Raw genomic sequence first — 1,034,961 nt, forward strand, 5'->3', positions numbered from 1 at the left:
TCATTTGCATACTTGGCAAAAAAAAAAAATTAAACTGAACCGTAATGGAAAGTCAGTCTCCACCTGATTGCATGATTATGTTATATAAGATTGGAGCACAGCCATGCTAGGGAACCCCACATAGCAAAAGAACTGCAGACAGCCTATAGGAGTTGAAAGTGGCCCCCCAACCCCAACAGTCAGTGACAAAGTAAAGCCCTCAGTCCTACAACCACAAGGAAGTGAATTCTGCCAGCAACCATGTGAATTTGAAAGCAGATCTTTCTCCAGTCACACCTTCAGATGGACAACACAGTCCTGCCAGCCACCTGGGTTGTAGCTTTGAGAGAGCCTAGCAAAGCCAAGCCCTGATTCCTGATCCACAAAAACTGTGAGATGATAAATGTGCATTGTTTTAGTCACTAAGTGTGTAATAACATTGTTACACAGTGACAGAAAATTAATACAATACCTTTCCACAAATAGTGTACATATGCAAAAGACATCCTTTTTTTTCTCCAGTCTTGGAAATTATTCAACATGGTCATATATATACATCTACTATTTTAGTTTTTAAGTCTGCCTTATATTCTAGAGATTGAGGTTCCAAATTTTATTTAACTAGTCCCTATTTAATGGACTTCTAGGTTATTTTCCTGGGCCTTCAAAAAATCCCATCCTGTCACCAGGAAGAGTATGAAAGTGGCTTCAAATGCCTAGGGACAGTAAACCAAATTTTAACAAACTTCTGCTTGAGTTCCTGGTTACCAGCCCTTTTTGTCTTTCTATCACTTCTTCCAGCTGAGGTTTTAATTAGGGTCAGTAATCTTTTTGTTTGCTCAGGACTGGTTTTTTTCTGGAATGCAGGACTTTGCAGTGTTAAAACTGGGAGAGTCCTAGGGAAAAGAAAATGGGCTAGTTGACCACTATTACTATAGATTATATATATATATTATATATATAGTGATATATATCTAGTGATATATACAATGTAGTGATTATATATGTGTGTGTGTGTAGATAGATAGATACATCACTATCACTGTAACCTCTTTCAATGTTCAAATAAAAGGAAAAAGAACCAGTCCCAACAATTACAGGTGACTTCCTCAAACTCGACCAACAGTGAAGGAAGGACTTGGAAGATGGGCCTGCTCACCTCAGCTTGGAATTCCCTCTGAGTCTTCAGCTGAAAGTGATAATGCAAGAATGTCTTTATCTAGTGCAAGAATGAAAGGAAGACTTTGAATTTTCAGAATAATAATCTACCTCTTATTATCAGAGCGGTAAACCACTCAACCTAAAAGAATAGTATACACACAGGGCTGGGATTAGTTCCTCATAAAACAGCAGGTTCTTCTATTATCACCTGAGTAAAGCTGCCATCACGCTGGAACAAACAGGCCAGACAGAAAGAGTCTCTGAAAAAGGAGAGGCTGCGAATTTTAAAGGCTTCAGAAATGCACTGCAGAGAGTTTGGAGTCAGATTGGCGAGAGGCCTGGAGCAAATTACTTCATGTCTCTGAATCTCAGTGTTCTCATCTGTAGGGCCTCGTATATGGTAGGCGTTTAATGCATATAGATCCCAGCCTTCTCCTTCTCCTTGCAGGTCACACCAGGAGGACAGAGGTGAATGTGCATTCCAGGAGGGACAGAAAGGCACATGGTGACTTGATGCTGTCCCACATATTAAGTGCCCTGGGAAGGAAGAGCTGAGGATGGAGACAGCATGTGACCCTGCTACCTGCACACAGAAAGGTGAAGAGCAAGGTTCACTGAAAACCTGTGTATGATAGATCCAGGGACAGAGACATGGTCAATCTGTTCAGGAGCACATTTGAGTGTTTTGACAAGGAAAGATCGTTAGAAGATGCTTTCTCATGCCCGCTGAGAAAGCCTGCTCAACATTTACTACTTCATGTTTTGTTGTAGGCATTCAAAGCTATCCTTCTCCTTAGGAGGGGGAAAAAAAAAACACTTTCAAATGCTAGAAGACGGTAAATTTAAGCACCTTTTAGACTTCTCTTTCTTGGACTCAGAAAACTCAATTCACATACCATTTCCTCAGAAACAGCAGACGTACTTGTGTGGCAGCTTCGGGCCCTCCAACCACAGCTGTCATTACGCAGTCACGGTGCTCAGAGGCTCTGGGAGAAAGCTGTTACCTGCGCTTGCCAGTTTAGTAGTCAGGCTAAGTGGAAGGAAAAGGGGCCCCAGGCAACGGGTACCCTCCTTTCACTCATGATCCTTCTAAATAGAGACACAGACACCGATGTGTTTGCTATTTTTATTTGCGAGGGTCCTGTCTGCAGAAGGGCATTTCAAAACAAACATCTGTTGGGGAAGGAAAACAAAATTATCAGTTGAGAGTAATGAAAGGTTCCTGGTGATTTTTCGAATCGACAGGAATCTGGAGTCTCACTCATTTCACATAAGGTGTTATCAAAATGAGAGTACTGTTGTGGGGGACTTCGCTGGCAGTTCAGTGGTTAAGATTTCACCTTCCGATGCGAGGCGTAGGGGTTCGATCCTTCATCGGGGAGATACGACCCCACATGCCTCATGGCCAAAAAACCAAAAACATGAAACAGAAGCAATATTGTAGGAAATTCAATTAAGACTTTAAAAATGGTCCACATCAAAAAAAAAAAAAAAAAAAAAAAAAAAAAGAAAGAGAGAACTGTCGTTAAACCACTGTTCCTGGGCCATGGGGCCAAGGACAGGAGCCAGAAAACTCGGGAAGAGCAGCAGACGAACTTCCCTTTGGGAGTTCAGGCAGCAGGAAGAGACAAAGTGGCGGGGGGGAGGCATCCTGATTCCTCCTCTACATTTTGTCCTCTTTGGTTTCTCATTTCCCGCTCTCACACTCTGCCTCTGAGACCTTTTCATGATGGGCTTCCGGACCCTGCAAACCTATAATTTATAAAGCCATTTTTAGGAAGAAGCTAGGATTACATCCCTGAAAATGTCATTTGAGGTTTTTGCAAGAATCTTTTCAGTCTCCTTGGTTACTTCAACCCATGCAGATGACGTGTGCATCTTTCACAAGTACATGCAGAGAGGGGGCAATTGAGAACTCCAAGCTTCAGGCAACAGGGTATAAACTACCCACATTCAATAGCAATCACAGTAGAAAAGACAAATTTATGTAGAGTTGATAAGTAACCCAATAATGATGCATGTTTCCACTTTCGAAGTTTTCACTGTCCTAAGTCATTCATTTATTTATGAGATATTTCTTCAGCCCTAGCCACCTTCTCCCTCATGTTCCTGCTTTTCGTGCAAACACCTTTAATTCCTTTGCTCCTCCATACTTGCCTGGTCAATACCAATCCACTTATTTCATTCCTGCAGCCGAATAGCCAAACATTCGCTAAGCAAAGCACACAATTTCATGTGTTTGTCTCACTTTAATGCATGTTCATACGTTTTGAATGGTCATATGATGCTGCTTGCTAATCTCATTATATATCCTTAGCGTTCCCTTTCCCATTCCCTAAAGTGACTTTTCAACACGTTGCCCTCTCTGCTCAAACATCTTGCTTCCTCTATACCCCCTTCACTCTCAATAGATGACCTTGCCCTAAAGTTCTAGGAGAAATTGGGTACAATAAGATAGGACTTCCTTCCCCTTTCCTCCACTAAAGTTACCAGCTCGCAGAATATCAACCTAAACGCTTCACCTTCCCTTCAACTGGGTGAATAATCTATCCTTGCTTCTATCAATCACATATCAACCATCCTCTTTTTTCCTTCCCCAGAACTTCACTCATGTAAGTGTCCCTTCTCTCTCCTGCATCACAAAGTCATTGGTTTCTGCTTTGTACCAGATCATACCAGTGTAAAACAAAAGTGCCTCCAGTCTTTAATACAATGCAAAACAGAACCACAAAGACCTCTTTTGACACTTTCCCTATAGCTACCAATTCCTTACTCTTCCTTACCTTCGCCAAGCAAACATCCTTGAAGAGTTGTCCGAGTTCCTATTTTCACTGTACCGTGACATCCAGCTGACACCGCTCATCAAAGTTCCCAATGACTCTCACTTTGCCACACTCCTTTTCTGTTGTTGCCTTGCCTGATTTCTAGGTAGTATCTGGTGCAGGTGGACATTCTTTCCTTCTTCAAGCACTTTTTCTTCTTGGCATCTGTGCTATCGTTTTCTCCCAATTTTCCCTTTACTTCATTGGGGCCACTTATACCCTCACTTAGTCTCTTTTGTTAACTCTTGCTCTTCTGCTTGGCCCTTAAATGTTGGAGTGTTCCCAGGGATATGTCCTGGGACCTCTTCTCCTCCCAAACTATACTCTCCCTCAGTAATTCCTTGTATCCCATTTAAATGTCATTTATAGGATGAAAAGCCTTGCATTTGTGAATATTCAGCTCTTTAAAATGCCAGACTCTTATATTTAACAGTTTATAAGATACCTTTGCTTAGCAACGTAGCTTTTAGTCTTTCCCATATCAGTGACACTTGGAACTGCAAGTCAAAAGGGGATGGAGTCTTTTTTGTTTTCTCTCCTTCCCTTATGTCTCATATCCAATCCATTAGAAGGTTCTGAGGACTCTTCCTCCAGAAGACATCCTGAATCAACTGGCTTCTCTGAATGCAAGCCACCTTCATTACGTCTCCATTAGCCCCTCAATGGTCTCCCTGTTTCCATGTAGGTATTACCTTTACTCTATGCACGAGGAAACTAAAGCTCAGAGGGGCAAAATGACCTTATATATTCATTCAAAATGTTTCTGAGCACCTGCTTTGTGCTGCTGGATGCTTGCCTAAGTTGCATGGGGAATAAATGGCAGTTCTAGTTCTATCTGACACTAAAGTCCTATTCTCAGTCTCATACACTGTACTGCTCTCAGGAATGTTCTAGAACATTCCCACCAGTGCAAGAGAGAAATACATAGAAAATAATCCCAGTATATTGTATATAAATATACCGATATGTAAGTATATCATGTGTTTCCTAAAAGTGAGAACAGACCAATGGAGCCTGAGGGCTTTGGAACGTTTTCTCAAGGGAGCCAAACTGATCTAGGGAAATTTCTCCCAAGGAGCTTGACCTCTTTTCCATTACCAATATGGCTTCCTCTACCTGGAATACCTTGCAGATCACATGCCTGGCTAACGACTACTCAACTCTGCAGAAGCATAACCTTACCTGGGAAGTCTTCCTTAACCTTTCCTGTCAACACAGATTCCCTTCCTCTGTGCTCCTTAGCTGTCTTCACGTTTATTATGATACTGATTACATTGTATTGCATTTGGGGTTTATACCTACAAATGACTTTGTCAAATGCTTTCAAAAATATTAGATGCAAACGATAAATCTAGATATAAACACTTGAAAAATCCACAGGGAAATCAGTCACTATACCAGAGTGGAAAACAAATACAATCACTTCCCTTTGGTTTTTCCAACGAATCACTTAAGACTCATTTGCCTTTCTTAGCAATATGGTGGTAGGGTGGTGGTGGTGACATTCCCAAGGGCAAAGATAAATCTGTAACACCTTTTTTCCCTCCCCTCTAGGAAGTGGAGACTCTGTAATTGTATTGCTAAAGACTGAGCCACACCAACCCTCAAAGGAACTAGGTGTTTTATTCTCATATACACATATGTATTTTTTTATTCAGAATGAATTGAACTTCAGTTTTAGTGGCTGATGACACTCTTAATAAAGCCTCTTCACATGGAATGCATCTGTTATTCAAATAAAGTTTAGGGATGCTTGGAGTAGCAAAAGGGACCACACACCATGAGGAATCATGGGCCATCTCAGTAAGAGGGTGTTAGGAGGTCTTCATTACAGGATTTAGGCTTCTGTGAAGTGATTTGGGGAGATTCAAAAAAACGAGGATACTCTCTGGATAGGGCACTGTCAGAAAACAGGGGTAATTCAATGATTGGGAATCTTAATAAATTTTATCTAGAAGCAGACAAATGGAGTGAGGTTAAAGCTTTAACTGATAAAGAAGAGGTAGTCACCAAAGTTTGTCAGGAGAAGGGGGTTGCAATATTGCAATTTATTAGAAAATGACATATATATATTTGGTCATTTAGATGATCAAAGTATATTTCTCATATATATTTGGTCTTCATCCACAGTTCCTTGGACCCCTGCCGGATGGCTAGGAGGGACCCATCCCACCCCTGAACTTAGTTGTTAGACAAACCCAGTTAGAGCTCCTGGGGTCGGTTGTGATAAGTGGACAGGTCTATTATGTAGTAGCCGTGGAGCATTAAGGGAACAGAATCTAATCTGGTCCTTCCAGTCCCCTGGGCCCTGCATGGGGCTGCCTCTAAGGCAAGGGTCTTGGGCCAAATGCAGATAAACACACTCTTGAACATAGCGTACTGGCAGTACCATTTTCCCATGCCTCTTTCTTTCAAATGTGTACTTTCGCACACAATAGATCCCAATAAAGCCTGCAAAACTACCACAATTTTCCTATTTTAAGAAAGACCCGCTTCCAATTACAGGGAGGGGCCGGGCGCAGCAAGCAGCAATGCTGTAAATCACAAGGATGGGCTCCACACACAGTGACTCCTTGCTTATGAGCTTTTAATGTCTTCTTCCGTCACTGAGGAATATGTTATTTACTCTCTGCCAGAGCTCTGGCTTCTGCCCTTCCACTGACCATAAAAGTAATAGCCACTGTTTGCGCACGATGACAAATCAGACAAGGCAAATATTATACCTGTGGAGTACAAATCCACCTGAACTCTTTTTGATCCCTTATCACAAGGTTATTTGGATGTGTCAGAGTAAGAAGATTTGGTTCTGTTTCCTTATCAGGGCAAATCTTACAAGCAGACAGAACAAATAGGCAAATGCAGAGTTTGATTTGAGGGGCGTAGAGAATAGCCTCTGTTCAACTCCTTATCCTCCCCAAAGTCTATCTCCCCCATTGTTCTATTGCCTCATGTCAAATGCTACCCTTTGGGGTATTTGCACTCATGTCATGACAAGAGTCTAAGTTGAAGGAATACATTCTTGGTTGTGTAATTGGACATCAGTTAGCCTGTGGTGGAAGTACTTGCTTTAGCATGGCTGTTGAGGTCCAAGGGTATTGAGGTACAATTTACTATGCATGTAATAGTACGTTAGGGTCCACTTGGATCTAATATAAAGACAACTCCTTTTAGACCATGTGTCCCACTGTGGTCACTACATTCTGCTTTGGCTCTGTTGCCTGCGAACGATTCTATATTATGAACAAAGAGCTGCCAACATGGATCATGATGGAAGTAACTTGATTAGCAGCTTGATCAAAAGTCAGAAATTCTAATATCCCACCTCTGAAGAACCTATGCTCGTTCCTAAGAGCTCTCTCCCAATGGGTAGAATATCTAAGGTTGGAGATGGCTTTTCTAGGGCTGTGTTCTAAAGGGAGGCCCATGCTCTGACCTTGGGAAAAGAAACCATAGACCCAGGTCAGCTAGTAACCATGGCTTTAAGTTCAGGTGCAACTGATTGCTTTACCAAAGAGCACACAGTCTGCAGGAGGTCAGCTGCTTTATTTAGAAAATGACACCTTTCAGAAGCAGCTATTACATGTATTTCTAGTAGCCAAATCTCAATCAAGCTACCCCATGTTCATCTGCATACTGAATGTCGGAAATGGGTGTCTATTGGTGAAAAATGTTGATGTGTTGGCTAGTGTGTGGGCTGTTAGAAATGGGATCTCACTGGTAAAATTAAAGTTTCTAAGATATATTAGAAATATTTTAGAGACACCCCTTCCCACCTACTCTCCCTACCTCTCACAGGGTCAAGGCTTAACACCTAGCAAGGTCTGCAGTCTGCTTATGTAGGTCCCTAAATGTCCCTTGGCCCAGCCATTAGTTAGGAGGACTTCTGAAGGTCTGACTGCAGGGCCCAGATACTATCTCTGCTACGCTGCTGTGTTTAGCTTACTGCAGAGTAAGGCCAGGAGGCTTAAAGACTGAAAGCCAGCACTTCACTGACCTTATGAATATTTGGTGCAAATCATTTTGCCTCCCTGCTTAATGTTGATTTAATGGATGTCTTGTATGTGGATTGGCATTTAGGACACACTTTCTTTAGAATCTGGTCATAAGGCGGTGGGTGAGTAACTATTCCTTACCTACCTGAGTCATTTTTGGTAGCCACTATTCTCTAAAAAACAAACAAAACCAGAAAGAATTGTATATGACCTTTTTTTTTTTTTTAACCAATTCAAGATGTAGTTTGAAGTCATTTTCTAGAAGGGTAATTATATAATACGTAAAATACCTTTCTAAGTATAGAGATGGGTGGGAAATTTCTCTAGGGATATGGGGAACAGGCAAAAGATAAGAAAATGGAATAAGAAAAAGCACTGAGTCCTTGAAGTGGAGAGGTATTCAAAGCAAGGAGACTACTGGAAGGAGTCAGAGAAACAGATTTTTTGCTTTGGTTCTGCCACTGGTTATCTGTGGTTGGGTTTTCCTCTTGGACTTCATTATTCTCTGCGGCAAAATAAGGAGGATAAAAAGCAAAACTTCTCAAGTTCTCAAGAGCAAAAAGGATCTCAGGTTCTATGACTCTCATTTCCAGGAGCCTCAGAGGGCAGAAGAAAACAGAATTCCCTACTTCCTTGGCAAGTCAGCAGGAAGGTGATTCTACCCCAAACTGACTCACCCTTCTGCCTGAAGTTCAGCTAACTGGACCTGCACTGAGATAACCAACCTCCTCTTCAATATGGTATTATTGGAGGAGAGTGGGAAATTTCGAATATTCACGACTTTGTGGGAATAAATTGAATTGAATTGTTGAATGATTGATAGTTCATGAACAAGAATGTGGATTGTTTTTCTCTGCGGGGAAGGAGAGGTGAGAAGGAAAGGAAGTGAGAGGTTATTTTGATCTATGGTACAGAACTTGTGATGGGAATGGGGGAAGGGTATGTGCTGAGGGGTGTGTAGGACATGTGTGAGCAGGAGTAGTGATTGGTCAAAGCCTAGACATCCAAAATTCACAGGTGTTTGGCAAGTGAGAAGGGAAAATCAGGTAAGGAGGGATAACAAAGGCACATGTAATTGATTAGGGGTCTCCTCTCCTCCCACAGGTCCAGGGCTGTTGCAAAAATCAGCGATGAACCTTGGACCTTGAGTTCTTAGATTTGAGAGCAGAGACCATTATCCAGAGGGGAAGTCTTCCCCAATCCTTCAGAAGCTGATGTTTCTGCCCTCTCTACCCTTTGCTTTATGAGCTGACTCAAAGGGAAGGCCCAGCCAGGTGGGGCCTCACCCAGTAAATGGGTGTGTGCGTGCGGAGCCATTTTTCGTTGAGATCTGCTTTCCTTACCTGCAGTTCAGGGGGAGCCTTGCATCTCACCTGGGCACCTCCAACAGAAGCTGATGTGGCACTGGCCTTGACCTTCCGGTGCTTGTGCAACATTCCAAACACATTTCACAGATCTTGCTCAGGTTGCATAGGCTGACGTTGCCTTGGAAGCCCGAGTCGCTGGAAAATCTTCCAGTCCGGGCAGGGAAGCAGCTGTCTCTTGTCCTCTTGCTGATCATCTAGCCGGTTGCCTATCTCTTTTGCTGAGGGCATCTTCCAGCAGCTTTCCAAAAAAGAGCATGGGAGGGAAATGAGAAACCTTGCCTGTCTGAGTTTTCTATTATGTTCCCTACTCACTCTTCACTGATCACCTGGTGGGTAGACAATGTGGGATTGAAAATTGTTTTCTGTTAGAATTTTCAAGGGGATGCTCCACTCTCTGCTGGCTTGGAATGGTAGTGCGGAGAGTCTAATGCCATTTTGACCCCTTGCCCTTTGCTTTCTGTCCCTGGATCATTTAGGTATATTGAATTACACTGGGGTGTTTTGAAATGTGACAAAGATATGCATTGGTGTCCTTGTTTTAATTATGCTTTTTGATACTCATTTTTTTCACTTCTTGGGAATTTATCCTATTTCATTGATAATTTCTCCATTTTCTCTATCCTCCCTTTCTAAAAGGCATTTTTAGTTGGATGTGGTTATGTCCTAGCTTGATTATCTAATTTGCTTATATTTTTTCTTCCATTTTTTCCAACTTTGCTTTGTTGTTCTACTTGGTGTTTTGTCAAGAGTACATTTTCAAAAATTTTTATTTTTATGTTTTCATTCTCCTCAAAATACCTCATTTTAGAGCTTACTCCTCACTTTTCTACCTCCGTCTCTGCATTTTTCTTTTCAGTAGCATCGTTTCAGTCAAAAGATTCTTCAGGAGGTTAAACAAACTAAGCAGACAAGACTAAAAACGTGTCTTAAAACTGTTGAAATAATCATAACACTCTTCTACTTCAATCCCCCCCTTCGTGGCCACGTGGGTTGAGGTATTCTTGTGGCTCTAGTGGCCCATGCTCAAGGTTTTATCCTACCTCTAAGGTTCTGATTCAACCAGAAGTTTCAGGAAAGAACTGAGTTGTCACTAAGTTCTAAAATAGAAGGAGTATGCAATCCTCGTAGCCAAATCAGTGGACAAAGCCTTATAGTAGCACCTTCAAAACCTGGATTCAGACTGTAGAAAATCAGCATTCCAGAGTGGGAAAGTATACAGCCATGATCCTTCTAATCAGTTCCAGAATTATAAGCCAGGATGCTTCACTTTCACCAACTGCAGAAGATCAGAAAGGCCATTTAGAATTATCGTTGCTATCAAAAATTTTCTGGCAACTCAAGCTCAGACTCTAAGTGTACCCATATCTCTGTACCTATACTCTGTAGAGATTGTTTCACAAGGAAATTTTTTTTCCTGGTTTTTGTTTTCCTTTTGGGTGTTAAGATCCAAAATTCCACAGTCACAGAGCAGACAATGCTAAAGCTGTTTGTTTGTTTTTTAGCACAGGCTGTTCCCTGTTTAAAAGATATTATTCCTAATTGGCATTAATTTCCAGAGTTGGGGAGTGGGTAGCAGCATGTAAATGCCTCTCTGTTAAAAGCAAAGGGTTCCTTGGGTCAACAAGACCAGGAGAGATCAAGGACAGAGATTGGCAGTTTGGCTGAGATTTACGGAGTTTTAAATATGCACCTTTCTGTCCCCACAGATGCGATGGTACAAGAAGTGTTGGAAAGTCCCCGTTCCCTCTGAGTAGGAGGACCCTTTATGTATCATGAGTCTGTCTACTGGGAAACCTGATTTTAGCAGATAAATCGAGTAGGAGGTGTCTTGACAACTCTTTCTCATCCATTCTTTAACTTTACCCCAGAGATACAAATATTAATTTTATCAAGACTAAATATTTCTATCAGGATGGAGATCTCCCAATCCCATAACTGTGTTATCACACTTCCGGGAATTTAAGGAAATAATTCTAGGCAAGAAAATATAATTTTACCTGTTCTTTGTAACAAATTATGTATAATTGCAGGGCCATTGGGCTCAACCTTACTATAATAATGGATCATTGATAGTAATAATTATTAAACCCATGTAACAGTGAGAAAAACAATCTACAGTTAAATTTCAGCAAGAAAATAAGAATACAGAATATCGCCTATATTATAATTGCAAATTTTAAGATGTATTAATATGGACCAAGATGAGAAAAAAACAAGGCCAAAACAAAAATATTTATCAGCAGTTGCTGTTGGATGTTTGGTTGACCTTTCTTTGATTTCTATTTGTCCTGTGTGGTTACCGTGTAGTCTAATTCTGGAGCAGCTGCTCTATAGAGAAGCAGTTGAGAATCTCTGGCCTCTGACAGTGCTTCCTGGATGTGTTTCATGGTACGCTAGTTAGGTCTGGGATGTTAAGGCATTTCATGAAAACAACACAAAGCAAAATAATAAAGGTGTTTGATCAAAGGCACGTTAAATCCATTTTGCTCTCGAAACTGTCACCACAGGGCTCCTTAGAGCCTTCAGTATGCGAATATAGAATGAATCTCCCAGAAAGGAAATAAACATGCAGCTTTTTCAAGACACCTCATGCCCCGATGACATCCCTCTCCGCCCTCCCCACCAAGTACACACAGAGGTGTCCTGTATGACCCAGGGCCTGTTGTGCAAGCCGTGGGTAATTTCTGGTTCTGACTCACATCGTCTCTTTGCTCTGCCAGAACTAAGCAAACACTGCTGCAGTGTTCATAGTGTGCTGTGGTAGCCGAGAAATTTCTTTTCATCTTTCAAGGTCTCTCTCAAGTGTCACCTCCTCTATGAAAACCTTCCCAACCCCTCCAGGCAGAACTAATCCTACTTCTACTTTGTTCCCTTTCCACGTTGCCTTTTGTTAGAGCATATTGTCCTGTTGGGCAATTCTTTGTGTCTGCTCTTCAGCTAGAAGAGTGATTGTCCATCCTCATTTGTGCTTCAGAATCAACTGGGAAACAGCACAATACAGATGCCCACAGTTCTGCCCCCAGAGTTTCGGATTCACTGGGTCTGGGGTGAGACCTCAGCGAGGTTTGTTTGGGAACGGGAGAGCGCGCATCAGCTCCTCAAGGCCAGGTGCGAGTTTTACTTCTTTCTGTATTACTAGTGCCTGTCACTAGTGGGTGGGCACAGACTTTTGCTAAATTAATGTGCCATGGAGAGAAAAAAGAAATGCCTGCTTAAGTACCGATTGTCTAACCCCCTCTAGTGAGCTCTATTCCTTCATCTGCCATTCTTGTGATGGGAAGATGGCTACCTAAGCATCCGTGAGGCGAGGCAGCATGTGGGACGCAAAGAGACCTCTGGTGCCTACCAAGAATACTGAGTTTTCTGTTTCGCTTCAGTGCCATACCTCACTGTTGCTCTCAAACCTTAAGGAAGAGCTACTCCAGCAAAACCTTCTGCAGTTCAGCTGGCCAGGGCCTGGGTTCGGCTGGACCTCCAACTACTACTCAAAAGGGAGATAGACTGGAGCTTGGATTAGGGGGAAAAAAATCCTTAAATCTAGATAAATACTATTTTAATGCAATATTTTACAAAAATTGAAGTGAAAGCCAAAAACATCTATGATAAAAAAATGTAACACTTTAGCCCGCGCACTGCAACGAAAAGTAGCCCGTGCTCTCCACAACTAGAGAAAGCCCGCAGGCAGCAACGAAGACCCAACACAGCCAATAAATAAATAAATAAATAAATAAAATAAGTAAATCTTAAAAAAAAAAAATCAACACTTTAACCATACCAGAACGTGAGGCGGAAGGAAAAATCAGTAATACTGATCATTTCCTTATATAAAACTTGAGTATTACATCATCGTGGATTTCTGCATTAATTTTGATTGTTTAATAGGTTGCACTAAGTAGTATTTACCAAACACTTTATTTAAGTTGAGCACTGAAATGTTTGGCGTCTGCTTTAATTTTGTGCCAGAAGCAAGTACCGCACTAGTTTGCCTTAGTCCCAACCCTGAGATGGACACTTGGAAACTTTTCTGAAGTTGGTCTTCAACTTGCAGAGCATGCTGTGTTTCAGAACAAACAATGCCCAGGACTTCCCTGGTGGTCCAGTGGTTAAGATTCCACATTTCCAATGCAGGGGGTGCAGGTTTGATCCCTGGTTGGGGAACTAAGATCCTACATGCTGCTTGGTGTGGCCAAAAATAAAATCTAAAAAAAGAACAAAGAAACAAAAAAACAAAAATAAGATGCAGAACACACAATGCACAATTCAATTTCAAGGAAGGAAGGTAACCAGCAAATTCCTCTGACATTGCAATATAAACCAACCATTTATAGTCACAGAATTTCTTACAGAGGAAAAATATTACTTTCTGATAGTAGAAGGCTCCAGAGTGATCTGAAGTAGGATCCCCATTGGACCAGCCCACTTGATACAGACCACATCCAACCCCAGTCTAGGGACCATATTGGGAGTGGCAGAAATTGGAAAAGAGGCTATAGAAACATGGCAAGAATACACCCAGGATTGCTATAACACGGGCACATCTCTGAGACAGAAAAGCGAGGAGCCCCTATGCTGGGAAGCAGTGTTTTAGGCACAGAGCTTTAAATGCTTCAGTGCGAGGAGGCATTTGCCTCCTAGCCCATGAATGTTTGTTAGGGTGAAATATAACCAGGACATGTATGTGCGAATTTTGATTATATGACCAAAAGTAAGAAGAGAAAATCCACTGATGTATATTCATATCAGACAGATCATTGCAAAGGGAAATATAACAAGACTGTCAAATATAGAAGTGGAACTAAAGATTTCTGAGATTATTTTACGTGAAACCTTTTGGAATAAAAGGAACTAGGGTGGCACAAAGGATTTACAGGGATTCCTGAAGTATTCCTGCCAGTGAAGTTAGTTTGGGAAGCAGTATTGGCTGCTTTTAGGAAATATCCAAAACAGCAGAGTCAGCACGAAAAGTCCAAAGCAGCCATAAGAGTCACAGTGGGTAGAATCCAGCGACAGGAGAGTGTGTTCCAGACACGGAGGGAAGAGGTGATATGGCAACCTTGACCTCCAGTCAGGGCACTGTCCTCCCTCTGCCCGAGCTGTGAGGCCAACACACAGGACGGTTGTAACTCATTGGTGCATCTTCCTCTCCTGCTTAGGAACCTAAGTCTGCATGGAGGAGAAACATGCACAGGTGCGTGGAGACAGGGCTACCCAAAGCTTGGGGGCTCAGTGTGGCTCTGCAGCTGGCTGGTTAGGGCTCCAGGTGTGGAGAGGGCATGCAGAGCTCTGAATGAGGAAGGCTGGCCGGACAGAGCACCCAAACTACCAAAAGCAATGTCCTGCTCTCCGTGGGAGGCAGGGAGAGCTTCCTGTAGAGAGGGAGCCAGTCACGCTCTGTGCAAGGAGTGCTCTTGGCTCTGACCCCACCTCCAAGGGGAGGTTGAACACCCAGCCTTCCTTCATAGAAAACCTGCTGGAAACTCCCATTCGGTGTGAAACTAGGAGTCCTAACAAAGAAAGAGTGTAAGAGCTGCCATAGAGGAACTCTTGTTTGGGGAGCGTGAGAAATTCACTTCCTAGTTATGCTTAAATGGGCGGCTCATGGTCTACAAAACATGGGTGAGGCACACACGTTGCTTGATGTTCATGGACCATTTTCCCTTGGGGACCAGTGTGAACAATTATTCAAGTTCCCCAAATAAATATGTTCCTTTCTTTCCTCCACTTCCACACATCATATCAGGCTGCAAATTTGAGCATTAGATGCACTTGCAGGGGCTGCAAAGATTTGGCTGAGAGGAGTATGTAGCAAAAAAGAAAGAAAGAAAGAAAGAAAGAGAGAAAGAAAGAAAGAAAGAAAGAAAGAAAGAAAGAAAGAAAGAAAGAAAGCAAGCAAGCCAAACAACTCTTGTTGGTATATTGACTGGTGGCAGACTTCCTTCCTACTGGGGTGAGGAAATTTTGCTTTGTTTATATCAAGATTCAAGATACCTTGACAAGCTGTTCATGGCCTCAATAGTCAGGGCAAACCAGAGGGACCCGCTTTGCTCTGCCTTCTTAAGTGGGAGATGCTATGAGTTTCAGGAAGTTGCCATGATGGATGAGATGCCCTCACTGGAGAATAGAGATGAAAGGGGATGCGATAGGAAAGGTTGAAGCAGAGTGAGTGCCTGTGGGGCTTCGGAAGAGAAACCTGCCAGGCAGAAACTCACTCTAGAATCAGGCTGTCTGATGCTCTACTCACAGTTACCTGCTGCAGGGGTTTGGCTGGCACCTACAGGCTCACCTCCACTCTTTCCACCACCAAATTTGTCAGCAAAAATCTCTCTAAACACAAGTGGTTTTCACAAACCGTGCTTTGAAGGAAAAGCACAGCAAAGCCAAGCGGGTTAGTATTCTGTACTTTGGGCTGAAATACAGTGGGGTGAAAGGGAAATGAAATGAATAGTCACAGAATGGGAGCTTCAGGGGAAATTGAGAATGAAACTGAAATAAAACACAGAAGCAAGAAGAGACGAGAAGAAACAAAAGTCCTTGAAACACCTTGGCCCGTGGCAGGTGGGGGATGGAGGGATGGGGAATGAAGTTCCTTCCTCCTGTGTGGGTGGAGCTCCGGCCACCTCATTTCACCATTACAGTAAAAGGTGCCCCCATAAGGCTGGCTGAGGTGAGGACTTCCAGGTGACCAACGTGGAAACAAGAGCTTAAACGCCATCGCGTGTCACGTAATGGCATAATAGAGTTTCTTTTCCCAGGATAGTAATAACGCATTTGACAAAAAGCTTTTACATGAGTAAGGAGAACATAATTTCTGAATATTTAATGCAAAATTGCCGTAGAATAAAATGATCATTAAATATGTAAATGCTATTTACACGTGCTTATTACACTCATAACTCATCTCATATAATACAGTGTCCACGCCCTCATCTGTCACTTGGTCATGGGCTCCACAAATCATAATGTGGTGCAGTGTCTCACAAAGAAGCAAGCTGATGAAATGTACAAAAACTATCTCTTCCGTCGCTAACAGGAGGGTTCCGCATTTGGCCTTGTTGGTCTTGATCAGAGGAGGAAAGATGGTGATCAGCCCTCTACGGAGGACTGATGTGATGCCAGGTGGTAAAGAGCCATCTGGATCAAAGATAAGCCCGAGTATCCAATCTCAAGTAGAGGCCAGTGGCTTCCATAAGCCCTTTTAATGCAGTGCTAAGAAAAGATTAAGAAAATTTTTTTGAATTACCCTTTGTTCATCACAAGCAAGCCAGTTTTCTACTTTCTTGTGAGGGCTGCCGAGGTGGTATTTATTACTTTAAAAAGGAAATAAAATGAAGCTGGCAAGACCAGTCTGCCTTATTCTAACCCTCATTACCGTGCATTTTTTTCACTTTCATTGGAGGAACCAAGGCCAGTTCCTCAAAACACAGTCTGTGGACTCACAGCAATGGCCTCACACAGAATATATTCAAGATGCAGAATCTCAGGCCCCACTCAGAGCTACTGCATCAGAGTCTATATTTTTAAAATACGTTTAATTTTATATTGGAGTATAGTTGATTTACAATGTTGTGTTAGCTTCAGGTGTACAGCAAAGTGATTTAGATATACATATACATGTATCTATTCTTTTTCAGATTCTTTTCCCATACAGGTTATCACAGAGTATTGAGTAGAGTTCCCTGTGCTGTACAGTAGGTCCTTGTTGATTATTTTATATATAGTAATATGTATATGTTAATTTTAACAGCATCCCCAGGTGGGTTGTATGCACATCTATGATGGTTTTATTTTTTTTTAATTTTTACTTTTTTAATATGTATGTATGTATGTATGTATGTATTTTGGCTGTGCCGGGTCTTAGTTGCAGCACGCAGGATCTTTGTTGTGGCATGTGGACTGTTAGTTGCAACATGCATGCGGGATTTACTTCCCCTACTAGGGATCAGACCCAGGCCCCCTGCATTGGGAGTGTGGAGCCTTACCCACTGGACAACCTGGGAAGTCCCTATGGTGGTTTTACAACAGCGTCAATTTGGATAAACTGGAACGACGTTGCTGCTGGAGGGCCCCAAATTCTAGCTGGCCAAAGAGAAATTTGCATGAACTTGACAAGATGGACATGGAACAGCATCCCTTGCTCTCCGAGGATCCTCGTAGCCACAGTGAGACACACAAATGTATGTCACTGTGTCCAGGTTTTCCTCACTCTCTCCCACTCCACACCCAGCTCTCCTTTCTGACTGTCAGCCCTGCTATTCTAAGGAACTCCAAGCCCACATCCTGACTGGGAGGCAATAGCCTCCCGTAGATTCACCAGCATCCCATTGCCTTCTTGCTGGCTTCCAAGATTTCCCTGAAAGTTCTGACTTGTCCACACAGACCAAAGCTTCAGGAAGGTTCTTTAGTAAGATTTCTTTGATTCTTCATTTCCACTTACTGGACCTACTTCCCAGCTCATCCCATGATTATAACAGGTCCAATTCCTAGAGTAAGCCCCTTGCTCCATGTTATTCATGGTGATTCTGCTTCCCTGGAGGCACCATTAATGACACATTAAAGTTTGGGAAGCCCTGGTCTGGTTGCATATATGCTTGACAAGAAACACTATAAGTTATCCGTTATCCCACTGGCCTCATTCCTTAGAGGGTCTATCTGAATGAAGTACGTGCTTTTAAGCAGTGGTGTAGGGTGCTCTGGGAGTCTCTGGTAACTGTTGGTGAGTGATCTTTATTTGCACTATTAGAATTAGTTAAGAGGGGACAGTGCAGCCTGGGAAACTACTAAAGTCCCTTCAGCTTGGTCGAATGTTTTAACTCAAAAGGGGTGGAAGGTATGAGAAGTTCCCGCTTTGGATACCTCCTTGTTTGATTCTTGTAAGTGTTCCCGGTGCATTTCTGAGTGACCAGCTGTGAGCTCTTTGAGCTCTGTGTTGACTCCTCTTTTGTTTGTAAAAAATAGAGACTGACTCAAAACAAACCTAAGATGGCTAAAAATACTGTTTTTTTCTCACTTAATTGAATTTTTTTTTGCGGGGGGGGGTGGTTAGGGGAGGAATCAATCTACTTTCAGGTGTGACTTGATCCAGGGACTTAGTGATGTCATGAGGACTGAGTTTCTTTCCATCCCGCTCCTCTGTATCCTCCTGTGTTGCCCTCAATTTTGGCAGGATTTCTTTTGGTGGCTGTTGGAGAGAGTCCAATAGCCTAAGTCCAATGGAACAAAGAGAACGCCTTCTTTCTGGTCACTAGAGGAAAGATTCTGAGATTAGCCTGATGGGACCAGATTGACTGGCTTGTGTCCGCTGCTTACCCATGCATGACTCATCCGCTTGGCCAGGAGAAGGGATGCTCTGAGGGTCCAGGCCTAGGTCATAGGCTTCAGTCCACCCTAGCAGCTGCAATTGGAATATCTCCACCTGAAGTACCCTACAGTCCTGGGGATTGAGCACCAGTATGGCAGGGAGAATGGGGAATAGCTTATAGGCAGGCACAAATAACCACCACTCCTGTATGGAAACCAATAGATAGCTATTTCAGGTTCATACTGTAAAACCCTGCATTAGGTTTCTAGAAAGCAAATATAATAGGACATCATGGTTTCTAATTTTTTAATTCACTAAATGTTCATTGTTGAAATTTTAGAAAGTGCAGGAAAGCATAAAATAGAGAAAAAAAATTACAGTAATCTCACCACCAAGAGAAAATCATTGTAATCATGTAGGTGTGTAAACTTTTTTCCAAGTAATTTACTAAAGAGCATTTTCCATATCATTAAATGTACTTATACACTGTGCTTTTCAGTAGTTGCATAGTTTTCCATTGCATTTTTATATTATTTTACCAGTCTCGTATTGTTAGACCTTTTTATTGTTTCCAAATTATAAACACTGTGTTTAAAATATTTACATGTAAATCTTTGTGACCATCTATCATGATTTCCACAGGATAAATGCCAAGCAGAGAACTTGCTGGGTTAAAAGACATGAACATTTTCCAAGTTTCCACCATTTTGCCACCCACAAATGTTGTATCAATTTATGTTTCTATCAGATATGCATTTTGCTGCTTCCTCAATGATGAGTATTAAAAGTATATTTTAAGCTTGCCAATTTGATAAACAAAAACAATGTCATGTTTCCTTGGTACTGCTTCATGAAATTAACATGCATTTTTATGTGAATATTGGTGCTTTTGTATCTTTTTTGGTAAACTGCCTCTTTAGGTCGCTTGCGCATTCTAAAAATTGGAGTATTTATATTCCTGATTGTTCTGTTGGGCACTTTCTATCCTAGGGATATTAATTCTTTATGATATATGTTGGAAATATATTTCCCAGTTTAACATGTACTTTTAAATTATTTTTAATTGAAATTCATTTTTTAATTATTTTTTTGTAGACCAAAAATATACCTTTAATACCTTTAATAAAATGCCTTTAATATCATCCTTAAAAACGTCTCCTTCACTCCAATAAAGGGGGAAAACAAAAGGAAATTCCACAGTCTCTTCTAGGCATTCTGTGCTTTCAAAGAGGTATTTAGTTATCCACTGGCATGAATTGTATGAGTCTTGCCGCTGTCTCTCCCAATCTTCTTAGCCACGAAGGGGTAAGTTGTTGAAAACCATTTATGATGTAAAATAATGCCATTTTGCACTGCATTTCCCATGTGGACTTGGGTTTCTTTTCATTTGGATCATTCATTTCCAATGATATGTATGTCTGTTCTAGTCCCAGAAACACAATGTTTAATAACCACTACTTGGTAGCGTATTGTACTTTCTGCAAGTGCAAGTCACCTCTTATTATTTTGATTATGTAAAATTTGGCTACTATTTTGTCATTTTTTTGGATACTCTGTGGGATAATTTTGACCCACAAGTTCTTCGATTTTTATTGGAACTGCTTTAAATTTATGAATTAACTTGGGGAAAAATATTTCTTCCCATCCAATAAAATTGCATATCCCCTTTTTTTTTCTCCAAAAGCATCATCCCCCATTGTAAGCCCTACAAAACCAGGATACCCCTTCCTCCAACATTTGGAAATCTCAGGCCTGGGGCTGCCAGTAGTGAAAAGGCTCATCTTTCTTCTTCCTGGCCAAACCCAGCGATCCTTCTGGCATTGCCAAGGCTTTCCAGTGGGGACCAGGAGCTCCCTGGAAAATTCTTCACAGCCAAACGAGATCTGAACTTGGAACTCCAGCCCTGCCACAAGAAAGAGAGAGAACAAATAGGCCCCTCCTATGGTCTTCACCTTACAGGAAAGAAGACAATTTGTAGACACTCAGCCAGCACCATGATTCTCAAGGAAAACGGGCCAGAACTCACAGTGGCAGAACCGGTCATTTTCTTCCACCTCCGAGCAAATTCTTTTAGAGCAGCAGGAAATGAAATGGTATTCACACTATCAATTACTCCAGCTGTTTACCTAATGAACTCAGCTGCAGAGACAGCCATTTTCAAGACCAAAAGAATATAATAAGCCCATAGTAACCCTGCAGTAACAAGCACCTTGGCAAACTCAAGGTCTGAATTCAGGCGATTACAGTCTAGCTGCCAAGAAGATGCCATCCCATTATTGACTTATAATGCCATATTATTTATTGGGTTAATTATGCTTTTCTACCCCTCAGGGGCCCAGAATCAGAGAAAGTAAGCAATTTATTCTTATTCATTCAGCATGTGAACCAATTTCAATTTAGAATAGATCACTCCAAAATCTATTACACTATGAGGGGGCATCCTGTAGGCTTTGGTCCCTACCTCTAAAGATTACAGGGCCTTAGAGGGCATTGTGTGAATCGGTGGGAAGTTGGTTCTCCGAAGTTCACTGAAACAAATTTCTGTTTTGTCAGAGGAATTTTGCCCGGAAGTCTCACTCCCCACGCTCAAACGTTAGCATCTTGTTCCTGCTCTCTGAGCGCCTTTACAATATCGTATGGATATAAATAAAATTTAAAAGAACATTACCTATATTCCACAGAACCTGCAAAGGCGTTATTATTGCAGATGAGGAAAGAGAGGCTCAGAGTAGTTAAATGACTTCGTTGGTGGACACAAGTTAATAATTTCTTTTCACTGAACATAATTCAATCGCTTAGGTATCTAATTATCTAATTTATCTAAATTATCTAATCAGATGTCTGATTGCAAGGCTCCCAGATCCTTGAAATCAGACATCTTCTAGTTAGATCTCAAATGCCCCAGGCTCTGGTATAGGTCTTGATATATAGTAGGAGTTTAATAATTGTCTGTTGAATAAGGAGAAAATATTGGGCTAGAAGTCAGTAAAATGCTGGGATCCAATCTAGTTCTAATAATTATTAGCCTTGTGAATTTGGTTCTATCACTTCTCTCTATCTTCACTTCACGTTCCTCATCTCTAAAGTGGAGATAAGGATACCAAATACTACTAAACTTCTCTTTCTCGCTCTCACAGATTTGTTGTAAAGATTGAATGAAATTTAGTGTAGGAAAGAGTTTGAAATAAATTAGGAAGTATAGATAAAATGAAATCCATCTTATTAAATACTTGTTAATAGGAACTGATCAGATAAGAAGAGACCATGATGAGTCATTGCTTTCATCCCGCTCAGCATGCAGATCAGAGCTGTTTTCTTGACATCAGTGTTTACTAAATCTATTCCAGGGCATCTTTCTTTCTGACTGTCTGATTTCTACGCTCTGGATCCTTTAAAGTGATGCAGAAGGAAGATTTGTGAATACAAAGGCAAAATATTCAGGTTTAATACTTGTTTTTCCAGTAATAAACCATGTGATCAAGTTACTTAAACCCTGGACTTCAGTTTTTATTTCCTTTCCTATAAAGTAGTGATGGTGATAGTGTCGATGAGGGTATGTATGGAGGGAGAGAGTGGGATAGGAGGCAGTTGACTAGATTATCTTTAAATTATGCTGTAGCTTTATTATCTTGTGATTCTATGATTCTATGGTATGTGTGCTTTGAGGTCTCATTATTATGGTCAAATTAGAATTTAAAGAAAGTGGTGTGAATATGATGGGATGCTCAGTTTGAGTTGTATGTAAAAGCACACAGGGTCACTGATAAACAATGAATCAAGAATATCATCTCACCTTCTGCCTCTAAAAGAAAACATTTTACATATGGCAGTAGCAAGTAAATCCTGACCCAGGCTCAGTCCTACTTTCTCTGGGTTAGAGTTAGACTCCAAATCCCTCATTAAGTTGCATCTAATTGGATGGCTTCCTCCCTAAAGAGCCACTGTTTGGGAGCCAGGCCAGACTGTTTGGACCTGAGATGCTGACTTCTTCAATGGGGGTGGGGTGGGGAGGTACTCATGGGGATATTGTCACAGGCATCTAATGGGACTTTCTGAGGGCAGCACAAATTGTCAGCCCACTGCTGCTTTTGTGCTGCTCTGCCCATCACTCCAGCTCTTTCTGCTCCTGGAGGTGTCCCCAGCTGCAACCTTCTCTTCCACGTCCCTAACGAGTATTGCCCAGAAGTTTGCAATTCTCCTACAATATCTCTGAGAAATTCATCACCTTTTTCTGGCAGGTTTTGAACTTTGCTGCTTACTCAGAGGATGGGATCTAAAATAAAACTGGCTTACTTAGCAGTGGGAATAATACAAATTTCATAAAAATCAAAGTCCCATTTTCTCTGTTGTATTTCACATGAGTTTCATCTGATTCACACGAGTTGCCATATTTTACCCGAAGAAACTGATGCTTCGTGTGGGGAATAAAAAAACCGTGCACTCACGTTTTCAGTGGCAGCTTTTCCTATATCGACCATGTTACTGCACTTCCCTAAGAGTGGTTAGTTACAGACCCTGCTGAGGCCTGATTCATATTCATGCAAAGAGAAAACAAACCTCTTAAGACATCCTTGAACTTAAGAGTGAAGAAAAATACCTTGAGGAGACATTTCAGCTCCAGAGTACAGCTCAGAGGCACCAAATCTATGAGAAAGTTGATGATGAAAGACAAAAACATGTTTTAGTCATGGATTTTATAAGCTAAACCCTGGGGATCAGTTCTTGGTGGTGGAAGACTGTGAGAAGCCCATGGGCAAACACAGTAATGACCAATTGTAATGACCTTTCCTATGAATAAAAGAGTTTTATTACTTTGTGCCTTTGCTAAGGACAGGGCCTAAGGAAAGGGCAGAGAAAGATAGCTGTGACTTCAGTGGTAGAAAATATATTCCCCAAACAATTGCACTGGGTGGTGGCATGCCACTGGAAGGGACTATTTTTTTTTAATTGTAAAACACTGAGGTCCAAATTCAACTGGGGTCTTAGTACTGCCCAGCAGCCTTCTCTGTTTTTTTAGACTCCTGTCTTCCATTGTTCAGAGTGCTTGTTTCAAGGTTTCTCTACTTATCTCTAAGCACCACGTACCACCTCCCTCACAGATGCACCAAAGATGACATTGGATCCAAGTTCATGGTAAAAAGTAACAACCATTATGTCAAAACCCCCTTGACTTCTTGTCTGTCATGTGCAAATTTACTGCCCCTGGTACCCTATTAGTCAGCTAGGGCTGCTGTAACAAAATACCACAAACTGAGTGCCTTCAGCAACAAAAACCTACTGTCTTGCAGTGCTGGAGGCCAGAACTCCAAGATCAAGGGTTGGTTCCTTCTGAAGTTGCCAGTAAAGGATCTGATCTAGGTTTCTCTCCTGACTCCTGGTGATTTGCTGGCAAACTTTGATGGCTTCTGCTGCATCACCTTGATCTCTGCCTTCATCTTCATATGGTGTTCTCCTTGTACATGCACATCTGTGTCCAAATGCCCCTTTCTCATAAGGATGCCAGACTTATTGGATTAGGAGCCCACCATACTCCAGTATGACCGCATCTTAGCTAATTACATCAGCAATGACCTATTTCCAAATTATGTCACTTTTTGAGGTACTGAGGTGGGTTAGGACTTCAACATCTGAATTTTAGGATGATACAATTTAAGCCATAACAGGTACCCTGCCTTATTGTTTCAGAAGTTCTGTTCCTCTTCAGTGGGGCTACTCCCTCTGCAGCTGTTTTGACGTCCAACCATTCCTGTCTCTTGAGAAACATGGCCCAAGCAGGCACCATTTCTATTTTCAATAGCTACAATTGCTCTGTCTATACCAACTCTTTCTAATTAACACGTAAACAAGTTCACTGTTCTCCCAGCTCAAGAAACAAGTGCAACAACACAAACTCCCTGTGGCCTCGCACCTCACGTTAGCTTTGGTCCTGCACCCTTTTCCTTCGCAGCCTATGTCAGCTCTCTCCATTGCTAGCTCCTATTTACTCAACTCACTCCAACCTGGCTGCTTTCTCACCACTTCATTGATACTGTTCTTGCTAAGAACTGTGGATGACTTCCTCTTTGCTCAATGCAATGGCCTCAACAGGTTTCATCTCACCTGAGTCTTCATCATGACTTAACATTGGTGACCTACCCTGACTCCGAAAGTGGTCCCCTGTTTCAGCCTCCGCAGTTCCCCATTCTCCTGACACCATGTTGTCTTGGTTTTCTTCCTACCTCATGAAACACTACATCACAGTCTCCCTTGCTGGCTCATCTTTCCTTGTCAATCCCTTAAAATGTCAGCATTTCTCAAAGTCCCATCCTCAAAACTCTAGACTCCAAAGCTCCCCCAAAGTCCAAGGACCATCTGGATGCTGTGACTCTCAAACATAGTTCAAGCTTAGAGGGCTCTCCTGAGTTCATATCTAGTGTCTATGGTCAGCTTCAGGTGGATATCTACAGCCAGCTCAAATTCAGTTTGTTCCAAATTCAATTCATCATGGATTATTCAAATCTATTTTTCTATCTAAGTCCGATATCTCAATCCATGGTCCTGCAATTTTCTCAAGTGTCTAAGCCAGAAGTCTTGGATTCTTCTTTACCCTCTTCTTTCCCATACACCACATCCAACCACATGTATTCTTTAGATTCTCTCTTGTTATCTTTTGGAATTCTTCATTTCTGCTTCTGGCAGTAGCTTATTTCAGGCTGAAAGCTCATGATTGAGATTCCTGGAATACCACCCTGCGACCTCCTCAACAAATCAGAGGAGGGTTACACACCCTGAAGCCCTCCTCCCAAATTTTGCCTATGAAAACTTCTTCCCTGAAGCCCATTGGAGGTTTCGAGTCTTTTGCACATGAGCCACCGGTTCTCCTTGCTTGGACTTTGCAGTAAACCATTCTCTGCTGCAAACTCTGACATTTCGGTGTGTTTGGTCTCAGCATGCATCAGGCACACAAACTTGGGCTGGATGACAAAACTACATTTAAAAGCTGTGCATTTTATTGTATACCTTTTGCATAGCTCTTTAATTTAAAAGTACGTTATAAGAAATTTCCCCTTCCCCCCATCTATGAGGATACACGGTAATAGGATCAAGAACTTGAAGCCATGGTATGAGAGGAACATGGAGAGTGTGAATCAAGCTCATAGAAATGAGTTAGATGATTATGCTGTCTAGCTATTTAGGGCATGTTAACATCTTCCCTCTGGTACGTATAAGAAAATGCACACAAGTCGTGAAGATGACTAATTATTGTCCAATGGGAAACACTGGCCTTTTTTAAAGTTTCTAGAGGTTCTCATGTATAGGTTCTACACTTTGTATCCAAGAAAGAAGGGCTTGGGGCTGGGCAGACTCTTGCCCAGCTTAGGATTTGATGAGACATTAAGTGCCAAGCACTTCTTAGATGAGATATTTTCTCTGCAGCCATTTAGTCTACAAGCATTGGCTAAATGAGTACCCTCCTCTCCTAGGAGAAAGGGTAAGACATCCCTGAAGTAAAATAGAGACAGGTAGGATTTTTGCAATGTAATGATTACATGATTCTACGATTAGCCATACAAGTATCCAGCCTTAAGTGCAAACAAGAGCACCAGCCAACAATTTTCAATAGTTCTCTGGAGATTAATGCACTGGCTTTCAGCAAGATCAGACACAGCACAGAACAAGGTGTTGTGTTATTAAATACTTGAGAATCACAAATAGGTTTATGGTAGAACAGACCTGATTTGAAAACTATATAGAATGGAATGATCTGTAATTCACATTAAAAACAGATATTAAGAAAATAATGCATTTGCCTACAGCCTTTGTCCTAAAGTTCAAATGTATCAACTCCTCATTATTCCAGCTTTACCTCTGAGGCCCTGGGCCTTCTGTAGTCAGTCATAAATTCTGCAGTCAATGGGAGTCAAATACAGGCAGAGGTTAGATGGAGAAACGAGCTGAGATGCAGAGCAGAGGGAATTCTCTGGACCTCCCTGCTGAGAGGAGGTAGTCCTTCTGGGTGAAGATATGGTAACCGCCTGCAGAGTTCTGTGGCTCCAATGCAAAAGCATCCTCTGAAGCTCCTTCCCTGCTTACAGCTAGTTTTCTTACTCTTGCAGATGTCCAGCAGTATTCTCACAATCCAATGTTCTTCAGCACTCACGGAAGACAAGCCCTAAACAACTGCCCTCTTTCCAAGTATTAGAATTATCACCAATATGTCACAGATAGGAAAAGCAATATGGTATAAATACTATTTATACCAACTCTTGTGAATCAACAATATAATACAAATAGTTTAGAGAAGCTGGACAAAGAACACAGACAGATAATTTGCAGAAGAAGAAATGCAAGTCTCTAATTTACATTAAATAGATCCAACATGTCACTAGTGAACAATTTAAAGCAAAATGAGCTGGAGATTTTCAGGTCTTGGTTTGGTGACATTTCGGAAAATAGTCATGAGCGTATGGCAAGACAAGCCTTTGTAGGATATTTGACCCTGTCAGAAACATCTGTAAGACATTTGGTCCATGCCAAAATGTCCTTGAAATTTGGTCCTATCCAAAATGTCCACGAGCGTATGTGGTCCATGCTAATTTGTGGAAATAGACAGTGGTGATGATTGTATATTTTGAATATAATTAATGCCACTAAATCGTGCACTTAAAACTGTTAAAATGGCAAATTTTGTGTTATGTATATTTTAAGAAAATAAACTTTTTTTTAAGTCTAGACAAAAATACGTTGAAAATGATGTTACAAAGTTGTGTCAGGGAGTTAATATCAATATTGAGTTATTTTTTTCCTGGTTTTTGTAATGTTTGAGGCAAATTTTAGCCTTTATATCCTGTAGTTTGTTGTGATTTCTCATTTTGAATAAATTTTAATACTATTAAAAACAACCTAGATAGAGCCAATGAGTAGCTGATGTAGCTGTTACCCAAATGATACGCTTGAGGAATAGCTAATTATTTGACCTCCCTCCGTCTTGTTTACTCTTGCAGCATCCTTGGGCCATGGGTACCAGTATCCTCTTCTCACTGATGAGGAAAGTGAGCTCAGGGAGATAAAGGAACTTACATCCAGCTCCTAATCAGAAGGTCCCTCTGATTCAGAAGCCTGTGCCTATGGTCGCTGCCTGACACTGCCTCTCATTTGAAAACTTCTTTAGACTATAATATGATTGAAGAAAATAAGCTCTGTGCACATTCTGTAGTTTTATTTTAAGCAAATACATGCAATAATTGAAGATTTTAGAGTGAAAACAGTGAGCTTTCCCACTGAAAGAAAAAGCTGCCGTCCAGTCCAGTCGTAGCCACTGACAAGTCAGGGAGCGCTGGCAAAGCCACTTAGCGGCTTTGGGCCTCAGCGAAGACATCTGTAAAAGCCAAGTCGATAGTATTTATTGAGTGGCCACAAGGCTCAAGTCCCCGAATGAAGCTCTGAAGGATGCGGAGGCAGCGTCAACAGCTCTGCTGCCCGTGAACTCAGGATCTAGCTGAGAAGACAGGATCTAGTTGAGCGGAACAGAGAGACCCAAGAAAGCTGCGGGAGCCAGAGGACAGACCATCAATTCCGTCTGGGGAGGCAACGCTTGATGAAGTGTGAGAAGGAAATTGACAGGCCTGTAACCGAGTCACCAGTTGTTTCTTTCTTTGGGGCCCAGGGTGAGGGCTCCCGGAAGCGGTCAGTGAAATCGGTTTTTCTGGTTAGCTGGTTGGGTGAACCCCAAGCTCTGCTCTCTTTAGTTCTCATTTAGTTCAGTGATCTCGAGTGCCTGTAAGTGATTTACAACAGATGGGAGAGAGGATGGTCTATTCTCCATCCTTTGCACAGTCCATGGTGGCACACACGTACATATACGTGCGTACGTGCGCGCGGCCGCGCGCGCGCGCACACACACACACACACACACACACACACACACACACACACACACTCTCTCTCCAGAAAAGGTGAAGTGCTTCGCTTTCAGTTCTCAGTAGGATGATGGCACTGTGCAGAGCAGGAGAAAAGTAGGAAGCTAGCAGGGAGATCCTTACTCATGCTCAGGTCTGTGCGCGTCCTAACCCAGGACCTCCCTGCCCCCACCACCTGACTGCCTCCACCAGCAGACCAGCATGAGGACTCTCTCACTTCCAGGCTCCAGGGAGTAACCGTCAGACTCTCTCTCTGTCTCCTTCATGGCCCAGCCCCTAAAACTTGCTTGCTTCTTCCTTTAAATCTGCCATCCTTTGCAGTCTTGACCTCCAGCATTCTCTGGCTGGCCCTCCCTCACTGTTTCACTTGGTCTCAGAAACCTTAGAGTGAGCTGTGGGTCTGTCTATTCCCTTTTCCCTTTGTTTCTGCTGTTGGTTTGGTGGAGGTGGTTGTGAGGGAACTTTGGGTCCTAAGAATGTAGGAAGATAGAAGGGTCATTTTTAAAGAAAGGGATTCTGAATGGCAGTCTTTTTGTCTTTCCCTAACCTTTAATTACACCCAAAGTTATATTACCTTTATTTGTCTATTATTAATTCTTGACTTTTTCCAAACTTGACCACTCAAAGGACCACAGATAAAAGACCATGCCGGCTCAGATACAAAGGAGAGAAAGGTTTTTTTGGCAGAGAGAATAGAGCAAAGACAAAGAGATGGGAACGTACATCGTACAGTAAAGGCATGGAAATAGTCTAGTCTCTGCAGTGAGTAAGGTCCTGGCAGATAATGGGAGGAAATGAGTTCTCAGAAATACAGTAGGGACACACCATGAAAGATCTTGAGTATTTCAATTCGACATGGTGGCTTTCATTCTGGAGCAAATGGGAAAGGAGCATGAAAAATTTCTGGACAATTGATGATATGATTGTGTCTTAGTTTTGGTTAATTCTGATGATTGTGTAGAATGAATTAAAGGGGAGACAGTCTAGGAAAATAATGTTTTCACTAATTCAACAAATATTTATAATTTGCCTACAATGTGCCAGGTACTGTGTTAAGTGCTGGAATATACAGTGAATAAAATGGACAAAAATTCCTGCCCTCGCCAAGTTTAAGGGCTCTGGGTGAGAATACTGTGGGCTTGTTGTGGTCTTAAACAGAGCAATGACTGTAAAAATAGATAGGGGAGATAAGATAATATTTTGCAAGTGCCATTAACAAGATGTTGAAACTTGGGGTATGAAAGAAAGCCATAATACAGTTGATTAATTTTAACCAAGCTAAGATTCAGAGAATAAGAAAGTTTTCTATAAATGTATGTCGTAGACATCCTAAGTATGGGTATTTGTAAGGTATTCCTTGGTGGTGTCCAGAAGGCAGGTGGAAAAGTGCCCAGAGTTTTGGAGACAGGTGAGAACTACAGAGTGGAGAGACATCAGAATATAGGTGATACTGAAAGCCATGGGTAGAGATGGAGTCATCCAGAAAGAACATGTAGGGTGAGAAGAAGAGAATACGAAGCTCAAATCTTTGGAGGAAATATACCTTTAGCATCAAAAGACAAGACATTAATGAAGGACTGAGAAGGAGTAATCGAAGAAGTAATAGGAGAAGCAGGAGAGATGGATGCCTTGGAACTCTAAGGAGGCAAGTGTTTCAGGAAGGGATGACCAGAGGTAAGTGAGGGAGGAAGCTCTAGGTGGCTCAGGAGAAGTTCAAGCCAGGATAGCAGCCTTGAGAACGCAGCTTTGTTAGAAGAGAAAGGGGCAGTGAGGATGCCTGATTTTATAAACGTAGCAAAATCTAAATGGGAGCTGAAGAAGTGCTATAAGGCATTCGCCCAACTCTACATTTCTTACCTTAAGTCTAAGTGTATTAGAAAGAGTAGTTTGTGTTCTGTGACTTCCACTGTGACACTTATTTGACAGAGTTCTTTTCCTATAAATTGTCCTATGAGTCCCAAGAGACTAAATCTCACTCCTCACGGAGCTGAGCCTGGATGCCTTCCCCACTGTCCATAGAAAGGATTGGAGAACTGCAGTGACCTAAGTGTGGTCCCAGCATCTTAGGACACAGCATGGATGTGTTTCCTCTTTCATAGCAGTACAAGGACGTGGCTTCAGATGAAAGACAACATTCTAACAAAGGCTTCTTTGTGGTCAAGATGTCTGGAGGCTTTTTGACCACAAAGCTCTTGAACATCCTACAGAAAACAGGGTCCCTTGGACATTTCAACATCAGTATTTCTGAGGCATCAGAAATCAGTAAATAATCTTCTTTGGATCAAAATAAACTGAGTGAACCTCAACTGAGAGCTCTTACTTGGACCAGGCCTGCAGGAGATTTAAGGGATTAATAACTCAACCTTCCTCCAATCCCCAGGATGACACTGCTTGATGCTATCATAGGAACACCCAGGACCCCTTTTTGTTTATTGGCATCAAATTGCCTCTTCTTTCCTCCCATGGCAGTTTTCAGCGAGTTTTGTGACCAGCTCACTTCACACTAATTTATTTGTTCAAGCTTGCCCCCTTCAGTTTTCCACAGAGGTTACAAAATTAAAAATTGTCAGTACCCATAACCGCCTGACCTTTTCAATTGGAAAAGTTCAGAGACTGGCCTGTTGGGAATCAGAGGTAATTCTGCCAGGAGCAGCTGTGGCCTCAAAGAGTCAATGTTAATATTTCAATAAGTAAATAATCAGGCAGAGAGCTTGGGCCAAAAAACTACCCATGTGGAACAAGACGCAGGATGTCACAGGTAGAATAAATTTAAAAGGAAATTTACAGAAATGACATTTCGTAAAAGAATAAAACTTTGTCAGAAGAGGGGCTTTGAAGTAGAATAATCTAAGTCACAATAAATGACTGCTTTCAAGGGAACTCAGGAGGACAAATGGAAGAATAAGTGAGGGCTTTCATTCATCCTGGACTTTGCACTGTAAGTGATCCATCATCACAAGTGTCAAATGTGTTACTTAAAAAATACTCAAAATTTTTTCCGTCTTATTGGATTGTTGGGTAGTACCAGTAGCAAAGAGGCCAAGACATGCTTTAGTGAGTAAGAGAGGAAAAATAAAGTCATAATTATGTGGCTTGAAAATCCCTCAAAATCTAGTTTTCAAGAGAAACCAACAAAATAGAACTGAGTGTAGCTGAAATCTTCATTGTGAAAGGTCTATGAATATAGAAGGGTGAGAATAGAGAGTGAAAAATATACCCATACATCCATGACCAACTGATTTCAACAAGGGTACCAAGACCATTCAATAAGGAAAAAGTAGTCTCTTCAAGAGATGGTGCTGGGGCACTACCTAGGTGGCTCAGTGGTTAAGAATCTGCCTGTCAATGCAGGGGACACGGGTTCGATCCCTGCTCCAGGAAGATCCCACATGCCACAGAGCAACTAAGCCCATGCACCACAACTATTGAGCCTGCACTCTAGAGCCCATGAACCACAACTATTGAGCCTGTGTGCCGCAACTACTGAAGCCCACGTGCCTAGAGCCCGTGCTCCGTAACAAGAGAAGCCACCTTGATGGGGAGCCTGTGCACCACAATGAAGAGTAGCCCCTGCTCGCTGCAAATAGAGAAAGCCCATGTGCAGTAAATAAATAAATAAATAAATAAATAAATATGAATATTAAAAGAAAGAAAGAAAGAAATGGTGCTGGGATAGCTGAACACCCACATGGAAAAAAATGAAGTTAAATGCTTACCTCACATTATATACAAAAGTTAACTTCGAATGGATCAATGACTTAAATAGAAGAGCTAAAACTCTTAAAAAAACAGGGGTAATTCTTTGTGACCTTGGATTTGGCAATGGATTCTTAGATATGGTTCCAAAAGCACAAAAAACAAACAAAAAAGACATAAATTGGACTTCACCAAAATTGAATACTTTTCACATCAAAGGACATTATCAAGAAAGTGAAAAGACAACCTACACATGGGAGACAATATTTGCAAATCATATATTTGATAAGGGTCTACATATGCAGAATAGATAAAGAAACTTTACAGCTTAACAGTAAGAAGATAAAAAACCCAATTTTGTAAATGGCCAAAGGTCTTCAATAGACATTTCTGAAAAGAAGTGATCCAAATGGCCACTAAGCACATGAAAAACTACTCAATGACATTAGTCATTAGGTAAATTCAAATCAAAACCACAATGAGATACCTACTGCTTTTCATTCACTAGGATGGCTATCATCAAAAACCAGAAAAATAACAACTGTTGATGAGGTTGTGGAGACATTGTAACCCTTGTGCATCATGGCTGGGAATGTAAAGTGGTACAGCTGCTGTGGAGAGCAATTTGGTGCCTCCTCAAAAAGCTAAGTGTAGAATTGTCATGTGAGCCAACAATTTTACTCCTGGGTACTGATATATACCCCAAAAGAATTAAAAACAGACACTCAAACAAATCCATGTACATAGCAGCACTCTTCACAGTAGCCAAAAGTAGCCCAAAATTTGGGAAAGAACCCACATGTCCATCAATGGATAAGTGGATAAACAAATTGTGGTATATATGTACATTGGAATAGTATTCAGCCATAAAAAGGAATGAAGTATGAACACAGGCTACAACATGGATGAACCTTGAAAACATTGTGCTAAGTGAAAGAAGTCAGGCACAAAAAGTTACATATTGCATGATTCCATTTATATAAAATATTCAGAATAGGTGAACCCATACATGCAGGAAATAATTCAGTAGTTGCCTGGGATTGAGGTAGGGAAGATTGGGGAGTAACTGTTTACCGGGTACAACGTTTCCTTTTGGGTGACGACAGTATTTTGGAACTACATAGAGGTGGTGATTGCACCATAGCATGAATATACTAAACACCACTGAATTGTTCACTTTAAATGGTTCATTTTATTTTGTGTGAATTTCACCTCAAAAATGCACATATTTTTAACTACAGACATATGGTTCATAAAATCAGTCATGAATTCTATACAGGAAGGCTTGGACTCTTTCAGGAGCAGTCAAGCCTTGTAATGTCAAGAGACATGTTTCCATAAAGCTTGGCCCAAGGAAATATGCGAAGTAGCTTTTGAGATGTTTTCCTCCCCGTTGCATCCCACAGAGGCTGTGGGTGGGCTCGAGGACGGACTTTCTCTCAATTTCATCCCCTCAGGAAATCTCACGCGTTTTCTTTGCCTCTAACTTGGGACTCCACAGAGTGACAGCAGATAGTAAAAGGCTCATCAAGTAAGCCCACTATAGCCATGAGCTTCTTCACGTTTATTCAGACTCAGTCTTTTTGGTTCTGTTCCCCTTCTGGGAAGCCTCCCCCGTGTCCTTGGGCAGAATTCCCCCTTCTCTGAGCTAGCCCATCTTGTTCATGCCTTAGTCTCACTGCTCCAGGTCACCTGTCAAAGCTGAGCATTGAGCTGATATATAAGGCATTACAATGCAATGCCCTTAGACGGAAATACCCCTGCCAGGCAATACCGTGTCTCAAACTCAGCACGAACATACTCGTTCCGTGTACGGACTTGTTCCATCTATTCCATGGTAATACAGCCATCAGTGTGTGTGCATATGTGCACATATGCATGTGTGTTCATGGGCATATGCGTGTGCGTGTGTGTGTGTGTGGGTCGGGCAGAACATATTGGGTTCGTCAAAAAGTTAGCTTGGGTTTTTCCACAAGATGTTACAGAAAAACCCAAACAAATTTTTGGCCAACCCAATATTTGCTTGTGGACCTCTCCTCATGAACGTGGGTCAGGTCACCTCACCAGAGGACCTCCTGTCAATCAACGCCTGTGGGTGTATCCGTCCTGCTGCCACAGAATTTCTGTCCTTAGGAGTAAATGTATTGTTCAGAAACCAATGAATTTAACTTAATTCTGCCTTTGAAATAAATGGGGAGCTGCTTCATCTGAGGCTGGCTCTGTGAGGGGGAGGTGGGGAGGAGCTGGGGAAAGGTGTTTGATGAGCAGCCTGTCACTGGCTTCTGGAGAACTGTGGCGACCAGGAGGCGAAGAAAACCACCTGCCGCTGGGCACCCGGCTGTGATTCTGTCACCGCGGACAGGCTACGGGAGGGGCTTGGGAGCCCTCAGTCTCTGGCAGCATCCTTCTGAGAAGGAATGCAACCGCGGAAGCAGAAATATCTTCCTGCCTAGATCCGGAGTAACCCAGTTACTTCCATGTTTCCAGTGTATCAGCTCGCTCGGAAAAACTTCTGTTCTGAAGGTGAACTCGGGACCTTCTGCGGAAGGTGGCTGGTGGTGGTGGGACCGGAAGAGCCTGGGGAATGAGCTGGGTCATTAGGGGGTGTGTCCCCGGCACCCAGGCTCCATGCTCCACAGGGCAGAGCGAGGGCTCATTTATTTAACCTAAAATTCCAGATGTGATATATTCTCATTTCACCCAACATTACTGCTGCCGTGCTGCCTGCGGCACACTTCGGTTCTAAGAGCTTCCAAAGACCTTGTAGAGTTTATCTCTTCCACTAAAGCCTCAGGGGAGGAGTCATTTCGTGTGTGTGTGTGTGTGTGTGTGTGTGTGTGTGTGTGTGTGTGTTTCGCTAATACGTTTGCAATTGTTTTCACCTGTGATGGGCCTTACCAGCTCAGACCACTGGAAATCATTTCATTGGGTGGCTTCCTCTCGCCTCTTCTGAGGAAAGCCACCATGAAAAAACTTGACTCAAGTTCGTGATTTTGAAAGGAAAATATAAGACGTTGGCATCTGGGGCGTGGGCAACACAGGGCAGTGGGAGGTGTCAGAAAGTGGGTGCATTGTCACTACACAACTTTAAAACTACAGTAAATGCGATACAACGTCAGTCCATTTATTACCACCATGTAACTGCGATTCTCAAACCATGTCAGTGTTAAAACACTCCTTCCCACCAGGGAAAATCAAACCATCAGCCTGAGTGTACCACCGTATTTAGTGTGCTCCTGAGCTGCTCACTGTAAAATATTTTTGAGTGTAGAAACAGTGTTAAGACCAGAAGACAACTCAGATATCCTTTTATTCTTCCTTCATTACCTTCTTTCATCATATGTCCGCAGCTAGAGATCATGTTTACCAAGACATGCCCCTGCCCTTGAGAAGCTTGTACGTCAGAGGAAGAGCAGTTAATGACTTTCTCAAGGTCACCTGAATGCTGAAAGGCTGCGTCAAAGCGGAATCATGATATTTTCAAATGACCTTCCTTCCTTGAGGGGTTTAGAGAAGGTAGAACCACAGAAATGGCAGAGCTTTGAAACACCATCCAACCTCTGACCCAACAAAAAAAGCTTAAAATTCTCGGTATTCTTCATGAAAAACTGTGTTCTGGGTTTTGCTTTTACCCTTAAGTATACAGATATTTCCTGGAACTTGGCAACAGCTCCTCCCATCCCCTCACCACTTAGTAAAGGGATATTTCTCCAGCAGCACAATCGCCTTTTTGAAGTTTCTGCTTCAAAGTGAGTACTAACAGTTGTGTCCCCAGGTGCCTGAGCTGAGGCAAACTCCCCCCCACCCCCCTCAAATGACTTTTAATTAAATCGAACTCAGTCAGTCGTGACTTACGCTTTGTGCTTCTGTTTCCTACATCTGAGGTTCTATTTATAAACCACTTAGTCATAGGGGCCACTGGATTAGGGACCTAATTAGGGCTTTGTATTACGGCGTGGTGGCCCCAAACGCTGGCACCGCTTTCCTAGGAGACAGGCTAATGCATTGCTTGTGAAGGACCAGCCACACTTGCTTCCCCAGGTTTGTCTGTTGATTTCATCTAGGGATGCAGTTCCTCCAAAAGCCCCAAACCACATACCACCCTGAGGCTGTTTCTCTTCTCTTAATGGTTAAGGTGTGTGTTGTGATCCTGGTAGGTGATGACAGCTCTCGCACGCCAGCCAGCTGCCATCAGTGACTCAAGATGGGCTTTGGGAAGCTCTCTGGTCACCGCGTCGGGCTCTGATAACTGTACAGCCTGCTGGTGCTAACAGTCTCCAAGGTTAAGGCCCATTTCTCCTCCCATTTTGGTTGGAAGCCAGGATTTAAATAAAAGAAAGAAAGAATAAGAAAAAGAAATCAAATAGAAATTCAACTACAGGAGTCAAGGGCAAGTGAAATTGGTTTTAAAGGGCTGGCTTCCAGCCACGGAAACAAAGAGAGTGGAGGTGGAACCTGTGCTCTTGGTTAAATCGCAGCCACTGCTGAGGAAGAGGTCTGTGATGAGAACGTAGACAAAAATGCTTCATTTTTAGCATAGCCAGTGTCCTAAAGACTGAGGCAGTGACGCACTCTTTGAAATTAAAGAAAAATTCCTCCCAGAGTCATCCTGTCTGCCTGAAACTTAAGCAAGATGCTCTAAAATCAGGGCAAAATGGGAGGGTGGTGGGAAGAAAAGCACAGATTGAATCCTGCAACTCCACATTGCTCTTTACTACTTGGCTTCTCAAAAATCATATACTTTGCACTGTGTAAGTAAGATATCCAGATTTAGACATTATAACCCCACTTATGTAATTGACTGTAAATAATGTAAGATCTAGTGAGAGGTGACAATGCCTGAGTTTGAGTGTTGGCTTTGCCACTTCCTACCTGTATGAGTTCGGGCAAATTGCTTGACCTCTCTGAGCCTCAGTTTGTTCATCTGTAAAATGGGAATCATACTATGTAGGTCATAGTGCATAAAATGATTGATACATGTAAGTAGTCTAAGGCAATATTTGCACATAATAAGTTCTGTGTAAAGTGTTTTCTTTTTTGTTATTAAATATTAATAATATTTTCCACTGCTTCTCTTAGTTATCTATTTAATTTTCCTTAAAAATCATCTATACAAAATATTCATGTGGGTAGAAATGAATTTTGACCCATAGTAATGCTAAATACAAAAATTAATTCCAGGTAAATCATGGATACAAATATTAACATTTCCTCATGAATCTTCTAGAGGAAGAGGAAAAGGAAAAAAAAAAAGCCTTCAGAACTGTGGTAAGGCAAAACATTTTTAAGCAGGACATAAAAAGCACTAACTATAAAAATGACTGAAAAATTAAACTACTTTAATATGAAGAATTTCCTTGGTCAAAAAACATACTGGAAGAGGAAAATGAAAGCTGCAGTGAGAAAAATAGTGGTCACTATACCCAGGAGTCACATCCAAAAGGTACAAGGCATTCCTACCATTCGACGAGAAAATATCAGGCGATACAATGGAAAATTGCACAAAAGACTTGAAGAGACATCTTACAAAACACAATATCTAAACGCCCAAAATAAAAAGATGTTCAACATCACTAGTCACAAGACAAATTTAAATGTTAACCCACATTAAAATCCTTTAAATACCCAACCAGAATGGCTTAAAAAAAGAGATGCAAAACACTAAGTGCTGGTAAAGATGTAGAGCCATTGGGACTCTTACATGCTACTGGTAGGAGTGTACATGTGAACAACCATTTTGGAAAACTGTTGCACAGTATCTACTAATACTGATGCTGTGTGTACCCTACGACACAGAAATCTCACTTCTGGGGAAATTATTTTTAGGCACAGGTATATGCCCCAAAATGAATATATAAGAATGTTTATATCAGCATTACCACTAATAGCCTCAAACTAGAAATAACTCAAATTCCAACAGTAGAAAGAATGAATAAATTATGATAAATTTTGACATACTCCTAAAATGAAATACTGCAAAATGGCAACAAAAATGAACAAACTATTGGTATATACAGCAATGGGGAGAAATCTCAAAAAACCAAACAAATGAAATAAGCCAGACACACAAAACAGGAGCACTTATTGTATGATTCAATTTATATAAAGTCTAAAAAACCCTAATGTGTGAGGTTAGAAGTTAGGATGGTGGATATCTTCAGGGAGAGGGGTTAGTTATCAGAGGAGACAAAGAGTGGGGCAGTACTGGGAGGCTAGTAGTGTTTTACTCATTCAGTGATGGTTTCAATGGTGTGTTCTTGAGAAAATTCATTGAACTATACACGTATGATTTGTGTACTTCTTTATACGTATGTTATACTTCATTAAAGAAATTTTGCTTGGAATTATTAAGGCTATGGAATTCTAACAAATACTTGTGCTAAGCAACAAATTTAACCCTTCAGGTCTTAACATTTGGTTATAACCTATTTACATCTAAATTGAACGGAGCGTATATAAGTATGTGTGTGTGCATTGCTAGAATGTAAGTCCCATGAAGACAGGGCTTTCTGACTGATGATTTGCTTCTCCCATCTCTGGCTGTTCCAATAGTGTCTGATATGTAGTAAGCACTCAATAAATATTTGTTGAATGCATGAATGAAAAAAATACCTCGCATTTGATAAATTAAAGAAAAATTCATTTAATACTGTGTTTGTAGGCCTGGAAAATAGCATGGGTTTCTTCCCAGGAGGTATAAATATTATGATTGATCTACTTTTATCTTTCCTCCAGCCAGTTTTTCTCAAGCTGGGTTCATAATTGGAGAGAGTGATATATGAGGAAGTATCCACAGTGGGAACCAGGGTGCAAGGCCATGAAACATAAAGGAAATTAATTTCCAAGCCCACCAAGATATCTCAGTATCTATCACTTAACAGAATACATACATTCCAGTAAAGACAACTCTAAAGCAATTTCTTTAGTAAAAGGAAATTTATTTTCCTATCGGAACTCTCAGAAGAAGTTGAATGGGTGTTTTCACAAGAAAAAGGCCTACAATAAATGAGAGTTAAGAAAAGTCTTTAATGGGAAAAGGTACAAGATGGTGGGCAGTCAGCTTCTAGACTTACTAGAGTATGCCTTCTGGCTACTGTCAGTCCCACCTTGTTTATCATTTGTTTGCATACATCTTCCAGCTTCAGCATTCTCTACATCCAATCAGGGAACACATTCCTGTGAAATCCTGGCTTCTCTCTCTCCTCTTTGGGCTTGGGTATTTTCCATATACAATTAAGCTGGGCTATGGTAACATGCTTCACCTGCATCAACAATGATGTCATATTCTAGCTTGAAAATCCCTCAAGTCTGAACTTAAAGGTTGCGTGAAAGAAATTTCTATTGTGGTAAATTCAAAATCAGGTAAATCAACCTCAATTTTCCTAATGGCTGAACTTGTACAATTTGCACACATGGATTCTAAAGCAACTGAGTCTGAGTGCCTGAGGGAGCCACATGGTCCACAATGGTCTTAGCATTTTAGGGGGGTGGGTGAGTCAGGCACCCGTGAGTCTGAACCCATGTCTGCTACTCTTGTTCAGGGAGTGACCGTGAGCCCCAGTTTCCTCATTTGCAAAAGAGAGATGAAATTTCCTAGCTTGATGCTTGAATGAGTTAGTGTATGTGCCCCACAGATTAGAAGTTTAATGAGTGGTACCAGCTTCATCATCACCATCATCATTTGCATCCAAACAGCCAGAAACTAGCCAAGTGCTATGAACCCAATGAATCAGCAGTTACTGCTGGTTGTAGTTGGGATGGCAGAGAACTTGAATTTAGCTTCATTCTAGCTGCGTTAGTTTAGCAGTCTGGCCTGAGGCATTAATCAATAGGAGGGACTAGCTATTATAAAAGCTGTTTCTGGTTCTGAAGAGCAGCCTTTAAGAGCAACACATCACCGTGCTTCATATTTTCATCTGCAAAATGGGGATGAGAACCCACCTGCACTCACCCCAGCAATCACTTCAGCACTGCCCATCTTGGAAACTTGCTGCGGAATAAGCAGAATTAGCAAGGCAGGCAGCAGGGAGGTAGGGAGGCCCTTGGGTTGCTGGTTGGAAGCTGAGAGCTGGAAATAATTCTCTCTGATGTATTGCCTGGAGAGCGCCACGAGCCAGCTGGCCTGAGAAGATAAGAGAACTGTTCTTCTCCAGCCTGGGTGGTGCCGATGCCTAACGAGGAGTTGGGCAAGAGGCTTAGGGTGCAGTACTTTCACTGCGTGCCAGAGTCTGCCCGCGTTTCATCTGGATTCCAATTTTTATCTTTGCCACATTTTAAAAATTATTTTAGGTCTTCACCGGAGGGAGGAACCACAGTTTCTCCAGCTCTTCTCAGACAATTTGTTCTAAGTGTAAAGGATTGGAGGTGGGGGTGGGAACAGACATTGAATTAGCCAAATTTGAGAATGAAAAAAAAAAAGCTTATACTTTAAAAATTGACCGGGAATCACTGTGGAAATCACAGTAGCTTCGCATAAAATGCTATAATGCCCTGCATCCCTTCCTTGATCTGTTTGTGTGCTTGTACTTGCAGTCATACTCTGCCTTAATAGAAGCAGTACCTGGAAAACTAAGAGGAAGCAATTGGTCTTCGCCTCTGCAGGATGGTGGCATAAGAATGGACTTGAGCATTGTGATGAACAGTTTTGTGTCACCTTGATTAGGGTACGGTGTCCATTTGTTTGTTTTAAGACCAATCTAGATGTTGCTGGGAAGATATCTTTTTTAGATGTGATTAACATTTAAATCAGTAGATACAATTCTGACACCAGTTCCAATGTGTGGGTTTTCCAACACCACAAAGCAATTCTCCAATACCATCTGGGTATCCTACTATTCAACTCAATTCTAATATTATTTACCAGGAGACAGCAGCAGATTGTACAGGTTAAGGGCTTAGTCCCATGAGACTGCTCCTCCCACTCCTCCCTCCACCCCTGCACCCCCCAGCCCTGGATGCCAATTGCAAGTCCAGGTTGTTACCTGCTTCTGACCACCCAGTTATAGATAGGAAGTTCCCACCATCTCCCTCTTTAATACCTTTGCATAACGGCTCATAGAACTCAGAGAAACATTTTACTTACTAGATTCCTGGCTTGTTATAAAAGGATAATAATCCAGGAATACCCAGACAGAGAAGAGATGCACAGGACAAGGTAAGGGGAGTTGGTGCTGAGCTTCCATGCCCTCTCCTGGTGCACCACTCTCCCCAAAAGTCCACAGGTTCAGCAGCCCAGAAGCTCTCAAGACCCTGCCCTTTTGGGCGTTTATGCAGGCTTCATTACACAGGCAGGACTGATTAAACCATTGGCCATTGGCCGTTACACCCAATCTCTAGCTCCTCTCCCTTCTCCAGAAGTCAGGGGTAGAAGTGAAATTTCCAACCCTCTGATCACACAGTTGCTTCCTCTGGTGACCAGCCCCCATCCTTAGGTGGCATTCAAAAAGCCACCTCATCAGCATAAAAAAAGATCCCTTTATGGCTCTCATCCCTTACAGAAATCTCAAGGGTTATAGGAACACTGTACCAGGAAGCGGTTGAAGACAAATACATATTTCTTATTATAAATCACAGCATCACAGTTAACTTTGAATAAAACAGACCACTCTCCATAGTGTGGATGGGCCCCATCCAGTCAGTCGGAAGCCTTAAGAGCAAAGACTGAGGCTTCCCGAAGAAGGAATTCTCTCTAAGACTGAAGTACAGAAACTCTACTGGAGTGTCCAGCCTGCTGCCCTGCAGATTCTGGCCTCGAAACTGTAACAGCAACTCTTATTTATATACCATCTCATATCAGTTCTGTTCCTCTGGAGAATGCTAACAGAAGCATCTCACTCTTACAGGAAAAGGGGGACATGCTGGTCCCCAGGAGGTGATTGTAGGGCTGCCAAAAGGTGGCCCATCCCCAGACATCCCCCTCCTCTCTTTACTCCCAGTCTACCAGTCAGCCTGCAAATTCATTTTGGAAAGTCACCAAGAGGGACCGCATTACCTGTAGAAGGCCATAGAAGTCTCCTTACCCATTAGGCCATTAGCTTGGCAAATTGCTCAGAAGAGCTGGCTGGGCATTGGACCCTGAAAAGAGAAACATGATATTGACTCCTGAAAATGGAGCCCTATTCCCTGAGGGTATAGGGCCGGTAAGGGTGGTCTAAAGAGAGGGAGCAGGGGCTGCAAGGGATGCCGAGATGGAAGGTGAAGAGATTCGAGGAAGACAATTTGTTATGTTTAGCAATATTATGAATCAGCAGCTTTATAATATTGATGGACCCCAGCCTGGCCATCTTGTTACTGGAGATAAATCTCAGTGTGCACCCCTCCGTAGGCAGCAGTGGCCGGCTAGGTACCAAAAAGGCGAGGTGAAGCCCCAGGTTCCTGACCGCTTCCGGCCTCCACTGCTCCCTTAAGCAAAGAGCCGAACAACGCCACCTTGTCAGCCACCCTCAAGGTCTTTGCTTTCTTGATATGGGAAAAGGCAGTTCAGAATCTTTTGACTCAACAATTTCTCCTCCCCCAGATCTCACCCCTGTGAACTTAGACCCTATAGTGCAGTGGGTTCTTTGCTTGGCAGTAAAACTTTTCCTCTCTCTACTCAATCTTTAGTCTCTTAATATTCTTTTTCTCTTTAAAAATAATTACCACTGATTCAGTTCCTATTCTGTCATCCTCATTTATAGACCTTCGGTGTCTCCTTTTTGCAAAGGAGGCAACTGAGGCTGAGAGAGCTTTCCCAAGTGTCAGAGGGCAAATGGGAGCCCAGCTTGGCTGAGGGCTGGTACTTGAGCTGACCCAAGAGTTTCGAGAAATGATGGAGAAATGTTACAGCTGAGGCACCTTGGACCGGAAAGGGACTCCGTGGTCGGGCTCTGTGCAAAATGGGAAGCAAGAGGAGAAAGGAGTTATTTAAAATGAAAACCAAGGGCTCTTTATTCTCTGAATTTAAATGCAGACATGACATTTACGGCATGATAACCCAGGAATACTAACGCATTGCTCGTAATTAGACCTTGCGCGTCTTTACTCTTTGACAGATGCAAAGGATTTCAAAATATAATTAAACCTTCCAATACCCGTGTGAGGAGGCGGCATCATATTCATTTTACAGATGGGTGAACTGAGGCCAACAGAAGACAAGTCTCTGAAAGTTAACTCAGGAATTTGTAAGAAAACATTAAGGAAACCTCATGGTTCTCCACTGCACTGTGCTTCAGCTTCAACCAGCCCAGAGCAGTGATGTAGAATTTTTAAGGAAGGCATCAAGATTACATGTTGTTATGACAACTTTTCACCCATATTTGTCCATCAAAATATCTAAAGCAACTACGTGAGGCAACAGAATGAAAGTCAGTTCATACGTGCTTTAAGCCATCATGTTAGTTGCAGTGGATTTATCTGGGGTTTCTGCAAACATACTTGGTCAGAGGATTCCCTCATGGTATTTGTTGTGATCTAGGTTTTCTGGATTCTTTCCTAGAGATTCTGATTTTGTCAGTCGGGGGTGGATCCTAGGAATCTATATTTTTGACAAGTTTCCAGGTAACTTTTTTTTTTTAGTTAGGGGAATTAAGGTTGTTAATTAGCTGATTGATTATCTGGGTGGATCCAGTGTAATCACAAGGGTCCTTTTTTAAATTTAAAGTATACAACTTAATATTTTTTTCTTATTAGTAATGTATATATGGCAATCCCAATCTGCCAATTCATCCCACCCCAATCTCACCCCCCACCGCTTTCCCCACTTCATGTCCACATGTTTGTTCTCTACATCTGTGTCTCTATTTCTGCCTTGAAAACTGGTTGATCTGTACCATTTTTCTAGATTCCGCATACATGCATTAATATACAATGTTTGTTTTTCTCTTTCTGACACTTCACTCTGTATGACAGTCTCTAGGTCCATCCATGTCTCTACAAATGTCCCAATTTTGTTCTTTTTTATGGCTGAGTAATACTCTATTGCATATAGGTACCACATCTTCTTTATCCATTCATCTGTTGATGGACATTTAGGTTGCTTCCATGACCTGGCTATTGTAAATAGTGCTGCAGTGAACATTGGGATGCATGTATTTTTTTGAATTATGGTGTTCTCTGGGTATATGCCCAGTAGTGGGATTGCTGGGTCTATGGTAATTCTATTTTTAGTTTTGCAAGGAACCTCCATACTGTTCTCCATAGTGGCTGTATCAATTTACATTCCCACCAACAGTGCAAGAGAGTTCCCTTTTCTCCGCACCCTCTCCAGCATTTACTGTTTGTAGAATTTCTGGTGATGGCCATTCTGACCAGTGTGAGGTGATACCTTGCATTTCTCTAATAATTAGTGATGTTGACCAGTTTTCATGAGCCTCTCGGCCATCTGCACGTCTTCTTTGGAGAAATGCCTATTTAGGTCTTCTGCCCATTTTTTGATTGGGTTGTTTGTTTTTTTGATATTGAGCTGGATGAACTGTTTATGTATTTTGGAGATGAATCCTTTGTCTGTTAATTCGTTTGCAAATATTTTCTCCCATTCTGAGGGTTGTCTTTTTGTCTTGCTTTAGTTTCCTTTGCTGTGCAAAAGCTTTTAAGTTTCATTAGGTCCCACTTATTTATTTCTGTTTTTATTTCCATTACTCTAGGAGGTGGGTCTCCACGTAACTTTTTATAAGCAGGCAAGTATGGGAAATGCTGGGTTAATCATTCTGTAGGTGCTTTGGAAGCCTGTAATCAGTGTGCCTGACACTGTGTTAGGTTCTGTAGACTCAGAGTATGAGAGAACCTCAAAAGCTCCTTTCTGCACCTTACTCAACGTAATGAAGAATGCAACAAATGTTTACAGCACATCTATTCTACCGAAACCCTTAGCTCTTGGGCTGGGTGCTATAGCACTCACAAAGCTGAAGGAGTTGGAAGAGACAGACAAGCTGAATGATACCTGAAATAGCATGTGATAATAATAAGCTAGAGATTTGTATAAAGCATTCTGATGAGGGAGACAAGAGAGCAAGTTAATCTGGCTGAACGGAAGAGGGGGATAACATATGGCAAAGGGCAGATCTATGGGTTTTGAAGGAAGAGTAAGAGTTTGTTCACTGGGAGCACATTACAGGGAACACAGAAAAACATGAGCAAAGGAATATATGTACACAGGTATGTGTACACATATATTTTAATCACAACTCTTTGGAGGAAGGGCAAGTGATATAGCATGATCAGAGTAAGAGTCTATAAAAAGGTGTAGTAAGAGCTGATGTGCTGAGGAATTTTTAATGTCCTTGTATGTCCTATTCATTCATTCAACAATAGGTATTGAGTACCTGTTGGGTGCCAGGCAGTGTTCTAGGTTCGGGTGATTGATTAGTTGCAAACCAATTTTTCAAACTACCTTTCCTTGTGAGTTTACATTCTAGCAGGGGGAGAAAATCAACAAAGAAATGATATGGGATGTGAGATGATAATAAATGCCAAGGAGGGATGTAAGAAGGAGGAGAGGAATAGGACTGCCTGAGAAGGCCCTGCTCACCAGGTGATATCTGATCCCCGTTCTGAAGGAGGTGAGTGAGGGAGCCAAGTGGGGGAAGAAGGTTCCAGACTGAGTGAAAGCCAATGAAGGGCCTTGAGCCTGGGGCTTGGCTGGTGCCTCTGAGACACAGAGAGGAGGATGTTATGCTGGAGGGAGGTGGGTGGGGAACAGTGGTGGAAGATGAGGTTAAGAAGGTGATGGTAGGCAGAGGGGAGGGGGCCCTGGTCGTGAAGGGCTCTCTAGGCCATTTTCTGGAGGTTTGGAGAAGGAGAACCAGTGGAAGCTTTAAGTATGAGTGACATGATCTGATCTTTGTTTTAAAAGTTGTCACTCTGAGTGTTGTGATGTTGTGATGATAACAGCATGTAGGGGCCAAAAGTAGATGGTGTGAGACTACTGCAATGATCCAGGCACAAGACCATGGCGGCTTGGGCCTGGGTGGAGGCAGTGGAGGTGGTACAAAATGGTAGCATTCTTGATGTCTTTCAAATTTGTTAAAAGGGCAGCTATGGGGCATGAAAGAAAGAAGGAAGTTGAAGATCTGGGGCCTCGTTCTAGAAACTGCTGCAATGGCATTACCTGATCTACAGTTTTGTGAAATCGTTCTGGTTTTCACCTGGAGGGCAGGTGGAAGGTTACTATAACAAGCCAGGCAAGAGATAAGAAAGGTTGACCAAGACTGGGTCTGTGAATTCCAAAGGATCAGTGTGAGACAAGTTTTGGAAGATGCAGAATTTGGTGACAAATTAAATGTGTTGGCTGTGGTTGGTGCCTGGTGGGCAGAGAGAGTGGAGGTCAGATTCCTGGTAGGAGAGAGGATGAGTTTGACTTTGGCTTGTTGATCTTGAGATGTCTGTGATCTTTGGATGAGCAGTCCTTAGAAGACTGTGAGCAGTTTAGCTCTGCCGCTTGGGAAGGAGCACGTGGTTGGGAAGTTGTGAAGACAACCAGTGATTTTGGAAATCGCATGCTAAATTTAAAATAAGACTTTTAGATCTTGCCAAAATAATGATTTTTGCAATACTTGTTGCTCACATTTCTAAATTTAAGCTCCAGGGGAGCTTAGGTAATTCTTGGAGATAAAACAGTCCAGCAGGAGTGAATATGAATTTTGGGGACAAAGGACAGGAATGGTACTGGATGCAAGAACTTCCCCAGCCTCCTCGAAATGGCCCACCCAGCACTACAAGCAGACTTCATAACCTGTGAGTTTTGTCTTTCCTTAAGTGTAATAAAAGTTCATAATTTTTTTCATTTTTAAAATTTCATCCAGGTTTTTAACTTTTTATTTTATACTGGAGTATAGTTGATTAACAATGTTGTGTTAGTTTTAGGCGTACAGCAAAGTGATTCAGTTATACCTACGCATGTATTTATTCTTTTTTGAATTCTTTTCCCATTTAGGTTGTTAGATAATATTGAGCAGAGTTCCCTGTGTGATACCGTAAGTCCTTGTTGCTTATCCATTTTAAACACAGCCGTGTGTGCATGTCAATCCCAAACTCCCTAACTATCCCATCCCCCTCCTTCCTCCCCACCAACCATGTTCTCTAAGTCTATGAGTCTGCTTCTGTTTTGTAAATAAGTTCATTTGTATCATTTCTTTGTCTTTGCATTTTTTTAAGCATGGAATGGGGATCCTCAGAGAAATCCCCAGATGGGCCTTGAAGTCCTAATATGAGCTATGTGGCATTATTTTTTCCCATTGTGTTTATAGGTTCAAAAGCTATTAATCTTATAAATGTTTTCTTGGTCACGGTAGGCCAAAAGTCAGTGCCCCTTTTCCTATAAAACGTCTGTGAGTTTATACTGGAGAGAAATGAATAATACATACAAATCCTTTCTTTGAAATTCCTTTGTTTGGAAAGTTTGTCTCCTTAATTTGCATGCAGACTTGTCCCTTGTTTCCCAAATGAACCAGAAGAAACATCTAATGGAAATTTGCTGTGAGCCTTATAGTATTAAGCCATGGGGGAGGTTATTAACAGATTTCATCGTGGGCAGCAATCTTTGCCCCAGGAAAGATTATTAAAAAAGATCAGGACATCCCCCCAGCTTGTGAGAAGAATTCCCCATTGTCACTCACAGTGGCATGATGGTTGGCTGGAGGCAAAATCCCTTTGTGTCCACCCCATCATTTAGCTACACCAGCTCTGGAGTGCAGATCAGTTCAAAATATCCAAGAATTTTACCTTCGTTAGAAAGCTGAAAACTGTATGTCATATCTCAATATTGAAATTTCCATCATAGTGTAATTAAAAAAAATCAAAGCCACTCTAGCCCATCCTAAGAGGAGACATCCTTAATTTTGGCAGCCCTCAAACAATCATCTCCACCCATTTGGAAGATTTCACATCACTGACCCATGTGATGCCCCAGAAGCATGAAGCAGAACAGTGCGCAGAGCTGCAATGTGTTCTGGTGACCTGAGGATCCTGAAGAAGGAAATGCAACGTGGGCTTCAGTCCTGGCTCTGTCACCAGGGGCCTCAAGCAGAATAATCTCAGCGGAGTTTGTAAACAACAGAGCTACTCTATCTCACTCATCGGGTTAGAGTAAAGGCAAAGTGAAAAAGAGATCCAAAATCATCTGAAAGGGAATAGAGTCCTTTGATGTTTTCTCAAAGGGGGAAAGAAGAAGATTTTGCTGATAATATTTGGAAAGTAATAGAAGGTGGAACTAGCTGGAAAATAGGGGAAGTTTTGTGCCCATAGAGAAACACAGATAGATTCAAAGAAAGAGCAGCCCTGGCCAATTGTGACAGGTGGCCGTCTGCAGTGGCTCCCAATGGTCCCTGCCTTCTGGTCTTCATGCCGCTGATTGTTGACTGGACGATGACTTGCTTCCATTGACAAACGATGGCCAAAGCGACGGGATGTCACTTCTGAGATGAAGCTATAAAAGACTGTGACTTTCATCTTGCCGGCTCTTTCTCACCCCACCTGCTCACTTTGATGAAGCCAGTTGCCGTTTTGTGACTTGCTCACGTAGCAAGAACTGGGGTGGCCTCTGGCCAACAGCTCAGGAGGAGCTGAGGCCTGGAGTCCAACAGCTCATTAGAAACTGAAGCCTGCTTACCACTATTGAGTGAGCTTGGAAGCAGATCCTGCCCCAGTTGAACCTGGAGATAACTCCACCCCCAGGAGAGACATTGATGGCAGCCTTGTGAGAGATTGGGGGTAGAAGCACCCAGATCAGTCATGCCCAGGTGCCCGACCCACAGAAATAGTAAGATAATAAGTGGGTATTGAACTAAGCTGCTAAAATGTGAGATAATGTCTTATACAGTAGGTAAGTAATTCACCAATTAACCTAGGATAATGTGGAATGGTTCTCGAGGAAAAGAGACAAAGGGTCTTTCATAATGAACCTGCGAAGTTGTTAAACATGTGACCCTGACATGGAAGAAAAGAGGGAAAAAAGGCTCCCAGAAGAACTGGGGCAGAGAGTCGAGAGAGAGGGAAAGGTAGAAATAAACAACCATCAACCAAATGAGGAAAGCAGAGGCTACTTCTTCAGAGCTAATTGTAGCAAGGGAGGCAGCCATCACCACTTGCATCTGACAGAGACTAGGGCAGGCAGGGGATAGGAGAGCTTCATAGAGGAGAAAAGGAAAGCCTCCACGTGTGCCCTGATTGGAAGCCGCTGGCCTGGGAAACTGGGGGCGGGCCAACTAGGAGTGGCGCTCCTATGTGATTGGTTAGGTGCATATTTGGCTTTCTCTGATTGGCCTTAAGTTGGAAGTCGAGATGAAAATTAGGGAAGCTGGCAGTTATTAATCATATCCTGGCCGTTTTGGGCCAGTTGTTACGGGATTATAATTTCTCTTCCTGGATTGTTGCTAGAGACAGTAGTCTGACTTTCTACAAGTCTGACTTAGAGCTGGCTGGCTTCTGGAGCTGCTTAGCCTAGATAATGGGCTGGTGGCTGCAGACTGTGGCTCAGGGCTCTGTTTTATACATGGTCTCGTCATTGTCCATTTGTATATTCAATCTCTCAGAAGGAAGAGTAGTTATGAAGAAATGGGGTGCTTGAACTAAATTGAGGGGATTCCAGAAACAGACTCAGACATCCCTAGTCATAGAAGGAGAGAGTGTCAGGGGCACCGTGCTGCTTTTTCACAGACTTACAGATAAACCTACAATGAATACCACAGAGAAAGTTTCGTCCATAACATGCTTCTGAAATCCGGCCCCACGACAAGTCACTGGTCCAATTCAAGTTCCTTGTGACCATGGTTTAGCCACACCTATTTTTCCTTTCATTACCTGGGTCTGAAAGCAGGTTTGCAAAGTCATTTCTACAATATACTTTATAGTCTTTTTTATAGTTTGCTTTGCTCTCTGTCACGCTTCTCTCCGTAGAGCCAGCATTAAAGTGGACTCTTACACTCCAAATTTTTTTTTTTTAGAACCAGTCCCCCAGAGAGTCTTTACCTCCATGATTCTGAGTTGCAACACAGCTCTCTCTGCTGAACTCCTTTTAATGCAATCTTTTTTCACAGTCAGACTTTGGAGAGGGTTTCTTTCTTTTTTTTTTTTTTTCTTTTTTAGCTTTGCCTTTTTACCTGCTGTTTAACTAGAAAATTACCCTCCACATAGGAAGGTAAATGCTCTCTTCTCCTGTTGCTAGAATAAAAAATTATCTTCTAACTTTGCTCTATCAAGCAAAACTACATCAGATCAACACTCCCTCTTAGCAAGCAGTGACTTTCAGAAGGGGCACCAGGGCCTGGATAATAACAGCAGGGCTTGTAATCTTCCCTGTGCTAATGCGGGTCACCTCCTACCTGACTTGCAGGCCTTCTGCAGAAGTTAAGGCTTCTCCTGCTCTAATTAGCAGCAGCCAATGGAGGGGGAAGCCTGTACCTTTAACGGTATCCATCCTAGCGATTTCAACAATGCAGAGAACAATTATTTGCAGGCCCAATGGCAAAGATGGTTAATTAAAATAGTGATGATGCTGATTAGAAGAATGACAAACGGGGGTCCCTCATCACTGAGCGTGGTCGCATTCTCTGCTCCCTTCTCCCCTTGCTCATCAGGAAACAGCAGAGGGGCGCCCCCAGGAGACTCCTGCTCAATTAGGCCCCGCAGGCAGGGGAAGCTACCAAAGGCCCTGTGAAGAGAAAATTGAACCACCTAATTTGGGAGGGAAGGAGGGAAGTCACGGGCTTTAATGGAATATGCCACCGGCACTTCCAGTCCCATAGCTGATGGGGCCGCCACTTGAAGTAGGTCTCGAAAAGGCAGTTGAGTGGCGGGAGGGAGAGATAGGGTTTTGCAGTCACACAGGCCTGCGTTGGGGTCCTCTTTCTAGTGATGTGACTCCATCCCTCAAAGCCTGTTTTCTCATTGAAAAGCACAAAGGTACTGACAAGGACCCTGTCGAGTGTTGTGTGAGATTATGTGTGTGTGTGGGAGAGCGGGAGGTAGAGGGCACAGAGCACACAAGTCACACAGGTAAAAGCTGGCGGCCTCTCTTTCCAGCCTCCCACCACCCAACACACCCGCCCCGATGGACTTCATCCCTCTCTGCCATCTCTTTTGCAACCTGCCCCTCGTGGTCGATGGGACCTGTGTAGAGTGGTCCACACTTTGCCCCATTCAGTGTTACCTGGAAGCTTGTCCTAAAGACCTTTCTTGGGCATTGTATTTTATTCCTTCTAGGAGCCAGCCCTCTAAGAACAGTCCCTATTCCTTCTCTGTCTTTGTCATCGTCCCACCATCAGTGGTCTGCAGACCCCAGTGGTCCCATATGAGCGGGGCATCTCCCCCTCCCCCTCTGCACCTAACAACGGAGGGTCCTTGGAGGGACTCAGGGAGCTAAAGAACCCAAATTCTGGCTCCTTCAGGTTCAGGGAAACCCTCACTGGTGCTACATCCTAAATTTGTAGAGCAGAATCATCTTGCTATATCCATTTTGTTCTTTTCAGTGACCCCGTGAAATTGATGGGCTGGGCAGAGATTCCCAAAGTTTAATTAACTTGGCAAAAATCTACCTTTTAGGGAGAGGCAGAACTAAAAGCCAGATATTCTGAGGAAAAGCTGGAATATCTTTTCCATTCTTTTGGAGATAACCAATATTGAACTCTGTATCGCTCAGGACAGGTTAGGAAAATCTCACTGGCTTCAGACAACCTGGGTTTATTTCTCACCCAGGGTACATGTCCATCCCAGCGGGGTCATCCTTGCTCAGTCACCCCCGTCATCTTTTGTACTCTGAGGCCAGGCTGACAGAGCAGGGGCTGCTGGGAGCATTGTTAACTGTGGGGGCAGAGGCAAAGTCAGGCAGGCTTAAGCACATGCTTGCTCCCAAAGCATCGGCCTGGAAGTGACACCCTTCACCGTACACACAGCTCAGTGACCAGGCCTGAGTTCAGCAGGCAGGGAGGTGTGACCCTCGCAGAGTGAGGACTGGACCCTGCTGAGTAGTAACACCTCTCCCATCCACCCCACTGTCCTTTGTCTCAACTCCTGGGTGCTGCTGGAATGAGTAGAGGCTTGGGGTGGTCTACACACCCTGGATAGTGGCTGGAGACTAGACAGAGGATTGTGGACCTCCTTTCCTGCCCTTTTTTTGGAAGCAGAGGCCCAGATAAGATATCTACAATAGCGTTGACTTTGCTGGAGATAATTTAGAAGGTGATGTTTAAGCCTGACCATCAGTAACTCGTTTAAACCATGGACCGAAGGTTAACATCTTCGCAACTGCAAAAGGAGAAGCTCTATGGGCTGTGTCCCCACCTCGGGCCTCTTACCACAGGGAATCAACCACTCTTCCAGGTGTGACAGTGGTTCAAAGTCTCAGGCAAAGGTTTATGGCTTTCTCTAAAATGTCCCACATTTTTGTTTGTATGCTGAAAACAAAAGAGAGAACTAACTAACTTGCTAGTGACAAAGACCACACTTCCCCCCTAAGGAAAACAGAAATAGCCTTTCCAGATGTTAAGTATTGCCACACAGAACATGGCCAGAGGCCTTAAGCAAAGGGCCCGGTGACTGGGTTCTCCAGGGCCGGAGCTCTCGCAGCACAGGCCACACAGTCTCTCCACTTGCATTTGTAGTGCACGGCTCATCTTCATCCTATAACACTGGCTTGTTTGCAAAAAACAAAAAATAAGAACCCACAGATTCTCCTTCTGGTTCACGCAGCCTGTTCTAGACAGATAAACATCAAATACAGCTACCTACTGACTTAGACTTCCTCCTTCATCTGCTTCTGGGAAGATTGGCATCCAGGGTTGGCTTCAAGCTTCATGAGAAATGGGACAGCCAGAACTGGAACCAGAGCAGAGACTGCGGGGTGGGAGCAGAGCAAGTAGAGGTTTCCACATCCCCAAATAGCTAGCAACCTGTCGAGCACTGACTTGCCTCTGTAGGTTCTGGGCGCTGAGGCACCAAAGGACTGCGTTGGCCTCCTTGGGAGGGTCGTGCCTCTGACAGCCCAGGTGATTACACAGGTGAAGTGTCACTTTGAGCGCTGTCCTCTCCTGCTTTGCTGCATGCAACTACCTGTTCCCTGTCTGGAGGCCTAGGCAAGGCTGGTTTATGACTACGATAGGTGTACGATGAAAGCTTAGTGCCAGCCTACCCACCAACAGTGTCCACATCCCTCTCTCCACTCTGGCCTCACCTTCACTTCCAGCTACCTTTCTCGGGAAGAAAAAGTGTTTGATCCATCTCTATGTTCAGATGTTGACTGAGAAGACTTTAAGATGACTCGATCCAGGGATTTTTGTTTAATTACATTTATCTAAAATTAATTTTAGCTATCAGAGCCAGGAAGTATAGAGACGGAGAGGACAGAGCATGAAAACCCTTGGGCCTAGACCACCAGGGCTCCCACACTTAGAGGGACCACTCTGGTCCTCTTCTAGCCCTTCCCCTCCCTGGTGGGAAGGATTCTGCAGGCACAGGAGGGATGTACCAACTGAAGCCCGTGACCCTCCCTCCTTCTTCTGGGCACCCAGGACCCCAGATTTCCTGCCCAAACAACCCAAAACAGCATCCGGGGCCTGCACAAGCCCCTTCCCGAGGTCCCAGCTGGTCTGATGGGAATCCATCTCGGGGTGAACGTTGTGGGGAGAGATGACCATGGCTTGGACTTTTGGCCTGAGGTGTCCACAGACTCGAGAGCACCCCCCTCCCAGTGTGGGACAGAACAAGGGGTGGCAGGCGGAGTCGGCAGGGGCTGGTCAGCAGGGCAGGGCCTCTATTGGAATGCTTGTCCTGGTCCTGAAAATGAGGGGATGACCTTGTGATTGGGCAATCTGGGAGGTGATGGTAGAGCAAAGGTTAGAGGCAGGCAGATCCCAAACCTAGAATAGGTTTCTTTCTGCCAGCAAGGGGTTAATCCACCACTGGTACCTATTTCTGATTGTTTACGGGAAGATTTGATCATGAACAGCCAATGAAAAGTGTTCAAGAGTCTGATTCTTCTTGTCTATCTAAATTACTATCTCGGGAGGTAAAGCAAACCAATTTACCGTGAGGCTTTCATCAAAGAAATCCGTAGACAGTCCAGGAACCACATGCTAACAAGATAGTGAGTCCTAACGCAGGAAAACAAACTAAAAAGCCAAACTCAAACTAAAAGATATTGCTTCATGATAAACTCCCACTTGTTCAGGCTACAGAATCCAAGGATAGCAGTATCAGGGGAAATACAAATATTCTGGTTAACTGGATGTTGCTAGAATTATCTGTCCTCACAGAATTAAATAGGACAATATTAAAATTATACTAAACACATCCCTGTTCTGGTCACAGACTCAGTGATTTTGACAGATTGCCTTCCCTACCTCCTATCCTACCCCCAGCTTTCTTTTCTTTTCTCTTCTTCTTTTTAAGTTGCCTATGTGTTCTTAGGGTCTCTCCTCCAAAGACTGGTTAGGAAGTGGAACAAGAGGGTCCCAGTGGTCCCATCCTTGTTATGAACAGATAGACCCACAAGAGCTTTTCATTAGGGAGCATCAGCAATGTCCCTACAGTCACGGCCTCCTGCGTACAGTTTATGGCTTGAGTGCTGTCGTGATGCCTCAGTATCGTATTGGACTCTTCTCAGCTGTCGTCATTAGAGAGTGTGGCACTCGCCAGAGAATTCCCTTTAATTAGAGAATTCAGTCTTCTCCACTCCCCCTTCCGCACTGGGGCTAGAACAATAGTTGCCTACTTGGCCAAAATGTTCATCTTGCTATACGAGGTCCTCCACCTAAAGAATGTCCAAGTCCCTGTTGCCCTTTAGCTTCTTCCTTTATCTTCTTGCTTAACTCCATCCTTACCCACCTGATGATCCCCTTAGGCATTTTTTCCCCCAGACCATGTGGGAGAATTCTCCAGGAATATATATGACTAGTAGAATATAGGAGAGATTTAATAGAGAGTGTGGTGAGTGTGGTGGCAATGATGAGTCCTTCCCGCCCTGTTGCAGAGTGTTTACTTTGATCCTAAGGTCAACAGATTCCCATTGTCAAGACTGAACAGGGAAGAGACATGACCAGGTCTTTGAAAAGGCAGAGTCAGGCCAAGAGGAAGGGTTTTGGAGGTGGGAGGGAAATTTTTGCATGTAGAACTTGGCCTTTGGGTTCAAGCAAAGCAGACTTCAAATCCTAGTTTCAATACTTATCAACTAAGTATCTGTTAGGTGCTTATTATTCACTTTCTCTGATCCTCAGTTTCCTAATTAGAAAAAGTCATAACGCCTCAAAGTATTGCTGTGAAGATTAAATAGGTATAAGGAGCTCCTACTGGCAAACTGGATGAGACAGGAGGCACGTCTAAACCAGGGCAGTAATGGTGGGCGTGGAGAGGAGGAGATGGGCTTTGGAGACAGCGTCACTGGGATGGGTAAGAGGAATCGAGGCTGGCTAGGTGTTTGACCTTGAGTGACTCCATGAATTATCTAGCTCATGGCTGAGTGGGGGTTGAGGAAGGACTAAAGAAGAACAGATATTTTTTCATATGGAAAAAGGGCAGATAATGAGTTTCATTTTGGATAGTTAAATTGAGGGAGTGAGTGGAAGACATTTAGGTGCAGGTGGTGATTAGTTTGCTAAAAACAGGGACATCTAGAGAGCACGGTCTATTGGGGACTCATCAGAATGAAGGTCCTTGCGGTCACGATGGAATTTGCTTGGCTTGTCCAAGAGGACAAGTTGGATTCATTCTCTCATTGATTCTTTCACCTACTAATTCATTCATCAAAGGTACACTGGGTATCTCCTATGAGCCATTCTCAGGGATGTTAAACAATGGTGAACAGGGGCGAGATGGCCACAGATGCCCCTGCCCTTCGATCTTGGGCAGCCAAGACCCCAAGCCTGTGTGTGCACCGGATGCCAGGATGCTGAGTGGGACACGGGGTGGGGTAGCACTGGTCTGTGGTTGTGGGTCACGGCACAAGGAGGAGGGGAGACCGTCGAGGCAAGAGTGTCTGAGAACAGAGCAAAATGCTGAACTGGAATAAACTAGGTACAGCCCAGGACCAGAAAGGTGGAATGTGCAGGTTCACATGGTTGAGAGTGAAGATTCCCTGAGGTATTTCAGGGGTGGGGGTGGCGGTGGGGCAAGAGTCTTTTCTGGGGAACCTGTCACTTCAGGGTAGATGCTAAAGTGATTGCTGAAAACCATCGGAAATTAGTATTTTGGATTAGACGTATCCTATTCTTTTTAACGTAAGTACCTAGCATCGTGCCTGGTAGAACATACTTAGCACATGTTTCATAGAATGGAAAGAAAAAGGAATAATAAAATGGAAGAAAGGAAGGAAATATTGGAAAGAGTTCAATTATCATCATTCTGAGCTATAGATTTAGAAGGTAATAAAGATATTATGGAATCTCTACTAACCCTATACTGAGTCGTAGAAATTATTATGGGGGATAAAGGCTTGGTAATCTGAGTTTGGGGACTGTTGAAAATTAATGAAAGCATGCTCCAATGACTTTGAGTATAAGTGGTCATTCGTAGCTCCAGGATGGGTGACATCATAACGCTGTGAGTTGGTTGTGTACCTTTTCTAAATTTCAGAATCTCACCTAGGGGTGGCTTTGTCTCCTAGAGAGCAAAGAAAATGACATGAGCAGACGCTCATGACTCTTCCGCGGTGACTGAGCTAATACCTCATCCTCGGTGGCTTCCACCTTCACGTGGGGAGCAGTGAGGGGGCGGCCAGGGGGTTGCTAGCTGTGACCTGCCGCTGCACGTGTGAACAGGAACCTTCGGCAGTGGCTTCTCAGAAGAGCAGTGATGCACGTGCTTCTGCTTAAGACTTAACTGTCAGGCTTCCTGGCAGAGCCCCTGGGAGAGATGCCCTGATTTGCAAGGACTTCATGACTTCTTGTCATTTAACACCTGTAGGTACAGAGACAAGAGGGGAGGGTATTAGCACGTCTGTGCCCCAGGCAGAGTGAGCACCATGGATTTGTGAAGGCGCTATCTTTCCTCTCCAGAAAAGAATTCTTTATGTTATATTTATTCAATAGCTATTACTTTAATATTCAGATTCCGTGCCTTTACTCAGAAATATTTTAAAATTCTATTCTAAAATTTCAGAACTCCTGCTATTTACTGCAGGAGGTTGTTTTATTCCCTCTCCCCTCTTTCGGGTACATTATGATGGGTTTAGTTAGCCATAAATTAAACTTGAAAACAATTGTACTTCTAGAGTTCTGATAAAACTTTCACTCGTTTAATTTTTTTTTCTCATTGAACAAACATGTTACTCACAGGAAAGGATGACATCCTGAAAGCTTACTGTCCCCGTGGCTTTCAAACACCAATATGTGAGGTCCCGATTTCCTCTTTATCATCGTATCTTCTTATTCCACATGCAACAACTGTTTGAATAATTTAAATGATCAGATATGCAAGCATCACCCAGAAGTGTGAGGACTTTGAGTTTGAAATAGATCAGTATTTCCAGACGAGGATAAGAATAACAGTGTGTCTAATTTACATTCTCGTATCTCTTTCTGATATAGTTATAGTGGTAACTGTAGTAATAGTATAATAGGAACAACAACAATGTAAATCTCAAGTCCCAGATTACTTCCAATTCAGGGTTCTTACTTCAGGTAATTAAAGCTAACAATTGGAAGTAGGATGAGGGAAGCATTTTAATCTAAACATCTCCAAATCACACAAAAGAAAGTCAAATAAATATGGTTGGATTCTTAATACTGGTTCCCAGGAAATCATAGCTATCAGGACAACTGAACATAAAACAGAGAAGAAGCATAAGTAGTAGAAATCATAAAACAAGAGGAACATCAGAGGATAGCAATCTAGAAGTCATAACAGTTCTCAAACTAAAAGACAAAGACTCAGACTATCTGAAGAAAAATGAAACCACATACTAACTGCAAATTACAAAAAGTTGAAAATACTGTTAAAATGAAAGGAGAATTTAAAGCAAAATGTATTAAATGATACAAAGGGGTCATTTTATATTGGAAATGGTAGCTTCATCAATAAAAATATGGAAGTCATAATCACTAAATAACAAGTCAAAATATATCAAAATATATAAACTAAAAACTTATGAAAGGATACAAGCACAGTTATAGTAGGAGATTTTAGCAGGTATTCTCTCTTTGATAAACTAAATATATATATATGCACATATATGTGTATATACACATATAATTTAAATGATTATATACAAGGATATATATGCAATATATAGTTACAGCATACTTTACATATATTTTTATATTATACAGAGAGATATTTCTGTAGTTATATAATAATGCAATACATACATTCTTTTCAGGTACCCATAAATTTTTTACAAAAACTATGTACATAAAAAGCCTCCAGAGAACCTCAGTATGGTTCAGAAAGTAGATTAAAAATACCTGGAATAAAATAAGTTTGTTTCAAAATAGAGAAAAGGGACCATTATAACCAACAGGGAGAAATTGAACGAAACTCTGATAGAAAATTGAGTGCAGACTCTCACTAAAATTGAAGAGTTAAGCATTAAGAGATAAAATTGGTGAGATTTAAGATAAAAGATAAAAAGACCAATGAAATAAAGTTTTGAAAACAATATTTTTTAAAAAGACAATTAAGATGAAAAATCCAAGCATAAATGTAAGGTTAAAAGCTGAAAACAAAAACTAAGAAGTGGAAAGGGAAAGAAAAATGTGTAAAATACATGTGCAAGTGGGAAAATAAAGATATTGAAGGGAATGAATACAAACAGACAGGTTTTGGAAGAGATAAGCAAACAGAGGGAAAAGTCCCTCAGAGTAGAAAAGGAGTGAAAGTTAATTGTGAAAATCCGGAGTCTCAAAACAGAAAATGTGATGAAGGGCCGAATAATGGAGAAGCAATGGAAGCACAGACTCAAAGGAGATTTCAACATTTAAAAGCAGACTTGTTTCTAGAAACTTGACAGACTTAGCCAACACAGATTTCTCTTACATCTACAAACAAGTAGACCTGTCGGACAAAATATGCCAAAATAAAGTTTCAAAACATAGCTGAGCTCAAAAGATAGGAAGGGACGTCTGCAGGTGCTAAAACAAAGAAGAAACACAGCAGAAGGCTGCAGAGGCTAGTACTTGGGGGTCCGTGGCAAGTCTAGGTCCCTGGAGAGCAGAGTCCATGGTGATGTGTGTGTCGAAAGCTGACTGGTGTCACACCTGTGGGGAGAAAGGGCCTCAGGATGGGGTGGAAGCAGCCGGTGAACTGAGATGCTTTGCAGTGAAGTCCTCAGCTGAGCCTACAGGGCACTTAGAGCTGAGATGTTGCCAGTCAGAAGACCTGACCTTTAGCTTCACAGCAGAGTCATTCCATATGACCTGCCCCCAAAAGGTGGCATGACCTTGGGGGAGGGCAGGTCCTTGAGGGGCTCAGCTGGGAACTGTCAGCCTGAAGCCAACACCCCCCAGCATCTTGGGGAATGAGAGCTTCAGTCCAGGGCCAGGAGAGTAGTTTTGGAGACACACATAAAATTTGCTTTGATTCTATGGATAATTTTTATTTATTTATTTATTTGAACCGTTCATGTAGCTCCATCTATATAATTTTGACAATCTTGAATATTTTTTCTTTCCGAGTTGTTGGGAAGATACAGTCAAGTGGTCCACTGTCCTCTCTCCAATGGGTGTACAAAGACACTTAAATAGATGTTATTTATGTACAAATGTATTCATTTCAGTGTTACTTATGTTAGTGGAAATATTGAAAATGACCAGAATGCCCCAAAATATGGGAATGATAAAGTTATATGCAGCTATTAACATTATGCTTTCAAAGAATGGGTGCTAAGATGTTAATATATGTATTTACATTTCATAGATTGTATGATTCTAATTACCTAAAACATTTGTTAGTTTAAATGTGACTCTAATTGCTAATGCATAAAAAATAGGAAAGAAAATAGATCAAAAGAATGTCAGAGTTCCGCTCTATAATTTATGGACCTTTTAATGCCTTGTATTTTCCAAATTATCTAAGATCATATATCACTTTATAATTATACAAAACAAATTGTTTATAAAATATACAAATAATTACGCTGAGTTAGACTCCATTAATTTTCAAATATATATTTGATAGGAAGGAAAACTGATCTCTGAGAGTGAAACAGTACTATATTGAGAGCAGATTTTCAGTAATATTTTTGACATTTTTTTTCAATCTTGTTTTCAACACTATTTTCAAGGCGAATGAGAGAAAGAAGCAAATCTTGAGCATTCCTTAGTCCTTCTCTTAATTGTCTAAGATTTTTCTTGAAAGACAAAAAGTCCCCCAAATGTCTCCCTGTGTGTGTATGTGTGTGTGTGTGTGTGTGTGTGTGTGTGTGTATTTAACTTCTGCTGTCTTTGGAGCCCTTCCTATGGCTACTCCAACTGCTCTAGAGACAAGTTCCCTCTGCATGTGATTCTCACTAGGTAGAGGAACATGGTCCAATGACATTTTTTCTAAGGCTCCAAATCTCACTAACCCACAAGCAAGGAAGGATTCCACAATTCCCACTTTTAGACAACAAAAAGAAAATGATACATTGTTTCATTCAAGGGATTTTTGAATGAAGGAATTTTTCCTCTCCTAGAAGTTAATTTTGTTTCTTTGCTTGTATTGTAGGAGCTAGTTATTATAAAAATCTGGCAAACCATACACACTGAAATCGTGCAGGGACCCATATTAGATTTCATTACTGTTTATGTTTTCTTCCTCTCTTCCCCCCAAGCCCCGCACTTTCCTCCCTTCCCCTTTACTCCTTTCTGTTACCTTGAATTCCAAACTCCTTTCCTCTAATTCCTGTTGTTCTCTCCCATCACTCTTTCTCAAATCTTTTCCTCCTCCTCATCTCCCGGTTGTTTTCTGTGCCTCACAGTGAATTTCCATGTGCCTGGTGGGCAGTGACCAGGGAGACTCAACAGGAACCATGGTTTTAGAAGCTCATGTGTTTGAGAGCCTATAAAATCCCCCCTGGCCTCAAAGATTTGAAATTGATCCAATCTATGTTGTCTTTGTCTTTTATGCTTTTAAAGTTTCACATCCAATAACCACATTTGTATCCAAAGCAGGGACTTTTGGAATTTGACAAAGCTGATCCCTTGTATTCAATTTCCATAAATCCCTTAAAGTATTTAACCAGCTCTTCTCCTTTTGTAAAAATGTCTAACAAAATCACAGAGGAAAACAGTTGTTCTCGACATCACAACAGTTTTAATATGTTAACTTATTCATTAAATTGTGCTTCACATCAATGGGAATCCTCAGTTCTACAAACTATCATTTTTAAATAGCAATAAAGGTTGATAATCTCACAATACAGTCTCCTAGTACCCGAGTTCATACATATTATTGCACAGAAACAAAAAGAAATATCTCTTAGGAGAAATCATTTACTATCTATTGGATAACTACCTTTACATCTAAAATGGGGCACCAAATAAAGGTCCAGATTCTTCTTCCCAACATTTTTCATCTTGGATATGTTAAATGAAAAATAATGCAAGCAACACCCAGAAAGTACTTCTGGGGAGGGAGGTGGGGAGAAGGAACGAAAAGAAAAGATGGCCACATGATTAAAAAAAAAAAACTACAAGTTGGTGGAAGACAAATGTGACAATGACTAAATCACACACACTCTGCTCCCTCAGTTTTCCCCAGCAAGAACTGAAGCTTTTCAGCAGTGACATCTGGCCCTTTGATGAATTCCCACAGTGCAACAGAACGTGTAACCCACAGAGGTTCCACCTAACGTGTCAAAGGATGACAGTTGCAGTCTCGTGCATAAACGACTTAGAACACAGGCTCAAGAAACATCTGTGCTTCTGTTTTCTCAGATCTGTAGTTGTGTTAGGTTTACCTCGAGTCCTGGCTTGGAAGTACGGGGGCTTTTGTCTTGTAGATGTTGCTGGTGTTCATAGGGAGGCCAATCCTCTGGAAATCTCAGCACCTCTGCAAGGTAGGTTGGTTCTGTTGATGTGTTGTGAAGATGGGTCCATGCGCATTCTGTCCATTAGACTACAAAACACACAGGTCTCAGAACCTGCTCACTTGCCCAGAAGGGCTAATTCAAAGTTTTAGGGAGTTAGTTCAGATGCATCCAGGTGAGGGAAAGCAGGCTTATGTCCGGTAGAGATGGAGGGAGGGGGTTAGAAGAAAAGCCGGAAGTGCTTTGGAGAAAGAACCTTGGCGTGCTGCCCAGAGGTGGCACAAATGGGTAGAGTCATCAGACTCAGCCAGCCCTGATACCCACCTGCAGACTTTCAGCTGGAGCTCTGCTGACCAGTGGAGGCACAGTAACTACGGTAAAGAAAAACCTTAGAGACACAGCTGTGATCAGATCACAGTACTCTTTGCCTAAGTGTGACCCAGCTTTCTCTTTGATCCAACTCCAGTTCAGTCCCTAAAACCGTCCCAATGCTCTGATCCTGTCTCACAAGCCTCATGCCTTTTCCTGCTCTTTTCAGTGGCCAAAAGAATCACAGCCCACATGGCTTTAGACTGTCCTTGACCTTGAGGATAGAAACTGTACATTCGTCACTTTTCTATGTTTCCATATTCCCTGGTACATAATTAATTCCGCATCTTTCCACCTTTGAAAGACCTGCCCCCTTTTAGAAGCTCTACTTTCCTCCATAGCTACCCCTACTCTCCCAACCCCCACCGCTGCACACAGGCGCTGCTTCTCAGCTAGAGGTCAGAGTTGGAGAGGAATCAGATAAACCCTCTGTCTGAAGATGTTAGCTTATGACAACTTAAAGCATTTCCTCTCCCCAGCAAATGTGCAAAAGGGATTCATTTAACACCAAACAAAATCTTTAAGAACCAAAGCAGTAGGTTGCTGATAAAATTCCAGGAACCTGGGGAAGAAGTAGAGAGGAAGGGAGATTTTTCGAGCAGGGGTTCTATTGATCCCCCATTAAGATTCTCTATTCAGGCTGCTACTGATTCTAAATATTTCTACACATAGCTTCCCTGAGGATTTGTGGGCACATTCCCTTAGGCTTCATCTTGAATAGTTTTTGGATTGGATGGGGTGGACCTGCAGCTAGAGGTGTTTGAGTGGTTATGCTTTGAGATCTCCCAGCAATACTGCCCATCTCTTGGACATTTCACTCCTAATAAGAGGTTCTCTCCCTGGAGGCAGGGGGTGGAAAGCCAACTCTACCAGTGTCCTTGGCATTTTCTAAGTCACTGCAGTTTCATGAGAAGGTAAGGGAAGATATAAATCAATAAAGATTTACATTTGATATTCTTGCAATTCCCAATCCCAATACTGATGATAAGCAGCAGAAAGTAGTAGAAAATATGAAGGCCAAAGACTGGGGCTCTGAGCAACTGTCTTATAAATAAGCTAGACTCTTTAGGAAATCTTTCAACATCTCTGAATCTCCATGTCAAACTACCGAAAGGGATGAATGAATAGAGGTCCTATTTTACATACAAGAATGTAGTGAGGATCAAAGGAGATACTAGATGTAAAAACATTTTGAAAAGCATTAAATACTATACAAAATTACAAATTTTAATCTCAGCCTTTGCAAAATAGGTGACGAAATAGATGACATTGAAAAGCACTTGAAATATTTTTCACTTCCCTTTTGTGTCAGAGACTGATAATTTTGATCAGTATTAATTTTCACATTGTTTCTTTAATAGTAGAACCCTTACACTTATAAAGGCACATGGCAACCAATAATGATGACACTTCTTGGCCTTCCTTGCAGCTAGATGTATCCAATGGCTAAGTTCTAGCCCACGAGATGTGCCTGGAACTGATACGTGCGCCTCTCTCCACTTCCTCTCGGCTGTCTTAAATAAAGTCGAGATGGCAGGAACTGCAGCAGCTATGTTGGACCTTGAGTTGGAAGCTGCACATTAGGATGAAAGAGCAACAAGAGGTCCTGGGATTCTGGCAATATCACACACCAGACCAGTTTGTCTTTTAACTGAGAAAGCAATTGCTTCAATCTTTTGAAGTCACTATTATTTTTGAGTTTCTCTGTTAGAGCAGCCAAATGGGAATTCTACCTAATGGACGTTATTTTTTAATGATCTTTGCTCTCCTCCTTGCTAGGTCTATGTGGTAGATATTCTCTCCTATATTCATATTATCTCTAGTCGGACTTTTGAACAACTCTTTATATTTGATCCTTTGATCAAACCATTTCTGACAATGTTATCTCCTTTAGGTGATAAGGAACAGATTTTTATAATTTTTTAAGAAAACGTGATAACCTGAATTGCTGCCTGACACTGATTGCTAATGTTAGCACTTATTAGAAAGAGTATTCAAATAATTCTCAGGCAGGTCTTCTCTATTTGTCAAGCGTAGGTTGCCAAAAAGTTAAAAGGAGACAGAATATATAGTATCTTAGTCCTTAATAATAATTTAAACACACACACACACACACACCACACACACAGACATCTCATCCCACTCTGGTCACTGGAGCTGCCACTGCCAGAGAAGGAAAGGAAGGTCTACCTGGGAACTGGAGGAGTCGATAGGATGTGGAACTCCTTAGGGGTTTTCTTTTTTGGGCCTCTTCTTGGCTTTTAACACTAACGTATCTGGCATTGATTTGGTTTCGGGTCTTAAGGCTGCTGGCTTCCCATGAATCCTTAGGCCCGGATGCCTTCTGCTGACACCCCTTCCCTTTCCTGAGCATCACTTGGCGTGCAGGTGTGCCGTCGATTTTCAGAGAACAAACGGCGTCCCCTCCTCTTCATTTCTATCAACACAGGACCCCAGGGAGAGAACGGCTGTGCTGCTTTAGAGTGAAATGATACGAGGGAGGAAGCTTGTGTCGGTCTTTTTAATTTGCTCAGCACTGGCCTCGGGCCAATACAAAGAGATGGTTTCTCCTCTGAACATCCTGATATCGGGTCTCCAGTGGAACCCCATACATCACGCCTTCAGCGGCAAGGCCGCAGCAAGCCTTTGGATATAAATCCCGTGGTGCCTACGGAACAGTGTGAAGTTAGCAGAGGCTGCCTCCAAGTCTCAGCTACGCATGAATTTCCTGCCAAAAACGTAAAGTGAGTTTAAAAAAAACAATCTGAACGCTTTCTAACTTGTTTTGATTTTCCACATGACAAAACACTGGATTGTTACTGTGCGTGTGTGTGTGTGGATGCGTGTGTGTGTAGATGCGTGTGTGTGTGTGGATGCGTGTATGTGTTTCACAGCGGCAAGCAGAACAGTAATTTGCAGCCCTGCCATTCTAGGCAGCATTAGATCCTAGCATCGAAATGGGAAGACAGAGAAAACGCTGCTCATTAATCCCAGCTGCAATCCTCCTTCCCCTGCTACCTTAGGAACAAATCCTCAGGAAGGGAAACGCTAATATTTTGTGAGCCTAATCTCTACCAACTAACAAGCGATATTTACTTGGTCCCTTCAACACACCCCATCTATGGCTCCAAACATACAATTGCCAATAAAGTCATCAGTGTCTTGCTGATGGGTCAATCATTTGGATGGGGCTGGACTCACCCAAGGCAACATAGCTCTGGGTCCCTGCTGGCTTGGTGCTGTCACATCCACATAGGTAAGAGACAGACCCTTCTGGGCAATAGCAGGTGGCTTCTAGCATGATTGGCAGGAAGCTTTTATCCCATAAGGAAAACACGATGGGGAAAAAAAGAGCTTGCCCTTTGCAGTCAGCCAGATCTAGCTCAAAACCCATGAGGAAGCTACTTATTGTCTATGAATCTTATTTTCTGCATTTATGAAATTGGGACTAATAGTATCTACCTTTTTGTGAATAGTTCTGAGGTATGAAAAGGGCCTCCCAAGGGGACTTCCCTGGTGGTCCAGTGGTTAAAACTCCACGCTCCCAATGCAGGCGACACAGGTTCGCTCTCTGGTCAGGGAACTAAGATCCCACATGCCGCATGGTGCTGCCCAAAAAAAAAAAGAAAAGAAAAAAAAAAAAGAAAAAAAAAAAAAGTAGCAAAGGGCCTCCCAAAGTTCCTGGCACAAGGGAGTAACGCCTTCCCTTCCATGACGGATGAAGGCAAGGGTAGCGTAAGATGTATCTAAGCCTCTTCCTCAGACCTCTCTTTGATGGAGACACCAGGTTCCCCTCTGTGCAGGCGAGCACTCCATGAACACTTGCGGGCTGATTAACTCTCAGCCCCAGAGAGAGTATTCTGGAGGCTGAGACGTGGCTTATGTAAAGCTGGCTTAAACATCAAACATGCTGGATATCAATGAAATAGGCTTTCAATCTGATTTAGGGGTTTCACTCATTTTGCCTTCAGCTCCTTGAAGGGATTGATCAGATCAATCTGTTGTGAAACTTTCTACTCACTCTGATCTCCTACTAAATGCTAGGCAAGGGTTTTCTATTCCCGCTGCCATACTTCTCCCCTTATTATTCAAAAACTTGGTGTTATTATAGTTGCCATTGGGAAAAGGTGAGGATAAGAAGCACTTGGCAATGCAGCACATTTTCCCATCCTGTTGTAGCCATACTCTCACAACACGTAGAGATCATGTGAGCAGAAAAATGTTATCAGGCTAGAGATATTCGAGATGTTGGGAGGTAAAGACTTTCTAAACTCGAAGGATAACCACCCCACTGTATTCCATGTCTCATGGCCTAAATCAGAGTTATTTTTTAATTTAGTGACCTTAACTGTATTTTGTATGCATGTTAGCTAAGTTTGTACTCTTCAGGCCAAATTCTTTTTAAACGTCTTTTTCCTCTGTGACAGCAGTGTTTCAAACTTGGTGGTACTGTACCAAAGAAGATAACTACTCCAAAGAGGTAAAAACTCTGAAATAGTCCTTAAACAACTAAGGTTCTGTAGCAAGACTGGAAATCTTAGACATGTAGTTATCCTCCTGTTTTTTCTCCCTTAATTTATCATTCATTCTTTACACTGAAAATAAAAGTTGGTAAAGGGGGACCTCCTTAGGTATTCATTAATAAGCATATTTTCTCCCAAATGCCCCTACCAATGTTCATTTCATTTCCCTGGGGCCACAGACATGCCTATCCTGAAGCTACTAGCCTTTCCTTAAAAGATGGGGGAGGAAGCATGGCTCAGGGCTAAGATGCAAAGGATGTGAGTCTCCAGTGATGGTCAGTAGTAGGGTAATCTGGCTGAAAAACAATGGTAACAACAAAACACATCACACTACTTATGATTTAAACCACATTCAAATAGAGTTCCAAGATGGGAGCCAACAGCCAAGAGAGAGATGGCATTAAACCTCATCTAAAGGCTGAAAAAGCCTTCTTTTCCTCTCTCTTTAAACAGCAGTATTTCCATTAAAGAGGCAGTATGAACAGATCAGTTTCAGCAGAACATCCAAGCCAAAATTTGGCTTTTCATGTGTGCCTTGGTGGGTACCAGTTGCCCAAACTAGAACCTATGCTGCTGCAACAAAAGATCCCAAGGACTCTTCCTTTTTGGCGTTTCTCCCCTTGACCTTCAAAAGTGGTCTATTATTGGATGCATTCCTACCCTACTTAATATCACAGATTGAAAAATGTCAGGAAAAAAAGAACAGGACGGATCATCGGCAGCTGGTTAAAGGTGAAGACAAAGAGGAAGCGGGGGTCCTAATGAAGTCACCTACAGTCAGACGTCCTCAGCATGGTCCCACATTTCTCCAAGGTAAGTCAGTGCGCCCGCTCATCCTCCCCTTCCCACGGAGAGGAGGAGAGGGCAGGCGGTCACCATCTCACCACCTGGCTGTTGTAGTCCTCCGTGACTGCCCCCTCTGGGTTCCCATCCTGTTTGGGCCACCGGTGGCCCCTGTGCTCTCGCTGCAGCCTGCGCTCCTCGCGTCTCTTTTGCCGGTCCCTCTGGTGCTCCAGCTGCTTGGTGCGGTGGTAGCGCTGTTGGAAGAGATCCTTCGCGTATTCGTAAAGCTGCATGTCCAGGAAGTTGAGCTCCTCGATGCGCTGGCGGGCGCCCTCGTTGATCTCCACGTTGGAAGCCCGCGTGATGTTGAACTGCGTGAAGGGGGAGATGAACTTGAGGTTGAATGTCCTCTCAAAGAGAAACTGCGTCTTGCGCTGGAATTCCGTGAGCCCGAAGAAAGCCATGTTCTTCAGGTTGCTCTTGGCGCTCTGCAGCAGGATGGCGTTCCTCTCGCTCTCGTTCATGAAAGTCAAGTTGTAGCAGCCCACCAGGCTGAGGTCGGCCAGCATGCGCACCTGGCGGTTGTTGGCCAGGTTGTAGGTGCAGTCCATGAACTCCCGCAGGCTGACCCCAGACCAGTCGTCCCCGGGGTAGCAGGTGGGCAGCTCATCTGGGGTGGGGCTCCTCCCATCGCACATGTGGAGGGAGGTTTTCCACGTGGCTCCTCTCTGGACGTGTTTCCACTCGCTCAGGTATCGGGACACTGGATCCCGCAACATGGTGATGTAATAGAAATTCCTGGAAGAGATTAGAGGAAGAGCATCAGTCCTCCAGAACCATAACCCTGGGACCCTGTGCCTCTGTAGCGTTTATATCAGCATTGAGTCAATGGACTTTTCTGCCAAAAGAAAATGGTCACATGAGAATGTTTGCCTGGCTTTGCACCTATCAGGCCAGTGTTCCCCTATGTGCGTGTTTCTATAATATAAACATGCATGAATGGTACACCCAGTACCATTTGCTGGTTATCTTCTTTCTGCTCCAGTGTGGGGAGGGTAGGCGTTGGGGGAATAGATCATTCATTCATTCGGCAATTATTCACTGATAAATTACTACCAACAATAACAACCCTTTATATTAAGAGAAAAATGCTACGATTATTGAAAGTTACCACCCATCTGATATTTTATTTGATCCTTAACATGAACGTTTGCAGGAGACACAGGGGACTATTTGATAGGGAAAGAGTGCAAGGGGGTTAGAATGATTTATCCAAAGTCATGGGACTAGAAAGAGCAGAGCTGGGAGCTAAGTCTGCTTAATCTTTTCTGCTGACACGGGTGTTCCAGGTTAAGAGCTAGGTGGTACAGAGGAAGGACGTGTTGTGTGTGGAGACTAATATTTACTGAGCACTTACTCTGTGCCAGAAACTGAGCAAGGTGCTTTACGGACTGGCACAGAACCCTCAACATAACTTTGTAAAATGGTTTTTATCATGACTTTTAAAAAAAAAGCTGAGAAAACAGAGACTGAGAAAGGTGAAAAATACAGTCCAGGATTCTAGAGGAAATGAATACTTGAACTGCAGTAAACTTTAGGCCTATTTGATTTCAAAGCTTCTGTGCTTTCCTGGGCACCATATTGATACTTTAAAAACAAAAATGTAACTAATATTTATTGAATGCCTATTAATTGTCAGGTGCTGTGGTTATTATAATCACAGGTCTCACCTCATCTAAAGGCATCTAGTAGAACATGGAGAAGAGGCACATTTTATAAATGGTTAGCTTCAGAATGATCAGGTAAAGACCAGGGTACCCCTGCCTCAAAGGGCAAGAGAGGCGTGCAAAGGCCAGAAGAGATTTGGAAAAGTCAACAGATAAAGACACAGCCATTGGCATTAGAGGAAAGCAAATATCAATTCCAAGTAAGGAAAGTCCTTCTCATCACTGGAGCAGCTGCCAGTGGAATGGGCTATCCACCCACCTCTGTCACCAGGAGTGACACTCAGGGTGCCCCTGGGCAGACAAAAACGGTCCTGAAGAGTTCTGAAAAGACCAGTCTTCCCTTGGCAACCTACACTGGACTGAAGGGAGAATGTATAGCTAGTAAAAGCAATGACAAAAATAAGGAATTTAAGGGTGCGCTCTTTCTCATGCTGCTTTTAAAAGGAATTGATGAGCTATAATATTTAAAACAATACACTTGCTGTATTGAGTTATTTTGAATGTCCAACCAGACAGTTTTGAAATGCGCTAAAGAAAATTCAAAGTCTTAAGTAACACTTCCTTCCCTTTAAATCAGAAGGAGGAATGTACTGAAACGGCCACAGAAAGGCCAGCCTGAGCCCTTGCTTTTGCCAATCACCATTTTACATTACTCTGTTGTCTTTCCCTGTGACAGAATGACAATTCCATCAGTGGAAGAAAATTTCCCAAAAGGTCAGTAGGGGAAGCAGAAAATGACTGACATCGTTTCTGGGTTCCACAAGGAAATGTTGACAATAAAGTTTTTCTCAGAGTGGATATTACCATGGTTGAATGTTATATGACATGTCATTATTAATCCCGCTTTGGTCCTTTGTTGAAACTTGTTCACATTTCAATTCTACAGGCAGAGGCTGATTTTTATTTGACAAAATGATTACATAATAAATATACAAATACCATGATGGTGATGGCAGCCCTAATATATGTTAGGTGGGTTAAGGACGACAAACAATCAGGACAGAATAATTTAAATCAGAGTGATTTTTGAATGCTCAAATAAGATCACAAATAGGAAATCTATAATTTCCCTTGTTAACTGGACAAAATGGAAAACACAAAAAAGAGGGTTTAAGCAAAAAAGGTGATGGCAATCAGTGGATAAGATTCAATCCCATTTATGTGTCTCAAATTTAGACACCGTCCAGATTTTTGAAACAATCATAAGAGCTGGAGGATTTTAGGGCTGGGAATTACAACAGTTTGTGGCATAAAGGGTTAACTGGGACTTGCTGCAGGAATCTGCCAGGCTTTGGTCTCACTTGGGAAAATTAATTGGCCATGAGAGTTCCTGGTGCTTTCTTTGCTTTGGAATCCACATGGTCTCAAAGGTAACTGAAACTGGCTTACACTTTAAGATGGTCTTGGTTTCAAATTTAACTTTATTCAATGTAGCACTGCATTTAACAAAGACTAGCTAAGATGTAGGGTGCTGTTTACATGAGTAAAATAAGTCCCAAATGTCTGCAAGTTCTACTAGCCAAATAGGTCAGAGGTGCATTTGTAACTAAAACTAACTCCGACATCAAGAGGCAAAATGTCCTAGTGCAACACTCATATTGATGAAGTACAAAGTGGTCCCATCCCATGATTCTGGGATCGTGTCTAATAGCATCTGGATATAGCTTTAGTCATGTATATTCTCATGTATGTTTTGTTCATCTCAATCCTGCAAAGCACTCAAAATACAAAGTTAGAATAATAGTAAAATCAAAATAGGGTTGAAGAACAACCAACTACTGAAGAAGAAAACACAATTTGATTCATTAAAGCATTTTTTCTCATCTTCATTTGCTTCTCTACTATCAGACAGAAAACTGCAAAAGTCATTGATGAAATGATGTCTACCTCCAGGCCACACGCTCAACCTTCATTGTGTACAAGCTTCACTCCAGTTTCATGACTCTCTTCCCCACTCCCAAATAATGGAAACGTGTTTTCTTCTGCTTCTATAACTCCCAATTCAGCTTCTAAGGAAAATTCTCTCTTTTTTTTTTTTTTTGAAAATACTAAATATTTTACTTTTCATTTTATTTAAAAAATTTTTATTTCATATTGGAGTATAGTTGATTTACAATGTTGTGTTAGTTTCAGGTGCACAGCAAAGTGATACAGTTATACATATACATGTATCTATTCTTTTTCAAATTCTTTTCCCATCTAGTTTATTGCAGAATATTGAGCAGAGTTCCCTGTGCTATATAGTAGGTCCTTGTTGATTATCTATTTTTAAATATAGCAGTGTGTACATGTCAATCCCAAACTCCCAATTGATCCCAATCTAAGGAAAATTCTTAAAAATACTCTGAAATCTGCAACTTTCCTTTTTAAATCTTACTTGTTCAACAGCACAATGAAGGGTAAAATAGAGACCAGAGAAGAAGGACAAGCAGCTCCTAAGCAAAGGCCATGTGGCCACAGGCAAAGGCTCTCATCAACACCAGTCCCTTTTAACTCAGTCTCCTAGGCCGAGGCAGAGTCTCATCTGTTCCAACACTTGTCCTTGCAGTTAAATTCTCCCCAGATTTTGGAAACATCAAGAAGTAAACTATTATTTTCTCCCTTCATCCATCCATTCACTCACCTGATAATTCTCCAAACATTAACTGAGCCCTGGTATTTGCCAAGCACTAGGGCTAGGCAGTGGGGACCCCAAGATCACTAAGACATTGTCATCAAGGAGATCGTAGGCACCCAGTGATTTTGGTAAAGTGGAGAAATGCTAACCATCAAGTTAAGGGACTGTTCTGCCAGTCTCCTTGGACCAGAACGATCCCAAAGACAACTTTGTCTCAGTGACAGCCTGCTGCTGGCACATCTTCCATTTGCCACCTGCTTCATTGAGAGTTTGGGCAAATTCATTTAAGAATGTCTAAAAAGCAATTACAGTTCTTTAGAATTGTTATTCTTGTGGCCCCAGGGTAATGATGGCAACGTCCTGTGCCCTCAGGAACATTAGGGGACAGGGCGCCTCTTTTAGTTCAATGATCATTTTAACCGATGATTATCATAGAGACCATCAGGGCTTACCAAAGTGCAGAGACACCGAACACACACTTTTCCGTCTCTTGCTCGGCTGTAAGGTAATCCTATTAAAATATTCTAAACACAGCGCAAGGACATGACTGCCTTTGCTTTCACTCATTTGCATGCTGCTTGTCTTTCCTGGCCCAGCTCAAGCCTCATCTCTGTCTGCTCTGACTCTTCCAGCCTCGAGGGTTTATTGCATCACTTACTGAACTTTTAACGTGCATATGAAAGTCTTGGTCACATCTACCCTTTTTTTCTTTTTTTATAAATTTCTTTATTTAATTTATTTATTGGCTGCATTGGGTCTTCATTGCTGCACATGGGCTTTCTCTATTTGCTGAGAGCAGGGGCTACTCTTCATTGTGGTGCGCAGGCTCCTCCTTGTAGTGGCTTCTCTTGTCGCAGAGAATGGGCTCTAGGCACGTGGGCTTCAATAGTTGTGGCACACAGGCTCAATAGTTGTGGCTCATGGGCTCTAGAGCACAGGCTCAATAGTTGCAGTGCATGGCTTAGTTGCTCCGTGGCATGTGGAATCTTCCCAGAGCTGGGCTTGAACCTGTGTCCCCTGCATTGGCAGGCAGATTCTTAACCACTGTGCCACCTAGGAAGTCCTACATCTACCCTTTAAGTTCCTTTTTGATAACTGGACCTTAGGCCTGGTGCCCCACAGCACCTCCACAAAGTCCTGCTCACTGCACATATTCAGTAAAGGATGCCGTGGAAAAGAAATGACCTTCATACGAGATAAGTGTGTTTTAACAACTAAGGTTAATACTGCCTTTGATAAATAGGCCCTTCTTTTCTCCCCTAAAAACTAATCTGATATTATTGTTGAATGTCCAAAATGTGTGAAAAGAATAAAAAGACATATAATCTTCTAATACATCCATCATTCAACTGTGATGGTTGATATGCAGAGAGAGAGAGAGAGAGACAGTCAATATAGACTTTGGGTAAAAAGCAGAATATTTCATACACCAGATAATTAACAGAAATGAGGGATTTTTGTTGTGGTTGTTAAACTTAGTGGTTTTTTTCTCCTCTGCTTCAAGAACCTGTATTTCACCAAGCAGTTTATTGTATAATTGCTCATTTCTTTAATTAGCAAGTCATTTCATTAACACATCTTATTGAGGGTTTGTTGTGTGTGAGGAGCTGCTCTAGGAAATGTGGAGAATAAAAAAAAAGAATAAAATGTCTTCAAGTATTGTAGGTGTAAGGGAGGTAGATTAGAAAAAGCAGTATGGATTAGCAAGTCATAGAGGTAAGGAGTGGGCAAAGAATCTTTAAGAGAATATTTTGGAAGGTACGGAGAGCAGAGTGGCCTAGTGAGATCAGGAAGCTGATGTGCATTTCACTGAAAGTTTGGTCAATAAATGAGTGAATAAAAAGAGGAACATAAGCTAGAACAGGATGCTGAGGCCAAATTGTCACGGGCTCTGCATGTACCTGTGAATTGCTAAAACAGGAAAAGTGTTGATTTAGGAAGACTCATGGATTCAGAATTTAGGATGGATAAAAGTTGGCAGACACCAGGAGAGACACTGGACAGCCATGGCGAGAGACCAGCAGGGAAGGACCCAGAACCATGGGTGCTGATAAGAAAGAATCAGGGATGGATTCAAGAACCAACATACACCGAACCTTCACTGTTCACACCTTCCTCGCTGTCAGCTTCCTCTAAACTACCTTTTCCTCCTCGGTATGACTTTCTTCCTTCTATCTAATCCTTCCCTTTCAATTCTGTGATGGAAAAGAGGCAGTGCTGGTATGTGCATCAAAACGGTGAAAGGAGGATTAGAAGTCCCTGGAGTCACTGTGCTTGTGATTAAAAGATACTTACTTTCACGAGGCTATGACATGCCTATCCAGTGAGAACATATTTGAAGGAACCTACAAAATGCCAGGTTCACAGGGAGGGTTAATAAATATATTTCTTCCAACACCAGCTTAACTCTTGTTAAAATCAAGCAACACAGTTAATATCTCCACAATCCACACTTCGAAGCATTCATAAAAACCAGCTCAACTAGAAACTCCTCCCATCAGCCTCCTGTGATATGCTCAGCAGAAGGGATCCCCACCCCCAGCCCCACCCTCTGAAACATGTGCTGCTCTTGCCTTTATCTTCATTGCAGGGACCAGTGAATATCATATCCCTTGAACTGGCTCTATGTCTTACTCATCCTCCAGCCTCTAGAGCGTATGATCCATGACCTTGTACATCATGGATGTTCAGGTGCTCACTGTTCATGAAATTAACAAAATTTTATCAGCCACTGTTTTAGGAATTCTCATGGTGATTGTCCCCAGGAAACTGAACTTGGTGCCTTAGCCAACAGAAGCAGCCAAGGCTAATGATTTCCTTTAGCCTAGACCTTGTGAAACGTGTTGGAAATAATCTCTCCTCCTTCCTCTTGCCCTACAGACTTTGAAATGAGTTTCCCGTACATATAATCAAGTTTTACCAAAGCTCAGTGTCTCAAAAAGAACATCATGATTGACTGTAAGGTGGCCTTGGGGGCATCTGAAGGAGCTCTTTGTTCCTCACCAGGGAGTAGGCACAGATGACCAGTCCATCTTAAACACAAGCTGATGTGCGCATTTTTAAAAAGTGAAACTTGGCTCTCTCTCCTCCCTGCTGTACTGTGTGCAGGAGTCATTTTCCAAATGCTCAGAATGGAATTAATTTCTCGACTTTCTTTAGAGCCGCACACTCATTATGGGCTGCCCATTCTTCATTATCTCGGTGGAGTATTATCGGCACTATTCTGTATCTGATAGGGGGAATCACAACACTTAGAGCTCGGCAATCAGACTGCCCTTTGACACAGTGATGAAAAGGCCTTTTATTCGAGCCTTGAAAACAAATTAAGGAATTTAAGAATGATGTTCTAAGCAAATGGGAAATTGGGGACGATGATTGTTAAGTGTTGTAATAAAGAACTTTCGGGGGCTGACAATGGTGTGTGTCAGGGCAATTGGTTCCAAGGATGCCCAGTATTGTGATGAGAAAATGGAAACATTCACATGTCCTTATCTTACCTCACACAGAAACCACACGTCCCCCCCAGCAAGCTGCCGTCACCTCCTCCCAGACGGTGACTTACTTACAAAGCAGCCAGACCCTTTTGACTAACATTTTTATCTTACTTATTACCCAGAGACCTTGACTCTTTTCAGTCGGTAAGATATTGGGGAGAGGAAAGTCCACTATGTTGCCCTCAGGAGGGAAGAGGTACTGCATCCCTATTCTTCCCTGTGTACCTCGTAACTTTAAAGGGAGAACACTTTGGATGTAGCTGGTCTTTCTTTTTGTTTAAATCACCGATCCCCATCCCTAAACCCCAGTGAGAAATTCAATATATTGTCATTATGGAAAATATGAGCAATGCAGAACTATAAAAATAGAAGAAAATGAAAATTCCTTACTTGGATAGAACCACAGTTAAATATGTATTTCTTTCTTTTACAGATGTAAGGTCACACTGTACATTATATTTTTAACATGTGTTTTAAACTTAAAAGTACAAGGGGAATATATTTTCCATTTTATTTAATATCCTTCCATAAGAGCATACTATTCCAATCATGGATGTACCATAATTTATGTGACCAATCTCCCAGTTTTGGACAATTAAGCTGATTCTATTTGGAGCAGGGGCTACTATAAACAATAATCTGATGAACATCCTAAGCCGTAAATATTTGTGCAGAGAATAAATTGCAAGGAACAGAATTTCTGAGTCAAGAGAATTGCCCTCATTTCATTGTCAAAATGCCCAAATATAGCCGACCACAGTCAGCATGGGCAGGGACAGGGCCCTTCTGTGAGGCCTGACCATCTTTGGGAGCCATGAGACAAGTCCACCTGAAAGTCAAGGGAAGGCCATGAAACAGGCTCCTGGCTCTGCCTCCTCCCAGCTGGGCCAGGAAGCTGCCCTGTGCAGATCACGAGCCTAAGATGGACATTTCAGGACAGCCAGGTGGGGTTTGTGACATGGTGGTAAGGAAATATCCTTCCAAAAAGATTTGTTTATTTTACACTTAATGAACAGCTGCAATATCAAATTAGAGGCTAAACATTTGTGGAATCAAATCCCACTCATCAACACTGCAGCTATATTAAAGCTGACATCTAGATCAGAGAGAGGGAAGTTCCTCATCCGATTATATTCAGTGCCGGTCCTTATGGAAACAGCCTCTTGAGATGGAGCTTTTCTGCAAGTCTAGGTATCAGCTAACTTTAATAATGGGAAGCTGCACATGTTACTAAATAAACCAACCAAACAAAAGCAAGAGATAAGAGGTTTCCGGGCGATACTGATCATTTCTTCATGAGGATCAGTCCACCCCCCCAAATTTCCCAGCAGAAGAGGTAGCATTTATCAATAAGATAACATTTAAAATCTTGTCACATTGCTTCTTTATATTGACAAGAATCCTAGGAGCCTCAGACTCACAAAAATGCCGTGATTTTCAGGTGGTTGTCATATTTGCTTTCAGTTTCCCCCAAGTGGCTGCCGCAAGAATAAATTTCAGGGAATGCATGTTCCAGGGACATGTTTCTGCTATCTTGCTGAGTACAGTTCCTCCCGGTACGCTTTCAAATGTGCCAGGGAGGGTCCTGCTCTCATGCATTATTCAGGGACTTCTGTGATTATTTGGTTCAGAGGCGCCTGCTTTGCACTGCAGCGCTGGGACTCGGGCACGAAGACGTCTCCGGGTGCTCTGCTCTGCAGAGCTGTGGTTTATGTATGTGGGCATCCACCTGAAGCCTGGAGCCGCCCCAGAGTGAGATAAGGCCCAATTCAATCTCACTCGCAGCTCTGATCCCAGCCGGGCGAAGCAGAACACCAGATAGTACACTCAGATTGTGTTATTGGGCCATGCGTGTTCAGTCGTGCACACTCTTTAGCTGATTTCTCAAGCGCTGCTTTTCGGGAATGTGAGAATTACAGGGTAGAAGCCAGGAGGTATCTTCATTGCCATTGTTTTGTAGTAGCCAATTTGGAAAGGAAAAGAAGTCAATCAGGGTCTTCAAGGGCAAGGCATGTGTTTTGATATTTAGGCTTATACCTGACAACTTTGATACAGGTTTTCCTAAAACATCACAAGCACTAAAAAATAAATCATCTGTGTCCAGATTTTGCCATGTTCTTCCATGAAATAGTCTTTTGTGTTAGGATTTTGCTAGATTCTGCTATCAGGACTGGGCAATCATTTTAACATATTTAACAAAGTACTTAAGATAGCTCCACCTGATTCCATCCTTTGCCAGTTCTCAAAGAAAGAGTGCATTGAAGGTCATCCCCCAGGCAATGATTAAAAAAGCAAGCTAACTTAAAATATGGAAAGTTCCATGTGAAACAAAAATATATTAATAGCAATAATCATATTGGCTAACATTTATTGAGTGCTTACTGTGTCCAAGTACAGTTCTAAGTACTTCCACTAATAAAAGTAACCCTTTGAGTTACATAGTCTTTTAGATGATGTCTGAAATTTCACAGTGATGAGAGTTCTGATAGTCCCTTTCATCATCTTGTAAGTGTCAGGCTGTCTTAGAGATACTTTGTAACTTAATGTTGCTGTGGTCCAGGCTGTTTTGGAAGTCAAAGCTCCAGAAGCAGGATTAGCATCTCAGGGTGAGGATTTGTGTTTGCCTGTGGGTTGATGGGAGTGAGGCAGCACATTGCAGGGGCCAGACAGATAGGGGCATCTGGCTCCTCTCAGTGTCAGAGGCTCCCTTAGATACTTAGAGCTTGGAAGAAGTCCTAAACACAGTTTTCCTGAGCTAAGTACACCCTCACAACTGTGTAACAAATTCACACTTGAGGAAAGGGTATTAGAGACAAGGGGGAATGACCCCAGTTCCATTTCTTTTTAACACTCCCAAGTAACCTGGAAGCCAAAAGCTGTAGTCATCTCAGAACAATAAAGGGTGGTTAGAAATAGCGATGCCAGGGAATTCAGATAAAGCCAAAGCTCGCAATGCCATAATACTTTTTCTGGTTTTAAAATAGGTCTTTTTAAATGCAATGCTACAAAGACTCAGAAATGTGTTCCAAAAAGGTTACTGTATCCTGACATTGGCTGCTCTGATACTTTTATTCAGGAAGAGAAGATTCAAGGAAAACACAAGTCAAGCCCTACCATTCGCATGGAGCACAAGCACAAAGCTTCAAACAGGTTGGGAGCATCACCTAAGGAGCCATGGAAAGAAAATAAACTTGAAGTTAGGAAGATCTGGGTTTCACCGTCAAGTCCACCTCACGTTCGACGTGAGCTGGTTAGTTAGGTCATATAAGCGAACTTATAGCGAGCCTTAGTTTTCTCATCTAAATAGCCAGGGAATAAATGTTTATTCATAGGCTTGTGGGAATTAATGACTAAAATCATGGCTATAAAGGGTCCAGCAGTAGCTGATGAATAGCAGACCCTCAACATAAATGCATACCCTCCACTTCAAAAGTTTCCCTTCCTCCATGAATATCAGAGCCTCAGAAACTACCCAATACAGTGAAATTTTAATATTAAACAAGCTGTGTTAATAATTAAAAAAAACAGCTGATAGTGTGTTTCTATTTGTATAACATACTTATGGTTTTCAAAACACTTTCCTCATCCATTATTTCACTTGCTTCTCAGTACAAAATTATATCAGAGGCAGAATTTACAGATGAGGGAACTGATGCTCACAGATATGAAAGGACGTTCCTGAGATCAAACAGCTAGTGGAACTGAGACTTTTTTCTTCTTCAGCTACTAGACTAGTTTGTTTATCTAAAAATATTTGTTGATTATGCATTTGATGCCAAACACTATGTTAGATTCTTGGGTATAATGATACACAAGACATAGCCTGACCTCAGGAGCTGACTGTGGAGTCATCTTATTTTGCTCAAATGTAGTTGAGTTAGAAAGAAAACATGACATTAGCTCATTATTCTAGGTTTGGGGGTTTCACTGGTTTGTATATTAGCTCATTTTCTCCTTGAAACCCACTGAAAAGGGGGACCCAGAAGAACTAGCCGGAAATGCCAGGATATGGATACACCTTCGGATAGTATTTAAAGCTGTGGAAAATAGTCATTCTGAAATAATAAGCTCTTGTTTCTATGGAGGCCGTGCTGTGGACTTCAGTCTGGAGGCACTAATTCCTGATGGCTTGTCCTTTTTGGTGCCATAGCCGTTGGTGATCATCCTCAGAGGACTGCAAAGTGGTGACAGTCTAATTGGATCCTAGCTTCTTCAATTATTAGCTGCCATGCCTCTATAAAGACAAACTTCCCCCATCAACTCTTTGATACTCCAAGGTAGATGAATATTTGACTCATCCTATTTCCTTTCAAAATAACAATTTGCTTTTGTAGAATTCTCCAAAGGGGCTTTTTGTTGATGTTGTTTGTTTGTTTATTTTTACATCATTATGAGCTCATGAATCTAAACATGTTGAATGAGTTTCAATACAGTGCAGTCATTATCCCTACTGATGTTCAAATTACCTAATTTTTGGCCAGCAGGAGCTTATTTAAGATGGAACCTGTGTCCTTCTGATGCAACCCTTGTAGCCATTTATGCATATTCTTAAAGGATCTTGTGCAAAAGATCAAGAAAGATACTGTTAGAGCTTGAGATTCTCTGCAGTTCCTTAAGAATGATTTCTTCTCAGCATCTCATCCTGGCCAGTGTTACCTGCACACCACAGTCTTCTTTTTCACTCCCTACCAAGCCATGTAACTGCAGTTTGTGCAAATTACACCTGTGCATTGAAGGGGAAATAGACTAGACGCCATCTTTAACTGTCATAGGTTCTATCAAGACCCGAACATCAGGGGCTTTCTCTTTCATTTTTCCTTTTATTTTTCTTCTTACGCTTACATGCATGGCATTTTCCTTGGTGCTAGGAACAAAAGGCAGGGCTAGTGATTCATTTGTGACCAGATGCCAGTGCCACTCCACAAACTAATCTAGGAGAAACCCAATTATGCTGGAAGTAACTCGGAGCCCTAATCAGGTTCTCTCCAAAATCCACTTATTGATGATAAGAGTCGGAGATCCTTCCAGAAGCCCAGCTTGCCACGTGGGCACTCCATGGCATCTTTCAGCTGCAGTGGGTTCCAAAGCATGGCTGTAATTCTGCCTAATTAATAACGCAATGACAGAAATTTAGAAAAATATATGCACGATAATTTAAATCTCTCAGAAAAAATCAGTTGGTTCTGTCTAAACTTTGCCTTGGGTGTTTCCTTCATCTATTCAAGTGTGGAGCACAGTGGCCTGAAGTTGCAAATATTTTTCTTCAGGCATGATTGAAGCATGTGAGAGGTAATAGCTTTCAGTATTCATTTCTTAGAGATTTTAGAACACTCAAGGATACTTATTTTCCCGTCTTCCTCTGCTATATGTAAATCAGAGATAATAAGCTTTAAGATGTTTAAAATAATGTAGCTTGGGGCTGTGCTAGAGATGGCATCTACCTTTGTGTAATCAATACCTAGATTAAAAATAAAGGGGAGGCATCCCTTGAGAAATGGAGTAATGCGACTGCAATTACTCTGCTTTGTGAACTTTCCCAAACATGTCCCCTCTGAATTTATTATTTCTCTTGGTGATAAGAATCTGAGTTTAATAACCGTAAAAAAGAAGGAGGCTTTTAATGTTGACACCAGCTACCATCTCTGAGTCCTCCACTGAAATGATGTGGAAGATGCTGATGTTAATCTAAAATAAAAAAACAATTCAAAACCCTAAAGCAAGCAAACAAATATAATCGAAAAGAAAGAGGAAGAAAAACGAAGAAAAAAACAGCAACAAAAAACCAGCTCAAAGCTTTTCATCCGTTTTTAGGTTAGGTTTATGATAGCCACAAGAGGGCTCTCAAATCTTTCCAAACACAAGGCAAGTGCTGAGAGCTGTTTTCCTAGTAATTAATTTCCACAAATCAATATTACCTATTAATGTACATTGCAGAGACAAGCTACTGACTTCTGACACTTTACACTCAAGTTAAAGAGAGACTTTCTTATAAAAATTCTAGGGGCCCGAAGTGATTGTAAGTCAAAACCAAAATGAGTTGCACCTGTGATTTCCTGTGTCTGCTCTAGCATAAAAATTCCCAACACTGCAAATTTCATCAAAGGTTAAAACTGAATTTGAAGCACTGTGTATATAATGGAATACATTGACCTCCAATGGATTTTAAAGGCTATTCCACCTCCTTCTGCCACATCACACACCCCCAAAACAGCCATGGAGGCTGACACACACAGAAGTTAAAATGCAGTGACCCTCTCTTGGGGGCAGTGCGAAGTTTCTGGAGCCATTAGTTCTGGAGGTTTCACCTCATGCTGGGAGCTCGATGGTGTTGATGGTGTTTACACCACAAAAGATGCTTGGAATAAAGAAGGGATTTTAATTTTCTGTTCAAGCTAGAAGATAGGGCAGAATAGTAGAGTATAATAGGTAGTTCTACACATGGGCAGAATGGGAGTTTCAGCAAATAAGGACAGACTGGAAACATAGCTTTCTCCACGAGAATACCACCTGTCACCCCCTACCACAGGGAAACTACGGGAATAGAACAGAAGTGCTCCCAGAATATTCCATCAGGTTAGTTAAGATATCAAAATCACCTTGTACAGACTCAGAAAGCCCCTCTCAGCTTTGACATGAAATGACTCCTTGCTGACTGCCTTTTCTCTAATGGTACAATAATACCAAAGAACGGTAAGGATTGCTAACAGTTCTAGTGCCACAGGGCAGGAGGGCTTCCCTGGCATTGTGGGGATGTGGTCCTTCTTCTGTACAGCTTGCTGTTCTGAACCTCGGCACCATGAGGAGGGCTGAGGAAGATGAGGGACACCGGCTTGGGCAGAGCAACTGTCACTCGTGATCAGAGTCCCCACACCTCATGCTCTCACATTCACTAGTTTCGGGAATTAAGAATTAGCATAAATTCCTGGTTCAGGAAAGTCAGGGTTCTGCCTCTGACTCAGGCACTCAGGAGAGGTGTTCTGGAAAAACGAAGATTTCTCTTCTGAAATCCTACACTGCTTGGCACATGCCCCCAGTACAAATGGAACCCAACCTGGGTGTAAACTATGGCGATGTTTAGTGAACACTTTGTAGAGTTGGTAGTTCCCCAAATTTAATTTCCAGGTTGAATAGCAGTAATCCCTCTTAATTTGCCTTAATCCTTCTTTTTTTTAGAACTTCAAAGGGTGCCTTGTAGGAAGCATCATGTTTTTTTCAGATCTAATCCGGCTTCCACTTAAATCTTTCCTCTTCGACACTCTGCAAGTTACTCTTGTGCTTTCCCACATTTATCCCATCTGTGCCGTAGACTTCTTCTCATTCATGTACCCTTAGAATATTGCCCTCCTGGTGGGACAATCCCTGTTAAAGCATTCCGGCCATGACGTGGGATTTGCGTAAAGTCTAGGGATTCTGTGCACAGACAAGAGTCCTCAGCGAGGTCCTGACTCAGAGTCCTGCCCCTCCAGAAGTGCAGGTAGGACTGAGGCAGACCCTATGAAGGAGGGGGAACCAAGCATCGAGCAGGTAGAAACATCCAGATCCTTAGCAGTTCATAGGGTACTTTGGTTTTAGACAAAGCACATCTAGTCAAGTTTAAGTATGTATCTTTGATATACATTTTGATAGGTGTGCTTACAATAACTCAAGCTGGTAAAGAGAAGGAATTTTCCACTTCTAAAAGGAAGCCAAATATTATAGACTGCATGTTTGTGTCCCCCTAAAATTCATATGTTGAAACCCTAACCCCTAATGGATGGTATTAGGACGTGGGTTACTTGGGAGGTGCTTAGGTTTACATGAGGTCTTGAGGGTGGAGCCTCACATTGGGATTAGCGTTTTCACAAGAAGAAAAAGAGACCAGAGCTTTTTCTCTCGGCCACGTGAGGAAACAAGAAGAGAGCTGTCTGCAAACCAGGAAGCAGGTCCTCACCACACAAGGAGTCTGCTGACACTCTGGCTTTGAGCTTCCCAGACTCTAGAACTATGAGAAATACATTCCGATTGTTTAGATACCCAGTACCTTGGAATCTTGTTATCACACCTGAATTGATTATGACAACAAAGGTGGGTGTTTTAGAGAAAATAAGGGAACCCTTTCTCCACCGTCCTTTCTCTCTCATCTGGATACAACAGTATGTGACCACGCTTACACCAGCTTTCTAAAGAAATTAAATGACTAAACAATCCACTGTGATGAGGTGGGTTGGGAGTGAGGCTTTGGAGGACTAGTCTTTCTCAACTAGTCTTTCTCAATTCACAGCCCAACTGCCAGTCTTTATTAATCAAGACAAAACCCATTATTGATCTCCCACCAAGAGGTGTTATGGTATGGGTTGAATTATTTCCCCAAAAGATGCTGAAGTCTTAACTCTCAGTACCTGTGATGGTGACCTCATTTGGAAATTGGATCTCTGTAGAGAATCAGGTTAAGATGAGGTCATTAGGGTGGGCCCTAATCCAACATGACTGGTGTCCTTATACAGAGGGGAAATTTGGACACAGAGACAGACAATGTGAAGACACAAAGAGAAGACGGCCATCACTAGCCAAGGAATGTCTGAAGCTCCCAAAAGCTAGGAGAGGGGCATGGGACAGATTCCCCCTTCCAGCCCTCAGAAGAAGCAAACTTGCCTGCACCTTGTTGTGGACTTCTAGCCTCCAGAGTCGTGAGAGAATAGACTTCTGTTTTTTAAGTTTGCGATACTTTAACTACAGCAGCCCTGGAAAACTAATGCAAAGGGAGATACTTATGGGAGAAACAGATGAACATAATGGCAGGGGAATTCTCACTAGCTACCTGCATTAATAAAACCAGTTTTTATCTACAAATATAAACGATCACTAAGGATTATTAAATATTTGAGAAAAAAAGGGAATAAACAGAATAACTGCCTAGAAGAAATCAGCAGTTTAAGAAACAAAAATATTATTATGACTATCCTGAGAAGTTACTGCCTCCATTAAATAAGAATAGGATAGTAGGAAACAAAACACGGAGTTCTTAGAAATTAATTTGTATTCATGTATATGTTGGGCATGAAAAAATTAATAGACGAGGTAAATGATAGAATCCAGGAAACCTGCCAGGTATGATGGGGAACGGGAAGATGTGGAAAGTATGAGAAATTCAATAAAGACACAAGGAGATGGATTCTATAGGTCTAAGGCCCAACCACAAAAACAAAACAAAACAAAACAAAAAAAACCCAAATAAGCATAAAGAAAAACTAGACGCCACAGGGGAAAAATAATAAAAGTAAAAATAGACTATTTCCTAAGCATGAAAATACATGAATTTTCAAATTGAAAAGTCCTGTGGGATTCAAATGGTAGGAATAAAATTTTAGGACTCCAAAGATAAATAGATGATCCAAAAAGCTTCCAGAGAGGAAGCTAAGATGGAATTTAAAGAGTTCAGATGGAATCAAAATCAAACTGCCATTGGGATTGCCACATATACATTACTAATAAGAAAAAAAATCAAATTGTACACTTTCTAAAAAAAAATCAAACTTCCAATAATTTTCTTATCAGGAATCTGAAAGCCAGAAACAGTGGATCAGTGACTTCAAACTTCTAAGGGAAAATAATTTTAAACACTAAATTTTCTACCTAGAAAAATTATCAATTAAGTGTAGAATAAAAATATTGATGTGCTCCGAAAATTTACGTCCTCTATATTTTCTGGAAAAAGAGTATTGTATTTGAGAAAACATCCCACTGTAAGTAAAAAGGAATCCAGGAAAAAAAGGTGGCCTGTAAGGCACTGGTATTAATGTCTGCAAGGGAAAGATTTATGAGGATGATGACACAGATAGCTTCAAGAGGAACATATGTGAGAGAAAAGGGGTTCTCTTTCAACAAATACCTGGATTCTTAGATTGAATACTTTAGACAATAATGATGAAAGAGGCATAGAACTCTTCTCTCCACAGATAAAAGAAAGGCAATTAGCAATTCCAAGAAAAAAAGCTGAAGGAGAAAGTCACAACCAGATATGAAGCAAGCTAAAACATGGCACTATTTTAAGGACTAAGTGGAGTGTATGAGAGGAGAATCCACTCGACTTTTGTAGAGGTTGGAGGAACCAGTGTACGTTTCCTTTTTGGTGTGAATCTGATCACAACACTTGTGAATATTTTACACAGTCACCTTAAGCATCTTGTTTATTGGCTTTCTAATTTTTAATTTTTAGAATCGTCCTACAGAACAAGTCCAGAAGCCTATGTTACATCGAAGGCTACAGTACAAATGTTCACAAAAGCCTTACAGGATGAAGGTGAGGCCAACAGATGCTAGAGGTGCAGTGAATTGAAGGGGGACAGAGGGAACAAAATGTGCATGCATTTCCTCATTTTCCATAAATGAGAGTCAAGACATCTCTGGGTGACGGAGAAATAAATAAGGCATTTATTCCTTGACTATAAGTACTTGTTGAGCCCTACAAAGCACAGGCAAGGGTAGAAGCAGCACACTAGTAAACAGGCTGTGGTTCAGGGGTCTCATTCCTCATTGGACAGTGACAATAACCATGACAGGGACTAGATGGAGTAGATCCTTCTCAAGATGGAAAGTTGCAGGTGGATGCCTTTTACTACCCTTGCATTCAGCCCAAGTTACATCACATGGGACAGACTCTCCTAAAGTTAAATGTAGAGTTCATACCATACCCCTTTTATGTATTTTTAATGCTTTCCTATTTTTGCTTTTAATACTTCTTGTCAGATCCTGGAATGACTGTGGGGCAGGTGAACCTGCACTTACACTACTATCTTCCTGGAAGTAAAGTACAAAATTTATCTTGAGACCAAACTAGCCTCAGAAGCAAGGAAGTTATATATAGCTTCTCTGCCAGACCAGAAATAAGATAAGAGAGCTGGCAGAGCTGCTCTTACAGGTACTGAGATCAGAGATGAGGAACAGAAGGAATCAGGACCCACCATCACCTGAATCCTAAGAAGCTGATAACCTTATATCAGATTTCTTCAGGCTCAATTCTGCAGGAGTCACTGACATGGAAACATCCAGAAAGCGCTAAGTCAGATATCAAAGATATGTCTCCAGTGTCGAACACCAACATCTACAGGGTGTATGTGTGTGTGTGTATGTGTGTGTTCATTTTTACATACAAAGGTAATTCCTCATATTCAGAAGGAGAAAAGACACCATGATTAGTTGACAACTTTATAATGATCAGAGCTTCAGCTAATAGTTGGAGTCACCAATATCTCAAAGCTTAAAGGATGAAATGGAAAAATAAGCAAGCTAACAATCGCTGGCAGAAAACTGTCTTTCCATTTGGATCTTCATTGTCCTCCTATGCTAGTGAGGAGGGAAAACAACGTCGAAAAGTTATCTTAAGAGTCAACTTCAGAATTCTTTTCAGGAGAAGAACCACATTTGCTGAGTAACTACCTGCATTGGTATGTGTTTTTGTATAGCAGAAGCTCTGTCCTCAGCATGGAGGGGCTGGGGCTGGATAAAGTGAGGACTAGGGCACGTTCTAGAAGAAGCTAACTTGAATTTGGAGTAAGGGGAAGTAGGCAGGAAAAAGAAATTTCACGAAAGAGAAAGACAATGATAGGCTAAGCATCATGGTAGAGGCAGGCGGGAAAATATTAGCCAGCAGGAAGTTGCTGGTGGCACAGGGCTTGAAAGATTTGCAAAAGAGATGACTAATATTAACTTTTAAATTTATTTCTGTGTGACTCTGTCTTGGAAGTCCTGTTTGTGACCCCAAACCATCAGTAAAGTCTGCATACTAACATCTTGCGTGGGTGGTAGATTGGGGCAATCAAGGAAAAGAGGTTGAATTTTTGATCTGGGCCAGAGTCAGGATGCCATTGAATTCAGGCTGTCAGCCAAAGGTGACCTTGAAAAGGAAAGAAGTCCTCACTAGGCATAGAAAATTGGAGAAGGGTACGTGTGCCCTTGCTTATCCCCCAAGCCCTGATTCAAACTCTAAGACTCCAGCCCATCTGGTCGACCTCAGCCTCACCCCCCAAGTACATGCACTCTCTGGCCAAGATTCTTCCATTACCTAAGTCTGTTCTGAACATGTTCTTTCTTATTTAATAAAAATTGAATTTGTTAGTTTAGCTGTGACTTGGGCTTGAGACCCAGGTATTCCTGGTTCTTTTATGCCTCCATCTTGAATTTCAAGCCTCAATATTCTTTGTATTTTAAACAAGGCTTTCTTTTGGTGGTAAAAGACTAAATTACAAAGTTAGGTACAAACGGTTATTCATTATACGTGTTCAACTTTCTAATTTGTTTTTAATGAGGTTTCCTAGTCATATTTTTTATTCACTAATTCATTCAACAGATACTTCCAAGCCTACTAGGGTACAGCCCCTGTATGTTCTATTCTATGAAGTAATTCCACCTTTTTTGTACAGGGTAATAAACGTATTTGCCTCCCAATATAGAAAAAGTTGAATAACATTAAGCTTTTCTTTGATATCCTTTTTTACAAATAACTGCATTTTTCTTATTTACATAGAGCTCAAGACATTTATTGAACATTTTCCAAAGATTCTTTAACACTCCAGCCAAGTGGAAGAAAAAGAATTGCTATTCTGATTCAAAGATGATTTAGGAAAAGGGTCCAAATCATATCAGAAGTAGAAAAGCCCTTTAAAAATAGGACCATTTCTTCTTGGTCTCTCTGCCAAAGCAGCACAGGGCACGTCTCCTACGGGGCCTTATCACTTCCCAGCTCACACGCTGAATGGATATTTCCTTTGCAAGCCCGAGGTCGGTAACAAAAATGGCTTTTCATTCCTGCTGTTGGTTTTACAGCAGTAAAAATGTTCATTTTACTTCATTAACAAGAAAAAAGATTTGCACTGTCTAGGAGCCTGCTGCTTTTTCACGTAGAACATTGTTTTCTTATCACTTGTCCTAAACAGACCCAAGGGAGTTCGGAGGTCTCTAGAGAATCTGGTTCTGGATGGCCCCTATTATTAGTACTTAGCATACTGTGCACAGCACAGAGGCCTATAATTAAGCTGCAGGAAAAGTTGAATTGTAATTTCTTCTTTTCTGAGTAACACAAGTTCATAGAAAAATTACCTAAGCTCTTTAGCTACATTTTTTGTTGTCGTTTGGTTTTGCGTCTCATGGACTGTTTCTCCTTAGACAAAGGCAAAGCAGATTCTCTCACGCCCCGAGACATACACCCAAGCTTTCAATTGGGAGCAAATTCCCGAAACTCAGGGCAACTCAAGTTTTCTCTGCATTTCAATTTAACTACTAATTCATGTTTAACATTGTCCTAAATTTGCTCATTAGACAGAATCCAAGCTTTGATACCACTTACTTGAGCAAATTATTTAACCTAAGATTTACTTTCCTTGTGTCTAAATGGTGATAAAAATAGTACCAACCTCACAGGGTTTCCTGCGAGAGGATTCAGTGAGACACAATAGGAAGAAATCGCAGCACAGTCGATCACAGAGTAAGCACTAAATAAAGATCAGCTATTCTCATCATTCACAAAGTTCCATGACAATCATAATAATAGATAACAACCCAAACAAATACCTCTTATGGGGCACTTCCATTGTGCCTGGTGAGGGGAGGAGATTGGTCTGCTTCCTCCTTCTCTTTTCACCTCTTTGTGTCTGCCTTCCTCACTGAAGGAAGGAGAACAGATTTCTCTCTTCTTTTTTTAAGAACTTTTATTGAGATATAATCGACATAGAATGAACTGCATGTATTTAAAGTGTACAATTTGATATTTTTTTCTTATTAGCAATATATATATGGCAATCCCAATCTCCCAGTTCATCCCACCCTATCCCATCCCTCCCCCCCAGCCCTGCAAGTCCAGAATGTGATGGAGCTATATTTTTTTGATAGGAAGGGCTACCCAACCTTCAAAGTAAGCCTTCATAGTGAGACCACCTTGGACCTGCTTCTCTCATGTTAGGGAGCCAGGATGCTTCACTGGGTCCTCCAGGTCTGCATCACATTCTCCAAACTAGCCTTTACCTGAATTCAGCCTTGCGGTATATTGGATGCAGTCTCAGCCCTTAATCAAGAGGAACTTTGATTCTATTTGGCGGTTCTTACTTGATCAGGAACTCCAATGGTAGCATTTTTGTGTGCTGGTCACAATACCGTCATTTGGATCTCACTCCAAATCCCTGGCCCCAGGCACTGCGCCAAGCTCTATGGAAACAGAACCTCATTTAAGCTCCGTAATCCTTAGGGAGGAAGGTGTCATTATATGTAACTTTCAGAGGACCAAACCAGGTCTAGAGAGGTTACAGCCCCTGTCCCAGAGCTATAATAAGACTTGGAGCCAGCATGTAAATCCAGGTCTATCCGACTGCAAAGCCAGTGTTTGTTAAGTCTTATATAGTCCTGTCCTGAATTTGCTGCGAATTATAAGTTCAGGGATACCAAGATAATGAAAACACAGCCCTCCCTTCACAGAGCTCGTGGTAGGGTCTAGAAGCCCAGGATCAATACTGTATCCCTCCAAGTGGGGTCTGCAGATGCCCTGAACACAAGACTGGGCTACTTCTTAACATGTAGGCCCCTAGCCCCCTTGTCATAGACCCTTAGGGCTGCCATAACAACATCAACAACAACAACAACATAGACTTGGTGGCTTAAACAACACATTTATTTCTCAAATTTTTTGAGGCTGGGAAGCCCAAGATCAAGGTGCTGGCAGATTTGGTGTCTGGTGAGGACCCACTTCCTGGTTCATAGAGGGCCATCTTCTGGCTGAGTCCTCACATGGTAGAAGGGGTGAAAGAACTCTCTGGGATCTCCCTCCTAAGGGCACTAATCCCATTCATGAGTGCTCCACCCTCATAACCTAATCACCTCCCCAAAGACTCCACAAATACCATTCCCATTCAAGATTAGGATTTTTACAAACGAATTTGGCAGGACTCAGGCATTTAGTCCATAACACCCTTCTTCCCCTATTTGTGCTAAATCTGAATCCTTCTGAGGTGGGCCTGAGGATTCTACATTTTCACATGTGTCCTCCAGTGATTCTTAAAGTAATTAAAAGTTGAAAACTACTAGTTTCAGGTTTAAAAGTAGAAGACAAGACAGAATAAGATAACATATTCTCAGGAAATCCTCCTAAAACATTAATCCATAATGGTGTTCTTTTCGCCAAACATATCTTTCTAAAATCTTAACCTGAATATTTTTCTGGGTTGCTTAAAACCACCAAACATAATTCTTAGGAAGAATCATGTTAGCATTGGATTACAATAAAAATTTTATTACTAGGCTTCACTTAGTAAAAAGAGGACATTATTATAGGGCTAACAAGAAGCATTAGTCAAACATGATGAATGCAAAATCAGAGGTCCAAGAGCTCTTTCCTTTAGTCTAAAATATTAAGCAAATGGTTAGAGGTGAATCTATAAGTTCTCCCCATATTAGCATGTATTTTGTTTTGTTCTTTTTTGTGACTCGGAGAGTAATGGCACCAATTTAGGAAAACTTTTATCTTTTCACATTTCATCTGCACCCTGTAATAGTCAGACTGGGCTCCCTTCTTTAGTTCCCATGGACCACTGCCTTCCTCTGAATCATCAAATTAACTTCTCACATCTAGCCTCTATTCAAAACCAGTAATAGACTCCAGAAAGAAGTCCCCACTTCTTACTCTGACATGCAAAATTTCTGCAGTCTGGGTTCCCTCTTCTTTTTTTTTTAGAATCCACTTCTTTTGAAAATTACGTTTTTTCAAAGAGTTGACCTACTTAAGAGTCTACATTCCCATATCTAGGCTTTCTCTTTTCCCTTTTCTCCTACAAGTGCTGATTCAGTAAGAATAGCCTGGGTTATCTGTAGTAACAAAACAATCCCTAACTCTCAGTGGCTCAAAACAACAAAGGCTTATTTTTTGCTTAGGTCGCATGTCTGTTATGTTAGCACGGGCGGGCCCCATCTTTCACACTACAGACTCAGGGGGTGAAGCAGCCATTTTGGACATCGCTGGCTGCCATATCAGAGAATGAAGACAGCTCAGCGAGACTCAGACTGGCAATTAAATGCTTTGACACGTCACTTTCACTGTTCACTCATTCATCAGAACAAGCCACATGGCCCCACCCAACTACAGTAGAGTCAGGATGTTCAATCCCACCAATGGCTCAAATGGGAAAAAGTAGTGGTACACAGCATTCATGAGAGCACTGGTTCAAGTTCTATCAGTACTAAAGGCCAAGCTCAAATCTCTTCTCTGTTGCTTTTCCCACCGAGGCCAGCTGGATGGCAGTGGTGTCTGTTTCCCTTCACTCTTAGAACTTTATTTTTTGTTCCATTTATTTAGCACTGTCATATTTAAACATATTTCAAGTTATTATTTCATGCACATATGTCTTCTCTCCTTTGAGACCAGAAACTGTCATTTTGGAAATCATTCACCTGATCTACCAGAGTTAGGAGCACATAATAGATGTTTAGTAGCATACTGAGGCATTGATTACCTTTCCAAATTTCATTTAAAATACTGCATCTATCACACGACACTTTGATTTTTTACCACAATACATTGAGCTTTGAACTCCTTGTTTAACCAGTTTAATTTTTACAATAATCATTTCAAATACTATTTCCTTGGTTGTTTTATCAAGCACTTATATTTTATCACTTATTATTTTTCAATGTTTTACATTATATATCAAACACATAAGATAGTGCCTGACAAATAATAACCACCCAATAAATATCTCATTGAATAATTCATTCTGTGTTCAAAATGACCCTATAAGAAACTGTCCTCATTTTACAGATGAAAAAATTGATGGAGGTTTAGGGAAGTCTGGCAAATAATGCAGGATGGTATTCTGATACAACATAAAGTTTCTTTTTTGAGTTGAGTTCTTGATGGCAACTGAGAAAAGCCAACTTAGCTAACTTAGGTAGAAAAGGAATTTTGGGGGGTTGGGGGAGGAGGTAAAGGAGAGCTTGCAGAGCTGATGAACTGGTTAAAGCATTGGCTCAGAAAGGAAAAGCGGGATTTAAGAGCAGCAGAGCCCAGCTGCAGTCCCACAGCAGAAAGTCTGTCGAGGAAGCCGGCCCGGGTGCCCTTCCCACTGGCCCCTGGCCCCACTGCTGCTGGAGCTGACATTCTGCTATAATCCTCTGTTCACCTTCCACTCACCCTGGACCTGTGAGCCACCTCCTCAAGAGCTGAAGGGCTGGTACAAGCCTGGTGGAGCCTTTGTACATGTTTCTACCATAGATGCTCAATTATGCAAGATGGGGCACGACCTCTCTCCCATCTTGGAGAGATGATAAGAACAGTAGTAAATGAACCAAAATGGCAAGTTTCCAATGCAGTTATGTGGGGTTAATTAGACCCCTCGACTAATTTGACTGGCATTCCTGACCTCAAATCAAAAGACCACAATCGTCATACTACTATGTATAAAAGAGATAAACAATAAGGACCTACTATATAGCACAGAGAACAACATTCAGTATCTTATAATAACCTATAATGAAAAAGAATCTGAAAAAGATTATATACATATTCTATATATATATAACTTCCCACATAGATATAGATATCTGATTCACTTTGCTGTACACCTGAAACGAACACAACATTGTAAATCAACAACATCAGGATAAACAGAAACCTACGATCAACCCTTGTATCAGACATGGGAGTGCAGAAAGTGTTCGCACATAAATGATCCCTTGGGTTGGGGAGAACAGCCGTTCTTGTTTAGCAGTGGGAAGAGCGAGTCTTAAGTTGCCTGAGCAGAACCACAACATGGAGTTGTGGTTAGTGAAGGAGTAAGTTAGTGGAGGCAGAGCCTAAACTTACGTCTTCCTCTATCCAGACATTGTATCCATTTTACCACATAAGACTATAGTTCAATCTATGTTGGAATCCAGGGAAGATAAAACGTTTGTTTATAAAAGACAGAACCAGTCACCACTGGGGAGATGCTGAGACACGTGCAGAGACACGGTTCTCCTCTGGGCTTTCTCTTACCCGCTCTGGACCTACTACATCTCAGGCCCGACAGCTGGCCCCACTCAGTCCTGACCCCAGTGCCTCCAGACCCACACTACATCCTAAGCCAGGAACTCACAGAGCCAACAAGCCACCAGCAGTCAAGAACCTCCCATACCAAACACCTCATGGCCCTGCTGTGTCAGTGGCTCGTCCCTGCCTTCAAGACCTCCTTGCAAGCCTTGACTCTTACATCCACACCAATGCTAAGCAGTGATGTTTCTTTGATTTCAAAATTCTCCTTTTCAGATTCTTACTTTCCAGCTCCTCCCACAATTGTGAAAGTCCTTATTCCTGCAATAAATTCCTTTATGCATTTGAATATGCTTCCTGATTGAATCTTGATTGAATCTTGATTGATCCGTATGCAGGAGCTGAGCTAGGCCTTAGCCAAATGCACTTGGAAGGAGGGGAGAAGTCAGCAAAGGTGCAGGATGAGATAGCCAGGGATGGCTGGGCATGGTGACCAGATGTGATCACTGAAAAAAGAGGGAGACAGAAGAGGGGGCTGACTCCCAGCTTTCTGTCTTGGGTGAGGGAAAGCATGTATTAGTTTCCTGAGGATGCTATAACAAGGTACCCCCAAACTGAGAGTGTTAAACAAAAGAAATTTATTGTCTCACAGTTTGGAGGCCAGAAGCCTGGGATGAAGGTATCAGCTGGCCACACCCCCTCTGAAGGTGCTGGGGAAGCACCTATTCTACCTTCAGGACGCACCACCTTGATTGATCTCTGCCTTCAGTTCACATGGCATTTTCCCTGTGTGTGTGTCTGTGCCCAAATTTCCCCTTTTGTAAGTACAGCAGTTACCCTGAATTAGGAGTTTCTCCTACTCCAAGATGACCTCTTTTTAACTAATTACATCTACACAGAATCTATTTTTAAGTAAGTCACATTCTGAGGTATTGGGGGTTAGGATTTCAATATATGAATTTTTAGGGGACAATTAGGAATTTAGTAAGATAGATGGGGGAAGACAGAGAGCTCAGTTTGTGATGCAATTATAATGAGGCATTATCTTTCTGAGAGCTTGCTGTGTGCCAAGAACTGTGTTCATCTCTTCACATGCTTCAGCTCACTGATTCTTTGCAAGCGATTCTTAACAGATGATTAAAATTAATATTTCCACTTTCCAGGGTCTTAGAAATGAAGCCATAGAGAGTTTAAGTCACTTGGACAAGGTCACACAGCTAATTAGGAGCAGAGGTAGACTTTGAACCAAGATGTTTCTGATTCAGAACCCTTGCCCTTAACCTTTATGACATTCCTTCTGCAGGGAAGTTCATGTAAGAGTGGGTCTAATAGGCAATTGTTTCAGGTGAAGATGTAGATTTGGCAAGTATCAGCTTAGAAGAAGCTTGGACATTCTAGAATCTATCCAAATCCAAGAATATATGAATCTCCCCTGCAATTGAACAGTCAACATTATCCTGATTCACAGTTATTTTATCATATATGTACATCAACCCACTCAGTCTGATAACCAGGAAGACTGAAGGTGCAGTGGGTGCTTTACTGGCACTGATTATTTTTTTTAGTAAAGATTTCATAATATTTACTTTAATAAGTTTTTTTCTAAACCGAGATTGTGTGCCCACAACCCGACTAAATCCTAATATTCTTTTCAATTTCAGCTGAGATGCCATTTCCTCAGGAAAGTCTTCTCTTATCTGATCCCACAATAAAGCAGACATCCATTAAGGATGCTCCCTGTTTATATACCACAAATCCATATGATCATGGCTCTACTGGGCTTTATTTCAGTTGCTTATTTAGTTATCAGTATTTACTAGTAGATTGTACACTCAGTGATGAGAGGAGCTGGATCTATTTTATTTCCATGATGCCTCTAACACCTGACACATCTCAATAAAATTTCTATGAGTGAGTGAATATACGAATTGATTGAACTTTGATTATTCATTATTCTTGGACTTGGAAACATTTCAAAATTATTTAATGAAGTATATCTGGTTCCACCCACAGATGTTCTCTGGCGAATTTACAGTGGCCTGTTGCTTATGTGCCCGTGTTAGTCTCTATCACATTTATAAGATGGAATCAATCCCACCTCTAGCTACGGACTGTATTTAACAAGTGTTATAGACATCTACAATTCCAAGTGTTTGTCAGGGAGCACATTTTAAAAGGTTCTGAAATAGATTTGTGGAACGTTGCTTTGATGCTAGAACTATTCATGCTCCTATGTACTCTAAAATATATCCTCGGGTTAGACGAAAACATTAGAACCCTGCATACCTGGAGCAAAAAGTGTATAGTTTCTTATAGAATTTCTTGAACAAACTTCACTTGGATAAATGTAACATCGTAGCAACTTTATAGTTTTCCAATGTTATGGAACTCAATTCAGTTCACCAGGAGAATGTATTTGAGGAAGTTGGCCACTATAGTGCATTGTGACCTCTTGCTGGTGACCTATAGAGCAGCAGCAAGTTTCATATTTTACTTCCTTTGGAAAATGTTTATTTTTATCATTTCATCTAGTCTTGGTTTCCTTACTTGAAAGAGGAGGACAATGATAGTATCTACCTCAGAGAGTTTGGGACAAGATAAAACAGGGTAACACCAACAAAATGCTTACTTAGCCCAGTGCTGGGTACATGGGAAGCAATTAATAAGTATTGTCACCATCACTGTCACCATCACTATCACACCACTTTCTTGGCATTTATGATTGGAAAGCACCAAGCCATGTTCCTGACCACTTCAACCAAGTGAAATTTATGGACAAAATAACCATAACTTCATCTTCATTTTTCCTACTCCAGTTTTCCCTTGGACCAATTTTTCCATTTACATATTTCTAAGTGCATTTTTGTTCATCCTCTTAGATGCTGGCTTACAATCTTTGTGGAACAAAGTGAGTTATTAGTATATGCAGATGTACACACAGTCGTTTTCAAAGGGCAAAGATGGACCACAGAGAGGTTAAATGACGATGCAAAGCAGCAAAGGAGGAAGAATTTCTGTGTTTTAAATCTTAGCTTTAGGCCTTTTGTGTCTAGAAGGCCACTGAAGTTTCTCTTTGGCTGAATTTCTAGGCAATCCCTTCAAAGAGTTTGATGTGGTTTTTGTCACATTCCATGCTACTTACTGTTGAAATGAAAGCTTTCTTTCTTATTTGGCACAGCGACTGCATTGAGGGAGGGAAGGACCCTGAGAGAACAGATCACAATAGTTGGAAAGGAAGAGAAGATTCCTGGAGTGTTGTGTACTACCTTGCTAACCTAAATATTAACTTGTGAACTGATATAAGCAGGGATTTTAATATTATTAATACGAATCCAGCCAGACACAGAGCCCTTGAGGATTTATGACTATGTGCATGTGATCAACATAAGTTTATAAATATATTTGTAAGCCCCAAGCTCTACCCTTCAATACTCAAGGCATTGCCGACTTCACCCTGGATACCACATGGCCTTAAAAGCCGCATAAAGGACATTGGGGGCTGCCACCTACGTCTCTCTACAGAGACTGACTTCTCTGTTCTAACCACTTCAGTTGCATATCTTTCCTCCCTCCCCCACTGTCACTCACAGCTCCGGCTTTTACGCTCATATTTTCTCCATTTGGATTTTAACTTGACTCCAAAGTATTTGCCTTGAAACAGAGAACCAGAAACCCCATGTGGACTGCTGACACAAGTAACTGCTCCACTGCTCAGCCTTCAAGTTTATAAGCGCACATCTTGGCCTTCAAGTTTATAATCCCCGGTTCCCAGGATTAGCCAATAAGCATGTCCAGTCTCCTGCAGAGTCAGAGGAGAGATGGTCCTAGATATGTTTCCTTCAGATAAGCTGCAGCCTTTTAAAGGCAGGACCCGCTTCACTCCCACCATCTGTAGGTTCTGCAGAGCAGGAATCTTGTTAAAATACCTGTTTTTTTTGGTACATTCTCCCCCACCCAAAGCCACCCAGGGTTATATTCCACATGACTTAGTAAGTGCTTATTTAAGCAGATTATAGAACAAAAACAAAATCACAATTTTCCACTCCTGTTGTCAAAGACTCCAGACACTACAATTACAGCCAGCCCCCAAACTTCTTGTCTACCCACTCTCAGTATTGGATCTTATACTATAAACAAGTAAATAAATTCTGGCAAGAGTTCAAATTTGAATATAGGCTGTATGCTAGAAAATAGAGTTCCAGTCTAACTCTATTAACTCAGAGTCTCTTTTTGGTCTTAAGAGAGAAAAACAAAACAAAACAAACACATCTTCTCATCAATTTGTGCAAAGTCATTCTCACCTGCCTCTTGGGGTACAGTGAGGATTAATGACTCCTATTTCCTAACAATACCCCTGTCCCTCCCCCGTAGTAAGTTAGGGATATTAACTGCAAATGTTGCTCTAGTGGCCTTAAGGAATTAATGTACCTCCCAAAGCCCTTAACTTACTGGGACAAATCTGGCTCAAGGAGTTAATGGGCTAATTAGTTAATTGTCAACTCTGCAAAGATGAGAAGTATTGTTATTTTGCACTTTATTAAATTCTCGAGGATTAACAAGCAGAGGGAGCAGATGCTAAGAGGATTTGAAAGAGGCTGGATGATCGCGACACACCACAAAGTCTGGTCCAGGGAGGGAGGTGATCGTGCCATTAATTATATCCCATGGGTATACAACCCAGAGTGGCTGGAAAGAGACTGGAATCCATCACATAAAAATCCTGTTGATGTGAGAGTGCCTCTCCTAAAGTAAAGCGAAGCATCAGGGTAGAAGAATAATTGTCAGTTTCTATGCTATTGAGTGAGAGACAGATTGTGTAGTGATGTGTCAACCGAGGCAAGGTTTGATCTGCAGCATATCTGGATACGCAGAATGGTGAGGTACTTTACAGGGAGACTTTATAATACCACTTGAAAATATGGTTTACTTTAGAGCCAAAGAAAAGAGCACTGGGGAAAGTATTTGAAAATGTGAATATGTTATAAATAAGAATGAGGTGAGACCAGCACAGGTCATCTGAGTCACATATACTATTAACAAGGGAAAGTCACTGGAAGACGTTGAAATGGTTAGTTATGATCAGAGATGAGATAGCTCAGGCAACTTGTTTCTAAGGAGAAAACTTTAAAATTGCATGAGCCTCTGGATGATTTGGGAATGTGTTCAATCCCTTTGCATACCAGTACATTTTGAAAAATTGGAAATCCTACATAGAACAGTCACAGGCCAAATGATGGATAATTAAGCATTCCTGGTACCACAGGAAGCATGTTTTATTTAAGGCTCTTGCCAACAAAGTAGCTCATTAGACTTTTGGAACAAAAGTATGTACAAAGAACAGTTGAAAAGTTTTTCTTAACATAGTGAAGTTTTGTTCAAAGGAAAACTGGCTTCAAAATAGAACATACACAAACACAAATGTGCAGTCACAGATATTGTGCCTGAAACACTCCTTGAGAGATGGAGTAAGTTGTCTGTGCAAAAGCCATCTCCCTCTTTCATGATGCCCAAGCCCTGATCTTCTGGTTTGCAATCCAATCTCCTTACTCATGAATCAGGCAGATTTGGATAACTCTAAGCCAGTAGCGATGGTTCCACTGCTGCCAAGGTGGGTAGTTTACAGATGGGCATGTAGCCAGTTTTGTCAGTGAGATGTGAGAAGATGTATACTAGAGGGCTTTCGAAAATTTTCCTTCATAACAAATTTCGTAAGTAAAAATTATCTCCTTTTCTATTGCTGGATGGTGTTGTATCTTCGTATACTTCTGTAACTACTTCAGCCATCTTGCAATTATAGAAAAACAGCCTTCAGATGAAACCAACACAGAGAACAGCAAACAGAGAGCTGGAAGGAGCTTGGATGCTTGATGACACTTTTGAGCTTCTGATCTTACTGTGACATAAGTAGTGATAAGTCCATTGAGATGATAAATTCCATTATTTATTCCAGTTGACCTTTCTCTGTTGCTTACAGCCAAAGGCACTCTACAAATCAAAAAGAAATGGCCATCTCCTGACCCCAGATTCCTGTTTGCTCTAGAAATGCTAATGTGACATTGTACATGTATTAAGAGTACCAACAATAGAGTAAGACACAGGGATGGATTCTGACTCTACCAGTGACCTTATGAACTTGGATAAGTCATTTAAACTTTCTAAGCCTCAAGTTTCTGTCAATAAAGGGACAGTAACCACTATTTTACAGGGCATGTGGAAAGATTATGTAAGAGAAGGCATGCAAAGTGTACTCCATAAATAATAGCCAAAATATAAACATGCATACACTCTAAAGGCAACTCTGACAGCTGTTTTCAAATAGGAAACAAATCAAGGGAGAAAATAAACACCACTCAAGCGGCAGGATAAATAAAACTAGAAAGGCGTATGGTATATCGGACAGCCTCTGAGTATAGGACTTAAAGCCTATTGTTTTTACACCTCGTGCAAGATGAAGTGCAAAAATATTTGCATTTTTTCTGATATCTTAAGAACCTAGAATCTGAGGGGAGGATCCCTTAGGAACCAGGGATCTGAGAGGTACTCGATGTTTTAGGGCTTTGAGATTGTCAGAAAAGGATCACACAATGAGGCTGAGATGGAGTACCCAGTGTTGGAGGTAGGGCAAAACAAATTGAATGTACTGATGCAGAAGCCAACAGAAGAATGTATTCCTGAAAGATGGAGTGGCCAGCAGTGTTGAATGCTACTAAGAGACCAAGTACGGTAAGAATAGGGAAGGGAACATAGGGATTTCCACGGAGGAAGATGATGAAAAGATGACTGCGGAGGGTTGAGGAGTCAATGAGGGTTGAGAGATTGGAGCCAATGACTATACGAACCTTTTATATTTTACTAGGGCAGGATAAAAAGAAACAGGGTAGTAACTGCAGGCCACCAAAGTTTCCTTGCTTTCTTTTAAGATGAGAGCAGCTAGATGTCTGTATGCTGATGCAAATGATGCACTAAAGAGGGAGAAACTGACAGACCAGAGAGAAGAGAGATGATCACAAAAGTAAGGTTCTTGAGGAAAGATAATGTGAGAAATCTGGGCTTAAGTAGGAGCTGGGACACTTTATTCGTTTTCTATAATGAGATGGGAGGTATGGTGTGAGCAGATGGCTGCAGGTACTTGGGTGGATTTGGGGAAATGAGTGGATTTCTATCTGTTGGCTTCTATCTTAGACAACAGACAAAGTCAAAAAGGTGAAGAATTTTCCAGAAACGGAAAAGTCTTGTACATTTACCTTGTCCTGGATTTCAAAGTTTGGACCTTGGGTTAAAAGTTCCGAATTCTGAGAAAGAAGAGCAGAGGTTGCCTGTTAACTAGAGACCCCTCTAACGGCTCAGACACTGAGCTGCATGGAGGAAGAGACTCTTTGGAGCAGGTGCACTATAAATGCTTGGGGACAGGGTAGCCCTGAATTTAACAGGATAAGTATCTCTCTAGCTGTCGTCCAATTGCTTGGTGGCAGCAGAATGTAGTAGAAAGAGAACAATTCGGGGTCAGAAGAAATGAGGTTCACGCCCAGTGTTAAATCGAGCACACATCAAATAATATCAGGCAAGTATTTTACCTTTTCTCCACTTCAGTTTCTCCAACTATGTAGAAAATTATTATGACAATACTTTGCATCTAACGTATTTGATATGAAAATCAAATTATATGAGAATAATACAAAGAAGGTCCCTAATAGTAATAGGGACTATTACTTATTGGGCCCCTACCACGATGCAGTAGTTCAAAACTCTGCTCTCTCTATATATACTATTACGGGCTGAATCATGTCCCCCGCAAACTCATTTGTCAACAACCTAATTAATGCCCAGTGTCTCAGAATGTGACTGTATTTGGACATGAGGCCTTTACGGAGGTGATTAACTTGACATGAGGCTGTTAGGGTGGACCCTAATCCAATCTGCCCAAGCTGACTGGTGTTCTTATAAGAAAAGAAAATTGGACACACAGAGAGATATGCCAGGTGTGCACACACACAGAGAAAAAGCCATGTGAGCACACAGTGAGCAGGTGGTCGTCTGCAAGCCTAGGAGAGAGGCGTCAGAGGAGACCCAGCCTGCTAACCCCTTGATCTTGAACTTCCAGCCTGCACAACTGTGAGAAAATAAATTTCTGTTGCTTAAGCCACCTAGTCTGTGGTATTTTGTTATAACAACCCTAGGAAACTAATACATAGTATAGATAGATAGATAGACAGATAGATAGATAGATAGATAGATAGATAGATAGATAGATAGATAGACACATAGAGATAGAGATATATGTATGTATAATCTCCTATCCTTACCTTAACTCTACAAGGTAGGCATTACTATCCTTGTGTTATAAATGAAGACACTGAATATCCTATGATAAACCATCTTGGAAAAGAATATGAAAAAGAATTTTTATATATGTATAACTGAATCACTTTGCTGTACAGCAGGAATTAACACAACACTGTAAATCAACTGTACATCAATAAAATAAATTAAAAAATAAATGCAGACACAGACTTAGATTAAGTGATTTCCTCAAGGTCACATATGACAGGTAATTTCTTACAAAGTGTACACTGACTATAGGATCCCTCTTAAAGGTAACTGTAAAAATTGAAGTCATAGAAACAGAAACTTAAAAAAAAACTTTATCTGTTTCCCATAAACACACTCTTAGATTCCTAGCTTGTATGCTATGATTTCATAGCCTTCTTTCCATCATTATTTTCAGAGGCTTATTAGAATTCAAGGTTTATTAGAATTTTTAAACATCCTTCTTATTGCACCTTTTATAGGCCCCTTGTTGCAATTCTATCCCTCAGACTCAATTAACCAGATTGTTTATTCCCTTGGCCTTTGTTCCCCTCTCAGCTGGATCACTCCAAGGGGTTGCAGCGTGCCAGTTCTGCAATGGGGTGCTTAGATCAGAACTCTGAGCTGGACCCCATTTTCTAGGACAGTGTGCTACAATCAGACGGCGCCTATGTCCGTGCAGCCTGGGACCTCACGGCTCTGCAAACATCTGCTCTCCCTGCTCTCCCCTGCAGCACTTTACTCCCATTAAAAGTGGCGCTTCAAATCTCCCTTGTGCATCCAGGCCTGAGCACTGGGTGACTTCCAGTTAAAGGGTCAATAAATATAATTAAAAGGCTCATCCAACTGGATCTCATGCTCTGAGTATCTTTCCTTGGGGGGCCAACTCTCTCCCTCTCGTAAATGGCTTTTTTCAAACAGGAAGGCTGTGAAAGTTTGCAGATGTCCTCAGCCTGCAGATTTGCATAGCTTCATGTCTGGCAAGTTGAATTTGGGGTCCTCAGACTCATAGGGACACATCTTTATATGCAGAACATTAAAAAGATAGTGTCCACTGCATTCTTGCCTGTCCAATGGTCCCCTGCTGAAGAAATGGTCATCCACTCAGATCTGACAGACAAATAATAATGGCATGACCCATCAGGACAGAACAGTGAGAAAAGAACGGTCATGGCCCGTTTCTTGAGCAACTAACACATGACAGAGCATTTCTTTGTGTGCTGACATAACTTAGTCCTATTTCTTACCATAACCCAGCAAGATGCCAATTATTACTTCTCTCTTGTTATTAAGGAGACGAAAGCTTGACGAATGTAAGTGGCGTATCCAAGTCCTCATCATTATAAAGTGTCTGAGATCATCTCTCCATCTCCAAAGCTCATGTCTTTTCACTCTATCAAATTTTCTCTCAGCCAATCATCATTGATATTCTCCAAATGTGAGTTTTCTTTAAAAAGTTCCCTATATATGTGAGTTAGCATACAATATTTGTCTTTCTCTTTCTGACTTACTTCACTCTGTATGACAGACTGTAGTTCTATCCACCTCATTACATGTAGCTCCATCTCATCCCTTTTTATAGCTGAGTAATATTCCATTGTATATATATATACCACATCTTCTTTATCCATTCATTTGTTGATGGGCATTTAGGTTGCTTCCATGTCCTGGCTATTGTAAATAGTGCTGCAATAAACATTATGGTACAAGTTTCTTTTGGGATTATGGTTTTCTTTGGGTATATGCCCAGTAATGGGATTACTGGATCATATGGTAGTTCTATTTGTAGTTTTTTAAGGAACCTCCAAATTGTTTTCCATAGTGGCTGTACCAACTTACAGTCCCGCCAACAGTGCAGGAGAGTTCCCTTTTCTCCACACCCTCTCCAATATTTGTGGTTTCCAGATTTTGTGATGATGGCCATTCTGATCGGTGTGAGGTGATACCTCATTGTGGCTTTGACTTGCATGTCTCTGATTATTAGTGATGTTGAGCATCTTTTTATGTGTGTGTTGGCCATCTGTATGTCTTCTTTGGAGAAATGTCTATTTAGGTCTTCTGCCCATTTATGGATTGGGTTATTTGCTTTTTTGGTATTAAGCTGCATGAGCTGCTTGTATATTTTGGAGGTTAATCCTTTGTCAGTTGTTTCATAGGCAACTATTTTTTCCCATTCTGAGGGTTGCCTTCTAGTCTTGTTTATGGTTTCTTTCGCTGTGCAAAAGCTTTTAAGCAGGGGGCGGGGGGTGAAGGGGAAGCTGAGACGAAGTGAGAGAGTAGCACAGACATATATATACTACCAACTGTAAAATAGATAGTCAGTGGGAAGTTGTTGTATAACAAAGGGAGTCCAACTCGAGGATGGAAGATGCCTTAGAGGACTGGGGCGGGGAGGGTGGGGGGGACTGGAGGGGTGGGGAGTCAAGGAAGGGAGGGAATACGGGGATATGTGTATAAAAACAGATGATTGAACTTGGTGTACCCCCCAAAAAATAAACAAAAAACAAAAAACAGATGATTGAACTTGGTGTACCCCCAAAAAAATTAAAAAAAAAAAAGTTCCCCTTTGAAAATTCATTAAGTTGAATGGTGCTTTCTTCTACCAACTGTCTGAGCTGCTCTCCTGTTTGAGAAGTCTAGATGTTCAGTGATCCTTTGAATTATTGGTTTATTGCCATTTCATTCAAAAGAAATGACAGCATGGTTCATTTAAAAAATTTCTTTTGCTTCTGAGGTTTTGCCAAGATCTGTTTATCGCTGTCATGTGGAAAAGGGAAATACGATGAAGCTTGAGACATTCAAATGTGAAGTTTCCCTTTTCCCATTCAAATAAGGGCCAGCAACAAATCAAAAGGCAAGATTTCATTTTAAGTGATTGACTTAGACAAACTAAAGGCTGAATAAATGCTATATGAATTAGATGTGCTGACTGCTGCTTAAAATATGTGCATCTTGATACTTTTGAAAGGTAACAGACAGATTGGAAATAGATCTATCGATACTAATGGTGACATCAAGGATCATGATGGTGGTAATTTGGGTTTGTGTTGCTTTTTTCCTTTCCATCATCTCAAAGCTGTCAACGGATGTATCAGGAAGCAAAGACCACAAATGGACTTGTACAGTGAGCACCATTGGGCTAGACCACTATGCCTCATCTCCAACAAGCGACAGCCCCTCTAGGATGGGCAGCTCCTTGCCATTTGATGGAGACTGCAAAGGGGAATTCAGTCAGATGTTTGTTGCCATGGGGATAAGAGTTATGAAAAGAGCTTTTCAGTGAAAACTGATCTCCCAACATAAAACTCTTCCCTGTAGATATAATTCACTTCGGATTCTCTGGGGGCCAAGCTGAAGACAACTTGCAAAAAAGTCAAAAACTTGAATGAGTAAGAGAATAATCTTTAAAAATACTTTTAGAGTTATGCTCCTTCCTTCCTTCCTTCCTTCCTTCCTTCCTCCTTCCTTCCTTCCTCTCCCTCTCCCCCTTCCTTCCTTCCTTCCTCTTTCTTTTATTGGCTGCATTGCCTCTTCTTTGCTGCACAGGCTTTCTCCAGTTGCGGTGCACAGGCTTCCTCTACTTGTGGCGAGTGGGAGCTACTCTTCGTTGCGGTGCGCAGGCTTCTCATTGCAGTGGCTTCTCTTTTTGTGGAGCATGGGCTCTAGGCACATGGGCTTCAGTAGTTGTGGCACAGGGGCTCAGTAGTTGTGGCACATGGGCTTAGTTGCTCTGCGGCATGTGGGATCTTCCCGGACCAGGGATCGAACCTGTGTTCCCTGCAATGGCAGGCAGATTCTTGACCACTGCTCCACCAGGGAAGTCCCTACAGTTACACTCTATCGCATTTTTATTTGAAAAATATAAGGCAGATATTAATGAATGAAGAACAGAATCATCAAGTTTATACCATTTTGATAGCTTAGCAGTCAAGAGAATGAGATTGGGATTCAAAGAGACTAGCTTCAAATCCTGCTTCCGCCATGTGTTAGTTATATGGCCTTGGAGGATGTCCTTCACCCCTTTTTTCTTTAGTCTCCTCAACTATGTGATGGAAATAATGTTTTACTTATAGAGCTGTTGGAAGACTTTAAGAGCCAGAATGAATATCAAGTATATTTCAAGTACCTGGCACAAAGACAACATTAAAAGTAGTAGATTTTAATATTAAAATTGATTATTAATATCATTATAGTACTGTGATGACAAGACTGAGTAATAATGTCACCAGTCAGTTAAAAATGTAGGTTTATAATATGCACTTCCAAAGCTAATAAAGAGGATGAAAAAGAGTGAAGGGTTTGGGAGATAAAAAAAGGACTTGAGCTGGAATGACTTCGCTATAAATAGATTTTTTTGGAGGGTGGGCTATTTTAAAAGAAAGTAAGCTGCACATTTTTTAAAACCACACAGTAGGGTACAAAGGTGGAAATCACAGATGAAAATCAATATGCTTTGCCAAAAATATAAATAAGAAAATTCATCAGCCGGAAGAAGCATTGCTACAATGTGCATGTTGCTTCCATCTGGAAGAAAAATGCCAGAAAGAAACTTAATATTCATGACTGACACATCTTCTTTGTACTGTCAGTCAGCTGGAACCAAAATACACAGCTGGTTAGAAAGCCCAGCTTTCTACTACTTCATGTTTCATCGGATGACCTTAAACATCAAATCAAGAATTGTGGGTTGAAACAACACTCTTCATCCTCATTTATTTTTTGCAGAGGATGGTACAGAGACCAAGATCTGCCACAATGTAGCCTGTTTCCTTTCTTTACCCTTCAAGTTCTTATCAGAAATCAACACCAGAATTCAAAAATAGATGTCCACTTAATAAGCCCCAAAAATAAGTGAGAAAAAAAATACATACTTGGTCAAATATCTTCTTCACAGGCAAAGTAATTTGTCAAATAGACCCATTTTTTTTTCAGAGCGCTGAAGTTATGTAGAGATATCTTAAATACATTTTTTGTTGGGGGAAACTTGGCCATAAATATTCAGGAAATCTAAATGTTGGAAAGATCTTCATTGTTAAAATATGTCTATTTTTTATAGGTTGTAAACTTCTGGCATCAAATCCAACCTTTTATTACATGGTTTCCTGGAACTGTAATTTGAGTGCAGTATTTGTCAGATAAGTTTGCACAAAGTACAAATAACTCATTTCCCAAATTATAAATTCAGGGCTATACATTTTCACATTGAAAGGGAGTGTCAAAAGTTTTACTGTTTAATCTGTCATCAGGGATTGAAATAAGCAAACTGACACATACAGAATGACACTGAAGTGTCTGATCTCCTCAGAAAAAGAAAATCATTGCCATTTGTCTGAGTGGAAGGTATCATAATTGCAAAATCAGTAGAGACAAAAGTAGTCAGGTAAATGCGTAACTAAATCTTCCTCAAGGATTCCATTCCTTCTTAGACGTCATTGCATCCAATCAATAAGAAAATACTTGGGTGACGACAAAAAACTAAAATGAAATGTATTATTATCTTTAAACAATATTTTAGGAAGGGAGGTAATTCTTAGAACCGTAATAATATCCTTATTTCCTCTCCAGGGATTACTTAAAACTAGCATAGAAGTCCCAGAGTGCTGTAGTGGAAATAAATTCCCAGCACTCTGGCCTTCTGAGAATTGATTACAGATTTATATATTTCTGCTTGCTATGGTACAGAGTGGACTGTAAAGATCCCCAGACGACGAAGTGGGGTTGAGATTCTGAGGTCCGAGAGATTTAATTAGACATCAAATGTGCATTGTCTAATGATGGTTGTTTAAATTATCAAGGCGCACACTGCAATTCTCATGCCCACATGCCGGAAGGATGCATGAGGTAAAAATCCAGTAAATTCCCTTTTGACATAATGGGATGCAGGGAAATATGATGTTACCACTGGCAGGCTCACAACTCACCAACTCTCCTTCTCTAGCGTCTGGGCTGTTTTGTATTTCACAGATGACTGCTGCTTATTCTCTGTCTCCCAACTACCACACTTGCTCGCCATCACATTTTGAGCGATGTCGTACCTTGGCTAATTTCACTCCAGCATAATGTTTCTGTTTATGGAAGCCCAGCTTCTGTGGCAAGCAACAAATACCCAGGAGTTTCTAGAGAAGCAATGATCACGGATGCTGGAATGATGAGGAAAGCCCCCTCCATCAAAAACCAGCCCCCACTTCCACGCCCTGTCAGTCCTCACCATCCATGGAGAAGTGGTGATTAGAACCCTGCTGTGTGCAGCTGTACTTCTCAGGACAGCCTGCTGGAGGGTGGGCAGAGAAAGGGCACCTCATTACCACGACGTTCAGACTGTAAGGTAAAGAATAATGTAAAATAAATCCTTTCAACTAAAGGTCAGGCAAGACACAAACTCCCTTACTTCTCAGGACTAAGCGATGTGTTTTATTTCCCTCCATCCTTCTCACGTACAAGGCGTGGACCACACGTGACACAAGAGAAGCGACTCTTGGCCATCACAACACCTGCTGTGGTGCCAGGAGGGAAGGAAAACTTGCTGATGAGAGAAGGATTGATGACTGCGAGTGTTTTCCAGCCATAAACCATCTAGGCAGGTGTCTTTTAACTAAGATTAATAAACATATGTCACTGGCAAGTTTCTCATCACAAGATGCATGATAATGGAGAATCAAAATTTTCAAGTCAAACTGCCAGGCTGCCACAGAGCAAACCCTCTCCAGATAAACAAAGCCGTGCCAGTGCGGAGAGGAACAACTGCCCTCTCTGCACCTGGAATATTTTATGCCCACTTCTTTCTGGAAAAAGTGAACTTGGGCCAGAGGTCTCTCTGTCCAGGCCAAAACACAGGTTATAAAATTTCCTCTCAACTGGCAGTCTGTGCTCATATGGACCAAAGCAACATCCTGGCCTCTAAGTTAATGCCTGAAGCCAAGGAAGGGGCCATTTTAGAGACTGTCATTGAAATTGGCAGCCAGGGGGCTGGAGAGAGCAACAGTTTCACAGGGCAACTACACAAAACACGAAGACAATGGTGACAGATGTAGGAAGTGTTCCGTGGAACACCACAGGGGAACACACATGGTGATTTCAAAATTTCGTTCCTCCCAGAATGTCAAGATGGGCCAGGGCTTGAGCTCTCAGGGAACCATCTGAGCCGTGGTTTGTGTTTCAAATTCAGGATCAAAGTGTATTTCCATTCTGCAACTCATGTGTGTAAATCTATCAGCAATCATTAGTTTGAATCTTGCTGTGAAACTCTGGGCAAGCTCTTTTCACAAAGACAGTTAAGTGCTTAGAGAACAGAGTATCTAATCTCCTTGTGCACAAAAGATAATTTTTATTTTTTCCATTTCCTTGAACTTGTAGTGGAATGGCAATTAATTTTTCACTTTAGACTTAAAGCATTGTGTGTGTATATAACATTTAATACATATTATATATAATATATATAATACATAATGTATATTATTATATGTTATTATAATGTATAATACTACATAATATTAATTACTATATAACGTACTAATATTATTGTACATTATAATATATTATACAAATATATATGTGTATATAAAATACATGTATACATATGCATGTACATACATATAATGCAATATATATGTTACCATATAGCTGGTATAGTATATATGTGTGTACTATTTATATATAAAACTATATACAGACATAGAGAAATAATAACCATATTATTTTATCTATAAAACCATTATGTTGATAAGAAGTAAAGAGGCAAACCCTTAGCAAAACCTAATGGGAAGTCATCATTAATTTAAAAGTTATCTTGTTATTTTCCCAGATTACACACAATATTGCCTTTTATAGCAATAGTTACGGCCACTAAATTACATTGCATGTATCAAGTCTGATAGCTTCATATGGCTGCCTGGATCCCCTGTGTTGAGAAGGATTCTGAAGCTGCATCTGGGGTCAAGAAGACAAGGGATAATTGACAAATAATATTTGCTCTGGCAGATGGTGATTACATAACATATACTCATCATGATTCACTCCATACCTACTAGGTGCTTGTTAAATGTTTATTACTGACAATAAAGAATGGACTTTTAGCATGCAAGATGGCAAAAGACCGAAGGTCAGAACTTAGAGGATGGCAAAAATCAGTATGGCAATGAGAAGCTTCATCATGAAACAGAGGTTCAACAAGGTTCAACAATTCGAAGAAATTGGCTGCGCCTGAGGAAGTCATCTTCGATCCTAAAAGAATCTATTTCACATTGCAAGAGTTGAGGACCTGGTACTTAAAGTAGCTACTAGGGGCTAAATGAAGAAGCTTCTTCAGAACTACATCTAATGTCAGTGGGGATAGCAGGGAGGAAAAGACCTTTAAAAACACTATTCCATGAATAACAATAACAATTTAGGTAACCAAAGTGTATATGCTCTTTTGTAATATTACAGAAATGTGTTTAAGGGGAGGGAATGGTACATTCAAGGGAAAGTTAGATAATCATTTATCAGAATTTTGTTAGGGAATTAATTCATGAGAGAGCCAGAGTTACTCTGAATCCAGGTGGGGCACCAGAACCACCTGTGAAGACAGCTATTGAGCCACATTACACAAACCTCAATGCGTGGGACCCAGGAATGTGTGTTTTATTATGTCCTCAAGAGATTCTGACACATCCCAAATTTGGTAGAAAACAAACTTACAGATTTAAGAAGCTCATAAATCCTAAACAAGATAAACAAAAAGAAGTCCATACCCGGACACATCATAAGCAAACTGCTAAAAACTAAAAGCAAAGAAAAATATCTTTAAAGCAATCAGGGAAAAGTGTTGTATTACATACAGAGGAAGAATGATTCAAACAGCTGTGAGTTTCTCATCAGAAACCAAGGAGGCCAGGAGGCAGTGCATTTTTTATTTAATATTTAAAGAAAAGAACTGTCAACCTAGAATTCTATATCCAGCAAAATTATGCTTCAGGAATAAAGGGGAAATAAAGACATTCTCAGAAGAAAGACCAAGAGAATCCAGCAGCAGCAGCAACAGCAGCAGACCTACTCTAAAAGACAAAATTCTTCAGAAGAAAGAGAAATGATATCAGTGGGAAACACGGAACTTCAGGAATGAAGAAAAATAGAAACGGTAGATAGTTGGTTAATATGGTAGACTATTTTTTCTCATATTAGTCTTTAAATATGAATGATGATTGAAGGCAAAAATTATAATATTGTCTGACTGGGGCTTCAATGTACAGAGATTATGACTGCAATGAAATGAACGATGATGATGACACAAAGGGAGAAGGACTAAAGGACTTCTATAGTGGTAAAATTTCCACATCCCGCTAGAAGTGATAAAATATTAATTATAACTAGACTACAAAAAGTGAAGTATGTATATTGTAATCTCTAGCCAAGCACTACGTGTTAATGCAAATAGAAATATTTAAAAATTCAATGCATAAACTAAAATGGAATAATAAAAAATTCAAACAATCTAGAAGAAGGCAAAAGTATGGGGAAAGAGGAGAACGTAAAACTAAGGGAACAAACACATAAAAGCAAATACTAAAAATGGCAGACCTAAATCTCAGCACATCAATAATTTCATCAAATGTAAACAGTCCACAGCAATTAAAACTGAAAGACTATCAGAACTGCAAAAAACAAAAGATTCAATTATATGCTGCCTAAAACAACCTACTTTAAATATTACCAGGGATAAAGAAGGAATTACAAAATGATACACGGGTAAATTCATGAAGAATATGTTACAATCTTAAGTGTGTATGCATCCAACAACAGAACTTCAAAAATCATGAAGCAAAAACTGATAGAACTGAAAGGAGAAATGGACAACCTATAATAAAACTTTTTGGAATAGAACTGAACAACATCATCAACCAATGGGTCTAAGTGACATTTAAAGAACACTCCAAAAAGAGCAGCAAAACTATGTGCGAAAACTACAAAAGGCTGATGAAAGAAATCAAAGAAGTAATAACTGATCTGACATACCATGTTCATAGATTAGATGACTCAATATAGTTAAGATTCCAATTCTCCTCAGACTGATCTATGCATTTAATGCAATTCCAATCAAAATCCCAGAAGGATGTCTTATAGATATAGGCAAGCTGAATCTAAAATTTAAGTGGAAAGGCAAAATAGTATAACCAAAACAATTTGGAAAAAGAAGATTAATGTTAGAGGGATCACACTATTTGATTTTAAGACTTACTGTAAAGCTATATTAATCAAGACTATGTAATTTTGGCAAAGGGATAGACATATAGGTCAATAGAACAGATCAGATAGCCCAGAAATAAACCCATACAAGTATACTAAACTGGTTTTTGACAAAGCTGCAAAAGCATTTCAAAGGAAAAAGAAAAGTGTTTTCAACAAATGACACTGGAGCAATTGGATACCCATAAGCAAAAAAGAAACTTGACCTCAACCTGACTCCCTATACAAAAGTTAAAAATGGATCATCAACCTAAATATAAAGCTAGAAATTTATAGGAGAAAACATAGGTGAAAACCTTCCTGATGTTGGCTTAGGTAAACAGTTCTTTGATAAAATACCAAAAGCACAATCCATAACAGAAAATTGGATAAATTGGACATCATGAAAATTGAAAAATTTTGACAGTGCAAACAACACTGCCAAGAGAAAGAACAGACAAGCTACAAGCTGGAAGAAAATATTTGCAAATTACATGTCATAAAAAGAACTTGATTACAAAATATAAATATAAAGAAGTCTTATAATGCAATAATAAGACAAAGAACTCAACTTTTTAAATGGGCAAAAATATTTGAACAGATATTTCTGTGAAGAAGATATACAGATAAAAATAACCATATGAACAGATTCCCAACATTATTACCCATTGAGGAAATGCAAATTAAAACCAAATGAGTTACCACTACACACCTAATAGAGTGGCTAAAATAAATTGGTATAAATAAATACATATATACACACACTGATGCGTAAATGATAAAGCCAAGAGCTGGTAAGAATGGGGAACCACTTTAATTCTCATACACTGATGGTGAGAACGCAAACTGGTACAGCCACTCTTAGAAACACTTTGGCAGTTTTTTTAACCTAAACATGCATTTTCCACTCTCGTGGTAAGAATGATCTGACCCAACCGTCCTACTTGCTGGGTATTTATGCCAGAGAAATGAAAACTTATCTTCACATAGAAAACTGTGCACAATGTTTATAGCTGCTCAATCTATAACTGTCAGAAAATTGGAAACAACACAAATGCCATCAACAGGTGAAGAGAGAAACTGTGCTACAAACAATGGAGTATTACTCATTAACAACACAGAAGAAACAATCAATACATACAACAAATTGGATGGCTCTCCATGGAGTTATGCTAAGTGAATAAAAGCCCATCTCAAAAGGTGACACATTGTATGATTCCATTTATGACATTCTGAAAAGACAAAACTCTAGCGATGGAGAACGGATGAGCAATTAGCAGTGGCTGAAGTAGGGGAGGGTTTAACTGACAAAGAGCACCATGAGGCCATTTTCGTCCTGTGCCCCAGTTGTAGAGATTGCTACAAGGATCTACACATTGCTAAAACTCATAGAAATGCCCATCTAAAAAAACGTTAATTTTACGGTATGTAAATTTAATAAACAAAATTATAGTTACAGTTTGTTCCCCATCCTTACCAGTTCTTGGCTTTATCATTTATACATGAATGTATGTATTTAAAAAATAAAAAAAATCGTCTCTTTTGATCATATGTCAGATGTTTCTGTTTGTAATGTTTTCATGCAAGTGTGTGTGTTTTATTGTGAGTTTTGCCTCAGTGTGTTACTCTATTTATCTACATACCTACCAATAGGAGATCCTTACAGTCTAATGGAAGAAACACATGCTTGGGGAGCAAATCTGATTTAAATTCTTGCCCCCTAACTTTATCCATAAATACTGAGTACCTACTATATTCCAGGTATGTGTTAGGATCTTGGAATTGAAGGATAAATAAAACAGAGGTTTAGACATCAAGGAACTTACAATCTTATGAGGGAAACAAACAATAAACTGACAAACACTAGAACAGATGACTCAAGATGACTATAGACTGTGGTGAGTGCTATCCAGAAAATAAACAGGGTGATGAGCTACAGCAGAATGAAGGAGGAGCTGAGGGGACATTTGAGATCTGACAATGAACCATCCACGCAAAGGGCCAGGAGAAGAGGCACTGCTGTTGCAGGGAAGAGCAAGCCTAAGGGAGCAGAGGTAAGAAAGGGCTGGTGCATTCTGGGAACAACAAAAGATGCCGGTGGGGCCAGCGTGTTGTGAGGGGCAGAAAGGGAAGAGATGAAGCAGCCACATCACAGAGACTTGTAAGCCGTGGCATAAAGGCTAGTTGATTGGAAGAGCAACAGGAAGCCACTGGGTTTTGTTGTGTTTTTGTTTTTGTTTTAAGCAAGGGAATGGCCATGATCTTGTTTAAATTATCAGTGTAAGCTTTGGAAAATCCTTTTAACTTTGAATCTCAGTCTCCACATACGCCAAGTGGGGATAGTCACACAACTGAGCAAAATTTTTGTGAGAATTATATATATATATATATAGGTGTCTAGAATTATGCAGGTTATAGCAAGGTGCTTGACAAAATTTGGGTTTCTCTTCTTCCATTGTGTGTGTGCCCTTTTATTGCTTTTCTGTTTGTGTGAATCTCACAGTTCTCTTTTTTTTCTGCCATTCCGTCTTTTGCTTTTTCTGTCTAACCTCCAGCAAAAGCACAGCCAAAGCCTCTGGTTTCTGCTGTCGCTGCCCACTTGCAATACTGGGCTGGGAGACAGGCAGCTTTGATTCTGTTTGGTTGAACCATATGAAATGGCTAGCTGGTAGATCACAACGGATTAAATTAGGGCGAGCCAATTTCATGTGATTCAGCTTCGTAGCACACTTAAACGCGATCATCACCATTCCAAGGTATTTCTTCATCTGCTAGAAATTAGATGATTTTTGAGATCTATTATTGCCCTAAATTCTGTGATTCTAATCCAGCCCATGTTCATCAGAGACATAGCCTTTCTCACTAGTATAAGTGAGCATCCTTCTCTCTGGCTCACTGCCTTGGTGACCAACAGATTGCCAGGTTCTCTTTACAGAGTCACAACATTAATATACAAAAGAGCTTTCCCAAGCACTGCCTTCTATATTAGAAGTGTTCAATCCTTGTTATCTTTTTATTAGGCAAACTTCATGGTTTCATTGCACGAAACATTATATCCATCACTTCCTTGAGGATGACCCTAATAGAAGGTACAATGGAATTAGAAAATCAAGTCTAACTAATACAGTCAGTTGATAAAGTCCTAGTTTTCATGTTCAATTTGAGGCACACAGTGTATAATTCCTTGAAGATGATATGTAACATCTGTAAAATGCATTTTGTACAATGCTTTTTAAGTTAATTTTTGTTTGAAATAGAAATCCATTCCCCACTGCTTTTTAAGCAAAGCGAAGTTATTTTATCTGTCTACAAGCAAGAATACATTATGACCTCTTACCTGAACGCTGCCCTAAAACATTATGTGTGCATCATATTAGATTTCAGCATATGCCATTTTGTCCAGCTCTCTGCCTCTCCCTTGACAAAAATAGATAAAAATTTAAAAATTACAAATCCTACAAGCTCATTTCCTGAAGAGCAGATTGCAACTCCTTCCCTTTTCTCCCTTTCTTGGCTGTATCTGCTAACTCCCTTTTTTGAAGCACTGGCTTTCACCAGACTGGTCAGTTGCTCAGGTCATATTAATTTCCGGAAGGGTTTTCATTCCCACCATTAATCTTTCCCCAGATCCTCATGAGGAGGTAAAGCAGATATTGATACAAATAAACATGCAACTTATTTATTCGTATCAAATCTCCTTTCTTCTCAGCAGGAAGTGAATTTCAGCCTCAGTCTCCAATCTCCCAATAGTGATGAATCAAAAGGCTACAGCTGGAAGAACTTGAAAATATCAAGATGAAGAGAGGCCTTCGGGGTCTGGCTGTCCTCTGCTCCCTCTTTCTACTGAGTCTTTCTTTCTTCAGGGTGTTGTCATTAAGTTCAATGGTAAGTGCTGGGAAGCAGCATGGTGGGAGTTTCTAAAGATCAATGATGCACCAGATACGATGGTTTTAAGGTACCCTCTTCTCAACCCAATCAATAACAACTTTGATGCGATCTCCTGATGCAAAGTTCTTACACACATTGCTGCCAGACTCCTTCTAATCACATCTCATGTTCCTATTCAAGAGTTCCTACTGCTGAAAACGGCATTGCTCATCGCCCAGTAAAATGAATTGGTTTATACTGCCTCAGATTGCCTGACAAAACTTCATTGGTTTCATCCTGTCCATAAACTGAGGTATTGATGCCTACGCCTCTGACTCTTTTCTTCCTTTCACAAGAGAGAAGAAATACCTTTATTTTTCTAATACCCCATAGTTATGGGTGGCAGTGGTGGAATTCACAATTTCTTCATAGAAAAATATAAACTATTGTAAATTTCAAACTGAGAGACAGAAAGGAAGACAAGGTGAAAAATATCAGAGAGTGCTACAGCCTGCAGAACGCTAAAACACTGGATAAAAAATGAAACATTCAGCCAGCCTTCTGGATGTTTAGCTGGTGGGGTGTCAATGCCCTAATGGGACAAGAGAAGTAAAGAAAGCAGAGTCATGACCCAATATGTGGACAAATCAGCCAAGTTCAGGAATACAAAGACAAGCTAAAGGTACTGATGCCTAAGGAATGGTCCCAACCTACAGCCTTTGTGTGCTGTGTGTAGGGGCTCATTCAGGGCCATGTATTCTGTTTTTATATTTTGAGGGTCATATCCATGTATCCACCTAAGACTCTTAACTCCTAAGACTCTTTGTTCTTTCAATAAATAATATGCTCCATTTTGCCTCCATTTGATCACATGGTTTGAAATAATTTACTCAACTTATCAATTATTTCAGGTCTGGTGCCTCTGCCTGTACTTACAGACCAGAATTCCTGGCCTCTCAGAGTTCATATTTCCTGCCATAGACAGTATCTGTCCCTCTCTTTTCTCCCCTCCCAACAGGGAGCCAGAAATTCCAGCTTGAGTTATTTGGAGGGCTTCTCCTCTCTCTACTTAAAATGACTGCTTTTGAACGAACATCAGACAAGCCTGTTGAAAGAAGCCTCTCAAATTCCAAAATTCCCTTCATGTGTTCACCATTTTAGAGCTGGCCTATGGCCACTTAGCCGTTCACTGCCACACAACTGCGTGCAAGGAAAGACTAAAGCTGAGTAGGAACAAAGAAAATTCATTCTATCTGGCAACGATGTGACATGTTCATGTCAACCATTTTGGAGACTATGGAGAAAACCAGCAATCCTTGACTCTGGGATAATTTTACTGTCTTCGGTTTCTTGAACAAACAATGTCTTCTTTGTTTGACCATTAACATATATAACCCATGGGAATTGGGGGCAGCATCAGAGCTAGATGACTAAGTTGCTTACATTCTCTGAAGAAAAGCATCAGACTCTGGGAAAAAAGAAAGAGTAGCTGAGATGAGCTTGAAATTTTGTAATCAACATGGATGCTCACATATCACAAAATATACCTTATCATGTCCATGCTTTTTCCTAACATATTTCTAAGTTATCTACAACCATTCCTGTTTCACAAGAAACATTTATATTAAGGCTAAGTGGCTACTGGACATGAGATAATTATTTTGGAACATATTTATGAAAATAAGATGACTTTTTCAGGGTTTTAGTCCGTGATTTTTTCCCTCCAGGTGTGACAACCAACAAATATTAATGCCAATAAACACCAACACTAACACATTTGTCATGCCACTATAATAGCTAAGTGGAAGCAATTTCAGCCAAACACAATCATTTCTTGCAAACAAGACTTGGATTTGCAAGAAATGAAAAAGGGGTTCACATTTTCCCTAATAATGGGAAAGAGATTATTTCTGAGACCCAAAGACAACATAAGTTGTTTTGAATTGGGCTTCATCTCATTATTGATATATTTTCATTTGCTGAACTGCAGCAGAGTTATGATCTGCCCTGGTTTCCTGTTGAGAGTTTTATCTTTTCATTTTTATAGTACATGCTTTTTCAAAAGAGTAAACTTCCAGAGCAATTTATTTAAGAAGAGACAGCTACTGAATATCAAGATCACTGAGAAACTGTCATGAATACACTACAGCTTTTGCTGAGAACAGAGCTTTGTCCTTGGCTCTTCACCTCTGATAGCATTTTGATAAATTTGGCTCCAGGCTGCCATGTAGAGTTGGGCAGGTTGTTCACTGCACAAGAGCATCTAGCCAAGGGGTAAGTGGACTGAAATTCAGCAAATGCTCTACTTGCTCAGCCATGTGCCCTGGCATTGGGTTGCCTCCACCAGGAAGAAGGAGGGCCTTTTACTAATTCTCAGAGGTGTTTACATGCTATTGGAGGCCCTTATTTAGCTTGGCAGCTAATACTGAATGGGAAAACTCCAACATGTTAAGATTAATTTTTGCTCTGTAAAGGGCAGAAGGAAGAGAGTGTCTCCACAAGTGAGATGCAGGAATTGGAGATGTGGAAAGAAGAATTCTTCAAAGTCAAAAGACATAGCTATCTGCCTCTGGATAAGTCAAAATTAACTCCGTCTAGCCTTAGTTTCCTCATCAGCCAATTAGGTGTAATAATGTATATGTGGCAAGGTAAAGTGTACCATATAGTGGCTGGTACTTAACAGGCCTGCGATGCTTGGAGGTGGTTGTTGCCGCTGCTACTGTGTTATTGTGCTATGATTAATATCTCTTCCTTCCCCCTACTCCCTAGGAAGACTCTCTGCCAGGATTGGCTCACCCGTACTTACATGTGCAGCTAGGAATAACCAAGAGGCAAGGACACAGCTCAGCTCCACTCTGTCTTCTGCCTACTCTACACATAAGGGGGAGGCAGAGCCTTCAACTTTTCTCCAGAAGCTAGGATGTGCTGCAGGAGAGCTGACTTATTCTCATCCTGGACTAGCGTTCTCAGCAGAGGGCTGAGAGCAGTCTATGAATCCTATAATTATAGGAAACATTTGAGGGTCCATGAGTCTTAGCAAATCTCTGCTGAGTGAGTCTAGCATCACTCAATTCTGAAAGTGTCTTCCACCCAAAGTTTAAGAACTTCAGCTCTAGACTAAGGAAAGAGAGAGGGAAGGCATTAAGGAAGATTATTTCTCCCTTACTCCAGGAAATAGAGTTCACATCTGGAATGAATGTGTCACGAACTGCCTTGTTTCGCTCTTTGCATCCTATTCATCTCTTTCTGTAAGACTTGGACTGTCCACTGAAGGCTGCTGGTTCTCACTAATGCAGGACAGTCATTCCTAACCTGAGCTGAAGCACATACTTGGCAGAGTATCAAGGGTCTCTCCTCTTGCTTTCTATGGATGCTGTCAGTCTCTCTGCAGGGATCCTTAATCCCTACTATTCACCTTCTCTTGCCAGCTTCTTAGTTCTTGGTGCCTATTTCCATCTTCATTTTGGTATGTCCATTCTCCCCAGTTCTAGCTTTCATGGTTCCAGATCTGAGTCCTGCCTTAGGGACCGCGTTCCATGCCTGTGGCTGAGACCAATCTCTTCCATTTTTGCCTTCTACCTGCTCTGCTTTCTGATCTCCTGGTTCTAGTTCCCTGCCCTGGACTCCTGCTCTACTCATACTGATAGAGCACAGACTTTTAAAATTAATCATGTTATTTAGCAATACATTCCAATAACTGCATTTCCAGTCTGGGATTGAACAAAAGGTCACTGAGGTCTGCAGTTTAGGATTCATCTTGGCTTCTTTCCAGACCCGCAACTTGAATCACAATCTTGGTGAGCCAGACAAGAAGGATTCAAATGCTCCCACAAAAAGCAGTGTAAGTAAGATCAGAAGTTTTATGATGCTTGGTGCATAGTACCTCTCAATAAATGAAGCATGGTAAAAAAAAAAAAAAGATCAAAAGTTTTAATAAAGCAAATACACCTGCTTGATCTTGGGGCAAGTCCAAAAGTCAAAGAGCCATGAGTTATCTCACCTGCGTTCATTCATCTGCCCCCCCCCCCATGTTTACTCTTGCACAGTGTGTAGCCCACTCCACCACTTTATATCTTCATCTACTCTCTTTTTACATCCTGTGTTTCCAACAACGATCACATCCATCCACACGTGGATGTTCTGTTAGCTCCTCTATACTCAAAATGTCCAAACCCTCAATCCACTGTTTTCCCCCCAAATGACACCCAAACCCAGATGCATTTTTCACACTGTATTCATAGAGATCTATCCAACATGCATCTCTGATGTAGTTGTTGGCTACCTCAAAAAGTTCCAATAATATCCCATTGCCATAGGACAAATTCCAATAGGAGGAATCTATGAGGAATTCTCATAGAACAATTTCCAAACGTCTTCCATTCCTATGAACAAATTCCAAAGATGACATTCAAAATTATAGTCTACATGAGGGGGAAGGACCATGCTTTAGCCAACATTACAATAACCTAGAAGGGATGTTCTTCTTATTGAATGTTCATTCTATGTCCACTCATAAACATTGATGTACCCGCATAACTTGACCTGTATAACTTGGTACTCCTGACACCATGCCTAGCTGAGTGAAGATGCTTAATAAATATTGTTTTATTTCCTCATACCAGTGCTCTTATGACATGAAATATGTATCTCTAATATTTCTCCCTATATAATGTTTATCATAAACATATATTACAATATTCTGAGTATTCGATGAGTATTTGATGACCATGGCCCAGTAACCATGTGGCCTTTTTGTTCTGATGTCCATTTTCTTGTCCTGTCCAACATAACATTGCTCTTTTTGTTTTTCTTTAGCTGGATGTACTGCAGAGTATAGAATAGCACTGGAATCTACCATCCAAGTTCCTGGTATGCACTGACATTAGGCATATCACAAACTCTGCTAAAGTAGGTAAACTCTTTACCTCTGGAAGGTGAATCTCCAAATTGGGGATTGGCAGGGGACCAGCAGCTGGTAGTCTAAGTAGCACCAATTCTGACAGCCTTGCTGAGTTTCATGTCCCCTTTGGGTCTCTCCCATCTTGGTCAGTATGGGCTGCCACATGTGTGCTATTGTCCATATAAAACACTAGTCTCTGCATGAACCCAAATATCGTCCCTCATTATCCCTCAGCAAAGCTGGAACACCATGGAATTAAAAAATAAAAAGACTTCGCCAAATATGAAAGTACAGAAATACAACAAAGAAAGAATAAGAAGCATACACTCGGTCATGACTATACCATATAGATGCGTAGTATTTCATAGCTAGTATTGCACTGTCACTATCCATGGCTCATGCTTGTTAGAACTAGAAGCTAGGGGAAGATGGTCTCCTTGCAAAACACTATATATATTTAGTCCTTCCTGGTAGTCTTGCTTCAAGTTGATGCCTGATGAATTGAGGATTTTTTTTTTTTTCCATCAGGATGTGATTATGAGTATCAAAAGTAGTCAAGCCAAGATCTTCTCTAACTGCCTGGGACAGAATGGAAAGCCTGCTGTGTAACAGGACAAGGCTGCCAAAATCTTGAAGGGCTTGGCACCTTGATAGAGGAAACAATGAACCTTTGTTTACTGCAACCTTCCTGAAGTGTACATATGCTCTCTCAGCTCAGGGCTGGAATGATTAGGTCTCTCCTCCCGTAACCTCTCAGCCATTTGTGATCTGCTTATGTTATCGCTCTATGAGCAGTCTAATAATTACATCATTAGAATGCTGATCGAGGTTTCCTGAATTCTTTCAAAAGATGACTCTTGCTTTCGATAGATCATCGAATTTTCTGATCCAATGAGAGTCATTCTGCTGATGGATGAATTACCTGCTACAGCGCTAACCTCCTTTCAGAGACGATAACTGATGAAACATGTGTAACCTCATCAAGACTACTTTCGATAGGGTGCCCTGAATGCCCCAAAAGTCCCCTAAAGGATGACCACAGATGTTAGATCCTAACTCAAGCTTGATAAAAGTGAGTACTGTTTCAAACTCTTTGATCGACTTCTGACAATTATACCCAATAATTAATCAGTGCATAATTCCATACCAAACCATTGAGTACTCATTGTGCCATAAATCTACTATTTTTTCCCCAACATTTCCTTCTATTTCATCCCCACAGAGAACAAGTACTCTTTGTTTTGCATCACAGTTTTCTATATATTGTGGCAAGAAGATTTTTGCCATACAAAACCACTATTCACATAACATATATAATATTCAACTAAGAATTACCTGGTTCTGTAAGGCAGGCATGTAAGCTAAACATGAAAGTGTTAGGTCTCACTTATATTTGCCTAAGTTTCTGGTCATTTAAAAAAGGAGAACATGTCAGCATTAAAGTTACACTCGAGAAATTACTGGAGAACTACTAGATGGCAAAACCCACAACTAGCATCCACTTTCAATTCAGCTCATCCACAGAAGCTCCAGTCTGGCTTCTACAAATAACTGAACTGCATTGGGCAGGGAAGCCGGTATTTAGAGCCAATAGCAGTGCACATGCCTAGTTCTGGACAATTTGTTATTCCGTACAGTAAATGGCTGGCCCATAACTCACAAGCCAAGAGTTAATGAGAATATCTGTCCCTAATACCCGTAAGAAAGATAAGGACCGGTATAATGCCATTTATCCAGGACTTCTGAGCCTTTCAAGGGCAGGAATGAAAGACTCTGACAGCAAAATGCAACAAGAAATATTGCACTGACCTACAGGCTTCCTGTTTTCCCATCAAACCAATCCATGTGTACACGCATTAAGGAGCAACTCATTCTGAATAACTGTGCCCAAATAACTAGATCCTTTTTCATCGCTAGTGTAATTAACTTAATGATATAACAGTGTAGCTCCAAACAAGAAAGGGGTAGAGTAGGGATAGTAATTTATTTCTTTCTCATAACTCAGCTAGCAAAACTAGAATATATATATATAAAATACATACTGTATATATTAAATATATATAATACATATATTCTATATATTTAGTATTCTAATAGATATATTCTATTCAAAACTACACACACACACACATATATATACACAAACCACTATCTCTATCTATCATCTATCTACCTATCATCCATCTATCTATCTATTTACCTATCTATATGGGGATAGGAGTGAGAAACAAATTAAACAGAGAGAAAGTCTCCCAAATGACTAATTGTTTACCAGTCTAGATGCTTTTATCACAAACCTTTAGAAAGTAAATATATGCTGGGGGTTTCATTAGAGTGGGAATAAATATTAATAATTACCAGTTGACTAGAGGTTTTAAATGGCCCTTCTAAAGCAATGTGTCAGCAATGCTGTGTTCCTAGGAAGCAAGAATGGATGTCTGCGTTAATGGTCTCTCCTCTGTTTGGGGTTTTAAAGTCAGGGATGTGTTCAACGGTCTATCCTAATGGCCCTCTAACTCTCTCTGCTATTTCCTTGAAGGTCGTTGAAATGTCTTATAAAGAAGATGTGTTACCCCTCTATCCTGAAATGAACCTACCAAATCCCCTGCCTTAAATAAAAGCAGATTGTGTGTGTGTGTGTGTGTGTATCTGCTTGTTGTCTTAGATACCTAACACTAACGGGTTCTCAGGGTGGGCCCTTGGGCCAGGAGCAGTGTTCCCCCAAGCGGCTCATGGACCAGCAGGATCAGCCTCACCTAGAATTTGTTGGAGCTGAAAATCCTCAGGTCCCTCCCATGGCCAACCTACTACATTTCTGGAGCAGAGCCCAGGAATCTGTGTTTACAGGCTCTGCAGGTGATGTGTTTGCTCACGAGCGTTTCTGAGTGTCGGTCTAGAATTTTCTTGTGCTGTGAATAAAGTGGGTATACGCCAGCAGATATGAGAGGCTAAATAACGTGCTGGCTGGCATTTTAGATTTTACAGAAATGGCTCACAGGATCAATGGCATTGCTTGTACACTCACTGAAGAGTCTGGATATTGCTTTTTATGACGGGCACGTTGATGGGACCCAAAAAAGTGGTATCGAGAAACTTCTCTCCCCCACCTGCATTGTGGCGTACATGGCAGGAAAGAATCCATTTTCTTCTGAATTTAATCATACTTCAGTCAGAATACAAGACATGGAGTTTGAGTATTCATGTTAAAATTCCAGCCCCTCGAACAACCGCGTCCGAGGAGAAATGACGGAAGAGCTAGATAAGAAGGCAAAACTGACATAGTCGGAATCTGGGATCGTTTGCTAAGAAGGACGTACGTAGGTACTTAAATGTTCTGCCTGCAGAATGCAGGCCCCAAATCACTGTCGGCAATTGCTTTGCTACACGGTCAACCAGCTGAGGGAGGGACGCGAAGCGTCTCCCTCTTGCATCAACAGCTTTCATTCCCCTTTCCGCTTTATCTGTGGCCTCAAAGGCAGTTAAAAGTGGTGTCTGTACGCTGAGCCAGTGTGACCTACCTTCCAAACATCAGCAAGGTAAACAGGAGGGAGCTGCTGCTAGGGACTGCGCAAATAATGAAAGCATTCTTCTTCCCAGGCCCTCCAAAAGACTGCCAGTCTCTAAGACTCTACTGTGTCTGCCTGGATGAGAAGCGAAAAAAGAAAACAAGGTACAGGATGACCTCCAGGATGTTTTCCTCTCCAGTCCCTGGCCTCGTTCTTCTTAGCTACAACGGGAAAGCAAAAATACTAGGGCTTCCAAAAGGGATGGAAGAACAAGGAAGTTACCTGATTTTAATATTAGCTCCTCCCAAGGACTCAAGGCATTCCTGGTCCTTAGGCAGACCAGGGTGATGGGTATCTCATGTGATAAAGTTGTGCTGATGTTTTTTTTTCTTTTTCACTTTTAATCCAGAGCATGTCGAATTTTTTGACCACTTAATCATTAATTTCTAGGCTGATTGAGATTTGGGTGATGTATGAACCTGGCTGGCTTCATGCCTCATCCTGCATTCCTCAGTTCCCAGACTAATTTCTTTATCCTGATCCATTTCACATGGCTTCAAGCACTATTTATCACCAAATACCACCCAGACCTCCCAGGAGCAGAAATTTTGTCAAAATCCAGTGGGCTACCACATGCATACACCCAGCTTTATTTCAGGGTTGCAATTCAAGAGGTTCTCAGACAAACACGGAAGCAGTGTACAAGGTGTGTAACAGGTCACACCAACAGGCAACATTTTAATGTTGTTTTTGCATTCTCACCCCCGCTTCCTCCAAAAGTCATAATTTCTCAGTATCACACACATATTGAGACACATCTAATCTTCATTTTCTTAAACCTTAGCGTGGGTGCGTGGTGTTAGTGTGTCCATATATGCAAGTGTGTTAATCACAGTACATCACATATAGGAGGTATTTGGTAAATGTTAGTTGGATAAATTATTGAAAAGATTTGTTAAAATAATTGCTATATAACAAGTATTTTCCTGGAGTAGATGTGAAACAAAAAGGCCACGGAGAGGATTTTGATGTGGGTCTGAGGATTCCAGGCTTGAAGGCATCACTGCAGTTTCATAATTAACAGTTATTTATTAACTACAACCTAGAAAAGTAGCTCAAAGAGTTTGAGGAATAGATTGCTGAAAAAATATAGAGTAATAATTATACTCTGCATAAAAATACACTAAAGTTATAAACACTTGAGATACTCCACTCAAAGATTGGCTCAATTCAAAAGTAAGAGATCTGTGATACAATATTGTGCCTAGAATTAACAGCACTGTGTTGTACATTTAATTTGCTAAGAGAACAGATCTCATGTTGTGTTCTTACCACAATAAATAAAAATAAATACACGAATAACTGTATGATATTCATAACAATAATTTTTTTTAAAAGCAAGCTATCCCTGGAGTGAATTTATTAAGAATATTAATTCTCTCAGATCAGTAGGGTTCTAACAGGACGAAGTTAGTACCATGTAATTTCTTCCATGAATCAGAAGAGGTCTCAAATAGTCTTGTCAAAGGGCATACGTCCTAGCCTGGGATGGTCTCATAGCTATAAATTATATTTTGGCGATAAAGGGGGGATTATTTTCATCAGAAAATAAAAAGACTGAAGCTGATGCAAGGTTACTCAGAAATATTTCTCTGTGACACCCCAAAGGAACCTTATCCTTAGAGAAAACTGCAATTCTTTTGCTGGGTTGCAAGTGGAAGGAGTCCCCTTAAAGATGCGAGAGACTCTCCAAGTCCCACAAACAATTAGCTGCAATCCTGTAATCAGTCATCTCCAAATGTTACCCCACCGAGGCTCACAAAATTTCTACTTAATGATTTTCTCAGGGCAAGTCCCTCCCAAGGGAATTTCTGCCTGAAGAAAGGAGGGGGAAAATAGACATATGCTAAGAACCTTCCTAGTTAAGGGGTTGAAATAACAGGCAGCTGACAATCAGCACTTATAATCAGCACGTTGGAAACTCGCCGCGTTCAAGGTTTTAAAATTCCCCCTTTTAAGATGATTAACACCATATTGTCACATTTACTTTTCAAAGGGATGTAAACAGAAAGTTTGCATTATATGATATTTTTAATCATTTGTTTTAGTTTGTAAACTGAGGTTCATAAATGTTTCTCACTGGATAATTAATTGTTGCCCTTTCATGGAAGTACTGGGGAAAGAAAGGGAAAGTCTAGTGTATACTTTTTGAACCTCTATTTTTCTTGCTATTTTTTCTTTACTACCTCAGGGTGGCAAAGAAGAATGGAACAGGGACCAACTTGTAGTTCTGATTGATTGGCAACAGGCTCTACTGCCAGTTTATGCTCAGAATGTATACATGGAAATTTGGAAGAATTTGCCTCATATGAGCAAATAAAAATCAGCTGCTACCCTGATTTCATTAACTGTAAAATAGCATTTATTACAGTGTCATTCCTACATCTCAGATGAAGCTTTTATCTCAAAATAGAATGTGTCCTCATCTCTTTCTGAGACCTGCTTCATAGTAAAACAGCTGCCAACACTCATAAAAGAAAAAAAATTCTCTTTAAAACTCTGAGGCTATATTTAGTACACAAAGCTTTTGTTGAATACATTATCATATTCTTTGTCAAGCACTTGGTTCCAACATACAAGGTGAATATGAGAAGTACATTTTGCTAAAGGGGAGAGACAGAGAGACAGAGAGAGAGATTGGGAGGGAGAGCCTCTGCTCACAGAATCCAAGGTAGTACTGCCAAACCCAAGAAAAGTCCCTGGAAAAATCTCAGAATGCTAGTGCCAGAGGGATCTTACTGTCATCTAATCCAATCTGTTCACTCTAGAGATGAGTAAGCTGAGGCTAAAGCTGAGATAGATAATAGTGGCTACAGAGTGCTTGAAATAAGGCTAGTGCAACTCAGGGACTGTTTTTAATTGTGTTTACTTTGAGTTCTGGCTTCAATTTCAATAGGCTCTTATGGCTAGTGGCCACCCTATTGGACAACTGCATAGTGTCTATTCCAATGTTCTTTTCTACAGCTAGGTTTAAAGACATGGCTGATAGGTTAAAACTGGAAAGAGAAAAACAAAAGTCATTCACAATTAATGAAATCCCCAAGGCTTCCTGAAATCAACTAGGAACATAGCAGACACTCCAGATGGAAGTGATCTGTAAAACAAAGACCTAAGAAAAGCAGGACACTTGTGAGGACTGAACATTCCTCCTCCAGAGCTGAAAGGATGAGAAAGCGCGAAAGGGGCACAAGAGAACAGGTGGGGTACACGCTTGTCATGCTGACTCCTTAACTAGCAAGAATCCTACCTGAACAGAAATGGTGTAAAGGAGAGCTTGCTAAGATGCAATCAATGATTAATAAAAGGTGAGCCACCGAGCAAGATGGTGGGGTTGGAAAGACGGAGGAGAGCATCCTGCCCGTATCCTCTCCTCATCATGCACAAAATCGATGCCGAGAGGATGAGTAGGCAGCGGATACTAATCAAGTGTATTGGATTTTTATCGCTATGTTAGCAAGTTGGAGTGTGACCTTGGGAAGCACACTTAACTGGCTATCTCACTTGCTTCATCTATTTAAAGAAATGATCATGAGACTTGGTTTCGGGTACTTTGGGAAGCCTAAGATGAAAGTGTAAGATATACTCATCACTTGTTCCTTTTTTCCTTTTCCATCAGGCCATACCTCTGCCTCCAGTTAATAAGACCAATCACTTTCAAACCACAGTCCTAGTTTCTTGTTATAGAAGCCTTCTTTGAAAACAGTCAGGCTTAACACTTTTTTTAGCTTCTTTCAAAATATAACAATTGGAGCTAAAATTAGTGTTGTTCGTGTACTCAATAGGAAAGGCTTTAAAATATTTAAGGAAGGAGCAAAACTATGTGAGGAAGTCCCTAGAATTTAAACAGGTGGATGCGAGTAAACGTTCTTACACTATGAACTATTTTTAATTAAAGTACAAACGGTTGTGAGTCTGTAGGTATAACTGCAAGTGATTGTAATTTCTTAATTTCTACATTTTCCCGCACACCGCGTTTTCCTTTGAAAACCAGCTTATTTTCTAACTTCAAGGTTATCCAAGAATAATTATCTTCGAAAAGCATACCGGTGTGATAAGGCTTGTAACCGTCTTGTCCACTGTTTTCCCATTTATTTTTTATTTTATCTATTTAGGAAACTATATAGTGCTTGCTATATGTCTAACATCATTCTAAGCACTTTACAAATATTGCCTCATTTTTAATCACCAACATTTGAAGGTAGATACCACTATTACCTCCCATTTATAGAGGAAAAAAATGATGCAAAAGGAGGTTAAGAATCTTGTCCAAGCCGTGCAGCTCCTAAAGGTGGAGCCAGGGTTTGAACCCAGCCAGTCTGGGTTTCTTAAACTTTAGGTCGTGTTACCTCATTTTAGGTATATACATACGTCAAATTTTAAAATAACCTTGGTAAAATTAACTGGCTTGGAAAACTTTAGTAGGCCACAGTATTTTCCTGAAAGCTATTTACCCAAACCCATTTTCCTCACACTTTACTTCCAAAGAATCTAAATGGGCAATGTGCTACACCATCTCACATTTGCAAATCATTTCTCTAGAAAAGAACTAAATCACCACTTGGACAAGGGCCATATTAGGAGAGAACATTGGTTCCAGTTTCTGTGTTTTGGTTTTTTTTTTTTTTTTCAATTTTATTGTATTTTTTTTCTAAAGCTTAAAGGACTGAAGTGGAGAGAAGGCAGTCTAACAAAAAAGAAAGAGGTGGAGGGGATAAATGAAAGAGGAGGAAGAACAGTGGAAGGAATAAGGGAATGTAGGAAAGATGCAAAACTTCTCAGCTTTGTCAAGCCTTGTAAAATGTTCAGTTCTCACAAGATAAATTTAGTAAGTGCTAATTATTTAGAATCAGTGACTTGAGCGGTGAACAGGTTGGACTTCAAATAAAAATATCTTGTTCTCCCAAAAGAAGCAGTCTTGAATAAGGCCATTGAGCCAATGAATAATTCTTTGTTAATTTTATTCACAGGGCGACAAGAACTACCTGAAGAGAGAGAATAAGGTTGCAGTTGGAGTCTATACAGAACCAGCCTGCAAGAGAGACCAACTCAACAGTAAACATCACTTTTATTGCTCACTAAATGCAAGGTAAAAGGTTTAGAATTTGTGTCCTAACAACTCTCAATATTTAGAACATTTTAAAATAACTCTTCCACCCTGATTTGATTGTATATATCTAAATATCTACATATTTCAGTTGCAAGCAATGTGGCTAATCTCTCTCGCACACACCTTATTTTTTCCATTTTTATTGAGATATAACTGATATACATTACCATATAAATTTAAGGTGTAGAGCATAGCAGTTTGACTTACATATACAGTATTGTGAAATGACTACTGCAATAAGTTTACTTAGCATCCATCCCCTCATATATAGTAAAAAAGAAAAAAACAAGAGAAACAAAATTTTTTTTCCCTTGTGATAACTCTTAGAGTTTACTATATTAACAGCTCTCCTATATATCTTACGGCAGTGTTAACTATAACCATTGTGCTGTACATTACATCCCTAGTACTTATTTATCTTATAACTGGAAGTTTGTACCTTTTGACCACTTTCCTCCAATTCCCCTTCCCCCAGACTCCACCTCTGGTAATCACAAGGCTGATCTCTCCTTCTATGAGTTTGTTTTTCTGTTGCTGTTGTTTTTTGTTTTGTTTCATTTTTGTTTTAGATTACATATATCATTGATAGTGACTGCAATATATAAAAAAAAGATGATACATTATGGACACATATGGTTTGTCAGGGAATGGAAGATTTGTTTAGCATATGAAAAGGAATTCTTATAATTCACTATATCCACTAAAGAAGGGAGAAAAATTATATTATCTCAATAGATGAAGAAAAAATTGATAGTATTTAATACCATTCATCATTTAAGAATTCCCCAAGTCACAAATGTGGTTTGACACTAGAAGTTCACACATACAATTCACCATATTAATAGGTAAAAGGAGCAAAAGAGTCATATATCCTCTCAATATGTGAAGAAAAATTCATGGTACAATGGATTTGTTTCTAATAAATATCATTGGTAAGCTGGAAATAAAAGAGAACTTCTTAAATCCAAAAAAGAGTAGTTCCAAAAACCTACATCCAGGTTTTTGAAACTACATCCAAAACATTCTTAACAGTAAAATGTTAGAAGCAATCACTTTAAAATCAAAAGCAAGAGAGGTATATCTACTATCTGCCTCTATGCAAGTTGTATGACAGGTCCTTGCTTGTGTAGTAACACATGAAAACTAAATTTTAAAATATAAGAAGTAGAATGGAAAAAAACAAAAATGTCATTTTTCACAGAACATATAATTATCTACACAGAAAATCCAAATTAATTATTAAATTAATAAGAGAGTTTAGCAATTTGGCTAGAAATAAGATGAATACACAATCGATACACCATCAATAACAATTAAAAATGTAGTTTTTTTAAAGATAGCATTTAAAATAGCCACATAAATATAAAGTATCTAAAAATCTAACAAAAAAAGTAGAAGACTATTATGGATATAATTTTACAATTTTATTGAAAGACATTAAATAAGTCGTAACTAAATAAAGAGATTTAGCATGTTCAGGGCAAGGAAGGCTTACTATCATAAAAGATACAATTCTCTCCAAATTTATCTAAAGATCCAAATCAATCAGGGTTGTTTTTTGTTTGTTCATTTTTAAGAAATTTGCCCAGGTGATTCTAACATGTATATTAAAAAGTAAAATGGCAAAGGCTACTGAAAAAGATAAATTGGTTGTGAAGACTTGCCCTACAAGATCAATTAAAGGCTCCAGCAATTAAAACACCACAGGATAATTACAGGGATAGATTGGGAGAAAAACCAATAAAACTGAATAGAGAGAGCAGATTTATGACACAGGTGGCAACACAAATCTCTAGGAAAACAAATGTCTCTTCAAGAATGTGCCCTGGGACAACTGGTGAGTGACATGAGAAAGAAATTAAATTTGAACACTGCCTCTCACACCATTCACAAAAATCAACGCCAAATGTTTTAACTATAAAAGGCAACATTTTGCACCTTTTAGAAGAAAATATAAGAAAATATCTTTATACTCCTGGAGGTTAGAAACAGTTTTAAAAACACACAAACAAAAATTTAAAAATTAACAGTGCATTTAATTCCATTAAACTAAACTTTCATCATCAAGAGATATTATAAAGATGGTGAAAGACAATGTGCAAACTGGGAGAAGATATTTACAACATATGTAACTGACAAGATATCTAGAATGTGTATAGAAATCTTAAATATCAATATGAAAAGACATGATTCAGTAGAAAAATGAGCAAAAGACATGAATAAATATCTCATACAGTGGGAAACACAAATGGTCTAAAAACTTATTTTAACATGCTCAACTCAATTATCAATCGGAAAAATGCAAAATAAGATCACAAGATTCCATCTTGCACTTCCTAGATTGGCAAAATAAAAGAGTCTTACATTACCAAGTTTTGGAAAGTACATGGAGCAACAGAAAATGTTCCTACAATGCTGGCAGGAGTGTTAATTGGTGTCAACACATCATTGAAACAACTTGGCATCATTTTCTACACCTAAACTTGTGCACATCCTGAGAATGTGCAAGTCCAGTACACAATGGTACATGTACAGGCATGTTAGTTAATAGCAAATACTAGCAAATGCTGCAAACAGCTCCAATATCCATCAATAGAAAAACAGATACACAAACAATGAATATAGCACATGGATCAATTGTAGAAATGTTCTTTGAGGGATGAAAGCATCTCTGAAATGAATACATTGACTGTGATGTCACTACATAAACTCAAAACAAAAGCAACATAATATTTAGGGCTTTAAATTTTTAAATTTAAAAAAAAAATTTTTTTAATTTTTTTTTTTTAAATTTTTAAAAAACAAGCAATGACTTTTTTTAAGTCAGAGTAGTTACATTGGAAGGTTATTCAGGGTCAGGTGGGCACAAGAAGACATAAGCAGCTTCATCAGTATTAGTAATAATCCTGCCCTTAAATTTGGTGGTCTGTTCATGAGTCTTATTTTTTTAAAATAAATTGATTGATTGATTGGTTGCATTGGGTCTTCGTTGCTGTGCGTGGGCTTTCTCTAGTTGTGGTGAGCGAGGGCTACTCTTCATTGCAGTGTGCAGGCTTCTCATTGTGATGGCCTCTCTTGTTGTGGAGCACGGGCTTCTAGGCACACAGGCTCAGTAGTTGTGGCACACAGGCTCAGTAGTTGTGGTGTACAGGCTTAGTTGCTCTGTGGCATGTGGGACCTTCCCAGACCAGGGATCGAACCCACGTCCCCTGCATTGGCAGGCGGATTCTTAACCACTGCGCCACCAGGGAAGTCCCTTTTCATGAGTCTTTGCTTTTAAATTATTTGCTTTAAAATTTTTCTATTTGCAGGAATTCCCTGGCAGTCCAGTGGTTAGTACTCGGCACTTCCACTGCTGGGGCCCAGGTTCAATCCCTGGTTGGGGAACTAAGATCCCACAAGCCATGTGGCACAGTTATATAGTTATCTATGTATCTTAGATTATGTGTATATATGTATGTATTATATGTATTACACATGTGTACATACATCACATAATTTTTTAGAGGGGAGTTACAGTTTACTATATATATACAATATGCAATATATATCTCTGTCCTGGAAATCAGCTTTTGTTCTTTTAAACATAGTATTCAAGAGATACTCTTGCATTAGCTATAATTAGTTATATACTCACTCTTTTCCAACTTATTGGAAATCCAGGCTCCACTTAAACATGTATCCACATGTATCAATCAATCTCCATGTGTATACAGCTGTATTCATTTTCTAGGGCTGACATAACAAATTGCCACAAACTTGTTGGCTTAAAGCAACAGAAATTTATTCCCTCACAGCTCTGAGGTCAGAGCCCCAAATCAAGATGGTGCCAGTCTGTGTCCCTTTCCTCTTCAGCTTCCAGGGGCTGTCAGCTTTTCTGGGCTACATCACTCCAGTCTCCTCCTGTGTCTCACCTGGCCATCTCCTCTGTGTCTTTTTTCATTTCCTTCTGCCTTCCTGGTATAATAACAAAATTGGATTTATGGCCCACCAGGATAGGCTAGGATGATCTCATCTCAACATCTTTAACTTAATTACATCTGCAAAGACCTTATTTACAAATAAAATCATAGTCATAGGTTCCCATGGACATATCTTGTGAGGAGGGGCATTATTCAACCCATGACAGTCGGTATATCCACAAAGATTTTATTTCAAATATTATTACAAATCTGAGATAATATTCACAACATATGATGAGGGGAAAAAAAAAACAGCTGTATGATTCCCTGAATACAAATATACATAGATAGATGTCTGAAAAGGGCATGGGCCAGGTTATGATTCTTTCTGGGTGGGAGAAAATAGGCAACTTAAAATTTACATTTTTCTATATTGTTTGAAAAGGTGTTTCAATGAACCTGTAATTTTTTATAAATAAAAAAGTAAGCTCTTTTTACTTTGGAACTAAAATGCTATTGACGTGTTTCTTTTCTATATTTTAAAACCTTCACCTATATTTCAACTTAGGTTGACAGAATTTTAAAGGACGGTAATGATATTTCACAGTAGGCTATGTCATGACAGGTCTCCTGCCTGTTGGGCAAAGTTTCCAGTCTCTTGAATGTCTTCATGGTTAATCGCATTCTCACAACAGAAGGCACACAGGTCAGACCCAGATCCGAGTTCAAGGCCAGCAGAGCAATTCTTCCTTTAAAAATAGCTTCTTCTTCTTTTTTTTTTGTCAAAGACATACAAAGCATTTTGAAAGCATTATCTCATTAACAATAACACTCCTGTTGATATAACGAAAGAGTTATAGAGAAGAGGTATGTGGCATATACCTTTATCTTCACTTCACTGTCAAAGACAGAAAAGCATGTTGAAGATAGACTGTGGCTTCCCAGTGAGGAAGGGGAGGTCTAGGACTGGACCCAAGGCCATGGTGCCATTCCTGTATAGGCTGCAGCTATAGAATATTGCATCTCCTAAAATCTCTGATTTTCCCCAGGGCTGGTGCAGAACTAGGCAGTATGTATAGAAGCAATTTCAAAAGATGGTAGTTTTAGTTGGGCCATGTAAGTATCACTGTGTTATTTTCTTTTACCAACTGCCTGCTTTGCAATGCCTGGAAACTGGTACAAGTCCCTTCAATGGTACCAGGGTAATTTAAATATGTAAATGAGGCAATTTGGAATGTCTGATTATCATGTCTTCCTGTTATTATGGGCAAAACACTTGTGGGAGATTTCTGCAGTTTATTAAGAACTCTTTACACAAAATAATATCTTCTTCAATTTAATGATAGAATAGTAGACTGAGCCGAGAATTTTAAGTGTGATTTGTTCTTATGCCCATGGAGTAGGGTGATTGATAAATCTGTTTATTTTTTATCTCTGCATTATGATAGCTAGGGATATCTTGTATTAAATGACAAATTATATGCAGCAAAATAAAGCTGAAGAGAGCATGGATATAAACTTATGAAAGATAAAATTAGAAATTAATTAACTAGAAAACTAAGAGACAATAGAGCTAAGTAAATGAAAGTGTGAAATATACAAAGTTTTGACCAATCTGATAAAAAGGGAAATACAAATACCATTAGAAAAGTGGCATTTCTGCAGACACAAAGATGATTTTAAAATTTATGTGAGAGTACTAAGTACAAACATGTGCAACTACTTTTGAAAATATACATGAGAGGGGCAATTTTTAATGAAAGTATAAATTACCAAAATTGACTCAAAAAGATTTAAAATTCTTCATTGGACAAATGACCATAGATTAAATTAAAATTTAGTTAAATTTCTATCCCTAATTCAAAGTACCAACCCAGATTATTTTACAAGTGAATACCAAAAAAGAAAATAATGGCAATGAAGAATACCTGTCTCATTTAAACTATTCCAAAGCTTAGAAAAAGATGGAAAGTTGCATGCTCATTCTACAATGCTCATATAATATCGACCTAAAACTGGACAAGGAGAGCACTTATGTGCACACACACACAAACACACACACCCCTAAAATTAATTTAATATCATTTATAAACTAAATGTGAGAATTTCAAATAAAATATTAACAAATTAAATCTAGTGGCATACTGGAAACAATATACACATGCATTTATACATATATTTGCATATATGTGTAATTATATATAAAAATAACAAGATAGATGCTAGATTATATATAGTGCTTTTTTCACTTAAAATGTAAAAGAAAAATCTTGACTTCTTATCATCTTCAACAATGGTATTTTACCAATTACATAGTATTCCATCAAAAATCACCATTTTAAGGCAAAATAAAGAAACAATTTACCTGTGTTAATCACGAGCATTTTTACAGTGATATTAGGGAAAAAAACAAACACCTGACAGTTACTCATTTTACACTAGTTTCAGTAACTCCCCAAGTAACTGTGGAATCAACTGTTAATTTTCTTAGTGAGAGACTAACACAGCAGAAAGAGAAGGTGGGCAGTGAGAGCTAATTCTAAAAATCTGGTGAACTAAAAGTAGTTCAATGTCTGGGCTATTTATTTCCTAAACTAAAGGGTAATAAGGGAGCCAAGGGGTAGGAGAGGCCAGGAATTTGAGGGAGGATACCAAGTGTCAACTCAAATGAAGATAATTTGAAAACAGCAAGAACTTACAGTATTGCAGAGCACCTATTGCCAAAAAGGCTCTACTAGTCTCTCTACAAAGGGAAGAAAAAAAGCACGATTATTATTATTCACTTCACAGACATTTTTGAGGTTCTGCTATAAGCCAGGCAGAGCAATAGGCAGGACCCAGTCACTTAATGAAGCTAGAAAATGTACATTGTAATGGATGAGACCAGGCAGAAGATTCATGAAAAGAAGGTGTACAAGGAGAGTATGTAAGGACTGCATGTGAGACCCTTGCAAGCTAGCTCCGCTCTGAGTAGCTTAATATAATGGCATGAGTTACACTGCTCAATTCTGCATAGGATTAGTCATGATTAATTAATTTGCCAGGACCAAGGGCTTTTCCTCCATATTAACTGAGGACTTTTGCTTTTGGCATGTGGTCTTCTTTTCCAACAATATTAGAAGATTTTGCCCCAATTATTTCCCTTTCCATAAGACCTCGCACCCCCAGGTCGCAGAGGTGCACAGCCCTGACCCAAGCAAGCACTGGATCTCTATTTCTCCATCCATAGTGACTGGACCAAGAGAGGACACAAGATCCAAGCCGGGCTACTGGAAATCTTGTCCTGGGGTTGTACATGGGCTTTGTAAGACACAAGTTCTCTTTATACTTCTTTGCTAAACAAGGAAATTGGAAATCTGGGGATACCCATGGCCATCTTTCATGCCATATGGAGAACACTTGTTTGCAACAGCAGAGGATGAAGTAAACACAAGAGTGAGAGAGACAAGCTAAGATGAGAGATAGATCAAGAAAAATGACCTACATCATGTATGAAGTGAGATTCACCTCCAGCCTTCCCACTTACATGAGCTAACAAATTTGCTTTTTACATTAGGTAAAATTTCTGACACTTACAATCAAATGCTTCCTGAAATACATCTTCCTAAGATCTACCCTGCTCCTAAGAGACTTCCATATGTGACTGATTCATTCAACACCCCAGCATCACCATGTTACGATTATACTGTCTCCACGGCCCCAAATCTCAATCTACTTCAAACACCATTGGGCTCTTGTCATCACTCAGAACTGCCATGCTATGAAGGGCTCTCCTCTAATAATTAGAGAGATACACATATTCATTATTAGTAGCTGGATTATGAAAAATCAACAGGGACAGATTGCTTAATATAATTAGGTGTTATAAAGTTTTTAAAAGATTCTTTCCTATTTGGGGTAGTAATATTGAAAAAAAAAAAGCTCAAGTGTTCTCTATAATTTCTAGCTAAGCATATGACACATAAAAGAATAGATCCTGTTATGATTTTCATGGCCCCTATTTTAAAACACATGGTATTCTTATATATTGATTGGTCTTTAACCAAAATAGACAAAAAAGGAAAACTGTATCATTCCAATCCTGCTGAAAGCTAAATATAATTGATCTTTTTTTTTCCTTCACATTTCTTTTAGCCTTATGCTGCATTTTCAGGAAGCACATAGAATTAATTGAATGTGATGAGCGACTGAAGTGTTCTGAGATAGCACTGGGATAATAGGTAAGGAGCTGGGCCACGGTTAATCATAACAACATCCCACTTAAAAGCTGGAATGTATCAGCAATCTGCTGTTGCCATATTGATTTCACTTAGCCCTTCTGGATGGAATATCAGAGAGATTTTCCAATGCAGAATCAAGACAGATGGTAGGGAGGCTGGGGAAAAAAATAGTCTCGCAGTGTAATGGGAGTCAAAGCAAAGCTTTTTGAAAAATATTATTATAATTCCTTGACAAACAACTGACATCAAACCAAAAACATCTATTAGTACCATGGCAAGAATCAATCGTGTAAGCACCTTCCAGGCTTCAGCGATGCTCACTAGCTGTTTACTTTTTATCAGTGAGGTTAGACCTTGCAGGACTATTGGTATGACTCTTTTATAGGTGAGTTCCTCAAATCATTTTAAAAACCAAATGATATAATGCCATTAATTAGATTGGAGTTTCAGGGGAAATCTTGACCTGAAAATAGAATTTTCAAAGTGACGTTTAATTACAGAGCAAGTGTTTAAATGTTATATCATTAATAAAAAAGATCATATTCATGAATTAAACATTAATGTTGATGGCTTGTGATTTCTTATGAGATCCATATAGAAGCCCAAATCCTGTTATTCTTGTGATGCAAAAAAGATGGAAGCCCACTCTTACGTAGGAAGTGCCCAGTTTTCTTCATGTTACCCAAAGCATTGGAAGTGACAGTTTAAACCAGTTACCTCTATATAGTTACTATGCTCTATCTTCCTTAGGTATCTCTTTCGCTTACTATTCTTTTTTTGATCTTTAGAATTTGAGAGGAACCAAGGTAATCATTATTCTATGTACTTTCAAAAAGAGACAGCCTGTTGAAAAAAAAAAAAAGAATTTTGAGGTTAAGGGTTTTAATCCAATTCTACCACATATTAAGTTTTTGACCTTAGACAAGTTACTTAACCTTTTAAATCTTCAATTCCTCAATGCAAAATTGGAATGATATCAAATCATGTTAAATGTTATTAAGATTAGATACATAATTATATAAAAGTGCCTGGATTAGTCCCCTTACTTTCCCTCAATCTTGTTAAGAAAATCCACTCTCTGTTTAAAGTAGGTGAGGGGCTGGATGATTTTCAAGTAGAGCTTCTTGCCTCTTCAGTGAGTCTAATGCATTGCTTGGGTCTAGTCCTGATGCTGACTGGGGACTGACTCCCCACTTTTCTCTAGAGCTGACACTTTATGCTGTAAGGAAAGCCAGTTCAACCAGAAATGGCTGCTCCAACACATTGCTTGGGCTTCGTTTTCCTGCAGGAGTGGAAAAGGCTGAAGATACAAGTGAGGCACCAGGACCAAGACCAAAGGAGAAGAAGCTAAGTTTTGAGGGAAGTTTGCTTCCGCATCGGGCCAGCAGCCAGGAGCTGCAAGAGCAATACTAGAGTCAAAGCAGAAAGTTCCAGGGGTGCGTATCCAATGATCTCAAGTGTGGGTCAAGCCAGATACCTAACTAACTGAATGCACTGAAATCAGTTCTAAGAAATTAAATGTACACTAACTGCGGTTGACCCATGCTAGAAACTCTGCTCTCCACAAGGAGGTGGGCTTGCCCTCTGCCTCCAAGCTGAAGCCAGTGCACTGACGGAACTAAGGTGACTTGCACCACTTTGGGTGCATTGTCAAAACGTAGCTGTCTCCAGCTCCTAGAGAGATTTGACTCATTCTTTTAAAGGCCCTAGAGTCATGTATGTTTCGTGAGACGAGGTCATCACTTTAATGACCCGGTTGGGCACTGCTTTAAATCCTAGCACAGGTTATCATGGTGACTGTCTTGCACTTTGTTCTCTTTTTGCCTTTTGATCTCCTCCTACTTCCTCTAGAGGTAGGAATGCAGGTTCAATTAAGTTAATCAAAGACATAATGCCTGAGCTGGAAGGTGCATTAGAAAATATTCATTTAAATTTCCTCATTTTTACACAGGCCGGAAGGTCAGGTGACTTGCAGGGGTCATATGAGTGGTAAAGACAGGAGTAGAACTCAGATGTTTTGAGTGATCTTTTGTTCTTATGAAGCAACAGATCTTCTCTTGGATACAAATCATGTAATTTGCTGTACACTTAGTAGGCCTTCAACTATAAACAGTGGATAAGTAGTTGTTTAACAAGTAATTGCCATGTAAGACTTTCTATCAGTAACCAGATTCCTCTGCGATGTTGACGGAAAGTAGAAAATCTGATTTCTGTGTCACCATTTTCTCCCTGTTTCTTTAGATTTGAGAATTGTAAAACACAGCACACGTGTTGGAAAGTGGAATACGCTTAAGTAAACTGTGCTGGCAAATGCCCGGACAACAGATTTGGTTTTGATGGGCAAATACAGTCATGTTTTCCCCTGTCAATCTTGGCTACCTTGCTGCCTCGGAAAGTTCTGCCCTCTGGACTACAGTGCATTTGCTTATGCGAAATTGATATTAAAAATCTGGTTCATCAAAAGCAGAAAAAAAGATGATTGTCACAAGGGGAAGGCTTTTTAGAACCGAAGACAAGCTGCTCCTTTCCAACTGAAAATGTCAAACACTTATTCATACGGTTCTTACCAGACTTGATTTATATGAGCAACTGCCAGTCCTCAACCTCCCCCTCATGCAAGTGCAAATGGGAAGCCTGTTCATTCAGCCATTAATATCATGTTAGTTTTGTTTGAAATCCTGAATAGAAAATCATTTCTTCCGTCCATGTGGGAGTTATTGATTTACCCTGTCATTCGCTTTAAAACTTTCCTAGTTTCTAAATACGTTTGTTGTTTACCTGCAGTGTTGTAAAAAATAGGAATATTTCTTTATGGTTTTCTAGAAGTTTGGCTTTAAAAAAATAAACGTTGCTTACAACCTGACATGTAGTCTGAATTCATATTCTCCAAGCCCAGTGAAAATTACACTCTTTACAGAAAGAGAAAAGAACCAAAATAAGATAAAATTTCATTTACATCATGTTTTTCAGCAATAATATGACTTATATGCTGAAATCTGTGCATTTTCTTAAAACTCAAATTTTAAAATTTTTACTTCTTGCATTCCTTAGATGACATATGACTTTTATAGAAATATTCTTTAAATGAACATTCCCAGATGGTGAGAGAATTAACAGGTAAGATGACATGTACATGGTTGGGATAGATGAAAACAAGGTTTTCAGTGAAAATGAAAAAAAAAAAAAAAGGAATAAAATGAAAAAGGAACAAGCTTGGCCCTGTAGAATAAGTCACTCATTTCAGAAAGAGAAGAGAGAATCAGAAAGCATGATTTATAGTAGCATGGTCCAATAAATCATAGCCGGGAAAAAGAGTTGTAAGGTACAAAACATTTCTTGTGATATGCCTCTTCAAGCACCAGATTGATAAATCTTCAAAAATTAGTCCCTACCCCCAAATGTATATTACAACAGAACTCTCTTGAAATCTCCCGATTCACAACATCCTCATTGTCAAACTAACAAAGACAAGACCACAAGCTGTGTTTTGATTTTATTTCATACAACATAAGGACTAAGAGCTCTAGAAAAACTATAAAGAAACATGCCCCCGTTTCCCCACTTCAAAAAGAATAGAAAGATCAGTTAGTCACTAAGCAGGATTTCCACTGTCATTATGGGATTTTACGCACAGTATGTAGCACTCCTACAAGGGCAGAATAGAGGGTGTTTAATGGCCATGTTCTCCAGGGAAAGCTGGGTCATCACAGAAGCTTTCCCTCCCAGTACAAATGCTCAGTCCAAAGACATCCAAAGAAGCAGGATCACCCGAGTGACTGTTCGATCTTCTTGATATTTCTAAAGCACGAATTTTGAGCCTCTCCACTTTTTTCAAACTCACTTTTTCCACATTAAATGGCTTTCTTTTGAGACGTGCCTGATGAGTGACTCAGAACAAAGAATGACTTGAGACAGCGTAACTTAACCACTGGTTGGACCATAAGGAAAATAAATCACCTCCTCCAGGATTAATGAAATCAGACCCGATCGTCCGAGGTTGGCAGTGAAGTATGGGATGGACTGGAGGTCTCTTCAGAGTTCTCATGTTCATTACTGCAGCCCTACGAGGAAATGTATCACCCCTTAACAAACCAGCCATGTTTCTCTGTAAGTCTTGGAGGATGAGAAAAAGGTTAAGGTGGACACTACGTATTTCCTGAGGAGATTCTCTCTCCACCCCAACACGGGCAATCCCAACTGGGTTTTATCAAGGAAGTTGCCAGTCCTCAGCATTCCCTCAATTAGCAGGACAGGATGTAATTTCCTACTGAAATCTGTTTCGTATAGAACGTGTCTTCTTCATCTATAGCATCATAATAAGAAAATGAAATGAATATCGCCAATCATAGGAATGTAACTATTTTATGAACATAAACTCAGAAATTGGCATTTTCTAGGAAAAAAATAACCTCGGAATTTAAAACAAGCCTGAATATTCAGCTGAAATATCATGCACCTGAAATTGTGGTATTTAATTATGTGTTCCTATTCCTTTAGGATGTGTAGGCGCTGGAAATCTTACAGCTACAGGCAACAGAATAATATGTGTGGTGACCTCAAATATATTTATTGTTAACATCTACTGGCATATTTTTTTTTCCTTCTTTCACTTTCAATCTTCCTTTTTTCTTATGTTTTCTCAGTGTCATTTTCTGTGTGTTCCTTTTAAACAGAATATAGTGAATTTCGGTTTTCTTTTATTCAAACTAATATCTCTGCATTTTAAACCAGAGAGTCTATATCAAATATATCAGTTGAGACTATTGATATATTTAGAATGATTTCTAATCATCTTATCTTATTGTTCCCATTTGTTCTGATTTTAAGTTTATTTCTTTCTCTTTTCTGCCATATTTTGGAATCAAATCTTAAAATTTCACTTCTCTGCTTTCTGCCACTGGCTAGGACGTAACACACTATTTCTATTCCCTAGTAGCCATTTATATTAACTAGGATTCATTGAGAGTAAGTGAAGCCCTTTGTACTTTTTGACATCGACATAACTACTGGCTTCATACACCATCTTTCAGTGGGATGTTGGTGTAACTTCAACACTGAAGACCCAATCTTGCTTACAGAGACATGGGTTATTTTGTTAAACTTGTAAAACTGCACAATCACATGAAGGCAAAGCAGCATAGGAGAAAGGCAAGTATATCTACTACGCTCCCACACCTAGTCTGTGCTGAAGTTATTCATCCACTCAGCCATGTATTCAAAGAGCCCATCTCTTTTGCACGCCCTCATACTGTTGGTATGTTACTTGATAATAAAACCAAATTGCTTTATATGTAAAAAATTTGTCTTCACTTACAATATTGCACATTTCAAAGCAACAAAGACTTGGTCTTCTATTTATTTTCCATCCTTTCATTCAGTAGTTCTCAAACCTCAGTGAGCCTCAGACCCACAGGGGAAGTTTGACAGTCATAGGGGAGACCAGGAACTCTGCCTTTTTAACAAGCACTTTCTCAGATGGAGATGAAGCACCATCACATGGTCTGTCCAGTCAATTCTTCACTTAGTGGTGATCTCTAAACGTTTGCCACTGTGAGGTAGCCTGTTGCACTAGAATGGGGGGGGGGTAGGAGTCTGCGTGTCTATAAATCAGTAGTAGTTCAGGTATTAGTTGACAAGGTCTTAATAGTGTGGTGTGCAGAATAAAAGTTAATCAAGAAGTGGGACTTCCCAGGCAGTCCACTGGTTAAGACTTTGCCTTCCAATGTAGGGGGTGCGGGTATGATCCCTGGTCCAGGAGCTAAGATCCCACATGCCTCACGGCCAAAAAACCAAAACATAAAACAGAAGCAATATTGAAACAAATTCAATAAAGACTTTAGAAATGGTCCACATCAAAAAATATTGTTTTAAAGTTAATCAAAAGTAATAATTACCATGGTTACATTGTATCTTTATATTAGTCTGACCCACTTAATTTTCTAAAGCTGTACCAAGAACCTGACTGTCAAAATCATCCCTGGCTGAGAAGCTCTCAAAATAGATGAGACCAGGCAAGACGGCAAGGGAATCTTTGGGACTGCAAAACTGTTGCTCCATGGCCAGAAAAAAAAAATGCACATTAAAAGAATTTCAAGACTTTAATAAAGCCACATAATGTCAAATGGCAGCCAATTATACACTTCTCTAAAAGAAGACATATTTCTGGCTGCAGTAAATTGTTTTCAAGACTGAAAGTTACTCTGAAAAATAATAAAGATTGGATTTTTTTCCCCTTGTAAGTATATATGACAGTTAAAGGGGAAAATACTTAATGTTAGCAAGGTGCATTTGCTTAGCAACATCATAACCGCTGCTTCTAACTCTTCACAATTACGTGCTAGCTGGTATCTGGCAATTGTTTGATCAAGCATTGTTTCTGTCCTAGTCTTGTTGCCAGAGACACTGGGTGAGTCCATTTTGTGAGCAGCTATTCGTCTGCCAACCTAAGTTTGGCTTTATCTTCTTCTTGGAAGAGAAGAAGAAATTTTGCTGTGGCTCCAGAGCTAATTTGACTTTGATCACAAAAGCTCTGGCCATCTGGACACTACATTTCTGCAAATTCTCTTAAAAAGTGGGGCCATGAAATGAGAAAGAAGGAACTAGTGATGGAGAATATCACCAACACTCCTCTTTACTGACTTCTATTAAAATACCATGTAGAAAAGGGAACTCTCCTGCACTGTTGGTGGGACTGTAAGTTGGTACAGTCACTATGGAAAACAATTTGGAGGTTCCTTAAAAAACTACTAATAGAACTACCATATGATCCAGTCATCCCACTACTGGGCATATACCCAAAGAAAACCATAATCCCAAAAGAAACTTGTACCATAATGTTTATTGCAGCACTATTTACAATAGCCAGGACATGGAAGCAACCTAAATGCCCATCAACAAATGAATGGATACAGAAGATGTGGCATATATACACAATGGAATATTACTCAGCTATAAAAAGGGATGAGATGGAGCTATATGTAATGAGGTGGATAGAACTACAATCTGTCATACATAGTGAAGTAAGTCAGAAAGAGAAGGACAAATATTGTATGCTAACTCACATATACGGAATCTAAAAATAGTACTGATGAACTCAGTGACAAGAACAAGGATGCAGATACAGAGAATAGACTGGAGAACTCGAGGTATGGGAGGGGGTGGAGGGTGAAGGGGAAACTGAGACGAAGCGAGAGAGTAGCACAGGCATATATATACTACCAACTGTAAAATAGATAGTCAGTGGGAAGTTGTTGTATAACAAAGGGAGTCCAACTCGAGGATGGAAGACGCCTTAGAGGACTGGGGCGGGGAGGGTGGGGGGGACTGGAGGGGTGGGGAGTCAAGGAAGGGAGGGAATACGGGGATATGTGTATAAAAACAGATGATTGAACTTGGTGTACTCCCAAAAAAATTTAAAAAAAAATAAAAAAAAAATACCATGTAAGTAGCAGAGACATTTCCAGAGCAAAAAGAGTGATGGGTGACCCCAAATGGGTAGGGAATATTTCCCACTCTTGGCTCAAAATCCGTTACTCCATCCCAGCTTGCAGTTGAGATTACAGCCTTTATCTAATACTTTAAAATTGTTTGTAAATGATCTAATCTGTTTTAAATATGTTACGTGGCGTAAAACTCAAAGTTTGAAAATATATAGATTGTCCATTTGTCCCTCAGAAATCCAATTCCCCACCACAGAGAAGCCTTTGTCATCATTTGCTAGTGTATCCTTCCAGAACTATGCTATGCCCATATAAGGAACTAATAACCCTTTCAGTAAATATTTATTGAGCACTCAATATGTGTCAGGCATTGAATACGTGCATATATCAATGAACAAAAGAGTCAATATTCCTTGCCTTCAAGGAGTCTGCATTCTAGTGTGGGGAGACAGGCAATCGATAAGATAAATGTGCTAATTTTGTAGCCTATTAGAACATGATAATTGCTATGGAGAAAATTCAAACAGGGAATGGGGGAAGAAAGTCTTGGGAGGATGTAGAAATGGGTGGTGAGAATAAAGCTTTACAGAGTGCCACTTGAGCTGACTTGAAGGAGGACAGGTAGTGAGTTCTGTGAATATCAGGGAAGAGCATCCAGGAAGAGTGAGTTTGGGAGCAAAGACTGGGAAATGAGGTCACGGTGCACAGTGGACCACGTCAGGCTAACATGTGTCACTATAATAAACTTGGCTTTGATTCTGAAGTACATAGAGAGCCATTGTGGGGGCGGTGGTTTGAGCAAGGAGTGACATGATCTGACTTACACTTTAGCAGGATATCCCAGATGCTCTGTTGAGAAGAGCCTGAAGAAGAGTGAGACTTGGGAGAGCACTAAGAAGGACATGGCAAAAATACAGTCAAAAGATGATGACTGGTGCCTTGGACCAGAAGGTAGCGATGGAGGTGGTGAGAAAAGTTCAGATTCTGGATAGTCTCTGAAGGCAGAGTCAGCAAGAATAGACTATGGCTTGGAAGTGGGCTGAGAAAGGAAGTTGGGAATTAAGAGTGACTCTAGGGATTTTAGCCAGAACAACTGAGAGAACGGAGGCGTCATTACTGAGATAGGATGCCTGAAGGGGGAGTAGGCTTTAAGGGGAAATGAGAAGTTCAGCCTTAGCTACCCTAAGCCTGAGATGCTTATTAGACATCAAACTGGAGATGTTAAGCAAACAGTTAGATATGTGAGTATGAAATCACAGAACAGATCCGAGCTGAAGATACAAATTTGAAGATCAAGGGGAAAGCAATGGTGTTCAAAGCTGTGAATGTGGAGGAGACACTGACAGAAGTGAATACAGGGAAGAAGGGACAAGGGTGGAACCCTGGGATGCTCCCACAGTCAGTAGTGAAAGCAATAAGGAGGAAAAAGCAAGCAGCCTGAGAAGGAGCAGCGATGGAGAGGAGGAAATCAGTGTAAGATGTCCTGGAAGCCAAGGGAAGGAACATATTTCAGGGAGGAGGCATGACAATTGTACCTAATGCTGCTAAACGATTTATCAAGCCCAAGGTCAATGGCAATATTGATGAGAAACGTTTTAGTGGGACCAAAACGAATTAGAATAGATTTAGGAGTTAGAAGCAGAAGAGAAACTTGAGAAAATGTGTATAGATTAAGTCTCTTGAGGAGCTTTGTTGTAAAAGGAAGCCAAGAAGAGAGGTAATAACTAGAGGGAAAAAATGTGATCAAAAGGAGATTTGTTTTTTTAATGGGAGAAATAAAAAGCTTGTTTGAATGCTGATGGTAATGATCTAATTATGAGGGGATGTGTGTGTATTTACACATACTCATTCTGTTGCACATATGATACATAGTTACACACTAATCTATCCTTCTTTTTTCACTTAATGACCGTATTCCATCGAGTTCAAGTTCTCACTGACCAGAAGACACACCATTATTATTTTACCTCTCTGAAAGAAAAAAATATTCTGCCATTTAAATATGACAGGCCATTATTTTAAAGATACATCTTGATTTCAGAGATGTTAAAATGGGAAAAAAGAAAAAAAGAAAACACCTCTCATAAACAATGACATCTGATCTGCATCTTGGTGATTTTTTTTCCATCTCATTCAAAGAGAAAAGCATCTTTCATGAAAGCCTACAGAATATTGCATTTTATCAGTGTACCCTAGCTTATTTAACCAGTTCTTTTTGGTGATAATTTACTTATTTTCAATTCTGTGATATTACAAAAATGCTACAGTGAATACCCTAATATACACAATCATCTATACCCTGTCTAGGCGAATCTGTAAGAGAAATTTCTGAAAGTGCAATTGTCATCTTATGGATAATCCAAATGGCTGTGCATAAAGGTTTTACCAACCTTCAGCAATGTCTGAGCATGCCTTTTGACCCACCACCAGCCAACATATGGTGCTGTCAAATATATTAATCTTTGGCAATATGGTGTGGGAAGCAGAATAGTGGCCTCCCAAAGATGCCTACGTGCGAATCCACAGAATCGATGACTATATTACCTTACATGGCAAAGGCGACTTTGTGATTAATTTAAGAATCTTAAAATGAGGAGATTATCCTGGATTATTTGGGTGGGCCCCATGTAATCACAGGGGTTCTTATAAGTGAAGGAGAAAAACAGGAGAGTCAGAGAAAAGGACGCAAGGAGATGTCAGAAGAGCAGAGGCAAGTGATGAGATTAGTGGCTTTGAAGACGGGAGAGGCGACTGGACAAAAATGAATTCCTCTAGACACTGGAAGGGCGAGGAAACAGGTTCTCCCTTAGAGACGAGAGCTTCATTAAAATAACATAGAAACTTTCCTCCATTTCTCTATACTCTGAAACAGAACAGCATTGGAGTTATCTATTATTTAACATTTCAGTAGAATGATGCTTTGAAATAATTTGTTATAGAAGTTGGTCTGTATAAATTTTCTATATATTCTATTTTATTTACAAAGTCATCCTCTTCATCCATATTCTTTATTACATTTGTATAGAGCTGAGCAAAATAGACTCTTATTATTCTTTGTTTCTACTGCATTTGCACTCATCAATTTTTTTTTGTATTTTGCTTTCTCCCTTTTCTCAAAGTCAGCTAATAATTTACCTAGCTTTCAGATTTACTTATTAGTTCTATAATTTTTCTATTTTCCCAGTCATTAAAATCTGTTTTTATTGTTCTTCACTATTCCTTTGCTTTTTTAAGTTGGAAGTTTAAATTATTTTTCATGTTTACTATTAAATCATTTAGTGCTATGACTTTCTCTGAGCACGACTTTAGAGGTATGCTATAGGTTCTGGCATGTCATGCTTTCATCAATCCTTCTAGGTGTATTATAATTTGAGTTTTGATTTCCTTATGTCTCCAGGATTAAGAGAAAAATTTGAAATTTCCACAACTGTGTTTTTTTTAATAGTTATATTTTCAAATTTCTCCTTTTATTGCAATTAACCAAAAAATGGTTTTGATTCTATTTCAGATTTGGTGAATTTGCTGACGTTTTGTTTATGGCCAATATATAAATCTTTTGCAAAATTAATTAAATTAATTACATTTTCTGAGCATCTAAAAAAAAAGAAGTATTCCCTATTTTCAGGGTAGTGTGTCTGATATATATATATATGTTGCATGTTATAAATTGTTATTTAGGCTTTTCTATATCCTTAATCCCTTAATTATTTTTGTCCATTTGGTTTATTGATGACTGTAATAAGTAGCTTAAAGACTCCAGTTTTGCCTTATATTTCTGATGATTCTTATAATAATCTTGATGTTATTATATTTGGTGACTGGATAGTCACATTGTTTGAGCTTCATTGTGAGCTATACTCTGTATCCTTATAAAGTGCCATTCTTTGTCTAAATTTTCCCTAGATTCAAATCCATCTGATATCCACATTGCAGTCAATGCTTTATTTTTGTTCTGCTTGGGATGTCCTTGTCTATCCTGTGACTTCCTCCCCTTGTTGGTCACTTGGTTTTAGGAGTCTGCTTTTTATACAGAATATAGGTGGGTTCTGTGTTGCATGTCTGAGAGTCTTTCTCTTAGATGAGTTTGACCAGTTTAAATTTAATTATATGATACATATAATTATTTCATTGCTTACTGCTCTTACTTTTTAAAAAAAGTGCTCGGAATATGGTAGGAGAGAGCACAGGTTCCGTTTATTTAGTGCAGAGAACTTAGGAAATCTGGAGAAAGTGAGACTCTTAAATCCAAGAAATGAAGGTCTTGCTTCTCTCTACTATTTGTTCCTCAGATGCAACGCAGTGTTCTGACCCAATATCCTTTCTATGTTTTGAACAAGTTTTCACATTTTGTATTTCATATCCATCCTCATATATGTCAATGCTTCTTCTACAGCTTAAAATGAATAAGAATTATTTAATTGGCAATAAGTATAGGTAACACCTATGATGAGTTATCGATATGTTTCCTGATAACTTTCCATTGATTCTCAGCATTTCTAAACCTGCATGGTTTCCTTCCTTGGCCGTGTCCCACCTCCAACACACAAGACACATGAACCATTCCCTGCAATCAGGGATATTTTTAAATAAAAGTAAATTTGCCTTCAGGGATTCTGTGTGTTTCTCTGTTTTTCTTTTTTTTTTTCCTGTAGGTGAGTTTCATTATGCATTATCCTGGCCTCTTAAAAAAAATTGTGCAGGCAAATAGCACATTAGAAATTTTCCGCTATGAAATGCACCCAGCTGAGCAGTCTACTGAGTTGTACAATTGAAAGCCTGATGCCTTTACTTTGTCAACTTAATATATTATCTTCCTAATTTGAGTGAGTAATAAATGTCAAAATCCTGCATCCAAAGTAGGCCTGCAGCATCTCAACCTTCAGCTTTTGGGAAAAAATGCCAGAGTTTGTTCCCTAAGATGCTTCTTAACTGCTAATGATCAGCACCTCAAAGTGTGGAGGCACTCATGACTCCTGATTGGAAAGAAAAATACCCATTAGCAGAAGCTGCACTGCTGTCCGTGAATGAAGAAAAACAAATTTCTCTAGACACCATGTCCTGGAGAGAGAATCAAATGGGGCGGGGGGGTGACTTGTCACTTGATCATTCTCTGTGTTAATGCTGCTGCAGGCACTGCACATTTTAGTTTTCCATTAGCAAATAATCTTATTAAAAAGATGGTCATGATAATGCTGATTGATGGAGAGGAAGCATGCCTGTTTTAAAATACAATTTATAATCAACTGTGCTTTAACAATGTAAAAATGTCATTTAAAATGCTGTGTATATTTAATCTATTTCTGAGGGAGCAATTACATCTATATGAAATTCTAATGATTTGGATGTAATGTTCATCAAAGGATTCTCCATTTTCATTCCAGTCCCCTCCTCTTTAGCAAACAGTTACTTTCATCTATAAGAACTGCATTCTTGAATACTCAGTGATTATTAAATGTCAGCGTCTGGGTAATGAAGGTGGGCCCAATGTAGGAGCGATCACAGTTTCACCATTTCTCACTGCTAGATGTCTGAGCAGTCTCTTTTAAAACACTGACTTCGAAGGGGAGTATATGATCAAGTTGGGAGAAAAGTCTTTCTCCCTTGCAGCAATAGTGCAGAGTATTCCTTCATCCAGCAAATATTTGTGAGTGCCCCCTGTGTATTAGGTAACGTGCCAGAGAGCGCCAGATACGTGTTGAGATGACAGGTTGGCCCCTGTCCTCTTAGAGCTTGTGGTCTGAGTGAAGCAGTCATATCATAAGTAAATAAGGGGGTTGGGTTTTATTTCAAGTCAGGGAGAAGTCCCTGCAAGGTTTAAGCAATGGAGTGTCAGGATCTAATTTGCACTTTTAAAAGCTTAAATCCGGCTGTTCTGCAGGCAGTGAACTAAAGGAAGGCTTTGTTGAAGCAGAGAGATTTCAAGTCCATTGTGGCAACCAGGAACCCGATAGTGAGGTGGCAGTGAGTAAATCTGAGATAGTGGCAGTGGGACTTGTTATTGTTTGGATGTGGAGGTGAAAGAGGAAGCCAATCACAGGTCTCTTCTAAATTTCATGCTTGCATAATGGGGTAGAAGGACCATTTCCTGCAATCAGGGAAAGGCGGCAGGACTCATCATATGCCAAGAGTCTTCCTAGTGCCTTACTTACACCATCTATGATATTCACAAAACCTCATAAACATAATCATCTCCATATCATTGATAGAGAAACCGAGGCTAAAAGGGGTCACATAACTTGCTTGAAGCCATTTATCACATGAGTAATGGAGTCAGAATTCAATCTCATTCTAGCTTCTAAACTCACACTCTCTTCTCTTCTCCCTCCTGCCACTCTTGACATAGTTCAGAAGCACTTTAAAAATATGTTTTCCTGCTTCCTTTCTCTTTTAATTTGTGTTCTCATTTGTCCTATGATAATTTGTTTTGGTCTTACTATAAATACAGATTTATTATAAAATATCTCAAATCCCATTAGAGGAATTCAGTCCAGTTACAAGGACATCTTTAAAACTGATTAATAGTAAAGTTACTGTAGAATATAGTATTTATATGTATGAGTGTATACATATATACACACATATATATGGTTTTTGAATATCTTCCTTGTTAATTATCTATATCAATACCTGGATTAAGATAGCATCTAAACTATAAAAAGAAATGCAGCATTCTTAATTATTTAAAAGGAGTAGAAAAGTGCTAAAAGCTGTCTTAAAAAGCCTGTCAAGAAAAGATTTATGTTCTTCTTCTTCTTTTTTTTTTTTGGGTAGGGGTGGGAAGACCCAAACACACTGAAAAAATCAAATAGCTGGCCTAGTGACCCAATTTAGTTCTACTAATGTTTATCTAGTGCTTATTTTATGCAAGATACTCTACTAGAGTCTGAAACACAGTCACAGAATTAATTTAAAATGACTGGGTATAAGCAATATCTGGAGGATTGGAAAGTGGCTGGCAAATTCTCAAAAAAAAAAAAATACGCTGATAAAGGGCAACATGATGAACTGCAAAAAGATGACCAGAGGGAGCCGGGGGAATGAATGTCAGCTGCAGTTTGAGCTACAACTTCGTTAATGATCTGGAAGAAGACGTACATTAATGAAATTTCCAGATGATGCTAAATAGGGAATTGTCAAACACGCCAGTGAAAACAGGGAAAGAATATTATGTGCAAAGGCTAATAACAGCAAGAAATAAAGGTTAGGCATACAGAAAAGATGTAACTGCATGACATTCCACATTAAGAACCACCGTATTCTACTCAGAGAACAAAGATTCAAGAAAAATAAATACATGCTAACTGGATTGAGAATGTACCAGAGGTGAGAGAGACAAGTAAAACAATAAAATCCAAGGAGACCAAGGTGTTATATATACAGAAAAGGAAGAGGAAGCTGGAAAACCAATTGCTAACCAAATGGACTAAAAATATTTTGTGATGTTTTGCATATAGACAGTGTAAACCATTTTTAAAAGCCTCAAACAAGCAGTGAAACAAAAGGAAAGAGTGAAATAGTTTACTGCCTGGAGCATCTTATGCTACGTAGGTTCTGCCTCCATCCTCTTATTTTTCCTAGTTCAGGGTGCAAGATGGCCCTGAATTCCTTTCTCTCTACTCCTTTGAAGGCAGAGACTCTTTTTGCATCCTATCAGCTGAAATGATGGAAGAATAGCACTACTTTTTTAAGTCAGTGAAGGTTCTGTGTTCAAAGCACCTCTGGAGGTTGGGATTCTAGCCCAGAGTGGGAATTCTACTTATACCCTAGAGGAGAGATGCCCTCCCCATGCCCCACCCTGCCATGGACACTGTCTTTAACTACTAGAACTAGAAACCTCTTCTTTTTATCTCCTTCTCCTTCTCAGATATACTAATTTTATCTAAAGTTGTCCTTGGATTAGACAGTGAAAGGAAACTTGAAGCCTTGTTCCTCAAGCACCCAATGTGCATTCTCACAGATGATTCACAGTACTTAATAAGGCATGTATTACTCACCTAAAGATGAAAACTTGCAATTTGATATTAAGCAAATGTCTGGCTCTTTTGCTTTCTCTCCTTCCCACTTATACCAAATGGAGGAGGTAACTTCCATTACCATTACTACTCTGTTTTATAGTTTGGTTGTAGGTTGAATGATACAAAATACTTTTTTTTTTTAAAAGCAGAACTAGCTTTCATTTGCCAGGCCATCAGCACATATTAGCTCTTTTATGCCCCATAACAATCCTATATGACCTAAAGATCACCCACTCCATTTTTAGAAAGCACTTTTAACAAGATCCAGGAAAAATGTGGCTCTTCCTCGCACGTGATTATTTTTCATGTATCAGATCAGGGATGGCTGATTAAAATCATGATTGTGGGAAGGCACCAGTTTCATTAGGTTCCCAGATGAAACTTTTCAACATTTGGGCCTGTCATACTATGAGAATGGTGACAAAAAAGGTGAAGTCATTGACCCTGTAACACTGAAAAGGACTCACTATTACATTCATATTTAGCATGATTCGACAGCTAGAAAAATATTCAAGCAGTGGGTGGCCTCCTGCTTCCAGGAGAAGACAATTGTTAAACATTAGAAAAAAGAACATTGTCTTTATAAATATTTAAGGCATTCCCTGAGTTATGTTTAATCTCAATTCTAGGGTATCTCTCTATTTTATCTATATTTTAGGAATACAGAATGATGCCATGGAAACCTGAATACTGAATTTTAGACATGAATCTAACACAAATTTGATAAATGAATATAACATTGGGCTTCCTTATTCTTTCAGTAAATTTTTATTAAGCACCAACTGGAAGTAACCTCTCTCACTTCTGAATTTATATACTGAAAGTACATCTCAGTTATTTATCTTGTATTTTCAGTATTTATGTCTTGTCCTTTCTACTTTAGTTTATTCATTTATTCAACAAGTATTTATTGAGTGCGTAAATTTTATTAGGTTATGTGCTGTGTGGGACTGTTTTTGCCTTCAAGAAGTTTACGATCAGTGGAGACAGACAAGAACTAGACAATTACATAACTGGAGTTATGGAGAGGACAATATATGTAAGGAAACTGTCCAAGACCAAGGAAAGAACCACTCTAGAAGATTAGAGAATACATCACTTGGCTTCTCACTTGGGGCTGGGGATTGTACCTGTTAGCATTAGTCAAACTGGAAAAACTAAACTTCATAGACTATTAAATAAAGTACAATTTTCTGGTCCCACCTCAAAAAATTAAATGCGAAACTTAATGAATCTATATCCAAGTGACAACTGAATCCAGGTAGAAAGTTTAAGAATATTTATAAGAATACAAAAATATCCAGTCCAACAAAGTAAAAATGGCAATGCCTAGAAGACACTCAAAAATTATCAGACATGCAAAGAAGTGACAAAATACCACCCATAACGAGCAGAAAAATCAATCAAACATAACTAATACTGACTCAGGTATTAGAATTAGCAGATAAGTATACTAAAACTATATTCAGGATACTATAATTGTATTCCACATGTTCAAAAACTTAAGTAGAGACATAGAAATTATAAAAATGACCCCAAATGACATTTTAGACATGAAAACAATTTACTAGATGGGATTATAACAGATGAAAAAATATATACTGGTTGAGATTAACCACAGATTAGAGACTGCAAAGTAAAAGAAGGATTAGCAAACTGGAAGATATAGTAATGGAAACTATCCAAATAAAACAATGAGAGAAATCCTTCTTCTTCTATTTCTTCTTCTTCTTTTTTTTTTTTTTTCAGTGAGAAGAGTACCAATGAGCTATAAGACAACTTCAGGAGGCTTAACATGTATGTAATTATAGAGCCTCAAGGAGAAGGTGGAGAAGGGGGAACAGAAAATATATTTGAAGAAATATTGGCTAGAACTTTAAACACACAGATCCAGGAAGCTCAAGGAGTACCAGCCAAAACAAAACAAAATAAAAACAAAATCAAGAAAACAACACCAAAGCACATCGTAATCAAACTGTTCAAAACAAGTGATGAAGAAATCTTAAAAGGAAAAAAAAAAACACATAAAACATACAGAGGGTAAAGAAAAACAATGACCATAGATTTCTCTTTGGAAACTATGCAAATGAGAATATAATGGAACCATAACCTTAAAATACTGGAAGGAAAAAAACAACTAGCTACAGTGAAAATATCTTTCAAAAACAAAAGTGAAATTTTTTTCAGTCATACTAAAAGTAAAATAATTCATCACCAGCAGACCCTCACTCCAAGAAATGTTAAAGGATGTCTTCCAGACATAAGGAAAATGATACTAGAGAGCAATATGGACTAAGAATTAGGACTTAAGAATTAAAGATGTCTTTATTCTCAGATGACATTATTGTCTATGTAGAAAATCTAATAGATTTCCCAATGAATCCAATGGAATCTACAAGAAAAGCTACAAGAATAACTGCATTTAGCAAGGTTACATGATAAAAGTTCAATATTCAAAAATTCATTACAATCCATATATTAGCAACAAACACTGAGGATTTGAAATTTAAAAATATCACCATTTACAATAATATCAAAAATATGAAATACTTGGGCACAAATCTAACCAAAGATGTGCAAAACAAGTACCCTGAAAACTGCCAAGTAATTATGAGAGAAATTAAATAGACAGTTATGGCATGTTCATGAACAAGAAAAACGTATTATTAAGATTTCAATTCTCTCCCAATTGAGCTATAGATTTAAAACAATTCAAATGAAAATCCCAGCAGGAATTTTTGTAGAAATTCCAAATCTGTTCTAAAATTTATATGGAAATGAGGTGGACCTAAAATAGCCAAAACGGCTTTAGATTAAAAAAAAAAAGTTGAAAGAGTAACATCACTTGAACTAAAGACATTATAATGTGAGGCATCTGCATAAAGATAGAACAATACACCAATAGAACAAAACAGAGTCCAGAAATCTGTCTCTTTCTCTCGTTAAACACACCCACACAAAGAAAATTCAGTGGAGAAAGAATTGTCTTATCAACAAATGATGCTAGAACAATAGGATGTCCCTCTGCAAAAACAAGAAAAATTTTAAAAATTAACTTTTATCTGCATCTTGTACCTGTACAAAAATTAACTTCAAATGGATCAGAGTCCTAAATGTAAAATCTAAAACTCAAAATTAATAGGAAAAAACATAGGAGAAACTCTTTGTGGCCATAGGTTAAGTAATGATTTCATGGATATGACACCAAAATCCTGGTACATAAAAAAATAAGAATGATAAATTTTACTCACTTAAAAGTTTAAAATTCGGATCTTCAGATACTGCTAAGGGAATTAAAAGATAAGCCAAATACCGAGAGAAAGTTTTAGCAAATCACATATCTGACAAAGGATTTGTATCTAGAATATTTAAAGAACTTGTAGAACTCAGTAATAAGGAAACAAATAATTAAAAAACAGGCAAAAGATGGGACTTCCCTGAAGGTCCAGCAGTTAACACTCTGTGCTTTCACTGTAGGGAACTAAAACCCCCACGTGCTGCATGGTGCAGCCAGAAAAAAAAAATAGGCAAAAGATTTGAAGAGATACTTTATTAATGGAGATTTATGAATAGCAAATAAGCACAAGAAAAGATAGTCATTACGGAAATGCACAATAAAGCCACAATTATCTGTTAGAGACTACACATCACTAATAGCAGAAGTTGGGGCCAGTGTGCAGTTAATGCAACTCTGAGACGCTAATGGTTGGAACATAAAGTGCTACAGCTGCTTTGCAAGACAGTTTGGCAGTTTTTTGAAAAAGTTAAACAAGGCCTATTACATGATCCAGTCATGCCCTTCCCAGGTATTTATTCAAGATAAATAAAAACAAATGTTCATCTGGGGCTTGCGTAAAATGTTTCCAGCAGCTTTACTTCCAATATCTCAAGACTGGAAACAACCAAATTGTCTATCAACAGTTGAATGGATAAACAAATTATGGTATGTCTATACAATGAACTACCACTCAGCAATAAAAATGAGTAAACTGTCGATGCACACAAAAAATGAATGCGTCTCAAAATAATTATATCACCAGTGATAGAAGCCAAACCAAAAAACAAAACAAACAAAAAAAAAAGGAACTAATCTATAGTTACAGGTAGCTGATCGGTGTTTGTCTGGATGAGAGTGGGAGGATGGGTGGAGATGGGGCCAATGGAAGAATTTACAAAAGAGCCCAAAGGGCCTCTCGGAGGTGACGAACATGTTCACTACCTTGTTGTGGGGATGGTTTCATGATGCATACATATGTCAGCATTTATCAAACTGTATACTTTAAATATGTATAGTTTATTGTATGTGAATAACATCTCAATAAAACCACCTGAAAAGCTCTAGACCAAAGTCTCCTATACTGCCCCATTTCCCTCCCTGCTTCCACATACGTAATCACTATTAAAGTCAATTTGTTACCTATTCAGTGCATTTTTTCTTACTTTTTCTACATTGCTGTGTACCCATACAACGTACACTACTGTTTTGCGTGTTTTAAGTGTAAATGTTAATATAATGTGTGCATTATATTTTATTGGCTTTAATCTCTCCAGCGTGTTGTGAAGGATATATGAGCGTCACTTCTGAAGCTGTACTGCCTTCTGGGAAGAAGCCGATATAATCCCAAGAGAGGAATAAAGCAATGAAGACAAAACCTTTTCTGAAATGGAAAAATGAGACTGGAAAAAAGAGATGTGATGAAAAAGTTGGAAGAGAGGAAGCAAAGAAAGTCTAAAAAAAGTATTTCATAATGAAACATTAAAAAGTTCTAGAATCATAAAGTAGGAATTAAAGGAATTTAAGATGAAACCATTAAAAAACATCTTTAAGAGGCTGCAGGAAATGAAAGTAGGATAAAACAGAAATGGAATGGAAAATGCCTTACATAACAAACTGCTGGTTAAACCAAGATCATGTTGAAGGGTTGGGGATAGAAGGCACTTGCCAGGCCAGGGTATGGGAAGGAGGTACCCACAGGCGGGCTGTGAACACACCATAGGAATTAACCAGTAAGCCCAAACTGGAAGATTCCGAAGACCTGCAAAGAGAGTTTATGAGTGCCAATAAAAAGCGGATTGTGAGTACAGCTCAAGAAAACCAACATCTATAGAAAGCTTTATCAGTTAGAATTAGGTTCAATTGTAAGTGTCAGAAACTCCAAAATAACAGTGACTGAACAAGATGGACATTGGCCTTTCTCTTGCGTAAAAAAATTCAAAGGTAGGCAGTGCAGGGTTGGAAGGCCGCTCCGCAGAGTTGTAAGGAGCTGCCCAGATACGCTCATTATGCCACCATCCCTAGGGTGGAGTCCTCCATCATGGTCCAGGGATGCCTGAGGGAGGCACCTTGTGGGGATTCCAGGGTAGAGGAAGGAACAAAGGAGAAAGAACAAAGGGTACGCATGCACTGTTTCCTTGGGTTTCCTGGAAGGTGACACCCAGCACTTCTGCTTTCATTTCATTGGCCACAATTTTGTGTCATGGCCATACTCAGCCTCAAGGAAGACTGGGGGATGGAGTCATTTATTTACAGTGGCTATAAACCACCTAAAAATTAAGGTTCTGTCATTAAGCAAGAAAACAGGGGGACTGGGTACACAATTAACAGTCTTTATTCACAAACTCCTTTAGGCTAAGCATTTTTATATACATAGATTTTTTAACTCTCATGTAAACCCTACGAGATAAATATTATTACTCCCACTTTAGAGGTGAATAAAATGAGGTTCATTTAATTATAGAAAGTCACATTAGGATTAAAATCTAGATCTGTCTGGCTCCAAAGCATATATTCTTTTCATGGTTAAAAAATAGGGAATTTAAGAGGAGTCATGACCCTGGGGGAAAGATTCTTGAGAAGGGTATAAATGTAAATGCAAAAAAGGGGGCAGGACACCCAGGCAGAATGATTAAAACTTTATAAAAAACAGAACAATGTATTGATAGTTTGGGGAGATCATTTTTTTAAATAGGAAATTGATGTGATGTCTATGTAACATTTTTTGTTTTTGTGAGTGAAAACTTGAGCCTTTAACATATATTTTGTATAGTTTCACAATCTCTTATTTATATGCCAAATCCTCAATCTCTGAAAATCAAATTTTTTTCCCAAAGTCACTTATTGGCAAAACCTGACTTAAACTGATGCGAGATTCTTTATGCTTGTTATTTAACTTATTTTGTGTGACTCTTTGTAAGTTTCAATGCAGCAATACCAATGAACTTGACTATAGGGAATGCTGTACAATACCTGGGTCCCATGTAATAAGGAATATGTACAATATTACCTTTAAAAGTCTGAAACTTTTTGTGTAAGAAATAAACCCAGCTCAGCTAAGGGAACACAGACTCTATAAAAACCTTTCTAACTATTGAAAATCAGATAATGTAATATCTGTGAAAGTGCATGGGGGTGACTTGAGAAATTCATAAACGTGTATATATTATTATTAATTCATGGCCAGATTGGCTCATTTACCTTTGGTTCAGCAAGTCAATACCTGAGGTATATTCTCCTCCATAAAAGAGAATGTGTCCGTAAATTTAGCTTGGATATAAATTTCTTAGGCATTATTATTATTAGATAAATATTGTGATTTATGCTAACATTCTAATTAGCCCGGTTCAATTTGGTTTTGGAAAAATCTTCCTCAGAGACAGCACTTTATGTGTGGTTAATCCCTGAAGACTCCTGACTAGAGCACAAATCAGCCTCAGAGGCAAATATGAGGTCATTAAGTCGATAAAGATATCAAAATGCTGTGTCTTGTTCTAAAATAATATGTCTGAGCACCTCGCACTCAGGTGATATGCACCATAAAAACACACAAACAGCCTGTTCTTCAACAAGAGGAATTATCATGATCCTCAGAATATAGGCACTCAGCATGAGAGGGTTTTGAAGAATTTAAAACTTTGCTGCGGTCTGCTTGTTAATTCACAGCTTCTAGGTCTCCACTCTCTGCTCATCATGTGTCTTTCTACAAAGGGTGCGATTTTTCTTTAGTTTCTGCAGTGGTTATCATGACATTGTCTTTCACTAAGCGCTTCTAAAGAGATGCAATGAAGACAGAACAGGGAGATGTGCTGGTGTGGATCATTCTTTTAACGACACCCTCAAACATGCAAGACGAATGACATCAAACACTATTTCCTAAGTAAGCAGCGAACTTCCAGATACCACAAGGCACATCCACGGCATCATCCTAGGAGCCAGAGGCCTATCAGGATACAGGATTATAAACAAAAAGAGAAAATCTTTATTTCACATGGCTTTTCATCAATAGAAGAGATTTCCTTTCACAGCAGATATTGCCTTTTTTTTTTTTCCAACCATTTCAGGATGAGGATATAAGCAAAGGATAGTGAAATAGCAACAAAACAGGGTAGCAGTGGCTCAATCAGATTCAAGAACCATAGCTGACCAGCGATGTTAACTTGCCTAAAAGTCAGTTAATGAGAACACAGAAGACCATATCTCTGAAAATGCTATCTTAGTTCATTCTTTTCCTGACTGTTCTCAAATCCAAGAGGCAACAGAAAGCTAGTGTTGAACCCCTTGAAGTTAGGAAAATGGATAGGACCTCTCCAGGCTTTCAGGGCTGCTTCAGACCAAGCAGAAGGATCCTGCAGGGTTGGTTTCTCCTTTCTGTATTTCATTACCACCTACTGTCATGAGTAATACAGAAGGGAGGAAGGTCACCATGACCTTATGGAGCTCATAATCTATTTTCCTGAAATAAAAGTATAAGAACAAAACAAATTCCATAGAAGGCAGTGCCCATAAGTGACGACTGGGTCTTAGAACCACTATACACTCTAGGCGTTGAGAGGAGAGAGAGATTATTTAGGACTTCCCCAGAAGCCAAGTGACTTCTTTTATCATTGTTTCCCGTGTCCTGTTGACCTAAAGAGGCAGGCAGGAAGGAGGAGGGGTGGGGAGAAACAGATGATCCAGAACAGACGCTTTGGCCTGTGGGCCCCCAGAGACACACACCTCCAATTTGTCAGCGCCTTGTCAGGGAGGATGCAAGAGTGTCCCCTTGAATCCAGGGAGAAATGTGTCTGCCTGTGGAGGTATGAGGTCGGCAGCAGAGCGGGGAGAAAGAATAGACAGAAAGGGTGTTAGGAAGACTGGGATCTTGAGGCAGTGAGAGTCGCGTGGGTACTCTTCTTCTGGGATTAACTCAAAGACTCTCTAGGACAACTTTGTGGAAGGTATCAATAGATTCACAGTTACAGGTAATGGCGTAGGTACTAAATTATTAACCACATTTTTCTTTAGTCCTGCAAACAAGAGCGCCAATAAACCTGTAGAAAGACTGATTCACCGAAAAAGCCAAGTGCAGATCGCATAATGTAAAACAGTAATTATGCTGGCAATTACTCATTTTAAAGTCTAAGCAAGCTGGCTTTAATAAACCACAAACCACATATCACCAATACTCTCCTTTTTATTACAATAAAATAGCACTTTCAAGCTTGTAATTGCTTTATAGAGCTAGAAATAGAATGTTGATGAGATTATTTCCACAGGGTTCAAATATTTATGAAAATCCTAATCACTTTAAAAGTCAAAACACAAACATTACCAAAAAAAAAAAAAAAACCTTTATAAAATAAAACAGACTCTCTGTTGCTTTTTCTATTGTCTTTAAACCAAGAATTAACACTGGTCTCACATTTTCTGGCTTCTTCAAGTAGGAGCTTCTTAGTTACCATTTCAAAGAAAAGATTTTATAGAGAAATTTGGATGGTCTATGTCTGGGTTATTTCTAAAGGAACAAGCTTCTTTATAAAGGTGTACCTTTACTAAAGCTTTTTACTGAAAAGCTTTATTACTTAAAGAAAGATCTTATAGGTAAGAGGACAGAGGGGATAAAAAGTGAAAGACAGAGGAGGGACAGAGATGATTGATGAACGAAGTGGAAATTAGTGGCTGTAATTGCTAATGTAGGCATTTACCAAATGGGCTGTTACAACACACTGCCATAGACTGGGTGGCTTATAAACAGCAGACATCTATTTTTCATAGATCTGAAGGCTGGAAGTTCAAGATCAGGATCAGGCCTGATGAGGGTCTTCTTCTGAGTTGCAGCTACTGACTTCTCCTCATGTCCTCAAATGGTGGAGAGCAGAAAGGAAGCAAGCTCTCACAATTCTTATAAAGGCACTAATCCCATTCATTAGGGCCCCTCCCTCATGACCTTATCTAACCCTAATTACCTCCCAAAGGCCCCACCTCCCAATACCACCACATCGGGGAATGTTTCAACATTTGAATTTCAGAGGATGCACAGATATTCAGTCCATAATACCAAATATAGCATTCATTCATTCACTCACTTAACAGGTTTTAATTAGGGCCTCTTCTGTTTCCAGGACTATTGTTTGGAAGTTATATCAGTAGTTATTCAATTTTTTTTCCAAATGAAATCTCACATTGCATCTTATTATATAAAATAGATTAAAGAGGTATTTTAAGAAGCTAGATTGTGCATCATGAACTCAAGTTTATAATCTTTATTTTCTACGGTCAATCACCAAACAATGTGGCTATTTTGATAGGCCCCCATATCTGACACTGGTAGTTATAGCAGTCAGCATCCAAGTTATTTTTTGCCCTTCCCTTTTTGTTGTTGTTGGTTCCATTAAAAATCTTGATTCATGTCAGAAAGGAATCACCGTTGGTAAGAGTTCCCTAACAGCATGACAGCATGTCCTGTAACCTCAGGATACTCTTCATTTAAATAGAGATGAAAGAAAGGCTTTGATCTGAGGTCTGCACAAAAATGATTTAACCTGGTATTTATTTATAGACTCAATAAGTCACCGCTAGAGATATAGTGGTGAGAAACTATCTTTGTCACCCTTGTGAAATTTAAATCTGGCAGGGGAGGTAGACATTAAACAAAATTAATTACACAAGTCATTATTTAATAATCATTGTAATAAATGCTACAAAGCTCTGTTTGAGTTTGTGGCTGGGATGCAGACTCAGCCTGGGGAATCAGAACGTCTCAGGCCTGGATGATTCGTTGGGTGTGGAAGGCTAGGAAGAGGGGGGTGCCAAGGACTGTTGAGTGGAATCTGAGTCAGGGAACTCCAGGGTGGAGTGGGTTTGTTACTCTCATTTTACTTTTCAGGGCAAAGGGAGTCATACGTGGTGATCTCCGATGTGTTAAAATTTGAACATCACACTTCTGAGTGTATTTTATTTTATTTTTAATATACAACTAAATGACACATTTGAAAATGAAATATTCCCCCCACACATGTAGACCCTCGTAAGCACCTCTGGGACCCTCGTGCCGCCCTCCCATCAGAGAAGTTTTGGGGACACATGGCCAAGATTAAATCCAAGTTCACCACCTCTAGCTTAGCACCTGGCAAGTTGTGTCTCATCTCTGAGTTGATATCCTCACCCATGAAGTGAATGTAATAGGCCTACCTCATGGAGTTGTAGGAATAAAGAAAATTCAATATGAACAGCCCTTCGAACAGTCCTTAGTAACTAACAGTCACGTAACACATGTTAGTATCCATTTCTCTATCTCTCTCTTCTTTCTCCCTCTGCAAAACAGGAATGAGGACACACGCTTGCCAGGGTCAATGTGAGGATTAAGTGCCATGCTCTGTGTGGAAGCCTGCAGTATATGGTATATGCTCAAAATGTATTAGGAAGGGAAAAAAAAACTGGAAAAAGCATAAGAAATATGGTACTTCACACTTGGGACCAGACACTGTTATTCTTCCCAGAACTTACTCCCTCTGAGCACATAAGCTGTCAGTTAGAGAAGGGCCAATATGCTCCCCATCACTTTCCTAAACACTAGTCCCTGGGATGCATCGTTGGAGAGTTGCTTCATGCAAGTGGACAGTCGAATCATAGGATCTGCCACGTAAGTGTCCCTACTCTATAAAACTACACTTTCTTTCCTTTTCTTGACTACATCTCTTTCAGATTTATGAGTTAAAAAACAGAGTGATGTACACTGTTCACAAATTACTCCTGGAAGTTTACTGACATCCCAGACACAAGGGCTAGAGGTTCTCAGGCTGCCTGGCTTCCATGCAATTTCCCATTAGAGCGCCACACTTTAGACTTTGTGATTTGCAGCTGGACCCCAATGTTCGGCTCACCCGGATGGAGGAAAGTCACACCAGGTATTCTGCCATCACGATCTGGTGTTAGTTCACTACCTTAGAGGCTGAAGGTTGCTCTTCTGTGTGGAGGAGTCAAGAGCATATTCTATCTTTACCCATGTTTTTCTTCTCCTTTTGCTTGACTTTTACTGTATGCTGTCTTTTAAAAGTCTGAAAACCCCAGGAACAGAAATAGATGGCATAGATATAGGCATGTATTTAGATAGATGGATGGCTAGAAAGGTGCTAGACAGAGAGATGAGAAATAGATAAGGTAGGTAGATGATAGATAGATGGATAGATGATAGAGAGATGATAGATAGATAGATGATGATAGATAGATAGATGATAGTTAGATAGATGATAGATAGATAGATAGATAGATAGATAGATAGATAGAATGATAGATAGTTGATAGATAGATGACAGATAGGAAGGTGATATAGCTGTGGACAGAATTCTAAAAGTGCCCACACCTCCAAGATTCTCCAAACCTTGTTTATTCAATCAAGCACTAATCTAGGTGTTGCTCTGAAGGAATTTTTACAGATGTAATTAAAGCCCCAGGTGGGTCTGATTTCATCACTGAAGCTCTTCAAAGCAGGGAGCTTTCTTATGCTGTTAGCAGAAGTCAGAGCTTTGAAAGTGGAAGATGGAGTGGGCCACGTGAGTAGAAACACGGGCAGCCACTAGGAGCAGAGAGCCACCCTGGCTGACAACAAGCAAGGAAATGGCACTTCATTTCTAAAACCACGAGGAAAGAATTCTGTTGACCATCTGAATAATTCCGAAGCAGATTCTTTCTCAGAGGCTCTAGACAACAACCCAGCCCGGCTAACATCCTGATTTTGGTCTTGTGAGACCTAAGTTAACAACACATCTAAGTTCACCCATACTTCTGACCTGCAAACCTATGAGCTGCATTTGTGGTAATTTGCTATGTAACATAGAAATAATGCAGATAGATAGACAAATAGATATCACTGCCAGCATATTGCGTTAATTAAAATATTGGAGAGTTGAAATTGTTCGGTGACATGTCATAGGAGGATTATTTGGTGGTGAGTCTAGATCAAGTATCCCTGTTGGTTATTACTAGATACAGAATTTACATTGTGCTCTTGGTTCCTATTTCTTCCAGAAAGGTTTTAACCCTAGTTTGATATAAAGCCAAAGAGTCAAAAAATTCATTTAACATGTCATTTAACAATTATGGGTTATGCTTTCAGGTAGTAGGTTTTAGATTTCTAGTAGGCTATTTTAGTTATCTGTCCAGATTCACTTTTACTTAAAAAATCTTTCCTAATCATATTAGCCTCTCAAATGGAATGCTTGATATTATGGGACATTTGAATAATTTGCAGAAATAATAATGGTAGCTAATTCAAGAAATAAAGGCAATTAAAATTTCCAGGAAAAGCAAAAAGCAATATGAGAAAACAAAATCATGATTCACTGTTTGGATCTATTTTAAACCACATAAAATAATCACAATCATATAAATATTGATTTTGATCTTTTAAAATTAGCTCAGAGACAAAAGCATGGAGATTTAATTATGGTTATGAAACAGAATGCAGATGTTATCAATCTGAATAATGTTAAAGCACAAAAGAAAAAGTCTCAAAGATGGAAGGGGAGGAAAACAGTAAGAAGAACCCATCTTAGAAAGTAGAGGAGCAAGAAACATTACCTGTAGTTGATGGAACATGACATGTAAGATTTAAGTATAACACGTTTCTTAAAACTCAGTATGAACCAATAAAGGAACTAAACTCTTGATATAACTATGTTTAAAAATTGTGGAGGGAAGGTAGGAAGTGGTATAAGTTAGTACAATCATTAACTTTCCTCATGGGAAACAGGTCATGTTTCAACTGGTAGGATTTTCATCTTAACTAGAGATAAAGCAGCAATTGCTAGAAGAAATAGCTAAAGATAGTTTTTAATGGTTGCCTCTGGGAAGTGGCACAAGGAATGGAAGGGAGTCTGGAAGAGAATCATTGTGTGTGTGTGTGTGTGTGTGTGTGTGTATGTGTATTTTAATCAGAAACAGTCCAAGAACTCAAAAAAAAAAAAGAATAATAGAACAAGCATCAAAGTAAACCCAGTTTTATCAAATTTAGTATTTTCCCACAATCCAGATTTTTTCTAATTAAAAAGTGTTTTAATAGTTTTTAATTTTAAAAAGGTAAAATATAATCAAAGAACCTGACATACCTCTCTAACCCATCATCTACCCTCCGTCCCCAGAGTTAAAAGCTAGTTGAAGGTTAGTATTTTATCACCCTGAATGTTTTATTTTTACCCTCACATGACTAAATCCATAACATACATATTATTTTGCATGTTTTTAAACTTTAAATTTCCAGTTTGTCACTTTTTTCCTTTAACATTACTTCTTAAAGATGTACCTACGTTTTCCATGCTCTACTCCATTCAAGATGTTTGTTTTCGCTATTTAGTATATTTAGCAAAATTCTACCTGCATTTTATGACTGCTCTACAATTTTTAAATCAATCCTTCCATCAATGGACAGTCAGGCTGTTTCCAAATCCTCACCATTATAAGCAATCACTCATATTTTTACACATCCACTTGTGTGTTGACGCACATGTGCAACGGCTGCCCTAGGCTGTGTAACTAGCAGTGAGTCCCTAAAGAGTAGGGAATGCACACCTTCAACATGATCACATCCTGCTAAATTAATACATCTAAACTAGGTGATGCCAATTAAAATTCCTACCAGCAACGCATGAGTGTTCCTGTTGCTCCACAATCTTTCCAACTCTTGGCATTCTCAAACATTTAAATTTTGCATACTTGATGAAGTAAAGTGGCATTGCTTTGCTTCATTCTGCCTTTACCCGGTCATTAGTGAGGGAGAGCATCTTTTGACATGTTTGTTGGACATTTGGGATTATCCTACTCTACCCTTTGCCCACTTTTCCATTCCATTCTTTGTTTTTTCTTGGTAATATGTAGAAGTGATCTATAGACTCAAGATACTAACCCTCTATTATACCTTACAGATATCTTTTTCTAGATTGTCTTTCCACTTAATATATGGTACATTTTTATAAAGATGTTATACATTTTAATATATCTTAATTTATCCATCTTTTCCTTTAAAGTTTGTGGGATTTTGTACCTTAAGAAATCTCTCCATATCAAGAAGTCATAATATATTCTCTGAGATTTTCTTCTAAAACTTTAAAAGTTGTTTTCATTTTCACATTTAATTCTTTAGTCCCCATGGAAGCTATTTGGAGCCTAGTGCAAGGGAAGGGTATAATTTTGTCCCTGTGGATAACCATTTATTCCAGCACTACTTACTGACTTGCCCATTCTTTCTCCACTGGTTTATATGCTACCCCTTCATACCACATTTCCATACTTGTGCAGCTTTATTCTGTTCCAGGAATCATCTATGTTTCATCGTCAGGTTTTCTGAAATATTTATTTTAACCATATATGTATATTAACTTCAAAATAATAAATATTAATAAAAACAGAAAACCTAATAATTTTTTACTGTAAAGGTAGATAATTTTCCCTTTACTTTTGAGCTTCTATTTTTTTTAAGTGCTTTCAGTAAAACCATGGATGGCTGCTTCTATCAAAGCACCATTCAAAGCTAATTACTTTTACAAATAGTCACAAAATTGTTGAATGGACATGCTTTGGAAAATATATTTTACTTAAAATATTGGATAAATTACTCAGTAGTATAATCTCCTCTCTTGGTATAAAATAAAATTCATATACGGGAGGTGTTCAGCATCTATTCTTGGAGAGGAGTTATAAACGGGCTCTAATGCAGCTTTTGGAGCCATTAAGCCTTGCCAGGTAAATAATGTGTGTTTTAAACAGTCATATGATAAATGGTAATGGCTCCAAAGAGAAACCTTAAGATCTAATGGGCATTTAAAACAGCCCCTCAATATGTATTTATGCAGGGGATCCAAAGAGACTCAAAAGCAGTTTAGTTCTATTTGATCAATGGCGATCAATGGTTTTGAAAGATGTAGAATATTTAGAGTCCATATTTAAAACTTCTATAACAAGCAGGCCTACAAGCTTATGGTTATAAATGCTTCTTTGTAGCTTAGGACAGATGTGGAATTTTGAAAATATCTCATTAACATCACACCAAAAAAAGGCCAAGAAAATTTAGCACAGAAAAAGATGACATTTCACAACAGTGAAGTTGTGGTACCAAACAAGAAAAGCTGGGTCATCCTTTTTATATCCTCAATTGGATTTTCATTTCATGTTACTCGGTAGGAGTCATTTTGAAGAGAATTTCTCCTGAAAATAAGCTTTGAAGCTTTACTGTTTTTAAAAATCTCATTTGATTCAGTTTGCACCGGCCTCGGTTTCTATTTCTGTTCTCTTCTCCCTTTAGAATCACTTACATTTCCATTGTATTGTTTGAATCACACCTACTGAATCTTTTCAATGCACTGGGTGTGTGGGGAGGGAGAGGATGTCCCAGAACCAGAATTTGCATCAGATTCTTAGAAAGCCTTTATTGACTAAACAAAGAGTGGTGGGAAAATGTGAGGGGCATCTGGAAGCTATCCAGTGGTTGCTTATAACATATGAAATGCTTATCAACATATCACCTTGATTGATTTGAATGGTAAGCCAACATATCTTACTCTGGAAGAATGGCTATTTACCATCCCCAAGGGATTAAGGTGCAGTCATGGGGGCTAGCCCATTCTTTCACTGTCTGAACCCTCACATACCACCCTTCAGCCCTCACCCCAGAAAAACAGAAACCACGTGCTTTTGCTTGGGTGAGTTTCATATCTCATTGAATTCAACCTGTGGAATTCCAAACCAGCAGAGTCTATCACCAGGAAACTCAAATTTCCATAGCTCCAAATCATCGAGTGATACCCAACCCACCTGTTTCCTGCTTTAGGGGTGTTCCAAGCTCTTACAAGTCTGTCACATCAGGAAGTATCTACAGAGATACTGGTGTCAAGAAAGATATGTTTGTTATCTCTTAGTGTTCATGCCCTAAAACTCTGTTTAATTCTCTCTACCATTCACCTTAGTTCAATTCAGTTCATTTTATCCATTTTCCACAAATCTAGGCAGCCCTTATATAATCCCTAAGGTATAGGTCACAGAAGAAAAATCAGGACTGGTTCACACAATAGACAAGGAATAAAATCAGACCATTCTTGGCTTGTATCTTCGGACAGATATGCCATATTAGAGGAAGGCATCTGTTATCCCAGAAGACTAGAGTTCTACACAAGACATGTATTTTATACTCTACTGGGGCAGAGAATCATAATAAGAAATCTTAACTTCACAGATAGAATACGAACTGATCTACTCAATCTATTGCAATTGTCTTAGATACCACTCTTTATATGGGATATACCTGAGATAAAAAAAAATTCAGATTAATCACAATCTGGATTATAAAATCACAAGGTAGGAATATAAGTGAGTCTGAAGATGTAAAGAAAACACATGCAGAGAGTGTGGCACAAAATATATTGGGAGACACATGGAACGTCTGGAATGAGATACGCAACAACACATAAATAGAAAATATGTGGGAAGGCAGTCCCTGAAAAAAGTCCTATGGATATGCAGGCGCTTAATTAATGCTTTAGATGGTGGCTTAATAAGGAGACATCCTTAGAAGTTAGGAGAAAAAAATATATGTATGCAAAGTAAAAACTAAAGGTTCATAGAAGGACATGAAGTAACAAAAGCCAGAGAGAATGAAGACAGGCAAAGATAAGAACCACCTTGTCATAACTGCTCATATTCTATCTTCATACAGAGAATGAATTAATAAACATATGTATTTCTCACATAAGAATGATTCATCTCAATGTTAACAGTGTTTGTTTATTTCTTATTATTATTTGATTACTACTTATTACTTTATTAATAAATTATACATATATTGGGGAACTTACGCATTAGGCATCCTTAGGGTACCCAGCTACTTTATTTTGACTGTGTAATTCTACGATTGATGGGTATTCTGGCTGGTCAGGCTCTGAGAACTTGAGAGAGTCGGTCATTCAGGCTGAGGTGTGGCCAATCAGAAGGAAGGGCAGCCTGAGGTTACTGGCCTGTGCAGGTAAAGGTCTAAGAAAGATGCCCAAGCCTGCTATGGAAAAGCTTACTTTCTACCGTTTGCTCACGACCCTTTGGACTGGGCAGGTTACACACACGGCAGGTGAAGATGTAGGGCAGACTCAGGACCAAAGGTAAATTTTTGCTGATGAGACCAGCAAAATACCAAAGTATGGAATTGTTGAGAAGTCCGAGAGAAACGTGCTATTCTGATGCCAGACTGGTTCGTCCAGGTCCAGCTGGTTACGTACATGCAGTCGGAGATAACCCCCGTTTCACCCTCAAGGGTCAGGAGAGTTCACTAGGCCTGGTTTCCCTGGGGCACAGGTACATTAAGCTTCCATCCAGAATTCTCCATCAGGTCCTCCTCACCACTGGGGGAAGCACTTCTCTGCACAGAGGACTTCTTGTGCCTCATCAGGGGTCTCTTAGTTTGGATCTGGGAGGGGTGGTTGCCTGGGCGGCAGCACCTGCTGGAAGGTGGAAAGACCCACTGCAGTGAGTCAGCCTGGCAAGCGGAGGCTGGGGGATGGGACTGTACCTGGCTTAGTAGGTATTTAATGAACATATGTTGAATAAAAAATGAAAGAATGAGTTATCTGCCTAATCTGTGCATTTATTTACAGGGACAATCTCCACTGTTATTTGCACTCACCTGAAAAAAGCCAAGTCCTTGTACAGCCCAGTTTTATCACTTTAGGATCTGGGACATGAAGCAGCCAGCTCTGGGTGGGGGCTGAGCTCCCAAAGCCTTGCTGGTGGGTGTGGGGTAACCCAGAATCAGCTGCCTTCAGGCAGAACTCTTCTGAGTCAGGCCCCCATACCAACGTGGCCAGTTCAGGCTGAGACCCGCACTATGGTTTAATTTCTAAATTTATTGTTAAATGACATTGCTTAATATTTCATCCTATTTCTTTTGGCTGTTTTTTAGCCTTTTTCAAAATCTTAAGCTGTACATTTAGTTGGCTAATTATATATAGCAGGAACATTAGAATAATAGTCATTGCAATAGACATTAATAGCACGAAGTGATTATTTACTCTGCACCAGAATTGTTTCAGCCACAGTGCCTCCCTCATATCTCCCAGTGATTGAGAAAGGGCACAGAACTGCATTTAAGGACAGGGACCATAGACACAGGTTCAAATATAGCTTTGCCACTTAGAGCCCTTTGTTTGAATTCTAAATTATTTTCTTTACATCTTCTCCAAGTTACAAAATGGTAATCATAATAAGGAAGGTGGAGCTATTTCAATTTACCACCTCACATAGATATTAAAATTAGGCAGTATCTTAAAATGCTTCACCTTGAGTCACGCATTTGATTTACTGATTGCTCCCTATCTTAGCTCAGGCTGCTATAAAAAAAAGTACCATACACTGGGTGGCTTAAACAACAAACATGTATTTCTCACCATTCTGGAGGCTGTAGGTCTGAGATCAGGGTGCCAGCACGGTCAGCATCCTGGGGAGGACGCTCTTCCTAGTTTACAAATAGCTACCTTCTTGCTTCATTCTTACATGAAATCCATCTCTCTCCTTTCTCTTCTTAGAAGGGCACAAATCCCATTCTCGAGGGTTCCACCCTTATGACCTAATTAACTCCCAGAGGTCCCCTCTCCAAATACCATGACATTGGGGGGTAAAGCTTCAACAAATACATTTTGGGGGAATCACAAATGCTTAATCTGTAGCACTTACCATTGAGAAAGTCTCCAGGGGCACAGAGATGAATATGATAGGCCTACACGGAAAGAAACTGGAGTCATGTGCACCTGTGCTTGTACGTATAATACTGAGAAAGAGAGAAAGTAAGAGGAGGGTGGTGATGAAAAGATGCTGTTTAGGAATAGGGTGGGCAGATGGGCAAATATTATTTTTTTTCCTACCCTTTCTTTCATCCTATCAACAACTGAACAGCATCCACTTTGTAACATTGCCTTTCCATTCCCTTGACCCTCATTGATAGGCTTAGCATTTTGCATCTTTGTGGCAATGCTGGAGAAGTGCTCCCCAGATGAGTTGAAGGAGTGGTCACATTTCTCCAGGTCAGCTGGTGTGGTCTGACTGGGACCCTTGGGTCCCGCACTACCAGGCTATTCTTCCCCTGGAGACCCACATCTCTCTGGAGAGAATCATTTTCTGGGCTGTGTATGAGAGATGCTTAGTTAAATAAAAGCCTGACCTATGTGTATAGAGAGGGCAGGGCTGTATGAAGGAGGAAAAGAGAGAGGACAGTATTATAAGCGATAAGAAAATAAGTAAAGCATGTATTAGCAAGTTGAATATTACTGCATCGTTATTTTTCTGACCTTCCTCAGTGAGACGATTAGCCTAACGGAGGCCAGAGAAAGACACTGGGGCATTCTCAAATTGGAGTGACCATGCCTTGGGAAGTCAGAATACTATTATTGAAAATAGGAGGTCCAGACTTTCACACGGCCTCATGTTTTTCAGAAACTTAATCCAGTCACTAGCTGGTCTCAGTTAATTATGGAAAAAATGTAAAGTGACTTCTAAGGGCAATGTTTATTCATTTTCCACAAACATACTGTGAAGTAGGGAACGGGTCAACAAGAGTCCCGGCATGATTTCTGACCGCTGTTTTCTTGAACTCATGACACAAGCACTTAGTGTTTTTCTGCAGGCTGCCTGAAAGGTTCACAAATCCAATATCCCCAGGAGTTATTTCATTAGATTTCCTAACTTTAAAGCCCATCTGGAATGCCCTTATTCTTTTGCAACTCTTATTGACTGACGCTGATTATGCCATCAGCAAACCTCACTACTCCACTTCTTCATTTAAATCATTAATGGTCAATAGTGGGCCTGAGATGGCTCACTATTAACTGCTTTGCATTCAGAGGACCTTTCATCCCGAGGGCCTTCCTTTGTGTTTCACTGCCCGCTTAGCTTGGCCCTCTATAGGGAAGAGGAGAAGAGAATGAAGTAAACAAATCCTGAATTCTTCCTTCATCTTTCCTATGTGGCCCTGAGCCCTGGGATTGTCAGGGCACCTCCTACAAGCTGAGCACGCAGAGTGCAAAGAAGGAAGTATCAGGGGGTCTGGCTCCCGGTGCACGTATGTAGAAGACAAAGGAGGCATGGCCAACATGAAGCACGGCCACAGTCAGCTGCAGTAGTTCTCCAGGGTCAGCTCTTTGGCTCAGGCCTGGCTGGATGCATCACAATGTGAGGCAAGGCTTGAAAACTGCAGATTCCTGGGTCCCACCTCTAGAGATACTGATACAGTAGAACTCAAGTGGGGCTCAGGAATCACTTAAACAAAAAAAAGCTAGTCTGGTGATTCTAAAGCAAAGTCAAGTTTGAGAACTGCTGTTCAGGGAAGCTTTCAACATCTCTCCACTGCCTAAAAGTGGCAAAGGTGGAAGAGAGAAGGAAGATTATCTGTTGGTGCTGCCAGAACTACTCAGCCATGTGGGGACTCTGAGCAGGTTAATAATTTGTTACTCCTCTAAACTAGTAGTTCCTCTAAACTAACATCTTGAAACCCTTTAAAAAAACATTTGTTTGTGGGAGAGGCGGGATGTTGCACAGGGAATGGCAGGAGACCACAGATTCTTGCAAAACATCCTTGTCCTCCTGAGGCTTCAACTCTGACCCTAAACTCACATCATCCCCCCACCCCACCCTCGGAAAACAAAAGCCCTCCAATCACATGGACCCACTGTCCTGAGAAGAAGAAATTTACTCAATCACTAGTTGTTACCAAAGCCTGCCTCTTGAGAGCCTCAATATCACCCCAATTAACTCAGCACCTGTATTCCTTAAACTACAGAGTACTTTGCCTGATAAATATAAGACTTTTCCTTGCTGTTACGTTTGCACTGATGTTTTAGCGCCAAGAGATCTTTTTTCACAACTTTTTGTTTGAAGACCTAGGCTACTAACAGCTCTGCCTGCCCCTTGGTCCATATTCGGATGCAACACACAACCAGATCAAAGCTTTCAGGGGCCGCCTGCTCACTTTCTGGGGGGATGATCCTGGGTGAAGAGAAAGGTGCTCGTTTCTTTTCTGCTCTTTGGGGACAGATGTACTGAAAAGAAGTAAGTGTCCTTATTTGTAAAAAGTAAAAAAGACGACATTATATTTTGTGGAAAGTGCCGGGAGGAAAGGAACCAACGGATTATTCCAAAAGGAAAGATCCCTAGATGAGCCTGGATTTGGTAGACTCTCATATGAAAAGTAAAGAACTAACCAGATATCTAGGAATAAAAGAGGCACAGGCCAGTGAGACGTTACTGTCATCTTCCCTTGGGTGAAGTAAGCAAGAATTTAATGATGGGACCTCCAGCCGGAGATTTGATGAGATCGTGGTCACCTGGGCGGGTGTGCAGATCACAAGTAGAAGGAGGGAGAGGGGCTGGAGTGAATCGCTGGAGCCCGTGCAGGGTGCTTTTCTGCCCGCCCGTTAGGTTCCTTAGGTGCTGCAGGCAAAGGCTTGCTTTGGGGAAAGAATGCACAGAGCAGCTCCCTTAGAACATGAGTCATGGAGAGGATTATGAGGCTTGAGATGGAAGCCACCCACCTTTGAGTTTGAGATGTGGGCTCCTGGAAGGGCCACCAACATGTGGGTGCGAGGGAGGAGCTGTGAGAGGCTGGGATGGCCGAGTGGGCTCTGGAGTCTTTTTGGAGCACCCTTATGGAACTTCTGATACCAGACAAGGAAAATTTGCTACACTGCACAGTATTCCATAAATGGTATCACCTGGAAGAATCTGAGTGAAAATCATACAGACAGAAGAGTTCACCTGAGTCATTATTTTGGCTCCTTTTATCTTCCTAAATGTAATACTTGCATTGGCTCATATGCAATTTAAAAAATCCTAAGAAGTTAGCAGGGAAGGAGGGGTAAATAGGCAAAGTACAGAAAGTTTTTACAGCAATGAAACTATTCTGTATGATATTGTAATGATGGATACATGACATCATGCCTTTGTAAACTCATGGAATGCACAACACCAAGAGGGCATCCTAATGTCAACTATGGACTTCGGGGGAAAAGGACATGCAGTGTAGGTTCATCCGTTGTAAGAAATGTACCACCCTGGTGGGGGATGTTGACAGTGGAGGGAGCTGTGCATGTGTGAGGGCATAGGGTATGTGAGAAACCTCTGTACTTCCCACTCAATTTTTTTGTGAATTTAAAATTGCTTTTAAAAATAATGCATATTTTGTAATGCCCTAATAGAGTCTTTTAACAAATTTATTTGCTTTAATAGTTTCTGAAAAAAGGTCAGACAGCACCCATATGGGATCCCAGGCAACTTGGACCCTTAACAGCCCCCTTCCCATCCCTGATGGAGACCTCAGGGTACCTATCAAGCTTAGTTGTAGGTTCAGATATTTAGAAACTTTGGGAGGATTTTTCACTCTTCCAGTCATGTGACTCAAAACTCCCTGAGGCCTGGTGTCCCAGTTCTCAGAATTTCCATCCTGCTCCCTCATCCCTGGTTGCTTCTCTACTAAGCTCCATGAGGTTGACTCTTCAGATGGCCTGGACCTGCTTTCCTACTCAGCCTGCTTGTAAGCCCAGGCCCTAAAACACTCAACTCATGAGCGACACCTTAATCCCAATATAGGAATTTAGACTTACTGCTCCTAGATAGATTCAATGATTTTAATTTCTGGTCTTTGCTCTTGTTCGTATGATAGCATTAACCTATACTTATCTTTCCACTTGAGACTTCCACATCCATTTGCCCCACCTAACTACTGGCATCTGTCCTCGGCAAGATGGTTAGGGCATCCAGACAAGATCCAGATCATGTGCGGAGAACCAAAAGACTTCCAGGTTGGGAGTTAGTCTCGAAAATACCTGGTGCAGAATCCCATCTGATCTGTGCAATGCTGACCAGAGACAGAGCTTGCTGTCGGCTGATATTATAACCCACTGACCTCTCTTTGCTTCAGGGCAGATTGTGAAGTTGCCTGAGATGGTCAAGGCTAATTAGAAGTGTCTTCCTAGAACTACTGTGAGGACAAGGAGTGATACCAACATGTTTAAGACAAGATTTTGCTTGTTTGTGTGTTTGTTTTAATAACAGAAGACATCTAGCATCCTTTGTTAAGTGCCCCAGTAGTGAAGTAATCCCAACAAATGCAGCAAACAGACCATAAGAGACAGATGATCAGTTACCATTGATGCCTATGAATTTGCCGCATTTTCTCTGTTATCTCTACTTTAGACACATGAAAATATTTGCAGCAATTTTATGCTGAACAAAAAGCAAATGCTCAATCAGGCTAAGTGCCTCTGATGAGAGCATAACATTATTTTCATTCTCCATTTTTAATTAGGATGCACCAGAAAATTACAGGTTGGTTACTCTTCTCACAACCTTAACAAATGCAGATGAGCAGAGCTGCTTCGCAGGTTAACGCTAAAAGTTCTCAATGCCATTTGTTAAATACAGTTCTAAAACCCAGGCTAAGCCTCAATGATAGGCAATGCCAATGTCAACAGATAATTTAGGGAAGTTAGTTTTTAGTGGACGCTATCTCATAGATTTACGTGGTTTTGCTATTTGGAAGCAGAAACTCTTCCTGGTAACAGAGCTTATGCCCAGTATTGGAATTTGATGTTAACATTAATGGAAGCAATTCAGAGAGCACATATGTCCAATAGGCATGAATGGCTTAAACCTGGAAGAGACTGGGCCTTGGAGATCCCCTAGTTCAACCATTCTATTGGACAAAGAAAGAGGTCTCAAGGTAGTTGAATGTGGTAGCTCAAAGTTATAGAGCAGAAAATAACCACAAAAATAGCACCTAATGCTTTATTAAATTTTATAGTCAAAAAACACTTTCCAGTATACTATTCCTTCTGTACAAACTGAGGCTCACAGAATTTAACGGACTTGCCCAGGTCACTTACCCTCTTCATCTCTCAGTTCCCTTGTTCCATGTCCAGCTAGCATGTCTTGTGAACTCAAATACTCATGGTACTTCATGGGAGATATTTAAAAGCTCCTTAAAGAGATGTAAATCCAATGATCTTAGTATTTTTTCTCTTGGGACACTTTCTGAAATTAAAACACTGAACCCTCCAAAGTTTCTTTGTTGTGTATATACAAACAAGTGGTTTATTTTGTAGGTTTTCAGTAGAGAAATGGGCAGCAGGTTTGATACAGCTGGGCTGATGCCCAGGCTGGTACCAGCAGGAAAGGCATGGGCAATTCTCACTGTACCCCGGTGGTTTCAACGGTAGACTTTAGAAGTAAGGTAGGAATATGTTGAGGTGGCTCATTTGTACATGTATTGATAGTATTTCCTTTAAAAAGTGCCAACTGAACTACCTGGGGATATTGTCCCTAAAGGGCCATTCTGGGCATGAAAACACCAGAACGGTCTATCCGAAAGGCCCTAAAGACTATGAATAAAGGCAGAAAAATCCTTTTGCATCATCTTGCTGGGATGACTGCAGACAGCCTTTGACATAAGAGGAATGGACATGTTCTTTAAGGGTCTCATCTGCAAATATGATTCTTCCCCACTACCTACATGGAACAAACAACCAATATTGCCTCTAACCGACTTCACCTAGACATTGAATTGCATAGATTCTGCACAGCCATGCTTGCCATTCCTCTCATCCCCCTCATCACATCCTCTTTCCACCCGTGACCTCCAATGATCACCTTGATCCAGCCTCTGCCCTTCCATCTATCGTCTATGCTATGTATTGTTTTTTTCACCTCCCTTTGCTTATAGGTAATCCTTACATATTTCTTGTCTTCTTCATTAAATTATTAACAATTGGATCAAGGAGACTCCTTTTTAAGTCCACCAAGTACCCAGAATATAGTAATGTGCTCTGAGTATTACATTTTGACTGACTTTTCTTCCCAGCTATTCTGTATTGTTGGATTTTATTTTCGTGCCCAGAAAAAAGAAAGAAATCTAAGGCAAGTTAAATATGTTTACTTCACCATTTCCAATAGTTATTTAAAATCAAGCCTCTTGCAATTTTATTCTTAAAAACCATAATTGGGACTTGTCTATACATAATGTAGAATCTCAATGAGCCACCACGTTATTCAATTAGTCATTCTCTACATCGTCAGACCAGTAATTAACATCTCACCTGTCTCAAACTGCACAAGTGTCATAGATGACATGAAAACAAAGTGATAGGCTGGCTTTAATAACGCACCATGCCAGTTGTCATAATGGAAATGTTGTGACTTTGGTAACTGAGGCTCCAGAGTTTAACTGACAAAAGAAGTGTAGTATTTCTTTTGTTAGATGGTAATTTTGATTGATAGATCAACCCAACTATTTAAAATAGCTGATTATTATCTAACATGTTCCTTCTCCCCAGATCAGCTAAAATAAAATTGCTCTGCTTATTATGATAATCAAAACAACTCTGTGAGTAAACCATTCCCCTCGTAAATCGTGACCATGTCATTCCAGGAGGTGAATTTCCACCAGCTGGATTGTTTCTTTGGATGCACCTAATGAGACCCGCATGTCCCAGCACCCTTGCCATATACAAGTAAGGAGTTTACACTCATTAAGTCATTATCTAGCCTGAGGATTAAACCCAATGAAAGAAGAGTGAATCATTCACTCTAGGGGAAGTATGTCATCTTTTTTGGTCCAAAAGAAACGATTTTGCAAATGACCATTTCCAGTGTGACAAGCAGTCCCTTTGGAGCCAGGGGGAAATGAAGGCCTCTTCTTCCTTACAGTGGATAATTTTTCCTCCTCTCCTGCACAGACCCAGATATAGTAGGATGCCAAGCAAAAGACTCAAGTTGTTTCTTTAGTTTTAGGAATAACAGATTTATTGGTTTAGGTTTCAAATGTTAAGATAAAAATCAGCATCCACAAATGTTGACAACGTACATGATGGGTTTGTTCAAATAAAAAGAATTGTAAAGGGATAATGTAAGGCTTTGGACACAACTGCAAAGAAACAAATAAGAAATAAATGCTGAGGTCCTGAGCAAGGGAGATATGTTATAAAGATATAGAAATGAAAAATAGTTTAGGGGCTTGCGCTGTCAATAAGTTCAATAGGATTCCGCAAAAACTATTGTCACCAAAAGGGCTAATGCAATCTTAGTAGAAATAAAGTATTTTAAAGGAGTTACGTAATAAACCTGCACTATTCATCACTAATTAGTCTGTATCTGGTATTTTGTGTTTGCTTCTATGAATCATTTTTAAAAGTATAGACACATATTATGCAAGTCTCTGGAGAATATTAGAGTAGAATATAAAAATACTCCAAAAACAAATGAAATAAGCCATCATTCCACCATCCAAAAATAATCCCTGGCTAGTAGAATTCTGTGATCACAACCATTTCCCCTACAGCTTTAGTTTCAAGGCACTGTACCACTGTCTTCAAGCATGCACTGCTGCTGCAGAGACCTCCTGCAGAGGTTGGCTTTATTTTCTTTAAATTTTCTCTTTTTCTGGACACTTGAAGGATATTTTCTTTATTTTTGGCGTTCTAAAATTTCACATGGATATGTCAAACTCTGGTGTTATCTCATTTGTCCTATTCAACACTCAGTGGAAACTTTTAAATGGAAGAATCTTGTCTTCCGTTAGCTCTAAAAATGTTCTCGCATTGGCTCTTTTCTAGTTACTCTGGCTGTATTTTCTACTCTCTTTTGGTGGAACTTTTAATTGTCATGTGCTGGAATGCATGGGTTCATTTTAATGCCTCTAATGTTTTAGCTCATATTTTCCTATTACTATTACCTTTATTATTGTTACCATATATTTTCCTCTCTTTTCCACACATACACACATATTAATTTCTGAGGGACTTTTTTTGATCTCTATCTTGTTCATGTCATCTCGTTCTTGTTTTATGAATATATCATCTCAAATCTCTCTGAATATAGTAGTTATAGTTATTGTACATTATCATCTGTTTCTTGAACGTTATGTTTTTTTTCTGAGGCAGTTTTTCCATTGTGCTTTTTTCTTTTTTCTTTTTTTAAATGCTGCATTCTTCCTCAAGTGTCTAAAGATTTTTTCTGGTCACTTACTATTTAAGGACGAGGAAACAGAAGGTCTGCCTGAAAGGTCTGTCTGCGTCTATGGACCGCACTTGTTCATGATGTTTTGGCTTGATGCGAACAAATCTTGAGCTCACTGTCAGGCTAGGGTCCTCTTCTCAACGCCAAATGACTCAGGCTTTATTCTCCTCTGCCAACACCCATGTTGGCTGTCCTAATTCTTCCCAGATGTTAGTTCTGCTTCCTTAAAGAAAAACTCCAAATTTTTATTCAGGTTTAAAGGTTATTGTATGATATTGTACAAGAGCACAAGGAAGAAAGACGTGGGGAAATCAACAGACCTTCAGTAAATATCTACTTATCCACCTCACTTCCCAGGCCTGCCTAAAAATTGTCCCTGGGGTTGTGACAGGCTCCCTCCTCTGTTGTGGCCCCGTCAGTGTATTGTATACGCTGGGACTTCCTCCTGTTTGATTTATCAGAACACTTACTGCCATGCATTGTCTATCTGCCAGTGTGATAGTTTTATGTGTCAATTTGGCTAGGCTACAGTTCCCAGTTATTCAATCAAACACTAATCTAGCAGTTGCTGTGAAGGTATTTGTAGATGAGATTTAAAATCCCCAATCCATTGACTTTAAATAAGGGAGATTATCCTAGATAACCTGGGTGATACCGACTCTATTAGTGGAAAGGCCTAGGGTAAGGCTGGGGGCTTCTTTGAGAAAGAAGGTACTCTGCCTGTTGACAGCTGCTTCAGCCCCTCCCTTAGAGTTCCATCCGCCCTGCCTGGCGGCCTGGCCTGTGGATTTTGGAGCTGCCTAGTGACCCCGGATAGTCATGTAAGCCAATTCCTTGCACTAAGCTCTTAGCATATACCTCCTACTGTTTCTCTGGTTGGGCCCTGATGGATACATTTAGAAATTTGTTGAGTTCCCTCAACTATTCAGAGACTCCTCCCCTTGTATAGTTCTGCTTACTGTTACAGATTTATATTACTATATTTTAATAAATTATTATGAAGGAAGAAGATATGAGTATATATTCTTTGTCTACCACTTGTTGTCAGAAGGTTCTGATGATTTAATTTACTCATTAATTTTGCATAATTCATTTTTTCCAAGTTTTCTTCTTCTTATTGTAATTATTAATATTGTATTGCATATCATGCGTATGAACCTTATACATCTCAATATTTTTCTGCACTAAGTTCCTACAAGAGAAACTGCTGAATCAGAGTAAGCACATTTTAAAATCTTTCTGTTATATATTGCTAAATTGTCCTGCAGGAATTATATGCCTAGTTCCCAATCCTGCCTGCAATGTGTGAGAGTGACTATCAAACTTTCCAAGAGGTCACGGAACTGGAAACCATTCAAATGAGACTGTCTTATGAAAGAAAGAATCAGAAATTGTCTTATATTCAGAAGAACTAGGGATGGTTGACTTAGAGAAGACTCAGATGGTACAGGAGAACCATCTTCAATATTTTGCCTCAAAGGAGTAAACTAGGACCAATGAGTAGAATCTAAAAAGACAGAGTTTTTTTTTTTTTTTTGGCCAACATAAGAACATTAAATTAAAAATTAAAAGAATAATAATAATTTAAAAACAATTTTAAAAAGAACTAAAATACTACCCTTAGATGAAATGGGTTTTCTCATCACCCACCCTGTTCAAGCACTGGATGCTATCAATTGTCACATAGCTGGGACTTTGAACCAAAAGATTTTTGGGGATACTTTCAACCTGGAGTTTCTAGGTCTCTGTGTTTCCAGGCAGGTATGTGTGTGTATGTGTGTGTCCCTTATTTTGATACATTAAGTTGGTTTTATTTTCATAAGATTTCACACTATGGACAGGGAAAGAAGACAGGGCTGCCTGAAGAGGAGAGAAGGATATTACTGCTTAAGCTCAGTTGCTTTTAGAGTTTTCGGTCTGTAGGTTAAAAACAGTTGCTGAGAACAGCATGAATTTAAGGGTGAAATGTGGGCCTGTGTTACTTTAATTTAAAGAGGAGTATCTGTGACAGTGCTAGAGCCAATTTCCAAATGAAAGATGTTCAGAGATTGAGAATGTGAATATGAAAGTAGTCATTTCCGGCTTTAACCTTCCTAAGGGATGGTCTCACAGTAGCTCTGCCTAATTCCTCCCCAAACTGTGCTTATAGCCAATCATCATTTTACCATGAGAATAAATAGCTGAAACAATTTGAATTATGCAGTAACTCCAATGCAACTCTAAAGAATCTAGCTAAAATTTTTTAAATGGTGTAACAAAGTCATATATCTGACATTAGAGAAGGTTGTTCTGTATTCAATAATGAGGTTGGGATCTGTTTTCATATTTTTATTAAAAACAGGTGAAACAGGACAACAAGCTTTCTTGTCCATCACCTGTAGAGAAAGCAGCCTTACCTGCATAAAAGTAGATAATAGATGAAGGGTGAATTCCATCTTAGAGAAATAAAATGAAAATGTGAATTGGGATTGTAGCTGGACATCAACCCTTTGGGGCATTGCAGCTGAGTATGAAATTTAATTTTTCCAGTAGAGATTATCATTTGGCCACACATGCCCTTTTCTAGCAAAAATCCCTCGATGAGCTTGGTAAAATATAGACCAGACTGTGTTCCCCATTAAAAAGGCACCAAACAACAACATACTTTCTCTTACACAGTGATTTTTGAGAATAGTAACTGGATTTGTATAATTCTGAATACAAGATATAGATAAGTAAAACACAAAAGAATTAATAGGAGACCAAAATTAGTAAATAAGTGAATGGAAAAATATACATTTTTGTTTCCTAATTTGACCAATAAGAGCTATGCCAGGAAAAGAAAAGATATGAAAAATGAACATCTGTTATTCCATGAAACATTATTAATATTTATATAGAAATAGCTGCGGCTGAGTCTTTCGGTATGGAATCTTAATGTAGTTTAATTAATTTCATCTTCAGGATTCGTACAAGCTCCCTGAAAGCAACCTGTAATTAAAGTTCCCAACAGATCTGAGAATCTGTAGCTGCCCTAATAGTGGCAAGTGTCCTTGAATATACTAGGAAATCCATGAGGCCCCCAAAGTTGGGACTTCCTCAATTGTGAAGAAGAAGTGATTTCCCAGAAATATTTGTTGTTTGAATGAATCTGAAAATTTCAACCTGAGCTGATTACTGAATGATCAATTTTCATCATCTAAGTATTAGTCTTTTTCTGACTCATACTAAACATGGTTTAGTTCAGTTAGGGCAGTTGTAGTAAAAACACACTGTGTTTAGGCTTAGCCTCAAGTTTGAATGCTATTTCTTTCACATGCAAATTGTCTGACCTTGAATGTACATTGTTTAACTTCTGCCATTGTTTTTTTTTTTTTTTTTCTGTAGAGTTGGAATATTATTATGTACCTAATGGCGATTAATTGGTGGAAGAGTTAAATGAAATGAAATAGTGCCTTGATTAAGAATTAGTTAAGAGTTCATTTTTTTAGGGCATACATCCAGCAAATTTGCTATTTTTCTTTAAACTCTCCTCTCTGCTGAATTAGTGTTCAGGTTGTTCCAATGATACAGGATGAGAGAAGGAAAGGAAAGGAAAGGAGAGGAGAGGGGAGGGAAGGGGAGGGGAGGGGAGGGGAGGAGAGGAGAGGAGAGGAAAGGAAAGGAAAGGAAGGGAAAAAGAATGTTTTAAAAAGCAGAAAAGAAAAAGCAACACAAAAAGAAAAGAAAGTAAAGGAAAGAAAAAGAAAAATTAAGCAGAGTTGCCTGAGCTGGCTATCAAACTCTCAAAAGACCAAATTTGCCATCCTACAAAGTCAAAAACTTAAACTATAATATGTTTATCTAAATTCCAACCAATTGTTCCCTTCTTCCATTCTCTCTAGGTGACTACAAGCAGTGAGAAAAGCTACAATGGACTTCTTTCATTGGCCAACAATTTTAGAGATCATGAAGATCAAGTGAGCAAGGGTAGGGGCGTAGGGAAGCTGGCGATTGGTCTTAGATTTTTTAACAGCCCACTTTAAATCCCTTATCTTCAGTAGCCTGTCACCAGAGCAATCATTTGCACATGGCCCTCTGACAACGTATCAATCATGAGACAGCTGCAAATTAAATATTTTGGCTGAAAACACCCCCTCCTTATGTCAGGACACATTGATTTGAAATAAACATTTTGCTGAGGTGGGAAATGAAGCAGATCCATTAAAGGCTATGAGTCATGTGTTTTGATTCATTATTTTCTGATGTAGGATTTGCTGTTGTGCAGACACAGTAACTGTTGACCGATGTGATGGATTTTCCATGGGCCAGGAAGAGAACTGCAAATTATAGAAGGCCTGCTGTGTGCCAAGGATGGTGTTAGACACGTTATTTTTCTACTTCCCTATAATAATTTATTAGGTAGGCACTCATTCCCAATTTAGGAGTTGAAACATTTGAAACCTGTGATAGCTGTGCAATGACAAGAAGAAGAATAAAAGCCTTATTCAGATTGTTTTCTTGTATCACTTGTGGGCATTTATTTCACAAGGAACAAGGCCTTCCCATATGTTCTGAATGGGCTTTCTTGTTTCCCTATCCCTAGAGAGTTTCCATGCAGAGTAATGATCTCTGCACAGAGGCACTTTGAAAAGTGATCCAAACATGCATTTCCACAATTTCAGAAGTCCTTGACAGTGCCTGAAGGGTAATCTTTATCCAGGTAAATGGAGGTAAACATGACAGGATGCCAAAGCCAAGAGTAGGACTTCAGCATTCCCTCCTGGCCTGGGAGATGATTTTCATTTCAGATGATCCGTGAAGGTCCCCGGGTGCACACTACAGATGTCTGTGTTGTATTTATAAGATACCCCACTATCTGGTTTCAAATATCAAGTCGGAAGGGAGCCATGCAATAGTGTCTAGAAAAGCTTTTGTTATGAAAACTCAAAATACCAATCTATCAAACAAAGATGACTTGATTGCATTTTGAATAGTAAACCATACACAGCGTACTGGCTGCATATAAATTATAACCTAAATAATGAAACCAAATGCTCTAGTATTCTTGTACTTTTGCCTAATGTTTGGAGTTCGTCTATTCTTTGTTTCCGGATTTTTTCATGACAATTCTCTCCTTTAAGTTTCTATTTCATTTAATTCAGAGGTTCATTCATACTTTTAAATCTAATATTTTAAGATGGATTGGTATGAACTGCCTTTGTAAGGACTGAGTCAAGTATCTCAAATCTATGATGCAGCAAAGAGGTGATTTCTGTCCACAGTATCCATCACGGGTTTTTTTCACTGTAATTCAAAACATGAGAAATTAAAGGACACCCAGGGCCTTTCTCAAAATGGGCCAGTTTTCCCTGCTTATACCCCCTCCCCTGTGAATCTCCAACCCATCAGTCAGTCTATGATGTGGCTAAATTATTAGCATTGAAACAAAATCAAAACTGGAAGCTGCATATTATATAATAAAAAAGAAAGTGCCCGTGGCCAGCATGATCTGAAGTGAGCATTATATTTCTCGATAAAGGTCTATTGACAAATAGACATCTGGATCCTAAATAAAGATGACTAACCAAGGAAGCAGCCTTCCTCTTTCTAATAGGAAGATGAACCAAAATTTGTACTGCATTTCCTTCATACTTATAAAGTAGGTATATTTATGTATTTATTTCTATGTGTCAGTCAACCAATTACAAAAAAAATCCAAAAACAAAAAAACCCACAAACACAAATCCTGTTGAGTAAGCAACAAATCAATTCATTTTTTGGAGACCCTTTTACTAGGTATAAACTATAAAATTGTGCTTGTTCTTACATCACTGACAATATAGTTGGGGACACAGGGCATAGCCATAAATTACACCAGAAGAGAAGACACCAATAGTGTAGAATGAAGCCAAATTTGCTACAGATCAGGAGTTCAGGAACTTAGATGAGGGAAAGGTATGGGAAATAAAGAAGAGCCTGGATTTTACGGCCCGGCAAATTTGAATGTAATTTCCAGTTCCTTCACGGACTAGCTGCCAAAGAGAGTAGCGATTCCTACCTTCCAGGACCCCTCTGAGGACTGGGAGTGACTACGTACCCTGAGCGAACCCTTACAGATGCCATTTTATTTAACTCTCAGAACAATTCCAAAGGGTTGTAGAAGGTTGTACTTTGATTATCTCCACTGTACATAAGATGAAACTAGGACTCAGAGAAAGTAAACAACTTGCCCAGGCCACACAATTGGTGCGCAGCAGAACACAGTCGGACCCATGAATCAATATCCACTGCTTTGTACTGTCTCAACAGCAGCTTCCTTGCAGGGGATACAAGGATCTAGCACAGGTGGAGATTACAGTTGCTCTCTACGTGGCGGCTCTTTGGACCAGGGTAATAGGAACGGCTTCAAGAAGGACAGGATTTTAACTGGACTTTGAAGCATAAGTGGATTCAAATGAACAGGCAGCAACAGAAGGATGTTTAAAATGGGGGGTCTTGCTAATAAGGACCTGCTGTACAGCACAGGAAACGCTACTCCATACTCTGTGATGTCCTATATGGGAAATGAATCTAAAAAGGAGTGGATGTATGTATATGTATAACTGATTCACTTTGCTCTAGAGCAGAAACTAACACAACATTGTATTAGCTCTACTCCAATAAAAATTAATTTTAAAAAATGGGGGGTCTTAGACTTCCTAGGTGGCACAGTGGTTAAGAATCTGCCTGCCAATGCAGGGGACATGGGTTCGACCCCTGCTCCAGGAAGATCCCACATGTCACAGAGCAACTAAGCCCATGAGCCACAACCATTGAGCCCATGTGCCACAACTACTGAAGCCCATGTGCCTAGAGCCCGTGCTCTGCAACAAGAGAAACCACTGAAATAAGGAGCCTGCATACGACAATGAAGAGTAGTCCCCACTCGCCGCAACTAGACAAAGCCTGTGTGCAGCAATGAAGACCCAACACAGCCAATAAATAAATAAATAAACAAATAAATACATAAATAAAATTTAAAAAATAAAATGGGGGGTCTTGGGTAAATGAGAATTGGCAAAGCATCCTTGGTAGCTGACCACGGTGGCTAGGCAAAAGATGTATGCCAGGGCTTAGTGGGGCCCTTTACCTGATGAGGGGCAACTTATTTAATGAAGACTATAAATATATTTCATCACACTCAATAGGTCACTGTAGCAAGAGAGGGAGTTCATATACCACTGACAGAGTCATAGGTTCAAGAAAAACTCATTAACAAAAACACACTTAAATTCTGCAGTTGTGAATTTGACAGCTGATAGGGTTAAAATAAACTTTTCTATCAAGTGAGCATCTCTTCTCTATTATGCCTTCAGCCATATCTTTCAAGACCTGAAGGTGGGGGCAGTAATTGAAAACAGAAGGAAGAAAGTGCCTTCGACCTACCATCCTTTGGATCCACACCAAACTAACTCATACCTCTTCATGCCACCAGCCGGAGGAAGTCACATCAATCACAAATAACAAAATCCGTTAAAAAATAAAAGCAAATTTTATTTGCACATAAAAGCATAGCATCCAGCTGAGCGCTGCAGCCTAGCTTAATACCACCAGGGGGAGGTTTGAAAGGTTTTGGTTGACAAAATTGGAGCCAGAGAGAGCCAATTCCTTTCAGAGATCTATTATCCAAATGATGCGAATGAGGACTAACCCAGTGTTTGACCGTCTCATTCATTGTTTTAGCCGATTTGTAGTGAGAAATTGCACTGTCAGTCATTGTGCCTCACCGGCTTTTTCTTCCTCAACCGTTGCCCATGCCCCTAAAAAGACCCCGGGTTTCAATCCTTCCCAGCTTCCCTAACCTTTTACTACTCTGTTCCCAGTGCCACCAATCACCACGCCTGCCCTCCTCCAGGATAATATTTACATACATCCAGCCCATTGTGGGAACTGCCTCTTGGATTGACATACACACCACGAGATCATTTTAGAAACAGAAAGTGCTTCACATTTTTCAGAGACTGGCTGATATGTGAGTTGGAAATATATAATCATTTCTGCCCTTCAATTTTTGCAAATCTAAAATACCAAAGTGAGCTCAACTGTGAGCATGTTTAGAGACATTCTGCATATTGTAGTCATTTTTAAAATTCACCCTGTCTAGATGTGTTACAAACATAAGTTGCCCAAATTTAAAGTAATTGACTTTCAGCCAACTGTGACCAAATCACAAAACAAGAACACGCCGTGTGTTATACCATGAAAACCCACCCCAAACTCAGAACTTTCCACCCCAAAGGAAACTTTTAATAGTCTGCCTTGAAATCACACACATATTCTACTGTGGATAAAAATAATGCATTCACTGGGGGTGGAGGGTGTAAATTTGTCTCACTGCACAGATTATTTTTTAACAGAATTATTTTGTCTTTTTTACACTGAAAATATTCACAAAAGGAACATTTTACCATCATGTCTGTACAAAAAAAAAATAGATAAATAAAGCCTCTTCTGGCTGTTTCAGAATATATTTGGTATTTGCTCTGTGTTTCTCTAACGAAAAGGAGAAAAGAGCCTAGAGGAAAGAAAGCAGTAAGCATGCATAAATTAAATTGCACTTTTAACTCTGGTGAATATTAAATACCAAAACCCACATTTTAATATATCTGATTATCTCAGGCATTGGACGCCACAATGGGGAATAGCATAAAAAGAACCTATAGACAATAGATGCCAAATACAATGTATCTGTAACATTCGCCCATGAACCCCAGTCCTCAAAACCAATGTTACATGAAGTCATCTTCTAAGTCGGTTTCCACAACGGAAAAATTAAGCGCTGGAGCTATAATTTTACAGAGGGACAACGATTAGAGGACCAGAACAAACATATGGCATTTTAACTTTCCTTGACTGTAAGCGTGCTTGCTTTATCAAGGAGCCTTTGCTATTTTACTATTTAGTTGCACAGATCATGAGCTTCTTGATGGAAGGGGCTGTCTTGTGCATTCAGCGTCTCAGGAATGGAAGGCATTAGATGTACTAAATTAAAACAACAACAATAGCAATAAAAAAATGACTATCAATCCTCCTCAGACGTGCCTCGCCAACAGAAGATAGAACATTAAACCTGAATAGGTTCCGTTACCTTGCATTCCATTGAAAACCACAATAACTCAAGACAGTTTTTAGATGGCTTTGGCCTCTGAGCTGGGTGTACTAAGCACCGTTTCAGCACTATTTACACAGGTGATAAACTATAATTATTAAAGGGGAAGAAATGCAGTGCTGTGGGCTAAACCACAAGCTGGTCTTCACATCAATAAAAACACCTTTTCACTTGTGACAGTTATTTTCTTGGCTCGAAAGGTCATCATTTGCTGGAACAAATAGGCCAAGAGGAAGCTTTTCAAGCTGTGTTTGTAAGGAAAATGAGACCCCAAATTGGAGGAGACGCGTATGGTAATGAGAAAGTGTGATGATGAGTTGTGTGTAACTGCAGGCAAACACCTTCCTCCTTGTATGGAAATTTAATGATGGGTTACTTTTCCAATGGGAAAGTAATAACTTAGGTGAGTAAAGTTGTACACTCCAAAAATGAAATTATCTCCAGTTTTAAAATATCACCCCAACGCCACATGCCTGCAATTTTGTCTGCCACTGCCATTAACTGAGCATCTAAAATGAACGTCTCATTCTCTGAATTACCCTCTGGATTTGGCAGGGAGTTCTGTAACATGACATGGACGTGGATCACATCTCTCAGCTCTGCAGAAGTTCTGGGAAATTATTTTGGGCAAATGAGGGAAAACAGGAATGAAATGCGGTAGTTGCCATCTTTTCCACGGTGTGTCTGTGTTTAAGAGGTGACATTTTATCTACTTGAGGTATAATTCTACTTCTTTTCCCTTTTAACCCTATCGTGGAGCAGGTTCACTGTAAGATGGGGAGGGGATGTAATTCACATGTGGCACACACCTACAGAAGGATAGATTTCAACTGCACAATCACACCTCAAATACTGCTGTTGCTCAGCATATGATTGACAGTGAATGAACGCCCGTTTCTTCTCTCTGCAGCATCTAACATAAATACTACGTGCTGGTGGGATGGAACTCACTAAGTAAAATGATTACAAACATAAATTTGTGCTTGTGACGTAAACTTGAGTAAAGACACAACATACAATACGGCCTATGTTCTTCCATAGTCTTATGCCAGATATTTAAGAATTAACACTCCTTCCACAACCACAAGCAGTTGTCCCATTTCCATCTCTTCTATGACCAAAAAAAAAAAAAAAAAAAACCCAAAAGAATGAGGTAACAAGTAACTATCCACATATAAATCCTATCGACCTAAGTAAAATAATCAATTTCTGGTCTACTTAGTGCCAAAGTGATTGGTTTGACCTGTATTATCTTTTCATTGGTTTGTTTTGGAATCACGGCAGAGAGAATAATGGTTAAATGATATTTCTCTATTAAAAATAGAAGACTGTCAGATTAAGAGAACCAGCCCCCTGCCAAATAGATCGATTCCACGTGCTGTGTGCTGAATGCTCACTTTATGCATTGATCATTTTTTTCCACCCGTATGTTTTTGTTGCAAGCTAAAGAACCAAATAAAAAATGCTGTATAAATATGTTTTTGTTGCATGTGTGCATAACACACACACACATATAAATATATGTGTATACACACCCACACCCCCCCCCCCCCCCAACACACACACAGAGCATTTTTCTACTGTGACTGTCCTGGCAAGCAGCTCTTAAATGCACCTAGAAACTTCTCACTTGGCTGGGTCTTTTGCTGGCACCTTTGCTGTCATGTGCCACTGCGGAGCGCATTGTAATTAGCTGTACATTTCATGTCATGGAGCTGTACTATCAAGTGATAACAGGTTAGGGCTGTCAGTTAAAGTGTCAAGAGCATGAAAAGATACTAAGTGCAGAGATGACAACACAATGCGAATATTTCAAATCCAGGAGTCACTCAAAGTTTGGGCCTCTATCAAGCAACAGGCTACCTTTGTAAGAGAATCTATTTGTAGCATCAACTGGCCCTCTTCCTGCGCCTTGCCAGTATGTGCATACTGAGAACTTTGTTCTCAGGCTTGAGCTTTGGAGACGCCTCTAAAATTATACACACAAGTCTCCCAGTCCTATTTCCACTTATGTTTCTGACTGCAAGTGAAGACTTCATTTCAAAAGTATTGGCTGGTATCAAATATTAACAGCAACATTTAATTCAACTATTTAAGACAGCTCAAAATTTGGACATCTCCTATTGGTCCTGCACACGGTGTCTCTGGATACACAGAAATGCAGTTTAAAACAGACCACCTTCTGGAGCATCCACGTAGAAACCAATGAAAAGCTACGTGAAGGGAAAAAAATCAAACTACAAAAGAGAGATAAAGAGAAAAGATAATTATTTTTCCCAAGTTCCTAGAAATCTTGTATCACAGAAAATACAGAACTTTTTACTCTGAGCAAAATAGGTTAGTTATTGGGGCAACTAATATATGTGTGAGAATTAAGTGTCTAACCTCTGCAACCCAGACCTACTGTCTCCAAAATTACAGCTGCTTAACTATTTCTAGGTAAGTAAATATTAATGGACTTGTAGAAAGTAACTTTGCTCTCTACTTAACCTTTCAGATTTCCCAGTATACGAAGATCATTTCAATTAGAGAGTTATGCAGAGTGATGTGGCACAGAAATGCCTACTTCTATTAAAAACAAACACTAGGCTTCGCATCCATCCACCCACATTTCCGCTGTTTTCAGATTCTGTGCGGTTGGTAACTCTTATACTACAAAGTTTTTATAAACTGAAGATAGCAGTGATTCTATTACCTTTAGTGACTCTTTGTGAGGCTTTTTCATTTCTTGTAGAAGATCCTACAAGTGTTCTATTATGCTAAATGACTTGGAAATTGTTTAGGTTTGTTATTATTATTATTTCCCCTACAGAAAAAAGTTTAGACTTTTTTGTGCAAGCAAATCATAGTCCAGTCACACTGACAGAAATTACACATATGTTAACAGGTATTTCCCCCAAAACTGAAGATTGCTGAGCAACAATGCAATGACTTAGCCAAATAAAGCAACATCTATTAGTGTGGATGACTACCAATCTTATTTCCACGGTACTGTGGCCAGCACTTGCTTCGAACAAAGTGACAGCAATAAATGAGTTATGGAGGTATTAAACCAATGACGAAATCATATCTGCTAGGATTCATGCTCTTACAATGTTTTAATGGATGTGCGATAAAAAGGAGACTGCTTTAGAGGATTCTCTCCATCAGTAAAAATTCTGCCAAGGCACACCAAGGTTTAATTAAAATATCAAAATGTGAGGGAGGAACACAATTTGACAGATAAATGTGAATATCATGGCATTGTCACTGAGCCTTTCTAATGAGATTAGATTCTTCTTTAATTGACATTTCCAACTGAGGCACAGATAAGGCAGATTTAATGGGAGCAGTTATATATAGCTGGACTCTAGCTGGACGCACAAGTGTTTGACATTTAAAATATCGTAAACGATGTATTATATGCTCCCCTCACTAACACACTGTCAGTATTAAGAAGGATAAGCAGATATGTTAAATACACAAGGCACAGAGAATAGCACAAGTGATGCAAATAAAACTTATGACAACATCATTGCATCAAACAACCCTTCATGAAGTCAATTTCATTCCATGCATGTAGGATCTTCTACAAGAAATGAAAAAGCCTCACAAAGAGTCACTAAAGGTAATTTAATTTTGTGTTTATAAAAAGGAATGGGAGGATAGAAAGTTTCTTCTGAAAGTGTATCAAGGATTTTCTTTCAAATAATGCTAATCAGGTGCTTTTCTGGAATTATTTTCATTTACTACTAACAAAAGACAGGGGGAAAATCCATCAACTAATGCAAGGTTGCACCATGATCAAGACAAAAGAAACAAATCCACCATTTATTTTAAAATATCAATACAAGAGCTGCTTCCTTTATTGGCCTTTAATGAGCTTTCCACCATGAATTCACCTGAAGCACTTTAGCTTAATGAACGAAATCTGCTTTCATGAGGTCTCTTTTGTTACCAGACCTAGCACCCAGGTACTCCAGCTCCAGCATCTATGCGTGATCCCCTGCAATTCAGTTCTCTAAGAGTCACTGGTGGCCTCTGGAATCAAAGTCATTCTCCTCCATTGGCGCACTTTCTAGCTGGAGTTCCTCTGATAATTCAGCATGCATCAAAGCATCACTGTGCTTCTACAGATCCTTGACCATAACTACATGAGAACAAAGGATAGACTAAACATAGAAGAGGAATAAAACATTCAGCTGCAGGAGGCAAGGTTTTCCTGAGCATGGTGAAAATAGAGAGAATATAAGTGATATGAAGGTTGTTAGTTATTATGCCACCTAACTATTTATGCACAAACACAATTTCAGGGACCATCACCCGTATTGGTGACTATGACAAGGTCACACAGTCATGTATAAAAACGTATATGTCTGCATATGGACAGGTATCCTTAACATCTAGGCTAAGACCTATGTACTAATTAATGTTTTCTGGAGAGGAAAAATAACAAAGTGTACGAAATTTAGTTTTTTAGCTCCCCACATATTTATAAAGCACCACTACAGACATTTACGAAGCACCACGATGGTCCAGACACAAAGATAATAATACATGTTTTTGGTCTCCAGTAGCTCAGTCTATGGAATAGCTAAGAATACATCCAAACGGTTACATTAAATATACCCTTCATTTTGCTTGGGTAGTCAGGCTCTGCAGGTGGGGGCTGTGGGGTAGGCAGAGATGCCAAACAAAATCCTGTACTAATGGATAAGGAGGTGTTTCTCACACAAAAGGAGATTTCTCGATGAGGCATGGGAACAAGGATTATTCAATAAATGGCCACAAGTCAGCAAGCCTGGACTGAGACAGTATTTAAAAAGTGGACTACACAGAATGTCTTGGTGCAGGAGGAAATGGAGAGGGGAGGAAATGGAAGAGTGTTGGGGGCTCCTGACCCCCGACCCGGAGCTCAACTGGATCAGCCCCATTTCACACATTTTTCACATCAGGCTTGAAATTGGATTTCCTTTGAAGAAATCATCCACTGTTAAGAAAATATATTTTAAAATTAATTCATTAAAAGTCCATGGTGCACCGTGGGATGCACAGGGGGGGAATACCAAAAAGAATCTAGGTTAATTAAGGGCCTTGCATGAACATCCAAGGGGTTTAGACTTTAATCCTGAACAACGAGGAAAATGAATGCTGTAATAGGGTTAGTGATAGGATCAGTTTTGCTTTTTTTGGAGGGTAAGTGCGGTGACAGCAGGATGAAGACTAGTTCCCAGTGGGGATAGAATGACAGAAGCTAAGAGACCCATGAGAGTCTAGAGCAAAGGAAACTAGGATGGAGAAACGGTACTGTCAAGCCTCTGAATATGAGGATAAAGAACAGTCTATACCAATATCCCAGGCTTGACAAAAGTGACTGGTTGAAAACAGGTGTCATAATTCCCTATTTCACAAAACATTCTTACCCTGGACAGCATAAAACATACTTTTTGTGCCTAGTTTTATTTCAAATATTCATGCATCTAATCAATCCAAACAAAATGTATGCGTTTGAGTGTTATTCTTCTTGTTGCAGCCAAAATTGTGCAGAACCCACCTTCTCAACTAAGCAAAGGAGGTAACTACTTTTATGGCATGTTTTGATGACTTTAGGAAAAAAACTAACGATAGCAAGTAGTTCTCCTCATTTTACAGATTTTTAAACTGAGGCCCAGAAAACTTAAATACCTTACCCAAAGTCATATAGCTAGTTAGTGGTGAAGCCAGCATTCGAAATCACCGTTATGAAGCCCCAAATTCATCATACACTCTCTCTACTTTCTCCCACCCTACATGCTCCCAACTCTTCCCTATTATTTTTTATGGTGCCTGGGATTCCAGCGATGACTTTTATGAAGTACAGAATCTTCAAGGAATTTACATATCCCAGAGTGGGAAGAAAAATACGTCCAGGGCTAGAGAAGGGGCAGTTGAACCAAGATGGTGGGTCAGCTTCCGGTGTGACAGTCTTCTTCACAAGTTGGCCATGGCAGCCTATGCAGATACGATCAAGAGCTGTGGTCTAACCTCTCAGGAGTATGGTGGTGCCAGAACCTTCCTCAGCTGTGTTAGCATACTGTCTACACCTCTGTGGAAAGACATTTGACTGCACTTATATAATGGAAGTGTCTTCTTCCCTGTTTCCTGAACTGGGGAGCACTAAAGGGTCTTATTTCATCACAGGATAGGGGTTCTTTAGAGTTCTACCACCTGGCTTCTGATACCATTTAGTCCAAACCCATTCTCCCTACCCTCTCACAGACATCACAAATGTGCCAGAGATTTGCCAGGTTACGTGTATCCATATGGTGGGGCTCTAATGTGGTGCAATATCTCTTGGATTCAGGGAGAGGATGCTGACCCAATGTGGTGATGAGATAACAAGATGCAGGGATGCCGTCAACAAGTGCAGAAATCACTGGGAAGGACTCCCTAGATGGTGCAGTGGGTAACGATCCGCCTGCCAATGCAGGGGACACAGGTTCGATCTCTGCCCTGGGAAGATACCACATGCCATGGAGCAGCTAGGCCTGTGCACCACAACTATTGAGCCTGCGCTCTAGAGCCCATGAGCTGCAACTACTGAGCCCATGTGCCACAACTGCTGAAGCCCACGTGCCTGGAGCCCGTGCTCTGCAACGAGAGGACACCGCAGTGAGAAGCCCGCACACCACAATGAACAGTGGCCCCTGCTCGCTGCAACTAGAGAAAGCCTGTGTGCAGCAAAGAAGGCCCAACACAGCCAATAAAAAAATAATAAATTAATTAATTAATTAAAAAAAAAAAAAAAGAAATCACTGGGAGGCCATGGACCGTGTGGCGCCCTGCTTGGGTCAACTGTCTTCCAGAAAGAGATGCTAAGATGGGCCTAGGGCCTTTCACAGAAATTTCTCCCATCCATAAACACTGGCATCTCCCAGGTAGCAAACCCATCCTGGAGGGCTGTGCTGGGACAGGCTCAGGGTGTCCCTCTTCACCCAAGGTTGTGTTCTATTTCCCTTTCTTGCACTCCTTCCTCATGTTTCTATCACCTGTGCTTTTAAGCTAAGAATAAGGCCTTTGGGGGCCTCAGGAAACCCATTTCTTATTACGCCCAAACTTTCTGATGAATTCTAATGCTCTCTAGGCCAAGACCTAGTCTCTTGGATCTTTTGATCCCATTATTGGATCCCAGCAAATATCAGATCCTTAAATGTTTGATGAATGAATGTCTGATGTCTACCTCAAAGAAAGAAATGGCAAAAAACCTATCTGCTGCGTACAGCACGGTTGCCACGGTAACCAGTGGGTGACCTCCATGAAAGAAAGTATCTGTGAAGCAGAAAACTAGGGAAGAACAACGATTCAAGTGTGTTACTCACAAGAAAACAAAAAGAAATCATGCTACTGAGCCGCATAAGCTAAAGGATAAACTGTCTTTGGCTGTGCCTTGCAGTAACTGCTGAGGCAGGCTGGGGTCTGAAGGTTGCCGTGGGCGTGGGTGGTAGGTGGGATGAAGAATGGGGAAGTAAATAAAGGTACCAAAATATACATGCGTGGATGTGTTTGCACAACTGTTTTACATTGAGCATTTGTGTGGTTGCTGGGGGGCGGGGTGGTGAGGAGTCCCTGGTTCTGTCCCTTGGGGTCAGGCAGGCGGGGATGCTGCAGTGGGCTGTAAACAAGCCTGCTCAGAGTTTTTTAAGGAGATGCTCATGTTTCCCATCATTAATTAATAATAAGTTAACTAGTTCAGCCATCAGTCAACTTTTGACTGTTATATTAAGATGCTGGGATGTGAGCCTCTTGTAGATAATATTAAGATGCTCAGAACCCAGAGATAAGTGCTGGTCCCATCCAATACTCTAATATGGCAACAGGTTGATATCTTAAGATTATATAGCCTCATGGAACTGAAATAACAAGCACAGAGGAACTTTTAAGATGGGTGAGAGCATTGCACTGACTCCCTTGGTCCCTACAGGAGTGACTTTGTCCTATGACCAGTTGAGAAAATAGATGTAATTTTCCTACCTTCTCCACACTCAGGGTGAATTTGGGGTTGACATTTTAATAAATTGTTTTATAAATAACAAAAACATCCATTTGAAATTCTGCTTTCTTCATTCCCTCTTCCTAATGCTGTGCAGGCTTCACAAATAGCTGAATTGATAAGAAAAACAAATAAATGGTGAAGTGCATAGTGTGGTAATTAGTAGGTGCACAGCTAATGAGCTAAATCAGAATCTGAATCTAAGTGACTTGATTCAGAATTATTGTCAATTCTTCACATTGCTTTTGAGTTCAGGAGACCAATCTTGCTTTTTTTTCTGGTTTTAAGTATTAGTCAGAAAGCTATAAACACGCATTATAAATAGAAGTATTACCAAATATTGTAGGCCCAGGTCCTAAAAAATTTTTCTCTACATTAAAGAACTCAGTATAAAACAATAAATAAATAAACATTTTGACCAAGTGCAATATTCGCTTAAATTTGAAATGAGATTTATGTGAATCTAGTATGACTCAAGTTCTCGAGGAAAGAAAAGAGATGTAATCAAATATTTACAACACAATGCCATAAGACATATGAGAATTGAGTGCAAAGTGATATGGGCACAGAGTTGCTAATAATATCCTGAAAATAAATCTCCTTTAAAAAGAAATACAGCACGGGGAATGAAAATGATATGTAACCTTCTCTTTCACTTTAATTTTTCTTGAAAGACAACAAAAAATGTTTGATAAATATGCGTGCACGTGTGCACACACACGTATATCCCTAAGTGAAATTTAAAATACTGAGAAACACTCATGACCGTTGTAGGAGGACCAGCTCACTCACATCTTATTTAACAGGGAGGCTTTCAATCCATCCAGATGCCACATTTGCTGGCAAAAAGTCGGGGGAGGCACAAAGCCTGCAAATTCAACAGAAATCTGACTCATTCGTCTCCTCTTTTAATGGTATCTCTCATCTTGCATTTTATTTCGTTTCTATTGAGAGAGAACAGGTAAACTATCAAAATGCAAACCAACCCAAACAACCTGCTTTAATACAGAAAACTCTGACGCTCAAGACAACAACATAGATGTTCTTATACTTTACCTCCATAGAATGTAATCAAAGATTCAACTGATGTGATGAGCGACTTTTTCCTTTAATTTGAAAATTTCCCTGACCACCCATAAAGATGACCCATGCTCTACCTCAGAGATCTCCTGCACACATCATGATGCAGTATTTGACAAAAGGCAAATTGAAATCCACCTCGTCTCTACTGGCTATGACCATGACTCCTCTTCCATTTCTAGTTCACTTGGAGAGATTTTCTAAGTAAGAGCACCTGCTGATTGCCACACCCAAGGAGAAGGTGCTGGAAGAACCAAAATAACTTTCTGAGAACAAATCACAGCCATCTAAATCACTCCTCTGACAGAGTAACGGATCTTACAGATGAAGGGCAACGGAAGGTGTCATTTATCTTGACTTCACAAGACTTGTCAAATTTTCTTGGTCTTTTCTGAAGAACGCAATCGTAAATAATTTAGAAAATTATGACTTAGACCTCAAAAACTTTGAGCTGGACAACCACAGCCTGGGAGTGGAGACTTTCAAAAACACAGTTGTCTGCATCTCTCGGGGAACGAATGGGAAACATTAAGTGATTTATCAGGGAAATGTCTTGAGTCTGGCACTACTCACAATTGACAGGAGGCATTCCTGTCGTGGATAATTCAACTTCATTGAATTCAGTAAGCAGATGTTTGTTTAACAAAAATGTAATGAGGCTGAACATCGCACTGGGCATGTCCGTTCTTGTGTTTGCACCTTAAGAGCTGATTTTTGAGACTCACACACTTAGAGAATGAATTTATGGTTACCAGGGGGTGAGGAGGGGGAGGCATAGATTGGGAGTTTGGGATTGACATGTACACACTACCATATGTAAAAGGGATAGCCAACAAGGACCTACTGTAGAGCACAGGGAACTCTGCTCCACAGTATGTAACAACCTCAATGGGCAAAGAATTTGAAAAAGAATAGATACATGCATATGTATAACTGAATCACTTTGCTGTACACCTGAAACTAACACAACATTGTTAATCAACTGTACTCCAATATAAAATAAAAAGTTAAAAAAAAAAAGAGCTGGTTTTTGGTTCAAGCAGCTCTGCCCCCATAGGGCCGGTTAGGAGTTGAATTCTATTCCCAACAAAAGTTCAGAATTTAACCCCTAGTAGCTAAGAATGTAACTATATTTTGGAGATAAGAGTCTTTAAAGAGGTACTTAAAGTAAAACGAGGTGTGCTCTGATCCAATATGACAAGTGACCTTCTAGGAAATTCGAACGTAGACACAAACAGATGGAAGATGATATGAAAACACAGGGAGAAGATGGCCATCTCAAGCCAAGGAGAGAGGCCTGGAATAGATCCTTTCCTTACAGTTCTCAGAAGGAACGAACCCTACCAACATCTTGATCTTGGACTTCTAGCCTCTGCAGTGGTGAGGAAATAAACGTCTATCCTTTACGCCACCCTGTCTGTGGTACTTTATTACATCAGATCCAGCAAATTAATAAAAAGCCCTGTGCCAAGAAGCAGCTCTGGGTTCCCTGTGGTGCACAGGTGGCTCTTACTGGACCAGAGATTAGCAAGTGACACAAGGGTAACTTGTGTGTAGGCTGATTGACCTTGTGAGGTGGCCAAGAGCACACCTCTCTGCCCAGTCAGACAATGACAGCGAGCTACCCAACCAGGCTGGCTTGTACCCGAGCCCACGTGGTGGATATAGTGGACTTAGATTCACAGTCTAAAGAAGGTGTATATGCACAAAGAGAAAAGCGACAGCATGGGGAGAGACCAGGTGGGCTATTACTGAAAACTGGAGAGCGGCTACTCCTTCGAGTTGCTCCAGGCTGATTTCCAAATCCTATTTCAATCCTTATATTTAGCCTTACAGTCAATGATCTCTTCTGCCTCACTCCTTCTTCGCTTTCCATTTTTTTTCACTTTACATTTATTTGTTTATTTATTTCTTTATTTATTTATGATGAGAATATTTGTCCTACTCTCAGATTATATAATTGTAATAAAATTGTAATTTTAATTATACAATACAGTGTTATTAACTATAGTCACCATGTTACACCTTAAGCCACTAGGTTTTTTTTTTTTTTTTTTTGGCACACGGGCTTAGTTGCTCCGTGGCATGTGGGATCTTCCTGGAGCAGGGATCGAACCCATGTCCTTTGCAGTGGCAGGCAGAGTCTTAACCACTGCGCCACCTAGGAAGCCCACATGTTACACCTTAGATCCTCAGACCTTATTCATCTTTGAGCTTTAAGTTTGTACCTTTTTATCCACCTCTTCCTATTTCCCACACCCCTGAGAACATGGTAACCAACATTCTACACTTGTCTCTGTGAGTCTGATTTTTTTTTTTTTTTTTTCATATAAGGGAGATTATACAGTATTTGTCTTTCTCTTATTTCACTCAGCATAATGGCATCTGTGTTGTCACAAATGGCAGGATTTTCTTCATTATGGTTGAATATATCCTGATGTTTATAAATATACCACGTTCACTTAGGTGGTTTCCACGTCTTGGCTACTGTGAATAATACTGCAATGAACATGAGACTGCAGATACGGCAATTTACATTCCCACCAACAGTGCACCAGGGTTCCCTTTCCTCCACATCCTTGCCAGCATTTGTTACTGCTTGTCTTTTCGACAATAGCCACCCTAACAACTGTGAGGTGATATCTCACTCATTTCCCTGATGGTTAGATGCCGAGCGCCTTTTCCTAAAACACTTATGTAACTAGATGTCCTGAGACACTTGATCTTACATTGTTTTGAAATGGGACAAAACTGTTGTTCCAAACGAGAGAAGGAGAAGCATACAAATTGGAAATGAGATTTACTTTTGGGGGAGACCATTCTTTGAGAAGAAATCTTCTCTCTCTTCAAAAGTGTGGGACCTTTTCATTCTGCAAATATGGAAAAGTTTATTCCATTTTATTCTTGAGGAAGCCCTATACTCAGTGAAATAACCCAAATGCCCTTTTTCTAAGAATGAAATAAAAGTGTATCTGTGAGTACTGGAAATTGAGTATAAAGTATGTATATAATATTTATTTATATATAAATAAATATATAATATAGATATATAAATATATATTTATGTATAAATATATATACATATATTTATAATATAGTGATGAATTATTCCCCCTCAAAATTGGAAAATATTGTTCTTGATATTCACAAATCTGGATTTAGTTTTAGATTTAGGAAGATCTAAATTTATAGAATTACATTTATACTTAAAATTTCAATTTATGCCAGTGTGTGTGTATGTGTGTTAATCTTTTATTTGCCTTCTTGTCCAAGCACTGGCTTCCCAAAGATCAGGAATGGAAACTGAAGTCCTGCAGTAAAGGCACGCGAGCCTGAGCTTCTCTTCATCCCACACTGGAAGAAAGGCTGGGCACGGCACAGCCAAAGCAGGAGTGGATTATTCAAAAGCTACATTTACGGTTATTTTACACTAAGGTTAAACATGGTAAGCTGAATCCATGCATTTATATTTGTCTTTTCCTGAATCATGACTTTCTAAATTAAAAAAGAAAAAAATTAAAGAAAAAAAAGGGGGCATAAACTTACAAGGATATTTCTCTTGAGAATAGAAGAGGAGAGAAAATCAAGTAAGAGACATCAACAAAAATGTTTGAAGCAGAGCTGAAATATAAGTCTACAGCGCATGCGATGGGGGTCAGGGAGGATGGAGATAGGGGCTGGACCAAGAAGAAGTGAGCCGGTGAGCACCGCTGAATCCAGCCTCAGAAACTGGAAGCCGCGTGTTTCCAAGGCTCTCTCCCATCCTGAAGAAGGACTGTTTATTTCTGCTGAGGCTAAATCAGAGAAAGTGAACTCAGACACTGTGAGTCCATTTGAGGACCGTGGAAAACAGGCCAAATGGAGGGACTTATGAAAGTCTGTTCATGCGTGGTGAGAAGCCTGGGCCCTTTCCCCACTAGGTTCCCACAACGCTAGCAACTTGGCTCAACCCCCTCAGGGGGACATTAGAGGGTTTCTCACTAAGAAAAAGGACCACCTATATGAAAAAATAAAGAAAAGAGAAGTTGACATTTGGATCATCTTATAAGATTTTATCACCTCACTATTAAGTATGAACAAATATCCAGACATTTGAAAAAAATCTTCCCATATAAAAGAGAGAGGTAAAAGCAGACCATTATTTTTAAAGCACTTGGAAGAAAAAGAGATGATACAGGAAGTTTAAAAAAAAATTTAAAAATTCTAAGGGGTGAGAAAATATTGTGAATTGGATGCTATAAAAAGGAGAAATGGTATTAAATATTAAAATTTTAATAGATGTAAAATATGAATAGGAGAATCAGAAGACACATGTTTAAGAAATCTCTCAGGAACTGGAAGAAAAAAATTCAAGAAACAGAAAACACAAGAGAAAATATAAGTAACTTGGAGGATTCACCTAGAAGGACTTAAGAGTATCAACAACTGATAAGTAGGAATTCTTGAAAAAAAAACAGGTAGGATACAGAATACATTCAAAGAATCAATAAAGAAACTATCCCTGTAATAAAGAACATGAGTTTCTAGATTAAATTGCTCACAAAGTGCCTACAAAGCAAAATGATTGACAAAAACTAACACCAAAACTCATCAGAAGTAAATTCCTGTTGTTTAAGGCACCCAGTCTTTGGTTTTTTGTTATGGCAGTTCTAACAAACTAACACGCTTGGGAACTGCATCATGGCACTTGTTCTATCAAGGGCATGGACCCAGGACACATCCTTGCAGCTAGGCAGAGATTCAGTTGAAGGGAACTGCCACTGTCAATCATCTTGGGAAGAGGGTATATCCTCGTGCAGGAAATGAGCAGCCCTTGAAATATACGAGGGTGAGTCAAAAATTATCCACACTCCAGTTATAATAAAACTTCTGTTGGCTGCACTGTCTTATCTGCACTTTCCATTCAAGGCTACTGTCTCCCCAGTCACTGCAGTGCAGGTGTGAACACGTTACATCAGTTGATTTGTAACTGCGGTGTGAGCAAAAATGGATGCCCCACTTGTGATTTGCATGAAACAAGAGCAGTGTGCAGTGATTTATTTTTTGTGATCTGAGGGTGTACCTGGTGCCATTATTTATTGAAGATTTTGTGCACAGTATGGAGGAAGTGTTTTGTCATTAAGAAATGTGTATGAGTGGATAGAGAAGTTCAAGGAAGGTCGCGCAAGTGTTAGCCATCAAGGAGCCAGGGCTTCCCTGGTGGCACAGTGGTTAAGAGTCTGCCTGCCAATGCAGGGAACACGGGTTTGAGCCCTGGTCTGGGAAGATGCCATATGCCACGGAGCAACTAAGCCAGTGTGCCACAACTACTGAAGCCCGTGCACCTAGAGCCCGTGCTGCACAACAAGAGAAGCCACAGCAATGAGAAGCCCATGCACCACAATGAAGAGTAGCCCTGTTCTCCACAACCAGAGAAAGCCTGCACGCAGCAAGGAAGAGCCAACGCAGCCAATAAATAAACAAATAAACAAACAAATAAATAAAAAGGAGCAGGATGCCCGTCCACATCCACGGCTGATCACAACATTGAGTGTACACGTGAAATGATTCTGTCGAATAGACGCGTGACTGTGGATTATGTGGCAAATTGTTTGCAAATCAGCCATGGCTCTGCCTATGAAATAATCCACAACAGACTTAGGTTTCAAAAAGTTTGTGCTGAAGCCTAAACTTCAGATTAAAGACAGAGGACTGCTATCCAAGGGCGCTGTGATCTTGCATGACAATGCACGTCCACACACTTCTGTTCACACTGTCGACACTCTGCAAAAACTTCCTCTTGAGGTGTTAAAGCATCCTCCCCATAGTCCTGATCTTGCTCCATCAGACTTTCACCTGTTTGGTCCCCTGAAAGCAGCCCTACAGGGACAAAGATTCACTTCTGATGAAGAAGTGAAGACAGTGGTGCATTTGTGGCTCACAGCTCAGCCTAAAACATTTTTTAATGAAGGAGTATGAAAGCTTGTTGACAGATGGACAAAGTGTATTGAAAAGTAAGGAGATTATGTTGAAAAATGATGTATTTGTCTTTTCTAAAAGTTAATTAAAATAAATTCTACAGCCAGAGTGCAGATAATTTTTGACTTACCCTCGTATAAGGTAGAAGGGACTTCCTTCTGACTTGAGTTCTAAAGGAATTGGGAGAGGAGGGATGCTAGCATTCGAGCCTGGACTCTAAGTTATGAAAACACTTGCAGTATTCCTAGTAATGAGGTGAGCTACATGCCCTCAACCCATGTGGAAGCAGAAAGGGAGCTGACACAGCAGAAATTCTCTTAGGGTCAAATTTGGACAGAGAGGGTCCTTTCTTTTCATAGTTATAAGCTACTCTCCGGTGGGTGATGTACTTTCATTTTCCTTAAGTGTTCAGTAAACTCCTCCTGAAGTTCACAGCTGTTCTTGTTGCAAAGGGACTTCTGATCCCAGAAGGCCCAGCCAAGGGATGGTCAAAGAGTGAAGCATCAGTGGTTGACCCCCATGGAAGATACCTATGCTCAGCAGAAAGTACTTATAAGATCTTCGGCTGCACAAATAACAGCACATTTTCCATTTCTGTTAGCTGCTCATTACCATTTGGGACAACAGATTTTCAAGCATCAATGGATTTTTCAAAGGCTTGAGAAAATATGTGATTACCTGAAACAAAATCTGATTCAAATATATAAACAGAGCAGTTCAATATTTTATTTAATGAGCCAAATCTCTAAACCTCCTCCATCTGTACCCATATATGTGACTTCTATCCAATAACCATAGACAAACTCTCCCTGGATGGATCTAGGATCAATACTCCACTTGTGTATCGGATACTATCCCCTGTCTGGCAGTTCCTTTCTCTCTAGTACCACCATTTCTCTCATTTCTCTCTTCTACTGAATTATGTCCACTAGTGTACAGTCTTGCTGTAAGATCTTATTGCTTAAAAAAACTGTACTCTTGATCTCATAGTCCCTTCTACCATCACCCAATTCTCTGTTCCTCTTTATATTAAACTCCTGGAAAAGTATGTCTGTATTCACTAGCTCTGTTTTTCATCCACCATTCTCTGTTGAATTTACCTCTAATAGACTTTGTCCCTATTGCACCACTAAAAATGACTTTGCCAAGGTTTACAAGGCCCTCCTCTTACTCAACCTCTAAGCAGCATTAAACACAGCTGGCTGCTCCTGTCTTCTTAGAGCATTTTCTTTATTTGGTTTCCAGGACACCACATTCTCCCAATTTTTCTCCTTCATCTCTGGCCTCACTTCTTCTGAGTCTTCTTTGGTGGCTCATCCCCCTCTTTTCAGACCTCAAAATGCCACAGTGCCCCAAGGGCTCAGTTCCTTCTATATTAACTTCACTTTCTGCATTTACTCCGTAGTTGATCTCACACAATCCCATTGCTTTGAAAATAATCTATAAAGTAACAGCTCTCAAATTTAAATTTCTAGCCTCAATTTGTCTTGCAAACCCCACATTGGTGTATTCTATGCTACTTAAGGCTCAATTTTCTGCTCCTCCTCCCAACCCTGCTCCTCTGCCCTGTCTTAAGGAACTGCAGCACCATTGGCTGAGTCAGTAGAATGGCTATGGTGACAATTTCCTACTACTTTTGCTTTAAAATAAAAAGTCTTTATTATGTGCCTCTCTTACTAGAGAATTTTTAATATTTTAAAATAATATTGCTTTCATAGCAGCATCCAGAGCAAAGCAGTGATATGAATATAAATTTTTTAAGTGTTAAAGAGAAGACAAAATGTTACTTCTATCCAAGTATAGGAAAGTTGAAGAACCATCAAATCATGCTTATCCTCTGGTTTCCAGCTCTTCAGAAACTAATGAAGAAGACATAGACTGAAACCACTGCTGGAGAGACTAAGAGAGGCATGAGAGAGGGCTTTCTGGATGTGAGCCCAGATGGATCCTGCCTAGAAATGGGCTGCTAGAAAAGAGAGACACATTGTCCTTCCAAGCATTTACAAGACTTGGGTGGCAACAATCTGTTCTGGAAGATTTCAAGAAAATATATCTGCCCTACAGGGAGGAGGAAGGATCCAATGACCTCCTGAGGACCCAAATAACTCTTAGATTCACGTGCACCATTTCATTACCACCACGCGCTGGCGACACAGTGCAATAAACATGTAACATTAAACCAGTCCCCATCTGGAGCTTTCTTGGCCTAGGCAAACTCAGTAGCCAAACCAAGTTTACACTCAAGGAGGTATTCACATATATGTGCCTCTAGCATAGCTTATTTTATGTTTTATTTTATTTTAATACATAGTGCCCTTCAAGTTTCCTTTGAAGTCTACCGCAAATAACAGGTTTTAACACATCAGGTGATATTTTGCTTCCTGAAGCATTTAAATTAATTTTCTATTACCAATGCAAATGTGTACTTTCCAATTTACCCGCTGCACAATAAAACCTAATTTAAAGCAATTAATGTTCATTAATGGCCCCATCTGCATGTTTATCACTTTATCCTTAAATACTTGAGACATGGTATCCATATTTTATAGCACACTTCTTATCAGCAAGAATTCTTATCCTCAAGGGTAAATGTAAGACTAATGTGGCAGTAGCTCATATCTTTATAAGAAAACCACACTGCCTTTTTTTTTTCCTGGACAAATCTAGGTGAACAAGTTAAATGTGCATTATACCAAATGTACCTAATACAATAAATAAATATACGTATAGATGTAAGGGCTTGCAGTGGTGTGCTTAGCTCCCTCCATTGTCTTTTCTTTTTTTCCCCTAGAACTGGTGTGGTACAGCAGGACAGTAAGTGTGCTCAGGCCAGCAGGCTTTTGGCAGGAATGGATGGAATGCAGCAGCAGCACTATGAGGTTTTCCTATCTCGCCCCCTTCAGTAGATCAATGCTTTGCAGGGAACGGGTGGGTAGGCTGAGGAGCTTTTGACATCACGGAGCATTCTGAGCATGCGCGTTAGCATCAGCCCGGCATTGCTTTGCCACTTACTAGTTACTTTTGTTGTGTGCGTTGAAGGAAACTAGCTAACCTTTCTGAGCATCTGTTTTCTCAGTCTGCCTGATCACATTTTTCTCAGGACTGAATAACAGAGTATGCTAAAGGATAAATGCATATCGTGATTAAAAGGGTAGTCTCCACGGGTCCAGACTTCTTGGGTTCAAATTCTGGCTTCACCACTCTCCTGCCGTGTGCGTGTGTGTGAACCTCTCTGTGCCTCGATTTTCTCATCTACAAAATGGGCATCATAACAGTATCTATCTTAAAGGGTTCTTGTGGAAATTAAAATGAGTTAATACCTATAAGTAGCTTAAAACAGAGCTTGGCAAATAGTAAAGACTTGGTGAACATTAGGGAAAAACAAAAACAGTAGGTACTTTGGAAACCAGAGCTATTTTTATTAAAGGCTTTTCCCTAAAGTCACAGTCTGTGGTGCTACAATGTGGTTTCTGGGCTTAGAGACAAGAATCCTGGCACAAGAACACATGCAGGTGGCTGTCCTCACCACTCCCGCCCCATCCTAGAGGAGGGTCTAGTAAGTACCTCTTTGGCGACGCTGTTGTGTCTAAAGCCCTGACAGCCAAATGTATATACAGTGCTTGAGAGAGAGAGAGAGAGAGGGAGAGAAGGAAAAAACAGAAAAAAAGTTAAAAGTAAATAATATGTTTATACCATTTTAAGAAAAAAAGCAAATGAGTTTGGATGGGATTTTCTTGTTTTTATACTGTTGCTTAACCAAGATAACCCATCTGATTTCTCTATTCCTAAAAAAATAAAATAAAATAGAAAAGTTAATAAATGTTTCTGCATGTGTGATTTCAATGAAATTCATATTTGTAAGTCATTATCATTTGGGGGAAGGCAAAATGAAGTTCAGCTTGTCACTGGAGGGGCAGATGGAGATGAAGTTTAGGAAGCTGACACACTAGCTGACAGAAGTGAGTAAAATTTACGTTCCAACCAACCTAATGGCAAGCAATTATCTCTGAACTAGGATAACAAATGTGCTTTTTTATCCTCAAAAAATTGACATGCATCATAGAAGTTTCCAGAAGGCATATTTTCTGTAAAGAAGCAACTGTTTCTGTATTCAACATTTAGTACAAGAGTTTAATTGGATACTGACCCTTTCAGAAGATTTTGTTACAAGTTAAAGTTAGATATTAAGAGAATAGGAAAATCTACCTGAAGTTGTCTGCTACTTTCTATTATCTATTTCTCTGTTTAAATATTGCCTTACAAATGTACTTTTACTTCATATTCAATACCGTTGATAGATTTCGGCTTTAGCAAAATACAAATTGCCTAATCCATAGTCGTACTATTTTATAAGTATCATAAATAAAACAAATAAAAGTGGGAATTTGGTGTTTATCGTGGTTTAAAAGACCATCTTAGTATGAGAAAGACATTTTTGATTCCATGATTAGTTGACACTCTACATAACAAAGAAATTGGCAAATACACTGATGTAATTCATCATAGATGACACTGTATAATTAAAATGCATTAATGTAAACATAAAGACAATTTAAATGTCTTACAGTGTGAATTTTGAATGTTTTGACTCATAAATTTATTCTACATAAAAAAGCAACCAAACTAGATGCGCTGTCCTATCTACAAATTACATATCTTGAAACAGGATGAAATGACTTTCATTTACTTATTTTCATGAAGGCATAAAAGATAGCTACTATTCGATAAAAATAAAATTTTGAAAATTACGTTACACAGACCAGAAATATGCATCCACAGCCTATTAGAAATGGAAATGACCACAGCTATTATCTAGTTCAAATCCCTTATATTAGAAATAAGGAAGCTGAAGCTAAAAATGTTGCCATAACGCTTTAACTGTGGGATTAAATAACAGAGATGGTAAAGAAAAAATAAAAATATCTTCAGCCCTTTGAAAATTAACCATCACTCTATTTTAATAGTATTAAAATCTTAATTTAGCAAAAATATTGCAAAGAAAGGCATACCAGAAAAAAAATCAGCATAAATGTGATGTAGTTCAATGAACTGATGATAGTCCTGTTGGATCAAAGGAAAGAGTGAAAGAAAGGAACAGGAAGAAAAGCAATAACATTGAGCACGTGCCGTGTGCCAAAATCACAGTAACATAACTTATTCAAAAAGACTTAGTTTAAAATCTGTCTTAACACTTACTAGTCAGTGTCCTTGAGTGATTCAAGCCCTATCAATCTCCGATCCCACATTTCAAAGTGAAGGAAATAATACCCAGAACCACTGTGAGGACTCAATGAGATAGTGTATATAAAGTATTAAATTATCCACACAGCAGAGAAAGACAACCCTCTTAGATCTTCAGAATGGTTCTATCACTTAATGCTCATAACCACGCCATGGCATAAAGTCAGTGGCAGAACTGGGATTCACATCAGGCCTATCTGGCCCAAAACCTAAGCGATTCTCATATGTTTGGCCTCAAGATATCTATACATTTCTCTGCTGGGAATCCTTTCCCCATTCCCCTATTCTACACCTTAAACTGCCTATTCATTCTATTCATCCTTTACAGTTCTTTTAAATGTAACTTTTTCAGTGAACTATGCCTGGAACTTTGTTCTCTTAGTATTCTCTCATTTTTCCTTTGTTGTATTTATTAATAATTAAAGCTGCTAATTCCTATTCTAATTATTTTTAACTGTTGTTTCTCTACTCGACCGTACGCTCAGGCATGGACCATTTCTTTCTTTCTGACCATCATGTCTCCCATCCCTAGGAGGGTACCTGGCACAATGCAGGCGTTCGATAAAAATTGATGTATCAATTAATGCAAGAATGGATAAGTGAAGACTGAAAAAGAGTTTTGGGTTGGCAAATATTTTTGTTTGGTCTTATTTATTTGTTTATTTATTTATTGGCCGTGTCGTGAGGCTTGCAGAATCGCAGTTCCCCAACTAGGGATTGAACTGGGGTCAAGGCAGTGAAAGCCCGGAATCCTAACCACTAGGGTAACCAGAGATCTCCCTGGTTTTATATAGTAATGACAGAATGTTAATAAGATCTCTGAGGATTTCAAAGAACTTGATCCAGGGCACAAAAGCAAAAGCTGCCTAAGAAAAGAAGGAACAGTTCTGACATGGTAGTAAGAAAGACGATGGTAAGATCGTGTAGATGCAGAAATATTTCCAAAGGAGATCCCTTCATAGACATTCTGTTCTCTGTAAAGTAGAGGGTGGTAATTCACATGTGAGAATGAGTGACTAGAGAGGGATGGGGTTCTGAAGACCTGAGTGAAGAGAAAGGAAGAAGGTAATAAGTGAGAGTCCAAAACTGCCAGGAAGCATCCAGCGATGCAGCCAAAGTTGGACTCTGGATGTTTAATGTTACCAATCTACACTGACTTGGGTGGCATTTCCTGCTGCACGGCTCAGCGACTATGGTCTTGAAGACAGATGCTTAGACTCAGTGTAAAGATGATAGCGATGATGGGGATGATGAGGATGACGACATTGATTCACTGTTACTCTGCTAAGCACTGTGTAGAGCTGTTGCTACGAATTGCTTCGTTTCTTACACACACAAAATGTTGTGTATATCCATTGTTTTTGACAGATGAGAATGCTGAGACTTCTTTTTTACACAGCTTTATTAAGGTATATTGGACATGCCATAAAATTCACCCACTGCATATGCAGAATTAAATGATTTTTTATAAAGTTATACAGTGGGCAACCATCACCACAAAGCAGTTTTAGACCATTTCCATCACTCCAAAAAATTCCCTTGAGCCTATTTGCACTCAATCCTGCTTTAACGCCGAAACCCAGGCAACCACTGAAGCACTATCTGTCTCAATACACTTGCCTTTTCTGGACATCTCATGTAAATGGAATCAAAGAATATAGAGATTTGTTTTTTGTGTGTGGCTTCTTTCACTGAGGATAATGATTTTGTGGTTCATTCATGCTGTAGTATGTATCGGTATTTTGTTCCTTTTTTATTACTGAATAACATTTAATTATATGGCTACACCGCATTTTGAAATTCATAGGCATTTTAATTGTTCCCAGTTTTGGACTATTATGAATAATGCTGCTCTGAATATTCAAGTACAACTCTTTGTGTGGATGTATATTTTTACTTCTCTGGTGTAGATTCCTAGAAGTGGAATCTGGAATTACAACGCTGTGTGATAAGGTTACGTAAGTTTTTAGGAAACTGCCAAAATGTTTTTCAAAGGAGATGTGCCATTGTATATCCCACCAGAAATGTATGTGTCAAATGTGTTTTCTGTGTCTATTGAGATGGTCATGTGGTTTCTGTTGTGTATTCTATTTATGTGATTATTACATTGGTTGATATCCAGATGCAAAACCAACTTTTACATAAACCATACATTTCTAAGATAAATCCCACATGCTTATGGTACATAATCTTTTTTATATGCTGCTGAATTTCTTTTGTTAATATTTGTTAAGGAGTTTGCATCTATCTTTATAAGGGATGTAGGTCTATATTTTTCTTTTCTTGTGGTGTTTTTATCTGGCTTCGGTATTAGGATAATTCTGGCCTGAAATACAAATGAGGAGAAGTGTCCCCTTTTCATCCATTTTCTCAGTTTGTAAAAACTGACATTCTTCTTTAAATATTTGAGGGAATGCACTAATTAAGACATGAGAGGACATGGGCTTTTGTTTGTGGGAAGATTTTTGATTACTAATTAAATTTCTTTACTTGTTCTGGTATTTTCTGATTTTCTATTTCTTCTTGAGTCCATTTTGGTAATTTGTAAACAAAATTTTCTGCTCTAATCTTTATTATTTCCTTCTTTCTGCTTACTTTGGATTTGGTTTGCTCTTTTCTAGTTTTTTTAAGGTGAAAGCTTAGGTTATTGGGATTGGAAACTTTCTTTTTTGGTGTCATAAGCATTTAGTTATACCTTTCCCTCCATTGCTTTAGTTGCATTCCATAATTTTCATCTGTTTCTAGTTTTCATTCAAGTCTAAACAATTTTTGACTCTTTTGGCTTCTTCTTTGACCCATGGGTTATTTAGAAGTGTATTAGTACCCAAATATTTGGCACAGATCCCCTTCTGTTGTGGCCCTCCAATTTGACTTTTCTGTGGTCAGAAAACAAAAATGGCATGATTTCAGTTTTTAAAAAATGTATTGAGAATTATTGCATAGCTCAACATATAGTCTATTCTGAAGAATATTTCATTCTAAAAATGTGTATTCTGCAGTCCTTCAGTGAAATGTGCAATAATGTCAATTAAGTAACATTGGCTGATAATGTCATTCAGTCTTTTATACCCTTGCTGATTTTCTGTTGAGTTGCTTGTTATATCAGTTATTGAAGTGGAGCATTGAAATCCCCAACGATTACTTTTGTCTATTTCTCCTTTCAATTCTGTTAGTTTTTGCTTCAAGCATTTGGGTTTCTGTTATTAGGCACATATACATCTATAATTGTTATATCTTTCTAACGTATTGATCCTTTAACATTATGAAATGTCCCCCTTTGTTTCTAATAATATTAATATAATAAGGATTATTTTGTTTTGTATTAACATAACTACTCCAGATCCATTATTGTTACTGTTTCATGGTACATCTTTTTCCAACTCTTACTTTTAAGCTACTCGTGTCTTTTCATCTAAGTCCCATCTCCTCTAGACAGCATACTGACAACAGAACACCCAAGAAAACTTGATTTTTTCCTCTTTAATTAGCACCTTATGGGTTTAAATTACAAAGCTAATAAAGACACCATCTCCCCTAACCAAGCAGTTGTAGGACTAGGTAATGAGATACAGAAGTTGTAACACTGTATTCTTGGGAAAATTTGCATACATTTTCTTTTAGGTAACTCTGTAATTTGGAATTAAGTGCTTAACTGTTCTAGGAGACCAGAGATGGATGATTTTGAGTTTCTAATCACTTTTTGTCTTCTTTCACTGTGGTTTTGATGACTTCAGATACCATTAGTTCTAAGGATACAAAGAAAACTTCAAAATATTTCACTATTTATATCTTAATATTCCTTCACTGAAATTGAAGGAGAATGAAATTTTTCCTCTTGCTTACCATATTATCAACCAGGTAAGTGACCGACGGAAACAGAGCAGGTCCTTCACTTTTTACCCTTAACAATTTCATGACTCTGTTGGGCACTGCACCTACCAGTTATGACTCATGGCTTCTTTTCGGCCACCACATGTAGATACTTTGTCTTCTTCTTGCTCCCAATAGCACATACTCTTCTCCCAAAGTCTGGGCTCTCAAAATACATGTAATAATATATTGTATTCTCTGTGAATCCAATTGCATCCAATTCCAATCATTCAATTTTTAGAAAATACACTGTTTCCATGTCACTTAGGTTATTATTTCCACAGGCTGACATACAACAGGATGCTGTGTTGACCAAAATGTCCCAGGGCTAGAACTAGTTCTCTCAATAAATCCATATTTCTCTGAACCTCGGGAAAGTAGGACTGAGACCTATCCAATGAGCTGAGTGTGAGGAGCAACACCTTGGAATGAGCAAAGGCAGACACGTCTTTGTTGAGCTCTACCTGAAGATGTCAAGGTCATCACGTCTCCTACAGACCATTCTAGAATGTCTCAGATGACCATCCTTCTGCAGTGTCATTGCTGAAACTGCTAGTGTCCAAGCAATGCATAATTATCTGACTCCAACCATGGTAAATTTATGGACTATTTTATTCTCATCATTTTCCCAGGTCTTTGAATTTATGTCTGAGACACCTTCATTAATTTTTGCAATCTAGGCTAGCAAGTCTACCTACCATGCCTCATCAGGTGGATGACAAGGAGCACAGGGGAAGTTCCTCTTGAACTTCAAATTCATTTATTTGATTAACCCACCAATTACAGATTTAGAAGGGCTTCAATTTTGGCCATAGGGCAAGTTCTTAATAGTTAAAAGGTTACTACAATTTAAAGTTCCTGAAGACTAGAGGTCTCTTCTGAATTAGAGTCTTGTCCCATAAAGGTCTCTTTTCTTATGAACAGGCTAAAATAATTTTATGTCTGTCAAATAAGTAAAAATGATTTTGCTTGTCAAACATTTATTATTTATCAATAACAAAAATGTTTTTATAACAATTTATATTTTTGAAAGCACTCCAATGTTCATTAATAGGCTTTATTCTCATAATAATTCTGGGATGTAAGTGTTATTATACTCAAATTACAGCTGAGACCTATTCTGCAGGTAATAAGGGACAGAATCTTGATTGGAATTCAGTTCTTCCAATGCTGTATTAATATACTTCACACTATACAACAGAGGTTCACTTCATTAAAAATTTAATTTCCTTGCTAGTCTTAGAACATTTGTATGGAACAAGGGTACATAATGGTTCAATACATGTAAGAAAAAAATAAATTTAATAATTGAGTTCAAAAACCACAAGGGATTAAGTAAATTTAACTGCATCTATAAGTTAAATCCTGTCCATTAAAAGGTACTGCGTTGAATACCTATTATCATGAGAATATAACCGTAATACACAAGCAGAAAAAAATGTACACAAGACTGTGTGTAAACAGAATAGACAGTCCAGAAATAGATGCACACATATAGAGTAAGTGGCTTTATGACAAAGATGCCAAAAATTCAGTAGGAAAAGAATTTATTTTCAATAAATGGTCTGGAGCAACCGGGTATCTCTATGAGAACAAAAAGAACACTGGCCCAGTATTTCACGTCATATTTAAAAATCAACATGAAATGGACCTTGAACCTAAAGATGAAAGAAAAAAAACCATAAAATTTCTAGAAGAAAACAAAGAATATCTTCATACTTTGGGGTAAAAAATTATTTCTTGATTAGTACAAAAATTAATATACATCAAAGAAAAAAATGATAAATTATATTCCATTAAATTTAAGGACAAATTTCTCAAAAGGCACCAGGAACAGAATAAAAAAAATAATCCAAGAATGAGAGGAGATATTCATACAGTTGGTCCTTGGTATCCACAGGGGATCTGTTTCAGGACCCTCTGCAGACATCAGAGTCCACAGATGCTCAAGTCCCTTAAATTAAATGGCCATAGAACAGTCTGTGCTCTGTATCACATAGATATGGAGGGCCAACTCTAAAAACAATATCTAACAAAAAAGCTTATACATAGTATATCTCAGAAATTCCTACACACTAATGAGGAAAAGACAAGCCAATTTTTTTAAATGGACAAAAGATTTGAACAGGCACAAAAGAAAAAAGAATACCTAAATGACAAATTAGCAAAAATCAATAGAATCATCAGTGAAACACAAATTAAAATACTATGCAATACCACTATATCCTCTTTAGAACAGATAAACCCAAAAGACTGATAATACCACTTGTTGTCAAGAATGTGGAGTAACTGGAACATTCATATCTTGCTCAAAGACAACTAAACTGGCGCAACAACTTTAGAAAACTGTTTTCCACTATCTGCTAAAGCTGCTTATACTTTTACCCTATGATCCAACAATCACACTCCTAGGCATACACCCAAGAGATACAAGTGCATATATCTATCAAAAGACATATGCAAGAATATTCTCAGAAGCCTTACTCATAATGTCCAGAGACTGGAAGCAACCCAAATATTTATCAATAGAAGCAGAGGTGAGTAAATTGTGGTATAGAATAGAACAGTAGACAGGATTAAAATTTAACAAGTTAATGGTAGGTGAAATCATGAGCATAAATCTCATAGACATTTTGTTGAGGAGCCAGATACCAGAAAAGCGTCATACAGTATGATTCTATTTATGTGAACATCAAGAACAGGCGTAAAATTGATAATGTTGACGTGGATGTGGGTGTCAGTTATATGTAACCACAAAGTCAGGTGTTGCTTCAGTTTCAGTGGACTTCCTTATGGCCAGTGCCTCTTAATTTTTATTCTGTTAAAGTCTGACTTCAGCTACTAGCTATGGTGTGCAACTCTTCCTTCACAATTGCCTTGATGGTAATTGTGAACAGACGCTCTCCCATCTTCCTCCCTTCACTTCTTTTTCCACATCTCCAGCCAGGTTAAGAGTCTGAAAGACTGCACTGAACACTTGCAGTGTTGGCATGACCATTGCCAGGCAGCTTCTTCAGGAAAGCTCTATCTGCAAAAGTCGCCAATAACATCTTTAAACCTCCAGCACTCACAGCAAAGCATTTTTCAAACTTCCAAGACATTTCTTTTGAAATAATAACAGGATACATTTGGGTACACTTGTTCCTGTCTTAACATCTTAAAAGTGAGAGTTCTAGATAATGTCTTTTTTCCTTTTCTTTTATCCTTATGTTTACAACTTTGCCTTGCAATAAATAAAAATAAGGGAAGAACACGTCTCTTTATGTTTGTGTTGAATAAATATTAGAGCTGGTTGGGGTCTACTTTTCTTCTTTTCTTGCTTGGCCACTTGAGGCATGTCTCAGAAAAAAACACAGAGACACATGCATTTCTCTCTCTCACACATACACACACGTACACACACACACACACACACACACACACACAATTAAAAGAAGTCAGAATAATTCCATTTGGCCATGAGACATCTAGGTTTTGACAACCAGCACCCAGCAGAGAGGCATCCCAAATGTAGCTTTAAAGCAACCATGGGACTGTTTTAGGCATAATATACATAGAACCAATAAGCTTGCTCAGAAATCTAAGGTTTAAAACTCGCATAAAGCTCAAGGCACAGGAACATCAGCCCTAGTTTCTCAGTACATCCAGTTTGTTGGAGAATCCAACCAGGGTTTGTGATTGAAATAAAATGACGTTTCCCTTAATAAAGGAAAGGGTATATGACAAAATTGGGATACTGTAAAACATCCTGAGAAATCATGGATGGAAAGCATCATTGGAGAAAAAATTACTAATTGCATTCGTGTTCTGCTTTGCTCAACTTAACATGTAACTTTAAACCATACCTGGCCTCTAGGTCTATGACCGTAATTTACTTTCCTTGCATTTAAAAAATATCACGTGAATTATTTTTAGCACCACTTTTTTCAGAGGTCCAAAGATATAATTCCATTGGTTTATGAATAAAGACACAGAAATATTAGTCTAAATTGGAAGCTCTTGAGGGAATTTTATCTATTGCTATGTTTTATAAGTTGTCTAATTTTCTCTCAGCAACAGAAGATCCTGAATTATAATGGTGGTCAGCGCAACAATGAAAATGAGTGAGATCTTTGACTACCATAAACTATGCTCAGCCCACTCCTTTGTTCTTGAGATGCAGGATCTCCACTCAGAAGATGCAGAGAGACTTGAGCAGCCTGTTAGAAGGCTGACAAGTAAACAAGGTTAGGAGACACATTCCCACTGTGATCTGATCGTCTTGCCTTTTTCCCCCAGCCATCCCCACCCAATTTCCAGGGACAAAATGCACATCTGGTCAGAATGGAAGGAGCAAGATCTGTGGGTGTGTGGGAGAGTTTCAGTTTACCCTTTATCACCAATGCCTGGCTTTCCACAGCACTAGCTGTAGTAATATTCCTCAGCACACAATCAGAATTTTCTTCTTGGAGAAGGCTCATCACAGATATATCAGAGGGTCTTTGAACAATCTTGTAAATGAAAGGAGTAGTTCTTTTATACAGGCTTCCAAGAAGGCTGACTATCTGGGGATAGATACGAATGAAAAAACCTAAGCAAAAATCAGCAGTCCTTCCATTGTCAGCCCCTTCACAAGTTTTGAGTAAGAATTCAAAATTATGATGTTTTCTATTGCATTCACCCTCTCGTAAATTAGCCATAATCGTGTGCATTCCAAGCATTTTGGTATTCCCCATTGAACTTGACTTTGAGGCACATTTTCCAACATATATGAAATGTCCCTGGATTTATCCTCCTTAAGAAAAGCTGACCACTCACCCACTGTCGGGGGTGGGGTCACTGTTTCTTGAGTCCCTGCCATCATGAGTGTGTTAGATTAAGAAATCCATTGAACTCAAAAGCATGAAGTAAAGAACTAAGATGGTCATTTTGCTCTCCCCTGACAGATATTGGCAGAGAGAAAATATAAACTTAACAATGTCCTAAGGGCTCAGGTTATCTTTTCCCTCCACGGAAAAACATCACAAAAAATAACAAAAATTGCTGGTAAGTCAGCCAAGACAGCCAAGAAGTTCCCTCCACTCTTGATGGGGAAAATTGGTACTGACCTTGTCAAATTAAATAATTACTTCAGACAGGTTAACTCTAGGTTTTTTTTTTTTCTAATAATGACAGCTTTCAGAATAGGCACACCTACTATATGTGAAAGATAAAGATGAGAGTTGTATTCTTATACAAATGATTAACAATAAACCATAGAGAGTCTGGTTCACTACAGACTTCATTTGTTTCAATTAGGATATTTATTATTTTGCAACTGGTACTTTTAAAGACAAAAATTGCAAAAGATTGTATACAGTGCCTACTATCCAGCCTCTGTTTCTTTGGGAGGGAATGAAAGGTAAGAGTCACATCCACAGTGAACTGACAATTGTGTTTTCTAATCCTCTTAGTTCACGGCCGGTATGAATAAAAAAGTGAAGCTCCTCTGCCTTTATATTCACCTCATAAAAGATTCTAGCAAACACAAGACACCAGTAGTACTGACATTAAAAAAATTGTTTAAAGCATTTCTATTTTCTTGCAGAGCGAACAGTCAACCATCAGAGTTTGGTCATCAATTCATTGATGACTACTCTGATGTGATTGGAATTTTGTGACATCATAAGACAATCCGCCCCATTTCCTCTATCAGTGCTGCTTTTTTTAAATGGTGCTTCTTAAAAAACAACCAAATAGGAGGGCAAAGATGGCCAGCAATGCATTTTTAAATTTACAGTTTCAGAGTAATTATAAGTGACTGCAGCAATATTTTCAGAATATGTCCCCCCTCAAAGTTTCTCAAAGACTGGAGGCATAATTCACATCAGAAGTTACTAAGCATCTGTTTGACTGAATTTAGTCTTCCCTTCAAAGAAACATACAAAACAATTTGTTCTAATGCACTGTACAATCAAGAACAAACAGGTGAGATGCTTTCAAACCATGAGGCTGTATATCAACAACTCAATACAAAGTGATGATGGCTATTTAACCATCATCTCCTTTTGCTGTGTGTACCAAGTATATCAAGGCAGAGTCATATCTTAAAGATCAAGAAGGAGAAAGCAAATGATAGACAAATAGAAGGTGGGAGGAAGAGAGAGGACAGGAAGGAAGGGAGAGAGAGAAAAGGGTAGAGCAGAGATGGAAACGAAAGAGAAAGCAAGGAAGCAAAAAGTGTGTTTGAGCATCTGTTCCATAGATGGAGACTTGATGACATGAAGACTGACCAGCATGGAGGGGGTTATCTGTGTTTGAATGAGGGGGATTCAATTTACGTTCAGGGAGGTGGGTTTCTCACACAGAAGAGCATCCAGCATGCCCCAGCCCTACCTTTCTCAATGCTCCAGAGGGTTGAATCTCTTCCTGGAGAGACAGCTGCTCCCCAAGAGGAAAAGAGAGTTAGGAACGAATGATGGGGCTGGCCCAACAGCACAGTGTCACAACATCTGTGACAAAGGGATGAAGACAGCAACTGGAAAAACTCCATGTTTCTGCAGCATGTTCCTGGTGCCAAGAGGAGTCCAAGGGGCCTGTGCCAAGACCACTCAAGTGTCACTGCTTTCATACAAGTGGCCCATGTCCTGCACTCCACGGCCATGACACCGTCTTGCCTATACTTCCTGCTAGTTAAAAAGAGAGCTTCCTCGATATGTTTAGCCCAAGGGAAGGTGATGGTATTAAGCTTCTATTATTGGACTGCATATCAAATTTTATGAATATATTGGACTGCATACCAAATGTATAATTTTATGTAATTATATACATAAACATATACACATACAAATATATATACACACACATTATATACACACATACATGAAAAAAGGTAGAGATATCTACTGCTATTACATAGCTTTTTCAGACTTACCTGCCCACAACAACACAGCTTTGCAGGCCAATAAATACACACCACAAGCCCTCCAGGCTTATTTTGGCCATGGTTTGGGTATTTACACTTTGCTTTCCCTCCAGCATCATTCTTGTACTTTGGTCTTCAGCCCCATTAGCTCAATTGCATGTTTCCACACAAGTTTCCACAACCCTCCTGGACTTAAAGTAAATTCTATTTCCCTGACTTGCGATTCAGCATTCATTCTTGTACCCTTTCTGCTCCTGATTGTTTCAGGGAAGCATATCCCTCACCCCACACTCAGCCTTCAGACAAAAACCCTAACGGTGCCCCACTTGTTCAGAACTTGCCCTGTTTCTTGAGCCCCTTGGTGGTAGATCCACCAAGGAAGGACTTACTAGAGAAGGACTTAAGTATAGATTGGATGTGGGAAGGAAATAAAAGTCAAAGATCAACTGCCTTACAAGGCAGCTCATTCATGTGTAGATATTTATAGAGTTTCCACCATACGCCAGTCATAGCTCCTCATGCTTGATAGTAACCAGGGAACAAAACAACCAACATTCCTTCTCTTGTGTAGCTTGACTTCCAGGTGAGGGAGACAAGCAATTGACAAGAGACGTGATAAAGGTATAAAAGATGGAGCTTGTTTGAAGATGCTCAGTGCAATGAATGGAAAAAGCAGAGCAGGGTACAGGGGAATCAGGACTGAAGGAGGAAGAAGTGGGCCATCAGGGCATGACATTGAGTAAGGTTGTAAGGCCTCACTGAGGATGGGAGATACGAGCAAAGACTGGACAGAGATGGAAGGAATCAGCCAAGTAAGTATCTGGGGGAAGAACATTCCAGGTAGGAATAACAGGAACGTGTCTAGCAAGTGGGATGAACAGCAAGAAGGCCAGGATAGCTCCTTCAGAGTAAGTAAGAGGAGGTCTGATAGGAAAATAAATCACAGGAAACCTGGGGCAAATCTTGTAGGTTTTTACAGGTCATCATGAGGACTTTGGTTTTCACTCAGAGTGGAATAGGAGCCTTTGGTGCATTTAAGCCAAGAAGTAACATGATCTGACTGATAATTTTAGGGATTACTCTGATTATACATTGAAGAAAAAAAGGAAAGGAGCATGAACAGAAACAGGGAGCTCCATGAGGAGGCTTCTGCAGTCATCCAAGTGAGATGTGACGATGGCCACACCATCGATGCAGATGCCACACCACACCAGGGTGTAGCAGTGGAGACTGAGCAGTGAGCAGAATTGAGACATAATTTCATGGTAGAACCAACAGGATTTCCTCCTGAAAAACTGGATAGGAGAGAGGATTGGAAAGGAAGAGTCAAAGGGTTTTTTTTTGCCTGAATGACTAGAAGACGGAACTGCTATGAACTGAGATAGAGAGGACCATGGCTGGAGCAGATCTGTGCAGACGATTGGGAGTGCAGCTTAGCACATGTCAATGTCAAGATGTCTATTAGATATCCAAGGAGATGTTCAAACAGCAGTTGGATGTAGGGGTCTACAGAGAGGTCTGAGTTGGAGATATAAATTGGAAAGTGCTCACATATAAACTGTATGTAAAGTTATGAGACAGGATGAAATTACCAAAGGAGTAAGTACACATGTAGCAGAGAAAAGAAGAGGAGTAAGGACTGGGTCCAGAGGCACTTGATTTGAAGAGATTAAGCAGAATAATGATGCTGTCCTTAAGGGCATAAGAGAAAATCTCAGTATGGTGAGAGATGGCTGGTTCCATAAATGAGTTTTATTTTATACATGTTGTGTTTAAGATGAACTTCAGCTATTTACAATAGCCAGGACATGGAAGCAACCTAAATGCCCATCAACAGATGAATGGATAAAGAAGATGTGGCATATATACACAATGGAATATTACTCAGCCATAAAAAGGAATGAAATGGAGCTGTATGTAATGAGGTGGATAGACCTAGAGTCTGTCATACAGAGTGAAGTAAGCCAGAAAGAGAAAAACAAATATTGTATGCTAACTCATATATGGAATCTAAAAAAAAAAAAAAGAAAGAAAGAAAATGGTACTGATGAACCCAGTGACAAGACAAGAATAAGTATGCAGATGCAGAGAATGGACTGGAGGACACGAGACTGGGGGGGATGGGGGGTGAAGAGGAAGCTGGGACAAAGTGAGAGAGTAGCATAGACATATATATACTACCAACTGTAAAATAGAGAGCCGGTGGGAAGTTGCTGTATAATAAAGGAATAAAGGGAGATCAACTCGATGATGGGTGATGCCTTAGAGGGCTGGGACGGGGAGGGTGGGGGGGGAGTCGAGGGAGGGAGGGAATATGGGGATATGTGTATAAATACAGCTGATTCACTTTGGTGTACCTCAAAAACTGGTACAAGAGTGTAAAGCAATTATATTCCAATAAAGAGCTAAAAAAATAAAAAATTAAATTAAATTAAAAAAAAGATGAACTTCAAAATTCAGGTGACAGCTAATTGTATGTTGGTAAATATTTAACAACCAACTCCAGGAGAGAGGAGTGTAACCTGTAGCATTTGTCAAATTCTCTGGTGTAAGTATTCCCATCATGGCCAATTGTAAGCTACCAACTTCAAGTCACGGCATTTAGTGGCAGCTGGAAACACAGGACTAAGGCTCAGAACAAAAATTTATTAAATCTTTTTTGAATATTTTTCTTGTCTTGTACAGTTTCGACATCCTACCAGTATTTGATCTACCTGGTTTTTGTTTTGTTTTCTGTTCTGTATAATAGTATCTAATGTTGGCAAAAATGAATTTTTTGAAGTATACAGAGTGTTACGTGTTTCAGAATTTGTGGACGCAGATTTAGAAGAGCACCATTTACAAATAAAATATTTTTCAAAACTTTATTAAAATTTTGATTTTGGGAAATCATCACTAGTGAAGGGGCAATTAAAGTCACAGGAAACAAAAAATCTTCAGAGGATATGTGGTGATAAACAGGAGAAAACTAAAGGCAAGATGCGGGTAAATGTCCACTTTAAGGGGCTCAGGAGATTTCCAAGTGAAGAAAGTAAAGTTAGAAGCTAAATTCTAGATTAATTTTTCAAACTCGGATCATTTTGCTATTGTTGCAAAGTAGCTTTTCTTTCCTTTTTTCTACTTTTTCCCCCTGGTAGGTAAAAGTATATCAGATTCAGATAAGAATTTTTCTTTTTAGCCTCTCAGAGACTAGACACAAGTTCTTCACCATATCTATATAAGGATTTCAGTTTGTTTAAGAAAACATGTACCACTTTCAGCTTTCCTGAAAATAAAATGTCATCAGCATATCTAAATACTCCAACACATACACCATTTGGACTTTCCAAATGGTCAATGTGGTTCCCGAGACATGCTCAAAAATATCTTTTTAAGGTCATTTGACATGTGCTACAAGGCACTGCACTGAACAGCCAACAGGCCTATTACACTGATTAATACTAAGAAAAGCCACTAGAAAAAAGATGGTACCTAGATAACTTTGTGTGTGTGCAATTAACTTCATTAAAGAAGAACAGAATCAAAAGATTATGGTTCATTCTTAATTATTTAGATACAAATCATGCTATGGCTAACGAGACATATATTATCACAATGACATATGACATGACTTTTGAAAAGCTCTATTTAGCTTTGAGGTGCAGCATGTGTGTGCTAATCCCATTTCTAAAAATTTTCAGGACAGTCTCCCTGTCCTCATAAATGCATTTGTAATTGTCAAACCATGTATTTTAATTTTTTCATTTGAAAAACAGGAACGCAGTTAGCAGATTTGCTTTGGGCGAAATTAAATTTAGACTCCACCTCCAGTGTCTGCCGGAGAGTGGAGAGACACCTACCCAAATCTAAGGATCGCGCTATCTAATGGAAAACGCACCAGAAGCCTCACCCCGGTGCCTGCTCCTTGGGTCTGCACTGTTAGGAAAGCTCAGCTAGTCCCAGCTCACAATAATGCTAAACGTTTCCTCAAATTGCCATTGAATGTTCGCCCTAGTTCTTAGCAGTGGCTGATTCAAAAGGGCTCTATGTTCTCAGAAATTATGACTCGGAAAAAAACAAAACAAAAACCAAAAACCAAAAAAAACAAAGCCGGTTATTGCATTTTTCCTAGTTTGAAAAATCAAGCTGAAGACAGTGACCCTCTTCCAAAAGGTAAGAGCACTGCCTCACGGTTTGGGGTCCTTGAGCAATGTCCCGCAGCGCCCATACATGAAATGAGGACAATACGGAGACCTGTGCGTTCACATAATTGATCCACTTTCATCCGCATAAAGGGATGAGAAAGTCTCAAATTATTAACAGTCCAGTGCTTTTACAGCTCCCACCTACCACACACTTACTGCTTTCAGATTTCTCCTAATTGAATTACTGAGAGCAGCCCAAATGACCTTAGTTGTCCAAGCACTATTTATCACATTTTATTTTAAATGAATTTCATTACTAAAAGAAAATACCCTCTTAATCCATTTTCCATCTTATCGTAATTATATCCGTGGTGTCGTAAGTTTTCTGTGACTTTTCTTTTCAAGAAAAAACTATTAACTTTCAACAAAGTCAGTGACCTTGTTTGGATGACTCTGTCCCCTCAGGTGACCTTGAGGCAAAAATTATAGAAGCATCAGTTGGCAAGTTTGCGAGCACTCAGCAAAGTATGAGAAGGGTGAGAGCTCTTCATTTCCCAGCACTGGTATTCATCGTGGAAAGACACATAAAAAGAAAGGGCAAATTCCAATGACATGCATCCAACAGACTGGAGACTCTTGTCGCCGTAAACGCCAATTCCGCAGTTTATAATCACAATGCGTAACACGGCTACATTACTTATTTTTTAACCCTCTAAATTAGACATTTTATTACTGTTCCTCTGTGTCACCCTTTGTCTCACTGAAAATCCTAAGTTTTGTCTGCTATGAGATCATCTTTCCGAGCCTGCTGAATTTCATCTTGGCTATTAGTAACAAGTCCCCTTCGCAACGGCATTCCACCAAGAATCATAGATTTTGAAGAAATCTGAAAGGTTGCTTAGTTCCACGTAGATCATTGTACAAAATGAACTGGAGGGGAAATAAACTATGAAATTGTTTCTAAACTATTTGCAAGTACAACAAATCCCAGAACTTCTCTTAGCAATTTGCATGGCAGTTCATCCATTTGAAGCAGGTAAATGGGGTCCAAATTCTCTTGCCTGAATTGGAGTTAATTTCAAAACCAACAATATATATTTATTTATGAACTAAAGGAGAGCAGTTCAATGCAGATTGCATCTGTGTCAACAGTGTCCACACGAAGTGATGTTCTCTATCAAGTATGCTTCAGTGTTTTCACATGTTATGAATCCTACAACCAAAGGGCATATAATAAGGGCAAGCACTTCTGGAGATTGACACACACATTCAGGTATTCTTACCTCAATATTATATTTCACCTAAGTGGAATATGCAAGGTAGAGCAGTGACAAGAAACAAACACTGGACAAGAGGTATCACGGGCATGGGGTTAAGGTCCAGCTCTCTGACTCATGAATTCCATTAGACAGTCATCCAAACTCCCTGGGCCTTAGTTTCCTCATTCATGAAACTATTTCTGAAGTCATATGATTCTATAGGTCTATGTCAAATGCCTGATTAACAGCAGGCTTTTGCTGTTTCTCTAAACCGAAACAAACCAAGCAAAACAAAAACAAAAACAGAAAAGGCAACAAGAACACAATTGGCATTAGTTTATACCGAGGTCGTGCTGAATTTTCCATCTTTGCAGTATTACTCTCCCAAGCACGGTTATTTAGCAGCAGTGAGAAGCACTACGGAGTTATTAACCCATGCTCAGATGTACCGATGATGCTTGAATCCTATTAAACAATATATTTCTCTGAAAAAAGCCTCAGGTTTCTGAGTCTCTTCACAGTTTATCTCTAGTGACTGAAGCACATATACTAGAACTGAACAGCTAGTATTTCTGGTATAGGACTGATCCAGGTTATAAGGCAAAATCTTTCCTCTATCTAAAACAGAATCTTCTTTGAGATCATCCTTCAAACAATTGCCATTTATGGAAGTATGTCATCTCTGCAGAAAGAGCCATAGAGGAAAGCCAATTCCAGAGATTCCTTTTCTGAAGCATGTTTTGTCTATTTGCTATATCAACAAGCAAACAAGATCTTTGAAAATTCTATTTTCTTAAGTAAGATGCTTCTGTGACAGTACTGATCCTAAGGTACAGCCATGGGTTTCTACTATCGATTTTCACATCCTATTTGGAGTTTGCTAGCCACATGTTACAAAGCCAGTCCTCACCACATCCCACCAAGAATGTCAGTCAGCTTTCCAGGCTGCTTCTACTCTGTGCATACCACCCACTGTGGCAGTGCCCTAAATCATCCCACAGAAGCCCTGGCTGATCTCCTGGTCCATGGGCAACGGTGGACTCCAAATGAGACCCACTAAAAAGACTAACGTCTCCCGCCCACATGATGCTATTTCAGGCATCTCAAGGCCTTCCCTGCCTTAAAATCCAAATTCCACTTTTCTCACTGATACTTCAAATTCTTTTAAAAGAATCAAGAGACGCTTTGACTCAGTATACACTTTCTTGGGAGAGGAAACATGTGACCTGAAATCCATATAATTGATTAATCTGACATAATTGGTTAATATAAAATCCCTTCCTGAGGACAGACATTGATGAGGAGGACCACTGGCAGGTGAAATGGGAAAAGTAGAGTAAAAGGAGATGGAAGACACTAAATTTTTGCTTCCTTTTTGCTTCATAATCATTTGTAACATAATAAGAATGATATTCATCTCATGAAGTTGTTGAGCTAATAACTAAAAACAATAAACACCATATAATGAGTCTTTCCATAGTGAGAGGTGGCATCGGTGAAAATGCCAGTAAGGACATCCAAAAAGCCTCTCCTCTATAAAAGCAATGAGAACTCTGGCAAAAAAAAAATTGTCAGAATTCACATTTTTATAACTCTGAAAATTAGCTAAAAGCTTGCAGCAATTCATAGAGCACTTTTTTTTTAAAAAAAAGGATAAATTTCCTTAAGAAGATCAAGCTTCACGGTGTTTTAACTTGCCCTGTTCTCACCATCACCCCCAGATTTGCAGTTGTGAAAACCAGCAGCCACAACCGCAGCAGTGTGGCCGCCTTTGGAGTAACTTCAAAGCCCCATTCTTAGAGAACTGGCCATTGTTTGACCTGTCTTTTGGTTCCCTGAAAGATCCCACTTCCAAGATTGTCTTTAAGTGACCTGACTTGAAGCTCACCAGATGCAAAAAGCCTTTATCCCAGGGGTGTTTGAAAAAATATCAGAGGCAATTGTTTAGCACTGCAACTCCCTGAAGCAGTGGGTAACAGTTGAGACAACAGGCTAAACAAAAGCTTAAAAGGAAAAGATGGGGAATCAGATGTCCATGGGAGGCTTTGAAAATCCCCAATATATTCCCAGTAATCTAGAAGCCCTTGCGTGTGTGTCAGACTGTGTATCTGGCCGGGACGGTGTGTGTGCTCAGGAAGGCCTAAAACATGCTACCCTCTTGCTAAACCTGAGGTTCTGTGCAAGCAGAAAATGAAGGCTAAGAAGCAGCACCCCAGCTGAGTGCTGAAGGCGTTCCCTAGTATACACACAGAGCCTTTGGCAAAGACTGGGAGACTTATTAATTCCAGGCTTTTAAGGAAGTCTTTGTTGAATCATTAGCGGACCATTAAGATAATTGAGCAGAGACTTCAGTGGCCACACACAAAAAAGAAAACAGAATTTACAGAATTTGTTCAGAAAAGTCACTAAACAAACACCAAACAGCAACAGCCACAAACCCTGTGGAGGAGAGAGAATCTGACTTCCAGAGTTGCCGTATTATATTAGGTAAAATGTTTAGTTTTCAATAAAAAGTAGGAAACATACAAAGAAACAAGAAAGGATGGCCCATACACGGAACCAATAGAAAAACCATTCTTAGGCAGGCCAAATGCTAGTACTTACAATAACAAATTTAAATTAGCTATTCTAAATATGGTCAAGGGACTAAAGGAAACCGTGTCTAAAGAACTAAAGAAAAATGTGAAATAATGTTTTGTCAAATAGAGTATGTCAATAAAAAGATAGAAGTTATAAAAAGGAACCAAATAGAAATTCTGGAGATTAAAAGTACAATAAGTGAAATGAAAAATTCACTACAAGAGTTCAACAGCAGATTTGAGCAGGCAGAATTAAAAATGAGTGAACTTGAAGATAGACCAATTGAGATTACCTAGTCTAGGGAATAGAAAGGAAAAAGAATAAAGAAAAATAAACATAGCCTAAGAGCATCAAGCAGACTAATATGTATATAATGGGAGACTCAGAAGGAGAGAAGAGGACAGGAGAAAAGGGCAGGTAGAAAATCTGAAAGTTAAGGGCTGAAACTTCCCAAATTTAAGGAAAACTATCAATCTACATATCTAATAAGCCAAATAAAGTCCAAGTAAGATAAACTCAAAAAGATCTACAGCTGGACACTTCATAATCAAATATTGAAAGCCCAAGGCCAAGAGAGACTCTTGACAGTATCAAGAGAGAAGTGACTCATCATATATAAAAAATCCTACATAAAACTAACTAACAAGCTAATTTCTCATTAGAAGCCATGGAGGCCAGAAAGCAGTGATATGACATAATCAAAATGTTGAAAGAAAAAGAATGTCAACTAAAATTTCTAAATCCAGCAAAACTATCCTTCAAAACTAAAGTAGAAATTAAGATTTTCACTGATAAAAACTGTGAAGAATGTATTACTTGCTGAGAACATTTATTTGCTTGCTTTCCTGCCCTACAAGAAATACTAAAGGAAGCCTTTCAGGCTGAAATAAAAAACTGCTAGATAGTAACTTGAACCCACATAAAGACATAAAAAAGCACTAGTAAAGATAACTATATAGGTAAATATAAAAGACAGTATAAATTTTTGGTTTGTTTGATTATGACTCATTTTTCCTCCTATTTGATTTAAAAGACAACTGTGTAAAGTAATACTTATAAATATGTGTCAATGGGCACAAAATGATAAGGATATCACTTCTATAAAAATAATAGCACAAAGCAGGGTGAAGAAATGGAGCTATAGGGAAAAAGATTTGTATGCTATTGATATTATATTAGTATAAATCCAAAGTAGATTATTATAAATTAATATGTTAATTGTAATCCTCAAGGCAATCACTAAGAAAATCACTCAAAGAAAATATAAGAAGAGAAATAACAAGGGAATTAAAATAGTAACTAGAAGATACCTATGTAACACAAAAGAAGGTTGTAATGAGGAAAACATTAAAGACAAAAGACATATAGGAAACAAACAGCAAAATGGAAGATGTAAATCCTACCTTATTTGTAATTTTATTTAACATAAGTGAATTGAACATTCCAATTAAGAGAAAGAGATTGGCAGAACAGATAAGAAAAATGATGGAAGATGCCTTAGAGGGCCAGGACAGGGAGAGCGGGAGGGAGTCACGGGAGGGAGGGGATATGGGGACATAGGTATAAATACAGCTGATTCACTTTGGTCTACCTCAAAAGCTGGTACAAGAGTGTAAAGCAATTATATTCCAATAAAGAGCTTAAAAAAAAAAGTTCCCATTATATGCTGTCTGTAAGAGACACACTTTTAAAGACACAAATAGGTTGGAAGTATAAAAGAGATATCGTGCAAACAGTAACCAGAAGAGAACTGCAGTGGTTATACTAATATTAGACAAAATAGACTTTAAAACAAAAAATTGTAACTAGAAACAAATAAGGACATTTTATAATGATAAAAGGGTAAAGTTATCAAAAAGATATGGTCATTATAAACATATATGCACCTAACAACAGAGTCCCAAAATACATGTAGCAAAAACTGACAGAATTGAAGAGAGAAATAGACAATTCAGTAATAATGGGTGGAAATTTCAATAAGCCATTTTCAATAATGTATAAAACAACTGGCAGATGATATCAAGGAAATGCAAGTCTTGAGCAACACAATAAGCCTATAGACCTAACAGACATTTATTGAACACTCTGCTCAACAGCAGAAAAATACATATTCTTCGCAAGTACACATGGAACATTCTCCAGGATATGCCATATGTTAGACCAAAAAACAAGCCTCAATAATTTTATATGGATATTACTAAAATGTAATGAATTAAAAATCAATGGTCAGGGAATTCTGTAAGTGATTTACAAGCATTATTTTATTTAATTCTCAAAAGTATCCTATGACGTATGATAGGATTAAGAATAAGAAGTGTGATTAGCTATGGTGATTATCCACTTATTACAAATGAAGAAACTATAGTAGAGACGATTATATAACTTTCCTAAGATTGAATAGTTAATGAGAAACGAAGGTAGGAGTTACACAATGTTCCCATGTTTGAGGTCTCAGGTTAAATGTTTTCACCCAATCTGTACAAGGTCCCTTCTATAATTCACTCTTCAGCACCCTATTCTCCTTCTTCCTAAAACTTTTCAAAATGTGAAATTATAATTCTGGGTCTGAAGATAAAGTGGATAATATAAGTAGTGTGAACAACTTGTCTTTGTTTGCCTGAGACTTTCCTGGGGTTGACACTGACAGTCCCAAGTACTGGGAATTCTCTCAGTCCTCAGAAAATCAGGGTGGTTGGTCACATTGAGGAATAACTAAGCTACAAGTGTTTGCTCACTGATGCCACACAACTAGGTGTTCCCTTCATAAGTCATAAGAGCTATCACCCAGGAGATGAGTGCTGTAGCCAACCTTCTTTCCCCCGACAACCCTATAAACCACAGGAGGGTCTTTCTGTCTACCCACTACAAGGCACCCTTCTCAGTCACCATGGAAACACCATATAGAAACCAAACAAAGATGGGATTTTTAACTCAGCCTTTGAAAAAAAAAGAGAGACTCTCCAAGAAAGCGCTAACATTTTGGAAGGAAGGGAGAATGCATCACTGTTTCTTTACTTGTTTTTTCTACTTCTTTCTAGAAGCTATTTACACCATAAGGGCAGGGGACTCACATTTTTGTTCACCACTGAACATGCAGCATCTAGCAAATGCCTGGCATCTGGTAAGTATTCAATAAATATTTGAACCAGTGACCATGTAACTTCTAAGCCTTGCCCTTAATCACCATCTACTACCTGCCTTGATTTCATACTTTAATTTTTCCTGCCTTAATAGAAATACAAACTAATAGTATGAACTATTCACAACATCGCAGGCATGATCTTATCCTAATAAACCGACAGAATAAGCTTTTGAGATAATTATCCCCATTTTCCAGATGAAGGAAATGAGGATGAAAGAACTTGTCGAAGATCTCAGGGTTAATCTATATTTGTTCCACTAACGTGTGTTGTAATTTCTCAAATCTGTCATCCTTCTGGCAAGAAATATTCCTGCATCCACACATTGTGAAACACAGAATATCAGGTGTTTGATATATGCTTTTTATAGAGATCACTTCTCCATGCCTTCAATATTGTTTATCATACCAACCTGGTAAGCGAAATAGTTTTCATATCTGACATAAAGGCAGTCCCAGCAAGGCCCCTCTTCAATTAATAAAATTCAAATTAACACAAAGTTATGTAAGGCTACAGTAGTTATAATAATAACCTCTGAATTCATTAAGCACTGGCAAATTTTGAGTCCACAATCATACTTTGCCAAAAGTTTTTTCTTCTAATTTCTAGGAGGCAACCAAAAAATTCACTTTCATTCATTATTTTATTTCTTATTTTATCGTCTGTAACCGATATGGTTCTAAAACCTCTCCTTATCTCTTCTTTTTTAAAGAGAATGCTCAGGTGTACATGTATGCTATTTAAACTAAGCTCCCTAAAGCTGAATACAATTTATCTTCAAATAGCAGAGGAAGGAGGGCAGAAATCTTCAAATATATATGAATTCATAGCCAGCTTCTACTGAACTCCTGCCCTTGTCAACTCGTTTAGAACACAATTTTCCAAATGCCGCTGCTTTCTGGGATTCAGGAGAGGGTAAGAGAGCTCTTTCATTTCATTAGATTTGTGTCAACTCCATTCTGAGTTTCTAGCAATAGGGAGTCTCGGAAAAAATATGCTGAGCTTCCCGTCGGGTCTGGGCTGCTGTAACGCTGGCATTGTGAAACACCAAGAGTAAAGAAAATGGCTCACGTCATGTTCCAGGCACAAGGGGGGCCCAAGAGATAGGATGAGAAATCCAGTTGATGTGCCCAAGACCCTACCTTCAATCGTATGCTGCTGTTTTCTCAATATTCAGAGCTGCAGCCATGGCCAAGTTGCATGCTTGGAGCCAAATTCTCCCCTCAGCTCCGTGTAGGCAACTTGATCCAAAGTCACTAAGAGTAGAGCGCGTATCTGAAAGTGACATGTGGCAATAGCGCCATTCAGTTCTCTTATGGGCCACATACTTACTCTGGGGTAAGTGCCTTTCTACCAATTTCTGCACAAACGTGGGCCTGTTTGCTACTCTCAGAAGGCAGCGCTTGCTGTACAATTTCCTCACGTTTTAAGGCTTTTTGTGTTTTGCCAGTCAGGAGCACATTTTGCAAGTCCCTGGCAAACACAAGTGTACTTTCTTCTTGGCTTCCACACTTGCAGAAGCCAGATGAAAGGAACAGCTCCCAGGGAAAGCTTTGGATTTCATCAACCTGTCGATGAAGTAGTCCTCTGCCTCTCAGTCAGGTTTTTAAGGGATTGTGTCTCCTTAACTGAAGACGTAAAAGTGCAGACGAGGATAAGTGAAGAAAAGAGTTAAAGGTTTGCCCCATTTGAGGAGTGTTTTTGGATCCGTCCCTCTACCCTCCTCCCTCAGGCTAAGTTGGCAGTTTCCACACTCCATGTGCATCTCATATCTTATGGTGTGTGGGTGGGATTTGCTAGGTATTGTCTGACATGGGCTCTCTGAGGCAGAGTCAATATCGTGTTTATCTCCATATTCCTGGCCTAGAGCAAGGAGTCTGGCAGTCAGGTCAAGACACATTTGTTGTCCACTACTCTGTGCTAGGCACCAAGCCTCCACCCAGGGATAGGATGTCCTCCCCTTGAGGAACTTAGAGTCTAGTCAGCACATGGATGCATCAGCATAACATTTATGCACAAGGCAATAGAGGTTACATAGAGCAGGACCAAGATGCCAGAGGGAACACAGCAGATAGGTTCGTAATCCTAGCGGTATAGTCAAGAGGACCACTGGGAGAATATGCCCGAGCTGAGTCCTGAAAATAAATAGGAATTAAGTCCAGAATTCACAGGGAAAGGAGGGAGTTCCAGGCATGAGCAGCTGAGTGAACAGAGGCAGGAGGGCATAGAACACCATGCAGTTCGCCCTGCAAATTTCAAGGGCCAGGCTGGGAACAGCACGCCATTAAGCCCAGTGAGGTGGGCAGTATCCAGGAAACCAAGGACTTTTTTTTTTAATCTTAACATTTTTGAGAAAGATAGACATTGAAAGAGTTCAACCCTCAGGGAAACAGGCTCATATCTGTGCTTTAAACTGTTCAAACTGGGAACTTAATAAAGGGACTGGCTTTTATTTGTGTAAGACTGAAAATAAGGGGCCTGACTGGGAGGCAATTTTAATCATCTTAGTGAAAGACCATGGGAGCCCATATTAGGGGTGTTATTAGGGCTGAGAGTAAGGCTACAAAAGCAATATTGACAAGGCAGAACAGGAAGGACATCGTGTTGTGTTAGAGGCAGAAAGTGAGTGGCTTGAGGTACTCATTAGGCTCAGGCTGTGTGAGCCTGAGCTCAGAGAAATGTCAGGGATAAGATTAAACTATGTGAGCTTGGGCTTCCCTGGTGGTGCAGTGGTTGAGAATCTGCCTGCCAATGCAGGGGACACGGGTTTGATCCCTGCTCCAGGAAAATCCCACATGCCACAGAGCAACTAAGCCCATGAGCCACAACTATTGAGCCTAGGTACTGCAGCTACTGAAGCCCACACGCCTAGAGCCTGTGCTCCGCAACAAGAGAAGCCACAGTGCGCACCACAACGAAGAGTAGCTCCCACTCACCGCAACAAAAAAAAGCCTGCACACAGCAAAAAAGACCCAACACAGACAGTAAAATAAATAAATAAATGTTGATTAGAAAAACAAAACAAAAACAAAAAAAACTATGTAGGCTTCCCCGATGGCGCAATGGTTAAGAATCCTCCTGCCAATGCAGGGGACACGGGTTCAAGCCCTGGTCCGGGAAGATCCCACGTGCCGCGGAGCAACTAAGCCTGTGCACCACAACTACTGAGCCTGTGCTCTACAGCCCATGAGCCACAGCTACTAAGTCCAAGTGCCACAACCACTGAAGCCTACATGCCTAGAGCCCGTGCTCCACAGCAAGAGAAGTCATTGCAATGAGAAGCCCGTGCACCACAAGGAAGAGTAGCCCCTGCTCTCCGCAACTAGAGAAAGCCTGCGCGCAGCAATGAAGACCCAACACAGCCAATAAATAAATAAATAAATTAATTAATTAATTAAAGTGGTTGTGCCATTTAAAAAAAAGGTTAAACTATATGACTCCTAAATTTACAGGAGTGAAACTACCATCGAAAGTAGATGAGATTTCCCATGAAGAGCTCTTGTTAAACGATAGACAAAGATAGACAAAGTAGCTGGGAATCTTTGGGGAAAAAGTATCATTTAGTGGGTGAGCTGAGGAGCAGGTGGCCTTGAAGGTGATGAGGAGACATTTAAAGAGAGTGTGAGCTCCTGGAGGCTCAGGGACTTGCAAAATTTGTAAAACTTTTCATAGAAAAGGCAGAAAACAGTGTCAATGCTCCACTGTGGTAAAGTCAATATAGAGTCATGTCCAATAGCTTTGGCAATGAGAAGGTCTTTGAAGACCTTTTCTGTGGCAGAGACACACGTGCATATTGTTTAATAAATACATGAATGAATGAATGAATGAATGAAGGGATAGGTCCTAGTCATCAGAGACCCTCTTGCCTTAGGATATAAAAAGTGAGGCTTAATTTGTTGGATGAAGGCTGATTTTCAAAGAAGCCCAAATCTCTGGTCTTATAAACTCTTAATTAGTATTGGTGACACAAAACAAGCCATTCTGTTTCAAGCCTTTTCTTATTGACTTTTCTTCACCATACCCTTTGCCATGCCTGTTAATAATGATAGAAAAAGCAAGTCTTAAGGTGGAAATGCAGAATCCAAGGATACTCTCGCTTCATCACTTGTCACAGATAGGACCCACTTCCACACTTACACCTACATTTGGGGTCACAGGTCAGCAGACATGATTGGAAGCATGGAGAACTAGATACCACAGGGTCAGAGTTTTAACACCAGCCCTTTCTTAGAGTAGTCCAGTGCCTTGATTGGAAGTAATAGACTAACGGACGTCTAAGTTTTCTTCCACTTTTTCCTAATTCAGTCCTTTGAGACCAGAAGTTTTATTCTTAGGAAAACAGAACTGTTTGCTCTTTGTTCCTGAACCAAGCTGAGATTTATTTTGCTTTCTGCAGTTGCTCTTCATTTCTGCTTTCCCTGTTGTGTTTGTACATATGCCTTCACTTTATATTCCTGCCTTTCTCTGTGGAAGTCTGAGAAGCACTGGTCCCTGCCAATGCGTACACCCATGCTGACTGATTCATGGAATGGTACCAAAATCCGCTCCTCCATATTTTGACTCACTGCAGGGAGGAGGCACACTGCCAACTTTGTAGCCTCCTGTGTTCGAAGGGGGACAGGAAAGCAAGATGAAGGAGTAAGAAAAGAATTAGAAGAGGTTCTGATTGCAAGTGTGGCTTGCTGCACAGTGAGGAGAAACACAAACAAATGACCTGGCTGATTTCACCGTAAACACGCACATCTACTTCATGTATTCCCAGAATTTTACATCTACTAATGTCTAGCCTGGTGTATTCAGACGATGCACCATATGGACAGAGGCAATGTTTTCCTTAATCCTTAGTGTAGTGTACAGCCTGAACTATCAAAGTTCCATCACCAACACTGACAATAAAAAGAAATGGTATTGCCGCTGCAAAACAGTGATTCGCTTTCAGTGTGGAAGCCACTAAGGGCAGGACTCCTGTTTACGTTATATACTGTTCTCAGAGCTCACCGGGCAGTGACTAAATGGCAAAACCAGGGAGCCCATCTTCTTTCACTGATATCATACATTTCAGTATGATACTTTTAATGATCACCTAAATTCCCTGTGTTTCCAAGGGTTGGTGCTTTGGAACTGCTTTACAAAGGTATTTTAAAAGATTAAATTGCAGAAAACAAGCAGCATTTTGAAGTTCAGAAATCAAGTCTTATTAGATGATATTCTGGGGCCCCAAAGAAACAACTGTCCACCAGCTGATATTCTAGAATTAAAAGAACTCTCTGTTGGGTTCAATCAATGGGACAGCCCCTCACTCCTACCTCAGTGAACCTGAGCTCGAACTTGTGTGGATGTTCAGATATGTCTCCACTGGATTTGCCAAATGGCAGTCCTTCCCACTCTGCTTTGGCATACAGAGTCCCTTGGTTTTCTTTCAAGGAGTTTTTCATGAGCACCAGAGTAGTGATTCTGACATCCTATCACCGCTAGAAATGTTTAAGAAATATATGACATCGCTACCAATGCAAATTAAAATTAATTGGCTTTTTAAGAAATTTGCAATATTACCTGGATATATCTAGAAAAAAACCTTGAGCTGATGTTTAAGAAATATGACGAGCAACCCAAGAATACTGACATTAATTGCATTTTAGGAATTTTGCAACATGTCTGGGATATCAGTAGATAACTGTAAGATGTTACAGACTGGAGCTGAGAACCAGTCTTTAATGATAACAAAATCTCCCAGTAGAATAACTGGTAGTAAGGGTTGATGATACAGAGAAAAAGAAAAATGGAATAAGTGGTTATTCCTTTTTTCAAGTAAACAAGAAGAATTTTCTTGTTTATCTCATTAAATTTTAAGACTGTTGGACAAAGTCAGTGTCTTATGTTATTAGTCTTTTGAGAATGAACTTTACAGCACTCATAGCTGTTATTTCATGATAAAAACATTGATTATTGTTATGCCCTTTGACCTAAACAAGGCCATGGGCTGCTAAACTTTTATTCTTAGAAACAGAGAGGAATTGAAGGATGACACGCAGGCACAAAGGAGAGGAAAGGTCCATAATCCATGTTATAATAAAAGCACTCTGAAGAAATGTTTGAGAAAAGATGAGTTGTTTTGTACCCTGTCCTTGAAACTAAAGGGGCTGCCTGAACTATTACCTCCATCTCACAGCTCATTTGATTACAACACGATTCTGTAGATCTTTATTTTCTCATAGGAAATTAGCAAGAAACTCTATCTCATATGCATTTGCACTCTCACATTTAGAATTTTTCTGCCTTTAACTTATATTTAAAAGTATGGAAAACCATTGATTTCTAATCATAATGCTGAGCTGCATTTCTAAAAAATGTAAAACTCAATAACATGAATCTCATTCATATCCCTTATTCCAATGGGCAGTATTTTAAAAAACAAAAAAAGCCCATTTAGAGAGGACTTCCCATTTCTAAAAGTATAGAGGCTGAATTTTCCATTTGCCTTTGAAAGGTCCCAAAATGAATGAATAAAATAATTTTAAAAGCATAGCTTTTTAAAGCCATCTTAGAAGTCAGGAGGAAAAAAGGAATTCCAGATGAACTGAATTCCCCAAATGAAATAAAAACCAGACCCCAGAGAGGTAAGGCAGCATCAAAGCCTCAACTGGCCAAATCTTGTGACCTTGACTCTCTTTTTGGTCAGGGCGTAGCAGGTAAGAGGTAAGAATCAGGGTGTGCTCAGAGTCAGAAACTTAACAGAGTTCTAAATAAAGCTGAGATTCCAAAATGGAAGAATAAATAATAAACACTCCTCATCCTGGGAAAGGAGAGTAAGTGAACTTACATGACAGGGCCTGCCATAACTCGACACTAGATATGAGAAAAAATAAATCTTCCTAAGAATTAGTCATCATAAGTCAATCTCTATGGACACTACAAAGTTTGTGAAGCTTTCTGTATGTACTGAAAAACCACAAGCATAGACAATAATTAAATATGCATCCAGATTGGTAGTACGCTTGGACATCTTCTCTAGAGGAACTCAGCATCAAGTTGGAGCTCTAATGGTCCTCACAGATAATTCTAAGAAAAACAAGGCAATCACAATAAAAGAGATCACCACACACAAGAAAAAGCACACCAAGAATGAGACATGGCAGAATCATCTACAAAGATCTCTGATACTGAACACATAATATTCTTTTTTTTTAAGCTCTTTATTGAAATATAATTGCTTTACACCGTTGTGCCAGTTTTTGAGGTACACCAAAGTGAATCGGCTGTATTTATACATATATCCCCTTATCCCTTCCCTCCTGCAACTCCCTCCCACACTCCATATCCCAGCCCTCTAAGTCATCACCCATTATACATTGGATCTTCCCATGTTATGCAGCAACTTCCTTCTAGCCATCTATTTTACATTTGGTAGTGTATATATGTCAATGCTACTCTCTCACTTCGTCCAAGCTTCCCCTTCGCCCCCAACCCCCACCCCGTGTCCTGAAATCTGTTTTCTACATCTGCATCTTTATTCTTGCCCTGTCACTGGGTTCATCAGTATCATTTTTTTAGATTCCAAATGTATGAGTTAGCATAAGGTATTTGTTTTTCTCTTTCTGGCTTACTTTGCTCTGTATGACAGTCTCTAGATCCATCCATTCACTACAAGTAACTCAATTTCATTCATTTTTATGCCTGAGTAATATTCCATTGTACATATATGCCACATCTTCTTTATTCATTCATCTGTTGATAGGCATTTAGGTTGCTCCCATGTCCTGGCTATTCTAAGTAGTGCTGCAATGAACATTGTGGTACATGTTTCTTTTTGGATTATGGCTTTCTCTGGGTATATGCCCAGTAGTGGGACTGGTGGGTCATATGGTAGTTCCATTTTTAGTTTTTTAAGGAACCTCCAAACTGTTTTCCATAGTGGCTGTACCAACTTATATTCCCACCAACAGTGCAGGAGAGTCCCCTTTTCTCCACACCCTCTACAACATTTATTGTTGCTAGATTTTTTGATGATGACCATTCTGACTGGTGTGAGGTGATACCTCATTGTGGCTTTGACTTGCATTTCTCTAATGATTAGTGATGCTGAGCATCTTTTCATGTGTTTGTTGGCCATCTGTGTGTCTTCTTTGGAGAAATGTCTATTTAGGTCTTCCACCCATTTCTGGACTGGGTTATCTGCTTTTTTGGTATTAAGCTGAATGAGCTGCTTGTATATTTTGGAGATTAATCCTTTGTCCGTTGCTTTGTTGGCAAGTATTTTCTCCCATTCTGAGGGTTGTCTTCTTGTCTTGTTTATGGTTTCTTTTGCTGTGCAAAAGCTTTTAAGATTCATGAGGTCCCATTTGTTTATTTTTGATTTTATTTCCATGATTCTAGGAGGTGGGTCAAAAAGGATCTTGCTTTGATGTATGTTATAGAGTGTTCTGCCTATGTTTTCCTCTAAGAGTTTTATAGTGTCTGGCCTTACATTTAGGTCTTTAATCCATTTTGAGTTTATTTTTGTGTATGGTGTTAGGAAGTGTTCTAATTTCATTCTTTTACATGTAGCTGTCCAAATTTCCCAGCACCACTTATTGAAGAGGCTGTCTTTTTTCCCTTGTATATTCGTGCCTCCTTTGCCAAAGATAAGGTGCCCATATGTGCATGGGTTTATCTCTGGGCTCTCTAATTTGTGCCATTGATCTATATTTCTGTTTTTGTCCCAGTTCCATACTGTATTGATCACTGTAGCCTTGTAGTATACACAATATGCTTAATATAAAAGAATTATGTTTAATATGATCTAAGAAATAAAAGACTCAGAAGCATGGGAAATAAGATATTTTAAAAAGCAAATCAATATTTAAAAGAATACATTGGATTTATTAAATTTTTTAAATGAAATTTAAAACTCAGTAGGGTAAATTAGCAAATTCAACACAGCTGAAAAGAGAGAATGAATAAACTTAAAGATAAATCTGAAGTAACCAAATCAGAGAGAAAAATATTAAAAGTAGAAAAACACTGAAAAGAGAAGATAGGCTGAGAAAGTTTGGCGTACATCTAAATGGAGTTTGAGAGAGAGCTAATGAATAAACTTGGAGAAGGAATTATTGAAAAAATAATAACTAATATTCTCTACAATTTTTGAAAGGTACTGAATTCATATCCAAAAAGCTCAATGATTTCTAAGCAGACTAAATAAAAAGAAATTCATACCTAGACATACTGAAAGTAAAACTATATAACAATAAAAGTAAAGACCAGATATTTAAAGGAAGTAGAGTAAAAAAAGAATATCATTTATAAAGGAAAAATTATACTGATGACTGACTTCTCAGCACAGCAATAGATAACAGAAGATATAATGCAATACATTGAGACAAAACAACCATCACCCTGGAATTTCATACCCAGTACAACTAACCTTCAAGAACAAAGACAAAGGCATTTTAGAAAAGTAAAACCTGCAAGTATTCATCATATATATGATATCTCTAACTGAAACTTCTAGCAGAAGAAGGAAAATAGTCCAGATGGAAGGTCTAAAATGCAAAAATAAAAATAAAAAAAGGATTCTGAGTAAAGATATTAGTAAATATACGATAAAGACAAACACTGATATACAAAACAGTTTATTTTGTGAAGATTAAAAAATATAGAACATAATAAGTGGAAAAAACAGTATATAAGTTGAGAGGGTGGTGATGAAAGCTAAGACATTCTAAGGTTTTTGTGCCATTTGAGATGCAAGTAAAGTTATGATTAATTTTAAACTGTGTTAATTATGCATGTTAAAGTATCTACAGTAATCACTAAAAAAAGGCATAGAGAGTAAACTTCAAAAATAAGTACAGAGATAAAATTCAAAAGGAAGCAAGGAATTGGGGGAAAATGTTAAATAAATCAAGACATAAATTGTACAAGAAAATAAGGTAAAATATAATTCCAAAGAAATAACCTAGCCAGTATTTTTTTTAAGATTCTTAGAGAAGGCATACACACACACACACACACACACACACACACACATTATATAAATACACACACACATTCTAACAGCTGAGGATGCAAAAGGATCAGTTATGTCAAATACTAACCAAAAGTATTGCAAAGGGAATAGATTTTAAGGTGAAAAAAGTATAAGCAGAGATAAATAGGGTCTCTTTCTAATGACAAAAAGTTTAACTTACTAGTTAGTTATAACAATTTTAGACTTATATGAAACACACTAATGTAGCTTGAATTATATACATTGAAAATTTACAGACACATAAGGCAAAACTGAAAAATCCACAAGATATTGGAATCCTTTAATAAATCTCTCATAAATTGACAGCTCCAGTAAACAAAAAGTACCAGTAAGGAGATGAAGATTTGGACAGCATAAACTTCATTTAAATGGACATATATAATATAGAACACTGGACAAAACTTCAGAATATACCATCCTTTTAAGAACATATGAACTATTTTTGAAAATCATCCACATAAGAGGCCATAAAATACACCTCAGTATATTTCAAAAGTTGGTATCATGTAGATCATATTCTATTAAATAAAATAATTAAGTTAAAAATCAAAAACAAAAATATACCTAGAATAAGAACTGTATTTGGAAATAAAATAAAACACATGCTTCTGAAAAACACATGGATCAAAGAAGAAATCATAATGGAAAATTTTAAATACATTTCTGAATAGGAATAAAAGTATGTGTGTGTGTGTATATATATGTGTTTATATATATATATATACACATAAACACTCACACACCCCCACACCCCCCCACACACACATACACACAATGGAATACTACTCAGCCATAGAAAAGAATGAAATTTTGCCATTTGCAACAACATTGATGGACTTGGAGGGTATTATGCTTAGTGGAATGTCAGACAGAGAGAGACAAATATTGTATGATATCACTTACATGTGAAATATAAAAAATAAAACAGGTTAGTTAATATAACAAAAAATAAGCAGACTCACAGATATAGAGAACACACTAGTGGTTACCAGTGGGGAAAGGAAGGGGAGAGGGGCATTATAGGGGTAGGGGATTAAGAGGTACAAATTATTATGTATAAAATAAACCACAAAGGTATTGTACAACGTGGAATATAGCCAAAATTTTCTAATAACTATAAATAGAGTATAACTTTTAAAAATTATGAATCACTATATTGCACACTTTTAACTTATAGAATATTGTACCTCAACTATACTTCAATTTAAAAACCCTTTATGTTAAAAATATATGTGTACATATACATACATATATATGTGTGTGTATATATATATATATATACACATATGTATATATTGAATGAGAGGTCCCTGCCAGTAAGAAAAAATAAATAAATAAAAATACAAGAACCAGAACGGAAAGAGTAAAACTGTCCTCATTTGCAAAAGATATGAGTGCATCCACAGAACACAAAGAGGATACACAGGTAACATTATAATTAATAAGGGAAATTTAACAAAATTTTGGATTCAAAATAAATATTCAAAATTAAACTGTATTTCCAAAATTGCAGTAATAATAAGATAAGAAATGTACATTTTAAAATATACCATTTATAATAGCACCAAATCGTGTTAAGCACCAAGGAATAAAGCTAACTAATGATATACAATACTTTCAAAAACTACTCATTTTAAACAAAAATTAAAATCTACAAAGAACAAAAAACTAATAGGAATGTCAATTTTATGCATAAAAAGACCCACTTTATGAAAATAACAGTTCTTCCCAATTTTTTCTATATATATAAGTAGATTCTGAAATTTGTATGAATATCAAATTATTGAGAATAGCCAAGATACACTTGAAAAAGAAAATAAAGTGAGAATACTTACCTAACATTTATCAGTACTTAATACAAAATGACATAGTAAGATACTGGTTCAAGTAAACATAAGGCACTGAAGCAGAAGTGAGACCTTTCAAACAGACATATACATATATGAAAACTAATAATTGACAGAGTTGGTTGAAAAGCTGTACAAAAAGGGTAGACTTTTGTTTGGAATGTAGCTCTCAGACTCCTAACCCTATAACTGTTTCACTGCACCATACTGGAGATTACATCCTTAAAATTATGTAAATAAACAAACTATCCTTTAAATTTAAAAAAAGGTAGACTTTTAAGTAAATGGTGCTGCAGAATTAGTTTTCTATGTTAAGAAAATAGAATTGGATTCCCTACCTCACACCATACACAAAAATTCAAATTTACGCATATTAACAGACAAATAGGAGATTGTCTTTGTAAAGCTGCCACAGGGTAATATTTGTAAATAATACACAAAAATAGGAAAATATTGATAAACTGCACTATGCTAAAGTAAGAACTTCGCTTTATAAAATTAACCATAAAGAGAGAAAAGAGACTAACAGAAATTGGGATGTTATTTGCAACCCATATGATGTGCCAAAAATTAGGATCCAGAACACATAAAGAAATGAAAACTCAATAAGAAGAACATAAAAACAGGCAAAAGTCACATTTCACAAAATAAGATACACAAAAAGGACTATAGACATATCAAAATATGTTCAATCTTAGTGATTAGGGAATATAAATTAAAAACATAATGATATCCATTTAATATGTAGATTAAATGGGCAAAATTTAAATGTTAAATTGGAAAAAAAATTTTTTTCAGATCTTTACTGGAGTATAATTGCTTTACACTGTTGTGCTAGTTTCCGCTGTACAACAAAGTGAATCAGCTGTATTTATACATAAATCCCCATATACCCTCCCTCTTGAGGCTTCCTCCTACCCTCCCTATCCCACCCCTCTAAGTCACCACCTATCATCAAGTTGATCTCCCTTTGTTATGCAGCAGCTTCCCACTAGCCATCTGTTTTACATTTGGTAGTGTATATATGTCAGTGCTACTCTATCACTTCATCCCAGCTTCCCCTCCTCCCCCTCGTGGGCATATACCCTGAGAAAACCATAATTCAAAAAGATACATATACCACAATGTTCATTGCAGCACTACTTACAATAGCCATGACATGGAAGCAACCTAAATATCCATCAACAGATGAATGGATAAAGAAGATGTGGCACATATATACAATGGAATATTACTCAATCACACAAAGGAATGAAATTGAGTTATACGTAGTGAGGTGGATGGACCTAGAGTCTGTCATACAGAGTGAAGTAAGTCAGAAAGAGAAAAACAAATACTGTATGCTAATGCATATATATATAGGATTCAAGAAAAGGGTACTGATGAACCCAGTGGTAGGGCAAGAATAAAGATGTAGATGTAGAGAATGGAAAAAAAAAAATTTAAACTGAGTGTTAGAAAGAAAATGGAGCTATGAAACTTTCACACAGTACTGCTGGGAAGGTAAACTGGTACAGTCTTTTTGGTAAAAGTTTTGTTATATCTTGTAAAGTTGGACATGTACATGCTTTACAATCAGCAATTCTATTCCTTAATATAGACTCAAAGAAACTTCAGTACATATGCACCAAAATAATGGTTCAAAAATGTCCACAGACCCATTGTTTGATAGACCAAACTGGAAACAACCCAACATAAATTAACAACAGAAAACCAAAAATTGTGTTACAGTCATTCAATAGTATACTTTAAGTGAATAATACAGCAGTTGCATACACCAGCATGGGTGAATATTAAAAGCAATGTGGAGCAAATAAAAGCAAATTAGAAAAATACTGCATTATTCTATTTATATAGAATCAAAAACCAGGCAAAACTAAAAGAAATGTATTGCCTATTGTTACATATATCTGTGGAGGTGTAAAGAAACCCACTGGTATTAATAAACACAAAAATCAGAAGTGTTACCTCTGAAAGGACTGTGAGTTCTATGATGTGATTAGTAGAGAGGGCTTCTATGGAACTGACACTATATTATTTTTTAAGGTAGGTGATGGTATACAGTTTTTTATTTCATTATTATTCTTTAAACTGTATTTATATAGTGTGTATACATATATATATATATACATTAGCATCTATGTGTGCATATTACATTCTTTTGTATTTGATCTATTTCAACAGTTAAAAGTATATTTCACTAATAATAAATATACATCACAGAAAAAGTCAATTCTAATTTTTTTCAGGTACCTAGCAAAATTTGGCTGAACATAAATATTTAGTGGTGGTGTGGTCTTCCTGATTTAAAAAATGATAATTATGTAATCTCCGCAAGCCCCAGCCTGTTTCATGTCATGGAACAAACAGCACTGAATAAGTGTTTGTTGACTTGAACTAAATTAAAATTTGTATAATATAAGGGGGAAATGTGTGACATTAGGTATTTCTGATTGTCCAACTCAGCTCTGCTTTCTTTGTAACAGAATTCCAACTTTCATTGTATATTTATCCCTCGCCCACACAATCTATATGTTACCAGGGAAGGTGACCCCACTCTTAGCAACCGAGGTGGACTCTGATTGGCTTAAGTCGTTTAGTATCTTCCAATTCTTAACAACTGTATTTGGTTCAAAACAGGTAACAAAACATGAGTCAATGAGAGACAAGAAATGAGATACAAGAAAAATTTACAAGAGATTTGGGGGGTGTGTGTGTTTGTGTGTGTGTGTGTGTGTGTGTGTGTGTGTATGGTTTGAGGGGTGAGGAATCATCTTTGATCTTCTGAAAGATACTCAGGGAGGCACTCACTGTGTTCATTGAACATATATGAACAAGACTGGCAACCAATCCATGCCCCTAGAGGCCTCTAGAGCTACCTATCTAACAGCTGAGGAGCTAGCTTTAAATTAAGCCCCAGTTGGTCAGGGCCAGCCCTTCTAGTAATATGGTTGACTAGGTAACTTGGGCCACTTGCTACAGAACACTTAGAAATGCCAAACAAAATATAACAAACATCCTTTTAAATGCATGGCTGAGCCCAAAAGAAAGTAAGGGGAATCTCTCAGCCAGGCCAGCTGAGGAGAGTGGCATCGCCTTCCCCAGAAGTATGTAGGTTTCACACGTAAACAATGAAAATCCACATGAAAAATAAAGAGGGCACTGAAGACCAGAGCAGGAAGGGTTGGTTGGGCAAGGGCCAGAGGTTGGTTTGCCAGCCTCTATAACCAAGAGGCTCGCATTTACAGCCCATGTGGTTACAGAAGACAATGTCTTAGGTCGGCAAAAAGTGAGAGAGTTGAAACTGGGACCATATGTAAAGTTTAAAGCCTAACCCTCTGAAAAATGATGGATTAAGTATATATATGCCCTCATCTCCTGTAAACACACACACACACACACACACACACACACACACACACACACACACACACATTCCAGCAGCACAGGGTGATATACTGGTGAGTTAAAGTTTATACAGATTTTATAAAAATTTCCCCAAGAATATATATTCACAAATATGCTCTCACATAGATTTGGAGCACGAATCTTTACTACAGCATGATATAGGAACCTACAACCTGAAAATTTAACATAAAACGTTCTTGACTCCACCCTAATGCTCAACCTAGGCTGCATGAGATTCCAATGAATAAATAAGAATAAGAAAATAAGTTCACTGCCCAAAATAATAAAATAAAACCAAAAAAAGGCATCATGTAAAGGTCAATAGATAAATAGAAATAGATATCTGAAAACAGATTTCAGATAATAGAACTCTAAGATATAGAACAAAAATTAAGTAATTTTAAATTATTGAAGACATAAAAAGAGAAGTTTAAAATACCTAAAAATTATGAGCACTATCACAAAGCCAGGGAGACTTGAAAAATTACCACCTGGAATTTCCAGGAATAAAATAATTGAAATGTAAAACCCAAAAGACAGATTAACAGCTAACTAAGACCTAGATGAAGACAGAATCAGTGAACTAAAATATAGGCATAATAAAACTATTAAGAAAGCAGGACTGAAAAAAAAAGTATAAAATATGAAAGCCATGAAAGATAGAATATGAAGGCCAACATTTATTCATTACGAGTTCCAAAAGAGCTATATATTTAAGATGTGGGCAAGGCAGACAATATAGAGACCCATGGGAAGAGAGAGAAATAAGATGTTTAGTGATTTTTAAAAGATGTTTGATCAAACCTTGCCTGAAGCCCTTTCCATTCCTCAGCTCTTATGCTGTTAGCTTATACATTGTCTTAACTATTTAACCTCATTTATGTTGAGTATTTTGTTCCTTGCAAGCTAAGTTCTCCTAACTGATATTGGAAGTAAGAAAATAAAAATTAGACTAAGAAAGTTTTTTAAAAAATGCACCTGACCATTAAACATCCAGAATAATAGATGCAGATAAATCCAGCTGAAAGTTAACAGGAAATAACACTTCTCCTATATTGCAGCTGTAACGTATCATAACAATCACTTCTTTGGGTGATTACTGCTGTTTTACTAAGATGCTTTGGTTTCTAAAATCATTAACTATCGAAAACTTTGTTTGTTGAAAATTACATCAGTGAAATTGAAACATCTCACTCTTGCCTAGAGAATCTAAGCCACTCTGACTTAGAGGCAGCCTCAACTTCCAACTTAGGTGCAGAGCTTCAAATAAGGGGTTTCTGGACACAACATCCCACATCTATCTTAACTTTGTAGTTTCCAAGGAAACAGGATCTTAGATCCACTTCACAGTCCAGACTTCACGTTAAACCCTTTGCACACAGCCCTGCTCTTCTCTGAGCCTACACAAACACTGCTTTATTTAAATTTAACCTAAACTCCATTATCCCTCGAAATCCTATAATAACCTCTATCTTTTCCTTTGTTTGGTGAGATGCCCCACAGTTCCCCTGGCATGCAGCCTCCCTCATTGCAATGGTGCACCAGACCTGACCTTGCTGAATAAAAGGTCATTTCTGGTGATCTTAGGCTGATTAAGCTAGGACAGGAGGCGGAGTAAAGCAAACCAAATAAACCAAAATATAAAAGTATATTTTTAGCATTTGCCTAAAGAGAGTCATATAGAGAGGAACAGAAAAGGTAAATGCTAGTTAGAATCATTTGTTTGGACTGAAACTAGAGAGGGTTTTCATTGATGGTAGCTTCTTGAAGAAGGCTAGCCTTGAAGAGAGAGAGAGAAAGAAGTTCCTTTATGTTGCATTAAGAACATGGAACTAGTCGCAGAAGTGCTTAAGGAAAAAAAGCCCCTCTGCTTCCGTTTGCAGCTGCAAGAACTCTTCAGACAGGGACAGTTCCTTGTTCCATGCAGGCGGCCCACGGGGTTCCCAGAAAATTGAGTACAGCCTAAAACAAGTGCCAAAGCACACTCTGGGATCCAGCTGCCTCCCAGGTCTAGGGCTGAGCTCCTGGGCTGTATTTTCAGCAGTGAACTGGCAGCCATAAATGTCAAGCCCTGATCAGCATAATCCCCTTAGCTCTTCCAGCTTAGTTCACAGATAGTAAAGGTGGCATCAAGAAGATTTCCTATTCTGGAAAAAAAAATGCTGAACTTGGATTGGCATAATATTAGCAGCGTTAACATTCTATGTGGATTTTATCTCCAGTAGGTTTGAGATTACTTAAGCATTTGTGGGAATTAGATTTCTTTGTAATCAGGACAAAACACAACATTTTGGTACCTTCTCTGATTGCTAAGGATGGTTCAATTACTTTTTTTCAGGTGGAGGAACTAAGGAGAACATATCTGGTGTAATGCCACAGTAAAAGTAAATTAAAAAGTGAAGCATTATGAGGATGTAGTTCTCTGGTAGCCTCTGTTTCAAGATACCCCTGCTACCCCTCTTCCCTTCTTCAAGTCCTATGGCTTCAAACTTGAACAATGAAGGTCATCCCCACAATGCCTGAGTAGACTGCTCGGAGTGCCTGGAACTCAGTATTTGTATAAGTAAACACGGAGGAAAACTATACAAAAACCAAGCACAAGTGCATTTTTAATAGCTTAAAAACTGCTCTACCCCTAACTAGTTCAAGTTTAGATTATTATAGCCTCCTGGGCTGTCCCAGTTCATGTGTATGCTTTTCTAAGCAATTTTTAATGCCAAATATGCTGATTTTCTTGACTAAAAGCATACTGAATAAAAAGCATTATAAAGTGTGTGAGTGAGTGTGTGTGTGTGTGTGTGTTGGGGGAGGAGAGTGTTGATTCTAAATCGAACACTGAGAATTGTTTGAGGACACAACTTTATTTTATAGCAACAGTTATTGGCATTTTAAATGACTCAGGTCATGCATGGATACCCTCTATCCTCAACAGAAAGCATCATCACCAAACTCCATCAACTATGCAGAAGGTGCAAAGCACACCTCACCTGCCAATCTCTACAGGTGTCAGCCTGGCACAAAAGTATGACAACCAGCATCTCAGAATGGAAAGAGATCTGCCAGTTCACCTACCTTGTATATTTCACAGACAGGAAGTTTGAAAAGGTTTCAAGTCCCAAAATGTAGTTGTTTACACCGATCTTGCCACTGATATGTTGCTGGGGCCTGCCACCTATCAACTTTGTCCAACCTACCCAAAAAGGAAGCTGTAAGGTACATGTGCCATTACTGTAGAATATGGGATATTAAAATAAAAAATATTCCAGCTCTTTGATTTCCTCTGATTTTGTGGGTAATACAATAACCAGAATGAGATAGCTGAAACCAATAAAATCTGATTTATAGCATTAAAGGCAATCTTTATAGCACTTATTTATGGTACATTACATCTAAAATCCAATTTCACAGGCTGCTGTTTGAAACTTTCTGTTCAATCATAAATACACTACATACACTGTACCTCAGTGCCATAGAGTTAGATTATATAAATGTCTGTATCCCCAGAAGGTATTAAAATTCGGTTACTATGGTGGTGAGTGAGCTTGACAGTAATTTTCCTAACCAACTCTTCAACCAAAAAGATCCAGTCAGCACTTGATAAATACTGAAACTGCTAGCACTCCTATCATTAAACCAAAAAAAAAAAAAAAATCACTGCTCAGATAATTCTATATTCTGGAATGAAATTAATTGAAAAGAAGTCAGAAGTCATACAGAAATGCAATAATTGCTGATGCTGAAGGATACTTGCGTTAACATCGCGGGGCACAGTTTCAAGCCAATGAGCAAAAGCACTTTCTTGCACGACATCATCAGCATTAACAAGAGACACATGGCTAAGTCCATACATGCTACTTTGGAAATATAACCTTAAGTGTCTACATTCATACACTTCAATGGAGAAGACTAGATTCTGTTCAATTACTATAATCATTGTCAAAGAGAGGGCAAAGAATACAGGCTGACTTTCAGAGAACTGTCATTTGAATCTTAAGCAACTTCCCATTGGCTTAAAAAGGGTTTTATCTTAAAAAAATTCAACTCTCCATACACTCTGCTTGCCATGCATTAGATAAATGTAAACAGAGAGGGGAGGATCTTCACCTGATCTGACAAGCAAGCTGACTCTTGCTCTGTGAGACATCACACCCCTCGGCACTGAAGTTTGCTTTTTTAAATACATTTCAGTCTCGTTGTCATCCAGAAACGTGTACCATGCACCCATCATCTGGCCTACGTGCTGTGCTGATAAGTCATTCTAGGATGCAATTCAGGACTCAAATGTAAATGACAAAAAGTGGCAGGAGTACTGAATAGACTCAATACCCAAAGAACTGCCAAGCATGGTCCTATGCCAGGAGTGCACTGGGATACTGTGGGGCTTGACGCTAATACAATTTGAAGTCCTCCTTAAAAAAAAAAGAATACAAACTTCAAAACTTAATATTATTTAGTAGGGACTCGTACAAGTGAAGGCCAGACACTTAAGCCTCATGAGCAACAAGGTAAAAGTATTTCTGGATCTCGCTTTTCCCATATCATTTCTGATCCTCACACAAGCACAGCAAGGTCGGCATTTCTTCAGATGAGGACCTGAGGCTTGGAAGGGTTGCCCCAGAGGACTGAGTTAGGAATTCGTTCATTGGGATGCAAGTTCAAGTTCATCTACCTTGAAACCCATGCATACTGTTGCGTTTCAGTGTAAGTTAATTGAGGTTTGGGTTGTATCACCTAGAGTTCCCCAAGACGGGGTGGTGTTCTTAGGTGTTTTAGCCCCCAGAGAATTCTCCACAGCAAGGAAAGGCTTGAACATGAATCAGAGTCACCTGGAGGGCTTGTGAAGTCACAGATTGTGGGCCCCACCTCCAGGGTTTCTCATTCAGTAGGTCTGGAGGGGGGGCGGAGTCTGAGAATTTCGCAGGTGATGTTGACACTGCCTCCAGCACCATACACTTAGCCACTGGTCTAGAGAAACTGAGTTAATTCCAGTGTTCTGTCCATCCGTTGTCTTCCTCCAGTGAAACCACAGTTACTGTAGTTCAGAGGTACTTAAACCAGCTCAGCTAAAATGGAGCTAAACCCCATCCCTTCATGAAAGATTTGGGCTGGATTAACAGTAGCTGGAATTCAAAATATGCTGAGAAGGAAAAATGTTAGTGAAGAATTATGTTGGAAGAAAAGATATTGTTAAAATGCAATTCAACAATGATAAAGTCAATATATTTAAAATAGTCTCACTAATAGCACAATTTAAAATTGTTAAGTAACGGTAGTTAATGTAAACTCATACAAATGCCCTAATTTTTCTGTAAACTAATAGAAAAATAGAATCAATGAGTATGGTTAGAAGTCAAGAAAAGAGAATCACCAGGTAGTGGGAAAAAAAACTAAGAGACTAGGGCATGAAATGTCATTTGAAATTGAGTTAGTAGGGTTTAATCAAGGTATTTAAATGCATTCTACAATTGAGTACAACTTACATTCTGTATTTAAGTGAGATTCAATATAGTAATGATGGACTTTTATTACAGAAAAGCTATTCAGTGATGCTTATGAAATGATTGTAGACAAATTATCTCTATGACATACTACAAAAGTCACATCCATAAATTAGTTTAAGATGTCAGCACTAAGTATATTAAGGTTGGAAAGACTTTAGTTCACTCTGAACTCCTAATGACTCTCGAATATGTTTACGGAGGAAAGAGATGATCCTTTTGCCATTAGTATCTTATGGATTATTCTGTAGCAAACATCCTGTGTGTTTGCTCTTTGGTTGGATGCCTATAGGGCTCTTTATTTATTCAAAGAAGAATTGCTGACACCTACTAGGTGCCAAGAATACACAAATTAATAACACACTGATTCAAAGAATTAGCCAACTACATTATCCTCTTTCTATTCTACTTGGAGAAAAGAAACAGAATTAATACAACTATCCAGTAAGTCATCTCAGAGAAAAAAAAATAATTTGAGCTTTGGGTTCATGGATTTTTCTTTTGATAGATGTGCAGTCTGTAGGAATGGATGGTCAGAGAGCCATAGTTTCCTCACACAGTGATCTTTTTATTGGATAAAAGACTAATTTCTAAGAAATAATGTGAATATGGGCCCCTTGTTACAACATTTTCTGCTTCCAGGAGCAGAGGTTCTTGGGCAGGGTTTGTGTGCACTGGCGTTTACATAGGAAGTGTTTAAAGAATGGGAACTGGTGGCAATTCTGATAATGATAAGAAATGAAGAGTTTTTCCAAATAGGATCATAGATTTTCAGAAAAGGAACCAGTGATTTTCTAAGGAACTGGTAATAAAGTTTAGCCTTTGATCTAAAATGATATAAAAGAAAGTTGTGCATTTTCCTAGAAAAGGTACCATCAGCGGCAATAAATCTTAGCTCTGAGCTCCTGTCAATTATCTAGCTTATGGATCAGTGCACAAGAAAACGATGAATTCCCAGCGATTATCATGGGATACAGGCCCCTTCACATACAAGAGATTTCATAAGAAAATAAATATATGCTCTATAATATCAACATTGAATACCACTCTTGCTTTCTAAAAATGACTTCTGTAAATTTATTTTTCACTCCACATTTTATAGGCAGATGGTTTAAAAAATACTCTTTAGCAAAAACAAGAAACAAAAAACAAAACCCTCAAAAAAGCCACTATTTCTTTGCAGTGTCAACTATATTTCCATTAATTAAAGTATCTGAAAATAATTATTTTAATTCTCAACATTGTTAGCAGAAAACTTTTATGCAGTATAATTAGGGAAATAAAAAATTCCTATTAGAAGCAGATCACTTAAACGCTGCAAATCCCTTACCAAGCAAACTTAGGTCACAGGTACCAAAGGGTGCCAAGGCCGATATGAAAACAGCTTTTGGTACATTCCACCTAAGGAGATGCTGCCCATTTGCAGAATGCCTAGGATGACATGTCCAAACGCACTTCACAGGTGTCACAAGGTCTTAAAATCTTCATGCTTCACCAAAAAATCTTCTAACAGATTCCTCTTCCTCTAATGGTTGTGTTTATTCTGCTTCATTTACTTTCAAGTTCACATCAAGTCTCAGAACTCTGAACTAGGAGAGCTGTGGAGATGATTTAGTCTCTCCCCTTCCAAATCATTTTCAGGTGTGATTAACTGAGACTCCAAAAATGTCTAGTGAGATGTCCAGCGTCTACATCCGGGTGATGAAAGGGTCAAGATTGAGTGAAACGCTGGTCACATGACTCTCTGTGCATCGATGCTGCTCTTACTGTGCCACCCGATCAACGATCTTCACGAAGCCCTGACACCTTCTTTGGAATTACATGCTCTCAACAATGATCTGAGTGCATTGCATCTGAAGAGCCAGTAAAAAGAGATGCAGGAGTTTATACATGGAATTCTGATCTAGCTACCCTTTGTCTAACCCACAAAACTATTACTAGGATCAACTAATATAACGTAGGTAAAGTGATAAAGTAACAGGCTTTGTACACCATAAAGCATGATACCGATAAGAGGAATTTTCAAGACCATACAACCTAAGATGTTCTGTGAAAGTTTTGTAAAGAAAAATCTAGAGGTCTTCCCAAAGATGTATGGAATACCACAAAATATCTATGCCAAATTGTACCCACAAATAAAATGACTGGATATATTTTAAAGGTATAAATACATGCCAAGAATAATCTTATCACAAAAATGTATCTGAGATGGAAACAAACCTGAAATTCAGCAAAAATTTCACTGGTATTTGTAGAAATTTGGTTGCTTTCTAAAATTGTAACAAAATGTCAATTCTAAGAGGAAGAAGTTAAAATAAAACCATAATTCCACATCTTCATAATTAAAAGGAAATACATTTTCAACTGCCTATAAAATGATAACATTATTTCCTGTCAGCAGTTTTATATATATGCAGTTCTGAGCCTTCAATAGTCTTAAAGCTATTTATAGAGCTAATAAGAAATTGGATTCTCACAAATTAATAGACTTTTTTCCCCATGAAAGGCCAACCTGAACAAAGATTCACAAAATGGAAAGCTTCTATTATTCATGCTTTTTTCTGTCTGGAAAGCCTTTAACCTACCATCACCACAAATACCCCCCACCTAAGTCACCCCCAGCCCTGAGTCAGCCTTGCAAATACTCACTAACCTCTTAAGACACCTAACTTCCTCTCCTCCATCAAGCCCTTCCTGTCACCTCTCTGTCTTTACCTAGTTCTCCAAACACATAGCTCTATGTTCCTGCTGTCCCCTGGTAATAATCTGTGGACTTATTCACTAGCCTATTGCAGTGCCCTGGACTTTGAACTCTATAGATGCAGGGGTACCTTACAGATCTGTGTACTCATGGCATAGCACAGTGCCTGGCACTTCTGATGATCAAGATAAGCTCGCTCAGTTTGATAAAGCTAACTTTCCTCATCAAATATCTTTTTATTGACTATTTCCCACAGTGCAATTAAAAAGAGGAAATTTTATAGACAAGCTTTCTTTTGATTAATTTGCTCAACTCAGCACATGACCATAAAAAAGCAGTCAAGTATTTAATATTTAGTATTTACTGCTGAGTTTACAATAAGAGTGTTTTAACAGAAAATGGCATCATGCAGGCAGATTTAAAAAAATCCAGAAAGCACACACACACACACACACACACACACACACACACACAAAGTTAAGTGATCTTCTCAAAAGAAATAGTATATGGTGACTGAACAAAAACAAACTTTCTGATTTTTATCTTTCTGTATTTCCACTGGTTTCTGAACATGGGCAAGAGATTCTGTACTACCACTTTAAAATAATATGGTCAAAGTTTATTCATTATATACTGAGCTAGGCCACATCCTAGGTACCAGGGCAGCAGCACAACAGTGAACCAAGCAAAAGCCCTTTTTCAAAAGACAACACAACTTAGTAGTGGTGAGGAAGGCAGACCACTAGGTTTGAGTCCAAGTTCCATCACATACGAGCTGTGGCATCTTATGTAAATTACTTAACCTCTCTGGCCTGCAATTTCCTAGTCTGTGAAAATGGGAATAATATTACCTATGTCATGGGTTGTTATGAGTATTCAAGGAGTTAATATTTGTAAAGTTCTTTAAAGAGTGCCTGGAATGTATGACGTAAGTAAATGCTTGATGACATTTCAGGGTGCTTAAATTCTACCAAAAAGAGACAGACACAAAACACATACATATGTAATTGGCCACGTGGTGATAACTGCTGTGACGACAATAAGAGGGGCAAGGGAACAGAGGATGGAGTTCTTCACTCTCTTATACAAGGTGGTCTCCGCCAGAATGCCTCTCTGATAATGTGACTTTTGAGAAGAAACCTTATGAGGAAGTTGCTCTGGAAATCGTGGAGAAGCGTCACAGGCAGAAGAACCAACTAAACCAGCTCCGAGGAGGAAGGCACCTTGGAGCATGGACAGAACCACAGGAGACTAGGGGGAGGTGCTGAAGCAAAGCCAGTGAGGAGGAGAATAGCCGGGGGCCAGGTCAGAGCAGGGATGCAGTGAGGAGCCCCTTAGGGCCTTGCAGCTCGTGGGAAGGAGAGCATATTTTAATGAGACACCACTGGAGGATTCAGAATGGAAGAGGAATGCTGCTGGGCTTTGTGGTGAAAGGATCACCATGGCTGCTGGGTAGAGAAGAGACTCTAAAAGGAGGCGTCAAGAGTTAAAACAGGAAGATCAGTGAGGAAAGAGCTGTCTAGGTGAGAGTTGATGTATCTTTGATGAAGATGCAGGGGAACATAGGATGTTGCCAGGTTTGGGTTATTTTTTAGGTTAATCCCCAGGATTTCCTGACTGAGGGATATTGGGTGAGAGAGAGGAGTCCAAGCTCCAATGTTTGGGGTCCAAGTTTCTGCAATGATGAAGCTGCCATCAATTGAGATGTGCAAGCTAAGGGAAAGTTTTCTCCATCACAAGTCAGATGTTTTCCTCCTCAGAAATCCTCAGTGGCCCCTGCTGACTTTGTAAAGTAACTCCCCTGGGCCTTCCATTCAAGGTCCTGTTGACACCACATCCATTTGGTCCATGCTCTTTCTGCTCCAGCCAAGCTCAACCCATTGTTTGGTACCTAAACCTTCACAACTGGATGAAATTTTCACAGTATTCTCTTCCCTGGAAGCACTTCTCCCTCTTGTGTGCCTAAGAAAAGATCACTTAATCCTTCAGTGATTAACTCAGATTTCCAATTCTGTAATGAAGCTTTCCGTGGTATTGGCAGCAGGTTTTGGGCTTTGTACTTTTGTCACACATATTCCATTTCATCTTAAAGTATTTTACATAGTTATTTCCTTCATCAAATAGACTGAAAGCTCTTTGAAGGTAGAGATCATATCTTATGTCAGTAAGTCTACAGTTCCTAACACAGTACTTGCATTAAACATATTCCTGTCCAAATAAAATTAACATGTGTACCGCTTCAAATCTTTCTATATGAAAACAATCAAGTGTTCTCTTTAAAATATGTTAATTTTATAATTTTGATATTTTTCATTTCATAAAATAAATGTCTATGTAAAAATTTTTCTTCATTTATAAAATGTTGATAGGTAAACTGGAAAACAAAAGAAAAGAAAGTTATAATGAAAGGGAGAATTGATGTGTCTCTGGTTTTTTGCTTCTGTTTTTAAGCCTGATATATTTCTTGGGCTGATTATGAAGGTAATCCCCTTGAGCTTTACATGATAAGGTTAAAAATGTCTCTATGATATCCCAGTATACAGTTCAGGCAATATGCTGTAAGATCGTAAGATTTTCTTTTTTCCTTTCTTTTCTTTCTTTCTTTTTTTTTTTTTTCAGCACAGCTACAAGCCTCTCTGGGGAACTGGCTATAACACAAAGATTTGGTACTGTCTTTTCCATTTCAGAAAACTACAAATTATGTGCTTTGAGACATGAGGACGTAAAACATTGATTGTATAGGACATATCAGTAGAGTAGAAGGTATTCTAATTAACACGATAATCAACACAGGCCTATTCATTGGAACAGATTGTATAATCGAACATTTTTATAGATTTTGATAAACATACTTTACTCTCAGAGGGATTTCAAGCTTCTGGTATTATTTCTTTTTTCTAGACACCATGGTACACAATTAAGGCAAAGGAACAAAGGAAGAACCCAACATTAACTTATAAATCAGCTATGAGTGACTGATTACGTAAGGGAATAATACCAATCTCTGACATTTCAGAGTGCTAATTAGACTAAAGCATACTGGGGGCACTGGAAATCACTCATGGCTTGAGAGGTTCTCTAGCATTTTTGATATTCATGCATAAGCCTCATTCTCCATTCCAAATTTTTGCTTAGAAAGAATAATTCTACCTGGGGCAGGAAGAGCACAAGCTTGAGTGTATGACATAGTTACCATTATTTTTTTTTACTGAGCACAAACTCTGCTATGCATGGAATTGAACATTTTATATATAAAATCTTAATTTTCACAATAACCTAGGAGGTCGTTAATTTTATCCCCAAAGGCACAAAATGAAGCTTGGAGAGATTAAGTCACTTCCCCAAGGCTATAGAAGCCACTAACTGTAGGAGCTGGGATTTGAACCAAGGCTATCTGATACCAGAATCCAAGCCCGGAGTCACTCCTTTATGTTACCGTCAGTGTCCTGAGATCCACCTATGTGCCTGTGTGCCCTGCACTGTGTTCTCACTAGGGATACGCTGGTGAAGAAGAATGCAAAATCCGCTGTCAGGAAGCTTACCTAAGAGCTCTGTAACAGAGAGAGGAAAAGAGTTTCTACCAGGTATGCTTTCTGGAAGATGTAAGGAGGAGGCTGTATCGCCCTTCCTAGAACATTTTCTATCAGCACATTTTATTAGAAACATTAAAGTGTTGTATATTTCAAATTAAAGTATGTTTGAATGGAATTATTTCCATTAAATTCACAGAGAAATTTTCATAGAACATAATGATTTTTTTCCCTGTTATATCCCTGCTTTGTAATTGAACAAAATGCCCCTATGATCTTGAAAACACGTAACTGTCTGCCGGGACCTACTGAGGAATCTACTGGCACATACTGGGAGGCAGTGTCGGCTGAGGTCTGGTCCTGGCATTGCTGTGATGGACTCAGTTCTCTACTATAAGATGCTCACCACATGCATTTGCATTATAATGGAGCGTTGTCAGTAAACACCCATCGATTATTTATGCTTTGCCGCTTGTAGAAATGTTTTGCACTGTCATCTCTCTGACCACAGGTTCTCAAAAACATCCATAGGGTCTATTTTGTGACTAAATTTTGCAAGGACGTAAAACATGAAAAATAAAAATCTTCCAAGGTATAACCCACAGAGAAATCCTCTCTTTACAATTTGATGTTATCCATCCAGAGACTTTTATGTCCATATTCTTCAAAACAGAAATCCTTGACTTCCTATTTTGGAATATTTAAAATATTGTCTCATTTAATTTTTGTTTCTTTTTTGCCTGGTCTTGAAATTTTAATGGAACCTTCTTTTGAAAAAATTCATAACATAACATTTACTTTATGCACTGAGGTAGAATTGTGCCAGTTTTTCTAGATACTCTAGTTAGTATTATGGGGAAAAATTGGTTGTGGGAGATCATATGAACAATATGTGAGGCCCCAGAGATTTAAGAAAATATAGGTATGTGACATTTCACAGACAAACTCTAAGGGGTAAAAAATAAAAAAAAAAAAAAACTATGGATTTAATTCATTCCATTCAAGAGAAAGACACTATAAGTGAAATATGATGGGATTAAAATATGTGCTTCTAAGATGGTTCATCTACTTTAAACCTGATGATTAGTGCATTGTCATATTTTTCAGAATTTAGTCATTATTTCAAAATAATATTAATGTAGAAGAGGCTCCTATAATCCAAGAACATTGTTACTAATTATTTTCCATTCCTTCTGCACAACAGACCCCTTATCTTGAAAGGGGATAATATATCTCTACTGATAAGTAAGAATACCCTCAGGTCCCCAAACCTATAAGAACCAGAGCAGAGGCTTTTAAAAATCTGTTGATAAATCATTTAAAACTGACTGAGCTAGAAAACCACCAGAAGAGAAAATATTTGGTAAATGACGTAGAAATCTTAAAAATCGTCAATACTGGAATATTTTAAAGCCCCTCCCCTGTTCTTCTCCACCTCTCACCTCATCCATCAACTCTCCAAATGTCAGCTTGAACCCTCTGGCCAAATCCTGTTTCAGGGAATCTACTTGTGGACGTGGCATAGCAGGCATTAAAGATGCCATTAAGCTGACATCTGCTCCTGGACATGTGAACCTTAAATGGCCCGAAAGCATGTAAAGTGCCATGCCAACTAAAGAGAAAGAAAAAGAAAAAGAAAAAAAAAACAGAAACAAATTTAAAATATAATTCAATGAAACTTTAAGCGTATGCATGTGTGCACTCACTCACACACATACACACACATTCATATGCTTCACTTGCTTTAGATTCACAGCATTGAATACAGAATTGGAATGCCTTAAGCTCCATTCTGATAGTGACATATGTTTTGCATTATTTTTAAAGAACTAATCCTTACACTCTTTTTGCCAAAGTGTTATATTATCATCGATGCCATTTACATCTCAGCGACCTTTGGCCAAACAGAGACAGGTTCTCTTCATGTTCTTCTTAAATAAGCCCAAACATACATATCCTATAAAACATAGATATACATCACCCAATATGCATTTGTCATCCCAAAGAACTGAAATTCTTTCCCCAGCACCCTGACCCAAAAGATGCTCTCAGTAGCTTCATCTCTAAAACGCACTTGAAATTAATGGAAAGTTGAATTACACCCACTGCCTCTATTTTTAAAAATATTTTTACAAAGCAGCAAATTGTTTCCACTCAGTAAAAATGATGGATTATTGTATAGTTTGAAAAAATTAATGAACAGATGGAATATCAACCCATTATTCATTAAAATATTTCACTGGGTTAATTCAGCAAATAAAAATGGAGAAGAGAGCAGATGGCCATTTATAGTTCTCTTGATTTCTTAAACTACTTCTTTACAGCCAGAACTGCTCCTATATTTAACTTGAAATGCACAGCTCTCACCATATGCACAGTAAGCACGCGTTCATGTGACCTCATAAATTTTTCATAAAACACAGCAATGATTTTTACGATTTAGTGAAAGGAACACTATACACTTACAAAGTAAGTGATCCCCATAGCCCCAATATTCTGGGGATAGTTTGAATTTCCTAGACTCAGTAGATCCTTGCCATCATTATCTGGTCTGAAGTAGATTCAAGTAGGCACATGGGTAAAATTTCACAAAAGGAAGTGATCAGCTTTGTCATAAATGCTGAAGTGTGCCAAGCATGCAGAAAATTATTACAGAGTAGGCAGTGCTTCTCTTAAGGCAATACTTTTTTTTCCCAACATATCCTAATCCTATAAGTTACTGCCTTTTAAAAAATTCTATCCTCATGTAGAGCAAATTGGACTCTCGCGTATGTAAATGGAATCAACCACTCTGGAACACTGCTTGACTGTACCTATTACAGCTGAACATATACACACTCTATGGCCTAACAATTCCACTCCTAGGTATACACCGACAGAAATGCACACATCGACCCACAAAAGACACTGATGTGAATATTCATAGATGCATTATTTGTTAAAGCTCAAGCCAGGAAACAACCCAGATAGAATCAATAAATAAGTTGTGACATATTTATACAACAGTATAATAAAGACAATGGAAATCAACAAACTTCTGCTGCAAAAACACCAGGAGTAAATGCCACAAACATAAAGTTGAGGAAAAGAAGGCAAACACAAGAGCATGGACTGTGCAATTCCATTTATGTAAATGTCGGAGGCTGACAAAATCACTGCGATGACAGCTGTCAGTATAGTGGTCGCTTTAGGGGAGAAGTGGAGAACAGCGCCTGTGTCAGGCAAGGGGTGGCTTGGGGGGCTGGCCATGTTCTTTTTCCTGAACTGGGTGGTTGTCACATGGGTAGGTTCCTATTGTGAAAGTGCACTGCATTGCACACTTATGATTTGTGAACTTTTTTTGTGCGGGTGTGAACTTCTTAATTTTTTTAAGTTTAGTTTACCTTAGAAGATAAACACTGAATAAAGAAAAAAGTCATTTATGTCAGTGCCAAGTGTAGCACAGAAATTCTACCATAATTAACAGCAAGAATTATATTTCATCAGAGTTAACCCAAGTGATATAAAATGAAACTATTATCTAAATATCATTCTCATGAAGTTCTCCAACCTCCACATTCAAAGTCCTCAGTAGCCTCCCACTGATACCTTTCCCCTGTTATAGATGAGGGCTGTTTCTCCCAAGCACTGGACCTTCCTTCTTTACTTGTGAAACTCCTTTGCCCAGTTCTCCTCCACGTAGTCTATGCCCGGTGATGCTCTCCCCAGCTCTGCAGGTGAGCCACGGGTGGCTCAAGCCAGAGTTTCTCTCACACACAATGTTCTCATTGGGCAGGACAGTTCTTTGTTGTATGGGATTGACCCAGGCACTGTCACATGGCTAGCTTTCCTGAACCTGAACCCGTACCCAAGATGCCTGTAGCCTGTAGGGCCTGTAATTCTTATTACACACAGTGTGGAGTTCATGACTAGGCTTCCCTAAGACATCAGAGACAAGAGAGCAGGCATAATGTCCTGTTCATTGTTATTCCACCTAAGCCCAACAGTGCCTGGGCGTGTTACCTTTTCAACAAAGGTCATCTGAAGTTATTTGGCATCTATTCAATAAATGTTTATTGAGCACCTTTATGTGCCAGGCATGGTTCTCCACAATAGGGATGGAGCAGTGAATAAAACAGACCAAATTTTGCACACATTGTTTCTCTTCCAGGGAGAGAGAAAGAGATGATAAACCAGTAACAAATAAATACAAACAGAAAAACAGCAGATAGTGATAAGTGCTAAGAAGTTAGGAAAAGAAGATAATATGATAGAAATCAAGTGATGGTTACTTCAGTGGTTCTCAACCAGGGGTGCTTTTGCCTCTGGGGACATTGGATTAGACATCTGTAATTGTCACAACTGAGGGACTCTAGTGGGTAGAGGCCAAGGATGCTTACAAGGCACAGGACAAGCCCTCTCCGCAAAGAATTAGCCAATCCTAAATGTCGATAGCACCAAGATTGAGAAATTCTACTTTAGATGGAGATGAGGGGAGTCCTCCCTGAGGAGGTCCCATTGGAGCCACAACCTGAATGATGGTAGAGAAAACCAGGTGAGCAAAGTTTTGGAGAAAGGGCTTCCAAACCAAGGGAACAGTGAGTACAAAGCCTGCGAGGTGCAAATCAGTTTGGGTGGTTTGAAGAAAATAAAGAAGAGTAAAGGGGATCAACTTAGCCAAGAGGAAGAACAGTACCCTCAAGTTTGGGCGGGTATTAGTACAATCAAGATAACACTGGCGGACTTCCCTGGTGACGCAGTGGTTAGGAATCCGCCTGCTAATGCAGGGGACACAGGTTCAAGCCGTGGTCTGGGAAGATCCTACATGCTGCGGAGCAACTAAGCCCGTGTGCCACAACTACTGAGCCCACGCACCACAACTACTGAAGTCCACGCGCCTAGAGCCCGTTTTCCACAACAAGAGAAGCCACCACAGTGAGAAGCCCACACACTGCAACAAAGAGTAGCCCCTGCTCGCGGAAACTACAGAAAGCCCATGTGCAGCAATGAAGACTCAATGCAGCCAATAAATAAAAAATAAAATAAAATAAATAAATTTTTTTTTTAAAAAAGATAACATTGGGGAGGAGGCATGGTCCGAATCACTTAGGGCCTTACAAGTCATGGTAAGGAGTTTGAATTTTATTCTAAGTACAAAGGGAACCTCCTGAAATGTTTAAAAGAAGGAGTTGACATAATCAGATTTTAAGAAACTGCCCTACCTGTTGTGTGGAGAATGAATGGTAGAAAGGCAAAAGTGGGACCAATCGGATGTGTGAGAAGCTAGAGCAGTGGTCCAGCAGAAACAGGATGATGGCCTGGAAGTACGAGTAGGCAGAGTTGCCGAATAAAATACAGGCTATCAAGCTAAATTTGGCTTTCAAATCTACAAAGAATGATTTGTTTTCTTTGTATAAAAGTCCCATGCAATATTTGGGACATACTTATACAAAAAATTATCTGAAATCCAAATTTAACTGGGCATCCTTTATTTTTATTTGTAAAATCTGGCAACTCTATGCACGCACAACTGGACAAATATCTGCACAGGTAAACACAGAAGCATAGATACTTGGGAAATGAGCCAACCTGCTCTATTTCTTAAATACAAGGCTGTGCATGAATGGTTTCTGTACGTGAAAGACGTATATGTTCAAATATATATTGCTTATACAGGAGTTCAATTAAGTGCCTAATCAATTTTGACATTTATATCTCCCTCTCATTAGTTTACAATCTCCAGCTAGCTTCAGGTTATCCCTCCAGTATCTTAGTGAACGCAGGAACACAGATAACAAGTCGGTTCTTATTGCTCCCGAAGCTGTTTTCTGTCCCCGTCAACCAGGAACCCCAAGTTTAAAATCTTGAGAGAGACTTCTTGTGTCACTTTTATTTTCAAATGTGAACTAATAAAATATCCAAATTCTGTCAATTCTTTTGCATTTATCTTAAACTAGATTCTCCTTAGGAGTATCAAAGAAAAAGGGGGATTGGAACCAAGCAGAAACCCACAGGGCCCCCCAAAGTACAAAGTCCCCTCCGTACCCCCTGCCTCTTGTTTATAGAAAAGCTGAAGTCTCCCAGGCCCCCCTGAGTCACAAAAGAGCAGGCTCAAGAAGCCATAGACACAGTGGCTGATGCACATTCCTGAGGTTTTACAGATACTGTAACTGCCACCAGAAGGAAAAAGGTAACCACGTGATGACCAGACTACAGCCATGACAAAAGCTGCTCCATCTTGAGCACTACTGAGTCTGGGGCTAGCACAGTTCCAAGAACTGGCCTTAAGAGACTGGGATTAACACTACTGCTCATAATAATCTATATCTTTGTGGACCTCAAAATAATTGTAGCTTGTTCTGCCCACATATATAAATAGGCAACTACAACTCTCAGCAAAGAGATGCTACGGACCCAGCTTAACATTGTCCACTCTAAGTTTACAGCTCCCTATCAGCATGAAGAAGTTAGAGAAGACATATCCCATAGAAATGGAATGATGTTCTGACAAGTGGGGATTTGTAAGCAGCTTTTGGCAGGAAAGAGCTCTCCATAGGAGGCCCCTTTTGTCTTGTTACTAACTTTAAACCAGACACCCCAATGCACTACTCATCTCCAGCCCTAGCACATCTTTCAAATCTTTTGATCACACAATACCTTTCCTAACCTGTTGGTTCTTTCTGTAGATCAAAGAAGTAGAAATGAAGAATAAGTAATTAATAGATGACCAGATCTCTTCCCTAGCTTCACCTTCAGAGGTATCTTGTGAACAAACTGTGTGACCAAGATAACATCCAAGGAAGATCACAAGAATTTGCCAAGCTGCACACAGTGGGGGATGGCCATGACTCTGACCCCCATCTCAATGATTGACTGCGATTACTTTCCTTTTTCCCTTTAAAAATTTTCATGGCTGAGCAGCATCTTTGGAGATGGTTTTGGGGGGACCCTGACTGAGTCCACCATCTCCCCAGATTGCTGGCATTGTGATGAAAAGCAACTTTCCTTTCTACCAACAACTGCCTCTCGGGTACTGACTTGCAAGCAGCAAGCAGCCGGACCTGAGTTCAGCAACACTCTCAGTATTAAACCTTCCAATGTTCCTTACCATTGAAAAGAATTGTAAATTGGTAATCCTTAGGCTGTGTCAGGCTAGCAGATATCTTTAATTTGGCTCACATGGTAGTAAAAAAAAAAAGAGTCAATATTTAAGGTTAAGAGCATTTTCTTTTCCTTCCTTCCTTCCTTCCTTCCTTCCTTCCTTCCTTCCTTCCTTCCTTCCTTCCTTCCTTCCTTCCTTCCTTCCTTCCTTCCTTCCTTTCCTCCTGCTTTGGGTCTTTGTTGCTGCGCACAGGCTTTCTCTAGTTGCAGCCAGTGGGGGTTACTCTTCATTGCAGTGCGCAGGCTTCTCATTGTGGTGGCTTCTCTTGTTGCAGAGCACAGGCTCTAGGCCCACAGTCTTCAGTAGTTGTGGCACACAGGCTCAGTAGTTGTGGCTCATGGGCTCAGTAGTTGTGGTGCATGGGCTCAGCTGCTCCAAGGCATGTGGGATCCTCCCAAACTAAGGAGCAAACCCATATACCCTGCATTGGTAGGCAGATTTTCAACCACTGTGCCACTAGGGAAGCCCTGAGAGCATTTTCTTTAAAATCTGGGTGTCTGGCTGTGTTTGAAAGATCTGAAGATCTGGCTGCACTGAACTGGCATTTACTATTGTCTACAACTGCTGGAGCTGAATAGAAACTTTCTTCTTTTACACAGAACACGTAAGTCCTCACCTGCTTAGGTGACTTGGTTGGCATCTGACATTGTGACCAAACTTAGATTACACTAAAACACCTCTATAGCAAACATCAGAGACCTCTCAAACCTCTTTCTCTGTTTCTCATTTCAGTCCTATCTCCCAGTTAGGCCAACAGCCCCAAAAGTCTCATTTTTGTTTCCTGCTCCTTCACCTCCAACAGCCATTTTTGTCTCCTGCTCCTTCACATTTTCTCTTCTTCAATCCAGATTGGTTTTCTTTAATTTGACTTCCTATTTAAATTGTTTCTCACCAACACTGTTAATTACTCTGATTTCATTCCTGAAAGTTAACATGCACATATTCTCTAGGTGTTTTAGGCGTTTGCCTTATCTCACCAAGACTACTATGCCAGGTTCCTGAGGACACGGGCCTTCACACCTCTTTCAGCAGTTCTGGGCATCCCAAAAGCACACAAAAATTAGTGGTTACATGAAATGACTACACTGCAATCTAATCAGCACATAAAGAGAAAAGTGTACCTGAATTTATTCCTTTTTTTAGGGGGTTACTAGTATGGTTTGAAACTGGTTATTTTTCCTGAAATCTACTATTTTAAAAAAATAGCATGTAAGAAATAGAAACTAAGCAAGCCCTTTCAAAGTTCTGTTAAAAGTAATTTAATAAAGTCCCTCTATTAAACCACACTATCTCATTTTATTCCATAGATATATTTGATTCTATGATCAATAAAGACTAAAAACTTCACTCATTTTGTTCTTACTTCTTATGAGATTATTAAAACTCAAAGACCCAATTTCCCATCGTTTTAAAGAGGCTGATTATTTAAATGTTAAAGACTTGAAATGAGAAAATAAAGTATTCTCTGGGTTTGTATGTATCTATTAAAATGTGAAGGAATAGATGAGAAGCCTGAATTCTAAGAAAAATTTTCTAAATATATGAGCAGATACCAAAAGCTATTTAAACAGCTTTGTAAAAAAAAAAAAAGTGAGTTTTAAATAGTTTACTTTAGTCACATACCTTAAAAAAGAATAAGATTTAAAAAGAAAGGTCCCAAAAGCCAATATTTCCTCAATTTAAAAAAATTCTTCCCACACAATAATTACCTTTAAAGAAAATTTTAGGAAGGTTCAAAGGAAAAAAAAATTAGTAAGAAATCCACTCACAGCTGGAATTAGCAAACAATCTTTGTTTTCCTAAATCACCTCCTCTTGATGTGCTGTCAGGGTCACAAGGCATGACAAATTTTAAATGGGCTTACTGCCAAGAACTAATCCATAAGGTACAGCCATTTCACACACACACACACACACACACACACACACACACACACACACACACATTGCTTGGAAGATGCTTATGCACTCATAAATAAGAAAAAAAAAATTTCCCGGTCAAATTGAGTCTTTGGAGGCAGTAAAGAAGAATTTGGAAGGAAAAAATATACAAGGATGTTAGTTTCTAATTCAATTTTATCATACAGTGAATCAAAATTGAAAAAAAATGTGAAAAAAACACTAGACAGAGAAAATCCATTATCAACTCAAATATAAATTAGCAGCCCTTAATGATTCCGGGGAGATTACATTGTTCATAACTCAGCACCTGACTTACTGATATCAGAGCATTTGCATGGAATCATACCATATTCCATTAGCACTTGGAATCTTAATGAGTGCCTAAGACCTGTTGCTCTAGAAACACCATCAGGGAAACCCCCTATAGTGCCTCATGCACGGTTTCTTAATTTGTCAGTGATGGAGGAAGGGCTAAAACGTGGGCTTCTTGCTTTAGAAAAAATACTGCTATTTTTTGAATTAGCTGAGATTGATGGTTGGTTTCCTTGTTTGTTTGTTTAAACAAGAGACTAAATATTCTATCTGTTGTACGAAAGTTTGAGAGAGGTGTAAAAGGCTCTTTGGTTAGGGATATAAAAACACTATTCCCATCAGGAGTAGACTGGGAGATAGAATTGGAAAGTGACTCTAAGAGATTCTCACTATCAACCTTATGTAAATATCTATGAGCAAAGTGAGGTCCAGAGAGGTGATGCAGCTTGCTCCGTGTTACACAGATAGCTGGTGGCAGGAAGGGGACAGAACTCGGTATACCCACATAATCTAGGGTTCTTTCCTCTGCACCTTGTCCTTGAGTTGTTCTTCAAGTAACATAGTTATATTAAATGTAAATGCAAACACCATAGTCAAAAATCTGATACAGATGACTTTTTTATTATACGTTGATTTGTTCAACATATCTATTACCGCTCCTTGTAATCAGAATGGATAAACAGTCATTGCCTTGGGGTATTGCTCAAGTGTCTGCAATGTTCACGAAAGGAAAACAGGGACCCAAGCACCACTAACAATTCAGTTTTTTTTAAAATTTATTTATTTACTTATTTAATTTTTGGCTGCATTGGGTCTTCATTGCTGTGAGGGCTTTTCTCTAGTTGTGATGAGCAGGGGCTACTCTTCGTTGTGGTGCATGGGCTACTCTTCGTTGTGGTGCATGGGCTTCTCAGTGCAGTGGCTGCTCTTGTTGTGGAGCACAGGCTTTAGGCACAAAAGCTTCAGTAGTTGTGGCACATGGGCTCAGTAGTTGTGGCCCACGGGCTTAGTTGCTCCACGGCATGTGGAATCTTCCCAGACCAGGGATCGAACCTATGTCCCCTGCATTGGCAGGCGGATTCTTAACCATTGCGCCACCTGGGATGTCCCACAGTTTTTAGAATTAAGAGTTGTGTCAAGCACTGGCTGAACTAGTGCACTAAAGCTTCACTGATTCAGACCATTTGGGGGTGAATGGGGTACAAGGTGGGGGCAAGTGAATGGGTAAAAGATGAAGTCAGAAATAAAATATTTTTGAAGAAATACAGAACAATTATTTTGAAGTAAGTAAAAGTAACCACTTAAATACTGCTAAATATAAGTCCTGCAGGGCTTATTTTAATAACTGAATAACTCATCTGTAATTAGCAGATAAACTGTTTACGTGCAAATGACATCAGAAAGCATTTGAAAATACTTCTGCACAACAAAAATGTGCCATCAAATCTTACTTATTCCAAATTTTGCATGGAAAACTTTTCCTAACAGAGAGTAGAGAGGTAAATTTTAGTCTAGTTCTAGTTAAATGATCAAGAATTCTCACAGTAATGACACTGTAAGAAGTAATAGGGATAGTAATAATAATTCGTTTCCACTCCACATAAGGAGTCCATATGTATCATCTAATTTGTGCCCATCAGACCTATGGGCTCTGAGGGCAAACAGAAGTGAAAGAACTTGCCCAAGATACAGGAGCAACTAAGTTCTACATCCTGGACCAGAACCCAGGAGTCCTCTGACCCCCGCTAAGTACCCTTTCACTCTTGCACACACTCTCCATGAAGAGCACAGTGTTCTGGGTTAGGCTAGATGAGCTTTAATGTAATTTTTCTTTCACTCCCAGGGTCTATATTTCTTTATGTGCACTATGACCTCAAAGAGAAAGGCACACATTACACATATGTGCAATTGGGGCTTAAACTCACTGGATTCCAGGGACTCTGGAGTTCCCTTCAGTGGGTTGTTTCCATATTGCATGTGTGTTCAATACCTTAAATCCTTGTTGATACGAGACAAGCATAAGTATTCAAACGATCTTTGGTTCCTTCGACTCTTTTTCCTAAACACTAGGTTTAATTTATAAATGAAACTGAGTCAAATATCCCTTAGTCATTCTAATGGCAAGGAAAATGACAGCTCCTTATCTACTATTAACATTACCAAGACCTAAACTCATGGATAATCTTCTCTTCTCAGGCAACAGTTACTGTCAGCCTCACTTTGGTAGGGAGAGCAGAGACACCAAAAGAAAGAATCTCGGAGATTAATTTGTGAAATGGAAAAATACATGCATGATAAACATCTTTATGCTATTAGCTTATTAATAAAGAGGAAGCTGAAACAAACATGTGCTTCTGTTCATCTGCAGGTATCTTTCACCTGACTCTACACATACGCCAATATCATGTTTATTATTGATCTCAAATTGCTATAAATACGAGCTTCAACATGACTCAGTTTGGAGCTTCCTAGTGGTGAAATGTCACCTCTTAGTCTTTGTATGTGATAAAAGGGAGACCTTTTTTTTATTGATGTGTGTGTGCACATGTATAAGTGCCCAGTGACTGCAGATTAGGATGACCAGATGACTTATAACTGATCAACATGCAGAGTTGAGCAACATACACATAGAGGAGGAAAGAAGCCTTGAGCAGTAAATAATGCTGCCAACAGATTAAGTGAGCATCCCTGACATTACTCTATCAGTCCTTTATCATCTAGAATATTCAGTTTGATTTCTCACCATGCATATCCTCCACCCCCAGGCTTCCTGAACTACTTACTCACGGTTGCTTCAACAAAAATTTTCTTGCCAGGATCCCTTTGCAAATTACTTTTTCTTGCCTGAAATTGTCCCTTTCTCCCTTCTCTTCTCCACCTACAGAATTCTACTCATCTTTAAATACCCAGCTTATATGTCACTTTCTCTGAGAAGCCTTAAGTAAATGTACAGTGGTCCCTCGGTATCTGCAGGGACCCCCAAAATCCACAGATGCTCAAGTCCCTTATATAAAATGGCACAGTATTGTCATATAACCTATGTACATCCTCCTGGACACTAAATCATCTCTAGATTACTTATAATACCTAATACAATGAAGACGCTTTATAAGTACAATGTAAATGCTGTGTAAACAGTTTCCAGCTTGTGGCAAATTTAAATTCTGCTTTTTGGAACTTTCTGAAAATTTGTTCAAATATTTTCAGTCCAAAGTTGGTTGAACCCACAGATACAGAACCCGCAGATATGGAAGGCCAACTGTATACTCATCTACATTCGAAAGTACTTTGGTCAAGCCATTCCTAGATCACTGACCATACTGTGCCATAATTACTTGATTAGCTCCCTCACCCACTAGATTGCACATTCTTCGTGGCCAGGATTGTTGTGTTATTCCTTGTTATATTTCCACTACTCCTTGGTCACCTGCCCCTTACATCTGCCAATACCCCAGTTTCTTGCACACAGTTGGGCGTAGAGTAAGTTCTATAAATGTTTATTGACTGAACTAGTGTGGGAGTGGCCAGTGGATAGTCAGGATCTAATGGGTTGTTAGATTTGTGGGTGATGAAAACCCTCCTAAACATAATGTGTTGACCCAAAGTCTCAACTCCCTGACCTTTTATTTAGGCTGTGAACCAGAGCACGTGAATCTTTGTTCATCCTTTTAATGTGCTATCCACTTAGATTTCAGCCTTACGTTAATCTGGGATATTAATTCCACCAGCATTTTTGATGGAAGCTATAATTTATATCACTGAAAAACCTTTCTGTAGCTTAATATCCAGAGGTGTAAGAATACAAATGACATTAAACATTAACTAGGCAAAGAGGTATGAATGCAGAAACCGTGCTGTGTGAAAACTCAGAGCCAAAATGAAGGCTAAAACATTTCACAATTAAAACAGGATGAAATGAACAAGTGTCACAGGTCCTCCTGCATTAATCAGAAAGCACGTAAACCAAATCGGAGGCACATTTATTGCTCAAAAAAAATCCTTAAATTCCTGAAGCACCTATAATTATTAATTATATATAAACAACATTGAAAGTGTTGACATTGTATATTGCTATAAAATGAAACATAAAATAATAATGCCTCAGTCTTATACAATCCCTTCAAGTTAATGAGAAGTTGAAAAGGGATCCTATGAAGCTTTAGGTGGGCAAGCACTGATGACCACCCAGGAATGAAGTTGTGTTAACACATAGGTCCCCACTCTTATTAAACACACTCTCTCTCTCTGACACTAACACCATACAGAGACAGTATGAGGTGGCCAATCCAGCCCTGAGAGCTAAATATGCCACACACTTGCTGAGTAACCCTGAGCAAGATATGTATTTCTTTGGGCCTAAAGTTCCCCATTTAAAGAAAAGGGCTAGAATAATGTATCTTTATGTCCTTTCAATCTGATTGAATGAACATTCAATCATTCCTATTTCTAAGGTTTATTTGGTTTGTTGTCCCCACTCTTATTCTTCTCTTAGAGGAAAATGTCAGTGGTCTGATAAAACATATGCAATTTTTAGCATATTTGATAGCTGCAAAGTCAGTTTATTTTAAAATATTATCTATTGTGATGCTTCCAGCCTCAAGTCATAGAAGGTCTAACTTCATGCAAAAGTATCATCTCATACATAAGATACCCAGAGTGTGGATGGGCTCAGGGCTGGGTGAAAGATACCATCAAGGACCCAGGTACTTCCCATCTTCCTGCTCTGACTTCCTGGGTGTGAGTCTCCTCTTCATATTTGTAGTAAGATGCTTGTCCCAGGGTACAGTGGAGAATATGAAGACCACTCTCATAATGTCAAATCTCCTGGGAAGATGTCACCATTCTCCTCCAAGCGAAAAGCCAAAAGCTTAGCAAAGCATCTCCTCCTCTCTGTCATATTATTAAAGTAGCTTGGGAAGTAGCTATAGAACATCAACCTGATGCTAGGAATTGTTCGTGATACAATAAAAAGTATAAAGGAAAGGCCATTCAGTCTTTCATTGGTGGGATTATTACTAATTCAGAAAATGAAGGCGTTTGTCCCTCAGTATCTGTGGGGGATTAGCTCCCGGAACCCTATTTGGATACCAAAATCTGAGGATGCTCAAGTCCCTTACATAAAATGGCATAGTATTTGCATACAATCTATGCACACCGTCCCTATTCTTTAAATAATCTCTAGATTACTTATAATACCTAACACAATTGCTATGTAAATAGCTGCCATAGAATGGCAAATTCAAGTTTTTTTTTGAAACTTCATGGAATTTGTGTGTGTGTGTGTGAGTATATTTCCCATCCAAGGTTGTTTCATGGATGCGGAACCCACAGATATGGCGAATTGACTGTAAATCTGTTTTAGAACTTTAAAGCAGGCTAGAGATACTCTTCCATGGGGTTAACCCAGCCCTAGCAGAATCTCCAGGTGTAGTTAGAGTGTGACCTCATTCTTACTTCTGAAGAAAACAAATTCCTTACTTGTAAATTCCATACTTAAGGATGATTTTTCAAAGGCATTTATTATCATAGACTACACTGATGTTACTTTTGAAGTGACTAAAGCTCAGCAATGCAGAATGCATTTCAGATTGCAGTGGATTGCAACCAAGGGTTATTTGAGATATTTAGAATAAGGTTTTCAGCAAGATAAGCATACATAACTGCTATAGATTAAAATATATGGCATATGGTATGTACAATGCATTTCCAAACTCACTGTTCTCGGCTATATCCTGTTTTCATATTGGTAAATATTATACTCTGGTCTAAAATTGAATGTAGAGATTCACAGAGTCAAATGGTAGACTTTGTTAAAAGCACTGTAGTACAAATATATCACAGAACACCTAACCGTGTCCCTATTTTATATTTCCAACGACATTGTGGGAATGCCTTCTGGAGCATATGAGTGACAGTTTCTCTGTGTTGGAGACCTGGTAGTAGAAGTCCTCCTGGGTCAGAGAGTATGCACATTTTTCATTTTCATGAACGCTGCCAAATTACTTCCAAAATGGTTTTACTGATTCCCACCAGCTGTATATGAGAGTTTTTGTTTCACTACATTCTCATAAACACACGATATGATAAGACATTTTAATTTTTACCAATCTGGTGGGCGAGAAATGGCATCTCATTTTTCTCCTCATTTGCACTTCTCAGATTCCCAATGAGATTACACTTAAACACTTTCTTCCATGTTCATCAGCCACAATAAGGCTTTCCTCTTCTGAAAAACGCCTGTTTGTTCTGTTTGCTCATTTTTCGATTGGGATGTTTTCTATTTCATATTGACTTATAAGTTTTTCCTGTATGTGTGGATTCCTTTATGTTAATGCTTCTTTTATTCCTTTACTCTCATTTTATTTTTTCCAATTTGATTGAAGTGTAATTGACAAATAAAAATTGCATACATATTGAGGTTATACAAGGTGATTTTTAAAGGGATACAACATGATGATTTAATATATGCATATATTGTGAAATGATTACCGCAGTCAAGTTAATTCACACTTGATTGTCCACATCCACTGTCTCACACAGGAGTACAGATATTCCTTTGAGATATTGATTTCATTTTCTTTGGATACACACCCAGTGAGATTGCTGAATCATATGGTAGTTTGATTTTTTTTTTTTAGATTTTGAGGGTAAACTCCACACTGTTTTTCATAGTGGCTGTACCGATGTACATTTCCACCAATGATATACAAGGGTTCCCTTTTCTCCACATCCTGACCAATACTTGTTATCGCTCACCTTTTTGATGATACACATTCTAACAGGTGTGAGATATCTCACTGTGGTTTTGATTTGCATTTCACTGATGACTCGTGATGTTGAACACCTTTCCATATGCCATTTTCATGTCTCTTTTGGAAAAATGTCTCTTCAGGTCGTTGTCCTTGTTTTAGTCAGGTTATTTGTTTTTTTGCTATTGATTTATAGGAGTTCCTTACATATCTTGGATATTAACCTTTTGTCAGATATATGGATTATAAATATTTTCTCCCATCCTGTAGACTGTACTTTCACTGTTAATTGTTTCCCTGGAGGTGCAGAAACTCTTAGTTTGATTAGTCTTATTTATTTATTTTTGCTTTTGTTGCCTGTGCTTTTGTAGTCATAGCCAAAAAAAAAAAAAATCATTGCCAAAGTCAAGAAACTTTTCCTCTATGTTTTCTTCCAGGAGTTTTACCTTTTCAGGTCTTAATTTAAATCTTCAATCAATGTTGTGTGTATGGTGTAAGATAACAGTTCAATTTCATTCTTTTGCATGTAATCCACAAGGTGTCCCAATACTATTTTGAAGAGACTATTCTTTCCCCATTGTCTATCTTGGCACCACTGACCAAGATTAGTTGGCTTATACCTGTGGGTTTATTTCTGGGCCCTCACTTCTGTTCCATTGGTTTATGTGTTTATTTCTACACCAGTACCCTACTGCTTTGATTTCTACTGTTTTGTAATAAAGAAATAAAAGACATCCAAATAAGAAAAGAAGTTAAATTGATGTGATCAGTCTTACATACAGAAGACCCTAAGTACTCCACCAAAAAAAAAACAAAACTGTTACAACTAATAAACAAACTCAGTAAGGTTGCAAGATACAAAATCACACACAAAAATCAGTTGTATTTCTATACACTATCTGAAAAATAAATTAAGAAAGCCATCCTGCTTACAATAGCAACAACAACAAAAAACACTTAAGAAGAATAAATTTAACCAAGGAGGTGAATGATCTGTACACTGAAAACTGTAAGACATTGATGAAAACAAGTGAAGAAGACACAAACATGTCTTCCAATCACATTCATAGATCGGAAGAATTAAAATTGTTAAAATGTCCATCTACTGAAAGCAATCTACAGATTCAATCCAATCTCTATTAAAAATCCAATGGCATTTTTCACAGAAATAGAAAAATAATCCTAAAATTCGTATGGAACCACAAAAGACACTAAATAGCCAAAGCAATCTTGGGAAAGAAGAACAAAGCTGGAGGCATCATATTTCCTGATTTCTTTTATTCTCATTTTATGGGGGTTTTGGAAGGGGGGAGGAGATAAATGTGTGTGGGAAACCCACAATGTCAACCAGAAGTCCTGAGCTCTCCATACTCCACACTCTGTCACACATGCTGGTTTAGGTACCGTAGCTACAGCTGCAATGTCACCACAGCCTCCAACCTTGTCCTTCTATCACATCACCCACCACAGCACTTCTAATTTCTTCTCTCATCAAAGAGACAGGTGGAAAGAATGCTTTTATTCTGCAAGTGCACATAAAAAAAAAAGATATTTTCCCATGGATTTAGTAGGAAGTTTAGTTACTGTGAGTTCTTTCAATAATTTGGGTTTTGTGTTTGTTTTATGCTTGATATGTTTGAGCACCATCCCAGAAGTTAATTGAGTAATTATTTAGGGTCATGAGGCATAGCTTGCTTGTTTTAAAACTAGGGATGGGGAATGAGGGAAAATTCAGTGTAATGAGATAGTCTGTCATTTCTGTAAATTTAACTAAGAGCTCTTTATTTTAGATTTGCCCAGATCTGTTCGTGGAGAAAGCATCCCCACAGGAATTCTCTTGACCTTAGGCTTTCTTTTCCTTTTATTTTCATGTATATATTGCTATTGATTTAAAGAGTCACTCCTAGTCAAATAGGGAATTCCTTCTGGTTTCATGACTAGATGATGCTTAAGCAATATGCCAACGAGACATTCATTACGCAAGGTGCACCCAATGATCTGTGAAGGAAACAGAACTTCATCTTTGGTTTTTTAAAAGTACTTTCCAAGACAGATTACGGCAGTCCACCATAAGGGGAAAAAAATAATCTCAAGTAATTTTATAAGACAAAAGAATAGCAAGTATGTACTTTCTTCACTTAAAAACACATAAACTGCATGCAGTCTGAGTGTTTTTTCCCAAAGAGTTCCTGAGTAGGTAGAAGAAAAGTTCTACAAAATGCATCAGCCAGAAGTACTGTAAATTGCCCAATTACTCATGCTCTAAAGAAACTTTCAAAATGCAGTTCACACCACTCGCTGAACTTGTTAGTTCATTTTCAATTGCCAAGGAACAACAAAGTAGTTTCTTTTTCCTATTTCTGGGCGGTGAAAAATGAGTAAGGTCATAAACTAGATATGTATCATTATCATTTATATCTGAAGAGGCTGCAGCCAATTATATTATTTTTTGTGTTATCTGCAGGGCAATAAATAGAGGCAGGAGGAAAGTCAAGATGTTGTTTGCACACAGGTTGGCCTGACCGACATGGCACAGACCTCACGCTTGGGCCCACAGCAACGGGATGGGAAGGGAGCAGGTGGGGATGTGCATGAAAGTCTCCTTGGACTTACTTCTCCTACAAAAGCCCTTCATCCCTGAAGGAGGTCGTATCATAAAGGAAGGTGATGACTTCTGGCATCAGGCACGGTCCTCCAAAACACGGCATTAGCAAGTCACTTAACCTTATAAGAAAAAAAGGTATAATACATACTTCGGGGGGACTCCGTCAAGACCAAGAGGTAGAATCCACGTAACACAAGTAGCACAATGTGTTGCACTTAGTAGATGCACAATTAAGTTCCTTCAAATCCCTCCTTTCATATTCCATAAAGGGTCCCAAGCATGAAACTGGTGTCATTACCATATGGGGACGCTACACTAAAGAGCAGGGCACACTTTTTTCCATTTAGCAGCTACGTAAAGTGATGTTATTCTGTGAGACTATCACAGGCCCCCCTACCTGTGCCCCCCCGGAGCATCTGCCAGTCAGGTCTGTGGATTATGACCTGTCCCCCTTTCCCTTTCTTATATACTTCAGTTTCTTACTCCCACATGTAACTTGAAGTGTTTTTTTCCCACTGCTTTAAGACTTCTTCAAGCATAAAAGTAAATATCTGAAAATGCAGAAGCTTTAAAAAAATTTTTTTAAGACTAATGGGTGTTCATTCTAAAGGAGCAGGATCAAAAATAATACTAACTTTCAAAGCCAAACAAATGCTGTTGCTCTGTCACCATCTAAGACACCTGGGGTTTGATTTCTTTTTAAGGTTTTTTTTGTAGTCCTTTATAATACACATAAGTGTGATAGGTTCACCCTTTAATCAGGAACAGATCTGAAACAATATGATAGAAAGAAATCCCTTGCCTAAGCCACTTCCAGACCTGTGTCACGGGATCCTTTTTGTTAAAATCTCTATGTAAGATCATTACGAGTTTGATTTATTTTAAAAAATGAGATCAAACGAAAACATTTTATTGGGTGAATTGCCGACTAGGGTTCCACCCTGGGGCTTCTTTTTCATTGCTTCCAGTTGAATTCATTGCTCAGTCCATCTCCTGCCTTCTCTTTCTTAACCAGGAAACCTAAGAGTTTCTGTCTGGATCCCAGAGCTCCGCTTTTGCACCTTTCTCTCTCTGCTCCGCCCCCCACCCCCCCCCCCCCCGACCATTTGTGAACCAAAAACAAGGCACATTTTGCAGTTTCCAGAACTCTAAGATCTCTGAAGTCCTCTGCCTCAGCACCACCTACTGCATCAAGGGCACCTAGCTCTTCCCTCTGCGTGAAAGATGCAGAGCCCAGGCACAGGGTCCTCCTGCCTGTGGCGTGTACACAGTGCAACACAACCCACAGAGGCCCTTGTCTGTAAAACATCTATTTGGAATAATATTCGGAGGAAAGTAAATAATTTTTTTAAAACAAACAAAAAAATTATTTTTCTGAAATTCATTTGCTACTAAAGTTTGTTTTTGTTTTTTTGGTTTATTTTTTTCTGTTGTAATTCTGAAAGAGATTTAACTCATTTGGTCAGACTTTTGACTCTATATTTTTAAAAAATCTAAATGTCAAGAACAATGTAATAGGGACTTCCCTGGTGGTCCAGTGGTTGAGGCTCTGCGCTCCCAATGCAGGGCTCCTGGGGTTCAATCCCTGGTCAGGGAACTAGATCCTGCATGCCAAAACTAGGATCCCACAAGCTGCAACTAAGACCTGGTGCAAATAAATAAATAAATATTAAAAAAGAAAAAAAAATTGGCGTACCTTACTTAAAAAAAACAACATAATAAAAGCTGTTTAGAAATGGTGTGGGAAATAAGTCTAAATTTACTAGTTAAATATTATCTCTAATGTTCAGCATCTTATTTTTAAAGAGCTATCATTTATTAGCCACTTGCTAAGGACTTGACGCGAAGGATTTACTTAATACAGATCATCTCATTTTCTCACAAGCTCACTTTATTCTCAGAGGTGAGTAACACACACAAAAAAGATAGCTTAATACTAATAAGTGCACTGCACTCCTCTGAACCCAAGCAAGCACACTCAGGAGCCCACACTCAAACCCTCACACCAACACCAGCTACAATGAACAATGTATCTGTCCTTCATTTACTAGATTAGACAAGCTTCAGGGTTGTTTGCAACTATAAGCCTGTGGAGGGCCTGCGCTGAAACTCTCATAGATCTCAACCCTGGAATATGCACAAAGGAACCTTGAATGCATTCTTTTTGCTTAGGATGATAATAATTAAAAATAAAATTATGTGAATGATCATGGGGAATACTGATTGGACCAACTTAATAAAATCCGCATCACCACTCCCCTAAAGATACATTTTAGCATCTTGATGATTTAATAGAAGATTGCTACAATTCCCAGCTGCACAAAACCTATTCTCAAGCATGATCATTATAATCTCGTGCTTTATTAAACATCTGAAAGGAATGGCATAATGGTCCTTCAAGGACAGCTCCATTAGGGAAAAAAAATAGAATAATCTATAGTATAATGTGTTTAAAATGCTTTTTAAAATAGTGTCGTCATTAAGGTGAACAGCACCTGGGTTATTCTCACTGAAACAGCATGAGGTCTGCTGATTAAAGAGAGAGCTACACCCCCTTTTCCTGGCCCATTAAATGAATCAAAGATATAATCCACACACATCTTGTGGTCTAGTTTCATTAAGATGAAAATCTTCAAAAACCAGTTAGATATCAGTGCAATAAACTAGGCTGGGAAAAGAGGAATGGAAGGACACATAGCTTTATTGACCAATACAATTTAATTGACTCTCTATATTCTCACTTAGAAATTGGTCAAAATGGCCCCCAAATTCAGTTTGATGCTAACAGAGCTACCTTTTAAAGTCAGAACATGCTTTTCTAAAAGCACAAGTCTACGGTTCTTCATCTTTCCTTGGCCAAAATTATATCAAGTATTCAGAATGCATCTTGCCCAAGAGTTCATTAATACTCCCCAATCTACATCTTAAATTACAGGTGGAACCTACTGGCCTGAAAAATGGTTTATTATAAAGTTTATTATAAGATTAATAAAACTTACATTTCTATTGTGACAAAGTCTACACTTTTTAGGTGTGTTTCCATTTTTCAATTCTCACATCAACAATATTGATTCCCATTTTCCAGATGAGGAAAATGAGTTTCAAAAAGGTTACAATTACTTGCCTGAGGTGACATTGGTCTTCAATGGCTAAAAGAGGCTTCCAAGCCAAAACTTCCAACTGGCTCTTTACAGGGCGCGATCTTTTTTAAGTTAAAAATTTCCCCTTACCTGGCACTTGCCATAGAGCCCAGATTCTCCAGAACATTATTACATGCTTTGTAAATGAATCTGTAAATGGTTTGTGAAAAATGAACCTCTTACGCTCAGCAGGCAGCAGGCAGTGATAACTGTTATCTGCCTGCTGTGAGGCTTAAGGCAAGTTAGTAAATCTCTCTGAAATTTAACTTTCTCTTCTTAATATCAAAATAATAACATAGTCGCCTTTGAGAGAATCAACAAAATAGCATGTCAGAGGAACCCTCACAGAACTTGGCACATGGAGAGTTCACAAAACCTACTCAACACGCATCTCAGTTTGAGCATTATCAGAACCTACGTGATAATTAAAGCTGAGAATGTAGTTTTTTCTTTTCAAAGTTAGAACTATTGGAGGTTAAATAAGTGGAGAGTGGACTTGATGGTTTGCTCATTTGTAAAAGTAGGAAATAAAAGAGCATTGGGAGGAGATAGAGACAGGAAAAGAACAAAAAAGGTAAAGGCTGCGGGAAATAAAAATGAAGAATTTAAAGAAAAATGATACGTACACATATATGCCCATATCAGCCTATGGATAATAACTGAATGATCCAAAGCAGATAGAGCATTTATATTCTTATGAAATCCTCCCACTAACTCTATGAGATAATTATTATTATTATTATTGTCCCCATCTTACAGAAGAGTACATTGAGGGACAGAGAGGTTAGGTATCTTACCCAAGGTCACACAGCTGAGATCCAAGCCCTGGCTCTCTGATTCCAAAGTCTGTGCTCTTATTCCATGCTGTTCTGCTCCTAGTCTGAGCTGGGATTCAAAAGCAGCAGAGAGGTAGAGTGGATACTGAAAATCTCAATTACTTGACCACAGGACATCTGTGCTGAAGGCAGAAACCACCTGAGTGTGTGCTATGGTTTGGACAGACCCAGCCCAGTGCGGCAGGTCATTAGGAGCTTGGGATGATGAGACACAAAGCAGACACTGTTCTTCGTGCACTTGCCAAGACTGTGGAGGGATCACGTACATTGAGCAGTTGTAGATGAAAGACTCAATTTTCCCAGCAATGCATTCTAAACTTTGGGCTTATGAGGACTGTCCTTTTGTTGAAAGCTCAGGGAGGTCTGGGAGAGCTGGCTGCACAGTTGGCATCCTCAGGGCTTTACTTAGGCTCTTCCCGGCCCTCCTTAATCATAAACGCAGCCACTTCAGCTCATCCGTCAGTAGCTGCTTATGTGTCCCACCACCTGCCTTTGCCACACAGATCCTATCAGCTGAGGCCCTTCAGTACCAGATCTTCAGTAAGAACCAGCTCAGCCCAGGCTGTACCACTGCTAGTTATGCAATCTTTAACCTCCTTGACATTTAACCTCCTTGAGTACATCTCCACCTGCAAAAAATTGGTACAACAGGATCTAACTCCCGGGGCAGGTGCAAAGGTACAGTGAGATAACACCTGTGAAAATAATCTGATGTTCTATAAATATTTACTGAATCTGGATGTCAGTAGCAAATACTACTTGTGAACAGCTAGACTGGCTATTTCTAGACCCTCACTGTTGGTGAATCCATCTCAACTTTAAAGATGATCTATAAATCACCTGGATTAAGTAGTTTAAGGAAGTGCATGTGACATCAGATATAGGGCCACCTCTTTCCAGCACACCCAACAATGGTGCTTTGCTGCAGCTGCTGTGTAAATATCCTGAGCCATTATTATATATTATTAATGTCACTTTTAGCATTGGAAAACTGCTTTTCTGTCATTTTTATGAGTAATGACTCACCCGTGCCTGGGACGCAGTTACTATTGTTAGCTCTTCTCATAGAAGTGGATGGTTTGGAACACACAAAAGAGTTGGTATCAGAATCAGGATAAAAGCTGCCTCACTTGCATTGCATAGTCCAATTCTCATTGCCCAGGATTAAAATACATTCATATTTTCAAAGCAAATAATTTTCTCAATTAGCCTAAAAGTACACCCAAGTAGAATTTTTTTTTTTAATACTGGAGTAATTTCAGTTGACAAATTTTGGGATGATGAGCTCCGGCCAAATCTGGGAGTTATTATGGAAATTTGAAGGATGCTGATTTAGATATTAATTTCTAGGAATGGATACGTAAGAATAATGGTAAAACTTAAATAGAATATTGCTTATGCTGGAAAGAAACTATCTTAAAGCTAAGGAAATGGAGGCTGTGACTCAGATGACCTAGTTACACACCTAGTTAGTACAAGAACTAGCATTAAAAGCAAAGTCTCTTCCCTCCAAGTCCAGTGTTGTTTTTTTAAAGCATTATAAATGTGGGGGCATGCAAACCTAAGGCATTCCTATTACTTTATGAGCAACTAGGCCCCTTCTAGTTTAACACAGGGGAAAGCCCAGCTGTATCTCTCTGTCAATTTAAGAACAGCCTAGGAAAAAAAAGAAGAATAGCCTAGAGAGAGCACATAGTTAGTAACGGTTGATCAAAAATCCATTTCCATTGTACTAAGAATGGTCTAGATTCAAGGAGTTAAAGCACAGAGCCACTTTGACCTGCAGACCCTTCCTGCAATTTTTCATTTCTCCTTAATCCATATGTACAGGAGATCAAGATATAATAATCTATGATACTAACCTAAGGTGGCTGAGATACTGGCCAAATAAATTGTTTAAAGCAATTTTTCCCCCTAAAAAATGGAGAATTTATTGTCTCTGTCTGGCATTTATTGTCATTGACATCTGTGAAGATTTTCAAACAAGAATGTATTGTCTTCCACGTTTTGATTTAGTTCAGTGCACTGTATTCCTTTCAGGACTCTTTTTTTTTTTTAAAGAACCATCTGTTTAAAATGATTTTATTAATTCCTTCTGGTGTATTTTTTGACATGTCTACAAATTACAGATCATAAATTTTCTAATAACAAATCGTTCATAGAGCTCTAGGCAAAACCTAACATGAGACTCTAAATATAGAAGTGGTATTTACATATGCACCAATGGAAGCCATGTTTGCTAACACCAAGATCACAGGTAGACAAGCTCCGACAACACAGAATAGTGCAAGTGGAAAGTTTCTCTTAGGTCTAGTGAACTCTGCAGAAAGGCTGTAATTTTACTCTCATTCTATGTCTCTATCTTATCTCATTGTCTTCTTAAAGAAGATTGTATTTGACTTGAAGCTTAAGACATTTGTTTCCTGGGAAGTTTGCACTCAGACCATCATTCCTTTGCTGTGAACCACTGGATCACTGGCCCAGTTTCCACTGGTGTTCAGAAAAGCAGAAGGAGAAATAGATCTAACATTGTTTGTTTACAAATATCCACACAGCATCTCACTTTATCCTGCAGGCTGTAAAACTTTTCAACCACCACCTGCCATTAAATCCCACAGTGACTCTTCCTGGCTCGTGACTGGAAGTACCCAAGGGAGGCTGGGACTCTGACGCTGGGCTACCTGCCTTCAGGAGGGCCTAGCAGCTGATGAGAAGGGGCTTTGCTGCCACCCTACAGGATTCCTTCCTTGACCCGAGGCCCACATATAGGGACACTGTGTCCACACTCTTCCCCAGAGAACCCAAATAAAAAGTAATTTGCGCAGTGAACGCTGGTTTTGTTGTATCAGAGACAGGGGACTTCTGTCAGCTATTTTTTAGCTATTTACATTCTGAAAATGGATATTAATGGATGCCTGTACTTGTTTGGCTATGATACTCTTAGTCATCTTAATTGTTGACTTTTACTGTTCTGTCTATACCCCCATTGTAGTTAATTTACCCAAATATGTTTGTCATATTTTTTTTTTAATGAAGGGCAAACTATGATACCTTCTCCATGAAACTCTTATCTCTTGGCTTGGTGACACTTACACTTTCCTGTTCTCATCTATTCTGAATGGTCCCTCTTCTGTTTCTTTCTCTTCTCCCTCATTTTTCTTCTGTCCCTTAACTGAGTATGAACGCCAAGGTTCTGACCTCTCTTCTGTCTTAATCCCTAACACATCCCCTGAGCTGTGGCACTACATTCTAATTACTGAGCACGTTCACATCTATTTCCAGCTACCTGCCTAATCAGGCTATTTGTATTTCAGTTCTCAGCATTCATTCCCTAGTCTAGTCAAGTGAGACACACACACACACACATACACACACACACACACAGAGGACCAACTCCCAACTCCTCCTTCTAATCTCCCTAATGGTATTTGTTGTATCACTATTCTCTGAGTCAATCAGATTCAAACCTGCAGCCATTCTTGATTCTTTCCTCTCCATCACGAAATTGTTCCCATCACGGGTGCTTCACACTGGGATCAGGGTTGCACAATCTTTCTGACCTGGCTTTCTTCTCTGAGTCACCATTTAATTTACTCTGGATAAAACCAAGCAGCTCTTTGATGATTATATTATGCTTATGCATAAAATACTCTGGAACTACCCCGTGATGCTTCAATGTAATTTAGTGCAATTACAAGCAGACCTCATTTTATGACTCTTCGCTTGTGCTTCGCAGAACCTGAGCATCTTACAAATTGAAGTTTTGTGGCAACCTTGTGTCGAGCAAGTCTATAGGCATCACTTTTCCAATAGCATTTGATCACTTCCTGTCTCTCTGTCTCATTTTGGAAATTCTCGCAGGATTTCAAATGTTTTCATTATTATTTGTTACGGTGATCTGTGAGCAGTGATCTCTGATGTTACCGTTGTAATTGTTTGCAGGTACGCATGAGACGGAAAACAATTTAGAGATGTGTTTTCTGACTACTCCATGGACTGGCCGTTCCCCCATCTCTCTCCCTCTCCTGGAGCCTCCCTATTCCCTGAGACACAACAATATTGAAATTAGGCCAATTAATAACCCTACAATGGCCCCTGTGTGTCCTAGAGAAGGAAAGAATCAATCAGTGCAGCAAACATCATTGTTGTCTCATTTTAATAAATTGCCACAGCCACCCCAGCCTTCAGCAACCATCAACATCGAGGTGAGACCCTCTGACAACCAAAAGATGTAATCTTGCTGAAGGCTCAGACGATGGTTAGCATTTTTTACCAATATTTTAAAATAAGGTATGTACATTTTTTAGACATAATGCTATTGTACACTTAACAGAGTGCAGGATAGTGTGAACATAACTTTTCTAGGCACTGGAAAACCCCAAGATTCATGTGACTTGCTTTGTTGCCGTATTCCCTTCATTGTGATGGCCTGGAACCAAACCCACAGTATCTCCGAGATCTGACTGTGATCTGACGCTTAAGACTCTACCAAATGTGGGCATGAGGCATGTCTGTGCAAGGTTACCTTCCCATTCTAACCTTTTGTGTCCTGTTCTCCCAAATGCCAAAGCCTAGAGAATGCCTTCCTATCTGAACACCTGCTCTTTCCTCAGCCTTATCTCCTTCATCTACAGCTATTGAAATGTTACCCTCTTCCAAGGCTCAGCTCAAATGGGGTTTCCTCTGTGAAGCCTTCTGTATCTACCCCTGGGAACCTCTCTTTCTGTCCCTGAACGGCTGCAGCACTGTAGACCACTCCTATCGCATCTACCACATCTACGCCTTCACCTGTCCTCATTTACATCCTTGTCCTAACTCACCACTCTCGTGTCAGCATCCGACACTGCGCCTGATTGACCACTGTGGCTCCCAGGGCATCCAGCACACGGCCCTGTACACAGTAGGGAAGCATATGTTGAATTTTGAACAATGGGTATTTGAGGTCCCAGGAAGAGGAAAGAGGTGCTATAAACCAAGGAATCGGAGGATCACAATGTAGAACGGACTAGAAATAAGAAAAATAAACTGTGCGTGTGGGAGCTGCACAGACCGCCTCAAATGCACTTTGAGTTACGTGAAACCAGGTACCTTCGGTGACCCCAATGTCCAGATACGAGGGCGGACTCAGGGATCCCTAACGTCAGGCTCTCCTTTCCCAGCCCCTCCCTCACTCCTGTCCCTGTAGCTGGACAACTCAAACCCCTATCCGACTCCAAGGGCCTCTGCTGCAAGCACTGCTCTGAATCTTTATTCCAGCCATTAAAACTGGGCTTACCTCTCTTTCCACCTAATACTCCAGGCTGGCGGCTGGATTGCTTTGCTTTATGCTGTGGCTACACCTTGTTAATCATCCTTGTCCCCTTGGAGTTTAGTTTGGGTTTTTCAATACTGTGCTCACACCTCCTCCAATATAAACTCCTACACTTGAACCTCAGCCAGGCGCCACCCACCTGCTGACATAGCTCTTGACACCAAGCGCCGGCCTCCGGCAAAGCCACTGCCAAGCTCCAGCCACGGGTCCACACGCCCTTACTGGTCCTTACTGTGAACTCTCCCTTGTGCTGGCTCTTGGTGGCCTGGATATTTACTTCGGCAGCCCCACGAGATTTACTCCAGGAGCAGGGAACTGGATAGCCACCCACAGTGCTCCTAGCACCTAGGTGAGAAGATCTGAATTAGGCCCCTGGACCCTTGCTCTCTGGCCCTTCCTGCTCTAGTTGACCTGGCTCTGACCAGAGATGTGACAAGTTGACAGGAGGCCAGCTGCAGAGAACCTAGAAACACAGAGCACAAACACCATGCCACCTTCAGAGCAGTTGGGATCAGCTGTTGCCCCTAGCTGCTTCTGTCCTTGGGTGACCCTGTAAGGCGGTGGTCAGAAAAATACAAAGGAACCTACTTTAGAAAAGGGGAACATTTTTAAGAGGAAAGGCATTAAAAATATCATTGTAAGCTGCTATCCTTCCGTAACAGGTATATAGCATGCATCTAAGCAATAAATATAAGCACTTTGAATTGCTCCAAAACCATTGAAATAAACCAAATTTCATTTTTAATGCGTGCAATAAACTTTTTTCCCTAGGATATCAGTTAAGATTGCTCTAACTTAAAAAAAAATAACAACTGACTTGTTCTGTATTCCTATGGCTGAGAATAAATAGATCAACTAACTTTAAAGTTGGCAGGTTTACAGTTCTCACAGAGAAGAGAAATTAAAGCCAAACTGAAGATAAAAAGTAAGTATTTTTTATATTTATGAAGTCTTAAAATTACAAAGCTGAACATACAAGGTCAATACAGAGCTGGCGGAGAGCTGCAGTTAGACGTCGCCTGCATTAGCTTTCTTTCCTAAAGTGAGAAAATGTGATCTAGGCGGTGGAGATGTGGGCTGAGCAGGAGAAAAATAAATGCTCAGGGCAAACTCTTCATCCTGAATAAACATTTACAGGTAAATCCCCAACTCTAGGCTCCAGCTAAATCCCTTCCCAAAGATATGTCAAAATCTGAATTGTGAAATATAATGCTCTCTTGAGTATTTGCAAATTATCGTGTCTTTATTTGCAATTATTTTGTGTTGATTTTCCTAGATGCTTGCATTTCCTTGCCCACCAGTGGTAAGCTCCACAGGACAAAATTTCTGAGTGCCGAGAATAAAGCCTGACACACAGCTTTTCTTAATAAAAATTTGTTGAATGAATACATTTTTATTCTTACTATGACCTCCTCAAAAGAGCTCACCAACCTTTGTACCTATTTAATGCCCCCAAGAAGAAAAAAGTCATTTATTCACTAAATATGTAAGGACCATCCAAGCCCTGCAATTTAAGGTGTCACTTTCAAAGGTAACATTTTATTTTATCACTTTGACAGCCTGTCTCCAAAGCATGAGAAAGAATATTAATCTTCCTTGTATGTATCTCTCTGATCACTAGAAATTTATTAACATTTAATTGTCTTGAATTTGAATTTGGTTTCCAGGAAGCTTCAAAGAATTAGCACACTCTGAGTAAATCCTTGTAAGATATTAGTTTTTGATCTCAAAGGACAGTTAATTTAGCTTGTTTACATGACAGATTTGGACAGAGTTAAAGGTTAAATTCTACCTTGGAAGTCTAAACATAACTGATGGTTGATATTAATAATTTTATAATTACTGAAACTATGATTAGAATTGTCTAAATATCTCGTGCTAGTAAAAAGTGTCATATGATTCCAATTCATCCTCCTGGGAGATGACCTGACTTTTGAATTTTCATTACCCCTAGAATTATCAGCTTCAAAACAGCATTTATGAAAAGAAATTAACATAAACCTTTAAATGAGGTTTTTCTGAAAAGCTACTTGCTCATATAAAATTGAAAGTCAACAACGAAATAAATTAATCATTCCTTCATTCACTCAACACATAATTATTGAGTGTCTGGTGTGTGTTGTTCACTATGCTAAGTTCTAGGGAAGGTAAAACAAACAAAACAAAAACAAATCTGTAAGATACTGTCCTTATTCTTGAGGAGTCTAGTAGGGGAGTCAGTTTTTATTTCATAAGCATTGGTATTTACAAAGACGACATGGCTTCGGTTCACATTAGGCTGGAATCTCCATGAGGGCAGAAGCCAGTCTGTGCTGCTCACTGTTGACTCTCTAATGTCAAGAGTGTCAATAAGTATGTATTTACTTCTTTGTGGCGCTTGCCAACATGCTGGTGCATTAGAAAAACAGATGCAGGAAAACAGAGAACAGACAATGTGACAAGTGAGATAATAAAAGAACACACAGGGAGCTTTATTGCTTCAATGGAATACCTTGGTTGGGATGGAATATCTTGGTTGGCCTGCAGAAGGCAGAGAAACAGACACTGTTGGGCTGAAGCCCTGTTGGGATGCCAGGCATGAGAGGATGCTCCAGGCAGATAGAATGGCAAGTACGGAGGCACGGAAGCAGGAAAGAACATGGCATTCTCTAAACCCACAAATATTTTGTTCCAGCTAACATGGAAATCTGAAGCGTACTGTGAACATAATAGGGATTTTTCTCAGGTTTCCTTATAAACTGTCACCTAAGCAAAAACAATGCTTCTGCAAGTAATCTAAGTGAAAAATTACGATTGGACTAAAGTTGATTTCTTATCATTATTAAACCAAAGGATAAAGAAACTTTCAGTATATCATTTGCAAAGCTTAAGAGTTTTCTTTCAAATATTATTAGCATTTTTGAAGACGTTCAGAAAAATAATTTAATGATTTTTATATAAGTCTGGAATCAAATCAGAGCTGCAGCTGTTCCTGACGCAATGAGGATTTAATATTCTAATCTTCTGTACTCCGAATAAGCCAGCAGTAAAACCCCAAACCCCATGCCACCATTTTCCCCAGTCTGATAAACTATCTCAACTCTGGACTGAAAAACACAAATAAATGAATACATGCATCCAACCAACAAATAACTGGAGATTCTTGGAGGCTGAAGAGGTTCTTTGTTTTGTGTGCACATCCAGGAACAGCTTGTCCTGAGTGCCTTAGAAGAATACAGCTGAAAAGGCATGTGAGGTCCAGTCACCCTTGGAGAAGTGGAGAAGGAAAAACAGCCCTGGTCCTTTGGGATAGGACTGTGGGGATGAGGGAAGATGGGGACAAGGCACAGTGTAATTCACAGCAGGGCAATCAGGGTGCTAGTGTATCTGAAACTCAGGTGTATGAGGAATGACTAAAGGTCTAGGATGTTTAGGTTGAAGAACTGTATATTGAAGGGAATAATGAACTGTCTTCAAATGTTGTAGGGAAAATGTAATGGTTAATTTTACGGGCCATGGGGTGCTCAGGTATTTATTTGCTCAATTATTATTCTGGGTATTTCTGTAAATGTATTTTGGATGAGATTAGCATTTAGATCAGTAGACTGAGTAAAACAGATTGCTCTTGCTTGTGTGGGTGGACCTCACCCAATGAGTTGAAGGTCTGAATTAGAACACAATTACTGACCATCCCCCAACTAAGAGAGAATTCTCCTGCTTGACAGCCTTCGGACTGAATATATGCCCTTCCTGAATTTACAGCAGCTCCCAGCCTTTGGACTTGAGCTGGGATACCAGTTCTGCAGATTTTGCATATGCCAGCATCCATAATTATGTGAGCCAGTTCCTTACAATAAACCTAGATAGATAGAGATGGTAGACAGATGATAGATAGATAGATGATAGATAGATAGATAGATAGATAGATAGATAGATAGATAGATATAGATAGATAGATAGATAGATAGATAGATAGATAGATAGATAGATAGACAGATGTATCTCCTACTGGTTCTGTATCTCTGGAGAACCCTAACTAATATAGAAAGTAATAATGAAGGGGAAACAGTAAGAAAAAACATGAAAAGTTAAGAAAGCCTGGGGCATCGTGGAGAAGAAGATGGAACAGTTAAATTGGAGCCACAGGCTTGATTCCTGCAGGTGTCCACATCACTGGATGTCTTTGAGTGAGGCGGGGATATAATTAGCACAATGTTTCAGGAAGATGTGTCTGGATACAGGACATAACATCCTGGAGGAGGAAGTGTCCGGAGGCCTTGGGTGCAGTCACCTGCTGAGGAAGAGTGAGCGCTTGTACAGAAAACTAGTTTTGAATCAAAAGAACTGGAAAATATTTTCAGTTAAAAGCTGGGTTGGCCGAGGTGTGTGTGTGTGGGGGGCACAGTGCAATTAAAACAAAATCATTGAAAAAAATGTACTGAGTTTGTCCTTCTCTAAACATTACAATTTTGCAATTTTTGCACTTTTCTGCCATTTTTCCTAAATAAAGCTTCACAGTGGAAGAGAATCGTCATGTCTTCCTTGGGTGCCTCTGTGACAGCTTCATCTTTCAGACAAATCTCTAGGATTAAAAAAACGGATTCACAGGCCTTAAACCCCGCCGCCCCCCCCCCCCACCCCCGCCCTGGTACTGTAAGTCTTTTAAACCAAAAGCAAACTACAGACCAAGCAACACTAAGACATAAAACTGAAACCTTCTCTGTTGCAGCAGGTAAACACAACTAATCATAGGAAACACTGGCCAAATCCCAGACAACGCAGACTACAAACGAAGAGGAGGCAGAAACAATCATGGCAGCAGATAACACGCTGAGACTGTATAAAGGGTAGAGTTGATTAAAATGCCGAAGTTGAATTCTCTCTCTCTCTCTCTCTCTCTGCCTTTCACTTTTTTGACAACAAGGGAACCACTACGGTTAATCTTAAGGAAAACTATTCTATTATATGTAAGTTTCAAAAGCAATACTAAGAAAGTAATAAATATCTCATTAATATAGGTACCTTTAGTTAGTCTCTAATGAAAGATATCTACTGATGGTAGAGCTCTGTTACCAGTGACTTTTAAGGAGTAAAAAATATTAGTCCGAGGGGCTGGGCAAACCCAAAAGGGAGGAAAGAGATGCTAGAGTTGCTGGTGGATTTCCTATGAGCTGATCTGGGGACCACGCTGACATCCTGATGTTAACAGCTCCCTGAGCCATGCCAGAGCTTGCCTGGACCTTCACCCATGCTCTGTATCCCCAGCTGTTCTCTCCAAGGTTAATTTCTTCTAGCGGATATTTACTGTACCCCTACTGATAGGAGCTCTCCCTAGTGTCTCCTCACCTCCACTCTGCTCCCACAGAGCTTGTTAGTAACAGCAAGCTTTCATCTACCTTACTCCCATAAAACAGCCCAACTGTTGCCCAGGACAACAATGCTACAGGCTTTAAGAACCCAGGCCACTAAACCTTTTCACCTTCTGTAAGTTACCATTCTCTCTCTGGCAGTAGCAGTGGGCTACCCAGATCATATTCTCCTCCTATTACCTGTAAAGGAATAGGCTGGAATAACTGTGGACATTGCTGGCCCTCTAGGAATTTTCCTTACCTGGTCCCAGGCCGATGCTGAAATATGTATTCTAGGGTAAATGCCCATTGTGACTTGGGAGTTTATTTTAAATTGAATCCTTAATATGCAAATGTGAGATTCACCTGGGGCACCATAAGAATGAAATCTATCTTCCATCCTGTCTTGCGCTCTTACATTAAAGGGAAGAAGAGTAATTTTTAACACACCCCTACGATGGTTTTATGCAAATTCTTCAAGCTAGGCAAATTATTTTTGTGTTAAAATTTTTCAACCCCATAAAAACGGGAGTGAATTTATGTGGCATTTTAAAACGAAGTTAGGCACATTGTAAAGCTATTTCATCTCATTTATAAAGAAGAGTGAACATAAAAACAGGCCATGGCATAATTAATAGTGAAATGATTTATGACATGCGCTCTTTCTCCATACATATTTATGCATTTTCTGTAGCTGGTGCAAGTTCCTCCCCTCCAGACCCTTATCCTTGCCGTTGTCACAGGAGAGAAATGATGTCAGGCAAACTTCACAATATGGGGCTTAAACTCTCTAACACACCTGCACAGGTGCGCGCACACACACACACACGCACGCACACAAACTGCATGTGCACCATAACCTATAATATTTTTCAAAATTGGCTGCACGCTAGAATTTCCTGGAAGCTCCTAAAAAATAGTGATGCCTTGGTTCTACTCCCAGAGGGGTCCGCTTTAATTGGCTCGGTGAGCGGCCTGGGCCATTGGGATGTTTAAAAGTCCCAGGTGCGGCTAAGGTACAGTCCAGATTGAGATTTACTACATTAAAGAATTTTAAGAATATTAGGCAAAGCTACAACATGGAATTTAAATCCTCCCAAGTGAAATAACTTGAGGAGTAAATTCAGAGGTTGTCCCATTCCTGACTCACCCTGCAACTTATTACAGCAAGTTCAACAAATATTTCTTGACCACCTACTATGTGCCAGGCACTGCAGAAGACCCTGGAGATACGAGAATAAATAAGACGGACGTGCCCTGTCTTCACAGAGCATAAAGTTCAGCAGATGTTTGTAGGCAGCATTTTCTACTTCTTGTATTCCAGCTCATGTTCTACCTGTTCTTGATATTTAAACTGTATCAGGTGATCCTTAAAGTAGGGATTGGATTTTTCTATTTGAAACTTCTGTTTTTAAATTTCTTATGAATACAGGTAAAAACTAGTGAACCCAAATATCTTCATAACAGCGATAAGAACACAGGTCATAACATGATTTTGAAACTAGTGAACATTTCAAAGAATCACCTGGAAGACAAACAGGAAACACTGTCTCCTTATAAAGATTTGATCCTCTGTTGTGATGTTTATAAGAGAAGCACAACTGTACTTCCCACTGTTGATAATAGTCTGATCTCCAGCAGAAGTACAGTATTGAGTTACATCACTCTTCTCCTTCCCGTGATTATTGATGTGGGTTTGAATATAATTTTAAATAAGCTCTAAAATATTTCCTAAGCTTTTCAAAAGAGTCATTTGGGAGATAAAGGGAGTGCAGGACAGTAAATATGCCAGAATCATTTGTAGAATGTCATTTAATTTCTCTTGACTATGTTCAGCTGAGAAGTCTGCTCACAATGGTTGGAGGAGGTAAATTGAAATAACTTCATTCTTACATGGGAGAACATGAGCACCACGAACTGAGTTATCAAACTCAAAATCCAAACACGGAGCAGAAATTTGAGCAGGAGTTGAGTCCAAAGTAAAACAAATTTTAGTCCTGCATAGAACCCACCACCACTTTCTGCACAGGCTGCATAAATAATGCCAGCGAGACTTCAAAAGCAGTATCCAGAGATGCTCTCAAACATTTCTATTACATATTCACCAGACAAGGAGTGCATTTTCCATTTTCTAATTATCAAAGGTTTATTTGATTCTCTCTAGAATACCAATTTTGAAAGAAGTTTCTTCATTGTTATAATTTCCAGATATTCCTCTTAGTACAAGCTTCATTTCAAAGCAATACATGTGTGAATTTCTAACAAGGTTCATTTTTAAATAGTATAATGAGCCCAAGTCACTCCCTGGTAGACTGCCGAGCCTTCCAGGCCAGTAGGGGCCCACTTATCACATTCCATCAGACATCCACCAGCGAAGATGGCACCGCGGAATTTGATGCAAACATCACGCATGCACGAGAAGGCAGAAAGATGAGGGACTCAAAGCTGGAAAATATTCATATTTTGGATTTTTCCATCTGGTGGGTCAAGAAGGAAGACTAACAGAAGATAGAATTAAAGATCATAACTAAAACAAAATAAAGATAACTGAGAGTGATTTATATCTGCTCAAGCCCCTACTTGATCATCTTCAGGGACAAAGCACTCACCACTTCTTTAGGGAGCTTGTTCCACTATTAGGCTATTGCCATGAAGAATTCTATCTATCCACCATCAGTGCTCTGGTACAATACAGTTTCTATCTACTAGTTCTGCCATATGCTAGCCATGTAAATATTTAAAGGAACTTACCATGTTTACTATAAGCCTTTTCTTTCTGAGTTCAATTTCTCAGTTCCAGAAACAGTTCTCTGTGTTACACAGCTTCAGCTGTCCTTCCATTGGATTCAACCTATTTTGAATGTTCTGTGGTCTGTAATTATCCCTGTCAGTGAGTCAGTCTCCGCATTAGATACAATATTCCAGATTTGAATTTACCAGGGCAGATGTCTATGGGAATATATCCTCCCCTGTTCTGGGCGCTTGCCCTTTAGTTGCTATGCCATGCTGTGGGCATGGGGTAAGTTCACAATCTACTGAAGCCCTCAGGGTCTATTTTAACATTAATTGTTGTCAAGTCATGTCAGGGCTTCCAACCCCGCAGATAAGGTTTAGAATTCAGTACTTCATATTTATTCTTGTCATATTTCATATCCATGGTTGAAACATCATTCCATCCTATTAAGAAAACATTTTGATTGTGTCATCTATCCTTGGCCTTGGCCTGTTCAACATTTTTTTTTCTAAATCACTTATATGAAGACATATTTTAAAATGCATTTGCCATCCTTCATACTTTGTGTCTTACACAAAACTCAGAAGTGTGTTTTCCATGTGTAACTGAAGCACAATTCACCCACATATTCCTAAGATGTTACTTAGACAGAAAAAGAATAGATCCTGAAATTGATTCCTTTTATACAATGATTATAGGAGAATGTTCTGGCCAAGAAATTCACTTGGATCTAGATTTAAGGGAAACTATATTAATTGGAAAGTTTTTGCTCAATGTTTATGTAGCTAAGAGCTAAGAGTCGGCCCACAGGAAATAAGTGGGCCATTTTTCTTATATCATTACATATTTAGGCATAAAGAACAAATGTCTGCAAATCTCAATAATGAACTCTCATGGGCAGAGGCAACTGTGAGGGTCATGCTTCTCTTTCACAACATGTGTTTTGTCTTGTCTCTGAAAATCGTTCTTGAAGTTGGGTGCCATTATCCAGTGGATGACAAGAAGATGAGTAGACCTATTTTACTGCATGCTGGCAAGGAGACCTTGAACCAACCACACCTGGGAGAGGAGAGTGGCTAAAGTTTCCCAGGGAATTATTCTAGACTGAATAAATCAAGTGTTCAGTAATGCACTGCTAAATATGCTGTGTCCCAGATTGTCTGGAGGGAAGATGGGGAGAGAGAATCCTGTCTGTGAGCAGGGGTTGCATTCCCCAAAGGGAGCCAAACTGTGGATGTGTGAAGATACGAATATGAACATGTAAAGAATTAAAAACCATGGTCTCTTTTTTTTCATAGCACTAGTTGCTAACTGAAAGCATCTTGTTTATTTGTTATTTTTTGAGCAGGGTTACCCATCACATTTTTTTCACTTGTGTTCTAGTACCTAGAACAGTGCCTAGCGAGGGTCTCAATGACTGTGTGAGGCTATCGGGACATGTTGAAAGATAGACTGGGACAGGGCGGGACTTGAAATTAGCAGAGAAAGGACCTTGACTGTGTCCCTAGGAGAAAATCCCTATTAACGATTTACCTTATTAGTCCTTTTCCCTGTAGTGCACACCTGAACAGGTCACATGAGCAATAAAGGGATAGAGTGGTAGAGGTGAATGCAGTCCCATCCAAGTTTACCACTCTGTTAATTTCACGGGAAGGAAGATGGAGCAAATATAGGGGACCATGGTCAGGAGGTCATAAAGGGACCAGGAATGAAGTGAATGCCCCGATTACGTTAGGAATATGAGACCAAGCTCCCCTTTCCCAAATATGCCAGAAGAAGCTGACTCTTGAAAGAGTGGGAAGCAGTTACTTTGTTTAATTATGTATTTACACAATCATGAACAAAAACACCAAATAGGACTACAGATTACTTTGCAGGTGACATGAATCTAATACTTTACCTACAGGTGTTCAATCAGAGTCCATCTGACTCTGTTATCATGACAACCAATTTCTCCCTACTCACCATGAACACATCTGTACCAGTAGAAAAGCAGCTGGCTACTGTAATAAAATATACTCTGTATCCACGGTTTATGACGTTTTTCCTCCTTCTGCCAGTCCAGTAATCCTAACCACAAATGTGAGGAAGTAACGTTGTCATGTCTTCTTCTTAATGAGCCGGGAACCATCTTTTACTTATGTAATTGTTCAAACGTAATTTGTTAAGTATTTGTTCCAGAGGTTTTGTGCCCCTGGGGATCCTTGAATCAAAAAGGTTTTAGCTCTATAAATATGCATAACTAATCCACAGGAGGTAAAAATATTTTGACCCAATAAGACTGAGAAAAAAAGTAAAAACAAAAAAACTCTCAGGAAATGTACACTACGTCAAATTTTATTCCTGTAGTGTTATACTGGATTTCAATCGACATAAAGAAGAACACTTGGTAAACTGTGGAAATGCCTCTAAATCAAATAATACAATGAGTTATAGTCTACCACGAAAATCACTTCATGAATAATTTAGCAGTGATGATGATACCTTCTGTGCTGGGCCCCTGGGTGACTATTTGGGGCATCCCAGCTGCAAGCCACGACTAATGGGCAAACATTCCTAGAGGTTCCACGAGGTCACACAGCATCAGTTGATTTGAACAGGCACCTCCCAGCTGGCCCTGGGCAGACATCATATCATCCCATTTTCAGAGTTTTCTCAGTAAAGTTATCATTCCCATTACATTTTGCATTTTCACAGCCCCTGTAATCATAGCTCCCGGGCACTATACATTGTTAATTATTACAGTCATTTCAATTTTGCTAGTTAACTCTCAGGTCTCCTTATGTGTGAAGCCCTAAAATAAGTAGGAGGAACTGAAATGCCTAAGCACTCAAAGCAGTGTCCTTTCTCAGGAGCCAGGAGACCTGGGTTCTAATACTGGATTTTCCACTAATTGTCTCTAAGTGGCTGAGAGAAGTCACTTCTGATTTCTAGATCTAAATCTTCTCACGGGTAAAATATCAGGCTTGGATTAAATAGCCTCTGATACACTCTTCAGCTCTACGATTTTCTGGTTTTGTACATCAGCACTCTCAGGAAGATGTATCTGACATATATCTATGCATAGAAATGGATTAATCTGTTCCTGGGGTCACTCTTACTCTACACTCTTTAAGCGCATCATCCATCCTGGTGCTTGCCAGCTGACAGCTCCCTGTGGAGGACTCCATGTCAAATCTAATTCCTTAAGGTCCTCAGAACCAGAAATAAATAGGAATGCCTAGGGCTAATTTAGATGTCCCAAGCTAAGCAAAGAGAAGTGATTCCTTCATGAGATTTATCTTAGAACAAAAATGGTTTGCAGAGCGAAGTCAGGGAATGGCATTAAGTTACAAGAACATGTTAGTAACTGATGGCATAGCTTAAAATGTCAATTTAAGAGGTTATCTTCAGAGAGGAATCCAATAACCAAATTTCACATCATTGACAAAGTCCCTTTGACTGAGGAGGAATTGGGGATGCTGGGTTAGATAGTGGGGGTCAGATAATGTTCCTAAATACTTCTTGCCCTTCACATCCTCATACTTTAGCAGATACAATGAATCAAATATTTAAGTGAAGGGACAAGTTAAAAAAGAAAAAGAGAGAAATGTATGAAATGACAGCACATGATAAACAGTTGGGAAATCTTGAGTAAGCTTTATACCCAAGTACTGTGACAGCCTTAGGATGAACATTCAGAGAAAGCTAGAATTTGTTTTGGGAAGTGATTTAGAAGCATACATAGAGATTACACATTGGAAAGTATCTGGGAGGAAATGCAATCAGGTTGAATTCACCGAAGAGTCCATTGTGTATTAAGGTCTAGAGCAGTGCTCACCACACGGCAAGACTCAACCTGCCAGAGGATTTCAGAACTCTGCCTGGCCAGCCCAAAGGTAGTTTTCAATGTTATGTCCCCATAAAGGAATTCTCCACAGCCGTTGGGTTTTAGCCGACAGCCTCGGCCCGCTTGTCTGGCCCATCAATGACCTATACTTAACACTCTGTTCTTGTTATCCATCAGAGAGACACTGGCAGTGAAGGAATAAAGCAGACTGTCATGTGGAGAAGGTCTAGTCCCTGGGCAACAGGAAAATACCAGGCATGTTTATGATGTAGGCGACAAGGGAGAGGGTGGTGCAGGGAAGTGGGAGGTAAGTCATGCAGACTCACAGCAGTAGTTAAGGTGGGTGATGCAGACTCACAGCACTAGTTAAGGATATTACTCAGGGAACCAGCAGAACAAGCGGACCTGTCAAGATACAACAGGGAGTCACTGTGGCTTTTTGAAGCTGAGAGCAGTTACATGAGGGAGCTCAACATCTCTTATTCATCAGCCAATTAGCCATTGTAGGGTTTTTCTTTTCAATTCCAGGAATATGTTAAAATGGAAGGAAAACAATGAAGAACCACCTGAAGATAAACAGCCTTTAAAATGAGCACCCAAACCGAGTTGGGCAAACACCTTCATTGGGTTGGATTTTACAGTCTTTGTAAGTCACGTGATAGATACAAATTTGGGCTCAGGTTAAAGTTTACAGAGAAAACTAGCAAAACAATACAGTGAATGCTAGAACAGGACCTAAACTGATGGGGACTTTTTAAGTGTATAATTTCCCTATTTCCCAACCAGTCTGTCCGAAGTATAAAACATCTATGTTGTGTCAAGCACTCTTTTTTCCTAGATGGCCTGGGCTTCATTCTCTGTTGAGAAAGACCTGCTGAGAAACCTCAGAGGAAGAAACCACTCTCATGCCTTAAGGATATCACAACCTACAGAGACACTGGGGAAGGCAAAATGTTGAGATCATACAAAAAACACAGAACCAGAGACCTGCCCAAATAGGACTTACAGACTAGTTGGAGGTACAAGAGCTCCTCTGTCCCAAGTCCTCTGTAACCTACTTCAGGAAGAAACAGTGAACTGGTTAAAAAAAAAAAACCTACAGAAAACATGAAGCTGCTAAAATTTAGAGATAAGAATTTTGATAATTTGTCTCTAGCTTTTTTATGCTCTAAATATTGCTAAAATCAATTTCCACTGTACTCAAATATTTCGCTAGGACATCTCAAAATATTTTAAGTCAAAGCTATCATCCTCTCAAATTGTTAATAAATTTATAATGCAAATGATCTCTATAATTAATATATAAGGCATGGAGAGAGGCATGGCCATTGTCTATTTTTTTCCTTCAAAGCGTGATTAGAATTACTTCATAAATTATTTACATGTTCTGCTAGAATAATAAAACAGCATCTCTTTCTACATAAATCACATCACTTATTTGGAGTGTGTCGTAAAATTCCCTCAAAATGTTGTTTTGATAACACGTAAAACAAGGCACCTCAAGCCATGATCGGCGTTTGGTTCTTCCTATTTTGAAGTTCACAGTGTGCGCATCACACTTGTATTAGCAGCTGTTTCATCTGCATCTGTTATATGCGGAGCACCACCTTTAAGGTATGCCAAGCCTTCGGCAGAATTGTGAGGTTAAGGGGAAGAATCTTGATCTCACTCCCTCCACTTTTCCTGGTACTCTCTTCCCCATTGGAAAGCATCACTACCCACCCACACGTCCCACTATGCCATACCTGGAGCTTCAAATAAGCCTCTGCAAATGGAAGCAAACCTCTCTCCCTCCTGCTCATTTATAAAACAGATATCTGACATCCAACCTACTATCAAAAAAGTATCAGTTCTACTTAGAGATTATCATACTGTCAGAAAGAGAAAGACAAATACCTTATATCACTTACACATGGAATCTAAAATATGACATAAATGAACTTATCCATGAAACAGAAAAAGACTCATAGACATGCGAACAGACTTGTGGTTGCCAAGGTGGTGGCAGGGTGGGGAAGGGATGGATTGGGAGTTTGGGGTTAGCAGATGCAAACTATTATATATAGGATGGATAAACAACAAGGTCCTACTGTAGAGCACAAGGAACTATATTCAGTATCCTGTGATAAACAATGATGGAAAAGAATATGAAAAAGAATATATATATATAATATATATTATATATATAACTGAATCACTTTGCTGTACAGCAGAAACTAACACAACATTGTAAATCAACTATACTTTAATAAAATAAATTTAAAAAAATGTATCAGTCCTAGCATTGGTTTATTTATTAGTGTCCTGGCTTGAGACACATTAATGAAATTAATTGATCCAGGCTATGATGATTTTTTTCTTTTGTATTATAATTAACACTTAACGATGTGAATAGCACCCTACCACTCATTAGATAAGTCAGTGACACAAGGGTGTATGAAACATATTCCCTGTCCCAAGGAAAGCTTATGATCTTATGATCTATAGGGAGAGAAACACATGTGTATAAGTAATGGAATGAATTGTTTGAATGGGGGACCAGCACAGAGAAATAAATGCTCAGTACAGGATAAACACGGAACAGGGGTTGGGACCTCGTTTCATCATGGTTTGTGATAGAGAGTCTTACTTGGGTCTTGGAGGCGACAGAGAAGTGCTTTAGTCCAACTTCCAGGGTATACATTTCTCAACGGCTCCTCACATCATACACAGAGTAAAGGGCCTACAAATGTTTAAAGAATAATTTTTCAAGTGAGAAGAGGCGAAAAGGAAGGACCGTCAGGTATAGGTAAATGGAAGAGTCTCTCTCCAAAAGCAGGCCATTGGCATCCTTCTGAAACCACACAGCTTAGGTAGCATCCACATGGGATAGATGTTTTTTGCATAATCATTCATGGAGAAAGAACTGCTCATCACAGACTCTTTGACAGCCCCCAGGACCACATTTTACCTGGCTGTTTCAGATCTTCCTAAAAGGAGGACGGTAAGTACCAACTTGTCCCTTGGAGACCATAGTTTTCCACCTTGCTCAGCCAACCAAAGACAGCATCGCAGGCACCTCTTTGCCTCTCCTCCCCCCAGGCACAGATGGAGAAGAGCCACAATTTCCAGCTGTCTAGAAAGAAACTAATGCCCTCAGCTAAGAATGCCCTTTATACTTGATCATTCAGGATCTGTACAGAGCTTTTCTCTAAGCACCTCCATGTGTGTTATGCATGTGGAGAGGGAGCATCTTGTTTTTATGTTGTCTATAATAAATTATAAGTGTAACAGCAGGAGCTTTTTCAATACTATTTGTAAATGCAGCCAGGGGCTATTAAGTGATTGGTGTATCAAATAAATATAATTAGTAAATAGCAAAATAACATGTTTGTAAACTGCCTTTGGAAATATGTGATTAGACCAAAGACAACAATTTCTGCCAAAGCTTCTAAGTGTTTCCAAGAGATACCAGAAAAATGCTTTAACAATTTCATAACAACTTTGAAAAATTTCTATGTAAATCTGCTAAGAAGGTAGACAGTACATTTACTTAATCCAAATGCTTTTCAAATGCTTCATGCTGAAAATTTAAGTGCAGAGGTATACTTAAGTGTACCATAATTTTTTCAGGGGAGTTAAGATGTGCTTGATTATTGACTATAAGTTTTTTAATTGGCATCTGATGAGGTTAAAAAGAGTTATAAATATACCTTCATGTGCAGAGTGCTCTCAGGCTGTGGAGTTCTTCTCAATTACTAACACTTCAAATTATTCCAGCAAGTCAATCAATTTGGAGTGAGGGGAACTCATCCTGCCTTCTCTCTTAACAGCTTTATGAAAGGGAGTTTGCTCCCTACCAGCAATGGGCTTCTCACAGTCGGGCGATGGAAACTGAAGAGGCACCTAACCCACTGATTCCTCCTCTAAGAAACGCAGGGAGATGCTCACGTTTGTCCCTCACTCATCTTCCCTTATCTCATCTCTGGTTTCTGCTGCAAACCCTGCTTCTCGCCCCTAACCCACAGTCATTATTCTTTCAAGAACCTCATTTTTCTATGTGACCTGCTGGTAAAGAACCTAAAACAGATCTCTACGCATTCATAGCAGGCCACACGTTTAAATCCTACCTCACTTTCAAAGTTCTCCAAAATTTAGCTCCACCCATATCTATACAATTTAATTTTCTACTAACCCCTAGTCAAACTTTCTACTCAAGTTAGGCTGGTCTCCTTAACATCCTCCAGGGCCCACCCCCTCCCAGGCACACCTCCGTTCCCCATGTCATTCAGGACTCTCTGCGGCAGTGACTTGCCCTCTAAGACCTAGATCCTTTTCTACTAACGCAGATTTCTCCATACACACTTGAGCAGGCCCTACGTTGAAATTCTATGCATTTATGGTCTGTGCCACATTTTCCTGGTATGTTGTTCCTGTATTTGTCTCTTTTTTTTGTCTTCCCAGGCACTTAGAAATTGGAAAAAGAGCAAATTTTGCAAGTCTCTTACCTCCTCTACAAAAGCAAGACTGAGCTGAGCAAAGAGCATATAAACAATAAGCGGATGAGTATGACTTTGACTATGATGGCAACTAATGTATATTATTCTTTGCTTAGGTGGCAGGTCCTGTGCTACCCAGTGTTCATAAATTGTTGCATTTAAATCTCATACCAACCACATGGGATAGATATGGTTAAACACACCATTTAAAATGTGAGAAAATGGAGGCATATAAAGGTCAGTTTGATTAGCTAGTCAGTTAATCAAACTGAATTTCAAAGAGGCAAGTATACATAATTATTCTTGAGACATTGAATAATACAATCAGTGTACACATCAGAAATATACGGCGCTTAATCAGAGCATTCAGCTGAGCTTCGTAAGCATTTATTTACTAGTTACCTACTCATGCATTCAATATACAGTAATCAAGCCACCACCATATGCTAATTTCTAAATTCTGGGGACTAAAAAAATCAATAAAATATGGTGCCTGCCCTCAAATAGCACAAAGTTTTGGCATTCCACAAAATTACATCTCTAGTCTTATTTCGCGTGAGTTGCAGCCTGGGGGAGAATACTGTGAAATGCTAGAGAAGGAGAATTTTAAAAACAATCAAGGTCCAATAGTCTTTTAGGGCCTAGATGATCAATGCCTGGTGGGGTAAAGAATAATGAGAAAGGAAAGAGGTATATAAGGAAAAGACAGATTGGGTAAGTGACTGGAAGAGCTGTAATAGAAGCTTCTGGAAAAGCAAAGACCAAGTAAAAATTTCTAGAAAAATAATCTCTGGACCCCTGGGGCAGTGCGCTAAAGCCCATATTTATCTGTCTATAGCAGGGGTCTGAATGTTTGCAAAGACCTCAAGGCCAGATCAAATAAGACTGCGCTTCTTCCCAGTTTGGGGGCCTCTGGGGATTACTTTAATACTGAACACTTAGTCATCATGTTTGATGGCTTCAGCGGCCTCATTTATCAAGGATCTATAGTTAAATTTAATTTTCCTGTGAGTGGAGGACAGCCATGGCAGCCAGGCTCCTTGTCGCTGATCTGTCCCCGGTGATGCCTTCTGAAGTGGAAATGATGGATGCCACATGTTCTGGCTGTGATTAAATTTGCTTTGACAAAGCAGCATGGAAATCTGATTTTCAATAGACTTCTGCATTTCACCTAGTGCTGAGTAAACAGATACAGACCATAATGCTTACATGGCTGTCAGGCCCGTAGCTAATTCATTGTGCCCATCTAATCAGGCTGTCCATTAAATTATTATTTGTCAATAACACGCAGGATCATTCTGGAAACTCTTGAGGAATGGGAAGCTTGTTTTTAAGTAAATAAACGTGGAGGGCTTGACAACATCTGGGAATTTTCCGAGGAAGGGCCAAATAACTCACCAGTCTCCGTGGCCCCCTCCCCTGAAGAATCAAAGCTCCATTTAAGAAGTTTTTAGTGTGGTTCCCATTTCAAATGCAAACAACATCATCCAATTACAACAGAGGAGGAGGCTACAAACATTGACACTTTAGCTCCCCAGTTTATCTTTAAAGGAGAGTGAAGCAGAAAGTCACATTAAGTATGCATCTTATGCTAGAGCTTTTAACCTCCTGTCTAGCAGTGCTGCGGTGCAGACCACCTCCTGGAAGAGCCTTCTACTTTGGGGAAAACACTGGGGAGAGCTATCTCATCAGGCCAACAAAAGTAGCAGAGAGTGTGATTGTTAATGCTTTGTGTTTTTCTCGAGTCAGCACAGAATCTGGGTTCCTTAGAAGATTCACAAAGGTCCTCTTCGTTATCCGAACACAAATTTTCCCCCTTCAGCCCTATTCCCACTCATACCACTGCACTTTCAGTACTTTTTGACTTACTGACATCCAGGCCAAGCATTTTCTCACTCTTCTGTGACCCCTTCTTAGAACATCTGGGCCTCCATCAACACCCTCCTTTTAAACCACCCTCCTTGCCAACCACACCCATCGTCCTGAAATATATTTGCCGCTGGAACCCACAAACCTCATATCTTTCATATTACTAAAAGGCTGAAAGCATGCAGCACACTTGCAAATCCACACTCACTGAAAGGACTTGAGCAAGTTTCTTAAGCTCTCCGAGCTTTCTTGTGGGAAAAACAACGTGTATATTAAAGTGCAGTGGCAAGGATTAAATGGAATAACGTATGTGTAGAAGAAATCATTTTTTCCCTTATTAGTTACCCCTCATGACCCATCAGATAAGAATCCCCCTTTCCCAGAAGTCCTGGGGAACCAGCTATCAGCCTTCTTGTCACAGTCACTGTCACCTTTCCACAGAGACGGGGTTCCTGCAGTGTGGGGTCTGGCTGTTCTCTGGATCCAGCTGGGGCGGGTCCTACCTTGCAGGGCTGGGGTTTTTGGAATGGACTGAAGTCACCTGTCTGGTTCCTGGGCTTTGGGAGGCAGGACTGTTTAATTCAGGAGAGAAGGAGAAGGGATGAAACACTGGCTTTGTAGCCATGTTGTGTTTTTCCACCCAGCTTTACCTGTAATAAAACTGACATCCACCCGTTGTGTTTATTTCTCACAGGGGAAAGGACTCAGGAGAGAGGCAGTGCTACCTATGCTGTACACATATTGCCCGGACGATGAAGACCGGCACACAGCAGCTACTCCACTCCCAGAGGCTTTAATAATGAACAGGTCGCTCTGTGCTATACAGAATGGTGGTCATGCTTCTTGTCTCTTTTAGCCTTCATGACAGCCCAGGTGGGCAGGAAGGACAAGTAAAATCTCCATTTCACATGTGAGGAAACTGAGTTTCCTAGATGTGCGGTGATTTGCCTAAGTTCACAAAAGTAGCAGAATCCAGAACAAGAAGAGCCAAGCTTCATAATGCACGCTCCAGGGCACTTCCAGAAGCATGCAGCTTTCTTACGGTCTGTGTGTCCAGGAGGGACGGGATCCAGGCAGCAGTCCTCTGGGTTCTGAAGGTCCCTCGCATCTCTCAGTGTAAGCTTTCTCTACAACTTCCATGACCTCCAGCCACTGTGTTACTTTCCTTTCTCAAAAGCATTTTGTTGCCAAAACACTTGCTCCCTCTAGGAAGCTGGCATTTCCAGCTTGCGGTAAAGATGGCCGTGGATTAGCCGCCATCCTCTCATGGCCAGAAGGACGGTTCCAGCTGCAACAGCACTAACAGATCACAGTCCATCCTCTGCCCTGCTGACCTGCACTGCGAGAGCAGCAAATATAAGAAACAGTTTAAGACAATGTAATGATCATGAGTTGAAATTTATGCTAATTAACATCCAGTCAACACTGAGATATTCCCAAAACACTCCTCTTCTAAAATTTGGGCTTGTTATGATCTCAGAGCGACTACTTGGAAAAGAATCAAATCCCACAGTCTGTCTGAAAGGCAATGAAGGGACATCTGTAAAACATGGTGGTTTTTCTGTTTTCTTTTTTTCTTTTTTTTTACTGCTTTATTTTTTATGAGTATTTTTTTAGTGAAGTATAGCTGATTTACAATGCTGTGTTAGTTACTGGTACACAGAAAAGTGATTCAGTTATACATACATATATGTATGTTTTCTTTTTCATATTCTTTTCCATTATAGTATATTATATGATACTGAATATAGTTCCCTGTGCTATACAGTAGGTCCTTGATGTTTATCTATTTTATATATAGTAGTTTTATCTGCTTATCCCAAACTCCTAATTTATCCCTCCCCTCACCCTTTCTCCTTTGGTAACCATAAGTTTCTTTTCTATATCCATGAGTCTGTTTTGTAAATAAGTTCATTTATATTATCTTTTAGATTCCACATATAAGTGATAACATGATATTTGTCTTTCTCTGTCTGCCTTACTTCACTTAGTATGATAATCTCTAGGTCCATCCATGTTGTTGCAAATGGCATTATCTCATTCTTTTTTATGGCTGAGTATTATTCCACTTTATATATGTACCACATCTTCTTTATCCATTCATCTGTTGATGTACATTTAGTTTGCTTCCATGTTTTGGAGATTGTAAATAGTGCTGCTATGAACACTGGGGTGCATGTATCTTTTCCAGTTAGATTTTTCTCCAGATATATGCCCAGGAGTGGGATTGCTGGGTCATATGGCAACTCTTTTAGTTTTTTAAAGAACCTCCATACTGTTTTCCATAAAGGCTGCACCAATTTACATTCCCACCAATGGTGTAAGAGGGTTCCATGTTCTCCACACCCTCTCCAGCATTTACTATCTGTAGACATTTTGATGATGGTAATTCTGACTAGTGTGAGGTGATACCTCATTGTGGTTTTGATTTGCATTTCTCTAATAATTAGCGATGTCGAGAATCTTTTCATGTGCCTGTTGGCCATCTGTATGTCTTCTCTGGAGAAATATCTATTTAGGTCTTCTGCCCATTTTTTGATTAGGTTGTTTGGGTGTTTGTTACTGAGTTGTATGAGCTGTTTGTATTTTTCAGAAATTGAGCCCTTGTCAGTCACATTGTTCACAAATATTTTTTCCCAGTCCGTAGATTATCTTTTCATTTTGTTTATGGTTTCCCTTGCTATGCAAAAGCTTGTAAGTTTGTTTAGGTCCCATTTGTTTACTTTTGCTTTTATTTCTATTACCTAAGGAGACTGACCTGGGAAAACATTGCTATGACTTATGCCAGAGAATGTTTTGCCTATGTTCTCTTCTAGGAGTTTTATGGTGTCATGTCTTATATTTAAGACATCTGTAAAACATAGTTTAATCCAAGGAATAACTTTATTTTCCCAAATATCAGTTTGTCACCAATGCCAGGAGAATTTGCACCTCTCAGAGCCCAGCTGTGTGGACAAGGTTGGGGGAAGGGGAGTTTGCAAACTTTGTCGCAAATAAATTCACTGTTTGTAAGAAGAATAACGAGAACAAGGATGAGGGCAGAGGAGGGGAAAAGTGCAAGAGATATGACTAGCAATAGAGACTGAAGAGTTTCTGGTTAGCACTGAATGCCACTGCGAAGATGAGGCACTTATGAGCCACGTGGAGTGACCTAAACCCTTACTGCTCAGTGTGGTCCATGCACACCCAACATAGGATTCATGTGAAAGTTGTTAGAGATGCATAATCACTGGATCCACTAAATCAGAATCTGCATTTTCATAAGACCCCAGTGATTCTAATGCACATTAAAATTTGAGAAGCACTCACTGCTTATGCCTTTATGGATTTTAAAATAGAGATTGATGGTATCAGTTCTGTGTTTCAAGTCGTGGGGGACCAAAAACAGTAAGGGGATAAATTATCAATAAGACCACAACAGGGCAGCCAGTTGGAATTCTATGGTAATAGTACACGTGAGTGATGATAAAAACCAAACTGATGGTGGAAATAGAATGGAGGGGGTGGATTTATTTGAAAGACACATCAGAAATACAAAGAATGGATTTGGAGACCAATCAGATAAAGAACATCTGTGTAAAAGAAGAATTAAGATAAAGTTCTAAGGCTTCCATCTTGGGTCATTTGTCAAGGACTTGTTCATCTTGTCTGCATACCTGGCACAGAGAAGGCATGCATTTCATATGAGCTAGATGACAGTATGCACTATCTATGGATTTTAAGACACCTGGGGATCTGAAAAGGTGCTTCAAGAACCATCATGGCAGGAAGGAAGTCAGGTGGGCAGTTCTCCAAGTCCTTACTCCCAAACTTTATTTGTGAAATATACAACAACGTATCTATTGTGTTTTTTGTAATTATCTCACTAATATTTGAACCATATAATTTGAAGATCAGTCCCAACTCTAATGGCTGGACTGTTACCCTCTGTATTCTTGGATTCATGTTATTTCTTGAGGTATCGAGACAGATAAAATATACACACATTTAGTCTTATTATTGCCAGCCTCCAGAATAATGGAAGGGAAAAGTGAGCATCATTTAACATAGGCAATTTGCTCTTGTTAACTTGATAACTAAAAGGTAAGGGGGATCCTAGCTGAATTTATACTCGAGAAATAATTTGCTGGATGAAAGCAATTCTAAATGCAAATATATTCAATGTGATTTACCTATAATATTAAAAAATAAAATCACCTAAATGTCTTATAAGCAAAAATCATAATATGAACATCAGGCCTCCACATGGAAAAAAGTTTATAATAAAAAGATAACCAGGACTTCCCTGGTGGCACAGTGGTTAAGAATCCATCTGCCAATGCAGGGGACACGGGTTCAAACCCTGGTCCAGGAAGATCCCACATGCCATGGAGCAACTAAGCCCATGAGCCACAACTACTGAAGCCTGCACGCCTAGAGCCCATGCTCCACAACAAGAGAAGCCACCACAGTGAGAAGCCTGTGCACCGCAGGGAAGAGTAGTCCCTGCTCGCTGCAACTAGAGAAAGCCCACGTGCAGCAACAAAGACGCAACACAGCCAATAAATAAATAAATTAAAAAACAAAACCAAAAATAACCTTTAAAAAAGAAATATGTTCATAGTTTAAAAAAAAAGTAACCAAATAATGAAGAATATAAAATGTAAGATTACCATATTTGCAATTATATAAATTCATGTTTGCATATGATTAAAAGGTAGAAAGGCATATGGATAAATAGGGATGAGGTAGACTACTATAGATATCTGAATCATCACTAAATGTCACAGGTTCTACCTTCAAAATATACTCTGAGGGACTTCCCTGGTGGCGCAATAATTAAGAATCCACCTGCCAATGCAGGGGGTGCGGGTTTGATCCTTGGTCTGGGAAGATCCCACATGCTGTGGAGCAACTAAGCCCATGCACCATGACTACTGAGCCCACATGCTGTAACTACTGAAGCCCACATGCCTAGATCCCATGCTCCCCAGCAAGAGAAGCCACCGCACTGGGAAGCCCGCGCATCTCAGTGAAGAATAGCCCCTGCTCACCACAGCTAGAGAGAAAAGCTCACATGCAGCAATGAAGACCCAATGCAGCCAAATTATTTAATTAATTAACTGTGAATCCAATGTATTCTTAACACATCTGCCAACACTACTCTGATCCAAGACTCAAACTCCCCCAAATGGCCTCCATACCGTCTCTTACAATCTATTCTGATCTCCACTACAATAATATTTTGCATGCAAATTAGATCTTGTCATATTCTGTGCCTAAATTCTACCTATGACGTCCCATTATACTTGGAATACAACCCAAATTTCTAACTCTGGATCAGCGCTTCTCAGATCAGCCCCAGTAGATCATTAGCAGCAATTAAGTTCCTAAAAATTGCTGAGGACCCCAAAGATTTTTTGTTTATGTGTGCTATATCTACTGATATCTACTGCATTTTACTTTAAAACTGAGAAATATTAAAAATATTAATTTACTAATTTGTTTATACCTCGTAAATAGCAATAATAAATCCACTGTATGTTAACATAAATAACACATTTTTGTGGAAAAAAACTATAGTAACTCCACTCCCCCCCCAAAAAAAAAATCAGTGAGAAGAATGGCATTGTTTTATATTTTGCAAATCTCTTTAATGTCCGGCTTAAAAGAAGACAGCTAGATTATCATATGTACTTCTGCATTTGATCTGTTTTGATATGTTTGGTTGAAGGATATGAGAAAATTTGGCTTCCCACAAATATGTAGTTGGAAAAGGGAGGGATATTTTAATGTAATTTTCAGATAATTGTGGACATTTATTTTTGGTCCTACATACAAACTTGATGAGTGGTAGTGTCTTCGTGGTTAGTTACAACGTGGAATCTGAAGCTTTATCAATGAACTTTTGTAAGGTATCATGGTAAAATACATGATGAGTCTGTCTTGTACTTTGAATGAGTCTTCTACTCAGGCATGATTTTTGACATTATGCACTGGTCACTGGAAACTATCAGTTCATTGAGTTATGCAGAGGATCCAAATGTTGACATATTTCATTACATAATATTTAAAAAATCACATTTGTTAATATTATTACAAATCTCATCAGTAAAGTCTTAAAAGTCTTCAAGTATTGGGCATCTACCTTGGAGACTGATACAGTTTTTCTTAAAATTCTAATTTTCTGGGGAGAGCTCAGAATTTACCGTTAGCAACACATGATGGTCTTTGTTTCTTTTCGAGTGGTAGACTCACTTTCAAAGTGATAGGTTCATTCTTGAGAAAATGTCTGCTAAATACCCAAGTCAGAATAAATAAGTTGTAGGATATTATTTCAAGTAAAAAAATGATCTTCCATGAGAAACATTGCCAGTTCAGCTCACCATCAGCTGGACCACTGCTTTTCCTTGAGACAACCATCCTATTTGGATCTGTGGCAGAATTGTTTAAAGTGTACTTCCCATTTCATGACAAAGAATGTTAAAGAGATGTGTACTTGCAGTTCAATGCAATTAATAATTGCACTGCTGTAGCAAGGTCATTCTTAAGTGAACTTGATACTAGGTGTACTTGTCTTGAATGGCAATGAAGAATACAGTGACTAGCACTGTTTAGTGCTCCCGCCTTGATGGACACTAGGGCACCACCATTGCCTTTCCATCAGGAATGCAAATATTAACACAGTTAAATAGTTTTGACCTTGCAGAGGTCTCTGAAAGGTCTTAGGATCCCCAGGGGTCTATGAATCACACGTTGAGGACAACCCAGCCTACTTCTCCAAGGGATCTCTTAACCACTCTCCCACCTTACTCAGCCTAGCCACACAGGCTTTCTTCCTATTTCTTGAACAAGCTGAGCTTGTTTCTGCCTCAGGGCATCTACATATGCTGTTTCCTCTGCCAGTGATGCTTCTACCTGTGGTTTACCCAGCTGGCTGCTCCTCTTCACATCCAGGTTCTGTTTAGGTGATAGCTCCTCCAAGATGCTTTTCCTGATTCTCCTATCCATGTTAGGCTCCATCTTCCCCAACAGAGCCTCAGGAAACTCTCTTACCTTGATCAAGTTCTTCATACCACCCATCACTAACTAGAATTCCATTATGTATTTACTTTCTTACTTGTTGTTTGTCTTCCTCCCCCATTAAACTATAAGCTCCACAAGAGCTAGGATTTTGTTTTATTCACCACTACAGCCTTAATGCCTAGGAAAGTGTTTAACATATCATACTCAACAAATACTTGCTTGATTAATAAATTAATTTACATTTTAAAAAATCCCTTAAATGCTTTTTTTGTGTTATTTTTCAGTGAATAAAGGGAAGTCTTCTGAGTCAGTGCTGTCTAACAAAAACATGAGTCACAGATATAATTTTATATTTTCTGAAAGCCACATTGAAAAAGTAAAAAGAAACAGATGAAAATAATTTAATAATCTATTTTATTTAACCTAATAGATTAAAATATGATTTAAACATGTAATCAATATAAAGTTATTAATATGTTATACTTTCTTGTTTGTCTTACTAAATCTTTAAAATCTGGTGTCTATTTTATATTTATAGAATGTTTCCACTCAGATTACCTACATTTTAGGTGCTCAATAGCCACCTGTGACTAGAGGCTACTGTATTAGAGAACACAATCCAAGGAAAGATGGGGAGAAACCAAGACAAAGAAATTTCTTTCTCCCAAGCCTAAAAGAATGAAGAAACATATTATAAACAGTAGCAAATAATAATAATAATTACCAGAAGCAATCAAATAAAGGAAGAGTCCAAGTTCATACTATGAACTTTTTGCAAAAATGGTGGCCATGAATGAGGCAAAAATTTTGTCACCACTCCACACTTCTAACCATCCCCACCTCAACCCCCAGAAATGGAACTAGGCAAAGAAGATGAATTACCAATTTGTTGAGAATTTTCACTAATGCCTTCCGATTTGGAGAGAATTAGATGGAAGAGATGAGCCGGAAGCCCTTAACTATGACTGCTGGATCTCAGCAGAAATAAAATAAATCCCCCACAGCACCACACTGGTTCGAGGTCAGAGTTCAAAGTCTCCACACAGTATCCAGAGTGACCTTTCTAAAATGCAGTCCTGATCATCACACTTACCTATTTTAAACCCTTCAGTTGAGCACCTCATTCTCTGGAAAAGTTCCAAGCTCGTCAGCACATCTCACAGGCTCGTTGTGGTTAAGCCCCTGTGTCCTCCCCGGTTCTTCATCCACTTTCATCTTAACTCCCCAACTGCATCACACACTTTCACTACATCAAACAAGTGGCAGTTCTGCAAACCAGGAGCCTCTGTGCCTTTCACTGAGCTACTCTGTTTGCCCAGAATACATTCTACCTTCCCTTTCCCTGGCTAACTCCAAAACTCCTCCAAATTCAATTCAGCAACTTGCTAAAAACCTTTCCTCACCCCCCAGGTTACCTAATCATGGGTCCCTGGGTTTACACAGTGTCCTGGGAAACCTCTGGATTAGTGCACACACAGCACTATAGCTGTGGCTCTGCATGTACATCTTGCTGACTGAAGCACAGAACACTTGAGCTCAGGAATGATGCCTTTCATTGCTTTGTCACCAGAGCCTAGCACAATGCCTGGTTCATGGCTTACACAATACATAGTTGTAGAACAAGTGAATTAATATGTTTAGTCTTACTGTCATTTACTGGTTCTCATCACACATAACAGGTACATCACAAAAGAAAATTCATAATGAAACAGAAATGTTCTAACTAGGCAGAATAATTCTAACTGGAGTTCTTTCAAAGTTACAGATTATATATGAAATCCTTGATAGCAAAATAGATCATTAAAGGCCCCACACTGAGTTTGGGTGTGTGTGTGTGTGTGTGTGTGTGTGTAGTACTGAAACATTAGGAATATTTTCAAAGCTTTTGAGTCAGTATATTTTCAGTAGCTTGTGTATTCTGCTGGCTGTAGAGGTAAGGGCCAATATTTCTGGTGAAGCCCCAGATTCAGAGTCCACTGGTGACCAGGAAGGGTGGGGAATGAAACAGAAAATGATATGGGTAATTAAAAAAATACATTAGTCCCTAATCTCCATCTCCACCCTAGCAGGTATGGCGATGAGCAGCTCAGAAGTCACCTCAAGGCAAAACAAGCCAAAAACCTCTTTTTCTTACAGAAATTAAATAATTCGCCTGTGGGAAACTAGTATGGGTTGAAAGAGGGACTGAGGGTCAATTTGCTAGCCTATTTCATACCCCAACACTCTCAATCTAACTGATGCTCAAGAAACATAATTCAGACAACAAAAGACAACTTCCAAAAAATGAATATTATTCTTGTAGCTATTTAAGGAGATAGAGCCACCATAAAATAAAAACAGAATGCTATAAGAAAGAATCATATGTGAAAAGAAAAAGAATATAATTATCTTTCATAATTCTAATTATCAAAATAAAAATCCAAATATAGAGTTACAAATTATTTTTTTTACGGAAATCTTCTGAAACAAAGAAGAAAAGCACACAGAAAACATGAGATAAAATTTAAGAGAGAAAAAGATTCAATCTAGGAGAGTCAACATTGAATGGGAGTTCCAAAAAGAGAGAACACCCAAAATGGAGGGAAGGATATAATGAAATAAATAACAGAAGAAAAAAAATTAAGACCAGAATGAAAATAAAAAGATTCTGCACCACAGCACATGCTTGTGAAATTTGAGAACAATCAAGATTAGCAGAAAATCCTGAGTATCCAGAGGAAAATGAAATATGAACATTATCTACTGAGTACTTAGTGTTCGACTTTTCACTATCAACACTAGATGCTAAAATGCAATGGAACGGGGCAACCAAAACACTCTCCATCATCCAAGAGTGCTATGCCAACCCAAACTGTCAGTTAAGGATGTGGATAAAACACTCACAAGTTCGAGCACTCAAGAACTCAGAATATCTCCCTCCCAGGCACCCTTCCATAAGAAGTTACTAGAGTATATGCTCCCACAAAGTGACCTGCATTGCACGCACGATGAAAAATTGCAACCCTCAATAAACATAAATGAGCTATCAAGCTACAAAAAGACACGGAGGAACCTTAAATACATATGCTTAACTGAAAGAAGCCAGTCTGAAAAGGCTACATACTGTATGATTCCAACCATACAATATTCTGGAAAAGGCAAAACTGCAGAGACGGTAAAAAGATTAGTAGGGCTCAGGACAAGGGGGAAGGGAGGACAGGTGGAGCACAGGGAATTCTGGGGGCAGTGGAACCGTGTGATATGTAATGATGAGTGTAGACACTGTATGTTGATCAAAATCCACAGGATGTTCAACTGAAGAGTGAACCTTAATGTAAACTGGGGACCTTAGTTAATAACAATATATAAATATCCATTCATCAACTGCAACACTAGTTAATGCGAGATAATAATAATAAGGGAAACTGTGGTGGGAGATGGGATACAGGAACTCTCGGTACTTTCTGCTCTGTTTTTCTACAAACCTAAAACCTAAAACTAAAGTCTGTTAATTAAAACATTCAATTGCAGCCCTGCTCCTTACCAGCCCCGCTGGTCTCCTTCACCCTGATCTACACTGTCTATTATTTTTTCCCACAGCACACACCACCTTCTAACGTATCTATATAATTTGCCATTATTTTTTATTGTTTATTGTCTGTTTTCCTGACCGCAGTGAAAGTTCCACAAAGACAGGGATTTTGTCTGTTTAATATTAATATATCAAAAGTACTTGGAAAAGTGCCTGGCATGGAGGAAGTGCTCAAAAAGCACTTGTCAAATAAATGTAAAAACAAAGTAAAACCAAAAAAAAAAAAAATGTGAAGAAACATAAGAACAGGGATTCTTGGAAACAGGAGACATTACCCAGCATATCAGTGAAAGCTGCTCCCTGCGTGACCCTGGGCTGCAGACCTGGAGAGAATCCCGTCCACACACGGGCAGGGGGCGGACAGGCCTTACAAGAATGTCTTAAGATATAAAGTAGATTCAGGAAGAGGTTTAAAGTTTCACAGCTAACAACTCGCATAAGTGGGATATAAACTCATTTGGCCTGACTCCAAAGCTGTGCTTGTATCCATTATACCATACTGCCCGCCTCCTAAGCTATAAATCCACAAATCAATGTTGTCTCCACGAGTAAGTTTAAACTGCCCAAGGGCAGAACTATTTGTTGCTCATCTTTATACACCCTTCTGTGGCCAGCTCACTACGGATCACATGGTCTGACCCTGCCCAGAAATATTAATTCATTTGTTCCCCTGTCACCAGTTGGTAGGTCAGCACAGGTAAGAGTTCAATTTAGACTCAGTCATTCAAAGCACAGGCACAGGAGCTACCTCAAAATAGCCCATTTCTGTCCCACAATTTATGTGGAGTGTATACAGGTCACTGAGTGAAGCCATAGTTCTTATCTAGCAGACTATCAAACACAACCAATTTCCTACCAGCCAACTAGCAACAGTCATTAATATCAACAGTTCAAGGAGAACTGAGATCACCAGTCATTAACAAAGCAATTCAAATGCGGCATTAACCGTGCTCAAGCCCGGGAAGATTCTTCCGGTTTTCTCTGCCCTGCCCACTAAGAACACATCTTCTGACAGCCAGGGAGAATGAACTCCATCACCTTGTGCTCGTAAATAGCTTTTAAACAAGTATTTTATCATGTTAGACAACTTATCAATAAGAAATAAAACAGAATGCACATATTTGGATCATAAACTATCTATTCTAAAGTCATTTTCAGCCAAAAGGGGAAAATAAATGTTTTCTAAAGGCTTGCACATAAGAAGGATAGGAATAATGTTCCAGAACACAGAAACCTGTACTTTTTAGAAATAAGTGAAATGATTTGAGCATGAATGCCACTTCATAAAACCACCTGAAAACAGTTAAGATGACTTTGAATGAAGGATAGGCATTATAAAATGTAGCCTAATAAATAGGAAGTTCAAAAATGCTATTAGATATTTCCTTTTTACAAGACAGCTTCTTTTAATAGGAACACAATATAGATGAATAATTATATTATTGCTGCCTTAATGCAGACATTCTAATTTCTGCAACTTAAATCTCTAGTTAACTACTCATTTAAGATAAATAGCTATTTACACCAAGCAAGTAAAACAAAAGAATGTTTGCAGACTTTATTTTTACCATCTGAGGGGGAGGAGAGGTAGTGGGATGTACACAGGATAATACTCTTTTGTGATACTTTTTATAGTTTCAAAAGTTGCTATATAACATACCTAATATACTACATAGATTAAATAAACAGTCCTGCTTCTGTAAATATCATGCTCTAAGCAACTGAATTAACTAGTACTATTCTAACTTCTTCCCATAAAAAAGGAGATAAGAATTAATTCACAGTCATGCCCACTGCCTCATGTAAGACATATTTAATTCATATTTGAATGGTTTTAATCAGAAAGAAATTCATAATAGTCTAGGTCTCATTGCTTTTCCCTCAATAAAAATCTGTTTAGGGCCAGTGTCTCTATCATGGAAAAGGAAGCATTTCAAGGAGACCCAAAATGAGAGAAAGGAGATGATTTAATAAAGGTGTATGGGTCACAACAATTATCTAAACTTCTACATCAAGGAAAATTTAAAAGTCCAATGCGGCAGATTTAATCATTGCCCCTCTGTTCTGGTCCCCAACCCTGGCCCTGACCTCTGTGGGACACACACACTTCTATGCCACACTGTTGTTGGGTTGGCCATAAGATTTGCTTTGGCCAGTGGAATGTAGGAGGAAGTGATGATACGCCAGCTCAGAGCAAGGCCTCTTGCTTTCTGGATGCTTCCAATCACCACCATAAAAAAGCATACCCCTGGTAACCCAGGTCACAAAAGAATGACAGCTATGTGGAGATGACCTGGACTTCACCATGGCTTTGAACCAAGACTAGCTAAACCCAGATCGGACCACTGAACTCCAGGAAACCCATAGATCCATCACTGTGGGAAAAAAAATGCTATTGTTGCATGCCACTAGACTTGGAGGTCATTTGTCACACCACCTTATTGTGGCAACAGTTAAAGTTAACACCTAACAATTTTGAAAACTATTTACATTGTCAATCCACCAAGACTAGAATAAGTGCCATTCTTTTCAATATGTCCACTGAGGTCTTAGTGCAAATGATTATACTGAACCAATAAGGGTTTTTCACTTTATTTCCTAGGCATAGAAAAAAATACTGAAAATACAAATTAAATCTTTATTCAAAAAATGTTCAAAATCAAGAACATTTAAATTTCATCAAAATATATCAGGGATGGAAAATGTTTTGCCGTTGAATAGATATTTATTGAGCATCTATTATGTGCTCAATGGATGGGACTACAGAGATGAGAAGTACAAGTTAAGTAAACAGAGTAGTGTCAGCTGCATAGTAAGTGTGTCATAAATGTTAATACTGTTTCTATCCTCATCATCACCATCTAGACAAACAATAGTATATATTATAATAAGAATGCAATACGATAACTGCTCAGTGGAACACCACACAGCATTGAAACAGGAGCACAGAGCACAAACAACCTTGATCGCTTTAAGGAATCTAACAGTGTCTTAGAGGAGGCAGCATTTAAGGTGAAAGGAGGAAGATGCCTAAGAGTCTACAAATTCAAGAGCAAGGACGAGGCATTCAAGCACATCAAAGCATGAATGTATTCAGCATATGTAGAGTGAATACAGCAGAAGTGACTCTACTCAAAGGTAAACAAGGCCATCCCTTCAGGCCTACCCTTAGCAAGGACCTCACAAGCTCAACGCCTTAAATGACGATCTGATCCCCACAAGTTGGACTAAGGGAAACTTCCTACTGGGCTACATATTAATTTGATAAATAGAATTTCCTTCCTCAAGTCTTATGAAAGAACAAGAAATTCTACAGATCTTAGTTTTATTAGAGTTCCATGTTAGTGATTTATTCAAATTTACCAATATTTGGTATTCATGAACAAACACTCTGTTATTCCTAAAGTTAATGGGAACTGAAATGAAGGAGTACAGCAGGGAGGCCAGCCACCACACCAACTGCAAAGCTCTGTCCTCAGAGGCCAAGGTGCACGTAAAGATCGAATTCTCACCAGTTTTAGAAAGGATGCTTGTTTTTAGTGCACAATCAGTATTGCCTTGGGGTAGCGCTGACTTTCAATTGCTCTTCTCGGTTTTTTATTATAGATTACTGTTGGCTCACCTTCATTATTATGAACACTTTCCCCCTGAACTGTTTGCTACTAGATAACAACACGTGCATGTCTAATAGAGTCTCAAATTTAACTTGTCAAAAATCAAACTCTTGGATTAACAATATCACCTCAAAATACCTAAGTAAATTAACAAAAGGAACTTCATTCAGAGTTACCTTTTCAGTCTGCTCAGCCTACCATAACAAAAACACCACAGATTGGGTGGCCTAAAAACCAGATATTGGGACTTCCTAGGCGGCACAGTGGTTAAGAATCCACCTGCCAGTGCAGAGGACACAGCTTCAATCCCTGCTCCCGGAAGACCCCACATGCCAAGGAGAAACTAAGCCCATGCGCCACAACTATTGAACCTGTGCTCTAGATCCCATGAGCCACAGCTGTTGAGCCCATGTGCCACAGCTACTGAAGCCTGCGTGTGCCTAAAGCCCATGCTCTGCAACAAGAGAAGCCACCACAATGAGGAGCCCAAGCACCATAATGAAGAGTAGCCCCCGCCCTCCACAACTAGAGAAAGCCTCTGTGTAGCAACAAAGACCCAATATAGCCAATAAACAAATAAATAAATAAAGATATAAAATATATATATAATTACTTCTCATAGTGCTGGAGGTTTGGGAGTCCAAAATCAAGGTGCTGGCAGGGTTGGTTTCTTTCTGAGGCCTCTTCTCTTGACTGTCAGTGGCCACCATGTGCTTCTTTTTTCATATGGCCTCTTCTTTATACTCGAGAAGAGAGAGAGATCTCTTTCTCTTCCTCTTCTTATAAGGCCACCAATCCTGTCATACTAGGGCCCCATCCTTATGACTTCACTAACTTTGATAGCTCCCAAAGGCCCCATCTGCAAATACAGTCCCATTGGCGGTTAGGGTTTCAACATACAAATTTTGGGGAGACACAGTTCAGTCCATAGCAGTTCCCTATGGTAAACTGCATCACCATTCACTCCAATGATCAGGCCAAGAAAAACCTTGAAAGTGGACTCCTTTCAAACTTTTATATCTCACACTGAATTTATCACCCAATCCTGCTGGCTCTACTTTCAATATAAAGCCCAAATCCAGTAAATTCTACCCTGCTCCAGTCTCATCAATTTAGTGAACTAGGTGTCATCTAGTCTCAGAATTATTACAATGGCTTCCTGTTTGTACCTCCTCCCCAGATTCCATCCCTACCCTCCCCAAATCTATTCTCTACACAGCAACCAGAGTGATTCTTTGAAAATCAAGTTATGTCCTCTCACTCTCCTACTCAGATTCACATTAGCTTTGCATCCTACTGAAAAAGAAATCCATATCCTGACCACATCTCACAGGCTCTAAGCAGATTCCTGATTACCGTTCCAACTGCCTCCTCCCGCTGTCTACTGACTCACCTAAATACAACCACACTGTGCTCATTCTCCCCTACACACTTCAAGAACATTCCTGTCTCAAGGTTTCTGTATTTACTTGTCCCTCTGCTTGTGACTCTCTCCCCTAGATAGTCCCGTGGCTCTCTTTCTCATTTTATCTCATTCAATTCAGGTCTCTGCTCAAAGATGTTCTTCTAAGAGATCAGTTCCCTCTTCACCCTGTTTAATATGTCTGCATATGTTAGTTTTTTCCCATAGTACTTTTCCCATAATACTTTAATATTCATGTTTCTGTGTGTATTTATTATTTATCCACCCCCCATGAGAATGAAAGTTTTATGAGGCATGACGGTTCTCCTCCCTCTTTCCTCCTCCCCTTCCTCTATTCCTCCTTTTTCCCACTATATTACCCCTACCTAGAAGAGTACCTAGACTGTACTATCTATGTAAGTAATATATATCGGATAAATTAATGGATTTGGTTGTTACGGTTTCTTAGTTTGCCTTAGAATATGTGATGACACATATTGCATCAACATTATTTTAACCAATAATTTTTCAGTAACTAGACTTTAATGAGCTGTGATTCAAATGTAAACCATCCAATTCCTCAAACCTATACTAAAGATGCCAACTTAACACTCCAAATTTGCTCATACATTATCACTGCATTTTTTAAAATGTGTAAACTATTTATTTATTTAATTTTTGGCTGCGTTGAGTCTTTGTTGCTGCGAGTGGGCTTTTCTCTAGTTGCAGCGAGTAGGGGCTACTCTGTTGCGGTGCTTGGGCTTCTCATTGCAGTGGCTTGTCTTGCTGCAGAGCACGGGCTCTAGTCTCTCAGGCTTCAGTAGTTGCAACACGAGGGCTTCAGTAGTTGTGGCTCGTGGGCTCTAGAGCGCAGGCTCAGTAGTTGCAGCATACAGGCTTAGTAGCTCCATGGTATGTGGGATCTTCCCCGACCAGGGCTCAAACCTGTGTTCCCTGCATTGGAAGGCAGATTCTCAGCCACTGCACCACCAGGGAAGTCTCTATCACTGTATTTTTGTTGCTGTTTTTCCACTGGAAAATAGAACCTGAGAGCACAGACCACAGATAAATGTCTGAGAACCACTGTGCTAACCAGTAACAAATAAACTATCAGCAAAAATGAATAAATAATCCTTGGTAGTTGCACATAAATGTGTCCTTATTTACACACATGCCATTTGTGTAGTGTGCAAGTATCTAGTGTACTTTATGAACACATCGATAATGCAAAACCCTGACCAGGACGCAGATGTATACCTCCTCAGACCTCATGCAGGACATAGATGTTCTCCAATTTACCTGTACACTCTTGAAAGAAATATTCAGGGATCCTTGGATTAAAGTCATGAGTGAGATCTAGAGTCACGGCCATGCATGTGAACAGTGGGTGAAGATTCTTAAATCACAATTAAAGATTCTGGAAAATCAGGGTAAGATTGCTAAAAGAGAAACCATGACACATATCTGTTTCTACTGTTTACCATCTAGCTTTTCTTCAGGGAGACCATGGCATACAAAGCAGAGGGAGTAAAGAAGAGAAATATGCAAAAGCCCCATGACAACAGTAAGATATCATAGCCTAGAGTGTTGCTCTGAGCCAATGGTGGCCTCTTGAAGGCCCAATCTGAGGCAGGTACCCTAATGAGATTGAGTGACAGGAGTCTTCAGATTGTTTCATCTCCCTAAAACACCCCGCTTTCATGGTCCATGTGTGCTTTCCTTCAATAAACAGCAGTCCCCGTTACTACAGAAGCAATCCCTTAAAAGGCTGCAGTAACACGATTACACGTAAAATCTGGGAGAAGAGAGGAATAAAGAAAACATGCACATGCATCAGAGGAGGCAATATCCAAGGAAACACAGGCAAAGTTCAGATAGCTTTCTGTTGCCTCAAAGAAATTATTGACAGTATGATGGCTCTAAAGAAAAGAGCTCAAGAAAGAGATACAAGAGTTCAAAGAACAGTTAAGACAACACAAGAAAATAAAATAAGCTGGCAGAGCTCAGACAAGAAGTGGAAGGGAAAGAAACATAAAAATTCTAACACAAAAATGAGGGTTCATACATATAAAAAAATGCAGGATCACAGTGAAAATCACACAAAACAAAACAGGAATTAGCAAAAATATTTAAATGTTGATGGCAATGAGTATAGACATGAAAACAAAGAAAACTCCCAATGAGTGTTATTGGTATTTAGAAAGAGCAGAACAGGGCAAAAATAAATGAAAAAAAAAAAGTGTTCAGTGACACAACAGAAAAAAATTCCTAACATAAAAACTTGAATTTTTAGATCTTACCCAGAAAAAAAGATGCACAGAAAGATCAAGTCCAAAATATCTTGTGAAAAGCCACTGAACTTCAAGGATAAGAAGAAATACTGTATAGATATCTATAAATACAGACATTATTATATCCAATAAAGGAGGGGGGAGAATACATTTAAAAGGGGAAAACTACAGTTTGATAGCAGATTTATCCAAAGGAATGCACCCCGCTGTGTAATAGCAGCCCACAGAATTGCAAGGGGAAAAAAGATTTTACAATAATGTTAGAATCATCCAATTGGAGTAGCAGAAAGATAGTCTAAAATTTACAGAAACAAAGAGAAAACAACTTCCATGAAGCTTTTCTTAAAACCACTGAGTAGTACTATCATTGTTTCTAGTGGAAGATCTGTCCATATTCTCAGAAACCGAAAAGAAAGGAAGGAAGGAAGGAAGGAAGGAAGGAAGGAAGGAAGGAAGGAAGGAAGGAAGGAAGGAAGAAAGAAATTAGAGGTTAAAGATCAGAAAAATGAGAGAAAGAAAGAAGATGATAGATTATTTATAGATGATGTAATTGCCCACACAGATAAAACCAATAGAATATTCAAACTGCTAGAATTAATATGAGGGTTCTGTGAGGTTGACAGACACAATATCAACTTTACACAGCCAGTAGCATTTTTCTACAGCAACAATGAACTATCAGAAAATACAGTTAAGAATCAAGATATTCACAATAACAGTAAACTTATGAAGGGTCTAGAAATTTTCAAAGAATTCATAAGCCCTTTATACAGAAAAATATTAAACCTCCTGAAGGACTTAGTGAAGACATAACAGATGGCCAGTTTATACTCTTGGATGGGAAAACTTAATATTAACAAGAAGTCAATCTTTCCCTAATCAATCTAAAATTCAATGCAATCAAAATAAAAATTCCAGCTGGCATTTTGGAAGATTTTGATACACACAATCTAAAACCTTTTTTTAAAATTCAATAAAATTTCCAAGAATAGTCAGTTTAGCATTGTAAAAGAAAAGCAGAGACAAGGGACTTGCCATAAGGCATATTTTTAAAACACACCAAAGTCAGAGTGATGAATATAACATGATACTGGGGCCAATAAAAGAGACTAAATATATAATCATACATCTTTGTATATGATAAAGTCGGTATCTTAAATCAATTGATGAATATTAGTCTGCATAGTAAGTAATGTTCTGAAAACTGACTCACTATATGGAGTGAAAAAAACAATTTCCATCTAACAGTAAAAGTAGATTTCAAACCAAAATGTGGGAATTAAAGCAATAAAGTTAATCATCAATGAAGTAGAAGCAAACTGTCATAACCTAGGGATGCAGAAGGAATTCTTGAGAATAAGCCTCAAAGCACTGACATAAAGCAACATTGATGGACTTGATTACATAAAAAATGAGAATTTCTGTTCAACTAAGGACACCATGTACAAAGTTAGCAACAACAAAGTGACAGACCAGGAGATGTGTGCACTCTAACGTCAGTAAGGGAATCAAGTTGAGAACGTTGAACACATCCAAATCAAACAAACAAAATCAAAAAACACAATGAAAAATGGGCTGTGCAGATGTGTAGGCAATTCAATGGAGAAAGAAACTCAATGGTTAGGAAGCTCAAACTCATTCGTATTTAGAGGAATTCAACATGAAATAACATTGAGCCATTACTTTAAAGCCACCAGATTGACAAAAACTGGAAAGCTGCGAAATGCCAGCCTTTGGAGGAATGTGGGAATCTGAGGGTCCTCCAGCACTACTGATAGTATAGTTTACACAGCTGCAGGCATTCTGGAGCACACACTGGAGAGTCAGGCAAATCGGTCATATGTGTACCTCTGACCCCACAACCCCTAGGTATAAATTCCCGAGAAATTCTCACATAGTTACACGAGAGACGTATACAAGCGTATCCATCTCGGCATAGCCTGTGGTGGCAGAAGGCTGGACACAATTGAAGTTGCCATGAATACAGCTCTGAAAGTATAAAATATGGAGAAGGTACACTAAGGATAAGGTGACCATGCATCTTGGTGGCCTGGGTCAATCCCATTGTATGTCTATTGTCCTGGTGTAATTCCTAACAGAGTCTTTTTTAGCCTCAAAAGGGTCCCATTTTGAACAACAAATTACACATAATACTATGCAGAGATAAAAGCAACTAACTAGAATATACACCCAGAAACATGAATGAAACCTAAAAATATCATGTTGAGTGAAGAAGCTAATTCAACGAGGTTAGCACAGGATCACTTACATAAAATACAACAGTACATGTTTGACAAGGAAGCAAACTCTGCACATCTAGCACATGGGATATTCATCAAACTCATCAGAATGATTATCTGTGGGGTAGGATGAGAAGAATCAAATTAGGGAATAAAAGAGAATAAATAATAATGACAACAGTGATAAAATAATGATAATTTTTACAAAGAGGGATTGCATCCTATGAACTAAGAAAGAGGATTAACTCATCCTCTAGAATCAAAGTCCAAAATGACAGCAGTCAGGTGGGGGGGGGGGGGGGTGGCTTCTGCTTAAGGGATTCAGCCCATTATGAAATGAATCAAAGCAAAAGATTAAAAATCAGTAGTAGAAAGGCTTGAGGTGAGCATTCTATTAATTTAAATATCCCCTTACAATTATGAAACCATGGGGATTACTATTACCCAGCAAAAAGGAAATGTTATAAACCTCAGTAATGTAAAACCTAATCATGTAACTAATAAAAATAGTGGGTGGTGGGGATTAAAGGGCAAAAGTGTGCTAATTTTCTCATCTTTCATAGTAGGGAGTGCATAGATAAAGTCTACATTTCGAACGTGTGGGTCTAATAAGCATTGTAATTTCAACTTCGAAAAGTTCTTCATTAACTCTTGCTCTTAACTTTGGATTCCTTCAGGTTCCAACGTTCCTTTTGAAGGACTTGCCTGAATTTTAATTCCTTTAGGTTCATTCAGCTTCTTTTGTTAACTTCACTTACAATTCAAGTGCAGAGTTCATATTAAAATAGTTTCTACGGCACAATACATTCTAAAGTTATTTCAATTTTATTTTTATCAACCTATCTATCTGCTTAGGGCAACAACTGGAATGATGCTTATCAAATGTGAGTAATGATTTTACCTGAATGTTTATGTTCATGTTCTTGTCTTTTGTAATTGTTTACATTTTTAAGATGCTTGTAACATTTTTACAGGAACAATAAATTTATTATTAATAAAATAGTAGAAAATAGTGAGGAAGTGGTGACACGGACTAGAATCCTTCTTATTAGCTCTTAGGTTATAAAACTATATAGACAGACAGAGAACCAAGCTCTATGATTTTCCGGCACCATATACTAACTGCAGAAAATTGAAAGCAAGAACATGTTATTTTGAGTGAGATCTTAGTTGTAAAAGTCCACTCCTCTTCCAGACATCAGATCCATCTTCCTACGATTTCAGAAAGGCATAGCCCGACCAGAGTCTGGCCTCGCTCAACTGTTCATTACTGGAAAGGCACAACCAAAAGGAGAGTGAACAGAAACACTGTCAGATTTGTCACTGACAAGCAACCATTCTCTATTCTTCTCAGGATACACACCATTACATCTTACATTAAAAGGTTAACCAAAATAGTACCCGGAACTGATGCACCAAATTGCCACGCAGAATTCTCCAACAGAGTCTGCGGTGTATTCGTCCTTAATATCCATAGTTATTGGAGTTAAATGAAGTCTGACATATTCCCACATGGAAATAGTAAGGAGAAACATTTTTCAGTCTATTAAATTTAATTCATTGTGTATGTTTTCCTTCCTTATCAGCAGTTCAAATTAATTTTTCTCATTGTCAACAGGCTGAGAGTCTCCCACATCTTTAAATCCAAGCACACAATATTCGCTAAGACTATCTATACCCACGGCGTGGAAAACAACATGTTCATTCCATTAGGTCTTAGCAAGGCTCTAACAATTACACAAAATAATTTATCCCTCGATGATCAGGTACAGCTGTATCTAACTCCTCCTGTCAATTTCCATTTCAGCAGGAGAAATTGTGATATTCTCGGGAGAGGAGTGATTGGTTTTTGGTTACACACTGCTACAGGTGGAAGTCATCTGAAAACCAGAGTGCCCGCATAAAGATAACATGTGTGGCAGCATAATGACATTTGTACATACTTTACAAGAGCTTATCCAGAACAGTAACAATGTGATCAGTTGTACGGGGTGGGGGGTGGGGGGGCAGAAATGACAGATCTCTATACTCACTGACTGCATTGAACACTGAAAAAATGAACACCATCTAAATGGAAGGGGAGCACTCAACAGGAAAATAAGTGATAAAAGCAAAGAAAGATTTCTTATTGTAGTGAAGAGATGAATTAATGACAGACACAATTTATAGAGACAGCCTTCATGAGAAGTTTGCCCAGTACTCTAGAGCTTGTGGTGGAAATGCATTGGCCATTATACAATCAGGAAAAGCTCCTGGATTCAGAAAAACTGTTTTGGAAAATTAGTACTCATTCCAACATCTCTCTGCTTCATTTTTTCACCTGCAAAATGAGAGAGCTGATACTGTCTCATTCTTACCTCTAAAGGGTATTTTGAGGACAAATGGAAGAATAATAGAAAAGTGGTTAGAGCTTTTGGAAGAAAAGTTCTCTGCTAATCCAAGCTATTACTATTATCCATCACTGCCAACTACAGAGTGGTTTCAAATCCTAAATCTAAAAGCTTTTACAGACATCTATTATTCAAATCTTATTTAAAAAAAATCCTGCCTTATTTGCTCCTTATTAGAGGTGGGTAAACTGAGACCAGAAAAAAATAAGAAACGTCCTCAAGGTCACACAGTGGCAGAGCAGGTAAAGAAAGCAATATTGATTCTGTGCAAAACATCCCACAGAAACAGTGGCAAAGTGAAACTTAGAACCATTAATATCAGAAAGAGCCTGAACCAGCAGCTTTTAAATTAAAAAAAAAAAATCCAATTAAAAGCACTAGTCCAGAAAAAATCTTACAGAAACCTTTGCAAAAAGAATATGCAAAGCCACTTTTTTCTGCCATTTCCTTATATGTCTTGGTGTGACAAATATTTTATTGACAGTAAACAAGAGAGGTGCACTTCTATGCATGTAGTTTTCCTGCGTGCTTAGGAAAGGATTTTTTTAAAAGAGCTCTCAAAATTTCTTCATTGAATAACTGGAGGTCTAGCCAGGTGAAGTTGTGTTGATATGCAATGTATACTTAGAAGAGACGAACCCAAGTAAATATCTTCCTGCAAACGTATTTCCCTCAGTTCATTTAGACCCAAGTGTTCCCAGCGTGCTCCGCACACATCAGTTATTCTCTGGGTGATGGAGAGGGCTGCTGGGGATGTATGGTCAAAAGGCATGTTTAAGCTGGACAGCTCCATGGCACAAATGAGACAACACTCAGTCCTATTCCATGGAACATTCCAACTTGCAGCCTGAGTTCCACTGTGAGAATTCTTAGGACTGTCTTCCAAGCGCAGAGCTCCACCAAAAAGGGCTTATTACCAGCAAGAGCAGTCCTACAAGGAGGCCCCTTTCATGATCCACTTGCTGTTTTTACTGTGCTTTTTCATTCTAATGGAAGTCTGCCTGCTCATATTTTCTCTCATGTTTTTGATGGATATAAACTGCAGCCTGCCAATCTTTTGAGAATTCTCCCACGTGATCACATGGGATGTAAAGTAGCAATTACAAAGGAATAAATTTGTCCCACATCAAAGATATTTTCAGCTGCTTGGGGAGATCATTTAGGAAATTTTGGAAACGTTTCCATCATGTCGGATAAGCATTATCTACACCCTCATAGGGAGGATGTCACCAAAATTTAGTACTTGAGTATATAATACAGTACTTTGGGTCAGCGTTTTCTCATTTGGGGAAATAATTTGCAGAAGTGGCAGGCAGAAAAGCTGGACTTTTAGTCATTTATTATTTTGAATTTTATTTGTACATTTTGCAGTTTCACCTTGACGTTCTAGCATTATTTTATTACTGCTGCATAAGAATTATAGAACAGAATTTTATACATTCCCTACATTCTTGAATGCCATTCTATCACAACTGAACTTCTTTGAAGTTGTGGTCTGACATTATAACATGTTCTTAAGAGAGACACAAAGCAAAAAATAAAAAATGAGCCCCATTTTCTTTTCTTTTTTTCATTGTTGATGTACTTTGTTGTATAAGTTACAGGTATACAATATAGTGATTCACCATTTTAAAGATTATACTGCATTTATATTTATTATAAAATATTGGCTATGTCCCCTGTATTATACATGTATAATGTATCCTTATAGCTTATAAATTAATAATAAGCCTTATTCTATACATAATAGTTTGCACCTCTTAATTCCCTCCGCTGTATTGTCCCCCCTCTTCCCTCTCCCCACTGGTAACCACTAGCTTCTTCTCTATATCTGCGAGTCTGCTTCTTTTTTGTTATATTCACTAGTTTGTTGTATTTTTTAGATCCCACATATAAGTCATATCATACAGTATTTGTCTTTCTGCCTTATTTCACTTAGCATCATACCCTCTAAGTCCATCCACGTTGTTGTAAATTGAGCCCCATTTTCTAAGGGGGAGAGGTCATATTTGATTATGTAAGGTACTTGGGGACTATGTTAAAGCAGCAGAGAACAAGGATGCCACTGACTCTCACTGAGGCGAAAGTTTGTGCCACCCCATCATTCTGCAGCATAGCCGCTCTTCGGCCCCCTTCCCTCTCTGCTAACTTCTTTTCTTTGTGTGCCTCCCTTATGTCTGACTCTGTCTCTCTCTGTCCCTGGATGTTTCCTTTTTCTGTCTACATCCCAAGCCTCACTGAACTCTGCTGGCAACATGCACTGCTAAGCAATTTCTAACACATGCTCAGACTATGCTTCAGATACCTGCGGTTTCCAAGACTCCCTACAGCACCACCAACTGCCACAGCCACCGGCCATCAGAGAGGCAAAGTGGGGTAGCAGCCACAGGTGTCAGTGTTCCGAGTCATGCTGCCTGGGTTCAAACCGCACCTCTATCACTTAGATCTGTGACCCTTGGGCAAATTACTTAACTATGCCATGCCTTACTTCATCTTCTAGCAAGTGGGAATAATAGTAGCAACTTCTTCATAAGGTTTTAGAATCATTTAATGTATTCAGAGAGATATAGTATTCAGCACGTGGCACGACACATAGTAAGTGCTCAATAAATGTGAGCTATTATTATTAGTCCAAACCCCCTTTACCACCCCTGCCAGGCCAATTGCTTTGCTGTTTTAGAACAGACCATGTTCACACACACACACATCCTCTCCAAGAGCGAACACTCACCCCACCAGGCTGGAATGCCTTCCCACGTCCTTCCTACCTTTCCTGCTAGGCTCCCCTCCACCACGAACTGATCTTGGGGTGTGTCACAGCACAGTGATCACCTCCTACTTCTTCTGTATCATTTACACCATCATATCCTTTTTTAAAAGAACTCTTATTGAGATATAATTGACATACAATAAACTTGGCAATCCCAAGCAACACCGTCATATGCTTTCATTGTGAAACAGGTACTCTTGTGTGATTTTCTTATTGTTTTCCATGTTTTCTTGTTATTTTCATAGCTAAATGCCAGCACAGGCACTGCTCTCACCTACATCTCATGCACCAGATGCTGACCAATGGGTAGTTCCAAACAGGTGTCAATTTGGTCCTCTGTGAACATCCTAGAGGAGTCTACTGTGCGTTGAACCACAAAAAAAGATGGTTTCCAAATTTTCTTTCTCTTAATTTCATTCAGTCTTCGCATTTAGAAAACAAGCTATACATGCAGAAGGAATTCTAATCATCACAAAAAATGAAGCCCACTGAAAGCACATTTACTATAAAAAAGCTCTTTTGCGTACAGCATAGACAGTAGGCGGATAGAATGTATGAGATTTAGTTACGTTACTCTCAGTTGTGGTCAACTGACCCCTGGGATGGGAGCTCATACCAGTCCAACAACCCTATGGAGAAGATTCTGTTATTCGTCCCTGAATCAACAGTGGAAGCTTTGCTAATTAGTATAACAAATGTCAGAAATGAGTTTTCATTGGTGAAATTCATGGTTTGGTCATCCATACTAAAGATGTTAGAATCGGGTTATCATTGGTTTTTGTTGTTTTTTTTTTTTTTAATAAATTTATTTATTTACTGGATTTACTTTTTTTTTTATTGGCTGTGTTGGGTCTTTGTTGCTGCATGCGGGCATTCTCTAGTTGCAGCGAGTGGGGACTACTCTTCATTGGGGCGCATGGGCTCCTCATTGTGGTGGCTTCTCTTGTTGCGGAGCACAGGCTCTAGGTGCATGGGCTTCCGTAGTTGTGGCACATGGGCTCTAGAGTACAGGTTCAATAGTTGTGGCACACAGGCTTAGTTGCTCCACGGCATGTGGGATCTTCCTGGGGCAGGGCTCGAACCCGTGTCCCCTGCATTGGGAGGCAGATTCTTAACCACTGCACCTCCTAGGAAGTCCTATCATTGGTTTTTAAGATATGGCTTTGGCTAAAATATTTTAGAAATACGCTTGATCCTTGAACAACCTGTGGGTTAATCCTCATATAACTTACAATTAGCCCTACAGTTCCTCCACATCTGCAGATTCAACCAAATGTGGACCGTGTAGCACTATAATATTTACTATTGAAAAATATCCACATATAATGAACCTGGGCCGTTGAAACCTGTGTTGTTCAAGGGTCAACTATATTCTCACCCTTGACTGAACAAGATAAAAAAAGTACTGAGGCTCATAATCTGCACCATGAGGACCAGTGTCTGTCCCTGTTTCCAGACCCAGCATTGGAAGACCTCCCGCTGCAGAAAACCACTGACAGGAACTTTTACAGAATCCTGACTTTGGAATATCATATATCTAACTCCAGTGACTATTTCTAACAAGGCCATGGTTGCAGCCCCTAAAGGACTGAGAGCTGGGACTTCATCAAACTTACAGAGCAGAATGTATGTCTGTTTTGTCCTTGCTTGCTAATAAATAGGTTCTTTAAATAATAATATGTAAAAAGCACATTTGTGAGAAAATATCAGGATGAAACCAGTACTTTGAACCATTTCCCTCTTCGTGTTGGAACTCCTGATCCATTCCCACTTAGAAGGTTCAAAACGGCCAAATGAAAGAAAAGAAGGTGATTCAAATATGCGCTCACATGGACAACACAGGATATTGCTGGCACTTTCCTAATCGGAAAGCTGTGGAAATCAAATCAATCAATCAACCAATATTTCCTGAGTGCCTGCTGGGTGCCCAGAACCGTGAAACTACAAGATATCAGAGACTGGCATTTCAGACATCACCTAAAATAAATCTCCAATCTGGTCAGGAACAGTGAGCTAACTGAACCCTGCAGTCTACACAGTGAGGTTAGGGTACCTGAGGGTTGCTAGAACATTGTAATTTATTTGTCCAGCTTTCCTTGACGGGGAGAAGTTGGGTATCTGTCATACAGAGCCTTAACAAACAGCCATGATTTATGGTCCATATATTTGGTTATAGGTCTAAGGAGAGAAGAAAAGGATAGAACATATTTAAGTGAAAGTATAAGAAGCAGCAAGAATTGTCTCATTTTCCTTGAAATTTTACTTCATTCACCATTACAATTTTGTGCTAGATTACAAAAGTTCTGTGGTGTATGTCAAAGGTCAAGTTCACAAACTGGCTCATCAACCAACAAATTCAATTTGACTCATTTGATGCTTTATAGCCTGTAGGTTCCCACATTCATCAGGATTTCTTAGCATATCAGGAGTGTGACCGATAAATCAGGAAAGGAATAAACCACGTGTAATGTGTTGTTCTTAGACGTGTCGAGAAGAGGGAGCATGTGAGGCAGATGGAAAGAATCCAGGCTCCTGGGCAGAGCTTAGTTCATGCTCTGGTTCATGGAGCACTCACTATAGGCCAGGTCCTGCTCTAAGTGCTCTGATTGTATTAATCTTCACAACTGCCCTATGCAGTAGCTTTTGAGTATCACCCCCATTCACAGTTAAGGAAACAGAGCACAACACAGTCACACAATGTGCCCAAGGACAGCAGCTACGTCGTGGAATTTAAAGCCAGGGAGTTTGGCCCCAGAATCCTTTCTCTTAACCTCAATATCTGCTCAGAGGATGCAATGAAGATCAATGTGAAAAAGCATATAAAGTAGTAGGCGCTCAATACATTTTACCCCACTTTGCCTTATTTAGAAGCCAATTTTACATGCTGTGGGTGCTCAAAGACTAGACACCCTTCTGCTAAGCAGATCATTAGGTTCTAAACAGCAGCATAGTATACTAAAGATCTGCCAACCTTGGGCATCAGAACTCAACAGATGAGGGTTGTGAAACCTCTCTGTCTCTCTCTCTGTCTCTCTCTCTCTCTCATCACCTCCAGAAGACAATTTATCATCAGAAGATGTGTTGGCTCTAATTTTTTCGTATCTCTCTCCATCTTCTCTCATAATTCCTTCCACTCAAACTTTCACTTTACTAAAGAAAAATAGAGATTGCCAAGATGTGTCATAAGTTGTAACGCATTTTATAGCTGAAGAGGATTACAATTGGCAAACGCATGTAAAAAATGGCCACAAATTTATTCTTTTTTGAGCCTACTACAGTTATGTTTTATGGCTCTAATATTATTGGACTATTGTATTTTAATACATTTCATGTGGGCCCAGTACAATATCATTGGATGTATCAATAGAAAAATCTCTCCAGAAAGCTACAAAATGCTAATCCATTAAATATGGGGCTTTTCACACCATTTCCGGGATGGCAGGCAGACTTGCTGATGTACTGGTATGGCATTCATCCTAAGCAGTGGCTGTCACTAGGGGTGGTCCATGGATCAGTCATATCCTAAGACTTGTGGTTGGTCAATAACAGTTTATCTTGCAGTCATCACCCTCTCTCATCTGATTATGGCCATAGCCTCTGCCTTTGACTCCTTTCAGTCTATTCTCAACACAGAAGAACAAGTGATACTTTTAAAACGGAAGTCATTCAGTTCACAGGTATATATCCAAGAAAACTGAAAACATACATTCATACAAAAACTTGTACATAAATGTTCACAGCATTATTCATAATAGCCAAAAGGTGGAAATAATGTTCAGCAACTGATGAATGGCTAAACAAACTATGATATATCCTTACAATGAAATATTATTTGACAATAAAATAAATGAAGTACTGATATATGCTACAACAAGGATGGACCCTGAAACCTATAACATGGATGCTAAGTGAAAGAATCCAGTCACATAGGACTATATATTGTTTGATTCCATTTATAGGAAACATCCAGAACAGGCAAATCTCTTGAGACATTTAACACCAGAAGACACCACATGGAGCAGAAAATGCACAACCCAATTGAGCCCATCCTGGATTTTTATTCACATGTTTGTTATCTCACTTGGGATGGTTGGAAAAATTGGAGAGGAGTGTGGGAACACGCATATCTCTTTCTGCTTGGACTCTCCATGAGATTCATTTGGGCATCACAATCTCAAGTAACCAGATCTCTTACTTGACAGCTAGCTTCCAGAGGGAAAAAGACCCAGAATGTCACATGTGCCACATTCTAATGGTCAAAGTCAGTCAGAAGGCTAGCCCATCCCCACCCTTGAGGTGGAAGGCAGCAAGAGTGTACAAGGGGGAAGGAGTTGATTGTGGCATCTTTGGAAACAAGCTCCTAAAGCTTCAGAGCAATTTCTAGGAATTTCAAAGGTTTTCTCCCCACAGTCTTCAACTCCATTCCCAGGAAGAATGAAATCTGCCCGAAGTCAAAGATGAAATTAATTACCAGGGATAAAACATGGCTGCTGGAATCAGGGGTAGAACATTTATTTAGGAATAGGATAAGATTGACTTTAGGTGAAATTAGGTTGGAGCTCAGCCCTGTCTTTGGAATTTTCTTTGGAAAGTTTCCTTGGAACTCACTGCAGTGAGTATTCTTTGGCTCACTGCCCTTTCTTCTCACCCTCTTCCTGTTGTGGCCACCTCCCACTTAGGACTCCTCCTGCCTGTGCCCATCTCCCCGGGACAACCCAATTGACCTGGGAGGTTCAGCCAAGGATGTCTTGGGCTTGGACCAGACAGCTCACATATACCCTGTGTCCAGGCCTCATGCTGAAGGGATGAGAGTAACCACTGCCTGTTCACGAGGGTAGCAAGTATATGAGAAGCCCAAGCCTTAATGAGTTTTTTTTAAAGAGCCTGCTTTGCTCCGTATGTATATTTTTCACAAATCTAGTATTGGTAGTATACAAAGGGATGTATTCAACATGACTAAGATTCAGGTCTTGACCACACATATACACAACTAACAATGTGTGGCCCTCTGAAGTCATATCAATTACACTCCCCCTGCCCTGGGCTGGGATGATATTAGAGTCTTCATTAAATGGCACTCTAAGTGAAGAGGCAGTGTGCTCTTTTCATAAAGCTGTTAATAATCTTAGCTTGAACAGGACTAAAGAAATCATAAAAGAAGCCGTCAACAAAACAAGCCATCTCTCCACTTACTTGTGGCTATTTTCCTCATCAACTCTTTCCACCTAAGATGGAAAACCACAAGCTCTCAGTGTTGAAGGCACTGTTAAAATTCTAAGGAGGTAACGGCAAAGTAAAGGCATTTTCTCTTAATGAAGCCTATTATAAAATATTGGCAATAGAGGAACTGCTAAGTACCCAAAAAATAAAAATAAAAACGCAAAGGGAGGGATGTTTCTTACAAGTGGCTACAGCTCTCAAAACAAAAATCCTCATGACATAGCATCCTCAATGACAGTATTGAAAGAAAGGGAATTTCTCATTCCATTAACAAACTCTGTACGGATAAATTCTTGAATCCATTTAACAAGAACTGGGTGTTATAAATGGGATGTGGAAAAACATAAAAATCTCCCCCAGGGTGATTGTGGAAAGGGAAACAGTGTAACATCAGTCAGGAGGAGAGAAAGAAGGATCAACACAGAGTAAGAAGAAAAGCAGGAGGCCAGCTGGGAGAAGGGAAGAAGCAGGGTGAAAACATGAGAAAATGAAGGGCTGGAGTAAAGTAACCCGGCCCACTACTGTATACAGTCAAACTCCATTTGTCCTTACTGCAAAAATATTCCTAATTCTTCTTCATAGTGCTATCTTCCTTAGCACGCATCAAAGAGAGGGCTCAAAGAAAGGTCTCCAGACAATACTAGCTACATTGCAGCACAGATATGAGCAGGACCAGTAACCATACAGCAGTCAGTTTTATGCCATTACCTTTTTGTTGATACCCCACACTAATGGGTTCCTCCGGTATACATGCTGGTGCACGTGCTCAAAAGCACACTTTCTCTTTTTCTTATCCCTTTCTTTGTGGGTGTGTATGTGTTTTCGTGATTACAAAACTTGATACTGCAAAATTTCCAATGGAGTTTAATAAAAGTAATAATTCCTAGACCCTACCTTCAGAGATTGTGATTTAGTAAATATAAGGCAATTCCCGGCATCTCTAATTGTAATAAGCTCCAGAGGTTATTCTGATACATCACAAAGACTGAAAATTATCGGCATGGTAGAAAGACGTGAACAGAGATTAAGGATATTATGTTTGAGTCCTGACTCTGAACTAATGGCTTTTAAGTAAAGACCATGAGATCTTAGGTAATTAATCATTATGCAAAAAGTATAACATTTAGTTCCTATGTTAGTTTAAAATGTGAGATATTGACATTCATATTTTAATAAATTGTACTATTTATCTCATAACTTTGTATCCCTGTCTCTTTTAATCATTCTACTACCCTGTCATTTCCAGTACACGGCATCTGAAATTCAAAACCCATGACCAAAAGAGAAAATAAACAACAAAAAAGAGAAAACATACTCTTTTTTAGAGCTTTTTGACAAAGCAAGACCAGAACACATTTCATATTTTGCTATTGAGGAAACAATGTAGTTCAGTTCATATGTTGAGATGTTAGCTTTTTTCCCAGGATATATAAAAGTCAAGAGGGTAACATTAATTTATTTAAACTATTGGCACAGAGAGAAAAACGACCCAACAGTGTGCCACAGACTATCACAAAGAAATACGACAACATTGATCTTGAGAATGGTTGGGAAGAATAAAACAATGAGCCCTAATTTAATAACATTAAACCCTGTAAAACATTCCAAAAGCTAAATTATTACCACTATTATAGGTATATATGAAGCAAAGTACTCTGTTGTGATTTTTTATATATGTATTCTATTGAGAAAGGTGTCAGAGAATTACTTTGAAATCCTTGAGGGAAACGTTCAGAAGGATGACTAGAGGGACACCAGAGCTGTTTAGGTAACCTCCCTCAGAATGATGAACTGTCTGGGAAATGGGTATAGACAGACCTTTTGTGTTTGAAGAACAAAAAGAGAAAAGCTGCCCAACATCTAGGTACAGGTCTCCAGCGGCAATAAGGAAACAGTGGTTCTAGTTCTGAAAAGGGATGAAATTAACTGAATAGGGAGAACAATGACCTTGGGAAGCCAAGGAAAGGGCAACCTTGTCTGAGCGTGGCTCTGAGAAATTAAAGTTGTCCTCGCTCAAAAGTCAACACTGGCAGAGTGCCCTTGGCCAGGCAGAGATGTGAATTAGCAGCATCTGTCAGAGCAGGGAGCATGATTTTGTCAACAGCCACCCAACTTGGCAGCCGCAAGCAATACCATTAACAAACCGAAGAGGATTCAATCTCTCCTGTCTTATAATGGAAATCGAACTGACCTTTCAGCCCCATTTGGATTGGATAAGCCCTCAGGTTTCATGGAAATTTTAAGAGAGGGAGGCTCCCTGAAAGGGCAACTACTACACTTCCTGTCAATATATAAGAAGACTCAGATCAATTTTAATTTGCATTGAAAAGGCATGGAGGAGTTCAAACTTACTTATATACTCACATATATGCATTTGGGTCTCAGTAAAGGTCATTCTTAAAAAAAAAAATCCCTGTTAGAAATGGTGAAGATATCTTAGGACTGATCATCTCTCTGTAGACACTAAGACTAAAATTCTACAAGAAAGAAGAGAGAGGTATAGAATGCCCAGAAAGGCAAAGTACTCAACTTACTAAGGAGGAGTTAAAGGATATATATGCCCTCACATCAGAGCAGGTCAGGATCAGGGAGGAAGATGAACCTCACAGAGCAGTCTCACACAATCGCCCTAAATAAGCCCAGCCTCTGGACAGCTGGTATACTTTCCTTCATAGAACAAGTTTTGAAGTAAAATGAGAAGCTAACCTCTCTAAAGTTGGCTGAAAGAACTGAGATCCTGTCTAGCTACTGTAGAAAGAATGTCACTGCCTGGGAATGTGTGGCTTTAGCAGCAAAAGCAGTACGAATGAGCCCAGCCCCTGGAGAATGTGGACTAACAACAAAATGGTAGCATCTGCTAAACAGGAGTTGGGATGTGGTGGCAGGACTGGGCAGAACAACAACAGCAAATGCAGGATCCTGACCTATGCAGGAGCCACAAGGAAGAAAGGAAGAGAGAAATCAGGACGTTTTATCCTCTAGAATATACATATAGCCTTGAGAAGGATAAATGTAGAAGCCCCAGAGTCATTAATGAAAACTCTCTCATAAGGGGAGCCAGAACCGGAGTCCCAGTAACAAGATGTGGGTTGAGACTAGATCCGCCCACTCATTCTTCCACCAGCTTTTCAGTTTCCTGTTTGGTATAGACTTAGGAAATCAGAGTTTCATAATAAACCTGTCTTACTTGGGAGAAACACTGGTGATGATGATGCCTACTGAGCTATTGGGAAGATTAGCATAAATGACCCAACAAGACAGTAGCCTTCATTCCCAAGGCCAGACTTTCACAGTATTAGGCAGCCAGGCTGACACAATGAGATACTTACTAAAGTGGTATATTTACTCACAATGGGTTCTCAAGCCTCTATGGATCATACTATGAGGAACGCAGGAGAGCAGTATGAGAGTATCCAGTTACAATTATCAACAGGAGTGAGATGTCTAGTGCTGGACTAGAAAGTGTATAAGATTTTCAATTCAGTTGAACTCCTTTGGAAGTCAGTTCACTTTTATGTGTCAATTCATTTTATGCATAAAACTAAGTATGGACCAGATACTTCCAAAGGAGGCACAGACAAGGAAGAAAGACAAGGTGAGGCTATAACTTGGGAGAATGTTGAACCCGATGGACAATTATTGGATAGAAGTTAGAATGAGGCATGACTCTAAGGAAATGTAAGATGTGTATTGGTTTATATTGATTACCTGGGTAAGGGGAATAGTTGGGGAAGTAGAGTGGAAGGATTTATTAATAAACATTAATTATTATTCACACTGTGCAATAAATGAATTCCCTGGGTGTGGGGAGACAATAAACAAATGATAACAAAGTGGTCCAGGAGATCCTTGAGACACATCTATCAGCAAGACTGGCTGGACCTGAAAGATGTGGAAGTGAGGGCAAAATGAGCACAGGTATCATAACCATGGTCTCACTGAAAGGTTTAGCAAATGACTGAGTCCAGAAGAGGCCATGTGTATGTGGCTTGTCTAACAGGAAATAACACCAACAGCTAAGGTATAACTTATTGTCAGAACTGCCCCTGTGAGGCTCACATACACACTATATACAAGCAATAGTAGCAGATGATCCATCTACAAACAATGTCATGTTCAGGGGCAGACAACAGGGAACCCCCAGTTTCACCACGTTCCTTTCGAAGTCTCATGACCACATAGCCACACTGTTCTGGGTGTCTTATGCACGTTAATACTACAATTATAAAGTTAGTGATAAATAACTCTGTCCTAGGACAACTCCCTTCCTCCCTTTGAAAACACAGTGTTTCTCTACTTCTCCTGCTGTTTTATTAATGATATTCAGAAATGTGTCCCTGAGTCCCTCCAGCTCGCCTCAGAGTACTGAAACAATAACTATGCGAAGAAATACCAAATGGTATGCTTATGGCTTTGGGAACAACTTTCAGCAATGGTCACGTTGGTTTTTTTTTTTTTTTTTTTTCTGGGTTTTGTTAGCTTTTTGAAATGTGTTTAGTGAGCAAAAAATAATAGGATAATTCCCTGAAATAAATGAAATCTCCCTTGAACTTAATTAGCTAGACTATGATACTCAGATTAACATGGGTCTTCTTCAGAACTGGTCCAAGAAAGTAATTTATGTTAAGAACTAATTTATACCCTACGGTCCCCCAGCCTGATTATCAAGGAAGTCATTACGGCAAGGACTCAGAATGGCTCACGAGCAGTCACAAGTTACACACTCATGTCCTAAATACACAGTAGCAGTAAGGGCCCTTGTGTGGTTCAGCCTAAATAGCTCACCCAGGCTGTCAGATGTGACTCAACATTGACCAACAGGACAACAAACAGCACAATATGCTCCAAGAGTTGAAGCAGCAGAGCCTGACTGTGTTAGTACAATAATAGAAACAGAGCGTGGGGTTATCAACGAGCTTGCCTACCACGCTGCAAATGCTGTGAGAAGACCTATGTTTAATAATTTACCACTCTGTAGATATTCTGGTGATTCCTATTTATAGACCAGATGATACAGATGAGCCAATAAAATATCTCTCGAGTGACATCATGACCATGAAATGCAATTGTTTGCTATTTGAAAAGACAGAGACCATAACCATGTCACTTAAATATCCTCAGCATTTTCACCACTGTAATACAGGTATTAATATTTTAAATGCATTTGTAGTCTGGTCAATGCAAAATAGTCATTTCATAAATCTTTCAGCATTATAAGACTGTTTTCATTTTAATCATGGTTAATACCTTTAAAATTCTGCCCTGCACTTGTACTTCTATTTATGACCCTTAAAAATACATTGAAAATGTTTGTTTATGGTTGAACGACTTGTGACAATTCAGACTTCAATTCGTTCTCTGAGGTTTAGACTCCTGTACACATGTTCTACTTTCCTCTTTAGGATTCTACCATGAAAACAGATGCCCTGATTCTGTTGTACACCATAAACATGTAACAGTTCTAGAATTAAGATTATGGCTCTAAACTAATTATGGATGTTTTCCTATTGAATTAAGCTCAGCTGCAGCTAAATCCAAATATGTTTTAAAGGATCTAACTCCGTGAAATTATACGATTGATTATAATTATTGCCTATATAACTGAAAGACCTACTTCTCAGAAATTAAATATATTTGTCCCTATATAAAGCTATTGAATGCATCATTAGGTTTTTTTTAATATGCAAAGGAAGGCCCAGAACTGAGTGTGAAGGGAAGGATGGGATGGAACTAATTTGCTCTACACAAGAAAATAGAATGAAATATATTTCTGTACATGTGAAGAAAGCAGCAGAAGTGAGAAGAAGAGAGAAAAAAGATTGGCTGAGCTACATTTTGGAGGACATTTTAAGAATAGTATTATTTGATATGCTATGATATAAATGTACTCTTTCCCCCAAATGTTAACAAAATCTGCTCCAAACACATAAGAAGTATAGGAGTAAGTGTTTGTGCGTGCATGTGTGATGTAAACAAGTTAACACCAGTGCCTGGCACCTGGGAAACGCAAAGAATGTTAGCACTTACTGTGATTCATATTAATATTATCTATCACTTACAATGTTGCCTAAAGATAGCAATGCAAATATCACAACACACATAAGCAGTGCTGTTAAAGGATAGGTTTTTTAGAAAACATGGAAAAATATTGGGGGAAAAAATTTCACCAGGAACTACAATGAGCTAGTTACTATAATTAAGAACAAACCTTAATTCTAAGTTTCTTAGTTGGTAGTCAAAAATAGAAACACGTTGTTGTTTATATCCTTTACTAATTTGAGAAAAAAATATGTTTATATATCCAGAAAAAAAATTCCTGGCACAAAATCTTGTGAGTTTATTGTGCGTCTTGATGAATTAAGAGCCACTGAGCAACGTGAAGTGCTATTTACTCACTATATCTTGTTCTGCAAGCAGTCATTTTACAAAAAAAAAAAAAAAGCCTGAATAAAAGCTGAAGGTATAACATTAAATCATAACTTCAAAGGCAGTTCTTTGGGGAAAAAAGCTAATAGATGCTAGCAACGCTATTTCCTTTACTTTGATAATATAAAGATTCATCTTAGAGAACGTAAAGGAATGGTTTGGTTAACGTGCCTACTGTAATATAACTGAGTATGTTTCATGAATATTTCTGAGTATCACACACTTTGCTAATGTGCCTCCTCAGTAAATAAACCACATACCCCCCAAAAACCACATATACTAAATTACACATATAATGCCATTATGCAAATTTTCTTGAAATCTTTTTGTATGTATTTTCCCCAAGAAGTAAAGAAAAAAAATGCTTCTTAAGGATTCCAAAATTTTGTGTGGAGTGGTGTGAAACAGATTCACGTGTGCCAAAAGTAAGCCTGATATGGAAGCATTTAAAGTGACGGAGAATATTATTTTAATTACACGTGTGTTCTAGTTGAAAAAAGAAAACTACCATACAGATAGTAGAGATTATTCACAGTGTAAAAGATGATTTGATGAACAAAACTTTTTCATGGTCACATTCTTATCACCAGATGCATTTTTCTGATCTTTTTAAACAGCCCTTACCTGATGGAGATAAAGCTAGGAACAAAGGAAGCTCAGCTTTGAAAACATAAGAAAGCACTGCCAATGGACAATCGGACATTACAACAGAAGTCAATGGGGAATGATGAATCAACTCACAGTCTAATTTTCAGAACCCCACCCCTCTTACTAAAAATGCCTTGATATACAAATACCAACACATGATCCAATAACACTGGATAATGTACAGTATCAATAATTTAAAGATTTCATCTTAGAGGCACCCTAAGAGGTAACAGTTTTCAAGTTTAGGAAGATATTCTCAGCATATTAAAATACAGCAACAGAATGGATAAGTAATCTTTCTCACTAAGTACAACTGAAGCACAGAAGAAAATATACGGAGCAAAACTGTCCTTGCTTACCTGTTACAGGAGAGAAGAAGCCAAGTTCACGGGGTCCAAACACATCCAAAGAGAGGAAGCCAAAGGGGGAGATAAAAAGAAAAGAAGGATCATTTGGGGTAAAACTAAAGTGTGGGTAACAATGAAAATGAAACAGTTTGCAAAGAAAACCATTCTCCTCCTATACAAAAAGCACCTGATTGCCTGGATGTGTTCAATAAATCATTTTTTTTTTCCTGCCAAGTAAACTTGAAGTAATTTGTCTGTAATGTGGCTGATCTCTTACCCCAGATACTCTCAGGTGCCATCCTGCTGTGTCTGCTCACAGTGAGAGATGGACAGAACCGGCATCACATTTGGAACATAATTCTACAATATAGAAAACCCTAGCAAAAACACTGAACATGCCTTATGATACCCATGTGCACACACTCAGCTACAGACATTCTGCAGTCTTGTTCAAAATCACAATGAAAAGGGATTCTGAGTCAAATGTGAATATGGTCATACATGTTATGTTCCAGACCACGGCAATAAAGCGAATATAGCAATAAAGTGAGTCACGAAATTTTACTTTCTCAGTTGCATATATAAGCTATATTTACACTGCATTGTAGTCTACTAAGTGTGCAACAGCGTTATGTCTAAAAAAGCATGTACCTACCTTGATTAAAAAATACTTTATTGATAAAGAACACTAACCACCATCTGAACCTTCAGGGAGCCATAACCTTTTTGCATTCATACCATCAAAGATCACTGACCGCAAATCATAACAAATATAATAATAATGAAAAAGTTGGAAAGATTGTGAGAATTACCAAAATGCGACCCCGAGACACAAAGTGAGCAAACGCTGTTGGAAAATTCGGTGTGACAGACTTGCTCGAAGCCGGGTTGCCACAAAGCTTCAGTTTATAAAAAACACTGTTATCTGCGAAGTGCAATGGAGCAAAGTGCAATGGGAGGAGGCATGCCTGTAGTTTGAATGTGCCCCAGGATTTAATTATTTGCTCCACTTTTTAAAAATACTGATTGTACCTCTAAAATATTCTAGAAGCCAAGACAAGGAGCCATGGCATATAGACTCCAAACTCCCTTGCTCCATAACATCTAATATTTAACATGGACATGACATTCACCGTATAAATGGGAATACCTGGAGACCATCCATGAAAGGCTCCCCCGATATCTGCTCTGCCAAAAAAGCATTAGTCCCTGTTAAAATTCATGTTTTACTCTGCAGGAATATCACATTTGGAAATGAAATTTAAGCACAGAGTATATTCTAAGATTATTTAACCTATCAACCTCTTAGGCAATGAGGTACCACTCACAACCCCAAGCCAACATCATCTCAACATTGCTCCAGGAAACCTCAAGCATCCCCATGCAATTTTACCTTTCAACATAGCTCTATTAGAATTTTTTTTTTCATTTTCTTAATTATTTTATGTTATTTTGGGGGACAATAAGAAAATCCACACCAAAAAAAGTCAGATCTTCCTTGAAGAAGAAGCAGAATGCAGCTGTGGTGGATTTGAGATACTGCACAGCAAACTGACCTTAATAAACAGGGTCCAACCTTAGCCACCTTATCCCTGTTCACCTTAGACGGATCCTTCCAAATAATGTCTCACCTCTTAAGTTCCCAGTCCCCCTGTCCCTTTATCCAACTTCTGCCTGAATTTGCATTCCCTAAATTGGAAATTCTTTCTACTTGTAGAGTCTGATCCAGTGGCATGTTTGCAACTGAAAAATAACAGTCATCCCAGTTTACTGCCTATATGCTTGAGAATGTCATATGTCAGGTGAAGGCTGCTCTAATACTGGGTACCCAGTCACTGATATGAATCACTCTGTATATCTAATCTATCTATTCAAGGGCTCCTACTAAATAGTGAATTCACATGGAAGTATCAATATATATACTTCAAAAAAGAATCTGAGAGCTATGAAGTATCCTCGACTATTTGAGCTAGGTCCAACATTTCCATACATGTTCATAACACTAATGTTCATTCATTCAAATCTCTCCCTCCATCCATTCATTTACCAAACAATTTAATGATCACCCAATGTGTTCCAGCTACTGTGAGTTAAGTGCTAATGTATAAAAAGATATGAGACTAAAAAATCCTGCTCTCAAGATGCTCATCTGTTGAGTGAGATAAATAACCACAAAGATACATAGTAATATAACATGATAAATGATGTAATAGTGAGCCGGGAACCATTTACTCCAAATTTCTCGAATATATTTCCTAATTCTGAGAGAATATCCTTCTCTCACTATGAACAAGAACATCTCGTTTAAAATTAAAAATCTGATTGGGTCATAGTCCTATTTAAAATGCTTTATCCAATTCACACGACCTCCCATGGTTGGTCTACCTGTCCTCGGATGCACTGGCTTTATCCACCTCCCTCACCTCATCCCAAACCACTGCCCCCTTGTTCTCTGAGCTCTAAACATACTGTCCTGCTTTCAGTTCCTCAAAGATGCCAGATTCTTTCCACCACTGGGCCTTTGCACCTGCTGTTCCCTCTTAGCTGAACACTCTCTGCACAAGCTCCAGCTTTCATCTGGGTAATTTCTACTCACCCTTCAGATCTCTAGAATTACTTCCCTGATTGCCATACCCTCAAAACCTGGTCATTGCCATGGTTAAAAGCATTCATTCATAAAACCGTCTTCCTTTCCTTCAGAACTCAGATCTCAGTCTGCATTCATATTTTCATTAGCATGATTAACTCTTTAATGACTGTAAATTCTGTGAATTGGAGATTATATCTGCTTTTGCTTACTAATCTTATCTTCGGTGCTTAGTATCTGGTATGATATATGTGCTCAATAAACACTGTTTATTATCAAATCTGTTGATGGATTAAGAAATTCTTTTAGTCTATGGCATACTTAAAGTAATACTAGGGTAAAAAATGAACATTTGCGGGGGGGGGGGGGGGGCGGGGGGGGGGCGGAATATCATAGAAGCCAGAAAAAAAGTAATCAGTATTTAAGGCATGGCCGTACCAGTAAATTTTTTTTTATTTAGCAATTTTGCTTAGGGTCTCCTTTGAATATAATAATATCAACAACCAAAAGGAACATATGTGTGTGGACTATTCTCTCTGTTTCGTTTTATACTTTCCTATAGATTTCTATTTCACCTCCTTCCTTATATGTAATGTTTGATTGAACTTGAAGTAGGGCAAGACAATTGCTATACTGGATTGAAAGAAAGTCATTTTGAAAGCTGCTCAGGATCTAGACAGCCTGAGCTGCCTCAGCCCAGGAAATGACCTTAATCAAGTCATTGGATTGTTACGGGCATCTAACAGCACTGGTGAGGAGACCAAATAAAAAGTTAGTCCCCATAGGACAGACAGTGCTATTTCCAAGCTGAGCTTTATGGAAAATAAAAAAGCAGGAATGTGAATCCTATGATATTGAAAAATATTGTTACATGAGCAGAAAATACATTCTGTTTGGTTTCAAGGAGCCAGATTTGAAAGCTAATGATCTCAGTATCATCACCAGTCTCCCAATCAGTCTCCACTGGGAGGTATGGAAGAGAAAGCAGATTGACAGACCATCGTAGTGAGCCTACATTTGCTCCCAGGAGAAAAGACCCTGAAGATCAGTGTTATAGGTAACTAGTAAATATCATCGCTGGGTTATTCTTAACAGGAATATTTATAAAGCGTTCAAAGTGTATGAGAAGCACTGCGAATAACATACTTGACAACAAGAAGGGAAAAAGAAAAAAGGACATTTTGCTGAAACTTTCAGCCGCAGTAAGAGATTTTTCCCCATTTGTATGCTTTTGTTTGGGGAGTTGATGAAACACAGAGGGTGAAGATCTAAGAGCGAGGAAGTGAGCTGGATGTGAAGAGGACAGAGGTGAGTAGGACACAGAGAGAACAAAGAAAGGAAGAAAGAAACAAAGGTGAGCGGGGTGAGAGCACGGCCAGAGAAAGAGAATTCTGAAAAATAATTAGTTTCCCTTTAGAGCTTGCTCCCCTTTAGCGCTTTCCCATTTCCAAAGCACTTCATGCACACGACTTTATCCCACCTCACGTCAAGCCTGTGAGACAGACCGGGCAGGGATCACCACCCTGGTTCTTCTTTTTCAGTTGATTACCCGAGGCTCAGAGAGGATGCAAGCTACCCAAAGTCTCAGAACCAGGGAGGACAGAAGTGGGTTGGATCTGCTTGGTGTTTCTGACAGCAGAACGCATTTGGGTAGGGGACAAAGAAACTCCACATTTTGAGGTTGGCAGAGTACGAGCCAGGGTAACTGCTGGTACTACACCAGCCTGGGAGTTAAGCAGAGATGCTTCTAGAAAAGGAGAAATTCTTTAAAGCCTGTTATTTATTTATTGGCTGTGTTGGGTCTTTGCTGCAGCATACAGGCTTTCTCTAGTTGTGGTGAGCAGGGTCCACTCTTCGTCACAGTGCATGGGCTCCTCACTGCCAAGGCTTCTCTTGTTGTGGAGCACAGGCTCTAGGCGCGTGGGCTTCAGTAGCTGTGGCACATGAGCTCAACAGTTGTGACTCACAGGCTCCAAAGCGCAGGCTCAATAATTGTGGCGCATAGGCCCAGTTGCTCCACGGCATGTGGTATCTTCCTGGAGCAGGGATTGAACCCGTGTCCCCTGCATTGGCATGTGGATTTTTAACCACTGTGCTACCTAAGAATCCCCTGTTATTCTACTCTTAACTCATTCTACAAACGTTTGCTCCAAACCTACTCTAGAGAAAAGTGGGTCCTGAATCTTCCCTAAAAGGAATACACCACTTCCTTCTCTGTTTACACAAGAGGAAAAGCAAGAAGCACAATTTTTGTTGTGATTGCTTTTTGTAATCAACAGACACATTTAAATTCTCACTCTACATCCTAAGCTTTTCTCAACAGCCTTGATAAGAATTCCAGATCATGTGCTCTTAGATTTCAGAAAGTTCATCTGACTTTGACTTAATTGGTGACTAAGCATAGGACAGAGACGTGCATGACATACTTGGTGAACTCAGATTCTGAAATTTATTATGCAAAGAAAAATAAAGAATTTCTAATTCCTACTAAGACACTAAATCCCATGCTATAAAATAGAAAATAAAGGTTTGTAGGTGGAGAAGATATTGCTGTGATTAATCAGTCTTATTTATGGTTTGGAATGAATCGAAACAAAAGGCATCTAAATCAGTTAGCTTCTCTTCAGCACAATGCCCTTTACAAGTGCATGTAAACTTTTCACAAGCACGGGATACTGTGGGCTCCAGAGTACACTGCGGCCAAATTCAGATGAATCCACAATCTGGGGGAGTTCACACAAAGACTGAGGATCGACAATGATCCAATATTGCACTAAACTTCCCCATAAACCATTGTTAAAGGGACACTTACACCAAGATGGCAGAAGGCGGGCAGTAGTGGAGTTCAGAGTAGTGAGGTGGACAAGGTGAGCCCCAAACCTCAAGGACCAGTAACAGGCCCTCAGATAAGCACTGATCATCTTCAAAACAAAGCAGCCAAATTGGTGAAAGACGCCAAGATCCCCACGCTGGCTAATTGAGCACGCAGGACAATTAACTGCAAAAGTTGCCTAGACCTACAAGGGACTCTGTATGAAAGGCAGATAAGTTTTTGTTATGATAAGGAGAGTTAGGTGCTGCTTTTTTTTTTTTTAAGATCTTTATTGGAATATAATAGCTTTATATTCTTGTACCAGCTTTTGAGGCACATCAAAGTGAATCAGCTATATTTATACGTATATCCCCATATCCCCTCCCTCCCGCGACTCCCTCCCACCCTCCCTGTCCTCGCCCTCTAAGGCATCACCCATCATCGAGTTGATCTCCCTTTGTTATACAGCAACTTCCCACTAGCTATTTATTTTACAGTTGATAGTGTTTATATGTCTATGCTACTCTCTCACTTCGTCCCAGCTTCCCCTTTGCCCCCGATCCCCCATGTCCCATGTCCTCCAGTCCATTCTCTGCATCTGCATACTTATTCTTGTCCTATCACTGGGTTCATCAGAACCATTTTTTTTTTTTTTTTTTTTTTTAGATCCCGTATATATGAGTTAGCATACAATGTTTGCTTTTCTCTTTCTGGGTTACTTCACTCTGTATGACAGACTCTAGGTCTATTCACCTCATTACATATAGCTCCATTTCACTCCTTTTTATAGCTGAGTAATATTCCATTGTATATATATGCCACATCTTCTTTATCCATTCATCTGTTGATGGGCATTTAGGTTGCTTCCATGTCCTGGCTATTGTGAATAGTGCTGCAGTGAACATTATGGTACGTTTCTTTTTGGATTATGGTTTTCTCTGGGTATATGCCCAGGAGTGGGATTACTAGATCATATGGTAGTTCTACTTTTAGTTTTTTAAGGAACCTCCAAACTGTTTTCCATAGTGGCTGTACCAACTTACATTCCCACCAACAGTGCAGGACAGTTCCCTTTTCTCCACACCCTCTCCAACATTGGTTGTTTCTAGATTTTTTGATGATGGCCATTCTGACCAGTGTGAGGTGATACCTCATTGTGGCTTTGACTTGCATTTCTCTAATGATGAGTGATGTTGATCATCTTTTCATGTGTCTGTTGGCCATCTGTATGTCTTCTTTGGAGGAATGCCTATTTAGGTCTTCTGCCCATTTGTGGATTGGTTTATTTGCTTTTTTGGTATTAAGCTGCATGAGCTGCTTGTATATTTTGGAGATTAATCCTATGTCCATTGCTTCCTTGGCAAGTATTTTCTCCCATTCTGAGGGTTGTCTTCTTGTCTTGTTCACTGTGCCGATCACATCTTTATGATTTCTTTCCTTCTGCTCAATTTGGGGCTTCTTTGTTCTTCTTTCTCTAATTGTTTTAGGTGTAAGGTTAGGTTGCTCATTCGATATTTTTCTTGTTTCTTGAGGTAAGACTGTATTGCTATAAACGTCCCTCTTAGAACTGACTTTGCTGCATCCCACAGGATTTGGGTTGTTGTTTTTTCATTGTCATTTGTTTGTAGATATCTTTTGATTTTCTCTTTGATTTCTTTAGTGATTTCTTGGTTGTATAATAGCGTATTGTTTAGCCTCCATGTGGTTGTATTTTTTACACTTTTTTTTCCTGTAATTGATATCTAGTCTCATCGTGTTGTGGTCAGAGAAGATGCCTGATATGATTTCAGTTTTCATGAATTTACTGATGCTTGATTTGTGACCCAAGATGTGATCTATCCTGGAAAATGTTCCATGTGTACTTGAGGAGAAAGGGTATTCTGCAGTTTTGGGATGAAATGTCCTATAAATATCAATTAAGTCGAGATGGTCTAATGTATCATTTAAAACTTGTGTGTCCTTGTTTATTTTCTGTTTGGATGATCTGTCCATTGATGTAAGTGGGGTGTTCAAGTCTCCCACTATTATTGTGTTGTTGTCGATGTCCCCTTTTATGGCTGTTAGCATTTGCCTTATGTATTGAGGTGCTCCTGTGTTGGGGGCATAGATATTTACCATTGTGATATGTTCTTCTTGAATGGATCCCTTGATCATTATGTAGTGTTCTTCCTTGTCTCTTGTAGTAGTCTTTACTTTAAAGTCTAATGTGTCTGATATGATTATTGCTACTCCAGCTTTCTTTTGACTTCCATTTGCATGGAATATCTTTTCCCATCCCTTTACTTTCAGTCTATATGTATCCCTTGGTCTGAAGTGGGTTTCTTGTAGGCAGCATGCAGAAGGGTCTTGTTTTTGTATCCATTCAGCCAGTCTGTGTCTTTTGGTTGGAGCATTTAATCCATTTACATTTAAGGTGATTATTGACATGTGTGTTCTGATTACCATTTTCTTCATTGTTTTGGGTTTGTTTTTGTGGTCTTTTCCTTCTTTTGTGTTTCCTGCCTGGAGAAGTTCCTTTAGCAATTGTTGTAAGGCTGGTTTGGTGGTGCTGAATTCTCTTAACTTTTGCTTGTATGTAAAGATTTTGGTTTCTCCATCAAATCTCAATGAGGTTCTTGCTGGGTAGAGTATTCTTGGCTGTAGGTTTTTCTCTTTCAGGACTTTCAGTATATCCTTCCATTTCCTTCTGCCCTGCAGAGTTTCTGCAGAAAGATCAGCTGTTATCCTTATGAGTTTTCCCTTATATGTTATTTGTTGCTTTTCTCTTGCTCCTTTTACTATTTTTTCTTTGTCTTTAATTTTCATTAGTTTGATTAATATGTGCCTCAGTGTGCTTCTCCTTGGGTTTATTCTGTATGGGACTCTCTGAGCTTCCTGGACTTGATTATTTCCTTTCCCATGTTGGGGAAGTTTTCCATCATAACCTCTTCAAATATTTTCTCAGACCCTTTCTTTTTTTCTTCTTCTTCCAGGATGCCTATGATTTGAATGTTGGTGCACTTAATGTTGTCACCAAGGTCTCTGAGACTGTCTTCCATTCTTTTTATCCTTTTTTCTCTTTCCTGCTCTGTGGCAGTTATTTCCCCCATTCTATCTTCCAACTCACTTATTCATTCTTCTGCCTCAGTTATTCTGCTGTTTATACTGTCTAGAGTATTTTTAATTTCAGTTATTTTGTTGTCCATTACTGTTTGTTTGCTCTTTAGTTCTTCTGAGTCCTTATTAACTGTTTCTTGTATTTTCTCTATTTTGTTGTCGAGATTTTGTATCATCTTTACTATTATTACTCTGTATTGTTTTTCAGGCCATTTTCCTATTTCCTCTTCATTTATTTAGTGTTGTGGGGTTTTTTTCCTGCTTCTTTGCCTGCATGGTGTTTGTTTTCTCATTTTGTCTAATTTACAGGATTTGTTGTCTCCTTTCCCTATGCTGTCTAGCAGTAATTCCTCTTGTTTCTGCCCTCTGGCCCCTGTGGTGGGGTTTGTCCAGTGTCTTGAGTAGGCTTCCTGGTGGGGGGGGTGTCTGTTGTCTGCTTTCTGGTGTGTGGCTCTGTGTCTTTTCTCTCTGATGAGCAGGGCCGTGTCAGGTGGTGTGTTTTAGGGTATCTGTGAAGTTAATATGGCTTTAGGTAGTCTGTGTGCTGATGGGTGGGTTTGTGTTCCTGTCTTGTTTGTAGTTTGGTGTGAGGTGTCCAGCACTGGCAGTTGCAGACAGTCGCACGAAGCCAGGGCTTAGACTCTGATACAGGGCTCCATGAGAGTTCTCTGCAGTTAATCTTCCATGTGTCTGAGGACTCCCTCATAGTCTAGCATCCTGGATTCAGTGCTCCATCCCGAGAGCCTCCTACTTCACTTCTGATGGAGTAGTCCAGACTTCAGAGGTTGCTTGTCCCAGAAATAAAGGGGTTTAAAGAAGTCTGTCCAAGCCCCAGACTAGTGGCAGAGTGTTGCATCAAACAAATACTAAGTGAAAGAAACACATACATGTATAAGACACACAAATTCTGAATCCAATAGAACATAAGACACTAGAAAGACCTGACAGAAGAACCCCAGTATGCCATCAGACAATCAAAGAGAAAACCAACAGAAATTCAAAACCAAAAAAAAAAAAAAAAAAAAAAAAACCAAACAAACAAACCACACACACACAAACAGCAATCCAGGGAGATTTTGAAAGCTAGGTTCAAATATAATAAAGAGCAAGAGTATCACCAGACAGACTGAAGATTCTCAGAACAAAATTAGACAATGATACTTAGAACTGAGATAAAGACAAAACCTAATAATAAAAACCAAAGCAGAGAATAAAGCAAGGAAACAGAGCAGACTGATAATATTGCTTATAAGTATATTAAGATAAAATAAACTAAAAAAGGGTAGCAGACAGGGCAACAGAAGAGCATAGTATGACTGGAAATATGAAAAGAAAAAAAAAAGAAAGAAAAAAATAGAATTGTATAAAAGATAGAGAAGGAAAGAAGGTGGTATAGATAAAGTTAGCACTACAAAAAGCTTAGATAGAAATAGAAATGTGTAAAAAGTCTAAAAAATATAGAGGAAAAAATAGAATAAAAAATAAAAAAATATGTTATAAAACATGTAGCTCCCTTAGGACTAAGATGGTAATTAATTAAAGAAAAAAAAAGAAAACTAGAACTGACCCCAGAATGAACCAGATCAATGGAATTAATAATAATATTTCTGCTTCCTTGGGGTCTAAGCTGCAACTGTCCTTCTACCCACCTTGGGCTTTTTGTGTTACTCTGCGACCAGCAGGGCTTCCTTTGTTGTTCGTCTGTAAGTGCCAGTGTGTAGGGAGAGAGAGGGTACAATAGCGGCTCCTTCCCCTGGGAGTGAGTGAGCAGTGGCACCCTGCCTCGGTTGCAGCAGCTCAGGCAGCTGAGGTGGTGCCTTTTGCAGAGGGACACCAGTGACTCAAGCTGAGAGAGTGACTACAACCACAGCTCTTTCCCCCTGCTATGACTCTACCGGGGCACCCTGCCTGGGTCACAGCAGCTCAGTTGGCCATGGTGGTGCCTGTTGCAGAGGGACACTGGTGGCTCAGGTGTAAACAGAATGTCTCCAGAGCTGGGCCACTCTGCGGACTTTTGGCTCTCGGCTGCAGGCACTCTAGGCCAGCCCTGCCCGGGGGCCTTTGTTATCCCTGAGTGCATTAGCCAGGCCCAGAGAGGTCCACCTTTTGTCCGTCACAGGCGCCAAGAGAGAGGCTACGCCTGCGGCTCCTCCCCCTGCTTGTGAGTCAGCAGTATTGAGCTGCTGCCATGGCTGCCCAGCTTTCCACGGTAGGCACTCTCCACTGCAGATTTCTTCCCTCCTGTCCTCTCAGTCCGTCTCCCCACTGCCAACAATGTTTCTCACCCTGAACCAGTTCTCCGCTTCCCACGTTCCAGCTCCCAGACCCCTGTTCAGCTATGAACCAACGTCTCAGTCTGGACATGCTGAGCCATGGTGCAGACCCTCCATGTGTTTCCCACTCTTTCCCATCTGCCACAGCTCAGCCCCTTCGCCCTCTTTGAACAGTCCCAAATGTCTCCCTTTTGACCCAGGGAAATTTCCCATTGGAGAAGGGGTTTTCCCATCAGATAAGGGACGTTTCCCCAAATTCGGCAATCTCCCCTCTGTTTCAGATACCCCTGCCCCAGGGTGTGGGACCCATCCCTTTCCTTTCTTCTCCTCCCCTTTCTCCTTTTTTTTTTTTTTTCTCTCTGTCCTACCCAGTTATGTCAGGATCTTTGCAGTCCTTTCTGGTTTCTGAGGTCATCTGCTGGTGTTCAGCTGGTTCTCCGTGGGAATTATTGCGTCTTTTGATGTATCCCTGATGCATCTGTGGAAAGGAATGCATTCCACATCCTTCTATTTCTCCGCCATCTTTCTTCCCCCAGGTGCTGCTTTTTATAGCAGTGTAACTTAGTTTAACCTGACTAATTCAGTCCACTTGTCCATGTTATTAATCACCAAGTTCTCTTTCTACCATCTTACCAATATTCCTCAAATCCATCTAATTTTAACCATTGTCACTACCTTTAATCAGGTTATCATTCCCTCTTGGCTGTATTAATGAAATAGGTCTCCCTGCCCCTGGTTTTGATCCATTCTAATCCATTTCCCACACAGCCAGAGTCATCATTCTAAAGTGCCAGAGCTTTTGTTTCTTTATCTGAAACCATCCAATGGTTGCCCATTGCTCCCAGAATAAAATAGGAATTCCTTCAAAGCCCTCCGTAATCGGACCTCTGTTTACTTCTCTAGTCTCTTCTCTTGACATTTCTCTCTCCCTGCTTCAGTTCCACAACTATCTGATCTCCCTGGAACTACCAAGGTATAGACTCATTGTTTCTTCTTCCTAGAACACTGTTGTCCACCCTGCCCAACTTTCTCTAGTTAATTCCTTAGAAACCTGTTCAGGCAACACCTCCTTTCTTGAGGTCTTAAGGCTGGATGGAGTGTTCCAGAGTCAACCTCTGCTCACCTCTGTTCGTGGTCACTTCTTTGGGATATATAATTGCCTGTCTCCCTGACATTCCTCTGCTGGAGTGAAAGCTCCTTGGCACGGGTTCTGTTTTCTAGTCATCATTCCATCCTCAGGGCTTAGCACACAGTAGACCTTTAACAAGTATTTGTCAAGTGAAAAAATGAATGAATGAAGGCTTAAATCTAAGAGGCCTCTCTCCCAGCTTCCCTTCCCAGTTATCTCAGGCACAGAACCAAAGTAAAGAGACAGGACTTCAAGTCTGATCAATCTTGCTTCAAATTCTTCCTCTACCACTTGGAAACTGTGTGACCCCAGGCAAATAACTTAATCTTTCTTAGCCCCCAAGTTTCCATTTGGGAAATGGGAGTAATCACATCTCCATTACGAAGTTGTAAAAATCAGAGTCGTAAACATAAAATGGCCACAGAGTGAGAGGCACATAGCAAATGCTAACTATAAAGGGTGGGTATGATATTATTCTTGTTATTATTATTATTGATCACATAAAAACTAGTCCGATGGCAGCGATGGAAATGTACTCACTTGGAAGTGAGATCAGCTTTCATTTTAAGCAGGAACAAAGAGTATACAATTAGACTGTTAATGAGTCCAGGGAACTATATGGGGGATAATGGACCTCTGCTCAACTCCCCTGCCAGCTTCCTCTGTCCTCCTCATCCTTTACATTTTTCTAAATACAATTAATTTTTAAGCTACTCCCAATGTTCCTTCCTTTCTTGACTCTTAGGACTCCTGTCATTACTCTCTGCCTTCTCCATATTCTCTTCCCCTCTCTTCCTTAAAACTCCTCTCTGCAAATTTCCCATTTTATATCCCTGGCCAAGAAGAAGCAGGCTGTTAATGAGTACATGTAAGACTGAGCAATCCATCCTCACTTAAAATACTAAGTCTTAATTCCGAGTCTTCAAAAGTCCACATCAGTCATTCATTCAACACACATTACTTGAGTACCCACAGATCAAGACCTGGAGTACTGAGCTAGGTGCTATTTTTTTTTCTCTATACAAACATTAATTAGGTATAAACTACTGGCCATATCTAATTAGAATAAAATTTCTTGGAGAAAAGCCAGTCCCCTTGGTACCCAGGCAGAGAGAAGGGTTTATTTTGTTGTTGTTGTTTTTTAATAAACCATGAGGGAAATTGGTAGTACATACAGTATTTCATTTTGGCATAAATGAAAATTGGTAATTATTCTTGAAGATTAGGCACTCCTTTGATGAACCAAAGACATAAGGACATGCATTACTGGATACTGGTGCTGTTACTCTAAGAACCTGAACCTAACAATACCTAAATGCATTTACCTCCTTAATCTAAAAATCTATAGGTATCAATAAAGCATACAGCACTGTCACATATTAAAGGATATAGCAAGGTTTTTAATTTTTATATTGATTATATTTTGAAATAATATTTGGATACATTGGGTAAAATATATTATTAAAATTAATTTCAGTTACTCTTTTTACTTTTTTATTGAAGTATCGTTGATTTACAATGCTATTAGTTTTAGATATATAGCAAAGTGATTCAGATGTCTAGAAAAGTGATTTAGTGAAAATAATACATATACAGATATATATCCTTTTTCAAAGTAGCAGCACCAATATCCTCCTTACAACTTATTCCAACCCTCAGTATGTGTAAATGCTCTGAATTATTTAGAGGGACTCAAGGACACTATCAAAGCAAGGTGTTGTCATTGTAAGCTCCAATCCACCATCCTTTGAAATGAACTCTTCCTCAGAGACTGGTTTCCCATCATTGACTGCACAGGTATATTTCTCTTCCTATGATTCAAGATACTACACCGCAAATAGACCCCATCCTAGTGAAACACATTTGGCAACATTCACAAGATCTAATGTCACCACAGGTAGTAAACAATCTCAAGGAATGATTCACGTCTTAGTTCTCTGCCTCCTTGGGCAACCCATCTATCAGATTTATCTAGGGATCCTGAGTTGCTGTGGAAGAAAATTAACCTAATTATCTGTGTTCTTGGGGAGTTAAGGCTCCAGCAAAGATGAAGACAGAATCTTCTTATCGTGTCCATGTCAGATTTATTCCTTAAATTTAAGAGTTTTCACTAGCTATGACAAAGCACCACTCGTCGTTTTCAAAAAAAGGATACTTACCTGTTGTTTTCAGATGGTGGTTGATTTCTTGAGGTAAAAATCTACCAGCTGCCTAGGTCACTGTACATCTCAGCGGGTGAGATTGTGTTCTTCCAAAGCAGTTTGAATATGAGGGCTGAGAGACCAGAGTGGGGGTTTCTTTGTTTGTTTTCATGTTTCTTTGTTCTTTTTTTGCATGAGGATTTTTAGATGAGGTTAAGTTAATTATCATTAAGTTCCATTTCAACTTCTGGATTTCTCATTTTGGAATATGACCACAGATGTCCTTGTGCCTTACCAGGTTTACCAAGGGACAATGTTAGAATGATTTCATCTGATTTTTTTTTCCTGTGACTATGGTTGGATGAATAAAATCCCTAATTAACTAGTGCATACCATTAGCAAACCAAATTCAGGAGGGTTTCTTTTTTTCCTGTATAATACTGGTTGATGGGTAATGCCGCTATTTTCTCAGGGCTGTACTCTAGCCAAATCGCTTCTGCTGACACGTGCCTTCACAGACTGCTGATGGTCAAGAACAGACAGAGGTTTCCAAGGAAATAAAAGAAAACTTGTGAAAATTCGCTTGAAGAACATATTACACATTTATTATCAAGCAACTAAACTATTAGGCTTGTATTAGTGCTCAAGGCCTTAAGGAAAATGTGGAACCCATTTTAATAACTGCTATCAACCTACTGTCATCCCTGTGTCGTGTGCTCAGAGCTACATGTGCACAAACTGTCCTGTCAAAGGCATTGCTTAGACCAAGGAGCAGCCTTTTAGGTCACTGCCCACCTTCTCCATCCAAAAGCAAAAAAGCACAAGACTGAAGAATGACGATAGCTCAGAGAATTAAACACACTCTAAACCCAAGAATGTTCATGACACTTTGGTACTAGTTATCAGAGCAGGAGATTCCAAATCCAAAATATAAATTAAAGGTCTATATAGGAACAAAATAAATAGCCTCACTGGTGAGAAGACAGGGTTGCCTTTTGGCCTTGAACCTTGCCTTTCCCCACTTGGGAAAATTCCAATAACTGTTGACTGCTTTCCTAGATGTTAATGTGTTTCAATAGCCAATCAATACTCAAAACATTTAGGATTTTGAGTTCTCCTCCAAGCTTTGCATTTAGCTTCTATCTGATATCATGCAGTTTTAAAAAATATCCTATGTCTTAGTTTCTCGTCTGAGAGGTAAAAATGTGAAGAACAATCCAATGATTATTTGAAAGAAATAACTAAAACAAGTTCTAGCTAGAGACAACAATTGTTTTACTTACTAAAATTTTCTTTTCATCCTTTTTGCATTAATTTGAACAAGTCTCCCTTGGACAAACTCTCCAAAGAGGTCATGATTTCTGGGTTTCTGACTTCTTTTCTTCATGGGCAAGTCATTCTTCCACGTAATGTGGTGACCAAAAACATGCCAAGAACTCAAAATGATTAACTTAATATAGTAAACTTATATTACTGTAGACCAAATGCTTTTTTTTTTTTTTTTTTGCATCTCACAAAGACATTAATGCGGTAAATTTGCATTAAGCCAAAGATACCTTCTAAGTCCTATAACTCACCCCAAGTAGATTTGTCACTATCACTTCCTTGGGCCCTACTCTTGTTCTTCATCTATAGGACCTGTTACCAGTCCTTTTTGACTTTTAAATGTTTCCTATCCATTTGAACACAATCCCTCCAGTCTCTAAGTTAACCTACTCAACCCTAATACCATTGTCCCTCATCCATCCGTTGTATCAGATGCTCTCTAATAAGAGGAGCAAGCATCACCTTCCTGAAGGCTCGGCTTCATCTCACTGTGCTCCTCACCAAACCTAGCACACTGCCATCACTAACAACTTCCTGTGATCCAAGGAACTGGCAGTCTCAGGACCATGCTTGATGCAGGGCGGTAACATTAACATGTGTCCAACAGGGGAAAAAAATGGAAGAGGGGGGAGGTATATAAAATGAAGAGGATTCATTGACTAGCAAAAGATCAATGAAGCAAAAACGGACCATTTTCCTCTCATTGATTTTCACTGCTCATTGTATGTGGACAGCCATCCCTGCAACCTTCCACGTCTCTCGTAGTTGCTGGGGAAGCCATGCAAGGACAAGGGAAAACTCACAACACTTGGCCGGGCCCTTCCCATTCCACCGAATTGTAACAACATATTGGAAAGACATTCACACTGAAGTACAGCTACGGCTTCTCATGGACGAGTAAATAAATTGCAGCCAACACATTTGTGAGCAACGCTGTCCTCACTGGATTCTGATGAAATCAACCAGGGCCTTTGCTCAGTGGCCTCCTGACTTCGTCTGGCCACGTTCTCAGTTATGCTTTCCTGTGAGAACGAAGACCGACCCTCTTCCAGACTCCACCTCCTAGTGTTCTAGAGAAATCTCATTTTGCAAAAAGTGCCATCCATCATGTGCAAAAGCCAGGCAGTTTAAGTCCCTGCCAAGAGCAGAGGCAGATATTCTGAGTAATTGGACGCTGCCTCTGTAACCTAACTGCCGCCAGCAGCTGGAGACCAGAGGTGAGGTGAGGAGAAACCTTTCCCCCAGGAAGAGGCTGTGGGCAAGGCCAGACACTGCAGATGCCATCTCTGAGGCACTCAGGTGTGTGTCAAACTCCCTACCTATTTTTAAACAGCACATGCATTCTAAAATAACTCAGCGTGCACTTTTTTAAGGAGTTATTTACCATGAGATGTCATGCAGTCACTTAGGCTCTGGAGAAGCTCAGATAAAGATAAACTCCTTTTGATACATGCCCAGAATACAGAGGAACTCAACTGGGCTACATTCCTTGCCTTTTGTTTCTCCAATAAGAAAATGATCTAAGAACAACTAAGTCCCCATTTCCTTATTAGCATTCCACCAGGAGTCCTCAAGACCATGCACTTGAACTTCATATCCGTCAATAACAAGGCAGGAGTGCTCCCGTATAAGTCAACTCACCCACGTTTGCACAGACATCGCTAGGCAAGGTCGGAGTCACAAAATACTCACAGGAAAATGAGAAGGGCACAAACTTGGCTTTAGGAAGAGACTTATGGTTTAAACATATGCTTATAGTGCTAAATACCTAGATGCTCTCAATGCAAGAGCAATGCCTGCAAAACTGAGCTAACTAGACTATACTGCTTAATGTCCAGCACCTCTCAATTATAAAAATAAGATGTGCCTAACATAAGCTCCCTGGATGAACCCAGTGAATGAGCAGTGCCACAAGTACCCAGCCACCACCTTCCCTTCCTCTGTCTTTCCCTTCCCCATCCCCACCTTCTGGCTTTTCATTCTTCTTTCCTTTCACAACATTGACTGAATGCCTGTAAGTGTCAGGCACTGTGCTAGTTCTAGGGACACAAGTTGATTAAGGTGTTACCATAGTCCCCGAGGAACTTTCAGTGCTGTCTGGGGGAACAGGGCGTTACAGCAACGGTACAGCACAGGGGGTAAGTACAATGACAGAGGGAAACACTGGATCCTAAGAAGCACAAAGGAGGGGCAGCAATGCCAGTTTAAGGCAATCATGGGTGGCTTTTCGGAGGAAGTCTTTCCTTGACCTTAGTTTTAAAGTTTAAATAGGAGTTAACTGATAAAGAAGGGGAGGAAAGTCTGCAAGAATAGCCTATGAGAAGGTATGAAACATGCCAGGTTCAACAGTGATCCTAATTGGCTTGAGCCACACTGTACATGTAAGGGAACAAATGAGAGACAAATGAGGCCCGTAATATTAGCCAGAGGTGGATACAGACCTAGAAATCTAGTATATTGAGCTAAGGAAATGGAACTTTCCCTTAAAAACTGAAAATCCATTGAAATCGTTTAGACAGTTTAAGACTGTGGTAGCTGATTGCCCTGTCTCTGGGTTTAAACAATAGGACAGTTGGCACATCTGAACCCAGGCCTGCAGAAGTATCCCCTACTTCTACTCAGGATTCTTCCTAGGAGGAGAAAACCCCGTGTAGCCTGTGTCCCTTCAGCCCAGGTCCTGAAATGAGCAGACAAACCTGGCTGCACCACGTTCAGCGAAAATCAGCCAGACCTCAGCTCCTACAGATCCCCAAGCAAGAAAAATAAATGCCTGTGGTTGTAAGTCCCAGAGATTTGGGTCATGGTTTATCACACTGCATTATTGTAGCAATAAGTGACTAATATAAGTACTGAATCCATTTTTCCCACTTTTTTTTAACCAAAATAAGGTGATGGTCAACTCAGACTCCAGAAGGAACTCATTTTAGATAAAAATAGCTCTTTTGATAAGGACAATATATTCCCCTGTGGGACTAAGGGGAGTGTAGAGGAAGGTTGAAGCTCTGCTGGATAAAATCACTTTCTTGTCAGTGAGAAATATGAGTGTTTTGAGAGCTTAGATTGCTTAAGGAAATGAGAGAAGACTGGGAGAGAGATGTTCAATCATTCACCAGCTTTTTAACTGAGAGCTGAAATGGGCATGCTGGAGTGCCTGCCCGGGTCGTGTGAGCAGCCCTCCCACCCTCAGGGGGTTACCACCACTTGTCCCACTCCCCTGGCACAGACAACAGGAACTGAGGACGTGTAAACTCAGAGGAGCAAAAAGGAAGCCGATAAGCAGGGAAGGCTGGTCTGTAGAGGGAAAAAAAAAAAGGGACCAAAACAAACAAAGAAGCAGACGCTCATAGTTACTTGGCTCCGGAGGGTAGAGTACATCCAAGATAAATTGTCTTGGTTCCTACAGGTGTCTCTTCCTGTTCTCAGTTCCCACCAGGAAATCCTCTGGTGGCACTTCCTGCTTTTTTGACTCAAGATGTAACACCAAATCACAGTAATAAATCCTCTGCTTATGCTCGAGCAAAGATATGCTACTTGAAATCAAAAGAAATTTGAGGAACATAGGCATCTATATGTGTTGTACATGTGCTAGGCATGAGGGGTACAAAGGAGGCAGGACAGATACACGAATAGACTTCTTCGAACAGTTCCTAAGTTATGATGGAAATGCAGATGCTATGGAAGAACCTTCCCAGACTTGGAAGAGTCCAGCAGTCATCCTGGAGGAACTGATACTGGAGCTGAATATGAGTTGAAGAGTGTACCAGAGAGGGTGTAATCAACAATGTCAAATGCCATCTAGGTGGCCAGGAAGAGTCTGAGAAATGGCCTCTCAATTGAGCAAAAGAGGTCATTGGCTAATACGGAGAGAAATTTTGCAGCGTGGTCAGGACAGAAGTCAGACTGCAGTGGGCTGAAGAGAAGATGAGGAAGTAAAAACAAGAGAAGACAACTCTACAACACTTTCCAGAATCATGACAATGGGAGAGGCAGGGTGTCTGGTGGACGGGTACATGGGATGGATTGAGACATTGTTTGTTCTTGTTGTCTAAGCCAGAAAGGCTTCACATCCCAGACATGAGGAATAGATGTCACTGGCTGCATCTCTAGAACAGGAAATCTTTTGTGGGAAACAATAAGCAGAAGGAACAATACAATGAAATTAGGAAATGAAGTGTCAGGAAGATAAAGACAGTCCACTCAGACTGTGTGAGTTTAGTCAAACTAAACTCTTCTTATTATAAACCAACGGCTTGGGAGGAAATTATTTTGGGGGAAAAAATGCATTGCCGTTCTCAAATGGAATGTCCGAAAACTAATTACTGTTCCTAACATTCATCCCCAATGCCTCACCAACATGATCCTTCCATAATAGATTCATATTTCAAAGTGTGGAAAGGAAAAAATGTGCCAACTAGCAATGACACAGAGACAATGCTCTCAGGTATAACGGCAATTGGAAGAGTGAAAATGAGGAGATTTTTAACACTACTAAATTCACAGGGCTGGCTTTGTTTTTACAGCTCTCGTTCCCCAAGAGTACTGAATGAGTACCAAACAAGTAATTGAAAATATATTGTGCTGACTTTGAAGAACCTTCTATATGTATGTAGCACAGTGGATAAAGACTTCCCTTGTGAAAATTAACTGTATTTTTAAATACAGAAAAATATTGGCATAGAAAGAGGACCACCTGTTGTGAATTGAGCAGAACTTAGAAAGAGTGTTGCACCAACCATGCTTCTTAGAACCTTAATTGGGATGAGTCACTGCCATACCCTTACCACCACCATCACTACCATTACTGTCAATACCACCATCACCATCACCACCATTACCATCACCACCACTGCTACCATCCTCATCACACGACCACTACCACCACTACCCCCATACCACTATCACCACCATCACTAACATCATCACCCCACCATCACCATCTCCACCCCCACCACCACCCCCACCATCACCACCACCACCCCACCATCACCACCTCCACCACCACCCCCACCATCACCCCCACCATCACCACCCCCACCCCCACCATCACCACCTCTACCACCACCCCCACCATCACCACCTCCACCACCACCCCCACCATCACCACCCCCACCCCCACCATCACCACCTCTACCACCACCCCCACCATCACCACCCCCACCATCACCCCCACCATCACCATCATCACCCCACCATCACCACCTCTACCACCACCCCCACCATCACCACCCCCACCCCCACCATCACCACCCCCACCATCACCATCACCACCCCACCATCACCACCTCTACCACCACCCCCACCCCCACCATCACCACCCCCACCCCCACCATCACCAACCCACCATCACCCCCACTATCACCACCTCCACTACCACCCCCACCATCACCATCACCATCACCACCCCACCATCACCACCACCACCCCCACCATCACCATCACCACCCCCACCATCACCACCCCCCCACCATCACCATCACCACCTCCACCATCATCAACACCATCACCATTTCTTCCACTAACCATCTCAACTACCATTCCTACCACCACCTCCATCACCCTCACTGCCATCACCTCTACCAATTTCATCACCACCACCTGGTTTCTGAACCATGAGTTGCTATCTGAATCAGTAATTTTAGATGTGGCTCATCCAGTTACAACAAAGTTCTGTGCCACTTTTTCTGCTGAAGCTCCTTTTCTTCTCTATTTGTGTAATAAATATAATAAATACACAAATGCAGGGCAGTGGCAGGGGCAGAAGTGGAAAATGAAGCCTCTGGGTGAGAGGAGGAGGAGCAAAATGCCCAGTAACCAGGCTGCAGCAATGACCTGACTCTCAACACACACTGATGGATTTGTGATAGGAACTTACAAAAATAGCATGTGCAGCCAGGGCTTTACTTTTAATGTCCCAGCATTGATCAAAAAAGAGGGGATTCAACTAAGCCAATGATGGAGAAAACTAATTTCATGGTAAAATAATTCTAAAATGTATTTAAGGTGCACTGGCAAGACCATTTTCAAAGAAATCTGCATTACAAAACATGCATGGGAATTGAAGACTCCATTCAGACAACCTCCAGCTGCTAAAGAAAAACTGTTATTCTTTAGCTCTTTCCCACTGTTTCCTGTAAACAATTTCATGAGGGAGAAAAAGCTTCCTTACCACATCTGCCCATGTCAAAAGAAAGGCACAGCATGGTGTAAATATTTTGCTTTGTTTCTTCCATTAGCAAATATTTCTTTTCCCTAGTAAAAGACTTGAATAAACAAAAAGAAAACAGTGGTGCTGAAATTATTTACTAGTTTCCCTGAAGAAGATCAATATGGAAAAGTAATCAAAAATGGACTTTTTTAGGTCACGCCAAAGAGAGGAACTCAGTGAAGGCATCTATTCTTGTGAACTACTGTATTTTACATTTAATGCCCAAAGATCCAAGATAAATATTTTATGTCTCAAAAGCATCTAAAATTCTAAATTATCACTTCATAATCTCTATAAACAGGGCTCCACAGTACATGCACAGTAGATTTTTCTTTTTGTTTAAGATGATAACACCTTGGGCTTCCCTGGTAGCACAGTTGTTAAGAATCCGCCTGCCAATGCAGGGGACCTGGGTTCGAGCCCTGGTCCAGGAAGATACCACATGCTGCGGAGCAACTAAGCCTATGCGCCACAACTACTGAAGCCCGCGCACCTAGAGCCTGTGCTCTGAAACAAGAGAAGCCACCGCAATGAGAAGCCTGCGCAGGACAACAAAAAGTAGCCCCTGCTCTCTGCAACTACAGACAGCCCGCACACAGCAACGAAGACACAATGCAGCCAATAAATAAAAATAAAATAATTAATTAAAAAAAATTTTCTTTAAAAGATAACACCTTGACCCAGCATGTGTGTGTTGGGTAGACAAACTTTTACTGGGAACTATCACTTAAAACAGCTTTGTGTTAGCATGTCTTTTACTTTCAGTTTTCCTATTTTTCTTGCAGAAAAAAGACATGATTGACCACATAATGATGGGTGCATGTGTGTAGCTTGTTAAAATTCAAATGATCACACAAAATCATTCAATCAAATGACCACAGAACCAAATAAATGTTCCATCAGTATAATTTCTGTATTCTTACTCAAACTTTTTTCAATTTAAAGACATCCAATTTCTTGCTTTCTGTGCTTTCTCATAAGTTATGGGAAATTCTCATTCAAGACACCTAGCACATCACACTGTACATTGTACATTCATTGCTAAGTCTGATTGGTCATTTTCTTAAGCTGAAGGTGTGAAGTTTTCATTTAGGATTGTGTGCAGCAATTTCTGACATTTTGAAGTGCAAATAGTTGCTGGAAAAATTTAACATTAAGGTATGTTTAAAGAAAACAGAAGTTTTAATCATCAGAAAGACACAGACCTTGGACATCAACATAAAGAAACACAGGACTGAATAACACTGACTACACCACTCCAGGAATAGGTCTTTAGTGAAGTCAGTTCCAAATTCCTAGGTTTCAGTTGAAACCTAGACACTGACTAGTACTGTTCTCAGTCTATACCTAGTCCTTGTACCAACCTTGTTCTCCGCTTTATTTGCCATGAACTTGAACACCATGTGTGTAGTAGGTACAAACAGTGGGTCTACAGTCAGGCTACTTGGTTTTTATAAATGTATTTATTTATTTATTTATTTTATTGGCTGTGTTGGGTCTTTTTTGCTGTGTGCAGGCTTTCTTTTTAGTTGCGGTGAGTGGGGGCTACTCTTCGTTGTGGTGTGCACGCTCCTCATTGCCGTGGCTTCTCTTGTTGCAGAACACGGGCTCTAGGTGCGTGGGCTTCAGTAGTTGCAGCACATGGGCTCAATACTTGTGGCTCATGGGCTCTAAAGCACAGCCTCAATAGTTGTGGCGCACAGGTTTAGTTGCTCCACGGCAGGTGGGATCTTCCTGGAGCAGGGATCGAACCTGTGTCCCCTGCATTGGCAGGTGGATTCTCAACCGCTGCACCACCTAGGAAGTCCCAGGCTACCTGGTTTTTAAATTCTGGCTGTACCCTTCAGTAGTACTATAACTTAGGGCATGTGATTTGACTTCCCTTTCTTAATTTCCTCATCTGCAAAATGGTACCAAACTGCAACCAGGTGATGCACTCGTTTGAAGACTTGATGACTTAATATACAAAGACTGCTTCTATAGGAAACGTTACATTAATTACGTGGTTGTTACTACCATCATCTATTACAATAATAATGATTATTATTATTTCAAATAAATATTGTATGTATCTGAGGTGTACAACAGGATGTTTTGATAAATACATACATAGTGAAGTGATTAGTATAGTCAAACTAATCTTCATTATTGTGAAGAATGCTGTAATGGCACCAAAAGCTCAGGCAACAAAAGCAAAAATAAACAAATAGGACTACATTAAACTAAAAATCTTCTGCACAGCAAAGGAAACGATCAACAAAATGAAAAGGCAATGTATGAATTGGGAGAAAATATTTGCAAACCTAATCTCTGATAAAAAGGTTAATTCAAAATATACACCCAAATTATATAAGGAGCTCCTATAACTCCACAGCCAGAAGAAAAAAATGGGCAAAGTCCTGATTAAACATTGTTCCAAAGAAGACTTACAAATGGCCAACAAGTACATTCAAAGGTACTCAGCATCATTAATCATCAGGGAAATGCAAATCAAAACTGCACTGAGATACCACCTCAGACCTCTTAAAATGGCTTTTATCAAAAAGATAACAGATGACAAATGTTAGCCCCGGGGAAGATGTGAAGAAAAGGGAACCGTTGTACACTGTTGGTGGGAATGCAAATTGGTGTAGCCACTATGGAAAACAGTATGGAGGTTCTTCAAAAAATTAAAATTACAAAATGACCCAGCAATCTCACTTCTGGGTATAGATCCAAGGAAATTAAATCTGTGCCTCAGAGAGATATCTGTGCACCCAAGTTCACTGCAGTATTATTCACATTAATTATTATCGTGAACCTAGCTGTCTGCCCCCTTTGATCATAGGTTCTTTGAGGAAAAGGAGTAGGCCCTATATATGCGTGTAGTTTGAACAATGCCTTGTATAAGGTAGGTGCTTTCCGTAACCTGTCCAGCCTCTGGGTTTTGCTAGAAACTCTACTGAGGTAAAGATAAAAAATGACCAGGGGCACAATTATAAAAGAATAATGAGAATTCCCCAAATACTCCATTTTGCAGCATGATCTCGCTTCTCTTTTCCCATGAGACTAATTAAAGGGAAACGGGACTGAGGACAGATTTAAGCAGAGGATGGTGCCAACTGCTAACAGGGCATTCCTGCAAGTAGTCCCGCAGTCCTTTTCCCTCACATCATATCAAATGGCCATGCTTGAGAAAGACCTTTCCATTTAAAGGCAAATAGAACACAAGGAGTGTTGAAAGTAAAATCACATTTTGAAACTTACCACAAACAACAAGGAGGAGATCCACATATGTGATACGCTGAATTCTAGCAAGCATGGTGGACTCAGAACTAGAAAACAAGCTGATAAGTGAAACCACTAACGTGCAAAGCATCCCTTAGACAGACCACTTAATATCTATCCACCCAAAATGAAAGGCAGGGAGTGATGTCAAGTTGAGAGAGAAAAAGCAAAAAAACCAGAAAACAATCTCACTCCCAGTCCGATAAAACGTGTCTTCCATTTAACTTGCAAATGAGAGTAAGAAAGAAGAAACTAAAAACATACACGTAAAGGTGAAATAATGGAAGCAAAGGAAACTAGCTTCAAGTGATACTGCGTGTTTTTTCTAACCTTTTTCCCTAACATATCTTGCTAAGAAGTACAGAAAAATTAAATTCTACTTAGGGGAACCACCCTTTTCTTCTACAACCAGGAAGTTTTCATAGGTGATGCATGTGCCCCTTCTCATCAAAGAATTTTTTTCCAGTTAAAAAGATGATCACTTGGTGTGTGTCATTTTTTCTGACTATCATTTTCACTTGAAAAATTTAAGAAGCAGAAAATATCAAAGAAAAAAATCAAAATTATCTGTAATTCTATAGCTCAGAGTGAGAGTATTGTTAATATTTTGGTTTATTGTTTCACTTAAAAATTTTTATTATTGTAAAATTGACCACAATATATAGATCACCATATAGAGAGAACATAGGAAGGTTTTTTAAAAATTATAACAAAGTAAGCATGTATGTAAGCACTACCCAGATTCAAAAGTAGAAAACTGTACCATGCTTTAGAAATTCCTGTGGCTCCAACCCGTCACCCGACACTTCCTCATCACCCCCATCCTCTCTCCCTGAGCCTGGCATTTGTCTTGCCACCTATGGCTTGCATCCCTAAATAATGTATTAAAAGTTTTGTTTGGTAAGGATGTATTGTACAGCACAGGGAATTATAGCCATTATCATGCAGTAACATTTAATGCAGTATAATCTATAAAAATACTGAATCACTATGCTCTGTACACCTGAAACTAATATAATATTGTGAATCAACTATACTTTGATAAAAAATAAAATAAAATAAAAGTTTTGTCTGTACACCTGAAACTAATATAATATTGTAAATCAACTATACTTTGATAAAAAATAAAAGTTTTGTCTGTTAACTTGGCAGAAGTGAAATTATACACTATGTATTATCAGAGGCTTGCTTCTTTTCATTTCATCATTATGTCTGTGCAAGACTCATCCATATTCAGTTATTTTTACTGCTGTGTAGTACTCACTGAATGAGTAAGCCCTCATGTAGATTTCGATTCTACTACTGATGGCCATTTGTTTCTATGTTTTGATGCTAAGAATATTTTTATGTATGTGTCCTGGTAAAAATATGCACGTATTCTTGAGGGTTTCCACCCAATAATGAATTTGCTGGGTTCATAGGTTACGTGCAGGTTCAAATTTACTAAGTAATACCAAAGTGCTTTCCAGAGTAATTATATCAATTTCTACTCCCAATAAAGTGGACTAGAGTCCCCATCTACAACCTAACACTTAGTGTTAGTCAACTTAACTTTTGCCAGTCTGGTGGGTGTGTGTATTTAAATACTTAATACTACTGAGTTGGAACATCTTTTTCTATCAACTTTGCCATTTGAGTTTGTGTGTGTGTGCGTGATAAGAAGCACTTCGCTGGCCATTTATGCCTTTAAAACTTAAAATAAATATAGAAATGGTTAGAAAATAATCATGGTCAGTGGCACCACTACTGACATAATTGCTCAGATTAGAACTAGAAATCACTCCACCCGTTACTTTCCATTACTCTACCTTCCTTCCAGAAAGTAGGTTCTCCACTACCTTCTGGTAGGTGATCAAATTCTACTGAGACTACTTCTAAACTACATAGTTCTAGAAAACCTATGGTTCCTCTCCTTCCATGATATAAACAGATAAGTACTTATTTACAAGCTCTACTCTTGTCTCTAGAGTAGCCATTATAATCTATGATGCTATGAACATTTTTGTACCACACTGTGTAAGCATTTCTCTAAGATGTATATTAAAAAGTGGTATTTAGAATTATGGAAGCATGTGAATGTTTAAACAACTAAGAAATGCCAAAAGTGAATGAGGGTTCTCCACTGCTATCACAATGTCACAACACTTTTTTTTTAGTTTGGTAGCTATAGTGAGTGGGTAATGGTATTTCATTGTATTTTTAATTTTTGTTTCCCCAAGTAATAATGTTATTTCATACCCTGTCATATGTTTGTGAGTCAATTCTCTCTTCCTTTTCTAAATCTTTTTTTTTTCTATTTCATATTGGATTGTCTTTTTCTTACTGATTTGAGGAAGTTCTTTTTCTTAAATGGGTGTTAATTATTTGCCAGTTTTACCAGTTTGTGGCTTGTCTTTTCACTGTTTACCAGTTTCTTTTGGTAACAAATACCTTAGTTTTAATTTGGTCAAATTAAATCCTCCCTTAATGGCTTGCATTTTTGTGTCTTGCATTATTTGTGTCTTTGTTTTAGAAATCTCTTTGCACCCCTGTGGTCATAAAAACATACTCCTATATTTTTTTCTAAATGTTTTATAGTTTTCTCTTTCACTTCTAAAATTTTAATTGGGACTTCCTTGGTGGCGCAGTGATTAAGATTCCACCTGCCAATGCAGGGGACACAGGTTAGAGCCCTGGTCCCAGAAGATCCCACATGCTGCAAAGCAGCTAAGCCCGTAAGCCACAACTACTGAGCCTGCGTGTTGCAACTACTGAAGCCCGCGCACCTAGAGCCTGTGCTCTGCAACAAGAGAAAACACTGCAATGAGAAGCCAGCGCATAGCAACAAAGACTAGCCCCAACTCCCAGCAATTAGAGAAAGCCTGCACGCAGCAATGAAGACCCAATACAGCCAAACATAAAGAAAAACAAATTAACCACTTCGATTTACTTTTTGTAAGGAGACAGGCACCCAATTTCAATCTTGCCATATAATCAACTAATCATTTGTCCATTACTATTTACATTTGCCCCTGTTCTACAATGCCTCCTCTATAAAAAAAGTTTACATATATGCCTGGGTCTGCATGTTACTCCATATTTCTACATATGCAAACTTATACCTTGTCTAAATATGGACAATGGAATATAGACTTAAATAAACCTGATTATTTAAAAGAATATGCCTTGCCTTGTTCTTATTTATGGGTGTCTTGGATACTTCTTGTACTTTCCTTTTTCAAATAATTTTAAGTTTACCTAGTTACACAAATACGCACAACTCTGTTGAGGTGTTTCCTAAATTGACATTGAATCTATAAATCAACTAGGGAAAAATTAACATCTTCTGATCTAAGACTCTATACATGGCTCTCCACTTATTGAGACTTTAATTTTTTGCAATAAAATTTATAATCATCTATATTTGTTCCCTGGTTCTATTTGTCTAATGTCACACATTGTTTAAATAGGAATATAGTGTTACAAAAGTGCTGTTAGATTTATTTCCTGTTACTTTATATATATATATTGTTATACTAACATCTAGGTGTTAGAAAAATAGAAATGCAACTCACTTTTTTTACATATCGATTTTATATCCAGCAACTTGCTAAACTGCCTTATTAATTCTAGTAATTTATTTATATATCTTTTTGAGGTTCCTACTTATATAAGCCTTGAACAATGACAGTTTTGCTTCTCATTTCCAATTCTTATTTTTCATTTGTCGTATTACATCATCAAAAACCTCCAGTACAATAGTGAATAGAAGTGGTGACAGTAAGCATTCTTATCTTGTTCTTGACCTTAAAAAGAGTGCTTTCAGTGTGCCACCATTAGGTGGATGTTTTCTGTAGGTTTTGTACAGATTCCTTTCACCAGACTAATGAAGTTTCATTATTCTTTGCCAAGAATTATTCTTCTAAAGTCATAAATAGATGCTGAAGTTCAAAAAATTCTTTTTTCCTGAGTCCATTGGGAGTTTTAAAAAAATTCTTTATTGTGTTTTGTGTGATATATTACATAAATCAATTTGGTAATATTAAATAAACTTTGTATTCCTGAGATAACATTATACACTATCTTTTTAAGACGTGTCTGGATTTCGTATGCTACAAGTTTAGATATTTGCATCTCTTTTCATGAGGCGAGTATCCTAAAATTTTTCTTCTAATCTACTTGCCTCCTTGCCAGGTTTCTGTGTCAAGGTGACGCTTGCTTCATATGAGAAGTCTGGGATTACCCTCTCTTCCTCCTTCTCAGAAAGAGTGTATGTAACACTGGCATTACCCATCCCCCGACTGTCTGGAGAGACACTTGGCCCTGGTATGAAAGTTCAAGGTCTCAGAGATTTGGCAGAATCCCCTGGGGTGGAAGCCAGCTTTGGCGCTCACCCAACTTGCAGAAAACTTGAGTTTTTGCCTCTTCAGATTCCTTGCTATTGTGTTAGCTCAGCAACATATTTTTTTAAAGGTTTTTTAAATTATTCTTTCACCAGCCTGTGGTTATTTTAATGGGTGATCTTTCATACCATCAGAAATGGATACGCCAGTGGCTACATTCTTCTAATAACATTTGACCTCTCTTACTTCTGAGACCACTCTACTCAAGCCCACCTGCTATCCGCCATGTCCACTCTGGCATATAACAGAGGCTCAAGTAATACTTATTAAATGAGCAAATGAATATTACAACTGTATTCAACATATTTTGTTTCTGTCCTTTTCCCAATACATTATAACTTTTACTTACATGTTTATCTTCCAGGCAGAACTCTCAGCTTTTGAAGACTATGAAGCTGTTTACATCTGTTTATATGTCTTCTTATCCCCAATGTCTAGCACATAAATTTACTGAATCAATGAGTGAATAAATGTACAGATAAATCAATCACTGTAGTTAATTTGAATACATGTAGGTTACATTTTACCCAGATGCTTTTTAATCTGCTAACAAATAGGTAATTAATGCAATGCAGGAAAACCAAGATGTAAATCATCAAATTCTGCAGCGAAGTAAATTTACTGTCATTTCATTGGGTGTATCTCCCAGTTCATAGAGTTGCTTATGTAAATCTCAGATAATTAAAAGCCTACAGTGAGTTGTTCAAAAGCACTCATGATGCTTTTTTCGGTTTTGCCCCCAGGCAGCTTGTTGTTGGCGGTAGATGTCCAGCCCACATGCATTATTTGAACATGAGTTATAGTTCTTGACAAGATGCTCTGAACCTCACAATCGAAAGAAAAGGGATAAGAGTAGATGGTGCAGACCAGGCACACTGCCAGACCTATTTCTTTAACCGAAAACTACCTGCAAATAAAATGTAGAGTCATATGAGCTGTCTAATTCTTAAAGCCTCTGTTATATGAAGTAATGGCCTCCTACTGTTTATCACTAAGTGTAAAGATATGAAAAATCAATACTGATGCACATACAGTTCTCTGAAGAAAAGCAAATGCTCCTGCAATAACTAACAGCATCCAGTCTTAAACTATGTAAAGACCAGGTCAATGGCTAATTGACCCTCCTGCATTCAGAGTTGGAAAACAGCAACCTGCTTTCTAAACTTGAAGTGCAGAGAGTATCAAACAACTCCAGAACATTATGGAGTCATACAGAAAAATCTATGAGCCCTGAGAAGGAAAGTATTCCAGGATGAGGCTTAGGTGCCAAACTAAAAGAAACTTCTTTCCTGTAAACAAAACTATCAACAACTTAAATAACAAGTGGAAGAATCCCAAACAAATTAATTTACTTTCAAAGTTAAACTCTTTTCATTTGTTTAAATTCTGAGTAACTGTCTGACAGTCTGAAGCCAGACGTCTCTGCCCATTGCTGGGTTTGGTTTCTGCTCCCACAGACTAATAATGGCACAGTGACTGGGTTAAAAATACACAGAAAAATGGTTCAATCCTGTGGAAAATCACATCCTTTCACAGAATTTTTTTTTTTTTTTTGCTCTTGTCATGTACAATATCTTGGCTCTATCTTGAGCTCCAATTAAAAGAATCTAATGAAACTCTTGCCTCTAATAATTGCAATATAGTGCATTTAGCTACTCAAAAGTATTTAAAATAAACCAATTTGCTGATTAATTATCTTCACAGTTACAGAGAGAATCAAGTAAATAACTTTTCAAAATGTTTCTCAGGTCAAACTTCAAATCACTCCAAATCACTTTCAAACACTGATTCACAAAGATGGTTTACAAATATATGCACATGTTATAACCAGTAATTAAAGCAGATCTTAATTATGCCATTGTCAATTTATCATTTTTAAGTTACAAACGCAAATGTGAACACAAATCGATCCCTTTACAGCTGGGAGGACATCATTCTCGGGAAGAAGTTACAGTTGTTTGTGTGCCTAAAGCTAGGGAAAGCACATACTATGCAATCTTACCAAGTATTGTTGAAAACAAGAGGAAAATAAAAATCACCCTTTTATCCCAGCTAATATGCAGGAATGAACACATTGCAATGCTACATCAATGGACACATCAGAGTTCACGTCTATTCCAAAAATAGAGGCCTAGTCTTGATACCAGGGATATAAACTGACCTCCTTAGAATTGTACCTGTATTTTAGATACACCCAGTGTTTCTCCTTATTGCTTTATGCTCTACCCTGAAAGCAGTATGACTTTCACAGTTTGTTGGACTTTTCCAATACAATGACCAAGACTATCTCCGTTATCAGCAATTCAGTGATGATCTTGACATCCCTTTTTTGAGATCATTCATGTCCTTTGGGTTCAGAACAAGATAAAATATATATCCTTTTCTTCCTTTGCTTGATAACTACTCGAGAAATTTATTGTTTTCTTCCTTATTTATGATAAAATTAATAAAAATCAAATGAACATGCATTATAATCTCAGAAGAGCAATGACCACGTTTCCAGTGTCTCTCCTGTCAAGATCAATTACAAACCATGAATGTTCTCCCCTTTTCACAGCGCCTCTTTCTTACAATTCTCTTGATTTTTATCAGTGTCTACTGCAGTCTCCATTTCCCTGATGATTTTAATAATGTCCCAGCTCCCTCAGAATACATACGGCAGGAAATGGAAATATGAGCTGGGAATTTTAAATCTCAAACTGCAATTCAAAGATCTTTTTTTTTTTTTTTGTCTTGAGAATCTGACAAATGTAACAGATTGGGGTGGACAGTCTCTTAGAATCTATTTCAAATGTTAAAAAAGAAAGTCAAATCATAGCCAGAGCACCTTGAATCTGAAGGTTACTTCTGCTCCTTTGATTGTGTCTGAACTCTTATCTCAGCACTCAGAGAAATGGTTCCATTAGAAGAACTGAGCAGAAAACATCTAGAAAAACTTCTTTGGGTGTTTTGTTATAAGATGGAAGTATCATAAATCAGACATCACAGCCAAACTATGCACCTTATATAATTTTGTTACTGTAAATATGATAACATGAATAAATGCTTAAAATAGAAAAATATAATTTGGCATTCCTCATATGCAATGTAGTCTTGATTCCAAGTTATCAACCAGTTACCCCTGAGCACAGTAAGGCACATTAAATGGGTTTTGAATGAATAAAGGTAAGCTGGCAGTATGAGAATACAGAATACAAAACAGAAGTGTGTTAACTGGATCACAATAAAAGAAAAAAACACTATCATGCTATTAGCCAAATGGTTCTTTTCTTTTAAAATTCTACTTTCTCCCACTTCCTAAAACTATATGCAATACTACAGGAAAAAAAAAAATTTCTACCCTAGGGTGGAACAGAGGTATTGTATATTAGCTAAGGCCCTCTTAGCATTTTTATCCAGGAAAAAAACAAAACAAAACAAAAAAACGCTCAAAGATATACCTGACACGTTAAAGAAAGATTAAAAAATTTACTGTTAAAAATGCCTACATGCAATTTATATCTTAACTAAAACATTTTAAATCTCCTTACTCAAGAGTAATGATGAGATTTCCAGGCCTAAATTAACAGAGCCACTTCTGCTTGATACAGAAATAGGTTCCTATTGATTAAATTCAGCAGAGGGCAAACTAAGCAGTCTTGTCTGCCCATCTGTATGTGTTTTGCCAGCTCGGAATATCCCTAAAGAGGAACAGAAGTGCTTGGAATCAATACTGTCTAATCCAATTTTTTTTCATGGCTATCAAAAAGTGTTCGGTAATTAAGAAGCAATTCCATTAAAATGTCCAGCACCTATGCTATAATCAACAGGGACTTAGACGATTCTGTTTCTGAAATACTCTTTATGTGTTCACTTTGCAGATCACATTTATGGAACTGCCACATCGTCACCAAGCAAATAACTGTCTTCTGTTTCTACCACCTGCGCTGCCAGAAGGTGCACGTTAAGGGAAGTCATGTTATGTTGTTAGAGGCTTGAGATTCTTTTAAAGAGGCCCACCCTGAGATGATAAAGCTTGTGATGTTAAGCATGTTTGCAATTTAAGCTAAGTGTTTCCACTGTTTTAAAGACAAAATCTCAACCTGGCCACATTCAAATGACAGAAATTTTCCATTAGAAGGGTAAATAGGTGTTTGACCCTTGAAATATATGTCAGAACAAGGACAAAACAAGAGGAGAGATTCTAGCCAGGGCCATTAAACTGTATTCAGGTTCCATGAAATTGTTAGAATTTAAAGTTATACACGTCAACATTTTTTGCCTATTATTTTGCTACCTTATTAAAATATTGCAATGATAAATTCTAAAGATTAAAATTCATTTTCATATGCTAAGGACAGCTCTGGTAATCATTCAAAAAGATTAATTTCTTTCATAAATGTTCAATCAGTATAACTATACACAGTGGCTGCATTTTCCAAAGAACAACTCTTAGACAGCAACCAAATACTTAACCTGAGGTTGACAAAAAACATTAAAACTCGGGACTGCACAGTAAAATCTATGATTGAGGCTTAGAAATTAGTTGCAAATATAAGTAAAGTATTATAATTTCATATGAACTAAGTTATAGGGAAGAAGAGATTAATCCAAGGAAACCTCAGTTTAAATACCACCATCACTAGGGTGAAAAAAGGCTTTACAAGTCTCTAATTACCACTTTCCCAGATGACTTGAAAATAAATGATACAGAATTGAAACTGTCTTCTAGGAACTTAAAACCTCAGACCATCAGAGCTGACAAAATTAAGGACATATATAACAGATATACATAATAAATATATACAGAATATATATTGATAAGTAAGATGAAATGTATAACTCATCACTAAGAAAAATACACTTGCTTATCACTTACAAAAATGTATTTACACATCAATAATATGTGTAATTGGAGTGGAGGGCTGCTGTACATTCAATTCTGGATACAGTGGGCCACTGCCTCATCTGTAAACTGATCACAAATGGATAATGCATGTTCTGATTAACCTACTTGTCTTTATTTTTACACAAAAGAAATGATTTATAACAAAGGGTCAAAATGCTGATTATATAGTTACATCGATCTAGTATCCTCAGTTTCATATAGCAGTAATCATAACAGAAGGATCAAAACACTGATTACACAGTCACTCTATACATGCTATCCTTACTGTATTCATCCCAACCACATCCAGGTAATAAGAAAGGAAATGAATTTGTTCCTTCAAAAATTTACCTAGAACAGCCAAGCTTTTATAATTCCACTGGAGTCTCAGAATCCAACTAAACAGACACATAATAAAAAGTGTTTAGAGAAGTTGACGCTTCCATAAAAGATAACACAGCCTCATTACTCTGCCAGGAACAACTCAGAGATTATACTTAACTCAAGAGGCCAAGGTTTAGCCATCCGCTTTTAAGATATTTTTCTACAGTAATTCCACTGGCCTGGTTACTTCCGTGAAACAGAAGTACAGGATTTCTGTTTCCACTATAAAACCGTCATTAAAGAGTTTTAAACTGACCTAGCATCCAAGGAATAACTTGACCATGGATAAACAGTTCACACTGGTTTATAATAAAGACAAAGTTCACAATGATCTAACCACTAAAATTTTATTTCAAAACTATACTGAAAGCACTAAAAGGAGCCAGTTATTCGAGTTCAAGCCCTACAAGCACCCAATTTCTTTTAATCTTGTTTCATCTATCAAGTGCTGAGGACTCAAATGTGTTGCCTGTACATTCGACACTCAATAAGTATTTAAGAGACTGATGCTCAGTCATCCCCTTGCAGTGGTGAAAACATTCTTTGGAGCTAATATTGGGGCTCCTCTTTCCCTGTTAAGATGCCTTGCTTTGTTTTACTTCATTCTAACTTGATGCCACATTAATAAATTTTGAAGCAAAGTGGTCTTGGTTAATATACACTGGTAAAATTAGTAATCAGACTGACAAAAATGTAAAGGGGAAAGCTAAGCCCTGACTTAGAAAGCAGGAAAGGGAGGAATTTATATCACTCATCCTCCCACACACAGTTAATTCCTTGAACTTCAATTTATTTCAGCATATCAAGGATATTGTGTACTCCTCTGCTTGGCCAGCATGAAGGTAGACATCACATTTTTTAGGGTTCAAAAATACCATTCCTCGGTAGCATTAGATGTTGGCAGAAAGAAAACAAGAGGAGGACTGGATAATTAGCTACTAGACTTAAAGTCTTAAAAATGGCAGCTCTCCTGCTATTCCTAACCACCGTCCTCAAGATATGAGGATTCTACTCTTCATAATGACCCACAGGCAAACCATCTACAGACATCTTTTCCAATGCAAACGAGTCTCTCCATCCATTAAGAGACCCCACATGTTTTAGGTGGTAAGCAGAAAGCCCTGCTACCTACTTTAGCAGACACCCCTCCAAATGAAGATGGAATATCACACGGAGCAGATTTTAGTGTGATAATCAATGCAATTTAAAAACATTGATCTGGCAGATATTTAGTATTATGAATAATCATTGCACTGCCTGGTAATTAGGGATAAATGCTAAGTCGTTCACATAAGTGACTAAAATCAATGTTAGGTTTACATAGCAAAATCAAATTTTCATAGTACTACACTTTTCATTAACTTGCCCCCCCACCCCCAGATCAATGTCTGTTATCATATACAGTAGCTCTCATACCACACTGAAATGGCGAGGGTCTCAAATCCTGGTTCCTCATTTACGGTGAACACCTCCACCCTGCAGCAACCTAGACCTGGCTCTGATTTCCTTAATGGCCCTCAGCTGAGGCACACTCAGTTCCTAACACATGCCCAAATCTCCAGACCCTTGATCCACCTTGAAAGCACCTAGTGTAACACAGTCAACTCTTGACAGCACCTACTGGCCAATGACCTCAGCACAGTGGTGTCAAAGATGATGGAGGGTGGAGATTCCACCAGCCATGAGGAATCAGGGCAGAAAGCTTGGGCTCAGAAGTCCAAGAGCGAGCTAGCTGGGGGTCAGAGAGTAGGGGTGACAGTAAAGAAGAGACTCTTCCCCTTTCCTATCACCATATTTTCGAAGATCTTATACAATCTTTCCAATAATACCCAACAGGGCAGGATAAGGAGAATAAAATTAAGGGGAGGAGATTCAGAAAGGGAAGTGCTGTTATCCTGAAGACACTCATTTCTACATTAATGTTTCGATCAAGCCTGACTCAAAAGTAGCCAGAAAAAAATGGCTGGGAAATATTTAAAATTACCAGATTACTCAGCGGTGGGGATAAGGAGTTTTATGTGCTAGGAGGTGCTATGATACAATCGTAGTTTCCTGCTGTTGATTTTCAGGTATGTGATGACTCTTATGGCCTTTCAAATGAGCAAAGTAACTAGTGGCCGACGAGATGACTTGTGACTGAAATAAAAGTATTATACTAGAACCAGTTTTCTTCTATCTCCATGTGCCACTAAAAGAACACCCCTGATACGCTATTTGTGAAGAAGTGGACGCAGGCAGGGCCGGGACATTTTCACTTGGTAGTGTTGCAAGATAATTCTCCAAGATGTTCTGCACATTTTGTACCAGCTTTTGTCCGGCCTAACTTTTCAAGGGCATTTGTATGGCAAACAGCCCTAGAAGATAAAAACAGTGTTTCCCTCCAGAGCAGAGGTTGGTTTGGTGTACACACAGTCCATCATGAAATACTGGATTTCCAATATGCAAGGGTGCTCAGCTGTGCCACAAACCCACTGTGTACGCAGAATCTACCTGGGCCATTCCCCATCACCTCCATGGGAAGGCTTAGGGCAGAAGAGGTGGGTGGGAGGAGGGGTGAAGCAGGGGGGAAACAGACACGAAGGGGACCAAAGCAACCATGAAGCTCATGCTGCTTGCTGTGCTGTGAGTAATAAAGTCCTTTGTCTTTGAGCCAAGGGTCTCATATCTTTGGCCAGCATCCATGAAACTGTGGCAGGCTCACTTGTTACCTTGCAAGTAGAGTAAAATCTCATCCCTATAGGAGTAAAGTCTTACCCCTGGGAAGATGAGATTATCCTCCCAGGTATCATGGTAGGAAATTGCTATGAATTCTCCAAGCCCCCTGGGAAAAAATATAGGAGTATGTCTTATCTCAGCATAGGTAGTTCTGGTACTAAAGGGACAATAAAGAGCCAGGTAAAAAAGAACTTCTCTAAGACCTGAGAGACAGTCACATTGCTTGCCCCAAATAATCTTAACAATTCCCTCTATTGTGCATTAGAAAAATGGATATTATCTTAAGACACAAGACACCTCTTTTGATACCTGATAGAATTAGAATAGTAGGTAATTCAAATAAAACTGACATTCAGAAAACAAAGATAATCTTCTTAAAACTCATTTTAAAAAAGAAAACTACGATAGCATTAAAATCCGATTTTTTTATTGCCCTATATTATTTGCAGCCTTCCCACAAAATATTAACCTTCAGTTCAGTCATTTTTCTGTCTCTGTTCTTTGTCAATCTTATGAAGCGAAAAAGGGGAACCTTTATAATTCCCTGGAATATGAAAAAATGTCCCCTTCAACACCTGGGTGTCTGGTGCTCAGCTGTGTCATCTGGTTGGAGCGCAAACTCAATGATATTGTTTCAAAACATGGCTATTTTACCCTCAAGTTCTGAGCCTCTACGAATTTCACAGGTTTGCTATATACATTCTGCTGATGATTATAGTTCTCCTTGGTTAATTAACGCTCTGCAACATTTAATTTTGCATTACATAAATACCAGTAAAGAGATTGAAAAATAAAACTAGATGCAAATTTTATGCTCATTGCAATGCACAAATTAGGCCATAGAAAAATCCCTGGCTGGATTCAGAGTTTTCTTGTGCCAGCTAGAGCATCGGAAAAAAATGTTAAATTATTTTTCGCCAATTCAACAGAGGTAAAAACGATCACATAAAAACGAGACTAAACAAAACAAGTCAATGAGGCTGCTGCACATAAAGCTTTATACAAATGAACTGCTGTCAAAACATTTCAAAACGTCAGAAATTCACTTAGAAATTTATCTTTAAAAAAAAAAAAAAGAAACCCTCCTGGTATAAATGTGCTTTTCTGTAAATTCAGTCCCATCCTCTCATTATTACAAAAATATCTGTCTTCTCAATTTCTAGAACTGCATCTGTAATGTTAATTTGCAGAGTGCAAGCAGTCTGCCCAAAAGTGGCCTCCTTGATCAGAGTGTTTGAAGAAGATGGCCTAGAACGACAAAGCCAGACACAAAAACAATCACCCTTGCACAAGATGGCTTTTCAGAATCGTTTTTTAGACGTGGGTAAATCAAAGATGCATTTGTGTCACCTAATCACGACTAACAAAGCTTGAGCAGAGAATTTAAACTTCAATATTTAGCTAAAATTTCGAAGTGTGGCATCTGAACTAAACTAACACCATTGCTTGGAAAGCTAAGATAAGGTATTTTCACATTTTCTAGACAAACAGAGCTGGATAACAGGACCACGTGTATTACCTTTTAGACTAGAACAAAACTAAAATGCAAAGAGATATAAAACCAGCTTTGCTAAATTTGGAAATTCAAAATAAAAAGATATTTTGGCTTTTTTTGTTAAGGATAAAATTATGTTATCTATGTCAACATCATTGAGGGTTTTGTGATTTAGTTGTAGAAAAATGGGTAATGTGACTACCCTCTATCTCTCTTTTCCCCCTCTCTAACATCAGGTGATTTTTGATATGTTGGAGGAAATCACATTCTATGAAACATGAAAAAGAGCCAGAAGTAAAACTGCATGAGTATAGTTGCAGCCATAAGAGACTAAATCTGCTTCCATAATGCGGGTGGGTCTTTTGACATGGCAAAAATTGGTTATTGGTTCCAGCTGGAGCCTTCACACGGGGGGGTCTGAAGAGTCCCCATCATGACTTCACAAGCCACAACCGAATGTTTGTCGAGCGCCAGCATACTTGATACCCGCCCAGACTGTTTTGCCAATAACATAATTTTACCTCTTTAGCAGAGATGCCAAATGCTCGATGACAGTCTACAACTGCACTTTCAGCCACATCTATTTCATAATGAGCAAGAACCGTCACTGCCTTTCCCTCAGCAGAGAAAATATTGCTAGAGCATAATTTCTTATTAATGATAGGCACCGTTTCTAAGGACAAGTTAGTCAGAAATCTCTTGGGAAATTTGTATGCTCAAGACAGTCATCTCAACTTCTTGCGGAACTAGTAAATATTTGTACTGAAGAATGAAAAATACATGGCTAGCCTCCAGGGTATGGAAAGAATTCTCAATAGTCATTCCAATCCAGCCAGGGAAAAAAGGAAAAATAAGAAAGCTTAGAGGAAGGCAGGCAGGGGTCTCTATTCAATACAAAATGTTTAAAGACATCTTTATCTAAAAATAAGCAGATCTCACAATAATTCTATAAATAATCAACTATGTCGAGATATTTCACAAACATCAATGTTCTGTTGAGATGAATAGACAAGTTTTTAAATAAGTCTCAAAACAAATCATAAAAGTTCCTATAGCAAATACCAGTGGGAAAACAAGAAAGTAACAGTCTATCAAAAAGGCTCATAAAACTGATAAAAAGCCAATCGTACACCCCCAAAAATATGATTTTGTTCAAGCCAACTCATTTATTAGAACTACCTTTCTCTCAGAGAGTGAATTTCAGATTCACTGAGCTATCACTGAGCAAAACATTTGTTTGAGGTTGGAGGAAGGCAGGCACCACATGGAAGGACTAGTGGGGTCTTTGGGAGCAGAAGGCATAAACACGGGGAAAGGACAGGAATAAAAATGTCTGGCTAACCTGGGGCCACTCTATGATGTCTTTTTTATCCAAGCTATATACTTGATATGTAGTTTTCTTAAGTCCAATTAGAGTTTTAGCAAGCAGTATAATGTAACGCATAATGTCTTTTACCTGTACAAAATTCTTTCAATTTCTATGATCTCTTTTTATAATGGAAAAGGGCAACAGAGGCACCCAATGTTGTTCAGTGTCTTTGAACATGTTCTTAAGAAGTAAGTCTACTGTAATAAATAGCTAGATAGCCTTCCACCTGCATTCTCTTTAAAAAAAGAACAACTAGATTGGTACAGTCGTCTGAAGATTTAAATATAGGTAGGTAGATAGACAAATGATAGATATAAACACTTTTTATATATTATACACACACAGAAGTATGGTCTTCTGAAGATAAATATATGTATGCATATGTGTATTTACATATTTATTTCAGACTTAACATGGGCCCACCCTATAAGGAGGTCTGTTTAGTGGTGGTATTTGGTAACAACAGAGCCATTGTCCAAGAAGTGGAGCTGAGTAAGGGAGCCAGAAGACTAAGTCACAAGAAGCATCCTCTCTCATAGAAACTCTACAAGAACTGGACTCATGCAGACGCATAGCAGAGGCATAATGTTTATTTCTCCTAGCTTGCCATGGTGGATGTCATAAAGAGCATTAGCAGTGCCTTCCTGGGATGGAAGGGGAAAAAGAATCTTTTGGGGACAATAGTTTATACTCAGTATGATCTTTCTAAAATAAAGGCTTCCAAACTATACCCATTCATTCCAAAGGTGGGGGCAAAAGACAAAATTATACTGCATCCCAAAATTATGCTCATTCTGTACCTGCTAAATCGCTGAGTATAACATATAAAGATGAACAAAACAAATATTCTTGTAGCTTAATGGAGGCAGGAAATTAAACTGAATCACAATACAACCTAAGTGCTACAGTGAAGCTATGGAAATAACGAGGAAGGGCATTCTGTTGGGGAGGGTTTGGGCATTGGGTGGGATGTCTCCCTTGGGGAGACCCTCTAGAGTTGAGTCTAGAAAGTCAAGAGGATGAGGAGGAAGAAACGCTGCAGGAGTATTAGATGGAGAGGGAAAAAAAGGCACAGGAGCAAAAAAGAACATGATTCATCAGAAGCACAAGTGATTTAGGGTGGATAAGAACTCTTTAGTATTTCTTAGGAACCAGGGCCTGCAGTAGACATGGAAATATCCAAAACAAAGCTGTGCTCAAGAGACCAATGTGAAATAAGGACTGAAAGTTAGGCCAGAGGTACACTGGGACGAGCACTAGATGCCATTCTAAGTGTTTTGGTCTTTAATGTAGGTGATTAAAAAAACACTGACAAATGTTAAGCAAGGGGAAAATATGATCATATTTGCATTGGAAAGAGACATTTTGGTGGCATAGATGGGGATGGTGACAATGGCTGATTATTTAAGAAATACATACAAGTAAGTGGGTCTATACAAAGAAGCATAGAATTTAAGGCTGTAAAATGCATGTTTAGTGAGCTGATTTGTAAAAGTAATCCCGAAGCTTTGTGCCAAGAGGGAAAATAAGTTCTATCATCCTCAAGTTTTGAGTCCAGAACTAAAGATAAGAGGATGTGGGAAGAGCAATAGCTCTGGTTCAAACAGCTGCATTTACTGTACCATGGACAGTTCCATGGTGGGAAAACACTGTCTTCAGGAAGAAAGGCAGCTGTCCTCAGACTATAATTAGATGGAAGGAAGAGAACACTTGGGAGATAGGTATGCACAAGGAAAGACCTTCTGGGAGCTAAGACACAAAAGGGAAGAATGGGAGAGAAAGAAGGGGTGGAAGAGGGGCGGGCTTTGGGCAGTTATGAATGAGGAGAATGCGGGAAAGCTGAGGACCCTGTTATGTCAGTGATACTTCCAGGCCTCCCTTAGCTGGTAAACTTGTTGGGTGGGACTAACGTAGAAGTTGATGTTTTCCTGATCATGCTTATCTAGGGACCAGGGGAGGCCCATTATGGAGTACAGAGTATGGAGAATGGAAAGCATGATTATTGCCAGGAGACCAGATGAGTGACTACTGCAATATTCCAGATATTGAGGGCTATATATAGTGAGGAAATGGATGAGTCAGAGGTGAAAGGGTAGAAGAAGGTTTCTGGCTAAATGTGAGGTTGATGCTAGTCTCACTAACTGGACTGAGGAATGCAAAAGAAGGACCACATCTAGAGGGCAAACTGCTTGCCTTTCTGGACCTTGGTTTCCATTCCATATCTGTAGAATAACAGCATGGTCCTAGTGGACCCTAATGCCCACACCAGCGTTCGCTGTCTCTGCAAATAAGAATTCATTAAGAACAGTCCACTTTCAAATAACAGATCTCACCCACAGAGCCTCTTATGGATCCATCAGCATCTCTTACTCTTTTCCACTGCCAGAGCTGTGTACGAATTCAGTAAAAAAGAAACCCGTGGAATAGAAATAATGAAGCGCAGTTCCAGGCAGTTGGGAGTGCCAAGTAGTCTTTTTAAGAGGGAGGTCACACCACAGACCGTGTCAATCATGTTCCGTTATCATTATGAAAGGAGAAAAATACTCCCACTTGTAACCCTGCACCAGGCTTCACTCACATAGAGAATTCTTCTATTATTAAATAGCAGCTATCATAGAACAGCATACATATTTGCAGGAGTTACTGGTGGATAGGTCAATATGCATAGTAAGACACTGCTGATTTAATTTAGCTTCAGTTCACTGGTATAAAAAGAAACCCTACACGTAAAAAAAAATAACTTCCTGTGGAACTCATCTTCTGTAAAAGGTATAGATATTAAGATTGATAGCCATGTTGCATGAATTCCATAAACAAAATATATATTTTAATTAAGAAAATCTAACATCATAATTTTTAAACTATTATTTCTACAAAAGTGATGTGAAGGAAAACATAAAACAGAGTACTCTCACAGGGCTAATTTTCAATCTTTAATAACTAATGTTTTGATAATCATGGATTTTAGTTGCCCATTAAAAAAAAAGTATTTTAGGTTTAACAAGATACAATATACAAGATTTCAAGGTTTTTTTAAAAACCATAAATGTTAAATATAAGCGAACAAAACATGTGGTTGTCATAAACTCTGGTTACCAACACCAATGTCAAGCATCCCTCTGACACACTTTTTGCCCAACTGATTGTTTTATTTCATAAAAAACATAATAGCTTCAACATTTTCTTCTTCAGTAAACACTGGGTGATATCTGGTTCAATGCTTTTCAGCTCAAAATTACCCTGAAGAGAGGCCAATGTAATAGGTTCGACCTATTATTTTTACCTATTTCTTTCCAATTTCCACAACCTATTGTAGCATCCAGCATCGCTAATGCAGGATGATTCATTTCTGACTCCACAACTGACCCCTAACTATGCTGAGGTCATTCACTACATTTGATACCCCATTGTTTTACAACTCCTCCTTACATTTAGATTATGCTTTTATTTAGACAGAGTATAGTGTGCTTTAAATCTTCTAGTCTTCAAAGAACATGTTTACAAGCTTCAAGTGCAGTTTGAAATGAGGGGAAAAAAAATCTTTAAAATGCTGTTTCAGCGGACACCATCCATTCCAGTCTACTTATAAGAAATTACCAGATGAAACCCTTGGTCTCACATCACTTTTCTGAGAGATGCCACCTATATAAATAGCAGAGTAACAATATCTGTTTTATATACCATATAACTGTATACTTGATCATGTGCAAATCCTTTTATTGCCCATAAAAAGGTGAAGTCTACTAAATATAGTCCTACATAAGAAGCCATATCATTTAGGTATCATACTGAACCCAGACAGTACAGTATAAAATGCCAGTTACATACAAACCTATTTGTATTCTACACAAAAATTAAACTTTTAAGATTTTATTAAGAAATTAATCTTGATTACTTAATCATTAGGCTGTTCTTGATACTTAAGTTTTGTTCAGCTCACAGACATAAGAGTGAGACCTCACTGTTTAAGTCAATGTTAATTAAACATGTCATGTCCATTAGTGGGAAGGCCTTATTATAATACAACTTCCTTTTTGGCCTATTCCCATCTCAGGGCCCATTCCAGAATAACCAGTTAGTGTTCTGAAATCTACATGCCTTGTGATGTAGGCTATCACTTTGGTCATTCCCAAGAAGCCATATGGTCTAACTGCATCAAACTGCATAGCACTTCCCTTCATACACAAACCCTGTGTACCCACTGCATTAGGTAATTCACTTTTTAACTTTGATCAAAGTGCACACACCCATGTCTTAAAAAGCAAGCAGCTCAGAGGGATCTATAATACAAAACAGAGACCACTGCCCCACACTATATTCTTTTCTCCATCTCTCCTCATCTGTTTCTTCCAGCTTTAACATGGGGATGATTACAGTGCAACTAGTTCAAAGTGAGGGATAAATGAGTTTATCTATGTAACTACAGGGTCAGGCTCCTAGTACACACTGTATAAACATAATGTGTGATGATGATGACTGTTTCAGTATCAGGACTGTCAATGTCAAGATCTACAGCAGTTATATTCTGTCCTACGATTAGAAGTAAATTTTTGCCTACAGGTCGACTCCAGAAGCTGAACACTACTAGTAAATAGCACTCACTTTATTATAACTGTGGGGAGATTGCTTTCTTCTCCATTCAAGCTGCACATATTTCCTGACTCCCTACTACGGGCCTGACACTATTCTACCTGCTGGTGAACAAGACCAACATGGTGCTTGCATTCTAGTAAAGAAGAACAATAAATAAGTAAACAAATAAATAACATAATTTTAAATGGAAATTAGTGTTATGGTTCCCATCATGCCTTGTGACTTTTGAAATGTGCTCAAAGAGTTACTCCTTTTTTTAACAGTCCACGATTGCTCAGAATTAGCCAACATTCCAGTTTGTTTCACATTTGCGCACGCTTTCCTCAATATTTTTCCATTCTCTGTGTTTTTTTAAACAACTGATTACCAATTTATTAAAAAGCTTGATTTAAGTGCCTGCAATGGTGACTTCAGCCCCAACTTCTGGCTTGGTACTGATGGAAGTGATCTGCTTCACAATCTCAGAAGGACTGCAAGTCAGTGAGTCACTTTGGATCCTCACCCAAAAACCATCCCAAGTCTTAGAACCTTCACCTCAACCCTGCCTCTTAAAGTCCCTAAGGCTACAGTCTTTCTGCGGCTCTTTTAGGTCAAACTACTGTCACCTCTGCTGCTCTAGAGGCCACATATAATCATAGTATTTTACATCAGGAAAGGCAACAGAATTCTGAACCACCGGAACATATAGATGATTTTTCAAGATTCTTGATAAGCTTCATTAGAATCACCTGCAGACATTACTGGTCTGAAACAGTCATTAGGTCTTTGAATGGAATCAATATATTTTTACTGAAGCGGTGTTTGTGGTACTCCAATGCCTCTGATTAAGAAATGTGAATGATGATGGCTATTCTGACCGGAATGAGGTGATACCTCATTGTGGCTGTGACTTGCATTTCTCTAATGATTAGTGATGTTGAGCAACTTTTCATGTGTTTCTTAGCCATCTGCATGTCTTCTTTGGAGAAATGTCTATTTAGGTCTTCTGCCCATTTGTGGATTGGGTTATTTGCTTTTTTGGTATCAAGCAAACAATAAATGTTGGAGAGGGTGTGGAGAAAAGGGAACTCTCCTGCACTGTTGGTGGGAATGTAAGTTGGTACAGCCACTATGGAAAACAGTTTGGAGGTTCCTTAAAAAACTAAAAATGGAACTACCATATGACCCAGCAATCCCACTCCTGGGCATCTACCCAGAGAAAACCATAATCCCAAAAGAAACATGTACCATAATGTTCATTGCAGCACTATTTACAATAGCCAGGACATGGAAGCAACCTAAATGCCCATCAACAGATGAATGGATAAAGAAGATGTGGCACATATATACAATGGAATAGTACTCAGCCATAAAAAGGAACAAAATTGAACCATATGTAATGAGGTGGATAGACCTAGAGACTGTCATACAGAGCAAAGTAAACCAGAAAGAGAAAAACAAATACCGTATGCTAACTCATATATATGGAATCTGAAGAAATGGTACTGATGAACCCAGTGACAGGGCAAGAGTAGAGATGCAGATGTAGAGAATGGACTGGAGGACACGGGGCTGGGGTGGGGGTGGGGGGGGCGAAGGGGAAGCTGGGATGAAGTGAGAGAGTAGCATATACACAGATACACTACCAACTGTAAAATAGATAGCTAGTGGGGAGTTGCTGTATAACAAAGGGAGCTCAACTCAATGATGGGTGATGCTTTAGAGGGCCAGGACAGGGAGGGTGAGAGGGAGTCACAGGAGGGAGGGGATATGGGGATATATGTATAAATACAGCTGATTCACTTTGGTGTACCTCAAAAACTGGTACAAGAGTGTAAAGCAATTATATTCCAATAAAGAGCTTAAAAATAAGTAAGTAAATAAATAAATAAATAAATAAAGCAGACCAACGGGGGGCCATGAATTGGGAGATTGATATCCCCATATATACATTATTAATAAGAAAAAAATATCAAATTCTACACTTTAAATATATGTAGTTTAGTGTATGTCAATTGTATCTCAATAAAAGTTCTTAATAAAATAAAAAAAGAAAAAGAAATGCAAATGACATCAGAATGCCCAAGTAGCTACTCTAAGATGAGCTAAAGTAGGTCAAACAAGAAAGAGCCAAATAAGGTCCAGTGGTTAAGACCTTGCCCTCCAATGCAGGGGGTGCAGGTTCAATTCCTGATCAGGGGGCTAAGATCCCACATACCTTGTGACCAAAAAACCAAAACATAAAACAAAAGCAAAATTGTAACAAATTCAATAAAGACTTTAAAAATGGCCCGCATTAAAAAAAAAAAAAATTAAAAAAAAAAAGAGCCAAATAAGAAAATGAGAGAGAAAGAAAAAAACAAAAAACACACAAGACTGGAATTTCTAGTTCTATCCTGAAGAGATGAGACCTTAAATAAGTCACTTCACCTTTCTGGACCTTATTTGTAAAATAAGAAATTCACATGAGAAAAAGCAGCATGATGAAATACCAAGTCACACTCCGAGATTTTGAACATTCAGAACATGGTTAAAATTTATGCATATATTAAACCTTAAAATGCACTTGTTTTATATATCTAAGGTGGAGGAGGAAGGATAGCAAATTATTATAGAGTAAATAGAGTGTACTGATACACAAGAGCCAGTCTGAAGTGAAAACAGACAGCAGTCCCTCGACACAATGGAGTATGTATTGAATGAATGAACAAGTGGCACGAAATAGATGTTTAGAGGAGTGAAACTCTTAAAAGATGAATGTTGCTGACATCTGTAAAGAGTAAAAAGTCATGACATCATAACAGAGTGTCCCCCAGCGAGTTCACTGTTAAAAGTGTTACTCCTCTCTAAGATGGGCTGGAGATTTCCAGGAACATTTGTCTGTGCCTCTGACTGTCAAAAGAATTTATTGTGCATTTACACAAGCAAGAAAGAAAAATTAGAAAAGAGACCAATTCTCATACTTTTTAACATGAGAAGTATCCCCACCAGAGTTACTAGGAAAACAAAAGTTCCCCTCAAATAATTTAAGCACCTTTTCATCAGATGCATTGAACCATCAACAGCAGTTCTCTCCCCTAGCGTATCATGAACTGACTACAGCAAGAAAGATGCTGAACAAGAAAAGGCATAATAAATCTAGCATAATAAATCTATCTTTGCATTCAAACATTCCATTCATTTCTTAGATGTTGGTAGTTAGAGTGGAAACAAGAGATGTTTCTGATCACTTGTTTCTACTCTAGACAGTCATGAGGAATCAGTTGTCAAATCCTCTGAACTTAATTCAAGAATTTAAAATAGATAGCCAACGGGGACCTGTTATATAGCACAGGGAACTCTGCTCAATAATCTGTAATAACCTAACTGGGAAAAGAATTTGAAAAAGAATAAATATATGCATATGTATAACTGAATCACATTGCTGTACACCTGAAACTAACACAACATTGTTAACCAACTTTACTTCAATATAAAATAAAAATAAAAAGATAATTAAGCATCCCCGTGTGTTCAGTGGTCCACCAGCATCTTTGGGATGGGGATATGGCAGAGATGGTTGGAAAGACTAGAAGTGAGAAAGCAGTGACAGCACTTTCCTTGCCTCCAGAATATAAAAAATCTTCAAAGCAAAGTAGATGAAACATTGCAGGGGCTGAGTAAGGAAATGAAACTGACAATGACATTCAGCCACTGATGAGCAACCTCAGTGAATAACATGAACAACAAGGGACAGAGGATGAGAAGGAAGAGCTCAGTGCAGACGGGGCATTCTCCAGAGAAGAGGGTGAATTAATGTCATGCAGGAGAACAGGTCTGGTGTTCGTGTGTGTGAAGTGGGGAGGCAACTTGAGTTGGTAAACTCAGCACTCAAAGAGCAGAACTAAGATGAGGTTGGTAAAGGGACATAGAAGGAATGGACCACAGGGTGGTTTAGGTTGTTTGAGAAACACTTGAGACATATTTGGTAACTACCATGGCCTTCTAGACCACTGCCCTGAGGACTGTTCCCACACAGAATCTGAGGATAGCAAGAAGAGTTTAAGAGAAAAAAGGAGGCCCATTTTCCCCCTTTGACATCCTCCAACTTTATCAATAAGTATATTTGTTTCCTTTTGCTACTGGGTTGTTATTAGTTTGCTAGACCTGCCATAACAAAATGCAACAAACTGGGTGGATTAAACAGAAAGTTATTTCCTCACAGCTCCAGAGGCTGGATGTCCAAGACCAAGGTGTCAGCAGGTTAGTTGCTCCTGAGGCCCTTCTCCTTGGCTTGCAAAGGGCCACCTTCTGGCTAGGTCCTCACATGGCCTTTCCTCTCTGTGCACACCTCTCTAGTATGTCTCTGTGTGTCCAAATTTCCTCTTCTTATAAAGACCCCAGTCTAACTGAATTAGAGCCTATCCTAAAGGAAACATTCTGACTAATAAACTCTTTAAAGACCCTATCTCCATTGGGGTTGACATATATACGCTAATACGTATAAAAAAGATAACTAATAAAAAAATTTATTTTCGGAAAAAGAAAAGACCTGATCTCCAAATACAGTCACATTCTCAAATACTGGGGGTTAGGGCTCCAACATATGAATTTAGGGGAAAAATTCAATCAATAACATGTATAACTTATAAAAAGGTTTATAAGATAATGACACCAATACCTATACACAGTACTATAAACACAGCATGATAAAATGGGCATAGTTGTAAATGTAAAATGTAATTTAAAAATACAGATGTATATAAAATTACAGATAAACACATTACAATTTGAATAATCAAACTCTAAAATCTTGCAAGATATGGGAGTTACAAATTTAGATAAGAAATGATAACGTTGACCTTTGATTTCCCTTCCTCTGGGCTGACAAAATATCTCAATAGATACATTTGGTGGTAAGGCTTTTTGATAAAACAAATGACTGTGTCCTAGTAAGTGATGTAGTAGAAAGAGCCATAGATTAGGATTTGCGCATTCTGGATTCCAGTTTAAGAAAGAAAAGGCATCCAAAGAGAATGATAAAGAGAAGAGAGAGAAATTAGGAAAGAACTACATATTAGAAGCAAAGAAAACAGAAATTGTAAGAAGAAGAGGTCAGCCAAGTCGACTGCTGTGAACAGATCAGACAAATAAGGCCCGAGAAGACTCTATTGACGTTGCACTTTGGAGTTCACTCATGACCTTCAGAAGAGCAATGTCAGTAAAGTTGAGACAGTTAAAGGTAGGTTTAATGGATTGAGAAGTGAATGGGAAATAAAGTATAGAAAATTCATGATTTCTTTTTTTATACCTGGCTTGTTTTTTTTTAAAAAAGCCTGACCACTGGAGAAATATGGTGGTTGTTTAGGGGAAAAACGGACAAAAGGAGTGTTCCCTTTTTTTCTTCCTTTCTCTTTTTCTGCTTTTTTATTCTTTCTTTCTTTGTTGGTTTTAAAGATGAAACGAGTTTGTTCATAAGTTTAAGGAAAGGGCTCTGCTTACAAGAAGGGCTTAAGAGATTAAAGGAGGGAGGAATTCTCCACGTGCTCCTTTAACCCAGGTGTGAGAAATCGTAGCACTGTTTATCACTCCCTGCCTTCAGAACTTTGGGGATTAGTTAGGATACAAAAAAATTACCCTGAGTTATGTGTTTTAATGGCCACACGTCCAACTGAAGAGGACACACAGAAAAAGGAGCATCCAAGTGTCATCTAGGAGTCTGAGAAGGCTCTCAAAGAAGGAAAGTTGGAGCTGAGGTTTGCCAGATGGTCAGTGTGTCAGGCTAACACAGGAGAGGAGGCATTTCACACAAGAGAGACTATGCAAAATCAGAGTCATGGAAAATATAGACACACTCCATGGAAGGGTTCACCTTGGAAAGGAATAGAGACACTTGTTTCCTGGGAAGGAAAAAAAGGGAACACGGAAACCCCTATGGTCAAGTTTTGAGAATGAACGGAGGGAAAATGAGGGCTGCCATTTTCTCAGTTGTCTTCTTAAACAACATTAGCTGTTGGTCATATTTAACCACATTTTTTTTTCTTTTGCAAGATCTTAGTTCCCCAACCAGAGATTGAACCTGCGCCTTGGCACTGGAAGCGTAGAGTCCTAACCACTAGACCGTCAGGGAAGTCCCTAAACACTACATTTTGAACTTTCACTTTTAAAACTACCAAAATGCTTCAAGGCATTGCTTAGCATCAAATATTGACAGCCTCAGAAACAGAGAAAATAAGATGAATTGGGGTTGAGGGTAGGTTTGAGAATTCACCTAGTAAGAAAGGCAAAAACATTCAAGGCAGGCAGACAAAAATGGTTCTGTCCATCAAGACAAACAGCTCAGTTATAGGTGTAAAAAGGCATTATTTGATCAAGAAGGGAAGTATCAAATCTAGAATTCCTTCAATTAACCTTTTTTATAATTCATAAAGAGAATTCGTTAAGGGACTAATAATCTTACAGGGGAGATAAACCATAAGCAAAAAATATTGGTGTCTATCATATTCCAAAAGATTGGAATATGATAATTACATAAAAGATTAGAAACATTCAGTCCTCACAAAAGCAATCAACATAAAGTTAATTCTATCGAGAGACCAGATCACCCACAAAAGCTCAAGAGGAAGTGTGGGAAGCTTGGGGAAAGAGTCAGAGATCTCAGTAAAGCTGGTAAGGTTAGGACCTGGTCATATCAGAGGCAGGGCCACCAGCAACAGGACAACTGTGATACGGAGCCATCTGGAGCACTCCTGGCACACCTCACGACTAGTCTTCAAGTCTGGGTGAACTTGACCTGTATTTGGAGGCCAATGAATCACCTGAGTAGAGGGCAAGGGTGCTCTAGGGACCCATTGGGACAGCTAAGCCCAAGGCTGAGGCAGCCACTGGTCAAGGAAGGCAGGCAACTGAGGCAATATCTGTGATTAGGGTTGACATGTAGCAAAAGAAGAAGACAAAACCTGGATGATGTATTAGTTTGTTAGGGCCGCCATAGTAAGTCCCACAGATTGGGTGGCCTAAACGGCAAAAATACACTTTCTCACAATTCTGGAGGCTAGACGGCAAAGATCAAGGTGTTGATAGGGCAGGTTTCTTCTGAGACATCTCTCCTTGGAGTGTAGATGATCATTGACTCCCTGTACCTTCACATCATCTTCCCTCTGTGTATGTCTGTATATTCAAATTTTCTCTTCTTATAAGGATACCAGTCATACTAGAGTAGGGAACACTCTATGCCTTTATTTTAATTACCTCCTTAAAGACTATCTTCAGTCACATCCTGAGGGACTTGGGATTAGGACTTCAAACTATGAATATGGAAGGGGGGACAACTCAGCCCGTAACGGGTGTTAATTATAAGATTCTTTTAAAAATGCACCTGCTAATCAATTTCCTGGTCAAAATTTAGTCATAGGCATACTTGCCCAGCTTTGGAAAATAAAACAATATTCGGATGACATTCTCCACTAGATAAAGATGTCACCCTTGCTTGGTTGAGGTACTAGAACACTAAGTACAACTCTGTTAAAGACTTTTTCTTATCAGAACTGAAAATTTTATTATCATTGAATTATTTTACATCAAATAAAAAAAGAATATTGAATTGGTGGAAAATGCTTTTAAAAAATTTGAGTAGTCTGTGGCTTTGGCTAGTTCCCAAATTCATTTTTCTTACTATTTATTAGCCAAATAAGCCTACTTAGGATTTAAAGTCAAAAAAAGGAAGGGAAATCGCCATGCACTCTTCACTTACGATTTTCAATATTTTAAAAAGAGCTTAAAGACCTTTTATTTTATACAATTGCCAGTGATTGTCTTTATAGTTTTATTGGTATTAATTTCATACAGCTCATTTAGAATGTCAAGCCACATATGCAACACAGTAATAAAGTTATTATTACTGCATAGAGATATAATTATAAGTAATTTTGATCCTCTCATTTTTGTCCTCTCATATTCTTCTCATTTCTGCCCACATTTTATAAGAATGAAGATGAGTTTGCTGACCTTTTGCTAAAGAACATTTAGCATGAAGAAACTGATGATTTCATCCTGACTGAGGCGGGTGAAACTTTTATTTCCTAGCTCCATTAGCTTGTTCAGAGTAAGTCTGATTGCTGCATTACAAATAAACTTCTAAATTCAGAGGAGAATGCAAATGCTACAAAACAGTAAATAATTCAAATAATATGGAGTCTTTTAGCCAATGAACCATAATTCAGTACAATGGTTTTCTCCTTTATTTACACCATACTAGAGGAGATATTATTTAAAAGAAAAGAACAAAGGGGTAAGAGGAAAAATAAAATTTCTCATTATTTGTTAAAGATGTGATAACATACATCATTAAATATAATATAATAAAGTCTCTCAGTATCTGGTCAGCAATTTAAAATATGTAGTAAATGTAATCTATGCCCACTAAGGCACTTTGCATATTTCTACAGGCTTCATTAGCCATAATTTTGAAGGACTTTGTGGATCTGTTAATTCTTACGTAAGAGAGCACACGAGCTGGCCCAAGGTAGGGATAAGGTATGATTTGGGCAAATATTTTAGTCCCAAATGTAAAGGGAAAAAGGCAAAAAGAAATGGAAAGTCCTATTTCCAGGCCATGCACTGGGGAGGGGGTGGAGTAATGCTCCCTTCTGGGTAGAGGGATGAGAACCTGGAATCTTAAGAGGGGGAAATTTCACTAATTTCAAAGCTTGTACCAAGGGGAGATGAAGTGGGATGAGTGGGATGTACCTTAGTGCTGACCATGCCTTTGTTCTGAGAAAAACACAGGTGTGGACCATTAAGTTATGCAAATGTAAAACAAAGGACATACTGCACAGTGGAAAGTTTGAGAAGCTGCGGCTCCAAGAAACAAAGCTGGTTCACAAGAGATGGTTATGTGATAGGCAAGAGTTGAACCTCCACACACGGTCTTCTAATTGGAGAAATAGTGCTTGCCAAGCATTGTTTGTTCTTGTGGGCAAGTATATGTTGTATTCAAGCTGTTTGCTCCCAAGTAAGCAGAGCCCGAGAACACTCAGATGGTAGAAGATCTTTGCAAAGGAGCTGAACTAGGCCTGACAAAGTTCAGCCTAGAAGTCCAACACATGGCGTTAATGTAAAAATGAAATCCACGACACTAAGATACTTCTAAATTAAAGGACCTGTCTTTGTCCTTGTAATTTAGGAGAAGATTAATATTGGAAGGAAGAAGTTTAATATTGTAGGACTATAGCTTTCTGGCATATGACTGTCTCTGGGGAGGGAAAGTTTAAAGCCACCCCTGTGAGTAGAGGGTGGAACCTGAAGGGATTGGGCATCTCCACTGTCAATCACCTTAGAGAGAAAGACAGAGAGACTTGGAGGGTGGAACTAAACTGGGAAGAGGGGAACTCCATCCTCTTTCTTGGTATTTTCTTAGACTTGGACCCCAAGGAAGATTCCTCAAGGGTAGACATAAATAGTGGATGAAATATGCCTTTGAAAGATGGAGATAGGCCCGGGGGGTGGGAGTTGGCAAAAGAGCACCCTGTGATCAAGCAGGGCTGAGCAGGGAAGCAGCATCAGATGGAATGGTTGGATAGACCTGTAACCTATGAGGGAAGCCACAGTGAGTGGCCAATGAGAAGTCTGTCTGGGTGATGTACTTCCCCTGGGCCATCTCTGAGCCGCTGCTGTAGGGAATTACTGGACATCCAAGGTGGTAAAGAGAAGAGCAAGGCCCTCTGAGACCAGCGTAGAGGACAGCAGGAGCCCAGGTGCCAACACACGGCAGCGGTGAGGACCAGGACCACATCCCTGGGAAAACCTGAAGTCAGCTCTCTGCAGCGGAGCAAAGGGCCAGATAGTGCCCATCCTGGCATCACAGGCTCACCGTCCTGGAAAAATATTAGACAAAGGAGGTAATCCTGAAGAATCCAGAAGGAAGAGATTTCGCCTCCTACAGCCTCCCAGGCAAAGAGAGCAGTTCGAATTTAACTTAGATGTGACATCATTTGTATTCCTCCAGCTGGTGAGACCTGGGAGACATCTGAATACACTTAACTTAAATAACTCCCATGAAGCCAGAAATTAGGGCTATTCGAAATTCATACATGGGAAACTGAAAGACTATGAGATTTTCTCAAACTCAAAAGTGTAATACCCCAAATTAGAGCCCAAAGCCAAGCTGAGACGCTAGCTGCAATGTTGTCTCGGAGAGTGAATACACGGCAGGTAAACTACAGCGAATTGTGAAGACATAGTGATCAATGGCAATTTGGAGTCTATGAAGGAGCCCCTAGATTTTACCATGCCTTTCTGTCAGGGTTTATTATCTGTTAAGGGGTTTAAATCTACAATAGAAAAATATTTCTGTGAAATCAAGTCATACACAGTGGTTAACCAGAGCTGAATTTTATAAACTATGATTTGTCAAATAATTCATGCTTTTTCCCAAACACAGCCCCTGCATTATTCTGACAGCAAAAAGTTTACCTAGGTCCTATAATTTTGCACTGAACTGACAGCCTATCTGTGTTACCTGGATTCTTAAGAGGGTTAGGCATTTAAGCCCCCAAATCACTTTGTGATAGAGAAATGTAAAGTCTTAGAGCTAAAAGGACTGGAGATATCATTTCCTTGGGCTTCAAATAATATCATAGATGCCAGTTTAGGTTGAGCAGAGAACACTAGCTGCACTCTTCAGACATGTCTATGAAATGAAATTATACACGGAAGTAACAGTCAATCAAACTAACAATTACTGAGCAGCAAACTCTCTCCTCCATCTGCTAAATTTACATTAAATCTGCTAAAATTATTTGCAGTAGCTCATTTCGTCCCTAAAAATAATGAGTCTGATAGTGTTATCACAGGGGTTAAGTTCTCTGTCCAAGATCACACAGCTGAATGGGGAAGCTGGTACTTAAAACAGAGATGTCTAACTCCAACACCAATATTCTTTTCACAGTATCATGCTTCTTCCACCTGTAACCTTTCTGGTATTTAACCACTTCTTCTGTCTGAAAATTTTTATTCTATTCGAATCTAAATCTCATTCATTGCCATTTAAGCCTGTTTACTTGAAATCTGTTCTTGTAAAGTTTTGAAACAGCTGGTCACTGTCCTCGGCTTAAGAACTCCCTCTCACACAGTGCTCGGAGATAATTAAATCCCTTATCAGCAATTTCTTCTTTTGGCTGAATAAGCCCTTTTCAATGTTTCCTTAAAAAGACTTCTGTCCCTTTAAATATCTAGCAGCATCCCCCTATCATGTTGACTTTTACAGCTGGAATACTGGCACATGGTTTTTTTTTAGACTCATTTATAACTCCAAGGACCAACTCTTCCTCCCATCCCCATCATGTTCTTTAACCAACTGTCTTCTATTTAATGCTTAAGCAGCGTGGTTCTCCCGCTGAGCATTTTGTCCTCATCGAGTTTCATTATGTTTGCTGTGACCATTTCCTCCAATTTGCCAAGAAGCTGCTTCTATTTCGAAGGAGTACTGCAGATCATTTACCATCCTGGTGAAATCCTTTGCTTCTATTTCAGTGTATGCCCCTGCTTGAGAGGTGTCTGTTATGGGTTAAATTGTGTCCTTCCCCCCCCCCCCCGCCCCCCCCCCCCACCAGCATCTTCGAAAATCCATGTTTAAGTCCTAACCCCCAGTGCCTCAGAATATGACTGTGTTTGGAATTAGAACATTTAAAGGTAATTAAGGTTAAATGAAGTCATTGGGATGGGCTCTAATCCAATATGACTGGTGTCCTTACAGGAAGAGATTAGGACACAGACATGCATAGAGTTAACACCATGTGAAGGCAACAAAAAAGCCACCTACGAGTCAAGGAGAAAGGCCTTGAAAGAAACCAACGCTGCCAATACCTCGATCTCAGACTTCTAGCGTCCAGAACTGCGACACAAATTTTTGTTGTTTAAACCAGCCTGTCTGTGGTAGTTCTCATGACAGCCCTAGGAAACAAACATAGCTCTCTATAATGTCTCATTTCACTAACTGTATTACTAATTATGTAAACAGCCCCACACATATCAATATCATGTACCCCTAATACTGCAAAGGGCACATCACTTTGGTGGTATTCACGCCAAAAATGCATCAGCTCTACCCATAAGTAGGCAAAAGACGATCGCAAATTGTGAGGCATTCTCCAAAATAGCTGACCAGCACTCTTCAAAATGTCAAAGCCATGAAGGCAAGGAAAGATCAAGAACTGCTTCAGAATGTCACAGAATGGGAAAAACTAAGGAAATAGGACAAGTAAATGCAGTGAGGGATCCTGGAAGAGAAAAAGGATGTCAGTGGAAAACTGGTGAAATCGCAATAAAGTCTATTCTTTAGTTAATAGCATTTAACCTCTGTTGATTTCTTACCTTTGATTACAGTATTATTGTGGTGCAAAATGTGAACATTAGGGAAAGCTGGGAAAAGGGTATATGACAACGCTCAGGGCTATCTTCGTACTATTTTTGCAATCCTAAAATTGTCTCCAAATTTTCAGAAGTAAAATATCAATGCATAATAATAAATAATATATCATAATATAAATAATGCAAATCATAAATGATGTTTCATAGTATAAATATTTTATAAAATTACATATTACAAATATATTATAAAGTGATACACATTACAAATAATAATATAAATAAATAAAATATATGAACCACGAAATAACCACCAGGAAAGAAAAACCACACATTTAATCAGTGAAGTAGCCTCTGAAATAAACTCTATATTAAAGAAGGGAGGAGAGAAGGAGCTAGTATTCATTGGGATCAGTTGGATGAGGCCCTAGCACTTAATCCTCACAACAGCACGGTACAACTGATGACAGAGAAGCTCATAAGTATTTGAGTAACTCATCCAAGGTCACATACCAAGTGAGAGACCTGGATTTCACACCCAAGACCATTTCAATCCAACATACCATGCTTGTTCTACCGGTTAAAATATTGGGTTGGCCAAAAGGTTGGGCCGGGTTTTTCCTTAAGATACTACGGAACTTTTTGGCCAACCCAATAATAATTTATGTTCTCACCCACTAAACATTTATCTGTTCTAACTCCATGGTTCCCATTCTTGTCCAGACATTGGAATCACTGGAGGAGTTTTTAAAACTCTTGAGGTCTAGATCCCACCCCAGGAGATTCTGAGGTGATTGTTTTGCGGGTTCAGCCTGATCTCAGGATTTTAAAAACCTCCCCAGATGATTCAACAAGTTGAGAATAGTAACTCTACTAGTTTTTCAATGTTAATGTCAGAAAGAACAGAACTAAAACCTTCCCAAAGACAGGGTAGTCATAGCGATCATTGGTCTAAGAGTAATAAGCACTTATCATCAAACTCAAATTCGACCTGTGCAACATATTCCTCACGGGAACGACAAGAGAAAAAGAAATTCCTTAAAAGACACATGGAGAACAGGGACCAGCTGTAGAAGGGCTGTCATCAGCACACTGCACATAGTGCCAAGAATTTAGAGGCAGCTGACTTCAGAGAGACATCTCAAAACTCTTCCAACACAGAGAAGAAAGTAGCAATCTTTTGACTCGTAGAAGTCAAATGACTTATGTCTTTGATTTTAATTTTCTCGGGTCCCTTTAAAATGGCAAAGGGAAACCATCAAGCTATGTAAGATTCTAATTGAAAATAAACATTTTCCTACTTTTGAGTGGAATTAAATTTGGGACAGAACTGAATAGCTTCAAGGTGAGGAATGAAACAGGAACACACCATCAAGAAGGCTGCAATAAGGGTATTCGGAAACCATTCTGTTTGCTGAATTGTCAGCCATGCAAGCACTTATAGACAATTACAACCTTAGAAAACAAATAAAAAGTGTGTAAGTAGGCACTTTGATACTTCTTCCTAATTATAGGGTTTACGAGCTGGATTCTAAAAACACAAATAGAGGCAATGTGAACAATAGTAACCCTGAAATGAGGTTATGAAGCTTATTAGCTGTACATAATTACATGGCCGTGACAGGTTGAAGAGACCCCAGTTTGAAGCACAGTTCCTCTTCTCTTCATGGGGTCTTAGAGCAAGGGAGACACCTTTTTCATTTTAGCAGAATATTTGTATTTAAAAAAAATAATACAATTTAGGCTCCATCATATGGGACTGCCCATATTTGCCCTGTGAAAAAGGCAATTCCATATTTTGGGTACCAGTATGAAGATCTCCTTCAACTCCCTTGGGTTTCTTGGGGGCACAGACTTATTTTTCTAGAGCCTTTGAAACATCCACAGCACCAACCAACCACAGAGCTGTGACTACCAGAGCGTGCTTACTTAGCAAAGGCACATGCAATAAATGAGAGACACTCACCTACCTGTAGAGAAAAGCTGTATTTTCTAAAATTTAACCAATTGAAAAGACCTGGAAACCACTATTTGTGATATACAGGCCAAATAAAATTTCATTCTGGTAATTGGCCTGGATACCAAATTGCACTGGCAAATCAGCTGTCAGGGATTGGTAGAGAATGGTTATTTACTGTTCCTCCTGATTTTTTTGTACAAAGGTTTGGAAAGCCATTGGGTTAGAGTCTCTCTCTCTCTCTCAATCTCTGTCACACACATGCACACACAAAACAAGGCTTATGACTAACCATTTTACATATCTGTGCCTTACAAAGGCTAATGACTGACATTTTTTTAGACACAAGAAAAAAGAACCTCATAAAAGAAGAGCAATCCACAAGAAAGGCAAAAGCTAATTCTGAGTCGTCTATTTTTTCCCTTTAGTAATGAAAATCTGTGTATGAACTCCTATGTTATGTAAACATTTTCTCTTTGAAAAATCAAATATGGGCTTAGCAGGTTTTCCTCATATATGGCAAAGAGAGATTTACCTTGGAAGTTTCATTTGAAAGAACTGCAAAGTTCTTCAAGACTTCAGGCAGCAAACTGCAGGACAGAATAATAAAAGCTCACATTTATTTCATGCTTGCCATGTTTGCTGTTCTAGTGCTTTAAACATATTACCTATTTAATCCTCACAACGATCTTAAGAGGCTGGTACCATGTTTATTCCATTTAGTGGAGACATGAGAGGCATCAATAGGTCATTTGTCCAAAACCACATGCTTCTTAAAAAGCACAGCCTGGGCTTCATCCCAGGTGGCCTCTCCCAGGGACAGGTGCTCAGACTCACCAGTCTCCTGCCTCACTTGGGTAGCTCATGGCGGCTAACCCACTACCATGCATCCACAACAATATCCCAGAGTCACAGCTGTGCACTATTTTGATGTATACCGTGGGTGACTAGCACCTATCTTAAGTATTACTCAATGAAAAAAAAATGAGAGGCATTAATCTTCCAAAGAAACACCCATGATATGTTTCTTTTACTATGTTCATCCTTTTAGGGTTTATTGCAAGTTCATTGTGTAAATGAATGCTGGTCAAAAAACACGAGGATGTACCCAATGCATTTGTAATGACTGTAATTTATTAAATTTATTGTTTTGTGTTTGGAAACCGATTAATTGAAATCACTTATAACTATAATCATTAAATAAGAATTGGTTGGCCTATGCTTTATTGAAATAAGAGTGAATATAAATTGAGACATCTTCATTTTAACTGGAAATATTCCATTGTTCTGAAATATATTTGTTGGTTCATGTCAACAGTGGGGGAAAAATTTTATCTGTAGTAAATGTGGTCCGTGTCATTGGATTTCATGATACTGAACCAGCTGGAGAATGATGATGCTTTATGGGAAACAAACTCTTGTAATGTGAACATGAATAGTCCCTGTGGTAGCTCTGAAGCCAGTCTTCGTGAGGCGTAAACTTGGGATAACAGGCTTCGAGTATCTAATGCACGTGAATAATCTGGACTATTGCAGCCAAGATACAATTGCATGCTTGGGAATGAAGCAGGTTTGGAAGGCCACAGGGTCTGTTAGCATGCAGTCTCCTGTGGGGCTGCAGCAGGATTAGGCCAATTCTAATCGGTCTCCCTAATTCCATGTTGCTCACCCTCTGCAGTTGACTCCCAACACAAAAGCCAATGAAGCACAAGTTACTCTCCTGAAGTGTACCATCACAGGAAGAACACCATAGAAAATCCTGACCACGGCCAACAAGCTCCAGCCTCCTTTCTGCTCCAGCCACACTGGCTTCTTGGTCATTGGTCCTCACACTTGCCACGTGTGCTCCCATCACAGAGCCTTTGCACCTGCTCTTCCTTCTGCCTGAAATGCTTTTTTCAAAGCATTTCAGATGGCTGGACTCTCACTTCATCTGGGTGCTCAAATGTCACCTCCTCAGAGCTCTTGCCCATCCACTGCATCTCAGAGTCAGCCTCGCCCACCCCAGCATACTCTCCCGGAAGTTAACACATTTTATTTCTCCCTTACTTTTCACTACCCAAGGGCATGTACCATTTGTTTGTTCGTTTCCTATCTTTCCCACTAAATTCACTGAGAGCAAGGACTTTTTTCAGGACCCAGGACCTAGAACAATGCTAGGTATGTAACAGGTACTCGCTAAACATTTTTGAATAAACAAATGAATCTGAAAAATGGAGTGAAAGCCTATGAATGAACATCCCATTGTGATTTAAAGTGAAATATCAGAATGAGAATAAAGATGGGGCCCTCATCCTTAAAAGAAAGCAGAGTTTGCAAATTCAGAGATTCTACATGGATGCCCCCTTTCCAAACCTATAAAACCTTGGAGAAAATATATGTGTTTCTAAAACATAAACGAGGGAGACTTTTTGTATTTTTTCTATTAATTATTGATGATTTCTGTTTCAATTATACATTTATTTCATTTCAGTGCTATTATTTACTCTTACGTATGTACGCTTCTCTTAATGTCCACATTAGTAGTATATCACCTACGATGTCCTGATAGTATCACATAAGCTAGGTGGTAGGACCAGATGGTTAAGAAAGCAAGTAAAAAGAAAAAAAGATGCTTTAAAAATAAAAGATAAATGAGAGTGTTACTTTCTACTCTGGCTTCTTGCCAGCTTGTTAATTTGGGTCCCTCCTATCTCATGCTTTACTAGCTTGCTTTTGATTCCAAGAGTATACACACATCTCATTTAGAGGATAGGAGTGGGGGATGGTGTGTGCATTCCTAGATAGGGGCTCTAAGAGAAGTAGCACTAATGCAGGTCACACAACAGGAAGTCCCCATAGAGATTCCTCACACAGCAGCAGCTGCTCCTCCAGCCTCCTCACAATCTCCTGGAACCATGACACACCTTCCCCTATGGTTTCCTACAGATGCCATTCTTCACAGTTGAATATTCTGCCTATATACATCCCTGCACACCATGAACTTCGGTCTGCAGTGATGTATATGTCAAAGGACTTCCACCAATCCCTCATTTCCTGATAAATATTATCTTCTACTTTCTAGAACATCACTTGGAGGACTCTCCCACTGCTTTTATAAAACCCACATTTCAACACCCAAAAGGAAACTCTTATTTTGCAGAAAAGTTGGCCCAAGTCCAAAACATGTGACAAAGAGAGAGAACACAGACCACAGTTCATGTGTTGCAGAGCCCACTCCACTCAGAACAGCACAGTGGGCTCACTGGCTGGAGAGGCTGTCGTGTGCTGTGCTGAAGCAGCCTGGCCGGGAGCATATGGTACAGTCTGCTGTAGCTCTCAGAGCACGTGGCAAAGAGCACATATTAAGAGTGTGCTGTAATTTTGTTTTAATTACAAAAATACTTCTAAGATAAATAGTGCTAAAAGAAATCAGTGTTAGTCAGGGAAGCATGGAACGTGCAATATATTCGGTAGAAGGTTATAATTATTTCACAAATGATGACACAAATTATATAAAGATGTGAAAAACTGAATTGTGGAGAAAGTGAGCTAAGGCACGAAAACATGCATTCATTCAATAAACGTTTACTCATCTATGTGCCAGAGGGGGGCACTCAACCAGTACCTGAATTTATAAACTAGATGTATAAAAAAATCTATAAAACCTTGGGGAAAATATACGTGTTCCTAAAATATAAGTGAGGGAGATTTTTCGTATTTTTTCCTATTACTCATTGATTATTTTGTTCTTGACCTCAAAGAGCTTGCAATCTAGCATGTTAAGATGGATATACAAACAAACAATGTGTTAATTGTTTTACTACAGCTGTTTGCAAAATACTATGGGAACATGGAGGTGGAAGAGATCATATTCCCTTTGGTGAGTCAAGAACACTTTTACTAAAGATTACTAAGCCAGAACCTAAGGAGATGAGTGCAAGCAATTGGGCAAATCAGTCTCAGAGGGCTTTCCAGGTAGGAGAAACAGCACGTAGCAAGGTGAGAAGGAAAATGGCACATTCATGTGACTGCATATCACTGAATGTAGTAGAGGTCAGATCATAAAAGGCCTTATATACCATGCTAAGGAGGAGCTTGGTCTTTATCTTGTGTAAAATGGAGAGTTACTGAAAATTTTTAAAGGGAGTATTATGATCAGATTTTCAATTCAACTGTAACAGACTATGCAGACTATCCTTTTCCTTTCACTGAGAATTTGGGAAAAGTTCTCCACCAAGGAGAGACGAAGTCATGAATGAATGGATGACTTAGTATTTTACAAATCTCTGTTCTCTTCTACCTGTGGTAACAAAGCAATCCTAATTTTATAGTTAACCTATACAAAGGATGTTTTGTGCAATAGTCCAAAAATCTGAGGTTTTAATAATTCAATGGTAATTAATATTAACATTTGTTATTAGCTTTCTGATGCAACTCTAATTTCCACCCTTAAATAATCTCCAGGAAAGTCAGCATAACAGAGTCTAGTATTGGTCAGGAACTCTTAATAAAGCATCACAAAAAGTAAATTATATATGGCTAAATGTCCTTTAAAGTGGCAGAGAAAACAAGGGTTAAATTGAATGGAAGGTGACAGTGGGGTAGAAAAGAAGGCCAAACTGGAACGAAAATAACTGTGGTTCAGAACACAATCTCATTCACTAACTGTGGAAACCTCAGCAAGGGGTTTACACGGACTCGACTTCACTCCATCCAGCCAAAGTAGGAACAACAATACTACTCTCTTGACTGTGCAGAACTGTTTCCCAAACCAAATGAAAAGCATGATGATAGGTCAAAATCACAACTTATCCATCTATATGGCCTTCCTAGTCTAGGTTATGAAGACCTGTTTATCACATTCGTGTGCAGAACATAAGGCAGCATAAAAAAAGGCAAACATGGGCTCTGCTGTGATGAAACAGTCGTAATTCCTATACTAGTGCATATTTGATCATCAACTATGAGTTATTTTTGAATATTTAAGATGTGTATTTGTTGGTTTAAAGATAGCTCTTCCTCAAATAGTCACCTACAGGCAAAAGAAATAAAAATTTCAAATAAAATTCCTTATCCAGCAGAGTTCTGCCAAGTGTTACATTACAGTGCATTCAGTAAATTTCTCATGAATCTGATAAAGAGACAGGATGGCATAAAGGATGGGGGATAAGGAAGAGAAAGATATACAAAGATCCCCAGGAAAATAGACATAACCCAGGGACCCTTTCAAACTCAAAAATTTGACTATATTTTTCCACTTAAAGACATATCATGGGGCTTCCCTGGTGGCACAGTGGTTAAGAATCTGCCTGCCAATGCAGGGGACATGGGTTTGATCCCTGGGCGAGCAAGATCCCACAAGCCATGGAGCAACTAAGCCCATGTGCCACAGTTACTGAGCCTGCAATCTAGAGGCCACAAGCCACAACTACTGAGCCCATGTGCCACAACTACTGAAGCCTGCATGCCTAGAGCCCATGCTCTGCAACAAGAGAAGCCACCACAATGAGAAGCCTGAGCACCACAACAAAGAGAAGCCCCCACTCTCCGCAACTACAGAAAGCTGGTGTGCAGCAATGAAGACCCAATGAAGCCAATAAATAAAAATAAAATAATTAATTTTAAAAAATGACTTCCTTGTTTAAAAAAAAAAGACATATCATGAATCTCTTTATATAAATGCATATTCATCAGGTAATTTCCAGCACCCTTCCCCTGCCCAGACAGAATGAAGTTGGTGAGAGTATAAAGTTTCAGGGCAGACAGGTGCCAGCTGTGCGTGGGTTGCTGCTGGGGGCTGGAGAACTTGAGGAAAACCCCCAGCAAGAGAGGAATGGAGAAGCAGGCCACAGACAAGTGGTGACTGCAAGGCAGTGCCCCAAAGTTATACACAAGATCTTCATGAACGATAGAGCAACCCCTGGTGTTATAGGTCAATTTCTGTCCCCCGGAAGATATACTGTCGTCCTAACCCCTGGTGCCCGTGAAATGTGACCTCATTTGGAAATAGGGTCTTTGCAGATGTCATCCAGTTAAGATGTGATTACAGGGGACCCTAATCCAACAGGACTGATGTCATAAGAAGAGGAAAACGCCACGTGGGCACAGAGACACAGGAGACAAAGACAGCCATGTGGCAATGAGGCAGAGATTGGAGTGATGCCTCCACAAGCCAAGGAATGCCAAGGGCTGTTGGCCAACACCAGAAGCTAAAGGAGGCAAGAAAGAATTCTCCCCTCCACATTTCAGAGGGAGCCTGGCCCTGCTGACACCTTGACTTTGGACATCTGTACTCCAGGTCTGTGAAATAATAAACTTCCGGTGTTTTAAGTCACCCCGTTTGCGGTACTTTGTTAAGCAGCCTTAGGAAACTAACACACCCTCTTATACAAATTCATCCATCTACCAACCTATCTCTCTACGTATTTATCTTCCTACCATCATCAAAATGCCATGCCAAGTAGAGCTGGTGCTTTTATAAAGGCTACACCACAGGACCCAGTTATTCTCTGTTGAGGCCCAATCCAGTGCAAATTGATCATATTTACTTATTTTTTAAATTGACTGTTTCATTTTCTCCCTATACTTTTATGTAGTTTTAGAATTAAGGTCTCCTCTTGCTACAAACACTTGAAAGATGATTTCACATCAAACTAGAAAAAGAACTCATAATTAGTAATTTACATTTGTTGATTAATTACATTTTAACTGAAAAGCATTCACACTAAATTGTTACAACTGAATATTTTTATGATCTTTTCCTTGCCTCCATAATTACAGAATGAAAGGCTTTTCTCCTCAATAAAGGAATTTCAGCATCTGCCTATTCAACTGACACTTGAAAAAACGTCTGACTTAAAATCTGTAAAAAGCCTCAAGATAGTTAATCCATCAAGCAGGCATTTATGGGGGCCTCCATGCCCTGGTGCTAAGCTTCAGGATTCTAGAGATGCAGACGTGGGTCAGGTCACTCCTGCCTTGAAAGGATTGCCAGTCAGCTGGGAAGAGCTTGGTCTCCAGGAGGCTGGGCCAGCAGGATTCTGAAGCATGTGATGACTCAGTGAAGCCTGGAGTTACAGGTGAGAAACCGGAATCTGACCCAAAACAGAGAGCAAGGCCCTAATGCCACCTGCGAGTTCAGACAGTACATTTTCTCCAGTTTCCACACTGTCACTTCTTTTTTTTTTTTTTTTTTTAAATTTATTTATTTATTTATTTATTTTTTGGGGGGGTACACCAGGTTCAATCATCCGTTTTTATACACATATCCCCATCTTCCCTCCCTTCCTTGACTCCCCCCCCAAGCCCCCCCCCCCACCCTCCCCGCCCCAGTCCTCAAAGGCATCTTCCATCCTCGAGTTGGACTCCCTTTGTTATACAACAACTTCCCACTGACTATTTTACAGTTGGTAGTATATATATGTCTGTGTTACTCTCTCGCTTCGTCTCAGTTTCCCCTTCACCCCCCGCCCCCTCCCATACCTCGAGTTCTCCAGTCCATTCTCTGTATCTGCAACCTTGTTCTGGTCACTGAGTCCAACAGTACCATTTTTAGATTCCGTATATGTGAGTTAGCATACAATATTTGTCCTTCTCTTTCTGACTTACTTCACTCTGTATGACAGACTGTAGTTCTATCCACCTCATTACATATAGCTCCATCTCATCCCTTTTTATAGCTGAGTAATATTCCATTGTATATATATGCCACATCTTCTGTATCCATTCATTTGTTGATGGGCATTTAGGTTGCTTCCATGTCCTGGCTATTGTAAATAGTGCTGCAATAAACATGATGGTACAAGTTTCTTTTGGGATTATGGTTTTCTTTGGGTATATGCCCAGGAGTGGGATGACTGGATCATATGGTAGTTCTATTTGTAGTTTTTTAAGGAACCTCCAAATTGTTTTCCATAGTGGCTGTACCAATTTACAGTCCCACCAACAGTGCAGGAGAGTTCCTTTTTCTCCACACCCTCTCCAACATTTGTTGTTTCCAGACTTTGTGATGATGGCCATTCTGACTGGTGTGAGGTGATACCTCATTGTGGCTTTGACTTGCATTTCTCTGATGATTAGTGATGTGGAGCATCTTTTCATGTGTTTGTTGGCCATCTGCATGTCTTCTTTGGAGAAATGTCTATTTAGGTCTTCTGCCCATTTGTGGATTGGGTTATTTGCTTTTTTGGTATTAAGCTTCATGAGCTGCTTGTATATTTTGGAGGTTAATCCTTTGTCTGTTGTTTCATAGGCAATTATTTTTTCCCACTCTGAGGGTTGCCTTTTAGTCTTGTTTATGGTTTCTTTTGCTGTGCAAAACCTTTTAAGTTTCATGAGGTCCCATTCATTTATTCTTGATTTTATTTCCATGATTCTAGGAGGTGGGTCAAAAAGGATGGCGCTTTGATGGATGTCATATAGTGTTCTGCCTATGTTTTCCTCTAGGAGTTTGATAGTGTCTGGCCTTACATGTAGGTCTTTAATCCATTTGGAGTTTACTTTTGTGTATGGTGTTAGGAAGTGTTCTAATTTCATTCTTTTGCATGTTGCTGCCCAGTTCTCCCAGCACCACTTATGGAAGAGGCTGTCTTTTTTCCATTGTATATTCTTGCCTCCTTTGTCAAAGATGAGGTGCCCATATGTGTTTGGGCTTACTTCTGAGTTCTCTATTCTATTCCATTGATCTTCCTTTCTATTTTTGTGCCAGTACCATACTGTCTTGATCACTATGGCCTTGTAGTATAGTTTGAAGTCAGGAAGCTTGATTCCACCAACTCCATTTTTCCTTCTCAAGATTGCTTTGGCTATTCGGGGTCTTTTGTGTTTCCATACAAATCGTAAGATTTCTTGCTCTAGTTCTGTGAAAAATGCCATTGGTAATTTGATCGGGATTGCATTGAATCTGTAAATTGCTTTGGGTAGTACAGACATTTTCACGATGTTGATTCTTCCAATCCAGGAACATGGTATGTCCCTCCATCTGTTTGTGTCGTCTTTGATTTCTTTCATCAATGTCTTAAAGTTTTCTGCATACAGATCTTTTGCCTCCTTAGGCAGGTTTATGCCTAGGTATTTTATTCTTTTGGTTGCAATGGTGAATGGGAGAGTTTCCTTAATTTCTCTTTCTGCTCTTTCATTGTTAGTGTATAGGAATGCAAGAGATTTCTGTGCATTAATTTTGTATCCTGCTACTTTACTAAACTCATCAATTAGTGCTAGCAGTTTTCTGGTAGAGTCTTTAGGGTTTTCTATATATAATATCATGTCATCTGCAAAGAGTGACAATTTGACTTCTTCTTTTCCAATTTGGATTCCTTTGATTTCTTTTTCTTCTCTGATTGCTGTGGCTAAAACTTCCAAAACTATGTTGAATAATAGTGGTGAGAGTGGACACCCTTGTCTTGTTCCTGTTTTTAGGGGGAATTCTTCCAGTTTTTCTCCATTGAGAACAATGTTGGCTTTTGGTTTTTCATATATGGCTTTTATTATGTTGAGGTAATTTCCTTCTATGCCCATTTTCTGGAGAGCTTTTATCATAAATGGATGATGAACTTTGTCAAAAGCTTTTTCTGCATCTATTGAAATGATCATATGGTTTTTATCCTTCAATTTGTTGATATGATGTATCACATTGATTGATTTGCGTATATTGAAGATTCCTTGCATCCCAGGGATAAACCCCACTTGATCATGGTGTATGATTTTTTTAATGTGCTGTTGCAGTCTGTTAGCTAGTATTTTGTTGAGGATTTTTGCATCTATATTCATCAGTGATATTGGTCTATAGTTTTCTTTTTTTGTGACATCTTTGCCTGGTTTTGGTATCAGGGTGATGGTAGCCTCGTAGAATGAGTTTGGGAGTGCTCCGCCTTCTGCAATATTTTGGAAGAGTTTGAGAAGGATAGGTGTTAACTCTTCTCAAAATGTTTGATAGAATTCGCCCGTGAACCCATCTGGTCCTGGGCTTTTGTGTGTTGGGAGATTTTTAATCACTGTCTCAATTTCCGTACTTGTGATTGGTCTGTTCATGGTTTCTATTTCTTCCTGGTTCAGTCTTGGAAGATTGTATTTTTCTAAGAATGTATCCATTTCTTCCAGGTTATCCAATTGATTGGCATATAGTTGCTTGTAGTAGTCTCTCATGATGTTTTGTATTTCTGAGGTGTCCGTTGTGACTTCTCCTTTTTCATTTCTAATTCTGTTGATTTGCATCTTCTCCCTTTTTTTCTTGATGAGTCTGGCTAATGGTTTATCAATTTTGTTTATCTTCTCAAAGAACCAGCTTTTAGTTTTATTTATTTTTCTTATGGTTTCTTTCCTTTCTTTTTCATTTATTTCTGCTCTGATCTTTATGATTTCTTTCCTTCTGCTCACTTTAGGGTTTCTTTGTTCTTCTTTCTCTAGTTGTTTTAGGTGTAAGGTTAGGTTGTTTATTCGATCATTTTCTTGTTTCTTAAGGTAGGACTGTATTGCTATAAACTTCCCCCTTAGAACTGCTTTTGCTGCATCCCATAGGTTTTGGGTTGTTGTGTTTTCGTTGTCATTTGTTTCTAGATATTTTTTGATTTCCTCTTTGATTTCTGTAGTGATTCCTTGGTTGTTTAAGAGTGAATTGTTTAGCCTCCATGTGTTTGTATTTTTTGCAGTTTTTTTCCTGTAATTGATATCTAGTCTCATGGCGTTGTGGTCTGAGAAGATGCTTGATATGATTTCAATTTTCTTGAATTTGCTGAGGTTTGATTTGTGACCCAAGATGTGATCTATCCTGGAAAATGTTCCATGTGCACTTGAGAAGAACGTGTATTCTGTCGTTTTTGGATGGAATGTCCTATAAATATCAATTAAGTCGAGATGGTCTAATGTGTCATTTAAAGCTTGTGTGTCTTTATTTATTTTCTGTTTGGATGATCTGTCCATTGATGTAAGTGGGGTGTTCAAGTCTCCCACTATTATTGTGTTCCTGTCGATGTCCCCTTTTATAGCTGTTAGCATTTGCCTTATGTATTGAGGTGCTCCTATATTGGGGGTATAGATATTTACCATTGTGATATGTTCTTCTTGGATAGATCCCTTGATCATTATGTAGTGTCCTTCCTTGTCTCTTTTAATAGTCTTTACTTTCAAGTCTAATTTGTCTGATATGAGTATTGCTACTCCAGCTTTCTTTTGACTTCCATTTGCATGGAATATCTTTTTCCATCCCTTCACTTTCAGTCTATATGTATCCCTTGGTCTGAAGTGGGTTTCTTGTAGGCAGCATATAGAAGGGTCTTGTTTTTGTATCCATTCAGCCAGTCTGTGTCTTTTGGTTGGAGCATTTAATCCATTTACATTTAAGGTGATTATTGACATGTGTGTTCCAATTACCATTTTCTTAATTGTTTTGAGTTTGTATTTGTAGGTGTTTTCCTTTTCTTGTGTTTCCTACTTAGAGAAGTTCCTTTAGCACTTGTTGTAAGGCTGGTTTGGTGGTGCTGAATTCTCTTAACTTTTGCTTGTCTGGAAAGCTTTTGATTTCTCCCTCAAATCTGAATGAGATTCTTGCTGGGTAGAGTATTCTTGGCTGTAGGTTTCTCTCTTTCAGGACTTTCAGGATATCCTGCCATTCCCTTCTGGCCTGCAGAGTTTCTGTGGAAAGGTCAGCTGTTATCCTGATGGGTTTTCCCTTATATGTTGTTTGTTGCTTTTCTCTTGCTGCTTTTAATATTTTTTCTTTGTGTTTAGTTGTCGTTAGTTTGATTAATATGTGTCTCGGTGTATTTCTCCTTGGGTTTATTCTGTATGGGACTCTCTGTGCTTCTTGGACTTGGTGAATTATTTCCTTTCCCATGTTGGGGAAGTTTTCCACTATAACCTCTTCAAATATTTTCTCGGACCCTTTCTTATTTTCTTCTTCTTCTGGGATGCCTATAATTCGAATGTTGGTACGCTTAATGTTATCAGTGAGGTCTCTGAGACTGTCTTCTAATCTTTTTATTATTTTTTCTTTTTCCTGCTCTGTGGCAGTTATTTCCCCCATTCTATCTTCCAACTCACTTATTCGTTCTTCTGCCTCAGTCATTCTGCTGGTTATAGCATCTAGAGTATTTTTAATTTCAGTTATTTTGTTATCCATTGCTCTTTGTTTTTCTGAGTTCTTATGAACTGTTTCTTGTACTTTCTCTATTTTGTTATCGAGATTTTGTATCATTTTTACTATCATTACTCTAAATTCCTTTTCAGGCATTTTTCCTATTTCATCCTCATTTATTTGGTCTTGTGGGTTTTTTTCCTGCTCCTTTGCCTGCATGGTGTTTCTTTGTTTCCTCATGGTTGTCCAAACTTTTGGGGTTGCTTGTCCTTGGATTTTTTTGCGTTATTCTGTGACCAGCAGAGGTTCCTTTATTGTTCGTCTGTAAGCGTCGGTGTGTGGGGAGGGAGAGGGTACAATAGTGGCTCCTTCTCCTGGGAGGGAGTGAGCAGTGGTGCACTGATGTCTCAGTCAGGCTTGGAGGTGCCTGTTGCAGAGGGCGCCGGTGGCTCAGGCGTAAACAGAAAGTCTTAGAGTTGGGCCTCTCTCGAGGGTTTTTTTCTTTTCTTTTTTTTTTTTTTTTTTCTCGGCAGCCTCCCTGCTGCTGGCGTTGCAAGGGGTTTTAATCTAGCCCCACCCGAGTGCCTGAGGGTACTTGTTATCCCTGAGCGCCTTAGGTGGCCCGCAGGGCGTCTCTCCGCTGCCTGTTGCAGAGGCGCAGAAAGAGAGAGAGAGGCTATGCGCGTGGCTCCTCCCAGCCGCCAGTGAGCCTGCAGCCTCCAGCCGCCATCATGGCCGGGCAGCTCTCAGGAACGGGCACTCCTCTCCGCGGGCCTCCTCCCTCCTGTCCTCTCGGTCCGTCACCCTACCGGCAACAATGTTTCCCACACTGAACCAGCTCTCCTGCTCCCACACTCCCGCTCTTGGACCCTCCGTTCAGCCGCGGATCGATGTCTTGGTCCGGGAACGCTGAGCTGCGCTGCAGACCCTCCGAATGTTTCTCACTCCCTCCCGTCTGCCACGGCTCCGCCGCTTCACCCTCTTTGAGCCCTCGTAGATGCCTCCCTACCGGCTATGTCGGGATCCCCGCAGTCCCATCCGGTGTCCGAGGCCGTCTGCTGGTGTTCAGCTGGTTCTCTGTGAGAATGACTGCGTCCTTCCGTGCATTCCCAATGCATCTGTGGGGAGGGATGCACTCCACGTCTCTCTACTTCGCCGCCATCTAGTCCATAATCTCCACACTGTCACTTCTTGCAACCTCTCTTCCAGCCATTTCGTCTCCACTTAAGAATTCAGGGCTCCTGGCAAGTGGTCAGAAGTGCAAGTGGGCTGCTGGAGCCACTGAACCATTTGCATCTCTTGTGGTGCTTACCAGGATACAGGCAGAGGGGGGTGTCTGGACTGCTGAGCCCCACACTTGGAGAGAGAGCGGCTTATCTTTCCTCCCTGCTCTGAGCCTGAAACTGCACTCCCAGTGTTGGATTACAATTCATCCAGAGCTAAATCCACAGCTCAGAACTCACTGAGAAAGACAGAAGATGCAATTTAATGTATCTCTCTATATATAATCATTCCTCGTTATTTGCAGATTCCATATTTGCAAAATCACCCACTCGCTAATATTTATTTGTAATGCCAAAATCAATACTCCCGGTGCTCTTGCAATCATTCAGACTGAATGCTCAGAGCAGCAAAAATTTTGAGTCACCCAACAGGCATGTTCCCAACTGAGGTTAACAGGCGACATTCTGCTTTTTTGTTTCAGCTCTCATCCTGCAAACAAGCGTTTTTTTTTTTTCTGTGTTCTATTTAGTGCCATGTTTTGGGGTTCTGTTGTTGGGTTTTGGGTTTTTTTTTTTTTTTTACAGTTTTGTGCTTTTTACTGGCAATTTTGCTGTTTAAAATGGTCCCCAGGTGTAGAGCTGAAGTGCTCTCTAGTACCCTAAGCGTGAGAAGCACAAGAAGGCTGTAATGTGCCTCACAGAGAAAATATGTGTGTTAGATAAACTTCCTTTCAGGTATGAGTTATAGAACTGTTGGCCGTGAGTTCAATGTTAATGAATCAACAATGGATATTAAATAAGGTGTCTTTAAACAGAAACATATATAAACAAGGTTGTATATTGATCGGTTGATGAAAATGCTGTGACCAGAGATTTGCAGGCATCTAAACTTGCCATTAGTATTCACTAGTTCTAGGAGCAATTAGCATTCACTAATTCAGTGTTCACAGCAATTTTATAGAACATAACTACCACAAATAATGAGAACAGTCTCTCTATAACATGCATATGTATATATGTGAAATCGACTCTATATACACATATAAACATACTTATATGTGTATATATTTATACTGTTACATATTACATCATATATAGGTTATGTTATGTGACATGATGTTATATTTTTCACTGTGCTGGGCCCTACGTAGATGGTGACCAACAAAACAGATATGGCTCCACCTCTCATGGACCTTAAAGTCTAATAAAGGAGCAAAACATTAATTAGCAAGGCCCTTGGGCTGCCAAACTGAAAGGCACATTCAGTAATCAGCTTCATCAGTAGTAAGAGCTGATGCGTTTATCTTCACTGTTTGGTTCCTCTCTCCACTAGCTATGAGGTAGGACAGGGAAGAAGAGTATGCATTAGGATGTAAGCTCAATGTGGCAAGGATCTTTGTTCCTTTTGCTCTGAATCCCAAGCTCCTAACACAGGTATCTTGTACAAAGTGGTCACCCAATAAATGAATAATATTATTGGTCCACCCAACACACCAACAACTGATTCCTGTAAGAACAAAGAGCAGAAACAAACCGCAAAATAAAACTTCAACACATATTCAGGCAGCTGATAATAATTCTACTCATTCCTGTCTCCTTGCTAAGAATTTACAAATGTGAGCTAGCAGAAGAAAAGTTCTCCCATGCTTCTGCTAATACGCAAGCAGGCCGGCCCTCGAAGGGACGGTGGAAATTAGTAAATGAGCCATCCAAAAAGATGCTTGGTGAGTTCACTCTTCCAAAGGAGGATTCTTCTTGGTGATGGCCTACTACCTCTATGGTCTCCAATCAGTTCATTGATTTCAGTTGCTCAGTAGATTTGGGCTGTATAACCAGCAATGAAAATACTCGAAGCACTTCAGAGATGATCAATAATAGTAAATGCCATTAATGAAAAAAATCATCCATAAGTTGTTGTTGTTGTTTCCATTCATAACCCTCTGCTTACTGACCACAAAATTTATACCATTCCAGCTATTAATCTCAGTATTACGCTAAATGGGGTCTCCCCCAATCCAACTCTGAGAATGATTTAAAAATTTAAACCAAAAAATATCTTTTTTCAGCTGACTGCAAATGTATTTTAATGCATGCATCCCAAGATACTGGAACACCAACTGGATGAGAAGAGGCAGTTTGGCCAGGTGCCACTTTGCCACTAACTAAAAAAGCCAAGGACTGCTCTGCAAATCTCCTAAATAAAAAAGCAATCTAGTTTCTGGCAAGGAGATCAGCAATGGCCATTTCATATAAATGAATCTGTCATGATTTCATTTGCGCACAAGCTCGATCATCCAAAATAGCAGAAACAGCAGGCTGTGGTGTGGCTTTTCTTTATCTGTTTCTGATACATTGCGTCTCCCTCTCCTGCCCCAAATGATGACTGCCATCGATGAAAAACTGTCCTGTGGAATTGCAAGAAAATTATTCTCAATTTTAATAGTCAACTGGCTTAGCAAAGAAAAATTGTCCCTTTTATTTTGTTAGTGCTTTACAGATTCCTAACACAAGATCAAGTACAAATGTGATCTTCCCTTTATATATCTTCATCAAAATAAGATAAGTGGAGTATGACAGACTATAAAGCACATTCTTTGCTTATTGGTATGCCCACCTGTTCCAGATCATTTGCAGGGCTGCCAGTAACAGAAGGAAGTGGCATAAATGAAACATGTCTTTTTTCAGTAAGATTCTCTTGCAAGATCCATAGAGAACATCAACCATTATTTTCTAAAGCCAATCAAAGGTCTTCTGTGCCCATATGCACATCTCGACAGCTATGCAAGCGGGTCTTATTTCCCCCAACCCAGGCTATTCCAGTCACGTGGTGCCTAAGCTGCTTCATTAGGCAGAACCAGCAAAGACGGCGTTCGGGAAATGGTGTGCCCTTCATTCCAAATAAAAGCAGGGCACTTTATTTTTCGTTTCCTTTAAAAGGTTATGAAAATTGCTGTAGCTTAGCAAGAAGATAATGGAAGTGCATCACTGGGCTATGAGAGGCTTAAGAATTGTATTATACTGTGTCCTTTTCATCAATACAACTTGGGAGCTCCTCTCTGATTCCTAAGATTTCCCAGGCGAAGGAATCAGATGACTCTACCTTCCTCTCCTCATCTACTCCCACCCCATCTGTACTGAACATCATGTTCCCAGACAACTTCCCTCAGGAACTGTAATTTTCTGATTAATGTTACACTGTGAGAAGATTCAGAATGGCTGAGCAGGTCACCTCATTCCCTAAAGAGCCATAATTGCAAGGCAGAAATATCCCAGCCTGAATTTTCTTAGTTATGTATATAATATTCTATTTTTAAATCTACCTTTCTGAATAGTTAATTACTATAACTATGAAGGCTCAGTTAAGAAAAATAAAATTTGTTGAATCCTCAAGTAATGTTTGGGGTTGTGTGTGTATTTTTTTTAAGGGTGGGGGAGTTTAATTTTTTGCTCAAATGTCACAGGGTTCTAAGAAAGGCTCTATCACTTCTTATAAAACATACCATTTTTTTTTGTTTTGAACACCTAAGAGTCAATTCTGTGCAAAAATGAAAGCAAGCCCATATTTACACAGCAAGAAGGAGTACTGGGTTGAGAAAAAATACTGAAACATGAATCAAGGGATTTGAGTGGAAGTTGAAATCACGAAAAGTAGCTAAAATCTGCCTTTGGGTAAATATATTTTTTTGTGGCCCCGTGTTTTGCACACACAAATTAAAAGGTCAGACTAAATGATGTTAAGATTCCTTTAAACTCTAAAATTCCACTATTCTAATCAACTAAGGAGAAAAGTGATTTAAAATCATGTCTTAATTTGCTTTAACACTTGATAAGCCACAGTGAAATACATTTTCTCTCTGAAAAAAAAAAATGGTCTATGTGAAAATTTTATTTTTTTTAATGTATCTCCTTAATACATAGTCTTAAAATATCTATTTCTTAAAGGTAGGACTAGGATTAAACAAGGCCCTTAGTGGAGAATTAGAAGAACTGTAACAAAATAAGCAAAACTCACCATGTGGGTTTAAAGAGACATCCAAAGCCTCTTTCTTATTTTTTGACTTTGCCATCCTCCAAGGATATCTGGCTATTGTCCAGTTTAATTTATGTAACACTTTGTTGCTGTGGTTAACATAATTGCAAACATGGTATGCATTTATAATTGAAACCTACTGCTCTAACAGTCTATTTTCCATCTCATCAAAAGCTAGCTGTTAGAAGAAAGGAATTCCACCATGGATTTTGGGAAGTCAAAAGCTAGTCAGCAGCAAGATACAAAATATTCAAAGGACAATTACTTGAGGCATCAATAGCTGATAGGGTGCTAGTCTGATGATGTTTACAACATCTTAAGAGATGGATTTAGACCCAAAATGTAAATCATAACAATTATCCCATGATATATATTCAGGCTTTCAATATCCACCAAATATGATATCATTTGCACAACTGCAACCCTCATAAGCCAATTTAAGAAGGATTTGAGAAGTAAAACAAAACCAAACATGCAGTGAATACCTGAATGCTGTGGAAATTAGATAGCAAAGATTCCTTCTGAAAATTGTTTTGCTGCAATAGCCTCTATAAACTCTCAAACTTAAAATTCTGCAAGAATTAATGAATGGTTTGAAAATTCTTCAGTGATATTGCACAAGATAATGCATTGGTTTTTCCATCTCTTTCACCCCTTATTTTCTCTGACCACATTTACTAAGATTATCGATCATACCACACAGTATCAGGTTTTTTTCTGCTCATTTCAAAGATGAAATTGTATGCTTTCACCTATTGCAGTTCATACTGTGCTCACCCATTCACTTTATTTCCAGATGACTTTATTTTCAGAAGTGTTCAAGATACTGTAAGTCATAAATTTAAGAAACACTTTGTCTAATCAGTGAATAATATTCATGAAGAGATGAAGCAATATTGAGTCCAAGGCTGGAATCTCAAATCACAATTAAAACAATGTCAGCTGATAATGAGAGGGAAACACAGAGAATATCCTTTCAAAGAGGCCTTTCAAATAAGAGCGGGCTCACAAAACATGCTCGGGTGTCCATACGTCCACACTGCATTGATGGACATGTTCTCTGGGCCTGAAATAAAGGTGGTCCATTTTCAGTCTCAGGAGGAGATGGAAGGTAAGAGAGGGAGAGTGGGACTTGGAAAAACGTGGGAAGAGGGGATACAGCATGAGGGGTCTCTATGTATTTCAGCCTTCCTACTTTCTTTCTTCAAGTGTTCATTCAGCAAATAGTGATTAAACACTATGTCTAAAGGCTTATATTTACATATATACACACATAATTTACGTGTAAAAACACATATTCCAAAATGGAAATTTGTAGGATTTAATGGAATTTATTTTCTATAAAAACTCCCTTTCAAATTCAGCTGGAGATGCTTCTACTGAGTGACTACAAATTACTGGAAGAAAGAGATCCAGCCACAACCATACTTTTCTCACTCTTCTTCTCTGTGGCTTTTCACACTCTCTTCTTTTTGAAATTCTCTTTTTTATGACTTCTAATAACAGATTCTCTTAATGCTCCTCTTAGCCCTCTGGCCATGATGCCTGACCATTTCTATCCAAGAATCTTCTAAATCCATCTTATTCTCTAAATGTCAATGTTCCTGACTTATATCAGCCATCCTCTGTTTCCACAAAACTCTCCCTAGGATGTGCTCTCATTCCCAAGCTTGACTTAGAATCTTTATTTCTGGTCCGGATTTTCTTCCTGGGCTCTAAAGACACTTTCAGTCCACTGCTACACCTCTCTTCTTAGAAACTTTTCATGCTTGACGACATTCACCACCTTTCTGTTTCCTAATCCGTTTCTCCTTCTACATTTCCTGTCTGTAGGAAGAGCTCCACCACTTCCATGACCCAACCCTAAAACTTCAAGTAATCTTCTTCCTTCTTCTCACTTACCTCTCCCTTATTCATTTATCACCTCACCCGGTTGTTTCTGCTACTTTTTACATTTCAAATCCATCTTCTATCCATCCTCATTGCCACGTCTTTTGTTTACATCCTTATTATTTCTCATTTGAACCTCTGCAGTAGCTAATTGATCGTCCTGCCTCTAATCAGATTTCCCACCAATCCCTCTTCCAGGATGGTAGTCAAGCAGCCTTTCTAAAACCTAAATCAGAGTGTGTCACTCCTGTTCCATAAAACCTAAATTGACTCTTGTAGTTTGCAAGGTGAAATCTTGGCTCAACACAGGAATCAGACCTTGTTCACTTTTTGCACTCATCTCCTACTTTCTCCCCACCCCAATCTCTTGGCTCCAGCCCCACCAAAATTCCTGCATTCCCAGAATTTGCCCTACTACCTTATCTATCTGAGCCTTTGCAAATATCTTGCCTTTGCTTAGAATGGTTTTCTCCCCATTTCAGCCTATTTAAGTCCTAAAATGTTTTCCATGACAACTCTTCGGATTCCTGTGTCTGGTTTAGAAGCATGCAATGGCCTGCTCCCTACTTGGTAATGGGAGTGTGGGGGGCATTGGAGGAGCAGCTTCCTCACTGCTCCAGAAAACTAAATACATAATCATCTTTACCAAATGTTGGGGGATTTGTGTTCTACTCTTCCCCAAGTGAAATCTTTCATCTTTCATTAAATTTTGAAACTGCCTAAGATCTTCAACATGTAGATCGTTATTTTTAAAAATAAGCTTTATTTAATTGTTCTGGAATAACTTATGCATCTCAGTTTTAGTCTTGAACTCTAGTTGGCTTCACTTGGTTACTTCTTTGGCCTAAATTTCACTAACAATGGTTTCTGTGTTCTCTGGCCATGAGATCGCAGAGCTTCAATCTGGAAATTCAATATCCTTATTGCCAGCTTTGAGCTCCAGGGTTCACATAAAATTTCAAATTGTGCAGCAAAGCATTTCTCACTACATATTTTTTTTAAGGTTTATTGTTTTATTCTCCTGTCATTTCTTAATTGTAGTGAATTTGGAAAATATGTCCTTTATGCTTAGCATTTACATATGTTTGCTTTCAGTCTTTTTTCTCTATTTCTATTTTAACAAGGTGATACTATTCTCTATGTATGTGCTATTTGTTTAATAGAATGTTACGTGGCACTTTCTGTATCATTAAATATTATATCTAAATGTGGCTAACTGATATTCCATTGGATATAACTGGAATAATTTGATTAACAATAATTAGGATTAACAAACCATAATTTAAAACTTTCCTATTACTGAATTTTTTTTTTTTAATTTTTCACTCTTAGAGGTGACATTGAAACAAATGTCCAAACACTTGATTATTACAGTGTGTTTTTCACAATTTCTCCCCAGGACAAAGTTCTGTTTTGTTGTTTTTTTATCTTCATCAATTTGATGGATAACATGAAGCATCTCCTCATGGCTTCAGTTTTATTTCTTTGAATATCAGTGAGGTTGTACATGTTCTTACATGTATATCGTCAATCTGTATTTCTTTGGAAAATTGCTTGTTCGTTTCTTTTTCCTATTTTTAATTGAGAAATATTTTTCTTATTGATGTATAAAACATTTGTTTTATATTATCATGAATCTTAACCTACTGATGCATGTTTTGTGTTTTTCACAATTTGTCATTTGCTTTTCAACTTTGTGCTGGTATCTTTTGATTCTTTTGATTTATAGAAGCTGTAAATATTTACATAGTCAAATCCATCATTATTTTCATTGTTCCTTTTACTGCTATTATATACAGAATATCTTTCTACATACTAATATGAGAAAAATATTAACCTTATGGTGCTTTTATGATTTTTCTTTTTTTCTTTTTTTTTTACATTTAACTCTACATCTGGCATTTACACTGAAATACTGTTTAAGGTAGGAATGGAACTCTTCTCCGCACTAAAATTAACCTCATTCCTACTTATTGAATAAACTTTTATTTTTGCACTTGGTTTTAAGACTATATTATCACAGACTATTTTATTTTGTGTAATAAATCCTTTTAGGAGCTTTTTGTTTCTTTCTTTTTTCTTTTTTTTTTTTTTTTTTTTTTTGTTTTCTGGCCACACTGCATGTCATGCAGGATCTTAGTTCCCTGACCACGGGTTGAATCCAGGCCCAGTAGTGAAAGCACTGAGCCCTAACCACTGGACTGCAAGGGAACTCCCAGAGCTTTCTGGCAGTTTCTAGACTCATTTTCAGGTCTTACTAATTTTGTGTCCTTGAAATAAGTGAATTCACTTCTTGATGTCTAATTCCACACTCTGCAAAACAGAGCTAGATCTACTTACAAATCATTTTAAAGATCAGAGATGATTCATATGAAATGCTTATCACAGTACATAGAAATTTAGAAGCACTCAATAAATAAAAGTTCCTATTTATCATGATTTTTTAATTGATCGATAGCTCATCTTGTACCAGTACCACAATGACAAGCACATTTTGAAATTTACCATATGTTCTGACACATCAGCCATGGGAAAACGCTGACATGTTTACTTACCACATAAGCCTAATTCTCAACACTCTCCAACCAGGAGTCATAAGTTTAACAAAAATTTGGGCACTTACAATGTGCAGAAGACACTGTATTAGGCACTGTAGGGGATACAAAGACAAATGAGAACTAGGAGACTGTTCAGCAATTTTCTAACCCTATTGTGTTTCTGCTACGCACAATATAAATGCAATATTTATTTATTCAACCAAATATTTATTAGGCCCTGTTATGATCAGACACAGTGCTAGGAGCTGGATACTAAAGCATAGAGTATTCTGTGCAGGATTCCCCATATAAATCTACACACATCAGATATGAATAAATATCTCCAACTTGGGGAATTCAGTGAGATAATCTCCCAACAATATTCAACTTGAATACCTTTTCTTCCATGAAGTTTTCCCTGATTTCTCCGTTAGAGGTCATTACTGTTTACTCGGAATCCTCTTGTTTCTCTTTTATGGAAGCTCACGTATCACATTCCTCTGGCCTCTCAGAGCATTTGTACCAAGTTCTATTCCAACATTTTTGTATTGATACTGTGTTTATCTGTATGCCTGTCTATCATTCACCCTCCTTTGGACTCTCTCCTCCTCAAGGTCAGATCTATATCTTTTTCACCTCTGCATCCCTAGCAAACACACTGCTTATTCAGTAACAAGCACATACAAATGATGCTCAGTTGCTTTCCTCATTTAGTATATATTAGTTGAATGAACTTACATTGCATCTCATAGTTAAGATACGTGCATATTTGTAAAATATGCTCCAGGTTAAGGAATACTTTTCATTTACTATTGTGTATCCAATAGGCCATGTTGGTCCTTATACAGTGAAACATAAATATGCACTTTATTTATACACTAGATACTTTGAAATATGAATATTGGGGGGGGAGAATAGAACATTATCAGTATTAAAAATGCATAAAATCCCAAATGTTATCAATATTAAAATTCTGAGTTGTAACTAAATCTTCCCTGAATTCTGGAGCTTGAAATTTCATTTAGCTCCTAAGATTCTTATTATCTCCATCACTTACTAGAATCATTTTTTTTCTCAAATCATTTTCATTAATCATTTCAACTCAATATTATTCTTGAACTTTTCAAATGTTCAGGATAACCCCCACCGAGAAAGTAATGTAATTTCCTTACAGACAAGGACAGTTTCTTATTCTACTATACATGCCCCATAGTGTCTCAATCTTGCTAGGTCATCAAAAATCTTATTTATTGATTTAAGTAATTAGCACTTAACTCAGGGATACATTTAATAGATTACCAAAGCAAATATAACCTATCCAGCCAGGTGTTTCAGAATCAATTTTGTTCTCAGAACCCGAAAGCACTGACTTATTTATTCAATAAGTAATTTGAGCATGTGCAAGACACTGTGATAGGTCTGGGATATAAAATATGAACATCTATTGAGCTCATAATATGTGCTTGATATGGGGCACTTCACATGGTCCTGTTCATTTAAGCATCCCAACTCTCTCAGGTGAATATTATTATGATTCCCATTCCACCAGTTAAAAAAAAAAGGTTTAATAAAGCTGCCTAAATTTAAACAGGTAGTGCACAGCTGAGCAAAGATATGATCCCAACCTATCCAAGAGGCAAAATTAATGTCTTAACCAGTATGCTACACTCCCTGTACAGGTATATAAGGCTTAACCATTGAAGAGAGAAATCACGGCTTATCTTTCATCAGATGAAATTGATAGAAACTTTATAAACAGATCTTCCAAGTTTAAAATTTTACAAAGAATATTTTGTTTCAACATTAATAAATTATTGCAGCAAGTTTCAATATTAACAAATACATTCATTTAAAGACATTTCCTAAATTTAAAGTCAAACACGGTAAAATTCTTCCTAAATTCACTACAATGGATAATGTTAATACAAATATTTAGAGGCTGAGGTCGAGGACATTAGGATATAACCTCCCTTGAAAACAAGAAAACTCTATTTCAATGTACAGGTTTATATGTATCTTGTCTACAGAAAAACCTTAGTAAATGTTGAACTAATGAGTCAATAAGAGAACACAGGGGACTTCCTATCCATTTTTGTCTCTCCTCCACAACATCCCAAGAAAACAGTATGGATGGTCCAAATCAAAAGTCTCTTTAGAGTAACCTCTGACAACAAAGATTCTAAATTCCTAAGATGCACTTTTATGTGACTCAGAGATCTGTGCTGTCCCCACCCCTGATGCAGGAAGACACACTAGGTTTAAATAAGCTGTAGTGTCGCTCTCTTATATTGTACAAGCTCTTTTACTTGGCAAGAATATATACCTTTTTCAAACTCAAGCCATTCCAAAGAAAACTGAGAATAAATATAGAGCCAGTGCCTACTTTCCTGTTAGATTTGTGTAGGTTGAACATTTCCGCAGCTGTGAAGTGCAAATGATAGCTAACACATTCTGATTCCAAAGTTCCAAAACCAGGTGGATGCACATTGCTCTTTTGTGTTCCAGTTTATAACTAATGAACAGCACTGGTATTTTCACCGATACGAAAACAAAGTACTATAATTTCAATGAACCTAAGCAAAATATACAGGAATAAATAATGGCTGTATTCACTAGAATCTGAGAATAAAGAAATCAGTATCACCGAGCCTGAGAATTATGGTACAAAGTCTTACACTCTTCAGAATATTAGTTGAATTTTTTTCATATTAAGGAGCTGTCATAATTATCTGTGTGTGATACCAGATTAATGTCTGAATAAAAATATAAAATGGATTAGAAAAGGCTGAGATTATAGTTAAATGGAACTAATCCAAAATAAACACAACAGTTTAATGCCATTAGTATTCCAGCTCTTCAAAAAGTTGTGGAACCCAGCGTAAAAGGATTACACACTTCAAGAAAACTAAATTAATCACATAGCTGCAAAGTGAATTGGAAAAATATTTCCCAGTCTTATTGAACAGACTTGAGAATTTTATATTCCATTGTTTTTACATTTTTTACTGACGTATAGTTAATTTACAGTGTTGTGTTAATGTCAAGTGTACAGCAAAGTGATTTCAGTTATATATTTGTTTTCTATTGTTTTAAGTTTCCCAAGCTGGAAGGTACCCTTTCTTGCAGGAAAAGTAAATTGGCTCAAAACTCACCCCTGAGAGTTTATGAAGGTGAAGGACTCTTTGAAAAGTAAAGACCACACCAAAGGCACTTGCGAGAAAATATAAATAATACCCTGAAATCCTCTTGTCTTCCTAACTTGTCCCTTTCTGTACTCCCAGGCCTTTTAATACCAGTAAGCGGAAACAATCATTCCAAAGATTCTTGTCTTGCTATGCCATGGGTAATCTTTTTTGCATTAGAAAAGCAATTTGCAGCAGCAAAGGGGGCAGAAAAATGTAGCAACCCTGTGGATACATATACTATTTCAGAAAAAGAGTTTATTGCATTCTATCAAGAAAAAGCACTATTAATAATTATAATTCTAATGTCACAATTATTATACTTATAAATACTTTTAAAGTATAATAGTTATGATTATAAATATAATAATTATAGTAAAATATAATACTTATCATTATAGTGAGTACTAAGGATGTAATGTACAACATGATTAAAATAGTTAACACTGCTATATGTTATATACAAAAATTGTTGAGCTACCACAATGAAAAATATTTTTTCTTTTTCTTTTATTTTGTATGTATGGGAGATGATGGATGTTCACTAAACTTATTGTGATCATCTTTTTCTGATGTATGTAGGTCAAATCATTACGCACCTTAAGCCTATACAATAATATATGTCAATTACAACTCAATAAAGCCAGAAGAAAAAAAAGGGCATTATTAAGAAGTAGCCAAGTCAGATAGAAAGCTCCTGAATCTGAATTTATTTCATCAACTGATGTTTCTCATGTATCTAGAAACAAGGTTGATGTCAGACCCAGAAAATACAAAAATGAAGAGATATGGCTCCTTCCTTCCAGGAGTTCCCATCAACCATGACCAAACATGGTCACATCATTTTTCCACATAAAATAGACAAAATTCACTCAAAATAGAGTATTAACACTTATTAACATTACAAATGTTAATAAATTAATTTGCACAGCTGTCTTTATGAACTAAGTTTTCAAATGTTTGTACAAATGATGGTATATTTGGACATAAAATATAGAAAGACCCTGTGGACAAAGAATGTCAGCTGCCTTATCAGTAACAAAGGATGTTTGGGCCATCAAGTCATCAGCCTCTGCAGCCACCTCCAAAGGTGTACACTGAGGGGAGTCAGGATGGAGAAAAACAGGATACTGGCCCTAGATAGTTAAGGTGCATATCAAAGAAGTTATTTCATTAAACCCAGACTCTTGCAGCTTCCCATACATAGAAAAGCTCTAAATTCATTAACTTGAGATGTCTGTTTTTTCTTTAATTAGCAGTAATCTTTTGATGTTCGACTACCTGAGTTGTTTTGTTTTGCTTTTGTTTTCAAAAATTCTATATATCCTGGCTTCTCCCTTATCTTTTCGGAACAGTCCATCAAAGCTATCTGAGAGGCTTTGAGAGGTTTTCTCCTGGGCTTAAGTCCCCAGTTAAGTCCACCAAGTAAGACATAATTCTCAACTTTTAGGTAGTGCATTTTTTTCAGTCATCAGCCCTAAACTTGGGAGGAAAAAAAAAATACACACACACACACACACACACACACACACACGCATACATAATTTGGCTATTCAAATGTTCCCTGCCCTGGGGTCTCTCTGGATACGGTACCACATTTTATGACCTGATCTCCTTGCCCCCAGTCCTCTACTGTCCTTCTCTCATTCACTGTGGCTTTACTGTGAGGCACTGGCTGCACTGTCAGTTTTTAAGGTGGTGACCTTTTGCAAGCTTCTTTGATACTGAAGAGCTCCCCAACTTTTTCCCAAACTTTCTTCCTATAATGCTCTAAAAAATGTCTCCCATGTCTCTCCTGTCACAATTCTTACTTACCCTATTTTTTTCCCCAATCCTTCATCACACTGACAGATGACAGACAGCAACAAAAGGTTCAGAAATATATCAGCCCACACTTTAAAATGTTAAGTAATTTCTCTCACTGTCGCCAAGTAAAGAGAAATATTGAGCTGGGTCTTTCCAGGACAGGTGCTGCCTCTTGAGAGCATATTAGGCTCTTCTGGAAACTACCTGAAAATTTTTGGGTCACAGTAGAACACTAAATTGTATCCTGGGGGAATATAAGACATAGAGCAGCCTCCAAAGGAATTCATCTTCTTCCTAAGGAATAGTTTTTTTTTCCTTAAAAAATTAATGTTATTTAAAATGAAATCATTGGAGGATGACTTCTCCAGTCCTTCATATGGGATTTGGAAAGAGAGATGAGTGTTAAAAGGTATGGACTTTTAAAAATGTTTTATGATTGCACCCCTTCTCATATGAACAACAGACGCTGAAAGAAATCACTATTCTACAGAAAGTTTATTTTCAAATAAATCAATTAGAAGACATTACTGAAGATAAATAAAAATATCGGGATATTTCTCATTTATATTCAAAGCTAAGGATTAGAACAACCCAATTACTCATACAATCTGCCCGTTTAAGCACCTGTCAACTAAAGGGATTAATATGCCTTATGTTTATGGAATTAGAGGCAGCTCTGTCACAGTCTTTGCCTGAGAACTATTAACAAACACATTTTCTAAGCATGTATTAACATTTCTTAGCTGTCACTACTGTAATGACCCTGATACAAGCTAATGAAAGCATTCGAATTTCACAGCTACTTTATCGTACATAGAAGGTAACGTGGCCCCCCTACAAAAAAAGAGATACTTGTTCCCCCCACCTAAAAAAAGAAGGTATGTTTCAAAAAGCCAATTCATAGAAACTAATTATTCTCATATTCTCACAGGGGTTTTTATTTTCTCCTTAAACAGACAAATTAAAACAAGTGTAGGAAGGGGATGATTAAGTCACAAAAGTGTAAAAATGGAGAGAACTACATATTATAGAATCTGAGTTACTAGAGACACCAGATGCAGAATCTGCAAATGATTATCACTCTCAGATGGTAGCAACACCTGCTTTGGCTCTGGTTTTGGTGTGAAACTCTGCAACAAAGGTATTGATACTTTACTGAGTCTATTTGAGGATAAGTAAACCACTCTGGCAGTGAGTTCCTCCCATTGACAAATGGATTAAATGCATAATAAATGTGCTGTACATCTACAAATAATTTGTTATACAAGTATTCAAATTACATTAAAATAATTAATAATGAAAACAAACAAATTAAACACTGGCAAAGGACTTGAATAGACACTTCACAGAGTTAGATGTGTGAATGGCCAACAAGCACGTGAAAAGAAGCGCTTCATTAGTCAACAGGGAAGCACCAGAAATGAAAACTATAATCAGTCCTCTTTACACCCATGAGAATGGCTAAAATGACAGATGGAGGCCAGGAAAGGCATGGGACAACTGGCAATCTCACACACTGCTAGAAAGAAGAAGAAAATGGTAAAAACCATCTTAGAAAATGGTAGTTTCTTTAAGGCTTGATGTGTGCCTACCCTGTGATCCAGTGATTCCACTCCTAGGTGTTTGTTGCCCAAGAGAAATTGAAACATACATCCACCAAAAGATATATATAAGAATATACACTGCAACTTCATTAAGAGTCCCCAAACTAGAAACAACCCAAATATTCATCAATAGAAGAACGGATAAACAAATCATACGTATTCATATAATGAAATACGACTCAACACATGTAACAACATTGGTAAATGTCAAAAATATAAAGCAAAAAAGTGGCAAGACACAAAAGAGTACATATTCTATGATTCCATTCATCTGAAGTACTGTGACAGACAAAATAAATAAAAATAGGAATTTCTGGGAGATGCGATTAACTGCAAAGAGGCAAAGGGAACTTTCTGGGGTGATACAAATTCTATCTCTTAATTGGAATGTGAATTACATGAGTGTATACAGTTGTCAAAAGTCATCAAACTGCACACATAAAATTATCCATTTTATCATATGTAAATTATCCTTCAATAAATAAATACAGATCTAAAAATGATAAGTCACATTGACATTGACCACTTCAAATACCCTAATGATAAAAACTAAAACGTATACAGCATGCATATATGCCAGGGTGTTCTAAACAGTTTACATACATTACCTCACTTAATCCACCTAACAATCTTAAGAGGTAAATGCTATTGGTATCCCCATTACACTGATGAGAGCCTGAGAGGATAACCAGGCGGTACACCCATCCATATCTTCTCTAGACAGTTAATAATTCCAAACATATCTTGTATCAGCTCTAAAGAGTCCTAAGTAGTTCACAGTTTGGGTTGATGAGCTCTTTAATTCATGATCTACTGAATTATTATTATGGTAAACAAAAAAGGTCAGGACAGAGTATTTCTGATTCATGAATGTATATGCTTATGACAACGTTAACACTTAACAAATAAAGACACAGGAAACTGAGAAGGGATAATATTTTACCAAGATTCACTGAGTACATTCAGCCACTATCAACTTATAGGGGCAGGAGAGATGGGCACAGCTCTGGGAAATTCATGAATTTACTAAGGGATACCCAATGAGGGGATTCTGAGGCCTGATACAGCTGGCATTTTGAAGGGTGACTTGGATGATGAGAAAACAAAGAATACTTATTAAGGCTGTACTGACATCCAACTTGAGGGCTTAGAGGGTCAGACAAAGTTTCAAACAACCCCTACAAGTTGGAATTAAAAACAGAATGGTATTCAATAGTAACAAAGATAGGTCTCTTCCATTAGGAAAAGAGAAAGAAAAAAGTGCAAAAGAAAAGGAAACTCTTGTGTTGAAGATTCCCAGGAAAAGGAGGATGCAGCCTCTTGTGTACTCTACCAGACTTCACAACATTTAATACTTTGATGTCTTCTCTATCCTTGCTTCAAAGAAACATTTAAGAATCAACAGAATGGATGGTGGAGAAGTAGAAGGACGTGGAATACATCCCTCTCCACAGATGCATCAGGAATACATCAAAAGACGCAATAATTCCCACAGAGAAACAGCTGGACACCAGCAAACGACCTCAGACACCAGTAAAGACTGCAAAGATCCTGACATAACTGGGTAGGACAGAGGGGGAGAAAAAAAAAAAAAAAGAAGAAAGAGGAGGAGAAGAAAGGAAAGGGATGGGTCCCACACCCTGGGGTGGGGGTATCTGAAACAGAGGGGAGATTGCGAATTCAGGGAAACGTCCCTTATCTGATGGGAAAACCCCTTCTCCAATAGGTAATTTCCCTGGGTCAGAAGGGAAACATTTGGGACTGTTCAAAGAGGGTGAAGGGGCTGAGCTGGGGCAGACAGGAAACAGTGAGGGTCTGCACCACAGCTCAGCATGTCTGGACTGAGACGTTGGTTCACAGCTGAACAGGGGATCCGGGAGCTGGAACATGGGACCTGGAGAACTGGTTCAGGGTGAGAAACACAGCTGGCAGTGGGGAGATGGACTGAGAGGACAGGAGGGAAGAAATCCGCAGTGGAGAGTGCCTACCGCAGAAATCTGGGCAGCCATGGGGGCGGCTCAATACTGCTGACTCACAAGCAGGGGGAGGAGCCATGGGTCACAGCCTCTCTCTCGGTGCCTGTGACGGACAAAGGAAGGACCCCTCTGGTCCTGGTTAACACACTCAGGGATAACAAAGGTCCCTAGATGGGGCTGGCCTAGAGGGCCTGTGGCTGAGAGCCAAAAGTATGCACAGTGGCCCAGCTCTGGAGGCATTCTGTTTACACCTGAGCCGCGGGCATCCCTGTGAAACAGGCACTGCCCGAGCTGCCTGAGCCACTGCGACATAGGCAGGTTGCCACTGCTCACTGACTCCCAGAAGAAGGAGCCACTATTGTATCCTCTTTCACCCCACACACTGGCACTTACAGACAAACAATAAAGGAAGCTCTACTGGTCGCAGAGTAATACAAAAAACCCAAGACAGGTAGAAGGACACTTACAAATGAGACCCCAAGGAAACAGAAATATTATTATTAATTCTACTGATCTGGTCCATTCTGGGGTCAGTTCTAGTTTTTGTTTTTTTTTTTAATTTTATTAATTATGATCTTAGTCGTAAGGGAGCTACATGTTTTATAACATATTTTTTTATTTTATTTTTTATTCTATTTTTCATTTTGAGCCTTTCTATAGATTTCTATTTCTAGCTAAGTTTTTTGTAGTGCTGACTGTATCTCTCCTACCTTATTGTCATCTCTATCTTTTATACAGTACTATTTCTTTCTTTTTCTTTTCATATTTCCAGTCACACTACACTATTCTGCTGCCCTGTCTTCTACCCTTTTTTAGTTTCTTTTATCTTAATATACTTATAAGCAACATTATAAGTCTGCTCTGTTTCCTTGCTTTATTCTCTCCAGGTGACACTCTGCTTTGGTTTTTGTCAATAGCTTTTATCTTTATCTCGCTTCTACATATAATTGTCTGCTTTCGTTCTGAGAATCTTCAGTCTGTCTGGTGGTAGTCTTGCTCTTTATTATATTTGAACCTAGCTTTTAAAATCTCCCTGGACTTGTGTTTGTGTGTGGCATTTCATTTGTTTGTTTGTTTGTTTGTTTTTGGTTTTTAATTATTGTTGGTTTTCTCTTTGATTGTCTGATGACATACTGGGGTTCTTCTGTCAGGTCTTTCTGGTGCCTTATGTTCTACTGGATTCAGAATTTGTGTGTCTTATACATGTGTGAGCTTCCCTGACTAGGTATTTGTTTGACTCAACACTCTGCCACTAGTCTGGGGCTTGGACAGTCTTCTTTAAACACCTTTAATGCCAGAATAAGCAACCCCTGAAGCCTGGACTACTCCATCAGAAGTCAAGTAGGAGGCTCTGGGGAGGGAGCATTGAATCCAGGATACTAGACTATGAGGGAGTCCTCAGATACAGGGAAGATTAACTGCAGAGAACTTTCACAGAGCCCTGTATCAGAGTCTAAGACTTGGCTTTGTCCAACAGTCTGCAACTGCCAGTGCTGGACACCTCACACCAAACTACAAACAAGACAGGAACACAAACCCACCAATTAGCACACAGACTACCTAAAGCCATGTTAACCTCACAGATACCCTAAAACACATGAGCTGACACGGCTCTGCTCATCAGAGAGAAAAGACACAGAGCCACACATCGGAAAGCAGACACCAGACCCCCCCCCCCCCCCACCAGGAAGCCTACTCAAGACACTGGACAAACTCCACCACAGGAGGCAGAGGGCAGAAACAAGAGGAATTACTGCTAGGCAGCATAGGGAAAGGAACAGCAAATCCTATAAATTAGACAAAATGAGAAAATAAAGAAACACCATGCAGGCAAAGGAGCAGGAAAAAAACACTAAATAACAACACTAAATAAATGAAGAGGAAATAGGAAAATGGCCTGAAAAACAATTCAGAGTAATGATAGTAAAGATGATACAAAATCTCAACAACAAAATAGAGAAAATACAAGAAACAGTTAATAAGGACTCAGAAGAACTAAAGAGCAAACAAACAGTAATGGACAACAAAATAACCGAAATTAAATATACTCTAGATGGTATAAACAGCAGAATAACTGAGGCAGAAGAATGAATAAGTGAGTTGGAAGATAGAATGGGGAAAATAACTGCCACAGAGCAGGAAAGAGAAAAAAGAATAAAAAGAATGGAAGACAGTCTCAGAAACCTTGGTGACAACATTAAATGCACCAACATTCGAATCATAGGCATCCTGGAAAAAGAAGAAAAAAAGAAAGGGTCTGAGAAAATATTTGAAGAGGTTATAGTGGAAAACTTCCCCAACATGGGAAAGGAAATAATTAACCAAGTCCAAGAAGTGCAGACAGTCCCATACAGAATAAACCCAAGGAGAAATACACCTAGGCACATATTAATCAAACTAATGAAAATATTAAAAGCAGCAAGAGAAAAGCAACAAATAACATATAAGGGGAAAACTCATGAGGATAACAGCTGACCTTTCTGCAGAAACTCTGCAGGCCAGAAGGGAATGGCAGGATATACTGAAAGTCCTGAAAGAGAAAAACCTACAGCCAAGAATACCCTACCCAGAAAGAATCTCATTCAGATTCGATGGAGAAACCAAAAGCTTCACAGACAAGCAAAAGTTAAGAGAATTCAGCACCACCAAACCAGCCTTACAACAAGTGCTAAAGGAAATTTTCTAAGTAGGAAACACAAGAGAAGGAAAAGACCTACAAAAACAAACCGAAAACAATGAAGAAAATGGTAATCGGAACACACGTCAATAATCACCTTAAATGTAAATGGATTAAATGCTCCAACCAAAAGACACAGACTGGCTGAATGGATACAAAAACAAGACCCTTCTATATGCTGCCTACAAGAAACCCACTTCAGAGCAAGGGACACATATAGAGTGAAAGGAAAGGGATGGAAAAAGATATTCCATGAAAATGGAAGTTAAAAGAAAGCTGGAGTAGCAATACTCATATCAGACACGTTAGACTTTAAAGTAAAGACTACTACAAGAGACAAGGAAGAACACTACATAATGATCAAGGGATCCATTCAAGAGAACATATAACAATTGTAAATATCTATGCACCCAACATAAGAGCACCTCAATACATGAAGCAAATGCTAACAGCCATAAAAGGGGAAACTGACAGTAACACAATAAGAGTAGGAGACTTGAACAGTCCACTCACATCAACGGACAGATCATCCAAACAGAAAATAAATAAGGACACACAAGCTTTAAATGACACATTAGACCATCTCAACTTAATTGATATTTATAGACATTCCATCCAAAAAGTACAGAATATACTTTCTTCTCAAGTGCACACGGAACATTTTCCAGGATAGATCACATCTTGGGCCACAAATCAAGCGTCAGTAAATTCAAGAAAGTTGAAATTATATCAAACATCGTCTCTGACCACAACACCATGAGACTAGATATCAATTACAGGAAAAAAGTGTAAAAAAAACAACCACATGGAGGCTAAACAATACGCTATTAAACAACCAAGGAGACCAATATCACTGATGAATATAGATGCAAAAATCCTCAACAAAATACTAGCTAACAGACTCCAACAGCACATTAAAAAAATCATACACCATGATCAAGTGGGGTTTATCCCTGGGATGCAAGGATTCTTCAATATATGCAAATCAATCAACGTGATAGATCATATCAACAACTTGAAGGATAAAAACCATATGATCATTTCAATAGATACAGAAAAAGCTTTTGACAAAGTTCAACATCCATTTATGATAAAAGCTCTCCAGAAAATGGGCATAGAAGGAAATTACCTCAACATAATAAAAGCCATATATGAAAAACCAAAAGCCAACATCGTTCTCAATGGGGAAAAACTGGAAGAATTCCCTCTAAGAACAGGAACAAGACAAGGGTGTCCACTCTCACCACTATTATTCAACATCGTTTTGGAAGTTTTAGCCACAGCAATCAGAGAAGAAAAAGAAATCAAAGGAATCCAAATTGGAAAAGAAGAAGTAAAATTGTCACTCTTTGCAGATGACATGATATTATATATAGAAAACCCTAAAGACTCTACCAGAAAACTGCTAGCACTCATTGATGAGTTTAGTAAAGTAGCAGGATACAAAATTAATGCACAGAAATCTCTTGCATTCCTATACACTAACAATGGAAGAGCAGAAAGAGAAATTAAGGAAACTCTCCCATTTACCATTGCAACCAAAAGAATAAAATACCTAGGAATAAACCTGCCTAAGGAGGCAAAAGATCTGTATGCAGAAAACTTTAAGACATTGATGAAAGAAATCAAAGATGACACAAACAGATGGAGGGACATACCATGTTCCTGGATTGGAAGAATCAACATCGTGAAAATGTCTGTACTACCCAAAGCAATTTACAGATTCAATGCAATCCCGATCAAATTACCAATGGCATTTTTCACAGAACTAGAGCAAGAAATCGTACGATTTGTATGGAAACGCAAAAGACCCCGAATAGCCAAAGCAATCTTGAGAAGGAAAAATGGAGTTGGTGGAATCAGGCTTCCTGACTTCAAACTATACTACAAGGCCATAGTGATCAAGACAGTATGGTACTGGCACAAAAATAGAAAGGAAGATCAATGGAATAGAATAGAGAACTCAGAAGTAAGCCCAAACACATATGGGCACCTTATCTTTGACAAAGGAGGCACAAAGATACAATGGAAAAAAGACAGCCTCTTCAATAAGTGGTGCTGGGAACATTGGACAGCAACATGTAAAAGAATGAAATTAGAACACTTCCTAACACCATACACAAAAATAAACTCCAAATGGATTAAAGACCTACATGGAAGGCCAGACACTATAAAACTCCTAGAGGAAAACATAGGTAGAACACTCTATGACATCCATCAAAGCAAGATCCTTTTTGACCCACCTCCTAGAATCATGGAAATAAAATCAAGAATAAACAAATGGGACCTCATGAAACTTAAAAGCTTTTGCACAGTGAAAGAAACCATAAACAAGACTAAAAGGCAACCCTCAGAATGGGAAAAAATAATTGCCTATGAAACAATGGACAAAGGATTAATCTCCAAAATATACAAGCAGCTCATGCAGCTTAAACCAAAAAAGCAAATAACCCAATCCACAAATGGGCAGAAGACCTAAATAGACATTTCTCCAAAGAAGACATACAGATGGCCAACACACACATGAAAAGATGCTCAACATCACTAATCATCAGAGACATGCAAGTCAAAGCCACAATGAGGTATCACCTCACACCAATCAGAATGGCCATCATCACAAAATCTGGAAACCACAAATGTTGGAGAGGGTGTGGAGAAAAGGGAACTCTCCTGCACTGTTGGTGGGAATGTAAGTTGGTACAGCCACTATGGAAAAAAATTTGGAGGTTCCTTAAAAAACTACTAATAGAACTACCATATGATCCAGTCATCCCACTACTGGGCATATACCCAAAGAAAACCATAATCCCAAAAGAAACTTGTACCATAATGTTTATTGCAGCACTATTTACAATAGCCAGGACATGGAAGCAACCTAAATGCCCATCAACAAATGAATGGATACAGAAGATGTGGCATATATACACCATGGAGTATTACTCAGCTATAAAAAGGGATGAGATGGAGCTATATGTAATGAGGTGGATAGAACTACAATCTGTCATACAGAGTGAAGTAAGTCAGAAAGAGAAGGACAAATATTGTATGCTAACTCACATATACGGAATCTGAAAATGGTACTGATGAACTCAGCGACAGGAACAAGGACGCAGATGCAGAGAATGGACTGGAGAACTCAAGGTATGGGAGGGGGCGGGGGATGAAAGGGAAACTGAGACGAAGCGAGAGAGTAGCACAGACATATATATATACTACCAACTGTAAAATAGATAGTCAGTGGGAAGTTGTTGTATAACAAAGGGAGTCCAACTCGAGGATGGAAGATGCCTTAGAGGACTGGGGAGGGGAGGGTGGGGGGGACTTGAAGGGGGGGAGTCAAGGAAGGGAGGGAGTGCGGGGATATGTGTATAAAAACAGATGATTGAACTTGGTGTACCCCCCCCCAAAAAAAAAAGATATCTAGAAACAAATAACAATGAAAACACAATAACCCAAAACCTACCGCATGGAGCAAAAGCAGTTCTAAGAGGGAAGTTTATAGCAATAGAGTTCTACCTCAAGAAACAAGAAAAATATCGAATCAACAACCTAATGTTACACTTAAATAAATAAGAGAGAGAAGAACAAAGAAACCCCAAAGTGAGCAGAAGAAAAGATATCACAATGAACAGATCAGAAATAAATGAAAAAGAAATGAAGGAAGCAATAGCAAAGATCAATGAAATCAAAAGCTGGTTATTTGAGAAGATAAACAAAATTGATAAACCATTAGCCAGACTCATCAGGAAAAAAAGGGAGAAGATGTAAATCAACAGAATTAGAAATGAAAAAGGAGAAGTTATAAATGACAGCACAGAAATACAAAAGATCATGAGAGACTACTACAAGCAACTATATGCCAATAAATTGGATAACCTGGAACAAATGGATAAATTCTTAGAAAAACACAATCTTCCAAGACTGAACCAGGAAGAAATAGAAAATATGAACACACCAATCAGAAGTACGGAAATTGAGACTGTGATTAAAATTCTCCCAACAAACAAAAGCCCAGGGCCAGATGGCTTCACAGGTGAATTCTATCAAACATTTAGAGAAGAGATAACACCTATCCTCAAACTCTTCCAAAGTATAGCAGAAGAAGGAATACTGCCAAACTCATTCTACGTGGCTACCACCACCCTGATATCAAAACCAGGCAAAGATGTCACAAAAAAAGAAAATTACAGGCCAATATCACTGATGAATATAGATGCAAAAATCCTCAACAAAATACTAGCTAACAGAATCCAACAGCACATTACAAAGATCATACACCATGATCAAGTGGGGCTTATTCCTGGAATTCAAGGATTCTTCAATACACACAAATCAATCAATGTGATAACATCATATCAACAAATTGAAGGATAAAAACCATATGATCATCTCAATAGATACAGAAAAAGCTTTTGACAAAATTCAACATCCATTTACGATAAAAACTCTCCAGAAAAGAGGCATAGAAGGAAATTACCTCAACATAATAAAAGCCATATATGAAAAACCAAAAGCCAACATCGTTCTAAATGGTTAAAAAACTGAGAGAATTTCCTCTAAGAACAGGAACAAGACAAGGGTGCACACTCTCACCTTTATTATTCAACACAATTTTGGAAGTTTTAGCCACAGCAATCAGAGGAAAAAATGAAATAAAAGGAATCCAAATTAGAAAAGAAGTAGTAAAACTGTCACTCTTTGCAGATGACATGATATTGTACATAGAAAGCCCGAAAGACTCTACCAGAAAACTGCTAGTAATAATCGATGAATTTAGTAAAGTAGCAGGATACAAAATTAATGCACAGAAATCTCTTGCATTCCTATACACTAACAATGAAATAGCAGAAAGAGAAATTAAGGAAACTCTCCCATTTACCATTGCAACCAAAAGAATAAAATACCTAGGAATAAACCTGCCTAAGGAGGCAAAAGATCTGTATGCAGAAAACTTTAAGACACTGATGAAAGAAATCAAAGATGATACAAACAGATGGAGAGACATATCATGTTCTTGGATTGGAAGAATCAACATTGTGAAAATGACTGTACTACCCAAAGCAATTTACAGATTCAATGCAATCTCTATCAAATTACCAACGGCATTTTTCACAGAACTAGAACAAGAAATCTTACGATTTGTGTGGAAATGCAAAAGACCCCAAATAGCCAAAGCAATCTTGAGAAGGAAAAATGGAGTTGGTGGAATCAGGCTCCCTGACTTCAAACTATACTACAAGGTCACAGTGATCAAGACAGTATGGTACTGGCACAAAAACAGAAAGCAAGATCAATGGAACAGAATAGAGAACTCAGAGTTAAACCGAAGCACATATGGGCACCTTATCCTTGACAAAGGAGGCAAGAATATACAATGGAGAAAAGACATCCTCTTCAATAAGTGGTGCTGGGAACATTGGACAGCAACATGTAAAAGAATGAAATTAGAACCCTTCCTAACACCATACACAAAAATAAACTCCAAATGGATTAAAGACCTACATGGAAGGCCAGACACTATAAAACTCCTAGAGGAAAACATAGGCAGAACACTCTATGACATCCATCAAAGCAAGATCCTTTTCAACCCACCTCCTAGAATCATGGAAATAAAATCAAGAATAAACAAATGGGACCTCATGAAACTTAAAAGCTTTTACACAGCGAAAGAAACTATAAGCAAGACAATAAGACAACCCTCCGAATGGGAGAAAATACTTGCCAACGAATCAACAGACAAAGGATTAATCTCCAAAATATACAAGCAGCTCATGCAGCTTAAACCAAAAAAGCAAATAACCCAATCCACAAATGGGCAGAAGACCTAAATAGACATTTCTCCAAAGAAGACATACAGATAGCTAACAAACACATGAAAAGATGCTCAACATCACTCATCATCAGAGAAATGCAAGTCAAAGCCACAATGAGGTATCATCTCACACTAGTCAGAATGGCCATCATCAAAAAATCTAGCAACAACCAATGTTGGAGAGGGTGTGGAGAAAAGGAACTCTCCTGCACTGTTGGTGGGAATGTAAGTTGGTACAGCCACTATGGAAAACAGTATGGAGGTTCCTTAAAAAACTAAAAATGGAAATACCATATGATCCAGTAATCCCACTCCTGGGCATATACCCAGAGAAACTCATAATCCAAAAAGAAACATGGACCATAATGTTCATTGCAGCACTATTTACAATAGCCAGGACATGGAAGCAACCTAAATGCCCATCCACAGATGAGTGGATAAAGAAGATGTGGCATATATGTACAATGGAATATTACTCAGCCATAAAAAGGAATGAAATGGAGCTATATGTAATGAAGTTGATAGACCTACAGTCTGTCATACAGAGTGAAGGAAGCCAGAAAGAGAAAAACAAATACTGTATGCTAACTCATATATACGGACTCTAAAAAAAAAAAAAATGGTACTGATGAACCCAGTGACAGGGCAAGAATAAGCATGCAGATGCAGAGAATGGACTGGAGGACACAGGGTTGGGGGGTGGGGGGCGAAGGGGCACCTGGGACAAAGTGAGAGATTAGCATTGACATATTTATACTACCAACTGTAAAATAGATAGCTAGTGGGAAGTTGCTGTATAACAAAGGGAGATCAACTCGATGATGGGTGATGCCTTTGAGGGCCTGGATGGGAAGAGTGGGAGTGAGTCACGGGAGGGAGGGGATATGGGGATATATATATAAATACAGCTGATTCACTCTGGTGTACCTCAAAAGCTGGTACAAGAGTATAAAGCAATTATATTCCAATAAAGAGCTTAAAAAAAAAATAGGAACCACTAAGAAAAGCTATGGTATTAGATGAACCACAGTCCCACATTATAAATTGTCTCAAACTTTAACAATTTATTTAAATAAATATATAATTTCAGAAAAGAAATGATAGTTCAGTGTTAATTTGCATATTAATAAATGTAGTTTAACCTAGAAATGCTTAGCTAGTGAATGTACTTAATGGCTATGCTGTTTAATATAGTTCACACCAAGTCCTATGAGACAGATAATACTATACTTATCAACAGATAAGGACAACAATTCCCAAAGAATTTAAATACTTTGCTCAAGGTTATGCAGCTATTTAGTTGTGGAGTTTATATTTATACCCATGCATTTCAGATTACATGCGTGTTCTTCCCAATATAATGCGGATTCTAAAATTGGGTTCCAAGGATGTATTATTGCTCATTGTTCTCTCTGAGAAGCTTCTTTTTAATTGTAGTCTTTCATTTTGATTATAAAACTGATCAACACGCCTACTCTGGACGGTGAGAATGACCACCGTAGGTCTTATTGCTGATACATGAATCTAGTGCTTTCCTTGGCACCCGTGTTTATGATCAGTGTGGATCCAAGTGACTCTATGTTTTATATCTTAGCTAAACAAGAAGCAACAGGACTGCATTTAGTGTCCAAGTGATAACCTCACAGCACATGAAGGTCAAGTGAATTATACCGTAAATTTGGAAGCAGAGGGAAGGTGGATCACCACTCACCACAGAACATGGTACTAAAAGAACAGTATAGCGATATTTTTATGGTTCATTGAAGAAATTATTATTATTTTGAGATTCACTGATGTTGTACTAATTGATATTTACTTCCCTTTTCATTGCTGAGTAGTATTGCATTGTATGAATGTACCACACTTTGTTTATCCATGCGCTTATTGACAAATATTAGGGTTATTTCCAGTTTGGGATTATTACACATAAAACTTCTATGAACAGTGGTTAAAAAAAAAAAAAAGAATCAACAGAGCTTAAAGTAGAGACACTCAGTCTCGTATTCAAAGAATTTCATTCCAGAAAGGTATGCTTTAAAAGAACTTTCTTCCAGATTTTAGCTCTTTACACTGTTCATTTCTATGTGCATTTTCTTCAAATTAACACTCTGGATGTAGAAACCTGGGGGTAGGGGTTAATCTTAGAAGTAGGAAAGGAAAATGCTCTATAATCTTGATGGAGTATATCTCAAGGACATTATAGTGATAGATAGATGATATAGACAGATAGATAGATGATAGATAGATACACAGATAGATACATGGATACATATAGATAGATGTGAGGGAAGAAACAAATCATATACAAACCACAACATATTCTTCTGCTCCCAAGATTGTCAGAGAAACATCCTGCTCTCCCAATTCCAAAACCACAAAGCCCCGCACCATTGGTGGGATATTTCTTCAGTCCTGCAGCCTCAATGCCTCTTCTCTTGTCAGTTCTTCCCTGTGGCCTCCTCCTCCCACCAGCATCCCTTTCCTGATATGCTCCCGTTATCAAGTCTCTAATTACAGCCATGACCAACTTCCCACTTCTCATCAACAGTGATACATTCCTGTTATCAGCCCTCTAACTATATCCATTACCCCCTTCCTATCCACACTAACCAATTAATTAATCAGTTAACAAACATCAAATTAATACCTATCAAGGCACGTTACTAGATACTTATGGGGGATAAAAATTGGTATATGACACTTTTCCCTAAACTCAAGGAATTCATAGTCTATTTAGGGAGCCAAGCGTGAAAGTGTGTGTGTGTGTGTGTGTGCATGCAGTTGTGTGTGTGTGTGTGGTTGTGTGTGTGGCTGTGTGTGCGGTTGTTTGATTTCAGCACTGCCAAATCAAATGGGCATGCCAGTGTGCTGAGATAAACAGAGGCAGCGGTGCAGCTTGAGCTTCCCTGTCTGAAGGAAGAGCAGAGTTTAAACTTGCAATGAGTTGTGTGAACAAAACCCAGAGGTGGAAATTTTAAGGCCAATCTCCTTTGGAAAGAAAGTTGGAGTCCCGCAGCAGAGGGTCACAGAGCGGAAGTACTGAATTAGGCCAGAGCACTGAGAAAAGACATTACACAGAAAGGTGCAGAGTTTTTATCAATACTTATTCTACAGGCATAGTGAGTCAAGGACAACTAAACAGTGCATCCTCTACAGTATACACCAAATAAAGTGATTAAACTTGGGTCTCCTAATCCTACATCCGAAGTCAATTTATTGATAGCCGTGAGAAGGGGGATGGCATGATGGGTGCTACCAGGTAGTGAATATAGATGATCCCCTGATACGTCTATGCCTATATCCACTCCAGCAACTCTCAGTGATCTTCCATAATGGGTAGGGCTCTGGCTAACATTAAAGCTTTTTTTTTTTGTATTTGTACAAAGCAACTTCAGGCATTTCTTCATTTCTATAAATGAACAATATAAAGAATATCATTAAAATCTCAGTGAAAATTTCATAAAGCATAGAAGCAATGGATTGTAAAGGTGATTGTTTTCTCATCCATAAAAGAAAAGGGTTAGACTAACATCTCTGAGTCGAAAAGTTTCTGTTTATCTCTGTAATCTCACATTTTGAATTTGTCAGTAATTAAAAATTACTAGCCCTTTAAAACATAAAAAACTAGCTTTTAGTTGGCTCTAACTACAAATGAAATTTAAAATATACATTAATGTTGAATACTAATGTGGTAAAATGAATCAGTTAGACAGGTATTCAGAAACTTGAATAGATGTGTATATTTCTTATCAACTGCTGCGTAACAAAGTACCACAAATGTGGTAATAAATATGGCTTAAAACAACACAGTTTGGGCAAAACCCATTGGATCCTCCAGTCAAATTCTCACAAGGCTGTAATCATGGTATCAGTCAGTCTGCATCCATTTCTGGAGTTTGGGGTCCTCTCCCAAGCTCACGTGATAGTAGAACACCCAGTTCCTAAGCTCCGTATCCACTTGCTGCATATCATCTGGAGGGTCACCATCAGGTCCCAGAGGCTGTCTGAAGCTCCATGCCACATGGTGGTCTTCCCTGTTGGCCTCTCACAACATGACAGCTCACTTCTTCAGGGCCAGAAGGAGCATCTGATACTCCTGTCCACTCAGACAAAGTCTTAGATAATATAACATATCCACAAGAGGGATAAGCCATCACCTCTGCTAAATTTGCTAGAAGCAAGTTACAACTTCCACTTACTGCTCAAGGGTGGTGGATTATACAAGGGCATGCCTCACTGGGGGTTACCTTAGGGTGTGTTTCCAAAATGTGGAATGCAAAACAACTGTGTTGCTACAGCAACCTAACTTCTTTCCATCAATTCAAAGCTTTTTAAAAATAGATAGAACTAAAATGAGAAAGGAGGAACACGCTTAGAAAACTTTCTTATAATAGCAGCCATGACAAGAACAAGAGTAGAAAGCTTATGTGCAGCACTTCTAAGTAATGGGCATTGTACACATGCTATTACATTTAACAGTCACATAAGTCTAGGAGGTAGATTATCACCCTCATCATACAGTAAGAAGAGTGAGACACACAGGTTAAGTGGCTTGCACGCATCCACACAGGTAGAAAGAAGCAAAATGTGTTCAGAACGCATAATTCAGTTCCATGTATAGCAGCAAAGGGAATGTCTAGTAGTTTTACAAATCTAGTAATTGGATTACTCAGCAAGTCATAAAAGCCTTAGGCCTCAGTTTCCTCATCTGTAAAATGGGAAAGATAATGATACCTGGTGTAGACATCTCCAAAGGTTGTTGTGAGGATAAAATAATAGAAATTGTAAAGCACTTCACTCACCAAGCTGACACCTGCTAAGTGTTTAATACATGTATCATTGCTGTTCTGTATAAACTCTAACCTATTATATGTATGAAAGTGCAGGAAAGGATCATGAATGTAATGGATTTTTTATATTTTATCTGTTCCTTTCTACTGGCAGGAAATTTTCAGGATTCTTTAGTAATCAGTTCACTACTTTTCTATGTTTAAAAGGCCCTCAAGGAATAAAGAAGAATAAATATTCCATCTATCTTTCTGTAGGAGAGGCCATAAAACTCTCTTACCCACAAATAAATGGAAATGTAAAAGACCTTTTGTAACAATTCATTTTGGTGGGTCAAAGACATGGACTGATTACATGCTTGTTAAGAATGGTTGAGCCAGCCTTCGTTAAAATGTAAAGTATTAAGACAGACAAAAAGGGATTCTTCAAAAGAATGAGTGGATCAAAGAAAAAAGCAAGATATTCAGAAATATTTAATAATATGGTAATAGCATTATAGGACATTATATAAGCTAAGTCATCCTTCATAAATCTACAACGTGCTTAAAAATTAGATACCTATATTGTTAATTATCTAGTCTAAAAAGGTAGTTATTTCTGAGACCTGGGATGACTCCTATTTCTCCTTGAATTCCTTGGCTTTATCTTTGCCATTTATCTGTCTTCATTTTTACTTGTTACTGTCAGATCACTGTTGTCAACGCATACAATGTTGAATTACCATAAGAGATATTCACAAATAGGACATCCACTGCCCATGCCCAAGGGCCACCTACAAGTCAGAGGCAGGAAGGATAAGAGCTGCGTTGTGCTGGTAAATGTCTAACAGCCAGTCTCAGGGAGGAAAACGCAGTGGTCAATTTCTAAGCCAATTTCAAGCTACCAATCGAATGTCACTGATCAGGAGATGGGAGAAGGTGGCTCTGGCACACCACATGGCCCTCGTGGAAAGATCAGAACGTAGCCATGAAGAGAACATTAAAGTTCAGTCTAATGTAGTATAAGCTACATATTTATATGCTGAAGCCTTGCAATTTTCCAACTGGGCTGGCCAGGATACATTTGGTAAAACTTCTAGAGGAAGTATAGGATTTTTCAAAGGGAAGGACTGGAAAGAAAATAATGAACCATACTGGATATTCTACAAAGGTTCTCTCAGGTACTCCCTAATTAACCACAAAAGGTAGGTATTTCCCCATTTTACAGACAGGAAAATGGTGTCTCAGGCCAACAACCTCATAGCTAGTAAGTGGCAGACCCGTCCATCCTTTTGTCTCTTCTATGCCTCTTCCCTACTTTTCTTCTTTTCTTTCTCCTTCCATTCTTCCCTCCTTCCCTCTCTCTCTCTCTCTCCCCTTCTCTCCCTTATGGCCCTCTTTTACTAAATACTCATCTAGTGTTTACTATGCCCAAGAGAGTGTGCCTAGAACTAAGTATAAAAAAGTAAATAAGTAAATATTTTAAAAATCCTGTCTTCAAGGAGTCAACACTATTGAGACCAGGAAAGAGCAGGGGTCAAGCCAGAAAAATACAGTTTTAATGAGACAGGTGCCGTGATAGCAATGTGAATAGGTACACAGGGGTAAGTCCCAGGAGGTGGGGGTCCCTACCTAAGTCAGTATGCAAAGTCCGGTCCCTGAATGCTTTCTGTTAATGCGGTGATGAGAGTAGTTTGACACACTTGGAGGAAAGAGCCACATGTGACCCAAAAGAGACAAAGAAAACATATTTATATTATAAGAGCTGACTTAGCATTAGACCACCTACTTAGGACTGAGAATAGATTTTAGTCTGCTATTAGAGATAAATTTGACCTAACTAGTTTGGTTTTTTTACAAAATTAGAACAATTTCAGTTGCTAGAAACTTCACGGGGATGCTAAGAAACACCTCTCTTCACTGTGCTCCAAAAGTACTATCAAAATTCTACAATAATGTTATTATTACAAAAACACAATTTATCTTTAAACTCAGATGCTGGAAAAAGGAGCAGAATCTCTCCAACATCCTCTGGGGCAAACAGAAATCTTCCAAATTACACGACTACATTAGCCAAAAGCTTTCCTTTTGAGAGGACCACAAAGCAGTAAATGAACAAAGGAAGACATAATAGAAAGATTTGCTTGGTGTAAATAGGAATACACAAATGTTTTTGTCACTTTCACCACTTAATTTTTTTCCTACAGTTACTAAATTAAGAGAATAAAATATGTCCATTAGTTTTCACACAGTATATAAAACAATGATTCTGAGTATTTGATATGACAAGTCTCTCACCTTTGTGTACTTTTTTTTTTAAAGATCTAAGCCTCACTTTGTACAAAAATGAGTTTGAGTTTGTAGCATTCTTATACCATTCTGTAGCTTACTACTAAACAATGTATCATAAGGCAAGGAAAATTCAAATAATAGGATCACACTCTAAGCTCTTTATTACAAAGATTATTGGCAAAAAGCTGTATTTATCCCTTTCTTCATGTTCTGCACAATTAGGATTTTACAATTTTATACAAACCATATTTCTACCAGATATGCATGATGTCACCTTTAAAGTTAATTTATCAAACTTCAGGCATAGCTTTACAAAGATGATACCATGCTGATTTAAAACTGAGACTACAAAAGATAGAAGAGCCCTTCCCTTGTTGAGAGAGTTAAAATGAAAGCAGGACAGGAGTTAAGACTGGAAGATAAGCTTAATCTCTCCGTAGAGCCTGAAAGAGGGGACATACCTATTACCCCAAGACGCGTTAGAGCCCTAAATACTACTGAACTTTTCATTACCAGCTGTGGCCACTGCATTCTGGAGCAAATCAGGAAAACTGGCTGAGCCTGTCTCCAACTAAAGCACTCCTTTCAGTAGGCAATAAGGACCACAAGAACAGCTGTGGAGAAGTTCAAGCAATAAAGAAACCACAACTACAACCAGACATCTGGTTTACCCTACTTCCTCTGTGCAGACAGTAGAAATAGGAAGCTAAGAGCACAGAGGTGACAATCTACCAAGAGAGGCTGAGAATAGTGAAAAAAAGCAAGTTTGTCTATATTTGCCTAATCATTTAAAATCGATACCTTATTAAAAACTTCATAGAACACAGGACTGAGATCATTCCTTCCCCACAATTACTCTTATTGTTGAACAATTTTCTGGCATCACAGGCTCTAAATGGTTACCAGCATCTGGGATGCTAACCTGGGGCCTTCTCCACTAAGAAATCTTGGCCTGCTTAAACTCTGTCTGGCTCATTTTCCTCACCACAACCCTAAAAGTTTATTCTTAACTTGGAAGTTCACTACTAATATTTTATAAAGGATGACAGCAGATTGTATTCCTGCTGTCTCTCTAAACAAACCCATTTCCCCTCCTTGTCACAGGTTCTGCAGGATAAGTTCTTTTTCCTAAAGAGTAGCTTCAAATTTACTATCACAACAAAAAGCAGCCCCAAATTTTAAATTCTTAAGTGCTCAGATTTTCCATCTTTAAAAAGTGGAATTATCGAGAATTTTACTGGCAAGCAAGCAACCTTTTTATACACTTCAGGTATTACCAAACATACATACTTGTCTATGAACATTATTTCAGAATTCATAGCATCTGTATGAAGGTGAGAATTATTAACTCAGCTTTTAAAATTAAAGGTAAGAAATTTAACTTTATTTGAACCATTCACTTCCTAACTTATCATAAATTTTATAGCAAATCACACATTGAGTAGTTTCCTGGATGATTACAATAGCCTCCTACGTGAGGTCTCCCTAGGTCACCTCTAGGTTACTCCCACCCCTCTAAGATTCATTCTCCACCAGGAGGCTGAGTGATCCTCTCAGAACCCAAATATGTTTATGTAACTCCCATGTTTAAGTCCCCTGAATGGCTTCCTACTGCTTATAAGATAAAGACCAAACCATCAACATTGCCTTTGAGACCCTGAGGATCTGCTTCCTCCTACAGCTCCAGCTTCTTCACCTATCAATCTTCCATGAACTACTGCTCTTTGGCTATACCAATCATTTTCAGTTCCTTAAATGTGCCATGTTCTATCCTACCACTGGGCCTTTGCATGGGCTGTACACCCACCTGAGACACTCAAAACTCTCCTCTCTCCATTCCAACTTCATTCACCAAGTTAGCTCCCACTACTCCTTTGGTTCTCAGATCATGTGTCACTTCTTCAGGACACCATCACCTCCTTCAAGCCCACCTTTAGGTAAGGTGTCTTTCCTCTCCCTCACTTCCTATTTGTTTTATTATCATGGCTAATTATTGAGAGGCCACCCCTGCTGGGGATTAGGATGGGGGCTTCATTCTCTCCCTACTCATCACTCCATCTCCATCACTGACCACCATGCCTGACACAGAGGAGATGTTCAATAAGTATTTATTGAATATATTAGTGAATCAATCTGTCCTTTCTTGTGTTGTTGGACTCAGATCAAAAGATAAGGTAGAAAACCATAATCCAAAAAGAAACATGTACCATAATGTTTATTGCAGCACTATTTACAATAGCCAGGACATGGAAACAACCTAAATGCCCATCAACAAATGAATGGATAAAGAAGATGTGGCACATATATACAATGGAATATTACTCAGCCATAAAAAAGGAATGAAATGGAGCTATATGTAATAAGGTGGATAGACCTAGAGTCTGTCATACAGAGTGAAGTAAGCCAGAAAGAGAAAAACAAATACTGTATGCTAACTCATATATACAGACTCTAAAAAAAAAAAAAAAAAAGGTACTGATGAACCCAGTGACAGGGCAAGAATAAGGATGCAGATGCAGAGAATGGACTAGAGGACATGGGGTTAGGGGGGCGGGGGGCAAAGGGGAAGCTGGGACGAAGTGAGAGAGTAGCATAGACATATTTACACTACCAACTGTAAAACAGATAGCCAGTGGGAAGTTGCTGTATAACAAAGGGAGATCAACTCAATGATGGGTGATGCCTTAGAGGGCCAGGACAGGGAGGGTGGGAGGGAGTCACGGGAGGGAGGGGATATGGGGGTATATGTATAAATACAGCTGATTGACTTTGGTGTACCTCAAAAGCTGGTACAAGAGTGTAAAGCAATTATATTCCAATAAAGAGCTTAAAAAATAAAAAAAAAAAGTGTAAAGCAATTACATTCCAATAAAGAGCTTAAAAAAAAAGAAAGAAAGATAAAGGGAAAAAAAAGATAAGGTAATAGTAGAGCCCCATGGAAATCTGCAAGGCAGTTGGCCTGTAAGTGTGAATTGAAGTAAATTATTTATACCACACACAAAATGCTTAATGAAGTACTGTTTCTATGAGTCTTTCTTCTTAAGCAGAGTGTGTGCAAAAAGATGTCAGAAAAAGAGTGAGGAAGGGATGGGAAGGAGCAACGTTGGAAAAGCAGTTTCTGCAGCAAAGACCAGGCCTTACTCATTCCAGTCAAGCTGTGAATACATGGTCATAATCTGTCCTCACATGTATGCCACACAGTTCAAGTTACACATCAGTTACTTCACTTTTCACTCTTTCTTCTCAACCACAGGGTAAGCATCACTCACAGCCTTTTATGAATGACCAAACAATCCTAAAGAATGATTTCTCCAAGGGAAGAGGTGCAGGGCCTGCACCAGGTCTTCAATGCCTGGTTCCCTTCTCTCCCCATGCATTACGTTAGTTCACAAGTGTCTCTTGTTACTTAATCCGAGAAAAATGTAAAACGACTATCAATGGTTGCAAAAAGGAGTTTTGGCAGGTTTCCTCATTGAGATCGTTAGAATGAAACTTGTCCTCTCATGAACCACTAAACATGGAGGGAGGAGAGCCATGGATGAGACTCATTTATTCCTCTGGCCTCCCACCAAATATCTACAGAGAGTTCTCGCTATTCACAGTAGTTCTGTTATACAGTCATTGCAAACCCTGAAAGAGTGAGTACTGAATCACTGCCCCTAGGAAAGATTCAGGGTTAAGTTCCTACAAGCCCCTGGGCACAATATTTTCATCTAATCAGCTCGTAACTTTGTTTTATGTGTGTTTCTGTTTAAAGCTGCCTCGTTTTAATATATATTCTTGATTGGTTAACATACGAGTTCACAGCTAACAGCACTATAGATCCTGCCTGGACAAAGCTTATTTTCACACACATATTGTTTCATAAGGTACATCACAGCCTTTTCTTGTGCTAGAAACATTAGGTGGCACTTCAGCATTATGTTTTGGGGGCCATTTTAAAAAGCAAAATTGCCAACAAAATGCACAAAAATGTGGAAAGGACGGCACTAAATAGACTGTTCAGAGGACATGTGTTTACAGTATGAGAGCTTATCACCAAGAAGGCAAAGGATCCCCTTGTTCAAACCCAGCTGGAGATGTGCACTTCAGGCCACTCAAATTTTTGTCGCTCTGTGCATATCTGTGAATGACTCTGAAAGCACTGTATTTGTTTTTCAGTTTCAAATAAATTCTAGTGAGTAGGTAAATTCTCAAATGTGGAATCCATGAAGAATGAAGATTCAAGTATTTGAGTTCCTCAAAATACAAGATGATGGGGATACGTAACCAAAAAAATAAGTTCCTGAATTTATATATACTGAGAGAAAAATGTAACAAATAAGAATGCAATTCTATCAAGTGAATGAAGAGGAACAGGTACATCTTAAAGATGAAGGCATTTGCTGGCTTCCGTGGTAGGTGAGGAAGAGGGGGAATTGGAAAGAAAGTCCAAAAGATCACAGGAACAGAGATGCAGATTGTGGCTGGGGTGTTAGGTATTGAGGATCAGGTTGGGGGAAAAGGTAGAACAGGGAGTCAAAGAAGCAAAGAACATCGTGAGTGGATGCAATGGAGCTAGAACTTTAGCCTCTCAATGATGGGAGCAGATGACAGATTTTAAGCCATGCAGCGATTGGAAATTTTAGAAAATAACTTACTGATGTTAAGAAAGCTGGACTGCATGGGATTAAGAGAGGAGGACAGAGATTGGTGGCCAGTTAAAAAGCTATTGCAAAAGTCAGCCCAGAGGTGATACAGCCTGAATTAGAGCAATTTAAGGAAAAAGGTAGGGAGGGGGGTATATATTGCCATATACTGAAGAGATTAAAACCAACAGAGTTTGGTGACAGACTGAGTGTGGTCAATGAGAGAAAGGGAAAAATTACCTAAACATATTACACGGTACCTTTCATGATCTACAAATATTTTTTAACATCTATGAGCCTTTATAAGTAGATTGTGAGCTTCTCATGGAGAAAGATCATTCAATTCATCCTAATGGACTGAATTAAATACCCTATGCAGTATTTTGACTAATACTAAATTACAGATAACTTCAAATAAATCTTTAAATAAAGTTTGTATCAATACTAAATACATTCTTACATTTCACTGAATTTAAAATGGCAAAGAAGAATACATTATTTCAGCCCTGAAGAAATGCTGTTAACCATACTGCAACAAAGGGTGGGAAGCAAGAAAAGACATTAAAAGCCAAGTTTGAAAGTCACAGCTTGGTTTTGGTAACCTCTACCTGTCTTCTTGCTGAATTGGCCCTCAGTAAGCATAAAATTATTTAAAATGTTCTGTTTTCTCCTGGAATGTGGAAAGAATAATGGCCTAAGAGACAGGAAACTAGAGTTCACATCTCAGCTCTGTTACTTCTATATTCTCAGGCACGTCCCTTCAGCTATCTAGTCCTGAGTTTCCTCACCTTATACAATAAAGGGTTTCAACCAGATGGTTTTTAAGATCCCTTCCACTGCTAATAGTCTTTGGGCTACTTTAGAGCTTAAATATTATATACTCATATTCTCATACATAGTGCTTTTTTGTAGAGAAAAGGTGAGTTTAGGGAACTAAAATTCACTAATTACCTTACTAAACAAATGCTTGAATATATATATATATATTTTTAATGCTAGGCATCTGTATCAGTGTGTTGCTTCCAGAGGGGGGAAAAAAAGAAACCTACATATATATCCCCTGGGGCAGGTTTTGTAAATAATTAACAATTATTTATATCAATTTGGTATACATGTTTATTCGTAACCTAACAAGCTTACTGAATATTCAACAAATCCATACGATTTCCACAAATCTTTCTCAGCCATATTAGGTTAAGGATGCATCCAATTATAAAAAGAAATCAGATTTGTGGTTATCGGGGGGGGGGGTGGAGGGAGGGATTGGAGGAAGGTGGTGAAGAAGTACAAACTTCTAATTATAAATAAGTACTAGAGGTGTAATGTACAACATGATAAGCATAGTTACACTGTTGTATATGCACCTTAAGAGAGTAAATCCTAAGAGTTCTCATTACAAGGAGAGATTTTTGTTTCCTTTTTTCTTCTGTTTCTTTGTATTGTATCTTTAGAGATGATGTTAACCAAATTTATTGGGGTAATAATTTATGTGTGTGTGTATGTGTGTGTATGTGTGTGTGTATGTGTGTGTGTATATATATATAATCTCAAACCTTTATGTCGTACACTTGAAACTCATGCGGTCATGTATGTCAACTATATCTCGATAAAACTGGGGGGGGTGAAAGGACTGCAGCCAATGTTAAGAAGTTTTAGAAAGTTTTAAAAGGTATAAGATGGATGACACTTTTTCTATTGTCAGAAGTTTTAGCTAGGATCACATTTTTCATCATCTCTAGGCCTATGGGCCCATTTTGATTCAAAGGTATGTTTATTCAATGTGCTTTGCTTGCAGAGGCCTTTGAAATCCTTTTAGTTAATTGTTCCTTATAACTACCATCTCATTTAGTAAATTAATATTGCCTTAGCATATTCATGAAGAATATATTTATTAGGCATAAATGTGGTGGCAATCCTTCAGAAACTATTCACCCCATCCTTGTGAATACTAAACTCTTCTAATTGCCATCCATGCACTCACTGCTCTTAAAACCATGTCTAACATTACTCAAATAACTCGACATGGCTATTTTGACTCATTCTGAATATCCAAACAGAATATTTTCACACTTGCTCTGTGATTAAGCTCCATAAATGCAACTGTAATACATACTGTTTGGATGTAACCAAAAGTATATGATTCAATACTTTGAAGTTTATTTTCCAGCAAACAAATCACAGATGAATGTGTGGCAGTCAAGGCAGACCAGAGGGTAGCTGACAGTTTAAAGACCATCAAAGTTGGCCAAATGGTTGTTTTATATCAGAATGGGTGGTAGATTCACTGCTGGGGGCTCTATGGCTCTAAGACTCAGAGGCCAAGGCTGTACCAGATGGCCAGCAATCAAGAGACCTGGCACAATCACCTGCAAATGGCCCCTAATGGACAAAGCGGGAGAAAATACAGGCTTTATGGAACTCCCTGTTCAGAGCACCACGCAAAGCTTCTCTGCATTGGTGGATCCAAAATAAATAAATAAATGAATAAACAAACAAGCAAACAAACAGTACAGCATGAAAGTTTCATTTTTAGTAACTGATTAATTTTGCATAGAGCAGACCGTACTGGAAGCCTTGGGGTAACTGCAGTGATCCAGTTGGCCCATGCCTATAAACATGTTTCTCCCCCAATGTGGAATAATAAAGTACAATGCAAAATTTAAGAACCCTTTATAAAAATACCAGCCTCCCCACTGGATCCTGTTCAACATGGATCGTGGCAATATTATAATTCTGTGCGTTCTGAGCTGTCTTTTTGATTTCCAAAAGAAAACGTGTTAACCAACAGGCCCAGACGGACGATAAATAGCTCCACGAGAAGAATGATTCCTCTACAGACTAGCATAATGGTTCAACCATCTAATCTTACATGTAGACAAAGGGTTTAAATGATTAATTTTACAGGTGTGGATATTTGCTTTGATGATCACCCACGGCTAATTTAAAAATCTGAATCACTCAACACACTCCTGATTATCTTTCCACGGTATTTAAATGTATACTCGAGGAACACAAACTGATCGTGGTCTTAGGCAAACATAATAAAGATGATATAAAAGGATGATTTTTCAAGAGTCATGCAATGCATTCCAAAGCTATATATTAATGTATTATCTATGCCACAGCTTCTTTTCAATGCAGAAGACTGCTAAGAATTACCCTCATTTGAAAAAGAGGCAAAAGGCTTTCAAGAAAAAGAAGGCCTTAGAAAAACAGAATCAACTCACAAATGTTTCTTAAGCACTTGTCTTTGGTCTATCACAGTGCTGAGTTCTGTAACTGACAAGAAAAAATGGGAAAAGGCATATGTCTGCCTTAAGGGAACCCAGCGTCTTATTAGACAAGAAGACTTGTTCAATACATTCATATACACTAACACATTATATACATTAACACATTATACCATATTACAAGGCTGAACATTAGTAATCAAAGTAAGCTTACAGTTTATAGACTGTAGTGCTACAGAAATTCAGGAAGACAAGATCATTGTAAACAGGACTAATCAAAGGTTCCTTGGAGAGTGTGGATGATAAGGCTTCCCTGGAAGGATTCTCTTCTATTTCCTTCACACACCCAGATCACCTAGCACAGTATGAGGATCACATAACAATTTTCTGAATTTGACTGAAGAGAGTACAGGGTTTGCAATAACAAAATAGAAGTAGCAGAATTTTCAAGCCAAGAGAGCAACAAGAGGAAAGAAGTGTGAAAAGTAACAAGTCAATATCACCTATGTAGTATTTTTGCTAAAATACTGGACCATAATCATAAGGAAACCATCAGACAAATCAAAATAGAGGGATACTCTACAAAACACTTCATGTATACTCTTCAAAAATACCAGTGTCACAAAACATCATCCAGGAGTGACCTATATGAAAGGATACTAAAGAGACATAACAACATAACACAACGAAATTCTTTGATTAGGTTCTGGAGAGGGGGACAAACAGGACTCCCCCCCCACCCCAAATTGGAGAAATGTGAATATACACTGTATTTTAGATAATATTACAGAACAGTGTTGAATTCTTAGATGTGATAATGGTTGTGTAGGAGAACATCCTTATTTTTAAGAGATGCAGCTGAAGTATTTAGAGGTGATGTATCATGTCTGCAATTTAGTCTCAAATGGTTCAGTAAAAAAAAGAAACAAATCTATAAATAAACAGAAGCCCACAAAGACAGAGATAAAGCAAATGTGGCTTTGGTGAATCTCAGTGAAATAAATAGTTGTGGGGAGAGAAATAATGAGTCAGAAGGGAGTAGATTAGGTGGATGGATGGCACTATGAAGGGGTGGAACTGGGGCTATGATCTGTGAATAGGGAAGAGTAAACAACCGATACAGATCTTTGAATTATGAAACGAGGAACTTGGCCTTGACTTGGAAAAAACAACAGGGACACAGAATACACAATAGTCTTTGGCTTAAAAGTAAAACAATGACTTTTACACGTCAGGAAAATAAATACAGCAGCATTTGGCAGAAAGCACTAAAAAAAGAAATGATTTGAAAGGCATTTAGAAGAGTCTCTCATGGGACTTCCCTGGTGGCACACTGGTTAAGAATCTGCCTGCCAATGCAGGGGACACAGTGCGATCTCTGGTCCGGGAAGATCCCACATGCTGCGGAGCAACTAAGCCTGTGTTCTAGAGCATGCGTGCCACAACTACAGAGCCTGCATGCTACAACTACTGAAGCCTGAGTGCCTAGAGCCCGTGCTCTCCAACACAAGAAGCCACTGCACTGAGAAGCCCATGCAGTGCAACAAAGACAGAGAATGCCCACGCTCAGCAATGAAGACCCAACAGAGCCAAAATTTTTTCTTAAATTATTAAAAATTAAAAAAAAATCTTTTAAAATCACATTTTAAAGAAAAAGAAGAGCCTCTCATAATAACCAAAGAATACATAATGAAAGCTGGGACTCCATGCAAGCAGTTGAATGAAAAGTCAGGAACAGATCTAAGAGCCAGTAGGAAATATTGGTTGTGGACAGATTGCTTCTCTCACCAGCCTCCCCCCAAACCTCAAGGCAGACCTCATCACCTCTCCTGATTCCACTAGAATTTGACAATAGCAAGACCCTGCTCTGCTAAGATCATTCTCACAGCACTCACAGGCTCACCCAAAGTAACCCTCAATAAACAGCAAGCTTTAGGAGACAAGGTCTGTGTCTACCTGGTTCAACTTTGATGTGCAGCAACTACACAAGAATAAAAAGGAAAGTGACAAACAGGAGAGAAAGGGGTCAAAAATGCCTGTGAGATTTCCAACATGAAAGCTGGGATAAATGGAGACATTTGGAAGGAGAACTTCTTGGGGAGAAGGTGTCATTCTCTATGTAATTTCAGAGGCGAGAGTATCTCAGTGGACTGGAGAAATCCCAAGTTACATCAGGAACTACCTGCAGTAACAGTTTTCTTCCCAGATTGTTTTTTGGGGCTGCTTTGCTTAAAATACAGTAAATAGACTTACATAATTAGTTTGTCTGACTTCCTGTCAAATCAATATTTATTCACATAAATCAATTTTGTTGCCCTGTCCCTGAAGGCATTTGGTCAATCTATGTCACTCTAAAGCAACTTTCCAGGGATTTTTCTCCTATGAATCTTTTTCCCTTTTTCTACACAATTCATTCCTGTTCTTCTCTTCTTATTACCTAATTCACTTGTTTAGATTTCAGTTTCTTTACTGTCAAATCTTGCTAGAACTTTGTGTATTTTTTTGCATGCACTATATGTACATAAAAAGAGCTACCTACTAGATAAATGACTTAATTAACCTCCTGTTAAAGGCAAGTTACTTAACTTCCATAAAATGGATGTACTAACGCATCTCATAAACAGCTTAATTAAATAAGATAATTCATGTAAATTACAGTAACTGAAAAATAGTAAACAATGAAAAAATAATTATTGTTACTATTATCATTGGGATTAGTATTAATTATACTTTACAATAGAAGATAATCTTGTGACCAACAATAGCATTACTACACATTTACAAATTAAGAGATGGACAAAGAATTTCAAAGAATAAATTTTGAGGACCATTGTCCAAACCCTCTAATCCCATAAATGTCCACAGAGATTAACTTCTCTGTAGTGACACAGCTCATAAGTGGAAGGATTTAATCCACCCAGGGTCTTGTCTTCTGTCTTCCAAGCCAGTAAATGCTTCATCCACTTTCTCATAATGCTATCTAGCTGGGTAAAAGCTGGAATTACTACCAATCTCCACTGTGATTTTAACATATTCCTACAACTAATGCTGTGCTACAGTGTGAACAAGGCAGCAAAGAGGAATGTCAATTGAGGTGTTACGGACACGAAATAGTTGCTGGAGCAAAAGAAGACTTTTTTTTTTTTAAGGGTAGTGAAATGTCTTTTGACAAATATGGACATATATTCTTTTCTGGAGCTGGAGCTTCTCCCTAGGGACAACATTTTGGCCTTGAAAGAACCACTTTAAGAGCCCTTTTTAATTATACGAATCCAAAGCAAGTTCCCAATGCTTTATCTTGGGGGTCTACAACAGGACTTAAACTTAAGGAGAATCTGAGCTTGAGTTAGTAAGTGCATGGAATTGCTTTGTCCCTCACGCACAGCCTTTGGTATATGAAGACTAGAGGCTGTTGGAATGGGGTTGTACGTATTTGCATCTTAGGGGTCTTCTGGGATGGAAGGTACTGAGCCTTCCCTCTGATGCTCAATGTTGCTGAACCCTGTTGAGCTAGCCCTGACTAAGGCCAAGTTGGAGAAGTCCTTGAGACCATAATAGAGAGCAGCACCTCTGGCAAGGCCTAGCATCAAGGTAGGGAAGCACCATTCCCATCCACAGCCACAACCCCCGCAACAGGCAGGACTACTTAGCAACAGCAAAAACTCTCATTGGCAAAGGAAGCAACTTCCTGGACTCCGTAGAAGACAAAACTAATGAGGACTAGCCTTTGGTTTTCAGTTACCACCCTGGACAGTCTTGGACATAATATCAGAGGAGTTCCTGAGGAGAAGCAACATTAGACTTAGCTGCAAGTAAGGTAGGAGCTCAGAGTTATCATTTGAATATGAAAATAAATGTAACTTTACTTGTAGTCACAGGCTGAAAGACTGAGGACACCTCACTGTAATACCATGTGAGGTTATATCAATAAACCCAATGATGGGACTCCCTAGGTGGCTCAATGGTTAAGAATCTGCCTGCCAATGCAGGGGACACAGGTTTGAGCCCCGCTCTGGTAAGATTCCACATGCTGCAGAGCAACTAAGCCTGTGCACCACAACTATTGAGCCTGTACTCTAGAGCCCATGAGCCACAACTATTGAGCCCGTGTGCCACAACTATCGAAGCCCATGCACCTAGAGCCCGTGCTCCGCAACAAGAGAAACCACTACAATGAGGAGCCCGCACACCACAATGGAGAGTAGCCCCTGTTCGCATCAACTAGAGAAAGCCTGTGTGCAGCAACGAAGACCCAATGCAGCCAATAAATAAAATAAAATAAATTAATTAATTTAAAAAAATTTTTTTAATTAAAAAAATAAAAAATAAACCCAATGATGGCTCCAGCAGAGAACACTTTCCACAAATATGACTTCAGGGACTCAAACAGCCTCCACCTTTCGTGGTTTACTTCTGCCTCCAGTAGCTTTAGGAGTTCTCAAGAGGTGGTCGGCCCTCATGTGGTCCGAGCTCCCTCAGGAGCTGTCACAATGCCGCCATCTACCCTGGACTGTCTTCCTTCCCCCGGTGTTTCTTCCTGGGTTGCTCTGGGGCACGGGAACCTTTCCCCAGATTGCTGATGGCCTTTCAGGTTGCACTGACCTGCCTTATGGGGCTTTTGGACTTCATCCTGACCTCTGATCTCCCTCGGACACTATCTGTCCACTAACATTCACCCCAGCGCCAACCAGCTTCTGTCTACTACTTTGTGTCTCCCTCTCTTGGCCAGCTGGGAGCTGCTCACCTTTCTCCGTGTTCTCCCCTCTTTGAGAGCTTGCACCACAGAGTTGTTTGGACCTCAGGATTTGGCCCTTTTAGGTTTTCCATCAATAGGTGTTCACCCCTCAGGCTGTACACAAGCTATCAAGGGCCTGACAAGAGCAGATCAGTCAATAACCTCACACCTGACCCAGAAATACGACTCCCCTCTGAGCTGAAAACTCAGTTGCCAAGTCTGACTCATTGCTCCAGAAATTTCTTCCCCAGGATGGATTCCTGTAATCTCCTTTGCAGTTGGGCAACCTTGAGTTGTCTCTCCCATCCTCACTCCATCCATCACCTCTCAGACTTGCCTCTATGTGGGCTCCTTAGCCCTCGAATCAGTTGGTACTAATTTACATGACAGTGTGGGAGTGGACTGATAGTCTTTCATACTTAGTCTGTAGATTCATAAAGGATATGCTATTTATATGCAAACTAAGATACACAAACACACACAGCAAAAAATTTTTAAATATATGTATGTATTATTTCACTTTTGTCTGATTATTCATTCCCATTAATATAATGTACCAAAAAAGAAAAAAATTCATATTATAAATTAATCCTAGTTTGAGGGAGGTAGATAAGTAGAGAGAAGAAATGTCGTTAATTACATAGCTCCTCATAACTTGACATTATTTTCAGATGCAAATATTGATCTGAGAAGAAAACCAGCATGATCAGCCAGAAATATTAACTGATGTTTGCCATCTACAGGTAAATGTTATTAAACTCACCCTTTTCTAGAAGTGCATGGCCCTTGGGCTACAATTACTAAAGTGATATGACTAAGTTTGACAGTTCTGTTAGTTACATTATCATGAATCTTATTAAAACTCATTAATTTTCTATATTGAAACATAGTCCTTGACTCTAAAAGAAAGAAAGGAAGTTTTAGTAAGAATGTGAGAAAAATCTTGACTTACGCAGTGGAATTTACTAAGATGTTTCTCGGAGCATTATAATCAGAATGCAGGCAATACTTTCTAAATCATATTCAGTAATAGCTTATTTAATAACCTTGCATATTTGTGGAGTATGTCATTAATAAGACACATTCATTTTAAGTCATATCTCTTTTACAAAGAGAGAAACGTTACAATAAGATGAAAGCGAATTTCTCAGAGTATGGTATAAGACCTAAAATTAAGGTTCAATATCACACGCTGCCTTGACATCTGGTAAAATCAGGAGGGCCTTGAATGGCTTCACTGCAAGTTCCCCTCTCCTCTCTGCACCCACAGAAAATGTCCTCTAGCCAAACAGCCCTCCTTATCAAAGGGACCAAGCATAGTTCTTGCTTCTCCCTGAGTAGCAAGTTTCAGTTCCCTGCCGGCCCAGAAAATTAATCAAACAAGCCAATCGCATCCTCCCAAGGGAGCCAGGGGACACCCCACCCTGTTGATACTATAACGCCTGCCTCCCAGAGCGCCTGACTGTTCATTCTGTTCCTGAGGGCAACCCCATGTGACTCTGCATAGTGCCCTATCCTCCTCCTTGGGCTATGAGCATATGTAACTAAAGAACTGCTCTCTATCTCAACTGTCCAGTGTCAGGTGTCCTGTGTTCAGCCATCCCAGCAACCCTGGTTGAGGGATCCTTCACCAACAGGGTGAAGCAGAAGGTGATCAAAACACACACGGCAGAGAGGATGCTCCAAGTCAGGCTTTCTGACTCCACAACCACTGCTCTTCCACTCCCTCAGAACTATCCCTGCCAGATGATGACCATTAGCACTTAGGAAGAAATTTCTCTGTGCCATACAGAGAAATTTCTTACTTTTTAATAAAGTACAGGCTCATTTTAGGCAATAATTAACCTAAATTTGTAAGAATCTCTTAGGGAAGTTATTAAAATGCAGATCCTAAATCCCACTACAGCCCCCCACATACCTCATACCGGAGATTGTAATTCAGTAGATCTGAACGGGGTGAAGAAATCTGCATTTTTGTTGGTATGAGAGGGGGGTTATATCAGCTACATTTCGAAAAACACTGCTTTAGAAAACGTGCAGTCATTCTGAACAGCAAACTTAAATTTAAGCTTTTATGGTGATGTGGAGAATGATTTCAGGGGAAGGAAGCTGCAGTCAAGAAAACCTGTTACAATAATCCAGAGGAAAGTTTATGTGGGGTTGAAGAAGAGAACAGGATGTAAAGAGGATGGTAAGAATAACATTGTACTTAAGAGGTTCAAAATTCACAAACTAAATCCACAAGACTTGGTGATTCCACAGTTAGGCACGGTGGGATGGAGAGAGCTGGGGTGAGAGACTAGGAATAGGGACAGTTTCTTATCATCAGATTATCAGTCACGTTTGGAACCTGTGCAGGCCAGCAGGCAGACTGCTAGTTCATACAGTATCTTTGAAAAAATTAGAAAAAGTCATCACTTTCTATGTAGAAATACACGTCTGGGTGCAACTTGGTAAGTGGAAAACTCCTTTGGGCAAATGGGAAGGTGCTGCTGTCTGTGAGCAGACATAGCCCCGTGCCAGGACCCACAGCTGGAGAACCATAACAAAGACTGGATGTAAGCTCCCACTCATCTCTCAACTAAGGACACTCGTGCAAATCATAATGTGCCCAGAGAGACACTAACAAGATTCAGGATGTGGTCTTGGGAATGGATGTTAAAGTCACTGGATGGAACAGTTCCCAGGAATCATGGGTTAATTGATGGATGGGTTGCCCTACATGCATAATGAATTCTTCTAGGATGGTTTCTCTAAAAGGACCCCTAAAGCCTCATGGGAGCCCTTACCACCTCACCTGATACTAGGTCAGATACTACTGAGGTAAGGACCTAAGGACCCATGGTGGGGAGGGGTCTTTGCTGTGGGATTCACAGTAGTAGCCACAGGTTAACTCCCACTAGACTGTGAGATGGAAGAGGTCAGGGATGGTGTCTCATTCACCGTTGTATGCCCAGCACCTTGGACAGCAACTAGTACATTGTAATTATGATACCTAAAGTCCATCCTTCAATTATATTTTTCATCTCACTTGCGGAAACGTGACTTGAGGTTCTCTGTTCTTATTCCAACCTTCCACAATACTGTAAAATGGCATGAACAAGACTAACTTTGCAAGTGACAATTCGGTCTATCAAGACCATAAAAACTCAACAGATAAAGTAAAATAGGCTTCCTTCAGAGATTTCCCAACTATAAAGGAAGAAAACTTCTACCAAGCATTTTATTGCATGCCTCTTTCTGTTAACCCAGGTTGCACGTTATTCTATAATAAAACGTTTGTCCAACGTTGACTACCTCAGGTCACATAACATGCTGCTTTGTATACCCGTTCTGGATTTTCTCTTGTTCTTTAATGGTGTCACTTTTTTGTCACAGTCACTTAATGTCCTTGTTCTTCTTAAAACAATGCTTAAATTGTTTTGACTTAGGTGTGCATCAGATGGAAACAGCACAGATGTCAGCACCTGTATGCTAAGTCTGTGCCTTAATGTGTGATTTGGTTCATTATTTTATAGATGGTACACCCATTGTAGGAATTGCTGCTTCTTTATTGAGAGAAAATATCTCAAGAACTACTGCTTTCATTCCTTTTTATAGGACTCCCACTATTTGTCAGTGTTCATACTCTATACCTAGGAGAGCTCATTAAATATAGCAAATATATCTGAGACCTACCACCAATAACTATATATGTGTGTGTGCGCATTTTTTTGGGGGGCTTTTAAAATTAAGCTCCATTTTCTTAGGAAGAACAAACAAATCCTTAACTTTCAAAAGTCAAAGTTTCTAGGGAAAGGGAAAAGAAAAAAGAGAGAAAAAATAAGCATGTATGTACTATATTTCAGGAATTTACAATACTTCTCAAAACATCCTCACAATAATTCCGTGATGTTCTCCCCATTTTATAGATGAGAAACTTCATAAGGGTTAAGGCACTTCTAAAGATCATAGATAATGTCATAAACTAAAAATGTCGAAGATGTTGGTAAAAGGCAGATCAAGAATTCAATCCCTATGTTAGGTTCTTGCCATGCTACCAGGCTTGGACATTTCTGAAACAATGCAATTTTCCCTAACAAAACATTACAGTCCATTTTGAAAACACAATATACCAGTGTCATGTGAATGTAACACTAAAGAACAAAATTCACCTCTGGGTTAAACCACTTTGTTATCCAACCCTTGACATGAAGGATGACACAATGGTTCCCAAGCATTTATCTACTTACCAAGAGTCTCTTACAGAAGATAACAGCAGCATATTAGCATCTGTAGTTAATAACTCCAAAACAATTTTAGGTATCAATCCATAAAAAGCAAAAATGGTGCTTGTAGAGTATTTGCACATATGTTCTGTAAAAGATAAAATACACTTGTATCTTAGTTAGGCCATGGAGGCAAGTTTATTTTTCTTTACTTAGCTTAGTCTCTAGGATACTATTATCCACTCTTTTTAACTCCATCTGCTCTTATGACTCGAGTCCTACCACCTACTTGGTGGAAGCCTAGATTATGTTGATCATTTGGGGTTCCATATGCTTCTGAGGGCATGGTTACCATATTGCCTGACTTGCAAAGCTCAGAAAGCAGAGTATTACGGAAATTAAATGCCAGGAGCTCAAAATACTGAAGAGAAAATATGTAAATAAACCCAGAGAGAAATGTTGGCTGAAACTGTCATTGAAATATAGCCTTAAAATATATATACACAGAGAGAAGCTTTTATCTTCCCAGGGCTCTGGCATCACTAATTAGGTGCTAGTGCAACAAACAGTAATATTCATTATAAAAAATCTTCACCGGTAACATCTAAGTTGTTTAAGTCCATGGGATATATTTTCCACATCAAGTAAATACCAGCATTCAATTTTCACTCAAGGTCAAGTGTAGTTAGTATATTACAATCTTCTAGAGTTTAGGTGGCACATGTTAATTGGCTCTTATCTCGTGTTGAGAGAGAGTGGTAAGCAATAAGGACCAATAATTGAGAACCAAAATAAGCCCCCTGCTATACACACTGACCCAGGTCACAGGCTTGAAGACAGAGATTCTCAGAAAGATCATGATAATATACTAAACATGCTTTATTCAAGAGCAATTTGATCTACTTGGGAAATTAATTCATTCAAAGATTTTTTTTAGATATCTATCTATATTCTCTTCGAGGCATTGGGGTACAGCAGAAATAACCCAGAGATTTCTACACTTAAAGTACTTATATGCTTGGATGCAGAATAGAGGTAGACAACAAAAAGGAAACGAAGCAAGATCATTACAGATCATGATGAAGGCTACAAAGGAAATTAGCAGGGACTCCCCTGGTGGCGCAGTGGTTAAGAATCCGCCTGCCAATGCAGGGGACATGGGTTTGAGCCCTGGTCCGGGAAGATCCCACATGCCGCGGAGCAACTAAGCTGGTGCACCACAACTACCTGAAGCCTGCACTCTAGAACCCGTGCTCAGCAACAAGAGAAGCCACTGCAGTAAGAAGCCTGTGCACCAAAACAAAGAGTAGCCCCTGCCTGCCGCAACTAGAGAAGGCCCGAGCGCAGCAATGAAGACCCAACACAGCCGAAAAAGAAGAAAAAAAAGAAAGAAAAGAAAATTAGCAAAGTGATGGGAAGCAACTAGGAGTCAGAGGAAAGTGGATGATGGGGCAGGTCTTTACAGAGAGGTCAGGCAACGACTACTGAGAAGGCAGCGTACATGCCAGGTTCTGCAGGAGAAGAAAAAATGGCAGGATAACAGCCAAAGAACGGTGTGTCGAGCAGAGGAAAGAGCAGTGCAAAGACCCTGAAGCAAGAAAGGGTCTTCTCTGTTAAAGGAAAAGAGCAAATGTCAGTGAGGCTAGAGTATGGAGAGCTAGGTGTTGAGCAAGGAGAACTCTGGCCTGTGATGAAGTGGAAGAGGTGGGCAGGGGCAGCGTTTCTGGGTGCGACAGGAAAGACCTGGAAATGGTAAAGATAAGTAAAAGGTCCTCATAACTTAGCTCACCATATAAAATTAATGCAGTTTATCTGGGATAGCTAGTGTGTTAGAAGAAAATAATAATAATGAAAATTTTTAATTGGAGGGGAATTTATCGATTATCTGTTCCACTCCTTGTTTCATAGGTATTGACCATGAGGCCCTATGGGGTCAGTGAAAAGGGGAGTCAGAACTCCACATTCTCTGATGTCTAGTGACCTTTTCATGACATCTACTGGCTTATGGGTTTTACTGCTTGAGATTCTAGTGGCTTCATCCTAGTCCTTGTCCCATAGCAAACATCTGGTGAAGAACAAAGCTACTCAAGTTCTTCTCTGAAAATGGAAATTAAAAAGAACAAGAGAGCAGTTCTGCATGCCTATAGGAGGAATGTCTTGAAGGCCCTTGTGATTTGCTCTTTCTTAGACAAACTATAGCTTTGAATAGGATCTACAGAAAGAAACAGGGACAAAGATGCAGCAAGCGCCTCAGAAGAATACTGATGAAATGACAGAGAACAGGGAATCCCACAAGGTGAAATAGGCTTAAGTAGCAGATACCAATACATAAAGCTGGAAAGGACATGCAGTTTGCCAAAGAAGTAAAATAAACGTTAAAAACATTTAAATAATAACCTTAAAAATTCCATATTAAAAAATCTCAGATTATTGAGTGTCAATTAGGCCAGATTCTCTTCCCAATGTATTTTTAAATTCTTTTCAGTTTTTTTTTACTAAACAATATAAACAAACAAAAATACTATACAGAGTAAAATGATAATATAATAATAATAATAATAATAATATCAGGACACACAGTAGGATACTTACTTGAGGAATGGACTAATAACAGTTAAGATAGGCCCTCTCTTTCTGGAGAGACAGAGCTTGCACTAGCCTGGTCAAGGTGTTTGCCTGCTTGGGGGCAGAAAGCTAGACTAAATAGCTTTGTAATTAATGCTCTCCTAACAAAACTGAATATTTTGTTCTCCCTAAATGCACAGCATGATTAACGGGGTCACAATTCTATGAGATGTGGAGGAAAGGGAACCCTCCATACACTGTTGGTAGGAATGTAAACTGATGCAGCCACGATGGAAAACAGTACGAAGGTTCCTCGAAAAATTAAAAATAGAACTACCACGTGATTCAGCTGTTACACTTCTGAAGAATACAAAAACATACACACACACACACACATGCACACAAACAATGCACTACTACTCAGCCAAAAAATAGATGAAATCTTGCCATTTGTGACAACATGGATGGACCTTGAGGGTACTACACTAAGTGAAATAAGTCACATGGAGAAAGAAAAATAGTGTATGATTTCACTCATATGTGGAATATAAAAAACAAACTCAAAAACAAAAGAAATGAACAAACCAAACCAAACAAAAACACACATTTACATACAGAGAACAGAGTAATGGTTACCACAAGGGAAGGAGGAGGGGCAGGGCAAAATGGGTAAAGGGTGTGAACTGTATGGTGACAGATGGAAACTAAGCTTTTCCTGGTGAACACACTGTAGTGTATACAGAGGTAGAAATACAATGTTGTACACGTGAAATTTAAATAATGTTACAAACCAATGTTAGCACAATAAATTTTTTTAAATGTTTTTAATTCTATAAGAGAGAAGGAAAGCAGATTTAAACTAATATCATGGCAAAATAAGATAACTGCAGTTTAGAAGTTGTGATAGACATAGCAGTGTTTTTAATGTCGATAACAGTGTGTCAGGCAAACTGTGATTTGTATACCCTCAGGATCACATTGGGAAAACCCCTGCCACTTATTCCAATCAAATTGATGAGGACAGACATGACTGAAATCAGCAGAGGATGCTTGAGGAAGATTCTGCTTAACATTCACAGCTTCACATAAGGGTCCCCTTACATCTCCTTAAATCACATATTTGTTAACAACATGAACAAAAATCTAAATGGCCCTGCTTTCAAACTGGTAAGGAATGCAAGTAAAGAGACAACAGAAAGTAGAAAGTTTATCCTTCATATCACTGTTGGACTTATAAATTATTTAAGGCACAATCACTATCTATAATCATTCACGTCCTTTTAATAAAAATAATACACAGCCAAAATTCTTTTTTAAATATGTTGTTTTAAATGTATATATAACGCTATCCAATTTATGTGTACATTATGCATGGTCTCCAAATACTGAAATATTTAAAACTATTGTACTTTAGCTTCAGGAAAGTATGTGTCTTTAATGGATTAAATGGTGACCCTCAAAGCGATATGTCCATATCCTAATCTCTGGGAACCAGTGAATATGATCTTTTTTGGAAATAAGATCTTTGCAGACATAATTAAGGTAAGGATCTCTGGATGAGATCATCTTGGATTATTCAAATGGGACCTAAATCCAATGACAAGTGTCTTTATAAAATAAAACACAAGGAGGTAACATATGGAGAGAAGACAAGGCATGTGAAGATGGAGGTAGAGACGAGTGAAGCAGCCAGAAACTAAGGAACACCTGGGGGCCCTAGAAGCTGAAGAAGCAAGGAGGGACCCTGCCCACTTCAGAGCCTGCAGAGGGAACACAGCTCTCCCGATACCTTGATTTTGGACTTCTGGACCCCAGAACCAACTGTGAGAGAATAAATTCTTCTGTTTTAAGCCACCAAGTTTGTGAAATGTATTACAGTAGCTCTAGAAAACTCACACAGCATCTTTCTGCTCTTTTTCTTAATGACTATAAAAGTACTATTGCAACCTTAAAGAAAGGTTTGACCAGAAGATCAAGACAAATCATCTATATGCTCAATAATCTAACTAACAGACATTTTCATTTTGGCATACTCCTGTTGACTCTTTGTCCATAAACTTGCACTGTTGTACTCAAACTGAACACATGGTGTTTTATTGTCCTTTATTCACTAAACATTACAAGTATTTTCATTGTGTCTATAATGGTCTTCAAATGTATCTTAATTCTGTATAAATTCCACTGAATTAATACACCACGTATTACTTAAACATTTTGTAATTTTTAAAGATCTGGGCTGATTCTTCTATTACTAATAAATGACTCTCTACTAGAGTCAGACACAGTCCTAGATATTTTTGATTATTTTATATATACATATATTGAATCATGCTTAGGGAACCATCAATCAATCACACAAAGAGTATTTCTTGAGCTACTAAATATCAGGCACTGTTCCAGGTCTAGTAAACATGAATAAAGTATATGGGCTTTTGGTTTACATCAAGGCCAAAAGGTAAACTGATAAAACATGGCCAACATGTTTCATAAACATGATAAAATGATAAATCAGATCAACAAAGAAAGAAAGAACTCTTAGCAAACCAGAAATGGAAAGGAACTTCCCTAATTTAATAGAAAGCATCTCTCAGAACTCTACAGCAAACATAATGCTTCACTGATGAAATGTTAGGAGCATTTCCTTTAAAACTGGTGACAAGAAAAGGATGCCATGTGTCACCACTTCTATTTAACCTCCTACCAGCAGTCCAAAAATCACTAAATGACAAGGAAAAGAAAATACTGGAAAATACAGGAAAAAGGAATGAGACTACCATAATTTGCAAATGATATGACTATCCATACAGGAAAAACTCCAAAATACCTATAGACAAATCATTAGAATTAATGAATTTAGCAAGATGACTAAATGTAGGATATCAGGGTACAGAACAATTTATTTGTCCCCTTCTCTTTATTTTTATTATTTTTAATTAATTTTTATTGGCGTATAGTTGACTTACAATGCTGTGTTAGATTCTGCTGTACAGCAAAGTGAATCAGTTATATATATATACATATACCCACTCTTTTTTAGATTCTTTTCATATAGGTCATTACAGAGTATGAGTAAAGTTCTCTGTGCTATACAGTAGGTCCTTATTAGGTATCTATTTTATATATAATAGTGTTATATGTCAATCCCAATCTCCCAATTTATCCCCACCCCCGTCCCCCTTGGTAACCATCGGAACAATTTCTTAAAGTACAGAAAGCATAGTTAGAAAAGATTGATGATTTTTGGCTATTAAAATGAATCATTGCTCATCAAGACACCACAGAATGATATTTGCAACACACAAAATTGATATTTCCACATATATGGCTTGCTAGAAATTAATATTACAAATGGGTAAAGAAGTAACACATATTGATAAGAAAATAAAAACAACCATCCGAAAAATGGGCAAAAACCATGAACTGACCTTTCACAGAAGTAAAAACTCAAATAGTAAATAAACATGTTAAAAGATGTTTAGTAATCATGGAATGCCAGCGAAGACCACCCTGAAATACCAATTTATTCACGTCAGATTGGCAAAAATTCTAAAGACTTACAATACCATGTGCCCACGATATTCAGTGGAATAGGGTAACATGTTACCCAATATTCCTGACCAGGAGAATGACTTATCAAACAGCTTGTTCACACAAATGTAATATTTACACAGCAATAGAAATGAATGAAATATAGCTTTGCACATCAGGAATGACTCAAAAACAATTTCAAGTGAAAGAAATTGCATAACAGAGCCTATAATATTATTTTTATAATGTTGAAAATCCAGCAAAAGTCAGCAATACAAATATTGTTTAGAAATACATGCATAGAATAATAATAAATATTTTTAACACCAAAATAATGAAGACAAAATTCACAACACTAATTGCCCTTGAGGGAATCAGGAGATATAAGAATTGAGAAGAACATATAAGCAAGTTCAAAACAAATGGTGGGACTCCAGTTCTTAAGTTGGATAATTTGTTCATGGGCTTTCATATTACTGTTATGCATTGTAACTTACATATATGTTACCTAAGTTTTTCATATACTACAAATATCACATAGAAAACGTTTTAGAGAAAAAGTAGGGATAAACAAAAGAACTGACAAAATTGTATTATTCTAAGGGGGGAAAGAAAGGTTGCAAATAAACAATTGCAAAACACTGCAACTGAAAATAACTTTAACTATAGTGCTCTGATTTTCAACCCCAGCTGTACATTAGCACCACTTGGGGTGGCAGAGATTTTTAAAAAGAGTAATGCCTGGACCTCATCTGAGATCAAATAAATCAATATGTGCAGAGCTGGAAACCAGTCATCAATCTGTTTGTTGGTTTTCTTCTGTGTCTGCTTCACCATTGGCCAGATGATTCTAAGGTGCAGCCAGGATGATAGATCACTGATCTAGACCAAACCTCCTATTTTTTGTTGAGAAACTGAGGCCAGAGAGAAGTGACTTGCTATATTAGTATTGGTGGCAATCCCAAGTTTCAAACCATCCATTAACTCAACAACATAATTATACTGTCAGGAAATTTTTACCAAACTTCTAAAAAAAAAAATTTTAAGAGGTGGAAAGAGGACAGCATTTAAAAAAATCTCATTCTGAAAATAGTCACCAGCGCTCTGGCATCCTAGCTCTCCCTACACATTTTCTCCAGGCAAAAATTATATAAAGCCTCATCTTTTTCTTTCCCTTTCATAAGTGGGTGGGGGGAACCCACCCTGCTTTATATCACCCTGCTTTATATCCTTTGCTCCACTTTGTACTTATTGAAGTGCAGCGAAGCCCTAGAAATCACCCTGAAGAGGTGTCTAACAGCCTCATCGCTGAGCTCATCAGTCTTTTTGTGCATCCGCTGCCCAGATGACAGAGGCCAGTGAGGTGCTGACAAATGTGCAAGGCTGGCTGGAAGGAGCATAGATTAAGAAAATAACATTCAGCATCTTCTATCCCAAGGCTTTGCCCAGAAAGGCTTCCGTGGCAGCTCAAACGATGGCCATATCGCGGGATCCCAGATTATACTCGCGCAAAGTCATCAGACATCTGTTAACAAGACCTGAGGCAATTGGGTATGTTAAGGCGTCTGCTTTCTGCTTCACTGTGCAGAAAACTGGGCAAGGAGGGGGTGATCTTTTGATTCAATAACCAAATATCCTTCTGCGCGCTCTCCTGCTGTTGGTTCTGACCGGGAATCAGCCAGTCTCTGCTTGGTAATTTTGCTCAAAGAACTTTCAAGTGCCTTTCTCTAACATGCTGCAAGAGGGTTAGTTCCAACTAATGGAGGATCTGGGGTTTGGTCTAGGGGGAGGGATGACCGTGCTGAAATGCCCTGGGTCCTTACCCTTCATGATTATGAGTGACACACACCCCCACTGCCACGTGCCCACTCCAAAAGCATAACCTCAAGAAGGTGCCATCTTTCTTTCACAGATTTAATCCCCCTAAATCCAAACACAGTACACCATGATGGAATCGTATGCCTCTCCTAGATCCCAGTGATATTAAGATAAATGTTTCCTGGGGGTGAAACATGTCCTTTACACATGTACACCAAGAAATGGAAGTAGGGCGTTCATAAAGGCTGGGATGGTTAGGAATAATAAACACTGGCGTGTGTCAACAGTTCTGACTCATCCTGCTCTTGAATCATTATGCAACCCTTAAGATATCATAACTTACTCATTATTTCGTCTCCTTTCATTTCCCTGGCAAATCCAGAATGCTTTGTCTGAACTCAAAAATAAAAGAGAAAGAGGAAAATGGATGGAATAATCCCCAACACAGACAAATTCCAAATAACTGATAGTTGACTAAGACGAGAAAATGCATAAACATGACTGGCAAAAATCGAATTTTTACTCAGCTTTATTATGTTTCTGTTAAAATGAAGAATTATACTGTAGATCCTGAATTATACCATGTAATTTAAAATGAAAAGAGAAAATTATGGTTTTTTAAACGCTCTGAACATCAGGCTTTCTGGCTCCAGTCTGGATTAATGCTTATGGTGTGAGAAGTCCTTTTTCCATTAGAACATGTCTACCAGCTGGATTGAAAACACAGCTTCTCGAAATAGAGTAAAGCTTAATATAACAGGCATTCATATACGACATTCTTTGATACAAAGCAGGCATTCTCTTCCTCCTGAGTTCTGAAAATTTGTTATTTATAAGCACCCCATCTTTAATCCAAATAGGCTCTCCCTCTAACTGGAGAGCCCTGAATTTTGGAGTGAGTTACAGGTTTCAGCCTGCGAGTATAGGAGGAAAACCTCGATTTAACGAACTATTGATGTTATACACAAGATAGGAGAGAAATTTGTGTGGGTAGGATGGGCATGCAGGGGAGGTTGAACAAAATCATGTGGGAAACATAGGTTTTGGGAGCGAAATATCGTGCTCTGTGCCCTCTCTCTTTGACCTCATGCATGTACAGGTGGAAACACCTAAAAATCATGACACGAGTTTTCAATGAATTATAGATAGAAATTTTCTCACTATGGAATGGATGTAGTCAGAACAGTTATTAGGGGAAAATAAAAGAGGGGAGTGGGCCACTGGTAAAGGGCTTATAAGATCTCAAAACAAGCCCTGTTAATCAAGCCAGATATTAGCAGCTTCTCCTCCTCTGTAACTGCAATGTGACTGAGTCCTAGAACATTCTGAGTTGTTTGCAACCACAATAAAAATGAGCGATGTGGTTTTGTTCTAACATTTTGCAGAGCTTGAATGTTATCTCATTTACTGAGAAGCAGGAAATTAGGAGTTTATCTCAGAAAATAAGCATAGCAAGAGTGTACCAGCATCACAGACAACAGCTATGATTTTAGTAAAGTGGGGATCAATATTTAATTAAACACATTAAGCTCTGGGAAAAAAACAAGCAGACATCAGATTTGCAAAAATATATTTGAACCCTATCAACTTATAGCCAAAAGATTTTAAAATGCAAATTGTTTTATTATTCATTTCTCAATATATATTGCTTTTATAATATCACTGTTGTCTAAGAATATAATCTTAGAGTTATATAAAGTTTTGCCATACAGAATTAGAATATTTGTTTTACTTTAGCTTTTCTTTTAAAAGTATTTTAATTATTGCTATTAAATCTATGTTATAACAAGTATCTTCTTTTACACAATAGGAAAATATAAATTATAATTATTCGAAGGTCAATTTAGTAACTTATGTTTTAAATCCGTGTTTCTTAAGTGATGGTTCTTGGACCACCCACACCAGAATCATCTGGGGTACTGATGCCTGGGTCTCAGCTCCAGAATTCTGACAATGGATCTGGGTATAGGCTGGGTATGGGGAATTTTCAAAACTCCCTAGGTGATCTTGATGTGCATTCAAGATTGAGAACTCCTACCCCAGACTCACTAAAGAAGAATGTCTGGGCATGGGCCCTATAATTCAAGGTGATTCTTAAATACAATAAATTATAAGAATATGAGGGACTTCCCTGGTGGCTCAGTGGTTAAGAATCTACTTGCCAGTGCAGAGGACATGGGTTCAATCCCTGGTCCCAGAAGATCCCACATGCCACGGAGCAACTAAGCCTGTGCACCACAACTACTGAGCCTGTGCTCTAGAACCCATGAGCCACAACTACTGAGCCCACGTGCCACAGCTACTGAAGCCCACACGCCTACAGCCCATGCTCCGCAACAAGAGAAGCCACTGCAATGAGAAGCCAGCTCTCTGCAACGAAGAGTAGCCCCTGCTCTGCTGGCCACAACTAGAGAAAGCCCACACACAGCAACCAAGACCCAATGCAGCCAATAAATAAATAAATAAATAAATAAATAAATAAATAAATAAATAAATAAATAAATAAATAAATTTATATTAAAGAAAAGAATATGAAAAAATCTTTTTGATTCACGTGTACCTGAAAAGGGTTCAAAGATATTGAAGTGTATAACAAATTCAATATCCTTCATTCCTTTCATCCCCTCCCTAGAGAAGGAGCAAAATTAATTCAGTAGTAGATAAGATCATTTTAAAATAAGCATAGTAAAGCTAATGCCTCTTTAAAGTACATCAGTGATTCCAAAGGATTTCTTTGTGATTTATCTCATTTAAGATGACAACAGCCTTGTGAGGTGGTCATATTATGATCCCCATTTTTAAATAACAGCATATTTAGGTTCAAGTCTTTTAACTCACCCACGCTGAATAGCTAGTAAGCTATTTCCGAAACACAAAAATCCCAATTTTTCCTGAAATATCTGCTCTTTCTTCTACAGGCATGATGACCATATTTTTAGAAGGAAATTATACTTTCTGGCCTGATAAAGACACGGAACTTGAAAAACACTTCACACTCATGGCCTCTCCTTAATCTTCCTTTTTAGATAATTACAAATAAGAGTTTTAGAAACAATAACATTAGATAATGTACGCTACATGTCACAGTTGACAAGAGTGTTTTCGTAAAGAAGAGTCTTACAAGAGAAATAGCATAATGCCACAAGTATGATTATGAACTCCTTACTCTATACCTTTTTTTTTTTTTAACCCATGATTCTCCAATACCTAGCACAGAGCAGAACAGAAAAAGAGCTACAATCCAATCAATACTTGTTAAATTAGGTCAGGCTTAATACTGGTACCCTGACCTCACACCCTTCCTATACCAATGTGACAGGCTGGCATGGAATATTTGAATAGAACACCATGAGAACATTCATGGCCAGAAACCACATCCTTTCAGATTAAACCACACTCAGAATCTCCACATTTACTGTCTCCTACAGGACAGGGGTAGCATATTCTGAAAATGCCTGTGTTAAGGTGGAATGTCTGAGGAGCGAGTAAGGGGGAGTTCTGCCTCCTAGCCCCAGGAAATCTAAAATATCTCTGCCCAGGCTTCTGTCATTCCACGATGGACATTCTGACCCAAAACTTGACCTATGCATTAGTCTTCCGCTAGATTTAATGTACAGCTTCTGCTCTCCTATTAGCTAGCAGAGTGGTTCTCAAACAGAAACTGTATTAGGATCACCTTGTGAGCTTGTTACAACCAGGCTTCTGGGACCCACCCCCAGAGTCTCTGGTTCTCATTTGCATTTTTGACAAGTTTCCCTGGTGATACTGATGCTGTTGGCCTGGGAACCACATTGTGACAATCACTGCCCTAGAAAAACTAGGAAAATAAACTTCTGATGCTTTTCCAGAAAGAGCAGCAAGACCCTGAAAGACTAGATGAGTGTCTCTAAGGAGCGAGGAAGTTTCACGAAGCAGCCAGACTTTGTAGCGTCTACTCTGGCTTCAGAGGACCTGGGTTTTGTTGTTGCTGTTTGTCCTGTTCTTCACTTGCACTCATGGAATCTTGGTGGTCAAGATTAAACGTTATCTAGATGAACCGCTTCCTAAAACAAGAAACTCCTCTACATCCAAAACAGGCGAGCAGCCCCACTCTCTGTTTTTAGCACTTCCAGGGATGGGTAACTCACCCTTGCATTGTTTTCAAGTACAGCTGGCTCTTGAACCACGTGCCGACCCTCCGTCATGTGGAAAACCTTTATAACTTCTAGTTGGCTCTCCACACATGTGAGGTTCTTCTGGATCTGAGGTTCCTTTGGATCTGAGGTTTCTCATCTGGGAATTCAACCACGCCCAGATGGTATAGTACTATAGTATATTTACTATTGGGGGAAAAAATCCCTGTAAAAATGGACCCTTGAAGTTCAAACCCCTGTTGCTCAGAGTGAACTGTAATTGAGACTGTTAGATGGGAAAAGGCTAGTGACATGTTACTTGAAAAAGGTAGGACAGGGACTTCCCTGGCAGTCCACTGGTTAAGACTCTGTACTCCCAATGCAGGGGGCATGTGTTTAACTCCTGGTCAGGGAACTAAGATCCTGCATGCCATGTGGCGTGGTCAATAAATAAATAAATGGCATTTTTAAAAAAATAAAAATAAAAATAAATAAATAAATAAATAAAAAGGTAGGACAGGATCCAAACTCAGACATGGGAGGATGAAACCATCTTAGCTTTCCCTGACAGCTTTTTAAAAAGAATCTTTAAAAATTTCTTTCTAACATTTTTTTCTATGCCATATTATTCAGAATAAGAGGAAATAAAGTCATTCAGAAAGAGCCAAAAACATTTTTTATAGTAGGATCAGCAGAGCCTTGTGATAAAGTAAGGCATCAGGAGATTAGACTGCAATCATAGTCTTCTGATAAGTCATGACATTTAATTACTGTCAGCCCAAACCTCTTCATTTGCCATATGGAGATAAAAGTGTACCCCTTACTCCTCAAAGGTGCACCAAATCCAGTAGTGTACATCAGAGCACTCTCTAAACTGGCATAATCAACTCGTTAGTTATTAAGAGCCTGATTATTCATATTATTTACTTTTATTTAACTCATATACCATTCTGACATAGTGTTTCCAATAATATTTTAGTCTCTTGGTTAAACACTCATAAATATCTGGTTATATAAATGCCCTTTTGCTTCCTCTTGCTTTTTTTTAATTACACAAAAACATCATAAATCAAGGCTGTCTCTGTCTCCTGAGAATTTCAAAATAACCATGACATTCCCTTCCTCTTTTAAGATTGTGGCAGCCATCATTATGAACAGACGTAGCGAGGTTAAGTAACCTTGGTATCGATAGAAGCCGAGTCTGACAGGATATTAGCAGCTCTCTTTCTGATAGTGGGTGATTGACATTTTCTCAGAGCCCTCCCCTGGCTCCTCCTGCCCATATTACTATCAGAGATTTCCCTTGCTTCTCTGCTCCTTTCCCACAACCAGCTTGAAGGTCTGATCTTTCCCAAAGCCCTAGAGGGATTCAACATTAATCCCATTTGTCCGGCACCCAACAAAGAAGCACTGGGTAAGACATTTCCCTCCTCCCCTATTTTTGCCAAAACGTCCTACAAAATACCCAAAGGGTACCCACCCTTTGTCCCAGAAGCTAAGGTACCCTGAGTCTTTTTGTTCTCTCCCTACAAAATGGAGTCTCTTTTAACCTGAAACATCAAATTTCTTTTAACTTCAAAGTGGAGTCTTTTAACTTCCCCAGGAAGGACCCCAGCCGCTTCTCTTTTTGGATCCTGCCAGCACCTAATCCTTCAACAATGGGTTCAGCTCCTACTCTCCCAGACTCATTTGCTTAGGAGCAACCCTGAGCTGGCCAGGCACACTGCACACTTCATTTCTGCCCTGTCCTCCTGGAGTGTGTCCTCACCTTCTCTCTGGGTAACTAAGCCTAGGCCCCTTTCCAGACTGGCCCCTGGCCCCTGCCCAGTGGTGGGATGGGATGGTTCGAGTGTGTCCTTGTTCTCCCACCCCATGCCCACTCTTCCTTTACTGCTGGCTACTCCTCTGGCAAATCTTCCCTTGGCTCAGGCTGGAGGGGCTTTACCAACCCCTGCTGGGACTAAAAATGAGCAGAGTTTTTTGCAACCTATTATCTTCGGAGGTATTTATCCACTTTTTGCTGCTCTACCTTATTAGGCCAAATCTCCCAGAATTTTTCAGTGCATTTGGTATGTTCAGATCAATGGTATGAAGAATTTCAGAACCTGTGTGATGTGCCCCCTCCCTCTCCACAGCAGCAGGACCACTGGTGACCATTCCTGCCAACCTATGTGTCAATGAGGGGACCTGTCGATTTCATTCACTGAAGGCTTATAAAGCCACATTGCAGGACCCCACTGCCTCATTTGCAAATTTCTGACTCATTTGCATTCCTAACAAGTTTCCCAGGTGATACTGAAGTTGCTGGTCTGAGAACCACATTTTTAGAAGCAGTTAGTGGTTTAAAAAAAAAAAACAAAATCTTTAATGAGGATGCAAGGTTTTCTAAAAGTGAACTGATTAATCAATTTGCCCATATAACTAGATAGTTTTCCACATTCCTACACGGAAATCCAATCCAAAAACTTTTAAAGCAAATGTGTTTATGATAAGCTGTTCAGCACTTGGACTGCCAGTCAGTCATGGAGCACAGAAAGCTCATCAAATGTAGAAGCAGTTTTAAGAAGGAAAAAGTGACCCTGGGTAAAGCTGCCACGGAACTACATTCACTCACATTAACAATCATAATTCGTTTCTAGTGAAAATAAGAGTCCCATTCACCTTGCCTCGTTAGGTCCTTCCCAAGCACCCTCTCCAAACTTGTAATTTCACCCGAGAGGCGAAGGTGAAGTTGGCATCAAGGACCTTCTATAGCATCCATCAGAACTAGCGCAAGCCATTAAGCCATGCTTAACATTTATCTTTTCATTTTGCAAAGTTTCAAACCTAGAGAATATTATAATAAATACCAGTGTACCCTCCCCCAAGATTCATCAAACATTATTTTACCACATTCGCTTTCTCTCTCTCTCTATATATATATATACAGTTGACCCTTCAACAACTAGACTTTGAACTGCACGGGTCCATTTGCACATGGATATTTTTCAATAGTAAATATTACAGTACTACATGGTCTGTGGTTGGTTGAATCTGCAGATGGCTGAGGAAGCACAGATACGGAGGGCTGCTGACTGTAAATTATATTTGGATTAACCCCTGCATTGTTTAAGGGTCAACTGTATATTTTGTTCCTTCCTATTGCATCTTCTAAGAATAAATTTTTTTCCTAAGTAACTACAAAACCATTATTATACCTAAGAAACTAACATTAATTCAATTTATGATACATTATATAGCCTATATTCAAATTGTTCCAATTGCTCTGAAAGCCTCAAAATAGTTTTTGTCAGTTTCTCTCCTTTTTATTTTTAATCCAGCATCCAAATTCTATGCATTGCAATTGGTGGATAGGTCTCTCTAAATCTTTTTAATTTAAATATTCCCTCTGCTTTTTTTTATGAATCATAATATTAACTATTTAAAGAATCCAAGCTAGCTATCTGTCACAATGTCCTACTTTCTGGATTTGTCTAATTGTTTCTTCATGATTAGATTCAGTTTAACATATTTGGCATGAATATTACCCAGGTAATATTAACATCAAATCAGCAGACATATAATGTCCAATTGTTCTACTACTGGCAATATTAGGTTTGATCACATGGGTAAGGTAGCTTCTACTGTGCAGATACATTTTCACTTTGTAAGAGATAAGTAATCTGTGAGAAGACACTTTGAGACCATGTAATATCCTATTTCCAACCACCTTTCTCCAAAAGGTTTATATCCACCAATGACCCTCAACTGATTGATTGCTGAATTAAGGGCTGTCACATTTATTTTCTTATTTTATCTTTTCTTCTATAATTATTAGTTAGCATTCTTCTGTTAAAAACGGATCTCTTTTTATACATTATATATGTAAATACATACATATATACATAAATATAACTGTGGACTTATGCTTTCATTTTTTATTTAATGTGTTATAATTCATTACTATAATTTTTTGATGTTCATTTTGTACAAATTTAGCCAGTTACATCTACTCATGCCAATTCCCAGAGGTGAACACTTTCTCATTTGGTTAGTTTTTTGTTGAGTTGCTTAAATTTTTCAATGGACTCCCATTTTAAATGGATTTAGATATTTTTCGTGAGAAATTATTTACATAGTTTAGGTAGGTGGTTAAATTACTGACCATCTGAAGGCAGCTTGAATCAGAAGGTATTGGTTCCAGGGCACCCCACAGATACCAAAGTCCAAGGATGCCCAAGTCCCTTATATAAAATAGTATAGTATTTTCATATAACCTATGTATATCCTCCCATATACTTTTATTTTTTTAATAAATTTATTTAGTTATTTAGTTATTTATTGGCTGCACTGGGTCTTCATTGCTGTGCATGGGCTTTCTCTACTTGATGTGAGCAGGGGCTACTCTTCATTGTGGTGTGTGGGCTCCTCACTGTAGTGGCTTCTCTTGTTGCGGAGCACGGGCTAGGCACATGGGCTTCAATAGTTGTGGCACACGGGCTCAATAGTTGTGGCTCATGGGCTCTAGAGCACAGGCTCAGTAGTTGTGGTGCACAGGCTTAGTTGCTTCTCAGCATGTGGAATCTTCCCATAGCAGGGCTCAAACCTGTGTCCCCTGCATTGGCAGGCGAATTCTTAACCACTGCACCACCTAGGAAGTCCCTATCCTCCCATATACTTTAAATCATCTCCAGCCTACTTATAATACCTAATATAATGTAAATACTATGGAATGGAAATAGTTGCCAATGCATGGCAAATTCAAGTTTTGATTTTTTGAGCTTTCTGGAATTTTTTTTCTGAATATTTTCGATCCTCGATTGGTTGAATCTGCAGGTGTGAAATCTTCAGATACAGAGGACTGACTGTAGTCTGGGTTCATATACTTGGAAACACTGACATACAATATGGTTGTATATTTGATAGCAAATAGTTCTTTAATTCCACTGTAATGGGGTTTATTTCAGAGTACTTTATTTAAATAAAACTACTAATGCTAATAGTAAAGTGGTATTAAAAATTAAAATTTAACCACAAATTCACAACCACTACATTACCTTTTCTCTTCCATTTTAAGTCACCTCTATGCATTTTACATTGTTTTAATAATAATACCTGCATTATTATTTGTTGTTTTCTTCTAAAGAAAAGTAACAGTATTTAATTTTTCAGAGGAACCAGACATAAACTTGAAGATATATGGAGTTTCATATCATATATGATAAAACTAAACCCTATCACAGACCAGACTTTTAAATTATTAATTTTTATTATAAAAATAATTTAGACGTGACCAAAAAGGAAAGTCAAAAAGTATAATACAAGATGGAATATGACAAAATTATGTTTTCCTTCTACTCAAAACCCTGTCTCTCCCTCCTCAAAATCATCTACTTTTCACATCTTCTTGAGAAAGGAATTCCAGAAATTTTAAATTCATAAAAATAAATGTAGGTGACTCCTCTGTGGTTGGTGTTGTTAAACAAAGGGAATTTATAACAATCAGCATTCTGCATTTGACTGGTTCCCTAAACTGAATTTGAGAAATTCTTTCACATCAGCACACCCCTGTCAGCTAACTCTCTTTAATGACTATATGCCTAGTTTTTCACCGTGTAGTTATACCATCACTTATTTTCAACCAGTTCCATATTTGTCAACAGTTTTCATTTCTTTATTTGTATGTTTTTTACTGTGCAATGTAAATGGTGCAATAGACATACCTGTGTATATATCTTTGGGCACATGTGAAAGGACACTCTTAGAATAAATACTAGTAGCAAAATGACTGGGTCAAAAGATGAGAGTATACAGTTGACCCTTGAACAACACGGGGGTTAGCGTATGAGAGTTACCTCCCCCGTATATACTGCAAAGTGGTAAAATTTTAATCTCTGCCATGTGCCAATATGATAAGTGAAAACTGTTTCATTTATTTAAATAGGAGGATGAGTATTTTTCTTGTCTATAAACCCTTAATATTACTTGCTCAGCACTATCTCTGTGATTCTTCATTGAATTATGTCTTTCTTTTTTTATTTTGTAAGAACTCTTTATAAATGAGAAAATTAGAGCTGTATCAGTTGTATAAGTGAAGGTGTATCTTTTCTCCTAGTTTTCTATTTATCTTTTGATTGTTTACAGTAAATTTTGCATATGTAGTCAAATTGATCACTCTCTTGTTATATGACTTGCTGGTTAGGACAGCTTTCCCTACTTTTTAATAAAAACAGTTTGGTAATATTTTCTTCTAGTGATTTTATGTTTTCATTTTTTATATTATAGTACTTTATCCATGGAAGTTTGGTATAAAGAATGATTAAAACTAACTTTATTTTTTTTTTCCAAATGGCTAGCCAGTTTATCACAATATCACTTACTGAATTTTCACTACTAATCTGAACTGTCACCCACATTCCACACTAAATTCTCACATGTATTTGAACCTATGTCAGGACTCTATTCAGTTCCACTACTTTCTCCTTCTGTTGCTATACCAGAACTATTTTTATTACAGTAGATTTAAATATGTACTGAGTCTAGTAGGTCCTCCTACTGTTTCTACTTAGAGTTAAGAACTTGGGCTTTAGAGCCATACTTGCTTGGGTTCAAATCCTGCTTCTTCCACTTATTGTAAGACCTTGGACAGATTATTTAAACCTCTCTATGTTTCCATTTCCTCATCGGCAATGAGGATAATAATAAAACTACCCTATAGGGATGTTAGGAGGCATAATTGATATAATTCATTCAGAACATTTACAATTGTGCCTGGGAAAGAGTAATTTTTTGAAAAAATTTTAACTTTTTTATTCCAGAAAAGTTTCTAGCTATTCCTAGATTTTATTTCTTTACATGACCATCAGGATAGGTTTGCAAATTTTCAAACCTTCTGTGGTAGGTCATGGTCCCCAATGATCCATGACCTTTAGAATTCATGCCTTTAGATAGTCTTTTCTCACATTAAACAGGACTGACCTGTGTAACTAAGAGGATATTGCAGAAATGACATTGTGTGACATTCGAAACTAGGTCATAAAAGACACTGATGCTTCTACTCTATCCTCTCTCTTGGCTTCTCCCAACTACCATGTTGTGAAGACATTTAAGGAGCCTCTGGAGAGACTCCCATGGGAGGAACTGAGGCTTCCTGCCAACAACCATGGCCATGAGAGTGAACCACCTTAGAAGCAAATTTTCTAGCCCAAGCTCCCCTTCAAATAACTGGAGCCTTGACTGCAACCTCATGAAAGAATCCAACTCCGAACCATCCAACTAAGCTGCTCTCAAATTCCTGACACACTGAAAGTATGTGAATTAATAAACATCTATTGTTGTTTTAAGTCTAAGTTTGGGTTAATTGGTTATGCAGCAATACATAACTAACACATCTTCTGACTGGCAATTTATTGAATTTATAGACTCATTGATAAAGAACTGACTCTTCACAGTATTGAACATTTCTACCCAAGTAGAACTTCTTTCTTTCCATTGAATCAAGATTTTCTTTTAAAAGGTAGATATTTTAAGTCTTGATCATCTATGTCTGGCACATTTCTCTTAATAATTTTGTGCTATACTCTTATTTTATTCTCTAAATTGTATTGATACTATCAATTTTAATGCTATTACTCTTTTATTAATTTTGTAACCAGCCAACTTGCTGAATTTCATCATTTTTCTAGTAGCCAGACAACTGGTCATTTGGGATTTTTCAGGTGTGTAATTATATCATCTACAAATAATGATAATTTTGCCTCATATTTTCCTTTCTATAGTTATTTCTCTATAGCTATTATTACTTTATAGTTGTTATTTTGTAATTGCATTAGCTGAATGAAGTATTAGCTCTAAAAACATATAATGGTTGAAAATATTATATACCAGCAATATTTATCAGTTTGATTTCTTCCATTATTCTGAATATTCTTGTAGTCAAAGACTGCCAAGATCCCCCAATTTGACTGAAATGGTTAATATTTTTAGTCTATAACATCTTATTTTTAATAGAAATATTCATATTTAATTTGTAAATTATACCAAATCAAACCCTGTTTTCAAGTTTTAGTAACATGACAAAAAATGTAAAAAAGACCACTAAAAAAGATGGCAGTCACTGTTGTCATGGTTCACTTTCATTTACCATCTTTAATCCTACTTGACCTTTAACCAAAAGAAGTAATTATCTTCCTAACCCAAGGAAAATAGAAATCAAAACTACATAAATAAATAAAAACATGCTTCTAAATGACAAAGGTTAAAATGGAGAAGGATCAACATCTTGATACTGCTTAGGAAAATAAACCTTCCCAAATAAATGTTCCTTTTAATAACTTTCAAAAGTAATGCAATTTTTGAAATATTTAAGTTTAAAAAAATGTTTTTCAAGATGAAACAGGTAGGTAGGAAGCAGTGGGGAGTATTTTTGAGGCCCAGGAAAATGAGAACACTACAACATAACTGATAAATTGATTTTTAATAATGTTAGAAGCTTGCAAACCCTCTCTCTTCATTGTGCTGCAGGAAGAGAATACACGAGCAGGTGTTGAAACACCCTTCAAGGATTTTCAATTTCATTAGTACATCCACGTGAAGAAAAGAAAAGCCAAAATAACACCTAGGTAAGGAAAAGATGTTCATTATTACCTAGAGTTGTTTAGTGTCCATTTTTTTCCTTCTCTATGGACAACAGAAGAACACGTAGCAATTTATTCAGAAGGCAAGATGAACATATAAGTTTAGAGGTGGAGAGTCCACGTTCTACAGATTCTAATTCTAGAAACATTATCTTGCGTATAAATCATAATTCTGCTCCAGAAGACCCTTTTCCGTGCTTTTGAGACAAACGGTATGCCAAGACTTTCCAAAGTCACTTATCACAATGCCAGATTGATAAGTAAGGTTGAGCAACACCAGCAGAATCATCCCACACCAGACATTACAGGATTTACAAAAGTACAGACCGTGACGGTAACACATAAACTGGCCTTTTCTGTGCTTAACTTGGAACGGCAGACGTGTCCGGCTCCTTTTCAAGTCTTAACATCTGTTGTGAGCAAGATGAAAAACAACAGACTTGGGAAATTGGATTTATTTCAATACTAATTTCAGTGGCCTGACTCCATGTAGCTACAGGATTGACACGAACAATGGCAAGAACAAGAAAGACTATCTAATCCGGACAAGGAAATTCGGGATTGCGGGGACTCTGCAGATTTGGACCCACAATTTAGGATGCAGCAGAATAGTGTTTTCAAATACTCCCTCCAGAAGCACAGTGTAAGATCTGTTGCAATACCTTCATCAACAACTAAGGAGAGAGGGTTTCATTTTTACTTCCTGTGCCATCTAATTGGGGTTATATGATTTCCCTTGAAATAAACACTTGGTTGATTTTATGTGACCCTTATCACAACTCCAGTCAACATTTACAACAACAGCATTATTTGGTTTTTATACATAACAGATTCTCCTTGGTCTTTGCTGAACAAACACATCAAGGTCTTGGCATTAAAACTTCAACCACATCTTCTTTGTAAAATTTTCTCTTCCTCTTTTACTTTTGCTGAACTGAAATGAACAAGGTGGTTGAAACATTTGTCTTCTGTTGCAATAAAGTCCAACGACACATATTCGAAAACTAAACTTGCTTTAAAGAAAGATGACTGGCAAGCTAGAACTTGCACTAAGCTACACCATCAATATACTCTCAGAAGTGGAGTGAATCTCAATTTTCACGGGGTTGAAATACAATACCCCTGGATAGTTCCTCTTTCAGGAGGTGTGACATCTCATTGAAATTTTTGAAAATGTTATACAGCACTTTTGGAAAGAGTTGTTTGGAAAGGGCGAGAAATAAAGTTAATCAAAGAAAAATATGATTCAAAAATAAATATGACCATGATAAGTTCCTTAAAAATCTAATATAGAATACTGAACACACCTGACACTTGACTTATTTATTTCAAATATAGAGAAAAGCTAAAATCCTGAAGACAGATTGTTTTACTTTTTTAACTTAGCAGACCAATGCCCATCAATAGCAGCAAACAACTGAATATTGTTTGAATACTTTAAGATTATTGCAAATTCATAAGAAAATTAAAATCACACACTGGATTGAATGTGAAATCAAATCTTTCATTTAAGTTTACAAATTTCTATTTATAGGGAACATAACACTTCGGATATCGGTAATCAGTCAAGGACAGATTGTTGCAGGATATAAATGGTCATAAAACTGTAATTTTATAAACCCTAAATTTGTTAAACCTCTTTCCCTGTTGGTTGCTTGTATTCGAAACATCCCTGACTTTTAACTGTAACATAATCAGTGAAAACCAACTGCCACATGAGACAAAGGGCACTTTGATTAGTTACCAGGCTTTTCTTCACTTTTATTCTTCTCTGAGCAAAAATTCTAATCTTCAAGAGCATGTGTGGCCAAAAGAGATCTAGACATGAAGAGACTGGCTGTCCTTATAAGTGCCCACCACTCTGAAGAGTGCCTTGGGAAATCAGTTAAGACCTTTCTGAAGCTGGGCCATTCTAACTGCCGTGGATGCAGGTTCTCTGGATGACAAAACAGATGCCTGCAATTCTCGTAAAGACAAGTCGAGGTCCCTCTGTGAGACAGCCTCTCACAACACAACATTTAGCCATTGTTCATTGAATCCACAAGTACACATGTTGGTCTCCGTAATCTTAACAAATAGTTCTTTAGGAAAAAATGCTACGGAAGGCATATTTGCCAATTATCAGAGTTACAATTAGAGTTACGTTTCATCTTACATGGTTGATCATTGATTAGTAGTATTTCAAAAGCTAAAGTACTTTGAGGCACATTCCTCAGATCCTCTAATATGACACAACCCCTGCCGGACAGTGTTATGTGAATAGCATCACCTCCAGGTGCAGGGTGATTAGAACTACAGTAATAGGTCCTCGATCTGACTCTAATGGATTTTGAATGTGACGCCTCCCTAGACGGCTTTCTCTTTGCAGAATCTCGATCCAACACCCTTGGACTTTCCAGTAAAGTGCTGCTGTAATACTGCAGAAAACCAAGGGTTAGTGGTTCTCCACAACCTGTAGATTTTCTGGAACAAGCACTTCCTCCCACATTTTTGCTGATTCCATTGATTAGTATTCTCTGACTGCATATTATAGATATTTAAGTTTATTTCTTCAACAAATACTTACTGAGTGCTTACTCTATACCAGAGAGGATGCCAGGTGCTAGAGATATGGGATGGATGAGAGATGTATGCTCCTTGCCTTATAGGGCTTGAAGCCTAGTGGGAGATACCAATAATTAAACAATAGCTCTTCAGTACAAGCACTTTAGAATAGAGAGCATATAGTGAGGGCACGCAGCCTAGTCAGGAAGAAGGGGGAGTGAATAAGGGAGTCAGGGAAATTACCTGGAAAAAGTGTCATTTAATTGGGGTCTAAAAGATGACTGTAAAAACAAAGAGATAGCAAAAGGAGGCAGAGGATAGGAGTGGAATTTATGCTAATCAAGAACATATATATAATATGTATATTATATAGTAATATAAAATACATTTATCCTAATCACAGAACATATAATATATATAATATATATATTTATCCTAATCACAGGACATATATAATATATACATATATAACATATACAATATGTTCTGTTCCTTTGAATTCTAAGACCCAAAACAATGTGGTATCACTGCCTGGCATCTATTCTGTCTATATTATCAAATTCTATTAATGGTAACTGTGGTCTAGTCAGAAGGAAAAAATTTATTACAGATTCCAAATATTAGGCAATCCTGCAGTACAAAATTCTTAAATTCTCCCAAATTGCAAAGTCGAAATATGTACACAGGGATGCTTTGATCAGAATATTGGTTTCACTTATGAGATTCAATTTTCTGAACGGTGACTGATGAAACAAAGATTATTTCCTCAAGGCTGAGTCTTAGGAAAAGAGACAGCAAAAGAATGTAACGAGGCATGGATATGGTTGGGCTATACGGTCAACCATGACATGCTTGTGTTGGCAATGCCATCATATGTTTCATGACAGAATGGAAGTGTGGGCAGATAAATCCAGGGAGGCAGGCTATACTTGTTATCTATTTCTGCACAAAAATTACCACAAAACTTAACAGCTTAAAACAACAATGCACACTTATGATCTCATAGCTTCCGTGGATCACGAATCCAGCCACAGCTTATCTGGATCCTAGGCTTCAGGATCAGTTGTAAGCTGAAATGAAGGCGTTTCAAAGTTGGGTCTCATCTATAGCCTTCACTTAAGAAGAACCCACTTCAAGTTTACATAGTTGTTTACAGGACTGAGTTCTTTGCTGGTTGTTGGCTGGAAGTCACCCTCTGTTCTTTACCATGGGGACCTCTCCACCATGATAGCTTGTTTTATCAAAGCATACAAGCAAAGAAACCAATAGAGTTCATTATCAAGATAGAAGTTATGAGCTCTGGAAAGTGACATTCCTTCAGTGTTACCATATTCTATATGTTAGAAAAGACTTACTCAAAGGTAGGGGATTATACAAGGCCACTAACACCAGGAGGCTGGGATCACTGGGGGCCATCCACAAGGCTGTCTGCCTTACAGGCTGATTGGTGGTCCATTTTTGGTATGTCTCTGGTCAGTGTAAAAGGTGCTCAAGTTTTAGCACATTTTCAATTTTCTAGCAGTAAAGTATCTGTTTTTCTTGGCTTTATTTTTTTAAATAATATTTAGCGTAGTCACAAGCATAGCTGGTTCCAACAGAAAATTTTATTATAGATGACAAATCAAAAGTACTTTACTCTTTCCATATAGGACACAAATGAATGACATGGTAAACACTGTCCTCTAGTAGACGTGAAGGAAACAGTAGGAAATGCAAATGGTAAATATGGGTATGGCCAAAATTGATTCTACTGGCCAAATAAAATTCTTGCACACCTAGTGGTTTTTGAAATCCACTGGCAATGTAGCATCCTCAGACCGTTCCAATAAATAATACTGGGCACTAGATATATGTACACACACTTAAAAATTAATCTAGTCACTGAGACAAACCTTTAGAAAAAACCTGATAACAACAAAGTTCTGAAACAACAATATGAATAGCAATATTTCAGGTAAATTGCTAGAAGCTATATTTTGTTTTCTAAGTGATTGCATTTCTCGAGGATTGATGATAGCCTTATGAAAAACAAGGCACTGCGAGCTCACTTTAAGGAAGATTTCTCCCGAAGGCTGCCTAATTCAATGCAAATATATCTCTAAAACAAAACAAACAACAAAATGTCTCTTAGCTTCCCTCATTCTACTGTGTTTCTCAAATTCTGCCTTAATCCATGCTATGCGGTGAGATTATTACTAACTCAAATGCTTCTTCAACGTGAAACCTAAAGATAGTTTTCCTAGAAAATGTGACTTTGTCCTGCTACTTTTGTTCAAATCTGATCCTCACACAATTGAAAAAGAATTTTCCTGTCCTTATTATTTATATGTGGACAAGCAAATAATACGAAAGAAAGCTAAAAGATCATGTCATAAGATTCCTCATCCATCTAAGGGCAAAACAGGTGTTTGTATAAGACCTCAATCAGCAGGCTCAGCACATTGATTCTTAGGGTGGTGTTCTAGAAGACCAATGACATTGTTCACAAGCAATGACCTTCACTACACAGAAACATCCAGTATGAAAGTAACATCAAAAGGAGGACGTGAAATACAAACTAAACACTTCTTTGTAGTAGAGGATAGTTCAAGGTCAGTGTATGTTACTAACCACTACAGGAGGGAGTGCACATTTGATAAACGTACCCAAATGCAATATGCCTACTCACCATGTTTAAAAAGTAGCCAATCAATAACAAAGAGAAAGAGCAGTGGCAATGCACAACCAAATCTATAAATATTCATTAGGCAGGACAGTGTCATATGACACAAAGATCATAAGCTTGGCATCCCAAATATCTATCAACCACCAACTCTCTGACCTTGGGCAAGTCTTAACTTTGAGACTCACTCTAGGAAATGACAATTATACCAACCTCTCAGAAGCATCCCTTTGGTCCTTATTATTTCTATGGATTTTTCAGTTTCTTTTCATCATAAGTAGAATGTATAAATAAAAAAGGATTACACTGACTATTGAAAAATTTGTTAGACAAACTGCTATTTCCTTTAAGCCCCAATTTCCTCACCTATAAAATGAGGATGAAAATAGTGCATCTTAGGACAACTTTGTAGAGTCCTTATGAAAATTAAAATGTTAATTTCTTAGGAAAGCTTCATCTACCTATGTACACACACCTATATAATATATACTATGTAGGTGATGTTAAATAAAGTAAAAATAAATAAAACACAATAAATGGATGAATAAAGACTGCTATGAATAAGGAGTGTCGAGGAAGAAATAAGGGAAGTGGAAGGATAATTGAAAGTTTAAGAGTTAGAGGGAGGGACTTCCCTGGTGGCCCAGTGGGTAAGACTCCACGCTCCCAATGCAGAGGCCCCGGGTTCGATCCCTGGTCTGGAACTAGATCCCACATGCTGTAACTAAGAGTCTGCATGCCACAACTAAAAGATCCCGCATGCTGCAACTAAGACCCAGCACAGCAAAAATAAATAAATAAATAAGAGCTAGAAGGTAAAGGAATGGGAGGTGTGGTCATGAAGATAATAACCTTGCCCCCTTCCCCAGCAAAGATGCCAATGTCCTATCTCCGGAACCTATGAATATGTTATGTGATATGGCAAAGGAAAATTAATGTTGCTAATCAGCTGACCTTAAAACAGAGATTATTCTGGATTATCCAGGTGGGTCCAATGTAATCACAAGGGTCCTTACTTAAACTGGAAGAAAGAGGCATTAGAGGAGGTCAGAGCCACACAGTGTGAGAAGGATTGGAGCCTCCACTGCTGGCTTCGAAGATGGAAGGGAGCCACAAGCCAAGGAATCTGGGCAATTTCTAGAAGCTGGAAAAGACAAATAAATGGATTCTCTCCTTGAGCCGCAAGAAAAGAATGCTGACTTGCTGACACCTCGATTTAGCCCAGTGAGACTTTGACTTGTTTTCTTTTAAGCCAGTAAGTCTGTAATAATTTTGGACAGCAGCAACAGAGAACTAATACAGGTAAGGTGAGGAATAGCAAGGTAGCATACCTCTCAGGCAGAAAAGGAACCGACTAGTGAGTCTGGTTGTCATTGATCGTGAAGAGGAAGAAACTCCTTCTATTAGGACATAATTCCTTTCAGATGAAAGAAAAGTTTCCATGACTCTTTGGTTAATTTGGCTATTATAACTAGTTCCTTTAAGAGAAGAGAGAAGCAGTATAATATTGAGTACAGAATACAGATGTGCCTTCAGAAGACATGGCATTTAGCCCTGAATACTTAGAAAAGCTTTCTGAAATATATCAGTTATCTCTAAATTAGAGTCACAGATGGAAGCATTTCTTCCTGAATAACACAAAACCCAACCACAGTGAGAAGAACAGAAATGTGCCCAGATAAATGATCTGCACTTGACACAGCATGGCTTCTCTCTAGATAGGGTAAAAAATTCGGCTGATAATTAAGCACCAAATGAACCATTTGAACATTTCAGTGCCATGAGCAGAAGAAAATTAAATTAAATCAAAATTAACATATTAGGTCTGGGTTGAGTAAAGACAGATTATTGCTTTGTCTGGATTCTGTCTTGTTAAGGAGAAGCTATTCTTCAAAACATCCAAGTCTAAAACACAATTGATAAGATGGCATTAGCAAGTAAACATGATAATTGAATCATTTAAGTTCAAACTAATGTGCAACAGAATGTTCTATTGGTTACAAGGGCAATGATTCAGGGGAACCATATGAATGTGTTTGTTATTCAGTTCAACTCGATACCTACTGTTGAGCTAGGCATAGTATTCAGTGCTTAGCCCTTGAAGCTAATAATACCCTTCATGGAATTCATAGTCTAGAGGAAGGAGATGTGGGTAATAAACAAGTAACTAAACTATAACAATATGCAGGGAAATATAAACTGCCATTGGATCTCAATGAGTCAAACTCTGAAAAGTAACCATTTGCTTATGAGGCCCCATTCTGTGAATGCCAAATTTTTTTTTTAATCCTGTAAGTTCTTAATATCATTTTTACCATCAATCCTCTCATAACTCTGATGAAAATCATGCACCTTTTTTGGGTAGAAGACTAAGGAGTCTGGTTGGCATTGATGCCGAAGAGTAAGAAACTCCTTCTATTGGTACATAATTCCCTTTGGATAAAAGGAAAATTCAGTGATGGAGGCCGGGTAACAAATACTCTCACATGGATGTGTTCGATTTCAGGACGTTCATCTGAACTCCTGATTTAGAGCAGAATATATCAACCAAAATATGTAAATTACAAATCCCTTGCAGGACATTTGGTCCTGTCCAAAATGTCCATAAGACATTTGGTCCAAGCTAAAAAGTCCTTGATATTTGCAGGACCATTTGGTCCTCTCCAAAATGTTCATAAAACATTTGGTCCTCTGCAAAAGATCTTGATATTTGTCATATTTGGTCCTGTCCAAAACGTGCATTGAGATATTTGGTCCACGCCAAAAGGTCTTTGGTATTTGGTCCTGTCCAAAACCATTTGGCGTGGACCAAATACGCTCATGGATGTTTTGGATAGCACCAAATTTCAAGGGCCTTTTGGCATGGACCAAATGTCTTCTGGACATTTTGGACAGGACCAAATATCTGCTAACCTACAAATCACTCCCACATATGGTAATTAAAATGGACATATTAAATAATTATTTTTAGCAAAGTTGACTAAAAATTTTACAGTAATGGTAGAGGAGAATGAAAAATGCATCTTATAGAGTTTGAGGACCCTATTCTTAGCAAGCAAGATATATCCTCAAAGTCTCCATTTTTAGTTTTAAAAATCCACAGAATTCTTATCCAGTTCCACAATGTATCTACTTTTTATTATAAAAAATATTTAATTACTTACCATTGAAGAAATAATATAGCCCTTCAACCTCCATTTCTCAGTCTCTATATCTCTCAAAAAAAAAAAAAATCCAGTAAAGTTGACACTCCAGGTAGATATGCCAAGTGTCATATTCACCCTAGGGCTTCACAATAGCCCAGGGCACATTACTGTATATCCCCAGGGTAAGAGTATCTCAGTTTGAAAAGCACCACAAAGAACTTGCTAGAGTCATCTCCTCATGGAAAGGAATTTGTACATAATATAATTTACAAAATATAATAAATTTATATATGGGCTGCATCTGATATATTGAAAACTATCCACATATATATGCACATATATTTATAAATTCCTTCAAGATTCACATCATGCAGTGTTGCCCACACTGAAGAAAAACTAGCCCTACAGAATGAAATAAGAACCTTTCCCAAATAGCAGACAAGTATCCTCAAGGAAAGTATGCCTCAAGTTTAAAATAAAGTGATTTTTAATTGGTTTACTTTAAAAAAATTATTTTATTGTTTTAACCTGTACATTGAAAATACCATTTAAAAATTAACACCACTAATATTTTAAACCACTTTTTAAATGTAGTAAATGTTTTCCAAAGCAATGCTTCAGATTTTCTCTTCCCCATTTGAAAACAGGCCAAATTCTGCACACAGATCTAAATAAAAAGAACATCTTATAGATTATTTTTATTCCATAGAAAATGAATGCCATTCCCCCCACCCCTCACTCCCACCCCCCCCAAAAAAAAACACTGTAGAAGCTTACTTGGTAATAAATGGCTGATTTTCCAATATATACCCCCCAAAAAGCTTAATTTCAAAGACTTTTTTATTTTTGCTAGCTTAGCCATTATATCTGAGAATAATAAAACATTCAACATTTCTCTAAAAAATAAGCTGGAAGCTAAGAAAATCCAAAACATTTTTTTTGCAAATATTGATTTAAGAATGGAATTACTGATAAGCAGATATTCATTCAAGAACCATTTACTGAACATCTGTTGTATAGCACTACATTCAGCCCTGAGACTAGAGCTAAAAAATGCTTGGTGATGCCCAAGCGGAGTACAGAGTTTGAGAGAAACAGACACAGATAGGAAAGGACAGCATGGCAGAAGAGCTGGCATGCTTAGGAAACCTTAGACTGATTCCAAGGACCCCCAAGCATGCCCACCTAGTTCTGCGTATCTCAGTACCTAGTGAGCACAGCAGCGTGCCTGCCTCTGCAGTGGGACTCTGGGCAGAGCCTGATCGGATGGATGGAGGTAGCTGACACGGACTGCATGCTCCCTCCATGCCAGACATGCGGCGAAGCACTTCACATACACTACTTGGTGGAATCTTTACATCAACCCTGTGAGGTAGGGATTATTATCATCCTCTTTATATTTGAAGAAAATGCAACTTAGAGAGGTTAACATGCCTAAAGACTCACAGTGTAAATGCAGAGTTAAGATTTGCATCCTGGTCCATCAGTCTCCAAATCCTCAGCCCTGAGTCAATCACCAGCTGCCCCTGATATGGCAGGTGACTTTTGGGTTGTGTTGCTTTTGGTTTTCCTACACTGAATTCATTTCTGCAACCTGCTCCAAGTCTAGGACCTCTGGGTGACATGTTATCCACTTCTTAAACCATATGAAAGTTCCCTATGATTCAGGAACACCTCACATACCAACATAGCTCATCTACAATAGTCGGTAAGGACCCCAAAACAGTAATTAAAAAACTAATTCAGAAAAGGGAAGACTGGGAAACACTGCACTGGGCTCTCTGGTTCACATTGTGAATCATACCCAGCTGGACAGAAAGAGCCAGGACTCTGTCCTGGAGGTGAGAGTTAGTTCTTCAACAGCAAACTTGTCAACCTCTGTTCTGCTCTCTGGAAAGACTTTCTTGGGCCCCGGTCTTGCAGAGTCTGTGATTAGACCCACAAGGAACGTCATCCTTTTCCATCGTCCTCCAAATTCACACACAGATGATAATTAAGAAACCCCTTCTTCAACCCCTCCTACCCTGTCGGTGGGAATGTAAATTGATGCAGCCTCTACAGAAAACAGTATAGAAGTTCCTCAAAAAGCTAAAGATAGAGTTTCCATATGATTCAGCAATCCCACTCCTGGGCATATATCCAGACAAAACTCTAATTCAAAAAGATACATGCACCCCAATGTTCATAGTGGCACTACTCACAATAGCCAAGACATGGAAACAACCTGACCATTGACAGATGAATGCATAAAGAAGATATGCTATATAAACAAAATGGAATACTACTCAGCCATAAAAAGAATGAAATAATGCCATTTGTAGAAATATGGATGTACCTTTAGATTATATACTAAGCAAAGTAAATCAGAAAGAGAAAGACAAACACCATATGATATCACTTATATGTGGAATGTAAAATGTGACACAAATGAACTTATCTACAAAACAGAAACAGACTCACAGATACAGAGAACAGACATGTGGTTGCCAAGAGGGAGGGGTGGAGGAGGGATGGATTGGGAGTTTAGGGTTAGCAGATGCAAACTATTACACATGGAATGGATAAACAACAAGGTCCTACTGTATAGCACAGGGTACTATATTCAATATCCTGTAATAAACCATAATGGAAAAGAATATGAAAAAGAATATATATATATGTATAACTGAATCACTTAGCTGTACAGCAAAAACTAACACAACGTAAGTCAACTATACTTCAATAAAATAAATTTTAAAAATAAAATAAACAAACAACAACGACAAGATAAACCCCTTCTCAAGATTTGAATAACAGTAGTAACCCATGGTTAGTTCATTTTGAGAAGCGGTTGTGAGGGGACGGCTGAGGATTGTTTTAGGAGATGAACACTCACAGGCTACATGGAATCTACTAATTTGAGTTTCTTTGGCCATCAATTCACTTTTTCAATTACTTAATAAACTCGTGGTCCCTTTGATTCCTGGATAGTCTTTGCTTCTGGAAACTGCAGTCTCCCTGCCCCAGACCTCCGGGCCCTGCCCACCCCTTGACTTTCAGTTTCAAGGCCTCTGCCTCTAGGCAGTTGGAAATCAGAGCCTTGGGCAAGAAATCACCACCCTTAACGGCATTCTCTCCCTCAGGCCTGATCACTGTGCAGGTCCAAAAGCTTAAGAGGAATTCGGGAGACCCTGACACCTCAGGCTCATTTTTTGGTCCCATTTCATCTCTTGTTAAGCATCCACCTCCCTGCCTCTGCTTGTTTTAGGGAGAGAATCTGGCTTTTTAATCAACTGACACAGATTTCAGGCCCTAACCAAAGGGGTATCTTTAAAAAAAAAAAAAATAATTATTCTTGTGCCTCTGGTTTTTTTTTTAAATAGACCATTTTCAGCTCAGTCTTTTGTTTTTCTTGTAGGATATCACCAAAGGCTTCACAGAGAAGCCAGCATACTCCACAATCTAAATTTTCCCTACTATTCCCCTAAAACACTAACTTTGATAGACATGACATCAATATATCCCCAGGTGGAACAGGCAGCAGTTTGACTGACTTCTGCAACACATAATAAGACCACCAATTTTTGACTTACCCTTGACTATCCAAGACCCCAGAAGCAAGGAGCCTGGTTTTGAAAAAGAATTTCAGTGTAACATGGTTCCTCTGGAAACGTGATAGATGGAACTGCAGTGGTATCACCACTCTCTCCTGAGTCCCAATTGACAAGAAAGGGGTACCAATGGTGCAGCCCTGCCGCTACAAAGAGTGGGGGAGAAACACCTCAGTTTAACTGACAGCTGAGAAGGCCGACACCTAAGCTGGGAGGAGGCAGCCCTCAAGTTGGAGATGTCATACCCTCAAACCGTAGGAATTAGAGGCACCAGAGTCTCTGAAAGCTGGGGACCATCTAGACAGTTGACAGCCATTGGTACTCTTGGTGAAAGAAACACTCGGGTCTCCAGATCATCTCTCCAAATTTTTCCAGGGTCTCTCATGCTCCAGCAGAAAACTGGAAGATTACATTGGGGGTAGTGAAAGAGAAGGACTCTGAGCTCAGGTAAGTACTGTTCCCTGAAAGCCAGAGATGCGTGACACTCAACAGAGAAACCTGAGCAGCCCCAGAGTCCTCTCCCCTCACTGGCTCCCAGAGCCAGAGCAGCCAGGCTCATACCTCCCCTACAAACTGACAACCCAGGAGAAAAAGACCTACACATCCTGAAAGTTGAAGTCCCTCAATTACATGATTCATCAATCATTTTTAAAGTTTCTGATTAGTTTTTCATGCCTTGCCCTTAGATAGCAATTTCAGCCAAAGACCATTAGACATTTGAGGAATTCTTCTAGAAAAACTGAGGCCCAAAGCAATCAAAATAAAATAGGAACCTAGAGGTAGGAAAGACAGTGGAGAATAAATCTTAAAAATTCTATTATAAATATCCTCAGAGAGAGAGAGAGAGAAAAAGTTTTCACATCTATAAAATCGATAAAAAAGGTTTCACATCTATAAAAAATATTTGGGGAATAAGTGTTCCCAGTGTCCTAATGCCCACAACAGAAAAGAATTCTCAAAAATTAAAATGTGATAGCACAAATGAAAACATTACTTAAAGGGTTGAAGGATAAAGTTGAGAAAATCCTCCAGAAAGTAAGTCAAGTCAAAAAGTTGGAAAATAGGGGTTTCCCCTGGTGGTACAGTGGTTTAGAATCTGCCTGCCAATGCAGGGAACATGGATTAGATCCCTGGTCTGGGAAGATCCCACATGCCGTGGATCTAAGCCTGTTTGCCACAACTAGTGAGCCTGCACTCTAGAGTCCGTGAGCCACAACTACTGAACCCACATGCCACAACTACTGAAGCCCAAGTGCTTAGAGTCCACGCTCCGCAACAAGAGAAGCCACCACAATGAGAAGCCCACACAGCACAACAAAGAGTAGCCCTCGCTCACCACAACCAGAGAAAGCCTGCATACAGCAACAAGACTCAATGAAGCCAAAAAAAAAAAAAGTTGGAAAATAGGGGAGAAATTATAAGAAAATTAGGTAATCAATGCAAGAACTCTACTTCCAAATGACAGTTACTCCAGAAAAAAGAGAAGAGAATAAGTGGAGGGGGAAGAAATTAACAAACAAAAACAAAAACAAAAAAAATATTTTTAAAGATTGTTCCAGATTTTGGAAGACAAATTTTCAAAGTAGGAGAACTCATTGAATGCCCAGCTAAAATGATGAAAAAATACCTACCTCAATGCACTGTCCCCTGAAAGCTAGTGATGTGTGAAATATCAGAACACCAAGAACTGCAATGTTCTAAGTGAGAAGCTATAGGCAAATTCACAACGTAGGCTCAGCAATGAAAATTTGCTCACATATCTCAAAAGCAACAATTGAAACATGTTTTCCAAGCCAGAATCAATTGCAGAAGAAAATTTTATACACCATGAGACAGATAGATAGATAGTTAGATAGAGATAGACAGACAGACAGAGACAGATCTATATCTATATATCTGCCCCTAAGTGATAAGAACACGGGGAGCATCTTATGTTCTAATATTTGGTCTTTGACGCTGGTTCCTGACACAGAACTCCTAAACCCCTTGGACCATCCCCTCAGTGATGGGAGGATCTTTAGTTCTTATGAGCTTCAGGACGGAGGCTGATCACCAGAAAGACCAAGCCATGATTAGAAGCCTGGAACTTTCCATCTCACCCTTCATCCTCCAGAAAGGAGAGAGGGACTGGAGATTGAGTTAATGATCAATCATGCCTGCAAGATAAAGTTTCCATGAAAATCCCAGAAGTAGGGGGTTCAAAGGGCTTCCAGGTTGGTGAACACACCTATGTACTGGGACAGAAGCTCGTGCTCTCAGGACCCTTTCAGACTTCACCTTCTGTACCTCTTCATCTGGCTGTTCACCTGCATCCTTGATCATACCCTTTGTTATATAATAAACTGGTAAACGTAAGTAAGTGTTTCCCTGCGTGCTGGTAGCTGTTTTAGCAAAGAGTTGAATCCAAGGAGGGGATTCATGGGAACCTTTGATTTGTAGCACAGGAGGAGTATGTTTTTCCTCCTCAGTCGGGCTTAAACACCACAGGCTGGGGGCTTAAACAACAGAAATGTATTCCCCGACAGTTCCGGAGACTAGAAGTTCAAGATCAAGGTGTTGGCAGGGTTGGTTTCATTCTGAAGCTTCTCTCCTCACCTTGTAGATGGCCGTCTTCTTCCAGTGTCCTCACATGATCTCCCCCTTATGAAAGTTCACGCCCTAATCTCCTCTTATAAGGACACCAGTCAGATTGAATTACAGCTCATCCTAATGGCCTCATTTTAATTTAATTACTACTTTAAAGACCCTAGCTCTAAATACAGTCACACTCTGAGGTACTGGGAGTTAGGGGTTCAGTACAGAATTTTGGAAGGGCATAATTCATCCCCAAACAACCCATAGGTCAGTACATAATAATCTAAAACTGAAAAATCCTGTTATTAGAAACATGAAAGTAAGCTGTAAAAGTTCAAATAATTCGAAGTAGTTGTCTCTGCAGAGTGAGGTGGACAGAGGATGGAAGGGAACTTTTCTGTTTTAAGTATTATAGACCTAATTGTCTTTTTAAAAAGCACTATTTAAATACAATAAAAATAAACAAATCAGAGTATTTCAACATAAAAATAATTATGAAAATATAAATCATAACAAAAAGTATCATAACCAATTAGTAAAAACTTCCAGTTTATTATCAGACGCTTGAGGGTGTAACAATTTATGACATTTAAAGGCTAAATAACTAAGGAAAATGGTGATAAACTAACCAGAATTCAGTGTTTTCAAATGTCAAACACTTTTAGGTTTATTACTTCCCAGGCACCAATAATCTAAAGAAAGGCCACATTTATAAGACATCGTGAGCCTAATCATGGAAGAGATTATTCTACCACTGACACACACAAGGAGTATTTTTCCTTGTTTTCTATAATCTTTTGAAAAAAACAAAAGAGTGAATTATGCAAGCCATTAATACCCTACCAAAAAGGATTCTATCCAAGGCGCTGGAGGAAATAAATCTAGAGAAGAGCATTACACCAAACCCCACGTGATTTATAAAACTACGCTCCATAGGTAGCAATGTAGTCAACTGGGGCCAGCGCAAACTGCCCCCACCTAGATGCCTTATTCCAGAAGTTAGAATCACCATGGAAACCTTTATCCCAGCTACAGCTAGAGGAGAGCTGGTGTGGGCAGTAAGTAACGTCCTATTTACAGTGGTTCCAGAGAACCAAAGACACAAGGCGTAAGAAGGGAGGCCAGTGCTATCAGGACAAGCTATTGTGCTGCTCAGTTGGCAAAGCCAGCAGTCAAGCATGTCCCTGGGGCCATAGTACCACCCAGCCTGATCACTGAGATCTGTGCAAACCACTGAATGAATGGTACAGAATTTATGCTAAATACACCATCACTTGGGTCACATCCTTGGTCAAGAACAGGCTTGGGTGAATCCAGAGACCCTTTCACCCTGCATGTGTCCCAGCAACAACTTACCCTAAATACGATTTCTACTTTATCCGTTGGCGTGGTCCCAAGGCTCTCCTGCTTATGTAGATAACCCTTAATAAGCACATGATACCGCCTGCACCAGCCACCCCCAATTAGCAACAACCAGCCCCCTCCCATGTCACCAAGATCCTCAGCCTCCAAGGGACGGCAAGATGCCCAAAGGCCAATTTACACGAGTTTTGAGTGGTGTTGGGTGATGCCCTCTAAGGTCTTTGAGTTCCCTGAATACCTGTTCTCCCTGCCACCCACTAACCCATGGCAGAGCTGAGAAGCATCGACTAGGTCCTCGAACAATTATAGACTCTCTACCTACTGTAATATAGTTTCCTTCTTCTTTTTTTTTTTTTTTAAATGCCATCTTGATCCACTTTTCAGGCCCTGGCTAGAAGCCAGTCAGCTCTCATTCTTGCCCAACTAATTAAGTCCACACCCCCCAATCATTTCCCTTATCAGGCTCTCACACCATGGGCTCCAACGCACCTGCCCTAATTGCTCGAAAGCCAGGTACCAGACCACTAAGGAGAGACCCCGTGCCCTGGAGCCTGCAGAATTATTTAAATTATCAAACCCACAGAGAACCCCTGATACCTAGCTAACCCCACCCCATTTGTTATCCACAGGCTGCCTCCTACAGCTCCAGCCTGCTGCTAGCCTGTCCCTGGGAACAGCCTCTCCTGTGGCCCTGCCTGGCAGCCTGCTCTTGTTGGGAGCTATAAGCAACAGAGAGTTCTGCCTTCATCTACTCAAGGGTCAATGTGCTGTGTCCCGCCATCAAAAGAAACTTTAAATCTTATAAAGCACCTACCCTCAAATCCACATCTAGCAGAATTTGGTTATAATGATGCACTGCATCTTTACCCTGGATATGACTAGGGCTTCCACACTTGTCAATGTCTCCAGCAAATCCCAGGACTGCTGTTACTCCAAAAGCTTATCGGCAGCTGGAGGGTGTTACAAGCTTCCCCAAAGCCCTCAGTACCATCCAGGACTGCCGGATTTCAAAAAGAGAGGAGGGACTTGACACCCAGATGGCCAACTCCTGCCCCCACCCCCGCCCCAGCCCTGTCACCTCTGCATTGCTAGTACCTGACGTTTACCACAAGTCCTAACAGCATAGAACCCTAAAGAGTTATCACCTTAGGTTAATGATCCGCCAAGAAAGGACATAAGTGTGGAAACCGCCCTGCACCCTGGACCCTGAATTATAAACATGGACTCTTTGCAGAGAACCTCCTCGGCTGCTTCTGAGCTCAGCTGTCATACATGCAGTTATGGTCCTAAATATTAGCCTGTGACCCCTAATGTGCTATGGGTCTGCATTTCCATTTCCTTTCCTCAAGCAGATGTTGTCAAATGCATGTTTACCTCTGTGTTACTGATGGACCATTTAAATAGGCACTTTGCAAGTCAATGCATATTTTAGACACTAAGCAACTCCCTGTGCAAAATGTGAAGGGCCTGCAAGTGTGTTTCTTTGCAATCCCTTAAGTCACAGCAGCATTCTCCAAATTCTCACAGATCGAGCAGTACTTTCTCAAATGAGATGTCCTAAGAGGGCCTCTGCTGATGAAGGGACAGAAAGCCAGGAGCAGAGCAAGACAGAACGCCCACCGAACATTTCAAAAGGTGCCACGCAGGCTCTAAATTCTTGAAAGAACCACACATCCAAACTTTGTCAGGCTCCACAAAGATGTCGAGGCAAATTAAACAGATTGTTAGAGTTTTATAAATGACAAAAAAGAAATCAAAAAGGTGAAGAGGCTTTCTCAAGGTCATCAGTTAGTTGGCAGTAAAGCTAAAGCCAGAACTGAGATTCAAACTTTACAAGGCCGATAAGAGTCATATATACTCAGACCTTCGGTGCTTTTATATATCATACGAAACTGTCAAGTATCTTTAGGTGTAACAAAATTTAAAACTATAATATAAAAATTGGAGGAAAGAAACCTGAAACATGCAAGAAAGTGATCGAATATATCAGATATGTTTAAAATTATGGACCTTCCCAAATGGAGCCAATTGGATGATAGTCAATAACATTACTTGAGTATATTTTTCGCATTGTCTCTAGCCTACAGTTCACTTAGTATACAAGGTTCCCTCCAAGTTCATTATCACTACAGAATTTTAAGCCACTGTGCTCTTCTTAGATCTTTTCTTTCTTACAATAATTTCTAACTAAATTAAGTATTTAAAAAACATAGTTCTGTGTATATATTACCATATCTTAAGATGCACAATGAATACAGGAGAGAAAAGATTTTAACATAGAAAACCACTTCCTACTAACATTAAAATCTGTCAATTTAAATGAATTTCACAATGCCTTAAAAACTTTCTCAACCAAGTTAAATGACAAAATTTAGCCCCTTACTTCCAGACTTCACTGATAGTCCCAATAGTTAATGTTAAATGTTTAAGGTTATGTGAAAACATTATCTGGCCTCAGAAAACTCTGAAGGGGTATCATTTTTTATGAATTGCATTTGTAAAGCAGTATTTATTAAAAATACTTCTTAATGTCTAGCATTAAATAGTTAAACATAATTTGTCCTTTTATTTATAAAGTAAGCCCTCTAAACGCTGCATTAAAAAAGCTGTAAGATTATACTTCTTTTCATTAAATGCCTGAGAATGCTACCATATACACTATGATTTTACTAGTGAGTAAGTGATAGATGGAAATTTTCTCTAGATAATTAAAATCTAAAACTCTGGGATTTAAATAAATTATCAGTCCTAATAGTATGTCCAAGCTATATACAGTAATAAAACTAAAATAACATTAATTTCCTAGGGCTGCCATAACAAAGAACCACAAACTAGGTGGCTTAAGCAACAGAAATTTACTGTCTTACAGTTCTAGAGTCTAGAAATCTGAAAGAAAGGTGTTGGCAGGGTTAGTTCGTTCTGAAGGCTGAGAAGACCTCTGTTCCAGCCCCTTCTCCTAGTTTCTGATGACCTCAGCCATGCCTTGGCTTATAGATGATGTTCTGCCTGCGTCTTCACATCATCAGCCCTCTGTATATGTCTGTGTTCAAATTTCCCCTTTCTATAAGGGCATAGTCCTGATGCTTCACCTTAACCTGATCATCTGCAAAAAAAACCTGTATTTCCAAATAAGGTTCTATTCACAGGAACCGGGGATCAAGACTCCAATATATTCTTTGGGAGTAGACACCATTGAACCCACAGCAGGTACTAACTACGGTGAAGTCTCTCAGCATTGGCAAGCAATTCCCTTAGAGTTTTTTACTTAACTAAAATTAAAACTAGTAAAGAAGAAGGGTACTTTATGTCCCTATCCTCAAGCTATTCATAAGGCCCTCCATCTTACTGGTGAAGCAGTTAGCCACACAATAAAGTTTTTGAAGATGTCTAGAGAAGGAGTTTCAGCAACTTCTACCAGCCCATTTGTGTTTAGCAGCTGCTTCTGTCGGTTTCCTCCTGGAGCTGTCTCCACTCTAGTGCTGCAAATCTCCGTGGCTAGCACACAGGCACAGGAGCCTGTGTCAGTTTCTCAGTGTGATTCATTTAAAGACTTGTCACCTCATACAGTTTTTGAAAAGAAGTAAGTTGTAATAAGAAGGCCCAATTTAAATCCATGTGGTATTCACATAGCAAATATTTATTGAGTTCTTTTTATAACAGGCACTGTTCTTGCCATTGAATGAAACGGACAAAAATCCCTGCCCTTATGAAGCTTATTTTCTATGAAGGGAGGCGGCAGAAAATAAACAAGATGTAAAATATACAGCACGTTAGATGGTTATAAATGTTACACAAAATAAAGAAGAAAGGAAAATAGAAAGTTCCAGAAGGCAGCAGATTGCAATTCTAAATAGGTTCTTCAGAGAAGATGATGCCATGCAAAGAAGGGAAGGAGGTATGGGGACACGAGGGAGCAAAAACAAGCAACAGATGCCCTTGCTTGCTCCTGGAGTGGGGGGGCGGGGGGCGAGCCAGTTCCTTAAGTGGGGTGAAGGTAGGGGCGGATCAGTGGCTCAGGCCAGAGGGGTGGCTTAGGTGGTCTCCCCACCCCCTTGGTGGTGCTGTGTGTGCAAGGATCACACACACAGTATCCCACTTTTTCTCCTGACACCTCCCTCAGAAGTGGCAGTTGGTTTTTGGCCTTTTTGTATCTTATTCTTCATAATTTGCCCCAACTGCACATGCATGCAGTTATTTTTTAGTTGCTTATATTTTCTTTGTATTTTGTTGCTTGAGGAGACGTTTGTCCAGATGCAAGTGTGAGCACTCTGGTAAAGGGTCCCAGGTCCCCAGCCTATCTCATAAGGAGTGATGGAAAGATGTGCAGGCCAGAGATGCTGATTTGGACACATAAACCATAGATGGTATTTAACATCATGAGCCTGGATGAGACCACTAAAGGGAGAAACAGAGGAGAGGTCCAAGGACTGAGCCTTGTGATGTGCCAATAAAAGGAGGTGAAGCAGAATTAGCAGGGGAGAGAGAAGAATCAACTGGGAGGCTGGAGGAAAGCCAGAAGAGTATGGTGTCCCGGAAGTCAAGTGAAGACAGTGATTCAAAACAGAGGAAGTGATTGACTGTGTCAAATACACTGATATGGCCAGAGGAGAACTGGCAATTGACTGCTGCATCTAGCTAGATAGATGTCATCAATAGCCTTAAGAAAGCAATTTCAGTGGAGTCATAGAAAGAAAGCCTGACTGTCGTGGCTTCATGAAAGGATGGAAGGAGTGGAATGGAGACAGTAAATTCAGGCAACACTTTTTAGGAGTTTTGCTATAAAGTAGAAAAGAGAAGAAGAGCAGAAGCTTGAAAGATGTTGACTTCAAGGAAGGGTTTCTTTTTTTTTCAATATGGGAAATAAACAGCATTTTTATCTGTTGATGGAGATGACCAGAGAGGGAAAATTGCTTACGCAAGTCAGAAATTCCTGGAGTTCCTGATTAGACAAAGCAGTAGAAACTATTAAAGAGGCTGAGAGGCTGGCTTGGTTTAGGTGCTAAAAAGTATGTCTATGGTCGTTGTTATAAAAGCAGAGCATGCAAATGCGTAGATGAGATGAAGGGAATCTGGAAGTTCTTTTCTGATCGCTTCCATTTTTTTTTTCAGTCAAATAGAAATAAAGTTATCAGTTGAGAATGAGGATGGGAAGAAAGGTATTGGGGTTTGGGGGGAAAGGTATGAAAGTGAATAGGAAAGTAAAAATTGAATGGACTAGGGAATCACAGTACAGGCACATCTGCGGTTCATGTTCATGCCTTAAAGTGAAACTTACCAGTATGATTGTCTGTTTCTCCCTGGTCACATTCACCTGCATGACAAGTGCAGAGAAGTGAATACACCTAGGAGTATGGCTTTACTAAGCAGCAAGTATGATGAAGTGACACAGCAGCCAGACACTGAGACAAAGGGCAAGGAAAAAAATATAATGATTGATCATAGAATTCACTCAGTATTGGAGGGAAGGAAGGGCATGAGGTGGGGGTGAGAGACCATGAACAGGTGGTAATTGATGGGTTGTAGTTCCAGAGAAGTCAAAGAATCTCTGGAGTCATGTTACAGAGAAAATAAGTTGGAGATGTAGGACATGGTGATCAGAATGGGATTCTTAAAATTAAGATGTGGAGGAGTTGAAGTTAACAGCAACAATGAGATCCAGGCTGGACCAGCTGAAAAAGACCAGGGGAAAAAAACTCATTATCAGAGGAAGAGGAGTGGTGATCAAGGAAATGAGAGGCAAGATTACAGAAAGAATCATCCTCATAGATACAGAAATCACCAGAAAACATGACAGCAGTGGTGTTGTAAAGAGAGACAGTGAAGTATAGGCTCAATCTTCAAGGATCCAGGAGAAATGATCTGGGAGTAGGGAGACAACTTCAACATGGAGAGATCATGAATGATTTAGTCTAAGAGCAAGAGATTCAAAGTAGAGGGATTAAAGAACATTTTTCCTTAGTATTTTATGTATTAAATAAGAAAGCCAAAAGAAGACAGACCTACATGTCTTTTCTTAAAGGTTGGATTTATTAGACGGAGTCAAAAAGAAAGTATACTGATTATTCATCATAGCCAAGAAGGGATGAAAAGAATAACTGTTTAAAAATATAGGACCTGGACCAAGGAAATCATCCTTGCTGCATAGCCCAGCCCTAAGTAGGGGTCAGAAATCCACATTATAAAATCCAAAGACATGAGGCAAATGTCAGTCTGATCTGGACCAGCATCAATACCAAACTGACCTCCCATAATGGGATTTGGCACAGAGGCAGCAGGCTCTGCAAAGAAGCAGACTCACCGAGGCGTCAAAGGCTTTAGACCAGATTGATCCAAGATCCCACTCACTATGAGAAGTCAGGGTCTCAGCATCTGTCCCCTGACTCGGGGATGCTGAGATCCATCCAGAAGCCCTCCAACCAGCTGCAGGGCCATGCTGGGGCCACTGACTGCTGACACTGTTGGTCAGCTAAATGCCATCCCCAGCAGAAATAAATAAGACACACTCTCATGTCAGAGAAAACTTAAAATGGGAAAAATAGCATTGCGATGAATCTCACCCCCATCTCTAAGACAACAAAGCTCATTTTCAAACCTTCTGTGTTTCTTTGTCAGTTTTCTGCACAAGTTTATGCCTCAACACAGTCTATTTCCATCACAACACTGCTATGTACAATTGTGAGGAGTGAGGAAAACTTACTTGAAATGAATGTTCTCACATCTCAATGAAAACTTCAGGGTGAGAGACAATATAACACCAGGCATTGTGAAGGTTTGCAATCTTCCTCCAACAGTTCAATTTTGAGTCAAGAAACATACTCAAATGCACTTTGGAGCTTTGAATGAGAAGTAAACAACTATTTCAGAATCCAAGGGGAAGCATCTCGCTAAGAAAACAGTGAGTAAAAGATCGAAGTGTTCACTTAGGCATGAGAATGACTTTGCAGGACAAAAGAAGGAGGATTCCACGTGAAGCTGAATATTCATTCTCCAATACACAGCCTCAAGACACTATTTCAGGGAGTGCTCTTTTTTTTGAAAGGAGTCATTTGAGGAGTAACCGAAAACCCCACTGCCATTAAAGCACTCAATGGCAAACCTCATCAGAAACCATAACCACAGACCCATATCTGATGTCCTCAGAGAACAAAGGAAGACAATTTCTGGGGTAGCAATCTTGTTTTTCCAGTGTTCAGAGAGTTCCAGTACTGGTAAATATTCTGACTCCTAGCAAAGAGCTCTAGAAAGACCATTCTCAAGTTATGTACAGCCAAATCCTAAAATGTACCTGCAGAAGTCCTAACAAGTTGGATAAATATTTGTTCTGGTGTTGACATTGCATTGTTGAGGCTATGTGTAGACTTTTATTCCAATGCGCCTCAACAACAAAAACAATTGAAAGCTCAGGACGAGGAGCCACTGGAACCCTCATACATTGCTGCTGGGAATGGAAAATGTTGCCACAGCTTTGGGAGACAGTTTGGCAGTTCCTCAAAAGATTACATATAGAATTATCATGTGACAGCAATTCCATTGCTAGGTATAGACTCAAGAGTAATGAAAACATACACCCACACAAAAACGTGTACATAAATGCTCACGGCAACATTATTCATAATGGCCAGAAACACGGAAACAGCCCACATGTCTACCAATTGATGAATGGATCAATAAACTGTGGTATATCCATACAGAGGAATATTATTCAGCAATAAAGTATCAATATACGTTACAACATAGATGAACCTTGACAACATTGATAAATTAAAGAAGCTAGTTACAAAAAATTACATATTCTCATTTCATTTATATGAAATGTCCAGAATTGGCAAATCTACAGAGACACAAAGTACATTGGTGGTTGCCAGGTGCTGGGGGAGTTTGGAGGGAAACTGGGAGTGACTGCTAACAGACACGGGGTTTCTTTTGGGGCTGATGAAAATGTTCTATTTGTAGTTTTCATTGTAAAATTGCACAAATATACTAAAAATCATTGAGTTGTAAACGTGAAATGGATGAAATGGATGATGTATAAATTATATCTCATTGAAATGATTATTTTAAAAAGCTAAGGACACATATTAAGTCAGAATTAACATTTTCCTTTATGAATATCTCTATGCCAAATATTGTTTTACTTTGAATGTCATCATTCGAATTTGGAATTCACAGGTGACCAACATCTAAAGAGTGATTCTTTGTGATTTAAGACTGCCTGGCCATTTTCCCCATGTTGCTTTATATATAATAGAGAAAGTGGTGAAAAAAGAGAAGGGGGGTAGGCGTGTTTGTTCCTATGAGGAGGAGAAATGTCCAGGAGCCAGAAAAGTAGCATCTGCTCCTGCTGCCTGTGACTAAAATTAAGCTCTAATTTAGCTTTCAGCTAAAATTATCATAATTGAAATAAAACTAACAAACTAGATGTGACTTGCAATTTTCCCATCATTTAGGAGGGAAGAGGCCAAATGGTAACTTGAGGATAGTGAGCTTCTTTCCTGCAGGGTGACCTTATGGTTTTGGATGGACAAAGACCATTGATAGAACTATGCTTCTTCCCAGGTCCTCCAAATCCATGATAAATAAGTTGTATATGGAGAAAACCCAAGGAGGCAATGGAGACGAGCATCTTGGGATTGCTTGGAACTTACAGAGTTTATGGGTTTTTTTTTCTCTTTATTTGACTGTTCTTCCTTGTTCCTTTTTTAAAGAGAGATCTTCACACACTCAGAATCACACAATCAAGTGCATATAATCTTATACCTATAGTGGTCCACAAGTACTGATTTAAGAAAACAAAACAGCACTTACCGCAAATATGTGCTCCAAATATGTGTTCAATACAAACTGTAAATATTAACACAATGATGAAAATTTAAAAAATACAACCAGAAGTGAGCACTCCAGGGTTCTGGAAAGAAACCAAGTGCTGAAGTATGTTGGTATACTCCACAATAATGTCAACTCCTGTTTTTCTCACAAAAGGAGAAAAAGGGAACATGGTCTTATTATAAAGAAAACCCACTGACTTCATGCACAACTTGGAAAAAGTCACATCTCCCTTGGGTATCTATTTTACCTATTCAAAGGACTAGCAAGCTTGCTATTGAAAATGCAGAGGAATAGAAATATCCTCAGCTGAAAGGTACCAAGTCTGAGAAAATACATATAATTGTATGATTAACATAAACAGTCTTTTATAAACAAAATGGCATTTTCATTTGTTATATTGGCTGACAAGGAGAATCAAGTAAAAAGAAAAGATATTAACGCATACAAATGGGGAAATTACATTCTATATTATATAAAGCAGCAATTTCATCATGAGCTTTGACACATTCTGTACAGAAAGATTTGTCAGATTTTTCTCATTTTTGATCTCTGAAAGGGGATCTTACCAAAAACCTAAATGTAAATGGTGGCAGTTATTGTTCTGAATGTAAAGAGAGTGTTTAAAAGCATATTCTTGCACTTCAAGTAATAGATTCCTAGCTATCAGGTTAAATAATGTGTTATGTTTATCCTTATTTATTCTGCAACTATTAATAATAATTGGCTATATTTTAACTTTTCTATTTCCACAGAAATGATGATGGTCTGCTTCTTTCTGTTTCTCTGTAATGGCTTGGGTCATAACCAACCAATATCAGTTGTCAAGATCTTAGAGAAATATGTCTGAACCTCCCAAGAATAATTAATCTAAATCCTTTGTGCAGACACTGGGTGTAGTATGATATGAGTCACTGATTTTCTCCTCTACAGTTGATATATTCAACAAGAAGAAAGACTTTTTGTTTAGTAGCAATTGTACTTTATTTTTTCCCAAGGTCAAATACATTTAGATTGTTCATCCACCAATGGACCTAATGCCAGATTTTGGAAATTTAAGAATTTCTGATATAGTCTTTGTTGATATAGGTGTGTTGCTGTATTTTATTTGTTTTATGCTTTTGTTGTCTAATTTATGTATTTATCATACGTTGAAGTATAGAATACATACAAAAGCATATGAAATGTATAAAAGTAATTGTATAGTTTAAGGAGCAGTAATAAAATAAAATACCTGCATCTGACTCTCAGACCAATAAGCAGAGTATTCCCATACATCCCCAAATTATATTTATTACTTTTGTACATAACTTTAAACAATTCATAGTTTGGTTTTACCTATTTTTATACTTTACTTAAATTGAATAATACCTACTATATTCTCTTCTGAGATATGTTTCTTTCACAGTATGTGTTTGAAATTCATCCATGTTGATGAATGTAGCTATTGTTCATGATGTTGGTTTATTTTTCACACAAATATCTACCCTTTGCAAAGACATATAGACTGATTTGCCTCTTCAAAATAAAATAAGCATTAGATGAATGGGCCCAGTCTGTTGAGTTACATAATTTTAAAGACATGAAGTATATACTTCTACATTTCTTTCTTTCTTCCTCTGCACCCCACCCTCACATACCCTCTCCCTCCCCCCCCCAAAAAAAAAGCCAATTTTTTTTTGCAGAGCTATTCCAGTTTTTCTTATCTTGGAAAGTTTAGAACAAAAAAAAGGTACAGTACCAGGATTCAGAAAACAGGTAGAGTCAACTGAGAAAATGCTAAAAACATTTTTGCTGCATAATTCTTTTCTCCTGCTCAATCGTGCCATCAGAAATAGCTAGCAGCAGCTGCACCTTGCCACCTGGGTTCTTACCTCCTAGTGACCACACTGCTAAAGGAGGGCTTGCGAGAAAACACGAAGCTAGCCTCCAGCTGCTAGAACAAGATATGTTTGAGTTAGGGCAGAAGTGAATGAAAATGCTATCGTCTTAACAGCTGCCCCAGAGATTTGGGTTTAGGAAAAATACCTTGGTAGGTAGGCTATGTGATGGATTAGTGAAAACCTGAGGATCTACAGAAATAAAGGGGAATTTTTTTCTACTACTTAGTATTAAAAACAACCGGAAATGTGGGGCATTAGGATAAGAGTTGGGGAAAAGAAAGAAGCCAGAATGCTGATGTAAGGCTGCAGCAACATTTGGGCAGGTCATCAGGAAAATGAGTCCTGATGATAGGATTTATGAGTGATTTTTAAGAAAAGATATGGAAAATAATAAAGTTTAACTTACTTTATCTTTAAAATAACGTTAAAATAATAAAGTTAAATTGCCTTGCATTGCTGGATACAAATCTCCCAATCTCTAGTAAAGCATATTATAAGCAATAACTGCCTTAGGTGAGTGGGTTTCCTTGTAGAAATTAAAAGAATGGATTTCATACCTGAATTGATGTGGGAAGAACAAAAGCAGCAAGTATGGCATGTAAACATGATCCATAAACAGCTAAACCTGTGAGAAAAGGAGACTGAAGACAGAGGTGAACCACATCTCTACTCCAGCCTGGGAAAGGTATATAGCTTGGGGAGGGTTTTAGATATATGCTGTGTGTGGTGGTGATTCAAGTCCATCTTACCTACAATTCAAGAGGCAAGGAGACTCCAACCATTAGAAGGGGATAGGACAAGAATATATTAACCTTTTTCTGGTTTCTATCTGGGAACATCATAAACTCAGAGAACAAGACAAGACTATGAACCATAATTTGCTATCTCTGTGACATAAGGTAAGAAGGCAATAGGAGTTCAGAGATGAAATGCATCAGCAAGGAGCAGAATATTTGAAACCATCATGTGGGATACGAAATTTGTACCAGACTTGGGAAGAATCTATGGCACTTAGGAAGATGGGCAGAAACAGGGAAGGCCTTGTTGGAGGGAAGTGGGGAAGAATTGCATGAGCTAAGATATATAAATGAAAACTGACTACAACTAAATGAAATCAGTGCTAAATGAAGGTATAAATAATATGGGGAAATTCTGAGGAAGGATAGTTAATTTTGTCTGACACTGAAAAGCTCTCTAAAGAGGAAGCTTTAGAGACTTTAAGAGTGATAAGGATTAAATGGGCAGATAATGGAGGAGAATTTCCATTTCTCACAAAATAGCAGGCAAAATAAACTTTCATAAAAATGTAAAACATAATTATTTAAAAAAAAAAATCTGTTCTAGTGCATGGCTGAGCTTGCAAGACCATAAGAAAATAAAGGAAATCCTAAAAAGATAACAGAAAGTACCAAAATCCAAGGTGGCAGGCAGTCTCTCAATCCAGCAACTCCCTAAGGCACTTGCCAATTTCCAGTAACCCAGATAGAAAGCAATCTATAGGTAAACACTACCCAAAAGGAAAGTGATATTGCTGTTTATATAAACTTAAAATGCACTTATATTCAAAGGCAAGAAGAATTTTTAGTGAAAAAGAAAATAAATACATAATGCTAAAAGATTCAGTCCTCCTGGAAGATATAATAATTCTAAACTTGTATACAGCTAACAACACAAATTTCAAATAAATAAAGCAAAATTTGACAGAACTAATAAGCAACCTTGAAAGATTCACTATAACGTGGAGTTTTTTAACAGAGAGCTTTCAGTAACTGATGACACAGGACAGCACCAGCAACAAGTAAACTAAAAGAGATATAAAATGACTTGAATGGAATTAACAAACAATATAAATTATAGTTATAATTTATATACACACATTCATCTGTGGAACATTTATGAATATTGACCATATAGCAGACCATAAAACAAGTCCACACATATTTCAAATAGTATCATATGTATCACATTCTCTGACCTTAATGCTTCAATCAACTGAGAAATCAGTAACAAAGAAAATTAAAGTATCATGAATGGTGATTTTTTTTAATGTAAATAACTCATAGGCCAAGTAATGATCATAATGGAAAACAGAAAATATTATATATCAAAACCTGGGAAATCCAGGGAATTCCCTGGCGGCCCAGTGGTTAAGACTCTGAGCTTTCACTGCCAAGGCCCCAGGTTCAATCCCGGGTCGGGGAACTAAGATCCTGCAAGCCATGCAGCATGGCCAAAAACAAAACCTGGGCAGTCCAAATAAGTCATTACTTAAAAAAAAAAATGTGTAAACTTAAATGTTTGTATTTGAAAAGAAGGGCTGACCATTATTGGGCTAGGCATCCAATTTAAGAATTTAGAAGCTTAACAAGGAAAAATCCAAAGAAAATGAAAGGCTGCTGGCAATGGGTCAGATTCTGTAGTGCTATTAAGGAACATGAGTCTACTGTCCAGCTAATACAGAGTCTGTGTGCTTTCCAGGAAGAAGCAGGGATTGTATCCATTAGGAACATGTGTGTTGTAGATGACAAAAAGAAAGAAAAATTCAAAGTGGATTAAACAAAAAAGGAACTCAGTGGCTGATGAAAATGAAAAAGCTAACAGAGATGTACTCAAGAGTTCAAACAATGTCCCCAGAACCCACACTCTCTCCATCTTGAAACCCACCCTTCTCCACATTGGATTTATTCTCAAGTTTCTCTTCATGGCTAGACTGTTGCCAGGAGCTACAGACCCACCTCTTCTGTGGATTTACCAGCCACAGAAAAACTGCATTGCATCTCATATGCCTTCTCTGAATCCATTTCTCTGCACAGGACATTGCAGAATGTTCTATCTGTGCAGGCCAGAGGCATGGCCACCTCAAATATACGATATATGTGCAGAAGAGTCTGGTTTCTCAAAGGAAATCTACTTACTTTTACAATACAAGGGATGAATACCTTCCAGCCAAAAAATGAACAACCATTTCAACCTGCTCTCAACCTGTGTTTCCTAGGACAAGTCTGGTGGTTAAGTCAGAGAAGGGGTTGAGCTGTGGCCTCCCTGCTCTGGCTAACACCATCTCCTACCTCGCTCTCTTCAGTTAAGACTTCTGGGAAGTGTCGATGCACAAGCCTCCTAGATAGCTTCCTCCACAAGAGGGCAGACAGCGGGATCAAGCAGTATCAGCAGTATTTCATCTTGTGGAACTGAAAACCACAGCCACAGGAAGATAGAGAAAATGAAAAAGCAGAGGACTGTGTACCAGATGAAGGGACAGGATAAAACCCCAGAAAAACAACTAAATGAAGAGGAGATAGGCACCCTTACAGAAAAAGAATTCAGAATAATGATAGTGAAGATGATCCAGGACTTTGAAAAAAGACTGGATGCAAAGATTGAAAAGTTTACCAAAGACCTAGAAGAATTAAAGAGCAAACAAACAGAGATATGCAACACAATAACTGAAATGAAAAATACACTAGAAGGAGCCAACAGCAGATTAACTGAGTCAGAAGAGCGAATAAGTGACCTGGAAGACAGAATGGTGATAATCACTGATGCAGAAAAAATAAAGAAAAAAGAATAAAAAGAACTGAAGACAGCCTAAGAGACCTCTGGGACAATGTTAAATGCACCAACATTTGCATTGTAGGGGTCGCAGAAGGAGAAGAGAGAGAGAAAGGATTGGAGAAAATACTGGAAGAGATTATAGTTGAAAAATTCCCTAACATGGGAAAGGAAATAGCTACCCAAGTCCAGGAAGTGCAGAGAGTCCCAGGCAGGATTAACCCAAGGAGAAACACACCAAGACATATAGTAGTCAAATTGACAAAAATTAAAGACAGAGAAAAGTTATTAAAAGCAACAAGGCAAAAACGACAAATAACATACAAGGGAACTCCCATAAGGTTAACAGCTGATTTCTCAGCAGAAACTTTGCAAGCCAGAAGGGAGTGCTATGATATATTTAAAGTGATGAAAGGGAAGAACCTACAACCAAGAATACTCTACCCAGCAAGGATCTCATTCAGTTTTGATGGAGAAATCAAAAGCTTTACAGACAAGCAACAGCTAAGAGAATTCAGCACCACCAAACCAGCCCTACAACAATTGCTAAAGGAACTTCTCTAAGCAGGAGTCATAAGAGATGAAAAGGACTTACAAATACAAAAACAAAACAATTAAGAACATGGTAATAGGAACATACATAGCAATAATTACCTTGAATGTAAATGGACTAAATGCACCAACCAAAAGACACAGACTGGCTGAATGGATACAAAAGCAAGACCCATATATATGCTGTCTACAAGAGACCCACTTCACACCTAGGGACACATACAGATGGAAAGTGAGGGGATGGAAAAAGATATTCCATGCAAATGGAAATCAAAAGAAAGCTGGAGTAGCAATATTCATGTCAGATAAAATAGACTTTAAAATAAAAAATGTTACAAGAGACAAGAAAGGACATTACATAAAGATCAAGGGATCAATCCAAGAAGGGGAGATAACAATTATAAATATATATGCAGCCAATATAGGAGCACCTCAATACATAAGGCAAATGCTAACAACTATGAAAGAGGAAATGCAAGGCAGAAATAGAGACACAGGTGTAGAGAACAAACACATGGACACTAAGTGGGGAAAGCGGGGAGGGTTGGGGGGGAATGAATTGAGAGATTGGGATACCAAATTGTACACTCTAAATATATGCTGTTTATTGTCTGTTAACTGTATCTCAATAAAAGTTCTTCAAAAAAAAAAAAAAAAAAGAGACTTCTGGGAAGTGTCTTCCACACCCGCCCAGCCAAGTACCAAAGTTTACATTTCATGTGCTTTGATGACTTGAGATTGATATATGCAGATATACATATATACTGCTGCTCCACAGCTCCAGGGGCTCTGGGCAGTGAAATGAGGGGACAGAAAAATGAAAGAGCACACAGGACATCAATATTACCGAGGTGCTTCATTAAACCTCATAAATCTGTCTTTCCTAATGACACCCTGACAATGTGGAGTTCCTCCAAGTGCTTACCGGGCCACGTAGATACTTGGATTCCTTTTATAAATATGGTACATAATATGGTGGCATTTTACAGTTTAATGTCAAACATGAAAACTAGTGATCACATTCATTCATTAGGATACTTTTTGTTCATTTGTCCTCTTGGTTTCATTAGAGTCATCTGGACCCAAGGTAATAATATTTTTGAATTTCTACTTGTAAATCTGATTCCATGGTTTTGAGAGGGTTTTGTTTTGTTTTGTTTTGTTTTGTTTCGTTTTCTTGGTGGGCAGTGGTCAAAGGGATCCATTCAACTTATACTGGAAAGGGCAGGTATAGCACAAAGCAACATAATATTTGCTGGGAACTCCCTAGCTTTCAAAAAAACAAAAATATTTTTATAATTAAACTATAGTTAAACGAATATCCAGGGTAACCCTGTAAGGGATAAAAGACAGGAAAAACTCGAAAAAGTGTTCATGCAATGTTGAAGGATGTGGAGCGTGTCAATAATTGTATAGATAATCCAGGAACCTCCCACTTCATCACTGACTGGTAAGTTAACTTACTTTCTCCAGCCCGTCTATTTTCTGAATCCTTCCAACTTCCAACCTGTGCCCCCAAAGTTGAGACATCCCTTTAGCCTGCTGCAAACCTAGGACTTTTAAGCAAAGGATAGATTCATTGAGAATGGAAGCACAGGGTTCTCAAAACACAGTGATAAAATTTTGTTTCAATGATGTTTAAATTATTCTAATATTGAATAAGACTGCTCTCTCTATTTGGTTATAAGTACATGTATATATATGTGTGTATGTGTACGTTTGTGTATATGTACATGTTTGTGTTTATATTCAAACCTGACAAAATGCAAAGAACAACTTCTGAGAGAAAGACCTTCTAAGTCCTAGTCACTATGTATTTTTTTTGGTGGGGAGGGACTTATAAACAACAGAAATTTATTTCTCACAGTTCTGGAGGCTGGAAGTTCAAGATCAGAGGGCCAACACAGCTAGTTCTGGTAAAGCCCCTCTTTCAGGTTATAGACTTATGACTTCTCTCTGTGTCCTTACATGGTAGAAGGGTATATTTTTTAATAAGATTTGAAGAGCAGATTTTAAAATATAGATTTTAATGCCAAAAGAAAAAAAAATAAATTCTATAAGATTCACCACCCAGAAATAATCACTACAGATCTTTTGAGGATATTTCCCTTGTCTTTATGCATTTAGAAACATTTTATTTATGTGACATATATTTAATTATATACTATATACCTACTGTACATAAGTTTCGTAACATACTTTCCCCCTTAATATTTTTAGCTATCAATTTTCTTTACCAATATTCCTCTCATTTAAAGTCTCTTCTTATGGTGAAACGTAAGGACATTAAAGTGTTCTTAAACTTTAAACATTGAATGCAGTGTTGAACAGGAACATATGTTCTTCACTTTTTATCAAAATTTAATTCAAATGATAAAGCACAGAGAGAACATGTGATAACTGACAAAATCTGGAATGTTCACCAAAACAACTAATCTATTAGCTCAGTCATTTTTAATCTTAAGTCACAGACCACTTTAAGAATCTAATAAAAGCTTTGATCCTCTCTGCAGGAAAAATGGACATGAATGCAACGTTTGCAAATTATTTCGGTTTCTATTAATATTAAACCCATTTGTAGAGCCCCAGTGGACTACAGAACTTGGTTTAAGTACCCTGATATTTGTAAAATTTTTGCTGCTAAAGAAACTAACCCTAGTCAGAACAGGAATTCAATTAAATATTTCTAATAAACAAATCAGTACCAAGCTCTTAACAGATTATATTTACATTCTTATCACAGTAAAAATGAAGCCTCTAATCATTTTGACCACCATTGATGTTGACTATCATCTTTCAGTTAAACAGTATTTATTAAGCACCACCTATGTCCATGCTCAGCATGGAACCAAGCAGATGCGAAAATAAATGCCCGCTCCCTGCAAAATGTATGACTAAGTGTAAAAATAAACAACAAAAACCAGAAGGTGATAAATGCTAAGTAAAGAGTAGATCAAAGTACTATAACATCCTAGTGCCTAACCTAGAACAATATAAGAATAAAATTTGAGGAAAATAAATATTTGCAAACTATGCTAAGTATACATTTGCTCAGAAAATTCACTTAGAGAATATTTTAAGTTAGTTTTTTCACAGTGGAAGACTGTGTAAATATTTTGTACAAATATAGGAGAAATATGCCAAATACAATTTTTCTTTCTTTCCCTCTAGACAAAGGTTAATTTTCCTAATCTTCTCAGGAAATTCTTAAATTCCGATCAGTAAAACTCTTCAGTCAACACGTGTATGCAATTTCCCCATTGTAACAGGCTATAATACCATGCATGCCACAAGACAGCAAATTGTCATGGACAGAATCTTTGCTTCCCAGAATAGTATGCATATTTATGAAGCTGTGAACTTAAAAAGAACAAGCTAATCTTAACCAAACACGGCTGTTGAGAGGGGTTCTTGCTGGATTCCAGAATTAAGAGTGTACAGGAAGAAAGGAATAAGAATGGAATGGAAATGGAAACAAGAATGAAAATGGCACCTCAGAAATAACTTTCACCCCTAACTTCCCAGAGTTAGTAACACAGACTTAAATGTCTTGCTATCTTTTATGTAAGTCTGATACAATACCTACTAATTAATTCTAGAGAAGAGGAAATAAGTTGATTATTTTAATGACCTTTATATCTAATTTTTACACTGTCTGCAACTCAGGGGACTTATTTTGGATATTGAGCTGCCTATATTTTCTGTTTTCCTAACGCTTTGCATCTACAGCATTGTCTTGGTATCAGCAATAAATATTTTCTGTCTCATTATAATTATTTGACTAAGAAGGACTGAAATGAATCTCAATTACTCTTCTAAGTAAGATAACGAATACCAGATTCAAAGATCATCACAAATGCTTTCAAGGAAGCAGTGCAGAAGCAATCGATTGTGTAAAATGTCGTCAGTTAAGTAAAATGAAAATCCTCCAAGAAACCAGTCCTCTAAATATAAGAATAATTGTTTTCTTAAAGATTGAAAAGTATCTACAAAGTGCGATACTAACATTTTAATAAATGCTTTCTCTCATCTTACTGATCACCACATTAAAGTAGTAGTTAAATGTCATTACTTCTCCATATTGATACCCTCGACCCTTCATCTTATCTCTCTCTTTAAAATAAATTACTTCTTCATTTCTCAACAACTGATGGAAGTCATGTAAATCCAAAAAGCAGCAATTATGCAAAAACTAAAGTCAAAACGGTTTTCTTCCCCCCCCCCCCCCCCCCCCCGCTAACAGCTTGTAAGCATAATTAATCAAATCAAGCTTCCCTCTCATCCTGGAGAGCTATAATTTCAAAAAGCAAATTACAGCATTCTTGCAGCAGCACATATAAAGTATATTAAGAAAATATGTATATGAAGTAGGAGTTTGTTCTTGGTGATAAATTTTATTTTATTAAATCTCACTCTATATCATGAATTCATACTCATATTATATATCCTGCCCATTGAAGGAGCTATCTTATTATTAGGAATTTTGAATTATTCAATATACAATAAATTATTTCCTTTGCCACAATAAATCAGTCAAAAGAACATAATTAATGGACACATCCTCAAGAATAATCTCAAACATATCTAACGAATTATGTTAAGAAGCATCTTGGCAGTTCATTTTTTAACAAACTCATCACACACATGTAGAAAATTTTAAAGTAGCATTTTTAAAAAAATGTTTATAGGGTTCCAAAGTGTCCAGAATTAGGATATTACCAACTTCTAGTAAGGTAAGTTTTTTTTTCAATTTTTCCAGGAAACTACATTTAATAATTACTCCTATTATTTGCAGAAACGTATGGGCATTACTCCCTCAGTTTTGAAGTTTCACTATGTCTATGCATCTAAATAACCTCCTACGATTACGAATGCAAGCAGAACACTGAAAGCGTAATTTGCTACCCAAGATACGATATTAGAGAGAGCACATTCTTTCACTGAAACATATCTTAAAATCCCTCTTCTTTCTTAAACCTTCCCTAGACTAACTGAATGTAGAAGACTGACAGAAATCTCATGGCTTACTTCCATGTATAATTTCATACATAATTATTCCTCTGGGAATTATAACGCTATTAAATCATCTATTTGATGTACACATTTTTTAATTTTAACATTGATTGCTTTGCCTGCATCTTCCTTGTATTTATTTGAATCAATGTTGCCCATCGACTTCGCACCCAACCTAGGACCTGCTCCAGATAAGGGACTTTAAAGCCTGCTTAGTATAAATGATGACAAAAATTATTTGTTAGAATCAGGATTTCTTATCAACTAGTATCCAGTTGTATAGGGATTTCATTTTCTCTTAAAAGTTAAAAGGTTATTAATTTGGGTTAAACACTTCCTGACGGAAGTCCTGGAACACAAAAAGGAGCTATGAACTTGCACATGGAAGCAAGAAAGCCATCTGTGCAGAGCAAGCATGCACGTCTCCTGACTGGAGAAACTGACTCAGTCAATGGGACGCCTCTCGTCCTCCTGAAAAAGAAAAACTACTAACGAGCACTTTCACTCTAAGAGGGACAGTATTTAACTCACCTTCACACGGATCATTTGAAGCAAAAATAATGCGGGCTCAGACTTCCTAGGTGGCGCAGTGGTTAAGAATCTGCTTGCCAATGCAGGGGATAAGGGTTCAATCCCTGCTCCAGGAAGATCCCACATGCCGCGGAGAAACTAAGCCCATATGCCACAACTACTGAGCCTGTGCTCTAAAGCCCGTGAGCCACAACTATTGAGCCCATGTGCTGCAACTACTGAAGCCCGCGTGCCTAGAGCCCATGCTCGGCAACAAGAGAAGCCACAGCAATGAGGAGCCCACGCACCACAATGAAGAGCAGCCCCCACTCACCACAACTAGAGAAAGCCCGTGCACAGCAACGAAGACCCAACACAGCCAAAAAATAAATAAATAAATTTATTAAAAAACAAATAATGTGGGCTTATTTTAACTAAGGGGGATCAGTAAACCATGAACCTGACAATTCATATGAAGGCAAATAACAAAAGAATCTTGAACCAGTTATGTATGGCCAAGGTATATTATGTGTACTCCTGTGGGATACATGTAGATTGCAGTACAAATCACTGATAATTATGTTTATGTATAACAATTGCTAAGGATATTAAACTATTAATGATTTACATGGGACTTGGTATTTGATGCTCCAAGTAGTTGTATATCATTTTATGCAAATATGCTAATGTGAAATAACTTATTTAAAATTTTCATGTATAATGAAAACTCTATATGCAATATGTATATTTACTCAGTAGAATCTGTACAGATTCTAAAGCATAAATTGTATAATTTGTGTAAATACTGAGCTGTCTAAAATTTGACAAGAAGAATAAAGAACACTGCAAGTTAGAAAACTCCATAAATGATGCATTTTCTATGTTCTTTGTAGTTCAAGAAAAATTTGCTATCAGTATATTGTCTATCAAATAATATAAAAATTAAAACATTCATGAAGCACTTTAAAACTAAATGTTTACTTAGGAGATAAATACGGATTCTTTAGAAATATTTACAAATATATCAAGCAAATATGAATGATTATATTTGACAACCAAGTTTATCATTGTCAATAAATTTATTGCCTCCAAATAAAAATGTGATTAGCGTTTCCAGCTGTTAATAAGATCCAGGTACACAATGCCCACAATCTAGAGATGGGAGTGAATTTAAGAGGAATTATTAGAAATTTCTGTTCTCTTGATAAATAAATAAATGTGGAAAGATGGAAATATGGACTACTCAGAGAGGAAAATCATTATAAAAACATCCAATAGTGACTCTCACATGGTTGAGCTTTGAAGTCTTTCAACATATATTGTACATTGTATACACGTTATTCTCTCTCCTCATCCCTAGGCAATCAGTGAGTTCACAGTGCCCTCCAAAGACATCTCCTACTCCACAATGATCAACCCTCCACTTTCCCACCATCATCATTCCCATTAACTAGGGCAGATTTCCATTAAAGAGTCACTAGCTCTGACATTGTCACTAATGTATAACAAATAATTTAATGTTCCTTAGCTCTAATCACACAAACTTCTCTGACTCTTCAATATCAGTCAAGTTGGATCTTGATCTTTCCTGGCCTTGTGAATTTAATATTCACAAAATTATTTAAATAACATATAGCTCTTTATAGAATTTTAGGCATCAATATTTATCTGAAATAATAATATTAAACTATGTTTAACTGAGTTAGTTGTTTTAAATGATAGAAATTTCTGATTCAACATTGTAATAGGAAAGGAGTCAGAAAACTTTCCGTAAAGAGCCAGAAAATGAATATTTTAAGCTTTGTGAGTCATGCAATCTGTATTAAAACTACTTAACTCTACCACTGTAGCAGGGAAATAGCCACAAGTAATATGTAAATGAATGGGTTTGGTCATGTTCCAATAAAACTTTATTTACAAATTCAAGTAGCAAGTCTGAGGGCATAGTTTACCAAAACCTGTTCTAAAACAAATATATAGGATTGTAGAACTTTAGAACAAGAGCTAGCACTATAAATTATTTAGTTTATCAACTTCTTTATAACCAGAATTATTATATAACAATTACTGTCCTTTGTAAAATATATAAACGACAATTCATTTTAGAAAATTTCTAACTGAAAAGAATAAAGAAGAAAGCAAACTCTACTCTCACATCACTGAGATACCTACTGTTATTTTGGTGTTTCTTCTTCTAGTCATGTATAAATCTCATATGTATAAGTTTCATATTTTTTCATATTATATATATACTTTCTTGCAAAGTAATTATCATTCTACACATGCAATCTTGTAAACCATTAATCTACTTAACAACTTTACATAAGCATTTACTCATGTCCTTAAATAATCCTTTTTTAAAATTTATTTATTTATTTAATGGCTGTGTTGGGTCTTAGTTGCTGAGAGTGGGCTTTCTCTAGTTGTGGCAAGCAGGGGCTACTCTTCGTTGTGGTGTGTGGGCTTCTCACTGCGGTGGCTTCCCTTTGCAGAGTATGGGCTCTAGGCACGCGGGCTTCAGTAGTTGCAGCACACAGGCTCAGTAGTTGTGGCACACAGGCTTAGTTGCTCCATGGCATGTAGGATCTTCCCAGACCAGGGCTTGAACCCATGTCCCCTGCATTAGCAGGCAGATTCTTAACCACTGTGCCACCAGGGCAGTCCCAATAATCTTCAAGAGTATAATTTGAAAAGGCTACGTAATTTTATCATGAGCTGCATATGTCATAAGCTATTTAATCAGCCCCTTAATGCTAGACATCTCTTTCCAGTTGCCATGCTATTATAAATAACCTGACAATAGATCTTGTTGTGCATAAATGTCTGTATGACAATCTGATTACTTCCCTACGGCAAAGTCCTAGAAAGAGAATTTTGAATCAAAAAGCATGAAAACTTTTTTTTTTACTTCTGTGACTTTGATACACATTGCTAGATTGCCTTCCTGAGTGGATTTATCAATTTACACCTCCATTATCAGTAAATTGCAATCCCCCCTGCCATGCAATCTTGTGATGTTCTCTCTTTCTTCTGTTTGCCACCTTGATGAGCTTAATATGCTATCAATAGTTCAACATGCATTTCCCTTATTAATGAAAAGACTGGCATTTTTCCTAATTTTGGAAAATTATTTTCTTATTTTGTAAATTTCAGCACTTGTGTGAAAGACAAGAAGGATAATGAGGTTCAGAGAGGTTATGAATTGTCTCATGATCACAAAGTTAGAGAGCCCTTTCCGTTGACTGTGCTACTCCCACATCACTCACCTAGAGCCTGCACGTTTGCATCAGTCTAATAGACTCAAAAATTATTTCTGGTTCATTTTATTACTTAAAGAGTTTAAGTGCAAGATAACCAATAAACTTTTTCCTTTGTTCTTTCCTCTTGCCAAAGTGTTTCAGACCAAGGTCTTCTGTAAAGGCAAATTTTTATAATGTGCTGTTTAATATTTTGTTTTGTTTAATTTGTTTGTATATTGGAGAAGGATTAAAAGCTAACATTGTAAATATCAGATATATCAAATAAAAAATATGCTTCCAGTGCTATATGGGTTATTTTTAAAGATGAGTATACGTCCTGGTTTGGCCAGGAAACCTCAGTTAATACCTCTTATCCAGCATAATAATTAACAGGATCCTCTGTCACCCTCAAAAATTCCCAATTCTCATTTGGAAAAGAATGCTAATCATAGGTGTACTTGGGAACCACTGCAGAGAAACTGCAAGTATCTCTTTCTTCTAGAACCCCAGACTTCAGCAATTTCTTTCTAATGGTGCTCCTGGTATTTTTCCAATCTATGCAAAGTGTAGTCCAAGCCAACTTTCTAAAAAATATTTTTCATGAAGTCATTATAGTTTTAGTCATTAAAAATCTTTCAAAGTAAATTAAATGTTGCATTGTTGTTTTAATTTTTAGTTTTACCACCTAATAGAGTAAATACAACTATTTTGTAAGCGTATTGAGGTGTGTGTATGTATGTACATGCTTATATATTTTTTTTTATTTTTATTTTTATTGGAATATAATTGCTTTATATATTTTTTAGTATAACGCCGTAAGGTGACTTCTTAAAAATATCCCAGATAGACACTCAATAAGTATGTATCTTCCCTAAGTTTTTCTTTCATGAAAGAAAGACTGATCTGTTCTACTGATGTAGGAGTTCTGGAGGCTTTATCTCTGTAGGTGAGACTTCATATCACAACATAGAATATTTTAGTTGTCTAGTCTGCATTATTCCATTATCATCTTCCTTCAAAATATCAATGTCACAGTGATTTTTTTCTTCCATACAAACCTGAGTATGTCACGCTGCTAAAAATACTTCATGGACTGCTGGTAGCCTTCATACCAAAGTGCAATTTCTAGTTTATCCTCCAAGTCCTTCCATAATTTGGACTTGCTGCCTCTACAGTCTTATCCTTGGACACTCCATCCAACAAAACCATTGCAGTTTTCTCATGCTATTGTGTTTTCCCATTCTGTTTGGTCATGCCCTTCAAAATCAGTCCCTTCTGGTGGCCATTTTTTCTATGCATGGTGACATTTACATATCCTTCTAGACTCCACTCAAGTAGCACCATCTGTGGGAAGCCCTCTCTGAAGTGGACCAAGTGCCACTTCTCGAAGTTCTTTCTCTGCAAAATCCCCCAAAATATCTAACATATTTATTCAGCTTCTGCCACATACAAGTCATTGTGCTAGATGCCAAGGAATGCAACAGACACCATTCTGCTTTTATGGAGTTTTATATCCAAAGCTTACATTATGTCACCATATTCTCAGTTGCTTTACTTGGGTTACCTTAGCCAAAAGATTCCATGTAAGTGGAGACTGTCTTATTTGTCTTTGGATTTTCCTAGGTCTGTATCAAGGCTTGGAATTTAGTAGGAGTTTAACCTACCATGAGAAATACCCCAAAGAAACATGACATCTGGATTTCTAGTTTTTCTAGGGCAACAGATTCAGAAACAATCATTAAAACATGAGAGTTTGATGAATTAAGTATACTGAAATTTCTAGCTTACTTTAAAAATAAAATATTTCTAAATATGTTTTTCTCTATCGCTATTGAACTTACAATTCAATAGATTGAAAAGGTATATTAGTTTCCCCTGTCTCCAATAGGTATTGCTAATCTTCATTTTTTTCCCTACGATATGAACTTTCTTCCACTTAATTTCAGGTGTTTGATAGAAGTGAAAGCTGCCACGACAAAGAATAGGTACTGAGTCTCACCTCTGCTGAGCTGTTAGTTACTGCCCTTAAAATAGAAGACACAAAGGTCAAACAACATAACCTCATTCCTTGTGACAGGTCAACTAATATCTATAAAGTTGAAATGGAGTTCAGTAATAAAAAAAATTTTTGCAATCGCTGTAGAACAATTTGGGTGCTGCTTTATCTTGATTTAGGTAGCAGACTATTAGAGATGTCTCTGGATTCAAAGAATGTGCACAAGAAAAGGGCAAAGCGCCCAGCCTTAGAGGACCCCCTGTGAAATGAACAAATACAAACCCATGTGTTTGATCTCAGAGCTACTGTTCTTTACCAATGAACCTAAGGAAAAAACTTACATTGTGACACTCAGCCCCAAAGCTTCTAATAACCTGTAACTATATTTTTTAATGTCTTTCCCATTTTCTATTTCTCCATTTCCTTCCTTCCACCATGCACTATGTGTTTTGTCTGTGTACATGCAAAACCATGGTCATATAAGTGCAAACATAGCTCTGTTTACCTCATTATAAATCCTGACATCTTAGCATTTAAGCATACCAAAGAATTCATGAAACAACCACTGTTAAAACAAGATATCACTCTATGTTTAAATCTAACAAACCTGAGCATTTCAGTAATTGTCTAAACACACCATACCCAACCAGCTAAAATAAGAAACGAATCACTTCCCCATCCTAATCCAGAGTTCATTAATGAAGCAGCCAAAATAGCAGGTTTCTCTAAGAAATTTTCATTTAAAATAGGTATAGCTTTGTAAATAACACTTAATAAACTGTTTAGCCTTGGAAATAAATGATTCCCAATTCATGTATTCATTCAAAATACATTTTAGAGCATGTACTGAATACCAGCTTATGTGGTGGGCATTATGAGGAACTGGAAAAGCTAAATCAGTAATAAATTGTTACCAAGGAGCTTCCCCTCCAGTAGGCAAGATTATGAACACCAATGGATGTGATAATAAAGTGTTCTAGGAATACAGATAAGCGTGAACGTTGCACACTGGGGGAATCAGAGATTCCTTCATCTGGGGCACAGCTTTTGTCTGGATGTTTGAAAATCATTATATTATAGATGAGGGAGAAGAACATGACATTTAGAAGAAGGAGCATCAGACAAGGCAAGGAAGTAAGCAAAGCAAGGCACAGAGAATTAATGCCACCTGCACGGACTGCTGCAAGGACTAACCCTGGAAAAGTAGGTTTGAGCCAAATCATGGTGCACCTCAAACACCAAGCAAAGAGTTTTATTTACTTTAATCTACACTCCATGGGGCAACCCCTGAAGTAAGGATTCAGAGATTGGCGTTAGTTCAGTTATTTTGATAAAAAAAAAGAGAGATTTCTTCTTCTGAGAAGAGTGAAAGGGAAAGTAAACAGAAAAAATATAGAGAAATGTAGAGGTAGAAAAGAAGGGAGTCAAGAAAACCACCTTGATTTTTACAGTAAAAGAAAATACTCATTGCAGAGAGCAAGTAGATACGAATGAGGTTGGGAACCTATGCAGAAAGGGAAAAGAGAAAACTTGATTATAAAGACGTTTGGATTTATTAAAAAATGTTAGGATAAGAGGGAAGGTTAAAAAAAAAAGAGTTTGCTGTAAATGTAGTTAGAAGGTAGATGAGAACCAGTCTCTGACAGGTCATTGGACAAGCTCTAAGGACACTGACTCTAATTCAGCCAGCCATGGGCATACAGCAGAACATGATCCAATGTGCACTGCAGGAAGACAATCCTAGCAGCAGCCTCGGGGATCCACAGGAGAGGGGATAAAGCAGAGACAACAAACCTTTGTAGGCTAATGCAATACACTAGGTGAGAGATGAGGCTATGCAATTAATTGTCTTAGTAAACCAAAGCATGATCAATTCAGAATATGGAGAAGGTAGATCCAGCACAAGGAGTGAAAGTGCTCCTTGTAAAACATTTGAATGAAATTATATAACTTGAAAAGATATTTCATATTATAACAGAGATGCAATTTGGAAAACTGGAAAATACTTGAACCCATTCACTCAAAGCAGGTTAAAAAAAAAGGGAGTGCAGGGTAAAGTGACCATGATCTCATGCATTCAAGTCATTTTAATAGCTATGTAAACAGAAAGTCATTAATTAAATAACATACTCCCCAAAAGCCTGGAAAATGTTGCTATTTTCTAAATACTGGGGATTTGTGTCAGCTTTTCTCCCCATAGTTCTGTACTTCACAACGATATGCAGACCACCATCACCTCAAGAGTCTCTTATTGAGGGCTGTCCAAGTTTCCAAAAAAAAATTTAGCTATTCCAAGAATTCCTTCTTAAATCTCTTGGTATAAACTCTCAACCAAAGATTGAAATATTAAGCTAAAGGAAATGGGAGCTGACCATTCCTCTAGGGAAAAGCTGATACTTTTGATTTTAATACTGTAAATTTAAAGGAATCACAAACCCACTGAAGAAGTCTTTTTAAGGATACAGAATATAAATGGAAATTCTGTAGTCTATGTGTCAGTCAGGTATTCAAAGGTCAGAGCAATGCTGTCCAGCAGAATTTTCTGCAATGATGGAAATGTTCTATGTTTGCTTTACCAATACCGTAGCCATTTGTCATAGGTAGTTATTGAGTACTTGAAATGTGACCAGTGTGACTAAGAAATTGAATTTAATTTTTATTTACATAAGAATTTATTTAAATTTTATTTAAATTTTTATTTAAATTTAAAGAACTACTTTTAACCAGTAGAGAGCTCAGAACTAGGCTAGAGTATGGACATACACTTGGAAACCCAATCTCAACAATTCGATAATAGCAGAAAATTCTATTAACACGTCTCCAAAGGAAGCAGAGTAGGTCCTCCATCAGCAGCTTGTTTATGGGAAATCAGAGCCCCTCTTATTTGTGTAACTATTGTTATTCTTTCATGACATTCAGTTAATCAAACCATGATGGTTCCCATTTCAAACTCAAGTCAGCAGCGAACATCAGACATCCTTGTTAGTGTAAGCTAATGCTTTCTGTTTTCTACTTACTAGGCACCAAAACTGTCCACAGAACACCAAGTATAAACACAAGGTTCAGTAAAGCCTGGCAGGCTTTTAATAAGACACAGGGGAACACACTAATCCAGATTTCTGTAGGCAGATACTTCATAAAAGGTTAATCAAAGTGCTGGGCAATGTGGGAACATCTGTATCAGGCTCAGCACTATTTTTTTTTAAAGAGAACAACATCTGCAGTCGGCCAGCATCACTCCTTGGGGACATCCCTGAGCCTTAAAAAGGAAAGATTTGCAACTGCATCAACTGTTGTTGTGTTAACACGGCTTCTCTTCAGCAATTCCTTCTAAATCACGCTGACATCTGGGGGAGGGGGGACACCTCTATGTTCTTATATTATTTTTCTTTGTAAAAATAATAAATAACTTCAGTGAGCATAACCTATTAAATACTAAAGATATATTATCACTGTTAAAAAACTAAAAAAGGAAAATATTTGAGATATTATCAGCAAATTAATAAGGTCTAAATGGAAGTATTTTCAGTCTATTATATGTAAGCTGTTTAAAAGGGACAAAATACCTGGCTGTGGCCATCTGGTGAGACAGCTGGAGAGTAAAACCTGCCCATCGATCACCCTCTTGTGATTGTTTCCACAACCCTAGTTTTAACCACATACTAGTTATGTTTTTTAATTGATTATAAAAATCCAATTGTTTTGTTTCTGGCTAGGACTCCTTTACAATAACTTTCATTCTATTCATACAACTAACAAAGGGAATTTTAAATTACAGAGAATTATAGCAGTGCTATTAAGAACCAGGCAGGGCTTCTATCCCATGCCTTCATCCTATGTGGTATTTATATAAATTCATGCTCCTCGTTCAGAAAAAAAAGCCCCATTTTCATTACCAATATTCAGATTTTTACAACCTAAAACATACAGTTCACATTTAAAGAATCTGAAGAGTAAGTAATCCTACAAACGGTCACAGAATAAAACAACCTCATTTAGGCTATTTTTTATAAGAATCTAAGCTTATAATTGCAGTATTCTTTCACAAACTCTAATTTGAATACTATTTCCACCAATTTTTTCACTCATCTATATTATTCTATTTAGGTTTACTCTACTGTGACAAGAAAATGTTTTTTTTTTCTTTTAATTTAAGGTATTTCTTGTGAACCAAGAAATAATAGTGTAGTAACTTCAGCCACATTAAATTATTACTTTGTATAAATTAGGAATATAAATGCACAGATGTATTGCCTGAACTATCAACAGAAGGACCTCAAGATACACAAGAACTGTTCTGAAACTAATGTAAATGCTGTATTAGTAACAAATGATCATAATATCAGTTCCCTAAATAACCACTCAATTAGAACTATGTAAGTATATAAGTAATTCCTTGTATAGAATGCACACTGTATAGAATCTTGCATACAGAGAAGCAGGACAAAGTGCCAAAACAGCCTTACCACATCCATCTAAGTTTGAAACCCCAAGACAGGTAATGTCACTCCTCTAGACATTACTAGTCCCATTACTGGCTCCCTAAGCCACAACCGGGCTCCTGTCTGAAACTATAATTTAAAGATACTGCCCTGCATGGAACCTCAAGACTCCTAAAAATGCCAAGAAAAGTGTCTGAACAAGCAATATCCTCTATCGCCCTCTTTCTTCAATCTGGGGAATTTCTAGTGGAGATGATGTGGGCATCATTTTCCTGTGAACACCTTACATCTCAGCTTCCTTCTTTCTGCATCATGGAGAAAGTGGTTTCTGGAAAACTTCCAGTTTGTTACCAATACTCTCCAGAGGTGATACCAAAATTAACCCTTAACTGCCTAAGAGCCAGTTGTGATATAAATATCTAAGAATCATGTCTCTGTAATATTGTTAAAGGAAAAACATTTAATATTTATTAAATATTGTATGAATGACAAAATAGTGACCCTGGATAAATACCTCTATACAGGCAAACGTGAGTGGGGAGTGTATGCGTACATGTGTACGTGTGTATTAGCGGCTGATTTGAGCTTGTATGTGTAATGTGTGTGTATGTATCTGTGCACATGTATGGAAAGTTCTTATGAGTCAACAAGTGATCAGTTCACCTGAGATAACAATATGAAAATATGATGCTTTCTCTCTCTCTCTCTACCTGAAGGAGTCCCTGAAAAGGTAAATTGGATATAACCAACTGTTAAGTACTGAAATCTACAATGACCCTTGCTCTGAGCTTCAAAAATAAGGCATAAAATTATAGACAAGCTCTAAAAGCACCAGTCCTGGAGTAGAAGACCATCAGTAGCCCTGACTTTTAGAAATTGTTATTAAAGTTGCTATTTTTTTCTGAAAATATATCAAGTACTTGTTAGATAAAAATCCCCAAAATATAGTGAATGGTTAAGCTCCTAATTGAACTTAATTGTTTTATAATTTTACAAGTTGTTTTTGCTCCATTTCAAGGCACTATTGTTTCACAAATACCTGTATTACCTTTTCTTAATAATATAAATCTTGACTAGAGGGAACGGTTTCATACCTCCTTAATAGCTCTACATTCTCTCAGTTTTAGAGAGAAACTGAAGGATTTGTTATTACTGAAGGTCATCATCCATTAGTTGTAAAATAAATCTGTGACTTGAAAATTAGGACATGATAGCACAGCACATAAAAGCAGCAATCTGTGTTTAGCATAAATTACTTTGTCTAAGGAACATTTTAAGTCATTTAGAATTTTCATTTTAAAATTTGAAATCATTTGAAATGAACAAAACAGAAAACTTGTTTTTCTGTTATAGTTAATAATTAGAAAGAAGATTAAAGTTATTCTAATAATCTTGCTATTTATTCACCAAGATGAATTCTGCCTTAGAATGTATTCACCTTGGGGACAGAGATTTTCTTTCTCTTTTTCCCCAGTGCCTATATGGTACCTGGCACAGTGGCAAGCTCAGTAAATATTTGTGACTCTATTGACTATTTAGCTGAAGTAGTGTATATATAGTTTCATACTTTTAACATACATTTAACTGAAATTACAAATTTGAAATACATTCATTTCATTCTATAGGTTAAAAGAGATGTCCCGAATAATGAAAAGTGGTCTGACTTTAATAAAGCATTTTTAATGTAAATGGACTAGTTGTTTATTTATTTATTTATAAATTTATTTATTTATTGGCTACGTTGGGTCTTTGTTACTGCATGTGGGCTTTCTCTCATTGCAGCGAGCAGGGGCTACACTTCGTTGCCGTGCACAGGCTTCTCTTGCGGTGGCTTCTCTTGTTGCAGAGCATGGGCTCTATACGTGCGGGCTTCAGTAGTTGTGGCACATGGGCTCAGTAGTTGTGGCTCGCAGGCTCTAGAGAGCAGGCTCAGTAGCTGTGGAGCACGGGCTTAGTTGCTCCGAGGTACGTGGACTCTTCCCCGCCCAGGGATTGAACCCTAGTCCCCTACATTGGCAGGTGGTTCTCAACCACTGTGCCACCAGGGAAGTCCCTTAATGGGCTTTTTAAATAACAAACATTTGAACAGACATAGCACCGCCCTCCCCAAATCCATGATGAATCAGTCTACTGTTTGGAGGAGGGTAAAAATTAAAATTACTCTACCAAAATTTAGTTTGTTAAAATAAAATAACTAGACTACCACTATCTTTTAGAATGGTCCTACTGACTTGTGTAGAACACATTCTCAAATAAGGTAAGTGTTATATAATAAAAGTGTACCATGATATGGGAACTATAACATACTTCAAAACCCCTCTTAGATATTTCAATCTCAGAAGTCAAGGCTTTCTAAACATACATAATCACAGAAAAAAAAATTTTTGCAGCACAACTCTTAGCCTCTTGCAATACAGCTTTCCACGGAACACCAGTTTGACAAGTGAGACAATAGGTTTGTACTCAATACTCCATGGTAGGAACAAGAATGTGCTTGTTGCAAAAATTAAAAAATCATTAGCATCTTTCCTGGATATTGAATCAGATCATTATTTTATATGAATTTCATTTGAATGGAATCCTGCCTGGATGAGCTTTCCAAAATCAATCATGTTTTTGTTTTAGTTTTGCTAGCAGCACTTCTCTTTTTAAGTCATTAACAGAAAGCTCCGTCAAAGCACAAAACGATATTTCAGTAACTCTTCATATCATCAGATCAAGAAAGTTTTTCTCTTCAGAGAATATAATTTTTTTAATAAATACATTTACCTTATTCACTTGTCGGACCATCAATATTTTTATTAAAAATGAAAGTTTATTATCAAACTAAATCCCAGTCAGACACTTTATCTTTTCAACAAGATTTTCCCCACCTTCCCCCAACACACAGATTTTCCTTGTTCCATAGTACATACCAAAGAAGATAATAGGTCCTATCATATCACAAAACATGGGCCACACCAGGGATGCTGAGAAATCAGGGGTGCCTCTCTCAAGCTCCTCACACAACCACCAACCCTTGCCACCATAACCTTCTTAGACTTCTTCAATTATTATGATGATGACTGTTTACATGTCATATACATTGGAAATAACTTCTCGAGCTATGGTTTGTCTAATGCCTTTGTAGCATCTGCAATACTCAAATTGTTCATCTTTATGTAGCCAAAAGCTCTTTATTAGCTTCTAGATTTCTTGTCTCAGTTAGAAAGGTCTTCACAACCTGTATGTTACTACATGAGCTATTAATTTTCTTCTAGAATTTTATTTTTAAACTTAAGCGTTTTACTCACCTAAAATTAATTTGTATATGTATGAAGTAGTGGTAGCCACTTATTGTGATTTCCAGTTGTGTGAGCACAATTTATTAAATAAATCCTTTTCATAGTTAAATAAAATGTCAGCTTTATGACATATTAAGTTTCCCCATCCATTCCCACCCCATGTTGCTCTTATTAAGGTTGTTTTGTAGTTATGTTTTGGTATCTGATAAGAAAAACAGCTCTTCATTATTCTTTTTCATATTCTAATTTTTCTCAGATATCCATTTTTCCTAACTTTGAATTTTTAAATTCCAAAAATAACTTGAGATTTTAAATGAAATTACATCAAGTTTATATATTACGATTAGGATATTAGTCCTGTTTATTTATGTCCTATTTTATATCCTTCAATACTGCTTTGTAATTTCATTTATACGAATTATGTGATTTTCTTGTTAAAAATTATACTTACGTATTTTACATCTTGTCATTCCTGTGACAGATACTTTTACTATTTCCATTTTAAGTGGCTTAGTATAAAATTTTAAAATTATTTTTCTTATAACTAGACTCTTTATAAAGTTCCCGGGTCAATTCTAGTCATTTTTGCTAGCATATCTTGGGGTTTCTAGGTACAGAAAAAATATCTTCGGCCAAAAAGGACATTGCTTTTCCTGTATATTTATGGCTGTTATTTTATTTTCCTGACTTCTGGTGTTTACTTCAACCTGCAAAGCAATGTTAAATGATAACAGCAAGGGGAGACATCTATTTCTCTGTCCTGATCTGCACACACAGGGATTCAGTGTTTTACTACTTAGGATGATGTTTGCTATTGGGCTTAGGAAACAGTCTTTATCACCCTGTAGTATTTTCCTTTATTCCCATTTTGCTTAATTTTTTATGAGGGATGGCTGCTAAATTTGTCAAAACCTTTTTCACTGCATGTATGAATTTTTCTCTTTTAGTTGATAGAGTTATATTAATAGTTCTCTAGATACTAATCCATCCTTATATTCCCTGAATTAACCACAGTTGGTCATAGTGCATATTTTTTAAAATACATTACTAGCTGGATTCTAGCTGGTACCATTTTGAGTCATCTAGTCCGAAAATACAATATATTTTCTTAAATAATCACAGGAATAAACTATAAGCAACCTACTTAAACCCAAGAGTTTTCAATAATTTTTTAAGAAGTAAAATAAAATGTAAAACAACCTGCAGAAACAAATTCAAACATGTGTACTTATAACACAGGGAAAACATCAGCAACAGGAATAAAATTCTCAGATTGAGTTCTAAAAAGAGTGACATCAGTGGTTCTCAAACTTAAGCTTGGATAAAAATCACTGGAAGGACTTCTTAAAACACAAATTGCTACGTCCACCCCCCAAAGTTTCTCCTTCTGTAAATCTAGGGTGATGCCTAAGAATCTGCATTTCTAATACGTTCCTAAGTGATGCTGCTGCTGGCCCAGGGACTACATTTTGAGAACCTCTGCCACACAGCTTTCTAGGCTTCAGCCTCACCATCTGATACCTCACCATCTCATTCCTCATAGATTACTGTGAGAATGAAATAACCTAGTGTGTGCAATGGATTTAAACAGAGCTCAGCACTCGGTAAGCATTAAGTAAATGTTAGTTGTTATTTTTCACCAAGAAAGGAATAAAGAATAAAAAGGAGAGAGGGAAAAAATAAGAGCTAAGAAGGCAGACAAACACAACACCCAATACCTGTTAACCACTGCCATTTTATGTCGATATCTACTTTATGAAATTAATGGCAAAAGCAATAAATTAAGAAGAGTTGGAACACTCATCCCTGTAGGCAGTGAGGATAAAAAATATTGTAATGACTTTCAGCCACTGACTCTTAAATTCCCTGAAAAGAAAAATAAAATAAATCATCAATGTTACTTTACATTTGATGTTAGGTATTATTCCCTTTTGAAATCTTCACTAAATTACTTTTCACACATAGCTCGATATTAAGTAATGAAATATCAAGCTATATGTGGATGATGCTCTTTAATGATCTTAAAATATCTCTAAAGAGATAATGCTCCTTAAGGATCTTAAAATAGCTAACTACTCAAATATTTCAAGGTGTTAAATAAAAATTTCCTGTATATTTTTATGGTTGAAACTACTTACAATGAAGTAACTCAGATTTATTTCCTAGATATTAAACATTTGGAAGTATACCTTAATAAAAAAGATTCATTTAGATTTTTAATTAGGAATTGGACAGGGACTTGTAGGATGTTATATAGAAGCTCATCTGATTTACTTTTATGAGAAAACATTGGGGATTAGGGAATATGACGGTTGGACTCAATTTCTACTACCTTGTGCGCCTTGCAAACAACGATCTCTTTGTGTTCTGAAGTCCTCCAGAGAAGAGGCTTCGCCATGGGATGCTGCCAGAGGGGCTGGGGAATTCGATCTCTCTCCCAGATCTCTTTCCCCGCTTTGCACAGCTCAGCCTGGCACCTCCTCCCCACAACACACGCGGGCACGCACGCATGCGCACACTCCATCTCTCGTCAGGCAGAGTTAAGGGCAGGTGTTTGTACCACCCTGAAATCAGAAGCATTGAGTGAAAGTTTGCATACCCAGTATTAAAACTCCCAGTCTTCCTCTCCACTCCGCTCCTAGGGAAACGGAACCAAATATGCAAGCCTATCTTCCATTAAGAGAGTGAAGGGACCTTTTCTGGGACGTGTGAACGGTTCCAGAGAAAAGACATGGACACTAAGCTAAATTTTTGGAATTAACATTTACTTGGCTATAATCAATGTTAACTCTTTAGAATATATCCTACTGGATATCTTTGCTGTTCTTTATATATTGTTATGCCCATACATCTAGATATTCTACTTGTGTTTTAAAAGATACCGTAGTCTATAGCTATTTGGGAATCAGCTTATTTACTTAATAAATTGTGAGCATTTTTACATGATATTAACTATTATATAAAAGTATTTTAAATGGCTACCCCAACACACACTAACTCCCTACCCACACACATTCAGAGCTTTCAACCATCTTAGGTATGCAGAGAAAGAAAGGGGGTAATTAAGGAAGGAAACAGGAACACATTGTAAATGAGAATAATTTAAGGGTTAAAGGATTAAGAGTTACATAGTTAAAGAAGGAGAAGAGATGAGGTTACAACAAAGGATAAGAAGGAAAGCACTAACTGGTTAAGCTGCTCAGAAAGCAGCTCACTGTGCTGAGGTTGGCACTTAGCAGACAATGTCAGGCTCAAGCTGTAGATGGCCAGCTTGGCCACTCCCTGGGAAGAATGAAGCCAACACCAAGGAAAAGAGAACTGAGCTTCAGAGACAGAGACAGAGAGAGAGAGTTGATAACCTGGTTAAGCCGTGGATCTATCTATGCCTAAAGCTAGAGAACCATAAGAATTTACCAGTCATATAAGCACAGACATTCCCCTTTTGGCCTTTGATTTGAGATGGGTTTCTGTCACTTGCAATAAAAAGACACCTTGTTCTTTAATTAAATTCCAACTCTTGTATCTCTAAACAAGCTAGAAAGACTCTCAAGAGCATAACACACTTATCAGATCCATCATTATTTGGAATAATGGTAAATACTGTGTGAAGCAATTCATGACATTTTCCTCAGAACACTAATTTCTCTCACTAAGGTAGACACCCATTAGAGCCATACAGCCCAATTCCCTATTCTCTACCACGTTATTAAGTAACATGGAATATGTGCCCATACTTTCTATTTCTCAAAGCCTCAATGGCTCTTCTGAAAGTGGAGAGTGATGGTAGTTTACAGGCTAACATTGTGAATTCAGAAGCAGAATAAATAGCGCTAAGTAACAAGTATCTTTTCATGTCTCTGAAAGTAAAATTATTGCTAAATAGTATATCTTTAAGAGGATCAGAAGTGTCAGCTGCTCCTTGAAATGTAGGCACTAAGGAATACAAGGATGATAAATCATCTGCTTATCAGTGTTGTGGATCTTTCAGCTGAATCACACTGAAGAGCGGCTCAAAGTTCTGTCACAGGGCTTTCTGTTCTTCCCTTCCAGATTGATTATCTTATACTATTAGAACCTCACCAAAGCCACAGATTCATGGGGTGATGAAGTGCATGACCAGCAAGTAAAAACACACCTTCGGTCCTAAAGCCATTACATACCAAGCCACACATAGCCAACACACGTCATCATTGCCTGAAAATCCCAGCTTTCAAAAAAAAAGATGACCAGTATTCTCCCTACAGGAACTGTGATAGAAAAGCATCCAAACAAGCAACCACAGGGGGAAACCTGGTTTAATGTTATCCAAGTGGCTTTTAGACAAGGACGTTGCTCATCACTGTTCCTAGGTCAAAAGGAGCCAGCCCCATAATTCTGTTCACAATCTCCATCTTGCCACTAAGGTTTGGAGGAGAAATACGCATAAATGTGATGAAAGTGTATGTTTTCAGGAAGGTATGCCTGAACTTATTTATTTTAGAGTAGGGCACCATCTATTAATTGGGAATATTCGGTACCCTCTATAACTTTGTTAGTCAAAGTCTGACACAAACAAGATCTGGGAGCCTGTTAGAAATGCAGAGCCTCGGGTTTCCCTATGAACGTACTGAATCAGAACCCAGATGCTAACATGCTCCCAAGGTGATTTGTATGCGTGTTAAAGTTTAAAAAGCCCTACTCTATAAGGAGCAAATCATGGAGGTTTCTTAGAAACATTAATTCTGTTTAAAAAATAAGCAAACCATAGAAATTCTATGCATCAATATCTATTTTGAGATTACAAAATGAATGAAACTAAATGGTATACTGTTTAAAGATTCAGACTTACGCCATAAAAATAAATTACAAAGCAATTTGGGACATTAGCTACCTCTGGAGGTAGAGCAGGTACTGAGGAAGAGTACTTGTCAGGATTACAAAATAAGGCAAAACAGTGTCTTTCCAGTTCATCATCGAAAGGGTAGATTTACAGGTGTTTTTTATTATTATGTTACATATATTTTGTATGTTCAAATAGTATATAATAAACACTTCCTAAAGTGAGGAAACACAACCTCAACTAGAATAAAAATCATGTCTTGCGGTCATAAAGTAACAGCTTTTGCACAGGCCAGATATATGGAGCATTGAAAAGGACTTAGCAGTCTTACAGGGCATTACTAAGCAAGAACAATGATTTCATCCAGGTGAGTAATACAGAATGCTTTATTACTGAAGAATGGAAAAGTAACAACATTAATAAACTGATAAGCGAAACATTTGTTTGCGTTTGTCTTAAATTAAAATAAAAACTCATCCTCCACCACTAACATTTCTCTGAGACATGAAAAGCAAATGGCACGTCTGGGGCAGCAGATGCTTGGAGCGCAGTGAGGAAGAGATATTCAAGAGATGCTGAGCCAGGTTATCCATCAGGGGCTTTTGGAACTAGGGACAGCTGTGGAGTGAATGGATTTTCCAGCCAACAATGATGCCCTCAGGTAACCAGGCATGTGTTCCTTATTTGCGATTTTGCATTAAACAATAACACATTTTAAAAATTCATGCTCATAACAGCCCTTCATGCAAACTCTGAATTCTAACACTCTGCCTGAGAGGAAAACAACCTGAGTAAGCAAACATGCAGCCTCAGGTCTTCGTGATACACATCCTAACTTGCACATTGCTTCACAACGCTTGCTTTCAGCTCTGGTGTTTCAAGGGAAAGTGAATCTTCAAACCATGGCTCCCATGTTCCTCACAAAAACTTTACATTAGAATTTACATATTCTCTAGCATCCATGGAGTATCCTGATCTTGACAATGAGAGGCAGAGGAAGACCTAAATAGATATCGTACTCAAAAGATGCAGGTCTAGTTCTTGGCATCGCATTTCATGGGGAAGAATAACCTTCGGTAAGTTGGTTGACCCACTGACCCTCATGTGTTCCTCACTGGTTTACTGAGTAACGCAAGCTGTTTTTGGAGATGCGGACTCCACATTCAATAGACCTAGATGTATCTCCTTAAGTCTCTTCTCTGATCTTCACCTGCTTCACTATTTCTTGAACTCTTGGATATTGACCTTCACCTGTTGTTAGTTTTTGCTTCTGCCAAAGCACACCCAACTGGACTCCTTCTGCCTGTCTGACTTTGGCTGCACTTCCTGACCACTGGCCTTCTTTCTGTCCGTGGGAGACTTACTCCAGAAGAGTGACCGCATCCTTCCACCCCTATTCAGATCCCCCCATGACCGGGTAGAATTGGCTCCAGGTGAGGACTCACGGCATCCTTTACTCCCAGACACATTTGGGCAGACTGAAGTAGATGCTAGGTGGGAAGGCATTTTGAAAAGTTTGGAATAGTTACCGAGAAAAATTAGGAGATTAAAATACCGCAGAGATTAACCTGTCCATAGTATTCACAAAATTTACTTAAATAAATGACTTTCCTAACTGTGACAGAATTTTAGAACTTCACATAAGTATTATCATGACTAGAGGTCCTAAGTCCAGCTATGTCACCAAGTGGAAGATTCTTATTGCAAATTTTCTTAATTTTTTCCTGGAGCATTGATTAGATATAATCTTAATTGTCATGAGAACAACAGGCAGTTATGCAAAATGCGATGACCGGAGTTATCTGATGCTTCATGATGGAAATCCAAAAGAACTCACAAATCTAATTGACCTTGGAGAGAATCCAATATAACTCCCTTGTTTTCCATTTTGGAAATACACCTATGATCATATAACTACTACCAGAACCAGAAATAGAATCCAGGTCTCAGTCTAAAAATAATTCCAGTAATTTTATAATGTCTAGTAAATACATCTGAGTGCAGGCAATTTAACCACTTCAGACCAGTGACACTGCTACTTTTAATGCCATCAGGATGAAACCTCCACAATGCACCTCTGAATTCTATTATAGTGCTAGAGTGATATTACTACTGGTCTTTCTCCTCACAGTTCTCTAAATCACTCATTGCAATTTTACCTATTTGTTTCTGTTAGTACTGAAAAAAAAGCATGCACCTTTGTTTTTATTCCTCACCCATGCACTACTCAGATTTATGAGAAATTGGCTCATTTTATTCTCAGAGCTCAAGGCATTAACCATCCTTAAAAATATATGTTGCTGTTGCTATAGTGGAGTATGCTAAACAGACCTGCCCTTAGGAGAAGCAGCACTATCAGAAACCAGTATCTTCAATTCATGAACACCAGTCCTCCTTTCTTTGATTTGAATCTTATATTGAAACCACTATTTGTTTTATAAAGATATGGTGTCTGAAGATAGACTATACTAGACCTATCCTCTAGATTACACTCCAGCTAAAAATACACCCAGCAGGCTTTGTGTTATGTGATACAAGACAGACAAAGACATAATTCACTTTATATTGATTACAAAATATATACTCTCCCGCAGCTCTCTGATTGTTCAAACAATTTAGTAGAAATCTACTTTCTATTTCATTTATCGTTGAATGGAACACATCCTGAATTTGTCATTTCTTCTTTCTCTACACTAAGTCCCTCATGTTGAAGGTAATCAATCAATTAGTTTACAATATAATGCCTGATAAATTACAGCTACACTTCACTTCATGGATAGGAATAATAAACCTCTGAATGGAGAAACGGTAGATTTTTTTTAAATGAACAGAAAATAAAGAAGGTTTCATTGGCAATTTTTGGCAACTATATCATCAAAGACTAGACTATACAGCCAAGAAGAAATGGTTCATTTCTTGAAGGAAAAATATTTCATCACAGCCATTAACCACCAGGTAAGAGACATGTCAAAAAAGAAAATTTCAGTGACACATCACCTTTGCAGAGCCATCCAAGAGCTAACACTGTGCACAAAACAAGCTTTGTGTTGACAGACAAAAGGAACCTGCCAGGGTATTATGCTGCCAAGCTATTGAGGACACCGAGGCAAAGAAGTGACAAACCTGGAAGCTATGTCCTCAAACATTTAAAACCACAAGAGCAAAAATTCACATTTTAGGGAGTTGTGATACCCTGCCATTTTTAATACAATTTAACCATTTCCAAAATGTATTAGATCTCTTATAAAAGTAAAATATGAAGAATCTTAAAAAATTAAAATTATAGTAGCACAAAAATATGGAGTGACACTGAGAAGAAACCCCTAAGCATCAAACAACTGCAGACACAATTGAGAATTTCCAACCACTGCTAAATTATGCCCAACACAGAATGAAAGACACATACTGATTGAATGCCAATTACTACCCTTTCTTTCAATTGAAGTATAGTTGATATACAGTATTATGTCAGTTTCAGGTGTACAACATAGTGATGCAACATTTAGATACCTTACGAAATGATCACCCCAAGTCTAGTAACCATCTGGCAGCATACAAAGTTATTACAGTATTATTGATTATATTCCTTATGCTATATATTACATCCCTGTGACATTTATTTTATAATTGGAAGTTTGTACCTCAATCCCATTCACCTATATCGCCCAACTGTCCACCCCTCTCCCCTCTGGCAACCACCAATTTGTTCTCTGGATCTGTGGGTCAGTTTCTGTTTTGTTTTGCTCATTAAAGCATTATTTACAATAAACAAGATGTGGAAGTAACCTAAGTGTCCATTGATGGATGAGCAGATAAAGAAAATGTACATACAATGAACTATTACTCAGCCATAAAAAAAGAATGAATTGTTATCATTTGTGACAACGTGGATGACTCTAGAAGGTATTATGCTAAGTGAAATAAGTCAGACACAGAAAGACAAATGACTACCCTTTTATGTCATAGTCAAAAGACAAAACGCAGGACTTCCCTGGTGGTGCAGTGGTTAAGACTCCGTGCTCCCAATGCAGGGGGCCTTGGTTGTGTCCCTGGTTGGGGAAATAGATCCCACATTCATGCTACAACTAAGAGTTCACATGCTGCAACTAAGAGTTCACATGCCACAACTAAAGAGCCAGTGAGCCACAACTAAGGAGCCAACGAGCTGCAACTAAGGAGCCAGCAAGCCACAATTAAGGAGCCCATCTGCTGCAGCTAAGACCTGGTACAACCAAATTAATTAATTTATTAATTAAATACTCAAAAGACAAAAGGGAAGTTATGAGACAAGGAGGGCAAGAAAGAAGACAGGAGAACAAAGCAGGGAAGAAAGTACATTGGCAGCTAACAGAAGCAGGAGAATTCATTGGAAGGAATTGCCATGTTTGGGATCTAGACAAATCCTATTTGACTTTTCATTCTCAACTTGGCAATTTACTTTCTGAAACAAACCTTTTCCGGCCCCTCTACACGAGATCAAATTTTCCACATAACACTTTCAGGATGCTCTCATACAACCTGAAACTTGCCCTTTGTATCACTTGTAATTCATATAATTATTTGTTTAATGTTATAATCTTCTACCCCTCAATTATAAGGTCCATAATGGTAGAGACCATATCTATCTCCAAATCCACAGTACTTAGCATACAGTATATATGCTCAATAAATATTAGAATAAATGAATTAAGTATAATAATTAATGTAACTATTTGGAGAGGCAGCATAGCATAATGATTAAAAGCAGAAACTCTGGAGCCTGACTGCCTGGATTGCAATTCTGTTTCTGTTATTCACTAACTATACGAACTTTGGAAAGTTTCTTAATCTACCTGTGACTTTGTTTCCTTAGTGCAAATGAGGTTAAAAATGGTATTTTCCTTACAGGGTTATGAGAATTAAAGACATCAATATTCGTAAAGTGATTAGAACAGTAAATAGCCATAGTAATCACTAAATGAGTATTAGTTAAGTAATTATATTTGAGTGCTAATAATACAGTTGTTTGTGAACAATAAGAATTGAATTTTTAAATATGTTAACTGTAAACCCAAAATTTGGTATTCCCAAGTACAATGGACTACGACTACCAACAACACGATATGTTCTACCCAATATAATTGTAAAAAGTAAAAGTAAAGCTCCCCCACTGAGATTTCAGATAACTTGTGAAAAATTACCTCAATGTGCCCAAACAATAATAATACCTAGAAAAAGCCATAAGAGTGGAGGAGAGGGTGACTAGCAAAAATGGCAGAGTAAAGACTTCCAAAAATTCTCTCTTCCATAAAAGTGATGATAAAATTAGCAAAAAAATGTCCAAAATAACTTTCTTAGAACTCCACAAATTACCCAAATGCTCACAAGAACATTGAAAATACTTCTTCAAGAAGAGAGCTGAAAATAAGTAAAAACTTTGTGGCATTTTACTTGCCCCTGTCCTCCAGGTCACATTTGGGTTGAAAATCAGCAGCTTGGCAGCCACCAGAGGAAAGCTGGAGCTCTCTCAATGCCCAAAGAATTGTCCTTATGTGACTGCGGTGGTGCTTCCCTGTAAAATCCACTGGAAAGTCTGTCTTCTGTATTTTATCTGACTCAAAGCTCACCCAGAGCAAAAAAACTTCTTCCCCAAATTCTTTTCTTTTGAGGATGTTTTCAGCAGCAATTACAGAAAATTGTTCAACTTTGTGGCTGCCTGAAGTGGTGGACAACAATTGGGACAAATAATAGATTAACTAAAAAGCCTAAGAGGATAATCTGGGGCATGAAATGTCCATAGGGGATTTGAAAAGCTCCAGCATATTCCTGGGAAACTAGAAGGCCATGTACACATGTAGTGCTGTGCATAGGTCCAGGGCTGAACATGTGCTCAGGAAACACACATGAAGCTCTCACTTATGCCTGATCTGGAGGCTCTAAGCAAGCAGGAAGTGAAGACTAATGCAGAGCTATAAATTGCTAGCTGAGTGGTGAAGGCATACCCCAACACACACAAAACCACCCAGGTACTGGGAGACTGACTGATTCCAGGGATTTAAGGAAAACTCTGATCAATCATTTGCTGATGACTACACTAACTAGGCAGAAACTCCAGAGAATGCACATGACAAAAAATACAGTTCACAGAACTCCTTCAGAAAAAAGTGATTTTTGTTTACTGAAACAAACAACTACCACCACCACAACAACAATAATTCCTAGGGAAGGGGGAGGGAATCCAATTTTCTGATTTGCCATATTATATTACTGGGTTGGTCAAAAGGTTCATTTGGGTTTTTCCGTAACATCTTATGGAAATACCCGAACAAATCTTTTGGCCAACCCAATATATAAATTATTCAATTTTCAACAAAATGTGAAACATGCAAAGAAATAAAAATGCATGGTGCATATACAGGAAGGAAGTCAATCAGTAGAGGCTGTCTCTGAGGCAGGCCAGATGTTGGACTTACTACAAAGATTTTTTAAGTCAGCTATTATAAATATGTTTAAAGAATCAAAGAAAACCATGTCTAAAGAATTTTTTAAACTATGAGAACAATGTCTAACCAGGTAGAGTGAGATAGAAATTATAAAAAGCACCACACAGGCACTCTGGAGTTTGAAAATTACAATAACTGAAGTGAAAAATTCATTAGAGGAGCTCAACATCAGATTTCTGCAGAAATAAGAACAAATCAGTGACCTTGAAGATAGGTCAATTGAAATTACCCACTCTGAGTAACAGATAGAAAAAGAATAAAGAAAAATTAATCAGGGTCTCAGAGACCTGTGGGACACCATCAAGCATACCAACATGTGCTTATGGCATGGCCCAAAAGGAGAGGGAAGGGGGAAGGAGGTAGAAAGAATGTTTGAACAAATAATTGTTTAAAATTTACATATAAAATTCTCAGCTTATGTGACAACTCTGATGAGGATGACAGGGGCTCAGCCTCCTTCTAGCTTGTTCTCTGCTATAGTCACGTGACTCTAATATATGGCCCGGGGCGGCTGCTCCAGCTCCTAGCTATTTATGTGTCCCTCCCAGTAAGATGGACAAAAAGCAGTAACGGGTGAACATACTTCTTGCTATTAATGGCATGATCTAGAATTTACACGCTGTTCTGCTTACAACTCACTGTACAGAACTTGGACCATGGCCACACATATATGCAAGAATCCTGAGAAGTGTAGCCTTCAGCTGGCCAGCTAGGTTCTCTTCCTATCTAGGAGGGAAGAACAGATATTGGGAAAAGCTAGCAGTCTCAGCCACACTATCCCGCAAGTATCCACTCAAGTTCCACATCCTCCAAGGAACTCAAAGACTACTCCAGCTTCCTTACTTTTCTGAAATGATTTTATCTACAATCAGTTAACATGCCAGTTTGAAAGTCAGTTATTCTCTGATTATTTTGTATGTGTCCAGTCTGTCTGTTCCTCCATTTATACTGTAAGGTCTTTGAGAATAGGATCCATACCCTAAGATGCTTTTGACTCACTTCTCTGCCTCCCTGGTGCCTGGAAATTTACTGGTACCACTATATTAATCCCTGACGGTTAAAATAAAACAGGTAAAACACCTGAAGTACACAAAATTACATTAACATTTCAATAAATGTGTTCTGCAAAGGTATTGAAAATGTGATTGCTAAAATTCACGAGTAAATTGACAAGTTGTAGTTCCTCCAAAATACAGCTAAAATCATTTACAAGGCTTTGAATAAGGTTAGATAACCTATTACTTATATCATTGAAGCTATTAAAAAAAAAACTAAGGTTAAATTACACTTGATTCATTTTATTCACAGATGATTAATTATAAGACGATCAAAATTAAGCAGTTGATGTGAAACTTCAAAAGAAATTATTGATTCTTCTCATGAGCAACCGCCAATTAAAACAGTACGGTGTGAGACTGCTCTAGTTCTTAGTATTCTAATTTTGGATTTTTTTCTCTTCATTTTTTTAAACAAAGAACATTATATAAAGACTTCAAATTAGCTCTTGGCTTTTCCTATTCAATATCAACCACTTCCTGAGTGCCAACCATTTTGCTGAACCTTCTTTAAAAAGAGTTTTGCCAGTGGCACTGCACATGAAAAGAGATGATGAGATAATCATAGCAAAATCTTACTCCAGTGTGCTGCCTTTTCTTCCCTGATGAAAACCCCACAGGACATTGTTGTGTGGGGAAAAAAACATGAAGATTCAAACACAGGAAAGTGTTTCTTGTCACACAAACAAAATACAAGAGTCCCCAAAAGATGCGGATCTTGAATAAAAAGAAGTTTAAGGAATTAAGATTGTCATAGGTCTTGCATTTCAGATATCTTACTGGCAGTTCTACTTTTGGGGGGAGATTGAAATTGGAGCTTGTTATGTAAGTGGCAGGATTCCAAGACGGATCTCCTAAGACATGGTAGCCATGTCTTTAAAGTATCTCCTGCATTCAGTGAGTGTTCGTTATTGTTTAAGATAAAAACTAAAGCACAGGGCTATCAGAATTAGCTCATGCATGGAAGGCTCTTGAAGTCTCTATATAACTCATTTTATTTTCCATTTCCAGAAACTGAGTATTTTTTTATAGCTGACCACAATCCAAACTGTCTATCACTGTATGTTTTTTAGTTATTATGAAAATAGCATCCTAGTATTACAAGAAAGTAATGTACCCATTAATCTATCACCTAAATATAACTGTCTTCATATTTGCATTCTCTCCCAGCCTTTATTCACGTTTTCCCATAGCTGTAATTGTAGTATAAATATTACCTTATGTTCTATATTCACTTAAAATTAAAATAGAATCTGTGACATTTTCATGTTAGTATAAAATCATCATAGTTAGAATTGTAATGAATGCATATATTCCATTTAATTAGTACAATTTACTTAATCATCAGTCTTTTCCCAGGACACTTGGAAAATCAGAAACCTTCCTGAAGATTTGCGTTCTTTGAAAGATGGTATTTGCTGAGCACCTAATATAGCCTCCACATTATAAAAGAAGTGGTGAGAAGTACCCAAAAGGCTAACACATGATCCCTGATTGCAACCAATTTATAATACAGCAGACAAGATAAGACAAAAGCAGTGGATAAAGCACAACCAAGACTTCGGGGGAAAGCTAGATCCCTTGAGCTAGTCAAGAAAGGCTTCGCTGTGTAGGCTAAAGTTGTGTGGAGGCTGTAAATATGAAAAGAGCATGCTTGAATGAGTAGAAAGATTTAGGAAGGCATTCCAGGAGAAAATTTTATTTGAATATGTCAAATAGGGCCTTTGGCAAGAGCGATGAAATCTGTCCCAGGCTGAAGCAGAACTGGACCTGTAAATGAGCATTGCATCCTTTCCAGTTGTGAGGGTTAATGGGACTCAGGGACAGAAAACTGGGTTGGTGAGTAAACCCACTCTCTTGGCGATGTCTGTCCAACAAGAATGGGAAGGGAGGTAAAGACTCACGAGCAATTCCTCGCTTACCAATGCATCCCCTCTTAGGTCTTTCCCTTCATTGCGTAGTTTCATTACAATCACCGCAGTACGTGGGCATATGACTCACAACATAATTAGGGTACAACCACCTGATGGTCTATTTTTTTAGGCATTAGAATGTGAAAAATATCACAACATGGAAAATATTCATCATATATTGTTAAGTAGAACAATGTAAAATGGTGTATAAACCGCTACCACGTAAAAGTAAATATGGACATAAAAATCAAAATGAGTAGTTTGGGTCTTGGATTATGCAAGGGGGTGAAAAAAGGAGAGAGCCCCTTTTCATGGAGAATTGCCCCCATCTAGCTTAATTCTCCCCCAATTCTCCCCATTCTGTAGGTCCTTCATCTCTTCTGAGGTGGGAAAAATTTGGTTTTATATCAAAACACATATTTTCAAATCTATGGTTTCTTTCATACAGGTACACAGACAAGTCTTTCTAACTATTATATCTTCCATGATTTTCCAATGCCTATATGTCATTTCACCTCAACTGTAACAGACCTCTCCTCAGGCAGTCAGCTAGAAAGCTCTAGTTACCTGGCCTAGGTAGGGCCATTGGGTATGAGGCGGTACATAAGAAGAAACACTTACGGTATATTTTAGGTTGAACTGTGTCCCCTCAAAATTCGTATGTTGAAGTCCAAATTTCATATGTTGAAGTCTGCCAGTATCTCAGGAGGTGACATTATTTCGAAATACAGTCTATGCAGATGAAGTTAAGAGTTAAGGTCATTTCTAATTTAAAAAGACAACTCTGGCATCTATGTGGCATACAGATTATCAGATAAAGAGAGTCAACAGAGCAGGAACAATTTGAAGGCTAATAATATGGTCTAGAAGAGAGATACGGGTGGCCTAGACAAGTTGACCTGATGAAGATGATGGCTGATGGGAAAGACAGGGTTCACAGATCAGACCAAGGGTTTCTGTTCTGAGCAGCTTGGTGAACAGTGGTGGCATTTTCTGCTATGCGGACATCGATGAAAGCCTGTTTGAGTTTGGCGGTTGCCAATGAAATATCATAACCATCCTGCTATATGTCATGATACTCCTTTTTTTTTTACATACAGAGGAAAGATGGCATAGGGATGTTATGAAAATTGCCAAACAAATACCACATGATCTCACTTATGTGTGTAATCTAAAAAATAAAACTAATGAACAAAAGAAAGACAGACTCACAGATACAGAGAACAAATGGATGATTGCCAAAAGGGAGGGGGACGGGGTTGGGCAACATAGATATAGAAGACTAGAGGTACAAACCTTCAGTTACATAATAAATAAGTCACAGGGATGTAATATACAGCATAATGAATATCATCAATGATTTCATAGTATCTTTGCATGGGGACAGATGGTTACTAGATATTGTGGTGATCACTTCATAATGTATATTAATGTCAAATTACTATGTAGTACACCTGAAACTAACATAATATTCTATGTCAATTGTATTTCAAGAAAAAAAAAGAAATATCATTAGGATGGGCCCTAATCCAGCATGACTGTGTCCTTATAAAAAGAAGAAATTTGGAGACGCGTGCACATCAGGAGACTGCCATGTGAACATAAAGACAGAAATTGGAGTGATACATCTACAAGCCAAGCAACACCAGAGACTGCCAGTAAAGCACCAGAAGCCAGAAGAGAGGCCTGGAGCAGATTCTCCCTCCCAGCCCTCAGAAGGAAGCAAACCTACCAAAACCTTGATCTGGAACATCTAGCCTCCAGACTGTGAGACAATAAATTTCTGTTGTTCAAACCACCCAATTTGTGCTACCTTGCTATTGTAGCCCCAGGAAACAAATCCATGGTGCTTAATAAAATGAATGTTTCTGAGCCCCAAGGCAAACCCTAAACCAGAATCTCTGGGTATGGGATACTGGGTTCTACCTCTGTAAAGCACCCCAGATGATTCTGATATGCTTTTAAAAGCATAAGAATCTTCTACACAACCTATGCCATATGTTAAACTATAACACCAGCATAGGATTTTCTAGGAGAAGTTAGCTGATCAAGATTATAGAGATTATTTTTCAACAGATATCTAGATGTATACCTCCAATGAAATGAAATAACTAACCTCTATACAGCAACTTATGCAAGATGTTTTCACATGGTTTACTATTTTGAGTCCTTACAACATATGTTGTGAGGTGGATAAGGTAAAGGTTTATATAAGTCCCATTTTCTAAATATGAAAACTAAGGGTTAATTTGCTGAGCATCACAGAGCCAGTAAGGTGCTGAGCTAGAGCTCCCAGCCAGGTACATGCTCAATAAATGTTTGCTTGGTGTTGAAGGTCAAAGCTAGTCAGTGGGAAAAATCAGGTGATGGGATCAGAGAGTGGCATGATGGTTCCTGATAACTGGCCTCTTGGGAGTAAGGTACCAGTCAGGGTAGTGTTCGGGGTCCTGCCAGCAACTTAGGGCATCAAGGCATGATGGAACCAGTGGGCTGATCCTATCAGAACCAGGCCAACTCACTCCTACCCCACACCCACAAGGCTATATCTAGGCTGTGTTTAACAGGCATAAAGAGAATTGCAGATCTAATTTTATGTGTGTTTGGGAATTAATTCCGAACCACCACTACCAAAAAAAAGAAGAATGAGAATGTTACTGGCATTTAGATTATTTAACTTCACAGCTACTGACATTTCAGAAAAGCCATGATTGTCACCTTGAACCTTACATAAAAGCTAGGGAAAACAAAGGAACATGACTTCAGCAAACAAAGATTTCAAAGAAGAATGCTTTTAACCAAAATGATAGCTTATGGATGTGTGTTTCAGTCTTTTGCATATTGAATTTTTACTCTAGATACATAATCCATTCTTAACATCATGTATAACTAGAGAAAGTACGATGTGATACTTTTACTTGAGAAACATTATTCTATTGATTAGAAATTTTAATAGGAATGGGAGAAAATAAATACACAAAAATACTCTGAGAATGAAAATGCACTGCCTCTTGCTGTATGACTCAAATTCCCCAAATAATTATTGGTAGAGTCCATTGCTGTGTAGTTGTATAAACATAAACGAGCCCAAGATAACACCCAAAGCTCAAAGAGTAATGACAAAGGTGGAAGAGATGGTCTAGTCAGGCATGAAATTGATTTTATAATAACAAATATCTGTTGCCTTCCATGTGCTTAAGTAAATAATTCTGAAGCAGGGGGTAAAGATAATAAAAACAAAATCATTAACTGCTTCCACTAAATCAAACATAGAAAGAAACCCATTGTCATGTTGACCCTGGAGACTGTTTAATGGCTAATTAAAGCAATTATTTTCATCACGACACAGACCTTAATCATAGGTACCTTCAGAGCTGTAGGAGACTTTGGCTGGCAACTTTGTTGGGAGTAGGCTTTCTCCTGTACGCCTCAAATTTACCTTGAAAATACCATATCACTGCTCAGATGAGGCGGAAGAGGACAGTAGGTCACGAACCCAGTGCTGGAGCCTTCAACTGAATCATAAACCCCATAATCTAACCTTTGAAGACAGACTTAAGACGACGTAATCTAACTTTTTTAGGGTTTTTTTCTTTTAAGGACTAAGTTAACTAATTGCAGATAATGGAAGTTTATGATCAGCTTTAAAAAGTCACTTTGAATGTCATTAATGTCATTTATGTTCCCACAGCTCAGCTTGGTTGATTAGAATATAATTCTACCAAGAGCAGAATTTCTGGTTCAATGCCCAGGTGGGTCAGTTAGCTTTACTCAGTCCCTTGGCCCCACAACTCATCATTTTTCCACCCAGCTATTTTCAAATGTGAGGCTTTTATCTAAAAGGAATCACAAAAGAGAGTTGGGGAGTAGGGGAAGAATGTCAAATTATTTTTAAAAGTTCCAGCAATAATTGTAGGAAAACTCTAAGCATGGGCCTTGCTAATGGTGTCAACCCATACCGATGAGTACATATGAAGTAAACATCTAGTGTGTTTTGTCTTCCTAGCATCCTGGTCTTCTCGAAGCTGTCCCTCTCCTTATCCCAATGTAGTTCCCAGGGATACTGCCCTGGTTCTACGTGACTCAACCTCCTGGTCTCAGCTTCTTGGTTAAGAGGTTGACACTTTTCTAAATCTGAGCCAAACAGACATCCTTGCTGGGGATTTTTAAAATTGGATTCAGAGAATATTTGTAAGTCCATCCCTCTTGATGATGGAAGCAGTCAGATTTAGAGTTCAGGAGCTGCTGGTGGCTATGGTTTGCCCCGCTAGAGAAGAAATTTGCTTTAGTGAAAAGCAGGTAGGCTCCACACAGAGAAAGTAGAAACAGAGGTGGATGTGAAAGGCCTGACAGCATCCCATCCCATCCCCCACTCTGGTTGTGGCTGAAGCTCAGACTGATCTGTACCCTAGCATTGTTTTTATTTTTTAGTCTTTCTTGGATTTCAAGTGTACAAAATTCCTTTGCTTTGCCTCAATGAGTTTCAGTTTCTGTCTCTTGCAATCCAAATAATACATATATATTTGTTTAAAGGCAATAAATCAAAAATGAGATTGTCATTTTCAGTTCTGGCATTGACTCCATGTATCAGTCTGAATAGGAGGTTATGCTGCAGTAACAAACAACCCCATCTCAGGAGCTTAAGATAACAGAGAATTAGTTCTAAGTGACTATGTGTCTCTGTTTGCTCAGGACAGCTCTGGTTTATGTGTCTTGCCTCAGCCAAATTATTAATAGAGCCTCTTCTAAGTCTCAAAAGTGACCTGGTTTGAAAGAAAAATTGCGTGGTCACATTGTTTATTTCTCATTTATTTCACCTATCCATCACATGAGACCCAGGCTGATAGAACGGTCACTATCTGGAACATGGTCAGTCAACATAGTAGAAGGAAAAGACATTTCGAGTATCTTAAACTAGCAGTTAAATGCTCTAGACTAGAAGCACCAACTAGAAATGTCATGCCTCCTAACAGCTCATTGGCCAGAGCTAGGCACGGCCCCACCTCATGGCCTGGGGCCAAGAATTCAACTCATTTGGTGAACAGTATTCATTATACCCAAACTCTAACTCTGTCCTTACTGTAAATTAGTTTCCCTATCTGTAAATCTACAATTCTCACTCATTTTCTCTGATGGCCTATTTGGTGGGTCCTGAGATTAGATTAGATTAGATTATTTTCATTTATGCTTCCTTCTCTAAATGTATCTCTTTGAGAACCTGCACTATTTTATTTGACAATCACTGGATGCCTGTTTGTTAAATATAGTGCTAACTCTTGAAGGATAACACAATGATTAAGACGTGATCCCTGCCACCAGAAACTTAAAGCACTTTTTAGTATTCTTTAGAGTATCTTTTAGTTCATCATACCAATAATTTACTAAGTGATTTCTTTAAGAACTGCCAGAGTTAATATCCCCAAGGTATGGTTCACTCACCAGGTAAGACCTACTATAGAAAATCTCTGTGCAAATTTCACATAGCTTATTCTTCCAATTTAATTTTAATATAGCTTATATTCTTTTGCAATGAAAACTCTGATTTTAATTAAATAAGCATAATACAGAAAATCCTAATATAAAGCACTTGCTTTACTCTATGTAATATCATAGATTCCTCATAAAGTCCCTTACATAGAATTTACTTTTCCATTATAGCCACCACAATTCCCTCCCCCACACAGAATTTCTATCTCCTATGACTAGGAAACTCAGAGCTTAACTTTCCTTGTCATGACTAAAGCTGAATGTACATCAAGATCTTCCTATTCCTGTTGCTTAAAGTCTAAACAGGAATTGGAGAGGAGTAATTCCTACACTTGTTGCCAGAAATGCAAAAGCAGAAAATGTGGGTCTGGGCACCACAACTGGAACTTGAAGTACATTTTCTCGCAGAATATTCTATAAGGTGGTGAGCTATTATATTATTGGTGTTACATTTCAGCAACATTATGAGTGAAATGGGCTTTTATGGACCAGTCTAGAGACCTCAGTACCATTTATAGGCAGAAATATGTTTTAAATTTTAAGCAACTAAGTTATACATTAACTTTCAGAATACTATTTCATAGGTCGGTTTATCTGAATGCTACAGGTACTAGGGGAGGATAATTGAATGAGATGTCCAAATACATCCTCTTTATTATTGAGTTCTCTTCATCATGGCTGTTATATACTTTCAACACCTGGGAATCAATCATTTAACCAGCACATACTGAGTACCTCCTAGGCATAGGAGAATATTCTAGGTGCTAATGATATACAATGAGCAAGAGAGAGAGAGCAGCTCGGTGTCCTCTCTGCTCCCTTCTGCAGATTCTTTGCTTTGCAGAGAAGAACACTGAAGCCAGATTTGTCAGCCCTTCCCAGCATGGCACCAGGTTAGAGCCACCCAGTGAGAGGTGCCCATGTGGGATCTGGACATCTCTGGCAGCAGCTGCAGGAAGACTCATGGCGGAAAGGTTAGTTCTTGAGAATCCCTAAGATCAGCAGTAGCAGTTCCCAGTGTGACTGGGAGAAGCTGAGACAGCTTCTGTGCCAGTTCCTGAAAGTCAGCTGCACCCAACCATCTGCTTCCATGACCTTCCAAGGTGGTATAAGCCTCTAGTTCCTTGCATAAAGCACTTCCTATTTGGACTACTAGGTGGCTCTTGTTGTCCCTTCCCCAAATGACTGAAACAGCAAGGCAGAAACAGTCCGCACTTTTACATGCTTACATTCTCACAGAGAAGACAGACATTAAACAACTGATTACACACGTAATTATGTAATGGTCAGTGGTGTGCAGGAGCCAGCTGCTACCAGTTGTCAGAGCTGTTTGCTAAATTTTTAGAACTGTGCAAGCCAGTTATTAAACACAGTCAGTATTAAAAATTAAACTATATAAACTTTCAATTGATTATATGAAAAACAAAAGTAATAAATATTTTAAGCTCACCATTTTCTACACTCTTGAAATTACTTAAATATATATTTGCACCACTCTGGTTGAAATTCTATATCACGGTTTGCTATTGCACATCTTCTCAACTCTACTTTCAATGACATCACAGAGATAACTTGATATCACTGAACTGAGAGTATTTTACATAACTGAAATCAGCAAACACTACAAATCAAAGCATCCCCTACCCAATAGAGCTGGTTGTTAAACATTTACCAAAACACCACTAGTAACTGTGATAAGTACCAGAAGTATAAGTATCGATACATATTAGCACAGAACAGGAAGACTCTACCATAACCAGGGGTTTCAAGAAAACTTCCACAAGGGACTGATACTTGAGTTGAGCTCCACCAGTTGGTTAGGTGAAGGGGTAGGGAAGAGCATTCCAGGGAAAGGAAAAGCATATATGAACTCTGTGAGGAGGGAAAGATCTTGGTCCTGGCAAACTGCTGAAAAGCTGATGGGGAGAGAATGCAAAGAGAGAGGGTCTGTCATTTAGCTCCATTCTGTCCAGACTTCCTTTCTTGCCAATCACCATGGTCTGCCTTATAGTGCTGTTACTTCTGCATTTCCTTTTCCCTGTTGCCCAGCAGACAATTTTGTTGAAGACAGAAACCATGTCTTCTTCATTTTCCCATTGCCAGGTGCCTATTGCAGCTTCTTACATCCCCTGAGCACATTTCTAAATGAGTGATTGGGATGAATCCTCGTAACACTAAATTCAGTTAACATGAATAGTTAAATTCCTAGAAATGAAGACAAAATTCATAATTCAACTTTTTAAATTAAATCAAACAAAAAAGAATAGGTTTTAAGTGAAAAGAGATAATCAACTATATAATCACTAATCATTTATAAGTTAGAAAAATAAAAACTGAAATAATAACTTAAACACATTCACTGTTAAAGGATGATATGTACTTTAGTCTGCTTGGGCTGCCATAACAAAATGCCATAGACCAGAGGGGCTTAAACAACAGAAATTTAATTCTCACAATTCTGGAGGCTGGGAAGGTAGGTTTCCTTCGCTTGGCTTATCGGCAGCCACCTTCTTACCATGTGCTCACAGGACCTCTTCTTTGTGTTTGTGCGCAAGTGGAGAGAGAGAGGGATCTCTGGTATCTCATCCTCTTTTATAAAGACAGCAGCCCTGTCCATTGGATCATGGCTTCATCCTCATGATCTCATGATCTCATCTAATCACCTCTTTAAAGGCCCTATTTGCAATACAGTCAGATGGCGGGTTAGGACTTCAACATGTGGATACTGGGGATGGGGAAGGGGGCAAAATATAAGCACACACATCAGCTTTTCGGTTCAACAACAGAAAGAGATTGTTTCTAAAATTACACCAATAATCATGATAGCCATTCCTGGATATAGACATAGGACATTCTTTATCACAGAAAACTGAAATATGCCAACTTGAGATGTTATAATTTAATTTTTATACTATATACACTAGATCTTTTATATTATATATAACTTTATATGACCAATTTGAAGTAGTACAATCCTACACACACACACACACACACGTTAAAAACCATCCATGAATCACATCCCTTTAAAGCTGGCGGTTGAGTGGGTTCACCGCAAACAGCATCACTTTCATTCCCAGAAGGCAGCAGCACTTTGGCTGGTAAGCAGAGATATCAGAAATGAAAGTGCCCCATGTACCTCACTTGGATGTACAGCCTGGGAACATTCCTGGATTTATTTTGTGACTATTGTACTATTCTTTTAATGTTCAGTGCTATTATAACTTATCATTGTTTTTATATTCCGTAACAGTATCCCAAAATGCATTGAATGGTGCGGCTGTTAAACACACCCCTCAAATCAAAAGCCATGGAGTGAAATTAGATGTGATAAAAAGCTATGAAAAAGGTCGTTTTATAGTTTATTTATTCATATGTTATTTTTATGTTATTTGATATACATAAAGAGTATATTTAAAAGTAAAATTATACTAGAAATGTGGTAGGTTTATGAAGTCTGGGGACACATCCCCCTATATCACAATTTATTACAATAGGAAAATTAGTGTTGAATTATGTGTGTTTTGAAAAATGCAAGGTCTTTATGAACCTATTCCTCACATAAAATGTGACTGTCTCGTGCATACAACTAAGAAGCATGGACATCTTGTTAACCCAGAGACAGGGCGGAGGGAATCACTGTGTCTCTTTTCATCAAACATCTGTACCTGCCTGTTCAGAAATGTACATCTCTGTGATTATTCAAAGAACCTATAAGAGAAAAATTGTGTCCATTTCCTTGAAGTAGCACCAGGATGGAACTGACAAAATAATACAGGCAATACTAGGCCCAAAGGAAAGTTGTCTTTAGCTCTAGCTGAGCTTTTGTTCTAAAGTTGTTTGATATGTGAGGCATACTTCCTCCCAGAATCATTAATGTGCAATTTTGCCAAGAAGCAAGAGGATAAGTGAGATGATCCGATGTCCTTTGCAGTCTGATAAATGAAGGTAATTCTTGGCAGTTCAAAATGTAGCTATGTTAGATTTTATCTTCTGTTGAGCCTACCCTCTCTGCTCTAATCAACTACCTCAGCCACTCAGAGAATCACTTGATAAGCTTGTTGGTCTCTGTCTCCCTGCACACAATCCCTTCCAGCAAGATTTATCAAAATGCAGCCAAGGGCAACCAGACTGTGTTCTTAAGTCAATGGTGGGTACCCAGCTATACCTGGTTATCTGTCTTAAAGTCTGATTCTCTCTCTGCCCTCAACCTGTCCCTTGATAAGCCCATTCCCTTGGGCTCTTTCATGGCCTAAATACCCAGAATTTATTTCACCTCCATTCCTTCCTATCAGTAAGGTCCTCACATGATCATTGCAAAAGTAACCAATCTCCTAGCAGGGACACACACACACACACACACACACACACACACACACCTTGATATTTCAGCCTACACAACTTCTCACCCTAACTGGAACCATCTTACAAATGTTACAATATGGCACTCATAAAATCAGTCTCATACTCTAAATTTCACAAAAGTGTGTATATTAGCATAAAGAAAATTAAAAGATGCAACCTAATAGTTGAGTTCATCATGGCACTTAAGGTAATCACATGGTATTACACAGTGCAGTGCCTTGACAAAGCCTGACAGATCTGTTACTAACATAAAAGATATTCATGTAGGCAGAAGAGTAGATTTTTATCCTTTCCCGCTGAGAAAAAGCAGAAGGAAAAATACTTAAGTAGAAGCCAGAGGAGTTTTAGATTTAAAGATTTAGAAACTGTTATATAGGATTAGGTGAAAAAATCTAAAATATCCTGTTGATTTTATATGAAGAGAGATGACTGTCTATCAGAAATGCTTAGAAAATATAACTCAGATTGACAATTTCTTTGGAGCAGGCACCATATTTATTTTGTTCACTTTTGATTTATTAGCAACTGGAATGTATGTGGCAGACATTTACTAAACAGACATACAATAAATATTTGTTGAATGAATGAAGGCCTAATCAAAATCTGAAGTCAAATATGTTAGTTATAGTGAATCCAGTTTAGCCAATCCTCATAACTATTGAAAGTGAGAAAGCTCTTAGAAATCTCAAGTGATGTGCCCATAGTCAAACAAGGAGATAGAAGCAGACCTGAAACTTGAGGCTCCCAGTCCTAAATTCTGTAAATTAAATAACCATGGAACTCTGTCCTAGGAGGAAGAACTAACAACTTATATTTTCCCTAGAATAGCTGATGAATCAACATATGAGTGTCCTGAGTCCCAAAAGCTAGCAGTAGATTCAGACCAACCAAACTAAGACTCTACTTTGTGTTTTGTGTCCAGTATTAGCCAAGCATTACCTGGTGTTCGTGCATACATGCTTATTACATAAATAGGGATTGTTATCTACATTTTAGAGATAAAGAAAAAGCCACAGAGAAGTTAAGCACACTGCCTCATGTCCCTCAGTAGAGATTAGAAGCCAGATAGTTTGATTCTACTTCAGTTCTCCTACTTATCTTGAGAAACCATGGAATTCATTGAACAATTAAATGGGATGACCATCTAATTCATCACCCAAATGAGGACACTTTTTGAGAATGAAAGAACTGCGACAACAAGCTTCAGCTGGCTCTGTCCTGGGCAAAACTGGAAGATCACCCCGGTCCTGCCCCTGGATCCCTCCCTCCAACAGAGCACATCTGCGAGTTCCCTGTAATCCTCCATCACTCCATCGTAAAGCTTTACTGCTTTTGGATCAGGCTATGTGTGTAATTCTTTAGATTCCTAGGTAGAAATTTCTACACTGCATACTATAGAAGGAGCTGGAGTGTTTCAAGGGACTGTAAGTGAATTAGAGCCAATAGTGTTGTGGTGCAGTAATTAAATTAGAATCACTGAAAGTCAATTTCTATTCAAAATTTCCAAGAAACAGTAAAGCCTTTTTCTATTTAGGGTGATATCAATAGTGCTTTGCAGGGAGAGAGGGTAGGAGTAGGTTACATGCTAAGACCCCAATTTCCTACCCAGCACCACAATGCCATTCTATACCTATATAGTGGCTTTGAGTTGGGAATTTGAACAGAGGGGGTTATTAGCCTGGTAACTTCTCAGTGAATGGTAGGAAATGTCAATTCCCACTTATTACTGCTTAATTAGAAATTTTTAAAAGTTATTTTCAAATTTCAGCATTTTGAAATATCAACTTGTAACACCTGCAAATACTTTTTTTGAAGCTGTACAAACTAAGCCTTATACCCTCACCTTTTAGAAATAACCCATGGTGACACTGGGTGGCTTTGGAGAACTGGAAAGTCTCTCATCTCCCCAGAGCTCACTTCTCTGTACTGTAAAATAAAGCTGAGAAAAGGGCTTGAACTGGAGTTCCATAGGTTTGAGTTCAGAGTCGACCAGTTTACTTTCTGTTTCCAGCCATCTGTGAGGGTCAAACTCTCCTTTATAGATAGGGCATCTTTAAAGAGAGACCAGGTTGTTCATTATTTGGTGAGACCAGAAATAGAAGTAATTTAATTGGCTGTGGTCTATGTGCTGTGTGAATTGCGACTCAGGTGTAGACAAGCCAGGACCAGTCAAAACACTTCCCTAGAAATCTGAGTGTTTTCTGTAGCTAAGGGAGAAGCTGGCACTTTGATGTATAGCCTTGGGAGCACCTTTCAGTGAAATGAGTTTTAAAAAATGGCTGTGCGTGAACAAGAGGCACATTTCCTTCCATAATCTTTATTCTGGAGATCTCACCCATCTCCTCACCTCCACAACTCTTGCAGAATTTGTATAGCCAGTTCATGGAGCCATAGTGACATTGGTATGAATGTGGAAGATGGATTCTTAACATTCTCTACTAGGAGAAACTGCATTATTTGAGATTTTTAAAAATTATCATAGGCATGGCTTTGTGCTCCAGGTATGAGGTCCACCCAACTGCACCCCACTGACCACCCAGATGAAGCCACTAACTCCCCAACATGCTCACACAGCTAGAGATGGCGAGAAGGAAAGAAATGCATCTTCCACCCGGCTGGCTCCTAGCCCCATGAGGTGGCCCTCAAAGTGGTTCCCACTCCCCAGGAGACCATTTTGAGTCCTGACATGTGGTTGTCACCACAGGGAATTCCCCAACCCCTCACTGTCTAAGAGCTCTTTATCAAAGAATACATTCCCCTTGGGCATGTATTAATCGAGACAACACTATAAATCAGAATGAAGTATCCAGACCTAGACCTGGGTCAGTGGCTGCTCTGTTCCTGTCCAGCTCTGTTGTTTGTAAGCCAAGAGTCTACTACACATAATTAATGTCTGAATCTTGGCTCCCGACATCTATTATCTATATCAAGTCTTTTGTGATTCATTAAGCATTTAAGAACTATCCATCAAACGTATGAAAAAAATCCTCACTTTCTGAAAGTTTGTTCACAGTTTTTTAATAACCCAGCTATACTGATGGTCTCATATCTTAAGGAGAAAGCTAGGACTAGAGGGGTATGCCTAACCACATCAACATTTTCTATCAGGACATGTATTCTGATTATAATAAATAGTAAAGAATTAAAATCTTTTCCACTTATTTTATTAATGTGGGCATTTATATCCATTTTCCCCTCCTCTGTGAAAGTTAAGTCAACTGTAGAGTACAGACTGGGAAATCTTCTAGGCAAATGGTTCTTAATCTAGGGCCCTTGAATTCTCAAGGGGTCCAGGGATAGAAACCAGGAAGTCCATTGATTTGGGCAGGAAAAAAATTGCATCTTTATTTTCTCTGCATCTTTATTTTCTCTAAAGAAATTTAACATTTCTTTCACTTATAAATGTAGGCAACACATATCAAAGTATTAGTCAATCCTATAACGGTGTCACCAGTAGAATTCACATCTGTTTTCACAACACATGATGTTGTAACAGCTGTCTTACAATACCAATTATATTCATCATTACTTCAAAATCATGGTATTTAAAAGACATCTACCCCATATCACATTTTTATTTTGCACAATATTTTTAGTTTATAAATTTTTATTAATTTATAAAAATAATTTTTAAAATTAATATTTTCATCAAGGTATAATTGGCATATAACATCATGTTAGTTTCAGGTGTACAATATAGTGATTTGATATTTGTTTATGTAGAGAAATGATCACCACAGTAAGACTAGTTAACATCCATCACCACATCTATCTGCAAATTTTTTTTCTTGTGATGAGAACTTTCAAGATCTATTCTCTTAGCAACTTTCAAATATTCAATACAGTATTATTAACTTCACTTGCCTGTTTTGTACAATTCTGAAAACAGCATTTTAATATAAACGACCTATTTGTTATCCTATGTATTTTATTTTATTCACTTCAAAACGTTATTCTGAGAAATCAACCATAGGCTTCTGTTAGACCAACACAGAGATCCAAGGTACAGAACAGGTTGAGAATACTGTTAGGTATTAATATTTAATAATATAAAAAAATGCAGGGAAAGCATGCACAAAAAACTTTCTATACTCAAATGCTTAAAGATCAATATTTGATAATATCATAGGACCTATTTCGAGTTATTGCGGATTTCAATTCTTACTAGTTGGAGTTCTTTTCAGAGGTATTCTCTCTTGAAAGTTGAGGAGAAAGAGACTCTCCCAGCTCTCTGTTTGATGCGTGGTACAACAGTTAGGTGGCTTGGATAAGGATAAATTTCTGCCCTGATAAACCCAGGATGGGTAAAGGAGTACATAACTGACCATCCTGCTCCTAAAGACTGTTTGCAGAGAATCTTCTTGTATTCTTTGCTGCCTGATTTTTCATTTCATTAAAGCTGGTTAAGAACCAAATCACTTATTGTGTAAAGGAACCATTACAATCAAGGTTATGTCATAATTTCCTTGATTTTTCCCCAACAAATCACCTACTATCCTGAGAAACAGAAGTCACAGAGGGCAGAAATATGCACCTAAAATCCTCATGGGTTTCAGACTTAACCACACTTAAAACCCTCTGTCTGACTGTTCAGCCCAAAATTCCAGACTAGGACAAAAGGTCCCTCCGCCCTAAGAGTTTAAAAAAAAAAAAAAAAAAAAGCAGAAAATGTTTGCCTTTTATTCATCCTATTTTTGTATTTTTCACCTGCTAAAAACTTATCTTCTCCCTCACCTTCATTTCAGTAGCGCCAAACAGTTAAATGGCCCTAATGTCCTGGGAATGAAGGTACCTAGTTGTGATGTTGACATCATACTTCCAAACATGCCCGAATGAGTTGCACTTCACCATTCTGATGACCTCCATTCACCCAAATACACACATCAAGGGCTAAATCTCCCCACTGTCATGGTCATGTACACTCACTATCCAAGGTGATTCTAAGACTTCCAATAAAGCTTTAAATGCAGCTGATCCTTCTCTCAGTTTCTTCTATGAGAAACTTGGTTCAGGTGACCTGTGTAATTGCTGTAAATCCCTCACACATTCACCAGCCCTAGCTGAAGTGGATTAGTCCAGGACCACAAAATACCTCTTTTTTTCATATTTCAATGTCAAAGAAACCCCACCAGGAAACGTCTTCCATGTCAATCCACAGCTTCCATATTTCCATCCTCACACCACTTACCGAGCTTTGAAGAATAACATTTTTGAAGACTTTAAAGTTCGATTGTTTCATTCTCCTGATTTCATAGACAAGAAAGGTAGCCCTAAACAGCGTGAGCGACTCAGGCAAAAATCATCCAGCTGCCAGAGATGAAGAAAACACACTTGTGTGCTTTTTCCACTTCACCATGCCATCGCCTCACCCTCAGCTTAGAACCACTGTGTTTTCTCATATTCATGCATGTTTAGTGCAGAAAAAAACTATTATCAAGAATATTTACTAACATTTTAAAAACAGCAGTATATAACCAATTTTCTTTTCTCATTCACAGTCCTATCCCCTTTTTTCAATTGGTACTTCCCTGTATCTTATTTTAGTCCCAGTTTAAAGCCTATCATTACTTACAAGTATATACCTAAAAAATGTACTGCTTTAAAGTGTTTATATTAGCTGTTTATATTAGCTTTCCAACTACTAAACAAAGAATCAATTCCTGTTATATTTTATTAAAACTTACTGGTATTTACTAACAAATTTCTGTTACACTGAATATAAAGTTTTTAGGATACAATGCAAAGACATTTTGAAAGTATTGGATTTCTGAAATCAAACAATCTCCAAGACATAATAATATGCCCAAATACATGAATTTCTGTTCTTACAATTAAATCCCATTTGGCTTTTACTGTAAATCCCAGGACATCACCCACTGTAAATGGGATTAAAATAAGAGGAAAACAGACTAAAGTCTAAGAGAATTCACTCAATGAAAAGAAAATATTTAAAAAGTCATTCAAGCTAAGATCATAGCAAAGTAGCAACCAAGTGATTTAAGCAAGGACATCAAAGAATATTCACATATAGTAGCAGTAGTGAAAGATCTGTTTTGGTTTCGGTGGTAGTAACAAAAGATACAATGAATAAAAGATTCAGATTCTTGACTCATTTTGCCTATGTAGAGAACTCAGATGGAAACAATAGTCATCACCCAAGTGAGGACAATATTTTATGGAAAATATTTCTGCATATCCAAATCACGGTTTAATATACCCATCAGTTTAAAATTTACATTGCAATATAAATGTTACTGGAACAAATATACAAGAAACAAAAATTTATCTTTCCTCTTTGTCTATGACTACTCTCTGCCAGCAATGCGAATCAATGATTATTATTCCCTATCAAACAACTACAGGTAGAAAAAGGAGAAGTAATACTGGATGGAAAAAAATCCAAAATTAAATGATCAAAGTTAAATGTCTATAAAGACATGAGCTTGAAAGGACCAAAGAAACATTAAAAGGAAAGGTAGCACAAAACAGCTTGAGTGACTCATGCAAAATCATTCAGCTCCCAGAGCTGAGCAAGACACATTTCTGTGCTTTTTCCACTTCACCATGGCATCGCCTCGCCCTCTACTTAGAACCACTGTGTTTTCTTGTATTCATGCATATTTAAAACAGAAAAGGTAAGAGTGATGGCTTTCAGACGTTAAAACACCATCTTGATTGGTAAATTACAAAGTCTTTAAATTTAAAATATTTCCTATGGTTCTTAAAGTATAGAAGAATCTCTACTTGGTACAACTCAAGCCACAATTGGATTTCTCTAGATTTTATACTCAATAGGTCCCAAACTCCTATAATTCTCATATCCTAAGATTTTTTTTTTTTAATCCTTCCCCAATGCTCTTCCCAGAGCCAGTGTGGCTCCAACATCCTCCTCTGTTTCACATGGAAAACCACAATCATCACCTAGCTGACCCTCCATGCAGCAGCCAGAGAGCCCTTTCTAAATCTGGTCCTGTCCATCCTGGCTTAAAATTGTCTGAAGGCTCTCTCCATCACCTTTAAGATAAGGTTCACCTGCCTGAACATGTCTGACAAGAGCTGTCATGACTTGCCCCCGCCCAGCTTTCACCCCAGATTCCACCACATTCCCACCTTCCCCAGCCTCTGAAACACACACACACATTCTCTCTCTCCTTTCCAGATAAGTGAAAACACCTGCAGTTCACAGAACGCTGCATGCTCTTTCCTCCCCCTCAGTTCTTGCATGTGCAGTTCCCTCTGTGCAGAACGCCCTCTCTACATCAGCTTGGTGGACTTAGCTCAAATATCTTACTTTCTGTGAAACTTTCCCAGACTCCCCCTGTGAGAGTGGGGCAATTCCTCATTCATGCACCCATAGTGCCTTGTACAGACTCTACAATGCACTGATAACAGTGTATATTCTCTTTCCAGCTGATAAGGCCCTATGGGGAGTGGACCATACCATACCCAACTCTCTTTCCCAAATCCTCAGCATAGTCACTAATACAGAACGGTTACTCAATTAATGGCTGATAAATTAATGGATTTAGTTAGACCATTATTCATTCAATACTAAATACATATATATTTAAGATCTACTATATGTCAGATACTGTGTGGGATATTGGAGATGTACGAATAAAAATAAAGCATAATCTCTATGATTAAGAAATATTCTAGTGAATGGTAGGGAAAAGGAAAATGCCTATACCAAGTGCCACTAAGAACAGCTGCTTTGACATATATGATCTCATTTAATCCTTACTCTGACTATATGAGGAAGTGTCAATCCCATTTCAGAGATAGGCTCTAAAAGCTTAACAAGTTATTTAGGCCCATACAATCGATCCCAAAGCCAGAATCTGAATACAATTCTCCCTCGTTCCAAAGCTCACACCCCTTTCTTCTGTGTCTTTGTATTTTTCTAATGTTTAAACTTCTTGGGTTCTTTGTTGTTGATTTTTTAAATCTGACATGCCAAGTCGGAATCTGATAATAGGATGACCTTGTTCAGTTCACTCTGAAGCAATGATTCTCAGACCATTTTATCCAGGACTTAGAAGCAGTCGTTGCCAGATTCTGTGCTGTGCTGTCAATTCTATGAATGTTTCCATTTTCCTGTTTCATTCAGAGAACTCAACAATAGATAGACTAGATCCACTATGGTCTCATCCAGACTTCAGTAAAGAACTATCATTTCAAAACCTCTGAGTTCTGAGGCTGGACCACTGTACTTAAATGATATAGGGGATTGCCAAAATCAATTAAAGTTTAATATTTTATAACTGATTAAAATATTGATGATGACAATACTACCAATAACAAAAATGACTGTAGTGGCATCCCTGCAAAACTCAGTGGCACCCAAAGAATAAAGCGAAGAAAAATTACATTTGATTCTCCGCTTCATTACACCCGATAAAATACTGGATCTTATAAGAGAGAGATTTCCATCTTTAAATCTCCTGAGGAATGTATTTCCTACTGCTCTCTCAATTACCCCAGACCTATCCACAGCCCTCCCTTTCTTTTGCCCTTTCCTTTACTCCTATATTTATGCCTGTGAGCATCTCAAGCTTAATAGCACTAGCATCAGATTATATGCAGAAGTTTTACTTATATTTTTTGCTTACAAATATTTATATACTTCTTGCTCTGTATCACACTGTTATAAGCATTTTACAAGTATTAATTCATTTAATCCTTGCAACATTGCAGTGAGGTAAGTACTACTATTATCCCCTTATTATTATTTTTTTAATATATTTATTTATTTATTGGCTGCTTTGGTTCTCCCTTGCTGCACCTGGGCTTTCTCTAGTTGCAGTGAGCAAGGGCTAATCTTCATTGTGGTGCACAGGCTCCTCATTTCGGTGGCTTCTCTTGTTGCAGAGCACGGGCTCCAGGCGTGTGGGCTTCAGTAGTTGTGGCACACGGGCTCAATAGTTGTGGCTCACGGGCTTAGCTGCTCCGTGGCATGTGGGATCTTCCTGAAGCAGGGATCAAACCTGTGTCCCCTGCATTGGCAGGCATATTCTTAAGCACTGCACCACCTAGGAAGTACCCCCCCCCAAATTATTAATGGAGAAACTGAAGGGGAGAAATTAACTCACTTGCCAAGGGTCACAAAATTGATGTGGGCAGAGCAAGGGTTCAAATCCAGGCCATGCAGCAGCTAGAGTCTTGGCTCTAATCCCCAGGCTAGTCTACCTCTCAGATAAACATGCTAAGCCATTTAGCAATCCTGGAAAGGAATATTAATGTGGATCACTGGAAAACAGCAAATAACATCTGAATAATCTTTGGCTTTGAATCATAGAGCTTTATATTCCAGATGCTACTGTAAGACTAATCAACACCTCTAGTGGATACACAGGAGGTAGATGGTGAAGGCTCTCCAGGGACCAGGGGTATTAGGATTAGGAGAGGGGAATCCTCTGATCTCCTAATAATCCCATTAATCTCAAGGTCCCAGTACCATTGCTCAATTAAGGACAGTCAAGCAGTGCTAAACATCTGCCTCCAGAAAGATCAGGAACACTTCTGAGAAAGACCATCCTCAGGAAGATATCCGCTCATGTTTAGAATGCAGTTATGATGTTAATTCAACAGAAGGTGCTCTGGAGAACTGCTCCACCTTAAATTCAACAAGATTCAAATGAAGAACATCAGCCACACATAGGATGACCATCTATCTCTGTTTGCCTGGGACAATTCCTGATTTCAGCTGCAGTCCAAGGGTAAACATCCACATCACACTCTTTCACTCGGAAAAGCATACTGGTTTGAGTGATAAAACATGTTGTAACCTTCACCAAGAGTAACCAAGGGTTAGTTGTAACAATACATCCAGGCAAGGATTTTTCTGCAGATAAGCATGTACAGCAAACTTACAATATCCGTTTCAAAACTCTTCATCTAAAATCCAACTGCTAAATCACCTTACCTATCCTGACCAGGGAAAATGATAATAAAAAATATTTCTTAACTATGTAACAACCTGCACAAAGTCCCATAAAGGGATGAAAGGCTTGGCACCTGCTCTACAGGTGTGCAAACCCTCTGGTTGAGAAGGGGCTGAAATTCCATTGCTGGCTCGCCCCACGCAGCTAGCACTATGTAAACCTTGTAAGCATACTACTCAATCCTCAGAGTAACTCTCAGAGATAGCAATCAGTACTCTCTTTTTAGAAAAAGAGAAAAACTGAGGCTCAGAGGTCACAGTTGAACTGATGAAGTAAATTCATAATTTGGACACAGCTGAAATAACATAGGATTTTTAGCTCCCATCCCTATTGCACTTTTGAGATGATAGAATGTTTTAATATACACATGACGAGTCTTCATGATTCATACCAACATTTACTTTCATTTATTGTACAGTAAAACTCCATTCCCTCTCTAGTACCAATTCCACACATAGATCACCTGATAAAACACCAGACTAAGGTATGTCCTGATGGCTCCCACCCTTGTCTGCACTGGAGCAGTCGTGTATTTGAATATTTGGTTACTTTCTTCTTTTCTGTTTTTTATCCAGCACAGCAGAAGACAGAAAAATGAAAATTCTGATCCTGGTACTAATACAATTTATAAATCTGTGTCATCATTAAGCCAAAAGCAAGACATCCAATGCTCATGAGACATGAGCTGGTCAGTTATGAGCTTATTTGTGAAGGAAATAGTTATTCAATGACATACATGAAATGATGGAAGTTAGATCAAACATTGTGTCTACAATTCGAAGTGAAGGTAAAGAAAATGGAGATATTTGTAAATTTGTGGATTACGAATCAATATCAGGAAAGCATTTAAGTGATTCAGAAACTGCTAGAGCTGTTGATATGGATAAAGTTTTCTATAGATTTCTTATCAAGGGAAGAAAAAGGCTAGTTTTAACCTTTCTTTGAGCAAATTTTACATGAAAGCTGGTAAATCCCCAGCAAAAGCAGCATCATAAGTGCCTGCTGAATCCCTGACATATTACAACCAAAAACCTGCCCCACTATTAAAATATATTTCCTCTATCTTCTAAAGTCATGCCAAGCAAGTTGAGGGACCTAAAGCCTTAGGTAGAAAATTATTTTTTAAATACATTCACATACATGTACATAATATTAATACAATTTTTAGTATACTAGACAAACACATATACATTGTAAAATTTAGAAAGAAAAACTCAGGGCCCATATACCATACTTGATGCCATACTTAGGGATTTTATAACATTTTCACTTCTGTGGGATTGTTTTCCACAACTCCTGACTCAACCTGCCAGCCTATGTTACTCAGCTTGTTTTACATGATTTCCACCCGTGTTTCCAGGAAGATATCCTATAATAAAATAGGATAAAATGAAAACTGTTTGCTTTCACAGCAGTCCTGCAGTAGGGGAGGTCCCATGGCCCTAATTTTGACCATAACTCCCTGTGGGTGGAGATTCGCTTCTCTCTCAGTCTTCACAGTCTTGCCAGTTCCAGCTAGGCGGCAGACATTAATTGCTTCTTCAATAAATTTTAAAAATGGTCTAAATAGTTAAGAATCTTTACAAAAGTAAGAAAAATAGAATGTCTTTTCTAACCTAACGTTCACCATTTACTTTGAACTCACTCTTCCCGCAATCAGTTTTTAAACCGCTGAAATCCACGTATAATTATTGCTGAAAGTTGGCTTTCTATTCACTCTATGGAGAAAGCTACAAGGTCAGGAATCAACCTAGTCAGCTTTTTTCTTTAGGTCTTCAGAACATACAGCCTTCGCTTTTCTAGAACAACTTGAAGTTCGTTCTTCTAAAGCAATTTTTCTTTTACTTTGAGGCAAAAAAAAAAAGTCTCCTTTCTTTGGTTCCTCTGAGCTAGACAGTTTCTGAGCTTCTCTCTGGAGTCTGTCCATCCCTTTGAGCTTTTCCACATCTTTATACCTTAGAGGCCCAAAATGACATCACCTTCTTAGACAGATCCCAGCTGAGCTCTTCTGGCAGAAATTGTGAAGATTAACTACAAATTGTCTTTGTTAAAGGGCTAGGCTTTTTGGAAATCATAAGGTAGACCTCTAGGACTAATCAGGAAGGCTGTCCGTGGTGTATTTAAAAGGAAAAAGTATATATCGCAGAGAAATATGCTCTTTTGTGGAAAAAAATATATTTATAATAGTCTATATACATCCAGAAAATGGAAGGTTACATTCCAAGCGACGGAATTAAGGGCAAGACTTGCCTTTTTCACTTTCCATACTTTTACAATGTTTGAAATGTTAACAATAACACATTTTTGTAATTAAAACAATAAAGAAGAATAGTTAGGCTTTTCTAGTATGCAGTGTCATCTTTACAAAGGCCCTGCCCTAGCCACCAGAGATACAGGGATACATTAAATGTGGGCCCCCCAGGAAGAGCTCAAGATCTCAGGGAAGTGGACACACACCCAATTAACAACACAATCATCATTTTGGTCTGGAACCCAAAGAGTAAATAAATATTAGCTATTTAATACCTAGAAAGAAAATAATTTATTCATTGGTGCCACCAAACCGTATAAAGGAATTTCGAGTGAAAAGAAAGATGAAAAGTCAGCTGGTTTTTGGTAGAAGGCACATGCTTTCTAGACAAGCTTTCAAATCCTCGCGGTATCTGTTACCCACCATTAGACATCAACCAAATGACTTAATTTTTTACAGCAGCGGTTCCCAAAATCTAATATATATGAGTATTATTTTAAAATGCAGATTCCTGGATAATATCCCTGGAGTTTCTGATTCGTTGGGTTTTGGACCTAAGGAATCAACAAAGGTGATTCTGGTGCAGATGGTCCACGGGTCACACTCTGACAAACATCCACAGGTAGCCTCACCAATTTCCCCATCTGAAAACACACATGTTCATGCCTACCTTTTCCGGGTTTTGGTGACACACTAATCAGACCTAATGAAAGTGGTTCTATTTTTTTTCTTTAACCTAGAAGTCAGTAAAGATGCCTACAAGATGCTCATGGTTTCAGCTGGAAGCCAGCCCTCTCTGCCATAGGAGGTCTTGCAAATGCCTGATGACTAGTCAGATCTTCCAGAGCACGGAAGAGCTGGAGGGTATATTAGTTTCCCAGAGCTGCCATAGCAAATTACTACGAGCTGTGTGGCTTAAAACAACAGAAATTTATTCTCTCACAGTTCTGGAGGGTGGAAGTTCAAAATCAGGCTGTTAGCAGGGCCACATTCCTCTGAAAGCTCTACTGGAGAATTCTTACCTCTTCCAGCTTCTGGTGGCTCCAAGCATTGCTTGGCATCACCCCAATGTCAGCCTACATCTTTACCTGGCCTTCCCCTCCTGTTTTTCTGTTCTGTATCTTAAAAGGACACTTGTCATTGGATTTAGGGCCCAATCAGGTAATCTGGTGATCTCATCTCAAGATCCTTAATTTAATTACATCTGCAAAGACTCTTTATCCAAATAAGATCACATCCACAAGTGCCAGAGGTTAGGCCGTGGATGTAATTTTGGGGGCACCATTCAACCCATTACAGGGGTTTGGGGTTTTTTTCCTCTCTCTCTGGTTCTGTAACCTTACCTATGCTGAGGTCATTCAGTTCCTGGATCATCTTTCATCCTTCAGGGCCCCAGACATAGCATATGGCCTCTATTTCCACATTAAAAAAATGTTTTTACTATGGTAAAATATTCCTAACATAAAATTCACCATATTAGCCACTTTTAAGTGTACAGCTCAGTGGCATTCAGTATTGATACATTCACATTGTTGCACAAGCATCACCACCATCCATCTCCAGGATTTTTCCGTCATCCCAAACTGAACTCCTTAAACATTCATACTTCTTAAACAATAACCCCACATTTCACCCTCCTCCCACCTCTTGGTAACCTATAATCTATTTTCTGTCTCTATGAATTTGACTACTTTAGGTACCTCATATAAATGGAATCATACAATATTTGTCCTTTTCTGTCTGGCTTCTTTCACTTAGCATAATGTCTTCAAGGTTCATCATGTTGTAATATGTATAAGAGTTTCCTTCCTTTATAAGCTAAATAACATTCCATTGCATGGCTATAGCACATTTTCTCTATCCATTCATCTGCTGATGGACAATTTGGGTTGTTTCCACTTTTTGGCTATTGTGAATAATGCTGCTCTAATCTAATTGTCTCTAGATTTTGACATGGAAAAATTCACCCATGGAAGGCTGTTGGGCGTGTAGCAGGTTGTACTGGACAGATGAAAACATTTATACTGCAATGAGTATAAATAAACTTAATTTGACTTTCAAACCAACCTGTCCTTTCAAAGTCCTTTTCTACTGCTCTGTAAGTTTTCCAACCCTTCCCTCTTTCCTCTCTCCTCCTTCTCCTTTTCTCTCCTTCCCTTCTAATCTCAAATTACTGTTCATTATGTATTCTGGGTGATTCAGTTACCTATTCTCACCTTGTCATCTACCAACCTTTTCTCTCAGGGTCTCAATTTGCAGCATCAATTGGCTTACAGGGCATTTTTCTAGACAAAGTCCACAGCCTCCCAAACGGACTTTCTGGGGCCCACTGTTAATATGATAGGTTTGCTCCCTGCTATGTTATATTTGAAATGGCACTGGGACACAAACGTAGAAAATCTGCTAGTTCAAATCAGAGACAGAAAGATGAGAAAGAGAACAGGATTCAAGATGAACAGTCCAGCAGAGCAATGAGATCAAAAGTTGTCTTCATGGGAGAGAGGAAAGAGAAGGCCCAAGGGCACTGACCCTTTAGTACACAGGTGGAAGGCATGCAGCCAGAAATCAAGAAAATTTTCAAGAAATACACAAAGGTTATAAATGTATTATTTGATAGAATAGGAAGCCACATCAACTAAACTAGATGACAAATGTGAGGATTAGTCATGCAAAAGGTTTCCAGATAACGACTACTATAGGCTGCTATAGAAATTATGTGCATATGGACAGAGAGGGAGATGGTTCAAGATGGCAGAGTAGGAGGACATGCGCTCACTCCTTCTTGCAAGAGTATCGGAATTACAACTAACTGCTGAACAATCATCAACAGAAAGACACTGGAACTCACCAAAAAAGACACCCCACATCCAGAGACAAAGGAGAAGCTGCAATGAGATGGTAGGAGGGGCGCAATCACGTTAAAATTAAATCCCATAAATGCTGGGTAGGTGACTCACGAACTGGAGAACAGTTATACCACAGAAGTCCACCCACTAAAGTGAGGGATCTGAGCCCCACGTCAGGCTTCCCAACCTGAGGATCTGGCAATGGAGGAGGACTCCCTAGAGAATCAGACTTTGAAAGCCAGCAGGATTTGATGGCAGGACCTCCACAGGACTGAGGGAAACAGAGACTCTACTCTTGGAGGGCACACAAAAAATAGTGTGCTCACCAGGACCAGGGGGAAGGAGCAGTGACCCCATAGGAGACTGAACCAGACCTACCTGCTGGTGTTGGAGGGTTGCCTGCAGAGGTGGGGGGCAGCTGTGGCTCACCGAGGGGACAGGGACACTGGCAGCAGGGGTTCTGGGAAGTGCTCATTGGTGTGAGCCCTCCTAGAGTCCTCCATTAGCCCCACCAAAGAGCCTGTAAGCTCCAATGCTGGGTAGCCTCAGGCCAAACAACCAACAAGGTGGGAACACAGCCCCACCCATTGGCAGACAAGCAGATTAAAGTTTTACTGAGCTCCGCCCACCAAATCAGATTAAAGTTTTACTGAGCTCTGCCCACTCAGCCCTACCCACCATCAGTCCCTCCTATCAGGAAGCACCCAGGAGCCTCCTAGATAGCTTCCTCCACAAGAGGGCAGACAGCAGGATCAAGCAGTATCAGCAGTATTTTGTTCTGTGGAACTGAAAACCACAGCCACAGAAAGATAGAGAAAATGAAAGGGCAGAGGACTTTGTACCAGATGAAGGGACAAGATAAAACCCCAGGAAAACAACTAAATGAAGAGGAGATGGGCACCCTTCCAGAAAAAGAATTCAGAATAATGATAGCGAAGATGATCCAGGACTTTGAAAAAAGGCTGGATGCAAAGATCGAAAAGTTGCAAGAAAAGTTTACCAAAGACCTAGAAGAATTAAAGAACAAACAAACAGAGATATACAACACAATAACTGAAATGAAAAATACACTAGAAGGAACCAATAGCAGGTTAACTGAGGTAGAAGGGCGAATAAGTGACCTGGAAGACAGAATGGTGAAAAATAACTGATGTGGAAAAGAATAAAGAAAAAAGAATGAAAAGAACTGAAGACAGCCTAAGAGACCTCTGGGACAATGTAAAACGCACCAACATTCACATATAGGGGTCCCAGAAGGAGAAGAGAGAGAGAGAAAGGACCCGAGAAAATATTGGAAGAGATTCTAGTTGAAAACTTCCCTAACATGGGAAAGGAAATAGCTACTCAAGTCCAGGAAGCACAGACAGTCCCAGGCAGGATAAACCTAAGGAGAAAGATGCCAAGACATATAGTAGTCAAACTGACAAAAATTAAAGACAGAGAAAAGTTATTAAAAGCAACAAGGGAAAAATGACACATAACATACAAGGGAACTCCCATAAGGTTAGCAGCTGATTTCTCAGCAGAAACTCTGCAAGCCAGAAGGGTGTGGCATGATATATTTCAAGTGATGAAAAGGAAGAACCTACAAGCAAGAATACTCTACCCAGCAAGGATCTCATTCAGATTCAATGGAGAAATCAAAAGCTTTACAGACAAGCAACAGCTAAGAGAATTCAGCACCACCAAACCAGCCCTACAACAATTGCTAAAGGAACTTCTCTAAGCAGGAGTCATAAGAGATGAAAAGGACCTACAAAAACAAAAACAAAACAATTAAGAACATGGTAATAGGAACATACATAGCAATAATTACCTTGAATGTAAATGGACTAAATGCACCAACCAAAAGACACAGACTGGCTGAATGGATACAAAAACAAGACCCATACATATGCTGTCTACAAGAGACCCACTTCAGACCTAGGGACACATACAGATGGAAAGTGAGGGGATGGAAAAAGATATTCCATGCAAATGAAAATCAAAAGAAAGCTGGAGTGGTGATACTCATATCAGATAAAATAGACTTTAAAATAAAAAATGTTACAAGAGACAAGAAAGGACATTACATAAAGATCAAGGGATCCATCCAAGAAGAGGAGATAACAATTATAAATATACATACACCCAATATAGGAGCACCTCAATACATAAGGTAAATGCTAACAACTATGAAAGAGGAAATGCAAGGCAGAAATAGAGACACAGGTGTAGAGAACAAACACATGGACACCAAGTGGGGAAAGCGAGGAGGGTTGGGGGGGAATGAATTGGGAGATTGGGATACCAAATTGTACACTCTAAATATATGCTGTTTATTGTCTGTTAACTGTATCTCAATAAAAGTTCTTAAAAAAAATTAAATGTTCCCTCAAATTAGCTACATATACTGAAATATGAAGTTGCAGTATGCAGTATGTATTTTAGATCCTCAAATTCAATAAAATTATGTACTATAGATTCCCAGATTCAACTGTATAAAAAATAGCCTCCGTTACAAATGAATGGATAAAGAAAATGTGACACACACACACACACAGAGAGAGAGAGAAAGAGAGAGAGAACTGGAATATTATTCAACGATAAAAAAAGAAGGAAATCTTGGCATTTGCAACAACATGGATGGACCTTGAGGGCATTATGCTAAATCAAATAGACAGAGAAAGGCAAATACTGTATGATCTCACTTCTTATATGTAGAATCTATTCAGCTGAACTTATAGAAACAGAGACTAGAACAGTGGTTGCCAAGGGCTGGGGGCAGACAGGGGTGGGGGGGGGCGGGGGGGAGGGGTGAGATGTTGATCAAAGAGTACAGACTTCCAAGCATATGTTGAATAAGTTCTGGGACGTAATATACAGTATGGTAAGTATAGTTAACAATGCTGTATTGTATACTTGAAAGTTGCTAAGAGAGCAGATCCTGAATGTTCTCACAACGAAAAAAACAAAGGTAATTATGTGAGTTGATGTGTGATGTATGCATTAACTAACCTTATTGGCAATAATCATTTTGCAGTATATATATGCATCAAATCATCACACTGTATGCTTTAAATTTATACAGTATTGTATGTCATTTATATCTCAACAAAGCTGGGGAGGGGAATAGGCTGTGTTGTGTTATCATATTAGTTGATGTTAACATTTCAAAGTCATTCACCTCAAAATAGGACGGAAAGGATGGAGAGAGGGAGAGATTGGCTACATTCAAACAGGTGTTTCCCCTACCAAAAAAAAAAAAATCCTATTAAACAGACACACTGCCATCAAAAGGAAAGGACCCAAGAACTGGGGAGGATGCAGAATGAGAAAGAAAAGTTCTTCTGGAAGATTTTTCTTAAAAACTAAGATTTTAAATACTATCACAGGAAAAAGGAAGGGTCTGATTGGCTTTCCAAAATGTAACTCTCTCCACCAGGGAGTAATGAAAGACAAAATAATCTCTTTAAAATCTGTCTAAATCTCTACACATCTTTAAAGAAAATGTGAATACTTTGCTCTAGATTTTCCTTTTTTATGCAACACAGTCCTCCAGGTTTGTTTTTAGCAGACACTAAGCAAAATCAATTACCTTTGCCAAGAAACAGTCCCACTGAAAAATTATTTTTGAAGCCTGTCGTATCTTTTACACTATCTGGCCCATAAAGTTATAAATCCTCTCCCAATAGAAATCCATTCCATTGCAAGGAGGAAGCTAAAGTTCTGTGCAGTTCAATCTTCTCCAGGGATCTGAAGACAATTTCACTCTTCTGTTTTTAAACATCTTGAAAAATCCTTACATTTGCTTGAAAGGGCAGATTGATGTTCCCTACACACACAAACACACACACACACACACACACACACACACATACACACACAGAGGAATAAACAGTGCGTTTAGAGAAACTATGAAGGCAGCTTCTGTGGTAAATATTTCAATCAAGTCTATATTTGTAAATCTTTTCTGAAGTATCTGGCTTAAAATCATGTAATCTAAAAACCAGGGTAAAGAAATTGACATCAAGAAGTCACATCATCCCTGATTCCACAGGACTGGCTCCAGGCCAGAGCAAAAAGGTAGCTGCCTAACCATTTTTTTAAATAACCACTGCAAATGTCCTTGATAATGTATTTCAATGTTTCAACCTATCAGTATCAAAAAGTTCATCCTGATAGCGAACCCAATTTTCTTCAATTGCAAAATAATATCCTTCTCAGGCAAGGAGGAAAGAAATGAGCAAAGATTGAGTCAGAGGACCTGGCTTCACATCCTATATTTGCTGTTGGCTTCATGCTAGTCTCTGTTTCCTAACTGTGAAAAGAAAGTACGGGACTAGACTGTATTTACAGATATGGCGCTGCTCTAAGAAATAGTAACTAACTGGTTAGCACAAGCCAAAAAAGCAGTCATTATACATGTATTGTGACATATATAATTCATATTTTAGATAGCTTTCTTTTACCCAGACTGACCAATCCTAATCTTTTTTTAATATTTCCAAAACACCATTCAGTGTGTTTGTTCTTGTAGAGAACAATATTTTTGACGTAGTAACTGATGCAGTTTTTCCTTCTATACTTCAACAACAGGGCTTTGAACTGCACAGGTCCACTTACACGCAGATATTTTTTCAATAGTAAATACTACAGTACTGCACAATCCCTCGTTGGTTGAATCCGAGGATGCAAAATCCAAGGAACACAAAGGAACTGTGGATAAGGAGACCAACTGTAAGTTACATGTGGATTTTCAACTTCATGGAGGGTCAGCACTGCTATATCCTCTCCCACCCCACTTTCAAGGTTCAGCTATATTTCCTATTAGCCCAGGACACTACCCCACTCCCATCTAATTGCAATCTAGGAGACAGGTAGGCATCTGGGAGTTTCTATTTTAGGGAAGAGTCCAAGAAGCAAATTCTTGACTTTTGCATCTAAAAAGCTGTGGACAAGAGACGTACTTGAAAAAAAAATATGTTTTCCAAACCAACCAGGAGACTACTATAGCTTGCATGGAGTGTCTAGGAACCCTAGATAAGCCCAGGGAGCACTGGACAGGTGAGAAAATGGGAGACCTAGGCCCCGTATTCCTTATAATCAAAACAAAGAATGTTTGCAGCAAACAGCAGGGACCAACATATAGGGGCCACAGAGAGGACCCCAGAATGGACCCTCATGTCTTGGCACCTGCAAGGTCCCTAGAAATTAGTTGGAACATATGACAAAGCAGAAACCATAGACTGCCTGGGGAAACTCTGAACTGACAGCTATTACCAGGAACTGTCAAAAGACTTGAAATGAAAAAAAATTAAGTTACATCTATTGGAGACTCTAAGGTTGGGGTCTTAATGCCATATATACCACTTATAGTCTTCTCTGACCGATTCAATAATCTGAATCTTGCATAAGTAGCAAGGTCCAAACTAGACATGATGACCAAGGGGCTGGCTCTAGTCGAGTCCAAGAATCACTTCATTGTTTGCAATGTCATGTGTTGCTTCCAAGTCAGCATTAAAAGCCTGATTTCAATCATCTGAGATGATTTAGCAATAGCACACAAAATTAGCACCACAGTAGCTGATCTCATTCATCTAAGTGGCTTATGAAGTAAAATTTCACTGCTGCTGTAAGAGATTAAAATTAATGTTCAGTACATGCTGTGACTTCCTAGCATAGACAAGTGAATAACATTTAAAGTTAATAGGTATTAGCAGCAACAACAATTTTATTTTCAAACACAGTTATACCTACGTTAGAGAGAAAATACAATATATTCAGATTTCCCTTGAGGGAAACTGACAACAGTTCATTATCCATGTACAAAATATATCATATTTGGCAGACTTCTGTTATGGGCCACCCGTAGACTTCAGTCCCTAGCAGAATGCACCTCAATAATTAGCACCAGAGGCTTCAAATTTCAATTCTATTTTTCCTGGTAAAAGTTTAAAACTAGCTTGTATAATCCTCTTCCCATCTGTGAATTACCTAGAACTAAATGGTTGGGTTTTTTCCTCTTTGATTAATACCAAAATAGATGGAATGCATAACAACTCAATTTGCTTTGTATTGTGATAGGATTAAGCATTTCTGATTCATCACAATGACATCTCCTATCACCCCCTTCCCCTCCCCACCCCGCCCCATAAAACTTTTAGGAAATCAACTGTATCAGTTAGAAGTAAATCAGCACACCTTCTTGATTGCTTTAATATAGTGGTCATAATTACAAAACAAACCAAAAAAATCCCTTTTCATGCAGAAGATCTGCACTCTGCAATTGCTACAAAGATTTCTATTACAAAACTGATTTTCAGTTCTCTGAATCTTGCATAAATAGTAAGGTCCAAACTAGACATGATGACCAAGGGGCTGGCTCTAGTCGAGTCCAAGAATCACTTCATTGTTTGCAATGTCATGTGTTGATTCCAAGTCAGCATTAAAAGCCTGATTTCAATCATCTGAGATGGTTTTCATAAGTTTATTTTAGCATAGAGTTATTAGAACAAAGTGATCACTCTGTCAACCCTCCTCGCTATTCAGTATACCTCAAAGGTTTTCTAATGTCATAGAGCTGCAGTTCAAAAATTTGCAAGATTGGATTCATATTATTGCAATCACAGTGGTGGAGGCTGAAAAAAAATTCCTACCACTAGAAATAATTACTGTTTTTTCATTGACCCTGCATGTAAGGGTGATGTAATTTCCCCAAAGGAATGGTTAAAATACTGTGCTAAAGTTCAGACTAGCTTTTTAAAACAGCTTTATTATCTTCCTACATTCATTTTAGTTTGAATAAATTAAGATTCTCAAGGGGCCCTTTTTCACTTTGTTTATTCTGAAGGCCATGGCTCTCAATATAAAGGCTTATCGGAAGGAGATAATGACATTTCTTCTCCACCTCCCCTAAGAAAAATGAAAACTTTCTAAGGGACTGGTTGGTACAGCTAACCCAATTTATTTTTAACCTAGGTTCTCAGAGAAGTCAAATAGAAGCATGATAATATTAACCAACTTGACAAGTACCCCGGGGAAAATTTACACTCATAATTTTTTTAAAGAGCATCTAATACCTTCCAAAGAACTATTAATTTGTATGTAAAGATGTTCGTACTTAAAATAAAAGCTGTTGTGACTGGATGTAGCTGAAAAGACACCGCAGTCCCGCCCCCAGGATGCTCACAAATTTAAATGATTGTCTAATTACACAGGCAACAGCTATTAGCAGCCTTGTCAATTATTTAAAACTCTGACAGCTTTGTTGTTCCAAAAAGAGCTATCCTATTCCCAAAGGGCCAGTCAACAGACTGGTATCGTCAAAGTGGTTTGACAAAAAGTTGCATTAGTCAAAATAATTCAACAAATGTGGTAGATGGAAATATCACACGATGACTGAGCGTTAACCGCTGAGTACCTTAAGAATATCAAAGAAATGTAAAATATGATCCCTGCCCTTAAGGATCTTACAGTCTGCTAAGGAAACCAAGAACATTCAGGAAACAATCGGCAAAGGAAAATGGAATTTTCAGCACTAATATTTGTCATATAGATTTTCACTACGGAAGCACTAGCTACACGTGGCTATTAGCACTTGAAATATGCCTAGTTCAAATTGAGATGTGCTACAAGTGTAAAATACACGCTGTATTTTGAAGACAGTACCCAAAAAGCCCAGGATATGGAATATCTCTTTAATAATTTTTGTATTGATCACATGTTAAAATGACAATATCTTGGATATAATGGGTTAAATAAAGCATATTAAAATTAATTCCAACTTTTTTTTTACTTTTGTAAATGTGGTTACTAGAAAAATAAAAATTATATAAGTGACTTGCATTTGTTGTTTGTATTCTTTTTCTCCTGGGCAGGGCTGGTATAGAAGACAAGTGGCATAATTGTACTTGTTCGAAAAATTCAGAGGGGCTGAACTTTAAAGGATCCAGAAGACTTTGAAGGCGGAGTTAGAAGGGAGACATATGCCAGGCGGAAGCTGGAATATTAAATTCTAGGGGCAGTGGAGAGATCGGCCTGGAAGTGCATTTGGGGAGTTTGGACATCTGGGTTGAGATCAAGTTCTGAAGTCAGGCAGAGGGACACAGACACGGTTTTCCTAACTTCTCATCTCACTTCTGCTGTGCTTTATAAGCAAACTCCATGTAAGAGATACCGCAGGAAAGTTCAAGGGAAGTTCATTAAATCTTCAGTGGGAAAGCAAGAAGTTGAGATTCCATCTGCCATTCCCAAAGATAACCTGGGACAAATGATTTATCATCTCTGCCTCGGATTATCCTTATGGTCCCTTAATATTATGTAATTACTAGTATTTTTTACTATCTGTGTTACCTATTGACTTTAAGAATTTCCTGCCAATAAGTGCTTGAGGAATATCAAATACCAAAAAGACTGATATTACTCTCTTTGGTATTTGATATTCCTCTAGGATCATGGTTGGCCAACCTTCAGACTAACTTCTCAACCATCAGGTGAAGTTCCCATTCTCCACAACAGCTCGTTCAAACATTAAACTCTCTTTGGACATCTTCCCCGACCCCTTCTGCACTGTCATAGATGGCTTAATCCCAATCCTATAGAGATGACCTACAAACATACCTAACAAGCCTTTTCTTGCTTCCTTTCCTTACTACACTGGTGAAGGTAGAAGGATCCTTGAATAATGATGCTTCTGGAGACCTAAACTCCTTTCTCTTCTCACCCTAGACCAGTGGTTCTCAACCTTTTATTCTCATGTAACCACTTTAAATGATTTTGAAAAACCTCTCTCATAGTTGACATCCAAAAAGTACGGATATCATTGGCAAAGGCTATAATTGCCTCTATTTTGTAAACGTTGTAACCACGTTTAAAAATGTAACTGTTACTTCATTCTTTTAAATATGTCGAATGTTTAAAGTGTGTGAAATCACTAGTTATTTTATTCCCACCTTCATCCAGTTAAAAAATATATGAATAAGCTCTTCTTTAACATCAGAAAATGCTATTTTGTTCCTTTTACTCTTGCAACTCATTATTCTGTTCTATTTTTCCAACAAAATTTCAACCCAATGTAATATATTTTATGCTTGGAAGTCTTTTATTGATAGCTTTATCATACACCTCTGCAAAAAAAATATGTTGGTAAATTTAATTTTTTTAATCTCCTGGGACCATAAATTTCTAAGTGGTAACATTTTTCTTCTGGATTGAGTTCTCATTAAATTACCATTATATGCAATTGATAAACACAATGTAACATGTATTATATTTTGACAGATATTTATGAATTATATCAAACAGCATTTAGATGGAACTATTAATTAAAATGAGGTTTTTTTCAATTATTCAATGGGTCCATGGATAATATAACATTGCCAGAATTAGACAATGTCCTGCATCAAGTTTATTTCTGATTTCCATTTTTTATGTAAATGCCTAGAACATTCTTTACATAAATAGGTAGACAGAAATGGAAGGATTTATTACAGCAATGTTAACCAATTTTTTAAACTTCTGAGTTACATGCCAAAAATCAAATACTTATCTAGCACCCAAAATTATTTTTAATGATCTATCAGCTGACAGTTCTATTAGGCATTGCTTTCATTTCACAAAAAGAAAAAGAAAAAAAAATTACTTGAGTTGCAAAAGGATTTATACCCTTTATTACCCATCTAGGTCATTCACTTTCTCCATATAAATGCTACTGCTTTTGTGTGGGGCTTACAGAGGTGAGGAAGAATAAATTGCAGATCTACCCTCCTTTTGTCAACAGGAGAGGAACTGTGAAAGGAGATGGATGGAAGAAGAATCTACCTGACCACAGAAGGATTCTCAGGAATGACAATTTTATAAAGACAACATATGGAACTTGAGGACCTAACAATTGGATTCCCTTAAAATTACATTATCTGTGTGCCCACAGAAACCTTGGAGACTTTATGTACCCCCACAAGTATAGGTATCTCATTTGAAGACCGCAGTTGTAAGCCTTTCATTGATTCCCATGACTTCAACTACGATATGTCTAAATGCTGATAACTCTCATACACACATCAGGTCAGTCAACTCTCCTAAGATTCAGAACCACCTACCTACCAATGTACTGGCCATTCTAACTCATCAGCATTTCCAGAATCTCTCCATTTGCTTTTATTTCCCCCTGCTCTTGCCCAAGAAAATCACCATGCCTTCTTGCCTGGATGCCATACTAACATCCTCCCTCACTCACGTCCCTGCATCCAGTCTTATTTCCTTCCCACCCATCCTCCACACTCGATAGCTAGAATAGTTTAAAGGATAAAAATAAAATTGGATCACATTCTGACCCTCCTTAAAATCTTTAGCAGCATTCCAGCATTTAGATTAAAGTGAAAACTCCTTTATTATAACTCACAGGGTAATTCAAATCTGTTTCAATTCTCTCTTCCATTTTTCTTAACAAGCTAAACTCCAGCCAGTCTGGACTTCTTTCCATTTTTCAAAGGTTCCAGGACCTAAACCTGCAATACATGCTCTTTCCTCTGTCCCCTTTGCCTAACTCCTACTTAAATAAAGGGCTTAGTTTAACTGTTACCTCCTGCAGGAAGCCTTCCCTGATCTCCATGAGGTTGAACCCCCATAGATGAATGCTCCTGTGGTACTCTTAATTCTTCTACAGAGCATATATCACATGTCACTGGAGCAACTTGTTTAATGCTTTGTTTCCCTTGAGATTATCAACTTTATACTGCAAGGACCATATATATCTATCTTATATACCTAGTACTGATCCTGAAATATTTTCTATATCTAGTACTGAGCCTGAAATCTTGTAAGTGCTACAAAAATGGTTGGTGAATAAAAAACACTTATTAAATCATAACCATAATTTTATTATAGGTATAGTCATCATTTCCTGATCCAAAATTTGTTTGAAATATGTCCTTCTCCATTATCACTTGAAGGCAAGTTCAGAGTTCCTTTCTGATGACTCATAAAAGCACCAAATATTCCAAAGTGACTAAATATAGAGATCTAAGTACCAAGAATTAGCTTGTCTATTGTGTTAAAGATGCTGTTAAGAAAAAAGCCAGCTCTCTTGAGAGGACCCTGATTGAAGCTTTCACCACTATTCCATTTAGACAGACGCATGTCAGCCATCGACATGGACCCACGTAGGAATTTCATTGATTTAAAGGTTTTCCTTCCCTGAATGCTCTAAAGATACTTAAAATAGAAGTTATTAATTTCTGACAAATTTCCATATGCTATATTCATGTCTGCCTTGCCTCATATATAAACTCTGTGAGTGATAACATTCATTATTTTTTATCTGCATGCTCACAGTAATTGACTATTAAGTATTTCAAATTTCTTTTGTACTGTAAAAATGAGTAAAAACAAATGTATAATTGGCTTTAATAAAATAAACGAGCACATTGCAAAAGTATTGTATTTGCTAAGAATACAGTTAAATTGTATTCTTTAGCAGTGTTTGCCTTATTAAACCACCCATTACAATTGCCTTTATGGATAGCATCTCTCATATAAAGTAGTGCAATATGATAAGCCAACTGCTGCTAAATGATCGATTTCATTTATGCAGCCAGATGAAGGGATGTCTTTCATATCAACACTCTTTAAGGCATAAGATAATCACCAAGGGAATTCTCTAATAATCAATAAGCAACAGTCATGAAAATAACCTTCCTCTTAACCATTTCCTTGGTGTGCTTTCATGTACTCACTGCTATGTATGTAGATACTGAGGACCTAATACGTACACAACCTTTCTCAGGTTTAATGCCTTCATGGCTTCTGTTCCATATTCTATCCTGGATAGTTCTGTGGATTCTATTTTTGAGTCAGGTTGCCTGAAGAGATTTTTTAAGTATAAGATCTCCCACAGAAGGTAGAGAATACTGAGCTCCCAGCATTTCTTCCTCAGACCTTTTCCACCGCCCTATTTCCTCATCCCCGCAAAGGTATAATCATTTTGTCATTTTTCAAGCTCTAAACCTTGCTGTTATATTTTTCGTTTCCCCATATTGTGCTGCCAGTCCTTATCTCTCATCCTGTGTCACCAAGGCATCGCGGTAATCATCTTACAATCCAGATCATTTTTATCCTTTCTTTTCACATCGGCACCAGATAGAATCAACACTTGGCAAATATTCATCTACTCATTCTGTTCACAAACCTATTGAAAGCACACTATCTACTACACACAAGCACTGTACCAGGTACTAGGGTAAAACAGGGGCCAGAGAAGACTTCAGTTTTGACCTCAGGGGGCTTCCAGCCTACCAGAGAGGAGACACACAACAAACATGTAACTATACACAATTAGAGATCATAAGTGTTATTAACAAAACTAAAATAGCTCTGTGCTGGAGAATAATGATGGCAAAAAGATCTACCTTTATCAGGAGCTTGAGAAAAGCCTCTTGGAATTAACTACAGCTAATCTGAGGTCTCAGCAGCAAAGGGGATAGAGACACAAAAAGAGGTGGGAATGACACACCAAAGAGCCTTATCACCGTAGTAAGAGGCCCACAGTTCATCCAAGAGGCAAACAGATTTAAGTTAAAAAAAGTGATGAATCAGTCAACAAAGGATGGAATATTACTCAGCCACAAAAAGGAATGAAGTACTGATGTATGCTGTAACATGGATGAAGTATAAAAACATTATGCTAAGTGAATGATGCCAGTCACAAAGGACTATATGATTCCAACTATATGAAATGTCCAGAATAGGGAAAGCCACATAGACAGAGAGTAGATTAGTGCTTGCCAGGGACTGAGAGGGGTGGGATGCACTGTGACTGCTAATGGCGACGGGGTTTCTTTTCAGTGGGATAAAAATGTTGTAATATTAGACAATGGTGATGGTGCACAACTTGGGGAATATACCAAAACCCGCTGAATTATATGCTTTAAAAAGTGGATTTTATGGTATATGAATTAGATCTTAATAAAGCTGTTACTAATAAAAAAAACTTTAAAAAGGAAAATTCTTTCAGCTGAAGAATGAGTGAAAGGTGGAAATACTGGGGGTGGGGAGAGTTAGGGGGCTATGGCAGTAGTCCAAGTCAGGGACTGTGTGGCATGACTTAGGAAATGGATGATAGAAATGGACAGTAGTAGAAGGTTTTAAGATTCATAGAAGGTGAAAGCTATAGATTTTTGTGATAAGTTGCATATGAAAGTGAAAGGGACAGGGACTTCCCTGGTGGCGCAGTGGTTAAGAATCCGCCTGCCAATGCAGGGTACATGGGTTCAATCCCTGCTCCAGGAGGATCCCAAATGCCATGGAGCAACTAAGCCCATGAGCCACAACTACTGAGCCTCCGCTCAAGAGCCCGTGAGCCACAACTACTGAAGCCCACGAACCTAGAGCCCATGCTCCACAACAAGAGAAGCCACCGCAATGAGGAGCGCGTGCACCACAACGAAGAGTAGCCCCGCTTGCCACAACTAGAGAAAGCCCGTGTTCAACAACAAAGACCCAAAGCAGCCAATAAATAAATAAATTTGCAAAAAAGAAAGAAAAAAGTGAAAGGGACAAATAAGGATGACAGTGTTTTTCTCAAACAACTGGGTGGGTGCTGGAAGTCTTTATGGAGATAAGGAACACCGAAAGAGGGACAGATTTGGAGGAGGATGAAATCCAAGATTCCATTTCAGACACAACGACGAGCCTGTAAGACAATCAATTGGAGACTTGACAATGGTAGTTGGAGACAATATTAATTCACAAGTAGAGAGTGAGATCTGTAAGAGAGAAAGTGTAGAAAGAGAGAAAGGGAGAAAGGCCCAGGTTTAGTTGAAAGGAACATCAAAATTGTGTAGCAGAGGAGTGAAAAAACATCAAGGGAGATAAGAATAAACCAGAAAAAAAGTCCAAGGTTAGAGAAATGAAATTGAGATCGTATTTCAAGAAGGGACCGGTCAACGGAATCCAGTGCTGAGTGAAGCTTAAGATCAAAACAAGCAAAGATGTGGCCACTGAATTAGGCCAAGTGAAGGTCATTCGTGACCTTGACAAAAGCAGTTTCAGCTGAGTGTTATGTTAAAAACAAGAGTGGAGGTGAAGCATTAGAGATAGTAGGCATAGACAGTTTTTTAAAGAGGGTTATTACCAAGAAAACAGGAATGGAGCAGACGTTCAAAAGGAATACGGGACCCAAGCTTTTCAGTTTGATTTTATACACTGATCAGGGAGGGAGGAAGAAATCAATAAGACAGAGTGAAGGGAGAAGTTAGAGAAGAAAGTCCTGCAGAAGACAGAAAATTAGGACTAGAATCCAGTGGAGAGGAAAAGAACTGGAGTTGATAGAAGGAGGGTTATTTCCTCTATCATACCAAGAGGGGTATATGCATGTGGGTTTATATATGAAGACAAATAAATGTCTTCCTGATGGCTTCTGTCTTCTCAGTGATGGTCACCATCTAGGTACCCAAGTACAAGAAAAGCAGGAAGTGTTCTGAGAGATTTGAGGAGGGCGGGTGATAGAAAGCAGCCATTTCAGGAAGTGGGAAAGTGAGTTTGCTAGAGAAATACAGTAGGATAGCAGCTGAGCACTGACTGGATATTTGAGGTTTGTGATCATGCGTTTAAAATTAAATGAGGCTGCCCTCCTGTGTGTTTTTTAATCTAGGAATATTCAGCTGCTTGGGCACTGGCAAGGAGACAGTGAATGGCGTATTCCTAGTGTCAGAGTTTTTCTAGAGGTAAAAAACAGTGGGAGAAAGGTAAAAGAAGTTGAAGGATTTTTTCAAGAGAGTTATTCAGGTACACAATCATGGAATCTAAGCTGGGTAAGGAGGAAAATGAAGAGAGTATGATGGAGGTGATGAGTGGACAGTGAGAAGGTATTCAAACGAGAGATAACTGAAAAGGTGGAGGAACCAAGCTGGATGAGTAGATGGGTGTTACAGTCACTGAGGAGAGAATAATGACAGGGCTCATGGAGGGGAAGAAGACTATGAATTAGGAGCTAAAACCTTCAATGAATGGAGAAGGGTGACCAGGGGATTGACAGATGACAGCATGAACTTGGGGGTGAAGGTGGTATATCTATTTGTGCAACACTCAAAAGATCAGGGGTGGGAAAGGGAAGGATCAGTCTAAAAACAGTAAGCCAGAACAAGGGAAAAAACAACCCATGCCTCCCCCTGCTTCTTTTTTTTTTTTTTTTAACATTTTATTGAAAAAAATTTTTTGGTCTTTGGATAGAAACAGGAATTTATTCGCCACAAAGGATGATCCCACCATACCTCTGCTAGAACCAGGACATGGCCTCCTCTTTCCTGATTCTGTGTTTGGCCCCAAAGCTGCCTGTCCTGCATTTGAGGTACTTGGACTATGAGTGAAAAAGCAGTTTCTGCTTGATGGGACTATAGCCCACCTTCAAACATCAATTTCAGCTCAACCATAGGGCATTTTAAAAGCCAGATTTCCAGATAGTCTTCTAACATACATTTTTCTATTGGTAACTGTACTAACAAAATACACAGTATCCATCTATATATTCAGATATATATATTTTTGTCATACTGTACAAACAGTATGGATTTGGGAAACTACTTATTTTCCACTTAATAGCATATCATACAGATTTTCTAACAAGATTAAATTTTTTTCTACATGATATTAATAAATGCATTGTATTACATTGGATAAATCAGTTGAGATTTATTTAAGCAACATGCTTTTGTTATATATCTAGGTTGTTTCCAAATTTGGGATATTATAAATAATGCTGTAATGAACATCTATAGACACAAATCTTTGAAGACATCTGTATCATTGCCTATAATCAATTCCTTGAAGTATAATTTGGTCATAGAAAATGGATGTTTTTAGGGTTTTTGAGACATATCATCCAATCATCTTCAAGAAAGTTTGTATTACAAGCAGCATCCAAGACTTCCCTTGTACCTTGTCAAGCTTGTTTATATTCTTCATTTCCTTTCTTTTTTTATTTTTTATTTTTATTGTAATATGTATTTTTTTAAATTTTTAATGAAATATAGATCTACAATGTTGTGTTAGTTTCAGGCGTACAGTAAAGTGATTCATTTATACATATATATGTATATATTCTTCTTTTACATTCTCTTCCAATTAATAAGATACTGAGTATAGTTCCCTGTGCTATACAGTAGGTCCTTATTGGTTATCTATCTTATACACAGTAGTGTGTATATTTTAATCCCAAACTCCTAATTTATCCCTCTCCCTCCCTCCCCTTTGGTAACCATAAGTTTGTTTTCTATGTCTGTGAGTCAAATTCTGTTTTGTAAAATGGTTCATTTGTATCCTTTTTTTAGATTCCACATATAAGCAATATTATAAGTTTTTGCACAGCACAGGAAACCATAAACAAAACAAAAAGGCAACCTACAGAATAGGAGAAAATATTTGCAAATCATGCAACTGACAAAGGATTAATCTCCAAAATATACAAACAGCTCATACATACAGCTCAATATCAAAAAAACCAAACAACCCAATCAAAAAATGGGCAAAAGATACAACTAGACATTTCTCCGAAGAAGACACACAGATGGCCAAAACGCACATGAAAAGATATTCAACATTACTAATTGTTAGAGAAATGCAAATCAAAACTACAATGAGGTATAACCTCACACCAGTCACAATGGCCATCATCAAAAAGTCTATAAATGATAAATGCTAGAGAGGGTCTGGAGAAAAAGGAACCTTCCTACACTGTTGGAGGGAAGGTAAATTGGTATAGCCATTACCAAGAACAGTACGGAGAATCCTTAAAAACTAAAAATAGAGCTACCATATGATCCAGCAATCCCATTCTGGGGCATATAACCAGAGAAAACCCAATTCGAAAAGATACATGCACCCCAATGTTCACAGCAGCACGATTCACAATAGCCAGGACATGGAAGCAACCTAAATGTCCATTGACAGAGGAATGAATAAAGAAGATGTGGTACATATACACAATGGAATACTTCTCAGCCATAAAAAAATGAAATAAGGCCATTTGCAGCAACATGGATGGACCTATGTTCCAACATGGATTGAAATTATCATACTAGTGATAGTATGCCAGACAGAGAAGGACAAATCATATGATATCTTTCTTTCTTTTCAACAGATGAATAAGTTAAGACCCAAAAGGAAGGGTCTCGTTCACGAGTTATCCTTTCCAGAATCTGGAGTGCTGACATGCCAAGACCTTTCCAGTTCCAATGTGCAGTAGGTAACATCTTCTGTACTCACATCCCCCAAGGTGCCTTTCTCCAGCTTCTTCCTGCTCCTGTACCCTGAAAGCTAATTATCTTCCCTGCTGTCATTTTGACCAAGCCAGTCCTTTGCACGAAATCCCCCCAAGACTCCATGGATTAAATTTAAATTCCTTCACAATTTTTATTTCCTGTTTACAGACTTGCATGGACCCCCTTCCTAACCTCCTAGATTTAAGTGATTATTAGCATGTTTCCAACCTCTCCAAATGCCCCACTCCTATCAAATTCAATTTCTGGATGAAAGCTTCCAGGTAAACACAAATGGCTATCATTTCATCTTTTTCTATTATGTTTCATAATCTCTTTTATTATTTTCCCAATTTCCTTCTGTTTTCCCTCTTCCTCATAACTGGTTTTATTTCGATTTGTTAAGTATCTTTTCCAGACCTCATCACTGAATCTCTTTCTATTTCAGATTTATTGTGCTAGAGTTCTTCAAGCTATAGTTTCTTTCTTAGGTATTTGAAACCCTGGGTAATAAAATGAATGTTCTGTATTTGTCAAGTTCAAAATTACATTTCCCACTGGCTATTGCTTTCAATAGGATGGTAATAGTTACTACACAAAACTAAAGGAATAAAAAGAACAAAGAACCAATATTGCAAATTGTAATATCCTACCCATTCTGGTAGACATGGCAAGCCTTTTGCATGTGGTATGTTTTATAGTTTCAAAAGAAAAGAGCCTTTTTCTGGATGGAAATTCTACTCTTGATAGCCTGACAGTGGTCCCACTTAGGGCAGGAAGTTAGAACTTCATTCTATTGTAATTTTCTCTTTTCCAGTTTGTAGGAAAAAGAAATATTTCCATACCACAATTCAAGGAGAACACATCATCTAAAAAATTAAAAAATAAAAAAAAATGAATGCTTTAATAAGGGAAAACAGATGTATCAAACAATAGATTGTTTTGCATTATCATTCAAAAAATGCATAGCAAGCTTATCAAAATTATGAATTTATCCTTTACAGTTTTCTTGCTTGTTATGCATAAAAGAAATAGACCTCTTCTTTATCCAATCAAGAACTCACACAGTATGGAAGATACTGGACCTACACACCTCAACACATCTGCCTTGGGATCAGGTTTGCAGATGCCCTTCCAAACAACTTTTTACCCCAAATCTCAATTAGAACCCCAAGACCAGTCAACAGCATCTCTGTCCCTTTTCTTGTCACCTTTCAGCACTGCCCCCGGGTAATTGTCTTTAGGTACCAATCATTACTCCCATTGTCATCTTCTTAAGGCTCTCCTTTCTTCTAATTCCTGCTGGTTCTTCCCACAGCCAATGCCCCTCCAATCCTTTCCTCTGGGCTCTCTGGAAACACCCCACTCTCTCCCACACACTCCCACTCCTATATTCTCAAGCTCATGTCAGAATGCTCAGATTCTTCCTTACCCTAAATAGATCCTTGTTTCTGAGGATTTGTTTTCCCTTTTTAGCCCTCTCTAGGGGAGCCTGCTCATTTTCTCACACCCAGTCACAAACGTTCTTGAGTAGCTTTTTCTCTGCCATTTCTAAACCATGACGTCTCCGTGCTTGTACCAGGCTTCTCCTCTTCAGAGGCTCACAGCTTCTGTTTATCCCACCCCCAATCCATTTACCTGTGATCCTATGATCACTCTCACACCGAAGAGGGCACTGGCATCCGCCCTCAGCGCTGCCATCCCTCTGAATGATTCTTTAACAACCCACCCTGAAAGCCAGTCTTGGATGTTGCTATCTTTCAGGCTACTCCGCCTCTGTCATCCCACGTTGCAAATTCATACTCTCAGAACACAATCCCCTGATATTCCATCTTCTCACTCTTACACCTTCACCTCCCTCTGCAGTCTCTGAGCTCTTTTTCCAAATCAAGAATACATCCACATGGTACATTTCTTCAACTGTCCTACCCCACCCCACCTTGAGTCCAACTATCTATATTCACCCTACTTACACCCAAGAAGACAAACACTGCTGGAAACAGCAAGCATTCCCGTGGGTGCCATCAATGTTTTAATTTCCAGCTATAGGGAGAAAAGCAGCTTTTATGTGTGCTTTATGACTGGGTCGAGGTTGGTTTTAAAGGGTCTCAATCCTCCTCTATTCTCTAACAGCAGTCCTCATTAAAGCCCATCCCCCACATAAACACATGCTCTAAGTAAAAATAAGTGCAGCTTCTAGAAAATGCCCTACTTTCTTTCTACTCAAAGTCCAGTGTGTGGACCCGTAGCATCGGCACCACATGGGACTTGGGAGCTTGAGAGAAATTCCTGACTCCCATGCAGCTCCACTGCTCATTCCTGGATACCAACCTTCACCAAAGTTTTATCCTTGGACCTCATCTTCTCACGTGACTCTCCCTCCCTGCAGAGTTTCTTCAGCTCTAAATCCTTCAACTATAATTTCATGTTCCCCAAATCTGCATTTCCAGACCCATATTTCACCCGGGTGGCTGGATACCTGGAGCCTCGAATTCAACATCCCCAAAAACGGAATTTTAACTTTTTTTCCCACCAAATCAATCCACTGATCCCCATCTGGTTGATGAGCACATCATCTACACCTCTGTCCCCTCCTGCTACCCTCTTCATTCCCATTCTCATGGCCTACTTAACTTCCCATCAGTTTTCACCTGGATGAAAATAATGGATTCTTAACTTGTTTCCCTTACCCAAAGGATATAGTTCAAACTCCTTACTACGACAGGATAGACCTTTCAAAATCATAAGCTTGGACACCTTCTTTGACTCGTTTCCTGCCAATCCAACATGTTCTTCCCATGCTCTAGCCACGTTGAGTTTCTTGCATTTCCTGAACATGAACATACACGTGCTTTCCCAACTCTGCCCCTGCTGCTAGGGATATCCTCTCTCATCTGGGCAACTTGTACTCAGCATTGGAGACACAGTCCAAATGTTGTCTCTTCTATGCATCGTTTTTTTTGTCCTGGCCTCCCAAGCATTTTTCCTTACGTGCTCCCCTTGCAAATTGTATGTCCCTTTATTTTAGCCCTTATCACTCTAAGGTACTAAGAGCCTAAATGGGGTCCCCTCTTGAGACAGGGGCTGAAATTGTGTTACATTCTATTCTTTATGTTCCTAGCAGCCAGGTGTTACAGGCTGAATTGTATCCCCTTAAAATTCATGTTAAAGCCCTATCACCTCCCCAGTATGATGGTATTTGGAGATGAGGCCTTTGCGGGTAATTAGACTTACATAAGGTCATGAGGGTGGGGCCCTCATGATGGGATTAGTAACCTTATAAAAAGAGATACCAGCCCTCTCTCTCTCCCAATCAATCTCTCTCTCTCAATCTCTCTCTCTCTCTCTCTCTCTCTCTCTCTCTCTCTCTCACCCTCCTCCCCCACCCCCCACCACTGACTTGTGAGGACACTGAGAAGGTAGCGGTCTATAAGCTGAGAACAGGGTTCTCACCAGGAGCCAATCTGCTGGCACCTTGATCTTGGACCTTCCAGCCTCCAGAACTATGAAAAATAAATGTCTGGTGCACAATCCACCCAGTCTATGAGTGGCTATAATATTTTGCTGCAGCAGCCTGAGCTAATACACCAACAGTTCTTAGCTCACAGAAGGTGTTGTAATGAGTGATTACTGAATGGCCAAATGTACACCCAGGACTGGAAAACAGCATGAGCTTCCCACCAACAAAGTGAAAAGCCCCACAAAATCGGAGGGGAAATCAGGATCGCTCCTGGGTTTTACAGCATAGATCACGGCACAAGACATGAACTTATAATTAATCTTGCCTTTTGGTATATTTCCTGCTGCAGAAAGGAACAAAACTAAATTTTGAAGTAGCTTAAACTCTAGTTCTCTCACTATAACCTCCTGAAATTCTTCCTAAATTCAAAAAGCCTCTTCTACCAGTTCTTGTCTGAGCTGCATGTGTCTTAGGACCTCTGCCTTCTCAAGGTTCCCTCTCCACCCACACTGCTCCCCTCACCCCCACAGCCACACGCCTCAGTGACAATGGTTTCTCCTCAACTCATCCTTCCCCTTCTCTGCTCCCTCTTCCTCCTGCCTGGGCTGGCTGGAGAATTACTATGGTTTGCGGTTTAGCCTTTAATTACATTCTGTTTTATAACAATACGTTTTTAAGCAGTTGACTTTTCCTCCATCTGAATGAAAAGTTCCTTGAAGCCAAGGACAACGCTTAATATTTTCTGCATGTCCACTCCAGCACTAAACACAGCACTAATTAAATAACACAGAGTTTCACAAAATGCATTACAACAGGGTTGACAAGCGGGCCCACGGGCCAAAACTGGCCCATTGCCTATTTTCACAGGATCCGTAAGCGAAGAATACTTCTCACATTTCTAATTGGTTGCAAAAAAAAAAGAAAGAAAGAAAAGAAGAAGAATATTCATGGCCTGTGAAAATTATATGAAACAAACTTCAGCATTCATAAAGTCAGACTGGAACACAGTCACGCTTATTCATGTATGTATTGTCTATGGTGCTTTCCTGTCACGGCAGCAGTTAAGTACGTAGTTGAGACAGGGACCATATGGCCCACAAAGCCTGAAATACTTACTATTTGATTCTTTCTGGAAAACGTTTGCTGACCTCTGCATTAGAAAGGTGAAACAATTGAATTAAGTTCACTGGATTACTGAAATATTCCCCCAAAATACCTCCCACTCAAAAAGAAAGAAAGAAAGAAAGAAAGGCAGGCAGGCAGGGAGGGAGGGAGGGAGGGAGGGAGGGAGGGAAAAGAATAAGTAAAGAAAAAAATGAAATCACAAGTCTTCTCTTGGAGTCCGCAATTGCAAAATTGTCCATGGCATAATTTGATACTGTGAGATCACAAAGCAACATGAATTCAGGAGAGAAGGTCATGTCCCTGTATCATTTTGCACCAAAAGTCTTTGTAAATGGGAAGCAGTGAGCAGTGAGGGTATCCTGCACATTCTTTACCCAATCTATACTGAAATTAATGTAAAAAGACATAAAAGAGCTTTGTTTCCAGATGTTTAAACCCATGTTGTGCAGAAGGAATATGAATCATGGATTGGAAACAATGAGGCTTCTTGTCTAATTAATCATTTTTATGCACTTGTCTCCTACTGCAGGATAGGGATCAGTAAAAAAATGACCCAAAAGAGTGGAAACTTCCATAGCTGCCTTTGCCTCCCGCAACACTGTGAATAAGTGAAAGTTAAAGTCAGTGGTGTCGTAGCACAGAGACATTTTGATCAAATGATGCGAAATGCAAAACTTGGAGATCTGACTAAGTTAATAAAGTGCTGCCTTTACCCGGCTGTAACATCTGTACTTGTCCGGCCGTGGCCACACAGGTGCCAACGCATTAACTCAATCAGCTTCCTACCTGAAGTCTCAACTTAATTAGGACCATTTATCAAAATGACACCTGTTTTAGAGGCCAGATCAAATTGATTACTGTTGTTCGGCTGGATCTCCACAAATGCTGTTAAGTACCTATTTTTAGAGCAAAAGATGGGTAAATACTTATCCCAAAGACTGTAGTAAATACAGTATGTTGACAAGAAGAAATATATCTGATATGTGAAGAACATCCACACTTAAAAAGTAAAACCATATTTTTACTCTTGCATGGAAACTGCAAAATATAGGGTCCTGCAAAACCAATGTTTTAGGGCTTTTCTTTCAAAGAGATTGGCTAAATACATTTCTGGTTTGTATCAAGGTAAAGGGACTAATCCCAACAACCAGGGATTTAACTAGACACAATGTTAAATATAATAAAAATATTTATGTAGAACGCTAGCTAGATAAAGTCACCATGGGGCACCAGGAAGCTACTGACTGTCTAAAGGTTAATCAATTAATGTGAATGATGTCAAGAAGAGTTGGCTCCTACAGTAACATCCATTGTTAAAAGGCTTTGCCTATGATGTACCTGGCAAAAATATCCTTTCATGTCTTGGATTATTATTTCATTTTACTCTCTGTACGTGCCACAAAGGTGCATTCACACCAAAGTGTATAACATAGACTAAGGCCTCCAAGCACATAACTATGCCACTACGTTTCTTTAAATAGAAAAATATTATACCATATATGACAAATATTGAAACTATAAAATGTGTTCCATTTAAATGGTTTGTGTTTAGAAGAGAGTTCATTTTGACCAAAAAAAATAACAACAACAAAGCAAAAAAATAATGTAATGTCTTAATGTCTTCATCTAAATTCTGAAACTGTTCAAGGTATTTTTCTTTTGAAATAAATATAAATCCAATTGTTAGTTGTTTGTAAAAACTATATTCTTTAAGTTAGTCCATCAAATCCATTTTTAAGAGTGCCATTCCCTCTCCAAAACTAGCCATCCTCCACCAAAGTGAGACTTCTGGTTATGTCTTCACTTAAACCTCATTCCAAGGACCCGTGAGGGGGCAACAGAAGCCCAGAGAGTCAACAAAAAGCACTTAGCAAGATCAGCCAGGTAGTGCCAAGACATTATCTCAGGATTTGCCACAATTAATGATTACATGCTTATAAGGTTCTTTTCTACAAAGTCTCTTTGCTCGCTTAACTTTTTCCCCAGCTGAAGTATATTTTCTCCTCTTTCTTAAATCTTAAGATATTTAATAATCATTTAATAATAATAACAGTATTATTATTATAATAATATATAAGTAAAATACAAGTAAATATAGAAGTAAAATAATTTAAAATGTAAAAATATAAGTAAAAGTAACATATAAGTAAAAATGATACAATAATAAATTTGGCTGTTCACAAAGACAAATAGAGACATGAAAACCAAAAAATCTGGGTAAATAGAATTGCCAGGCAAAGACCTAAAATGAAAGAAAAGTACCAATCAATTTGTAAACTGATTACTTATTAAAACAGGAAAGTAAAGTTATTCAAATAAAATGTTCCATCAGTGATATCCTGATGCAAGAACTTTAAGATATATTGCTTTGCCTTTTCCAATATTGTTTCTTCTGTGACAAAATTAAAGGCAGACACATCTAACATGATTACCTAAAATAATCCTATCTATGCAGAGTATTGCATAGTATTGACGTTCATTTCCAGTAAAAATGTTCCACTTGTGGAAGGAGCATGGCTTTTAGAATGTTGAAGTCTGCTGTTTCTTAATTTGTGAACTTTGGAAATTATTTGACAATTTATGAAGCAGTTTCCAAGTCCTCTTGGAAAAACTCATTGTTTGCACTTCCTAGTATAGATAATTTGTAGTGACAGCATCAGTATTTCCACATATATATGTCCCCCGGATAATTTAATTAGGCCAAAGTCGATTTAGTACACATTTACCTCTTAAATGGCCTTGTATATAGGTATACTTGTCAGGAACGAGCAATTAAATCTCCTATCTACATAGGATGTGTGTGATCAAAATCCACATTTTAAGCTCCCAAAATACTTATAATGCTTGGAGGAAATATTTTATTCTTAGTGACTCCCTCAATTGCCAACTTATAAGTTAATATATTGCTGTGCATAAACCATGCATTCAACTTCAGAATAATTCAATTACCCTTTGGAAAAATTAAACTCACTTCCAGCGATAAGGCAAACAAGCTCCACTTAAACAAACATAAAAGTTTGCCCAAATTATTTAAGAATAGCCTAAAAGAAATCTAAGTAATGGACGACAGAGAAGATACTCATCTCCAGAGAGTGTCAGATCCTCACTAGAACCTTGGGCCAAGCTAAGCCTGTCTGGCTATCTCTCTATGTATCTCTAACCCTATATCCTTTTATCCTAAAACAAAGGTAATTTATATTGTGCCTAGAACATAAGACTGTAAACATATATAAAAATTCAAAGTTGTCTTCTTAATTTCTAATAGATGCCAAACAGCAAATCTCAAGTTTCTCATGTTAAAATGTGGTGCAAGCTTCAAGGCTTTACTCTACCTTGTCCAAACCAGCAGTGCTCACAGCGATGGGGCTCTGGAGTCTTATTTGCAATCATTAGCCTTAAGAACCACAGCATCACTGAAAGCACCACAGAAGCTAATATCCTGACATAGAAATTAGAACATCTTGAAAACCCACAGGTGACATGTAAAAGGAGTCATGTGTGTCACTAGGATACACAGCTTCCTGCTACTGGGCTGAGTCATGCTCTCATATATTCAGCTAATTTATACACTGCAAAAAAAGGAGAGGAAGGGAGAAGAGAGGAGAATGTAGGGCAGAAGAAAGAATAGCGAAAGTGATTGCAATATTCTGCTTGAGATTATATAGGGAACTAGCTTCCAACTGAAAAAAAACTGCTATGGCTTAGAGAGAGTGGAGTCTCTGGACCAGATACCCAAGGACAGCACTTTTTACCTTCTATGGTCGCCACTATTAGGGTCAGTCATATAGCTATTACCAAAAATTGTAGTGTATACGTTATTGCAACATATAAGCCATCTTCTTCTCTCTCTTACACCTCCAAGTTAGACACAAATAAGAAAAGAACCTAAAAAAAAAACTTTTTTTTAAAGTTCTTTTCCCTGAATTCATTTCAGAAAGAACATCCAAGGGGTTATTTTCTGACACCACAAAGTATAGGTATTTTTTTCTGAAAGCAATTGCTCTGGTCCCATTCATGAATGTCACTACTAGAGATGGTTCTGGGGTTCAGACCCAGACTGGGGCACCAGAAAGATGTTCTGTGTACCTCAACCCTGCCCACACCAATGTGCAAATTAGCTGAATGGTGTCAGGGGTGGGTTTGAGCCACTGTGAGGGCAGTCATATTGCATAAGGCATTGTTCTAAAGTTGGGGCTATACTGTTCAGTGCAACAAGGATGTCTGTCTGCCATCACCTGAGCAACAGGGTATCTGCTGAACAGCCACTGTCACATTTCTGATGGTAAAAGAAGGGTGACTCACCATCCTCTCCATCTCTATTTCCCTCCAACTTCACTCATGATTTATCCCATTCTTGTCCTGATTGGATTTGACACTTAACACACTAACACTAAACATTTAACCAGGAAAATTTTTTTTTCTTTGACCAAATAGACTATTTCAAAACAAGCCTGGCTTACAACAATAAGTGGCTACTTAACACACAAAAGCATCCTACAGATCATAAACAAATGCTAGGGCCCCTCACAAGGTTACACTTCATTTCTGAAGCAAGACACAGCACACCTTCAATTTGGCTGTTTCAAGATATAGCAGTGTCACAGAAGCTCCTGGTTTGACACCTTTTACCAACTTTATATCCATGAACCCACTGAAATAGATACAGAAGAAGTACTACAGGAAGAGATGTCCCCTCCACAAAAGAGTCCTATCATGAAATTGTGTGAGCTAAAGCACGCTTTCAGATAAATAAGAAATTTTTGTAAAGAAGAGACGGAAATCCAAGAAATTCATGACATGGAGGTCCCAAGTTTTAAGCTGCATAATTATTCATCTAAAATTCACTAACACACACAATAATTCTCTGTAAATACATTCATTTTGATTATTCCATTATTGATTCAGCCATCGGAGCAATTACTAGTTGTTAGGCCTGAATAACATACTCCTGTTTAAATGTTAGTGCTCTAAGAGTAAAATCCTCCAAGAACGAGGTAAAAACTACTAAGTTCGTTACCTGGTAGGAGTTCAGTGGGCAATTCTCATTAAAAATACCTAGGCACTGGTGTTAGCTATCACTGATCTTGTTAACTCCTTGCTCAGATATTGGCCTTGCTTTAGCTATTTTGCCTCTAGTTTTCTTTGAGCTTTACTACGGTCTTTAATTTCCTGTGTTATCAATCTTTGGCCCAGGGAAAATGAAGCTGATGTACCATAAGAAATGTTGCTCATCACCTTTCCACGCAGACATCTGTAGCATCTTCTAAGGCCTGGAAATTATTAAACTCCATTTCAAGGCTGTTACTCCTTTGTCTTATGTGATTTGTGCCTTGTTAGAAAGGAAATCAATTTATTCCCTGTTACATCATAAAGTGCTAAGAGGAAAATCATATTTGCTCCAGCATCTCCAGATTGTCTTAAGAAGTTTTAAATACAGAATTGAGATTGGTGTTTTACAGTTACCCATGGAAAATAATCTTGATTTTATCCCATCATACTGTCAATTTCACCATCTGTATTTCAGAATTTGAGCAGTCTGAAAGCCAACGTGCTACAGTTGATCATGCAACCATCTAGAATCAATTATAAAATTAAGAATAACAATTTATTATCCTAAAAGGAAATTTAATATTATAACTAAAGTTGATTTTTTTTTCCATTTTGAGGGAGAGACACAGGTTTGAACTGCACAGGTACACTCAAATATGAATTTTCTCAATACTAAGTACTATAGTACCGCACGATCCATGGTTGGTGGAATCCATGGACAAGGAACTACAGATTCGGAGGAATCGCAGAAACGAAGACCCGACTATCAGTTATACTGAGAATTTTGACTGTGTGGTGAGTCAGCATTCCTAACCCCCTCGTGTTCAAGGGTCAACTGTAATCACTTTTTTCACTCACCCATGCTAACAAAACAAATAACCGAATATCAGGGGCTATGTCGTATTGTCTTTGCAACCCATCACCCCAGTACCTGTAATCTGCCAGGTTTGCTTCCATCTCACAACCTGTCGATAGACATTCCAGCTGTCTAGAGCTCCAGGCAGGCACATGTCTATGGCCTCTTTCCCTCTGGCACTCTTAGCCTGCTAGCCTCTGAGCCACAGTCTACTCAGGCCACTCCCTGCTATCTGCACCACACCTCAACTGCTTGCTGCCGGCTGAATGAACTTTACTGAGTGCATTCATCAGCCCGTTCCCCCAAGTCCTGTCTCCCACCATAATACTACAGTCTCAATAGAATGTGGATAACAAATGCACTTGACAAACTGAATTTACTGGAAGCTATCAGGAGCATCGTCCTCTACGTCTGGAACACTGTACTATTTAGCACCATCACCATCCCTAGCGTGAACTCTACACGTGGGGATAAGCCATGAGCAATGAAACTAATAACTAAGTGACAATTTCAGGGAGTAGCGATATTATCACCCAGCAATGTTCCGGGACTGCTACTGCCTTGTCCTGACCAGTGATTTGAGTAAGAGTCATATCTGTCCCACACAGAGAGATGGTAATTTGATTATTATTTCCCCAAAAGACTTTCCCTGACCCTAACTGTTTTCCAATCAATCAAAAGGGAAGAGTGTCACAACGTGGTTTCCCGTCAACAAAGCGGCACCTATCTTCCCCTGTAAACAATAAAAGTGTTTTCTTGTTTTGTTTTATGGTGGAGGGAGGGGAGGAAAAGGATTTGAGACCCAGGGATGGTAAACTTTCTTATTAGCTATTTCTGTCTGTTCATTTCAATCTACTATATAATAATATTTAAGATGCTCAAATGTTTTAAATTAAGTATATGCATCAGGATTGTAGCAGATGCTAGAAGCAGCACTCAGGTCAAGTAATGTGAATGAAGTTGAATAAAAGGATTTCTTACAAAGATGAATCAGGGTGCAGGGCAAACAGGGAAAGCACAGGGACTGCAGTATCCTGAGACCAGTAACTGCAGGGCTGTCACCTCTGCTACACCTGAAGGGAAGGAGATGCAGTGGTTACAGAAACTGGAGTAAAAGGAAGCGTGGAGAGGGCTGACTGATGGGCGGTGTGGCCTTAGGTCAAGGGGCATAGCCAGCCCATGACAACCCTTGACTTCATTTTTCTCCCTCTCTCCATCTCCTCCTGATGCTCTCCATTGGCCAAACTCAACGGTAAGCCAGATGCAAGGAACACTTTGAAGTGGGCTGTACAGGTCAGCTTCCCAGGTGTCACGGACTAAATGTTTGTGTCCCCACCCCGATTCATATGTGAAGCCCTAACTCCCAATGTGAGGGTGTTTGGAGATGGGGTGTTAGGGAGGTAATTAGGGTTGGATGAGGTTATGAGGGCAGTGTCCTCACTATGGGATTAGTGCCCTTATGAGAGGAGACACGAGAGAGTTTGCTCTCTCTCTCCACACACACGCACCAAGAAAAGGCCATGTGAACACACATCAGGAAGGCTGCCATCTGCAAGCCAGGGAAAGAGCTCTCACCAGACACCAAACCCTGCTGGACCCTGATCTTGGACTTTCCAGACTCCAGAACTGTGAGAAAATAAATCTCTGTTGTTGACACCACCCAGTCTATTTTATTTTGTTATGCAGCCCAAAGTGACTAATACTCCAGGAGACAAAGCAGTTGGAGAGGGGAGAAAGGCGACCTCAAGAGGAAAGTAGATAGTACTCAGCAGGCTCAGATGGGCTTTATAAATTGAAAGTTATCAATAGCATCACTCAAAAAACGGGCTGGTTGATACTTAAGTTATTAAGTTCTGTACTCATTTTCCTTTAGCCACCTAAAAACTGAAGGCCTCAAATTTTTGGCTAGCTTTCAAATACCATTAATGGTCAAGTAAAAATTTTTAGTGGAGTTGGCAAAACAAATGTTCATTTGTGCTCTAGTATTATTATGGTTTTAAGAATATTTTCTGATGTTTAATTTCTTAATGAGATTAGTGTTTTGTAGTGGACCGTCATGGTTTCAGTAACAATATGTTTACCCCGAACAGAAGGCTTCAACCCTGAGGCATGAAAAATAGGAAAATCATGACATTGTCAGACCACATTAATATCAACAATTATAGAATTAAATTCATGAAGCCAGTGAAACAGCCTTAAATTTTTACATCACATGGCTTAGTTATCTAACACATGAATTTATAGAATCCCTGGGCCAGATAAATGTCACAGATTTATTAGGGGATATAAAATTATGTGAAGGGAAAGAAGTTAAAATAAAGTTTCATTAAAGTTTGTTTTTTTTAAGATAAAGTGTCTGCACGGAGAAGATCATCACAACCTAGCTAACTCGAATAAGCCGATAGTTTAGAGCAAGAAAAAATCACCACCATTTCTAATTAAAGCTCCTTAAGTGGCAGAAAAAAAAGGTGACTTTAGATGTCTGTGAGATAACTCCTCTATCTTACACCCTTAAAAAAAGAATGTGTCTTACTTTACAACTTAAAAGCTAAGAAAACAAATCAGAAATTTAAAGTTTTAGTGATGCTTTAAAATCACCTATTTAAAAAGGTCTTTCAAAAATATTTTCCCCCCAGATGATCTTCTGCAAGAATCTTAACAAGGTATCTAATATCATGTTTATTATTTGCAGGGAAAGGATGACAAATGAGATTTATTAAGCAACTACTATGTGCCAACTTCCATGTTGGTTGCTTTACATATATTATCTCATCCTAACAACCATCCTCCAAGATAGACATTATTTTTATTATCTTATAAAGGCATCTGCAGTCTGCTTTGTCTACCTTCAATTTGCCAGAGCCTAAAAAAACTGCATGGCACTTAAGAGGCATTCAATAAATGTTGTAATGAATGAATGGTGCAGTATACCAGAGTTTAAGAATCTTACCCACGCTAATGTGAGTTCAGGTCTGTCTGCCTCCACTATCCATGCTTTTATCAACATGCTATGTTGAAAGAAAAGGGTTCAAAATACAGCTACAGGAAATAATCACCATTCCTAGTGTTCTCAGGAAATGCAGCCTCTACCACATACAGCAATTCGTTCATGTTATTTAGATGATGTTCCGCCTTTAAAATATGGTCACAAGGATGATAAAACTATATTGGAAGTTAAAATGGACAAGAGAGAAGATAAGAAAAATGCCAAGAACCTAACAGGGTGATTATCCAAGGAGGGAACCTTACACAGAAGTGAAAGCGAGTAAGACCACCTGAGTTAGGTAAACCATCCAAGATCTGAACACATATATGTGTATGGAAGGGTCTTAATTCAGGCAGACCATTCAAGGGAAAGATGTAGAGGAACCTTCCAGAGGTCACAGCTGGTCCCCAGGGCACCTTCATGTGAAAAGATGCAGCCCTGTAAGGGGGAAAGCTTAGGGAGTCATCGGTGCCTTTGTAGGGAAAAGAAAATGGTGCACCAGACTCAACCATGAGCAACAGCTCTAGACTCTTCACTAAACATGTCTCCTGAGAAGTAGCGTTGGCTGGGGACTGGAGGAAAAAATAAAACTGGTGGTATAGACCATTCCTGCCAAGAGCAGCCAGAGCCGTGATGAAGAAAGAATGGTGCACATTCAGGCTTGGTTCAGCACCAGGAAAGCCCATCTGTCAAGTGATGGACAGGAGTAAATACTATCAGACAGCACAAGACAAAAACACTCAGAAGCTCCTGAATCCGCAGCCCTTTCTTGAACAGATGCCTTCCTAATGAAGTGGAACCATGCCGCATCTCTTCCTCACAGTCTCCATCACTGGCCAGTTCCTGACGTATGCTTTTAAACATATCCCGAATGCCTGTCTTCTCCCTACAAGGCAAAACTGCCCTGGGTACCTGATATTCAGTATCTGGCATGCTCCTGGAGAAAACATGAGGTCCCAGAAACAGCCAGACTAGCAGAGAGAAAGACATGGTATACAGTCATTCTCGGCCAGATCTCGTTCCTTGGCCCATCAAGGTCTTTTCCATTTCTCCACGCTGTTCTCTGTCCTGCAGGCTCACATGGGTGGACCACAGCAAGGAGCCCCCTGTCCCCAGCTCCCACTTGAGCTTGGCAGATGGGGAGCCCTTGCAGGACACTAGAGAGAGTGGAGCAGAGTGAGGCCTAGGGGTTTATTCTCATGACTCCTGCCCTGTGGGGTCCCCTCCAGCTGCTGTGTCCCTCACCTGACAGTCAGTCACCTCTCAAGCTGGCCTGCTCTGTGCAGCTCTCTCTCCTCTGGTCTCAGTAAACCTTTCCTCCCATCCCTCCACCCTCCCTACCCGGCCTCTTATCACAGTGGACACAGAGACAGAGAAGAGCATGGTTGCTGCCAGCCCTGAATCCGCAGATCATCCATGGCTCTTCTATCCTGTATCTTTACAATGTGTCATTTCATAAATAAATTCATCGTGAATTATTTTAATTTGAGAGCACCACCCCCTTCATATCTTTCCTACTGGGACCTTGACATATAAATCTATTCATTCATTCAACAAATATTTATTAAATACCTACTGTGTGTCAGGCATTATTGTATGTGCTGTTAATTTCAGAAGTAAACAAAATAGGCAAAGAAATATACATATATATACACACATTATAGATTAATACATAATTATATATCCACGCATACACAGATATAGTCACACACACACACACGCCTACATACTGCGTCTCTGCAGTGTAACACAGTTTTTAACAGTACAGACTCTGAAGTTAAACTATCTGGTTTCCAATTCCTGCCCTACACTTGACCAACTGTAAGATTCTATGAGAATCTGCTTAATCTCTCCTTGCCTCAGTTTATTCATATGTGAAATAAAAGATGACAGACTGATAGATGATAGATAGTAGATAGGATCTACTTTCACAGATTGCTGAGAGGATTAAGATAACACAAGTGAAGTCCTTAGTGATAAGCACCCAATAAGCTAGGAACAAACACAAACATTTTTTATTGTCTCCTGGAACTTTCATTCTTTTTTTTTTATTTTGGCCTCACATAGTTACAATTTTATTGACTTTTTTTTTTTTTTTTTTTTTGGTGAGAATGCTTAAGGTCTACTTTCCTAGCAAATCTCAATTATGCAATATAGTATTATTAATTATGTTAATCACGCTGAACATTAGACCCTCATAATTTATTCATCTGGTAACAAAATTCGTTACCAACATCTCTCCATTTTCCCCACCCTCAGCCCCTGAATTCTATTCCACAATTTCACTAACCACTATTCTACTCTCAGTTTCTATGTTTCACCTCTTTGCTTATGTTTCTGTTTTTATTTTCTTTTAAACTTTTTTATTATGGAAAATTTCAACCATACACAAAAGTGGAAGGAGTAATATAATAAATCCCCATGAATCTATCAATTAGCTTCAAGAATTATCAACACATAGCCAATCCCATCTCATCTAGGGGGCAATAGCATGATACAGTTAAGATGAGACTGGAGCTTTCCTTCTGATGGAGAGGGACAGATGAATAAAAATAGTCTTGGTTATACTATAAACAGGCAGTGGTGACTCCGAGCACAGTACTTTAATTCCCTGAGATTCAGTTTTCTCTTCCATCAAATGAGGAAAATAAACCCTATCTTGCAGTTTGTGTAAGAATTAAATTAGACTGTATAAATATAACACCAAATACAATCTGTGTTCCTCTTCTCTTTACTTCTTAATTCAGATCCCTTGCTTCTTAGACTAGATATGATGTTCAAGATCAGCTTCTCCTGGACTGACCCCAGAAAATCTCTGCCTTCAGTGTTGCTCCCTGACACCCCACAATCGCACCAGAAGAGTAGGGTTCCTGCAACACATCCTAGAATCGCAGGGGAGCCCAGAATTTGAGAGATGACAGAGTGGAGACACAGGTGAGTGTAGGCAGAGGGGACCAGGGGAGTCAGGGCCCAGGGGCAGGAGAATAGAGGACAGCGAAAACAAGGAAGCACTGACAGCAAGTCAGCCTGTTTGTGCTTCTTGCGTTTTCTTTTTCTTCCTCTTTTGTTTCCCCTTTATTTTTAGCAAAATTCCCTTTGAAAACTGTAACCCGTTTTAGGGTGCTAAGAAAAAAACAGAAAATGGCAGACCATCCGGGCTCAGACCAGGTAATATACAGTGAGACAGGGAGGAGACAGAGGCCTGGCATGGAGGCAAACTTGAGACCTTTCTAAGAGGAACTGTTGCCAAATTATGTCCATCCCCGCCCCCTCAACTCTCTCTACGGCTTTCCCCCCATAAGGACAGAGCATTCCCTAGCAAAGGAAAAATCTAAAGTAAATATGGTAAAACATTAGCTTGTGTTAATGGTTGTTGAGTCATGGGTGTCTCATATTATTTTCTATATGTCTTTGTATATATGGAGTATTGTAAAAATTAAGACAAAACACGCTTGAGAAAGAATCAGAATTTTCGACACATCGTAAGCACAATAATGGGTCTCATTATCATCTAACAGTGAAGGGGAGAAAAGGAAAGAAATCTTACATGATCAACATTAAGGCTCAGGGAATCATGCTGCACCCATTCGGTAGAATACTATGCAGTCATTAAAAGGATTAAGTTTATATTGTGGATTATATAGGAAAAGTAGAGCAAAAAAAATTATATGCAATACAAACAAAATATGCTAAAATGTCAGTGCTGCTTGCCCAGAAACTGCACAATAATGATTACAGTTAGCTTTTACTTACTATGTATATAGTAGATTTTATTTCATGTTGTTTATGTAGGTTAACATTTAATTCTCAAAACAACTCTATGATTAAATACTACTATTAGCCCCATTTTATGGATGAGGAAATTAGGAAGTTAAAGAACTCGTCAAAGCTTATACAATTAGCAAGCAGCAGAAATGGGATTTGAGCCCAGGCAGTTAGCTCTGGGAGGATGCTCTTAACTACTCTGCTACACTACCTCCCATAAATAGACTGACATTGACAATAGGTACCCATTGTTAAAGGCAGCAATCGTCTCAGCTAATCCTCACAACAACCCTGTGTGTGGATATTATTAACCTCAATAAAAAAGGTGAACTCAGCATTAGAGTGGGCTAAGTGATTCGCCCCAAAAAACACAAGGCTACGAATTAAGAAATCAAATCTCACTCCATAGCTCACGTCCTAATCATGACACTATATGTTAATTCTTCTTTTCACTGTTTGCTAAATCTTCTACAGTAAGTATATACTACTTGGATAAAATATAAAAGAACAAAAGAACTCCAAAATGAAAGCTACTTTTAACAACAAAAACAATTTAAACTATAAAATAATATAACATTTTAGATAAAAAACAAAATTTAAACTCCTATTTTACAGCTTCCCTTTAAGTCTTTTTTAATATTCATTTCTCACATTACCGTAAAAGAATATACACAATTTTACATCACCAAGAAATCATTCTGACTGGTACCACTTGGGAAAGGCAATATTTCTTTACATGATTGGTTGGATAAACCCACTGCCATCGGCAGTTCACATCTAGAATTCAATTTAATGGAATGACCAATGATCTTGTCTCCAAGCTATCCAAGTTGTGTTTCACTACCCATTAACAACCAAGAATTACTAATCACTGGGTGCACTGAAAGCCATACATAGGCACACAACACATCACAAAACAGAGCCCTGCTTCTCTGGAGAATAGTGCTTGTATGCAGCATCACAAATTGGACAAAACAGGTCCATGATATTGGAAGCTGCTGTTGTGATGCGGTCAGAAAGAAATGTAGGGTCTGAAAGGCAAACTGCCTTTAAAATGGGTCATGAGGTGGAGTGGAGGTGAGGGAAGAGATGGGGATTAGAAACAATTTGTCAAACAAACTACATTTTTGCACCAGATATCTGCTAGTGCTCAGCTCACATTTTAAGCATCATGTGCCTTTTTTTTCCCCTCAGAATTCAGCTGTATTTCAATAGTCTAAACCTCAGATTCTTAACCTTGCTCCTAAAATTATAATGTTCCTCTTCATTTACTTTCATATAATAAACCTCTTCGCCTGGTCTTCTGTTTAAGATTTTCAAGATAAATATTTCTATTATACGTAGGTCTCCTATTTATGCCTAACCGGAGAGATATTCAGGTCACAACAAGGTTACCACCTCGCAGCTCCAGGCTCAGTTATGTTTCGACCAGTTCTGTGCCCTTAATAATGTACCTCCACAGTATTTAATAAACTCCTTTAAAATAATGGTTTGGGGGGATAGGCAGCCCACCTTAGAGGTTAATCTAGTTAACACAGACTCTATAAGCAATAAAGCTTTTTTTTGAAAATTGTAATAATATGGTAAATTTATTTACCAGAACCTCAAGGGGCTGGAGGAAACAGACCACCATGGCAGAACTACTCCTCAACAGAGACGGAGTCAGAGATGAGGTGAGATTATACTTCCTGCGGGCTTGGTGGGGTGTAAGAGCAACTGTATCTCCATGTAATTCCTCCCTCCCAGAGCCCCTACCCATTCTATCTCCAAAGTGAAATCCTGCAGAGGTTATTATTAGCTCACAAAAATGCTGAGTGTATGTAGACTTCTCGTAGAAATGGTCAACGGGTAGAATTCTGGATCCTGGCCTGAATGCTGCAGACTTATATACTGGTGACAGACAATCTATAATATTATAAAAGTAGAACATTGTGACATAAAAAACAAACTACAGAAATAAAAGTGCAGAGAGTAAAGTTCTAGAAAAATTTCTTAATGACCATGTATTAGGGAGTGATACCTTAAACAAGAAACTAAAAAGAAAAGATTGATAAAATGATGAATAAAATGTAAAAATTACAGTTCATCCTTTAAAAGTGAATAGAGAAGCTACAGGTGAGGGAAAAGATCTTTGCCAAACATGTAACATAGGATTACAACCCAGAATATATAAGAAATTCTTACAAATCGATGAGAAACATTACCTGAATGGAGTGAATATTTGTGCCCCCCCCCAAAAAAAATTCATACGTTGAAGTCCTAACCCCCCGATGTGATAGCAGTGGGAGGTGGAGCCCTTGGGAGATAACTAGGGCAAGGAGGTGGAGGCTTCACGAATGGGATTCGTGCCCTTTAAAATTAACCCCTGAGAGCTCTCTAGTTCTCTATCCACCAGGTGAGGATAAAATGAGAAGTCAGCAGTCTTCAACCCAGAAGACAGTCCTCACCAGAACCCAACCATGCTAGCACCCTGGTCTCAGACTTCTCGCCTCCAGAAATATGAGAAATAAATTTCTATTGTTTATAAATCACCCAGTCTACTGTATATTTGTCATAGCAGCCTCCTGTAAGACAATCACCAAAAAAACAAAGGCTATTAAAAAATAATTCACTGAAGAAAAAACTTCTATGGCCAATAATCATATAGAAAAATGCTTAACCTTATTAGTTTCAGGGAAGAGTGAATAAAAAACACAATGAAATACTATTTTATATGCACCAGATGGACAACAAAAATTAAAATTTAAAAGTCTGACAATACCATTGCTGGTGAGGATATGGAGCAACTAGAATTCTTATGCACTGCTGATACAAGCATGAATTGGAAAGCAATTTGGCAATATCTAGTAAAGTTAAAGATATGTATGCCTTATGACATAACAATTCTACTCCTAGGCAGATGCCCTAGAGAAAATCTCAGACTTGTGCACATGGAAATATACACTGCCTCAGCTGCCTGCATTGGGAAAATCTAAATGCCCATCAACAAGGGAAAGGATAAATAAAATCTGGTAGATTCATGTAATGCAAGTGCATAGTGCAATAAAAATAAACTACATCTATTTGTATTAATGTGATAAATCTCTAAAACACAATGTTAAGCTGAAAAGAAAATTGTGAAACTATACCAGGCATCATGATACCTTTTCTATAGTTTTTTAACTATGTAAATCATCTCATTTTCATTTATATATGCATGCAAACGTAATACAAGTATAAAAATATGCAGAAAATGGTCACACCACACTTAAGCTGGTTAATGCATCCAGGAAAAAGATCATGAGGCCTGAGAGAATCCACAGGGATCTTTAACTGTACTTGTTGTTTTATTTCTTAAACCCAGGATTTAAGGAAAATGCTGTGTTATTCTCTGTACTTTTTTATAGGTATAAAATATTTCACAATAAAAATCAGAGAGCAAAAGAACCCCACCAATCAAGGTAGGTATAATGAGTGAAACAAGGACATAAAGGTCTATGACACATATACTCTGTAATAATATTTCAGTATTTAAATATCCAAACAGCATTTGGGACCGCATCTGCAAAAGTGAATACATTTTGCTTCTCTAGGAAAACAACTAAATGTACATAACTTGAACACACACACACTAGATCTATATATAAAAGCGATTCCAGGAATTGTCCTAAGTTCTTATTCTTTTTAAAGGGGTATTGTTTTTGAGAGAGACAGATACACACTGAGATTTACTATTCACTGGTATCAAAATGCCCTGCACTGAGGCAGGAGTCAGTTACAGATCATAGAGTAGGGGACACTAATTCATCTACCCTGGTCTTCACCTCACCAGTCACAGGCAGGAAAAAGGAGACCCACAGAAGCACAATGCACAGAATCATTAGGTCTGGATGGAAGAAATGGATAAGAATATATCCCCAGCAAATTCAAAGAAAAGAGCAAAGGAACACAGGGACCGCAGAAAGAGTAACATGCATGGATACAGCAGTAGTGGATTCCAATACTGAATTGTGCCTGTTTTATGGCTACATGATGGGAAATAAATGACAAGTACATGTACAAGGTGGCCAAAATTTTAAGGAAAATCTGTGACTGTGTATGAAAACCCCAATGGGTTAAATTAGATTTTTTTTTCCTTTCAAAAAGTCAATATTTGGATTTGTAAAGTCCAAGACAAGCCAGTACAAAATAGCATAAAAATCCCTTGACCTAACTCACAGTTTATACATTAAGTCAAACTGAAAATAAGTTATCAGCTGCTCTGTCAGTATAGAAAAATCAATATTTTCCTATCATACCATCTGCTTTAGCAGTGCAAGTTAATAAATTTAGCTGGTGAAATTTTCTTCTCTCTTTGGATTCTGGAGAGAGAAAATATATTTTCAATAGTTAATCTAGTCACTTACTATATAGAGCAATGAAAAATGAAATACTATTATTCGAACATGTGAGTTTGCCATGTTCAGTAATAGAATTCTTCACCACTGAAATTCCTCACCTGTATTATATCCACGAGTCAATGCACTCTACCACGGTTCTCCTGCTTCCCAGCTTCCTGACCTCTTTGCCCTCAAAAAGGGAATCAACCAATCAAGAGAATAAAATAATCCAAACTCTATAAAGCAATTTAGCACTTGGGACCCATTTTCAAACCTGAATATATTTTGATTTTTCTCTGAAATATAAAATTGACTATATTTATATAACTTGCATACATATGGACTCGATCTACAAAGAGATTCAGAGAATTTCCCAAATTTTCTCAAATTTTGTAGGGAGACATTGTTATTGAAAGAGACACTGAGATTCATCATACCCTAATAATATATATCTTTTAAAGAAAATAAGTTAAATATGACTTCAACTTTTAAGCAATAGTGAAATACTGCACAACAGAAACAGGCTTTCAAAGGCATGTTCAAAACAATGAAATATGTATTGAGTTCCTACTACATGCCTAGGAGGTATAATGACTTCATGTTTTCTTGTAGGTACTGCAGTAATACCCAGAAATTAAAACTGATGGCAGTATTTCAATTCTTCTTTTATAATATTTCAAAAATCCTACAAAAAGCTTTCTTTTAATTTTTACCCGAGAGATATTTTCCTATTAATGTGTCTGGCAGCAATTGACCAGTCAGATAAAAGCTCCTTTTGATGTAAGTTTTTAAGTTAGTAGGATATTTCCAAATTGGTAGAAATACTAATTAGGAAATACTCTGGTTTGAGAAATTGTGAAATTAACAAAACTTTCTTGCTTCTGATAAGCTCTATGATGTTGGGAAAATTGACTCCCTCTTCTCTTTCTTCCCAGTTGCCATTTATCTCATCCTCTGGGGTTGTAGAGAATTAATATCTATAAAAGGTTTTGTGTTTTCTTGACCAAAGGAGGGTACGTGAAAGAAAAGCAGCTGTATATCACTGCAATGTGTAGACATTTAAGTGAGTTCCATGCAACCTGGATGTAAAATTTTAAGTTTCCCAGAAACACAATATTAAAACAGCCACCTCCAGTGCCATACTTCCACAAGAAAATAGCATTCTCTTTATTATCTTTTTTTCTCTCCTACAGGAGAAGAAAATAAAGATTTCTGGAGTAAGAAAGTATCTAATAAAATAACAGAAAACAATATATTTAAAGGATTTCAACATTTTCACAATATAGAAGACATTTAGACGATCCATAACTCTGTTTTCTGAAAATTGGAGTAGCTAATTCAGTCCTGCAAAGTACTGAACTGGGATTCAATGAGCCTATTGTGCAGCTATTTATGCAAACATAAAAGAGCAAGCTGAGAATTGTAACCATGGTGTACTCACTAGAAGTGGACGCTGGTGACCCAACTCCAGATGGACCATGGACCATGGTTTGAACCGGGGCAGGTGAGAAAGACAGGACTGACTAGGATTGATAGTGGTAAGGTTTCCAGAAGCCTAAGGGTCAGAACTTTGTCTCAGCAACCAAATAATAACCATAATAATAAAAATAGAAATAAAAACAACAATAAGGATGATGATATAAGCAGGCAATTAAGTCAGTGTCATAGAAGGAAAAAAAATATAGGAAGACAACATTTGTTCACCTTGACTTCGACCAAGGCTATGGGTATGTGAGCAGGGAAACTGGTGAATCATCCTGAGACCAAAAGCACACCTCAGGGCATGCTGAAGATGGCAAAGTTGACTATGACGCCCCAGTGGCTGGCAGTAAAGTGCACTCCCCAGGAAAGTTCTAGGGAAAAGTCCCTTCTCTTCTTAGTATCCACAAGCTGGGTGAAGGACATGCAACATGTGAAATTTTAACAACATGGAAATGCTTTGAAATAGAAGCATTTTGGCTTACATTCATCACTTCCTTCATTCCTAATATAAATTACTTTCTGCTTTGGAAACTTTTTCTGGAAACTTGTCCCGAGTATTAGCGAGGGTTTGGGCAGGTCATTTGTGACCTGCATAGCAAAAAGGTACACATAGAGGAAGAACGCTGTCCCAACCAAAGCAGCATTCCATTCAGACCATTCACCCAAGCAAAATTTATTGAGCACCTACTGTATTCTACAGCAATGAACAAGACCAACAAGGGCTGCTCTCACAGAGGTACAATCTACTAAGAAAAGGGAGAAACTAACAACAACAAAATAGATATTTTGAGACTGATAATTCAACAGAGGAATTTAAGAAGAATAATGTGATCAAGTCACTGTTACAGTATATAGGATGGTCACAAATACCCCTTTAAATTGGAGCCAAGACCTCAATACTGAGGAGGCAGCAGCCCTGCTGTCTCTGGGGCAGAGTATGGCTGGGGGCCGTAACAGCAAGTATCGTATCCCTAAGCTGGGTCAAGGTCGGAATATTTGAGGACATAAAAGCCTGGGTGGGTGAGTGGCATAAGAATAGGTCAGGGAGGTGGCACAGACCACCCAGAAACCTGTAGAAGAGCCTGCTGACACCACTATAGCCAAATGTCACTTATTTGCTACAAATTCTCCCCCAAAGATATCAACTACTTTCACTAGCATCAGACCCACTATCCCTAAATCTATCTGTTCTCATGGATTCTTGTCCATAACAGATGGGCTTGGGGAATAGTCTGGGAATAAACAATAACCAAGTACTTTTTTTTTTTTCTCACAGGCAACCAGAAAATAGTTGGAAAGCATCAATCATGCCTTCAATGACCATCTTTCCATCTTTACTACTATATTGACTTCAGCGTTACATCTCTATTGCTGTAGTCAACTCCATACGCAAAACTTACTTAGAGTTGAAAGTCTATGGTAGTATGATATCCCAAGCCAAAGTGAAAAATCAAAAATGATCTGTTATATAATTTTGGAGAGTGCATAAACTCATGAATTTAAGTAGTAATTTAAAAAACAGTAGTTTCACTTCCCAAAAATGATTTCTTACTAATTTTCCTACATGTACTGTATTTCCAAGAAGATGCTTGTACGTGGAAAAACTCTGCCTTATTGTCTGTGGTAAAACTCTGCCTTATTGTCTGTGATATTAACAACTATTCTCAAAATAATGAGAATAAACAAAGAACAATGATAATTCTCATTTCACCTAGTGTCCTTTTAGCTGAGGATATCAAAGTATGTTATCTATAATAATAGCAAATAAAAGAATTGCCACCATTTAACACTGGCTAGTATTATGTTTTGAGTAAAACATCAAATGAAAATTGCATATTATCCTTATACCGTGGTTCCTCTCAAACTCAATCACATTAAATAAAAAATACATGGACTTCCCTGGTGGCACAGTGGTTAAGAATCCACCTGCCAGTGCAGGGGACACCGGTTCAATCCCTGATCCAGGAAGAGCCCACATGCCAGGGAGCAACTAAGCCCATGTGCCACAACTACTGAGCCCACGTACCTAGAGCCCATGCTCTGCAGCAAGAGAAGCCACCGCAATGAGAAGCCCGTGCACCACGACAAAGAGTAGCCCCTGCTCGCCACAACTAGAGAAAAGCCTGCAGGCAGCAACAAAGACCCAATGCAGGCAAAAAAAAAAAAAAAAAAATACAATCACTCATTCTTAGGCCTCAATAATAATCAGCCTAATCATCAAAAGGAAAGAAAATATTTCCTAAAATACTTGAAACTACTTAGTCTTTGAAGAATCAGTTGAACCCTAGAAAATTAGAAAGGATATTAAAATGTTAAATGCACATTTCAATCCGATTTCTGATAATTCATCTTACAGAAATAATTGCTTAGATGTGTGTGTATCCAGAGACAGTGATGCTTGTGCAGCATTGCAACTGACAGCAGAAATTTAAACATGGCCTGAAAGTCCACCAATAGGAAAATGATTCAATAAGGTGTGACATAAACGTATAATAGATCCTTTGTAGCCAGGAAAAGAATGATTTTTTTATGGGAAAATGTCTCTGATATATTAAATGAAAAATGCAAGCTGAGGACCAATATATTTAGCATGACTGAGTGTTGGAGGGAAATAACAAAGAATATGTGGAAGAAGGTGCTTTAATATTTTATTATTTGAGAATTATAAAAGTAATATATACTTCTGAAATATTCAAAAAATAAAGCAACAGATAAAACTATAGCAGTGGTTTGGTGTGTGTCATCTATTCTTTTTTTAATGATTTGCCATTATATGCACATTTTAAACCAAAATTAAATCTTATGACACATACTAACCTGAAACCTGCTTTTAAGCCTGAATACTACTCTTTTTTTTTCCATTTAACTTTTTGATTGAGGTATAGTTGATTTACAATATTGTGTTAGTTTCAGCAAAGTGATTCACTTATATATATATTTTAGACTATTTTCCCTTATAGGTTATTACAAGATACTGAGTATTGTTCCCTGTTTTATACAGTAAATCCAGGTTGTTTATCTATTTTATGTATAGTAGTTTGTATAATATCACCCCCTTTTAATAATCACATACAGTTCATAGTATGAATGTACTCAAACTAACTCAACTGGTCTCCTTTTGATAGATATGAATATCTAGCTAGCCTCCTTTTTTATGCCTTACAGTCATACATAACATTTTAAGATATGGGTATGAATACAAATACTATATATTATATTAAATATAAATACTATATATTCATAAATACTATACACAGTAATCTCTGAGATGTGAGATTAGAGGGATCTATAGGGACTCTGGCTTATTTCATTCTTTCTATAATACCTAAAAAGAGGTGGAATTCTGTGTGGTATTTTCTCCTCATGTATTTTGCAGATACTTTAAATTTGAACCCTACTTTGAACTCGGCTTCACTAGGAAACCTCACAAGACTAAATCCACTGCCTGTGTTTTCCTCTAAGCATCATCCAAGGTATTTGACATACAGTGCATGGCTTCCAGCACCCTTCTCACATCAGCAAGTTAGCTCCCAAGAAAGGAGTCCCAGTAAGAAGGGGTGTGAGGCTCTAATTTGCAAATATAGAAAGCAGATGGTAGAAATGAATTACTTTTAAAATAGACTAAATCTAGTCTAAGATAGTGTAACAGGATTGGGGTTTACATTAAAAGAAAGGATTAAGCCCAAATTGCCTGTATAAGGAGAAATGTGGCTGGCACCATAAGTAAGAGACAACAGTAAATGGATGAATGAAGGAGTGAATGAATGAATGAATGGAATGAATGAATTGGATGAATGAATTGGATGAATGGGAGGAGGGCTTTATCATTGATCAGTCTCTTGCATCTCCTCCCTAATCTACAATGAATTTACCTCTTAAATTCATCTTGGAGCGTATCACGTGCTGAAAAGTAGGAGGCACAACAACAAGGAGCAGAACTGAGGATTCTCCAGAAACTGTTCCAGGCTTTCTAGTCTGGTCACCTGTGTAATTCCCACAACAGGCAAGTGAGTTCTAAATCCCCAGCAAATCAAGCAGGATTAGACCATCTAACCTTTGAGAATGGTTCTTAAAATTCTGAAAGGTGAAAACTGCCTGAGAGCCCTTGGGATGGAAAAGATAATGGAAAGAAAGTAACACAGATGAGAATTATCTGCCTCTTAGAGGAATCCCGGAAGGAGCAGTTGTAGATGGATGGGAGTGGCTGCTCCGATTCAATATCACAGGGTTGTAACACGGATGCTGAAACACAAATTATCATAAGGCAGCGAGCAAGGTACCATGGGATAGACATGACTACACATAACATCACTTATAATTTTACTTTATTTTATTTATTTATTTATGGCTGCGTTGGGTCTTTGTTGCTGCATGCGGGCTTTCTCTAGTTGAGGCAAGTGGAGGCTCCTCTTCGTTGTGGTGTTCAGGCTTCTCATTGTAGTGGCTTCTCTTGTTGTGGAGCATGGACTCTAGCTGTGCAGGCTTCAGTAGTTGCAGCATGTGGGCTCAGTAGTTGTGGCACGCGGGCTCTAGAGCACAGGCTCAGTAGTTGTGGTGCAGGGGCTTAGCTGCTCCATGGATTGTGCGATCCTCCCAGACCAGGGCTGGAACGCATGTCCCCTGCATTGGTAGGTGGACTCTCAACCACTGCACCACCAGGGAAGTCCCCATATAACATCACTTCGAGTTGGGACACTGGTGTTGATGGTTGCAGATGATCAGGGTAGGGAATAAGGGCTGAGGCATTTGAAGAAATCCGTGCAATTACATAAAGAAGTGGATTGCAGAGAGGATAGTAGGTAGAAAGCATTAAAACCTTTGATCAGGAATTTCAAATGGACGTGGAAAGTACCTGAATAAAGAAAATGCACTTCCCCTTCACCCCCTCTAATCATTTCATGGGGCATCGAGGCATTAAAATGCAGTTCTCTGATGTGATTCATTATAACAGGTTTCATTAGTGTCAGATAAATTCATTTTTTAAAAGACATTAAAAAGAGGATTTAGGGGATGAAATAATCTTTTATAGCCACTGCAATGTGTCATGGTAACTCAGCAATATGCAGGTGTTAATCTTAGAGGGCTTATTTTAAAATGGATCTATATTGAGATGGTTTGGATGTTTAAACTCATCACAATTTTAACTTTAAATGCTTCACTTTATTTCACAACATACGAATTCTTAATTTGAAAGTCACAGTTCCTTTGATACTAGCATCCAGTATTTGGCACAAATAATCTATTAGATAGATAGATAGGTAGATAGGTAGATGTATACACACATACATAAAAGTATTTCTGTGCATTTACAGTTCAATGAATATATAGATGGAAATCTATTTTATATTGAAACCTGAAATGAGACTGTGCTACTCTTATTACCTAATAAATATTAAATATCCACCCTCATCAATTTCATGAAAAAGCATTCACATAGTTTCCACATGGTGCTTGCCAAGTGCTATAAAAGCAAGTGATACAGGGAGTCCTCAGCTCATTATTCAGCATCTTTCCATTCATATCTGAAGCTCACACTCTAAGAATAATGCTAACACCAACGTACCCTACAGTTCATAGAGCCATGTACCTTGAGCACTGGAGGAATCCTGTGCAGCAGGAATTAAAAATTAATGCAGCATTATTCATGCAATGGCACCAAAACACAACTCTCCATAAAAATGACGGATTTTCACTTTCTATATCAATTCCTAAATGTTTCTATTTTGTTAAATTTCTTGTGGATGTCACAAGTAAAGACCAATATTAGTCACAGAAACCTGGGGTGGAAGATATCATTATTCCAACCAGCCTAATCTAGGATAGCTTCCTCCATGCAAGGGATTTAGAAATTTGAAATGGAAACTAATTGGAAAGCAGATCAGCTCTCATCTGAAATTCTGATGATGCCATTTTACAGGCCAAGCTTCCTTTTAGACAAGGAATTTTGCCCCTTACATCAGGTCCCAAATCTCTCCATCTATTTAGCTGCCATCATCAGAAATTCTGACACACCAGAGCTCAGAGTGAAACAGGTGCATCTGCATAGAGCTGTCTGAGGGATGCACACCCAGCCCCACGCACAGCTGGGATGTGGTAATAGATGCTTGGCAGGCTGTCATTTATCAACTGTGCTCTCTAATCTCAGAGATAACCAGGTAGAATACCATGGCCAACGGCCATGAACTCACAGCCATAAGTTTTCTGGCCTGGGCTTCTGGCCTCACAGACCCATGGGTAGCCCCAGAACACACACAGAAAGGGGATCGTGGGATCAAGCTGGGACTGAATGACGGTTACAGTCCAAAGCAATGTCGGATCACGTATCACACGAAAGGTAACTTCTGAGGAACTCAAACGTGAGGCATCGTGGATGGGACATGAAGTATACTCTGTAGCCACCCATTCAATAAACACAGCCAGGCAATCTTCTAGGTGCTTGGGATCTATTAGTGAGCACAACAAAGATCTTTGCCCTCACGTAGCTTGGGGATGACATATAAAAGCAGGAGACATAATACGGAGGAAATTCATATGGTTATAATATGGTAAGTAATATGGCACAATGCAATAGTAAAGCAGAATAAGGACTGGGTGTGGCCGGGTTTGGGGAGGGAGGGGCATGTCGAGTTGTAACTGTAGGTAGGGGAGTCAGGATCAGGGCAGGCCTTACTGTGAGAATGTGACATTTGAGCGTGGACTTAAGGAGGACTTAAGGGAATTAGCCATGTGAATATGAAGGGGGCAAGCTTTCCAGGTGGACGGAGCTGTCAGTGCAAAGTCCTAATGTTACAGCAAGCAGGTAGCTAGGTATGAGCAGAGCAATGGGGGAGGGGCCAGGTGGCAACCAATCAGGCATCTTGTAAACGGCAGGGGCCCATGGACAGACAAAGAAAAGCAGGAACCTCCAGACGGACAGGAAACCACACATTTTGGGTGATAATTGTCTTCTAGGCAGACAAAGAAAGGTGGGGAAACGCAGGACTCTCCTGCATCCAAATATAACCTGTTGGGACTTCCTAGGTGGTGCGGTGGTTCAGAATCCACCTGCCAATGCAGGGCACACGGGTTCAATCCCTGATCCAGGAAGGTCCCACATGCCACGGGGCAACTAAGCCCGTGCACCACAACTATTGAGCCGTGAGCCGCAACTACTGAAGCCCGCACGCCTAGAGCCCGTGCTCCACAACAAGAGAAGCTGCCGCAATGAGGAGCTTGTGCACCACAATAAAGAGTAGCCCCTGCTTGCCGCAACTAGAGAAAGCCCATGTGCAGCAACAAAGACCCAACACAGCCAATAAATAAATAAATAAATGTATTAAAATATATATATATATATATAACCTGTTGCTCATTTATGCTCTCATTACAATAAAATCAGCCTTGCAGATAAGAAGTACAGATCTTGCACAGACGCCATGACACTTCCAACAAAAACTAAATAAGGAAAAAATCCCTCCTCCCCTAGGGAAGAAGGAGCTGGGATGAAAATCAGGGAATACGACCCCCAAACCCCTCCTTCCCCAGTGAATATTCCACCACTTCATTTGTATGCCCCTCATAACAGGCTTGCCAAAGAAACCCAGGGCAGCAGCCCCTCACCTGTCTGCCCGCTCTCCCTCTGAGAGCATATTCTTGCTTAAATAAACTCTCACTTTACTTTTTTAAACCTCCCTGCTTCACCTCTGAATTCTTTCGTGACGAAGAAGGAACCTTAAGTTCACCAGGAACGCTAAGACAGGAGGATGCCAGGTCTGTCGAAAGAAACCAGGAGGCCTGGGTGGCTGCAGTCAAGAAAGTAGGGGGGTGGGGAGTGGTGGAAGATGAGGCCCCGTAGGTAAAAGGAGTCAGATCACGCCAGCCTTAGGAACTATTATAGGGGTGTTGGATTTCACTGTGAGGGAAATGGGGGCCACTACGGAGTTGACTCTATACTCTGTCCCAGTGGTTAAGTCTATCTGTTGGCTCCACCCTCAAATATGGGAGATATTTTTGGGGACACTGGGGCACAGAGATGAAACACCTTTGCAAACTCCAGTTCTCATGCTTTCCATATTAAGGGAAATGGATTTTAAGTGAGAGTATGAACTCAGCATGGTCTGTAGTTCTCAAAGATGTTTTATTCGGAGACTTGAAACCCACGGATGTAGTTCATTATGGGGATCAGAAGTATGTTTGCACTCCTAGAAGGGGCATGGATGTCTGCTACTCTGGAAAGCTTAATTTTAAGCCTCTTCTCATTTGACCTGCTAGCAAGCTATTCCAATAATCACAGGAAACCAGATATCTGCATGTCTTTTGACTCCAACACTGACCAACCAGTATTCTTAGCCTTTTCTCCACCAAAAAGGCATAAGACCGTCAGTGGGTTATTTCCTGGTAAGCCTAGCTTCTACGTTTCAGGTAACGTATATTACAATGTACGAAAGCCTCAGCCTTGTCTTAGGACAAGTTACAGTCTAGCTTTTAAAATTAAAAATAAAATGAGACACACAGAAGCAAGGCAGAAATCAGAAGCCAAAAAAATCAATAGATAGTTAATGATTCTCATTTCTTTATAGCTATACAGCTTCAGTTATGAAAATGAATTAATGCTGACTAGGCACTTGGCTACATAATAGTCCACTAATTCCCATCCAGTGAGCTTATAATTAAATTTTAAAATAATATAATTGAGATCCCAGGGAAAATATGTAACTATCAAGAGATCCTCTGTGGCTCTTCCTTTTTCAAGTAAAGCAATGTCTACCCTACGTACAAAATCTCACCTTCACTACCACTGTTCAGCAATACACATAAAGACGTTTTCCTGTTGCCAAAGCCCTATTTTAACTCAATCAAGTAAATCAATTTATATACTGTTTGTATTTACCTGTACTTTAGCCCTAAAAGCCAAAAGGTAGTTTCTATCCTCTATTTACGAAATAGATTACCTGTCCTTTTGTTGTCAATGAACCAGTCCTGCGTGAATCACAGAGATCCACCTGGAGGTCACACAGAGAAAGAGTAACAGAGCCTCAGGACGGTGCAGAAACACTGCTCAGAAAGTTGCATTTTGGAGCAAGGAAGGCACTTCCTAACCCTGAGAAATAAGGGCTATGAGAGGATTGGCAGCTGAGCACGGAGAGGGCTGCAGAGAAGCCATGGCCTTGGGGGCCAGCCAGGTTTCAGTTCAAGTCAAGGAGATGAAAAAAACATCTGGAGAAGGAAAAGGAATAAAGAGAAAGAAGAGTGGAGGGTTGGTTCATGAAGAAGAAAGCTTGGTCGTGGTGAGTGACCAGACAGCCTTGGGTTTGTACCACTGACCAAAGGAAAATAGGACTGTGCAGCATGAATGGGCTTAGCCCCATAGTGTTTGTAAGTACTGGACAGTCAGGCTTGAGGGGACTCCACTGCTGGGCTGCCCACCCAGCAGCTCCAGTGCAAAGCTGGGCTTTGGTTTTCCTAGTGTCTGTGGCAGTGGTGATCAGTAGCAGCGAACAAAGAAAAGCCACAGGGCCCTTTGCCCAAAAGGTAGGTTGTTTGCACAACTGGTTGGCACTTTCCCAAAGCTAGGCCAGCTGCTGTCACTCTCAGTGGCCTCAGGGGTGAGACCATGAATGGGTGAGCCTCTAACCTAGCGCTGGTTCCTATGCCCTGAATCCAGCAGTGGCGGGAACAGGAGGCCTGCTCGCCTATCCCCTTTATACCTTGGACTCCTGAGTGGCCAGAGCTCCTCTGTCCTTTCCGTCGGACCCTCAGTCCTTGGGCACATTTTCTGATGTTTCTTTGGCCCTTCATGCCTGTTAGCACCGTCCCTTGTTCTTTTTCTCTCCTATCTTTTATTTTTATAGTTTTCTTCTAGATGCTGTTTTGCGTAACTGTAGACTTAACATAGACTTAACTGTGTTGCTATGTATATTTAGTGACAAAAAAGACGGACGTGTCCTTCTTTCTTACGTAAAAGTAGTCCAGAGAAGCAGTTGAGGGCTGGTAGGACAGCTTCATGGTATCACCGGGGACCCAGTTTCCTAGTGCAAAGCTTTCACCCTCAAGATCATCAAGTTTGTGTTGCAGACCAGGAGGAGGGACATCAGAAAGGAGAAAGGCATCCTATTCAGTCAGATCCCTTTAGACAATGTTCTCAGTAGCCTCCCAGAACCCTGCACTCACAACTCCCCAACCAAATTGTGACATGGCCACATCTAGCGGCAAGAAAGGCTGAGAAACTCTGTCTGTCTCAGATGGCAAAATGGGTAGCTAAAAATTGGGGTCCTGTAACAAAGAAAGGAGGAGAAATGATTACTGGGAGAAACCAGCTGTGTTGCCGCACATGTGGAGCTCCGCTTCCCTTGTGATCTTCCTGGGAAAGGTCCCTCCGAGGTCTCTGATGCCCATCTAGGACAGCTCTCCCCAACTGGCACCACCATGACACGGGGGGAACACTCACACCCTTGTCTTCCTAAGTCCCTGCTCTGAGCTGTACAGTCACCAATCACCAACCATCACCAACATGGCCCTCAAGCCCCAGCAAATCATCCTTCAGTCTTAACGGCCATGGGAAGTTACTTATTCTCTCTATGCTGTTTAGCACCAACTGTATGTACAAGAGGATAATGAATGACTACAGCATGGGGATTCTGGTCAACACAGTACCTTTCCCCTTCCCGTCTGATCTACCTTCCTGAAAGTGGAGAGCCGAGGGGACATTCTGGAGGAGGCTTTTGGGGAGACACCAATCAAAAACCCAACAGACAATATACACAAACACATGCCATAATCCAAATAGGTGAGGCAAAGAGGGACAGAGCAGCTAAGAAACAAAGTGATGAGGACAGCAGAGAGCAAAATGAGAGGACAGATTTAAATACAACAGTGGGCGGGTGGCCCTAGCAATTCTGTGAGCCCCTGGTGGTGGCTTTCTCGGCCTTTTACTGGGATAGCAGAGAGGAAGCAGTTAATGTGCTGACCCAGCGTGACCCCTCATACTCTAAATCACTCTTCACTTTCACTCACATCTATGCTCTCAGGAGCTTACTAGACGACGACAAAATTACGCCTTCTACTTCAGGAAAAAGCACACAAGTAAATGCAGATCTAAAATAGAAAGAAATCATTTGGTTCCTGAGGTTGATGAACTCAAGCCTATTCTTAAGAGCAAAGAAAAAAAATTGCTTCAGACTAACATTTGAGAGCGTATTTTATTATGCATCATGCACTGCTCAAGATGTTCTGGGTGCTTTATTTCATTTAATCTCATAATAACTTTATGTGAGAGATGAAATAATATCCCCATTTGGCAAAGGAGGAAACTGAGGCACAGAGGTTAAATTACTTTATGCCTTCAATGAACACGTGGAGTCACTGGGGACGGGAGGAGGATTTATGGAAATGGATCAAGGGATGCTTTTCAGGCACCAGCTCTAGAGCAAACGTTCAGTGATGTTGGCCAGCATGGCAAGGTGTTCACATCCAACCTTACAACCCTAAAAAACTACGTACAGGAGCGACCATCCAGAACCATGTTTTACATTAAGCCCCACACACAGTGCTGCTTGCCGTTATTCACAATGAGGTCGTAGTTTCCTCCTGACAGAATTTATGCACACACGTGAAGATATGTAGGGCTGTGAAGATGGATTAAGCATGCCACTGGGAGTGCACTTAAGCACAGAGACGAGAAGATGCTCTGGAAAGGATAAACTATTTCTGCAAAGAGTTTTTTTTTTTTTAAACCTTCGAAGCTATACAGTAGTTCCTTTTATCAAGCAGAAGCTCAAAGATGGCATTAAAGATCTTCTCTGTTATTCATTGCTATTTTCAGGAAGCAGCGAAGGCTGCAAAAAACATGTTCCATCTTCCAATTTGACATACTCAAATAATATAATTTCCTACGTGGGTCTGTTAATGTTATTTTTGTTTCCCTTTTTAGTTTTGACATTTCAAAAGGAAAATCCTTGAAACCGGCAGACAAATCTTGAACTAGTAACGGTGAAGGCATAATTTTTCACCCAGCACATTGCTCTCTTGAAGGAAGTAATGGTTTTATATCTGAAATCAATACAATTGCATTTTAAACTAACCATCACACATAATATTCACATTATTTCCACGAGTAGCACATGACCTCTAAGTCTGATCAATAACAAAATGTTAATTAAAGTTTGGAAATGGGATCAATTTACCTAATAGGAATGATAGATAACTGCTATAAGAAAGGCTAAGGGGAATTAAAAGAAATAAGAGGAACATAATAAGATTAATTTTCTGGGCGAAAAGATAAGTATAGAAAATAAAGATCTCCACACTTCCTTGGGTTTATAATTGACAAAATACATCAAAGGGATTATCTGAAAAATTCACAGACCAGCACTAAATATCTTCAAATGTATTCTGTCTCTTTTACCTGTCACTTTCTGGTCTGGTTTCATGGCACAATGCATTTCCTGCAAGCAGATTTTTGGGTCTTCTTCGTTTGACAATTTCACATACATAATGAGATGAGGACGCCAGGGAAACAGTTGCAATGTGCTTGCAGCAAAATGGCAGCAAATAAGGGGAACAAGCCTTTGGCAATGGGCTGGCGAAATGCTCCAAAAAGGATTGTAGTGCAGATTCATGGGGAATTGCATAAAGCTCTGAGCACAGTACCTAGCACATTGTCAATGTCAATAGCTGACGTCTATTGTTATTATTACTGAAAAGCAACAAAATTACTCCTAGAATGCACATTTTGAAGCTTCAGGGGCTCCTCAAGGATTTTCACTTAATGAAGTAGCAGATTACCAAGTGTATTAATTAGCTCCGGTGTCCTGAAAGAGTTTATTCAATTTCCAAAATAATAAGATGGCTAGGAAGGGGCTTAATGAAATCCCATAAGAAACTCCACTACCCTTCTTTCTAAATGCCCTGTGCACTCAATACAATACACACTCAGGAAGTACCAAAGCAACTGCTAACGATAAGACATGGTCATTTTCGTTTTCAGCTCTCCCTCGCTCTCTCTCTCTCCCACCTCCCTTTTTAAAATCTGTAACATCTTCTCCAGTTTTGAAGGGTATGCACATACTCAGTACCAGCCTACATTTTGGACACACCCACAATACAGTCTCTGACCTCTTTCAATCGATTGCAATTTAGAGGTCAGCACTTTTGTTTATCCCTAGCTTCACCATCACTTGTTTCACAGCTCTCTTAAAAAACTTACACGAAAGCTCCCTTCACTTTTTGTACTCTCTGCTTTTTCTCAATCAGTTTTTCCCTCCTGTGCTTTAGTTATTTACATTAGTTTACTGACATCTGCAAGAAATACTGAATCAAGTTCCCGATGGGAACTTAAAAATGCTGGAATGGAATTGAACTGTCAACCAATGTTCCTTCCGATTTCTGTAAGCTCCGAGTAAATGATTCTGCTTCAACGATAAAAATGTGAGCATCTTGACAGGGCAGAGGTGGGAAAATCCATTGGGTTCACCTAAAACCTAAATAGAGAGATCTGTGGGCCATGGCAACCTGGATTTCTCTTTTTTTTTTTTTAACTTTTTTTTTATTAATTTATTTATTTTATTTATTTATTGGCTGCATTGGGTCTTCATTGCTGTACACGGGCTTTCTCTAGCTGCTGCGAGCGGGGGCTACTCTTCACTGTGGTGCGCAGGCTCCTCATTGTAGTGGCTTCTCTTGTTGTAGAGCATGGGCCCTAGGCATGTGGGCTTCAATAATTGCAGCACATGGGCTCAGTAGTTGTGGCTCACGGGCTTTAGAGCACAGACTCAATAGTTGTGGCGCACGGGCTTAGTTGCTCTGTGGCACGTGGAATCTTCCCAGGGCAGGGCTCGAACCCGTGTCCCCTGCATCGGCAGGCGGATTCTTTACCACTGCGCCACCTAGGAAGTCCTGGATTTCTCTTATTTGGCTCTAAACACAAACCTGGAGCCAGAGGCATCAGAAGAACCAGGGGAGGCACCAGGAGACAGGGCTGGAGGGGAGGAAGTGGTGGACTTAGGGTTTCTGCAACCTGCTGGAGAGAGAAGCAGCACTGGAGGAGGCAAAAGGAAGTTCCAGGGCCTCCCAGGAGACTCTTGAGTGCCAAAATACTTCTGGGAGAGCTCAGAAACACTTTCCTTCAACCTTGCCACGTACTGTCCCATTTTTTTACTTCTTCCCAACCTTACACTCATTCTAACAATGTATTGCTATACTAATTTACTACCAAAACTGCCTTTTAAAAAAATCATCATACTTGGTTGACATTATAACCCTTGCTGAAAATATTCAAATCTCTATGTTTACTAATGATAACAGTAGTAATAATTGTCAGGCACTTGTCTAAGCACTTTCATTATCTCATTTAATCCTCACAGCAATGCTACGTGAAACAAGCCAGACAGAGAAAGATACTACATGGCATCATTTATACGCAGACTCTAAAAAAGAAAAAAAAAAAAAAAGTCAAATTTATAGAAACAGAGAGTAGAAAAGTGGTTACCAGGGCCTGGGGGTGGGGAAAATTGGGAGTTTGGTAAAAGGGTATAAACTTTCAGCTATAGGATGAATGTGGTCTGAGGACCTAATGTAAAACATGGTGACTACAGTTGATAGCACTGTATTGTATAATTGAAATTTGCTAAGAGAGTAGAACTTACATGTTTCCACCAAAGATAGATGGATGGATGGATGGATAGATAGATAGATAGATAGATAGATAGATAGATAGATAGATAGATGGATAGATGGATGGATGGATGGATAGATAGATAGATAGATAGATAGATAGATAGATAGATAGATAGAAAGAGAGATAGATAATGTGAATGATGTCAAAATGGAAAGGAATAACACAAAAGGCCATAAACACACATAAGAGAGATAATTAACCCAGACTGAGTTGTCAGGGAAACTAGGACTTGGAGGGTGAATTCACGTCATTCAGGCATGGGAACGTGGGAAAAAACAGAATACACAGATACTAATGACACCTAGCCATGGAGGAAAGAGAGACGGGGAATATTTTAGCAAAGGAGTACGTAGTGCAGGAGGGCTGAAAGACACAGCTCCTGGGTATATATGGGGGGTGGGGGTGGAGCACAAGGCAGGTGGAAGCACCAGAGGCCTTCCTGCTGGGACTGACTTAAGTTGCATTTTAGAAAGATCACTCTGGGGTGAGGGGGATGCAGGGCTAGCTCTCGAGAGCTGTCTGGCATGGAATCTGCCTAGGAAGTCCTTGTCTCTGAGGTCCATACTCCTTTACTTTCATCCCAGAAGCACACATATCCCCCTTCATGAACTATACCTAAATAAGAAGCATGTGTATTATTTCTGTTTTAATTATAAGGAAAATGACTTAAAAAAGGATTAAGAAAGTTGACTAAGAACTTAATTTTCTAGGAATTCGACTTTGATTTTGAAACAAAAGCAACGTTATAAATAAATTATAATGAAGACTGATATTCCACTTTATCTGAAAATTACTATGAACATCATACTTACTTAACTATGACCCTATATAACACACTATGTCACGTTCTCTGCCGTTTGTTGAATGAAACAGAATACGCGGCAAGCATCTCTTTGGATAGGTGATCATCCCAGGGACGTGGGCCAGATGTAACTCTCATGACCCAGTGTTACAGAGGGAAGGGGGCACACTGGAAAATAGGTATATACTTGTTTTCTACCATATAGACGGTAATTAATTCACTGTATAACCAGCAGGACTCTACAAATGAAATGCTTAGAGCTTGAATTGCTAAAAGCCGGCAGTTGCCAGAAGAAAATCAACAGCGATACCAACCTCTGCTTAGAAGAATGCAAACTCATTTACAGGTGTGCATTATCAACGGAAAGAAAGAAATCGTCACTGAATTCTGCTACCTGGGGAACAAGCTCTTTGACAGCAGCTTGACAGATAAAGAAGTAGCCAGCCAAATCACAAATGTCAACGTGTCCTTCAGCAGACTGGCAGACAGACCAGCGCACCAACATGGCACTGATCTACCAATCAAAGGGCACTTCCTAGTGTCAAATCCACAATGCGTCAAGGTGGTAGAGAACTGCCATAAATAACAGGTTTATTTAGTCTTGCAAACTGGTCGTGCTTAACTAAAGAGAGTCATACGGCCAAAAATCAACTGTCAGAACCTATCATGTAACCTACAAGCCATGGGGCACTGTCGTCAAGGAAAATCTGGGCCTTGGCATCTGATAGACCTTGGTCCTGAACTGGCTTTGTAAGTCTAAGTGTACGACCTGGAAAATGTTGAGCAAATTGACACTAAGAGCCTCAATCTCCTCATCTGGAAAATGGGGCTAATGCCTCGCCTCTCTAGCAAAGAACAAATGAGACAGCATAGCTAAAGACACCTGGCATTTAGAAATACTCGGTAGATGACAGTTATTTATGTTCTTAATCATTCGATCAGCTTGGAAGTGGTGTTCTCAGCAGTATACTTACTCTTCACCAGATATGGGATGGAAATGTAATATCACAAAAGTTGCTGCAAGGGGTACTGGGTAGACTGTGAGAATGAAAGCCAGGGCTGCCAGTAAATCAGATCTGATCATAGCCAAGAGAGCCCTGTGCCACAAACCGAGAAACAGCTTTCGAAGCAAATTACATCGCAGAAACTGTTCATCACAGCGGCCTCTTCAACCACATCCACCCGCACCGCGAGCATCATCACGGACGGCAGCATCCTTGAACCTGAAGGATGATAAACTAAAAAATGCTCCATTGGTCCCGTGTGAACAAAGGTGAAGAACACACGCTGAGAGTTATGAGTATTCACACTTAGACCTAAAAAGCAGTACAAGGGACTTACCTATCAGAGAGGCTGATTAGAAATAGATATTTGAAGTAACATTCGGGGGGGGGGGGGGCGGAAAGTAGCTTTTCTCAGAAAAGTATTTTACACATTGACCTGCAGAGTCAAAAATAATAGAAAATAGTGAGTCTAATGTGCACCATTTACTTGGATTTTCAAATACCTTTAGATAAGGCTTTAAGTCCTAGGGTGTTTTATACCTACACACAAAGGTCTCCACAGCGGAAGGCATCCAGGCATTAGTCTGAATCACATCAAACTTTCAAGACCCGTGCACGTAACAACCACCGGGTGCATGATAATGTAAAGTCAAAGTTTAAACTTGTGGACGTGGGCCACGGGATCCAGCAGGAGAAAGGTCACTAGAGACAGGTTAGAGAAATATTCAATCATTGTCTATAGTCACACGTGCTGTCTCACTCAGGATTCCTGCTGGTCCAGGAGGCCCGACAGGGCAAATTCTAATGAAATCCCAGGAGCGTCACCTTTCTCAGACCGGGAACCTCAGATGATAGAGCCTGTATTCTTTGTGCTCTAAGCCTCTTTCTTGTCTTCTTTCACTTTTCACAAAGGGAACACACTTTGGAGGACCTCATCTGTTTTCACTGCACATATGAAAGGTGATGCCTCAAGAAAAATAGCAAGACTAGTTTGTCCATTGTTAGGAGGAAAACAAGTATATAGACACACATATATGTGTATACACATCCATACATGCACATATATCCATATACATCCACATAGGCACATGTATAGATGTGTATTTGTATATATACATTACACATATTATATACATATATACAATATACACATGTAAAATATATATGCACACATGTAGTGTATATCATATATACACAGTATATGCATATATACAGTACACGCACATAAATATATACATATATACGCATATACACACACTCATATACATAGACACACATACACATACACACACAGTATATGACTTCATTTAGACCTACTCCGCTTCTTTACCATCTCTGCCCGTTTGGGGAGGAGCAGATGGACTCCGCATGTGTGAATAAATGTTTCTAAATGCTAACATCACATGGTAAATACCCTCACACGGCCAAAAGCATGCGCACTGAAAGCAAACCAAAAGAGACATCGAGTCAAACTCAGAAAATTAAATTACTTCAAGTGCCTTTATTTTCTCTTTATTTTTCTCTAAATTCAAGCAAAATATACAATTCTGCCATCGCACAACTGCTGTTGAAAAAATTAGATGGAATATACATGTGTGTGTGTTTGTATACTGCTCAGGTGCTTAATCATTTAACATGTAAGAAAACACAGCAAACGTATACCGGCAAAACTCACCACAATTAAAAACCCTAACGATATGACTGCATGTTTTTATAGCACTTTCGAATGGTCTCCATCCCTCAGCTGGGGTACAGAGAGCAGGCAGCTATCGTGCCAAAGACAGAATAACAGACACGCGGCCAACGGGCCTCGCTTGCGCCCACCTTTGCCGCTTGCTAGCCCTGGAATTTCAGAAATGAAGTTCCTCTTCTTTAAAAGGCAGATAATCATACCTACTTCACTGAGTTTCTATGAGGCATAAATAAGAAAACACTCTGTAAATGTTAAAGCACTCTACAAGGAAGAAATAGAAAAACATAATCTTTATAACTACCCTAAAGTGGCTGGGACAGGTGTCATTATCCAAATTCCACAGTAAAGAGACTCAGTGCGGTCAGTCACGTGCCAGACAAACTTCACACTCTGCAACATCTAAGCTGGCAACTGGCTGATCCTACTTTGTTTCTCTGAAAACACAATTCCGCATTTTTATAATTACTAGTTATTAAGGTCATATATTTTAAATCCCTTTGACACAACCTATAAACACACGATTTTTTCAAATTCATAGCACAATGAACTATGTAATATATCTCAAACATTTAAGGAAACTATTTTTCATCTGTGAAAGTAAATATACAAATATATATTGTTCATTCTTTCAATAACTTCATTGAATACCTACCATGTTCTGTACCCCGTACTGGGACTCTGGGGGTTTAGCAGAGAAGATGAGATCCTTGCCCTCGTAGAGCTTATATTCTCCTGGAAAAGATAGTCAATAGACAACCAAACAAACAAGAAAAGGAGATCATGTGATAAGTGTGCTGAAGAAAATAAACAGGGGTTAAGAGAGCAGCACACCTGAAGCTAGGGAAGAAGGGGAGGGAGGAAGGACATGTAGAAGGGATGGTGAGAGAGGCCCTTTGTGAGATGCGGCCTCTGCAGGAAGACCTTAAAGGCAAGCCTGATGAAATAATGCAGCGAGAACGTTTCATGCAGAACGAGCAGCCAGAAAGGACTGGAAAAGACTTAGCTGGAGACCAGTTAGGAGGTTGTAGCAGGAGCCCAGGAGAGAGAGGATGATGTCTAGTATAGGGCCATTGTGACACAGACCAAAAGCAGTTGACGGAACAGAGATAGATATATTTCGGGAGTAAAATCACCTGGAACTGGGGATGGACTGGATGTGTAGGATAAGAGAAAGGAAAGATACAAACTCTGCATTTGGATACCTGGGTGAATGTTTTGTAGGTAACAATTAGAAAAGGTGAGTTTATCTAGTTGGATAGAGAAATTCTACATAAAATTGAGGGCATGACAGAAAATTTTTTAAATTATTTTTAATTGTGGTAAAATACACATAACATACAACTGATCATCTTAACCATTTTTAAGTATACGGTTACTGGCATTAAGTACATTCACATGGCTGTGCAAGCATCACTACCCTCCATCTCCAAAGCTCTTCTCATCTTGCAAAACTGAAACTGTGCCCATTAAATAACAACTCCCATCTCCCTCCCCCCTGCCCTGGCAACCACCATTCTACTTTCTGTCTATGAATTTGCCTGCTCTACCAGGTACCTCATAGAAGTGGATTCAGACAGTTTTTGTCCTTTTGTGACTGGCTCATTTCACTGAAAACAATGCCCTCAAGGTTCATCCATGTTGTAGCATGTGGCACAATTTTCTTTCAAAGATATTTTTATGATGTGCACATAGAAATGGTGCCTGGAGCACAGTCTACCTGGGCCTCAAACTGGGAATTTAATGAAAGGAGGACAGAGGCTAATATACAACCCTTAGGGTGGGGGGAGAAGAACTGAAAAACACCTCCACGTATCCACAGTGATTTCTGCTAAAACACACTGAGTACAGTGAAGATCATTTAAAGATTTTTTTTCCTCCTGAAGCATCTAAGTTTCTCTTGGTCACTGACACGGGGGTGGGACCCTGAGGAAATCAACATGCTTCACTTTAGTTTCTCCCACCAAACACGAAACTGGACCCAGACAATAGCAAAGGTGAAGAAAAGTCAACTTCTATACAACTTTCCCCACCCCCACCAAAGGCTTTAACGTAGCCTCTGTAATTTCCAAGCTTATATTTTCAATTCAACCATTTTCCAAGAAAATGGAGGTTATCAAAATGATCATTATTTTCTGCAACATTCCACAACAGAAAAACAACAGGGCCACGTCCCATGCAAGTGTCTACTGCCATCTAGAATCAGCTCTTGCTTCACGCTGGTGTACCTTATAAGCTGGTACAAGAGTGTAAAGCAATTATATTCCAATGAAGAGCTTAAAAAAATAAAAATAAAAAAAAAGGGGAAAAAAAATAGAATCAGCTCTCAAATAACTTCTATCACTTCTTTAATTCACCCAGGAGGAGCCTCCTGACAACAGCACTCCTCCACGAAATGGAAATCCTTAATCTCCAAATACCGGATAAAGAAAGAAATTGTGGAAGTCTTTGAAAGGAAGCTAGTAATTTAGGTTTGAATGACTGGGCTAGCTGTTTTTTCTGCTACTCTATTTTACTTGATTCCTAATCTCAGAGATGTCTGTAGTTCAGATGAGAACCTTCAGAGATAAGAAGATAAGACTATGGCACTTCAGCAACAAAGTACTAGTACAGGAATTTTGTTAAGGTTTTTATTTGCTTACTCACAACAGGTATGTTACATTTGATGTTATGTTTGCTGCAGAGTGCAAAGAATTCTATGCCTTTATTCACAACAGCTACTGAACAAGAAGAAAAGGCCAAGTAAAAATATCAAGTGCTTTACAATCTGCAGCAGATATAACAGCAAATGTAGTATAATTAAAGTAAAATAAAATCAATACCCTTCCTCATTAACATTCTACTTCACAAACTTAAGAATATTACCCATGAATATCTAATTGCAGTTTTCTCTCATGAAGTTCTATTTTGAAACCTCTGTCAAACTGAAATTGAGCTCCCTGATCACATTAGTGAGCAGAATTATTTTAGGAATAAAGGATTCTTGTCTTAAATCATTAAGACATTGTCTTCATGGCCAAGCATACTTTTAGAAACTGCTGGAATCAGCATGCCCAAGAAGTCACAATGAATTGCAGGGTTCGACATCACTTTAGGAAAAGTCAAGGGGTTGACAATATAGCAAAGCCTCAGAAACTCAAATTAATGGAAGGGATCAATTCATGAAAAGTATTACTTTGAAAGTGTTTTATATCAACAGCGTGGTCTAGTCTCAAGACCAATAGTTACAAATTCTAAGCCTGATGTTCTGGTTCCTTTGCCAACTAGTGTGTCATTACATGAGTCCCTGAAGTTCTTCCAGGTTGTAGTTTCTCATCCAGTAGAATTTATTCTACTAACTCATAGGCTTATGGAGCAGATAAAACAAAATAGGGTAGGTGTAAGTGCTTTTAAAACTAGAAATTACTGAACCTATAAGGTATTATTAAGTAAAAATAACTACTGGGTAAAAATCACCAAGTAAAAATCGTATCATAGCCTGTGTAAGATTAAGCAGATAAACTGAAACAAAGCAGGACAGAGGTGTGGGTATAAATCCAGAGGTTGTTTTTAGAGAAACAGCTATCAAAGTATGAGTTCTAGCCAACCCCCAGAATTTCTCAGTCTGAAGGAACCCAAGGCCAGTTCAGAGGCATGGAATCTGTTCAAGGAGAGTGTTGGGTGGTCTCCAGAGCTCTGAAATGGAAGTGAACATCTAGGATCAGACTTCCAGGGCATATCTCGCCTCCTGGGACAGGGATTGCCAGCAAGAGGTTCTGAAAAGCAGACCATCTGCTGAAGAAGGTCTGTGAGAAGGCTGGAGGACAGCTATACAACCTAGAAGCTTCTGGCTACTGAGCTCAAACAAAGCAGAAAAAAAGTCTCTTTTTTCCTAAGCAAAATATTTGGAAGAAAGTTTTTCCAGTCATGGCTAACTATGATAATTGCATTTGACATTTTAGGAGCACGACTCAATAGCTAAAACATGGAAATGTAAATGACTTGCAGTAAGAAATATAAATGGGCATACATTCAAAGACCAACTGCTCCTCCTCTGAGGAAATGTGCTTCCAAAGTTTCTCACAGTTGCAAGTTAAAAAAATTCTGTAATATGTCATGAATTTTGAGTAGGAAAATTTTTTTGAATTTTATTAAGTGTATTATAGAAAATAAAATCTCTAAATTCAACTGTGTTGAGTAACTTATAATGGTTGTCTTTCTTTACTACACACAGAGTAAAATTTAGCAACTGAAATCCAATCAGCTACTACTGTTCACTAAATAATAAGCACATGTGATAATATTGATAGAGTATTAATATTATCATCTTAAGCTGAACATTATTTTTTTAAACTAAGTATGTCATGGTAAATTTACTCTCCATAACACCAGAAGGAGAGAAGGGAGGGAGGGAGACAGTTAGGGAAGGGGGGAAGGAAGGAGGAATGGGGGGCGGGAAGGAGGGAGGGAGGGGGAGAGGGAAAGAAGAAGGAAGGAAAGGAAGGGTGGGTTTTATGTGATGCAATTTTTATGGCTAGTTCAAACATCAGACTCACCACTTGATAGCGATGACCATATTATTTAATGTCTTTAAGCCTCGGAGTCTTGATCTGCAGTAAAATAGAGATAGGAAAGGTACCGGCCTCACAGAATTGTTGTGAGGACTAAATAAGGTATTCCAGATAAAGGACTTGGCTCAGTGCCAGGTACATACACGTACTCAATCATTCATATTGTTTATATGTCAGATGCTTGCTACAAAGCATTTAATCTTATGGTTTTCAAGATCCGTTGAAAAGTTTTTTTATAAATATTTATTAACCCTTCTGGTTTCTGTCTTTCCAGAAGGAACCCCTAAAGTTTTATGAATAAAAGTATTCAAAAGCAAAAAATTATAATTGAGGTGGAAGTGTTCTAATAACGACACTCACTATTAGGGAGGCAAACATCATTTTCACTCGCCTCCTGGTAGGACAAACACGGAGAAAGGCATCAAGCTGCTGCTGAGGGACCTACAAGATAGCGTAAGGCATCTGGCCACCTGCTTTGGAGCCTCTCACTACTGCGCATGACAGGGCTCTTTTGGTTAATCAGTTTGGGTGTGTGTGTGTGTGTGTGTGTGTGTGTGTGTAGTTAAGAAGTCACATAATTGCATCCTAAAACCAGGAAACATAAAACATATAAATAAGGGTTCGGAAGGTAGCAAAAAATAATACATAATCAATGAATTCTGTTCCTAACTTAATGGAGAGACAGACACCTAACCATAATCTAAGACAGATTTTGATAAGTGCTATTTTAGAGATGCCAACTAAAAGGTGATAATATTGAGAGAGAGACTGACTTAGTAGAAGTCCCCTGCACAATGACCCAAGAGAGAAGAAGGGCCATGGGTGATCTCTGCAAGACTCATGTTTTGTTTTTTAATTTGTATTGGAGTATAGCTACCTTACAATGCTGCATTAGTTTCTACCATACAGCAAAATGAATCAGCTATACGTATACATAAATCCCCCTTTTTTGGATTTCCTTCCCATTTAGGTCACCACAGAGCACTGAGTAGAGTTCCCTGAGCTATACAGTAGGTTCTCACAGTTATCTATTTTATACATAGTATCAATAGTGTATATATGTCAGTCCCAAACTCCCAATTCATCCCCCCCTTCCCCTTTGGTATCCATGTGTTTGTTCTCTATGTTTGTGTCTCTATTTCTGCTTTGCAAATAAGATCATCTATGCCATTTTTTTATATTCCACATATATGCACTAATATATGATATTTGTTTTTCTCTTTCTGACTTACTTCACCCTATATGACAGCCTCTAGGTCCATCCACGTCTCTACAAATGACTCAGTTTCGTTCCTTTTCATGGCTTCTGCAAGACTCTTAACTCCATGAGTGCAAAGACCTTGTTCATCTCATTTACCACAGTAATCCAGCACCTGGCATAGAGCCTGGTAGATGTAGGCAGTGATAAATATATGTTGAACAAATGAGTGAATATATAAATTATTTCAAGATGATGAGCCCAAGGAGTGAAAAGACAGCATTACCAGGAACTTCAGTGGAAAACACAAACATGATGCTAGTTTGCAGCAGGGAGAATGAAAAGGATAGAGTTTAGTTATTGATGCAGTAACTTTCCTGATGTTTTTGCAGGATACAGAGTTAATGAGACCTTCAACAATACCATCTTACAGTGTGGTGAAAGAATCCAGATTAAACAGGATTCAGAACACTAAAAATATAGTCTGGACATCTTTTTTTTTAAAGATCCTTCTCCCAGGGCACAGTCACCTTCCACTCACACTTTTCTATCCACTCCCATAAAGACTTTCTCCATTTAGTCTGACCACCTTATCATTGTACTACTTAGTGGAGTTTGTCATTTCCCTACCTGAAATTCCACTGTTCAAACCTGTTTCTTGATTACCTTTGTGAAAATCTGAGAATCTCTGCATTCATATTTTATTATCCTGCTAACTGCATCCACTGAAAGACATTTCCTTAGTGTTAGCCAATATCACCATTTCTTAGTATTTGGCTCAAAGCCAATATAATTCAGCTTTTAAAATATTCCTCTACATAAAACCTGGTCAATAACTTTCAGAAACTAAAATAAAAGACCCAGCTTTAGTTTTAACTTCATCAGACATGTACCTCATGAGACAACACTGTCTTTTCCCAGAAAATTCCAACCTTCCCTATTCTCTACTCCTGCCCATATAGACGTATTCCTGGTCTGTAAAGGGGCAATGGCAAAGCCATTTCTCAGCTGTCTTATAGAATGATGCTTGGAAACAGAAAGAGTCACTCCAAACTGAGAAACCTCGGGTAGAATGCATCCCCAGTGGGCTATACAACGGTAATCAAGCTAACTCACTAAAAGACTTACTTTCAGAACACCCCAACCCTCACATTGAGACCTATAGCCAAGACATTTGCTCCAAAATGAAACCTAAGATCTTCTCTGCGAGGAATTTACCAAGGCAGACTATAGTTCCAGGGCAGGAGTGGGGGCCCTCAAAGTAAAACCCTCCTTCTTCTGGCCTTTGCATATGCCAAACACCCTCAAGTGAAGTCTGCCAGTTAAAACTCCCCACCCACCTACAGGGAGCTCGAAGTCAGTCTGTCTCACAGGGAAGGGGTCTGATGGTTTAAAAGTCCCACTGAATCACCAAAGAAACCCATGCTGGCTACCTATTTTTAACCCAAACAGGTTTTCCATTCTTTATTCTTTTATAATTGCAATTATGAAAAATTCCAAACATACAAAAGTAGAGGATAGTATAATGCACCCTCATCCCATGTACCTAACACCCAGCTTCAAAAGTATTAATTCAAGAATTCATAGCCAATCTTGTTCTCAATATAACCCAACCTACTTCCCCAATCCACACAATTGCTTAAAAATTCCCAGACAGTATGCTACTCCAACATTAAACATTTAGGTATGTATCTCTAAAAGACAAAGATCCCCCTATCAAATCATAACCATGATATCTAAATCACAGCCTCCAGAAAACAACAATTCCTTGATGTCATGACTCAGTGTTCATACACTTGGTTGTTCTACAAATTATCTTTTTAAAAATACAATTTATTTATCTGAATCAGTACCAAAACAAGGAGGATACACTAGGATTGGTTGGCAAGTCTCTTGGTTTTTTATAGTGTGTAGATTTCCTGCCTATTTTTTTTTTCTTCCCCGCCATTTAAATTTGTTGAAGAAATCACACTGTTTGTTCTGTAGAGTTTCTCAAAGTCTGGATTTTACTGACTGCCTCCCCAGGGAGTCACTTAACATGTTCCTTTATTGTCCTTATTTCTTGTACATTGATAGATTTACTGAAAGCTTGATCTGTTGCTGGTTCTTTATTTATTTTTTGCAAGACCACTTCAAATACTGTGTGTATGCTCTCATCAGGAGGTATATAATGTCTCGTTGCCTCTTTTTACAAAGTTAGCAGCCATTAATAATCACTGCCTAGACCAACTCACCCACTAGAGTTGCATAAAAATGATATTCTCATTCTAGCATTCCTTCTTCACTTATTATCTGGAATACTTCTATAAAGATAAGCTTCCTCTCATCAAATATTTGATTATACTAGGGTACGTTTTATATAAGAAAGTCAAGATAAATGCTAAATTCTTTCCTTTATTCATCAGTTCCAAAAAAAATGAGTTTTGTATCTTACAAAGGTGACCATGAATTTGGGGGATTTTTGGTGGGGATAGTTGTTTGTTTTATTATGAATCCATGGATTTAAATGTGTTTGACGTGCTTAAATTCATCGCAGCTATTCTCTTTGGTGTGTAAACCATCCCAGCTTTGTCCACCAGGAGCCAATACAAATTGGCTCCTAAACCCTTTTGATGGTCTTTGATAGCTTCCTTGCTTTCTAGAATGACAAGATATTGTAGGTTCATCTTGTATACTTCTTACCCTTGACCAGGAATCAAACTTTTTTTCAAGCAACTCTTTCATTTTAGTGAAAGATGGTATTTAGAAACAAAAGCTAGGCACTGGGGGGTGTTCATTGCTACTGGGTTGGTCATTGATTTTGTAGTTTTTCAGAGGAGAGAGCTAATAACACATACAGAATACACACATGCACACATACACTTAATACATGCATATACATACACACAAAACATCTCACGAGTTCACAATGATACTTCCACTTCAAACTCAGGACCACTGAGCTTTAACTTAATCACATTGATATTATATGTCTCAACACACATTCTCCATGTCAAAAATCCCAGTCCTTAATAACACCAACATAATTACTACTTTTCTTAATTGTATATTACACAAGCAGCAAGCTCAGAATACAGATTTGGAGACTACCATCAACACCACAATTCCTGAAACAGTTTAGAATTTTTCACAATTATTTTTTGCCTTGGGGCACATCTCTCTGAGGATATACAAACCACTGTGCTTTAAAGCACTTGCAATAGTTCATCCCTGTGTGGTTATATTGCTAACTGAATATACAATCAGATTCATTTATTTGGTTTTACTACTGATGTGGGGGGAATCATCTTTTAAAATTTATTTTTTATTATAATCAAGTAAAACATGTACATGGTCCCGAAGTCAAATTTACAAATAATATAATCTTATTTCCTCTCTGCCCAAAAGCTAACATTTGTTTTTAGATTTCATGGCTTACCCTTCTATTTCTTAAAATGCAAGCACATGTGTATATATTTATATTTCTATCTCTCCTTTCACACTATATAGTATCATACTATACATACTTTTATCAACCTTGCCTTTGTTTTTAACCTAACAATATATCCTATAGATCACTCCATAAATATATATATACACACACACAAACATACACACAGAGATCTTCCTAACTTCTTTATAGTATCATATAGTATCCATTCTGAACATGTTCCACTGTTATTCAACCAATCTCTTATCGAGAGACATCTGGGTTATTTTTAATGTTTTCCTACCACAAATACTGCTGTAAACAATAGTCTTGAAAATACATATTTTCATACTTTTGTCATTTCCTACAAGTGGGTAGCCCTCTGTTTTAAAAGGTAAACCAAGTAATAAATGTCGTCAAAAATTTGAAAATAAAAAAGCAAAACATAAGAAGACTAAGAGATGGGGAAACAAACTGGCTCCAGTGGAAGTGAAAATAATATAAAAACCCAATTACGTGTAGTATCCTCAGAGAAAATCAAGTGAATACTACAGTCAGAAAACAAGAATAAACTGTTTTTAAAATGTGAGAAATGAGAGAAAAGAGTAAAATACAACCTGAGGGATATATGAGATAAATTCCTCTTTCATGATGGGGATTCAATAGATGATGTCTGAAGTTGATAAATTAAGGGATAAACAAGTAACCCATTATATACCCACAATATTAATGTACAAACGAAAAAATGTGGACACGATTGCCTCTGGGGAGTCGTACTGAAATTAGGAAACTGTACTTTTCATTTAATCCCATCCTGCATGCTTAGAGTTTTTTCATAATAATATTTTAATTAAACATAAACTATGAGAATGAATAAATAAATGTGAACCGGTATTTATATGCTTTCATTTGCAACATGTTCCCCAGAGCACTGAGGAACTGAAGACTATTCTTTTTTTTTTTTTTTTTTTTTTTTTGAAGACTATTCTTATCTGCTGAAAATCTTCCAAGAGTAGTGTTAACAGCTGATAATTTACTCTGATGCCCAAAACACAGTGTGACAAGTGTGATTTACCTACAGCTAACACGTTTCCCTTAGAGCTTTCTCAGTCTCCTTCTGTCCATCACTCTCTTGCTCTCTTTTCCATTTTACTGGTCAAAAAAACTATAAGTAAAAAACACATTACGATCCCTCATATGTCGTCTTTCTTATACGATCCCTTTTCTGTACTGAAAAACTTAGGTGAATGGAGTATTTTACTTTTCTTTCACAGAAAGTGAAATTAAGTTGTTTAATTTGAAATATGATTCCCAATTGATGTTTCTTATTACTAGTCACCAATCAAAATGAAAATGCTCTCTCTCAAACTAAATAAATATTCTTTTCCTCCAGACCCCATTTTTTCCCACCCTGAGAATTTACCTCTTCAAAGAAGCCAAGTCTTGTTTGTCCTCAGAGAAATCATTTTACACTATCACACCAGGTAATGTTTGCTTGTACTCAATGATTTCACCCTCATGATAATAGATTTTACCTCCTTGATAAGTATGTAGATGAGACTGATCCTTCTGTAGCTCTCAATTCTTTACAGGTGAGAGTTAATGCTCGGAAATCTCAGGTTCTTATTGATACAATGATATATCAACTCACATTTCAACAAGAATGTTCATAATTTTATCTTTGAATTTAACCAAGACTCTTGGTTGCATCGCTTCAATTCCTTGATTAGACATATTTGAATCCCAACTAGTCTTTATAGCTGTGCTGCCATAGCCAAGTCACTTAACCTCTCTGAGATTCAGTTCATTCTCCACAAAATGAGGATAATACCACCTATTTCACAGTTACATCCCTGATCACTCTATCTAAAACAGCATCTCCAGTACTCCCTTTCCCATTAATCTGACTTATTTTTCTTAACCATTGTCCTTATCTCTACCTGCTATTACTCTATGTATTCTTTCCTTTGTTTACTCCCTGTCTCCCATACTAGATTGTAAGTTTCTTGAGGACAGGGCTCCACCTGCTTCCTTCACACCTATATCTGCAGCCCTTAAAACAATGCTTAGCTGGTAGCAGCTGCTCAATGAATGTTATTGAATCAATAGTGGAATGAAGGGTATTGCTAATGATTAAAATGCAACAATGTACATAAAATGCTTGGCACTTTGGCAAAAAACTACCTAATGAAAGGTAGCATTAATTTTTTAAATAGCCACAATTGCTAGGACATAAATACTCATTAAGTTGTCCTAAGGTAACTACTTAAGCAGAATCGATATGTTTGTTTATTTAGTTGATTTTTGCCTAAGGGCTCCAGGAAGGAAGGAAGTTTGGGAACCTTTGCTATATGAGTTACAAGCAAACCTCATTATCGCATGTAGAAAACAAAAGGTGTAATATGCCAAGAAGTTCTAATATATTGTAAGATCGGCTGGAGGCCCACTGAGAGAAGCATATGGTCAAAGAAAAGGTACTCGAGTAACCAGAGAGGTCTGAGCCAGCTTCCTGGATGCTGAATCCGTGTGCAAATGAAACTCTTAGAAGGTATTTATGTTCCATGAGAACAAAACCCTGCAGTTCAGGCCGGGCTTCCCTAAGACCGAGGAAAGAAAAAAAACAAAACACATTTGAACCCACCATGCCAGCTCTGAAGTGTGAAACTACCCATGCAGGACAAGGGTGAGTGTAAGAGGTGGGAGATGAGAAAAGGTAAATGGCGGGGGGGCCAGTCATAAATGTGTGAAAATTCAGAATTTTGTGTTCATTGCTCCTTTGCCCTCCACCACCGTCTGTAAGGTTTCATATTAATGAAATAATATTAATGAAATAACATTGCCTCTTTAATTTGACATCTGGGCATTTCCTGCCGTACTCAATCCTAAAGCTGAGACTTAGTGGTCTTAACCAAAAAATCCTAGTTCTACATTTCTTCATTAAAAGGTATTCATCTAATCTATACTTAAAGTCCCTCTTATTGCAGCCTGGCCTGAGATTCAATCTCTCACAATCTTTTTTGTTTTTTTTAAATAATTTCAATACAATCTCACTGGCCTCTGTGGGTGTCTGTGTGTGTGTGTGTGGGGGGGGGCGGTTAAATAACATAAACCGCTTAATCTATCATTCCTATTTTCAGAAGTTCAAGAGATCCCTCTAGTTTTTGTGCTACATCGAGGCCTCACTTTCTGTCACTTGTCTGATTAATCATTTGGGGTTTTTAGGTTTCCGGAAGACAAAATCCTTTCTGCCACTTCCCACATTTATCAGATATGCAGTTCGATGGTTTCACTAGTTTCTCATCCCCACTTTCCATCCCCATCTTCCTCATCCAGAGCACTGAGCTCCCCCTGACAGTGCTGGTGAGACCCTTATCAATGTCTTAAGCTTTTCCTTACTCATCTGCTTTTCTCCAGTTGCTAGCTTTTTTATAAAATCCACTCTCCCACCGTTTTTAAACTTTGGGAGATCTGAAAACTTAAGAAAATTCCTTGGCTACATCTTTGCTCTGGCAGGAATAACCCACTAATAGGATCACATGAAATAACTTATTTTTAGGCAAGAGGAAGAAAATGTAAGTAGGCTGAACTGTGCTGATACCAAGTTACTCTTCTCTGTTTACTGTCTTCTCTACCCCTGGAGGCAGCAGGCCAGGTTCACAGCCTGCCATCACCATTTATTTATTTATTTATTTATTTTTTTTTTAAACTTTTATTATTATTTTATTTTATTTTTTTGGGGGGTACACCAGGTTCAATCAACTGTTTTTATACACATATCCCCATATTCCCTCCCTTCCTTGACGCCCCCCCCTCGATTCCCCCCCACCCTCCCTGCCCCAGTCCTCTAAGGCATCTTCCATCCTCGAGTTGGACTCCCTTTGTTATACAACAACTTCCCACTGACTATTTTACAGTTGGTAGTATATATATGTCTGTACTACTCTCCCGCTTCTTCTCAGTTTCCCCTTCACCCCCCGCCCCCTCCCATACCTCGAGTTCTCCAGTCCACTCTCTGTATCTGCTTCCCTGTTCTTGTCACTGAGTTCATCAGTACCATTTTTAGATTCCGTATATGTGAGTTAGCATACAATATTTGTCTTTCTCTTTCTGACTTACTTCACTCTGTATGACAGATTGTAGTTCTATCCACCTCATTACATATAGCTCCATCTCATCCCTTTTTATAGCTGAGTAATATTCCATGGTATATATATGCCACATCTTCTGTATCCATTCATTTGTTGATGGGCATTTAGGTTGCTTCCATGTCCTGGCTATTGTAAAGAGTGCTGCAATAAACATTATGGTACAAGTTTCTTTTGGGATTATGGTTTTCTTTGGGTATATGCCCAGGAGTGGGATGACTGGATCATATGGTAGTTCTATTTGTAGTTTTTTAAGGAACCTCCAAATTGTTTTCCATAGTGGCTGTACCAACTTACAGTCCCACCAACAGTGCAGGAGAGTTCCCTTTTCTCCACACCCTCTCCAACATTTGTTGTTTCCAGACTTTGTGATGATGGCCATTCTGATTGGTGTGAGGTGATACCTCATTGTGGCTTTGACTTGCATTTCTCTGATGATGAGTGATGTTGAGCATCTTTTCATGTGTTTGTTGGCCATCTGTATGTCTTCTTTGGAGAAATGTCTATTTAGGTCTTCTGCCCATTTGTGGATTGGGTTATTTGCTTTTTTGGTATTAAGCTTCATGAGCTGCTTGTATATTTTGGAGGTTAATCCTTTGTCCGTTGTTTCATAGGCAATTATTTTTTCCCATTCTGAGGGTTGCCTTTTAGTCTTGTTTATGGTTTCTTTTGCTGTGCAAAAGCTTTTAAGTTTCATGAGGTCCCATTCGTTTATTCTTGATTTTATTTCCATGATTCTAGGAGGTGGGTCAAAAAGGATGTTGCTTTGATGTATGTCAAAGAGTGTTCTGCCTATGTTTTCCTCTAGGAGTTTGATAGTGTCTGGCCTTACATGTAGGTCTTTAATCCATTTGGAGTTTATTTTTGTGTATGGTGTTAGGAAGTGTTCTAATTTCATTCTTTTACATGTTGCTGTCCAATTTTCCCAGCACCACTTATTGAAGAGGCTGTCTTTTTTCCATTGTATACTCGTGCCTCCTTTGTCAAAGATAAGGTGCCCATATGTGTTTGGGCTTACTTCTGAGTTCTCTATTCTGTTCCATTGATCTTCCTTTCTATTTTTGTGCCAGTACCATACTGTCTTGATCACTATGGCCTTGTAGTATAGTTTGAAGTCAGGAAGCCTGATTCCACCAACTCCATTTTTCCTTCTCAAGATTGCTTTGGCTATTCGGGGTCTTTTGCGTTTCCATACAAATCGTAAGATTTCTTGCTCTAGTTCTGTGAAAAATGCCATTGGTAATCTGATCGGGGTTGCATTAAATCTGTAAATTGCTTTGGGTAGTACAGTCATTTTCACGATGTTGATTCTTCCAATCCAGGAACATGGTATATCCCTCCATCTGTTTATGTCATCTTTGATTTCTTTCATCAATGTCTTAAAGTTTTCTGCATACAGATCTTTTGCCTCCTTAGGCAGGTTTATTCCTAGGTATTTTATTCTTTTGGTTGCAATGGTGAATGGGAGAGTTTCCTTAATTTCTCTTTCTGCTCTTCCGTTGTTAGTGTATAGGAATGCAAGAGATTTCTGTGCATTAATTTTGTATCCTGCTACTTTACTAAACTCATCAATTAGTGCTAGCAGTTTTCTGGTAGAGTCTTTAGGGTTTTCTATATATAGTATCATGTCATCTGCAAAGAGTGATAATTTTACTTCTTCTTTTCCAATTTGGATTCCTTTAATTTCTTTTTCTTCTCTGATTGCTGTGGCTAACACTTCCAAAACTATGTTGAATAACAGTGGTGAGAGTGGACACCCTTGTCTTGTTCCTGTTCTTAGAGGGAATTCTTCCAGTTTTTCTCCATTGAGAACAATGTTGGCTTTTGGTTTGTCATATATGGCTTTTATGATGTTGAGGTAATTTCCTTCTATGCCCATTTTCTGGAGAGCTTTTATCATAAATGGATGTTGAACTTTGTCAAAAGCTTTTTCTGCATCTATTGAAATGATCATATGGTTTTTATCCTTCAATTTGTTGATATGATGTATCACATTGATTGATTTGCGTATATTGAAGAATCCTTGCATCCCAGGGATAAACCCCACTTGATCGTGGTGTATGATTTTTTTAATGTGCTGTTGCAGTCTGTTAGCTAGTATTTTGTTGAGGATTTTTGCATCTATATTCATCAGTGATATTGGTCTGTAGTTTTCTTTTTTTGTGACATCTTTGCCTGGTTTTGGTATCAGGGTGATGGTAGCCTCATAGAATGAGTTTGGGAGTGCTCCGCCTTCTGCAATATTTTGGAAGAGTTTGAGAAGGATAGGTGTTAACTCTTCTCGAAATGTTTGATAGAATTCGCCTGTGAATCCATCTGGTCCTGGGCTTTTGTGTGTTGGGAGATTTTTAATCACTGCCTCAATTTCTGTACTTGTGATTGGTCTGTTCATGGTTTCTATTTCTTCCTGGTTCAGTCTTGGAAGATTGTATTTTTCTAAGAATGTATCCATTTCTTCCAGGTTATCCAATTGATTGGCATATAGTTGCTTGTAGTAGTCTCTCATGATGTTTTGTATTTCTGAGGTGTCCGTTGTGACTTCTCCTTTTTCATTTCTAATTCTGTTGATTTGCATCTTCTCTCTTTTTTTCTTGATGAGTCTGGCTAATGGTTTATCAATTTTGTTAATCTTCTCAAAGAACCAGCTTTTAGTTTTATTTATTTTTCTTATGGTTTCTTTCCTTTCTTTTTCATTTATTTCTGCTCTGATCTTTACGATTTCTTTCCTTCTGCTCATTTTGGGGTTTCTTTGTTCTTCTTTCTCTAGTTGTTTGAGGTGTAAGGTTAGGTTGTTTATTCGATCATTTTCTTGTTTCTTAAGGTAGGACTGTATTGCTATAAACTTCCCTCTTAGAACTGCTTTTGCTGCGTCCCATAGGTTTTGGGTTGTTGTGTTTTCGTTGTCATTTGTTTCTAGATACTTTTTGATTTCCTCTTTGATTTCTGTAGTGATTCCTTGGTTGTTTAATAGTGAATTGTTTAGCCTCCATGTGTTTGTATTTTTTGCAATTCTTTCCCTGTAATTGATATCTAGTCTCATGGCGTTGTGGTCTGAGAAGATGCTTGATATGATTTCAATTTTCTTGAATTTGCTGAGGTTTGATTTGTGACCCAAGATGTGATCTATCCTGGAAAATGTTCCGTGTGCACTTGAGAAGAAAGTGTAGTCTGTCGTTTTTGGATGGAATGTCCTATAAATACCAATTAAGTCGAGATGGTCTAATGTGTCATTTAAAGCTTGTGTGTCTTTATTTATTTTCTGTTTGGATGATCTGTCCATTGATGTAAGTGGGGTGTTCAAGTCTCCCACTATTATTGTGTTCCTGTCGATGTCCCCTTTTATAGCTGTTAGCATTTGCCTTATGTATTGAGGTGCTCCTATATTGGGGGCATAGATATTTACCATTGTGATATGTTCTTCTTGGATGGATCCCTTGATCATTATGTAGTGCCCTTCCTTGTCTCTTGTAATAGTCTTTACTTTCAAGTCTAATTTGTCTGATATGAGTATTGCTACTCCAGCTTTCTTTTGACTTCCATTTGCATGGAATATCTTTTTCCATCCCTTCACTTTCAGTCTATATGTATCCCTTGGTCTGAAGTGGGTTTCTTGTAGGCAGCATATAGAAGGGTCTTGTTTTTGTATCCATTCAGCCAGTCTGTGTCTTTTGGTTGGAGCATTTAATCCATTTACATTTAAAGTGATTATTGACATGTGTGTTCCAATTACCATTTTCTTAATTGTTTTGGGTTTGTATTTGTAGGTGTTTTCCTTTTCTTGTGTTTCCTACTTAGAGAAGTTCCTTTAGCACTTGTTGTAAGGCTGGTTTGGTGGTGCTGAATTCTCTTAACTTTTGCTTGTCTGGAAAGCTTTTGATTTCTCCCTCAAATCTGAATGAGATTCTTACTGGGTAAAGTATTCTTGGCTGTAGGTTTCTCTCTTTCAGGACTTTCAGTATATCCTGCCATTCCCTTCTGGCCTGCAGAGTTTCTGTAGAAAGGTCAGCTGTTATCCTGATGGGTTTTCCCTTATATGTTGTTTGTTGCTTTTCTCTTGCTGCTTTTAATATTTTTTCTTTGTGTTGAATTGTCGTTAGTTTGATTAATATGTGTCTTGGTGTATTTCTCCTTGGGTTTATTCTGTATGGGACTCTCTGTGCTTCTTGGACTTGGTTCATTATTTCCTTTCCCATGTTGGGGAAGTTTTCCACTAGAACCTCTTCAAATATTTTCACAGACCCTTTCTTGTTTTCTTCTTCTTCTGGGATGCCTATAATTCGAATGTTGGTACGTTTAAGGTTATCACTGAGGTCTCTGAGGCTGTCTTCTAGTCTTTTTATTTTTTTATCTTTTTCCTGCTCTGTGGCGTTTATTTCTCCCATTCTATCTTCCAACTCACTTATTCGTTCTTCTGCCTCAGTCATTCTGCTGGTTAGAGCATCTAGAGTATTTTTAATTTCAGTTATTTTGTTATCCATTGCTGTTTGTTTTTCTGAGTTCTTATGAACTGTTTCTTGTACTTTCTCTAATTTGTTATCGAGATTTTGTATCATTTTTACTATCATTACTCTAAATTCTTTTTCAGGCATTTTTCCTATTTCCTCCTCATTTATTTGGTCTTGTGGGTTTTTTTCCTGCTCCTTTGCCTGCATGGTGTTTCTTTGTTTCCTCATGGTTGTCCAAGCTTTTGGGGTTGCTTGTCCTGGTGATAGAGGTGTTTATAGAAGACTGTCCAAGCCTCAGACTAATGTCCAAGTATTGGATTAGACGAATATTCAGTCTAGGAAACACATACATGTATAAGACACACAATTATTGAATCCGTTAGGACATAAGGCTCTAGAAAGAACTGACAGAACCCCAGTGTGCTATCAGATATTCAGAGAGAAACCCAGCAGAAATTGACAACTGAAACAGAACAAATCAGAGACAAAAGCAAAAGCAAACAAACAACAAATAACACCCTACACATACAAACATCAATCCAGGGAGATTTTGTAAGCTAGGATCAAATATAGAAATGAGCTGGAGTACCACCAGAGAGAATGGAGATTCTCGGAATGTAATTAGACAACTGTACTAAGAACTAAGATAAAGACAAAAGCCTAATATTAATACCAAGGCAGTGCATCATCTGGAGAATAGAGCAAGGAGTCTGAGCAGACCGATAGTGTTGCTTATAAGTATGTTAAGATAAAATGATCTTAAAATGGCTGGAAGAAAGGGGAACAGAAGAGCGTAATGTGGTTGGAAATATGCAAAGAAAAAGAAAGGAATAGAAGTGTATAAAAGAAAGGGATGAAAGGAAAGTATGAAAGATATTTTGTCCGTACTACCAAAAACTTAGCTAGATATAGAAGTATTTTAAAAGGCAAAAAAAAAAAAAAAAAAAAAAAAAGAGTGAAAAATATCCTTATAAAATTATGTTGTAAAACTTGTAGATCCCTTAGGGCTAAGATCGTATTTAATAAATCAAAAAAAAAAAAAAAAAAATCCAGAACTGATCCCCAAATGGACCAGTTCAATAGGTATTGATACTACTATTTCTGTTTCCTTAGGGTCTCAGCTGTAAGTGTCCTTTTCCTTGCCTTGGGTTTTTTTTTTTTTTTTTTTTTTGCGTTATTCTGTGACCAGCAGAGGTTCCTTTATTGTTCGTCTGTAAGCCTCGGTGTGTGGGGAGGGAGAGGGTGCAATAGTGGCTCCTTCTCCTGGGAGGGAGTGAGCAGTGGCGCACTGTTGCTTCAGTCAGGCTTGGAGGTGCCTGTTGCAGAGAGCGCTGGTGGCTCAGGCGTACACAGAAAGTCTTAGAGTTGGGCCTCTCTCGGGGTTTTTTCTTTTTGATGCTGGTTTTTTTTTTTTTTTTTTTTTCTCTCGGCAGCCTCCCTGCTGCTGGCGTTGCAAGGAGTTTTAATCTAGCCCCGCCCGAGCGCCTGAGGGTGCTTGTTATCCCTGAGCGCCTTATGTGGCCCCGCAGGGCGTCTCTCCGCTGCCTGTTGCAGAGGCGCAGAAAGAGAGAGAGAGGCTAGGCGCTCGGCTCCTCCCCGCCACCCGTGAGCCTGCAGCCTCCAGCCGCCATCATGGCCGGGCAGCTCTCAGGGATCGGCACTCCTCTCCGCGGACCTCCTCCCTCCTGTCTTCTCGGTCCGTCACCCTACCGGCAACAATGTTTCTCCCCCTGAACCAGCTCTCCGGTTCCCACGCTCCCGCTCCTGGACCCTCCGTTCAGCCGCGGATCGATGTCTCGGTCCGGGAATGCTGAGCTGCGCTGCGGACCCTCCGTATGTTTCTCACTCCCTCCCGTCTGCCACAGCTCCGCCGCTTCACCCTCTTTGAGCCCTCGTAGATGCCTCCCTACCGGCTATGTCAGGTTCTCCGCAGCCCTTTCCGGTGTCCAAGGCCGTCTGCTGGTGTTCAGCTGGTTCTCTGTGGGAATGACTGCGTCCTTCCGTGCATTCCCAATGCATCTGTGGAGAGGGATGCACTCCACGTCTCTCTACTTCGCCGCCATCTTTTTCTCTCTGCCATCACCATTTAGTAACCCTGTCCCCTTAAGAAGGACACAAAACTTCCTTAGTCTCAATGTCCGCATCTGTAAGATGGTGACAATAATACCTTTTTCACCTGATGGTAAAGACTGAATATAAGTGACCAATAGGTAGAACACAGCGCAGTGTCATTTTTTTCCCTTTTCCCTTCTTGTGTTGTTTACTCTTGATGTTATTATTAATTAACTGCTAATCAATTCAACACTTAAGTTATCAGTATGGATTTTGTGATGGATTACGTGCAACAATAAAAGTGGAAAGAGTAAAATACAAGTCAGGTGACTTTTTTTTATCATAAGTAAGACCGAATTCTTCCTCATAGCCAAGATCCCATCCTTCAAAAATATTATAGGCAATAATTCTAACTAAGTGGGTTAACGAAGATGGGCTAAGTAAGCAAAGTAGCCTTTTTTACACAGATTCCCTTGCTCTGAGCCCTGCTGTCCTCAGGTCGTGCCCCCACACATTTTGAGAGCTCACTGTCGGAAGGGGAAGAGCAGAGAGCATGCGTGCTATTAAAAGCACTCTGGTTGGAGCCTGGGGCCGGTGTGACGGATTATATACTCGTTCAAGGTTCCTTTCCACTCTGCGATTCCATAACTCTACCAAGACAACTTCTAAAATTCCAACGCTACCAAACAATTTTCCTACAGCGGTATTATTTAAATAAAGGACTTTGATTTACATGGAAAAGGCAAGATGGTCTTCAGTCTTGACCAGAATGAGAGGAAAAAAACTACACTGGAAATCAGAAACTCAGAATTGAAATGCCGCTTCTCTGATCATCAGTCCCCTGATCTGAAAACTGTGGGCTGAGCTCAGCAAAGGCTTAGGTTTCACTTCAGCTTTGAAATTCTGATTCTGGAATAAGGCTGCAGCCCATGGCCCTGGGGTAGGTACAACAGCAGGCCTTAACTAAACACGTGGGAACTGCTGCCTTTTCGGAAGTGATCTGTGCCCACTGCCACTTTCAGCAGGTTATCTCTGCCAAAGGGGTGAGGGTGGAGGATGATAATTAAAGAACAAACTAACAGGTGTGTTGAGGATCGTGGGGCGCTCCCTGCTCTACTCTAAAATAGTAACTTTAAATACCTGGTCAAAGATGTGCCTTTGTGCACCAGAAACATTCAGAAGAGGGCTCGTGCGTGTCTCAAAGATACCGATCCTCCACAGCAATGATGTTATTGTCTTTTGGGCTCAGAAATTAACCAAACCGCTGGCTGCCACAGCCGTCCTTCCTTCTAGATGGCAGGTACATTTCCTCTTCGCCTGCCCTAGACAGTGGTTAATTAATACCATCAGGGACCCAAAATAAGTAGGAGACTAGTCTTCACTATCTAAAGGCCCAGACTATTTTAATATTCCAAGAGTAACCAAGGCAACCAGAGTTTAAGAAACACAATATTACTGCCAATAAAACTTTCCGATTTGTTCAATTTTGCAAGGTAGTTATTCTTTAAAACTGAAAAAAAAATGGTGTTAAGTTTTAATGACACTTGGAAAAATTTCTGATATTAACTTCCAGGTTTATAATCTAAGTAAGCCCACACCAATAAAATCTCAATCCTCATCAAGCACCTCACACACACACACACCCACACACACACACACATGCACGCACGCACCCATAGTATATTTATATATCAGAGATACCATATCTTTAGGCATATATTTATAAATAGGCCCAGAGAGAAATTTTCATAGAAATGTTAATAATTTCCATAAAAACCTTCACATACTGCATGGCACTTGCATATAACATTTTAATTAATTACCTATTCATGAACCACTTGGGTACTTGCACAATTCAGATTGATTAATGAGCACGAGTGTGAGGACACAGTAAAGACTGTCTAATAAACACTTCCTCAAGATGCTTCCTACTTGCAAAGCACCGCAGCTCAGTAAAGGACCCAGTGGCCTGGCAGAAATGCTCCAATCTGCTCTGCCCAAGATCCGGCCTCTTCTAGCCCTGTGTGATTGAGGCCAAGTGAGTGGGCATGGGAGAACCCCAGGCTATGAAGGAAGACAGAGCAAGAGCACATGGCATTCTGCAGCCCCCAGAAGCCAATTCAGAAACAGACCCGTGTTCCCTCCTCCTGAACAAATGCTGGATGTGTGATTGCTATGGAGAAATAACTCTGGCAGAGGGGAAAGAAAAAGAGTTGGAGATGTCCCTTTCCTAATAATCATTACCCTTTATTCATTTCTACTAGGTGCCTGCATTGTGCCCTCTACAGGCATTATCTGACATGTTCTCTAAAACTCCCTGCAAAATATTCATGAAAACCCCATTTATCTGATGGGAACTTGGAGCTCGGTTAAGTAAGGGATGGAGACCTGAACCTTAGTTTTTGCAACGTCAAAGACCGCCCTCTGGCCTCTCCTTTAAAGGAACTGTTAGGAAATCTGTACTCCTAAGAGAGATTTTTACAGTTGCAGTTGATAAGCACAAGAGGTTTTGCAAACCTCACTCGTACACTCATTCCATCTTAGTGCAAGTTGCTTAGAGGAGAGACAGCTTCCTCCACAGGGTGTTGGAAGACCATTCAGAGACCTGCGAGGCTGTCCTGGTGAGCTGAGGGCTTACAGTAGGAATTGAGTGGTCAGAGCAGTCTAGTGGTTTGTTGGCTATCAGGGGGTCCCACAGAAGAGATAGGAAAGAAGTGGGGAAACAGTTGCCCCAACTTTCTTCACAACCGTACCATCCTTCAGTGGTGGACAATTAGTGGTTACATGTTTCCTCTGGGTTTTATTTTGCCTTGCTTTGTATTGTTTTGTTTTGTTTTGTCCATCCAGCCTTCTCTTTGGGTGGGTGGGAGGGGGGGTATCTCCAGTTATGTTCGGTCCTGATGGAACTCACCCTACTGTCCGTTACCAAAGCCCAAGCTGGGGGTCACTCCTTCCCCATTACCCAGGGGCCAGGGCCGTGGTGTGTGAGACAGATAACCCCTTCCTCCTGATCCAGGGTGTGTGCCCTTGGGCTCTGCCAATCAGATATTCCAAGCCAGACTTGGCTCTGGACCAAAACTGAATGAGTGGCCAGCCTTTATTTCCAGCAGCTACCGTAGTGAATGGTGGAGGCCACATCTCTGCCCAGCAGTGGCAACGTTCTGGCTGTACTATCCCTGCCAGAAGATGGCGTGCTGCCGTCTCACGATCTGCCGGGTACGTTTTCCAAATCTGGTTCTTCAACTCCCATCAATTCTATGAGCCCATAATAGTTTACAAAAAGGCATTTTTCTGCTTATGACAGTTAGTATTGATTCCTGTTGCTTAGGATCAAGCAAATCACACACACACACACACACACACATATGCTCTACACTCTGATAGACTGTATTATTGTTCTTAAATGTTCACCAAGACGGCCTTAACATTCTCTTCAGCTTGAATAAACTTTACACAGGCTTCTTCCTGACTCCAGGCCCCTGACCTCCCATTTTTTACACATATTTAGTTTAGAAAAGTTGTAACTGTAAATTCTTTCTCTGCCCCTTTGAGATGTAAACCTTTCTAAAAAAGCCTCCTGCCAGTTTTGAAACCGAGGCATGTTTCCTCCAGGACCTGGGAGCATCTCTTTGAAGGAAGACAGGACCCCTTTCTCCCAGTCTCTGCAGGAGGGTAGAGGGTAAAAGCCTAAAGTCAGTGAGTGCATTGTTCCTCTGTTGTAAAACTGTAAATCGACCTCCTGTCATGAAGATATGAGAAAATTTACTTTTTCTTTTGTAAGACCAGTTAGCAAACACAGATGACCAATGATCCCCTACCCCCCAATCCAACTCCTGAAAAACCTTTCTGCCCATTGTTTCAGTGGAATTGCCTGCAGACTGTGTTCGGGTCTCTTTATCCTACTGCGATAGACTTGAATAAAGTGTTCCTTGCCTGTTTAACTTTGTCCAGTGTAAATTTTGCTTTGATAATATTGGCTGGCCCTCCCTAAGAAAGAACCATATTCCTCACCTCCACTGAAACCAGGTTTGACCCATGAACTTGCTGTGATTAATGAAAAGCAAGCTGAAGGGCCATGCCATCCCAGGCAAAAGCTCTGGGACCTAACCTGCAGTTGGTACCATCTCCTCTTTCCCAGACAGAGGCTGATCTATACATCTGAATTCTCAAGTGAAGATAATAGGAACATAATCATAGCTGACCCATATATGCACATGCAGAATAAGCAAGAAATATATCTTGGCTGTTGTAAGTCACTAAGATGTTTGCTATCAGAGCACAATCAGCAGCCTTGACTAGTCACATAACCTTTCTGGCACTTGGCACCACAAAAGAGAAGCTCTGGAATGCACCAATTGTCTCTGGGAAGACTGCCCTCTGACATTGCCGTCCATCAACTAGCAGTGAGCTTCAGAAGTCCTCCTGGATGAGATACCCTAGAGGGAACATTGGGGCTTTAAAAGCAGCAAGTATAATCCACCAAAAGAGGTAAGACTGTATACAACAGGCAAACTTAGGCCTCTGGAGAATCCCAGCCGATGTTCAAGGAGGCCTTTTCTCAGTGTTACTCAAAATACTCTGCTTGCATTCCCCTTATACAAATTTTGAAAAAAAAAGTAACTCCTTTACACATTTTTAAATTGTCACACCAAAATTTTCATCATAAGTTTGAAAATTAATTTTTGTTAGTAGGAGATATGAAATATTAAATATTTTATAAGACAAAATAAGATGAGGATCGACTTTGAAATCAATATTTCATGACATGCTTTGATAAAATAGGTTTTAACTATCATATTGAAAACTGCACTGAATCCAAAAAAAAAACCACATGAAATATGTATTTGTGGTTTTATCCGATGTATCTTTAAAACTTTGGTAGTCCTAGAAAACACAGATTTTGAAAAGAACCAGCCCTACTAACCTATACCGCAAGGCCCACCTTATTCTTCTCAGAATTATACATAAAATACAGAAAGGCAAGAAATCCACCAGGTTTAAGTTTCCTTCATTAATCATTCAAGGAGTCCTCCTCCAAAACGAATATTTCTAATTATCCCTTTTTTTTTTTTCTTTTGATGCTTGGGAGGTTTCTAATGCTGGAGCAAATGTACTATATTTACACATCAGATGGCCTTTCTCAGTAAAGTGAGGGAAGAAATGTGCAAAACAGACAATTTTAGAAAAGAATACATGTGGAAGCTGATAATCTTGAAAGCAGCATGTTACTGCAAATCCTAAAAACTAGCCATGTATTAGGACCCCCAGCAGGTGTGCATGTCCCTGGTGCAAGAGTATCTTTCACACACATATAAAACACAGTTGGGATGCATGTGACAAAGAAGCAGACGGGCAGCCTAACTCTCCTGGGTTCTTTCTGGATTCACAAAGCAAGTCTGAACAGAAAGCCTAATCCCAGGTGAACTTACTCTTCCCCAAGACCAGGAGACAATGACTCAGTGTGCTGATGTTTGCAGCAGCTACAGGAAAACACCAGGAATCGTTCCTAGGGCCCCGTGGAAGACTAAGAATTGTGTTCTCCAGCACTCAAATCATGTATCTTAGAGTGCCAACAAGACCATAAAATGTTTTCCCAGTTTTATACATATTTAAGAACTTGTGGGTAATATATCTAAACTCTTCTTCTAAAAAGACCCCTGCTAGCAACTGCACTTTGGAATAAAGAACTGTCAACACTGGCAGATTCAGAACTTCTGCTGAGAAGAATTTACCACAACAGAGTGATCTAAGTACATCATGTCATGCAGTAGTAGTTTAATAATGATATATTGCAAGGCTACAGGGGAGAAAAAGAGTTTTTTTTTTATTAAGCTAAGGATACATTAAATATCATTATAAATTAACCCTCAACTATTACTTCAATAGAATTTTTGGAACAGAGCACCGTAGTTCAACATACCACCTGGGCAGACACACACACACACAAAGCACTGTGTACTGGTCTAGTTTTAAAAAAACAAAAAACAAACAAAAAACAAAACAGAAAACAAAAAAACTATCTCAGAAAGACTTACATACCAAATACATTGAAATGGTACAGAAAAAAATATTATACTTACATGCCCACTATCTCATGAAAGCAGCATGTTACTCCAAACCCAAAAGGGCAACTAGAAAATCAATATCTCTCCTGTTTCCTGAAAAATTGATGGCTATGGTGATTCCAGCCTTGTTAGAGGTGTAGGGTCAAATCCTAAAATTAGGTTGTATACATGTTATAATACATCAGATTTGGGGCGGGGAGACCTTTTATTTGTGCAATGTAGTAGTTATGATGATTTAAACACATTTCTTTTGGGAAGGGAGTGGGGTACAACAAGAAAAGCCATATTACTGTGTATATGGAAAAACATTAATAAAAATCAAACATAATGGTTAATTAACATATCAAACATAAACTAAACAACATCATTCAAACACAAAATATGAAAAAGAACTGCCAGATAACAAAATACATTGCCTTTCATCTTCCCTGTGATAAATTTTTAATGAGACAGACCTCTTTGTAACACAATTAACTTTGATTTAATAAAGTAAAACCACATAGTACAATAATTGTACATCAAATAGAATTCTTCACATCACATTTTATCGCATTTTCCATTATTTTATGCACTTGAATTCTTTCTAGTACTGCCTTTGCGCTTCCAGACTTAGTTTCTAGTACTGGATGAAAATGTCCACATAGCTATTTTTCCTACATTTCCAAACCAAAAAAAAAAAAAAAAAAACCAAAACCTAATTGAAATACTTTGCCCACAACTTTCTTTTTCTTCTTAAATTCAGTAGCATCATCACCTATTTCCTCCCTTAGGAGCCTCTTCAACTCTTCCATCTTCATACTCTGTACCCAAACATTTGACAAGCACTCCAAGTTTCTCACATATTCAACCATTCGATACAACAATTCAATTCATTCTTTTGTATTCCCATACTCCACTTTTCCTCCTTTTTTGTCTTTTTACCTTCTATACCTTCATATCATTATATAGATGTTGGAATTTATAAATCCATCCTCCATGTCTCTTAAATTTTAAATTTCCTATCATTTTTCAATATCTTCATCTCTGCTGCATGCTGGGGAAATTCCTTAGGTTTATCTTCTAAATCACTGGTTTACTATTAAGCTGTGTGCAAGCTATTATGTAGTCTATCAGCTATGATTTCATTTTAATAATTTTATTGTTTATTTCCAAGATCTCTAAATGTCTATTCTTATTCTGCAACAACTTGTTTTGGTTTTATAAATGTGAAGACAGTTATCACCCTGAAGATATTCAATATTTTCATTTTTCAGTCTTTTTCAGACTATTCAATTATCTCTATTTCCTCAGGAACAAGTCCTTGTGTGTGTTAAGTAATTGTGATAGCTTTCAGGATGGAAGTCTTTATAATTCCCTACTGACTTCCTCTTTTATGTGAGATAATTTTCCCTTGTGCTCTTACACTTAACCTCATCTACTTCCTTCTTCTAGTGGAGATATACAATTATCGGTTTTATATTATCTTCTCTTTTATATATTTCTCTGAGTTTTGTGCAGAAAGGGAAGATTTCTGTATATGCTTTCTTCATCAATCTTGAACTAAAGGTCTCTTATCATCCATTCAGGGTGCTTGAGCAGTAGCCTCCTAACTCATCCCTTCTCCCCAGCCTCTCAAATCACACTGCAACCAGTGCTATCCTTAAAGGTTCTGCTAAGGACCTGATCACTGCGTTTGGTGTTATCCTTTTATCTAAAGTATAGTAAAACACGTTTTTAGATCCTCCACTCTCAAGAGAAAAAAGAACTCTATAGTAGAGATCTTAGCAGAGACTACAACGGGTAAAATCCCTAAATTTCAGCCCCATCTCCATTTCCAATCTACTTCCCCACTTCATCTTTTCAAAATCACTACCCTCTAGCCATCCTTCATTACTCAGAGAATCTACACAATTTCATGCTTCCCTGCCTCTACTGAAGCTCACTTCACTTCCATGTCCCATTCACTTGCAAAGATCCAGATAAAATCCTACTATCTATTCTATGAAACCTCACATATGCTATGGACATTTCATTATCTCAGCCTCATATAGATATTACCCATATCACTATAGGTGTACTTATCTCATTCTGCCTTAATGCATTAGAATCCCTAACTAGGCTGTAATTTCTTAAGGGCAAAGGTTATTTATCACTTCTTTCCATATTTCAAACAACACCTAGCATAATGTTTAGCATATAATATGCTCTCAACAACATTTTTTAAATGAAAGATGACATGACCCTTGTTCCAGTGACTAGAAGTGCTATTTGGCAAATGTATATTCATAAAATTAAATTCAAGGAATTAAGGAATTAAACTTAAAGGAAGTGAAGACATTCAAACTAGGATTTGGTATCATAGCTTTAGATTATAGGAAAAAGAAATTTCTGCTTCTTGAAATTCTGAACCTATATATCAGCCTCAAGTACCACCTCCCTTTCTAAAAAAGCCCCCAGTGAGAGCCCAGTACTCTGGGTTCTACACCATGTCTGCCTCTTTCATTGCATTTACCACCCAAAGTTCAACTGCCTGTATATCCCTACTAGATTATATCCTGAGAGCAGAAATCAGATACAGTGTTTATCAGAGCATAAATATTAATAGAAAAGTGTTGACTAAATAAATGCTTAAATATCACATCCCTTGTTTGTCGAATAGTCCCAAGATATAAGGAAAGATATTATTCTCATTTTCCAATAGATAATCAGAGTAAATGAATGTTAAATAAATTCATGGTCATAGGAAAAAGGAACATGGTAGCAGAATTTAGGTCTTCTTGAAATTAATCACCACATTTCTAAATATTCCTATACAATATGAAGTATCCACGGTCAGGAATATAAGAAAATGGACAATTTGGAGCTCTTTAAATAAAGGAAATGGGACTTCCCTGGTGGTGCAGTGGTTAAGAATCCTCCTGCAAGGCAGGGGACACGGATTCAAGCCCTGGTCCGGGAAGATCCCACATGCTGTGGAGCAACTAAGCCGCTGCACCACAACTACTGAGCCTGCATTCTACAGCCCCTGAGCCACAACTACTGAAGCCTGCGTGCCTAGAGCCTGTGCTCCACAAGAGAAGCCACTGCAACTGCAACGAAGAGTAGCCCCTGCACACAGCTACGAAGACCCAATGCAGCCAAAAATTTTAAAAAATAAAACTCCACAAGAGTTTTATAATAAATAAATAAATAAAATGAGTAAATAAAAGAAATAGCCCTCAATAGCAGAATAAATAAGACCAATCTTTACATAACCCCCAGAGCTCTGTTCTGAGAGCTTCTAGCACATAACTAATACTATAAACAAAGTCATTTAATTTAACCAGTTCAGAAGGACTTTAAAGAGCTATAAATATCACCAGATTTAGTGTATGTTAGTTTCTACCAATTCAGCATTTTCATTACACACAATATCCTCTTCTACAAACAAAATGCTTCTACTAAAATCTCATAGCTACATAGACTCATTTTATTAGCTATTTATTGAGTGTTTACTACGTGCCAGGCACGTTGCTGAGAGCTGCATAAATTATCTCATTTACTCCTCATAAAAACATTACACATTAGGTACTATCGTTATCACATTTGAAAAATGGAAACGAGAGCCCAAAGATATGAAATAATGTGCCCCAGGTCATGCAGCTAAGAAGAGATGGAGGTGGGAACTGTTCCTGGTCCTTCCTGGGGCCACAGTCCTGGTTCCTCACTATGGACACTGCCTCACATTAGTGTCCACTGGAAGGATATATTTGTTCAGCTAGTCTCATAAGTTTGACATTATCATCACATTGAATTTTATGAAACTGCTATTTTTGTAGACCAAAGATGATCAAACAGTTCAATCTAGTAGAATGTTAATATTCTATTCTAATATTAATATCCACAGCTTTTGGTTCCTTGCTAATGTATTATCTTTTTATTTTGTATAGTATATATATCTAATGACTCCTAAAATTATTATTATTAGAAATCATGGTATAACCAATAAGACATAAACACCAGTCAGTCCCTTAAGTAATTCCTCAATTCTGATGGAAGGTTGACTGTATGAGAAACATATTGAAAAGATGTGGCCAGGAACTCTCCCCCTAAGTAAACCACTTTCAGATCAGCACATTTTAGAGCTTTGGACGATGATTGGTTTCTGCAAACTTGCAAGATTTATTAGTATGGTATCTCCATTTCCTTTAAAATGCAAACAAAAAAACCTAAACAATTCCAATAAAATAAAATAAAATAAGTGCTAGCAAATGGTAGCATTTCAGAGCAAATACTCCCTTTGGTAAGAGAGTTTAGAAACTAGGGCATTCACACAATCTACTCCCCTCTTTCTTATCTTCATTGGTCTCTGTGTCTTTCCTTCTTGTCTTAGAGGAAAGTGTCCTGCTTCTTCAAGAACTAATCCTCCTACTGATGCTCTTGATGCCAGCCTCTGTCACATCCTCTGGAAAATTCCTCTGTAAATTTCCCCCTCTCTGTAAGCTCAATTGCTCCCTCCTTCCTGGCTGCAGCTCTCAGATCAAATACAAACATGCTCAAGTCTTCTGTATCTACATACACTCAACACCTTCCCGCAGATCTGTCTTCCCCTTCTTTCTTCTCTTCTCTGCCAAAGGATCAGCAAAGTGATGTGTTCTGCTTCCACTTCCTCACCTGCCACCCACTCATCATTCCAAAGCGGCTTTTCCTCTCACTTCTCTGAGATCATTCTCAGCAATGTCACCAGTGACCCCCTACTTCCTGAGCTCTCGGTTCTCATCCCACTTAACCTTCCCCTAGTTTGTGCCAATGCTGCCTCCTCTCCCTCAAATGCTCTCTCTGGGATTCATTCATGCTACAGTTTCCTGGTTCTCTTCCTACCTCCATGACGGTTCCTCTCCAGTCCTTCTTACTTTCTCTATCTCATTCACAGGTTTCTTCCTCAGCCTTTCCTTCCAAGAGTTCAAGCTTCTCATTTTTCTTCTTGCTCGGATCTCCCAAATACATGCTTCAAACTACTCAAAGCCATGTTGGCTTTTCTCTCCTCAAACCCACTCCTTCTTCCTTTCGCCCCAACCCAGATCAACTCCAGCTCCCAAGCAGAAACTACCCAGTCATTCTGAAATCCTTTCCTTCTGCAGCCTCATCTCTTATCACGCCTCACATGTAGCCAAGCAACCACGGAGACACACCAGGGTCCTAGTCCTCATGCTGGATGCCCAATGGTTTTTTTTTTTTTAAAGGAAGTTATTTTTATTTTCATAGATGGTCACATTCCACAGAATCAGGGAAATTAAAGAGAGCTCCGAGAAAATGGCCAAAACCCTCGTTCAATCTGCACAGCTCCCGGAACATCCACATTGTTTAACGTAGAGAAGATGGAGAAAGGGCTAAGAATTACATGATGATTCTTCACAAGGGTTTGTAAGACAACGGTGTCCATGTTCGTCAAGAACCAACCCAGAGAAAAATGAATTTAAGCTTTAGCCAACTCTTCATTTTCAACTCCTTGACAATTAGGGCAGTGGCATTTATGGGAAGCAAACGATTGGTTCTGGAGCTGTTTCTAAAGAGGATAGTAAATAGAGCAGATATGTTCTCGGTTTCTGATATCATTACCTGCCCGAGAAAAAAAGAGATGCACCAACATTTTGCTACTCTTGCTGTGCGATTCTGTTTTTTATTCTCTCTGATAGATTTTATACTTTTATCCATACTGTTTCCTTCACTTGATATAGCCTTTAGCCTTCAGATTTCTGCTCACGTGTCACACACTTTGTGAAGCTTTCTCTATTCTTCCGAAGAATGTCCAGTTCCTCCTCAATGTTCCTAAAGCACTTTGTATAAACCAGCATTCTACTACAGTATTCACCACTTTGGTACCATGGTAACTGTGTACGGTCCTGTCTCCCTTCACTCTTGTTTCTGTCTTCATTGTTCCTTGAAGGAAAGGACAGTGTTATTTCCCCCTCATGTAACACTGATCAAGCGCCCGGCTCATAGTAGGTCTTCAAAGATGTCTGTTTCATTAAGTTGATCCATCCATTTGCTCAAGTTTATATATAATCCTATTCAAGGGTAAGGGCTTATATTAAGTGATTTTCTGAGTCCCTATGAACTCTAATAATTCATGTTAAGACACCAAAAAAATTCAAGATGTAATGAACATTGTTTTCCTCCTGAATTAAACACACTGTCACAAAATATGACCCTTTAAGGTTCTTGCTCAGAGAAGGTTACCTCCACTGAACAAAGAAAACAGATTCTCTGAGAACACCAATCAGTTTCCCGAGTCAGCCAACTGCTCACTCGTGCTTTCTTAACTCCCACTTTAAAAGTCCAAAATGACAAATTATCTCACAGGTCCCTGGGCAAATACTTAATCGCTTTCTGAAATGTCAGTGCTGATGTTTATTCCAACTCAGTTTTGCCTCATTTTAAACCAACAGAAATATCTCTCCCTGCCAGCTTATATTTTGTTTTACAATTCTTTTTCTCCTCTCTTATTTTCATGATATAATTTCTTAGATAAATGTCCCCCAATTTCTAAACTTTGGGGAATTAAAGTCTTTGTAATTTCATGACCATTGAATGGCAGAAAGAAGAAACTGAGTTCCAGGTAAAATGGCCATACAATGAAAACTGGAAAAAATCACAGCCAGAGACCTTTCCAATGATAACATTTACTAAGTGGCTTCAAATACTAAAGAAATAAGAAAGTAGGTTAGCGATTGAAGACATTATTATCTAACTTTCATCTTCATCAAAGTAAATGTCATTATCCTTGTTTAACAGACCAATAAACTGAGGTTCAGAGAGGTTTGTAATTGTCCAAGGTTACCCAGATAATAAATGGCAGCCTTTTTGCCATATGTTGCAGTGACCTGAAGGAATTTTCTCGGGAAAAACTGACCTGCCTGAAGGTCACTGCCTCTGCTCGCTAATACATAGTTTCTGGTCAGTCACCATTATTCCCATGAGAGAACATGAATGCTATACTTGGGTGCATTTACACTGTGCTAATAAGAGCCTTCCTACCTTTTTCATTTACCTTCTGAAGGAGTTACAAGTGGGGCAGTACCATGTATCGCCTTGTAAGCAAACGAAGGGCAGGACCTGAAATTCTGAAACAAACCCAACGTCTCCCAGTTAGTGAAGCTGACTATTGATGTTTACTCAAAACCAACTCTGCTGCCTCCTTTGACTGTCGCATGGCCAGTGCAGCCCTAAATCAGCAGGATCTTGTCTGACAACAGCACCAGGAATCGGCTTTCCCATTTTGAAATTTAGTTGTAACAAGTCAAACTGGATCCTGTGGGTCTTCCAGCGGTTCTAAAATATATCTTCCTATCATGCCGCCTAATCAGAGAGCCGTGTACCTTTCACTTTCTGGGTTTCTCATAGCCGTGCCTGCCCTCACTGAGCCACCTCTGGGTTTTCAGCCACTGTGGCGGGGGTGGGGGTGGGGTGGGGTGGAGCACTATAACAAACAGGGGGTGCAGTGGTAAAGCACCAGGCTCTGAAACCAGGGGGTCGGTTCCCATCCCAGGTCTCCCATTTACTGTGTGACGTGGGCAAGTCACATAGCCTCTCTGTGTCTCAGTTTACTCACCTGTAACACAGGGACGATGACCCTACCTACCTCAAAGGGCTTCTGTGATTATTTAGAAGAGTACTTTCTATATAATAAAGTTCACTAGATATTTTACAGATTGTTAGATGATTCCATACTGTTAGAAGACAGAAACAAAAGGAAGATCATGAGAGTGTAGCTTCATGGAAGCTGAAGGGAAGGCATATTTAAAGGAAGGAGAAGTTATGTGCCTGATCCTTTCAAAGGTCACACTGTATTAGTCTGCTGGAGCTGCTATAACAAAATACCACACACTGAAATTTATTGTCTCACAGTTCTGGAGGCTGGCAAGCCCAAGGTCCAGGTACCAGCAGGCTTGGTGTCTGGTGAGAGCTCTTCACTATGTGCTCCCATGGCCTTTCCTTGGTACATTAGTGCAGGGAGAGAGAGTTCCAGCTCTCTGTCCCATAACACTAATCATATCAGATCAGGACCCCACCCTTATGACCTCATATAACCTTAATTACTTCCTCATCCCCATCTCCAAATACAGCCACACTGGGAATTAGAGCTTCAATTTATGAATTCTGGGAGGACAGAAACACAACAGTAACTGAAAAAGTAACCTTTGGGTTTCTTAAGAGGAGGTCTTCGGTGAACATTCATGACTCAATGACTTATTCACCAAACAATGTAGTATGTTTACAATTCCACTTTATTTATTCAGGGGGACATTTTTGGAAGATTAAACACAATCCTAAATGTCATATGTTTTGACAGAAAAGTAGTATGATAAATTACCACGATAAGCTAACTGCACTTATGTTGTTGGCCATGGAAAACAGAAGTACCGGGTATATACAGAAACCTTATTCTGTTGTCAGTTTTTCATTATTAAAAATACTACTATTGTTAGCTTTAAAAAAAAAATCCTCAAACTTTTTTAAAGGAAAAGTTGCCATAATAGCATGGACATGAATTTTCATTGTATAAATCACCCCAATCAAAATTTGTATTAACCTTTGACATCTTCATCCTCCCCTACTGCTGAATCTAGGGCTCATTAATATCTATTTAAGCATTCAGCTTTTGTCATAAAGGTCAAGATAAACTTGTCCGCAAGGTAAAAATATATCTGCCGGATAGTCAATCTCAATGAGGAGAGAATCTCTCTTTTTTTTATTTCATAAAACATTTCGTATAAAATATAAGTACCAAAGCAAAGAAAATCTGGAGAATATCCAAAGGGAAAAAAATTAATGATACCACCTCTAGGTAATCACAACTGTAATTTGAGCTTTTCCTTCAAGTTTTTTTTCACGCATATTTTTATAAAACTTTAATTATGGTGTACATGTAACTTTATATTCTGTTTTTCTCAATTTAACACTACTATTGGAATATATATGTATATAAGTAACATATGTGTTGACTACACAGTATATAACTAATTAATGTAACCATGGTAGTGGATATAAACATTGTTCTAGTCTTCATAATTTTAAATAACATCATGATAAACACTTCCTATATATACCTTTTTCTATCTTTGTATTATTTTCTAGGTTTAATTTCCAAAGGTAGAATTGGGGGTCTATAGGTGTAAATATTTATAAGGTTCTTGATACATATCCTCAAACAGAGAAAATGGCTGTACCAATTCTGCTGCCATCAATAATCTAGGTGAGTAATCACTAGACCCCAATTCTCTGTAGCAAAAAGTTTTCCTATCACAATAGGCAAGAAATAAAATAGACAATTTGCTGTATTAATTTCTACTTCCCTTTTACAGAGAACATTTTTCTTCTCGTGGTTATTTTCCAGTTTTACTTTTCCTTTGTGAGTCATCTCTTCATTATCTTTATCTGTTCATCTATTAGAACTCTCATTTTTTTTTTCAGTGATTTGTATGCAGCCATCTCCTTTACTCATAAAATTATTTAATACTACAAGTAAGAGTATTAGAAGGATCCTTGACATTTTGCTGATGTTACATGTTACACTATGCCAAGTAGTGAAATCACAGTCACTAATAAATGAAAATTAAAGTATTTTAGGAACACTTTACCATCAAGTTCTGACATTATTTGAGGGACAATTTGAAGGCTTTAAAAGTCTTTACTTTCTCTGACACCTGTTATAATTATACTTATCTTTTGAAATTAAAATAAAGGGTTTTTTTTCCCAAATATGGCACACCAGCCAATTAAAGACAAATTGTCTCATCCCCTACCCTTCCCCTGACCTGTTAATGCATTGTTGAAACAATTCAATGAATGCAAATAAAACTGATGATTCTGCCACTCTAAAACTGATGCTTACACTAAACCTCAAATTATCTAACATTATTTAATAGTAGCATTATTATTAATCACCTCCATTCACTGAAAAATTACTAAGCACCAGATAGTGTGCAAAGTGGTCTAGATAAATTATCTCATTTTCTTCTCAAAATAAACCTTTCAGATGGGTATTAGCCATTCCACTTTACAGTTGAGAAACGCGAGTTCAGAATGGCTAACCAGCTGGCCAAGACCAGTCAGCTAGCAGGTGATGGAGTGGAATGCACACCCAGGACCTGTTCCCCTCACCACTAAGCACCTGGCCTTATATTCATGCAGCCCTTACCATGGCGATATTGTACACTCACTAATACCAATGAAAAGAAACTTAGAAACAGACATTTTAACAAGTGCATTTAGTATATGTATTCTGCTTGGAAATTCCTCAAATACCTCCATTAATAAGGGTCAACACCACTGATTATAAAATTTTTTAAATTTAGTCCATGTAACTTACTAAAATTTAAAACAGAATTTTTTAATATTAGTAGTTATAGTAGAAATAACACGTAAATATTATACAATTCTCAAGTTAAATACTTTGCTTGCTTTTGACATATTTTTCATACAGAATGTTAGGTTGATCCAGGTAAACTATATGTCCCGGAAACTGACCCAATTGCTACATCTTCTAACCATTTTCAGAGGAAGTACAACCCACTTCCCACACAGTAGGAAAGAGGATGGGTACAAGAAGCCCAGCCTAGCTAGGGGGAAGATGTCCCAAGAAGAAACCACCCCAAAGTGGTTCCACAGAGCCTCCCCCCACCCAGCGCCCAACAGAACAGCCCTGGCAGCCAATGGATTTAATAAGTTATTCGCATGTTTGGTAATCTTCATTGATTTCTGTTGATTGAACTCGTGCCTCTGAACTCTACCTCAGCCTCTTATGTGTTCTAATCAGTAACAACCCAACCCTGGTGATGAGGGCTAACAGGATCAAGGGAGCATCCTTGGCCACTGGGAGAAGACACGGAGTGGACATGCTGCCTTCAAGGGCTTTACAACTTAAGGGTTTGTGGGCCTGTGTGTGTCCACATGCTCACCCTGCGCAGGGATGTGAGTAGAGTAAGACTTGTTTACAACATAAATGTCTCAAACCAAGTACCCAAGGCACCTGGAGACTCAAATGAAGGCAAGAGAGCATCCAACTGGTGGAACTGGGTAAAGCTTCGAGAAGTGATGGCAGTTCAGGTGCCCGTGCAGAGCAGTTGATAATTGAATAGGTAGTGAAGGGAGAGAGGGAGGCCATTTCAATGAAAACAACCAGTATGAGTTAAACTGAGGATGTGGAAAAGTGCAGAGGGTTCTTGGAGACCCATAAGCAGTTGTGCTAGGCTAGAGCACAGTGTATGTGTGTGTGAATTGTGAGAACTGAGACTGGAAAGGGAGGGGAGAGCTAGGTCATGAATGACCTTGACTGCAGAGGTAAGCTCTGGAGATTTAACTGAGAGAAGCCGTTGGTGGTTCTTGAGCAAGGGAGCGTTAAGAACAGAGAGGCACCTTAGAAATGGAATAGACTGCATTGGGAATCGCAGAGAAGCACGTAGAATAGACTGGTGTTAGGGAATGTGGGAAAAGAGGGAAGGGGCCAATTAGAGATATACTCTAATATCTCAGCTAGAAAGATCAAGAGTCTGAACTGGGATTGGCAATAATAACAAAAAGGAGAGTTGAGAAACATTTTATCCCCTTAAGTCTTGGTGATGAGGGGCTACCTGGATATAATGGAAAAGGAAGAGTCAAAGTGATTTTATATCTTGATGATGAGAGATGGAAAGAAAGTATTCAAGAGAAGATTGTGTTGGAGATAAACAGATGATTAGATAAAATTTGCATATGGTGATTGTTAAGGGTTGAATTGTGCCTCCCCCACCAAACTGGCAATAGGGTTGTTGCAGATGTAATTAGTTAAGATGAGGTCATACTGGAATAGGGTGGGCCCTTAATCGAGTATGACTGGTCTCCTTACTTCGTGTGTGTTGTGTGTGTGTGTGTGTGTGTGTGTGTGTTGTGTGTGTGTGTGTGTGTGTGTGAGAAAGTGTGGGATACATATTTTGGCAGGGGATGGGGGTGAAGGGTGGAAACCAGAGGGACAATTATACTAGAAACTCTTTTATTCTTAACAAGTTCAAAGAAATACAAATCATTCTCATCAATATCATCATAACCTTATATCCTCTCAGTTGATGGTCCTTCAAGGGCTGACACCAGGACTCACACACAACAGAGAAAGAGAACTGGCCCAAAAGAAGCCAAGGTTCCCTACAAACCACTCTTTATTGCACCAGCCACACAATCCTGAATTCAATCATTTAACCATTTGCAATGTCCCTTTTGTCAGGCTCTGTGAAAAGAGCTCAGGTAACATCAGCCATTCACAAATATCTTCTCACATGTTCTCCTGTGCTACAAAAAATGTGTTTCCTTACAGTGGCCATGTGATAGAATCCTGACCAATGACATGAAAAGAGCCATTCAGGGGAGGATGCTGTTCCTCAAATCAAAAAGGAGCGCTTCATATCAAAACCCCTATGTCCTATGAGATACACATATTTTCCTTCTTGCTACATGGAACATGGTTTGATGCTTGACTGAGGTTATGAGAGAACAAAACAGTGCAAAGTGCCTGCATGTAGACAATGCGAGAAAGAGGAAGCGAAAAAAGAAAAGGTACCTTATAAGTTTTCTCAGCCATTTTATCAGCTATGAGTCTCTACCTATGCACTGTGTACATACACCTAATACACATCTTTCCTATGCATATGCATTAGTCTGTTCTTGGTATAACTGAAAACAAACCACTAGCTACAGAAAAAGGTACATTATCATATTTCATTTATACCAATGTTAAAAGTGGGCATAGACTGCTACCCAAATCCACTGTATCAATTACCACAATTGGAAAAAAAAAAAAAACTCTTTCCATTCCAGGCAAGGTTGGCAAAAAGACAGCATGGGCTACGAAAAAAGTTGGGAACTTCTAGCCTAAGAACTAAATAAACTGTTTGAAAAAGAAATGCTCACTGCCTCTGCCTGATGAATTTCTCCCCCCAACTAACTGATGCTGGTGTCCTTATAAGAAGAGAAGAGAGACACACACTGAGAGTAGAAAGCCATGTAGAAACACAGACACACAGAAGGAAGACAGCCATGCACGCAGAGGCTGAGATGGGAGGGATGCAGCTGCAAGCCAAGGAACGCCAAGAACGGCTGGCAACACCAGAAGCCAGAAGAGGCAAAGGAGGATTCTCCCCTACAGGTTTCAGAGAGAAACTGGACACCCTGATTTCAGATTTCAGGCCTCAGAGCCGTGAGACAATATAGGTCTGGTGTTGCAAGCCACCCACTTTGTAGTACTTTGTTACAGTAGCCCTAGGAAATTAATAGGTGATTTTTTTTAACATTTACTGTTTTTTACCCTAAGTGCAAAAATAGTCACCTATAATCCTTCCATCAAAGGATAGCTACTGTTGACACTGAGTGTCCACCCAGACCATGTGTGTGTGCATGTGTGTAATTTTAAAACTGGAATATGCCTTGTTCATATTATTTTATATTCAGATAGTCTTTATTTACCAGATTGACTATCCCATAGATGTCCCATAACTTAATTTCCTACTGATGGACATCTTTAGTGTCCAAGGCATCTACTTAGAAATATGTTCAAGCCATTAACCTATGAGCCAAAAGAAAATAGTAATAGATTTGCTACCCACATTTCCTCATTCAACTTCCCCTTAAGAATATGGATATACATATATGTATGCATGTATATAAAATGGTTTGATACATTTAGATATTTTATGTAGATTCTTTATCATGGGCACCCAGCCTAGGGCAACATGAGGACAGAAAGTTGGAGTGTCCTGGCCAAAGTCACAGGGAGAACCTCCCGGACAGGAATGCAGTCTCGTTTCCAATACTGTTACTGCTCAATGCGCTGCTTTTAAGGCATAGGAACTACTTTTAGGATCTTTAATTGATCCACATAAGATGTTTGCTTTTTAAAAATAAGACTGAAGTGCAAGCCATTATCTTATAATAATTTATAATGGAGTATAACCTGCAAAAATACTGCATCACTATGATGTGGACCTTTACCAGAAATTTATTTATGTTACTAATTTTTTTAACTGAGTATTTTCAATCAAATTTCTACTAGAATATTACTCAGCCGTAAAAAGAAACAAAATTGGGACATTTGTAGAGACATGGATGGACCTAGAGACTGTCATACAGAGTGAAGTGAGTCAGAAAGAGAAAAACAAATATCATATACTAACACATATATGCAGAATATAGAAAAATGGTACAAATCAACCAGTTTGCAAGGCAGAAATAGAGACACAGATGTAGAGAACAAACATATGGACACCAAGTGGGGAAAGCAGGGAGGGGGGCAGGATTGGGGTGGGATGAATTGGGAGATTGGGATTGCCATACATACATTACTAATAAGAAAAAAAAATCAAATATATGCAGTTTATTGTATGTCAATTGTATCTCAATAAAATTTCTTAAAAAAAAAAATTCTACCACTAGCAGTTTCACTGCTGGTGAAACTACTTGCCTTCAGATAACTAGTTGTCTTCAGGAAACGTGTTATCTATCCTTAACGAGACTGATCCATTCTCAGACATCTTAAGAGCAAATACATATTAAATTACACGTATAGGCATTATTCAGCTACTGATGAGTAATCTTGGCAGACTTCACGGAAGTTTGCCAGGTTCTTCAAATCTCCGTAATTGTAAAATATAAAAGTTGTACGTTGTATTCTGTCACTGACATAATAAAAAGCTGTCTTTTAGAAGGGAGGATTGTATAATTTTTAAAAATAGCATATATTATATATATTCTTTAATTGACCCAAATAAGATGTTTGCTTTTTAAAAATAAGACTGAAGTGCAAGCCATTATTTTATAATAATTTATAATGGAGTATAACCTGCAAAAATACTGCATCACTATGCTGTACACCTGAAACTAATATAATATTGTAAATCAACTATACTTCAACTTAAAAAAATTTTTTAAAGATGGATGCTGCCACAGGTTCATCTTTTGGTCCACTCCTCTCTGACACACTGGCAGCTTTGGGACATGCAGACTGGCTTTTCTCACTTGAGAGAGATCTATAATTCTTATTGTGAACACAGATCACTTTAAAATGAGGTGAGCGTCTGTCCCATAGTATCCCGATACAGGAAAATGGGGAGTCACATTAGGTTATAAAGGAAAAAAAGCTATAAAAATGAAGACACTTTAAAAAAAAGATTATGAACTACTTTCATAATAAAAAATAAAATTTCATTTTGTGTCCTTTGACATAAAGCATAATGAGGCAGGCACTAACAGTTCACAGTGATCTAAAAATCACTAAGAATAGTTTTCTACTGTAACAAAAAGGTGTTATTTTTAGCACCTTGGAGCCAGAATCATCAATAATTGGCATTCTAATTTGAATGTCATCAGGATCTGTTTGTTTAAATGATCTTTGATCAATTCCCTGCCAAGTCTAGTTTGTTTCCCTGCCCTTCAACCACAGTTTCCGATTCCATTTTCCAAATTATACACTATATTTTATCATGAAGGCTTAATTTCCTTAAAGAACAACTGAATTCTGCTTTCTGTTTTGGTACCAAGTCTCTTTTTCTTTGCATCTAATAGAGGATATTTTTTCTCAGTCTTCCCCGCATCTCATACATACCTAAAGAACATTTTTTTGGTCAATTTTGGCGTATTTCATGTTCTATTCACCATCTATTTCCTGGTTTCATTTTTACATGCCATCACTGATATGCCCTGTTTCTGGTCTAATATTCCTTTTTAATCCTTACTCTTTGGGGCCTTTTAAATCTGCAGCTCTGTGTAGGTACCTAGGTTTCATCCTGCTTCCCTGTCTCCTGCTACTTTTACCAGCGTTGCTTTAAGAAATAATCTAGTTTGCATGGATTCTTCCACTTACCGATGCTTTTCTTATAATTTATTTAAGCTTACTAAAGTTGACTTTCCTGAAATTCATTTTCTTTACATTGCTGTTTTCACTTCTTTGAAGTTTACACAAAGATTACCAACCTTTAAATGAAGTTTCTTAATTAACTGAAATGTTCATTAAAGGAATAGCTTTAGTATGCAGGCCAGAAATCAAGAATAGCTAAATAGAGCACAATCTCACCTCTCTTTCTGCTCTCTCTCCCCAGAGCCTATTCAGAGGTATTTCTACCTGACCACATTCCAGATATACTCTCCCGCCACTAACCCACGGACTGTGCTATAATTCTCTTGTTAAATAAATACTTATGTCCGATATGCACTCAGGATGATGGTTAGTGAGTCTTCAATCTCATTACGACTTATCCATCCAGCTGAAACTTGACAACATTTGTAAGATACAGTTAATAAACTGGTCAAAGGGTCAGTAAGTGATTTTTCTCTTAGTGACCTGAAAAATACAGGGTAAAATGGGGGAAACAAACAGCTTTAATGAAAGTGGCTTTTTTATGAATGACACTCCCTACAGTGATCAATAATTCAGCTAATCCTTCATTATATGCTCAGTTGATCACTATCAAGAGTGATAAAACACATTGGCCCTTTTTTCAATTAAAATAGGGGAAGTATATACAGAAACTTGATAAAACTAAAGTTTTACTTTTAAAAGATCTCTCAACCACACTGAGTCACTCCGTTAGCTTTTCTGCATCTCTCAGCATCTCAATTCCTTATCTGGAAAATACAGTGAACTCTCCTTGTGTCACCAATGATAGGTGGTACAGCAACCTTCTCCTGTAGCACGATTCTCCCAGTCAACACCACCTCCTGCCTGATTCACGGTTCAACTCCATTTAACAATTCAACACTAGCTAATGCAGTTGTGTCCTATTAAAGCAACTAAACCCTGTGTTCTATGAATTTTAAAAATAACTTTAAATAAGCTATAACACACTTGAAAAACAATTTTTCCAAGAGATTTCTTCACAAAGTGATTACACCTGGATATGAATTAGTTTATGAAATTGCTCCAGTCCCAGGTAAGCACGAGACACCTGGGAAGGAGAGCCAGGCAAGACTGGGAAGAGTAAGATGTAATCTCTGTGACATGATTTATAACTGCATCTTGAAGAAACCCAAAAATATACTCAGGAGCATCTATCAGAAGTTTCTGATTTCTTTGAACATCAAGGTTTTCTAATGTATTTAAATTTCTTCTTCTTAAAAAGAATTTTATATATAACCAATTCCAGGATCACATCTAGACCATAAGGTACATAAATTGAGACCTTTTTATACACGTCTATCTGACAGTGAACACAACCTGAGGAAAATCTGAGGTCTCTAGAGTTCTCACTTTGAACGTTCTCTTCTGTGTTTTCTCCTAATTCGTGGAAATCTTCTATACCTTAAATAAAACTGGTGCGTGCTTTTCTATGACTTAGAACTGCCATTTTCACAGGATTATGTGAATAACGGGTCATTACATTTACATATTAAAACTTTGGCCAATGATATTTCTGATAACCGCTTTTCACAATATAGTTGGCAATCTTAACATAATCAAGTAATGGATCTCTGGTGTTGAATGTGTTCTAATAAACTGAGAAACACATCAGTTAAAAATTGTGAATATGCTATATACCAGATTTTAACATAAATTATTAATAATTCTCAAAATAACGCTCTATGACAGCTATCTCATCCTCCATGAACCGATGAAGAAATAGAGGCTCATAAATTATCTTGTCAAAGTCTTATGGTTAGTAATGGCAGAGCTGGGATTTGAACCCCACTGTGTCTGATTTCAAAGCTTTTCACTATATCACGCTTCTGTTATTTTTCAATTAAGTTTAGGATTCCCTAAGTTAATGAAAGACACACATACCACAAACTAAAATCAAGAGTACGTTGAAAAGCTGACTTTAACTAACAGCTTTTGGGAAAAACATTTTGCTAACGTTAATAAGAAAAACACTGACTCATCTAACTTCTGTTTCTTTAGGCATTTCGCCTCTATCCAACCCCCTTAGGATGGTGTAAACACTAATATGAACAGAAGGTAGACAGCAGCCAAAAAAGAAGAGAAATAGAGGATCTGAATACTCTACAAACCGGGTTAGCACCTTGCAATCAAGAGTAAACTACATTAAAGGGTTTGTTTAGAGTGTGTCTAGAAAGGGAAAACAACTCGTGTTCAATGCAAAGCAGTCTTCATTATTTTTTCAGTAAATTGTATTCATTTTAAACCTGAAAAATGACCTCCAGTTCTTAAATCCTACTTTTTTTTATATATCTCTTCAACTTAAATAATTTAGGGATTCAATTCTAGTCACTTAGCAATAAACCATATCCAAGTATTCAAGGTCATCCTTGAAACTACCCTGTCTATTAATATACACACATAGGATCATTTGCATAAAGATAAAGCAATTAAGGCACACTGATGTATCACTATTCTTACTTCGAGTTTTTGTTTTGACCTGTGAAAAGTTTGGGGGAGCCCCGTACATTTTGAAAGCTCATTATCTTATTTCATAGTGATATTAGCACCATTATGCAATGAGAGTGAAGCATTCCATCGCTGCTATCAATAGGATCTGTGTTCATCCATACAGACATTTCAAATGAAGGGAAAAACATTTACAGACTACATTATGTTATGATAGTGAATGATTTTAAAAGATGTCAAGTTCTGCTTAAGGAGTTTTATATGAAATAGCATTTACATTAGAGAAAGCTTTGGGGGAGATGAAAGATGTAAGTCATCAGATTTTCATTTATTTTTAAATACAATTAAGCTCTCAGAGAGCATCAGCACTTTAACTCTGAAATATCTTTTTTTAAAGACATTACTGAAATATCATATTCCTGTTTCTCGATTTTCTAATGCATCCTTCAAAGTGACTTCACTTTAATAAGTGAGAGGATTTGTGAAGAAAACCAGACCAGCAGCAAAAAGGAAGGATGAAATGTTTAATTGCATTAACTGTACTTTTATGATATGCCTCTGTTTCTGACATATATCTTTACCACACTTATAAACTTCCAGGACAGTTCTATGATAAGACGTGGTCATTTGCATCAGAAGTGCCCCTAGTCATGATTCACACACCTATTGCCACAGGTAAGGGGAAGTACAATGTTTACCCTTCTGGTTGTGCAAAGTGTCAACCATTTCCTTGTGTGTATTCTACTGTATGCAATATTGGTTTACACTTTGGTTAAGGACTGAAATAACTGTCTTAGGAGTTACTGACCTGATTCCAGATTCAGTCTCATTTCACGTACACTAATCTGGAATTTGGATGCAAAATAATAAATTATGCCTTCTTTGGAAAAAGTGTTTTCCAGGAGAATGACTTATCCACAGGTAGTAAAAAACAACACTACTAAAAATAAGTGAGAAAAAAATGTGTTGTGATTTTCATTTTTTTTTATAGGATACAAACTCTTTTTTAATGACCTAAACACTAAATTTTAATGGAAATTGATAACTGTATTGATCTATGCTGTCACTTTCATTTCCTTCTGGTATACTAATGGATGAAAGTAAGGCTTGCAAATACTCATTTTCTTCAAGTTTAAGCCTAAGTTCTAAAGCCTAAGTACCACACCCAAAAGAATGCACTACACTTTATGTGTCTTGTGACCAGAGATGTTAGTTGCTCATTTTTGTAATTTTCATAGCACTGAGCAGAAGCCTACTAACACTTGATAGATAATTAGTAGTTTGTGAAACTGAGAAGTAAAAATAAACATATAAGCTTTATAATTTTTATTTACGTCATACATACCATAAGCCCTATGCAAAACTAAAGAGGAAAAATTACTCTTCACTACTAATATTATTTATAAAAAAAGTTAATTTGCTTACGTCTAATGACTTATTTTAATTTATATGTGCTTTTCCGCTTAATCTTTCATGATTTCAGGAAAAAAGTTTTTATTCCCAACAGACAACCGGGAACAGAAGCTCATCCTTAATTCATTAAGTGCCATTTTTCACCCGCTTACGTTTGTCAAATTACAGGATTCATTATAACAGGGATGTAGGGTTATGGCTTTAGCTCTTTTTGTTCTAATCCTTTTTTCATATATTCTTTCTTTTGATTTGTGACCTTCATTACCAAGAGAACTCACTCAGTGCTTTCAGTTCAGTTCCAGGAGGATAAGCAGTCAGATACTGTAGGAATTATTTTACATACCATAGTTATTAACATGATTACTCAGAGAAATTATATTAATATGCAAGGCACTCCAATACTTCTAGGAAAAAGAAAATGCTCTTTATCAGAATTTTTCCTTTAGCATAGAGAACACAATCTTAACTATTTACAGTTCAAATGCCTAAGTGAAAGCTTACTCAGCCAAGCAGAAATGCATTATAAAGAGTTCACTGCAGATACAGTTCACCTTGTTCATAGATTTCCTTATTTTGATTTTATTCTCATTGTAAAATAATGTATTCTGATTATACTAAATTTAGAAAGTAGAAAAATAGTATAAATTAAATAAAATCACCTGTGATCCCACATATAAGTTCAATAAAATCACCTGTGATCCCACACACCCAGAAATAACCGTATCACGTTAATGTTTCTTTCATTTTTTTCTATTCATGTTAAAGGTATTTGGGTGTGTAAATTTAAGATTATTCTACATTTATCATTTCATATCATTTTTCACCTAGTTTATGAGTACTTCCCCTGTAATTATTCTTCAAAAGCATTATTTTAACAGAATATAAATGTACCATAACTTATTTTGACAACCTCTTACTAAAACTCTATCAAAGGCAAATTAATACGTAGTGACAGAAAGCTAATCAGTGGTTACTGAGGGAAGGAGAAAGATAGGGCAGGAGAGAAAATTTTTTAAGGGGCACAAGGAAACTTCTAGAGATGATGAAAATGTTCATTATCTTGGTTGTGGTGATGGTTTCATGATGCAAACGTGTACAAATGTATCAAACTTCACAGTTATTCACAGAAATAATTGTCACAGTTTTTGTACATCAACCATGCTCAGTAAAGCTGATAAAAATAATTTTTAAAAATTCTCTTATTGCACAGTTGGTTGGTTCCAATGTTTAGCAATTATAAATAAAGTGATGATAAACATAATTCACCACTTTGTTTCAAAGAGAATGTAACTTTGTATATCTAAAGCTTATTCATGGATTCAGTGAAGAGATTTCAATTCCTGTGCAATTCGTGACAGATTTTATTAAACTTTTCTGAAACTTATTTTACTAATATATTTACTATGCCATTAAAGTTTAGGACTAAAAACTACTGGGGGCAAAATTAGGTAAACTGCTAATTGCTGTCACTAGAGCTCACATTCACTGAAGAATTTGCATGAGCTAGAGACTATATTAGCATTTTACATTGCACAATTATTTGTTTCTTTCAATAAAAATAGGTAAAATGAAGTAAAAATATGACAATACTAAGTAATGAGGTCACAAGGAAGCTTACCTACAAAAGGCAGAGTCCTTTGGAAATGTTCAACACTGTTGCTCTAGGTTTCAAAAAACTCTCCAGAGGAGCAAATGGACAATGAAATACGCGGATGAGTCAAAAATTATCCGTGATAAAAACTCTCTGAAAATGTGCATAGAAGGAAATTACCTCAACATAATAAAAGCCATATACGAGAAACCAAAAGCCAGCATCGTTCTAAATCGGGAAAAACTGGAAGAATTCCCTCTAAGAACAGGAACAAGACAAGGGTGTCCACTCTCACCATTATCATTCAACATAGTTTTGGAAGTTTTAGCCACAACAATCAGAGAAGAAAAAGAAATAAAAGGAATCCAAATTGGAAAAGAAGAAGTCAAATTGTCACTCTTTGCAGATGACATGATATTATACATAGAAAACCCTAAAGACTCTACCAGAAAACTGCTAGCACTAATTGATGAGTTTAGTAAAGTAGCAGGATACAAAATTAATGCACAGAAATCTCTTGCATTCCTACACACTAACAACAAAAGAGCAGAAAGAGAAATTAAGGAAATGCTCCCATTCACCATCGCAACAAAAAGAATAAAATACCTAGGTATAATCCTCCCTAAGGAGGCAAAAGTTCTGTATGCAGAAAACTTTAAGACACTGATGAAAGAAATCAAAGATGACACAAACAGATGGAGAAACATACCACGTTCCTGGATTGGAAGAATCAACATAGTGAAAATGACTGTACTACCCAAAGCAATTTACAGATTCAATGCAATCCCGATCAAATTACCAATGGCATTTTTCACAGAACTAGAACAAGAAATATTACGATTTGTATGGAAACGCAAAAGACCTCGAATAGCCAAAGCAATCTTGAGAAGGAAAGATGGATTTGGTGGAATCAGGCTTCCTGACTTCAAACTATACTACAAGGCCATAGTGATCAAGACAGTATGGTATATGGTACTGGCACAAAAATAGAAAGGAAGATCAATGGAATAGAATAGAGAACTCAGAGGTAAGACCAAGCACATATGGGCAGCTTATCTTTGACAAAGGAGGCACAAATATACAATGGAAAAAAGACAGCCCTTCAATAAGTGGTGCTGGGAAAATTGGACAGCTACATGTAAAAGAATGAAATTAGAACACTTCCTAACACTATACACAAAAATAAACTCAACATGGATTAAAGACCTACATGTAAGGCCAGACACTATCAAACTCCTAGAGGAAAACATGGGTAGAACACTCTATGACATCCATCAAAGCAAGATCCTTTTTGATCCACCTCCTAGAATCATGGAAATAAAATCAAGAATAAACAAATGGGACCTCATGAAACTTAAAAGCTTTTGCACAGTGAAAGAAACCATAAACAAGACAAGAAGGCAACCCTGAGAATGGAAGAAAATACTTGCCAATGAAGCAATGGACAAAGGATTAATCTCCAAAATATACAAGCAGCTCATGAAGCTTAATACCAAAAAATCAAATAAACCAATCCACAAATGGGCAGAAGACCTAAATAGACATTTCTCCAAAGAAGACATGCAGATGGCCAACAAACACATGAAAAGATGCTCAACATCACTACTCATCAGAGAAATGCAAGTCAAAGCCACAATGAGGTATCACCTCACACCGGTCAGAATGGCCACCATCACAAAATCTGGAAACAACAAATGTTGGAGAGGATGTGGAGAAAAGGGAACTCTCCTGCACTGTTGGTGGGAATGTAAGTTGGTACAGCCATTATGGAAAACAGTTTGGAGGTTCCTTAAAAAACTACAAATAGAACTACCATATGATCCAGTAATCCCACTACTGGGCATATACCCAGAGAAAACCATAACCCAAAAAGAAACATGTACCATAATGTTTATTGCAGCACTATTTACAATAGCCAGGACATGGAAACAACCTAAATGCCCATCAACAGATGAATGGATACAGAAGATGTGGCACATATATACAATGGAATATTACTCAGCTATAAAAAGGAATGAAATGGAGCTATATGTAATGAGGTGGATAGACCTACAGTCTGTCATACAGAGTGAAGGAAGCCAGAAAGAGAAAAACAAATATTGTATGCTAACTCATATATACAGAATCTTAAAAAAAAAAAAATGGTACTGATGAACCCAGTGACAAGACAAGAATAAAGATGCAAATGCAGGGAATGGACTGGAGGACATGAGGTTGGGGGGGCAGGGGGCAAAGGGGAAGCTGGGATGAAGTGAGAGAGTAGCATAGACATATATATACTACCAACTGTAAAATAGATAGCCAGGGGGCTTCCTAGGTGGCGCAGTGGTTAAGAATCCGCCTGCCAATACAGAGGTCACGGGTTCGATCCCAGCTCCAGGAAGATCCCACATGCCGCGGAGCAACTAAGCCCGTGTGCCAAAAAAAAAAAAAAAAAAAAATAGATAGCCAGTGGGAAGTTGCTGTATAACAAAGGGAGATCGACTAGATGATGGGTGATGCCTTAGAGGGCCAGGACGGGGAGGGTCGGGGGCAGTCGCAGGAGGGAGGGAATATGGGGACATGTGTATAAATACAGCTGATTGACTTTGGTTTACCTCAAAAGCTGGTACAAGAGTGTAAAGCAATTATATTCCAATAAAGAGCCTAAAAAAAAAATTATCCGCTCTCTGGCTGCAGAATTTAATTAATTTTTAGAAAAGACAAATACATCATTTTTTGACATAATCTCCTTGTTTTTCAACACACTTTGTCCATCTGTCAACAAGCTTTTGTATTCCCGCATTAAAAAATGTTTTAGGCTGAGCTGCAAGCCATGAATGCACCGCTATCTTCACTTCTTCATCAGAAGTGAATCTTCGTCCTCATAGGGCTGTTTTCAGGGGACCAAACAGGTAAAAGTCCAATGGAGCAAGATCAGAACTATAGGGAGGATGCATTAACACCTCAAAATGAAGTTTCTGCAGAGTGTCAAAAGTGTGGGCAGAGGTGTATGGATGTGCACAACCTCAGATCACAAAAAATGAATCACTGCATGCTGCTCTTCTTTCATGCAAATCACAAGTCGGGCATCCATTTTTCCTCACACCGCACTTACAAATGAACTGATGTAACATGTTCACACCTGCACAGCAGTGACTGGTGAGACAGTAGCCTTGAATGGAAAGCACTGATCAGACAGTGCGGCCAACAGAAGTTTTAATATCTCCGGAGTGCGGATAATTTTTGACTCATCCTTGTACAATAAAAAGGTAAAAATTACTGATCCTATATTAAAAGAATGATGAACCTCCAAAACATAATGGTGAGTGAAGAAAGCCAGACACAGATGAGAAAAGGCTGTGTGATTCCATTTATATGAAGCCCTAGAAGAGGCAAAACTACAGCTACAGAAAGAAGTCATAAAGTGACTGATCTATGGGAGTGAGGATGGGGAAGAAATCAATTAAAAAGGGATGTGAAGGAACTTCTAAGAAGTGGCTACACACGTGTATACAACTGTCAAAACTGAGCACACTAAACATTTAAAAGCCTGCATTTGATTATATGTTACTTACTCTTCTTAAAGAAAATTGAGACAAAATAAATCTCCAGATAGCTGAGGATTAGCTCTAAAATTATTCCAATCCAATGCACTGAGCACACTAAACATTTAAAAGCCTGCATTTGATTATATGTTACTTACTCTTCTTAAAGAAAATTGAGACAAAATAAATCTCCAGATAGCTGAGGATTAGCTCTAAAATTATTCCAATCCAATGCTAGTACCTTTTACCTGGTATGACCCGAACTGAAATTCAATGAGTCCTACCAGATTTCAGGACAACGGCCACCACCTGGGTGACACAGAACCAGTGATGATGCTGAGAAGAAAGATTTCCTCCTCACTAACAAAAGAATTAGATGAGGAAACCTATTTCAAATTCGAATACCCTCTCTGAAGAAAGCTAATCCGATCATTTAAAATCTGATTTAAAGCCAGAGGTAAAAATGAAAATAAGGCCAAAGAGTCGCAGACCCTTCTAACTTCTCTCTCAGATTAGCCTATCATGGTCCATTTTGAAGCAGTATGGTGTGTGGTTGAAAAGTTTCCATGTTTGAACTTTTTCTTCCGCAAACACAGCCAAAGTCGGCTACCTATAAATTTCACCCACTGCATCTAGTTCTGCCCTAGTTAGCAACCCCCTCTTCCATGGCAGCCCAGGGCTATCTGCCAACAGCAGGCCAATCTCCTTTAAGTTCCTGTTACAATTAAACTAAACAATTCCCTCAACTATTCCTCACACAGCATGATTTTTAAGTCACCTCACCATTCTATTTAAAGTATATGTCCCAGACCAGACTTATGATTCCATATATGGTCGAATCAGAACATGGAGCAGTGGGGTTCTACTTTCATTCATCCACACTTCTATTTGATGTTTTTAAAAAAGAAAAGGCAACCTCTTCTGATAAAGCCCACGTGTCCCCCATCATGTGAGAACTAGACACACCCAGGATGCTCCCATAAACCTGCTAAAAGGGGTGGTGGGTCGAACTCAACTCAACATACAAAGCAGACTGAGGTAGAACAGATTTCAGGAGTATGCCTGTGGTCTCACCATAAAGCCTCCTTCCACAACGGGCTTTTGAAAGTCTTCTCAGCAAAGCCAGGCCACGGAGGTGCCCTTCCCCCTGCTGACCTCTTTTCTGAGTAACATGGCACCCTGTTGCACAACCTGCCAGTCCCAATGCTTGTGTCAGATAAAATGGTTGTGAGAGTATGCAGCTCCTTCATAAACAATTGGCCAATATGAGATTCAAGGGAAGAAAACTTACTAATTTTAATGTAAAATGAGCCTCTTCTATAAGAAGGGTCATTACTACCTTTGGGTGATCACTTTATCATATGTAATTTTGTAGATATCAATGATAATATTATTTTTCCTGGAGTATCAACACTAAAGGGAAATAGAGTGATATTCTACAAACCCAAAGAAGCAACCATGAGGGACAGTCAGGAGAAAAACATCCAAACTCTGATTACTAAGAAAAATTTCTTAGAATTTTCGTCCCTGACAGAATGCTTACGTGTCTGTAATTTTTAAAAAATAACAATAGAAGAAATTAAAGTACTATAATAGGAAAACAAGAAATAGACAAATAATGTGAAAGGATTTGGAAGATTATAATGCAAAGAATTGCTAAAATTGAAACGTATAAAATAAAATCAAAACCTCAAAATAAAATGAGAAAAAATATTACATGCTAAAACTATAAATGGGTAAAAAATAATAATCAGGGGAAAAAAGCAAAAGCAAAAATATCAAAGATACAAAATTAAAGGAAGATAAATGACAGAAAACTAGAGCACCAAGAAAAGAGGGGGTAAAATATAGGACAAGTGAAAAATAATAATTATATAGACAGTATTAAAAGAATTTTAAAAAGAAATTCAAACATTAAAAATACATAAAACCATAAGCTGAGACATTTAAGAGTATAAATGTACTAAGATCAATATAAAAGAGATCTTGACTTTTTAAAAATTAATATGATAAAACTCTCAGCAAACTAAGTACAGAAGGAATGTACTTCAACATAATATAGGCTATACAAGAGAAGCCCACAGCTAACATTATACTCAATGGTGAAAAATTGAAGTTTTCCTCTTAGATCAGGATAAAGGCAAGGATGCCCACTCTCACTACTTCATCTTAGTACTGGAAGTCCTGGCCAGAGCAATTAAGTAAAAACAAACAAACAAACAAACAATAAAAGACATTTAAATTAAAAAGAAGTAAAACTGTAAAAAAGTAAAATATACATACATACCATATGATATGATATACATATGACATATGGTATATATGATATATACAATGGAATACTATTCAGCCTTAAAAAAGGAAAGTTTCCAATATATGATAATATAGATGAACCCTGAGGACATTATACTAAGTGAAAATAAGCCCATCAGAGAAAGACAAATACTGCATGACTCCACTTACATGAGGTATCCAAAATCATCAAATTCACAGAATCAAAGAGCAGAATGGTGGTTTCCAGAGGCTGGGGGGAGGGGAAATGGAGAGTTACCAATCAATGGGCATAGTTTCAGTCAAACAAGCAGAAAAAGCTCTAGAGACCTGCTGTACAACACTGTACCTAGAGTCAACAATAATATATTGCACACCTAAAATTTGTTAAGAGGGTGGATCTCATGTTAAATGTTCTTTCTACAATGAAATAAAATAACAAAAAGATAACATGATAAAAAAATAAAAGAATAACAAAATTAAATGGCAAGAAGACTTTTTAAAGTTAAACTAGGAAGTTTTTTTTTAATTTTTAAAGAGAAAACATGAGCATTAAGTGGACTAATAAACTAAGACAAACAATACTAAAGAAAATAAACAGAAACAGTTTAAATGAATAGAAAAGTTTCTTTACTAAAGTAAGATATACGCTTCTCTTGGACACAGTTTAGAACATGTTTTTAGTTCAATACAAAGGGAGGAGATCTCCTACAGATTTGACCTGCTAAGACTTACAGTCCCTGGCAAAGGATTTCAAGATGGTTTCAATGGAAAGCAGAGGTCCATAAGCTGAGGAAGTGTAGGAAGATCAGAAACCAAACACTTTTCATGGCAGATGCTTGTCCAAGCCCTAACTTCATCTGCCCCTGAAGTACCCTGCTTGGGGGTAAGAAAAGGGAAATGAAGGAATGACTTTTAAAATTCAGGGAGCTGAGATGGGCTGTAGGGAAGGTGTTTGGAGTCTGGTAAACTGGGTAAAGCTTGAACATTTTGAGTAACTACATGGAATAAGGCATCAGAGAAGAGAATGTTGAAAATCTGAGAGCAGTGATAATTCAAGGAAGAAGTTCCAGACTAGATTGGATAGGATAAAGAGCTCAGAGAAAGCTGCAGAGAAATTCATTAAATGTAAATCCTTTTATAAGCAATTTTTAATGCAATACTACAGAGCTCACTGAAAAGCCTAAGGCTTAACCAATAGGGCCAATAATGAATGCAGATTTGGGGATATACTTGCTCCCGGCATGACTTCAAGAAAAAGGAATCATAGAAAGACAAATTCACAACCATTGGCTAGTTACTTCTCCCCATGATATTCACCCCATGTTTCATAGGCCCTAAAATCTTCCCCAACTAGGATCTGGTAACCCCTCCCCCATTACAGCATATACAGTGAATCACTTCCCCAGAAATAATATTTTGCCTATAGGACAACATAACTTGTTCTAATGATAGCAAATCCTAACTTGTGCAGAGAGTCTAATTAACCCCTCTGGCAAGGTTCTTTCTGGGTTAATTCAAAGTGGTAGCCAAGAGTATTCCCACTGTCTCTTAAAAGGCCCAGGGTTCCAGGACACGGAATGGGGAGGGTGGAGTCAAGGAGGGGACCACAGCCAACCACTCCCCCACCAATACACACACACAGGTCCTTTCAACCAAAGCAAAGAAGTTCTGTTATTATCTCCTTTAAAACTCTTTATTAAGAACAAACAAAAAAAGATTTCCTGCCAAATAAACTTCAGAAAATCATGGGATAAGTTACTGAATTTACCAGAATTTTTCCATGCTTCTCCCCCAAATTACATATCCTTCATTCTTGGTGGAAACAGCTTTAAAACTCTTTGGTTTTGTTCCCCCTCTCAAACTACAGAGCTAGATTAAGGCCATCTAACATTCTGCTTAAGGAACCGTAATTTAAGCCATTCTGCATTCGTTTGTTAGGGCTGTCTGAACAAAGTACCACAAACTAGGTGGCTTAAACAACAGAAATCTATTGTCTCACAGTTCTGGAGGCTTGAAGTCTGAGATCAAGGTGTAGTCAGGGTTGGTTCCTTCTGAGCGCTGTGAGGGAAGGGTCTGTTCCAGGCCTCTCTCCTTGGCTGGCAGATGGCCATCTTCATGATTCACATGGTATTCTTCCTGAATGCAAGTCTATCTCCAAATTTCCCGTTTATAAGGGTACCAGTCCTACTGGATTACAGCCCTCCACAAAATAACCTCATTTTAACTTGGAAAAGACCTTATCTCCAAATAAGGCCACATTCTGAGTCTTAACTGGGAGTTAAGAATTGCAATATGCAATATCTGAATTTAGGGGAGACACAGTTCAACCCGTAACTATTGTACATATGACTATTACTTCTACTCACAACATTAATTCAGATGAATTTTTTAAAAAGATAGAACTAAACGCTCCAAATTAATTTTGATGCTTGGTTACCAGTCATTCTTGGTTTCGTGTAAACTAACAAAGATAGAGATCCCAGGGGCTTTAAATGACTTTACTGTAACATAGCCACAAGAATCAGAATAGACCATGTTTCGACAAATCAAACTCCAAATTATGTAAAGCAAAAATTTATGCTGCAGCTTCCATCCTCTGTCATTTAGTCATTAGATTATCTGGATGCATGCTTGTCTGCCATAGCATCCTCCTTGAGAAAGAAAAAAAGGAACTTCTTGCAGAAACAGAATGCTCATGGCTGGAATAAATCACTCATGATACTGACTACAACACCACCACAGTTGTCATGTGTAAGAAACAGCTCTGAAAGAGATGTCTTAGAAAGTGAGATAGAGAAAACGTTACTTCCAGAATTCCTCTTAGGAAGAGAACAGAAGAAAAAAAAAAAACTTTGAAAAACCTTTTAGGATGAAGGGAAAGTCCCAAGGACACTCAGATTTTTAAATGACCATTATTAAGCTCTCTGCATCGAACAAGGAGGGAAATGCGTAAAGCTCTTAGCAGAGAGAAGGAACAGGATGAGGGGAAGACAGAGAAAGGAGAGACACAGGAAAAGGGGGGAAGTGGGAGATGAGAAAGCCTGCAGGGAACAAGACGGAATTCCCACTTGAACCCCCAAATCACCAATAAACTCACAAAAGCCAAGCAGGGTTCTGGGAGCTTGACAGGAGCTGCGCTTTGCACCACGTGTGGCAAAACCATTCATCACTTTCCCAGAGGAGCCAGGGAGGTCGGAGCTCCTCAGCTGACTTCTGGGTTATAGGAAATAACCCTCTAGTTACCTCCGGATGCACTGTAAGTCTAACCTACCCTGGGTGCTTCACGATCCAGCCCTGCTCAAAGCCAGAGACTGTCCGTGAGAGGACATCTACAAGACAATCAGAAAACCCCTGTCCTCGAAATACTCTGGGCCACCACACTGCTAGTGCCTCATGAGATAGCATCTAAGACTTAGTCAACTCTACCAGTTATAAACACAATCAAAGCTGGAAATGGGAAGAAGTGGGGATAACCTTGATGGACCTGAATTTCTTGATGCAGCAGTAAAAAAAATGTCATTGAGTGAGAGTGAGAGGTAGAAGTAAGAGGGAGAGGTTAAAGGGGGAGTCTGAGAGGGGAGGTAAGACTTTGGGCTCGTTATTAATGAGAGAACAAGTATGGAGGGATTGATAACACAGAGGCTCAGCTGAACCTGAATCCCATGATACTGTCATGGCAACAGCCCACATAGCTGTGTGGTTTTCTCTAACAGGATTCAGCAAAGAGGGTCAGGGCTAGAGGAAGCAAATTGTAGCATCAACCCTGATTCCAGATTTTGCAGAGCTGGGTAAGTCTAAGTCTACTTATACCTTTTGCAGAAGGATAAGGACAGCATGGCTAAAGTTGCTGGTGAAAGAATAGTTTGGATGATAGAACATGTGGCCTCTACTAAGTTGGAAAGGAATAGAGGTCAAGAGGGGACTGATTGGTAGATGCAGAGAAAGAAGAGAAGCTAAGAGATTAATGGTCTACTTGAAGTCAAGGAGCAGGTATAGTGGGGGTGGAATTATGAGAGATCAGGAAGGAAGGAAGTACATGCATTTACAGAACTAAAATTAAATAGCCATGGTCATTGGCCAAAATGGCCTGATAGAACCTTGACCGCATGCTGTTACTTGTGTAATTTTATAGTCAATTATAAATGACCACATTAAATGATTCTTCATATATTATAAAAACTGCAATTGAAGACTGTGGGAAACAAAGTTCACCTGTCCAATTACCAAAGAAAGGACATGGAAGCTTGGAGCATAGCAAAGCGAGACTTTAATAACGGTCTTTCAAGAGCAGGTGTCTGGGACAGGCACACCCCAGGACGGCCACCCCAAGCATTTTTTCCCCTAGTTCACAAACCCCTCTCCTGGTTCCTCATTGGCCGAGTACTACAGGGTTCACACACTTTCCTGAACGTCACCTACCAATGAGCTTACAATATGTACTTTGTTACTATTTGATTGGAGGGCTTAGACTTCCCTCATGATAATGTGACTGTTACCACGCCTCCCTTTGTTCTGTTACTTTGGGCGGGAACTTTTGCCCGTTACTTTCCGCGGGACCTTTTTGCCCCGTTACTTTCTGGTATGAGCCTTTGATCATGACCACAAACTTTTACTACATTCCTTGGAAATGAATCACCAGACATCTGTTATCTCTTACAAAGACCCTTCCATCATGTTGCTTATCTTTATTTTGTTTGCACTGTACCTTATGCTATGAGGGATTTGGATGGTTTACAAAGTTATAAAAAGCATAATAGAATAAATTTAAGATAAGCAACAGAGATGGACCTGATAGCCACTGGACCTTTAGTTAAAACTGTCACCTCCATAATTAATTTCATACCCTAAAAATGGCTTCTCAATTTATCCTATTCTAAAATCTTTTTTCTTTCCTTTCTACATATGGCAGAATGTGATGTGTGAAATATCCTGCGTGAGTCTGGCATATCACTACATTTATCAGTTTATTTTCAGAAGTGGAATAGCACTGGTAAGACACCGTACGTTAGACCTACAGTAAGCTGTACTGCTTATCAGCACGCTATACTACCTGCCACTACTTATTTGTATCCTGTCATCAAAAGCAAGAATCTTTAATAGCTGGTAGTAAGGTAAGTTAGGAAAGGAAATTGCTTATGTATACCATCTCTTAACATGGCTGACTCATTAGATCAGCAAAATATGTCTTTACCCAGTTATGCCCCCAGCATGTAACCCACGACTCTCCGGCTCAACAGCAGAAATCCAAGGTAACCCCAAATACTATAGCAAAGGATTATCCATCATCACTGCCATTAGATGCTTATAGGTCTTTTAAGTCAAAGTTGCTTACCCTTTCCATTATGAAAAGGGAATAAAACAATACCTACTTAATTTTTTTCTTTGTCTAATTTTAATTATTTACTTTATTTTAGTAATTTTAATGAGTCAATAACAAATGACCACATTCAGTGATTCCGCCTTTGTTATGAAAACTACAGTTGAAAACCTTACCATCATGTTGCTGATCTTTATTTTGTTTACACTGCACCTCATGCGGTGGAGGATTTGGATGGTTTTCACATATTATAGTTTTCAATTAAACAAGCAATGAGAAGTGCCAAAGTTAGGAAGCAGACGGGTGGGGCCCGTCTGCCAAAGAAGATTGGCTAAATGATATTGTCCACTGGGACCTTTAATGCTTGAAACCAGTTCTCCAATTCAAGCCCCCAGTGGTCTCCTTGTCCTAAAGGATAGCCCTCTTGAGATGGTTAATAACTTCACACCTAAAATGGCTGTTCCTGGCAATTCAGTGGAACAACGGGCTAGAAATTGCCATCAAGAGAGCAATAATCTCCACTTCTAAAAACTATTAAGGAAAGCTCCTGAACATTTTACTTTCTTTTGTTTTTAATATCTAGGATGATTCGGTCCCTACATGACAGATATGAGAGCTTAAATCCAAGATCTTCAACAGGCTTAACCTTATGGTATCGGCCAAACCTCCTAATCAGCCCAGGCATGCAACAACTAACGTTTTGATAAGCTCTGCATTTTTAATTTTCTAAAACAACCAGGTGGTCCTTTTCTATAATGTTTCCAAGAGGGAGGCACTACAGAGGATCCTTATCCACACTATTTTGAATTCTCAGCAAACCAGCTTTTTTGGAATAAGCTTCAAAAGCATTTTTCCATCATACAAATCTTTTATCTACATCCTTTGCTCATGAAAATTCAGGGATAGCTAGGTATAAAGGCAATCAAAGCCTTGGCTTTGCCCTTTAACAAAAGCTATCACGCCAAAACTCCTTTGGTAATAAGTCCTATTTGATAATTCTAGACCCCTTCAAGGGGAGAGAATTTATATGTACTCTAGTTATATTCAGCGCCAGATTTCCAGGAATGTTTTTCCTCAACAATAAAAACTAGTTGAGAAATTTCTTTAACAGTTGTATAGCCTTCAATAAGGGGGACAGAAGGTTTTCACGAGTTGACATGAAGCTGTTCAAAACAAACTAACCAGTCCGAAGAACCTAGTCATCGGCTCTAATTCTCCTTTTCTGATATTTCCACCAAAAATCTCATTCATTCACAAGACCATTTGTCTAATGCTCACTCTATTCATTCTAAGTACTTTTTACTCACTAACTAATGATAGGAGAGGAAATCTATTGCACTTGAAGAACATGTGATTGCCCTATTCTTTAAGAATACTCAATTCTTCTGAAAAAGAAAAGCAAAACAGACTGTATGAAACTCAAGAAATGTTATGCATAGAAAATATGTAAGTTAATAGCATAAGTGAAGAGGCAAAATTCAGATACATTAAATATAGATAATGAGGAGCTTGTGAGACAGGCATATGATGGTATAAATAGTAAGTTAGTAACCTGTAAAACAACGTTAAAGATAGAATAAACGGAATGTATGATGGAACAAACAAGACTGTTACTTTTGGATTGGAAGGTTCAGAAAGACCAAGTCTACAGAGCAAAGTAAGCCAGAAAGAGAAAAACAAATACCGTATGCTAATATATATGTATGGAATCTAAAAAATTGGTACTGATGAACCCAGTGACGGGAAAAGAATAAAGATGCAGATGTAGAGAACGGACTTGAGGACACGGGGTGGGGGCGGGGGGAGCGGAGAAGGGAAAGCTGAGACGAAGTGAGAGAGTAGCACTGACATATACATACTACCAAATGTAAAACATATAGCTAGTGGGAAGTTGCTGCATAACACAGGGAGATCAACTCGATGATAGGTGATGACTTAGAGGGCCAGGACAGGGAGGGTGGGAGGAAGTCACGGGAGGGAGGGGATATGGGGATATATGTATAAATACAGCTGATTCACTTTGGTGTACAGCAAAAACTGGCACAACAGTGTAAAGCAATTATATTCCAATAAAGAGCTTAAAAAAAAAATCACACCATTCTGGGCTGACAACTCTGTTATCCTTAATCAGCTGTCTAATATTGTTCAAGTCTGGCCCCACAAGTGTTCTCTGCAAAAGAACACAGATAAAACCCAAAGCTGTTCAGCAAGCTAATTGGCAAGCAAAGATATTGGCAGGTGTACTTGCCCTTGCATCTCTCTGACAGAGCAAGTGTGTGCCCCCAGACATCTTCCATCTGTCTGTCGGGGCCCCTTTCTCAAACCACACTCTCATCCTCATTAACACATCACCAGTTTGGAGGCTGGTTCAGCAAAGAAAGAAATAAGATACACGAGCAGTGTATAACCCAGAATTCAGGTTATGGATTTCCTTTCACCCCAATTGAATACTATCCTAAGTGCATTAACTTACCCCACCTTTTATCTCTTGATTCTCATTATTTTTTTTAAATTGATTTAATAAACCATGTGATTGCATCATCTTAATTTTTTATCTGTGAGCCTTTCTGTTCAGTGGTTTCTGGTAGTGTACTGAGAGGCTACAGTGTAATTTCCCATACAGCAGTGTGAGTGGGGAAATAATTAGGTTAAGCAGAAAATATATATATTTGGTTACAGGGTTTGCAAAAGTATAATAATGAGATTATGTTAACAGAAATATAATATATCATAATAATAGACTTAGAAGAATATGTCTTTGTATCTTGTAACATCTGAAGATGATGCTCCAAGACATAACTGGAGAGAAACAAATGAATATAGCTAAGTTTCTGGGCTATTAAGATCAAATGCAAATGCATATACTAAACATACAAGCTCCCAAGATCAAATCCTGGCTTCACCACTTCCTATCTTTGTGACCTTGGGAAAATTTCCTCTCCGTGCCTCAATTTCTGCATCTGCAAAACAGAGATGATATAGTCATGAATAAATAACAGTAACCCTACCTGAAAGGATTATATTGATGATTAAAGGAATTACCAGCACGTAAATCTCCTAGAATAGCCAGATCATAGGAAATGGCTTTAAATTTTTTAGCTACTGAAAATGAAAGGGTGAAAGTTAGAGTACGACCAAAAGGAACAAAATCTTGGGTGACAATGGGTTGCACAAACATTACTTCTTATTGACAAGACCCTCTTCTCATGCTGATGCCATTGTAATGAGTACAAATCACAGTATATAAAGCAACAGTAAGTAATCAACATGAGTAACATGTAGTCTCGTGAGTTCCTCTTCAGGGCTGGGATGAATTCTGGGAGAACTTGAATACTGGAAAAACAGTAAGTTCATCTGGGGAAGAGCTTGGGTGGTAAATGAAAGGTGGTTCAGGGAGTCTAGCATCTGGAAAATTTGAGGCCCAAGGCCAGCTGCTCCTCCAAATAGCGTGATTGCAGCCAACAAAAACAAGCCAAGTGTTCATGAATATGTAACATCCTACTCATAACCATTGCTACCAGCAAGGGACCCTGGACTGGAGGAGAACTGAGCTCACTCTTTAGGTAGCTGTTATGAACTGGCCTGCACCATGTTAGCAGCTGTGGCCATGTGCTGCCTCGTTTGCTTCCTCCATTCCTTGGTGGCATCAAAGAGGTTCTAGCTGCCCAGAGGGAAGGAGAGTGGCCACAGATGTCAACATACACTGTAACTGAATAATAGCAATAAGACTATGCCTTTTCTATAGACATCTCCATTCCATAACTCTCAGGGTGACACACACCTCACATATCCTAGCCTCTCTTTGCATTTGCTTGACTCCTTAATAAACCTCTTATAAACTCTGCCAGGAAGTCCATAAAACCTACACACTTGGAGATATCTCAATTCAGCTAAATTAAACTGGTCCAAATTCAAAGTATTAGTAAATCAGTAATTCTGAAATGGCATACTTTTAAAACCCCAAAAGGAAATGAAGGCATTTTTAAAACCTTAGGGTGGCTGGGAACACACTTAAAAAATAACTAAAAATATTCTTCGGATAGGTGTGCAAACGAATTTAAATCCTCTGTGACCAGTTTTAACAGCATCTATTTAAAAAGGTCTGGGATTTGGAAAATGAAACTCTTGGTGCCCAAGTTTTATTAGGCACTTTCCCTATCCTGGCCAGGCCAGATCATTTCATTACAGGCCAATCAGTCTCCATTAGTTTCAGAACCTCCCACATTCATCCCAAACTTACCCAGTTTCCAGATGAGACTGACTTGCTATGTCTTACTGTATAACTTTTCTAACTTTTTTTTTTTTGTAATATATGTTCTTTAGATATGTCAACCTCCTATATTTTATACATTCTAATGATTTGTTAGTGTTAGGCCTCTTGCGAGCCAGAGCTGGGAATGGCTCTGCTGAGTTCCATGCATAGAAATTTGAATTCTAAAAATTGCTTATAAAAAAAATTGCTTATACTTGTGTCTTTTTCATGAGGGAGTATAGTTGCCTAAGTCACAGAAAGATAATACCAAGTAAAATACACTTTTCTTCAAAAAAATTAGGTACAGATTCTTATGTCCTTATAAAATTTGAAAAATCCAGAAAACTATAATGCAAAAAAATTGTCCTAAATGCCTGTTATCAGAGAAAACGAGTTTTAACAATATGATCTATAGAACACAAATTGGAGAAATATACTTAGGTCCTTTTATGTATTTTTTAGATAATAGAGCATACAGAATATTTTATAAACTACCTTTTCAGTGATCACTTTTTCATGTTTAAAATATTCAAGCATATGCTTTAAATCAGGGGTCCCCAACACCTATTAGGAACCAGACCACACAGCAGGAAGTAAGTCGCAGGGTGAGCGAGCGAAGCTTCATCTGCCGCTCCCCATCACTCCCCATCAGTCTCATTACTACCTGAACCCCACTCCCACCCCATCCCCCATCCATTGAAAAACTGTCTCCCACGAAACCTGTCCCTGGTGCCTAAAAGGTTGGAAACCACTGCTTTAAATGACTTCAAGAACTGCACAGTCCTTGAATTTGTTTCCTAGGGCTGCTGTAACAAAATACCCACAAACTACGGTGGCTTAAAACAACAGAAATATATTCTCTCTCAGTTTCGGAGGCTAGAAATCTGAAATCAAGATGTCAGCAAGGCCTTGCTCCCTCTGAAACCTCTAGAGGAATCCTTCCTTGCCCTATTCTTAGTTTCTGGCGTTGCTGGGAATCTTCGCCACTCTTTGGCCAGCAGGGTAACTCCAATCTTTCCCTTTGCTGTCACGTGTGTGTACCTTCACCCAGCCATCCCCTCATGAGGACACCAGTTACACTGGATTGGGCTCCCACCCTACTCCGGTATGACCTCATCTTAACTAACTGCATCTGCAACCACCGTATTTCCAAATAAAGTCACATTTTGAGGTACTAGGGGTTAGTACTTCAACATATTTCCTGGGAGAGAGGACACGACTCAAACTTTTAAAGTCCACTACGGCAGAACACAATTTCTTTTTTTTTCACTATTATATTTAATGCAGCTAATAGTCTGTGAAAGTAATTTCAATCATGATGTAATACTTCAGGGCTCTTTAGTCCTCACAACAACCTCATCACCATTTTATAGAGTGAAAATTGAGCAGAAATATTAAATAACTGCCCAACAGCACCCAGATAATACATGGAAGAGCCGCCAGGGTCTCTGGTTTCATAGACTTTGAGAATAACCGCCCTATACAGTAGGGAATAGAATAGAACCAATGAAAATTTCATTTAATCAAGTAGTCAAAATAATTGATCACTGAACAATCAGGCATCTTTTTTTTTTTAGAGTACCTAGGAATCATAGTGATTTGTTTTTTTAATTAATTTTTATTGGAGTATAGTTGCTTTACAATGTTATGTTAGTTTCTGCTGTACAGCAAATGAATCAGTTATACATATACATATAATCCTCTTTTTTGGATTTCCTTCCCATTCAGGTCACTACAGTGCATTAAGTAGAGTTCTCTGTGCTATACAGTATGTTCTCATTAGTTATCTATTTCACACATAGTATCAGTATTGTATATGTGTCAATTCCAATCTCCCAATTCCTCCCACCCACCCACCCAACCCCAACTTTTCCCCCTTGGTATCCATACATTTGTTCTCTACGGCTGTGTCTCTATTTCTGCTTTGCAAATAAGACCACCTTTACCTTTTTTCTAGATTCCATATATATGCATTAATATACAATATTTGTTTTTCTCTTTCTGACTTACTTCACTCTGTATGACACTCTCTACATCTACATCTCTACAAGTGACCCAATTTTGTTCCTTTTTATGGTGGAGTAATATTCCATTATGTATATATACCACATCTTCTTTATCCATTCCTGCTGATGGACATTTAGGCTGCTTCCATGTCCTGGCTATTGTAAATAGTGTTGCTATGAACACTGGGGTACATGTGTCTTTTTAAATTATGGTTTTCTCTGGGTATATGCTCAGTAGTGGGATTGCTGGGACAGCCACTATGTAAAACAACATGGAGGTTCCTTAAAAAACTAAAACTAGAACTACCATATGACCTAGCAATCAGGCATTCTTTATTGATCTCAACCTTTAAGTATTTTAGACAATTTTAAAATCCACTTTCCCCTAAAAGTTATCTTAAGTATCAATTTTGATATCCTAAATTCTAATGATAAAAGAATATCTAGCATCCAAATTTTTATAATTTATAAAGTGCATCAATATCTATTACTATATTTAATTCTATTTAATAAAGAGATATTAGAATCATTTGCATACTTAGTAAGATGATTCCGGAGTAAAATATTACTCTTTTTTCCCAGTTTTTTTAATGTTTCCCATTACTTTAAATTCCTTTGAACAGCTTTCATATCCTGCATTAAATTGATAGTTCTTTAATACAATTTTACTATTTATAAAATGATTAATTTTTACTGCCTTTCATAGGTGTATGAAGCACTAAAAACTATGGATTTATTTTATAATTGTACTGAACTCTTATTACTATAACAGTTTTTTGTTGATTTCTCAGTTGATCTCTATATATACAATGATGTCTACATTTAGCAACATAAGTTATCCATCTGGTCCTTCATATTTTTCCCACTCATAGTCATGTGGCAAGCATCTCTAATACTGTTAATTAGCAGTATTGATAGAAGACAGTTCAACACTTTTCCTAGTTCTCCTTTCATAATATCTCCTTTTCCAGGCTAGAAGAAGTCTCTACTTCCTTCCTATGGTTTTCGTTGTCACTTTTTCTTTTGGTGTCTGTATTGGTTTGCTAAGGCTACCATAATGAAGTACCACAAACCAGGTAAATTATACAACAGAAATTCATTTCTTCACAGATATGGAGGCTAGAAGTCCAAGATCAAGGTGGGCACGGTTGATTTCATCCTATGGCCTCTCTCTTTAGCTTGTAGGTGGCCATCTTCTCCCTTTGTCTTCACACTGTCTTCTCTCTGTGTGTATCTGTATCCTAATTTATTTTATAAGGACACCAGTGATATTGAGTTAGGGCTCCCCCAATGACCTCATTTAACCTTAATTACGTCTTTAAAGGCCGTATCTCAAAATACAATCACACTTTGAGGTACCAGGATTAGGACTTCAACATATGAATTTTGGGGGGACACAATGCAGCCCACAACAGTATCCCTATTCTTTACAGATTTATCTCAATCTATTTTCTAGATTCATGCAGTCTATTACATATTTTTCATTCAATCACATAGTGTTACAGTTTATAACTAATGTAATCTTCACTCCAGTGCTCTAAGCCTATCCTTTGCATCCTCTCTTGTTTTTGGCATTTCTGTAGCATTTCCAAGTGCTGCAGTCATTCATCATCACTACATGTTTTTATAGATATTATACCTTCTTTTCTGTCTCCTCAAATGGATATCATTATTCAATCTTGTCCCTTTGTAACTTTAACATTCGTTTTCTACCTCTACCAGTCCAAATACCTGGGCCTGCAAATGTGTTCTTCATCTTTGGTGTTAAAATATTTTCAGTGAGATCTGGGTTTTTTTAGTTTATTTTACATTTTCATTTATTACTTTCAAAGCTTATTTTCCCTCTGTGATACTTATTATGACTTTTGTAATTCTTTTGCTATTATTTTGATATGTTTAGACCACAGGGGGCATCTTACCATGTTAATCCTTTTAGCATTTTCCTGGAAGTCCTTGTCTTATGAAATATTCAGGCCAAACAGTCTCTTTCATGCTACAGAAATCAAGACTCTTAGGACTCCACTGAGAACTCTCAAAGCACTTAAGGAGGTAAGAAGCAAGGAGAGAGAAAGGGAAGGGAATTAAATTACTAATACTTAATACATCCTAAGAAATTCATTTCACAATCTCATTTAACACTCAACCCTAAAAATTGGATGAAATTATCTATCTCATTTTACAGATGAGTAAGTTGAGGCTCAGAGAGCTTAGTGACCTTCTCAAGTTCATATGTGTAGTAAATGATAAAACTCAGGGTCAAAATTAATTTGTATACTCCAAAACCCATGCTTTTCCCATGACTTCATACAAACTTCCTTTGATCCCTAAATACATTTTGACCTACCTCCATTCTCCTATCCTTTCTGCAGAGGGGAATGATTAGAACACAAGTCAGGTGCACCAAAATCACAACAGGACAGTGGTTCTGCCACCAGCACCTCTCTAGCTTTCCTTTTTAATTAAGTTTAAAATAGTGGTGCGCAGGCATTCATTGGAAAATTTACTGCAATTTAGTACTTGCTATGATGAATGAACTAGCAGATATTTGAAAGTTTAGTTCAATAAATGTACACTGAGCACTTTCTGCACACCAGTAGTTTAGGATACAAAGATGAATAAGATACCCACCCACCATTGAAAAACTTGTGATTCGGGGATTGAGTGGGAAAGGGAGATTGCTACACGTTAAATGTGTTTGGAGATGTTTTCCTTGCTACTGTTCACTCCTCAAGGAACCGGCCCCCGGCTACATCTCTGCTGATTAGGAGACAGCCACGTGCACCTCGTCACCATACTGCTCCTTCCCACTACCCCTACACCCCAGTTGGGTCAGGTTAGGTGGGCCAGTCAGATTTCTCAGCCAAAAATTTATAATTAGGACTATTAGAAACAAGTCAGGTAGTAACAGTACAAAAGAAGCCAACAAATGAAGAGAATATGCCATGTCAATGAAGGATAACTAGGTTTCATACATTCCTGATGCCTAGTTCCCGAACTTAACTAGATTCTTAAGACTCTTTCTGACACCTGTCACACAACAAGAAACCTTTTGTTTTATTGTCTGCTATCCAGAGATGTTGCTGTGGTCTGCATGCATCTTAAACAAACATCACTTTTTGTACAAGCTAGTTAGATTAATTTCTGTCACTTGGAAGTAGGTGAGCCCCAATTAATGCAAAAATGTAAATCTAATGTGACAAATGTTGTAACAGACATATTAACAGAGATGCATGTCTGCCATGAAAGAGTTGTTGACCAAGCCTCAACAGATGACATCTGAAGTGAGTCCTGAAAAACCAGTAGGATGAACAAAGGCACAGAAGTGGATGGAGAGAGATGAGGCTAAAGGTAGGTACAAGGTCAAGGAGGAACAACTCCTTTGGTTGCCTAACTATTAAGTCAGATCATCAAAAAGCCAAATATCTGGGCAATTCAGTCAAAAAACATTTACTGATTGCCCACCATGACCCAGCATGTTATACAAATGGGTAAAATCAGAGTCCTTATGCTAGAAGAAGTCACAGTCCAGTGCCAAAGGCTTTGCTCGCTACACAAAGATTTATGAGAAGTCAATGCCTACTTATTAGGCCCTGGGTGATGGTGTTTTGTGAGAAGAACAGTATTTTGTTTGGGGAGTGGTTTTTTTTTTTATGGTTTATTTATTTATTTTTGGCTGAGTTGGGTCTTCTCTGCTGCACGCAGGCTTTCTCTAGTTGTGGCAAGCAGGGGCTACTCTTCCTTGTGGTGCGTGGGCTTCTCACTGTGGTGGCTTCTCTTGTTGTAGAGCACAGGCTCTAGGCACATGGGCTTAAGTAGTTGCGGCATGCAGGCTCAGTAGTTGTGGCACACAGGCTTAGTTGCTCTGCAGCATGAGGGATCTTCCCAGGCCAGGGATCGAACCCATGTCCCCTGCATTGGCAGGAGGATTCCCAACCATTGCACCACCAGGGAAGTCCCTTGGGGGGCATTTTTACAGCCTTTTATATCTTATTAGAATTAACAGAATATGAACACCTAATACTAACACAGTGCTTTATATATGCCTGGCACTTTTCTAAACAATTTACAAATATAAACTCACGTAATCCTCACAACTCTGTAACATAGGTGCTACTGCATATTATCCCCATTTAATAGTTGAGAAAACTGAGGCACAGAAATGGTAAGTAATTTCCCCACAGCTAGTAAGCAGAACCAGGTTTTATGTACCCGGAAATCTGAGAAACCACATTTTTAACCAGTACTCCACACTGCATTTAATAATAATAAAGAAAAAATATGAATGAAATTAAAATTCTCTACCCTTTCACAAACAAATTGTTTTCATTTTATGATGTTCCCTTGTAGGACTTGACAACAGAGATACAAAACTCATCACTGAATAGATACTATTTTGTGTCCTAATTTAATAACGCCTCAATTTTCCCTAATATGCTGATCTTCATAATAATCATTTTAATGGGCATTACAGTCCATCAATTTTTTGTCCATAGCTTAACCATTCCTCTACCATCCAAAGTTCTAGGTGTTCCCTGGTTTTCCATTTCTCTTCCCAAAGGGGATAGCCCTGGCATAGATATCCATGGACAGTTTTTTGATTCCTGGTATATAGCCAGACCACTTTCCAAAAATCGGCAATGGAAGGTTGCAGACTTGCAAACAAACCTATTTCACCACAATTTCATGAAGAATGGCTATCATGTCTGTATTTTTAAATGTTTACTCATGTAGTAGGTATAAGTGGTGTGTTATTCTTTCTTAATTTATATTTCAGTTGCTTTGTTTACTGATGCGGTTAATATTTTCCTAGTTATTTACTTACTAACTGAGGCTCTAAGTGAGAAGAGTGTACTTAAGTTTTTGCCCACTTATCTTTTGAGGATATAATAATTTTTTTACCCATTTGAATGCCTTTAAGAAAGTCATTAATCCTTTCCTGTCATAATTTGTAAGTTTTCCCTCCGTCTCTTTACCGGGAAAGTGAGCTTTCTAAGGTCCTGGAAAGCCAGGTGCTAAGAAGCTGCTCACTGACAACTGGGCTCTGAGTCAGCTTTCTGCTCATAGATGAGACTGTGACACTGAGGATGTTAGTTTGGCTCAAGAACCAGGAAAGCATGATATTTGTAAACGCCTCCTTAAATTTATCAGAATCAATTTTTTTAATTTTATTTTTTAATAACCATTTTTTATTGATGTATAGTTAATTTACACTGTTGTATTAGCTTCAGATGTATATTAAAGTGATTCAGTTTTATATATATGTATTCTTTATCAGATTATTTTCCATTATAGGTTATTATAAGACACTGAATATAGTTCCTTGTGCTATACAGTAGGTCCTTGTTGATTATCTATTTTTTACACAGTATTGTGTATATGTTAATCCCAGACTTCTCATTTATCTTCCCCTCCCCCCCACCCCTGCTATCCTCTCTGGTAACCATAAGTATGTTTTCTATGTGTGTGAGTCTATTTATGTTTTGTAAATAAGTTCACATATTATTTTTTTAGATTACACATACAGGTGATATATGGTATTTGTCTTTCTCTGACTTACTTCACTTAGTATGATAATTTCTAGGTCCATCCATAGTGCTGCAAATGGCAGTATTTCATTCTTTTTTATGGCTGAGCAGTGTGCTACTGTATATGTATATACCACATCTCCTTCATACATTCATCTGTTGATGGACATTTAGGTTGCTTCTATGTCTTGACTATTGTAAACAGTGCTGCTATGAACACTGGGGTGCATGTATCTTTTCAAATTAGAGTTTTCTCTGGATATATGCCCAGGACTGGGATTGCTGGGTCATATGATAACTCTAAGAGAATCAATTTTTGTGTAATTTATGCCTGGATGATAATTTAATCCTGATGACAAAAGAATTGAGGGGAACTCGAGGATGGATGATGCCTTAGAGGACTGGGACGGGGACGGTGGGGGGGAGTCGAGGGAGGGAGGGAATACGGGGATATGTATATAAAAACAGGTGATTGAACTTGGTGTACCCCCCAAAAAAATAATAATAAATAAATTTTTAAAAAAAGAAGAAAAGAATTGAGGGGAAGCAAGACTGGAGCTTCTCAGATCTGGGGGGATCCAACAGGGTCTACCAGTGCCACCAACACCCACACCTCATCAGAAGCTCCGAAGACAGAAGAGAGCTGTTGGAATCCACTGCATCTGCTCCTCATCCCAAAAAAACCCTGCATGCTTAGCTATATAAAAATCTAATCTTCCAGAGTGTATGTGTACCTATGCTGTTCTTACCAACCCATAGCCACCGGAACCCAGCCCTCTTCTTTCCCATTTTATTTCAGTTCTTTGTTTTCACTGTACACATTTCAGGTTTTCAACATATTGTAGATATATCTTTCAGGCTTTTTCTTGTGCTTTCCTTTATCTCTTCATATTTTGGAAAGAATCACTCTTTCCAAGGCACTCAAATATGCCCAGTTTTATTTTATCCCAAAGCTTGTATTACATTATTTTTTATGTTAACTACTGAGTCCATCCAGAAAATAGTTTGTTATGTAATATGTAACATGGACCTGAAAGAGTTTGCTTTGTTTCTAAATGTTGGGAAACTGGTTATGAAACGACTATTCCTTTCCCCATTGTTCTGTGATAACTACTACATCACACATTCAATTCATAAATGTAATTGTATTAATTTCTGGGGCTTTCCATCCTATTTATGCATATTTCCAGCTATGCATCAGTAGATGCAGTTTTAATTATTGTTTCCAACATGGTTTATATCTGGGAGTAACTCCACCTTATCTCTCTTCTTCTTTAATAATACATCCAGTGTCCTGTGATTTTTTTTTCAAAATGTTTTAGAATGATTTCATCAAGAAAATGCCAAGTAGATTTTTTTATTCTTAAACGTATTAACTTGACAAAAATGTACAATATTTACAATATTCATTCTTCCATTTAGGAATCATTTCTCTATTCATTCATGCTTCAAGTATACCTCCAATGAGGTGCTGTAGTTTGCTCTATGTGATTCACAAGGATCCCTAATAAAGCCAGTTTCTAAGTATCAATATTTTATGTTTGTCACTGTAGTGAATAAGACTTTTTCATTATATTCTTCAGTCACTTATTGTTGATATACCAAAATCTTTGTTTTATAGAGTTGATGTAAGTAACAGCCTTTTGAAGAATGTTCTGTATCTTCTGCAAAACTATTGTGAAAACATTGTTCTTGGTGTCATCTCATGTTCCTTTAAGCAATAAATTCCTTCCAGAGTTCAGAAAGGTTTTGTTTTCCCCTGACACAAACTTAACCCAATGACAAAAGCTCTTTAAGTGTTTTGGTTTTTGTCTTAACAGCCAAGATATTAAAAGCTTAAGTTCACATTTAACTGCACAAGTGAACTAAACTTACATGCCTGGCACATACACTTTTCTGCTCCTTTTAATTGGTTTTGGTTTTACTCATATTTTTAATTGTCCTATTTTAATTCTGTAATCCACCTTAAATTGTCTTTGGAGGTAGGCATTGGCCTAGGAAGGTTAGGTACCTTAATGTGCACATTCACAAGTAATTAAGCTATATGATAATTGAATAGTACTGTTCATTTGTTCCTAATTATATATGCTAAAAATGGAGTAATCAACCTTTTTCCTTCAGGACACACTGTAAATCTACCCCTTTATATCCCACTCAAGACAGTATTACAGAACATGAGAGTAATCCCACGGGTCACCTTGGGTCCTCTGTAATTTAAAAGAAAAATATAACCATCTTTCATCAACTTTGGTACTTCCCATATTTTGGGTAATAAATCACTTATGGAACCACTTAGTAACTGGTCAAAGTGCAGCAAACACCATGTCATCAAGATACATCTGGACACAAATGGGTGAAGCGTGGTGAGAAAATGATGTTGGAGAAGTTCCCTGCCAAGATGAAGTAAGCCTTGCACAGTTCCTGAATCGTAACTTTACCATCCCCTTTAGGCAAAATCATCCTGTCTCTATTCTGAGTTGATGACTCTTTATAGTTACTCCATTCCTGTCCGTGCAGGCTGTGCCTCATCCCTTTACGATGCCTGCACTGCACCTACGTTATAGCCCATCCCTCATTGCGTCACAACTGCCCACTTTTTAGTATGTCCACAGTAAGGCCCTTGAGAACAGGGACAAAGTCTCAGTCACCCTTTATCTCCAGTGCCTGGCACAGGGCCTAACGCTTCCCACCTACTCACAGGGTACCCTAGTTGTTCATCCTGTTGTCTCCCATCGAGCAAAAGAGGGTTTTTGTTTGTTTGTTTGCTTGTTTGTTACCAGCAGGGCCTTAGTCACCTCCGCATGCGCAAACCTGTCATATTACCTAACATCAAGGGGAAAGGCTTAATAAATACTCAGTGCTGTGCCCCTCCGCCATGTCTACCTTCCTATTCGAGCTTTCTTGGGCCATTTTTGTATCTTATTCTTAGGCCCTTCTTTGGTCCCTCTAAACCTTTCTGATGCCTCAAAGTCATTAACACCAGTGTAAGTTATCGTAGCACCTCCATCCCCTCTCCAAAACAGAACAAGAGGATATCAGAGTCTGAGCAAACGTACGTAGTTCTCCAAATGGGGAAAGAATCAAGCTTTAGACAAAACATAAGCCAGTCTATCTACGAACAAAGCCCCTTTCACATACAAGTAATGCATGACCTTTTGGAAACTGTAGTAATTATCCCTTAATGCATCCTTCTCCCGGTGCATCTCATCAAAACCACAAGTGGTTTGAAGTAGTCCAACCATCCTTTACGAGTGTGAGTTGTCTCCTCGAGAAACCTTTATTTCTCAGAAACCTATCTACTCAGATACTGACATATGATCTGCTGAGTCGTAGCTTGTTTCCAGATTCTAGGGCCCAGCTCACATCCATGGTCAGATTTTATTTCCTCTGAAGTCATCTGTCCAATGGAAAATCTCATGTATCCGGCAATATAGGGACAGAACTGTGCCTTACAAGGGGCATAACAGAATCTCAGTCCCAGGCTTAAAATAAAAAGTGTTTTTAGACAGAAAGCTTTACAAATACTATTTACATTTCTGCTCATAAAGAGAGGATGCAAAACAAAACTGTCTTTTGAAAACTGTGATTAAGTAATAACTATAAAGGTGATAGAAGTCATTAGATTTAACCTTTCCCGAAATGCTGCTCTCTGGTCTTACTGTCCTGGAGTTCCTACGCCCCTAATGGGATATTGAAGGAGGAAGAGCTTTTGCCCTCCTTTGCAGAGCATATTTGGGTCCTTCCATCTCTTTTTTAACTTCGTATCTCTACTTCTTTTCTATCTTCTTTCTATTTTCTGGTCTCTCCTCTCTCCTTTGTCCCTTTCCTTCTGGTTCATTACAGACCTGAGTTACTCAACGTGTCATGCTTCATCACCTTTTACCCACAGTGCTATCACCCCATGGACCTCCTGACCTCCCTCGCCAGGCTCCCTACTTTTCTCTCCGACTCAACTTTAATCATCATTCTTGACGTCAGCATTCACATGAATAATCTATCCAGCATCTCGTCCCTGCCATTCTTCGACCTTCTTCGCTCCAAAGATCACTTCCTGCCCTGCTTCAGACCTCCATTCTCATGGATCATACAAGTTACAGCCCTCCCTCCAGCATCTCAACTTCCAACACCCTGTCCTCTGAGCATCTTCTCCTCTCGTCCAGCACACTTACACCAGCACTCCAGCTCTCCTATTACAACTCCCCAGACCGACCTCTACTATCAACATGTTATGGACCCTCCCACTTTCCTTCCTATCCATCACCCACCTTTATATCCTCACTTCTCTCCTAAGCAGCCTAAATTACGTGATCTGGCACTATAATGCCTCCAGGCAAACAGCCATGAGCCTCCCGCTCCTTCCCTGGTAAAACCCCAATCCTGGTTAAACCCAACAGTGTACTTACACCATACCTCCACCAGAGTAGCTAAATGTTGCTGAAGAAAATCACAGAATCATGCCAAATGGACTAGTTTCAAATTTATAATCGCAGGTCTCAAAACAGAATTCAATACTGTCAGACAGCTTACTTCCCTAGGAAATTTGTTTTCCCAACTTCCGAGATAATTACTCATACTTACTCTGTTCTCCTCAAATTTCCAACACTTCCTCTTCACCCCACTCTCAGCTAATGACCTTGCTTCAGACTTCACAGAGAAAAGAGATGCAATCAGATTCGAACGACCTCATCCTTCAACTATCAATTCACCAACTTTCCTGTATCTGTACTCAAACACTCTGCCTTCATTTCTGTTAAAAAGGGAAGAAGACAGATGAGTTCCTGTGTCCTGTGATCATATCATCTCTCATCTTCTTAAAAACATCACTCTTACCATCACCCCTCTTTGTTTTATCATTCCTGTGAGCATTCAAACAGGGCTCAGCGTCCCTCGCAAGGTTGCAGTCGAGCAGCTGGCCAAAGCTGCAGTCTCTGAAGACCAGGCAGGGGCTGAAGGACCCCCTGACAAGCTCACTCACAGGAGGTTCCAGTTCCTTGCCATGTGGGCCTCTCCATAAGGCCGCACAGAACACAGCTTCACCCAGGACAAGGGACCCGAAAGAGAAAACACCTAAACAGAAGCCATAATCCTTCTATAACCCAACCTCAGAAGCGGCATCTCATCCCTTTGGTTGTATTTGATTCCCTAGGATCAAGTTACTGAAGTCAATACTGAGGGTGGAGACAGGAACTAAGCTTCACCTCTTGAAGAGAAGAATATCAGGGAATTTATGGACATATTTGTAAAACTATCATTGTTCACAAATTCTAAAGTTATTCTAAATTTGATACTGAATCAAAATCATTTCCTAGGTCTAGCACATATTCAGGGCTCCCCATAAAATGCCCTTCATCCATCCCAGTATCACCCAACTCGTCAGCTAATCAAACCCTTTATTATATGCCTTCTTCACTCCTGCAAATATTCACACTCTTTCTTTTAGCACACCCTTTTCAGAATTTTTATATCTAGTTCTGATTATAATACCATGAGTTGGCTTAAATGTTGTGATGTAAATACTTCCAATTCGTTTTATCTGTGACTTATATACACTATGATTTCACTCCTTGAGAGCCAGGACCAAGTCTTCCCCTCAATCTGTATCCTCTGCAGTACCTGGTATTAGGCTATGTACAATCATGAATCAGCCAATCAATCAAGCTAGCTAGCTATAGAAAGAAAATGACCTCAAAATAAAGCTGGATATGTTATATCTCTCTTGTCAACCAGTCAATGTTTTTACAACATTGTTTAAATTCTAAGGGATTGGCTATCTCAGGTTTTGCTTGGTGTTGCAGCTCCATAACCCTTCCCTTCTCTCCCTGCCTCCACCTACATCCATGGCCTCCGACAGCTTGGCACCATCTGGCTAAACACCTGGTCCCACTTCCATCTCTGCAACCAATCCACAGTCCTCACCATGGATGTGAGGGCACCGATCAGTCTAACCCTGGACCCAGTCTCAACTTGACCTTGCACCTGTACTCTGACAACTGGTTTCTACACTGATTCAGAATCCACTTTTTAACCACCTTTGTGCTTCTGATTCACTAGATTCTTTGTCCTATGTTTGAGTTCCATTCTTGGTGACTGTTTTAAGGGTACCTGGGACTTGTTTTAATCAGGTATGGTAAGACAAGCAGACATGAAAATGGCTGTCATGCAGGAAGAAGTTGTTTATACTCACAGATACCTAGAAATAGGGGGCACAGCATGCCACACAGGGAAGCACCAGGGTCATTCAGGAGACAGAGAGAGCAAGGGGGAAATGTGGGCAAGAGCCTGTCCTGCGGTTTCTGAAGGAAAGAACAAGTTAGGCAGGGTAAGTGGGTTCAGGACTGGCTAGTTTGAATAATTTCAGTGGATCTTGGGGAATTGGGGTTGTCCCAAGTTGTCTGATATCTGGACTGGGGTGATTAGGGCAGGGGGGATAGGGGCCTAGAGTATGAGAGCTTGAAACAGGAAATAGTTGGGCGTATGGGTTCGGGATTGGTTGGTTTGCATATGAAGGCATGCTCACAGCCATGCTCATTTACTACCTCAAAAAATTAGCTGTTCCTGGGAGGAGCAGTCCCTTAAGGGTCAGCAAGGCCCCAGATGTCAAAGCACAAAATACAAAATCTAGAAAACAAGGCTATTATAGTAACCCACCTAGGCCTACCTTGGTCCTGCCTTCCCCCTGCTGGTACTCTTACTACCTGCCCAGACACACCGTATCAGCACAACCCAGGGATAAGACAGATGGTCCTGAAATCAGATACACCTGTGTTAAAATACATAGCTCCTCCAGCAATGATTAGTTCTGCAACCACGGACAACCCACTTCATACCCTTGAACTTCATTTTCTCATCTGTACAGTGGAGATGACAATAGTACCTACCTAATGCAGGTACTTACATCCATAAAGCACTTTGCCTAAATAAGCAACCAAAATGTCAGCAATAATTACTATTTCTTCTTCCTCTGACTTCTCTGAAATTGTACTGTATGTGACTGATACGTAGTAGATACTCAATAAATGTATGGTGAAGCTGACTGAACCAACAAAAGAATGAAAAAAAAATCAATGAATAATCCCAGTCCTTTAACCAATCATAGAAATGCAACACTTTTAGCAGACATAGGTTAGAATACTTGACAGGCTAGAACTTGGAAGTGAGACCTGGGTTGGAAGTCTAGTTTTACAGTTTAATCCCATGTGACTCTCTAGAACAGGATGGAGATGCTATTGGTAGCCTCTCCAACATCCACCCCTCCTTTCCCTTTTGTTCTGCTGTCCACACGTGACCCAGGGGAGGGCAATCCTATCCCCATCTTCAGGGACAAATCCTGGAGGGCCCATTCTCATTGCCAGTGATTGGTTTGCAGACAGGAATGTGACCCTTTCTGCTTTAGTCACTGTCCATTTGGCCAGAAAATTCTGCCTGTGCAGCCACAGCCTTCTTGCAACCAAAAAGGAGGCAACCTATGGCCCAAGTCAGCAAGCTCAGGGTGGCAGAGTAAAGATGTAAAACTACCTGGGTCCTCGGTAACATAACAACAGCTAACATTTAATAGGCGCTTACTATGCTTCTGGTATTCTCCTAAATGTCTGTGTGCACTAACTCATAGGCTCCCCATCACCAGTACTTGGTAGGAATGTTTTTATCACTGTTTCACACAACGAGAAGCCTGAAGAACTTAGCAATTTGTGCAAAGTCTCGTAGTAATACACGGTAGAGTCGGGATTTGAACTTATAGTTGGCCTTCAGGATTTATGTTCTTTGCTTTACTGGATCTGGAAAATGCTACTAAGACAGAATCAACCAATTCTCTCTGGGCTTGTTATGAGACTTAAAATGTCTTATTAAGAGAATTCAAATTTGGGTTTTGGCTAAATGTAGCTGATGGCGTCATAATAAACATCTTCAGATTCTTCATCTTTAAAATGCAGATACTTCCCTATGTCTCCTAGGGTTGCTAAGATTAAGAAGAGTTCAATACAAGTACATTGTTACATCTGTACAATAAGATATTATTCAATCATTAAAAAAAAACAATCTAAGTAACTTGTGTATCCACCCTTGTTCTTGTTTCTGTAAAATAATAAGATTACTGTTGAGCTAGACTCTTTTGGCTTCCTTTGTGATTCTTACAAATTGTTGCATAATTCATTGCTCTGTAGGTTATCTAAATAAATAAAACCCATGGTCATGGGGGAAAAAAAAAAGAAGAGTTCAATAAATAATAATGCCACTCTCATTCTTCTGGATCACCTCCTACTGCAGTCGTCACACCTCTCATGGCTTTCCATCGGTTTACTGAACTTCTTCCAAGACTCCACCCCAGCCCAGGAGCTATGTGTGCTTCTAGATCTCTGCCCATGCTAATGTGTATATTCTGCTGGAAGTGACCAGCATTGTCTCATGTATAAAAACTAACTCATTACTAAGGAAAATTATTCTCCTAATAGGTATTGTATTATAATGCAAACACTAGACTCAGGAAGATTTTATTTTCTATTTTCTTCATAATTAGCTGCAAAACCAAGTTATGTAGTGAAGAGCTCGGTGGATTATCAGATCCTAAATTAGCTCAAATGAAGAAGAGTTACATTCTGAGCTTACTTTCGGGACATATTATTAACCGATAGCTATAATTTATAGCCATCAAATGAAATAATGAAAAAGTATGAATACAAAATTTAAAATATTAACTTTAGGATAATTTCCTCAAAAGGGTAAAGCAATGGGAAAGAAAAAAAACATTCCTACCTTGATCTGTGCCAAATCCCTGGAAAAAAGGGTTTCCTGATGGTCTAAGGAAAAGACGCATTTTGACAAGCCTTTTAAGATATATTATGTCGTGTTTTAAAAGAAAGTGCTCATTACTTTAACAAGTTATTGAGCTGAATGTGTATTCTGCATATTTTTCAACTACATCTTTGTCATTCCTGATGTTTGAAGCTCTCTATAAAAGCTGAATTATACATGCATTGCACTTCCAAAATGCAACTTTCCTTCCTTTTCCATTCTATATCAAAAGAATCCTCACCTTTAATGTAAATTTAAATTTGTATAGTACTTTATACTTTACGAAGCGCCTTCATAGCCATTTCCTTAATCCACAACAACTCTAAAAAAAAGAGATAGGACATATATTTCTATCCAAATTGTCCAATAAATCTGTAAATTTATTTATGCTTGTTTTCATTTATTCAGTCATTTATTTGACAGCCATTATGTACCAGACACTACTCTAGGTACCGAGGATGCAGAAGGAAACAAAAGAGTCACCATCTTCAGGAAACTTAAATTTTGGCAGGAAAACCACACAATAAACAAGTAAACAAATCAATGAGGACGTCTAGATGCAAACCCTGGTTGCTTGATCACAGCTTTAGAGCTCTTTACAGGATACCACTCTGCCCTCCTGGTCCAAATTCACTGATGCAAATGTTCTCTTTGCCATGAATTTTGGCAGTTTGATTTCTTGGACTTGGATCTCGTTGGGTTTCCAAATGATCTCAGGTTTTTCCCACTCCCCTGAAGTAATACAGTGGACAACAGTCAAAACGGCATTTAATAACCAACACACTCCGAGCACTACGATATTCCCCCAAACGAGAATCGTGGAGTTAAAATTGAATTAAAAAAGAAACACATGCACACGTAAGTGTGTGCATGAACTCATATGAGCTTCACCACTAATCACTGGAGGAGGTCACCTAGAGGATGTGACAGCTGGCTGACCCAAGAGCTGGATTCACCCATCAGAGGCTCCTGCCCCACACCACCGTCCTTGGAATGCACGCTCCATCCACCGTTCCCTCACCAGAAGCTGTTGCAAGGACATAGTCTTGAGAGAGCAGGGTGCTGCTGAGACCATTTGGACAGCCTACATGCCTGGACCTCGTTAAAATCTCTATATAACGTCTTAAGATTCTAGCAGGTGGGTGCAGAGGTCTCCCTATCTTGAGGCCACCAAAGACGAACCTCATGTGTAAGCTCCCTTGCTCATTACACCTGCCACCCACCCACTTGGAGTGATCTGCCTCTTTCTTCAGTCCTCCCTGTCCTCCGAGTACAGCGCCACCTTCAGATTTCACCCGGGATGTCCCCAAGGTTGCAAACTCACACCGACACCAGGTAGGAATGTTTTATCACCATTTTACAGATCAAGAAACTGAGACCTTGGAGACTGTACGCAATGTATGGGAGGTCTCATAGTAATACGTGGTCGAGTCAGGACTTAAACCCAAAGCTGGGCTTCAGAACTTATGTTCTTTGCCTCTTTGCTTTACTGGATCTAGAAAATGCTGTTGAGACATAACTAGCCAATGCTAAGACCTTTTTTTACCTGGGAAAATAGGTTCACATTAAATTTTGAAGTACAAATTAATATCCTGCAAGAGTCTGCTCATTTAGATATCAGCAGTTTTCTGGCTACACAGGGTTTCTATAGGACAGCATCTCCAATGACTGCCCTCGCCTGTTTTCCATCTCATAGCACTTGAGCAGGTTAACTTGTCCCATGTATCATTAGTAATTCATGACTTATTTGTGAAAGTGCAGGGACAGCACTACTACAGACCTAATACAATGAATATCTTATTAGGAAGAAATTAACAAATGAATTGTTGCTGATCAATAGGTGTTGAAGAGAAAATTACAATGATAGTAAAGCCTAAATAATTTATATACAATATTGATTTTTTCATTACATTAATTATTCTTTATAGCACACATAAGGAACTAGGAGAATAAAACTTTCAAAGCAAAGAAATTTATCTACGGTGGTGTATTGTAGGCTTAAGTCTGAATTTAAAGAAAAAGAATGCACCAGGATAGCTGACAAATATTTTTAGACTAAAAATGCATCAGGTAATAAATCTGACACTTCCAATGTAGCTAAGTTCCTTCGTGTTGCCCGACGTTTTTATACACAATACTTTTGATAGTTATTTATCAAGAGAAGTACTGATAGAAATGTTTATAAATAGAAATATTAGAAACAGAACAACCCATTAATCCACCTCTCTCATGGTTTATATGGAAGGCACAACGACAAATTCGATGAAACTATGTGGGAAAGAAAACATTCTCTGAAACCTCTCCCAGAATCTTTAAGTGGACTTAAATCCAGTTGGAACAGAGTGCAGGTTCCTTATTGCTAATAACTTTCATAGCCAGCAGAAAACAATTCCCTAAGGCCATTTTATCACGGCAAGTAACTTTCATATGGAGGTAAGGGCCTGAAGATGAGCCTCATGTTTACAGACCATTGCTGACTCTAACCTTGTCACAAAATCCTGTCCCAGAGAACAACGACAACAGAAGCATTGTGCATGAGAAGAGCAGTAAAAGAGGATGGAGGTTGGTGTGTTCTTCGTGGATGATGGGTTTCCAAGCAACTCAAAATTACCTCCTACAAATGGAAGAAATGAATTTAACACATGTGCATCAATCCCAATTGATGTACTAGGTACAGACATTGCACTGAAAATTGCTTTTGTCATCCACAAATTCATATGTGGAATAGCATTTCGCTCATGGCGTTTTGACTCTGGAAATTAAAGCAGTGAATTGATGGGTTTTTTCTTATCTTTTCTATCTGAGTTTTCTCAGATACCAACTTCATTTAACCATTTTTCATTATCTAATATTAGGAGATTCCAGGTTCATAATGTTTTATACGGAGTTGCATGAACATATACTTTCAAGGACATCCTATCTCCCCCTCAAATAAAGATGGAAATAGTGTTTCAAAAGTCCTTTATTAAAAGTGGAAACATTAGAACAGTTTCAAGTGGGATACAATTTTTTTTCCTTCCCTCACCTGTTAACTTCAAAGACTTAAAGCCACATTAACACCATTTTTAATGTGCTTAAGGTTCTTGGAAGAAAATCTAAGCAACAGAAAGCATTTCATCTCATAAATATGCTTTTGCAAACTAGAGCCAGTTTTGCAAATTATTTTGTTGTGTCTTAACTAATATTGTTATATAACTTCCAATTTATAAAGTACCACACATAGATGTAATTGATAAAGTATATATTATCCACTCTGCATCATAAAACAGATGTAAAGATCCAAATATGTCACAATCACCAGTCAATTCTGGGGCACTACGGGGACAAAACACCCGAATCTAGGATCATTTTTATTGCTCAGTGAAAAGTCACGTCTGTGATGACGGCTCCGTTGCTGAGTGTGCTTTGCTGCATCCACCATTCTTTAGGTGGAGACTAATGGGCCACAAAGAAACTATGTGGTACAGGTACTAAAAGAAAGGGTATTTGTTCTCAGCCTCATTTGTAGAATTGAACGGAGCATTCATAAAATGAATTAGAAGAAACTTCAAACTATTTTAAATCACTATGCAAGTTATTCTCCATTTTCATCCCTTCTACCCCTGCAACCCCAAATACATTTTCCGCCCTTTTCTGCCTCGGTGAGGCACATGGAATGGGGAGCTCATTTATCCTTTAGCTTCTAGGTGAATTCAGCTGCTGGAAGACAATGGGAGGAGATGGACAGGTGGGAGGAGAAAGGAGTCAAGATATTCCACCTGCCCCGCCCAACCATCTCAGCTCCTTACTGCTGTCAGTGACTGCTTTCTACAAACAGCTCCTACGGGGAAGCCCTTCCTACCACTGAGACTGTAGCTCCTGTCAGGTGCCTGCAGACATGCGATGCTGATACTGCCTGCCTGACTCCACCACTTCATGCCCAGGGTGGTTAACTGTTTCCCTTGTTACTAGTTGTAAGGAACCTCATGGCCAATGTTGGTGCCCTTACTCAGTCCATACCTCTGTAACTAGTCCCTTGGAAACCCCAGAGGGTTTATCTGTTTGCTGCCAGGACCTTCAATACAGCTACCAGTGTTTGAAACAGCAAGCTGATACAGAAGAGGAATGTCTAAGTAAACAAAAGAACATCAGCAGCATTCAAATACACCAGCACTGCGAGTCAGATAGCCTCTTAGATAGGAGATTACTTCCTGTAAATGTACTAATGAGACAAACCATTGCATACAAGATGCATTTCTGACCTCTACTCTCAATATCACAGTCTTTCTGATTCAGTTCTTTAAGGATTTCATTCTTCACCTTGACTACCTTTGTCCTTCTCCTCTCCCTCCTCTGTAGCATCCTTCTAATTTACACTCCGATTATCACTGTCTGTTCTCTCTTCCTTAACATGTCACCTTGTTCTTTACTGTGTTAACATGGATCCTACCTGCAGATTTCCATACAAGGCCAAGTTACCACATACTTATGTTTAAAGTCATGTTTACTCTTCCTTCTGGGTCTATGTTTTCATCTTTGCAGTAAATCTATACCATTCTGCAAGTTCCTAATTAGAGTCGACAAAATATAGAAGCTATCATCTAGTTTTACAGCCATACATCCATAACCTTGAATTCTTTGAAAGAAATACTCTGCAAAATATAATAAATAAATATGGAGGACATCAAGGTGGTTAGCTTTTCTACCCTCTTAGGTTTATAAAGAAACTAGAATGCAGGGGCAACTGTGAACATATGGTGTTAAATGCAAGCTTCTGACAATAAATGACCCAGTGCTTACCAGTAAAGCATGGTACTGTATTAATAATAGCAAAGAACTACAAATATTTATGTGCCCACAGGCGATTAATTCAATTTCACTGCAGGATTGCTTCATTTATGAATTTAATTGTATGTGTTTAAACATTTTTGTTGCTGTTTCATTAATATCCCATAAAAAATAAAATGATATGCTGAAGAAAAGAAAGAACGCAAGTTTCCATTCGCAGCATTAATTAAGTGCCCATGAAGTGCCCGTGGTATCCTAAGAATTAACATTTACTTTTATCATTTATGGCTTTGCTTCTGCATCACATCTTGCAAGTTCATTTTTGTATCATTCAGGATGAAAAGTTTCAGGTTCAAAATGGACAGTACAGGTTTACCTATCATTTTATTTTCACACAAAATAGCACAAATGTATAAGATGAGACCCATGAGAAAATAAAAATAGTGACTTCTTCTTTGTCAGGCTCTGTTTGAAGAGTGCCACATGCATTCTTAGCACCCACCTTGAGATAGTACTATTATTCCTCCCATTTTTCAGAGAAGGAAACTGAAGTACAGAGCAGGTAACTGACTTATTCAGGGTTACGTGACAGCAAGTGGTTGAACCAGATTAAAATTGAGCTAACTTGACTTCATAGCCCATGTTCTAAACATGACCCTAATTACCTTCACAAACTGGGCGTCAGCATGATTTTCAGGAATACTCAGTGGCTGATATATTTGGCATCGATTTCCTCCAATTTCTGCCAAGGACTTTTTTCCTAACTCAGAATCTCCTCCCATTTCTCTCCAATATCACAGTCCCGAACCGCAACCACCTCAACTATCTGGCTTTGACCAGTAACAACCTAGAATCTACATTATTGGTACTTTTCTCATCCTCCCATCCTACATCAGAGTTCCCATGCTCTTGGTTTAGACGGATTCGTTCCTGAAGTGAAAATGAATAAGATTAACCTTCCCAAAACAGAGGCAAAAACCTCTGTTTGTACCCGGATAAATGTCTGATCTGTGGCATACTAAGAGAAGAAACCTCCTAGAATGGTCTAACAAGCCTTGGGCTCGATACTTACTTTGACTCTTCTTCTAATGAATAAGGGGAGCTGACATCTCGTTAATTACAAAAGGCAATTATTAAAAATTCGAATTTGCATGACACGAAATAAGAGAGGGATGACACCAAATGTTCAACAACTCCATCTTTCAAAGAACCAAAGTCTTGTCAAGTTATGCTGATATTTTTTAAAGGTAATCTGGAACATAGAGTATATTTTTAGCTGACATTGATTGAACATCTATACGTCAGTCTCTGTGCTGGGAACTTTACGTGTTTTTTACTGAGTAACTGGATCTGCTGGAGGAAGATACAAACAACACTGTCGAGGTTAACAAGTGTTTACTATACTCTCCAACACAGTTCAATGCTTAGCTATAATTAAAACGATGTTATATCAGCCAATTAAAATCCACAGAGAATTTATCCATGATATCCATAATTTGACAAACTCAAAAGCAAGATAATTTATTCCTACAAAATATTAATTTGGGTTCCCCATTTACTTGTTTTCATACTAAACCTACTTCTTGGCCCAATAATTTATTTCATGACTCTTAAAATCACATTAGGATTTGCCAGTCTCAATTAAACCTCTTTAATTCATTATCAAGCATAAATAACTTTCAAATGGCATAAGCTTCTGATTGTCCTTCGTCAAAACGAGATGATAATAATTAGCTTTGGGGAATAATAATATAATAGTCTAAGATTAAGCAAATCCATATTACTAGTGGCTAAATTTACCTAGCTTCCAATCATTACAGGAACATTTATATTTCTCTGAAGTCAACCCTCTAAAAAATCCCAAGGTAACTAGCAAAAAAAAAAAAAAAATGCAAAAAAATAAATCATCTCTTACCATTTACCACTTCCAGTTTTATCTTCAGAACTCAAAAAAAAAAAAAAAACTGAATGGGTTTAATTCAACCTCCTTCTGATTTATAGCAAATATCAGCAGTTTGAACCAGAATTAATACTTTAAGAGACCCTGTAATGAACATATAAGTGGATATGGCATATAGACAGAACAATCTCTTATCTCCTTTTTTTTTATACTGCACACAAACCTGATGGTGAAAATTAACCTTCTCTGCAGTTCAACATTTCTAATTAGGAGAGACATCAAAAAGATTATCCCTTAGAAAGCAGTATGGGTCATTATATTCTGGATAGCCTCTGAAACAGAGTTCTGCAGCCTCCTTGTCTATTTTAGCCTGCTGTCTAAAGGAAAAGCAATAACCAGATGATGTTTCAAAGTGGTCGTGGCTTTTTGTGGCAAGTTGTGTTATATTTTCTCTTCTTACCTTTCTACACTTATTATGAAGAAGCAGACAGTCTAGTACACAGGACCTATTTATTGCTTTTGGCCCTGAATGTGTAAAATAGTCTATACCATCAGACTGTGCATTACTAAAAGTTTCCTTGGTAGAAATGTTTACAAAACTTTGAGAATTGACTACTTCACTTATAATCCTTTTGTGTGTGCGTGGTGGGGGTTGTTTTTGTCTTCTCTGCACAGGGCAAGAAAGAGGAGAAGAAAGATACTGTGAACTTAGCTTAGATTAGAACACAGAAGCTTAAAATAAAAGGCCACACAGGCTACACCCTTCCCCAGGAAGAAATTCCTTTTACAACATCAGTGGTTAATTAGCTACGACTAAAATGTTTACTGCTGGGGAGCACGCCACGTCACAAAAGAGTTCATTCTCACTGTAGACAGTTATAAATTTTATGAAGTTCTTTCTTACTCTGAGTTGAAATCCTTATCCCATCACTTCTATCCTACTTATCCTAAATCTGTCTTTTGGAGGAATACAGAAGTCTCCTGTACCTTCCACATCTTTCTCCTTGAGTATTTGAAGGCAATTTTTACGCCTCTCCTATTTTTTCCATCTCCATATTAAATATTACCAGTTCTTTCAATTATCCCTCATATGACATGATTTCCAGATGCTGTGAATAAATTGGGGTTGTAGCTTGACTCATAATTTTTCTTAAAAATTTTAAAAAAGAGATCTGAAGGTTTATTTCTCATTTATTTACAACTATACGTGACACAATTAGAAGGAATGCCCAGAACCCATGGCCTTCCCAGAAGCTGTATCTATGCTAGCTCCCCTTCTTGTGATCACACACACACACACACACACACACACACACACACCACTCATGGGATGGTTCTGTGATACAAAGTGGGTCAGAAAACCTCATATTCCTGGCCACAGTGATTGGCTGAAAGAACAGTCACAAGTTTCAAGCTGGACTAATCAGAGTCATTCCCCAAGGTTTTAAATTGGAACTCAGAAAAGGCCTGCTTTCCTCTTAGCTGGTAGACCTATTAGATTCGACAGCCATTTACTCATTTAATGGAATAAGACAATTGGATATAATGAGTTCAGTATGAAAAGGGGTGGGGGAGAAAGTTCCCAAATCTCCAGTTCCAACCATTCTTGAAACCAACCCTACCCCTAACTTTCCTGTGTTCTGGTTATTAAGCCAATAATCCCCCTCTGCCTGAACTGAGTTTGAGTCAGGTTTGTATCACCTGCAACACAGAGGGTCCTGTCTAATCCAATATTCATAAGGTTCCAAGCACTCTAACAGGACCAACAGATGCAGTCATAAAAGAAAACAATTGCCATCCCATCCTAGAAAAAGTATGATGGAATCTCTATCCATCATTATTTTAAGAATGAGAGCAATACACGCTTACTGAAGAAGATCAAGGTCTATCTTGCCTAACAGCCTAAGCTCACAGGGCTGACACTATTTGTTCAAAACTGTATTCCTAGACCTATCACAGTGCCTGGCACACAGCAGGTGCTTAAGACACTCTCCACTATACTTGTCACAGGGAACAGAAGAAACAGTAGGCAAAATATTGACTATTAATTATGAAAATGAAGACACAAGTTCCCAGGGAAACCTTAGACATATTTACCTCCTTGGTATTAGATAACCCACTTGCCATATAAATTATGGAACTAGATTATCTTTTCAGTCTTTTTCAGCCATAAAATCCTAGGATTCTATCCATACTTTGCAAATGGTAAAGAAGCGTCTTCTAAAGGCCTGGGTATGAGGAAGTGGGACCAGTGCTTGGTGGACGCAGTTGTGAAGATAGGTACTGATTTTGGATTAGGACTTGTTCTTTCACTTAGCTTCTTTAAAAGAAGAATGTGGCCGTTGGCCTTTGGTTCTGGAATGGGATTGGGAATGGCCTACTCCAACTGTCAGCATGATTTCTAAGCTCCGGATCTTCTACATGGAAAATATGTCAAAGAGCAGAAGCAGTGACTTACACCTGAGAACATCCCAGTGGGAGGGAAAGAGAAATCCTGTTTATTCCTCAGGAATACTGAAGTGCCCTGCAGTATGCCCACACTCTTCTGTAACAATGTTATCAGTAACGCTTTCAACTCCAGCACACTGTTTATGTATCTGAAACCAAGTCTGTTTCTTGTTTGGTATTTACTCTCTGGAAATTGCAAGGAGGTGGTCTTAAAAGAGATAAATTAAATGAAAATAGGCAAAAAAAAAAAAAAAAAAAAAAAAAAAAGATCTGGGTATGCAGACCAAAAGGGGAAACATAATGAAGGAAGCATAAAGATAATGAGAAAGAACAATCTACCAAATAAATAATAAAGAAAGAAAGAATGGGAAGAAATTATCACTAATATGATAAAAGAGGTCATTCAGGTAAGCCATGTTCCTATTAGCTTCCTATCTTACTCTAACCAGTTGCTATGGTCAGAAATGCCCTCTGCACCGGCTCCAACCTGCCAGCCCCAGAGCCTTGCCCCTTCCTGGCCCCTTATAACCCATATGTGGCTCCTTCCCCTCTGCCACAAATATCCTTCCAGAGTTGGCTCCCTGCTTCTGTCTTTGGTCCTAGATGTTCCCAGCTCCTCCCTCACCATTCCAGCCAGTTTTTTCTTGTCACCAACAGAATGTATACTCAATTATACTGTATGCCCTCCCACCCCTGCTTCCTTTCCTGTCCCCTGCAATGACGGATGCCCAAATGTTCATAATTTTCAATTTATTGCTTAATGTTTCAAACTTAAAATTCCATCTCTATACAAGTAATCATAAATGGCGTCTCTACGAATTAAGGCGACCTATTTACACTGAGCTGCTCTAAGGAACTGACCTCACATCCTTTTGCGTGAAAGAAGGCCTTGATTAGGGAAAATACTGCTATTACAATTAGCAATGAAGATTGAAGTATTACTATATATCTGCATCCTAAGTATTAAGAGCTATGTACCCGCATATTATCATGCACAGACACTATGCCAAGTATTTTACATGCATTTGCTCATGTAGTTCTCACAGCACCTCTATGAAAGAAGTACCAATTACTATCCACATGTAAAGATGAAGAATCTGAGGCTCAGAAAGAGAAACGTACTAACTTACACAGCCAGTAAGCACGAGAGCCACATCCTCTGACTCCAGAATCCTTGCTTTTATGTACTACACGACCCACAAGGACACCGATCCCTATGAGAAATGGGGAGGGGGGACCTTTGGGGAACCAAAAGCAAAGAGACTGGGGCACCAAAGTCAACATGATCTACTTCTTGATTTTGCTCAGTGTCAGCCCTATTTGAAGTAGAACCTTGTTCCCATTATGTAGCAATAGATTATCTGCCATTTTGCATTGTGGAAATGTACCCTCCATTATCCAGGCTAATCTAGTTGACTGTAGAACGCTGTACACAGACATTCTAATGACAGACAACTAATTCAATCTTCTCTGTGAGGAAGATGCAGGCTGAACATCTCTTCAACTTTTTCCCCATCGCTTTTGATGCAGGGCACTTCACATAAACCACAGCGTTTCCTTCCTAAAGGATCTAGAGAAGAAAAGTAATTGAGAATACCAGGAAAGGAAGAGAGGGTGAGGATGAAGAGGAAGAAGGATTATTTAAAAACGGTACCCAAAAAAAAACTACCACAAAACTTTAAAAAAAAATTTAAAAAGCAAAGCAATGCAGGTGATTATCTGATATCTTCTGATTCTGAGAGAAATGAGTCCATCATTAAACAAAGACAAGCATTTGACTGTGCAACAGAAACCATATGTTCAAATAACCAAGGTGGCATTTCCCTACATCACACGGTAGAGAGACTGAATACTTCCTAAAGAAGTAAGACCTCACTGCTGTAATCTATGCAGGGTCTGTAGCAGCAGCATTTCATCACTAAGGCAAAAATCCAATTATTTTAAGATTTCAGAATCTCTAATTCCTCCAAAATCTTCATCTATCCACTAAGAGTTTTATATACATTAATAGAAAATAATGCCAATCCCTACTGAAGAATCACTAGATGTTTCTATGTGATCATTAGTCTCTAAGTGAAATGGAAGCTGGGAATCAGACTAGTAAACTCTTTGGGGTCATTCAGGAATTAATACATAAAGGTGTAAATACACAAAGTATAATTTGGGGTGAAATGTAGCAGAGACTGTCTCTCACTGAAATAATCTCTTTTGGTAGGAAGTTTGTAAGTAATTATTAACTGAAAAACTGTTTTAAGCTAAAATAGAAGGGCAGGATCTAAGACACTACATAATTAGAAATCTTTTAAAGTAAAAGGTCCTTAAAATATACTAAGGAAGGAGCCTAATGCTTTCATTCCAAGTCCAACCAGTTTCTTATTCTAAGCAATTTCCATTAAACAGGGAAAGGAGCAGGGAGGAGAGAAAGTATTTGAAAAACTGCCAGAGTAAAAAATCCCGTAATGAAATTTTGCTCATTCTTGGAGAAATGAAGTAGAATTAGATGCTTCAGTGGTGGTGAATTCCAGAATCTGGGTAGCTTCCAGTAAATGAAGCTTTTCCATAATGTCAGATGCAAAAGCTATCTGATATCAACATATTGAGCTTGAGTTTTTAAATTCCTATTTCCTTACACCAAATTGTTTGAAACCTTTGAGATAAAAACCTCAATAAACTAGTGTTCCAAGCATTTAATATTTTAGTCCCTTGAGCAAGCATGTCAGATTAATCTTCAAATTGCAATGGGCAGAAAGAACACTGAACCAAAATTCTTAAGCCCATGCTTCTCTCAAAGGATGTTAAAAAGGTAAACAGTTTCACTGGCTATTAAGATTTCAAACTTCCCTAATTCTCAGCTGCATTACTATCTAAAAGGGGGGTGGGGAGGGGTGGGAGAGGAAGCCAGTCTATCCTGGGAGGAGAGATTTTACTTATTAGATCTTTGAATCCACCTAGCATTTACCACACTGCCAGGCACACAGTAGGCATTTAACAAATACTTTCAGAACGAGTTGATGGATTGGCCTGGGGGAGAGTGGAAATCTTCCTGAGAACAGCATAAGTCCAAACCTTGGCATTGCTCAGCAACAAAGCCCATCTCCAGAGTTAGGGTTATCGAGGTAGAGCAGGAATTTGAACGTGCATCTTCAAAGAGGCATCAGGATCATTGTTTCCTGAGCTGGAGAGCAGCCACCCAACAGCTACTTACAGAGGGATTAGACTCGTCTCTGGCCTCACTATGCCTGGAAAACTCCTGCCCTGCCTCTCTGCGTCCAGCTCCCCCTGCCTTTTACCGGGTTTGAGTTTCCACTCACAGAACGTGTGGTACAAGAGTCGACCTCGCTGGTCTAAGCCAGGCCTCCCGGCCATTCCACGGTTTTCCGAGCATCTGCTCGGAGGGAAGCCACACTGTGCTAGGCACAGGGAAGGGCACACATACACGACGATGGCTCCCATCACCTTTTTTGGGAGGGGGGGGCGGGGAGCGATGGGTATGAAGGGAGGAGCGAATTCAAGACCAGGGCACTACCCAAAAATTCCTTATCCCTCTCCCAAAGCCTCTGCCCGAGGAACCTCTGGGAACAACAGCACGCCGCCGAGAGAGCGCGGGGCCGCCCGGGTCGGGACTTGGAGGGGAGGAGGGGGGAAAGTGGCAGGAAGCGAGACGCGGCAGGGGACAGTACCTGGTGTGGCTGTGGTTGCGGGGACAGTCCTTCTTCTCCATGATGGCCGGCACACAGTTGGTGAGCTCCGTCCAGTCGGCGTGCAGCCCGCAGCTCCAGCCGGTGGAGAAGCGGGAGAAGAGCCACGTCTCCTTCTTGCCGGGCCGGTGGCAGGTGCACTTCTTCTGACCGGCTTTACAGCTGCACGGCTGCTCCAGCCGGATGTTCTTCACCAGGTGCCGACCGAAGGTGGTGCCCCCGGTCTTCTGGATGTGCAGGAACACGATCACGTCGCGCCCCTTGATGTTGAAATCCACGAAGCGGGTCAGGTCCTTCAGGGTGAAGTTGAAGCGCGGCACGAACCGGGGCAGGGATCCGTTCTCGGGGGCCTCGGGGTCCGGCTCCTCTTCCTCCTCTGCCTCCTCCTCCTCCTCCGGGTCCCCCGGCTCCTCGTCCTCGTCCTCCGGGGCCGCGACCCCCCGAGGCCCCTCGGGCGGCCCCCGGGGTGGCGGGGGCAGCTGGGGCCGTCGCTCCCAGTCCTCGAGCGACGCCTGTGCCCGGCGGGCGGGACTCGGGGCGGCAGGCTGGCCGGCCTCCCCGGCGCGGGGCTGCTCCCCGAAGTTGGCGCAGGAGCTGGTGCAGGAGGGGGACACGTACTGGTACATGATGACCACGAAGAGGAGAGTGAGCACCGGCGTCAGCAGCCACCTGTTGAACCTTTCATCCATGGTCCCGCTCTCAGGCCGGCAGGCGAAGCGGCGGCGGCGGCAGCGACGCGGACGGGCGCCCGCTCGGAAGTTTCGGGGGCTGCGGGGCGCGGCTCCGAGCCCGCCGCTCCTCCATGCCCCTGACGCCGAGGCGTGCGGCTGGCTGGCGGCCCCGCGGCACTCCGGCGCTCCGGGGCTGGCAGAGCCGGGCCTGCGAATCGAGCGGGGAGGCGGGCGCCGGCGCACGCGGCGGCGGCTGCGGCGTGGGGCGCCCTGCGCTCCCGGGGGCGCCCGGCTGGGCCGGCTCGCTGCTCCCGCCCGGGCGCGGCGCGCGCTCTCAGGCGGCGCGGGGCATCCCGCCGCCGGCGCTCAGGCGCTGGGGAGCGCGGCTCGGGTCCTGCACCTGCCCCGGGCCGCCGGGCAGCCGGGCAGCGGCGGCCGCGAGCGCGGGGGCTGCATGAGGCTCTCCAGGGCGCCGGCCAAGGGCGAAGGCGCGGCGCGGCCCCCTCCGCCCCGGCAGCCCGCGGGCCCCGAGCCCCGCACGCGCGCCCGGCGCCTTTGCCCTCAGGTCGCGAGGCGCGGGAGCCGCGGGGACGGACGGCGCCCTCCGCAAGTTTGCAGAGGAGCCCCCCGCGGCGGCGGCGGGCGAGGCGCCGGTGCGGAGCCGCCTCCCCGGGAGAGGCGCACTGCTGCTCCGGGTCGGTCCGCCCAGGCGCGGGCACGCAGACACACTCGCACACACTGGCTGGCACCGCCACAACCCGCCAGCCGGTGTGACGGGAGCCCTGCTACCCGCAGCAAAAACCTGCCCTAGGTACGGAGCATGCGCCAAAGCCTTCCCCAGCCCCCGAGGAGTTTCCAGGGGAGGAGTCCGCTGCTCCACGGGGCTCGGAGCAGGCAGCTGGGGGTGGGAATCCCTTCCGCCCAGAGCGAGGAGAGGTTCGGGAGAAAGGCAAAGGCGGAGCAAGGAGAGGATCCGTCGCTGGCGCTGATCCGAGACTTCCAAATCCGCAGCTTTCTCCATCTGAGAGTGGCCGGAAATCTGGCCAGCCTATTTGCAGGGATAACACCTGCCCACGGCTGGGCAGACTCACCTAGGCAGGACTTCGCGCGAGTTGGAGGGTCCCTTGCTGACAGGGGATATTGGCTCTAGCCTGCTTTTAATCTCTACATCAGGCGTTCTAACTGGTGCTCAAGTTTTATTCTGGTCCTTCCTCAAGTACAAACTTGGGTGTTCCGCTCTACAACTTTATACGACCAGCATCCATTCATCAATTATCCATTAGGCGTCTACTGTGTATCAGGCTCTGTGTTCAATGCACACTTCATTTCTTCCAGTACCAGACAGTCCAGCCCACAACCGTACAGCACTCAGAATATAAAAGGAGTTTAGGGGTCACCTCCTAAAAGTCATCCTACTAACACACACCAAACTCCTACATGTGCAAGATTCACCCCTTCCCCGCCCCCTGCCCCAGTGGGGACGATAAGACCTCTACTTACCTGTATCTCACAAGTTAAAAGCTCTTGTTTATGTTCAGATTTTAACTTTATTTTTCAAACATCTAAAGTTTGCATTTATCTGAGAACTAAATCTTTGTTCTATAGCGGTTTCTCGTTTTCAGATAATGAATGGAGTAAAAAATTGGAGTAACTGCCCCCCCCCAACATAATTCCTGGACTTGCTTGACCCAAGTGGAGGGTGGCAGTGTATTGAAGGTGGACACAGTGCAGTTTGATTCCCTGGCTCAGGACAACATGTCCCACCTGGATATTGCCAGTTCTAGTCTCCCACACCCAACACCCCAGTCTTCATAGCATCCAGCCTTCCCACCCCATCTCTGTAATGGTTCTATGTGGTACTTGCGTCTCCCTGAGACACTGTACTGATTTCTTTCATTTGTCAGACTGTCCCCTTCACAGCCATTAGTTAAGATCCACATCTATTTCAGGGATGCTAATGCATGCCCAAAGGAAGTTATTTTATTGTTCTAGGCAAGTTGGATTCTTCTAACAAAACTTCCCTCTTCTGCTTCCTTTCCTCTTTTCAGCTCTATCAACAACCACAGTGTCCTTCCTGATACTGTATGAGACGATATTAGTAAGAAAGCTGTTGGGTAAGATGAATCAGTTTCTTTAAAGCTTACTTGATTCTGTTTCTTTTTCTCTCACTTAAAGTTAAAATCCTATTAATGGCATCACATTAGTCTTCAAAGCAAGAAATTGTAATAGAACAAAACCCAAGAAAATCCAACAATTATTTCTTGAATGCATCTAGTTAATGGTGTTACTTATTTTTTAAAATATGCCTTTGCTTTAGGAAAGTAAAAATCTATTATACCTTTTTGTATTACTTTATTTGAGAGGTTTCTCATTTTCTATAAAATCACTTGATGTCACATGGATAAATATAACCTCATTAGCTACTCAAATGTATAACCTGAGTGCTGGTGGCAATTTGTATAGTGGGAAGCTCTTTCCTAGCCATTATCTCATTTGCTTCTCAGAACAGCAATCTAAGGAGATAGAAGTACAGCCCTCTCTCTTTATAGTTGGAGGGGAAAGGGATTGGTTTTAAATTCCTCCCCCAAATCCTGGGATGCTCAAGTCCTTTATATAAAATGGTGTAGTAATTGCATATAACCTATGCACAGCTTCCCTTATACCTTTAAATCACTCTAGATTACTTATAAAACCCAATACAATGTAAATGCTATGTAAATAGTTGCTGCCACACAGAAAATTCAAGTTTTGCTTTTTGGGACTTTCTGGAATATTTTTTCAAATGTTTTCAGTCCTTGGTTGAATCTGTGGATGCAGAACCTAGGATACAGAGGGCCAACTGAATAATATCCCATTTCAGAGATGAAGAAACTTAACAAAGGAAAACTAGGTGAAAGCAGAGCCAGATTAGAAACCACTTACATCTCTGAAATACATTCAAATTGCCATTTAAGAAATCCAATGAATATCAACAACAGAGCCCATAATTTCTGCTCTCCTCTCTTGAGATCCTTTGAGTCAAGAGACAGGAAGAGACAACAGAATTGCAGTAGAACAATTAAATTATTTTCCCTCTCCCTCTGGCTTTATAGGCAACGCTGAGCAATCTCTACATCCTGCATTGTTTTGGAACCTAGTCTGTGACTCTCCAGATAAACACGGGAAAGACAATAGCAATCTTAACATAATTATATCATTGTTAAATTATTTAGGAGAATTTCAGAAGAAGATATTATAGCAAACAAATATAACAGCTATGTTGCTAACAAAATGTATGTTTCCATAAATAAATGCACCTTTAACTTTTTTCAAAGAACATTATCCCAGAAGATCTGTTTCTGCTTTCAGTGAAATAACTGAAGGAGTGCTATCATTTCCTTGAGGTAAACACAAGGAAAGCAATTCGTAGCCTCAGGCAATTACATAGATAATTCAGGCATATACCCAAATATTCTTTTTTAATGATAGGTAACTTTGGTTGTGTAAACAGTATGTCTTAGGTGTGCTCTTCCTATTAGTTATGGAACTTGGTGTGAATCTAATCAAAGCTCTTAAATCACACGCAATAAACATGCTTCCTTATCTACAAGGGCAGACCTCACATTCAGGCGAAAATGCATAGAAAGTTTCTAAAACTGATGCTCTCCAGGTAAAAGGAAAAACATGTTTGCATTCAGCCTAATATAGTTACTCCACGATGACACCAGCTGGCAATTGTTTCTGGCTAACAGATTGCAGCTACTATGATTCCTACACAAATTATTAAAATAATGAAAATAATGTTTTCGAAGAGCTTTCTTCCACTTCCTTTGCCAGTCTAGCGATGAGCTTGACACTATCTGTGAAGCAATTTGTTCACCTAATTTTATGCCTTAATAAGCTTTACTACAATTATGTTCTTGCCTGATTCTTTCTCTGCCTTAACTTTAGTACTCTTCCTCCCTGTTCTCAAATATTCTCAAACCCGATAACAACATTGCGCTCCCCTAGGATTCAAACTTTTGATTAGAACAGTTCCCATTTAATCAAGTTCAATTGGGAGATAAAATTGCATCTCAACTTCTCCATTTTCCCTTTGGTGCCAGAAACTGCCTTTGAGAATGTTGAGGAAACCCTGGAGAGATTAACAGTCCAAACAATCACAGAGAATAGTTGCCCATCCCCTGCATTTGCACTCAGGAGTATATGGATGTGAATGTCCTTCAATACACATGAAAAACAAACTAGCTTGTGTAAGTCATTGACAGCGTAAATCTCTCCTTCAAGAATACGAAGTGCTCTCATACACTGAAATGACTTTTTTTTTCATTTTCGTAAACAAACAAACAAAAAGTCCCCCAGGATAAGCAGTTTTGCAAATAACTAGCAAAGCAGTAGCTTTCTTTTTCCAGAGGAAGTTACGCAGAAGAGTTTGTATAGACAAGGCAAATTGGAGAAAGAATGGTGATACTTATTGAATGTATTCCAGTTCACTACATGATTGTAATGTTGGGGCAACCATAACCCTACATACTGCTTCACATAAAGTTCTATTTGTATGAACAGTTCGTTTCATCCACCACTGATAGCCACCTAAGAGTGATGGATGGAAGCTATGCTACCTGTGTGCACAATGTATTCATTAACTCAGTATTGTGTAAGTAAATGCAATAGTCTTTTCGTAGTAGATATTCACTTATTTATTTAACAAGGACTTGTTAAGCACTTACTATACACCAGGTGTTCTTCTGAGTGCTTTGGTTATTGTGTTAAACAAGACCAATAAGGACCCTACCTTTGTGTAACTTACATTCCAACACTGCAAAAATAAACGATGAAAAAGGAAACAAGATTCATCCATTTACTCCAGGGATATGTACTGAGCCCTTGCTATGTAACCAGGTACTTCCAAGTACTTGGGATACTTTAGTGAACACTAGAGACTATAATGTTGGCCCTCAAGGATTTAAATACAAGCAGGCTAAAATAGTTGGGCCTTGTGGGCTATCATAAGGCATTTACTATGAAAGAAATGTGGAGTCACCGAGGGGTTTGAACCGTTTTTAAAGGGTCATTTTTTTTTAAATTTTATCTATTTATTTTTTGTCTGTGTGGGGTCTTCGTTGTGGTGCACAGGCTTCTCATTGTGGTGGCTTCTCTTGTTGCGGAGCATGGGCTCTAGGCATACAGGCTTCCATAGTTTGTTGCCCGCAGGCTCAGTAGCTGTGGGTCACAAGCTCTAGAGCGCAGGCTCAGTAGTTGTGGCGCACGGGCCTAGCTGCTCTGCAGTATGTGGGATCTTCCCAGACCAGGGATTGAACCCGTGTGCCCTGCATTAGCAGGGGGATTCTTAACCACTGCGCCACCAGAGAAGTCCCTAAAGGGTCATTTTAACTGTTTTGTTGAGAACGCAAACTGTAGGAGGGCCTTTGTAGAAGCAGGAAAACCAGTTAAGTGCTATTCCATAACCAAGAGAGACCATATGGCTCAGACCAAGACAGGAGGCGGAGGAGACATTGGGAAGTGGCTAGATTGCCTCCATTTTCAGGGCAGAGCCATCGGTGTTTCCTGTCGGATTGAGCGAGGGGTATTGGAGGAAGGTGGAGCACGGATGACCCCAAGGTTTGGGGCCCTTGCAATTGGAAGGATGGAGCTGCCATCAACTGGGATGTCAGCTGAAACCATCACAAGTGCTATCAGGGTAAATAAAGAGGGTGATGTGACAAAGACTAGATGACGGAGATGGAGAGAAGGAGGCAGTCATTTCCACTCGGTAGTCAGAAAAGACTTGCTCTGCAGAGGCCAAGGGGCTGAACCCTGAAGGATTAGAAGGAGCCAGCCGTGCCAAACATTCTGCAGAAGAACTTTCTACACAGAACAACAAGTGCAAAGGTCTGGAGTGGGAAAGATGTTGGCAGGCTCAAGGGAGAAACCAGACGTTAGGGACGATGGTTGGGGTAGATCATTCAGAGCCATGACAACGGTGCAAAGGAGTCATCGGGGAAATTTAAAGTAAGGAATGACAAAACCGATTAATGTGAATAGCTCACTCACTTCTATGAAGAATAGATTACGATTAGGAGGGGAGAAAGCAGGTAAACCACTTAAAAGGCTAGTGCAGTTTTCCAAGCAAGAGATGATGGGGGCTTGGAAGAGTGTGGAAGCAGTGGAGGAAATAATTTATAGTCACGAGTCCACAAACTTGGTGTGAAAAGAGGTAACTTTTTTCATTTTCTAATAACAGAAAGACGTTTTGCCTTTAAGATTCCATTTCCTGAGATAGAGGAAAATGAAAACGTCCAACTTAATTCAGCCATTTCTCAGTTACTCTCTGTCTTTTTAAGGTATATATTGAAGATCGTGCTTCTCCCCATTCTCTTTGCCTCCTTCTAGGGTGGTCTGAGCTAAGGGAGTTTATGTAGCATCTTCACATTGGCTGAAGGACATGTGGTCTGCAGGGAGTATCCTGTTCCCACAGCCTTCCCCCACAATGTATAGTTAGCCTCACCTGGACTCAGGTGTAGGTCTTGATTTCTGCTGGGTCTTCTGCTGCCCTTTTATGACCTCATCAGTCATGTCCACACGATGTGCATCTTACTCAACTGTACTATGGGCTCTTTTTGTCTGTCAGCCTCTTTGGCTCTTCTGTGGCCTTTTCTCAGGGGCACATTTGCATCTAAATCAGTGGTTTTCAATCCCACCAGACCCAGCACTCATTTTTATTGAACAAATATTTTTAAATAATCCCTTTAATAATCCAAACTTAAATATCATAGATAAGAGGATCTACCTACACACATAACTTACCAAACTAACTTAAAATGCCCTAATTGTAATGTTGAGATAAAACTAAATAATAATAGAACACTGAATATTTTAACATGTAACTGCTCAGACCTGATTACAGTAGACAACATAAAGAAGTAGTCAGATGCTTGGGTCTCTTAAACATCTTGTTTGAATACAAGAGAAGTAGCATCAGAAGCCATCCCTTTCAAGAAGAACTTGAAAGAGCAGAGGTGTTAGTGGATACTAGAATTTAAAATAGTGTTAGAATAAGTTAGAATAGCCCTGATTTATAAATATACATATGATAAAAAGAAGCAAAGATAATACACCAAGACAAATTGCAGATTTTTGGAGTAAGGAATATCAGGAAGTATGATTCTCATAAATGAGCTGGGTTTTCTTTTTCAATGTTGGGTCAAAATACTTCTCTATAATATAAAATATCTCAAAATAACATACTTTCTACCTTGAAATCATACTACACATCAAGGCTAATTGGATTTCTGAATGTAGTGGAATATTTGAAAGTCATGTGGAAGCAAGACAATTCTATCATTGCAGCCATCACATAAATGCGGTAGAGTCTCCCCATCATTATGAGAAGCCCAAACACCCCCCTGGGCATCGATACCATTCCCACTGAGAATCTAGTAACTCCCCTTTCTTTCCCCTATCAATATAAATCAGTTTGTGGGAGATAAAGAGACCAAATTAGTACACACTTTTCCTCACTCAATCAGACTTTGGTTCTTGATGGGTAAAGCCACACTATTAGAACTTTTTTTAAATGATACCTATTTTTTCTTCAGAAAGTGTGGTTTTTGCATTTGAAACCAAAACTTGCAGACATTAATTGCCCAAGGTTGCATAGCTAGTAAGTGATGGTACTTGGATTTGAACCAGGTGGTTTGCTTCAGAGATGGAGAAAGTGACTGGATTCCAGACAGATATTGGAAGCCAAATCAATAGGATTTGCTGAAAGATTGGGTGAGGGGAGTGAACAAGGGGTGAATAAGAGATGATTCTGAGGTGTGTCTTTGGAGCTACTAGAATGCTGACAGTTCTATTTACTGAAAAGCTAAAAATGAAGGAGAAGCCAATTAGGAGGCTGGGAATTCAGCACGGGTGAATTCTGATTTCAGCTTTGGGTAAATTAAGTGTAAAATATTGAGACAGCCAAATGGAGAGATTAAACAAATGGTTGTATATATGACTGGACAGGAGATAAAATTGTGGTGGTTTTAATAACATAGATAGCACGTAGCAGTGAGTGCTCTGTAAATATTTGTTGAAGGAATCTGTGAGAGACTAATTTAAGCAATTCCTATAGTCGAAGAGAGAATTAAGACACAAACAAAAGGAACGGTAGTGGAACAAAAGAGCAGAAATTTGAGAAATATTCCAAAGGTAGAATCAATAGGACCTAGTGACTAAGTATGAAGGTGTGAGAGAGGAGAAAATTGAGGTTGACTCAAAGTGTCCCAGCTTGGAAAGCTACATGGATGGTAACACCATTACTATCAGAGGAGAAACTGACAAAGGATTGGGAGTGAAATCAGTGTAGATAATTATTAATTCATTCATCAAATTTAAATGTTTGCATTTTTCAAAAGGGTTTGAGCTTTAAAACATTTACATTTCATTTTAAGGAAGAAGACTTTAAAAATATACTTTCATTTTTCTGCAGTAAGCCAGATAAACTTAGTCCAATTATTAGCTTTGGAAACTAAAGTCTAGATAGAAGTATATTTCATAAAGACTATTTTCTCTTTCCTAATGTTTCATATGATGAATCAGGATGCAATGCTCCTTTTTTCTACATTGGCGATGAATTTCACCCTCTCTCTCGCTCCCTTGAGTGAGAGAGAGTATTGAGATCTTAGACACGTCTCTATCCCTAGCTCTCATAAGAAATCAAATTTCTAAAGCAGGCTCTAAGAGATATTATAGGTAGTTGTTCTTTGCCCCATTGAGATGGTATTTTCCAACAACACAGAAACACAGATGATGGGAAAGCTCCCTGAGGGCAGACTTTAAGTAAGATTCTTTTAAAAGCACATTGCACAGTGCTTTACAATTAGTAAGCATCTGAATAAATGTTCCTTGAATAAATTATGAAATATGCTCACATTTTAAACTGACAAATGAGTTTCCACAAACTCCCTTGCTAATGTGTGCCTCGCCTCAAATACCTGACACATCTTGCCAAGTTGGAAGTAAGGTGAAATAAGCATCCATTTCTTTGGTAAGTCATTCAATTGTGTTCCTGCTACTGGTCATTCCTCTTGTATCCAGGGACACCAAAATCTGCAGGGGGTCATGTCCCTTTTATAAAATTGCAGAGTACATTGAACACGGTTGGCCTTCGGTATCTGCCGGTTTCCCATTGACAGATTCAACCAAATATTGGTTGGGTGAAACCCACAGACACAAAGGCCAAATGTACTGATAACAGTCTTTTAAGTATGACCTTTTGCTACCATTTCAGCTGATGTTCCTAAGGTCTGATGAATATACCATACAAAAGCAAAATTCTTTTATATATATGTGTATCTTTATATATATATTAAATATATATATAATGCATATATATATTCATTTATCAAAAAGACTGGTCACATTGCCATGGAAGCATATTAGCTATTGGACAAAATTATTTTTACCACCTTCTAATGGCTGTTATATGGAATCTTATTATCTTCAAAACTTTCAAAATTATTTCTTTATTTCCCCTGAGCAGTTAGTAAACGCTTATTCAGAGCATTTGCTTAAAACTTTCAGTTCTCATTATTGTTCTAGTTTTCTATTTTGTCAAGAAAGCGCATTCTAAGTGCCAAAAAAACCCACAACAGTTTAATGAAGCTACAAACCTGCCTACCCATACCCCAATCAAGGTCCTACACACAATCTCAGAAGTGCTTATCTATTTTTATTCAATTAAAAATATAAGTATTCGTTTTTAAAATCATGCTATGAAATGCATGGGTTTTATCCAATTAATTCTTAATTGTGCTCCAGACACCCAAATTCAATATACTTTTTTTGCAGAAAAAGCCATTTCAAAACAGTTGCTCTTTCATTTTCCTCCCTCCATGGAGTGGAGTGTCTACTGATGATTCTTTCTGGTGAATTGCCCTTAAGCATGTAATGCTAATTCTTCCCAACTATTGTTAGTTAATGTTGTTCTTGTGATTTTATAAGGCAATAGTACATCATTTAAGTGTCTCACTGAAGTGCTGTCCTATGTCCTAACGTAGCAAATGCAGAAACATCTCATTCCCCTGAAAAAACCGAAATTGAAATATCTGTCTTTCTGGGTCTTTGTTGTGAGAAGTTCTATTTGCTAAAAGCACAAAATGGCAGAGAAAGATAAAGCCATCATATGTTTCACGTGATGGCTACTTGTCCAAACCAAGTGCCTCACCGACGCTTGTGGAGGCGTGGGCTGGGAGGTTTGTTTGCTGCAGAGAATGAAAACAGACGCTAGATCTTTGACGAGGGCTCTTCTCTGGGTCTGCTTTACCAGCTCCTGTTCTAGCACTTACGTTGTTTACGTTATCTGTCTAGACTGGACCATCAGCTCCCTCATCTCACTCTACCACGCTCCAGTGACAAAGACCCGTAACTCCCCATCACACACACACACACACACACACACACACACACACATTTCCTGGCAAAGGTTGCTCAGGAATACTGTTCCACCTCTGGATCCATCGTACCCTTCCACACTCAGCTGAAACACCACCGCTTCGTAAAACGATTTGGACGCTCCATAAGCCTTCTGTTGCAGGTGAAATTAATTGCCCCTTGCTCTGTTCCACCTCCCTACAACTATGTAGCTCTGGTATTGAACCACTCTGTATTTAAGTTATGTTCATACGACTGACTCTTAGGTAAGATTGTGGACTCCATGTAGGAAGGCTCTATCGATTACTGATTTTTCCATCTATCTCGCTGAGGTAGGCAGAATTCCAAGGTGACTCCCAACGACCCCTGCCCTTGTATAATCCAGTCCTGTTGAGTGTGGGCAGAAGCTGTGATTCTGTTACATTATATGGGGGAAAAGGAGATAATTCAAGTTAGATCTGAGTCCTCTAAAAGCAGAAACTTTTCTGAGCTGGGGGCAGAGGAAGAAGCCAGAAAACTTCCACTGACCTGGAGGAAGCAGCAGTAATTGTGTTGTGAATTGTCCATGAAGGACCACGTAGCAAGGAATTGCAGGCAGCCTTTAAGAGCTAAGAGCAGTCCCTGACCAATAGCCAGCCAGAAAACAGGGACCTCAGTCACACAGCCTTAAGGAACCAGATTCTGTCAAAACCTGAATGAGCTGGAAGCAGATTCTTCCTCCCCAGTAAGTTAGCCCAGTGAACACCTTGATTTTAACATCGTGAGACACAAAGTAGAGAATCCAGCCTAGACCTATTACCTATAGAAGTATGACCTACAGACTGTTTTAGGCCACTATGTTTATGATAATTTGTTACATTGCAATAGAAAAGTAATACAGTAGCCCAGTGCCTGGTACATAAGAAAATATTGGCTGGTTAGTTGTTAGGTGAATGGTTTGAATTAATGAATGAGGTTATGGAAAGAAGGAAGGAAGGAAGGGAGAAAGGGAGGGAGGGAGGGAAGAGAATTAGAAAAAGGGTTTGTATTGCGGCCCATTCAAGGACAAATGAATTTTCAGAGAATAAATAAAGGAATTTCTTAGAATGATTGATGGGCCTTTCTCAGCTGAACAAGGTGGCAGACATATTACGTCTGTTTAGATTAGTTTTTTTTCTACTCGTGTTTCCTGACTTCCATCCCATTCCTCATCCCTAATCTATCCTTAACCATTTTGTCATCCCTACTCTGACCTGACCCCATCTTGTTTGGTGAGAAAGAAAAACAGCCCTGACAACTGTCAACCGGTAGCTGGCTTAATTTCTACCAGCTAGGCCATGGTGTTTTCCTGTTTTATATAAACAGCTTCCCATGTTATCATCATCCGATGAGGACTCCATGATTATGAACAAGACAGAAACAAGACCACTCCATAAACAAGCCTGAACAGAGATCAAAACAAAGACACCATGCAACCACGAAATGACCAAATACCTCCTTCACCCAGAAAATACGAATGACAATGGCTTCTTTTCCAATGACAACTCTGCCCTCAGCAGCACCTGCATGTCCCCACTGCCTTCTCAATACTTCTATTTGGTTGTTTTAGTAATATCTCCAATTCAACATGTCTGTAACCAAATTCGCGATCTTTCCCTTATGTGTGCCCCGAGTCAATGGCATGACCACCTCAAGCCAGAAACCTGAGTCATTCCTGACAATTTTTCTCCCTCACCCCTCATATTTAATCCATTTCCAAACCTTATAGATTTTACCTCCTAAATACTTTTCAGAACATTTTTCTTTCCATTAGCATAATAAGCTAAGGTATTATCCACTGCTTTGGTTCACAATTCATCCTAACTAGTTTTCCTGTTTCTGTATCTTTCAATTTATTCTTTACCCTGAAGTTATAATAGTCTCCTCATATATCTGATCATACAATTCCCCTGTGTACAATGCTTCAGTGGCTTCTCATTACTTTTAAGATAATAACCTGAATCCTTAAAATGGCCCTCAAGGCCCTTCTCATACCCACTTCACCCCCCCCCCATTATCTGTACTATAGTCACACTGATCTTTCATTTTCTAGAATGTACCATGGATATTGCATCTTGCCTCAGGACCTTTGCATATAGGGTGTCTCTCCTAGAACACCACCTGCCCCCCAAGTTGGCAAATTAGTTTCTACTTATCCTTCTGATCTCAGTTCAAATGTCACTTCTTCAGAGAAGTTCTGGGTCCATTGCACCATCATATCTAATCCTTCTCTTATATAGCACCTCCTCTTCTAGCACCAAGCACCTTCATTCCACAGCATTTTAGCTATTTTTAATTGTACATTTACTAGTATATCACTTGATTAATTTCATTCTTCTTTACTAGATGTGTTCCAAAGGGCAGTGATGGTGCTTTTACTCATTACTTGTAACTCCGTTGGCTAGCACAGTGCTGGGCATGTAGTGGGCGCTCAATAAATAATTGCAGAATGAATGAATCTAGATTTTCTAAATGTCCTTATCCTGATCATCTAGAGAGACAACTTTTACTTTGTCTTCATGTACACACATTAGGAAGACTGATGTTTCCTTTTTTGGCAAGAGATGGTTCAATTCATATTTGGACGAAGGACATTAAGAAAGTCTTTCTGCATTTTAAGGATGCCTGTTTCTTGTGTCCTAAAGTCTCCTCTTCCTTGTTGATAGCTCTTGTGTCTTAGGTGTATTATCTGTCCCTAAAAACTCTCCAGAATCCCTCAGTCCCTCTGCTAGAAGTGCCACTGGCACAAATGTCACTTGAGAACTAGACTGATTTATTACTGTATCCCCAGTAACCTCTAGGGGGCACCAAAAATAATAGCTATTTCAGCAGAGAACTCTAAAGGAATTTGCTCAGCGTTCTCTAAAACAGCAAAAAGGAAGCAAGCTTGTGTAACACCACACGCTACAGGGTTATATTTATAAATACCCCTTTGCTGTGTTCTGACACAAGGCATGAGTCTACTCTCCCTGTTGGCTCAGGTAACACACCTCTCTGACTGCTGGGACTTCCCCAGTTGTTTCCCTGCACCATCCAGTCCTATAGAGGACAATGAATGAGCATCTCATGTGGTGTGGCATCAAGCTTAAAGTGGCTCACTGCAAACAACTTTCTTGGCAAGACTTGTATTATATCTTAGAAACCTCATGCAAATGCTTTGTTTTATTCCATAAAATATTCCAGTATACTTCACTTAAAAATGTTTTGCCCACAACACTTTGACTAAACGTGAGATAGTCAAATGCTATGTCTACCTTGTACTCTTGCATAACCCTTTACACAACTCTCTACCAAACTGCTATATATACACACCAGTTTTGCAACAGAGCTGTGAAGTTACAATATATGTTTATATTTAAATATTAATAATATCATATACACTAGAGTGTACATAATATATAGATATCATTATACAACGCCCCCTAACCAGCTTAAGAAATAAAATATTATCAGTACCTTTGAAGCCCCCTGTCATTCCCTCCTAAATTTCCCTTCCCTTCCACCCCTTCAGAGAGGTATCAGGTTCATTTCTTTTGCATTAACATTCCCAATTTTCTAAGTTTTAACAGTATACATATATTTCTCAACAACATATTTTTTGTTTGATCTGCTTTTTAACGTTATGTAAGGGGACTCATCGTGCCCGTTTTCTTCTGTGATTTGCTTTTTCACTAATCAATGCATCTTTGAAATTCATCTGTGTTGATACATATGGCTATCATGCATTCATTTTCTCTGGGATCCTATTATGTCTTCCAAGCAGTGTCTCAAGTCAGAATTCTTCTTCTTACTTTTTGCCAGAGGGCACAGAACAGTATGAAAACTGAGGAGTGTGCACAGTCATAAGTGTCCACTCTTTCCACAAGGGAAATATGAAAACCACCTCTAATTATCACCTCAGGTTACTTACATTTTCCGACCCTGGAGTAATTTGCATTTTGCAATTCTTCTTTTAATTTAAAACAAAGAGAGATAACAGCATGGACCCCCTTCCATTCTCATAAAAATCTTGAGAATGACAGTTTTGTTGTCTTTCATTTCCACACAATTTTAGTTTGTAAATACATTTCCCAAATGGATGAACGCCTATTATAATTTAGTTATTGAGATACAAAGAGTATCCTCTAAAGAATGTCTTGATTATTTTTTCATCTTGCCTGTTTTAGAACTATATTGACTATTGCAATTTGTTATTGCCAATGTTACCTTTCAGGGTTGTTCTCTGGGAAGGAAATTTTACCCACAAAAGAGCTTTTAAAAAATAACCCATAAATTATAAAAGAACACGTGGGCAAAAAACTATAGCTGTTGAGCCAGGCGTGTATTCTTTTATAGATGTTTACCGAGCATCTGCTGAGTGTACTGATTCAGGATTTAGGTGGGACGCTGATGCACAGAACAGGGTTCCTTTGCAGGAGAGGCTCGCACACTCAGCAGAGAAAGACCCACCCATGTGGCTGTGATACAAGGTAAAGCTCGGAAGAGCTGCCAACAAAGGATAGGAATTAAAGAGGAAAATAATTTCTAGCCACGGAGTTGGAGAAGGCTTTAAGGGAAAGAAGGTATTTAAACTTTGCTAGGATTTTGACAGCCCAGTGGAACGGAAGTGACAGAGGATATTAAGGCTGAAAGCACGGGCACAAGAGTGCCTAGGTACAAAGGGGCAAACAGTTCAGGAAGCAGTGAGTAGTCTCTTTTGACTGTAATAGGTAATTTAGAGGACAGTAAAGGAAGTGATCTCTATTTTTAAATAACCTTTTCATACTGTTTCTTCCTTGGATCTTAGTGGGTCAACTCTGCTTTTACCTAATGCCTGGCCTTACGTATTGACATAACAGATACACACACTCTCTCACAGACACACATACACAATTCAGTAGTTTGGCTAGAAATATAGATAGGGAGATTACATTACACCTCCCATAGCAACAGATCTTTACCATGCATTTCCTTTCCCCCCAGAAGTGCCCTCTGCCATTTAGTTCCACACTTCTGTAGACCACTCATCTGAACCTACCTCCTCTTCCTTCTCCCAGCTGGCCATCACTCGTCTAGCCTTCAACCCCTTAAGTAGATTTTTCCTTCTGAAATTCTCCTTCCCTTTATTTTTTGGCACACGGGCTTAGTTGCTCCGCGGCATGTGGGATCTTCCTGGAGCTGGGATCGAACCCGTGACCTCTGCATTGGCAGGCAGATTCTTAACCACTGCACCACCTAGGAAGCCCCTCTCCTTCCCTTTTTATCATGAAGACCCACCTGGCTTTCATTTTCTCCAGTTTTTCTTCCCACCCAGCAGCAAAGAAGGTCTCGTAGCTTCAGAAAGAAGAAGGGGAAGATAAATAGAAAAAAAAGAAGGAGATAGATAAGGACAAGAAAAGGAAGGAAGGAAAGAAAAAGAGAGGAAAGAAAGGTAAGTATTTTCCATAACATTTTATGGAAAAACCCAAACAAACTTTTTGGCCAGCCCAATGATATCTTCCCTAGAAAGATGGTAGAGCAAGGTTACAAAAGCTTGTATTTTAAATTTTCCCTGAACAGTCACAAAACTTGGTTTCATCTCCAGCATTCAGACAATGTAGACGAATTTGAAGTCATCAGGGTCCTCCAAGTATCCAAGAGCACTCATAGGTATTATAACTTTGGCACTGGTATCAAGTTTTCATTTTGTAAAATCCTCCATTAACTGTCACTGCCATTATCCTGGCTTGTCTGTGCTTAATCCCCACCACTCCATTTGCAATAGCCTTTGCTGCCCATTCCTTTCTACCACATACATCACTTCTTGATGATTTTTCCCATGTGTGGCATAGTCAGGCAGACCATGTTTTGAATATTCATGACTCAACCTGTGCAATGAAAACCCAGAACAAGGAAAACAGCTGTCAAGAACTCTACAGAATTCCATTTCTTGGATTGAGACCATAGGATGCACCTGCAGATAAATGTTATCACATCTTCTTTTCCTTTGCGTACACCTATTAAGCAAAGAGATATTGTAGTCGTTGATTCCACAAACTCTGGTAATAACCCACAGCATCAGGTGCATGCAAGTAGAAGGCAGTTAAGCACAACCTGCTCCTGCCAAGAACAGCCCCCTGGAGCCTCTCCTGCCTAATCGTTTACTCCTGCAAACACACCAGACAAGAAAGTCGGTGCAGAACTAATGTAAAACCCAGGGGGCAGAAAGTAATAGGAAACTCAACTACTTACGCTTCTTGGATCTCTGGAGAAAGTCACTTCTAAACAATTGCAGTATATTTTGTTAGCATCTTCTCCTCCAAGCCAAGAAACAGAATCGTTTTTGATTAATAAGCAAAAGAGAAAGCAGATATGGTAAAATTAAAATAGCGAAGTTTGCATTCTATCTGTTGGTTAAGTAATGGTCTAGTCCTTTTTTTCTAAGATCAGCTTACTAAGATTTTCCAAATTCAAAGGGAGTGCTTCATATAATATTAAATTTTAGACAGCTTCAGTGGGAGCCTTATCATTAGTCATCATTGTTTCAAAATATGTATCATCCAGCTGTTATGCCTGAGAAGGCATTCACTGGCATAAGTTAACTTATTAAGAACATCAAAGACACCTAGGAAACTTGGAAATCACCAGTTAGCAGATTGGTATCACTTTTATGACTTGTGGGATGTGTGTGCGTGTGTGTGTGCACGTGCGTGTAACTATCCTAAGAAAAGGGGTCTTCACTGTTGCAAGATCTGAAGGAAGGAGGATATTTATGGAAATTGTTAAACAAAAATCATTTTATCCCTGAATAAATATTCTCTTAATATGAGAGTCTGGGTGATGGACTAGAAAAAGCACCTGGCTTGGAGTCAGACAGAACAAGCTCTGTCACTGGCTGAGTGATCTTGACTGAGTGAGTAAACACCTTCCCTTATGTAACGTGGAGATACTCCTCCTCCCTATATCACAGTGGGGGACTGAAAGAATTAGATGAATCGAACTTTGAAAAGTGTCTGTTCCCCTTTTGCCCTCCCTTGCCTATCCTTGACCAGTTAGTGTGTTCCAAACGTACACTTTCTTGGTGAAGAAATGCAAACTTTGTCTCTAGAGTGGGAGTAATCTCTGCATAATGTGAGAAGATGCTCAGACAAGCACAGGAGCTTTTAGTGTAAGAATTTGTGTTTGCTGACTTATTGGTTGGTTGGTTTGATACAGGAGCAAAGGTTACAGGTTGGTGTGTTTTTTATTCTAGCAAAAGAAAACCAGAGGATTTTTTATCTTCCTCTCTCCTCATTCAGGAATCAAGCTTATGTCTAATATTCAATTACATTTAAGAGGACAGGACACTTAGAGAATGGGACAAAGACAGTAAGTGACAACACTGAGATTTCCACCTTTGTTTTGAATCCTCTACTTAAGGAACAGACTGGCACCAGGGATAAATAGGATATATATAGGCCAGAAAAGTTAGATTCTTTTTTCATATTTCAGGCAAACACTATGGAACTGAGTTCTGTGAGTTCTTTTAGGCAAAATATTAAAAAGTAAATAAGCACACGATAGTTATCAGCTTACACCTTTTATAATTTTATTTCCCCCAATATTTCCAAAGTATTAGATGCAGTAAGACACTCTCCATTTTTGAGCTATTCTGTGAAGGTCGTAAATATTAGATTATCCTCAATTTACTTCCATTCCCTACTAGGACATTTCAGCAAAACCCACATGCTATAATAATAAAACTTCCAGAGGGACAGTCCTTCATTAGTACAACAGATAACATTCGGTGGAGAATATGAGGCCTTAGGCACAGATCTTGTTCCAACTTCAGCCTTAAATGTTCACACATATAAGCCTCAACACAGCCTTTTGCGTTTCAAATAATTGAGTTTTTCTTTACTTTTTTTTCCCTAACTCATAGTAAGCTAAGTGCTTTTATTTATTTTTTTAATTGTGGTAAAATGCACATAACATAAAATGGCTGTGACTTTGACACCTCATTTAACCTTGACAACTCATTTAACCTCTCCTATTTCTCAGATTTTCTCATTATGTGGATTCCAAACTCTGCCACTTATGCCCTAAATTCTTACATGCAGATATGGGCTAATCAGGAATTCAGCTGACCCTACAATTCTACATGCCTTTGGGACATAGTCTTTAGAGTTACAAAAGCCCTCAAAGACTTGCCTTTGGTGGACATATTATCTAAGTATCTAGGGACAACAGATTATGGCTTAATGAATTCTTCCATCACCACAGAGCACAGGCTACCAGCACTTCATCCCTGTTATGGAGGGAAATCTCACTGCTGTTACCCTCCCTCATCGCCATAACCAGTTCTACATGTCCTTCGTTTTCCCATCAACCTCTGTTGCATACAGCCCTACTCCTGATTCCAACTTACACTCATACTTTAGTTGCAAGGGACATAGAGTCATATTTGATGGAATCGAGAAGTCAGACAACCAATCTTCATGAAAGGACAGGAAACTTGGCCAAGGTGTCTTAAAGAGACAGATTGGTTTCCTAGGGCTGCCAGAACAAAGCATCACAAACTGAGTGGTTTAAAGCAGCAGCAATGTATTATCTCATAGTTCCGGAGACTAGAAGTCAGAAATGTGGGTGTCTGAAACCTGTAAGGGAGAATCATTCCTTGCCTCTTCCCAGCTCCCAGTTGTTTACCGGCCATTCCTGGCATCCCCTGGCTTGCAGCTGCAGCATTTCAATCTCTGCCTCCATCCTCACAAGATAATCTTCACTTCCTATGAGGACACCAGTCATACTAGGTCAGGGCCCACTCTAATGACCTCATCTTAACTTGATTACATCTGCAAAGATCCTTTTTCCAAATAAGGTCACAGTCACAGGTACTGAGAGTTAGGACTTCAGCATATGTTTTTTTGGGGGGAACACGATTCAACTCATCACAGAGTCCAACCTAGAAAGTTGTGTAGGACCAGCTCCAGCAACTAGGGTACCTTGCTGCCACCTCAGGGAACAAAATTTTACGGGGTCCTTCTTGCAATATTCCACTATTGACATGTTTCAGCTTTTTTATTCTCACCATTTTAATAGTTTTGTTCCACCTACCAACTGCTCAGCTTTCTCTGAATCTCACATTCAAAATCAATGAGAGAATATGATTGTTCTAATGAGTTACCTGCTCTTCTCTTGTGCAAAACCCTCAATTCTAATCACTACTCGGGCCTTTGACAAGTCCATTCACCATGGAAAGCCAGGTAGGGTGCCCACCCACCCTTTATCTCACCTGTGGCCAAGGGAACAGGGTCAAGAGATGTCACTATAGCCATTTAAACTTATGCAATCATCTAGGACTACTTTGCTTGGCAGAGGGCCCTGTGCAGGAAATGATTGGCTGTCTAGGACACAAAGAAAGCCAGTAAATATAGAATAGAATTATTAAACATAGAAATCTATGCCTAATACTTTAAGAATGTAAGTATGAAATTTAAAGAAATCACCACATATGCCATAAATCCACCTTGCCAGAGAGATGTATTGTGATATAAATTTAACATATGATGCAGTGATTCATAACTATCTGTATGTTAATGCTGCTTAGGGAATCATAATTTTTAATTACTTGAATTTTACACATTTAAATTTGCATATATATTGTTATATTATTTCAGCTTTAAAGACTATGTATGTACTATATATATATGTGAAACAGTATAATGTGTATGTGTGTAATTATAATTGAACTCAAGGGATCCCCATAATGATTCAATAACAGAGAGGGAAAAAAATCAAAGCCAAAAGCAATAAATCCATTTTAATTATATGTTTAATAGCTTGTGGCTGCAGTTCTTTTATATTTACACATTCACGTGTACCTTACATATTTTTGCATTGATTTTAGAGCTGTTTCTTGGATGTTTTATAACTATGACCTCATGTAACTCAATTCAGTTGAAAGTTTTACATATTCAGATTAATGGGAAAAGATATGAGATGTTCATTTACATTATTGAAAAGTATTTTTAATGTTCACCATAGTTATGCTCAATATAAGTGATTGCATGGACTCAATGATTAAATGACTGTAACTTAAATGCTATGCTTAAAATCATGAAAATAAGTTGTTATATGGACTCAATAGAAGAAAGCGTTTCATTCATAATAGACTCTTTAGTCTACCAATTTGAAATGTTATACTCAGAGTGTGACTTATTGTATTTCCCTAAAGCGTGAATCAGATATCCTGATTGCCTGATAATGTATTGGTCTTAGTTATCAGTGTATTTTTGGGGTTTGTTTTACTGCATTTGAAATATATGAGGATTTGATTTTAATAGGGATATGAGCCTGAATCCTCATTTGGTTAAAGCTGAATACAATACTAGAACTTGGGCAATATGTCTTTCTTATACTCACTGGAAATTCAGCACCCAGAAACCGCAGTGGTGCATTGAATAGCAGCAAATGGAGAATAATGTAATTGCTTGGTTTTGCTTGAGTCTAGTTTAGTCTCCATTTATACATGGCATGAGAGAGCCATCTACAGAAAGTTAAGAAAAAAACTGTCTCCTAAAATAAGACCAGAAAGTCTGAGGGTGTCTGTTAGAGACATTACTTTGTGATGACATGTTAAACATTCTGTCACACAGCAGACACAGACCTGGAGCCTGGAATGGGCTCAGGTCATATTAGGTGGCTCTTGGAAGAATTTAAAACCACCTTGTTATGGTAATACAGGGCAACACTCACGCTGGTCTAAAGTCCAGAAAGATCTGATGTCAGGCCAGGAAGAGCAGGCAAAGATTCTGGGATGTGTCCTTCTGTCCCTTCTATGTAGAAACTCTCTATAAGGGGGCAGAAATAATCAGAATGATGCTATTTATTGTAAATGATAGTGAACATTTACTGAGGTTTAGGTGCTTGAGGTAGCAACTATTCTTTTGCCTATTTTATAGATGCAATCATTTGAAACGTATTGTTTGATGTGATTTTATGCATTTTTCAATGTTATTTACCTGGTTTTGATCATTGTGTGATGGTTTTATAAGAGGTTAACGTTTAAGGATTCTTGGTGAAAGGGTAAATGGAACTCTATTATTTTTTGCACCGTTTTTGTAAGTCTGAAAAATTTTCAAAATTGCAAGTTTTTTAAATATTATTTGAGCACTCTCTATGGGTCAGGTGTGTTCTAAGCCCGGGGGACACAGTAGTGAAAAGAACAAAGTCCTTACTCATGGAATTTAGAAACTGAAACAGAAAACTTATTCCAGAGCCCACATACATAGTCATTAAGCTATAGTGCACTCATAGTACCATATAAGAAAAATTAAGTATGCCTGTGCAGGAAAATTAAATTGTGCAAATAGAATTCAGGAAATAACTGGTATGGATAGATGTTATGGTTCATTTATAAACATAATGAGACAGAAATGGCACCAAAATGATTTTGTTAGGATCAAATATCATTTTAAGCTCTCTCCTAGTTTATAATATTTAAATTTTTATTTTGAAAAATTTTAATCATATAGAAAACTTGAAAGAGTAGTGCAATGAACTCCTATAAACCCTCAATTTCACTTCAACAATTTTGCCAAATATATACACTTTTTTGTTGAATCATTTGAAAGTGTCACAGACATCTTAAATGTCATGCATCTCCAAAGAACAAATCTGTTCTTCTATATAAACAGTTTCCTTACCACAACTAAGAAAATTAATTATTTTACAATGTAAATATCCAGTTTATATTCAAATTTACTCCCCGTTTTCCCCCAACTGTCCTTAATAACTATTTGGTTTTTTAACAGGGATCCAATCAAGGCTCACAGGTTGTATTTTGTTGCTGCCTCTCTGAACCTCTTTTAATCTAGGACAGTTCCATCATTTTTCCCCATAAGGCATTAACATCCAAATTTCAGATCAGTTTTATTGCAGAATGCCTCCTTGTCCTGAATTTGTTTGACTGTTTCTCATAACATTAACTTGTTCCTCTCTTCCCTGTATTTTATGTAAAGTGCATTTAGGTTGAGAGGTTTGAATAGATTCAGGTTTAACATTTTGGCCAAAAATACTCCATAAGTAATGTGTACATCTGATTGCACCTCATCAGAAGGCACATGACATCACATTGGCTCACTCTGTGAGATGCTAAATGTGATCACTTGGCTAAGGCAGTGTCCCCAGGTCACTCTTATAAAGATACACTTTTCCCTTTGTAATTAATAAGTAAACTCTGGGGTGATACTTTGGCACTGTTCAAACATCACATTCTCCAAAATCATTCTACACAATGGTTGTAGCATCCATTCATGAGTCATGTCTGAATGAAGTATTACATGGTGGGTTTAGAATGTCGCTTTTCTGATGTTATCATTACTTCTACATTTAACAGCTTTCCTTCTTCCACCACCTCCACTCCTATTCCTTTTCCCCTTCTCTCTTACTTGAGAATCATTCTGAATCTGAGGGTATTTTTTATTCAACCTATTATTAATTACTATCATCTTTTATTTCAAATTATCATAAATCTGGTCTGCTAGGAGCCTCTCCAAGCTTTCCTGTCTATTTGAATTCCAAGTCATCCCTCTAGTCTTATTTCACACCATTGTATCTGTGATGTATTCTTTACTGGGAATGTTAAGTGCTCTCTTCTTCTATTCTCCTATTGTGTGTTGCTTATATCTCCATTAACATAATTAATATTTCTGCATGGTAATTTTGTATAGGTTTGTCTCTCCACTAGCGTATAAGGATCTTGAAAGAAGAGACATACATATACTCAGCATAGTCACTGTGAATATATACTCTGACTGGTGGAATGAATCAGTGGTTTCTCTTGTTCAGTTTATCATTCCTCTTCAAGTTTGTTCCTTTTTTCAAATTTCTTCTATTTTCTTTTACTTTAGTTTTATTGAGGTATAATTGACACATAAAATTATAAGATATTTAAAGTGTACATCATGATAATTTGATATGTGTATACATTGTCAAAGGATTCACCCCATCTACTTAATTAACACATCCATCACATATTTATCTCTCTTCTTTTGGTGAGAACATTTAAGTTCTACTCTCTTAGCAAATTTCAGTTATACAATACAGTGTTAAACTATAGTCATCACGTTATACATTAGCTCCTCAGACCTTATTCATCTTACAGCTGAAAGTTTGTACCCTTTTACCAACCTCTCCCTATTTCCTGCACCTTATGGCAACAATTTTTCTGCTCTCTGTTCCTATGAGTTTGAATTTTTCTTTTCTTATTTTAGATTCCATGTATAAGTGATACCATGAAGTATTTGCTTTTTCCTGTCTGGCTTATTTCATTTAGCATAATGTCCTCAAGGTCCATCCATGTTCTTGCAAATGGAGGAATTTCCTTCATTCTCATAACTAAATTTTATACACACATATATATATCCTATATATAATATCCTATATATATATTTGGGGCTGGGCTAAAACATCCAGTGATGTTCTTAGAGATTCTTCAGATTTTTCTATTTCGTCCAAGAACTTCAGACTCAAGCACTACATTGCTTTCTTATTGGTGCTTCCCTGCTTTCCAGGTGAATCATCAGGATGAGAAAATGACGATGACAACAACGTCCATTTGTCAGTTTTTGTGACGTAGCAAAAAACCTTTTTTTTTTTTTAATAACAGAAGGTTTTTTCACTCTGGAGTATAGAAGAATGCTCAGTTCCAACCAATCACTGGCCTAACTAAAGGCATTTTTTAGTGCCACAATTGATAGTAGCCAGTTTTAAACATAAATTAGTATCCCTTTCTTATAGAATTGAATTGCCTCAGTTAAAATTTAGGTGAATAATTTCTGGCTAAAAAGGCTTCTAAGACTGGCACGATGCCATTGTTATCGGTGATAAAATGCTGATGTCTTCTCTTACCCCCACAAAACCACAAATGATGTTTCTCTTCTGGCATTTAATCATGGAGTAGATGGATATCACATTCAGGGCCCTTTAAAACTGAGTCAACAGAAAAATAATAGCTAATAGTAGCCTATGGGGCACTCTATACTTTCCAGAGTGGTTTAAAATATCTTATTTTAATCTTCAAAAAAAAAATCAATGTTTTGAGCCCAGACCCATATACCCAACTACCCATAACCTATCTCTATTTGGATTCCTCACAAATCCCTCAAACTTAATATGTCCAAAGCTCATCAGCTGGACATCAGCTTGCCCAAGCCAGAGCCCTGAGGATTAGCACTCACACGATTATTTCTCTGTGTTCTTCCCCACACATTCAACCAACAAAGATTTTGCATTCTAACATCCTAACATCTTGAATCCTACCCATCTCCTCATCACGTTGCACCTCAAACTCAACATGCCCAATACTGAACTCCCCTCTTTTCCCCTAAAACCTGCTCCATCTTCTTGGTCAATAGAAACCCCTCCATCTAGTTGTCAGAGCTAGAAAACTGTAGGTCGGTCAGGATCCCTCATGCTCCACACAAACCAGACACCCATGTGTTTCTTCCTTTCCAGGCCTACTCTACTGCCTTTTTGACTCTTCATCCTCTCTTACCCGAACTATTGCAATCATCTCTTTTCTGGTCTTTGGAGCTCAAGTTTGTTCTTCGTATTGCTGCTAAATAACCTTTCTATCATGTATGTCTGATAATATACTCTGCACTTTAAATCACTCAAAAGTGGCATAGAATTATGTTCAAAAACAAATAAAACTAATGCATTGCATAAAAATTCAGGTTAGTGGCTACCTTTGGAAAGAATGCTGTGGGTAATGACTGTAAGGATGCAGGAGGGATACATACTGCCAATATGTACTATTTTCTGACCTGGGAGGAGGTTACATAAATGTGATAGACGTATGAAAATTCATTGAGCTGTACAGGTATGATGGGGGCACATCTCTATGTATATGTGTTCCTTCAATTAAAAGTTAATTAAATTAAAAACTAATAAATTAGCCAGTTACTTTCCTTTTAGGGTTGAGCAATAGTTTCAGTTTTTTACAAACACCTTTCTCACGGCAAGTTTCCGTTTTAATCACACTCAAAATCAACAGTGTTCTGCTCTCAATAATTATCAATGACCAGCAGAAAGTCACATACTCATTTATTACAGATAGTTGGGATCTATTGATTTGTCTCATGTCATTGTGATAATGCACCACCTCACCGTGGAACATTCCCTCTTCCAATGGGCAACCGAGCATCCACTGTAGGGGTAGTTTCTAGCCTCTCCCTTTTGTCACCATGCTGTTTAATGCCTCTGTGTGGCAGTCTTGTGAGATAGAGAGACATTTTGGTGTCACTAGCATCAATATGCTGATGCAGGAACATCAATATGCTGATACAGGCTCAACTCTATGCCAGCTGGTATTACTATTCTACTCTTCCAGCCTGGCTGCACTCGAGATAGAAATGAAAGCCAAATGCTTAAATATAAATCCAGACAGAAGAGCAGAGAAACTGGTGGGCAAAGAGACACCTTCTAAGTCAATGAAAGGAATTATGTTGACATTTTGAATTGTAGGAACTTGGAACATAAACTTTAGGTGAATTTAATAAAAATCCACACTAATGTACTCGCTGGTTAGGGAAATGTATGAATAGAAAACTCTGCTATGGGAACATGAAGTTATAACAATAAGAAACTGAAAGATAATCTCATAAAGCGCCTATTAATGATGAAGTGATATAATGCATTATAACAAGGTATAATTGTAATATAACATGATAAACATATAATAGGATAATATGATGCATTATATATTTGCATTTTTAGTGCCTGCCGTGTACTAGGCATGCACGAGGCATTTTATAGGGATTGTTTTATTTAATGACGTTTTACACACACTTCTTGTGATGCATTACAGTGAAGTAAAAAACAGTGAGAAGTTCTCCCAAGTGCTCACATTGGCAGTTTAATCTTCATTATAATCACATGTTACTATATTAACATAATGCACCAAAATACCTAAGTCCCCAGTAGCCAACTGTCGGGAAATTTTGCCACACATGACTGATGGTCTCCACCCAGCCAGGATGTACTGTCCAATTCATATTCACCTACTGCCTAGCACCCTCTGAGATGTTTCTGAGAAGTACATTCATGTGCATCCCTATTTTTAGAAATTCCAGCCCCACATGTTCTGGATGCAAAATGATTCCAAAAAAAAAAAAAAAAAATTCTGGGGCAAAATACCAAAGTGCTAGTCTACAGGGGGACTAGTTTGGGAGGAGCAAGTAGGACCCCTGAGCTAAAGGGGTGGATGAGAGGAGAGAAGCCTGAACTACAGGGGAAAGAGTGTAGAAGCCAAGGATGGATAAAGAGGAAACCTTGTAAAGCAGAATAATCTATGCCCTTTAAGGTCGTGTCCAGGTCCCTTTTTCTTCCAGGGCAGCTGCGAGCAGGAGCAGTGAATGACCTTCGAACACACCACACAGCTCTTCCAAATAGCCCTCTGGCAACTCTAGCTTAGGTTTGGAAGGGCATGCACAATAAATTAGAAATGAGTGATATCAGATTAACAGTAGAAGGGAAATAAAAAGAGGGAAGAGAAAAAAGACACGGTGCCCCAAAGTGGCATGGAGGCAAAAATGAAAATAAATAAAAAGATTTACCAAGTCGGCTAATATTGTAAAACCTCCTCTCACTTTCTTTACTTCTCTGTTTCCCTCTCACTATCTCCATCAGACAGAATGTACACATAATATAAATTCCCTGTTTGATGTGCTACAGGAAATGCCTTCATGCTTCTTTCTTTAATTTCCAGAATCCTTCCTTTCTAACTCTGGAGCTGAATCATGCACTCAAAATCAGATGCGAAAGTAAGTGGGAAGAATGAATTTCTCCGGTCTTCCCTTAGCCAGGTGAGAATAGTGGTTTTGGCTTTTGAAATGAAACAAATTGTTATTTGATTATATCAAGATCAGTTGCTGGGTCAGGAGGATTTTTAAACCAAAATAACACAAATGATGTAAGTTTTCTTGGCTCATGATACTTGATACAACTAATTTTAGCCAAAGTGATTTTTTAGCACTTGCAGCTGCAAATATAACAGATTCGAGATAACAACCAATGACTAAATTTTGCTGTTTTATTACTTTCAAATGATAGTATTTTTTAAATAAAAGCATGTCTTCACTTACTGCCATTTGACTCTCAAGTGATTCTTCAACCAATTAAGCCCACATTAGGGTACTTATATTAGGCTGGGATATTTACATATGGCAGACGGTCCTTTCCCTGATATTGCCTTACAACTTGTCCTTTGGCTTCTAGATTCTAACTTGCCCCTAGTTTCCAGGCTAATTCATTGCCTCACAAGGTAAAACACTGGAAACAGAAGGGATACATAGTGTAGCAAACACAGCCAGCTGTCTACAGAATACACATGACTTTCTGATTCCTGTGTAGCAGAATCCTGATTTAGTTGGGTGAAATAGGGGAAATGTGCCCAGCACTTCCCAGATCAAGAGATGATCAGGTGGCAGAGAACTAGTAAATAACCAGTCAGAGAAGGTCATTTGCTAGGACTTCCAGGAAAGTTTATTAAATATAGCCAATTCAATTGGCATCCAGGTTTTACATTTTGTTCTTTCTGTTTCTTTTTCCTCCTGGCAAGGAAATATAAGTGATGCCTGGAGACATAAGAGTCATCTATGATGGGTTAAAATCCACATATTAAAAATGGCAGAACAAAAAGACACAAAAGATTGGGCACCTTTGAGCTGTCAAATAGCTCTAGATTGCATATTTCCAGTTTCATGAGAAAAAAAATATGATCTTTTGCTAGCTTAAGCTACTCTTTGGGGGTGTTGGTACTGTGAGGCTAACGATCTCTTGGGTGATAGATACCTTGAGAGATAATCTGAGTGAAGCATTGACAGGAGGGACAAAACAAAGGAGAGTGTCAGGTACTGACGCAATTATGGAAGTTACTTACTTGGGTAGCTCATAAATTAACTCGATATTAGTGTCAAAACTTATATTTCAAAAATAATTTGACCAGTTAGTGAAATGCAAATCAAAACCTCAGTGAGAGACTTCCCTGATGTCCAGTGGTTAAGACTTTGCCTTCCAATGCAGGGGGTGCTGGTTCAATCCCTGGTCAGGGAGCTAAGATCCCACATGCCTTGTGGCCAAAAACCAAAACATAAAACAGAGGCAATATTGTAACAATAAAGACTTTAAAAATGGTCCACATCAAAAAAACCTTTAAAAAAAGTTATCACTCCATTAGGATAGCTACTATAACATTTTTTTTAAATAACAAAAGAAAACAAACAACCCAGAAACCCTTGTGCATTGTTGCTGGAAATGTAAAATAGTGCAGCCACCATGGAAAACAGTATTAGTTCCTAAAAAATTTTAAAATATGATCCGGTAATTCCACTTCTGGGCATATATTTATATATACAAAAATACTGAAAGCAGTATATCCAAGAGACACTCATGTTCATAGTAGCGCTAGTCACAATAGCCAAAAGATGAAAGCCTCCCAAGTATCCAACAGATGAAAGGGTAAACAAATGTTGTACATAAATACAATGGAATATTATTCAGCCTTAAAAAGGTAGGAAATTTTGCCACATGCTACGACATGGATGAACCTTGAGGACATTATGGCAAATGAATTAAGCCAGCCATAAAATGACAAGTACTGCATTTAATTAAAAAAATACCTTAGGAACTCTAAATTGTCTTTTAAAAGTTAAGGGGGGGTAAAAAAGAACTCAAAACGATGGCAGTGCATGATTCCACTTATATGAGGTATCTAGTCAAACTCATACAGACAGAAAGTAGAATGGTAGTAAGAGGGCCTGGGATGGGGGAGAAATGGTGAGTTGTGTTTTAATGGGTACAGAGTTTTGGTTTTGCAAGATGAAAAAGTTCTGGAGATGGGCTATACGACAATGTGAATAAACTTATTGCTGAACTCTACACTTAAAAATGGTTGAGATGATAAATTTTATGTATGTATATTTTACCACAATTAAAAAAATACTTTTACCAGTTGTAGCGTCTGATAAAGTACATATCCACTGAAGTGGGACTTTGTTTGTTTAAATAGGTAAATTCTGGAATGTTTGTCTAAAATATTAATTTCATTTTTTTAGTCATTTTGTGTAGTTATTTCATTGAAAGCACTGAAAATAATTGACAAAAAGAAAACTGAAATATTCTAGAGAAGTTACAACTCTATTCCATTCCTCACCTATTCCATTCCTCATTTAATAGTCAGGATATATTAGTTGAGCATTAATTATGAGCTAAACTCCATGCAAGGAACTGGAGATCTCTATCTTGCTATAATAAAAAAGGCATGGGCTTTGCTGTTAGACCAGATGCAAAATAATGAAAGTGAATTCTAGGTAAACGGTATACCATTCACATTAAACAGAGTACATAAAAGGGCCTGGTAAGCTAAGGAAAGGGAAAATAATTTTAAGAATAAGGAGCATGGTAATGAGATTGAGGACAAAGGTGTATGGGTATAATGAGATGAGTGTTAAAATTTTTTAATTTTTTTTTTAACACAAGGAAAATAAAATAGCTATAGAAAGATTCTCTAAAAACTTAGCCATTCCAGGAGAGGGTATTTCTAAACAACATTGCAGGATTTAGAACACCCTAAGAGGATCTTCCAGGAAATGAAGAAACCATAGCCAATATTTAATTAAACAGTGTAAAAATCTAAAGTGTTTCAAGCAGTGCCTACATGAGGAATTTCATCTTAATTTTGTACACAGTGGAGAAGCATCGGGGTGTTTTTAAGGAAGACGTTGACATAGTTCATTTTGTGGCTTTTTATTTCACTTGTAAAAATTATGAACCATGTTACCAATAAATAAGATCCATGTACCCCCTCACCTTTCCTAAGACTTAGACTACTACCAATTTCTTTGAAGCTTTCTGTGGGTCCATCTTTGATCTCATCTTTTTTTCTCACCAAGAGATGATAAAATTACTGAATTTTGTGTTAATCATTCCCTTACTTTCATTAGAGTTAGTATGTATCCCTAAAGTTTATATCATTTGGTACTACCTCTTTTTGAACCCCGTGTAACAGAGTCTTAGTACACGTATTCTTTTGTGACTTGCTTTTTCACTGACATGTTTTTGAGATTTGTCTATGTTTATCTATATAGCTATGACTCTTTATTGTCACTGCTGTCAGTATTCCATTGAATGAATAAATCGCACCTTATTTTGTTATTCTACTTCAGTGGATATTTGAGCTGCATCCAGTTTTGTTGCTGTTGTTACAAACAATTATTTTATGAACTTTCTTACATAGATTTCCTGAAAAACTTTCTTTAAAGCAAAGGTTGACATACTATAGCTCATGGGCCATATATGTACAGCCTGAGAGCTAAGCATGGTTTTTAATTTTTTAATTTAAAAAAAAGCAAAAGAAGACGTTTTCATGGTATGTGAAAATAGGGAATTCAGTGTCCATAAGTGAATTTTTTTTTCTTTTTTGGCTTTGTTGGGTCTTTGTTGCTGTGCGCGGGCTTTCTCTAGTGGTGCCACGGGCTTCCCATTGCGGTGACTTCTCTTGTTGCGGAGCACTGCCTCTAGGTGCACTTCCAGGACCAGGGATTGAACCTGTGTTCCTGGCATTGGCAGACGGATTCTTCAGCACTGCGCCACCAGGGAAGTCCCCATAAGTAAAGTTCTTTGGAACACATCCACGTCGGTTTGTTTACATACTGTCTATGGCTGCATTCATGCTTCAGTGACAGAGCTGATACAAAGTCATCTATACTTTCCTCAAAGTGTAGTCATACCACCTATTCTGTGAGGCTTTGCTTGAGACGGTCTCCTCCTTTAATTCCTGTCAAAATTATTGTAATGTGCCAGACCTTCAGCTCTTGTCACATAAAACTTCATATTTACTTTTTATGTACTGTACCACCTTCCTAACCAAATGATGATGTCACTTAGGGTTGGAGACCATGTTTCATGACATAAGTGTAAAGTAGGTGCTGTACACATGCCTATTTTTGTGGCTAGTAATCAAGACAGTATTTTTCAGATGCTTCCCTGGTGATTGAAGGAATTTGTGTAGCTTCTCAAAGTGCTAGATTTAAACTTGGGAGTAATTTTAATGAGAAAATTAGCTAAAGCTGTTCACTTATTTTTTGGTTCAACAAAATTTCTTTACAATGTGTCTTCTCCTGGACTTTCATAGGATTTTATTAACTTTCCTCTGTAATAATATATTGATATATGTTATGTTCTTACTACACTGTAAGGCCTTTGAAGACATTAAATATTTTATTTATCTCAGTATTTTTCCAAATTTTTGATGCAGTCGCCTTACCATTGATGATATGCAATATATTCTGAAGTTTGTACACATAACTATACAAACTTCTACTAGAAGATGTAAAAACAGAATATATATGTTTCTTTGTCTTCCACCAGCACATTTCAATCCTGTGTGTTTTGTTGAAGGAATGAAACAAATAATAGAAGCAACAGAATAGTTACTTAGCAGCATTTGACTGCATAAGTACAAATTACTGACTACGTATATAAGAATAGATGATTGTTAAATAGCAGATTTCAAGTTCTAATATCATCCCAAATGATTAATTTAAAAATTACATATTTCACATACTTAATTTGCTATTTGAAAACTTCATCAAACACACCTGGAATTAGGCATTTGTGAGGCAGTTGTAATCCACTTTAAATAAAATATGTAAACCTATAAAAATCAAATTAACTGATGATACTTAAAGGAAACTAAACCATTAGTCATTTGATTATGATTTTGGGGTAATCTTGCTTAGGGAGGAAAAGCATAACAAATTACCTAAGTCTGTAAATTCTTCCCATCTGGAATGAAAAGAAGGATTTTTGTGTCCAGTAGCCCTCTCTTATCTGTGGCTTCACCTTCTGAGGTTTCAGTTACCCCTGGTCAACTGTGGTCCAAAATATTATATGGAAAATTCCAGAAATAAGCAATTCACAAGTTTTAAATCACTCTCCAACCCCAATGGAGGGCTGAAATCTCAACCATCCCACCGGTGAGCTGAATCATCCCTTTGTTCAGTGCATCCAGCCAGTTAGTCACTCAGCAACTGTCTGTCGGGGTTATCAGATCAACTGTTGGGATATCGCAGTGCTTTGTGTTCAGGTAACCTCTATTTGACTTAAAAATGGCCCCAAAGCACAAGGGTAATGATGCTGGCAAATCAGGTTTGCCAAAGAGAAGCCACAGAATGCTTCCTTTAAGAGCAAGGTGAAAGTTCCTGCCCTAATAAGAAAAAAAAAATCACATGCTGAGGTTGCTAAGATCTACAGTAAGAACAAATCTATTTGTGAAATTGTGAAGAAAGAGAAATTTATGCTAGTTTTGCTGTCGCATCTCAAGCTGCAAAAGTTATAGCTGCAGTGCTTAATAAACAGTTAAGATGGAAAAGGCTTTACATTTGTACAATAAGGTATTTTGAGAGGGAGAGACCACCTTCACATAACTTTTATCATAGTATGTTGTTATTGTTCTATAATTGTTTTATTATCAGTTATTGTTGTCAGTCTCTGTGTCTAATTTATCATGGGTGTGTATAGGAAAAAAATAGTCTAGACAGAGTACTATGTATGGTTCCAGGCATTCACTGGGGGATTTGGAACATAATCCCCGAAGATAAGGAGAAATGGTTGTGTTTAAGATATTCAAATTAAAAAATGAGAATTGTGTCTTTCTTAATAAGGGACATCTGGAAGACCTAGGGGGTGATAATTTTTAAAAGCTATTGCAGCTGTGAGGCTTTATTTAGGTGGAGAAAATTAAAGTTTTATTCTACTACGTGATAATTTGGCAGTAACTTTATCCTTCCATAGCTATTTTCATTAAATAAATAGTCTATGCTGTACCTAAAAAAATTCAAGATGATATACTCTATTAAACACAATATTCTTATTATAAAGCATTCATTAATCACTTCTTCCACATACAAAGAAAACTGCTATCCTCATCAATTTCCATTCATTATTACCCCGATGTGAATAACTTTGAATAACATTTTGCTAAGAAATATTAAAGTACAATTGTGTCCCTGAACTACATTCAGTTCACAGCCAATCTGTACCAAAGAATTATGGATAATAGAGGTTGGAATGCTTTGTTGCTCCAGTAACTTGAGTGACCTTTACTGAGTCACTTAATTTTTGCATTTTAGTTTTTCTCTCTGTTCTCAGAACTGACATATAGAACAGACCTTAGTGTTGATTCACAATCTCAGGAGTTCCCCAGGTGAAATTAAAATCTGGCTCCCATACACAGATGGCAAAAAGAGACCAGAGAACTAGCAAGACCACTCCAGATTGGTAGGTGGCAGTTTTCATCCGCAAGGGAACTTACACACGAGGCTCGTCCTAGGTGGCTACAAGATGACCAGAGTTCTGCACCCACCCGCCAGAATCTTCAAAGTTCATGTAGGGGCCCTAACGGGGTTCAGGCACGTATACAGTCCAGATGGTCTGGATAACATTATTCTCTCAAGGCTGCCTCCCTGAAGTGGCTCCTAGTGTAGGAGCAGTGAGTGAGAGGTACATTCCAAGCACAAGGGCGGGGGTCAGGAGTCTCTGATTGCTCAGGTTCCACTCAAGGGTCAGCTGATGGTCATGTCCTTTCGATGACCTCTTCCAACACTTAAGTTTCATTGAGTCCCACTCTTTCTTTTGTTCTGCAGTAGAGGATTATGCCCAGGGATGACCAGTCTGAGGAATATTTCAAACTCATGTAAATTTCTAGGAAAATACTATATAAGCTAAAATCTATAAGAATTATGTAAACGAATAGCCCTGCATTAGATTAATGTCATTATATTTAAAAGGGAAATGTAGTATTCCTCACTATTCTGAACTCAAAGGTACTGGAATGTATAATAATACATGTTTTAGTAGTGTCATTTAATAGTGTATTTCATGCGACTTTTTATGGCAAATCATTTCTTAAAGATTTGCTACCCATTAGACATGCTGACATTTAAGACATTCACTGCCAATAGTTTATTTCCTTCACCCATAATGTCAGTTAAAAATTCAGTCCAAAAATAAGTGCAAATGAGGAATTAATTAAATACTTGTGAAGGATTCCTAATATACTTTTTTCTTATGCTCTATAGATAGAAATGAAGCTCCTTATTCATCTGACTTAGATTTCTGCCTACCAATCCATAAAACAAGGACTCTTCCATATTTATTGAGCCCCAATAACATGTACTGTGCTAGGTACTGCAAGGGATGCTAAAAATGAATAAGGCATGAGCCCTCAGAGAATATATCATCTCTAGTAGGAGAATAAATAAGCACTGTATTCAAATTCTAAAGCGGGAATTATAAGTGGTATATGGCAGTTAAAATAAAGAGCTTATGGGAATTTAAAGGAGGGATAGATTGTACCAAGTGAGAGAAATCAGGAAATGAAGGCTAACCTTGGGAAGTGAGACCTGAGTAGAATTTCCAGAGCAAGGTCTTTCAAGGAAAGGTATATACTTACTAAACAAATAAGGGGAAAAGAGAAAGTAGTGATCACCTTTCAGCAACTTGGAGAGACCCAGATTCCCTATAGGGCAAGGGAGTAACAGGAAAAAAAAAAAAAAGGAATGTATCAGTGCATTCCCTAAACTAGTTTTCCCAGCTGCTGCTTCTCTTTACCATATATTTCAATATTTATAACAAATTTACTCTCTTCTGAATAGAAAAAGAATCATTCCTGACTAGGAGCCAGAATCTTGAGGTTCCACCTCTGCCCAGTTAAATAAAACTGAGTATTTTGAGTTACTGAGTCATATGTACTGGAAAACTAGTTAACTATGTTCCAAGGTTTTGTCTTTGAACCTGATGCACTAAATTCCTGAGTTTTCGGGTAAGACAGAAATTGAGACTCAATCACAGCTGTGTACTTTTGGCTGTTAATGACAAAAACAACTATCACTTTTCTATGCATTTTCACCTGTAATCTTCTAAAGCAGCTCTTCTCAAAACTTTAACGAGCACAGCAATATCACTAATTATTACAGAAATGCAAGTCAAAGCCATAATGAGGTATCACCTCACACCGATCAGAATGGCCATCATCAAAAAGTCTAGAAACAATAAACGTTGGAGAGGGTGTGGAGAAAAGGAACTCTCCTGCACTGTTGGTGGGAATGTAAGTTGGTACAGCCACTATGGAAAACAGTTTGGAGGTTTCTTAAAAAACTAAAAATAGAACTACCATATGATCCAGCAATCCCACTACTGGGCATATACTTAGAGAAAACCATAATCCCAGAAGAAACATGTACCATAATATTCATTGCAGCACTATTTACAATAGCCAGGACATGGAAGCAACCTAAATGCCCATCCACAGATTAATGGATAAAGAAGATGTGGCACATATATACAATGGAATATTACTCAGCCATAAAAAGGAATGAAATGAAGCTATATGTAATGAGGTGGATAGACCTAGAGTCTGTCATACAGAGTGAAGGAAGCCAGAAAGAGAAAGACAAATATTGCATGCTAACTCATATATATGGAATCTAAAAAAAAAAAAAAAAAAGTACTGATGAACCCAGTGACAGGGCAAGAATAAGGATGCAGATGCAGAGAATGGACTAGAGGACACAGGGTTGGGGGGCAGGGGGCAAAGGGGAAGCTGGGACGAAGTGAGAGAGTAGCATAGATATATATATGCTACCAACTGTAAAATAGATAGCTAGTGGGAAGTTGCTGTATAACAAAGGGAGATCAGCTCCATGATGGGTGATGCCTTAGAGGGCCAGGACAGGGAGAGCTGAAGGAAGTCGGGGAGGGAGGGGATATGGGGATATATGTATAAATAGAGCTGATTTACTTTGGTGTACCTCAAAAGCTGGTACAAGCGTGTAAAGCAATTATATTCCAATAAAGATCTTAAAAGAAAAAAAACTTTAACGAGCACAGATATCACATGGGGTGCCTGTTAAAGGGGTGTTGTAGTCAATAGCGCTGAAGTGGGGCCTGAGATTCTGCATTTCTAATAAGCTCACCGGTGATGCTAGCGCTTCTGGTCTGTGGACCACTTTTCAGAATAAAAGCTAAAAGCACAGTTTCCAGCCAGCAGTATCAGCATTACCTGGGAACGTGATGGACATGAAATGCCAATGATCAGACCCCACACCAGACGTACAGAATCAGAAACACTGGGATGAGGCCCAGCATCCTGTGTTTCAACAAGCCCTCCAGGTGATATCACTGGTTTTCGGAACATGATTACACACTCGAAACACCCGGGGGGGAAGGGCGGGTTCAATACTATTGAGGCCTGAATCTCACGCCCCAGATATTCCCTGGGGGTGCGTGGTGTGGTCTGGGCACAGGGCTTTCTAAAAGCTCTACCAGGTGACTCAAATATACAATCAAGTTTGAGAATCCCACGAGGTAGGTATTTGACTTTGATAGGCCTTATTTTCCGCCTGTGTAACGCGGATAATATCCACGCTGGTGCCTGCCTTCGCTTCCAGATTCTGCCATCTCCAGCCAGCCGCAGTCGGCCAAAATCCCACTTCAGTTTCCCGGCCGCGTTCGCCCACCGCCTCCGTGCGAGAACCAGAGTTCCCGGTTGGGGACCCGCGAGAGCATCAGCCACGCTCCGCATTCCGGCGCCGCCCGCACCTACGTGGCTCAGGGGGTCCGCCCTCGGGGGCTCCCGGGACGACGCTCGGCGCATGCGCTCGGCACACGCCAGGCCCCGGCGCGAGTAACGGACTCGAGCTCCCCCCACCCCCCACCGGAAGTGGGTGGCCGCGCGGCGGGAGGAGCCGGTGGTAGCGTGGCGGTTGCGGGCTGTTGGCAGGGGGTCCGAGGGGCTCACGCTTCCTTCTCCGCGCAATGGCAAAGGCCTCTGACGTGGTGCGGCTGCTCCTGGGCTCCACCGCGCTGTGGCTGTCGCTGCTCGGCGCCCGGACGGTCTCCGCGTCCAAGGCGGTGACGGCCCACTTGGCTGCGAAGTGGCCTGAGACCCCGCTGCTGCTGGAGGCCAGGTGAGTGCTGGCCGGACCTTCTGCCGGCGGGGCTGTGGACGCCCCGGGACCCCGACGGCGTCGCTTAGCCGGGCGGCCACCAGCTTCTTGCACCGCTGCTGGTGCTTGACCCTCAGAGCATCACCCCCTCCCCTGCTACCCTGTGCGTCTCACTCACTTGCAGTTCCTTTTCCCTGCCGTTCGTACTTTGCCTCACCCACGGGGTTTAGAACTTTAATTCGTTTGGATTTTTTTTAGCGTTTACGAAGGAGAAAAGGAAGAATGGGAGGTGGACTGTGGCATTTAATGCAAGCTCTTCAATTGATGTAGGCAGTTCTTGTAAGAAACCAGTATTTGAAGCACCTGGTTCCATAGTGATAACATTATTCCCTCAGCATCTAGGCTTCCTGTGGAGAAGACAGCTTCCCAAAGCTGTTACTTCCTGAATCTCATCCGCTGGAGTTAGTGCATAAAGTATCATTCACCGTGGAGAAAGAAAACTTGGAGCCATTAAATTTTGCTCTTAGTATTCCAGTAAAACAAAATTTTAAAGTTTTTCCCTTTTTTAACCGGCATGAAGTTTTAATGCCAGTTGCTTTTGTAGTTCACCAAAGCAACAGTTTTTGGTTCCATACATGTCTTCGTCACCCCACACGACATTACATATATGATATTGATACTAAAACAGATTTTTTTAATTGGGCTATAATTGATGTAGCATATTAGTGTCAGGTGTACAACATAATGATTTGATGTATTTACGTGTTGTGAAATTATCACCACATAAGTCCAGTTAACTCTGTCACCGCCTGTGGTTAAGAAAGTTTCGTTTCTTATGATGAGAACTTTTAACATCTCTCTTGGCAGCTTTCCAACATGAAGTACGGTATTAACTATAGTCACCATGGTGTACATTACATCCGCGTGACCTATTTATTTTGTAGCCGAAAATTTATACCTTTTGACCACCTTCGCCCAATTTCACCTGCCTTCCTACTTCTGGCATCCAGTTTGTTCTCTGTCTGTGAGGTCATTTGTTTATTGTTGTTGTGTTTGTTTTAAGATTTCATAGGGTATTCTCGCTTATTTCACTGAGCAAAATGCCTCAGTTCCATCCGCGTTCTGAGAAATAGAAGGATTTCCTTTCTTATGGCTGAATAATATTCCTGTGTGTGGCTACTGCATTTTCTATATTCATTCATTATTCAGTGGCTTCTTTGCTTATTTCCATATCTTGGCCATTGTAAATAATGCTGCACTGAGTGCATACCTTTTTTTCCAGTTATAGTGTTTTCATTTCCTTTAGATAAATACCCAGAAGTGGAATTGTTGGATCATATGATAGTTGTTTTTAAAAATTTTTGACGAACCTCTATACTATTTTCCATAGTGGCCGCACCAGTTTACATTCCTAACAACAGTGCATAAGGATTCCTTTTTTCTCCAGATCCTCGCCAACACTTGATATCTCGTCTTTTTTTTTAAAGGACTTTTATTGAGATATAATTAACATACAATAAACTGCATATATTTAAATTGTACAATTTGATATTTTTTTTCTTACTAGTACATGGCAATCCCAACCTCCCAATTCATCATATGTTTGTTCTCTACATCTGTGTCTCTGTTTCTGCCTCGGAAACTAGTTGATCTGTACCATTTTTCTAGATTCCACATGTATGCATTAATATACGATATTTGTTTTTCTCTTTCTGAGTGACTTCACTCTGTATGACACTCTCTAGGTCCATCCACGTCTCTACAGATGTCCCAATTTCATTCCTTTTTACGGCTGAGTTTGCATTGTATATATGTACCATATCTTCTTTATCCATTCATCTGTTGATGGACATTTAGGTTGCTTCCATGACTCGACTGTTGTAAATAGTGCTGCAGGGAAAGTGGGGGTGCATGTGTCTTTTTGAATTATAGTTTTCTCTGGGTGTATGCCCAGTAGTGGGATTGCTGGGTCTTATGGTAATTCCATTTTTAGTTTTTTAAGGAACCTCCATACTCTTCTCCATAGTGGCTGTATCAGTTTAAATTCCCACCAGCAGTGCAAGAGAGTTCCCTTTTCTCCACACCCTCTCCAGCATTTGTTGTTTGTAGATTTCCTGATGATGCCCATTCTAACTGGTGTGAGGTGATATCTCATAGTTTTGATTTGCATTTCTCTGATAATTAGTCATGTTGAGCAGCTTTTCATGTGCCTCTTGGCCATTTTTATGTGTTCTTTGGAGAAATGTCTATTTAGGTCTTCTGCCCATATTTTGATTAGGTTGTTTGGTTTTTTTGATATTGAGGTGCATGAACTGTTTATTTATTTTGGAGATTAATCCTTTGTTGATTCGTTTGCAGATATTTTCTGCCATTTCTGAGGGTTGTCTTTTCATCTTGTTTATAGTTTTATTTGCTGTACAGAAGCTTTGAAGTTGCATTAGGTCCCACTTGTTTATTTTTGTTTTTATTTCCATTACTCGAGGAGGTGGGTCAAAAAAGATCTTGCTGTGATTTATGTCAAAGAGTGTTCTTTCTGTGTTTTCTTCTAAGAGTTTTATAGTGTCTGGCATTACATTTAGGTCTTTAATCCATTTTGAGTTTATTTTTGTGTATGGTGTTAGGGAGTGTTCTAATTTCAGTTTTTACATGTAGCTGTCCAGTTTTCCCAGCACCACTAATTGAAAAGGCTGTCTTTTCTCCATTGTATATCCTTGCCTCCTTTGTCATAGTTTAGTTGACCATAGTTTATCTCTGGGCTTTCTATCCTGTTCCATTGACCTATATTTCTGTGTTTGTGCCAGTACCATATTATCTCGATTACTGTAGCTTTGTAGCATAGTCTGAAGTCAGGGAGTCCTGATTCCTCCAGCTCCGTTTTTTTTTTTTTTTTTTCCTCGATTGCTTTGACAAATTGGGGTCTTTTTTGTCTCCATACAAATTTTAGAATTTTTTGTTCTAGTTCTATAAAAAATGCCATTGGTAATTTGATAGGGATTGTATTGAATCTGTAGATTGCTTTGGGTAGTATAGACATTTTCACAATGTTGATTCTTCCAATCCAAGAACATGGTCTATCTCTCTGTGTCATCATTGATTTCTTTCATCAGTGTCTTATAGTTTTCTGTGTACAGGTCTTTTACCTCCTTAGTTAGGTTTATTCCCAGGTATTTTATTCTTTTTGTGCAATGGTGAATGGGATTGTTTCCTTAATTTCTCTTTCTGATCTTTCATTGTTAGTGTATAGGAATGCAAGAGATTTCTGTGCGTTAGTTTTGTATCCTGCAACTTTACCTAATTCATTGATTAGCTCAAATAGTTTTCTGATGGCATCTTTAGGATTTTCTATGTATAGTATCATGTCATCTGCGAACAGTGACAGTTTTACTACTTTTCCAATTTGGATTCCTTTTATTTCTTTTTCTTCTCTGATTGCTGTGGCAAGGACTTCCAAAACTGTTGAACAGTAGTGGTAAGAGTAAAAATCCTTGTCTTGTTCCTGATCTTAGAGGGAATGTTTCCAGTTTTTCACCATTGAGGATGATGTTTGCTGTGGGTTTGTATATGGCCTTTATTATGTTGAGGTAGGTTTCCTCTATACCCACTTTCTGGAGAGTTTTTTTTTTTTTTTTTATCAAAAATGGGTGTTGAATTTTGTCAAAAGCTTTTTTTTCTGCATCTATTGAGAAGATAACATGGTTTTTATTCTTCAATTTGTTAATATGGTGTATCACATTGATTGACTTGAATGTATTCAAGAATCCTTGCATCCCTGGGATAAACCCCACTTGATCATGGCGTATGATCCTTTTAATGTGTTGTTGGATTTGGTTTGCTGGTATTTTGTTGAGAATTTTTGCATCTATATTCATCAGTGATACTGGTCTGTAATTTTCTTTTTTTGTAGTATCTTTTTCTGGTTTTGGTATCAGGATCATGGTGGCCTGGTAGAATGAGTTTGGGAGTGTTCCTTCCTCTGCAATTTTTCAGAAGATTTCAGAAAGATGGGTGTTAGCTCTTCTCTACATGTTTGATAGAATTCACCTGTGAAGCCATCTGGTCCTGGATTTTGATTTATTGAAAAATTTTGAATCACAGTTTCAATTTCATTACTTGTGATTGGTCTGTTCATAGTTTCTATTTCTTCCTGATTCAGTCTTGGAAGGTTATACCTTTCTAAGAATTTGTCCATTTCTTCCAGGTTGTCCATTTTATTGGCATATAGTTGCTCATAGTAGTCTCTTATGATGCTTTGTATTTCTGCGATGTCCTTTGTAACTTCTCTTCTTTTATTTCTAATTTTATTGATTTGAGTCCTCCCCCTCTTTTTCTTGATGAGTGTGGCTAATATTTTGTCCATTTTATCTTCTCAAAGAACCAGCTTTTAGTTATATTGATCTTTGCTGCTGTTTTCTTTATTTCTATTTATTTCTGCACTGATTTTTATGATTTCTTTCCTTATACTAACTTTGGGTTTTGTTTGTTCTTCATCCTCTAGTTTCTTTAGGTGTAAGCTTAGATTGTTTATTTGGGATTTTTCTTGTTTCTTTTTTTTTATTTAAAAAATTTTTTTTATTGGAATATAATTGCGTTACACTCTTGTACCAGTTTTTGAGGTACAGCAAGGTCAATCATCTGTATTTATACACATATCCCCGTATTCCCTCCCTCCCTCGACTCCCTCCCATCCTTCCTGTCCCAGTCCTCTAAGGCATCATCCATCATTGAGTTGAACTCCCTTTGTTATACAGCAACTTCCCACTGGCTATCTATTCTACAGTTGGTAGTATATATATGTCTATGCTACTCTCTCACTTCATCTCATCTTCCCCTTCACCCCCCGCCCTCCCCAAACCTTGAGTTCTCCAGTCCATTCTCTGCATCTGCATCCTTGTTCTTGTCTGGTCACTGAGTTCATCAGTACCATTTTTAGATTCCGTATATATGAGTTAGCATACAATATTTGTTGTTTTCTTTCTGACTTACTTCACTCTGTATGACAGACACTGGGTCTATCCACCTCATTACATATAGCTCCATCTCATTCCTTTTTATGGCTGAGTAATATTCCATTGTATATATATGCCACATCTTCTTTATCCTTTCATTTGTTGATGGGCATTTAGGTTGCTTCCATGTCCTGGCTATTGTAAATAGTGCTGCAATAAACATTATGGTACATGTTTATTTTGGGATTATGGTTTTCTCTGGGTACATGCCCAGAAGTGGGATTACTGGATCATATGGTAGTTCTATTTTAGTTTTTTAAGGAACTTCCAAACTGTTTTCCATAGTGGCTGTGCCAACTTACATTCCCACCAACAGTGCAGGAGAGTTCCCTTTTCTCCACACCCTCTCCAACATTTGTTTCCAGATTTTGTGATGGTGGCCATTCTGACTGGTGTGAGGTGATACCTCATTGTGGCTTTGATTTGCATTTCTCTGATGATTAGTGATGTTGAGCAGGTTTTCATGTGTTTGTTGGCCACCTGTATGTCTTCTTTGGAGAAATGTCTATTTAGGTCTTCTGCCCATTTGTGGATTGGGTTATTTGCTTTTTTGGTATGAAGCAGCATGAGCTGCTTGTATATTTTGGAGGTTAATCCTTTGTCCGTTGTTTCATAGGCAATTATTTTTTCCCATTCTGAGGGTTGCCTTCTAGTCTTGTTTATGGTTTCTTTCACTGTGCAAAAGCTTTTGAGTTTCATGAGGTCCCATTTGTTTATTCTTGATTTTATTTCCATGATTCTAGGAGGTGGGTCAGAAAGGATCTTGCTTTGATGTATGTCATAGAGTGTTCTGCGTACGTATTCCTCTAGGAGTTTTATAGTGTCTGGGCTTGCATTGAGGTCTTTAATCCATGTTGAGTTTATTTTTGTGTATGGTGTTAGGAAGTGTTCTAATTTCATTCTTTTACATGTAGCTGTCCAATTTTCCCAGCACCACTTATTGAAGAGGCTGTCTTTTTTCCATTGTATATTTGTGCCTCCTTTGTCAAAGATAAGGTGCCCATATGTGTTTGGGCTTACCTCTGAGTTCTCTATTCTGTTCCATTGATCTCCCTTTCTGTTTCTGTGCCAGTACCATACTGTCTTGATTGCTGTAGCCTTGTAGTATAGTTTGAAGTCAGGAAGCCTGATTCCACCAACTCCATCTTTCCTTCTCAAGATTGCTTTGGCTCTTTGGGCTCTTTTGCGTTTCCATACAAATTGTAAGATTTCTTGTTCTAGTTCTGTGAAAAATGCCATTGGGAATTTGATAGGGATTGCACTGAATCTGTAAATTGCTTTGGGTAGTACAGTCATTTTCACTATGTTGATTCTTCCAATCCAGGAACATGGTATGTCTCTCCATCTGTTTGTGTCGTCTTTGATTTCTTTCATGAGTGTCTTAAAGTTTTCTGCATACAGATCTTTTGCCTCCTTAGGCAGGTTTATACCTAGGTATTTTATTCTTTTTGTTGCAGTGGTAAATGGCGGAGTTTCCTTAATTTCTCTTTCTGCTCTTTTGTTGTTAGTGTATAGGAATGCAAGAGATTTCTGTGCATTAATTTTGTATCCTGCTACTTTACTAAATTCATTGATTAGTACTAGCAGTTTTCTGGTAGAGTCTTTAAGGTTTTCTATGTGTAATGTCATGTCATCTGCAAAGAGTGACAATTTTACTTCCTCTTTTCCAATTTGTATTCCTTTTATTTCGTTTTCTTCTCTGATTGCTGTGGCTAAAACTTCCAAAACGATGTTGAATAATAATGGTGAGAGTGGATACCCTTGTCTTGTTCCTGTTCTTAGAGGGAATGCTTTCAGTTTTTCCCCATTGAGAACGATGTTGGCTTTTGGTTTCTCATATATGGCTTTTATTATGTTGAGGTAATTTCCCTCTATTCCCATTTTCTGGAGAGCTTTTATCATAAATGGATGTTGAATTTTATCAGAAGCTTTTTCTGCATCTATTGAGATTATCATATGGTTTTTATCCTTCAGTTTGTTGATATGATGTATCACGTTGATTGATTTGCATATATTGAAGAATCCTTGCATCCCAGGGATAAACCCCACTTGATCATGGTGTATGATATTTTTAATGTGCTGTTGGATTCTGTTAGCTAGTATTTTGTTGAAGATTTTTGCATCTATATTCATCAGTGATATTGGTGTGTAATTTTCTTTTTTTGTGATATCTTTGCCTGGTTTTGGTATCAGGGTAATGGTGGCCTTGTAGAATGAGTTTGGGAGTGTTCCTCGTTCTGCTATATTTTGGAAGAGTTTGAGAAGGATAGGTGTTAACTCTTCTCGAAATGTTTGATAGAATTCGCCTGTGAATCCATCTGGTCCTGGGCTTTTGTGTGTTGGGAGATTTTTAATCACTGCCTCAATTTCCGTACTTGTGATTGGTCTGTTCATAGTTTCTATTTCTTCCTGGTTCAGTCTTGGAAGATTGTATTTTTCTAAGAATGTATCCATCTCTTCCAGGTTATCCAATTGATTGGCATATAGTTGCTTGTAGTAGTCTCTCATGATCATTTGTATTTCTGAGGTGTCCATTGTTACTTCTCCTTTTTCATTTCTAATTCTGTTGATTTGCATCTTCTCCCTTTTTTTCTTGATGAGTCTGGCTAATGGTTTATCTGTTTTGTTAATCTTCTCAAAGAACCAGCTTTTAGTTTTATTTATTTTTGCTATGGTTTCCTTCCTTTCTTTTTCATTTATTTCTGCTCTGATCTTTATGATTTCTTTCCTTCTGCTCACTTTGGGGCTTCTTTGTTCTTCCTTTTGTAATTGTTTTAGGTGTAAGGTTAGGTTGTTTATTTGATATTTTTCTCTTTTCTTAATGTAGGACTGTATTGCTATAAACTTCCCTCTTAGAACTGCTTTTGCTGCGTCCCATAGGTTTTGGGTTGTTGTGTTTTCATTGTCGTTTGTTTCTAGATATTTTTTTGATTTCCTCTTTGATTTCTTTAATGATTTCTTGGTTGTTTAAGAGTGAATTGTTTAGCCTCCATGTCTTGGTATTTTTTGCAGTTTTTTTCCTGTAATTGATATCTAGTCTCATGGCATTGTGGTCTGAGAAGATGCTTGATATGATTTCAGTTTTCTTGAATTTGCCGAGGTTTGATTTGTGACCTAAGATGTGATCTGTCCTGGAGAATGTTCCATGTGCACTTGAGAAGAAAGTGTAGTCTGTCATTTTTTAATGGAATGTCCTATAAATATCAATTAAGTTGAGATGGTTTAATGTGTCATTTAAAGCTTGTATGTCTTTATTTATTTTCTGTTTGGATGATCTGTCCATTGCTGTTAGTGGGATGTTCAAGTCTCCCACTATTATTGTTACTGTTGATTTCCCCTTTTATGGCTGTTAGCATTTGCCTTATGTATTGAGGTGCTCCTATGTTGGGTGCATAGATATTTACCATTGTGATATGTTCTTCTTGGATGGATCCCTTGATCATTATGTAGTGTCCTTCCTTGTCTCTTTTAATAGTCTTTACTTTCAAGTCTAATTTGTGTGATATGAGTATTGCTACTCCAGCTTTCTTTTGACTTCCATTTGCATGGAATATCTTTTCCCATCCCTTTACTTTCAGTCTATATGTATCCCTTGGTCTGAAGTGGGTTTCTTGTAGTAGGCAGCATATAGAAAGTCTTGTTTTTGTATCCATTCAGCCAGTCTGTGTCTTTTGGTTGGAGCATTTAATCCATTTACATTTAGGGTGATTATTGACATGTGTGTTCCGATTACCATTTTCTTAATTGTTTTGAGTTTGTATTTGTAGGTGTTTTCCTTTTCTTGTGTTTCCTACTTAGAGAAGTTCCTTTAGTAATTGTTGTAAGGCTGGCTTGGTGGTGCTGAATTCTCTTAACTTTTGCTTGTCTGTAAAGCTTTTGATTTGTCCATCGAATCTGAATGAGCTTCTTGCTGGGTAGAGTATTCTTGGCTGTAAGTTTTTCTCTTTCAGGACTTTCAGTATATCCTGCCATTCCCTTCTGGCCTGCAGAGTTTCTGCAGAAAGGTCAGCTGTTATCCTTATGGCTTTTCCCTTATATGTTATTTGTAGCTTTTCTCTTTTTGCTTTTAATATTTTTTCTTTGTGTTTAATTGTCATTAGTTTGATTAATATGTGCCTTGGTGTATTTCTCCTTGGGTTTATTTTGTATGGGACGCTCTGTGCTTCTTGGACTTGGTTAATTATTTCCTTTCCCATATTGGGGAAGTTTTCCACTATAACCTCTTCAAATATTTTCTCAGACCCTTTCTTTTTTTCTGCTTTTTCTGGGATGCCTATGATTTGAATGTTGGTACGCTTAATGATATCACTGAGGTCTCTAAGGCTGTTTTCTATTCTTTTTATTCTTTTTTCTTTTTCCTGCTCTGTGGCATTTATTTCCCCCATTCTATCTTCCAACTCACTTATTCATTCTTCTGCCTCAGTCATTCTGCTGTTTATACCATCTAGAGTATTTTTAAGTTGTTATTTTGTTATCCATTGCTGTTTGTTTGTTCTTTAGTTCTGAGTTCTTATGAACGGTTTCTTGTACTTTCTCTATTTTGTTATTGAGATTTTGTATCATTTTTATTAACATTACTCTGAATTCTTTTTCAGGCAGTTTTCCTATTTCCTCTTCATTTATTTGGTCTTGTGGATTTTTTTCCTGCTCCTTTGCCTACATGGTGTTTCTTTGTTTCCTCATGGTAGTCCAAACTTCTGGGGTTGCTTGTCCTGGCGATAGAGGGGGTTATAGAAGACTGTCCGAGTCCCAGACTATTGTCTGAGTGTTGGGTTAAAGAAATACTAAGTCTAGGAAACACATACATGTATAAGACACACAATTACTGAATCCATTAGGACATAAGGCTCTGGAAAGACCTGACAGAAGAACCCCAGTGTGCTATCAGATATTCAAAGAGAAAACCAACAGAAATTGAAAACCAAAACAGAACAAAACAGAAACAAAAGCAAAAACAAACAATCAAACAAATAACACCTTACACATACAAACACTAATCCAGGGAGATATTGTAAGCTAGGATCAAATATAAAAAAGAGCTAGAGTACCACCAGACAGAATGGAGATTCTCAGAATGAAATTAGACAATTGTACTAAGAACTAAGATAAAGACAGAATCCTAATATTAAATACCAAGGCGGTGTATCATCTGGAGAATAGAGCAAGGAGTCTGAGCAGATCAATAGTGTTGCTTATAAGTATGTTAAGATGAAATAAACTAAAAATGGATGGAAGACAGGGGAACAGAAGAGTCTAGTGTGACTGGAAATATGCAAATAAAAAGAAGGGAATAGAAATGTATAAAAGATAGAGATGAAAGGAAGGTAGGAGAGATATATAGTCCATATTACCAAAAACTTAGCTAGAAATAGAAGTATATAAAAAGGCTAAAAATAAAAATAGAATAAAAAATGTTATAAAACTTGTAGATCCCTTAGGACTAAGATCGTAATTAATAAAGAAAAAAAAAAAACTATAACTGATCCCAGAATGGACCAGTTCAATAAAATTGATACTAATATTTCTGTTTCCTTAGAGTCTCAGCTGTAAGTGTCCTTCTACTCACCTTGGGCTTTTTGTATTATTCTGTGACCAGCAGAGCTTCCTTTATTGTTGTCTGTAAGCGTTGGTGTGTGGAGAGGGAGAGGGGACAACTGTGGCTCCTTCCCCTGGGAGTGAGTGAGCAGTGGCACACTGTCGTTTCAGTCAGGTTTGGAGGTGCCTGTTGCAGAGGGACACCGGTGGCTCAGGTGTAAACAGAATATCTCAGAGTTGGGCCTCTCTCTGGGTTTTGTTTTGTTTTATTTTGTTTTTTCTTTCTTTTTTCCCCCCCTGGCAGCCTCCCTGCTGCCGGCGTTCCAAGCCTGCTCTCTGCTGCCTGCTGGGTCTTTAAGCTAGCGCCCCCTGAGGGCCTGAGAGTCCTTGTTATCCCTGAGTGCCTTAGGTGGCCCACAGGGGTTCCTCCACTGCCCGTTGCAGGCACCGAAAGAGAGAGAGAGAGAGGCTATGCCCGTCACTCCTCCTACCCCACCCCCGCCCCGGCCGTGAGCCTGCAGTATCCAGCTGCCATCATGGCTGGGCAGCTCTCATGGGCAGGCACTCCTTGCTGCAGACCTCTTCCCTCCTGTCCTCTTGGTCCCTCACCTTACTGGCAACAATGTTTCTCACCCTGAACCAGCTCTCTGCTTTCCATGCTCCCGCTCCCTCTGTTCAGCTGTGAATCGACGTCTCAGTCCGAGAACGCTGATCTCTGTTGCGGACCTTCCATGTGTTTCTCAGTCCCTCCCGTCTGCCACAGCTCAGCTGCTTCACCCTCTTTGAGCCGTTGTAGACGCCTCCCTACCGGTTATGTCGGGATCCTTGCGGTCCTTTCTGGTGTCCGAGGTCGTCTGCTGGTGTTCAGTTGGTTCTCTGTGGGAATTATTGCATCTTTTGGTGCATTCCCAATGCACCTGTGGAGACAGATGCATTCCCTCTACTTCAATGCCGTCTTTTCTCTCCTCTTGTTTCTTGAGGTAGGATTGTATTGCTGTAAACTTCTCTCCTAGAATTGCTTTTGCTTCATCCCACAGGTTTTCGATCATTGTACTTTTGTTGTCTTTTCTCTCTAGATATCTTTTGGTTTCCTCTTTGATTTCCTCAGTGATCTCTTGGTTATTTAGTAGCATATTGTTTAGCCTCTGTGTGTTTGTGTTTTTTACAGTTTTTTCCTGTAATTGTTTTCTCATCTCATAGCATTGTGGTCAGAAGAGATGCTTGATACAATTTCAGTTTTCTTAAATTTACCTGGGCTTGATTTGTGACCCAAAATGTGATCTATCCTGGAGAATGTTCCATGTACACTTGAAAGTGTAATCTGCTGTTTTCAGATGGAATGCCCTATAAATATCAATTAAATCTATCTGGTCTATTGTCATTTAAAGCTTGTGTTTCCTTATTCATTTTCTGTCTGGATGATCTGTCCATTGGTGTAAGTGGGGTGTTAAAGTTCCCACACTATTATTGTGTTCCTGTTGATTTTCTCTTTTACATTTGTTAGCATTTGCCTTATGTATTGAAGTGCTCTTATATTGTGTGCATATATATTTATAATTGTTATGTCTTCTTGGATTGATCCCTTGATCATTATGTGCTGTCCTTTTTGTCTCTTGCAGCATTATTTCAAAGTCTATTTTGTCTGATATGAGTGTTGCTACTCCAGCGTTCTTTTGATTTTCATTTGCATGGAATATCTTTTTCCATCCCCTCACTTTTCAGTCTGTATGTGTCCCTAGGTCTGAACTGCATCTCTTGTAGACAGCATATATATGGGTCTTGTTTTTGTATCCATTCAGCCAGTCTTGTCTTTCATTTGGAGCATTTAGTCCATTTACATTCAAGGTAATTATTGGTATGTATGTTCCTATTACCGTTTTCTTAATTGCTTTGGGTTTGTTTTTGTAGGTGCTTTTCTTCTCTTGTGTTTCCCACTTAGAGAAGTTCCTTTAGCATTTGTTCTCTTTCCTTTTTGATAATAGCCATTATTCTAACAGGTGTGAGGTGATATCTCACTGTAGTTTTGATTTGCATTTTTCTGATGATTAGTGATGTTGAGCACTTTTTCATATACCTGTTGGCATTTGTATGTCTTTTTTAGAGAAATGTCTATTCAAATTCTGTCTAGTTTTTAATTGGATTGGTTTTTTTTCTATTGAGTTGTATAAGTTCTTTTTATATTTTGAATATTAACCCCTTATCAAATATATGATGTGCAAGATATTTTCTCCCATTCAGCAGTTGCTTTTTCATCTTGTTAATGATTTCCTTTGCTGTGCAGAGGCTTTTTAGTTTGACATAGTCCCACTTGTTTATTTTTGCATTTATTATATTTGTTTTTGGTATCAAATACAAGAAAATCATCTCCAAAACTGATGTCAAGGAGCTTATTGCCTGTGTTTTCTTCTAGGAGTTTTATGGTTTCAGGCCTTATGTTTAAGTCTTTAGTCTATTTAGAGTTACTTTTTGTGTATGATGTAATATAGTGGTCTAGTTTCATTCTTTTGCATGTGGCTATCTGGTTTTCCCAACACCATTTGTTGAAGAGACTGTTCTTTCCCCATTGTACATTCTTGGCTCCTTAATCATAAATTAATTGACCATGTATGTGTATATTTGTTTCTGGGCACTCTGTCCCATTCATTTGTGTGTGCCATTACCATACCACTTTCATTATATAGCTTTGTATTACAGTTTGAAATCAAGGAGCATGATGCCTATAGTTTTTCTTAAGATTATTTTGAATTTTGGGGCTCTTTGTGGTTCCATACAAATTTTAGGATTGTTTGTTCTATATCTGTGAAAAATGGCATTGGAATTTTGGTAGGGATTGTGTTGACTCTGGAAATTGCTTTGCATTGTGTGGAGACTTTAACAATATTCTTCCAATCCATGGGCATAGAATATCTTTCCATTTATTTGTGTTGTCTTCGGTTTCTTTCATCAGCATCTTATAATTCTCAGTGTACAGGTCTTTCATGACCTTGGTTAAATTTATTCCTAGGTTTTTGTTTTTGTTTTTTTTTCACAATTGTAAACATGGTTGTTTTTTAAATTTCTCTTTCTGATAGTTCATTACTGGTATATAGAAACCCAACAGGTTTTTTATATTGATTTTGTATCCAGTAACTTTACTGAATTCATATATTAGATCTCACAGTTTTTTGGTGGAGTCTTTAGGGTTTTCTGTATATAATGTCATGTCATCTGTGGATAGTGACAGTTTAGTTTCTTCCTTTCTGATTTGGATGCCTTTAATTTCTTTCTCTTGACTAATTGCTCTGGCTAGGACTTCAGGTACTACGTTGAATAAGAGTGGTGAGAGTGGGCATCCTTGTCTTGTTCATGACTATGATTTTAGCTGTGGGATTGTTATATATGACCTTTATTATGTTAAGTTGCATTCCCTTTATGTCCACTTTGAATTTTTAATCATAATGGAAGTTGAATTTTTTTCAAGTGCTTTTTTTTTTTTTGCATCTATTGAGATAATCATATGATTTTTATCCTTCATTTGTTAATGTGGTGTTTCACATTTATTGACTTGTGAGTGCTGAACCATCCTTGCATCCTTGGAATACTTGATTAGAGTGTATGATCCTTTTAATGTATTGTTGTGTTCTGTTTGCTAATGTTTTGTTTAGGATTCTTTTTATGTTCATGAGGCACATTGACCTGTAATTTTCTTTCCTTGTGGTTTCCTTTTCTGGTTTTGGTATCAGGATAATGCTGGTCTTGTAAAATGAGTTTTGAAGTGCTCCTTCCTCTTCTCTTTTTGGAAGAGTTTGAGGATTGGTATTAATTCTTCTTTAAATGTTGGTAGAATTCACCAATGAAGCAGTCTGGTTCTGGAGTTTTGTTTGTTGGGAGGCTTTTGATTTCTGATTCAGTTGTCTTACTAGTAGTAGGTCTGTTTGGATTTTTCTAATTCGTGGGTCAGTCTTGATAGGTTGTATTTTTCTAGGAGTTTGTTCCTTTCTTCTAGGCTACCCAGTTTGTTGGTGTATAAGTATTCATAGCAATCTCTTATGATCCATTGTATTTCTGTGGTATCAGATATAATAAAATAGTTTTTATTAAATAAAGTATTTTAATTTAAAATATGTCCCCTTCCTCTACCTTTTCCCTGGTTTCTCCCATAGCTTGCATGGATCTGATCTCATACTCAGTTCCAAATCAGTCTAACTTCTTCCAATATTAGACTGGTGGTTGCAGTGTTTCAATTGCTACTTTCCTCAAGAGTCTTAGAACTGGAACTCCTGTAGGATGCTCCTTAAGGCCCTTCACAACCTAGCCACACTCTGATGTACCAACCCCATTACTTGTAGTGGGTTGAATGGTGGCTTCCAAAAAGATATGTCCATATCCTAACCCCTGGAACCTTGAATGTTACTTTATTTGGAAAAAGGATCTATGCTGATGTAATTAAGTTAAAGGTCTTGAAACAAGATTATTGTGGATCTGAATGAGTGCTAAATCCAATATCCTTATAAGATGCAGAAGAGGAGAAGACACATACAAGGAGGAGGAGGATATATGAATAGAGACAGAGATTGGACTGATGTAGCCACAAACCAAGGAACACCTTAAGCCTCCGGAAGCTGGAAGAGGCAAGGAAAGGTTCTCCCCTAGACCCTTTGAAGGGTGCATAGCCTTACCAATACTTTGATTTTGGATTTCTCCAGAACTGTGAGACAGTAAGTTTCTGTTGTTTTAAGTCACCAATTTTTTGATAATTTATTACAATAGTAATAGGAAACTAATTTGAGTTTGTACCTTGAAATGGGGGTACTACTGTAACAGATATCTAAAAATGCAGAAATACCTGTTGAATCTGGCAGAAGCTGGAAGAGTTTTGAGAAGCGTGGTAGAAAAAGCCTAGATTGCCTTGAGGACTGTTGGCATAAATATGAACATTAAAGGTGATTCTGTTAAGGACTTAGAAGAAAACGAGGAGCATGATAGAAAAAGCTTATGTCATCTTAGAAAATACTTATATCGTTATGAATAAAATGCTGGTAGAAATATGAGCATTAAAGGCACTTTTGGAGAGGGCTTAAAGGGAACTGAGGGATGTGTTATTGGAAATGAAGAAGGATGACCCTTGTTATATAGGCAGAAAGCTGGCTGAATTGGATTCTACAGTTGTGTGGAAAACAGAACATATAAACCATGAACTTGGATAGTTAGAATTTCCAAGCAAAGTATTAAAGGTGTGTCATCTGGTTTCTCCTTGTTACTTATAGTAAAATGCAAGAGGAAAGAGAAATTGAAGAAGGAACTGTTAAGGAAAAAGGAAGCAGCTTTTGGTAATTTGGGAGGTTCTCAGTCTATCCAGATTGCGAAGGATCCTAAAATTAGGAGACTCAGTGTTGGGAATGCATGCTCTGTGAAGAAGGCCGAATGTGTGGCCAGATACCTTTTGTTGTATAGGTTAGGTGTGTGACTTGTGGATCCACTCAGCTATCTCAGCAGAAGCCAGAAATAAAGAGGGGCCTATCCAGGAGAAGGATCTGGGGAGGATCCTTGGGTAATGGCATGACCCTGGTGAGACACATAGGAGAACCTCAATGCTTTTGATTGCTGCATCAGTAGAAACACTGCCTGCTTGGATCAAAAGGACAGAGACAGGATGAAATGAGAGAAGGCTGTCGGGCTTCCAAAATTCTATAGGCAGGAAGTTGGCTAATAGAACTACATGGCTGCAAATGTGTGTTACCTTTCAAGAAAAAGGGAGAATGACACTGAGGGCAAAGCCATGGCAGGAAGCACAGAGAGTGGAGCAATAAGCCATGGAGAGTCAGGTCTTGAAATTTAATAGAATCTTCTGATGTAGTGTGAACTTGTTGAGACTGATGACTCCTTTACTTTCTACTTTCTCCCTTTTGGAATTGGAATGTCTGTCTTTGGAATTTGGAACGCCGATCTCACCATTGCATTTTGGAAGCATATAATTCCTTTTTTTAGTTTTACAGGCCACATGTGGAGAAGAACTTTGCCCTGGATGGATCACATACTGACTCACTCTTACCTAGTTTAGATGATTCACATGATGAAATATGAGATGTCTGATGATATTTTCATGAGCTTTTGGACTTAGAATTGATATTATAATGGGTTGAGATTATATTGGGGAGTGATGCAATGGAGTGAATGTGTTTTGTATGTAGGACAAATGTGGATTTGGGGGAGCCGAGGATGGACTGTAGTGGCTTGATTGGTGGCTCCTGAAAGATAAGTCCATGTCCTAACCTCTGGAACCTATTGTGTTAACTCTGACTACACCCAGAATCCACACTTTTGGCCTCAAGAGCTGTGAGAGAATAAATTTCTCTTATTTTAAGATATTGTTTGTGGTAATTTATTATGGTAGCCCTAGGAAAGTAATATATTGCTCTAGTACTGTCTTTTCCTCATTGATACCTTATTTATGGACATACCATATTACTCTCTCTTTGCCTAGTTATTTCCTCTCATAAAACTAACGTTTTTCTATTATGTTCTCATAATATTTGGTCAATTCTTATGTAATAATCTTTATTTCAAGGAATCATGTATGCTAATCTCTGTTGCTAAAATTTGACGTTCAGGAGACGAGTATTTCTTATTCATATTTATTTTGTCGAGGCATAGTGCACAGAAGTACATGCTCAATAATGCTGATTTCATGGAAGCGACCTTATATAAGGTTGCGTGTACTTCAAACCATCAGCAGAGTTACCTCTACAGTATAACTGACCTGTGGAAACTGGTCTTTGCTTGGATAATCCAGATAGGATGCTCAGTGTTGTCCCATGCACCTGCTTGTTGTGTTGTGAGCAAATATAAATTGTTAGCAGGTCCTTCATTATATAGACTAAAATTTTTCTCACTACAGATTTATCTACTGGTCCTGATTTATCCCTCTGAACCAAATCTCTTTTTTGTGTGTGGCAGTGTAGCAGGCTAGCAGACAGTAGTTTCTTTATTTGGTTTGTTTTGTAGACTTCATTATTCTGCTCATCTTCAGGTTTTTAATGTTTCTCTTAAATCAGAACTTTAGAAAATCAAAGAGGTTGAAGGGAATAAGTGTGGAAGAGGAAGAATTGAAGAGCATTGGGTAGATTGAAGGAGCTTGGGAGATAGAAAGCTCTTATTCTTAAGTTTCTGTTTGGGAAGCTCAGTTTTCAAAAATTTTTATTGGAGTATAGATGATTTACAATGTGTTAGTTATTTCTATACAGCAAAGTGAGTCAGTTATACATATACATATATCCACTCTTTTTTTTAGATTATTTTCCCATATAGGTCATTACAGAGTATTGAGTAGAGTTCCATGTATTATACAGTAGGTCTTTATTAGTTACCTATTTTATATATAGTAGTATGTATATGTCAATCCCAATCTCCAGTTTATCCCTCCTCCCCCCTACCTTCCTGGTAACCATAAGTTTGTTTTCTACATCTGTGACTCTATTTCTGTTTTGTAAATAAGTTCATTTGTTGAATACATGCAGAAAAAACTTTTGACGAACTTCAACATCCATTTATGATAAAAGCTCTCCAGAAAATGGGCATAGAAGGAAATTACCTCAACATAATAAAAGCCATATATGAAAAACCAAAAGCCAACCTCGTTCTCAATGGGGGAAAACTGGAAGAATTCCCTCTAAGAACAGAAACAAGACAAGGGTGTCCACTCTCACCACTATTATTCAACATAGTTTTGGAAGTTTTAGCCACAGCAATCAGAGAAGCAAAAGAAATAAAAGGAATCCAAATTGGAAAAGAAGAAGTAAAATTGTCACTCTTTGCAGATGACATGATATTATATATAGAAAACCCTAAAGACTCTACCAGAAAACTGCTAGCACTAATTGATGAGTTTAGTAAAGTAGCAGGATACAAAATTAATGCACAGAAATCTCTTGCATTCCTATACACTAACAACGGAAGAGCAGAAAGAGAAATTAAGGAAACTCTCCCATTCACCATTGCAACCAAAAGAATAAAATACCTAGGAATAAACCTGCCTAAGGAGGCAAAAGATCTGTATGCAGAAAACTTTAAGACATTGATGAAAGAAATCAAAGATGACACAAACAAATGGAGGGACATACCATGTTCCTGGATTGGAAGAATCAACATAGTGAAAATGTCTGTACTACCCAAAGCAATTTACAGATTCAATGCAATCCCGATCAAGTTCCCAATGGCATTTTTCACAGAACTAGAACAAGAAATCTTACAATTTGTATGGAAACGCAAAAGAGCCCAAAGAGCCAAAGCAGTCTTGAGAAGGAAAGATGGAGTTGGTGGAATCAGGCTTCCTGACTTCAAACTATACTACAAGGCCATAGTGATCAAGACAGTATGGTACTGGCACAAAAATAGAAAGGAAGATCAATGGAATAGAATAGAGAACTCAGAGGTAAGCCCAAACATATATGGGCACCTTATCTTTGACAAAGGAGGCACGAGTATACAATGGAAAAAAGACAGCCTCTTCAATAAGTGGTGCTGGGAAAATTGGACAGCAACATGTAAAAGAATGAAATTAGAACACTTCCTAACACCATACACAAAAATAAACTCCAAATGGATTAAAGACCTACATGTAAGGCCAGACACTATAAAACTCCTAGAGGAAAACATAGGCAGAACACTCTATGACATCCATCAAAGCAAGATCCTTTTGACCCACCTCCTAGAATCATGGAAATAAAATCAAGAATAAACAAATGGGACCTCATGAAACTTAAAAGCTTTTGCACAGTGAAAGAAACCATAAACAAGACTAAAAGGCAACCCTCAGAATGGGAAAAAATAATTGCCTATGAAACAACGGACAAAGGATTAACCTCCAAAATATACAAGCAGCTCATGCAGCTGAATACCAAAAAAGCAAATAACCCAATCCACAAATGGGCAGAAGACCTAAATAGACATTTCTCCAAAGAAGACATACAGATGGCCAACACACACATGAAAAGATGCTCAACATCACTCATCATCAGAGAAATGCAAGTCAAAGCCACAATGAGGTATCACCTCACACCAGTCAGAATGGCCATCATCACAAAATCTGGAAACCACAAATGTTGGAGAGGGTGTGGAGAAAAGGGAACTCTCCTGCACTGTTGGTGGGAATGTAAGTTGGTACAGCCACTATGGAAAACAGTTTGGAGGTTCCTTAAAAAACTACAAATAGAACTACCATATGATCCAGTAATCCCACTCCTGGGCATATACCCAGAGAAAACCATAATCCCAAAATAAACATGTACCATCATGTTTATTGCAGCACTATTTACAATAGCCAGGACATGGAAGCAACCTAAATGCCCATCAACAAATGAATGGATACAGAAGATGTGGCATATATATACAATGGAATATTACTCAGCTATAAAAAGGGATGAGATGGAGCTATATGTCATGAGGTGGATAGAACTACAATGTGTCATACAGAGTGAAGTAAGTCAGAAAGAGAAGGACAAATATTGTATGCTAACTCACATATACGGAATCTAAAAATGGTACTGATGAACTCAGTGACAAGAACAAGGATACAGATACAGAGAATGGACTGGAGAACTCGAAGTATGGGAGGGGGCGGGGGGTGAAGGGGAAACTGAGACAAAGCGAGAGAGTAGCACAGACATATATATATACTACCAACTGTAGAATAGTCAGTGGGAAGTTGTTGTATAACAGGGAGTCCAACTCGAGAATGGAAGATGCCTTAGAGGACTGGGGCGGGGAGGGTGGGGGGGACTCGAGGGGGGGGCGTCAAGGAAGGGAGGGAATACGGGGATATGTGTATAAAAACAGATGATTGAACCTGGTGTACCCCCCCCCAAAAAAAAATAAGTTCATTTGTTGGATTTAAATCATTATTCTTGGGAATTCCTCTTACTGCCCCTATTTAACAACATTTAAATATAACTTATAGTTTAGCATAAAAATCTGAGTGCCTGTTTTGAGTGTAGCCGTATGGTAGGTGCTGTGTGGGAAACAAAGGTAAATAAGTTATGTCCCCTACCTAAAGATATTTATAATTTAGTACTTTTTGCTAGGGATGTTTATAGGCTGATGAGGCTAAATTTTTACAGCACATATACTGTAACTTATACATCGAACCTGTGTTTATTCCACTGGTGGTGTTCTTACTGAAAATATTTTTTGGAATAACACTTATATTTACTGTCATGCTCTTTACTACATATAAAAATATTCTCTACAGAAGTAATTTTTTTCCTCTGTGTTAGGATTTTGGGGAGGAAACGTTATTTGGTGCTAAATATTGTATAAGACAAATGAAGAAATTGGAAATGCCAGACTTTGGGGGTTTTTCCTTTTTTAAACTTTGACCAAAGTAATAACTTACCTTTTTGGAAGGTGAGATGCTGATTAAATGGTCTCTCAAGGATGTTTTCTCCTCTAAGAGTAACCATGAGTTACTGGCAAATTGCCCCAGAAAGTAATTCAAGAAGAGTTCCAAAAGTATTTAGAGTGGTGGTATATTGAGGGAATAAGTGTAAGTGAATACTTTTGTAAGGTGATGATTTTGAGGATCATACTCATAGGTATAAATTCTGGTGTGTGGAAGAAGTCTTTTACCTGTGGTTGCATGATAAATGAGCATGTCAGTAGTTGTTTGGTCAAGTCAGATAATAAGTGCTGCGCTCTACTTTTTTAAAGGTTTTGTACCATTCCTATCCTTTTCAGGACACATCCTATTTAGTGTTTCCCATAGTTTCCTCTACTTTTAGCATTTTTGTTTGTTTTAATGCCATTGAGTTGGACACCATTAATAGCAAGAGCTGCTTTGAAGTTACTTATTGCTTTAAATTCCTGTGCCTGTCATGTTTATGTAGATGATTTAATCAGTTTTTCTCACCTCTTTCTCCCACTTTGTGACCATCTCAGACTCACAAGAATTACTCTGCATGTGTCTTGGATGTCCTCAATACTTCCCATTTATATTTAGCATTAGATTAGGTTTACTGAGACCAAAAAGAGAGATGTGGGCAACAACAAAGAATTTGTACTGTCTGTTTGGTGGTTGTGTCTCTTCTGGTTAAAATAGTTAAATCTACTTGGTTTAGATGTCTTGCAGTTTGTTTCGTACAGGACTGAATAATCTTTCACTTATTTCATTATTTCCAAAAGGCTTTATATTGCTTTGGCTATTTTTTATTATCTCCACTCTGGATAAATGGAAGTTTCTTTGGGCTTCAAGGCCAAAGACCTAATGCAATACACCAATTTTCTGTTAATTTTTTGATTAAAATATTTTCTGTTTTAAATAGTAAAAATATTGTTTACCCAAACATGTAGCTAAATGAAAATAATTGATAATATGACATTTAAAAATGTTTGTAAAACCAGGTTTTTGTGAAAAATAGGCAGTCTATTTTTTAACTTTTTACTTTTGTATAATACTTTATTGCCATTAAATTATACTCCTCAGTGACATTTCACTTACAGAAACAAAATAAATTATCCACTTTTTAGCTGTAGCTAATAAAGAGGAAAAGCCAAAATTAATTTCTCATGTGGGCTTTTCCAGTCATGATTACATGCTTGTAGTTGAGAATGATACCTCAGATAAGGATCATCAGTTCATTCTCTTTTTGCATTGTAGTAAATGGAAATCAGTAACTTTAATTTGAGGAGGTTTTTGTTTTTAGTAGAAGTTGTAATTTGGCTCTAAAATATAGTTTATAGGATCAAAACCATTTTTTATTTCCATCTATTAACTGATTACTTTTATTTTTCTAATAGTGAATTTATGGCAGAAGAAAGTAATGAAAAATTTTGGCAGTTTTTGGAAACTGTACAAGAATTAGCAATTTATAAACAAACGGGTAGGTGATGTACATATTTCAACTTTTAAGATATGTATCAATATTTATGTGCCTATATTCAATATGTTGACTGTTTTTAATGGTAAAGTTTAAGTGTAAGTGCTTAATTGGGTTAGTAAATCTGAATATTAAATTTGAAAAGATGTTTTTATGGAAACTATTCCAGGCATCCATTTCCAAAAATATAAGGCTTTAATACTTTGTTATAAGAAAACTCATGTAATTAGCAGTGTTTGGATATGACATTATAATCAAGAAGAAATAGAAATTGTTGAGTTATGATTTTCTTGTTACCTAGATTTCTTTGAAATAGTATTAGTTTTGCATCTAGTAATATTGAAATGTTTTTGCCAGAATACTTTTACTCCTGAATTCTTAAAGAGATTGTTAATACTTGAGTCTAACAAGTAACCTATGTGCTTTCATTTAATTATTTAGAAAATGGAGTTAGTTATTCCTACTTTTTTTATATTTATGAGAGTATATATATTTATGTATACATTATATTTTTAGAATGAACAAGTGTTTATTAATGTGTTTTTTAGGGAAAATCAGATGCTGAAATTAGGTTTTAGCAGCAGAGGCTAAAAGGTTAATTATTAATTATTATAAAGAAAGGTTAAAGAAAAAGGTTCATTTTCTATCTCTACAGAGAATAGAATAAATGGTATTAACATGAAATCTCTCAAGAGGGAATTCTTTAGCCTTTTAACTTAGAGAAAATGTCTTAACCATGGTGATTAAATAGTTTACGGTTTTATTCCTGAGTGTAAGTGTAAGATGAACAATGGTTTTGCATGTGTTAAGTGTTCATTTACTAGAGCCTGTTTGGCTAAAGCAGCTTTGAAGTTCAACAATTTTATGATTTTATGAGATAGGTTTAAGATAAAGAGAGCAAACATGCGTTTAATGATACTTTAAACTGAAATATTTCCAAAAACAAGTAATTTGCTCTTTCAAAAAACTTTTACTAAAAAGCTTTAGTATTCATTAATCATTGAGTCACAGGAGACAGTATGTGCTGCTTTAGATACTGAGAATACAAAGATGAATAAATGTGATCTGTGTTCTCCAGACCTTAAAATATGACGGAGACAGCAGAACAGCTACATATACTATTAGGTGATGAGAACTTTAACGGGGAGGGGTAGGTATAACATGGAAGTGCATAAAGAGGCACCTGGTCAGTATTTCAGAGAGAGCAGGATAGCCTTTCCAGTGGTGAATGCTGGAGTTGAGTTTGGATGACAGGATTTAGCAAGGCCATAGGGAAGGGAGACAGCAGAAGAGACAACAGGGGTAGATTATGCAGAGAAACTGTGACCACCTAGGAGTCTACTTGTAAAGCAGTGGGGGGTTGTTGTTCATTGGTTTTGTATTTGTCCTAAAATTTTAGTTTTGGTATTTGAGGTAAAAATAAGGTAGATTAATATGTCAGGTTTTCATGATAGTTAAAAAAAATCCAATACCTGATTTCCTGGCTCTCACCTAAAATCCTGAGTGTACCTTTCCCAAATCTGCTGTTCTTAGTACATGCTGTGTGGCCTTATTTGGTGCCATTTTGTATTGGAGAAGCAATCTTGAAAATTACTCTAATAAAATTTGAACCCTTTAAGTTGCTTAGATTTGTCAGCATATTTTATATCTAAATGAAACAGCATGTCTGGACAAACTGATGGCAGATCATTAACAAGTTGGAATATAAGCTCAGGAATACTTAAACTACTTTAAGCAGAGGAGATGTAAACTCTACTTTAGGGTTAAACCTAAAGTGAATTGTATTAAATAAGAATTACTAACACAAAAATATAATTCTGTTGAACTTGTTAATAATGGTAAGAGTCAAATGCATATTATTGCCTCATTGCTGACTGTTAGGCATAGGAAGAAATGGTATATATGAAGAATTAAATATGTTAAAAACTATCAGATTTTACTGAATTTGTTTTCAAGACATTATCTAGAGGAAACGTTTAAAATCCTTAGTTACTTGTAATTTTCTAGGTTGTTGAATCTCCATGAGACCCTCTAAATACTCTTCACTGAGGAAAAATTTCAGTAATCTACTTGCCTAAAAAAATTGTAAATATTGAACATTAACTCTTTGAATCAGGGTGCTAGTTGGATGCCATTTCGTGAGGACAGTTTAGGTGCCAGCATATTAAGACCTTTTAAACATTGAATTGCCTGTTCTTAAATCATTTTGTATGATTCTGCCACAGAGTTATGTATTTATTGATGTCTCAAGATTCAAGTGGCATGATATTAGCTGACCTAGGTAGTTTTGTGTGGTGAATCAGAAATGTCAAGCAAGGTTTATCTGACTCCAGAGCCCCTGTTTATTTCCACTTCTCTGTGTTCTCAGCATATAAAAATCTTATTCTCAAAGCCCTTAAAGATTTTAATGCTTTCCACACAAGTAAAGTTGCTCGTATATTTTAATGGGAAGAGTTTTAGAAAATGTTATGACATTTCTAACTCAGTTACTTATAACTGAGAACCAGGTTTGGGGTAGGAGGATGATTACCATCTGGATGTGTCACATTTGAAATGCTTGTGGAATATCCAAGTGAGGCTATCCAATAAGCTGATGTAAGGGAGATTTAGGTTAAAAAAAAAGTCTAAGCTAAAAGGTAGGATTTGGGAGTTATCAACATCAAGAAGGTAATTGCAGTTATAGGGAAAAGGGATAGAACGAGAAGAAAATAAAGAACACCAGTGTTTAAGAGATAACCAGAGGAAGAACGTGCAGTAGAGACTGAGTACCAGTGGAGGTAGGCGAAAACCTAGGAAGTATGATGTCATGAAAGCCAGGGGAATATTAAGTGGAAAGTGATAGACATTATCAAATACTAAAGATGAACCAAGTAATATAAACGTTAAGCTTTTGATGAAAGAAAAATTAGTGGTGACTTTGAGAGCAATTTTACTGCTGTAGTAATGAAAACTACAGGTCGAGGAAGTAGAGATAAGTATTGTTAACTCTTTCAAGATTGACTATGAAGCAAATAAGATGAATCAGTACATGACTCATCAGGTACTGCTGCCGGGTTTTTTTGTTTGTTTGCTTTTTGTTTTTTAAGATGAGAGTGATTTATGTGTATTAAATGCCAGTAGGTAAAAAAATCAAGTGAAAGCTGAAACTAAAGATGAAAGATATTGAAAGGGCAAAATCATTATCAGCAGGTTAGTTGATAAGCATGGATTTAGTTATTTTTAAACATTAGCTAAAATAGTCCAATGCATCCATGATTATCTTGCAAGTTGAGCCTAAAATACATGTTTAGTTTCTGTAAACCCCTGAATCTTACATACATTACTACATTAGAGACAGCCTTAACAGTGACCTTGACAAATTTTGATGTCTGTGGTCAGGCACTACTCACATTTGTTTGAGCTGACTCTCTTCTCTATTTTCATGTAAAACCAATTCCCTTTTGACTGATGCAGTCTTATTTTTGTTATGTTATTACATTAATTTTGACTATTTTGTTGACGCCATAGCTATTACATCTTTTTTAAGATCCTTTTTTAAGATAACATCTCTAATTGCTTTTGTGTTGCTTTTACTATTGAAGGCAAATCTTGCATTATTTTTTGATCCTTGGGGGGAAAACTCTCAATAACTTCCTGAGAAATCACTTAAAGTAGAAGTCAGTGAACACACCTACTCTCGTATGATGACTCTTTGAAATTACTGGATTAGGAAAGTATTATTGGCCTAGTATGAAGAGGTTTGTTCACTTCTTAAATGTTAATTTCAGAAATGTACTAAATGCCTATTTTGTGTACCAAGAGTAGAAATGTATAATTGAAAGGCTAGAAAAGATTCTTGCCTTACCAGTTTATAGCTTAATGGGAAGGACAGCATTAAACAAATAATTATACAAATAATTTTTAATTACAGTTTGAGAATTAATCTAGAGGTGGTATAGAGTCCTTTGCTATTTTTAGTCTCCTCTTAAATTGTAAATAGGCCCTATATCTTATCCATGTACTAGAACTCTACAACTTTGAAGTAAATTGGTCTGTTATGTTGGCCTCTTCCAAATAGATTTTAATGGCAAGATTATTTTCATCTGAACTTGTATTGATTGCCTGGACTTCACTGGAAGATAAAAATGAAGTAAATAATAAAGCAGAGATCTTGATTTTCCCTTTTGTTCTAACACCTTCTATTACAAACTTAAAATATGTCATTAATTTAGTTAGCTCTACAGTGAGAGATGTGCCAGTGTGTTGGATACGAAATACTAACATCCTTTTCTTTTGAATTCTTTTTATAGAATCAAATTATTCTTACTACAACTTAATCCTGAAGAAAGCGGGACAATTTTTAGACAATTTACATATCAATCTCTTAAAGTTTGCTTTTTCTATAAGGGCATACTCTCCAACTATTCAGATGTTTCAACAGGTATGTAAATGTACCCAAACTATATTTGACAAAGAAGCATACTAGCAATGTACATAAATCTATCTTAATGTGAATGTCTTTAGTTGAAAAAAATATCCAAACTTACAATACCTGGTTCCATAGCCTATCGTTGATTATATTTTCATTGTTACTATTGATTATAATATAATCGAATATTATGTAATTTTGTAGTTATTTGGGATAAGGAAATTATGAGGATTAATCACCATTGAAGTGAACTATAATGACAATTTTAATTTAATGGGACTTTTTCAACAATTTCAAAGTATGTTTTCCTACTATATAGTTGATTTTGTTAAAATATTTGATTCTGCCTGTGTAGATATTTTTACTTTAATTAGAGCAATAACTTAATAGTAGTTGATAAGCTATTTTAATCAAAGTAATGTGTGAGTTTTTGAAATGATATTGTAATTATCAACTACTGTAGCTAAGTGTAATCTTTGAAATCTTAGATTGCAGCCGATGAGCCCCCACCAGATGGCTGTGACGCATTTGTGGTTATCCATGAGAAACACACCTGTAAAATTAATGAGATTAAAAAGCTGCTGAAGAAAGCTACTTCAAGGTAAATTAATGATAGCCTGTAGTGAAAGAAGTGGTTTATAAAAAGAGATGAGGGTTGAAATAGAAATTTCTTATAATAAAAAATTTTAATATTCCAAGACATCGTATATTAAAGAATGTGCTCTGAATATATCTGAGTCTAAGTCCTTCTCTAAAATATATAAGTACTTTCAATATTTTATTTCGATTAGCTTTTGATTTTAGAATACCAAAATACCATAAAATATATCAGAGATACATTTTATATAATGTAAGTTGTTTTTTCAAATACAGGCAGACCTGAAAGATATTGTGGGTTCACTTCCAGACCACTTCAATAAAGTGAATACTGCAATAATTCACACAAATTTTTTGGTATCCCAGTGCATATAAAAGTTATGTCTACACTGTATTGTAGTCTATTGAGTGTACAATAGCATTATGTCTAAAAAATGTATATACCTTTATTTTAAAATATTTGATTGCTAAAAAATACTATCATTTGAGCCTTCAGTGAGTCTTAATCTCTTTGCTGGTAGAGAGTGTGAAATATTGCAAAAATTACAAAATTTGACACAGAGGAAATGAGCAAATGCTATTGGAAAAATGGTGCCCATAGACTTGCTCGACACCGTTGGCACAGATCTTCAATTTGTTAAAAATGCAGTATTTGCGAAGCACAATAAAGCAAAGCGTAATAAAATGAGGTGTGCCTGTAAACACACAAAAGTGTGGATTTATCTAGACTATATCTCTTTAAATATAAATTGAATGTGTATGTTGGGAATAAAAAATTAGTAAAAACAATAATATAGAATTGCTATTTTATAATGCATTATTCAAAACCTTTTTCTTCCAAGTATTTAATACAAGTGAGTATGGGAAGTAGGAAGGAGGTTATTAACTTAGTAGTGATTTTTACGGAGTAATGCCTACCAGTATGTTTTACTGCCTGATTGTTTATACTTTAAGAAATATTAAAGTTGTTTCTCTAATTTTGAATGAGTTCTTTATGTATTAAACAGTAACATATTTAGTAATTTATATTAGTACTTCTTTTATTTGTTGAAAACTTTTTCTAATATTTACTTATATTTCATATTAATTTTGATATACAGAAGCTTTTATTTTTATGTAGCTAAAGTTTTCCTTTATGTATGTATATTTTTATACTTACACAGTTTTTCCCAAACCTGAGTGAGAGATTTTACTGATATTTTCCAGTAGTTTTCCTTTTACCTTAAACTTTTAATCTGTCTGTAATTTATTTTCATAGGAAGGCAAGGCAAGCATCCAGTTAGATTTTTTTCCCCTCAGGTGGCTAGTCAGTTATTATGTTCATTATATTTATATTATAGTCTATTTTATAACTATTTGTTCTATACTGTTATGTTTCTTGTAACACTGCCATGTTGTTAGTATTTATTGCTTTATAATTTATTCCAATATCTCACAGGACAGTTTCCTCTTCATTGCTGCTTTTTTTTCCTCCAGAATTTCTTAGCTCTTTTTGCTTATTGATGCTTTCAGACTAACATTTGAATCCTTCCTCTTCTGCCAAATTGCTTCTTGAAAAAATCTTGGTTGGGTTTTGATTAGAATTATATTAAACCTATTAGTTAATTTTAAAAGAATTTAAATGTTTATTTTGAATCTCTCAGCAGATAACATAGTATGTTTTCTGTTCATTCCTTTTAAAACTTTAGAGTTTTATAATTTTCCATATTTTTAAAATGAGAAATAATTGTTTTGTTTTATCAGTTGTTTTTCATCTATTAAGATGAATTCAAAGTTTTTCTCTTTGGACATACTATGTATTATGGTAATATATTTTAAACTATTACACCCTTGCGTTTTTAGGGAGAACTGTTTGTTAATGGTGTGAAATTATCTTAATTGCTGTTGAATTAAAATTACTTATATCTTTATTAAGATTCATTTGTATCCTTTAATGAGATTAGCTATTATTTAAACTATGCCATTTTTAACGTTATTCTAGCTTTATATAGTGAGTTAGGCAACCATGTTATTCTATAAGAGTTGGTACAGCACAGGAATTACCTGTTCCTCTAAAGCATTAATAGACTATGAAATTGTCAGCCCTAATATGTTTTGTTTTTCTTTGCCTAGTGCATTTTTTTAAAGGAATTTTAGTAACTTTTAAAGTTTATTATTGTTATTGATTTCTGACTTCTGATGTCTGAAGTTATAATTTTCTTATAGACACTAATACTAAATTAAATGTTTAATTTTAGATGTTTAATCTGAAATTAAGATTAAAAAAAGGTTAACATCAAGCTGTTTGGGAGAGGCAACCTGCCGTGGGACCTTGTGAGTCCTTGCATGTTCTTGCTTGGTCTGACCAGTAAAAAACACAAGATGTGGACTGCTCTTTACCTGAACCATTTCTCAGGGTTGTGCTTATAGTGAGCAACCTTGAGGAACTAGGTAATGTTTCCTTTTGGAAAGAAGAGCGGGCTTATTTACTGCTTGTTAGAAAACTGTGGTTCCCCAAGTACAGTGATCCTCAGTTGCAGCGTACACCTACTGTTTGTATGGTATCTGTTTAGGCGTATATTTTGTCACACAGCCTCCCGTTGTGGAACTTGGGGAGCAAATATAATGCTCATGCTGCTTGCTGTGCTTTGAGCAATGAAGTCCTTTGTCTTTGACACAGGAGTCTCATGTCTTCTGCCAGAATCCATAAAATGACAAAAGCCTAACTTACTACTTTGTAAGTAGTCTAAAACCAAGCCTTAGACCTTTTACAGTTCTTGACAGTTTTAGAAACAAGGGTGGGATATTGACAGACACATGTCTTCCTCTGAAAGAGGAAGGACAAGGGCCCCCTGGGTTGGGGAGACAAAAGCGCAACACTTGAATTTTTTCCATACTGCTCCCCTCTCTTTCCCCCTGCCATGCTACATGCCCAGTGGTCCTGGCTGGGTGATAGCAGTCTTCTGATAACTGCTACTGTAGCTCCTCACACGTGATTTTTGATCTTTGTTCCTACCGGAAAAGGCACCCAAGCTCAACTGATGGGATTTGGAAATTGCTCATAATGGGGAAGGCAATGAAAATGATCTCTAGACCAATTCAGTGTACTTTTAGTTTTGTTTTGGCTCCCACATCCAAATCTATAACTGGTATCGATATTGTATGTGTATATACTTTGAATGCTGTGAATGCTCATGAAGTCTAAAGGGAGACGCTCTCGTTGGGAGACTACACATGTACTGCCTAGTCCCAGGTTGTCCAGCGGAATCAACGTAGAATCCCAGAAGAAGGGGAAGATCACAACTTCAGTTGCAGACTGAATGGCTGCTTGAAAACCCAGAGGCAGTTTCCAAGTACAGCAGCGCCACCTGCCTGACTCAGCCATCTAGTACACCCGTTTTTAAAAAGAGAAACTTAAAATTGCTAAGCTTTAGTTGAAACTGAACACCTGACTCAGGAAGTCTTGTGACTCTGTATCTGATGCTTACATTTTGACATAGGTCAGCTAGACGAACAAGGTGGAAGGGACCCAGCGAGTCTCTCTGGTTGAGTGGAAATAGTATATTCAAGAGCACAGTTACTTCAGAAGCAGCAGTGGTCCTCCTGTGGGACAAGCCAAATGCCCAATCCACTACTGGAAGTAAAATTTCTGACTCAGTGGGGCCCTTAGTTCACATTTGTTTCCCTTAATGCCTGGGTCAGGTTACTGATCCATTCAACTAAGTTACAAGCTGGTGGTGTCTTAGGGCTGCTACTGCTGTTCGTCCCGGCTGCAGGTATGTAAAACCCAAAGCAGATGTGGTCAGTCAGCTCATTGGGCAGAATTCAAGGCAGTTCTCTTATCCCTGACCAACCCCTGACCCCTTAATGAAACTCACGACATTTATACTGACCCCTGGGGTGGTGCCAGTGGCCTGCCTATCTGGTCTGCCGCTTGGAAGACTGCCAGCTGGCAGGTTAGAGGCACCGCTCTTTGGGGCTGTACGCTGTGAGATAAACCGCACCTGCCCATCTGACAGTCTGGACTACTTCTGTAGATACACACAGTCCACACCCAGCACACAATGAGTCTGAGTGGGAGTCAAGCTGCATGTCAGGACTGCAGCATCGAATTGCTGCTGTTGATACCTGGCTCCACCGTTGCATGGAAGATGCACCAGCATAGACAGGAGCACAATAAAGGACTACATTTTTCTGATGTAAGATCTACCACAGCATACCTGACTTGAGACTTCTGTCCAGAGGTGGTTTCTTTCTCTTGTGGTAAAGGTGTCCACATTGCACTGGGCCACCACCCGTTCCTGGCAAACTGACTGTGTCAGATCTTTGATCCTGCTCTTGGTGCTACCTTTGGTGCTTCATCCCTGTTGATACTTCTTCAGGTTATGGTTTTGCTGCTTAAATCCAATCAGCTAGCTCTGGCCACACCAGTGTAGCCCTTGAATCTAAACTTTTGTTCTTCTGGCTTTCCAGGTCATCTATAGTCTGGCAATTATGCACTTTATTTCACAGAGGCTACCAACACTAGATCAGTAGTCAAAGTATTCACTGAACGTTCCACATTTTCTACCATCCACAGGCACCTGGTTTCTGAGCACACTAGAATGGCCTCCTCAAAAGTTAATTCAAAAAGATATGACTCTACCTCCTCACCTTCTCGTCCATAGACTTTTTTTTTTAGTGATTATTTTTTAAATAACTTTTATTGAGATATAATTCACATACAGTAAACTGCAAGTATTTAAAAGTGTACAATTTTATATATTTTTTCTTGTTAGTAATGTGTATACAGCAATCCCAATCTCCCAGTTCATCCCACCCCAACCCCCTGGTCCATAGACTTTAGTAAAGCAGTTTGATCTCTGGATGTGACCATGCTCAGAAAGGTTTCATCTCTTGGCCACCTCTTGTGAAATGATTAGGATGAAAGAGGTAGGAGGTTATATAGATTTGTCCAGGATTTTGCCACGACCATTGCTGGATGTCATGTATCTTTCCTTGGTTGGTACAGCCTCCATGTGGTCGCCCAGACAGAAGGGGCTTGAATAATTCAAAGTTTAATTTTGGTGCAGCCCACTGGATTGTTTTGTTGGAAATATCATGAAGGTCCTGGATCATGAGGATAACCAGTTGGTTGAGTCTACTGCTTACCAAGTCGTTCTACAGTGGCCACATGGGCCTTGGTGGGGGCCATAATGAGTCTTTGTAAGTTTCTTAAAAATGCTCGTCTCACTTGAACCTGATTCTTCCAGATGAAAGGTGTGGATATGAATAGAGGATGATTAGAAAATAGGTAAAATTGTAGGTGTTGGGATGGGACACATCGATTTCATGGCTGCTTACGTAGAACTGCAAGTCTAGCACCTGACCTTAGGCTCTGAAGGTGTGGGAAGGGGAAAAATTGTTTTCTTTGATCCTGGATCCAGCACAGCAGCATGTCAAAACAGGCACACGGTCTGCCTGGGTTGGCCAGCAGCTGTGGCTGACAATCTGACCTGCTGCGGGGTTTGTCATTCCTCTACACGTGATGTGAATATGGCCAGGCCTGGGCCTCACTTGCGCCTGACTTCCATCAGTGGCAGCTCCTAAGCATACATTCCTCCCTCCCCCAAATTCATGTATAAACATCTGGGCTAGACAACCCTTCTTTTAATCTTAATGATATAAATTTATATATACTTCCATCCCCGGAGCAGCCTGGGGTTAGGCCACATATGCTCATTGATGCTGCAATACTAGGTGCAAGTTTAACAGTTTTGGGAACTGGAGTGACTTGTGCTGTTTTGGGGTTAAATGTTTGTATTTCCAGAAAGTAGGCACAAAATGTTTCCATTGGGAGTAGGGGTTGCTTTCTTGGTCCATTTATTGCCCCTAGTAAACATTTACAGTTGTAGCGGATTATAGACAGACCTTAGGCTACCTGCTATCTGTCTGCAATAGAACATTTTAGCCCCCTTGGGACTTTGTCACAGTTAGCTGAATTTGGGACCCTGTGGTTAATACTGCAGATGGGCCCCACCCTGCAGCTTGGAGTCTTGTTGATAGTGGCCTTAATTCAATGCTATATGAGACAGATTGAATGCATTTAGTCCCTTCTTCTGTTGGTTATGAGTAGCATAGTTATAAAAATTTGAGTTCGGTCAAGCATTTGTCAGGCCAAGAGGTGGATTGTTGGGAGAGGCACTCTGCCAAAGCCCCTGAATGTCTTTCTGGGTATGGCAAGACTGTGAGGACTTAAATGCTCTGTACCCAGGCCATTTCCCAGGGTTGTGTGCAGCAAGTGACTTCTAAGGGATGAGTAAATGTCTGCCTCTGGGACAAAAGAGTAGGTTGTTGACTGCTTGTTATAAAATGATGGGTTTCCCATGCTCAGTGTTTCGTAGCTGTGGTGCATACCCACTACATGTGTAGCATTCTTGTGGGTCCATTTTCACCCCCATGGAATGTGGGGGCCACAGGGAACTGATGCAAACATGCTAAACAGTGCTCATGCTGTTTGTGAGCCGTGAGTAGTATATTTCTTTGTTTCTGACCTAAGAGTCTGTCTTCTGCCAGAATCCATGAAACAGCAAAGGGCAAATTTATTAGCTTGTAAGTGGGATAAAATCAATTCCCTAACCTGACAGAAGCTAAATGCATATATGTACATATATATATGTATACACACACACACACACAGTAGTTATATATGTGTTTTACATGTGTATGTATATATGTGTATATATGTATATAGTGTTAACCTATTTTTTTTTTGTGAGCCTTAGGCACATAATCTGTGGTTTATGTCACACTATCAACATTGGTCCATAGTGGTGGTTTTTTTCATTTAAGCAAATAATGTATTTATGCACAGATATATATACAGTAATAAGAACATTTTAATTTTTTCCCTCTCTGTAGATGTTTCTCATTCTTAAGTTTTCTTTTCATTTTCTTTCAGTTTTAACAGATTAGATTTATATTTATTTTTAGAGCAATAACTGATGCATTTATTTATTCTACTTTTTTAAGGTTCTAATCTATTACCTTTTGCCTTTGGTTGATTTATTCTGCCTTTGGTTGAGTTAAAATTTTGTTTTTGCTTTTTTTTTAAAATTTAGCACATTTAAGCCATCAAAGTTGTCTTTTTTTGCTATGTGGTATTCTTGTCCCAATTCCCTAAACTACTTTTATTTCCTTGTAGGGGGCAGGGGAGAGAAAGTTATACTCATTTAGGACGGTAATGATTGCTGTCACTTCCTCCCAAATAAATAAATGACATTTTAGTGTAATATCTGTCAAGTTTGGGGCAGATTCAGACCATGGATCTTTGAACCATGGAATGGGAAGTAGGAAAGAGACAAAGAATTATACTATCTTTATTGTTGGCTAGTACGTTTTTGCATTTCAAGTGGTAAGGTGCGTTATGTTTTAGATAGGAAGGCATCAGTTATGATTCTAAGTTAAACTGCGTAGATTTTATAATTAGTAGGTTTTACTCCCAAATTATAGTATAAAGTTATTATTAGTTTTCAGCTTCATTAAGAGTTTTTGACTTTTTCTGTGTCTTTAAAAATATTATTGGAGATTTGGGAAATGTAGCATTAAGGACTGCTCTCCGATTGCCACTTCAAATCTGCATGACCCTCTTTTTTTGTCCAAAATGGAAAGCTGCATTTTAAAAAATTTTTACTTTAGAAAAGATTTTATTGGAGTATAGTTGTACAAAAGCTGCATTTTAAAAGTTAAAAAAAAAGTACATGGTCATTATTAAAATATTCAAATACTTCAGAAAAAATACAAAGTAGAAAGGGAAAATGACCCATAATTCTGTTAAGTTTGGTATATTTTTTTCTTATTTAATACATATATTCACATGCAGATATATTCTTTTCTTAAAAACTTACATGGGATTGTACTATAAAGGATGTCTTAGAACCTTCCCCTGCTGAATTATACATCCCTGCATGTCTTACATATAAATAAATATGCTTTGTCCTTGTGGAGCAGGACCCATTTATATAGTGTGTTGTATTTCCACTTGCCACATAGTGGATGCTCAGATATTTATCAAAAGAATGATACCGTAATTAAATGAACAAGTACGTTTAATTAATCCCACCTCTTGTGATGGGGATATAAGCTATTTTATGTTTTTCCTCTATTATAAACAATATATGAACATCCATGTACATATATTTTTATGTACATGTATCTTTATACTGTTATCTTGATATTTTCTTAGGTAAATTTCTAGAACTAGAACCACAAGGTAAATAAGTGTATGCATTTAAAATTGGTACATGTTTTGGAATTTTCTAAAAGCTGGTTATGTTTTATACTCCCATTTCTGACATTTTTACCAATGCTAATTTGTATGATTTCCCTTTGTAATCTTAGTCAATTGAAGAAATGTAACTTTCTATTTTTAAATGTAATCTATTCAATTTTTAAAAACTGTATTCTCTCTTATGGAGTAATTCTCCTTACACATAGTGTAATTTTTTTTTTATTACCTATGATACACCCATATGGTTCGTGAGCTAATTAAAAAAGCAGACTTTGACAGGTACGTGTTTTAGGGTATAAGAAGACATCCTTACAGACTCATGAACAAATGGTGTATTAGCCTTTATCTTTGTCTCTGGAAAATCTATTTTGTTTCTTCTAATTTTTTTATATTCATCCTCAAGATTTATCTAAGCATTAGCAGGCTTTCCAATTACCAATAGTAGTAAATTATTTGAAAACATTTATCTTTAATACTAATATTAATTTCATTGTGAAGATAGAATTTACTAATATGTATAAAGAATCTTGCATAGCGCCTGGCAAATAAGATGTCAGAGTCTGTTTATGATGGTAGGGCAGACCATAGGACTGCTCTGTTTGTTTGATTATCCTTGGGGATTTAATGAATTGTAACTCATATTGAGAATGGATAATCTTTGCAAGACATAGTACCTTTATTTTGTTTTTTTTAAAGATTTGGAGCCTGTTTTCAGGAAATGTGAGCTATAATGAAAAGTTATATTCTTCCAATTGAAGATAATATAAACTTTATTTCACTGAAAATATGTTGCCATTTATATGTTATTTTTAAAGATAGTGAACATTGATTGAAAATAAAATTTTTTTAGTATTCAGTGTTGGGCTAACCAAGTAATATTTTTCTTTTCTGTCATTTAGAAGTTCTGTGCGCAGAAGTCACCAAAGGAAATTTAAATTACTTTTGTGTGATTTTATATATAAAATATGTGATTTTCTTACATATAAAATAACACACATATAGACACATACATTTATATATATGTGTACAAGTGTACACACACACACGGGTGAGTCAAAAATTATCTGCACTCGGGCTGTAGAATTTATTTTAATTAACTTTTAGGAAAGACAAATACATCATTTTTCAACATAATCTCCTTGCTTTTCAGTACACTTTGTTCATCTGTCAACAAGCTTTCAGATTCCCTCATTAAGAAATGTTTTAGGCTGAGGTGTGAGCCACTAATGTACCACTGTCTTCACTTCTTCATCAGAAGTGAATCTTTGTACTCACAGGGCTGCATTCAGGGGACCAAACAGGTGAAAGTCCAATGGAACAAGACTGTAGGGAGGATGCTTCAACACCTCAAAACGAAGTTTTTGCAGAGTGTCAACAAGGTGGGCAGAAGTGTGCGGACGTGCACTGTCATGCAAGATCGCAACGCCCTTGGATAGCAGTCCTCTGGGTTTAATCCGAAGTTTAGCCTTCAGCTCTTCAGTAAGCATCTCACTGTAACAAGCGCTATTGGTTGTTGAACCTTTTTCGTGATAATATTCCCATAGTGGCCCTTGAGAATCCCAGAAAACTGTAAGCATCAATTTTCCAGCTGATGGTTGACTTTTGAACTTTTTCTTGGTTGGTGATTGAGAATGTTTTCATTCCATACTCTGCCGTTGGGCTCGTAGTGATGAATCCACGTCTCGTCACCAGCAATGATTCTCTTTAAGAAACTTTCACCTTCCTTAGAGTATGGGTCCAAATTTTATTTGCAGATATCCAAACACTTCTGTTTATACTCTTCTGTGAGTTGTTTTGGCACCCATCTTGCACAAACTTTTCGAAACCTTAGTCTCGTGGATTATTTCATAGGCACAGCCATGGCTGGTTTGCAAATGATTTGCCACATAACCCGCTGTCATTCGTCTGTTTGACAGAACCATTTCATGTGTGTGCTCAGTGTTGTCATCAGTCGTGGACGTGGATGGGCGTCTGGCTCCTTTTTGATGGCTAACACTTGTGCAACCTTCCCTGAACTTCTCTATCCATTCATATACACTTCTTTGCAACAAAACACTTTCTGCATACTGCGCACAGTCTTCGATAAATAATGGCACCAGGTACACCCTCAGACCACAAAAAATGAATTACTGCATACCACTCTTCTTTTGTGCATATCACAACTGGGGCGTCCATTTTTGGTCATACTGCAGTTAAAAATGAACTGATGTAACACGTTCACACGTGCACTACAGTGACTGGGGAGACAGTAGCCTTGAACAGAAAACGCTGATAAGACAGTGCAGCCAACAAGTTTTAATATAACTGGAGTGCAGATAACTTTTGACTCACCCTTGTATATATACGTAGGTGAGTCAAAAAATATCCGCGCTCTGGCTGTAGAATTTACAGAAGTTATTTAATATAATTGGAGTGCGGATAATTTTTGACACACACACATTAATGCATGTATATATATTTCTATAAGTTTTATAAGCAGAAATTATGAAGTTTCATGATATATTTCTCATATGCTCTTTAAGTTCTTGTTTGTGTTTTGTTTTCATTTTAGGCCCAGACCTTATCTGTTTAAAGGAGACCACAAATTTCCTACAAACAAAGAAAACTTACCAGTGATTATTCTTTATGCAGAAATGGGTACCAGAGCATTTCATAAATTTCACACAGCGTTGTCTGAAAAAGCTCAAAATGGGGAAATTCTTTATGTTCTTCGGCATTATATTCAGGTACATGTTTGTTTTGTCCAAGATTATTTTGGCTATTAAAAATACATTTTATGATACTTTCTCTACTAGATTTTACATAATAATTTCCCCTAGAATAGTTATTTAAAGATTTTTAAAAATTAACACAACTATCAAATGTGAATTTTATGTGGAAAAATATATTGAGATTCTGTGTCTTTTCTGGAAGTATCATGTTTGTATTTCTTTCCTTTATCATATATCTGGAACAGATTTGAAATTTGGATAAAAAACAAAGCCATGCAACAATAGCATGCATAGTATTTGCTAGGATTCATAGATATTGTTATTTTTAATGAAATACATTATGATGAGGATCTAATTTACTTGGTATATTGTTAGTATATATTAGTTCAAAGTGCTAAGCAGTGGTATAGGAATGCTCTCAAGCCTATTTGTCTGAAAGGCTGATTACTTTCTTATTCAAGTTTCAGATCAAATGTGTTGTGTTATCCCCTACCCCCCCCGCCTCTCATTGCTGTCACACTCCATCACATTATTCTGTTTTAAGGACTTCATAGCACTTATTACTATACTATCTCAAATTTTCTTTCCTTAACACCTCCACCACACACACATCCACATCCACACACACACACACACACAACCAAACTCTTACCATCACACATTAAAATATAGTGGCCATTAGAGGAAGGACTTTGCTTTTTTACTTCTATGTTCCCAACAAGGAAGGAGTGTTTTAATTTGCATTTCCCAAAATATTCTTGATGAATATTAACATTTAAGGTAATAAAAGGATTACGGATATACTTAATTGCCTATCCATATCCTTTGCCTAATTTTATATTGGATTCTTTGGGGCTTCCTCCCCCACTTACAGATTTTTAAGAACATATTCTGAATACTGATCTTTTCTTCTACACTCTGCAAACATCTTCTTGTGTATTTCTGGTCTCCTGGTAATAAAAAAAAAATGTCATATTTCATTTAGTGCAAGTATTAATTGCAATTGTAGTCAAATTTATCCAACTTTTCCTTAATGGTTTCCTTCATGATGCCATAAAGATATTTTCTTATTTTCTTGTGAGAATTAAAATGTTGTTCTATGTGTTTTGGTCTTTAATTTATCTGGAATATATTTGAATATGCCATGAGGTAGAGAAATAATTTTAGTTCCATATGGAAATTCATTGGTCTGCACAAAATTCATTGGACAGTTAACTCTCCGTTCCAATCCATCATATACCAAGTTTTCTTATAGGCATGTATGTTTTTTAAACTGTTCCAATAATATATCTGTTCTCTACAAATGTAATATTATTTTAACTGTAGTAGCTTTGAAATTTAAAGCAATCTTGAAAAAGAGGAACAAAGCTGGAGGCATCACACTTCCTGATTTCAAACTATATTACAGAGCTATAGTGATTTAGACACTATGGTATTGGCATGAAACAGATACATAGAGCAATGGAACAGAACAGAGAGCCAAGAAATAAACCTGTGCATATGTGATCAACTAATATTTAATAAGGGAGCTAAGTATACTCAATGGGGAATAGATAGTCTCTTCAGTAAATGGTGCTGGGAAAACTGGCATCCACATGAAAAGAATGAAACTGGACCCGTGTCATACACCAGTCACAAATTAAGTCAAAATGGATTAATGACTTAATCATAAAATCTGAAACCATAAAACTCCTGGAAGAAAACATAAGGAAAAAGCTTCTTGACATTGGTCTTGGAAGTGAGTTTTTGGATTTGACCCTGAAAGGAAAGGCAGTGGAAGCAAAAATAAACAAGTGGGACTACATCCAACTAAAAAGCTTCTGCACAATTAAGGAAACCATCAGCAAAATGAAAAGGCAACTTACTGAATTGGAGAAAATATTTGCAAATCATATATATGATAAGGGGTTAATATCCAAAATATATAAGGAACTCATACAACTCAATAGCAAATAAAAAGAAACAATTCAGTTTAAAAATGGGCAAAGGACTTGAATAGACATTTTTCTAAAGAAGACATGCAAATCACCACCAGGTATATGAAAAGGTGCTCAGCCTCACTAATTGTCAGGGAAATGCAAATCAAAACCACAGTGAGATACCACTTCACACCTGTTAGAATAACTCAATATCAAAAGGACAGACATAACAAGCATTGGTAATGATGTGGAGAAAAGGAAAGCCTCGTGCACTGTTGGTGGCAATGTAAAGTGGTGCGGCGACTGGAAAACAGTATAGAGGTTCCTCAAAAAGTTAAAAATAGAACTAGCATATGATCCAGCAATTCCACTTCTGGATATAGATCTCAAAGAAATGGAATCACTACCTTGAAAAGCTATCTGCACCCTCATACTCATTGTAGCATTACTTATATAGGAGCAACCATATATCATCCATCGATGGATGAATAGATAAATGTGTGTGTGTATGTATATATGCACACACGCACAATGAAATATTTCGGCTTAAAAAAGAGGCCATTTGTAACAACATGGAAGGACTTTAAGGGCATTATGCTAAGTGATATAAGTGAGACAGAAAAAGACAAATATCGTATGATTTCACATATGGAATGTGAAAAAAACTAAATGCATAGAAACAGAGAGCTGATTGGTGGTTGCCAAAATTGAGGGGCGGAAAGGGTTGATGGGTGAAGGTGGTCAAAAGGTACAAACTTCCAGATATAAGATAAACAAGTTCCGAGGGTGTAATGTACAGTATGGTGACTATAGTTAGCTGTACTCTATTGAATATTTGAAAGTTGCTAAGAGAGTAGATCTTAAAGTTCTCATTATAAGAAAAAAAAAACCTATAGCTATGTGTGAGTTATGGACATTAATTAAATTTACTGTGGTAATCATAGTACAATTGACCTTTGAACAACTTGGAGGTTAAGAGCACCAACGCTGCATTCACAAATCTTTGTATAGCTTATAGTGGTTCTCTGTATATACGCCATTCCTCTGTATCCATGGTTCAGCAACTGCAGGTTCAACCGACAGTGGTTTATGTAATAGTGTAGTGTTTACTACTGAAAAAAATTCATGTATAAGTGGACGGGCGCAGTTTATGCAGTTCAAACCCATGTTATTCAAGGATTTGATTTGATATCAAATCATTATGTTGTACACCTTAAACCAGCACAGTGTTATATAAATTGTATCAGAAAAGGAATGCAAGATCACAGTATATCTTTTTAAAAAAGTTCCCCAAGTGATTCTAATATGCACCACCCCTGGGTGGTATGATCATCTATTAAGAATCAGTGTCCAAAGCTTTTCTTTGGAGAATGTGACATTTAAATATATTTCTGTGAAAGCATACTCGCCAGCTATCTGGGTACTTTGTAGCATCAAATTAATAGCCTTCTATTTAATTAATGATGTATTGTACATCCAAAATAATTATGCTGTAAATCTAGTCAACATGTAATCCTAATAAAAATTTACTTGTCTGTGCTACCGTTTTTGTTTGTTTAATTTACTTATTTATTGGCTACATTGGGTCTTCGTTGCTGCACGTGGCCTTTCTCTAGGTGTGGTGAGCAGAGGCTACTCTTCATTGTGGTGCATGGGCTTCTCATTGTGGTGGCTTCTCTTGTTGTGGAGCACGAGCTCTAGGCATGCTGGCTCAATAGTTTTGGCTCACGAGCTGTAGAGTGCAGGCTCAGTAGTTGTGATGCATGGGCTTAGTTGCTCTGTAGCATGTGGGATCTTCCCGGACCAGGGATCGAACCCGTGTCCCCTGCGTTGGCAGGTGGATTCTCAACCACAGTGCCACCAGGGAAGTCCCTGCGCTACCTTTTGAACAGATGCTTTTTTGTGTAGAAAGAAGAAATAGGATAATGAAGAAAGATTCTTTTCACCAGTTGATTTAGCCTATGAGCATTTTTGGTTTGCAAATCCAAAGTTATTAAACTACAATTCAAATTTTATATTAATACATTTTCAAGTGGAGAAAGTAAATATGAAATTAATAAACATTTATCTTTATTACTGAAGAGCTAATAACATTCCAGAACTGATAATGGAAATTGGTTATGTGAAATTGCATTTCTCTTATGAACTATAACGAGATATGTGGACTTAGAGCTTCAGTTTGCTTAACCGCCAACTGATTGTCTCTTGAGTGGATAGTCAAAATGTAGTTTTAAATTGAGCTGTATGAAATTGAGAACTCTTTAGATTTTCAACTTTGTCAGATTACTATAATTGTAAACAACCCAGTTTCCTCACGCTATCTTTCTTTATAGCATGCGCCTGAGAAATTAGCAAATTAAATTTTAGTGTGGGCAGCAGTGTTAAACACTTGTCTGCATATCTGAAACTAATTCTTACATCATCTTATTTGGAAATAGAACAGTCTGGGAATAGTCACTCTGGTCGTATACTTATTTTTAAGGCTGGGGGAGAAGTTTAGGGAGGAAAGAGGAGAATAAAAAGAGTTGTACACTATTATTTTTTTTTCTGTTTGGCCTCTGCCTCTTCCTCTGTCATGTTTAGGATTTCAAAACTTCCTTCATGCAAACAGTAGTTAAGCAAAGACATAATATCTTCACAGGAGTTTGCTGAGTGCTAGGTTAAACACGTTTTCTAACCTATGAGAGAATATGCCAAGTGGTAATGATTGTAGCATAACTGATAAAAATTTCAGTCTAGAAGCTAGAAAGGCCATTAGATACATAATATGTATGTAAATATTACATACATTCGCCCAGGTTGCTTACTTCTTTAAAAAATGTGACGACTTTTCTTCCTTCATAGGGTAATCTCTAGAAGTACATTTTCTATTTGCCATTTATAGAAAGGTGAAAGAAGAGGTACCAAATTCTGATCACAGATACTTTAGACAACTCAGTTTTGGCCAAATTGTTGCCTCTCACTGCAAGAATAGGTATTAATTTGTGGCATTTGGTATATTTTAATCATTGAGAAACATGAAGAAAGAATTAAATAGGTTGTTCAAGGCACCGAGTTGTTTGGTTTCCTTTGCCTCTGCTTTCCAGTATTTGCTTTTGGGGACACTCTGGTTGTCCTACATCCACACAACTAGCAAATGAATAATAGCACTTACTGGTTTAGCAAATCTTGTGTAGTTCCACAAAGAGTACAGTTTTGTTGAAACTTGATTGTATTGGGTCCTCTGTTAATTAACTCGTGGGAAAAATGGCAAAGTTACCATGGTATAACAGAAAAAGATCACGTTTTTTTCATTGTAAAGAGTAATTAAAACATCAGAGTCATGACAGAGGTTTTAGAAAGTAAAGAAATGGTCATCAACCAAATTCTAGTTCCTTGATAGACTGTCTAGAGAGAATATAAATATCCCCCAAATAACAGTATTTCACAGTGATTAAAAAACTTCAATATTAGTAATTTACCCTAATGTCCTAATACACAGTCATTCTGAATTCAGAAGCAGATGTTTGACTAAATATTTTCTCTCTCTCTTTTTTAAACAAATGTGTTTGAACAGAAACCAGCCTCACAGAAAATGTACTTATCTGGCTATGGTGTGGAGCTAGCAATTAAGAGTACAGAATACAAAGCCTTGGATGATACCCAAGTCAAGAGTAAGTTTATTCTCTGTATTTGAGTAGAATGAAGATTTGGAGGCTTACATGCTTCAGTTTAAGAAAAAAAGTGACTAGAATCCTACACATGCTAATTTGTGGCTGGAGACAGGGAAGACGTGTTCCTCCTTAGTTGGAATTTAATTTTAAACTAAAATATATTTCATATTATTGTGCTCTCAGAAATTTCAAAAATTGGAGGTAGCATATTATTTTGCTTATAACTCAATGGCTTCCCAACCATTTTCAGCAACATATAAAAATCAATAATATATGTAGCATACATAGAAGCAATAGATGAGGCTGCTTATGGCTAGAGGTGACTGACCCAGGAACTCAGACTGGCCCATGATGTGCCCAGTCACCCCCTGGGGGCAAGGGTGGGGTGCCTTGGGATCAGTATCTTAGTAAACCTAAAACTCATTGGTAGCACTGCCTTACAAAGCTTGGTCTGAAGTATTTATTTATAATAAAGTAGGATGATGGTGTTGTGTTTTTGCTTCTGTTTTTGTTTTGAAGTAGGATGGGAGAGACCTGTGAATTGTTTGCTTAGATGAAATAGATTGATTAGATTTGTGATCTACCAATCCAGTGTCTATGTTCTATGTACTGACTGCATGGTCTAGATGAAGGATTCTGGAGACCTAAAAACACTAAAGAATTTTTCAGATTCTTATGGAAACCTTTTATTACTTGGCTCATTGGAAATTTATTTACACGTGATTCTTGGTTGAGTTTCTAATTCATTCTTTTATATGGTCTTGGTTGTTGCTTCTGCTTCAACTCTATTTTTCTATTCAAGATCTGGTCCTGGAGGCCCTGCCCTGATCACAGCTTAGCTCTAACCCCTCCTATTGAATGTGCTACAGATCAACATCTGTATTATTGTGATTGAAATCTGCTGGTTAAAGAGTTACTGAGAAAATGTAGTAGAAATAATAATGCCCAGATTTTATATATTTCCATCTAGCTTGTATATAGCTCTGCAATGCTTTATAATTTAGTGTCTTTTTAACAGTCATGGTAGTAACATAAGGCATTTTCTAGCTATCCTTGGGCTTGTAGAATTTTCTCTGAAAAGTCATGTGATCACATGTGTTATCTATATTACAAATTGCACATTAAAGTTTGTGGTATATTTGGAATATATTTTCTCTCCATTCTATTTTGCTGCTCCTTTATTTCACTTTTTCCCCCTCTGTATATGAATATCAAGCTTCTAACCGACCTTCTTTTCAGTACCCTTAGTCCCCTCATCCCCCAAATAGAGCAATCCATCTGTTTTCCACTGTGCTTTCTGATTGTACTTCTTATGATGAAAAGCTAACTTTATGATTCCATCAGTTAAAATCCCATAGTGGTTCCCTGTAACCTCCTCATAAATTCAAGTGCTATAGCGTAACAGAGAAAGCTTTTCACATTCTGGCCTCTTTTTGCCTTAACAGTGATAAGCTCTCAGTGTTCTCATTTGTACACTGTGGTCCTGTAACACTAAACCACCATACAGAATAATTTGCTGTTCCCTGGATACCTCCATGTGTGGCTCCATGCCAAGCCTTTATGACCTCTGTAGAGTTCTTTCATCTCTTAGCATATGCTGTTCCTTCTGCCTGAAACCTTCCTTTCTCCCACCTCTTTTATTCATCTAAGGCCTACTCACCTTTTAAGAATCATGTATATCAGTCAATACCTTTGAGATGGCTGCCTGTCTTCCTGCTCTGTCAGAGGAGGGTTTTCCCTTTTCCGTATTCCACGTATTTTGTGCTTTCTTTTGGAAAAGTTTTAAATGGTGTGTTAAAATTGTCTGTCTCCTTTTCCACCAAGTGAGGTTTATGATGGTTGTTAAATATTTAATAATCAAGCTTGTTTAAACAGAGAGCACACTCATGTATCATTAAGCTGATCCATGAAAGAAAACAAGGAAAAACAAATGGAATTTGATTATATTTTGAGTTCTTCTAATTTTTTATTGTATACTCCTTTTCCAGTCTGAAATATTTTCATTTTATTTTGTTTTTGTTTTCAAAATATAGCTGTGACTAATACTACTTTAGAAGATATTACTGAAACAAATGAAGTTCAAGGATTTCTCTTTGGGAAATTAAAGTAAGTCTGAATTGAAATGAAACTATTACTGTACTCTTAAGTTTGTTTTTAAAGGAATTGATTCAACATGCTGTGTTGGCATATGTTTCACTTTTTTTTAAAATATACATATTGTTTTTATTACAAAAGTAACACATGGTTAATGCAGAAAAGCACAAAATTGAAACATATTCACAAATTCCACAGGATAATGAGTTTGGTAAGAGATATGGGAATTGAAAATGATCAGTTATCTCTGGCTAAAAACTAAAACAAAAATATATAGAATGTTTTATAAATCTCTAATGGGTTATAAAAATCATAGTTAATATTGGATTTTTAGTATGAAAAAAATAAAAAAAATTTTATGCCTCAAAAGAAGAGAAAATGTTTATTTCCCTAAATTTCTGTGCCATAGATTGCCATATTAAATACCTTTTAACTTCTGGTCTTAATTTCATATATACATGTAAGTAATGCTTCAAAAATTAAAGTTCTGCCCCTTTTTTTTCCTGCAATCACTGATTGAAGACAAGGAGTAGGATGGTGAGTGCTCTCTGAATGTTAGTGGATGGGGATAGTTGTAGTTTTATGTGTGGTTTCTCGTATTTACAAGAAGGGAAAGTTTGTGATTCCATTGTAAAGGCAAAATTAATTAAAAATAAAGAACCATTTTTATTAATATGTTTAGTTCTTATTTAGTATTACAAATATTTATAAAGGACACTGAAGTCAGTTCTCCTGGTGAGTACATAACTGTACAGAGAGGGAAACATTTTTGGATAGTGTGCTGCTTTATACACATGACTGAGTTATATTTCTAGTTTACTGGACAAGTTGTATACTAGTGGCCTTAAAAAGTTAATGCATCTTGTAAAATGGATGTATTGTAAGTAAGTTTTTTATTTAGTAGATAACATTTTTATTCCATTTCCAGCTGTCTCTCACATCTTAGAATCCATAGTTCTATTCTTTTTTAAACATAACTATATGTGGGAATAAATTGCATGTCTTCCAGAAGCCTTTGGAACCCTGGGATATTAGTTTTTTTTTAGAGGGGAGGTACTCAGAGTTAGTTTTTACACAGTTAATTGATTTAGGCAAAAAAGTTTGTTTTGAGGTATTGTATGAATAATGCATTTTTGCCTGAATTACATAAATAATTTTAGCAGTGAAAATTATCATTAAGCTTATGATTAAACATGAAAAACAATATAACAGCTCTTATAAACTTAGTATTACTCTGTAACTTAAAATATTGAGAAAGGAGTGGTTAATTTAATTCATAGTGAACTTTTTTTCAAAGAAGTTCTGTTGCTTTCTCACAAGAGCCGTCTTGATTCATTTTCAAAATGTGGTCCCACATTGTAATAAACTTGTAAGATATGACACTGTAGTACATTTATTATTGTTAACTATAAGATTAATCTATTTATATATGTTCTGTGTATTTATTTTGCATCTCACTTTTTAAAACATGCATTTCTCTTGTGTTGAAAGTATGTATTTTATTTATAAATTGTGCTGATAACTAGAACAATTTTTTTTTAGAGAAATCTGTCTAATAACACGAAATGGTACTAATGTCTTGATTTCATGAGAGATGGAAGAAAAAAGATTATAGTTTTTATTATGTATAGTAAAATGTCATTCTACTATGTTATTATTTGGCACTCTCTAAAAAAATACCTAGATGTGTTTAAGTAGGCAAAAGTATCTTATTTAAGTTTTTTATAAGTTTCAGAGATGAAACTTTTGAGAAATAGAGTAAACTCTAAAATTGTTAGAAAGCATTAATATCTTTCCTTATAAAATAGTTTTTGTTTTTAATTATATAAGCAAGACTTGTAATTTATGAAACATTAAATAAAAAGTGTGTAACATAAAAACTAATAATTCTGCCTTCACCCTTGGATCCCTTATAGGTAATGTTAACAAATGAGAGTACATCCTGTCAGATTTTGTTTTGTTTTGTTTTATACATTGAAAAAAAGTAGACATGCATATCTTTCTCATTATTTTTAAGTTCTGTGGATATAGTTGCATCACTATTATTATCTTGGTAAACAGTTTGTGTCTAAGTATTTGGAAGAGTTAATTTCAAAAATATACTGCTTGTATAGTAGTAATTTGTAGTAGGTGATGGTAATTAACATTATTTAATGTTCTAATGCAGAGAAAGATATTCAGATCTTAGAGATAATCTGACAACATTCCAAAAATACCTGATTGAAAGTACTAAAGAAATGATGCCTTTGAAAGTCTGGGAACTACAAGGTATAGTATTTCAGTCTACATTAACATAGCATATTGGTAACTGATCTGTGTTTAGTTAAATAGGCTTTTATATAACATGATATAAATTATTTCATAGGCAATAATAGTTACTAATCATATGACTAACATACATTACTTTTTGCGGAAGTACAAATTAAAAGGTTATTCATCAGGCAGATCATATTTTTATGTTTGTAAGATTTAAAATTATATGAAGTGCAGTTATTTGATATTATCTAATCATTTTTAAAGTATATATGAGTTATAGGTTCATCTCAAGTATAAAATCACATTTCAGAGAATCTAAAGCATTGATTTAAAATCCTGATTACTAAGTCAGGAGAAAACAGAACTAAATCTTAGTTTTCTTTTCTTTAAAATTTTAATCTTGTGCTCGCTTCGGCAGCACATATACTAAAATTTTAATCTTAACATACTATTGCATGTTTCGTTGTGAGCTTAGACTAGCTTCTGTACTGACATCCTATAAGCAGAAATTTTGAGACTGAAATTTAGCTTGAATTGAACTATATAATTCCTTTTCAGTTTGTAGTTTTCTTTTTTATTATTTGTAATTTTTAGTAGGTCATAGTAATATATCATTTTTCTGTGGGATCCATGACTTCTATCACATCTCTCATCAACTTTTTTAATATACCAGCTAATTGAAATATACTTGATATACTATACAGTTCACCCATATAAAGAGTACAGTTCAGTGAAGTTTAGTATATTTTTAGAGCCTTTTGACTGTCACCATAGTCAATTTTAGATTATTTTCATCCCTCCCAAAAGAAACTAACATACCCGTAAAGAGACACTCTCCCTGTCTCCCCTACTCCTCCACCCGTAGAATCTACTTTCTTCTCCAAATGTTCTCCAAGGATCCATAATTTAGAAAATTGTGACAGGGCGCTTTTGAAGGTGGTAAACAGAGAACATGCAAGTCATCTTAGTTTTAATTAACCTCCCTAATGTCTTTGTAAGGTATATTTGAATGAACTGAAAGCAGGAAATCTAGTTAAGACATCGTTGAGTTAGTATAGCGAGAGATAGAACTATGACTGTAGTAGAAGGCATAGAGGGGAAGGCTGGATTTAGCAAATATTTAGGAGAAAAAAAAAAGAGTCAAAGATGACTTTAAAATTTCCAGCTTGGAGCCTGAGTAGAGAGAATATAAAACATGTAAGTAGGATTGGGGGTTGAATATGGGGCCTAGAAATAATGAGGCTTTTGTTAAAAAGATAGACTTAAAGTGATTGTGATATATCCAGATGACCAGGTCCAGTAGAGGGGTGAATATAAAGTCCTTATACTAAAAGGAGAGGATTTAGAAAATATTAGCATAAAGGTTTTGTAAACGTGGGGGTGCTAACTGAGAGGGTAGAGTGACCAGATCATTGCCCGAGGGAGAGTCTGTGTTCTCATTCATGTGGGGAAAGTGGACATGGTGGAATGATGAGAGATAGAAGAGCACGTTACAGAAGCCAAGGAAATAGATTCAGGAAAGGGGAAGTGATCAGGACCTTTTCTTTTCCTTTTTTGATTGATTTAACAAGTGTATTGAATTTCTACTAGGAGTCAGTCGTGTCCCTATAACCATGGTTTTATAATATTTGGCTGAGACCTGGAATAGGAAATATATTTTACATCAAGACCCATATACAACTGTATAATGTGTGAATACATAGATGTGCTTAAAACTAAAAAAAAAAAGCTTCAGCATAGACATGAATGTTTACTATATTTTATTAATTCTGATAAAACTTTATTTTCTTCTACCCTGTTTCATTTGAGAAAAAAACTTCATATTACCCATTAATGTGCTTTCACTACTAACTAATGGGTTCCAACTGACACTTTGAAAAACAATATATTCTGAAGATGAAAAGAAGAGGTAAAACAGACACCACATTTCTTCAGAGCATCTTGGATAAACATAAACAATTTTAAAAACCAATGTAAAAATTACCATTGTAATTGCTGCAAAGTAAAGGGACATAGATGAAGAAGGGCATACACCCTGACTGAAGGAATGGAGGCAGGGAACAGATAACAGAAAGGGGAGGCTTCCTCAAGAAGTGGTGATTGAATTGAGATCTGAGGAAGGGTTGGAATAAATCTGAGGGTGCGTTATCTAGAGAGAATATCAAAGACCCCTTTCAAGTGGTTAGAAGTGGAGTGTGAGGGAGAGGAGGTGTCGGGAACAGCTGCTGATTTGTGGTTTACCCAGCTGGATGGACAGTGGTGGATTTGCTGAGAAGAGAAGACTAAAGAGGACCTGGTTTGGGCAGAGATGGTTGGGAATATCACAAATGTGTTATTGAACATGCTGCTCCTGAAGTATCCAAGTGGTAAAACCAGGAAGGCAGTTAAATATGCGAATCTGGATTTCAGAGGCAAAGTGAAGGACTTAAATAACAGTTTATGGGTCATCTAGATATGGAACATTTTAGAAAAAAGCAAAAAATGTTAATAGACTCTGATAATGTTGTATTCATTTACATGTTATTTACACTGTCTCTGATTTCTTGAGTGAATTTTCAGGGACTTTCAAACAACATATGTGAAGAATTCAATTCATATTGTAAAAAGTTTTAAAAGACTAGTTGTGCTATCAGAGATGAGTAAAAGGTAGTTGTCCATGGTTGTGATGGTGATTGGCGGTGATAAAAATATTAACTAATACTCTTTGTCTGGCACACTCTTAGGCTCTTTATGTGCATTATCCTAATTAATTTTTTAAAAACTCATGAGGTAGATATCCTGCTTTTCCAGATGAAGAGAACTCAGAAACATACACATAAAATAATTAATCCAAGGTCACAAATCTCATAAAGCACAAATCAGGGATACCTGAAATCAGCAGGTCTCTCTCATTTTAGAACCTGAATTCTTTCTTTACCTCTATATTGTACTGTTTTTAAGTATAACATCATGCAGACAAATGCTTTCAGGAAAGGTCTTTGATCATATACTATCCTCAAAAGAAATATTCTCTTGAAATGTAAATCAAAACTACAACTACCTCATACTGGTCACAATGGCCATCATTAAAAAGTCTACAGAAAAAAAAAAGTCTACAAATAACAAATGCTGGAGACGGTGTGGAGAAAAGAGAACCCTCCTACACTGTTGGTGGGAATGTAAGTTGTTGCAGCCACTGTGGAAAACAGTATAGAGGTTCCTCAGAAGCCTAAAAATAGAACTACCATATGATCTAACAATCCCATACCTGGGCATATACTTGGACAAAACTGTAATTTGAAAAGATACATGCACCACTATGTTCATAGCAGCACTGTTTACAATAGCCAAAACATGGAAACAACCTAAATGTCCATTGACGGATGGGTAAAGAAGATGTGGTACACATATACAATGAAATACTACTCAGCCATAAAAAAGAGTGAAATAATACCATTTGCAGCAACGTGGATGCAGCTAGAGATTATCATACTAAGTGAAGTAAATTGGAAAGAGAAAGACAAATGCCATATGATATCACTTGTATGTGGCACATGGCACAAGTGAACCTATCTACAAAACAGAAATAGACTCACAGAGATCAGACTTGTGGTTGCCAAGGGTAGGGGGAGAGGGGTGGACTGGAAGTTTGGGGTTGGTGCATGCAAACTATTACATTTAAAATGAATAAACAACAAGGTCCTACTGTATAGCACAGGGAGCTATATTCAATCTTCTGGGATAAACCATAATGAAAAAGAATGTATATATGTGTATAACCGAGTCACTTTGTTGTACAGCAGAGATTGACACAACATTGTAAATCAACTGTACTTCTATTTAAAAAAAAAGGAAATACTCTTTTATAAGCTATATCAATCATAAAAGTAATGACTAAGTTTCTCATCTAAAGAAAATATATACACACCAGTTAAAAATTATGTTGCTTAAAATTGCCTTTAATAACAAAATAAGAAGAAACCTAATGGATCTTATTTGTAAGTTTACTATTCATTTACCCATTCATTCATCAGTATTGAGCACTTATGTATCAGGTACTTTTATTGAGGTTAGAACACTTCAGTTTTACTCTCAGTAAATTTCAATTATATAATATGTTATCAAGTATAGTCACCATGTTATACACTAAATCCTCAGATTTTATTCAGTCTTACAGCTGAAATTTGTACCTTTTTACCAACCTTTCCCTCTCCTCCTCCACTCTTAGCCTCTGGCAGCTACTCTTCTACTGCTTCTATGAGTTTGACTGATTCCATGTGTTAATGATAATGTGCAGTTTTGTTTTTTTTTTTAATTTCACTTAGCATAATGCCCTCAAGGTCCATCCACATTGTTGCAAATAGCAGGATTTCCTTCTTTTTTAAAGGCTGAATAATATTCCATTGTGTTAGGATTTCCTCCTTTTTTTAAGGCTGAATAATATTCCATTGTGTTTAAATACACTACAGTTTCTTTATCCATTCATTTGTCTGCGGACATTTAGTTTGTTTCCTTACCTTGGCTATTGTAACTAATGACGCAGTGAACACAAGAGTGCAGGTATCTCTTCAAGATACTGGTTTCATTTCCTTTGAATATATAACCAGAAGTGGGATTGCTGAATCATTGCTATTTAATTTCTTGAGGAATCTCCATAATGTTTTCAGGAGTGACTATAGCAGTGTACATGAGTTCCTTGTATATTTTGGATAGTAACCCCTTATCAGATATAATGATTTGCAAATATTTTCTCTCATTCTATAGGTTGCATTTACATTTTGCTGATGATGTCTTTGCTGTGCAGAAACTTTTTAATATGATATAGTCCTACTTGTTTATTTTTCCTTTTGTTGCCTTTGTTTTTGGTATCAAATCGAAAAATCATTGCCAGGACTGATGCTAAGGAACTTATCTCTGTGTTTTTTTCTAGGAGTTTTATGATTTCAGGTCATAAGTTCAAGACTTCAATCCATTTTGAGTTGATTTTTGTGTATAGTTTAAGACGGGTCCCGTTTTATTCTTTTGCATGTAGATATCCAGTTTTTCCAGAACAATTTATTGAATAGAAAGTTTTACTTTTTCTTGGCAGGACGTGATCCTATGGCAAAAGGATCCTAGTAAGATAAGGACTGACAAGTATCCACTGTGTTTGCAATTAGGACATATGTGAGCACTGATAGCTCCTCTAGTGCTGGGACTGGAAACATGCTTAGGTAGGTTAAGGAAATTCTATATAAAGTTATTCATCTAGTAAGTGATATAGAGCTGGAATTTGAACCTGGTAAAGTCTACTGGACTTTACCAGCCCATGAGAAGCCGCCCTGGGAACATCTTTTCTAGGCTTTGACTCCAGCCCGGTTTGTCACTTCACACTGAAAAGGTAGAAGCAAAACTAGTCTCGCTATAATAAACTGGTCATTTTACTAGTATTTGACAAGCTAGGATTCCACTTCTGTTGAGATGTTAAAGAGAAACAAGATGCTTCACTATTAGGTAATGAAAGAATTCAATTTTAATATAATTTCTGACTCTTGACAAAGTAATGAGACACAGATCACTACTTCTGTCATACTTGAGACTGAGGACAGTAAGCCACACGCACTTTTCTTTCTACAGAACTATCATTTCATGTAAAATCATACCAAGTTTAGGATTTTATTTTTATTGTTGTATAAAAGTAGAACAATGTCGAAAAAGAAAGTGAACGTTTCATATTTACTGAGTTAATAAACACATTGGGTCTTAAAGTTCTTTTCAGAATTGGCTCTTCAGAGCTCTTTTTTCCTTCCTCTTATTTCTTTTTACCAAAGCTTTTTGTTGCCTGTTTCATTTAACTTAAGTATAAGAAAAGAAAGCTTTGCATCAGCATTTCTTTTCACGTCTCTTTTGAAGTTATACTGTAATTTGTGGAAAACAAATAATAGGTATTAAATGACAATTACTCATTTATAAAAATGTAAAACAGCTTAATTGGATGTAAATAATAGCTTTCCATTTCATTTAAAACTTCTGAATGTTGCTAAGTATGAGTGTTTGTTAATGTGCCTATATATGAATATATGACAAGAATATTATGCTAGATTCCTTAATGATATTTTTTTCCTTCCAGATCTTAGTTTTCAAGCAGCTTCTCAAATAATGTCCACTCCAGTTTATGATGCCATAAAATTAATGAAAGACATTTCACAGAACTTCCCCATAAAAGCCAGGTGTGTTAAAGCTTATTAATCTGATTATAGCCAGAACTCTTTCCATTAAATAAATTGTATGAAAATAGTTGATTTCATTTAACATAATGATATCAGTTAATTCTGGTGTATATATTCTGTTTATGAAATCAGGGCCTTTTTTCATTATGTATATTGGGGTTTTTTTAACTAGAGCAAAATACTGGCTTGTGCTTGCATGTGTGTACATACTATAAAATAGAACTCGAATTAGAGGTAAATGGAAAGGAAAAAAATTATTTAAAAAATTATTTAAACATAAACAGAGATGGTAATCCAAGAAAAAACTGGTTTAAGCAATATATAATAAGGGGATGGATATTTTTCTCTTTCCCTTACAGAGGATGATGGAAAGTATTACTCTAAGTAGACCTATGCCCAGTGTATGGCCAAGTCATGTTTCTGCCCTTTCAGATTCCAAACAGTTAGTAATGTCTTAATTGTATGGAATATTTTGTGAAACACTTTCTTGCCAATAAGATATCTAACTGAACTGCTTTTAGAAATATTAATATTACATTAAGCACATCTTCCAGTTCGATAGATAATACATTTCCATGTCCAGAAGTAACCAATAGATACAATTCAGGTTAACATGTATTACAAGGATTTACAAAATAACAAGATATTTATATTCTGCTTAGGAATAACAGTGTAAAATTATAAGCAACCAGTAAAATATAAACTAAGTTAGCTTATATTGAAGATATACAACATGTGACAAGTGCAGCAATAGTGTTTTACCCAGAGGAATCGGAGAACATCCTTGTGCTCTCAGCATCCTTTCTTAAGCAGTGGATATTCACTGCACCTCTATTTGTTTCAGACACTTGGGTACATTTATCCACAGAACAAATTACTGAACCTTAAATCTAGATAGTTTTACCTTCATAAGATAAATAAATAGTACAAGGTTGGCCACAGGATACCAAGAACTTTTCATGATACCCTGAAAATAGAGAGGTTTGTCACCTTATTTACAGGTTAAAAATGAATATATTGACATGACTCAGTCAATCTTAGTTTAAGCAATATTAAGAATTTGAGAAGTCAGTATTTATATATTAAAACATGAAATATGTATGTATGTATAAATATATATGTTTAGCCACAGTGTGGTTAATTAACAGTAGCTTTTGAAATTAGTAGGTCAAATAAAGTGAAATAATTTTCGTTTTAGGAAGACAGTTGATAGCTTGATAGCTCTTTTGACAGTAAGTCATTATAACTATTCAGGGGTTTTATGGCTAAACTCTGCTCTTAATATGTGGTTGGTCATTGAAAAAAAATTTGCCAACTATGCTAACACTGCTTAATGGCTAAATTGTAGGCTTGAGCATATCTCTACAGTTACTCATTCATTACTCCATGAACTTGTGGATGCTTCCTGAATCTGGGGACAAAGCAGGTTAAATTGGTTTCCTGCAGACCCCATCAATGGTGCAACCATAAGTAATGCCCAAGGCTAAAAATCTTGCCTCCGTATCTGTTCAGACTTGATAAATAGTTTTTATTTTTCATTAAAAAAATAGTCACTCTGTAGACAACGAGTAAATGCTCACTGAAATGAAATACTTGATAAATGAATGAAAAATTTGCATTATCAAATTTTCAGTTACAGTTATTCTCAAATGCTGTCAAATTTTAGGAGATAAAGCACACTTATTGTGGGTTGTTTTAAGATATAGCTTTCTGCTTAAGTTTTACTTAATGTCAAACTTTGCATTAACAGTCTTAATTTTTAAATCATTTTCTTCTATGCATAAAATTGATAGATAAAAAACTAAGCATTCTTAGGAGTTAGGTCAAATAATATAATTAATGGACTTCTTTAAAAAACATTCGTACTCTTTTTAGATTATAAGGGAGTTTATAAGCTCTTCAAGAATGGATATATGAAGTCAACATTATCAGTATTTTAGAGCTTACATACTCTGGTAAAAATCCCAGGTTAACCAAAATTCTTTATATAGAAATATTGCAGAAATTGCTTGTTTGCAGCGACACATATAATGACATTGGTAATTTTATACAGAATTTATTCCTGTGGGCAAAACAGCACAAAATGGCATTTTCAATCAAGTGTTCTCGAAAAATAAATATCTAGTAGTAAACGAGCTCTGACAGTATGTAAGGCATACAGTTAGTGCATGTGAGTCAAATACTCTTGTCAAATGAAAGCCATAGTATCACCTGTCAAATAGGCTATATGGAAATGTACGCTTCTCAGCCATGATGCTTTTAGAGTTTTTAGTTTCTCATACCAGGTATTACATTATATTGAATCATAGATTAGTCCTAAATGTTTAAGGAAGAATGAATTATATCTGTATTTACGTTCCCAGATCTCTGAGCAGAATTGCTGTAAATCAGCATATGCGGGAGGAAATACAGGAAAATCAAAAGGTTTGTTTGAATTCCTTTTTAAAAAAATTTACTAGACTAATAGCACTACATTTTAGACTTTGGATCTTCAATTTTCATACAAAAAGAAAATGTTAACTTGTACTTCTTGTTTATTAAAACAGTTTAGGTTTTTCCATTTTTATATTGTCTACTTTATATAGCATACAGTTTGTGATTCTAGCCAATCTTTCCTGACATAGATCCTACTTACTTTCTCATTAATCTTATATAATCCAAATTTTCTGCCCATGCTGTATGGTTTTCTTCACAAGATAGAGAATAAAGACTATAAGGTAATTCTTCTTTCTCATTAGTTTTGCTTGAAAGCTTGTGAGGACTGAGTCAGATTTAGACCACTGGAACATTACTAGAATCCTGTAGCATATAGTACACAGTTGATCACTAGTTTGATAAGATTCTGCTAAATGGTCTCTTAAATTACCTTAAGACCTCAAATGATCCTAATTGTGTTAATACTTAGGAATTGCTGGAGAACACTACCTGGCTTTATTACATAGGACTGGTTTGACTTTAAGTAATATAATACCAGGCACGCAGGGCTTTAAACAGTAGGAGTTCATTTTTCTCACATGAAAAGAAGTCTCAAAGTAGGTTGCCACAGACACAGTTTTTTTCTTTTATGGTTGCAAAATGGCAGCCACAGCTCCAGACTACGTATCTTTATTCAAAGCAGAAAGAGGCAAGAAGATCAACCACATTCATCCTGACTAAAGCCTTCCTGGAACACTTCAGTCAACTTTGACTTTCATCTCATTGGCCAAAATTTTGTAATGTGGCTATTCCTAGCTGCAAGGGAGGCTAGAAAAGTTAGTGTTTACTTTTCTAGTAATTGAGGCAAGCAGAGGAGAAATGGCCTAGAGATGGTGCCAGGTTAGCCTGTCAGCATTGCCTGTCACACTGAGAATAAACTCTCAGTAAATGTCAGCTGTTTTGATGGTGACAGACAACTACAATGATGATAAGTAGATGCACAGTTCATTGGAGACAGAGTGATACAAGCCACAACACATCATCCCTGCTTGGGAGGTTCTTTGCCTCATTGACCACCTAAAAAATTCTTGCTTATGCTTCAAAACTGAGTATTACTCCTTTCTGTAATTTTCCTAATTGCTCTTGCCATTCTTCAAGCAGAATGCATTTTTTTCTTATAAGAATTTTTGTATTTGTTTGAATAATACCACTTGCAATAAGAAAGGAAGAGAGGTTGCGAAAGAAAAAGGAGGGAAAAGAAAGGATTGCCAGATTATCAGTGGTATCACATAATCCAGTTTATTTTTTTCTCAGTTAATAGTCCAAAGTGGATGTTCTTGGTCATCAAAGCTTTGCTCTATGTGATGATTTTGATTCCAGAGGCTGAACAATTTCATGAGGTTAAAGAGGAGATATTGTGAGAATAAAAGAAATAATTGGAAGAACCAAATGGGATAGTTCCAAAGGTAGACCACTGTGATGGCGTAATCGCAGGATGACAGTCAAAGCCAGCTGCTGAAGCAGAGTGGAAATGAATGTTAGTGAAGAGGAATAAATCAGGAAACTCTGAACCTAGGGGTTTGCATGAGCACAGTACCTGGTACAGAGCATTCCATCAGAAATATTTGAATTGAAGACTTCTGAATATTTAAATGTTACCTATAATACATTCTGTATTTAGCAATGTGTAGTTTTTAAGATGTTCTGTATATTGTAGCTGTTGTGTTAATATCCTACTGTATAAGCTGAGATCCAGTGATTTCTTCTGGGTCACAGTATTGGTACAAGATGGGACCAGAGTTTGTGTCCTGATTTATAGTTCATTTCAGAACAATATAATAAGAATTCTGAATTCTTCTATTGCCAGCCACCTTACTAGGTGATTGGAAAGATATTTGAAGAAATTAAGAAATTTGATCTAGTCACCTTTCTTCTAAAAAATTCTTCAGTGACTCCTATTTCCAGGAGAACAACATACAAGAGCTAGAGAGAGGTATTTAAATAAAACCAGGTGGGAAGAGGGAGTCTGGTATAGACTGTCAGCTCCCCAACAAAAATCCATCAGGGAAACCTGTTACTTAAAGCTGAGTTTAATGAACTTGCTGCAGTGAGGGAGAGCCACACCTTAATAGACTCTTGTAGTGTCTCAAAAGGAGGACATTAGGGTAGAGTATTTAGAAGGTTGGAGAGAGTCTCTGTTCAGGTAGTTTAAGTTGAGTCTTTCAAGGTGGGGAATTGTTTGGGATTGGGTAGAGTTTATAACAATAGTTTACATTGTGTCGGTAAATATTAAAGTGATGGATTTGGTGAGCAACAGCAAGGGAATGTGAAACTAGAACTAGAATGACTTTGCAAAGGTATAGAATGTAAAGATAAAACCAAAAAACTAAAGTTATAAATGGCACAAAGGAGAACTGACCTTATAGAAAACACAGAAGACATGGTAGATAGAAATAAATGCAGAGAAAGAAACAAAAAAGAAGTAGAAAGGACTCAAGAGAAAATGATAAAGGTAGGTAAAGGAAATCCAACATACCTAGACTAGAGTCCATGAAATAGATAAATAAAACAAATGGACAGAACAAATGCTTAAAACTACAATTAGAAAATTTTCTGAGATAAAAGAAGATCCAAATCCACAAATTAAAAAGGTGCACTGTGTAACTTGGGGAAATTGACCAAAATGGTCACAATGAAGACATGCTATTGAATTTTATAGGAAACAAAGGAAATTACTTATTGATGCATTTAATAAAGAGGAACACAAAGAAAGAAAATCAGACTTCTTAAAATTAGACTTCTCAAAAACAAATTCAACACCAAGAAACAATGAAGGTCCACCAACAAGATATTCAAAGAAAGAAAAACTGTCCTTCAAGAAGATATGTATATACAGGCTACAAAAATGTTGAACATCCAAAAATTCAGGGAATATTGCTCCCAAGAACACTTTCTGAGGAATTTCTACCGACCAGGAGCTGATTGAAGATCCTTGGACAGAACAGCTGCCTGTTGGGCATTGAATATATTTATGGGTAGAACTAAAACTAAAACATGAGGGACAGAGTGATAGCATAGTATGTAAACAGTAGCTACTCTGACAAAGATAAAATATTGCAGCTGATAAATATAGGGGGAAGGTAGAAAATAGAATAAACTTGCTGACTGCCTTAACTATAATACTTGGGAATTAAGGATATAGTTAAAGCTGAAAAATCAAGCCGTGGAAACCTAAACTTATTTAAAAGTATATAGTTGACCACTAATTAATATAAAACTATTGAATAAAATTGGATTGTGCAAGAGGAAAGGCACTGGAAGGAGGTTAAAGGCTAATTTTGTTACTTTTTGTAAAAGAAATCATTAGCTATTGGTTAAAGAAAGAGATGGTTGAGGGTATTAAATGTACATACATGTTTCATAGTAACTAGCGGAACAAAAGTCTAAATCTTCCAAAGTGTGAGAAGAACTGAATGCACAAGAGAAGAAAGAGATATTTAAAAAATACATCTAGAAAGAGTAAATACAGCGTGAAAGAATGACATTTGAGGCTAACCAGGTCTGTGATATCAGTAAATATAAATAAGCTTAACTAACATATTAGCAAAAATTTTTCAGTTTGTTTCATTAGGTGTATACAATGTATGTGAAATAAGAACTCTTAAAGTAATTCAGAAATGTCAAAAATTTAAAGGCTGTCCGAAGGTATACCAAGCAAATACTGTGTTTTAAGGGTAGTGATTTAATTTGAAATGCCATGAAGCCAAATTCAGTTCTAGAAATATTAATGAGCAAAAAATGGTGCTTTATAAGGTTAAAGGCTACAATTCACAATGAAAATATGGCAGTTTAATATATCTTTACATCAAAACACTGCAGCAACATTCATGAAACAAACTACTGGAGATGGAAGGAGAAATATAGTTTACCTCTCTAAGACTAATGAAATGGTTGAAAAGTAAATAAAGATGTAGAAGACCAGATGACATTATGATTGTATCGATAACAGGTCTTCTGGATAGATAACAAATTTTGTATCCTGATAATAGAAAAAAATATGCCTTTCTTCAAGTTTTTATGAAGTAGTAATGGCAAAAAATCCAGATAGTGGGTGAAATAGAAAAAAAAATTTTCAATTTCAGTGCAGACTAGAAATCAATAACAGAATCAGAAAAAAGGGTTTATTCACTTGGAGGTTAAAAACTCTGTTTACTCTTAAGTAGAAGGGAAAATAAAATACACACAAAATTGCAACAGTTCTTGATAACAACATTTGAAAACATAAGATATTAGAATCTTTGGGACCCAAATAAAGTTCAGAGAAAAGCCTTGAAGTCTTACATCATTAAAATGAAAAAAAAGGTAAATGAATTAAATGTCAGACTTAAGATGTTAAGAACAATAAAGAAAACCAAAAGAAAGCAGAAGAAATTAACACAGGTAAAAATTAATTAGAAGGTAGAAATAGTGAAACTAATGAAATGATAATATATCATAATTAAATGGAACTTGAGGGATGCAAGAATGGTCAATAGATTAGGAAATCTATTCATATACTATCATTAGATCTAAGTGGTAAAATTGTATGATTATACATGCTGAAAAAGCATTTTATAAAATTCAAGACCTATTCCTTCATGTAAAAAGACACTTTATAAGGAAATTGATTATACTACCTTAACATGATTAAAAGTGTGCATGTGCATCTATTTGTGTTTATCTCAGCTTAAAAGTCAGCGTCTTACTAATAGAAAAGTACTAGATGCATATTTATAAAAATCAGGAACAAGACTATGAAGCACATTATCATCACTGTAACTATTATCCTGTTAGTTATTAGCCCATATCATTAGTCAGGAGAAATATATTGGAAGTATAAAAATTGGAGAAATTTGAGGAATATATGAGAGAATCAACTAAAAGCAAAAATTAGATATAGAAACTTGTATTAGTCTGCTTGGGCCACCATAACAAAGTACCACAGACTGGGTGGCTTACACCACAAGAATTTATTTTCTCTCAGTTCTGGAGGCTGAAGTCCCAGATCAGCTTCAGCAAATTCTCTATTTGATGAGGACTCTTCCTGGCTTATTGACAGCTGTCTTCTTGCTGTGTCTTGACGTGGCCTTTCCTCTGTGTACGCACTGCGCCACCCTTGTGACCTCATAGAACTGTAATTACCTCCTTAATGGCTCCATCTCCAAATACAGTCTCATGGGGCTTTAGGGCTTCAACATGTGGATTTGGGATGGGGCGACACAATTCAGTCCATAACAAAAGATAGAGAACACACGATTAAAATTTATGAATCAATAGGCTCCATATATTGCAGCAGCTAGTTAAGATTCCATTTACAGTAGCAACACAAAAAATATATAGAAATAAACTTAACAAGTGTGTAAAGCCTATATAAAGAAAAATTTGGTACTCTACTTAAGGGCATGTTGAAGGACATATGTATCTTATATTGGAAGATTACGCTACAATGAAGTTGATTCTAAGTTAATTTGTAAATATAATCAGAACCTGGAGTGTTTTTGTTTTTTCCTCTGAAACTTGACAAGGTGAGTCTAAAAATTCATGTGGAAAAAGTAGACAAGCAATAATAGCCAGGATTACTCTGGAAAGTTAAAGAGCAATAGGGACCTCTGCCCTGTGTGGGCACCAGCACAGACTGTACCTCTTGTATCTCTGCTGGCCACCAGGTGCTCCAGCCTGCTCAGGGCCACCCATTGCTATCACCTTGGCCACTTCTTATCCGGTTGTAATTAGCAGTGAAACAGTTTTGAAACAAGCTTTGATTTCTGAGCAAGGAAACTTGAATTTATTCAGTAAGTCAATCGTGATTTACCAAATTGTATATGGCCGTCTTGTTTACTGCCTCTTTCAGAGCACATTTAGAGAAAGACAAGGAAATAATGGCTTTCATGTCATTCATCCCAGGCAAAGGTGTTTGGACTAGTAGTCTGTGTTACCCACTAACATGTGGAGTATGTGGGAGGTAACTAAACTAAACGGAATTCCAACCTTGGAGAAGAAAGAGCTGGTTGTGATTAGAAAGTCAAAAAATTGTGGAATGTTGCTTGAAATGTTAATGTAGCCAAAATGGATGGGCCACATGAACACCCTGGAAATATGTCACTGCTCCAACATCTTATCCATACACACCAAAGAGTACAGTTCCTGCAAAACATGTAAACAAAGGGTTTACGCACAAAAATATAATTGTGGTCTTTAAATATATAGAAAGATGATCCATCTTTCTTTAATAAGAGAAATACAGATCAGAATTAAACTGAGAAAGCAGATTTCAAAAATTCGTATGTATGATAGTGCACTCTATTGGTGAGTCTTATTTTGCATAAGAAAGCAAGGAAAACAAGGTGTGTGTTTGTATCGTATTTGCATAAAGGAATACCAGAAGGATAAACCAGAACCTGGGGGAAAAATTTGTTGCCCCTTTGGGCCAAGGGTAGGGATTGGTGAACAGGGTGGAAGGTGCGGGAATGAGAAGAAAACTTCTTTGTGAACGTTTTTTTATAGTTTTGACTTCAGAGTCATGCAAAGACTATTCCAAAAATATCATGACTATTCTGAAGTTATATAAGTGAATTTGAGTTTGGTTTTATTCAGGAGGCAATTGCTTTAACACCAAAGTACAGTAAGAGTCCCTTCGAAGTTCATAATTGTTGTTTTGCTCAGAGACTGGGCAGAATCTACTTTAGATGATTTAAAATCCAGTGTCAATCCAATATGTCTCTTATTGTTTACCGTAAGAGCTGTTAAATATGTTAATTATATTTCATGACTCTTCTTATTTGTTTTGGTTGGGGGGAATGGAGAAGGGGATAAAGTGGTCAGGTAACTTATTTTTGCTTCAGTATTGTGAAACAGATTGTTTTAAACCAAATGCAGATATTTAAATACAAAATCCAAATAAAAGATTACACCTAATTCAAATAAAAGCTCACACTTTTCTAATTATGTCAACTAATGACTTAGAATGTGTGAAAATTTTACGCAGTTCTAGAGAAAATTCCTAGATTAGCATATCCTCTCCAAAAGTTCTTCTGTAAAATATATTTTTTCGCAATCTTAGTTTCTCTAATCACTCATCCAGAAAAAAGAAAAATCCTTCCTATATTAGATTTACATCTGACCGGACTTCAACTTTTAAGTTCAAAATGCCTGTAGTTCCAGCATAGGGACCTCCAGACAAGTTTATAAACAAATTTACCATTATAATGCTCAACCAGTCTTCTAAGATCCAATCATTTGAAATTTTTTTGGCTTCAACTAATGGCCCAGCTCCATTGGTTGTTAAAGGAGTACATTTCTGTACATTGTTTGTTCCCTTTGTTTTTGAATGAGGTCATATTTGTCCATGGAGATTTGAATTTGTTTCTGCTCAAAACCTGTGAGCACTCCCAACTTAATTCCACTTTTTTTTTTCAATTTTTAAATTTTTTTGCTCGAGCTGCAAGGCATGCAGGATCTTTGTTCCCTGACCAGGGATTGAACCCCACCCCCACCCCCACCCTGTTCACCCTGCATTGGAAGCACAGAGTCCTAACCCCTGGACCACCAGGGAATTCACCTAATTCCACTTTAAAAGTCTGTTTATATTTTTTGGACCTTCAAAATAGTGTGAAATTGGGCCTCAAACTCACATGAAGATAAGCCAGAGGCCATGAATTCTTATGGAAGACTGTTCTTCCTCCATCAAGAACCATGGTGAACTCAGCAAGTTTCTGTGCTGCTGCTTCAGGGCACGTGGTTTTCTAGGTCATGTTTTCACTTCACTGTGAGTGTAGCACTTCTTTATGTGCACAAGGATATTTCTGACCCTGCTGCCTGTTCTTAGTGGGCCCCCAAGGCTCTGCCTCCTGTCCTTCTGAGACTGGCCTTTAAAAATTCATGCTTTAGGCCGCTGAGGATGAGGATGCTTGAGATTTCCTCAGGGCAGAGCCTTCAGTGTTTGTTCCATCCTTGGACTCTTATTTCTACTTCTTCTCTGCTCTTAGGTGAAATCTTTGCTTTAAAAAGTTAAATCATGCTTTTAGAGGGCAATATTAATATTTTAATCTAGCATTTTTGATTTTTTCTTTTAGTAGAAGGATTTCAGGATCTCTGATTGATCATATTGCTAGAAACTAAATTCCTACCCCTTGATTTGAGAACGACTGCTTTTAATCATACACTTGGGGTAGTTTGCCAGGATTTAAGGCTACCCTCTTTGAGGGGAAAAGAATTTGTCACCACCAGTTGCAAATACACATGCCTCTCTTCAACAGTGTTTCAACATCAAGTTCACTGAGTTTAACTTGTTTCCCTTGTTTTAAGCATCTTATTTGTTCAAGACGCTGTGCTTGGCATGAAAATTCTTGAGGGAATTAGCAGTTTAGTATAGATCAGTGTTTGATATACTTTCTACTCGTAGTTGAGATGCCTAAAACGAAGGAGGTACTGGAGAGAGCTTGAGACTGTGTATGATGGTTCAGTGCAAATTTTGGGAAAACAGGCAGTGGATTCACTAGACATCCGTATAGACTTTGAAGTTTGAATGGAAGTTTCCTAGAAAAAAGTAACTGATAGAAAGGCACAGAAGTAGCTGAAGACAAATCAGAATTTCACCTTTGAATCTCTCATGTTAGAGTTTAATCTCTTGCCGGTATTCTACATAAAGCAAATGGAGATATTTTCTATCCTGTTACAAATTTAGTTCCTCCTCTCCCCTCTCTATATGTAGCTCATCTGTTATGGTGAGTGATAACCATACAGAAAAGTCACCTCTGTTAAGCCTCCTCTGAACCTCTTCAAGTTAGTTGCTTCATCTGTCTTTCCAGAACAAGTTATACAAATCTCTCTTAGGTCACTTATTGTGTGATGTCATTGAAATGCACTGTTCTGAACTTGTTTTACTTCTTAAACCAATTTGCCTACTCTGGTAATAGTCATAATGAAAGCTTCATTTGTGAGTACTTTATATATGACTAGACACAGATAAATATTACATTAAAACTTTATAACAAACTTGTGAGTATTCCATTTTAAAGATGAGGAAACTGAGACTTATGGAAGATATACTAAGTAAATTTGCCTAAATCTTACCACTTGTAAGTAGCAAGACTAGGGTTTAAACCAAATCTGACTCCCTCACCGTGATCATACCAACTATGCTGTATGGCAAGGACATTCCCTTTTTCTCTAGTGCCTGGAGTTGTTTCTAGCACCGAGTAGGCACTTGGGAAATATTTACTTAGTAAGATGTTAGTGAACATTGAAACACTTTAATGCAAGTGTTTTAATGAAACACTTTAATGCTTTAATGAAAATTTACAAATTTAGAGTGATTGCTAAAACACATACACCAAAGTTTTGAATTCTGGAATATCAAAGAATAGGAATGTGCCAGCTATCAAATTCTAAGTGTTTGTGTGTACATACGTTCACACAGTATAAAATGTGATAGGTAAGTAATTGTTGTAGCATTAGAAATTTAATATCACATACTGCAAAATCAAAAACTCAGGTATTGTGTCTCTAACCTATTAGAAGATTCCCGTCACTTGGATCAGGTGCAGGCAGCACTACCCACATATAGGCCAGATGCGGCCTGCTGTCTGTCTTTATGCATAAAAGTTTTATTGGAACATAATCATGGCCATTTGTTAATTGTCTGTGGCTGCATTTGTGCTACAAGGGCAGTGTTGAGTGGTTCAACAGAGATGATACAGCTGGCAAAGCCTAAAATATTTACTATCTGAATCAATAGTTATAGTTTGCCAACTCCTGACATAGGTCAACTATTGTTATATCACTTGATTAACTATCTATTTCCAGCACCTTCAAGATAGATTTGAAATTCAGCCAGGTGATGCTGCTCTGTATATAAATGGACTTCGTATTGATATGGAGTCTTATGATCCTTTTAGGTAAGTATTGAATTATTGATACCAACTATTGTTTGTATTTGAAGGTACACTATTGTCCTGAATTTAGTATTTGTTAAAATGCAAATAATCACTTTAAAGGTAAAGCAAATATATCTTTTTGATTGTGCAAAACAACTTTGTTATTTTGGTAGAATATTCTCTTAAGTGCCTTTGAATGTCAGAACTGGAAGAGACCTTGGAGAAGTTTGTTCAGATGAGAAGATTCAAGTTTCTGAATCCTAGACCTATACTTGTCCTATTATTCGAAACTGTCTTTAATTGACAAGTAGGTCCATCACTTAGGAAGGAAGTTTCTTGCGATAGGGCTGAGTAGCTAAGGGAGCTGTTCCCTGCAGAAAAGAACTGAAAGGAATATGAGATGTTTTCCCAGAATAAAGAAACTAACAGGAAGAATTTTAAGTGCTTGTATCTAGCAGAAAGGAAACTTGAAATAAAAGATTGGATACTGTCTCCTTAGGTTAAAAAAAATTCCTCAAATATGCTTAAGTATAGGATTAGGAAGTCTTGTATTTATCATGGCCATTGACCTGTAAATTAAAGTCATGGGCCAAACAGAAGAGAAATCAAACTGAATTTATTTTACTTTTAAAGAGAGTCATAAAACTACTTTAAAATTCATATTTAGAATATAAGATGAATTTAGTAAACACAATACTTTAGTTCAAATATTCAAATATTGAATTTTAATTGAATTCAATTTGCTTTTACTGAACTTAGATTAATTGTTCATTTTATTTTCTTAGCACCTTGGAAATATATAGGAAAATACAGGAAAGATGGAGAAGTAGGATTCAAGTGGGGCTTTTATCTTTGTTTAGTTGAATCTTCGGACCTAATATTGAGAAAATGCTAATCTGAGATATAAAAGATAAATATTACACTTAAAGAAGAGCAGTTGTTAGCTCTTGATTGTAAACTTCAGAGGACAGAAATTACATCTGTGCTCAAGAACAGTGAAAATAGGTTTAAAAGAGGGCAGAAATGGTAGGTAGATTTGGGGAGGTTTTCTGTGGCAGTGCATGGGGAAATTTTCATAGCAGGAACACTGACATGTAATTTAGAAAGGCTACAAGCTATTCAAGAAATAGAACCCCATTGGCTTCTCCACCTGGTAATGAGTGATCTTCAGGATGTGTGATATATTTTTGTTCCTCATTGATGGGGTCACTAGTTGCAACTACTATAATTGCCTTAAAGGAAAAAAGGAAAATATATGAGGATATTTATATCTTTTGACATTTTTAGCACAAAATAAACAATCAAAGAAAGAGGTTCTCAGGAAAGATCAGAGCATGTAGAATAAAAACAGTGTGAAAGGGACTTCCTAGGTGGTGCAGTGGTTAATAATCTGCCTACCAATGCAAGGGACACAGGTTCAATCCCTGCCCTAGGAAGATACCACATGCTGCAGAGCAGCTAAGCCTGTGTGCCACAACTATTGAGCCCATGTGCCACAACTACTGAAGCCCATGCATCTAGAGCCTGTGCTCCGCAACAAGAGAAGCCATCACAATGAGAAGCCCGTGCACCACAATGAAGAGTAGCTGCTGCGAGCCAACACACAGCCAATAAATGAATTTAAAAGAAACAAACAAACAAAAAACAGTGTGAAAGGGTTGATGAATGGAAGAAATGGTTCAGGAAAGGAGAGGAAGGAAGATGTCTTATTACGTTATATCCTGGATCTGGAGAGAGGTGCTATGCAGCCGGTACTTTAGAATTGTCAATTTGGGGAAAGAAAGTGAAGGCGGAATTATTTTTCTTTTTCTTCCTGTCTCCTGTCCTTTGTTACATTTTTGGGTGGTAGAGAACTGATACCAGGCCCGCAGCCTAACGCTTCTTCCTCTGAACCTAGAGGATCCAAAGACTCCATTACTCAGGGTCAGGTCAACATTGGTTCAGAGAGGTTACCTCAAGCCTAGCTCTCACCCCCAGGGAGACTAGGACAGTAGGAGGGAGTGGCAGTGACCAGCGGAAAAGGCAGGTAGGACTGAGTAAATTTGAGGAGTTTTATGTACCTACCTTAGATACACCTGTCTTAGAGCTACTTAATAGTCACCCCAGCCACAGAATGGACCAGACTCTGGTCAGGTACGGCTGCTCAAGAAACTGACTCTGGTACATAGTGGATGTTACTCATTTAGATAGCCAGCCTGTTTCTGCTTGAGTAATATCACTACAGTATAACTACCAGAAAGAAAGAGGTAACAAAGGTGTCTTGATATTCGCACTTGTGTAGTTTTTCTGTATCTTAATGAAGTTGTCTGGCTCACAGTTTTTTTGAGCTCTGGATAAATATGTATTTGAAATGCAAGCAACATTAAAATTCAGTATTATAAAATCAGTTCAATATTAAAATTCAGTTCAGTTAATATCTGAATGCCTACTATGCTAAAGAGACTGCTGAATATTGGGGGTATAGTGGTGAACAAGACAGAAACGTCTGCCTATGCAGAATTTACAGTCTAGTGGGATAACTGATATTAAATAACTGTATCTTGATAAGGCTTGTAAATATAAAGTGCAGTGCTTTGAGAGTTTTTAACTCCAGGGATTTAAACTTGTTCTTGATGGAACGTGGGGACACTGGATATCAGATTTCTTCAAGGAAGTGATACTAAGGATGAATCAGGCAAAGTGGGGAGTTGAGGTTCTGCCAGCAACATATTTGAGAAAATGCATGTCTAGTATGGCCAGACTGTGCAGTGAGGAGGAACTAAAAGCTTAGGTCGCACAGGTGGTCAAAGATCAGATTGTGAAACTGGGTTTTGGATTTTGGCCTTTTATCTCAAGGGCAGGCTAAGCCAGTGGAAGGGTTCTAAGCAAACTGAGCGATAGTGACTATTTAAAAGAGAAGCATGAGAAATTATTTTAATTATTTAACAATCCAGAGATATAAGTTTTCCTGATAAGTAAACCTAGCATATTTCAAGAATCAGTTTTTTTCAATTGGTATTCAAAATTCAAGATTTGAAAAGAGCAAGGAAAAAACTAGTGCTTGTTGAGGGCAACTTTGTGCTCAGTAGTAAATTCATTTAATCGTAATACCCTATCAAGTGATTATGACTATTCTCTTTTTATAGATGGGGAAACAAAGATTCACATCTCACATAAAGATAGGAACACAGCTAGCAAATAGTTGCAGGATTTGAAATCTCATGCCCTTTTCAATGTACCACACCATGTAACTCTATCTAGTTTTTCTGTTGTTGGTTTTCCTTGGAAACTAGGTTGTGATTTAAAAAAAAAAAAAAAAAGATGATGGTTAAAAAAGCTGTGAGGAATATTATAATTCTGTTACACAATTTATCTGATCAATAAGCATCATAAAAATGTTTAAATGGAGAGAACATTGGCAATACCACCCAAAATTCTTACTTTACGAAATGGGAAAATTTAGACTAAAGGAATTAAGAACTTCAGGAAGCCACACGTGAAGTAGTTATAGCCCTGACTAAATCTTATTATTGGTGATTTATGATATTCAACTTAGTGCTCTTATCATGCTCATCTTCTTTGTGAGGGAGGAGGTAGAAAGTCAGCTTCATAAAGCAGTGGTCAGAACTGTCTTAGGATACAGACACACTGAGTTGATGTCATACAGGCCAGCTTGGTATACTACAGCCTTCTTAAGAGTTTAGATATTAGATCTCTACTTTTTAATTGTAGATCTCTGTAGTCCTCCCTGAGAATTGTATTTTAAAACCCATGTATAGCTTTATTCTGATTCTGTTCATTTCTGAAAGGCTAAGTGATTTCCATGAATGGATTTTTGAATGAAGCACTTAGGTTAAATATAATAAATATGAATTTTAACACTTGGTTTCAAAAATTAATAATCAGAATTCCTCCTTGCCTAGTAGATTTTTACCTTCTCAAACATGAACACACTTTACCACAGTCTGTACAGCCTTATCTATCTTTGCAGATAGAGGGAAGCACTGCGTTCCTATACCTTCATGTCCCATGTCATCTGGGACATGGCTGAGTGACTGGGCAAGAGGCTTCACCACTCTGAGCTCCATTGACATCGCTTGAGACTTCCTGAGGTTGTTATGAGACCCAGAGTGAACTTGATAAACAGTAGTTCAAAAAATCAAACTGCCCTAACTTTTTGTCAGTAGGGTTATTTATTGATGATGATGTTACTTTTAGCAGTAATACTTTCTAACATGTTTAAGAGCTATCAAATTATTATTATATATGTAATTAGAAATTTTAATATGGATTCTAAAAAGATGTGAACTTCCATATTTTAATGGGTTTCCCCTGCATTAAAATTTTATATTTTAGGTCTTATCTTGTTTTTTTATAGTAGCTTTATCAAAAGAGTGACCTACTATATTTTTTCCCTTTATTTTTGGCCTGCTCAGGGATGAGCATATTTTCACTTCTTTAGTGAAGAATATAATAAAGATACCTTGTTATCTTATCCTTTAAATAGTAAGATTTTGTTGCCACTTTAAAAAAAAACCTCAGCATGAGTTTACCCTGGATAATTAATTAGAATCCTTGTTTTATTTGTTAATGAGTTTAATAGTGTATTTTCCTGCCATTAACAAAAATACCAGTGAAACTTGTTTCTAATTCTTTGAGAAATCTATAAACTTTATAGGATTTAATAAAAGTTTTTGGCAAATCAAAATAAAACTTTTTTTTTCTTTAAACATAAAGGCTTTTGGATATGCTGAAATTAGAAGGAAAACTGATGAATGGCTTTCGCAATCTTGGGATCAAAGAAGAACATATGAGCGAATTTTTAAAATTAAGTTCAAATGGTTGGGACGATGATACCTATGCATTAGATATTAGACATTCTTCTATAATGGTAAGTGCCAATGTAATTCCTCACTTTAAAACCTTTAGTAGACTTCAGACTTAACATAAAACCAAATATTGGCAGACTTTAGCATAAATTTAAGCAGTTTGAAAGATGTTATAGAAGAACTCAGAAGAAAAAGGAAAACTACAGACTCATCCCCTCTCACCCTTCTGTCTTCTTTCCACTTCTTCGTATTCTCTGTACTTCCTCCGGAGAATATCTATGCAGCTCATTCAGTATCCTTTCCAGCTTTAAAGATAAAAACTAAACCAACGAGAACAGCAGACTAACCACATGAGCAACAGCAACAACAAAATACCAAATGGTTAAATCTGAGTAATACGAGAATACCACATTAACGTAATGAAAATCTTGCCTGACAGCTTGTAGCCTCCTAACATTCTGGTCCATGTGTTACAGTCTAAGTGAATTTTTTTTTTTAATATATCTGATCATATCACTTTTCCTTGCTTAAAGCACATAAATAGTCCATCATATGGCTTAATAGGTGTAAATGGCCTCCTTTCAATATCTTAAACTATGACAGATTCTTTTTTACCACTATCCCTCGTCCCATACTTGGAAAGCAGTTCTTCCTCTCTCTATCCAGTAAACCCCTACTCTTTTTTCAGACTTCAGTGCCAAACAGTACTTCCTGAGAGAATCTTTCCTTAACTATCCAAATTAGACAATTATTTCATATACACGTGTCAAGGAATCCTCAAGTTACCCTCAGGTTCAGTGGGTTTGCTAAAAGGACTGACAAGGCCTGGAAGTTATTTACTCATGGCTAGGATTTATTAGAGCAAAAGAATACCAAGCAGTTATCAGAAGCAGAAAGGGCATGGGGTGAAGTCCAGAAGAAACCAAGTGCAAGCTTCCAGGAGTCCCTCCTAGTGGAGCTGTGCAGAACATGCTTAATTTGATGTGTGACGATCTGTACAAAGTGCTGGCTACTGGGGAAGCTGACTTAAGCCTGAGAGTTCAGGGTTTTAAAAGGGGTCTAGCGTTTAAACATATAATGGCCATGTGACTGATGTCAGTCACTGAAGCTCCAGACTCTGAGAGAAAAAGCAGGCATTCATTATAAATCTGATTGTTTGTAAAAAACTCCGTATGCACACTGCTAGAGCATGCAGCAGACCCTCAGCATGCAGAACACTCTTAATCAGTCAGAACATTCAAAAGCTCAGTTCCCAGGAGCCAACCTAGAGAACCTTTATCAGGAAAACAGGCCCTTCTTGGGAATGTGCAAGGTGTGGGCAGCCCAGGCTTGCTGACTTAATCCTCTCTCTCTCTCTCTCTCTCTCTGTCTCTCTCACAGACACACACAAACACACACACGTGGGTGTATGTATGTATCTATATGTGTATATTATATGTTATAGAACTACCAATTCCTCCGTATACTTAGCACAGTTATAATTTTACATTTATCCTGTGGTTCTTTGTGACATCTTTGTTTCTTACTTGACTATATGAACTTCATGAAGGTAGGAGTTTTTTCCATTTTTTCCTCTCACCATTATATCCTTGGTTGTAGTAGGTACTCAATAAATATAAATAGTCCTTGAATGAATAAATACTTATCTCAAACCAACATAAAACATAATTTTAACAAGGAAACCCTGAAAGCATTTCAGTTAGAACATAATATAAGTATGTTCATATCACTGATATGATATAACATTATTATAAAAAGTATAACTTAAAAATGAGAAAAAAATGTTGCATGACATAAGATTATGTAACTAAAATTTCTTAAGGGAAGCCATTATAATTAATAAGAGACTTTACTAATATGGGTTTGAAGTAAGTGAACAGATCAAAAGCGTTTTTTCCAAAAACCATTTGGAAGACATAATGATTTATTCATAATAACATAAAAATTTAAATACCCTTAATATAATAATATTATATTAAGGGTATTTAAATATAATATCTTAATAACTGCTATGTGATGACAATCTTAATAACTAATAATAAAAACTGCAACTTAATCGACGTGTTATAAAAGAAGGATAAAAAGATACATGGAGAGTGTTAATTGGCATAGCCTTTTAAAAATTGTGGCTGTGGTGCCCTTAAAATGTTCATATATACTTGAGCCAATAATTTCATTGGAAACTACCATAAAGAAGTAGGAAATGGAGAAAAAACTTTATACCCCAAAATATGATCATCATTGCACATTTTTGAAACAAATAGAATAGTTAGCTATGTAACAGAAATGTTGTAAATTGTATAACCACACAGTTATTATTCAGAGATCAAAATTGTGTTTATAAATATGTTTTAATAACCAGGGACAATAGCTGTGTCCTCATGTTAAGTAAAAAATATAGGCTTATATGGTATCATCATGTGAAAAGATGGACAGAGGATCAGAAGGAAATCTCTCAAAATGTTAAGTTATTAATGGGTGATGTGGTTTGATCATTTTCTTTTTCATGCTTTTCTGTAAACTTCAGATTTTAACAATGGATATTATATAATCAGAGGAAAAAAATTTTAAGGGAAAATAAATATAACTTCTCTGAACTTCATGCTAATTGTTTCCTTTAAAAATTTAAGGGATTCCCTCTGAAGTATCTCAGTTGTTATACTTACTTTTGTCCTAAGGGAACAGCATTCCTACTTATAGACTTAGTCCACCATCCAAGAATCATGGAACAATAACTGCCATTATTCTCTGAACATCAGAGACCTCAGGCTGAGGACCAACCACATGTGTTATTAATTAGTTACCATCATATTTTCAAGAACGATTTTCTAAATGACTTGTGGTACTTTTTAAACTACTCTTTAGACCATATTCTCCCATTAGCTAGATTTTACTCTTACTTGGATATCCTTAAACTCAATAACATATCTTTTCTAACAGTGTTTTATCAGGAAAAGGAATGACCATGTAAGTAATCCTAATGCTTTGTGCCTTTATTTTAAGCATTTGTGCTTTTGATCATTTTGAGAAAAATGCTGGGAATGAGTCACACTGATAAAATGAGGGAAGTAATTTTCAAGGCTATTCTGGACATGAGAAATAGACCTGTAAAGAAACTGTCCAGCTCCATTTATAAAATAACATCTGATCCTCTAAGGTTGGCCATGGAAGATGGTCACTTACATGGAGGAAGCAGCCCTGATGCTGTTCCCACTGCCCACACCATCCACAGAGTCACAAAGTCTCCTTTTATACTGCTATCAAGTCTCCTTTCTTGCCCAAGGTTTGGCCATCTTCAGGAGGCATTCTTTTCCAAGCAACTTCTAAGAGTGTCATGAAGTAATTTTTATTGAGGTAAAATATACATAAGATAATACTCTTTTAACCAATTTAAGTGTGTAATCCTTTGGCATTAAGTACATTCACAATCTCATCCAACCATCACCATTATCCATTTCCAGAACTTTTTCATTATATGAAAAAGAAACCCATTCCCTTCTCCCCTAACTCCCTGGTAACCTTTGTTCTACTTTTTGTCTCTGAATTTGCCTATTCTAAGTACTTCGTATAAGGGTAATCATACAATATTTGTCCATTTATGCCTGGGTAATTTCACTAGGCAAAATATTTTCAAGGTTCATCCATATTGAAGTGTGTATCAGAATCTCATTTCTTTTTAATTCTAACAATTTTTGAAGTATCTTTTTTACATGCTTTTAAGGGAAGCTTCATGTCTCAATTAAATGCTTCTATTTTTCCCCTTGGAAAGTGCCTGCCTGAATAGAAAGTTATTAGGAGACTTTATTCTCTAGATACCTTAAAAAAATTAACTGGCACAAAATGCAGAGCTCTGAGGTCTCAGTACTCTTCAATTTGGTCTGTTAGAGCAGCAAAATTAGCTCACACACAAGCTTTATTTTTGCTTCCTTGCATTTGCTACCACCATCCGATAAAAGTATTTGTTTATAATCTTCTTCCAGTGGAATGAAAGTGCCACAAAAACCAGGACCTTGTTAAATATCTTCAACATACATCAGGTCCTATTGAATAGGAAGCACTGCAAATAAATATCATTGACTATCTTAATATCAAAACAGTTATTCATGAATGAAAGCAGTGCTTTGCTTTTAATTCTTTTTCCCTTGGATCTGTCTCCCCACTTCTTGTCTTTACAGAGAAAGCTGAGTCTCTGAGTTAAATCACTTCTGACCTCTCTGTTTATACCCTCCCCCTCAAAAAATCTCAGCAGTTTATTTCTTAAAAGTCTGATTGACAGTTAAGTAAGAACTTAAGGGTCATTGGTATTCTCTCACCCCTGATTTACCATTCCAGGTTTCTCTGTCTCAGACATCAGGAATCATAATTTAAATGTTATCTACTTTAAAGAACTTCAGTTATTTCCACCCTTTATACAGTACCTCAGGTATCACTGGAATTTTGTTAAGAGTCAATAAAAACAATCATAGGATTGTATGTTTGGCTCCTTTGGGTTGTAATTTCTTTTCGGTTCACTGTGCCAGACCACCTACAGTGACAGAGGCTTTGGTCATATTCTAGCGAAACTACCCCTGCAGCTGTTTTCTGTACTGTGATGTTGATGATGTAGCCATATTCCTGAGGTGTTTATTATAAGTTTCTTTAATATTGTTCTTTAATGTTCCCAAGTCACTCTGGCCATTTATCATTATATAAAAACAGTTGTAATTTTTTGTTACTATCACCAAGATGATAGTGATATGATTTAAAAAAAACAAAAAAGAAAGAAAAGAGGCACCAGTAGGCACAGGCAGAGAATATAAGTTCTTTAGCTAAGTTAAGAATGTAACTTGCCAACCACAGTGGACCCCACAGTCATAAAGGCAAGTTTCCCTGTCCATGTCCAATATGATATTGTAAATCAGTAGACTACAGACATGTGGTTTATTTCTGGACTTTCAGTTCAGTTCTTTTGGTGTGTGTCTTATCCTTATGCCAGCACCACACTGTTTTGTTTTTGTTTTTACTGTAGCTTTGTAGTAACTTTAAAAATTGGGAATTTTGAGTCCTCCAACTTTATTCTTCTCTTTTAAGATTGTCTTGGCATCCTTGTCCCTTTTCCTTTCATTATGGCTTATGGAATCCGCTTGTTCATCTCTGTTAAAAAAAAAAAAAAAAGACAGCTGGAATTTTTATTGAGATTTTGTTGAATCTGTAGACCATTTAAGGCGTATTGCTGTTGAAACATATTATGTCTTCTAATCCATGAACATGGGATGCCTTTCCATTTATTTAGGTCTTCTTTAATTTCTTTCAACAATGTTTTGTAGCTTTCAGTGTAAGTCTCAGTCTTGTTAAATTATTTCTAACTATTTTACCCTTTTTGATGTTACTATAAACGGAATTGTTTTCTTATGTTTAATTTAGCATTTTTCATTGCCTTTTTTATTGTTGTTGAAAACTGGACATCTTGAATATTGTATTGTGGCACTTCTGGAAGTCACATTCTCACCCATCCCCAGGATTTGTTGTTATTGCTGTTTGCTGTTGTTTTTGTTATTTGTTTAGTGACTGATTTTATAAAGTCTGCATTCTTTTTCATGTGTAGCCACAGAAGTCTCTGTTATGTTAACCTAGTCATCTGCTAAATATTGGACAGAGATTTACTTAAATGCCTCAAACCAGAAAATCTCCCAGTCTCTCCAGAGGGGCTCTGTGTGTGTGGCACATGGAGGGAGGAGGAGTAGCACACGCTGAACATTCAGCCAGGCAGTCTGCATCTCTGCGTTAGCCTTCAGTTCTGATTTGCATAGAGCTTGGAAGTCAGCCAGAGGTGAGAACGTAGGGCCTTCTCAGGTGTTTCCTGAGCATGCACATGTTCCTGGGTGTGCACATGGCCTTGTAGATTCTCAGGAATACGTCAGAACTTCTCAAAGCCCCATTTCCCAAAACATCTCATTCCCCAGCCTTTCCTCACTAGGTTTGTGGTTACTCTGTTGTGTCCCAACTATTTTCTGTTGTCTCAGGAGTGACTAAAACACTTACCTGTAAATGTTTTCCACAAATTAGAGTAGCATTTTTAACACTAGGCAAATTATGAATTAAGCAGGATAAAGGCAAAACTTTTCAGAAGATTTTCTAGGGAGTCACCAGACAGTTCAAACAAAAAGTTACAATTCATTCAGCATAAAGTCCATTCTACTGCTTCCAATAATATTGGTACTAGAATGTGAGCTGTCATTTTCAAGGCTACACATCAGCTTGGGAGCAGGAGATGGGACTAAGATAAGTTATAACACCACACATCTCAGTGTTCTTACGGAGATTCAGCCATTTTTCTTGAATAAACATCTCAGGGTTGCGGCAAGCTTTTGGTTAGTTTTCATGGTTCTGAAAATGTTCATTCCCACCGATTTTGTAGTTTTTCCATTTTTGTATAAGGACAGAGTTTTGGAATTCCTTACTCAGCCATTTTAGCTACTGTCACTCCCTAAAGAGAACCCAAAAGAGGTGAACTATAAGTCTTTTAAGTTCTTTGTTTCTCTCAGAGAGTCACACTATAACAACTTGACCCATTGTGTGATTATTTGTTGACCTATATAGCTCCTTGGATGTTCAGGGAATTGTCTTAGAGGTTCTAATCTATAAATGACAATATCTTTTTTAAAATATCATGGAAGCCTAGTAGATAGAAAGGCCCGAATTATGACCAGCAGAATGGATGGAGGCAGATCACTAGAGTGTCAGTGCCAGTTCTGCACACGACTTTGTGAGGCGCTCTTCCAGTTCTGTTGCTGCTTCTGTGCATTCACCTGAGACTAAAGAAAGGGGCAGCTCAGTGTCTGTGGGCCTGGTCAGCGTGATTTCCAGTGTTGTCTCAGTGGTTCTGCATCTGAATATTACCTCAGTTACTGCACCCAACACCCATGGCTATAAATTAGGCCATTTCTATAGCTTTCTAACTTCAGTATGTGTGATAGGAATCACATAGGGCACTTGTTTTAAATGGGGATGATGATTTAGTAGGTCTGAAGTGGCACCAAGGAATCTGCATTTTAAATAAACATGTTCAGCTGTTTTGACCCACATTAAAAGTGACTTTACCTCCAATCATTACTTCAGGTTCAGTGGGATTGATACATAAAGCATAATGCCAGTTTCTCACTTGAAATAAAAAATGTAACTTGGCACCAAGGGGATCAGATATTCATTCACACCCTCTGTGTGATGCTGCCTTCTCCTCTGAACTAGGATTTCCACAGAAGAACAGTTAACTAATCTAGACGTTGCTGACTGAGTCTACAGTGATTTCCAGTTCTCACAGGATTCCTGGCCTGTTGTGAAAATCTTTAAAATAGTTCCCATTACCTTCACATCTTGGCAAAAATTACCTCAGAAACATAAATAAGAGACAGTACTACTGATTTTTCCAGGGAGACTGAAGTTCTCCCTTCTTTCTCAGTAACATCAAGACAAATTATAATGGAAAAAAGCTAATCCCAGATCCGGTCATACTTGTTAACCACTAAAATAGAAATTGTTACAACTGTCGACTGTAATCCCTCTCAAATGTCTTGTAGATGAGTATGTCTGAAACTGAGTTAACGCCCTCTCTGCTTTCCTGTCTCTCCACAGGAAAAGCCTGCTTCTTAGAGCCTAATGTCTCTGTGCTGATACAGTGTTCCTCTCTGAAAGCCATGAATTACCCTAGATTTCTCCCTCCTATTAATCCCTCTTATGTGTGTCTCTTAATTCTGTCTTTTCTCTAAAACCACTGCCTCTGGTTTAGGAAAGCGCTTTAGAAACTCATGTCTAGATTATTGTAAAAGCCTCCTCATTTCTTCAGGTATTGCATTGTCCATTCGTTCTCTCCTCTCCAGCTTTGAGCTACATGTATGTTAGATCTTTTGCCTGTGTTTCTCATCTCTCTTACACTTTGTTTTAATTTTGTATTCTTTTTTGTTTGCTTTAGTTAATATACATTCTGTTGATCTGTCATTCAATTTCCTAATCCCTGTCTCTTCATGTCCAGTATGCAATTAAAACCACCTGATAAATTCATTGATTTCTTAATTACAGACACTGTTTTAAATTATAGAATATCCCTTCGGTTCTTTTTTTTTTTTTAATAGATTTTAATTCTCTGTTAAAATTTTCCATCTTTCCATCTACTTTTATTCTTTTTAAAATGTATATGAATTGTTATTTTAATGTCCTTGCCTATGTCTCTTTCTATTGTCTGGTTTTTTTCTCCTGCATTTTGATTTTTGGTCCTTTTCTTTTTGCATGACAATTTTTGGTAAGAGCCAGAAGTTGCTGATGAAAAGTTGTAGGAGCAAAAAGTTGTAAGGTCTGTTCTGGCAGTCCAGGTGCAAGACACTTACTTGATTCTGTTGAGGCCTACTGGGTCTCAAATGAAAGTACAGTGTTTAGCAGAGTCCTTCCACCTTGAACTCCAACCTCTGTCTCCTCAGTAACATGCTATGTCTGCAGCTTCAACCTCCCAGTTTCTATTTTCTCCTGGCCTTTTTTTCGGGGGCGGGGGGCGGTGGGTAAGGAGGATGTTGTCATGTGTATGTGTAGGTTAGTAATCAGCAAATGAGAGGAATTTCTGTGGAGATTTTTTTGGTTTCTTCTCTGCAATTTCCTCCTCTCCTGGATTTTCCCCCACCTCAAATCTCATCAGTTTGGCAGCCCTGACTTTGACTTCTGTCTTTCCCACTATGTAAGAATTATATCTTCCCCATACTGGGACAGAGCAATATGACTGTCACACTCTGTTAGAATTCTGTTCCTCCAGGCTGCAGTTTGGAAAACGCCCCCAGGGACAAAGTTGAGGTGAATGTGGAGCTTGTCTCATGCAAGATGCTTTCAAGGATTTTAATACCTCAGTTCTTGATTGTTGCTTGACCCCTACCTCCATGTCTCTAAACAGTGGTTTTCCCACCTTTCATCATTGTTTCAGGAAGGAGGACTAGTCTAATATAAGCTATTCCATCTTTATTAGAACTGAACGTCCAAAGTGTTGATTTAAAAAATTTAACTTTTGTAAGTCGTTTTCTTTTCCTTATGTCCAAGCTTTTAAATTTTAGAGGGAAGGTGAATGACCTCATCGCCTCCTATACCTTAAATGGTTTATGGAGAGTAATTTTTATCCAATTTTATTTTTTAATATGAAAAACATGAATAAATGGAGTTCTTGTTCCGGAGGGAAGGCTAAATGTAAAAAGCTATGGGAATATAAAATTTTTGTACGTAATGTTTTCCTTAAAGAATATTCAACTAGTTTCTTATACTTAATCAGAAATACAAAAAAGCTTCTGTATATTTCACTTGCTATTTGATAGAGTGAAATCTGGTTTTGAGAATGGTTTAAGTATTATCTCAAATATAGCTTTCACAGATTTCTGGATTCTTTTCTAGTGGATTAATGACTTAGAAACTGATGATTTGTATGCTACGTGGCCTTCAAGTTGCCAGGAACTTTTGAAGCCAGTATTCCCTGAAAGTATACCTTTCATAAGGCGTAATTTTCATAATTTGGTGAGTGTTATATTTTTGAAATCTTGTATATATCTTTTATAAAGATATCACCATTCTTTTTGGGCTACCCTGCTGTTGGTAAATAGGCATCTGAGTAATAAGGAAAGAAGTATTTGCCTGATGCAGCATGAGGTGGCATGGCTGACTAGATATCAAAAGCTAACAGTGTTACATAACCTGCCTTTTATTATTTGACCCTCATGTATTTTTATAATACCAATACTAACTTATATAATGCTAATACTTTGATAATACCAATACTGTTACATTTTCTAAAAGGAATTTGATTGAACTTTTCTTCCTTCTCTTTTATAAAAAATTCATAAATTTCAGCACATTTCAGGGAAAAATACATAAATACTACTGTGCATTTAAATGTCCATTATTACAATGTTAAGTAACCTTATAGGACCTTGTAATATGGAGAAAACACCTAGGGCTTTATTTTTTGCACATAGGAAGTGAATATCTTAGTTTCTACAGCAGATGTTAATGCTGTTATTTTTTGGGTCAAAATTCAATTTCTGTTTCCTTTTTAAAAAAATTTATCACAGAAAATCCAATGAACAGTTAGAATAAGGTATTTCACTCCTTATAAAAAATATTTGCTTTGTGCTATGCTTCAAAAAGAGCATGAGTAATCTGATTAAATTTCATATATTATTATATTCAGATTGTAGCTTTTAGAAATTCATAAAATGTTAAATTCTTTCCTATATACATTCTTCAAGATTCTTTAAAATTACTAGAAATTTAAAAAATTGTACCTTGAATTTCATATTTTTAGCTACAGAAATTAGATTAAATTTCAATTTCATGAAAATTATGAAGTGTTAAATCAAAATGGTGATTATAGTCTATCTGCTTTTTTTTAGGTTCTGTTTATTGATCCTGCTCAAGAATATACCGTGGATTTTATAAAACTTGCTGGACTTTTCTACTATCATAAAATTCCTCTTAGGTAATTGTCAATATGACCAACTGTCAGCCGAAGGAAATCCAGTGATGTCCATATTGTGTTACACAGTGTTAATGTGGGATTCAGAGTGATGGTTATCTCTAGTGCCTGCCACAGCATAGCTGTGTGTTGTGAAAAATCATACTTCCTTATGATAGACTCTGTTAATCAGAGCTGCTTGGTAATCTTAGTTAGCCTGGTACCTTCCTGAGAGAATGATTATCACTTTGGGTACTTAAAGATGGATCCATTTTCTGTGGTTGTGTTAAGAGTACACTCCCCCCCCCTTTTTTTTTCTGGAAAAAAATAGCTATTTGATAATGTCACCACCAGAGAGAGTTTTACATTTTGGAGGAATTCAACAAATCAAACCTTTTCAAATAATAATACTCCCCTTCACCCCATCTACTAACACATTCCCTCCATCTAGATGATCTAGTCTAATAATTTGTAAAAATCGCGGTCTATTGTGGTTCAAGAGGTAGTTGTAACATTTCTTATTCATCTTCTTTCCTAGAATTGGTTTTGTGTTCATTGTTAATACAGATGATGAAGTTGATGGAACAGGTGATGCTGGAGTTGCTCTTTGGCGAGCTTTCAACTATATAGCAGAAGAGCATGATGTATCACAAGCATTTCTTTCCATAGTACACGTGAGTTGATGCACTACATATAATTTCTTTAGAATGTATAGTGGGGTTTGCATTACTATAATTATTATTATTCATTATTTTGACATTTCAAAGTTTGTAAAAACTGTCTGTCATGGGGATTAGTACACATGATGAATTTGATTCTTGCAACTCCTAACTGAAGTACATATTGTTGTCCCCATTTTATAAAGGAGGCAACTGAGGCTCTGCCAAAATATATGAATTTATTTAGGTTTACCCAACCAATAAAGAAACTTAAATTGTATATATAAATTTAGAGGAAGTGTATTAATAGAAAATAACTAGTAAGGGAAGAATTCTTGAACTGAGTTTTGAATAAAATCATGGATAGAAAAGATTATTTCAGATTTAAATTTTCTGAATGACAAAGTATATAGAGACTTCCTAGAGAATTTCAAAGAAGGAGGAAAACTTCATGACAGCAAATCAGTGTCAGAATGGTAAGATTGATACTGAGTCTGACAAAGAGACTATAAGAAATGTCAGAAATTGGTAAGAATCTGATTAAGGAAGAACAAGGGGTTGGAAGATTATTTTATAATGAATGTTTTTAAACTCTCTCATGGCTCATAATGGAAATATAAATGTATTAAAGAACTATATTGTTGTTAAGAAAGTCAGGTTATAGCTTAAAAAAACTATTCATTTTTATATTTATTCTTTGGCTTTTCAACCATTATTATAACAGGGAATGGTTCTTCTGCAAACTGAGAATGAAATTACCAAAGCAGTGTAAATTTCCTGCCCTATTTCTTTAGCTCCCACGAAAATCACTAAATACTTCATTGAGTCATTTTCCTGAGGTATAGAAACTACCTACAGTTCAGTGACTTGGGGATATAGTTTATCCTGTAAAATAGTACCATGGAATAAGTGTCAATATTGTATCTCAGTCTATTAGTTTTACTGATTGGTGTAGGAGTTTATAAGGGATTCAGTCAAGTTGACTCATATCTTTTATTAAAGTCCACCTACTTCATTGTGAAAGGATCAGTATGATAGTTAACACTAAGAAACTTCAAGACCTTCCAAAAATTATCTTTACCTTAATTATTTATGATTGAGACCTAAGTTATCTTAATTATCTCTGTTGAATCTCCCTTCTGTGAGCATTTTGTATTAGACATTAATTTGCACATGATGGCATATTTGTCAATACCTTGCCTTTTGAATTATCTGCTGTGATGTTCAGCACAGTACTGTAATCTCTTGGAAAACCAAATTGCATTGGAAACCGTATGATTCAGTACAAAGCAGCATAAAAGTAAGTATTGAATATGTGCTATAGCCTATAAGTTGTGCTAAAGAGAGGGAGAAGAAGAAGGAAAAATCAATGAGGAAGGAATATTTAGAGAAAACATATCAGAATCTACTAGGATCTGAAGTGTGGGAATGTTCATAATTTTTTGTATTTGCTTGTGACCAGTGAATTTTTGTATCCCATAGAAAAGTAAAGCATGGTTGTGTTAACATTCTGTTGGGAGAATATTATGTTCATTATATCACTTAGCTTCACTAGTTTATAATAATTTGAGCAAAATCTTGTCTTTTAGTAAAATACATGAATTATAAAATCTCTTTAGTACTGTTTCATTACTTTCAATGAGCAAATTATTGTATTTAAATTAATTTGAACGTACAGTATCAGGAGAGAGGAAGAATATAACAGAAGGCCAAAGTCATAATAACAGTGTATGAAAATTATTGCAATATATTGGAGAATTATGGTAGAGTAAGTGCATTATTTGTAGTAAAATGATCTAACTTTGTATCTCAGCTCTACTGCATAGTGACTATACAGACCCTACAAGTAATTTAATTTTTTCTCCCTACCTTACAACATTCAGATTCAAAAATATATATGGTGCCTACTTAATGAATATTTGATGAGTTCAGTTAGAGAATGTAAAAGCACTTTAAGACTTTAACTTTTGGCCAAGATGGAGTACAAACAATAGATTAGGTGTCCTACAGTATGCACTTATGGACTAGAAAAAATACATGATATAAGTCTGTTTTCAGATGTTCAACAAGAGGCAACAGGGACTATGATCCTTGGGAAAAGGTGAAATAATGATATTCACAGAAAAAGAGAGATTTTTTGGCCACCTAAAAAAGAAATACTAAAGGAAATGACACCAGATGGCAACTCAAATCTACAAGAAGAAATGATATGGTAACTGTAAATATAATGTAAATATTTAGATAAATACAGAAGGCTGTATGAATATATTTTTCTCTTTAAATTACACAAGATTTAATAAAACACATTCTAACTTATATAGAGGTAATACATGTGACAATAATTGTGTAAAGTAGAATGAAGTGGATCTATTTTAATTCTGTATTTTGTCAATATTAGGATTAATAGGAAGTAGGTTGTGGTAAGTTCCAATGTATATTGTAATTACTGGAGTAACCACAAAGAAAATATGTTTAAAAATAGCTTAAAAATCAAAAGAAGAATCGAAATAGGGCTCTAAGAAATAATGTCTTAAGCCCAAAAGAAGACAGCAAAGGAAGAAGCAATAAACAAAAGACACATATATAGAAAACAAATAGCAAAATGGCACAAGTTAATCCAGCCGTACCAATAATTATATTAAGTATGAGTAAATTAAGTACAGCCTGCCAAGACTGAATCATAAAGAAATAGAAAATTTGAACAGACCAACTCCTAGTAAGGAGATTGAATCAGGTATCAAAAACCTCCCAACAAAGAAATATCCAGGACCAGATTGCTTCATTGGCAAATTCTACTAAACATTTAAAGAGAGGTTGATACCAGTCTTTATCAAACTTTTCCAAAAAATAGAAGAGGAGGGAATACTTACAAACTTATTTTACGATCCCAGCATTACCCTGATAGCAAAGCCAGATAGGGACACTACAAGAAAAAATTATAGGCCAGTATCCTTGATGAACATGGATGCACATCCTCAGCAAAGTATTAACAAAGTGAATTCAACAGTACACTAAAAGAATCCTATACCACAGTCAAGTGGGATTTATTCCTGGGATACAAGGATGATTTAACATACACAAATCAATCAGTGTGATACACCATAGTAACAAAATGAAAGATAAAAATTATATGATCATCTTAATAGATGCAGAAAAAGCATTTGACAAAATTCAACAACATTTCATGATTAAAAAAGAAACTGTCAACAAATTAGGTACAGAAAGAATGTACCTCAACATATTATGAAAGCTATATGCTACAAGCCCACAGCTAACATCATCCTCAACAATGAAGAGCTGAAAGCTTTTCCTCTAAGATCGGGAACAAAGTAAGGTGCCCACTCTCACCACTCTTAATCGGCATCGTGTTTGAAGTCCTAGCCAGAGAGTTAGGCAGGAACAATAAATAAAAGGCATTCAAATTAGAAAGAAGTAAAATTATCTCTATTTGCACATGACATGATCTCACATATAGAAAGCCCTTAAAGACCCCACCAAAAATCTTTTAGAACTAATAAACAAATTCAATAAAGTTGCAACAGAAAAAAGAGTTACATTTCTATACAAAGAACTGTTAGAACATTTCTAACAAAGAACTGTTGGAAAGAGAAATTAAGTAAGCACTCCCATCTACCATAGCATCAAAAAAAGTAAAATGCTTAGGAACAAATTTAACCAAGGAGGTGAAAGATCTTTACACTGAAAATTATGAAACATGGATGAAAGAAATTGAAGAGGACACAGATAAATGGAATGATATTCCATGTTCATAGATTGGAGAATTAATATCATTAAATTTTCTGTATTACCCAAAGCAATCTACAGATTTAGTGCATTTAAAATTCCAGTAGCATTTTTCACAGAAATAGAAAAAAATCATAAAATTCATATGGAACCATAAAAGACCCCTAATAGCCAAAGCAATCTTGAGAAAGAATAAAGCCTGAGGCATCACATGTACTGATCTCAAATATATTATAAAGCTATAGTAATCAAAACAGTGTGGTACTGTTATAAAAACAGATAAATAGAACTGAGAACCTAGAAATAAACCCATTCATACGTGGTTAATTAATTTGCAACAAAGGAACCAAGAATATACAATGGGAAAAGGATAATTTCTTCAATAAATGATATTGGGACAGCTGGGTATCCACATGCAAAATGATGAATCTGGATGCCTATCTTATTCTATACCCCAAAATCAACTCATAAAGGATTAAAGAGTTGAAGATCTGATGCCATAAAAGAAAAAAAAAAAAACATTTCATAGAAAAAACATAGGCGTTAAGCTCTTTGACACTTATCTTGGCAGTGATTTTTTGGATTTGACAAAATCAAAGGGAAGAAAAGCAGAATAAACGGGTCTATATCAAACTAAAATGCTTTTGCACAGCAAAGGAAACCATCAACAAAGGGAAATGGCAACCTATAGAACAGGAGACAATATTCCTAAACCACATATCTGATAAGGGGTTAATATTCCAAATATATAAGAAATTCAGGGGAAGAGATCAAGATGGCAGAATAGAATAACATGGAGCTCACCTCCTCCCACAAATACATTAAATACATCTGCTTGTGGAACAATTCTCACAGAATACTTACTGAACTCTGGCAGAAGATCTCATAATCAAAACTATAAAAAAAAAAATCACCACGAAACCAGGTAGGATGGAAAGAAAGAAAAAAAAAATTGGGATGGGACCTGCAACCCTGGGAGGGAGCTGTTAAAGAGAAAAGGTTCCCTTACCCTGGGAACCCCCTTCAATGGCTGGGAGATCAGCCAGCTTCAGAGGGTCAGAGGAGAGTACAGGAGCTGGGTTGTGACAGGAAGAACAGAGAGAGACCAACACAGATGGTCTGTGCCACCTCACTACATTCCCCAACTTGAGGCTTCCATCTTCTGGTGCATGCAGGGGCCGGGTGCTGAAACTCAGGCTTCAGCAGACAGACCCAGGGAGAGGACTGGGGTTGGCTGTGTGGAGACAGCCTGAAGGGGCTAGAGTGCAGTAGGGGCCAAAACTGCGAATGTGTGTAAGGAGCCCAGGTCAGCCATAAAAACCCTGTTGTTAATGTGCAAAGGGAGAAGTGGGACCTCACCATAGCAGCTTCTTTTTCAGCCTAGACACAGCCAGCGCAGCTCTGCCTCAAGGGCTCTGGGAGCCTGCAAGTGCAGGCGGGTTGCCCCCAAATGGAGGTGGGTCTAAAATCTGAGCTGATCCCCAGGGACCATATGACTTCATAAGGGGGTTGCTGAAATCTGAGCCCTGTCCTGGGTGTCTTTAGTGGATTTATGCCACTGGCGCCTTTGTAAACTCAGAGCCTGCACGACATCTGAGCATATTACTGGTGTACAACTGGGATGGGTCCGGCATTAGCAGTTGCAGGCTTTGTGGGCATGTGCACATGGAGGCAGAGCTGGGATCTGAGCTGACTCTAGCTCCCACAGTGGGTCCTGGTTCCTGACTTCATTGGAATTGCACTGGTGGTTTTGTGAACACAGTGCCTGAGAGAAATCTGGGCTGATTGCCTGCATTCCCATGACTGAGGCAAGGCTGAGGGCAGCACCAGCAACACTGTACTTTGTGAACCCGCACAACAGTTGACAAACACCACCACAGAATGCACTTCCTGGTGGGCAGCTCCTGCAGAGGAATACTCAGTGTCTTCTCTACCAGCAGAAGCACTCCAGTCCCGCAGACTTCACACCACAGCTTAGAAACAAATCTGTGGGCTTCTATTCTGAGAGCTAGGGAGCAGACCCGGCCCCCAACAGGGCTGTGACAACCACAGAGCAAAGAGGAGGCCCCACTCAACATCCAGTGCAGGCTCTGGTCACCACAACATCAGTCACACCCCCTATCAAGGGGACAGCAGCCAGCACACATGGAGGAAAGATGTGGCAGGCATCCATACTAAAAATAGCCCTCACACCAAAAATATTAGACTTATGCAGCCTACACAGGGACACTCCCACATAAAAACACAGTAGAAAATTGTCAGTCCTAAATTCATAGTCAGAGAAATATAAGTAAAATTAAGAAACAGAGGAACTACTCCCACCTAAAAGAACAAGAGAAATCCCCTGAAAGAACAATGAAACAGACCTCTCCAGTCTACCAGATCCAGAGTTCAAAAGGGGGATAATAAAAATACTGAAGGAATTAAGAAAGACTATGGATAGAAATGCAGATCACTGTAACAAGGAACTAGAAACTATAAAGAGGAGCCAATTAACATTAGTAAACTCAATTGCCGAGATGAAAGCTCAACTAAATGCAATAAATGGCAAACTAAATAACAGAAGAATGAATAAGTGATCTGGAAGATAAAATAATGAAAATCACCCAATAAGAACAGCAGACAGACAAATGAAAAAAAATAAAAGCAATATAAGAGTTCTATAGGATAATATGAAGCCTGTCAATCTAAGCATAATAGAGGTCTGAGAAGGAGAAGAAAGAAAGAGGATAGAAAATGTATTTGAAGAAATTATGGCCCCAAACTTGCCAAACCCAAAGAAGGAAACAGATAAACAGGTACAGGAAGCACAGAGGGTCCCAAACAAGAAAAACCAAAAAAAACCTACACTGTGAGATGCTATAATTGAAATGGCAAAAGTTAAAGGAATACCCATAAGGCTATCAGCTGATATTTCTACAGAAACATTGCAGGCCAGAAGGGAGTTCAGAGTCGTAAAAGGGAAAACCCTGCAACCTAGGATACTCTCTGCCCAGCAAGATTATTGTTTAAAACGGAAGGAGAGAAAGAAGTTCTCAGACAAGCAAAAACTAAACGAATACAGCAATACTAAACCTATACTAAAAGAAATATTGAAAGGTCTTCTCTAAATAGAAAAGAAGCAAGTATCTATAGAAAAGAGAAAATCACAACTGGAACTGTGATGATAACTACATTGAACGGCAAAAGGAGAAACACGAAGATGTAGAAGAGGACCTCAAAATCATAAAAAGGGGGGATAAGAAAATGTAGATTTTTTTTCTTTTTAGAATGTGTTTAAGCCTAAATGGCAAGTCTAAATCAAGTAGATATAGTAATAACATAATTGACAAACAGAGAAATCACAAATCAAACACATACAGTAGATTCACAAAAACCAAAAAGAGGAGAACTCAGGCATAACACAAAAAATAAACTACGAAAGGGAAAATGAAAAGAAAGGAACAAAGGAGAAATACAAAATCAACTGGAAAACAAGGTTTAAAATGACAATAAATACATATAGATCAATTATTACCTTAAATGTCAATGAACTAAATGCTCCAATGAAAAGACGTAGAGTGGCAGATTGGATAACAAAACAAGAGCCTACAGTATGCTGCCTATAAGAGACACACCTAACGGCAAAAGACACACATAGATTGAAAGAGTATGGAAAAAGATATTTCATGGAAATGACAAGAAATTGGGAATGGCAACACTCATATCAGATGAAGTAGACTTTAAAACAAGGACCATAAAGGATACCAGATAGACTTAATTGATATTTATAGGGCATTCCATCCAACAGTAGCCAGAATACACTTTCTTCTCAAGTGCACCCGGAACATTCTCCAGGGTAGATCACATTTTGGACCACAAATCAAGCCTTGGTAAACTTAAGAATGTTGAAATCATATCAAGCATCTTTTCCAGCCATAACACTATGAGATTAGAAATCAATTACAGGGAAAAAAAACTGTAAAAAGCATAAACACGTAGAGATTAGTCTCCAAAATTTACAAACAGCTCATGCAGCTCAGTATCAAAAAAAACCCAATCAAAAAATACATGCACCCCAGAGTTCATAGCAGCACTGTTTACAGTAGTCAAGACATGGAAGCAAGCTAAGTGGCCATCAACAGATGAATGGATAAAGAAGATGTGGTGTATACATACAATGGAATACTGTTCAGTTATAAAAAATAACGAGATAAGGCCATTTATGGCAACAAGGGTGGACCTGGAGATTATCATACTAAGTGAACTAAGTCAGACAAAGACAAATACCATATATCACTTATATGTGGAATCTAAAAAATGGTATAAATGAATTTATTTATAAAACAGACTCACAGACATAGAAAAATTGACAGTTACCAAAAGGAAAAGGTGGGATAAATTAGGAGTTTGGGATTAACAGATACAAACTACTACATATAAAATAAACAGCAAGGTCCTGCTGTATAGCACAGGGAACTATATTCAATATCTTGTAATAACCTATAATAAAAAAGAATGTATACATAACTGAATTACTATACCATATACAAGAAACTTAACACAATGCTGTGAGTCAACTATACTTCAGTTTAAAAAAAAAGAAATTCATATACTGCATTGGCAGAAAGAAAACCAAATAACCCAATTTTAAAATGAGCAAAGGACTTGAATATATTTTTTTCCAGAGAAGACATACAGATGGCCAACAGGTATGTGATAAAGTGCTCAATGTGATTCATCATCAGGAAAATGCAAATCAACCACAATGAGATATCATCTCACACTTATTAAGGTGCTGTTACCAAAAAGACGAGAGAGAACAAGTGCTGGTGAGGTTTTGGAGAAAAAGGAACCCTGTACACTATTGGTGGGAATGTAAACTGATACAGCCACTATGGAAAACAATTGGGAAAGAAACAAAATCAGCCTCTTGAAGAGATATCTCTATTCTCACGTTCATTGTAGCACTATTCACAGTGGCCAAAGTTTTGAAACAGCCTAAGTGTCCATTGATGGATGAATGGATAAAGGAAATGTGGTGTGTATATATACACAATAGAGTATTATTTAGCTTTATAAAAGAAGGAAATTGTGCAGTTTCCTATAATATGGTTGAACCTGTAGGGCATTATGCTGAGTGAAATATATCAGAGAAAAATTAAAACTGTACAATATTACCTATGTGTGGAATCTAAAAAAAAAACTGAATTCATAAAAAAGTTGTTGCCAGAGTGTAGGGGAAGTGAAGATATGTTGGTCAAAGGTACAAACTTTCAGCTATAAGACAAGTAAGTTCTGGGGATCTAATGTACAATATGGTGACTGTGGTTGATAATACCATAATTGAAATTTGCTAAGAGAGTAGAATTTAAGTGTTTTATCACCGAAAAAGAAAAAAAAAAGATTAATATGTGAGGTGATTGATGTGTTTATTAACTCAGTGGTGGGGATCATTTCATGATATATATGTATATCAGATCAACATGTTGTACACTTTAAATACAAAATTACAATTTTGTCAATTATACCTGAAAAAAAGTTGAAAAAATAAAATAGAAAAATATATAAAATTTGTATGGCAGAGTACTGAACCAAAATTGCTGATTCTCTTGAGAAAGAATTAAGTGATGGGACTGACTGTATCAGATAATAAGATGTATAAAGTTATATTAAGACAGTGTAGAATTGGTTCAGAGGAAAGGTATGTAGACCAAAGGAACATATGGGGCCTTCAAAACTGAAGAATACAGAAGTGGTGTTACAGTAAGTGGGAATGGACTTTAAACAACTGGTAGCTGGACAATTGTTCATAATCTTGTGCAAACAGATAAGATCTCACCCCTCATGTAAAACATAATTTCAGTTTAAAAGCTTAGCGTGAAAAAGAAAGCATTAAAATAATAAGAAATTAGGGCCCCAAGGGAGTTAAGGGTTCCTCAATAAGACTTAAAAAGTTATGAGTCTGAAGGAAAATGTTGCTAAATTTAGCTGTATTACAAATGGAAACCAGTGTTCATCAACAGGTATCATAAAGAAGTGAGGGGAAATAAGTTCCAAGCAAGAGAAATATTTGCAATACATATAATCAATAAAAGATTTGTATTCCATGATATAAAGATTTTCTACAAATGGAAAAATACGAACAACCCAATAGAAGAAATACATAAGAGATTTTTAAAAATACAAGAGGATACATTAATGGTAAATTGAAATTTATTGAAATTATTAAAGTAAATAAGTATTTATTACAATTAATGGTAAACAAGATAATTATCTCAGAAATCAGAAAAATGCAAATAAAGCTTACCTTGAACTATATCTTATATCCTATAATTTGGCAGTAATTTAAAAAGCTGGCAATATAATATGTTAATAAAAATGGAGAACAATGGGAATTCCTTTACAATGTCACACTGCCTCTAAGAATATGAATTGGCACAAGCAGTCTGAAAAACAATTGTAGTACTTCAGAATTTGAAGTTTAATTTGCATATCCTCCCCACCCTCCCACACACACACACACACACCCCCCCACACGCACATGCACACTTTGAGAGAAACCTGTGCTGTAGGAGACTGTTATTAGCAGAATCATCCACAATAGCAACAAACCAGAAACTACATATATATGATATATGATATACTGACATATGTCAGTATGAAACAGATAAAATTTAATCATTTCCCATAATGGAGCATGATATGCCAAGAGCATGGCTATATTAGAAGCATAATGAAAGTATAGAAGGCCAACATATTACCATGTACTGTAATAGTAAACAAAACTAAATATCATAATGCATGGAAATACATTCAGATAGAACTCCAGAACTTGAAAGGTAAGAGAATGGTAAACATAAGCAAAATGATGCTTGCTTCTGGGGAGCAGATGGAGATGAGATTGGGAGGAAAGTTGTGCTTCACCAGTGTTTATAATTCACAGCAATGTTCTCTTTAAGTGTTATGTGGTTTGTTCATGAAGATTGCTCATTTTGTTATTTATACTTCATAACATATGTTATATATTTCCTTTTTTGCTTACCAAGTTACATAACAGTTTTTTGAATTAAAATAATGTATAAGAAGTTTGAATTGTTATATATCTCAAGCAGCTTATGCAAGACATTGTGGCTACCTTAGATACCTTAGGAATACCTAATATTTTAAAACTACAAATTAATGAAATGATCTCAAAGTCTTTTCATATATAAATTTTTTTTTTTTGGCTTCGATGAGTCTTTGTTGCTGTGGTCTTTGTTGCTGCTAATGGGTTTTCTGTAGCTGTGGCAAGGGGCAAGGGGCCTACTCTTGGTTGTGGTGTGAGGGCTTCTCATTGCAGTGACTTCTTTTGTTGCGGAGCATGGGCTCTAGGCACGCAGGCTTCAGTAGTTGTGGTGCACAGGCTCAGTAGTTATGGCACACAGGCTTAAGTTGCTCCGTGGCATGTGGGCTCTTACCAGACCAGGGATGGAACCCGCGTACCTGGCATTGGCAGGCGGATTCTTAACCACTGCACCACTGGGGAAGTCCCAACTTTTGATTTATTCAAAACTTCATTTTCTAATCTCTGTTATGTTTTACAGAAGGCTGAACTTTTCCTGCTTTTTCTGTTACTAAAATCATAGTATGTTCTGCTTTGATATAAAGAGAAAACTTGCCCAGAAATTGCGATGCTCATAAAACTAAACTCTGAGATCTACTTATAGATCCAAGTCACTTCTTAAAGGGATAGGTTACAAAGTTTATAGTGATAAAAGGAAATCAAAGAATGCTGATTCCGTACTGTGAGAAATAATATGAGGATTCTGTCAGCCATAATATAAGTATTGTCTCTGGCAATAATAAGTGAATCAGGACTAAAAATAATATTCTTAATTGACGTATCAAAATGCTACCTAATGGTGTTTGTACTTACTAGTTGTCCCCTCTGCTTGGTAGGGTCTTTCCCCATAATATCTTAGTTCACATTCATATTTATGTTTCGGTGAGTCATCTGCTCAGAGATACCTTCTCTTTTGAGGCAGAGCTGTCATTTTCCCCATGTGGAACAGTGCCTGGGTCACAGTAGAGGATCTGTAATGAAGGGAGAAATGAGAAGAAAAAAAAAAACCTAAATAAAGGAGTAACAGCTTATGTTATGCCAGTTTGACTAGAATATTTTGAGACTGGGGGAGGAATGGAGGTACAGAGACATTTACTGAGATATTTACTAAAGAGCAGTTGGAAATGAAAATATAGCATTTCTGAAATAAATCATCTAAAATATTTTATACATATCTTTTTAAATAAAGGTAACCATTATTTTATTAAGAATCACAGTGTCTGATTTGATCAAAATAGAATATAACATACAAATTTGATATGGTATTTTGAAAGCTATAGAATATTCACAAAACCATTTTTATTATAGAATAACATTGTAATGTTAAAATCGTTTATCTGTGTATGTGTGGGGAGTATGTGTGTATGTATATGTATGTATATAGTATGCTTAAAACTTACAAAATATAAAATACATTCTTACATAAATATGTATGCTAAGGGAAAGAAATAAGATTAATTACTGTAAGTTGAAAATTATATATCTTTATTTTCACAGATGTACAAAGAAGTGGGCAATCACAATAAACTCACGGTGGACAATGTGAAGAGTGTTCTTCAAAATAAATTTCCTCATGCTAATATTTGGGACATTTTGGGAATTTATTCTAAATATGATGGTGAAAGAAAGGTAAGTTGGAATGCAAATTATTTTTATTGATTATTTATTGGCTGTGTTGGGTCTTCGTTGCTGCGCTCGGGCTTTCCCTAGTTGCGGAGAGCAGGGGGCTACTCTTCATTGCACTGCGCAGGCTTCTTATTACGGTGGTTTCTCTTGTTGCGGAGCACGGGCTCTGCACACTCAGGCTTCAATAGTTGTGGCTCACAGGCTCTAGAGCACAGGCTCAGTAGTTGTGGCGCACGGGCTTAGTAGCTCTGTAGCATGTGGGATTCCCGGACCAGGACTGGAACCCGTGTCCCCTGCATTGGCAGGCGGATTCTTAACCACTGCACCACCAGGGAAGTCCTGGAATGCAAATTTTTAAAAATATGATCAAGAAACTTTTATTATAATCTCATGAATAAATGGTCTCAGTATAATTAACTCATGATGTAGATTGTAGACCCTCAGAAAAAAGGGAAATTTATACCTTCGAATGACACAAGTTGTATATAGTATTTGTTGCCATTATTGACTTCTTTAAAAGTACAAAAAAAGGTATTTCTCAGAATTTGCAGTGTAGAAAATTACAAAAACAACCTTAAAATAATTATCAAGTTGGCAATAAGCTCATACCCATCAAAAATTAAATGTAAATGGACTATGTGCTCCAATCAAAAGACAGAGAGTGGCCGAATGGCTATACAAACAAGACTCTAACTTGTATGTGGAAATAATGGGTTCATTTATTCATGTCTATTCTAGGTAAAGGCAACAGCAATATATGACGTGATACAAGTGAATTTTTAAGTTGAGATAGTTTTATATAGCCACAACATACTATTTATATCAGTTGCCATGAAAATATCTTGAGTAGCACCATATTATCCTTAAATATTGGTATTCACAACCCTGTATTACTGTTTCCTATTAACTACCTTTTTATACATACTATATTTGGATGTAAATTTCCTTTCCAACTGTATTATAAGTATTTCAAGGAAAGGAATCTTGTCTTTGTATTCTTTTGTATTCCTCAAGTTTGCACGTCTTAATTTTTAGATATTATTTGTTGAGTCTGTTATAGTAATTGAAGATTGCACTCTCTTCCACCTCCTGACCTTCGCTTGGTCTCCTCCAGTCCCAGTGATAGTACTTAAAATATTTTAAAACTGTTGTGGCTTCAAGAGCAGACAATCAGAAAGAATCAATCAGAGCAGATCGTTGAACTGGAGTAGAGGCTTGGAAGCCCTCGTGCTGAGGCTGAATCATGGTGATATGGATGGTCTGGGAAAGGGGTCAAGGTGGTTCTCATGTGGGAAATTGCCATCCCAAGACAGCAGTTATTTACCAACTGGTGCAGAAGTATTTCAATACAGTAAGAATTGGTAAGACCTGTGCAGTTGCAAACCAGCTGATTATCAGATCTGTTTTTAACACATTTTTGTTAAATGAATATTTAGTGTGTGTCTGACTATTTAAGTGTTCCTTGTTAGTAAGTCAAGTACTATGATTGTTTTTAACAGCTTTTTTTTTTTTAGCTTTAAGGATTACTCCATTTTTACTCATTCACATAGTTTTCTACCTATTGCAAATACATCGAGATAGTCAAGAGACTGGTCAGATAACCTATCTAGAATTTCCCTTACACAAGCAAGCATAGCCATTAACAAGCCAGCACTTTGCCTGCCACACACCAGCCCCAAGAGCACCCTTCTGCAGCCACTCCACACTTCCTCTAAACTGCACTGGTTGCTCTCTGCACCTGAAGCACAGCTGTCATTTCTGGATCTGCTTTTGCTACTTTCCTTCACTGGATCTCTGCTTTTTCTCTGGCTTCATGAACATTCTGCCTTTCCTCTTTTTGATTTATTTTGATTTTACTTCTTCCGCAAGCAAATATGCATGAAAAAAATTCTTTGATTTATTTAAAAGCCTTTTATTTTACATTTACATTTTACTGATTGTTGGACTGGGTAATCATTTTTCTTATGGATTTTGGAGGTGCTCTTTTACTGTCTCCTAGCTCCTAATTAGCTACTGAAATGAATGATACCAATATGATTTTTATTCTTTTGTCTTATTGATTTACTTATATTTTCTGTTTGAAACTTTTTAGGATCTTTTCTATCCACATTGCTCGGAGATTTCATGATATGTCTTTGTCTTGATCCTGTTTCATTCAACATATTGGGTATTTGGTGGGCGCCTTCTAGTGGAGATGTGTGCCCATCACTTCTGGGAATGTCTTTGTGTTATCGTTTAATGCTTTCCTTTCCTGTATTTTCTCTGTTTTCTGAATCTTCTGGATTGAGCAGTTACTTACTTTTTCTTCTTTTTTATTCCTTTTTGTAGCATCCAGTTTTTCCTTCGTGAGCACAATTTTTTAATCTAAGAATGTTAACTTTTTGATGTATTGTTCTGTGCCCTAAGTTATCTCTGTCTTCTATAGCTTCTCTTTTTTCATTCAATTTGATTTCTTTTTTTGTGTTTGGAGCATTTGTCAAATGTCTTATGTTGTCCGATTTTCTTTCACGTGTAAGTATGAAACCCTGAAAAGCTGCTTACAAATAAATGGGTCTTTTTGGTTGATGGGTCTCGCTTGGGGGACGAGTCAATTTTTTAAATTAGATGACCAACAAATAAGTGTATTTTCTAATGCTGGCATTCCGTTACAGCATTCGATTTCTTCAAATGAGAATTATTTTCCTCTTAGAAGGAGTATATGTGGCAAATGAAAGGGTATTAAAGTGGGAAATGAGGGGATAGGATATGTCTGGGAACAGAATGTGGTAGTAGGCGGGGTTGAAAGATTGTGAACTTTCCTACAATCTCCTGTCTGGTTTTCACCCCCTTCCTCAGCCTTCCACTATACCTGGAATCCCCAAATCCAGAGCCTTTGTGATTCAGTTCAACAGAGAGTAAAGGGAAGCAGAGTAATCTGGCTTTTCAGGATTAAGAGAGGGGCCTTGATATGCAACTGCTCTGCATACAGACTCTTAGCAAGTTTCCACATTGCTCCTCCTCATCCTCTCCTTCTAAGATAGTCGAGGTTTTCTGCCCTCAGGGGTCCTGGAAATATTGACATTCCTTTCTGTGTGTCCAGGAGTGACTTCCCTTTGTACTTTGGTCATTTGCTCTTTATTTGTTCTCCCGTTTTCCTTTGTGGGATCATACCTTGCTGTTGTTATCATTGTTGCCGTCATGATTTTTATTAGGATACTCTCATTTTAGTGAAACTTGTGGAGTGGAGATGAGCACGTGTGATAAATATACCATATTCATCAGAAATCCACCTTTACTCTTTACCAAGATAAGCTGCAAAATGAATATTTTTATGGTGTTGCTGTTTTAAGATGTCTGCAGTCATTTTCTGTCTGCAGTCATTTTCTCCCTAAATTATGAAAAACATTAAGGATTTTTGTGAAGAGTAAGGATTCTCTGCACTCCTCAGAAATATTAAATTCCATCTTTTTGTGTGTGAATGCAGTCTCCAGTTTGCTCTTTTTTTAGTCCTCTCTACTCATAAGACTGTCTTGTAATGATGAAATCTTCATTTCTTAATTTCTCCATTTTTCCCAAGTCTACTTAATCTCCAGTTTAAACTGGAGTCTGTGTTACAATCCTTTAATTGTGCCTGGGTTTCTTCCTTTCCTGTCCCTCCCAAAAGTTGTTCTAAACATTCATCAGTCCTATAAGCCCCTTTTTACCTTCCTCTTCATGCCTTGAAAATCATCCTGATTCCTACATCACAAAGAAAATAAATGTTTTAGGCCTTCATTTCCTATACTCATATTCCTGTAGTTTTCTCTCTCTATCCAAACTTTATTTTTTTTCAACAAATATTTACTGAGTACTTATTAAGTTCTAGAAACAAAAGGTAAAAGAATAGAGTGCAAGAAAAATCTTTTGAAAATTAAAAATAAAATAAAAATTTAATGCAACAGAGACAAAAAAAGACAAATGGAAATTAAGAAGGTAAAGTCTTCAGTTCAGAAGATTCAGAAAGAACAAGGAAAACAAAGGAAAGCGTTAGAGAAATAACACGAAGAAATACCCAAAATTGATGGACATGAGTCTGTTAGGAGGGGCCCACCAAATACACAATGCATAGAATGAAAGAGGAGCTTTTTTTTGGCGGGGATGGGGTGGGGGGTGGGGGGGTTGGGAGATGGGTAAGAATACTTCCCTGAAGCTGTAACATTTAAGCTGAGTCCAGAAGTAGGAGGACAAGTTGGACAAAAGAAAACAAAGTGGTAGGTGATCAGCATTCCAGAGAAAAATGTTAAGAGGTCCTGAATTGTGAGGGAACTGAGAGAACTGGTGTTGCTACTGAGTAGACAGAGCAAATGTGTTGTTTGTGTTGTAGGGGAAAGTTCATAAGATGAGGCTGGAGGTGTAAGCAAGGGGCTAGATTACCTAGAGTCTTACGAACAATATTTAATTTGAACTCAAAACAGTAGAATACCTTTGCAACAGTGAAAAACCTGAAAAGATACTAAGCAATGAAATGACAGTGACATGCATTTTTTCCAAAGAGCATCCTCCATCGTTGAGAACAGATTGTTGAAGGGTAAAAGTGTACATGGTAAGACAGATTAGGAAGCGTGTAGGTGAGAGATGGGCTAGTAGGTTTTTGGAAGAAGTAGAGGCAGAGAAAAATGAACACAATTGAGTTATTTGGGAGGTACAATCTAGGACGTGCTGTTGGATTGGAAAGGGGAGAGAGAAGAAAAATGGTCAAGGACGGCTCCCAGGGTTCACATATTGAGTTTGAGGTGCCTGTGAGAATTCCATAGGAGATGTGAAGTAAGTGTGATGGAATAGATGTGTTTATAGTGCAGAAGAGAGGTGTGGGCTAAAAGTATTCAGTATTGTGGCTTATTTGTGGTAATTAAAGCTTTTGTAGTAGACAGATTGCCTAACTGAAAATCACAGGGTAAATCAGAAGAAAGCCTATATTTCTAGCAGCAGTGTCTTTCTTAAGGTCCAAGATCATGTATTCAGCTGCTTGGTGGATTGCCCATAAGCATCTTAGATGAATTTAAAACCATGTCCATGGTCTTTCTTGTTACCCCAAACCTTTTTGTGTGTGTTTGTGCGCCTTATCTTAGAGGTTGGTACCATAATTCTCCCAGGGCTCTCAGGCTACTGGAAGCCTAATAGTTGTCCAAAGTGACTTTTTTTCCCTCATACCCTCCCAAACAGTAGATCATCAAGTTCTGTCAGTTTTGTCGGCGAAATATTTCAGAAACTGCTTCATTCTCTCCTTGCTTATCACCACTGATTTTTGTCCAGCTCTTGCTCTTTCTTTCCCGTTTTTTTGGAATAGTTGCTGATCTACCGCCCCTAGTGGGTGCTCTCCCGCCCTCTTTCTTCTCATTGCTGCCACTGTGTTCTTTTTTTTTAAAAAGCAAATCTGATAGTGTTACTTGTTATGAACCCTCTTCCTAGGCAGAATTGACCATGCCCTCCCTGGTACCCCTGGGTATCTATTCACAGTTATTTTTAATGTATCCATCTCTCCCCCTGTTAAACTTTAAGTTTACTTAGGACAGAGTTTGCATATCATTCTTATGCATTCATAGCCTAATACACAGTAAATGCCCAATAAATGCAGAGATAATATAGTTTAGTGGTTAGGAGTTCAGACTCTTGGTCAGACAGATGTTAAGTACAAATTCTGTTTCCAAAGTGTAGTGATTGTGTGGCATTGGAAGTGACTCTGTCACTTTCATCATCTATAAAGTGGATGTAACAGTAATATTTAGCGTCATAGGGTAGTTGTGAATATGTTGGCTGTAATGATGATTTTAATAATATGTAGTGTTGAGTAGCAAGTGAATTGTTTAGTGATGCTTTATCACTCACAAGATAAAATCCAGATGTCGAGGACATTCATGATCTGGTCTCTCTACTCATCCCCTCTGACCCAGTATCTTCTCCCTATATAACTCCTCCCACTGTAAACAGAGAAAACTACTTGCCAGTACCTAAATATACCATGTTCGCTCTTCCCTTCTATTCATCACAGTGCTGTCTCTTTTCACTTGGAATGTCTCTCTCCATTTTACCTCCCTAGCAAATTTTTACTTGTCCTTTAAGACTTTTAGTGTCACTCCCTAACAGAGGCCTTCTGTGATCCCTCCTCTCCACACTCAAGCTTAGTCACTTCTTTTCTGGGCTCCCATAAAACCTGGTATACGCCTCAGTTTTGCTTGTATATATGTGAGCCCATTGAAAGCAGACTTTTCAGCTGTGTATTCAGAGTCTTGCTAAATGCATGAATTCAATAAATGTTTATTAAACAAATGAATATAGAGATAAATGAATCTCTTATGCAGGTAAATGCATTTTTTAAAGTAATGTCATACTATCAAGGGTCAGCAAGCTACAGCCCACGAGCCAAATCCAGCCTTTCCACCACTGTTTTTGTAAATACAGGTGTTTGGAGACACAGCCACATCCATTCGTTCATGTATTGTATGTCACTGCTTTTGCACTGTGACATTACGATTGAGTCGTTGTGTCAGAGACCAGATGGCTCACAAAGCCTAAAATATGTATCTGGCCTTTTACAGAAAAAGTTTTCTGACTTGTTCCATGTAGATAAATTACTTTCCTTTAAATAATGTTTGGAAAGGACAGATAAAATTAGTGAAATTAACCTTTTTTCCTATGACATACAAAAATGTGCAATGTCCCTTTGTTTATGTATTTTTCAGACAGATATATTCTGTTTAACTCTGATATTTTTTGATTGACTAGGCAGGAGCAAGCTTTTATAAGATGACTGGCCTGGGTCCTTTGCCTCAGGCTCTTTATAATGGTGAATCCTTTGACCATGAAGAGCTGAATATTAGGGAACTAGAAATGGCTGTTCTTCAGAGAATGATGGATGAAACTGTATATTTACAAAAGGAAGTTTTTATGGTAGGTAAGCATGTATGAGAAAATATATGATGAATGATACTTATAAATGATTTTTATATTAAAAGTATTTTCTAATAGCAGAAGTTAATTGTGTAATAATCTCCATTCTGATTGGTAATGATTTTTAAAGTAGTAACTAAATTTAATCTGTGCATAATTGCATCTAAAAATTGCTTAGTTGGAAAGAAGCTGCAAAATTTTGTAGGAAAAATTATAAGAATCCTAAATTTCATATTACTTATTGACTTATTTTAGATTCAGTAGTCTTTAAATGTATTCTCCGAATAATTTTAAAACATCTGCATATAAATTGCATATATTAGCTAAATAATATTTTGTTATTTTAGGGCACATTAAATGATCGAATAAATGCAATTGACTTCCTTATGGATAATGATAATGTTGTGCCCCGGATAAATCCTTTGATTTTGAACAATGAATGGCAGTACCTTAATTTAATATCTACATCAGGTAATATAATCCTTCCATATACTTTTCTATAAATGTTTATTGAGTTGTGAATGTTTTATTAATTCATTGACATTTAATATTAAAATTTTCAGTAACTGCTGATATTGAAGATTTCTCTACTTTCTTCTTCTTGGATTCACAAGATAAGAGTGCTGTAATTGCAGAGAACATGTATTATGTAACCCAAGAAGGTAATAAGCATATTTTATTTTCCTCAATTTATTCCTTAATAGCAAAAACTTTAATTTTATTAAATGCTTGCATAATACATTTTTATATGTTGGTATGTGACTAGAGGCCTGGTTTTCAATTTGAGGATTTGTAAATTGGTAGGATGTATGAGGATTGTGCTGAGAAAATGATGCCTCCTATCTTAGCTAATCGTATATGCAGAGGGGTTAATCTTAGGGGTTTTTTTGCCTTTTTTTAAAGCAAGCTATTCCATTTTTCTCCTTTTTAGGAAGGTGGTAAAACTGTTTCAAGGTTAGGTAAACTGATAATCTTATAAGGCATGAATCCCCAGAAAGTGTAGATACCAGGCAAGAGGAGAATAGTTCTGTATTGTGATTAAACAACTTCTGGATGTTTTGCTTAGGTTGGGGGTCATAACCAAAGGAGGGGGGCGGCCAAGACAGGAACATCTTTGGGAATAAGGATTTAGCCTAGATAGGAAAGTCTGCAGTATGACCACAGATTTGTTAGATACCATGAACTGTTCAGATAGATGAAGATAATTGGAGTTTGGTTGGTTTTGGTTTCACTTTGTTTTGTTTGACCTGCTTTGCTCTAGAGAGAACAGAGAGCCAATACTGAAACATAAAAGAAAACTGATTGTTACTTCAGTATATAAAGCAGTAATTTTCTAACAATGTGTGATCTAAAGATGGAATTACTATGTAATAAAGGGGTAAATTTTTATATATGAGAAAGATTTAAACAGCTAGTTTTTGAGAATGCTGTGAAGTGAATCCAAATCAGGACTAGATGGCCCTTGAGTTACTTACTAATAGATCTATGTTTCTGTGTTCATAAAGTGGTCTGTTTATAAGAAATCCAACAAATAATAAAATATAATTCAATTACATGTCATGGCTGGCTAAGGTTCTGAATGTGTCAAGTGAAGGGAAAAGGAGACAGAGAAACGAAGTAAAAAGTAGGAGAAACATATTTATCAGGTTCTGGGTTGTATTTCAAAAATTGCTTCGGGGCATCAGAATAAGTTAGCCTATAATTATAGGCTATAATGCCCTTTGGTGAAATCTCTTGCAATTTAAAAGAATACTTTATTAAATGAGAAACACCTAATTTTTATTTGCATTTATGTACACATGTAAAGAAATAATAGAGTTGGGAGAAATTAGCACTTCTTAAATATTTGTGAATTTACTAGTTGTAATGGTAAAAGTGCTGACATTAAGAAGGCATGAGAATTCTTTACCTTTCTTCTTTGAAAAGAATGTGCCACTGCCTTACTCTTAAATTGCTCTGAAGGATTGCAAGTAGAATTGATATTATCCTTCTTTTTTTATATTTTTTCATTAACAAAAGCCAGTTTTTACATAGTTATGTATTACTGGGTATGGTAATAACTGTAGCTTCACATCTATTCAGGTGTTCTTTTTTGGTATAGCAAATATTTACAGTTGTTTTAAGTGGGTCATAAGATGTAAGGGACTAATTTTTCTATAGGTTTTAATGATGGCCAGACAAGTATTATTTCAGGTGTTATATGCTGAGGCTGGATGAAATTAAACCCACTTAACTGTGACTGCAGAATTAAAAATTGTTTCTTCTTCTGGCTTTCAAATTTTCAGATGTTTTTGAAAAAAGAATTGCATTGATGTTGGCACGAGATGACGTGAAGCAGACTAAGTTAATAGCCAGAATTTTTGAAATACATGAATCTAAGCTAATAAAATATTGCTGTTTTCAATATCTGCTAATAATTTATTAAATCTGGTTTTACATACATGTGAGGTATAAATATCATTATTTTTTGCAAGTGTAGTTGGAAGGCAATTTTGCTTGGCAACAGTGGAACCTTGATAAGCATAATACAATTTTCTCTGCTGGCAGAAGTATCCCACAGATGTGTTCTTGGGGACTATTTCTGGTATCTGAGTTTATATAAAGCTTATATAATTAATTACTCTTTTAACATTTTTATATGTATTTCACTCTGTGTGTATGTAATTTTTACCAATATTTGCTTATTTTCAGAGAGATATATTTTTAAAATTGTTACTGTTTTTATGTATTTTGTTAACTGGAAACGTCCTTGTCTTTAGTTTGATTTTAGGAACAATTAGTTTGACTTAACTGTTTGAAACTTTCAGATGATGATATAATTTCTTCAGTTACTTTCTGGATTATTGCTGATTTTGACAAACCATCTGGGAGAAAGCTGCTTTTTAATGCATTAAATCACCTGGTGAGTATATAGACACTCTTACTACAAAAATTTTAATTTGTTGTAGTTTCGAGAAAACAATATGAAAAACATGCATCAAATCTTTATTTCCCTTCATGTTAACATTTTCAGTACCTTGACTTGGTTAGAAAATGGTGCTGAGGAGACTAAGACAGGAATTCATATTCTTTCTCCAGGTAAAATGGGTAACCTGGCCCAGGAAAAGAAAAACCTACGTGTCTTTTGTGATTCATGACCTTTATGTTCTCTGCTAGCCCTTGCTGTTGGACATACATATACAGGTCTCATAGTGTGTATGTGCTGAATGTTTGTGCCCCCCCAAAATTTGTATGTTCAAGTCTAATCCTCAACGTGATGATATTTAGAGATGAGGCCTTTAGGAGGTAATTAGGTCAAAAGGATGGAGTCCTCATAAATGGGGTTATTGCTCTTACAAGAAGAGGTCAGAGAGCTAGCCCATTCTCTTTCTGTCATGTGAGGCTACAAGGAGAAATCAGCAGATATATATATATACACACACACACATAGCTGATTCACTTTGCTGTACAGCAGAAACTAAGACAACATTGTAAAGCAACTATACCTCAATAAAATTTTTTTATTACTTATGCAAAAAACAAAGAGAAAAAATTTCATGAGATTTTCTTCCCATTTAGGTCACCACAGAGCATTGAGTAGAGTTCCCTGTGCTATATAGTAGGTCCTCATTAGTTACCTATTTTATACGTAGTATCAGTAGTGTATGTATGTCAATCCCAGTCTCCCAGTTCATCTCACTCCCCACATTCCCCTTGGTATGGATATGTTTGTTCTCTACGGTCTGTGTCTCTATTTCTGCTTTGTAAATAAGATTATCTGTAACAATTTTTTCAGATTCAACATATATGTGTTAATATACGATATTTGTTTTTCTTTTTCTGACTTACTTCACTCTGTATGACACTCTCTAGGTCTATCCGTGTCTCTGAAAATGCAGGGACATTTTTCCTTCCTTTTCATGGCTGAGTAATATTCCATTGTATATATGTACCACATCTTTATCCATTAATGGACATTTAGGATGCTTCCATGTCCTGGCTATTGTAAATAGTGCTGCAATGAACATTGGGGCGTATGTATCATTTGGGGTGCATGTATCTTTTCCTCCAGGTATATGGCCAGTAGTGGGATTGCTGGGTCATGTGGTAACTCTATTTTTAGTTTTTTTGAAGAACCTCCATACTGTTCTCCACAGTGGCTGTATCAATTTACATTCCCACCAACAGTGCAAGAGGGTTCCCTTTTCTCCACACCCTCTCCAGCATTTATTGTTTGTAGATTTTGTGATGATGCCATTCTGACCAGTGTGAGCTGATATCTCGTAGTTTTGATTTGCATTTCTCTGATAATTTGGGCATCTTTTCATGTGTTTGTTGGCCATCTGTATGTTTTCTTTGGAGAAATGTCTATTTAGGTTTTTTGGATTGGGTTGTTTGTTTTTTTTGTATTGAGCTGCAGGAGCCGTTTGTATTTTTTGAAGATTAATCCTTTATCATTTGCAAATATTTTCTCCCATTCTGAGGGTTGTCTTTTTGTCTTGTTTATGGTTTCCTTTGTTGTGCAAAAGCTTTTAAGTTTCATTAGGTCCCATTTGTTTATTTTTGTTTCTTTTCTCATTACTCTAGAAAGTGGGTCAAGAAAGATCTTGCTGAGACTTGTGTCAGTGTGTTCTGCCTATGTTTTCCTCTAAGAGTTTTATGTTGTCTGGCCTTACATTTAGGTCTTCAATCCATTTTGAATTTATTTTTGTGTATGGTATTAGGGAGTGTTCTTTTGTGTGTGTGTGTGTGTGTGTATTTTTATTTTATTTTTGGCTGCATTAGGTCTTAGTTGTGGCACATGGGATATTCATTGCAGCCTGCGGGATCTTTCATTGCAGCACGTGGGCTTATCTCTAGTTGTGGCGTGTGGGTTTTCTCTTCTCTATTTGTGGCATGAGGGCTATAGGGTGCACAGGCTTAATTAGTTGCTTAGTTGTTGCGCACAGGCTTAGTTGCCCCGCAGCCTGTGGGATCTTTGTTCCCCCACCAGGGATCAGACCCACGTCGCCTGCATTGCAGGATGGATTCTTTATGACTGGACCACCAGGGAAGTCCCAGGAAGTGTTCTAATTTCATTCTTTTACATGTGGCTGTCCAGTTTTTCTAGCACCATCTTTTAATTTATTTTTTAATAAATTTATTTTTTATTGGTTGCGTTCTGTCTTCGTTGCTGTGTGGGCTTTCTCTACTTGCGGAGAGCAGGGGCTACTCTTTGTTGTGGTGTATGGGCTTCTTATTGCGGTGGCTTTTCTTGTTGCAGAACACAGGCTCTACGCTCGTGGGCTTCAGTAGTTGTAACACTAGAGCTCAGTAGTTGTGGCTCGCAGGCCCTAGAGCACAAGCTCAGTAGTTGTGGCACACACACGGGCTTAGCTGCTCCATGGCATGTGGGATCTTCCCAAACCAGGGCTCGAACCCGTGTCCCCTGCATTGGCAGGCAGATTCTTAACCAGTCTACCACCAGGGAATCCCTCCTGCGCCATTTATTGAAGAGGCTCTCTTTGCTCCACTGTATATTCTGGCCTCCTTTGTCACAGATTAGGTGACCATAGGTGCGTGGGTTTATCTCCAGGCTTTCTATCCTGTTCCATTGATGTGTATTTCTGTTTTTGTGCCAGTACCATACTGTCTTGATTACATTAGCCCTGTAGTATAATCTGAAGTCAAGGAGTCTGATTCTTCCAGCTCCATTTTTTTTTTCCTCTCAAGATTGCTTTTGCTGTTCAAGATCTTTTGTGTTTTTATACAGATTGTAAAGTTTTTTGTGCTAGTTCTGTGAAAAAAATGTCATTGGTAAGTTGATAGGAATTGCATTGAATCTGTAGATTGCTTTGGGTAGTATAGTCATTTTCATAACATATGTTCTTGGATTGGAAGAATCAGGTATATCTCTCCATCTGTTTGTGTCATCTTTGATTTCTTTCATTAGTATCTCATAGTTTTCTACTTACATAGTTTTCGTTTGCCTCATTAAGTAGGTGATTCCTTGGTGATTTATTCTTTTTGTTGTAATGGTAAATGGGATTGTTTCTTTAATTTCTCTTTCTGATCTTTTGTTGTTAGTGTATAGGAGTTCAAGAGATTTCTGTGTATTAATTTTGTATCCTGCGACTTCAGTAAATTCATTGATGAGCTCTAGTACTTTTCTGGTGGCATCTTTAGGATCTTCTGTGCGTAGTATCATGTCATCTGCAAACAGTGACAGTTTTACTTCTTCTTTGTTCATTTGAATTCCTCTTATTTCTTTTTATTCGCTGATTGCCATGATTATGACTTCCAAAACTATGTTGAATAACAGTGACCAGAGTAGGCACCCTTGTCTTGTTCTTGATTTTGGAGAAAGTGCTTTCAGTTTTTCACCATTGAGAATAATGTTTGCTGTGGGTTTGCCTTTATTATGTTGAGGTAGGTTCCCTCTATGCACACTTTCTGGAGGGTTTTTATCATAAATGGGTGTTGAATTTTGTTGAAAGTTTTTTCTGCATCTATTGAGATGATCACATGGTTTTTATTCTTCCATTTGTTAATATGGTCTATCACATTGATTGATTTGTGTATGTTGAAGAAAATTTGCATCCCTGGGATAAATCCCACTTGATCATGGTGTATGATCCTTTTAATGTGTTGTTGGATTCGGTTTGCTAGTATTTCGTTGAATATTTTTGCATCTGTATTCATCAGTGATATTGGTCTGTAATTTTCTTTTTTTCTGACATCTTTGCCTGGTTTTGGTATCAGGGTGATGGTGACCTCGTAGAATGAGTTTGGGAGTGTTCCTCCTTCTGCTATATTTTGGAAGAGTTTGAGAAGGATAGGTGTTAGCTCTTCTCTAAATGTTTGATAGAATTTGCCCGTGAATCCATCTGGCCCTGGGCTTTTGTTTGTTGGAAGATTTTTAATCACAGTTTCAATTACATTACTTGTGATTGGTCTATTCATATTTTCTGTTTCTTCCTGGTTCAGTCTTGGAAGGTTATACCTTTCTAAGAATTCGTGCATTTCTTCCAGCTTGTCCATTTTATTGGCATACAGTTGCTTGTTGTGGTCTCTTCTAATGCTTCGTATTTCTGTGGTGTCAGTTGTGACTTCTCCGTTTTCATTTCTAATTTTATTGATTTGAGTCCTCTCCCTTTTGATGAATCTGGCTTAAGGTTTATCAATTTTGTTTATCTTCTCAAAGAACCAGTTTTTAGTTTTATTTATCTTTGCTGTATGTTTTTTTCGTTTCTATTTCATTTATTTCTGCTCTGATTTTTATAACTTCTTTCCTTCTACTAACTTGGGTTTTGTTTGTTCTTCTTTCTCTGGTTGCTTTAGGTGTAGGGTTATGTTGTTTATCTGAGATTTTTCCTGTTTCTTGAGGTAGGATTTTGTTGCTATAAACTTCGCTCTTAGAACTGCTTTTGCTGTATCCCATAGGTTTTGGGTCATCGTGTTTTTGTTGTCATTTGTTTCTAGGTATTTTTTGATTTCCTCTTTGATTTCTTCAGTGATCTCTTGGTTATTTATTAGCAAATTGTTTAGCCTCTATGTGTTTGTGTTTTTTACCGTTTTTTTCCTGTAATTGATTTCTAATCTCATAGTGTTGTAGTCAGAAAAGATGCTTGATACGATTTCAATTTTCTTAAATTTACTGAGGCTTGGTTTGTGGCCCAAAATGTGATCTGTCCTGGAGAAAGTTCCATGTGCACTTGAGAAGAAAGTGTATTCTGTTGCTTTCGGATGGAATGTCCTATAAATATCAAGTCTATCTGGTCTAATGTGTCATTTAAGGCTTGTGTTTCCTTATTCATTTTCTGTCTGGATGATCTGTCCATTGGTGTAAGTTGAGTGTTAAAGTCCCCCACTATTATTGTTACCATCAATTTCAGTAACACAATAATAGTGGGGGACGTTATGGCTTTATGGCTGTTAGCATTTGCCTTATGCATTGAGGTGCTCCTATACTGGGTATATAAATATTTATAATTGTTATATCTTCTTCAATCATACAAAGTACAGTTGACCCTTGAACAAAATAGGGGTTGGGGCACTGACCCTCTGAGCAGTCGAAAATCCACATATAACTTATAGTCAGCCCTCCATATTCAAGGTTCCATATCTGCAGATTCAACCAACCATGGATCAAGTAATATTATAGCATTTATTGCTGAAAAAAATTTGTGCTTAAGTGGGCCCATGCTGTTCAAACCCGTGTTGTTGAAAAATCAGCTGTATATTATTTGACCACAGTGTAATTAAGTTTGAAATCAATCACCAAAAGAAAACTAGAACTTCTCTGTGTATTTGGAAATTAAGAACTGCTTCTGTGTAACCTGTTGGTATAAAAATGCACATTTGAAAATATTTTTGGAATGACTGAAAATTTGAATGACATTAAAACTTGACAGATACAAGTAAAACTGTGTTATATCTGAAAAAAGGGTTAAAAACCAATCATCTAAGCACAAATCTTAAAATTTACTAACAGCAACTTAAACTTCTATGAAAGAAAGGAAAGGAAAAGATAAGATAAAGATAAAAACAAAAAGTAATGAAATAGAAGACAAACATACACTAATTAAGGTCCACAAAGCCAAAAGTTGGGTCTTTGAAAAGACTAATAGAGTAGATAAAAGCACATGGTAAAACTGGTCAAGAAAAATGGAGAAGCAGACCCAAACAATCAGTCCTCTGATGGAAAGAGGGGATGTTACTCAAGATCCTGTGGACATGACAGAGGTAGGAAGAAGGCATTTTTAGTTTTCAAAGGAATTAAGCTATAGTTTAAAACATTCAAAAGAGAAAACTCCAGACTTATATGACCATAGTAGTAAACTGTACCAAGCATCAATCTAACACACATTTTTTTTCCAGAGAATAGAAGAATAAGCAGTACATCTCAACTCATTTTACAAGGTGAACATTACTTCAAAACCAAATACTTAAAAGCGCATTATATAAGAATGGAGAACTGTAGGCCAATCTTACTCATGGACATAGGTACAAAAATCCTAAACAAGTGAATAAAGGAATAAACAGTATAAAAATCAAAAAGGGAAAATTAAAATTGTCATTTTTCCAAATTGTTTATACAGAAAATACATAGAAATCCACAAAAAATTATTAGAATTCATTTTTTAGTTTAACCAGCTTGCTAACAGGTCAGTATACCAGAATTAAGTCTAAGAGTTGCAGCAAATAAGAAATGCATTTTAAATAAAAATCACTTAAAATAGTATCAAAAATACCAAATACTATGAACAGATGTAACATAATATGTTTAAGACTTTTATACAATAAAATATTATTGAGAGAAAATTCAGAAGTCTTACATGAACAGAGAGATATACCATAATCATGAGTTGAAAGAGTCAGTACTGTAAAGATGTTCTCCCCAAATTGATGTATAGCTTAAGTGCAATTCCATTATGAATCTGAGCATTTATTATGGAAATTGTCAAGCTGATTTTCAAATTTATATAGAGATTCATAGGACCAAGAATAACTAAATTAGTCTTCAAGAAGAAGAATGTAGGGGGACTTCCCTGGTGGCTCAGTGGTTAAGAATCCACCTGCCAATGCAGGAGACATGGGTTCAAGACCTGGTCTGGGAGGATCCCACATGCCGTGGAGCAACTAAGCCCATGTGCCACAACTACTGAGCCTGAGCTTTAGAGCCCATGAGCCACAAGTACTGAGCCCTCATGCCACAACTACTGAAGCCCGTGTCCCCAGAGCCTGTGCTGCACAACATGAGAGGCCACCGCAATGAGAAGCCCATGCACTGCAGTGAAGAGTAGCCCCTGCTCACTACAACTAGAGAAAGCCCGGGCACAGCAACAGAGACCCAGTGCAGCCAGTAAATAAATAAACAAACAGACCCGTATATATACCACACATACTTTATGATAGAGTTGGCCTTAAAGAGCAGTAAGGGTGGTCTCCTAAGCTTTCTCCTTTTCACATCACACACAGAAATCAATTCCAGCTGGATATAGATCTAAAAATAGAAAGCAAAATAATAAAGGTTCTCAAAGATAATAAAGGTTATCTTTAGGACTTGAGAAAAGGGAAAGATTTGTAAAACAGAGCACAAAACCCAGTAGCCATGAAGAAAAATACCAGTAAGTTCAGCTACATTGAATTTGGAACTGTTTTTTTGTCAGAACACATCAGCAAGAGAATAAAAGATCAAGCCACAGAATAGCATACATATAACCAAAAAAGCACTCAGGTCTTAGAAGTGAAATCCTTATAACTCAGTACGTAAAAGGTAATTATTTCCAATAAAATACTGGCAAGAGATTCAACAGACAAATCAGAAAAGGGGCCAATGAACAAGTTAAAGAATGTTTAATCTCATGAGTGATGAGAAAAGATAAATTAAACCTACTGAGATATCTTCACACATCCACCAGAATGATTTAAATTAAAAAATCTGACAATACAAAATGTTTATGAGGTAGTGTGGTAATGGAATTCTCATATGTTGCTGGTGGGAGTAAAAATTAGTCCATTTTGAAAAACTCTTTAGCATCTTCTAAAGTTGAAGATACGTATATTGTGTTTGTAGAGCACCAAAGTGAAAAAAATTGAGATGTCTAGCATCAGTAGAATGGATAAAAGAGAGTATATTCATATCATGGAATTCTGTATGATACCAAGAAAAAGTAACTATAGCTACTCAAAACAGTGTTGGCTCACAATCATGTGAAATGGAAAAAGAGCACAAAAGAATATATACTGTATGATTATATTTATATGACCTTCAAAATAGATTAAATGTTTAGCATTGTAAGCATAGGTGATAAAATGTAAAGAAAAGCAAAAATGTTACTACTACAAATGACAAAACAGTGGTTGTCTTTAGGAAAGTGGGAAGATGAAGTAATTGACAGTGGATATGAAAGATGTCAGGGTTGCTGGCTGTGCTCTGTTTCTTGACCTGGGCAGTAGTTTTATGGATTAATTCACTGAGCTCTGCAGTTTTATTTTGTTCATTTTTATGTGTGTTACTTTACACACACACATACAAAAAGAGGCTAAAAGAATCATGATGCAAAGAGGGGAGAATCAGAGTTACTAAAATGATTGTTTTTAGACTGTATCGGTGGTATACCACATCCAGTACAGCCAACAGGAAGACAGTGAAAGATGCTGTATGGTAAAGTGATCAAACGTGATTGAAAAGAAGAAAGTTCAATTGTGAAAGGATATGTAAGATACTTATCTTTTTTCACCTATAAATATGTTTTGCAGGAAACAAGTGTTCATAGTCGATTGGGGGTTATTTATAATCCTACATCAAAAATAGATGAAGATAACACAGCTATTTCTAGAGGAATTCTGGCAGCTTTTCTTACACTGGAAAACAGCTTTTTGAGAAACTTTCTTAGGAAACTGGCACAGGAAGAAACTGCTACAGCTGTTTACTCTGGAGATAAAATTAAAAAATTCCTTACTGAGGTCAGTAGCTATTTGTTTAAAATAATAAATAAGTATCTGTTGCATATTTCGAAAGTGTAAGTCAGTGTTTTTGGAGATACCATGTTACCAAAAAAAAAAAATCATTAAGTGTAACGAAATGGGGATAATAAACTTTCCTTTTCAGTGGGAAGAGATACATGTTGAATGATACAGCTTTGCATAGAGGCACTTAACAAATCAAATTTCATATATTTCAACTACTACTTCATGATCCTTAAAGGCATTCTAGTTAGGATATGTACAAGGGCGAGTCAAAAATTATCCACACTCTGGCCGGAGAATTTACTTGGTTAGGACAAAATGATAATATGATGGACAGTAAATAAGTGGTAGGGTCAGTGGACTGAAGGGTTGAGTAGTGGTTGGTCTGGCGACACTGGGATGAATGAACTGGACAGTGAGCAGCCTGTGGTCAGAGCAGGGTTGACTGAGAGAGATTTTGGAAGTAAAGATCTAGGGCTGCACTGTTTGATACTGTAGCCACTAGCTTCATGTACCTATTTTAAACTTAAATAAAATTAAATTAAATTTAAATTAAATTTCTCGGTCATACTAGTCACATTTCAAGTGCTCAGTACCCGGCTGTGGCTTTGTGTTGGACAGTGCAGGGGAGCATTTCTGACGTTGCAGGGGTACAAGGAACATGATAGAAATTCAGAATGTGAGGCCCACCCGGAATCTGCTGAAGTAGAATCTTTATTTTAACAAGACACCCAGGTGATTTGTATGTATATTAAAGCTTGATACATACTGAGATGGAAAAGATTACTTTTGTATTTCAGAATTTAAATGCACTATTACTAAATTCGTTTCATGGGGTTGTTATAATGGAGTGAGCAGAGTATTTCTGTTTTGAATAGTATTTTTTAATTGAACACACCAAAATGGAGGTACTAAGTTTAGAATTTAATAAACATTGTATTTCATTTTTTAATGTTAAATTTTATTTAAATTGATATTCCCTAGCATTTTACTAATCAGTAATCCACCCCAAATTCTCAAAGAATGAATTGCAAACTGTATCTACTTGTAACAGGATTTACAAATATTGTAATTGCCTTGCCAAAGAAGGATTCTTTTTTCAAAACATGGCTTCAGAACAAAATGGTACTTTTTATTTTTATTTTTTTTGAAGGTTTCAAATATACTTTATTTCTTCAGTCATGCCATATTTTAATGGGTACACAGTACTTTTACTTGGCATCAATTATGAGTTGATTTTGCAACAATTCAGTATTAAACCAGCTGGGATGATTACTATTCTCTCCATTCCTTTGGGGTGACTCTGCCAACAGGGGACAGGTACCATTCTGTTCCAATTTGTGTTGCCGTATATGCCCATACAGCAACACAGAAAGTGGCTCCACTAGCTAATACAGCATTATCATATTTGTCATGGAAATCAGGTGCCCTCTTCTGGTGGCTCTGCCTTGCCATTGTTTGCTGAGTGCTTCGAACTGCGAGACGACTTAGTGCATTTTTGGCCAAGGGAAACATGGTGAAGCTGAAAACAGAACGGCGGGGCTGGCTTCTTGCAACTTCACGTCTAATACCCTTGCAAAGAGCCTGGCTCATATAACTGAAAAGTCTTGAGCTACCGCTGACTTTAGGCTCTGCTGGATTCAGGCAGTCAAATGATATTTCATGCAAGGAATCTGACTCTCTTCTGCTCTCTTTTCCTGTGTGTTGGCTTCATTTTCAGATAGGCTTTCCCCCATGTGTTTGCAGAAATGGAACCAGTTCTATAAGCATATCAATCCTTCAAGAAAGAGCTTTCCCAAATAGATCCATACAAATATTTGGATTCCAAAGGTCTCGAATTCAGTCAGGAATGTGTTTAGTTATGAGTAAGAGAAAACTTTGGGACTTCCCTGGTGGTCCAGTGGCTAAGACTCCACGCTCCCAATGCAGGGGGTCCGAGTTCAATCCCTAGTCAGGGGACTAGATCCCACATGCATGCCGCCATTAAGAGTTCACATGCCACAACTAAAGATCCCACAGGCTGCAATGAAGATCCTGCATGCAGCAACTAAGACCCGATGCAGCCAAATAAATAAATATTTAAAAAAAAAAAATCTTGCTTGCAGTGGTTTAAATTAGAAGTTTATTTTTTTCCTCATATCATGAAGAAGTGCCAGAGGTAGGCAGTCTGGTGATGGCATAGCAGCTCAATTACATCATCTAGGATCTAGTTTTTTCCTTTCTTTCTGCCCTGCCATCTTCAGAATGTTGACTTCATACTTTTTAAAATCGTAAGTTAATATAATTTTAAACTTTATACTAATATATTAAAATAGGCTATGTTAAAAAAATTAATGTATTTACTGTTCCCTTATTAATTATGTCGTTCTTAACTTATGCCTTAGGGGATGGATAAAAATGCTTTTGAGAAAAAATACAGTACCATTGGAGTGAATATTTTTCGAACTCACCAGTTGTTCTGTCAAGATGTACTTAAACTGCGTCCTGGAGAAATAGGTGTTGTCAGCAATGGGAAGGTAAGTAGAAAAGAGCAGTTGCTCACTTTTCTCAGTGACACTGGTATAGGGGCGGTCAGACATTTTCTGTCACAACATACCTGATGCAGCACACACAGAGGACAGTACTCATAGGCTAGACACGCCAGACAGGTCTCAGCATAAATAAAACGGCCACTGAGATGTCCAGTTCGTGGCACACTCCCTGTGTCTTCACCCCTCCCCCCCACTGATGATAACATCGAATGCGGCTCAGAATGTTCTTTGGGGATAGCTTTTGAAATATAGATATTAGAACAATTTTGTATACATTACAACATTGTAATCGAGAATCACTGTTTTAAAGTAGATGTAGAAAGTGCATTTTGACATCTTTTTCTTCTAGCTTTTTTCTACAGTTGATTATGTTAAGTAACAATACTTTTGTAAGTTTTGAAGTATAAAGTAGTGCTTATTAATATAATGTTGTAAAATCTATGGGAAAAATCACTCATACTCCCACCATGCTAATAAAATTTGTTATTAATAGTTTATTATTTGACCTTCTAACCCTTTTTTCTACTCTACGTAGACGTCTGTCTTTTTAAATACATAATTGTAATGCTGTTATATATATAACTTTATATCATACTTTTTTCTCTTAATGTATCACATTTTTTTCTGATTAGGGAGTTTTAATAGATACATAAAAAAATTAGTGGGCAATAGCTACTTATTAATATTTTTTAGTATGATAGTCTGGTTTTCTTTCTCAGGAATGATTTAAGTTTTTAAAAATTGAACCTTATGCTTTAGATATATGTAGAAATCAACCAATGCAATGTGTTTGACATATCTCTGCTTACAACATCAAATTATACATCCCTAAATCATCTTCAAAGCTCTAATGTTTTTTCCGTTTTCTACATTTTTATGAGCTCTGTTCACCTGTGTGCTTCATTCCCATATCATCATTCCTTTAAAATTATGCTTAGTTATTCTTTCTTATCTGAATCTGTAAATAATAGAAACTGGAGTATAGTGAGGAACTCACATCCGCAAGCATCCACAAATCAAACATTTCTGCTTCAGTGTAACAGTTCTTAAACCAATTGTGTTAGCTCCTAAAAGTAGGTAGACTCAGGTTCATCTGTGTACACTGCTGTTTTAAAATTGGTGACAACAGTTGCTATTCATTATTACAATAATATAAAATATTAGTGAATTTTGATAGTGAGCTATGTTGAAAGCCCAAGAATGGCATTGCTTTTTTTTTTTTTAAACAGTTGCTTTGGGAGGAAATATAACTTTTTAGAACAGTATATGACTACCTTTGGCTCTGTCAGGCATTTTAAGGGATAAAAAGGATAAAATTACAGCCTGCTGTATTTATTACCTTGCCTTTTGGTTATATTGATACATTATGGAAAAGCTACCCTATGTTTTCTTTGTCATTGTTTAATATAATTCAGATATTGTTATCAGTATTACTGATAAATATAGTTATGTTCAACTTATTTCTGTTAGAACTATTTCTTCTCATTTTCCTTGAAATTGACAAAAGCATTTAGATACAATTTTGCATCTGCCATGAACTGAACATTCTTCCAGAATCTGAAAATATAGTAGTGAACAAACATGTTTTTATGGAGTTTACACTTTGGTGGGCAGGGACCAAATGCAAATAGTGTCCTTACTAATAAAGTGTTATTTGGGCAGAGAACCAAAGGAGGTGAGGAAGCAAGCCATGTTGCATATCTAGAAGAGGAACATTCTAGGTAGAGGAAACAGTGAGTACAAAGGTTCTGAGATGAGGTCATGTCTATGTATTTTAGGAATAGCAGATATGAAGAGAACAGAAGAGAAGTAGCTAGGGGCCAGATCAGGTAGGGTTTTACTCTGAATGAGTTGAGCAGCTCATGGTTCCGGGCAGGGAATTGACATGAAGTGACTTACATTTCATTTGGAACATTAGTGGCTGTTGCATTGAGGATAGACTGTAAGGGTCAGGAAACCAGTTAGGACTATTACAGTAGTCCAAGTGAGAGGTGATGGTGGCTTGGACCAGAATGGCTCTAGTGGAAGTAGGGAGAAGTAGACGTGAGATAGATTTTGGAGGAAGGGTGAACAGGAATTGCTGACAGACTTACTGTGAGATGTGAAGAAACTACGTGACTGGCAGGATGAATTTGCCACTGTATTAAGGTGAGGAAGACTACAGGAGGAGCGGGCTTGTTGAGAAGGAGTAGAAAGGGCAGATACAGAATTCAGTTCAATAAGAGTTCAGTGTTCAGTTCTGGACCTCTGGGTAGACTGGTTGAGTTAAATTCAGGGGAGAGGTTGGGGCTAGAGATAAGTCAGAGTACACTGACTTTTTGTGTTGACTAATGGAAAATTGTAATTTTGATTATCCTTTTATTTGTAGGACTGTGGTTTGAATAGAAAAGATATATCTGAAAATAAGTACTATAGTTTATGAACTATAATATTATACTCTGTCTCAGAGTAATGCTATAAAACACAGTAATCATAGCAATCCTAACAGATAGTTATAATTCTGAACCAGATAGTTTAATGCTTAAAATAATTCTGACATTTTAAAATCAATATTCATTTTGAACCTGTCCAAATGTTTACTTTAGAATTGAAACATATTCAAGTTTAAAATTGTTTATAAATGATCAAAACTGGGGTGTAATGATGATCTCATACTCTCTTTTCTTTTTTTTTTTGATCTCGTACTTTCTTACCGATATGCTGAAGAATTAAAAATCTACATATTTTAAGATTAAATAAAACTCTAAGTAATGCTATTGCTATAATTATAATTATTTTTATCACACTGCATATTTACAAATTCCTGAAAGACATGGTGCAGCAGAGAGTAGGGAAACAAGTTAAGGCCTTTTTGTTCTAGCTAGACATCTGGATTCAAATTCTATTGCACCATTAATTGTATGACCTTTGTGAGATTTGGTTTCTTCATTAAGACAATGGAAAAGATAATAGTCTGTCTTAAAGTTGTCAGAGAGATTAAATATACTTTTACACATAAAGCATATAGAACAGCCCCAGACACAAAGTAAATTTTCAGTAAATATTAACTTCTGAGCCCAAAACCTATGGGATGCAGCAAAAGCAGTTCTAAGAGGGAGGTTTATATTAATACGGTCCTACCTTAAGAAACAAGAAAAATATCGAATAAACAACCTAACCTTACACCTAAAACAATTAGAAAAAGAAGAACAAAGAAACCCCAAAGTGAGCAGAAGGAAAGAAATCATAAAGATCAGAGCAGAAATAAATGAAAAAGAAAGGAAGGAAGCAATAGCAAAAATTAATAAAACTAAAAGCTTATTCTTTGAAAAGATTAATAAAATTGATAAACTATTAGCCACACTCATCAAGAGAAAAAGGGAGAAGATGCAAATCAACAGAATTAGAAATGAAAAAGGAAAAGTAACAACGGACACCACAGAAATACAAATGATCATGAGAGACTACTACAAGCAACTATATGCCAATCAATTGGATAACCTGGAAGAGATGGATAAATTCTTAGAAAAATACAATCTTTCAAGACTGAACCAGGAATAAATAGAAACCATGAGCAGACCAGTCACAAGTACGGAAATTGAGGCAGTGATTAAAAATCTCCCAACAAACAAAAGCTCAGGGCCAGATGGATTCACGGGCAAATTCTATCAAACATTTAGAGAAGAGCTAACACCTATCCTTCTCAAACTCTTCCAAAATATAGCAGAAGGAGGAACACTCCCAAACTCATTCTACAAGGCCACCATCACCCTGATACCAAAACCAGGCAAAGATGTCACAAAAAAACTACAGACCAATATCACTGATGAATATAGACGCAAAAATCCTCAACAAAATACTAGCTAACAGACTCCAACAGCACATTAAAAAAATCATACACCATGATCAAGTGGGGTTTATCCCAGGGATGCAAGGATTCTTCAATATATGCAAATCAATCAACGTGATAACATCATATCAACAAATTGAAGGATAAAAACCATATGATCATCTCAATAGATGCAGAAAAAGCTTCTGACAAAATTCAACATCCATTTATGACAAAAGCTCTCCAGAAAATGGGCATAGAAGGAAATTACCTCAACATAATAAAAGCCATATATGAGAAACCAAAAGCCAGCATCATTCTAAATGGGGAAAAACTGAAAACATTCCCTCTAAGAACAGGAACAAGACAAGGGTGTCCACTCTCACCATTATTATTCAACATAGTTTTGGAAGTTTTAGCCACAGCAATCAGAGAAGAAAAAGAAATAAAAGGAATCCAAATTGGAAAAGAAGTAAAATTGTCACTCTGCACATGACATATTATACATAGAAAACCCTAAAGACTCTACCAGAAAACTGCCAGCACTAATTGATGAGTTTAGTAAAGTAGCAGGATGCAAAATTAATGCACAGAAATCTCTTGCATTCCTATACACTAAGAACGGAAGAGCCGAAAGAGAAATTAAGGAAACTCTCCCATTCACCATTGCAACCAAAAGAATAAAATACCTAGGAATAAACCTGCCTAAGGAGGCAAAAGATCTGTATGCAGAAAACTTTAAGACACTGATGAAAGAAATCAAAGATGACACAAACAGATGGAGGGACATACCATGTTCCTGGATTGGAAGAATCAACATAGTGAAAATGGCTGTACTACCCAAAGCAATTTACAGATTCAATGCAATCCCAATCAAATTCCCAATGGCATTTTTCACAGAACTAGAACAAGAAATCTTATGATTTGTATGGAAACGCAAAAGACCCCAAAGAGCCAAAGCAGTCTTGAGAAGGAAAGATGGAGTTGGTGGAATCAGGCTTCCTGACTTCAAACTATACTACAAGGCCACAGTGATCAAGACAGTATGGTACTGGCACAAAAATAGAAAGGAAGATCAATGGAATAGAATAGAGAACTCAGAAGTAAGCCCAAACACATATGGGCACCTTATCTTTGACAAAGGAGGCACGAGTATACAATGGAAAAAAGACAGCCTCTTCAATAAGTGGTGCTGGGAACATTGGACAGCAACATGTCAAAGAATGAAATTAGAACACTTCCTAACACCATACACAAAAATAAACTCCAAATGGATTAAAGACCTACATGTAAGGCCAGACACTATAAAACTCCTAGAGGAAAACATAGGCAGAACACTCTATGACATCCATCAAAGCAACATCCTTTTGGACCCACCTCCTAGAATCAGGGAAATAAAATCAAGAATAAACAAATGGGACCTCATGAAACTTAAAAGCTTTTGCACAGCGAAGGAAACCATAAACAAGACAAGAAGGCAACGCTCAGAATGGGAAAAAATAGTTGCCAACAAAACAACGGACAAAGGATTAACCTCCAAAATATACAAGCAGCTCATGCAGCTTCATATTTAAGTTTCTTTATTCCACAAACATTATATTCAACTTTAAGTAGAAGAATTAAGACATAGAAGAACCAAGTTTCTGCTCCCTGTTTGACACTGAACTTACATAGGTGCAATAGAGCCGGTTTTCTGGTGAATTTAATCAGTAAAGATACCCAATCTTGTTAATCCCTTAGGAAAATAATTTGAGATTTTATTTTCTTATTCTGAGTTATTAACAGAACCACTCGAGTCACTAGAAGTGGTATAGATAAAATTCAGCTTATTTTTCCAGGCCTCTCCTTCTCATAGTCCAAAAATATAGCATTGAAATTGCTTTGAAAGTTCCCTTGAGAATGATGGCAAATCTTAAGGAAATAAAATGTTTATATGTGTACTTTTAGTATTACAGTGCCCATTTTTGGTACTTTTAAGAGCCCAGGTTTTATGTTTAAAGTGAAACATGATATTTGTTTAGCTGGATGCCAGCATTCCAGCTAATATCACTTTTGATATGAGCAGATGAGAAAAGATTCAAGAACTGTACTTCATTAATTTTTAGAAAGTATTAATTGCAGAATCATATGAAGGGGAAGTAAGAAAATCCGCTGCATGCCTATCATCCTGGTCTTTGGCCAAGGGAAAAAATATTCTGGTTGACATATCTTCTAATCGTTTGTCACCAAGTCTAATTGTTTAGTGCATAAGACTATGTCAGGGCTTACCTTCTGCATCAGGGCTTATGTTAATAATATTGTGATGATGCACGTATTAGCTTTTCCAGAAAATGATAACGGTAGTAGAGTTGGGGTGGTTGTGGTGGGATAGCCTTCCTGAGAAATTAGGTATCTGGCAGTTTTACAGCTTCCTCCCTCTGTAGTTACTGGTTTAACTCTAACCTACATGACCTTGCTGTGCTCCAAACAATTTATACAACATCAGGTAGATGAAGATTGGTTGGTATCATTAAGTAATTATGGGATTTGTCTCTTGGTTTTTGCTCTTTTATGCCTTGTTTATACATTAATTGTTATCTACATAGTGTAGACTACAATTTATAGATTAAATAGGAAAAATTGAAATTAAAAGACCTATTATAGAATACAGACAATTGCTTTCATAATTTACTTTAGAATGAAGAGCCTTTGGTTTTTGGAAGAACTGAAAACTTTCAAATGGAAATAATTTGCTGATATTTTTGCCACATTGATTTTGGTATTTATGCAAATGTTATTTGTAATATCAAAGTGAGGAAATATTTTCCTCTTGTTTCTTGATGGATTTAGTAAATAAATGGTGGGATTAATAGCCGCCATCTGTTTAATCTGATCAGTTTTTCCTTAGAGAAATATCTATTTGATAAGAAAATGCTTGTCTTAAGTTGGTATATCTCATAGAAGATATACAGTAATACAACTGCTTTTATTTTAAGTTCTTAGGACCTTTAGATGAAGATTTCTATGAAGAAGATTTTTACTTGTTGGAAAAGATAACACTTACTAATTTAATAGACAAAATTGAAGACATTTTTGAATTTACAGAAATCAACTCAGAGAAGTAAGTATTTAAAATCGTAAGAGCATTTCATTTTGGAGCTTGGATTTTGCATCTGATTTTTTCTTTTTAAGATTAGAAAATGTTTCAAATACATACCAAAGAGACAATAAAAGACATGCAGAGATTATAAAGAAATAGTAGAGGATGTCCATTTGCTCACCACCACCCAACTGTGGATGTTAATATTTTATTTGCCTTGGATCTGTCTCTTTGTTTCCTATCTGCCTGTCCCATGCTTCTCCCTCCCTGAGAGGTAACCATTTTCCCAAATGTTGTATGCATGATTCCCATATTGTCTTTATACTTTTGCTTCATGTGTAGATATCTGTTATTAATGTTTATTATGTTAAAGCCTTGACTTTTTTAGAGATATGCTATTTTACATAGGTACCTTTTGCAGTCTGCCTCGGTAGTAACTTTATCCATGTTCATGTATATAGAGTGAGCTTATTCATTTCAGTTTCTTTTTAGTATTTTATTTTGTGAATGTACTTCAGTTCATTAATGTACTTCATTACTGGAGTACAGTTAACGTGGCTTTAGTTCTTTACTATTACATAAATGCTATCATGAACCTGGTTTACATATCGCCTTGTGCAATGTGTGAGTTTTTCTAGAGTAGAGGAGTGTTGTTATTGGGTTGTATGATAGATGTACCTTCAGCTTTACCAGATACTGCTAAATTCTGTCCTTCAAAGGAGTTGCAGCCATTAACACTCCCATCAGAAATGTATGAGTTCTTGTTTCCCTAAGTCCTCACCAATACTTAGTGTTACACAACCTGTTCATGTTTCCTATCTGATGGGTGTGAAATTGCATCTTGTTTTAATTTGTACTTCCTTGTCTTTCAGTAAAGTTGAGTATCTTTTCACATGATTGTTTTAATTTATGTTTGCTCTTCTGTAAAATATCTGTTTATACCTTTTACTTAGTTATCTGTTCGGGGTTCTTCTTTTAGTGACTTGTAAACATAGCATTCTATATACTTATCTTTATCAGTTATATATGCTAAAATATAATATTCCAGTTTGTGGCTTGGCTATTTAATTGTAATTCTTTACAAAAAAGTTTTCAATTTTACTGTCACAATATTCTCAGGGTTTTTCCTTCGTAATTTGTGATCTGTGTGTATAAGTGAGGGAGTGTGTGAGCGTGCATGCACGCACGCTCGTGTGTGTGTGTGTGTGTGTGTGTGTGTGTGTGTGTGTAGGATGTATAAAGATTTTCCTTGGTCTGTGTTCATAAAGATATTCTCCTTTATTTTCTTCTAAAAGTTTTAGTTTTACTTTTTTTCTGATGTATATATTTAATTCCTTTTAGATCTTTGTACTGTTCCACTGGTATATTGCCTTATACAATCCCACATTCCAGCTACCACAGCTTTATAATAAATTTTGATATTAGGTAGTGAAAATTACCCCTTCTGCCACTTCTTAAAAATTGTCTTGACCTTTTTTATACTTTTTCATTTAAATATGATTAAGACTAGCATAACAAGTTCTACCAAAAAAAACCCTCCTGGAACTTTTATGGGAATTTCTTTGAATTTATTGTTTGAAGAGAATTACCATCTTTATATAATATTGAATTATCCCACCCATTAAATATATACATATATTATTTATATGAACCAATATATATACATATATATACACACACACATACATATATATATGCAGACACACTTATTCAGTGTATTTAGTGTTCCCTTTAGGTCTTTCAGTGAAGCTTCCATTGTTTTCCTGTGAAGTCTTACACGTGTGTTTTTAGGTTTATTCCCTAGTACTTCCCTAATACTTACAGTCTGGAGGAAACAGATATCTTACTTAATCTACCATTTGGGAAATGATGTGAATAGAAAATGATTAATGTAATTTAGTAAAGTAAGGATTTTTATGCAATGAAGAGATAATATCCATAGTTATTTTCAAGTGGAATAAAACTAAACAAAACTTTTAAAAGCCAAAAAAATTTATAATTTTAAAATTAAATAATTTAGACCTACTATATATTGAAAAGCACATAATTCAGTAATTTGTCGAATTTATTAAATATAATGCTAACCTTTCAGAGCTAATTTTTTAACCTTATTTGATTAAAAAATATTATCATAGTTTTAAGTAGGTTCCAGAAGCTATTTTAGCCACTTTAATGCTGCATATCAAACCAAAACCACCACCAAAACAAAATGATGCTAAACTGTGTCTCCTCTAATTGTCTGAAGTTGCTTAATGTACATAAATAATGCTAAATTAATATTCACTTAAATCTGAACATACTTAGTAGGCATCCATATCAAGCTTTTTCAAGAGTTAGTTACCTAGGAAGGTAGAACTCTGAATGCCAGAAACAGAATCCTTGGAACCATTATCTGGAGGAGCACATCAAATCTGTTTCTCTAATGGAGCGATTACAACCTGTTCTGTTCTAAGAGGTGTCTCCAGTGCTGAGTCTCTAGTGCCCTTTCCCCTCTTTAGATCAAAGTACTTTTCATGAAGAGAAAAATTGACCTGGATAGCTGAAAATTCAGCAGAGAATCTAAGAAAAGTTTTTTGGAGGTCTCAAAGATTTTCATTTTTTTCATCTCCTCCTCTCAGTACATAACATACTACTTAAGCAGTCAGCCCAGTTTAAGAAGCATGGGGAGCATGTTTGACCGTAAATACTTCCTCCATCATGCCTACAATTTAAATATTAGAGTGTGTATAGATGATAAATACCTTTAAAAAAGTTTAGGAGTAGATTATGGTTTTGATTAGTTCATCTTATGTGTATTATTGGCCATTAAATGCATTCCTCTGACTGGGAGATTGAGATTGCCATATATACACATTATAAATAAGAAAAAAAAATCAAATTGTACACTTTAAATATATGCAGTTTATTGTATGTCAAGTATATCTCAATAAGAGTTCCTAACAAAAAGATAATCTGCTAAAAAAAATGCAATGCTCTGTGAAGGATATGGTAGGTATTACAAATAGAAATAATATACAATATATAGAAGCTATAGTCCAGCAAAAAATGATATAGTAGAGAGATTCTGACAATACCAACAAGGTTCTCAACCGCTTTGACTCTAAATTTCTTTGTTTATAAAGTGGAGATGCCTATCTTTTCTCTCTTTCATTCCTTTTTTTGGGGGGGTGGGAGAACATTAAAATTCAGCTAACATTTTCTGTTCCAGCGTATCATTAAACGTATACATTTTCTCTATCATGGATTTTTACATTTGGTTATATTTAATCCAGGTGTCTATTTTGTACAATTTTAGTTTTCAAACAAATTTGAAACCATAGAAATCTGGACTTCTTAACTATATTAAAAATTCTTTGAGAGTAGATATTCTGTCATTTACTTTTTGTTCTTCCTGCTCTTCTTTCTTTCCTCCGTGGGCCCCAGTGCTTGGATACATAACCAGCACTCAGCAAATATTGACTTGACTTGAATGATTCTCCATATTCTTATAGACAGTATTAGGAATACTACTTATGTGTTTAAATAGCATATCAATGATAAAAAAAAATAGGATGACCTTAAAAACAGCAGTCATTTTACTTTGACAGATTCTACAAGTTTGGAAGAAAGGTCATTTATATACAGTTTGTCTATATGAAATAATTTACATTAAATTCCGCTTTCTTGAGGCATTAATTGTGACATGAAATATGGACCTTTCTTTCCCCAAAAAACTCATTTATCTTGTTTCTCCAGCTTCAGTGACTTTGTTATGAAAATTGATGCCCTTGTTTCCTCTTTGCCTGAACGTGCATCTCGGTATGATATCACATTTCTTAAGGAGAATCACAGGTAAGAATGTATTAGTGCTGTGTGTATTCTAACACTGCAACCTATATTCAATTATGGTTACCGTTTGTATTCATCATATAGCAAAAGTTAAAGTAGAATTAACAGTTGTTAGAGAATAAATGTATTTGACAAGATTAGGAAAAGAAATTTTAATTATATTCTAGTAAATGAATAAATATATATATATATATATATATATATATATATATGGTATGAAGTTTCAAGTAAGTTAAACCTGGGATGATTTGTCTTATTCTCATTTTTCTTCCACACTCAAGATCATTTGGAATTTTTGCAGTATAATCATTATAAATAATATCTTTATATTCTTAATGTATAAAAGACTCCACTACTGAAGAACTCTGCTTGGTAAGGTGTAGATATGTACAACAGATGTCCCAACATGCATTCTATGGAACATTACTCTGAGATGTTGACAGGTGTCTTCCGAGGGGAAAACTGTTGTCTAGTCAAGTTAATTTACAGAATACTGAATGCTTTGGGGTGAAGGAGTGAGATTTTCAGTGCTTATCAACATATTGACGATTATGAGATGTGGTTTAGTTAAAGAAAATAAAAGTTCATTTTTGGTAAACTCAGCAGTTGGGTAACTTGTTCATGAAACACTTTTTTTGTTAAAAAGTTATTATTTCATAAAAATTAGGTTTCTGAAAAGAGCCATCAGATAATAAAGTAGTTTATAATTTCACTGTATAATTGAAATAAATTTCAGTGTATAAATATCACTCTAAGATATTTGAAATAAAATTCATCAGGCTCTATCTACATACATATAATTATCTGGGTCCCCAGAGGGAACCTTTTTTTTTTTTAATTAAGGACCACTTAGAATAGGAAAAAAATAATCAGTTAAACATGTAACTAAACTATAGACGTATTTTATTATCTCCTTCTAATCACTGTTCTTATAAAACTAAATTGAGAAAAATTATCATAAACTTAAAATGGCTGGTACTTCTAAGTTTTCTAATTTTATGGTCGATGCAATCTTATATTGCTTCTGTTTACTGTATTACAAGATAACACACTCTTTGGCTGTAGAAGATAAACTTCACACAGGTATAGTATTATCATTCTTAACAAAAATTACTTTTTAAAGAGAAACTACCTAGCACTATTGGGAATGAAATTTTTTTATTTTTTTTCAGACAACTGAACTGAGATTCAGCACTTTTAAGTGTTTTAAACATGTTTAGTGGAATTCTTTTTGGAAACTTCTTTGATTTCTTAAATGCCATATGCTGAAATAATTTAACACAAATTATTCACAATTATCATTGAAAACATTGATTAATGGTATAGTAATTACTATACCATTACATAGTTATATTTAGGAATTTTCATATATTTGGAACTATTTACTCCCACATTAGATGTCTGAAACATTTGATCTTTCATAGGTTATTGTTGTAGAGTAATCTGCGTGCTTTCTTTAGCTTTCACATCAATCAACGTGTCCTGCTGCTTTTAAGCCTTCTTTTATATAGAGGAAAGATATGCTGTGAGTTTGTGACAGTGGTTTACAGTTCTCTCATTTTTTTCTGATTATTTCTGGGGCATTATTATGAATATTTGTAAATAGATATCTGGTATATGTGTATTGGTATGCATCAGTGTTTGTACAATCGTACATATGCATCTAATGCCTGCCTTTTTTCACATGCAAACTCAGTAATCTGCCATTTTCTGAATTCATGTGTATAATTTAGGCATTTAACTTTTGTTTTCTGTGTGTTTACACATGTGGTATGATCTGTTTGTCTAGATCAGCTTTGGTTGTATGACATAACATGAGCTTTCTTGTTAAACAAGCAAACAAACAAACAAAAAACTTCTGGATCCCAGTCTACAACTTAACCTAGCTCTGTGACCTCTTTTGGCTTCAGTTTCTTAGTCTATATAACACAGGTGATGATCCCTAACCCTCAGGGGTTTTATGAGATTCGGCCTACTGTCTTGAATATAGCAGATATTTAATGTTCTGTAGCTATGTGCATTTGTTACACAAATATTGAGGTGCTTTTCACAACTTGGAAATAAGAGAAATGAGATTGAACCTGAAAGCTAAGCAATAAAATCAACTCATATTAATCAGGGGAGAAATATAAATACCTACCTTAAATCTAGGATCCAGGTCAGCAAGACTTATGATAATATGATCTTAATTTATTGAAGCAACAATGACTTTGTTGGATTTTATTTGTGGTGGAAGCCTAGGAAAGGTAGGGGAAAGCACATTAGCAGTGCTGGGCTGTGGTCTGGGTCAGTCAGAGCAGTAGAATCACTGTTGCATGTGTGTGCACACACAGGTGCACTTGTGCTATATGTATGTGCATATGTATATTGGGGAGTGTATAGATAAGAATTTATGTATGTATGTAAGTCTATATGAATGAATGAATTGTTATAGGACTTGACCTTACACAATTGTAGGAGCTGGTTAACTAGTCTCTGTAAGGTTGCTGACTTCTGACACTGGAGCTTGAAGTTCACAGGGCAGGCAATTAGGAAGAGAGGTAGTTTTCAAGAGGCTAGATCAAGAGGAAGCTGGAACCCCACAAGTGTGAACTGAAACCTGTATCAGTTCTTGTTGCCTTTGACCTTGGTATATAGTGGGTGTCCTGCAGAAGATGGGACACACACACATGACCTAGGAGTCAGAGCTTAGAAGGAGAGTCTCAGGAAATGTAGAACCAGTGGGGGCCTTATGCCGACAATGTGAGTAAGCAGATCAGTAACAAAGTGTGTGAGCTAGAGAATGGCTGCCATTGCCCCCCTCCTGCCTCCAAATATCCTGAGAATCTCTTTTGTGGCCCACCCACCAGAAATGTGAAGGAAAGGGAATTCTGGAAGATGTCGTCCAACCTAGCCAACACACATACTACGTAGATGATGGGAACCATGGGATTCTGAGTCATAGGATCTCACAGAATTGGCAGTATTCTGAGGGGAAAAAAGTAAAGTAGCATGTAGTAGAAAAAACTTAAAATATGCCTACTTTAGCCATAGTAATGTCTCATAAAGCATATAGAAAACAACTAGTTTTGACTAGTGCTACCAGTATTGATAGTAATTTGTAAAATTTTCAGCAGGAAAACTGAAGGAAATAACCATTGTAGATAGTCTCCTCTAATATAAAACATCTGATTTGTAGCCCGTATTTCCAGCAGTAATTATCTACCAGGATCTGTTGTCTGATTCTGACACTCCTGTTTTAACATAATTAAATCATATCAACTGCATGTAAAATAATATCAAAAGCCCCATATTTGAAGTGAATTTTATATTTTATTTGATTGCTGAGAAATTGTTTCACTGCAAAAAGTCTAAATATTTATAGTCTTCGTGTACCAAAGAAGACTAAGATCCCTGTAATCTTATAGAGGTACAGTTTGATTTGGTAATATCTTCCCTTTGTAATATGTGAGATATTTAATTTATACATCTCAAAAAAAACTGACTTCCTATGTTATTGTAGTGTTAAAACAGTAATTCATTTGGACTATTCTGTACTTTCAATTACATATATACTTTAAACTTTTCCTTGAATTAAATATAGAATTGATTTTTTGTGTGCTTTTAATGATTTTCCCAATATTTTCCTTTAAAGATTAGTCCATCTTCTTAAATCAGTGAAAAACAAAATGGAGAGGACAGAGGGGAGGAAGTGTGGAGAGGGTGACTTGAGTCAAAATAATATGATAAATTTGGGTCTTTTTCCTCTGAGCTTTCCTGTTATAATATGTGGGGGTTTTTTTTAAACTACTAAATTTAATAAAAGTACCGAATAGTTAATTTTATCATTCTCGAATCTGAGAAAATATATTTAATACAGAAGCATCTTTGTTTTATTTTTTACATTGTATGATCCATGAGAATTTGGGGGGGCTTAAAATTATCAGAGTTTTTTCAGTATAATAGTATTGTTCTTTGAAGAGTTTCTTTAAATCATTCCTTCATAATTTCTTATTTTCATTTTCTCTTAATTCTTTGCAATTTTCTAATTTATTGAACACAAACATTAAACTTTTAAATTTGCATTTTCTTGTGTGAAATAACCAGGATGTTTTTAATCTGGTGAGAAAGAAAGCAATTTATAAGAATGTCCATAGCTAATATTAAGATTAATTAGGTAATTGAATAAACTTAACTGATCATCTTTCATCTTTTTTGTTTTTTCTAGCATTATAAAGATAAATTCTCGTGAGAATGATGTGTCCTTTGATGTCATTGCTATTGTTGATCCATTGACAAGAGAAGCACAGAAGATGGCACAGTTATTGATTGTAAGATAATATTATATTTTATTAAATATTATATATTATATGATATATGCTACTTTTATTTTGAAATTTATAATTAATCTTTTCAGGTCTGTTTTCAAGTATAAATGTTCTCTCTCAATTTTTTATTTCATACAACGTTCTAAATAGATGGTCATATTTCAGTGTAGGAAATGAAATGATAGTGCTGTGTGTGAGGTGTGATGGCAGTACCAGGTTAGGTGTTAACATGGACATAATTATTGCCCCCATCACCCCAAAGTTTGTATGTTAGAGCCCTAACCCCCAATATGACTATTTGGAAATAGGGCCTTGGGGAAGTAATTAAGGTTAAATGAAGTCTTAAGTCTTCATATAAGGCTACCGGATCAATAGCCTTATAAGAAGAGAAGAGAGATCTTCCTCTCCTCACACACACATAAAAGAGGGCATGCGAGTACGCTGTGACCTGGCAGCCACCTACAAGCTAGGAAGAGAGCCCTCTCCAGAAACTAGTTATGTTGGAAGGCTACATATTTTTTTCTGGTGATGTTCAAAATTTTGGGATACTCTTATTTGAAATTACTCAATACATTTTTTTTAAAGACACATCAAAAAATACTCTCAGAAGTGGAAACTATGTGTTCTTTTGGAAACAGGTGAAAATAATTATCTAATTAAGTCTGGTGAAAGATGTAAATGATCAAGCTGGGTCATACTGGTGTATGTTCTATCAAAATTTCAAAATGTAGTTTCTCCCAGAAAGTAGTTTGCCTTACCAAATGATAAAAATGGGTAGTAGGTGTCTGTTATAAATGCCTTTATTAATGGATAGAAATAATTTTGGTAACACTTTGCCATTCTACCTATTCAGTGTATAACTAGGGCAAACTTAATTCCAGAGCTGATTTAGTTGCCTCATTCTTTCTTTCAGCATTTGTATACCTTCAAATTTTAACTTCTTTAAGCACACTATTTATATTATTCTTTAGAAAACAGAAATCAGTAATCATACCTATAAGTAATGGAGGTAGCATGATGCTTTTTAATATACAAATTCCCTATTCCTATGGAAGTTCCTTATTCAGAAAAAAACGTTGCTTATCTCTGAAGCTTCTATGTAAACAGAATTTAGGAATAAGAAATACGGATTATACAGAAATATAAAATATAGAATTGCATTCCAGTTTACATCATTGGTAATAGTAGCAACTCAGAACTTCATGTAACTTATTATTTCTTACTGTAGAGAAAAATTATGCTATAAATTTGTGCTGTAAAGCGTAAATTAATTTACTGGAAGAAAAGAATAGTGTCTCATTTAACACTTGGGAAAAACAGTGGCTCAGCAGCCTCCATTGTAACTAATAGGAGGAGTGATAGAATGGGAATTAAAACTCAGAGCTCTTAAATCCTTAGTCTTTATGTTCTAATTCCTCCTCAAACCTGTATGCTTTCCGTTCTGAACATCTGTTTTATTCTTCTCCTTTTACCTATGTCTTTTGTTATCTAATATGTTTCAAATCTTCACTGATTTGTTGCCTATATAGAAGTGGGGACTATCAAAATTAATAATTCTCTTCAGTTCTCTAGGGAAATAAAAATAAAAGAGAATATTATATCTGTATGTAGCTAAGACCTTCCTCCCTTTTTTACAATGTAGATGAATTCCAAAAGGATCAGGGCACCCTTGCCATTGTTTTTGTGAGGTCACCACTTTGTATTTGAAGTCAAGGTTCTAATAATTATTTTACTTGTTCTTCAGTAGTAAGGAAATTTAGATACCATGAAAGAAAGTCACATTAGGCCAAAGGTAGGCAGCATAACCTTTGGGCAATGAAATCAACTATTTGGATTCAAATCTTACCTCTGCCATGACTTACTGTGTGATCTTGGACAAATTACTACATCTGTCTATTGCCTCAACTGTAAAAGTAGCTGCCTCAGAAGGGTGTTGTGAGAATCAGATGAGGTAACAGATATCAAGTATTAATGTAGTACCTGGTACCTAGTAAATGCTCAGTACATGTTAGCTATTAATATTAACTTCAAATATGGAAATTTTTTTCTAATAGGTACTTGGCAAGATTATCAACATGAAGATAAAATTGTTCATGAACTGTAGGGGTAAGCTTTCAGAAGCCCCTTTAAAGAGGTGGGTTTATGTGAATATAATTTCATTTTGAAAAATTTGCAAGTGCTAAAAGGGAAAAAAAGGAACATAATTACTGCACCTGTTTTTTTTTTCTTCACAAAATGTTTAACCGAAATATATCAGAAGATCAGAGGTCATTTATTAACCTTAATTGATATAGTTGATAAAATTAAAATAAGCTAACCAGTAAAATTGACCCAGTCTAATTGCAGAATTTACATGGATTTATGTTCATCTGTGGGTGTTTTTAAAAATGTGATCTAGGAGTATCTATTTAGAAATATACAGTGGGTTGCAGTGACATGGCTGGAAAGTGAAGCAAGTCAGAAAGAGAAAGAAAATTCCATATGATATCACTTCTATATGTGGAATCTAACATATGACACAAATGAACCTGCCTACAAAACATAAATAGACTCACAGAGAGAACAGACTTGTGGTTTCCAAGGGGGTGGGGGATGGGGATTAGCAGAGTCAAACTATTGTGTATAAAATGGATAAACAACAAGGTCATACTGTATAGCACAGGGAACTGTATTAAATATACTGCGATAAATCATAGTGGAAAAGAATATAAAAAAATGTATATGTGTGTATAACTGAATGAGTTTACTTTCCCATTGTTCTGGGTCCTTGCTTTATCACTTAGTTCCTTGTTCCGTATCGCTAACCTCTCTACTAGCCCTTTTCTTTCAGTCTTAAAGAGTTACTCGGTTTTTAAAAAGAAATAAACTGCTCCCTTCACTTCCTCTCCTCTGGAGCCCTGCCTTTTCCTCCTCTTCTCCAGTCTTCCTCATCTCAGCTTCTCGGAAGTGTGCCCAAGCCCCTCTTCACCTCTCATTCACCTCCCACCAAAGTTAGGCTTTAACTTCCTCTTTGCCACTGAATTGATTTTCCTGAATCACAAAGAAATTGCTGTTTGCAACGTCCATGTAATACTTCTTACTTGATGACATTTCTCTTGCGTTTGACAGTACCAGATAACTTGGTTTGGACTGTGTTCTCTCCAGGGCCTTCTCTTAATCCCTCTTCTTTTTTGACTCTGCCTGTATGTCTGCCATAGGCAGCTTCAGACAGGGCTGCCAGTGATCACCGCCTCTGGGGATTCACGCTCTGCATAGATTCTCCTTGAGTGCAGGCTGCACCTGGTGATTTGCTTCCAATGAATAGAATATGGCAAAAGTGATGGACTGTCTCTTCTGCAGTTAGGTTGTAAGAGGCTGTGCCTTTTGTCTTGCCGGCATTCTCTGTCTCTTGCTCTTGTGTGCTTCTCTAAGCTTGCTGGAGATGCCCTTGTGGCAAGGACTGAGGGAGGTCTCCAGCCAATCACTAGTGAGGAACTACAGCCCTCATGCCAGCGGCCCTTGAGGAACTGCAGGAGCCTAGGAGTGGATCATTCCCCCCTGGAGGCTTGAGATAACCACAGCACAGCTGACACCTTGAGTGCAGTCCCAGAATAGTGAAAGTCACTGTTTTTAATACTGTAACTGTTTCTTATTATGTAAGATACTAAGGGGTAAGGCTGAAATACACTAAAATTACTGGTACCTCTAAAAACTCTATTAATAAGCAGCTGCTTTGAACTCGCTCCTGTTTGTTTTTAATTGCACTTTTTAAATTAGTACCAGAACTTTATATAGCTTAGGTTTTACTTGCTCTCTGGTTATCATTCCTATTCATATTATTAACAGTGCTAAGAGCTAATAAAATCACTGAAACTAGGCCATGCTCAGATTTGAAGAAGGATCAGTGAGTGAATACAGATCACAAACTGCTGGAACCTGCATAAGTCAGTGTATCTTAAAGGGATTCTAGTCGTGTTCATTAAGTAATTAACAAGGGTATATAATACACACAGTCTTACAGATAATAGTGTAAACAAAATAATTATGATTGTCTACCACTTATGTAAGCATTAAACTTCAGTATAGTGTGTTTTTAGTCTTTTTAATTTAAGACTTTCTGGTCATGTTTTTAAGCCATTTTCAGTTTTAAGATATTTTAGGAGAAATCTCAATTTTGGTCACAGTATGTATTTTGTTTCTGTTCTACCAACAGCTTTTACCGTTTTGTTCTGGAGCCGGAACTGATGTTAACACCTACTGATGTTACTGGACCAGTGGCAAAATTCTTGGATATCCCTGAATCACCCCTTCTAACCCTCAACATGATCACTCCTGAAGGCTGGTTGGTTGAAACAGTACACAGCAACTGTGACCTTGATAATATTCATTTGAAGGATGTAAGTTATCATAAAGTTATATAAAGAAAGAGGAATAAGATAAATTCTTATGAGGTACTATAACTGTACCAAGTGCATACTCACTGCTCACCAGAATTTTCTCCTTTATGATCCTAGGTCCTGATCCAGTCTTTCCTTTGATTTTTGAATTTCCCTAACTTCCAAATTCAGCTTCTCTGATCTTCTGGGTTCTTAAATGCCATCACCTTTTTTATTGGTTCAGAAATGCTACCCTAAGATGGACAGTGTAGGAACTATGGAGACAGATGAATGGCAGTTTAGGACAAAACCATTAAGTGCCTTTGCCCTTCAGGTTTTGTTTTTAACTCAGAGAGGAACAGTTTCATCTTAAGTTCTTTTTTGCCCCACAGCATAGCCAGAGAAAGCAATTCTAATGAGATTCGGGTAGAAAGCAGGAAGGAGTTTGCTCATGTACTATAAACTGAGTGCATTCTTTCCCACCACCTCCAGTGTGACGCTTATCCGGTAAACGACCAGACTTCTCTTTCCCCACCTGTTGTCCTTCAGCCCGCAGCACAAAAAAACAAAAACACCAAGAGGAGACTATTTTATACTATTCAGAGTCTTTCCAAACATTCTATTCAAAATTGGAAAGGCATTCAGAAAGCACAAAAAAACAAGCATTTTAGGAGAGTTTACCTAGAGGACAGATATTTAGAAACTTGCGCAGGGGTAGGGGGAGGGTGTAATACTTCTTTCTCATTGTCCTCCCCCTTGTCTGGTCCTGCACAGCCTCTCGCCTATTTTCAGCTGTACATTTGACAACTCCTTCAGAATGTAGACATTATCTTGACCGAGGCATAAACATTTTACCTCTAATAATTTGATTAAGATTGTTCATCATTTGTTTCTCATGCTTTTCATGTGTCACCTTTTGTCTAAAGCTTTTCCTTCTAGGCAGCTTTCTTCTGATTCACTCATGTGTAGCTTCTGTGGCATCCTGAGTCACTTCCCTGGAACATAATCACCAATACCCCCAACTTTACCCACCCAGAGAAGAACCTAAAACTCAGTCATAGCAATTATCTGAAATTGGTCCTTCAAATTCAGGGAAAAAATAGAAAGCAAAATGATAAAATCCATGAGGGAAAATTCAGAAGTGAATTCAGCATGAAGCAAAAAAAAAAAATCCTGTTTCCTCCATGCTCGTGTTTCCTCTGAAAAGGGGTCTGTTGGATTCTTCATTAGAAGAATTCAGCAATATATATCAGTAAGATAACTTTAAAGAGTCTAACCAAAAGGGTAAAAAGTTTGTGATGGGAGAATTAATGCAGCTTAAAGAAGATTTTAAATTGAATCTTCTAGTAAAAAATTTTTGTTTCTATTAAACAGTTAATAAAGGTTAAACATTTTGTTGTTTAAATGAACAGTATTTTAGAAGACTAAAATAAACATAATTTCCCCGTCTTCACAGATTATATGAGTAAACAAAGGGAAATTATAAATTCCAGCAGCTGTAAAAGTTAGCTACATCTAAGGCTCTTCTCTTCCACTGTGTGCTGTACATACTTAGAATATTACCTGCACCTATCCTAAAAGAATATGAAGTAACAAAGACAGATGCTCAAGTAGAAAGAAGGAGTTGTGAGTAAAGGAAAAATGTGAGACTAATAATGAGAGATGTGTCACCACACACTAGCTTGTGTAAGTACTCCTTGCTACATCTAATTCCTGAACATCCTACAACCACCTGAAAAAAACTTGATCTAGAAAAATTCTTCCTTATCAGGTCTTTGTTCACATGGTTTATTGCACAGCCAACATTAATGCCACTGTTAAAGGTGACAAAAGTGGTTCCAGCAAAGCTTACAGTGAGACAGTTACTTTTACTTGGAGTTCAGGGGTGCTTCTGAGAGCTTGTTACTAGAACTGCATCCAAAGGCTCTCCAGTTATATTTCATTACAGCCTATATCAGACAGATATCAAAATACCTGAAACAGTAGTGATTGTTTACCCAGTAAAGAGGAAGTGAGTAAATAAAAGATTGCTGAAGGAAAATAGTATGTGGCTATGTGAAAAGGAATTCACAGAAAAATGCAGTGGCCCCTTTTGAAATATAAATAATTTAGGTGTCAGTTTTATTAACAAGGCATTCATTACCAATGTAATTGTCAAAAAATTCCTATTTGACTGCCATAGATAATTGTTAATAAATCCAAATGCTGATCTTTATAATCAAACTTATACTTTTATTAAAGGAAGAAGCTAAGTTCTTAACTATTCAGTCACAGAACAATACAATAAATGCTTCTATTTAGAAATACTGATATGCACCAAAGTTATATTGGAAAGATATTAAATTCATGTCGCATATCAATAGTTAATATTTAGAACAGATAAATAAAAATGTAAAGGATATGTAAACATTAAAAATGGTCACTAGCTTTCATGTTCTTGCTAAAATTAACCTTGATAATAGGAACTAATTTAACTCAAATCACCTTTATGAAATTATGAAACTTTAAATATTCGCAAAACTTTAAATATTCACTAGAAAGAACTTTGAAAAATGGATTTGCTATTTTTGGTGTTGTGGTTTGAATAAGTCAACACAATTGATGTGTTATGCAAATATATAAGGAAGAGAAATTTTCACATTAATATATTATGAAATGAAGATATTATTTAGTCACAGACTGATTGAAAGTATTTGAACTTTGCCCTAATATCTAACTCTTATTTAAAATAGTTAAGCTTTACTTCATAATCACTTTGTGGTAGTTGCCTTGTCTGTAAAGTGAAGGAGTTAAACTAGATGATCTCTAGGATTTCTTTCTAACTTTTAATATTTTCATATTCTGAGACTATCCCTTGGAAATCTTTCAATTCAGACAAAGTGCTATAAGGATTGTGAATACAGGTTAATGAAGTATATGAAGTTCATCACTAGAATAGTAATAATTCAACAACTAATTCAGAACCCGACTAAAGTTGTTGAAACAAATACTATTTTCAAAGAAGTTGCTTGTTTCCTGTTCTTAAAAACAGTAAAATTATAAGAACTTGGCTTAATAAATACTGTACACAAGTACTATAATTATTTCTGTAGTAATTATAGTCAAAAACAACTACACAGTACAGAATATTTTCAAATAAACATGCTTAAAAGTAGTATCAAAAACCTTGTAGAGTGAAATAAAATTAGAGAGCATCACTGTCTGCTCAACAGAATTGCCAGACTGTGTAAAAATCACTTACCATTTGATTTATTTTTATGTTTGGTTATGTTTTTCATGTGAAGCAGAGAAAAAGCTTTCTCCTTAAAATATTTATTATAACATTTGCAACAGAGGAAAATCTGGAAACATTTGGAATGTCCAGCCATTTAAATGGATATTTTAAAGAAATGACATGTTCTTAGAAAACTATATTTAATGAAAAAGGTTACACTTTTGTATTGGTACATATATCATGACACTGGAGTAGAGCTAATGCCTTGGGAAAGGAAAAAAAATTCATCATGATCTTTAGTGTTCAAGAAATTGATTCAACTATTAGGTTCACTCATCTAAAAGAAAGACTTGAGGTTGCCCCCCCAAAATACATTGGCTAATATTAATCACATATATTTATTATAAAATTTACATTATGAGAATTACTAATACCAAAAACGATCACATATTTCCTCCATAGATTGAGAAAACTGTCACAGCAGGATATGAACTAGAATATCTACTACTTGAAGGACATTGCATTGACGTAATGACAGAACAACCTCCTCGGGGTCTGCAGTTTACACTGGGCACAAAACATAAACCTGTTGTGGTTGATACAATAGTGATGGCCAATCTTGTAAGTATTATACATACTTAACAGATGATATTTAATTAGATGTTTTGGTAAAATCCTCTAAGTTTTCCTAATAATAAGATGAAATAATTTTTATCCTACTGTTGCTGAACAGCTCCCAGAAAAAAATCCTTGAATTAGGTAATTAAATAAAACAAAAATGAAGGAAGTCATACTTTCAGAATGTGCTTTTATAAAATGTTATTGCAAAGTTTTCTTCCTTGGAATTCAGTTATAGAAATCATTCACTCCACAGTTAGTAAACACTTTCTTGGGATGTTCGTGAATAATCTTTCTTGAACAGTTGGATGTCATTTTCATTCATATAACTCTGATCATGTTCTTCTCATCTTAAAAGGGATATTTTCAATTAAAAGCAAACCCAGGTGCTTGGATACTGAAATTACGCCAAGGAAAATCTGAAGATATCTATCAAATAGTTGGGTGAGTTATATGAACCACTTGAAAAATTTTTTTTGTAAGTAAGATTTTAGTGTGATATAACTAAGATCATCAAAACAACTGAAACATTGACAAATACCATTACTATAAGATGAAAACTACTTATAAAACTGTGACATTTGTTCCTATCATTGTTTTATTTCAAAAATGTAAAAGATGTGCTAAAGTATACATCTTGTTCTTTACTCCATTTCATTTACTTATTATTTTCTATAGACTTTTCCATGTGTTAACATAATGAACATTTATCATTTAATGACTATATATTACGTATACTATAATATATGGCAAAGCCATTATCTGTTAGTTATGTTCAATTTTTCATTTTTATAGATAAGAATTGGTTTTTTTCATAGTAAATTTCCTACTCATCAGTGAGCCTAGTATAAAGCAGGGATCATCAGTTTTTTTTCCATAAGGAGCCAATAGTAAATGTTTAATGTTTGAGGGCATATATAATTTTTGTCAATATTATCTTTTTTCAACAACCATTTTAAAGTGTAAAAATCATTTTTAGCGCAAGGAACATACAAAAATAATCTACCAACTTTATTTTGCTCACCAGCCATAGTTTGCCAACACCTGGTAACCTTTTTTATACCCTCAATATCTGTAGTTTTCATTTATTTCAATAAGTATTTATTGAGCACCTATTATAACAAGCAGTGTGCTCAACAACGATAATATAGGAGTAGGGGTTATTGTACCTTTTTTCAATGCCTTTTCCCCTTTTCCTTATAGTGCCTAGAATGTAGTGTCATTCAACAAACATGCTTAATAATTTAAGCACATGAATCTGGGAATGCTAAATTCTTTTTTTTTTATCTTTTTTTTATTGAAAGAAAGATTCTTTAAATTCTGTAGTGCTTTACAATTTTCAAAAGTTTCACACACATGATTTCGTTTAATCCTGTAATAACCCTTTTTTGCTGTACCCCTATAGAGCCTCACCCCCCTTCCCTCTCTGCACTGGTAACTACTACTTTGTTCTCTATATCTGTCAGTCTCCTTTTTTATTTACTAGTTTATTGTATTTTTTAGATGCCACATATAAATGATATCGTACAGTATTTGTCTTTGTGTTATTTCATGTAAAATAATGCCCACCAAGTCCATCTATGTTGCTACAAATGGAAAAATTTCATTCTTTTTTAATGGCTGAATAGTGTATATGTGTGTGTGTGTATGTATGTACACACACACACACACACCCCACAGATTCTTTATCCATTCATCTGTTGATGAACACTTAGGTTGCTTTGCATATCTTGGTAATTATAAATAATGCTGCTTATGCACATTGGGGTGCATGTATCTTTTTGAATTAGTGTTTTTCTTTTGGATTTATACCCTGGACTGGAATTGCTGGCTCATATGGTAGTTCTATTTTTAGTTTTTTAAGAAACCTCCATAATGTTTTCCACAGTGGCTGTACCAGTTTGCATTCCCATCAACAGTGTACTACATTCCCTTTTCTCCACATCCTCACCAACATTTGTTATTTGTGTTCTTTTTGATGGTAGCCATTCTGACAGGTGTGAGGTAAGATCTCGTGATTTCGATTTGCATATCCCTGATGATTAGCGATATTGAGCATCTTTTCATGTGCCTGTTGGCCATCTGCGTTTCCTCTTTGGAAATATGTCTGTTCAGTTCCTCTGCCCATTTTTTAATCGGGTTGGTTGGTTGGTTGGTTGATGTTGAGTTGTATGAGCTTTTTATGTGTATAGAATGTTAATCCCTTATTGATCATATCAGTAGGTCTTCTCCCATTCAGTAGGTTGTCTTTTGGCTTTATCACTGGTTTGCTTTGCTGTTTAACTGTTAAAAGCTTTTAAGTTTAACTAGGTCCCATTTGTTTATTTTTGCATTTGTTTCCTTTGCTTTAGAAGACAGATCCAAAAAATACTGCTGCAGTTTACGTCAGAGTGTTCTGCCTGTTTTCCTCTAGGAATTTTGTAGTATCCGGTCTTACATTTAGGTCTTTAATGCATTTTGAAGTTATTTTTGTATATGATATTAGAGAACATTCTAATTTCATTTACAAGTAGCTGTGCAGTTTTCCCAGCACCACTTATTGAAGAGACTCTTTTCTCCATTGTATATTCTTGCCACCTTTGTTGTACAGTGACCATAGTGTGTGAGTTTATTTCTGGGCTCTGTATTCTGTTCCACTGATCTGTGTGTCTGTTTTTGTGCCAATACCATACTGGTTTGATTACTGTAACTTTGAAGTATAGTCTTAAGTCAGGGAGCATGGAGAATGCTTAATTCTGCTATAGGGTAGGGGGAAATCAATATTGACATTAGAAATGAGATAACCTCAAGAGAGTTCTGAAGAATTATAGGAACTTTCTAATAGTCATACCACAGCCAGAACATTCCAGGAAGAGGATAGAGGTACAGATTTCTCATCTAAAACTCTTAGGGCCATATGTGTTTTAGAATATAGAACTTTTCAAATTTTAGAAAGTTAATATAGTACATTTCATATATTATGTATTGAGCAGTATCTAAGAAAGCACTTCATTAAATATCATTTCTGTTGCAAATGTGTGAAGTTCACACTAAAGGAATATATAATGACTATAAAAGAAAACAAAAAGACAAGCCACAGACAGAGGAAATATTTGCAAAGCATTATTTAACAAAGAATTTATATAAAAATATATAGAGAACTATCAAGATACAATAATAAGGAAACTTGATAAAAATGTGCAAAACACTTGAACAGACTCTTCATCAGAGGAGATACATTGATATCACATAAGCACATTAAAAAAGATGCTCAGCATTGTCAGTTGAGAGGAAAATGCACATTGAAACTACAATGAGATACTGCCACACATCTAACAGAATGTGTGACATTAAAAAGACTGGCACTAACAAGTGTTGATAAGAATATGGAGCAACAGGAACTGTCATACACTATTGGTGGGAATGTAGAATAGTGTAGCCACTTTGGTTTAGCAAGTCCATAAAAATTTAAATACACACTTACCATATGATCCAGGCATTTCACTCATAGGTATTCACCTAAGATAAAAGGAAATATATAGTCATACAAAGACTTGTGCATTAATGTTTATAGCAGCTTTATTTGTAATTGCCAGACACTGGAAATAACCCAAATGTTAACAAGTGAAGGAATTATCAAAATGTGGTATAACCATCCAATGGAATACTACCCAGCAATATAAAGGAATCAACTATTGATACACACAGTGACATAGATGAACCTCAAAATAATTATGCTGAGTAAAAGAAGTGAAGCAAAAGAAAAAAGGAGCGTGTATACTGTCTGATTCCTCCTATAAGTTATGAAACATTAGGTAATTAATACACATTATAGTGACAGAAGTCAGGTTACTGGCTGCTTGGAGATGGAGGGCAGGCGGGGTGGGGAAGGGGCAGGTAAGCTGAGGAAGTGTTGGAGATAAGCAGGTGAATAAAACACAGTTCCTACGCTTTCACAACTCATGCCAGTAGGAAAGGCAGTTAGGGAAATGAATGACAATAAAACATTGTAAGTGCTATTAAAGAATATAAGCACAGTGATATTTATATTGACTAATAAAAATCATGGTTTAAAGATATAATTTTGCTTCATCTTCTTTGTCTTTGCAAACTGTACTTCCAAGAACTCAGTGTTTCTAAATCTGCCACTATTGTTTCACTGTTGTTTTTTGCAAAGGGAAAGCCTTTGGAATTAGGTAAACTGTGATTGAGATTCCTTCTCTGCCACCAACTATCTGTATGACTGTGTGTAAGTTTCTGGAGACTTTATTTCCTCATAACAAGAGGGGATAATCCTACCTACCTTGTGGGGTCTTGGTAAGGACTACATGAGATCTATGTCTCATTTCTTGAGTAAATGTCCGTTTCTTCCCCACTTACTCTTTCTTCCTTCTTTACAATTACATATATTATTGTATATTATATATGTATATTGTATAATACATATGCAATATGTATCATATATAATATGCATAGTATATACTATGTAAAGCAGTTACTATATTAAGTTCTATTTTATCTTCTTTGTCATTTTTTGTTATTATACACAGTCTATAAATGGACGGTTTAGGGAGAAAATAGCCCCTGATGTTATATTTAAGTACCACTAACATGTTAGCGCAAAACTAATTTTTCTCACTCACAGACAACTCTTGGTGATAGAAGTAATTTCAAATTTGTCTGTACGAGGGTGAGTCAAAAATTATCTGCACTCCAGTTATATTAAAACTTCTGTTGGCCACACTTACTGCAGATAATTTTTGACTCACCCTCGTATTATTTACAAATGATAACATCATACATTTCTCTCAGTCATAATTTACTTAAGTTCAAATCTGATTAATATGCCACTAGGTATCCAGAGTGGAAAAAGCATTAATGATGCTACTCTTTGATTTCTTTGAAATTAAAGTATCAGTAATGAAAAACAGGTCAATACAAAATATGGCAAAAATGGAAATTCTGTTTATCCCAATTTATGATTTAGTTCTAATTGATATTACATTTATATTTAAGAAAAGTATTCTTGAAATATGCTGAAAAGCTAAGCTAAAATAATATTGACATGAATTTCTAAGTCCATATTTAAAAACCATGACTAAATAATGTGATACTTTAAAATTTGCCTTTTTGTTTATTAGGCATAATCCTCACATATGTACTTTTTATAATCTTTAACTGCAAATCATCTACCCATACTCTGTATTGACTTATTATTTACCTTGAATTAAAAAATACTCCGTGAAATTATTTTCTCCTAGAAAATTTTTGTAGTTCTACTAAAATCAAACAAATGCTTCTCAGATTTTCCTAATTAAATTACAGATGATATCAGATGCTTTACACATACATGTATATTTTTATATATGCTCCTTCAATATGCTAGATTATTTTGTTAGTCTTTTTCACTTGTTTTTTTTTTAACTTCTGCGGTATATGCTAAAAGGTGGAGTGGATGTTGCCTGCCATGTCATGGTATGCACCACATTTCTACAGATATTTTTATAGAAACATGAGTAGTATACTTTTGATTTTAAAGGCCTGAAGATGTTTTTTTGGCTGTTTTTTTTTAAATTATTTTGTAAGTACTGATAAGAGCATTATAATTTTCCTCAGAATGCTTAAAACGAGACTTCATCATCATCTTCTACCATCCAGTGTTTTGGATTCGAAATGAGAGGCAGTGTGATTAACTTTTCCTCTACAAAAAATTAAATGACATTTATATTTAGAATTCCAGGAAAAATATGTATGTCCTTTTTTTTTAAAGTGATGCTTCCTGACGTCTAATGAATCCTTTCATTTTGAAGTAAATGGCTTTTACTGAGAAATATTCTCTCAGATCTCTCATTGAGAATATAAATTCTTTGATGCTCCTCTGGTTTCCCTGTATTAATTCCTTATCAATGAAGCCCATGTCCTCTGACTTCTTGGCTTGTTCTTCCCTTCATTTCAGCTGTTGACTGTTTTCATGTATCCAGTGGTTTTTAGTTGCTTAGCGTTACTTTTAAAGGTGTAATAGTGCAGTCATGAAGAGCCAGACTACCTGGGCTTAGATGGGGTCTAGGATAATTATTGTACCCTCCTCAGAGGATGGGTGTGTGGATTAAATGAGTGAATATCTATAAAGTGCTTAAAATAGTGCCTGAAATAGAATGAGTCTTCATCACTACTACCTCTACCACCTGGGGTGGAGGGACGTTTCTTTAGATCTTGTATGGGTCCAGCTTCAGTGTTGTGCTGCCTCTGTCCTGGTCCCAGTGGATGGTGAGTCCAACGGCTAAAGTTGCTGATGCTCTTGAGCAACATCTGGGACTGGAAGCTCTTGAAAGTTTTTAAGAAATTTGACATATCTACTAAATAAGTCGGAATACTTTTTTTCTGGTGGTAATTTTTGAGCAGGGCTGTGCCTCCTACTGTTGTTTAGGCACCTCACCTGAGCACCTGGGAGTGAGAATCATAGGCATGTGTTCATCAGCATAGCCTTAGAATCCCCAGATTCTCGTTGAAGCATTTTCAGGCGTATGTTATAAATCTGACTGAATGCAAAGTATTTACTAATTTGACATCTGATTGCTTTCCCTCTTTGAAAATATTCAGTTTTATTGTAAATGTTTTTTACAGTAGCATTTTTCAGTTCATAGTGAAAAAAGTATCAAAAAATTTTTGAGCAAAGGTGTCATTTTTGATTTATTTATGCAGTGTTGAAAATTAGACATGAACTACATAATGTGTAATATAAAATAGATTCAAGTGATACAGATGGACATAACAGACACATTTTCAGTCTTATAAGTTTAATGATACACTTCAAATTTTGGTATTTGAAAGTGGCTAGTAGATATTGAAAAGTAGTTGTATGGTGTAGAATTCCATTGATTATGCTATATAAACAACTTATTTTAAAGTCTATAAAATGTTTCATATTATAATTATTGTTACAATATATGAAAGATCTGACTTTTGTGATAATTTTAGTATACAGTAATAAAGATGAACTGTAATCAGTTTTCTGAGTGACTAGGTGATATCAAATTTAGTGAGTTATTTTTGTATGATCTTAATTTGTATTCAGTTAAAATTTGATAATTTTGAAAATTGTAGTGTATTGTAGCATACCTTAATTGACTATAGAAACAGCAAATATGACATATACACAAATGATGTTATACTTAGATGTTTATTGCAAAAAGAATTTATTCTGTTATTTATACCATTATAATTGTATGTCTTTTCTTAAATTGATTATAGACATTGACATGTTTTTCTGATTCTAGACATGAAGGAACTGACTCTCAACCTGACCTAGGAGATGTCATCGTTGTGTTAAACAGCTTCAAAAGCACAATACTGGAAGTACAAGTATGTGAGGCTAAAGCTCTTTGTAGGCTTTGTTCTTAATATTAAGAATTTTTTTTGTGCTTAATTAATCATTTTACAGCTAATTTCACAATTTTATTACCTAAAATGTCATATTGGAACTGTGGCAATGAAAGGAAGAGGAGAATTAAATCATGAAGGGAAAGCAGAGCTTGAAAATAGGAGAAAATAAATGATTTTTTTTGTTATGATGTGTCTACTACATCTACGATATTTGTAGCCAAATAATGTTATAAATTAGGCTTCGAGATAAGATCAAGAATGCAGGTTGAAAAGTTAGTCCTTTCAACACGAAAAAAAAATGATGTTTCTTTCCTTTACAAAAACAAAAATCAGAAAAGTTTTTAATGATGGCAGGTTTAGTTCTTTTGGACACACCCACCTACTTAAAATCAGTAAAAATGTTGGGAGAAATGTTTTTTAAAAATTTGAAAAGCACTGAGGATCTGACAATAATGATAATAAGGAAAGACAAAACCAAAATTAAAGGGAAAATGAGAGTCTACTGGAGTAAGCAAGCAGAGAAGCTTCTCTTATCCCAAGAAAGCTGCTGGTGCCCTAGAACATTTGTCCATTCTGATACACTGGAACTGTCATTTTGATTTAATTTGCAGGGTGATGGGGACAGAAATTAAAACCCTGGATCCACATAAAGTAGGTAATCTATTAGTAGACACTCTGTGCAATAAGCTGGCTATAGCTTCAGGGTAAGGATGAACCATAGTAAAGTATACCACACAGTCTTTTAGCCCAAATTTGTATCACCTAAGTAATCAGGGGAACCCTGAGCCTTGAATTTGCACTAAAGTGGCTCCAGATTAATAAGGTTTTAAAGGTATCTGGCAGAAACATCCATATATCTGTGGAATAAGATTACTGTATCCAAACACACAAAGAAAACCAGCAGAAACAGCAAATAACAGAAAGTAGATACACAAACACTCCATAGGTTAGAATTACTGACACAGACACTGAAACAACTATGCTTAGGTGTTTAAAGAAATAAAAGACAAGCTTGAAAACAATTGTAGGGAATAAAAAACTATTAAAGTGCATATCTGATTTTTTTTTTTTTTTTAAGTAGAACTTCTAAAACTTAGCCATACAATGACCAAAGAACTCAGCAGGTGGTTTTAACAGGCCTCAAGAGAGAATTAGTGAACTGGAAGATAAACCAAAAGTATCCTAAATGCAACAGAGACTTTAGAAAAGAGGAAACTACTGCAGAGAATATATAAAAGGCATAGAGAATAGAGTGAGAAATCTAAGATACCAGGATTGCATTTAAATGTGGCTCTGCCACTCATTAACTGTGTGACCTTGGACAGATTACTTAACCTCTTTCTGTCTCATTTTCCTTACCTATAATAGGAGTTAATAATGGAACCCTCCTTATATATCTACTATAAGGATAAAGATAATTTAGCTTTATGAAGTACTTCATGAGTGTTTAATAAATAAAACCCGTTTAAATGGAGTTCCAGAAGGTGATGAAAGACAGAATGAGGTACAGGTATTATTTGAAGCAATAATGGCTGAGAATTTTCATGATTGATGAAAGATACTAATTTGCATATTCAGGAAGTCCAGTGATTCCCAAGCAAGATAATTAAAAGGAAATGCACACCTAGAGTGTTGTTAATAAAACTGCAGAAAACAAAAGACAGAAAAATCTTGAGAATAACCAGAGGAAAAAAGAAAAATTACCTTCAAAGAGCTATAGTTAGCCCGACAGTTGATTTCTCAGCAGTAATAATGGAAGCCAGAAGTTAATGAGTGATATCTAAAAGCACTGAAAGAAAAAAGGAATGCCAACCTCAAATAATTTACCTTGAGAAGTATTTTTCAAGGAAAAACTTAAGGTATTTTCAGACAAATAAAAAACTGAATTTGCCACCAGCACACTCACACTACAGGAAATTCTAAATGGTGTACTTCAGGCAGAAAAAGAATTATCTCAGTTGGAAGGTCTGAGTTTGAAAAAAGAATGAAAGAAAAAAAATGGTAACTGTGGATGAATTTGTGAACAGTGAATATATAAAACAATAGTAATGTCTTAGGATCTTAAAAATTAATTAAAAAAAATAGCATTTAAGGCATTATATAAATAGAGATGTGTATAATAACATATAAAGTTCTTATATTGACCAGGACAAGAATTATGATTATGTTTAGACTTTAGGGCAAATTTGAATGCTTTACATTTCTAAGATAACCACTAAAAGAACAGAAACAAGGCATAATGTCATAGTAAAGAGGAAAATGGAATGAAACACATTAATATAAATGGACTAAGAAATGAGAAATAAAGCAGAACATATGGGCCATAGAGGAAGCACAAAATAGTAAGTTAGAATTTAACCCAATTACATTAAATGTAAATGGACTGCATGTTCCAGTTCAAAGACAAAGATTGTTAGACTGGATTTTTTTTTTAAGTCCCAACTATATATTTGCAAGAAAGAACACCTAATACATAAGAATACAGTTTCAGGGTGAAGATTAAAATAAAAGTGTAGCAAAAGTATGAGGCCAATACTAACCTAAACAAAGCTTATATGGCTATACTAATATCAGAGGTATTAGACATTAAGACAACATTATTAAAGATAAAGAAGGTTACTTTATGTGTGTCTGTAAGGCAGAAGTAGAAATATCAAGAGAAATTAGCAACTCTCTATCATATTGGGGTATTTTTAACATACATCTCTCAGCACTTGATATAACAAGCCCACCAAACACTCACTAGAGATGAAGAAGATTTGAGCAGTGTGATTATAAATCTTGACCTAATAGATGTGTATAGAACACAGTACCCAATAATACCAAATGAACAATCTTTCAAACACAGGAAACATTGATAAAACTTAGCTTTATGTTAGTTGAAAAGCAAGTTTCAACAGATTTCAGACGAATGAACTCAGACAGAGTATGTTCTCCATCTATTAATATGCAAAGATAACTAGAAAACACCCATACAGCCAGAATTTCTGTGATCTAATATCAGTAGGCTACCAGAACTCTCACCTTATATACTGCATAGATCTTAAACTACCATGTCATCAGAATTTACCTTGCATCCCACTTCATAACCTGTTCCTTATCACCTCTGTTCCTTATCCTGTGATCAGTTATACATGCTTACACTCATCTTTGCAGCTGTTTTTCCTATACTGATTTTGGCTTCCTTTCTTAGGAAGGAAAACTTATACTCTGTCCCTGATATATTTCCTTCTGGCCATTCCAGATGAAAAACCCCACAAACTCAGACCAGCTGCTGAAGTTTAGTAACTCAACCCAAGCCCTTTAGGACCAGCATTCTAGCTGGTTTTATCCTAGCCCTACAAACAGGAGAGAAAAATATTATTTCCTCTGGGAGACTGGGGATGTTTTATCTTTGAGGAATTTTGACCATTGAAAAATTATTAGCTTTTCTTTTTCTTGAGGTGAATATTTTTGCTCTCTGTATTGGCTCTAAGTTTACCTGTTTGTCCCCGATAGGTCTGACGCTTTCACCAAAGCCATCAAATCTTTGAGGGAGATAATCATGGCCTACCCGAAGCAAACATTCTACAGCCCAACCACACCTAGGTCCTTCAGTTGTCTTTTAATAATAGTTTTATCTGCTCACCTTCCATTCTCAAAATTACACAAAAGGACAGAAAAAAGGGAGGAGAAAAGATAAGCAACATAAAGGGTTAGCCCATGAACTCCAGTAGCCCACTAGTAGGAATCCAGGAAGGAAGAACAGAAAGTGGAGGAAGGAAAGTATCCCACGGATAGAGAAGGATAAACATGTTCGTGGCAAGGGGTCCAGAAATGAGTGAAAAATGGCCCCCACGAGATCCTAAAAACTACCAAGGAGAAAGGGCAGGTCACTGCAACAGAACGACACTAACACTAGCATCAGGTGTTTCATTTCCAAGACAACAAAACAAAGATTTCAATGTTTTGAGGAAAATTATTTTGAACCTAGGATTCTTTAGGCACATTCTTAGTCCAGTATTCTCTGAAGGGTGAAGATTTAGAAAAACTATCTTTCACACCCCTTCCTGAAGGTGTTTGTCAGCACAATGAAGGTGAAGAACAAGAAAATAGGTATTTCAAGAAATGGTGAAATTAATGTGAAAACCAATACAAAAGAAAGCTTGAAAGAGGCAGTTAATTATTAAGCCCCAAGAAAAGTGTCTTCAAGAAGACAGGACTTCCAGACAGTTAAGTAACATGAATAATAAACTGGAAAATGTTAGGTATATGGTGAAGAAGAAATATATCTCACCACAAGAAAAAATAAATACAATAAAATTCCAAGAAAAAAATACTTCTCTGCTGATGAAATGTGAGAAAACAGAATCCATGTGAACCAGGAGGAGTCTCCTGGGAGGGCATAGTGGTCCCATCACCACAACTGTGTGGAGGAAATGTAATTGTAGTAGCCTTTCAGCTCTTTGGTGTGTAGTATTTACAGTGTCACGATAAGCACATTTACTGATTTTCAAGTTGTAAAGATAGCATAGTGCAAAAGGTAGTTAGGTTTACCAAGCTAAATGTAAATATTATAATATTTACAATGCTGAAGTGAAGGTTTAGCTAATGTAAGTTGGGAGGCAGAGGGAAAAGGTAAAGATATTAGTATCCTTATAACAGGCCATGCAAGAGAAACTGTTAATTTGTTGAAATAAAAAATACAGATTTAAGTATTATTTAAAGTTACAAAAATACTCAGTAGAAGAATTAATGATAAAGATAATACAACCAAAACCTCCAGACAAAGAGGGGAAGGAAAGGGTGATATAAGTAAGCTACTCATCTTTTGTCACAAAGAATGAATAATGTCTAAACTCTATGAATCAGATATACAGTTGATAACATCTACAGTTGATAATTCAGTAAATACAAGTATAAGCACAGTACTTAGCAGAATGATGTTTTCAGTTCACCGGAAGAACTGAAAACAAGAAGCTGAACTAATAGTTGCAACCAGATTGTATGTGTGATATACTAAAATCTATCCTGGCTTCATTTACTATAACTATCTTAGATTTACAAGGGTCACCTTGCCCAATATGTTTCTAACCATGCAGCATAATATTTAAATTTACAAAATTCTAAAGTTTTTCTTTACCATGCTGTCTAGGTAGAAAAAAAGCCAGACAAAATCAAGGAAGATGTCCTTTCCGATAAAGATGAAAAAAAAGGAGTGTGGGATTCCATTAAAAGGTAATTACTGATGAATATTTTGACACATTACTATAGACCCATCAGGAGTCTAGTTTGTGGAAGCCCTGTAGATGATAAACATTTAAGTTAAGCACAGGTCTTCTCTAGAAAGGATAAGACAAATACATAAATATTACTGATACAAGGCAGGAAACTGGAGCTTGTAAGACAGCTGAACATAAAGTGCTACTTAAACCAGGGGAGAGGATGACTATATCCAGTTAGGAGGAACCTCAGAGAAGACTGGAGGAGTGTGTGGCTAAGATATATTCTAAATGATGGACAGGAGACAGAGTGAAGGTACCTGGTTACATGAAGTCAAAAAGGTTGGGTATGTTTCTCAAGGAACAGGAAGTAGCCCAGGTTAGCTGGGATATTGAATATAATGGGGAATCTTTAAGTTAGGTTGGAACCTATATTAGTTAATCAGAAAAGGAATATATTGGCTCACATATCTAAAGAGTGCAGGAGTAGAGCTGACTTTGGGCATTCAGGTGATGTGGTCCAGAAACTCCAATGCCTAGTTATATTATCTGTGCTGCCTTCATTTTCAGACAAACTTTTATAAGAAAAAGCCTGCCATCTCCAGTGGGAAGAGATTGCCTCTTTCCAGAAAGTACCAGCACACGTTCCAAGGCTAACTCACTGGTCCAGCTATTGCCATGTCTGCCAGACTGAACTGATCCCTGTGACTTACTGACTGACGCTGGGTCATGTGCCTACCTCTAGAGCAGGCAAGAAGGCCCATCCCGCCTAAACCTCGTAGAATGAAATTAGAGGAGGAATAGTTACTCACCCACCCACCTACCCACAATACCAGGTGGTAGTGACCAGAAGTGTAAAGGATGTTGGGTGGGCAAAAACTGAAGTGTCTGCTGTAGATCCACATTGTAAACAACTTTGAAAGTCCATTTTAGAGATTTGAATTTAATTTGAATTATGATGGAGAACTATTGATCATTTTTATCAAAGATAAGAAATAGAAACTTTAGGCCAAATAGTTTCAACAGCCTAAGCAGATTTTGTTATACTCATCAGAAGCTCTCCTGTCATTTTGGATTTTGTCCAGTTTAGGCTTCTTTTTCTGTAGTTGACTCTTTTTTTTTTTTTTTTTTAATTAATTAATTAATTAATTTATTTATTTATTTTTTGGGGGGGTACACCAGGTTCAATCATCCGTTTTTATACACATATCCCCATCTTCCCTCCCTTCCTTGACGCCCCCTCAAGCCCCCCCCACCCTCCGCACCCCAGTCCTCAAAGGCATCTTCCATCCTCGAGTTGGACTCCCTTTGTTATACAACAACTTCCCACTGACTATTTTACAGTTGGTAGTATATATATGTCTGTGTTACTCTCTCGCTTCGTCTCAGTTTCCCCTTCACCCCCCGCCACCTCCCATACCTCGAGTTCTCCAGTCCATTCTCTGTATCTGCATCCTTGTTCTGGTCACTGAGTCCAACAGTACCATTTTTAGATTCCGTATATGTGAGTTAGCATACAATATTTGTCCTTCTCTTTCTGACTTACTTCACTCTGTATGACAGACTGTAGTTCTATCCACCTCATTACATATAGCTCCATCTCATCCCTTTTTATAGCTGAGTAATATTCCATTGTATATATATGCCACATCTTCTGTATCCATTCACTTGTTGATGGGCATTTAGGTTGCTTCCATGTCCTGGCTATTGTAAATAGTGCTGCAATAAACATGATGGTACAAGTTTCTTTTGGGATTATGGTTTTCTTTGGGTATATGCCCAGTAGTGGGATTACTGGATCATATGGTAGTTCTATTTGTAGTTTTTTAAGGAACCTCCAAATTGTTTTCCATAGTGGCTGTACCAATTTACAGTCCCACCAACAGTGCAGGAGAGTTCCTTTTTCTCCACACCCTCTCCAACATTTGTTGTTTCCAGACTTTGTGATGATGGCCATTCTGACTGGTGTGAGGTGATACCTCATTGTGGCTTTGACTTGCATTTCTCTGATGATTAGTGATGTGGAGCATCTTTTCATGTGTTTGTTGGCCATCTGTATGTCTTCTTTGGAGAAATGTCTATTTAGGTCTTCTGCCCATTTGTGGATTGGGTTATTTGCTTTTTTGGTATGAAGCTTCATGAGCTTCTTGTATATTTTGGAGGTTAATCCTTTGTCTGTTGTTTCATAGGCAATTATTTTTTCCCACTCTGAGGGTTGCCTTTTAGTCTTGTTTATGGTTTCTTTTGCTGTGCAAAAGCTTTTAAGTTTCATGAGGTCCCATTCATTTATTCTTGATTTTATTTCCATGATTCTAGGAGGTGGGTCAAAAAGGATGGCTCTTTGATGGATGTCATATAGTGTTCTGCCTATGTTTTCCTCTAGGAGTTTGATAGTGTCTGGCCTTACATGTAGGTCTTTAATCCATTTGGAGTTTATTTTTGTGTATGGTGTTAGGAAGTGTTCTAATTTCATTCTTTTGCATGTTGCTGCCCAGTTCTCCCAGCACCACTTATGGAAGAGGCTGTCTTTTTTCCATTGTATATTCTTGCCTCCTTTGTCAAAGATAAGGTGCCCATATATGTTTGGGCTTACTTCTGAGTTCTCTATTCTATTCCATTGATCTTCCTTTCTATTTTTGTACCAGTACCATACTGTCTTGATCACTATGGCCTTGTAGTATAGTTTGAAGTCAGGAAGCCTGATTCCACCAACTCCATTTTTCCTTCTCAAGACTGCTTTGGCTATTCGGGGTCTTTTGCATTTCCATACAAATCGTAAGATTTCTTGCTCTAGTTCTGTGAAAAATGCCATTGGTAATTTGATCGGGATTGCATTGAATCTGTAAATTGCTTTGGGTAGTACAGACATTTTCACGATGTTGATTCTTCCAATCCAGGAACATGGTATGTCCCTCCATCTGTTTGTGTTGTCTTTGATTTCTTTCATCAATGTCTTAAAGTTTTCTGCATACAGATCTTTTGCCTCCTTAGGCAGGTTTATTCCTAGGTATTTTATTCTTTTGGTTGCAATGGTGAATGGGAGAGTTTCCTTAATTTCTCTTTCTGCTCTTCCGTTGTTAGTGTATAGGAATGCAAGGGATTTCTGTGCATTAATTTTGTATCTTGCTACTTTACTAAACTCATCAATTAGTGCTAGCAGTTTTCTGGTAGAGTCTTTAGGGTTTTCTATATATAATATCATGTCATCTGCAAAGAGTGACAATTTTACTTCTTCTTTTCCAATTTGGATTCCTTTTATTTCTTTTTCTTCTCTGATTGCTGTGGCTAAAACTTCCAAAACTATATTGAATAATAGTGGTGAGAGTGGACACCCTTGTCTTGTTCCTGTTTTTAGGGGGAATTCTTCCAGTTTTTCTCCATTGAGAACAATGTTGGCTTTTGGTTTTGCATATATGGCTTTTATGATGTTGAGGTAATTTCCTTCTATGCCCATTTTCTGGAGAGCTTTTATCATAAATGGATGTTGAATTTTGTCAAAAGCTTTTTCTGCATCTATTGAAATGATCATATGGTTTTTATCCTTCAATTTGTTGATATGATGTATCACATTGATTGATTTGCGTATATTGAAGAATCCTTGCATCCCAGGGATAAACCCCAGTTGATCATGGTGTATGATTTTTTTAATGCGCTGTTGCAGTCTGTTAGCTAGTATTTTGTTGAGGATTTTTGCATCTATATTCATCAGTGATATTGGTCTATAGTTTTCTTTTTTTGTGACATCTTTGCCTGGTTTTGGTATCAGGGTGATGGTAGCCTCGTAGAATGAGTTTGGGAGTGCTCCGCCTTCTGCAATATTTTGGAAGAGTTTGAGAAGGATAGGTGTTAACTCTTCTCGAAATGTTTGATAGAATTCGTCTGTGAACCCATCTGGTCCTGGGCTTTTGTGTGTTGGGAGATTTTTAATCACTGTCTCAATTTCCGTACTTGTGATTGGTCTGTTCATGGTTTCTATTTCTTCCTGGTTCAGTCTTGGAAGATTGTATTTTTCTAAGAATGTATCCATTTCTTCCAGGTTATCCAATTGATTGGCATATAGTTGCTTGTAGTAGTCTCTCATGATCTTTTGTATTTCTGAGGTGTCCGTTGTGACTTCTCCTTTTTCATTTCTAATTCTGTTGATTTGCATCTTCTCCCTTTTTTTCTTGATGACTCTGGCTAATGGTTTATCAATTTTGTTAATCTTCTCAAAGAACCAGCTTTTAGTTTTATTTATTTTTCTTATGGTTTCTTTCCTTTCTTTTTCATTTATTTCTGCTCTGATCTTTATGATTTCTTTTCTTCTGCTCACTTTAGGGTTTCTTTGTTCTTCTTTCTCTAGTTGTTTTAGGTGTAAGGTTAGGTTGTTTATTCGATCATTTTCTTGTTTCTTAAGGTAGGACTGTATTGCTATAAACTTCCCCCTTAGAACTGCTTTTGCTGCATCCCATAGGTTTTGGGTTGTTGTGTTTTCGTTGTCATTTGTTTCTAGATATTTTTTGATTTCCTCTTTGAATTCTTTATTGATTCCTTGGTTGTTTAAGAGTGAATTGTTTAGCCTCCATGTGTTTGTCTTTTTTGCAGTTTTTTTCCTGTAATTGATATCTAGTCTCATGGCGTTGTGGTCTGAGAAGATGCTTGATATGATTTCAGTTTTCTTGAATTTGCTGAGGTTTGATTTGTGACCCAAGATGTGATCTATCCTGGAAAATGTTCCGTGTGCACTTGAGAAGAAAGTGTATTCTGTCGTTTTTGGATGGAATGTCCTATAAATATCAATTAAGTCGAGATGGTCTAATGTGTCATTTAAAGCTTGTGTGTCCTTATTTATTTTCTGTTTGGATGATCTATCCATTGATGTAAGTGGGGTGTTCAAGTCTCCCACTATTATTGTGCTCCTGTCGATGTCCCCTTTTATAGCTGTTAGCATTTGCCTTATGTATTGAGGTGCTCCTATATTGGGGGCATAGATATTTACCATTGTGATATGTTCTTCTTGGATGGATCCCTTGATCATTATGTAGTGTCCTTCCTTGTCTCTTTTAATAGTCTTTACTTTCAAGTCTAATTTGTCTGATATGAGTATTGCTACTCCAGCTTTCTTTTGACTTCCATTTGCATGGAATATCTTTTTCCATCCCTTTACTTTCAGTCTATATGTATCCCTTGGTCTGAAGTGGGTTTCTTGTAGGCAGCATATAGAAGGGTCTTGTTTTTGTATCCATTCAGCCAGTCTGTGTCTTTTGGTTGGAGCATTTAATCCATTTACATTTAAGGTGATTATTGACATGTGTGTTCCAATTACCATTTTCTTAATTGTTTTGAGTTTGTATTTGTAGGTGTTTTCCTTTTCTTGTGTTTCCTACTTAGAGAAGTTCCTTTAGCACTTGTTGTCAGGCTGGTTTGGTGGTGCTGAATTCTCTTAACTTTTGCTTGTCTGGAAAGCTTTTGATTTCTCCCTCAAATCTGAATGAGATTCTTGCTGGGTAGAGTATTCTTGGCTGTAGGTTTCTCTCTTTCAGGACTTTCAGGATATCCTGCCATTCCCTTCTGGCCTGCAGAGTTTCTGTGGAAAGGTCAGCTGTTATCCTGATGGGTTTTCCCTTATATGTTGTTTGTTGCTTTTCTCTTTTTGCTTTTAATATTTTTTCTTTGTGTTTAGTTGTCGTTAGTTTGATTAATATGTGTCTCGGTGTATTTCTCCTTGGGTTTATTCTGTATAGGACTCTCTGTGCTTCTTGGACTTGGTTAATTATTTCCTTTCCCATGTTGGGGAAGTTTTCCACTATAACCTCTTCAAATATTTTCTCAGACCCTTTCTTGTTTTCTTCTTCTTCTGGGATGCCTATAATTTGAATGTTGGTACGCTTAATGTTATCAGTGAGGTCTCTGAGACTGTCTTCTAATCTTTTTATTATTTTTTCTTTTTCCTGCTCTGTGGCAGTTATTTCCCCCATTCTATCTTCCAACTCACTTATTCGTTCTTCTGCCTCAGTCATTCTGCTGGTTATAGCATCTAGAGTATTTTTAATTTCAGTTATTTTGTTATCCATTGCTGTTTGTTTTTCTGAGTTCTTATGAACTGTTTCTTGTACTTTCTCTATTTTGTTATCGAGATTTTGTATCATTTTTACTATCATTACTCTAAATTCCTTTTCAGGCATTTTTCCTATTTCCTCCTCATTTATTTGGTCTTGTGGGTTTTTTTCTTGCTCCTTTGCCTGCATGGTGTTTCTTTGTTTCCTCATGGTTGTCCAAACTTTTGGGGTTGCTTGTCCTTGGGTTTTTTTGCGTTATTCTGTGACCAGCAGAGGTTCCTTTATTGTTCGTCTGTAAGCGTCGGTGTGTGGGGAGGGAGAGGGTACAACAGTGGCTCCTTCTCCTGGGAGGGAGTGAGCAGTGGCGCACTGATGTCTCAGTCAGGCTTGGAGGTGCCTGTTGCAGAGGGCGCCGGTGGCTCAGGCGTAAACAGAAAGTCTTAGAGTTGGGCCTCTCTCGGGGGTTTTTTTCTTTTCTTTTTTTTTTTTTTTTTTTTCTCTCGGCAGCCTCCCTGCTGCTGGCGTTGCAAGGGGTTTTAATCTAGCCCCACCCAAGTGCCTGAGGGTACTTGTTATCCCTGAGCGCCTTAGGTGGCCCACAGGGCGTCTCTCCACTGCCTGTTGCAGAGGTGCGGAAAGAGAGAGAGAGGCTATGCGCGTGGCTCCTTCCAGCCGCCATCATGGCCGGGCAGCTCTCAGGAACGGGCACTCCTCTCCGCGGACCTCCTCCCTCCTGTCCTCTCGGTCCGTCACCCTACCGGCAACAATGTTTCTCACCCTGAACCAGCTCTCCTGCTCCCACACTCCCGCTCCTGGACCCTCCGTTCAGCCGCGGATCGATGTCTTGGTCCGGGAACGCTGAGCTGCTCTGCGGACCCTCCGTATGTTTCTCACTCCCTCCCGTCTGCCACAGCTCCGCCGCTTCACCCTCTTTGAGCCCTCGTAGATGCCTCCCTACCGGCTGTGTCGGGCTCCCCGCAGTCCTTTCTGGTGTCCGAGGCCGTCTGCTGGTGTTCAGCTGGTTCTCTGTGGGAATGACTGCGTCCTTCCGTGCATTCCCAATGCATCTGTGGGGAGGGATGCACTCCACGTCTCTCTACTTCGCCGCCATCTTTTCCTCCTCCAGTGATGTAGATTTTAACTACCTGTAGTTGACTCTTTGTTTGATAAGAATAATCATGTTACTGTCCCAGTATGTGCATTGAACTGGTTACTGATTAACAAAGGCTCAAACTCACTCATTTCGAGATGATTTCAGAGTAGGTTTGTTTGACGGGGATAATGTAACAGAATCTGGGCATTTTAAAGAGTAGCTGTTCATGAGCTTCCATTAAAACCAGGAGGCAGAAACAAGAAGGAGTAGAGACAACTGTTAAGCTTGGCATAGCCACTTACTATTCAGAAAGGGTACCAAAACCAGATGTTGCTTTGTTAGGAAGAGAGAAGGTAAGTTTTGGGGATGGTAACTCTTCCAGACATAAAGCCGTATGTTACAGTGTTTTCACTTTTTTATCTTAGTTTTAATCCCAACTTTGAGTGATTTTTTTTTTTTCCCTCCCTGAATCAACTGTGCATTTCTCTTATTTGGGGGATTACAATGAGAAAACATTTCAAAAATATGTCTGTCATAACAATTCCTATTTGGCAAAATATATTCCATGTCGATTGTGAATTGTTTAGTTTTCTAAATTTTAATCATTTTAAATATCTGTGCATATAAAAATGAGATTTTTAATTAAATAAAAATTTTAAATAGGAAAAAGAAGAAACGATACATTATAAATACCCCAAATAGAAGATTCAGTCACTTTTGTGTATGAGTTGGGGCATATCAAAGGCTGGTCTGGGTCCAAAAAGTGATGACGGTGACACCTGGGCCCAGATGAAGCTGTGGTGATATAAACCAGTGAATGGATGTGGCTCCCTGTCTTACTCCTCATGGAGGCACGCCCGAGGTCCAGAGATCTCCATAGCTGGTGTGGAGTGGAGACTGTCCCTGACCAGAGGAGCTTTAAGTTGTAGGCGCGCATTACAACATTTCCTCCGGGGGAAGGCAGGTCAGCAGCACTCAGAGAGCTCCGCTGTCACCACACACGAGTTCCTGTGTGCTACTGTTAACACGTCCACGGTCTGTGTCTTCCCTTATATCACGGTTGGCCTTTCTAAAGCCTCAGTACATTGCATGTCGCCATGGCATGCCATAATTCATTCTGTGCTCTAGAAACAGCTCACAAAGATTCAAAGGTATTATCTCATTAACCTAGAGAAAATATAATTGCACTCTATGTTGTCCATTTTTTAAAAGTCATAAAACTTCAAGTTATATTGTCATGTTTATAAATATAAGTAATTCATAATTTTTAGGATAAGTGCTTGTTTACAATGTAATAACTATTCATTTTGAAAAACATTCCTATTTTTATTTCTTACCAAATTTGATATTTTACTTAGGTATGCAAAGTTTGCAGATGTGTATTAAGAAAATGACAATCACTTCTTTTCTATTCCAAGTTTCACAAGGAGGCTGCATAAAAAAGAAGACAATGAGGAAACAGACATTCTAAACATTTTTTCAGTTGCTTCTGGCCATTTATATGAACGCTTTTTAAGGTAGGTATTTTTTTTACCTAATGTTTTGAAAAGTAATACATTTACATGGTTCAAAAAGAATTTTTAAAATTTAAAAGAATAAAAGAAATTACAGTAAAAAAAAGAAAATCTCCCACCTCTGTGTCCGTGATACCCAGTTCCCTTTCCCACAGGAAACCAATGTTATTATTTTCATATCCTGCTGAACATATGTATAGAGAAGCCCAAATATATATTTTTTCCTTTTTAACTCCCTTTTACCTAGATAGTATCAAAGTACATACTGCTTTGCACCTTGCTTTTTTTTTTTTAACCTAAAATTATGAGGGAAGTATATTTTCTAAATACAGTGAAATATGAGTTTGATTCGAAATGTTGATATTCTTTAAGGTTAGAAAATGGACACATTTTGTAGTAAGATATGTGAGAAAAGAAGAATATGTAGTAAATTTTCCTTTTCTGGTGAAGAAATACCATGTTTTATAAAAAGGAGGAGGAGTCGGAGGAGAGCAGTATTTATAAACTACAAGGGCTATTTTTTAACTGTTTATATAGAAGAGTCACAGAGAATGCCTCAAAAATGTTTGAATATGTGTTGATATTTTAAGATGTACTTTAGGTACATCTGTATCTTCTCCAGTCAGCGGTCTAGGAAAGCAAAACAAGTGGCTTGTCCCGTGAATTTATCAAGATAGACAAGTTGTTCAGCCCTTCAAGGTTTACACACCTGCTATTAATGACACAGTAATAGAGCCAAGATTAGATGCTAGTTTAACTGAACAAGACTGTTTCAGACTAGCTTCTTTCTCTTGTCAGCTGAAACAAACAGCAGTCAGTTTAGTCTATATCAGGTATGTGTGTCTGTGTGTGTATATGTATATACACAACACACACTTATGTATGTACAATATATACATATATTATATTCTTATATGTTGCATACTTGCTGAGCAGCCATAATATTTGAAGATACTTTACTCTGTTTCTCCACAATTCATAGTGAAAACTAATTAATATTTTTAAATATTTAAAAAGGCTTAAGTAGGATGAACCCCTTCTTACAATAAATTAATGTTAATTTATTGAGTTTATTGTTGATTTATGCAGAATTATGATGCTTTCTGTTTTACGGAACACCAAAACACCAGTGAAGTTCTGGTTTCTTAAAAATTATCTCTCACCAACATTTAAAGTAAGTACATTATTTTTTTTTATAGAGTGGTTAATATTTCAATAGTAAATTCTTTATATCTTCTTAAGTTCATATAACATTTCCCTTTTCAGAATGAGTCTTTTGAAATGTGTATTTAGTCAAATTACTATATGAATCAATTAAAAACCTTGGTATTCAGTATTTTTTATCTAGCTTAAGAAAAATTCTATGCAGCTTTTATTTAAAGAAGTGATTAAAAGGACAGAAGGAGATTATTTTTATGTAAACTCAAAATCAGGATTAGTGGGTTTTCATTAAAATAAGTAAATAAAAGTTGGCAGTGGAAGATATGTACAGATTGTTAATTAAAGGAATTAAATTCTGTCATATTTTTACAAAGAAAGGCAGCAACAGTAGTATGCAGAAAATATGCAAACTGTAGCACAGAAAATACTTTGGTAGTACCGAGAAGAGTGAGGCTGTGGTATCACGTGCAGTGCATTGGTTGCTGTGGTCATGTGGGCACTGCAGGTAGTATCTGCTGCATTTTGTGTTTAGTTTTCTGATGGCCAGCATCTGTTGCCATTTACTCAGCTCCACACTCTTGCCACAGAGTGTACCCCGTTTCTTCCTATTAATCAGATTTCAGGCACGTTAGAGTCTCATTCAACAGCAGTTGAAAGGAGTTCTCTTTCTAGACCAAAACTAGTGGTGAAAGCAGCAATAAAAACAGGTAGCCTTGACATAAATTGCCACAATACATTTTTGGATCCATGTCCAAGTGTAATGAAAATAAAAACAAAAATAAACAAGTGGGACCTAGAAGGATTTCTTAAAAACAATTTATTCTGAAGTAATATATATAAGTATACATAGTACCAAATAATTTTTTTTAATAGTCATGAGTTGTACTGAAGCTATGGGAAAAAATATTCTGGGCACCCATGGCTATTTATTTAACACAAGGAAAATCTCAGACCAGAGATTTCACTTTTGTTTACATAATTCCATTGTGTATCACTACCTTAGATGCTCTTCCTAATATATGTTCACTTTGTATGCTCTTCTTTTAATATATACTGTGTTTTATAATGAAAAAAAAAACAAAAACAGGCAACTATGCTTTTATTCCTTGGTATTGCCAGGCACATTGCTAAGTACTTTACCTACATTATTCAGTTGCTCTTCATAAAGTCCTGCTCCCAGAAAACCAAGACTCAGAAGTTACGTAACTGGCCTGCGCAGTTGGGAGGTATCCAGGACCACCCATAAGTTCAGTAACTCACTAGAAGGAGTCACAGAACTCAGAAAAGCAGTTGTACTCACAGTTACAGTTTATGACAGCAAAAGGATACAGATTAAAATCAGCAAAGCAGAGAGACACATAGGGCAGAATCCAGGGGACACCAGACTGATCTTCCAGTTGTCCTCTCCCAGTGGACTCATGTGGACAGAGCTTATACCTCACACAGAGTGTCGCCAGTTAGGGAAGCCCCCTCAAACCTGGGGTCCAGAGTTTTTGCTGGGGGTTGGCTGCATAGACCCACCTGACAGCCACTGTGACTGACCTTAGCCTCCAGCCCCTCCAGAGCTTGAGCTGATACCTTGTGGCCCAAGGTCTCCATCATAAATCACATTCTTAGCACAGACTATCTGGTGTGGCCCTTGGTCTTCAGGTAAATAAAGACATTCTCATCAGGCAGGACATTCCAAGGGTAGCAGTTACTTCCCAGGAGACAAGGGCAGAGGGCCCAACCATTTTTTGAGCAAGATTTGTCCTTTATGGCACAGGCTCTAGATCAAACAGCTAATCAGCAGTGGAGATTTGAATCCAAGGGTTCTGACCTCAAAGCCCAGGTGCTTAACCCTTATGTAACAGCTCCTCTGCTCTGCCCCCCACCACCCAAGACTGCTGCCTCCTGTACTCATTTGTACACTGGAAAAGAACCCATAAATATAGACAAGAAGTCTTACTCGTTTGCTACTAAACTTTTAACATGTGATGCAACACTGCATAGGGGGATTTAACTCTGTATAAAGTGAGATAATACAACGTGCAGATTCTCTTAACAGGAAAATGTATCATTCACTAGAAACATAGTGTGGATATGTGTGGATAAAAGTCTTGTTCTGCTGCATGGCCAAAAGTGATACCATATCTGAAATGATGTTTTCCATCATTTTGTAATTTGTCCTTTTTACTCAAAATTTTTATCTTTTAATTTTTTTCAGTGAAATAGAACATGTACAAATTGTAAATGTGCAGCTTTGAGGAATTTTTACAAATTTAAAACACCTGTGTATCCAGCAGCCAGATATAGAAACAGAAATTTCTAGTACTGTAGATCCTTTCCTTTCAATTTTAAAAAACATACCTCCTCTCTTCCTTCACATCTTCGCTGAATTATACCAACTTTGGGAATAATCCTTTCCTAACTACGCTATGTAAAATGACAGTCCTTCTGATCTTTCATCTTATTTCCCTTCTCCTTTTTTCTCCATAGCACTATCTTCTATAGATAATTTACTAATTTCATTTATCTAAAATGTAAGCCTCATGAGGGCCATGATTTGTGTCTGTTTTGTTTCATTACTGTATCCTTAGGGCCTAGAATAGTGCCTGGCACATAGCGCATGCTCAGTAAATATTTTTAATACATATTTATTGAATAAAAAATTTTTTTCTAATTTCTCCTAATTTTTTCATTTCAAACTTAAAAAAGCAGTGATTCCCAGTAAATGTTCTAGCCATAATTTCAACAGTTTTAAACTCACAGATAAAACCAGTGCTTATAGTAAGGAACATCATTTAAATCTACATTGTTCTTACAAGAGCAGGGAGAGAATTAAAGTAAGCATGTAAGCAGCAACTAGCTACAAATGAGAACTGAGGAGATGAATGCGAATTCTACAGTTGCTAACCAGTCTTCACCCACTCCTTTACCCTCATCCCTCTCAATATTTGGGCTCTTGAACCAAACTTAGCTAACAGTGTACAAATTTAATCAACTGCTCTGTTTTAAACAGAAAAAGATACTCTAAGCATGTAAGACACTGAATCAAATATTCGTACCACAATAACTACCTTGTATTTTTAATCCTTGATTTACGTAGTCATAAATCTCAAACATGAAACTCATATAGAGAATATAATGTATCAGTTTTACAACTCATTTTGTGTTTTTTTTATACACTCTTTTCATCTTCCTCTCTCTCTGACCAACCAGCATGTAGACAGTTTGATGCACAGGTGTTCCACGATCCAGAGGCTTTCCCTTCTATCTCAAGTTTTCTCAGGTCAAACATTAGTAGTAAAAGTAGAGAAACAATTATCTTAGTAAAAAATCTGCTAATTAACATAGTGCCTTTTTTGATGTCTTTAAATTACATAATTTTATGTATACTTATTTTTTTTGGCTGTAGAATTTAATTAACTTTTAGAAAAGACAAATACATCATATTTTGATAATCTCCTTGCTTTTCAGTTATATTTTTGTATTTGTCAGCATTGTCATGTTTCTGATCAGTAGGTATAAGTTGGAAGTATTATTTAGACATTTTACCAATTCATTTGTAACAACTTATAAACTCTAACTTTTAAAATGTTAATGTTTTCTCTAAAACAGAAACTACTTTCTGTTCCTTGAACATAGTCTTTGACTTGTGTGTGTGTTTTAGGAGGTGATCCCTCACATGGCTGAGGAGTATGGATTCCAGTATGAACTAGTCCAGTATAGGTGGCCCCGGTGGCTTCATCAGCAGACAGAAAAACAAAGGATTATTTGGGGTTATAAGATTCTTTTCCTTGATGTCCTTTTTCCTCTTGCAGTGGACAAAATCATTTTTGTTGATGCTGACCAGGTAATAATTTTAACTATTATTAAACTTTTTACACTTCTGAGTATAGGGACGCAGCTTATGTTGCTGCTATGTATTACTGTCTTTGTTGCCATGCTACATAAACATGACATAATTTTGACATATAAGCAAAGTATCTTTTAAAGAAAAAGCATTCCAGGGGAAAATCAAAGGTGTTGACAGAAGTACCATTTATTCCTTAGGACACAGCAGTTTTTTCCTCTGAAGCAGTAGGTTTTTTTTTTTTTTTTAATTTTCGTAATTGAAAATAAAACAGATACTTATATTAGTCATAATAAAAGTGGCTATATGAGTTCCTATGGATATGAGCTGAAATTTGTTTAAAGTGAACTATTCTTGCTGGAAAAGTTAGCAGTTACACACACTCTCTTCTTATTTTTCCCTCTTCAACCACATTTTTTGGCAGTTAGCCAATAACTGAATCCCATCATTCTACCACTTAAAAAAGTCCTAAATTTGGCCAAAAAAAAATTATGATCCTCAGCTTTCAAAATTTATGTATACATCCAGAATTTTTATGACTTTCCCCTTTTCTCCTTGCATGCCTTTGTAATCACTAATGGTAAAAAATATTTTTAAAGTACACAATTTCTCTTAAAAATTTTTTATAATATACAGAATTTCTAAGAACAATATATAAATATAAATGTTACATAAATTAAATGCACAAGTTAGTATTTTTATTTAGGACCAAAAGTATATTTTCAAATCCTATTTTATAATTTACTTATATTCTAAATTCTGTTATTTTTGTATTATTTTCCAAATTTATAAATGTATGAATAATTATAATTAAAAACTAAGAAAACAGGCAAAAGTGTAATGAAGTAAGCACTTCCAAACATGCTAACATAAAATTTATTTCTCCTACTTTCCTCTAATACAGACAATAATAGTTTTCCAGCAGGCTAGAATCTATTAAAAAATGAAACATACTAACATTACTTCATTGAAGCCTTTGAGAATAATCAAGAGATTTTTCCTTATGGTTCAAACTAGTATTTACCAATATACAATAATGGAGATATATCATAAAAATCACTTTGTGTTATTAATCTATACCTTGAGGAATTAAGAACTATATACTTGTATATTTAATTCCTTACCAAAATATATTTTGTTCAAATAACTTGATTACAAATCAAAACTACAATGAGATATCACCTCACACCTGTCAGAATGGCTATCATTAAAAAGAACACAAATAACATATGTTGGTGAGGATGTGGAGGAAAGGGAACCCTCCTACACTGTTGGTGGGAATGTAAATTGATGCAGCCACTGTGGAAGACAGTCTGGAGGTTCCTCAGAAAACTAAAACTAGAACTACCATATGACCCAGGAATTCCAGTCCTGGATATATATCCGAAAGAAATAAAAACACTAACTCGAAAAGGTACATGCACCCCAATGTTCATAACAGTATTATTTACAATTGCCAAGGTATGGAAGCAACCTAAGTGTCCATCAGCAGATGAATGGATAAAGAAGATGTGTACACACACACACACACACACACACACACACACACACACACACACACACAATGGAATACTACTCAGCCACAAAAAATGAATGAGATTTTTGCCATTTGCAGCAGCATGAATGGATTTGGAGGGCATTATGCAAAGACAAATACTGTATGATATCACTTATATGTGGCATCTAAAAAATAAACTAGTGAATAAAATGAAAAAGAAGCAGACTCATAGATATAGAGAACAAACTCGTGATTACCAGTGGGGAGAGGGAAAGAGGGAGGGACAATATAGGGGTAGGGGATTATGAGGTGCAAACTGTTAGGTATAAAATAAGCTTCAAAGATAATACTGTACAACATGGGGACTATAGCCAATATTTTATAATAACTATAGTTGGAGGATAACCTCTAAAATTGTGTCACTATATTGTACACCGTACCTTATATACTATTGTATATCAACTGTACTTTTAATTTAAAAAAGAATATTAAAAAAATGCCTTGATTAAAAATGATGTAACAAACTATTATTAATGAGTAAGACCACTGTGATACAGACCAGGTATGTAAATTCTAGGTTTCTTTTAATCTGTAAAGACAAATGGAAAAAATAGAAACTTGGTAATAAACTCATGCTACGTGAAAGAACTGTGGAGAAAACTCAGTTCTTTATCTTTCTACAGCAAGGTAATGATGATTTGAGGTTTATATAAAAGGGGCTTCTATTATTTTATAGTCTTCATCAGAGAAACTGTTCTAAATTGTCTAGATTGTGAGACATGACCTAAAAGAACTTCGAGATTTTGATCTGGATGGAGCTCCTTATGGGTATACTCCCTTCTGTGATAGCCGCACGGAAATGGATGGATATCGTTTCTGGAAAACGGGATACTGGGCATCACATCTTTTAAGAAGGAAATACCATATCAGGTAAGAAAATTCATACTCTTACCTTTGAGTGAATAAATAACTTAATGAATCACAATATTAAGTTTTCTTAGAAATTATACGATAATGGCAACCCATTGTATAGTGTTTATTACATGCCAGTTACTCTTACATGACTTTACATATATTAACTCATAAAATCTCTATGACGACCTTTTGAGATATTGTTATCATCCCTATTTTATAGATGTGGAAACCGAGGCATACAGCATTTATGTACCCTTCCCGGGCTTACACTGCTAGCACATAGCCGAGCCAGGAGTTAAACCCAAGTAATCTGACTCTACTATGTGGTCGTAACTACTATAGGAGATATAAACTTGGTTTGTTACGTAGCAGAATGAAGATACTGTGGTCAAAGCTGTTACTGTTTTATAGGGCCATGAGTTTCAGGAGATGCTGGAAAAACTTGAGGTGACCCTAAGAGGATATGGATCCTAACAGCAACAGATCAAACTTAAACCCCTTGGAAACAGTATTAGGAGTTGGGAGCCAATTATGAAAAGATTCATTATTATTAGACCCAGGAGTATCGAAAGTTAATACCATCACTGGAAGAAAGTAAACATACGTAAACAAAATAGGCTGTCAAGGAGTTTTCATTTCTTTCAGTGCCTTATATGTGGTGGATCTCAAGAAGTTCAGGAGGATTGCAGCAGGTGACAGGCTCCGTGGCCAGTACCAGACTCTCAGTCAAGATCCAGACAGTCTTTCAAACCTAGATCAGGTAAGTAAAATATTCATGGAATAATCTTCAGTACATAGACATAGACTGTTCTAACTCCCTGCTTATAAATGTCAAAATCTTACATTTTCAGCCTCTTTCTTCCCTTTATGCAATTTTGTGTTAGCTATCTTGACTTACATATTTTTTCACTTCTAACCCAACGTTTTCAGAACTAATAGTATTTTATCTTCACTTTTCCATCCCTAAACCTCTTCTTTCCACTACGTGCCCTTCCTCACTTTGTTACCCTGTCTTTTTCTTACTTGCTTCCATCATCATTTAAACATGTCTGTCTGCATCCCTCCCCCACTCTCCCCTTTCTCTTTCTATCTGATCTTTAAGATAAAATCCCTTCATCATATGCCCTTCCTGGCAGCTGCCTTACATTTTGTTTTTTCTCACAGACAAATACTTTTTTCTCTGCAAACACGTTTGGCTCCCATTCCCACCAGTATACTGAATGCTTCTCACTAAAGTCAGAGTGATATTCTCTTATCCAGTGAACACTTCTTTTTTCTTCTTATATACCTTCTTTGCAACATGAGTGTCTTTGACTTCTCCTTTCTTGAAACTCCCTTGAATTTCATAATACCAAATATTCCTGGTTCTTCTCTGATGTCCGTGACTTTCTCACCACAGCTTATTTGAGAACTATTCTTTTTCTGCTTCTTAATGTTGCCCTCCTCTGAGTTTCTGCCAGTGGCTCACTTCTCATTCTGTACCCACTCTGTTGGCTTCTTATATATACTCAGCGCTTTAATTTCCAGCTTTTCTACCAAGAATTCCCAAATCTTTATCTCTGGCTCTTCTCTCTCTGAATGCCTAGCTCATATATTGAATCTACTGAAATAGACACATTAATGCCCAGAACTTTTCTCAAATTAAAAGTCAGAAACCCAAGCTATATTCCTCCTCCACTCTTCCTTACATCAGCAAATACTACTCAGCCGCCTGCTATAGGTTGGGTTATCCAGGAAACAGACTGACTCTAAAATGGAAATTAGCTTGCAGGAAGTTTATTAGGAAGTGCCCTCAGGACGAATTGCTGTTGGAGAAGGAAAGGAAGCAGAATTGGGCGAATTCTACAGATTCAACAAAGGCCTCAGACAGCTCCTACAGGGAGCTCTGAGGCTCAGATAGCCTTTTCTGGTTGTCACAGTTTGTCGAGGGGCCCAGATTTTTATTCCTCCACCTAGATTCATGTAACGTAGTGATATGACCCAGAACCTCCCGGAGTTACAGGGATAATAAGCACAAGTTCCCTGAGAAGGTCACTGGGAGGGACAAGCAGGGTCACTTCTGCTTTGACCCTTGGAACCATGTCCTTGTCCTTAATCTTCTTTCCGGGCCCCTGACCGATCAACCAAGCCATTCACCATTTCATATGAATTTATATATATTTTAGCCTTAGGCTGCTTCTCTTCTGTATACAAAGTGAATGATAGGGTACATCATCTGAAGCAGTTAAAACAGTTCTTAGGAAATTCATAGCACTAAGTACCTATATTAGAAAAGAAAAAGAGCCTCAAATAACCTCAGCTTCTACCTAGAAACTAGAACAAAAGAGTGAATTTAAAACCAAAGTAAATAGAAAAGAGGGAGTAATTAAGATTAGAGTGAAAATCAGTGAAATGAAAAAATGGAAAAGTGATATGTTTCCATAAAATTTCTTAGAAACAAAAGCTGGTTCTTTGATAAAATTAACAAAACAGAAACCTCTAGCCAGACTGATCAGAAGAAAGATAAAAGACACAAGTTACTAATATAGAAATGAGAGACATGACAATACAGTACCTACAGATATTGAAAGAATAACGAGAAACTATTATGAACAACTTTATGATGATCAACAACTTTGATGAAATGGACAAGTTACTTAAAAGACACAAACTACCAAAATGCACTCGAAATAGAGAACCTGAATAGCCCTATATCAATTGAAAAAATTGAATTTAGTTTAAATCTCCAGGCCCAGATAGCTTCTAAATTCTACCAAACTTATGTGAATTCTGCCCAACATTAAAGAAAGAAATAGTATCAACTCTACACAAACTCTTCCAGAAAATTGACATCACATTGCTTTTGCCATATTCTGTTGTTAGAAGGAAGTCACTAGGTCCAGCCACGCTGCAGGAGAAATAATTGCACAGGAGGATGGATACTGGGAGGCAGGGATCCCTGGGAGCCATATCAGAAGCTGCCTCCTACAAACCCAGATATCTATCAAAGCAAGATTGGATAAAAAGATTGTGGTATATTTACTCAATGGTAAAAAGAAATGAATTGTTCATATACATAACAACATCAGTGAATCTAAAAACAATTACGCTGATCTAAAGAAGCCAGGCCAAAATACACATATCGTATAATTCTATTTACATAAAATTCTAGAAAATGCAAACCAGTCCATGTGGACAAAAAGCAGTTCACGTTTGCCCAGGAACTGGCTTAGGTGAATGTAGAAAGGACAGGCAAGAAGGACTGCAAAAAGGCACTAGAAAACTTGAGGGTGATGGATATATTCCATAAGCTTGATTGTGGTCGTGGTGTCACAGGAATATTTATATGTAAAACTCATCAAACTGTACCCTTTAAATATCCATAGTGACTGGACTGGCATAAGGTTAGACACATATAGATCAATGGTATAGAATTGTGAGTCCAGAAATAAACCCATACATCTGTGGTCACTGGATTTTTGATAAGCATGCCAGGATAATTTAATGGAGAAAGAATAGCTTTTTCAGCAAACGTGCTGGAACAATAGGATATCCACATGTAAAGAGTGAATTGGACCCCTTCCTAACACCGTATATAAAAACTAACTCAAAATGAATCAAAGGCCTGATTGTAAGAGGGTAAATTGTAAAGATTCTAAAACTCTTAGAAAATAGTGATGTAAATCTTTGTAACTTCAGATTAGGCAGTGGTTTCCTAGGTATGAAACAAAAGGTACAAGCAACTAAAGGAAAAATATATAGGACTGGATCAAAGTTAAAAACTTTGTACATGAAAGGACACAAGAAAGTGAAAAGACAACCCACAGAATGGGAGAAAATATTTGCAAATCATATATCTGATAAGAGACTAGTGTCCAGAACATATTAAGAACTCTTTTAATTTTAAAAAGACAATTTTTAAAATGCTCAAAGTGTTTAAATAGATATTTTTCCAAAGAAGATATACAGATGACCAGTAAATACATGAAAAGATGCTCAGCATCATTGATCATTAGGAACTTCAGATCAAAACTACAATGAAATACCATGTCACACTCACTGGATGGCTATAATAAAAAAGCTCTGACAAGCATGTGGAGAAATTGGAACCATCATAGACGGCTGAGGGGAACATAAAATAGTGCAGTGTAGTGTGTGTGTCTGTGTGTTTCCCCAGTCATGTTTAGTTGCGTGGGGGCAGGTGCAGAGTTTGGATTTAACCGGGACTATAATTTTGCCAAGCGACTACAACTAACTGAGGGAATGGTAAGACAATTGAGAATATATTCAAGGGATTAAATATAATGATTAACCATGGAAATTAAGGAAGGGGGAGTGAAGACATCAGGGGGTAAAGGACAGTGATTGGGATTGCATTGAATCTATAGGTTGAGTTGGGAAGAATTGACATCTTAACAATATTAAGTCTATCTGTGAACACGAAATATCTCTCCATTTATATAGATGTTCCTAGATTTCTTTCATCAGAATTTTATAGTTTCCTCATGTAGAGGAACACGTATTTTGTTAGATTTTTTTTACCTAGGTTTGTTTGGGGTTTTTTTTTGTGTGTGTGTGTGCTAATGTAAAATGATGGTGTGCTTTTAATTTTCAAATTCCAGTTGTTCATTGCTGGTATATAGCAATTGACATTCTTTTATATGTTAACATTGTATCCTAAAACCTTGCTATAATTGCTTATTAGTTCCTGGAGTTTTTTAAGTTGATTCTTAAGATTTTCTGCATAAAGAATCCTGTCATCCTCAAAGAAAGACAGTTTTATTGCTTCCTTTCCAATTTTTATACCATTTATTTCCTTTTCCTGTCTTTCTGCATTGGCTAGAACTTCCAGTATGATGATTAATAGGAGTGTTGAGAGAAGAACCCTAAAATTACGAACCTTGGAACTTAGATGGGACAGCTAATACAAGTACCCCCGGTGCCCTCTGGGAAGGAGAGGAAAATGCCCTTCACTCTGAAATGTAAACAGTTATTCTCTGGGAAGAGATAGGGAAGGGTTCTACAACCCCTGGCATATAAACAGATATCTCTGGGAAAGATGTCTCTAAATCTCTCCAGAGGTCTCTGTCTTTAACTGACTAGGCTCATTTTCCATTTAAACATCCTTTTACCCAGGTGCCAGCAATCTTTGCTTAGAAAGCTCTGAGTATGCAGAAATGTGAAAATATTCATGGAGCATAGTTTCCTGATAGGGAAATGAAAAGTCACCTGAGAATCTGGAGAGTGTGGTGGTGACTATGTGTGGAGGTAACCTCCACACGAACGAACCTGAATGTGAGTGGCACGGCAGAATTAAGAAAATTCACAGAAGAGTACAGGAAAGCATGGGGTCAGGGGACTCAAGACCAAGTCAGTCAAGAGCCCCGATCTCTGATTCCCATGGCATATTTACTAAGAAAGATCAAAAGCATTCTAGCAGAGACCAAATTATAAACAAAATAATGAAAAACACAAGGCATGAGACTTCAGAAGAGCCAAAACAGAACGCCTTGTGTGTATTATCACTACTAGGGAGTATAGCTAAGCTTCAACCCGGAGCTGGCACCATCGGGCTTCGTGACTGCCTTATCTCAGTCGGTTTTCCTTTGAGATTGGTTCTGTTTTCAGAACATGTTTACAGTCACTCAGCTGTCATGTGCCCTCCACAGGTTTTTCCAAGTTACTGTCCTCTGCGTCCTCTCTGGTTTCCCACAACTACGTAAACAGTAATAGCAGACATGGTGTAAGTGATTAATCCTGGGGTTTCGAGGCAGATACAGGTAGAGAGGGAATGTGGAATGGTGGGTTTCTGGGCCTCTCTCTTCGTCCAGATGCTAGGGGTGAAGTCCAGGGCAGGTGTGGTCTTCGCTACAGTGCTCAGGTTCATTCATGACACAAGACAGTTGGGTCAAATTAAGTATTTAAAGCTTAAAAATATAGCCGTACCTCAGATTTGCATATTTTTTTAGAATATGTTTATAATCTAAATGACATCTTCAACTTCTTTCACTCTGACTCTGATTTCTATACCTCTATGTTTAAATCATTTTTTTTTCCTGTAGGATCTTCCCAATAATATGATTTACCAAGTTGCCATTAAGTCTCTTCCCCAAGACTGGTTGTGGTGTGAAACCTGGTGTGATGATGAGTCCAAGCAAAGAGCCAGAACAATCGATCTGGTGAGTGTTTGCATTTCCCTTTGTATAAGCAGGTACGAAAATGTTCCAACAGCAGTGTTTTCTGTTTTGCAGATGGAATGGCATATATAGGGCACCCTGCTGCTCGCTCTGGTGTTTACTGTTGCATTTACCTATAAAGTACAGGGCTGAGTCGGGGGCCCCCAAAACCACCCCCAGGTTTGATGATCCAGTAAAAGCACTCATAGGACTCAGAATCATGGCTATGAAAATATTACAGTTAGAGAATGCAAAGCAAAAGCAGTAAAACGAAAAGGTACATAGGGTGAAGTCCAGAGAAAACCAGGTTCAAGCTTCCAAGAGTCCTCTCCCTGTGAAGTTACCCAGGACAACCCTAATTCCTTAAGCTACAAGAAGTACAACAACCCATGTGAAGTGTGGTCTGTTGAGGAAGCTTTTACCAGAAACCCAATGCTCAGGATTCTTACTGGGGGCTGGTCGTGCAAGCACCCCCTCTGCCTGGCGTGTGCCAGGAGGAAGGCAGGTGGTCAGCACACACCACGTCTGCCCACTTTAGGCACAGTGAGCCGTGCTCATCAGAGAATGGTGGGAACGCTTCTGAAACCCAAGTTCCCAGATGCCAGCCAAGGGCCAGCCTTGCAAGCAGGCCCCTCTAAGAACAGCAGTCTCAGGCCTGCTGTGTTCACTCTTTTCCGCACAGAGTCTTTTGAAAGAAAGGCCTGAGCTGGCTGAAATACGTGTGGGTTAGCTGTCTTCTCAACATACCATCAGTTTAGTCCCCTGCCAATAACTTTCCCAAATAAAGAAAATTATGTCAAATAACTCTGTCTACTTAAATTTTCCTATATATGTCTATTGTTCTTCATTATTTTTGAGAAATTATTTTTCTTTGATTTTCATTTTAAGCAGTTTATGCTACAGTTTAAATCTAGACGTGAAATATTTTAAGCTACTTCATGTATTATTCAGCTGTCTAGACATTACATTCCAGTACTATATATTGTCTTTAATAGTGCAAGATGTTATTCTTTTTCTGACCATATAGTTTTTGTGTGCTAAAAGTATAGAATAATTGTTTACAAGACCTTCACTGAAGAACAAACTGTCAAAACATTACAACTCATAGTTTTGAACAAAATAAGACAGGGCAGTAAATAGAGGGATGTTTTTCCAGGTATGTATAGAAAGGTATAGAAAGAAAGTAGTATGCCAAAATGTTAGATTGCAATCATCGGTGATAGAATGTAGCAGAAACAAGGTGGCATTGGTAAGAAGAAAGCAAGGGAAATTTCTAGAGAGAGGTCAAGAACATTACTGAACCTAACTTACAAGATACTAAGGTTGTGTTGCATAGGGTTGTGACTCATATGTTAGTGACATAAGGTCCTCTTGGGATCTTTAGTACTTCCATTAACATGAACTACTCTAACAAATGCCCAAATTTCCATGATTTCACATAAACCCAGATTCAGACCTAAGTGGGTGTCCTGTCAGTGAGTAGCTTCCCTGTACATCATGACTCAGGGACCAGTCTCCGTCCATCTTGTGGCTTCTTCATCCTGACAGGGTCTTGCCACCATCTGTGTGGCAGCCGCTTGCCACACGCAGCCAGAGAGTACTCAGAGTGTTGCCAGTCTAAATTGAGATGTGCTGTAAGGTGTAAAACATATCAGGTTTTGAAGACTCAGTACAATAAAGAGAATGTAAAAATATCTCATTACTCATTTTCATATTGATAACATTTTGACTGATAACATTTTGGAAATATTGAGTTAAAATATAGTATTAAAACTTGTTTCCCCTGTTCCTTCTACATTTTTATGTGTGGCTGCTAGAAACTATAAAGCTGCATATTTTGTTTCCATCCTATTTCCGTTGGATAGTGTTGATCTGGAGGGAAAGGAGAAAGGAGTGTGGAGGATGCATCCTGATCCTAAAGGCCTTGGCCCCACAGTGGGAATCAGTCGTGTGGCCACATCCAATGTAAGAGGAACTGAGGACCACCATTCCTAGATGGGCAGCCACTTCCTAGAAATAGGTCTACAGAGAAAAAGGACGGGCAGCATGAATTTTGGTGGACAACATCTTCTCTTCCACAGAAACATTTAAAATAAAAATGAAAGAACATGCTATTTTTGGTCATCTTCTTGGAGAAAAAGTTAAAAAGAAAAATCCCAAGGAAATGGCCTAATATAGAGGAAAAAGCATGATTAACAGTATTGACGGTGAGGATGAGAGAGTTTATGAATGTCATGATACTATCTCAGCTCCCTTTCAATCAGGGTTTCTCATCTAGGGCATCATTTACATTTGGGACCAAGTAATTTTTTGTTGTGGGAGCTGACCCCGGCCGTGTGCCATAGCATGTCTAGCAGCGTCCCTGGCCTCTACCCAGCAGACGGCAGGAGCACCCCCACCCCCCGCCCCCCCGTTATGACAATCAAAAACATCTCCAGACCTGGCTGCAGCTCCCCTGTGGGCATGAGCACCTCATTCAAGCACCACAGATAGAGATTGTAGGGGGAAATTGTAGCATAAACTAAGGAAAACATAGTATTTTTGTTTTAATGGTTTCTGACACAATTAGAAAGTAGTTCCGTTATCTTCTTTAGAGAACACATTGCCTGTGAAGTTAATTTCTGCAAAGAAAATTCTGTATTCCAGTTACTTCAGAAATATATTACTTTAGAAAAAAATCCACAGTGGAATGAACTGAAAATATTTGATGAGGACGGAATTAGACAGCAGGCTCATGGTTCATAACCTAGCTCTCCCGTCAGGCATGAAGGATGAAGGGGAAAACAAGTTGGGGCAGCTATAATAAAATGCCACGTAGACGTGAGCCTCAGGACACAGTCTTTATTAATGCTCCGTGAAGAGCAGACAGGATGCCTGTGTGACTTTGTGAGGTTTGTGCTCCTCCCATAGTCTTCCCTGTCGCAGTCAATGGCATCTCCATACTTTATGGTGCTCAAGCCAAAGATACTAGGGTTATATTTAATGCCTCTCTTTTCTCACAGTTCACATCCAGCCTATTAGCAAGTTGTCAGCTATACCTTGAAAGACATCTAGAGTCAGAACCTTCTCAAACTCCTCCTATACTTTTTGCCTTTTAATCGTGATTTAATTTCCTAAGATACTCTATAATAGGGCCAATTGTTAATTAAAATTGATCAAATATTAGAGGAACTTTGGAGATGATCTTGTTTTAATTTTCTCCTTTGCAGATGAAAAAAACTAAGATTCTGCCCCTGCCCATGCCTGCCCCCCCCCACCCCCAGAGTCTAGTGACTAGGTCTTACTACTAGTAAGTGTGGGCCCTCCACGTACTCACTAGGAAGAGTTGGAACCATGAGGACTGAGAATCCATTGTTTCTCCACTGTGCCTGTTAAGCAGACTAGTTAAATATTTTTCAGGCATGGAGATTTATGGGCTACTCTGAATTTCACAGCTGTCAGTATTTTGACAAATGACTTCCAGTTAACTGATTTTTAATGTCATAACTGCTAATTAGAACAGAGACACATGAAAGAGGATGAATGCTTTTGCTAAAGAAACTCAAGACGTTCCTAAAGGCTGACAGATAGTTTTGTGTATGGAAAACAAAGTATGTAAAACCAGGTTTTAGTCTGAAGAAAAGGCAATAAAATATTTATTAATATAGTCTGTTATGTTCTTTTACAGAATGGTCATATAACTGAATCTTTTGTGCAAACATTTTATAGACTTGTTTGACAAACTTCTCATGAACCGTCAGAAAGTCTTTAAATGATTTTTGTTTAAAATTCTGATTGAGGTGTTTGCATTAAACACTGCTGACATAAACTATGATTTGTCATTTCACGTGATCTTTTTTCTATTAAACTAATTCCAGCATTCCAAGTACTTGATACCTAGGGCCCTGCTTTTTATAAAATGCATTTGGTTTGCTCTAGTGATATAGCAGTGTCCTCAAGCATTTCCTTTATGTTTCCTGGAACATGGTTTTTTATTAACAAAGCTTTATTTAAACTTTTAGTGCAATAACCCCAAAACAAAAGAACCTAAACTAAAAGCTGCTGCCAGGATTGTCCCAGAATGGGTGGAGTATGATACTGAGATACGACAACTATTAGATCACCTTGAAAACAAGAAGAAAAATGCAGGTAAGTTATTCTGCAGTGGTGTATAAACCATATGTTGCATTGAGTGAAATTAGAATAGATTACAGTCTCATTTCTTAGTGAAGTTATCAAACTATTAGGTCAAAATTTCTTTACCAAAGTCTGTGACATGATTACAAATTCCATTTTTATGTGGACTGAGCTCACACATTTAAAACATGGATAATCTGTTCCTCCATGATTATAGCTTCATATCATCACATAGATGAGCAGTATAGTATTAGCCTCCCGACATAAGATGAAGGTGGAAAAAGTAAAAGAAACACTTGTCTTTAGGACACACTGAATTTCCTAAATATGAAAATTCAAGTCCTGAAGTTTAATAAAAGCCTCATATAGCTAACTATAATATTACCTCCTGTCTCCTAAATTATTCTTGTATGTGGTATAGATTTCCCCATGGAAAGCTGATTCCTGGTTCTAGTAGCCTTAGTCATAACTGGATTGATTTGTTTCCATTTCTTAGCTTTAAAAAACTGAGATTACCTTAGCATTTCATCACCCTGCATAAACCCTCAACACCAATAAATATGTGTTGAATACTCTTTTAAAGCTGATATAAACTTCTTGATCCCTTCATAATTCCCTTTTCTGGTCAGTGCCTGTCTCTGTTGTCCTTTGCTCTTTTTTAAAAGTAGTACTGAGCCTCTATTGTGTTCCAGTCAGTATGTTAGAGACTTTGACAGGTTAGACTAGTTAATCTTCACAATAGTGCTTTCCAGTAGTTCAGAATATAATTCTTATTTTCCTCAGCTTTACTTTTTAGGGAGGCTGAAATGATTATATATAAACGTTCTCACATAGGCATGAAATTGTGTTTAATCTTGGCTCTGTTTTCTTTAACAAAATCAGTGTGTGTTGTCTGAGAGGTTCAGTATTTAAAACACACCCTAATATTTTTAATAATCTAGTATAAAGGTGCTATTTCAACTTAGAAGAAGAAAGATTATTCTCTAAACAGTATAACTGTTTTCAAAGGGAGAGAAAGATAAGACAGAGGAAGGAGAGAGAGAAGGAAAGAAGGCAAAAAAGAAGGGAGAAGGAAAATTCACATAATTCCCTCTCAAGAAATTTTAAATGCATAAAACATTGAGATGAATTACCCAGCATTAGCAAGGGTATTGACAAGTAACCACTCTCTTACACACATACATATAATAGCTGTATAAATTAAGGAAATTTTATAATATGCATAAAAAGTTAAAGTATATGCCCTTTGACCCAGTAATTCACAAGAAACTTACATTTAAACGAGAAAAATAATGTATATATATGTTTGTTATAGCATTATTTTTTATAATGAAATAGAATCTATCCATCAATAGAGGATTGATTGCATAAACACTGATATGTACAAACAATGAAATATAATGTAACCTTTCAAGAGAATTGAGATAGATTTGTGCTGACTGCAAAATTTTAAGTTAAAAAATATGTTGTAGAATATTTATGTTTGACCTGCATCTTAAAGAAAAGTTGCATGTCTGTGTGTATATGTTTTTTTTATGGTTATATGTATAGATAAGTTTTACAAAAGAGGTTTTTGGGTTTTTTTTACTTAATTTTTAATTACAAATTTAAGACATCTTCATTATAAACATTAAAATCATTGTATATTCTGTATACTTCCACATTTGGAGGTATATAGAATAACTTTGGAAGCCTTCTTTTACTTACTCAAACCCAAAGAGGCAACCATTTTCTTTAAACTTTTATATTGGAGTATAGCCAGTTAACAGTGTTGTGATAGTTTCAGGTGCACAGCAAAGGGACTCAGCCGCACATGTGTCCATTCTCCCCCCGACTCCCCTCCCATCCAGGCTGCCACATAACACTGAGCAGAGTTGCCTGTGCTGTACAGTAGGCCTTTGTTGGTTATCCATTTTAAATGTAGCAGCGTGTACACGTCGATCCCAAACTCCCTAAGGAGGCAGCCATTTTTAAGGCTATGCTATATCTTCTTTTATAAAATTTTCATTTCTCTTGTTGTAAATTCTATTAGTTTGCTGGGGTTGCTGTAACATAGTACCACAAACTAGGTGGTGTAAACAAAAGTCATTTTTGTCTCACAGTTCTGCAAGCTGGAAGTCCAAGATCAAAGTGTAGTCACGGTTGGTTCCTTCTGAGGGCTGTGAGGGAAGGCTCTGTTCCAGGCCTCTCTCCTTGACTTGTAAATGGCTGTCTTCTTCCTATGTCTTTTCACATTGTCTTCCCTCTGTACGTGTCTGTGTCCCAATTTCCTTGTCCTATAAGGACATCAGTCGTGTTGGATTAGGGTCCACCCTAATGACCTCAGCTTAACTTGAATACCTCTGCACAGACCTGTCTCCAAATAGGGTCACACTCTGAGGTACTCTGAGGTTAGGACTCCAACATATGAATTTTGAGGGGAAAATAATTCAACCCATAACTTGAATGGAATTTGAGAATCATGTCATATGTTTAAGGGCCATTTGTATTTCTTCTGTTCTTGTCCTTTGCCTGTTTCTTTTCTGGAGGATTGTTGCCCAACGCTGGGAAAAATTAATAATCTTTATTCTACGTATTTGTGTTGCCACCTTTAACACATTCTAAATTCTTGTATTATTTATTGGCACTTTTTTATTGTTCCATCGGTCTCTGTACGTGTCTGTCACACACTACTTAAATCATTGAAGGTTTATAGTATGTTTAAATATCGAGTAGGGCTCATTGCTCTTTGTTGTATTCCTGGGTGTACTTGCCTGTTTATTTTTCCATGCAAGCTTCAAAATCAGCTTATCCAGTTCCAGAATTTTTTTTTTCCTTTTGTGGCAGAAGAAGGATTATATTAAATTTATCAGTTAACTTAGGGAGTACTGACATCTTTGTGAAAACTTTCTATCTAGGAACATGTTGTGTCTTTCTGTATGTTCAGTTCCAGTTTTATATTTGTCATGAGTTATAACATTTTAATCATATAGGTTTTATCCATATACTTTAAAGCTTATTCCTAGATATTTTATCTTTTGTTACTATTAAAAACAAAATTTTAAGCTAATTTGATGTTTAAGATTTCAGGAGCTAAATAAACTTTCCTCCCCTACAGTTTTGACACATGATGAACTCTAGCACTGGCTTGTGTAAGAAAGAAGACAAGAAAGTATGACCAGAAATCTGCCACCTGCTGGGGAAAATGGAACTACTGCTAAGACTTTTGAAAGTTTCATTAAAGATCAGTGACATATTCTTCAATTTAAATTATATTATTTAAAAATACATGTATTTAACATATTGAACAAGTTTAAGTTATGTAAGAAATGACCTTTGAGTATTTAAAACTAGATTGTTCCTCTTTCCTGATTGCTTAAAACACTGGGTTTTCACCAGTTAAAGTGATACTTTTGCCAGATAACCAAGTAGAAAAACATATCTGACTAGCTGGTCCTCATGAGGATTTATGAAACCATATACATCTTTGGATATTCCAGCTCTATGTGCACCCATATATCTTTATTCAAAAGATGCTTTTAAATTAGAGAAATCTATTGTATGTTTTTTCTTCTGAGAAAGAAGGATGGTTATCACTGAATAATTTTTTTTAACTTAATCCCATTTATACCTTAACTATTGTTTTAAAATGGAAGTAGTATCACACTGTAATCACTTATCTTAAACCATATGATGTTTGAATCCCATGCTATATTTGTATTTTTTTAATGTTTCAAATTTTTATTTCATAAAATGATATTCATGGGCTTATGGAGTATATATGTATTCTTTTCAAAAAAGAACTGGCTAGTTTTATAGAAACTAACTTAAGGATGTAAAGAGCTGTTTTCCTGTTTTATATTAATAATAGATGAATAGGAATAATAAATGTTCAAAAACTATCCAACTGTTCTAGAGTCATAGGATCTTGGGACTGGAGGAGACAGCAGTGTCATTTGGACCTTTTCCCCTGAAGAATCTGATTCAGTAGGGCTGTGGTGAGCATGGGAAATCATGATTATCTAAGAAGCTCTCCAGATGACTCTGTTGATAAGTGGGGTTTGAGGAACAGCCCCCCTTACAAGGCCCTGCCAGGTGGAGCCTTGGGTCATCTTGGAACTTTCCAGGGCCATATGGAACTGTCTGCCTCTAGAGACAGGCTGGTCCATCTTTGGACAGCTCCGTACAGAGTTGCACAGTGAACCAGAAGCTGTCTACCGGCAGTCTCTACTCTTGCTCCTTTGAGCTCTTCTGAACAAATCTAATCCTCTCTGTTGGATGGCACAGCCCATAGAATATTTGAAAGTAACTGCTCTGCTCCCAGCAGCTTCATTCTTCCTAGTAAGAGATCACAAGACATCTCCCAGCAACCCTCCCTTTGTTACTTGTTTGGGTTTGTCTGTGATTAAATGGAGTGCTCAGGTGTGGCCTGGACCGGAACTAGATTATTCCTGTGGGTTCTAAGGGATGCTATCAAAGGCTTGAGTGGTAACTTGGCCTGGGGTGGCCAATTCCATAGGGTCTCTGGCTCACTCCTCTTTGGAGTCAGCTTTAACGTCAGGGCTCGGTAAGAGGTAAGAGACTGTGTAAGCTTCTAGCTCAGGCCAAATGCTCCAACCCAGCTAAGCTGAGGTCTGCTGTGGTGTTTTGGGCAGAGGCCGCAGCTGAGTGTAAAATGGTACTTCGCTTGTTAACGGCACCTGATTTCCACACGTATTGCTAACTACCATCTCCAATATGCTACATTCTGTATTTCATAGAATATAAGCTAAAGTTGCACAATAATGTAGTTTGCATCTTGCGATTTGAATGGCTAAATTTATCTCATTTCCAGATGAATGATACTTTATATCTAAAAATCCAGATTTATAAATATTTCTTTACAGGGAGATTCTTTTATAAAATGGCTCATTTTAAAATTTTTATGTCAAGTGCATATAAACTGCCGTACCATACAAAACTACCCTCCTCAGGGCCGCACGAGGGGAACGGAACTGCAGGCCCATCTCGAGTGCGGGGCAGCACTTGTAGAGAAGGCCAGCAGCTCCACTGGCTTGGGGGTGCTGGAAGGTGCCCTGAGGTCTTTTACATACATTCCTGATCCTCAGTTCTGGTTCTCAGGTGCAGACGCTACATCAAATTTTAACAAAAGTCAAATCCTAGGAGAGAAAAAAACAAATGGTATTTTCTATCTGTGAGAAGTTACAATCCACCTCTCCTCCCTCCTCCTCAGAGTAAAGTCAGAACAGAGTTTATCAGAGAATTAGGAGATTTTCAGCTTTAACCATATAAAGACGTTCAAGTTTGGGGTATAAAGGTAAACCCAAAATATAAGACTGAAGACAACCCAAAGTCTTCATGCCTCCCAGATGCTTCAGTACAAACGGTTAGACGTTGGAAGTGCCCATCCTTCGGCTCCAGTTATCCTCAAGTTCAGGGAATGATGGAGCTCCTAGAGGGAAAGAATAGAATACTTCCAGGGAGCATCACAGGCCGTCAGCCTAGAGTTACAGACGAAGTCAGGCTTTTCTTTAATAGTAAAAATGTAGTTTGACACAAATGGGAGCCTGCCTGAAGAAATGGTTGCTCCTGTGTACCAGGTCCAGCGCCTGGGAGGCAACCAGACAGACAGTTGCTACTGCCTGTAAGAGGCTCAAAGACCCAGATAGTGTCAAGGCAGTAGGTATATGTCAAGTCAGACCATCCTTCAGTGACTAAAGCATGGCTAAGAGAATTTTCTCCTCTGAGATACAGCAGCAAAGAAGTTAGTGGCATTTAACTTCCCACTGGAACAGATGAGGCTGTTCATCGAAGGGCTCTCTCTTATGTCTCAGATCCCTGGTTCAGAGATCACATGAAAAGTGCTAACAGATCCAGGCTCAGTACCACGAAGTCTCCGTTACTACCCAGCCCCTGTCTTGCCCACTTCTGTTAAGTAGATTTAAGGAGGTCCACCCTCTTCCAAAAAACCCATTGATTTGTTAAGATCTTACTTTTGGAGGCAAAGGGAGGGAGGAGAGGCACAAAGGTTCAGGACTTTGGTGGTCAGCAAGCAGCTTAGAGGCAACTTCGTGATGGCGGCCCATGGTTGGGGCGCCAGCCTACCCTGTAACCACTCAAAAAAAAGTCTCGAAGTGTTAGGTAATGGGACAGCTGTTCCCCATTTTGCAGTTTATTAGCCCAGCTTATCAGATACATGGTTCTATTTCCTGAGAAATTCTAGAGCGAAGTCTCTTTACTTAGAACCTACTGTTAACAACTTTGTTTAGACTTCGGATCTGGAGAATAATCTTGTCCCCTGCAGTTCATAATCACTTGAATTTAAGTCGTTTACTTCATTTATGTGGTCCTGCCCAACTATATAAGGTTTGCATTCTGTCTGATGTGATTTCACTTTTTTATTTTTTGGCACACGGGCTTAGCTGCTCCGCGGCATGTGGGATCTTCCTGGAGCAGGGATTGAACCCGTGTCCTCTGCCTTGGCAAGCGCATTCTTAACCACTGCGCCACCTAGGAAGCCCGATTTCACTTTCAAATCAAAGGTTTTGATTAGAATTGAAAGACGAAAAATTATTCAAATTTTAAAAGACTGGTTCAAAACCCAAACGTTTGAATGACAGACTTCAGGTAGCCTTATGTTTAATTTAAAATTTGGGGCAAAGTTAAGGAATAGTTCTGGTACTAGCCTTGTTGAGTAAGATAAATTGTGAAGGAAACATAACTAACCACACAGTGGAGTATCTAGTGCAGAGCACCAAGCTCAAACCCTTTTATACAAAAGTTAGCAGACCCACCGCTGCTGTGTAGCCTTTCCTTTGTTTTCCCAGTCTGCTTTCACCAGAAAAATGTTTCCAGTTTCATCTGAAGAAGGCCAATAATCTAGGTCTTTCTAATCTGAACAAATTCAACAAATATTTAAGTACTCACTGTGTGTCAGGCTGTCCTTTTGAAGTTAGGAGACCAGTATAAGTGGCATTAAATAAATATCCAAATGAAAATGCTGGGAAGGGAGAGTGCCAGAAAGGCTTGAAGAAGTGACATTTAGGATGTGACGTGAAGTAGGAAGGAAGCACAAACAGGGTAAGTGCAGTGAAGGCCTCTAACATGCATCAATGTTATTCCAGAGTCTCTCAGGGAATATTTTCATGACTGCATTGTTTCCTAATAGTTATATTTAGTCATAACATGAGTCCTTACTATAGCGGGTAAAAGCTCTTGGATAGGGACAAATAGCCTTATTTGGGATCTGATGATGCCACTTTTCTTCATTGCACAGTGTCCAGAACAAACTTTCCCTTGGCCTAAGGCCACACTGTACAGGGCGTTCCCTGCATGTTGACCTACCAGGAGGAAGAGAAGCTTGTTTGTTTGCCCTAAAATTGTACAATTGTAGAGTGAGGTCTTTCCACTTTTATGAGGTTTTAGTAACCCGACGGAACAAAAGCATAAGCATTGCAGGAAATACAACATTGCAACAGCTGGTATATATGAAGGAGTATTAACAAAATCCTAAGAAAACTGTGATACAGTGAAAGGGTGTTAGAAGGGTTATCCTTTGCTATCTTTAAAGAATCTTTCACACCAGAGAGAAAAATCACATCCATTTAGGAAACCAGTCTTTAAAAACTCCTTTACATAGATACATATATACATACTAATGAGACACTGTGCTTATAGAAATCTCCTGTAATAGCAGGGAAACATGCAAAGAACACAGACTTAAATTCACCAAGAAATGCTGCAAGCAATGCTTTCTCCCTTGTGCTTTTTAACCATGTTCAATTCCAATTTCCTCAGGAAGACCTTGGAACTCACTTTGCCAGTGGCCCTTCCAAATCCAGCTGCTCGGTTCCTGGGGATATCTAAACCAGAGATGCTTCTCCCAGTAGAATGACCTTAGTGAAGGTTGGAAATGTATTCAAAACAAGACTGAAACCTCAGAGTTGTCACCTGGATGCCTCGTTAGAAACTGAATCCTAGCATAAGGCAGCGATGGATGAAGGTGCATGTCATGCTTCTGTTGATCATCTGTTGATCCCTAAGGAACAACTGATTCGGCAGATAGAGGTTTGCAGGGTTCAGGGTTTCTGGGGTGTGACCTATATGCCTTAGGATTAAAGTGCCTGCATTTCTTTTTTACAGATCACAAAAGCCTCATCTGGGCATGAGGGTAGGAGGAAGAGGGGCTGAGAGAGACTCCACGCTCCCCTCTGCTGTGCGCAGGCAGCCCTCAGGCCTGTTACAGGTACTTGCAGTATCTTCAGACAAAGGCTGGTTGATCATGTGTTGCAAAGATACCGTGATTTTTAAGAATTTGGAAATTGTGCTTCCTGGGAAAGTTCTGTGTAAGTATTCTAGCTGTCCTTTAATTTTAGGACATGCAGAACATATGGAGAAGAAAGCTACTTTTGTTTGTAGTTAGAAATATGACTGAGGTAAGCAGCAGTGTCCACCCCCTTTCAGAACGTTAACAGAACTGTGCACGTTATAGTATAAAAGGGAAAGTCCTCAAAGCCAACCTAAATGATGGATTTTAATGGTATTGAAAGTGAAGAACTGGCCACTTGTTAAGGCCTTGCTATCCTAGGCCTTTGGTGGGTTATGAGATTGTAGTCACTTCTGCTTTTTGTGCTCTTCCTTCAGTTTGTGTCAAGTAGGAGCCCTCTGTCACCTCAGTTGGTGGTTATGTATAAAACAAAGGTGGAAAATAGCTGTCTCCAAAAGACTGAAAGCAAGAAAGTACTCGTTTGACCATAAATATTTTTATTAAATGTGAAAATACATGGGCATAAAAATAGTACCCATATTTGTAGACATGTCTGAGAGCTGTTTCAATTAAATTTTGGTGTCTTATTTATTAAAACACTAAATTGAGATGGATTAAGTTACTTAGTCTTGTCTCATTCAAACCAACTACAGTCTTCCAGTAGGAGTAATATTTTAACTTCTCAGACATCTCCAATTTTTACCTCCTCTATGCTCTGTTTCCACTGCAGGTAAGAGGTTCAACCAGAGGTGTGAAACAAAACCTGTTTACTATACACAAAGCCACGCAGTGGCTAATTTTACTCTTAAATCATTCAGCAAATGAGGTCATCCATTAAACAACACAAATTACGCCCCCCCCCCAACATCATCTGCAATTACAGAATAAACTCTGCTACTAACAGAAAAGGAATGATCGGATTAGAATAAGGATAATTGTCGATAAATCAGCATTTGCCTTCCTCCTCCTCTATAAATATGGAAAAGTCAACTACATCCAGCACAGTTGCATGAATTTCTCTAGGTTAACCACTAATGTGTACTCAATGAAAACTGCCCAGGGCCTGTCACCAGTGCCCTGTCCCTCTAAGGAGGCACCTGACTGAGGAGTCATTTTTAACTAAGCATCTTGTGCCCTGTTTTCATGGTAAATGTCACATAAAACTTCTGACCAATTTTATGCTTTACAGGTGAAATCTCTCATTTTCCACCATGAATAGAAAATGGTGCCAATTTAAAACTGTGATTCTGTTAGCTTTTTTTTTCATACTCAGTTACCAGTAGTATTTTTCTCTTAAGCTGTGGGTACTTTTTACATTCCATTATCAGAGTCCCCAAAAGTTCTGTTTTCCTACTGATTTTTAAAATAAACTTTTAATACTGCCTAAAGAGAAAAATGTTTTAAAATTAGTATTGTTACATCCAATTCACATTAGTAAACTATTTGAAGTCATTTTCCAGTTTTCATTTATCCATGGTAAGAAAGCACAAACTTTCAGAAGCAGGCATTAAATTAACCTGTTCTCTCTTTTTAGAACTTTTTTCATGTTTATAGGCTGATGCGTTTAATACTTGTTGCTGTGGAAAAAGATCCATTTACAGACCAGCGATACTTCACTTCTGGTGCTCACTGAAAAGGAAGGGGGGAGTTTAAGAAGGGAACATGATACAGCCAGGGCTGGGTGCCCTGCTCATTTTGCTTTTCCAGAAAGAGCCACACATGTGACCGGGCACCTCAGGAGTGGTGACGATCTCCTGCATCAGGCCGCCTGGACGGACCACTGTCCCTTCACACTCCCAGCGCTCTTCTCAGTCACTGTGAAGGAAGCGTGACCATCTTCCCAGACAAACGGACACCAGAAGACTGCTCATGACCCTCAAGCCTGGAACTTAAAGGTTGTTATTTTCTTCATTCATTAGCAAAACAACAGAGTCCACAGAATCTCTCCCTGTGGCATTGGCACTTGGCAGCATACCTGCTTTGCTTCTCTCTTCACTGAAAACAAGTAACTCTGCACGTTTCCATTACGATGACTCAAGTCAATCCAGGTAAGACTTTTGGAGCAGAATTTATAGTTATCACAGGTGGAGAAAAAAAATAAAGCAAACAGCCTTCTCAGCAGCAGGATGGCAGTCAGCAAGGTGACACGTGGCCCACCCCCAGCTGTGCTGCCTCCTCTGGGCTTCTCCTTGCTGGCAACCCTGCCTCCTCTCCTCCAAGTGGAAGGGTGAGTGACTTGATATTTTCCTTGTTCTGATTTCTGTGTGAAAATTCTTACTTGTCAAAGTAGGTAGAGGCCATCTCTAGATTTTAGAGTTCACAGTGATATCATATATGAAAGAACCAGATTGAAAAAAAAATTGCTGATATAACTAACAAAGTAACAAGATTAAAGAATAAACAAAAATGAACTCCCCCTGGAAATTACTTTCACACTGGCTTGAATTTCGAGACACTGAAACAAAATGAAAGCTACAAGCTGCAATCTTAAGTTTATTGATAAGAAATAAACTTATAAAGAGATGCAAAAGCACTTACGTGTTTTGTTCAATTCAACTGTTGTCTCAGTTTAAAAAACTTCTTTCCATGTATGTTTTAGGATGACTGTAGAAGAAAACGATTTGTGCTTGGCTGGCTGTTGTGGATATTAGCGCTCAGGACGGCCCCCACAACTCAAAGAAAATGCTTGATTTCCTAAAAGTAATATATTAGGCCCATCCTGCTTAAAATGCTCTGAGGCAAAAATAAAAACCTTTCCAGAATAAAGGTAATAATTCTTATCTAAAGTAATTATCTTAGATTTTAAATGCAGCATCAATAGTTCCATAAATATTTAATGTTCTTGATTAAAGTAACACTCATTTTTTTAGGGAAAAAATTATCCAGTATATAAAGACTGAATAGTTCATTTTGCTTAAAAGGTAAGAAGGTATCCCAAGAAGAGATGCCCTCTTGATAACAGACATACAGCCAGAGCTGAGGTCTGTAAACCTGGGCTTCTTTCTGGCAGGAGAACATCCAGAGGCATGCAGGTCTACAGAGGGGCAGGCCTGCTATGTAACGCCCACCTCAAAACAGTCCCACGCGAGCACCCACGGGCCAGGTCGGCCAGGACCTAAGAGAAACTGTCTGCTGTAGTTACTGAAAGTGGAAACATGGCATTCTATTTGTTTATGTTGACTGAGCAACTTTATATTTCTAAGTCAATCCTGTTATAGGAAATGCTGTTTAGCTCACAACTTCAGTTGTTGAAGTCCTTCACTCTGCACTACAGCAATATTATTTTAAATACCACTGCTATATTTTCTGAACGTATTTTACAAATTAGTTTGTTGTGTTCCATATTAAAAGGGCAAGTAGGATTTACAATTAATTCTATTTCAGTGGTTTTCAGTATTCTCCTGCAAGTATTGAACAAAAAAAATACATGCTTAATTAACATCAGTCCAGATCGAACCCTGCTCTGGCAACTATCATTTGGTAACAGATTTTCTAAAAGACAGGCTCTGCCCACCTTCAGTGACAGCCATGGTCATGCTCATAGAGATGGGAACACATGTGGAAATTTAACATGTTAACAAGTGACTGGCCTGACCAGAATCTAAGCAAAGTTGTCCGTAGGAACATACAGCTGAGAATGTTCATTCCTCTTGGAGAATCCTGACACCACAGCTCCTCCTCACACACGCAGGCACTGACATGTACGCAAGGATGTAAAGAAAAGAATTTCCTCGTGCTCCAGTGTAAAAAAAATACAGACTCTGTGACCGCTTCTTCCAGACGTTCACAGCCCAGACGCAGGCTGCTCTGCCGGAAGCAGAACCGTTTGTTCCCCGCCTCCCTGCCTCCCAAACCCATCAACCGCAAATGGATAAGAACAGGTATTTCCTATTAAAACAACTCTTTGGTCATGGACAAACTGAAAGATTGGAATTTTTTTTTTTTCATTAGGATCCTGGAACAAGATTTTTTTGTTTGTTTTTAATCTTTAAAAAAAATGAAGGAAGAAAAGCAGAAAAACAGCTGGTTTAATTGAAGTGGAATTTAAATCTAAAAGGTCCGCCTGAGCTGAAGGGATTGAACCCTTGCCATGAGTTCCAGCTTCTGTGGAAAGGGTTGCCGCCACCTCCTTGCTGGCTCTCTGCATCCAGGGGGTCTTCTCCGTCATCAAACTTCTTTCTCATTTCTGTAAGAGAAACCAGCGAGTAAAGACACAGGTGTTCCCTGAGGTGGGGAGAGAGGCGGGAGCTGAGGACTACACTCCTCCGTTATCCAAACAGCTGTGCTGACGTGCACACCCAGGCTCTCCCTTTCCCGCCCAGGGCAGAGCTTGGTTTCAGGAGAAACAGATTACAGAAACCAGTCACAGAGAAGGGGGTGAGGTTCAGGGTTGAAAATGGGTATTCGTGGTATTTCAGACCCCCTAAATCTTCTCTCCTCACAAGAAGCTACCCAAGGAAGTTCTTCTCTGGAATAGATGAGGAATTACAGGGAATGAGACCTAAAAGTCAAGCACACTCTTCTGCTCAAACAGCCATGTCACTGTCCTAACCCCAAACACCAAGTCAGCCAGGGGAACCTCATCAACCCATGAAGCGTCTGAGGCCTCATTATTAAATCTGAACAGAAGGAAGGCTCCCCAGACCTGAGGGAGTGAGGCGTCCTATTGTACAGTCCAGAAGGCCACCTCCACTGCAGTGCCTGTCAGTCCTGAGGAAAGTCCCTAAGGAGACAGAGGCCAATGCAAACAAATGGGAGAAAGGAACACTGCAGGCAGCAGACGAGCAAGCTGATATCCTCAGAGATTAGAAAAAGCTATTTCATCCTTAAAATAAGGTCAGGGGCTAAGAAAAAGGAACACAGTACAGAAAAGAACTCTCAGTAATCAAGTATGCAGCTTTTTACTCGATGCATGCCATTCTGCCCATTGGCCCCCTGCTCCCCTTAGAACTCAGCTCCAGAGCGCCCCCAACCTGATGTAGCCGCCCCACCTGCCCACTGCACAAGCTGAGAGGACAGAGCCATTCATAGGCATCGACATTTGCAGAATAAAAGAACAAACAGTATGCATCCTCCTGTACTCAGTAATCCCTGTTTCCCTCACTGGATTATAAATTACTTGAGAACAAACATCATTTAACTTCAATTCCATAGCATTAGCAGTTGTTCAAAAATTTGTCAGATGGGCATAAAATGTGATTTTCTTCTATTTTGTTGAATTTGTCTAGCTCAAGTCATAGTTTCTGCTCCCACTGACATGGAAAGCCACAAAAAAAGCAGTAGGTATTTATTAGCTTAACATGAAATTCCCTCTGCACATGTTAAAGCATTTTTCCATATTACCTAAGGTAATACTGACCTGTCTCCCTCTTATTTTCCAGGTCATTTTAGCTTATGGTGAAATAACATACCAACCAACAAATCTAATTACCATTAAAGTTAGGGCAAGATTCCTGGGGAGCCACTCTCAGAGGGCAGGGCAGGCCCTGGGCTGGGCCCTTCTCCAACCATTGCACATTTCTGCCTGGTAGCCCATTTCCTAATCAAGCTCCTATATAAGTTTGGTATAAAAATTCACATTGATCTGTGAAGCTGGAAGGAACCTAAGAGGATCCCTCTCACTGTACTTGCATATCACAGGTGAAAAAGCCTGAGACCCAAAAAAAGTTCTATGAACTTCTATGAACAGAGAGAGAGGAGTCACTCTCAGTCCTTCTGATTCCACACGTGGTGGTGTCTCCACTGCACTGTGCACATGAGGGTCCCTAGAGTCTGACAAGGGCAGGCATAAAAATGGACTTCAGGGGCCGTCACCAGCTCCCGAGGTCAGCCCCCTGGGGCCCACCCACCATGAGCTCCATCATCCACTTCTGACACGGCCTCTAAGACAGGCAAAGGGATAGAGCTAATAAGTCGTCAGTCACTAACTCAGCCATTTCAAGAGAACAGAAACACTAAGGCAAACTATACCTGGATCAGAGAGGACTTCTTTAGCAGCTGCTATGTCAATGAACTTTTTTTCAGCTTTTTTCTTTTCTTCTTCATTCTGGAAGTTATCTGGGTGCCACTGCAGTGCCAATTTTCGGTATGCTTTAATGATTTCTTGCTTTTTGGCATTTCTGAAGTGTGGTAAATTAATTAATAATCATTAGTTAGGAAGCGTCCAACACACTGCCACAGAGAGCTGAGAGAGATAGGAAGATCCCACTGGCGAATCAGCAGCCTGGTTTCTGAACAGTAGCCAGCATATCCAGCTGAACGTCTGACGCAGAGCTCTGTACTGGCCAGCGCAGCTGCCAGGCTTCCCCGAATGCTAGATTCTCATTGGGAATAAATTAAAGTACTCCTGATCTTTACAATTTTCTCTTAAAAAAAATTCCAGTGATTCAGTTTTAAACTTTCTGAATTTCCAAACTACCATGATTCAATTCTTGGCATTAAAAAGGATATTGACTCTTCGAGGCCCACTTTCTATTTTCCTTCACTTAAAAAGAACAAAGTTTCAGGCTTTTGATCGAAAGATTGATGGTTCCCCTGTTCAGGGAAGGTGGGTCTAATATAAAAGCACATATTGAGTAAATTACATTCTCCCTGTGCCTACAAATTCATTCTGAAAGTGCCGTTTTATTTTTAGGCCTAGAGAAGTTTTCTTTTCCCCAACCCCTCTCTCCCCCCTGTCCCCACCAAAGGAAAGCTCACTCCTGCCTCTTTACCCTTCTCAAAAAATCTAGGCCCAGGACCTATTCAGGCTACAGTGTCCTTTTTTTGTCACCAACTACTGATTCTCCATCACTGCATGACTAGTCTCTATCAAAGAAATTTATCTGTAATATAATCAAAACAGCTTTATGATGTTAAAGATTGTTAATCTATGACTGAAATTACATAAGGAAATGAATCAGAGGGAAAAAAAGAGCAACGATTAGCTTTAAAGCAGTTGATTAAAAATAAAAATGCAAATTTTAAATTAATAATTCACCTTTTTACTCCCAAGATTTTATAATAATCTCGTTTCTGCGACTGTTTCAATAGCCTCTGTGCTTTCTCCAGACCTTCTCGAATCTGCTGATCATTCTCATTGTGTTCCTGAGCAGTTTCATAATCCTGAATAGCTGTCAAAATATGTTTAAGACAATGCTGTTAAAAGGATTATAATCTGTGACCTTTACATCCCCTGCAGAGGTGATATGCCAGTCACCAGCCCAACCCCTTCCTTTGCCATTACTAAGAGCCTAAGAAGTGTTATCACCGTAATCATTTTGTTCAAAACTACAAAAGGCATAATTAAGGTTGAATTAGGTAGCTTATTACTCCCATTCAATAAAATCCACTCTGCCTGTTCACCTGCCCACACGATCTTCCCCACACCTGTGAGGTATCTTAATACCAGCATGTTATACAAAGCAATGAAGTGACTGTTACACAGGAAAATAAGACAGCAGCAGAGAAAATCTACACGGTTAGCCATGGGGCCACGGTTCAGAAGAATGAGGCTTAGAAAGGGACCAGGAGGAACCATCAGCAATTAGAATAACTAGTTCACCCACAGGTTTCAACACAAACCATTAGAAATCTGATTTTGTTAAAATGTCAATCAAAACAAAGACACATACAGTCCTGGTATGGGAAGTCTGATGACAATTCACACTGCATCTTTCATTTCAGGTTATTTTAAATATTTAGAAAATGCAAGGCCTCTGGGTATCTAACGTCATGCAGAGCAGAGACTTATCCTTAGAAGGGCCTGCTGGCAAGATTGGCCCTTGGCTGGTGACTGGCAAATTGGATTTCAGCAGTGTTCTCACCATTCCCTGATAAGAATGGCCGGCAGCACCTAAACTGCCTGTATAAATTTACACATCTTGCCTTCTGGGCATTTTGGTATGGGCTAGGCAGAAGGTGCCTACCTAGGCCCCAGTAAAGACCCTGGGCCCTGGGTCTCTGACGAGCTTCCCTGGTAGACGACACTTCACACATGCTGAGGAATTAAGCTTGTCCTGCGTGATGTCACAGGCTCTTGGAACCTTCCACCTGGTTTCCTCTGCATTTCACCCATGTGCCTTTCCCCTTAGCTGATCTTCTTTGTATCCTTTCAGAAGACTAAATCTTAGCCCTGAGTACAACTATATGCTGACTGCCAGTGCCCTCCTGAATCACCAAATCTGGGGTGGTTTGGGAAGCACCAACACAAATTTTTCTCACTGTGCTCCCTGGACAGACAATTCAAGTAATGGGTTGCTGGGTTCAAATTCTGTTTTTTTATGGAAATGCATTTCACTGTGGGAAAGACACCTCTCTGGATAACATGCCTGATCATTCATCTTGGCAACAGCTGATCCTGGAAGGGGTTTAAGAAGGCACCTTGGGCAGGTTAAGATGAGAAAGATATTACAGTAAGGTGGACAAATTTAGTCAGCCTGCACTGCACAGAAAAATGAACCAATACTACCTTTGGCTCATGGAGGAAGGGGAGGGGTTCAAGCTTTTATCCTAATTCCTGCCTCAATGCATTAATATTAAATATTAATGTGAAACATTAATTCTGTCACCCAACCGTGACATCATAAAATACCTTTCCAATTTAGTACACAGATGCAAAGCCATTATAAATAATAGTGAGGCTTAACTTGCAACACCCATAGCCCTTGATATCACAACCTAGTAAGAAAATATACTTGGAATTTAATACAAGGGGAAAATGTTTCAATATAGTCAATTTTTCTACTTATGCAAACTCTACATTTAATAAATGTTCAGAGTATCTTCCCCAAAGCAGTCTTCTGTCTCCTATCTTTTATTAACACTTAAGGTAGACATTTTTTCTAATATAGGAAAAATATAAAATGATACGTTGTTTCCTAAAATTCACCTGATTACAGGTAAGTAACTAATTAGAAACTTAATATGGATGATGTAAGACTTCCCATGGACATAAACTAGATAGCTTACTCATTTTTAATTATATTTTCTCATATTCCACTCTCTAGGAGTGAAACTTCAAGAAAAAAGTAAATAACACCCAATTATGTTTATCCCATATAACTGAGCAGCTGTAAAAGAGTAAAATGAGCCAGAAATATTAAGGCCCTGAATAAACAGCATGTTACATACTAGTCAAGTCATTTTCTAACCTCTGAACTAAAAACTCTCATCCTTCCCAAATTCTTTTTCTGCTATATGCCCCTCACCCCGTTCTTAAGGAGCAGTGTGCAAACAACCAGATGAAGGCGGCAGACAGCAAGCACAGGAACTTCCTGCCTTCCATCCCACAAAAATGACAAAAATAAAAAATAACCATGGCAGCCCAGAAAACTATAGCAGGCCAGAAATTTGTCAAAGAAGAGAGAAGGCAAATAGGATCACGTTAATAATGAATAAACCTAATAGAACCAAAATCCAAATACGCACTGAAAAAGGCCCTAGCAGATTTGGAAGCTGTTCTTTTTGGCCACGGATCATCAGGTTACTTCACGAGATGGAAGAGCTGGGCAGGCTCGCCCCCAGGAAGAGAAGCAGAGCAGAGCTCATGGACACCCAAGACTCCACAACAGATCTGGAATAAACACAGGAAAAGCAGTGCCACCCAGAATTTAAACAACAAAGGACTCCGCAGGTAAGTTAAATGGGTGAAGTACTGCTCCTTTTGGCAGATGGAAAAGATGACAAGCATGGTAGGGAACGTCTTCCTGTGAACAGGTCCTACCCACTTAAAGTCAACATGAGCTGCCCAATACAGAGGAGCATTCGAAAGACAGACGTGCACCGTATGCACATGGCTCCCCTCTCTCTCTCACACTCCATCAATCCATTGGCAAGTCCCAAATCAGCTTCCCTTCAGAATATAGCAAGAATTTAACTATCCCCATCATAATACACCTGAACAGTTATAATAGCTTCAAAAGGTGTTCCCAGGTTCCACTTTACTCCCCTAAAAGTCTATTCTCCAAACAGGGACCTCAGAGGTCCTTTTAAAGAGTTCATCAGACCTCTGATATACTATGCCCCATGGAGCACCAACTTTCTCCTCTTGGATATCATACAAAACAAGGTAAATGGCGGGAGGAGGAGTGGGGAGAACACACCATTTTCAGCACAACAATGCAAGGAGACTGTTCAAAGGCTGCTACAGTTAGCTAATATCAGCCATAAATCCAAGATGAGAGGAAGAAGCAAATAGTGAGCAAGCCCTAGAGGAAAGATCACAGAAAATGCCAGCAAAATAACATTCTGTGAGTATGGGCTCACCCTGAAATGAGTGACAACCTGCATCCTTTATCTAGTACAAGAAGCATGAAATCTGGAGCAAACACAGTGGAGGTAATGCAGAGGCCTTGCTGGGGAGAAGACAAGCAAGGGAAAATACAATGAGTGACAAGAGCAAAGAGCCCTGGGCAGCACATCCCAGGCAACATGGAGACCATGTGCTCTCTGCTGGTGACAGGCTCACCCGGAAGTGCAAAAGATACACCCCTTTGGTGTAGCAAAAGAAGTGGGCAGAGGGGCAGCAGGGCTGGCAGCAGACGACCTCCTGGACACGGTTTGGTTCAGAGAAGCAGAGAGGGCAGGGCTATACATAAAGGCCATTTTAGCAGGAAGCAGAATGTCTGTGGAAACAATGAAGCAGAGAGTATTGCAACTGTTAAGTATAGAAGCTGCCTGTCCCCAGCACCCCTTTACACACCACCTCCCCCAAGAGGACTTTCCCACAAATAGCTAGGGCAAGGTAATTCAAGTCATTTTATGATGAGCAATGATGTTTTTATATGGCACAGTCTCCCTTAAAAGATACTTAAATTTTAAATTAAAAACTGGAAAAGAACACCAAAACTTACCTGATGGACACACATCTAAACAACACAGCTGGGACTTCCCTGGTGGCACAGTGGTTAAGAATCTGCCTACCGATGCAGGGGACGTGTGTTCGATCCCTGGTCTGGGAAGATCCCACATGCCACGGAGCAACTAAGCCCATGTGCCACAACCACTGAGCCTGCACTTTAGAGCCTGGGAGCCACAACTATTGAGCTCATGTGCCGCAACTACTGAAGCCCACTCGCCTAGAGCCCATGCTCCGCAACAAGAGAAGCCACCGCAATGAGAAGCCCACACATGGCAACAAAGAGTAGCTCCCACTCGCCACAACTAGACGAAGCCTGCGCGCATCAATGAAGACCCAATCCAGCCAATAAATAAATTAAAAACAAACAAAAAATAGCCAAAGAATATATGAAAATTCTGAGCAAACATTATGGCATAAATTTTTAAAACTTAATCCAATCACCTCTATTAAGGGTAATCACAAAGCACAATAAGAACACAGCAAAGAGTAAGACAAGGAGATAAAAATGTGAGTAGCCAAAACTCAAGAAAAATAAGAACAAATTAAAACTATCATGAAAGTGAAGATGAAATGAGAAGTAGCACAAGAGAGAAGCACATGGGGAAAAAATAAGGACCTAACAATGAAATGGAAATAGAGTATAAAAAACTAGAGGAAAGAATAATAGCTACGGGTGGTGAGCAGAGAGAACACAACAATGCTGAACTGAATCTCTGAAGCAGAAAACCAAAGCAATCTAACCAAACAAAACAACTCAGGTTAAATTTAAGAAAACTTTCCTGAAATAAAAGATGAATCTATGTATTGAAAGTGCACAGTAGGGCTTCCTAGGTGGCATGGTGGTTAAGAATCTGCCTGCCAATGCAGGGGACACGGGTTCAAGCCCTGCTCCAGGAAGATCCCACATGCCACAGTGCAACTAAGCCCATGCGCCACAACTACTGAGCCTGAACTTTAGAGTCTGTGAGGCCAAACCAAAAATAAAGAATCTGGCCGCATATTTTCCATAGGAATATTCAGTGCAGAAGAAAATGGGAAAATAACTATAAAATATACAGAAAAAGTGTGAACAAAGGATTTTATCATCTAGCCAAGCCATCCTTCAAGTATAAAAGGTACAAACAGCTCTGAACATAATAGAAATCAGAAAATTTTCCCAGGAACCTGTCAAGGAAACTATTATAGGATGAATTCACCAAGAGAAGGCTAGAGAAAGCACGGTCAAAAGAGCGGTAAACATTAAATATATTCAATATAGAACTGAGATTAAAGCAAACCAGGGAATTACAGTGACAGGGTAGAGTGTATGCCCTGCCAATACAGAAGGGATACAGCTAACAAAAAGTGAGAAAATACAGGGGAGAAAGTAAGTTCATTAATTCCCACCAATTACCGCTGAAGCAATGAGGAACCATCATCCACTGATGAGCCACAGGCAAATACCAGAGATTATTTCATTAACAAGTCTTAAGTGGCAGGGGAAAGGGAATGAAGAGGAGGAAACATGCTAATATTGTTCCATGCTGTAGGAAACTAATACATATTGCCCAAAGAAAGAGGGCTAAGTGAATAAACCTACAAAAATAACCAAGAAGAAAAATACAAACCTTAAATATCAAAATAGTACACAAAATAATACAAGCCAGATAACAAAAATACTTTGAAAAACAGAATAACAGTACTCAGACCAAACATATTTGTCACATCAGTAAGTATAAATGTGCTTAACTCACTGATTTAAAAGAATTTCAAGGAGGCAAAAGACCTATATACAGAAAACTATAAGACACTGATGAAAGAAATCAAAGACCTTACAAACAGATGGAGGGACATACCATGTTCTTGGATTGGGAGAATCTATATTGTGAAAATGACTATATTACCCAAAGGAATTTACAGATTCAATGCAATCCCTATCAAATTACCAATGACATTTTTTCACAGAACTAGAACAAGAAATTTTACGAGTTGTATGGGAACACAAAAGACCCCGAATAGCCAAAGCAATCTTGAGAAGGAAAGACAGAGGTGGAGGAATCAGACTCCCTGACTTCAAACTATACTACAAGGCTACAGTGATCAAGACAGTATGGTACTGGCACAGAAACAGATATATAGATCAATGGAACACAAAAGAGAGCCCAGAGATAAACCCACACACATATGGGTACTTTATCTTTGACAAAAGGCAAGAATATATGATGGAGAAAAGACAGCCTCTTCAATAAGTGGTGCTGGGAAAACTGGACAGCTACATGGAAAAGAATGAAATTAGAACACTTCCTAACACTATACACAAAAATAAACTCCAAATGGATTAAAGACCTACATGTAAGGCCAGACACTATCAAACTCTTAGAGGAAAACATAGGCAGAACACTCTATGCCATAAATCAAAACAAGATCCTTTTTGACCCACCTTCTAGAATAATGGAAATCAAATCAAAAATAAACAAATGGGACCTAATGAAACTTAAAAGCTTTTGCACAGCAAAAGAAACCATAAACAAGACAAGAAGACAACCCTCAGAATGGGAGAAAATACTTGCCAACGAAGCAACTGACAAAGGATTAATCTCCAAAATATACAAGCAGCTCATGCAGCTCAATAGCAAAAAAGCAAATAACCCAATCCACAAATGGGCAGAAGACCTAAAAAGACATTTCTCCAAAGAAGACATGCAGATGGCTAACAAGCACATGAAAAGATGCTCAACATCCCTGGTCATTAGAGAAATGCAAGTCAAAGCCACAGTGAGGTATCCCTCGCACCAGTAAGAATGGCCATCATCAAAAAATCTAGAAACAATAAATGCTGGAGGGGATGCAGAGAAAAGGGAACTCTCCTGCACTGTTGGTGGGAATGCAAATTGGTACAGCCACTATGGAAAACAGTATGGAGGTTCACTAAAAACCTAAAAATAGAACTACCATATGACCCAGCAATTCCACTGCTGGGCATATACCCTGAAAAAACCATAATCCAAAAAGAAACATGTACCACAGTGTTCACTGCAGCACTATTTACAATAGCTGGGACATGGAAGCAACCTAAATATGCCCATCAACAGATGAATGGATAAAGTAGATGTGGCACATATATACAATGGAATATTACTCAGCCATAAAAAGGAATGGAATTGAGTTTCATTTGTAGTGAGGTGGATGGACCTAGAGTCTGTCATACAGGGCGAAGTAAGCCAGAAAGAGAAAAACAAATACCGTATACTAACTCATATATATGGAATCTAAAAAAAATGGTACTGATGAACCCAGTGACAGGGCAAGAATAAAGATGCAGATGCAGACAACGTTCTTGAGGACATGGTGGGGTAGGAGGCAAGGGGAAGCTGGGACGAAGTGAGAGAGGAGCACTGACATATATATACTACCAAATGTAAAATAGCTAGGGGAAAGCTGCTGCATAATACAGGGAGATCAACTAGATGATTGGTGATGACTTAGAGGGCTGGGATAGGGAGGGTGGGAAGGAGTCAGGGGAGGGAGGGGATATGGGGATATATGTATAAATACAGCTGATTCACTTTGTTATACAGCAGAAACTGGCACAACAGTGTAAAGCAATTATACCTCAATAAAGATCTTAAAAAAGAAAAAAAAGAATTTCATATTGGATCACAAAGCAAAACCCAACTCTATGCAAGAAACACACCTGAAACAAAGTGATTCCAAAAAGTTGAAACTAAAAGTATGGGCAAAGTGTCACCAGGCAAATGCAAATAAAGTTTGGTTCACTATCCTAACATCAGAAAATCAGAATTTAGATTAAAAACATTAAATAGAGGGCATTCCCTGGCAGTCCAGTGGTTAGGACTTGGCACGTTCACTGCCATAGGCCCAGGTTCAATCCCTGTTCAGTGAACTAAGATCCTGTACGTTGCTTGGCACAGCCCCCCCAAAAAACAAAAAACAAAAAAAGAGCAAAAAAGGTGGGAGTGTAGAAATCATAATGAAGACATGAATATCTGTGCATCAAATAAAAATGCAGCAATATTTATAAAACAGAAATTATAAGAGATAGTAGGAGAGATGTAAGGACACTAGTAGAGGAAGACTTTTACCTCTCCATTCATATCAGATCAAGTGGCCAAAAAAAGACAAGAAAGGGAAGACCACAATATAAGGTAGATTTGACTGATATGCCAAACTCTGTCCCAGAAACAAAAGAGTACATCTATTTTCAGGTCCCTGACTCATGAAGTCAGCCATTTTTAGGTCAAAAATAAGAGAGTAATAAATTCCCAAAAATGGAAGTAGTAAAACATTCTTTGATCAAAATGTTTTAACTCTAGAAATTAATAATAAATCAGAAAATAAAAGAACTTTTCCACCTAGGCTCTGTGCACCATTTTTAAACACTCCAACAACTCTTAAAATGAAGAAATATAAAAATAAAAGTTGCACAATATCTAGAAAATAATAATAATGAAAACACTACCATTCAGAACATAAGCAGTGCTAAGAGGACAATTCACAGCCTTAGTGGTTCAATAAAAATTAAAGAAAAATGAATTACTCATGAGATTCAAAGTTAGAAGAAAAATTGTAGGACAAAAGTAGAAATTAATGAAACCAAAAAAGAACAAAACTGTTAAGTCAAGCTTATTTTCCTAGCAAAAATCAATAAAACCCTCTAACCTAATCAAGAAAAGGAAACAGCTGAAATACAAAAAATAAGTGAAAAATAATCAGAAAGAAGAAATTTAGAGAGTACTTTGCTAAATTCTGTACAAATAAATTTGAAAACTCAAGAGAATAACTAAAATCTAGTCCAAAAGAGAAAGTTGTTGAAAACCCACCTCCCAATAAAGTAGTGGGCTTTCCACGGAGATTCCAAAACACTGAAATAGGAAAATTTCCAAACAATTACAGAAAAACTACCCTAACAGTTTTCTATATATAAAAGTCCAGGTTAAAAATCATTTTTTCTAAGAATTTTTTGAGAATATTGTAATACTCCCTTCTGGAATTGATAAAAAGACAGGGAGAGGGTGTCATCAGAAGAATTTAACAGTCATAAATATGCAGGCTGCTAACAGCAGAGCTCCAAAATGCATAAAGGAAAAAAAGGACAATATTAAAGGAAAAGGTAGGGAAGTTTGCAATTTCCACACCAGGTAATTAAAGTTCCCTCTCAGCAAATGATGAGAAAACTAATAGAAATATTACACCCAGCAACTACAGAATACACATTATTTTCAAATGCACATAGAATATTCAGCAAGATACAACCTATGCTGGGCTACAAAACAAGTCTATATAAATTCAAAAGGAAACAAATCTAAATAAATTTAAAAGGAAGTAACTCATACAGAGTTCATATTCCCTGAGCACAATGGAATTAAATTAGAAATCAATAATAAGGTACTAAGGAAACCATGGAATATTTTAAAATTAAACAAAACATCTAAATCATCCATGTATCAAAGAAGTAGAAGGAAAATTAGAATACATTTCAAATCAAATAACAATGAAAATAATGTGAGAAGTGCAGCTTTAAATACAGTAAAAAAGAAAAGAAACCTAAAATCAATGATACTTTAAACTTAAAAAGCTGAAAAAGCAAAAAACAAACCTAAAGGAAGTCAAAGGAAAGAAAGAGAAGAAATCAATGAAATAATAAAGAAGAATCTTGGAAAACATTAACAAATCCATAAGTTCGTTCCTCAAAAGACCAACAAATTTGACCAAATTCTTAATTACACTGATCAGGAGGGGAAAAAAAACAAATTGTCACTATTAGAAATGAAAAAGGAATCATCACTTCAGACCTTAACAGACGTTAAGAGAATGATAATATTATAAACTTCCTACAACCAAAATCAGCAATATAGGTAAAATGGACGAATTCATTGACGGATACAACTTACAAAAAGTAAAACAAGACGAAACAAACAAAAAATATGAATAGCCTTTTCTTTTTTTTTGGCTGCACTATGCAGCATGTGGAACTTCCCCGACCAGGGATCTAACCGGCATCCCCAGCGGTAGAAGTGCAGAGTCTTAACCACTGGACCACCAAGGAAGTCCTGAAAAGCCCTGCATTGATTAAAGAAACTGAATTCATCATTAAAAAACTTCCTACGAAGAAAACTCTGGGACCCAAGATGGTTTCACTAGTGAATTCTCCCAAACTTTAAAGAAGAAATAACACCAGTTTTATACAACTCTTTCAGAAAATGCAGGAGAGCAGAACAATTTCTGAGTTCAGTTCAACCTTAACACTAAAATCTGACAAAGATATTACAAAAAAGAAGTTACAGAGCAATATCCCTCATGAACACAGACCCACACTTCTAAAAATACTAGCAACTCCAGCAATATCTAAAAGGGACAATTACATCATGTGCAAGAAGAGTTTATCCCAATAATTCCAGGTTGATTTAACTTTAGCATATCAATGTACTTTATCACAGTAACAGAGTAAAGGAGAAAAACAAATATAGTTACATAACATCTATATCTCTAGCAAAAAGAAACACAAATTTTTAAGTTGGTAAATATTTGAACACTTCACAGAAGATATTTGAATACAGAAGCAGCTCATGAAAAAGTAGTAAACAACCTTAGTCATCAAAGAAACATATATAAAAGCCACAGTGAGATACTACTAACACATACCAAAGTGTATAAAATTAAAAAGACAACACCAATGTTTGCAAGGATGCAGAGCAACTGGAACTCTCATACTTTATTGATGGAAGTGGGAATTTTAAATTACTTTTTAGAAAAGGGTCTAGCAGTTTCTTTTATAAATAAGCATACACCTTACCCTATGACTCAACAATTCCACTCCTAGATATTTAGACAAAGTAAGTGAAAACATACGTCTGAAAAAAGCCTTGCAGAATAATGTTCATAGCAGCTTTCTTCATGTTAACTAAAATTAGACCAGGTGTCCATTAATATGAGAATGGATAAAGTATGGTATACCCATAAATTGGAATATTCTTCAGGAATAGGATTAATGATGAAATATTGAATGCTTTTCCCTCTTTTACAGTAGAAAAAAAAAATTTAACAGTCTTCCAGCCCACTACCTGTCTTTAAAATAAAGCTTCACTGGAGCACAGCCTCGTCTACGTGTTTGCATTTTGTCTATGGCTGCTTTTGCTCTGCAGTGGCAGAGTTGAGTAGGAGCAACAGAGACTATGTGGCTCACAGAGCCTGTAATTTTTATTGTCTGGACCTTTACAGAAAAGGTTTGCCAACTTCTACTCTTCAGCAATAAAAGGGACTGAACTAGCAATGAATATAACAACATGAATAAGCCTCAAAAACATGCCGAATGAAAAAGGCCTTATACAAAAGAGGACATACTCTATGGTTCTGTTGATATGAATGAAGATCTAGGATTGGTAAAACTAATCTCTGATGGAAAAAATCTGAATAATGGTTGCCTGTCGGAGGAGGATGGGGACCAACCGGTAAAGGACAAGAGGATACTGTCCAGTTCTGTATCTTGACAGGAGTATGGCTTTGACAAAGACTCTCTTTTACCAAAACTTTAGACAGGATCCTTGGAGTAAATCTTCTTTCTGACTAAGGCCCCTTGGGCTTCCCTCTTTGTCCTTGCAGAATCCAGGCTGAACAAGAATCCTGCCAAGATCCCCCACCCTCAGTATCAGACCAAATTTGAATTTGATATCTGATCGGATTCCCCCTCCTCTACTCTGACCTACCTTCAACAAGAACTCAGATGAGTCCATCTAGCAAGAATCCCCCCTTTCCCTAACGTTTCCTCTTAGTAACTTCCCATCCAGTGACCTCCCCTCCCCAGCCTCTGCTCCTTGGTTAGAAATCCCACTTGTCCTCGCTGCAGTCAGAGTTGAGGCCAATCTTTCTCTCTCTCACTGCCAGACCCCAGTGCAGTGTCCCTACACCTACTGTGATAGCCACCCCCCTTGAATAAAGTCTTCCTTAAGGTCTTTAACAAGGGTCATGAATAATTTTTCTCTTTTAACAGGCTGTATCAGAACTTAGAACTGGTATCCCTAAGATCTGTGCCTTTCATTGTATCTACAATTACCCCCTAGTTAATAATAAGCATTGTGAAGTATTTGGGGAAAAGTAAACCAAAATTTACAACTTTTTTTTGAAATGCATCTAAAAAAGATGAACTCATGGACAGACGAAAGGACAGAGACAGATAAATGTGATAAAACAGTAAAATGTTAATTTTAGAATCTAGATGGTGAGGACATGAGTGTTCACTGTAAAATTCTTTCAACTTCTCTCTATATGTGAAATTTCTCATAATGAAATGTTGGGAGCATTGTTTATCTGCTGGTGAGACTGTCATAATATAGACAATGAAAATAACTTTTCTACCACTATGTTTTATACATATTCATCCTTAGACTACAAAGGGGAAGTTTTATCCAAGTACCCTTATAATATAGACTCACTATTAGCACAGACGTATGAGAGAACTGTGAGATATTTCTGACATTACAAAGGGCTGAACAATTCCGGGTCAAATGTCCATCAATGGAACTACCGCCTACAACAGACCACATTCTAGCTCTGGACTCTGAAGGCAAGCCTAACCATTATATTTAAACAGTGAAGAGACAAACTATGTTTAATTCTGAACACAGGGACATAGTGTGGCTTGCATTCTAACTGAACCTGATACATTACTGTGCTTTATACATGTGTTTTGTTGAAATTTTTATAGTGGAAAAGAGATAATAGTGCTAACAGTAAAATACAAAAAAAGAATTCCACTGTCAGATTATAAAATTGTTAAATCTTATGCAATAATTTCTCTATCAACAGTTAAGAAATATCACCAACTGTATTCAAAGCACTAGAGTAGACATACACAAATATAGGCCACGTATGTCTGTTTCTGTTTAAGACGATAAGAGATTCTTGGGTTTTTTGTTTTCATTTTTTTCTCTTTTAAAGAAGCCACTTCACTATTTGAGGGCATACCTGTTTGTCACAGGTAATCACATTCTTGTTAACTGGCAAATAAAAAGCCAAAACAAAAACATAGCCATGGCCTACTTCCTCCTCTCCAAACCTACCCGCTGTCCTAGTCAAATGTCGTCACCTTTGGGAAAGGCAAAAGACCCTTTCATTCCCGTGCCTTCTGGGCTTCTGTTCCAGCTACATCTTCTCCAACACCTGCAGTGCCCTTCCCTATTTTATTTCCTTAATTTTTTTTAATTTCCAACACTTTAAGCTCTTGACCATTCAGAAATTAACATTGTAACATATCTTTTTCTGCTGAATAATACTGCTCCACTTCTGTGAATGTTTTCTATTTCCCTATCTACATATTAAACACATGGATTCCTTGGTATTTCCAACCGGAAGTCACGGGGTTAGCACTATAGGGGGTGCGATGTTTTTCTGACTGGCACCATAGTCAAATGTGTTAACTCTAAGCTAACTGGTAGATGTGCTAATCCCCAAAGAGCAGATAGCTCTGCAACCTTCCCTGTAACCATGTACTTTTCAAAAGAAAAGAGGAGGCTGCAGCTGTGGGTAAGCAGCCTGTGTGTGAATAAAAACACAGGCAGGATTTACAGTTCATGAAATTTACAACCAAAGGAGTTAAGCAATCCACATACAGTATCTTACCCTAGTTGTCTTTGCAAAGGAATAGCCATTTTTCTGTTCTCACTACCTGCTTCCAGCTCCTTAGTTGAAGCCAAGGTAAATGCACCTATGTCAAGATTTGAGTTTCAGAAATAACTGCTTTAAAGATTCTGATTACACGTGTCCATGGTTATGACTGGTATGTAAAAATATCAATATATAAGCAGCCTCCAACTTTAGGTATAATCGTAAATAGAACCAGCATTTTCCAGTAAAGACCAACCTCTTACACTCTCTTCTCGAAATTAGGAGCCAAGGACCCCTGGCCGACAAACTTGAAAAAAGAAGCAGCCGTGAGAAATGTGACCCACTCAGAAAAAATGGTCTCCTTTCTGCCTAGGGATGAGCCCTATAGCCCCATACCTGACCCGCATGCTGCCCAATGTGTGTGGTATCATAGACACTTGCCTGGAATTCCATTAATCTGATATTCTTGTGGGTTAAAGATGCTTATATCACAAGGAATAGAAACCTACCAATGTTTTATACAAATATCCTAAATTTGGCCATTTTCCCAAAAATACAGCTGTTTTGGGGGCATAAGAATGCTGAAGCAAGGAGATGTATGAACTATGAACACAGAATACTTTTGTGGAATAGGGAAGACATAGCGGCACCAGGTAGTCCTAGAATAAGCAAGAAGGCACAAGAATCTGGTTATAGGACATCATAGGATGTCAAAGATAAAATATGTCTATTTCACAATTTGGCCCAGACTGGCCCTTCATCCAGAAAAAAGTGCTAGTTGGCTCCTGTTCTCAGAATTCTGAATATTATTAGTAATACTAAAATAACAGTCGTGTCAAATGGAGTTAATACAACAGTCATAGGTCAGACCTAGAAGCCAGCTACCCCATTAAGTACCATTTGTATAGAAAAGTCAATGCAAGTTCCAAACAACTACCTAAAAATGAGTACAATGGAAACCATTTACTGGGAGCACTATACTAATAAGCATCACTTTCTGAGCATCATCTTCAATTGTCACAACAGTTCTATGTAACGTGTACTATTCTCATTCCTATCTTACAGATAAGGAACGTAAAACACAACAGGCTAAGTTACTTAAATAAATGGCACGCTCCAAAGATATATAAATGGCCTACAAGCATATGAAATGATGCTCCCCATCACTAATCATTAGGGAAATGCAAATCAAAACCACTAGATATCACTTCATATCCATTAGGATGCCTACTATTAAAGAAATAATAGTAATAATAAGTATTGACAAGGACATGGAGACATTGGAACCCTTGCAACACTGCTGGTGGGAACGCAAAATAGTACAACCACTACAGAAAGCAATGTGGTGGTTCTTCAAAAAATTAAAATTACCTTATGATCCATCAATTTCACTCCTGGGTATACATGCAGAAGAATTGAAAGGCAGGTTGAAGACGTATTTGTACAGTCATGTTCTAGTAAGTGGAATCCCCCAATATCTTTCCTGATAATTCTATCAAAAGCCCCAAATTAATAAATCTCCAGGTTCCATTATTCACTAATCTAAACCTATTTTTTTCATTCATTCATTATATACCTACCATCATTGTAAACTGCTGATTGAAAAAAAGGTAAAACCAGCAAACACAATATAGAAAGCCTTCATATTAGTAACTCAGGATTTCATCATGTTATTTCACCCAGTTAAGTAAGATTACTACTCAGTTACATCATTTACTAAACCTCTGATTCAAATCCAAACAAGTAACACCTTTCAGTTTCAACTATAAAAACTTATACCCTACCCAGCCCCCAACCCCAAATATAGACCTAGCAATCCATTTCTCTCCCCATGAGGTTGCTTAATTTTCATAGTTGTGACTGAAACAACCATTTTATTCTTCTAAAATCATAACTCATAAAGATTCTGCTATGCATAATCTAAACTCCCCAAAAGACAAAGAATAAACTCCTATTTTAAAAAAAATTTTTAACAAAAAACAGACTTCAAAGACAGACCTAGTCTATTAGTATTAAGCATCTTTTTCTTCAAGAATTAAGCTGTCAAATTTCTCTAAAAAATAAGTTGGTTTAACATTCAAGATACAAAAGCATCTTTCAACTTATATTTAGCAGCCTACAAGATTTAACCTTTTTTTAACAGCCATGCTTAAATTCTGCAGCATCGCTAATTTCATGGTTAGAGCTGAGAGTTTACATACAGCTAAGAAAAGTACACATTGATGAAGCATTCCAAAAACTAACTGGAATGCAAAATTCTAGAATATAGCCATCTAGGAGCTCAAAAGTGAAAAGAGCAAGTATGCTAAAGGGATCTATGTACACCACCTGCCTTACTGACGCATTCTTCTGACTCTTAATACTTATTTTGATCGCATACATCTCAAGCCTCAATCAGACCTCAAGGACTACAGTATAAAAATGTTCGACAGTGTAACCAGAGTTGTCATTACTCCCAGGAAACACCTTAGAAGCAAGATTCTTTTTAAATTGAAGAAAGCAGGAAAAAAGTAAATGATCAGTTTGCCTTAAAAAATGAGTATGACAAACCTTTCTTAATTATAAGTGTAGTTATCTCTTTCTTAGTATAGGTTTATTCATTGCTGCAAAGCATTCTTACTATGTTTAAAATAGTTACACACTTCATTAAATAAATATGCAGCAATTAACTGAGGGGGGAAAAAAAGAGTACCACAAACCAAGTTTCACCAGAAAAATACTTATTTGCTGTTTTCAATTTAAAATGCTTTACTTGATTTGAAACAAAAAACTTTTCATTAAGGGCTATAAGGCTCACTTCTTTTAAAAATCACCTCTTTTCGGGGATATGTGTATAAAAACAGATGATTGAACTTGGTGTACCCCCCCAAAAAAAAAATCACCTCTTTTAAATGTTCATAGCATAATGTCACATGAAAAATGTCACAAAACAAAATATATGAAAGGATCATATACCATTACTGTATTTGCCTTAGTTATCTTCCAAAAACAGGGCACTGCCTTCATTCAAGTTCCTTACAACATCTAGCGGGAAACTCTCTGCTACTTCAACTTGAACAAAGTTGAGTAAGCAGCTATCCTAACATTTACTAAACAGCTAAGGGGTCACAAAGGATCATTTTATATTTAGGCATATATGTCACATATATGTCTGCTGTATGCAGAATATGTATATTATGTAAATGCACAGAATATGTATATATATATGCATAGATAAAAGTCTGAAAGATATAAATCCAAAATGAGCAGTGATAACCTCTGGATGATATGAGATCTAATTTAAGTTTTCTATTTTGTTATTTATCTTTTCTAACTTGTCTACAACAAATATAGCTAAAATTTTTATTTTTATATTCCACTGTACCAGTTTCAACAGCAGAACTCTTTCCTTATATGGTATGCTTTTCACGTTCCACTAAGAAAGAATGATTTTCAGATTCTCTGCCATTTTTCTAAAATTGTCAACATTTCCAGGTACTCTGGTAAACTTGTTCTAAACAAAAGGACGTTAAACAGGTGCTAACTGCACATATATCAACTTTTAAGTACCGCAAATCAAATTCCTTAAAGATTTACCTTCATCGTACATTTCTTCTATTAAATAAGCCTCTGCTCGGTCTTTCAGAGCATTCACATTGTCAGGTTCTATCTGTAAAACTTCTGAACATACTCGAATTGCTTCAACAGGCTTCTCGTCCTAAAAGTAAACATGAGAAAAGAATTTATGGTTGTTATTCTACATGTCAAGTTTTTACAGTTCTGGCAATAGATCAACAGTTACCTTAGAAAAGCAGTGGCAAATCCTTTCTTTTGAGCGAATTGTATATTCAGAAACACTTGGCTCTGTTTGCATGACAGATTCATATTTGCTGGTCGCTTCCGTGTATCTGTTAAATGAGCAAACCGTGAGGAGCAGAATGAAACGCTGCATCCAGAGCTAAAAGAAGGGCCCTGTACTCTGCTATGTGCCACTGAATCAATTAACCTGAAGGGGCACATGCCTTCAAAGACTGCTCCTACCTTATTAATCTACAGTAGCAGGGAAAGTTCTCTCTGCAGTTAAGAGTTAGGATAAAACACATGACCACAGAAAATGTATATGGACAAATCGAAGCATACCTATGAGTACCAATCAAATCAAATGATGGATTCTTTACAGAAAAATGCCCATGATTTTGAAACTAAGGAAAACACTTTGTTAAAGTCTGACTACACAAAACACTTTCAGCAAAAGAGATCAGGTTTTATTTCTTGGTTACTACACACCTTCATGAAATAACAGAGCCCATTACATGTTATTTTATGTAACAAATATCAATATTCACATCTAAGTACAATGTAATTCCTTGCAAAAGAAACCTGCTTAAATTCCCAACATGACTAGCTTTCGAAGAACAATAAAAGCTGCTTTAGCATTTTTTTAAACTGGTGAAAAGTACTAGTCATGTTATGCACTGTTACTTTCCTCAGTGATGGCAAACTACAAGCTATATGTAACATGCCACTGTGGCACATTATTCCCAAAGTGCTGCAATCTTCACATTTAAATGACATTGTATTAAAATACAGGTTTAAATACAACACTTAAAACAAAAGCTAGCCAGCAATGTCAAAACCCTAGTTGGGATACTGTTCTATAGATTCCCAAGATGGTATAATTGTAGGAAACTGTACAGAGTATGTGAGACCTTGCTTTGTTTCTTAAAACATGTGAAACTACAATTAGTTAGAAATTAAAAGTTCAATTAGAAAATATTGTGCTTCACTTTAAAAAAAGAAGGTAGCTTCTAGGAAGGTAGTGTACATGTACTTTCCCCAATTCCTCTAGCTAGATACCTGTGTAAATACTCTGGACATTACACGTACTTTTTTTTAAATATGAAAAGACTCAGAAAGAGGAAGATACAAAAATTATGCTCCCACCCCACCAACATCAGCAGGTCAACTGGAGAGCCTAGACTTCTTCCCTGGTGAGCCTGTAACGAGGTGTGTCCACATCCAACCAAGGTGGTGTCAGAGAATGCCAAGTTGGGAACCAGAACTTTCATCCATGGCCAGAACTGAGTCCCCAAAACTCTCACCTACACCAAGCAGTAGTGAGAATTCCACACCCTGAGTAGCAAGGAAGGCCAAGTGTGAAACTCCTACCGCAATCTGGCATTTATGAGGTGGTGCCCACCCCCCAGCCCCTCATGCTCACTTTGCTGGAACAATGTCAGAAAAAGCCACCCAAAAAAAGAAGATTTAAACAAAAAAACCAGAATCTTATAAAATGAAAATATCCAGCTTTCAATTAAAAACTTATCATAATACCAAGAAACAGGAAGATCTCAAACTAACACCAAGAGGACAGAGATATCAGAATTATCTGACAAAGATTTTAAAGCAGCCATGAAAAAAGCAGTAAGTAACAAACATGCTTACAGCAAGTGAAAACATAGCACGCCTCAGCAAAGAAATGGGAAGTCTCAGCAAAGAAACACATGTAAAAATTCCAAAGAGAGTTTTTACAACTGAAAAGTATAAAAACTGAAATAAATAGCTTACTGCATGTGTTCAACAGCAGAATGTAGGGGACAGAGAAAAGAATCAGAGAATTGTAACAATAGAAATTACCAAATCTGAACAACAGAGAAAAGAAACTAAGAAAAATGAAGAGCCTCAGGGACTATGGGGCTAAAACAAAAACTCTAATATTTATGTTAATCTGAGTCTAAGAAGGAAAACAGAGAGAGGGCAGGGCTGAAAAAGTATTCCCAGAAATAGTGGCTGGAAACTTCCCAAAATTTGACAAGAGACATAAACCTACATATTCTAGAAGCTAAGGATACTCCAAACAGGATAAACATGAAGAAATCCATGCTGAGATATATCATAATTAAACTTCTGAAAAAGAAAGACAAGGAAATAATCTGAAAAGCACTCAGAGGACAATAACACTTTATCTTTAGGGGAAAAAACAACTAGAATAACAATAGATTTCTCATCAGGAACCATGGAAGCCAGAAAGAAATGGCACAATATTTTTCAGGTGCTGTCACAAAAGAACTGTTAACCCACAATCCTATACTGAGAGAAAATGTCTGCATAGTCTGTATACATGGCTATACACTCTAGATATACACCACCTTTTAATAATTAATTTATATGCCTGCCTCCCACACTGAACTGTAAGCTTCTAAAGACAAAAAACTATAGTTATATTCATTTCTGCACTGCCCCAATACATAGTCAGTGCCTGATACAGGAGAAATTCAATAAATAGTTGGTGAAATATAAATAAACCTGTTGGTAAGAATATTATGTAGTTACCATTATTTATATTCTGCTTTATTCAAAAAGCATACCACTGTGGTAGTTTTGCTAAGGCCCAGTGCCATCTAAGATACTCCACCCTCAATAGCAAGGAGTAAAAGAGCAAGCAGTTCAGTTGTTCTTTTTGTGCCCACGACCAGGCATATGAGGGAAGGTGAGATCCTCTACATAAGCAGAGTCTTACCTGCCATCTCTGATGAGCTCTTCAGCTGACTCAATCAGTTTATTAAGTTTCTTTACTTGTTTATAGTGTGCAAAACACCTTTTATGATCCTGGTCAAGTTTAAGACATTCACGAACTTCACTGTTCATGTATTAAAAAAAGGAAAATACTCCAAGTCAACATAATAAATGGTTTTTCATACTAAATACAGAAATTACAACAAAAGGTATTTTTTTGGTCTGTAAAAATTAAAACATACTGACAATAATTTATCATATACTGTTATATATGACACTGTATTATGCGCACACATTTATTAATTCAGGTTTAAATGACTTAAGTAGAGATGTATATTAAACACTATTTTGCTTCTGCAAATATAATAGTCCTCCTGTTTATTTTACCAAGCATATTTCATGAAAATAAGTAATGTGGAAGCAGAATAACTTAGAGATAACACAAAATTATAGATATATAAAAAAGCCTTAACTATAATTTTATTAATTTTAAATTAAAATTAAAAAGAAAAGAGTATTTTCTTACTGCAAACAATAAAAAGATGATGAGATGTGTATGTTACTAGAACTGACCTGAGAGACAGTTCATGGTCTCCTAGTTGATAGTACAGTGTGCTGATTTTATAAAATGCCTCAGTATTATCATTCTTCAATTTTGCGGCAGCTTTTAAGTCACTTATTGCTTTCCTAGGTTCCCCTTCTTTTATAAAACATTCAGCTCTAAGTTCCCGTAGTTCTGCATCCCAAACACAAACCTTAAGAAACAAAAGAACTAGACTTAAAGAAACAGTAAATTATGCACATTCATACTTGCACCCCACATATTTTATCTACATATTTATCAACATAAAACATCCTCAATTCATGTGATGACTTCTATACTGTAAGTAATATTTAAAAGTCTGATACAATTTATATGTGACAATTTCTCCAAAGATGTCTTAGGTAAATTCCAGTGGGGTAAGGGATGTATACACTAACAAGGCTCTTTTCCTATCCCCTTCAATTATATAATTCTAAAACACTGAAAGTAAGAAAATATGGCATTTACTATTTTATTTAGAAGGTGGTCCCCAGTGAAGCATATTTGATTTTGAAGAGAATATTTTCTAATTGGATTTTTGTACATAATCAACAATTCTAATTTCTAATCTCAGAGAATAATATCTAGGCTCTAAACTCACAAAATATTTTTATTCTACTAGTAACTAAATTAAATGTTCTTTTATAAAATGTTACCTCCTTGAAATTAAATCCTCATATCACAAAAATAAAGAGAAAAACAATGTGAGAAGACTGAAGCTTCACCTTTTCCGTTTTTTCAAAAAGTTGACACTGTCTAGTATTCTTCAAAATATAAACCCAAATGCTCACCAATAAGACCTATGTATGTGTCTTTACATATTTCTTAGACCTGTATTAAAGTCATGTCAACTTTTCACATAGAGTAAGATATCAAAATCAGCACTACATAAATTAAATACTATGGACAATAGGCGAGGTCAAGATGGATAGTCTAATTATTGGAAGGTAAAAATCGTAACTTTATATTTCCTTAATAAAGCATTAACAAAATAATTTAGTAAACCGTGAATTCTACTGGGCCACATCACAAGATTTCTTCTATAAAACTATCAAAAAGTAGCCATTCTACATACGAGTTTATTACCAAGATTAAATGAGACTGTACAAAGTACTGTGAAAATGATAAATATGAATTATGACTGCTTCCTTCTGAATATTTTATTAGACTTCCTCCTGAAACCATTACATCCTTTGTCATTAAGTTTGCTGAGGCCGACTTAGATTTCCCTATCTAGAATCCGCTGGATTCTATCAACTCTTCATCCACCTTCTTCCCTAGAAACGTCTCACTCTAAACACTCATCTTTCCTCCCAAACATCATTTTTCCTTTTTCTTCAACCAACTTTTTCATCTTTTACCCCATTACCTAGCCTCTAGTGTTTTCTTGCCCCACCCCCAAAAAATGCAAAATCAAAGACAGCAAAACAGGAAATGTATAAAAAGATGCAACTCCAACTCCATAGCATCTTCAGTATATTCACTAAAAATTTCAGTCCCAAATTTTCTTCTGTATAAGCACCATCTTTCAATTAAGACCTGAAAACCCCAGGGTCAATATGATTTTACACTATCCAGGTTTTTTGTGGTATATAACATGTCGAAGTACATACACATACCCTGCAGAAAAAAAGCAGTAAGTGTTAGGCTTGTCAGCTGCAAAGAGGAAAAAAACTTACCTCTAAAATCTTATCAAGGAAGGTTATAGAAGCAGTATAATCTGAGCTTTCAAAAGCATCAAGTGCTTGTGAACGCAAACGCTGCATTTCATCAGATTTGATAAGTTGGGACTGGGCTTCCTTTTCTTCATTTTCACTTGGATTTGATTTGAGCTATAACAATAATAAGAAATTAAATAGGGTTTTTAATCTCTTGCGTCTAACACCCATAATATACACAATGATCTGACCCTTCCAAACACTCAAGTTCATCCCGGGAAAGGCGTAAGGAGACACTGACACAACTGGCTTCTCCAGCAACTTGCCCCCCTGGGAAGCAACAACAAAGGCATCATTATTCCCACCCACATGGTGCATAAGAGCAAGCAGTGGAGCTAGAGTTAAAAGACCTGGGTTGCCAAAACTTCCCAGGAAGCAAATATATTTAGGAATGTGAAAAGGTACAGAAGAATGAAGAAAAGCACCTTACTCACTGTCTTACATATAGCTCTGCAGAATGACTCGAGTTTCATGTTTTGCTTTCTAGTTATATTTAAGTATTTATTTTTAAGTATAAAATAATTTTACCACAATAATGGAAAGCACAGGGAAACTGAAGGAGAGGGCAGTTTTTTAGAGGTTTTAAGATAAAAAAGATTTGATACCAGAGGGGTTAAGGTATAATAAGAAAGGAAGACTTTACAGGGAAAAATAAGAGAGTAATATCTTATTAAAGGCTTATGACATGGTTTTAGGAGGTTTACACATTGTCGCCTTTTTTTTTAAACAACTTTATCAATGTATAATTTATATACCATAAAATTCACTCACTTTGAGTGTGCAATTCTATGATTCTTAATAAACTTACAAAGTATGCACAGTTTTAGACCATTTCTGCTACCTCAATAAGATCCCTTGTGTCGGCTTACAGTTCATTCCCACCCCCAGCCTGGCCTCATGCACAGTCACTCTTAATTTCTTCCTCCAGGTGGAAAAATCTTAAGCTTAATGGCTCAGAAAAATTGGGTGCCTACATTAACAAGCTAATGATTTTTTGGAAAGTTTTTTTAAGATTATAGCTTATATGTAATAATTCCTGAAATCTAATATTCCTACTAAGATGGGAATTGTAGTTAATGGGTTCCCATTTTGGGTGAGGTACAGACACAGCAGGCTATTTCTAGAAATGTCTCTCTCCTTCAACTGACCAATCACATTGTTCTCCCTTTTAGTGGACTCATTTTTCAAAAGCATCCCCACTAGCTACCTGGTAGGAGAGAATACTCCAAATGAGAAACCCTAAGAATATTAATTCTTGGTAATGGGTCTATATTTCTCCATTTTGTTTTTTAGGATACTTTACATATTCTTTTCTGTTTAATCTTTGGCTTCTAAAGGAATAACTAAGACTCCAAGTATTCATAGGTAACTAGGAACTGGTAACCTTATCTCACTTTGGGGGAGGACTTTCCCTGCATGACTGAATTGTCCAAGTTGAAGGAAGCTGCTTTGGGCCATGGAATACTTGTCTTTGTTTTATTATCCTCGGGGTGGTCTTGAATACTTCTGGTAAACCACACTGGAAGGAGTATAAGTATGTTTGTGCTGTCACTTTGCTCTGGGTAAAAGTAGATGTTTAATGATAACTTGTTTCCTTGATGATGATAATGATGATATGTCAGGTACCCAGCATTAGAATTCAACATCTGTATACACTACCAAGTGATCACCTCCACAAGTCTAGTTACCATTTATCACTATACAGCTGACCCATTCACTCATTATACCCAACTCCCAACCCCCTTCCCCTCTGGTAACTACTAGTCTGTTCTCTGCAACTATGAGTTTGTTTGTTCCTTTGTTTTGTTTTGTTTTTTAGATTCCACATATGAGTGAAATCATGCAGTATTTGTCTTTCTCCATCTGATTTATTTCATTTAGTATAACACACTCAAGATCCATCCATACTGTCACCAATGGAAGGATTTCCTTTTTATAGCTGAGTAGTATTCCATTGCATATATATACTAAATCTTCTTTATTCATTCATCCATCAGTGGACACTTAGGTTGTTTCCATACCTTGGCTATTGTAAATAATGCTGCAATGGACACGGGGGCATATATACTGGTAACTTATTTCCTATATGTACACTACTGCCCCCTTTTGGATAGGATATATTAGAGACTGCCTCTTCCGGATGGAATGTGCATCTTTTCACTCCCAAACTTTAGAGTCTGTTCCCTTCAACACAATCTTTCTTGTAGGAAGGTGAGGGAGGGGGAAGGCCCTAAGCCTTGAGGGTGAGGATGGAGGGCTCAGCTTCACTCCATGGTCAGAAAACGGTAATGGGAAAGAAGGAGTGAGGTCAGGTCATCTGGGCCTCTTTGGGGCTGGGAGGGAGGATAAGAGGGGGAGGATTCTTCCAAGGAAGTAAGAAAGGAGTCTGAGAAACAAACTAAGAATTTACTTTAAACTCAGGAGAGTTTTAAACAGGGTTAAGTGAGATGAAGTTTTTTACTCTTATCCCAATGTTGCTGACTCCTCCCAACTGTCCTCTCATGTTCCAGGATATTTACACATGGAGACTGAACCCTGCTAATATTTCCCTCCCTCCTTTTGTCATGTTTCTTGATATCCCTTCTCTTCTTTGGTGCTTTACATTTCTGACTCTTTCAGTCAAACTTCTACCTATGACAGTACTTTATTTCTTATTTACCGTGGTCACTATCTTTTGGAGAAAAAAATCATAATAATGAACAGAAATGCAAAACTCGTCAACAAAATACTAGCAAACTGATTCCAACAGCACATTAAAAGGATCATACACCATGATCAAGTGGGGTTTATTCCAGGGATGCAAGGATTTTTCAACATCCATAAATCAATGCAATATACCGCATTGACAAGTTAAAGAATAAAAACCATATGATCATCTCTATAGATGCAGAAAAAGCTTTTTTAAAAAAATTATTTATTTACTTATTTATTTGCTTATTAATTATTGGCTGCTTTGGGTCTTTGTTGCTGCATACGGGCTTTCTCTAGTTGCGGCAAGCAGGGACTACTCTTCATTGTGGTGCACGGGCTTCTAATTATGGTGGCTTCTCTTGTTGAGGATCACGGGCTCTAGGGTGCATGGGCTTCAGTAGTTGTGGCACATGGGCTCAGCAGCTGTGGTGCACAAGCTTAGTTGCTCCAGAGCATGTGGGATCTTCCCAGACCAGGGATCGAACATGAGTTGCCTGCATTGGCAGATGGATTCTTAACCACTGCACCATCAGGGAAGTCCCCAGAAAATGCTTTTGATAAAATTCAACATCCATTTATGATTAAAAAAAACTCTTCAGAAAGTGGACATAGAAGGAACATACGTCAACATAATAAAGGCCAGATATGACAAACCCACAGCTAACATCACATGCAATGGTGAAAAGCTGAAAGCATTTCCTATAAGATTAGGAACAAGACAAGGATGTCCATTCCCACTACTTTTATTCAACAGAGTTTTGGAAGTCCTAGCCACAGCAATCGGAGAAGAAAAACAAATAAGAGGAATCCAAATTGGAAAAGAGGAAGTAAAACTGTCATTGTTTGCTGATGACATGATGCTATACATAGAAAATCCTAAAGATGCTACCAGAAAACTACTAGAGCTCATCAATTAATTTGGTAAAGTTGCTGGATACAAAATTAACATACAGAATCTGTTGAATTTCTATACACTAATAATGAAATAACAGAAAGGGAAATTAAGGAAATAATCCCATTAACTATCACATTAAAAAGAATAAAATATCTAGGAATAAACCTACCTAAAGAGGCAAAGGGCCTGTACTCTGAAAACTATAATATGCTGATGAAATAAACTGAAGATGACACAGATGGAAATATACACCGTGTTCTTGGACTGGAAGAATTAATATTGTTAACACAACCATACAACCCAAGGCCATATACAAAAATAAACTCAAAATGGATTAACAACCTAAATGTAAGACCAGACACTATAAAAATCCTAGAGGGAAACACAGGCAAAACACTCTCTGACATAAATCGCAGCAATACATTTTGGATCCATCTCCTAGAGAAATGGAAATAAAAACAAAAATAAACAAATGGACCTAGTTGAACTTAAAAGCTTTTGCACAGCAGCAAAGGAAACCATAAACAAAATGAAAAGACAACCAGCAGACTGGGGGAAGATATTTGCAAATGATGCTACTGACAAGGTATTAATTTTCAAAATATACAAACAGCTCATACAGCTTAAAAAAAAAAAAAAAGAAAGAAAAAACACAATGAAAAATGGGCAGAAGACCTAAATAGATATTTCTCCAAAGAAGACATACAGATGGCCAACAGGCACATGAAAAGATGCTCAGCATCACTAATTATTAGAGAAATGCAAATCAAAACTACAATAAGGTATCACTTCACACCAGTCAGAATGGTCATCATTAAAAAGTCTACAAATAATTAATGCCAGAGAGGGTATGGAGAAAAAGGAACCCTCCTACATTGTCAGTGGGAATGCGAATTGGTGCAACCAACTATGAAGAACAGTATGGAGGTTCCTTAAGAAAACTAAAAACAAAGTTATCATATGATCCTGCAATCCCACTTCCTGGCATATACCTGGACAAAACTACAGTTGAAAAAGATACATGCACCCCAATGTTCATAGCAGCACTATTTATAATAGCCAAGAAATGATAGCAACCTAAATGTCCCTTGACAGATGAATGGATAAAGAAGATGTGGTGTGAAGATGATATGTATATACATAATATATATACACATTCACATATATATGTGTGTGTATGTGGGGGGTGTGTGTGTATAAAATGGAATATTACTCAGCCATAAAAAAGAATGAAATAATGCCATTTGCAGCCATGTGGATGGACCTAGAGATTATCATACCAAGTGAAATCAGACAGAGAAAGACAAATATCATATGATATCACTTACATATGGAATCTAAAAAAATGATACAAATGAACTTACTTACAAGACAGAAATAGACTCACCGACATAGAAAACAAATGTATGGTTATCAAAGGGGATAGCAGCGGGGGGGCGGAATTAGGAGTTTGGGATTCACATATACACACTACTATATGTAAAACAGATAAACAACAAGGACCTACTGTAAATCACAGGGAATATATTCAATATCTTGTAATAACTTATAATGGAAAAGAATCTGAAAAAGAATAGATATATACATGTATAACTGAATCACTTTGCTGTACACCTGAAACAAACATAATTTTATAACTATACTTCAATTTTAAGAATGGTTATAAAAAAGACAAAAATCCTGTAATAACTATGGCATGGCAACTTGAAAGAGGTAAACTGCCCTCTAATCTACCCTAACTCTAATCTAAATACACCCCTACTTTGGTACCTCAAGTGAAAACAGTAGGTTGACTGACTTCTGAGATGGCCCCACCTCTTGGAATTTATGCCTTTTGTGTCATCCCCTCCCCTAGAGTACAGGATAGAGCTGGTAACTCCTTTTGACAAACAGAACATGACAAAGGTGACAGGATGTCACTTCCTTGATTAGGTACAACACTATAACTTCCATTTTGCTGACACTCTCTCTCTTGCTGGCAATCTCTTGCCTTCTCACTTGCTCACTTTGATGACGCAAGCCTGCCATGCAGTGAGATGCTTTATGGAGAGGCCCAGGTAAGAAAGAATCAAGGGAAGTCTCCAGCCAACAGCTTGGAAGAAACCAAAGTCAGTGTAACAGCTCAAGAGGAACCAGCAGTGACCAGGCAGAAACCCAGCCCCCTCCACAGGGGACTCCCACTCACACACATTTCCAAAGCATAAATGACCAATAAAGCTGATGCTCTATTAAAAAAAAAAAAAAAAAAATCCTGCCAACAACCAAGTGACTTTGGAAGCAGTTCCTTCACCAACTAAACCTCAGATCATACTACAGCTCTATCTGGCATTTCACAGCCTGTGAGAGATGCCGAAACAGAGAACCCAACTAATCCTGCCCAGATTCCTGACCCCATGAACTGTGAGATCGTAAATGCATGCTCTCCCTCCTTTAGGAAAGCCTTCTTGACTCCAGACCCCCAACTCCCAGCGCAGTTAGGAGACCCTTCTGTATGTTCCCACAGGGCTCAATCACAGCACTTACATGGTATCATAAGAGACTAGTTTTCTTTGTCAGCAACCCTCTAACACCTATCACTCTGACTTGCAAATAATATGCACTAAAGCTCTCAACTAACAAATGACTGTATGCACTGGTTACAGGAGTCACTGATAGCTTGAAGACAAACTAAACCACCTAACAGCCTTTTTAGGACTACAACAACCAGTATGGACCTGAGGCAACACCATTTACAGGAGACCCTCTGGCAGCAGAGTAACTTGCATAACTTAACAAATATGAGATTGTCACTAGCTCAGAAAGAGATTAAGTATTCAAACTTCTGTTCCATGGTGTAAAATTTGTAACTGAACGTAGCTACCTGACTGTATATTATTATTAGTAAGATGAAATCTTTATAGGCTTTATAGACTGGTAAATGCTCTTAAATACCACAAAAAGCTCACTTAAGAACATATAAAGAAAAGTTATATATCATCTATATTCACAAATCACCAAAAATTAAAATATAAGAATTCTTTAATTGGCAAAGGTAAAATACAGTTATAATATAAAATTTATTTTTTCAAACCAGACCCGGAAATCACCCATTTTATGATAACAAACAATAAAGATGGGACCATGTCACCTATTCAATTTCTCTGCTTCACAAGGAGGAAAATGAGGTCCTCAGAAGGTAAGAACTTCCCAAGGTCACTTTACACTTTTTCTCCGAGAGGTAACCTATATTATCAGTTTCTTGCATATCTTTCCAAAGGCTTTTACCCATATACAAGTAAATACACATTTTCTCATTCTTTCTAATGCAAAGAGCAAACGTTCTGCACCATGTAAAACACATACACACGTTTGAGACCTGTGCCCACATTCCACAGGAATAGCCTTCAAACGATGCATACTGTAAGAAATTAATAGAGACCCTAAAAGCCAAGGAAGAAGAGCCTGAGGTTTCAGGAGCCATTTTATTATTCTTTAATCATTTGTTTGCCTCAATCTTAAAATCTTATTTTGCAGAGAAGGAATTTCAGAAGTAATTTTAGGCTTCTGAAAACATTAGGAAGCCTCAAAATACCAACTGAAATAGGCATTCCTTTCATTTCTGGATTTCAAATGTTCCCCATAATGGCCATTGATATTCTAAATGGTCTTTGGTCAGATAGGTCCATTTAGTTAGAAATGCGCATGAGGAAAGACCAAAGTTTGGGCTTCCTAGGTGGCACAGTGGTTAAGAATCTACCTGCCAATGCAGGGGACATGGGTTCGATCCCTGCTCCAGGAAGATCCCACATGCTGCGGAGCAACTAAGCCCATGTGCCACAACTATTGAGCCTGCACTTTAGAGCCTATGAGCCACAACTATTGAGCCCATGTGCTACAACTACTGAAGCCCACGCACCTAGAGCCCGTGCTCCGCAACAAGAGAAGCCACGGCATTGAGTAGCCCGTGCACCACAACAAAGAGTAGCCCCCACTCACCGCAACTAAAGAAAGCCCACACAGCAAAAAAGACTCAACACAGCCAATAAAATAAAATAAAATAATTAATTAATTAAAAAAAAAAAAAAAAGGAAAGACCAAAGTTTTTAAACATGGGAAGAAACCCTCAAAATATTTGTGGACTGAGATCCCATGTCTCAGAGATTTTTTCCTAAACTAAAAGAACAATTTTCAAACAGCTTAAACAGTTTACAGCTCAAACAGCTCAATTTAGGCAGCTTGCAAGCTAATACCAGCCAATTCTAAGGAAATAGCTTGGTGTTGGAAGAGCCAGGCCAAAGGCTTTTTCCAGCCAGTTTCCAGAGAACAGCCCCTATTCCAAAGCAATGGGCAGATGGCTGAACTGGTACCATTTCAGGAGATACAGCCCAGTTTCCAACAGAATGGGCTGAAGGCTAGCCAGCTTCAATAAAAACAGTCTGATCTCAAAATCAGACTGAAGTGCCAAAAGAGTACTCTCATACAGAACAAAGCCCTAACCGGTAAGACGAAACCTTAAAATAGACCCCAAATAAAGAGAGGAGGGCTTCAAATGCAAAGAGGGCATGAGTTGGGATCCATGAGAAAGATGAACCTTCAAATTCCAGGGTCAGTGAGAAAAGCAGTGAGCAACAATGGGCTCATTTACGGACAATGAACCTGTTTGCTTGCCAGCTCTGGAGTCACTGGGAGTCTTCTCTGATCTCAACATGTTGACCTACAACAAATAGATTGCCAAAAATTTCTCCAGCAAAGGTGGATTTATTCGGGATCAGCAGAGAACTGCAGTTTGGGTTCTGCAACCATGGCAAGCTATGTGCAAGTCCCCAGACAGCAAGGGAAGGAGAGCACTTTTATAGAGGGGAAATGACAGTTGGGAGGGCTGTAGTAAATAGAGTTCATGGCTTTTCACTCACTGACTCCTCGCCAGGAAAGAGGAAGAAATAACCCTAATGTCTATCAACCGACGAATAGATGAATAAAATGTGTCACACACATACCATGCAATACTCAGCAATTAAAAGAAATAGCTAAGTGATATATGCAACAATCTGGATGAATCTCCAGGGAATTATGCTGAATAAAAAAGGTCAATTCCAAAAGGTTACATAACATTTGAAACCACGTATGCAACATTTTTGAAATGTTAAAATTTAAGAAACAAGTAACAAATTAGTGGTTGCCAGGAGTTATGAATGAGGAGCTGAAGCAGGATGGGAATGTGGTGGGTGTGGTTATAAAAGAGCAGCAGAAGGGATCCTTGTGGTAATAGGACTGTTCAGTATCTTGACCATGGTGAGGGATACAGGAAAAAGTGTACTGAATTAAATACAGAGAAATGAATATTAGTAAGACTCAGGAATCTGAATAGACTGGTAGACTGTATCAATGTCAATATCCTGGTTGTAATATCACACTATAGTTTTTGGGAGAAACTCAGTATTGAGTAAAGGGTACACAGGATCTCTCTATATTATTAATTACAATTACGTGGGAATCTACATTTATCTCAATAAAGATTTCAATTAAAAACAAAATATCATTCAATGAAGATGCACATTCTCATGGAAGAATCCTACAACAATAATAGCAAGGGCGGTTTTAAGAACACACTAGCAGAAGCATGACTGTCAGAGAACAATCAAAAGTGTAAAGTTTCATGAAACTCCTCTTCTTATTTCTGAGAGGTTTTAATATTGATGACAGAAGAGACATTAACTCAAGACATATCCACACTTTTCCAAAAGGATATATCCAATGCCCAGTAAGGACTAGTTTGTACTAAAGCTTTATTCTAAATTGTGTTCTTTCTAAAAGGCTACTCTAGCCTTTGTAACTGGAAAAAAATTCTAAGTAACAGATTTAAGCATTTGTTAAAAGAAGTAAACACATTCTTATGTTTTATCACTAAGCCATTTAACAAATTTTTACACAACACTTGCTATATACAAAGGACTGGGCTAGGGAAAGGTTACTCCAGCACTGTTACCTCCCCATCACCTGTCCTTCAGCCTCCTCTCTAACAAACTCCCAAGTAGTAGGGAAGATTATATAAACATAAAATGACATGGAATTTTATTACGATCAGGAGATAGCTTCTGATTCAATACAATTAACTTCTAATGTATTCTGGTTTTCTCTGCATATGACTGAGTACTACGACAAACGTTATGAAAACATTACAAATTTTAGTTTTATTTTCATGGCAGTTATCATAGTAACTAAGCATTTGATAAACTACAAAAATGCAAATAATGAACAATGGGATACACAGACACCCACACACACACACACCCTTTCTAGACCACTCCAGAATCAAATCCACATGGAACAAAAAAGCAGGTCTTAAAACAAGTCCCAACAGGGCATAAAGACATTACCTAGCTGAGTCTCTTCAAATCTTTTTTCAGGATATAACCCCTTCAATTACATGTAATCTGTCACATTTCCCCCAACAAATCCAAAACACTTTACATTTTGTGAAGTAGCCATGTAAGACTGCAAAATTTCCTTTTAAGATCTGTTTCATTATTCCTTTCAAATTAAATAACGGGTTTCTCAAGTCACTCAGGCAACTTTTAGAACAGCTCAACTGACATCTCTAGATTCTCATGGAGGACAAAGCAGAACTTGAGCTATATGAAGTGAGTCAGGATTACTTATCTATTCCATACACTTTACCTTCCATTTGTTAAAGTGATTCTTTGATGTCAGCCACTAAATATTAATTCAGGAACTATGAATCTTACACACACAAATCTAATGATTTTCCCTTTCAGGTATAAAATGATTATCAAATGTCTTACTATAAAAAAGTAAGTTCAGTATGTTCACTCAACATAACACCTTCACAGAGCTACATACAAATTGAACTTAACTTACCACTTTTTTAAAATCATCTTCTGCTTCATCAAGTTTTCCTTGTTTGAGTAGTAAGTGACCTCTCTGTAATCTTGCCTAGAAAAAAACAAAAAGGGTATACTGAATACTATGCATTTCTAAACTTTCTTTAAACACAAAGACTAAAACTAAATAAGCTAATGAAATATTAATGAAATGTTAAAATTTCCTATGCCCATTTGACTTTGCACTCTGAGAATTATTCCTGGAACCAATGAATGTGTATAAATTTTGTTAAAGTATGCTTTCTTAAATATACTTTTTACTACATCAAAAAAAAAAAGAAAACATGTGTCCTCACAAAATCTCGGACATGAATGTTCATAGCAATAGCCAAAAAACAGAAACAAACCAAATTCCCATCAATTAATAAATCAATAAGGAAATGTGATATGTCCACACAATGGAGTATTATTCAGCCATACATAAAAAGGAATGAAGTCTTGACACATGCTACAATATGGATGAACCTTGAAAACGTTATGCTACGTGAAAGAAGTCAGACACAAAAAGCAACATACTGTATGATTTCATTTACATGAAATACCTAAGACAGACAAATCTACAGAGGCAGAAAGAAGTGGTTGTCAGGGGCTAGGACAGAAATGAGAAGTGACTGCTAATGGGTACGGGGATTTCTTTGGGAGATGATGTTCTGGAACTAGATGAGGATGCTTGCAGAACCTTGTGAATATACTAAAAACTGCTGAATTGTACAATTTAAAAAAACGTGAATTTGATGATATGTGAATTATAACTCACTTAAAAAGTACTTTACGCCACCATAATAACTTTTTGCCATTATAATAAAAGTTGTGTAATTTGGGACTGGAAATAGCTTTTGGTTTTTTTGTTTGTTTTTTTATTAACTCTTAATGCACATATTTACTCCACTATAACCAGAATAACAATGCCTCTTACTTTCAACATCCATCAATCATCTCTGATATTCCTCTCCCAATGTGCATAATCCCATCTCTTCCAAGAATACCAACTCTCTGATGATCAATGTCTACCATAAGACAGAAAACACACTGATATTCTACTAAAACTTATATATTACTTTTACAGTACATAAAAATTTCTCTAATCCTCTGTAAAATGCATCAACACACATTAAAAGCAAGATTAAAGCCACTTATAGCTAATAAATACTATAATACTAGGAAAATGAGCTACTTAATCCTCGTGGAAGGTTATGCTTAGCTCGGTAAAGTAATAAAGAAAATGCTGACATTTGTGAATTCCACCTTAAAATAATAGTAATAGTTCAAACCAAATATTCACCCATATCTAATCAGTCATCTTGAATCCTTCCTGGATTATGAGAGAACATAAACAATAAGTGAATTACCAAATTAATTTTGAAAAATATAATTGGGTCCTATTATTTTAAGCCATTACAGTGACCTGCCAATTGTCAAGCTTTCCTATTAGACCGTAAATTCTTCCACTTCTAAAGCTTGAGTGCTGGTTCAGGGCAGGACTCTGTCTAATTCAGCACTGGATCCTCATCACAAACCACTGCTTAACTGAACTACAGCCTTAATTAAAACTGTCATCAGTCACCTGACAGCCTCTTAATTCAACAGCCTCTTAAACAGCTCATTTCTCAGCCTCACATCTTGCCCTATACTCCATCCTCCTCAATTATCTTTGTAAACCACAAAGCTACATCACTGCCAAGCTTCTAAAAGCCACCTAACGTAACCACTCCATGTGCCTCCTTTACACATACCTTTGACTCCAGGGACTGAGTTTCTCCTGTTGCCCAGCCCACTACATCAGAATGGCTTTCTACATTCTCCAGCTATGCCTAGCATACCAGTCCTCACCTTAAGAAACAAATTACTTCTTCTGAGTTTCCTTAAATTTTCCTTTAAAGAAAGTTTAGATGAACTTACTGCAGTGAAATCCATCTTCAATTCAATCACTTTAGTTAAATCAGGAAGTGCTGCTTTTGACTTGCCCATAGCTAAAAAGACAGTAGCTCTCCGATAGTAAGCAATATAGTTATCAGGGTCACCATCTGAAAATTAAAATAATAGATATTAACTCTCAGTACTTTATTCAAAAAACCAAATCATTGGAACAGTATTCGAGTTTGCAATTCTATTAAGAAAGGTATTAAGAAAAGAATTTCTTCATCAATACTGGGTCATTTTGCCTAGCAAGATCACTGCAAATAAATCCAGAACAGGGGTTCTGCAAACTGCAGCCTTTGAGCCAAAAGCAACCCAAAGACTTCAAGTTAAGAACATTTTTCACATTTTTAAAGAGTTGTCAAGAAAACAGAAAAATATACAACAGAGACTATATGGCTGCAAAGCCTAAAACATTTATTATCCGACCTATTAGGGAAAAAGTTTGCCAACCTCTGGTCTAGAATACTAACTATATTCAACTCTTACCTTTTATAAGTATTCAATTCTGTTTGCAATTCTCTTTATCTGTGTTGAAATTTTCTTAAGTGAAATTCTGATTGAGAATATGGACTTTGCACTCACAGGATTTTAGAAAATTATAGACTTCCATTTAAAATGATATATTGAATGTGCAATCCCTGCTCTCTCCCAAACTCCAACTAAAATGTCAGTGAAGAAATAAAGGTACAGACCATAGGACAAAGGAGAATGGAAAAGAGAGTGAGACCAGAGAGCAAGGCTAGAGTCATTAACAATATCTGAAAGAAAGAAAGCAGAAGGATGAGTTAGGTGTTTGAACTAATTCCACTCTGTTCAGCACCTACAAACTGGGGGAAGGAATAAATTCAATTAGAAGTAAATCTCATGCTGCCAAACAATCCTTCTAGAAAGCAAGTTATATATATATACACACACACAGACACACACTATATATATATATATTCTTAAAATGATCTTGACCTAATCCAGTCATGTACCTTAAAAATAAATATTTATGCACACAGATATTCATTACCAATAAGATTTACAACTAAAACTCCCTAAAAGTTCTACCCTTGAAGGTCCTATCATTTGAAAAACATTACAATATGGGAACCTATATGGCAGAATAGTATATAATCATTCAAAATTATGATTTTAAAGAATTGTTAATGGCACTGAAAATTACCTGAGGTACTGCTGGGGGAAGATGAGGCAAGAAGAGAGAATGGACTATAAAACCATATATGAAAGAAGATACACAAATGGCCAATGAAAAAATGCTCAACATCACTAATCATTAATACAAATCAAAACCACACTGAGATACCACTTCACACCCATTAGGATAAGAAAGGGGAGAAAGAAAAGACAGAAAGGGAGAAGGAAAGGAAAGAAAGAAAGAGGAAAAGGAAAGGAAAGGGGAGGGGGGAGGGGAGAGGAGAGGGAAGGAAACGGAAAGGGAAAGAAGAAGGAGAATGGGAGGGAGGGAGGGAGGGAGGAAGGAAGGAAGGAAGGAGCAAGCGAGGAAAGAAGGATTTAGTGAGACTGTGGAGAAACTGGAGCCCTTGAGCGCTGTTGTAGGGAATGTAAACTGGTGCAACTGCGGTGAAAAACAATGTGGAGGTCCTCAAAAACTAAGCACAGAATCACTATATAAATCACCAATTCGACTTCTGGGTCTGCATATCCAAAAATGAAAGCAAGCTGCCAACAGATGGAAACAACCTAAGTGTCCAACAACAGACGGATGAATAAAGAAGATACGGTGTATGTATATATATACACAATGGGATATTATTCAGCCATAAAAACGAATGAAATTTTGCCATTTATAGCAACATAGATGGACTTGGAGGGCATTACGTTAAGTGAAATAAGTCAGATAGAGAAAGACAAATACCATAGGATACCACTTACATGTGGGATCTAAAAAATACAACAAATTAGTGAATACAACAAAAAAAGAAGCAGACTCACAGATATAGAGTACAAGCTAGTGGTTACCAGTGGGGAGAGGGAGGAGTGAAGGGGCAATACAGGGATAGTGGACTAACAGGTACAAACTATCAGGTATAAAATAAGCTACAAGGATATGTTGTACAATATGAGGAATATAGCCAATATTTTATAATACTATAAATGGAGTATAACCTTTAAAAAAAAAAGAATTGAAAGCTGATATCTGTACACCCACCTTCACAGCAGCATTATTCATGATAGCCCAAAGGTGGAAACAACCTAAATGTCCATCGGTGGATGAGTGGATAAATAAAATGTGGCATACACATACAATGGAATATTATTCAGCCTTAAAAAAGGAATGGAATTCTGATAAATGTTACAATACAGATAAACTTTGAAGACATTATCCTAAGTGAAATTAGCCAGACACAAAGAGACAAATATTGTACAATTCCACTTCTATGAGGGACCTAGAATAATCAAATTTATAAAGACAGGAATTAGAATGGTGGTTGCCAAAGTCTGAGAAGAGAGGGGGATCAGAAACGAGGAACAACTGTTTAATGGGTACAGAGCTTCAGTCTGGGATGATGAAAAAGTTCTGGAGGTGGATGATGGTAATGGTTGCACAACAATGTAAATGCACTTAATGCCACTGAAGTTTACATGCTTAAAAACGGTTAAAATGGTAAATTTTGTTATGTATGTTTTACTACAGTAAAAAAAAAAAGTAAAAAAATGAGGCAGTCAGGAGCAAAAAAGGACTATTTTGAAAAAATAAGAGAACTGGGCATTTAACAACATAAAACTTCTTTTTCTTAAATCTAAAACAAAAACAAAAAAATCCATATATGCTCCCAGCTAAGCATCACTGAAATTTCTTTCCTGATCAACTTCCCTTGGAAGGTAAGGAAAAAAGAACAAAGTCAGTAGCCTGTATACAGGTTATTTCCCACAAAAATTGTAATTAGCTTTAAAAAAGAGTAAGAAACAGAGGAATTATATTTAGAGCATTACAGATATATATTTTTAGGTTCAGTTCATACTTGATTTAGAATGTGCAATAAATGGAAAATACATGGGACTTGGTCAGCAAAACTGGCCATAAGAATGATGTGACACCTATGAATTAATGAAAATTAAGTGACTCTCTGTGAAAGCAGAAGGAAATTCACTTCAGGTCAACAGTAGTTACCTGGGCAGAGACTGGATTTTCTTCTTTGTATCATTCATATACATATTCCAAAATGTTTCACAATGAACATGGGTTACTTTTTAATAAATTTATTTATTTATTGGCTGTGTTGGGTCTTTGTTGCTGCGTGCGGGCTTTCTTTAGCTGCAGTGAGCGGGGGCTATGCTTCGTTGTGGTGCGCAGGTTCCTCATTGCCGTGGCTTCTCTTGTTGCGGAGCACAGGCTCTAGGCATGTGGGCTTCAGCAGTTGCAGCACATGGGCTCAATAGTTGTGGCTCATGGGCTCTAAATCGTAGGCTCAATAGTTGTGGTGCATGGGACAGATTGGGAGTTTGGAATTGACACGTACACACTGCTATAATTAAAACAGATAACTAACAAGGAACTACTGTATAGCACAGGGAATTCTGCTCAATATCCTGTAATAACCTAAATGGGAAAAGAATTTGAAAAAGAATGGATCCATGTATATGTATAACTGAATCACTTTGCTGTACACCTGAAACTAATGCAACATTGTTAATCTACTATACTCCAACATAAAATAAAAATTTTTTAAAAAGAAAAAAAGTTAAGTTCTCCATGACATTTATTTACACTAAGCAAAGAATAAGAAATACTAGAAATAAGATAATTTAAGGCCTAGAGTTTACACCACACACCATCATTTTTATATGTCCAAACCCTACTCAATCTCTGAGGCACAGCTCAAATGACTTATTTGATTACACATGTGAAAATAAGCCTTCCATTCCTTCAGCTTCCATAACACTCTACAATATATATCTCCTACAGCACCTAATACTTATCACTGCCTCCTGACATCAATTATTTATATGCTTACCTCACTCCAGAAAAAATAAATTCCTTGAACGAATTCATTTTTGTGTCTCTATAGCACCTGGTAACCAAATGAAAGGAAATGGAAACAAATTCCTGATAAACGCAACAAGGGACACTTCCATGTCCCTGCAACACTGAGACCTGCAAGGGACAAGCCAGGCGCCCAGAGAAGTCAGTATAGACATGGCTCTCAAAGAGACATGCCTCACCAGGACACTCAGATCATCCCCCCCCCAGGAAATCAGCAACAGCATTTTCAAAAACAGGTGTTGCTTATTTTGAATTCTGTGTGACTCTCTTTCAAGAAAAGAAGAATGCTTATTGCTGGCTTTGGGCATTTTACCAAGAAGGCAACTTCAGCAAAAAATGCAATAGATGTCTATTTGGAAAAATCCTGACCATTTCAGTCTATGCAGAAAAACCTCCAAAGACTAAGTATGACAAGGCTTTTTATTACATATTTCATTACACACATATAAAAATGTCTATATAAAATATTTCTCGGATATTCACTTTCACTTATTTTACTATTAAGTTTTTAGGCATTTTTAAGGTATGAAACGAGATTGCAACCCCAATTTATAACATTAAACTTATAAAAATAAGGAACCTAATGTCAATGATTCAACACATGAATCAAGAATTAATTTGCTTAGTGGTATAGGGTCACCTGAATGGCAGATCAAAACAGCCTTCCCTTGCTCTTCATCTTAAAATACCATCAGTTCCTAGAACTAATGTCCAGTCCTACATCATTATGCATGAAGTAGCAACTGAACAAAAATTGGTTTAAGAAACTCATGTTTAGTTTCTCACGATATAAGATTTGATAACCTTAAAAATAATCACTTTTCCTGTTATCCATCCAAATACAATGCAGTTCATTATTTAAATTATATGCAAGCCTACATCTGCAAATACTAGACTTCATTTGGAAATATGTCAGTCAAATTGATATACTAGTTTATTCAAAATTTGAATATGAGAAATGAATTTAAGGTCTAATCCTAAAACTATCAAACAATTCAAATATGAGAAAATTAGCCCTAATAAAGAAAATATAACTACTATCTGGAGAAAACATCAGAAAGCCAATTACAAGTGATGCTATATATGGTGGCAAGGGAGACAGAAAAACCACCACCCTTGCAGAGGTACAGAAAACTTTTCATTCTTACTCCCAGCTAACCCAACTCTACCCCTTCATTCATTCAAACTTTTACTGAGTACCACCAGAGATTAAAATAATAACAGTAATAACAATAATAAGATAGTACCTATCCTTAAGTTCACAATCTTCTGAACTGGAATGTGACCTCTGAAAGTCACTAGAATACTCTTGGGTTTCCTTTTGTATAAATGTGAATAGTAATGTCCATCCCTGATTTCACAAGTGAAGTTCAAATGCAATGGGAAAGCACAATATGTTTAAGTACCAAATGAATGTAGCCATGGATTTTTTTTGATTTAGCAAAATTATGTAAGTGTGATACTGGTTTTCTTACCAAGCAATTGGCGAAACCTATCATTTCATTCATGCCTACCATTTAATTCACCACTTTTGACAATCAATCATGCCAGATACACCTAAGACATTCTGTAAGGTCTACCAAAGAAAAGTTTTCAGACCCTACGACTCATTAGCCCCAGAAGACCATGCTGCGGAAATGAGAGGCAGGGCATCCTCACACCTGCACTGTGGATTTCTCTGATGGTAAAATCTCTAAACAAACTTGTGTCTGAGTACTTCATAACAGTGAAAATAGATGCAACTGTTTCAAAAGACTATTTAGAAAGTGATACCAACACTCTTCCTTAAATCACACTGTTTCCAACAGATCAAGAGTATTTCCCAAACAGTTCCAAATCTTAAAAGCCCTGCCAAAAAATGTTTATATGCCAGATACAAAAAAATTTCAAGCCAAATCACCAATAGATCTGTACTACAATTATCTGTGTTGCTACTATGTTAATACATAAACCTTTTATTGTGTAAGTATGTGATTATAAAAAAAATGCCTAAATAATTTTCAAAATGTAACCAAGTAACATTTCAAAAATGAAAATGGAAGAAGGGTGTCACAACCATCACAATGTCAGCTATAACATTATAATAAAGAAAAGATTAACGGATACGCCCAATGCCACTAGCCAAATTCCATTACAAACTCTAATATCAATTTCTAATCACAGGAAATGTTAAAGAGATAAAGTACATTACAAAATTCAGAAGTTGGGAAGTATAAACTTTAAATGACTTTTTCCTATAGTCAGTTAAAAGCAATGTACTAAAATATGGGTGATATTCTACCACAAAAAAACCATTGTACATTTTACAGTAGCACAGCTCTTTGATCTGCAGCAGTAACTGCATAACTTGTTAGTCTGGAAGTCAGGAGATCTGGACTAATTCAGATCTCCTGTTAGCAAGAGGCTCTCGCTAACTCACTGGGTTACCTGAAGCAGTAAAATGGCCATACTAAATTGGATGTTTGGTAAATGAGACAACTTAAGTAGAAGATCTACAGTTCTTTTCTGATAAACATCTCATAAGAGATTCAACAGGCCATGACACTACATCACCCCATCACTATACTCCCATCAACTACAATTTAAACTCTATTTTTTATGGTTAGTTATAAACCCTCAATGTTTTACATAAACTAAAATGATGAATGTCTCTAACTACACAGGTCTCCCTAAAATTATGGTAAGTGCACCATTTGAAGATCACTGCTACTTGCCAAATTATGATGAACAAAATGACATTGCTATTCAAATTCTGAATGCACTAGTAGTGTCTCACTTACTCCCTTTACTGAATTTCACAAACAAATTACCATGTTTTAGCTTTACTAATTTATGTCTTTCAGTGCAGACAATAATATTTTATTGGGTATTTTTGGCAAAAAGCATCTCTAGAATTCTTGCATGGCAGTGAAGCTAAAGAAAAATAGGCAATCATTTTAAATGATGTTAACAATATGCCATAGCCCTTAATGTTCCTATTAATTCATGAGATTAAAGAAAGCAAATAAACTATAAAATAAGTAGAAGGTATATGTTTCTGCAAATATTCTCATGGTAGCCAGGAAGAATCAGTACTTTTTTTAAGACATGCTTTATCTAAGATAATAACTAAACAAAAATGTTAATTACTATGCTGCAGCACTGAAGACCACTCAAATCGCCAGAGAAAGTATGGACTTAGGAATGACCCAGTCACAGTCTGTGACACAGACACAGTATAGTGTCTAGTGAAAAATAACCAGTACAAATTGTTGTGCCAATTAACTACGACTTTCCAAGCTGAGTTAGTCACTGAAATGAAAAAAATCTTCCTCTTAGAAGCTCCACATAGTTAAGAAAAACCTATTAACGTATTAAATCTGCTTTTAGAAAAGTCTTAGTTTTCAAAGACACAATATTTCTATCTACCTTACACATGTGATTGTCCCCTATTTTCAAGGAAATCTTTACATACATTTCTCTCATCTAATCGTTACAGAAAGTCCTTTTTTGGGTGTCACAGTGAATTCTGCTGGGAGTATGCAGGTCACTTCTTTAAGCCTCCATTTTCTTACACAACTTGACCAATGTCACAGAATTATCAAGTGGCAAAGCCAAGATTAAAGTTAGGTTTCCTATTATTCCAGAGAGGTAGTAACATCAGAAATAAAAATTTAAGTTCAAGAAAATGCATGAAGAAAAATATCACCAAACCAAAACCTAACTATTTTTTGCTTATATAGTAAATTACAATAGGATAATTCTTCTCATAAGCAGAACTGTAGCTTATTAAAAATAAACCACTCATTACTCTGCACGTGGACTTGTCACTCTTACCCATCCCAAATAAAGGTGAGAATATATAAGTAAATAAAAAAGGAATGAGGAATATCGATGTCAAAAAGCTTTAACAAAAAAGTTTGTGACTCATAAGAAAACCCTTTAAGACCTCATTTACAACCTCTCACTTCTCACAGCCCCAACAGATTAAACGCTGCAAAGATAGTTGATGCTACAGACAGACACAAGTGAGTAATAAAAAGTGACAGACTAAGGGATAGAGGGAATCTGATCAACGATGAAGAGGCAATGAACTGCAGGATCCCCCAAGGGCCTCAAAGTAACTATTATATTGATGATCTCAAATCATTAAGAAAATTAAACTGAAATCTGTTCAAGAAGGCAGAAAAATATATACAGTCGACCCTTCATATCTGCTGGCTCCACAACCACAGAAATAAAATATCTGGGAAAAAATTTGCTGCGCAACTATTTACATAGCATTTGCATTATATTTACAACTATTTACACAGTATTTGCACTACATTATATATTATAAGTAATCTGGAGATAATTTAAAGTATACAGGAGGATATGCGTAGGTTATATGCAAATACTACACCATTTTATAGAAGGGACATGAGTATCCGCAGATTCTGGCACCCAGGGGGTCCTGGAACCAACCCCCTGAGGATATGTAGGGATGATTATAATACATTGAGAAAAGTGTTCTGTCAAAATTATATTGAATTTTTCTTGGTACACAGAGTTGTAAGTCTCAATTATGTGGAAAATTTTCTTATTTTAGATACATATTAGATACATATGTACTCAAATATTGTGCATTTATTTTATTAATCTATTTCACCTAGAATCCTATAAATATTTTTAAACATTTTATTTAAACAGTAAATAATATTTATTTTAAATGTTATCCTAAAAAAGGGTTATAAATTAGAATTCACTAAGATGGCCACTGTTTTGGTTCCAAGATACAAACCTACTGCAGCATGAAACTGAGATAAAGCATCAGCTAGCTGTCCAGCTGCAAGTAGTTTCTTGCCCAATTCAAGATGTTTCTCAACATCTGCATTTACTCCACATTCAGCACCTAAAAACAAATAAAAAAGCAATAAATTAACTTTCCACTAACCAATATTTAATTCTAAAGAATAAAATGTTAAAAATATAGTTGTCTGCCTCAGTCATCTACACGTACTTAGATGAGAAAAGTCACAGAAGCTGGAAAGCGACCTAAAGAAAGTAACAACAAAGTACAAACAGTGCTTCATTTTTTTAAAAATTTTTAAATTTTTTTTTAATTTTTATTTATTTATTTATTATTTTTTGGGGGGTACACCAAGTTCAATCAACTGTTTTTATACACATATCCCCGTATTCCCTCCCTTCCTTGACTCCCCCCCCCTCGAGTCCCCCCCACCCTCCCCGCCCCAGTCCTCTAAGGCATCTTCCATCCTCGAGTTGGACTCCCTTTGTTATACAACAACTTCCCACTATCTATTTTACAGTTGGTAGTATATATATGTCTGTGCTACTCTCTCGCTTCGCCTCAGCTTCCCCTTCAACCCCCGCCCCCTCCCAAACCTCGACAAACAGTGCTTCATTTTATAGATTATAAGCCACCCAAAAATATACCCATATCAACCTAGTCAGTCAAAAGAATGTACCCAGTCTACAAAATACAAGGAAAACTGCATAATGCAGAAACTAGCAAAAATACTTATAATTTGTTGTTCAACAACAACAAAATTAGAATTGCTTTGTTATACTAGAATCTCACTTCAATGAATATTAGAGTCCACTATAATAATCAAGAACTTACTGAGCATCTACAGGGCACCAGGCACTAGATATCTGGGATAAGTGAGCAAAACAAAAACCTCTGTCTCTCATTGCACCTGACATTATACCAGGAGACAGACATAAGAAAGCAGTAAATTACAGAGTAAGGTAGGTGAAAAGTAGAGCTGCGTGAGTGGGGTCAGGAACAGTGCGGTTTTCAGTATTAAACCAGGAGGTCAAGGGCCTCAGTGAGAAGCTGAATTTGAGCAAAGACCTATGTGAAGAAAGTCAGGACTCACCACGCAGATACCAAGGTAGGAAAAGAGCTTGCCAAGAAGGACCAGCTACTGCTAGGGCCCTAGGTCAAGAGCATGCCAGCAGGGAGGTCAGGATGGCTCCCACAAAGCCAACAAGGGAGATAACAGAATAAGATGAGGTCAAAGCAGTAGAGGGCCCGACTACGTAAGCCTTTGGCTTCACTCTCAGCAAAATAGGGAGCTAGTGAGGAACTGTGAGTAGAATAATACAATCTGACTGACCAGGCCAATTATCAGTCAACGTACCGCTTCTGGGCTCTGAATTCATCCTTCAGTGCCTGACTGTAATAATGGACTGGAGCATGTAAGCATTTTTCTTTACACTGAGCACAATGCTGGGCTTTGTCAGAAAAGGGTGCTGAGGGGGCACTGCAGGAAAGACACCTCCTGGTTCCTGCTGGTGCTTTCACTTTTTTCTGCTCCTGGTCTGTGGTGTGCTGGGGGAGTTATGTGCAGTGGTGCCCTGTCCTAGCCATACACCCAGGGGTCCCATGCCTCAGCCACCTGGAGTCCTGGTCACACACCACCTCCCAATGAGGACACCAGGCATTCGAGCTTTCATACCTACAGCAGCACTCCAACTACCCCCACACCCAGGCCCACCAGCTGGGGCTCACCTACACCTGAGAAGGTGGTTTCTTGCTTCCCCAGCTACTGTGGACCAGCTCTAGCCCTGGCAACTCAGCAAACTTAGGCTGCAACTGTACTATTTCCAGTGAGGTCTGAACCCCAGCCTTGAGGAGGGGATCGCCCTCCAAGTCGGCCCTTCCTTGGGGACTCTCAGTCCTACACTAATCCTGTAGAGTTCTCTTTACATCATTACAGTCACCCTCCTATCATAACAATTCTTTATATTAAACTTCCCCATTTAAAATCACCTTGTGGTTTCTGTCTCCTGACGGGACCCAGACTTTTACACACAACTGGTATTGGGAGTGGTTCCAAGAGACAGAGCCACAAACATGGGATTTAAGGATTAGTTTGGTCATGCCCTTGAGATTGAGTGCAGGGCTGAGTTCCTCGTTAGAGAGAAACAAGAGTTTAGTATTTGTGGTTGACAGTAATGAAGTACTAGCTGAGGCACATGCCTTGGAAACGCAAGTGGCTGCTGCACTTGACCTAATGGCAGTAATGATGAAAATAAGGACTGCGACGTGGGGTGGATTCCTTTGAGCACAGTAGAGCACTTACAGAGAGAAAATAACAAACTCGGGGCTAACTTCTTGCTCAAATCAGCCTGAGAGATTCCATGGCAGCCCTAAAACAATCTTTTTTTTTTTTTTTTTGGTAGCCACAGAGCTGGTTTAGCTGAAAATCAAATACAAAATTTAATTTTGAGGGTTGTGGAATTAAAACAATAGTTGAATTCAGAGTCTCGCCAAGTTTTCTCCTGTGAAATTTAGGACATATATTAGTAAAGAATGGGATCTCAAACTTAGAAGGGCAACATCTGGTTGTACCTAGATGAAACTGACCAAATTAAACCCCCAAGTCCTTCTGAGCCTCCCTTACCAGTAGAAGCAGCTTGCCTTCCACTATCAGTGGAACTTAGTCTTCCACTGCTTAAAATTCCTAGGATATGCAGCAACTTCCCACTAGCTATCTGTCTTACATTTGGTAGTGTATATATGTCAATGCTACTCTCATTTCGTCCCAGCTTCCCCTGTGCTGCATAACATAGGGAGATAAACTAGATGATGGGTGATGACTTAGAGGGCCAGGATAGGGAGGGTGGAAGGGAGTCACAGGAGGGAGGGTATATGGGGATATATGTATAAATACAGCTGATTCACTTTGGTGTACCTCAAAAACTGGCACAAGAGTATAAAGCAATTATATTCCAATAAAGAGCTTTAAAAAAAAAGAATCAAAAAAAAAAAAAATCCTAGGATAACTACTTAGGGCAGATGCCGTGAAAGGGGATGCTCACTCAGACCCTAACCACTCCAGATGTCACTAGGCAGGTATATATACTATGACCTAAGGATAATAGTTTACACATCAAAAGAATTCCAAGACTTTGCTGATAAACTAGCAGAAACCCATGGAACATGTGTGGGACTGGAGTCTAAAAGTTTTAGGTGAAGAAGAGTGGAATATAACACTGTATCTGGCCTCATTAATTGATGTGTGCCCACTTACTAGAGCAGAGGTCAGCAAACTGTTTTCACAAATAAAATTTTACTGGAACTCGGTCACACCCCTTCATTACACATTGCCTAAGGCTGCTTTCGCACTACAATGGCAAAGTTGAGTAGTTTTGACAAAAACCATATAGCCCACAAAACCCAGGAATGACTATAATACATTGAGAAAAGTGTTCTGTGAAAATTATCTTATATTTTTGTTGGTACTTACAGTTGTCTCAGTTACATGGAAAATTCTCTTCTGTTGGGTACATATGCATTTGAATGTTATGCATCATTTTATTAACCTATTTCACCCAGAATCCTATAAATATTTTTAGATATTTTATTTAGACAGTAAGTAATATTTATTTTAAATGTTATCCCAAAAAAAGTACTATAAATTAGAATTCACTAAGATGGCCACTGAGTGTTTTGGTTCCAATATACAAACCTACTGCAGCATGAAACAGATAAAGCATCAGCTAGGTGTCCAGCTGCAAGTAGTTGCTTCTCAAGGAGAAACAGGATTGCTGCTCTACAATGGGGGCAAAGAGGGCTACATCTGGAACCCAGGGGGTTCTCTAGGGTCTTAGTACTTCCATGCCCAATACTAAAGGTTAGTTAAAAACCACAGCAACCAAAAAACCGAACAATTAAGCACTCAGACCTTTCAGGAATGAAGGCTCTTTACCATCAGGTAAAGAAGCTGAAGTAGCTGAGGTTCCAGCTGAAGGCACGAGAAGTATGGAACAGGAATTTGATGAAGGATGCCATATATATCCACTATGACCTCATGACTAATTACAGACTCGGGACTGTAGTAGCTTTGCACATTTTCTCTTTGCCTATTTTATACACATGTTTATTTGTATATACAGTCAACCCTAGCAACTCTGTATCTTAAAATTTGCCCACTCACTAAAATTCATTTGTAAAAGCCCCTAAAATTCATTTGTAATCCCCAAATTAATATTCAGGGTGTCTTGGCAGTCATTTGAGGACATGTGTACATATAGAATGGTGACACACTTGAGTCACTAGAAGTGCCTGTTCCAAGCTGAAATCAAACAAGGTGATACTTTTTCTTCCTGGGTGAGCTCTCATGTTACAAACAAGTGTCCTAGACTTCCCTGGTGGTGCAGTGGTTAAGAATCCACCTGCTAATGCAGGGGACACAGGTTTGATCCCTGGTCGGGGAAGATCCCACACGCTGTGGGGCAACGAAGCCCATGCACCACAACTACTGAGCCCACATGCCACAACTACTGAAGCCTGTGTGCCTAGAGCCCATGCTCCACAACAAGAGAAGCCACTGCAATAAGAAGCCGGCACACCACAAGGAAGAGTAGCCCCCACTCGCCACAACTAGAGGAAACCCTGGGCGCAGCTTAAAGAGTGTGGGGGTAAGATTTGGAGAAATTAGTTGGGGGTTTTCAGTGTGCTGGGAAAGCACTGTTATTTTTCTCATTTAAAATGAAGATATAGGGTCCTGCCCTGTGAAAATTCACTATGCAATATAGATTTAGAAACTGACTATATTCAGAATGTGAGTGTCACCTGTAGTTCCACCTAATTCCATACCATATCCAAAAATATAACCTACTTTTCATGATGAACCTTATAGAAATTAATGTTTCATTTAATAAACGTTTCTGAATACTATGTGTAAGACTGTGGCCATAACAGAAATGAATAAGGTAGCCTCTCCCAAAAAAGCAACGAGGAGAATCCTGCAGGCTTTAGCTTTATGAGAACTCCCTAGCCTACAGGTAATCACTGACTCTGAAGAGAGACTATTTTCCAGCATTACATTGGAGTCTCTGTCACATACTGAGGTATTCACAGAATATATTATATAATGTGAAGAATGAGATTGACTTCAAAATAATCTTGGAGGGGAGGATGAAAGTATAGATGAAATAGGATCGACCAGGTGTTGGTAATTTTTGAAGCTGGGTGACAGACGGTACACAGTGGTACATGATACTATTTTCTCTACTTTGGTATATTTTTAAGATTTTCCAAAAATCAAAATTTTTTTTAATTTAAATCCTTTCAATGAAGAGAAGACTGGCTGATAAAAACTACCTCTTATATTAAAAAAAAAAAAGTTCTTAAGAAAGCAGTCCGTGGGGACTAGAGTAAGACAGTCACCTAAGCACATGAGCTTACCTCCAAACATGCTCAAATTCTAGAAATGACAGGATTTATTTTAAAAGATAAATGCATAACCTTAATGGAAAAAAATTTTTAAAGAAGAAAAGGGCCATCTAAAAAACAGAAATTTTGGAAAAATTCTCAAAACATAAAAAGAACAGGATTAGACTGGTGGGCAAAATCATATGCAAAGACCCTCACAGGGTTTTTGGAGGTGGCTGCAGTTCTCCGAGGGATCCAAACTCAGAGGCAAGGAAAAGGAAGGGGCCCTGGGGATTTTCTGGCCTCCAGACAGGCAATCAGCCTTCTCCCACAATCAGAATTCAAAGATTGGCAATGAGCAATTCTGAAAAACAAGATGATCATAAAATCAATCCATAAGAAACTAACACCAAATGAGAGAATTAAGGAACCAAAATTAGGGGAGTAAGTAGAAAAAAAAAATCTAAAAATGAATATAACTGACATTCTTACAGATCCACAGGATGCCACACACATTAAAAAACAGACCAAGTGTCTATGCACTGACTGATCAAGCGGTAGGGATGCAGTGGGGAAAAAGACAGATAAACAAGATAATTTCTTCCAGGGGAAAGGAAGGAGAGTACTTAATATAGTCAAATAAGTCCTCTCTGAGAAGATGTTTGAGTTAAAGCATAAGATGCAGGAGAGCAGTCCTGAATGACAAGAAGCCTCCAGCATGCCAGAATATGACCAGGCCAGGAGTACAAAACAAGTGCAAAGGGCTTGGGTAGGACGAAACTCAACTTTTAAGGAATCAAAAGGAGGCTCCCAGCATGTTAAAAAGGATAGATAGACAAGATAGATCACACTGGCTCTTGCAGGCTATGGTAAGAAATCTGGGGTTTTATTCTAAGAGCAAAGGGAAGTCATGAGATAGATTTTTAGCAAAGAACTACCTGATTTACATTTTGAAAAGATCACTTTGGCTGCAGTATGGAAAACAGATCAGAGGCGGGCAAGAATGGAAAGAACTGTGGTGGTGTGAACTAAGGATAGCAAGTTGCATTACAGTAAATATATTCAGATTTCATTTAAGCTTTAAAAAGAAGATGTAGTCTGTATTTCTGTACTGTTGAATTTTTTCCAGTAAGAATGTATTCATGTGCTTATACAATAAAAAGAAAGTAAACTGAGGAATGTGTTTTGTTAAAGATGTACTGATTAAATAATCACTTATTGAAAACTTTTAGAGAATATCTGTTAACACTATAAACATTTTATAATTAAGCAGCCAATTAAATTAGGAAAGAAGAGCAAAATAACCCTGCCTCAAATGTTTTTGTTAAACTATAGTTCAAAGGTAGAGCATTATAATCAGACACTGCAGGGAATACAGAAGATATAGACTCTAAAATTCAAAACGGTCCTCATCTCTCATAAATACTACAGTGATTATGGATGAAATGATGTCATGTAAAATGTTCCAAAATAATCCACAGGTATAGATGAAATAAGACTGGTCATGGGTTGAAAACTCTTAAAGCTGGGAGATGAGTACATGGGGGTTCATAATACCATTCTCCACCTTTGTAAATGTAGAAAATTTCACACAATGAGGTTTTACTTTAAATCTTTTTAAGGGATGGAGTGGGGAAATTAAAACAATTAAAGATAGTTCATTTTGATTTTTAAAGGTAAGTTTTAATATAAACTCTACACTCATAAGCATTTACAGTTCCTAGTGTAAAATATAAAAGATCGTGCACTTAAGTAGAAACATGTACAGAAACCACATTAAAAGGATACTAGACAATAAACTAGGGATCGAATAAGAATGGTGGAAATGCCGTGTGTGGGTTGTCCAACCATCCAGCCTATTATAAGCAGGTACAATCAATTACAAGGGCAAGTTGATGGCTTTATCTATGTGTTCTCAACATGTTGGGGAAAGGGGGTAGTCTTCAAATTAGCAAGAAGATTTCAAACATCTCCCACTCACATTTTCTCAAAAGGAAAGATCAGATCAATGTACGGAATAAAAGATTCCAGATTGATTGAAGAGGTAAGAAATTTGGATACAAGATAAACCATTAATCACAGTACTTTCCTTATCCAGTCATGAAAATGTTTAACAGGAAAGATGTAACTCAGGAAGAAATTAAGAACCTACTATATGGTGGATACTTTCAGTATATTTACTTCACTTAATTTTTACAACAAACCTAAAAAGTAAACATCTTTCATACTTTTATAACTGAGGAATCTGAGGCTCAAAGAAGTTACCCAACCTGCCTGAAGACTCACAGTAACTGTCAGAATAAGATTCAATTCCAAAGCCTAGCTTTCTTTGCAGCACAGCTCATGACCCTTTCCCCAGTATAAACCAGGCTAAGCTTTCTTTCCAGTTACTAAGCCTGGTATGCTTCACTCACCCAACCCATCATTTAATGTAACATTTTAGCCACAGTCCATTCCTACCTGGCAAGTTGAGCCTCAAGTCTAGCAGGAGCCAGGAATACAGTTGCAAAGTTCTTTGAACTGCTCTGTCCAGATGCCTTGGGCCAGGCATTCTTTACAGAGAGCCACCAGGTTTCCTGCTTCAACAGTGCTTAACAGAGCTCGGGCTGAACCAGCACTGCAACACCTCCCCAAAGCACCCTGGAGGCCCCTCCTCACCCACCTGCCACGACAACCAAACCCCGCCCCTCCCCCCCGCAGGTGTGCCAGAGTGACCACCAGGACTCGGAGGCTGCCATCAACTGCCAGATCCACCTGGAACTCTAGGCCTCCTACATCCACCTGGCCGTGTCTTGCTGCTTTGACCCCGATGGTGTGGCTGTGAAGGATACTGCCAAATATTTCCTTCAGCAGTCTCATGAGAAGAGAGAATATGCTGAGAAACTGATGAAGCTGCAGAACCAACAAGGTGGCTGAATCCCAAACCCTTCAGGGTATCAAGAAACTAAACCATGACAACGAGGAGAGCCAGTCTGCGAATCCAAAATAACATGGGTTACACTTGGAAAACAGCGTGAATCAGTCCCTACTGGAGCTGCACAAACTGGTCACTGACAAACGATACCCACTTGTGTGATTTCACTGAGACTCATTACCTGAATGAGCAGGTGAAATCCAAAGAATGGGGTGACCATGACATCAGCTTGCACAAGATGGGGGCCCACAAATCTGGCATGGCAGAGTATCTCTCTTACAAGCACACCCTGGCAGACAGGGACACTGAGAGCTGAGCCTCAGGCTGGCTTCCCACAGCCATAGGGTCACTTTCCTGGTCACCAAGGCAATGCACGCACATTGGGGTTACCTTCACCTTTTCTATAAGTTGTACCAAAACATTCACCTACATCCTTTTATTTGTGCTATCCCTTCAAATAAAGTAACTTGGTATCCCTCCAAAAAGTTATGTATACTGTCACCGCAAAGGTTGAGCTCCTCTCCAAACTAAGTTTTGCTTGCCTTCTACGATTAAAAGAGGTACCTAGCATTTCTCCGTCCCTTTTGAACTAATTATTATTCCTCCAGTGCACCTTGGTCGCTTTTCCATAACAGAATTTGCCACAGTGTAAGTGGTGGTTGTGTAGGCCCCTTTCTCCCTGAAAGAGGTGGTGTGCCTCCTAACCGGGATCTTCCCTCACCTTCCTCCAAATCCAGCCCCCATGCTACTGCCAGAGCAATCCTCTTAAAATGCACTCCTAACAAAAAGTCTGTAGTATTTCACAGGGCTAAGTCCCTTCAGATCTAAAAGCAAACAGGACCCTTCATGATCAGGACCCTTGATGTGGGTCTGACCTCATCACCCCCACTCCTCTACCTCTTCCTTATATTCCTATAACATAATAAACTGGTTAAACTTCCCTGAAGATATTAGTTCCCCAGCTGCATCCTTTTCAACTTGCTACTCCATGGAAAGGCCTTCCCCACTTGCCCACCTGGAAAATTCCTACTCCTCCATCAGGATTCTGCCCTCAAATGCTGGTTCCTTTGTGAAACTTTCCCTAACTACTTCAGTGAGAAGGTGGGCAAAGTTCCTTCTATGCTCCTACTATACTGTGCATCCCTCCACTCACAAGTACATGACTTCACTCTGCAACACCACAGTCTCAATAAGCTGACATTCACAGTTTCCTGCCTCTCACAACCCCTAAAGTCCCAAACCTGATCAAATGCAAGTCTGAGAGAATGAACTGTCTTTTCCTCTTTATATCACCTAGTTTAGTACCTTGCACAAAGTGGACACTCAATGTTTATTGAATGAATGTAACTAAATTCTTTCTTATTAAATATATTATAGTTCATCAGAATAACAGAATCTAAAATACGTAATAACAATAACAAAATCAAACTGATACTACTACCAAAGACTCATAAAGACATTAACGTGTTTCTCAAAAAATGGTAGATGTAGCTGTTTTTGCAACACCTCAACTATGAATTTTGAGCCATGGATAATTTTTTATCCCACTGCCACATCCAGGGAGACAGTGACAATGAGAGCAGTCTCCTATTTCTGAGAGATCAGGCAACAAAACATCCTGCTATCTCCTGAGCAGCATTAAACAATAGGTTTCTCCATAGGCAAGCATCAACCAAAGGCCAGCAAAACATACAGGAAGGACAGGAAAAAAAGGTAGAGTAGCTAAGTGGCTGAAGTTAGTATTAGAATCTGTCATATTTTAGAGAGCAAAAAATAGAGAATTTTAAGAAACATAAAGTTGAGAGGTTAAAAGTATGATTGCTGGGAATCACAATCAAAACTGGAACAACCAGACTGCAAAAGGTAAGAACAAAAGGTCAGAGATGCTAAGGCTCAAGCCAAAGCCAGGCAGCAGAACAGAAGCAAGCTCAGGGTGGTTGTTCAGGTTGGAGCACTTAGAATGTCAGAGGAGGAAAACCTTAAGATCATTCTAAAAAGGAACACAAGGCGGGGGAAAGTACTGTCTGTAAAAGGTCTTATCTAAATCCAAGATAAAAGCAACATGGGGCAGAGTCTGAAAGAAGTCTCAAGACAGAAACACAGAAAACAGTGGAATCTCGCCACAGAAAAAGCAAGAAGTTCGTTGTCTTAGCAATTACACAGCACTTCAAGTGAGGACCAATGACAAAACAGTTTTAATAAAAATACACTGAGCTGGAAACCCTAGATTTCGTAAGCATCTCTTTCCAATCACCCTAACCTAAAAAGTGTTTCAGTATACAAAGCCAAACTGGAAGGAAGAAAGGGCTGAGTAGTTATGTAGCAAGTACATATCAACGATGTCCACAGCAAAATCTTCCTGGGTAAACTAGGAAAATAATATCTATTGTTACCAAGTTTGCTCAATTTCAATGGACATTTGTCTTTGCTTCAATTAACTCTGAAGGCATAAATGTTGTGATGGGATTCCTTGTTTACGGAATTTCAACCTGGAAAATAAGTTAGGATGGGTCCATCCCCCACCCCCCCCAAAAAAAGTTAAAATAGTCAACCTCACTCAACCATTCTGAAAAATATTTACTGCACATCTACTTCACGTCAACATGTTTTAGGTACAGAGACAAGAGTGTTATCCGTAAAGCGTATATTCTAGAGGAACGGACAGAAAAGAAATACAAATGAGGTAGTTCAAGACAATAATTAGTTTCAAGAAGAAAATACAAAAGGGTAAAGGCAGAGTATTAACTGACCTAGAGCGTGCTTCTTACACAGTATGTAAGACTGAAACATAAATGCTCATCTGGAAAGCTGTTCTCTGATATCGTCAGAATTCAGGGACAAGAATAAAGACACTTAGAAATGAGCTTGGCATTTGGAAGTAAAGTTGATCTGGTGGGAGCCTAGTGATGGAGAAGATTAAGATGAAAAGAGATATAAGTAAACAGGAGTCAGATAAGTAAGGCTTTGCAGTATTAGTGGAGTACTGTGTTGAGAAGAGAACAGAAGATGATATAACGATAGAGACTACCAACAACTCTTTATAAAGTTCGGCGATCAAGAGAAACAATGATACTGTTCAGTAGCTGAAGGGACACATAACATCAAAGAGCAGTTCAAGATGGAAACACTGGACTTCCCTGGTGGCGCCATGGTTAAGAATCCGCCTGCCAACGTAGGGGACATGGGTTCGAGCCCTGGTCCAGGAAGATCTCACATGCCTCAGAACATCTAAGCCCATGTGCCACAACTACTGAGCCTGCACTCTAGAGCCCACGAGCCACAACTATTGAGCCCATGCACCACAACTACTGAAGCCACCACAATGAGAAGTCTGCGCACTGCAACGAAGATTAGCCCCTCCTCACTGCAACTAGAGAAAGACTGCACACAGACACGAAGACCCAATGCAGCCAAAAAAATTAATTTACAAAATAAAAAGAATGGTTTAAAAAAAATGCAAACACTATAGCATGTTGGAGTGCTAATATCAATGACCCAGCAGAGGAAGAAAGTGATGATACGGGAGAAAAACAATAATTGTAGAAGCAACATTTTTTAGAAGGTGAAAGGAAATGGAACCCAGGGCATAAGTATAGGAATTGGATTTTGCCAGGAATAGGGATGTTTTATCCATTAATATAAGAAAAGTAGCAGAATGGGTACAGATGCAGGTAGACTAATAAAGTCAGAGGTAGAAAGAAGAGGAAACTGCCCTGTGATGGCCTTCATTTTCTCAATAAAGGCAAGGTCTTAAAAAAAATAAGAAAGGAAAGGAGGGTTTAAGTTGGAGATTTAAGGAAAGAGGAAAAGGTTTGAGACACTGACTTTCAAGAATAAACACAGTAGGGAATTGCAGGAATGTTAGCAGTACTGAGTGTGCATTTGAAATAGACATTATATGCTTAAAATGAGACCAGTCAGCAAGGTTATCTTCATTTTTCTCCATCCCTGTTCAGCTCTGAGGTTCAACAAACAAGTTAGTTACATTGGATTTAATCAGTTCAAATTTTGCCAAGTAAAACAAAAGAGTACAGGGGCAAGAAAATTAAAGGGTGTTTTCAATGGAGTGACTACAAAATGGACCACTAAATCTATACTGAGAAAGCAGAGAACAGGACGTGGATGGTTCACAAAGTGTGTTACATCCCCACGTGGTCTGTAAACTCAGAGACAAAAACCAAGAATTCTATACTACATATGCCTCACCAAAGAACACGACAGTGAAGCCTCTGCTAACTGATTAAACGAGTCTTCTCTATATTCCACAACTCCAAATAACACAAACTCATCAGATTTTTAAAATGTATTTAAAAAAAAAAAAAAAGTAGTGTTCCAAAAATCTTGAAAAATCAATTTATAGTTGACACGATGTTTCCATATAAACAAAGATTAATAGCTGGACAATAACAGAAACACTATGGCAACAGAAATTAAACTTAACCACAATTAACTAACTGATACAGGAAAGTAAAGCCTAATTACTACGGGGCATCCCATCTCAGAACAACTCCCCCGTCCCACAGAGTCTAAACTACTACATTTCTGGGCACTCACTCAGCAAATGCTAACTAGTCGAGTGAAGTGGGACTTGGACACTACTGCTAACTATAGCCTATATCATTAAATGAATTTAAAGTAATTCTAGAAACTATCTGACTGCCTGCTAGAATACTTAGTTTACAAGAGGCCCCCCTTGTCCTCAGGGAATACATTCCAAGACCCCTGGTGGATACCAAAATCACGGACAGTACTGAACCCTACATACATTGTTTTTTCCTCTACATACACACCTATGATAAACTTTGATTTACAAATTAGACACAGAGATTGACAACAATAATAAAATAGAACAATTATAACAATATAACATAATAAAAGATGTGAATGTGGTCCCCTCTCCTCAAAATCTCTTATTGTACAAATGTAGTGCCTTTTCCATCTTAATTAAGCACCTATCATACACAGTGGCCGCAACTTTTGCAGTCTGAGGTGTGACAGCCAAACTAGCACAAATTTCTTTTTCCTTTCTCACAATTTCAAAGACAGAAGATTCATTCTTACTGTAGATCTTAGCAACCTCAGCATACAGTTTTTTTTCTTTCCTAAATCAAGGACTTTCACTTTTTCACTTAATCAAGGACTTTTTCACTTAATCAAGGACTTTCACTTTTTCACTTTTTGCACTTTTTGCACTTTACGGCTCCTCTTTGGCATATCCAAATTTCCAAATTGTCAGCATCTCTAGGCTTGCACTTTGGGGCCATTATTAAGTAAAAAAAGGGTTACCTGAACACAAGCCCTGACATACCGCTGATAATCCAGATGCCTACTGGGTGATTAACAGGCGGCATACATGGGACAAAGGGATAATTCATGACCAGAGCAAGACAGCACAAGATTTCATCACGCTACTCAAAAAGGTGCACAATTTAAAACTTATGAATTGTTTATTTCTGGAATTTCCCATTTAATATTTTCAGACCATGGTTGACCATAAATAACTGAAACTGAGAAAAGCGAAACCGCAGATAAGCAGGGACTACTGTACATAAATTACTGAAAGCCATTCGTTTCCGCAACTTTATTCTTTTCATATTTAAATAATGTCAAGAAAATCCTAGAGAACACAAAACATACTTTTAGTAAGTTAGGGTCATATAAAAAGTATCACGATTTTTTGTACTCGGGAGATTTCTAACTATTTTTTTCCCAATGTTCAAAATATATGGTTTAGTCAGGTCAGTTCAGTAAAATAAAGAAAAATTGAGTCCAGAAAGAACGTTAAGGAAGAAAAAGAGATAAAAGAAGGTTTGGTTCCCAGGCTGTGTTCCTACTTAAATCACCAAATAGAACACACCATTAGCAGAGAATTAAAATAACTTCCTTATCTGTAACATGAGAATACTAAGGTAGATACTACTAAAGTTTTCTTTCTGCTCCAAAAATTCTACTCCCTAAACTAGGGCTTTGGGTTTCTCTCTTTCAAAGGCCTTTTTGAAAAGGGGTGCTAAAAGATTTAACCTTTCAATTCATGACACTATTAGTTTCTTTCTCTGAATTACAATTAACAGAAAAGGCTAGGGAAAAAAAGATGAATATTTTTAAATCAGAAAAAAATAGGCCAGCTAAGCTAATTATTGGTGACAGTCTCCAACATATGTTAAGTCTGTTTCCCATTCACTCTTCTGATACCCGTTCTCCTTTATTTCTTCCCTCTCCAAACCTTAGGCCTAACAGTGGAATCACACAGTCCTGCATACCTCCAGAAGGACTCTGAGGTTTGAGAACCCAGAGGCAGAACTTATTTGGGAAAACAGGAGCTAATCATTTGCTAAAGAAAGTCAGAGGTTCTTTCTTATTTTAGACACCCATCAGCAAATATAATAACAGATACCTAATAACAGACACCAAAGTTAACTCCTCTATATAATTTATTATGCCAGTGATTTTCGCCAGTGATTTCTTTATAGAAATGCAAAATTTCAGGTCCCACCTAGACTTACTGAATTAGAAACTTTGGGAGTGAGGCTCAACACTGTTTAAAAAGCTCTCAGGTGATGCACACTCAAGCGTGAGAACCACATGTCAGGAAATCACCTTTCTGTTCATTACTGCTGGTGACAAGCAAGCAAACAAACAAAAATGCTGATTTTTCTCAGCTGCTCCCACTTACAAATGCTAGGGCCCACATAATGCTGTCAACTACTTAACTTCTGTCTTCAGCCCGCACACAAGATGAACTTTAGAGTCAAATAACGTGAGTTCAACTTATGGCTCTTAGAGTTAACAGCTCTCTGACCTTATCCAAGTTAATTAAACTCTTGGAGCCTCAGTTTCCGCATCTGTAAAGTACAAAAAACATCACATACCTCCATGAATAAGAGACAGATTACAGAGAGGTGCCTAGGAGATCGCCTGGCACACAGCAGACCTCCAATAAATATCTTTTTCCTTTCTTCTCTACCACCTATACCAAGTCCCTGCTACTTTACACAGACAACACCCTGAAGAAGATAGCACTCTGGCACCCCTCTGAGAAATGTCACCAATGCCTCCCATAGGGAAAACCTCTCCAGTGAGGTTTTTCTTCTGGAAAATACCACACGAGACAAATCAAGTGTTAGAGTCCTACAGAATCACATACAGAACAGCGATTCTAAAAAGGTGGTCTGCAAGTTAGTGGAAAAAGCAAATCATACAAACGTGCATACCTGCGTAACTTAAAAAATAACTGACGTTAAGTAGAATATAGGCAACTTTCCTCTTAAGTGGCCAAAATCAATTAAGGCTAACTAGACATTAATGCTACACGTCACGGGGTGGGAGGTATTAACATTAGAAAATGTGAAAGAATTGGAATGCATGACCTATATTAAAGTGGACCGGGTATTCAAATTCCAATTCCACAGATTTTTCTGGGGCAGCCTCACTGTCAAATTCTTTGCCCCTATGTTGTCACACTACATATTCTGATTTTTGGTTTAAAAAAAAATACATGGTCCTCAGGAACCACCCCCCCCCCCCAAGAACAAAACAAAAACCACTGCCATGAATGCGACCTAAAAATTGGAGAGTATTACTATTTTTTGTAACTTGATAATTTTGAGGCGAATTTACCAGAAACAATTCCCAACTTCAGTCCCTCACTCTAATATGAAGTCCAATATCAAAATGTTAAATTTAACCTCTTGACTACTAGCCTATTCACGGGAATGAAAACAGATCAGGGCAGGGTAACCAAGTTAGAAGCATCAGTTCAAAGTGCGCTTGCAACTTTCATCCTTACTGCTCCCGCTGGCAACTAAGAGGGGGACAGCCCCTTGTGTCTGCTGCTCTGTTAGGACAGCCAGCATTCCAAACTGTAGGACTGAAGTGACACTTAAGCCTTCGTGTCTTCTTAAGGGGACATGTTTTTCATTCAACTCGTAGAAGAAAAGTTGAATGACACCAGGCTGGGACCTGTAAAGCCCACAAACTTGGTGCCTTGCCCGCCGGGAGCTTCAAGTCCCGCACAGACTCCTTAACGCGGCAACCTATCCCTTCTAGACACAACACAGAGCAGAGCGGGCTGACGGCTACTCACTTTTAACACCCAACACTGTCCCCCTCACTTCTCCCAGCCGGACACCCTCCCCGCCGCCAGCCCCCGGAACTCCAAAGCGAAAGAAGCCTCTCCTCTGGCCCCCTTCACCGTCTCCTCCCAGCGCCGCTGACCGGGAGTTCCCAGGCGCCAAGCGAGGCCGGGACCCGACGGCTGCCCAGGTCTCCGCGCGCCAGGACGCCCCAGAAGTCACCGCTCGGTGCCCCGCTTCCCCCGACCCCACCGGCCCCGCTCCTCACTCCAAGCCCGTTGTCCCGGCCCCGTGGTCCGTCGGTCCCCTCACCGCTTCCCCAGACAAACCCGGAACCGGGCGCCGGCCCCCGCCCAGGGGCGGGCTCGGGCTCGGGCTCGGGCCCAGGCCGGGCCGCGGAGTCCCCGGCTCCCGCCCCGCCGCCCGGGCCGCCCCGAAACTCGCGCCCGGACCCAAGCCGGGAAGCGCCGGGAGGCCTGGCCCGGGAGCCCTCTGCTCCGGGCCGGGGCAGGACACGACTCACCTTCGTACTGCAGGTCCACCAGCACCAGCAGGAAGGGGAACACCGAGCCCAGCCGGCTGGTCACAGAGCCGGGGGCCACCATGTCCGAGGGCGCGGGCGGTGAGGAGGAGCAAAGGTGCGGGGCCCACCAGCCCTCCGCCGGCGCTCACGCTACAGCTGCGGCCGCCTGCCTTCAGCTCTCGCTCCGGCCTGAGGCGGCTGGCGCCCCGCGGAGGAAGGCAGCGGTGGGTGGGGCCGGGGCGGCGGTCCGCCCCCCGAGCGCCGCCACCGCCCAATCGCCTTCTTCCTGGTCGCTCCCCTACTGGGCTCGCCGGGGTCGTGGTTCGCGCTGATAGGCTGCGGGGGCCGCCGCCCCGCCCCGTCGCTGATAGGGTAACGTGGAGGCAAGAGACCAGGCTGCGTCCGCCGGAGCTGGAGCTGTCAGGAGCTCCAAGCCGCCGCTGTCTGCCGGAGGGGGGCGGCCGGAGAGGCTGTGTGGCGGCCGCCGAGTCCGCATGCGCAGGCCGCGAATGGTTTGGGGTTTTTTTGTTTGTTTGTTTGTTTTTTGGGTCTGTCCCCGCGCTCTGGGTCAGCGAGGGGGATGTCAGCAATCCGCGGTTTTCCGCTGTACTGTTTGGAGAGGGAGGTGAAGCCGCCGCGTCCGGAGTGAGAAGCCAAACCTGGTCCCAGGACGTCTGCGGGGATGGACCGGGGAACTAGGACGAGTCACAGAGCCTGCTGCCTCCCGCTGAGCGTCTCGGAACCTATACGGGCCGCACTGAAGAGTGCTGGAGAAACGATCGGGAGACGCTCGGGCTCAGTAAAGTAGGGTGAGCTGATGGAGCCGGGAGCGTTTCAGGGACAACCAGGTACACTAGGGACCTAAGGGAGGTAAGTGAGAATGGCATGGAAGCTTGGGACCCATCCCCCGACTGTCCTGTGGACCAGCGTGTCCAGAAAAGAGCAATTCTCGAAGATTCTGTGCGGGAGAAACCCGGGAAGCACAGCAGCTCAGAAAGCAAAGGGCTCTTGAGAGTGTAGCCATCGTCAACTATAAGGAAAAACAGAGAGACCTGTTAGGACGGATCTTGTACCTTGTGCTCATCCGAGGAAACTCAGCAAGAGACGTGAACTTGAACAAAATAAAGTTCAAGTTATGCAATTTGGCGTTAAACTTGTTCACGGCCACTTCCTCTGGCGTCCCCAGCACAGCGCACGCTATGCATCAGTGATGTTTCACACAGGATGAAACAGCAATGTGTTAAGCATTGTCAAGTGCAAACTTACTACTTTGCTAGTGAGTATGCATTTGCTACCTTGGTGCTCCTGCACGCTTGAGAACTCAGAATGGAAAATAGCATGGTGCCTTCGTGATTTCCTAAAAAATACACTCAGGAGGGTCAAAGCTTTCTAAGCTTTTATTCCACAGGGAGCTAATGCAAAGGAAATGGTTTAGAGAAAGGAAAAACAAACAAAAAACTGAGTCCCTTAGTAGCTGTGGTGGAGAGCAGTACAATAATAATGTAAAGAGCGCAGGATTCAGATCCAAGAAATGTATAACAATTCCACACCACAGCTCTTATCTAAGTTATCTTCATCTGTTAATTGGGTATGATACTGATGGCCTGAAAGGTTTGTTCTGAGGTTTCATGAAGGGGGTAAAATTCTTGTAAATTATAAAGTATTATACAAATGTTACTCCTCATCCTTCTAACAAGAGCGAGATCATGAGATTCCTCTTTGTATTTGTGTGTGTGTGCTTTTTTTTGCTTTTTCCTTTTCCTAACACAAGGTGGTGTTAGTGAAAAAACAGCAGATCATTTCAGTATCCACAAGTAGTTAGTGAAGACATCATCCAAATGAGGTACTGTGGCCAAGGCACCCAACAAAATGCTGCAAAGATTTTTGTAAGCAAATAATACTACATCAGGAATTATCACCAGAATGCTGCCTGTGATTCTGGTCTTAAAGCAGAAGCAGTGCTAAAGAAGTTCTAAGGATGGAAATTAAAAATGATTAATGAAATGATAGACCTTGTGCTATAGATAATAAAAATAACAAGGGCCTTCATTGTTGAGTGATTTTAGAAATTCATTGATCAAATTGCATAGCCATGAATCTGGAAGTCCTAAAACTAAGATTTACAAAGTATCCCTTGAAAGAGAGAACTTTACAGCAAAGAAGGAAACATTATTTTAGACAGCAATAAATGTAGTGCTAAAATTATATGTATAAAATACTTAGGAATGTTTTCTCCAGTGTTCCCCTGGGCATGGATTTCTCCTGATCACTCTTGCAAATAAAACCAAAGTAATTCAGTAATTGTAGAGAAAATTATATTGTTTGTATTAACATTTATGCAGTCCTTTTTAAAATTTAGGATAAACACTACTGTAATTGATAGTACCTATTCATTATGAGAGTAAAAGACTTAAAATAATGGTAGTATATTTAAATTGTGGTATATGCATTACTAGCATTATGTAATTTCTAATATATAAAAATATATCGATTTATGTTTATTGACCAGAAAAATAATGTTGGTAGAGAAATAATGTTGGTAGAGAGTAGTAGACAGATCTAGAACACATTTTTTGGATGTAAGGAAAGATTTGCTGATGGAGTAGCTATGGGGATACGTATAACATCTTTTTGCACCAAACTAAAAATAATAGGCAGCATTATAATTCACATAGTGAATGCTGCAGTATACATCCTTCTGCATTTATGTTTTTGAACTTGGGCTTTCATTTCTATAAAAGGGATTTCTAAAAGTGGGATTGCTTTGTCCAAGAATATGCACTTTTAAAATTTTAAGATGTATTGTCAGATCATTTTCCCTAAAAGTCAGGGTAATTTGTATTCCTAACAACTGTTTATGTTCCTACCTACTCACCGTCACAGATATAATTGATTTTCATAGTTTTTGCCAACCTGATGGTAAAAAATTATCCTTCTAAGTCAAGTTTACTATTTGTTTGCAGGGATTTAGGGAAGCTTTTCAAACTGTGGCATTCTCATGTAAAAACTTGGCTTTAAAACCATGTCCTGTCTTCTGTCTGTTTGTCCACCCTGTTTTATGTTGCTAGTAGGCTTCTGGCCACATCAATCTCTGCTTCTTTCTTTACATCATTTTCTATCCCATTTGACCTCCTTGCTTCTGTCTTATAAGGATCTTTGTAATTAATTATTTAGGGCCCACCTGGATAATCCAGGCTACTCTCTGCCTGCAAGATCCTCGATTTACTCACATCTGTAAAATCCCTCTTGCCATAAAAGATAATGTTGTCGGGGGATAAGATATTTTCAGGAGGGAGCACTATTCAGCTTATCATGATACTCCCCACACTTCAGGAGATAGACCTTTAAGTCCCTTCCCCCTTGAATGTGGGCTGGACTTAATGACTAACTTTCAAAGACTAGAATGTGGAAAGGGGAGAGCGCAGTAACTTTATGGTGGAGAAACTGGCAAACACGACCGTGGTCAAGGTAAATATTACCAATGTTAAGTTATATAGATCCCATAAATCCCTCTGATATGAGGTCATGAGAAGGGCACTTCACTTCTGTGAAATTCTTTCCATTCTAGTTTGAATATGAAAAAAATTCACATAAACTAAAATTGAGGGACAGTCTGTAAAATACCTGATCAGTATTCCTCAAAACTTAAGAGATGGGAGGAAACTAAGGAGACATGATGTCTGAAAGGTGCTGTCTTAAACCAGATCCAAAATAGAAAATGGACGTTACTGGGAAAACTACTGAAATCCAAATAAAGTCTCAAATTTAGTTAACAGTAGTGGACCATTATTAACTTTCTTAATTTTGACAAATGTACAATGATTGTATGTAACATATTAGCAATAGGGGAAAATAAGTGAGGAGTGTTTAGGACCACTCTGTAGTATCCTTGCTGCTTTACTCTAAAATTATTTCAAAAATAAAAGTTTACTTAATTATGAAGGGCCTTAGTATTTTTAAATCAACTGTAATGGGTGTTTGTATAAAATGAGTTTTTCTGTAGCTAAACTTCCTTTTCCTAGCAGAAGGAAGAGAATTAGCACTTCACAGAGATAGTTTAGCACTTCACAGAGATAGTTTCTTAGTTGTCTAAAACCAGTGCCTCTGCTTTTCTTTCCTGTTTTCCCTCTTTTCCCTTCACTTGGGAAATTGTTGATTACTTGATTTAAAATCTGTTATGTACACACTCCAGGAATATTCTAGTCCAGGTAATCAAAATATCTGCAAGAGAAAGTTCATTAACTGTACTTTTTGTTTTTAAAATGTGAACAAGTGCATGTAAATGATAGCCTTTGTTAAAATAATTATTAGCTAAAATTTTTGAAGCATGATTTAAAGATTCTTTAACATTTGGCTCTGGAATCCAAGGTTTTAAATTGTATTTTTAAAGGTTCATATACTATTTCTGATAAATAGATGAATCTTTGGACAATTGGGATGAGTTTATACTGATTTAAAGACAGCTCTATGTCCACCCTCATGTTCATTGGCGCATTATTTACAATAGCAAAGACATGGAAACAACCTAAGTGTCCATCAGCAGATAAATGGATAAAGAAAATGTGGGGTGTGTGTGTGTGTGTAACAGACTAGTATTCATTTAGAAAAAAGAAGGAAATCCTGCCATTTGAGACAACATGAATGGACCTTGAGGGCATTATGCTAAGTGAAATGTCAGACAGAAAAAGACAAATACTGTATGATCTCACTTATGTGTGGAATCTAAGAAACTGAACTCATAGATACAAAGAACAGACTGTTGGTTGCCAAAGGCGTGGGCAGGGAAGGGTTGTGAAACAGGTAAAGGTGGTCAAAAGGTGCAAACTTCAGTTACGAGATAAATAAGTCCTTGGAATGTGATGTACAGCAGGGTGACTATAGTTAACAATACTGTATTGTATATTTGAAAGTTGCTAAGACAGTAGATCTTAAAAGTTCTCATCATAAGGAAAAAATTGCAAACGTGTGGTGACGAAAGTTAGCTAAACTTATGTGGTGATCATTTTGCAACATACACATATATCAAATCATTATGTTGAACACCTAAAATTAATACAATGTGATATGTCAATTATTTCTCAATAAAAAATTGAAGAGACAGCTCTATGTCTTCTCCAGATTTTAATACATTATATTCTATATTCAATGGGTAAACTCTTCAAAATTTAAAGCTTCTAAATTTCTGAGTTAACTGAAATTATAATAACCAATGTCTTGAAAAAGATTTCTTATGAAATTTCTATAACATAAATCATAAGGACTTAATTCTTATTTTCCAGATCCCTACATCTTTTTTTTTTTTAATATTTATTTATTTATTTGGCTGCACCAGGCCTTAATTGTGGTACACGGGATCTTCGTTGCCATGTGCAGGATCCTTGATGCTGCATACGCGCTCCTTTAGTTGTGGCATTGTGAGATCTAGTTCCCTGACCAGGGATTGGACCCAGGCCCCCTGCATTGGGAGCACAGAGTCTTATCCACTGGACCACCAGGGAAGTCCCCAGATGCTTACATCTATATCCAAATATATAAATAATTGCATTAAATGTAAATATTATAAACACAGTAATTAAAAGACAGAGTGTCAAAATGGATAATAAAAAAAATAGCATGAATCAACTATAAGCTATCTACAAGGAAAGTAAAACTTCACACTGTGGTCAATTAATTTCAACAAGGATGCCAAGACAATTCAATGGAGAAACTGTAGTCACTTCAACAAAATGTTCTGGGACAACTGGATATCTACATGCAAAAGAGTAAAATTTGACCCTTTCCTTAGACTATACACAAAAAATAGCTCAAATTGGATCATAGACCTAAGTGTAAAATCTAAAACTATAAAACTCTTATAAGAAAACAGGAGTAAATCCTCACAATCTTGGGTTGAATAAAAACTTCTTAGATATAACACCAAAAAGCATAAGCACAGAGGAAAAATTTGACAAAGTGAATTTCATAAAAATTTAGAAATTTTGTGCTTTAAAGGACACCAGCAAGAAAATGAAGAAAATGGACAGAATTGGAGAAATAAATTGCAAATCATATTTGGTAAGGGACTTTATCCAGAATATAAAGAACTCTTAGAACTCAAGAATAAAAAGACAACCCAATTTTAAAAATGGGCAAAGGAGCTGAATAGACATTTTTTCCAAAGAAGAAATAAAAACGACCAAGAAGTACATGAAAAGATGCTCTACATCATTAGCCACTAGGGAAGTGCAAATCAAAATGATAACTTCATACCCACTAGGATGGCTATAATCAAGATGAGCATTAACAAGAGTTAGTGAGGGGACTTCCTAGGTGGTGCAGTGGTTAAGAATCCACCTGCCAATGGAGGGGACACGGGTTTGATCCCTGCTCCAGGAAGATACCACATGCCACAGAGCAACTAAGCCTGTGTGCCACAACTATTGAGCCTGCACTCTAGAGCCTGTGAGCCACAACTATTGAGCCCATGTGCCACAACTACTGAAGCCCATGCACCTAGAACCCATGTTCTGCAACAAGAGAAGCCACCGCAATGAGGAGCCTGCGCACCACAAGAGTCGCCCCCACTCGCCACAACTAGAGAAAGCCCATGTGCAGCAATGAAGACCCAACACAGCCAATAAACGAATAAATAAATTAATTTAAAAAAAAAAGAGTGAGGGTAAGGAGAAATGGGAACACTCACATATTGCTAGAGGGAATGTAAAATGGTGCAGCCACTTTAGAAAACAGTTAAACATCAAAATGTTAAACATAGAGTTACCATGTGACCCAGAAATTCCACTCCTAGGTATATAGTTTAGAGAACTGAAAACATGTTCACCCAAAACCTTGCATACAAACATTTCTACTTTATATGTTCATAATAGTCAAAACGTGGAAACAGCCCAGGTATCCATCAACAAGAGAATGGGCAAACTGATAAAAATCATAAAGTATTTTTTGGCTATAAAAAAGAAATGAAGGGGGCTTCCTAGGTGGTGCAGTGGTTAAGAATCTGCCTGCCAATGCAGAGGACATGGGTTTGAGCCCTGCTCCAGGAAGATCCCACATGCCGTGGAGCAACTAAGCCCGTGCGCCACAACTATTGAGCCCATGTGCTGCAACTACTGAAGCCCACTCACCTAGAGCCAGTGCTCCGCAACAAGAGAAGCCATGGCAATGAGAAGCCCGCGCACCACAATGAAGAGTAGCCCCCACTCACCGCAACCAAAGAAAGCCTGCGCACAGCAAAAAAAGACCCAACACAGCCAAATAAATAAATAAATAAAATTTTAAAGAAAGAAAAAAAGAAATGAAGTACTGATGCATGCTTCAACATGGATGAACTTTGGAAGAGATTACGCTAAGTGAAAGAAGCTGGTCACAAAAGGCCACAAACTGTATGCTTCCACATACGTGAAATGCCCAGGATAGGTAATTCCATGCAGGCAGAAAGATTAGTGGTAGCCTGGGGCTTAGAGTAAGGATGAATACTAATGAGTGTAGGGTTTCTTCTTGGGATGATGAAATTCTAAAATTAGGTAGTGGTGATGGTTGCACATATCTGTGAATATACTAAAAACCACTGAGTTACAGACTTTCAACAGGTGAATTTTATCTTAAGTGAATTACCACTTTAAAAAAAGTTTTAAAGTAAAGGAATGGGAAAACATTTATCATGCAGACACTAACCAAAAGAAAGCTTGAGTAGGTACCTAAAAGAATCAAAACTATAGAAACAGAAGGTAGAATGGTGGTTGCCAAGGTCATGGGGGAGGAAGAAGTGGGGAATTGTTCATTGGGTATAGCATGTCAGTTTTACATGATGAAAAAGTGCTAGAGATCTGTTGCACAACAACATGAATATACCTGACACTACACTTAAAAAATGGTTAAGATGGTAACTTTTTTACCACAATTTAAAAATTTTTTTAGATCTCAGCACAGCTGCAGAAAAACACCTAAAAAAAAAGAAAGAAAGAAAGCTGGAGTGACCGATTACATTAGTGTTAGACAAAGTAGAATTCAAAGCAAAGAAAGGAAAATTATCAGGGATAAAAAAGGACATTACATAGTGATGACAGAATCAATTCACCAAGGAGACATAATAACCCTACATGATATGCTCCTAACAACAGAGCTTTAAAATATAAAAGCAAAAACTAATGGAACTGAAAGGAGAAAGAGACATTCACAATTTTAGTTGGAGATGTCAGTACTCTCAGTAATACATAGAATGAGTAGACAAAATCAGCAAAGAAAAATCACTAGACAAGCTGATCACCAAACAACTAAGTTTAATTGACATTTATAGAACTCTCTACCCAATACACTTTCTTTAAGTGCACATAGAACAGTCACCAAGATAGGTCATAAAACAAACCTTAACCAATTTAAGAGAATGGAAATTATGAAAAGGATGAGAAGAATTTAAATTACATTATGTTCTCTAACCATGATACAATTAACATAGAAATCAACAACAAAAGTAGTAGGAAAATCTCCAAATACTTGGAAACAACATACTTTTAAGCACTCCATGGATCAAAAAGGAAGTCTCAAGGGAAAACTAGAAAATATTTTGACTCAAATAAGAATGAAAATACAACATACCAAATTTTCAGGGTAACAGAGCACACAAAGTCCTATGAATGTCCTGTATAACTGTCTACAAATAGTGAATGATGTATCCAAGCTGTTGTGGATACTAGGTCTTGTGGTTGTCCAGGGATGGAAAGAAAAATAGAACTTGAATCCAGAAGTGATGTGTTATTTACATCTCCATTGACATAACTCCATATAACTTGAAAGGGATGTGGAAGTTTGTTGGGGCACCCAGATACTCAGTGAGCCCTAATATATCCCCTACATGAGCAAGAGTAACCAGGTAACATGAACCAGGGTGGTAATGGCAAAAATGGAAGGAAGTGGTAGGATAGGAATATATTTTGTAGGAAGATCCAATAGGACTGCTGATAGATGTGGGGGTGTAAGAAGGAAGGAAGGCAGCAAAGAGGCCTAATTTATGAAAACAAATAAGTCACTTTAGGAGCCTTGACAGAGGAAATAGCAAGTGCAAAGGCTTTTAAATGGAAACAATCTTATGGTGTTTTAGGGATAGAATGTGAAAATGTAATAAGCTTGGGGGACAGTAGTATGACATGCTGTCAGGAGGTAGGCACGAACCAGATCGTACAGTGCCATTGAGGCTGTTCAAGGGAGTTCTTCTCTTATTCCATTGAAAACAGGAAGTCACCGGAGGGTTTTAAATGAAGGGCTGACATTATTAGATTTAGATTTAAGAGCAATCACGCTGGCTCCTGGTGTGAAAAAAAAGATTTTAGAGGGATGAGCCGTGAGCCAGTTAGGAGGTTATTGCTGTAGGCCAGGTGAAAGATGACAGTAGCTTGAACTATGGTGATAACAAGAGATGGAGACAGATGCAAACAAACTTGGCATGTATTTTGGTGGTAATAAATGGATAGATTGGAGTAGGACCAAGTGAGTTATCAGGTTACCTTCATTCAATTACTGCTTCATTGCAATACCAAAGTATAGCCAAAATATTTTTGATAGCTATTTAGGCTCTGCAAAGACCAATCAGATGCAAACTGTTCACCTGTTGAACCTCTATTACAAATTCATAGCAATGATATGAAAACTAAAATGAGAAAACAAACAAGCAAACAAAAGAACCGTGCTGGAGCCTAAGCAAAGATAACTATTTCCACGGACGAAAAACGGGGAAAAACACCACAAAATCATGTGTAAGCAGAAGCCAGAGGAATGCTAGCCACTGTTTTAGATCTAGGAAAGGACCAAAAATAACGCAGAGACAGTCTCCTTGTTCTCCTGGGTGCTTGACATCACAGCAGCAGCTCTGCTATGGCTGCTTGTTTACACGGAATTGCAGAAACCTAGGAATGGGGAATCACGCTGCTTGTGGCTGCCTCTGCAATTTCAGTCTGGAACTGCCAGTATAGGACAGGAGAGAGAAGCACAGAGAAAGAAAAGTGGACACTCAAGGAAGCAAATAAACAAAAACTGACTTTTCCACTCCAAATGGAACTGTGAAATAAAATTGCAAAACATATCAAGAACTCTAATGCTAAAAAAGACAGGCAACAAACCAACTGGACCTGAACTCACTTAAGAGGAAGTTAATTGAATAGACTAAGGAGGCTTACAGACATAGATAAGGAAATCACGTGCATACTTACAAGAAAGGATGGAATAAAACCAGCATAAATGAAACAGGAACAGGTGGATGTAAAAAGTAATTGTATTAATTGCCTGGGGCTGCCATAATAAATTATCACAAACTGGGTGGTTTTATTACCGAACCAGTTTGGTTTGCCCACTCTCAGCAAGCCAAAACGCTGACACCACTAGGTTTGCAACACATAATGCATTTATTCACGGGCAGCCAAGCAAGGAGATAACAAGTCCCAGGCCTGCCTCCCCAAAGGTGAGGGGATGTGGTATTTGTGGGATAAAGAAGTAGAGTGGTCAGAGGCATGGGGATTGTGGGGAAAGGTGATTGGAAATAAGAAGAAGGTGAGGCAATAATCGTTTTGCACAGGTGTTTAACTAAGCTACAGGCTTCTTCAAGGGACACGTGTTCGGAAAATGTCAAAAGGTTAGCAGACACTGGCTCATGCTCAGCTGGAGGGTGGGTGTGGTCCTAACCAGTCTTAACCAGCTGGAGCTAGAACCAGACAAAGCTGACATCAAGTTCCTGAAAAATGGGCAAACACCGTGTTTAGGCTATGTGCTGCTTGGAGGACATGCAAGGTTTTTGTAGCAACAATTAAAATGACCTTGATCAACACAGGCAAGTTACAGGTGTAATGGATTTAACCCGGTTTCACATACAAACAACAGAAATTTATTCTCATAGCTCTGGAAATCAGAAGGCCAAAAGCAAGGTGTTGACAGAGCCATACTCTCTCTATGAAGGCTCTAGAAAAGAATTCTTTCTTGCTTTTCCCTCATTTCTGGTGGCTCCCAGCAGCCCTTGGCGTTCCTTAGCTTGTAGCTGCATCATTCTATTCTCTACCTCCATCTTTGCATGATATTCTTCTGTGTGTCCTCTTACAGGACACTAATTACATCTGAAAAGACCCTCTTCCCAAATAGGGCATATTGTGAGATCTGAGTGGACACGCATTTTGGAGTGATGAATGTGATTTAACCCACCACAATAATTTGAGCAAAAATTTAATAAGCTTTATTTAACACTGTATCTAACAGCTCTATATGTAGAGAGATGATCTATCTAGTAAACAGGAAATTTTTTTTCCAAGACTCATGAAACATTTTCAAAAATCTATCAAATACTTGTCTACAGAGGAAGTTTTACAAATTCCTGAAAATCATTATTATACATATTATGTTCTCTGACCAGAATGTAATTTAAAAAATTGAAAGTCAACAACAAACAGATTTTTCCAAGTCCTGGAAACAAAAAAATGTATCTCTAAACTAGTCATAGTAAAACAAAATCATCACAAAAATTCCAGATTATTAAAAACTAGATGATAATGAAAATGCTACATTATCATAATTTGTAGAATGCTGCTAAAGCAAGTATTTCTTTAGAGGGAAATTCAGAGCCTTAAATGCTTTCAGTTAAAAACCAAAAAAAAAAAAAAGGAAAAAAGAGTAGATGTACTCAGCTAAGGATGCTAGAAACACTACTGAACAATAATAAACAGAAAGAACTAATGAAAAAATGAGCAGAAATTACTGTGATGGGAGTGGCAGAGAAATATGAAGGATCCAAACCAAAAAGCTAGATACTGAAAGATGTTATAAAATGGACAAAAAAAATAGAGCAAGCTTAAAAAAAGAGAAAAGATGTATATTAGCATTTAAAAGAGGTCACATGGGACTTCCTAGATGGCACAGTGGATAAGAATCTGCCTGCCAATGCAGGGGACACAGGTTAGATCCCTGCCCCAGGGAGATCCCACATGCTGCGGAGCAACTAAGCCTGTGCGCTACTGAGCCTGTGCTCTAGGGCCCATGAGCCACAACTATTGAGCCCACGTGCCGCAACTACTGAAGCTCATGCGCCTAGAGCCCGTGCTCCACAGCAAGAGAAGCCACTTGTAATGAGAAGCCTGCGCACTGCAACAAAGCGTAGCCCCCACTCACCACAGCTAGAGAAAGCCTGTGTGCAGATGAAGACCCAGCGTAGCCAAAAAATAAATTAATTTAAATAAATAAATAAAAGTAAAAGGGGTCACACAACTACAAATATGGTAGAGATGTTTTAATGTGTAAGATAAAACACTGAGTGTCTTTATGCCAATAAATTTGAAAATAGAGATGAAAAGAAAAACAAGATGTCTGAATAAGCCAAGACCTATTAAGGAAAATAAATTAGTAATTGTGCATCCCAACCTAAAAAAAGCCATCTGGCCCTCACAGATTTGTAATCCCTATCTTATACAAAGTATTTCAGTGTTTTTTTTTAATTACAATCTCTCCAACCCAATTTAAAAGGCTTGATGCTAAAACTGGAAAGAAAAGAAAACCATGTAGTGAATTATGAGGCTAGATAAAGCAATCTTAAATGGAATATTTCCAAATCCCATTCAGCAGTTAAAAAACAAAAACAAAAAACAAACAAACAAACAAAAAACAAGAAGTTACCCAGGGATACAAAGACAGATCAACATTGAAACATCTTTTAATGAAATACATCAAATTAACAGGTAGATGAAAACTCTCTTGAACAGATTCAATTCTTAGATAAAATACAGCACTCATTCAGGTTTAAAAGAAAAAATCTCAGAAAAAAAAAAAGAAGCAACTGCTTTAACTTGGTAATTGGTATTTATCAAAACTTCTATTTTGAAGATGGTAGTGTCAAATCGGTATCTCCTTCTTTCCCTCTTGAAAATCACCCAAAGCCACAACAACAAATAAGATACAGAAAAGCAAATTACAACCTCAATAAAATGTTAAAACTCCCAAAGTAAGTGGGAAGGATGCCAAACAAGAGAGGAATCAGAGAGAGAATGCCTACTAATGCTCATCTTAAAAAAAACTCAGCAAGAGGGACTTCCCTGGTGGCGCAGTGGTTAAGAATACACCTGCCAATGCAGGGGACATGGGTTCAATCCCTGGTCCGGGAAGATCCCACATGCCACGGAGCAACTAAGTCCATGTGCCACAAGTACTGAGCCTGAGCTCTAAAGCCCCTGAGCCACAACTACTGAGCCCGAGTGCCACAACTACTGAAGCCTGCACTCCTAGAGCCCGTGCTCCACAAAAAGAGAAGGCAGTGCGATGAGAAGCCTGAGCACTGCACGGAAGAGTAGCCCCCACTCACCACAACTAGAGAAAGCCCATGAGAGGCAACGAAGACCCAAGGCAGCCAATAAAAATTAATTAATTAATTAATTTGAAAAAATTTCAGCAAGATACTTCTCCAAGTGTTACCAACCTGGGTTCTTGGACTCTTTAATCAATAAAAATTGATAAGAGGCCACACTAGGAATTCAGGCAAGGTTTTATTGGGACCTGTGCTGTAGCAGGAGGCAGTGAAAACAAGAAACAAGTGCCCTTGCTCACTCCCCAAGAAGAGGGGGGAGCACATAGGGTGAGGGTAAAGGTGGATTGGTGGACTGGGTTGAAGGGGTGGCTTAGGTGGTCTGCCCACCCCCTTGGTAGTCTGTGTGCAGGGATCATGTGCAGAACGCTGCTTTGGCATCCGGAACCTCAGAAGTGGCAGTTGGGTTTTGGCCTTTTTGTATGTTATCCTTCATATTTTGCCCCAACTGAGCATGGGTACAGTGATTTTTAGTCCCTTATAGTTACTTTGCATTCTGTTGCTGGAGGAAACATTTGTCCAGGTGCAAGCTCTCCAAAAAAGTGTCCCAGGTCCCAGCCTATCTCCCAAAGTTAGAGGCATATTCTGCAATGAAAAACCCAAATATCTTATTTGCAGCAAGAAGAATGAGATGCACTGGCTAGGGACAGAATCTATTTAGGACACAATTTGGTTCCAGAAGCAAAAAGTATGGGCCTGAAAGATGAGTCACTTATTTATTAATTATCCTCTCCAGGAAGCAGTTTATCCCCACGTCAGAAGAAGAGAGAAACTCGACATGACGAACAGCTTTGTGGCTACTGGTCTCCCTTTGCAGAGGAGAAATAAAAGCTAGATTAATTTATACACAAAATTGGATCATAAGAAAAATTATGGCCAGTGCAGAACACAGCCCAATCTCCTCCTCTGTACAAACTTTCTACAAAAGCAGTCTTAGGAAAAAAAATCACCTTATTCAAAAGTAAGTACAGTTGACCCTTGAACTCCTGGGTCCTTTTATATGTGGATATTTTTTAATAATAAATACTGTTGTGGTCCAAGCACGGCTTGGAAAAGGAACGTAAGGAAGACAGAATTTATGAAAGAAAAGGGACACTGCCAGAGCAGTGGGCCAACTTCTTGGAAGCCAGGGAGAGTCAACCACGAGCATGGGTCACTTGTCTGTTTTTATAGCCAGAGAACCTGTGAGTTTTCTGCTGACTTGGCAGAGTAGGTATACTTTCAGTGAGCTGAAGAAGAACGGGGCAAGTATCTTTCCTTACATGGAATGGGCAAGGGACAGGGCATGCTGCTTGGGAGGGCTCTGGGACATTGCAATGGTCGCATTGTGACAGAGTGATAGGAGTCTTGTAACTCTTCGTTCCGGCAATATTGGCCCTTTGAGTTTATCTTATTCTTTGTCCTTGGAGCACATCACAAATACCACAGTACTACTTGACCCATCGTTGGCTGAATCTGCGGAAGCGGAGGAACAGCATATATGGAAGGCCAACTATAAGTTGTACTCAGATGAGCTCCCCACAATGTTCAAAGATCAACTGTAATCAAAAACGACAGAATCAAATAGCCAACAGGCACATGAAAAGATACTCAACATGATGCGTCATCAGCAGAATACAAATTAAAACCATAATGAGATCCCACTACACAACCACCGAAGGGCTTATGATGAAAAACGATTGATAACACCGAGTGTTGCGAGCATTTGGAACAACCGAAACTCTCATAACTGCTGGTGGGACTGTGAAGTGGTACAACTACTTTGAAAACTGTTTGGTAATGTGTTAAAAAGTTAAACCTCTATCTACTCGGTGGCCTAGCAATTAATTCCTCTCATAGGTATTGATCTTAGAGAAACGAAAACATATGTCCACAGAAAGCCTCGTACAATAATGTTCATAGCAGCTTTATAATAACCACAGATTTAAAATACCTCCTCCATCAAAAGGAGGGTGGATTTAAAAAAACTGTGATAAAACACATTCATGTGATTTTTTAAATGCAAACACATTGTACACTATGTGCAATTTTTCCTGCTGCTAAGAGCATTCTTTTAATATACAGATTCAAGTCCTTTATTCTTGGAAATTTTTCTTATATGCTGATACATTTGTTCTTTTCCCTTATTTTCATTTTCTCCCTTGGGAACTCTGAAATGTGTGTATCACTGCATATTGTTTGCCTTTCACATCAATTCTTTTTCTGCCAATCCTTATTTTAATAAACACTTAGAATGGGCCAGTCATTACTAAACATTCAATGCTGTAAGACAATTGAGTAAAACTTATTTAAGAATAAAGGCCACAGAGAAGCAGTTTTGGATACACGAGAATACTAGAATATTGTTCCTATTAGTCATTTTTGAAGACTTTTTTTTCCTGGTTTTATATATCATTATATTTGCCTCCAAGAAAAATAGTCTCGGGGGGATGCACATACAATTAGAGCTTTTCCCACCCTCTTTGTCACAATCCTAAATTTCAAGTCCTCTACCAGATCTGGGTGGATTCAACACTGTCAGGGCCCCAACATAATGATTGAAATTTCATTTAAAAAGAAATGTTTTTAAACCTATTTATTTTTTCTAACTTTTTATTTTGACAGAAATTTACACTTAAATATTGCAAGGATCTTCTCCCCTTCCCGCATAGCTTCAAGAATTATTTTAAATTCATTTAATGAGACCTGGTTGTGGGAACTGCAGTACCTATCTTCTACCACAAGGAGGCAGGACACATCTGGGGTTGAGCTGGAAGAAACGGGTGCTTGATAACTTTGTGGGGCCACCAAGCAGACCCACACTGCCTCTCCCTGGACTTCCTTTATATAAGGCAAATTTATATCCTATTTTTTTTAAAGTTACAAAGCTAGTGCAAAACATCCTCATAGACTCTTCACCCAGGGTCCCCAACTTGTATGTTTACATCATCATTCTCCCATTCTCTCTGTCCGTCTGTCATTCTGTCTGTCTATCTCTCTCTTCTGATCTATTTGGAAGTTGCAGGCATGATGCCCTGTTTCCCTAAATACTTCAGTGTGTATTTCCTAAAAACAAAAACATTCTCTTGCATAACACAATACAGCTATCAAAATTGGGAAAATAATGTTGATACAATAGTCAATAGTTTTGGTATCAGATTCTATTAAAATCTTGCCATTTGCCCTAATAATATCCTTAATAGAAAAGGAAAATCCTAGATCACAAATTATATTCAGTTGTCATATCTCTTAAATTCCCTGAATTTGAAACAATACTTCAGTCCTGCTTTGTCTTTTTTTTACCTTGTCACTTTTGATGAGCACAGGCCAATTATTTTGCAGAACATCCCTCAATTTGGGTTTGCAAACCACTTACTGCAATTTTTTTTTTGCACTTGATCTTCCATAAGAGAGGGACATTGTCATTTTCTTAATGAACTTAAAAGGATATTTTAACACATTGAGACACAATTATTAGATCCTTTCAGTTCAACAACAACACAGAATGCCTTCTCAGGGGACTGGTTTTTCCATGTCCTACCAGCAATTCAGGTGATCTTATCTCACTCCGAGCTATACTTGGCCTTCTTCAGGGTGTTCTGATTTGTTTTGTTTTGTTTTTTTATCAGCTCTTCCCCTGATTTTCTATTGGACCTGTTACTGTCATCTCTATAATTAAGTTCAAAGGGCAGCCTGATATGACTATACATCTTAGCTCAGGTGCGGGCAAAATTTTCACCCAGTTAGGTCAGCTAAAAAACACTGAATTTTTTATAAAGTCTCTTTCCTGGAAAGTTAGGAGGAAAAGCAAACACTTCCCTCCAAAAGACAGAAAATACATCAACCTAGACACACTGAAATATTTTGAGCAATCTCCATATTCCTACATAATTAAAGCTTAGCCATAGATTGGTCTAGATGATGGAAGTTATCCATCAGACAACTGTGTCCCTTCTCTTTGCCTTAGTGCTGTGATGGGTGGGTTGCCATATCAAGCTGCTCATACGCAACACTTTAAATTTTATTCTTTGTAGACCCAAGTAGCTCTTCCCATCCCTGGCTAACCTTATAATTCTACAGTTAATTAGAATATTGTTCCCATTATTTGCTTTCCTATAAAAGGATTTACATTCCTGTCTGTAGCCCTGTGACTTTCAGTGACTTTTTTTGAGTGGAGTATACGTCCCTGCCCTATTCGTCACTGGGTTTTATAACGCGATTTGCTTTGGCTAATTGAATGTGAGTAGAAGTGATGTGCAGAGATTTCAAGTGTCAATGTATGACTTGGCTATTCTGCTGAAAGAAAAGCATGTCCCAGATAGGGACCTGGGTCCTGTAAGGAGACCACATGGAGCAAAGCCAAAACATACAACTCATAATGAAACATAAACAATAGACCTTTCTATCATAAATATGATATTTTGGGATTGTTTTTTACTTCAGCATAATCTGGTGAAAGCCAACTATACAATTTCTGCTTGCCAGCCACTCTGGCATTACTAGACTCTATATTGGTTCCTGAGATCCATCTTGCCCATTTGGGAAAAAGGCTTGATGTGAATGCTTGAGAAAGAAAGCCTTTTAAAGGGATCAGGACTAAGGATCAGAACCAGTTCTTGAATCCTGCTTCCCCTTACCATTCCACGTGAAGATACAATTATAAGGCAGGAGAACAAGGGAGAAGGCAAAAGTGATGGAAGAATTCTTCAAGGATGGAGAAATTCCTATGAAAATGTTTGGTTTTCTATCCTTTTCCAAGCAACAATGACTGTCCTGTCTTACGGAGCTGGTAAGGATCCTAGAATCTGAATGAAGGAAGCTAAGATCTCAGAATCCAGATAGAGAAATTATAGTCGAGGGGGAAAGTACCTCCTTGGGAGAAAGAAATCCAGATTATTCAAAGGGATATAAAGGTGCTGTCTTTTGTTTTGTCTCGCATGTGTCTTCAAATCTTGAGTCTTTAGGGAGAGAGAACATTTTGAAGGAGGCATCAGGATACCTTTCCTAAAGGCCAGATCAGAGAGTAGGCAATAAAGGGGGAAGAGCTGATGCTCTTCATGCTAGATATCTGTATCTGTCACTCCTCTGCTCAGAATATCTTCCTTTTGGGAACTGGCACTCCCCACTCCTGGCAGTTTTGTACCACTGATGGGTTTCTCCATCATAGCTCCTTTTGCTACCACCTCCACCATAGGGACCCATCAGAAACATAACCCAAGCGAAGTAGGTCCATCACATTCTCTCTCACAGGAATTTGAATCTTGAGCAGAATTTCAATGGGCTGAGTGTATACGGGGCTGAATTTTCTTTGTGGCAGTGAGATTGCCCTGAGTTACATAGAACTCTGGAGTTCATCTGGTTACTGTCTCTCATGAGGCCTGAATATTCACTTTCTCCTTTGATACTGTGAGTTATCCAATATTGTGTCAATAACCCCACACTTTCAGTTAACAGAATCGTTTTCTGTTGCTGACAGGCAAAGAAACTTAACTGATATGGAAACTGGTGCCTGAGAACAAGCACTCTTGGGGAAATAGGCTGTGTTTGGAATTACTTATTTGGTGAATATGAGGTAAAAGAATCTGAGACTCCCATTAATATTCACTGGAACCGTTTGTCCACTAAGGTCAGAGCTAAGTAGTTGTTGCCACTGATCAATTTAAAGGGATGAAGAGGGACTTCCCTGGTGGTCCAGTGGGTGGAACTCTGTGCTCCCAATGTAGGGGCCCTGGGTTTGATCCCTGGTCAGGGAGCTAGGTCCCACATTCATGTCACAACTGAGAAACCTGCATGCTGCAACTAAGGATCCCACATGCCACAACTAAGACCCAGCGCAGCCTAAATAAGTAAAATATTTTTTTAAATAATAAAAATTAAAAAAAAAAGGGATGAAGAATCCCAGACAACTAGGCATACTGACTACTTTTCATCTTATGTGTAACTTAAAACAAGAGAAAAAAGATCATATTTCAAAATTTCACCTTGGCAATATTCCAGTTCTTTCTGTGAGTTTGATGGAAAAAAAATCAATTTTTATCTAAAGCTGTAAGACTGCAGACATACAAAACCAAACCCAGGGCTTGCTAGGTGGCGCCGTGGTTAAGAATCCGCCTGCCAGGGCAGGGGACACGGGCTCAATGCCTGCTCCAGGAAGATCCCACATGCCGCAGAGCAACTAAGCCTGTGCACCACAACTATTGAGCCTGCGCTCTAGAGCCCATGAGCCACAACTGCTGAGCCTATGTGCCACAACTACTGAAGCCCACATGCCTAGAGCCTATGCTCCGCAACAAGCGAAGCCACGGCAATGAGGAGCCCATGCATCACAACAAAAAGTAGCCCCCACTTGCCGCAACTAGAGAAAGCCCGTGTGCAGCAATGAAGATCCAACACAGTCAATAAGTAAATAAATAAATAAAAATTTATTAAAAAAAAAT

At 38.3% G+C, this 1,034,961-nt stretch overlaps 4 protein-coding genes and 2 pseudogenes across 4 annotated transcripts; 2 read left to right on the plus strand and 4 right to left on the minus strand.

The window, feature by feature from the left end:
- Positions 1 to 67,351: 67,351 nt before the first annotated feature.
- Positions 67,352 to 724,205, minus strand: HS6ST3 (heparan sulfate 6-O-sulfotransferase 3). Its single transcript, XM_057707606.1, has 2 exons — positions 723,499 to 724,205; positions 67,352 to 68,592 (listed from the first exon to the last, which is right to left on the minus strand). The coding sequence occupies exons 1-2, from the start codon at positions 724,203 to 724,205 to the stop codon at positions 67,884 to 67,886; spliced, it is 1,416 nt and encodes a 471-aa protein (XP_057563589.1). The 3' UTR covers positions 67,352 to 67,883.
- On the minus strand, positions 213,756 to 214,450 carry LOC130835919 (ubiquitin-conjugating enzyme E2 variant 3-like; annotated as a pseudogene).
- On the plus strand, positions 719,605 to 719,823 carry LOC130835774 (MICOS complex subunit MIC10-like; annotated as a pseudogene).
- A 37,215-nt stretch (positions 724,206 to 761,420) lies between the features above and the next one.
- UGGT2 (UDP-glucose glycoprotein glucosyltransferase 2) lies at positions 761,421 to 942,865 on the plus strand. The gene is made up of 39 exons (XM_057707936.1): positions 761,421 to 761,572; positions 783,862 to 783,944; positions 788,231 to 788,361; positions 788,838 to 788,950; positions 799,746 to 799,920; positions 805,381 to 805,477; positions 807,511 to 807,583; positions 809,739 to 809,839; positions 815,916 to 816,015; positions 818,379 to 818,439; positions 828,274 to 828,365; positions 833,061 to 833,214; positions 842,552 to 842,671; positions 843,547 to 843,632; positions 844,147 to 844,282; positions 856,593 to 856,724; positions 863,463 to 863,627; positions 863,975 to 864,098; positions 864,191 to 864,289; positions 866,435 to 866,529; positions 874,851 to 875,057; positions 877,445 to 877,576; positions 884,375 to 884,499; positions 888,214 to 888,309; positions 892,514 to 892,616; positions 894,668 to 894,747; positions 896,806 to 896,989; positions 900,645 to 900,803; positions 901,159 to 901,244; positions 908,057 to 908,141; positions 913,297 to 913,379; positions 921,913 to 922,011; positions 923,098 to 923,182; positions 926,822 to 927,004; positions 929,272 to 929,432; positions 930,063 to 930,177; positions 935,459 to 935,575; positions 939,574 to 939,700; positions 942,786 to 942,865. Exons 1-39 carry the CDS (start codon positions 761,421 to 761,423, stop codon positions 942,806 to 942,808), a joined length of 4,539 nt encoding a protein of 1,512 aa, XP_057563919.1. The 3' UTR covers positions 942,809 to 942,865.
- Positions 876,336 to 876,584, minus strand: LOC130835979 (cytochrome c oxidase subunit 7B, mitochondrial-like). The gene has a single exon (XM_057707937.1). It carries the CDS (start codon positions 876,573 to 876,575, stop codon positions 876,336 to 876,338), a length of 240 nt encoding a protein of 79 aa, XP_057563920.1. The 5' UTR covers positions 876,576 to 876,584.
- Positions 942,866 to 950,413: 7,548 nt separating the features above from the next.
- DNAJC3 (DnaJ heat shock protein family (Hsp40) member C3) lies at positions 950,414 to 1,015,452 on the minus strand. Its single transcript, XM_057707372.1, has 12 exons — positions 1,015,225 to 1,015,452; positions 998,328 to 998,438; positions 989,536 to 989,660; positions 987,614 to 987,688; positions 977,131 to 977,283; positions 975,442 to 975,623; positions 974,873 to 974,992; positions 972,155 to 972,260; positions 971,950 to 972,070; positions 954,913 to 955,045; positions 953,904 to 954,052; positions 950,414 to 952,119 (listed from the first exon to the last, which is right to left on the minus strand). Exons 1-12 carry the CDS (start codon positions 1,015,304 to 1,015,306, stop codon positions 951,962 to 951,964), a joined length of 1,515 nt encoding a protein of 504 aa, XP_057563355.1. The 5' UTR covers positions 1,015,307 to 1,015,452; the 3' UTR covers positions 950,414 to 951,961.
- Between the last annotated feature and the right edge of the window lie 19,509 nt (positions 1,015,453 to 1,034,961).

The sequence above is a fragment of the Hippopotamus amphibius genome, chromosome 14, assembly GCF_030028045.1.
Source record: "Hippopotamus amphibius kiboko isolate mHipAmp2 chromosome 14, mHipAmp2.hap2, whole genome shotgun sequence".
Lineage (NCBI taxonomy): Eukaryota > Metazoa > Chordata > Mammalia > Artiodactyla > Hippopotamidae > Hippopotamus > Hippopotamus amphibius.

Bases quoted from the DNA above. Each gene is read 5' to 3' on its own strand.
- HS6ST3 (XM_057707606.1), bottom strand. From the start codon at position 724,205: ATGGATGAAAGGTTCAACAGGTGGCTGCTGACGCCGGTGCTCACTCTC. The intron at 68,593-723,498 runs GTACTGTCCCCT...AATCTCTTCCAG, and splicing joins CGCAACCACAGCCACACCAG to GAATTTCTATTACATCACCA.
- UGGT2 (XM_057707936.1), top strand. From the start codon at position 761,421: ATGGCAAAGGCCTCTGACGTGGTGCGGCTGCTCCTGGGCTCCACCGCG. The intron at 913,380-921,912 runs GTAATTACTGAT...TTCTATTCCAAG, and splicing joins GTGTGGGATTCCATTAAAAG to TTTCACAAGGAGGCTGCATA. The intron at 929,433-930,062 runs GTAAGAAAATTC...CATTTCTTTCAG, and splicing joins AGAAGGAAATACCATATCAG to TGCCTTATATGTGGTGGATC.
- LOC130835979 (XM_057707937.1), bottom strand. From the start codon at position 876,575: ATGTTTCCCTTGGCCAAAAATGCACTAAGTCGTCTCGCAGTTCGAAGC.
- DNAJC3 (XM_057707372.1), bottom strand. From the start codon at position 1,015,306: ATGGTGGCCCCCGGCTCTGTGACCAGCCGGCTGGGCTCGGTGTTCCCC. The intron at 974,993-975,441 runs GTCAGTTCTAGT...ATACATGAACAG, and splicing joins GACCATGAACTGTCTCTCAG to TGAAGTTCGTGAATGTCTTA. The intron at 972,071-972,154 runs GTAACTGTTGAT...GTTTACTTTTAG, and splicing joins TTTGCCACTGCTTTTCTAAG to GACGAGAAGCCTGTTGAAGC.